This window comes from Dromaius novaehollandiae, chromosome 1 (assembly GCF_036370855.1).
Source record: "Dromaius novaehollandiae isolate bDroNov1 chromosome 1, bDroNov1.hap1, whole genome shotgun sequence".
Lineage (NCBI taxonomy): Eukaryota > Metazoa > Chordata > Aves > Casuariiformes > Dromaiidae > Dromaius > Dromaius novaehollandiae.
The window spans coordinates 101,483,493-102,595,385 of record NC_088098.1 but is presented as its reverse complement, the minus strand read 5'-3'; the positions used below and the strand labels follow the sequence as shown (position 1 = coordinate 102,595,385).

Below are 1,111,893 nucleotides of genomic sequence, written 5' to 3'. Positions count from 1 at the left end.
GGGGTAGCAGTGACTGGCAGACTGAATTAAAACAATCATGAAGTTTGTCTCCTCAAGAAGCCAAGCTGGAGATCAGATCAGATGGTATTAAAGCAACATTCAGTATGCAGCTGCGGATAACCATACAGGCAAGAAAATAAGCATATTTAACCAGTAACCCAGCAAAGGCCGCACTGGAGAACATTTCACACTATGAGCTGACAAAAGACGATAAATTGATTTGTGTTAACAATATTAAATAATTTCTTTATGCTTTTATCAGAGGAGCGCAACATGCTTTTCAAATTAGCCTTACAAAGCTGGGGCAGTTAAGCTTTTACAGACAGAGAAATTAAGTCTTAAGTGAGACAGAGAACAGAAAGCACTAGCACTGGGAAGAGAACCAGGGATCAGGAACACTTTGTAGTCTTTTTAAAAAACATAGGATTTTTAAATGCATGGGAAAAAAAGCAAGGGGAGCCAGGGTGTGGTGAGGGATATTTCCTCCTCAACATTTCTCACTAGTATTACATTTTTTGTTGTTGTTATTATCAAGAATTTAATAAAAGGATTTACTTAGTGCAATAGAGAGGAGAAACAACTGAGCATAAAGAGATGAAATTAAGACAGGAGAAATTCAGAGTTTAGAAAGAACTTCCTGAGAAGGAGATATTAGACGGAAGTAATTTCTCCAGGAAAGTATTAGGGCATTAATTAGTATTTTGTCTAATTTTCATATGGACATAATGGTGTGAAATCTCACACTATTGTGCTCTTTTTTAATGTCAATGAAAATCTTCACTCATACTAACAGAAATAAAGAGTACATTTTAGACAATTGTGAATCAGAAAAAGCTTGAAAATGTGACTTAGAGGCACTTTAAAGCCTAGCCCACCTCCTCCTACCCCACCAAAAAAAACAAGTTCAACACGAGATTGCTGAATGTTTACAATATTAATTCTATTAATGAATTGCAGGGTCAGATCTTAGGCTGCAGGGACACATAGGTATCTTAATTTTTTTTATCATTTCTAGTTTTTAGAAATGAGAGGGAGAGAGAAGAATGTGGTCCCGCACCAGAAACGGGAACAGGATTGGTGATAACTGTTTCCTAATAGTCTGAAGAAGACTGGCAGGGTGAGAGTTACTGTGCATATAAAAAGGATTTATAGCCTTTTGAAAGCAAAGCTTATTGAAATTCTTGGAAGAAGCAGACCAAGAAATTCCTTACCTTTTTCTCTTGAGTAATGAAGGGTAATACATTGATAACATGGTATTCACCTTTTATTTAATGATAATTATTATATATAGTACTAAACTATACCAAAATTATTAGGCACTACAGTGCCCAAAACTTAGTGCTGAGTGCCATTCTAGGATGCTTAGATGGTAGTGCCCACTCTTTGCCCTCCCCTAGCCTCAGGGAGAGTTTCCTGCTGTGCTCTTTAACCCCTGAAGCAGCAAGAGGAGGCTGGATATGGTCCCTGACTCACTGCCAGGCAGAGGGTGCAGCACAGCCCAGCAAAGCCACCACCACATGTTGGAGTTGGAAGAGGCATCATTATACCCACAAATACAAATGGCTGTGCTGGGGTACACGGTCCATATTCCAACAGGACCCTGATAAAGCCCTCTCAGTCCCCTTCTCCAAATAATAGGATATTGACTGAAGTAAGGAGTTAGTGAGAGGAAAAGGACTCCTGCTCCCACTGCAGGCCACCTAAATCTCATTGACCCCTTATCCAAAAGCTAAAATAATATCGTACTAGCTCTTGATATTTTTTGGTAACAGAATTTTCAGAGGAGCAAATGGCACTGCTCATCACTATTCTGCTGACCCCTGTCTCCTCCTGTTATTGATCATAGCTTTTCCCTCAGGCAGAAAGCCAGCAAATTATCACTTTGAATAAAGAGTTAAGGCCAAAGGCAAGGAAAAGGAATGAAGTGCTGTATAAGAAAGTGAGATTAATGGCAACAGCAGGCACACTGGGAGAACAGCACTTGGGCCACCGTGTTTTGATGTTGGTCTGGCTAGGGAAAGGTCAGAGCAAGAATATACAGACTTCATTTAGAAGTATGGGTCGAGTCAGACTTTGCATGATAGTGCCCCTGGAAATTCTCTCTTCTCAATCCCCCAGATTTTGCAAGCAGGCAAGTGTATCACTATAATCTAAATACAATGAAAGTATGCAAGAGAGTAGCCATGCTTGTATTGTGAGTTATTCTCAAAATAGACACATCACAGGAGATAGTAGATCACAAGCAGTTTAGGGGTACAGAAAAACATAAAAGGAGAAATAGTCTCTTTTCTAGGCAAATGATATTTCTGTGTTCATATGGCCTGCATTACCCTACAAGAAATGATATTCTTACAGTGCCACCTTCTTTTCAGCCCACTTGCCTTTGCATCTCTAGGAACTACACAGAACAGTTAAAATTTTGGCAGTTTCTCCCACATTGTACATTAGGCAACCTCGTACCTGCTTTTTTCCCCAACAGTTTAAACAATGCTGATGTTTCAGTTTACTCATTTCAGTCAGATCATAAGCACCTTGTTAACACTAGAGTACAGATTAATGCCAACGCTAGTTCAGCTGAAACAGCAGCAATTTTTCCTCAGTACAGACAAGGCCACAGTGGAGACAAAACCCTCCCTGCAGGGCGAAGAAAACCTCTCAGCTAACTTAACTCTTTGTCTAAGCACATCTGTAGAGGAAAGTGCATTTCAAAAATTACCTGCACTGGGAAGAGTGCAAGATTTTATTTATGGTTCCTGAAACTGAATTGGTCAGGGAATTGAAGTAGTCCTCATCTACAACTCAATTGTATTTAACACTGGTTAAGGTGCAGCTCATTATTTATAAGGTAGAATATCTTTCAGAAAATAGACAAAGCATGCATTCACTTGGTTCTGTACATCAATATGTCATTCTTTCCCTGGACACATGAAATTCTGGAAGAGATCTAATGCAAGGGGCTGATTCACCCTCAGAAGCATCCCTTTTTTATGCTTACTGGCTACGCTGTACGAAAGCAGCAGTGTTTGCAGTTTTAACAGGAAATAAATGAAAACTAAAAATCAAACCTGCACCACAGTCAAGCTGAGGATAAAAAATAACTACACACTGCCCTCTGGCTCATGCATTGCTACCACAGAGAGCTTGCCTGTAATCATCACCACAGACCGCTGGGACTAAGAACAGGCCAGTTATCAGAAGTTCCCCTAAGCCTATTTGGTATAGTTAGTACTTGCAGGCAAAATTAATACCTACATCACCTAACAGAGGAGCTGGCTGACCTTAAAGACAGGGGAGAATCTACAGCCAGACTGTAGGGCCTTGCCCCTGATCCAGCAGGGAATGAGAGCTGTAGTACCACAACTAACTCAACAAGTATCACAATAATTTTCGGAGATGCTCACGCAAAGATAATGGGTGTTAAATAGACAACAGCTCTCTCTAGTGAGCAAGCTGTAGCCCTCAGCAAGGCATGCCATTCATGCACTAGACTAATGCACAGAAAAGAAAAAAAAAAGCCTGCTGTTTACAGTGTGTAAGATCTCAATTTATATTGACAAAATGTTGCAGACTGACAGTCCTGCATTGCTTCACTGCATTTCAATGCACTGTCGTGCCTTACAGTGAAGCTTCGCTGTGCTGTAATTGGGTTCCACTGTGCTAATCCCCTTGGAATGCAGCAATTAATACTTATTTAGTGATAACTGCTGCATTCCAAAGGGATTAGTCTGTCCCCTGCATATTTGCCAGCATTGCAAATGGATAGCTGGATAGAAGAGAGTGCCTAACTCCAGGTCTTGCTTTGCAGCTCCCAACGGGAAGCAAAGAGGACTTGGTCTCACTACAACTGCTCCCCTGTGTGTATAAGAATACTGCTTTTCCAAGGCAACCCCACTTGACTGTCAGTATTCCTTGCAGCTGCATTGTGCAAATGGAAACCCTGCCACATCTAAAGAGAAAAAATAAAAAAAACAGACACCTGTGCAATACCATAAAGACAAACATGGCCATGAGTGTACATTTCCTATGGGAGATAATAAAGAGGCCCTGATGCAGTATAAGAATGAATTACTATTCATTATTTTGTTTCTTGTGACTAGCAGTCCCCTGTTCCTGCTATGCTCTTAAAATTTTCAATGGAACATGGGTTTTAGGAACCTATATAGGAGATGTTACTAAAAACTTGAAATACACCCCTCTCTGAATACTCACTAGACTTGAGACTACTGAATATATAATGTCCAATTATTTCATTCTCAGTGAGGCTTTTATGATCTGCTCTGGTGGGTTTTTTTTAATGTGCTGGACATCCAACTGCATATACCATATTTTAAAGACGGAAGCAGAATACTTCTTTTCCTTTAAGTAATCAAGATACTCTCACAGGTCATTAACATTTAATATTAACACCTGTCATTTGCAGGTGAATTTGCCTTATTACATTATAGCATATATAGAAAAACTCCAGCACTTCACCACCAAACCTCCATTTTGGAAATACTACTTTTAATTATAGAGCAAGTTCAATATTCTTTTTCTTGGATGGCTGCATGGACCACAATTGAATAGTAAGGTGATGTCTTTCATGAATACAAAGCTGTTGGCAAGCCAAGTATTATGACCTGAGACAAGTATCTTTGTTTCCTATATTTTCTTCCCCTCTTTTCCCCTAACACATACATCTTCTGCATTTTTCAAGTGGTCATCTAGGGGGAAAACTTAATTAAATTAATTGAAATTCATTTAATCATTTAAAACAAATCAAAAATCCAATTCATGCTTGCTTAGACAACTGTTTTTGGCAAAATGCCAACATGAAAGAACTCTGCAAGGTTCTTAAAATCACACTGCAATTTTTGTGCAATTATTGCTGTTTCTTATCCCTCAGAAACTGCTTAATTTCAGTCAAGAAACAGTTACCTTGTAATACTGGATGATGTTTAATAGGTTCCATTGGCATAAAACACTACAGAAATAAAAAGCATTTTTTTATATGATATATATGCTTATGTACATGATTACTTACATACAGCCCAGTAACTTTTGAAAGTCTGTCTTTCTCATATTTGCATGCATACATACATACATATATATATACACACACACACACACACATCCTCTTCATGGCTTTGTCAAGTTACCCTGTGTTTGTGATTACCAGAAGTCATCTTGTTTTTAAAAATATTCCTCTCATCTAGAAATACTGAGATGATTTACAAATAGTTTATATGATTCCTGCAAAACTGAGATGTATTTACATTTTTATAGAGTGGAAAAGGGGGCTGGGTGGGACAAAATGGGTAAGGTTACAACTTGAGTCAGTGGCAGTATCCAAACCAGCATAAAATAGTTCCAGACCTTTGTGGGTACACTGACAACCCACTAAGGTTGAGGGAGAGACTCCTTCCCCCCCCACCCCAACAATACCTGCTGCAGTTGTTGGATGTGCCACCATAAATGTACCACCTATTTTGTCTGAACTGGAGAAATTACATGCAAAAGTGAGTCTAACAGCTGTTAAGGAGTTAGAAGCAAAGAGTAAACTGGGAATTGTTAAGGCTTTCTATCAACAATATGAAAATCTAGAGAAAAAACAATTGAGAATCATCACCACAGCAACTACATCCTTGAATAAAAAGAAAACACCCACTAAGACTATGAAATGTAATCACTTCAGATACTAACTGCATGCTTGGTCTCAATCAACCAAAAGACTCTAAGTTGCTTTGCAACCAGCATAATTAGTGAAGTCCAACTTCTTAAAAAAAAAAAAAAAAAAAAAAAAAGCTTTCATACTTCTAATATCTCATACTCACCTTTTAATATCTCATCTTTTAATATCTTTCATACACTCAGTGTTCCCTTTCCTCACAACTCCAAACACCCATTCATATCCTCTGGCTGGGTAACTAGCAATTAGCTTGTACTTTAAGAGCTGGCTAGCCAGCTGACTATTACCTACAGAAACAGAGCTGAGTTGTGGTCATCTTTCCCTGAGTGAGACAGGAACTGGGGTTTGTGTCCTCTACTGAGCTCCCAATTTTCATGACATGTATAGGGTCTACCTAGCTTCAAGGTCACTACCTGTTTCAAATCTGAATCTAACTAAAAATAAGCATGGAAACTGACAGAAACAAATGTGCAGACAAATGGCTACTACCTAAGCCTTGTTTCCACAGAAAAACAGGATACAAATAACAGTGTTAACTACTATAGCCAGAATAAATGAGCCTAACACTCTAATCTTGTTACACTGTAATATTCGAGACAGAAATTCTCTCTCCAGGCACAGAAGTTCTTCACTCAAAAAGCTTTGGGATCAACTCCAAGCGTTCTGCATGAAAAACTCATGGACTGAGCTTCCCCACAGGAAAAAAGTAATTGTTTCAGAACTGCAAGGGCCAGCTGCTCTGCCAGGGAAGAGGAGCTGGGAGTGACAGCAAGACAGGTGGGACAGCGGCCTCACCAACAAGGTTTGCAGTCCCATAGTATCTGAACGAGGGCAGAGCAGGTCCAGTGACAGTAACAAGGGTCAACCACAGTCCAGTGAGCACCAGACAGGTCCATAGTAGTGGGGCAGGTCTGAGGTCAAGTCAGCAGGATCAAGATAAGTCACGTGGCAAGGGTCTGAGCTCCAACGCCGCTTCCAAGCAAAGAGAAGTTTCTCAGAAGGCTTCTCCCAGCTCACTCTCACCACTCGGCTCTTGCCCAGACACCTGACCAAGAGTCACACAGATACACGTTAGAGCTGGTCTCGAGCACAGGCAGCCCAAGCCCATGGTGAGGGGAGCACTCAAGGTTTGGACAATAATTTAAACAAGTGGTAGTCTTCGCTAACTGAGTCCTATTCTAAATGTTACATGCTATTGTTTTCCTAACTGAAGATGGTGCTCCTGTGTTACTGGTTCAAACCATCCAAGTCCAACAGAAGATTAATTAGCTGTTGCATGTTTAGTCCTTATAAATCACAACTGAGTGTTTTAGGCCAGCTAACAAGGAGCATAAACCAAAGCATCATCAAGCTAATTAACAATCTTCATTGGGATTCTTGGAATTAGTAAGTACTGAGAGAAACAATTACCGAATACAGAGGTGGTTTTCCAGGTCAAGATTCCAAGGCTTTTTATACCTATCTCAGTTTCCTCTACTAGCGTTTTTTTAATTTAAAAACTTTTAAATCATTTTCATGGGCATTACCTCTGAGCACTTCACAGCACAAAATAATTACAAAACACAAAAAGAATGATTAATGCACCTTTTTAGCAGCTGGCAGAGTGCTATGTTTATGGAGGAAAGCATTCAGAATGTAAAGTGCTGTAGAAAAAGAATTTGTAAGTATAATGCCCCCATCACATGCTTTTCCAGTATTTTTGAGTTATGATGATTTCAGTAATCAATTTTATGTATTAAACATTTAGTAATCAAACCGAATATAAGTCTATGGCACCCTCTTGTGGTGAATAATAAACAGTTTACTAGATTTTGAATTTTTCTAGATTCAGTGTGCTATCTGGGGGAAAAAAAACTAAAAACTATTGAAAGCAACTTCATCCATTACACTCGAATCATAAACAAGCCTTAAGAAATGGCAGTACTAAGTTTTCTGATTTCTTTTATCTGGAAGTTCTCAGTAGTTTTTGAAGGGCTAGTAGTCCAATTGAGCTACCTCTATTTTTATTGTTAAGATCACAGATATACAACATTATCTAAGAAATTATTTCCAGATAGAACTGGATAAACAACCCAACTGATATGTGGTACACATAAGCTCTATTCTGTAATGATGTAGCACTTTGCAAGAATCTATTAGACACAAGTATTACATAAAAATACAAAAAAGAAATTGAAAATGGAAAAGTATGGACACAAACAAGTCAATGGGCATGATCAGCAGACAAAGACATGACTGTGTAGTTAAGAGTGCCAAGCTGAGGTTATCCTTAGATTCCCCAGCTAAAAAACATCCTATGACTTTGCAAGTTGCCTGAGTTTGTCCTGTGCCTCAGATTCTTGCCTATCAATGGAGACAATTAACTCCCCAGCTATGGAGAGTGACTTCATCACTATTTAGAAGATGCTCAGCTACCATCAAGCATGCCACAGTAGAGGATGCACGTAATCAGAAGCCAGAACACTGATTCATTGTTTACGGCTATATTAATCTCTTATATTTGGCCTCTTCTATTCTAAGCCACAATATTAGGAAAAAGGGGAAGATGCTCAAAAATGAATTCCTGAATGAGCCTAACAGTGACAAAGGTAAGCCCAGGGAGAAGAAAGGAAGGAGATGAAAAATAGAGCCAAAACCTGATGACTTTCATGAGCTAATGTTAACATCTACATTGAATCTTTTTTTCCAAATGTTCAACAAGATGCCTAACTAACAACTCCAGATAGGACTTCTCCGATTAACTTGAAACGTAGGTAGATCATTCTGTTGTAAATCACTTTCCAAAAGAAGCACCTGGCTGAGGTCCTCTCACATTTCAGTTGTGCAGTAATGAGATTTGAATGATCTAAAATTGTTCTGATAAAATCCAGTAATATTACAAACCTACTTAAGATGAATTGTTTAAAATAATTTTAAAAATCCTTATCTGAAAATATTGGGGAATTTGTACAAATAGAACATCAAATACTACACAGCTACCACACAGAAGCCAAAAAAGGCAGCCTTATTTTGTACCTGACCCTTGATTAAATTAAAGAGATTCTTTTTAAAGGTGTGAATTTATTTTTGAGCAAGATGGTCATCTGTTTTTATTAGCAACTAAAAGAGATATTTGAGAACAATATCCAAGGTTTAGATTTACATGAAAGAAATATATGTAACCTACGCTTCTACCTTTACAAATGTTTCTATATGGATGCATGTATTAAAAACACAGATGTATAAACAGACAGAAGAGTATGTATAAATACAAAAGACCAGCTTTAAGGGAGGTCAGATTTGAGAACAGAAAAATATTTGCAGAAAGGTATTTGATGCAGTCATTTACAGATGTAGAAGCCCTGGCCAGAAGAAATGATCAAATAAGACCTCATCTTCATTTTCAAGAATTCCAATATTGTTATGTTCCGTTTCAAAGTATTAGATGCAGAAAAGAAAGTGAAGCATAAAGATGCTTATTTCAACCAATGAGGAAAAGCTGGGTGTAATAAGGTAGTTTCACCATGTACTCTAGCAAGCATGAAAGACTCCAGAGCAACAACAAAACAAAAACTCTTCAGAGTGTGTAGGTTTGAAAGAGTGAGGGAGGGAAGAAGTATTCTTGAATGTGTATTAAATAACACCCAACAACATTTGTCATAAAAGTGTTTTATTTTTAACAAAAGCCCAGCATCATTAGTCTCACACCTCATAAGTTATGGAGTGACATACATTGTATACAGGTGTCCCCATGGAAAGGATCATGTTGATACCATAAGATCACTTGCGTTTCTACAATTGTTGTACTTTTATAAAAATATTCTCTGATTTCATGTTTAATTTCAGTGTTATCTATGCAACAAAAACTACTTTCATATTGCAAACTTATTTGTTCCTAAACTACTTACCAAGTACTGCATAGGATGTGTTTAATACAGCAACAAGTACCTTTTATCCCCCCTTTGCAGAGAAGGAAAATTTAATAAATTGCTTAAAAAACACTTTCAAAAAATTCTTTCCAGCATTTGAGATAAGTAGTAATATAAAATATAACGATGATACTAAGAAGTAGGGACTTGATCTGACCAATTTCACTGTTCTATATATGGATCTGCCACTAAGGGGTCCATATTCTCACATTCTTTACTCTGTTGGCTAGGTAATATTTGCTTATGGGGAAATCAACTTAATCAGTCATAATCACTTTTGGATATTTGTGAACTGAGCATTTGGGAGATAAGAGAGGATATAAGATGTTAATTTATTTCTCATGGTTGTGTGTGTTTGTGGCTTATTATAAGAAGCAGAGAATTAAGTTCATCCACACCATTCATTTTCATTCTCCACAAGTGATGAAATATCTGTATCCTATCTCATTAGCCATTTTCTCACTTCTGGGTTACCCAAAAATGCTGTATATGCTTCCAAAGGAAAAAAAAAGATCCACTCAGTTCTTCTGCTAAGGGTAAAGAAAGCTGTCATTTGATCAGATTAACAAAGTAGAATCCAAATTTGAAAATAATTTTTTACAGCAGTTTCATTGAATTCACAAGCCCAAACTCTTCTTGTACAAAACTCAGACACTTTCACTAATAATACCTGCTTCTTTTAAAGAATTAGGGCATATAAACACTGCCAGCCAAAGACTTACCAAGATATGGTTGTTTTTATGCAAACTACATGTATGTTCTATGAGTGTATTAAGATGGAAAGAAAATTCTTACAGAATGTGGGAACTCAGCAGGTCATTTTCCATTGCAATACAAGCGACCCTTTCCATTCTATAGGGAGAGCTGAGCCATCTCATAGTATTCAGTTGACTACAGTTTACTTTGCCACAAACACAGATCTAAAATAAATGGGTATTAAAAAACAGTGTACCCGCAAACAGATATGATTTAACTAAGGCACTGAAAAGTGCAAAACTGGACTAATCCTTTAGCTTCCAGTAAACACAGCCCTTCTGAATGCAGACTGTCAATGGGCAGATTATAGCTTTCTAGAATCATGTCCAATGAGTAAAATAAAGTTATGGCTTGTGCATAAAGGTTTGTGAGTATGACATAATTCAAGTTGTGCTAGTCAGTGAAAATTAACATTTGCTTCAGAAGGGTTACTCAAGCTCATTAATAATGCAGGGTGTTTGGGTTTTTTGCATTATTAATTCAGCTCTACAATATGTAGAAAAGATAAATCTTTCATGAAACAGTCAGCCAAAGCAATTCATTTGTATATCAGCATCACCCAGGATCTTCCTCTACCTACAAGGAGTAAGAATAAGAATGAAATTGAAAGTGTAAGCATTGACTGAGATAAAATGTATTTGAAATATTTGAAGACTTAGTTTTATGTAGACAATAGAACAGAATTTCTCTACACTTCAATATGATGAAAGATTCAAGTGTCATCTTAAACTTCTGTGGAAGTTTTATACAATATTGCAGTAACAATCCTATTGATGGAACTTCATAAATGCTAAGTAGTCTCACTATTTTTAACTAATAGGCCAAAATATCATCTATCTTGCAATGAATCCAAATGCAGGAGAGTGACTGCACTTACTCTGGAAGTCTTTCCTCTCAAGAAACTATATTTAAGTGGATGTACAAGTACCAACCTTTGATTTTCAATTATGGTATGTATACCTAGCAAAGCTTACTATACTTGATATTGTAACTAGGTGGATCCTCTATTCAAACATATCAAGATTTCAGATACTGCATCCCTTACTTAGGGAAAAGACATAAAATGGGTACAAAAAAACCCAGAGATAGATAATAATGTCCCTATGTAAAAAATTTTAAAGGTTCCAACCGTGACAAAAGCTAAGCATGCAACAAACTTTAAGTACTTACTACTAAGGCTTGACACTGTAATATTCTTCTGGTGTCACAGTTTTCAATCCACCAAAGTAGTCCAGGACCCAAATATTGGTGATGTTGAATTTTGCAAAGAACCAGTTGTGATCCTTAGGCCAACTTTCCATCTCAGGGTGGCGACTGAATAATGCTTTTTTTGCTAAGCCAGCTTCTGAATCATTCACCTGAACAATAACCAGCAAAATACTACATTAAGATACAGTTGTGCAAAGATAAATGTTAGCTAAAAAATACTGCTGACTGCAGTGTTCTCTTTTCAGTTTAGCTATGTCCTATCCCAAAGGATTCATTACTATGGCAGGGTTTATCTTCAGAGGGGGCTACATCTATTCATGATACAGGCAAACACTCCAAAATAGTTGCTTGTAATATTAAAATCAAAAGGATGCCCTTTAAAGTAAGCATGAGCAAGAAAGTACTTCATCAACAGAAGTCTTTTTTCTGCTGTTTGAATGGAGATATAGGCAGACTGATAGATTTAGAAGCAATATTAATTCCTTCCTAGTATAAAGACTAGATCCAACCTGACACTGACTTGTTTGAAATAGTGTGGATAAAACCACACTCTATTCTGAAGAAAAGTATTTATTTTACAGAAGACAATTATGCAAATCCACAGAACATATATTAGAAAGGATCTTAAAAAAAGATACTTATAGGTCTTGCTAGAGAAACTATGCATCTCTTTTTGTCTCTCTTGCTAGAGTGACAAACTCTCCAAAGAGTGAGAATTGGTTTTAGTTAAAAAAAAATACTTAAGATGATTTTGGCATAAATAAAACATCAGATTTTACTTTTGATGGAAAAGCAAATAGTGATGCCAACTATGCATTTATGGAGACTGAAACCTTCGTGCAGAATTGTTTCTTCAAAGCTTTTTTGAATTCAAGTTTTTTTATAAGCTGTGATTTGGGAAGCTGTTCTTGGAGGCAAATTTTCTCCGTATTCTTCAAGACTAAAGTGTGCACAGCTTGACTAGTCAAACAAAAAAGGGGGAAAAAAGATAAGGCCTTGATATAAGTGCTTAGGCAGGAATGGTATTCAAGTAAAATAAAAAACTCAGTAACAGCTGAAAGCCAGGACTAGAAAATGTTTTGCTCTCTGTCTTAATGTTGGTAGAGGTATAATGGCAACATATACATATGGCAAGCTAAGTAAGGTTCTGCAACTTGGTAAGCAGCAAAAAGGAACAGCGTGATCTTGGGTGGTATTTGAAATACCAAATCTCAAAAGAGAAGTAGCAGATCCCTGCTACATGCTTACTATGCAGTATTTTAGGTGTAATTTTACCTCCTCTGCACCTGCTTGCTCAAAAAGATACCAAAAATCAAAGGTTCTTCCAATGCATATACATACACACACAGAGTATGAAACAGCTGAGAATCCATAGAGAATGGCAGCTAAAATGCCTGACAGTGCTTAATATACAATGTGCAAATGTCTGAGGGTTAAATCAACAAGTTTGAGTTCTGGATATGATACAAGAGAAACTAATTACCATCAGTAATGGGACTGTTTATTTTAAACACGACAGTAATTAAAGGGTTGCTAGAATGTAACAAACAAATATTTGACATGTGAAAACAGCAGATAAGAATTAAGTCCATCACACAAGAGACTAATGGTGATTAGTCCTCATCCTCAGTCACCATCCTCAATAATGGGATTAAGATCTCTGATAAATAATACATGCCTTTCTAGATGCCATTCTAAATGCCTTCCATGGGACAAAGTGAATTTGAAAGGTTACTGCAGGAAATAAGCACTGGCAGCAATACTGCCACATAATCTAATACACCTTTTCTGTCTCTAATACCTGTAAACTGTATAGCTCATATTAATAGTTGCTTCAGTAAAATTTTGGAAGCACAACTGCCAAACTGGATGGACCAAAGAACTTAACTGAGCAAATGAGATAAGAAAACCTCCACAATACTTCACTCCCAGAGAACTGTCTTGAATATTTTAGTTTCTAAATAGGTCTAGAGGAATTAGAGAGACTTCCTTCATTGCAATGCCCTCCTCCCGAGTGCCTTGCTAAAGACACTTCAGCAGAACTCCTGCAAATATCACATGGTTATTTCATTTTCCTCACACAAACTATGAGCTAGCCTTCTGATGTCCTGACACATAGAATCACTTCATGAACTTCCGTATAAATATTCTGACATTTCTGTTCTTCTTCCAATTAGCAATACTATTCAACACATGCAATCTTGTCCCATGTCAACTTTCAGCTGCTTACCTTTACAATATTCCCACAGAAGATTATGTGGGCACAGAGGGGATTCTGGGGATCATACTTGTGCTTCTTGCAGTAAGGAGTCTGTGCCAAAGACACAGTTAAGGAGGCATTCGAATTGACCTAAAATACAAATAGTAAGATAAATAGGCTGATGTACCTTTGCAAGAAAAAAAAGTGATATCCACCATGATATTTACAGTTTTTCATACTTCATTCAGTTCAGAATTACTTGCAAAAAGAACAAAGCTGTCATCTTTTTTTTTCCTAATTGTATCTGAAAACCTACTCAGATGAGCTCTGACTCTGAAAGACAGCACAGTTGATAAGTGTGTTAAAGTTTGATAGGATAAAATGAAAACCTCACAGAGTCAGCACTCTTTAAAACTCTGAATTCAATATACAGTCTAGCTATTTCACATTCAAATTATGATATATTCCAATTAACATACAGAGCTATAGAGAAGAAGATACAGTGAAATTCATTACATTAATTCTGGTGGAAGGACAAAGGATTACTGAAAGATAACCAACTAGCTGTCACAACTGTGAATGTAAGTATTGAATTAGCAAAAACAAAACAAGCAAACCAAAAAAAACCAAGCCCTCCCTCCACCCCCAAACTGGTCAACTCTTTTGACATTCAAAGTGAATTTTAAAAAGTAGGTTTAAAAAACCCTTAGAATTTAAGGAAGGCACCAAACTTGAAGAATAAAGACTCTGTATCTAAGAATAAAGACTCTGTATCTATTTGATTGTTCTGAAATTAATTTGGAGACCACAATAAGCTTGACAAGTATTTGTTTGAAACAGGTTTGCCTACTGCAGAATGACACATACTTAAGTTCATTCTTCTCCCAAAACAGAAATTTCATGTCCTTTGGGAAATTAAAGGCGCTCATCTCAAAAGTCACACAAGCACTCTGCAGTGCACCACTGAACTTAGGAAGCAAGAGCTACCATATGACTCACAGCACAGACAGGAAGTTGCTTAACTACAAAAAAGCTGAGTCATGATTGTTCAGCATTTTTTCCATCAGAAGTCTCCCTCCATGTGACTATTTCTGCCCTACAACAGCAGAATACAAATCTGTTGGGGAGCTTTCTGAAGGAAAATGTTTATTAAGAGTTTGTAGCATTATTTTTATATCTGACAATAGAGGACAGTATGGGGGGTGGAGGAAGAGATATTACACAAGATAAATTAGGTTTTCTACACCATATAGATCCATAAATAAACAGTTTTGAAGTAACAACTTAAAAGCTGAGTGGGAGAGAAAACAAAGAGGTTTGTATTAAAATGAAGTCTGAAAAAATTTCTGTTACTAAGTTTTGTGCATATTTGTTTTAATAATACTGTAGTAGTTACTAGAAGAAACTTCTCTTTAATAAAGGATGCATACAACCACTGTCTCCCTAACTTTTTAGTCAATTTTCTCTTGAACACAACCAAGCAAAAGAGCTGAGGCAAGGGCCAATTATGCATACTCAGAACATCAGTGTGCCAGTCTTTTGCTGTGCAGCTGCTTTACCGGTAAACTCCAGGGATTTAATTACTATTTCTTCAGTAGTCTGTATGAGAGTCCTCTTTGCTCAAGCCCTACACTACCAGTCCTTTATTTTTTGCATTAAGTTCTCCTCTCCATTTTCTCTGTCTAAAGATCCTTTGGCCCCTCATCTCTCTGTTCAGTGTTCCTCTTGAAACTTCAGTTACTTCTGCTATCAGAACGCTACTCAGGAGATCAGAACTTTCTGGACTACGACCAGCAGGAGCTTCCCAAGACTACTGCGTGTCAAAACAGACAGCAACGTTTTATATTTAGATGCTCGAGAACTAATAATTGTCCCCAGGGTTCACAAATGAAGTGGCATTCATGGAAAAGGTCATTAGCACCACTATGTTACCTGCATAAAATTCTGGTGAAAACCCTGACCCTTACAAAAATATTCCAACCATAACTTCCTACTGAGATGAAAAAGCGTAAGTGACCAAGAAAAATATGACATTGCATTAAGTGACTTTCAACCTAGTAAGTTTTAAATGTCTTATACTGGTTTCCCTGTTATTATTTCCAGTCAGTATATACCATTTTCAGGTTGGATTTTTCAAAGACACTATACGGACTGTCAAATGTAGGTGCATCTCACCTTCTTCACATCAGCATTTACTATAATTCTACTTTCAAACAGAATGCTAAGAAAAAGCTGAAAATGCTTTCTTCGTCATTCAGAAGACGCTGAGGGGTAGGCACTGGGAGAGCGTGGGTCTGGAGCACACAGAGGGCCTGGATCCACTGGAGCTTCCCCACCATCACAAGTGTCAGAGCTACAGGTTCTGCCCAAAACGCAGCCCTCGCATGGTGGCTCTCGCCCAACAGAAGGTATCAGAGCTAGCGCAAACGGCACCGTCCCTGCCTACCTGGAAAGCACGCCTTCTTACCTAACTCCGAGACCAAACTCCTCCCTCATATGGCCGCTGACACACGCACCTCCGGTCTCCCCCCGTCCCTCCCTGTGCCGCCTGTGGGGAAAAAACCCCTCCGAGGCGGCCCTCGCCCCGCTCCAGCGGCGCCCGCTCACCTCCAGGTCCTGCACGGAGATCTCCAGGTCGGTGAGGTAGAGGTAGGGGACGCCGCTGCCGCCGTGGGGCCCAGGGGCGCCGTCGCTGAGGGAGAAGATGTTGGCGAAGGGGCGACCGCGAAGCCCCTCCTGCGTGGAGAGGGTGGCCAGCGCGCCCCAGTCGCAGTTGTGCAGCACGAAGCGCGCCATGCGCGCCGCCTCCTCCGGCGCCGGGATGGCCCCACGGGCCACCAGCGGCAGCGCCGCCGCGCACAGGAGCAGCAACGGAACCATCGCACGCCGCCCCGAGCCCCAACGGCCACTAACCGCCGCTAACCCCAAGCCCGGCTCCCTGTGTCCCCTGCCCCACGCGGGGAGGAGCAGGTCGCTCCGTGCTGCGCCAATCGGAACGCCCGACCCGCTCCCCTTCGCCAATGAGAACACGCTGAGGACGGGATAGGGAGAACCTTGCGAGTGGGAAATTAGCCTTTGCGCCGTCAGCCAATGGACTCGCGATGTCCGCTTCTTCAGCCAATGAGAGCTGCCGGAAGGCGGGGCGAATCTCAGCAGATCGCCGCTGTTGTAAACATCACTGACAGCTCCGGCTCACCTTCGGGAGGGAGAGGCAAAGGGGGCGGAGTCACTGGTCATCCAGCAGCCAATGGGACGCCTCCCCAGGACTCTCCACCAATCAGATTTCGCAAGCGGCTGGAGAGGCAGGAGGTTAGCCGCGCAGAAGCGCTTCGCTCCCTCTGATCACGTGCGGAGGCGGGTGGGAGGGGCGCGCGGGGAGGGGCGGGGCGCGGGGCAGTAACGGTTGGCGGTTCCGGCGTTCGCCTCTGGCCGCGCTGCAGAGCTGTGGCGGGCGGTGACAGGATGGCGCAGGAGCTGCCTGCCGAGGCTCCTGGCGCTGGTCCGAGGTGGCCCTTGGACAGCTGAAGCGGAGCCAGCGCCGCAGAACGGCTCTGCCTGCCTTTCGGCGCCCGCTGGCTTGAAGGCGATGTGTTTTGCAAGGTGTAAGTGACCTGGCGTGGGCTACGGTGTCCGTGCAGTGCCCAGCAGCAGCAGCTGATCCCTGACATTGCCCTTGGTTTGTCTGGCCAGGGAAGTCCAGTCAGATCCAAAAAATACTCATGGAACTGTTGGTCTTGCTGTCCCTAGCTGCAGTTAAATCAATTCAAAGAGCTAGTTCTGTGAAATGGCAAGTGTTGGTGTCCCACCTTCCCTGAGCAAAAGCATTGCCACTTAATTGCAACCAGTGGGATCTGTCTGAAACTGGTTTGGACTGTAAAGCTCATGGGATCCTGTGCCACTAAACATAGCTTGAATCCATGGCTTGCAAACTGCAGGGCATGTGTGGAAACATCTCTTTTATAAGACTTGTTTTGACATTTGAACAACACCCTGGCCTTCAACCCATTGCTTATAGAATAAATACTGTGGAACACCTAATTTTATTTGTCCACTTGGTCACTTTATAAAGATTTATGTAAAGGAATGTTTTTAATTGTAGTAATACTGAGACTTCACTCAACTTTTCCAAAAAAAAAAGGGAGATTTCCATTTTTCTGCCCAAGTCTGTCTATGCATAGAAATGTAGCATAGAGAAATCCAAATTAACTCTTTCACAAACTTATCTGTGCCAGGTTTGTAGGTGCAGAAGTTTGAATTGGCAACAACAGTTGCAAGTTCCAATGCTTTTAAAGATTAATTTGGCATCAGATACCAGAAAGATTGTTGTTTTATACCATCTTACAGTATGCCTGGTGCAAATATAGCTGTAGACCATAAAGTCAGCTAAGCATGTAATATGCTGTGCTTGGCCTTTTCTGTTCAAGTCTCTGCTGAGTTTCATGGGTCAGTTATTAGTTCAAGCTCTAGCTATATGCAGTGTTGAATTTCAGTCTAAAAACAGTTCAGATCACGCTGGTAACAAAATATTCTCTGCTGATAGAATCCACTGAGGAATGACTTTACAGAGGAGATCAGGCTGAGCCCTCGTGCAAAGGTCGCAAAAGCTTTGCCTTTGAACAAACTTTTGCTCCAAAATTTATGCCCACAGGGGGAATGCCCCTCCACTCCCAAAGCCCTTCCACCTGAACCCCCCAGAATCCAATGTCACGCAGACATTTGACCCCCAAGAGGGAGATAAGGCTATTGCTCTAGCCATTTTATATGGGAGGTGCTCATATATTAGAGAGCAGTATGGATTCCCAGATTGCCCTAATGGACTCCCTTCTCTTTGATAAATGTCAAGGTCCGGACCATGATGGTGTTCAGTCTTGCAGCTGGGGCAGGTCATATATTTACAAGAGGTGCTTGAGGGCTGCATGCTAAGGCTCCTTCCCCATCACACAACCAACATTTTTCATGTGGCTAACAGCTGTCCCCAGGTGCTCCATGCGCTCCATCACACAGCAGATGCATATCCAGGCATTGGGCAGGGTCATGGGGCACTCAAAAAGAAGGTGCTGAGGATCAGGTCATGGGTTGCCAGCACAATTCACCTGAAGGGCTCCTGGGAATAGTGGGGTGCAGGCCAAATGAATCATTTTGTTGGGATTAGTTCAGGAAAGCCATCTCATCTGGAAGAAAAATATACCATGCATCTATTGTCTACCATTTATGTACTGACCTCTTGTTGTGGACAGACAGAATAAAATTATTGTCTCTGCAATATTCCCCTTGTCTCTAGAGTGGGAAGAGTGCCTGGCTTTCCCTCTGGGGCCCTCCACTGCTGCCCTCCACTGGCCATATTCAGGAGAAACTTAAGCTTTGGTATAACTGAAAGGGGAAAAGGGAGTGCTCTGAACCCATTATGTGCAGCTGTTCAGCTGGGGCAAGTCACACACTTGCAGAACTGAGAGCTGAGCTTGCAGGGAGGAACTGCTCCAGCAACAAAGGCAATAAAAGTACTCTTGGCTTTGATATAGGGCAAGTTGTGTTTCAGGGCAAAGACCTAAGGAGAAAATAGGGTGAGAAAAGGAGTGAAGTATGAGAGGAAAAGAGAGTGGGTGAAAGGATGTATTTTTATATATAGGATTATGTAATATATTTAGATGAGGGGCAAGAGTGGAACATCTTGAAGGGGAAAAGATAGCAGCTGTTCTGTAGAGGTGAAAAGAGTATGGGAGAAAGAGACAAATGTGATCTAGAGGGAAGGACTTAGAAAAGAGAAAAAATGGATGAGGAAGACAAACTGTAACATGAACTATTTCGTTAGAGATTTTGCTAGCTAAAATAAACACAGAGGCATATTGCTTTCTCTTTCCTCTCCCCACAAACACACGTGCATGCATACACAGAAAAAACTTGTTTTTCTTTATTTTCACAGCAGTCCTGCCCTCTGAGAACTAGGGAGGACATTTCCTTGTTGCAGCTAAAGGGACAAGTGATAAAGGGAGCAGGGGAAACACATATGAGGGATGAGTGTGTGAATGATTTTACAGGGGAGCACAAAACCATGACAGAGCAGAGAGGAGGTGTTTGGTGCGGTCAGTAAAGGAAAAAGGGAATGTCATGGAGAATAGGTGGAAGGAATCAAGTGCCAGGATGAAGGGAAAGAAGATAAAGGGGATGAGGGAAGGCGAGTTGGCAACTGATTTTTGCAGAAAACACCAGAAGGGGGAAATCTTATGTTATACAGTTTAAATTTATTAACAGAATGTATTTGCAGAGTGTAGCCATCTCTCGTTTGCCAGGAGCAGTGCATGTTACTGGTAGTGCACAGCCCCATCACTGACCACTCTGTGAAAGGAGATTCAAAATGAACCTTTTGGAGAGCACACAAAATCATCCTGCACTTCCTCTGCCACAACTGGACGTGCAAAGTGGGATTTAAGAGGACAAGAGAAAGTGAGTCATCCAAACAGTAGCAACACATGCACCAGGTTTTCCTTGGCCTTCTCTCGCATTTCAGCCTTGAAAGGCTCTCACTGGCTTCCCTGTCAGCACCCACGAAGGGGTGCTGTTGTCCCAGCCTCGGCTGCTCAGCTTGCAGTGGCTGGGTGCAGTGCACCTGCTCACAGTCTCCTCACGGGCACAGGGCTGATGAGTCCGATGGGTGTTCAGGGTTGAATGGGATTTATTAAGGTGAATAGTATTGGCTCTCTGTGCTAAGGAGAATAGGATTTATTAAGCTGAGTGCTGTCTGCAGCAAGCAATGCACACCAGCGTATAGCCTGTATCGCACGTTGCACTGACTGAACAGGGCTTGTATTGACACTGTGCTCCCTGACTGAGCAGTGTTGGGCAAACTTGCAGGGCAAAGGACAAGGTCTTTAACTCCTTCAGCTTGCTCTGAAGCAATGTATTATCTGGAGTAAATCTCCAGGCCTCTCTCACTTCCTCAACTACATCTCAGAGAAAGGAGAAGGGCTCTTTCTATTCTGATGCAAGGAGTTGAGGGTCTTCCAGGATCCTTGCGTAACAAGATCAAGAAAGTATTGCTAGCCGCTAGTTCTCCTTTTCAACTCGTGTTCTTATCTACGTTACAAAAACAATAAATGTACAGTAATATCTTGCCATAGATTGAGCCACTTTACTCCCTCCACGGGGGTTGGCCAGTTAGTGGAATGATCTTAATTTCAGCCTGGCTTACATGCCATGGGCCACAAGCTGAATCTGGAAGCCACATCTCTGCAGAACGTGTATTTTAGCCAGAAGCCGTGCAAGGTCTCCATCCAGCTTATGTGTCGTCATGTTCTCTCTGCCATCTTTATAGTAGATTTTTCCCTGAGCCAGCTCTCTCTTTAGATAGTGTAGTTGTGCTATGGGCCAGGCAAGTTTTCTCTTCAGATATACAGTCTAGCTCTGAGCTGGGCCAGCCTTCCTGTCTAGATCATGTAGTCTGTTCAAGAACAGGACCCTTTCCTCGAGCAGATAACACTTGCAGGCTGTGCAGTCTTACTGTGAATAGTGCTTGATTTGTGAGCTAGGCCAGGTCTCTGCCTTCAAGTGATAAGTGATTAAAGTTACTTGCTGCTGTATTTGACAGAAGCAATTGACCTCTGAGTCAGCTCTGGCAAAAGCTGAAGTACTCAGTGCTTTGAAGTGCCAATGCTTGGTGCCACATGAGCCCCACCATGCAAATTGTTTCTAAAAACATTGGTGAGATATCAGCTTCAGGAGATACCAGCCCTGTCCAACTATGCAGCGCAACTACTATTAGGAAATTGCATACAACACAGAACTTTGCCGAACACAGAAAAGTGTTGCATGCTTGTGTGTAATGCATTTATTTATTCTTGTCCTCAAAGTTCCCAATTCAAGTTGCCTGGGAATTTATCTTCTGCTCCTTTCATTTGTATATTTATTAAACAAGAGGTAAAATGAATACAGTGCTGGACTGGCATTCAGCAAAAAGCCTTTTTATCTTTTTAATAGCTGCCACACAGACAATGGCAATGTAAACTTTCTCTAAGCATAACCTGCTAGGCATCAGAAATGGTGTTTAGTTTTCAGTCAGAAAAATCTGCTGTTCAGTCAGACCTTGGCCTGCATGCTGAGGAAGCTGTTGAGAGGGCCACCTCTGCCACTGGTTTCTATGACGTTGAGAGGTGTTCAGTAGGACTGGCCTGAAAACAATACAAAACGTAGTTGTATCCAGCATGGATACTAGGGATTGTGTCAGCTCTTATGTTCTGCATGTAACTTTTTATTTATTTATATTTCGTCTTGTTTCATAATAAAACTAGTAACTAGTAGAAGAGTTATCCAGTCTAGAAACAGGCTGGCAATGATTGATGTTGGTAATATTTGTCCCATCACTGTGTAAATATAATGGGATGAAGCCGTGCCTTTTAGTACCCCAGTTCAGTTTGTTCTCTGACGTCAAGTGGATCGGCACTTGGAAATAAGAGCTCTTCAAAGAAATTCAAGTGCTGCAAGAGATGACACTAGCCATCTGTACACCACTGACCAGACCTGAGTTGCCTGGTATGAATGAGGATGGTGTATCTCAGTGTGATCCTGCTGCTAAGAGCAGAGCCGCTGAGGCAAAGCATTGTAGGTGAAATGCTCCCTGTACAGTACAGCATTTTCCTATGTTTACTTCATTTTAGGGACAGACTATTGCCCAAAACCTGGGAGCCAAGAAGCCTGGTTAATTTGTACAGAGCCATGATGTTAGCAGTCAGACACAAGCTGGCAAAAGAAACGTGAAATGATTCAACCTTTCAGTTAGTATCTCTCTATCAGCTATTTTATTATGTGGCCACCATGCAACACTCTATATCTTGCACTCTCTGTCCAGTACAGCTTAGCTAGAATCACTTATAACCACGTCCCTCCATTTAGTTACAGCATCTTTGGTAATGGGGCTTATCCATTCACATCAGTTCCCAGAGGTATACAATGCCTGGCATGCTAGCCTGCGTGCTTGCGCGTGTGTGTGCACGCGCATGAGCACGTATGTGAGTGTGTGTGCCTGTGCGTTTTCAGATGTGCTCAAGTGCAGCTGCAGAATTAGAGCAAAAAATGTCAATAGTACAAAGTGTTCCAGCTGACTTCATTTCCTGCTGATAACTCCCTGAAGAGGAGGGTGAGGTTTAAAGTTTGCAGTGCTAGTTTAATGCTGAGGGGCTAGGGTTGGGTTGGCGGGAGCAGATATTTCAGAGCACAGTTATTGAAAAGGCGGGTTCAAAAAGCAAGTTTCCCATAGAAAATACTGCTCATGTTCACTTCTTGTCAGCTTGCCATTGTCAGAGGAGGGCTACAGGCACTGAGGTATAAACCCAACACAAAACAGGATGTTGGCTTTTAGAGTTGATTGATCTTTGAAATACAAGTGTTTTTTTCCGTGGTTACTCTATCCCCTTTTCTTCAGTTGAGAATTAAGTTACTTGAGTGGGAGCAGGAAAGGTTGATACCCCAGTTTCGAGGGGGTCAAAAAAACCCAAGTTGGTAACAGATGCTGGTTAATAATATTAAATTTTTGAAAAATGCTGTGGACATTACCCACCAAATACAGACAGATACACAGACAGAAGTCTCAGGTACTGGTACTGACAGGCAGGGCCTAATATATTCTGACCAAACACCTCCAGAAAGTACAGAGATTAAATCAGTCTTGCAGAGACCCACAGCTCCCTCCACCCTTTGCTAATCCACCACCCTCACAAACATACTTTCCCAGATTCAACACCCACACAGACACACCCAAATTATACAGCCATGGGGACACGAATATCTGAATCAAAGTCTCACATACACTCAAAGGCTTTCTTCTGCAGTGCTCTCTAAACAAAGAATTGCCATGTCCCTGCATCTCCTTTCTGTTGATCTAGCATCCTATAGGAGCACCGTGGTCCGTCCTTTACCGCCAAAATGCAAGATGCCAGCAAGTATTACACAAAGTGTTTCTCTGCATGGCAGAACTAGTTCTGCTACGTCTTTTGCAGGTATGACAGGGTGAATGGTTGCCTTGTGCCTCTCCCCCACATGTTGCATGTAGCAGGAACAGCAGTCATTTGGCCTGAAGTGAACTTTCTGGTCTGATCTCACTCGTATTGAAAAGAATTGTGTGGGAAGCTGCAAAATCCAGAGGTCCACAAATGCATCGTTTTATCACTCAGATGAAACTTCCCCCTAGAGTCTGTTTTACTGGCACTTGTGATGACTGGATTTCTTTTTCCTGAGCAGAACAGATACAGAAATATTTTTTTGCATATAGGAACACCTTAGACAATCTTATAGATGCTGCTTTATCCCAGAAGATCTGTAAACAGATACACACAGAGATGCAGACGGTCATACTCTAGAATACCTGACATTTACGCTTGCAAACACTGCATGAAAAATAGCCATTTCTTCAGTCTAACTATCTCATTTAAGACAGTTCTTCAGTCTATCTCCTTTAAAACATTTGTCACAAGATTCTTGAAGCAAGCGGGTTGTTTGTTTCAGATTTTCTGTTGTTTTTCAGTCCAGAAACAAGAAAATATAGAGTAACCCACACCTCCTGTCTTCCTGTTTGGAGAGCAACATACACCATAGTTCTGCATGTTCTCTTTGCTTCTTCCGAAAAAAAGATTTAGCATTAATAAACTGAGTGCTGCATACCATGCTGAGAGCAATGGCATTTGGGAACCTTGCAGGTAGAAAAGATTTGCCTTGTGACAAGATACTTTGGTGGGGCAGCCATAACTACCTCTGCTTTAATAATACAGGTAAAATGATACTGTCTCTGCCTAGCAGTTTCCTTTTCCGTAGACCTAAACAGACAGTTTCCTCTGCAGAGTACAACCCCTGAAAGCATAAAGAAAACACTGAAATAGATCCCAAGTAGAATGAAGCAGTCATTGGAGGGTTGTGATTTTGAAAGTCTGTTTCATTGCACATCTTGAAAATGACACTTGTGACCAATGTCCACAGTGAAATCCTCCTTCTGTCCCTGCAACAAGCAAAGCGTGGACACTCAGAGCATCCTGCCCTGCCTCCCTCATCCTGCTCTCATCACTTCAGTTCCTATTCCCTCTCCCAGGCTACTATTATCATGATTTTAAGAAATCAATAGGATTACCAACAAGGGAGGAATTTCATTCTCACATTTCTTTTAGATTCTCAGTCTATTTGCTTAGATTTCTAGTTGCAACATATGCTAATTGCTTACAGCAGAAAGGTTTCAACTAATCCGGTGTTTCAGCAACAGAAACTGAATTAGTCCTTTTACCTAACTTCCAGACTGTGGCAACTCAGTGTATCATTCTTTCAGCTAAAGACTGAGTAACCATTGTATACTGAACTTCGGAGATAATGAGATTGTGATTTAAACGTTAATTCCTGTACTTCATAAAGAACCACAGGAATCCTACAGCATGCAGTACAGCAACAGTTAAGAGTACTGTAAGAACAACCATGCTGGGGTGATTTTTGGTAATGATCATCTGGGATATGATGATGTTCACATTTAAATACATTCTGGAGCGTTTTCCTCCAAAGACAGCAGGGACTTGTGAAAAACTGTGAAGGAAAAGCATCTCTTTCAGAAAAGATGCTTTAACCCTCTTCTGTCCCCAAGACAAAATGATGGCATGAAATTGTGTCACTTTGCAGCTGCACGCGAGGCAGGGGAGCCAGCAGAAGACAAAGGGAGTGTTTCCAAATTCCTCTGCACCACCCTGTTCTCAAGAGGTGGGGACTAAAATTCTTGAGGAGGAGCATGTGCAAACAGTTGCTAAAACAGGAACGAGATGTCTAGTTTACAACACTGTGATCTGAATGGAAAGGGAAACCATAGCAAAACATTCCTGAGGCTTAATTTTTCCCATCTGAATTCTTCTACCACCACGGAAGCTTCTCATTTCCAGTGCGCAAGCCTGTCCTTCTCTGTAAAAGGAGAAGAACATCCTGCAACTTCTGACTCGGTAGTATGAGAAACGAAATCAGAGTGGAAAGACCTAGTCCTGCTTCACAGCTAGCAAGTGATACCTTGCACAGAGACTCCCTCCTTGTGCCCACATTTCTGCAGCACCTTTCACAGTGGAGCCCTGATCTCTCACTGGGGACTCACCCAATGGCACATTAGTATTGCTGATATTACTGGGGAATCCCAGCCATGGACCAGGACACCTAAGACTTCAGTTGTGCACAAACACAGTCATCACCGGCTCTCTGCTCCTCTTCTGCCCCTCTAACTACCCTAAAGACAGTCTGCTGCTGATTGCAATTCCTGAAGAGTGTGAGGGAAAAGAGAGGGGAAATTGCAGCTAAAGGAAGATCCACCTCACAAATAGAGCAAGGGAGGAGACCCTGCAGACTTGGAGAGGAAAGTGTGGACAGGGAGAGACCCAAGAAGAGACATGGGGGGAGCAACTGCAAACAAGAGAGAAACAGAGACAGGAAGGGCAGGGGGGGAGGAAGAAAGACAAGGTGATAGAAAATATGGAGAGGAGAAAAAAAGGGAGGGAGAAAATGCCCACATGGTGTCCCCATGTTTGGGCACAGCAGCAGAGTTTGCTGCTTGTTGTCTCATGAGCCCAGCACTCTGGGCAGGACAGTATCTGTTTAGATTTGTGTCTAAATTTAAACCCTGATTGCTTTGCCTCCCCCTCCTCTCCCCTCCCTCCCTTCCTCTCACCCACCCGCCCTTCTTCCTTGTTTGTAGTGCAGGGCCGCTCACTGGGCTCTGTCAGCTTTCACGCTGAGCAGGAGCCTGGATATTACATACCCTCCACAGCAGCGTGATTTTACTCTGGCTCGCCTGAAGTTTTCCCACAGATAACAGGGAAAGGGGTGGGGAAGAAAGATTGCCCCGAGGACACCTCTCTCCTGCAGGACATGGAGGTAAAGAAAACTTTTATTTCCACTAGCTCGGGACTCGCTACTAGATCTGCATTAGCTCCACCTTGCAAAGCAATTTTTCACTGAAGGCAGGTCAGACTATCATTTTGCTGAGGTTCAGATAAATGTCTGTTTCCCCCACCCCAGGCCCTGCCATGCACCTCAGAATATTTGGCGGAGTTTAGTCCAGATTTGGATGTGGGGGGACGGGTAGGGGGAGAAATTACATGTGTGGAAGGGGAATGAGGAAGGACTGCCTTTTACTTTTTTAGTCTCTGAGGTGGCAAAGAGAGTTAACTTTTAAAAGGCTTGCATCATTTTGAAAGGAGGCTTTAAAAACCTGTAAGAAATGGGCACATAAAGAGAAGTGAACAAACCGTATAGGATCAGTGGGCTCCTTGGGGTTGATTCCTACTCATCCCTTGCAGTAGTGGCTGTGATTTAGCCCCAGATGTCCCCCCGGTTCCACGTGGATCATACAGTCTCACTTTCGTTATCGACAGAGAGTTTTGGTTCAGGAGAGAAAACATGAGAGCCCTTGCTTATGCAAGGTAAATGAAGAGCATGCCCGTGAAGCATTTCCCGTACCTTTCTTCCCGCTGTGTGCCTCGAACTTCAAGAGTAGAGGAGCTCTTGGCTGTTACTGGGCATGCTGCTGATGGAAAGGAGTACAGAAATAGGAGTCAGGATTCCCTGCTGTTTAAGTCCAAGCCTTCTCCCATGTAGCACACTCTGCAACGAGGCATTTCAGCACTCCTTGCTTCTTTTCCCATTCATATAAAATGGGAGTGATTGTGCTTGCTTCACTCACGTGAGACTGGATTTGCTAGATTTTCAAACTTTTTTTAAGTGGTAGAGGAAAAAAGACATTTATTTTTAGGAGAGGCAGAGAAGATAGGCAATTGCAACATTGGCAAAACCTCAAATGACGAAAGAGAACTTTTGGTATTTCAGCTAAACACAGATCTTACTAAATATTTTATAATGTCTTCCTGGAAACTTTTGTGTGTGTGTTGGTGTGGCCCCAGCAGCAGGGGACATGCAACAAAGTGAGGGAACAGTGTGCTTGAGGCACCACTATAATTTTTCTTTGAAGATTTCCAGCATATAGCTCAGCTGGGCAGTTCTGGTAACACCCAGGTGTTAACATCACAGTCCTTCTTATCTGTGCTGGCCTGCCCTACAGGCAAGGGTAAAAGAGCAGGCATGTTCATTACAAGAAAAGTCCTCGACAGGCTATCGAAGCAGATTTTGGTGTGGGGAAGGACTGAGCACTGATCAAACCAAATCAGCATAAACTGTATGTAGCATGACAATTATAATCCTTTATAACGGTTTTTAGATTTGGCAGAACCTGGATCAGTAACTATTAATGCTTGTTTTATTCTTTTTCGCTGTGCAGCATCCTGTGATGTCTCAGAGGGGAAGGGGAGTCGAACTCTTAATTTGCTACAACTGCTGTACACAGGAAGTCACATACAGAGCAAAGACTAAATTAGGGGTGAAACATATTTTGTCGTGTCACGGACGCTCTACCCCATCTGCTCTCCTCTACGCACAGAGAGGCCTGCACCCCCAGGGTGTTTTCCATTGTGTGGTGCAGTGGTGCTTTCAGAGTAGCAAGGGATGGGCCCTCCATTTCCTTTTAGGAGACACGTATAACACATATGGCGGGTCTGACAGTCAAGAAGTTTCTCTGAAGTGTTTAACCTAAGACTTTCCTTCTCCAGATTGAGTCCCTTTACCTCTCTTTCACACTCTTTCCCCATGTTGCCAGGTTTTCTGATCATCTGTAGGTTGCTGCATCTATGCATATTTTTAAAACATCTCATCTCCCCAGACATCTTTTAAGTGGTGCACTTGGTCTTCCCTCCCCACTCCAGCCCTCCAAAAAAGTGGTTAATGTTCCACAGATGAGAAGATATTAGACCAAAATAGAGCCAAGAGCAAAGACTTGAGTTCCCACCTCCCAGTTCCCTGCTCTGTCTACTTCTTCCTGAGAGCTTTTCACAGACAGCGTGAGCAGGACATAGAGAGTTGTTACAGTCTTTTGCTTTAAAAAACAGATTTAATGCTTCTGGGCAACAGGAACAAGAAGTTCTGTCATTTCCCCATTTGCTTCAGCAATAGCAGGCAGAGCTGTTGTGAGCTTTGTTACTGGCATAACTGGCAGCTCTTTGCTCTAATGGGACACATGAGGATTACCAGCGCTAGGGAAAGAAGGGCAGAGGGCTGACCTAGCCAGCTGATTTCCATCACGTCTCTGGCAGGAAGACACTATTTCTGAAAAACCTACAGAAGCAAGATAGTTGGGCTCACTTTCTCAGTATGGTTAGTGTGGTTTCACTGCTCCTTAGGGGCCAGTACCTAAAGTTGTTGCCATTCTGCTGTCAGGAACATACCCCATTGTAAGCAGTAGTTGTAATTGCTTAAGATCGGGCAGCAAAACCCTGCTGTTACCAGCTCATACAATTTTGTGAGTCTGCTGATCATGTTTCTTTTCTTGAAGACCCAGCTCCTTGAGGCGAAGTAGATTTGAGAAGCAGTTTTCATTCTAGTGTTATAACTGCTGAAAAGAATTTGAAATCATTGAAGCTTCTACCAAAAACAGACCAAAACCAAGAGTTCATATTAAAAATGCATAAGGTTGGCACTAATGAAAGCAAAGCCACTCTTAAATAAAAATAGCCACTAAATCTTCTTAACACTCACGGTACAAAAAGGATGAGAAAAAATTGCGCTAGTTTTTTAATTTACACCTTCGGAATTGGTCCAGGCTGTCTAATTCTCATAGCTGTACTAAACCTTGCTGCAAATGTTGTGAGTTAAGGCATCCACTGAAACTGCTTGTGGCTTTCTGCAGCCAGCTGAGTAGGAAATACTGCAAATATTCAACAGTTGTTATGGCTCTTCTCTTTCCAGCCTCTCTGTAGGAGCTTGGGAGCACAGAGACATGTGAACTTTACTCATAAAGCAAGGGGAAGCAATCCAAGACTGGGTTTCACTTTGCTGGCTCCCTATGGTGCTCTGGGTTCCCTTAGCCATGTAGGTGCAGCAACCAGGTTTATTTTGAGAAGGCTCCCCTCTTCTTTGCACCTACTAACAAATTTAATTTCTTTTTTTGAGGCCTCCATTCCCATGTCTCCTTTCTGCACCTAGCTCCTGATAGATCTTCATTTTACCTGTTGCTACACCAGCTCAGCAGAGGGAGAGCTTTTCCAGGGCCAAGAGCAGTTCTGCGCTTGCTTGGCGACTTCTCTTCTGCGCACAGCTGCTGCACACAGTCCCAGTCCCAGGACCTGTGCTGTCCCTACACTGCAATGGCCTCATCAGGGACATTTGGGGAGCACTGGGCTGTTGGTCTTTACAGTAAAGGCCCATGCTGTGTCAGGTGCAGGTGCCACAAGAGTCCCTGGGTCCTGTCCTAACCCCACTAGCAAAAAGCAGAGTAGTGTGGAGAAAATTCCTCGGAGTTCTCTGTTCTCCATTGCAGCAGGAGGCTATATAAACCTCATCAGGTTCAAACACATCCCCTCCCTCAACCATCTTAGACAGGGGAGGTCAGGAGCCATTTCTTCCTTTTGCTCTGGTCAGCCAGATGCTGTGATGAGCACATTTGCAGGTCTAGTTACTGTATCCTGCCAGATCTTAGGGGAATGATGTCCTTCTCCACACTGCAGGGCAGCTGTATTTCAGCAGAGGCCCTTACCCTGTCCCTAAGAAAACTGCGCTATGATTATATTGCCTGTTGCCTAAGAGGACTGAAGTGGAGGGGATGGAGGAAAGCACAGTTAGTATTTGTTGGTCAAGAGGGCTGACATTTTTAGCTACTATGGTGCTCGGAGTAGCAGGACAGTAAACCACAGAGAAATACGCCATGCTGAGAGAATTCCGCACCCACCATTGTAGCAGTGGGACCATGAATGAGCACAGCTAGTATGCTATCATTAGCACTGAAAGGAAACAGAATTTCCATTTCACAGGAAGCTCTGCTGTTTGGTTTTCATTCTAAAAATTAAAACATTCCCTTTCCATTTTTCTTTTTTTCTTTTTGCCTAATAGAACATTTTCACCTCAAATGCACTTACTTTCAACATTTCCTCACAGACTCATCAAAATGACACATTCATGCAGAGTGTCTGTATGGAGAAAGAGAAGAGTATTTAAACATACTAGGAAAGGTCCTGTGTGACCTCGTTTTACTCCTTAGGTCTGGATAGATTTAGGACCTGCCTGGCAGTAAACAGCATGTCTGCAGCAGAGCTGGAAAGGATCAGATTTGCCAGACTTCCCCATTCCAATGACTGAATAAAACCCCTTCTTGAGGGTCAGAAAGGAACAAAACCCAACCCCATGGGTTGTGCTGTGGCCCTTACTTGTACCTAGAGGAAACCCCAAAGTAAACAGTTTGCAAAGTTAAAGCTTTACTATCTCAGTGGAGAAGATGATTCTTCTGACTTCTCCTCTCCCTTACTCCCCATTTTGGTCTTTGGGTGTCTGAGTATCCCATGCCATGCTAATAGGCTTTCTGGACAAACCTTCTTCCCTGTATTCCACAGTCAAATTGGGTGGACACACTGCTGTTGAGCAGCATGTTATGCACACCTTCTCTACCACATTCCCAGGATTTGCTTATCTGAAGAACAAGAGAGAGAATCAGCACTGCTTTCTAGATAGCTGCTATAGTTGCTAGGAAGCTCTGCTGGTTTTCCTCATGGAAATGACCAAACCCATACAAATAAGAGGTGATTTTCCTATCTGATTTCATGTGCTTCATTAACAGTTCTAGAGAGTTGGACATTGCTTTTCCTAAAACACCAACTCCACAACCTCAGTTTGGGATTTGAGATTGCAGCTGTATCCAACAGCAAGAGAATCTGTTTGGAGGACTTGTGAAGTATAATGTCATAATTTGCCTTTAGTAGTTTGCACCAGTGTATACATAAGGCTGAATTAGTTCTAGAGACAGATCTGCTGTATAAGGAGAGACTATTATTATATACCCACTGCACAACTGCTTCACACCTAGTTATTGTCCAAGATATGGGGTACTTTGTTCTCATGGAGTCTCATGTAAGGCACTGAAATAAGTCTGTCTTCACCCAAGCTACAACTATGAGTGTTATGCCAGAAATGCTTTTACTTTAACATCAAGTCTGGACCACCTCTTTATGATATCTTATCATCAGTATATGGGTACCAATAAAGATGAGGCTTATCTGCTCCAATCGTGCCAAGTGAAGTTTTCTCCTATAAAAAAAAGAGAGAAGAGATTAGACTGAATTCTTCTTGGATATGAATGCATCACTTGCCAAAAGGTGCTTCTGGAAGTCAGTTCCAAGCAAAGGCCCAGATATATCTTATCTCACTTGCCAAGTGGACAGCTGGTATAGACACATGCCCCTTTTCTTTTGTTCCTCAGGATCAAATTTTAAAAGAGCTCAAAACCCACAGAACAGGCAACAAGGTGGTAAGTTGTTTGTTGTATGAAGTGTCCTTATGCAAATAAACCTGTCCCACCCTTTATAATGAGATGCACACAGTGTTTTGGTCAGTGGCCAATCTGCAAAGGATATTGGTTTATCACTGCTAGCTTCAACAGAGTAAATGCTCATCTCAGGCTTCTTAAATGCATGCTCTTAGCATGATAGGACCGCAATTCAAATTGTGTTGTTGTCCAGGTTGGTAGCTCTGGCATGCAGCATTATTTTTCTGAGCATCTTGAAGTACTTCACAAAATGTAATACCTTTCCCTTGTGCACTGTCTATCACTGAACCAAGCTACATACAGCTTCTTAAGGTGAGACATGCACTCACATCGATCACAGCTTTGCAAGCACAGTGAATTATTGCATGCAGTTTGGAAAGCCACAGTATCTAGAGGATGCAGACCAATGACTTGTTGTTCAGCGAAAGACACAAAAGTGTGAAGGAGGGGGGAAGGCTGCCTAAGAAGAATGGAGTTAAACAAGTCAGGGTGACTATGCAGTGAGACGGAAGACTGCAGACTAAACCCTTTAACACAGAGGAAACAGAATTATTTAGTGCATTGGAAAAGCACTAAGCCTAGAAATAATACGATCAAATTAAAAGGAAGTTGTATATCTCACCAAATACAAGGAAGGATTTCTAGCCGTGAGATCTAGTACCATTCAAACCTCTCTCCCTTGAGAGAATTAAAAATAGAGCAGACAGAGCATTGAAAAGATAATGGCAAGAGCTATATTCTGTTCAGCTGAAGCAGTAGTACTGATGGGGCCACCAAAGGGGCAGGAGGACACTGTGCCTGCACTCATTCCGCGTGTGGAACTGCTTACTGAAACTAGTGGCTATTCAGCTTGGATGGCTCTGAACATCAGGCCCCAAAAGCGTTTCTGATTCCTTCCTGCTACATGACACTGTTCAAGCCCTGCAAACTTCTACCTATGGGAAATCTGAGTCAAAATAAACTGGCATAACATCTGCAGGAGTCTGGGAACTCTTCTTTTAATGCCTGTGTGAAAAACAAAATCTATGCAACTTTGTATTCCTTGCTCCTGTTGTAAGAATGGATTTCTTCATCCTTTAAAACTGCTTACTGCAAAAGCAGTTATGGGGTATTCAAGTCAGTCCTCTTGAAATACCTTTCTGCTGAGTGCCATGTTTCCCCTGATGTAAGGTCAGATGAAAAGGCTCCTCTTTATTCCTCCCCTCCCTTTTCATATACACGCACTTGAGCTTATGTGCCAGGTTTCCTTGGAATTTCAACCCTTGGGCCCTGCAGCCAGTGTGTGTTTAACTTGTGAAATATGCAGTTTAATTTGGTTTCCTACTTAGTCTTGACAAAGTGCATAGAGTTGTCAGTGGTGTTCCTCCAGAAAACACAGTGTTTTCCAAGGTATTAATTCCCAGTTAGGGGCAGAAGAGACATCAGTGCAAACAAGTATACACATGTATACCAGACCTCTACACAGCAGGTGTCTGTAAAGAAAACAGAATGGAAGGAAAGAGGATTGCTGAATACACTGGAGCACGAGATAACAGGTCACACACCAGTAACAAGTCAGACAAGAAAAGTTTTAGCATCTTCCCCTTCATCTTCCATCTGAACGCAAAGCTGCCTTTTTGGTAATGCTGGACTATTAATCAGTATCAAGTCCCACTCTGTATAACTTAAGGAGCTTGTGTCCATAATCACCAAGGGATTTCTTCTCAGCCACTCTCCTCTGCTCCTTTGTATTCATAGGGGAGTTCAGATCCCTTTCACTCCTCATGCCTTGAGCATGGGACTCACCTTCTTCGACCCTGCCCTCCTGGTCCAGCTGCCTGCCCTTGGTGCTGGGATCTCACATTCGCACTACTCCAGGTCTGACCTCGAGTGCCTGATGGGGGTGACTAGCCAGCAACATCCTACACACCACACTGCAGGGAATCGCTCAGAAGCGTGGTGCCCAAGGTCCTTTCTTACAAGGTCCATTCCCCACAGCAGCTTCACACTCAGCTCCAGCACACCGAGGTCTGCATCATCTGGAGTGGTCCTTCCAACCTTTGCAGCAGACACTGGTTTAGTCTGGAGAGTCTCAAAGGCCAAAGCTGGAAGCCTTCAGGGCGGCCTTTTGGTTTTCGAGAAAGAAAACCTATCAAGTAATGAAACTGTCATACTGTATTTCTTCTGCCTGTGCTCTGCAACTCAAAAATTCCTGAATCATTCTTTTGGAGGTTGAATATAATTTTTCTTCTCATCACCTCTCATTTTAAGGTCCGTGAAATCTGTGACATGCTGGCCAGATCCTCCTACCACTGATTTACTCTGTGAATAAGTGGAGTGCAGGCACTGAGTCGCCACTGCGCATGCACCTGGTTCTGGTGCCTCAGCCTTAACCTGGAGAAACTGTGTTTGAGGTTGGAGGAGCTTAGACCCCATTCAACCCCCAGTCTTATTTGTCACAGAATGAACATGTAAGAATTTAAATTAGCCAGTAGGGAAAAGAAATAGAGCATTGAAATGGGTAGAGTATTTCAAAGCTCTTAGAAACATTGGCTTTCTCCTTTACAGGTTTATTGGGAGAATTTTATAAGCAGGTTAACTCAGAGATAATTATCTTTCTCAAATCGCAGAAGAAATCCATGTCAAAGGCGAAGCTACAGGTCAAGATTGCTTGTGTGCATTTTCCTCAGGATATATTTTGCTCAGTAGATGTTGGAGTCCTTTATCTACAGAAATCACTAAATCCCCAATGTATTATTAGAGGTGATCCAAATTGGGCTTGAAAATTTAGATAAGCATTTTCAAACATAACTGCAAATTTCACATGCCTGAATTGGCTTGCCCAGTGTAGGTGCTGGTTTTCAGAGGTCCTACAAACTGGAAACTCTAGATAGAGCTAAAGGGAGGGCCACTGCTGAGTAGGTGTCCCCCGGACCCAGCTCCTAAGTGCTGCTGGAGCCACTGAGCTTTCCAGGGACCAACTAAAAAAGACATCTCTGTGGATATAGCTTAGCATTCACACCTCAAGTTGGCTGCCAGTTGCATGCTTACTATTGCTTTCCTCCATATCATATCTTTTTAGACTAAATTCCTGTTTGCGATAAATATGGACCTCCTTGTCCGCCCTGCTTGTATTCAGTGTAGACCTAATTTAATAGCAATGTGTTACAAAGATAGCACAGTCCTAACTGATAAGTCCTGGAAGCTGCAGCAGCTGGGAGCTCTGTGTAGGTTCATTTACCTTTCTGCTTTTCAGCTCCCGGTGTGGTGAATTAAAAAGAGTTGAATCTCTGTGCATCTACAACTAGACTGTATCTATCTAGTATTGAGTTTAACTCTAAATGGGGAGGTATTTACAGTCTACTTAAAGCATTTAACTGAAATATTTTGAATTGTCCCTGCTCCTTACATCATCTGCATCCCTTCTCTGATGGTTCAGTGACTTAGGTTTCTCATTTGGCCTTCTGAATTGCTTCAGATTAGATAATTAATGCAGAGTGTGTATGCACCTGCTTAAAAGTCACCCTCTTTTAGTCCAAGAGCTGTCCTCTCCTCATCCCACCTGAAACATTGTGTCTGAGTCTTTTCCTCTTGAAGTTCATCTTATTTCAGACCTCTGTGAAAAGCAGGGCTTTTTATCTCACTGCACATGAGGCAGGCAAGGGACAAGCTAAACTGAACAGCAGTTGAAAGATGATTCATAAAGCTAAGCCATTTCCTACCACCCAGGCTGTTCCATTAGGTCAGCTCATTTCCTTCAAAGCAGTTACCTGAGCATGTAAATTTGTGTAGGTGAGAGCAGAACGCAGCCTTACATTGTGTCTACAGCTACAATGCTCTGAAAGTGGCTTAAAGCAACACTGTGATTCACCTAGTTTAAAATAATAATTTGCTGCACATGTTAAATTAATTTCTGTGCATTTTAATCAACAGAAAGTGGTTCTTAGAGGCCTGTCTCAGATAACCACGGTTCAGGCATTTTATTCCCAACTTTCAAATAACATGCACACATCCACAGTTTTCCTGTCAAACTCTCTCCCCGTCCCTGGGAGAGGGAGCTCACTCACAATTGGATGCGCTTGCTTCACAGTCTGCATTGCTTCCCCTGCTCCCCGGGGACTGTGCGGGAGATTTTGCTGGTTGTTCCTGCAGGAACTAACTCCCCCCTAGAGCAGTGAGAGCTCCCCAGAACAAGGCCTCGAAGTACACACAGACAGGCATCAATTAATCTGGGGAAAGTTGACAGGCTGTATACAATTCCCAGACCAGTAGGAAAAACAGCCAGAAGTCTGAGAGGGAAACATCTGGAAGCCACGTAGGATCCTTGCGAGGACACAGGCCAGGAACGGAGCCCTGAGCAAAGTGCTGGTGCAAACACTGCACTAGGTAAGTGGGCTATGCCTTACAGTGCTTATTAATGCTCTTCCTCAACACTACCATTTCACCCCTCCACCCGTGGAGGCATTTGCTAACAGCGTGAATAGCTCAAGGACAAATCCCGTGTATTGGTAGTACAAGCTGCTAAGGAGATAGAGGAAGTAATATGCTCTAGTCTAGCCAGGCTGCAGTCGTGGTAACAGCTGTTGTCAGCTGTAGAATAAAACATCAGGATCACCACAGCAGGGGTAGAGACCAGCCTTTGGCTCTGAAGGCACTAGCCCAGAACTGAAGTATCTGAATTCCTAAAGTGACACCACCTCAGTGACTTTGCTATTCAGATGCTAATTTCTGAGAGAAACAACTCCCCTTTTTCCCCCCACATGCCTTGCCCATGTATAATTGCATTTTAGTTATCTACAGTAGCTCATGTCTGGTTGTATCAACCAACTTTTAAGACAACATTTGTTGCTTGAGGGCACTCATCAGACAGAGAGGAGTCACTAATGGCAAAAACAGGCATATATCCTGCTTGACACACAAGAAAAGCAAGAGTTCCTTCAGAACTAAGTTGAAAGCTGTGTAGGTGTTCATCTAATGAAGAGAAGGTTTATGTTTGGAAATCTTGGGGACCAGGAAAAAAGGAAAAGTAATGCAGTTTGAAAGAGACTGTGGATCTTTGACTATTTGGGAAGTGGTGCATGGGCTCTTGGATGATACTGAAATCATGCTGCCAAGTTAGTGCCCACCAGCTTCCTTCATTTTGACCTTCTTTGAGAGAGGACCTGATGACTATATTTGACAGGCTATGTCAGAATAAGGGACCTTATTTTCAGCACCCCACTCCAGATTTTCATAATCGTAAGTAATAGGAGTGCTCCAGTGTATCTGCGGCAAGATTCTAGCTCATTGGCAACACACATGTTTTAGAGACACAAAGTATTTTCCCCAAAACACTTAGTGTTATTATAAACTTGCTGGAAAAGACTGCAGATGTGTCACTGGTGTTCACTTGGAGCAAGAGAAGACCTCTGCACTGTTCTTTTAAGGCCAAATGTTCATTATAATGAACACTAATTTCTTGAAACTGTTTGTTCCAGACAAATACAGCCAGTATTTCAAATACAGACATTACAACTTGAAGAGAATAGCCAGGACACTAAGTTCCCTGGACATCATAACAGGAGGAAACACTTTAATCTACTCTTATGGTCTAGTCAAACTTAGTAATTGCAGAGATCTTTGTTAAACTAGTAGCATCACTATATCTCAGTGCTTTAGGATATTGGTTGCTTACCTCCTTTTTGCAGTGTACAGGGTACCCCTAGGTAGTAGTTAGAGGGCTTGAAATGCACTAACACATACAGTAGCTGTATTGTAAATTATCAGCTTTTGAATCTTGCTGTATTTCTTTTTTTCTTGAAGCTGTAGCATCTGGAGTATCTCAGCCTCCCTTAAAAAAAAAAAAAAAAAAAGAATGTCTTGCCCTCATGATGGCAGAGTAAACCTTGAATGTGAGACACTAGTGCACCCCAAAAGCTCAGAAAGGAGAACCCAGTATTATAAGCCAGACTTAAAACCCAACACTAGACTGATGAGTTTTTGAAGTTGGCACTGCTTCAGGTTACAGGAAAACTACTCTTGCAAAGAGCTACCCCTGAGAGAAGCTACTACACTGCATGTATACACTGAGAGCCTCTGTGCCTTTCATCATTTCTCCACTTCTGTGGGTGTGTATGACTAGGTTCAGCCAGATATCAGCTTTATCCACAGTCCTTTTCCTGCTGCCTGAAAGTATTTCCATGTTGTCTGCTTGGCCTCAGTCTGCAAGCAGCTGTGTCGGGCTGTTAATGAGGCAATTACATAAGCATGGCTCTTTTACGGGAAAGGCCAAGGCCATTTCTCCTTGAATTGATTGGACTCCTTAATGAAGCTTCACTGTTTCTCCTGCTTTCTCAGCCATGCTAGTCACCTTGTCTGTGGGCAACTGGCCTTGCTGGCAGAACAGATTTTGCCTCTCCACTTAGCCCTTCTATCCTTTTCTCTTCACTGTCAGTAAGCAAATGTCCTTTATCTTCAAGATCTGATGATCTTGATGATCAGAATCTCTTCTTAGTGTACATAGCACTGCTTCTCCCCCCCATAGCCTCAGCACTCACTGGCAATTAACAACCTTTTATTACACCTTCATACCTCTCATGTGGACCTCTTAAGTTTTCATTGCAATAGGACTCACCCTACCCTTCTCGTATCTTTTTAGCATTTCCTCCTGCACATTCTGTCTTCTGGCACTAAATCTTGTTTCAATTTTGTTATTGTTATTACTTTTGACATCTTCTTCTCGCCTCTCCTTCCTTTTATACTATTGACATAGTGGTCTGGGGAAACCAAGACTCTGCTTGCTAAGCCTATGTACTTTATTGTGCATAAAGGCAATTCTTACAGTACAGCTGTGCGGCCAGAAACAGGAAGGGTAAGTTGAACAAACAGTCCAATAAAAACAAGGGATGCATGTGACCAAGATGTGATATCTGTTATATCACTAGCAAAGTGTCTTTAAGAGGCCCTTATAATAATGCTGCATATTACCAAATTTTTAAAAATCTGATCAATTCAGTTAGAAACCAGACTGAAATCCCCTTAAAAATGTAGTTCACTGGGAGGAAATCAGTTTGTGGGTGCTAGACTGTCTTAAGACCTGCCTAGGAAGAGTTGTGTGTCAACAGGGCATCTCAATTAATACGCACCCAAAGTCCTCATTGTACTACGCAAGCTTCAGGTGGCTGCATATCCCACTGGCCCCAAATGCAGAAGTGAAATGCAGAGACACCTGGTCTGGGTACGTGCTCCTGTAGCGCCATGTCTGAGCTAATGACTCCTTTGGGGTGAGCACAGCACCAAATGAATGCAGCCAGATCAATACGATCCTAAGGAGTCATGCAACACTGGGTGACTGTGAGGCTCAGGTCCCTTAATACAGGAATCCTTCAACTGCACTGCATCACACAGTGTAGTCATGCTCAGTCACGCGTATTGCAGAAAGCCAGTGTGCTATGGAGGACGAAATGTCAAGGTGGGATTCATGAAGCCTCCAACTAAAATTCTCTCTTGGATTTTGTGTTGCTAAGGGCAAGTTATTTTGTGCTAGATCAACTGTAGGGCCTACGCAGAACTGAAACACTGTACTCTACGTCTTCAGTTCGGGAAAAACCCTTGCAGCCATTGCCTAACTCTGCTGGTTTGTTCCCTTGACCAGGCATGTGCCTGCTCAGCATTGAAGTTCAGCCCATGCCTACATCTCTACTTTTGTACAAGCCTGAGATTGCCCCATCTGACCCATCTATGGGTGGTCTGCTGCCCAAACCAAACTGCTGTTAGAAATTAGGCATTCCTCTGTTACATTCCCCTCTGCCCCACTTCCATTCCCCTCTGCCCCACTTCCTCTTCTCTGCTCTCCACTCCTTTCCCAAGAGAATACTCTGAGCACAGCAAACACAAGAAAACAGCAGTAGGCATCTCATAAAATACACTTCACACAGGAGAAGAGGAAATGGTGACACCCATGTGTTGGTGGAGATTTCTGCAGTCTCCCCGACAAGGGACTCCCAAAATGCAATACATACTTACACACAAAATAAATAATTTATTTTTAAATGGCCTACCACCTTTCTCCCTGAGCAGCAAGTCTTGGTTGAACAACCAGTTGCCTTATCTTGCCCAGGACACAGCAGAGCCAAGAACTGCTGCCATCTCCCTTTGAGATGGCATGTGGTTACATGCCTGTCGCCTCCTGTGCAGGCATGCTGCCTGGCAGAGACCAGGTGCTGCAGTTCACTGCCATTTTTTTTAACGATGGCACTTGATCAAGCCATTCTTGGCAGCTGCTGACAGGAGTGATAAGAGACTTGCCCAGGAAGTGAACTGCCTGGGCTCAGGTCTGTTCATGAGGGCGGTGGGATTGAAACTCTTTGGTCTGTTGAGCAAGAGATGAGTTTTAATTTGGTGCTTAGGGAAGACTAAGGCAAACACTTGCTAGCCTTCCTGTTGAAGCCATGCCAACATATGGCAAAGAATTCAAGGTTACCTGGGACAGAGGAAGCACAAACCTGTGTCTTAATGGTCTGAGGGCTCCCCTGACAGATAACCCCCTGATTTCCCTCAGGACTGTTTTTCTGTATCACATCCAGCGATTGCTAGATATGCATACAAATGCGCAAACCAGTACACCACCCTCTCCACATGAGGCTGTGACGTACAGCTGCTGTAATAAATTGGCCTATATAGTGTTGGGAACACAGAAGCACTATGCAATTGTTAAGTATTGTCATTACTAAAAGGGAGAATCAAGATCTAACTCATATTTTTCACAGTTGCATTTGCTAGGTATGCTAATCTCACTGGGCAGCGTTTGGAAAGCACAGGCCATGCACTCCGGAGAGTTGCATACCATGGCATGAGGAAAAGAACAACTTGCCATAAATCCAGCCTCAGAAATTTTCAGCACCAGCTAAAGACTAGTACGGAGTAGCTGGCATACCCTTTCTATATAAGGGCCTTTCCAGGCCAAATTGTTGATATTAGGATATGTTACTAAAGATCTCTTCGTGGGCAAACAGGAGGCTGCATTTTTCACTTTAGGTCCATGAGGCTGTGGGACCAGCAGTGATAGCCCCACCTAATCAAGTTAAACTGAGACTTCATGGAGTTACTCTGAGGAGAGGGGAAGCCTTTTGCAAGATGCACAGAAAGCTGGCACTCTGTTACTGACCTTCTATCAACCATGAAAAATGATGCTATCTAACATTAGCATTGCGCCCACTTTGCTAGTAGAAATGTGTCAACAGCAAAGGGAGGGACTTCTCAGAGGGTACATTAAAGTAGCGATTATCTCATTTTATTTTCATTGCAGTCAGTCTGAAATAAAAAGCAGATAGTATAATTACCATTTCTAATTTCCTGATGTCTACAGATGTTTCCTATAATCCTGCTGTGAAGGACACAGCTGCTCACTTGTGTACCCAGCACTAGCTGCTCTCTGCTGCCTGTCCTCTCCCAGCCCTGCACCAGCTGGCTCTTCCAACATAAACAGGCACAGCATTTCTGGGGACGATGGAGCTACACCTGAATTTACAATGCTCTTAAACCATGCCACCTAACTCCCATCACCTAGTTAGCGGTGCTTGTTGCTGAGTATGATTAAGGTGGGGTTTTTTTCAGGACAACCACTGGTCTTCAGGTTCAGGAGCTCTAGGCAATCTCCTGCACAGTCCTGAGGTGACTTGGAGGGAAGTGCCAGAGAAGGACCCTGAGCAAACCACTGATCCAGACAAACAGGCAGCAAAGCTTTCTTGAGAAAAGCCTTACTTCATCCACTGTACTAATTCTCCAGACCTTTTATATGTAGGCATGGGTAGCTGAAGCTACTGTAGGAAGGACAATCAGCAGGAATTTCCCCTCTACTTTTAGTAGGCAAGGGGAAAATACATCCAGCATTTCTTTATAGTGTAGCAGACAAGTTCAACACAGTCCTGCTTCCTTTGAAAAGCATTTGTTCCTTTACTAGTTTTTGGCTGGGATATCTCCCACCTCTGCCCAATTCCCAAATTTTGATTTTTTTGAGCCTTTAAATTTGGCAGATGTGAGTCTCTGTAGTTCTAAAACAACTGCACTGTGTTTGGGAGCTGCTGGGTGTCTTCTGGATAACGCCTGCTTATCATCACTGACTTGGAATATCCTCACGTTATCCTCTGCTATGCTTGGCCCTGAGTGCCAAGATGGCGACAGCTCACGAGGGAGCTCTCTGGAGGAGAAGGTCAAGATCAGACCACTGCATGTCTTGAGAAAAATGTTTTTCTAAAGCAAGCTCCTCCCAAACACAGGAAAAGTTTACGTATTTTTACATATTTTATGTAAAGTAGGATTTTCCTGCCCTTTTTCTTAAAAACAAATAAACATGCAACCATCCTTTGAAGTCAGCATTCCTCATACTGTTCTGCTGCATGTTATAGTTAAAATGCCTTCCTCTTTATCACCAACATTATGGCTATGTTAGAGCCTTGCATTTGAGTTCAGGCACACATACTGTGTTCATTCATCCGTGGAGGGGAAAGTGTTGACTTGTGTACCATTTCTGAGGAGGGATGTTGTACTTGTCAGAGTTGTTTTGTGGCTAGCTTATTTACAGACTTCAAGAGATGGGCCTGCAGTGATTTACACTCAGGCAAGAAACTCGTTCTCAACTGAAAACATTAGAAAAAGAAGTATATAAGAAAAGGCCTGAAACTGTGTTCCTTTGACATGCATTTCAGTGGGTCTAGTCACATTTTCATTAGGGCTGTTTGTGATAGCTCTTGTTTTCATTAAGACTAGAACTGAAGAAAGCTGCTAGAGATCATTGGTCTCTAAAAGTAATGACTGGTCTTGAAGGTAGCATGTGTAATCAGGAATCCTTTCCTCCTCCTGCCTGTCTCCTAAACTTCCATGGCTAGTATGTTTCTACCTTTTTGACACCTCTTAATTAGTGAGCACTCACTCATCTGAAGGAAACCAGAATCTACAGCCAGGTAAAAGTCTAGAGATGTGTGTGCAGAAGAGATGCGTGCCTGAGTCAGAGGAGTCTTTAACCTGTCTCCAGGCCCCAGGAGCTCAGACTGGTCCCAGATCTAATCTGAGGTTCCTTCCTGTTCAGTGCACTCAGAAATCTGGAGCCCATATTCTGGCACTAACAGCATATTCCAGAGGGCCACAGATTGCCTTCCCTGCAAGAGCTGCAAGGTTGAATCTGTTACATGTGATATCCATCAGACCTGGAGGCTACTTGACCTTAATGTGGAAAAAGCTTTATCCTAGTAGTGCAGTGATTCTGCACAGTTTCATGCATGCTCATGTGAGACAGATAGAGACTTTCCACTAATTCTTTTTGTTGCAAGTCAAACCAGAACAGTGCTCACACTACCTTTAAAATGCCAGGCCTGTCAAAAAACAGCCAAGGATTGTGCAAAATGCCTGGATCATTATTCTGCACCTCAATCTGCCCTCAGACTTTTTTGCAGCTGGATTGTATGTCCTGATATGAGCCCTGGAATTCTCTTTGAATCTTTCTCTTTCCTTTCTTTTGTACCTCAAACGGAAATCTTACTTTCTTTCCTCAGCTTGCTTTTGTGTTTCACTCCTGCCTCCTGCCAGTGGGGGACCTGTGGCAGTCTGAGGCCAGCTATTCCTCTTTGCTCAGCCATCAGATCCCAACTTGGAGGAAAAGGATGAGGACTCCGTGATCTCCAGCATTCTTAAAGCTCTCAAAATGTTGATCTGGCACATGAAAGGGAGGTATTCAGCTTCAGCTAAAGTTTGCTCCAATAAAATGAAACAGAAAGAGAGAATTAGAAAAGTAATATTTCTCTTCCAGCATTTAGGATACACCTGAATGATCTACAAAGTATTCTGGTCCTGTCCTCTCCTGGAAAATAACTGTGATAAAGCTGTGGTATGCAAAGTTCACAGCAGCCCCACCAGAGGTTGAAGAAAAGGCTCACACAGTAGCTTTTGCTCTGGTGAAGCCCAGCACCATTATTGTAGCTCTTGTTCCATAAGGAGGGAATGAATGGTAGGAAATGCAGGTAAGAGTCTTGGACCTAAATCTCACAGTACTATGTGCTACTTTGGTAAAAAGATGGACAGGAACTGTCTATGAGGTACCACAGCAGCCACAGCTGCAGCCACTTCTAGCTATGGCTTCTGACAGTAGTTAAAATTTACCGCAACCAGACAAGGAGCAGCTTCATTACCAGATAAGAAGCCAAGAGAATAAATAAACCACATAAATGCCTCCTGAAACAGAGAGCTGGAAGGTCTCCAATGGGAATGATTTGTGAAGAAGGGTAGAGAGAGAGACGGGAAGAAAGATGCTTCGTTGGGATGGAGAGGGGTCAGCGTAGCAAGAAGAGGTTTGTTTACTCAAGGCTTACATTTTGGGACGTATTGCCTCTTGAGCTGGGGGCCCAGCAGACTGCTGAGCTCCAGGCGGAACAGGCGCCCTGAGATTTCCTTCTAGGGATGTAAAAAACAGACCAGGGCAAGCGCAAGCCCACCCACTTCCTGGGTAATCTGTGCTTAGCCCTTGGTGATGCTTTCGTGGATAATCAGAATTAACAGGCTCTTACTGTGCATAGCCTCCACTGACTTTTGCTGCCCAATTCCTTGTGCTGTGATTCAGTTATTTTCCCACCCTCCTGCCTTTCAGTTTGCTCCTTTGGGGGAGCTTTGTTTTAAATCTCCCCCTGAAACTTATTTCTCCTTTTCCAGTCCTAACAATGTTCTCCTTTCAATATGATCTTGATGCTGCTGATGTACTCACATAGACACAGACAAACAAATTAGTTCAGATTATGTTGGTATGAGGGTACAAATAGGGATTGGTCTAAATGGGAAACACAGAGAAATGGCTTTGAATGAAAAATGCAAACCCACACAGACTACATAGTAGAGAGATTTTCCATGGATAACTCGCATCCAATCCTAACTAAAAAATATTCTTAAGCTTTTTTTTAGTTCACTTAAAGAGGAGTTCCATACAGCTGCCCATCTAATCTTATCTGCACTTAAGAAACATGGGAATAGAAATAGCTGGTGCCTGTAACAAGAGGTTGAAAATGAAAATTCAGTTATCTATTTCCTGCTATTGAGCAGGACAAAAAGAGTGGCAGATTTGCCCAGGTGAATTTAAGCTTGTCAGTTCTGCACTATTCTCTGCTTTAAAACACGCAGGGATCAATTCCAGTTTTCTTTAGAGCTTCTTCCTTGAACAATAAATTAACCTAGACTTAGAAAAGGATTGTTTGGTGAATTGGCCTCTTTGGACATTCATATGTAGAACAGGGTCGAAGGATCCTCATATCTGAAGGAAAAAATTCATCATTTGATTTCATGCAGACACATTAGTATTATGTTTTGCATTGTTATTGAATATTATTATGGCCTTTAACCACATTGGACTGTTCTCGCATACACAGTGTTTGGCTGGTCATGACAAAATGCTTCATGATGCCTTCTCCACATCATAGGTTCAAATCCTCTCCAGACAGACAGTGACTGTACCAGAGATGCTGTACCTTGTGACCACTCAGTGGCCTTCTTGCCTCTAACTGGCCTCTGCAGATGAATAGAAGATTGGCCAGGGAGAAGGAATTAGCTCTTGTCTGTATGTGGACATCCCCCAAACTGGTGGGGCAGTATGGGAGGAGCTAGCACTGTCATCACTTCGTCCTTGCTTGATATGCAAGCAAGTAGGACATCTCTGCTTCAGCAAACCCCATGCATGCAGGGGGGTTCTCTTCAGGAGGGCGGGAGGGAGGCTGTGGCACCTCCCTGCGGTGGGAAGAAATGTTTCCCCACCTCCTGCCCCCAGAGCAGCCCTGTGGGAAGGCACGCTCCTCACAACAGCTTAACACAGCACTCCCAAAATGTTGTCTCCTGTGACAGAAACAGGTACTTGAGAAGTTTGAGAACGGCTTTTTTTCAGCTGAACCTATTGTGAAAGAGTTGAATTGCATTAAAAAAGGCACCTGTATCAGATTAAGGTTGTTTTGCTCCCTGTGCAAGCTAAGATAGTTACCCCAGTGTACGTGGTATAAGCTTTCGCATGCAGACAAGGTCTAAGACTGGCTGGCTCCCTAAATCCTACAGGTACTTTAGTGAAAAATGAGAAGGGTATGTGTAGTGTCTGGAAGCCTTTGGCCTGAAAGCACGTCATTCACCTTAGGAGTGCTGCTTTGCTTCGTCAGGTGGGAAAAAGAGAGTCTGCAAGAAGCTCTGTTCCCCTCTGAATTTCAGCTTCTTGGTGAGCGCAGGCACTTAAGTTCAAACACAAACACAGCACTGCTTCCCAGTGCTTTTTGGTGGACCCCAGGCAGAGGGCGATGATGTTTATCTTGGCGGCAATGCTGTCTTAAGTAGTTTCCTCCCCACAGATTCCTCCTCCGTCCCTTCCTTAGCTGAACAGGTACCAGAGTTATAGAGCTGCCCTTCCTCCTGCCACACCACCAGCTCCTGCAGTGCCTATGCCATGTTGCCCCCACTGTTGTGCCAGCACAACTCTTTGGAGGATGGCACGGTGAACCACATCAGGGAACTGTCCTGCGTTAAGAACAACCTCTTATTGGCTGGGTTATTTTCAGTGTGAATTACTTCCCCAGCCTGGTTCATGGCACATTGCTGCAAACAATTTCATGAGCACAGCTGAAGGAGGGTGAGGATGGCAGGTGCTTAAACCAGCACCATGGTCACACAGAAACTGGCCAAAGCCACCTGCACTGCCATATGAACAAAACGCCTCTTAAAATCAGATACCTGGTTCACCAGTGGGCAGGAGGGAGGGGCAGAAAATTTACTGAGAGAAAGTGAAATTTGTGTTAGCATGTTGTCAGCCAACTCTGAGTGGAGCAGGGCCAGGGTCTGTGTCTGCCTGAGAGGTGCCAGTGCCACAGCCAGGGCTCGGCCTCAGGGCACACTCTGCCACGCACCCTGGAAAACCCTCTCCCCAGCGGCAGCACACAGCAGCTGCTGTTCAAAGGGAAGCTGCTGGAGATCTCCGCCACAATATTTGCGAATTTTTACTGTGGACTTCTTCCAGATCACTCAGCTGCCAGCAGTGTGCTCCCTGGGATCCCTCACAGGCGCTCTGTGGGTTCACCGCCCACGCTCAGCCGTGCCTTGGACAGGAGGCAACACATCGCAGGGCCAAATACCGACACAACCGACTAGAACAGCCTTTACCAGCAGGCATGCAAAAATATGATTTTCTGTAACATAAACCATCCAAACAGGAGGACATGTAAGGACATCATTTTAGATTCTGGCATCTTCCTCCAAACCAGTTAGAGGGAAGTTGTCACCCGTTCGCCGCTGTTTGTTCCTGCCATCCCTCCCCCACCTGCTATGGCAGCGCAAGTGCTCGTAGGGCTGTGCTGTCAACTGGATTACTGAAATGATCCAGGTTAAAAATAACCTTGTAAAGAGGTAAGGGAGGTATTTTTAGCTTAGATCGTTTCAGTGATCCAGTTGACAGCACAGCCCCACAAACTGGCACAAGAGAAGGGGGTAAGGGGAAAGGAAAGGTCAAGGGAGAATGAGCAGTTGAAAACATAAGCTGTCTTTCTGCCAAGTTTTCTTATATAAGTTGTGCTAAGCAGCTACCTCTAGACACTTTCAGTTCAATATTCTTTAACACTAGGATCTTATGAAACTGTGCCCCGAAAGCATGGATGATCTCTTGTTTTCAGTGTGGAGAGCTGGGATATGAGGATCAGTGTTTCAGGATCCTGTTTCTATAAACAGGAGACTAGCCTGAGCCTCCTGTGCCTTACTGTGTCTGTTGCTGGCACACTATTTTTTTCATTATTTTTGCCACATTTGCATTTTCTCAGGGAGATCATATGTGTGGCAATCGAAAACACCATAAGAGTTGCAGGAGACCTTTGGAGTGCATGTGCAAGAGCAGGGCACAGGAAGGCAGGCCGATGCTATGGACCGGTGTGAGAAGTGCCTGCAAGGAAATGTGTGAGGCTCTTTAGAAGCAAAGGAGGGATGTGAAGGTCAGGAACTTGCCACAAAACCACGTTCAGATACAGCTGCATGAAAATGAGGGTGGAAAGTGCATGGGAACAGCATAAACAGTCATGGAATAGTTACTGACTTCATAGCTACTAAATACCCCAGCATTGCAAAGAGCTGTGAAGGGCTGTATTTTCAGATAAAAGGTGCTCCTTGTGGCCAAAGTATCCTAACTGCAAAATCAGGCAAGTCAGAGGATTCAGGGGAGAGGGAGGGAGAGCAGGGCAGTACAAATCTCTGTTGTCATTCAGCTGGTATTTCAGTGCCGCTTAAGCCGAAACGCTCCGCTGTACAGCAGCTAATAGACCTTTGCTCTTTTCATCAGCCAAAACAGAGGAACCAATCCAAACCCAGATTCTCTCTCAGTATCTGCTTCCAATCCCCGCTGGTACCCTTTTAGGCTAGCATTTCCGGTGGCATATTAAGGACAACGCCAAGAAGATGAACAGAACTGGTGGGATGCCAATCCCCTGACGTGGAGTTATGATAGCTTTTAATTTCAAGGGGGTGGGTCATGACCAAAACTGCTAGCAGAGGGCTGTTGGAGCCAGTTTTGTGCCAGCCACAGCAGGATATTCAAATCCATTCCCTAACCTGCCCCTGCTTTCCAGTTTTTCCCTGGATTCTTTGCAATTTTGATTTCATAAGAAGCTAGTTGTCTCCTGTGACACTCCCCACCTGTATGTTAAATCCACAGTCTTTAAGAAAAGTTTTTTGTGTGAGTACACAAATGTTATTCACAGGGAAACTCTTCAGTCTCTGGACCTCTTTGCCATGTGTGTTTAACATGCACCTTCTCTGCCCTGCTGCCCCTGATGGCTCTGAAGGCTCTAGCAGGAGAATTGGCAAATATTACTGAGGCAGCTTGTGACATTGCTATCCTGAAGGGTCTGCTCAGTCCTCTGCAAGACATTATTACTCCCACACTGGTCAGCCTTATTAGCCCTAGTGTCTTCTGGCATATGAAATTGCCAATGAAGTTGGGACTGTGCTAGGCACAGCTACCTGTGCTACTGCATCCAGGCATCTCAGCTCAGAGACATTCCCAGATGCCTTGCCAGACCCAGCAGGGACAGGCTGTGACATTTCTGGGGGGCCCTAACAGTGTTTCTGCCAGGCAGCCTGTGAGAGAGGCAGGGATATGTATCGGTGCTAAAAGCAATGCCCCCTCTTTAGGCAGTCACTGCAGGATCAGAGATGGGTGGAAAGTACAGCAGAGGCAAGGACTCCAAAGGAAAAGGAAAGGCGGGCTTTAGTGGGAAGCTTGAATTGCCATGACTGTACCCAATCAATGAATAAAGGCAGAATTTTCTTCTCCAGTGGTGCCAGATCAAAGAGACTAGGTTCAGTTTTAAAAGCAGATGAAGAAAAATAGGGTTGAAAAACATTTTCAAATTCGCTCAGCTTTATAAACTTACTTGCGAGAGGAAAGTGAAACCCCTTACAGAGAACGCATTAGCTGCACTTCCTCTTTTATAGACAGCATCATGCTTACACTGATGGTACAATTTAATTCCGGTTTTGCTGTTCTATCTGACATTTTTCAGAATCTGCAGAGCTTACATACTTTTTTTATGGACAAGTAAAAGACTTCAGAGTAGCAGGCACCAGGTTACTATGTTAGCTTTCTATTTTTAGGCCATGTGGGCTAACTACATTTCTTTTCTGAAAAGCAAAAGAATCTGCAGTGGGCTGCAAGGAGCACAAAATTCAGGTCTGAGTAATCTTAACTTTTTTGCTAAACAAAAGCAGAGGTGCTCCTCTTCATCATCCTGGAAAGTGGTGGGTTATGTCACCAAGACTGGAAATCTTACCAGGAGTGGGAGACAAAGCTTTAGTGCCATGGGAGAGGAGAGATCCAGCACTGAAACTCTCTGGTGTGAGAGGAGCAGACATGTCTTAGTGGTGGAAGAGGCTGAGGGCTGCTACATCTCTGCAGTGAGAGTGAGAAAGGGAGGCTTCCCACCTCCCTTGGAGCAGGAGGGTAACTGCTAGTCCCCTCTCAGGAAGTAAAGGGGACAGTGCTCTTCTTTTAGTGGGAGGAAGGGAACTTTCTGCCTCTCAGTGCCCCGGCATAGTAAACTCTGTTGACTAGAAGGCATGCAACCTGGCACATCAGCTGGGAAAAAAGAAGCCGTAGCAAGAGCTGGATACAGGATTGCAGTGTAATTGCCAGAAAGGATCCGAGAAGTGACTTTTCCTGTTGCAAAACGCATAGTGTAATCGGAGAGTCTGCAGCTGGCAGTTTCTGGAGGATGCAGCCCATGGGCTACTTGTTCTAATCTTAGAATGGCATGTCCACGGCTTCCTGTGCACCCGCGGCAAGTTGCACGCGCATGAGAGCCATGCATCAAGGCCTTGCCCCAGCAGAACGAGAAATGCGTGGAACCATTCCAGCCTCAGAGCTTTGATCAAATGTAGAGAAAGGGAGCTATGTTTTCAGATTGTAGCTCAATAAATAAATAAATAAATAAATCCCCAAGCCTAAAACAAGAGGTCAAAGAGGCCAAGAGGAAGTGCTCTGTCTTTTCTGGGTTAAGGCAGAGGGCTGTGAAAGAAGCTCTAGTACTAGAGAAAAAGAGGTTATGGGGGAGGCAACCATTCCTCCTCAAACACTGAGCACCTGCAGCTCCTAAGCCTGTATTGAGTCCCCAGTTCAGATGTCACTTCCGTTATGCCCAGATATTCTGGGTTCTGGTATGCCAGAGCCAAGCTTCCCAACTCATCCTCCCTTCCTCAGGTTCCTGCTTTGCTCCCTCCTATTTCCAGCCTGCTCTTCCTTCACCACACAGAGCTAGCCTGCAGCAGGGGAACACTCTCCCTCCCCACTCAGCCAAGCTGTCATTTTCATGTGCAGCAAGTTGCCCTGCTGATCTGCTCACCTCACTGTTTTCTCCCTTCCCCTTACCTGCCACTCCCCCTGCTTTTAAGTACTCTAATGAAGGCTGAAAAGATCCTGGGAAGGTACTAGAAGTTCACCAAGAAGAGGGAGTTTGATACAGCTTTCACAGGTGGATGCAGGAAAGCTGATCAAAGAAAGGTAGATGTAGTCAGGACCCTGGAACCAGGGAATAGCAGATATCTACAAAGGGCTTGTGGGACTGGGAGAAGGAAGATGGCATTTGGGGGGAGCTACAGCTCCCTGAGGAAGGGAAAGGGTACTTATAAATGGGCCTTAGCCCTATCATTCTATACCAGATATTTCAGACTAGAAATTGCTTCAAGCTGTACTATGACTTGGGCTGATCCTTAGTGTAATCTCCTCTATTTACTTGTAATCTTGAAACTAGGTGCCTAACAAATTGTCAACATGTTCAACATGTTCAACATGATTTCAAGTTTCCATACCTCCTTCTTCAGCCCCTGTAGTATGGTGGCCCATATGTGGGCCAGCTTGTTTTGAAGGCCCTTCACCTCTAGCAAGGCTGAAGGAGGGGTTCTGTTAGCCAGACATCATGTTTCTTCCAGGCAGAGCAGCATGAAGGATGGGCACTGGTGGAGCCCTTGGAGAAACAGAAATGCCTTCCTCTAGCAACAGCCTTTGGTGAAACTTTCTGGCTGAGAAACAGAAGTGTATTGAGGGAGAGGAATAAGAAATGTGGTGCTGGTCATGTGATAATGGTGGTGGTATAGGGATCAGAGGTATGAGGTTCCTTTCTGATGGTCTGTAGCCTGGTTTGTTGTTTTGAGGTCTCAGCCTGTAACAAAACAAGGATTGTTGGCTCGTTTTTCATAGTTCTTCTGGTTTGGTTTTCACTGGCATCAGATAGTAGAGATAAAGAACAAAGATTTCATTTCATGAACTTTGATTTTAAGGCTTTCTACTCATATTGCTTGATACACACATAGCAAAGAAAACAAAGTAAATGTGGGATGACCAAAGCTGTGTGCTGTCAGAAGAGCTGCACCATCCAGTCTCCAACAACCCTCCTGCTTCATGCAGGAGAATCACTGGAAAAGGAAGGGCAGCTGTGGCCAGGACAGCAACAAGAAGTGGGAGGGCTGAGAAGGTGCATGGGAATGTTTTTTATTGCTCAATTCTGTCTACTCACTGCTAGAAAAAGATGAGGAGCAGACTTATTGGAAATAGTTTGTTTCCAGTGAAAAAACTGGCTATAGGATCTTCAGCTAGCAGTGAAAGACTCTGCATGAATTATTAGTTTTCTGAGATTCCTTTAAGAGCCTCAGATATTTGAAAATGCTGTTAGGTCCTGTATTCCCAAACCTTTTGCTCTCAAATGAGGGGATTGATGCCAGATGTGAGAAACTCTGCCTTAAGTCCTTGCGTACTCTTGAACTTTATAACACATACACAGGCTTCTCTCTAGCCTCCTTGCTTTTTCCAGCTTTTGCTTGTAACATCTTATTCCTGATTTGTCAGAACAGGCCAACAGAGACCAATTCAGAGGTGGACAAGTCGGCAACACCATCAGTGGCTCAGCTAGCAGGGAAATTCAAAGAGCAAGCAGCCAGTATCACTGGAAAAGAGGTAAGGAGCTCTGCAGCTACCAGTATGTAAAAGAAGTGGTAAATGAGGCAGTCACCCCTGCCTCCAGAAGTTAGAACCTGGGTGGTCTAAGCATAAATGCACCTTGATTTTGAATCTTCCTGAAGGATTTGACTCCTAGTGCAGTGCAAGCTGTGACAGTATCTTCCATGCATTGCTGACTTGTGCATGAGTATTTTGGTAGAGCCGTACTTCAGGAGAACTAGACGCTGTAACTGAAACACTGTAGAACCTGGTAGGATACACATGTATTCCCTAGCAGTAGCAGACAGCAATGCACGTACAATCTCAGACATGTGTGTGGGGGTAGAGGGTGACAATGAATAATAAAATAGCTAATTCCTGAACTATGGAAAAAGCAGGCAAACAACATATTATGCAGTTTAGAAGCCACCATGCATCTCGGCAGCAGGTCACCAGTACCTTGTTCGCAAAAGGAGAAGGTTTCCTTCAGGTAGTTTCTTCTGTATGGTGCTGAGACAGAAAGCTGTCTCTTCACTTGCCCTAGTAACCTCTTTCCAATTTCAGCATTTCAGATTGTGCCTGTCTCTGTCATGCTTAAATTTTATTCTATTGAAAGTCTGCTATGCCAAGCATCCACCTCACAAGCTGTCTTTCACCAGATAAGCAAAACACTTGAATTCCTCTCTTAGGAAGTAAAGAAAGACAAAGTATGTATGGATGAAGCTGACTTTCTGGGACAGTCCCTGCTTTTATTACACACTTTTTAGTAGCATAAATGCTTAGTGACAGCCCTCATCAGTCAGTGGGCACCCCTTTAAAACTAAACTGCTTCCTTTTGGTGCTCAGCTGATTTCAGCATTGTCCCTGCTGAGCCTAAGGGAGCGCCCCGCCCCCGTCAACCATCCTGGCTTTGGCTTTGGCTTTGGCTTTATGCAGCGTGACCTCTGGCCTGCAGCACTGGCATGCAGTCATTTATCATAGATTAACGCTCTCATAGCTGGGTACCAGGATGTGAATAACCAATCTCTTCCCAAGCACTTTTTTTTTCTCTAGTCACTAGTGCACTCGTCCATCTATCCCATTACAGTCATTTCCTCTTTTTAAGGTTTGGGATTTAATTGCACTCAGTCCTTCACTCTTAAGAAGGGAGCAAGTTCCCAGACCTCTCTTAGTACTATCTGCAGACCTCTGCTGTTCCCAAGCCAAGGCAGCATGGAGAGGCCCCACAATGGGGGAAAACTCAATTTCTCCAAGGACTGAGGAGGACAAAGTTTCCTGTCTTTTCTCTCCAAGCCATCTGTCACTTCCCCACCCTCTTGGGCTCAGATTAATGGCTGACTAGATGGTCTTTAACTCTTGATTGACCCTCACCAGCAAAGGGGAACCTATCAACCAGGAAACCTCTCGCACATCACCAGGGCACAATGCAGCATTGCCTGGTTGCAAAATGGTGGGGTTTCAGTAAGACATGATATTATTGCTATGCAGTGTGATGCAAGAGAAAGGGCAGGGCTGCTCATGGCTGCTTAGAGATGCAGCATTGCCATGGCTGGGTGCAGCACCACCAGCAGTTAAGTGACATCAGATCTACTGGTCTTCCAAGAAAATTTACTCTACCGAGGGCAAAGATGCCATGATCCAACTTTTCGCATGCCTGCCTGTGAGAAAGTAACAAAATTATCCAAATATTATCTTGTGGATATTATCCAATATCTACAATATTATTCACATATTTTGTTTGTTAACACACACAAAGTGTGTTAACAGCTTGGCAGAAGGCAATGAACATGGCATAAAAGTAGAAAGGACTTCATCTTTAAGACCAAACCAATAGGTAAGAAGGAGCAACTCTATAGGTGCTGTGCTATGTAGCTCTTCCTTCCCAGCAAGAACTCTGTACTTCTTGGAGCCTGAGGACATTCAAAATGAATGTCCCTGCAGTTAAGCTGCCCTGCAGTTAAGTTCCTTCTCCCCTGGCGAATCTCTTTCTTAGTCAGATTAAATATCACAGCTGAGGCCTTGTCTCTGTGAGCTGCTCTTCTTCATCAGAGAGTAATCAGTGTGACTGTAGGCAACATAAAAAAGGTCAGAACGCCCCTTTTTGCCCGTAAAATATTTCAGATGTAGAATAGCAAGATCACAAACCAGGTAGGAAGCTGAGACTCATTGAAAAGGAATCCTGGTAACAAGATAGGAAAAAGAACAATAACAAGCTTATTCCATTGTGAGGGGGTTTCCAGCAGGATGCTTTGGAGATAAAGCTTGTCGGAAGGCTTCTCCACCCTCCACAGCTTAGGAGAGTCTGCTCTGCACAGAGCCTGAAGTCTTGAGGTTCATACTGGGGGAAGGGATGAAGACTGTTTTTCTAACACTAGGGCTGGGCTAGAGATGCTGTAAGCACACCTAGCATACCAGTCACATGCTCACATGCTAATATTAAATGCTGCCTTTGGATGTTTCCTTTAGGCAAGCTGAGTCCTGCCTTCCAAGCAAGTCACTTACAGAGTGTGTTGTTTGGTGCTTGAATTTCACTTCATTTTTAAAAAAATTGATTTCCCCACTGCTGAGTTGGTTGTTTTCTTCTCTTAGGTACCACCGCATAAGCCAACTCGGAGGAAACCACCATGCTCCCTTCCACTGTATTCCCACAAGGCCGAGACAAGCCACAACGATGAGCAAGTGAGTGTCAATTTAATAGAAGGACAAGGTCTCTCTGTGTTGCAGCCTGTTCTCTCTGACTCCTGAGACACAGCCTTAGATGCAGTACAGTGATCAGGCTGTGCAACATAAGACATCAATCATGCAGCATCAAACCTTTCCCTGCTCACGCACAAGGAGGACCCCCTTGCAGAGTCAGTTCCATGCTGCTTCCCATTCCTGTAGCATGGATACATGTTCCATTTCTACTGCTGTTGTTCTTACCCTCAGAGCAGAGCACTGAAGGATCCACCCAGTTCTCACCTCTCAAGGATTTCAAAGCAGGAACTGGCATTTATTAGATTCGAACAGCATGTAGCTCAGAGAGCATCTATTCTGTTTATTGCCTTCAGATGAACGCTAGAGGTTTGAGTATAATGGTGTAATAGTTCTGCTCTTGAGTTATTTCCTTCTTCAGAAAAAGGGAATAATTAATCCAGAGTGAAGACTTTCTCTTCAGCAGTACCTGCAGAATATTGTCTTGACCTGGACTCCCTACAGCACCCTCGAATGAGCAGGTCCCAACAAGCTGGCTGCTATCCACTAAAGTTTCCTATATTCAGGCCCTTCCCAGTCACTTCTGTCCTTCTGTCTTTCAATGTGTGAAGTTTAACCATCAAATTTCACATTGCCACCTGCCCTTAGGAGGCAGTGCTTAGTCCTTCTTTTCTGATAGTACAGCCTCTTACTGCCGCCAAGCCAAAGGAGCATAGCAAAGCTTTACAGTCTTAAGATTCCTTCTTTTTCCTTTGGATCTCAAAAGAGCAACATGCCCCTTCTCAAAGCAATAGTCTCCATTTCTCAAGCTGTTTTCAGCCTTTCATAGCTCTACCTTTCTGGTCACTTAGGCCTTTCCTGTCCACATTAATTGGATGCCCGTTAACCCTATTAGTCAAGTGCTGGCAGAAAGCCTTTTTTCGTCACAGAAAGTTCCTAATGTTTACCAACATTAAGGCCTTGTATCCTTTGAGAGGCAGAATTTTAATCTGTCTAGTCCTCAAATAACATCAGGGAAAACTTTGTCATAAGTTAAACACCTTACCGAAGGCCAAATAGCAGCAGAGCCAACACGCATCACCAAACTCAGGTAATTCAGCCAAAAAGCAGACAATCACCTTTTCTCCCTCAAAAAGGATACATATATGTAGAGCCTTAGGATGGCTAGATCACTAAAGGGGAGCAGTCAGGAAAGAAGAGACCAAGCTTTTGTGTGAAGATCCTATATGAGGCTTGATTTACTCCCCTACAAGTACGTTCTCCTTGTCACTTCCAAATTTCTGCCTTCAGTGTATTTCCCTTTTCTCATCTACTTTACTGTGGCCTTTTCCTGTTTCATTTTCTTTTTTCAGAAGCCGTCTCCAAATGCTTGCCCTATGCCCAAGGTCAAGGTGAAAAGCTCCCCCATGATTGAAAAGCTGCAGGTAGGTCCTGGAAGTGCCCACTTGGTTGCCCCAGCAAATTACAACTGATTGGCATTTGTCATGGCTCTCTCTCTTGTGGAGAAGCCGCAACGGAAGGGGAGCCAGGAGCTGAGAGTGACAGCTAGGCAAGCAGGGCAGTGGCCTCACTGACAAGGGCCCAGTCCCACAAAACAGAAACAAGAAGGGCAGGGCAGGGCAGGTCTGGTGATGGTAACCAGGGTCAGACACAGTGCAACAATCATCAGGCAAGTCTAAAGGGAGATCTGAGGTCAAGCCAGGAAGCCAGTCTGTGGGTCAGGGTCAGGGTTTGGATCTGCAGGGTACATGGCCAGGCACAGGGATGGCAGCAGTGCAGCTAAGGTAGGGATCAAGGGCACAAGCCTTAGCTTAAGTGCACCTCCCAAGAGAAGAGGAGAGAAACCCTGGCTGAGGCTTCTTCTAGCTCTTTCTTCACAGTGGTCTAGAAAAGTTTAGACACTTGCACCATATCAGGGAGCTGGCCTTGAGCACGCCTCTAAAATCATGGTGGTGTTGGGGAAGCGGCTGTCCAGGCCCCGACACTCCCTTACCAGTGCCTGGAAGCTCTGTGCTTTCTTGGCCTTGATCCCTCAAGTTACGCACAAACATACCCAGGGCCATTTCTGTATCTCTCAGTGGCGCCTGATTCATGCCGGTGAGGATAGCTCAGCACTTGACAGCCCATAGACATAGTGCCCTACTACTGCCAGCTTCCTCTCCTGGCAGCATGTGCGATTCCTGAGCATAATGCCACCTGGGCGCCCTGACACAACATAAGCCTATTCATAACAGCGTCCCCATTAATGCACCCAAGGACATTTGCCTATGGGAGCTTCTTAATAACAGGCCAGCAGGAGTTGATAAGGAAGCACTTTGCCACAGTTAATCACAAATTTGCTTCTTTCCATGATCTTCTCACTCCTTGTGACCATATGGATCATTCCAAAGACCTGCAGATCAGGCCTGCAAATGTGAGGTCTGTTTGAGTAAAAACAGGGGTGGTTTACATCTCCAAGTGATTGCTGGCTGCTTGTCCATGCTCTCTCCTGGCTGAGCCACTGTAGATCATAGTGGCTTGGCTCGGTCACTGGAAAATCCCTAAAGGCCTCAGGATGACAAAAGACCATGTCCCGACATCCAGCTGTTGAGGAAGGGCAAATGTCTAGTCATAACTTCTCTGCCCGGGCTTGTTTGTTGACAGTATCACCAGGAGGGACCCGTAACCAGAAGCTATGTGGGTTATGACAGCTGAGAGGTGTGCTGTCCCCCGTGGCAAGAGCAAGGGTTCCCCCATGTGGCTAATATATGTATTACACATCAGTGTAACACGCTAATGATGTGTATTTTCCTTTGCAGGCCAATCTGGCTTTTGCTCCAGCTGCCCTGCTACCGGGAGCATCTCCCAAAAGCCCGGGTCTGAAAGTCATGGTCTCTCCATTCAGCACCCCCCCCTCCACTCCTAGCAGCCCCGGCATTCAGTCCCAATCCAGTGAACCCAACGAGACACCAGTCAGCTTTGATCAACCCCCAGAAGGCACTCAGCTGCAATTCTACAACAAGGTAGGGTATGTGTGAGAGTTTCTCAACACAGCAGGATAAAGCTTGCTTATTGCTTGGAGATGAGGTAGGCTTGGGGATGAGGTAGAACAGGAGGCTTATGTAGCCACACAGACTAGAGAGCCCATAGAGCACGACTGCATGGCACTTAAAGGGGAGTTGTAACCCTCATTTACCATGCTCAGCTGCTGTGCAAACTCCTTCAGCCACCATATTCCAAAGCATAATGAATGGAAAAACCTTGGCTTACGGTCTAACTTGGACAGGGAGCCACAGTTTAAACTGGGACAATGATCCAAACTTGGGATCAAACTGGGACAAAGACCAGCTTTACAGTGGGGAAGGAGGTACGTATTAGGGAGTTGCTTATCCTGTAAAGCAGTCCTCTTCCACCTACCTCTGGTGTGCAGAGCAGGAAAAGTGAAGCAACCAGCACAGCAATCAAGTTTCCTGTGGTATTCTCCTCTGTTGTACTTTCCTACTTTCCAGTACTACTCTCTCTGAGTTCTTCGATGTCTGCTTTTCTTGTATTCAAGGTGCGGACACGGGGATCAATAAAGCGTAGGCCTCCCTCCAGGAGATTCAGAAGATCTCTGTCGGAATACGGAGACGGGGAAGATTTAGGGGTCAACACCTCCTCTCCAGAAAATGGTTCCAAAGAAGATGGGGATGAGGTGTTTGGGCCCAAGGGCAAGACGGAGGAGGCAGAAACAGGGAGCAAAGCACTAAAGAAACAGTCAGTGTCTGATGAGAAGCCTCCATCAAGGAGAGGATCTAGCAGATCAGAAAATGAAGAAAAAGGGGAAAAACAGGAAGAGGAAATGACTCCTTGCAAGAATAATGCGGGGGATACAGAGGAGGAGGTGAGTCATGCCTCAGGGGAGGAGAATGCTCCCCAGCCTCCCTCTGGAGATAGGGAAGAGAAGGTATGCAAGGGTCCGCAGGGAGAAGGGGAGGAAGGTAGCGCCTGTGAACAGGAAAAAGGTGACAAGAAGGAGGAAGCTGAGAAGAAGGAGACCAATGAGAGCACAGACACACAGGGAACATCAGACACTGAAGAAACACCATTGGCACCTGAGATGCTGCAGGCAGCAGCGGGCTTGGAGACTGCCAGTGAGTCTTCAACATCACTCACACAGGACCAGGGTACAGAGCCACTGTGATGCACAGGTAAGACAGATCTGGGGGATGATGGCTCCTAAAATACCAGAGGTGTTTGCCTACTAATGAAAATGCCAGAGTATGCTAACATTTCTGCTGCTCCCTACTTGTCAAGAGTATCAAATCTCAGATAGCATTGGCTTCAGGGGAGGGCACATGAAACAACCAAAAAGCCCTCCAGGCTGGTGTTACAGATAGAGGGGACTGGCTAAAAGTAGAGAAGAAACTGATGATTCTGGCTTCAATAAAATGGAAAACAGAGATGCTCTCTGATACTAGGCACTCTGCTCAAATGCTCAGTTTTGAAAGTACTTGTAACAAAAAGCACTTTTCCCCAGCAGAAACTATATATATGATGTCTACACATATCCCTACATATACACATATATGTGTGTATATATATATATATATGCACACATGCATGCATATTATATATAGAAAAACTCTCATATGATGTATCCCTCCTATCAGGCTGATTGATTTAAAGAGACATTTCCAAACCACTTGTTAGCTTTGACAGCAAAAACAGTGTTTGCATACAAACCAGTTTCATGGTCAGCCCTGGAACCATGCAAACATGGGTCTTTATCACTTAAAATAAAAGATTTCCACTGGCTAAAGCCGAGTTTATTCCATTATAGCTTCTCACTTGTTCTCTAACCACTGATACCCAACATAGCCACAGATGCTTGAGGAAATATCTCATTCCACTCCAACTGACTGTCCCCTCTTCAAATGCCTACTTGGTTTGGCAAGGAGGAACTGAAGGAAACAGTTTGGTGCTCAGGCTGCAGCTCACCTTTCCCTTCTAGCATGGCAACCACCAAAGTACCCCCAAGTACAGTATCTGTCACAGACTCCCCATCCTTGTGTTTACTTAAACCTGCTATTATTTTTCATAATTTCTTTACTTTTCCCTTTTCAAAAGGACATACCCAGTCAGAACAGAGGAGACAACAAATGAATAGGAGCCATCTAACCTAATCAACGTGGAAGCTATTGGAAAACTGTCTGTGGGAGGAGTGGAGCAGAATACAGATATCCTCCGAGGTGCAGAAGCATCCCAGAGCTGAGTGACCAGTCGCTGGCCCTCTGTTCTGACACCATCATCTTCTGTTACAGTCAGAGACTGGCTTATAATCTCTTCGGAGTTCAAAATGGAGATGCTGGCTGACTTTTCTTAGGGGATATTCAGGGACAGAGAAACCTGATACATGGTGTCCTGGCTGGGCCCAACAGCCACCACCACCACTTCTGGGCCCTCTGTTCCTCAATCCTGCTGAGCTCCAAAATGTCATTTTCTTCTCTTCTGCGTTGGTCTTAGATGAAGTTCATCAGTGTAGGACCCATATATATATGTATGTATATATACATACATGCACACACACACATATATACACATATATGTGTGTGTATATGTATGTATGTGTGTTTATACATATGTATGGTGCCTTTTCAGTAGCTTCTTTAGAAAAATTTTGGGTTTTCAAATTTAACTAAATAATGTTTTAACAACAGGAAAAAAGTATGTTTTCTCCATGCATGTTGTATGGCATACAACGTGAATCCTAAATATGGAGAAAATTCTTTGAGAATTGATTATAAAGCATAAAATCGCTTTGGAGTGGGGGTTGAGCTGGATGATCTGCATATGAAACACCCAGCCGTTCTGTGTGCTTCAACTTTGGGGTGTTTTTAGTACTGGTGGAAAGTAACAACCAACAGATTTGATCCACAGAAAAGATGTGCTGTTTGGGCCAATAGGGTAAGTTTTCTTCACCCAGCCCTGGCTCTAGTTCTGATTTAGAAGGGCCACTTGTCCATCAGTCTTTCTCACTTCCAGACCCTATCCAATCTTTTGATTCTCTTCTGAAACATGGGGCCAGTTAGTGCCATTTGTGATAGAAGGCATCCTGGCTTACTCATTAATTTTATGCAGGTCAATGAAGAGGTCTTAGATGGCCGAGTTTCAAGTCATACGGCTTGACTGAATATGAATTGGTAAAGTACAGATAGCCGGTCCCTCCTAATTACTTAGGATTGGCATTGTACTTGATTTGCCCCCTCTCTTGGATTAGTAGTTAATTCATGGGACTAGCAGCGGCTGAGCCAAAAAGCTTTTACATCTACAGAGTATTTGTGCTTATATGAAGTAAGTTATGTAGGGGAGGATAAACAACAGACAACAGACTCTTATCTGACCGCTTTCCTGACAGCAGTATTTGAGGCTGTATCTGTAATACTGAATAAAAAGCAGCTCTGGCTCAAGGCCAAGGGGCCAGACTGCTTAGGTGTAGCCCTCTCTACAGCATATATATTGCCTTGGAGACAGCTAACCAGAATTGTCAAAAACTAAGCCAAGGAGTCAACTAACAGTTAAGTGGTGTGGATGGTTAATGGCCAATGCTTACACCTGCTGCCAGCCACCCGTTATTTAGCAATATAGATGCAGCTACAGAGACCAAAGACAGAACCTGCCAACTCCTCATCATCTTTCACAAAACTTCTCCTAGCAAACATTAAGCTAAGCGATGTAGGAAGTCTGTGTTGTCCCTGTCCTGTAGACAGGCATGGGCACCTTACAGAATACAGCCCACATCCATCCTTGACTGGGCTCTGAAACATAGCAGTATTACAAAGCATCACCCATGGTTTTGAGGGATGTCCCCTTTCTGTTCACCAGCACTAAAATCACAAGGAAAGAAACGGTTCTATGCCCTGCCTTTCTTCTTTCCAGGTGAGAGCACTAAGGTGTCATTTGTTGAGAGCCAGCAGTGTTGCCCCTTATCCGTAGAACAGGCTTGTTGGCAAACATGACCCCCACATCCTTTTGAGCCATTTGTGGAGTATTGTTGCCTTTGAATCTATTTTGATCTGTTTGTTAAAGCTTGTATTCCAGGGCAGGCTGCAATTATTCACTGTAACTTGTTTCTTCTCTCAGCAGTGTCCCATCTGGATGTGAGTGATTGTGGCTTACTGTATATATAGATATATGTGTGCCTGTTTAGAGAAGATGTATGTGTGTCCCAAGCAAGGGAGTGGAAATCTGAGGGAGAAACAGAAGAAATACATGGTGGAGTAAAAACAAAAAGACAAAATCTCTGTGTTTCCTCCTGGAGAGATGAAGGTGCCTGAAGGGGCATGGAGAGAGCTGACAGCAGCAGGCAAAATGGGTGAGGGATTTCCACTGCCATTGGAAAAGTGTAACATTTTAATTTAATTGAATTGGGGGGGGGGTTGCTTCTGGGAAACAGTAATAACCAACATGTTTAATCCCCAAAGGAGGATGTTCTCTGGGGCAAGCACTAACAATGATGACTGCCACGGTCCCTGCCCCAGCTCTGTGGATACCTAAGCACAGAAGAGAGCAAAGCTCTGACCAGTCTAACGCCCTTTCTCCAAGAGCATTTGTTGTTCGGGGAAGAACAAGGCAACACACAGTGATCCTTCCTGTGAGATTTCCCAGCTTCTGGTGATCAACAGTGTGGAGACTTTCTGAGCCAGAAGTTACATCACCATCTTTGTCTTTAATAGCTTTACGAGTTGCTGGAAAAAAACACACCTGTTGCTCAGCTGAAGGCATCCATGATCTTCTACAGGCGATCTTAGCTCAGGCTGCATACAAACCTCACCCTTTCTGCAGGGCAAGTGAGAGCAATTTTGGAAAAAAGCTCTTTGGCCAGCATTAGCATCATGACACTGCAAAAGCAGAGGGTACGTACGGGCATGTATCCCTGTCCCATCCATATTATCAGAAAATGTAGGCTCACGCCCATAAATGGTAGCGTGGTCTTGTATCCACAAGGTGTGCAGGGTCAAAAAGTTTTGACTGCAATGTAGACTACAGCTTGGCTTGATGTATAGAGCAGGGGCACTTACTCAGACCCATAGATATCCCTCAGATCCCCTAGGCAGGTGTAAGGTTAGGTGTTAAGGATACAAATGGTTGAACTGGAAAATACCCTGAGTAAGAGGATTGTAGTATAATTTTTATAGTGGCTTTGGTGTGGATGGTGGCTGAAAGATCGAAAAAAAAGTAGAAGTGCAATCTTCTTGGCCAGACCGTCACGCTGGGGGGAAAGAAGGAAAATAGAGAAATAAAAATAAATGAAGAAGTGGAGAGAGGAATGCAGCACAAGAGCAAAGTGACTGTTGCAGTTGTGTTTGGCTGAGATCTTGTTATTGTTACAGTTATTTTTTGTTTGGACTGTGTTTAAACCATAGTGGGAGCCAGAGAAAAGAGCTCTACGGGTAAGGACTGAAAGCAACTACGGATGGGAGGAATAAGGTTTTCTGAAAGCTCTGGGAGGTGCAAGAGGCTATGCAGATGTGTGGAAACACGACTGGGGAGCTTGAGGGCGGCAGGAAACGTTAGCGCACGGGAGCCGGGCCGCCTGCCAAGACTCAAAGCACACTAAATTCAGACTCGCTGTGAACCCGAGCCGCCCATCCTCACACCTGCGGCCGCCCCGCCCCTAACGGCCCGGCACAGCGGCGGGCTGGGTTAAACCAAAGCCGCTGAGAGGAGGGGGGGTGTTTCCCTTTCCCCCCTTCCCCTCCGCCGGGAGTGAGCTCGCCCGGCTGGAGCCCCGCCGGCCGCGCCTGCCCACCGCGTTGGGTTGAAGGAGCGCCAGGCGAGGGAAGGGAGGGCAGTTTCGCTCCCCCCCCAGAAGAATGCCGGAGTGGTATCGCCTAGGGGAGTCCCGAGGGGGCTCCTGCTCCCTCCCACGAGGGACTGGAATCGGCTCGACCGGGCTGAGCGCTAGGGTTGAATGGAGGCGATGCCACGAGATGATCTGGCGGGGGAGGGGAAATCACAGCCGCCCTCGCAATTAGGGAGAGGAATGGTATCTTCCGAGGGAGTGGGCGGAACCATTAGGGAATCTGGCGGGGGAGGACAGAACTGCGGAGGCGCTCGCGAGGCGTGGCTGGCGCTGAGCGGGAGGAGTCGGGGGAGAGTGAAGTGCGGAGCTGGGAAGACGGTAGAAGAGAGCGGCTCGTTGGTCTAGGGGTATGATTCTCGCTTCGGGTGCGAGAGGTCCCGGGTTCAAATCCCGGACGAGCCCTCCGCGAGGGGAGGGCGGGATGTCCTCCCATTTTGCCGGTGCCGTGTCCGCGGGCGTTTATTATTGCCGTGGCGGTGTCGGTGCCGGGGGGAAGAGGGAGCTGGGGAGGACAAAGGGAACAGCCTGCCGCGCTGGGAGCGCGCCTGTGCCTGCGGTGTTTTGGCAGCCCGCTTGTCGGCAAGGTGTTGCTTTACGGAGGAGAAGCCGCCGCGTGGGCTCTGCGGGCTGCAGAACAGCCGCCCTTGCTTGCACCGTCGCGCCGGCGTTTTGCGCACAGGAGTCGCTGGGAGGGGTAAAGGGGCAGTAAAACGGAACATATCTGTGCTTATTAATACTGTCCATGCCCCTTTGTTTTCTGTGGTAGTTACAGCTGTCTGTGCAGTAAGCACAGAGAAGAATAGCAGTTCGGCTCAACGGCTCAACCGCGCTTCGTAGAAAGGCGGGTTAAAAAAGGAGGGCTCGTCCGGGATTTGAACCCGGGACCTCTCGCACCCTAAGCGAGAATCATACCCCTAGACCAACGAGCCGCCATAAGAAAACATTTCTCTCCGTTGCTGAGGAAGCACAGCGCGGTACCGCCTCCGCCGCCTCAGCCTCGCGCGGCGGCTGTTAACGGTCTGCTCCAACCGCTGCGGCGCTTTCCCGCGCCCGCGGCTTGCACCGTCGCTCGGTGAAGAGAGGGCAGGTGTCAGAGTACGCCACCTTTTGTAGCAGAAATAGCGCTTAGATGTGCACGGAGCGTCACAAAGGATATTCTGAACAGTTTTTTTTTTTCCTCCCTACAGTCGTGCGTCAGAATTCGTAATAGAGGTGAAAGAGAAACTGCTTGAAAACAATGTTACAGAAATGCCAAGTAGTAAACGGGCACTGTGCTTTGCGATAGCCAAGCATTTCTTAACTTGGTTCTGGCCTGTAGCCTGATTCTTTGCCTCAGTCTGGAGCAATGGAGGCAGGAGTTGCAGCCACTCTGCTTGGGAGGGCTTCACCCTCGCGGCTTCCCTCCCCCTGTCCCCCGAGGCAGTGGATGGCTGTGACAGGGTAAGTGTGACTGCAGTCTAACTAGCTGCCCCACCAGCCCAGCAGTCTTGCTGGTGTGGCGGGTGGCCCATGCAGGAGTGATCAGGGATTACAGATTACTGTCTTCCACAGCGGTCTTTTTGAGATAGCTCAAGTAAATCTCAACTCCACAACCTGTCCTACTTCTTCCAGTCAATGCTCCTGGTTATTCATGAGGTACGTGCACTGTTACTGTGTGTGCTGTTGCTCTTGAGCTTTCTTCCATTCACTATTGCTAACCTATCTAACCCTGTGTGTAAAATCTGCTAATATGCCTAGCCATTAACCGCAGCAGTCAAACCACAAACCCCAATCAAAAGAAGAAAAAAAATCATTGTTCATTTCCATAATTTAAAACTGTACCACACCTAAGCAGTGGTTACATTGTTCTCCTGCTTTAACACGTGTTACATTTTTATGCAGACTTATTTAAGTATCAGTCTTCTTACAACAGACGCTGATGTTGGTTAGGCTACAGTTCAGTCCTATCTAGGGCTATTGTCTCTGTACAGTAACAGTCTGTGAAATGTTTGTTTCTATTCCAAGAAACTGGTGAGAGGGTAGGAGGGAGAGACAGGAAAAATAATTGCTTTCATTTTATGGGTTTTTATATGTCAAGGTTATCAAGAATATTTGTGGCTCAAGTTGTTCCTTAGCATCAATTCAGCACTGGAATGCCTAATCATTAGTATCTTTTTTTCATTGTAAGCTTTCCTCAGAATACTTCTCCTTGAGTAGTGGGTGATCCAAGCTGTTCTTCCTAAGCTAATTACAGAAGACAAATCCTTAGAGAACTCTCTGAGTACCATATGTAATTACTATGCTGCCAGCTCTGGGTTTTGAAAGAACCAGTGCATTTCTATTTAACCAGAGTAAATATAAGTGTAGCATTAGCTGCCAGTCACAACTTCTTCCCAACTTGCAGAAGAAAAATTAGTCTCGCAAGAGACACACAATGCTTTATTTTACAAGTGGAGTCTCTCTGTTTTTCTTTCTCACTCATTTTGCCCTCTCTTATTATTTCAAAATGAGCACGTTAGGTGTTTTCTTTTTTTTGCCCCCCCACAGGAATGCATATCCGCATGCAGCTGTTCAACATGTTCTACTGTACAATTCCTTTAGGAGTGCTCACTTTTTAACTATGTCTCAGAACATGTCATTTTAAATTCACATAATCCTGGACCTGAAAATTAAAGCAAGAGACTTTTCAGCTTCAAAACAAAAAGCTTTTCCCTCAGCTTCTTGCCAAAAATATAGGTAAAGAAATGCAGTTTAAAATAGAAAACAGTCAAAACCAATCTGAATATATTTACCTCTTCTCCTAGATGATGTTACTCTCTTAGCATTTTTGACATCATAGTCCTACTTGCTTTCTGGTAGGCTGGTAGAGAGCCCTCTGAAAAAGCATGGTAATGAAGGTCTGAATTTCTACCACAAGCAGCAACAATGAAAAAAAAATTATTTAACCTCCTCTGCAATTACACATCCCTTTTTTTTTTTTTTTTGATTTTTTCCTTTTGTGATAAACAGAAGCAAAAAGGACACAAAAGCATTTTTTCTTCTCTTGCGGAACTGAATGCTGATTTTGCTGTCTGTGTAAGAAAGTTTGGAAACCAATTAGGCAACTTTATAGCAGCCTGCAGGGAGGCTGCTGTGGTCCCTGTCGCCCCCCTGTCTGAGCAGTCCTGCTCTGTCGCTGTTCCTTGTCTGAGCTTAAGGGGAATGGATTCAGCTGGAAGAAAAATAACTCCCCACCATTCCACACTCACACAGAAGAGATGAGTTTACCTCCAGCTAAATGAGCTGAGTTACTGAGAAATCTGGTAAGTATCAGTATTATCACTAGACAGAGGGCGGAATTGCACAGCTAGGGGGAAAGAAGCCCTCAGGACAAATTAAGAACTGTGTTCCAGAGCTTCCTTTCCTGTTCTGAAAATAGCAGAAGATACTAATTCAGTCATTACCATCTGAAAAAGAAAACTGATCTACAATAAATATATCCCAGCTATTCTCTGTATTGAACAGCAGTATTCTTACACAGTGAATTAGCCATCTGTAGGGCTGTACCTGTGACAACCTTATCATAGCTCTATTAGGGAAGGGAGAAAATGTGGAATTCCTTTGACAAAGGGACACATGTGACTGAATCAGGGTTATTAGCATATAAAAAGAGAAGGCATGAGTAGTACTGAAGACCCAGAAGATAACTAGTGAACTTTGGGTACTGATGTTCTATCTTCCATGTTGGTAGAGTACTTTTAGTCACTGAGCAGAGCTAGATGGATGGCTAAAGTTTCCACAGAAGAGAAGAGCTCTGAGGGAGTATTGAAGCAAAAGAATTTGGGATGAAAGGCTTATTATTGCATATCAGTTTCTGTTCCACTCAGAAAATGCAGATTTTGATAAACTGGCTAAAGTCTCATCTGCAAGGGAAGTCAGAGGCACTAAATGAGCTGGCAGCCAAACAAGGCAAGAATTCCCTGTGATACAAAGAGTTGCCTTTGTTGACCTTTATTCTCAAATGCTCTCCTGGATTTCTGGTAGTCTGAGTTTCTAGAAAACATGTGCAGCACTGAACTGATGAGCATGTTCCAGAGCTTCCCCTGAGGGCATAAATAATGAATGCATAAGCCATTTCATTTTAAATCCCACAACAGTTGTGAATGTGGTATCTTGCCTGACAGTAGGAAAAAAATCTGGCAGTGTTTTGCGGTTTGGGGTCTATCATCCTTGGGATTTGCTTCATCATGGCCCACATGGCATACAGTAGCAGGGCTGTCCTGTGGTCTCTTTCATACACAGCCATGATTGGGTGTCACATGGTAGCATGACTGTATTTGTTGTGTGTGGTCAGAGAACGGCAGAGAAACTGGTAGTACACACATGTGAGAGGACTAGCTACAGTGGAGCATGGGGCTGGAGCTAACTGCATATATTTTAGGCCTGTGAAGTTTCATGCAGTGAGCAATAGTCTTGTGATATGACTAAGCTTGTGCAGCTTCATTAAAATACATAGCTAAGTAAAAAAAGAAACATACACAAAGAGGTTCCCAAAACAGAGGGAGTAAAACAAGGAGATAAAGAAAGAAGGGTAGAAGTGTGGTCTCAGGTCTGTTGGGGGGAAATTCCAATCAGCTATTTTGAGGCAAAAGGCAAACCCAGTTATACTATCAGCATAGCAGGAAACTTTCTAAAGGAGTCTGTACTTAAAGGAAACGCACCAGAACAGGCTCTTCAAGTCAATGTGAAAGAACAAAACTGATCTAAGTGGAGGCAGGGGTACCCGCACTCTCATCTGATCACAGACTCTGCAGCAGTGCTCTCCCACTTCCTCGGGTGGCTTGGAAAAAACACTTGGATGTGCACTCGTTAGCAGATATTGTAACATGTATATGGGGGAACTTGCTTGCCAATGACTGCAGAAATTGGGGGCACCAAACCAGTGCTGCAGTGTACTCTTAGTACAGTTTCTATTTGGAAAACTAGGTCTGCTAATGCATTACAAGAGACTTAAATAGCACAGACTATCTGAGAAGTGACAATGTGCTATGATCAAGCTAAATTCTGTTTCAGGCCCCTTATCTCATGAAAATTAGGAAAGTGCTATTTTTTCCAATAACCGACACAAATCTAGTTTAGATTTTGACTAGCAAAGCTCTGTTTGCATGGCTGTCAGTTATTGGACATTTTTTAATGTAGAAGATCATTAGTGTGTCTCTAAAGACACTCAGTTAAGCTTTTAAATAGAAGGTTAACTCTTGAGTAGCATTAAAGCATGGGGTTGTGGCATTTGGCTTTGTGCCACCTCATTTCATCCCAAAAGCAGAAGCCACAGGGTAGATGGAGATAAGTGGAGGTATGTTGGTGATGAGAACGTATCCAGTGGCACCGTGCAAGTGCTAGCAGCATGACAGCAATGACACAGGCCAGGAGGTAGCCATGTGGGTGGGGTGGGTGGCAGAGGCTATGGGGAAGGCAGGTGGGCAGCTGAACAAGCTGGCATGATGCCATATGAATGGCAGCGCACTTGTCCTGCTGCCTGGAGAGAGGCGATGCAGTGCTTGGGGAGGTGGAGAGCAGTAGGCCGTTGCCCAGCCTGTAGATCTCGCCCTGAAAAATACAGGGCCACTGCAGCTGCGAGATGAAAAGTAACCGCGTGCCTGTTTTGTGCCGCGGGGTGGACTAACCGATTTTTCAGCAGCGAGACTCGAGGCTTGCAGGCCCCCTCCCAGCCACGGCGGCCGGGCACCTCGCTGCGGTGCGTCCGTGCCCGGGTCTCCACGACCTCGCGTAAGCGGCGGAGCCCGGAGGCTGGCGGCGGCTTCGGCGCAGGAGCGCGCGCGCGCCGTGACGCCGCGGCGGCGGCGCCCCCGCAACCCCCTCCCGCCCCGCTCGCGGGGAGATCAGTGTCGCTCACGTGCCTGGCTCGAGGGGCGGGCTGAGCCGCTTCCTTCTCGGATAGGGCGCCCAGGCTTGACGGCTCCGTCCCGTGGCCAATCGTCGGGGAGAAGAGGGGCCGGGGCCGGGGCGGGGGCGAGCGGGACGCAGGAGGTGTGTGCGAGTGACGGCGGCGTGGCCCTATCGGCGCGAGGGAAGGGGGCTGCGAGGCGCAAGGGGGCGGGCCCGCGGCCGGGGGTGGACAATGGGGGCGCGGGGAGGTGGTGGTAGGAAAATGGCAGCGGCCGGAGGCACCGTGGGGCGCTCGGCGACCGCCGCTCCGGCGCGGTTCCCGCTCTCGGCGTGGTTGTTGGCCACGGCGCTGAGCGCGGGTGAGTGAGCGAGTGAGGGGTAGGGAGGGGAGGGGAGATGCGCTGGCGGCCTGGGCGGATCTCGGGGCGGCGGGGGGAGCTGTCGTCCCCAGGCGCAAGGGCGGGCGGGCGGGCGGGGGCCTGCTGGCCCGCTGCCACGGCTCGGCCCCACCGCGACTGACCGCTCCGGTCCGCCTGCCTTCGCGCTCGGGACCGGGGGCCGGCTGGCGGTGAAGGCGCTGCCGGGCCCTTGGGGTTCCCGGGCTCGGCGGTGCTGCGGGCGAGGGCAGGGCGGCTCTTCCCCGGCCCGGGCCTGTCCCCCTTGCCCCTCCGCGGGGCTAGGCCCGGCCGTGGGGCTCTGCAGGTCGTGCGTCGGGTTGTGGTCGGGGAGTGGAGGGTGCCGCGGCCAATTGTCCGTCCCCTCTTCGTTAGGAAGACCCCGTAGAGAAGGGTGCAAGATGGCCTGTGGAGGTAATGTGTCCCTGTTGTAAATTAGGTAGAGCTGCCTCATCTCTTTACATGCCTTTCCTGCTTGCAATCGCTGGATTACTAAAACAAAAGTAGTTTCGAGAATCGGGTGCAATTTTGCCCAGGCCATCCAAGGAAGTAGCTCAGTTAAAAATCACCTCCTCCCCTTGTTTTACTACTGGGTCTTCAACTAGTCCCATGTACATTACCTCCTGGCTGGAGGAGTCTGCTTATTCTCTTTTTAGATCAAAAGCAAAATGTCTAATGTGTGTTTGAGAACATGAATGCACTGTAGTGCTTAGACATGTTACATTTCATGTATTTGTTACAAAGAATAGAAAGTTCAGTCATTCCACCAAAGTGTGAGGGAAGATGTACCTCAAGTACACAATAGGCTGGAACTGAAATTTGCTATAGGGCAAAGCTGTGCCACATACGCTACTCCTCTGGAGATGCCAATTTTGCCAACACCTGGTGTGCAACATATGCTGGGTATGATGTGTGGCATCATCTCAGTAGAGTTTGCGAATATATTTCTTTTGCATGTGGTTGTTGGTTGTGAGGTCATGAGATGCTAGTCTCCTTTGTCAGGGAAAGGCAACGCAACATGGAGGTGACCTGTTAATGGGGAAGCTGGAGTTATGGTAAACAACTTTAACAAAACAAAACAACCCCCCCCCCCCCCAAGCACCCTTAATCTGGTCAGTGGTGAAGTCTTTGGGTGGAGGAGTAATTACATCAGCTGGAATTAAGTGATAAAGACTCTTATAAATGGAGAGTAAGTACAAGGCTGCCAGGCTAACAAAGTACAGGCCAGCAAAGCCTGCTGACTCCCCCCCACACCCTTCTTACATGTACACATGTAACAAGCAGAGGGGTATCAGCATGTTAAGTAGTTCAAGTGTCTGTTACTGTATTAAACTCACCTGCGTATTTCAGTTGCTGCTTGAAATGCATCATATATATAACACTGTAAGTCAGGGTTACAGTGTTCTTTCTGTGTGTGTGCCAGGCTTAGTTGGAATTGCTATATTCACACAGTCAAAAGCTGTTAGCTCATCTGAACTGAGTCCACTGATGCTGCAGGTAGACAGGCTTCCTTGCCTGCAGCACAACATGGCTTCTGCAGAGAGAAGAGGCAATAAGGTGGACAAACTCTTAACTCCATTAGTTGGATTGAGGGTGGGACTACTGCTCAGGCTGCCTGGGTTGCGGCACCAAGAAGTTCTTAAAGTAGTTGAAAAGAGTGTAGCTTGATAAAATGTAATTTGGCATCAACTTGTTAAATGGGTACATTTTTCTAACCTGATTCATCCAGCAGTCCTCTAGCTGTAGATAAGTAATGATGTGTATGACCCTTTTACCCTTTTGCTCCCTGTATGAATTGCAATTGAGTGAGAAATGAATTAAGCAGTGCTTCCAGTGTCCATCTGTGGACTAGTTTTTATCATCTTGACTGATAACAGTAGGCCATGAATGTCTTGTACACAATACAGGATACCTTCTGTCTAGATGAAAGACCAAAGAAATGAAACCTAGTTTTACCAGGTAGATGTCTTGTGTGTGTGGTTTGGTTTTTTTTACTTAAAAGTTTTGGGTTTTTTTTTTTTTTTTGAATAACACTTAATGACTTCACATTTTGTTAGGATGGTGCTATACTGGTTATCATGGAGTCCTCTGTCTAAAGCTTATTATCAACACCTATGGTGGGAGCTTTCAGTGTGGTTTAATATGTGATGTGGTTTGATCACATATGGCAAACCTGGCTCTTTATACCACCTACTTGTAATAATTGATAAATTAACAAAGTATCCAGTAGTTGTCAACTGTTTTTTCTTTCCTGTATCCCAGGAATATGTCTTATGTAAGAGTAAGCAGTTGCAGGAGAGGATAGGAACTTCGGAGCTGGCTTCGCTGCTGGAGAAGTTTGGGGAATATAATTTCAAGCAATGATTTATCTCTGAACACCAGTTATTTGCGAGAGCAAGTGTTTACTCGGAATAGGGTTTAGCAGTACCCTGTACCATAGCACAAATGCTACACGTTCTTTTGGCTGCTTTTTGAGGCAGGGTTGACATCAGTATTGTTTGCTGTCTGAAATCAGTTGAAAGCTGACCCCTCAGTCAGGTGACTTCCCCCAGTCCCACTGTTCTTCTGTCTCTCTTACTTTTAAAGTGGCAGAATCATTCTGCTACTTGTTCTAAATAAGCCTTTTTTTTTTTTCATAGAGGATGTTTATATCAAATAAGTCATATCTTGTTCCCCTTTGCTACTGTTTCTTTTAGTCCCTGTGTTTTTGTTTAACTGTTATTGAGTTAGTAGTTTCTAGTTCGTGCTGCTGCTAGGTTTTGGCTTAAAGTGATGCAAGGAAAACAGGAAGGCTGATTGTTCTCATGAACTTTTATTTTCAGTCCTACAGAAAGAGATGCTTTGCAGCACACTTACTGATGCTTTGTACACATAATTTTAAGGGGTCTTGCCCCGAAACATTAGTCGCTCCATCCCTTTAGTTGTTTAAGATCAAATTAAGATTCTGATCTTAAGTACGGGTTAAACTCTGGGCAGCGCAGCAGTTGCATGGGTGGTGCCTGGTGGCACTTTCCTAAATATTTTGACTTCACAAGGCCAGGGTGAATCAGGGCAGGTGTAATCGAGGTGGATGAAACAGCCAGTGCTGCTGCTGCTGATTGTCTTCAATTGGCTGTTTGCTATTGGTTATATAAAGAAGTTACTGAGATCTAATGCACTCAAGTGCAATGATGGTGGACAAGGCTCCCTCTTGGTAATAAATTCTACAAAGCTATATATACAGCAGGATTTCTTTAAATCTAAATAGTTAATTATGTTGCAGTTTTCTCATAGAGAGTGGTCCTATAAGATTGCTTGACTTTTTCAGTGTGGAAGGTGATGAGATGATAGCTGCATGGAAATGCTACATACCCTGCTGTTTGATAACATTCAGCGTAGGTGTGAGTGAAGGGAATGCCCTACTTGGAGAGAATGCTGCCCTTAGTACCTGTGGAAGTGGGCTCCTGTGTAAATTGGGGAAGTAATGTAGACTGTGCTGCAAGGGAGACCATACACTTCCAGAAGGAGCAGCATTCATGGGAAGAGCCATCTGAAGCAGCTACTAGCCACTTGTTCCTAATGTTGCTCAGCCATGCTTGTGCAAATGCGTTGTACAGTAGACTGGGTTAGGGAGTTGATCTGGTTTAAAAGAAAACAACAGAAAAAGGCTGTTTTGAACATGGATTAGTTCCAAGTCCTATTCATCATGTTGTATCATAAGTGAGCATGGGAGCTATTTAAATTGGCAGCACCACTGACAAAATTTCTCATGAAACCGTGCTTTGGAATACATAGCATGGGCTTTTTCTTCTGGTTTTGTGGTTGTACTACTGCAGGTCTTAGCTAGTTATGAGCTTAGTGGTTTGCTACCAAGTTTGGTTAGCAAGTGAGTGGAAGGCTACTGTGAGGAAGGTTCCAGAGCTGGCTGCAAGTATTCAGAATTTTCTCAGGCAGTAAGGGATATAGTTTTTGAAGAGCTTTAGATTTGCTTTTGCTGCTGAAAGAAAGAAAAGTCTCCAGTCACTTGAGAACCAATTGGCCCTATGACCGAGTAGACTGCTAGTTGGGAAGGCCAGTCATTTGAATGGCTTCATTTCAGCTGTCTTTCTCCTCTTTGTTCTGTTAAGGCACGGAATTTTATTTAATGGGTTTTAATCAGGTCCCTCTGTACGCAGGAAAAAAAATGTTTGCATTTCAGAGTGGAGGAAATGCCAATACTTGGTGAGAGTTGGGCATGATGTTGGGTCAGGAATGCTGACTGACTGCGTGGCTGGTATTGAAATGGGTTGTCACTGTGTTGGTCTTAACTTTGAATTGATTACTTAAAAAACCTGTGCCTGGTTGATGTGTAGCCTTTTGTGCTGTATCGTCCTGTATAATCTGCACCTAATGCACATCCTAAATTCTGCTGCCTAGTTTATTATGGAAATTTGTAGCTTCCACAGTGCCAATGCTAGATTTAGGCTGCGCACCATCAGCAGCTGGCAGCGTGACTGATGCTTTTAATACCATTTCACTTGAACTAGTAACACTAACCAGTGCTGAACTAGAGGGAAACTTTTCTTCCAGGCAGAGACATGTGTGTCTCAATTATCTCCGCCATGAATTTTTGCTCATCTCCAACTACTGATCCTTGATATTCTCACTACTTTAGTACACATTGTGACAGATGCAGTTTTAGTGGGTCGCCATAATAACTCTAGGAAATGTTTGTGATGATTGGATGCCTTCGTCAATATCTCTGCCACATATGGAACATATGTAGTCGGCTTCCCTCAGTTCTTCAGTTAAGCAAGCTTAATGACATCCTTTTTGGGAGACTTGCTGTGTTTCAAGGAGACTCTTTTAATGCGTCCTGTGTATCTTCTGTGTAGCCCTTCTTTAATCTTGGGCATAGGGACAAATGCCAGAAAATAGGAATTATCTGCTGTCTTTGTTAATGACTGTGTTTGTACAGCAGGATTTGAGATAAAACAGTGGCTATCAAACATTTCAGTTACTCTTTGCGCTTTGAATGGGCTTGCACTTTGAATGGGAATGGACTTGTTATCTGGGGTTTGTAACTGTTTTGGTTTGATTGTGTGAACAGGAACTGTTTATCTTTTTGAATGCTTGTGAACTTATTTGGTCATGGAAGGAAAAAACTCTTAAGGGCTGTTGAACAGAAAAATACTGTCTGATGTGGAAGGTACCTGAGTTGCTGATTGGTGTCCCAGTCTCCAGCACAGGCAGGAAAGTATTGCTCTCTGAACCCTGAGGAAAAATTACTAGAATGGTTTAAGATGTTATCAGCTTCTGGACTAAATAAGCATCTGCCCAAACCTGACATGGTTGATTCTGTAGTTGGAGCATCAAACAATGGAACAATAATGCTTATTCTTGCTGTACCTTTGTTTGTGGATCTCAGCTCCTTTACAAGTATCTTGATTTCATGTTTTCCAGGTCGAGTGTGTGATCACCAGGTAAATGATGTCCTCAGGATAGAACAAGAAATCCATGGCCTAGATTGGAAGGGAGCTGAGGCTTTCTTGGCTGCTGTTTCTCATGCTGGTCCTTCATTTCTGGTTAAATGTATTGACCTGAGAAGTAAATCTCAGCATAAACTATTCTGATGACTTTTAGAAGAATCATGAGCAGCTTTGCCTAATGTGGAGGAGACTATTGGAAAACCTGACTTAGTAGCATGGGAGCAGAGAGTGACACTAGAGCTTAGTGACTCTGAAGATTTGTCTTTCAGTTCTGACAAAAGTAGATGCACAGAGATATACAGGGATACATAGATGTTATGGACAGCTTTACCACAGCCTACCTAAGACTTCTCAGTGAAACTGATTTCCTTTCACTTGACGTGACAAAATGCTGCTTATTCTCATCCTTGAGTCAGGCAGAGCTTAGCTGAATGTGCAAAGAAGCTAGCACAAAGACTGTTGTGCTAGCAGTTTGCTCTTCAGAATTTGTCTCTACTTGGGGGAAGAACAGTCTCAGCATTGAGGAGGCAGGAGGAGGAAGGTGTTTGTAGACTAGATGTCAACAGTTTTTCTTTCTGCTGGTTTTGGCTAGGGCAAACAATGTTACCAGACCCTCTGTGTTGGAGGGTGACTTCTGCGGAGCCTGCTTAACCGGTGACATCAAGCTCTCAGAGGTACTGCAGCTGACGAGGTGGCAGAGCAGAGTTTGCAGGACAACGTTCAAGATGCATAAACAAAAAAAAAGGAACAAAAACAAAAAACGAGTGATGGCAGGATGAAAGTGGCAGATTATGCCAAAGTAAAAGTGAACATAATGGATTCTGGAATAAACACACATATTCTCCATCTCTCCCCAGTTACTTCTCTGTCCTTCCTCCCAGAGTCTCACTGGTGAGAAAGAGGAAGGAGCAACTCTTAACGGAGGACAACTTCTTCAAAATCCAAATTCTCTAGCTATTCCCATTTAACCCAACCAGCCTAAAACCTCACAACCCACATATGCCTTTCTTGGCTGAGGCTTCAGACTCAACAGTGGACAGCAATTATTTGCTAACAATATATAAGCTAAATAGTCCCAGGCTTTTACCACTGCTGCAGTTGCAGTAAACACTTCCTAGAGCCACCAGCTCTTCCATATCACAAAGGCACTTCCTACCAAACTCCACATTAGGTCCCTTGGTTTTGGCTAGGGCAAAATGTCAAAATAATTTTGCCCCCCTTACAATGGACACCAGTCTCTGGAATGATTACTTTAAGAGTCACAAGTGATATGTAAGCTACATGCCTCAATACAGCTACCTGCATATCTAATGGGACAAATCTTGTCTGAGAACTCAGGAAACTGCCTTGTGGTGAGAATACCCCTGAAAGAGGCTACCGGTTTTCATTCTCTGCTTGCCTTTTTCCACCCGCCTGGAGCAGCACTGAAAAGACCTGGAGGGGCAGAAAGATGAATACCAGAGAGCTAAGCATATGAGCACATGCCCTTAAACTTATTTTCAGTAGCCTCTGGGCAATGCAGTAACCTCTCTCTAAATGCTGGCTCTACCTCCTCTTACCCAAGCACCCAGGAAAGAAAACCATCCACTTCCTTGACAGTAAACACAGGAGTTTCCTTTGCTACCACAACCCCCCAGACCCCTGAGCGCCCTTTTCTCCCAACCTTTGTGGACAGACAGTGTACAAACCAGGTACAGGAACAAACAAATGAGGACATTGACATTAAGCAGACCACCTCCTCACAGGGCAATCATTTTTTACTCTTTGGATAAGTCTAACCATGGAAGATTTAGCTCCTCATACATGCAGCAGCAAAAAAAGTACTGCAGACCCATCCACCATAGCAAGGGGCTTGAACTCTGCCTCAGAGATGGAGCAGCTAACCATGAATTGTTTGCTCTTTCACAAAATTCCTAAGATCTACACTATCAAAAGGTCATAATTCAGGTTTAAGCAGCTAATTCACTGAGACCATTCCAATCACCAGTTTTCAAACTCCAGAGCAGTCTGAGCCAGAGGAACATGTATGGGAAATTTCCTTTTATTCTGGCAAGGAAAGGACTCTGAATTTCCTGTGCTCTAGTCCATGCACTGGCGAGTTCACTGTTGGAAGAGATGGAGGGACACCATCTGGGATAAGGAGCAATCCCTCCCCAGTTACACACGAGACAATGAAACCCAAACACCCAGTGAAATGCATCATCCCTTTGCCAACAGATTCCAGCACAAATTACAATGAAGTTATGTTAGCACAAAGCTAGCTGGTTAGTCAGCAAGGGAAGAGGAAACGTGTACACATACACACAGGTATTAACAGCAACCACCAACTTGATTAGTTACCATGGTGTCTAGCGGGACTGGAAGAGAAGACCCAGCCCTGTTACATTCCCAATCTGGCGTCTATATCAGGATCTCTGTAAGGAGAGGAAGGTAAGCAGGATCCGATCCCAGTACACCAAGGCAGAAAGAAAAAAAAACACCAAAGTCAGAGCATGAACAGAGACTGTGGCCATGCAAGGGTTCCAGACACCTCCCAGTGCCCCCGCCCACTTCAGTTCAAGGGGGAATTGTTATCTACAAAGTAAGTGCATCTCATCACCACCACTACACACTGGGTTAGTGTTGTGTAGAAGGAAGTCCATAAGTTTAAGGGGTCACAGCACATCTGGTTTCTCTTAACATGTCATGCACAGTTGGCATAGTCAGTGAAAGCAGTGTTAAAACTTCAGAGATTACTTTCCTGGGAGAGTAGTTAAATCTACTACAAGAACTTACAGTGCATGAACTACTGCTCCGGGTTCAGCTCCAGCATGTGTCCTTCAGCAGGAAGGCACTGGAAAGCAGGTCACTCAGAAGCAAGGCATGCAGACCTCGTCACACACATCATTGGTGTGTGACACTGCAAGTTTCTTTTCAGTTCTTAGGGGAAGCACACACGCAAAAAGGAAAACCCAGGCTTTCCATACAGTTTTCAGAGCACACAGCCACCTTCACTACAATCAGCCCTACCACTGGGCAATGGCCAACTCAATTTCTCTAAGCTCTCCAACTGGCCAAAGGACAGGGCAAAGTTCAATTTAGAAATCCCCATGAGTTTATTTTTGTAAAGTCAAAGAACATGCAAGGAGTAGGAATGTTTTGGGAGGAAAGAACAGGAAAAAATTATAAATCTTGCTTTTGTTTCTAAGATTACAAACACAACAATTTTCACTCTTTCTCACAGAAGCAAATGAGCAGCTAATTAGAAGGCAAAAAGAGTGCCACCACCAGCAACACCAAGTTCCAGCACCATGGGACTCAACTCTGCCTTTGTTAGTTCTTGTAGCCTTCTCATATACCTACTGAAGGCTCTGTGCTTCATTTTAGAGACATCCTCCTAACAAGAAAAACCTTGCAGGGATGGTAACAGTTAACTAAAAAACAGACTGAATGAGAATGGATGCAGAGTGGCTATTCCTTCCTGCATTGTAAGAGTGGTGACGAATGGGGCTGGCAAGTATATTCCAGGCTCAGAAGCAAGACACTGGCAACTGAAAATCCAGTCTTAATCTCAGCAGAACAATTCCTTAAAACTGCACATGTGGTGCTTTTTTTTGGATGGAGGGGGAAGGGGGGGCAGGAGGGAAAGGGAAATAGCAGGGCTAGGAGATCTCAGATTAAATGCTCTTAGAGCATACAAGCTTGTGGCTGGGAAACAACTCCACCATTTAGTGATTTTGAGGTGCAACTCATGATCAGTAGATCTCTTCAAGCACAGTACAAAGATAACCATTCCAGGCAGCTGACCAGTCTTCCACGTGGCTGCGTCCTATCCCTAACCATGATTGCTAAGACTTGGCTGAAACAATTCCTACCCCCTCTAGCCCTCCCACTGATCCTACCAGTGTTCCTCACATCATTCAGGGTGAGGAGGGAAATCTCTTACCCAGAGTAACGTTTTTTAGAGTTGTTCTTTCTCACGACAAGACACACGACAATAGAGATGAGCGGTGAGACACCTGTAACCGTACCGATGACTATCCCTGCCACCATGGCAATGGGGAACGCTGGCAGGCTGTCTGGGGAGAGAAGGGAAAAAACATTCAACTCTTCTGCAATCCCTGATTAACAGAACTGCAAACCACAAATGCTCTTGACCTCGGATTCTTTTAGAGCAGGAGCCACTAATGTAATGTCTAGGAATGAAAACATGCAGCCTAAATGGTAGCGATAGCAAGCAGCCAGCAGAATAATGAATGAACTGAGCACGCATCAAGAGTGCTCTTTAAGTCACTGTCCTCCAGAAGAAAGTTTATATTTGACTAAGAATTTTGATTGACATGTCAAAGAACACAAGTGATAGTGATGACCACCCTATCTCATATTGCATCTGAGAAACAAAATTACATTCATCTGTGCAATTCCCAGTGAGGTCAATAGGAAAACAGAGGCACACTTGAAAGCAGATCTGAACTTAATGTATCAGTAACCAACTGAGTAAGAGCACTGAGAGCTGAGTGTTCTTTGGGTAGCATGCAGACAGCCCAGTTACTACCCATGATTACTCTAACAACATTTATACGTGCTTCTGGTGTCTCAGAAATACATCTCTATACATTTTTCCACAGTCATTCCTGCCCTTCTTAAATCAGGATCATTGTAAGCTATTAGAGATATGCTTACAGGAAGACAATATTGCTTTACTCATGTTTTCCCCAGTACACTTTTTAGGGGAGCGGAGACCAAGCAAAAGCAGCCAGGAATAAAGCCAACCAGAGAATGAGTACAAATGACTTACAAGATGAAGAACACACAGACTGCTATTATAGCCTTTCCCAGTATCAAAACAGTAACAAAGTTGTGTGGGTTTTTTTCATCGTAATTAACACAAAACGTCTTAGGCTGGAGGCCTTCTCACAAGACTCCATGTTACACTAAATACCTGCATCAAATACAAGTGAATCAGTGTAAGATGCAACAGATAAAATGCCATACATAGAGAATCTTTCTCAGGTGCTTATGTCCAACCATGCTCACACAAAGCATTCCCAGCTAGTTCACACTCTGCAGATCAAACTTATTTTCAGATACTTATATAGTAGCAGCAGCACAACACAGTATGCTGAAATAGGGGCATCATACTAACAAAACAAGGCTTACATTTATCACTGTTTATTTTGACTTTAATAACTTTCAGGAGAAGGGCTACCTGATCTCTAGCCCTTTCAGTGATCATGTCATCAATCCACTGAATATCACATCAATAGCTTTCCTGGCACTCCAGTGTTTGAGGCCAATTCATAACAACGTGGCAATCCAAAGTCTTAGAAATGAAAGATGAAGTCATGAGTGCCACAATTTAGAGGAAGGCATCCCTTCTTTACAGAACCTTTGGGACAGCCCAGAGACCCATCTGCTATTAAGGAGAAGAGTCCAAGAAATGGTAATACTTTTCAGGTACAGAAGACAGAGATTGTGTTTGAGCCACATAGGGAAATAAAGAGATTTCTTTTGGGGCATGTGAGAAGTAAGAGTTCCTTAGTTCTTGCGTTTGTCACCTTTCCAGGTGCAGAAATAAATGGCTATAAAAGCATCCATCATGTAAATTTCTGTTAGCAGACCACCTATTGCCTTGCACACAAGGAAAAAGCCAAACACACACTTTCAAAGCAAAAATTTAAGTGGCAGTCCAAAACTACAGTGCTGAGCATCCTTTGAAAGAGTAATACTAAAAAAAGATGGATTAACTGACACCACCTACTATGCTAGATTTGTCATTTCTTTGACTGGGTATATTTTTTTTGTTGTCAGGGTTTTTTTTTTAGTAAAGAGAGAAATTATGCTTTTTACAGAGTTTTAAAAAAGGTACAAAATGAACCTGTTTACATATAAAACCAGTGTGGCTTTACTGCCTCTCAGAACAGACTTTGACAGACTACAGAGAAGCTCACTTGTTCAGTTTTCTGATTCATGACAGCATAGCTTAGCTGAAGAACTGTGCTTTCCCCGCTTTGTCAGTTTTTCTTTCTGCTGGCTGCTGACCGAGCTTAGAGGTGGAAGGGTGCTGCAGGACTGTGGCTGTGTGTTACTGAAGACAGGAAGCTCCCCTTCCTTCAGCAGTCTGAGTTACTTGAGGAGTATGGCAGCTTCGGGAGCTGTTGCAGCAGCAGCAAAACCGCGTTCTGGTGATTGAGAGTGAAATAAAACCGTTCTGCCCCCTTTGAAACAGCAGAATTTAATGTAGGCTGCTTGGAGAAGCCTTGGGCTGCCTCTGATAGAACTTAGATGTCAAGATTGGTCAGTATGACTTTGTTCAGTCATCTCTTTCATAGCTGATGCTGCTCTGTGTCATATATGATGTACAGGAACACATATACATGTGTGCATATATATTTCTATCTATACACACATAAGGCTTCAGAGAGGATAATGCCGTGGTGGATTTCTGGTGTGGAGATGGTCAGACAGTCTGTTCTTTGATCCGCTGGCTCAGGCGGCTTCTTCATGCTTGCAGGTTCTCCTTGTAAACTGCAACATGGTTTGTTAGTGGGGTGGAATGGCTTGCCCAGACTTCACTTCCACATTAAGGCTAAAGGATGTCAATGGATTTTTCATGTGGCAATCTAACCCAACACGTGGATGCTCTAACAGACGTTCTTGGAGTTTCAGAGGGGTGACTTGGGCACATCTGCTGCTGGCTATTGAGACCATCAAAACTAAGATTGCTCCAACAGGTGCATTATCAACCACGTAGGAATGATGGGCCATAGGGACATAAGTGCCTATAACTGCATTAGGGGGCTATAACATTTTGCTGGTTTTTCTCAAATGCTGTGGGTCGTGTGGATGGGTGGTGGGAGTGTTACTGCTGTCCTTTCCTGCTGGTTGTATGGGGAAATGTTTTGGCGGGAGAAAAACTGTACTAGCATGCCAATCAGTTCATGAGAGAGATGTCAACAGTGGATTTGGATGTTTCACAATGCATTTGCCATTGTGAGAGTACTTTCTGTACATAAGGAATGTACTGCTTCACAAGCATCTTTCCTTTTTGTGTCTTATGACCCCTAGTCACTGGAAGTCCCACATTCTCCTTTCTCCTGCAGTTTCCCTAGGAGTCCATAAGCTGCAGGGAATGTACGAGTATACTGACCTTCTGTGTGGGGGTCTTTTTGTTTTTGGTTTTTTTAATGTATTTCTTTCCATTTTCGCCTTTTCTGTGGCTCTATCATCAACTTCTTTTCTTTGCAGTCTGGCTCCTGTCAATGCAGGAGGCCGTTACAAAGACTCAGGCAGGCTGTTCCAGGTATCTTTCTTTCTCATCAGAGCTTTGGATTATTTCCTGATCTTTCATCCATAAGACACTTTATACATAAAAGCTGTCAATTACTGTATTGGCAGGCGTCTTTAAGATGGGTGAGGCAAATAGTTTGTTTTAATTAGTAAACTGATGACTAACCCTTTCAAGAGGAAGAGGAGGTTTCTCTTTTTCAGAGGATGGAAACTGTAGCAGCCATAAGCATCCAGAATTTAGTGATCTGATGGAAGTTTCTTCTTAGGTTGTGTTTGTGTTTGTAGAAAAAAGTAATTAGAATATTTTTGTTGGATCCAAGATCTCAGTGGAGGCTATGGTCAACAAAGAGCTTTTAATTAGCTATACATTAATTAGCATAAACCTTTGATGCCAAAGAAGGATTTACTTGTGATGTGCTACTCAACCCCATTTTTGACCTATGTCTAGGACAGTGGGGGCTGTATTTATATATACAAAAATGTAAAATGAAAACAATTCTTCCCCCAAAGATTTTTACTAACCAGGATGAAACAAGTAGAAGCAACCAGGGGATACAAGTAAATAGTGAAAGAACACTAACTTTGGTGGTCAGTGACATTCAAGCTCTGGAAGCTAGGTGCTATTGGATTTATACAGATGCCATTGCAATATGTTTTGAAGGCATTTTAAGCTTAAGGAAGTGAAATAACTTTGCACTGTCTGACCAGATCCTTCTACCAAGAGACAGTGTCTAGGAGAAGGTACTAAGATGTTGGTTTGAAAAGTCTAATCATGTTGATGTTATAGCATGATTTAGGGCAAGAGTCTCTTAATAGTGAGATGCATGGATGACTCCTTGAATGTTTGGTGGTGTTTAAACAACTGTGTGGCATGTGTGTGTGAATCTCTATGACCTTGATAAATGAACTCACCTGGCCTTGTCACTTATTTGTGGACAGAGGACCCTAATTTTTGTATTGTTGTGTTTAATCAACCATATAGTTTTGAATGTAACTGATCAGTGATTGTGGACAAGAGGAGGTATCCAGGCTTTGAGCTGTTAGGCATTCACATACACTATCTCTTCTGTACATATTAAGTTGCCAGCACAGGTGATTTGGTGAGTCTTGGCTGACCAAGCCAAAGATGACTCTGTGAGGACACCAGCAGGAGACTCCCATGAATAACCCTTAGACAGTCCCTGGTCATCATCTCTAAGATTCTCTAATATTTGTCTTTTTGATCAAGGGGTATCCCATTTCAAATATACCAATAAAGTTCACCTAGCAGTGCAATACTGCAGTTGTTCATGTAATGCTTGGGAAAACTGTACGCTTTTCTGCTTGTGGCTAAAACCTCTTAATATCACAGGAAGCTAAATATTAACTATAATACCTAGTGACAACTTCTGTGGTTATGAGTGCTTATCTGCTGTCTATTCTCAATAATCTTGCTTTTAATGAGTACTAGCATTCTTGGTTCAGTCTTTCTAACTCGGAAGAGCAAGACTGCTATCATGTTCTGTTGTCCAGTATGCCTAGTGACTGTTGCTTCATAGCTGAGAAATGGATGAAGAGCCAAGTTTTGAGATGTAATCACTTCTTAAGGGTTTGTAGGATAGTTTCACCTGTTAGATTAGCTCAGTTTACTAGTTCAGCAGTAAATACATATAGAGAGAGATGCTTGATCTCTATAGAGCATCTTTCACTAGTGAAACAAGTGCACAAAATCCTCTGTTCTCAGTGTCTTTTTAAGATATTTTGTCAAATTCTAGGAAAACAAAGTTAAGGATTTGGAAGCTAGAGACACACTTTTCCCTGAGCAATGAACAAAAAAAGAGGGAAGCCTAACTTTTCCACCCATTGGTGTGGAATGTAATGTGTTGGTGGAAGCAGGAAATATTTTAAAGAGCCTTGCAAATGGTATTGGTCAGGTCTGTCTTGATGAAGGGCTACAAGATCAGATTAAAGGTTGAGTGGTTCAAACTCAGTTATCTTAGCTTCTCCTGTCTGAAGTGTGGAAAGTGATTGTTAGCTTTAATAAACTTGATGGAGGAGATCTGATATGTGTGAAACTTTCACTTAACGTTTCCATTCATACCTGAATTGCCTTATGTCTCGCAGTTAATACAAGGCTATTGCAACCAAAGGCTGGCTGTGTTTTTACTGAAACCTACGTATTTCCAGGTTCTAGTGAACTGGAATTTTGATCTGACTCTTCTGGGCCAGCACCAGTTATCTCAAACAGTGCTGTACTTCAGGATTTAGACTGTGGCACACATTTGAGCTATATCTGAAAAATGGCTTCTAAAGTGCTGTTCGCACCTGTTGGAGAACATAATAGAGAGTAGACAGGTTTGGTAGTAGGTTGATTGTGAGTGATGGAGGAGGATGATTCTATTTCTTGATATTGATACAGCCTGTTACTGAATTTGTGTTTAATAAGTTTACAGCTCCAAGGCAATTCTGCTTTACAGTGATGATGGTCCTGGCTGTCTGACCCACAATCACTGCCAAAGAGAAGGCAGTGAATTTTCCACTAAGATTGATCTATCTCCATCTAAGCACTTGGTTCTTGCCAGTTTGGTCTGGCATAACCAAACCTCAGTGACTGGGCTTAGTGCTCTAAAATGGCTGTTTGCTGGGGAGTAGAAACAGGCTTTTCTGGGTGAAGAACTGCAGTATTCACATACTACCAAAGCATGTGGGGACACTGATGGTGTGCAGATTTCCTGATATGCTATATAGGAAGGTCAAGAAGATAACACTGCCTCAGAAATCTGATAGCTACAACTGAGGTAACAGATTTTGTAAAGGAGAAGTGAGGCACTATATAGCTGGCAGAATGCCTGATGACTTCAGCACACAAGTGATCTTGTCATGATGGCTTTGGTACTTCATGGTAAAGGAATGTTTTAAAGGGAATGTTGTCAGAGAGAGATGCAGCTTGTAGATGTTCCTACAAAGTTGGGGAGGGACACATCAGCTGTGCTGTGTAAAAAATGTAATGATAACCTTTATTGCCCAACAGCTGATCAAGAAGTTGGCCTGATCCTGAATAAGAAATAGGGTAGGAAATGGGCTGTGAGACACTTGCCATGAAAAGCAGGTGGCTTATATTTATGCAGAGTAAAAGGTGGGAAAGATACAAAAGGCTTGCAATTGAAATGACATTAAGAAAAGAATCAATGCATGTGTGCCCAGAAGTGCTACAAGTAAGGGGGAAATTCTGTCCCTCAAATCCAGAGGAAAAAGGACACTGCAGTAATGAAGACAAAGATACAAAACTGAGTTTTCAGACTCATGTCAACTGTGCAGGTGAATAGAAACTCTGAAAGACACTGCAGGGTTTAGCTGTAGCCTCTGTCTGGGAAGAGTTCAAAGTCAAAAGTGCTGTACAGGTTATGAGTTGGAGAGACATGTGGCACTGGTGATAAATGGTCCATGGTGATAAAGGCAATTGTGGAAGTCTCTGGGGGAAGAAATGAGCTCTCTTTTAGTTCCACTTAGCTTGAGCTGACATCTCAGCATTGACAAAGATGTCGGACTGAGACTGTCGTTTAAACAGAAGGAGACAGACCTTGAGCAGAGACACAGATCTGAGTAGTCAGTGCAGTGATGGGAGCTGAACTTGTTTTGCAGGTGGAATTCCAGAAATAAGATACTGAGGGAGGAGAGATCTGAGAGTACAGCCTTGGTGGAAAACGAAGATGATCCACTATGGGTATGATGTGAACAGATAGGATGAAAGGATGGATTAATAGTGTCCTGTCCTATTTCAAGAATAGAAGGGTTGCCTGGGAAGGAAGATGAAGATGGAACACTGGTCCTGAGGTTTGGCAGGGAATGAATTATCAGACTTGGAAGTATTTTAATTGGCGTATGGAGGCTGACAATGTAACTGGTAGGAGTTGATATAATTGGAGTAAAGCTACTCCAACAACAATAGAGATGAAAAAAACAGCTGAAGAAGCACTGGTTCTTTTAACCATCTTCATGGTACGTGGGAGAAAAATAAAGCATGTTGGTGTTGAGAAGAAGAACTAAAGGAACTGGAGGCTAGAAGAGGTATTCAGAGGGAAGTGTTGGGGCTAAGAGCAGTTGGACAAGGAGATGGGATCACTGAGGACCAATGGGAGAAGAGTAGATAATATATGATTATCTCTGTCCTGCCTAGCTTGCAGATCTTCCCCTAAAGCTCCCTTTTCTCTCCAATCTTCTCCTGTGATAATTTTTTTTCCTCTTGAAAGGAATCAAGGTTGGGGAAACTTGAGGAATGAAGCAGTGAATAAACGCGACTGGAATATGACTCAAAATTCAACTTTCTTCGACTGAAGTATTTAATAGATGGAGGAACTGAAAGAAGGATGTCAGCCAGGCTTAAGACCTCCAAAAGTAGAAAGAGAAGCAAAGGAGCCAGAGCTGAAGATCCATGTGGATTTTGTTGCAGTAGAGGAGCACAAGAGTCTGGGATAGTGGGAACTGCCACCATATCAGTGACAGTACGGGAGTAGAGCACTTACAGTGAATAAATGTCAAATGTTGTGGCCTCTCTACCATTTCTAAACCATCATGTTGGGATTTGAAGAGATTATGTCTCATGCTATAAGACAACAGAGGAAAGAAAAAATTTATTGAAGCAGTATGTGGTGAAAGAGCAAATGAAGTGAATGACCTTTTTTATGCTGGAAGGGAGAAGAGTGCATGAAATAATGAGCAAAGGAAAGCAGGAAGTTGAGGCAACACAGGACACATGACGGTTGAACTTGCTGGAAATATCTGTACAAGATATTACGTAGTTCCCACCTTCCTAGACTGTAGGGAAAAGTTGGCATTTTGCTTTGTTATGGGTCTCACCAGAGTTGCTAGCAAGTTAGAACAGTGACTTCTTCAGAATAAGCAGGTCTGTGCTACCCATGTCCTGTTTGTGGCAAGAGTTTTCTGTGCCATGTACAAGCAGACAATGTCTATGCAGACTCTTTTCCTCCTACACAAATGCTGAGGGCATCTTGCTTGTTTTACGCTTGCAAGAGAGGCTTGTTCTGTGGTTTGGACTCAAAACAATGGGTTGTTTTTTCTGCTCCACTCTATTAGCAAGAAAAAAAATACATAAAGCACAGCAGCTGTGAGTTCATTTCATTGAATCACTGGAAGCCTTTGTAGGTTCCAAATAAATATTGGGTAATAGTTTTAAAAAAGAATATTTTTTTGGCCTGTAGTCAGAGTATATACAAGAGAAAAGAAGCTCTGATACAACCTTTTGTTGAAAATCTCCCTCCCTTAGGGTGCTTTTCTCTTTCACTTGTTTGAAATGAGAGCGATCGTGACAAGGTAGTCTGAGGGATCAGGGATGACCTAACAGGACTGAAGAGGTAGTGAGCTTGAGAAGAGGAAAGCTAGGACTCTACATGGCAAAATGAATGAATGGTAATTTCTTCTGGTTTTGGTTATTGTAATTAAACTAGTATGCTTAATTCTTCCACCATTGCAGTACTACTTGCATGCTCATTCCATGTCCCCTGGGTATGTACTCTGCCTTACCCTTGTTTGCCATGCTGAGAGCAGTTCCTACGGAGCCATGCATGTATTGATTGTCTGGTTTATTCACAGCTGGCCAGAGTTTTCATCTCTTTCATTTGCTCCATCATCTCATTGCCTAGACCAGTGGCTCTGAGAGCTTGCGTGCAGCCTGGCTTGCAGGGTCAGCTGCCGTTACCCGCTGTGCTCGCGGCCCTGTGCAGCAGTTGGTCAGTTGAAATTGCCCAATAGACTCAGTAGGCACAGGGCAAGGGAGGAAGCGGGAAACTGGCACAGCTATCATGAGCTTTGTTTTCTTGAGAAACCAGGCTTAAAGCTGCATAGTAAAAAGTAGTTTCTAAAATTATCTGTAGAGCGTAGGCTTTGCTTAACTTTAAGCTCTGATTGAAAATAACCTGGTTTGTGGCAAATCTACACCTTAGGATAGTCTAATTGCTTAAAATGAGCCTGCTCTAACTTTGGGAGGTTACTGAGCAGGTGGATGTCACTGACTAAAAGCATAAAACCGATGTCTTAAGGGTTTTAAAAAAAAAGTGTCTTCAGCTGGAATGGATTTCAAGTTTATTCGTCAACTTCAAGAGCTAGTTTATTCAAAGCTAAAGATAATTAACATAGAGAAGAAGTGGGAAAGCTTGCTCCCTTCTTCTAGGAAGGAAGGAAGACCTGAAAATATAAGATACTATAGTCCAGAAATACAGAATCATGTGATAAGCAGCTTAGTAGCATTGCCTCTGTGCTATAAGTCTTGATTTTTATTAAAACATGGTTTCCATTTGACTTGGCAGGGGCATTTATAGTGTGCACAGCCAGTTACAGTGATTTTTCCAAGAATTTCACTTTTGTATGGAGCTTGACAGAAACGATGAGAAACATTCTTTTGTGATGTTACTAGATCACTCTTCATTTTCTAACATAAACCTGAATAAATGTAAAGATGTTTTGTTGCTTAAATATGCATAGAGACAGTGTGTCTGCAGTTAAAAAAAAAAAAAAAAAAAAAAAAGTGCCAGATAAAAAGAATGCGTTCAACAGGTTTTACCAGGGTGAATTTCACTTATTCTGTAGGAAAACTACTGCTACAAACACAACATTAACCTTTATTATTTTAGGTTTGGGAGTGGTGGTTTGTTTGCTGTTTGACCATTCTTAGCCTTGTGGTGGAAAAAAAATTAAAACTACTCTAATGGTTTTGAACTACAGCTGAGCTCTTACTTATGAGGTCTTATACAAGAAGATCTTGAAGCATGCCAGAGAGTAGAAGCAGATGGCGTAGCTAAGAGCCACAGAGGTTTATGCCTTAGCTTTGTGGAGATGAGCTTTTGTCCCACCTACAGATGAAGAAAAACAGAAGAGACAGGGAACGAGATGTGAGCTAGATGGGAAACTGAGTAATAGCTGGACCCAAGATGTTAGTTCTTCCAGTGGGGTTTGTTTACTACGGTCTCTGGCAGCTAGTAGGAAAGAGTTTAAGCTCATCATTTGTGCTGTAGAACTGGCTTCCACCAGCTGCTTTTGTGGAAACATCTGTGGATGGATAACATCCTGTAACAGGTGGTGCAAGAAAAGGGAAGTGAACTGGCCTGCTGTAGGTTTGTCTTGTATTATATGTATAATGTGATGTCTGTGCATACACTTGATGTAGAAGTGGTAGTCTCTTCTTTTTTCCCCTAACAATGTGATATGAACAGTTACCACTGCAATTTTCTGATCCTCGAGCAGTGCTAATACCTCTCGTTCTCCTTCCCACAGTGACAGTATCAGCAGTAGAGGTCAAGACACCAGAGGAGATGTTTGTGGAGAACGGGACAGACGCAAAGCTTCCGTGCACATTTACATCTGTGGAAGTGATCAGCAGTGCAGCATCTGTTTCTTGGAGCTTTCAACCAGAGGGAGCAGCAACTCCTATCTCAGTAACGAACTGCCATCGGGGAATAAGCCTGGGAGGGGAGGCTTCAGTAGATGTGCAGAGACACTCTGATTGCTTCTGAAGACAAGCAAATACGGATTGGAGTAGTCTTCCACATATTTTGTTTCCACCACTCTGATTTTAGGGAGGCTTTTCTAGAGATACTTAAAGATATTGCAATATGCTGGATACTATTTCAGTCTTCTGCACAGGCCAGAGTGTGCAGCAACTGTAGAGTACTCTAGTAGTTCCTTAGTCAGAGGGTGTTGGTGTAGTAGCCCTGTGTACAAAGTAGGTGAGTGTTTAGGAATCTTCTCCTAAATACTGTATCCTCTTTGTACTTGAAAATGAGCTGTGGAGCTGTTATGGAAATTAGGCTTGTCGGCCACCATAACAGGGTCCGACCCTAGGTTCCCACAGAACAGTTCAGAGCTGAATCAAAGCAAATTAAATAATTAAATTTTAATTATACACGTGCAGTAATTACAGCTTGAGCTGGGTGCCTCCGAAGAGGGACCCCGAACAAAGAAATCCTTGGGCAATTATAGTTTTTTCAACTTAAGTTTCCCATCCCTCACGCGGTAGTTCAGACCAATAGTAATTTTTAGGTCTGGGGTCTCCTGCTCCTTACTGGGTCTCATCATTTTTCCTAGGCAGGCTGTTTTTCTCCCTTATCTTTACTGTTGCGGTTTCTGCTGATGGTTGTACCTTCGTTTCTTGTTGGGTCTTACCATTGTCTCTCAAGGTCCTGAGGAGGAGGAGATTCTAAATCATAACAATTAACACTGCCCCAGCAGTGAACTAAGGCTTTGTCCCTCAAGGTCCTAATGCCCTGCACTGGTCTTATTTCAAAGCCTTGACACCCTCCCTTTCGGAGTATGAGATGCAGGAATGCAGACCGCTTGTAACTTCCTTATCTTCCCAGCTGGAACCAGCTCTGAGGCCCTTTTCTTACTGGACTAAGTAAAAGTTCATTATTTTATCTAAGTGTGGCCTAAGGCTTCAGCAAATTTAGCTACTCACGCTAAGCAAGTTTTATAGAAGTTGTGCTAAGCGGCTACCTCTAGACAGTTTCAGTTCACTATTCCTTAACAGGAGCTATGCACGGAGTGCTAGCTGCCACAGAATTTGAATTACTACTGTTACAGTTGTGTTGTGCAAAACACTTTTTTTTTTTTGACTCTGTACTGTTTCACCTCCCTTTGAACGGATTTGCAATGAGACCAGTCTCTCTAGTTTCAGAACAGATTTTAATTGCTCAAAATCATAAGCAGTCTCTTCTATGTATTTAGTTACTTGATAAATCAAAAATCAGACTAGCAAGCAGCTCAGGCTAAGAGTAATTGTCATCACTCATTTCCTCTGCGTTGAGCCCAAGTATGCTCAGATCCTTTGAGTCACAACCTTCAAATATGTGGTTGCGGTATGTTGTTCCTTCTCTTCTTCTTCCTCTGTCACATGAGCCTTGGACACTAGAATGTGAGTTCTCTAGCACTTCTGCCTCCCACATGCTCCCCTACCCTGAGCCAGAATTTAGAGGAACCAGAACAAGGAACTCTGGGGCAGGGGGATGCAAGGAAGCAGGTTCCTCTGCCTGTTGGTGTTGGTCTCCCTCCCTCCGCTGCAGACACAAGAGATTGTGCAAACTCTGGAAGCTGTTGTGTGTTCAGAATAGAGATGATCCAAAACAGTACTTGAACATGTTGCTCAACATACAGAGTTCTGAAGAATTGGTGAAAAAATGCTTGATTTCGAAAAGGGAGCTCTTCTTGGTGGGAAGCCAGAAGTGATAGCTGGGCAAAAACTTAAGGAATTAGGGCATATTTCCTGCCACTGAAGAATAGGATGGGTGAAAAAAAGCCATGTGTATTTTTCCCTTCTCTGTAAAAATATCCTCCACATATACTATTTTTTTCCCATACCTTTCTGCATCACTGTCCAAACCCGTATAATGTAGAACCTAAACTACAACTTTAGGGGATAATTTGTTTTGGAATTAAAGTCTACCTGAATGTAGTTGTCGACACAGCTGAGACGAAAGCAAACTGTATTCGAGTGAAAATGCAATCCAGTGTGATCTGTTGTTAATTTTCTGTTCCTCTTGAGGAATTAACCGTGTCCATGTCCATTATGTGGTTTGCTGGACATTAATTTGCAACATCAGTCTAACTATCAACTTATGGCTGAGCTAAGTCAATGTTGCTCCTGAAAAGGATGGTCCTGTCCCTCTCTAGAATCAGCACTAGCAGTCCTATGGCCTTGTGGTGGGGCTGACTTGACTGAAAGCTCCCCCTGCTTTGCCCCCTCTTGTCCTTTCCTCCACTGCATGTGCCTGGGTAACTCCCCCAGCATGGGAGTAGAAACATCTCTGAACAAATGAGATATCTGACAGAAGAGTTTCACAATTGGCTTAAACCAGTCTAAACCCATCAGTTTTAGGGTTCATGAGAAGTCTGATGTTAAATCACTTAATCACAGACATGGAGTGACTTGTATTACTTAAAGCTCTTGTTTGAGGACATTTATCTGTGATTTCTCATCCTCCAGGTGAGAACACCTGTAGAGCTGAGGAATTCTCCTCTTTCCTCCTAGACTCCTAGTTGGGTGCCTCTCCCCATGCGTGGGAATGTGACAGTGCAGAGACTCTGTGCTAAGGGTTTCAATCCAGCTGGAAATGCTGCAGCCTGATGCAGATTTCCTCTGAAATGTTGACAGGTGAACTTTGTGCTAGCAGACCTCTTACCAGATGAGACAGTTTGTTGGATTTATGCCAGTCTGTAGACAACAAACAAGCAGCAGATTGACTGAAACATGACAGATGCAGTCATGTGCACGTACCTGATCTGGATTAGGCTTGTTCTGCCAAATGATCAGGCTAGAATACAGGTCTGATACAGATGATGGTAGAATGACAAGCCTCAGATCAAGGGTAGGAACAGGAAAAGAGATGGGAGATGACTTGGAAGGAAAGAGGACTGGCATGTAGTCAGTATGTTCTATGACAGAGGGACTGAATCTTCCGGTTGCTTTGCTCCCTTTCAGAATGTGAAAGAATTAAAGTGCTCTTGCAATACAGTCTTGACCCCTCTCTCAGGATGTTTGAGCCCTGGTCATAATCCTACGTGCTTCAAAGCAGATTCTTGTCCTGTAGAGCTCTGTGCCTCATGCTCTTTACTGCTGTAAATGCTAACTTTAATTTTCTATAGCAAGTAAAGGAGCAGTTTCTCCTCAAAGACTACTGAACGTTTCTTTCTTGGGGGGGGGGGGGGAGGAGTTGGTCAAGTCTAGGGATTACAGGAACAGTGTGTAACTTAGTCACTTAAAAATCAAGAAACAGTCATTTAATCACTTTTAAGGTTTCTGAAACACATCTATATAGACTTTAAATTGCTGGTGCTTTTTTCTGAGGTAGGGGGAAGGAGGGTATTGCATTTTAATGTTAAATTAGCTCTACTATAGTTGTGAGTCACATACAACAAAACGCTAGATAGGAAATGCAGTATCCTTTTCTTACTAGGATGTAGAAGGCTTCCTCTGCCTGAAAGGCAGATGGCTGTAATCCAGGACAATTCTTTCCTTTAATTACTCCCAGGTTACCCAGCCTTTTTCTTTTTCCTCTTCCTGTCTATCAAGTCCCTGCCCCCAAAACAGGAGCGGGGCGGGGGGAAAGCCAGAACCAAAACTTGCAATTTACTGTGATAGTATAGTTAAGATATAAGCCAGAGCATGGTTATTTGTCTGATTAAGTGGCTTACTGTTGAATGCAACATGCCAGACTAGAGTGGTCAGACAAGAGAAGCAAACCTCAAATGCTAGCCATGTATAATATAGTGGGTTTGAGGAGAATGATGTGATAGTGAGAGAAGTATGCTAACTCTATAATCTCTAATTAGATTGTTCTTATATCCTCTTCTCCTTGACTACAGTTTTTCTATTACTTTAATGGAAAGCCATACCCTGGAAAGGACATACCATTTAAAGACAGGATCACTTGGGCTGGAGACCTTAACAAGAAAGATGCTTCTATCAGTATAGCAAACATGCAGTTCCGGGACAACGGCACTTACATTTGCGATGTGAAGAACCCACCTGACATCGTTGTCAAGCCAGGTGAAATCCGACTTAGAGTTGTGGAGAAAGGTATTCATCCTATGTGGGTTTTTTTGTTTCTTTTTTTTTTCTTTCTTCCTTCCTTCCTGTGTTTGTATCACTTTTCTTGGGTTGGGGGTGAACTGGAGGAAACAACTGTCTCTTTAATTTTCTTCTTCCAGGTCCTAATAGTCCAACTGATAGTCTGTCAACTATGTAAAACACTGACTGTCTTGCCCTTTTTCCATCTGTTTCCACAAATTTGAAGACTTTAACAAGTAGTAGCAGGAGCTGAAATCTGAAAATCAATCCCAGTTCTCCTTCCTGACTGTCACAGACCTTTCAGGTTGCTAGAGGGGAGTAGTTATGGATGATTGGTTTGGTTCTTCTGAGAGAGGGAAGAAAAATAAAAAAAATCCCCAAGTCCTTTTTCCTCTGCCTCCCTCAACACTGGGGTTGTGCTTTGGCTTGGAAAATATGGGCTCTCTGTTTTTGGTTAGGAAGATTATGGAGACCTGGTAGACTTCTGATTGCCATTCTGACCAAAGAAGCTAGGACCATTCCATCCAGCCATTAAAAAATCCTGAATAGTTCTTAAACCTTTGAATAGGTTTTTATTTTTTTTAACAGGCTTTCAAATCATTACTGTGTTAACATAGGAAATAAAACAGAACTCTTCTCCCTAGAGGAAATACAGTAATATTAATAAATCATGTCTGTTCTGTGATGTAACAAATATTACCATTGTACAGATTACATGCAAAACTTTCTTCTGTATGTTGCTGACCCATTCTAGGACTCACAGGAATTTCAAAGACTTTATTTCAGATCAAATCATTGTCTAACATGCACATGTTAAAATTGAGTTGGGAGCAACAGTTGAATTAACTGATTCTGATGAAGTGGAGTTGGAAAAAAGATCTTTGTTGCACATATCTTATGATTTTAATCAAGATCAATTGAAATAACAACCCTCCTTGAAGAAAGGGAAAATGTATGTGGTTGACTGGAGGCAGGGGAAACCAACCTTGACACAACCAACACAATTTCTCCTTTCCAGCGCCTATGAACAGTTCCTCTGTTATGCTACATCAGGGGTTAGGATTTATGAAATCTGGGGAGCAAGGAGAGAAAGTAGCAGTCTCTTTTTGGAACACATCTGGTGTATACTGGAAAACAACACTAATCTTCTGGTTTGAGTACCTACTGACACAGTGGTGCTACTATCCACAGTGCAGAAGTGTTTGCATTAATGTGCACTTAGCAGTATTTCTTTTACTCAGGCTTTCTTTCAGTATGCATACTGACCCTGATAAACTGCAAGGATTGGCTACTTCTAGTCACTTAAGGCTTCTGTTTAGCATTTAGTAGCACTTTTCACAGTTCAAGAGCACTTCCATTCCATATGTCAGTTTGGCTTTTCATTTCCCCAGACCAGCTAAAACATCTGATTGCTCTAGGTAAGGGGGAGATCAGCCAAGTTGTGTCTATTCCTATAAAAAATTGGTTTGCACAGTGATCAAATTTCCAAATTAATATATACTGAGGACAAGAATAGATGGTGAATTCATAAGTAGCAGTGCTGACACTCCTATTCTATTTGATTGCAGTACCTTGGAGAAGATAGCCATGTGTATGCATGTCTAATTAAAAAGATACTGTTGCTGTAGCAACTGTACCCCTGCTTGTAAAATCATTCCATGTACTTTTACTTCTGTAGGCAAGGTCTATAGCTACCTCTTCTCTTCATGGAGTAATTTGAGTTGGAAGGGACCTCTGGAGGTCTCTTTCCCCTTCTTCCCAACCCCCCAGCTTTTCTTTTCTTGGAAGTTTGACTTCTGTATAAAATAGGTCAGTTTATTTTCTTATAACATACTGACAGTCTCTTTGAAGAAACAGTAAAACAATTCCTGGATAGGCAAAGTCAGGCTAACTTGGCAAACCTCTTCAGATTTTTGCCCAGGTTAAGCAGATGAAGACTGACTTTAGTGTGCTAATTCAGCTGGGGTTTTTTGTTTTGTTTTTCAACAGACTTGCATATCAGGCTTAATGAGCTAAGAACTCAAATATTAAATGAATCTGGGGTTGGGAAAGTGAGGTCTGGTGGTCATCTGTGAACAGTCAGATTCCATTTAGTATGCAAAAGTGACTCTACATTTATGTAAAAAAAAAAAAAAAAGAATAATGATGTATGGAAACAAATGTCTGCACCTATTTTTCTTGTCTGCTACTTCACTTAACTGTTCTCCTAGCACTCTTGCAGGAGAAATGATGCTTCACTTTACAAATACAGAAGGAAATCCTTGATTTCTTTTTTCCTTTCCCCTTCCTTTCCCCTTCCTTTCCCCTTCCTTTCCCCTTCCTTTCCCCTTCCTTTCCCCTTCCTTTCCCCTTCCTTTCCCCTTCCTTTCCCCTTCCTTTCCCCTTCCGAATAAATGCTGCTGGACACTTGAGCTATTGTGAAATTCTTCTCAGACCAAGCAATGATGAGAACTTAATCTTTTTCTCATAATTCATTTTGGAAAGATAACTGGTGTTCCAAACTGAATGCTGCAAGTGTTTGATTTACAATTCTGCCACTTCCTTTGGTTCCAAACCTGCTGGCAGCCAGGAATTAGAGGGAATTTTGTTTAGCATCGCTCCCTGTCAATGGAGCATTTGGACAAAAGACCCTCTCTGTTTCTGAGAGGAACCCTGCATCTGGCAATACCTCTTCTTGTCATGGGAAAAGTGTTAAAACCATTTTATTTAAAGTCTTAGGAAACCCTGGAAAACTAGGTTTTCAAGCTAGATCTATAAGCTATACTACTATCAGTATAGCTACAACACTGCCTTACGTTCTGAGTTTGCCTGAAAGTACTGCTCTTGTAATAGACTGTAACAAAACTTGAACTGAACTGGAGAAATTATTTCACTTGAAATCGGTGGATTCTTCTGCAGATTTTGTTTACTTTGTGTGAATTGTTCAAAAGCATGTGTCTGGTGTTGTAAATTATTTGAAGCCACATGCATACTTTTCACCCCTAAATTATCTCATTGATGCCTGGTTAGTCTTACCTTTTGGCTTAAAAGTTTAGTAAGTTGCCAAGTTGGCATAACAATTTAAAATTACCATGCCAGACTGACTCAGTTGATTTTCATTGCAGTGTTTACAATTTTAGCACAGACAGTTCCATCAGCTATGTTGGATGCATCCTGCTGGCAGGGATGAGAAGCAAGGCTGGTCTCTTTCTGCAACTGAATCCAGAAAAGAGTACTGTTCAAAGGCAAAATGACAGAAATTTGCAGGGAATTCTAAGTCTGTTATGTTAGGCTGCCCTGCTTGCAATAGGAGGCTACTTAACACTGAGCCCAAGACAACTTTTGTTATCTGGAAGCATTTCATCTTTGATCTGAGTTTGTATTCGTGAGAGAAAAACTGGAACTGGCTTGTGAAAATCTTTATACTTGCCAGCGTTTTAAAACTTTGGGTTCCTACCTCATTCATAAGACTGGTTCTGATACATTTCCAGAGAAAAGGGAAGCTGCTTTGAATTACTGATATTTAGTGAAAAGTGCTCTTTGAAAGGCTGGATTTTTTTGGTTTGTACCAAACTTCATTAACTCAAGTATTAGCTTGCAAAGCTGGTGTCTGGTTATGTATCTGTCTGTAATACACTGGGTAGCATCCAAAAATCTTGAAGCTGAGAAGGAGATGCAGAAGTGGATACAGCCTTTCTGCTAATTATGACCTCTTAGACAACCTAGACTTGCCAGAAATGCTGTATGGTTTTGGTACGATTTCAGATTAAAGATTAAAAACTACTTCACAAGAAGCGAAAGACTTTCAAATCAGTTGAATTCTTAACTATGCTGTTACTGGGAAATGAGATAGCAAGCTTTGCTAGTAAGTGTTTCGGCTGCATAGATGATATTGTAACAGTTGCTCAGTTTTTGCCGCAAGTCACTAGATCTGCAGAAATATAAGAAGGGAGGAAGGAACCCGACTAGCTTCTTTTCCAGAGAACAGAGAAAGTTAAAGTTTACTTTCTACCCTGCATCAGAGTTTAAAAGCCGAATGCTCAGCTTCTTAATAATTCTTTAACAGGAAGCTGCAGCTGATCTCTTCCTCTCCAACATGAGTTGAGATTACCATAAAGCCAATAATTGTTGACTTTTTTCCATAAACACCCCCTTCAACTTCAACTGGCTGATATCCATAGTGGCAGGATCTAGAGAGGCAGCAGGAAGGTCTAAGACGCCATCTGCATATACCTCTGTGTGTGTGTGTGTGCGTAAATTGAACAGCCTAGCCATAGAATAAGAAACTTCTTTAAGCACAGAAGAAAGCTACACAAGAATGTGATAAAAGCAAATCATCTGTCAGACTTAAGTCATCCAATGCACACGGTAAGAACAGCCAGAGAGGGTCACAATACTGAATGCAACATCCCAAATGCTCTTCTGCCATGCCAAAAGAGATAAGCACCAGTATTGTTTCTAGGAACTGGGATTCTAACTGCATCAATGGTGGCCTTAGGAAGATATCACATATGTGAGATCACTCCTTTCTTCTAGGTATTGACTACAAAAGATGCAGTATGCCAAATACACTTTCCCAAACAATTCCGTTACACAGCATCTCCACCTAACCAGCCTTATTGGCTTAATACTGTTTTAACTTACCCAATGGGCCTGATCAAAACCTTCCTAACTCTGGAGGTTCAACAGGAGCTTAAGTAGATTGCAACATACTGTGCTTCTTATTGATTCCTTTGTACCAACACCAGCATTTTTTCCAGGTTGCACAAAAGTAGCCAAGAGAAAAAGTTACAGGTTTTCAGGTAGTTCAGCCCTGGCCCAGTTCACAACCCCCAGCTACCCATGTGTAAGCATTGATACTCTTGTGAGGGGCAACAATATACTGCTCTGGTCTTTATAGGTATCCAGCAGCAGTAGGGGACAGCAGGGTTATTCAGAATAAGCAGCAGATAAGCACTCAATAACCACAGAAGTTGTATCTATGTATTATGGTTAAGTATTTAGCTTCCTGTGATATTAGGAAGTTTTAGCCACAAGCAGACAAACTTACAGTTTTCTGAGTGTTTCGTGAACATCTGCCACAACTCCGCCACCACCCATCCACACGACCCACAGCATTTGAGAAAAACCAGCAAAATGTTATAGCCCCCTAATGCAGTTATAGGCACTTATGTCCCTATGGCCCATCATTCCTACGTGGTTGATAATGCACCTGTTGGAGCAATCTTAGTTTTGATGGTCTCAATAGCCAGCAGCAGATGTGCCCAAGTCACCCCTCTGAAACTCCAAGAACGTCTGTTAGAGCATCCACGTGTTGGGTTAGATTGCCACATGAAAAATCCATTGACATCCTTTAGCCTTAATGTGGAAGTGAAGTCTGGGCAAGCCATTCCACCCCACTAACAAACCATGTTGCAGTTTACAAGGAGAACCTGCAAGCATGAAGAAGCCGCCTGAGCCAGCGGATCAAAGAACAGACTGTCTGACCATCTCCACACCAGAAATCCACCACGGCATTATCCTCTCTGAAGCCTTATGTGTGTATAGATAGAAATATATATGCACACATGTATATGTGTTCCTGTACATCATATATGACACAGAGCAGCATCAGCTATGAAAGAGATGACTGAACAAAGTCATACTGACCAATCTTGACATCTAAGTTCTATCAGAGGCAGCCCAAGGCTTCTCCAAGCAGCCTACATTAAATTCTGCTGTTTCAAAGGGGGCAGAACGGTTTTATTTCACTCTCAATCACCAGAACGCGGTTTTGCTGCTGCTGCAACAGCTCCCGAAGCTGCCATACTCCTCAAGTAACTCAGACTGCTGAAGGAAGGGGAGCTTCCTGTCTTCAGTAACACACAGCCACAGTCCTGCAGCACCCTTCCACCTCTAAGCTCGGTCAGCAGCCAGCAGAAAGAAAAACTGACAAAGCGGGGAAAGCACAGTTCTTCAGCTAAGCTATGCTGTCATGAATCAGAAAACTGAACAAGTGAGCTTCTCTGTAGTCTGTCAAAGTCTGTTCTGAGAGGCAGTAAAGCCACACTGGTTTTATATGTAAACAGGTTCATTTTGTACCTTTTTTAAAACTCTGTAAAAAGCATAATTTCTCTCTTTACTAAAAAAAAAACCCTGACAACAAAAAAAATATACCCAGTCAAAGAAATGACAAATCTAGCATAGTAGGTGGTGTCAGTTAATCCATCTTTTTTTAGTATTACTCTTTCAAAGGATGCTCAGCACTGTAGTTTTGGACTGCCACTTAAATTTTTGCTTTGAAAGTGTGTGTTTGGCTTTTTCCTTGTGTGCAAGGCAATAGGTGGTCTGCTAACAGAAATTTACATGATGGATGCTTTTATAGCCATTTATTTCTGCACCTGGAAAGGTGACAAACGCAAGAACTAAGGAACTCTTACTTCTCACATGCCCCAAAAGAAATCTCTTTATTTCCCTATGTGGCTCAAACACAATCTCTGTCTTCTGTACCTGAAAAGTATTACCATTTCTTGGACTCTTCTCCTTAATAGCAGATGGGTCTCTGGGCTGTCCCAAAGGTTCTGTAAAGAAGGGATGCCTTCCTCTAAATTGTGGCACTCATGACTTCATCTTTCATTTCTAAGACTTTGGATTGCCACGTTGTTATGAATTGGCCTCAAACACTGGAGTGCCAGGAAAGCTATTGATGTGATATTCAGTGGATTGATGACATGATCACTGAAAGGGCTAGAGATCAGGTAGCCCTTCTCCTGAAAGTTATTAAAGTCAAAATAAACAGTGATAAATGTAAGCCTTGTTTTGTTAGTATGATGCCCCTATTTCAGCATACTGTGTTGTGCTGCTGCTACTATATAAGTATCTGAAAATAAGTTTGATCTGCAGAGTGTGAACTAGCTGGGAATGCTTTGTGTGAGCATGGTTGGACATAAGCACCTGAGAAAGATTCTCTATGTATGGCATTTTATCTGTTGCATCTTACACTGATTCACTTGTATTTGATGCAGGTATTTAGTGTAACATGGAGTCTTGTGAGAAGGCCTCCAGCCTAAGACGTTTTGTGTTAATTACGATGAAAAAAACCCACACAACTTTGTTACTGTTTTGATACTGGGAAAGGCTATAATAGCAGTCTGTGTGTTCTTCATCTTGTAAGTCATTTGTACTCATTCTCTGGTTGGCTTTATTCCTGGCTGCTTTTGCTTGGTCTCCGCTCCCCTAAAAAGTGTACTGGGGAAAACATGAGTAAAGCAATATTGTCTTCCTGTAAGCATATCTCTAATAGCTTACAATGATCCTGATTTAAGAAGGGCAGGAATGACTGTGGAAAAATGTATAGAGATGTATTTCTGAGACACCAGAAGCACGTATAAATGTTGTTAGAGTAATCATGGGTAGTAACTGGGCTGTCTGCATGCTACCCAAAGAACACTCAGCTCTCAGTGCTCTTACTCAGTTGGTTACTGATACATTAAGTTCAGATCTGCTTTCAAGTGTGCCTCTGTTTTCCTATTGACCTCACTGGGAATTGCACAGATGAATGTAATTTTGTTTCTCAGATGCAATATGAGATAGGGTGGTCATCACTATCACTTGTGTTCTTTGACATGTCAATCAAAATTCTTAGTCAAATATAAACTTTCTTCTGGAGGACAGTGACTTAAAGAGCACTCTTGATGCGTGCTCAGTTCATTCATTATTCTGCTGGCTGCTTGCTATCGCTACCATTTAGGCTGCATGTTTTCATTCCTAGACATTACATTAGTGGCTCCTGCTCTAAAAGAATCCGAGGTCAAGAGCATTTGTGGTTTGCAGTTCTGTTAATCAGGGATTGCAGAAGAGTTGAATGTTTTTTCCCTTCTCTCCCCAGACAGCCTGCCAGCGTTCCCCATTGCCATGGTGGCAGGGATAGTCATCGGTACGGTTACAGGTGTCTCACCGCTCATCTCTATTGTCGTGTGTCTTGTCGTGAGAAAGAACAACTCTAAAAAACGTTACTCTGGGTAAGAGATTTCCCTCCTCACCCTGAATGATGTGAGGAACACTGGTAGGATCAGTGGGAGGGCTAGAGGGGGTAGGAATTGTTTCAGCCAAGTCTTAGCAATCATGGTTAGGGATAGGACGCAGCCACGTGGAAGACTGGTCAGCTGCCTGGAATGGTTATCTTTGTACTGTGCTTGAAGAGATCTACTGATCATGAGTTGCACCTCAAAATCACTAAATGGTGGAGTTGTTTCCCAGCCACAAGCTTGTATGCTCTAAGAGCATTTAATCTGAGATCTCCTAGCCCTGCTATTTCCCTTTCCCTCCTGCCCCCCCTTCCCCCTCCATCCAAAAAAAAGCACCACATGTGCAGTTTTAAGGAATTGTTCTGCTGAGATTAAGACTGGATTTTCAGTTGCCAGTGTCTTGCTTCTGAGCCTGGAATATACTTGCCAGCCCCATTCGTCACCACTCTTACAATGCAGGAAGGAATAGCCACTCTGCATCCATTCTCATTCAGTCTGTTTTTTAGTTAACTGTTACCATCCCTGCAAGGTTTTTCTTGTTAGGAGGATGTCTCTAAAATGAAGCACAGAGCCTTCAGTAGGTATATGAGAAGGCTACAAGAACTAACAAAGGCAGAGTTGAGTCCCATGGTGCTGGAACTTGGTGTTGCTGGTGGTGGCACTCTTTTTGCCTTCTAATTAGCTGCTCATTTGCTTCTGTGAGAAAGAGTGAAAATTGTTGTGTTTGTAATCTTAGAAACAAAAGCAAGATTTATAATTTTTTCCTGTTCTTTCCTCCCAAAACATTCCTACTCCTTGCATGTTCTTTGACTTTACAAAAATAAACTCATGGGGATTTCTAAATTGAACTTTGCCCTGTCCTTTGGCCAGTTGGAGAGCTTAGAGAAATTGAGTTGGCCATTGCCCAGTGGTAGGGCTGATTGTAGTGAAGGTGGCTGTGTGCTCTGAAAACTGTATGGAAAGCCTGGGTTTTCCTTTTTGCGTGTGTGCTTCCCCTAAGAACTGAAAAGAAACTTGCAGTGTCACACACCAATGATGTGTGTGACGAGGTCTGCATGCCTTGCTTCTGAGTGACCTGCTTTCCAGTGCCTTCCTGCTGAAGGACACATGCTGGAGCTGAACCCGGAGCAGTAGTTCATGCACTGTAAGTTCTTGTAGTAGATTTAACTACTCTCCCAGGAAAGTAATCTCTGAAGTTTTAACACTGCTTTCACTGACTATGCCAACTGTGCATGACATGTTAAGAGAAACCAGATGTGCTGTGACCCCTTAAACTTATGGACTTCCTTCTACACAACACTAACCCAGTGTGTAGTGGTGGTGATGAGATGCACTTACTTTGTAGATAACAATTCCCCCTTGAACTGAAGTGGGCGGGGGCACTGGGAGGTGTCTGGAACCCTTGCATGGCCACAGTCTCTGTTCATGCTCTGACTTTGGTGTTTTTTTTTCTTTCTGCCTTGGTGTACTGGGATCGGATCCTGCTTACCTTCCTCTCCTTACAGAGATCCTGATATAGACGCCAGATTGGGAATGTAACAGGGCTGGGTCTTCTCTTCCAGTCCCGCTAGACACCATGGTAACTAATCAAGTTGGTGGTTGCTGTTAATACCTGTGTGTATGTGTACACGTTTCCTCTTCCCTTGCTGACTAACCAGCTAGCTTTGTGCTAACATAACTTCATTGTAATTTGTGCTGGAATCTGTTGGCAAAGGGATGATGCATTTCACTGGGTGTTTGGGTTTCATTGTCTCGTGTGTAACTGGGGAGGGATTGCTCCTTATCCCAGATGGTGTCCCTCCATCTCTTCCAACAGTGAACTCGCCAGTGCATGGACTAGAGCACAGGAAATTCAGAGTCCTTTCCTTGCCAGAATAAAAGGAAATTTCCCATACATGTTCCTCTGGCTCAGACTGCTCTGGAGTTTGAAAACTGGTGATTGGAATGGTCTCAGTGAATTAGCTGCTTAAACCTGAATTATGACCTTTTGATAGTGTAGATCTTAGGAATTTTGTGAAAGAGCAAACAATTCATGGTTAGCTGCTCCATCTCTGAGGCAGAGTTCAAGCCCCTTGCTATGGTGGATGGGTCTGCAGTACTTTTTTTGCTGCTGCATGTATGAGGAGCTAAATCTTCCATGGTTAGACTTATCCAAAGAGTAAAAAATGATTGCCCTGTGAGGAGGTGGTCTGCTTAATGTCAATGTCCTCATTTGTTTGTTCCTGTACCTGGTTTGTACACTGTCTGTCCACAAAGGTTGGGAGAAAAGGGCGCTCAGGGGTCTGGGGGGTTGTGGTAGCAAAGGAAACTCCTGTGTTTACTGTCAAGGAAGTGGATGGTTTTCTTTCCTGGGTGCTTGGGTAAGAGGAGGTAGAGCCAGCATTTAGAGAGAGGTTACTGCATTGCCCAGAGGCTACTGAAAATAAGTTTAAGGGCATGTGCTCATATGCTTAGCTCTCTGGTATTCATCTTTCTGCCCCTCCAGGTCTTTTCAGTGCTGCTCCAGGCGGGTGGAAAAAGGCAAGCAGAGAATGAAAACCGGTAGCCTCTTTCAGGGGTATTCTCACCACAAGGCAGTTTCCTGAGTTCTCAGACAAGATTTGTCCCATTAGATATGCAGGTAGCTGTATTGAGGCATGTAGCTTACATATCACTTGTGACTCTTAAAGTAATCATTCCAGAGACTGGTGTCCATTGTAAGGGGGGCAAAATTATTTTGACATTTTGCCCTAGCCAAAACCAAGGGACCTAATGTGGAGTTTGGTAGGAAGTGCCTTTGTGATATGGAAGAGCTGGTGGCTCTAGGAAGTGTTTACTGCAACTGCAGCAGTGGTAAAAGCCTGGGACTATTTAGCTTATATATTGTTAGCAAATAATTGCTGTCCACTGTTGAGTCTGAAGCCTCAGCCAAGAAAGGCATATGTGGGTTGTGAGGTTTTAGGCTGGTTGGGTTAAATGGGAATAGCTAGAGAATTTGGATTTTGAAGAAGTTGTCCTCCGTTAAGAGTTGCTCCTTCCTCTTTCTCACCAGTGAGACTCTGGGAGGAAGGACAGAGAAGTAACTGGGGAGAGATGGAGAATATGTGTATTTATTCCAGAATCCATTATGTTCACTTTTACTTTGGCATAATCTGCCACTTTCATCCTGCCATCACTCGTTTTTTGTTTTTGTTCCTTTTTTTTTGTTTATGCATCTTGAACGTTGTCCTGCAAACTCTGCTCTGCCACCTCGTCAGCTGCAGTACCTCTGAGAGCTTGATGTCACCGGTTAAGCAGGCTCCGCAGAAGTCACCCTCCAACACAGAGGGTCTGGTAAACAGCGTGCCGGCCAGATCACACCAGGTAAACTGCTTCCTGCTGCTTTCCAAAGCAGGACCCTCCCACAGCGTGGAGGAGATGGTATGGAAAAGATGGAGGCAGGGTGGGACACATCAATTAGGTGCTGTTTGTTAAGGTGATGCGGGTTGGGTGGTAAAGGTATCTGCTCCACACAAAGGATGGGCGCAGTAAGATGGGACTGGTGAACTCTTCCCTAGAAGGCTTAATGCATTTGAAAGAATAGCACCTTGATATTAGCTGAAATAGAGCTTTATGCCCTTTTTGTACTTCTGTATGAGAAAGGTGATTCTGATCTCATGTGTTAACTAACACAAGTGGTAGTGAAGCGCAAGTATGAGAGCCTGGCAATGATGAGGAGTGGGTAGCTGTTTAATGTAAAGACAACATCACACCCTATAAAGCTGCCTAATCTGTTCTAGGATTTTAATGTAGGAGAAGTTTCACTTACTCTCTCCCATCATTGTGAATGTGCATGTTCTAAGTGACATGTGCTTCCTTTACATGAAAATAAGGCAGTGCAATGCAAACACTAACGAGTGACGGTCAATTTGAAGATGTCTCTTGCTGCTGAGAGCTCTCCTCTGCTGCCCTGCACACCTGGCTTTTATGCATTTGTGACTGTGAAGCTTGCTCTTGCTCTTGCTCATGTCAGCAAAGTTCTGCTGACTTTGAAGAAAGAAGGTGGCTCTTATCCAGACTAACATCCTATGGGAAGTAAGTCAGAGGGGAAAGAGCACGCAACAAACAGAGATTCTACACAATGTGTGATTATCTGTTAATAATGTACAGGATTTCCTTATTTGCATTGCAGCTGTTTCTTACTTCTTGATTTGTGTATCCTCAGCAATTTTGCTGTGGAGGTTTGGATTCTGAGTGAATTTAAGTCCAAACTGGACTTTTTTTAATTGGTGACGTTTTTGCAACTCTGCAGAGTAGTGTGTTGACTCTCAGGGGTTTCTAAGTCAGAGGTGATGTTTGATTTCTTCAGTTCTCCCAACAAGATAACAATGATGTATGTTAATGTGTTAATACTACAGGAAAAATACAATGCTCACAGTGAGGTGGATAAAGACTAGGTCCCCACTCTGTTGGGGTTGCAGTTTGTTTTTGAAATGAATCTTGTTGGGCTTACAGTGTGCTTTTGATATGAATCTTGTTCTTGACAGGTGTGATGCTTCCAGAAAACAGAGTTTTAGTATGCAGACCCACAAGGCAATCTAGTAGCTTCAGGAACAGTTATTCTCTGAACATAAAGGCAATGTACTTCAGTTACAAGAAAAAATAAGGGTTCAAATTTTGACTGTTCTTTTCTAGTTCTTCTGGAGGCCTCCTAGAATGGGCGAATGAGAATTAAGTTGTTTTCTTTTGGTTAATACTGAAGTATTTCAGAATGATGGCAATGCCTCTACGCTGAGTGAGGAGGCAAGCAGGGAAGATGAAGCTGTATGCCAGGAGCTGGAAGAGACGTAATTGGAAGGAGGTGAACAAGAAAAGCCTTGCCTAGATTAGGAAAAAAACCCTCAAATTGAGTGGGTGAAACAGGTGCTCTTTTTGAAAAAAAAGGAGCTTATGTGGGGAAGTATTTTGCAGTAGCTGTTGGAGTCAACTCTGCTTGGTCAAAAAGCTAAAGTGTTAGATCTAATTATTGTCAGGATAGAAAACAGTACATGCTAATGCTCTAAGATCTACCTCCAGGAAGAGTTTTTCTGTCCTGCACTTAGATCTTGAAAGCAAGAATACTTTTGTCATCCTGTTCACTGTAACCTCCTAGTGTGAAAACTTGTTCTCTTCACCTCTCCCTGTCCCCAGTGTTCTGGCTCTCAATGTAGTGTGCAAGATAAGGAGCATTTGAGAGTAAATCTAAACTTTGAAAACATAACTCAGAATCAGTGGGTTTTGCTCTTTGATGGTCATTCCAGTCTGCTTATTCCTTGACAGAGTCCTTCAGGCTCTTCCACAGGTAGGTTCCTAAAGGAAAACTTGAAAGTGTGAATACTCCTGCCCCCAAAGGAAAAATATAGGAATTGGCTTTATTTCTTTATAAGGGAACAGTTGAGTGTTGAGGTAGAGATGAATCTCTTTTGTCAGGTGAGGGGAGCTTTGTTTGGATTTTCTTTTCTTGGCAAACGTTTGTAGCAGCAAGTGGTTCCTCCACCTTCTGTTAAGTCTTTGCCCCATCTTTACAGAACAGCAAGCAAACATGCTTACTTTTCTTTAAAAAGATCCACAATAAAATGAGGATTGATAAGATTTTAAACAGATTATTTAAATCAGTGAGAAAACTCAATTTACATTGATTACAGTTATATTTTAAACTTCTAGCCATTGCTCTTCCAAAAAAAGTCTCAGCTCACCAGGTGATATCAGCATGCAAATTATCATACTTAAGCAAATTACGTCTATATAAAACCTGATATTTCTTGCTAATGAAGAAATTAGTTGTAGCTTTCAAACTGTTGTGTAGGTGAAATGTTCATATTCAGATTCCTAGCAATCCCCAGAACCCGTTGCAGGCTGCTTGCTAATTCAGGCGCACTTTCCTCTCTTGACCTTTTTTATATGAGTGGCCCACACAGTCAGCGCTGCTTGTCAAACAATGAATGCCTGTGGACTTCCTTTTACTTGGTGGTTGAATGCCTGACGTTTCACTGATGGCTAAGAGCTATGTATACGAATACACAACCCCTGCCTCCACAAGTTAAGACCAATAAAAGAGGTATTCACTGTAAAAGAATGGCATTTAAATTCAATTTATTAAATTTAATTTGTTCAATTTTATTATTTATGTATCTGTTTAAAAATCTGTAATTAGGTAGTTGTGCACATCATTTCTCAACTGTACTAGATATAAGGCTTCTCTGCAAGTTGCATCCTGAACCTGCACTCCCTTTGTGTTTGGGTGCAAGCCTATAATCTATGGGGCTTCCTTTCTGGAGGGTCCCAGAGCACTGAAAATATGTCTGTCTGATTTTGTGACTGTTCAGCTGGTTGAGTCAAATCCACTGGTTTTCATTCTTCCTTCCTTTTCAGCAAGTTTGTTCTGTCCTGTCAAATCTGTATGTGGTGTTTCTTCTCCATGCCATCATTCTCTAGTGACTTTTGCTCTACCATGCCATTACTTGGATGAGTGAGAAGAGCGTTTCTGATGAAGACAAGAACTGTATGTGTTTTGCAGATGAATATCCTTCCTAGTGATCTGGGTGCTAGCAGGCAAACTGGGAAGATGTACATTGTCTCAAGACATGCAAACTCCAACATGGCAGCCATTCGTATGACTGCTGTGAGTACTTGCAGCTGAGTACTCGTTTCTGGGCAAGCTGAAGGAACACTGACCCTAAAATGTAACTTCTGTAGAAGTGCATCTCTGATGTACAGAGCAGTGTGGCATAGAGATCCTAAGGTGATAGGTCTGGTCAGTGTAGAAGCAGGAAGCGCTAAAGTTGCGTTAAGTACAGCTGTGTAGTAGTTACGGTCTTTCTGGCTTGAAATATACCTGAACTGATTCTGTGTACATGTATACTGGACCCCATGGCCCTGGGAAGGAGCTGGTTTTGGTGTAGGGACTCCTGACTTAAATTTCAGAAGAATTTCCTGGGCTAGAATCTAAGGTAGCTGCAACATCTCTTAGAATTTTCTAAAGAATTTGGAAACACTGCAAAACTCGTGGCGTGGTGGTCTGATTTCACAAGTCATGTTTCTTTGCCGTAACTTCCAATTCATGGCTTTGCTGATAAACTTTAGCAAGGTATCCAGTACACCGCCTACTCTTTTCCATTGATTCTGACCAGAAAAATCACAAGGTTTAGGGAAATGCTGAGTAGTATATGACAGTGCTGGACTTTCATCTAATTCCACACAAGCCCACAACCGAAAATTCTGAACTGGTTAGACTATTTTGAAGCTTGTACATGTGTAAGAAGAGTCCTTCTCAAGATCCATGTCACTGGAGGTATCAAATGCAGAAAGAAGGCCTTGGATTTCCCTTTGTATCTGCTGTCCTTAAAAGCTTGCCTTGTGACCAGCAATCTTCATGCTATCCTAGCAAGGAGGATTGTTCTTTGTTGTTAACTGAGAATTTTTTTTCTCCTCTCCCTTTGCACAAGGGAAGTGTTCTGCTGTGGAGTAAAAGATGAAAGCATCATATTAGCTCCTTCTTGATGGAGCTCCAGAAGCATTCTGTAGTAGTCTCTGGAGCAGAATATGCTAGTGAGACTGTTTGTTTTTCAGGTGGAATTAAGTGGCATTAGCTCAGGTACTGAGCTTACTTAGGGGAGATGTGTGGAGCACAGATCTTTTGTACTGGGACCATTTGCAGAGACCCTGATGCTGATCATAGTCTATTAGAAAATCAATTAGCAACAAATCAAATAGGTGGGACATTCTAATAAATCTTGGTTGTCCTTTTCTCTAGGTTAGCTAATCATTTATTTAGGTGGTAGTAAGCACATCCAAACAATGCTAGTGTCATTTGGATCAGGTGATCACACCAGTCAGTCTGTCTACCACCATCTAACATGGTGGTTGCAGCAGGGTAATTATATTTAACCTGGCATAAAATTGGAATGGTGATAAGATAACTGATCCTGAATGAACTCCTCTGGCAGAAGATTGACCCACCAGAATTTCTTAAACAAACATGACATATTGTGGTCAGTTTTTTATGTAGTGTTACATTTCTTTTTAACTGATTGGAAGTGCTCTAGAGCTGGAATTACTGTATCATTGAACCATGGCTTGGGGCAGATGAGGCTTCCTAAATTGCTTGCAAGTAAACCTTAGGCTCACTTTGCCTTGAACAGTTTGTATAGATACTGCACTCTAACTGGAAGCAGTATGATGATCCTGATGATGTGTTGGGGACTAGAACTGCATGATTGCCAGCAGCGAAGAAAGAAGTGATTTTAATGAGACTTTAAATTGGAAAATCTTCAAGACTACATCTCTGTCTATTTCAAACATTTTCTCTATGTTATTTGCATTCAGCATTTTATATGTGCTCACAACTCTTCACTCTTTTATCCCCTTCCTCTATTTTTTTCTTTATAACTTGGAAAGTACTTTACCTGAAAGGTAGAAAATTTGAAGTGCTTCTGGAAGAGGAGAACAAGATATTTAGAAGGTGCATTCTTTGCTGTTGTGTGGTGGGGGGGAAGTGCTGCTCAGAAGTGTACCTATGGTCCTTTTTTTTCTCTATAGATGGACTGTTTTCATCTCTGGCTCTTAATTGCTTTGGAAGTTAGATTGGAAGGGTTTCTGGGTTAGTTCTGTAGAGATGTTTTCTAATTTGACAGAATACCAGAAGTACTGGGGAGAAAAGGGATGGGAGAAATGCCTGTGAAGGCTACTTCTCCCTGGGAGATAAGGACAACAGAGAAATGGAGTAAAATGGATGAAATGGTTTTAAAGAAAAAAACCCACAACCAAACAAAAAGACCTCTCCTTGTAATTCCCTGCCACCCAGACAGTCCCTTTCTCTCCTGCACAGCTAGTGTTTGTGTGTGTGGTTTCTCCACGGAGATCAAATGGTAGGTGGTCACAGCCTTCTGCTCTGTGCTTCTTTCAGTTGAGGTGTGCAGAATCAGAGCTGCAGGCCAGGTGTTCCTTTCCCTAAAGGTCCCACCTGTAACTGTATCTTACCAGGTATCTGCTCTTCATAGGCTGAGGTCCTGTCCTCACCTCATCTCAAATAGTTGCTGTTACCTTTCCTGTAGTCTGTGTTTTGGAGTGCGTGGTTCTTCAGGAAAGTGCTGCCATGTTTGAATGCTCTGCTGAAACATGGCACTTAATGTTCTCCACTTCCCTCTAGCAACTCTAACACAAGTGTGTGGCTGTGCTCACCTGGTGCATCTGCAGTGGCACTTGCTACCGTGGTCGTTTTGAGGGAAAGCCTGACCATAGCTGTCAGTGTTGGGCAATGCTGAAGAAACTGAGCCAAGAGAGCAAACTTATTTCATGCATGGAGAAGTCAGGCATGATGGTCATGGGGAGTACTCTAGTTTGAGGGCCTGCAGCATGCCCCAGGTTGCTCTGTAGCATGACAAGGGAGCCTTGATGGCCCAAGAGGTGAAGGATTCAATTTTAGGTCTTTAACTCTGGGCTGGATTGGCTCAAAAATGAGGTCAGAATTTGCATTACTGTAGTGTTTTAGCATTTTTTGGCTTGCTGCTGTGTAAGTTTTGATCCCATTGCTTGCTTAAGCAGTGACTGTGATATCACAAGGTGGCTGCAGGTTTGTTCTCTCCCTCTTCCTCATTGTCCCAGTGCTGTGGCTGTGCTGAGATTTACAGAGCTTGAACGGTAGTACATAAAATATGCTCTGCTACCAGTAAACCTATCCAGTTTCTCCTATACAGTGTTAAACCTGGCATGCATCTGACTAAGCTATGTGTCTTTCTCCATTCCCTAACATCTAAGAAATGCTGCTTTTCAGAATAAAGGATTCTAGATTTTGCTTTTTGTGCAAAGGCATGCAGCCTTAACAGTATTAAAGGGAGGACATCATGCTGTTTGGCATGCTCCTGGTAGGAGAAAGGTGGCAGACTAGAGCTCATATATAGGGGAGGGCTCATTTCACTTGCTTCAAAGTGCCATTAGCAGTCATAAAAGTTCTGTGGTCTTGCTTTATTTTGGTCTCAGCTGCAGCCCCTGCAGAAGGGAGGGGCAGTGTGACCTATTCTGAGAACTACTGATTGTGGTTTTTTTATTTTGTTTCCAGGGCCCAGTCATTTACGCGCAGTTAGATCACTCCGGAGGACAGCACAGCGACAAGATTAACAAGTCAGAGTCTGTGGTCTATGCTGACATTCGGAAGAACTGAGAGGAGATCCTAACCTATCCAAAGCAAAACACACATTCAGACTGGAATTGCTTGAACAAAATTTGACCCAGAGAACTCACATGTGGCCTTTGATGCCTAGGCTAGGACCAATGCATGTGCATACAGAGGGAAAGATATATATCTATTGTGTGTAAATAGTCTATTTAATCGTACAGAAGTGAGACCAGTGTTGCATGTTGAAATGCGGTAAGAATTCTGCTTATAAATTGCCAATATTCTTTTTTGTATCTTGTATGATGAGAGAGAACATGAAAACTCGCATCACAATTTTTAAATATTTTTATCTTGATTATTAATGGAGAAACTGGAAGATGCCTGAAGATGCTAGATTGACCTGGAGATTCCTTTTTTGCTTATAGGGCCTAATTTTTCTTGATGGGGAACCTTCACAGAGTATTCATTTTTCCTTGGTCAGATTCTCAGTAAAGCTACCTTCTTATATAAACTAGACATTTTCACTCAGTCTGGTAAGCCAAGCTGTGACTTGTAGCTCTCAGAAATTTTATGTCTTACCATTGTGAGTGAAGGAAGCTTTTAGGCCTACCTGACCTGTGTAACACAGGTCACAGAATTGTTTACTGCTGTATTGAGCCCATATACTCAAGCTTAGTCCTTTAAGGTACAGGGATAGTGTTGGTCTCTCAGATTTGTGAAACGGTAGTTTCCTTGTGAAAACTTAAGAGCTAGTGAGTTAAAGGGATAGGAAGCTATAGCTCTACGTGACTGCCTCAGATTCTGTTGCACCTTTCAATTAAATGTTTCTTCTGTGAAACTCCGTCATTTCATATAAGCACAAAAAAGGGCTCCAAGGGATCTTGAAGTTACACTATTCCCTCAGCTCTCCCTCATGGCTCCATTATACCCCTGTCACTTCCTTAGAGATGGTTTTTCTGTCCTTAAAAACCTCTAATGGGGGCCGAATGACCTCTGGAGGCAATCTAGGGTTTCAGTGTGTGTGTGTGCGTGTGCGTGTGCGTGTGTTGCTACCTGTCTTTGCACAGAGGATGATGTGGAGGATAGATTATTTCCTTCCTCTTTGCAAGCCTACTACTTGAGCGTTGTTCCCCAGCTTCTTGTTTCTAGAATAAACTCCTAATAAATTGTTATAGATTTCTGATCATTCTTTTCTGCTGAAGAGGATCTTTCTTTAGCTGATCCGTTTGTATCCTGAAATCAGGTGCTCAAAACTAGAAATGGCATTCCAGCCGAGGTCTTATCAGAGTAGTGTATAGTAGAAGGATTTCTGTTTTGTACATCCTAATGTGATGTTGGCTTTTCTGTAGCAGTAAGTCATGTTCAGTTTGATTGCTATAACCCCTTCTCTCTGGCTCTTACTATTTCCTAGTGCAGTCTGTTTGTCTCTACTGAAATTCTGTTATGGCTTTTTTCAGACCTCATCTTCGACTTGTCAGATGAAAATTTTCTTTGAATTCTCATCCTGTCCTCCAGTGAGCTTGCAACACTCTTTAGCTTGATATCTGCAGACTTAAGCTTGCATCCCACTGTATCGTCAAGTAAATGAAAAATATGTAGTTTAGGCCCATGACCAACCCTTTTGGAATCGCCTTAGATAATTTGAAAGTGAAACTTTACTTGTGACAGTGAAACTTTGATAACTATTTTGAGTAAAGTGCATTTTCCCCTAACAAAGTTGGGTACACCAACTGTACATTACTTTTTAAGGATCACGCTTTGTTTTCTGACAACACCTGCCTTTGTTAGAAGCCCCACTAAAATCAGGAGTCCTGCTGCTGCTTTCCCTGTCTAGTAGGCTGTTACTCCCTAATATGTTTTCCACTTAGCAAGAAACAGAAGCTTTTGAGATGGTTGATTGAAAAACTCCATTTTGATCTGCACAGTCTTTCTTTCCAGATATTCTGGAGTAAGAGAAATGTGATGAACTGAACCATCAAAAACCTGCTGCTATGAGAATATAGGGCTGGCCTTGGCTCTGCTGTTGTCTGTTACTAATGTTTTCTTATGCTGGAATATACTGGAAAATCTGAGCACAAGCCTGTTACTTCTGGTGCTGACTTTAGGAAATATCTTTCATTGCTTTTGATTAGCCACAGGTACATGAGTATAGCCTATACTGAGGAGGCTCATTGCAAGGCTGTTTGGATCCTCTTTGTGAAGGCAGAATAAACTAGTAGTATTTTTTAAAAACGCTGGACTCCTTTTTGGAAAGAAACCAACTTTCTTACCCTCGGGAATATCAGACCTTGGTCTTAATCCCTCTCTAGTCTGAAGGATGTTGAAATCATTTTTTCATGGAAACATGAACAATGTTGCTTGGCTGGAATAGACAGCTTCTACAATGCAGCTGTTCAAATAACTTATTCGGGTTGAAGTCGAAAGAACTTGAGGCAATATGTGACTAAAACTGTTGTGAACTTTCTGTCCCTCTGGGTGCTTTAGCTTTTTTAATCAGATATGGTAACCCTGTGCTGGCAAAAGGCACTGATGCTAAGTTGGTTAGCAAGGTCTCACCTGATAGAGGACTTCTACTTCCTTGATTGGTATCAGATAGAGATTAAAGCCAGACCCTGTCATCAGATCCTGGTGTTAGGCTGACCAGAAACTAAATTCTGTTTTCTCTACTGCTATCCTCTTAATTCTCTGATGCTGTTTTTTGTATGTGGAAAGGAACAGCTTGGGCTTTGAGGAACATTATTTGTGCCATCCTTGTCCTGCTGCAGTACTGCTGCTAGCTCTTTTTAGGACCATGTCTTATTTTTAAAAAAAAGGCAAAGAAAAAGAAGAAAAAGTGCTGAGGGCAGGCTTGCTGAAGTACAGCTGAGCAGCAGACAGCGTCTCTTGAGGGAGTAACAAATGACGAAATTGTTAATGTGAGCAATAACTCTTGGATAATGGAGTTGGGGAGTGTCTGTGTGACATAAAGGATTTACAGTGAATTCTTTATTTGTCATGCAGGTTTTAATGCACAGTGACACAAAACTAGCATCAATCTCAAATGTGTTTTTTCTGCTGTGAGGAAAAAAGGTCATTTACATGTAAAGCAGACCTTGCAGTCATTGTAGAAGGAGTGCTGTTTGGGATTGCTACCTTGGGCTCTGGCTGCTAAGCCAACTTGCACCCCCTAGAGACAGGAATATAGAAGACATCGTTCATCTTGGCCTGTCTTCTCCCTTCTGTTTCTAACCGAACTGCAAGGTGGAAAAAAGTTTTACCTTTGTACTGACAGTGGATATACTCTTCCCTATTCTTGATTACCAGAAAAATGATGAAATGAACTATAAGGTGTGAATCTGAGTAAATCAGCAGCTGTACTCAGTATATCAAATCTCCATTGCCCCTTCTGAATTCAGCAGTTGTTCTGTAGAGGAGGTGGTCAGCATGTTCATTAAACAGCATTACGAACCATTACAGGGTAGCAAATGTGTCCCTGTAATTGCATGATGTGTCATTTCTAACTGGAGACCTGTAGGGTTTTGTTTTCTCTCAAAGCTTTCGTGGTATTTCAATTTGTGAGTAGAAAAGCTGGAATTAGGTTTTAAACTTTTTTAAACCTGTGAGAATTGTTTAGGTAACCATCTGTCTTGTAACTGCAGTAAATGTGTATATGCAACTTAGAAGCTGCTTAGAAGCTTAGAGTGGATTCACTGAGGTAAATTGTGGGCTGTTTGATTTATAACCAAAATACCCTCAGTCTGTTTTGAAAGCTTGTCTTGGAATTTTACATTATTCATATATAAGCCTAGGACCTCAAATACAAATCGTTCTTACTGTGTACTAGGTGATGGAATTATTTTTTAAAACTGTCAAGGTGAGGTGGGTAACATTTCTGGGCTGTGGCCACACCCCTGTGGTGCTAATATTTAGGTAACATTTTATATGGGAGACTACAAAATCATAATATTAACTATGCTCAGCAATTATGCTCTTTGAGGCTTCTCTTTCCCTTCTCTTTACTAGTTAATGACCCCTTTTATTTAAAAGTATTTTTGCACTCTCTAAAATGTAAGCTCAATGCCTTTTGAGATCAGTGTGCTGTGCAATCTTTCTGTCTCCCTACAAAGCCAGCTGCTTTATATGGTAAATATAATTGGAAACAGACTAGATACTTTTCTTTTTGTAAACCTCTACTGGAGGTATGCAAGAGAACAAACACCTATAAGATGGGTGTATAATCTCTGTGAGGGAGCTAGATATGCATTGCATGGCCTGATTACACATAAAGTGCCCATGTAACAACTGTTTGTGCTTTTGCTTTTACAGACTCATCTTGAAACAGTTAACATGGATATTTTTTCTTGAATTGACTTTCATGTTTTCTATTGTAATCTTGTGAATATTTTAATACACTCTTTTCCCATTACTGGTTTGCTGGACAAGTCTCATCTGGTTAGGGACTGCAAAGGCAAGGGGACTGAAATACACCCTCTCTTTCTGATAGTATTCTTCAGTTGCTGTGGTCACTGTCAGCACAGTACACACCACACAACTGGAGAGTTCACCATTTGAATTGATACTCAGAATTACCACTTAAGCTAGGAAGACTAAGAAATGCAAGTGAAACTATTTAAGGCTACACTGAAAGTCTATAGCAGAAACAAAGAGCGAGCTTCATGGCAGGAGAACCTCTGGAAAAGGGGCCTTTGCTCTGAAAGTGATTTTCTACTGGCACTTTGTTCTCTGGAGTAAGTAGGGAAAGGTATTGACTTTCAGGGAAAGCTTAAATATTCATTCACAAATATGCCACAGATAGCAGCAAACCACTGCTATCTCCCCGAGATGATGGTATTTGTTCTAAAGTACATGTTTTCTGAGTGTACACTTCCATAGGAAGTGTGTGCGTACTTAAGGAGGGGGGAAGCGAGTACTAGAAGTTTTGGCTGTTTACTTTTCACATTCCCAAAAGCAAGGTTCTTAGATGTGCCCATCTCTGTTTCTAGTTGTAGAGGATGACAGTAGCTAAAACAACACTGGACACATACAGGCCAGCCCTCCTCTTGACAAAGCTGGTGGTATCTGGGAAACAAATGAAGATGCACACAGCTCTAGCTGAAAAGAGTATCCTTAAACTACCAAGGAAAAGCAGCAGGGAATAATACGCAGATGCCATTGTTGCTGGTTATTGGAAGTATGGTGAGACCCCACCCAGGTCTCACTGTGACATGGAACACTTCAGTCTGAGGTTCTCGTTGATAGTCGTCAACACCACGCTACTCCTGGCACTGTTCAGTACACCCAGATAAGGTAATAAAAGAAACAGACTGTGGATTGTGTCTTGTAAAGAAACAATACAACTTCCTTAATACAAACACAAGACATGCAAGTTTACTTAAATTTAAAAGGCTGCACTTTATTTAAATGCATAGAGTTACTTTGTTATTTGCACTTAGAAAAACTCTTGCTCTCCAGACACTTAGATTTCTTCTTTCATTAGAGGAAAAATATTAAAATTAGTGAAGCTAGGTCCCACTGGGAAGGGTTTGTGCGTAGCTGGGTTTGGGCTGTAGGGTTAAGCATCCTTTTGCTGCAATTGCCCTTGTTGTTTTGCTTTTAGCTCCTGATTATACCTATAGAGAAAAAAAGCCAACTAAGAATACAGGTTCAATTATAACAACAGTGTCTTCATAACAACCTGGTCAGCAAAGGAGGTTTAAAATTACAGCAGACTTGAAGGTGGAAACTCAGGATAGGCTAGCTTATGTAGAAAGCTCCCAATTAGTTGCTAAGTTTTGCCTCATTGCTGTCCAGTATTGAAAAACCCAGAGATGTCCAAATTTACCTTCAAGAACGAACGGACCTTTTGATGGTCCAGCTGGAACAGACAACATTCAACGTTGAACTGAAAACTGACAGCGGTGCAAACCTTATGCAGGGGAGAAAGTTTGGGCTTTCTGTCAATTAGACATACAGCTTTTAAAGAATGCTTTAAACCCAGAAACTACAGCTTAAATAGAGCATTCCTTAAGATGTGCTCTAGTTATACTGGATACTGGAAAGATACTGGAAAGCTTCACTGCTACTAAGCTGAGAAAGTAACCCTGTAGCACCAGTTCTACCTTATTTAATTGCTGAGTTTCTCTTGCACGTTGCATTGCCATCAAGGCCAGGGGAATTTTTAAGTTCCTGATTAAGTAGCCCTTATTACATACCTCCATATTCGGAAGAGTTGAGAACCACCAGCACAGCCAACAAAGAAGTTCACAGCAAACAGGCTCCAGTTTTTAGGAATAATAACCAGAGAGTACCTTGACCAAATAAGGCCTGTTGAATGAAAAGGAAACTTTAAGGATTACTCAAGTTAGATATTTAAACATTCCTCTAATTTTAGAGACAGAACCATGGGCCAGTTTAAGTAAGTTTTATAACTGTGTTAGACAATTGCTTTTCTAAAAATTAGCTGTTTCTCAGAAACACGTTAAACAGCAGTGGGAAAGTTACTGGTATGTATTACATTTTTCCAAAGTAATGCAACTAGACAATAACTTCAGTCATAGTCTTAATATCAAATAAAGATCCCTGTGTACTCTACAACAGTCTTGACCTTAATTCTCCATCACAGCTGCAGGGTAATGGCATTTTGCTGTAGTATGTCCAGCTTGCTGCACCAGTTTAGAGATTACAGAATGTATCAGTAAATAAAAGATTTACATATCATGCAAAACAGCACTGCATCAGATTTCAAAATAAAGTTCAGAGGAGAAAAAAAGTATCAACTGTAGTTTTGATTCTGGCTTTAACTGCCCCCCCCCCAAGATTTGGTAGAACAACTTGAATATGGAATATTGTTTTCGGCAGTGTTGAAACTCATGGCAGATAGTAGTGCAAGAATCTGTATACCAGTGCTTCCAAGTCCTTTTAGTACATGGAAATTCTTTCCAGTTTTGTTAGTATAATTACCCTAGCACTGTTTAATCCCTTGAAGTCTGCTCTATAAAAAGCCACTATATTCTGGACTGATTTCAAAGTTACTTGACCTGAAGTGAAAGAAGACACTTACTGGAATGAGTGACATCATTGTAATTTAAGGGATGAAACTCAATAATCTCCCAAATTAAGACACTCATAGAAAACTCTGTTGTATAATCACAGAACTTTTACAGATTTAATAATCAAAAGCACATAGGTCTCTGCTAGAACTACTGTGCATTAGCAATAGTGACAGCTAACATACCATAATTAAGCCTTTTTTATAGAAGTGGATTAGTACTAACAGAGAATTCAGAAAGGAGTGGATACAATTTTAGACAGGATGCTGTGTAACAAGGTCTTTACCTGTGGCCATTAATACTGCAGACTGTGCTGTGCTCAGCTTTTCTGCTGGTCTGGTCATATCAGCCATTCCTGCACATACCAAACCCTGTAAAAAGAAATTTAGTGAGTCTCAATCCAGTATCAAGACCTACTGTAAAAGATGCAAATGCTTTACAAAGGGAAGCTGCTTCATAGCTCAGTGCTTATTCTATATGCATTACGAAGGAGATTGGATGCACTGTATGAGCAGAGTAATTAGACTCTTGGAGATACCATTCACTTCTAGTCCCTTGTGGTGGGAATAAGGACAGATATGGGGGTGCATTTAGGAATAACTTGCAATACAATCGTAGGCAGTGACAACTTCGCATTAGTTTAAGAACAAGGTTAACTCAAATACAGTGCATTCCTTTTTGTTCTGCTCTGAGCACAAACTGGTTTTCCTATAGCAAGTGGAAGCTTCTCTAAATACCACCCTTCTATTAGTTCTTCCTAAAGCTCAAGCTTAGATAATGTAGGTAAAGATGTAGGTGTGACACCATCTTGTTTTCTGTCAGCTTCATCTAAGGAGGTAAAAGCAATTATCTTTTAATGTAACACTATTAAAAGCAGAATATTTCCAGGTTAAGTGAGGAATAGCTTGGCTAATCTACTTGAGAACATCACTAGCAAGTATGCTGCTTGATTTGTTCTGTTGTGTTACTACCCTCTACTGGAAACAATTTTATGTTCTGTTACAGGGGTTCCCTTAAAAAAAAAAAAAAAAAAAGGCAAAAAACTAGAGCTTTTAATTTACTGACAGCCACTAAGGACTCTTTGGCCAAGGAGTCAGCGTTTAAGGCTAGAAACTATAGTGTGCAGCCCCACTGCATCATTTGATTGATGTTGCTGCAGTAGTGCCTCTGAGGTAGAGTTTCGGCACACTGGGGAAAGGATAACTGCCCTAAACTAGCTTCTGCCATATAGAGGAAAAATCATTCCAATTTCTCAGTGCAGAACTTCACTGTGAGCTTAGAGGGGTCTTCCTGCACCTTCACAGAAGAAAAGCCATTTGTGTATTTGCTCTGTTGATACAGAAGCAGTCATCACCAACCTACTCAAAAGAGTAGCCTGTATGCTCAGGCTCAAGAGCTTGTTGCCTGGGAGACCTCTAAGAAAGGAGATGGTTAACCACAGTTTCTGCAGTTCCAGTTTAGATTGACAAAGAAAATGAGCTACAGCATGAGAGTGCAATATGCATAGCCCAAGATTTAAAAAGAGTTGGAGTTCACAGTAGGAAACTTATGAACCAGCTAGCAATAGGAAGAACAGGTTATATCCTTGCTTGTTGTCATGTTATTGAACAAGGAGATCAAGCAGCTTTATATTATAGCTCATTTATTTTGTCTTCACCAATTCAAAAACTAGAGAAAGTGCAGTGAATTTAGGCAAGGCATATACCTCACTTGTGCAGACACAGCCGAGTGATATAACCAATTGGGAAGCCAAATTGCATGAGAAACTGCAGTCACCGCCTCCCCCTCCCCCCTCCTTTTTTTTTTTTAAGTAGCAGAGGCAAGTAATGCATTGGGTTTTAAGGAAAGCTGCAGTAAGTCTACATCCTATTGTGCATGAGCTGCAAGAGTCAAAGTCAGTTGTGATCCATGTCCACTACTAACCGCACGTGTGTCTTATTCAAGATTACATTGCACTTTTACCCACTTTAACCTGCCTTCAAGCTGTAAGGCTTGGAAACTGGCCTCCTTACGATACTCTTCAAATTCTTCAACCTCAGAAGAAATACTAGCTTTAAGAGCTTAGAATTATGCCAGCTCATCTCTACCTTGAGCAGCAGTTAGTTTTACAGAGAGCGAGCTTTTGGGAAACTTTTAGTGAAATTCTTACAAGTTTTCACAAAGCCTTATTTTCCCCTGCATCCTTATGGTATGCTACATGTTATTAGGGCTATTTTTTTCCTCTTCGTATATTAAATATTAAAGCCTTACTGCTTGCCCAATGGGTTGCTGCAAATTGCCTTCTGACCAACATCCAGATGCCAGCTGGGATCTTATACTTACCCATTTCATAACAGGTGCCCAGAAGAACACTGTTTTGGGACCTGGGGGGGGGAAGGAGTGAGAAAAAAAAAGTTAAATTATTTAGCAAGATATAAGCTGTTTTGAAACCTACAGTAAGTTTGGGGGTTTTTTTTGAAATAATGAAGTGTGTACATTAGCAGAGTTTCCACCACTGTACAAGCACTATCACCTAATCATACTTCATCAGCTCAGTGCATCAACCTTCAGTTATGAAATCAGTCCACTTGTTTTTGCAACAGACAAGTTGGATTTTATATTTTATTTTTAAGCAAGTGAGGAAGCTACCGCAGGCAAAATGCATTTACAGTCAAAGACAAAAGTTAGGATCAGCCCCAGGAATAGTGAAAATGGTTTCTATATAATGATTAAAAAATACTCTAGAACTAAATTAACAGAGTTACTATCTGAAATCTTTGTGAACTGAATCTTGTGAACTGAACCACCAAAATATTTTATTACTGTCACTGTAGTAAGTCAGTCTATCTTTCCCTCCCAAAAATCACAGCCCGTCTGTTGGTGCAACACACACCCTGCCAGCAGTACTGGATGGTTATAGAAACAGTACGAATTGCAAATACAAGTAGCACTAGGTATGACATCTCTGAATACCCACGTCTTTCTAGCAGAAAGAGTGCTCCCCACCCAATCAGCCCCCCTGTTAGTCTACCCATAGTCAAAGGAGGGTTATGGGAGAAATTTGTGGGAAGAAAGGGAGAAAAATCAATGGAAGGGGATTTGGGGGAAAAACATCTCTCCTACAAGTACACACATGCTACAATGGTGCTAAAACTGCAAACAGTTGATTAAAACAGACAAGTATTGTTATGCCACACCTACAATCCACAGGCTGTCAACCATACCAGAAATCACTAAACAAGGGCTATCACTCCAAGTCTTAAAGAGGGATCACGATCCAAAACATCAACCCACAGTGGGCTGATTTAGTCAAAACATGGTAAGTTTAGTTCTTTCTAGGCCACTGTTTAGTTCTTTCTAGGCCATTGCTCAGCATTTGGATAACATGCAAGATGAAGCCAAATCTTCCCTTTAATATGTTACATATTATGAGTCAATGCTTTGAAATATAAGTGACAGACAGTAGGACTTTAGTTGCTTGCTTTTTGTGTGTGCTAATTTTTCCACTAACAATACTGCGTTAAAAAGGCATTACAATAACTGTTCATACTCTCTGTTTTAAAACAGAGACTTGGGAAAAATTAACTGACAGGTTTCTGCAGCAAGCACCTGTGAAGCAACTCATAATTTGGGGGATAAGCGTTAATTGTTACAAATATCTGTTGCTGCATCCCCTGAAAGCCAACTAAGCCCTACAAAAGGGTAGGGCAATTGGAACACAGAATGCAACAAGAACTGGTTTCACAGCTTTGCATAAAGTCCTGTTAGACCCACACAAACTGCAGTTAATAACTATTATCAGATTACTTTATCACTTTATAGTAATAAAGTATTTATATTACTTTATTACTTTAAACTTTAAGAACATAGAACAGTTCTCCCTATGCAGGATTTTTTAGGATGTATGGGACTGGGCAGCCACTAAAACTTTCTCAAACTGTAGAATAAATACAAGTCAATATTTATGCTTGAAAGATGTAAACTTCAGTTATTTTCTTAGACAGCTACTCAGCATTTTATAGCTCTTTATGAATCAGTCTAAATCTTATGAAAGTCCTGTAAAAGTGACTCTAATTACTATTATCTATTTTCTTCTAAAACACAAATTCAGATTTGGGACACTAGAGAATGTGTGGAGGAGTATAAATTATTAAATCAACATTCCCTAAACAACTAGTAAGAATTTCAAGAAATACACTAATTTTTATTAACAATAACTTGATAATTTAAACCTACTGACTACAAAAGTTAGAGAAATGGTTTGAGACAAATCAGGTACCAAGACAAGCTTGTTACATGGAAAGACTTAAACTGCATAAACTGTGTACCTCTCCAGAAGATATGCCAGTTAAGGAGAATTCCCTGGCTAGCTTGCTAGAGCAAACTCTTCCTAGACCGTTACACCTCATATTTTTCAAGGATGAATTTTACAGCAGTGTATCAGAGCAGGGACTTACCAGAGGTTAATTTAGATATAAGTGTGACCAGTATTGTAGGATTTATAAAGCATATTAAATATAACAAGTCTTTGTCCTGAGGAGTTTACAGTTTAATCAGGCAAAGTGAACCAGAGAGGCCAAAAGAGCTGAGTACAAGCTCAGCCCTGCACGTCTCTGAGGCTGCCATGTTTCTCTGTCTGTGGCAGCCAGCGGGTACCCAGGGAGTTGCTGCTCTCTACCCTTACCCCAGACCTTTCACTGTCCTGCAGCAGCCTCGCTCTGTGTGGCACTAGCCACAGGAACTGCTTTTCAGAGCAGGCATCAATTATTTCACTGCGAGCTTTCTTTGTGCCAGAGAAGAAACATCATTCTTCATCCGCGGCAAATTATTTATAATTTCATGATAATAACACTATTCCTAAATTAGACTAGCAACTTAGACATCATTAAGAAAGCAAATTTGAGTCTTTTATTTTTAACCTACTAGTTTGCAGTCAAAGTGACATGTATTATGTAACTTTCTCAAAGACCTACCTTTAAGACAATCAGTGCTGAAACAGAAGTAGCAGCAGTTCAGTTTTCATACCTGTTTGTTCTATGGCTTTTCTGACTAAAGCCATCAACACAGATTATGGCAGCTGTTCTTCTAACTCAAACAAACATACATACATATATACATACACACACATACATACACACACACAGAGCCCCTAAAAAAACGGATTTTTTTTTTTTAATCTCAATGTGATGATGGGGAACAAAAGTGGCCCACAGACAGTTCTGTGAAGCAGAGCGCAGTGCAAGAGAACCTCCACAGCCTTTTTAGTTAGTACTGCAGTTCTGATGAAGAACAAACACAGATGTTGCCACTGCTGGCCATTCCTCATATTCAAGATAAGCAATTTTAAGCTGCTACATTTCATATGGGATGAACGTGTTCAGATAAGACAAACGTGTAAAGGTTTGGCACCTTTACAATAGAAGTGCTGGACCTACTGATTCTGAATATATAAAAATTACATTAAACTGTTCAATTATGACTTGTTTAAGCCAACAACTTCCATTTTAAGAGAGGGCTGTTACAGGAGGATGGAGCAACTGACTAAAAGCTAAAGTCCCTTTTCACAGTGCAAATTCCAGGTAGGTGAAGAGTCAAGGATGCCTGTCATACTCAAACAAAACAGTGGAAGCATTAGCCTATGCAATTTGAGAATTTTATGAAGCACTCTGCTTACTTACCCTATTAAATTTGCTTACATGACAAACATTACCTAAATGGCACTGAAGCAGTTCATTTTATAAGAGGTTTCTCCCCAGTAACATGAAAAACATGTTTACTTGAGTAAACATAAGCTTTAGGTCAGGTAATGGTAGTCCATGTCAAGAAAAGTCAAGCCCTTCCTTCCCCACAGAAGGGCTTCAACTGCAAAGAGGGGCTCATAAATGCTATGAGTTCTCTTCATTGGAAGTGCCAGCTTTGGAAGAAAACAAAGGCAAACAGCATCTGGGCTTAAAATGGACTATCAGATCAGAAAACCTTGTAACACTCATCCTACTTTTCAGTATATCAATTTGAAAGAAACAACTACTAAAGTATTCAGGCCTGTTTTGAAACTATCATATTCTCTGGATTAGAAATAGGTAGGCCAACTGTTCTCTGAAGTCAGACCATGTGATAGCATCAAAGTATGCTTGTGCATTGCAGGGGACTAGAATAACAATTGGTGGTGTGTTTGGCTTTTCCTTGTTTAAAAAAAAAAAAAAAGTTACCCCTTTAACTGACAGGAGCCTACTCTTCAGTAGTTTTTCCCCTTGTAAGGGACACAATAACACAGCTACGACTCCGCTGCCCCCTTCTCGCCTCCCTGTCCCCAGGACGGAGGACCCTCTCCAGCAGACCCCGCTGCCCGGCGCTGCCGCATCGGGGGGTCCCGGCCCGACCCCCTCCGGCGAGTCACCTCGCCCCCAGGCGCGGAAGCCCGTCCAGGGGCCCCGGCACCCCGCTGCGCCCCCCGCAGCCCGCACGGGCCAAGGTCACCGTCGCTCCCCCTCCCCCCGCCGCCGCCCAGGAGCCGTTGGGCCGCGCCGGAGGACGCCGCTACCTGCTGGGTGGTTGTAAAAGGGCCGGAGCCGCGGCGGCAGCTTGAGCTCGATGCGGTCGAGCAGGCGGTGGTAGGAGGCACGGAGCCCCGCGACAGCGGCCGCCATAGCAGGACGGAGCGGAGCAGGCTGAGCCGGGTGGCGACAGGCAACGGGCGGCGACGGCCGCCGGTGACTCCGTCCCTTCGCGACCCGCCGTCCTTCGGCGGCCCCCAGCACGCCCCACCCACCTGAGCGGTGCGCATCAGGGGAGAGGGGGGCTGCTTTTTGCGCGCTGATTGGTTGCCTCCGCAAGAGGAGGGGCGGGGCTTCGGGGTTCACGCAACGCTATTGGTTAGCGCTGTTTTCCTCCGCCTCAAGAGGAGACCTGACCTCTCTCGAAAAAGGTGTTCGGCCTTCTTCGGGAAGGGCATGAGCGCCGTGTGGTGCCCGTCTCAAAGATGGCCGCCGGGCCGCTTCACGGCCCTTTTCAAGATGGCCGGCTCGGGAAACCCTAAGGCATGACCATGCGCCCGAACTCAAGATGGCCACCCTGTGGCTTCCTCGCTGGGATCGCAAGGCGACTTAGCCGGCGAAGCCCAACCCGACGTCGTCGTCTGTCCCCACTCGGGCAGGGGTGGGGCGTACTGAAGCGACGTCACCAGCTCGCGCGAGACCCGTGGAGTCTCGGCGTGCTCTCCCCCCTCCCCCGCGGGCGGGGCGGGGCGCCGCGGGGGTGGGGCGCCATGGGGGCGGGGCGCGGAGCCGCCGCCGGCCCCGCTGCCGCCGCTCGCTGCCCGTCGGTGCCTCGGCGCGAGGCGGGCGCGAGAACGCCGCGCGCGCCGGCCGGTCGGCCTGCTGGTTTCCATGGTGATCGCGCGGGGCGGCCGGTATCAGCGGAGCGCCTGACAGCCCCCCGCCCGCAGCGGCGCGCGCCACCCGCCCCCCCGCCGTCCGCGCGGGGCCATGTCCCGGGGGTGCTGCCCCCACCTGTTGTGGGACGTGAGGAAGCGGAGCCTGGGGCTGGAGGATCCCGGCCTGCTGCGGAGACACTACCTAGGTAGGGGCGGGGGGCGCCGCTCTCGCGCGAGGGGGGCGCGCGGGCAGGGCCGGGGGGAGGCGGGCGTCGCGGAGCCCTTCCTCCTCCTCCTCGCCCCCCTCCCAAGGGTGAGGAGGGGGATGACCGCCTCTCCCAACCGCCGCCCCCCGCGGCTGCGCGCGCCCCCCAACCGTTCATCCCCCTCTCCCCACAAATGCGCGGGGGGGGTCAGGTGACAGCGGATTACCCCCCCCCGGCGCCCCTCCCCCCGCCCCTCCAGGCGCGCGCCCAACGGACGCCCAACGGTTGGCCGCGCGGGGGGGCGGGGAGGGGAGAGGCGGGGGGCGCAGGAAGTGGGGCCGCGCGTGTCCGAGCCGAGGCGGCGGGGCGAAATAGCCGCGGGCGGGGGCTGGCTTTGCGGGGGTTCAGCCCGGTTCCGCGCCTCGGTGCTCTCGGGTGGTTCCGCTTCCGATCTCGGCACGCCTCGTCCCAGCCGGGCTGTCCCACGAAAGCGGTCGCTGCCAGCTCCAAAGTTTCTTCCGCCCCTTGCGTGCCTTATTTGGGGCGGCGCGGGTCCCTCCAGCTCTGCTCGGGGCGGGTGGGGGGGGGGAACAGGAGGTATAAAAGGGCTCTCGCCTTCGCTCTTCCTCCTACTCTCTCAACTTCCTGGTGGTCCTCGTCCGTCACTCTTTCCTTGAAGGAACTGTTGCATTAGGGATATTCAGTAGCTAAGTTGGGCGGCCAAACACGTCGCGTGCTTGTTCTAACTGCAGGAGTCGTGGCGGTGGCAGATACCGCTGCTCAAAATAGAACTGGAATCGTATTTTATGCCACGGGCTAAATAGGCTCAGGATTTACTGACCCTGAGCCTTTAAGGATGGTTAACAAAACACGTAAATACCAGGATAATAGTATGATTGTTCTCATGGCTTTTAGGTGTTTCTGGGTTTTGAAAGCGTAATGCTGTGCAGAACCACTTGAACACGTTCAGTGCATGCCTATCTAATGTTTCTTTATGTTCAGAACTGTTCTTCAGTGATTGGGATATTTCTCTAAATCCACTTGATTTTCAGCTTCTCACTGCTGTCTTTTACAGACATTAAGCGAGTTAATTTCACTAAGTGCCCTAAACTGAAAAAAAACCCAAACCTATTGTTTTCAATGTCCTGTGCATCATGGAGGTGTTTTACTGTAAAATAACTATTAATCTTTTTTGTAATTGCAAAGATTGCATCCATTCTGCATCTCCCCTGTCCTAAAATATTTTTTAAAATATTTATTCCTGTTTTTAGAGGGCGTGGCAGTCTGTTCTACATATCACAATGGTTCTCTGATATTTGCAGGGGTCTCTGCGTGAAGATGGCGTATTGGTAATGAACATATTTCTTTCTGCTTGTGTGGTGAAGTAATTCCTGCTTTTGAATTGAAATATTGAGTATTTGAGGTAGAACTTAGCCACAGCATTGCAAAAAGTGTGTGGGGGTTGTTTTTTTGTTTTTTGTTTTTGACCTTATAGGCATTTCTGACTGTGGTTTTCATTTTGTTTCCTGGTGGAATTTAAGGTAGCGTATCACCTTACCCAGTCTAACTGAGTGGTTTTCTGCCTGTGGTCCCTGAACACTCAGTGATCCACAAAAGGTATTTGAGAAAAGCAAGGCTGTTGCCACTTACAGGTTTCCACCTACTACAGAGAGAGGATGTATATGTGTATAACACATACATTCACACAAAACCTTTGGTAAGTTTTCTGAGGTCCTAAAATTACAACAGGGTGACAGACCTGTTGCACCTTTTTGTGTGTAGTTTTATGGTACATATGGGTCTTTTCTCTTTCAGACTTTAGCAGTTCTCTGTAGAAGTTTCATTATTAGGATGCAGATTGTAGTCTCAGTAAAGTCAGAAAGGTAGCATTGATTGTTGGCCCTTGCTGATCTAGTCTGAAAAGGTTGAGAACCAATGGTCTAACCAGTTTTGACTTTTGTTATGTCTTGATAGCTGTATTCAGCCAAGTTACAGCTGAGACTTGTCCTAACCTGTAGTGACAGAACATGAATATCCTTCTGACTGGATACTTAAAGGTTTTTTTTTTGTTTTTTGCTTGTTTCAATTGGAGCAGAAAAGCTCATTATTAGGAGCGTAGCGTGTAGAGTTTAAAGAGGCACCGTAAGGCTTTTTTTGCTTTTATGTCACTCTTCCTTTGATGGTTGAAGTATTAAAATTTGATCAGTAGAAATTATCCTCTCAAATTTATTAAGATCGCTTTCTCAATACTACTCCAACAGAATGTACATAACTTTATGTAAAAACAAAATCACTCTGGTAGCTAGGTTAAGGGTTCACTTTTACTGTTTCACATTCTACTTAAGCATGTTTCATAGCTTTGTAACGCTCAGAAAATACTACTTCTTCCCACTGAACTGATATTGACATCTCTGTTGGCTGTGGTAGTAGTTATTCAGTCGTTACTGAATTCTGCCTTTAACTAAAGGCTGTAAACTGCTGTGAGTAATTTGAGTTACTTTCTGTAGATGGTAGATGGTGTGCTTGTCTTATAGAACCACCGCACATATTAAAAATAGTGCATAGGGCCTTAGTGTATCCATTAATTTTACTGCTTGTCAGGATGACTTCTGAGGTGTGATTGTTTGTATGCAGGTTTGCCAGGTGACAGACCTGTTGTGCCTTTTTGTGAGTAGTTTTAGTGTATGTGTGGGTCCTTTCTCTTCCAGACTTTAGCAGTTCTATGAAGGAGCTTTGTTGTTAGGGCATAGATCATGTGATTACGGTAAAGTCAGACAGGTATCATTGGTTGTTGGTCCTCACTGAACTGGAAGTAAAGTTTCTACCTATTACACCATTTCAACAGTCTGACAGCCAGAAGGAATGAAAATCAAGCATTTTGTTCTGGCGTATTATACCATTTGGAGACTTGAGGCATTGTCAATGCCTTTTTTTTGTAAATTTGTCAATTGTGGGCACAGGTACAAATGAAAGTAGCTTGTACATTCCTTTGACTGCTTCTTTTTTCATACAGGAAAGCAAAACAGAAAATTAATAGCAAGTGCATTATTAACAATGCATTGACAATATGTTAGAAGATGTGTATATATGAAGAACTGTATAGTCAACCATTCATTCAGATAATAATGTTGCACTGCAGTGTAGAATGCAGGAAATATTGAAGGTGACTATGCACTAACATAATGTGCTAACTAACTGCAGTTTTCTCTTTACTTTGTTTTATAGTTTCATGTGAACAGACAATCAAGTGGCATTCTATTTATATCCTCTTTCAGCTTTCAAAAATAGCTGCTCCAAGAAAGATCTGTGCACCATATTGTACCTTCCCATGCAGATGGTCCATTCTTGGAATTTATGTCCTCACAAAACTGTCTGATTTGGCGAGTTCCCTAAATAATTGCTCTGAAACCTATTCAGTTCTGGACAAAGCTCTAAAAGAAAGTCTCGTGGAAATGGGAGAATATATACATGCCTGGGACATGTCCTCCAGATCTTATCATTTGATAAAAATTTCCCCTGTGGTGATACGGCGGAACTTTGGGTCCTATCAATGGGTCTGTTAGCTGCATTTTTTTTCAGCATTTGTAAACTATTAGCCTCAATTTCAGACAGTGCTTGTATCTGAAGTCTCTAGAGAAAGCCAGGCAGCTCTAGGAAGTTGTTGGCAACACTGTTTACTCTGATTTAGTTTGATCCTGTTGCTGGCTGTTCCATATCTTGGATGGAAAGTGAGTTTCAGACTACTTTCAGTTGTTAAAATCATCACAGTGCTTTTATGCTGATAAAGTGTTGGTAATAAGCTCTAGCATCCTATTTAAATTCTGCTAAGAAACTTGTAAATGAATTTAGGAGGACAAATGTAATTATTCAGAGTCACACTGTATTCTACTTTTTCAACGACCCAAAAATCTTTGTTGCTGTTTTGTATTGAATCAGTCGTGGGAATGTTTTGGTGACTGATGAACATATCAGTTCTGATAGCAGATAAAGGGTTCAGTGTCACCAGAATAAAGGCCTTTATATAGATGAACTGTAACATATGGTATATTGTAGAATAGAATAGAGAATTAGCAGCATGGTTTTTTTGCAAGAAAGAAGTGGATCCAAAATTTGAAGCATTTCATGTTACAAGTAGATTTGCTTTTCTCTGAAGGGTCATGCTGCTGAGGATGGCTCTGTGTAGAGAATGACAACTTTTTATAAGTTAACTGATACAGCAGATAATCTGCACAAAATCTATTATTCTCAAATAGTTTGCAGAGAGGAATCAATTCAGGGCTTATTTATTTATTTATTTATTTGCTCAGGATGTTTGTTAGGAGCTGTGGTGCTTGATACAGTGAAAGCAAGTATCAAAATAAGTAAATTCTCCCTATTTTCATCATCTCTTCTAATGTCTTCCTTCCTTGCAATGCAGAATTGTCAAGCTTTCCAGATTTCTTAGGCATAGTGTTGTAATGCTGTCTCATGAGCTTCCCCTCTCCCCACTTTTTAAAAGAAAGAATATGTTTCCTGTTCTAGGGTAACTTTTTTGCCAGGATATACCCTTTTAAATATTTTTTTTCCTGTTGTTTTTAAGATTCGGGAAAGGTTTGAAATCTGTAAATTAACTATAAGAAAACTAGTAGTTATATTCACTGTGGTCAAATATTGTAAAGCTTCAACTGCTGGTGCTAAAAAAAGAACTGTAAATATATTTTTTATAGATAGGAAATGTGAGAACTTTCTGAGCTAATCAGAGATGTATGATGTGATTAGGTCCTCCTCTTTAGGTGAGGAGGTGAAAACCTCAAGTAAAACCAAATTTTGAAGTATTTTAATTCCCCTGTTCATAGTAAGGGTTGAAAGACAGTATAGGTGAGATTAGCCACTATATGCATGGACAACTGATTGATTAGTTTTGAAGTTGACTGTGAGACATGAAAACTTCAATGTTAGGAAAAATATCAACTAGAAGAGAGAGGTGCTATTTTCCCCAATTTTTGCTATATTTCTATTCCAACATGTAATATCTTAGTCTTTGAAAATAGTACAGAGTCAGAAGGGTCAGACAGCATTCAAATTATCAGCTTTGTAGTTGATGCTGTTGCAGACTTGAAGATGGTCACAGCGTATTTAATCATCCTTTCTTCTTTAATTCTTTGTGTAATACTTCTAATGTTTAGTTATTTTGAAGTACACGCTTATATTCCATGACCCAAACCTCTGGCATTAATTTTCTCTTCTGTAAAAACACAGACATAGGTGTATATCTGTCACAGTTAAAAAGCAGAATTGGGAGAGGTGGTTTATGTTGCTTTTCCTCCTATACTTGTAGCAAATTAACTGCTGTTTGAGAAAGGACCGTTATAAATTTACTTCATTGCCTGATTACAGGAACTGAAATGTTTGACTGCTATTTTAATGTAAATGGTGTAGTTTTTGGTGTGCAGTGTCCTCTGCTGCACTTTGGTGTGTGCCCAGAATGCCAGCTGAGAAGTGATATATTCTGGCACATACCGAATACTTTATGAAACTAGACTAACTGAAGATTTTAGAAAGATATAACTGAATTCTCCAAATTTGTTTCATTAGTAGTATTTGCTGAATAATAGAAATGGGCAGAGTCAGAATTGAAATTTAGAGTGTGATGAGTGAATTAGAGGAAAATATATGTTGAAACAAAACCAAACATCTTTAATATGCTCACTCTAATATATGTCAGGCAGAAGATTTGGTGTGGTCATTGGATTTTTAGTGGTTGTACGAAAAACTTTAAAAAGTATAAGAGCATTGCAGAAGAATGTTACTTTTTACTTGTTAAAACACCAGTGAGTATAGTGAACAGGTATTGCCTTAAATTTTTTTTTTATTCTTTTTTTCCCCCCCCAGTTAAAAAAAAGCAAGACTCAGTAACTATAGTCCTTAAAAAATTACAGATGGACAAATGGAAGAGCAATGAGTCATGAAGACCTGTTGATAACAAATTGAATTTTGAGGAGTTTAATGAAGAGACTATGCCTGGAACAAGTTCCATGATATCATCTCATTTAAAGTGATTACTGTACCAAGAAATAGAAACACACATTGCATAAGTTTAAAAAAATACTCTTTAAAAGTATTTGGGGTGATCCTGGCACATTAATGAAGCTTATCTTATTTCCAGAGAAGTTAGCTGAGATAATCAAGACAGCCATTTTAATGTTAAAATAGAATGATACATAGAAAGTAGCACATTATCTATAGAGGAAAATAAAAACATAATAAAATAATCTGGGCAGAAGAACAAATAAAGACAAGCTGGCTGGTCATAATTTGACACATACCAGAGAACCATAACAAGACATGAGCAAAGAGGCAGGATTAAGGTTGTATGAATGCATCTGGTGTCCCATTGACTGTTCAGTTCTAACCTCAGTCTAATCAACATTCTGTTATCTTTGGGATTATTTCACTTATAGATTGACTGAACTGTGGATGTGGAGGCACATGAATTAATTGGCTGGAGCTGGTTGGACCTGCATGTGGCACAGCCATGTGGTACTACATTGTGTAAATTTGCTACCTTGATTTGCCACCTGCTAAGAGATCTTTGCTTATAGTTAATAGTATCATTGACCTTTTCTGAGTTGCACCTTCCCTATTTGTTCTTGTGGATCATATTTGTATTTGTGGATTTTTGCTATTGCTCCTATTTCTTTAGTATTGTCCACCCTTGCTACTACTCAATGATAAAAGCGTTGACAATCACTTTAGCATGTTTTCTATTAAGAAAAAATTGATGTTCAGGAGCTGGGATGATGCAGTGCCTTCTGTTAATCTGTCATGAAAGAAGAGAATGAGTTTCAATGTTAGCTTTTAGGTTGTTAGTGATGGATAGTAATACAACTAGTGTTTTTTATCTAGTAGTGTCAATATGTGAAAAACAATAATGTTCTCTGCAAGAGTATACAGTATTCTTTGGGGCTTCTCTGCTGAAGTTTGTTGTTTGTGGGGGGGTTTTGGGTTTTTTTTTTGTTGGTTTATTTTTTGATAGTACTGTCTAGATTGCATTTTGGAACCTGCTTTTTAAATTTTTATGTATTGATTTTCAAAATCGCCAACTTTTTTTTGCTGCTGTGGTATGTAGACATGCAGCATTAAGCAATATTAACAGAAAGGGGTTTCTGGCACCAAATGGGCTAGCTTGTAAACACATCTAGCCTACCTGCAGCTGGAATGAAATGATGAAAAGTTGGTACAACTATTTCAGGTTGTTTATTTTCTGTCCTTCAGAAGCTTAAGAGGTGTTTTAAGTTGCCTGTAGTTTTGTAATGCATGCTTAACATAGGTTGAATTGTGCAGATCTGCCTTCACTTTTTTCTTTTTTTACGCATAAAGGTAATCCCTTAATGTCTGTCTGCTAAATGTTAATAATCTGCATTAATGGTTGCTGTGTAATATAAGCATATGTAATGTTGTGTGTTGTAGTCTCAAGGCTTTGCACAGGTAATTATGCTATTTAAATTATACTCACGATGCAAATACATTTGCTTTATAACTTTTAGAGTCTGAATTTTCTCATACAGACAACTGGAGGATTTAAAGATTTGTGTGCACTTTAAATATCTTCATTTTTGTTTGCAATATTTCATTGCATTTACATTTTATGCTTTAAAGACAGTTCTTTGTATAAAGAACTTGCTTGTTTTGTAAATAACTGCCTGTGTGTTGATACTGAGTGTTTTAGACAGCTTTATAGTTATGTTGCACCTTGATCTTGTGATGATAAGCTCTGGATACATGAAAGCTGTCTCCTTTTACAAAAAGAAGTTGTGTACTGGATTTGTACTTCAGGATGAGGCAATGATGTGGGAGATCCATTTAGACTTTATTTTCTTGTAGCCCTCCTCTAGTTGGACTGTTTCCATTAACTACATTAGGGTAGACCATTAAGCAGATCTGTGTTTAGTCTCTCTTAAGTTACTGTGTTGCTATACTGTGACTTCTTGTGACTTTGCTTGTGGTTCCTGATCTCCTGTTCTGTGAATGTCCCCAAAATAGTGTAGTGGGATGTAACTTGATCATGTATCAAGAACTTGTTGATACTTGACACTAGTCCTTTTCTGGCAATAAAGAAGATCAGTCCAGATATAAGGTGCGTCAGCTTTCAAAGCAAGCTGGATTTTTGACTGGTTCAGTGCACGTCTTTGCTTTTTCTTCCTTTGGGGCTCAGCAAGATGCTGATTCAGATATGTCCCAAATGCTTTAGTATAGATTGAATCGTTAAATATTGAACACAAATATCGTGAGATGGAATCTGAGCCACATCACTGGATTTTAATATCCCCTTATTTTCCTCATTTCCTTATTTCGTGGTATGCAGACTTTCTGCAATAAAACTGAATACATCATTGATGCTGCTGCTCCCTGTTCAGCAGACGTCATAAAGAAGAAGAGGATCATCCTTCCCTTCCCTGTGAAAAGAACACTCTCTAAACCAGCAGTGATGTTTATCAGACCTCTATTGAACTACTACTGAAACTTCATCAATATAGAAAATTGTTAAACAAAAACGGAATAAACCCTCTTTATTCAGGTTATACTGATTTATTATTGTTATAGTGTATTTTTTACCTTTTCTAAGATCTGAGAAAAAATGTGGTTCGTTTTTCATTTGTTTTTGTTTTAAAACACTGTTATGTGCTGAGAATTCTCTGCAGTCATAAAGGACTCTCTTAAGTTAAATAATGCTTTTGTCATTGAGGATGAATACAGGCAATATAGTGTAACAAGCAACTTAACTTTTAAAAACAAGGATTTTTAAATTTTAAATTCCCAATGGTAATGTAAGTTATGTCACAGTCTCGCTTGATAATCATCCACTAGCAAGACTCAGACTTGTACTTCAGCTTGACTTTTGAAGTCATGGAACTTTAAACTCTAATTTTGGACAATTTCCAGGTGTTGATATTTGTAATCTCATGGGGATATATATCCATTTCTGTTATGGGGGGTGTGTGCGTGTGTATGTGTGTATATATATTATATATTTATATGTATTTCATATCTTCCCCAAAACCTGGCAGTATAAAATTCATGCAGTGCCTAAGATTAAAATGTGTATTTAATTAGGTAAGTGTGCAGAATAATAAGTGCTTGAAATCAGTTTCAACCTGTCCAAATTCTCAGTTTGGACAGGACATCTTGATGGGAAAGGCAAACTGCTTTTTCGCTAGAAGGCATCTCTCTCTAGTTCTGCTGGTAAGCTTTGATATAATCACTTCCTAATCTATTTAAAAATATGAGTTGAGTTAGTTTAACAGCTTTAATAGTAGGCCTTTATTTACCCCCAGAACTTTTATCCAAAATGGACCAGGAAATAATCACGTGATTAGTTCTGCTGACTGATTTGAAGAAACAGTAGTCTTTGATAGATGCTTAAAAGTAAATGGAAAGACTAGCAGCAGTCTTTTCAGTTCACAAATCTTCAGCCATAAGAGGATGTGCCTACTAGGAGCATCTTCCTCTTAAGAGCAGATTCTGGTAGCTTTTTCTTCTAGTGATTTTCCATGCTCCAGTATTCATTTTGTTTGAATGATGGGAGAATATAGGAGATCATGCTTCTGCTGCTAGCAGTCTAGTTTTTGCATTGGAGTAGAGTCTTTATCCCTGCTTCAGCCTCTTAGATACCGTCTGTTCTTGTTGAAAAACAGAGCTCCTAATCCACCTTGGGTGTTACACAAATTAGTATTACTTGAGAAAATACACGTCACATTAGATACTCAGTTTTATTTCCCAAAGTGCTATAACAATTGTCTATGTTATTATATTAATTGCATTTTTAGAAAAAATACCCAACATTCATTAATGTTCTACATGCTATTATTTAAGTGAATTTTTCTTCTAAAATATGAAGCTAAAGACTGTAACTTGTAACTTTCTGTAGCTTGTGTATAGTTTCAGTGCTGGAAAATTATTTTCAGTGCTGCTTAGTCGTAGAATCGGTTTAATGGTGGTAGCATATGTTTCTTTACAAGCAAGTAGAACTTAAATCATTAGTTTTCAAATGCCAAATACTATCTTCCTGTTAGATTTATGGATTAGATGGTTTATGGCAATAGTTCATTCAAGGTTAGATCTTAAAAATCACCATTCGGTATTAGTCTTTGGACATAGTAGTTTCTTTGTGCAGTCCTGGACATCTCAAATTGAAGGCATTTGTGACTATAGCAGTAATAGTTTATAAATGCATAGGTGAAGACTTTTGAAAGGATGCATTCATACTTGGAGTAATGCTGTTTCTGCAGCACTCTACATATTGTTTCTTTTTCCTATTAGTTAATGGAAACCTCCTTTGATGAGAAGAAAAGATAGCCCAGAGTATATTTCTCTTGATGTGTTGACTGTTTGGTTTTGTGTTGGTATCTGTCTTAGAATTTCAAGTTGTTTCCTTGGAAGAGACCTTCTGCTGCTTGCAGAGAAAGCAGAAACTTCGTTTTTATATGTTAGTTACGCTTAGTTAATCAGACAAGTTATTTCAAATAGTGTTTGAGAAGAGTAAGGTGATACATGTGATCTTTTTGTCTTCCATAGTCCTTTACACAGATAGAGTTTCTCTGTGCTTTATCACAGAGTTTTTTACCTTTTGTTTTGTAGAAATTAGAAATATTTCACATAATATTAGAATATGAAGTGCTTTTTATCTCAGTGAGTGGTTTGTGTATGATCACTGAGCTACTTTAAAGAATTGAATGGGTATCCAAATTGCTGAAAACTTTGGATTTCTGTCACAAGATCGTGCTTGTTTTATGTTCTATTGAGCTGAAATCTGTGGCAAGAACAGTGCAGAAGACTTTACTGTGGGCACTGTAGGTGAGGACAGGATAGTTGTCAGAATATGGTGTACCTGTGAATGAAATCCACTTAGTGCTTGCTAGCATAACATGCTCGCCCGCAGTCTATTATAAATGCCATCTCCGAGTTGGGTAGTTGTGATTTATACCAAATGCTTGTTGCTCTGTACACCTTAAAAATGATATTAATGCAATGGAATTTTATGAATTAAGTCTCTTTGAAGCATAAAACATGCTAAATATGAAACAGCAATTAAAAAAGTTGTCTGTGATTATTTACTTCAGTTTAAGGCTCAAATGCTTGTAGCCTAATCAGTGATAGAGCTCAAGGGAAGTTTATATTTGGGAGTAGACAGTTTTAGAATCTGAAATATGCTTGAAAATTGATTACAGACTCTGCTACTAATGCAAACAAATCTTATTTGTGCTATTAGTGGTATTAATATGCAGATTCAGTAGCAAGAAATCTTAAGTGGAATTCTCTTCCAAAATGCTTATTAATTACCCTAAAATGTATAACATCAGCAAGCTAAATTTATTGACTTCAGCGTATCTGTTTCGTTGTTTCTTCTGAGATCAAATTCTGTATCAGTTTACACATCAGGAGATTTTATAGGCTTGCTGGATTGTAATTCTGGGCATAGTGTCTGATGTTTTATAGTTTCTGTCTTAGCATTCATATGTAAAAGTTCTGTGTTTCTTAATAACATGAAGCTTTTTCTGAGATGTATCTTGGAATTTGAGTGTAAGTCTGATTAATACCAAGTCCTCTGGTGTTGGGTGTTTAGTAATAAAGTTCTTAGATATTAAAATGGCAGGTAGGTCTCTTCGTAGCAATTAAAATATTTTGTGTTTTCTGTATAGTATTCAGTATTCCTTTGTAGGTTTGATAAAGTATCATGAAAAGCAGAGAAGAGTTTGGGTTAACAGTTTTAAACTTGGATCATGGTAAAGCAGTTGTCCTTAGTAACTTGAAAAGTAATCTTTTTACATTAATAAAATCAAGAATTATGATATAGTATTAGGTTTTTTTTGGTATTATATAGAGTAATACAGAACAATAAGGAAATATAATGGCGGGCCTTGATCAAAAAGCCTGGAGGTCACACTAATAGGTTTTGTTTCTGGCACTGCTGCTGATTCACTGTATGCCCTTTGATAAATTGCTTCAGTTCTCTGTGCCACAATTTCAGTGCCTATAAAAAAGGGGCCACTGTCGGGATATGTAGCTAACATATTTTTAAAAATTTTAATTAATGTTTGAGAATTTTGATATCCCTTGATGAAAGTTAATTCGGTGCATATTTTAGAGAGTCTTGTTTGCTATATGGTATGTGGAGATTTGTTTGCTGTACTGAATATTCAAAAATCCTTTGCTAAGGAAAAACTGCGTGTTGAGTCATGAATCACTTTGCAGAGTTTGACATAGTAAATCCAGCACAAATAACCTGTGTACAAATGAATTGAACTGGCCACTTTTTTGTAAAAATGTGCTTCAGAAGTAGGCAAACTCTACCCTGGAAAATCAAAAGTATTTTTTAAATGCTCTTAGAGTGGAAGATAACATGTGCTCTGCATTGGGAACGGATTCTGGCTCTGTTTCAGTTTTAAACTAGGGCATTCCAAATGTCACAGCAAGCTAGCACTGAGGGACTTGGCCTTGGAAAGAGCCAGCCTGACATAAATGAGTGTTCGTTTGACAAACAGGATCTATTAGTGCTTTTCAGAATAAGGGCTATCTTTTCATATCTCATACCATGATGGTGCAGCTTTGAATCAAAGTTTGATTGTATTTCTGTACAGCACAGATGTACTTTCAAGTTTAGACCTTGTTCATGAAGCTCTACTTTTCAATGGAAAATTCTGGAGTACAGTTTTAAAAATACAAAGGTTTTAAGTGCTTGAAGCATGAAACTCCTGGTGTTTTGTTGCTGTCATCTGTTCTGATGCAGCATTAAGTGAGTCCCTTACAAAAGAGATGTACGTGTACCTCTGCCAAAACGTCAAAGTAGAAAGCACCTGACTAGCAATTTCTAAACTAAGAATTGTGACTTAAATGGTGTCATAATTGCTCTAGGTGGGGAATATGAGAGCCAATGTCGTATTTTGGTTTCGTGTTTGATAGAAGTGAGATAAGAATTCTATATACGTGCCGAAACACTGAATTTAAATAATTCCCCAGGAAGGAGTGGCAAGGCATAGGTGGGTTTGAAGTTATGTGCAGAGGAACATTTTGAAGAAATACAAGTAAGTGGCCTCAGTTTCTCTTTTGCATGTTTTTCCATATTTAAATTCACATTATGGGTGCCTCAAAGTGGTGCTCCTTCCATAAGAATATGGCCTGGGAAATATTCCTAGCATAATACAAATTAAAAATTTTATTGATCATTGTACTGAGAGTGGCACTGTACCTTGAGGCTTCGGTAGTGCATAATGTTTGGTGAAAATGGGTAAGTGGAGTGCTAGCTTGATTGCTTTCCAAATTTCAGATGTGTAAACACTTCACAGGGAGGTCATTATTGCTATTTGAAGTCTAACACAGTGGTTCTTGATTGTTGATGGTTTTACCTTACAAGGTTCAGAGCAAACCTTGTGTATGTTCCACTGTCTAGTGAGATGGTCTTTGTGTTGACAGCTTAATTACTTGATCCATGTCATAAACAGGCCTCTTTTAATATAAGAAATGGTATGTTGAAGCATCCTCTCAGAATCTGATTATTCAATTTCTGGTGGCACATAGTTAGGGGTAAAAGAAAATAGTTTAATTTATCACTCTTACAGAGCCTGGACAGAGCATTAGTGAAAAAAATTAATAAAGGTCCTGACGCTGATCTTATGAGGGAAAAAGTAATATATGAGGTTTTGTCAAACGTCTGGAACTCCCCCATTGTCTTAGCTGAAGTGAAGGCCAAGAGGGCCACCTTCATTAGAAGATGGAGGGAACAGGTAGCCGTTTAGTTACATGAATGAGGATTAAGGATTTGTCGAGATTCTTATCACCTTGGAGAGCAGATGAGATTTTATTTGACTTTTACAAAGTCTAGCAATGAGAGTTGTGATGCAGCTGGAGGGTATGGAGTGTAGCAGATAAACAGTCTTTTTAATATTTGAATATTTTTGTAACTTTCACATTTTTAGCATATTAAACTGACCTAAATACCAAAAAAAAAAAAAAACCCAACTACATATTTATTGCTACACTTTATCAAACCGGTGAGCTGGTGGAGGTCACTGTTGAAGTACCAGGAACCTAGATTTGCTGACTGCTAACTCAGCTTCTGACAAGCACAAATGCAGAGACGATATTTTCTTCGGATCAGTTCATTCAAGTAGTTCTTGAATTTTGTATTTTACCTCATTCAAATATGAGAAATTAAGATTTAGAAGAAGGAAAGCAACTTTTCTTTTTTATGGAGTTGGTGAGGAAAAAAATGTTTGGGATCTACTGGTTCCAGGTTTGAATGGTAAGATAAACTAGAAACAATCCATTCAGTTCTCTTTACTTTTAGTGCTGTATTTATCAAATAGGAGGGGTTTTGGAGGCAAATGTTTCACCTGTTTGTCCCCCTTGTGCCCCGCTTACTAAAGGGAGGCTTTGCTTATAAGGAAACAGTTGAAGTATTGTGTTTCTGCTTGTATTTAATTCCCACCCAAATTAATATTTACATGCTAAGTAAGTAGTCACATATATAACAAATCGCATATAACTAACCACATGATAGCATGTGCAGTGCTAACAGAAAAGCTTCATATTTTTTAAGTAGTGAAGTGTAAATATATGAGACACCATACATATGTTTATCAAGGAAAATGTTTACTGAAATACGTATGGCTAGTGTGTTCTGGTTAGCATAAAAAAAAATCCTAATCTAGCAACAACAAAAAGTCAATTCATGCACTAATTGTATCAGCAGCTTTCTTTAAGAAAATAAAAATGGCAATGGAAGACACAATTGAAATACACTTACTGCTTCTTGCTTGCTGATTTAAATAATTTGAATTAAAGCCAGTGCATACCAGAAGGAAAATAATTTGTTCTGCTTCTTTTTAAGATGCATCAGAGCAATCTCCTTCAGTGCTTCTGTACAGAAGAGTCTCAGCAAAGGTCTATATGTTTGTCTGCACAGATCACCTCACTTCCAGATGTGTTTTATGTATAGCCCAGTGCACCAGAATCATCCTCTGCTATTGAACTTTCTTGTTCTGGAAGTGAAAGTGTGATGAGACTGTTAAACAGTGGATTCAACATGCCGAGTATAGCTTTGTTAATGAAGTAAACCTATTGGAGTCCTGTGTTACCATGTCATATTTGCATTGCAATAGCACCGTAGAAGCAAACTATATTGGACTCCTACTGTGCAAAGTGGTTTGTAAGCATCTGGACCTCCAGTATGTTTATCACCTGTATGTATCACCATGATAGTTCCCACCACAGAGCTCACATTTAATCAAGAGCAAGTGTTATTGATATCAAACTGATCTGAAAATAGGAATCATCACTGAAAATGCATATGTCATTTGGAGATTTGAGGAAAAAAAAAAAAAAGGCGGGGGGGGGGGGTTTAACCGAAAAGTACAATAAAGAAATCAGCCATTAAGGACAGAGCTCAAAGCCTGTTCCTCTGTGAGGAAAACAGTGGGTATTGGACACTGGTGAAGAAAGGATAGTGAACTAGGTAGATGTATTCCCATTTGGTAATATGTATGTTCTCACGAATAGTGCATGGTGTGTAAGATGAAGTTTATGTAATAATTTTAACATCTTTCCAGTGATGGCTGTTCATAGGTAACTGGAATGGTATGGAAATTGTAGCACTTCTGAGACGTAGGCTTACTTCTATTACTATTTTAATACTACTGTTTAGTAAACTGAGCTGTTCCAATCACTTCTGGCATTTGCTTTACTTGATACATTTAGAACTGCAGTGACCTGTCTGCAACAAGTTTCTATGACTACGTCATTATCTTTTTATTTACTGTTAATTTCTGTTCTGATGTTTACACATGGCAGTAAGTAAATCGAGCAGCCTGCTTTTTAAGTAATCATTTTTGATTATATTAATGGTTTGAGTCACTCCCAGATAGGCAGTTTCAGTACTGCCATTCAGTTGGTCCAAAATCTTTGAAAGATGTTTTCTTTTCAATTGCATTTGAGACACAAGAATTCATGTTTTAAAGTTTTTCTCTGCTGTTGTGAGAAGTAGAAACTACTATTAAATGCAAGTGAAAGCTAATATTCTCATATAATCAAAACTACTGAGATCCTGTGATTAAAATGCCAAGTACTGAAAAATGATAAAAGAATGTAGTAGGTGCAGTGGCCGCTTTTGCAGTGTCTCTTTCTCATATGTTTTGTTTCTGCACTATCTCTGTTGAATGCTCAGTGCACCAGTTGATTTATATCTAGATATAAAAAGAAATAATAGCCCACAAACAATATAGAGAGGGTATTGGAAACAGCTTTAAATCTACCATGAAATCCCAAGGATTTTTTTAAGTCTAAGTGTGTGTACAGCTATAAGAGTAAAACAAGACCAACCTCTTTCCAGTGAAAGTAATATTGAAAGCTGGTATCCTAAATAAGTAAGGGAGTATATTCTGTATTTGTTTGTTAAAGTTGGTGTAGATATGCTTTAAAAGCAAGCACTGTATGACCATTTCACCCCATCAGTATCTCTTCTCCAAAGAGCTGCTTTGCCAAAATATAATCTTTATCCAATGTGGTACCAGAGCTGTGTTAACAGATGTCTGGTTGCAGTCCCTGATCATACTTTTTAATCCTTTTGAGTGATTTTGAATTTTGGAGGTGACTATTAATAGTTTCAACAAAAGCTGTGTACCAAAACATACCTTTTCATGGCAAGAAAGCTATCTAGTGAGGTGCAGTTGTACCTGCAGAAGTTTGTAATGTTTCCTGGTTCTTGATAGAAAGTGGCACGGACGGTGTGCCTGCTTCTCAGACATTTGCTCTGTGGCAATCTGATTGTGAGGGACCGGCTTTGGGTATCCAGTGGTCTCTTTCAGTGCCGAGCTAGGTACATGAGACAAATAAAAGATACTAAGAGGAAACAAGTAGAGAGAGGAAATTGCTTCCTCAAATTTGTGCTAGTGTGTCAGAGGCAGCACTGGGCTCTGAAATGGGTTCTTCCTTGAGCTAGACCACAACAGGTTCTAAAATCTAGGATATTCAGATGTGGAGAGGGTTCTCTTTCATTTCAGTTTTCTCTCCTCACCTCCTTTATTTTCTATAAGGAAGGTGAATTTCAAGTGAATTCAGTAGGTTTGGTATTTGAAAAGAATGCAACCTAACATAGCCCTGCAGTTCTAGTGCTATTTCCTAGAGTTTTGTTCTGAGGGTTGTACAAACACAGGATGAAAAAGATAAAGTTTAAACACTTTTATGATTTAAGCAAAAGGATCTGGCTGTCAGTGTTTGCCTACTCTGAAAGTGCTTTTCCAGGGATTATTAGGTTCATTAGTACCAGCTTTCATAAAACGTGGATGCTCTAAATGAAAGTTGGAGCTATTTGTCTAAGAACTCAGTTCGGGAAGTGGTCATGTTTTTTATACATCTTGTTTTTTGCTCTCCGTACTTATAGTATGATAGTATTTTTTTAAGCGCAGTTGCATGTCAGCTCCCTTATGGGAAATAAGGACATAAAGTTCTTGGGACCTTGTGTTATTCAGTATGCTTTTATGGATTTTTTTTTCTCTCCTTTCTCTTTCTTCTCCTGCTTTTGTTTCTTCTTTCCAAAAGCTTCCTTTGTGTTTTATCATTTAAATACGTATCAAGTGGAATGGTACTGGACTTCTGTCCAGTTGCTTTTGTTGAATTTCAAAATGCAAATGTTAATAACAAAATTGAATCTGGTGGCTTCTCTAGATTAAGAGGAAATGAAGAACTGTAAACAGTACTTGGAAGATCAGTTTCTAATTCTTTGCTGATATTGTGGGATCATGTTTCACTTTCTACTTGAGACCTAAACACATTTTCTTCCTCTATACTCTTATGCAAAATGTCATACTTCATAAACTGTTATACTTGTCTTTAGCTAAGTTGATCAAATAACTGTAGCGTTATTTTCTGCTGTATAGCTATCAGTTTCAGAGGAAACATCAGCTGGTGAAATGTTAATTTCACTATTTCTGCAGTCTTTTTAAAGGTGGTGGAACAGCTAATAAATGTGATGCTTGCCTTAGCATTTGAAAAATCAGAACATTATGAATTGTTTTAAGTTACTATATTCTGGTTCTGTATTGTTTAGGTTTTTACCTATTAGTGCCTAACATATGCTCTTAAGTGCTTCTTCAGTTTTATCTTTCTAAAAGAGTATATAATTAATATTTTTCTTTACAGGAAGAAGAGAATTTATCCAAAGATTAAAACTTGAAGCAACCTTGAATGTGCATGATGGCTGTGTAAGTGACCTGTTGCATATTTGTTAAAGGATGTGAAATTGTGGTTTTGTTGCCACAGTAAGAGTTCCTTGATGTAAAAATGCAAATACCATGTATCAAAACTGAGCTGGAAACCTCCACTTGTTGAGACCTACATCTGAATCCTCTAGGCATTTGTTTCTTCTTAAACGGCTGACATTTTATCTTTGAAGCAAAACAAAGAACTTTATCCATCCAATACTTTAATACTGCATCCTGCTACCAAATGAATTAATCTCTTATGTTAGGAAAACAGGTGCTTATTTTTTCAGATAGAACTAATATATGAAGCTTTTAAATGGAATTTTTAGTAGTCTTGTGCATGTTTTGTTGACTTAAATCACTCAAGACACTAAGAGACTTATCCCTTATTTAAAGAGACAATAATAACAAAAACAAGCCCTCCCCTGAAAGTCAATAACATAACTTAAAATATTGCTTATTTGAATGCTCAATTTTTTGAAAGTGATCCAAATACTATAAATCATATTCTTTTAAAGAAAAGATTTAACTTACACTCTCTTCAACCTGTACCTAGTTTGCGTGTGTTTCTTTGTGCCCAGAGCTCCCATGCTGTAGCAGGCACACTGTTTCTGATTCATTGGGGTTAGAAAACAAGTTAACATACAAGCTGGGGGTGTTTGTCAGCAGAGGATTACTGGAGTAGTGGATACCCTTAAATTTATCCTCTGATCTAAGAGATTACAGCTGTTGTGATAGAAATCTCTGCTGTACTATCTTTGACAAATAGAGTGGATGATCATGGTTGTTAAAGAATTTTGTCATACAAGCTATCTGAAAAGTGATGGAATATTAGATAACTCTGTAAAAAGTAAAAATACAAATGTAAATTTTAGATTTTAATACCTTTAGTTAAAAAGCTGTTCAGATGCAAGCAGCTCAAGATCTTTACACTCATAGTTTTAAATTAAGGAGTGTTACTATTTTTAACTTAATAGAAGTCATGCGTTCGTTTTAGAGTGTTTTAATAAAATGTTGACTTGGACATATTTTTTTAGAGTCTCAGAAGGCTGAAAAAGGTAAATATTGGAATTGTCATCCCTAAAAAGTAGGCCACTTTTGCTATACTGGCTACAAATACAACTTCAGCGTTCAGCTGCATGGTGTTGACTTAAAAAGCAAACGCATTAATTTCTCAATTTTTTCAGAATTGTTTTAAGTAAGAACATATGTAGAAAGTTACGTAGCAGTTTTTATATTTATATTATGCAACAGTGATTTTTACCTTGAAGATTTTTTCTAGTAGCGTTTCATCTCCTCAAATGTACTTAGGGTGAAATTTTTCAGATTTTTTTCAGATTTGGTGTTGGCTGTTACTTGATTCTATCTGGTAAATATGTAGTTGAAAGTACATTTAATTTGAAAGGCGTCTTTGGAATTAAATTTGCTCAGAACTCCTCATCTTTAAAAGAATGGCATATTAGGAGTTCTTACTTCATTTACTATTTTTTTTGCAGAGAATAATCTTTTATGGCTAATAACCATTCAAAAAATTTCTTACTATTTGGTTTAAAAAAATATGGGAAATAAAATTAAATGAAATTGTAATGTATTTGCAGAAAAAATGCTTATATCAGAAAGTGCTAAATGAGCATACTAGTCTTTTTTTGCACAATTGCTGTATCAGCATGCATTCTAGCTGTGAAGAATGAATGTCATAGTTGTCTTAAGTTTTGGGGTTTTTTTGTTTAAGAACATTTAAATTCTTCTGTGGCATAAGTTTGAACTTGTATTTTCTATGTAAAGCAAGCTGTGTTATTGGACATGGTGCATAACAATACTTAAGGCAAGACTTTTTTTTTCCTTAATTGAGGGGGAAAGTTAATTCTAAAGTCTAACTTCCTGACTAGCATTTGATCTATATGTGGCGCAAAAGATGCATCTTGTGGGTGATAGAACTATATGTGTAATCACACTCTGATAAAATTTTTTTGAACCTGGAGCAGAGTGATAGTTCTCTGAATTACTTTAACTGTATGTGTTCTGATAGCATTAATGTTACCATAGCACCTTTTTGCTTGGGATATGAGTATTTTTAACTCAGGATTTAGGTTCCACTGTCTCTGAAGTAGTGCAATATTCCATTCTTCTTGTACCTCCTACCTTTGTATCTCTTACCTTTGTTCTTTAACTTCATTTGAAGATACGGTTTCTAGCACTAATGCGAAGTCACTGAATAAGTCTGCCTAAGTGATGATGTCTGCTTGTAGCATTATCATCCTTCTAGGGCACAGTTTGCCTTTTTCAACAACATTCACGTTGTCCAATTCAGAATGAGGTGGTATGTACCCTAGTAGAAGTTCCTGTTTTCCCATACTAACTATAAATGGAGTTTAAGAGGATGAAGAGTTCAGCTGTAGATGTGTGAAGCTAGGTGAGATGCTTTCTGTTTGAAGTGACTAAACCCAAAGGAGAAAACACGTTGAAAGAGAATCAATTTGGATCAGCAGTAATGAAATGGAAGGAAAGGAAAAAGCACTTCTAAAACATGTTGAATTGGAATAAAAATATCACTTACTTTTTCTTCCAGTTCTGGTGCTGTGAAAATTGTTTGAGGAAGGTAGAAGAACTGTAGAATATATAGGTAGGTGGATCCTTTGACGTGAGGAAATACTACATTTTAAATTAGAGGAAAGAGGATCACCTGGAGGGATAATTTCTCATTTCTATCTATAGACATTCAGTTCAGTGACAAATCAGTGTCCTGTGTGGCATACTTCTCCTTCAGGATAGCACTTGCGAGCAAGTCATTTTTAGAGGTTGTCCTCAAAGCTATGCTTAAATTAGCAAAGAAAGCATGTTTACCATTTTGTTAGAACATGCAGTTTTTATCTTTTCTTTCAAAAAAGAAAAGTAATTCCTTTTTCACCCCTTTCCTTGCTTGGGGAATCTTTCTGATATTCTGGTTATCTCACGTCATTTCTGTTTCCTTTTTTCCTTTTTCTTGTATGCTGCTAATCTATGCTGTTTACAAAAAGAGTTAATTCTACTGTTATGTTGCATGGGAGTGATGGGCTTGCTTTTTCAGTCTTTTAAATATTGGCTGTACTGCTATCTGCTTTTTCTTTGAGGAGAAGACAGAGATAGTAAATAAGTTTTTAACTATTCAATTAATTCATTAAAAGTGCCTGCTGCTTCCTTTCAAGGCCAGTGGATCAGCAAAAAAAAAAAAAAAAAATTAGCTACAGAAGATAACGTATGGCATACTTCATAGAGAAAGCTAATTACAGACCCTTTGAATGTTTTCATCTTGTCAGTAATCCTCTGTCAGTTCTGTTCAGCATATCCTTTCTTTTGGCTCAAACGCCTCTTTCCAGGAGCTGCAGACACTTTGATCACTGTTACATTATGCTTTTAGGTGAGGGTTGTAGTGATTGGCTGTAAAGGTAGGTAGTAGGTATGCGTTTTTTCTCCATAGACTTGAAATACAAACCAGTTCTCTAGCTGGTCTTTGTTTTGCAGTACATTTTAGTAGTGGGTTTGCTATCTGGGAATGGGGCATCAGGATCGAGCATTTGTCTTCAGTGATCCGTATGCATGTTTATTTGGATTATACACCGTTGCTTATTATGTTCTACTGAACACTGAGTAACATAGTTTAAGTGATCACTTATTGGAAGATCAGTTTTTCTCTGGAAAAAAAAATTCAAGCTTATTCCACTGAAAGATTGCGGTACTCTGTAAAAAGAATAAATTTCAGAAGGTGATCTGGCAAGGAATAAAAAGCCTGTTTAGTTGTAGACTTCTAACACATTTGGTTAAGTCATCTTCATTTTTTCTTTCTGGAACAAATTTGGCCTGTGTAGACTGTGTTATAACTGGTCAACGCTGAGGAAATCAGCGCCATGAAATAGGAATTTAAAAGGAGAATGATGTATGGCATAGGCTTGTTACAGAAAATCATTGTGCTTCCCCTTTGCACCTTCCTCTACTTTCTCTTTGCACTCCTGTCCTTCACACTTTTTGGAAGACCCCCCACTTTGTTTCATTTTTGTGCTGGCTCTTCTTCTTCACATTGTTTTTTAATTTTTTATAGCTTCCTTGTTTTTTCAGTGATTTGTTCTTGTTTCTATTCTTGTATCTTGTTACTAGCATTTTGGTTGCTTTAAGGCAATCATAGTATTTTTCTGCCTGAAAGGAAACATAAATGAAAATTAACTTTCTTGGTTTTTGTGTTTTCACTAGCTCTAATAATCTGCTGTGTTTGACTACATTTTTTTTTTTTTTTTAGCTACTGTAGTTGTCAGGTTAGTTCAATGTTTGATGGGTCTGGGAGCAAGTTGAATGCACCATTCTTGGTGATTGACAACCAGGGTTATAAAATCATAAGAGCAGCCATAGCAGGTCATAACAAGACTCAGTTAAGCCTGATAACCTGGCTCTGACAGTGGCAAGTACAGATTGTTGAGAAAATAGAGGGGCTGTGACATGCCACCAGAGGGGCATCCGGGATTCTTTTGGATTCCGGGGTTAGTTGCACTGAACTCGAGAGATCATCATTTGTCAAGTGTGAGAATTTATTAGAGCTGAGAGGTTATAACAAAGCTAACAGTACAGCAAAGCTAGAAATATAACAGTACTGAAAACATATGTACATATCAGAGCACAACAGTTTAATCACAGGTGTGCGGTACAATGACTGCTCTCACCCTTTCCTTGAGGGCCGCCCTTCTGGTATAGTTTTCCCCGGATTTTCAAGCAATGGGCGCACGGCGCAGTGACAGCTCTCGCCCCTAACAATGGGCGCACGGCGCAGTGACAGCTCTCGCCCCTAACAGGCCACCCCTCCAGTCTAATTTTCCCTGGTTTCTCCTCACCACGCTGGTGACATCGGGGTGCCCCCACTGCTGGGTGGGTCCTTAGGTCTGCAGGCAAGCTGACCGTGGGTCCAAGTCTTATACACCACGTGTGTGTGGCTTACTCCCTTTTATACCCAGCCAGAACAGTGCCAGCCCACAGCCATACCAAGGCAGCAGGGCTCTAGTCAACACAGCAGCACAGCAGCAGGTAACCTGGCACTCAGCCCACAGCCCTGCTCAGCAGGTAACAACGTGCCCATTCAGCAGGCCATTCTGAGGGGAATGGCTCCATGTGGGTCTGTGGTATCACTTCTCCTTTGTCTGGATTTGTCAATTAGTGGTTGTGCCCCTAGGCTACAGCAGCCCCACAGTGTGGTGGTGCCGGCCGTGATGCACCTGGGGTTTGCTAACTCTGGGGGAGCACCCCAGAGCAAACCCCTCTTCTATGGGCTGCACCATCTGGAGTCTCATGCTTGCCTGTGTGGCACCTGTCACTGGGCAAGCATACAGTGCCTGAAGGATGTGGTAGAGAACATATCAGAGTTTAGTGGATAGATAGAGGTGAAGGTTATATCTTTGTGTTTGATAATTTTTGATTTTTTCTTTGAATACATATATTCTCTTCCACTTTTGGTGATGAGGGCATGCCCTGTCAGTGAACTCCGCAGTTCTAATTAAATGCTATAGGAAAATCATTTTTTATTTTGGATGTGTCATGATGATTTCATTGATGACCTCCAATTTCTTGCATTGTAAAGAACCATGAAAAATTGTTTCTTACTTTTTCCATGTTGCTTGTGATTTTATAAGACTCTGACATATCCTCTCTTTTATTTTTTGAATGGACTGAAAAACCCTAGTACAAATTAATTGCTTCCTTCAGTAAAAGGTGTTAGATACGTATGATCACTCTAGTCAGCCTTTTCCATATTTTCTCATTTCGAATGGGCTGTAGTTGGGAGAATATGGGAAGGGAATAGGAACCAAAACTGCACAGTGTGGAAGATGCAGATCTGCCATGGATGGATTTATACACTGACAGAATAATGTTTGCTTTTGTGTTCATTTCCTAACGACACCTCACATTGTTTGACTGCTGGTGAGCATTGAGCTAACTGTGCCATAGGCAAGTAACACTCAGATTCCCCCCCCCCCCATAATAATTAATGCAGAGCTCCCCAATTAGTATGGTGAAGTTGTGGTAATTTCTTCCACTTGCCTGTGTGATCCATCTGACACAACCAATTCCGATTTTGCAGCTTTGCCTAATTAAGGACCGCAGCTAAGCTTATGATTAAAATTATAACTAAAATGGGTATTTTTTTAAAACAAAAAGATCTTTTGGGTTCAGAATAAAAATGAGACATTTAAATCAAAAAAGAGAGGGCAAGAAAAGGATTTAGAATGAAGTACTCTTTTCCCCCCCCCCTCGCCCCCCCGAACCACTGATACAAAGCCCATGCTGGTATAACACACTAAGGCAGTTATTCTGCCAACAGAAAATATTTATAGCTGCAGTTCAACAGTTAAAGTAGTATTAGAGGCTACTTGAAATAATAATGGCCATGGATGTTGTCTTTGTGCGTGAGCTGATGCTTGAAGGCATGTTACTGTAAGGATATTTTCTGAGCTTCCTGGACTTGAGTGCTTTTACACCTTCATTTTATTAATACAATACTAAATACAGTTTTGTGAAAAGGAAAATTGAAAGGTAAATGTATTGTAAAGTTCTTCCAATATGATTCTGTACCTTACTTTAGGATTCTTCTTTCCAAGCATACTCACACTTCTCAGAAAGGGTTCTGGGATGGATTACAGTACTTTTCACAAGTGGGCTTTCACAAGATCCCTGAGAAGGTGTGGTAATTGAAAAGTGTATAAAGCAATGGATGTTCAGGGTTTGGATAATTTGAAGATACAATAATGAAAGCATTGTGATGCCTTCCAATGACAATTCAGAGAACTCTGTGGAGTATATTTAGGACATTAAAGCACCTAAGTTTGTAAAATTCTGGGTACTGAGATCTTCCTTGGAAGGCTTAATTTACCTGATGGGCTCTTCTCACATCATCTTCAGGAGCAAAGGGAGCAACTGAGATGCAAATAGAGGGCCATAGGTGAAGCACATGATTACCTTATCAATTTGTTTTAAAAGCACTTTTTGTGTGTGTGTGTGTGTGTGTGTGTGTGTGTGTTAGCTTTTTATAAATTACTTCATTTCAGTGAATTTGTTAACTTCTATTTCTGTAGTGTTGGATGAGTATAATATATTGATGTTTTAATATCCTGTATGTTTAGAAGAAAATTGAAATAGTTTAGGTCTAAACTGTTTTTTGTTAACTAATTCACACAGGTGAACACAATTTGCTGGAATGATACAGGAGAATATATTTTATCTGGTTCAGATGATACCAATCTGGTAATTTGTAATCCTTACAGCAGAAAGGTAAGTTTGTTTCTGGATACTCAGCATGTTTCAAATAAGACTTGTTATTATTTTTTGAAAGCAACTAATTATTATGTGACAAAAATAATATCAGGCACTTTATAGTGTTCTACGGATGGGAATAAAACCTCACAGTGCTTTAAAACCTCAGTATTGTTATCCATTGTGACATAAGTATTATCCCATTTTACGGTATGTGGTCTGGCACAAAAGCAACAAGGCCTCACAACAGATGAGTGTCAGAACCAGTAATAGGATTCAGGAATTCTTGTGAAATCTTGTAGTGAGATAAATTGTTTTCTGTTTCATTTTGGCTTTACAATATTGTACTAGCTTTTGCTGAGTGTAATATAGAGTGGTTTTTATGTGTAAAATTATTGAAATGAGATGTCAGTCTGAATTGAAATACATTATTACCATTTGAAATGACATTGCCTTGTGAGTGCATGTATGTGGGTGGAGAAGAGTTTGTACTAAAACAGAGGAAGCGGGTTTGTGGAGGAAAGTGTTGTAGAGATCTCTGCTTTTCTATTTCTGCACTTAACTGGATTATGTTGCAGTCAAAGGACTTCTGGTATTGTCAGCTAGCAACTATCATGTAGTAGCAGGATTTCCATAGTTTGCTCTTTAAGGAACTACTGACAGTTTGTTACAAGACACACTCCAAACTATGTCCTTCAATTTTGGGGATCCTATGCGCTGATATTCCCAGTGAAATCCTCTCTCCCACACCTTCCCAGAGAGGTTGAAGACCATACCCTGAAGAGGTGCTGAGAAGTTAAATATAGAAGTGGGTTCCAAAATGTGTGTTTGGTATTGTGTAGGAGTTTGAATAGGAAGTTGCAGAGGCAGAAATACTTCTGCATGAAGAACTGTGATGGGAAAGTAATAGCGATCTGAAGCGTTGTCTGTGCCAGTAGGTAAGTCTTTCCCCTCTTCCTCAAATGAGCCATAGCTTCCAAACATTGTCTGTTCCTTTCTGTTATTGGTGCCAGTCAGACAAAGGTCCGATCAGTGTCATCAGGCTCGGGTTTCTGTTGGACTGGGAGCTCATCTGAGGAAGAAGAGGTATCCAAGACAGCTGGGGGGTGGAGGAAGGCAATATTCCAAAGTGAATGTTGTTGGAGAGACTTGTGAATTAAAAAAAATTTGGTTCAAATAAAATGTGTTTTGTACTATTTATTGTGCAGGGTTTATTTTAACATATCATTACATAATAATTGTTGTATAAGTATTTTCTCATTATACAATTATACTAATATTTTAACATCAAAATGTTATAATATCTTAATAGATAGGGTAACTTAAACTTAATGCTTCTAGGCGAAGAGTTTGGATTTTTTTCCCCCTTGTGTACTATTATTGCAATTAAGTGAAAATCTAGGGGATGTTTTGTTTTTCAGCAGTCAGCTGAGTTATTTTTGTTTTCTGCATTTCACGTAACAGAAGAGCAGATAGATTTTTCAACATGTGCAAATGCAATTATAAAACAGCAGGTACTTGCAAGAAGACTTAATAGTATGTGTGTTTTTCATGAAATGTAGGAGAGGTGGATTTTTTTGTTTTCTAATGCCTGTTATTCAGAATTGTGTTAGCTTATTTTCTCTGGCTTGAGTAACAGGATAGGTAGAGAAAAAGAGAACAAACTGATATTGGTACCAGAACTCTGCTGTAATTCTGTAGCCTGAGCCGATATCTTTATCACCATGTTTTTTGTTATGAGCTAGCTAGATTAGAGTTGAAATAGACCTCAGCAGTTAACATAGTCTTTTGTATTAGTAAAATGTCATGTTTAATAGGGAAGCATTTAAACTTGTTTAACTATTTACATGAGTTTTATGTAACTCCAGTTTGTGAAGTATGTATGGTCAGAGGCAAGTGTTAATTGTTACCATGTAATTTGTCTCAGAAGAATTTTTTCTAAATATATTTCTGTAGCTTCAGTAGATTATATTTTTTGTTGCTTATATATCTGAGAACTGTGTTACTGTGCTTTCTAACACTAATTGTGGGACTAATGCAAAGAATAAACCCTTTTACTATGCTTTGGGGTAGCTGAGAATAATTCTTTCGGTGGGGGGGGGTCTTTCCTTCCTCACTTTATTTCACTATCCTCTTCCACTATAGACTATCTGCACAAGAATTTACTTGTTTTGGGCATTACAGCATTAAAAAAATCCCAAAAAAACAACAAAAAAAGCTTGGCTGAAGGTAAAGCTCTAACATCTGTAAATACAGTACATGAAGTTGGGAATTTACATTAGGCTGAACTGCTTTGTGACTTTTAACCAGTTTTCAAAGCCTTTAGATGGAGTCTTAGACCTCTCTCAGCTACAGCCAGTGTGAACACAGGATTCTCATGAGTAGTTACACTCGAGATTTTGAATCCTTAGCCCAGTTTGCCTTCTGAGAGGGAAAGGGTTCAGCTGATGTGAGAGAGTGTTGAGGAGAGGCTTTAGAGTATGCTCAATGGGAGTGAAACACTTTTTTCTTTTTTTTCTTTTTTCTCCTGGAATCAGGATTGCTACTTTTCACTTTAGGGTGAGGTTCCGTTAAGTTTGTTTCATGGCTTGGGTTTGAACCAACCAAGGGGTTTGACCTCTTCAAAGAAAATACTTGGAAAAGCTGGTTGTAATTGATTTAGTGCTAAATATCTTGAGTGAGACCTCTAAATTAACCATGTCTGGAAAGACCTAGTAACCCGCTGATACTTGACTTGCGTTTATTTCAATGGTTCTCTTTTCAGAAAGCAAGCTACAGGGTGGGAGTAAATAATACCAACCCTTTCTTTTTTTTTTTTTTAACAGGTTTTAGTATTTAATATGCTTTTAAAACTGCAGTTTTATATGGTGGCTTTTCTTTGTAAAGCTTCCATTTAGATGTGGAACTTAAACATTTCAGGTTTAAAGAAGACAACAAAGTAGCTGTCAAATATTTAGAGTAGATAAATAAAACTTAGGTAGTTTCATAGCTTACTATTTTTATAACAAAAAAGCTAAAACACAACATGGTAAAAAAAAAATCTGCAAAAATAACTTTTTACTTCTTCATTTGGATTTCCCAAAATATGTGCATTGATCTTGTGTATGGCTTTTTGGAGCAAAGTGCGTATTGTTAGGGATGGAGCTTGTATGCAAGCTTCTGTTATTGCTACATGAATTAGTAATCCTGTCCCAAATATCTAGTTTATGCTTTAAGAGATGCAACTTGAAATCTTGAATTTGTTGCCTCTCCAATTGATTTTCTATCTTCCAAATCTTCCAATCCAAATTGATTTTTGCATTTTTTAATGCAAAAATTATGAAAAGATATCTGAAGTATTATTATAGCTGGTCAGCTACTTTGAAAAATGTTTGCAGTCCTTTCTCTCTCCTTCCCCAGTTTTTAACTTGGTCATTAAGTATTTGACACTTATGGTATGTTGGTAGTGAAATGCTTCACTGGAGTAAGATGGTGGTGGTGGTATTTTTTTTCCTCTGTGACATCTAATGATAGGCTCTTGGGTTGGCTTATTTTATTGGCTAGGCACTGGCAGCTTTTTGTGACAGATGCCTCTCTTGTTCCCTTCTCTAAGGCAGCACAGTAAGTAGAGCAGCAAAGGACATAGAGTGCAAATCAAGAAGGGTGTGAAAATGTTACACATTTAATAGATGCTGTGATACTTCAGCACAATACTTTTTATTGCAATACCATGCAACATAGCAGGAAACTGACAGACAGGCAAGACAGGGTTAGGTCTACCTGTGACAAAATTCTTTTATTTTCTGTGAGTGTGTGTCTGTGTGTATTGCTGAGTGCTATCTCAGTTAACAGTGGAGGAGAGAAGGGAGGAAAAAAAAATTCTGAATATTTCCAAGTTTGAGGGCAGTCATAGAAGAAATACTGATCTCCACATCTAAATTGAGAGCCCCAAATGGGGAAAACTGAAGTAGAAGGTTAGAATAAATTAGCTGTTGGTTGCATCAAAAGCAAGGGCATTAGGTTGGGGTTCATAAGTAAGAAAGAGGGGAAAGCAGGAAGCGTGTGTAACTGGATGAGAGAAAGACCCTGTGCAGCAGAGCAAAGTGAAGAAAGACTACCTGCTTATATTCAGTGGCAGGGACAAGTGATTGAGAACTGGCAAGGAGAATCTAAACAGTTTTGGACTTTTCTACCATTTTAAGATTTTTTTTTTATTGGGGGGGATCAAAAAGAATTTCTTTTAGGGTCAAAAATGTGTCTTTCAGAGTAATAAAGGCATATCATCTGCCAGTCCCACCTTTTATTTTAGTTATTAACAATCACCTGAGCTAGGGTACCTTAGGGACTTCTTGTTCTGAGTAACTGAGTTACCGCTTTGCTAGCGAGTGCCTCATTTCTTTTGAATACCTGAGTTTTGAAAATTTTCAGTAAAATGGAGAAACCTGAAAAAATCTGAATAAAGAGGCAGATGTACTGAAATGAAGTGAATGGATTGCATTTTTTTAAAATGCTGATCTCTGTACATCTTTGAGAATATGCAGATACACTGTTAATCTTTTGTGTGAATTGGTTAAAAGGTATGAAATAGCACTTCTAAAATATTAGACATCAATTGCATTGACAGAGCAACTTCATTTGCATAATGTTTTCTTTGATTAAGTTAATTGAGTGGAAATTTGGAATTCATTTTCATACTATAAACAACTTGGTAAGTATCTTTTTCGTATAAGTACTGGGTGAAAATGCAGTTTGCTTTAACTGCCACAGATGGGATAGATAAGGTAAGTGTGGAATGTTCACCAGTGCACAGGAAAGCACACAGAGGATTTTTTCAGTTTTAATAGTCTAATCGAAAGTATGTTAGGAAATATATACATTGTGCTGACTCTATAAAACCAGCTGTGATAGTAAAATAAATTATATGCCACTCTGCCTTACTATAGGTGGATGACATTCATTGTGTTAAATTAATTGTTAAAAAATAAGAGAGACTAATGCAACTGTTAGTTTACTGCCCTGTAATAATGGTCTTAGATTTTTATTTATTTTTGACTGCTTTCAAAGCATCCTTTCTTAAAATTTCAGTTCTCTTTAAAGTGAATTTGTTTCAAGGGTGGCATCATTACAATCAATTTTTAAAGTTGTCTTGGATTAGAATGCCTTATTCTCCTTGACCCACAGTATTCCTGATCTCTTAAATCTCTCCTCATGATGGACATGTTGGTTCCTGGACTAATGTTTTACTTTGAGAATCTTGACACAATACGTAACTAACCTTTTTAAAAATAAAACAAATTCTTTAGTCAGTTGCATTCTAGTTCTTTCATTTTGCAGACCACTTTGGGAAAGTGCACAAGTGAATGCCTGTTGTGGAAGCACTTTTTCCTCTACACCAAATTTCTTCTAAGAATAGCTTCTTTGTTAATATTAAACTATATATTGCTGGCAACCTGTACATAACTGAAGTTTTATAGTACTGGAGTCCTTATTTTCTGATTCTTTATTTGCTTTGAAAATATTAATCTGATAAAGCCTTTCTTCTTTTCTTTTTAGGTTTTAACAACCATTCGCTCAGGACACAGGGCAAATATTTTTAGTGCAAAATTCTTGCCATGCACCAATGACAAACAGATTGTGTCTTGTTCTGGAGATGGAGTAATTTTTTACACTAATGTTGAACAAGACGCGGAGACCAACAGACAATGCCAGTATACGTGCCACTATGGAACTACCTATGAGGTACCTTACAAAAGTATAAGATAATTTTAAGATAGGTGTAATACATATTTTGTTGTATTGTTGCCAAGGATATTAATCAGACAATGGAAGCTTTATTTCTGTGCTTCACAAGAATGAAAGATTTTTAATTTTCTTTTAGTTTTAGGGTATTTTTTTTTCCTAGAGAATTGGCTTTAAAAGAGAAATGTGATCTGAATGGAGGATTTTTCCAAAGATGAGTGTCGTTGAGACCACTTTCTTTGAAAATAAAATAGCTGGATAAACTTTCATTAAAATAATCCTCAGTAGAATAAAATGTGCTGCAAACTTCTTTTTGAAGTAGGTTATGAGAGACGGCTGTATTTTGCATTTTCCCCCCAAAACTTAACATTTCAATAGTTTAATGCCTTTTTTCCCACAGTTTAAATCTTTTTAAGAAATGCCTGTATTTCAGCATATGTGAATAATCTGAAAAATGTATTTATAATTTTAGAAATTTCTGTATTTTAAATGTTTGTGTAATTTTAGAGCAAGTGTTCTCAATCCTTCTTTGGAAGTTTTGCTTGTGCTAATTGGCAGGTGAAGAAGCAAGGTGTTACCTAAGTTAGGATGAATATCTTTTTTTTTTAATGACAGCAAAATCTGCTGCTTGTAAAAACCTACTATGCTTAAAATAGGATTGATACATTTTCTTCTTAGGTTGTAGATGTTCTAGGTTTTGTTTTGTTTTTTTTAACACCCACGCATTAAATGCACACAGAGGGAAAAAATCCCATATCCATTGCTTTTGTGACTACTTAATTCACATTTCATAGCAATTTTTTAAATTTCTCTCTTTGTATATTAAGTGAACAGAGATTTTTAAAATACTTTGTTAAAAATACGAACAAATTTGGGGGCTAGGGGAGGTTATGTGAGAAAAGATGGCTGAAGCACTGCCAAAATTCATTTCTGAATCCTTAAGGTTGTAATCACATATTTAATTAGAAGACTTTTCAAAACCACTTCTTGTCTGCAGATAACTGTAGGTTATTCAAGCAAACTTTGTGATGTTCACTCTGTATCTGTTTTCATAGTTTTTTGCCTGAAATGAATTCAAGTAGTCTAGGTATTTGCTTTCAATTTTGCAAAACATCATTCTGCATTCCAGGCTCACGCTGCCTGCTTTTATTTTTGAGATGTGTTTGTTTTGACTGAGAAAACTACAGTTTTCTTTGAATAGCCTGAATTCTTATGGCCCCCAAGGAGAAGTTTAAACTGCCTCAGTTTGCACTGAAGTTTACTATATGGAGAAAGCTCTATATCACTCTGTGGATTCTGCCAATTGATTCAATGTTTGCTGTATCTCAAATAATACCAGCCTTTTCAAAAGAACATTTGGAGGCCAAGATGCTGTTTTTTAAAGATGAAGTGTGCTCAGTTGCGGACCAGGATCTGTCAGCCTTCTGGCTGCCTTGGGAAATGAGAGCCTCTTTGCTGCTTGGGCTAAAGGCTCGAGGGGCAGCCAGTTAAGGCTCAACTGGTACCTCTCTTTTGGGCAGCTAGCTGTGAGTGTTAAAACCTGTAAAAGGTTTTGAGCTTGAGAACAGGGAGAAGGTAGTGGGTACTGCACTGAGGAGACCATCAGGCAATGATAGGAATATTGTTGGAGCAGCGAAGTTTGGAGTCATGGAGTGAGCTGCTCTGAGTACCACAAAAGAAAGAAAGGGTTTGAGGAGGTGTAAATATTGCCCTGAGGAGTCACTTTGGCAATCTGTTAAATTTTGATCTGTCTGAGATTGGGTTGACCAGCCCTTCGGTGGATTACGTGAAGTGACTGATGCCAGGTGGTGCTGCACACCAGTGATCAGACTGGAAAAATTCAATAAAAGTGATTGCTGGTTGTGCTTATAGGTCAGGATTAGTAACACTAGGTAGAACGTAGTACTTAAAGGCTTTAATATGAGGTGTCAGTCCTTTTTTTGCCAGTTGTTGTCAGCAGTAACAATGATATGCACATTACTAACTGCTAGACTAGATGTTAAATGTATATTTGTGAGGTAGAACAAATTAAACTTGTCACAAGAGACAATGAATTTGAAGAATATTTTAGAAGAAATATGGGCAGCCAAACAAACTAGGAAAGCAAGATGAAAATTTTGTTGTTGTCCTTATAGTTATTATTAAACAGTAACTGTATGGAATGTAGTGATCTTCAGAATCATTAACTGGAGACAATACAGCAATTTGCCTGCTGTGTTCCACAGTCAAGGTGGTGGTGATGGAGAAGATTTTATTCAACAAGTAACGTTAGCAACAGGGCAGTGTCTGTGGTGGTGTTTTGAATCACAGTAGTATGATACTGTCGTGGTTGTTTATACTGTTTTTAAATACAGTCAATAAATACAGTTAATGGAAGACATCTCAAAGTCCCTTAAACTACATCCGCTATTTTAACCACAGCATCTTTTTTTGAAATTAATTGTATTAGCCTGTTTTGCTCTGAGGTGAAGAAGGGAGCAGGTTTGTATGTGTTATTGTAGTTGACAATAAAGACCAAGGTGAAATGTTTTCAACTAGACAGTTCTTGCTCGTCTCGTGTTTTTATTGAACCTATCTGAATCTTAGTAGTTTGAGCTATCTTCAAAAAGGTGTTGGTGAGATATGTTTGTAAAACATTTTGGAAGGGAAAGGTACTTTTTATAAAGATTATAAATTCTGTTATTGTGTCTTAAACCTATTTTGTATTCTAACATTAAATGCATGTATTATTGTGTGGCATGGCAAGCTTTTTTTTTTTTTTTTTTTTTTTTTTTTTTTTTTTTTTGAGTCTTGGCCTATGAAATTATAAGGGAGTAAAGAGCAGTTCTTGGAAGCAAAGAACTGAGATGCTGCTTTAATTTCTGACGTAGTGCAACTTTGTCACTGGGAGGCTTCTGGAGTGGGAAAACCTGTTTAAAGTTTGATATTACTGCCCAGTTCTGTGTAACCGCAGCATCATATTAAATACAGAACTTTTGACTCATTGGATTTTCTGAATAAGAAAAGCTAGCGCAGCTTGGCCGTGAGATACTAATTCTAAATTTGATCGTGAATTAGATATATACTGCCCTGTAAACTTGGAGTTTGTGGCAATTGCAGACATTAACCAAATGCACCACAACAGAGGATTATGGAAATCTCTGTAGATTGTTATGAACTGTGAGGTAATTGGACAACTAGGGGAGAACAGAGAGAGTAGAGATGGAGAGAAAAGTGCCGAGAATGTTTCTGGAGAACTTACAGTTTATATGAAGCTATTAAATTTGTTTTTTACTTGGGCAAATGGCTTTTTTGCTGCTTATTAATTGCATTTTAGAGGGAGAATGTACCTTTATGGATAACTCTTACCATCATTTTTTCAATAGTCTAATTATTATATAGCTCAATTTTCAAAGTTAAATACAGTAGATAGAAAATGATTTTTTTTATACTCTGCTTTTTTGAACTTAAATATATTAACAATAACTGTTACTTATTGGAGTCTCTATCTATTTCTCTATTTTAGTGTTTATAAAGTAGTTTGTATTTTTTTTTTAAACACCACACATATAAATTGGCATGTGCAAGTGCAGGTATGTACTGCACATTTACAAGCATATTGTGAAATAGTATTAGTGTGGACAGAATTAAACCATAGCTCTTTAAAATAAGAGTTGACTATGTTACACCATGTTCAACGACATTCTCAGGACAAAGTAAATGTTTTCAGTGAGATTCTGTCTGAGACTTCCCAAGTATGAGCAAAGCTGAGATCAGGGAAATGATGCAATAAAATGCTCCCTTAAAAACTAGGAAAAACATGGATTGAGGGGCAGACTAACAGCCTTGAATGCATAACTGCTTCAGGGGGGCATCTTGAATGCAAAGGAATGATCGATGGGAATAAAAGTCATTTAGTATTTTGATGTGATTCAGACTTCTGAGGGTTTTGATTGTGGTTGTTATTGTCCTGTATTACTTCATGGAAAATAAACTGAGCTTCTGTTGAATTATCACAGCAAATTGACTACTTATCTGGAAACTGATAGTAGTAAATGCATGTTAGTTATTACAAGACAATGGAAGTGTTCGTAAGATTTGACCTATAAATATTATTTATTTCATCTTGTGTGTCATACTGCACAGTTTGTTTTAATTTCTGTAGTTCAAACTCTTTCTTGAAAATGAAGAAACATCAGAAACTTTTAATTTTTCTTCATTTCTTTAAATAGAAAGCCTGATGTGAGTCATAATTGTTTCACAGTCTTTACATCAAAATATTGGTGCTGTTATTTCCAAATTAATGGTATTTCTAGAAGTATTAATACTCTCTACCTTTCTTTTCTTTTTCTTTTTCTTTCTTTTTTTTTTTTTTTTTTTTTTTTTGGCAGATTATGACAGTACCAAATGATCCCTATACTTTCCTCTCTTGTGGTGAAGATGGCACTGTAAGATGGTTTGATACTCGAATCAAAACAAGTTGCACAAAGGAAGATTGTAAAGATGTAAGAGTGAAATCTTTTAATAAAGATGACCTAAATGTAGAGCTGTACATCATACAAACATAGGATTTGAATCCTGGTAAGGCTTTTAGAAATGATAGATTTCAGGGTCGTTGGTGGAGATGACAACATATTTCCCAAGAAACAAAAAAAAAGTTTGGGGATTTTTTTAAATTTTTTTTATATAAGTCTCTGGAGTGTTATAGTTTATGAATTCTGGTTTGATGCTTCATACGTGGTAGAAAAGATTCCACCTTGAAATTGAACCTATTAGTTTGGTTTATATTGATTACTGTAGAGTGCAGAGTTGAAGGCAAAAAATGATCTTAAATTTGAAAACCAGCTGCAGCCTTGTGCTTCTGAGCATCCTTTGTCCCTCCATAATATGATAAGAAAATACTTGGTAATGAATTATGCTAGATCAAATTAATTACTTGTATTATTCCCTAGAAGGTATAGTATTAGTTTTGTCCACTATGTTTGGAATTTGGAAACGATTTTAGTATTGAATTGGAGGAAAACTGACACCAAAATATGAATTATGCATGCTGTGTTCTTGACTAATTTTATTCTGCTTTATGCACATTTTCCAGTTCTAGGAGTTTCTTTGGCCACTAATTATAGTAAATTCAGCTATCCAATTACCTGCCCATAAACCAAATCTATTCTAATACTTTAAATTAGTTTAGACTGTTCCTGTGTATTTGCTGCTTTACCTACTCAATAGCTATCTATGCATAAGAAAATCCAGTGTGGAGCCAGTTTATAAATCTGTGCTTGTTATGCTTATCTATCCCCAAATACTTTTGGGGGGATTTTTTGGTGGTTGGGTTTTTTTTAAGTTGATGTCATGCCATGTTTCTCTCTGAGAGTTTTCCTCCTATGCAGTGGCTCTTCTATTTCACATATTTACAGTCTATCTTCACAGGGCCAGACCTGATTCTCAAAAGCTTCACCTCCTTGAATAGCGAGGCTGTGACCTGGAGTAAAAACAGAAGTATTCCTCAGGCACTCAGAACTATTATTTAAATTCAGTATTTTTGTTTGTTCCAGGATATTTTAATAAACTGCCGACGTGCTGCCACTTCTGTTGCTATCTGTCCACCAATCCCATATTATCTTGCTGTGGGTTGTTCTGATAGCTCAGTAAGAATATATGATCGGCGAATGCTTGGTACAAGAGCAACAGGTAGGAACCATACCTTACAGTAAACTTTTCTAACCATTTGCAGTTCCTGTTTCTGATTCTTTCTTTTTTTTTCCAAAATAAATGGTGAATGACTGAAGTGTAATGGTTTTATCTGAGATCTGTGTTTGTATAATAATGGGTTCTTTTTATTCTAATATTTGTTAATAGAAAAATCTTAAGGTAAGTAAACCTAATCTCTTCATTTATCTTAGAATATATTTAATGCAGAAAATCAAATTCTGTAATGTCTCCTCTTTTGTCTCGGAATATGTGATTACAAGGTTCTAAAAAGCTAGGGATTGCAGCCTGTAATGGTTCACCTATGTTTTAATTACGTTCTTGCCTTTTACTCTGCTACACTGGAATATGTTGCCTCTTACAGGAAGAAATCTTATGAACTCTTTAATGTTATATGAAGTATTTAATTTTGCAGTAGTTGTTACTGCATTTAACATAATTTGTAGCTTCTAGGTAGCAACATCTTTAGTTAGAAACCAGGATGCTTCAGATGCTTACTTAAGGTTTTTATTAAAAAATTAAAAAATCGTTTTTAATATAACTTCTCTTGTGTTGTAACAATACTGAAACACGATGAATTCAGATATGCAGGCCTGTAGGGGAAGAGGAGAGAAAAGACAAAATTTCAAAAATTGTAATTTTTTTCTGGGTATGTTTGTTATAGTTAGGTTCCATTTGTACTACATCTTACAAATAGTATCCCCATGCCATCATGTGATGGGTATGTGATATATGAATGTGTCTGTGTGTGTTCATCTATTTAATAATATGCATACAGCATAACAAAAATAAAATGCTAGCTAGAGATGGTATGTCACTATTCAGAATCAGTTTAACAGAATTCAGAAGCTACAGGATACTTAGCTTTTCCCTGGTCATTTTCCTTTGGTTGTTAAATAACAGTATATTGAAAGAATGAAAATTTGTAATGGTAAATGTGTCATATTCTATCTCTGTGTCTGTCTGTCTGTCTGTCTGTCTCTCTCTCTCTCTCTCTCTCTCTCTCTCTCTTTTTTTTTTTTTTTTTTTTTTTTTTTTTTAAATGTAGGGAATTATGCTGGTCGGGGCACTGTCGGAATGGTGGCACGATTCGTTCCTCCTCATCTCAATAACAAATCTTGCAGAGTGACATCTCTGTGTTATAGTGAAGATGGTCAAGAGATCCTTGTTAGCTACTCTTCAGATTACATATACTTGTTTGACCCCAAGGATGACACAGCACGAGAACTTAAAGTTCCTTCTGCTGAAGAGAGACGGGAAGAGGCAAGTGGTTAGGATGACCTGTTTTCATGTTTTGGAATTTTTTTTTGCAGTCTTACCAGTTGTGTTCCCTTTGAAATGACTCTCAAGCCATCATTGCATTCTCAAACATTTTTAAAAATTTTAAGAATGTTCATAGAATGTCTACAGTGTTTGGAGGTTTTTTGTTTGTTCTTTTGTTTGATTTCTTTTGGCCGCATGTATTTTTATAAGAAAACTTGAGGAGAAAGCAGGTCTTGTTTGCCAGTCATCTGAATAACCAGATAGTCTGTGTTTTACTTATACTGGAAGTTCAGTGCAGGCTAATAGTAAAAGAACATGCTACTTTGACTATTCAGTGATATATATGTATAGTGATATATGTAGAACAGGTTGACTTCAGTGTAATGACTGCAGTTCGTAGCAGGAAGCACGTAATTAGCGTTATTATCTCCATCCTCTTCCCAATTAGATATATTCTACAAATAAGTCAAAGCTACAGACACTCACACTTAGCCATCATTTTTCTGTAACTAGGTAACACAGGATGGGAGGTAGGTTTGTACTTCAAATATGTATCTTTTGGATGCTGACATTCTGCATTTTTTGCAGGTAGAATTTTGGACTGTTTTGCTTTCTAAGAAAATCCTTGCCTGTTCTCAGGGTTGATTAGAATTTGGGGTACCTGTGTGGAAATGAGAATCACAGATCCCTCCTTAGCTTTATTTCTGTGATAATTTAGATCACTTCATATTTATGAATCCTACTAATAGCATGAGTCAGGTGAAGTTTTTGAATTCAACTTTGCTGTCTCCAACTCCTTGAGACTTCCGGTGGAAATTACATGCTGAATCACCTGGGTGTTAAAATATATGTTTCGTGTCTGGATCTCCAACTGATGTTTTAACTGCACTTGGAGGGAAGTACTGTATCATCTGGGGGGGAAGCTCAAGTAGGAGAACCGTTGCTGAAAGAAGAGTTATGCGATAGGGTCTTTGACGCCAAGACCCTAGATGACTTGCATGATCCCTGCAGACTAAAGATGGTCTCAGTGTTCTACACTGAATGTTCAAAGCATTAGCTGTTAGCAAAAGTAGCACTTCCTGTGTAGTACTTGTTTTACACTTACTGCTGCAAACCACCCTGTGCTATAAAAATAAAGAATCATAGGGTAAAAAAAGTTCATTTTCTTTCTTTCTTTTTTTTTTTTTTTTTACTTAATTACAAATACACATTTCATTAAACTGAAGCTGCCATATAGTTGTTAACATGAAGTAGTGAGTATTTTTGCAGAATTAGGGCTTAACTTATTCTTCAGTATGGAAAGCCTTGATTAATATATTCAAGTTAATGCTGTATAAAACAAAAAGCTGTGGTAGTTCTGGGAGTCACAGATTTAAATTGTTAACTGTATGCTGTTCTGTATGGCTAAAACCTTTGCATTTTATTGATAGCGTTGTGCTTAATCATAGCTGATCTGAACATATTCCAGTCTCTGTGACAGATGCAAGATTTGTATAACTTAATGGAGATATTACATTTGTATTTAGACTTAGAATTCTGTATTGTTCAACACAGCTATCTAATGCCCTTCTTTTTCCTTTTTTTCTAGTTACGGCAACCACCTGTTAAACGTCTGCGGCTAAGAGGGGATTGGTCAGATACTGGACCAAGAGCAAGGCCTGAGAGTGAACGAGAAAGAGATGGTAAAGTGTTTGCAGTCATGGGTTTTTTGTTTTCTTTTGTTTTGAAGTATGCCTCCAATATGTAAGTGCTTCAGGTAAAGCTGTCCATATTTTTGTTTTAAGAATCTGCTAGGTCTTAAGATGGTTTACTTACAATCTAACAGGAGACTGCTGTTCAGCAGTGAATTTTAAACGCTGTCTGAATTGAAAATGTTCTCACCAGAAATAGCTTTTTCAGTTATGCTGATGTAAATTAAGGGGAGCTTACTTCATTGTCTTTAGCCATGTAGTAACAAAAATATGTATTTCCCTTTTTGTAGTTAAGCCTTTTGTACAACCAAAGCTACAAATAAAGTGCTTCATAATGATTACATCAGGGGACTGGAATAAAAAGCAGTGGGATTTTAATATTGTATCTTTCAGTTTTTTATAAGATGGTCACAATAATTACGTTTTTATGCTTATATTTTCATATTTGTAATATATTACTCAATTACTTGAGGCTTCAACAGATAGAGCATTTACAAAACTATGCTTTAGCGTCAGAAAATGTAATACCAAAGCAGAGGGGAGAATACTTTTTTTTTTTTTAAACAGGATAAAAAGAGGGCATGTCATCTTTGTAGTTTCAACTACATCGTTTTAGCCTTTTTCCTGTAACTCTTTGGAATTTTTTTTATACCTGCTAATAATATATATCCCATTCATTTGTTATTTTTATTTCTTTGCAGATGTTATTCTGCTGCCCTGTGTTAGCTCTAAGTATCAGATCATCTTTATCACTGTTTTTGTCTTTCCACTAATTAGGCATTTCTGTTTAACTCTGAAAGGCTGTGGGGGATACTTTTGCTATTTCCCTTAAATCTGCCTTCCTTTCCTGCCTGCTACTTCCCTCTCCAGATTTTCTGTTAGTTTCCTCATCCTCCTGATTCCCAGAACTGGGATAGAAGAAGTGCCCAACTACATCAGAGCAATGGTCCATTTAGATGAGGATTCTGTCTGCCACACTGGCAATAGAAGATGCTGTTTAGGGAGATGACTTGAGCCTGTCCTCTTGCCTCAGTGCATTGTCTTTGTTACTCTGCCAGCGTTCACAATTACTGGATTAGCAACTTTAAGAGGATACGTTCTGTGTGTTCCTTTAGAGTCTCCTTATGGTGCTATTGCCCATGATTTTTTCTAATCCTTTCTCGAATCTGTTGATAGTGTCTCCTATGGCAAAAAAATTCCAGAAGTTCACTACCCGCTGTATAAAGAAGTACTTTCTTTTCTCTTTTAAACTGCTCTCTCACTTTCATCATGTGCCCCCTTGTTCTAGTATTGCAGGATTTGGTTGATAACTGTCCTGCATTCTGCTTACTGCTGTCATGATTTCATAAACCTTGTTCATATATGTGCTTATACTAGGGACGGTCTTGCTATCATTTAGGTTGCAGAGCTTCCCAGGAAAATTTGTTACCGCTTTGCCTTTGCGCAGAGTTACTTCTTACTTAAGTTCTTTTCAAGCAGAGTGTCTTCAGAGTCCTTCTAGTTCTTGTTTCCCTAAAATATCAAGTAATTATGCAGGGGAAAAAAATGAAACCTGAGAAGAGGAGATAGGTTCCTCCAGTGTGGACATTGGCTAGATACTTCTTTTCTCAAAGCAAAGTTTCAGTATCTCGACTGTATGTTATTTGATATAGTGTATAGTGACGAATATGCTCAGGAGAATAGCTCTACTGCATTAGTTAGGCATGTTGTGACCTGTGATTCTTATTTTTCTGTTAATTGTTGATTATCCCTTCCTCCCACTTTTCTCCATATTTTGTCTGTTTTCTTCAGCTGTTGTATTTTGGTATCTGGATTTTAAACTCTTGGGGGCCAGAACTTTTTTGCATTTTCTGGTACCAGGGCCTGGAGATGCAGAAAAGAAGTGTGGAAATGAGGAGAAGCAAGGACACTGGGGTCAGAGTGGCAGGCATTGTTGGAGGGCAGGGGGGTAGGGTTGGTGTCATCCATCCAACCCCACTCTTTCGGCGCATTCCCAGCAGTGGCTTTTGAGCTCAACTGTGAAGCAAATAATCCGGAAGTGAGATTTAGTGACAATGTATTCAAGTTACATCACTAGCAGTGACGATTATATGCAGCCCTCAAAGATACTCAGTTGCTCCGGATGTTTGATCAGTGATTCAGCTTTTATAACATTTGTGTGGATACCAGAACTGATCTTTGAGAGAGGCATATTCTCATTGTACATGTTCTGTGCAAGTACAATACAGAATTCTTCAGTGTTAGCTTTTGTATGTAGGCTATTAAAATGTTTTTCACTTACGTATTTTGATAAGCATTCATACTTGTGAGTGATTCCATTTCTTAAGAACTTGAATTACAAAACTTTTGGAAAAGCTGCTTTAAAAAAATCACATATTGGCTAAGGGGCCAGAAAAAGCTCATACCTACTTTGAGCTTTTTCAGTGGAATGGTTTTCTGTTGGAAGATGCCAGTGTGTTAAAATACGAACATTTTGGAGACCACAGAAAACACTTCAAGATTCAAATATGCTATTTCAGCCCTTCAAAAATTGATTTTTTCCTGTCTTCTTTCTTGGGACAATTCTTATTTCATCTATAATAAAATCAGAAATAAAATGGCAAGGACACGTTTTGAGTTACGTTGAAAGAAAATCTGTGCAAAGATTTTGCTGCCTGTCAGTGTGTCAGTCTTGGCAATCCTGACACTGGATCCAAAATGTGAAAACAAAACAAAAACCCCAAACCCACTTTTTTCACATAGCTCTGCAGTTGTATTAAATTGTGTTCATGTGCTAAATCTACATCATGAAGAAGCCTTTTGGAAATTTTAAAAACATGTGCTAATTTTATCCTATTCTTTTTGTTCTTTCAATGTTTTATGATAAAATTGTTGTTTTATAATAAACTGGGAAAAAAACAGATATATGGGTTTTCTTCACTTATTTAACCAGCATTTAAAACTGAATGCCATAGACTTCAGAAAGTCATGTGTACAAAAACTCCAGGTAATTATAAAACAGAAAGTAATTGAAAGCTTTCAGAGGAAGGGAAATCTTTTTTGGTTTATGTAGTGCTGTGGACAATTAGCAATTTTTGCTAAAGAGTTGTGCTGAAAATTGGATTTGGTGCAGGGGGTTAGTAGCTGTGTAATTTACAGTGCTTTTTTCTTATGAAAAAACAAATGAGGGGAAAAAACGAATGCTTCTGTGAACTCCTAGATAAAACTTTAGCATTACTGTTTTTACAGGGGAGCAAAGTCCTAATGTCTCTCTAATGCAGAGGATGTCAGATATGCTATCAAGATGGTTTGAAGAAGCTAGCGAAGTTGCACAAAGCAATCGAGGACGAGGAAGATCACGATCCAGAGGTGATTTCCTTCCCTTCCAGAAAAAAAAATGGCAACAGAAAGTATGTTTATATTGGATATATAGTGCTTGAATGTCTGCCTTTCTGGGGTGTAGACTAAAAATTTTTAGGGCATTCTGAAGAACTGAGCACGTTTGGATGCCATACAAATGATAATGCAAAGGAATCTTTAGAGACAGAGTAAAATTACCTTTGAATTCTTATTTTCCTTGCTTTTTTGTTTTTTTTAATCTTTAATCAAAGGTGGGACTAATCGACCAGATGCTCCTGCTACTAATAACGTGGCACCTAGCACAGAATCAGAAACCGCAATGGAAGTAGATGGTTCGGAACAACTTCCCTCATCTTCATCTTCTACAGTGTCAGCCCAGGCTGCTTCAACATCATCTTCAGAGAGCCCCCCTTCAACTTCATTATTGTCCTCTCCTGATAATGAACAAAGGCCTTCTTTAGGGGCCTCAGCTCAACCTGCGCTCCATCAGTCTGGTGAGAAGAAACCTATCTTGTGTAATTGTTTATAAAAAATGCTTTGAATAAGAAAATTATTTTAATAAGTTTTGGGTAACTGATCTAAATCTGGTTTATTTCTTGCATGTCCTTAATGAGACTAGGCATCTAATACTTACCAAGTGAGCACAGCTGTGGTTTAAAAAGGCGGGGGCGGGGGGGGAACCTCAACTGTACACCTTTGTCTGAAAAGGGAATCTCAAAGAGAATAATCAGTCTTGTCTTTTGAAATGAATATACAGAATGATTGCTTGTTTTTTTCTAAACATATTGTTTTATTCATGGATATAAGTAATGTTATGCCTTCTTCAACTGTGATTTGGCTGTAGCAACTTCAGTGCACTGAACAGCATAATCATTAACATTATTTTTTGCTCTCAAAAATATCTGGATAGACAGGGCTTATCTTGCACTGTATTCTATCATATCCTTGGTTAATAATTTTTACTGTGTATTTTTAAATTTGTATGTCTTGAAGAAATTCATCTGTTTTAAATACTGACTCATATTCTTACTGGGAAAAATAAGAAAATGTATTGCACTTTTAATGTCAGGAACTTGTTTGGGTAGGAGTAAAAGAGCACCTTATGCTTTGGCCTGCCTTTTTGCATCACTGTGCAGGAAAATATGCCACAGCAGTTAGAGTTAAATATTTATATGAAAATCTCTTTTTACTTTTTTAAGTGAGTTTCTACACCTCACAGTTGTGGGGAAAAAGGCTGATGTGACCTGAAAGCACCTAGAGATTCTAATTTGGTTATTTTAAAATCCCACAGTTTTTGTATAAAATTTACCCTTTGTGATGTGGTGATTCTGTTGGTGAAAAAATCAACTTTGCTATTAGAAAAGATGACTGATAGCATCTTCAGGCCCTAAATGGATGTAGTGCAGTAAAGGAGAGATGGAGATTTCCCAGGAAAAGGTGTGCCATTTAGTGTACTGTGGCTCCTACAGCCAAAACCTTTGGGACAGATAGGAAATTACTAGGTATCTATTCTGTTCTTCCTGCCTTTTCAAACCTTGCAGTTATTTTGATACTTCTTATTTAGAGAAAATGAATAGTGAGGAGAAGCATGACTGTCCATACAGTCCAGGTACTATTTCTAGTAAGTGAATGCTAGAGAATTTGTTTAGCATCAGAAGCTTTTAGTTTCCTAATATTTTTGTAACTATCAGTGTCTGCTGCAATTTCAAGTTTTTCACAGTACTGAGAAATAAAAATGGTTAAGGGTTCTGCTCTAATGCAGTGTAACTCATTTTAGCAGACACTGTCTTTGATAAAGAGGAATGGTGACCAAAGACCACACATACCATTATCAACCGTTCATTTTGATCTGGATGTTTTTTAAAGTAGATAGTATGTGCTGGAGCTGGCAGTGGACAGGAGAGTACGTCCCGTATTAAAGATAGTTGCTGCAAGCTACATCACTGAAACTCCGTGGATTGCACAATGACAATGTACTAAAGAGCATATCTGGTATTACGATGTTTTTACTATCCTGTCTTTTAAGGAATGAATGCTCACTTTAACCAACCTCTTTTCTCTGAATCTGTCTGAATTTCTAAGTAAAAGTTCATTGTGCGAGCATTAAGCTGAAGCTATTATTTCTCAATCCAGCTCTTCTCTAAGAACATTTCCTCTTTCCCAGTGTCGCTTAAAATTTCAGACTCCTCCTTATAGTATATTCAGATTTGAAAGGGGTACTGGTGGGGTTTTGGGGTTTCGGGGTTTTCTTGTTTGTTTGTTTGTTTGTTTGTTTTTGACAGACAGTGGACACTCTATAATTTGCTGTATAATGCTTGGTACATACTTTGACTACACCTAAACAGGGTGTCAGATTGGCTTCCTCAAAAACAAAGAAACACCCACCCCACAGAACAACAAAAACCCTCAAAACTAAACCTCAGGAAACAAAAGAAAATCCATTATGTAGATTTCTTTAATGCCATATGCAGACTTTAGTTATGAGCAGTGTCATCTTGAAATTGTCTGCAGCATTCCTGCAGGTATAAATTAATATTATACTAATAATACTACTTGTTTGTACATCTAAAAAGTATCTTGGCTAGTTTTGTTTGCACCTCTTTTAAAAAATAATTAAATTTGAAAACAAGTCGATAACAAGTCAAAAACAAGTAGCATGGGCAAATTCAGAGAGAGGAAGCTTCTGAGTAGAAGGAGCAGGTGGTGATGGCAGAGCAGTAGCAGTGGGGTTATGGGTGGGTGGGCTTGAACACAAATTTTTCGTTTTGCAATGTTTGTATACTTACGTAACCTACAATGCTGCCCAGTTACGAGATTTTATTTACTCACAGCCTCTAGTTTAGAAATGTGAAAACACTGCACTCTGTATCAAGAACAGAATGGACTGAGTTTGTATAGCTCCATTTAGAGCTGAATAAAACCTATTGCTTTTTTGTTTCGGGAATAGTGACTTACTGACTTGGTAGCATGGCTTAAATTTCTGAAACAGTTGTTTAAACAAAGTGAAAACTGCCTCCCTCCATCATAAAAAAAAAAAAAAAAAGAATAATGTATAGACTGCTTCTTTATAACTGCAATGTTGTCTGCATGCAAAAGATTTTAGTATCTGCCAAGTAACTGAGTTATTTTACCTTTTATTCAGGTTATTCTTCAGTAGTTTGTGTGTCTGAGCTATAGTAGAGAACAAATTAAAGAAAGTAGATGGTAAGCTTGTTACTGAAGACATATGAAGGTTTCCTGCAGAACAGAATTTTATCAGAAAGCTTTCAATTAAAGAGAAGAATGTTCTGTAAAAAATGAAGATAAGACCTTGTTTTTATGCGCAGATTAACACTTGGTTTACAGATAAAAGCTGTAGAAATGAAAAGACAGCTATTAGGAATGAAAAGACAGAAGTAAGTCGAGAAGAACTAGAGGAAGTGTAGGGAAGATAAAATGATATGTAGAAGAGAGTGAACTTATAAATTTGTTGGTTATGAAGGTGAGAAATTGAGGCAAGGATTTAAAGTGAAGTAGTACGATTATGGGGTGATAGGAGGGGGAAAGTGACAGTAGGAGCGGCATTTTAAATAAAATGGTGTTGAGTAGAAAGACCAAATGGAGGTGTGTTGTAGAGGACGGATGACTGTGGAAGCATTTGGAAAATGGAAGAAGAAAAGCCAGATGCTTTCAGACATCATTTGGCTTAAAGTGGTGGCAGATGCAGATTTGAACGGGGTAGCAAAGTGTTAGCAAATGAGGAATCCCTATGTTTTAGGGTAAAAGATTGTGTAGAATTATGTAGACTTAAATAGAATTGGAGCATGAACTGTTAAAGGAGAATGGATCAGGCTTGTAAACAGCTTTTCGTAAGTCAGTTCGTCTGTACTGAATGCAGGCTCTGGTAGTAATCTTCTGCTTGAAATAGCAATAACTTTACATGTGTATTATGATTCAAATATATCATTGGTATGGTCTTCCAGAAAATATGCCATTTTGGTGAGCACTTGACCTTCTAGATCCGAATTATTTCATCTTGTAATGTTTTAAAAACATACGTGTTCAAAAACCAGCCAGCGCAAAAATGGTTCAGTGCTGGAGCTTGTTGGGACAGGTTTCTTCTTCTGAGTGTTACCTATCTTGCTAGAGAAATACAGTTGGAAAATTTGAGTGAGTTGCAAATTATCAACAAGGTCAGTTCAGTGAGACAAATCTCAAGAGCCTGTTCTTGTCAGTATGTTTGAATCAAACTTTTCCATAAGGAGAAAGTATAATGGCTGAATATTTTAGTGCTTGTCACTAAGAGGAAAAAAAAAAAAGACTATTGTCTCACCTCACTTATTTCATTCAGTGGGGACCATTTAATTCAGTTTTTATGCTACTTTTAAGGTACTGTGGTTTTAACTTGCTAATAAACTTCAGATTTTAATGCAGTGTAGAATTCCAGACACACGTTGGTGCTATTCTGAGAGGGGAGGTTGACTAATTAGGACAAAACTTAGTCTAAACACGTGCCCTGATTTAAGTTAACCTTACTTTTCAATTTTGAATGGGAAAGCGGCAATAGCTTGCTTTCTTTTTTTTCTTTTTTTTTTTTTTCTCCCCCTCTCTCTATTTTTCTTTTCTCAGCCCATTTGCTGGCAAAATAAACATCTGCTTAGAGGTTCTGCAGCATGTTAAAGGTGTAATTGAACATATTCAGGTTAGTTAGTTATTTCTTTAAAATATGAGGTGTAGTTCTTGATATGACTTAAATTGTAACTGTCTCTGGACTGGGTAGAACTGAATCAGTAACACGTGCTGAAAACTGCAATTTTAGATACCACTGAAATGTATTTGAAAGCATTTTCTAGTCTTTTGGGAGTTTTAATTTCCCTAAATGTTCATGGCACGTGAAAGCTGTTCATAGCAAGTCTCTCTTATGCCAGATTCATTTTAGGAAGTGATATTCTCCTCCTTTTTATAACTTTTCAACCAACTGGCACAATATATTTTCCAAAACCGGTATTAGATTGGAGACATAGAGACTCTCAGATCTTAATAGAGGCCTGCCACTGATCAGTCGAGTGATTGGATTACATCTTTGGGTTCGTTTCTCTTTATGAAACAAAATTTAAAATTGCTTGCCTCACTGAGTGAATAAGCATTGCAGAGTGTTTGTAAAGCTTTTGCTTGGATAAAAGGTGATGCCTGAATGCAAAGTTCTCTAGTATTTTAACATTTCATAGTGCTGTTCTTGTTTTGTTTTGTTTTCATTGCAAATTTCCTCATGTCTACAAAGTACTCCAATGTACTTGATGCAGATAGTTTCAGGGTAGGTCTAGGGTAGCAGTTTATATCAAAACTAGCTAGTCTTTGATGTGACTATTTGAGTATGAATTAGCTTCTCTACCCTACCATAATTATAGATGAGAGGAGTTCAGCAGTGGTTCAGATCAATGTTGTGCTTCAGCTCTGTGAAATAATTGCTAATAAAGACACAATCTCTGTGGTATGAAGAGAAGCACTTGCTCTACAGCACTTTTATAAGTGGAGGAAATCTGCAAAGAGCATGGAAAGAGTAAAAAATTACTTAGATTCCTGGTTTAACAATAGTTTGCAAAAACTACTGTTAATCAGACAATGGACTGGTACATGATTAAAAAATATATAACTCACAAATGAATAAATAGGAAGTAATGAAAATAGTTAAATCTCTAAAGACATATCTGAAAGAATAGTCTGTTAGTACTAAAACGTTTATGATTCATTAAATTACTTTCTCTGTAGGTCCATGTAACAGTGTTTTCAAACTTTGGATGCTCACCCATTTGGGAATGTATGAGATAAAAATTGAGTTAACAGTAAAATGTATTTTTTTGTTAGACACTGTTAGACACAGGTTTGTTTTTGTCAAAGTTGTATTAAAAGGCTCTTCACTGAGAAAGCAATGAAATGAGAGATTTTGAAAATCTACCTATTCAGACCAAGATTGCATAATGTTACACCACGGGTGTTCTAATTTGTTCTGCCTGCTAGTAACTGGTAAATGAATGCTTGTGTTTGTTTTGTTTTAAATCAACTAGGATCTATCTATTTTTAAATAAATCTTTCCTAAATGGTTTAAGTATTAAAGATAAGGGGGGAGGAAGGGGTACATTGCATGCAATGAATCCTGAACTTTTTAACTCCTATGATTCAAATATTCAGGAAGAGAAAAGCAATTTAAATATTTTATTTTGTAATTTTTAGATGTCAGTAATCTGATTTATGAAGTGTTTATTGCTTTAATTACACTTAGTATCTGTTGCTTCTCTCTTTGGTCACTTTTTTTTCCCCGACATTCTTTATATTGTATGTTCTGTGCCTGTTTCTTTTACACACCTTCTTTTTTTTTTTTTCTTCCCCACTGTCAGAGTTAATGGGACCTGAGTTAGCTATAATCCGTAGGGGTCTGCAGCGGCTGAGGCTTAAGAAGGCCGAACAACAGAGACAGCGAGAGCTAGCTGAGGGTTCAGCACCACAGTCCTCCACCTCTGATCAGTCATCCTCTAAGGGCTCCTCACAGGACCCTCAGACATCAGGTTGTCATTTGTCAAGGTTTCTTAAGCAGCTAATGTAGTTATAGTTTGTGCTGCTATTGTTTGCTGAGATGCTTCTCTTCCAGAACAAGATAATGCATTTGCTGCTTGTCTTACCTTGCATGTGGTGGTGTTTATCATCACATGGTTAGGGAAAGCGTAATAATTAAATCTTTTGTATCTAACATGTTTGAATTATATACTTAAATGATACTATATGGATGAAAGTTTGCTAGGTGCACATTCTTAGGTGTATGCGCAATATTTATGAAAGCAGTTAAGTGAGAAATTGCTGTGTTTTGAATAGAGCAATGCACTTACACACTTGAAATTGCATTTTGATGTTAATTGTGTGTGATAACCACATTTGAGACTCAGCCTTTGTTTAGTGTATGTTTTAAATCATGGTAACAATTCAGTACAACAGAATTTTGGCACTCTTACATATTGTGTTTTTACAGTTAGTATAGTGAAAATACCTGTAATAAACCAAAATCTCTAGATACGCTCTCTTTTTAAAAAAAAAATATGATTTTTTTCCTTTCACCATCCTCTTTCTCTTGTCTTATTGAGATTAAAAATGATGATGAGAAAGCCTTGCAGATCTTTATAGTAGAAGAGACATTTTTGAGACAGTTGTAAGTTAGGATGGAAGCATGCATATGAATAAATGAATAGAGAGGTAAGCCTTAAGGTATTAACTTGAGGCAAACTTTGTCATGGCACCCATGTACCAATGAGTGGGCTGCACATTGAAAGTGTGAGCAATCAGCATGGTTTATGTTGAAAAGCAAATATTTAGAAGGATGACACATCTAGCTCTGTTTCTTCTATGGATAAATTTTGCCATAGTTGCGGTGAGGCTGAATTGCTTTTGAGCATTGTGTCATACATTCACAGCTTGGCTTGCTATGGTTTAATATATTCATTTATATGGAACCTTATATAACAATTTGATATAATAGTGGCTAGTGCTCCAGGTACAATATCTAGTTACTGAATTTTGAATAATTTTCTACATGAGAAAATTTTTTCAAAGAGTTTGCAAAACCTCTAATTGTAGTGATGGCCATGACAGGTGCCTGTTCACCTGTGGGAGTAGAACAAGAAAAACAATGATAGCAGTATTCTTACAAGTGGATTCAGGAACTCCTAGCTGTTCCTGCCAGGAAAAGCCTGGTAGAAAACTGAAGGAAAAAAAAAAAAAGCCTATTTCGTTATTAGAAAGCCAACAGTATTTTTTCAGCAAACTGAAAATCATGGTATATTAACTCAAAAGATAAGTATTAAATAGAGGCATAACCCTAGCTAACACTTACAGTATTGGTCAATAGGTCTTGATGTTCTTCTGTTTTTCATCACATTATCACAGATGATTTCACCATCTATTTCTTGGTGCCCTTTCAAGGATGCATTATAATTCTTTACTCCTTGTTGCATGTGGGTCACTGTATCATAGGATCCCCACCAACACTGATGTGAAGAGGAAGCTTGAAATAATTGTTTTGACTGGGAGTCAGAGATCTATTTTTGTTTAGATCCCATCTCTGCCTCTAAGACTTCTCAGGTGCCATATGTTTTGAATTTTAAGAGAACTAAAGGGAAGGTCTGGCTGTTCTGTCCCTCTGTGGGATCACTGGGGAGCCATAGAACACATGGGTAGCCTTCCTTGGAAGAAACTGATATTCAAATATTTACTTCACTCTTCATGTGATGACAATGAATTTCCAAATTTAACTATTTTACTTATTTAATAGTAGTCTTAAAGGGAGACTTGCTTAGCACTATGGAAACATTTATTTCCTGGGGGGGGGGCGGGGAAACCCATCAGTTTTGGTAAGTCATTAAAGTGTGGTTTGACTGGTGGAATTTGCTAACTTTAGCATTATAGAGAATGGAAAATTTAAAGATGTAAATTTGATTCATTATTTAAATGTGTTCAGGCAATTTAACCTTTATTTTTCTTATTAAGCAGTGTAAAATGGTAATAGACAGATCTTAACTGAGACCCCTCAGAAGGTCAGAGTACCTCAGCACTCTCTTGTCCTGTTCTTGTTTCAGAATAATTACATGCAAGTCAAGCTCACAGTATTTAATGCTAGGTCCTTTTTTTTTTTTCTTCTTTTTTTTCCTCCTCAGTTTTACTGAGTAATAGATTATATGCATATTTACATACAGTCTGAAGAAAATTGTTTCATCCACATGTGAAATAACAGGAAGTTGTATACCCTGTGTGTTACAGGAAAGCTATATGCAGTAACATTCAGTTATTTATTCCTCAAGGAATTTGATCCAAGATTGCATGATACCTGTTCCTTTTACCTGTATGGGTAAATACAAGAAATTCCTGTTGTGCTTCATTAGCTTATTCCATTGTATTCCTCCTTCCACAGTGTGGAGGAGGGACCAAATGAAACTTTTTCTCCTGCTTGAGGAGTCCAAGACATCTTTCCATTGTCTGCTTACTTTTTAAGACTTCTGGGCTCTGGACATGTGGATATATTGTTATATTCTAATATATTTGCTCCTTTTCTTTTTTTTTATTAATTACTTTTTGTTCCCTTTTTCTAACCTCTTTGAGATTTATTTTTGGAAGATGTGTATGAGTAATCTATATCCTTGGAAAGCTGGAGCTGCAGATTTCTAGTCTTTCTTGCTTCTAGATAGAGGCGCAATCGTTTTGTATCCTTGTGGTAAGCTGGCATTTCAGAAATGTGGTAGAAGAATAAAGCATTGGTAGTTTTGGTTTTCTAACAATAAATTCCTGTGCAGACACAATTTCTCTATCTTTTTTTTGCAAGACTGCATTTGATGCTCTGCCTTTAGACAGATGTTTGATTTTCAGGCACCTATTAGTACAGTTGTTACTTTCCTAACAAAAATTACACCCTAATATATGTCTGCTGGCATATGAAATGAAGTTGTAGGTTCTATTTGGCCCAGGGCTGAAGGTTCTCAACCCCTACTGTAGCAAAACTTTGTATAATTTATGCCTGCAATTTTCTTGCAAAGTCAGTGGAAGATTAAGGCCATTTCTTCTGTCCTGTATTTCATTCTTAGTCCCTGTCTTTGCAGCTAGAGAAGTTCAATGGTTTTACTTGTAGAGACGGGGAAAAAGAAATACTTCACTCATTTAAGAAATGACTAGCAGAAAATGTCAAGCTGAAAGCGTTTACTGGTTTAAAAGAGAAGATTGCCATGCTGTATGGTAGTTATTCTGTCTGCTTCTAGCATAAGGACTGGTAACGGTTACATGAAGAATTGCAAACTGAGTCTGTAATAATTAACTTTCACTATTTAGAAAATTATGATCAACACTTCAATCTGCTGTTGAATACCAAAGTGAGTTAACTAAGTAATCATTGATAGTGGGCTGATGCAGCGTTAGGGAAAACATCCTACATCCTCAGATGGCAAAGAGTCTTTGTCTTATCTGATATCTCATTTGAAGTATTGTGTAAATTTAGTAGTGTTTTGAAAGCAGAATATGCCATGTGCATGAGGCCTGTTTCATCTTCAAGCCTTTCCTTAGGTATTGAGCAGGTCTAGAATTTTTGATCCCATAAGAAAAGTAGCTGTGGTAAGTTTCTATTATATACTTTCTCCAACAAAATCTAGATATGACTTATATTTTGGGAGTACTTCATGACATTTAGATCCTATGCAGTATTTGAGCAACAGCATATATTTGCTATTTAAAAACTACAAGGAAAGTAAACCTTTATAACTTACTGTTACTGCTGCTCTGCCCAGTGATGATATGCCATATATGTATCACCATAAGCCAGAAATATGTCATAAACAAGCAAGGCTTAGAGATCTGCACTTCTCTTTTTTAGAACTTTAAGTGACTAGAATACCACTTGAGAAGTAACAGAAGCATGAGGCAGCTGATCTTGAAGTTATATTAAAAAAAATAAAGTAAATCTTGGAGTGATAAAGAAACAGGGTTTTGATATGCAGACAAGTTACAGCAGGGTTATAGGTCAGTGTGCGTGAGGGATTCCTCTGTAATTGTCAGTGTCCATAATTTTACTTACAAAAATAGGAAGGAGTAACTTGAACCTTTTTTTTTTTTTTTTTTTTTTTTTTTGAGGAAAAAATACTTTGATTTAGGCTGCATTTACGGTGGAAAAGAAGTATGTACATGTGTGTGCTGACAGGTATTGCAGACCCTGTGATGCATGTTGACTTGTCTCTCATTTTTAACTTAGTTTTGTCAAGTCTGTACAGTCAAAGTCTTTAAAGCTGAACTAATTGGACCTTCATACCTGTCTTAAAGATTTCTGAATGAAAAGGGGTGATTGCAGTTTTCATTACCAGATTCTTTGCCCTCTTTTTAAATGTCGAGAACACAAAATACCTCTATTTGAATTCCAAAATACGTAATCGAGAGCTTATTGATTGTGGAAGGCAGTTGCCCCTAACTATTAAATATTTAATTTCTTGGATTAATATTCACTGTATGTACAGTGTTTAGGACTTTGGAAACAGTTTTCACTGCTTCAGGCCTGACTCGCTCAGTGGTGCTAGAATTAAAATGGTATAAGGAGGTGGTTTTTTTGTTTGTTTGTTTTTTTAACCAGAACAATAAAGGGTGGCATGTTACTATTTTGGCGAAGTCAACTGCTGGTTGCCCAAACTATAGGAAGCTCCTTCAGCATATAACTTGCATCAAAATTATCTTCTGTTTTCTGTTTGAGGTCCCCCACATTTATGGCTTTCCAACTCCCTCTTTAAATAGTGTTCCTGTTTAGAATGTACTAGTGTCATTACAACCAGTGGTGAACTGCTTTGGGGCATAGGCCCGGTCTGTGAAGGCTCAGGTAAGAGTTTAGTGATGGTAATTAAAAAAAAAAAAAAAAAAAAGGCATAGTTTTGGTAATACTTTTTTTCAAAAGCTTTATCAGAATTGATGAAAGTACTTATTCAGAATTTGTACAAAACCAAGCCATATATGAAAAAAGAGGTATTTACCTGACTTTCTCCAGTCTGGTTTCAGTCCTGTTTATTTCCCTGCTTGAGCTGTGGGATTTCAGCGTTTTGAATACTGCAGTGCCACTTCAAGGGGGAGCTAGTGATCTATGGCTTTGGGGTATTTGAAAAAGAAAAAAGTGAGTTTATAAGTGCTACATACTGAGCTCTTTGTAACAGTGCTAACTGAAATATTTAGGATACTTCCTCTTCTTTGTTTAAAAATTCTTAAAGGCCATATCCCAAGTGAGACACATTCACAAAATCGTAAGAAAACGTCAAATTAACAGTGAGATTTGGGACATTTAAGCCTATGTAAGCATGGATGGTTACCTAGAAAACTTTCTTTTTCACTTACTGTGACTGATACAAATGGTAAAATATACCTGCATTCTTTACTCACTGTTGTATAACTTCAGGTTTTAATAAAATATAGAAGGGCTGGTAAGTGTACTAAATGTAATTTATTACATTTATTTTCAAAATGCATTCATTCAGTCATATATCTTTTGTTCATCTTGGCCTGAATTAAAGAGCTGATGAGATTACCTTTTCCAACCAAGTAAAATGTTTTGGCAGCATTCTTAATTATTTGCCTTTTAAAAAGGACATGTAAGCATACAGAAAAATTGAACTGTGGGAGCAGTGCTGGACTGAGAATCAGTCTTCTCAGCTTGCCACACAACACATCCCGTCCCTTCACCACATTTGAACACAAGTTAATCCCAGTCATGGGCTCATAGCTGCGAATCAATGATCAAAGCCAGCCTGCCCTTGAGGGAGAGAGGCATACCAATTCCTATGCTTAGTGAGCTGGAATATAAGTAGGAGGTTTTCTGACGTGTTGCATCTCCACACCAGCTTTTTTCCTCTGACTTATGGTCTAAAAAATGGATTAGCACTCCATTGAAAATATTCCACTGTAAATACCTCTCTGCTAACTTAGAAATGATGTGTAAAGTACACTTCAGTTTTGGAAGGTGAAATATATTGATGTTTTATAAGACTTTCAAAGTTAAGAGCTAAGTCCCATCAAAATCGAGAGGAAAAATTCTTTGGTCTGGCTTAAGTGCGTTTGGTGCAAGGCATAGCTAAACAAAGCTAAAGATACTGTAAGGCCAATTTTATGTTTCCCAGTTATGGAAATAAACTGTACGAGTCCAGTTTCCGAAACAGGTGAACCTCCAAAACACGCTGGGCTTGCCTCAGACTCCTTTGGTCTCTGTTCTTCACTACTTCTCCCTCCTCCAGAATGCTAGGTATCAGTGTAATGAAGGAAGAATCTGTACTTTTTGCAGTAGAAGCTAGGGCTGAAACACTTGAGGTTTTGTCTTTAAATCAGCTTTGTCAATTTAGTAGATTTTACAGCTGTACTACAAAATAGGTAATCCTGGTGACTCTGGCCCAAACGTCGAAATGAGTTACCTGTAGGGGAGAGAATGTATTAGTCCATTGCTTTCCCTGTACAAGATTTAAATTTATCATACTCAGTTTCTTTTTGCGTGCTATGATGCTTGCTAACTGTGACTCAGTTTATAATGCAGGATATTAAATCCCTTCAGCTTAGCATGAATTTGTTTACAGCAGAAGATTAAGAAAAGGAACCAAGATGTGGTAGCCTAGTAAATACTGTGTTTCAAATACTGAATTAATTTAATTTAAGTACATCTGCTAATATTAAGATAATACGGAAACAAGATGTGATCTTCAGAGATGACCAAGGAAATAGACTTCACAGAAGATATTTATTGAGCATTGCATCTGTAACTTGTGTGCACAGGGAATGCATTGCTGATGATAGTTATTAACTGGTAGTGGCCAATGGAATAATGCACTTAATTGCTGTTATTTTCAATTTTTCTGTGATTAAATGAGAATCTATGTCAGACCGATTGGTGTGATACTGTGATAGTCATGAAGACACATTCATGGTCATCAGATGTTACAGAGGTATAGCATCTAATAATGCAGAACTTTTGAACTGTCATGAGAGTGGGATATAAAAGCAGTCTGTATGCTGCTATAGCTGTAAACCCTCTCATTTTTTACGTTTTATGCTTATAGGTATAAATATTGAGTATTTAAAGCCAAAATTGAAGAAATTGTTATGCTATTGATATTTTATGTTGAAGTTCATGTTTAGTACATTGTTTGAAATACTGTATTGTGTGATAGTTGGACCAAGGGCTTTTTAGGAGTCATGACTCTTCAGTGTTCTTCCTGACATGTTAGAAACTTGAAGTACATGGTAAAATCCTTTGTAATGGATAGACATTTTAAATATCAACGTGTCAGCCTCGTTTCAGGCTGTTAAATGATTGCCTAAAGAAATACTTAATGGTTTGAAACAAGTGGCTTTGCATCTGTCATGCCTAGAGAATGCAGTATGGCTGGCTGCTCAGAAAACAACCAAAGCTTCCTTATGTTGCTGCTTTTTTTTATTCTTATTTTTTCTTTTAAGCTAATATATGATCGTGACATTGCTGTGCAGTTCTCTGCTGCTTATATTTTAAGTTGAAATCTTATTTTTGTTTCAGATTCTCCCTCTTCTGTGGTTAACAAACAGCTTGGATCCATGTCACTTGATGAGCAACAGGGTGCGTGTGACAGGAAATGCGCTATACCCAGCCATAGTTGATTGCAATGCTTCCTTTTAAAAATGCTTTCCATGATGATAAACAGTCTAAAATGCTGTTCATCTACATAAAGCAGAATTCCATAAGCAGATCTGCTGGAAACTCATTAATTATTTAATTCTCAGTAACAGAGTAAGGTTAATTATTAATTGTTTTCTAAAGCCATCCTATGCTCAATTCTTAATACTTTAATGTATATACAATATTCCATACTGATGTATTCTACAGACACTTAGTTTTTTGGGTTTTGTTTTTTAAATTCAAAGTTGAGTTAATTCTTCAAATACTCTTTTTCGGAAGGTTTTTTCCTGGGATCAAAAAGCAAATATAAACATCAAAGTAACTTTTAATCGTATAAAGCCAAATACATTTTTTCTATGCAAGACGTGCAGATTTGTTGTACTTGCATAGTCCGAGTAACCCAAGTGCACCTATATGCATCGAGGTGCAATACCTTTAGTCATCATCCCTCTGTAATCCGTTGTTCTGTATCTCTTCCACTAAACCAGTTCTGGTGTTCCACTTTACCTGCCATATGGGCTGGTGATAGAAGAAAATTTAGTGAGCAGCAGACTATGCCCATTAGTCTTCAAATTGTAAGCAGTGAAATGGACTGCACATGACCTTATTAAAGCTGAATGAATCTCATCTTTAGTGAATATTTATGCCTGAATAATTAATGAATAATAGAGGGTAATTTTAAAATAGATTTCCATACACTCTGCATTATGCTGACTTCCATACTAAAGTCTTAGTAGGTCTGAAAAAGAGCTAGTTGTTTTATCGTGTTTCAAATTCTAAACTAGAATGCTGCTTTGAAATGTCATTTCTCAAAAACATTCTGTTTGGCAACTGATGAGATATGGTTTGTCTTAGAATGCCAGAACATTGGGAAAAAATCAAGCTGTGTTTTATATTGACAAAAATATTTTTTATGGAATTGCATTTTGTGATGAGAATAGCCTTAAATCTTGACATGCACATTTACTAATTATTCATAGTTTAGTAGTCTACATCACTCCACTATTCAAGCTTAGCTGGAAAGCAACCTGCTTATTACTTTGTGGCCAAGCTATGCTCTCTGTTATGAACTCTTTGGAATAAGCATTGTTTGATTAGAGTAGAATAAACTAGAATCAACATATAAAGTCTATATATTTATTGGAGTTCTTATAACTGCAAAAATTTTGGGTAATTGATAAATGATTTGTTTGCTGAACTTGTCAGTTAAACATATGTGACAGCAGCAATGAAACCAGAAGTTGTTGGTTCCAGAAATCAGTTTGCAAATCTGTTTCTCGTTCTTCTTCAGGCGGGCAAGGTCAATTGCCTTAAACTAGTTAGTGTTTTATGACTGTTAATCACGCAGTTCTAATAGACTTTGGGGGAGGGGGGTTTCTTGCCAGGTTTTTTTTTTTCTGCACTGAGAAATTAGTTGAACTAATGTGAAGAGGCTTCCTCTTGTAAAAGAACTTTGGATTTGGTTTGGTAAACCAATTCTCTGAATGCATTAAAGCAATGTTTTTTCTGTTGTGATGTTAAGGATCACCTAAAAAGGGACAGTTATACTTTTAAGTTGGTAGAGGAGGAATCTGGAAAAGGAGATAATTTATTATGAGATCTGCCTTATCCAGATGAGATGCAGAAAGATTTACTTGCTGTGATGCAGTTTAGATTTTTTTGAAATTACTTAAATTAATTAAATTACTACCTTAGTTTCACTTGCTGTTTGAACAGAAATCTCAAAAAAGTGCAAGTAGCTAATAAAGGAAGTTGTATCAGTTATTAAATATAAATGCTTTTTCTATCTTATTCCCTCTCTTTTCTTAATTTAGTACTGAACCAGCTGGCTTTCTATTGGGCCAGTCTGGCATTTATGTTTTAAGACTGTTTCTGTGTTTAAAGATTTTATGATACTTATTAAACATGTAAATTTATAATGCCAGGATTCTGACACTCCAGCAGTCCTTCTTCTCTGTAAAAATGCGTTTCCAATGGATTAAAATGATCTACACTGGATACTTTATTTGACTGTAATTTAATTATGGAGAGAGGCTGTAAGATTTGTTTCAATGTAAAGGCAGTGTTATGGCTTTAAGATACTGCCTGGATGGCGATGATCAAAGAGGGAACCTGAAGCCAGAGGAGTAGCTTGGTAACTTTAAGTTGTAAATGTGTGTATGCATCCCATATCATCTTAAGGCTTCTTCCTACCCACACAGAGGCCATACCAAGCACTAATATTTTTAGATATTTGCAAGGTGGTGCGATGGTTCGGTAATCCCTTATGGGAATGTCCATGTCAGGTTGTTCAGTACCACATTATAGATACTTGAGTTAGCTCAAAACAAGATGGTGCATCAACTGTGGAGTTCTGCATGTACAGTGCCTTAAGTCCTGGAAACTGCCTTGGCATGTGTTGTGTTCCAGCTAATGAGCTTCACCTCCCAGCTAGACTAACTGGCTTGGGTATATAGTGCTTTCCAGATCTATGGTGAGCTCAGCAGATACAAGCTTAAGAATTTCAGAACTGTGCTCCTTGGTATAGCACAATATGTTGTCTGCTGCCTCCTTCTGTAAAGTGCAGTACAACATCTAATTAATGTGGGAATCATCTGGACAAAGAAATTATGTGCCTTGGGCTATGGATTAGGCAGTTCTGAAGAATTGTTTGATTTTTCAGTCTGCCCTTAGCAGACTTCATTGTGTCTTTTACTGACTGGTATCAATGTATCACTGTTTACTCAGTCAGTATTTATCACTATATAAAGGAATCTCCACCACCACCATTACCCTCTAAGTCAGCTGCTTCTGATGAATTTTCATGCATTGAGAATTCCTGTAGAATTGCTATTTTTTCAAATACACTTTTTTCTCCTCCTTGTACCCTTTTTTTCTGCCTTTGGAAGATAATAAAGAAGATTTTTCTGATTTTTTTCCCCCAGAAATAGATCTGCAGAATATACAAAGCTAATTTTTTTTCTGATTATTTACAAGGAGGTATGCTTAGTGCTGATGGAAATTACTTTGGAAGCTTTTTCATGAAAAGCTATCCATTCTCTTACACATGATTGTCAACTGACCAGTGACAAGGGCAGCATTTGTGATATGGGAAACCAGCTTCAAGTTCCTTGCAATGCTAGTAAATACTAACTAAATAATAAAATCTGTAAACATGTCTTTGCTCTTAAGGCTTCATAGTTAGGAGCCCCAACCTTGTGAAGCTATACTGGCACAGGTTCATTTTCTAAGGGAAAAAAGTGCAGGCTTTTTGTTTCCGCAGTTTCTCCATTTAAATGGAGATCATGAATGAAAACTTGTCTTCAGTTATAAGGGAGGAAGTTGAAAGGTACTTTGCTCCTGTAAGCACCTCCAGAGTGGACTCTTTTTCATAGGAATGTGTGTTCTAGGACAAGGTTGCATATAAACTGAGTGTAAGTGCTTGATAGTATCTTTGTATAATATGTATGGCTGTAAAATCTAGGTAAAGCTCCAAGGTATTTTTGAGGAATTTGGAGTAGATTTTAGTAGGAAGTTGATTTGTTGCTCTGTCTTTGAGCAGTCATCATCTTGCTTATTAGAGCTTATGAGTAGATTAATAGTTTTGGCTGTAGCTCTACACTTAATCGCAGAACATGTACAACTTTTTCTCTTCTGCCCTCCAGTGTTCTGTCAATGTGAATTAGATCTGACCTGGAGGGGCAAACCTAGGAATGAAAGAGACCAGTGCTTTCGTCTGATCCATTCAGCCTTTGGCAATCACATTGTTTTTCCTGAGAACAAGAGTTTATGATTACTGCATTTTACATGGTTTCACTAAAAGAGTGTTCAGTTATGTACTAGGCAGAGCTTACTAGCTCTTTTCAGAGGCACCCATTTAGCTTTCATTAGCAGTGTAAGTTTAATATAAACTAGTGAACTACACAAATAATTCTGTGCAGTTCATTACCAGATTTTTGTCTCATCTGCCTTTTATAGTTTCTATTAGTGTCAATTTCATATCCTAAAGGTAGATTAAAGAAGAAACTGACCCAATCCAAATTGTAGTCCCTGTTACTGTAGATTTAAGAAAAAGTTATTATATAACATGGTCAAGTAGCAATCTGTCTCCAGAAATTTATAAAAATTATTTCTCACAGTTAGCGCCCTCTTGGGATATACTTTAAGCACTTCTTTCAACTTTGTGAATCTGAATAAATACAAGCATCACTTCAAGTGAAGTCAGGGGACAGTCTTTTTAGCATCCTGATTTTGTTTTGTGATGTTGAGATTTTAAGACAGGAAAGCACTGTACAATGATATGAGCTGAGCTTTGCTAACACAAGCCATGCAGTTAGATTCATTTCAGTATAGTGATTTCTTAGGTTACTTGGTTAGTCAGTAACGCTGACTAGTTTTGTGCTGAAGCAAATACTGCATAGCAGTATCAGGTTATAGTATTCTTATTGCTGTCTTGGACTGTACAAATCAGTAAGTCAGTGGAGACTCCACAACCTCTCTGGGCAACCTGTTCCAGTGGTCAGTCACCCTCACAGGAAAGAAGTTTTTCCTTATGCTCAGATGGAGCTTCCTGTGTTTCAGTTTGCACCCATTGCCTCTTGTCCTGTCACTGGGCACCACTGAGAAGAGTCAGGCCCCATCCTCTTTGTACCCTCCCTTCGGGTATTTATGCACATTGGTAAGATCACCCCTCAGTCTGAACAGTCCCAGCCTTCCCTCATATGTGAGTTGCTCCAGTTTCTTAATCATTTTAGTGGCCCTTCACTGGGCTTGCTCCAGTAGCTCTGTATACACTGGGGAGCGCAGAACTGGACACAGTACTCCAGATGGGCCTTACCAGTGCTGTGTAGAGGGTAAGGATCATCTCCCTTGTCTTGCTGGCTATGTTCTTCCTAATGCACCCCAGGATACCGTTGGCCTTCTTTGCCACAAGGGCATGTTGCTGGCTCGTGGTCAACTTGTTGTCCACCAGGACTCCAAAGTCCTTATCTGCACAGCTGCTCTTCAGCTGGTCAGCCCTCAGCCTGTACTGGCTAGCACACGGGGTTATTCTTCCCTAGGTTCAGGACCCTGCACTTGCCTTTGTTGAACTTCGTGAGGTTCGTTTCTGCCCATCTCTTCAGCCTGTCCGGGTCCCTCTGAACGGTGGCACAGTCCTCTGGAGTATCAGCCACTCCTCCCAGTTTTGTATCATCAGTAAATTGCTGAGGGTGTACTCTTGTCCCTTCATCCAGGTCACTGATGAAAAAGTCGAGCAATATTGGACCCAGTATTGATCCCTGAGAGACACCACTAGCTACAGGCCTCCAACTAGACTTTGCGTCTGAGCGCAAGCCAGTTCTCAGTCCACCTTACTGCTCATCTGGCTCATACTTCCTGAGCTTGCCTATGGGGATGTTATGGGAGACAATGTCAAAAGCCTTACTGCCGTATTGGTAGACAAGGGTTCCTGAGCTGAAGGTAACTGTCTTATCTGTCCCTCTTACAAGGAAGCTAAAGAATTCTCCAAGTGTGTCAATTTTTACTCTTTTTCTCTCAATGCCTGACTCGTTATAACAGTATTTTGATATATTCAGTATTTGTACTTGCTTAGGAAGGTATGCTTAAACTATGAACTGATTTGTATACTAAGAGAGACTTGCTGGCAAATTGCCACAAAAGACAGAACATGTCAGTTTACTTATGAAAGAATATAGCATTTTTGTTCAAAATGCCTATGCACCCCACTACAAGATATTTTCCAAAGTTTGTTTCTTTTCTTATTTGGTTAAATTCAGGAACAGAAAACTTTGCATTTGATCAGTTGTATCGTTGCTCCACCCCAACAGGAGTGTAACTGTAACCTTTATTTCAGAGAAGCTATGAACTTTTCTTTGGGTACCCATTGCATAGCTTGAGGCCCTTTGCTCGTGCATCATCAGGATGATGATTGTAATTCTCTCTCACAGAATTTTTTTTTCCCTCTTGCAACTTTTTAAATTTTTTTTCCTGAGAATTCATATAAGTATATATTTAAGTTCTTCAGAGCAGCTGACTACTGCTTTGATACTGTGAGTGGGCTTCTGTCTGTGAGCAGTTAACGTAACCATGGATGGTCATATTTGTAAAGTTGTGTTCTGCTGATTCATAGTTCCCACAACTTAAATCAATGCTTTATTATAGATAATAATGCCTGTGGGAATATTGTAGCCATTATTGTTTTAATGATAAGCTTTTATGTGGGGGAGTGTGCGTGTTTGCTTGAGCTGAATGTTACATTTGAGTTGGTGTTCCTGCAAAGAACTTCTGAAGTTTTTACTTGATTGCATAATAGGGTCAGTCTGCAGCCAATATTGTAGTAACTGTTGTAGTTATGGTCAAGTTTCTGTGCTCTATAAGCCAATGAGAATCTGACTGGCTTTTGTCCTGAAATGAAAAGCCCAGCATTTGTGCAAAGCAACACAATATACAGGTCATTTGAGCGGTGCCCAAAACTAAGGCAGCTCTCTGCCAGCGGAATTCTGAGGAAATGGCACCTCCGTAGTGAGACTTAATATGATGGTACTTTTCAAGAGGTATTCTCCATGGTCACTTCAGCATTAATGGCAACTGGCCATGCCAGATAGACTGTTGCCATGAATTTTCCTCGAGAGTTGTGGGCGGATGGATGGATGTTACTGAGCAGTTCTGTTTTGAAGGAACCCACTGAACAGTCCTTTAAACTACTCAGTGTAAGTTTGGCAGAGTTGCTGTGGCTTTCTGTTTGTTTCACTTCTGTTGGTTTCAGTTATCATACAGTATTGCATTTTGCAAGTACTCCCTTGCCGCCTAAGATTTTTATGATATGAAGGGTTTTTAACCCTGAAGTCTCAGAACGGTGATTTTATAACACCTCCCTGACAATTTAAGCCTAAGAATATTTGTAGTTGAGTGGGTTATAAGTAAAAAAAAGAAATAAAGGGGATGATGATTTTTCTAGATCACCGATTGTGATCTTGTCATCTTTTTCACATGTATTTACTGAGGCAAAAAAGACTGAACACCACTTTTTAAAACACCTTCTAGTCTTTATTAATAGTATACTTGCCATGAAAGGGATCTGCTCATAAGGGATAATGTTGTGAGTGCACATATTTATCTGCTAATTCTATTTATCTGCATGTCAAAAGGCAGCATATTCCTTCTTTTCTGTTGTAAATACAAAAAATTTTAGCCTAGTTCTAAAGCATTGCAGTGTATAAATTTGGTGTGTTTACTCTGAAACTTTTAACTTTTTGCTTGGGCTGTGAAAGATCTTAAATAGACATAGTTGTGGATGTTACTACCATGTTTGGTTTTTGTTTGGATAATTAGAAGTGTCTTCAGATACATAACAGTTTTATTTGCATTGCTGATGCCCATTCAAACTTTATCAACCCCATATTTGCAGAGAGTGATAAGCCACGAGCAGGAACAGGTGAACCAGTTTTAAGTCTGCACTACAGTACAGAAGGAACAACTACAAGCACAATAAAACTGGACTTCACTGATGAGTGGTAAGAAGTTACTTTTGTTTTTGACTGGTTATTGATAAGCACATTTCACAAACACTGGTTTAGGATAGATGCAGATAAATTATTTTTCAAAATAGTATATGCCTGTTTTCCATCAGGTATGTTTACAGTTTGAAATGGCTGTGGTCCTTAATGCGTTCAGAATAGTCATGCTTTAACATGAAATTTATACAGAAGTTTCTTATTTGTGGTAGTTACCCTAAATCTTTTTTATGCTAACATTGGCAGTATGAAACTTGATATCATTGTCAAATAGTAGTGTCATATTCGTATTGTATCTTGTCTTTATTAAAGCAGGGTACTGTAATGATGGAAAGTTGGTCCAGGGGTTAGAGCTTAAGATTTAATTCTCTGCTCCACTGGGCTTCCCATATGTTACTGAGCAGATTAGTCTTTCTGTGGCACAGTTCCCCAGTTGTAAAATAGTGAAATAACTATTTCTGTGTCTGAGGCGTGTTGATGAATGCGTATGTTTAAGACACAAGCTTTGTGGAGTGCTTAGATATTACAGTGATGACATCCCTTTCAGATAATAAAGAAGCACATACTGTCTAACTGGCTGGACTTGGTTTTTGTATGGATGTCTATCACTAGAGCATGTCAGGCTCTCCCAAAACAGCCGCAGTCCTTACTTTACCTCCTCTGTTTCCTTTGCTTATGTTTTTAAAATTACTGTAGAAGAGAGCAAGTAGTAATGGTTACTGGCATTTGTTAGTGACACAAAAAAAAGAATATTTTTAGCTACTCTTAAATACTGCAGTTTTAGCGATAAAATGCACATTTTGTCCATAACAGTTTGGAAACTTTGAACAGTGATCCGTGCATTTACATGGAATGAAGACTTTGTCCATATGGATTTGAAATATTGTGACAGTTATGTTAGAGCAATCTATTTGACTGTATTTCTATTTAGAGTCCAAATCTGGCAAGCTTTGAAGAAATTACTTTTGTTGTAAGGCTTTTAACTGATTCTGTATTTACTTTTGTGGTAATTTTTGTTTAATGTTTTAGGATAGGTAAATTTCACAAGAGGCACACAGCATTAGTAGATATCCATTTATTCTTGATGGTATTCTTACTATAGTAAAACATTAGCTGCATGTATCACAGAAAACATTTTAATCAACATTAAAATTTTGTTTTTGTGTTTATTTTTAATGCAAAATTTGAAAAATACCTCCTGGGCTTCAAATGCAGTTATTGATATAAATAACTCTGAAAATTGAAGATTTGAATAACTACCTCAAAAACAGTATCAAGATTAAGTGGAGTGTACAAGAAATGGAGAGGAGAATTGGGTACCCTAATTACAAAAAGTGTAATTAGGGAAGTGAAAACTATTAAAATTTAACTTCACTTAGACTTTTCAAAGGATGTGAAAACAAGTGGAAGAAGGTTCTTCAGTGATTTAATCATATTGCAGTCAGGATGGAATAGCAGTTAAGGAATACTGAGAGGAGCCAAAAATTGAATAAATAGTTTGCATTAGTTTCCAGTAAAGTTGACGATGTTGATCAAAACGTCATAAGTACTGAATGCAACTCAGTGAACACAAAACTTGGAAGTCAATTCATGAAAATGAATTGGAGATGATCTGCATCTCAGAATTTTGGATAAAACTGGCATGTAGATTTCTGTGTAATGGCAAGTATTTTAATAAATCTTTTAGGCCAAGTGTAGCACCATGTCAGTGACACACATCAAATATAATGCCAAAAGAGAGTAAAAGACTAAACACTACCATCTTGTAAGACTCACGGTAGCTGTGTCTAAAGCTTTAGGTCCATTCTGAAAGAAAGACATATTACAACATATAAAACAAGCAGTATAGGGGAAATAAAGCCGTGTTAAACTTTATATTATGAAAACTAGAATGCGCATGATTCTGTGTGTTTTTTTCAATGGAATAGTGAGTTCCAGAAACACACATGGTGTAGTAGAGAGAACCAGGCTGGATTTCCAGAAGGTATTTAATATTTTGCCACACACTGAACTTTTGTTTAAGATTCAGCAGATAGATCAATAAAGAAACCGAACATGGTGGTAAGTCAACTTAGTGGAGATCATCGTAGTGGATAGTGTTGAGAGGAAAAAGCATTTCTTGGTGGGACAAAGTTGCAAGGCATTGACAGTTCAGGGGCTAACTAAAACATTGTGCAGAAGCATGGAATAATAGAAGCGGGATGAAATTCAGTATAACAAAATACAAGAGCATGCAGTTGAGGACCAGTAACAGAAAGCTCACCTGAAAGTTGGGATTCTTGTGAAAATAAAATACAGAAAGACTTTTGCCTACCAGTCACTTAATTCTCAATATAACACAGCTGCTAGGCAAGCACAATCTTAGATTTCAGCAGTTGAGAGGCTTCCAGCCAAGGATGAGAATTCCTGGTGCTGCTGCTTAACTCTGTTTCGTTTCGTGGCTTCGAATCCTGTGTGCAATTCTAACCTTGCATTCAAGAAAACTCAGTTAAATGGTAGGAGGTTCAGAGAAGGGTTTTGCAGAGGACTGAGGAAATGGCAAACCTTTTATGGAAGCAGATAGTAGGATTTAATTTATATAATCTAGCAAGTGAAAGCACAGGGTGTTTGTTCTCTTGCAAATGTCCTCATCATGCAACTACTGTAATGAAAACCAACTTTGAACTTAAAATTAATAAATGAGTGTAAACTAGCCTTCAGCATTGAGCTAGAAATTAGAAGATTCCTAAGAGTGAGTCCAAAAAAATCTTACTGCTTTTAAGATGGAGCATGATTAAGTTCATAAAAGGGATTACATGATCTGAGGCATGAAATAGCAAAACTAGCCCAGTTTGGTGTCCTAGCAAGTACCTTCTTGTATGTCCATTCAGAAACAATGCTGAAAATTTTTGATTTAGAAGAAATACTGAAAGGGCTAGCAAAATTTTTGCATATGCTCCATATCCAGCACAGTAAGTACTTTATGAGGTTGATTACTGTTCATCAAGATGAGTAAAAGCTCTCATATTCCATGTAAAAATAGAAATACTGAAGTCTACACTGGGTTCTCAACAATCTAGACTAAGCATGATTTGTTCTGCTTCTAGCAACATAACATAAGTTAATTTACAAATAATGTAAACATGTAAGAAGATAATGGTAATAACAGATTCTTGAGAACCATGCTTACAATTCTCTTAATTGATATTTGTTTCAGCTTTTGTGTAGTGCTCTGGAGACCATGTAGAGTTTAATAGGTCACAACAAAGAGAGGCAGGGAGAGAATAGGAGACCTTAAGAACAAGCTTTGCGCTTCGTAAAATGAGATCATTTTCAGAGAGTCTAAAAACGTTGTTTTTCTGAATGTCATCAAAACTAATGTTTTATGTTTCCTGAGGAATCATTTCCCTTATTGTAAAACAGAAATTGGTGTTTCAAATAATTGTCTAATCCAAGCATGAAGGAGTAGTAAATCTCAAGTACAAATCTTGATAAATAACAAAACTTTGAGGCCTGGAAATCAAAATCAGAAGTCTGTGTCTCATGAGAGAGAAATGATAAGTAAGGGTAGGGAACCTGGAAAATGTTATCTAAACTTGTTTTTCAATTGGATGGGATATAAATACATATGTAATTCTTGCTCAGTTGACGAGCTGTAATTCATGTAATGAAATCTCTTCTCTATCACTTATACATACCAAAATTTGTAAATAAGAGCAGAATCCTACTGAGTCTTCACAGAATATTTTGGGAAGCAATGAAGAAATCCTTTAAAGCTTCTAGTAGGAGATGATAAGGAAGGAGAGAACAATAGGGTTCTGTGATGCAGAGGAGGGGTGGGATGAGAAACATGGATGAATGGTAGATGGACATAATAAAAGAGAATTTTGAAATTGCTGTGAAGTTTGTTAGTTGCAGCTCCAGCTATTGAATTGCGAGATTGCAGTTAGAAAGATGATGATGGTCAGGCTGTGCTATCACAAATCTCTTATCTATTTACATTATTTCTAAATTATTTTATATGTGTTATGATGCTAGGAGCAGCACAAATTCAAGCTCTAGAGGGAGTGGAAGTCATTGCAAATCTGAAGGCCAAGAAGACTCTGTAAAAACAAAAGCCTCAGAAGAGTCGGCACCTGAAGATGAAGAAACAAGTAAGATACAGCATTATGTCTGTAATGGTAAGGTCAACATTCTACTCTCATGTGTTCATGACTACCATTGAATACAATGACAGTCTCATAGACATGCATATGAGAGCAGAATATAAACTATATAATATAAACTATACCCACTTGAGATAGTTGCAAATAAATACAAAGAAAATTAACTTTTCCTGGTATTGGAAAAGTAGTAAAACTGAAATTTGCAGTCATAAATGAGTGTTGGTACATTGTTACATTGCTTTCAAGTTTTCACTGTGTTTGTGTAATTGTCTTGCTGGATTCATTGCCAAAATGACAGTCAAGTCAAATGACTGGTTAGTTCCATAAAAATGCCTGGAAATACTTTAAAAAACAACCCCCCCCCCCAACCTTTTAATAGAGAGAGAACTTAATTTCTGTGTTGAGAAACATCAACTTTCAGTTAGTGATGTTCTATTTCAAGAGTAGTAATGCTATTTTTTTGCAATTAAATTCTCATATCATAGAATATTGAAGTATATTAAGGAACAAGAAAGAAATACTTTTTTCTGTCAGTATATTGACCTGAGCAACTAGATGGAGGGCTAGTATTACATAGATTTGCTTCTATTATAGATGCTCATTGTGCTGAAATCATGTGATTTAACATTACATTGTTTAATTCAGGAGTTCCCGATGAATCTCACAGGGAAGGCTCAAGTGCTGAAGGATTGAAAAGTACAGATGAAACTGCAGAAACAACAGAAGCAGGTGTGTGCCTGTCCTTTTTCAAATATAATTACAAGAAGAAGTAGAGAACAAAAAACTGAATTTCCAATACAAACTCAATATGCGTAATTTAATTTCTGTAACCATTTATAACATTGTGTAAAATACATTATAGTCATCAATGCTGTGACCTACTTTCACCAGTATTTTCTATTAGCTGTTTCAGATGCACCTGTTTCTGAAACTCCTGGAATCCAGGCAGAAGAAGAAAATGGCCCCAGTGTTGATACTGCCTCCAGAAATGTAGAGGAAGGATCTTCATGTGAAAAAAGTGCAAATCAAGAAATGTCAAGTCAGCCAAGTACTGAATCTACTGCCAACTCACATGCTGCAAACGATGAACCTCAGCCACACCCAGAATCCTCAGGGCTTGCAACTCAAGAAGAGTCCTCTACCAGGACCTCTGCTCTCCAAGAAACTGATGACAGTGATGATGACCCTGTTCTGATCCCTGGGGCAAGGTATCGAGGAGGACCAGGACACAGGTTAGGGGAATATTTATCTTTCCAATTACTTGGCAAAATGTATTTTTGAAGGGAGTAACTAGGAACTGATGCCTTATGTCCCTAAATAAAATCTAAGTCCTTCTTTAACAACTAGCCAAGAGTTTGGTGGCTGAGTCTAATTTGCCTATATGTAAGATCCATATAACTACGTTTTCCCTCCTGGGGGGCAAGTTCCCACAGATCTAATAGTTGCTTGTGCTTATATCTTGCCTGCTGTATATGCCAGTGCTAAATACTTGCATTGATTTTTCAGTATTCTCATTGGAGTCATAAGTATGGAAAATTCATAAATTAGCATTTAGGACACAGGGATCTAAATTTTCTCTTTTGCCCGTATTTTACTTAAACTTTTCCTTGTGTTGGTTATTTAGTATCAATATGTATATATAGTAGTCACAGAAGTTAGGTAGATTACTAAAGGTTGTCCCTATGAGAAGGTGCACTTACTGTTAAATTTTGTATATATTCTTGTAAAATGCAAACAGCTATACACACTTGTTTGATCGTTCAGTAAGCATAGCCCCCAATCCAGGATTGCTGTATTAATATACCTTGTTCATTAACTTCAATTGGACTTTTTAAATGCTATCATAATTATTTAAGTAACTCTCTACTGTTGGATTTAAGAAAATATCTTTTTTGTTTTTTTGTTTCAGTTGTATTATAATCTAGTGTGTCAGATGCTTAAGATAGCTTTGCACCTATCCTGTACAAAGGTAGTGCTATGTTTCTATTAACTCCTTATCCTAGAAATGCAAACTTTTTCACAGGAAACATTACAATATATATTTGCTAAGAAATCAGAAAGAATGTAATAGCTGTGTGTAGAAATGTTTTGAATAATTTGCAATTAAAAAAAAAAAGTTATAAGCCACCACATTGTCAATAGTGACAAAAGAACAGATAGTGGTTGCTTATTATATAGCACTAGTGATTCTGCCTACTAAATGGCAGGTTTTTAATGAAAAAGCCATCATATAAAGATTCTGTCATAATCCATTAGCTTTCTGTTCAATACTAAATAAATTTTAATTGTAGATAAAGATCCAACAGCAGAAATATTTTCAACTGCAAAGCCAATGTTCTGTATGAGCTGGTAATTCAGAGTAATATGTGAAAAGCTCCACAATTCAAATCATATTGCTGGTTTTGAGCAGGATTCTTAAGCGCCCTTCCTGCACTTTGTTCTCTCTATTATGTAATGGTTTTTATAGTAATGTAATGAGAATGAAACTTCGAGGTATCAGACAGATGTTAGTTTCCCACTAGTGGGTATACTGTAAATGAAGTTACACTTCATCTTGCATGGTTTTTCTACTTGTTTGTGTGCAGCCAGATTTCTTCCTGTACTAGTTCAAATTTATCATACAGGAAAGAGCATTCAGTTAAATTAATGATACAAATAAAACTTTTTATGCAGCCTCTTGCTCCCTTATTCTTCTCCCCCCAAAAATCTGACAGAAGTTTAGTCAATACTCTCTTAGGATTGCCTCCAGGCTTTCAAGTAATCAGGTTTAATGCCTGAACACTTCAGTTTGTTCTGCTTCTGTGTATGTGCAAGCAGCAAAGTTTTCTAGGTTAACATCTAATCATTCAGATAAATGTTTAGATGAAATTCCCTTTTAATTTTCTGATTTCAGGAGTTTCTAAATGCCCTTCGAGCTACTGAAGTGAGGCAAGCTTTGTGTGTTCAAAGGGATTTGGATTTCTAGAGAGAAAGCAGGCACTGGTGGTCTTAAAGGCAAACTATAAGCCCTCTTAGCATTTATAGTTCATAATGGCCAAAGTCCTCTGCACTACTACTACTGCTAGTACAGCAACAAATGTTATGGCATATAATCCCTTTCATAAACTCACCAAATTTACATGAAATCTGCCTGGTCCCTCACCTGGTGGGAAGCTACTTCAAAGCGTCACTTCTATGATCAGTTTTAGTTGACTATAATTAATCAATTTGTTCTTGAGCTAACATAGTATATTAGTTTAAATGGCTTTGCCATTCCCAGAGGTTTTCATTTGAAGGATGTTCGTCCTGTCCATTGTCAGCTTTAGTCTTGCTAGACTAAGTGTGCCAGGCTTTTTTGCACTCTTCTCAATAAAAATTTCAGTGTTCTCCCTGTCATCGTACTCTCTACCCTTTCTAGCTCCACTTCTTTCCTGAACATGGCAGACCAGAGTTATGTACACTGTGCTGTTTGGATTTTTCTAGGAATGAATAACTATCCCTTGTCTAGAGGAGATTCTCTAAGATACCAGAGAGCTGCAGTTACCTCCTTCCCCTCTCTCACCTCTAGCTATCTCATACCGGTGGCTTATGACCAGGCATAGCATCAATCAGCATGCTGAAGTCTTTTTCCTCATTTATCATTTCCAACTGATAGTGTTCCTATCTTGTCCCAGAAGGAGGTTCAGAAGTATACAACTGTCAGTTTTATACTGTTGATTTTCTTCCCCCTTTTTTTTTTTCTCAGGTTGTTCTTACTTGCTCTGTGTTCTCAATATCAGCCAACCTCCTGTCCCCAACACACTGCATGAGTGCATTCCTACTCTTTGCTCAAAAATTATTAGTGATGTTAAACAAAAGTGCCTGCAAGACCAGTGCTTAAGGAGCTCCACCAGTATGCTTCCTATAGGCTTATGTTTACACTTTTTTCATTTAGTAAATTGTGTTACCTAACAATTCCTTTACTAAACTTCATCTTCTCCAGTTTACCTAATAATTTAGTTTTCCATATGTCATCCTATGAGATAGCTAAAGACATTAATATAGAAGAATACAGTAGATTTTGCCTCTCTAGAATATCTGGAGGGAGTTATTTGGTTTCTTTCTTTCCAGAAAAGGTTAAAAGGCTATAACAATCTACTGCTTGTAAGCCTATCTTACACAGTAGCAAAAAATGTTTGCTTTTAATTTTTATTTAGGACAGAAAAGGCTGTAGCTTTCTGAGATAGAATGCCAAAAGTTGTTTGACTAATAAGCCTTTTCCAGTCTATAACATTACATGGTTTTTAACTGCGGAGAATTTTACCATTTTCAGGATTGTTTTTACACACCTAATAACTAGTTATTGTTTATATAGAGGAGAAACTGTTGTTGGGGAAAATGAAGATAGAGGAGACTGTCTTAGAGTCAGCTTCCTGCTGTAAAGTACAACTTTCTCCACTGAGGGGGCATTGGAAGGGTAGGCTTCCGATTCTGTGTGCTGAAATCATGATCTGAAACTTCTTCTCAAGGAAAAGCAGTGGCAGAAATACCCCTTTGAAATCTCTTTTGGCAGTTCTTACAGTTAAAAGGAGAGCTTCTTGCTGCATGAACTTGACATATTTCATTCAGATTCATGTAGATTGCAGATTTATGAAGAGAATTTGGTCCATTTCACATATCTAATGTTTAGAGAGCTTCCATTTTTTTGAATTATGTTTGGATATAAATCCAACTCTTAATGTTTTCAAACTGAGGATTGGGCCTCTGCCTCAGAATTGATGCAAAGGACAAACTCTTTGGTGGGTGCTTAAAAATCTCAAAATACAACAAGGATAGACACTTCCTCACCAACGTACCTGAAACTGAACTCTCAGGAAATACTGTGCAACAGGCACAGAAACAAAAAGTCTGGATTTCATTTAATATTTCTGAAAAGGACTTAAAGTAGCAGCAAGGAAACTTTCTACAAAATATATAGAAATATCATGGTCCTTTGTGGATTGATAAATTCATTAAGTGAATTGAATCTTAAGCATTTTTGAGAATGAAAGAAGCATTCAGTCTGTCATCTTTTGGAGACAGTGTCAACTTGGAATAGTTTTGACATAAAGGCACGTCTTTCAAAGGAGCGACTGAGAATGTGACATCTCTTTCCTGTAGCATTTCTGTATTCCATAGGAATGGTAAACACCAGTGACAAAAAGAAGCTAAATAGTTATTTTAGCCTTACTATCATTGGGCTAGGCAGTACATGCTATTTTCAATGTAACTGTGTATGAGGAACTCCCCAGAGTATTTTTAATTTTAAGAAATAAAACCTGTTTCATACAGCAGAGCAGTTTAGCTAGATACTCAACAGAGAAAATAACCCTCTGGGCACCTTAGGGAATCCATGGGAAAAGATTCCTTCTCTTTGTAAGTTTTAAAGAAGATATGCTATGAACATACTTCAAATCTAAAAACCTGCGTAGGTCCTTACATTTCAAATTCCAGCCACTTTATTTGCAACAGAGATAGATGATGTGGCTTGCCTTAGCACTGTACTTTGTGGGGGAAAAAAAATGTAAAATGTATTTCTTGCACAGCAAGTGCAGCTTTTAACAGATTCAACTTCATTTTCACAGAAGAAGTCAAAACAGCTCTTTGAAGGCTGTTTTCATACTTAAATGACAGAATTAATTTTGTTTGGACTTTGATACAAGCTGATCTATAAGCAAAGGCTAAGCCTGGAAAATGTTAAACGACTAAGTTAAAATTTCAAACACATACAAATGTAAAATGAAAATGATTGTGCAGCTGTTCCCATTTCTGCTATGATACTATGAAGAATTATTGCATTTTAGAAAATCAACTTTGTATACTAATCTGTAATCTGAATATTATTCATGTTGAAGGCAAAATATTCTCATATACTAACATATTGAGGAGATGGAATATTCTCAGTTGGGATAAGTAGAGCACATTTTATAGTAGATGCTAACCACTAAAAAAAACATGATACCCAGAATTTTCGAATGACTTCAGTTGTTGTTCCCTTTACTAGATATAATATCAGAGGAACAGCGATAGGTGATAGAATAATGAGGTAATTCATTATCTTCCTCCTCCCCTCCTCCTTTTCATTTCCATATAATGAATTTATCAGGTTCTTGGTTTTCGTATCTAACCAGCATTTTTAAAATTGCTAAACTTTAAATGCTGTGAATTATAGAGCGTATTGCTTGAGTCATATTTAGCTGCATGTACTGCATGGAAATTGAAAAGAAATTGCAGTGTATACATTTAACAACCTATTAACCTTTCTTTTGCGTGCCATAGAAATAAATGTAATTTGAAAAGTGCGTAGTTTGTGAAAAGCAAATACCTTTTTTATTCAGTTGCTGAGGAACGTGTTGTATTTGCCTGTGCCACCACTGATTTGTTTTGTCTGGTAGTAGAGATCACCCAGTTCTGGACAAATACGTAAAAATGTAAGAATACGGGTATTAAAGGCCCTTTATATCTTTTGCCTGAACAAGATTGTGGAACTGAGTGTAATTATTAAAGTCATATTTGACAGTATATATTTGGCAAGAGAAATGCTAAATCTTATGGAGTATTTCTTTTAATGAAGTGAAATGAAAAAGTCACTTGATCTCCTATGCCCTACTGAAATACTTCAGTGAATTAGTGGTGAGAATGTATAAAACTATTACGGACACCTGTGTTTAGCAAAATGCCATCAGTGGGAGAAACTGTGTGCTGTGATTTAGTGCCAAAGGCCTTTATATAGGTGAAATGGAGAAAACAAATGGGGAAAACAATCATGATGATGAAAATTAACATCATGACTTTGTGTAACTAGAAATGAAAAGTCTCAGGAAGTAGTTGCATAGAAAACACCTAAGTCTTATATTTTCAATGCCTACAGGAAAATAGCACAGATGTGTACTTCTTTGTCTTATGTTCGAGTCTTAGCTGGAATTGGAATATATGGTTTTGACTTGGCTGCTTTCTTAAAGTTTCAGGAATCTGTGTGCTTCTTGTTGTACTGGATCTAAATTTCATGGTAAGCATTTTTCCCATGTTAAACATGCTTAGCATGGAGTTCTGTAGTTTATCAGTGCAGCCCATGGGAAAATTTGCTTCATATTGCTATAAATGTGAGATAATGAATGATGCATTCATCATAGAATTTTTTATCAGTGTATTTTTCTCTGATTTTCGTTGTCATTCTTCTGCAGCATATTGAGTGAAAATTTAAAAAATACTCTGCAACTGAGAGTACTTTGAAGATAGACTGTGTTGGAAGGCCAGGGAAACGACTTAGGATTGTTCAGGCAGTGCATTACAGTAACCATTTGTTTTGAGATGATCAGCAATGAAATAACTGATTAAAAAAATGTTAACTTTGTCTTTAGGGGCAAGTCAGTGTGTTAGTAACATGATGGTTTTGCCCTTGATTTTGAACTATCTTAACTACTTGAATTTTGCCACCCACAGAAGGCCTCTTTCATAGCCATAAGAGGCTTCTAAAGGAAGATGGGTATTTGGTAATTAAAATCAGAAAAACAATCAAATCTTGATATTTAGGAAATGGATCTATTTTAATAGGGATCAGTAGATAGTCACATTCCTGCGCTGGATTTGATTTTGGTGATGTTAAGATATGTTAAGCTGTTAAGATATGTGGTTGGAATTCATGGTCAGGAACGCAGTAGCTGGCAGGTGGGTTCCTCTAGCAGCGATGTTGTCTCACTTATTCTGTTTCACCCTTGTTGTCAAGACTGAGATCAATGAAGAAATAACCACAAGGCATTGAAGAAATAGCTCCGAAGTTAATGGTAATGAGCCTTAAGTTCTTTGCAGCTGTTTTGGATAGAGGAAAAAATAGCTGAAATAGTTATATGGGTAGTGGATAATTAAAATGAGAAGATAGCTACAAGGAAAGACGTTTTAGTTTAAAAGAGCAGAAAAGAAGGAAGCAGAGTTTCTAGTACTGAGCAAAAAGACAGTGCCTGGCTCTGTGTGCATGAGTAAATTTGGAAAGTTAGGAAGTGGGAAAAATCCTTAATATTGGAGGAATAAATACGCTTTTAGTCAAGTAATCAGAGCTGAGGTAAGAGGGATGCAAAACAGAAGAACAAGTACGCCAGCTCTAAAGCCAGCTGCTGCAGCCTAGCTCAAGAGAGGATCAGTCTGTGCTAACGATGTTTAGAAGAAGCAGGCTTATCCAGGGTACCCAAATAATCTTATTACAACTACTAGTGGAACAATACTTGTTATGCATAGTAGCAGAGTGCCTGTGGATTATTTACAGATTCAGTTGATGCATAGTCGTGATGTTCGATTTTTTTCCTCTTTTGAAACATATCTGTTAATTTTGACTGTCTCTTTTAACTAATAGACAAGCATATTTTTTTAGTATATATGAGGCTAGCTAGCCAAAAATTGTTGAGTAACATGGATTGGGAGTGATGCTTGAACTGAAATCTGCAACCGAAAATAATTTTTTTAAGAGCAATATGTGAAATATTGTTCTTTAATAAACACACTGGTTAATTATGCAAAGTGCTTTTTTTCTTTTTTAGAAAAGTTTCCTTAGGAGACTTCAGAACTTATGAAAATGTCCTATATGACAAAAACATTTTTCATTAGTATCTGTTTTAGCAGCCTTAGCTTGTACCTTTTCCATTTGTTTTGGCTATTTATAATACATAGCTATAGATCAGTCTGCATCACCATGGTGGGTGGGGGGGGGGTTTTGGTTTTTTTTTTGTTTGTTTTTTTTGATCTATGTTTAACTGATAATGGCTGCACTGATAAATATCTGTACCAGTCTTCTAGGGTCTGATTTAAATTGGCTTTCGATTGCTAATGTTTAATTGACTTTGAAGACTTAAAATCTGGCTGATTCTAAGGGAAAAAATTGTATTCTGGTCCAGGTCTATATGCCTATTTTAAGATTTTTATTATTTTTCCACGAGGTGAACACTATTGAGATGATGAAAGTACCATTCTTCATCTTGGGCTCGATCTCATGAAGACTGCATGCGCCAACGTTATTGTAAGATACTGTGCAGAAGTACCACAAAATTTGACAAAATGTGCTTTAGCTTTATACCTTAGGATAAGACAGTAGTAGTGAATTATTCTGAATTCAGAGCACTACCTACAATATGAAGGTATAAATAAAGCACAGTGCAGTTTCATTGGCATCACAAGATGTAATCATTCTATAATTATTTGCAGCATAACATTTTCTGTACCGTGAACTCTTTCTAAAATATTAATGTTAATCTGTATCCAGCATTTCTCAAGCATTTCCATTACTTGCTACCTGAATTTGAATAAATCATTTATAGTTGTATGAATTGATAGGGTTTGCCTGGGAAACACTGGTGCAATGGACATACCTTGTGTATGGACATGTATGCAATGGACATGCCTTATCTGGCACTTTGTGTTTGGCAGGCTGAGCGGTTTGGAAGGGCAGCAGCAGCAGCTCCCATCCTGGCTTAGCTCTGGCCAAACTTTGGAACAGTGAAAACTGCACAGCCCATTTCCACATCTGCTGATGCGCCAGCTGATTAGCCTACAATTCAAGTTTGTTTATGTTGGCACCAAGAGGAATTGCTTATTGCAGATCTTACCACGAGTGAAAGTAAAAATCATGTGACTTATAAATCAATATAAAATCTGTTCACAGGGAGAAGTAATACTTCTCTGAAAGAATCCTTTCCCATATATGTGCTGTTCTTTGTTCTGAAATGTCATTACATTGGGCTCACATTTATCTTTTCTGGCAGAGACTTGCCTCTGCCAGGTTCCTATTCTCAGTAGTATCTTGCTAGAATGCCTGATAACAGTATCACAGTTACAGCCATGCGTGCTTGGCTGTGTTCTCCCTGCTGAAGATAGTCATTGACTTTATAAGAAAACGAAATACCAGCCCATTCATGCCTTTTAAAATAAGACCCAAAATTAGAATTTTAAATTCAGAGCTGCGTCTAGTTGAAAGACAGTGGAGTTGTTACCAAAAAACTTGGTTCTGTTCTTTCTGCTTTTATTTAAAAAAAAAAAAAAGAAAAAAAAAAAGATTCTGAGTGCTGAATAGTCGAGTCTTTTTGTACTGTGTGTGTTCAACCTTGGGGAAATTTAGAGCAGTAGATTAATCTTCATAGAGATGCTAAGATGAGAAATTATGCAAGAAACTGCCTTGGGATAGCATTTAGTTGCTTTAATACTATCTTTGAGCCCCAAGACTTTTGTTAGCTATAATCTAGCAAGTAACCTTTCTGGTGGAGCTAGACAATTCTACTGCTAAATAAAGTTTAACTTTTCAATTTTTTCACTGCATGCTTTTTTGGTAGATAATTAATTTGGATAAATAAGCCCCTTCCCAAAGCACAAATTGGGATTATATCAAGGGATAGCTCTAAGGCTAGCAGGCATGCTCTCAAGACCAAAAAAGGTCTTCCTGTGTTGAATAGCTATGTGCGCTGTGTAATCTTTGATATGATTGATAGAAGAATGGCTAACGGTTACTACATGATTCTTACTTCTACTTTCCCACAGATACAGCATCTCTTTTTAAAACAACTACAAATGCATACCAGCAATTGTATTTGTGAAGTCTCCGTAAGCATTTTATGCCACCCTATTTTTTCCTTTATGTAGAAGTAAACGTGAGGAAAATAATTTTGTGATTTGTAAAGCTTAGATAAAGAATAAGGACTTTTTTCTTACATTATATAAAGTTCTTGTGGAGAACTCTGTTCTTAAATCTGCTGAATATGAAAGTTGAGAGTTAAATCTCCATTTGTTATAAGGACTAAATAGAACAAAGTGTATTTATTTAGTGGAGTATAAGAATGAGGAACTAGAAAATTGCCCCCAAATAAGATTTTGGGGTATAGAAGACTCCTTCAAAGGAAGTGGATGAAGTTTGTTTCTTCTGGGACTGTTTGGACAAATTTCCAGGAAATGTATTATAATAAATAGCCCACTGTTAAGTGGACCTGTTGGCTAGTGCTTACAAGTCTCTCCTAATTTCTATAAAAAATGGGTATTAAAATGTATTTTAAAAAACTTAGCTCTGTTGGATGTGTCTTAGTGTGACAGTTTGTTTTACAGTGTTTTCTGTACTAATGACTCCTTACTTGCATTCATTTTCCATCTTTGTCTAGCTGTAGGATAACACTTGTTTCATCTTAAGTTTTGTTTCCAAGTTTCTCCTATGACAAAACAAAAAATCTACACAGAGCACTGGCAGAGAGAATTAGGTGTGTGATAGGTCTGGGCTTTTTGTTTTGTTCTGTTTTTTTTTCCTGGGGAAGAGGACCTGTAGCAAGAGTCTCTCTAGAATTAGAGACAGTGACTAAAACGTCCCACCACATCATTTCTGGCCTGCTGGAGGTTACCAGCCTTCTGGTAGCAGCACACTGAGGTTGTAACTCTATTTGCTTCTGGCTCGCTTCACTTTCCAGGATTCCTTGAATCCCTGTACCTGCCAGTTTGATTCCTTGTATGCTGCTAAAATCTGTACCTGCTCCCTCTGACAGGTATATGGTCTTCTGACTCCATTCAGGACCTCAAGGCTAATAACTCCGATATGGCCCAAAAGAAGAGGAGGAATTAGGTGCAGGTGCTGGGGTGTGACAGTTTGGTTATAACTGGGATTATGGGATTTTGCAAACTTAAGGCTAAACAGGAAAAACCTGGCACCTGGGACTTTTCACAGATCAAAAAGTAGCTTCCTGGAACTGAACAGCCACAAAACAGAATACATCATTTAGCTAATTTGTTTTCTCTGTTACTCTAGGAAGTCTGTTGCTGTAGGTCCACTGCAAACATAGTTTCTACTAAAATTGATCTCAAATCATCTCTTGCTCCTGTAGGAACCTTTTTAAAGCTGTCTTAATCTTCAGTAGTGTCATACAGAAGTAGTGAAGAGAAGTGGATTTAATGAAATTAAAAAAAAAATACTGGAAGGCACACTAGATCTTTTAATTTTTTTTTTTTTTAATTTAAAAAGTTGCTGTTTTGGCACAGTTTTCTACTTTAGAACTTGCTACCTCAGTATGGTTGCAGGATTTCTCCAGCACTTAAGAATAATACAGCACGTGAATTTTGCCAACACCCAAAGCTTGTCCTTCAGAGAGAAAATAAAATACTGCATCACTTGACATTCCACTGTCTTGCATGCTGCTCTTGTTCTAAGTCAGAATGGAAAAATGTTAAGTTTGTACTTTTACACTTGAGATAATGTTGATGTCTGTTCCAAACTTAGAGAGAGTGTGTTTGAGTGCTCAGTTACTATTTTGTAGTCCTTTTTGATAGCCCATTTCAGTATTTAGAGATAATCTTTCAGTAGTGTTTTCTTTGTGTGCAATTTATAGACGATCTGCTGTTGCCCGCATTCAGGAACTCTTCAGAAGGAGGAAAGAAAGAAAAGAAATGGAAGAACTGGAAACTCTGAATATTAGACGTCCTTTAATAAAAATGGTTTATAAAGGTCATCGGAACTCCCGGACAATGGTACAAAATCTTTGTCAGTTTTTGGAACTGTAGAGTTTGTTTTGTGGACTGTAGTGTAGTGCTACATTGATATGCTTGCCAAAACAGCTATGGTAATATATTATAAGCGCTTTTATTTGCATTTTGGAAGTTGGAAGACACATACTTTGCTCTAATTGAAAATTAAAATGAGTATGACTCATGCATCACTCATGTTAGGTATTCAGGTTTTCTAGAGTTTAAGACTCTTTCTCCTTAACCTCCTTTGCAATCTTGGGTATTTCTCTTAACTTCCTTTTCATCTTGTCTGTCAGCTTAAGTGGTATAAAATGGGCCTACCTTCAGAATTGTTATTTAATCTTTACTTTCCCTTTTAAGAGCTTTGAAGGAAAAGCGAGCATTAAATAACAATTTTGAAGAGCTTTGACATCTCTGAATTAGAAAAAGGAAATGGTGCTTGTTGTTAATTTATAGTCTGACTGCAAGATACACTGCCTTTTCCATACAATATACTAGAATTTAGGAAATTAGTGATCACTGTGTTTGTAAAGCAGTGGTGCATGAAACACAATTTTTTTAATTTCCATTTCTTTTTTCTCTTAATTTGTTATAGTAGTTTGAAGATGTGAAGTTCTGAGTACTAGGTAGTATTTTGCAGAAGTAGCAGGTATATTATTTTGCAGATAATTTGAGGAGTAGTCCCTCTACCTCCAGAAGTACTTTCTAGAGGTTGTGTGAATGCGTTTGATTGCACTGGGGAAAACGCTTGAGTAAATGAATATTTCAGTCTACATGAGCAATGATGCCTAGAATTAAATTTTATTAATGACAACTTTTGTGCATTGCATTTCAAAAATTAATTATTCAAAAATCACCATGAGTTTAAAGGTCATAGCATTAAGCACTTTGTAGTTAGGAGATGTCAAAGTTAAGCTTGCCTAAGTGACCTTAGTTCAGTCTCAATCTGCATAGATAATACTGACTTTTTATGGGTTTTGTTGTTTGTGTTTTTGGAATGTGGGTTGGTGTTTTTGCTTTTGTTTTACATGAGCACCTATGGCAAAGAATGCACAAAATGGAAGATGGTATTTCCCCTGTTGCTTTCCACGGTGGCTATTAGTATACAGTCAAACGTCATTTAAATTAAATTTATTTTGATGGGCACCCTTCCTCCTGAAAGGAGAGGGATGATAGTATTTCCATTTTAAATTTGTGAAGGAGACAGATTAGAGAGAGATCTTGTTTCCTACATACCTGAGCAACTCGGGCATAAAACTTTCAGTGACATGAAGGTGAACTATTTTAATGCGTGTACATAAGGAAAGTGGATTATACATATACATACATACAAGGAAAGTGGTTATGCAGGCAAATTTTGTTATTCTGGTGTTTCCTTACTTTTGAGAGCTTAATTTGGCAATCTAACAATTTTTCTTTTCAAATAAGGGTATTTTGAGCATGATCCTTGTATTTGCCAGAAAGCAAAAGTTAAGTTGCCTTATACTACTGTTCGCTTGTAGCATTGGCAGGATTGGAACTCTCTAGGTTCAACACACAGACCCCTTCCATGTAGCCATTAGAACAACGTCATTAGAGTAGTAAGGAAATCCTTCTTCTGTGGAGCAGACCTCAAAGAACTATGGCAGCAGCGCTTAGGACAGCAGCGGAATGGTGTGGTTTGGGATTTGGTGTTTTTTCCTAGCTCTTGGAGGAAAGCGTGCTTTAGTGAGCCCAGACTCTCCTTCTTTCTCCTCAAAGTTTGTCTTTTGCCATGAGCCAATAGCTCTTCTTTGTCTATCCTGTCTTTTTGCTCTCTTTTCCCTCCTGTCTGAGTCTTCTCTCTTTTCATGTATCTCCTTGTTCCTCTCATTCCACTCGCTCTGAATCAATCCAAAGTTCCCCTTTCAAAATGTTGATGTTAGAGGGACTCTTTCCTTCAACAGAGCATGTTTCCAACTAATAAATGGATAAGTTGTGTATTCATACAGTAAAAGTGAGTGTGTATATGAGCTTGAGGACGCAAAATATTTTAACTGTGAATTTAAGTTGTGTTGACTTAGGTGATGCTAAAATTGAGTTTTATGAGTATTAGAAACTTAAAACAAACAGTATCCTAAAGAAAATACAAAGAAAGCAGTAAGAAATCACAACTGAGAAATAAAATGTAAAGTTATTCAATATTGGAGATAATTTGAATACACTTCTAATAGAAAAATAACAAAAAATATTAAATAGAGCTATAAGACAAAAGCTGCAAAAAGATGAAAATATTGGAGACATGCCTTGCACTGAAGAATCCAAAAATACTTTTTCCAAGACTTATTTTTAAAGTTAAGGGTGACTTTATTACCGTGACTTTATTCTTGGTACACATTCTGAAGACAGATCTAGCAAGATCCCAAGCCTGAAATTTAAAGCTAGACAAAGTCATGCCGGAAACACAGTACATATTTTTAACAGCAGTAGTGTTTTGGCATACTAATATGATTGTTTATCATTACTGTTCTTAAATCAAAATAGCTGGTGAAAGGCACAGAGCAAGACTATGTCCAGTGCTTTTTCTGAGAAGATTATGCAAAACAAAGGTGAGGTGCAGGCACCCCCCTCTTCTTAAAGCTTTATTGTGATCTGCTGCTTGGAAAATTATTCCATCATAAAATTCTGTGTAAATGGACTTTTGCCCTCTCTCAAACTCATATTTCTGTCCCTACTGCCTGAGACATTTTTAAATACAAAAGAAATAATTTTCATGCTAAACTTAAAGCATTAGACATCATCTGTGTCACCCTAAAAACTGCTGCATCTGAAGAGGATTTTGGAATAGGAAAGTTATGTTTGCATAAGCACCTGTTTTTCACTAGCATGTCATTTTAAAAAGATCAAAAGCCCTTTCATTGTAGTAAGAGGTACTGATAATTGTTAAAAATGTAATCTTGTGTATAGGATTACACTTTTAACTTCCAGACTCTTTTCTCCAGCCCAAGCATCAGACTTGTGGAGCTTTCAGCTCACATCTTGCAATTGCATTTGACCATGATTGAAGCAATGTCCCTCCTCCCTCTACCATCCCATTTAACCCTGTGGATGATGTAGAGAGTTTCATGTTGGGAAAGATACTGCTGCCAGCCTGTTCTTATTTCAGATAGTTTAACGATGATTATTTTGATGTCCTACTTCAAGTAAAATCAGAAGTAATTTCTGAGGGAGAAGGAACTTTTGAAATCTGTTAGTAATCAAAAAATCACTAAGTTATTATCATTAGTGAAGGAAGTGACCCATTCTTTTTTGCTCAATTGTTTGGCATCATATCAGTTACCTCTGTTTAGGAAGGGAAGGCAGGACAGGTCTTGGCATGGAAAGATTATTCTACATTTAACAAACCTAAAAGTTGCTTTTTAAAAATTATTCTAGGTTTCTCTTTTGGTTCAGAAATTAAATAAGCCACATTCTTTTAGACTGTAGTCATAAGGGTATCTTCAATGTAACTGGTGCCTCATAATACAAACATTATATTTCAAAGAAATGAGTATCGGATACTACTGCCTCTTTTTCCTGGGCTACAATTTTTCTGTTGTTTACTTGATCATTTTCATTGTCGTACTGTTCTGTTTCCTAGGTCAGACTGCTTCAGTTCTGTTCAGTCCCAGAACTCATGAGAGTGCAATTCTGTGAAATACTCAAAGTCTGGGTTTTCCCAGTGAATTAATAAATAAATAATATATTATTTACTACCCAAGTAATTATTTATTTTAAAAAAAAGATAATTTTAGTATTAGGCTAATAAAGATAAAGATAGACATATGCATCAATATAAAATATTTAATAAATAATATTTATAAATAAATTACAGCTAGGTAATACATTACTCTTATAATCCTATGACAATACTACGTTTTGGGTGAAGGGATGGGGAGAAAGAGTTGAAAAAGGTTTAAATTCATCTTCTCCCTTGTCTCCAAAAGGGTTATCTAATACAGGGCAAGTTAGGTATCTTGTCATTGTCTGCACCTGCTATTTTTCTTGATCCTCAAAATCAAGGTCAAGACAGTCTAGCCATTTTTGAGGAGGAGACAGTCACTTCATTAAAAAAAAGTGTTCACAGCTTTTTTAGCAAATGCATATCAAGAACAATGATGCTGATGAGACTATGAATATTTATGGAGTTTAGGACATTCAGATGCCTACTGAATCATAGCGCTTCACGCAAGAAGGGGAAACAGAAGGTGTAATAAATCATTATACAGTATACTAGCCTAAAGCATGAACATGTTGTTCCCTAAAACCTCCATTTTCATTTTACCTAGAGGATATTCTTGTTCCTCTCTTCATCAGATGGAGAGAAGGAGCAGAGACTGTATGTTGATGGCAGGAAAATAAAGGCAGAATGAGACTGGAAGCCTTTGCCATCCCTACTGAGGCGGTATGCTAGTCCAAAGAAACTCTTCCATTAACCTCCCCCAGCACGCTAAGATCTTCCTCACGACGTTGCCACAACAACAGCACAATAGTTTGTTGCTGCAACAGACTGTATAGATGCAACAAAAAGTGGCAGGTTTTCTGGAAGCCTTGTCAGGAGCTTGGATCTTTATGTGTTGCCCTGCAGTCAGTGGCCTGTCCAACCGACTTAGGTTCACTGACCAACAGATGTGGATGCTTTAAGTCACAATGCTACGTTAGTGAATTTTCTCTGTATTTTTCCTGGGTTTATGAAAAATTCTTGAGAAATTTGTGCAGCTTTTGAGTAAAATAATCACTCTCTATTTTAAGAGATATAGAACTTCTTCCTTCAAATAAGTCCCCAACAAACACCAAAAAAATCTTCCTTCAATGTTTTAATTATAGACGGTTATAATTCAGAGTCGAACTACCTTGTTATCAATAGGCTTGCAGAGGAACGCTGTAGGCCCAATTCAAAGATCATCCCATTACAATTGTTGATGAATATGTAAAGTGGTTTAAAAATTAATATAGTTTGTGTGGTGTTAGTCCTGTCAGGGAAAAGTAAAATTGCATAATGAATCCAACATGCTGGAATGACCTTCAGTGTGGACTGTGAGCTCTCACAGAGCTTGCCACCTTCTGCATGATGAGTTTTGCGTTGCACTCTAACATTTATATGCGGCCACACATGTATTAAAAAAAAAAAAAAATCCATTTTGGCACTTTATTACACTACTCTTTCCTTTACTGATAACACAGGAATGCTGCTGATACGTGAAAATGTTAGGTCCTATCACTTGAAACATTTCTCAAAGGTGCTTGGATACTGTAACAAAATAATGATATGAGCAACAATATGGAATACAATGCATCATCACTGTCATTTGACATCACATGTCAAAAATTTGTGATATTATTGGTGCCACTTGCATGGAGCAACACAGCTAGTTTCATCTACTGAGTACTGCTGTAATAACTGAAGCTGAAGGGTCACTTCCACCCTAGTGCCTACCTTCTTCAGTGGCTTAGGACTTTATTTTGACTGTGGGCTTGAGAGGTCTTAGTTGTTATCTGATCAATTACAGGGAAGGAAAAAAAAAACCTAACCTCTAAAGTAAGTTTGATTCCATGACCCCTTTTTATCTGTCAGTCCCAGTTGATTCCTCCCCTCCCTTTTTCATAAGCTTCAATCTTCTCTTCCACTGTAAATAGAAAATCCTCACCAGTGATTAGCCTGTCACTCACTTTAATTTACCAAACTCTTCCCAAAAACAGTTTCATACGCTCCTGTCTCCAAAATCATTCTCCTCACTCTGGAAAGCGACAAATCTACTATCATTCTCTGTAATCCTTCAGCTATGTTATTTCTTTTATTTATTTCCAAACTGTTCATTCCTTCTTATCTCTCTCCCCTTTTTTGTATTGGCAGCCACTTTGCTCTGGGGATCTTTAACCTTCTGAATTTTCTGTTTTCTTTCTTTCGTTCTTTCTTTTTTTTCCATGTTTTCCTTTAAATACCTATGTTTTTTTTCGTTTGCAGAGTTCTTAATTTAGAGGCACTGCTATTGCAAAAATAGGCATATACTGTTTGAAGTGTTTTTCAAGTAGTCTTACAAAGTAATTTTTATTTTTATCGTAGATAAAGGAAGCCAATTTTTGGGGCTCTAACTTTGTCATGAGTGGTTCAGATTGTGGCCATATTTTTATATGGGATCGACATACTGCTGAACATCTCATGCTGCTGGAAGCTGATAATCATGTGGTGAACTGTCTTCAGCCTCATCCATTTGACCCTAGTAAGAAAATCGCTTTTCACAGTCTGCATGTTCATGCTGTCTCTTTTAAAGCTCAGTCTTCAATTCTTTGCCTGAGACCTTTGTAATAAATTTTCATCAAACTGTTGTTCACATTTTCCTTATAATTTAGATAATACTGCTTTTAATTTTGGCTTTTACTAATGAACCTTGGCCCTTAAAAGCCCACATACCCAATAACTTCTTGGAATAAAAACATTACTGACATAGTATTCCTAGAAAGTTAAGATGTAGTAAAAAAATATCCCATCTCTTGCTCCCCACAGTTCATGAAATGGTTTCTGTGATGCTGATGAGGGAAATATGAGGTTACTGAAATGCCAGCCACGCTGTTGGAATTAATACTGGAATCTAGTTTCTATGCGCTCTGCTTATATATTGAGGAAAGTGTGTCTCAGGCTCACTGGCTTTGTGGGATTAGAAGAGTGAAAGAAATTCATAGAAATTCTATTAATTTGTATTTAGTGAAAAAAAATAATAAAAAAAAGACAGACCATAGTAGTCTGGAAAGAATCGCATGGTATCTGACATGCAGATTAGAAATGTAAACCATTCTGAAGTTTCTGACCCAGTCAAAGACAGCATTCTTATTATTTTTTGCATCATAGCCTGGACAGCTGTGGAATATAAATCAGCTGTAAAAACAAAAATTAAATTACAACAGTACTAGAAAAGTTTGAGGCTTTCTTGCTCCATTTTAGCTTTACTGATTCCAGAAGTATAGTCAGAAAAGCTTTTCTTATGAGGTCCCTGAAAGTTGGCAGAAACGTAGAATACTGCCTTACATTCGAGAAGCCTTGAAGTTTAAAATGCCTAACTGAAATAGTGGTGCGAGACACGTTTGGAGTGTGTGACTAATTGGGATACTTCAGGGGGCAATTCCTTTTGGAAGCCCCTTTCAAAGTACCCTATAGCTTTACTGATTTCTTGATGGAACGTGGCTATCTTCCATCACACGCTGCAAATCTAATGAAAAGGTTATCCTCCTTATGGCCAGTTAATCTTGTACAGTTTCCAAGTTACAGAGATCTTTCTATGGAATTGTTATTCCCATGGCATTTTTGTGCAATGATCTAGAGAACGTTCTGGAGTTTTGATTTTGTTTTGCATGATATAAGTGCATGTAAGAGCATCCATTGCTTTTGTGTATTTGAATGTCAAAGAAATTTATATGAAATACATCTTTGAAATTATCTGGCATCTGTCTTTGTATCTGGATCTGCAAGTCCTAAGGCTTTGTTATTACCGCATATACTTTCCAGGTCATCAGCAGAAGTGTGTTCATAGTAGCTGGGATTGTTCTTATATTCTGCTGCTGTCTTATGCATGTTCTGCGTGGGTTTTTGTTCCTTTTAAGAGATATTTGAGGTTGCATATGTTTTCTTCATATATACTCAAAATGATGTAGTCTATAGCTTGGCTCTCATTGCGGGGGGTTAGTAATTACATAGCTGCGTGTTCAGAATGGGAACTGACATTTGCAAGTAAATGTTGCTAGCAGAGGATGTGATGTTGTGGTGCACAGTGAAGTATTTTCCTTCAACTCCAGTTAAGTGTAGAAAATACAGGTGAAGAAATCAGACATTTCATTTATAATTACTGTTACTTAATTCTAGTTCTGGCCTCTTCGGGTATTGATTATGATATAAAAATCTGGTCGCCATTGGAAGAATCCAGGATTTTTAACAGAAAACTTGCAGATGAGGTAAGAACCTTTCCTCCTTTTTCACAGTAAAGTTGCCTCATCCAATTCTAGAAAAGCCCTTCATGAAAATTTTATATATCGAATAGGTGAGTTATTTAATGTTAAACAAGTGAGCTACCAATAAAAAAGCTGTCCTAACAGCTAACTTCTGTATCATTGAGAGCACATAGAGACCCTTTGTATTTATTAAGACTTACTTTCCTAGAAATAAGTGATATGAAATCATGAACATGAAAGAAATTGGAGAAAGTATGAGCAGTAAGGTATAGAAGGAAAACTGGCAGTCATTAGAAATGAGGGCGGTGGTCATCTTTAAATAAATAACTGAAGTATACACAGAGATGTACAGAAGAACAGGGAGTGTAAAATTCAATGCTGTTAAATATTCTGTAGCATAATATGGAAATAAGGTTAAGATTACAAACTGGGAACTTCAGGGGAAAAAAGCAAGCACTACAAGCCTAAGAAATTCAATGAGTTACATTAATCAGAAAGTCCATGTGTAAAGTTATACGGTGTTGTTTTCATATCCCCAGAACAGTAACAATGTCTATAGCAACTGTTTTATGATGATCATACAGTTAAAACCGCTGAATAGTCATATTTTTAGTGACTGAGGTAACCCAGTTTATTAAAATGTTAGATATTTTCTGTTTTTCTGTAAGTAATATATCAGGGCATATTTGGTATTATTTTATTTTTTGCTTTTTTAAAGCAACCTCTTGGACAGAGGAAAATAGTAGCCTGCTTTTTTTTCCTTTGTATTAGTACAATATATATTTAAACCCACCCACCCTTTATCCCTCCCCAGAATCACATCTGCTTGTGAGTTTTGAATCTATCCCATTATTTTAGCAGAATTATGTATTATTATTATTATTATATTTTGTATGACAGGTTTAATCTATGAAGTGTCTTGAAGCACTTCAAGGTTTAGAAGTATTATTAAACATAAAGGTTTCTTAAAAGTAATTATTTTACTCATTTTTTTCACTTAAAATTTTTAATAATATCAAAATAAAAGTTATTTAGAGATTTAAGTATTTTTTAGTTAATAAAAAGGAGCTGAAGAGATGAAGAGGTTACCAAAGGTTTTTTATTGATGATATACTGGAGAAATAGGAGGTGAGATAGAAAAGGGCAGACTCTTGTCTTCTCTAGCTGATTCCTTTCTGGAATGCGATCAGCTGTGCAAAGTGCCTGGTAAACAGATGATGATAACAGAAAAGAGGCCCCCTGTGATTTGGCTCGGAGTAGGCCACTGCTGAGACTTGCAAAAAAACGTTTTCTTCAGATGAGGCACAGGCTTCAGAAGGAGTCTTAGGGAGAAAGATAAATGCACTATTTTCCTGCCGTAAAGAAGCTGATCTGGTAGGAAGGACTGAATGATGGTCCAAACTTGTCACCACCTAATGAAAGGTTTATGCTCAGTGACAGCAAGAGAATGTAGTCTGAAAGCTGAGAGGCAAATTAAGCTGTGGAATTTGAATTTAACAGCAAAGCAAGAAGAAGAATTGCAGGGAGTTACCATGAGGAAGGAAGGAAGGAGGCAAAAGAGCTAAAAGTATTTGTTAGTGAATTTTTTTTTCCTTGAAACTAAGACAGTTAGGAGCTGATTATTTAAAGTCATTTAGAGGCAAGCTGTAGATCTGTTTAGACAGAATTAGAGAGCTGAAGAGTGTTCCTGAACAGGGATAGAGTAATTGCTTTCATTCCTTGGATTTTCTCCAAAAAGTTTCAAGCAGCATGAAGGTAGGAGTTTAGGCTAACCTCATCTCCTTTCCTTCCCACATTCTTGGCCAGTGCTGGTGCTAGAACTTCATTCTCTGCAACAGTTGCCATCTGTAATAGCACTTCCTCTGGTCAGTCCTCCTTATTTCCTTTCAGATCTCATTTCCAAAAGTTTTTTCTCAGTTGCTCGTCTTAATGCCTATCATGCGCTTGGACAATAATGACAAGAATGATGACTCTACTAGAAAACTACTTAGACAAATAGATATCTGTAGGCAGAGTCCACTATCTGACTTTTCTTAACATGTACAATAGCTATAACTGTATCTCTTAATAATTATTAAAATATTGCTTGTTTAGTGTAATTTTGGACTCAGTGCATTTTGCATATCTACAAACCAGTATTGATGCAGTGCAATTTTGTATTTGTTGTTAATGCTTTTTCCCCCCCCCTCCCCTGCCTCCAGGTTATAACACGTAATGAATTAATGCTGGAAGAGACCAGAAACACTATTACTGTTCCAGCTTCTTTTATGTTACGAATGTTGGCATCATTGAATCATATTAGAGCAGGTGAGAGACTTTTGAAAAACTTCGTCACTAAATTGGTGTATAAAATAGGTGAATTGTGGAACCATGTCAAATAACCAAAATTATGATCTTCAGCTTTATGTGGCTACCCCTGAAGTTGGTGAAGAAGTTAAAGGGTTGTTAGCGGTCTCTTGCCTGAAAAACGTAGGACTCAGTTCTCTAGTGAGAGACCTGGAATATTTTTGCAGCTGACTGTTACTTTTACCTCAAAACAAAGGCAAGAAAAGAGTAAAATACATTTTTAGATGTTACCAGCCTACCCATTCTTACATAGTTTATTAGTAATGTATTACTTACTATATGTTATAAAGTATTTTCTTTAGTTAGCAGTGGTCTTGGAGGTGAGCTATGTGATGATACACTGGAGCCCTTGGAGGGCTGTGTGATGGAAAAGCTATTGGGGATGGCTGGAATGAATCATAAGATAAACTGACTGTCACCATGGGCTTGGAATTGTCTGGGGACAAAGAAGGGTATGGAGATACGGGACTGCAGCAGATAATATTGGGGTCGCTAGCAGCTGTTGCTAGGGCTGCAGGTACTGGGGTGTCCCTCCAATGAATGGGCTGTTTGCTATGGGCTGAGATCAGCGATGTGAGGGATTGATGTGAGGCATTCTCCTTTTGCATATAAAACTCACTTCTATGCCTGAAAGTCCGTTAGGGCTTTTGATGTCACTGTCCTCCTTGGTTGTTGTAACATTCCTACCCAATCTGTGCTGTCATCTTCAGCTTTACTTATGGGTCTGTTACTTTATTACCACAGGCACTGTGCATTGTATAATAATAGCCAGGGAGATGCTGCTTTATAAATATTTACCCCAAACATTAGAAGTTATATGTAATAAATCTTCTCTGTGCATTACAGACCGACTGGAAGGTGACAGATCAGAAGGATCTGGTCAGGAGAATGAGAACGAAGATGAAGAGTAACTGGCAGTTTGTGCAAGCACCTAGACATTATGGAATTTGTATAAGACATTAATTATATTTTTCCTTACAGAGCTTTAGTGCAATTCTAAGGTATTGCTTTTGGATAACCTAACATTTTGTTTTTGAATGACTGTGTGCATGACTTTGGGAGAGCGTGCAAGTACAATAAGCAAAAATGTTTTTAAAACGTTTTGCCATGTATGAGGGGTGCTAGAAGATGCAAAGTGCAATATTTTCCTTAACCTGCAGATGTGGGAGCTTGGATCAATGTTTAAAAGTAACTTTCATTATAGTAAAAACGTTGGTTCAGATAAATTTCTATACCTGCTGTTTGCATGTTTGTTGCTTTCTAATTAAAAGATTTGGTTGTTTTAAGTAGTGTTTTGTTTTCTGTGTGCAACCGTCAATTTATCTCCTTACAACTGTGTCCCTGTTACAGCATTGATTTGCATTTTTCCTTACAATGTTTGTCAAGTGACAAAATACAATTATTATTGTGAGCACTGGAATTCACTGGTGAATGAGACACCATGCCGCTTGGTCCTTGCAGTTCCATAGACATAACCCACATATATGTAGGCAAATCTGTCTCTCCATGAGTCTTATAATAGTCCTAGTTTGCATTCTCCATGTTTGAATTCACAGTGTTGGTAAGATATTTCTGCCTCAGTAACAGACCCATGAGTATTCATTCTTTACAGGGATAGTGGATATATGTTAATTTCCCTTGGATTTGAAATAGAGAAAATGCAGTGTAAATTAACTAAGGGAGCATGGTTTTGAAAATTCCTATGCTTGACTTCCTGGGAGTAACAATTTAGGAAGAAAGGCAGTTCAGTCCCAAAGTGTAACAGGCTCTACTTTTCCTCCATATCCTTTTGGATGGCAATGGAGAGAGAGGAAGGGAAGGAAGGAAAATGGAGCAGGGAGAAGGGCAGCTGTGCCCAGTGGCTGCTGTTCTCCTTGCCAAAGGTGGTAGATGCTAAGAGGCTCCATGAGGAAGTAAATAAATCATCACTTTGGATATCTTTAATTGTTTCCAAAAATAAAAATGCTGCTTCTGCCAGTATTGCTTTAGTCATAGCAATTGCTAATAAAGAGCATACAATATAAATCAAAAGCAACAATCTTCCCTCCCCTCCCCTCCAGCACGCCCCCAAAAACACAGTATTTCCACAAGGCTTGTTATTTATTCAAAGGCCAAATACTCATTTTGATTTCCAGATGCTTGTGGAATGCATAATGTGGATTTAATGACTCAAAGGAGGGTTGAACCTCAATAAGGGCAGAAGTTTGAATAGTTGGAATATTTATATGAAGATTAATCAAACTTTATTGAAGCCTCTCAAGCAGTTTTTCTAAAAACTAAGATGCTCATACAGTTTCTGTCTTTTTTTTCATAAATCTTCTGTAATTGGTTAAGTCCCAATTCCTAGAACCATGCAGTAGCATGGAACTGTTGGTGAGAGTGGGAGGGATGCTGGTAAATTTGTAGAGTTTGTAACAGTAAAGAAAAAAAATGAAAATGTTATTGAAATGTACACAGAAGTAAAAAAAAAACTAAATCCACAATTTTAAAAGCAAATCTTATGATTTGGGTCTGATTTGGGATTGGGGCATTTGAGATCAGTGATGTTGTAGGAGCTCCCTCTAGTGCTAACATCATGCTGTATTTGTACAGCTCAAACAAATCTGATGACTGTAAAGTTAATTTGCTGTTCTTAAGCATTGTTTCTATATCTTATGAGAGAAGAAGCATCCTGGATGTCTAGAAAGCATTCATCTTGTGGGTAGAGATGAAAATCTGTGGATACATACGTTATACTAATATGGTCACTACCGTAGTGATACAGTACTTGAGACCATCATTATTCCTTTCAGCTGAGCCAACAAGAGGAAAGTATCACCAAGCAACAGAACATAACATGGCTGGTATGCATTGAATGGCCAGTTTATTTAGCTGGACACTAAAAAATGTATATCCAAAAACTTTAGTTTCTAATTACAGTATTAACAGCCCAAACTTGGTGGGATGGTGACTGACAATTTTGGGGGAACTGAAGCTGAAGATAGGGAGCACCTTGTTTCCCCTGCTATATGAATCAAAGACTGTAGATATGCTTAAGCTGCTCCTCTTTGATTCTGCGGTCTTTTTGCCCTGCAACAGCTTGCTGTAAATGTTTACGTCCTAGCAAGAAAACAGATTAAAGAGGCAAGCAATTATGTAAAGCAAAGGTTCAGATGTCATGGAAGTCACCTGTGTGAAGGATATTTATTAAGACTATTGTAAAGATCAGAAGTGAATTTCTTGATGTGTTACTGTGATTCCAGGTAATTGACTTGGTGTCTTGAAGCTTGGGCCAGATGGTCACTGTAGGAAGCAATCTTCCGTTCTAATGTCAGAGATTTTTGAGCCTCTTCAAGCTGTTAACCTGCATAAGTTCTGTTTCTTTATCCTTGCCCTGATGGAGGTAGGACAAGGTTCATTAAGGACATCCTGCATCACCTTTATCATGAAGTTTTCATACTTTTAAGCAGCAGATAAATGTAGGCTTCTTGAGTAAAATGTTGTGGTAGACTATTGTGTATACCTTAAGCACTTTCAGAACATCACAGAGGATAATTTTGAGGAAGAAATTCCACAAAGAAGTGTTCAGTGCAATTTTCAGTGTCCTTACTTGAGCAAAATAGCTATTACATAAGGTGTATGTGCTTGTGTATATGGTTGGGAGAATACACTAAGAGATGCTGCCTTGGAAAGCTGTGTGGACATGTCTGCAAAGACATTTTTGTGTGAAAAAATAACATTGAGCCAGGTTCCGTGTCTGAGGTTAGGGCCTAATACAAAGGCCATAAAAAGTCCTTGAGAACCCTCCATACTTCACTAGTTTGTGGGACAGACCTGACAGCACTGTTGATAAATGAGGTGCCAGTTAGCTACTCCAACAGCTTACTCATGTCTCCGGTGTGATCTTGCAGTTCCTGGATGTTCCTGGTGGTGGGTCAGAGCCCATACTCGTCCCCGCGTGCAGTCACATTGGTACAGGAGGCCAACTCTAGCAGCCTCAGCTGAAGTAGAAGAAATAACATGGAAGGCAGGTGTGAGGTAATCTGCCCTGCCTAAATAGAGAGTGATTTAGTCTTTGAAATGTGGATTTAAATCTGTTTTGAACTATTTTTATGAATAGCAACATCGCTGACTACCTCTCTCTGTGTAAGCATCCAATTTGTCCTCTCAGTGACGTTCCCTAGTGTTGAGTCTTGAGTTATTTTTTGAGGGTAAGAGGTTTATTTTCCTCAGTTTCTAATGTTTTTATTTTATGATTTGCAATTGTTTTGTTCTTTTGATGAGAAGGTACCATCTACCTTTCCTCTGCCTTTTTTTTTTAAAACTACTTTTTATCAATGCTCCTCTCTTGATTAATTTACTTTTGCTGATGGAGCAAACTGAAGTCCAAAACCTGCTATTAATGGGCACAGTGGATGTTTTGATTGGAAAAATAGCCACACGCTATTCTTAAAACAAGCTTTTTTTTTTTTTTTTTTTTTTTCTGATCGTGACTCAACATACTGTCACGCTTCCCTTTTTTGCGGGGGGGGGGAACATTTATGTAATCCATGGAATTTGTCATCGTCACTGTACAAGTTACAACTGATGGGTACTAATTTGGGAAATTATTATTTAAATTAAATACCCTCCAACTACAGTGTGTTAATCGGCTTGTTACTAATTACAAAACAAATCTCAGGGGTGGGACCATCCTTTCTAACACAGTGATTCTCAAGCAGTACTGCAGATCTGCTTCCCCTCTGGTATGACTGAATAATCAGACCCTGTTTCTAATATTTTCTCCTTCATAACTTGCCCTTTATCTGATGCACTCCAGCCCACAGCTGCTTTTTTCTCCCCTGCTGAGTAGCGAGGAGAACTGAGAGGGGGAAGGAAAGTGGCTGTAGGGATCAGGAACCAGGGTCTTCCCATTAGCTGGGCACTGCCTTTGCCCAGCCATCGAGTCAAGCCCCCAAAATCTTTCACGATCCTTTATCTCTAGTAGACTTGGATCCCTCCTCTCAGTTCCCTAATTGCTGTCTCCCAGACAGGGGAAAGACCCCCACAGTATTTGCCCACCCTAGCAACATCTCAAACAGATGGTGAAGTTCATTCCAATGATTAAGTGCTGCAGTTGTAAATCCTTAACAGCATCCAAATCCTTAACAGCACCCAACAGCCCCACGATCCAGTCCTTCCCGGGACACTCATGGTGACAAGAAGTATCACAAGTGAACCTCCAATTCTGCGGCTGTTGGATGAATTTTCAGGTGTGCATTTCAGGTGTGCTCGTCTCTATGCTCTAGCATGTTCCTCTCATGTGGTACCCTGATGTCACTGCTGAGTCCAGCATAATTCACCATTTTCTTTTCCTTAGTGTATGTTGACCATATGCCTTTACCGATCTGATGCAGCTGTGGCATGCCAGGCTGGTGCATGGACTGTGCCTTGACTGAGAGGGTTCTGTCCCCACCCTGCACCTCCAAAACCAGCTGTTGTAGACCCACCTACTCCCGTACGTATATGGCTGTTTGTTTCTATTTGTGTACAGCTGCTGCATGTTCTATAATTAGTATACTATTTTCAATGGGCCTTTTTTTTCTCTGGTGTTCTCATTTTTTTGCAGAGATAGATACCTCAGTGAGCAAAAGTCATCAGTACCATGAGTCTGGTATTCCATAGCTATCTTCTGTATAATATTTCTTGCCTATATAGTCCTCATTTTTCTATTGGGTCCCCATACATAACTAAAAAAATGTGATTAAAAACAATCGACCTGTAATGATTGCTAAGCCAGCTTAAGGAACAATAGTTCCTACAAGGTATTTTTTATGGTGACTTGTATATTACATCTTTGAAGTTGCCAGACCAGATTTACACTCATCTAACTATGATGATCATTCAGTAGTAGGTATAAATGAATTGGTGCTTTCACTTCAACTCTTGCTGACTGAATCAATGGTGTCATGGTTGTCATGAGTTAGCTCTGAGAGCACAAGATACCTATTCAGCACTTCTGTACATTTAAAAAAAAGAACTATCCAGGTCTGCTGATCTGTTCGAAGAGAAAATACTTTGCCCTAAAATAATTTGTGTTTATTTTACCTTGGGATTATAAAGAGCGAGGAAGGTTTCTGTAAATCTTTAAATGCATACGATTTAAACCCTGTGTAGATTAGCCACTGTAATAAAAACCATTTGGCTTGCATGTTGATTGCACTAAAGAATTTTAAAGGCTCAAGGACTCAGAATGTAAGACTTGCTTCAAAATTCCAGTATTTCTCAAGTGGGTTATTTTTTCTTTAAGAAATGACCTACATTGTGTAGCTGTTATCACTGCACATAAGGAGTCCATTGTGCACCTCACTCCAGCTCGATTGCTCTTGAGGAGTGTGACCCTCCCCGTAACAGGAGCTATTGCTCAGCCGCAGCATGGGGAGACTCTCAAACACACCCTGGCTTCCAGTTACAGCAGCCGGCACCTCCGTCGACACCCCCTCTCTCTGGCAGGAGCAGCTCCCAGGCCCCATCAACCTTTCACACACACACACCACATGCACGTGCTCCGATGGCTGAAGGGGTTTGTGTGCATCACCAGTGGTGGCAGTTGGGCACTTTCTCACACCACACTGAAAATCCATTTGGTGGCTCAGAAATTCAGCTTTTTCATTCATAACACATGAATTTCACATCACCGTTTTGAATGGATTTGGTTGCAGTCTGGAGGCTCTAAATTTGGGTTGTTGCATACCCTTATAGAGGAGAGCTGGTAAAAAATACAGAAACAAGAAACAGCATTACCTTGATTATTTTATTAGAAAAAATATTTCTCTCTTCCTTCACCCTTTTCGTCATCTCTTTCCCCTTAGGTCTCTGGCTGTATATCAAGGAGTTCAGTCTAGTATACTAAGAAAGTATAACCCACCGATTTCAAGATCCAGTGGGTAGCTGGACCCTTGCCCTTTGGGCTGTTTGTGGCGGTAGCACTTGGACAGAGAACAGATGTGAGATACAAGAGAAGAAAGGTTTCTGCTTCCTCTCTCCAAGTTCGTTCCCAGGAAAGGAGACAGAGGGCAGCTGTAAGAGAGCAAGATGAGGATAAATGAAAATCTGAATTAGACCCAAGGAAGGAGAAAATATTCATTATTCAATTCAGCAGTGGTTATCCATCCGAAAGAGCAGATGGATAATATAGAAAACATATATAGAAAAGATCAGCTTTAAGCATATTGGAGCTGCAGGAAAATAATCTAATACTACCCGCATGCAGTGAGGAGAGGTATCCAGCAATACAAACTGACTGTCAGATTAATACAGTTTCCTGTGTCACTGTGTAGTGGACATGTGATGTTGCTATAAGAAAGCACTCGGGATTTGCAGAGCTATGCAGGTAAATAAAATGTATTGCATTGCTAGAAGAGAAAAAGGCTTTTCTCCCTTCCATGAGAAGGTAATGGGCATCTCAGTGGGAAAAGTAGGTTGCAGAACAAGGAACAACTACTGGAATATATTACTGAAGAAAGAGTAGACTAGAAGAGCGAAGGTGGGAATCTATTCAATGCAGCACCACCCACCCCAAATTTGTGTCCACCGGGGTTAGGAGGTGTATCACTAAATTTGCCACCAACCAGAGAATGTGCAGCCAGCGCCCAGCACAACTGCTCATGCAACATGTCATACTTGGAGTCAAACATTGCCATTCTCTGCTGTCAGTGCCCCGATATCACCTTAAGTGATGATGTAAGTGGTGATGATATTCCTATCTAACTTTCATATAGCTTTGCTTTAAAACAGTTAGATCTGTTTTATAAAGAGGGAGGCCAACATCAGAATCCCTCTTTAAAAAATGGGGAAATTAGGGCATGAAGGAGGAAATGAATCACCTATCATCCCCTAACAGCCTAGTCATAAATCCCAGATGCAGATCCTTTAACACTTCTGATCTGATTCCCCCTCTACCAGCCCATAATATGTCTTTAAAAAACAGCAGGCGACTCAGAATCTTAAACCACACTCCTTTGCTCTGGCAATTTAAAATCCTCTCTTGAGGCAATGGGGTAAACATATTTCTTGGTAAAAGACTAGTGGTATCATTGCCGCATAGATACACCAGTTGGTGATCTATACAGTGACAAAAATGAGTTCTCTTAAGGGCTCTTTCTCGATATAATATATGTAAAAAGATTAATATAAATATTTAAATATTTGTGATTGATATGGAAATAGCAGGTCTAAGTAAGGTTCTATGTAGATGAAAACCTTGAGCTCTTTATTCATCTTAGATTTTAAAATAAAGACCATAAAACATATCTTTTGATTATAGAAATTAGTCCATTAGTGATTTAGCTGTATCCTGACAGAAGTGGAGCTGTAACTAGGATCAGTATCTGACAGACTGACTGTGAGTTGCCATGGTAACTGACTAGGATGTGGTGTACTAAAAAAAAACGCAACCTCTGGGCTAAATTTAGGCCTGGAGAGCTGCAGATGGATGGGACTCAGTTACCACAGAGGGTGGAATACCATAGGCTTCGTGGGTTTTCAAATGCTCAGTGAGCAAGCTGTAGAGAAGATATATGGACTTGAAGATTCAGGAATCTCCCAGGGTGGCAGATTTGGCACGTTGGAGGTCCTGAAAATGCAGAAGTAGTGATGAGATCTAGTCAGAGAAGCAAAATTTAATTTAAGACATCATTCATTTGTTCCGTCTTTGCTCACTGGGCCTGATGTGTTTCATCTGAAACATGCTGGGTTTGATGAACTTTTGTGTAATCCAACTGTGCCTGAAAGCCTCGTGGATTGCTGCAGAGCCAGGGACTCAGTGCGCCTCCAGTGCTTTCTCTGGAGCAGCCAGCTAAGGCGGGGAGGGCTTCCCATTTCACTGGGAAGCTAAACTCTTTGGCAGCCTTAGATTCATCCAGAGCCAAGGAGCTGGGATCCCAGGCAGCTGCTAATTGAAATGGATGTTGTTGGTGTCACCGAACCCCTCTCAGAGCATGAGCAATAGATTTCATTACAGAAATGCTGTGTGCCCATATTTCCTAAATGAAATTTCCTTAGAATTTTCTGCTTGCAAACACAATTTTAAAATAACAAGAAAAAAACCATTCTGTTCCAGCATGGCCCATGACCAAATTTTAAGAATATTTCTTACAAGGGAGAGATCCTGCTTGGTCAGCCAGCTGTGTCAAGTATACAAAACCTGAGTACATGGCAAGCTGACATATCTATGGGCAGAATTCAGGAAAAAAAGAAAAACAAAACTATGGGCAGATCCTGGGTTTTGGGTTTTTTTTACTTTGTTAGTGTTAAGTATGTGTATTTTTCTTTGGAATTATTTTTGGAGATACAGGTGAAAAGGTATTGATAAATACAGGCAGCCTGACTTCAAAACCTGCTGAATAAGATAAGGTTACAAGAGAAATCAGAAAATACTGGATTTAGGTAGATGTTAGGCAAACAGAACAAAGTAGCAACCAGCACCACAGATGTATAAAAAGCCAACCACATCGTCCATGGTCAAAAACCTGTGGCTCAGAGAAGCTGTATGTTATTAGGAGACTTTACCACTTGCAAGAGTCATCCTTGATAAAGGTTCACAGACCTACATGTGTGCACACCCTCTTCCACCATAAGTCTATACACACGAGTATCTGTAAGGTGCCTGCTACCAGCCTTATACTCTGGAGGGGAAACACAGTAGCGGAGCGAGCAGGGCTCAGTCATAGCATCCTCAGTTGCCCTTGTTGCCACAAGGGCAACCAACAAGCCTTGCTCTTTTAGAGCCATGTGGGCTCTTGTTCTGCCTGCGCTTCCATCTGCAATTCAAAAACCATGTGACTGCACTGGTATGACACCAATCCTGAGCTAAAATATCCTGCCTGTGAGCCGGGACTGGGTGCCATGGACAGGCAGCACAGCAAGTGGGCAGAGCTCACTCGGGTCTTCTCACGCTGCCTGGGTTAGATGTACCCTGAGCCTGTCCGGATGGCTTTGATGTGCACACTCCTGGGACACACTTCAGCTCATCCAAAAGCAGACATTGAAAATGGGTCAAACAAATTGTGCCATGGTATTGTGCTTTTCTTTTCTGTTGACTGTGAGGTGACCCTGGGCGACTAGGTCCCACTAGCGGGATGAGTTCCACCACCGTCGGTCCCTCATCCCCCCCTCTGCACACTGGGGAGAAGGGGTATGTCACAGGCATAAACACTCTGAGGACTGTCAGGGATTTGGTTATAGCATATAACTTACAAACTGCACATAAATTACCAAAAACAGCAGGCTGGCTTTCACCTTCTCTTGATGGAGAAGGTTAGGTTAAGTGACCTGTCCAAGCTGGAGCCTACATAGCAGACTTCAAAACTTCTACTAACTATTTCAATTTAAGCTGCTTTATTTCAAAACTTTGTTTTTGGCAATTACTCTTTTTTGTATTTTTTTCAGACCCATTTATGGGTCCTTTATACAGGTGTAGCATTAAGTACACTATAATGAATATGTGCTGGTATATTAAATTCATTTTCTAAAATTGTTTTTTTTTTAGAAACATGATATGCCTTGGTATCTGCAGTCTACATACTGTTTATGTGCACTTTATTTTTTCTGTACAACTCAGCTGTATTGTTGCTTTCCATTTCCAGCATTTTTTTAATTTTTCCTATTTCAGTGGTGTCTCAGCTTAGGTACTTTGGTGTGCACTGAAGTGCCATTTCTAATAACAGTTTTATCATCATTCAAAGGTAAAGAATTCATACTTACTTATTTAATAGACTTAAATACGCTTCCTATAAACTAAATTGCGAACAACGCATTCTGCATTTTCAAAAATGTAAATAAATATTAGTTTTGTGCAAGTAAAGGATTATTGTAGACCTTCCTCATATTTTCATTTTTGAGGAAAAAGAGGAAGTGAAAGCTTTTCTTCTCCCCATGCCTTTGTTTTTTCTAAGAAATTTGGTGTTCCTAATCATGGCACAGCAGAGGAAAATGAAATTCTCTTTCAAGACAAGATTCTTCATGTAAATAGTGCCTGGGCACTTCTGTCTAATCTCATCTCCTTTGGGCTGTCAGACTAGCACAATAAATAACTCTTCCCATAACCTCTGTTTTGTTGTTCTTTTTTTCCTGTTGCAAGTAATTGTCAGTTCTCGTGTTTGCATGCATGTCAACTGAAAGATTTCCTAAATGACAGGGATAGGAGTCTTTTTTTAGTGGGAGATAATTTTAACCTCTCTCTTCCAACAAGAATTTATGGGCTAAATTTGGACACCATTCACTTGCTAAGCTAATATTATTTCGTTTATCTTTTGTTTTGTTTTCATTTCTTCATTTGTTCAAAAGCCCTAATTTCAATCTTTGAAAAAGCATTTATTTAAAAGAGATCATCAGCCTGTATTATTTTTAGCCAAAGTCTCTAAGTATTCTGCTAAGGAATATGATCAATATTTAATGCACTTGCCTGTTTTTTACAAGAACATCTTAAAAGATTTCAGCTTTGCTTGCTGAAAAATGCAGACTATGCAGAAGTGCATAGGCTCTTTAAGAAAAACAAAGCATCTTTTTCATTTACTCAGAAAAATAGAGTAGTGAGCTTCTCTCTCCCAATTTTCTAGTTGTACTTAGTTCTCAGGGAATTCACCTGTTTCTGAAACTCTGCACTCATTTCACTCTTTTGGTTGAACTCATTTGCATCTACTGGCTTTCTTGGCTTTTGGTCCTAATCCCAAGAGGCATCCTAGACTCTGGGGTCAACCACCCACCTTGAGGCAATTAAAAATGTGTTTCTTGTCTGCTAATTTTAATGTTTTCCCAGATACAGCCTATACCAATAAAATCTGTGTTGCTTTTCCCTTCCTGATTTCAGGTGAGCTAGATCTTATGAATCTGATAAATGGAAGTGTAGCCCAACGAGGTATTCTTATGAATGCAAAACATCAGAAGAATACATCAAAATCCATACCATTAGATAAGTCATATAAAAATGACACGTCAATATTAAAATTGTGCTGCATGCTGAAGAGATCCCAAAATTATTTTATATAATATTTTGTTATCATCATCATGAAACATCAGCTTGAGGATCAGGTTGAGCTTTTCAGGTGGAAGACACAACTCCCAAACTGGAGGTGATGCTGTGACGTGATGTGATTCGGAATATCTCAAAACTCTCTTTAGAAACCACCTTTCAGTTCACTTCTCTTCTTCGTTTTCCATATGTGGTAAAAGAATGAACATCCCCTTCCTCTCCTCTTGCATCACATAAGCAACTGTCCATGCATGCCCTCAAGTTGGTCCTGAAATTTCTAGTCTGTGAATTGTGTTTTATAAGAAAGAATGTGTTTATAAGAAAGATAGGCCTAATATGGCAGTATCAGCAAGGTACATTTTGCTAGAGGACTAAGCAGAAATAACACTCAAGAGAGCAGGAAAGGGAAGAGTTAAAAACAGAGTGCGTGCAGTGCAGCTGCTGGGAAGGCTGTGATAAGGCGGGTGCTTGGTGAGGGTGCCTGTTATCACAGGGTCCACAGATGCTGATGGAGGTCAAGTCCGTGGAGTCTGAGGAGGCCCATTTAAGAGCTATTTTTGACTACCCATTTCTCTCTGCTGCCTCTATTCTTTATGTAAATCCATTTGCGACTTCAGTATCACTGTTCTTGCAGGTATTTGAAGCAGAGTCACTCTAGAAGAGCAGCTCTTAAATCACACAGAGCTAAGGATGGTTTCCCATTTGCTTTTTTTTTGTTTGTTTGTTTGTTTGTTTGGACAGCAAGATGACTGTTGTAACCACTCTGTAAAGACTCCACTCAGGCTTTCTGCCCCACCATAAACATCTTGAATTAGAAACCCCACATTGCTCAAATCTGATACGTGTCCCTCTTCTCTTCTTGTTGGAAGCCATTATCAGCAGATGGACATGCTGTTTTTGAAGTCCTTGGCTTTGAGCTGCAACGGACAGGGCTTTCGGAAGGTATCAGTTTGTTCTGGGCTTCATTTCATCTGTGTGTGTGATCCAACCTCAAAAGTCCAGGACAAATGTTTCTGTCTTCTTCATTTATCTTCAGCCTTGCTTGAGAGATGAGTTGAGGGATTTTGTGTAGCTGAATCTGTAGATGAATTAATCTGCACTGAATTTGTAGTGGTGTTTTATAGATTAATGTTCAATCCTGTAACAAAGCTGTGTAAGGGGGGGGGGGGCATTTTAAAAATCAGCAGTTGAAAGAAGGAAACAGGATTTCCCAATGTCAAGCTGTACTTTGGTGCGTTATGAAATGCAAAGAATGCACCTGATTTCTAATTATGTAACAGGGAAAAAGTACTGTTTGAGCAACATAAGGATTTTTGCTCAGTTTCATTTGAGAAAGCAGCAGCAGTATTTTTCTAGCCAGCGGGAAATTATGCAGTTTGACATTTTTGCTAAACTGCCAGATTTAAAGGCGCAGATCCAAAATCTTATCTTTACTCAAAACAATTTTGGATCAAAACCTAGAATCACCTCTTACATATTTTTTGTATTGAAAAAAATGTTCAGTTCTTTGGACTGCGAGAAGCCATGCTGTTCTCTTACAAAAATGACCACTTGGTTGTATCCTCAGGGTATTCCTGTGAGAGTAAAAGATAATCAGGTATTTTTTAAATTATACATAACTTAGTATCAATTCCACATCCCTTAGTTAACCTCCAGTTGTGTCTCTGACTTTTGCACTGTTCTACACTGTGGCTACACCTGATGGATCATTATGGTTGTGTGATCTGACCTGGGCAGAAGCATTTCACTAAAACACTGAGATGTGAATTACTGCATCTGATTTGTTTTCTGGAAAACAACATTTCTGCAATTTCTATTTTATATACAATGATTTGCATATAGACAGTAATCTATTTCAAGTAAGATAAATTCTTAGCTACCATTTTCTCACATATATCTAGGTTTATGGAACTTCTTCTACCATGTATCCTTAACACTGAGTTAAATTTTAGTCTAAAGAGATTGTACTGATCAATCCATATTTTCATTTGTGAAGATGAATAATTACATGGCTTGTGTGCTAGGACTTATGTAATAATTTAAATCAGCTTTTTTATTTCCCTATCATAAGAAAAACATTGTTGGTTCTTTCCAATTCTTTCCATTGTTGGTTCTATCCATGCATACAATATTTCATGCATGGGTATTTTTACTGGTCTATTAAACACTATCAACACAGAAACTTCACTGTACTACTGATCTGCATTGTAGACTGCACATGCCTCTTCTCATCAGAGATATGTGGATGTCAGCTATGTTCCCAGTACATTTTGGCTGTTTGACTCTTTCTGTTGTGCCATCAACTTAGGCCACTGAGGCAGCAGCAGTGATGGCTGGTGGGCTTGAGTCCAAGTTAGTTCTGCTAATGATTTTCTTCTGCAGAAAAAGGTGGAGAAAAAACAGTGGAAATTTACAGTATTGCTTCATATTCCTTTCTTAACACTTTCTTCAGGTACTATCATGTAAATCTGATGTATTTTTTCTTGTGTGGGTAGATTCTGGTCACAAAGCATTTCAGACTGTATCTTTGGTCTGCTCATGTACCTTGTTCATCAGCAGCATTTCTTGTCACTTTCTTTTGCTGTCTTGAACTAGCCAGAAAGCAAGGTTTGCCCAGCAAAGAGCCCCTTTCCAGGTCTGTCCTTTGATCTCAACCTCTAGGGCAACCCTACTACTGCAATTCAAAATTGTTATTGTGGCATAAAAGACGATCAATGGAGCAACAAAAAGTTACTTATGCATAACCACTTGTGATCCATTTTCTTCTCTCATTCTAGTTTTCTCTCTTTCAAAAGGAATTCTGGAAAATAGCTTTTTGTTTTCCTAAACGGTGTATTAGTTTAGTAGATTTTAAGGCTTGAACTTACCAGGATGATCACCTTGCCTGATCCTCCTGCCTCGACAGTGGATTTTTTCCCATCAGTTTTTAGCCATCAGATCTTGCTTGCATTTTTCTCTTAGATGCAGAACCATAAGGAATGAGAAGTCAACCCTTGGGTGAAATACACTTGTAGCAATTTTAACATGTTCTTATTCTTCCAACATGTTACAAGATAGAGAAGTCAATACTCTGAAGTTAGATTTAATATTTCAGCCATGATCTTCATGAAGTGGCATACGAATGTAATTACCTCCCTATTTCCAAGGACTAAAGGATCAACTCTAGATTTTTATAGACAATTAGCTTTTAGAATTACAGTTTGATTAATAGGAGTGTATAATGCATGTTTTCTTGGGACAGCGGTTATAAGATTTCAGAAGAAAATGGAATAAGACAATGCAATTAGTATCCATGATTACTCCTTTTGTTTTCCTCTTAGTCCTTTTTGGGAGGGAAAGGTGGCTTTTTTTTATTGTTTCATAAATAATGTCCTGTTGTGATATTTTTAATGGTGTATTTCATTTTACAGATCAAAGTGGTAGAAACACCAGCAAAAAATGGTAATTATATTTGTAAAATGATATATCAAACACAGAGGACCTCAACTAATATGAATTGTAATACGACAGCTAAAGAAATGCATACATTAAAAATAAATTTGATAATTATGTTCTGAACAGTGCAGATAAACAACAAATTTACAGCAGAAGAAAAGTGGGATTAAGTACATATGTTTGGTTTACACAAAGGTGTTACATACACGTATCTATGTCATACATGATGCTCTCATGAGAGTCATCAGTGTTTGCAGCACTTGACTCGAGCTATCAGAAATTACACTTTGACATCCACAGCTTTACAAACTCTGCCAGAATACTGCAAAATGGAAACAGTCTGTGGTCACTGTTGGCCAGCAAAGAAAAGGTTCCAGATCACACCATGATTTTTCAAGCCAGCATGCTAATGCCAAAAGCAGCAACATAAGGATGGGATTTTTAAAAATTCTTTCCAAAGGCTCTGAGCCAGCTGGTCACCTCCTCATCTTTGCTCTCATCAAAATGGGTCCCCAAAGTCAACACACAGCTCTTACCGTACTGCTAATGTTCTCTCCAGAAAAACATTCTCATCCTTAAAAATTCCCAAGGGACTTTTTCCTAATTTACGGAAACATTTTACTGCAAAATATGTGTAATTGCTGGTCTCAAAACACTGAACTTTCAATGATATCACTTGTGTGGCATTGTAATTACTAATAACTACAAATTACTGGAGTTGTAGCTGCCTCAGTCATTTTTCTCCAGATGACTGAAGCTAGTGAGAGCTCATAAACCAGAGTAAAGTGGGCTTGGAGAACATTTAATAACCAAATTACCTTCTTCAAGAATTGCTGGTTCAAAAAAATCCTTTTTCTTTGTTAGAAGTTTGGAAAGATACTGAAGGGCTTTGTATGAATCAATAGCCAACTGTGAAATAGCTGTGCAGTAGCAGAAAATAGCTCTAGGTCAAAAAAACATGTCCACTTAAAATTATCAGAATCTATTAATTTCTGAGAAGACAAAAACACTGTAAGAAAAATACATTTTCTTCAACAAATGCATTAAGGCAGCAATTCCAAATGATGCTAGTTTTTCCAAAAACAAACACTGTCAAAAGTGAGTTTATATAAATGTGTGTGTGTGTGTGTGTGTGTGTGTGTGTGTGTGTGTATGTTTGTGTGTGTGTAAATTTAAAAGAAGTATTTCATTCCTAGGTTCTCTTCGTAGGAGGTGTGGATCATGAAGAAATTTCATGGAAGACATGACTATATTTCCTTTTACTCACTTTTTTAACACTCATGAAACTACAAGCAAACATAAACTAGTACAGGGATGTCTACCCGAAACTTCAAAGAGCCAAAAGCAGCATCACCTTAGAAAAATAAACTGCCTCATTTGCCAAAATGAAGGTCTGTGACCTCTCCCATTCTGTGGCTGTGTCGCCTAGCATTGGCCTAATTTGTCAGGGAATCTGATGCATCCAGGCCCCTCACATGTGATTTCTGTACCTGTTTCCTGCTTATTACCCTTTGGTGCTCCACCTTATCTCACAGCTGGGCTCAGGCCTAGGTAGGTTCCTCCCAGGCTGCTGAGCTTGGGTTTGGCTGTGGGCGCCCTGTGCCTCTGCCTGGCTGAACCAAAGTGTTATTATCTCTGGGTCTTCAGGGATGCCCCTGGGGTGCAGCTCCTCACAAGGGGGAAGCCACCCCCCTTTCTAATAGCCTGGTGTCCCTAATCCAATGTGGTGTGAAAACAGTAATAAATTTTCCAAATTTTTCTGGGAACTTTGCACACATTGAGACTTCCACCAAAGATGCAGATATTCCATAGACAGTTGCAACTCATTTATCCTTTGCTTCCAGATTTGATGTTCCTGGTGTAAATTTGTTCTCTGTGTATTCTTTGGCATCAGTGGAGAAGGAGCAACTGGTTTCTCTGCCTCATTTTGACACTTACCTTAGGTGGAATATAGGAGAAGGCAAAGTGGTCCGGACTCCAGAAGGAGGCACCAGACTAGGTGTCTGGCTTTTAGCAAGTAAAGACAGATGAGATGAAGCCCATACTCAGTGATCCTTGCTAAAGAACTGGTGCATCTCAAGACTAGTGGCAAACTTGAGAATGAAACCAAGTGACATCTTGACTTTGCAAAGGAATTTATAATTTAATTAATATGATACTCTCTATATAAATGATATATAGGTCTATGGGGAAGAATATGCATATGCAACGCCTTCCTCCAGGGTTCGTCACCGTTCTGAAACTGTTTTGCATGTGTCCCTCCCTCGTCTCGGGCCTTTTCTTCTCTGCCCTTCTTCTGAGCCATCAAAGACTAATTTTCCCATTCTGGCTTTATCTGAAAAAAAGACTCTCTCAAGGAAGATGCAGTTGGTTTGCCCTTTGCTAACACAATTTGCAGAACTGTTTCAAAAAGAAAGTCAACAGAAGTTAAAATCAAAAGTGTAATCTACATTGGAAAAAGAAAATAAACTAAGATTCTATAGTTTCATATAGATGAGTGGACACACATAACTATTGAAAGGAAAGAGCACTAAGCTATTTGGAGACCAGTCTTTACAAAGTAAACCTCTTGCATATTGGTAAAATCAAACTACCATCTTACTAAATTACACTACTACAAACACAAAAATGTCTGTCTTCTCTGTATCTTGTTTGCGATTCATGTTATCGAGGGATCTGCTGCTACCGATCACATGAAAACAAATTCCACCCATGAGTGATGCTGCTGACAAATTCACAGCAAACCGGTCAGAGGACCGGAAATGGAGGTTTAAATAAGGTGAGAAATTGGTGCATCACAAGGCTAGTGGCTAATAGTAGTGGGCCATTTTCTTACATTTTCCAGATAGATAGGAGAAGGTATCTACAAGAGTTTCCCTTTGTGCTCTGTCCATTGACCTATCACGCTTTTTTGTATCTATTAAATCCCAAATAGGTGTTAAATGAAGTTTTTGTTCCTAGAAACAGGTTTCTGTTTCTGAAAACTGTAATTGGCATTAAATGATATTTGATCCTCTGTTCTGTGTGGTTTTGATGTTCGTAAGGCTTGTGACAGCTCACAGGACTGTTGTATTGATGGCTTCTGGAACACAGACTTAAAAAAGAAAAAATAGTTCAAGGAGTTGTGTATGAACTATGCAGAGTTCACCTGTGTTCTTGCTCTTCCTCTTTTATGAACCTTGATCTGTTACAGAACTTTGAATCCTAAACAGTTTTTTGACATAAGGGTTTCTCAGCATGTTATTCCTGACAGAAGTGCAGCCTTCTACCCTGTTAGGGGAGTCAACAAGGGGGAAGACAAAATCATGCTCAGCACCATTTTCTCTACTGATGCTGAGGTTTTTGCTGCTGATGGTGCTGCTGCTGCAGAAACTGATAGATCTTTTGTAAAAAAGGTACCATGTGAAACCCAGAGGAAGGGCACGAAAGCAACTGAGCAAACGCTGAGGTCCCTTTGGGGCAGGGAACCCGCTGGCACTGCTGAGGGGCCTGAAGACATATTATGCCACAGCCAGGCTGGCCACCTGCAATTTGGGCGTAGGTCTGAGCCTCCTGCTTTGGGGGGCTTGGTGCAAGGGCTGAATTGTGAGAGGACACTGTCAGTAGGGTTGTCTGCCTGTCCCCTGTGCTCAGCTAGCGGTGCTGGTGGCAACCCCTGGATGTAGGTGGGTGGTTTCCATCCACCGTGCCCAGAAGGGTGATGCCAGAACCACCTAGTGCTTCACTGCCCAAGCTCTGGCAAAGTATCTTCAAGGTCTCTGCCCCAGGGATGGCCACGCAGCAGTGGCTCCTCGCAAGTTGGGCCAGGGGTTCCCCTGCTTGGGGAGGCTTTGGGGAGTTGGGATGAGGTTTGGGAAAATACACCACTGAACTGCAGTTTGGCACCAAGTGTCTCTGCTCTTTTGGTCACTTTTCATTTTACGTTTCTAACAAGTACAAGTGTTTTGTGAGTGTAATCCATGTCTTGTTTTTGAGGATTGTATTTGGCACCATCACCTCCTTGTTTTTTTGGTTTAGCTTTGGTGCATTAGCACTTGTGCAGTATGCTTTGTGTTACATCCTGTAGCTAGGTTTTGTATTTTGTTTTTGTAAGCTTTGTGATTTGTGATATACTTTCTCTCTGTCTGTGTGTTATGACTACCCTCTTTCTAATTATGTCCAAGTCTCTGCCTTTCTTATCCTTTCTGCTACTGTACCCAGCTGGCTGGGATTGAGCACCCTGTGAGCAAGGATGATGTGTCTTTTCCATCAGTTTTCCCAGCTGAGTCACCCGCAGTGTCCCACACTATGGTTAGTTTCACCCTCTCTTCCTCAGCTTCAGCCAAGAGTCAAGTTTCTGTTGCTTCTTTTCTGTGGAAGACATGAGATTATGTTAGGATGGAGAAAAAGCAGACTGATCAGTAGAAATTTTCCGTTTTCTTTTCAAGATGTTAACTTTTACCCTGTTACTAACTACCAGACAATCTGTTTACATTCTCATTTGCCCTGTACAGTAACTGGAAGACAGCACTTCTCACTCTCCCCTACAAAATACATACTCTGCAGTTCTGTTCTTTAGGAGAATGGGACAGCCATAAACAGGGAGAGGTTGGCATTTATCTGAACTAGACCTCCAGGCCATCTGCAGGCTTCAGGTAACCATACCCAGGGGTTGAGGTTTTGCAGTGCTGAAGCTAGTCCTAAATCTGTGTCTCTTTCAGCATCCAAATGGATGAGGAAGCAAGTTGACCACCAGTACAGGTACTGCTGATGACCCACAGCTTCTGTACCTCATCTTCCCCCAGTGAGAACAGTGATCACTCAATAAAATATCATGTCAAACTGCAAGGTATGCATTTAGCAACTTGCAAACCCAGTTCTGCTTTAACTCCTGTCAACAGAATTGCATTGCCCACCGTATTTAACTTTGCACCAACCCCTGGAGTGTTTTGGCTGTTGGGATAGCAGGTCTTTTGTTCGTAGGTAAGTGGAAACTCTGTCAATAGTTTTTTTTTTTTTTTTTTTGTAGGAAGAGTGATTTATTTTGTGATGGCTTATCTTCGAGGTGCAGTATGGAAAGAAGGACACCAGTTAGGTGTGATTTGATGAAAACTGGACACTTTTTTTAGGTTCAGCATACAGGGCAAGGTTGAGTTTGCTTGTGCAATGCAATGGGAGTGGTGTAGAAAGTTAAGGTGAGCTTGCTATTTGAAGGGACCCTGGGACTCCAGACTTAGCTGGCTACTTCGGCCCTTTCTCTCTTCGGCCCTTTCTCTCCTGCCTAACTGGGCTGAGGAGGGCCATGCCTTACTGAAGTGCTCCCTGTCACTGGTGACAAATTCTATTTATTAGTGAGCTGTTAAAGGTAGTGAAACTGAGAATACTCTGTCCAGAGTAAATTTTGGTAAAAGTGATACTTTGTGATTAACTGGAGAATAAGCAAGGTTTACTTCATATAAAACACTTACTTTGTATGTTACTTGAATGCAATTAAATATTGTTCTGAAAGAATCTGGAGCTTGTCTTACTTATATAAGAAGAAATGCAAAGCAATTGTCAACTTCAGTGCAAATGAAATCAACTGTCTTTTCATGACCTTAGAGTATTTTAATATAATGTCTTACTTACTAAGGCACTTTTTATAATGCAGCCTTTAAGAAAATCTGTCCTGTCTTTGCCTAAACATGAAGAAATCAAACAAGTTTTGGAGGGTTTTTTGGTGTTAAGTCTGAATTACTTTCACCTGAAGGAAATATGGGGCTTGAAACCAGGACCTGAGAAATAGGCACACAGGGTTGTGTCCTGTTTAGGAGAAGTTGCGGGCAGAGTCTGGACAAAGGGGAAAGGAATGCACAAGGGTTGTGCCTTTGGGAAAGGGGAGCTGTGTGGTTAAGAATAAGGCAAGAGGAATGTGAATGTATTTTTAGTAGAAATTAGAGCCACTTTTCTAAGTCTAGGGCCAAATTATCCAGGCTCCTCTTACACAATGCAACAACTATCCTGCAGTCTTAGCCTCATGATGAGAAATGTACCCATGAACTAGTCAAAAATCAGCATGGTACACTGCTGAATTTGAGCATAGGATATGCAGGAGTTTCCCCCTGTTTAGTAGCCAATAGATCCAGATGTCTTACACTGCAAAAATGTATCTTTGGAGAAATAAACAGTAAAACAACATGTTATTTCTAGATTTCCAAAACTGAGACATTGTGCTGGAGTACTCAGATTGGAATGCCAGCTCAGAGCAGGGTGGCTGCACAAACGTGAGGCACAGGGGCTATTTAGGGCACAAAGAAGTTGATAGCTGCACAGTTTGTGGCAAGGAATTTGTGGTGTGGTTGTGGATGGAAATTACACTGTGTGGAGCATGCAGAACAGTGCTTAGCTGTTTACAGACAGAAAATCTGAGCAAGCTGCAATCCGTTCAGAACGGATACACTGGTACCTGAAGTGAGATGTAGCAAACTGGGTTAGAGCATCAGCGCAGACCTGCTACTGGTCACTTCTCTGCTTGGTGAAGGCATCTCTGGTTTCCTTGAGTTAGTCTGTCTGCTCAGGTTTTGTTCCTCTTACTTGACAAGTGCTTCTAAGTGTTCTCAAAGGACGTTTAAAACAGAAATATCCTCTCCAGAATTTGGGAAGAAAGGAAATGACTGTTCTCTGTCTGGGAAGGGGAGTGACAGCTGTATGGTCCTAGTGCAGCTGTCCTGAATCACAGAGTCCCCCAGCAAAGATAAAAGCCCAGCCTGCCACATATAAAAACCGTTGAAGTGGGAGGGAGGTGTTTGTTCTCTTCTGTGGAATTAAAGCACAGTGTCTGGGCAATCAGAAGCATCCTAAGGAGACACATTGCTCAATAGGGAAAGAGGAGACAGAGCCTTGCTGGTCATGGCTCCTTTTCTAACTCTAGTGTTTAGACATCTCCCAAGCCAAATGGTTTCAAAGTATATCCCACCCACACGCTGATACAGAATGAAGCTAAAGCTAATTATCATGTACTTTGGCAGTATGCTCACTTCAGACCTTCCAGATAGTAGTAGTAGTAGTAGTAATAATAATAATTTTAAAAGCCTTCTAAATGTGCTGGTTTTGCTGAAAAGCTGAACATTATGAATGGCTGCTCTTACACTCTTGCTTCAGGTTTGCAGCCAGACACCCCCCTTCTGAGGGAGATAGCCTGTAGTTTTACATAGTGTTGGGAAAAAGGAGGGGCAATCTTTCTTGGTAGGCTTAATTAGAAAAAAAGCAGTAATAAGTCCACTCAGTTATGTAATCTGCTGCCTTAGCTGAACAGCTTAAAATGAGGGGAAGCTGTGTAAAAGTAGAATTATCACTTGTGTTTTGTCTATCAGGCCAGGGGAGCAAAGACTGCCTTTGCTTGGAAGACAGTACCTCTAAGTTCCCAGTGAGGCAAAGTAGGCATGAACAGGGAAATAAGGGGAAGGAGTAACTGAGGCAGTGAGACATGGTGGGCAGTGGAGCTGCCATGGGCAGGCAATGTAGAAGACATAAAAAGTAAAGACTTTCAGTCCACTTTGGGAGAGAAATAGCTGAGATGTGCAACAGACGTTTAGCAAAAGGCTGGAAATGCAAAACTGTCCAGGGCTCTGGAGAGAGGCTAAAGAGAGATGGATTTGGCAGCATACAGCTGCTAGTTGAAGCTACAGGGGGAGAGGGCTCCAGTGAGAAAATGTAACAAGATAGGGAGAAACCCTGATACTGGCTGTGAAGAGAAATAGAAAGGAGCAAAACTGAGATGCATCCAGTCAGAGCAGTCTGTGAAGCAGGCAGGATAAAAATGGAGCAGTCGCTGACAGCCAGGGAAGGAAACGTTCATGGAAGTGGCAGAACAATCAGGCAGAACAGCAACAGAAATGTCTCTTTCAACTTAGCAGAGAGAGAGTCGCAGGTGAAATGTACTGGAGGAAAACCAGAAGGGAGCTGTCAGAGAATACGAGGGCCCAGGAGCAGACAGCTTGCCTGAGACATACAGACAGCTTGAGGAGGTGATCAGTTCTGTTGTCATGGAGGCATCAGCTAATTTATTAAAAGTCAGAAAGGTAGAGCAGGAGGAAGGAAAATCTTACCAAGATCAGAGAAGTACAGCACTTGTAAGCACAGCAGACAAGGCAGTTGAAATAAGGGAGAGAAGAACAGCACATGAAAACAACAGAAATGAAGGGACAGATTAGAAGAGAACAAAATGGGTTACTTTCTCCTGAGATGTTGCACAGATCAAGCCCTTAGCACAACTGACATCTAAGGCAGAAAAAGACATCTCCTGAAAGCTGTGAGTAACATCTAGTAAATCACAAAGTGTTAGAAAAGAACTGCTTTACTGGATTTCAAGGATAACTAGCAATACTCTAAAATATGGATGCTGGGATGGCCAGAATGTCAGAGGGATCTAGTCTCTCCTTCCTCCAACAAGATACTCAAGCCTGCATCTGCTCTTCACCCGAACAAGCCATCTGTCCCTGGCGGAAACAGGACTGGGCTGCTGCGACCCCCGAGATGGTCTCCCTGCGACCACCCGGAACACACCGAGCCTGCACTGATCGAGACCACAATCGGGCAGAGACTTTGGGATCCGTTTTTAGCACAACTTCTATAAAACTTGCTTGGCATGAGTGGCTAAATTTGCTGAAGCCTTAGGCCGCACTCCCTAGTTTGGTGAGAAAGGGCCCCAGAGCTGGTGCAGGCGGGAACGATAAGGGAGTTACCAGCAATTTGCATTCCTGTGCACTGCTGAAACAGTGCTAATGGCTGGAGTTACCACCTCTTTGTCAAGACCTTGAGAGATGATGGTGGGACCCGAGGAAGGAAGACACACCTATAGGATGGAAGACACACCTGTCGGCAGAAACTGCAACAGAAAAGATAAGGGAGAAAAGAAACAGCCTGCCTAGGAACAACGATGAGATCCAATAAGGAGCAGGAGACCCCAGACTCAAAAATTACTATTGGTCTGAACTACCACGTGGGGGGGGTGGGAAACTTAATTTGAAAAAGCTATAATTGCCCAGGGATCTCTTTGTTCAGGGTCCCTCTTTGGAGGTACCCAACTCGAGCTGTAACCACTGCACGCGTGTCATTCCGAGCTAACCTAGGGTCGGACCCAACTCGAGTTGTAATTACTGCACGCGCACCACCAAAACTTACACCCAGGGTGAAGAGGACCCACCTACCACCAGACGGGAGCTCCCCCACTGCCGAGACTCCCAAAGGAAGAGGACCAACAGGACGCCGCTGGATCCACGGGTGGTGATATCTTTCTCTGTCTCTCTCTCTCTCTCTCTCTCTCTCTCTCTGTCTCTCTCTCTCTCTCTCTTTCTCCCTCTCTTTTGTTGAATGTTGGTAAGATCTGTTTTTGTCTAGCTAGTTGCAGTATTCGCCATTGAATTATCCTATTTGACCACATGCCTTATCTTTGTGTTAATAAATCTTAAAACCGGTTGGCTGGTGTTGTTTCACCTTAATTCAGTCCAAGGGCATCACGAACTTGGTCGTTTGGCCCCAAGGGGAGGGAGGTCGTCCTGAACGACTCCTTTCGGGCCGCGACACAGAGAGTTAAAAATTCATAGATATTCCAAAAGGAGAGTGAGGGGGGGCAGTAGCAGAGATGTCAGACTTCTGGTTTCACTGTTCTCCCTTTCTGTATAGCTTTTCCTTCTCACAGGGGAGCATGTTTCTCTCTAGAGTGACTAGCCCTTCTGCAGTTACTGAGGGGTCACTTTACTTCCCTTTTGGTGTGTAAAGGTGCTGCTCCACAACCCACGCTCGCCTGGGCCTATGCATCTTGTTCCTTTTCCCTGCCTCTTTGGGGATGCCTGGTCCTTGACTACAGTACAGGTTGTGACGGCAGGAATGTGGTAGGAGTGCAGGATGGCAATACCTCCTATGGCTTTGCAAAAGCTCAGAACGATTTGTCACTTGTGCAAATAAACATCTGACAGAAACATATGGCAAGGAATGAGCAATAGCCCCCTACGTTCATTCACACAGGGGTTGGCAGGGCTGCTTGATTTGAGGTATTGAAGAAAGAGGGAGGGGAAAACACATTTCTTTAAAACTAGGGAATTAAAATGTTCTCAGAGGTGAGCTGTGCAAAATAGCCGCCAATTCCAACTGCTTGCTTATGGTCTCTGCCTCTCTCTCAAATTCTCTTTTCCTCTCCTAGTCCCACAGCCTAACCATTGCAGGAGCCAACCGGACATGCACTCAAATTCTCCACTGCACTGTATTTTGCATTTCAGCTGGTGATCCTTGTCCCCCTGTCCTGCTGGGTTGCCTCTTCACTTCAGACTCTGCCTGCCATCAGATATAGAGTACAGTCCTTCTTCCGTGAGTTTTGCACAAATATCTGGAACTTTCTGAGCTTTGCTGGGTCAATTGTGGTCTTTTTTGTACAAGTAATACTAGTGTTCAGTGGGACTAGGATAGTGACCTGTGCAGAGATTTGAGCAATAGCTGTATGACAGTTTTATTCTGTAAAGTCTTTTCACAGGATTGTCACAGAGACTCCTCAGGGAATCTGAGGAGGGGAGGTTACTGCTGGAATAAGTGGCCTTGAGTAGCCCCAGCTGGTAGGGAAAGACAAGAAGACCCAGGTAATTTCCAGCACCGAAACTCCGCTCCACTTTCTTGAATCCATGGCCCTTTTTTTCCTCTGCTGTTTAATCTCAGGTGGTAATGGCCAATTTTTAGGCTAGTTTTCCTAAAAATGCAGAAAGTGCTCAGGGCCATCTGAACTGAGCTCTAAAGGACACAGAAAAGATGCCAGCAGGGAGTCATGGGAAAACTCTTAGAGCTGGAGGCTAAATGAGCCTCATTTGTGGCAGCTGCTCTGAGTGGTCCTTCAGAGCAGCGGAGGGAATGGCTATTTACACCACTGAGTTTTTGGATCTTTACATGTACACTGGTGAAGGGAGGGAGGGAGACTCCGAAACTAGGTGCTTTGATCTGTTCACCAGAGTAGCATCTCTCTCTGCCAATGCCCTCTCTGTACATTGCTAATGGTTAATTAAGATCTGATGTGAAAGTATAGGGGACAACCATAAAATTTCTTTACAACAGGATGGTTAGCATGCAGCATCTTCTTCCTCCCACTAGGAGTTACATAGTCAAAGTTGTTATATTAAAAAAAAAAACAACAGTATTTCAGGGGTTTCACACAACCTCAACTTCTGGGATAACCATTTTTAAAGCAACTGCCTTAGATTACTCTCTTTCCCTGTCCAGTTGAGTCCAACAGTACTCCAGCACTGTGCACACCTGGCATCAGCTTGAGTCAGTATCTTGGTCTGAGGACCAACTATCTCAACATATAGAGAACTAGATTTTGAAGTCTTAAATAAATGCATTCAGGGATTTAAGGCCTGAATCAGAAAGAGTATCAATAAAAAGAGTCGGTCTAAACAGCTATACTGTGCTCTTACCTTATTTTTAACTGCATTATTGTTTATTCTGCTTTCTTGTTATATTGATTATTTTTTTCTCTATGTTCTGTATCTGTTTTCTATAGTCTGTTCTTGGTTTATGTCCTGTATTGACTCTTCATAATGAAGATATTGGCCTGCCTATTGCATTTCATGTTTTCAAGTTTGGGATGTCAAGTTTCTCTTTGCTTCCTAAGCAGAAAGCAAGACCACTCTCTCCTTATCTTTTATCTGCCAAGGTGGATACAAGTCTCCCTCTCAGTTGTTTTTTTCATGCCTTTCTCATTTCTAAACAGACTTGCATAATGCAACTGTTTGATTTCTGGAAAGTGAGCACAAAAGGGTGCAGCTCCTGTACTACCAAGTGCTCCTCCAGGGCAATACAAAAAATCTGTACTTTGTAGCAAGTTTCTTGCTGAATTCCGAAAAGAGTATTAACTGATGAGTTTAACCCTTGATAAAAGAAGAGGAAGTGTCTTTCTGTAACTCTCCTTGCAATCTTGCTGGAGGTATAAAAAGAGAGATAAGCAGAAATTTAATTAATTTTCTCCAACAAAACTAGACGGAGGTAAATAGTCATGTTGTCAGAGTGCCAACTTTGACTGTGAAGCAAAGTTTAATACATGAGGTACGTCCACTTGATGATGGCCTCCTCTTCTCCCTCTCCCCGCCTACTCCCTTTCGGTTCACCACTATTCTCCAGGCTGGTGGTGCATGTAACCCCTGCAGTTACAACCGTGCAGTTTCCCTTCCCATGGGTGCTGACGACGGATGACTGAAATCCCCTCCCTGCCTGCGGCATGCCTCTCTCAGAAAGAGATGAGGAGGAATTGCATGAGCCATGCTCTGACAAAGTCTTTTCTCTGAAGATGCTAAAGGACATAGCAGGAAGAGGGAAATCAGTTTCCCCTTTCCAGGCTACTCTAATGAACGGTCAGCAATTTATGCGGCGTCTACACTGTGGTCACTTCCATGAGACGCTAAAGCTGACCCAGGAGTAGTGGTGGTGAGTGGTGCGGTTAGCCACAGCAGTGACCTCAGTGGCGGCTCCTTCCCGCTGCCTCCCTGCGCTGGGCTCCCTGCAGGGGCCAGGGCGCTCCTAGCAGGCAGACAGCTCCCATATCACTGCATTGCTGGGTCTGCAGGGCCAAAGCACCTCTAGGCTGTTAGTATGTAATCCACCAACAGATATATAATGATCGGACCTCAGGTTTCATGGACCCAAAGGCAATGACACTGAGGAAATAATGTGCTGCAAGCAGTACTTATGCTTAGCTCTGCCTATCAGCTTCAATTTTAGATCTTTAATTTCCTGTGGCTGCAAGTGATGATGACAAGCTGTACTATGAGTTAAAGACTCTGCCTTATACTACATGCTTTTTGGAACTGAGACTGTCACTTTATTGTATCCATGTTTAGCAGCTTGCTCTGCTGCTCCTTGACTAGAGTCTTTAGAAACTTTCTAATACTAAAAACAAGAATTTTTATTAAATATTTTCATATTCAAGGGGCTGTGATGATCTGAAAAAAAATCACTTGGCTTTTTCTGACCCAATGAATGTTGGGAGCTGCTGTGTTTTCTCTCTAAAATTCATTACTAAAGGAAAGAAATAGGAACTGGTTTAAGCCTGCCACATTTGACTGGACTTGGTACATACACATAGACATTTAGATGAGGTGTGTTTGCCTTTGTTCTAATTGCTAATCAATCCACTGAGTTATATAAAATGGAGAGAGTCAAATACCCATCTTATATCTGCTGTTAGATGAAAGCCAGTGGCAAAGACAATGGATGATGCTTTTGGAGATTTGTAAAACTCTCCCCCATCACCAGAAAGGATAAAATGGATTTTTTAGGATCCCTTATTTCTATGGGAATTTCTATATGAGTAGAGATGACTCCATCTTCACTTCAAAAAAGGGATGTTTTGAGACTGTATAAGCCATATTGGAGATGATTCTTGAGCTTTGGCTTCACTCTTAACTATGGTTGCATCCAAATCTACACCTCCTATTTGAACTTAAATTCCATTAACTGTGTCATGGTAGAAACTATCGCTTTGTCTTGTATATGATTTTAGAGACAGAAGGACATTTCAGTGTAATGAAAATGCATAATTTTCTGTGACGACAAAGCCAGTAACAACACCCTTACCCAGTGCTCCTATATACTTGGGAGTGTTTGCTGACAGTTGTAGCCTTTACTTGACTTTACCTGTTCTGGGCAGGAGAAGATGGAAGTCAGAAAATGAGGGAGAAATTGAGCTCTTTCTGGTTCTTCAAAAGGCACAGCATAGCTTTCTATTTTGCTAACATACATTTCACAAATTATCTGGCTTGTTGTTCATCTCTCTCTTGAGGCAGTGAGATGAGACTCATATGATGCAAACTGGGAAGGTATCACAAAGATTTTCAGCATGATTTTTTTTAAACAGTTATGAAAAAAAATTTCCTGCAATCACCATTGGTGGGAGGCACCTGCATACTCAATAAGCCATTGGAGCACATACATGTGGAGTGTTTGTAAAAGGTTGATGGGGTCTGGGAGCTGCTCCTGCCAGACAGATGGGGTGTTGATGGAGGCGCCAGCTATAACTGGAAGCCAGGGTGTGTTTGACAGGCTCCCTGTGCCAGGACTGAGCAATAGCTCCTGCTGCGGGGAGGGTCACACTCCTCAAGAGCAATCGAGCTGGAGTGAGGTGCACAATGGACCCCTTAAGTTCAATGATAACAGCTGCATGTTGTTGTCCATGTGTTGGGTGTAGTTCACTTGTTAAAGAAAGAAAAAAAAATCCCCTTGAGAAATATCGGAGAAAATTCTCAAGTGAGTCTTACATGCCAAGTTCTTGAGCCTGTGAAACCAAATGCTTTGCGACAGGTTTTAATCAATGCAGAGTTTACTCAGAAAGAGGCATAAATCCAGTACCCTAAAATTAGCCTAATTCTTGACTAGACTCAAGGTTAAGTCTCAGTTAGCTCACACTTCTGGAAATTGCTCAGAGTTTGCATATATCCCCCATCCACCCAGTACTAATCATACTCCTCCTATCTTAGGGCGGTGGAGCAGCTCTGCACCTCGCAGTTAAGTATTAAAATAAATTGTTTTTTCTCTTCCTGTTCTCCCAGTCCATACACCGTGGACTGACTCCCACAGCTATACCTAGCAAGTTTATCACATTCCTTTCTATGGCATTTTCCTGAACACTGTAATACTTGGCAGGCCCACATTCCCTGTAAAACAAAATTATGTTTCTTACTCGTTGCTGGAAAAGCTTTTAAACATGACCACTCAAGACTAACAAAGCAGAACATAAGCAAAACAGTATTCTATCTCTGCTGTTAAAAATCAACTATCTTCAAGTCATGCTGAATTTCTGTGCTTAAAAATTCTCTAGGGGCAAATGCCTGCTACACTGGCCCCCAAGTTATTTCCGTATCAGCTGGCAAGTTCAAGACAGGTATGAGGAGGTAATTATTCACACACTGGGTGATGGAGCTGTGGAGCTCCCTACGGCAGGGTGTTATAGGTACTGACAATTTAGACAGGATTCCTGCAGACAGGAACCTCAGTAGGAAGAACACCATTTCAGAGCAGAATCCCTATCTTAGCATCTTATCACTAACATAAGATGTTCTTAATCAACTTACGGTAATTAGAATATTATTAGTGCTAAATTATTCTATTCTAGCCTTCTGACTTTTGTCCATGGAGAGCTCTGCTCATTTCTTACTTATGAATTTCTTCACCTTTCATTTTTTCTAGTGATCTTATTTCCTATTAGCCTGACCAAAGCTCAACTGTTCATGTACAGCCTTATTTTTTTGTCATACTTTACCAAGCTGCTACTTGAATTTCAATTTTTAAATGATTTTGAATCATCTGCATAACATATTAAGGTCTCTGAAAGGAATGAAGATTAAATTATAGTCGCCAGAGCCTGCCTTTTGTTGTATTAAGGTCTTGGGAATCACTTGCTTCTTGGGGTGGCTCTGGAAGAAATGTCAGGGAAGCTGCTCTGGACAGCCTGGAACAAAATGGTCTGCTAAAGAAAAGCTTTTGGATGCCTGAACATGGACTTGTGAACTGGGATCCTCCTAGCCAAACCAGGACATCTGAACAGCCTCGCTATCAACTTTTTTCCTGTTGCTGTCCCCTTTTTTATCCTCTCATCTCTGTTGCAGACTCCCAGTCACAACTGCCTACTAGTGCTGGTAGCATTTCTGGCCTGCAGCTCCCTCCAGACGATGGCCCTCTCCCTTGGGCATGCTGACCCGTGCCCTCCCTCTTCAGCAGCCTATTTTCTAAGCACTGGCTAAAGCATTTCCCCTCCTGCTTCGCGCTCTTTGTGAACTGCTTTATTTTCACTTTTCGCTCGTCTGTTTCATTCCTTCCTCCTTCTCTCGCATTTTTAAGCACTCTACCCGGTAATCGGTGTAAAAGGAAGGCGGGTATCTCTGCTGAAAAGGGGCTGCCGCCTGCGCCCCATGGCCAAGCGGGGCTGCAACCTGCCACCAGCTGAGGCCATTTTCTCCCCCCGGTTTTCTCTCCCCACACAACCTTTCCCAAAGAGGCCGCGGGAGGGGAAAGGACGCTGTGCAGCCGCCATTCCATGCCATGCCCCCCTTCCCCATGTCCCCGGAGCACCCGGGCCCCCTGTAGCTGTTACTGGCGGGGGGGGGACGACCTTAAGCCCAGCGCGCCCCCCGCACACCCGCTCCCCTGCAGAGGCGGGGCCGCGGCGGCCGCTGGGTGCGGGAGGGGGGAGCGGGGAGGGGGGCTGCTCGCGCGGCTAGCGCTGCCATCTCGCGGCCGTTCGGCGAGAGCGGCCGTTACCCCGCAACTGCCACCTCCCTCCGGCTGTCACCCGCCCGCCGACGGTCACGGCGCTCCTCCGGTGCCACGGCAGGGATGCGGTGCTCTCCGGCCGTTCAGCTGGTTGCCTCGAAAGAGAAAGAAGTGCTTGAGGGACACTCCGGGGGGGGGGGGGGGGCTTTTGCCAAGATGTTTCCAGAGCAAGGAAAGTGTTAATGAAACAGTGAACAACCCTATTTTTTCCTCTTAAAAAATGAAAAAAGGGGGCATTCATTCATCTAGGGTGCCATATCAGTATGGCACACACCTGTTTGTGTGGGAAGCAGAGGTGGCAGAGGATATTACCTCCCATCTCTTCTCGCTAGAGATTTCTCTGCATGCCTTTTTGTCTGCTTGTCTCCCTTTGTCTGGGCTCAGTGTCTCTCATTTCCTCTCTTTTTGTTGCTTTCTCTGTTTTTGTATGTGTGCAGCTGTGATTTACTGTTTATCCTGAAGTCAACCCTTATGCGTATCAGTATTTGTGATAGTATTACATGCAAGTAATCATCTGGGCTCTGACAGCCTGTAAAAACATCCATCAAGCCTGGGGCATCCTTACCCAGGGTGCGAAGAGGTATGTCCTTGTGACTGTTCTGGCTTCAAAGAGCTTATACGCCACTTTTTCCTTCTGTGGGGTTTGTCTTTCCCTTTGTGAGAGGGCAGTCACTCCGTGCTCTTAGGGAAACCACATACACATGTTCCAGCATACCCCACAGCTTTACCTGTGCTCCAAGGCAATCACTGGGTTAACATTTCTGCAATGAAGGCAGCACAGCAGGGGTGATCTTGCAGTGCAGATGCTCCTTTTTGTTTGCAATCTCAGCTCTACATAAGAGATGGAACATGGCATAGAGAGGATTATACCAGAGTTGTAGCTCACAGCCAAATGTTTGTATGAAATTATGTTTAACAGTGAATTAATATGCAGGAGACACAGAGATTGGACTAGGTCTCAGGAACAGAGGCACAATTTGGTTTAATACACATTCTTGTTGGCTTCACCTGTCAGTCACAGAAAGGTAACAGACCTGCTGAATGGCTGCATCGCCCTATCTTTCAGTAGATGCTATTGGACATGTGGACAGGCAAGATGGACTCCCCCCTTTCAATGCCAACAGTGGTATTGACATTCCTGTCATCTATCATGGGACAGACTGGCTTGAGAGTCTGGTGAGTGGTCTGGTGACTTGCCAGCACAATGGAAGTTTTCAGTAGGAGTAAAGCTGGATAAACCTAGTGGAGCCAAGAGTAGTATATTGGTAACCACAAGGAGCAGTAAGGAAAGATGCAAGATGCTGGTGGTGAGGGATTCAGGCTGGCAGAAGAGGGAGGAAAGCACTGAGTACAGCTACAGTCAAAGGCCCGGTTGCTCCAGGAAGAAGCAGCTTTTGTAAACTTTATGGAAGCCTTGAACATAGACCATTTACATCCCTGAAGGTACTGCCTGTCTGCAGTGTACAAGAGCCGCAGCACAGCCTGCATGTCCACTGTGTTTTTTGTTCTAGCCTACTCTCTTGCTTTTCTCAGTGCACACTCAGCCCTCAAATACCTTCATACCTGCAGATAAGCTTTTGAGTGAAGGAAGGAGAGGGGGACTGGAATGGGGTTTAGAGTCTTTTGCTTCTTCCAGTGCTTTGGCTCCAACCCATGCTGCTAATGATCTAAAATATTTGCCGTCTGCTAGCTATGTGCTGCCCCCTGGGAATGACTGTGGTGGCCTCAGCTCCTTCCCAGTAAAGCTGACTGGGCCAAGGACATGGAATTTTCCAAGTCAGGCTTGATGTACTGCTATGAAGCAATGTGGAGAAGCTTGGACAGTCACTTTTAGATAAATAGGACCTGTTGCTTTCTCAGGCCTCTTCTCTTGGCACCATTCTGTGTGAGAACAGACACACAGAGTGCTTCATGTTAGGAATCAGTGACATTTAGTTACAGCATTTTTCCCTCCATCACACTTGATAATTTAGTTCAAAAATGTTTAGTTCCCCTTGCCTTACCTCAGGGGGGGATTTGAAAGCTTAATGTAGTTTGGTTCCAGGATGCTGAACAGAAGCTACCCTCTGCTTCAGAGCTAGCCTGATTTTGGTGTACTTTGACTTCAGCGTGCATAGAGTAGAGCTCAGCCTGGAAGGCAATCTGTGATTTCTTGTGGTACATGTAGATTTTAGCCACTTTTTATCATAGTTTTGCTTGGAGCTCCCTCACATTTAAACTTTACCATCTCCCCTCCCTGCCGTCCACCCCGGTCAGGGCCCAGAGCACATGCCCCCTCTAGGAGTTTAGTTGGCCGAGTTTAGATGTCTGAGTCCAATGTCAGCTCCTTTGCTGATACAAGCTGTCGTGAAGAAAGCTACAGGCAAAAACTTCCTTCTCCTTTCCCTTGGGAACTGCATTTAAGTTGAGGCTTTACTACTGGCGACCACCTATGCTACATCAGAGCTGTGCAGTAGCTATGTCTGCGCCCAGTTTTGTACCTCTGTGATTCTGACCCTGACCCGCTGGCTGTGACGTGCCACTAGAGGGGCATCTGGGATTTTTTCTGATTCCAAGATTAGCTGCACTGAACTCGAGAGATCATCATTTGTCAAGTATGAGAATTTATTAGAGATTAAGAGGTTATAACAAAGCTAAAAGTATACTAAAGCTGGAAATATAACAGAATTGAAAAAATATATATACGTAGCAGAGTTCTACAGTTAAATCACGGGTGCACAATACAGCGACCGTTCTCACCTTTTATGGGCCACACCTCCAGTATAGTTTTCCCTGGTACCCAAGCAACAGGTGCGCAGTACAGAGACTGCTCTTGCCCTTTATGGGCCACCCCTCCAGTATACTTTTCCGCAGTTTTTCCTCACCATGCTGTATGGCTCTAGACAATAAAAGTGCGCATATCAATAGATGTCCAGCCCGCCACACTGCACAGCTGGTAACAATACGCCCATTAACAGGTCATTCTGTGGGGAATTCCTCGGCACCTGGATCTTTATGGTCTGAGTCTGCGGTGTCACTTCTCCTTTGTCTGGACTTGTCAATCATGGGGTCGTTAGCGGTTGTGCCCCTAGGCTACAGCAACCCCACAGTGTGGTGGCGCCGGCCGTGATGCACCTGGGGTTTGTTAACTCTCGGGGAGCACCCCAGAGCAAACCCCTCTTCCACGGGCTGCACCGTCTGGAGTCCCACACTTGCCTGTGTGGCGCCTGTCACTGGCTTAGCTTCCTGGCTTGACCTTGGACCTACTCCATCACTATGGTCTTACTGAGTGATCACTGGGACTGTGCCTGACCCTGACTGCCATCTCTGGCACTGATTCTGACCCAGAATTGCCACTCTGCATCCTGGTTCCTTGTGGGTGTAGCCACTGCTCGTGCCTGCCCTGTTATTATTCTCTGCTCCTGGCTCACCTTCCCTTGTGGAGAAGCTGGCCCTTGCTACTCCCTGACACCTCCCTTCCATGCTGATTATTCTCTTGATTTGGAGAATTTCCACAGAAATCATGAGAAGGAACAGTTCTTATTTGGAACAAACATTTTTGTGCATCAAGCAAATTTCAGACCATCCTTCACTGCTGCTGTCCATCACTTATCTTCTCTTTCCTTCAGGATTTTGTTAATTCCCATGTGTCAAAAGCATGCATGAGAGAGAAATGGAAGAAACCGAAAAGTAGCACTGCCTGTAAATTTTCCAGGGATGCTTACTCCTGGAATTATTGTTTCTGCAACACCAACATGAATTTCTTGTCTTTTAATGATTGCTTTATTTCAAATGTTGCTCATTCCTTCCGTTTCCATGTATGTCTGTTTCAGTGCTTTGCCCTTTCTACCTTGCAAGGTATCTGAAGCAGGTAATTTTCTCATAGCTGTGCATTCTGGTGTATGCAGCACCGGCCAGCTACGTGAATAATGCAATTTCTTTTCTTTGCCTCTTTCTGCTAATCTAACAGTTGCAGCTCAAGAATAGGGAATGAAAGTGAGATAGACAGCAAAAGAAACAGGAAAAAAAAAAAAGAAGCCATCAAGGGGTTCTCCTGAGAGAAAGACAAAAAAGTTAAAGAATGTAGACCTGCAATAGCATCTTGGTGGAGTACAGTACATTCCAGTGCACTCCAGATGTTTGCACTGGTATCTCACAACAGGAGAAATGTCATGAGTTTCACCTTTGTGAGTACGCTGGTGTTCAACTGCATCAAGTGGGCTGCCTTGTGGTAGTCAGTAAACAAGAAAGAAAAATGTACAGTCAGGTAGCTCTGTTCCTCTCTGAGCTAAAATCCTTTCTGTTCTGAGTAAATATGCCTGAGGGACAGGAATGACTTTGTCATTCATAAAAATATCAGACTGCCGTAAAAAACATCTATTTCCCTGCCCAAGTAAATAGAAAATGGATCTAAGATGTGCTTGGGGGCACAAACCAGGCCAAAATCTTCTGTTTTGCTTCTGGAGCATCATTTATGTCTGAGAAAGCAAGTGGCAGCAGCTTGGTGGTGTTTTGTAGTGCCTTGTACCTGTGTACTAAGTACGTTTAATATATTCATACTTGACACAGTCTGTTGTAAAGAATCACATATAGTGGCCTGAAAAACAACAGGGCTACACTCCATTTTAACAGGGAGATTTGCACCAACACTTACTGGTCTCAGCACTTAAACTAGTCAGTGTTTGGATATAAAGTAAAAAGTAAAGAGATGACTGGACTTCCCTCTCACTCATGCAGAAAATAATCACTCCAAAACAGCACTTGGGTAACACTGAGGGAGATGAATATATGAGAAACAGGAGAGCTAGTACCCTGGTGAAAATGTGAATGGGATCTTTTTGCCTTTTTGATTATGCCCTACATTGCCAAGAAGGCATTAGCATTCATTTTTTGCATTGTGTCTTCATAGATACAATATTATGTACAGGAGAGAAAATAAAACAAGCTGCAAAGTCAAGTATTCAGCTGCAATAATTTGCCATAATGAAGGTTGCCAATGAAGAAATCAATCTTGTTTATCTTTTTAAAAATTAGAAGAACCTGTGCAAAAGCTGAACATTTTTGCAAAACCCTCTGACATTACTTCATTGTGCTTCAGCACTAAAGAGCTACAACTGGTGCTCAGGACCAGTTCCTCTCATTTGCACAATTGCTTTTTTCTCATGCTCTTCTAGACTTCAGCTGAAGTGGACTTTTGTGATCAACATACAGACCACACAGATTCACAGCACATCTATGATGCAGACAATACTTCAGAAAATAATAATATCTGTTCAACAAGTTGCTAGACTTGAATTTATTCCTGCAAAATAAACATAGTTGTGATGTTGGTAAAGGTGACCTGAGGTGTTTTGCATGGACAAGCTTTTTTTTTTTTTTAATTCTTATTGTAATTTGATTAGATCAATGCACTAATTCCAAGTCTTCAGTATCTTGGCTCAGTGGATAATTTCAGACTGTTCCATCATGCTGTATGTACACAGGAGAACAACATAGCTTTCCCTGTTCTGAGTATTTTTTCCTGAATTTAAATGCCTTCAAGATGACCTCTCATATGGTTTGTGTCTATTGAATAAATGCAGCTATTTTGTCTCAAAATTTGTTTCTAACTCATATCTTCACAGTTTCCAAAAAATGAACAGTGTTGCATACGTAAAGATCAGAAAAAATATTTTAAAATGTGATCTTGTTAGAGGGGCTGTGAAGAAAAGGAAAGAAAAGGAAAAAAAACTCTCCTTCAATTCCCCCCCACACACTCACTTTAACATGAAAAGTTAAAAGCTTTTCACTGCAATTTTGGATGATTGTTTTTCAGAACATGAGTACCAGCACAGAAGCACAGGCCAATGTGAGGTGCTGCATGCTAGATTTTTCAGGATAAAGTGTGAAAACCTTCATAAGGGACAAGTGGGCAATAAGGTGAACAATAGCAGATTTATATGGAAGTGTAAGAGGCGTTTGTGTAATGTAAATTGTTCTCCCATAACAAATTGTTAAAGATTTTGTCCATGATTCCTAGGACTTTGATCTGTCATCAGCATTTCTTGCTGACTTGGCTGTCTACAGTTTTCAGAGTACTGATTTTCAGATGTGTTGACAACGGAGATGCCAATGAAAATAACTAGAGTATTTTGTGTTTCTGATACTGGCTTCTGAGTTAATGTTATTCCCTGATTGCAGTTTTAAGAGAGATTTGAGATTTAGCTCCATATTACTGATGGGAATATCTGAGGAGATTGGAATGGCAGAATAGTGGAATTGCTTCAGATTCATGGCTAGATGAGTTGTCAGAATAGAGAAGGCCTTACGAAAGCATGCTCAAGACTGTACCTTCAATGTGCTAAAGCAGTTGCAAAGTGAGCCGAACTTCACAGGATGTCAGAAACAAGACCAAACCCCTGTCTTAGTTTGTATGACTGAAGCTGTCATATGACACGTGCAAACTACATCTGGCGACTCTGTACATTTATTGTTTGCTTTTCTTTGCAGTAGGTTTTGCTTGGTATCAGGAATGCACCCTTTTGATGATATGAGAATTCCACAGACAGTAAGATACTAAAATAACATAAGAAGCAACATGTCCAGAACCGTAATTTTACAGGAAATTTGTACTCAAGCCACCAAAAATTTACACTCCTTGAAAGGGAAAGCAAAACAGTCAGGATTTTAATTTTACAGTGAAACTAAACACCCGTCAGAACATTTTGTGTTCTTACTTCAATAGTATTACTATTTTTAATATTACCTAACAAAAACTAAGGGTATTATTTCACAGTCAGTCTAGTTGTATGCACACTCCTTTAGAAACTGGCTGAACAGTTGCTGATGGTGAAGCAAGAACAGTAAGTAGTAATGCACTGCAGGGACAAAAGGGAGGGCAGTATTTCATCCGTAGCCTGGTAACTCTGTTTAAGCTCGTTGTAAAACTACAGAGTGAGAATTCATGTCACTGAGTACTGTGCAAAAAATCTTGCACCATTTTTGAGCTTAGTTGTGGATTTTTGCTGGCTTTTGAATTCTGTTGATTCTGTTCCAATACTGTATTGTGATTAGGTCTGATTTGTTTTCTTAGACTGCTTGGGACAGTCATGAACGCTCATTTGCTACCTGTATTAAGAGACCATAAAGGGCAGAACCATAAGAATTTGGTCCCACTGCAAGTGTTAAGTAAAACACTTCATCCATTCTGGGGTCTGCAGACTGCAAACTGGAATCATAATCCTCTGTCTCTGCTTTCCTCTCACTTGATCTTGTTTGGAAATGTGAACGGATACCTTATTTTGGAAACTTGGTTCATAATTTGTGTTTATATAAACAGTTGGACAGTGTCCTTAATCCTGACTAGTATTTTTGCAAGTGATCACAACATTAATGGTAAATTGTATGCACTCGGTCTGTTACCACAGAAAAGCAAAATGCTGCCTCTTCTTGTGCTGCAGCATTGCATTTACTCTCTCAGAATTACTGCTCTGGTTAATCCGCTTCCTGTGATCTGCTAGCTGTTTATGAGATCCTCCATCCATTCTATTCTTTAAGACGTATCAAAATCTAAGGCTTCTTAGGAGGCTCTTAACTTGCAATGCTTTTCCCCTGTGCTTCATTTTCTGATTAGGAGAATCAAACATACATGTTCCAGGTAAACCTACCATCCTCTTTCCTCATTGCATCTCTTTTCAATCTTGTGCAGCTAATTTGCAGGGGTTTAATGCTAATGTGCTACAGTGTTTCAGTTCACTACAATTAAAATGGATGTCAGTGGGTCTGGATGTGCTCAGATTTTCCAAAAAATAAAGGCCTCTGAAACTTTTCTTCATCCTTGTCATTTTTCTCTTCTTGATTTTATAAAGCTGTTCTCAATTTGCTCTGCTTTGGGATCTGCAGTGGAGAGGGATCTGTAGTTCCAGACTGTACTTACCTGAAACCCACAAATTATTTTGCCCACTAAAAAAATCATCTCATGTTTTGATATTAGATGGTTCACCCCTCCCCTCCCTTTCCCTTCCCTCCCTCTGCCACTCCCACTCCCTCTCCCTCTCTCTCTCCCTCTCCCTCATTCTCTCCCTCTCCTTCTCCTTTTCTTCTCATCTTCCAATCATGCATTGTTACCTTTGTCCTTGAAAGATAAGCATTACAAGCTTTTCATGAGCCACAGAGAACAGATAATTTTAAAGAAATAGTTTAATGGTAGCAGAGAGACCATGTTCTAATTGTTTTTAAATACAAAAACATATTAATGACTTGCCCAACACAAGCAAGCTCTTATTATCTTGCCTTCATTCCTCTGCAAGAAAACTCCTTTTAGAATTTATTACTGACAAATGCATAGGAGATTAACCTGTTTCCTTAATGGTAATTTATAATGATGTTATAATCTGCCCTGTGTAATGCTCTCTTACCCAGAGGAAATGAAAACAACTCTAGTATGAAGAAACCTGATTGCTCTGGGTGACACATGGTCGCCCTCACTTACATTACACACCTGTTAATGGGAGTGTTCACAGTTTCACCCTGCAGGAGTCCCTCCCAAAGACTTCCTGTGAGTGTGGGCTGGACAAAATTAGTTTCTGGAAATACTCCATAGCCAAGGAAGGAGAGGTAGTGCTTTGATTTTCAGTGTGTTTAGGAAAGGCCCCTCAGAGTAATATTTCATGCTGCTGATATCAGTGGGATGAAGGTGTTGGAATATGTGTGTGCATCCAGCCCTTCGTTTTGACCAAAGTTGATTTTAGCAGTGATAGTCACAAGAAGACTCAGCATGTTTTGAAAATCCTCCAAGGAGTTCTCTTTTCAGCGCTGCAGCTTAGTGGCAAAGTTACTGCTACAGTCAGGAATAGGAAAAGAGCTGTGGGACTGATATCTGAATGAAAACAACATCTTAAAAACGACATGACGATCTCTTGATTTACCTGAACAGTGAGAGAAGTCTGCACTACTGTTTATGTTCATTAGACTTCCTGGAAATACTACTTGACCATCCCTTGGTCAGGCTGCAAATGATTATGCATGTTTGTTGAGTAGGAAAGGATTAGACCATGAACAAGTAGGATGAAAGAGGAAATAGGATTGAAAGCCTTTGATCAAGGCTGTCAATTTTAATTTAACACAGTTACATTTTTATAATGCCTGGGAAGAGTTTTTTGTTGTTGTTGTTGAAGTCACAGACAGATAGCTGCTCAACTCCAAAGGGAAAAAACAATGGGAATTAGCTGCCCTTTGGTAATCTCCTCCTGGAAATCATTTGCCTCTGAGAGTTATTTCTTGGCCCAAATGAAGTTAGGTGGTAATCTCAGGGGGCTTCTGAGGAAGCAGATGTCCACATCACAATACCATTATCCCAATTTGCTTAGGTGTTAACAGTCTCAGCAGACACAGTGTTTTTTATTATTATTTATTTCAGTTGTTGTTTGTCTGATGCAGGAAGAAGGCTATTGCCTCCTTCTGGGAGACCAGAATTACTTCTACTTCTGTAGATAGTGTTTGGGGATTTCCATTTTCCTAACCTTCAACCTCATATCTCTCATATTCTAGATAAAGAAAAATAAATATACGTTGTTGATTCTGATAATTACTAAACTTGCTGATGGCTTGAAAAGGATAAATTGATTGTGTCGGTTAAGAAGGTGTGTCCAGTACTGCCCAATTTTAAGCCCACAAGAAATCTTACCACCTTTTACAGGAGAAGGACGGATGCTCGAGTTCTTGCTTAACAAAATGTTTTGTGATTCAGCAGATAAAATCTGCTATTGAACAGGTAGGGCAGGCTAAATGAAATAAAGATAAAATTATGGGTTACAGAAGGATACTAGATCTTAGACATACACATTTTGTAAATTTAGGATAATTTTACAAGATAGCTGTAGATCTTATAAGAAGAGAAACAAAAGGTTTGTTGGTCTTTGCAAATGTTATTGGGGAATATTGGCACAAGACGTCATCTTTAGATTGGATTGGCTTCATGATGTTACACTGTGCAATAGTATTTCTGCATCTCCAGACAAAATGTTTTCTACTACAGTTCACAGAAATAGGAATAATGTTAATGATTGGGAAGACAGTGCAATGTAGCCAGTTAATGAAAGAGCTTGATCTGTGCAGAAAATTATTTTGAGCAGACAAACACATATATAGTAACCAAAATTAATTTAGAGACCTTTGTCATTAAAGCAGATTTTTATATGGTTTTGTGTGGGATTTAAGGGGGATTAAGTGTTTGACATCACTTTGCCTGCACAGGCTATGTTGAAGAGGTTACTGAGCGGGTGATGGAGAATTCAAGTATGCGCTCACACTGAAAGAATGGAAGCAATGGATCAGACTGTAGCCTGGCAAAACAACTTGCTGTACCTACTACATTTCTAAAAGCGAGGTGCTACTGGTTTGATAGCAGATGCTGTAGGGATGTAGAGCTTAAGGAACTTTCATGATTTGCCAAAATATGCGGGCAGCTCTGAGAGGACATCAGAACTGGGATGCCTCTGTCTTCTGTTTTCAGTTATGCCTTGCCTCATGTGCATCCTTTGTATGCTATGCCATTTCTGAACAGTAAAAACACTAAAACTAAGAAGTCATCAAGGTGGATTGGCTGATCAAGTGCATTTCTCTTTTGGAAGAGATGGTCCTGGTCATGAAACTTCTGTTCCTCACTTGCCTGTGGCTGACAGCTGTGCTACACAGTTCTCAAAGTCAGCATCACCATCTTCATCAGCAGCAACAATTCTCATTTTTAAGAAAGCATAACAGGTAGGTAATATATTCTCTCTGTCTGTGTTCATTTGATAATCTTAATGCTGTTTATCAGCAACCTGTCAATGCACCCTTTTTGTTGACTGTCCTGTTTTGCAACTTTCTGAGTTTATACTATACGTAGGACATTGATAGGGTGTTCCCAAAACACAAATGGTAAACTATTAGTTAACAGTTTTTCCATAACCAGCCATTTCATATCATTATTTCATGAATGCTTCATGTGTATGCAGGTATATACACACTCACACCCACACACATCTCTTTTAACTTATATGATACCAGATTACTACTGTGATAAGCATATCATTGTCTAAATACAGGTGTATCAAGCACTTTTGCCTTCTCACTCCCATTACAGGAAGCAGAAATGCCTTCCAAAGTTATATGCCAATGTTATAACATGGCTTCCATTCCCTAAACGACACAGTAACTATAGCATCAAGATACAGAAAATATTTTAATGGCACTAAATAAGGTGATTTGGACTGTATTTTTAGTGATGTCACAATGTGTTCCATTTCTGTAATATAGCTATGCTCTGAGACAGCAGAAAGGACAATGTTTCATCTCAGTCTTTCCAGTTGAGTAGCTAGTTTAAAAGGAAAAATGATCTACAGCTTTTTACATTTAAGTTTCTCTGCAAAGTGTTAGGGTTTTTTCCACAAATATTTTCACATTTTACTTGTGAGGTCTGTGAATGTGTTTCCAAATTGACCTAATAGTACACAAATAGATGTTTATATCTTCTGAAGACAGCCAGTAATAATCCAAGCAGTCAAAGTCTGTCTTTATTTGGAGGTAGGAGAAATTGCAATAAATAGCTCAATTTAAGGAAGGAGAAGGGAGGCAACTTACATTTTTCTGTGTACTTGACACTATATTAAAATGGGCAGGGGAGCTCACAATGTGTTCATGCTATATCATGTATTGAAACACAACTGGACTAGTCCCATGTATTTAATCTGTTTTTAAAGCTATATGCTTTGTAGTAGGTACAGCTGCTTACCTTCTGTAACACTCCCTACGTGATAACCTAGCTGTTACATATCTCTGACTTGTTAAATATTGTGTTAAAATCACATATAAGGAATGCAAGGCAACAGAGCATGTCTCAGTGAAACAATGGTGTCTGGAGGTATTTGAAGATGCTATATAGCTCAGTACCTCTGGATTTCAGCTCAAGGTCATAGGTTTAAGTCCGGTCGAAGCCAAAAGCCCATGAAAAGAATTGGCTATTCAGCAGCCTGTCTCAAACTCAATGACAGTTTTGGAGTGACTGCTTGTGCACAATTATTTGTAATAATAAACAGAACAAGCACTAATACCAAAATAGGGTCTAGTCTGGTGCTTTGCAGCACCAGACTATTAAGCATTGTTAAGAATTGAATGCAAACAGAATGAAATATCTTCTTATCCCTGGACATGGAAGAAATATCTGTTTTAACCTTAGCTGACACACTTTTGCCAGTGGTAAAAGGGAAACATGCTACGGTTGCTTGCATTTATACTCTTCTGCAACAACTGTAAGGAATTGCTCCATCACTGATACAAAAATTCCCAAAGGGAGAATAGAAGCCTGGTGGTAGGAGAGAGCATATGTTATAGCATCCTGCTGGATGTCCTTCACTGAGCTCTTGTAACAGTTAACATTAGCACAGTACCCCCTCCATCTTCATGCACCTTTATGAATACCAGTGACTGGATCCAAACGACACTCCTGTGAGACAGGCAAGAGAAGTGTTTCAACAGAAAGGAAGAACAGAAACAGGGGGGAATGCCAGGACCACATCTTCATCTCACGCTGATTGGTGTAGCAGTTTTCTGGTATACACAAGGCAATGGTTTGGCCTTCCATCTCTTCATTTTACAGGCCCTAGCGATTTAAAATTTGGAACTGGGAAGAAGACTGCAGAATCTGAGCCACAGAAGATCCCAGAGCTTAACAGCTGCAAATCAGCTTTTCTGTGGAAAGGATCCAAATACATTTAATTTCTCTTTGTTTGATTCTCTGCCTGGTTTTGCTTCTAAAGGCAGCATTATCCTCCAGTACATTTCAACAGGATCTGACTTCCAAGCAGCCTCTTTTTCTTTCTGGGGAAAAACCTTTCAGCCAGCACTAGGATTATTAGGGACACAGCTGACAGATGGCCTTGGTTAAATGGGTGGCCTTTTAGAAAGAATCCCATGTGAAAATGTTACTTAACCTACAAGTTCTACTGGTTTAATAGAGTAACCCAATTCTCCCGCCAAAGCTATTTGTCTGCATTCTCTTGTAAAGAAGATTTTAAAGCATTAACCAAAAGTACATGAGAAAGAGATTATTTTCATGGTCCATTTCCTACAGTAAAGAACAAAACATTTGACTGTCAAAATATTATGCTTTTTGACAATACAAGTTGCTGATGTCACGAAACACTTGGAAATGCATTTCTATGAAAGAGAACTGTACAGTTTTGAGGCCTGCATTTATTTGGGTTTCAAAATTTGATAAATGTGTTAAAAGTTTAAGAGACCACACTGCTGCGTAACTCCACAGACACTCCTGAGAATAAGATTTCTGTAACTTCTTCCTTTTGAGTACCTTTGATTTGGTGGTAGCTAGAGTATCTCAGGAGCACTGCACTGGAAGGAATAGGGTCTGTCATAGTATTCTTTTCATAAACTTAATTATTTTCATTTTGAATGTGATGAGAATTTTTGTCCCCATTACTCCCATACCGCAACAATAAAGGAAGTGTGGCATCTTGGATACTAAACTGGTGTAACTGAAAGCAAAACCCCTCCTAACTATCTTTCCTGAGACATGAGTTTCAGATTTTTCAAGTCTATCAATAAAGTTCTGATGAATATGGTGCTGGAAAGGTGGTTATATCTTGCCGCATTTCTATAGGTGCTCCAGCCTTCCTCCAGTCTCCTGCCAAGGATTTTCACCCTATCATTAGTTACGCAGGGCATTAAGACAGAAGAACAGCCATACAGGATCATACCAAAGGTTCATCTACTCTAATGACCTGTTTCCAACAATGGCTGTAAGCAGAAATTTGGAAGAATAAGAACAGAGCAAATATATATATGATATTTCCCCCTAATAATCCCCAGCCTCCAGTTACTGTCTTTCCCTCAGATACTTGCTGAGTAGGATGTAATTTCTGCAGATTTAGTGATCTTCAGTGGATTTCTTTTCCATGAATTTGTCCCATTTCTCCTTGAACCAACATAAACTGTTAATAACTTAGGAAGTTAAAGACAGCTAGATGGGATACTAACCACATCACTGCCTTGAATGCTGCTTTTTATTGAGCTACCCTGATGGTATTATGTGGTTAAATGCTTTAACCACACATGATCCAACTACTCTTGAGCAGACCTTCGACCTTTCACTCACTATCACGTATTCGAAGTTAAGTAGGAGCAGCTACATTTAACTTTAAAGGCCTGCTACATATTCGTCCATTGCTAAAGAATTCCAAATTAGTTGCTTTGGCTTTGTAGGCAGTGACTAAACACTTTCTGAGAGCTCTTTCAGATACCGAGACATTGAGCCCTGAGTCCATATAACAGTATTAGGTAGTGAGGTGTCCAAAGAGTATCTCATTTTTTTTCCATTCGAAGAGTTAGTGGTTCCATTAACTTCCTAAATAAGTGCAGCAGGGGTGTCATCCCTGTGTGATCTGAAACACTTCCTAGGCTTTTTATGACCATTGTTGGAATTTAATTCTAAGTTACCATTTCATTTGTGTAATGTAAAATGTTGCCTGGAATATGGCTGTTGGAAGCAGAGCTACTATAGTCGGAAGCAGTAGTTTCCTGAGCATGTGTTTCACTGAGGCTGACAAGCTCACATTTACCATTGCCCAGATCTATGCTAATACTGTCAGAATTGCCTTTATTGCTACCACCCCAGGAAGGTAAATGGAGACTTCCTTTTTTTAAGTGCACATGGGTTGTTTCTCTCAAACACAACAGCCTCTCATCTGCTATACAGTGAGTGTGCAGAATCAATGACAGCATTTAGGCTCCCAGGTTATGGTGCTCTGGCCAAAGCTATGTGATAAGAAGACCATGGTGCCAGGCCACCAAAATATAATCTATGTCTTTGGTAGACTTCAATGAGAATGAAAAGTGTCATATCACTGGCAACTACAACATCACTAGGGTCTTGATTGGCCTGAGGAGGCTTTTTTGAGACCTAGGGTAGTTAAATCTGTCTCTTCTGCTTTTTAATGGAATTGGTCCCATGGGAAAGAGCACTCAAAAAACATCTGCTGATGATTTCACAATTCTGTGTTACTGATCAATAGTTAGACACAGGTCTAGGATTTCTTGGTGGTAAACGAATACATACATGCAATTCCCTTTGAGTCAACAGTTAAATAACTGTAATGCTGCAGTGAGGTCAATTTAATACTGTAATTCTTAGCCAAGGCACAACATCTGGAGTCCAGATGCTGATGTTATAGGAATATCTGACAGAGAATACTTCTTAGCTGTGGGTGGGGGATGCTGGTGAGGGGGACAAAACTGTGAAGCAGAAATATATTTTTTTAATTTATTTTAGAAATTTTTTAGGTTTTTTTTCTCAGTTGTGATACCTTTACATATGCAATGTTACCAGTGTCCACAAAATTAATTCCAAGTAAGTACCATGAGCACATATCTATGCACATGAGCCTATTTTACTTTAAAATAAACAAGTATATTCTGCCAAAGAAGTGTAATGAAGAAAAGATGCAACATGTTTGTAATGAAAGCACTACTTTGACTTTCGCAAGACCTTGCCTAGCTTAATCCGCCACTTTTGATAGCGGCTAGAAACAATGGATTCTGTTAGTGCAAATGTTAGTTACTCCACCATGTGTATAAAGAGGATCAGCTGTTCAAGTAAGTGGGCACAAAAGATGCTTTTCACATAGGTAGCATTTATGTTTATTTTGTCCTCATACAGGAAAACAAGAGTATCAAAATCGCACAACAAATCTCTCAATGGCTCAACAGTTAAGAAAAAACTTCCTACCTTGCTTGCTTGCATTTTGCCTCTTGAGAAGGAGAGGACTAGGAAAAATTTTCCTTCGTCGCACACTTTCTTGTTTCCAGTAAGAAGTTGGAATTGATGTACAATTGCTTGATCCTGTTTCTTCCAGTGAAATCATCTGAATATCAAACAGGTATCTCCCTTGGCACATCCAGTGACAAATAACCTAATGCTTTCAGACTGTATTAGCTGTGCCATGGGATTCGGACTTGAATCTACTGTCTCCTCTTATACTAGTTCCCAAGCAGCAGAATTTTCCCATATACCTATTTCAGAGTGTTGCAGGAGTTCAGTTCTACTGCCAGTTCTACTGTGATACAGAAGGACTTGCTCTGTGGTAGTTTTAATTCTTTTAAGCACCAGGTTTAATTTTAGCCACCATATCATTTTCATACTCAGAAAAATAAAATCTTTCTTTGATACTTCACATGGAAGTTCTGATTCCCCTGATAATTTGGTTTAAATAACACTGCCAGAGACATTTGAGAATACTCAGGTAAACTAATTTGGCCAAGCCTCATGGTTCTGAACAAGCCAACAGCTGATCTCTCCTCAGTATTCCTATAACATAGCATTTTTTAAAGTAATTTCCTGGGCTTCATTATCAAACAAGGGAAAAGGGGGGAAAAAAAACAAGTAAATACTGTATGTGTCTGTGGAGGTGTACCTCATCCTAAAGTATTCTATACCTCATCCGAAGCAGTGTTTGGTTACAGGGCAAATCTACGGAACAGGACAAATTTCTATCGTTCAGGCTGAAGTAATAATTAGAGTTGCTGGCAGCAAAGTTGCAGAGAATCACAGAAGGCATGAAAGAAGCAATCTCCAGAGAGATTCCCTTGTCCAAGGCAAAGCAGCTGTATTTATGCTATTCCTAGAGATATTTGTCTAACCTATTCTTAAATAGCCTGAGTGAAAGGAGTCTCAAAGCCTCCCCAAGCAATCTTTTCCCATGTTTCACTATTCTCACCATGAGAAAGGTTTTCCTAATGTGTATGCTAAATCTCTCTTGTTGCCATATCTTATCCGACCTGGCAGCAGACATGAAACAAGAAACAAGGGGCTCTGTGGTGTATTTTGAGGACTCTGTGCTACCCAGTGGCTCATTTATGCGTGGCATGGGAACAAATGCAAAACCAGCACTTTTTTGGTGCAAAGAAATGCCGCTGCATGTCTGAGCAGCAAATAAGGGATGCGATAACAAACAAATGGGAAATTTATACCTGGTAGCATGTAACTTAGCCAAATCTGAATTATGTTTCAAAAGGATCTCAAAAAGCATGTCTCTCATTCCAGGACTATCAGTTTCAGAGTCCTTCTGAAAATTATTGACTCATTTGAGGTCTGAGGAAAGGAAGAAAAGATTTATAATAGAAAATACAAGTGTTTCTAAAATATGGATAACATGTAAGGTGGTTTAAAACCATTGGTACGTAGTGTTTTTCCCAAGTCTGAGTCGAAAGCGGTTATGTCAACAATAATATTTTTTCAATTGGCTATAATCTCTCATGGAATGACAAATACAGTCTCTGAGGAGAACAGGAGGAGACATAGGTATTCTTCCTATGTTTTTTTATATGTAATTGGTGTTTCTCACTGACCTGGGCACATTCATAAGTGATTTCCCTGCCTTTTCCAATATGTATCTTCCCAACTTTATTAATACAGTTGTTTCCCTTACCACACCAGATTCAACGGTCCAGGATTCTTGGGTCCCTGTTTCATTTAACCAGCACTCTGAATGTCAGGCAGAAAAAAATGAAGTACCTTATATGCTTTTTTTTTTTTTAATATAGCAAACGAGAAATTAAAATGAGGAAACTTGACAGCACCAAAGTACGGCCACTTAAGTCTGAGCAGCTTCTCTGCATAGAGGACCATGACTTTGCACTGAGACCTGGATTTGGAGGTAAGCAGCAGATGCCTGCACTGTGCTGGTTAATAGTTTATTCTCTATCCAGAAGTTACTTAAACTGTGCAAAACATTGTCACTTAAAATTGCATGACAGCTTTAATTGCAACTCACCTCTTTTATTGCACTTCAGAAAATAAAGAAGAAACTAAGAAGTATTTGAAGGCAAGGGACATTTTTGTGTTTAGCATACCAATAGGAGAAACTGTGCAAATTGTCTACTTTTGGGAACTAATTAAACAAATAATATTGTTAGAATTCTATTCTTTGCGAACAGTGATTAAGGTATCCCTGTAAACTGCATAGTCTAGTAGCAACTAGCAAATCACTTAGAGTCATCAAATCTGTTTCGTGAGATTTAAATGAGCTAATTACTAAACCTGTTTGGTCTGTACAAAATTATAAAACTACTCGCAGATCTTCAGTTTACTGGCATGTAGTTGCTGTGTTTTTGGACACTATGACAATTATTTCTTTATTTAACTACATGTTGTTGATAAAGGAAGTATTCAATGGGATGTTTGTAGTTTGGACTCCCCAGAGAGTCAGTCATTTCCACTGGATACCCACTACTATTTCTCTTCACATGTGAGGTATGATGAATTTATAACTGCCCATTTTGATTCTACTTCATGAAAGGTAAAATGAGAAAGCTGTCTTACTAATAAGCTCTTTCTGAGCCCTTGGGTCACCAGTTCTGTGTTCATGACTTATGGAAATAGACTGAACTGCTCTGGGTTATGAAGCCAAAATAAAATAGATAAGGACCAATCCTCAGCTGTGTAAACAGGCATCAATCTGGAGGCTAACTGAAGTGTGTGGAACTGTTCTTGTTTACACCAGCTTGTGGGACCTAGAGCCTGGCAGGCATACCATGGAGCCCTCAAGCCACAGCTTACACCACAGTGCAGTGAGGGTAGCTGATGGTGTTTTCTGAAGGAAAGGCTATATGATAAACTTGGCTGTCAAGCTGGGTCCTGTAAGGACAAGCCTCAGCCCCAGCATTCCTTTTGTTGAGGCATCTTTTGGAGTGGTGAGATCTACAGACTGTGGCTAGAACATCCTGGGAAAAGGGATAGGGCTATACAATACTCCTTGCCCTCAAAGAAGAGAGACCTGGAGTGAGAAAAGCCTCTCTGGATGCACTGGTAGAATGTGATGGGTTTCCTTGTTATCCTAGAAGTGCTGGCTTGTCAGAGAGCAAAAATCTTCCCTAACTTTGAACAATAGCTGAGACACCATTATATCTTGACAGAAAAAGTTAGAATTACCTCTTGCAGTCTAATGTCTGTCACTCAGGGCAGCTTTGTGTTACCACCTGCTTTGCCACTCAAGGAATTTAAATATTAAAGAGTCTCATCTCAGAAAGGAAGTAGCATTTCCATGAAAGCAAACAGTGGTTTGGGAGGCACTTTATCATTGGATCATCCCAGAAAGCAGTACTTCTGATGTAAGTAAAAGCAGCTTTCAGGATAGGCACTGCGATCTGGCAGTTGTAATTTTCCACAGGCAGTGAGGATTTTTTTTCACACAGCAAATCTGTACCAGGCTTTTTTTCCTTATCCTTTTACTCTCAGATGACTAGTCATAGAGCCCATTCAATTCCTACTGAAGCCAGCTGTAGTTTTTCCACTGACTTCATTGCACAGACCCCTTAATAATCACAATACCATGGTTATGATTTCAGCTATACTCATGTCTTTCAGAAATAGCTTTCAGTAGAACAATGTCTCAGCTTTGCCTCTCTTCTGGCTATCATCCATATGCAATAGTGGCATGGGTGGCACTTTTTTCAGTCACATCCCATAGTTCACACACTTCCAAAATTTCAGAACTCTCATAATATGTGGAATGCTTATGTGTGACTCTCTGTAAGACTAAAACAGGGATCCTTTAACATTTCTACAGCACACAGAAAGAAGTCTCAGCAAAATGAATGTTGCTTCTAAATGTACTCTCTGTTACTCCTGTTTTACCATTGATTTCAATGGTGTTATAGTAGTAAAGGTTTGTTTTTCTAGAGGAGGCAGGTTGATCAGGTATCAACAGAGAGTAAATACACAAGTGGGTCCTCATCAGAGGACAACACTCACCAATTGAATCATGAATCTGATTAACATACCCAGAAATATTGTATGAAAGCAGATACAGAGCATGGATTTCTTTGAAGAACAGTGATGAATATTAAATGGGCAGCAGAAGGAAACTTAACTAGAGGAGAAGATGAGACTAGAGATACCACTGTTACACAGGCACTGACTAGGAGTCATACACACCTTCTCACTGCCACCTTTGCATATACACCTTCGCACTGCCACCATTAGTGCTCACAGCACATTCAGTGTGGCTTATACCCTGAGGCAGAGCTAGGGGACAAGGACTTTGCTTTCTCTCCTCTTCTTCACATTGCATCTTCAGAGAGCCAGTCCTGAGCTGCATAAAGAATTACAGTACCATGGCTTTATGTATTTAAAGCAGATGAAATTTTGGGTTTGTTGTTATCAAATCTAATAAAGCATCTCAGTACTCTGATTCCTGAAGGGCTTGTATCTGTCACATGCCACAGTGCATGATTTATTCAGCTCAGCAAGATGTTTCAGTTCACAATCTTGATGGGAGGAAAAAAAAAACCAGGTCAAAACAGCTGGGTGAAAAACTAGTTTTTTAAAGTAATTCTTTACCTTTAAAAGGAAGAGGATCAACTCTTCACCCTCCCCTATACTCCAATGGGTTTTTCAGGGTATGTTATGGAACTGGAATGAGAGATTTTCTTGATTTAGCTCCACTGTGCCCCTTTCCCTGAGAAGGTCAATCATCCTTTATACCAGTTCTGGAGAAGAAACAGCTGGAAAATTTATGCTGTTCTGAACCTGCTGGAGATCCCTCCGTGCAAGGAACTCTTAAATCCAAATCTGGCTAGTTTAATTTCATTTAGCCCCACAGATGCAAAGTGAGAGAGGCAGATTATAGGATCCAGAGTTTTTAATATTCATAATTAAGTAAAAACGAAAGATGGAGAGAGCACATGCTGAATTTGACGTGTAAACTGAACAAACATCTGCACAGGAAAAGAGTGGGGTGAAATGAATGTAGAACTGTTGGATACTGATGCTACTGGCTGCAGAGTTACTGGAATTAATTGTGACCTTGTTCACATGACTGTTTGCTTTTGCATGAAAATATATCATTGCTCTGTTGAGATAAGAGATCCTTTTTTGGACCAGTTGGACACAACTCTGCTGTCATTTATTTGAGTGTAATTTGGCATTGTCCTGTGGACTGAAATGACACTCCAGCTGCAGAAGTATAATTTGACTCTCTGAGTGTTTGATTTTAAATATTAGTCCTGACATTGTCCATTTATTAACAGATTAGAGATCTAAACCTTAGAAAGATACTGTGTCAAGATGAAGCAAAACTAGCAAGCTGTTTCTACATGTCTGTAGGTCATTATACAATGAGGTTGAGAGAAGCAAACCCATAGTTCAGTATGCCAAAATTTTATTAAGAAAAAAGATCAGTGACTATTACATAGCGTTTATTCCCTAATCCAGGCTCTTGGGCTTTTTTCTTTTCTTCTCCCCCCCCCCCCCCCTCCTTCCACAGAGTTTTTGTCCGTTGCTCCCTATGCAATTTCACTGTCCTCTTTTAGTTTGGAAGCCTCAGGTATATGGACCCCAGATGATTCAGAGTGGCCTGCTACAGAGCAAAGAGAAGAAAGAGTACAAAGTCTTTCTGTGGACCAGCATGGTGAGGGTTAGAGTAATTCCACTGCAAGGCAGCACTAGAAGCATGGATGCTTCCCTTGCTCAAAAAGCTTTGATCAGCTGCATCAGTGAACACCGTAGGAATTATGTTTAGATCTTGCTGCTCCCAGAAGCACTGATGAAGGCCAGGAGATCAGTATGTCAGGGGTCCTGGAATGATATAGTTATGGTTGCCAGTTCTGCCAAGGCTGTCCGTTTGCATAGTTCTTACCAAATGAAACAAATGACAGTCAGTAGGTCCAAAGCCAAATCTTTTCATGACTTTTATATCTTTGTACTACTGTGGGCTCAAGTACTTCAACTGATTTTTCAGTAGCCTGATAAACTGTGATTCTGTGAGAAGGTAGCTTACGTTTGGACTGGAAAAAGAAAGAAGTCATGTTGCCAGCACTTTTCTGAATGGTCACCTCTATGTTTTAAGTGCAGTGAGAAAGGGTGAGCATAGGCCAATACCAGACACTGAGCTGAGGTTTCTACTAGCTTGGATCTGGTGTCACCATGCAGGCTGCCTTCGCAGCCAAAACTATGTACTTTAAGGAAGGCATTAGAGCAAGTTATGCTTAGAAACCCTTTTTAAATTACTTTCTTTTCTACTATACATATACACCTATTTCTATATAACCTATTATTTTCTTAATTAGCTTATTTCAAAGTATTGGTTGAAGTCAGTGTTGTGTGCTCTTGGTTTCCCGATTTCTGTCTGCACTTGCTAAAAATTAACATAGTCATTTAAAAAATCATGGGAGTAGCCTATAGAGGAGGTCATTCTTTTATTCCTCTGTGCCTTGGTTTTCCGAACTGTAAGACCCCTTCCACACTCTCTCTGAACTGTTTTGCAATCTAAAGACTAAAGAACCACATGATCACCGTAACTGTGTATGTGCAAAGTCTCTGTGTACATATATATATATACACACATCGGAGTATAAACATTTTATGTTTCTTTTTATGCTGTGCCCTAGGGAACTCTTAGGATATATGCTAAGGGTGAGTTAGTTCAAGAGGTTTTAAGACTGATTCTCTCTGCTTTGTCAATCAATAAAGAGGATAATAACATTAGTACCTATTAGAAATGCTAGAAAAGAATTAGTAGTGTTTAGTTGGTCAAAAGGTTTCAGTCTTTCTAGACAATTCACTTCTCAATCTGCAATTAAACACAGTCTTCATTTCAAATTTTCTGAGGACCACAGATCTCATTCTAGCTGCTGGGTAACATTAGTTCCCTCCCCCTAGCCCTTCCTCTCCCTCTCCAGCTAAATTAGTCGCATGTAAATTCATCTAAAGGAAAAAGGGGCAGAAAAGGAAAGAAAACAGGGCCCAATGAATGTCCAAAAATTCTGCAGTTCCAATAGATGTTTGCCACTAAGTGATTTTCATGTCTGCACCATAGTCCTCTCTGGAAAGTCAGAAACATCTTCTCACTGTGGTGAGGAAGACTGACTCTGATGAAAGGGTAATGGCTTTCTCTGGTGTGTTACCGGAAGGACTAGCTGGTGTCTGAAAGAGGAGGATAACATTTTCAAGACCTCTGATGGGCTCCTTCTCCTGGATTTTTTCTCTTACATTGCTAATTCATCCATTCCAAGCACTGGCAACTGCTAATACCAGTCCACCTTTGTTTCTCAAGTAAATAAGAAACAAAACAGTAACAAGGAGAAAATTCCATTGCTAGCAATTCCCCAGTTTAATTCATTGCCAGAAGAGAGTAGCAATGTCCACACAACTTAACTTCCTTGGGACTCGCTTACACTTCTGTTTGGTTTTCCTCCCCTCTGGATTCACAAGCCTTTTTTTCAGAAGAAAGCACTCCTGGAGACTTTATCCTTCCTCTGGTCTCTCTCTCTCTTACTGGGAGCTTTTTGTAGACCTAACTTTCTTCCATAACGCGCTGTTACGCACCTTTAGGCCAGCTGGGATTCAGTGGATGATTTTTCTAAATTCAGTATTTATCTTATGGATTTGCAGGTGCAATCCATTGTGCGTTCAAAAGTTTGACTACTACAAAAACTATAGAATTGCTTTAAAACAGTCATTATTATCGTGGAAAGTGATCCTAAAATAAAACGATATCCTTTTTATGTAATATCCCCTTTAAAAAGAGTATTATATAATTTGCCTGTCTTGCTATCTATTAAAAAAATTCCATGCTCATAAGGGAATTCTTTTGGTATGTTTAAACCTTTAAAATAAAAGAGAATAGAAATGACTTCTGCGAAGATAAACCCATCTGAAAACAATTCAGCTTTTTCTGCTGAGGAGTAATTATCTTGAAAATCTGTGGAATCTCCATTGTGAAAGTCACTAATCCCTCTAAAATAATGATTTGTAGCAATGCACTAGCAGCAACTGAAGCTGCTCAATTTAATAACAAAATCCTCTCTGCCATCCCCAGTTTTGTCAAACTGGGAAAATAAAAAACACAGCTTTTCTCTGGTTAGTTTTTTTCAAAGTGAATTTGACGTTTTTGCCTGATGGTCAGCCAGAGATTGAAATTCTCAGTACATTAGGGAGAAAGCTGTGGTACAGACATAAGAATAAACAAATCAGTTTAGCTTTCTGGCTGTTTTAGGATCCCTTCCAATGCTTATGGAAATGTTCTCTTTCAAAAAACACGCAATCTTGATATAACAAATCCAAGTGATGTAGAATATATAATTCTCTGCAACCTGTTACAATAGTTAATTATTACTGTTTTTAGTGGAACTGGTTTCTAATCACAGCAAGAAACGTTCCAAGAAAACTATGAAGCTCAGAGAGCCTAGACTGGAGTAGGACCAATATCTATCTTATGCCAGGGAGGAATCACAAAAATACAAAAAGGCTTTAGGTTAGAAAAATCAACAGGGTACTGAGGTGACTGTGGTTGTGCATGTGTGTGGTGTTTAATATATTTATCATCTACCTACATTTATGGCCAAATTAGAGTCAGAATGGGATGAAAATATTAGCAGCTGCTATTTGCTGTCAATATGAGATCATGCCTGAGGTCAGGGGATGTTGTCTAATGTAGTCTATGGTGAATGGAAACAAAGAAGGCAGAGTTAATGAATGTCTTCTTTGCTTCAGTCTTTACTGCTGAAGCCAGCCCTCAGGAATCCCAGACCCTGGAGACAAGACAGAAAGTCTGCAGAAAGGAAGACTTCCCTTTGGTCGAGGAAGATCGGGTTAGAGATCATTTAGACAAACTTGACACCCACAAACCCATGGGCCCCAATGGGATGCACCTAAAAGTGCTGAGGGAGCTGGCGGATGTTATTGCTAGGCCACTCTCCATTATCTTTGAAAGGTCATGGAGAACAGGAGAGGTGCCTGAGGACTGGAAGAAAGCCAGTGTCACTCCAGTCTTCAAAAAGGGCAAGAAGGAGGACCCAGGAAACTACAGGCCAGTCAGTCTCACCTCCATCCCTGCAAAGGTAATGGAGCAGCTCATCCTGGATGTCATCTCTAAGCATGTGGAGGATAAGAAGGTGATCAGGAATAGTCAGCATGGATTCACCAAGGGGAAATCATGCCTAACCAATCTGATAGCCTTCTATGGTGGAATGACTAGCTGGGTAGATGAGGGGAGAGTAGTGGATGTTGTCTGCCTTGACTTCAGCAAGGCTTTTGACACTGTCTCTCATAACATCCTCATAGGCAAGCTCAGGAAGTGCAGGCTAGATGAGTGGACAGTGAGGTGGATTGAGAACTGGCTGAAAGGCAGAGCTCAGAGGGTTATGATCAGTGGTGCAAAGTCTAGTTGGAGGAGTGCAGATAACGGTGTCCCCCAGGGGTCAATACTGGGTCCAATATTGTTCAACTTATTCATCAGTGATCTGGATGAAGGGACAGAGTGCCTCCTCAGCAAGTCTGCTGATGATACAAAACTGTGAGGAGTGGCTGATACCCCAGAAGGCTGTGCTGCCATTCAGAGACACCTGGACAGGCTGGAGAGTTGGGCGGAGAGGAACCTCATGAAGTTCAAAAAAGGCAAGTGCAGGGTCCTGCACCTGGGGAGGAATAACCCCATGTGCCAGTACAGGTTGGGGGCTGACCAGCTGGAAAGCAGCTCTGTGGAGAAGGACCTGGGAGTCCTGGTGGACAAGAAGTTAACCATAAGCCAGCAACATCCCCTTATGGCCAAGAAGGCCAATGGTATCCTGGGGTGCATTAGGAAGACTGTTGCCAGCAGGTCAAGGGAGGTGACCCTCCTCTTCCACTCAGCCCTGTGAGGCCACATCTGGAGTACTGTGTCCAATTCTGGGCTCCCCAGTACAAGAGAGACATGGATCTACTGGACAGAGTCCAGCGTAGGGCTACGAAGGTGATTAGGGGATTGGAGCACCTCTCCTATGAGGAGAGGCTGAGAGAGCTGGGCCTGTTTAGCCTGGAGAAGAGAAGACTGAGAGGGGATCTTATCAATGTATACAAATATCTGAAGGGAGGGTGTAAAGAGGATGGGGCCAAATGATTTTCAGTGGTGCCCAGTGACAGGACAAGAGGCAAGAGGTGCAAATTGAAACACAGGAAGCTCCATCTGAATATGAGGAAAACCTTTACTGTGAGGGTAACAGAGCACTGGAACAGGTTGCCCAGAGAGGCTGTGGAGTCTCCTTTTCTGGAGGTATTCAAAACCTACCTAGACGCAATCCTGTGCAAGATGCTCTAGGTGACCCTGCTTAAGCAAGGGGGTTGGACTAGATGATCTCCAGAGTTCCCTTCCAACCTCGGCCATTCTGTGATTCTGTGATTCTGTGAATGCTAGGCTGAACAGTATTTTCTCATTAAGCAGTATGAGTGAAGCCTTTGGCCTTTTCTCAAATAGAGAACAGAAATCTCTTTTAAGCAGTATGTTTCAAAAATCTAGCATTTCTACCTAATCAGGGACAAACTTCATTGTAGCAGTTCCCTTTTTATTTAATTCACTTTAGAAACACCCACGTTAATTCTCCTGGGTATAGCTTTTGATCTCCTTTATGCTATTCAGTGCTCCCACTGATGTGGCTTTATAACAGTTCCCAGCTTAGTGCAAGCAGTCCTTTCAAAGAACCAAGTGTCTGTGTGTACATTTATGTGTAACTGGCACTTTAGTTTGTGTGCATATAATAAATGTAATCACCTGTACTTAAGCTGCCACTAAGTTCTGGTGCTGTGATCACTTCCCTTATATCTGCCCAGATGGGGTGAATTATTGAATGAAATTGTATCCACACCAGAATACTGCTTGTTGGGTTAGGAAATTGTTGTCTATAATTTTTGCAAATTCCAAGGAACTTTGAGGACTGCCATTCATTGTCACACTTCAAATAGTTGTCATTCAGAAAAAAAACAACTTTTTTTTCCAGTCTACACATTATACATGGATACTTAGAGAGCTAGTTGTCCTATTCTATGATATGATTTGTGAATAGCTGTTTGAAGAATGGTGATGGTAGACATTTAACTTTATTCGCTTCAGATTTGTCCTTGACTCAGAAACTGGTAAAGCCATCTTTTAATATAGAGACATGCTCCTCTCTCCTCTCTCTCCACCCCCATAATTCTCCTTAAATGGGACAAAACCTGCTGACATTCCAGTCATGCAAATCATCCCCCAAAGTTTTAGTAGTACCAGCTAAGATTAAATGTATGCTCAGATATGAGCAGCTCCAGTATATCCTACCAGGCCCTTCTGCCACAGTCCCAGAGTCACAGTTTGAAGAACCTACAGTACAGAGAAGTTGAAGCTTCTTGGTGAGTCAGGTTAGCTAATAATTCATGTTCACTCTAAGCTACCCTGGTACCAACAAGCTTTTTTAAGGCACAGGCCAGCTCATCTCAGTTAGAAATCTAGAAAGTTCCTGTTTCACTGCATGGACTTCAGAGGCAGCCAAGGGTGCTGAGACCAGACAGTGACATCTTCACTGCTGGCAGATAAGGTGAACCTTAGTATGGCTCATACCCCTGGGCTGGAGATCTGTACTTCTACAGCTAGCCTGCTCCCTTACCCACCCTAGCTCATGTACAGCCAGCTCAGGAATCTGCTTTGCAATGTAGACATGTCACAAGTTTCAGATTGCTAATGAGGAGCTTGACAGACAATACCTTATCTTCCCACAATGTCTGCGTTTAAATGATGTGTGAATCTCATCTGTGAATGATGTTCACATGATGTATAAATCCCCCTGTGGCTTTTACTTAGGCTAAATGTGTTTTTAATTTACAACATAGTTTAGGTTTCAATGGGATACTGAGAAGATGACTCCACTCAGATTACAAGCAGGGATTTTTTGTACCAGTCCTTGGTACCAGTCACTAGTTAGCATAAGTAAACTATTTATGTGGTGTGGTTTGGATTGTGTGGGAAAAACAAAGATAAGTAGTAGTCAAACCTGGTTTAGGAGAAGCATAAAAATGTTTGTTGGTTTGTATGAAGCCTGGTTGGATATATACTTTGGTATGCTTGTGTGTCAACCTTCAGGGCAGATCTCTCCTGCTATCGCTACTCTCTAAAAGAAGTAATATTTTCCCGAGTACTGTCTAGTATCTTACTAATAAAGTAGTTGACTGAACTTTGCTGTTTGGAGTCCTGAATTTCATCTTGAGCTTTGAGCCTTTGGCAAACAGATTGAGTGACACATTCCTCTCAGAGGCAGGGATGATTTCCAAGCCAGACAGCACAACTCTTGTCAGTGCAGTAACATGTTCCTATGTGCCTTAACTCTGTTCGCATTTTACCTTGCTTTCCTGTGCACAATGTGTCCTCATCTGTACTACGTAGGGTCAAGCCCTCCATTAAAATATACAAGTCAAATCAAGAGATTACAGACCCAGATTTTAAAATACCTCAAAAATAGTTCAGGATCTTACTGGTAAGAACTGGAAGCAGCTGTGTAATCCTCAAGGGCTGCTATTTTAAGGATAATTCCAAAAAGAGACACAGTGTTGTGACTGGTTATCAGGTGCATGACATTTCTGGACTATTTTAGCTTTATGCTGATGTAAGTAAAAGACAAGAAAAAGAGAAAGACCAGTCAAAGAAGTTGTTGCTGTCTCCTGCTGTTCAGTCTTCCTTGTATTCATGTTTTGTACTGGGTTATTTTAAATGTGTATTTTAAAATTATGTTAAATGCATATTTTTAAAAATGTAATTGGAATTTCATATACAAAGATTACTTTGGATTTTCGTTCCAAGTGCAGAATATTCTTCGGTATGTGTATACACATACATGCACATGTCTCTCCCCATCTCCCTCTCTGTCTCCCTCTCTCTCTTAAGGAAATGATTAGTTAGTTACTTTAGTGGAAAGACTTGCTTGCTAAAAATTACACAGGTGCATAACCTGTATGGAACTCTAATTCCAGCTATTGTACACTGAAAAGGCTGGAAATAATTTTGTATTTCACTGTAATTGTTAATTGATTTTGGGTTACTTTACTGCAAAAACAAAAAATATGCTTTTATAAAATGTTCATTAAGATTCCATTGTGACATAAACTCACAGCCTTTTTCATCTATGTGGTATGAAATAATGGGATACTATGTACTGCTGACATAGTTTACAATAGTTTACAATAAGGTGACCTAGTGCAGTTTGGTATGTATTGTACTTAATAATAAACTATGTACTCAGTAATACATTGCACACACAACACCGTCATAGAACATGCTTAATACATGCACAGCTTTTTCTTTATGAGATAGTGAGCGAGCAATCCCTTTTGACAAATATCTATGTCAAACTTTAAGTAGTTAACTAATTAAAGATACAACTAGTTCATTAGCTTTGGCACCATAAGGAAACTTACTGCTTTCTAAACTGCAATGCCAATAACAACCACTTTGATTGCAAAGAGATCACTTAAGGTTTTGTACTTATTTCCACAGCTTTTCAGCATAAGGTTTTATTGAGTTGCCATGGACTTTCTCATTCAGTGTACTGAGGTGGACAGACCATAGTAAATGCTGGAATGGGGTAAACTCTTCATGTTGTTAATATGTAGTCTTCCCTTTAAAAAATCTGCATTTGTGCTCCTCATCACTCTTTCATTCTGTTACATTGAAGGGTCACCAATACCCGTGGGCATTGACGTGCAGGTAGAAAGCATTGACAGCATATCTGAAGTTGACATGGTAAGTTGGTTAGTAGAACTGGAATAAAGAATTTCAGCAAAAGCTCAGGGTTTCATAAACATCCACCTGGATAATATAGAAAAATACCGTTAAAGAAAGTGAACCCATGAAGAACACAGCCTTGCCTTAAAGCATGCAAGCAATTCTCATTTAAATTAGTAAGGGTTACGTATGAGCACATGCTGAATTTCTTCCTGGGCTAGAGGAACAGAACAGTACGGATAGTGCTCTGATTTGAAAATGCCAGATGTTCTGTAAGTCCCATGGGCTTCTTTCTATAAGACCTCTCAGTGCTCTGTGCTTTTGAAGATAAGGCTTTGTGTCCTTTTGATTCCTTTGCTTATGCAGGCCTGAATATTCCCATCATTTCTGGCATGCGTGGAGCTGTGATCATAACAGACAGAAGTAGAAAAATCAGCTCCAGAAATGGTCTTAGGAAGGAGACCCCCTCACTGCAATCTAAGACATGTAGCCATGGAATGCAGGCTGTTCATTCCTCAGCCAAGATTATCACTAAGAAATGTGACCCAGGCATTAGTGACAAGTTGCTCAGTTCTAGAATAGCAGGGTGCATTAACTTTGCAAATAGATCTCATTTACAATATCTTTTCACATCGAGTGTAGCTCTAGCCCCAAGTGTTGAGCTTGCTATAGGATCTGTCAGTATGAACTGCTGCATTCTTCTGGAGCCCAGTGGGACTCGCGTAAGCATATATTCACGTTACAGGAGAAAGCCCAAGTATCTTTCCGGTGTTCTTTTCAGAAGTATCCTACTGAAGGAAATGATGTCCGCTTAATAATACAAGAGTTAGATAGGTGAGCACAGAGCAATCAGGCTGTGCAGAAGCTCAGACTGAATTTGAAGCTTTACCTCCAGCTCTTCCCACATGTACATTTGCAGTCATGTTATTTCTCTAAATTACTAAAAATTTTTCTAAATTACTAAAAATGTCATAATTCTCATAATTTTGAATTGTTTAGTCTTATGAAATTCACAGCATTGTTTCTATATCTTTCATTTCGTTCATTAAAATGTACTGATCTAAAAATCCTGTGCAATATTTGTACAAAACGTACATACAAACAGACTTTACAAATTGAGGTAATGCTCATGAAAGACTCAAATTACTTTCCTTGTAAAGGAACCACAGTCCATTCTGGAAAGAGCCTTTGAAAATTTCCCAACAAAACCCCCTTCCATGCTTCTTTCTTTGGTTTTGAAGTTTCTTTTTCATTTCACTAATCATCCAATCCAGCAGACCACTGAAATCTTTGAGTTTTGTCTCAGTACAAAGGAGTTATGAACCTCAGACTCAGACATCAGTGATAAGTCAAACAGCAGGAATCTCAAAGGTTGCTCCAACCTGTATTTAATCCCATGGAGTGGATTTTGATTCTTCTCTCTGAAGATTCTCCATATGTTATCCAGAACAGAAATTGATCTGTTACATGACTTGATTACTTTGTACTGCTTACTATTGTGAATAAAATATGCATTATCTTCTTTTATTTTTAATTAAACAAAGGACTTCACAATGACTTTATATCTCAGACATTACTGGAAGGATGAGAGACTTTCATTTCCTAGTACCAAAAACAAAAGCATGACTTTTGATGGAAGACTGATAAAAAAGATCTGGGTACCTGATGTTTTTTTTGTACACTCCAAAAGAGCTTTCATCCATGATACAACTATGGAAAATGTCATGCTCCGAGTATATCCTGATGGCAATGTACTCTTCAGTCTACGGTAAGAACAATACCCTTTTATAAGAAAATACAACATAACTGCAACTGCAGACCAATGGTCTGTACAGTGAAAAATTACTGGAGACCCTTGCAATTAAGATTCTGACACTAGACAGGCATTAATCTCCTGGGGTCAGACACTGGGAAATGGTGACCACTGAATACTCCCAGTCTACCAGGGTAAAATAGATCCAGGACTGACATAGCAGATGATAATATATTTTTCTGTCATTCATGCGTGGTTTCCTGTTGCAGGACAAATTTTACATCTGTTGTAAATACTGCTGAAGTTTAGCAAGTGCTAATTCATTGCCAGTGGTTTTAGCAATACTGCACTAGTTTTACTCTTTTAAGCACAGTAAAATCCAAAATTATTAGCAAAGAACTTTTTTTTCCCAGAGTCTCCTTTAAAAATGTCTGCCTTGGCTATCTTCAGCCCAGCATACCTGTAAACTACTACTGATATTAATCAGGGCTCCAGGTAGGCACAGAGAGCAATTATTGGTACTGATAGCAGCAGTGTTAGAGAGGCATGTTGTATGACCACAAGGAACTGGAAAGTGAAACAGCAGTTCCAGAACCGGAATGCCAAGATCATTAAACATGTACCTGCCTTCTCGCTACATGCTGTGCAGATTTGGATGATGTGGCAAAAATGGTTTTAATGAGGAATTCTCCCCCCCCCCCCCAAGGTAAAGGCCGAGCCTGAGGCCTGTGAATTGTGGGAATCCCAGTTCTCCAGTTTGTGACTAATTATACCTGTGCTCAGAGATGGTATTTCATCTAATCTGAACAGTTCAAAGATTTATGCAAGCACTTGCAATTTTCACTATGTAATAATTTTCCAACAAATAAATGAATTTACCCACCCTCACTTGAAAGACATGCACAAACCCTCCCAACAACAGCTGCACACTGCTTTTCGTGAGGTTTTTATGTTTATGAATCACAAGAAACAGTAAGAAAACCCTGAGGTGAACTACTTTATATTTTATTGGTCTATTTATTTGCATGCTTCATGAAAGAGAGCAATCCGAGGAAATACACCAAGGCTTAGAGAAACATGAGGGGTATGACATTTATTCAGCTAGGGGAAGGAAGAGTGGTGAACAGACATAAGGTGAGCAAATATATTCTGTTAGGTTGCTGGAAGAATAAGGTGTCCTCAAGATTAACAGTAAGAAACTGTGCACAACAGCCTCTTATTACAAACAGGAGGGAGGAAGAAATAGGAAGGAATGTGACAGAGATGGAGAGAAGGGAAAAGGTGCGGTAGGGGGGAAGGCAAAGGAGGAAGCAGGGCAGAGAGGCAGACACACACTGTGAATCAATTTATTGCATTTGCTCACTGCTCAGAATCCAACCTGTGAGGACAGCCAGCGTCCTGTGTCCTGCATCACCTTTGCAAGCTGGTGCCCTGCTTTTGTTTCATGCCCTCATTCTTTCTACTTCCACAGTTATCTTTCCCTAACCCTGCAACACCAGACGGTGTGTACTGGGTGACTCCTCTTGCTCTGGCAGGTCAGCTTGCAGCCAGCCTCACCCTCCTGTCCTGAGAAACAGGCCAGTGTACAGCAAAGCCCCCAAGTTACTGCCAAACCTGGGGGTTTCCCTCCTGACCATAAGCATGGCATGGACACCTGCCCTCTTCTTTCTCTTCTTTACTAGTTCTTATCAAACTGAGAGGCAGAGAAGGGGGAGATCTAAATGTTGGTGGACCAAGATTTTGAAATGATTAAGGTCAAACAATGTGTTTCTAGCCTGTGTTAATGCTTGTGTTCCTAAACAATCAGATGCTCATGAAGACCTTCTTTGTATATTGCCGGATTTACATGCAATGGGTAGGTTATAATCCAAATCCTTATTTGCAAGAAATCTGCATATTCTACAGATTTCTTCAGTGCCCAGCGTCCAGGATTTTACTGAAGCAAAACAGAACAAAAATCCAGATTGGTTGCTAAAATGGTCTTTATTTTTTTTCAATCACTATTTGCTTGCTAGTCCCCTGATCCTGTAATCAATAGCTAAAAGACTGAAACAACATCCATAGTTGGATGCATAGTCTTATGCCTCATTTCAGAGACATATCACTGTTGCAACCTCATTTCAACCCAGTAAAATCTTATACTTGTAAAAATTCAGCTACGTTGGGATTACCAATCACAAGTTTTCAGAGATCACTTGTATACCCAGTGTATTCCTTGTCACTTACATTCCTGCAGGATTCAGTTTAGGCAAAACTCTGAAAAATCAATGTAAAATATCATATGAAAAGCAAGATGTGACAAGAAAAGGAAATTGAGCAATATTTACTATTTTTAAATTTAAATCGTTACCTTTAGCCTTTTTTTGTTTAATGGCTAAAATGTTAGGGGACATTCATCTCCTACACATTTGTGGAAAAGCAGGTGGAATGCAAAATTAATGTCTTTGCTCAGATTTTTCTACACTTTTTAGAGTGTAAGGCTTTGAATATCAAATATGACTGTGCTAAATAATGATACATTTTCATCTGTAGTTTTGTGAGCATTTCTACATTCTGTTGAAGGGGAGAGTAGGCTTTCAATAATCACAGCTTACCTTTTTATTCAATTAAATATTATAACCATTCTAGCTATGAAAATAGCACTTGGAATAATATTTGCTCTAATCTTTAATATCTACTTCAGTCTATGAGAAATCCAGTCAAGAAATGTGAACTTCCCTTGTTAATCTTCATAAGTGTAACCCTTCAAAGTAAAACACGTGAAAGGCTAATGAAGGACCAGGACAGTGAAAGGTTTAGTAATGTATTTAATAAGAAACTGTTTTTGTTTTAAAACATGTATTTTCTCATGGGCTTAGTTTTATCTCACTATCCTGAAGCAATTTTAGAAGTGCCTAAAAAACCCCAAAAAGTAGAAAAATTCAATCATTCAGATTCTAATCAGCATATTGGTTGGGGCTCTCAGTAAGATGTCTGCACAGCCCTGAGAAAGTGTCGAAATTTTCATTTGATTTCTGTTTTCCTGTTCCTTTCTTCAGAATAACAGTTTCTGCTATGTGTTTCATGGATTTCAGTAGGTTTCCTCTGGACACGCAGAACTGTTCTTTAGAACTGGAAAGCTGTAAGTTTAATTCATACCTGTTCTTCATTTCTTACCAGCACTCCATTTTGCTCATAATACCTTTTTCACTGCTTTTAATGTGTGACCTCAATCCTTTAGCCTGTATGTGAAAAACTGGCCAGTTTTTGATCTTTCTGGAACCCAATACACTTTGGGAAGATGGAAAAGCAAAGATGCACCCTGCTCTTTTCTGACTGGGTTGATATTCCAAGGCCTACATCTAAAAATCTTTTCTCTGTCAAAAATCATGTTTTGCTTGAGGGAAAAAAAGCAAGTTAAAACTGAAATAGGATGTCAGGATTTGACCTCATGAAAAAATGGAAATGAGTGCTTGTGTTACTGTGCAGTGTCGGCTTTTCCACCCCTGACTCAGCCTTTTGTAGGAAGCTGCAGAGCTGGACAGGGAAAGGTAATTCTGTCTTGCAGAGCATTTTCATATCTCCAAATTTATTCTTATCCTAATTATGAGCAGAACTGGGATGCTGGGTTTTTGTTTAGTCTCTGCAAAAAGGAACAGGTTCCTAGTGTTCAGGCAGCTCCAGAGCTACAGGCCCTATGTGCCCTGGGATCCAAAGGGTGATAGAGCTGTGAGGACTGTGACTCACAGCTGCCCTGTGTTCCCTCTTCCTCCTCTGTCAAGCAAACTGCTGGCAGGACACAAGCCTGGGTTCCACTACAACAAGATTGAAAAATGGCCTTTGCAAATTTTTCATTGTCAACTAAGGGACAAGTTGAGATGAAAAACATGTTTTCCTTGTGATTTTCCCAAATTGTTCAAGTAATCTCCTATCCCTAAGAAAAGAAAACAGGAGCTCTATGCCAGCAGACGTGATGATTTAGTTTTTACTTTCTCACAGATGCGTACAATGAAGATGATCTGATGTTATACTGGAAACATGGAAATGAGTCCCTGAGCACAGATGAACACATCTCCCTGTCCCAGTTTTTCATTGAAGAATTCAGTGCTTCCAGTGGACTAGCTTTTTACAGCAGTACTGGTATCGTAAGCCCTTGGCATTAGAAGAGAGAAACACGAGACCCAGTCACACAGAATGTCCTTCACATTTTAATCTGTTGTTTAGAAATGACTGTTACCACTGTGAGAGATCGTACAGTTAAAATGAGGTCTGTCAGTCACTGTGATCTGTTGGCCCTCCGTTCTTTTTACATTACCTATATAACACTCTCTTGATATTACAAGAAGAGGCCATAATAATACCTATAACTTAACATCTGACAAAAAGAACCTGAAGAAAATGAGCATGCAGAACAACCAAATATATGCTGTTGCTAGCTCTTGACAAATCCTGGGGTTTCTCTGAAAGGCTCTGGGTTTATGGGTATATTTTGGTCCTCCTGGTTGTATAGAAAAACTTAAAAATGCAACCCCTCAAGGGTCAATTACTAGAAAGCAAACAAGAGGAACCCCAGTGTGTTTTATTTTCTAAAATCTCCTCATTTTTGGAGCTGTAAACATCATTAAAAATTCAGCGACTATGAGATTTCTGCATGAGAGTTTGCTTAATGTTCCATGTTTATACATAAAGCTGCAGACAAGAATTCCTTTATGTCACCACTACATTTTTTAAAAACAGGTATCTGCACCAGACAGCTTTTTATTCTTCCCTATAGATCTGGAACCACACTTTCTGGCAAACTGCTCAAAGCCTTAGGAGTTTATTATAGTCCCCATGCAAGGAGGTTTTTATCTTCTTTGCATTGTACACGCAGTTATAAATTTTGAAACATTCCCCTGCATAAATAGTTTAACCATACTTTCCTTAACAAGATAAAATACCATGCTTGCTACTCTACTTTCTAGTCTGAGTCAATTCATTTCAGTGTGATATTGCCCTTCAGTTATCAAGCCTGATTAATGGATTAGAAATTATTTCATATAATATGATGAAATGCACAAAGTGTTGGAAAAAGTCCTTTAAGACATACAGGAAAGCTGCAAATAGATTTATTTACTGTATTTTATTTACAGGATAGCTTCTTTTTGCCTTCAAATAAGACCCATTAAAATTTACAGTTCTCATATTTTAATGGCTGATATTTAATGCATAAATTTCAGTTTCAATTATGATGCAGCCTAAGCAGCAAGGAATTCAAAGCTTGATCAGGTTCTTCATCCTTATCTCTTGCTGGTGTGTGAGCTAAGGACAGCATTCCAGCTTTCAAGAGCCACTGTCATATGAAAAGAGGGCGGGTGATTCCCCACCATCTTAACTGTGTCTTGCTGAGAACCAAGTCAAATGTGCCCTTGCTGCAAGCAGAAAACTGGGATGTTTTCCACTAAACTGCCATAACTGTTTGTCGAAGCTGTTTTCTGGGAACTCAGCTAATGGCTTCTTTTCACCTTGCTATTCCTCATTAAAAAACATTTCTGCAAGGCAAATGCACCCTTGTGCACAACTGTGCAACCTTATACCATTCTTATACCCAGCCTTCTACAGCACCTTTACAGCACCTTTGACTTTGTAAAGGTGTAACTACTTGAGACTTAACATGCAGATGTCTTGATGATCAGCTGACTCAGCAGGGTGAAGACTTTTAAATTACAGGGACCACTGGGAAGTACCTGAATGAATGCATGTACCATATCTGTTAATTAGAATACTACCATTTGTATGTTATCACTTCTCAGACATGCACTTCGGCTTTGAGTTTTTGTTTCAGCCACAAGGTTCCATTTTCTCTTGTTCTTCTATTTTGCTTCTAATTTCTTTTGTTGGAAGAAAGTTATTACACACAGAAGAGCCCCCCAGCAGTAATTGTGGGGAACAAGCAGTGCAACTCTAATGGGACGCCTCTCCCATTAGACAAGGAGAAGAGTCTGGGACAACAGAATGGACACAAACGCTGCTGACAAAGCAGTCTTCTGCATTTTAGGTTCTGTGTATCCTTCCCTGTGAATCTTAGTGAACTACACATCTAGACAATCCCATTCACCTCTCACAACATACTCCTTAGGTTTCACCTCTAAGGACAATTTTTGCAAAGAAACACTGGAGCTTTTGGAGTTCCTTGGCCTCCATAGGACCAATACTTTCAAACTGGTTTTGTGACAATCATTTTTAAAAACAAAAGCCTGCTCTGTGGCTGAAACCACACAGGATATGTTTAATACCAGATAGGATTATTATCAGAATACTCATTTCTTAAAGTAGCTCATTGTAAAGGCATGACTGTTCCAACACAGGCTCATTCATTTGCATCATATTTGCATCGTAAAAGCAGATGCTGTACAGCCAGCTATTTCTGTCTTTTTTTCTCCTCATTGTATACTGAATTGCTTCCCATTGCACAAGGTATATAGCACACGAGCTTTGGTGCACAGAGCCTGCCCCAGAATTCACTAGATGGCAGCCTTTCCTCTGAAGTCAATACTGAGCGGATATTCCAGTCTGATCAGAGGAAAAGAAATGCTACTTGTTGCCTTGGTATTTGTAGCCGTGAGAGGCAGCAGACTACTTTCTGTGGGAGGTAGAGCGTTGGCTTCACTGTCCTAGCTGAACTGGATAATTATATTCTGTCTGCATTCTGCTGACAGTTTCACTGTAAATCTATTTACTTTTTTTTTCAATTTCCTAACTCTGAGTATAATACAATATTTTATTTAGACAGTTGTGATCATCCACTCCCAAGGCAGCAGTATTTTAATGTGGTATGAGTGACAGTGTGCAAAGCATTATATAAAACCAGGGTGGTAGCAATATTTTGTATGTGCTTATTATCACTGATGTGGGCACACCATACCTACTGGAAAGACAGGGCCAGTAAACAGAATTCAGAAATAACACCAATCTCTTCTCTTCTCCCCAACCCCTCTGCTCTCTTTCTTCAATAGGTTGGTACAACCGACTTTTTATAAATTTTGCCCTCCGGAGGCATATTTTCTTTTTTGTGCTACAGTCCTATTTCCCAGCTATGCTGATGGTGATGCTGTCTTGGGTTTCATTTTGGATTGACAGAAGAGCTGTTCCTGCCAGGGTATCATTAGGTAAACCTTTACCTTATATTCTTTTGAGAGGTATAGAATGGATAGGGGAAAGGTTTTGAAGTTACTTTACCTTCTTATTTACACAAGACAAGAGCAAGTATATCAAGTAATTGCCTAAACAACATTATTATTGCCACTATTGTCAGTACCACAGACTCTTGTAGTCAACCTCCAAGTTTGGAAATGGGATGTTTCTTCAGATTGGCTTTGCTGTACTAGAAAGCAACTCACACAGCACAGAGGGATAATTCTTCAGATTTCCCTTTGTTGAATTGTACTTTATTTCTTTTGTTGCAAACACTGCTCCCCCCCCCCCCCCCGCCTCCACTTCTTAGGAAAGTAAGAGGTAGTCTGATCCTTCCCCAAATCTGTGGCTCATGAGAGATGCTTAGAAGGCGCAGTACAATCTATCTAAAGGCTTTGTGCCTCACTTTCTCTCTAGAATCTGTTGATATCTTCCTACTGCCTTGGATCCAGTTTCCTGAACTGTCCTGTTCTTTGTCAGGTATTTTGGGTTTGCTTTGGTGCCCTAACATCTTATGCTGTGGAAGCCAAAGAGTAAGTTAGGCACCTTTCTGCTCTCACAGTTTTAGTTCTGAACACCACAGGCTCAGGATAAAAAGGAACAAATTACAGTGTTTTTTTATAATATTATTGGTTTTCTCAGTGATGAATCACCTGATATCATTTCAAGACTGCCTTCTGTTGGGAATTTAACAATAATGGCCTTGGAATTAATAGATATTTTTTCTATTTTTTTTCCAACATCTCTCAGAAAATTTGGTGGAAAAACAGTGGGATAGCTAATGCATCCATAATGCATAGGAGTCCCCAGGCTGCCAGTTTGCGAATAAATAATGAAGTTCCTGTTCTGTCTTCTCACTGATACTGGTCCCAGAAGTTGATTGCATTTTGCCATATTTCTTAGACAATCCTTGAGAATCCTTGTGTAAGAAAGAAACTTGCATGTACTGAGGGAGCCTTAATGTTTATTTACAGCTATGCTAATCTAGAAAATATAGGTCTATAGCTACTTCAGATCTCTTTCTATTGGCACAATCTAAAACTATTAATACATGGGATATAAATCTATTTGTTAATCTAAACATAAGTTATGATATCTCCTACCTACTGTTAATAATACATCTACTAATTCCTTTTATTTATAATAAATGTAACTTCATATTTAAAAATAAAGTTTTGAGTCTCAGTAGGTCATTTGTAATGCTGTTGAGATGGTTTTGCTGATCATGTTCTTCAATTTATATATGGATTTCTATAGAAGGTTATGCATCAGGAATTTTAGGAATAACACACATTTCATCAGCATAAGCATACATAATTTATAAGCAACATTAACAACAAAGTTTAAAAACCTTAGCTCCCTCGTCTAGAGTATACAGATTTTGAATGCATAGATTTCCTCTTATATGATATATTTCAAACTTTGCAGAGTAAAGAGAGGGAAAGCAAGAACTCTTTTATGTTACAGTGGGCTTGAACTAGGACAAAACTGGAGAAAGGTTATACTAAGACCTGACTGAAAAGCTATATTATCAGCCAGTGCTGTGACTTAGGGATGCTGCTGAGATGTCTTCCCTTTTGGAATTACATTTAGTTCTTTAAAATCAGTTTTGTGTTGGGTTTTAGGTTTTTTTCAAGATAGAACAAAACTAGAAGTCTTAAATGGGCAATGAAAATTAGGGGAATAGGCACACATAAGAGGAGAGATTGAAAAGATGAGGGTGTAATTCTGGACACGTGAGTCAATGAAAAAACATATCTTACCTTTGATGAATTCAGCTTTTCATGCTAGAATGTTTTTAGAAAGCCAAGGAGCTATGACAGAGACATATGAGCCAATGTTATGTTCTCAAGAAGTACAATTTGAGAAGAGATTGGGAGGGAATTCAGTGATTCTTTACTGAAGCACAGGCACTAGAAAGGTGCATTGCAGAGACCCTGGCCCTATGAAGTGAGGGAAGAAATTCTTTCCCTTTCCCCACTGTGGGACACTGTAGCAGACAGCTCTGTTGACCACAACCCTGCTTTCACTGGTCCTCTATGGCAAGGCCTAAAGCTATCATAGGCACGTGTTCCTTACACTGCCGAATCACCAGCATTGTGTCTGTGCTGTTTGAACCTGGTGTGCTGCAGCTCTAACTGCACACACTGAGCACAGCTATGGCATCCTGGTTTCAGTATCATATGTGATAGGTCCTTCATGGTTCACTCTACTTTTCAGAGCCTGTGTGATGAAGTTAAAGGTGGTCTCAGTCATATGACCTATGAAGCTATGCTGTCCATGCAAGAGGTGATGAGCTAAACAGAACCAGTCAGCTTGTACTATGATAATCTCCCCTTTTTCCTTGGCAGGTATAACTACGGTGCTGACAATGTCAACCATCATTACTGGATTAAGTGCCTCAATGCCTCAAGTGTCTTACATAAAGGCTGTGGATGTATATTTATGGATCAGCTTCCTTTTTGTCTTCCTGTCTGTCATCGAATATGCAGCAGTGAACTATCTCACCACAATTGAAGAGAGAAAGCAACTCAAGAAAAGGGGCAAGGTACAATCCTGTTTTTTGTTGCCTTCAGAAAGCATCACAGAAGCCACAGAATAATCCTGATACAGCACTGTGGTAACCGTGCAGTAACCATGTCTGTGACTCCTCCCTGTATCTCACTTTTACCTGACTGAAGGGAGGAAAGGTATCACCCTGTCTGGGATCTTGGGAATGTCTCTCTCCTCCCTCTTCCTGAGACAGAAATTAGGGAGTACATCACTATTTTTTTGTTGAAGAACGTCTCCTTCACTCCGTTTCTCAAATACCTGTTGATCAAGAGAGTCCCAATGTTTTGGTCCTTTCCTCTCTCTGAAACATACCCTGAAATGTCCTGGTGCAATATCCCCTCCTGCTTCCTGTGGAGAAGAGTCTATTTCTCTTTCTCCTGCTTCCCTGTTTCCAATTAGGCAGATAGGTTTAATGATATCTTTTTGTCTGAAGATCAGATGAATGACATGGTCATTTTTAGAAAAGTGTGCCTGAAGCAGAAACATTTACAAGTTAAACATTTACTTTCCCTGGCTTTTCAGAAACATGCAGTTAAAACCTTTGCATCAGTGAATATCCCCACATGTAAACTCAATTTTTGGAGTATCACAAGGGGAAAGACACACAAAGGATGCACATGTTGCTCACATGATTTCATAATCCTGTCAAAAAAGTACTCTTGGAAATGTTCAAAATCATTTCCCACAGCTCTAGCAACGCTGACCTACAGGAGAGGCAGAGTTTGATTTTTCTGTTTGATAACCTGGGGCACATGTAAGTCGGCTGGCAATAATCAGTCAGACTAAGTGTGTTTATTACATATATCCCCTTTCTTGCTCAAGTCTTGCACAAGGGGGCAGGCCCAACAGATGACAGTATCTGAGCTAGACGATTTTGTGGGGTAGCCATATTCTCCTTACACTCAACACGGGGAGCAACCTTGAAGAGAAAGCTTTGCTTATTTTCTGTTTTATTATTTTTATTTATTAAGATGGCTTCTGCTAGACACAGAATAACTATTCTTTGTTGCCAGGCTTCAGGCATGTATAGTATTGACGCAGTGCAAGCAATGGCTTTCGACGGCTGCTATCATGACACGGATGCAGACATGGACTTGACTGCTTTCTCAGTCCGCTCTGAAGAGAATGCGACTCGGGCACGTGCAGCCAGCATCCCCAACCTGGCTGCAACTCGCATAAAGAGGAAGAGATCTCTGAAAGGAAACGTGGGCAGGATTATTTTACAGAACAATCATGTCATTGACACATATTCCAGGATTATATTTCCCAGTGTATACATTGTGTTCAACTTTTTTTACTGGGGTTTGTATATATGAACAGAAATCACTATAAGCGACACATTATTTTGCATATGAGGGTAGCATTATGCTTTAAAAATAATGCAACAGCAATAGAGGAACAGGTTACAAGTTTCTGAAACTGACTGCTGTGTCAGACAGGCAATACTGGTTTGGTTAGCAGCAAAACTGTTAACAAAAACCCCTCATGAGTCTGGTTTCTTTTTCAATTGGACCACGCAATGCTTCACTGTGGCAACCTAATGCACATGCTACTACTGCAGTGGCATAGAGGCAGTTTGCACACTATGGGGGCCCTTTATCACACACCTAAATAGTCAGCAGCTCCCAGCTGATGTATTATCCAGTCTCTATCTCCACTCTAACCATTCCTCTTTAATCAGCCTTTCTGTTTGTTCTCAGCTTGTGGTCCATTTTAGTATGCAATCAGCACCGATTGCCTTCAAATAGCTCTTATCCTTATTTCATTTACTGCATTTCTATTCTGCTAGGCAACCTGTATACACCTCAGCAGCCTTTGTGCTCAGATGGTAACTGCAGGTGAAGTGACTAGAATGAACAGCGGATTAGGGACCAGCAGAAAGCAGGAAGCAACCTGATGGAGATTTGTACATTGTGCATTATTAAGGCCTCAGAAGAACCCCTCACCCTGTCAGCTGTCCCTGACTTTCCCCAAGACTGCTAGGAAAGGCCTCCATTTTGAAGAAATCTTCGATCACCGATCCCTGAAGGTACCAAAGGAATAATGTCCCAGATGCAACGCACTTAGCGTCTTAGAGTTAGGACTAGGAAAGTCATCTTTCAGGTGGATGAATAGCATCACCTGCACAAGGCATGCCCCTCATGTCACACCCACACACCTGTGTGCTTCACATAGCCCTACTGGCATCACCTGCTTTCTGCATAACTGTTCATTTCAGAAACACAGGCTTTGAGGCAGAGATTTTAGAAAACTTTGTCAAGAAAACAAATCAATGTCTTTAGCAGAATCTGGCTCTTCTATTTTATATCGCATGCATGAGCTTGGGGCTTTGTCCCACCTTTGGCTTTTGGAGACAGACAGTTACTATGAGCTACATATGCCTGCTTGCAGCACAGATCCTCATCACAGATCAAATTACCACAGTGAGGCCTGAGACACATAGGAAATGAAAGGAAGCAGCTGTGCTGAAAGAGAGCCATATACAGGAATCCTGTCAGTCCCAGAGGAATCCTGCATGGGGGTATCCTTAGATTCAGGCTACAGAGGGTGAATTAAGGACATTCAGGGATACACACAAGAAATGTTCACGGCTCCAGAAAAGAATTAAGATTACTTTTGTGATTGCCCAAATGAGGAGCATTTTTCCACTGAAATTTCTTGATTTTTTTCTATCATTTAATGAAGTGAGTTAAAATTTAACCAAGTGAGTTCAACGTGATATTTTGTGTTGTCAGAAAATGTCAAAAGGTAAATGCTTGGGCACTGCTCAGTTAAAATAATGAAATGAGAATAAATTTGGAAGCCTGAATCACTCTCTGGCTTACATGATTTTCCTACACCAATATTGTTTATTCATAGCATGGTGATGTCTGTTACTCTTTCGAAAAGCAGCATTTGTCAAATCCCAACTACAGAGCTAGAAACGCTGGCAACACACTGCGTGCTGGGTGACTGAAATCTGATGGAGTGAGTGGGTACTTTGGCAGCCAATTCACTGCCAAACAAATGATCAGAGCTAAGACAGCTTTGATACTGTTCCAGGGAATCATATCATGGAAAGCAGAACTGTACCAGGAATGACAATTCTGGGAACATAAAGCCAAAGGACACAGAGCTTTGGCAACAGCAATAGCACACCAGACCTCAAGCTGAGCAGATGTGTTATAAAAAAAACCCCTTACCATGACATCCTTATTGCTGCACTGCCATTATGGAGACATCCTGTACATATGTTCCAGATTGCCAAAGAAGATCCCATCTAATTGCTCCAGATGTGCAACATGTCCCCTAAACATTTAGCATGAACTGATGTAACACCGTTGCTTTCACATACAATTTTTATCTCACTTGCAGTAAGAGGCATTTATGCTGTAGCCAAAAATGAATCCTCAACCTCCAACAGAAAGAATACCCATGTGGTTTCTTGACAAAAAGCAATTCCCTCTTCCAAAATTCTTAAAGGATGCTTAGTAGCAGAAGCTCCACACTGCTGAATGCTCAAACTCAGTGTAGACTGCCCAATAAACAAGCCCTCAGGTGGAAATGAATAGGAGAAGAGACTGACGCCTGCATTCACTTTCTGAACATGTTCTATAGAGGTGCCTGGGTTAGACTAATTTGTCCTGAAAGTTGTCCAGTTTTCTTTGATGGAGGAAACAATTATGTACTTTGATAAAATCCATCACAAAATGGAAGTATGAATGTAACTGTTGGCAAAGTGCTTTCCTCATGAAAAATATTATATAGCAAGTTTTATTATGACAATGAAGACGACCGCATGTTTTGATGACAAAACTTGCTGCATACTTTTCCAGGGAAGTTTATAATTTTTATCTTCTTAATGCAGTGACAGAGATGATATTGGGAACAATTATACTTCACAAATGCATTGTCTGTATAAATAGTAAATCATAACAAATAGTACTTTAATACTGCATTTTTTATTTGGAGGGCTTCCTAAGGATTAACTGACTAATCTTCACATAACCCTTTTCAGAAGTTGGTATTATTTTCCAGAAGGGGACAGTAATAAATACTTATAGTCAATTTGCCTAGACAGACCAGCATAGAAGTCTTAAAAAAAAGTATTCACAAGTATTTCCCATTCTGTGATTTGTGGCTGTTTCTGCAACTACTCAACTGTACAAATTGTACTCTCTGCAGCATTTACTAAAAGTTAAAACATCACAGCCATTATGTAAATACATATTTGTTTGAGTATTCATCCTAGTGGTATTCAAGCAGTTATGCTGAAAGTACTTTGTGGATTTTTGCAACAGAAATAACAGCTTGTAATGACTTCTGTGACCAGCTGAAGTGCAGTGTGGCCTCCCTATTTTTAACATCTGTTGCTACACCCATCTGTATTAAAACATCCTGTAAGTGTTAATGTAGGTGTTCAAGCCACAAACTTTTAAGTCTGGAAAACAGCATCATTCTTTACAGCTTTTGAATTTTCGTGGAAGAAGTAAGCAAAACTTCATGCCAGTGACTTGTCCTTCAGAGAGGTACAAAAAATGCACAGCTTTGAGCATCCCAAGTACTGGTGAGTGTTTATACTAAAATATTAACAATATCAATACATTTTGCAGTGTGTCCTGAATATTGGGTGAAATCATGATGAATAATGAGTCAGAATTAGGAAGTACAGAATATCTTTTTTTTTCCTTCTAAAACAAAAAAGCTTAGAGAAATTTAAACTTTACTATCCAATTCATGCACTTTTGTACAATTATGATAGCCTTAGTTTCACCCATTGCAAAATTTCTCTCCTGGATAACAAATCCACATGCTGATTAGTCTAAATTTCTTGATCAAGTGGCAGTGATTTTTCAAATTGGTCTGCTGCTGACCAAAGTGGTTCAGGTGCTAATGGAAGGAGGACTGAATGGGATGAACAATGCTTGCCTTTATATCTCCTCCTTCCCCTATCTTTGTGTATTATATTTTACCACTTTGTTTATTCAGCATGTAGGAGTTTATTAGATGCATTGAAGAATGCAGATCTCACCAGAATCACAGAAAATTTATTTCAGAGGATCCAGTTAGTACCACACATGGAACTAGAAACTATTACTGTGCGAGTAATACACTGCAAAGAGGGACAAGACTGCAAAGCTATTTTCTAAAAAGGGAGGGATTGGAATTGTTTCTGCAGTGAAAGGCTCTTATTATTCCTCTTTACAAACTGTTGATAGAATACAGCCCCTCTCTTATCTATCACTGAAGGCTCCTTCTAGAAACTATCTTACACCCAGTATAACTTCCCACTTGTATTAGCCATATAACGTAAAGCAGCTGAGGTCTCCAAAACTCATCTTTTGCCGGTGGTTCTGTTGTACATTCTATGAGCTGTAAGTACACAAGCACAACACTTCTGCAAAACCTAGCAAACACAAATTTTCTGACATGTCTTCTAACCAATTTAAGCAGAACAACTACTAGATATCTTTAATAAAGGTAGCTAAAAATATTTCTAGCCGTTTTCATGTATGCAGTGAGGATTCTGAAGACTTCTTCTAGGATAGGAAGCCTGATAGCAGGGTTCTGGAACAAGGCTTTGGCCCAGAAAAAAAAATAACACAGCTAAAACCTAGACATTTTATTATTTATTATGCACAGGAAAGCTTTAAACAAATAACAGGGTTTCATGTTTTATCTGCTAATTTAATTCATGCAATAACTCTAGTGGAGAGATATTGTCATTGAATTTCCTACTGGTTTCAAAGAAAGAGTATTTTTTTGTCTCTCATATATACATACTAAGTAACTTGGATAGAGGAAGAAGAAACAATTCTTGGTCAGAGTATGTTTTCAGATGACAACTACATAAAACTTTTATATGTTTGGAAAAAATAAAAAGGCTGACACTGTTTTTTCTACTCAGCCAGGTTAAATGGCATTAAATTGCACACAGTAATGGCAGGGTAGTAGCTGATACTGTTTTAATCAACATTATTCCTGCTTGACATCTCATCAGCCTTCCTCATCCTCAGCAAGCCTTAGCAAAACAAATGCAACCATTGTAAAATGCATTTATGCATGAATACTGCATGTAGCGCAAGCTATTAGCCAGGCATCAGATGGCAGCACCAAAGGTTAATTTTAAAACGCTGAGGCCTCACAAGCCTATTATTTTTCAGGTCCATGGGAGCAAGACCCAGAACTCCCCGAGCAGGAGGAAGCAGGACAGGACATATCTCCTTTTACTCAGGGAGATCTTGCACTCCCTTCCGGCACACCTCAGTGGTCCCGTTCTTCTTTTTCATCTGCTTTACGACAACACTGGACACTTTGAAAAATATGGTTTTCTCCTCCGTTTCGGAGCCTGTGTAAACAGATCCTCACCAAGGATCCTCTCGGGACGTACTTCAATCCCTCCGCCTTCAGCAAAGCACTCAGGTGCACACCGACACCGGACAGCAGCAGGAGCGGCCTAACACTCACTACAGAAGCGCTGCAAACGCTCGCCCAGCCCCTCCTCGTCTAACACCGACAGCGCAAGGGCAAAGCCTCCCCCGCCGCCCCTTACAGCGCGGCCGCGGCCCCCTCCCCCCCGCCGCGGCCGACGGCCGGGCCTCCGCGCGCCGCCGCCATTTCCTAGCGGCCTCCGCTCGCCCCGCCCCGCCCCGCGCCGCGCTGCGCCGCCGGGTGAGTGCCGGGGCTGCTGGGGAGGGAGAAGGTCGCGGGGGAGGCAGGGAAAGGTGGCCGCGGGTGTTGTGGGCACCCGGGGAAGGCGGCAGTCCCGTGGGGCCACCCCTGAGTGTCGCCTGCCCGGGCAGTGCAGGAGACAGTGTGAGCTGCCGGGTAGCCAGGTGCAGGGCCTCGCGACTAACCTTCACGGGGCCCGAAGGAGCCACGCTGAAGTGACTTACAAATCATCCCTTTGCTTCAGAGCTCGTTATATCGAGGCCCCCGGGAGTTGCAAGGCTGCATACTCTGGACATGCAGTAATTGTTACTTGCTTGGCGTCCCTCATGTCAGCGGTGACCGCTCCCAGCGGCATAGCTGCATGCATGAGTGCTGGCTGCGAGGAAGGAGCCCTTGTGTATTATCTGCCGCTGGCTTTTGAGCTCCATTTTTGTGTTTTGCCTTCTGGAGAAAGTTTAATAGTACTCACGTGTGGTGCTGCTGTGAGGGGAAGCAGCAGGGCTCATGTGGTTTGGGGATAGCTGTGACCATTTTTCTTCCTTGTTGCTTTAGAGGGATCAGAGTCTCCCTGCAGTTGGCTGGCCTGGGCTGAGAAGCCTAAACTCTTGAATAGATTCTTCTGGTGTGTGAGTTCAGAAATATTAATGTGATGTAATTGTATCTGTCTGAAGCAGAAACATCTACAGGTCCAGCGTGCTGCTGTGTTTTTCTTGCTTGTTCTGAGGAACTAAAAAAAACACTGCAGAACAGCACATTTTTACATGAAACATCAGTCTCTGAAGTCTACATATCTGAATTTAACTTTGTTTAAAAACTTTGCAAGTGAGCTGTGAGGCTGATGTGATGGATGTGGGTCTGTGATTCAAAACTAGCAATTCAGGTTTAGTTGCATTTATGCTGTTAGCATTTGGGGATGTCAGTAATAGATCTTAATGCTTGCATCGTCTGCAGACCTTGCCACTTAGTAATTGTGGACTAATTTTCAATTTTTCTAAGTGTTCCCTTGCCTTATGGAGAACTGTAGTTTGCTGCAGCCAGGAATGCCCATCTTCTCAGGAAGGTGATGATGTGTTACCTCCTGCTGGATTAAGATGACTGTAGGTTGCTGTTGAGGTATGGGCTATTTGCTACTCCACAAACTCCTAGGCAAGGTATTTCACCAGTTGTATGTGCTGCGTACTGCTACATAGGAGAACTTTATACTGTGTGTAAATATCAGAACTAGATTGTTTTAACTTTCATGGTAAGGGATCTGTGTAAATAAAATCATCTTAATAAATGAAATCACTTCTGGAGTAAAGCTTTCATTTTTACTTCAAAATGAAAGCTTCTACATGCTCTAACTCCTTGTGTGTTGGCTTCACAAACTTGCTTGGACAAGCCCAAAGGCAGTTTGAGTTAGCCAACCTGGATGCAGCATGAAAACTGCAGTGTTAGAGAACTTGGTGCTGGCTCACTGCCTGCATGTTTAACTGAGCTTCTCAGGCAGGCTTTTCACCTGTGACAGGAGCTCTGGACTACTCGGGGGGGGGGGGGGAATGAAATGTTGGTGTAATTTTGGTGTAATTGCATAGCATCAACAGAAAGGCTTAAAAATTATGGAAGAGAGAAGGCCTCTCTTCTAGAAACTTGGTTTTGCCAAGCCTGGCCATCCAAAATAGAGTATGGAGGCCCTAACAGAGGCTGAGATTGTGTGTTGCTCTGCCACAGCGTGATGAGGATCATTGGATGCCTAGCACTGCAAAATAATTCAGCATAAAACTGTTCCCAGGGCCTGAGACCTCAAGCAGGTGCCCTCATCTAAAATTCCTAAAACCTGCTCCACCTGCAGGACAGTCTGCTTTCAACTTTTCTGTTCCTTGGGAAGCTGCTGTTTCCACCCCTACTAACTGACCCACTGGTTCCAGTTGCATATTCCTTGTTCCCTCACAGTGACCTGCTCTTTCACTTGTCCTCCCTGTTGCTGTACCCCTTTCCCTGTGTTTCCTATCCACTGCAGCCTTGCATAGCCTTTACAGTACACTGTTGTGCTGGTATGTTTCCTCATTGTAGTAGCTGCATTCTTGGTAGTTTGGTAGCTATGTAACTATGTGGAGTTATTGTGTAGTTGCAGGCTATAGGTTACCCTGTCAAGTCGCTTTGTCCTGGCATGGCTTGTGTATTAATAGCTTTGTTTGATGTGAATGTTGGTGCTTCCAGAGTGTCATGTGCTAACACCAAGGGCACGTGTCTGTGGCTGTCTGAGATATGGCCGATGTTGGGTATCAGTGCCCTTAATGAAGTGGAGTGGTTTTATACAATGATAAATGTATCTCTGATACATTTATATGATAAATACATAAGTTCTGAATATATTCAAAACAGGCAGTTATTTAAAAGACTTGGAAAAAGACAGTGCATTTACAGTATGTAAGCCAGCTCGAAAGGTATGCTTTCTTCAACCTCCTCCCCAGCCCCATACCTTTTAACTGTTTGGTTTCTGCACTTGAAATACTTCACATCATCCCCCAGCTGGCTGTTGCTGGAATGTCTTTTGTAAGATTTAGTTGTGCTCTTTTCTGCCTTCAGGGCATTTCAAGGAAGCGTAATAGAGTACCTGTTTTTGACTGTATCCCTCCCCACCCCCGCCATGTTATCATTAAATGTTTTAATTCAAATCTGAGTTACTTCTTTAGTAATCTGCAGCTATTCCTACAGAAGGAGGATTCTCTAAGGCCTTTTGTCCACCACTGGTCTATGTGTGTGCAGATTCCTGCATTTATGAGGATCTGTAGCGTGGTTTTTGCATTTCATCAGGTGTTCTTTAGTATAAACTCAGCTGTGGGATTGGGACTTCTGTGAGCAACAGCTTGCAACAGAGTCCTTCAGGGTTTGCTGAGGTTTGAGAGAGGAATGCAGGCTTGCTGGGGTCTTTCTTTTTCCTGCTGCTTGGAATGAATAGCGTAAGACATGCGGGAGCATCTTAAAGCAGAGCTGCTCCTGGTGCACTCTTGTACTCAGCTGGAGAAGGCAAGAGGAGCTGCTCTGGGCCTATGAGCTCTTGAGGTTGTGCTAGGAGCTGACTGTTTTGGTTCTCTCTCCTCTTGTACAGGAACATGCCCAAGAAAGGAGGGAAGCATACTGAAATGGGAAAAGAAATGCAGGCACAGTGTAAACGAGCAAAGGTGGAAGCAGCTTGTTCTCCATCGCTTATGAGTTATGAGAGCCCAGAGAGCCTCTTTGGAAGCTTGATCTCTCCCATCAAAGAAGAGATGTTTTTCAGGGAGTATTGGGAACAAAAGCCACTGCTTGTTCAGAGAGATGACCCTCTGCTGGCTGCTTACTACCAGTCTCTGTTCCAGTTGTCAGACTTGAAGGCACTGTGCTGCCAGGGTCTATACTATGGCCGAGATATTAATATCTGCAGATGTGTGAATGGAAAAAAGAAGGTTTTAAATAAAGAAGGCAAAGTGAATTACATGCAGCTGAAGAAGGATTTTGACCAGAAAAAGGCAACAGTACAGTTTCATCAGCCTCAGAGATTTAAGGTTGGATCACTTCATCATTTTAGAATATAAATAATGCATGCTGTATAACTTGGTCTATTTTGCTTGAGTCACGCCAGACATAGCTTCATCTCTGCCTCCAGTAAATCCAGGAGGTATAGTGGACATCAGTGACCTGCTGAAACCTGTATGTGAAACGTGTAGATTAAAGCAGGGTTTATAATTCTGCCCTACCGTCATGTTTCAGTGCTTTGCCATAAGAAAAAAATGTGACTTATGCTGTAAAACTAAGTATTCTTAAAAAAAAAAAAATTGCTTTGTCACCTGTAACTAGGAAAAAAGATTAGGCTGATGAGTAACCCTCTGTGTTCTGCTTAAATGATCCCTTCTGCCCCATTTTGTTTCATTCCCTTGTGCAAATACAAGCTTTTATACCACTTTCCCTTAGTGCAAAGCAAGGTGTGAAATCATATAAAATATTTGCAGGATGCTCCACCAGTCTTGCAGATGGACTGGCTTTGAATTGCAACATGGAAGTGTACCACCCAATTTTAGCTGCTGTACTTCTGATTCTAGTCTCCTTGTTCTTTGACGCTTTAGTAGTCGTTATGTATTGAAAACGAGGCAGTGGTGTGTGTACAGCTGTGTAAAGGGCTCATATGCAAATAGCTAGTTGGATGGAGGTAGTCCAGTTGTGTACTGTGGTGCAAACACAATTTAACTACGAAGTGGTCCCTAGGGACCCAGATGTACATCTGTGGCCCAAGTATAGTATTGTGGGCAGATCTCTGTTCAAGTGTAGCTGTGACGTCCAGTGGCAGGGGCATCAGCATTTGAAGTTGAGATAATGCATGGTTTATGCTAAAATCTAGAGCTTGGGCTGAATGTACAGAAGTTGCACTTGGTGCAGCTCTAGTAGTTTGGCATCTGCTGATATGAGAGTCATGCCTTCAGTGCATCTGTCACATGTTAGATGTGGGTGAGGAAAGATTGTTCTTGAATATGCCTAGACAATTAATAAACAAACATGTTTCTAAAATGAAATTCAGAGAAGTAATGAGAAAATCTGTTCTGAGAAGAAAATGAAAAACAATGAAGTCAGAGTCTGGGCAGGGAGTAGTGCCAAGCTCAGCCATGTTTCATGTGCTATGTGTGAGCTGGTTGTTTTCTAAGTTAAACTCAAAAGAGGGTTGGGATTTAGTTTCATCCTTTTGCCTTCTACATTGAGGTTATTAAGATTATTGGACCTGGGCTTGCCATAGTAAATATGTGACTCTTTCATAACTCAGTGTAAAAGGCTTAAGATACATTCTTCAGAAATGTTCAGGGCATTCTGGTATTGGTTTACATCCTTGTTGAATTGAATAATGGCGTAAAATATTTTGCTGTAGTAAGATGTTTTTGGAAAACAGGGAGACTATTTCTTTCATTTGTCTTTTCTCTCTTCTTTCTACAGTAGTTATGTACTATCTCGACCTGCATTCTAACTATGGAAAAATCAGATTAAAGGAACACTTCATAAAGCATTAGTCTCTTTGTTTTTCTTGAAAAGTCTAGTGTTTCAGCACTTTGAATCAGCCTAGATAAAAGTAGCAGATGACTTAGAATTCTAATAGCTAGCCTACAGAAGTTGTTTTTTATTTTTTTTTTCCTTCCCCTCCTGTCTACAGACTGTATTAACATAGATGAGTGATAGTGGAGGGAGGGTGACTGAAGTCTTACCAGCATTCTTCAGCATCTTTTATGAAGTGCCTCTGTTGGTTTATGCTTTGGGCATGTGTTTTAAAAGCATCTTTTCGCATGCATCAATTAAATATTAAAATATATATTTGGTTGGGGGGAGCAAAGTAATCTTAGTAGATTGGAAAACAGATACTAGAAATTCTTGCTTTGAATGTCTCTAACTCTCTGGCTTATTTAACCTGATCTGCAGATACAGGTGCTGCAAAATATCAGGGGCATATAAAAAGACAAGTCAGAGATACTGTCTCCTTTATTATGCACTTGCAGAATGTTGTTTGATTTCTGTTGTAATTGGTACTGTTGGAAGAAGGTCTTTGGCGTTTGCATGCCATCTTTGATGCTGGCCCATATAATGTGTGTTTCGTGTGTTTCTTGCCTTAAGATGTATTGCTCTTTGTGGGATGATGGCTGGTTTATTTTCTTGTTTGTCTAGCCCTGCTGTCATTGTTTGTTCTCTTCCCTGTGCCATTTTTAGGTTGCAACATCAACTCTGTGTAGCATGTTGGGGTACCGCACTGTTTCCAGACTTCTTGGCTTACTGGTTACCTTCATGGAAGACCTTGTTTGCTTCTGTGGTGCTGGCTTTCAGCAAGAGCATCTTTCTACTTTGCCAGCTAACACTGATCCAGAGCATTTGCCTTCCCAGCCTCTGTCTTCCTGTTCTTTCTGTGAGGATGTGATAACTCACTGGAAAAGCCTCCTGAGCAACGGGGAGCCTGTGGGCTGACAGACAGCTTGGCCTGGCTGAACTCCTCAGTGGTAACATGATCATTTCTTTTTAAAGGAGGAACTATGGAAGATTCAGGAGAAGCTGGAGTGCTACTTCGGGTCTCTGGTTGGGTCGAATGTTTACATTACTCCTCAGGGGTCACAGGGCCTTCCCCCTCACTATGATGATGTTGAGGTAGGCCAACACAAACTCGTCTGTGAAACTGTGCGTGGAGTTTTGCTAGTGCATGTAGGCATCCACCTTACTGCCATGCCTTCCCCCCACCCCCAACCCCCGTCTTATGAAATAATTTCCTGTATGGAGATGTTCATGCACTGGAGACTTAAAGTAGCTGTTTGCAAGTGTTTCTTTATTGTATTTTTTTTCTCTTTAATTTTACCGAAAAGGTACTGAGGTATGTAATTGTAGTATCATATTCAGCGTGCTTTCCAGGCCTGGCACTTTCATTAGGTGAAAGGAGCATTTGTTTTCCCAGCTTTTGCAGAAGCTTCCTAGCATCCTCTTTTCATTTTCACTTCATTCAGATTGCCCAAGAATCCAGAAGTCCTTTTTCCTTCACCAAGTGCTTGCACTTTCTTCAGCCAGACACTGGAAACAGACTGGTTGTGCTGGTTCTCATTTACTGGTCCTGTTGTTTTGAGGAAGTTACTGGAATGAATAAGGGAGCCCTGCAAACCAAATGCAGTTTAAATTACCTTCTAAAAGAAACATTCAAATAGACAGTGCGTTAAAAATGAAAACCTGAAATTGGGCCATCTAACTTCAGAAAAAAATCACTCAAATACGTTTTCTAATGAATTTCACAGGCATTAGAGAAAAACTTTGTAAGTTGCAATGGAACAGACACATTATTTTGTATTTTTTTTAATTTCCATTAAATATATGTGGAGTTTCTTTTTTCTGTTTGTTGTTCACAAGTCTTTTTTTCCAGTTGCACAGTGAATACAGATGTGCCAGTTGAGAACCTGCATGTTCTGGCATATGCCATCAACTCCTCATGGTATCCTCTTGTTATTTCTGATGCTCTGTTTGTCAGTGAATGATGATAAGACTTGTTTCACCTAATATTTTGAATACCTATGTGGCAGGCATTACGTTTGAGTTAATTGCTTAGCTGCTGCTTTAGTTACTGGGGAGCAACAGGGATTTATTCCTTAGAATAAAGCAGGTCACATTTCACAAGTGTTCTCTGTTGTCTATACATGGAGCCTAAGCAAATATCTCAAATGTAAAGAGGAATCTTGTTTCCAATGTTGTGGACTAGCTGAGAACAAGGAAGATGGAATCTGTTCCGTAAGTTATCAGAAAAGCAACCTGTATTGCTTCTGTTTGCTTTTTATCTCTGATTTCTGGCATGATTCCACAGACTTGCCATGTAAGAAGGCAACTTAAAATTTCTGAGTACCTGAATGTGTGAGGGGCAGCCTTATGCATTTTGACCTGTGGTCTTTTGCAGGTGTTTATCCTTCAGCTGGAAGGTGAGAAACATTGGCGACTGTATAAACCGACGGTGCATTTAGCTCGGGAATATAATGTTGAATCAGAAGATAGGATTGGGAATCCAACACATGAATTTGTTTTAAAGGTATAGTAATTGCTTTACCTGTTTTGGGCTCTAGTTGCCAGAAAAGTAGTCGTATTTAAAATGGACTATTTCTTGAAGACAATATTCTAAATGCTTGTGGTTGTGAAAATGGCAGGGGGAGGGTGGGGTTGGTGTGCTCAGCACCGAGGACTAGCAATTTGAGTGATGGTTGTCAAATCTATCCTTTTTCAAAGGTATCCTTTGCTTTAGTATTTAAATAATGGACTTTGAAATGAGTAAATCAGTGCTTTCTGGTATTTCTTCAGTGTTCTTTAATTTGGGTGCCCTGAATCATTGGCCACTTTTGTGGAGTTTTGTGTGCAAAAAACATAGGTTCCAAGTGTGGTTATGAAACATTTCATGCTGTTACATGCTGTCTAATCTATCAGGCTAATCCATCTCTGCAGTAAGACTTAATGATTTGCTGAAATTTGTGACTGTTTGGTGAATTGGAATTAAATATTATACATTGACATGCTGGGCAAAAACATGAACTAAATCCCATTTTACTTGCTGTATTGATTTCCCTCCCCTCTCCCCCCCCAGTAAGAAATGTTTGGCTGTTTTTGATCTTTGGAATAATAAAAAGAGCATTTCGTGAAGATGAGGCCATTTGACAACAGACTATCTGGTGCTTCTCCTGTGCTATTTTACGTGTTTATACTTCAGCAGACAATACTGCTCCATTCTGGAAGCTGCATTAGTTTCTCTACCTTGTGTCCAGTTGCAAGGCCTGTGCCTGCAAGGTCTCCGCTCTTTCCTATGTTCAAACTTGCCTTTGGATGTAGGTCGTTTACAAATATTCTTACATATTGTATATGGTACTGACCTCGCTAGTTATGTAGTTTGACAGCTGGTAGTATTCAGTCCTTACAACGTATTGATGACTATATTGGTGGTATTCCTACCTCCCCAAAAACTAGTGGCTGAGAGCAAAGGTACACTGGTTTATGAAGTCCCAGCTACAGTGTGTCTTGGTGACTCTTCACAGGCTGTGGTCATGGCTGGTTTGCTACTGATGTTGAGCGCAGAGTTTATTGGTAGCTGTCTATTTATCTTTCTTGATGTATGATTTCCCATGTATTTTGCTGGTATCCCCTCCATTGTCTGCCTCTTCTTCCTCCAATAAAGTGATCAGAATCTCATAGTGTCTCTGGGGAAATGCTCTGTCCTGTCCCTCTTTGGGTGCTGTGACCTGGAGTCTATGAAGAGTCTGGTTATTTTACTTGCTGAGATTGATGAGCTTGCTGGCTCAGAGGAATAAGGAGATTGGTGAGACTCCCCAGTGGAAATGTGTTTACATATTGATGTAACTCTCAGAAGAGGGTTGAAGATGAAGGTAACACTGATCATACTTGGGTAAGCTCCTCTTCAAAGGTGCTTTGTTTTGGCTGGGCAGTTAAAGAAGTTAAGTTTGCCATTACATTGATAAATAAAGCAGTTCATTAGTGGCAAAGAGAAGCTGATCTATGACACTCTGCAGCTTTTTTCAAATGAACGAAGAGATGTGGTCTTGTCAAGTTCTGTGAAGCCTCATAATCTGAATAGACCTTTTGATTCAGTGAAAAATCAAGTAGCACTCACTTGAAATACGTCTGTGTTAAACAGTTGAGTAGGTTCTTGTAAGCAGGTGATGCAACGAACAAGATTTAAGGAACAGCAAAAATAAAATGGAATCAGATTTCACCTTTGTTTTGTGATTTTTCTCATTGACTGTGCTACCCATCTATGTAGATGTTTATATGAGAAACTAAGTAAGCTGATAGTTACAATTCTGCTTAAATATCTCTTTTAATTAATTACATCAACCTAACTTTTGGCAAGTTTTGATGGTTCAGATTGCAGCTCATTTTCTGAAAGTGGTGTTTTCTCATGGTTGTGAACTGTGCTTGGAATATTTTTTTGTAGTGGAGTTTAAGTGCTGGGTTCTTCTTTCCTTCTTGGAGGCAATTTTGTCTGCTGTGCGCTTCTTATCTTATCTTATCTTATCTTATCTTATCTTATCTCAATTTTCCTAATCTGAGCTTTCATTAGTGTGGAGATTTCATTTAACTGGTGAGAAGAAAGATAGGGAGGCAGAAGGTGGTACTTGGTTTTTAGGTATCAAAACTGAAAATTTCAGACAACAGTATTGTAACATGTTACCATCTTTATGGAGTGTTTGGCTTTTGGTATGGAATACTGGACTCTTCCTTTGAGGGGATCTGGCTGGGTTCACACTGCATTGCGCCCCTGCTCGCCAGCTGTATTGTCAGTGGGTCCGTCCCAGCTGCCTCCTCGTCCCCTGTGTGCAGCTGAGTTGGAATGTGCATGTGTTGTAATGTTAAAAGCTTGCCTTTTTTTTTTTTCAGACAGATGTATAATAAACAGGAACAGTAAGATGGAAGGGTCAATGTATCAGGCTTTCTGGTGCAAAGTGCTTTGTTTTATACAAAAATATGCAGGAGAGGATCTATTTTGTGATTTAAAAAAATGCTAGTTTTTCTGCTTAGAGTATTTTCTGTATTTTGACAACAGTACAGTAAGGCTTGACCTGGAGCCCTAAATAAATAAGGAATCTTTGTTTTCTTGTAGCCAGGTGACTTACTGTACTTCCCAAGAGGGACTATCCACCAAGCTGACACTCCTCTTGGGATATCCCACTCTACACACGTGACCATCAGCACCTACCAAAACAAGTAATTATTCTTTACTTTTTTTCATAGTATGTCTTTCTTGAAAATGGCTTTCATCTGCAAAGTGATGTGTATGAGTAGTACAGACCCAAAATTGGCATTTCAAAAAGGAGATCATGTCCTGTTGTTAAAAACAAAACCTTGTATTGAGCTCTGCTTAGCTCTTTTCCGTGTTCAGTCTGTTTAGCCCTTGTCTCTTTTTTTATTTTCTGTGGGTTGTACTGGGATAGAACGCATCACCATCCTCTCAGAAATGTGGTGAAATCGAATATACGTAGAGATTTTTTTTTTTCTCTTTTAATATTCTGATATGGGCTACCACAGAAGTACTCCACTATTAGTACAAAAAAATATATAAAAATCTAAGGAATTATTCATATAGAAGTAATTGAAGTTTTGGGTATTGGGGGAAGGAGAGGAGGAGATCATTTGTTGATTGACACAGACTGTTGGCAAGGTTTTCATGCAGCAAACTGTATCACTTTTTAATTGGTTATTTTATCATTTACTAGCAGTAGACATTAATGTGGAAGATAAAGTTACAGCTGTAAACTCACTGTTGCATTTGAGAATCTCTCACTAGTGGCTGAAGTTATTGTTCATTCATAACCCAGAGAATAAGTCAGGAGTTATTCCTTTCATCTTGTTCTCTCCTGCATTTGATAGTTGCTCACAGCTATTCTGACTGATTTACTGCAAATTCTCCCTTTGCAAATATTTCCTACTTAGCTGTGTTTTTCATCGCCTACCCATGCATGCAAGTCAGATTTCCTTAGATAAACATCTGCTGCTAGTGTCCACTAAAACCTTTTCATAACACAGGGAAATGCTGCTACCACCTAATCAGCCTCTCAGATGTAGGTTTGAGTCACTGGCCAGAGTTATGAATTGGGAAGGATTTCTGTTAGCCACAAAACAGGGTGGAACAAGTTTGGACGTATTCTAGATGATGCTAAGTCATATCCCTAACCACTAGGTGTAGTGTTCTGGAAGCCCAGGATGCCAGAACTGCAGGTAACTTTTAATGTGTCTAGTCCTCCAAGATGGAGAGAGGGTTAAGACGGAGCTGCTCAAAGGCATGAGTCTTGGTAGAAATTAGGTAAAGTTGTGGTGATTTTTAATTTGTTCACATTTTCTATTTTTCTGTTCACAAGGCTAAAACTTCTTTTCTGCAAGTGTTGCCTGCTCCTCTAAAGAGTCTTTCTCATCACTTACTATGCAGGAGGTAATATTAGTGCTGGCCCCCTTTGGCTAAGTTCAATGGCACATCCAAATGGATAAGCAGTGAGTGACCTCCAAAGAGAGGGTCCCGTTCCTCCTCCCTTCCTCTCCCTTTTTTGTCATATCACTTTCTTCATGTTGTCTTGGTGTTTCTCTCATCGCTGATCTAGTGAACTAAACAGACAGAAGAGTGACACTAGAAAAAGCGCAGTTTAGCTTGTTGATGGAGGCTGAGCTGGAGTGATTTGGTGCTTTACAGATCAGTGTGCAGGAATCTTTCTGAATGTGCAGAACAGGGTTTGTCCAGCTTGGACAAACAGTCCTTACTTGGACAGCCCTTACAGAGCTATTGTATGTCAAGTAGTGTTGGCGAGATGAGAATTCAGTTCCTTGTAGCAGGGTTTCTGGAGATCTGACAGACTAGCATGGAATAAAGGTGGTTTCTCTGTGACAGCATAAGTCAAAGGCCAGTCCACCGAGTTACTTGAGAAATGGTACTGTCAGGGAGCGTGTTCCCTGGCTGCTCGTGTAGGAATGAGGAGAGGAAGAGAGAAAAGCTCAAAGAGTTCCGTTCTTCCTCGGAGAAAATGTAGAAGCCACATCTATTAAGGTTTTTGGCAGCAAGGTGTAAGATCCTGTCTCTATGTCGTCTTTCAGCAAGCATATGTAAAATAAGCAGAAATCCTAACATAGGCTGGCAGTTTGATTTGGTTTGTAGGGGGGAGCATGGTCTGGAAGTAGTTCTTCGGAAAATTGAAAAGACCTCTTTGAAAATGGTTAGTTCTTGTTGTGGAGCATGTTTGGTCTCCCTGAGACCAACCTTGAAGCATGTGCAGAGGAAGCTGGGTGGGTAGGAGGTGCTGATGGATATGGCACTTTCAGAGATTTTTAGGCACTGTAACAGAAGAGGCTCCAGTGCGCTGGGGGAAGGTCCCTTTGGGCCAGATCCCAGCCTGAGGCAGGCAGAGAAATGGGGAGGAGTTCATTTCCACCAGGGCAATTTGGCAAAGCTGTGAGTAGCTGGAAATAGTTGCTGTCAGATGGAGACTTGGGGCAAGAAAAGGGAAACAGTAAAGAAGTGTAAGATGCCTAATTACACTTGTCAGACAGGATCCTTCCCTCCTAGTGTATAGCAGACAGTGGAACACTTGAGGTGAGGAGATGAAAAATGTAAATGAGGCTATAATAAGTCATACGTTTCTTTTATTAGAGTAACGTCTAGAGATCTGTGCTGAAAATGGGGAGGTAGTGGGGGAGAGCAAGAGCAGAAGTTGAAATGTGCATTGGAGGCCAGGCCCAGCCCTACAGCCTAGCCCAGTTTCATGGGAGTTTGCCAGAGCCTTGGATACTGGATACTTGTCCTGGTTATTTGCCCATAAGATGAGCCTGTGAGGGAGGGGTAGGGAGAAGGACCATACATGCACTGCACAGTGCCTTGTGTGAGAGGCACATGCCTGAAGAGGTTGACACAAGCTAGACAAAAAAGATGCAGGCAGTAATCTTTTCTCCCCACATAGTTTCTTCCTACAGTTGGGGAACAGAAGCATAGAGAGCAAGATCCAGTTTTTGTGGAAACTATTTAGGCAAAAAATGAGGCTTTAGCACAAACAGAACAAATGCCTGAATATCTAACAAGCACCATGTATCATTAACCCCCCTCACCCCCCAGTATATAGGGGTCTTGTTTCTGAGGTCATAATTAAGTTTATAGCAAACCTAAGAACTGATCCCATGTTGGGTGGGATAACTCTGGATACACTTCCCTGTTCAATATAAAAGTATCTCAAAAGCATGTTAAATGACATAAGCCAACACACTTACAATGTGCAGTGAGGCCACAAATGCATGTGACTGGGTAATAATGGCACCAATAGGAATTTCATCATTCCCTGAGGTCTGCTTTCATCTGAACCCACCAGTAGATTGCAAGCATGTGAATCAGAACAAACTGGCCCCTTCTCAAGCCAGTTCCTTCCCTCTGTAGGAGTGCCACTGATGCGAAGCTAGTGAGGATGCAGATGCAGTTTGAGAGCGGGCTGTCATGTGAGACCGCAGAGCAGCAATGGAAGGGCCAAAGGAACAGAGGAGATCTGGCACTGGAGCACTAGAGCGTCCAGTCCTTAGCATCAGTTAAGGCACCAGGTCAATCTTAGCACTTCCCCAGGTAGTGATGACACTGACATAGGGAAGTTGTATTCCTGTTTTATTTCAGTACAACTATTTCAGTAATAATTCTTTTTTTCTTGCTGATCTTCAGCTCTTGGGGAGATTTCTTACTGGATGCAATTCCTGGCCTTGTGTTTGATACAGCAAAAGAAGATGTGGTGCTGCGGACAAGCATACCAAGGCAACTGCTTATGGTAAATAGGTGGGACTAAGGGAAAAAACAGTGCTGGACTCTGTTTAGCTTGGGTTCGTGTAAGAGCCACTCTGTGTGAATATTTAGCAGGTGGATATAGCTGACTCAACAAAAAAACTGAGTAGCATTTTGAGAATGCTTGCAGACCGGCTGGAGAACACCAGAGAACTGAGATCATCTGACATGAAGAAGGATTTCATTATGAACCGGTTGCCACCTTGCTTGGGAAATGACTCTGATTCTTTGACGCCAGGTAGATTTTTAAGTTGGCTGATGTGATGGTAGAGCTGTTGCTAACTCTGCATTTTGTGATTTTTGTATTTTGTAGTAGGTAAAGATTCTAGTCTAGCATCAGCTTCATGTTGTGCTGGGCACTATGTGTGTAATTGCACACCTCAACAGATAAAAACCTTGTGTCTAGTGGAAGAGATGGCAGGGCTCTTAGATTGAAATAAATGTTATTATAGACACAATTGTTATTATAGACTGAAATTGGCAATTTTAATGAACTAGTATGTACTGGGGATGTTTAACTGGTAGATATTGTCCTTATGCTCCAGCTTGTTGTTATAACTCTCCTTTCTGTCCCAAGTTTAAGAATGTATGGAAGTTGAAATATAAATTAACAAAATCTAGCTATAAAGAGAATGGGTAGTGTATAGCAGGGCCAATTTGCACCAGTGCTCTGGTTTTCTTCCTTTCTAATGGTGCTTTTTTTTCCCCCACCCTCAGGTGGGAAATTGCCAAAATTAGATAGCAAAATCAGACTGCAATTTAGAGATCATGCTATAATTACTGTGGAGCCAGATCAAGAGAATGCTGTAAGTATAACAAAGCCAGTCCCATATGCTTGGGAGGGGGGAAGGCATGGTATGAGAGTTGGTGCTCTGTTGTGCTAGTCTTAAAAAGGCCTTGCAGTGTACTTAGTTGTATCCCACATCTCATTAGGATTTGTTATGAGATCATGGGGCTGTTGTAATATAGCATGTTCTTGCCTTTTGGAGGAGATGTACGGAACTGAAATTATTCTTTTATTCTATATGGTAGGTGCCTAGTTTTTATCTGGGATTAGATGGGATAGATCACTACAACTACTAAATGGGCTCTTTAGCTTTTGACAACTGTTTGTTTGTTTATTTTATTCCTTGTTTTCAAGTGCATAAACAAGTTCTAAAAATAGGCTCCCTCAAGAGAGGGAATTCTCTTGGCTGCAGCTGTTGCTGGCTGCATTTGCATTCAGTCTTCAACAGCCCCCCCCAACACCCCCCATTATCTTTGTCTAAGTTGGTGCCAGTGGCTACTAAATTGTTCCACGAAATGGTGTCTTGGATTACCCTGTGTCCAGACTGTGTCTTAGCTATGAAGGTTCCTATGAATTTGAGACTGTTATTGGAGAATGACTGCTTGAGTGACAGCTCCAGAATTTTAGGATTTAGTTTTTTGCTTGTACAGGTGCCTTTTAGTCTTTTTTTAAATAATCCATGGGCAATTTTGTACTTTTTTTTTTTTTTACATAAAACATTTGCCTGTAAGAAGAATGTAGCTCATCTTTCAGATTATTCCTTTTTTCCTGCCCCCATTTTGTTTGTGTGCATATTGCTGTTTGTTAGAATGTTTGGGGTTGTGGAAACTTTTTTTTTTTTTTTGCAGTTGTTTTGTAGCTCCTTCATCTGATGTCAGACAGATAAATCCTGACTACAGCAGGCATGCAAGACTCATGTCTGCAAATTCTGAGTGAGATCAGCCCATGGAGCTTGCACAATTTTGACCAAGGAATGATGTACACACATGATTTTCAAGACACATCAGTCGCATAATGGAAATTTAGTGATACGTACTCCTTCATTAAGCCATTCTATGATGTGCACCTTAAATTTAATGAAAATTTAATAATAAATTTAATTCATGATTTATTAAATAAATTAGAAAAATGGCACAGTGCAGTTTCAATCCTGAGTCTATCATAGGCAGCATTAAGGCAGAAGAGAAAAGGCTGTAATTTTTTCAGATGTTTTGCAGAGGTGTGAATTTCTGTAGTAGATGGCTGTTGTGTCACTCTGATAGGAGGATGAATTGCTTTAATTGATCCTTACAGTGGATTCCATAATTAAGCAGATGATGATAATATCATCACTTGAGTGATTGATTTGATGATGATTATTCAACTGACTTCTTCCTGCTGTCTCATAGGACGAAATTCGCAAAGAGATGGTTTATGTGTATCACTCATTAAAGAACAGGAGAGAAACTCACATGATGGGGGCTGAAGATGATGATGCCAGTGAGGAAGGCATATCACAGGTTTGTTCCCCATTTCATTTGAGCACACAAAACCAACCAACCAAAAAAAAAAAAAAAAAAAAACCCAAAAAAAAAAGCTCCATCACCATCTTGTTTTGCTGCATTAGAAGAGTTTGTCCTAGGTAAGATGGTACCACGGGCCCTGGTTCTGCTGCATCCCTCAGGACCAAAGCATTTCTGCCCATCCTCTAAGTAGCTGGGTGGGCTGAAGCTGCAACACAGTGGCAGTTAATGCTAAGACTACATAAGCACATTTTAATTAACTGTTTGAGGTGTTAACAAGATTTCTTTATAGCCTAGGTAACAAAGCTGTCAGAATGCAAAAAGTTTTTTTTTTAAGCTCTGCATCCTTTAGCACACCCTTTATTAAGGCTAATGGATTCATTAGTACAAGCTCAATTGTGGTAAGACTCACTGCACCATATGCTCAACATTCTTATGCTGCTTTGTACTAACGTACATTAGAATTTGTAGCCATGGAAACATACTGCAATATAAGGGTATAATTCTTTTATTGAAATGTAAAGATAGTGTTAATGAGACTGAGGATGGTTCTTTTCTATTCTTAGTCAGGGTATGTATAGTAGATTTTTTTTTATTATTTTTTCTTCTCTTGAAGCAAAAGTTCTCCTGAAGAGTGCTGTGCCCTTTGGGATCTGTTTGTTCCACTTTGTGATAGCCAGATGCTGTAGTTTAGGATTGTGACCTGAAACACTTCACTACAGGTTTTTAGGAATACACGTTGGAGGCAAAATAGAATTAGACTTTGCCTGTTCTTGTCTCAGTAATTGCAGCCAAGGCTTTAGGCTTTGCCTGGCTCTTTGTCTCTTACGGTTTTGTTGATCCTCCACAGTAGAGAAATCTGATAGATGAGGTCTTGTACTGGCACATGTGAGTGTGTGTGCAAATCCCAAAATATACTTTATGCCCTTAAAGTCACCAGCTGTGGTGACAGCATTACTGTGAGGCTCCGCTATACTAATTTTATAGTTTAAAAAAAAAAAAAAAAAAAGTGTGTAGAGTTAGGCAAGTGTGTGAATTGAAAAGAAACACACCTTAGGCTCCCTGCTTGATCAGGTGTGATGACCCACCACACATAAGAGATGTCAGCTGTATTTCTGTTTAAAAAAAGCTGGCAGGATGATACACTATCTTTTGCAGGATGCTTCTAAAAATCCCAGCATGAAGTGGAGCAGGAGCACATACATACCTGCTTATGAGCACCTACTTCCTAACTCCATCATGTAACAGGAGAAACTTTGCATTTAGCTAAAGGGGGTGTCTGTGAGTGGGTTTTTTTTTTTTTTTTTAATTTTCATTTTTTTTCCAGCAGACTCATGGACTGCGTTTTCCTTTGTCATACTTGGATGCACTGAAGCAAATTTGGAGCAATACTATTGTTTGTGTTAAAGAGCTGAACCTTATCTCAGATGAAGAGAAAGAAAACCTTGCCCTGGCACTATGGACTGAATGTCTAATTGAAGTTATTTGATGCTCTTGCAAATTAGCTGCTCCTGGAAGTAGTGGTCCCAGCCATTAAGAACCTCCTACAAGAAAGGCTCTCCCCCCTCTTCCCCTTCCCCCCCCCCCCCCCCCCCCCCCCATCCAGCCTTTGGTTTGTATTGATGTCTAACAAAGCATTGCAATACATACTTTGCTACTACTTTCTAGTGTCAAATACTATTTTTGTTCTCTTACTGTTTTCCAGACTCCAACTTTCCCAAAGCACTAAGCTATTCAGAAATGTTAGCAGCAACCCAACCCATGCAACTTTAATTGCTGGACTATTAATACCCTTAGGAAAGTTCTACTTCCACACAAGGTACGGGGCCTCTTACCTTTCCCAGATAAGGAAGCCTAATTTAAATACAGGGGTTCCTTTGGGATTTTATGAGAGTACCCTCCTCACTGTCCACAAACGCTTACTTTTAGATGTTAAATTTCTACTAAGAAGGACTGAGGAGAAGAGGGGTGGTGCAACAAGATTTAACTGCTGCTTGAAATCACTTGAAATCTATGCTTGACCTTCCCTACTGCTTTCCAGCAATATCTGTTGCTGTTCACATTTCATGACTGCATGAACTAAAGAGTGTTCATCAACATGTCCTTCTGAAATTAGGTTAACAACCCCAGCTTTTTCTGTAGTCAGTGAGGTCGCCAAGATAAACAAAGGAACTAATCACTGTCAGCTCTTAAATGTGGCTACTGTTTCTATTCAAATCCTAATTACCTGTTCTTGGTAAACAAACAGTACATTGTCCACTAAGCCATAGCTATGGATAAAATCACTCATCTTAACATGAATGCTGTGGTAACCCCTTTCCCTTGAATAGGTACCTAGTTTTTTTTTTTTTTTGGGGGGGGGGGGGTCAGCTAAAGGTGTACAGGAGCAGGCTGCTGAACCTCAGCCAAAAAGGATATTGTTCTTGCAGCTGCTGAGTTAAACAGAATGAATGAGTCCTCATACTGGTTGTGTTTGTCTGCCCAGGAGAATACCAGCCTCTCTGTAATGGCTGTGTACGTTCTTACCTGAAGCGATAAGACTTTACCTAGGGAAAATCCTCCTAGGTGCTGCCACTTCTGGTTAGAAGGGAAACAATTAAAATAAACGGTCAATAGTATTTAACCTCTACTCCACCCCATCTTCATTTTAATGTGAAAGTAATTGAAACCTTTAATGGGAGCCTGCATCTTCAGCGCTCATTTGAGTAGATTCCGTTGGGAGTAGTGCAGTTATTTTAATACTTGAATATCTGAGTTTAATATTCAAAAGCTAACATAACAGGATAGTCATTTGCTACACCCATCCCTTTTTTTTGTCTGTTTGAAAGAAAATAATTTTGTTCAGGAACGTGCTTGACATCTGCCTAAAACAGCAGTATTGTAGTTAGTTAGATAGTTAAAAAAAAAAAAAAAAAAAAAAACAGAACAAGCAAAAGGTTCTTCCTAAAAAGTTTTATACAATTAAAATATACATGTTTAGCCTTTTACATTCAAGATCTCTTAGTACAAAAAAAAAGCCTAATTTACTTCATTATGTAACACTGACACACCAAATTATGATTTTAGTCAATCTTGGTTTAAGCAGCTGGAGCTTTTACACATGCTTTTAAAATTGCATATGGAAAGCAAAAAAAATCATATGTAGAACACTGGTATACTGACTTACATAGAAAGAGCTAAATGAGTGCTTTAGTTAGAAAAAATATATACATTTGAATATATGTTACTTAAACACCATCTATAATTTTAGAATGCAAAATAGTAAGTGCAAGTAGGTAGGGTTTTTTTTTTTAATAGTACTATATGGAACTCCATTTCATACAAAAATAGACATTCATATGTTTTACTTTTGTGGCAAACAAGGTTGTGTTTTGTTTGTTTGTTTTAAGGATGAACTTGCTTGAATGCACAAGTGGAATAGTTACAGCTTTTGGAATCTAAAACAGTATCTTTATCTTTAGGGAATCTAAACTCTTTAAATAATTATAGCAGTACATACCCTGAATATACAAATAAGGAAAGACAATATTACATAGTCAATCAAGTATACTAAATCAGTGACATTGAAATTAAATGAAGATACCAATGATTTAAGGGACTTCCCTTCCAGGGACTTCAGGTGTTCACAGCCCTACAAATGGCTCCAGTTCCTTCTGTATTTGTCAGTATTGAGAGAGGAACAGACCTTTTAAGCCTGCAACATTTAAAGTCCAGTAAGGTATTTTGCTCTCTCTCAGCAGTTAGCTAGTAGGATGGTTGCACAGTATTGAAATTAAGGAAATTGCCAACATACCAAGGGCTTGTCTTCATTAGTCTAATTCCTCATCCAAAGGTTAAGCTGTACATGTTGCTGATGAGAGTGAAGTTAGCATGCAGTACATGGTTCCTCTGATAGTAAGCAAGTGTTTGAATGCATGTTAGCACCTTTGAAAATACATACTATGGTGAATTATTTTGTGAAGGATTGCATTAAATTAATTTATATACATCAAACAAAATACAGCTGGAGTAAATCATTACTGCTCTAAATTCAGCTAGCCCTTATAGAAATCTAGCCTGATCCAGGATAGTTTATTCTCTTTTGCTGTGTGCACACATGGCTGTATGTTAAAGCTCATCTTTAGAGACAACTTGCTCACAATTTCATGGGTTGGAAACAATCCATGGGTCAGCAAAATAAATTCCTGAATCCAGATATTTGGTACTGTTAAAACAAATGAAGGTGATTTTACTAGTAATGGTAGAGAGGTAAAAGTTATGGTTTTTATACTGTTCTGTTTCGCTCACTGAGCTGGGAATTCCAGTTCAAAGTTGTCTTTATGAACAAAATAAACTGTACTTCAGCAAGAGAGATGATTTGAGATTCAGGATCTCTTGGAGGCTAAACAGTTTTACTTGGGATGTAAAACAGTTCAACTCAACCTCATTCAAGCTCATTAGTGCATTCATTCTTCAGCAAGTTTCCATCAGCTTTTGAGAGGAAGGTAAAGGCATCATTTCTAAAGTGTCTTTTCCATATTATCTTGCAGTTCATGTCCTGCAAAGCTTCTCTCCAGTCTTACACATTTACTTTAATACTTCAGATGAGCAGTAATAATGAATTTCATAGGAGTGGCCTCTAAAGAATCAGATCAGAGTGCAGTCCTTGCGGAAGACATTAGATCAACTTCACCTCCTCCAGATTTGTGCAAAATTCAGTTGTTTTAGGAATCAGTGCTTGGCATGAAGGAGAGCAGAGAGGATTTGCTGTTTAAGGTTCCAGTGGTATGTGACTTCAGTAGTTCTTTTTCTCCAAATGTTAATAATCCACATAAGGTCATCTTCCCAAATCTGCGTGGTCGGTTTTTACTCACAGTATTTCAATGTCCCATTTTTGTGAATGTTCATCCTCTATGGGCTGATTCATAATGATGTGATTCTTGTCATAATAGTTTCCTCCTTAAAACAAAACAAACTTGTGAAGGCAAAAATGTCCACAAAGAAGTGTTCAGAAAAGTCTATAAATAATCTTAAAATGTGACTCAGTAGGAAAATCAGCTAAAAACCAGAAATTCCATGAGGGAGGTGCCAGTGTCTGCTCTTACACCTTCTGTACATTTGTCTCCTTCAAACTGTCACTTGTCAGCTTAGCCCCTGATGACTATGACCTACAGCCAAGGAGATACAAGATTCCTCCATTAGTTAGGTAGCAGAGGATACCACAAAGTGGAGTCCTCAAATGCACTTTTGTGCAGAGAAGCAGCACTACTAAAGAGATTTTTGCTTTTGGCAGGTCCTGACCTCCTGCTATGCTTGTGGACTTTTAAGGCACATATTGCTACAGGAGGAATACACAGATTCATGGGATTATTTGGTATAGCACACAAGATATGTTTCACCTGCAAGCTTGTGAAATCCTTAAAATAAATTTTCTCTCCTTTGGCTACATGTAGCATAGAAAGGACAGTGCATTTTTACTGTTGCACCCTAAAGAAAAAAATCCACAAGAAGAAATGAGAGCTCCTACAGATGTATCATCAAGTTGAATCTCCCCACTCCAGCCTTCAGCATCAGATTTTGCAGTAAACTAGGCAGCAGCTTTCTGATATTTTAAGACTTGCCATCAATATTACCAGTTGGGATTTCACTTTGCAACTGAAACTTACTGATAGTGAATTCTCATCCCCATAATGTTAAACTAACAGAGCATTTCTGGCCTCAGGAACTAAGGAGTTAAATCACCATTACTAATTCATAAATATTTAGTACCAAGCCATTAAATGCAAAGACCATATGGGTAATGGCTAGTAGGACATTCTGTGTAAATGCTGATGTCTCCAACTCTGGGATATGCCATTACCCTGGTCTATAAGCCCTGAAGAGGCAATTAAGCTATCATTAATTGACTTAGACCTTGCTTCTAAGACACCACCATGGAGCCCCCAATCTCATAATCAACCATTTACAGAGTCACTGTTCCACTGCCTTCCCCTAGGGATAAATACCTACTCGTGGGGCTTGAAACAAACTGTGTTCTAGGAGCAGGCATTCTTCACTGAGGTAGCTCTCCCAAGACAGGCAAGCAGGACTAGGACTTGAGCACACAGAATTTTAACTAGCCTGAAAACAGGACAGAGTGAGCAGGTCTCTTTTTTGAGCCACACCTATTCCTTGGTTTTTCCTTCACCATTTTGTCTTCTGTATCAGCTGTTTCTTCTCATCAGCATTACTGAACTCCCTGAAGTAAAATCAGTTATCAAAATAAACCTCTGGGAACAGTTATAAAAAGTAAGGTTCTCCCCTGTACCCGCTTGTACCATTGTCAATCAACTGAACATGAACAGGAAAGACAGGAGTCAGTATTTGATCTTAAGTACAAAAGAGCTGGAACACTGCAATTAACAGCAATCAAAAATGCATGTAGAACATATGAGGTTTTTTTTTTTAAATACCTTTAATATCAAGCACCAGTTGGTTGCTGAGGTATGAACTGATGGTTCCATCCTCATTGAGTCTCCACTTTTGCCTGTCCTTCCTGTGTTCTGCCCAGAGCGCGACTTTGGCCCCAGGCACATCTCGACCACCGATGACATCCAGACAGGCATCATTAGCCTAAGAAACAGGACGGAAACTATGACATCAGGGCCACAAAGCCTGTTTTGTGTCTGACTAGTTTCTGTTTCAGGCACCAAGCACACTAAAGTAATCGTGCTGTGGCTGGTAATAAGCCTGGCGAGCAAACTAGAGCAGATTATTCAGTGAGGGATTAGTTGGTCAATCACAGAAGGTGGTGTTTGTTGCTTTAGTTATTTCTTATATTAAGTGATCACTTTTTATGTTAGTAACAGAATGTAATAGGGCAGCATTATGCAAAATCACATACAGCCTTTCTTAGCATATTACTTTATAGAGAAATTCCAAACTCTATAAAGTCTTAAGAAAGTTTGTTATCTCTACAAAGACAAAACAGGTGCCTACTTTCAGGAACATCAGTCTCATTAGACAGCTGTGAAAAAGGTGTCAGGCTTGCCAAAGCAGACACATCAATTCTGTCTCTAAATGATAAGAGAATCTAGGTTATAAGAGGTTTTGGTTCAAAATGCATGGGAGAGGCCAGAAGCTACCTGGTGTTAAGGCTAGCCTGCGGTAAAAGGCAAAAAGTGAAGGTGAAAGGAGAGCAGGTAACACACTTTCAGCATGTGGAAACTTACCTTGGATTTGAAGAGTCCATGACAGTAGTGCCAGATCTGGGTATTCTTGCCATTGTACGGAGACGTGCACACTGATGTTGCTCTTATATCTGCTAGGCTTCCAGCAACTGTCAAATATTTACCTTGAGCTCGGTTCTTAACTCTGAGGTACACGGCTGGCTGAAATAGTGTGAGGGAAGACCGTTAACAGCACACAGCTTATGAAAGTCGGTAGGAGAATTCCTCCCCTCCATCTTATGTCAGTTTTCCAAAGCTTGTGCTTTGGAAAGTTACAGACAAGGATGTTAAACAATGGTTTTGGCAGGGATGACTGCATATAAAGCAGCAGCAAGTACTTTTCACATGCAGCCAGATGGCTGCAAGCAATGGCAGAGAGGTTTTTTTAGTGTATTTATGTATACAGAATGTAAATAGAACATATATCCTGTGATGTGCCACTGCCAATATGTTCAGTACGTTCCACTCACTCCAAGGCCAGTAAGGGGGCTCTACTCTACAAGCTTTTTATTCTCAGGACACAAAACTTTGAGTCACATGTCCAGCAACTTCAGCCCTGTTAACTGGAATGTATGTCAGGGAAGTTAAGCTTTTGCTTTTCAACATATACAAAAAATAGGCACTGACTTGGCATCCCTGCTTACCCAGATCACTCAAAAAACCCTGGGGTTTCAGCTTTTGCTCTGTTACTCAATTATGACCAATTTCAGAGCTACTAAAGGACACTGAGCTGTAAAGGGCAGTTCTCCTCCCTCCCTCCCCCCCAGCTCCAACATAATTTGTCTTCCAGGAGCTCTGAACCTCCTTTTTTCATATAAAAACAAACCCTAAGTCAATAAAGCCTCTCTCCCACCACACATCCAGAAAGCAGTGTGTGTAGTTAATTGAGTACAGTCACTCAGCAAATTGTTGTTTCTCATCGTGCATTAGTTTGAACTGTTTCACTCTTTCTTCACTACTTATTAAATTGGCAGATTGATAATGTATTCCTCTTCCCCCCCAATTATAAATCATTTTAAAAAAAGTCAGTGGTGCATGTTTGCAATATTATTCCAGTTTCAAAGAGAGGAACGTATATACCCACAACAGTGACGAGCACAGCTAGGTGACTGCGCAAACTCAAGGAAGCCTTCCTTCAGTGGAGGTTTTAAAAAAAACAAAACCAAAAAGAGCAACACACAAACCCCAAATGCCAAAAATCCAAGCAAAGTATCTGAAGTACTATTTCACATACTACTCACACTGTAAGAAAGGAAACTACCAAATAGAAAAGCTCTTCAGATTGCTGGTTGAAGAGAGTTCTGTTTTTAAGATCAGCACAAATAATTTTAATTATTATTTGCAAAACCAGAGCCAAAATGGGATCCCTTGCTTGCTACCAATTTCCAAAGTATTCCAGGGAGCAATCACCTTTTTGGATTAACCAATCATTTAAAAAATTCCTTTACTTTTCTGGGGTGCAGGTGGGAAAGCATGTTAGTCTAACTACTGCTGACATTTTGGTTCACTGCAACATTTCCTCAGATGAATCTAGTGTTTAAAAATAAAGCAGCAGTCCTCACTAAGTGAAGACAAGTTGTTCTGTGAGCAGCAGTGCTCATGAAAACTCTTTTCCTGTGGCGTTACTGCTCATATTCCCTAAACACACTCCCCTGTCCTCCCTCCTGGGCATGCAGCAACATGTGCGGCAGTTACTTTGGCGCTCGTGTGTGTTGCTGACTACCTGATGCATCCTGGTTCAGTCTTGCCTCACTCTGGTGGCCACCTTTCACAAAACTCTTAAGCATTTGGTGTTTTTGATACTGAAATCTCTGAATTAGGTGGAAATTGGTGTTAGTTGTGGTGAGACAGAGAGGGAAAACCTGATGGGACTGCATCAGCTTTGCTTCTTTTGGAAATCCAGGCTGCAGCACAGTAAAACTTGTTCTTGCTTCCATTTATGCTCATTACAAAACAAATCAATATGGAATTGGTTTTTCTCATTATTATTGTTTTATGGCAAAAATGTAAAAAAGAGTATCTACAGAACATGCTATTGAACTACTCAGAAAAACAAAGTATCTCTCCAGGTAACGAGGAATTACTTCCATTTAGGAGTCCAATACAGATCTCAGTAACTGCCAGTGGAGGAGTTCTCTGTTTTAGTAACCTTTCAGTAGGTCCCTCTGGCTGTCACCATTTGGCCTGATTTAAGGAGAACAATGCTGCTTCCTTATACTTAGTAGTAGAGCTGATACCGGTGCAGTAACCTCTCAATAAAAAAAATTGTGCTCATACATTTTCTTACGGTACCTGCTTTATAGGACGAAGGGAACCAATTACTTTCCAGCCACTGTACTCATTCCAGTGTGAAATCTCACTGGGCTGCAGCAGAATCTGCTTTCCTAAAAAATTACATCCTTCATACGCAATCCACCTGGAGATGGAAAACACAACATGGAAGACTACGTTTAGCTATAGCAAAACTAAACCACAGGCTTGTAGTACCATACTCTTGACAGCCCCCAAACTCTCCACGGTAGTGATGTATTAAATCTGTATTACAATGCCCCAAATGCCATTCATTTTAGTGAATTAACTGTTTCCTTCTAAAATAAGACCTGTTTTCTGTTTGTGTACCTTGCAAACTTTTTAGTTTCTCCCAAACTTTCCCACAAAGATGAAAACCTCTGTCTGCATGAACCCAGATGGGAATAATGCAGATTTCACTGGGCACACGTCAGGAAAAGTAGGAAGCCACATGTCAGAGAGCAACACTTGCAGGCTTTTCACAGTTGTACATTTTAAATATCAGAGGACAAAAAGGCATCTTATCCAATGTATTTTTTTGTCACAGCTAAATAAAGCTGTAAAAAGCTATTCCCCTTGTCTGAAAATGTAAACTCCAAAAACTATAAATCGCTGTAACAGAATTGCCTGTAGTGAGCACATCTGGACCATAAACATGGCTGAAACCATTAATACGGAGTTAAACACCAGTACATGCAGATCCTTTGTTATTAGGCATCTGCTCCATAGCTGCTGTGTTGCTGCTTACAAAGGCGGCCTCAGGATCACAGATAGGTTTTGTTTATATCAATAGAACATTGTTGTGCAGACTGTGAATCCTAACTGTTTGACTCATTACCTCATCTGAACACAAAGCAAATATTGTTTTCCCCAGATTACCTGTTTTACAGGTCAGCTGCCAAGAACAGGAGGGATGGCTGCACTATTTGTTTAAGTCGATGGGAAAACATCCACAAACAGTGCTCATAGGACCTGTAATTTACCTTCCCGATTGTGTGAGATTTGGAGAAAGTCAGACATCCTTGCTCAGGGCTCCACAGAGGCTAAAAAGTGCAAACAATGAACTGCCTTTTAATGAGGTCATAACACTGTTTCTTCAAATTAAGTCCCATACCTCTTAGATAACAGACGTTCTGATCAGCCTGACAACCATTATAATGTGTTCCTTATAATGCTAACATTTTTCTGACTTTTTTTTTGCAATGCCTTCTGTGAGGTCAGTCGTGTTTGAAACGTGGTTTCGGTTGCCAAAGCAGAACTTCATAGGAAACAGCCAGGACAGAGCCGAAGGGCTGCTACAGCAATAATAATCATCTGAAGCTGGTGTGAGCTGCCCGTGTTCGGGAGGACAGACGGAACTATAGCTTGGTTCAGGCAGACCCAGGAGCTGTCACTGTGCCAGCTTTCCGGGGTCTTGGAGCACCTCGGCCCACAGGCCACCTTTGCCAAGCCACAGTCCAGCCTTGTGCCGTTCCTTGTGGAAGTAGTCAGCTGGCTCAGGTAGGCCGTAACTTGTACCTACATACGGCAGCATGATGCCACTGCATGTAGGTACAGAAATCTTACTTCGTCATGTCTCAAGCTGACAAACGGCTTTAAGGCAAGGAGCCAAGAGACCTCTAAATCTGCCTGCCTGCACTGGATCACAGGTAAGGCAAATCAACCTTTCTAGGATGCACCACAGACTTCCCATAGCAGCCTGTCACTCACCCCCTCAATCTTTAGGTTCCCCCCTTTCAGAGTAGGGGAAGGCAGGACAGGGAGGTCTCTTTCCTGGAGAACATCACAGAGCTCCAAGAAAGCCCAGCTAAGCAACCTCTTGCTCCACCCTGGCTCTTCCCAATGGCAGAGATGCCGTTGGCTGGGCCGGGATACCAGGGAAATGGCGGAGGGCTGCACTGTCGTGCTCGCTCTCCCGTGTGTGGCCCCAAAGGCCCCCTCCCGTTACAGCCACCCACGTGGGCCCAGGGATTCACCCCCATGGCTGTTGCAGGCACGGATGGGCACAGGGATGAACTGCTGCTGCTGCGCACCTGAGCAGAGGGCAGAGAGCTCACAAAGAGACACCCTGACTGACTGCACTTTGGACTCTAGCACCTCTGCAGAGGTATGAAGATTTATACATTCCCACAAGAAACATCAGGTGTTGCTCTCAAAGACAGCTTTCTTGCCTCCAAACTTGCACAGATCATGTGGGAAACGTGTGTGTGCTGCTGTCGGCCTCAAACCACAGCTGCTTGCCACTGTCAAGGGGGGTACCTCAAAGACAGCAGCAGCAGATGATCGTCTCTACAAATATTCACAAAGGGCAAATAGGCAAAGCTGCGTGGAGGAGGTTACAGTCACCACAGGCCGACAGCTAAGTTACTAGCCACAGACTGCTCTTAAAAAAATTCTTAACCTGCCTTTCAAGAAAATGCTTGGGTGAAATTACTGAAAGAAAACAGCCCACAGAGTTCTGGAGCATTACCTGTGTTAAGCTTAGGCTTTGTACTAACTTCAGCTAATCAGAGGAGCACTCAGCAGTGTTATCCCAGATACCCTTAGAGCGGTTTCAGCTTTGAGGTGGTAACTGAGTAGGTACATTTGAAAAATTCATCATAAAAAAATGGGGATATACGCAAGGAGTAAATTGTCTACACTCATTCCTTGCCCAACTACTTCAAACTTTGCATGGTTTTGTGTCAACCCTGAAGAGCTCTCAAGAAAATTAAAGCCTCATGTACATGAATGTGGGGAGAAAGGTGGGAAAAGGTTAAAAATAAACAGGAAACGTGTGCCACTGCTCAAGAGCAGCAGTTTCCAGTGAGTCTGGGCTGCAGGATGAGGCGCTGCAAGTTCTTTGTCTAAGCGGACGCTTGAAGACTTGGCCAAGACAGAGTACGCGGGACTTTCTCCAAAAGGGGAAAGGGGGAGATGGGAAGAGGTTACGAGGTCACTTCCGCAGACGTAAGACGGTTTTCACAGAAGAGCCTGGGTGTTTATCCACGGTCACGGAGGGATTAAACTAATAACAGATGCAAATTCCTGCACCGGCTGCCTGATCTGCCCTGAGCTGCTCTCAGAAGTTGCTGCCTCTGTGGCAGCCAAACAGCACGTGAAGCTTCACTGAACCACTGAAGTGGTTCCTGTTAAATCACTGCAGTTTATAGCTGATATTTTACAGTCAGTTAATAAAAGTAGTCCAAGTTTAATCTACCCGTCCGTGTGAGTCAGCAGTTGAAACTGGTTTACTTTTGGTTCCTGGCTAGAACAACAGGCCCTGATGTTCATTAGTGTATAGCGATAAAAGGATGATCCTTACATGGAGAAAATATACTCTCTGCCCACAGTATGCCGGTGTTCATCTCAGATCCTGGTACAAAAATGGGTCTAGTATTAATTTCCACCAACATTTTAGGATTTCATATCGTCTCAAAATAAAAGTTACAATGTAAAGCACACCCTATGGAAAAAAGCAGTAACTGAGAGAAGACACTTGCTCACTATTTGCCCCTATAATGCAAATCTGACAGGAATACTCCTTCCGTACTTACAATCCACTTCTCACCCATACGGACTGCGTGTTAAAATGAAGGTCCTCATTCAGAACAGAACTGACAGGTTTGCTGAAGTGCAGCTCTCTGCCCTTGCAGCTTTCCACAGTGAACAGACTGATGGAGGGCTCAGCAAAAACCTGGCAGGGAGGGAGAAAAAAAAGCAAGTTTTTTTTTTTGTTTATTTGTTTTTTTTACTCAGAACAGTCTAACTGCAGTTGTTTGGTACGATACTCGCATTTGCCCATTTCAGTTTTGCTGCTTCATGCTTTTGGATTAAATCACACTCCTTCAACAAATATAACATCAAGAAAAAAATACATTTGTATACCAACAAAGCACACATAGCTGAAACATACTGGATTTATCAGTGGCTTTGTCACCAGAGTATAGTGTCCGCTGGCACAAGCCAGGCATTGAGTTGCTTAGAGGTGCAGAGAGGTGCCTGTTTGCGTTTGGAAAGTCTCTCTATGCTCTTGACTGTATCACTAGGGCCTTGCTCACTTTTAAAAAATATGGTCTATTTATTTACTTGCAGAACAGGTTACGGCAGTAGTTTTCAGCATGATCTGCAGATTGCTTCTAAAGTAATGAGGCGAACTATGAGTCTGTAGACTTAAATAAGCTGTTCAGTTGTCTGGTGGAAAAATCTTGGGGATTTGCAAACTGGGAAAGGTTGAAAAACTCTGAGCACACAACTATAAAATTCTGAATGCCTGTAACAAACATTCATATTTTTCTTCTGACAATCCTGAAAAATTAGCACAATTAGTAACCACTTCAATGTAATGTGGAATTGCAACATTTTTTACTTAACATCTTCCTATACAGCTGAGCCATTTTCTGTGAAACCAAGTGAGATCAATTTACATGGAAGTGTAATACAGCTGTAAGATGGACCAAAAAGCACAGGGGAATACATTTAAATACAAAAAGGCTGTGCCTTAGTACAAAGAAAACTTATACAGTTTTTCGGAATTTTTAATGCAAAACTCCTAAGGGAAATATCATAACCAAAATCATAAGCACTGGTATTCTGTATCTTGATACATCCGGTAAAGGAAGAGGTAATAGGTCTGACTAACTGCTTCAATTAGCAGCCTTTCAGGGGAAGTCACCTCTGCATCTTGCTCCGGAGATGTTATCCTGACACAGCTAGCCCCGTGCTTGCTTTTACAGCAAAGATATGGCCTCAGGTGAAAAAAGCATGAGCGAAACAAAAACTTGAATTAAAGTTGACATAAGCACTGAGTAATTAAGAAAACATAAATTTCATGTTTGAAGGGGCACATGTATCGTAGTGAAGCGCCTCTGAAGAGCTCAGTTGTGATTCAGGACTTACGAATTTACTGGCACTGACTCAGTGCACTTGGTATGTTGCTGGCTGTTCAAATCCTGCCTCAGAGAAATTGCTTTCCTCTGCTAACTGGGGCAGGGACAGTGTCAGTTGTGCTGCACTCCATAAACAGGGAGTTCGCTGAGACATTTTAAAGAAGAACCTGGGATTATCCACTTAGAGAGACTTTAAAAAGCCCATTAGACTCCTAAAAAAACAGTCTTACAAAACAGAAATAGATTAAAACCCATAATGTCCTCATTTTCGAACATCTGGTCTTCCCACGTGCCTCCTGCTGGGTGACATGGGTCAAATTTATGGTGCATGTTTAAAGGGTTACTCTGAAATCTAGACCAGCGGACCTAGTGCAGGCAGCTACTTCTCAGGTTGCTGCGCCCGGCACGGCAGTCTCATCACACTCCGGTCCGCAAGAAGCCTGCTCGCCTGGTACTGGCCTTCACCAGAGTGGAGACCAGAACATGTCCAAAAGGGAAAACTTTCACAACTGGCTTAGTAAGCACAAGAAACACCCTTTGGCATCTATGTAGACAGACACTGTTATCAAAGACTAAAATTTATCTTGCCATTGCAATATCCAGTAAAATCCATTAGAGACAGGGATGACGTACTACACGGACAAGTCATCTGACCTGGTATATCCATTTACAAACCAGGAGTCAGGACAGCACATCAGCGGAGCCAACGAAATGGAGTCTAGCTCTGCTGTGGGTAAGGCTGTTTGAACTTGAAGGGACTGAGAGAGCCCAGCAAGGCAGTTTGGAGTCGTGGCCCGCCGGCATGCAGCAGGCACCACTCGGCATCTGCTGCAGGCACAAGGACCGATACCACCTCAGAAGTGCTCTGCTGATCTTGGCACAGAAGTGAAGCACAGCAAAAGAAAACGTGTTGCTGTCTCAAGCACTGAAGCTCTCGTATTTCCATAACCATATATAGAGGAATGAGCCGATTACTCACTTTATACCATTTTACACCAACAGCTGGCAGCAGCGACTTGGCCTGTCTTTTTTTCTCCAATTTTGTTTTCATAGCTCCATGGAAACTACCAACAGTAAATAGGCTAAGGCTAAGCCACTATACTTACTACAGACACATCTTACTTGCCACCCTTTCTTGCAGAATGCTGAGGTGCATTTTCACCCATTTTCAGGCTGAAGCGCCATCCTCTGTGTCTAGGTCAGGATTGCCTTAGCTTCCCCTTTCATAGTTATTTCAAGGAAAATCTCTCAAATGCCAGCCTTTGTGAAAAGCCTGCCAACTACAAGAATGACAAAGCACTCAACTCATTTAGTCTTATCTTTGTGCATTAAGGAACTGCCTTGCTTAAACCAAAACCAATACAGTTTTTAAAGGTCTTGGTGTTTCTTTTTCTTTTTTATTTAATGCCAATGTTTATGGAGCAACTTGAAGAGATTTAACATATTAAAGAGGCCAGCGATTAAGAAAGGCTATATTTACATAGCATTTCAAGATATGAACACCCTTGTGAACTGTTAAATACAATGATATTCTTTACTTAACAGGTGTGGCAGTCTATGGTTAATACACTGCATGATGCAACGATAATGACAAAGCATTTTTCCCCTCTCCACAGTGTTATTCAGGGGCTGGAAGTTAAGTCATGGAAATCAAATGGTAAAATCTCTTGCACAGTTCACCTCAGCTCAAACATACCTCTCAGCAACTTCCACCTTCATTTAACACAGAGAAGCTATGCACTAGGCATCTTTCACAATTCAGAACAGTTTTATACTTTGTCAGTTCAGAAAAAAAGTGCAAGCAAGCCAGAAGAATTTCATATTAAACAAAGATTAACGCAAGATAAGCGTCCTTTCAATGCTTAGATGCTTGAGCCACTGAAAAGAAATACAATGCAGAGACATGCAAAAGCTAACCAAGCGATGCTACAATCGAAAACCACGTGAACTCACACACACGGTTTTAATAAAAACAAGTATAATTTTACTCTGCAACTGTTGATAATATATAGATAACTGTCATAAAATTCATAATGAAAAATTATTTCTAATCTTCCCAGTTGGAGAAGGGCTCACCCCAAAACACACTTTTCCTCACACCTTTTTTTGTAATCTAAGGTTTTCCAGACTTTGATCAGAGAGCCTAATGAAACCAAAGCAAGAAATCTAAGCAACTTATATGGGACCAGATGAAAGCATGACTGCAACCTGCTCCTGACAAGGGTTGGGGCGCTTCCCACCTCCTGTCCGTGCTGCCCTGCTGCTATGCAGACAGCATTCACCACACCTTAACTCGAGCTTCAACAGCTGTACTACAATATCCCTGCAAAAATCCTTACTCTTCAATCTTGGCTTTTGTAACTTATTATTTACAGCCGTCCTCACTGAAGTTGCACTTGCCTGGCTACTCCCTTCAGCGTGGGAAGGATGCCTGGCTGAGGGGAACGAAGCCTAGGCTGGGAGACAGCAACACCCAAGGTCCAGTCCCAGCTACACCAAATGACTCATTGCCTGGTCCTGGGAAACGTCAATTAATTTTTGTATCTGATTTTATTATTTACCTCATGGGAATGCTGGGAAGATTAGTTAACACTTGTATTTAACTTAGAAAAGATAAGCTACACAGAAATACAGGAATTGTCAAGACTGAGCAGAGGAAGAGTTAAGGAATGCCTCAAAAAAGGGCGGGGGGGGATGTTGCACAACCTACAACCCGGATCTCATCTAGAAGTTATGAGACTGGTTTAACTTTAACTCTGAAGTTAACATTTTACAAGGAAAATTAATTGTTCACTGCAACAATCCTGCATATTCTTATCCATATAACTAACGCTAAATAGTAGGTGGAGTTTTACAAAATAACATGACTGACAAAAGGCAGAGCTAAAGCTGAACTCTCTGCTTTGTAAGAACATCTTTAAAGGGTCTCCATCCCAAAAGATGCATGGCAAATACTCTTCCAGTGACAAACACTGACCAGGCGCCGCGACAAGCGACCGTGGCCCTGGGAAGGGCCCGGCTGTGTTTTCGCAGCAGCGCACACTCCCCTTCTCACCACTCGCTGGCATGGCCCAAGGCGAATCCTTGCTGACTCCAGGGCAGGGAAACCTGCGTTTTTGCGGCAAGCGCAGGCTGATCCCTTAGCCCGTGCGATGATTCTACCTGCCTGCACAATGAATATTAACATTAATCCCAGGAAATTTCATCAGCAAGCACTTCTCGAGTGCTTTGGGATTTTCAGATGAAAGGAGATGACGACAGACAAGCTACACGCGTTTGAATGTTCCTACCGCTACTACACAGACACGTACTCTTTTAACATAAGTTGGTCTTTCAAAGTGCGTTGCTGCCTGTTCACTTAAAGGAATATGTTACTGTGAGATTCACCTTCCAGCATTCTTTCCCCACTTACAAAACAGGACATTAAAAAGACCTCCTGGACTTTCAGAAGCAATCCTATCCACAACAGCAGAAGCTGCATAATGTATTGCTATTCAATTTACAATGCAGCTTTGTACGCGGGTATTGCAATACTGTTTTTCTTCCCAGAATATTGAAAACAAAGGATATTTTTTTCTTGTTTTCAAGCTACAGATATGCTTAGTACCTCCTGGCTAACCTCTCATTAACCCTTGGCTTTTCCTAAAAATTCCCAGGACACCATAGTCCACTCTGAATTTGAGGGAAACGGAAGAGCAGGGAAAAAATACAGGTAGGACCTGATAAACATTTGAGTTTTATGTGCCTCAGGGACTAAGCTAAGAGGGGAGAGAGGTTCCTGTAACCATTTCTTGCCTTCCTCTCTGACGACAGTAGGAAGAGGGGCAGATACAGGCAGACAAATTTCAATCTGTCCATTCAATTTAAGGCATTTCAAAAACATGTTTTACATTAACATAGACATTAGCACAGCTCAATCCATCCAAGCCCAAAGAAAAGAGAAAAAAAGTTTCCTCTGGTGTTTTTTCAGGAAGTAGCAAAGCAAAAATTAATCTGGGTTCATAAAGAGAGCAGGGAAAGTGCTCTCTTAATCCCAGGGCAGTGTTGTTTCAGTCCTCAGAGTGTGGTGGACGTTGGTATGGACTTTGTTTCCAAATATGTGCTTAATTCCTCTACCTTGGCAGGACATAAATGGGGAAATAACCAAAGTGGAACCATATTAATTTGAATTTTGTGGGAAACGTGGGGGGAGGGAGAAGCCAGGGTAGCACATCATACTTAAATGAAGAAAACTTTCCTTTTCAGCTTGTGAAGAACAGCCCTCTGAGAGCTAAATGTTAGAACAAAAGTCAGCCAACCTAAAACACTATGACAGTAACCAGACTATCCCTAGTTCAGATTGTTTTCCTATCCAAAGTCATTCTGAGTTGCTCTGAAATTTTTTTTTCTAACTGTCCTAACTCAGTGATTTAGAGTGACATTTTTCATCTTATTACATGATTAAGCTCTTAAACTATATTTTTTGTCATTTTCAAAATAAAATCTCAAAGTTTACTTTTCTAAAAAAAATCTTATTTTCTTCCACCAAAACTGTTTGCTAAATGAGATTTAAATCAGCAAAACATTTTGGTTGCATCAAAATCGCATTTTCCTGAGAATAAACTATTCACTCAAATCCTCTCCTTACCTTCAATTGGTCCATCTATTTAAAAAAAAAAAATCAAGTCAAGGAGCTGCAGTTGTTCTTAGCTGTTCACAGAGTTCATAGAGATTAAGGCAATACTGTTACCTTATTCTGTCCCAAAAATCCTACCACCACCTTACAATTTTGTTCCAAAGGATCATCAAAACATGGCCATGCTATAGGAGAACCCTACAAATAATGTAATTTTATTCCTTAAGTTCTCCTTTTGAAATGCAGAGCCTAGAAATCTAGTGGCAGCCAACAACATTCCAAAAGGCCCCTCAAACTGTTGCACTTAAGTGAAAATTCAAAAAATTACATTCAAGTTATTGCTACATGGAAGATGGTTCTTCTAGCTACCAAAACAGATGGAAATAGAAAGGACATTTCAGTTTGGGGTCAGGTATAGAAAGCAATGTTGTGCCAGACCATGCTGGACACCCTGCAGGTGTCACTGACCTGTGCTGACTGTTATTTTTCGCAGCTGCTTTGGAGTTAGCCCCACACAAAGAACCTATATCCTTACATACATACTGCAGATGACAGCCCAAAGCTTGAATTTTACTTAGCTGTACAGTGGAAATGTAACAGGTAGTTAATTCTCAATTCATTCCAACTTTGCAAATTAGAAAGGGGACCCCCGGACCTTGTGTGTCCCCATTCCATCCAGCAGATTTGCTCTCCTGTTGCAAAGGACTGGCTGAAATGATCTACTTCCAAAAATTATGTCAGGACCACATCTACACCAGTCAATGGATTTAAACTGGTTTTAAAGGTTGGTAATGAGTTACCATTACCTCTCTAGGTAATGGTTAGAGTCCTTCGCATTGCTAAAGACATCATTTTTTCCTCTGCAAGTGCCATGCACTCCACACCCTGACCTCTACTTCTAGGCAACACCTGAGATGTAGAAACATACACTGAAGCAGTGCCTGTTCCCCAGTCTGAGAGTCCTTCCAACAGCTGCTCTTGCAGCAGATACATCTCACTTACAGGAGAGCAGGTGAACACGCAAGTTCAGGGCTTGATGTCAGGATCAACCATTCTCCCTCATACGCAGGAGTTACTGAGATACACACCTCAGGTCTGAAATTGGTCTGGTATTTAAAGCTGAACAACGGAAGGGGTTCCCAATGGCACAACAGATTTCAATAAAGCTACACAACAATTTCATTTGGGAATATGCTTGCTGCTCTCTTGAATGAGCTAACAGAAATATCTTGTAAGAAAAAGGGCTCTGTTCCAAGAACAGTGCATTGTCGACAATGCACAGAATTAACTACGGCTGTTTCTGACCACTGACCAAACATACTGCTGTGTGCTTAACATCACGTCTGTACTGAACAATGCCTCCGAAAGCTATCCTGAGCAGTTAACACACACACAATGTGTTAGGGGCCAGTGAGTCCATTTCTATTTGTAAAACAGGTGTGGTTCAATAGCATTTTAATCCATTTAACTTTAATGCCTGCACTTCGTGAAATACAAGGGCTCCTATTTGCGAGAGAGGATCTGCCACTGGTAAAGTGCAAGAAGATGTGTGTAAGCTTCCCGCACAGCCTGCCAAACACACCTCTCCCAGGGCTTGGCCCTCAGTGATCAACAGTATGCTGCTCTGCGGAGCTGCCCGGTTACTTCCCTCTGAGATTAGAGACTGGGGGATGTGGATGAGACCTATCGTTTCGTGTCAAAACTTCGTTCTGATTTAGCAGAGCAGAATCCAGCGACCTAAGGTGAAAGGCAGATTTTTAATCTGAAAGCCAGGCTCTCAGTAGGTGATAAGGTATAGCTCCACTGACATCAGGGCAACTACATCCGTTTATCTAGCACAGGGACCAGCTCCCAGCCTCGAGGCATACATCCTTCCCGTCATGCGAGTGCCTTTTGGTGCTTTTCAAAACCTGTTCACAAATAGAAGAAGGACTTTAATACTTGAAAGAAATTGTGAACCGAGTAATTTTTAAAGCCTGGTTTTGTAAGACTTACAACGAAGGGCAAACATCACATGGACTGAGTAGAATTTCTGTGACCAGGGAAGGAAGAAGAGTTTTGGAGAAGTTAGCCAGTGCTCCAGAAGAGTGGGCACAGCAGCTGTTTGCTTCTGTTTTATTATGGCCAGCTTATATTTCATGTCCCTTGCACAGGAGCACACTGAGATATGGGACAAAAGAACGGACATGACAATAAGACTCTAGATACATACATCATGCACATGGAAAAACTACAGCAAGATCCAAAAAAGCTAAACCTATCTTGTGCTGGATAGCACACTGCACTCATATCCAATTTCCTGGTCATAAATGACCTCTTATCTCACCTTTCTGCTACAACAGGTCACTTGATTGTAGGCACAGATATGTGCTTGGGTATTATATTCAACGTGACCTGAAAGTCACATGAAGATAGTGTGCATGCGTAATAAGGGCTTGTCCTACATCTCAGAAGTCACCAAGAAAGAGGATGGCCAGAAACAAACTTGGACCAAACTATCTGATGCGTCATACACAGCTTGCAGACCGCATACGTAGTATATTAGATATTGTTATTTATTGACCCATAATTTGAGATTCATTAGGAGGTGCAAACCTTTTTTATATTTCTGCAAAATAGTTAGTAAATTAAGCAGTATTATATATGCTACCTTGTAGTATCAATTTTTATGTCTCTTCAGTGTGTGCTTTGCTTTAAGACCAAACCTTGGCTGTAGAAGGTCGAATAAAAGAAGCCCCACACGCTAAGAGAGCATGACAAAAAGCAACATCCCACTGCGTACGAAGCTTGCTGAGCTGTCTTATAAAGACCAGTCAGAAAAGCACCAATCAATCCAGCTTACACAAAGCAGAGTGCACAAGCACACAGACCTGCACACAGAGTGCGTGCCTACAAGTGAACGCGTGCATGTGTGCAGGCAGCCTGCCCTGTTCCAAACCTCAAATCCCATAAGCCAAGAAAACAAACTTCACTTCTTTTCCCAAGAGGGAGTTCGCTTAACGCAATCCTTTGCTTCGGACATCTGTCTAGGAAAAGAGTTCCAAAAGTTATTTTTTTCAGGCAAGTGCTTACATATTCAATAGGCTTGAGGGATTTGATTGTAGCGGTGGGGCAGCCACAGGAAGTGAGGTCAGGGTAGAGGCCTTCTTCCAGCACACAATGATTGTCAGTAATTTCCCCTTGGTAATACAGGAGCCAACTGTAAGAATAATGTAACAAAAAAAGATTAACTGTTCTAGCTGCTTATTAACAGCAAGCTTTTTCAAGATTTAATATTTTCTAAGAGAACAAGGAATCAAAATGTTGATTGTTTTTTGTTAAGGTTAAAAATAAGGTGAATCAAAAGGCTGTGTGACAAAGCATCCAAAGCAGAAAAATCAAATCATGTGGTATAGAAATCTCAGTTCCAGTGTCAAATAGCAGTAATGGAATGCAGATACTTTTACTGAGTCCTTAAAATTTGAAGTAAATTCTAACTGAAGCTAAAAATCACAGTAACTGTGTAAAATTCCCACAGGAAAAGCAAAATGCATAATATCCGAACCAACAACAAGACAACAGCTACTGAGATACACTGCAAGACAAGGGTCTAAGACACCATGGAATACGATGAGAGCATGTTATGCACATTTGACTATCTGAAATTTTGTAGAAACAAATAACCCTGAAAATGGTGGCATGTAAAACAACAAACTTACCATCCCCGAAGAACCTTAAAAGAACATGGTATGAATGATGTAAAATCAGAAACTTCTGCTGTGAAATCTATACATGCTCCTTGGAAATGTGTATTACTGAAAGCTTTGAGCTACAAGAACAAAACAAAACAAAACCAATGACTAGAAGGGAAGCAAACTCATTATCATTAATGTAAACAGAGATAGCCGTAGTCTTAGAGAAATTCACAAAGACGCCGTAGGTAGAACGAATTCTCAACAACGGAATCTTTTACATTTCTACCACTGCTTTCCTTTTAGGAAGGTCTTGTGTTGCATAGTCTCTGGGCTGGATTCTGGATGCTCTCCAAAGATGCAGGGGTAGCAAGCCTAAGTTCAACTATGTCAGGAGCGACACAAGGACCGAGGGATGTTGTCTCCCCTGGAAGCTACCCCTGAACTGCAGCTAACCCTCAGCAGAGCTCAGCAATCCACTGCTCCAAAAAAGAGGAGGAAGTTTTGGGCAAAAGATGTGGGGGTACTGTTGACGAAGTACCGTGAAATCTCCTGTGACCACAATGATTGCAGAGAGTTTCTCATTTGAAACTAGCAGAATTTCTGGGGGAACTAGGCACAGACTGGCAGATGCACTATGAACTTCTGAAGTTTAACTAAGCTATTTTTACATGTCTTAGTAAGAACTCAAAGCCACCTTGAACTGTGTCCCATCAATAATGTGTTCAACTCACCCTGGAAGTCAAGACATTTGAAAGTGGTGTGTGTGTGTGTGTGTGTGTGTGTGTGTGTGTGTGTGTGTGTGTGTGTGTACATATATAGTATGATATAGCCCAGGATCTCTGGTGAAATAACTGAGAATTCTGTACCCTTGGGGCTGCCACTGAGGTGAATTTCACTTTAAAGCCTGAGAAATGGGCTGAAAGAGAATGAAAAATTTAACTACATCAAGAAAACACCTCATGTTCTGTATTGGAAGAAAAACACCATGGCTGTTGCAAGAGCTACTTCCCCCTTCATGCCCCAAATTGGCCTAGCTTCCTGCCAAGGAAAAGAAATCAAATGCTTTTGCCAATACAGACTGAGAAGGCCAAACACAAATTTTAGCAAATGATTTTATGGAAAAGCTCAGTCTACGCTTTGAAAAGAAATGAGTACATTTCCTGTTAGAAAGAACAAGACAGACTTAATCTGGCCTTGCGTGATATAACTGTGAACTAGAAAACACAAATCAGCTACAATATGATGGATAGAGCACAACTGATTTTTCTGTAAATGTAATTGCACTGCTATGTTACAAAGCATCTATTTGAGCTTTAATTATGTGCTACTTTTACACACTTGTATCAAATCCCTTTATAAAGGAATATATATACTGCCTTTTCTTCATAAGCCAGATGCTTTGCAACACTTAAAAAGGCTCCATCACTCATTTTTTAGAAAATATATCAAATTGTGAATGATGGTTATTTGATAAAAGCTGGGATAAAATACTGATGCCTCAGTGAAAACATTGCATATCTGCAATTAGCCTCAAATTGCAGCTATCTGTACTTTATCAGGGTTGACATTACTAAATGACATTTCACTTCCTCAAAAGTCAATGGACAGCATGTTGAAAATACAAACACAAGTTATCACAGCAGTCATCTCTGCTTCCTAAACTATCTGTACAAGTCAACTGCTAATGAAAGAGGCTTTGTTTTCACTGGGCAACACAGTTTTTTTTTTTTTCTAATAAATAAAATTAAAAGCTTTTTAGAGTTGATGACTTCAGACAGTCTTGCATTATATACACTTAATTTATAAGTCAGTCTGGCAGAAGTGAGAGGTCAAGGTTGTTACTGGAAGTTTTCAGAGTTGAGTTTTTTAAGCTGAAAAGCGGAAATAACAGCAAGTGGAAAAAGACACTCATCTAGATAGTGAGCATGGTTCTCTTAATTCAGGTGGGTGAATCATTCAAAAATACCTGGGATACGGTTTGCATAAGGATGAAAGAACAGAAAGTTTAAGGATTTGCCAGCCCATACGCACCACATTTTGAAGTTCCAGACTAAGAGACTGCCACATATATGGAAAGTGCTTTATTTAACTTTTAATAGGAAAATTACAGGAAATATAGGAAAAATAGGAAACATTGTAGTTTACTTATCCTAAGTGATTACATGTTTCCACACAAAAACTTACAATAAAATATTTCACCTCCTAACAAGAACTGCATCAACATGATGTTCTTCCTTCCTGAGCTTTAGAAGAGAATCCTATGAAAACCAATATTATGATAAGGCCAATTTTTAAAAGTATTTTCCTGACATAAGTTTGCTATCAGAGAACACGACAGGCAAAACATCATCTGGTATACGGCAATATTTATAGGTAAGCGTGTACATGTGTGCGCATATATGTAAATATATAAATATATGTACATACACACACAGATATAAAGAGATGGATTTCTTCACATACCACTGGAAATCAGTAAGACCACAAAGCACAATTAGTTGAAACTTCAAAGGTTTTAAAATGAACAGGCATAACTGCCTGTATCTTAAAGATATGCAAAACTGGCTTAAAGCACTCAAAGAATAGTTTTTGCAACATCCTGAAAAAGTTGGAGTCAAAGATAGAGGAAAAAAAAATATCCAGGACTATTAGGATCCCTCCAGTTTCATCTGAGTCAGTTATTTTATCTGGTATCATTTACCAAGGCCTTATTGTAAAAGTACTTAAAAGGCTTTGGATTTGGCCACAGACTACCGTATGAATAGGTTTGGCAGGAAATCAGTGTTTAAGACTAAAATAATACACCAATTATGTCTTCAGACAGGAAACATTTCCTGTAGTCCTGGGTTAATCATAAAATGTTAGAACTAAAATATACTTAGAGAAAAAGAAGGGGTGTGGTCAACCTGCGCCGAGTTACACAATGTATATACTTCCCATGCTCATTGAGCTCTAAAGACTCCTTCTTTTGAGAAATGTCATGTTTACTCAAAGTTTTCTAAATTTGCTTAACCAAGGGCACGACACAGAGAGAGCAATATAACCACAACAGGGAAAAGGAAGAAAACAAACTACAAATACAGGAGCTGAGAAGAGCTCTGCTGGAACAGAGTATTGCTGGAGACACGGACCATGCTTGGCGATGAGCACAAACGTTTAGAGCAGGTTTTTGATTCAGATACCAGAAAGGCATGTTAATGGAGCATAAGCTTATTAGATATGGACCAAAAGCGCACAGTCCTAAACTAACTCATTTTTTAAAACTAAAAGCAAATTATAGCAACTTCTTTCTCTTTATAAATTGTCTCCTAGTGAGACAACTTTCAGGGAAATTGTTAGAATGCATCATAGAAGAGATGTATTACAGATTTGTTATAACCAGAGTATGTTCAGCTAAGGTTAGAGATTAGTGTCAGGGAAAGGGAAGCGTGGAGCAAGTTGGGACCTACTTCTAGGGGCCATGCATTCTTGGGAGACTATTAAAAGCAGCACCACCAAGATACAAGATTAAAAAACCAGCCTTTCCTGCAGGTTTGAAGAGTGCAGTTGAGTTCTCTGCAGTTTATACTTTGTTAACCTTCACCTTGTAAATGAACAAGACAGTGACAAATCAGATGTAACACAAAAGAATGGAAAGAATACATGTCACACAGAGAGATAAAGGCACATGATAGCAAGTTTCCAGAAACAGAAAGGCGAGCGTCGGGAAATAAATAAAGATCCAAAGTCACTCAAAACCTACTGAACTGCTTGCATTTTTGAGGACAGAACACTAAAGGGTGTGATCTGGACTAAAACAAAGAATAAAACAGTGGTAAACTTAGCCTTTACACATCTACCAGCTTCCTCAAGCAATGTTCTGCTGTACAGAGATGGTAATATTGAGATATTCATCCAAAGTAACAAAGCAGGAAATTCAACATTACTTGTGTTTGATTATTAAACGTTGTTTAGTACAAGAGACAGTTATATAATGTGAACATACCAAATGAGGAGGCTCATTCGTTCCAAGTGGTTCCTGCAATAATACATACATAAATACAAATAAATAAAATTAATTACAATTAGCTCCCTAGAAGACACATCAAGTTCCTGAAACTTGTTAACTAAGAATTCAAGAGCAGAAAGACACACATTTCCTATGCTCTTGGCACATTTCTTTTCTCTCAGCCTCTCCCATCAGCTGCCTATAGGTTCATGGCTACCTCCCTGGTTATTCAGTCCTTCTGCATACATGAAAGTTGGATAAATGTTAATTAGCTCATGTAACATAGATTAGTTGATGTAAATTTCTCTGCGTTTATTTTTAAGTCTATTTCTTAAAAGAGGAGACAATTCACGAGGACAGGAGATTGGGGCACCTCTTCTGACAAGGACACTTCAAAATAAGGTTAAATGTTTTGTTCCTTTTCTATTTTCAGTGCAGCAGTATCATTTATTATATACTTATTACTAGGGATTTCCTCTGTTTTGCATTAGGGTTTTAACAGTTTCTGGAGCTAATCGACTTGGGCAATTTGCACTATCTTCTATTTAATAATGGATTTAAAATATTTCCTGCTTTACATTCACTATGCATTAAAAATATTTTAGTAAAAGACAAAAAATCCCAGAGCCTTGCTGTACAGGAATAACATAGGATAGATACATATTCAAGCATTTTTAAATCCATTATCAGTTAGGCATTAGGATGTTACTGTATTTTATGGTAAACTAATCTTTCCAGACCGGGGTATCTCTTTTCATAAATGCAGTCTGCCAAAAGGAAGTTCTCCTCATGAAGTTTCCCTGGCAATTTTCTCATTAACAGATAGAAAGATGCAGAGTTCGCATTTCAAAAAAAGTAGATTTGGTCTCCATACTGAACAGATTCATTGTGTGTCAATCCACAAGGATCTTCAACTTGTCTCCAAGTGACTAGGCAATCTGATGAAACAGCACAGCCTATATTATAACATTATTGTATTCTCAGAACTCCAAAGGTCTTATTTCTTTGAAGTTTTCCCCTTAACAAATTCCAGTAACTCACCAACTTAACAGGGCGAATTGACATGATGATTTTATTGGACCCTCCCCAGTCAAAGAAACACTTGTATTTTCCTTTCTCCAATACATATTGTTCTCCACAGAAATATTTCTGTTGATAGGCAACCCACCTGGAGAATGACACAAAAAATAAACTTGAGACATGAAATTTTTCTATGTAGTTTGATAGAAATATTAATGAGTTGGAACAATTTTCTGTAGAGTTTTTATGTGCTGAGTCCATCTAACAGACAATGTAACATCAAACTTGATAAGAAGCACGTAATTTTCACACCTGTGATTTTCTGCTTTTACTTTGCAAACTTTCAGAAACAAACACCTTCGGTCTCTGCCTTCTATCAAATATATTTTCAGCATGAGCTGATGCATTGCTTAGAAGCCCAAAGAAAAGATACTTGATTGACAAGTTCTTGAATCTCTCTCAGCTCAATGCTTATCTGTTCAGCATCCCCCCAGACAGGGCTTTCTTCCAACTTTTCCAGTTGGACTTCTTTAAGAAAAATGGTATAAGAAGAAAGAGAAACAAATGAGGAAGCCTTGACAGGATGAGATAAAGAGAAAAGCTTGCAACGGTTGGCAATTCAAACTTCTCCCACTCTGCTTCCCCTGTCACAATTTAAGAACATAAGAAACAGCCCACTGCGTGAGAGCGATGGTCCATGGGCTGTTTGCATCTCGCTGACTCTGGCAGTGGCAGAAATACTTTGAGGCTAGTTAGGGAGAAGATGCTAACCCAGGCACTTTCTGGGGTCCATTCCTCTCTTAGTTCCCCAGCATCCAGGACTGTTGTATCAGGGAAGCTAGAAGGCACCTCCTTGCCTAGTCCCTTCAGTACTCATTTATGAATCTGCTTGTCATGAATTTGTCTAATCCTTTTTTGAACCTCCTGATGCTGTCTGCTCTCACAGCCACCTCTGGCAGCAAGTTCCAGAAATCCACAACCCTTCTGTCTAAGAAAGGTTTATAAGCTTTTTCTCCCCCTGCTAATCTTCAACTAGTTTTGTAAAGCACCTCCTAAATACTGTACTACAGGATTCTGAACATTTCTGCATTAAGCTTGTCCACTACCTTCACAATTTTGTAATTATATCCCTCCTGTCAGAGCAGGGTTTATTGGTCAGTCACACCTCCTCAGCATTCTCTTCTCCAAATGGAAGAACCTCAGCCTTCCTAGTTTCTCCCTACACAGCAGCTGCTCCACTCCTTTGATCATTGCTTTGCTTTGCATCTTCTCTGCTTCCACTGTGTTCTTCTTAAGATACAGGGAGTGGAACTACACACAGTATTAGAGATGCGGGTGCAATAGAGTTTTACAAAGTGGAAAATGACATCCTCTGCCCTGGCTATTGTCTTTAATACCCCTTCCTCCCGATACCATGATTTTGATGACTTCTCTTGCTGCCACTGCATATCAAGCCAATTATTTCAGAGCTGTCAATGATGATTCCAAAAAACTTCAGTCTTGAGTTAGAACTCCCCGTTCTCAATTTAGCGCATTTTAGATTACTTTTTGCTATGTGCATTGCTATACATTGACCTACACTGAAGCATTCTGCTACCTTTTTTCCTGCTCAATTTTAGGAGATTCTTCTGGAGTTCCTCACCATTGGCATGGCCTTTGACTACCCAGAAGAACTTAGTATCATCTGCAAACTTGGAGATTTCACTGTTTGCTTCCCTTTTCTACATTACTGAAGTTTCCTCAAAAAAAATCATTGAATATATGATTGAGTAAATTCAGACCCATCAGCTGTCCCTGAGAAACACCACTGATGACTCTTCTCCATCTTTAAAAGTACCCATTAAACTCTATACTTTGCTTCCCATCCTTTAGGCAACTTTCAGTCCATGAAAGAACTTTTCTTCCAATTTTGTGCAACCCAGTCTCTTTAATAAACTTTGGTTTTGGCCAAAGGAATAAAAAGAAAAAAAGAGAGGGGAAAAAGAAACAGTAAGTCCATTGGACCTTCTTTAATCCATGTGCTTATCAACTCTTTCATAGAGTACCAGAGGTTCAGTGAGGTGGGATTTCCATTTACCAAGCCACACTGACTCCTTCCCTACCAACCATGATTATCCATGCAATACATGATCTTATCATAGATTCTGCCATCTTACCACGGACAGAAGTCAGACTCATTAGTTTGTAGTTCCCAGGACACCCCTCTAAGCCCTTTTCGTAGCTGCAGTTAATGCTGGCAATCTACCAGACCTCTAGCACAGTGGCCATTTGCAATGAGGAGGTATACAGGTTGGCCAGCAGCTCTGCAGTTCCGTATTTGAGCTTTGTCAGGGCTCGAGTGACATCTAACTTGTTTATGTGACCGAACATTACCCGATATTTAGTTTGGATTGATCTAACTCCTCTGACCTGTCTGCTACAAAGTGCCATAGCTTGTGGGAACTTCCCCAACATCTTCAGCAGGAAGGAACAACTGCTGCAAAGAATTAACTGGGTCTCTCTGCTTGGCCTTATGGGCCCTGACTGCTGCATTCACATCTTCACCTTCAAGTGCTCCCACCAACTCGATCCAGCACGGAACCTCTTCTTCCGGGTTGTAAGACTGGCTCATTTAGCAAGCAATCATTTTTGGCATCCACCTATTTTATCCTTACATGTCATCCTCGTGAGACACTGACATCCAGGCTCTTTGTGAGCAGCTGAAATCTCCCACTATCAGTACCTGTCCTAAGTCTGAAGCTTCCTTAATCTCACTTAACATTTCCTGATCCCTATCACCATCCTGATCAGGGTAGCTATGACGATGCTAATATTACACTTTTAAAATTATTCTTGAAGTGTGAAATTTCCACCCACATAATTCCATAGTGCTTTTTTTCCTATAATATTTTTTATTTTGTAACACTTGGTATCACCCTTGATGTACAGTACCAGTTCCTTGCTTATATAGCCTACTCTATCAGTCCTATAGAGTCAGTAGCCTTGTAACTCTACCCATCTGTTTATCCTTCCTCCAAGTCTCTGAAATGACACCTATATCAGAGCTGTTGTTTGATGCCAAGCATTCTAAACCCCCCATATTGATTTTTAGGATTCCAGCGTTGGTGTGGAAGCACTTTTAAGTTTTCCCTTGTTCCATCACTTAATACTGCATGTGCCTGTCAACTGACATCGCAGGCAATCTAATTTGCCTTCCTTATTTATTGCAATGGTGCTGTTTATTTCCTTCCTGAATTTCACAGAGGCACACTGAACATGAGCCAAGTCCACCCTGTAGGTTGCATCAGCCTGAAACTCCTCCATACCTGTTGGTTTAACCCCCAGCTTCTGGTTTAATAAGTCTCTATAAAACAGAAGTATTTTAACTTACAGTGCCAACAGCCTGACTTCGTTATGATTAAGGCACAGCCTGTCCTTTCTGTACAGGCCCCACATGTCTAAAAAGTTATCCTAGTTCTTAGCATACCTAAAATCCCTCGTTTCTACTACAGTGGCACTGTATTATTGCCAAAGCTCATGTATCATGACACTATAGTCTGTGTAATCTCTCTAGCAACATCCCAAACATTCTCTACTAACAAGGGGACCCAGATCCAAATCAAGGTATAGGCATGAGATTCAGAGAAGACAGTGAGATATTTTCTTCATTTGCAAGGAAACAGAAAGAAACATTGTTCTCCCCTAGATGGTTACCACCATCTGTTGTACCACATGAAATATATTCTGTCAAAGATGTACCTAAAAACAACCGTGCACAAAAATGTCACTTAATACGGCTATTCATGTATTTTGGTAGACTTACACTCCGCTTCTCACAAGAATCGACCTTGTCTCTGGGCCAAATCCAGCCTGCTCCAAATCAGGAATTTCTTCATTGACAATGTCCAATGCTTTCCCATCTTCATCATCAGACTGAAAAAGTGTCACTGATGACTCTATGAAATCCTAAGAGGCAGCAGAGGAGTTAGGAGATAGGCTGTTACAGTTCTTTAACACTTCACAACATGAAACATTTCAGAAAAGAATTGTAGTCTGAGAAGTAACATTTTAAAAACCAATGAAGTCCCTTGCCTGCATCTTTAAGGGAGATTAAGACATTAAAGAGCCTAACTGAAAGCCTGTCAATTTATGCATCCTGATACTGCTTTCAGTGGTTTCCACTGAAAGGAAAAGCCCGCTATCCCCTCCCAACCCCCGAGCACTATCCTTTCCTTTTGACAGGATGACTGAGGTGCAAAGAAGTCTGCTTCAGAAAGAGAAAGGTTGGCGATTGAGCAGCAACCTTCCAACAGCTTCATAAATGATCACTCCAAGTATTTTCCATGACTGTAACCTTTTACATCAAGCTCCCCTTCCCCTTCCCAGTGACAAAGCAATAATCACAGAGAGGACAAGACTTGGCAGCACCTGGGAAGGTATAGATCATTTTTCCACCATGCAGGGTCTGTAGTTTCTGGATACATCCATAATAGAACTGATCACTATAGCGATAAAATAAATTCCATATCATTTCCTCATATTCCCTCTCGTGACATTGCTTTACATTTTGAGTTGGCATAGTTGCTTAACTAAATTGAGTGCATAGGTTTAGATTATTTAAATTCAAGTTTCACATATCCAGTTTTTTAACCACTTGGCAATTTTATGCACACAGTTCATTCACTGTTTGGGAAAACAGAGAGCACCAATCTGTTCACTTTGTCGGGTGAACCCTTTCACAGGTGCTGTAAAGGAGACCATGCCACTGTAGAGGACTCAGTCAAGATGAACACCAATTTAGGAGTGACCATAATGTGGCTCAACCTCATTGCATTGTTTACAGGAAACTAAAGAGTCACAACACCAATTCTGTAGTAAAACTGTTTTCCCTGCCAACTTGACAATCTGTTTCATTCGTTTATTTAAAAAGTTGCACCTATTCCAGGTATACATTAGAAACGGAAGTGCCAGGCCTGGTTAAATTATTAAGAGCAACTGCTGTTTCAGACTACTTTTTAGAAAATAAAATACTAATGCAGGTTTAGTGTAAATGAAACCCAACTGACTTAACAGCCCTAAAGTAAGAATGCTGCAAGAGCTCCTGAGAAGCCATTTAGATCAAATCTGTATATCATTTCTTTAAATAAATGTAAAATACTGAAATTACCCACAACTGGAGTTATATTTAAAACACAAGTTTCAACTTCAGTTGTTATTTTTCCTCCCTTAATTTTCACTGCAGCTTTTGTACAATGAGCCATGTGAGAAATACTTAATAATGGACTTTCAAGATAAGGCAGGAACAGAAAACATTAGTGGGAAAACTCTGAAGACAACATATTCGGCTCCACTGAAACAGATTCAGAACCTTTGCTCTTTCCCTGCCCACAACCACCACTGGCAAACATCTACTCAACAGATTCTCCCTCTGACATATTGCATGAGAAAACTGAGTGCAGTTGGCCCCCAAACCAGTGCACAGCATGAACTGCCATCCTCCCTCAGGAACATGGCCTGTATCTGACTCCAGCGTATCCAATACAGAAGCCAATAACAGAGCTGGCAGTATACTGGAAAATTCAGTTCTACAAGACCTTTCTATCTCTTCTGTCAAAGCACTCCCCGAATCCCCACATTAGAGCTTGTAACAATTCACAGTATACAGCAGCAGAAATATTTCAGGCAGACAAAAATCGAACAGCTCTTGCAGTATGCCTACACACATTCGCATCTTTACCAGTGGATGGGGAGGGCAGCTTGCAGCAATCCCTCTTTTGTGTCTGATGAAGCAGCTTTTCTGATTTGTCAGGAAATTAAATTCATGCCTCAGCCTCAATTGCAGCTACTGGCGTGTGTGCAGGAACATGGCTCGGATTTTGTTAAGTGTTAATCAGCCCTCCAGGAACCTGTAATATTGAGCGTTGTGGCGCAGGAACACCTACTAGCTTTGCATAGCACTAACCCACGTCCATCAGAGCTGGTACCAACACAGAGCTAATAATGCACGCCATACCCACCCTGGCTCTCTGCAGCACCATTTACGTGCTTCTGTACCACGCTCCTGGCTTTGGGAGCCCAGTGCAAAGACATTTGATCTGACTCTGCCTGTTGCTGACTCAGGTACATAGGACTCCTTAGCTTGAGCTTCACGCCACATGAGTCAGGCTAAATTGCTTCCAGGCCTGAACTGGCCTTGAAGCCAACAGAGTCACAGCCACCTGGTATCACAGCTGAGCAAAAAAGCCTAGCTGAATCTGAACTGCCTTTGAATGAGACTACCCTGGTGAGTATGCATAAATAGCAGAGTCAGTTCCCAGTGCCAATCCCTATGTAAACTGCCCACAAACAATGCAAGTTGGCTACATTTCACAAATTCCTTCATCCTCTACAGAGACTCTTGAATTCATCTGACTAAAACAGAATTTCCAGGCAAGAAAAATAAAAGTGATGTATCCATTAACAACCCCCACCCCCATTGACACTGACACCACCACACCACACTATCATCTTACCATACTTATATTTACAGACTTCCTGAGATGATGGAGAACTGCTAGTATGTTTTTTGTGCAGCTAGGGACCTGAAGCACAAAGAACTAGTTTGGGATTTTTGTCCAGCTCCCCTCAAAACCAAGAAGAGTTTGGTACCAAAATGTTTTTAAAATCCTGGCCTTAAATAGTGTACAGAAGGTCACAAAGTGAGCATGTGGTAGGTCTGGACGCTCACCTATGTGTTGTACATCAGAGAACAGTGGTCAATCTGTTGGTCAAGTCAAACAACAAAATGCTGTTGCCATTAGTCATTTTATTGATTCTGGTTACAACTATCTCTTTTCCTTTAGCCAAGGTACAATCTGAGGAAAGGTATTACTTACACTTTTATTATCAATATTTACATGTTTTGAATGACATATGTTGATACATGAATGATATGTGTTCTTAAGATGTCAGTTCTAACGACTTGAGCATCCTGACTGTCCTAGGCTTGAATCAAATTAAATACATGCATATAAGTGGAATGCCATCCCTACTAAGCATGTGCACAACTTTAAGCTTGTAATTATGTCATTTGCTGAATGAAGGCTTTAAAATGATCAATTTAAGTTATTCAAGTATCCTAGGCATAGCTTGACAGGTAAGAAAGGCTATTTTTGCTATAAGGATTGTTAAGGCAGTGAGTTTGCTTTAAATGTCTATCTTCAAACTTCAGCAAATTCCTGGCTTAGGAACACCACATCACAATCAGGAAGGCTATGCGATCTCACAGCGAATAATCTGATTCTCAAAAGAAGCCACTCTTAGCAGCTCCATTTAAAGCTCACAGAGATAATTTTATAATAATAATAATAATAATAATAATAATAATAATAATAATAATTCCACCATAGGAAATAATACAAAAGCTGTAATTCCATGTCTCTCCATCACTCAGAAGACTAAGATTGCTTCCAATACTAGACTCTGGTGTAGTTTTTATTATCATCTCATCATTGCCCCCACTAAACACTTTAGTAGCAAGGATTTTTTCACCATGATATCTTTTGCTGCCAAAATTTTCTGGCACAAAAATCACAGAGACAGAGGGTAATGCTGTTTTAAGGCTTGCAACAGCTGTTGCGTTGAACAGCTATTTTTATTTTAATAAAGAACTACACTATACACTTACGCATTTTAAAGTTATAACAGAATTCCATTCTAGAGTTCTGAATAGCTTAAAGTGCAGAAGTGAGACACCTGGAAAATCCGGCAAGGAAACAAGGAATTCTGCGTGATACATTTTTTGACTGGGAACAGGACATTTAGAACTTGTTTGTGCTTTACACTATATAGACTGCAATCTAAATTTCAGCAAAGAGCAAAAGAATGGGAGTGAACTTGTGCGAATGAAGGAATGACCAAATAGACAGCTGTTCCATATATGAAAAATAACCTTTCTTTTTATGTAGGGAACTGTGCATAATTTGTGTGAAAATCATAGTAGTACTTACAGCCTGAAGGAACCGGAAAGACAACAGGACAGTGTCAGTTCCCCCCCATGAGTGTCTGTCTTCATAATCGCCCTCCTCCAGCAGGTACTGATGGCCTTTATAGCATTCCTTGTCATAGGCAACCCATCTACAGCAACCACACAGCAATAGAAAGACAAATAACTTAAGCAAAAAATGCCACACACCATTTTCCATAACAAATAAAAGGGGAAAAGAATATCCTAAGAATACTAAGATGATTATCACAGACTCAGCTAACAAACAAAGCAATGCTTGTTGTTTGAAAGCACAACAAGCACCCGCATGAAGTGTTCTTTGTGGAATAAAATTCCATCATGCAATTGTTTCTCCAACAACAGTTTATCTGTGCAACACTTCTTGATGTACCTCCTCTCGTAAGTCATATTCCTAGTACCAATATTTGGTACTACAGAGGCTCACACATTCAGCAGCCAAAACACTATGAGTCACCAGTTATCATGGATAAAAACAGCAGCAGATCTCTTCAATGTCTTAATAAATAAGGAGATTCTGCCCTTGTTGGAGCTAGTGAAAAAATTCTCATAGATTTCAGCAGAGTATGATTTCACCCACTTAAATCGTTTCCTGCTCTAATCTAAGAACATGTGTGTGTGTATACATATATATATACACACACACACACACACACAGTCAATTGAACTGAACATACAGGATGCACTGCATAGGTAATATATTTCAGTACTACAGTGAATAATACTATTTTAAAGTATTTTGAACAAATAGATAAGCCTCATTAGAGCATTCGTTCTAATGGGTCTTAATTTGAAAAAGTGCAGCACAAAAATGTTTCCCCTTCTTTTCTCCTTTCTTGTAAGCATTTCTTCCATTAAAACTCCCTTGAAAGTATTTAGAACCTACTGTACAAACTCTGTCAGTGCTGGAATTTGGCAGGCAGGAATAGCTTTAATTTTAATAACATTTGGTTTACATTAATTTAGCTGTTTACGTTACCACAGTATTAAAAAAAATGAAAGAAGCCACAATAGACAGAAGGATGATTTTTAATAATTTGAGGCTTCCCAGATTGCTAATACATAATCTATTTATTTGAATAGATTCCCTGAGTATTCACAGTTAAGTTTATTGCAAATTTAGTGCTTGTGAGATTCTGACAATAGCCTAAAAGAACAGCTGTAGAAAGATGTATACTATCAAATCTTTATATTGAAGTATTAACACTGAAATCCCTAAGAACAAATTAATGTTACTGAAAACTGTTTCACTGCTAAGCTCTTTGGCAGAAGCAACTTTCTTGTATGTTTTCAAATACTTAGTTAAACTGTTGGGTTTTGGGAAAGGGTGAAAGTACAGTGTATGGGTTAGTAGCTATCTAAAATAGCTGGACCCGAGCCTACCTCTTGAGTGATTCACCAAAGTATCTGTCTTCAGGCTAAACAGCTTTTTTTGTGTGAAAAATGAGAGACAGGGTAAAACAGAATCAAGCCCAGGTCTCAGGGAAGGAAAAAAAGGGTGGATCCTTAATTTTAGATAACATGCAACAGCTCTCAAAGTAAAATCATTACGACAACAAAACAGTTTATAGACTCCAGAGGCATTAAAATGTCAAATTGAAGACTGACCACATCTACCCAAGGTCATTCCAGTAAATTAAGCACAGACTATCAGAAATGTAAATCAATACAAATTAAAGCTCTGCGTGAATAATGTCATTAAGGAACAAAGCGGCCAAGTTTATTGGCATTTGAATGGTAAACAGACTTCATGCCTCTCTCACACCTTGTTTTACCTTCCTATGTTCCCTCAGATAGGTGAGCCATAATGGAGAGTAAGTTTTATCCAAGGCTGGTAACTGACATGAGAAATGTACATGCTTTTCTTCTCGATATATTTTACCTGATATTAGAATAAAGCAATTCAGCTAAACTAAGTCACATATATTAAAGGCATGTTAACCTTTGTTACGAAACTTTCCAATACTTACAAAACTAACTGCATGATAGAGTCAGATTCTAATCACCTTTTAGTTAGTGCTTTTTAGTATTTAGTTACTAGTTTCTGTTTTAGCGGTATAGAAATACAAAATCTAAATATACTTACACTCCACCAATGACACGTATTGATCCAATTTCCTGAAAATCCTCTTCATTACCCAACAGAGCTGAGACAGAACCGATGTTTTCAGAAAACTCTTTGGACCATCCTCCAAAGTGAGTTTTCTCATATATTATTATCTAGGAAACATGATTTCAAACAATACCTTGAGTATGTTCTCATGAGTAATCTGAAGTTTGAGTATGTGTACTGCTGCAATCTGTGGAAGAAACCTTTTTTTCCTCCAATACCTCCAAGAAACTGTCACTATGAAGAAAATTCAGTGTTGCATTCCTGAGCTCTTCTGATTTTTGGCTGCTCTAGGAGCTGAAGACACCATATTGTGATTTAGGTAGGCTTGTCAGACTATTTAGAGGCATTTCCACACAAGGATATTATTCACATAATTCTATATACGTAATTGCATTCTGTAGCTATACGTCTGTGATTTAGACTGTAATAATCAATCTGGGCAATATATATCAGCCTGCATTGAATCCTATCTTGTCATAGCCAGACAAGAGTGAGCTCTTTAAAACTAGGCAAGAGGCCTTTCTCTGCACTTTGCTGAAGTCATTTGAATGACTGCATGCAATTAATACATCTTCTGTATTCCTCACCTACTACACTACACAGATCATCTACCAACAATGTTAATATTAACGACAGCTATTAGAAAAACTCTCCAGCCTTGCATGTGTTTGTAAAATGAAAAGTTAATTAAAACAATAGCTTTTTGGTGAACTAGAAAAGGGAAGAAAAAGGAGCAATAATTCTGGGTTAACTTTCTGCTCCTCTAATCACAGAAGGTTCATGATCTCACTCCTGACTCTTGTGTCAGGCTCAGGTATAGGAAGGGTCCTATTCCTTCCCCTCTCCCCCCTCCTTTTGTTTTCACTTGGTAAGGTAAATGGGAAAATCTCTCCTGACACCTTTGCATTACAATGATGCATGTGTCAATCAGAAAAAACTCATTTTAGATGGCAAAAACTTTACAATTCTTCTACAGCAAATTCACATTGTCTTAGTTTCGAAGAACAAACTATCACTTTTACATCCCATGAAACACTAGTAAGAAGTGGATTTGACAGTGTTACTGAATTTTCCTTCAGCAGCAGGCAAACATAGAACACACGATTAAACAACATACACCCAGCAAAAAGAAAATAGCCTAAATAAAGGCTTTATATTTCTAGTGTGCTCGTATTTTATTCTCAATGTCCTCAGTGCTTACCTTGACATTCATAGGCATTTGTACCTTTAGTCCACCCTAAAAAAAGATGGAGAAGAAAACGGTATTTATACAAAACTTCAAGTTACGTTTTGACACATATTTTACAGTACTGGTAGAGCATGAAGTCTTTGTAATTATATTACTGATGGCCAAATCAAACACTACTTTAAATACTCTGATAATTTGTAGTGTCTTTGGCTTTTACAAAACTGATCTACAAACAAAATCAGTGTGTTGATGAGCCTGCAGGGGTGCAAGTAATTTAATAAATATTCTTCCTTTGTTGTCTATTAGCACTCTCAAACTCTAAATATTTATTATGTGGGTTTCTTTAAACTAAATTACATTGACCAAATTTTTAAAATTCACTATTAAAGCTGTATTGTATATATTACAAGTTTCTTAAGTACAAGAGATGATAAACTATAAACACCGGAAGAGACAGAGAAGACAGGGTGACATATTCAATTCTGTGGTCTATGAGCAAATACAACAAATGAACTGTCTCTGGAAATGTTAGCAAATGATGTTGTAATTTATCAACATCTTTGGAATATAGGGGAGAAAACCACAGGAGAGTAGACACCTACTTCCCATGAGTGACTAAAAGGACAACTCCTGTTAGGTCTTATTCTTTTGTGGCTTTGAAACTCTCTTTCTCTAGACTTGCTATTTATGCAGTCAAACTACTATATTCTTCTACATCCCTTTCATGTTTAGATCCACATGCTGTCTATCAAAAGGAAAAATAAGCTGCATCTCTCAGGATTATTGTGCAGTTTGTGGTCACAGGAAGACTAATTGGTATATTTCATTTGTAAACTCCTCACCTGGTCTTCATTCCCAGGAGACTCTTGCTTTATCATTAAAAAAAAAAAAAAATTGTGAAGAGCTTTTCTACTTAGTTGGTGTTGGTTCTACTACAATTACAAATCTTTTATTTCCATCTTGTTTGATCTCCACTTGACAATAGTAGTCCTCCAGTAAGACGTCCTAGGGAGTTAGGTGCTCTCTCTGACTAAGTGTTCTCATCTGGGCACCTAAACTGTGCAGATGCAGAAGCCCAGCAACCTTCAGGACGAGCAATACCGTGCCACTATAACACTGCTACCATATTGTGGCATGAGAGGAATGCTATGTATGTAAGGATTAACCCTGAAAGGATGTTAGAAATTAAGTTATATTTAGACCAAAATGACTGAGGGAGTAACGGTAGGAAAAGGAACGCACATGGCTTATTAGGGAATCACAAATTCCTCACCATTTTTAAGGGACGTAGGGATTTCACATCTGCTGAAGGAATTTCAGATGGTGAATTGCCTTCTTCCAAAATCTTCATCTCTCCCTTGTAATTAAGGTCTGAATAAGCAAGCCATCTATAAAAATCAGGATAAATGGCTTGTTAATCTAATTAGATACATAATACAAGGATCTTCATATTAAAATTGTTTCTTTTTGTACCCATTAGAGCTAGAAAATGTGTTTTAGAGACCGCCGTTATATCAAAGATGAACTATATTGTAATATAATGGCAACATCAACACTAAGAAGATCTCAGCTACTTTTCCTCAGTCCAAGCCATATGTAAATGAAAGAGCAGAAAACTACCAATTTGTTCATTTACTTTAAGGCAGTTTGTTACACTCTGAGTTTAAAAAACGAATGTCAGCAGTGAGGATAAAACACTGTATCATATTGCATCACCTTTCTGCAGAAAGTCAGGAGTAGCCCGATGAATGCTTGGATGATATAATATTCCTTTTTTGGTATTCAGTCACAGTGCTATTGTTTTAACAGGGTGGTCGGCTAACGAGACACCATCTATTCTCCAATGAACTAAAAGTTAATTATAGCTGAGTGGCTGCTTCTATTTATAAAGCTACTCAGTAATAGAATTATAGAATCTCTTCTTCCAGCAGCTAGAGGAAGAATGCCTTTGAGAATTTGGTTCCACAGCCAGGAGTCCACACTGCATGGTCTGAAGTGTAGAGCGAATATCTAGTGTATGTTAACCAATCTATAACAAGAAATCAAAATACTGTTCCTATCACTGATGGACTTTTACCCCATGATGTCATCTTACCTGCTTGCAAATTAGTATAAAAAAGATTTAGTACTCACACTCCTGATTTGACCCTTATATAAGGGTTTTTTTCAACATCCAGTTCTTCTAAATTGGCGACTGCACTCTGTATGCAGATGGGAAATCCCTCTGTTCCAACTCCCAGGCAGAACTCCACCTCTGGAATGCTGCAATCCTGCAGAAACAACCCAAACAGTATGGGTTATCTACCTTTGGAAAGTCTGCCATAGCGAGGGGAAAGGAACAGTTATTTCTACTTTCTTTTTTCCTTTCTTCTCATCCCCTCTAACCTAACTGTGGGCTTTATGAGATGGAAGTCTTTTCTTCAAAGGAAGCCTGTGATTTTTGGAAAAGGTAAGTGAAGTAAATTTCCAGCTCCCACTAAGTTTTGAAAAAAACCTATGCATTTATGTCTATTTGGTTACTTTCAAAAAGCTCAGTTTAAATACTCCCTAAGTAAGGATCTGACTATTCACTGATAGACAAACCATTTATATAAGATTGCTTTTTTGTTTTTTGGGTTTTTTTTAGGATAGTGCTACCATAACACACATATAGATGTATATCTATGTATGTAAAATGTAAAACACTCTAGAAATGTCTACTACTTCATTTTTCCCCTCCTAAGGTAATAATTAAGCTCTGCAATCCATCCGGCTATGTCTTCAAGCATGAGTTGAATTTTCTGTCACGTTAAATATAACTACAGCATTTTAGACAAAGAGAGAAAGAAAAAAACAGTAAAAACAAACAAACAAACAGTGCTGGAAGCATTTCTTTTGTTAAGTAGGCACTTTAACAATTCTTCTCTTACTACAGAACGACAGACTGTTACCATACTAGAGTTTTTATCCGCTAGTATATCATGCTGGAGAAAAACTTGTTGAACACATGATCTTGTCCAGAATTTGCAGGGCTCTTATTAAACTATATTATTTTCATAATATTTATATAAAATGCATTGCCAATACTTTTTTCCAGCATTCAAGCACACCATGAATCAGCGAGGATCTTCTATAAGGTCCTGATTCAGCAATGCATTAGAGAGTAGTCTCCCTGTTAGCTGAAAGGTGCCCACAGGCTTACAGGGTAGTAGAAAACCTTCAGTTCCCAGTCACAACTTCACAGTACCCTTCCTCTTATCCTCATGACCCATGGCTCCATTTGCATTAGGCCAAAGGACTGGGACAGCCTAGAGAGACCCCTAAATCTAGCTGGAGGAGGATCCCCCTCGTGTGTGTGCTAGAGGAGCTAGGCAAGAAGCTGTCCTCGAGGGTGCCCGCAGCAGAAGGGTTCGGTTCCTGGATGTGCTGAGGACCCAGCCAAGCTGCCACCACGACACAGATCCCACGTGCCCTGCAGCTCCCTGCAAAACCCAAAAGGCAAAATACTAGAGCTTGCAGAGAAATCTCTCTGTTTAGGTTTTCAGTAGAGGTTTCAGTGACAGAGTAATATCCTACCTAGGAACATACCTCTTCTTGGTTAACAAAGTTCTTTCAATAGTTATTCAACTGTCAGGAATAAATGTAGCAATCCTGATATATGTACTTCAGTCAGTTATTTCTCTTTCTTTAGAAGACTGGAAGTACCACAGCGCACTGTTTTAGCAACTCTTTCTCTTATACAATCGTATTTCTGTTGTATTTACATTGCAAACAATACACACTTTGTTTGGGGGGGGGGGCAAAAACAGAAGTTTTATCGTTCAGATAAGCAAAACCATAAAGACTGCAAAGAAACTTTCTAGTACAATGCTACTTTATAGCAAAATGCTGAAGGTACACCATTCCTCAGTTCTAAGCGTATTGCTAGACAAGTGGAAAAAAAAGTCTCACTGTAGTATTCATAAACATATGAATCTTATTAAATCACAGTTAAAAAAGATATCTGAGGTACATTTCTTCTAATCATATCTAACGTTTTTATTCCAATACAACCTATTGCTTTCAAGATGTGCTCATTTGTGGTTTTCCTAGCAAATAAATGGGTTAAGGTCTCCACTGCAGAATAAAAAGCCTCCTTCCTTCTTTCTCCTTCTCACAGTGATGCCATATACCATTTATACACTTATGAAGACTGCATCTACATTATATGCACTGAAATCTGGGATTCCAACAATACGATTTTGAAAAGCAAAATTAGAAGTTCTATAAGCATCAATAAGAATTCCACAAATAGTAATGCAAGACTCTCAATGGTTTCAGATAAATTTTGAAACAAAGTACCTACAAGACTAGACAAGTGGCAAAATAAAGTATCTTTGCCTGCAGTCCCAGAGAGAACATGAGACAGAGTATGTTTAATTTTAATTCAGTAGGAGGTTTTTTTCATTTCAAGTTTGGAAAAAGCCAGTCTGTATTCTTTTTTCAAGTTTGCTTTCTCAGCTCTAAGGCTCAGGAGGCAGTCCTCCATATGAGGTGATGCACATACCAGTTCTCCATGGGACAGGTGAAGTGGTAACCACCACTTGTGGTAAAGAGCTCCCTCCCATTTATCACTGTCTCCAGCCAGATTTTGACAGCCATAAATAAACTTTCTTCATTGTGAAGGTATTTTTGTGTGTACTGGATTAAGTCTACAAAGGTTTTTTCATGAAGTGTCATATAGTAAAGCAAGCTCATTATCAAAAGCAATTTAAATCCTATTTTTACAGGTATGTTTGAGCAAGAAATATGGTATGTTTTCTAAAAAGAATATCACAAGTAATACATGCCTTGACTTACTTAGTAAGTTCAGTTCACATATATTAGGGTTGATATTCATTCACAGGCTGCCAAGAATGGTAAAATTTAGTCTTAACCACTAGTTTATGAGATGAACGCTATGTATTTGCAGATGTACACTCAAGTACTATATCATTAATTTATATATTTTATATATAATATTTTTATATAGTTATATTTAAGTATGTAAACCTTAGCTTGGTAAATATTTGCCCTAACATGTTCATATCTGCCTGAGCATATTTAATAGGCATCATTACTTTCAGACTTTCAGAGCCTTCTTTAACTTTCTTAATACAGCTACCATCTTTAAAACAAAATTAAAACCACACACATATGTTAGCATTCAGGCTGAGAACAAGATCCTTCAGTCCAAAGTCCTTTCATTTTCAAGGCGTCAAGATTCTAGAATAAAATACCCACATGGAAAACTATTACCATACTGTTTCAGGCCAGATCCCAAACTGGAAAGTTTTCTCCCTACTCTCCCCCAACCTTCATAATCACAAGCAGTCAAAGCTCATGTCATATTCATTATCCTACTGACACGTCAGGCAAAAACAGAAGAAAAAGCCCAGCACAGAGATGACGGCTCATCTGGGTAGCAGCGTTTGTTTCTGATGTTAACACACACCTAGTAAATGCTTAGGTAGGTGACAACCTATAAACATCCCACTCTGTCTTCCTTCACTCTAGAATACCCTCCTCCTATCTCTGCATAGCCAGCCTAGACCTCCCTTGTGGTCTTTTGTGAACAAAGCATTATTAACGTCATTAAGAATATGCAAAGACAACACTGTCTCCTACAGTCTGCAAAGTGTTTCTAAAGTATGGGGAATACTTGAGCCAGCTTGCAGAGCACAGACACTTCTAAAACAGTATATCTGCCCCCTTGGCTGACAGGTTAAAGCTTCTGAAAAGGATTAAGTACCAACTTCAAGTTCTTAGCATTAAATGCTACTCTTTGGTGGCATCATTGACATTTTTCTAGTTTGTTCAAGAGCTCCAATGTAAGTGAGAGACCCAAAGCCTTCAAACCACTCAAGGTGGTCTCCTGCTATTTATCCTTCTTCTCAGTCTAAGGTTACAGCACTAACAGCACCAGAGGGGCTAAAGAATTTTGGCACTGGTAGATCTTCTCCTTGGAGCTGTAAGCAGTTGTGATTGAAGTGATACAAAGTAGCCTATTTAAATAAAGTAGCCTTTTATGCCAACAACAGGACAAAGCATGACTAAAGCCTGGCTTCTGAAGCTAGAAGTCAAAACAATGATGAGAGAAAAGTTTACTGAAAAACAGGCCTAATTAGTCCTGGTGCTCACACAATTGCTTGTTAATACAGTCTAGACACACATCTTACTGTTGATACACAGTCTGTCCTTAGGCAAACGCTGTCCCCAGCATTTTTTTTCATCTTACTCTGACGGTCCTTCAGTCCTTTTATCCATCCAGGAGTCTTTCTTCCAGTTGTCCTGCTCTGTACCACTCTTGCTGCCACCCATCATCACCAAACCAAACTACAGAAATCTACATGGCTGGAAGTAAAATAAAATAATAAAATTAATGCCTATGCTGTCCTGCAAGTACCAGCAAAGGAGACAATCTGAAGCTGCTGGGTGTCTTCCTGTGGCACTTGACTATTCACTGCTTGAATTAATATCTTCTTTTCACCCCCCAAAAACACATAACAAAAAACCCCCAGAGCCGTCATATAATATTGTGAGCATTCCCACTACAAAGAGTTTTGCTTTAGGAGAGTTCACAAGGAATCCAGTTATTCCCTACCTAATCATCTTGCAGATAGAAAGGTTATAAGCTGCTGTTTCAGATCTCCAGTCATGTTGCAAAATAGTGGCTTTCAGATCCAAAGTGGAAACATCAGCAACTCTTTTCTGCTCTTGCTGTTGGGAAAGCAACATTTAGCATCCTCTTTAGGGCTCCAGAGATAGATGGAAAAAGCTCTCTGATTTCACAAGAAATACAAATATTTCCAGTATACCAAAGGACTGACTTGGCTAAATGAATTGTGCTGCAGGAGCCACATTGAACCTGTGTGCGCAGGTAGATTTTGCAAGTCTAGGCTGATGTTTACTTGCTTTAGTGGAATTCAAACTTCCCATCACTTCAAACTGGTTTTAGTTTTACCAGTTGCACAATCTGCTTTGGGGGATTTTTTTTCCTAAGTTCCTTCAAATTAAACACATGTGGATATATTTAACTTGTATCCACAATAAGTTGAGCCACAAGCTAACCACAAAGTTAACAGAATCTCTGCTTTTTGTGGAGGCTTAAAGCCAAATCGGAACACAAAGCTACTGTCAGATTGTTTCTAAGCACACTAACATCTGCCAGTAAAAAATAAAAATAATATTAAATGCACCTCCTACAGTTTCTTTAGTAAACATCCGTCTTTCTCTTGCTGTTAAGCTATTTTCTTCTCAAATATAACCAATTTTCAAATCTGCTAACTCAAGGCATCTGAACAGACGCTAAACAACCACAATAAAAAGCCACTAGAAGAATTAGAAGAAAAGCCAGACAGCCTGGAAACACAACCAGTACGACCAAACTAGGCATGACCACACTGTGCTACTCAGCCTCTGAAAAAGAGAATGACAGTCAAACACGTGATCCTGCAGATCATATATACATAAACAGTCAAACACGTGATCCTGCAGATCATATATACATAAACAACCTGAAAGAGAAATAGCTGAATAATATTTATCAATAAAATGCAATGCCTACATTTTTTTAACAAAAAATAAGTTTAAAAGATAGTACTTTGGTAAGCTACATTCTAGAAGTAGTCCCATGGCAGCTGAAGTACAACGTAGAAAAAGGAATGCTTTCACAAATCCTGGCTGAAAGGACAAGACTCAGCTTAGTAAATTCTGTACCTATACTAGTTCCATGTAACACCATTGACTAATGGCAAAAATACTCCCGAAAACACACCTGCTAGATAGGAGGTTTAAGTTACACAAAGAATAAGGTGTTAATTATTAAAAAAATGTACTATAACAAAGGTTTTCATCTGTGTTCCATAAAATTGAACCACATGGTGGAAGAAAGAAGAACAATACTCAAACCTACTTAGCTCCAAGGATTTTTATGCAGTGTAATGGAACTATCCTCAGTGTCTTTACTATACAAGGGTTTTCTTGGACACTGAGACACACTGAGCTTCCCTCAGCTTTAGACCATAATTTCACATGTTATTGATGGATTTCTTTAATTATTTAGCTGTCTTGTGCTTTATTGACCAATATTCACATCCCATATTGGTCAAATGCTTTTAACATTTATTTGAACTAAACCAATTAAGTTCATTGTTCATGCCCTCAGCCGACTTCTGATACTTTTTTTTAAAGATTTTTAGAGAATGGAAAAGTATTTATAATTGTTGTTATGACATTATGCCCTTGCACTGATGACAAAAAGGCTATCAATTTTAAAATGACTTGTATATCAGTAGAAAACAGAAAAGCAGCACTTTTTCTAAAACATTTTCACATTGCAATACAAATGATAAATCACTCTCAATAAAAAGCCCTTGTCCTGTGAATAACTAGAATGCTATGCTAAACAAAAAACATTAATGCTCCCTAAATCACAAGATCTGGTAAAAATATTCCTCATTCACTGAATAATAATGAACGCATTATATTTAGTTTCAGGCATTTGATTCCTATCTTTCAAACAAAATGTCTTTTACATTTCTGGATGCACATGGAGCCAGATGCTGTAGGTGCTCCATTTATTCCAATGGAACCCGTGGAATCCAGCTCACGACACAAAGCAACAGGTGGAGAGACGGCAATTTTGGAAGCTATGTTGTACAAAGGGGCTCAGAATCTCAATTATTAATTTCCAAAGAGTAACCATTTGCATAGAGTAGATAGTTTAAGCTTAAGATAACCATTTCTTAATAAAGAATATGAATTGATTCCTATTAATTTCAATTAATTGCACACCTAAATATCTAAAGAGAGGAGCCACCATGCCATATAAAGGTGGTGGCAAAGGAAGACAATCTGCTCATTGTATTTAGGAGGAAAGGGATATTTAGAACAAAAAGTAGTAATAAAGAACAAATCCTCAGCAATCAAACTCTGGGATTTATGTTGAAGGTGAGAATGGTGACTCATAGCAAGTTTGAATAAAGTAAGAAACACAGCATGCACGCATTGCTCATTGCTGGTTGTACATCGCTATTGCCAACAGGCGTTAATTACGAATGTGACACACTGCATTAACAACAAAGTCTATACCTTTGTTACGTGTTTGATTGAACCAACTATGAGGTTTTGTCGACGATGTTTCATGCCTGGAAGATCCCAAAGGTGATCGAGAACAGTTTCTCCTTCTTCTAGTACATATTTCCGACCCTGGAAGTTTGGTTTCTCATAAAATATCCAGCTGTAATAACAAAATCATGAACCAAATTGTTGCTGTTAGATAAAACTGTCCTTATACAGATTGTTGCTGTTAGATAAAACTCTCCTAATACAGCATATTTGCCGAGAACACAGTAATTAGCTCCTCTAATCAAGCCAACTATAGGCCCTTTCTTACACTGTCCCTCAGCAGCCATATTTATTTTGGGTAAATTTGGGCTGGTCCTTTATTTCTATGCTTTAAAAATAAAATGCACATTTATTGTCCACCAGGATGTAAACTAACATAACTTAAAATTTGAACTGTATAAAAAACAGCTTAAAAACCTATGCAAATTAAAAGCCTTATTTTACTAGAATAATTATATTAATCAACAAATTAAAACATATCCAGTTCGGGTAGATACTAAATTAGAGATAAAACATATAGATACTAATGACGGCACTCAGTGTTTTGTAATACATAAAAAAAGCATGCAGAAACAAACAAGGCTGCCTCAAAATTGCATAAATGTTACATGCATTGTTACCCCACGGCTGAGGGTCATAAATATTCACTATAAGCACCACTGAATAAATTCTAATGCAACAACTGACATGGTCCCAGCCCCAGCCTTCTAAAAACCCTCTTATCTTCATTTTGAGTTATAGTCTTACAAGTGGATTGAGAAACACTTGCAAAATCTACCTTAAAGGTACTTGTATATCCTATTTCATCTATACGGCACATTAAAATGCCGTATGGATGCTACATTTCAAACGGCAGCTGAACTTGTATGTTTTATAGTCCTTCTGCAACAGCTATTGTATAATGAAATTGAACTGTAAAAAAAATTGTTTTGGTGTACACATTTATCTAGTGATGATTATGGCAGCACATTGACTTAGGGCAATGTCTCACCACTTCGGGCAAGAAATCTAAGCTTATCTGTGGTTCTGTAAGAAACTTTCTGTTTAAAGCCAGTTCTCAGGAGAAAAAATGTTTTTTGTATTACAGCATTTTAATCTATTTCATGCTTTTTAAATTGACATCAGTCTAATTACAAACAAGGAAAAAGACACTCTTGCAGATTACATGCGTATCATAAATCGAAGAAATAAAAATACAAGAAAAACACACATATAGTCTTTTGGAAAGATTTAAATATTTAAATATGACCTGGATTTCTTACCTTCCTCTAATTATCCTAAGTAATGCTCCAATTGGAAAGATCCAGGATGTGGTATCTAGCACATCAGAATGAATTTCTTGTTTACTTTTGTTGTCATGAATGTCATAAATAATAATCTGAAACAACATACAATGCATATGAATGAGGGCCCATTTCAACACACGAGGTAGACATCTAGTTTTTGCTTGGAATAAAACTAATTTCATTTTGCGTCCACTCAACTAATAGCCTCCATATTTTCTTCAGTTATGAAACACTCTACTGAACTTAAACTGCTGCTGACAAAGTAATATTACCAGTGGCAGTATTTTTATATTCTTTTCTCATTTTATAATCTAATTTCATTAGCATGTGCAAGCATATGCAGCATTAAAATAAAGAAAACTATAGACTAATAACTTTAAATGCTTTCCATTTAAAATTTTTGGTATGACAAATTATTCCATGTGTCTCATTGACCCATGTGACATAAAAATTCTGCTTACCTTTCCTGGCCTTGGATTGTATTTGAGACTTGCCCTGTCAATGAAGCTCTGAAATTAAAGGGATATTGAAAATTAACTATTAATAGCTATAACAGCAGCACACAATATAGACAGATTATTCTAGGTCCACTATTCCTATAAAAGTATGCTCCTGTTATTAGCAGAAAAAACCCAAGATTTGTATCACTGCCATTCAAAGTTGGCCTAAATAGTTTAACAGAGTCCAACAATCAGCAGAAAGCAAGCGCTAGATAGTAAGAACTTCTATGGAAGTTATCACTGCTGGAAATGTGTCGCCCCACTTCCAGCAAAAAGAAAACCGCGCATCTTAACAGCAGCAAAACGAACCCCCTCAGACAGAACAAAACATTACCAACTTCATCAAAAGATCTGCCTCTTCTGCTGCACATTGGGTCTATGCAGCCTTTCTTATTTCTAAACATCAGAAGAATGTTTCCATCCCCTCATCTGTCCTTGCTTTAAATAAACTAAAAAAGGAATGCTAATGTATAGAAGGAGCTAGATTACTTATTCGCTAACTAAGCTATAACTTACAGAATTTGTGATAAAAGAATCAAATAGCCCAGCAAGCAGATAATTATATTCTTGGATAACACAGCTCTACTAATATCAAAATTGGAAGAAATGAAAGACAACAACTTTCATACCAAAAGGCAGGTCTGTGATTTTCAGCCTGAAATGTCGTTAACATGGACAATTTGTGTTTTGCTGTTATACATATTGCAGTTGTACATATTTTCTCGTTACATTTTCTATTTATATATATCTCCTGTTTTACAGTTCTAAGACACTATTTCATCTGCTTGCTGAACCAAAAATACTATGTTTTTAAAATGATTCTATCAGAAAACCTTCTTTTAATCTACGACCTTTATCAGCTTAATTATATTTGCTTATGATAAAAGAATTAACCTTAAAGGTGGGATGGTCACTTTGAGCCTGGGCTAATCACTTGGATTACTAATATTGTATAACGCGACATCTTACCGCTGACAACTCTCCCAATTTTGGCAAGGCATAATCTTGGGACCAACGACTCTTTGGCTGCAACATATCCTGCAGAATGCTTCCAAATCTGGCTCCCTTCTCAGAGGAGTAATTTCTGGCAGATTGCAAATATTGGTAATACACACTTGTAGAAGCACGCTTTACAGCTGCATCAACTTTCTGTGAACCTGGCTTAGAACGTGTTTGACTGGAAGAAGCAGCATCTGGAAACAGTTCTGGCTGCTCCATAGAGTTCAGTTGTTCTTTTGAAAGAAAAGGTGTTTGTTTGGGATACAAAGACCTATTTTGATCATTTGATGGAGAAGTTGTTTTTAAATTCCCTGTCCACTGACTGGAAACACATTCTTCTTCTCTGTCAGCATCAAGAATATTTTCTTCATAAAATGATTCTTCCTCCTCCTCCTCCTCCACTTCGTCCTCTTCACTAAGCTGAGTAGTAAATTGCAAGCGCTCAGAAACTGACTGGAGAAGGGACAGCACAGAAGAATGGTCAGCATTATCTTTAGATAGTCTGCTAGGATCACCTTCTGGAGACACATCTGTGGATAGCACGTCTTCTTGGGAGCTGTCATCTTCATATATTGGAGACAGTGAAAAAGGATATATTCTATAGCGCTTAGCCTCTACATTCAGAAATGACTCCGAGATACGGCTGTCCATTGCTTCATTCAATTTGTTATCCCTTTCATAAGGATAGGCTGGTTCATGTTTATTCTTTGCTCTTTCACACATTAGAAGATGATCTATATTATCCAATGGCAGATCAGAAGAAGAGAGGGAGCTAGTCTGCATCTCATCAGTGGACACAGATTTATTCTCAGTCTGAAGAGCACCTTCATAAATTATAGTAAAAGAACTGTTCTCCCCCTGTTCAATTGGTGGAGAAAAGGCCAAAAGATCTGCTGATTCCTCCATGTCATTGCTGCAGTCCAGGTCATTTTTTTCAAGACGATCATCTGTTTGCATGTCACTATCCTTCATTTGTACCTGTTTTAGTGTCTTATTATTTTGGGCAAAGACTGTGTTCAAGTATTTTTTCCCTTCACTGTCCTCTCCAATAGCAGGCAATTCGAATGCAATGAACTGTGTATTTAATCCAACATCAACCTGTGTTATCTCACTTGTTCCTTCTGCTGATTCTTCTTTATTCTCTGCTTTCGAATCTTCTAAAGTTGCTCTTACTTGTGCAGATACTTCTGCAGCCTCCCTTTCGCAGTGCTCATACAGAGTTTTCTCTGCCCTGCTTTCCAGAGAACCCCGAGGACTGCTTTTGTCTTTGGATTCACTCTGCATGCTGATATTTTCTTCATCAGGCATAAAAGATGACACATTAACATTTACAGTTGGCTGCAATGTGCACTCTGGTGTGTTTGTACTATTGCATGGATCTTTTAAGTACAATGGCAGAAACATCTCTTCAGCCACAGCAGCATCTCTATTTACTAAATGTAAAGACACATCAGATTTGCTACTGGTTGCCAATACTTTACCTTTGCCACATGTCTCTGTGGCAGTCATATTTTCATACACCTTTTTAGTATGTTTCTCTTTTGCTACTATTGTAAGGTCAGATTCTGGCTTTGCTAAACTGTCAGCAGGGAGAAATCTATTTGTTTGACATGTAAATACATTATTTGGTATCATTTCACCTCTTTTTGGCCAATGTATGTTATTTTCCGTACTATTTGGAAGCAAAGGAAGGTCTGAGTAATCTGCTTTATCAGTGCTTATAGTTACGTTTTGAGCCTCCACCTTTTCTGTTGTTTCTTTGGTTAATTCCTGTATTTTGGCAGATAACTTAATGTCTGGTTTTAAAATCTTTGGGGTTTCAGCCTTAGGGTTAGGCTCAAATTTTTCAGAAGGTTTTCTACTCTCACTGCCTTGCCACTGATTGGATGTCAGTTTTTGTTTGGCTGAGTTAATAACTTCATCAATTATTTCTCTTGCTTTCAGTGCCAGTGAACTATGTAGGTCAATTTTATCAGGGATGTAAAAGGGAATCTGTTCATCTTGATTATTTGTATCAACTGTTTCCTTTTCTGTAAATGAAGATAAGCTTCCTGCATGGCTCTCGTTAAACTGCTTTAATGATTGCACAGCTGACTGGATTTCTTCTGCTTCCAGCTGTACAGTTCCAGTTTTCTGATCATTTAGAATACTCAGATTTATTAAACTATCCTTGCTTCCACAAACCTGGCAGACATCAACTGCTTGTTTTGCTATTATTTCTTCTATAGCCAAGTGTAAAACTGACTCCACTATTTCCTCAGCTTTTTTAAACAAAAGAGCAGCATCTTGGAATTCAGCACGTTCTTGCCCTTCCGTATCCTCATCTTTCAAAATTTCCTCAGAACAGGGCTCATTTGATTCTGTAAGTGAAACAGCTGCTTGATCACCAATTTTAGAAGAGTTTTCTGAGATAGCAGGAACATGATTATAAACAGTCACCTCTTTCACAGTATTTCTGCACACATTCTCAGTACAGACCGGCTCAGATACCATTTGCAAAGATTTCAAAGGGCAGATAGGTGATGATATTTTCTTAACCAACACACCGCCATCAGACTTTTGTGCAGCGGATGCATTCTCTGCCCCATCACTGGGTCTATGATTAGGGGAATTATTGCTCCCCTGGGCAACGCTCAATGTTTCAAGGGCAGAAACAGGAAGGTTGCAGGTTCCTTTGGATGGTGAAGTAGGTTTGGGGATGCAAGCTCCCCACACATCTACTTTAGCAACAGAGCGATCAGATTCAGCTATGGTAGCGTCAGATTCCAGAGAAACAGCTTGGCACAAAGCTCTTGGGTCTTCTGGGCAAAGCGGCATCTTGGTCATCCTGTCCTTGGGAATAATTCGTCTCAGCTCAGCAGCAGCAGAAGTACAGCTGGACTGGCCATTCTGTTCAGAAGCAGCAGATGATTTGGCAACTTTGCCATTTTCAGAGTTAATGGCAGAAGGCGCTTTTTGATGGCTGTTGGATGAAGAATTAAATACAGCAGGTGATATTGTAGGCTTACTACTGTTTTCATTTTTGGAAGAAATATTCATATCCCTATCTTCAGAACTAGGTGGAGATTCAGCAATGATGTCTACATCAACAACTTTTTCACAGACGAAACGGCAATGGTTGGTCAAGGGCTTCCTTCCATGTATCAAGGCAGAATGTGAAAGCTCCAGAATTTCTTCTTGTGACTTAGAAATATGAGAGGAAAATTCAGAGACGTAATCCTTAGACTGAAAAGGAACAGGAGCAGTCTCAGACAAATCAGCCTTCTCCATTTTAGAAGCAGCAGCAATAGCATAATCTGTCCTGTCAACACTGATTAAAGGCCAAGGTACAGTCTTTGCTGTGTTATCTTCTGCGGGTGCAACTGATGTCTTGGCAGGAATGTTTTGAACAGTTTTAAGGGAAACAGCACCAAGTTCATGGACAGGAACCGAATTTCCTGAGAGGCTTATCTCTACAAGCTCAAGGGATTTGTTCTTCTCATCTTTGAGATCAGGGCAAGAAATAGTGTCTCTCACATCTTTTAAACTGGCTTCTCTCTCCCCTGTAGTTTTATTTTCAGACTTGGAACTAGAAAGATGAGAAGCAGAGCAACAGTCTCCAGTTTCAAAAGACAACTGGTAAGAAACAGAGAGAGGTGCTATCAGCTCACCAAAGTTAGACTTCAGACTTTCACATCCATGTATGCAAGATGATGCATTGTCAAGATTTTCCACTGTAAACTCAGATAAAACCTTCATTGCTTCAACACCCTCAGTTTCTGGAGAAGGTAAACCAAACTGTTCTGCACTGGCATCCTTACTATTGTCCACAAGGATTAACTGGCGATCATTTTGTACATGCATTGTTTTCCCTAATTCACTCAGTTCTTCATTACTGGTTCCCCTGTCCATGACTGTGTCTTCATCATTTTTAATAGATGCCACTGAAGCAGCTGGATTACCTGTAGCTATGCATTTGTCTCCTTTGCACTCTATGCTAAGTGAAGTAGGTATTTCTTCATTAAAAGGTAAACGCACAGCAGAAATACAGTTTTGTGGATTTTGCTCACTTCCTACAGTTGCCACAACTCTCTGTGCACCACGTTTTCTAGGGTCGCTATCTTTATTTGCACTATCTGTTTGCTGTTGAAATGCAGTGGCAGTGGAATGAAGAATCTGGACATCCGATGTTAGCTCTGAGGGACTCTCTGTTTGATGATTACTGCAATATTCTCCCTCTCTCAGCCATAGTCCTTTGTTTACTGTCTTGCTTTTTGATTTGGGTGAATGTAAACTATCATTCTGCATTTTTTTTGCAGATTCCTTATTAGATGCTTTGCTACAATGAATGTCTTTATCGATGTTAGAAGTAGCATTTTTGTATGTGTGAAACTGAGCTTCTGATTCTCCTAGCATTCCCATTTCTTTTTCCACCAAACGATTTGCAGGACTCATTGTAACAGAATCGGTACTCTGGCAAGCGGGCTTGATCAGGATCTCACTGTCCCTACTAGATGACAATAATGAATCTAGTGAATATGCCCTCTTCACTCTCGTTGTATCTAAAGCTGGTGCATGTTTTAAGTCTACTTCATTAGATGAATCAGTAGATGAAGCAGAGGTATTTGCAGTTATTTCATGTTTACTGCTACCCAAGCAATGCTGAGCTTTACCAGACTTTTTCAGTTCTTTTTTAATGGTAGAAGAATTTACTGTGACATCATCTTCATTATCTTTAACCTCATCTCCTCCATTTTCTTTTAATAAACATCCTGATTTTGAAGACACTGTTGTTTGGATTTCTCCGTTTTCTTTGACAAAGGAAGCATTTCTGTTCTTGGTACTTTCTTCTTCTCTTTCAGCCATCCCTGACTGGTTCTTCAGTAGTTGCCTAATCCGTGCAGAACCTCGATATGTTGCATAAGTAACTGCAGGTGATTTTGGTTTCCGTTGCATCTGCCTGCAACAAGCATCATAATCAGCACAAGACAGAATATCTAAATAGGTAGTGTGCTAATAATAAAAAAATGTTAACAAAAACTGTAGATTGAATACAACTCTGTTTTCCTCCTTTTTCTGCTCTTTCTACATATTGATTTGTGCAACATACACTGTCTTCTACTGAAGAGAGCCAACTTAGACTATAAGCAAAACTGTACATTGCTATAAACAACTTTCATCATTTGCTTTCTACCAGACAATGGAATTATTATTGACAGATGTAACTGCAAGCCAACATTTGCAATGACAGAAATAAACATACTTTCATGAAGACATTATACCTTGTCAAAATATGCCTATATTTTAATATTGAATTTTTTTACCTTACTAATGTTCCTAAAAATATAAAAATGAAATTTGAATTTTTACCCAGATTCTCAAAACAGTAATAAGCAAGAGGAGTAGCAGAAGCAAAGCACACGTGGGGAAAAGAAAGCATACAATAGCAGGATGCTTTCTGAACCATAAGATAATAAGGAAAGATAGTGAATGAAGATCAGGTAAGAAAAACTGTTTGACTACTAGAAGAAATACCAAAATAAAAAGCTTAGAAATGTGAGGAGGAATTGGGAGGTCAAGACATTCATCAGTCTTAAATTAAATCACAAAAAGCTAATGCAAAAAATAATAAACAAAAGAATCTCGATGAAAACACTGTGCTCCTGATCCTGCACTGCTCTTTCCAATGTACTTAGCGAAAGTTCAAAACCTGTCAATATCTTTCAATTTTCTAAAGGAGCAAAATTTCCTTTATCTTAAAGTTAAAAGAAACAACAATTCGTCACTTTCTTTTCTAACGCTTCCCCCCCTTTTTTTTTGGTTAAAGAATATTTGCTAAAACAGGGCAATGACGTTATGAATGTGAATGTTACCTTTTAGATTCTTCACCTTTGGGAAATGCTGATGCTCAGACTGTGCAAAAACTCAATTTTTCATTAGTTCCCACCTAAACTAAGAACAAAGCCTTTTCAACTCTTCTACAGTCTGACTTTATATCTGCTAAACTGTTGGCTGGAAGTGGCAGCTCACCTTTCTGGGCAATTGTCACATTCTTTGCAAAAGAATCTCTTGGAAAAAAAAAAAGTTAGCCAAGGCTTTGATTTCTAAAATAAATGCACTGCAATAGGCAAAGAGTAATTAGAGAGCATTTTTATAAGTTCTTTGCAGCTTACAGTTAGTTCACTTTTACTGAAAAATTACTACAGATACAGAGATGAAGACAACTTAAAGTGGCACATAAAGGCCATTCACTAAAGAAAACTGACTCAGCAAAATAAGTAATTTTGTTTCTTTGAGTATCATCAAGTAACTACAACTTAACACACAGTCTGTATGGATTTGAGTGTATCTTCTCAGTAGGTACAGAAGAACATAAAGAAGTGGATTTACCATCTAAAATAGAATCTGTTTTCATTTAGGTTTTAGAGGCACAGATTCTTATTTGAATATTAATTTTTTTTTAGAGTGGGGATTTAGTACTACTTAAAATCATAGGTAAAGTCCCTCTTTGTGCAGTATTCGCACATACAAAGAGCAGAACTGAACTACAAGCAAAATTATTCATATCTGTAATATTAAAACAGAGATATAAACACTGATCTATATACTCATTTTACTTTGCCAGGTATATTTCTGGCATTAGTCCTGATGAAGGCTACAGCAGTACCTCAAAATAGGATTTATAAGCTAGGTATATTAAGTTATAGAAGAAACAGGAAAGTCATGTATAAACACCATGTCTCCCATGCATTTTCATTTGCCTACACTTAGTCTTTCTGCACCACTATTTTGGTTTCCAGAGATACCAACAGTGGTAGCTGCTAAACATCACATGCACCACTTGTTTAAGTTGCTATGTTCAGCATCCACATCTCTTCAAACAACCATACACATTTCTGATTGGAAGAAAACAACACAGTTGGACAAAGAGAAAAATATATAATTTTTTTAAACAGACTTAGATCATTTTCTGCTTCTTCACAGAACACTTTTGTCTATACTGGGAAAACACTCTTCAAAGCTCCAGAGATCCTAAAAATCCTAGAGGAAGGATTGGTTGAGTTCCATGGCACACTATATTCCCTCGGCATCAAATGGCCATAGCCGTAACAAAAATAAGTCTTAAGAACATATAAGAGCTGATCATACTCTCCCTCAGGAGTACTCTTACCAAGTAACCTCTCCTATTACAATGAAGTCGCAATGGGGTCAAAATGTTCTAAATAATCACGAGGTTACACTATCAAGCTTTTACAAAATGCACCAGCTCTCCCATACTTCGGCGACCCTCAAAAAGTCAGCCTACAACGGTCCTGAACAAAGATAAAACTTCTTTTAAGAAAATGAGCAGAATAGTGCACGTTCTGAATACAGAGCAAACATACAGAATACAGCACCAATTCTCCACACAGGTATGGCACTGCAAGGTACTGAGCGCTTGTTTCCACCACAAACAAAGCAATATTTTGAATAAACTGCCTGATGACAATTAACTTGCACTGCATATCTTTCATTCTGCAGTTGAGATTTTCTCTGATAGGCAGGAGGAAGAATTCAGAATTTATTTATAAACATCTGCCAAGAACTGGTGTTCTAACATACACTTGGAAAATCTCTCTCTGCTTTTGTTTCCTATGCTCAACTTTGCTTTCAAATTTCTCCTATGAACTCAATAATTCATAAACCCAAGGCATCCAGAAATGGGACAAATAAGTTAATTTTACTGAGATTGCCTTTAGAGGGAATGAAAGTAGAACCTGGCATGACAGGGTACTGTATTTACACTGATTTGAGCAACTGATCCCAATTAAGAGTTGTACCACTTCTTATATGCTGTCAGGCAAAAAAAAACACACACAGAATTTTCTCCATGCCTCTATGTGCCTTTTATCCTTTCTTCCAATTCTTTTTACTCTCCTTTTGTCTTCTGAGTGACTTTTATGCTCCGATTGATCAGTTTGTAGTTGAAGCCTGAGCAAGGCTCGGAGTGATCTGCCCTACAGAGCTCTGTGCACAAACTCGATCCTGACTAGCAGCAGCTGCAGCTAGTTGCAGAGCCAGCAAAACACGTTTAACAGAGGATGGGGAAGGAAGGACCTCTGTTTTTGTGAACCTAACAAGTGAGAAGATGCCAATTTCGATCTTATTCAGCCCAATTTGCAAGCCAAGAAAGGATTTAAAATTCAAGTCTCTTGAGGTTAAAGGCTGAGGCGTTAATCCCCCTTGAGCCCTCCAGTCCTGCCATTGTTTTCTAGCAGTGACGTGGGCCAAAGCTGCCATGGCAGAGACCATCGCTTGTGCTGCTTGTTGAATGACGCTCTTACTCAAGAGATTGGTTACTTGTACACCAGAGAGACTCGTTCCTTTGTGCGCAGTCTCTTTCCCCTTCACAAAGCCGGGCTTCACTACATCCCTCTTTCCTCTTTGCCCTGAATGTACCACTCTCCATTGCCTCGATTCCTCTGCTCACGAACCTGACATTATGTTCTCCTGGAGGACACTACTTTCTTCAGCAATTAGTCACAGTATACCAGTAACGGTTATCCCAGGAGAAGGCCTCATCCTGTAGCTGCACTCAGTCAGCATCTTCTACCGCACAGCTCTGCTATCCTACAGACCTGCCTCTACCAAGATTTTTTTAAAAAAGGAAGCAACCTCTCCTGCACAGACATGGCAATCAAGGGGTCTGCTGACTTTTGATCAAGAATCTGCTGCTCAAAATATTTTATAACACTTTTGCTAACAGGCCTTTTATTCCCAGTGTGGTCCTTTCTAGAGCATGTGGAGATGTTTGCAATCTGAACAACTCGCAGGCAGTAACAAGATGTTTAAAAAATGAAAACCCACGTTCCTACACTACAGCTGAACTCAGTTGACTTGCTCTAAATCTTGCTGTAAGTCTTATGAAACACATTTAGAAGATTATATTTCCTTCTCCAGGCTGTGTCATACAAAATTCTAAAAATGTCACTAGAGACTTGTTTCATAGACATTTAAAGTAACAATTCACCTCTGATCATCAGAAGACTGCGTCATTTCAGAACTTACCTTAAAAACTCTTTGGACAAAATTTTCTTTACGGTTCATGTGAGGATACAGATGAAAGCCTGATTAACTAGTGTGTAGTTCTGCTCCATATTTCAAATACTGGGAGGTTCCTTCTTTCCCTTCCTCACGGGAGGCTATTCAATTCCCTGTAAAGCCTAAATTCAGTTTCACAAAAGACAGCTTGACAGCAACAAGAGAAGATGTCAACACAAATTATTTTAAATTTGCCAAGAGTAGGTGCTTGTAGTGATTTCTTCCTATTCCAGAAGAGAAAAACCTATGAACTAAAAAGTTCAGAGAGGGCTAAGTCAAGGAGGAGAGGAGGGCATCTTCTGACACATCTCATGTGACAGACATCTGTGCAACTTACACAAAAAATGGCATTAATCATAAAACAAGCTTGTTAGTTTTGAAGCCCTGAAGCAGGAGAAATCTGACTACTTTGAATGCCTCATCTCAATGCACCCACAAAGCCTACCATTATTTTCATCTTTTTCACGGGTATGTTATCAAGATGGTGACCCCTCCAATCTCTGTATTTATACTATATAATAAAGTGGACTGTAGACATCCCTAGACTATTTCCAAGCCAAGCCAGGAGGATCATACAAGATGACAGGATGCAACATGGATATAGCGTCCCAAATCCCCGGGCAGCACAGCTGCATTTGCACAGTATGGCACCCATGCTAGAAAGCCCTGACACCTACCACGACTGCCTGGCTTTGGGCTTCCTAGCTCGTGCTGAGCTCTGTGTAAGGATGAGTGCACAGCTCCTGGAAAGGCGGGCTTGGTTGCTTCTGCAGCACACAGCACTTGGCTCTCCCAAGATATGCAGGGGCCATTTTTCTCCTCGTACCTCACTCTTCTAGCTCTGTTCTCTCCAGCCCAGGAGTCTAAATTTTCAAGTACACAAGAGCATGTTTTTCCTGATCTCCTTTCACAGACCACTCAGAAATAGTTCAGGGACCAGAGAGAGCTGCAGACTACAGGCTGAAAACCACTGTTCTAAATCAGTATGTCTTTTGTGTTTCCTGTCTATCCTTCCCTATTTTAAAATTATGTTAGTTTATTTTAATTTTTTTCCACTTAGTTTTTGCCTACTGCATATTTAACTGACAGCTTTCTTTTCTTTTTTAATTATGTTAAGGTCCTTTGTCTGGAAAGAACTATCTTCGAGTCACTTGTTTTGAAAAATCTCTTTGAAACCCACTTATTCAGATAGCTGCTTTCTGCAGTCATGTCAGGTTTTCATAAATGGAAAAAATAAAACCCTTACTGAAAAAAAGCCACTGTGGACTAACTGAAAACTTGCCATACATGACTTAGATCAAAGAAAACGATTTCTTAGCCAGAGGGCATAGCTTCATGATTTAAACCTGAAGTTTGAAATAACTAATGTGCTGGGACTTTGCATTGCTCAAACGAAATTTTTGACCTGGAATATACACAGTGATTTGCACACAGTAGATTTTGCAGGAAATTTCAAGCTCATGCTCCATAAGGACAATTAAGAGCCAACTACAATTTTAAGAAAAGCCAATATTGTCTCTGTGACCTTGGAAGGAATGTTTTTCCTTCCCCTTGCTCTTCATGGTACTACTTCTTGATTATCTTCCGTATCTGGGAAAGCAATTGTATTCTTGATTCCGAAGGAAGAGGATACAGATCGCGCCTTACACTCCTCCAACAGCTGCAAGACCAAGATCAACACTAAGAACCAGGGATCACTCCCAGCTCTTCAATGCCATCTTTCCCCAACACCCCAGCAGCAGACAACCCTCCAGCCACGCAGCTGTGCAAAGTGCGCATGCATATAGCTGACTGCCACCCTCCTCTACCTCCCCCTCAGTATTTCAGCTAGCTCCCCCTTCCTTCCCCTCTCTGTCAGACGATGCAGCAGACACTAAGATAGCCAGGTGCTCAAATACCTGTTACCTGCCTTTTCTGGGGAGCAAGGAGTGGGGGATGAGCACAGTCATATGTTGCCATGTGCTGGCTCATGGCTGATGAATATTGGAGGACTCCAAGATGCTTTTAAAACCAACAAAAAGCAAATCGCATTTAGAATCTGGATGGCATAAAGCTACCTTGTGAGATGGCCTCATCTTTAGACGCAGGATCATAGCATAATACAGGCTGGAAGGGACCATAGGTGGGCATCCAGTACAATCCACCCCGCTCAGAGTGAGGCCAAGCAGCTCAGGGTGCTTGAGACCTCGTCCTGCCCACTTCTGAGCATCCCTAAGGACAGGAGCTCCACGGACTCTCTGGGCACCTGTCGCCGTGTTTGACCTCCCTCACAGGGAAAACATTTCCCAATATCAGAATATCCCATTTTCCAGCTTGTGCCTGTTGCCTCTCATTCTGTCAGTGGGCATCTCCGAGAGGAGTCTGCCTCCATCTCTGCTAAGTCCTCCCATGAGATAGTAAAGGACTCCTTAGCTTTCTCTTCTTGACCCACTCCTCAGCCTCTCCTCATACATAATGAAGAATTAAAGCTAGGACATCCTTGTACATTCAAGCAAGCCTGTAGCTTTGGATATGTTAAGGAAACAACAGAGTTTTGACTCCAGGATGCCTGAAACAAAGAGCGCACTCTCCCTTTCACGCACACTGATGCTAACAGGAGTTAGGCAGATGGATCAAAAGGAGATTATACTAGAAACTGCATCTGGGCATTATTCAGGTGCTGCAGTTAATCTCAGGAGGCAGCAAAAATGATTGCGTATTCCAGCAGTTCCAGCTGTCTAAAACAGGGCACCAGTGATATCAGGTCACTATGATCGCTACTTGCCAACGCAACAACAGTAAAGATGAAAGTGTGAAGATTAAGCTATTATTGATAGATAATGGCCCAGGACACCTGAACAATTATACTGCAGATGCAAAGAACTCCTTAACTTAAAACGGCCCTGTAAAATGTTATTTCTGAGAAACATTCTCTATTAATTCAATACTTCATTGCATAGTTAAATATCCTAATAAAAATAATTCAGTGGAAAAAACAACCCAGTTAGTTAATTTTCAGTTTAATTAATTTAGCTCAATTTTGCATCATGCATCTGTTACGAATTATTCTTACACTAAGAAGCTTTCATCCTCTAGAAATATAAAAATCTTTGCTTTGGTGCCAGCAAGAATCTTACCTTTGGCCCATGTCCCAGCTCTGGGCAGGTAACTTCTCCAAGTGGCAGGTCTGGGCCTGTTTTCCTCCTATAGCAGATTCCCCAAATTAACCCTACTTTGAGAATAGGTTGCTTAATCCCAGCACAACACTTAACAAATGCTCAGTTGATCCACATAGGCTTTAGCTCTGATCAAAATTTGAAAGTCTGTGAGTTGTGTTAAAGGGCAGTTTGTTCAAATCAAGGTATGTATATATGTATGTCTGGAAGAAAAGTTTTAAGAATAAGTTCAAGTCTTCTGTTGTTATTTGACATATTATTAATCCTTACGCTATCAGACCTAACACTAAATCCTTCCACAGAAGTTTAGGTATACCCCCCCAGTCACCGCCTGAGGCCTCTGTCCACAGTTCACCGAGGGAATTAGTGACAGGATGTCACCAGCCTGATCTTTCCTGGAGACAGTTTTTAAAACCACTTTTGGGGTATATTTAGCTGTCCTAGAATGGTAGAGCTCTACCCACATAGTTTATGTCCTTGAGAGGGGCAGCAGGTAACGTTCGGCAATGATTCACTGTCCAGTTGAGCATCAGCAACTGAACAGTGCTGCATTTTCACGGTCAGTTAAGAAAGGCAAGAGCCAGAAATTCCAGCAAAAGAGAAATCCCTACATCTTTCCTTTCCCTCCCCATTTCCCCATCCCAAGATGTGCACCTCTCACCCCACTGCTCCTTCTGCCATTCAGGTGTCTGTGTAGCCAACTGCATCAGGGAATTCACTGGGGCTAAAAGTCTGATCTAGGTTAAAACCACCGTGCTTGGCATGCACGCAGGGCGCCAGCCAGCAGGATCACCTGGGGTCAGCACAGCTGTCCCAGTGCTTTGCAGGGTCATTCACATGCCAACACATCACTAAGAAGTGCAGCAGATGTCTCTTCTATCTCTGACAGGCTGCATACTACTAAATATATGTATCTATATGTAACTATGTACAGATGTACATATGTATAGATACATATATAACATACGTATCTCTATATATACATAAAATGGGAATCCTTATGCATGTATTATTATAATAGGTGTAATCAACACAGCACTCCCTTCTGACTGTGATCACCCAACAGATACTTTCAAAGATGGACAGACACTGCTATGCTGTGTGTACCCTCATGGTTTAAAACGTTCAGATCCTGTCTGTAAAACTGGTTTGGCGCAGGCAGTTACAGAGAAGGACACGGCTCTGATCACAAGACTGGCGCAATTTGGACAAATGCAGCACTAGCTTCCCCACACTTGCTACAATATTCCTCAGGAATCATGTGGAAAGACCATCACTTAGAATGAAGCGATTTAATTTCTGTTCATTTGCTCTTGATTCTCTGCCAAAGGGATCTATTGAGAAAGATGAACCCTGCCACTACTGACTGAACTAAAACCAAAATACGTAAGTTATCAGACAAGTTAATAGCAGTATTTGTGTATCACCATGAATCTGCATCTGACCAGTAAGACAAAGGTGAATGAAAAGCTCTAAAATAACTGTGTTAACCAGAATTATAAAAGTCTGAAGGATTTTATCATCTTCATTTCTAAAGGAGAAAAACAAAAGGACATGATTTTGACAGGATTTAGATGGGAAGCACTATGCAATTAGATTTGTGGCAATGAATTTTCTAGACTTTAAAATCCGCCAAATCTTCATATAAAAACCAACAACCTATAACCTAGTAGATCTATAAATGGTCTGTAATTTGCCTCTCCTCAAGGCTACCTCTCTTTTTGAATGAAGTAGCTTGCAAAACCCTAGCTAAACTATTGTGAGGACTTGGCTCATGGGAGGATGCAGTGTGTAAAGCAAACTATTTTTGAACATTTGTTCTTGAAATCATCCCCTTTTGTCTTCTAGTCACAACTAAGAAACCCTTGCAGTTGTGGGATTGGGAGTTCTTTCTCACCTCCAAGTCCACAAGGCTCATAACAGAAAAGACCTCATCAGGAGCTGAAAAACATTTATTATATTAAAATGCTTTCTATCTAGAGGACTAATTTGTGTATTAGTTTATGTATTTACATTGGTAGTATATATATTATACTCCCATCATATTCCATATAAATAGTCTATAAAAATAAAGTTGTCTGGTTTTGCATAAAATCCATGTTTGCTTTGCCTCTTAAAACATCTTATCAATAGCAGAATGATACTAAATCAAATCTTTTTTTAATAAAACATAGGAAAATTCAAGTCATACAAAAATTTAGTACTGAAAACAACAGCTTCTCTTAATACTAAGACAACACTCATCAACTGATTCAAATACCCACTATTCTTAACTCCTATTCTATCGGTAGTAGAGACTGACAGCATATTCAGTAAAGTATTTTGATATTAGCTCTCTATCAGTTTCAAGGAAAAGCCAGGAACTTAAATAGTTTGTCAAATTTGGGTATTAGCATCTTAACCAGCAGTAAGGATTTTAGAATCAAAACATTTAGAGTGGGTAAAACTTTGATTTTCATCTCATCAATCATGTTCAACAAACCATGTAATAAGATTTTTTTGCTGAACTTCAAAAAAAGCCATAGAGTTTCACAAATGCCACTGTTAAGCATTTTGTTATGCACAGCATCCACTTATTGTTACTGAGTGCCACAAAAAGTAAAAAATGTACTAGAAGATAGGCAAATGGCAAGCAGTCAACAGGAACGCTCTGGGTCATTACTCATACAATCTTTTTTTCTGGATAAAAGACAAAGGACACAAAATGCTGTAGTTATTCCCAATTGCCTGTACAGTGCCTACTACCACGAATGGTACTCTTGAGAATGCAGCAGGTACATACTGCAGGAAGCCCATTTCCAGGAGTACTGGGGAAACAGCCTCAATTTCAAAGCCAAGTTGTTGCTTGTTAGTGAAAGGTCACACATGTATAAGTGAAAGAAATTTATTATGGGAAAGAAAGATACCGGGGGCAAGACCACATTTCATATTTGATGCCTACTCTATGAACTCTTGATCTCTCTCTCTGGGACTGACAGTGGTGAGAAATGAAATAAGTAAAGTGCATCCCCACTATTTTTTTTTCTTCCATTGGTTTGACTTTTAGGGCTTATGTCAACAATTGAAGGCTGGCCTTTAATGTCATTAGGGAGCAGTACAAAGGCCAAAACTAGACATGAACTTTTCACTTTTATACTTGCCCTTAGCCATTGGGCACTATTCTACAGAAGCTTACAATCAATCTTGTGTAAGTATGAGATTTTCCTACACTTAGCCATTAACTTACTTTGCATTTTTCCACTTACAGCCGAGTGTTACTTTACCACTGTATTTCACTTACCTCACCCCCTCCATCATTAACGCTTTACAGAACAGCACAAGCCCAACTGTTTGTTTGCTTTGCCTTTCAACGGTGAGGAAATCTTCACCCACCTCAGACAAATGGAAAACTGATAGATACAGTTACTTGAGACTTAATCAGCTCAACCCTCCTCACCCATTTTCAGTGCTGCTATTATACTGCTGCCCACAGTAATTATTGTCCAAAGACTTTGTCCAATTTATCACGGTTTTGTCCTCTGTGCTTCTCCTTTACCACTTGCCACTGTCTGGATTAAAGGACCAGAACCCCTTAAGGTATGATTATCTCTCTGAGCCAACCAGCCGGGGTGATGGAGAAATAACATGGCCTACACCTTTCATCCCTCACAAACACATACTCCACAGGCTGAGCTCATGAATTCCTCCTTCCTTGGCGCAAGGCCTGGAAACTTCAGTCTTTTCCAAAAGCCAGGCCTCCCACAGAGGGCAGAATTAACCTCCATCTACAGGTCAGAGCAGTCCAACTTCCTTGTATTTTGCAAAATATTGCTTTGAGCATATGAGGTTAATAAAATTGCCTGGGTAGAATCTGAGACCATTCAGTAGGTGTTTAATTCTGAAAGGTTTGCTTTTTTTTTTTTTTTTTTTTTTAGAACAACTCTAATGGCGATTATGCAATCTAACAATTTTCCCTCTTCCACTTACCTTTGCCACTTCTCCTCTACCGCAGATAAGCTCTAATTTAATATTTAACAGTAGTTTAGAATTAACTGAAATTCATTCAGAATATCCCGCGTGACAAAAGAAACAGTTATAAGATTAGTAATACACATTTGCAGTGGTATTACAGATTTGTAAAATTGCAGGCTTCAGCTTGAATCTAAATTAAATGCTAAAATCACAATTTAACATAATAACCAATGGAATCTGTAGTGCCTTTGAATATATACAGATCACTGACACAATGCCCCATCTCTCTTTTGGGAACCCATCAAGAGACTAGCAGAAGACCATATTCACACCATCCTTTCCCTTCATTGGTGTTCACGGACCATCCCGTTTCTTCGTGACACGTTTCTCCAGTACTTCATGCGATTTAGCACCCACTTCTAACTACTTAGTACTTTCTGCAAAACTATCTAATCAACTGTCTGCAGTCAGGAGCACTTCTACAATTTAACTATACCAAATCAAAATCAGCTAGTTAATATTCAGTAAAGAAGCTAGTACTTAACAGGAAAACTGCTCTACATCCTTTAAACTTTCATAAACTAAAGGAGAACAAAGATGGCACAATCATTTCTGTAGAAGAAAAAAAATGTATCCTTGATTTAAACTTCTAAAAAAGTAAACAGTGCAAACCTTGGCCTCAACATTCTCATTTTAATTCCTCTTTACTAATTGTTTCAAAGCAGAATTTACATTGCATATTCAGGTAGAGAAAAACAGATCAAAGTTGCACAGAGATTGTCTAACTTCACCATACTGAGCTGAAAAGGATAGAGTGTACACTGTACTTCTAAGAACTAATTTAAAAGTAAAATAACTGTTTTAATGTTAACCTAATTTCACAATATCTACAATGAAAAAAGCCCAAACACTTCCATTTTAAGAAGTCAGTTTCTCTGGAAAAACTCCATTTTACATATAGACCAAATCACTCCCATTTCCAAATCAGTAATACAGACATTTATATGTACTTGCCTGACTAAGAGACAGGTAAACTATAAAGACAAGAATCTGCACTGCTTTGCCTATGTTATCTAACGATACAGGACAACATTAAAAAATGGTCAATTGAAAATGCTTACTGCAACTTTGATTTAAACAAAACCAAAATAACTCACAAATTACTTGCACAAAGTAAGATGGTTGCTTTACTAAGCTAATACCCATACCTTTCGAAGTCTGTGAGGGTTTTTTTTTTTTTTTTTTCAACACATGACTTATTAATCCACATTGTTCTGAAGAAGAATTCAGGAGAAGCAAACGAAGGCTAAAATAATCTGACTTTTTCAAGTGTGCATAGAGACTGCCCAGTATCTCATCAGTTACTGCTCAAGACCTACTCAAATGCATTGGTATAAAATGAAGAAAAGCCCCAACACATCTCTCACTTCCACTGCTTCTATTCACAGACCTGTAGGCATTAATAATATGCAAAATCAAAGCAAGCCCATTCGTACACTGTGGAAAGCCAGCAGAAGTCGGCGATTTCTGCCTGGAGGGAAATCTGCATGGCAGCTCCCTCCTGTACCATCCAAGGGTCGGGGAGAGAAGGAAAAGACTAACCTCTTAAATGCTACCCTTGGCCTTTTCTCATCCACTCAGCCTTTGCAGGCTCTGATTGCCATGTTTAGTTCTGCACATACTGGGCCTTCAGTTGAATCCACAAGATTCATATTCCTCTGAATAGGTAGCAGACACTGAAGGTAAGTTAGAAGAGTACAGCATATAAACAGACTGACTCTATTGGGGAAAAGTGTAAGAAAAGAGGTTGGACACAGGACAGACTACCATTGTAAGCCAAGTAATACAATCAAAAGTGTGGGTGGAGAGTGTGGAGAAAGAGCAAACACTGAAAAAAATGAAGGAGAAAGTATGCTGACATATGATATGGAAGAGACTACACGGAGTGAAGGAAAAAAATGATTAATGTCTATTGTCTTTTTTGACTAAAGCCCTCTTTGAGGCAAGAACTGTATTTTATTATGTATCTGCACAGCCCCTGGCATAATGGCACACAACCCGACTGTCTGTTTCCAGAGTGCACAACACAAACAGCAGCAAGAGACCGATGGAGCAAGCCAGCCTACCAAACAGGTTTTAAGAAATAAATAGTCTGTTCAGGAACTAGATGTACTGGTAAATAGACTATACTGAATAATATAATTTTGTTTCTACTGAATAATGTAATGCATTCTAGGCCTCTCCAAATAGCAACTAAAAGAAAGAGAAGTTTTCTTATACATTGGATCAATGAAGTGGCCCTGAGCTGCAACATAGAGTTTCAAAAAAGCGCTGGTCAGATGCGTGCTACTACAGGGAGAATTCTTAATTCAACCATGCTACGAAAAACCCAAATGTACTCAAGAGAACACAGCCATTATTATTACAAATTATAGAGGGTGCAGTATTTTTGGTGAAAATACAGCCCATTAATTTTTATGCTGACAGTATTGGTTAAGGTTCACCTGAGTAGGTGCCATGTCCCTTTTTCAAATCCTGATCACCACAGTCTCAGCCTCTATAATATAAAGGTGAGTAACAGATACCCAAAATCATCAGTCCACTAGGTAACAGGGACATAGTGTTGGGGACACCCTTGATATGGGAGAAAAATTCATTAAGCAGCTACTCTGGGATCTCCAACCTCCCAGATAGAGATAAAACACTTCACATGCCATAGATAATCTGAGTTACACTCAATATATTTTAACTTTAATACTTAATAACAGGTTTCTTTTCAGTACATCTTTCATTCTGAAATCCAAGACATACTTTCCCCTTTACCAACTGTAGGAGCACTGCAGTAGAATTATTAGATACCTCAAACCATTATTTTTGTCTTAAAATTTGAAATAAATATCCTGAACAGTACTGAAAATCTGAGTAAAGATTACTTACAGAGTCATTGTCTGTGGGCCAGTTCATATTCTACACTGCAGCCAAAAACTGGACAGGTATCATACTCATACACACTGTACTTAAGCTACTCTGGCCCACATATACCCAAATACTCAACATAACAGCTACAAATGCTTTTGGAATACTATTATCTATGTTTATGCTATGGCCAGAAAGATTTTGTAATATATAATACTGTAGTATACAGTAGTACTGTATACTGTAGTATAAGCAGTACTGTAATATATAAAATAGTGTTTTAATACTATAAACTATAAATAAATACTAAACTAAAATACTATAAACAACATAATGTGTAGGATGTTGAGGTTTTTGTTTGTTTGTTTTTAGCTTTTCTATTCTCAAACATGCATTAATGCCCTTGGCACCAAATTTTTGGAAATGTTTTTTGGAAATATTACAGAACTGTCAAGGATGTACCACATTTAGGCTTTAGATGACAAAAAAAGCCCAAAGAACAAAGAGAAACAAAATACAGAAGCAAAAATCACTGAGTCAAATGAACCATGAAAGATGATTTAAAAATGCAGAATCCTTATTTGCAGAAGTAAAAATACAGAACTAATGAGATAAAAAGGCAGTCAAACATTCTGACCTTTATTTAGCCCACAATATGGAAGGAATTAAACTCTCTTTGTACTTTTTTCATAGATCTACAATAGTGGATGTATTTCTGAATGTCATATCTTTCCTTTCTTAACACTTAAAAGGGACCTATACCAGCCCTATCCATTGTCAGGAGAGTTCTAGAAAAACTTCATTAAAATTGTATTTGTTGCAGTTGGCTTCTTGATATTTCGTTAAGGTAGTCACTACTAGAGTTTTCCACAAGGCCAAGTCAGTGACATCACAGATCACTCTTAGAGATGACAGTCATCTGCCATATACTCAGCAGAACTCAGTCACCCTAGCTCTGCACACACACACAAACATCAACATATTTAATATTAAATTATAAAACTTACTTTAGCACATCTGCAGATCGTTTCCAGCCTCCTTGTAGATCCTGTGAGGTATCTTTCTCAATGTTGCTTAAGATGGTGTCATCTTTATTTACAGAACCCTCTTTTATTCCAGCTGTAGAACAGATAGGCTCTTCAATTTTCAGATTCTTTGGATGCCTATCCTCTGGAAGCATAATTCTGTTGTGTAAATCCTTTTCATATCTGCTGGGTTCATTTTGGAAGGTAGATGGTTTAGATTCTACCAAAGAAGATTTTGATGCAATATTAAATAAGCTTCCAAGAAACTGAAAAAAGCCTTCTCTGGGTTGCTTGTCTTTATCTGCTGTTTTGGTTCCAGGTGTCAAACTAGGAAGGCTATTAGCCTTTTTTAACTCTTCATGGATTTCAGAATTGCTAAGTTCTTCCGTGGAATGGTTCTTCTCCTCATTTTGACAAACCTAAAATAAATACAACAAGTAGATAAAGAACGTGAGTGTCGTTTTCATGTGTTCCAAAACTCCTTAATTTGCTCCTGTGCATTGCATTCCTTTCTGTAGATCTGTAGTTTAGAGGAACACTTTCAGGAGTTTTCATCAAACTCCTGTACTCTCTTCTCCTCTTTGAAACAGGAACCTGCCCTTATGTATTAAAAAGGTCCCTATTTTACAAAAAAACAAACATAGGCTAGAAGATTTACTAAGCAGCTGCTGTGGAAGTAAAGCATTGTAGGATAGGAGAACAACAATCAGTTCAGCTTGTAGGAAAAAAACGGAGGAAGCAAGGAGCAAATTTTCACAGAAGGGTATTACAGGCAAGCAGAAGGGTTTCTCTTTCTTATTTAACACAAGGACACATTCAATATTATTTATTCACACGTATGTCCAGCCACAAGGAGATTAGGACATCAGGCCTAAACCAGAACTTAAGAAAAAAAATTCCAGTCACTTTGAACAGTTCTTTCTTGAAAGATCATACCAGGGAAATAGTACACTGGCGTGTAAGCACAGAGACAGTTGATTCATTTATTGTACCTCAGACTTTCAACTTTTCAGTTTGGAGTTAGCTATCACTCGTCTGCAAGGAGGACACTCTCTGGCCCTGCTGTGCACTGAGCAAGTAGAAGGAATTTCACAAACTGACAGACTGACCTATGCTGTTGTTCTTTCAGGTTATACTCTGGGACCAGCTCAGGCGTACCATAAAGTATTTCAGACTCTAACCTGCTCAAAAAGCCCAGATTCACAGAACAAATCTACACATGCTTGCAAGATGAATACAGTTTACACCTTGCAAAATATACGGATACGCTGCAGCAAGACACAAATATAACATAGCCTTAAGTGTACGACAACCTGCACCTTTCGATAAAATAAAATAAAATAAAATAAAACAAAGAAAACAAGAAAAGAATTTGGATAAAAGAACTAAATTCACATGCCAAAGATTAGTCTTAACCACAGTCCCTAGCAACCCCACGTTGCCCCCTTGGCTAGCTTTCCTTCAACTCCATAGGTAATTGCAAAACTGTTTTCACATCCATTTGCAGTCTGCCACCATGTCCCAACTGCAAAGTGTGCCATAGAGTTGAAGTCCTACATGTTACTTCCCCTCTACCCAAGACCTTCTGAACTCTGTATCAGCTGTTTATAGCCCACTCTGAAAACAACTAATTCTAAGGCAGGGCTTCACCTTCTTTAAATCACCTGTTCACTTCTTCCTTCAACTCAGCTAAGCATCTACCCACATGGGCAAAGCAAGTTCTAGTCCTCATCAGTTCACACCCTTGAATTTCCTTGGCTTAAGCTTCTCTTACACATCCAAGAGCTACTGTCCAGGCCCATGCTACTTCTGCCAAACCCACCTGATCAAAAAGATGATGCAATTTCACTATCTGGCTTCACGAAGAGCACATATTAAAAATCTTTTTTTTTTTTTGCTTCATAATCTGTAAATGCTTTTTCTGCTGGGCCCAAATTTTCTGGAGACTCTCCCTGCCCCCCCCCCCCCAAAGTCTTCTCCATCCTCACCCTTCATATTGGGTGCCATATCCATAGTGGCCTAGGTTATCTTTATATTACTATACTTGTCATTTCAATCCCTGTTTCAAAACAATTTATTAAAACAGAGTAAAATTAGCCCACCTTTTCTTAGATGAAATAAATTCTGCTCAACAGGAGTGGTAAGGGAGAACATGAATAAAAGGTCCTGCAAAAAATTGTGGTTGTGTCAACAATATCTTTGAGTAAGAGTAACTGTAAGAGTAACTGTAACTGTTCTAAACTGGATAATGCCTATCCATCCTATCCAAGCAGCAAGTTGCTACTTCCACTAGGTCATTAATCTTATCTCACTTCGAAGATATATTTGTTTCAAGCAACAAATAAGCCTACTGCACATTTTATGTTAGCAGTCCATGTAAGGTTCATGCTAATGATGAAAAGAGCGTGTTAACAAACACCTTTTGTATTTTGGGGGAACACCATTTTCCTAAAAATAGGCAAACAATACTTAGCAATATTGGGACGGTGGTCTTTTTGTATGAAAAAGGTGGTAAAATATTGCTTGAAGACTAAAGATGTAGATGCAACTGCTTGATATTAAGTGATTAGATTGGTGGCATACTTTTCTTCCTCAGCTGTGTTGCAAATGGAATTGTATGTGCGAGGATAGAAATAGAATGGCACTAATTTGTGCTTCAGTAATGCATACAACCTGTACTTTTTTCCTTCAGATAAGGGGCTTAACTTGTAACAACCATGTTAAACATCTAGTGCACTTCTGAAGGTGTTCTAAGTCCTATACTCTAGCCGTTCTTCATCTCACCTGCAACAAATCTCATCTGCTTCCCCACATACTGCACTAATCAATTGCAGAGGTATCACAAATGGATGTAGTCATCCTTGTAATATGCAAGGATTCACCCTTTTACAAATCTACTCTACCCAAACCTATCCCTGGAAATGAATCAGAAGCCAGTGCAGCTTACAGGAGTACCATTTTGCTAGTACCTTTAGCATTAGACAAACTACACAGGTAGCATGCAAACCTAGGATGAATACCTTGAACAATTAAGTTCATCTTGTAGAAACTACTTTATGTAAAGAAATATAAAATAAAAACAAGAGGAAAATTTAATTCCTAAAGTTTGATAATGTATGAATATATGATATTGTAATGATATACTGTAATCAACCTCACAAAGTTCTACTGTCATAATTTTTCCCTCACTTTGATTAATATCTCATCATTGTATAACACTAGTTTCTGATTCAACTTTAAGGGAAGAACGGTATTTCTCCCTTCTGTGGTTAATATCATTCATATAAATTTGTCAGCTGTAGCTTTCAAAGAATATTTCAGTGCAGGAAAGTGCAAAGAAACCTTATTATATTCTCTGTAAGTATAGCTATTCTAGATGATAGACATCTATATTAATTACTATAGGATACATTAATTACTGCAATACCTATGAATTTAACAGCTAAATGCATTAATGACAAAAGAAAATATTATGTTCAGTTTAACAGTTTAATATCATCTCATCTTCATTCCTCCATTTCTTTTTTTATTAACAGATTTATACTCTGTAACTAGTGTGTGTTTGTTTTTTTCCCCCCTATTAGGAACTGGGACTTCAATCACAGCTAAATCTCTACATGTGATATTCTTCCACGGCAGCTCTGAGACAGAAAGCCCGTAAAGACTGTGCTTCCTATTTACAAGCATAATTCATGTTCCGCATGAAAAGCTGTTTTGTAGTCTCTGTTCCCAGAAACACCAATCTATTCGGTCTTTCCTTCCTCTTTAATCTTCCTTTCCTTACTTAACTTTTGGTAAATCAAAAGAAGAAGTTTTAATATGAAAGGGTCCTTCCCTACCTTTAACCATAGTGTCTTGCATAAAAAAGCCCTGAAGAACATTTACACTGTGCTTACTTTCAGATACATGTGGCTACTAAGTTCCAACACAGAAACTATGCAAATTCTTCTTTCCTCCCTTGAATACAATCCATCCTACTCTCCATTTAGATTTTCCCCAGTGCTCCACTTTGTTTTTGCTGTAGAAAATAGCCTCAGCTATTGGTGTTTTATCATTTGTACATAATACCCCAAACCCACAGTTTAAATCATTCTTTAGGCATTAGAGAAACAAACAACAACAACAAAAAACTCTGTTCTTGCTCCAGATTTTAAAGGATGTATTTTAAGAAAATGACATATTCAAATAAATGAGACTAAAGCACATGATCTGTAAATCCAGTAAGCCTTTAACAGAGCAGGAGCCTTCAGGCACAAGTGCTGAAGAATGTAGCAGTCCAAAAGCAATTGCACAAGGCAATATCAAGATAACTTGCACTTACTATTTCCCATGCTTTTCTCTGAGATTGTCTCTGAGGGAAGCCACCAGCAAATGCTTTGGAAAAAAGGGTGTATGTGTCTGTAAAAAGCAAAGGGAGCAGGGTGTACGTGTATGTAAAGTGATTCCTTCCCCAGTATATCTCACAGTTTTCCATAGTCAGGGCTTTAGCTCATCTTGACAGAGAGGCTGCATCTGTGCAGCTCAGTACTTGAGCAGTCTGATATTTACAGCACCGGAGGAGTACTGCTGATCCTGGTATTAGTTATGCTTCATCTCATCATTAAAAAAAAAATCTCTTCCAGTGTCACAGCAGCCTGAACAAGCCTGAACAGTTTCTCAGACTTACCACACATAAACAATAGCTCCTGTGTGAAAGACTCCCAGATCTCCTTTAAGATCCTTACCGACGTAAAGAGAGAATTAAGCTTTCCTGTCATGGTTTTGTCTTTCCAGAGTGTTCCTTTGATATGTGGACTGTCATCAACCTTCTCCTTTGCCTTCCCTTTCCCATTCTTTATGAGGTTTCCTGCTTCTGACGTGCTTCATAAAGCTGTTAGAATTAGCTTCTATTTCTTTAGCAATTTGTTAGTCAAAACTTTCCTGGGCAAGCCTTGAGTAAACTGCTTTGACCTCATGACTGAGCCTACTTTCAGCAGCAGGTTGGACTGGATGACATCCCGGGGTCCCTTCCAACTGGAATTACTCAGCGATCCCGTGACCCCACAGCCAGCCAGGGTAGTGCAGAGGGGAAACTCAGCAGAGCATAAAACAAGATTATGACTTAAATCAGGTGACTGAAGAGATGACAATAACAACTGAAGTTGCATCTATTGTGCGGTGGGGTGGTCTCACCTTACTTGAATAACCACTGCAGAGAAGCATTGGCAGCATGGACTTGGATGACCAGCGCATGATGTCATGTCTCAAGAGTGATTGCTATCTGAGCTAATTTATTGAACAGTAGACTAGGTATGTTTTCCACAATGTAATCCACTTCTGACTGTAATGCAGACATACACCCAAAAACCTAATTCTACATATGCAATCAGGCAGAGGGCTTGCTGCTGGTGTGAACAGCTCCGGTGGCCCCGAGAAGGGACTGCTTTGCCAGGTCTGCCCAGTATTTAATACAAGCTGTAAAGAACAGCTCTGGTAGTTGCCTTCTGTCAGCAACAGAGTGGCAAAAGTTCAAATTGCCAGAGGTTCTAATTTGGCAGGGTTTATGTCAATCTGCCAAGAATACAATCTCTTTTACTGTCCTAACAAGTGAATGAAATGAAAACATTAACAGCATTAAACATAGATCTCCATGAACAAAGAATTAGCTTCCAGCCACAGCAGTGAGACATTTCAGATTTCACTCACCATGAACGAATACTCATTATGGAGCAGAAATTCTGGACAAGACATGAAGATCTCACACAGACTATTTGTTTTACTACACTGGAAGCTGTTGATGAAGAACATTCTGTATATTGAATAGATATTCTTGTACATTTTAACCAATATGTCTTATTAGAAGTACTGTTGTGAGACAGGAAAGACTGCCATCAGGATTTTAGGATTCTTATTGACTCATACCAGGGACCTTTGACAAGTCATTTAACCTCAACATTTCAATTTCCTCCTTTGAGAAATGGTCACAGCATCACTCCAGAATTTCCATTCACTAGCGTATAAAATAATTTAAGAATTTTTCATTAAAGTAGGTGTTGGGTATACAAAGTAGCACACTCAAGCATCTCTACTTCAAATACTGGAAGATTAACAAAGTTCCTAGCCTTAGCTTTGACCTTTCGACATAGCTAAGACACCTGCATTTCATTTAACAATTTATGAGCATCACATCGAATTTTAGTCTAATGAATTTTGAACAGCTATACGGTATGTACATTTTGCATGTTGAACAAAATCCACCCCAAAATAGCTTGAGCTGCTGGCAGATTGGTACAGTCCCACAACGTGTAGCTACTGTACGATTTTCAGCAAATTTCCCTTCTCTGCAAAGGCAAAGTATCTTTGATGCAGTCTCCCACTTGTTTTACAATGAGTGGGACACACTGAGGCACACTAAATGCTCACATGAAATAAGCTATTGTTTTTTCAACCAGCATAAGGAAAAGCAGCTAGGCATTCTCAAACAACTGCAGACAAGACATACTGAAAGTCTTTATTTCCTTGCGAAAAGCTGATTAAAAAATAATAATCTAATAATAGGACATAGATTAGAAACAGGATTTGGCTTAAAAAAACCCCTGTCTTTAGATTAAGAAAAATTCAGGAAAAAGTACTATCAGATAGTGAAATACATGATTAGCAGAGAACTCCTAAGAGTGCACAGCTGCTGGTGTCCACGAGAAAGATGGATTTAAAAAACAAGCTGTCGAAGCGTTCAAGATGGGAGTCATAGTGGTGAAGGGGATGATGCAGGGATCACCACCATTTTCACAAACTGTTTCGTTTTAACAGCTTTTAAATAACTGGAGAAAGAAAACAAAGATTAACAGTTTTTTTTTCCTTTTTAATTAAAGGTGAGTTCTGTATCTCCACAAATAACCAATGCTTTGAACCTCTAAATCTTTTGGCTTTTTTATACTGCGAAGTTTTCCTTCCAGGTCCTGCTCCCTCTGCTTGTTTTGACATGAAAAATAGATCAGGTCATGACAACACCAGATGACAACAGTAATTAGAGAACTAATGAAATCATGGCATCTTCCTAATCAGGAGTAAAGGTTAAACAACAGGAAGAGATTTTTGGTTGAACTATATCAGTTTTGCATTGTTTAAATACACCTATTTAAATTCAATGACTACTTAACATTTTGAAACATAGTGGCCTTTGTTGAAAGCTCAGCACTGGGTCTTCTAAAATTTGTTTATTCATTTGAATTCTTAAACACTTAGGAGTCCTCAACACAGATTTCATCTGCCAAATGCTATAAACACACAAAGAAGAGATGAAACAAGCATGCTCTGAAACTAGTGTTCACCTAGAGTGAGCACCAAAGCTGGAGGAATAGCCAGGCTCATCTTCCCCTGACAAGGGAGGCAGGGGAGGGAACCAAAAGCAAGGTGATGAGGATGAAGACCTTAAGTGAAAGGAAACAGACAAAGGAGGTACAATTTGAAATTACGTTTCTTCTAAGTCACTTCTATAGTAAAAGTTCTGTGTAAGTAATGTGAACAGCTGCTCCAAAATTTCTCCCTTCTGAATTTTCTCCTGCTATTACTGTAAAGCTCTGATTAAAGATTAAGAATTGGTACTCATTTCTCAATATGTGAAAGATTCTTTAATACTGCTAGATCTAGTATGAGAACCAGAGAGAAAAGAATTAAATTGCCCTTCTTTTTTATACTCTTTCTTCTAAATCCTCCTAATATTACTTTTCCATTGCCTTTTAATGAATATGTTTCAGTGAACATGAAATGATTTTTATTCTGTTTTAATTGAATAATCCTTGACATGTGAAAACAAATTATAAAATAAAGGTGAAATTCACCTTTTCTACACACAAAGCATACCCAAGCAGGTGGCACACCGGGAACGGCACGAGAAGATGCGATTTCCTCTCGTGGTTATATTCTACCAGCAGACTATATCTTCTGATGCCATGCTTCTGCTTCTCATCTGTCTTCTTGATGGTTTTCTGTGCTGGACTCGGCAAGGTTTTGCACATTTGTTTTCCATCCATCCTGAAACGAAGTTTGCTGCTCGAGATCCCTTCTTTTCAGAACTGAAGTAGCAGAAACAAATTTCAGGATCATCCTTTCTAAAATCTTGAATATGACCAAGAAATTTACCAGGATTTTAGAAAGGATGATCCTGAAATGTCTTACCAAAGTCAGCTCTTCCAGCTTTACCATTAATTTAACAAAGTGTCCTGGGAAAACAGAAGATTCTATGTACTCCCCTATAAAATTCCATTTAAAAGAATGTCTAAAGAGATAGAGATTTGGTTTTGAATTCCAGAAGATAAACCTTAAATATTCAAATGCCAAAAAACATTTTGGTTTTGTCTTGGATTCACTGTTTTGGGAAGCAACAGAAACAGTTTTTAAAAGTAACTCTCCATCTTTTAAAATTCATGGTTGGCAGTTAATATTCTGTCTCCCTTAACTCCCAAAAGTCAAAGAATCCCTCTCTGATTTCTAACTATTAGGACTAAAACAGAGGCGTTCAGGAAGCATTCACACAAAGGCAGAGAAGACATTACCTAGGCAATCTACATAAAGCCAGTATGAAATAAAACCATACTACAGAAAAGTGTCTAGTTACCCAAGACGCTACGCATAATTTTGATTTCCAACCTTTTGTAGAACTATTGTTAGGATTAACAATAAAGTCAGAATTAGGGACGTTCTCAAAGGACAGTCATATATTTTTACTAAGTTCTTGGAACACTTTTTAAAACAGATGTGAATTCACACACTGGTCCAAAACTGATAGGATACTGAATCACAGAATAAATTAGGTTGGAAGGAATCTGAGGAGGTCATGTCTAACCTCCTGCTCAAAGTAGCTCCAATTAGAGCAGGGCCTCGTTCAGTCATGTTTTGATTATCTCCAAGGATGAGGATTCCACAGCTTCTTTGGCCATTCTGTTCCAATCTTTGACCACCCTTATGGGAAAAGGAAAGTGAAAATGAAAAATCCTTATAGCTAATTGGAGTTTCTCATGTTCCAACTTGCATCCATTGCCTCTTGTCCTATTGTTGCACCTCCAAGAAGGATTTTCTGGCTCCATCTTCTCACATAATTTCACTCCTTGTCATCGAATTTTAATACTATGTCTACAGCCATCCTTATGTTACCTGGAAATGAAATTAATGTGAGAAAGTAGGGCTACGGAATAATCTCTTCTCCATGCTCACAGAACACAGTAGTACTTGTCACAGGACAATTAGGAAAAGCTTTAATTTGCAGCAAGGAATTTTGAGAATAGATGTTAAAAAAAGGACTTGCTAATTATAAAGATTATGAAACTGGTGGAACAGTTGTCTGATGAAGGTGCAGACATCTTAGAGATCTCCATCCCTGGAGGTCTTTAAGAACAAGTTAGACAAACTTCCTTTAACTATGACAGAGATACAGTGATCTCACCTTGGGGCAAAGGAGTGGACTAGAGAACCTTTGCAGCACTTTCTGTCCTCATGTTTTCTTTGGAGGTTGAGACTACGTCTCTGGTTAATCTAGGTGACCAGCACCCAGGCTTGAGCATAGGGGTGACTTTACAAAATATTTTATGTTATTGAAATATTGAAGTCTGAAGTATATATTTTGTATAGTGTATTTGTACCTCCTTTCTCAAACTTCCACCCTTGCCTCACAGAGCTCATACTGCAGTTCTTGTGCTGGGATGCTCAAGAACTCTTTCCGAATCGGTTATAATAGCATGTATTTTTTCTTCCATGCACTCTGCTGGGAAGAATTACCCAGGGATAATCAGCAGGCAAATGATTTTGCCTACCTTATCACTGCAAAGCATCAGCTGAGCAGAGAATCAGGGACAGTGCAAGCCTGGGACCTAAACCATTCACTATTCTTTAAGCTAACCCAAGCATCAATCACCGTTGCTACAGCTACAGTACGGTAATACAGGCAGGAGGCTCAAGTTAAATTTGCAGCACAAGCATATCCAACAATGTTTTGTGTGATTTCTTCAATACTGTACTAATAAGTCATTCTCCAGCAGTAGTGTTAGCTCAATTAGCAGCTGCTGCACGGAGGTCGTCTATATCTATATTTCAGCAGTAAGCCACAGTTTTAAGAACATTACCAGAAGCTGCTAGAGATGTATGCAGATATTTTTGGAAGAAACACTGTTGCAATATTCCTTTTAAAAACAAAGTCCTTGTTGCACTAAAAGTGAAGTTAATGATATACTAACATGTACTGGACACTATGCAATGCAGACACTTAGAACACTAAACATGACGTTCAGAAACTATTTACATCCACAGAGCCATGCGCTCAACATTCACGCCATTCAGATGGAGCATTTACTCAGAAAGAACAGTGTTTACTGCTCTAAATCAAAGAAACAGAAGCAAAACAAAATCTGTAGAAAAACAGCAGCAGGCCACAGTGTACTTTCTGGCAGTGAATTAATAGACACGGCAAACACATTTCTTTAATATTTTTGCGAGAGTGATCAAATGGTGACTGACAAAGTCACCTCAGTGCAGAAATAGACCAGAAATAGACCAGAAAGACAGACCTTGAATTTTCTGTAACATGAAGATTAAAATATCTTCTCCTCCCTCCATGAGCTAAACATTTCATCACAGGGGAAAAAAAAGTGGGTATAAAGTACAGAATTGATAACTGAAGTCCTCAGAATAGCCAAAGAGCTACAGTAGCTCAGCATGTTTCTCAGCTCAACTCACCCAGGCAATTCAATTTAAATGTCTGATCTTTACTGCTGACCTTTACTGTTAAGCCAGAAAGAGACTTCGAGTTTCCCCACTATTTCACCTCTGACCTCCTGCTGAGACCACCAATAAATATACAAAAATCATAGCATGCAAGCCTACCAGAAACATGATAGATCTTTAACTTACTGACAGACACAGTACAGTATCAACTTTTAGTCACCATCCACATGGTAGGACTTACAGTAGGAACATACTTCAGTTAAAAAAAAAAAAAAGTGGAGGGGGTGCACTAGTAGGTGAAAAAAAACCCACACACAACACTTTCTCTGCTTTCTCTAAATCACTTTTGACTCTATTTGTAATTTCATTAAAGTATATCAGAAGTTTTTTTTTTATCAGCTTAAGAGAGAGGTAAGTTAGACAGAAACCTCTCAATACATTTAAACAGCAGTATGAAAAGTGTACCTTTCTTATAAAACCTATACAAATACAAGGCATTATTTCAAACATAATGTAATGCATGTTGTAACGCTTTAGACTGGTGAAGGTAAAGACAATATAATTTAATAAGAAGTTGTAATGGCAAGACAAAGAACAGATCAGATACTTGGAACAAAAATGCACAGCATTTGCAATGGCACCAATTTTTGCCACTTGGCACAACAAGTTCTGAGTAAATTTAACTGCAATGAACTTAAATTCATTAGGAAAGTTTCTGAATTTGGGTTTTTTTAATTAAAAAACAAATGAGATTTCGGTTTTTTGCAAGAAAGGAGATACTCTTAGGTCACTTAAACCTGCTATTTTCCCTTTGCTCCACCTATGCATCCTGCTCGTTCCTTGAAACCTAGCTCTCTTCATACTTCCTCTTAAGCTCTTCCTTAAGATCTATACATTTAGCACGTCCCATACATTCAGCATGTATGCTAAATGATTTCCCTTCCCAATCAAAACCTTCTTCTTCAAAAGGTAAATCTGCTTCAGAGTTTTTCACTAACAGAAAAATAAGAATTTTTTTAATTGCAGAAAAATTGCTTTTATTATAGTAGAATCTCATCTGGTTCATCAGGATCCTTTCTGCATGTGTCTCGAGCCATAACGTCACTAGCCCACTGTTTATGATAACAGGGAGGCACGCAGTGGTATGCTCCAGGAGTTCAGTACCAATCGGGCTAGCTTGAATCCACTGGGCTTCCAAACAAACGTCACCGCGCTGTTTCTCAGCTTGATGCAGAATAACTACATTCAACATGGAATTGCACTTGAGCTAACAACCCTGTCAGATCAAGCTGGGTCTGTGTAGAGGCAACTGCAATGCGCCACCTCTGGCAAAACCCAACCAAAATATCCCCAAATACTGAAGAGCTGACTAGACAGAGCCTGTAAGCCATACAGGGAAAACGACCAATTCTTTCTCCACATACTTAGCAGTCAGCACTAACAAATGCGACACAGGACAGAAATACCAGATTCAGTCTGCTAAGAAGCCTTACCACATCCACACATAAGTCTGATGGACTCAATCAAGCCCTTACGGAGGAGACCTCCACAATATTACCTGCATTAAACTACAACTTCTAGGAAAAGGAATAAATAACTGAGCAAAAGCGCCTGATGAATGAATTGCCAAAATGGCTCCATGCAGGACATGATGTCACAAAATTGTAAGGAGGCTGTACTGCCAGGCCCTGTCCTGAATGTAACTACTTACGATTTTTGACTAAATCCGAACACAGCTTTACAGACAGCCATCACATGATATCAAACAACTTACAGGAGAAAGCCTTAACTCCATAAAACCACGACTCCTTTTTGCAGTGAAATGCTTAAAGGACAAGACAAACATGATTAACCTGAATCACTGGTGAAGAACAACAGCAAACATGCATATGTGTTTCAGCAGAAAGATCTCATGCTGCTTTGGTTGGCAACCAGTGAAACTTCAGACAAGCCCTTGCTGGTTAAGTATACTTAAGTTACACAGAAACGGTACTTTAGGAGAATGCTTGAAACTATCACTTGATAAAAATACATGGCTTCTTTCTTCAGCTCGCTGACTGCATATTGACTTAGCACTAGATTCCCACTTCTTTAATCTGACTACAGGCATGAAATTTCCTTCAAGAACCTGAAGCCAGGAAAGTCTGTGTGTCTTCTGCATGTGTAGTAATACCTAGCACAGTGTGGACCTTAGCCCAGAATATAGTAACTGGGTGCTGCACCACAATACATAAATCCAGCACCAGAAAACTGGAAAAATGGCACAAGCAGATGTGACATACTTCAGCTCAATTAAAAATTAGTAAATAAAAATTAGTAAATAAAAATCATACCGTCAGCAGTGCAGGAAGAGTTGTACTTTCCTTCTGATTGCCCTTTAAATTTATGGCTTCATTTCCTCTGTTTTCAAAACTGAAAAGCAAAGATAGATTTTGTAACACTGAGGACTTGCGTTACTCAATTCTTCCTGAGCGTCAACACAGTATCATACAACTGAAACACAAAATAGCATTAATTTAAACAGCAGAAGAACACAATATCCAAAGCACAGCCCATACTCGTCATACATCGCAACTGAAAAAGCCATGCCCCATAAGCAGAAGATGGAAGCAAAATACCTATTTCAAGTCATACTGAGGTTTTCAAACTCAAGCATTCAGAAACAGCACATGGCACAACTAAGGCTGCTCTTGCAACCAAAAATAAATAAATAAATAAATAAAGTTTTCTCTGCATATGTATCATTTTCTGCTGGAAAAATGATAGCATAGCAGATGCATCTTCCATGGCAGCATTTATTGCCATAGCAGTATCTGGCAGCTAGAAGGTACCCCTTGTCCTTACATGGAGGACTGTGATTGAACAGAGCGTACTAAGGGCAGATGGATTCATCACAAACCTCAGCCAAGAGATTTAACAAACCTTCACTGAACACATCTAAAGAGAGTTTGCAGACAAATTCAGAAGAAATTTTAGAAAGAGGACAACCGACATGTTATCATTGCCAAGGCAACACCTGCTATTCCATTTTAAAATTCAGCGGTCCTAAGTCTTGTTTCTCCTTATCACCAATTTACCCTGGACAATTTTTTTTCCAGAGTTTATCTTTGGAATAAGAGGAACCAATTTTTTTCTGAATTCTTAAAAATCATCCTGAAGCACATCCAGCAGAGAACATTTTAATCAAAACCTTTATGTTACATGCAACTGAAAAGCAGAATCACATCAAGGAAAACATTAGGGGATATTAATGACAGACCTTACTTCTTGCACTGCTTATCACAAGCTGAAAAAAAAAGTCATACCAACATATAATGTCTGAAATGCTCTGTTTTGCAATGAAGTGATATAATTACCTCAAAAAAAACTTTTTCATTAAATATTCAGGTTTTTTTTTTAATAAATACACAAGCCCTTACTGCGATATTTGTATGAAGAGATGAACTGAAAGCTGTTAAAATAAAAGGAAAAAAACACAATTATTATTTTTATTTTAGTGATAATCTCTCTGGATTTGGAGACAGGATTTAGACACAGATCGGTACTACTGCCACTACTGACTTAAGCCACACATGTGCAGGAATAAGCATATCTCAGTAAGTCTTTTGAAAAGCAAGATTTTATGCCAAATGTGCATTAGGCATTTGAGTTAAATACACATTGATATACATAAAAAAAAAAATACTAAAACCAGTCTGACTAAACATTAGTTCCCCTTTCAGCTGCTCAGAGTCAAGATTCCCTGAACAAAAATGAGAACAGAATTCTCCTGAAATTAAGGTTTTAAGATCTAAAAGATCTTTTTAGATGCATTGAAACAGAAAAGAGAAGTTCTTCCCTCTCTTTTATAGATCTTCAAGCTCAAAACCACCTACTTTGAAATCACCACAAGCAATCTTTCATAATGCATTCAGAAATGCTAAGATGTTTTTTCAGGGAAAGCACACAGGCAAAGTCTTGGCTATTCTTTGCTGCCTGTAAGAGAGAACACATCAATTAACTTTCTATCCCATTAATTCCTTGTGCTGCTGATAGGTGTTTTGTTAAGGATATTTCACAACTCTTCTGGGCAGTCGGGCATGCCCTTAGGAAGAAAAAATTTTAAAAAAGGAAAAACCACCATTCTCTCAGCTCTGCATAGCTTTTCCTGATGCTGGTCCATTTGATATCAGCAGGAGTTCCCAGTCCTTAAGAGCTGAATTGGGTTGATATCCACAAAACTTTTCTCTTGGCTTCAGGATGTCCCTCCTTATGGATCTGGTCTGTAGAACTCAAACGGGATCCTTGCTTTTGTTAAGTGTTACAAGTATGGCTCATTAGTTCCCCCTTTTCTCATCACTTTCTGTTTTACTTGTATTCTTTCCTTCATGTCATATTTTTTCTAAACCATTTATCACTCTGCTGCTTTTTGTTTGCATTTGAAATATAATATATGCCCATATTACTGTCTCCTACCAAGCCAGGCTTGGACAGTTTGCTACGAAATTCCATCATACACACCAAAACTGAAAGAAGGTGGTTCAACAGATAAGCATCTTAAAATCAACAAATCAAAAAGAAAGAAAAAGAAAAAAGAGCATATAAGAACTTTACTTTCCAGCATAAAATAAACCTAAACCTGGAAGCAATTCCCCACACCCTTTCATAGTTTATATTCTAGCATTTCTACATTCCTGAACCTTTTGCTTTAGGGTGTAGTTCTCCAACATGCTGACTTTGTCAGCAGAAGCAGCGTTAGAAATTTCCACACCTTCCTCCTCCACCTCAGCTATCTTTTCCCACCCCTAGCTCAGGCTAGCAGAGCTCTCTGCAGGGCCACAGTCTTGCGAAAAAAAAAAAGAAAAAAAAAAGAAAGAAAGAAAAGGTGTGGGGGGAAGGAAAAGTTTCCATCAGTGAAACACAGTGATCCAGTTTACAGTGCAGTGATTTGTACCAGCACAAGTGAAGGGCCAATGAATTATGGTCAACAGGCAGGAAAGAGCAAGTACGAATGACTACAGCCTGCTTCACCACTGAAGCTAGTTTTTGTGGACCTATACCCTTCGTCAGGGCCCAGTTTTAAAGTGTTCCTTGACTGAAACGAAATGACTCACACTGAATGAGTAAAGTTCATAGCATGAAATACCGATTTGCAGAAAACAGGCTTCTTGGATTGTTTAGAATAAAACTGTTTTGTTTTCCCTGCAGGAGTCAAGATTATCTTCTCCAGCCTAGGACAACATATATATGGTGCCACACACCAACATGTGGCATTTGATGCCACCCACTGTACTTGGGACTGGAGAACAGGCTGGCTCTTGCTCATCAGGCTCTTGACACAGCTTATCACTTCATGTCACCAACCCCCCTCACACACACGTTTAGGGTTCCCTCCTCCCCCCATCATCATTTACATCACATAACAGTCAGTAATCACAAGTTGGGGAACACTGTATATTTGTCTGCCCACAAAACCTCCAAAGAGAAAAAGTTCATAGGGCCACATACAACCTTCACTTCCATGTTAAAAAAAACACAGGGGAGCTAATGTAACTGTGCCACACATAATTCTTATGATGTGACATAATGCCACATTGTCCAGCTCAGTCTTCATTCAGAGATGCAGTGAACACAGTTATTAAAACTATGGCATTCACAATTCAAATTAATTCTTGGGAAATATGTAAGACATCTAATATTTATGCCAAAAATTCCTTTTTCAATGCATTCTTATGCCCATGCTATTCTATCATTAGTGGCTAGTTGTTATACTTCCAATAATTATATTCTAGAGGTTTTTTAGTTTCTTCTACAGGATAATCTGTGCTACTAAAAGCTGTTATAAATGATGATTAGTAAGCCTCTCGATTTTTACGCCTTTGCTAAGAAGTAAGAATAAAGACTGATAGTAGGTACAGGGACTTTTTTTTTTTTCATACTTGTGCTACGTTTGTATTATTAAAGCTTGCCTCTGTAGAGTTTCCCCCTTGCCCTAAGCTCTCCTGGAGCAGTGCATTCCTGGAGTGCTTTACCATGCCAGGCACTGAGCATGCTGTCCCCAGTTCAGCACATCCAAAGTTAGGCCTCTGCTTAACTACCCATCTAGCTTTGCTGGATCAGCCAGCCAGCACTCGGAGGGGAGTTTGGCTCTCCACTTGTTAAAGAAGGAAGATGAATCTCATGAAAAGTAGAATCTTCAATCCCAGCCTTCACAAACTACTTAGGTTATTTTAGGTACCCAGGGATAGGACACTACTAACCAGAGTCTAGTAACACGCCTAGAGTTCACAGATTCAAGTGTGCCAAGTATTAGCTCTAAAACCTCTTAACAAAAAAACAAAATTCTTCACAACAACTCTTAACAACAAAATGCCTTGAAACTCATTGACTGGTCACAGGGCACTCCCTCTCCTCCCTAAAAAGGGGTCTTCAGGACACAGGACGGCAACTCTGTTCATCGAACAGGGGACACTGTGTGCCCATGGCATTCCTATCCCCAGATGATGCCCACTACTCTGACAGCATCCAAGGTCTGAGCTACTGGTGAGGAAAAAAATGTTTCAAATTTACTTTTCAATTATTCGGATTACTCGGAAGAGAAAGAGCAAAGCATAATCCTAAAATAACAGAAAACACCTCTGCTCTCCAAATTGCTTCCGTGGACCTCTTCACTATAAAGGCAGTCATTCACAAATTCTTACAACTGCTTGTTTACATATTTAGGCAGATACAGTTTCATTTTATGGATTAAAAAAAAACCCTGAAATATTAAATAACTTGCCCAGAGTAAGAAATGTACAGTCAAAATGAAGGTTAGAAAGCAGGCCTCTCAACTGCTTGTCATGTATGTAATCCACCATCTTTCTATTGCTAGTTTGTTAGATATTCCCTTTTCTCATATACATCAGTGCATCCAACATTGACAGGTTAATTTTCAGCTAAGGTAGAGGGATCTTTTCTCCTTGATTGCCTTGCTGCTCTTCTCTACTGTTCTGCCAGCATGCTTACCCTGATTAGTATCACTCTTATTCTTTAAATAATCAAGATTAAACTCAAGTTACAATAGATCCCATTCTACATCTTCTGAATAAACCTTTCTTTATGTGATTTTCTAATGCTTTGTTGCTCTGCTACCGAAAATTTGTTTTGACCTTTCTGTAATACTGGCACAGGTGGCGTCTCAAGCAGGAGCAGATTTTTGGCCCAAATTTTTAATCAGTGTATTTGTACAGGAAAGGTTAAAGATCATTATGGGGAAGACAGACAGATCTTGAAAAAGCAGACACACATAAGCAGAAGCACTCAAACCCAGGTTAGTTAATATACATGAGGGGACACAGCCAAGAAAACCAATTCAAAGAGCAAATCAAAGCATGGGGTTTGTGTGCTCTCAAAACAGCATCTCTCAAAACAGAACAAGACAATTATAAACAATTACACCTTCAAAAGGCCCTCACAGCATCTCTGCGTAGTGTTAAACGTCTGCTTCCTCCGTCTTTGTTCTAACAATCCCTCCGAACCACTGAATTAAAAGCCCGTCCCCCCCTTCCCCCAGGAACCAGGCCCACTCCTATGCTGCACGCACCAGGATGGGAATGTGCCCTCTTAGATAAAATGGGCTGTGAGCACTACAAAAGCACCGCGAAACATGAATGTGCGCGTTTTGATAAGACTGACCAGATGCAAAGCTCACCAAACTGAAACTAGCCACTGTGATACTGCATGTCCCTCTTACAACATATCTGCCGCTGTTTGGGAACAGAGAATTTAATTGCCAATCTCAGAAACAGGAAGAGTTGGCTGAACACAAGCGGTTGGTTCGACTCAAACAACGTTGTACCTACACATCTAGATGTCACCCCTCCCTCCTTCTCTGCCCTGTGAATACTTTGACTATTTAGAAGCAGTCACTCCTGACATGGCAGAATTTATTTTTCTCACAGTCCAGAGCCCGGGCATTACAAGATAGGCCTACAAGATAGGCTCTCCCCAAGTCTGCCATCTCCCTCTTCTGGGACAGATCACTCCCCGAACAGCCAAACCATCTTTGCTACCACATTAGGCTAACATCATTTATTTTTAACTCAGCTTCTCTTCGGATTAACTCAGAAACTGCAGCCATTTTATGTGGCAACTTATAATGGCAGAAGAAAAGCAATGCCCAACTTGAAAGATGATCTAGGGTGCTAAGAGGCCAAAAGATCCTGCGTTTTGCTTTACTGACATAATGTTAACAGCTAAGCCTGACCTATTCATATATCCATCTCTCCAGGTTCAATGACATCACTTGTGACATCTCCTTCCCATATTTCCAGAATAGTTTTCCTTAAAATGATGTGTTTTTGCTTTGGGATTGGTGATACAATTCACTCTCCAGTGGAATCCTCAATGTCATTTTAGGCTTTCCTGTCTTGCTGGCTTCTTTACTGCAGCTTTCTGGGATGTAATCCCAATTCCCTACTGCCCCCTTTTATCCCTCTCTGAAAAAAAAATAACGCTCCTCTCTAGGAAATCACACCTCATTTGATTTTGACTTCATGATTTTCCGATTTTATTTAGTGCCAACATAGTGACGCATTCAGTGGTGACCTTCAAAGAGATTTTTTCAAACCTGGAGGAAGAGAAAGATTGCTAACGAAAACCTGATCATCCCAGTACTTTAAAATACAGCTTTGAGAGTCTCCCTGAAGAATGTGAATGAGAGGAAAATTGTAAGTCTAATAAACCTATCAAATATAGATGTGCAGGACCAAAATCTTCATGAAGTTTCAGTACATATAGGGAATCTAAAACCACATCCTCAGATCAGTAGCAGTTTATGAAACTTTTATTATACATCTGCAAAGAGCCATAGGTTAGCTATTGGTTTCTTCTCTGTTTCAGCTTCCAAGTGGTATTTAAAAAGATGACAGCTAAAAATACAGACCTTTTGAGCAGTATTTTTCTGCATATACAGACCATTATGATTATTGAAGCTGGTCTCCTGCATAAACTAGATCATGAAATTTCACCAAGGGAGACCTGCACCAAGCCCCTAACACCTGACTGAAAGACACAGAGTTCTGATTAAAAAATATCAAGCAACGGAAAATCTACCACATTTTTAAGTAAGACTTTTCCAGGTTAATTATGTTCACTGCTAAAAGTCAGGCTTCCTTACTAGTCTGAATGTGTCAAGCTTCATCTCTCAGCTATGGGATCAACCTGTGCTGGCCAGCTTAAAAAGTCCTCTACTTCAAATATCTTTTTCAAGTCACAGGTCTACTTTGACATGAAGCACTTAACCCTCATTTCCCCTAGTAGTTATATACCCTGAGGCAGACCCATGCCTCAAACTGTAATCCCATCACTTTTAAACGTTCTCTTAGACAAACTAAATGCTATTGAGCTCCTTACAGTTTCATTACGTGAGCAAAGCCTTCCAGATACCAAACTGTTTGTAGTTCCTCTCAGAGCCATTTCCAGTTTGTCAGCATCTTTTTCATAATAAACCATGGACACTTCAACTAGAACCACTACTTGAGTAACTAAAGTTTACCCAGAGAGTACATGTACTCTGTTATTTATACAGCCAAGAATCACCTTCTCTCTCCCAGCGATCACTTTGCTCTGGAAGCTCACATTCAGCTGACTATCAACAAGGACAGTTTAGTCTGTTCCTGCAATATTCTCATCCACATGGTAAGTGATGCCCATATTTTTTTTCTCTAGTCACAGAGCTTTCTACTTGGCCCTTTTAAAACACTTCGGAGAACAAGATCTGCTGTCATCAACACTTACCAAACCATATATTTGTGTCAGCTGCAAACTTCATGACCTACAATTAGTTTTCCTTCAAATTATTTGCGAAGTTATTGAATAAATTGATTAAAAAATATTTCCTGGTAAATTTATTGAAATACATCAAGTAGAAACTTATTTTCCATGTCCAAATTTTTTGATATCCCTCAATTTGTTGATTTTTAGCCCACTATCATTACATTTACAAATATTTTAATGGGAGCATCATATAGCACCAAGTCAGATGCCTTAAAGAATCTGAATCCACTATGTCAGCATTTTGTCAACTACAGTTGTAATCTCATTAACCAAAACGAATTTGACAATTCCCATCTTCCAGTGACAACAGCATCAACATCACGTTTATTAACTTCTCAGGTCACCTTGAAGCCTTGGCAAATCAACTTTTCATTCTTTCTGCTTTAGTTCATGTGAATACAATCAACTTGAAAGTGCAAGTAAAATGCCAACACTTTACTCAAGATTCTAAATTCACACTTTCCAAGTCACGTGTGTACTATGAAGCGAGGAGAACTGTCAGAACCTGATCTATGAAGAGGAGCTAAAAAAACTTTTTCAAGAGTCATACTTTTGTGGTGTATACTTAGTAACAGTGACCAAGGGCACACAACACAATAGTGAAATTAAATGATTTGAAAGGAGAATATTGCTGTTAAGTCCAATGGCAACAAGATGTGTCTTAAATTTATGGGTAAGGCAATCAAGATTCACATACACTGCTTTGAAATACTGAGAAATCCAGATTCACTTCAACTGCAATCAATAGCAGAGAATTCTATTTTTTTTTCATAAAAAGATTTCAAATTACTGCTGAAGGACAGGGCAAGGTGTCATTTTGATAGAGCATGAGTGGCATCAACAGCACTGATACATTTTGCCTTGCAAATCAGTCAAGCTACTGGTTATTCGAATGGCAGAGAAAAATCATGAAATATATTTAAATTTCCAATTTTTGTCCTATTTGCTGTGTTCAAAACATTTTTTTAAACCTAGAAGCTTTTTCCTTTCTTACAATTAATGTAACAAAAGTGTTTCTTTCCTACCCCCAGAAATATTGCTTTCTTCCCCAAATCACCTCTTTTTTCATTACTTGTAATTGTTGAAAACACATGTAGGAAAAAAAAAGAGTCAAAGTTGTTTTTGATTTTGCTTATTGCAACTTAGTGGAAGTTAAAGGTGTTTTGGACAATCACCAAAAAGGAAAAAGGAAATGTTGTTAAGTCTTCTGCATCAATTGAAGTCAAAATACACTCAAATGAGAACAAGAAAGAATAAAATAAAGATGCTAGCATTTTCCCAATGAGCAAAGAACTCTTTTCTCTGATATATTTTTTTTCCACAAAATAAAATATTGCCCTTTTTGAAAAGCTTCAAAATGAAAAACTTTGGCCAATTTCACAGCAAAATTCCTGGGGCTAACATCTATCCCTGGGAAACAAAATGGTAGTAGCAGTGACAAAGGCTTCCCATAGTTTCTGGCAAGGCTGTTAGGGCTTGTCTTAAGAGGGAGCGAATGTTTGAACAGAAATTTGAATGTGAAGTTTCTGGCACCTACTTCTGTGCCTAAACTTAGGCCACACACATAGGAGGAGTTGTAAAGACATTAAGATAAATGGAAATTATAAAAACAAGTCAGTGAGCTTGAAATTAGAGAGTCAAAGGAAAGCAATGCTATTAATTCATTTAAAATAAATAAGCAGGGAAGCGGAGGAAAAGGAATGCAGAGAAGGGTAAGGAAGAAGAAAATGAAGTCAGAAGAATAAAGAGACTGGAACTTTAGGCAAGAAAAATGTTACAATCAGCTAATAAATTTAAGTTTTGGAATAACAAAACAAAATACATTACATAAAATACATTATATTCAATTAAACAATCTCACCTGAAAACTGGTTTGATTACAGACAGCATTAAGCAATTCAGACTGTTTTAACTGAAACAATTCTTCCTCTCAAACCTGTTTATGATCCTTATTTACATACTGCTTTTTGCTCTGCTTGCACAGCAAAGCTAGGTTAGCAGCACTGTTTCATATGTACTATGTGAGCTACAGAGAGTGTTAGTAGAAAATAGATTTTGTTTAAATCTCTTGCAAAACACAAACTAAAAAAACACTTTACAAAAAATAAGTATATTCTAAAACATTTATAAAGATTTATAAAGATTCATTTTATAAAGAAAATTCTTATTAAAATGCAAGAATCCAACCATGTGTCTTTACACTGAACATTCTCCTTTAAATTTAAATGCTAGAACTAAGTGAAATAGGTGTAGTGGTCCATGATCACCCTTGCTGAATAGCTTAATCTGTTGTACACATGAGGGAACTGAACAGCCGTAAAAAGGCTAGAGAAAAGAAATATAAACTGTTTCTGAGCAGAGGCTATTTTGATATTGGACAGTAGGATTATAACAGATTACATCAACGTTTTTCTTCTGGCATCTGTCAAGCATAGCAACGAACATTAATTTAGAACCCACTCCATATTTACTAGTCTGATGGGTTAGATGAACTTTCCAGCATTCCTACAAAGTAAATATGTTACTGACTGCTAGCACACAAACTTGGTAGAATATCAGGAATAGATTTATAAACTATTTACATTTAGCCTTTTCAAAAGGCACATATCTGCAGGTGTGGGGATCAACAAAGGTACTTAAAAATGACAAAGAAATAGAGAATACTGGAAAAAAAAACCCAACCCCAATAACTCCCTCCCACCCCAGCAAAAGAAAACCTTCAGGAAAGCTTTAAAGAAGCAGTAACTGCTTTCTTTTCTCATAAAAATAAACCTGGTTTAACAGAATTTTGAAAAACATCATTAAAAAGCAACCAGGAAAAAACACCCAGAGGGGACTGGCGTCAATAGTAAAACGCAGTGAGCTCTTCTAATCAGGCCAGATCGGGAAAATATTAGTAGAAGCGTACAAGGCTACAAGCTCAATACAAGAAGGTATTTCTCCAGTTATGCAGTTTTTAATCACAAAATATACATCCAGCAGTATCCTACAGACACTTTCAAGTCATTATCAGATTTTCTCTTTCAAGCTGAAAGCATGTATTTTCCATCCAACCAAAATAAATTCAGTGGCTAAATTTCTAACACTTAATTGACCATTATTAAAAAAAAAGTCTGTTGTTACTGGAATTTTTTTCTGCATTTGCTCTTCATGTGCTTACAAGAAATACTTCCACATACATTCTTCCCCACCACATCACTGTCGATAGGCAAAGCTCAGATCTACCCAGGGTTCCTACACTTAGACCCCGAGACCTCCGAACTGCTGAAGCAGATACGTTACCTTCAGTAAAACATTATAGCAATTTAAGAAGTGTTCGAACATTCAAAAAAACCCAAGGCTACATTTCAAAATAAGCCAAATCACAGACATTACATTAACACAATTAGAGAGTGTATTTCAGGTCACAAGACCGATGCCAGAAGGAAATCCACAAACCATTTTTGCCATCATTTGGCATTTCTCATCTTAAAATAGTCTTCAAAGTGATACCATAAAGTCAGTTAGAATCTGTAAAACTGATTTTAGAAATGAAAATACTTTCTCTGGAAAGTCTACAGGCTAACCAATGTAGTGTTGTGCTACTGTCTCACTTTGAATTCACTTTGTATGAAGCACAAAAAATTCTCAAAAAATAAAAGCAGTAGCTGGGTTTTGAGCCTTTTGGGAAGTTCCAGTAACCAGAAATACAATCCTCACAGAAACATATTTCTAATTCTGTTTTGTCATCTGTGACTCTTTTGTTGACCAGATGAGAAAATTGATAAGTTTTTATCTTTGTAAAAGCATTACTCAAAACTGAAGGTTCATAGATACTTTGGAAATATTTTTGTATTGACTCTAGCACTTAAGCCTATAATTGGAAAGGCAATAATAATGTTAACATCTAAAATAGTAAACAAAAAAGCTGTTTTCCTTCTTCCAAGGGGTGCTACTATTGTAATTAATACTTCAATAGCATTTCCTTTAGGACATGTCTCACAAGTACATGGCCAGCTGCTGGGCCTGCTCCTTTCGGTCTCAGCTCCACCAGGGAACTTCAGGGAAACGTCTAATTCTAATCAAACAAGTAATCCCACTACCGTACACAGCACCATTTACTTATTTAAATATAGGCAACCACTTAGGTACCCTGCTGAATCAGGGCCTCTGCTACTGCTATGACTTTGAATTATCCTGGAATAAAAGCCATATGACAGAAAAATCCAGGAAGCATTATAACAGCAAAAAAGAAAAATAAACCAACAAAAAATTCTTCACAACATGTCTTGCTTTGGTATATCTAATTTTAATTCTTCTAAATGATTGGAGCATTCCCCTTGCTGGATCCACAAACCACGATCTCTGATGTATACTTACAAAGGAGCTGGAAGAACAAAATCAAACTCTTCCCTTCAAAAAGCAGAGTATCTTTATCAGAAAGCAGTGACAGATTTTTCTAGCAAACAACAGATTTCTTTTAAGATGCAAACAGTATGTGAATCACAGCCAGCCATGAGGTAGTGACTTAAAAAGAAACAAGTTTGAAATGTATTACTCCCCTTTCAATTCCACGCAGTCCCCAAATGCGCAGTTTTTACAACTACACAAATACATGTGCTTTATAAACAGGAACAATGACTGGCAGTCCCAAAGGAAGAAAAAGACACTTTAGTCTCTCCTTGGGCAGTATGAACACAGTTCTTCCATCTCTGGAAGCTCTTAGTTAGAAACTAATGGATGAACTGAACAATAATCTCAATTAAAAAAAAAAAAAGCCTTCTAAACCCTAATAAAAGATTGCTCTTCACTGTTTGATGTCTCTGGTACACTTCAGTGATGTAAAAGAAATATCTGGACAAACCCAACAAAGGCCCACTTCTGTTGACAGTTATTTGACCAACTAATGGCACTTTGAGGGGAAAAGATAATCCTGAAATTAACTTGCAAAATGTTATACAAAATAACTAATAATATACATATAGTTTAAAGGAAATTTTGGTGGTAACTCTGGGTTAAAGTGAAATGATCAGCTAAAAGTGTCCACCTCCTTGGCACCTTCTTTTTAGGTCATGCTTATTTACACCAGGCCAATTGCTGAGATGCAGAGGCCACATATTTCTGAAAGAATCCACAGCGAATTGATTTACACCATAAAAGCTATATCTTCATCCAGATGGACTAAAGAAACACCTAGTTAAATAAAAAACAGACTCCTGTTGGAATACTGCAAATTCAATGGGATTTTTCCACCCTGTGGATTTGGACTGCCCCAGGACAATAACTGCGGTAACAAATAAATCAATTTTGTGTTATTGAAAATAGCAAATAGCTGAGTAGAGCATAATGACTATGTTTCATGGAAGTCACTGATAAAGAACTGAGATGAAAAACACCAAACCCCATGTTCAAAGCCAACATCCTAATTCTACAGAAGGCACTTTTGCAGGCAAGCACTAGGTGAAAGATATTTCATATTTCTTTAAGTTTTACATAAAAGCAAAGTAAGCCCTTAACAGATGTGCTGTACTTTTTGCCACCACAAAACTCGCATCTAGTCTGCGTGGATTAGGTTTTAAAGCAAGCCTCTAGCAACTCTCATGTTTATCAGAGCTACAAATTGCTGTAAGCGTAAGTTATTAGCATGAGCTTTTAGTCAAATGAGGTTCTCAGAAGAGTCTAAGACACTGATTAACAAACAGTGTAATTCCCCCCCCCCCCTCCTGTTTTAAAGGAGGGCCACAGTTGTTTTTTAAAGCTAAATCTGAACATAATGCCTGGAGCAAGAACTGGTGAGAGCTCCACACCATTTGGAGTTGAAGGGGCAGCTGTGGGGGTGGGGGGGAGTGGAAAGCCATGATTCAGGGCTTCCATATAACCACTGCTGCCTAAGTTGCCGGAGCAGACGGAGAATTACTTTGGGACATTTCTGTATGCTTTTAAAGTTTAGGAAACCTTAGTATTCTATGCAGGCTAGATTAAGCAGGATACATGTCTCTAGAGGTCAACACAGGTACACCAAGGATATATTCGGCCCTATATAATATACTGTTCTCCCTGCCCCCTCTGGCTGGTTGTTGTGCTTTGTTGAAAACCAATGCTAGGAAAAAGATGCCAATGCTAATGCTTCTTTCTACGTACTTCAAATTTGGTTGGGTTCCAACATACATCATAATAATACTTTCAATAGGAAATTAACCATCCTATTGTATACCTCTCTCATAATGCTTCACAAAAAACCATATTTCCCGACTTGCCTCATATATTCCACACATTAACAACAAACATATAGAGCAGTTTTAGCTCTCCCCCCCCGCCCCCAGAGGTTGGGTTGCGCATTTTTCCACGCTGCAAAGCTCAACTAAACAAACATGACAGGCAAACCTACGGCCCACATTCCAACCCAACACTGTTTAATGTACACAATTAAGTTAATCTATGAAGAAAGCTGTCAGTGCAACCCAAATACAAGATCGTCAGCATTCCAGACTAGCACTGCAACCGAGCATGACAAAAAGCTCTCTAACGCGCCAAATCGGGCTCCTCAGAACTTAAGGAATTTTTGCTTCCACTCTCAGGAGGGATCAGAGCTACCACCCTGCAGCTAGCGATGCAAAGAGTTCAAGAACAAGGCCAAGAAGCCCAGGTCTTTTCTTATCTGTGTGGACTATCCTGATTTCCTAATAAAGGAAAGGCTCTTGACTGCAGGAAATGAAACTGTGATTTAGATAAAGATCCTCAACTCCAACCCCAAGTTAAGTGGAACAGGTCTACCATCAGCGCAATCTACAGATACTCTATTCAGCTCAAAAAACACCAAACTGGAATCGCCCTCCTTCCTACCAATGTGACCGCTATACTTTTTTGTTTATTCAGAACCACAACTGCAAGGAGAAGGCAAAAGGAGTCAGATTAAACCTCTTTGATTGCCTTTTCATATTCTAAGCCAGTTGCATGCCTTTTCTTTCTCTTATATCTTAATCACCTCTGCCAAACGCAACAGCCATGCAACCGTGAAGATGCTCCTGCTTCAGCAGCCTTGTCCTGACTTTTTGCAGTAAATAAAAAGTAACATTTCATGCTAAGGAAAGGCCAGGGGGTCCTTGGCGAGGTATTGGCATGTCAAATGCTGAACCTGTGTGGCAAAATAAAACCCCATGAGATAAACAAAAAAACATCTTTATCCATATAGATTAGGGCCAATATTAAGACTCCGTAAGAAACAGAATGGAAACTTTGTGTTTCTCTTCTGTGTACACATAGAAATCAGCCCCCAGAAAAAAAATAAATAAAAGAAGAAGAAAGGAAGAGGAAGAAAAACACAAGAAGTTTCAGAAACTTTCCATCTTGTAAAAGTTCCTTACCCCAAAAGTTTATTAATAATCAGGGTGCCACAGACCACGTATTTTGCACTGAGGCTTAGACACATCAGTAATATTTATACTGCAGTATCATCTGATCTACATGACCCCAAAAGAAAAGCGAGTGTGAAAACTGAAAACGAGAAAGCCCCACAACCCCCCGTGCTCTGCTGTTCTTTCAGTTTCCAAGGAAGGGGCTGCAACCTGACCAACAAGTTGATAACCCCACCACGGACACCCGCATCGCCCCGATCCAGGCCAAAAAGAAGCCCCAGAAGTGCTGGTTTTCGGGCACGGGGTATTTCAGCAACAGAGCTATCCGCTCTACTGAAGCGCTCGGTCACGCGGGGCAGCTCCGAGGCGCGGCGCCGCGGGAGCAGAGGCAGGCTCACCGCACGCTGCTGCTCACGGAGCAGTGAGCTGAGCCCTGAGGAAATTCCTTAGCGCACCCGCGGCTTTCACGTCAGCTCCACATCTCACGCCAGTATCAGAGTTACAGTGAAAAATAAGACGCACGGAGCGATGTCAGAAATTAGTCTAGCCCAAGTTTCGAGCCTGTTTCAGAAGAGGCCAAACCGGCTACGGCCGCGCTTCTTCTCCCAAGCTATTTCCTCCCTTCGCGAGCAGCGACGCCGACGCCAGCCCCAGCCCCAGCCCCAGCCCCGCCGCACACACTTTTACCTGCCGCGCCGCTCGCCCCGGCGACTCCGCCCCGACTGCAGCGAAGGCCGCGGGGGCCCCGGGACCCCCGGCAGCGGCGCCGAGCGGGCAGCGGCGCCCGCACCGGGGCCGCTCCGCGACAACCGGCTTTGCCTTCTCTCCGCCCCGCAGCCAGCCCGCCTGTGCCGGCGCTGCAACGCGGGCTCGGGGGAGCAGCCGGCGCGGCGCCGCTCAGCTCCCCTCGGCGGGACACGGCCCCGACCTACCTGCGGGCGGCCGCCGGGCGCTGACGGGAGGGGCCGCGGGCGAAGAAGCGGGAGAAGGCGCTGTGCCAGGAGGAGCCGCCGCCGCCGCCGGCGGACATCGCCGCCGCAGCCGGGCCGGGCCGGGACGCAAGGCGCCACGAGCAGCCGCCACCGCTGCCGCCCGGCTCCGCGTCCCCAGGGCGGCGGCAAGCCACGCCCCCTCCCCGCGGGGGCGGAGCCGCGCCGCGCCGCGCCCCTTCCCGCCGCCGGGGCGGCCCCGGGCCCGGCCGGCTCCGCGGCCGCGTAGCGCCCTCGTCCTGCTCGCTGGGCCGCAGCCAGAGGCGGCGTGTGCCCCGAGGCGCTCGAGGGAGGGAAGCACGGGCCGACTGCTCACCAGTGTGTGGGTTTGGTTTTTTTGTCTGTTTGTTTTTTAAGTTAATGGGGCATAATTTATGGAAACAGAGATGAAAGGTCAGAAGTGAAAACTAACTGCAAGTAAAAGCACATAGAGCCTTCAGCGTTTATACCCCTTCTGACCAACTGGAAACATTGACTCCAGCCTACTTTTTCATTTTGCTTGTACTAACTCAGGTACTACTCGTATTTTTGCCAGTACCCAGGCCCACGCTGCCCTAGCCCAGCTGTCTGGGAGCAGTGCACTCACCTCAAAGGTGCAGGGAAGCGCGGCTGCTTCCCTGCTCTGCCTCCCTTGAGCACGCAGGAGCAGTCCTGGCCGGCTTTGCCACCGAAGATAGGCGACGCAGAGGAAAGGGGGCTCTCCTGCCTCTTGAAGGGGCTTCTTCCTAGAAAGAGGCTTTTTACCAAAACCTTAGTTTTCTCCCTCTGAGGACTGTGGCCTCCCTCAAGTTATCATCAAACTACTCTCAGCAACACAGATGACCTACCCTCGTGTGCACAAATATCCTGATTTTACAGATGCGGAGGTGATGCACAAAAACTGAGTTTGAATCACCAGTAAAAATGCACTAAACTTGACCTCAAGGTTTTAAATACAGAACCATACTTTTCTTTTTCCTTGATGAACATTTCTGCTTTTCTCTGTGAGAGCCTACCTCACCCTTTTATGAGCCCCTTTATGCATTGTGCCATTTTGCCTCTTTCCTGTAAGATTTTTCTCCATTTTTCACTTTGATTCACACCCTCTTTAGACTTTGCCAGTGCTCTCCTTTACTGCAGTGCTATAGTAGTATTGGCCTGCTGCAGCAGCAGCTTGGGGTGGACATGAAGTTGGTACTCCAGGCCCATCTGCACATCAGCAGCAATAAAAAGCCTGGAAAGAAATTACTGGCTACTTTTCAGTCTACTTTTCACTGTCTCAGCTATAAGCAAAGTCTTTAAGAAATGGCCAGATAGCTTCTCTTGATACTGTCCGCATCTTATATACCTCTGACGTGGATTTTAGAAACAAGGGCAGCTTGGGCAGAATTAGTACTAGCCAATTGTTTCACAGGTTACAAAAGCTAGCTTCCTTTTTCCTGGTGTAGTTACCAATAAAAGATTGTTGTCGCAAACCTTATTCAGTGGACCAGCACTTACTACACAGAAAGGTCCTGCCTGGTTTTCAGCGTTCAGACAAGGAGCAAACAATTTTCTCAGAGATACAGAATGCCCCAAGCCAGCACAAACCTACCATGTGTTTCATGTCAGACCAGTACAGAGGGAAAAAAAACAAACACAAAAACCCCACATTTTGAGAATACCTGCGTAGTTGCCCATTCTCAGGGAAACAACAATCAGAGTTACAACTACAAAATATAACAGCAATCGCTACAGAACCTTTTCGTGTCTCCCTCTTATGTTCAAAATAAAAGTAATTAAGGCTCCAAAAACAAATTAGAAGAGTGGCAATTTATTAAAAGCAATTAAATGGAACTGCACAAACAGGCTGCAATGAGGCTCAGGCTCTCAGCGACTGTTTATTACTTTTAATTCTTTACCACGTACATCTCACAGCTTCCCTACGTATTGCCTAAGATAGAATCCCTGAGCTGTAGCAAACCTGAATATAATAATTAACGTTTATAAAGCATCTGGTATCTTCAAAGGACTTAAGCATCAATTAATCCACACAGCCACCTCAGGATGTACTTAAGTATAACAGGGTAAGTGGTTTGCACAGAGGCAGTCAGAACACCTGGCTGCATCCAAAATCTGTTCATACTCCCAGCGACGTGCCCAGAGGGGCACCACGGCACAGCATTAAGCACTACCCGGGCTGTGCTTGTCCAGGAACAAGGAGCCAAGCTAATCAGAAATGCTAATCCCAAACAGCAACATTTTGTGCTCAAATCTGTTTCTCCTTTCTTGTCTCAAAAAACAGAAACTACAGAAAACATTACACCAAATCACAATTCTAATAGAAATAAGCCAATTCTGATCAAAATAATAAAAATATATCAACATAAAGAACAAACATGGAGTGAGCTAGACAATCTTATTCTTTTTCTATATCCTGGAGTCATTGTGAACCACATGACCTTGAAGTAAATAAATTAGACACATTTAAAACAGTAAGAGGGGAAACCCTGGCTGATATGCCAAGAGGAACCCAGTTTTAGCCATCTAGAGCTCCAATGAAGGCAGAAATGTGAGGCCTTTGCCCTAGGATGCAGTATGTACCATGTGGCAGGTGGCCTAGCACATTAACACAGCTGTCAACATTAACAACAGCACCAACACATGCAAGCTGAAACAGATGGGGGAACTCCTTGCTTTCTGCCTCAAATTGGAATACTCAGATGCAGCCCGTACGAGGTAATACTGCACTGCCCAAGGCAGCAAGGAACCATTAAAACATAGCTGCAGAGTGAAACAAAGGTACAGAAGCAGCAAATGCCAAGTCTAAGCTCTTCTGAGCTGTTTATACATTTTTTTTCCAGTCCATCCTGCCCAGAGGTTCTCTTGAATCATTATCTCAAAGAAAAGAGAGGAGAACGCTATGCCTGTTCCATATCCTGTCATTTTCTACTGCAATTCAGATTATAATGGTTGTGCGCAAGGGAAACCTCCCCCTTCTCCTGGCTGCTTTAGAGTGAGCAGATGGTGAAATTTTAATTGTGCTTTCTGAATTTCCTCCCTTTTATGGGTCTTTAAAATGTTTAGTCAAATCTTCTTTTGTTTGCATACAAAAAAGGAAAGCAAGTTTCCATCATACTGTTTATGAAGAGCTGTTCTCTCACATGCAGTTTTGGACTTTTTCTAATATTTTGCAGAGATAACCAGGGAAAAATGTAGCCTTAAAACCACAAAGCTAAACATTTTTCCTGCAAGCACATTTTAGCACAACTATTAAATGATAAAAACAAACTGTTTCTTTTGCTGGACTGTTACAATTAAAAATGGTCTTACGATTTGAGGTACAATGTATTTATCAATTAAACTATTCTATCTTGACTACTTTTTCTTATTTAACACGCAGTCCCATTTTCCAGGCTCTTCCAAAACACATCCAGAAGTAAAAATGTCACAAATTTAAGTAGCATTTTAATAATGGTTGGTCCTTTACTTACCTTTTTCCTTTCTAGTATATATTATGACAACGTTTCTAATAGGTAGCACAAGACCATAAACTAATAAATACTTTCAATGGACTCATCAAATGTAATCTCTCAGCCATTTTTGACAATTTTCATTTTCCAGATGCTGGAAAAAAAATACTGATGACTTTACAATTTCCAATCTATGCTTATTCTGAAATGAAGGTGTACAACAGAACTGAAGATCTGGGTCTTGGGTATATATCATTACACAGATGAAGTATGTTAGCAAGGATTTCTAGGATATAACTTTGATCTAGCTGTGACCTTTTGCTGTTAAGCATGCATTGCACAGCTTTCCAGCAGTCCTCTGTGTCCTTTAACTGTGCATACACTGTTCCTCCGTTTGATTTGCTGAGAGCGGCTTACAGGAGAGACACATGGTCAGCTGCTGTTGTTCAAATGCCTCAGTGCCTGGAGGAGACAGCTGGAAATGGCTCATGCTATTAACTGGAGTCACAGAGAGCCATAACTGTATTATTTATTGTTTCGGATAAGACTTGCACGCTGTGCCACCTATGGCCAAAGTTCACTGTACTAATTACAGTCTTTAAATCATCTTTCTGAAACCCTCTCATTTCCCACACTATCATTTGTGATGTATATATTTACCCAGTACAGTAGTGCTAAAAGGGTAAATAACTCGTAAAAAACAAAATAAAAATTGATCAAGAGCAAAAAACAAACAAAGCAAAAGAAACACCCAACACAGCATCTACAGAAGCTCTGTTAAAATGGACTTTCATTGCACCTGGGAAAGGGGCAAAAATCATATAAAAGGCTTGTTTTGCAGTGGTATTTGGTCCTCATCTAGATGGAATTAGGTGAATAAGGTCCTTTTCTGTCAATTCTAACAGATTTGATAGCTTTCAGCTAATCAACACAGCTGGTCCAGAAGGGTTTCAAGACATTTTCTCTAGCACCTCCTATCAGTAACACTTGTGTGATTACAAAGATGAAGCTTACCTGTGCTCTTATCAATGCTAAGTACTGCAAAACACCCTACTCCCACTGGAACTCAAGACAATCAGCACTTTGTATAATGAGGTCTCTGTAAAACCATACTACTCTGAGTTATGCTTCTTTACTGAATCAGTCTCCCTAGCCACCATCACCAACCTCACCAGAGGAGTTAAAATTCTGGTTAAACAAAGTGCCTCAATAAGTTATTTTCCTCCAACCTCTAACACACATGGAAAAAAAAAAAAAGAAAAACAGCACAAATTGTTTAGTGTCCAAAAGAATGGAAGTGTTTTCAAAAACAGATTTCTTACAAGCAAATAAAGGAAATCCACGAAATCTAACCAGCAAGTTCTACGCTGTAGTTCATTTAACACTTCTCTTCCTAGAATGTCATCTGAATATTGGATTTCTAGTTAAACAGAAGTAATACACACCTTTCTCTACAAATCTACACAATTTTAGATATCAAATCAAAATACTAGTTTTCTAAAAGCTTACTCCATTTGCATACAAATTTGTATATATCCATTTTTCAATCTGCAGACTATTAAGAGGTTTTAAGTAGTGGGGCAAACCTTTGCTCAGCAAACTTAAGCCTGTGGACAGCAGTCTTGCATTTTTTAGTTACCCCCCAAAGGCTTCCTAAAATTAGTCCCAGTCAGAGATACACCAATTCCATCCCTTCGTCAGTTTTGCTGGATTTCAAAATGCAGGAAGCTTTTTATTCCTTTATCAAACGTTATTCAAAATGTTTGAGTTTGAAAATTAGAATATATTAACAAAAAAGGAAACCCTTACCACCACATTAACAAGGACATACATTATTATGTTCCAAAAGGAAGATTGTAATTTTGGGAGAAATACACTGCATTTTTCTTGGTGCCTGTAAGTATACCAGGCTCTAACAAGTAGAATTTTTAATGGATTCCAGCCAAACAGGATCATAAAAGCTTTTGGCTGCAAATACCCCAGAATCTCATCTGGCTTCATGGAACAACTTATTTTCCTCTCCACTTTATTCAGGCTCCCCTGCTTTCCTTCTCTACCTCTCCCTCTCCCTGCCACCACAAAAAAACCAAAAACCAAAAACCCACCCACAAACCAAACCAAACACCACCTTTTCTTATGGATACAAAAGGATAACCATAAGTTACTCCAAACAGTCAGCAAATACTTCCGTCTTGTTACAGAATAAAGAAGAAAAATAAAGTCTAATTCCTGGCTGGAGACACACAGAAGTTTAATGCAACCAAAATAATATATAGTGTACAGAAAAACATAAGAAAGAAATTTTAAAGCCTAAGTTTGTAAGAACGCAAGCAACCTTTAATCAGACTATGCCTAGTTAGGTGGTGAAAACATCCCTCCCCTTTTTTTTAAGCCCAACACAACAGAACCTTTAGTAAGTGAAAGACGATTTATCTTAATACCCAAGAACCAGAATTCTAAATAATCCAAAAGTTTCTATCTATTGGTTGGAAAGGGATTTACAAAACAAACTAGAAATGTGTATGTTTCCTCTGCAATATTTAAGGCTGTGTTAAACACAAAACAAAAAACCCTGAGATTTACCCAGTGATTCTACACTGAACCCAAACAGAATAATATGGTTACTACAAAGATAAGAATAGCAAAAGGAAAGAAGTTGAGATAATATAATGAAACTGTCACTTCTAAAAGTGAAAATTCAAAACTTTCATTGGTCTACTTAACTATCACAATACATGTGCATTATGGTGCCAACTGATTCAGATCAAGTACTTTACAGCCACATTCATACCATCTTATCACACAACTCCCTTCCAAAAATCTATTTAAAAATGTGATTTCCCTCTAATGTGTTGCTTATTCTTTCTTCCTGAGAAGTTAGCTATTTTAACATTAACTTTTTATTTATGATTGCCTGCACAGACAAGAAGTATTTGTGCCCTGTCTCAGCAATTTTGATTCAAATCTGGTACCATAACCACAAGCTTTCCCTTTCTCTCAATCACCTCTTTCAAGTAAAATACTCAAGATACGAAGCAACTCCCTCAATGCTTTCTGAATGCTGATATTCTTATGGTACAGGATTTAGTAGTTTTTATTCCAGTATTTCACCCTAGAGTAAAATAATTTTAAAATTTCATTAAGGAACACAAGACTTCCTTCCTCATCTTCATTAAATATTGATTTGGGAAGTACACAGCCATTTTTCACCATTAAAAAAAATGTATACCCAGTTATGCATGATTCACAGTTACACATTGCAAAAATAACTGCCCCACCCGATCATTCGTTGTTCTTGAAATCAGAGAAGGGGAAAAACTTTTCCAGATGAGTGAAGACCATCATAAAGAAATGTGGCTCATGGGGATATAAACCTGAACTTCAGAGTCTTTTCATCTGATGTTGTTCTCCTTTTGAAATATTTGCTCTATATAATATACACCTTTAGTCCAATAAAACATGAGTCATAAGATTTAAGGGGTTTCACTACAATGTCATTTCATAGGAGGCACTTACTGTAGATCATAAGTAGTAGGAGTATAGCAGTTCTTCCAAATTTTTTTCAGGGTGTGCTGAGCCATTGCTAAAAGGAAAGGTTCACATTATCTCTTCATTAAATCCATCCCCTGAATAAAGCTGCAGACTTTTTTTTATATTAGGAACTGAGTGAAGTGCTTATATTTATTGGGATGCCAACATCAGCTCAAGCATCACTCACTTAGCAGCTTATGCATTGCTACAGCCTTGAAGAAAGCATGTAGATTATTTTTTATCCTGTGTAAATCATTCACTTATTATAAAGCATTACATGTTTGGATGGCAGAACAGACATCTCAGCGAAAGAAGAGTAACATGGACATCTTATGACAGAAGTTTCTTATCCTTTTTTGAAAGCATAGAGAGCAAACTAAGTAGTACTTTAACATGTTATGAAGTCAGTGGAGAGGGGATGGGGTGCTCATGAATATTCCCACAAAGTAAACAAATTGAATCTGGATACATATGTTTTAATTTCCAGAAACAATAATGTGACATGAAAGGCCTGTACATAGGCTACTATTCATAAGTCAGTACTGAAGTGGCTATTATACCATTGTTTTCTAAGACAAAATTTATTTTCTTTTCTTTTTCTTTTTTTTTTAAATTGGGCAGTTAAAGATATGTTATATTACAGCTCAAAGCTTAATTGTAATACACATTGATACTATCTAAACACTAGGCTGGATTAGTCTATAGAGCAGTCCACAGCCTTCTTTGGAACTGCTTCCAAAAAAGTTGTTACAGCATTAACTTGCTTATATTTAATCCTCAGCAGAGGACTTTCAAAAACAGACATTTACCCATGGGTTCTAGTCACCTCAAAACAGACTGACACTTCCCCTTTGTAATAAAAACTACTCTAAGTGATCCCCTAAAAACTGAAAGAAGTTTTACAATAGACTAGCATCGCTTGTCCCAGCAGAAACTTTCTGTTCTGCAGAGCACACACTCCATGCCTCCTTAGTGATCTCAACCAACAATGTAACCACTGGCCAACAGAATCATGTGTCGCATACAGAGATGTCAAATGGGAACCAAGTTGCTTTCATGTAATCCATTTATTTTACAATAAATCAAGAATAAACTCTTGGAATATTGTTATCGTCAAAAACAACATACACTTTCTGGTTCATTGAATCCATTTGTTGCTTGTTACATCAACTGTTATTTTTTCTATGTTTGGCTTATGTGAATAAACTTCGGTGGACAAGATTAAAACTGGAAAGATAAGCAGTGAGATTTTAAGCCAAGTGAATGCATTCCAAAGTTTTACCCTAGTAATGCCTTTAAACCAGTGGGATCATAAATACAGACAATGACAGGAATAACAACAATGCTTGATAGCCAATAATGTGTTCTTTACTCATGACTCTCTATTTTCCAGAACTACGTTACACCATGTCCTCTAAATTGGAAGTGTTACATATCACTTAATCCTTATGTAATGGTTATATCCTTCATGAATAGGATAAACATTCCCAGTTCTGGCTGAACCATAACATGAAGAGAAACTATCGTATTGTTACAAGAGCTATTAGTAGGTCATCTTGGCATATGGAGACCTCTTGCTGAGTTCTGCTGTTCTCTTACATGATTCTCAATTTGATCATTTTAAAAACTTGGCATTGCTTCCCTTTTATCTTTTACATTTGTAAAGGCATGTCTACACTAGTGCTTTAGTTCAGGTGAGGAAGGTACTCTAAAGCTAATCTCCTGACCATTCCCACTAACGGTACTTTTGCTCACATTGCAAAATAAGCTCAGAGTTCACAAACTGCATTTTTTGTGGCTGAAACTTAACTAGAAAACTCAGGCTGCTGCTAATATGCTCCAACAACTAATAGGCACTCAGCCTGGAGGGTCAGAGAAGAGCCAGGCTGAAGAAAACTCCTCAGAAACAAACATACAGGGGACAACAGCTCCTCTGCACCAACTATCTTACTCTGCAAAACCAGTTTGATGGGGCTGCACTCCTTACTAAGGCGCCTGTACTGACAAGCATCCACTCCAACCACTTATCATGGCCACTTTACTGAGCCTCAAGAAGATTCGTTCATTAATATGCTTTAGCATTAGCATGACTCTACTTCAGTCCAAACAAAGATCTTCCACAGTATCCCTGCATAGCACAATTTCCCTGATTTTTTTCCATCCTTGTCGCGGTCTTTTCTTCCCTCTACTAAGAACAGTTAGGCAACTCTTCAACAAATTAAATTTGGTCCAATGACTATCTTGCTAGGCCTTCTATCTACTCACTCATCTCCAAAGACAAAGACATTTTGTTTTAAAAAAAGTGCCTAACATTACATTTCTAAATTTACACTTCCATTACTAAATAAGTTAACCTGATCTTGATAGATGCCCACTGCATCAGAGAGAAATTATTTACACTCCCCTGTGAGCTGGTGCCTGAGTAATATGATTGCAACACAGATAACTTCATCTTCTGACAAATAATTTGTAAAACAGAAGATCATTTCATGGCAGCAAAAAGAAGTTAAAAGCGTAGCTTTCATTTAAATGATTGATTTTGAAAAAGGGTAAGTGGGAGTGGGTGTCATACTATCTTAGAAAAGTGAAAATGTAAACATGGCTGATTCCAACAGAGACATCCTGACATCCACTGGAACAGAAGAGTATGTTCTTGTATAAGCACTGCACTGTACACCCGAGAACAAGCAGAAGTTCATGTGATTAGAAATATTCAGCCAATTAAGCAGCAATACAATTGACTGAACACTAGTAAATTAATTATAAAGCACTGGACCAACACAGATGCTTCCATGATGTAACTCACTGTGACAGGAGCTACAGAGCCTCAGAACTAAAGTATTGTTATAAAATATTATTAAAAACACTTGGCACTAGTTATAAGACAGCATTATAAATCCTAAATTCTGATTAGATAGTATCTGTAATATTACTTTGGCATAGGAACTGCACATTTTACGATTTATACAGTCAAATAAAGGCTGTACAATAATCATAACGAAAGATCAGGACATGTCAAGTTAACCTTTCAAAGCAAATTTTTCTTGACCTTTCTGAAAGAGGAGCTTTAAAACCTTTTCTCTGTAGTTCCCTCTTTTGCTTTTTCATTCCAGCCTCCTGTAACATTCTTCCATTATCTATTTTGTTTCTCAAAAGAAGCAACAGGGAAGAGAGCTGCTGTCACTAGCATAGTGACAATAGTAGCACTTGTTTAATAAACCAAAATGAGGATAGCAGGTGCCCTGACTCACGAACATTAAAAGGAATGGACCAGGAAGTTTAGGAGCCAGGTTTGTAAGGATTCTCCCTGAAAGGGAACTAAGACAGGCCAGAAAGATTTAAAGAAATAAAAGACAGAAATAAATCATAAGAGTGAAGATTTCTTAAGCAAGTGAAACTTAAGAGTTCTGTTTTTTAGATTAAACTGTATTTCTTGACATAAGTTTGCTTTTTGCTTTCAAGGACAAGTATTTTAAAATCAACATTATTTTGATTTCTTTCTTATTACTAACAAAAGGTTATTTCACAATTACAGCTTCTAAAGGATGAGCTGTTCTCTAAGATCAGTGATAAGAATCTTGCACAGCCCTATTTTAAGGAAGACCTGAAATGTAACATTATCATTCCAAATATTATTGCATCAGAATGGTTCCTGCTGACAACTAAGCAATACAACTGATCTGTTATATCTAGTCTTTCATAGCAGTTTCCCTCCCTTATTAGTAAATAAAAAGCAGTAACTGTATTATAGTTAGAGGGGTAAGGTTCAAAGAAGGCTCCATTATATTTACATACAAACATTCTTAAAACTGCACTTCCTTGACAGAATATTGCCCACGAGTCTTCAGGCCATGCAAACTCGCAGCATATCCACAAGTTGTTACAGATTAAATACACAGGTTCCCATGGACTAGTGTCCTGAGTAGCAGAGAGGCAAGGCTAAGAAGAATTTAGATTCCTGTATTTAGCTGATAGCCTCCATTTCTAGAGAAGACATGTAGAAGGCAGGACTTCATACATGAGAGTGACTGCTTCATGTTTCAATTGAAAATGCTACAGTCTTATGCATTATCAGGCATATTTTGAGGAAATTCATACTTAAAAGAGCAGTGTGCTTAATGCAAACAGAAGCAACAGCACACAACATTGTGTGGGTTGCTGAGACCAACCTGTCTTAAAAGGCAGTATGATGACTGAAAGAGATTCTTGAAGTTCACACTTAACACACACATCCACAGTAACATTCCCCGCTCTGCCCCCGGCCAAGCCTATCGATTATTCTGTGAGCAGCATTTAAGCCTCCAGGGGAATTGTCTGTGTTTTTGTTTTTGTTTTTAAAAGGAGCAATGAACACATACATGCAAACTGCATTCAAGTTTCCAGGCAGAACTCACTATTGTAATTACTTTAAAAATCTAAATTGCCTAGGATAACAGCTTTAATGACTGACAGCCAGTGGGTTCTCAGAAAACAACTCTAAAGAAGCATTGTCACACAGATGCGTGAAACTTTTGTGCAATATAATTCTTGTGCCAAATTCAGTGTTATTACAGCAGCTCAAGGCTGTATCAACCGTATGTATTATGGATTTACACCTGTGCAGGGTGAAGAGAGAAGGGGTGAACAGGCAGAAATTCCACCCACAAACGTGTTCCACAGAACAGTCACCAATGTTCTAGAAGAGCCAAGCAATGGTGGAAGCAGGAGGGGGTAAAAAAGAACAAAACCCCACCCACACCAAACATTTCACTAAAGGGAATGCCCCATTCTCCCTCTTTCAAAGAGCTCTTCATTCAGCATAGTCTCCTAGTAGTATAGGAGGAGAAAAAGAGCTGCTGAGGAAATAAAGATAAATAAATAAGGGAACAATAATCAACATAAATAACTAACTGCTGTTTTCAGAGGGCTTACTAACTGCATTGAGAAGCAAAAAGTAAAAGGTAACAGGATACTTTCCTCAGATTTATGGGCGGGAGAGGAACAAAGCAGTAGGTTCAAACAGGTCCTCATGATAGTAAAGGCAGTCCATAAAATAAACAGTACTTTGGTCCAACATGGCAAAAATAATGAGGAAGCCATCAAGGTTCAAATTCAGAAACATTTTTATTCAAGAAAGTCAGAAATGTAGCTAGATCTTTTATATAAGAACTTAAATATTTGCTTTGGTAGAAAAAAATGCCAACTTCAAATTAAGTATTTCATTCAAATAAAATATCTAAGTGAACCAAAATAATTACAAAATATTTATACTGAGAAAACTACATTTCCAGCAAGTGTTATTCTTGTTAACATATTATCCAATGCAAAATAAATCAGAATGTCATCTGCCACAGAATTCAGAGTAAAAAAAAAAAAAAAATACAAAAAAAACAGGAAATCAGGATTGTATTTCATTTTGCACACACTTAAATTCAGAATTGAGAGAAGGCCAAAGAGATCATGGAAAGGGACTTGAAGCATTAGTACCTTCATGACAAACAGAACTGTCAGATTTAAAACATCCTATAGGAAAGATCTTAGAGTAAGACTCAGTTCCCTCTGGCAAATGAGGAGAGTTATTTTTAACAGTTTAATAATGATTTAACTGAAAGCACGTAGAAACTGTTCTACCATTTCAAGCAGTTCCCTTTGCTCTAAGTATTCCTTTATTAAGTGAGACCTAGAAGGCAGGCTTACAGAGCGTTTGTTTTGTATGTTAGTGAGGGGGAAAAAAGCATTTGCAAGACCAACATACTACATCTCCCACAGGAGTCAGCTAGTCACTCAGTTAAATAGTCTTCATCATTCCCAGTGCTAGACTTCTTGCTTTCTTAGAGAGGGGGAGAGAGGAAAAAAGGAAAAGAGGTGGCATTATAAAAATAAAGTTCTTAGCAGCCACTCAATTTGTTACCTAGAGTGCATCTTTGAAGACAAAGTTTACTCAAAATCATTCTTGAAAGTAGAATAGTTTTCATACACAACAAAAGTATAAGACATATTTCATATTAATGATGTAGTGAACTGTCCCTTAACTGTGTTCACAAAATACAACTTTCAACCATACTTTCTCTAAAAACCTGGAATAGAAGTCTAGCTTATCAGAGAGTGTAACAAATATATGCAGTTCAAATAAACCTTGAGGCAAGACATTTGGTTTTATTACAGTACAGAATTCTATTTCCAGCGGAAGATGGCCAAATAAATTCCAAATGAAACTAACTGAAATGTAAAAATCTCTATGATAGCAAGACCATCACTGAACATATTCAAATATACATGTCTTTTTTTAACTTAAGGTTTTATTGATAGGAATGTAAATATAACCGTGGCACATCACAAACACAATTCAAAATATTTCATTATAAGCGGTTCCTTAAAAACATCCGCAATCATTTATAACAAATACATTTCATATTTGAATCATTATATCTTCAATCAAAATATTCTTCTAGTACCCTATATTAGACAGTTTTACTAAAAAACCCAACATCAATGTATATGGTAAAAAATTCCAGAAATACCTGCTGATTTTAGGTGCCCATTTTTAGGTACCTCATGCAGGCTTATTTCAGAAAGTGCTATTATTCACCCTCTGGCATACTAACATTCTTGTTTTCTCAAAAGGTATATCAAAAAAACAGTGGAACACTTCTGGATATCTAGAGGACATAATTCTCACCTAAAATTCAAATGATTGCAGATGCTTACAGTTAACACAAAGAGGGTTTTTTTTGTTTGTTTGTTTTAATATGCTCTCCAGTCACAAGATTCAATTTAATGCATGGATGTGCATACCTGAGGTGCTATGTTTTCTAAAAGATTCAGTTACTTAGAGATACTAAAAGGAAACAAAAGAATACAGAATATTTAGCTGAACTGTTTGTTTTCTTTAAATCTTTCTTCCTTTCCAAGAGGCCTGTACATCTATTGATAAAGTTTACAAGACAATGGCATATATCTTTTATTGACCTCTCATGTCTTCATTGCTTGGATCTGATCTGGTAATAAAAAGAAAGAGTTAGTCTTAAAAACAAGGAAGATGAATTCGTGCTATATTTCACTTTTTGAAAATATCAGCCAGTATATCCAGGTTACAGAATTACACAAAAAGATATTTTGGTGTAGTTATAATAAGGGGGGACAATGCAGTTCCATTTGTTTCCAACTTGTTCTTTCATCTACTTTCGAATTTCCTCCATAGCCAAGTAACTTCCCCCCAGAGTTGCTAATTAAAACATGAAAAATCTTCAAGAAAATTCAATTTTAGCCTTTTTAGACTTACAGAGTAACACTGATGAGAATAAGGCTGAAAGTTATGAAGCACACATTTCAATTCCTTCTACACATTTCAGCTTCCATATGACTAAACAAGAACTAAGCTCCTCAACAGCTATGAATGCTAAAGGATTTAAATTTTGCTCCTGCATAATTCATATGAAAACATCCTTGCTTTCAGTGACCACACTTCTCCATACTGTTGCCTGATCACCACTTCTAAATTAAGCTTCAAACACTCCCTTAGTTAGCATAAATATACTGCATCCCTAGTACAAAATGTGGAAAGCAGTACACTGCTATACTAACTCAGTATTTGCTAAAGGGAAAAGGCAACACCTCATTTGCCTCCCCAAAATCAGTGGATTACATATGAGGGGTCTAAAAAAAATACCTAGTAAAAGCATGACTGTTGATAAGAAGAGCATATTCATTAAACAGGTGACTGCTCCACCACTGAAGTGTTTATGACACCTACACACTGTGATGTAGGGAACGATATAACTTAGGGCTGGGGTTTCCAAATCCCCCGACCCCCGCAGCATTCTCAGAATGGACAGGAAAATGGCAGCAGAAATTCATTCTTGAAAAACAACAACAAAAAAATCCAAAAAACAACCCCCCCCAAAGTCTCAGTCCATTAAAAGTATAACTGCCAAACTGTACATGCTTAGGCAACAATCCAGTTTAAACCCCTAAGCTTTCTGTGAGGGCACTCAGACGAGGAGTTAAAAAGAAGTCTTTTAGGTAAAACTCATCCATGAAGAACTTGAGCTCAGAAAGCAAATAGCTACAAAGAGCTTTACAAATCAATAACAGCAGAAGAACGGGGTAGTGATACTTAAAAATATACATTAACAGCTTAGTTATTTTCTGACAAAATATTTAGACAAGCATTTGAGATCCTTTTAAGTAGCTTGAAACCATATGCAAAATCATCAGCTCCAAATTTGGATTGAATGCCCTTTAGAAGTTTCCTCAAAGACAAGAGGAGACCCTGGAAATCAGAAGAAAATATTACAAAAGATAATACAAATCCCTATAATTAAGAAAAAGTATGTGATTTGAAATCTGCTTTCTGTGATAGGATTCAGAAGGGAAGGAAACTCAGTAGTAAGCTGTCAGTTTTTCATCACAGAAAGGTTTTACATGGTGGAGGATATACCTTTCCTTCTGCAGGGAGGTAAACCTCTCTGTAAATACTAATTTCTGGCTAGTTCCCCTTTCTCTGAAAGCATGACCAAATGTTTTAGTATTGTGCAGTAAAGTAATAAACCCTCTCTTTCTAATTAGCAGTAAGGATTCTAAGTAGAATGGACAGTCTGGTATCCCTGGGTAAGTGGAGATAATGTTTATCATGTACAATGCTAGGTGTTATTTACTGCAATTTGAAGAAAACTTAATTTAGCTGCACTGACTCCAGAACATTACTGACATCTAGCGGCTTCCACAGAACAGGACACCTCAAGGTAGCGACTGTCTTGCACAACATTTTGTTCTCAGATTCGAAGTATATTACACCATCTAATACATTCACAATTTAAGCTACATACATTAGATTGAGGAAGCTAAATTTAAAGCAGGTCTACCAAAACAACATCACACTTCACTAATCTGTACATCTAGCAGTACCTAGGAGGACAAAAGAGACCAAGTCTTGATCAATAATACAACATACGGAAATACGCAGCATCCATACCAAGTTTGTAATTAGAAAAGTGTATGTAACATATGATCTAACCTGGATCTGGTATTTTCTATGTAGATATGAGTATATGTTACAATCCATATAACAAAACTTGTTCTTATTTTTGGCTCTAGATTAAAAAACTGAAGATGAAAAACGGTATGGTTATCCACACATCCTTTGCCTATTTTTCCAGTCTGCTTATTTACCATTTCAAGCTGCATAACATCAAAATAAGGAAAACTGGAACAGGACGGTAAGAATAAATCAAAGAACAAACGGAACTACCACAACAATAAATTGAAGTTCAGGAGCAGCTTCTATTACTGTTGTCTGTAGGGAACAGTGTAACACTGTTCCCAAGAGCATGTGTTAATTTTTCAGGGTGCACTCTTGTCCAAGAAACTAACATGATCTTTTTGTGTATGTTAAAGGAGATGAATGAAAGGCAATATCGGATATAGCATCGGTACTCACTCTGTGATTTGATCTGACAGCAGAAGTGGACAGAAAGAAAACAAAGGAAGTAATAAAGAAAAAAAACCTTACAAACTGAAAGAGTTTAATGGCATTAAAATGTAGCAAGAAAAGTAGGTATGATATACCTTGGAGCCAATCCACACCTTCTTGTAATCCTTCCCCTTTGAGAGCATCACTGGCACTAAAAGAAACAAATTAGCTTATGGAAACATTGTAAATAAATCAGTTTTAGTGGAGTCTTTTTATTTTATGTTTTTATACATTATGTATACACACCTCCCCCCCCCAATTCACAGAATTGCAACACAGCACCATGTACAGTTTTACTAAAGTTTTCCTCACATGGAGAAGCAGCTTTTCTAATTACATATTCTATTGTACCTTCCCAACATGGGAACACCATTCCAAGATGTGATCCATTTTATTCTGGAGTAACCACTCCAGTTTCAAAGCAGAGGAAACATTTCTAAAACTAGGTGAGGGGTTCTAGAAGAGCTCCTATGTAACAGAGCCATGCTGTTCCACTGCAGATAACACCCTCTGCAGACAATACCCTCTGCAGACAATGCTATAAAGAATGCTTTTATTACCTATGGTAACAGTGATGAAGCAGCACTTCCTCTCTTCCTACCCAGCTCCTATACACAGAGAGGTTGCTGGAATGTGGGAGGAAGAAAGCGCAGCGTGTACTTCATCCTAACACCTGCCCTGGGACTCTGTCAACTTATATTAATATTAGGCTACATTGAGAACAGTGAGTCTACCCTTAGAATTGCAGAAGTATAACCACTTAAGGCCTCCTCTTTCTGCAGCTTATGAAAATTAACACAGTAGTCGATCTGGACTGTTATTGTTGTTGTCTATAAAACTATTTCCCAAACTCCTTGGGAATTCATACAGGTAATTTTTGACAGTTTTGAGCAAAAAAGCAATAACCCCAAAATAACACCCAGGTGATGAGGTTTAATACCAAAGTGCCTAAAATGAAAATTGCAACTTTTAGCAGCGTTTAGCTGCTGATTTTTGCCTTATATTTACAATAACTGAACGTGTTAACAAAGACAAAAAACTAAGTTCTATATAACACACCTTAAAAAACCAAGTTTTTCTCCTTGTGAACACTAGCTTAAAAACTGTTTCTGAAGAATGTAAACTTTCATATAAAGAAAAAAACACTTGTTCTTACAATTCAAAAAATGTAACCCTAAAATATTAAGTTATACAATGCTGTATATACTGTTCTTACACAAGAACAGTTTACTAGGTGTCCTTTCATCCCTATGTGTTTTACTAGGGCATTCAAAGAGTGGAAAAACCCAATTCTAATAGGCTTTACCACTGATATTCTGAATTCTGCAAGACTAACAGCAACATTCTGGTAACAATTCTGCTCAATTTCCCAGCAATAATAACAGCAACTATTGTTCCAATAAGGACACTGTTTCTTGATTTCACTGAAGTCCTCTATTTCATTATTTGGGTAACAGTTTTTCTTGTGAAAATTTTCCAGTCAAATCCACATGACTGCCCTGTTTTTTTAAAACACATTTCATAGCAAGTGCTACAACATTACTACTGTTTCCACAAACAGCAGCACAGCATTTGATTTGTGTTATATAATACTGAGTGGCATGAAGGAGCCAAAATATGAATGTACAAATTTAAATCAATAAAAAGGTAGAAACAGTAATTTACCAGATATGCCAGGGTTTGTCTTTGATGTTTTCTAATGACAATAACTGAGATACTTTCACAGATGATATTGCATCCCTGAGGTCCATCTTGTTAGCAAAGAACAGAATAGGCAGACGACGGTGCTTAATATCTAGGCATAAGCAGAAGTAGAACTACCATAACATTATGAAACACTTATTAATCTCTGCAAGTAATAAACTGCAAACAGTAAAAGAGGTATTTTGCTCACCTGTAATTGCAATTCTTTGAAGGCTGTATCCTAACAAGATGCACACTGTTGGGTCACGTGGCCTCTGATGCATGCTTCAAGAATGCTCACAAAATATCGGGCAAGCTTTGGGATCTTCCACCCCCTCTCCCCCCACCTTATATGTACATCTAAAGCTGTAGGTGTAAACTGCTGGTAAAGTTGAAGAACAGGAGAGGAAACAACTGCCTACAAATATTACCCATCACCGTTTAGTGATGACTGGGTGTTTAAAACAGAAAAACAATTTGTGTTTATTCATATCCTTGCAATAGTGTTTCATTAGGACAGTCTAAATGATCCTTATTATCCTGGAGAGTGTCCCTTACTTTTTTTAAAGTTCATAGAATTAAAAACAACAACAACAAAAACACCCAAACCTCTGGACACCTCTTATCCCACCTTCATTTGAACAAAGGCTTCTTTTCCAGAAGCTCTTCTCAGCTAGAAGCAGGAACCACCAATCAAACCAAGGACCTGGTATACTGTTAATTCCTGGCATACTTATACATATAAAAGCATAAGAAGAGATATTTTTCTTGTACATATCTGAATTAACTAATCAGGCCATCCTCAGTACCCAGGAAAATGCATCAGACTCTCTGATTACTATAGAAGACTAAAAAGTCATTGGAAGGAAACAAAGTATGCACTCTCCAGTTTTTTTTAAGGGAATAGACAGAAATAAAACTGGCAAAAAATTACTAGTACCAAGTCTAATTATGAACATTTTTCTTGTGATAAAAATAAAATATGAATTACAGGATCAAACAAAGTCTAAATTTGAGTTTATCAATCAATCTTCACAGGAAAAGAAATTAAAAAAAAAACTGATGACAATTAACCTACAGGCTCTTTTTTAAAATAGTAAAATTAAAAAGTGAACAACAAACTCCAAATTGTTCAAGAAGAGGTTATTTCACATAGGAAACAAGCTAGGGGCCTATTTAAAAAACTTCAAACATAAACCAGCTGCTTTTGCTGTGGGGGTGAGGGACCCCTCCTTCATTGCTGAAGCAGTTTGGACTTCTTAATCTTGTCCTTTTCAAATCCCTCTACTCAACCTTTCCACATAATAGGTGAAGGTAACACTACCTACACACAGAGATCATGAGTGCTTACCAAAAGGCTAACAATTTTTACAACTGTCTACCCCACCAGAAGCTATTTTCTTTTCCTGACAACCTCTAACACAAATGAAAGGCTTCAAACTAGAGGAGTAGAACATCATTAAATCTATGTTTTGGTTTCACAGTTGAATAGGTTTTTTGTTTCCCGATTGAAAGTCCTACAGCAACCTAGAGTATAATTAAATGAACTCTGGTACGCACAGGTTGCAGTTTATGGATATATTAAAAACACAGACATTAGTTTACATCGCGTATGCAAATAGCTGAGTTAATTACGGAATTTTCAGTGTTTCTTAAAGCAACTAAAAGAGGGCAAAACCTATCTACACAGACTCATAAATATTCACTTAAAGATGTTCATAGAATAAACCGAAGGTCAGATATTTCCACAGATACACATTATTTCCTACTGTACCTGCACAGTGCTTTTTCCCTCCTGTTTTTCCAAGTCATTAATAGAAAGCTAGCATTTTCTAGTTGCAAACAGTTACGAGTTAACACATTAAAAATAAACTAAATAAACTAATAAACTAAAACCTTAGACACTAAAGATATGTGTAATTTTATTTGAAGAATTTCAAATTCATAGCCATTTCAGGTTATTTTAGAAGTGTGTGCTGGAGGTCAAGTGACCCAACAGTCCATATCTAAACAAGGAATTTAAAGACTTTCATTGCAAAATGCCGAAGAATAAAGTTTTGATAAACAATTATAACAGTGATCACTAAACAGCCCATTATTTATAGAATGTTTTTCACTTACGTAAGTAAAATAATTTACCGTTCTGATTTATAAAACAGCCCCAGCTAGTACAACTTCTAACACTATTAACGTAATGCGTCACATTACATTTTGATCACTCCCTTTCACCTGACCACTTTATGCAAAATCTGGCAAAAACAGGTGAAACCTTCTGTTTTACTGCAGGATTGCTAAGATTTTCAAATCCAGGAATTGACTGAAGGCTGTTATCCACCATCCATTTAAACCTAAGTTTTCCTTAAGTAAACACAAAGTTAACTACTCCAGGAGGCCCACAGAGGCAGAAGGATAGATGGGGGAAAAACAGGCTGTGTGAGGGGAAGAGTAGAAGGATAGTAATGCAAATAAAAGTATTGCTGTAGTAGTAAAATAACTATAGCCTTTGTTAATATCTACTTTAATCAGGCATTACTACTAGAAGATTTTTCATTCTCTTTGGTTCTAGTATTCAGAGCTATCAAAATCGAAAATGATGAAACAGGAACACTATGGCTGCATTTCAGCTGAGCTACCCCAAGGCAGAAATGAAAAACTGCCCTTTCCTGATACCAAGAAATGTACGAGGTGGCTATAACCATGATCTTCCAGAACTAGATGACACAACTGTATCAGAAACTGACAAGCACTGTTCTATGAGATCAGCATTAATTACCTATTAATAATCTAAAATAAAAAATTCCACCTAACCTTGTATCTCATCATTCTTAACATTTTCGCCCACTTGCCTTATAATAAAACCAGCTCCTTATTACAGTGGTTTTCACCTCCTAACTCATTCCCGATCCTTTCTCCTACATAGTTTCCATTTTACCAGCAGAATTGCCTTTTTACCAATGTGGCTGATACTTGCTTTGTTACAAAGTTCACTGGCCTGCATGTAATCAACCTGCAGCCTTTGGCTCACATGATCCTTCCCCTTGTTTTTTGCAAGACTGTCTTTCCAGTGTCTGTAGTTGAACTGGCTCAAACCCTTAAACATGACATGAAGAGGGCCCAGTCAGCTCATACACACCCGGCTACAGCATCTCTGTGATGAACTCACATATTATGTGGTCTGCACGGTCACATACTATAACTCTTTGTTAGAAACACAGAAGCAGGTTTTCCTTTTCTCACCACAGAAGTTAGGAATTTACAAGTGCAAGAAATGAAAGAGACATTACAGTATGATTTCACTTTTAAATTTCCTGCATGTAGTTTTATACTCTGGTTAGTCAGAGAAACTAACTTGCTGAAAGTCAAATTGAAAACTGTGTAATGCTTACAAATACACAATTTAATTGCAAAAGCATTGACCATATGGGAGGGGAAATAGAGGAAAAGTTGATCAATCTCAAAACTTAATTAAAAAAAAAAAAAAAAAAAGAAAGTAACCTTAAGGAAAAAATACCCAACCCTAAAATCAAACTCCTCATCATGAATCCTCTCATATCCTTTTCTATCCTATTTATCCTTCTATAAGCAACTGAAACTGACAGGTATAATAATCTATCCTTATATCTGGCTACGATGTAATTAAAAAAAAATCTTTAGAAACCTAATAATGACAATGAAAAAAAATTGAAAAGTTACATTAAAGAAATTAACAGTTATCTTGGCAATTTTTTTTTGTATTTGCAAGTGATTGCGTACAAGCTCTCTAATTTCCATAAAGTGTCAAAATTTATTCTTCCTCAAAACAACGTGACTTTTGGTCTACAGTGATTAATAAGGACCAATTCAACTCGTAAGGTAGCCCACTGACGTTGTGATCAGACTGTAAATCTGAATAGGTATGAACAACTATCCAAGACTATCATTCTTATTCTTGTACTCATGAATGGCTAAAATATTTATAAAATACTCAGCATGCAGAATGTGCCAGATAAAAAGGGTTTTTCTTAAGACAATATAACAAATATAGAGAGAAAAGGGAGGAAAAAAAGCCTCCTCACCTGGATGATTCAGAAGGGTGTCAAGTTCTTCTTTGGCCACAACCATTCTTAATTTGTCACTGCTATCAATGACAAAAATAATGGCTTGGCCTTCTCTGCATAACATAAAAAGAGCAAAGAGGCAAATTAGAGGTTCTCTTAAGCTTTGATTAAGAACAGGTTTCAGAAGAAACACCAAAAAAGAGCAAACAAGCCTGATTTTTTTTTCCCTCTAATTCCTGTTTTTGTTATTTACCACTAATATTTGAATCTAGGCCTATTTCTGAAAGTCAACCTTTTGGTTACCAGCATAAATTCGATCTGAGACACGAGGTTGCTAGTTTTGTAACTCCTGTAAGATTCAGTCTGCAGAGACCCTTTAAAAAAAACCTTGATTTCACTACTGAGGCAGAAAAATAAACTCTGAAATGTAACCAACTGCAATGCTGATACAGTGTGATGAAATAAATACAAAAAACCCCTCAAGAGTTAGGTTTCTATCCAAATCCTTTAGTTCCTAAACTAAGACAAGTTTGTTTACAGGAAGCTCAATTACCCTTTTAGAAAAATGGGACCTCCACAGTCATTTAACAACTTGGCATATGCAAATTAATTTAACTTTGACAGAAGTCTGCATAAACAGTATCAGATTTTTTGTTTTGAATAATACATGTGAAAATTTTCAACTACTTCAAATCATTAACATATTTTGCTTGGTGATAATGACAACAGATGCGATACCTATAGATGGTATTCTACTCATGATTTCAGGATATTATTGATATTTTATGATGATGTTCCATTTTGTATTTGAAAGCAAAATAAAGTCTAACTGTTCATCTGAATTCGACGAAGACCCACAAAAAGTATTTTTCATTTGCTTAATACATGTAAATACATATTTCTCCTTCATTTTGCATTTCCAAAAGAGATCATTACTGATGCAGTCTCAACCCCCCAGCACCAACCACCTTCATATTTTGATAAGAAACAGTTCTAGATCTACCAAATAACAGAAATAACTTGACCAGCCTAAGATTGTATGAGAAGGCCCATTCTGTTTTGAGGTACAAGACAGGAGAATTTAAACTGTAAATAAAGCTTATGCATATTAGCTGAGAATGCCTATGTAATTTTTAAGAGCATACAAAATTTCTCTAGAGGAATCAAGAGTTCTAGCATACATATGCTACCTAAAAATAACTTCGCAAACATGTAACAGTAACAGGAAAACAACATAAGCTTAAAAATATTTAGGACAAGCTTCCTTCTACAACGTCCTAGAAGATAGTTCCAAGCTAAATAGGAGAAAAGCTTCAAGTACTCTGAAGCACCTGCTTACACACAAATATTTGATAAGATTTAATTGTCATTTTGCTATTCTTATAAAATTTAATTTTGCTTAACTTTATAACCAAAACATAGTACATCATTATTTCTATATTATCTTTAGCTAAGTTAAATCTGAAATATTTGACTACTGCAGTGGATCAGAAACAAAAGTGGACACAACTGCACATTTCACTGACAGTATTACCCAAGAAACTCCCTTTCAGAAAACCATGAACACAATAAAAGCAGTTTATGGCACACAAAGGATAAGTCATTGCATTAAATGCAATAGTCGGAAAAATGATTTTCTTATGAAGCACTTGACTAGCATTTTGAGAGCAGCTTAAGGGAAATCAGTCACTGAAATCCAAATGAAGTTTTGGGGAATACACATCCAACACTAGTGAACAACTCTGAAAATCTCTTGCTCACACAACAAGTTTTCATACTAATGCATTTCTGCGGGGAAAGGAGATGACAGACTTTAGAGTAAAAGTTAACACTACCACATGAAACAGGCATCAATATTAAAATATTCAAGATAGAGAATTCAAGCTATTTCTGTGGGGTTTACTGTGTTGTTCACCTTACCTAGGCCAACAACAGGTATTCCTAGAAAATAACACTGAAACAACAAAAATGAAGCTTCAAGTTTCATTAGAAGCAGGAAAAAAAAGCTTCCACATAACATTATCATATTGCCTTACTGGTAGAAGTACAGTGAATATCCTGCTTAATAAATAACATTTAAGAATATTTGGTTGGGTTTTTAGTTACGTGTGCCTCATTCTCTGAGGCTCCTCTCTTCTCTTTTAAAAATCTCAGCCATCAGTCAACATCTTCTGGGTCCTAAGTCACATATATACAGAAGAACAGAAGGATAAGATACCCAGCTTACCTTAATGGTTTCTTACAAGATTCATTTTTTGGTTTTAACATTTATATCTCATCTCTAGTATGCTCAAAATTTGAGTTAACAAGAAGTCTCCAAAAGTATGCTGGTTAACAGCCTGAGAAAGTTTTCCATTTTTTAGATCAGAAAGAGAAGTTGTGATCATCCAGAATGACCTCCTGTGGAGCACAGGCCATAACTCTTCTCTCAATCACTTCTAACCACTAGATATTATCATACTTTGTTTAAATAATGTGGATGTCAGCTAATATAAACAGCAATGTTTTAAAATAAATGATACGCTTACTTGTAGTAATGTTCCCAGAGGTTTCTGTATCTGCCTTGGCCTGACATATCAAACACTGTGAAAGACAAACTGCAAACAAAAGTGAATGAGGCTCAGAAACAAAAAACAAAACCACAAACAAAGTATTTTCTGTTACCTTGACAGAAAAAAAAAACCACCCACAAAAACCCCATGATCAGCTTGAATTCTAATCAAATGGAAAAGATTCCAAAAAGAACTTTGGTACTGTATCTGCCTTCAAACTATCCTATCCAGCTTTATGGTCTTTCTATAGAAAGATTTCACAGCAGAAAATTTACATATTGTTTGCATATTTTCTGCATAAAAAAAATTAATTGGTTATAAAAAGTTACATCACATACGAAATAAGCTTTCATTCAGCCTCTCTTGTTATGACATAAGTATATAATATTATTTATAACACTGAGTAAATAAAATTTAGGAGAGCCATGACCTAAAATCATTAGATCAGCATGTCTTAAACTCTGTCCTTTGACAGACACCAACAGCATCAAAGGCTTCTGTAGGTAAAAAAGGCTTTTTAAAAACCCCACTCCAGCTTCAAAAAAGCATCAATCTGTTAATAATGGTGACCCAGTTACAAAGGGTAAGTCTTTGCAGGTTTGAGATTTCACCTAAGTGCTAAACACAATACAATCTGGAAAAGGAAGCTTTCTCAAAACAGCAGTTCCACTCTACATTCAGACATTATTTGGTTCTAAAATAGCTGCCGTGCCACGCAAAGTTCCTAGTAACCCCCAAATAATGTTTGGATTGTAATATTAGATTTATGAATTTGTTTTTAATCATTCTACACTGTGTATTTGCAGGTCATCTCTCCTGCTACAGAATCAAAATAAAGGAAAGCAATATAAACAGATTTACATTCTAACACAGCGAAGCCCATAACCTGCCTCATGTACTTTACTCAGAGAGAATACAGATTTGAGCCTCCCATAGAAATATGAAACCTATCAATTTCATGTGTCAGCTCAAGGAAAAAAACATTTTCTTGCACATCTCTCATCCAACGGGGCATGCTGCTTGGTTTGAAGCCTCACTGCACCCATTAAAAATATATTGTGAAGGTTACAAAATAAAAATAATATCTAATATTATCTCCTTCAAGCGTCTTTTTCTCATCACTTCCCATTTATGTATCCTAGCTTTCCTTATAGCTTAGCCTTCATTCAACTAATAATTTCCTCTGCCTTTTCCTGACCTTCGCCCCTGCCATCTTTATACTGCTGAGGCTGTAACCACTATTTTTCATTTAATGAGATTAGACTGCAATCTCTTCAGAGTCTCTCCAGTGACAGTGCTTAATGGAACACAGGCTACCATCCAAGCAACTGTCTCTCCTCGAGCCTTTGAAAGTGCCTGATTCTCGAATTCTTTGGGAAATCAGATGCTCATACACACAATTGCAAAACTATCTGCTTTTCCACACACAGAGTTTAATAGCACCACGTAACATACAACACGTTCTAACACTGCCACTCCTGAACCATGATTAGGACTCCTGGATACTACAACATTTCAAACAGCAAACTGCATGACATTTCATTATATCACCCCCCCATTATACTCAGTTACATCACACTGAAAGAGGAAAATAAGTCCAATTACGTGTATATTCAGGTTTATTGTTAAAGCGAACAAATAAAAGAAGTCATATTACCTGGATGTCTTAAATTTCTCTATACTGAATCCTATTGTTGGAACTATGTCCTGAGTTTGAGCCTTTAAAGGAAAGAAAGTATGTATTTTAAAATCAAGTTAAAAAGCACATAACTATTGAAATCTATGGGAAACATGAATACATTATACATTTGTTTCTTCCAAACTCTGCGCACTCTGTGCAATACAAAAACTTTCTAGAAATCCAGGTACTGTATATTAAATAAGTTCCCAGAAAAGCAGTCATTCAAAATCAAGGTTTTGTATTTTCTAGAAAAAGCAGTGGATACTCTTGGACAGAAGCTAACGGTTGAAGACATTTCAGCCTTAAGAGTGAAATCCCTGCCTTTTACATTAGAATGGGTGTGTACATGTGTGTATTACCTATGAAATAAATATGAGCTATGTTAACATGGAACATGAGAGCTTGAAGAGTTACAACTGACATCAAAGTTCAAAGTATTTTTGCACTCTGGAGATCACAGTGTCAACCCAAACAAAACTGTGCAGTACCCCAAGCCTCTTGGATAAAAGAGGGCATACTTCTATCAACATACTAGATTGGCCATACTCCTATTTCTGTCAAAAGACTAGAGGAATCTATCTGACATTGGGAAGTATACAGCAGAAATTACACAATGGCCTAACTGTAGTTCTAGTCAAACTATCAGATCACTAGAAGAAGTCACTACTTACCAGAGAGGAAAGGCCAAAATATACAGGATTATTAATAGATGTGACTGATAACCAGGCTTACTGTTGAGCTAGCAATGCAACTCATCAGCTAAGTTGGTACAACAAAACACCTTCTTTAAGAAGCAATGATATTGAGCAGGAAGAAAGGTCACATTCCATAGATTATAAAGCTGTCTGACAAAGTAACAGACTTTTAGTTGACTCCTCCTCACATACAACTGAAACAAGCTTAGTTTGTTCAGCTGCAGCTTCATTACGAAAAAAGGTATTTCAACAATCGTAAACAGTTTTGTCAACAGTTCCTGTCATTAAGTGACAATTTTGTGTGAAGCAGAAGAGGCGGTATCTCTTTAACATTTATTTTGAATATATTTATCAGGCCTGACAGAGGCAACTTCAAGCAGATGGAGAAAAAATGGAAGCACGCACACCTTGTTGCCAGTCAACTAACATATCACTGCTAGGGCAAAGTAGCAGTTCCTAGGAACACTGGGTTGATCCAGAGCTCAAAATCATCTGTCCATAGAACTTTCTAAAAATAAGCAATTTCATCAAGTCTGTTCTAATGATATTTGTTGCACATTAGAAAATTTGTCATGTCTTGCAAGGGTAGGACTTACACAAGTGGTATGCAAAGTGACCTTCCTAAAACATCAATTAATTCAAAACATCCAAGAAGGAAATTCTCATTATATGATTTACAGTAAAGGAAATATGAAATATTTACTTTACTTGAGTAATTCTCTTGGGACCTTCTCGTATACCCATCATTGTGATAAATCTTGAAGTCAGTGTTCAACGCTAGTTCTAAATCCTTTGCTGTTTAAGGCATGACATCAAAGGTCTGCTACAATGAAGGTCTCAAAAAGGTATACATAAAAATATTATTTGCCTGATGCAAATTGTATCTTTGCCTCCAAACAACTGGCAACAGATACTAAGTAGTTTTATAAATCTATTTAATTTTCAGTGGAAGAATAATTCCTAGGAAGGGAACAGTAGCAGGCTCTTTACCAAGTTCCAGTTTTAAACTATGCCCATTGGTACTCTACAGAAAAAATTAATTGCAACTTAGCAAGCAAAAGCTGTGTCCTCATACAAACAGCAGAATTCACAGTATCTCAAATGCATATAACAGAGATGAACAAGTCTCTGGCTCTGAGCATGCCCCCCAAAATCCATCTATTCTCATAACTTAAACAAGGAATTCCTTAAACAATTTTAACTGCTATAACAATTCCTTAAAAACAAGGTAAACCTACTTCATATTTTGCTCAGGATGCTAACAGTCTTAGCGACCTGACAAACATGTATCAATGGATGAATGAACTGCAAGTATAAATAGTGTTTCTTTGAAAGTTACTCTGCTTTCAAAATGCTGAACTCACCATTAAATTTGCATCTCTCATTGTTTACTATTTTTATTATTTATTATATATCACTTCTCAGTAAGAGCTTACAGCAAAGATGATAAATATAGACAAGGACAGGTTGTTCTACAACTGCATTCATCCAGTATGTTTGACACATGAATTGCAATTGCAAATCTGTAGCACTCAAGTGACTTAAGTAACTTGATTTCAGCCATCATGAACCCTTCCTTATTGTGCGATCTTAGAAAGAGTGCCATATTAGCAGTGCTATTCTTAGTTTTCATAATATGCATGTGGATGTTTACATTTAGCTTTAGTTAGTCAGAACTCTTAATATACATTTTTTCTACTGTGTGAATTACAAAAAGCTTTGCACACTTTTTCCATAGTCAGATTTAGTATAACAGCATACAAAAAGTGTTTAAATAAACATCAACTCTGCACTAAGAAAGTTATCGGTGAATTAAGTAGGCTACTTACATTTGAAGGTTTAAGTTTATTTATGATTGTTGTTTTGCCACTGTTGTCCAAACCAAGGCACAAAACATGAACCTCCTTTTTCTTCAGCCCAAGCCATCCTGCTAGCTTATCAAACAATCCCATAATTCTTGCTCAAATACACAGATATCACCTGTTCACAAGATCAGAGAAGGGAACAGCTCTTTAAAAACTGTTACGAGTACAGCAGCACTAGCACAGTAGGTGGGCATAGGGTAAGAAGTCCTTAAACTTTTAAAAGGATGGTATGAATAAGGCGCTGTAAAAATACTGTCACAGCAGGTTTGCCTGGTAGACCAAGCAAATGGGGTGTAAGCTGATTATAGCGAAGAAGCCTTGATACAAAAGTAGATTGTCTGTTTATAGCCTTGTCTATGTAACACAATGTCCTTGATTCACTGGATAGCAATACTGGCATCACACTAAGCATTCCACGTAACAGCACAACTATTACACCTCCTTACCATCCACTGAACTGAAAAAAATAGAGCAATTACATTGTACTTCAAAATGTCAGAAATCTAGTCAGTCATAATTTAGATAACAAAGCAACACAGTATTTGCCTTCTTTAGCACCTGCTATATGATTTACTGAAATCAGAATAAATAAAGTATGGTCTGTCAATTCAACTGAAACGCTAATTGTAACAGCTTCGCTGATATTACATGTATAAATTAGGAACTCGTTCACTATAAACAGCACCTGATTATAACAGATTCAACAGATATGAGGCCAGACAACATAACACTCAGCTGCATGTCATGTGGAAGCCAAACTGCTACTCCTGCCCAGAAGCTGTCTGATTGAAGCTACCTGGCAGTAACACATGAGAGGGAGCTTATATCACGTGTTCTCTTGCAGTACCTGACTTAACGTGTTTTGCAAGGAGGATAAGCCTCATCTATCCTGAATAACTACCACTGAGAATACTTTCAACAATCATACAGCTGAAAACAAACATTTGTGACAAACTCAATGAAGTATTTAATTAATGCTAGAGGACTTCCGTGATTTTTTTTTTTTTTAATAAAAGAAAACACACACACCTCTGGCCAACTCAGACTGTGAACTCAGACTTCTGAACCCCAGAAAATCACAGCAGAAGGGGAAAGATGAAAAAACAATATCAATGAAAAGTATTCAGTCTCACTTCTTCTTCTTTAGTCCCACTAAATAATTACCAAATGATGATTAACCACCTTCCAATATAAATTGGTTTAAAAACTTTAAAGTGAAATTAGTCACTTAAACCATCACCTTTGCTTACAGTACAAAACTTTTTTTTATAAGGACCCTTTTAAAATTTTTGTCACTGCAATGCATTTTGATGCAGGATTTGTAGTAATCTGTAGAGTGGCTATGTGCATAACAGCTACACACAGTTGCCACCAGCCCAAACAAGCCTAAAATAAGTTACAGCAATTCTCTCAAAAAAAAAAAAAAAAAAAAAAAATCAGGATTTTTTCCTCTAACTCACTTTATTTTATCCCCCCCCCCTTTTTAAATATGTACAACTCTGAAAGCAGATTAAGGCTTACTATTGATTATCAAATTAACCTGACAAAACCCTGCCTCAAAACACATTACCTTATAGTTTGATCAAGAGCCTTGCCTATATCCCAGAGAATAAAAGCTCTCGAAGATTAAATTATTTTATTATGAAATTTTCAATAGGAAATACTGACTTTAACTGTACCTTTCTTTAAGCTGATTTGTGACAGCCTGTAATGGGGAGTTTTTGCTTATTTTTTGCTAGTTTTGCTAATCAAAAGTTGATGACTACAGAATATTCTGGAAGATGTTGAAGGAAGACTTCTGAAAGAAGAAGATTACATTTCATTTTTCCAGGCCCAAATATTCTAGCCTGTGTGGAACATCACCGTCTCTCTCAATGAGCCAAACTACCTCAAGAAAAAGGGGTGTAAATAGTGACCTAAAGGGAGCACGCCATGTCCCTGATCTCATATGTTCATCCACTAAATTGAGGGCTGGGACGAGAAGAGGCAACCACATAGGGAGGGAGGAGTGAACCTTGCAAACACTCTTAAATTTTCCACTCTTCCATTTAAGAACTTGGATGTTTCTAAGACTTCACTTTGAATCCCAAAGCCCAAAATATGTTCTTCAAAAACAGTTTCTAGCAACATGTTAACTACAACCATTTTTCTAGCAGAGTTTCATAACAACCGGCAAAGTTATTATTTTAAGAATACAATGGGAAAAACATACTCTTGATTACTTGACCCTTTTTTCATGCTTCTCCTCAGCTAAGGAGAGTTAAAGGTGAAAGACCAACTCTCTGGAACAAACTAAATATAGCTAGTTTGAAAGGTAAGTATTTTGGATTGCAATTTATGCGAAACATAGGAATTTCACTGGAAAACAGATCTCCATTCAGCTGGCATAACAGGTGACGCTATCATTGAGGTAACTTGCATCTAAAGCACTTGAGATCCTTTTCTTGCCAACTGATATTTAGCCTATGACACTAAGTAACATACAATGTTAGATCAACCCTAAAATTATTTAAAATAGAGTTTGCTCAAGTAAATTATTCCCAAACTCCATGAATCTACATCAGGACCTGTAATCCAAATTAAGTCTATTGGAGGCATCAGTAACTGATATTCAATGTGACCAACCAGGCTGTGAAACTCTTGAAGAAGATAAACAGCTCATGTAAGGCACTTAGAAAAGCCGTGACTAACCAGGCAGTGAAACAGTGCCAGGTGAGCCACACGGCCCTGCAGATGTTGCTGCAAGCAATGCCTGGGCTCCGCCACCTCCTTTCCATGGCTGCTAAGCCGTGCATCACAACCCGCCACCCCAGTTATCAGCACTAAGCTTGAGTGACAAATCAACACCTGTGCTACACAAATTGTGGCTACTTGGAGTTTTTGAGAAGCTGATCAGGCCAGATAGTCCCCAGAGGTCCCTCCCAAACTAAATCATACTACAGTTCCATTTAGTTCCCTTGGATTATTTGAATAATCCAGGTTATTTATAATTATTTACGTTAAACACTAAACTACCAGGGCTGCCCAGGCCACTCTAATGAGGCCCTTTAGGATGAGGATAATTTAAAACTCCGACTAGAAGTCCTTTTTTCCCCTACTCCCACAGCGAGCGAGAGAGGAGCCCCAGGCCCACCAGGACCCGCGCGGTACCCGGGGCCAGAGCTGGGAAGCCCCCAGGGCGCAGGAGCAGGCGGCCCGGCCGCTCAGCGCTGCCTGGAGGACAGGGCTTCCCTCCTTCTCCGGCCGCGGCGGGAGCCGCCTCGCCCGCCGCGGGACTGAAGACTCCGAGAACGACGAGCCGCTCCGGGCCGGCAACGGGGGGGCTCCCTCCCCCCCGTTTCCCTCACAGAAGACCAAGCCAGCGGCGTGGAGCCGCAGGCGCCCCGCGACGCCCACACCCACCCCCGGCCGCAGCACGCACCTCGGCCCGCAAGATGCCGCCCAGACCCGGCCCGGCCCGCCACCAGCCGCCGCCGCCGCTCGCGCCGTTACCGAGGAAACCGCCGCGCCGCGCCGCGCCGCGCGCCACCGACCACCGCCCCCTCGTCGAGCCCCGGCCCCCGGGCCCGCCTCCTCCGCGGCCGCTCGTGAGCGGCAGCCACGCCTCTTCCGACGAACTCGGGAGGCCGTGCCCCGTCAGCAGCCAGAGCCCCGCCCTGCTCCCGCGGAGGCCCCGGCCCTCTTGGTGAGGCCACGCCCCCTGACCCCGGCCGCGCCGGCCTCAACGGCCGCGGGCAGGTTTGAGGCGGTTACGGGCGTTGGGGGCGCGGCGGGCGGTGGCTTCGGAGGCGGCCGTTCCCGGCAGTCTCATCTGCACATATGCACCGTGTGCTCTGCATTCAGCACCTGTGGAGGTCTGTCTTTCCCTGAGCTGCATTCCTTTGTAGCACTGCTACAGCAGGAGTGCTCAGAGACATGCCCCTGGCGATTACTCTTAATGTACGAAGAAAAGCCTAATATCAACAAGAGACGAAGGTAGCAGGGTCAGGTGTTCGCAGTAACCCATGCTCCTATGTGGGCAGTTGGTGGATGTACAATGTGCAGGGAAAGCCTTAAGCCCGCCTGTGGTTTAGGTAATTACAGTAACTGGAGTTTGAGAAGGCAGCTTGCTTAGGCTAGACAAGGCATAGAGAAAAACATTTTTGTTAATTATTTGCTATGCAGCATAGTCCAGTCGGACTGTCTTGTGCTAGGTCTGCTGCACAAGCATAAACTGACTTGTTCCCACTCTAAAATGGAGCAGATACAACCTAAAAGCCTGTCTTCTTCCTGCCACATACCTACATTTAAAGGCCAGATTTGTTCTGAATTTTGTAAAAATGAGTACTGTGACTTCCTGTGTTGCTGTGCTTATCAAAAGCACCCTGGCGGGGTGCAGTTGAAACAGCTTGTGTCTTTACTGGGAACAGTAGCACCGGCTTTCCTCACTGTATCTCACTTCTGTCCTGCTGCAGTGTTCATAGGACTGTGGGATTCACAGATGGTCCACATCCCCTTCCCCACGTTCAGAGCGAGCAATGCTCTGCAGACCCTATGCTGCCAAGCAGAGCGCAGTCCTCGGTGCACAGCCCCGCACACTGTCCCATGCTCATTTCTCACAGAGGCAGCGCAAGCCAACCTGCGGGAACAACTCTCAGCCCCCTGCACTCCCCTCACTATGTTTCTGTAATGCTGGATCTAAAATGCATATCTGGGTTTGTCCTTCATTTTCAAACAGAAGGTAAGCAGTGAGTGAGACGTGGGCAGCACGGGTCTGCCCCTGCCTTCCAAAAGAAGGTCCGTACTGCTGCTTGGCTTGAAGAAGCACTTTTCCTTTACAGAGCTCCAACTGTCATTGTGAAAAAAAATCAGTGTAGTTTCACCCATGGTACACATTGCTTTCAGTCTACTGTCTTAACTTCTGCTCTGAGGAGAAGAGCAAGAGTGGTAGAAACTTACAGTGGTAAATATTAAATGGTAGGTGTTAGAACACAAAGTGTTCTTTCGCTGCAACCTCCCCCACCCCAACACCTTGAAGTACCTTAAGTCTTAGAACATACCCTGTGTTAAGCAACCGTGTTTTTGCATGATCATGTATGACAGGCTTCACTGGGTATCATCTTATTCATAAATTAAGGCAAGACAAAAACATCAACTCAGAAATAACCACCAGTACTGTAACTTTTATTTGCTAATAAATATCTTAATAAACAGGTCTACCCCATCTGTAAGACCTGATAATGCCTCTTAGGAAATCATAGAAAAATAAAATACAATAATAATCAGTAACTTGTACTTTGTACAAAAATCTTATTATGTTGCTCAGCAGGTAGCTTTGCCAAACCCCATATTCTTTCTGCAAATAGATGGCATATGTAATGCAATTCACCTTAAAAACATCCTAATGTTGAGAGCTGAGCATTCTATTACACTATTAACTTGTAGGCATGCCAGCACATGAAAATTTACATGGAACATCATAGTATCATAATAATAGAAATAAAAAAAATGATAACACCACTTTTCAGTAAATATGAACAACTTCACTTCTAATGTAAATTCCCCTTAGGACTGCAAATCAGTATATTAAGCTTGTTATTTCATGGCTATTCCTACTATACTGTTATAAACTGGCTAAAAGACAGAAAGAAAAATGGACTTGGAACATAGATGGGAGATATATTACATGAAGAAAAGTCATTCCGAATGGTGAAGCAGTCCCAGGGGGAAAACAACTATACCAGCTGTGAAATGTTCAGTCTCTCAGAATTAGTAGATCTTGCTTGCTGTATGCAGTGCTACACAAGTTCAGACCAATGAAGATACAACTTAGAGGTATAGTACCAAGGTTGCTTTTCTGTGAGATGAATGGTGAAGATTTTAGTTACAGGTAGTTGTCATTATTCAAATATATCTTGGTAAGAGGAAAGGAAGCAACTGCAAAACACAAATGCTATCTGGGATCTTCAAAGAAAAAGTGGTTTTCAGAGTACTGATAAGGATACAAGATCTGTGCTGAGGCCACTGTTTGTTTGTAAAATACTTCGCAAGTATTATCATGATTATATTGTTGCTTTAGAAGCCATCTACCTTTAAAGTTTTGACATGGCTGCTTAAATATATAATCTAAGTGTTTGTCATCAAATAGTTATTCATATATACACATACATTGATACATTTTATGGCTATGCTAGAACAGCAAACTATGAAAAGCAGTCATATTTAATTGTATACAGTCTAATTTCACAGAAGAGGCAGAGATTAAAACCCCTTTTAATTCATATACGTTTAAAACCAATACACAGAAATAGAGGCTATCCTGAGAAAACATACCAACCACATTATCTTCCAAGAGAAAATCAAAGCTAATTTCTGGAAGTTAATCAAATATTTTTCTTGTATCTTTTCTGTAAGTGAAAATGGTTTGTTTTACAGGTTTATAAACCTGATGACAAAATTAAAGCAGTTTCTGCCAACTTGATTATTAAAGGTTGCTTTGCTAGAAGATAATACATTGCCTTTCAGTAAATATGGTTTCGCATGATCCTTTTAAGCCTTTTTTTCTTTGCTAAACCGCAGGTACAGTCCTGAGAAGCGCAGAGTGCCTGTTGTTGCTACTGAAGTCACTAGGAGCTGAAGTTGTACTGCACCAAACAAGAACAAGCCCTTTTTGTTAGTCTGTGGGTTTTTCAGTCATGGCATCACCATGTGTGATCCAGCTGATGTCATGAGGGAATTTTTGCATTGACCTCAACAGAAGTAGGACCCAAAGCTTTAGCTAAGAACAACATGTATTGAAGTACTGACTGAATCCAGTTCCTTCACCAGGGTTAACCTAGAAACAACTTTTCCCATACTTCTCTGAAATAGACCTCTACCTTATGTAGAAAAGTTGGAAGAAGAAATTGCTGCAAAAAAGAAATGGCATTTTAAAATGAAATACTGCCAACTCAACTCTTCCTTGGGGAGAGGCAGATAGCCTGGCCATAAGTTTTAAAATGAAGCATGTGCATGTCTTAGGAATTTTAGAGCAGGATGATTTTCTTGAAATATGGACTTACTGAAAGAGTCTAGTAAACAGAACCACTGGGAGGACATTATTCATTTTTTTGCTGTTTTGCCTTTCAATAACTGAGAAATCACAGAATTTACACTAAAATGCACTAGGAGTATAAAACAGAGTTTGTTCAAAGGGGAAAATAATCAGAGCAGCTATTATGAAGGGGAGATCATATTGTATGATGGTATATGTTTAGGAAAAAAAGATAATCAAATCCTACAAATAAAGGTTTTATAGTTCTGGTAGGTTCTGTTTGTCTGACAGGGAGGGTAGTTTTATCCTGAATTTAAGTCCATGAGTTTGTGGAATTTTCTGAGAGGAAGAAAAAAAAAATTCTCCTAAATACTACAGTGCTTCCGTTAGATATGTAGTATAATGCTTGGCATTTGTTTTAAACTATTTATTCCAAATGCGGTGATGGTAGCCCATTGCAGATGAAACAGCAGTGCAGCAACCACCTTTTGTATCTTGCAACTCAGCTCTGCCATGTCAAAGGGAACCATAATCTATTTCACTGAGGTATCGGCATTATCTTTCATGCTCAGTGCACTCTCTTTACCCCTTTTAAAGCAGGTCATCCCTTCTATACAAATCTATAGAAAGTCTTGACCAAAAACCTATTTCATTCCACTGACATGTGATTATGGATTTAACTGACTTTAGACCTTACCATGAATGACTAAGCTACATCCTAGAAGTTGTAACTCTCAACAAAGAAATTAATGCTAGCAAAAAAATCTAGCAATAAATTTGAATTACAATGTATTTCCTAATAAATGTTGGTCCTCTAACACCAAATGAACTATGATAGTAGTGGGAAGAGAAAATTTATTTGGAGAGCTGCATCCTATATACTCTGTGTGTAACTCAGGCCTTCATCCTACTGCCACTGAAGTCAGTAACAAATTCTCATGAATTTTGATCACAGCAAGAGAGCGCTTTTGGACACTGAAACATTTAATTCCTCACAAAGTTACATCATTGTCCCAGTAACTAGTCAGCCAAGAAGTTTATTAAAATCCTTCAGCAGGATGTGGAAATACTAGGTCTTTTAGAGCAGAACCTTCACAAGACAACAATGTAACTGGTGAAGCTGGCATTTACTAACAAAAATAATCTACAAATTTAAAAGACTGGCTGCATGTTTTCATCTAATCCTTTTGCTCATAAAGTGACTCTGATGACAAATTATACAGCTCAACACATTCAGCATATTAAAAAATTATTCTTGTTTTGCTTTTCTATTCACCTCTTAATCACTGTCAGGAAGAGCTCAGTCTGAATGAGAGAAAGCTAAAAAGTCAGTTTGTAAGCCACTGCTTAACTGGATAGCTCTACTCTTTACTGATTGTTCGGGCTCCTCTCAAAAAAGCCAGTATGCAACATGAAGAACAGAGTCTTTCAGTTAAAAGTTGAGAAAATTGTGTTTACTGGAGATTCTAATCTAAATTATGATGGGCGTTATGATGGGTGTACTGTTTTTTTGTCATAGGCTGGGCCTGGAGAACCAGCAGATTTTTTCCTCCAGCTGCTGTAGAGGACCCTCACAGCATTATGCTGTGATGATATTCTGAAAATGCTCCCTAGCCTGATTCAATGGGCACTTTTTCACAGTTCACAACCAGAAGTGAGTATTTGGATTCTAGTGCGGATTTCCCCCAAATACAATTTTTCTGATCATAGATTCAAGGTTACTTATCATAAAACCAAGGGTATAAGTCATCAAATTATCATACAATGCAGGTATAATAAACAGATAATATTCTAAATCTTTGTGGAAAAAAGATGTACTTGGGAAGTCCCTTGCAGGAAAAAAGGTAAGAGATACTGATGTAGGATATTTAAAGAAACATATATACAAATAGATCTTGTTTTGTGAATTGTTGTTACGTTATTTCACATATAAAATATGGAGATATATTTTTATACCTTTTTTAACCTCATGTTTCTTCATTAAGCAGTTTTTTGTCTGTTTTTCTTTCTAAAATGCAACACATTTTGTTACAGTATATACTGGCATATCCTCACTCAAATTCCCTTGAAAATTTCCCTCATTTAACCTCATAAGAGCCTATAAATGAATATTTAAAAGAAAATAACTTAATTATAAGATGTTTAAACATCTTTGGTGACGTCAGCAGAGGGACTTAAAGTGTTTTTATAGAATGGTCTACATCCTGCTAGAGATGTTGGCTCATGGGCACCTCTCTTCCCCTTTATGATCACTAAAGGTTTCTACAGTAACTGGGTGCATGGAAAAGAATTGGTAGAAAAGCATTTGGTGTGGTGGCATTAGAAGGGCCAGTATCAGGTGACCATCGGCTTTCTGTAAGCCAGTTTGAAAAACTTTTTTTTTTTTCTGCCTGTGGAGGAAAAGAGAGCTTGTCCATTTCCAGATAGGTAACAAGCCAGGGAAGTTTGGGAAATACTATACATGTACAGTGCATGCTGCTTAAAAATTTCAAAGCCAATGGTGCAATTAAACCTCATTAGCATTATTGGGAGTTATATAATTAAATTCTGTAGGTTTGAAAAATCTCAGGCATTACGATACACATTATATATACAATTCTTTATATACATATACACACTATTTTTATATCCATAAGGTGCTCAACATAGCCTGGCCCCTAATCTGAGGATCTATATACAACCATAGCACTCATGGATGAGCAGTGTGCATTACTAAATATAATATATGATGGTAGAAGATACTCGTGAGCTCTAAATGCATGGCATTGTTTTGTGCAACATTTTTGTTTCTGTTAGAGCTCTCTAGCACAATAAGGACAGTTCTTCCCTTTGGACCTTATTCTAGTCTTCAGGGACGTTTTTCCTTTTTAGGGCTGAGATTCGTTTATCTCTTCAGGACATTTCATGATCACTGTACTACTCAGTGTTAGCTCAGCCTAAGAAATCTTTCTCTTGCTCTCAAAAAAAAGTCTATTTTTTTTATAAAAAGAATATCTTTGCCTTTTATTAAGGAAGATCAATCAGTAGGTGAACAAGGGTGTTCTGGAAGAAAATTGTTTAACAATACAATGCTTTTGAACTATGCACAGATGCTATGATAAGTCAAATATATTTAAATTTAAATATGTTTCTAGAGGATGCAATAGAATATAACCTTGTATTATGACTCTTACTTTTATTACTCTAAAAGATGTGTTCGATTGGATTAGAAGCGAGTCCTCTGGCTGATATGGTTACTGCAGCCACATTCATTACTATTTCCTTTCCATGCTATGCAGAGCATGTTCCAAGACAGATTGAGACCATAAAGGGGTAGGTACAGTTACCATACATTTGTAAGAGAAATTCCCAACTGCCAGAATGGGTCCCATGGAACCCACAACTGAATGCATGCTTCCATTTGCAGTGGGGCCAGCTGAAATTTAGTAACCGGCCCTCAGTGCAAGCTAAAGTACGTTCTATGCTGCTTTAACTTGGCTGCTGAAATAGTCCCATAGGGTCATTCTAACACAGAAGTTGCTCTGGTAAATACACTCTTACTAGCCACCTCCACAGTGCCAACTGTTCCACATAGTAAATCTTTACTGCATCTGTATAAAGGGAGTCTGTATGTTACTTAGAATCCACCTTTGGACCCTGTATGAAGCTGCACTGAAAGAGAACTTAATAGAGCCCAGCATTAAGCTCATGATAGCTACAAAAATGGAACATTATTAGTCTTAAATTACAAAAAAATCAAAATACTGCAATCTATGAGCTGCATATCAAAATAATCCAGCTAATACCTAATAAAATTTTGGACACAGAATGCTTCCTCTAGAGCAACTAATTTATTCTGAATTTATAGTTGAATGTATTTGCAGTTAAAGGATTGTCTTATACTGAAAAATCTTGGCTGATGTCTTAAAGAAAGCAGAACATGGGGCTGAGCTTTTACTGAACAGCCATTGAACTGACATACATGGGAAATGAAAAGGGCAACTTACATTTCAGAAAAATTTAGATTACATAGCTCAATTCCCTTCCTTTCACCTCATGAAAATCTCATTGCTTCTCAATAAATCCAATGCAAAAACATCTCATGAGTCAAATCTACTAAACTTTCTGCTCTTACTTGTTTAATTTTAACATCAGCCTTATGGACTAGAACCTCTCTTTTTCAGGGGCTCAGCAGGAGAACTAGATACAATCAAGGCATGATATTCATCTGACTGAACACAGATGCCTGGATCTGAGCTAGTCATTTTGGTCTCTTTCACAGTGAACGAGGAGAAATAGGTGCTTCTCTGGCACAATTAATCTCACCCAAAAGTAAATAACTACATTTTTCAGATGACTTGCCTCCTACAGGGGCCCACTTCTCTTCACGGATTCAAAGGGAGCCTTGGATGACTAGCTCAAATGCAGACCTCCAAAATTAGGAGAGAAGATCTCCTCCCAGTAGGTCTCAGGGCTCTGACTGACAAGTGGGCATGGCCTGAGTAAGGATGACTGCTGTGGTTTCCATGTTAGATGAGTTCCTCACTCTGCTGCAGGGACGTCCGAGTTGCTCATCAGCCAACTTTGGAAGAACTATGGTTGCCACGGGATGCACAGCTGGGGACAGTGCACTTTTTGGCTGAGAGACGCTGACCTGGCCCTGCTCAGCAGTCAAGGCCCTCATTTAAACCACATTTTGCAGATAGTGCTTACAGTTTGTACTGATGGATGGATTTTGTTCGAGATGAAAGACAATCAGATCTGTGGGAATAGCCTACAGAGGGATTTTACTTGTAAATAACTAACTAAGAACTATTTCCTTATGCCCACATTTTAATGCATATTTTGGCTTGCATATCATGCACACTTTATTTTGTGAACTTTAAACAAGTAGCTTTAGTCATGAAGCACTGTGCAATGTGGACCAGATTTTCAAATACAGCCTACTGGATTTGCTTACATTTGTTAAATTTAAACTCTTAACTGCACAATGCAAGCTGCAGGATGACTAAAGACAGCTAATTTTCACTTGAAAAATGCATCCCCTGGAACGAAGGAAGCTACCGTAATTTCACACATACACTTGTGGCCTGCACAGAATTACACACACATTTGAAAAACAACACCTGTTTTTTTTTTTTTTTTAATGAACAAAAAGAAATTTTAAAAGCCCTAGTAATGGCACTTTTGTTTGCACTGAAGAAAATGGAATAGTAGGCGTGGAAGCTGAGCAAGAGAAAATGAAATGTTTCTAGAATGGGGGAAATGTAAATTTGATCAGGATAACAATTACAAAAGTGTCATACTGCACAACAGCAACAACAAAAAACCAAGCCATATAAACCCACAAAATCCTGGAGAGGATTTACAATGTTTTCAATAAATGTCCTCACCAAAAGAATCCCTTGTTCGCTCCTTTCTGGTTACCCAAACTCTTGTTTATATAAAAAATATATCTGATTAATAAATGTTTTAATATCGTTATTATATTTGTTCTATTGAAAATATATTTTCAGTAGTGTGATAAATCTGGAAATTAATTTCCATGAAACATATCCAGGTTGTGTGCATGTAACATGCAGTTTTGCATCCACACTACCAGGAATGAATAAACATGCAAAGGAGAATTAAATAGTGCACACGTATGGTTTGGATTAATTATGAGTAGTTTTGAAACCCCATTAACAAATAACAGACTCATACCTCCTCAGTAATGTATTTAAATGTGAGAGGGGCTCCTTCTGCAGATGGCACATTGTTGGCCATGGAAGCAATGGCAGGCAAAAATGGAAAAAGGAAAATCAAATTTTACATTACTCTGTGATGTTATTATTTTAAAAGGCTTCAAAAGTAAGTACAATTTTCTTTTCGTAAGAGAACCCTTACCAAAATTATTCAGATGTGGAATTGGGGCAGAATGTTCCAAGTGACAGTAACAGAAAAGAACAAAGACTTTTTTTCCACTAAAGGCCTGTGATCCTGTAAAACACGCATGCTTGTACAGTCCTACTGAGTTCAGCGGGACTACTCTTGCTGATAAAATTACCTTTGTAGCTAGAGTAGGACTGCTACTGCCCCTCTTTAAACATTCTTATCAAATTGGCATTGAAGAGCACTGGTGAATCCTTATCTTTAGAAAACTTGTTCCTCAGTTCAATCTGTTTTTTTAATGGAAAAAAGGAAAATGTACTCAGTTCTCTACTGTTATCCCATTCAAATTTCTGAAGTTATTCCAACATGAAGTAACAACAGTGAATCAGGCCTAGCGTGTCTTACTCTGTGAACCGGTTGGAAGCATAATCTTTTCTGAGTTGCTTTCTGCTTTTCCTTCTCTGCCACTGGTATACAACAGCCTTTTCCCAGTGTCAGGAAATACACTTTGATTTGCAAGCTGTAAATTAAGCAGTGAATATCATTATGATTACATAAAGTAGTTAATTCATTTTGATATACACATATATTTTACTAATTGCCCAAATGCACATTTTAACTGAAGATTTGTAATGCTCAAGTATAGTGGAATGCCACGTAACTTAACAAAAGTCCTCCACACTATGTATAACTTAACAAAAGCCTCTGCACCCAGTTTACATGTGACATGCATGTAGATCCGTGCGTGGCTTCTACAGCACGCAGACATGTGCTCATTTCTCAGTTCCTAGTAGCGCATATCCCATGCACAAGTTTGGAAAGGTAGCCCAGCACATCTGTCTAAGTTGTCTGAATAAAACATGAAAGCTTTAAGTCTTACAGAGGTACAAGTATTACGTTAGGCCTTTGCAGCCATTTCCTTGCATGTAAATATGGCTATTGAAGAGTTCTAAAGATAATTATCTTCGATGTCATTTAGATATTTGCACTAAATGAAGATCTAGCCTGTAGCAACCAGAACTCCATTTCAGCAGAGTCTGTGTTTTACTTCTAAAAGCAGTTAGAAGTAGACTCAAGGCAACATATTATTACACTGCTGTCCTATGTCTCCTTTCCTGCCTGTATACAATATAACGGAATACCACAGGGTGTAACTTTCAGCATTAGCTTGTATTTGTAGCACTGCCCTCAGCTGGATGGTATGGCCGATCTGCTGCTATGGGAATTAACACATCACCCCACTGACGGCTCGCCTTCTAAGGTCTACTGCCACTGATGGAGACTACCCTTGATTCAAGTAGCGGAGGCCTGCACTTTTGGAACAGAAAGCTTTCTGAAGTCTACATGGCCACAGTCTAGCTGACAACCATGTTTTATACGTGGCTAAGGAAACATCAGTTTTCCAGGGATAATTTGCCACGGAGTAGAAGCAAGAAGGTCGATTAGTGAAAAATCCCAAGAATAAACAAATTTTCCAACTTAATCTACAATTTAAAGCATAAAAAGTGTCGAGTGCCAAAGTAATTCAAAATCAAAGACCTTACGATTTCAAACAACTTTTTCTCACTGTCCTCCCAATTCACACAATAGAAATTCGCTAGATGAAATCATTGGTCATTGCTGCAAAGAATTCTAACATTTTGAGGCACCAGCTTACCAGCATTTAAAATATTATAAAGCAATGTAACAATAGGACCCATACATTCTGATTTAATTAAGGGATAAAATAAATATTTATGTCAAACTTCTCCTTGATTGCACATTGGATATTGGAAGTTACCTGGTCACAGAACATGAAAGAAGTCAAATACTTTTCGATCTACCAGCAAACTCTAAATACATCGATAAAGAAGCCACACCAGGCCAAATAGATTGCTACTTTCAAATAAGTTCATGAAAGTTTCCCCAAAACTGTTATACAAAGTTACACATCCATGCTGAGTTATTCATCAATGTGTAGCAAGAGTCTTGCAGTAGGCCAGGATTTTATTGGCAGATAACTGACAAAGGAACTATGCAGTGTGATTAAAAATTCCAGTTTGGAAGCATTAACATAGAAGTACTTTTATAGTCTGAACAGGAGACTGCAGTTCTTGAAGTTGGGAAGAGCAGAAGGGAAGAATGAGAATATTTTCCATTTTAGAAATGCTGAGGCACAAAACACAGTTGATTCTAGTACTTTCATACATGAAATCCTTTCTCCTGTATGTGCATCATGTGTAACCGCAAAGTCTGTAAACTGCTCACTATTCGTCTCTGGTGTCCAATGAGTACAACTCCAATTCTTCTGATGTCACTGTAAGATAAAAAGTTTCATCATGGATGCAAGTATAGCAAAGCCTCTTGCACACAAGATTATAAATATATGATGAATTGCTCCACTTTAGGACAGTTTACTTTCTTGAATGGGATACATAAGAATGCTGCAAACGTTCACATTTTCTGCATTTGCCAATTCTGCATTTTTAAAGACAGCCATCTAAGAAAAAAAATCTTGTAGTTAGAATATTGCTATCTGCTGTAGTATTAACAGTGAAGTAGTTCTTCCAAACCCTGAATAAGAACCTAAGTGAGCTCTAATAGCCAATTTTTAGTAGTGTAGTAGTAACATTTTTTTCCCCACTCATACATGCAGGGGAACAGAGCTCATACACTCACGCTTGCAGTCCTGAGGCAGGAATACCTGAGATTATGCTTTTGATAATTCAGGGAATGGTGATGAGAGATGGTCTAAAGATCAGCATAGCAGTGAGTCTACCTGCTTGACCCAGTTTTCCCAGTTTCCCAGTTCACCCTCATCTCATCTAGCCCTGCACCACAGCGTGGGCAGCACATCCGAGTGTGATGCTGTCAAGAACAAAGTCAACAGCCCTCAGCATCCAGCGCAGTCCACTAGTTCAGTTGTTCTCTAAATATCACCAACTACAATATGCTGAGAAAGATCAGAGAGGCAGCAAGGGCAGGAAATTTCAGTTATGGCCTGTCAATTGTGCAAGTCTTGCACTGGGACATTAACATAGCCATTGCATATTGTTTTAGGATATAGCTAGTTAAGGAGCCCACAAGATGAAGCGTGACCCTTATGGGTTCCAGATTTGCAGTTCAAGTCACCTGCAGACTATCCTGCAGATGAAGAGCCACTGAGTAGAAGCAACTATTATGTATTTAGGCTTAACACCCATATGGGGGATCATACACAACACTTATCATCAGCAGAGACTATGCAAAAATATTTAGCCTGTTAAAGAGAAGCTAAAAGAGGCAGCTAAGAGCATAAACCCTTGCAGGTGGGGCGGTGTTAGAAATGTAGGAGCAATGCATACCACCTATCAAGAAAGGCCAGATAAAGCTCAAAGAGAAGCTGACATGCCTAAAGAATAGGGTAAAGGAGATTATTTGAAGAAGGAATCTTTCAAAAAGCTGAAGTGGTGTATAAAAGAAGAAACTAGAAAGGATGATGAAGTTAGGCAGATTACCTGTAAAAACACAGTAAGGCAGTCAAAAAAAAGAACTTGAGGAATAACCAGCAAAAGGCACCTAATAATAAAATCGATAATAAACCTTTTTGCAAACTCACTGGGTGCAAGGAGCCTGCCAGTGTGTCTGTAGAGCCTATTGATGATTAGAGTATGAAAGAGCACTGAAAGACTGACCACTACAGGGAGACTACACCAATTATTTGAGTTGGTATTCCCTGCTGAAGAAGTGACTCCCATGCCAGCACCTTTATGGTGAACTTTTCAGAGGATCTGTCTGAAATTAAAGTGACTGCAGGAGAGATTATGGGAGAAACTAAAAAAACCCAAAGAGCAACACATTTCCAGAACAAGATCATATTTAGCCAAGAGTTTTAAAGGAGCTCAAGGATGGAATAATGGAATTACTATCAGGGATGTGTAACCTCTTGCTTTAATGTGCCTTTCCATAGTGGAAAATGTGGTGCCAGAAAAAATAAGAAGTTCCCAGTAGAGATCTGGGGAAATACTGGACTGTGAGCCTGAATTCAGTATAGGGCATAGCAGAAACTATAATAATGAGTATAATTAATAAATACCTGGGTAAATATAATCTATTTGAGAAAAGTCACTATGGCTTTTGCAAAACAGAATTCCTGTTTTACAGTTATTTGTTTGCTATGAAGGAGTCATCACACGTATGGGTGAAGGTGATCCATTTGACATACTCTACTTGGATTTCCGTAAGGTTTTAGAGAAGATCCTTCATCAAGGGTTTATAAGGAAAATAAGGAGCTATAGCTTAAGAAAGTCTTTGCATGCATCAATAACTGGTTAAAAGACAGGAGGTTAAGAGTAAATTGTCCATTCCTACAATGGAGTCATCAATGGAAATCTGCAGGGACCTATGCTGGCATCTGTGCTGTTCACCAAATCAGTAAATGGTCTGGAAAAACAGGTGAGGAGAGAGATGAAGTTATTCATGGTAGTAAGGGAAAGAGCTAGCTGTGAAGAGTTTTAGAAAGATCTTTTGACTATATTGACTATGACTATGCCATAGTGACTATGCCATAAAATGGCAGATGAAATTCAGTGAAGATAAATACAAAGCGACACACATGGGAAAAAAATCAGTCCTAACTTCACATATAAAATTACTGGATCTTAACTGACCATTACCTGTGAGAACCTGGATATTGGAATTAATATAGATAGTCCCTGAATAAAATGAGAGATCACGAATTAATGGGAAGGGAATAAGAACAAAATAGGTAATATTATTATGCTACCATATAAATCCATAGTTTGCCCAGATCCTTAAATACTGTGTGTATTATTTTCATTTCATTTCAATAATAAGAGTGGAATTGGAGACGCTTTGAAGAAAGACCCTTAAAAACTGTGCGTTGTCCTTTCATTTCAAAAATGAGAGAGTGGAAAGGGAGATAGTTTGAAGAAAGGCAACAAGGTACAGAACAACTTCCACATGAAGAATGCGTGATGCTTTTCAAACAAACGAAGAAACCATTTTGCCATTGATTTCAGTGGTCCAGATCAAAACGGATTTCCCAAGACACACGTAAGAATGCCCAGTGCCCCAGCTTGGTAGTGCGTTGTACAGCCGCAGAATGAACTATCAGTTCTGAGTCTCAATTGCATCTTTCTCCTATACTGCTTTGGTAAGAACTATATCTTTTATTAGCTTACCTAGGAAAGTAAATGAAAGCACTATTCCATACATCACAATAATTTTATAACGGTAGCATCCAAACAATTCCAGATTAACCACTACAGGAATAAGAGATTATATACTTACTCAATACTCATTCTTGAAACCATATCCAAAGTTGTGAAACCTGCTGCCATGAAGTTATTCTTATACTGACCCATTTTTATTGAGTCCAGCCAATCACTAACTGAGACAAACAACGGATATTCTGGAACTTCACCAGGTGAATCTGGCATTCTGTAGAAATAAAATGCAAAGGTTACCAAAGAAGTAGAAAATAGGACACTTTATTTACTCTCATAGACATTATTTTTATTAGAAGGCAGAAGGAATGAGAGAGGACCCTAAACTGTAAAGATCAGTTCTTAACTGAGGTTCTCCAAAGTTTGATTTTATCCTATCGTCTAAAACTTACAAATCATATGTTAGCCTGTAACGTTGTGACTCTTAAACAATACATTTTTTAAAGCACTGCAGCTCAGTGACGAACTGAGGAACAGACCTATCCCGCTCTTTGTATTTCTGTTATCACGGACTATTCCTTTACCGATCTTATGCTTTCAGGATAATACAGCAGTTGAAGTAGAGAGAAAACAAAGTTTAACTTGAGATAATAGTAGATACAATTTAAAAATATTAACACACTGAAAGATGATGCTTTTTACATTTATCTAAAAGAAAAACAGATGTCTGCTTATTGCTATTATGCAATGGGAACACTTTGATTATACCAGCTACAGAACTAAACCTACGAAAGCAAAAAGAACAACGCTTTATATCTTTGCTTTCACACAGAATTATATAGAGTAGTAAATAAAAACAAAAGAGCTAACTTAGTCACATTTCTGTTTTGGTTCTTTCTCCTAATATTATTGCAACTGAAACTGAAAGATGGGAAAAAAAAATCCAATTTTGGGGTATATATTTCCAGTCTTTTATTCTGTACTGTGCTGGTGAGGCCTTTGTACGTTTTGTGTAGAGAAACTGTAGGAACAGAATGCAGAAAAAGCATACAGCTGTTTGTAAGAGCTTCGCGATAGTCTTTAGAAGAACAATACAATTTATTTCAAATGAAAACTGACATGGCAAAAACTAGCCAACATTGACTGATGGAATGCAGCTTGTGCAGAAGGTAGGAAGCAACACGCCCTAGTACTGTAACATACTAAGTTTCAACCACACATTTTGGAATACATAAACACACTGATACTCAATTGTGTATTAAAATGGTAGGAAGAGAAAATGACAGACAGAAAAACACTGTAAGCAGAAGGCTGGGCTAAAGACCTGCCAAGGTCCCTTTCAGTCGGAATTATTCTGTGATTCCTTTAGAAAAACTGCTGGCGTCATAAATTAAAATACCAGTAACACAATAACCATTCAGATTATCTGCACTGAGCATTTTCAAGCAAGAAGAAAACCTATCCAAGCAAAGGAGCTCAATAAAAGCTCAACTTTGGAGACGAGGCGTGAGTCTTTAAATTGTAATTAAAGTTTTAAAATAAAAGTAAATAGAAGGACGTTACTCTATGCTGAATAAAATGACCTGGGTATAAGTAAGAAATCATATGTGCATATGTATGTATATGTATGTATGTGCATGTGTGTGTGTGTCTGCACACACGCATGTGTGTATGTGAGACCACTAACTCTAGTGCAGGGATGTTAAATCCCACAGGTCACACGCGACTGTGGTAACCCACTTGCTGTAGCCCTAACTCCAGGTTTACATCTCCCTTTAACTGTTCCCACAGCAAGCTACCAGGCTCGGTTTTTGCCCTGTTTCTCAGCCTGTCTTCAAACCCATATTGAGCACCTCTTAACCCACTACAGTTCTCAACAAAGCCAGCCCTGCCTAGAGGCACTGAGTTTTCTCCTATTGACCTAGGGGGTAGCAGTGAAAGCACCTTTAGCTTAAGGTGAATTTCAACTAACCAACAGAGCGAGGCCAACTGTAGCTTCACTGATTTCAGCTGACATCCAGGGGGCCCTTGGATCACTGCAAAATTGACAGTCTTCCACCACAGCTCTGCCTCTACTGTGGCTGCATTCATTTGTGTTATATTACTAAGGGAAAAGCTTTGGACAACATCATCAAGAATTTGTTGTGGACTGGTAATAGTATAATCTCTTATTGCAGCTAGATAAATCTTCTGCAGCTAGACACAGATTGAGCAAGCTAAGATACAACTGGGTTCTGCAGGAAATTACTCCACAGCAGTTCACAAACTGCTTGAGCACTGTCAAACAGCACGCTGAATGGAGAAGAAAATTACAGAGAGAAAACAAACACATAGGAGAAGCACTGGAAAACTGAACAAGGAGATTCACAAAGATTAATGATAGATAGTGAACAGACAGAGCTCAGACAAAAAAAGAAAAATGCCTAATATCACCCACATGGCTTCAGAAAAAAGTCCTTTTGCAACAGTGTACTACAATAAAACACACCGCAAAATTATTTGAACCCCCCTAACTCCATAAGCTTGACCCTTCTCTCCCACCCCTACCTAATATTGTAATACATCTAATGATAGCCGTCATGGATTATACAAGCAAAAAATACTGAAAAGAGTCTTACAAAAGTACATCCTCCACTAGGGTATGAAGGGTGCTTGGATTGCGGATCAGTTTGTCTAGGAAGCTGACAATATCACTGAATTTTGGACGGTGGTTCCTCTCTTTTTGCCAGCAGTGAAGCATTAGTTGGTGAAGAGAAGCTGGGCAGCCCATGGGAGCTGGAAGCCTGTAACCTTCTTCTATAGACAGTATAACCTGAAGAAATATAATGCACATGATTACGAGGCATTAGAATTAAATGCAGAAAGAAAGAATAAGTATCACTATCTTTTTCATCCACCTGCAGGTTGGTATTGTACTGAATGGAGTCACGGGGCCACATACTAATCTCATATGAGCCATCACATACTGGGATGCCTTAATATTTGTATCATGACAACGTGTGGCAATGTCATGATACAGTGAGGCACTGCAAATGTGCAATGCAGCGTCTGACAAATTTACTTGGTGATAATTTGGGTCTGCTGATCTTTAGAATATGATGAGTTCAGGCAATATACCCCACACAGCAGAGAAGAGCACAACATTATTTTGCACAGTCTCTTTCAGAAAAATGTACATCCAAGCTGTTTATGACTTAAAAAAAGAAAAAAAAATAAGGTGTTACTTCACACCCTACTCACCAGTTGGCAGTTTTATTCACTGAAAGTGAGTAAAACTGCCAGCTTTGGCAGAGGTGGAAAAACACGTCTTCAGCTGAGATTTGGAAAGAAACGGATTTGATGTCATAAATAAATCACATGTATGGAAAATTACATTTGGTGGGAATTGAAGGGAGGCTTGTTTTTAGTAACACTGGTAACAAATAACATTGTCTGAAAAGCACACTAGGCAGCCCTGCGTGATAGGAGGAGGCAGAACCAGGTAAGGTCCATGAAAAGTCACCTGGATTGATTCTACGTAAGATTTAAAACCTGAGAGAGGAATGGTTACTAGATTCTGAAATAAATGGTGGTAGCAGTGGGGATGTTGATAGAAATGACACTGCCATGCTTTCTTGCATATAAAAGAATGGAAAGATACTAAGTGGCTGCTCAGGAAAAAAAAAACAAACCCAAACCTAACCTCCCAAACAAACCTATCCCTTGCACATAAAAATTCAGACAATGCTGAATGTTTTCTAAAGCTAAAATAATTGTACACAATATTTACTATAATACAGCACACTTACGAGAAACATACCCACTGCATTTATACCCACTGTGCAGTAAGGAGACATTTATCATTTTCACACAGATGAATGTACATGCTGCAGTTGTATTAATGCAGCTGGAAGGGGGTACATTAACCTATTTACAGCAAATCAATGCTTTATAGCACTAGCTGTAGCTTCAATATATTTGGTGTTATTATCCTGGAATATACCTCTGTTCTCTTTCTGAATTCTGAATTAGTGTTGTTGGCTCTGTGTAACAATGCCTAATGCTTCTGCTGCAGGCATTATGCAAATACCGGTAATGAAGCTGCATTAGGACCTCAGCTCCCTTTTACAGCATGGTAGGGAGAGGAACAAAAATCTTGTAGCTACGCACAACTGGGGGTCTGAATTTTGTAAAAGTAGGTGACCTGAGCCTACAGAGTGCAGCCCTCCTGTCCCCTGGCAGGAACACTTACGCATGAAAAACAGGTGTTTGCAACACTACAGGGAATTGGGGTCGTACAGGGTAAGTTTCAAACCCGTCTGCATTAGCGTTAGGAGGTACAGGCTACTCAAAACGGAGCATAATTTGCCGTGGAGATCTCTGAATTCTGTGCACCTGTGAGTAGGGAGAGACCGCATACGTACAGCTGGGACTGGCTGCACACATTTGGAGGTGACGCCTAGGGGTAAACTACAGGTCAATATGATAATCCTTCCACCTGCCTTTCTGTCTACTAATTTATCTCCCTGGGATTTACTTCAGTGGTCCAAAACCTGGGCTGCCAAAATGGCTGCTCTCAGAAAAAAATATCATCAGACTGCCAGCGAAATATTTCCTCCAAACCCTTGCCTCCTACCACTGAATGTGCCCTCAGATTGCTCTTGTTACAGGCTCAGGATGGGTGAAATTCAATCCCACATGCATAACAGATATTTTACTCACAAACCTGTCAAAAATCCAGTTTCTCAAGCAGTCTGTCAGAAGTGGCTTCATAAAACCTAGGTACTTGTTACAATGCTGGGTACAGCATACTGGATACTTGCTATTGAAGCTGCAATCCCTAGCAGCCCAGAAATGTGGCTATCATGGTCTTAAGTACACTTGCTGCAAATAATGAATTTCTGAAATGAATTTTTTTTAAGTCAAAGGAAAAGCTGCACCCCTTTTATTAGACATATGCCATCCGCTTGACACAACAATAGCGCACTGATGAGGTTTCTTCTGAAATACATCATCTAGGAAAAAAACAAAAGCAACCACATTTTCCCAGACATTGTATTTTCTCTGACACGCTCTGTTTCACCGTATCTTTGAGAAAGAAGTTACAGTCCATTTTGTTTCTTCTCTTATTCAAAAGGAACTTTTCAGTATAAAGAGAAATGCCAGCTGTTACTGGGATAATTGTAATTTCTCATTAATACCAGCACATTTTAAAAATAAACTCCAAATATTGCCTCATTAGTATCCCTGTGAGAAAAACATTATTATTGTTAGAGTCTAGGAAATGAGAGTGAAGATGTAATTTGGGCTGTCTAATACTGCAATGGGAGTCAAATGTCAAAGGAAGAATTAGAACTTTTTAGTTCCTTATTCTGCACTCTCCTTTTGCTCCTTGCATAGCACCTATCGCTGAACTGAGGAATTAGACATCCATATACCTAAGAAGAGGAAAAGCATGACTTTTTTGTAATATATAATTATATATTATATAATATGTAAAGATTATCTATTTTAAGACCTCTTCAATGCTTTTTTCCTTACTGGATTAACGTTGGAGAAGTACCACATTAATAGTAAACAAGTCTAAATGCCTGCATCTACAAAAGGATACAGCAAAAGCTCTAGCAATCAGCAGAAGTGTTTCCATGCTGGCAAAGCAATATCCTATCAATTTCAACCTAAAAGAATAGCAACTTTAGCTTAGTTTCTACACATACAAAGCCCTGACTCTGCCAACAAAAAGGCTGATTACTGCTATCTAGTTCTGGTTTTGTGGCAAACACTTGATGGAAAAGAAAAGGAGTAAAAATTAGAGGATTTTATGCTGCAATCAAACTCTGAGAAGAAGACTGTAGCTTTCTTTTCAGTGAAGAGTACATTTAAAACTCATTAGAAGACCTTGCGGGTCAGCATTAAGGTGAGTAAAATGGGTAGGGTGAATTTTCATAAGTAAATCTTTTTGTCAAGTACAAATATAAGCTATAAGGGAAAGGGAATGTTTTTAAAGGCAACAAAACTAATTCTGTACTTTTTAATGCTTAGGCTTTATGTTTATTAAGGGGAACATTCTTTTTATATATTTTGTACACACATGAAATTAACGGCTGGAGCTTGTTAAATATACCTACTGGCATTTTTGTTTGATATTAGTCGTAGCTGTATAGGTTGAAGTCAGTTAATATTAAACAGTAACTGTGATACAAAAAATGATCTGAAAAATGTTTCATGGCCTTCTATATCAAATTTATGTATTCCTTAGTTTTGAAATCATTTGAAATTGGCAAAAATGGTATTTGAAAATTAAGCTGTAGTCTTTCTGATAGTTTCATTATCAACAGTAATACAGACTTTACTTTTGGAAGTTAACTGACAGATTTTTTAATGAGACTGAGTCAGAAGAAAGTCCAGAGGGACGCTGCCCCTGTGTCCTGCTGACATCTGAAAAATCTACCAGGATGGAGAGGCAGCTGCTCATGCCCCATGGTACGGAGCCAATCCCAGGTGCCTGCCAAGTGTTTTGATACCTTTGGTTTGAAAGAAATATACTGGGCAAAGTGATTATTACTGTAGCAGGAAACTGTCACAAGTCTAAGGACTTTTATTCTGTTTCCTACAGTAGTTTTCTTGCATATTGATTACAATCCATTAAATATTCCTTCTTTTTGGAATACTGTAGTTCTGTAACATGCAATAATTTATAGAGTGGCCTCTAACAGGTGTCCCAGGAGACTTCGCTCACAGCTGTTCTACATACCAAATCCACTGAATATAAATCTTCCTTTCCTCACATGAGCATTAGCAAGCCAGGCTCTTAGCACAATCTGTTCATCAGCACACTAGTTTCCTTGGAAAGTTCAATATCTTAGCTAATGTTTATTAATTAAGCAATAAGACATAACAGACTGTGCAGCAGCCCTAATTAATGGACACCTCTGGTGCCTGCCACACATCTAAGAAGTGCATTAATCAGCACTACCACAGGTCTGAAGTGACTTATCACAATAATAAAATGGTTATTTACTTAAACAAGAACATTTCTCAAAGTTAGTAGCATTTTCATACTGTACATTATACTGTTCACAGTGCTAAAAAATTTATGGGAGACATTTTCAAACTCAGTTGCCTGAAGTTCAGCTTTCAAATCCCTGTTTAGGAACAGAAATAGAGGACACTAGGTTTGCAAAGGTGTTGTATTGATCTGATAGGTATGAACTGTTTTAGTCTCTGAAAATCAGACTGTTTTTATTCCGGTGGCAGGTATCAGTTTAACACTTCTCTTCACATTGGCTCTGAATCTCTGCTACCTGGGTTTTTTCCTAGTGATTTGATCTCTGTGACTGCTGGGAGTGGTGAAAGAAGAGACACTCTGTACAGTTAGTTCAGCCCTACTGTTCATCTGACTGAAGATGTGTTCGTATAGCAAATAGGCACAGCATCAGATAGCCCTGAACCTGACTTCTCTTACCCTTTCCACCCTTTGGGTAGAGATGGGTAGGTCATTTGCTTGTGTGTTATAAATAAAAGAAACAAACTTTTAACTGGCAGCTGTGGCTCATCTCAAACATCACTCGCTTAGCCATTGCCCATTAAGTGAACTAATTTCCAAAAGCTGTTTAATTAGAAAAGCAATGTATAAGATAGAATATGAAGAAGTATCTAAGACCTGTGGAGTTTATACCTGGAAAACTTTTAGTACTCTATAAAAAACCCATCCAATTAAATAAGTATTTTATTGCTAACTAAAACAGAGTTTTATTATGATCAGAACACAAATCCCAGAAATTGGAGTCTTGCAACATTAATGTTGGCAGATCTTTTGCTATAGTAGAACCTGTGACTATACTTACACAAGACTTTTTCAACAATAGTTTGCATAGTATGTCTTTTATGAATCTGTTTAGTGCATGCCCTTCTCCTTTACTTTCCCTGCTCTATGTACAGTATCACTGACCTTTGGGAAGGTACTATTATTTCTGCAAAATAAGCTCATGTTAATTCAGAGTAATTTACTGTAGTAAAATATATGTCACAATATGCAGCAAAGTAAGATTTACAATGTGTCTAACAACTTGAAATTTCCCAATGCCATTTCGAGTCACTAAATATATTTAGCAGGTCACAGGTACTCACTGTTAACATTTCAGAACTGAAAGCCTGTGGGTAGGGCTCCGGAGAAGAGGAGCTCTCTGTGCTGTGCATTGGAGAAAGCGCTCAGGAGTCAGCATCATTTGCGTAAGTAGCATCCATCATTCTTCTGCGTTAAAAGATACTTATATTTCGGATGTAAGAATAATTAATGGTCTTATCCTCATGCTGTAGCAGAACACTTAATATACGCTAAATGGGAGGTTGCTTTATAAATTCTTGCTGCTGGCATGGTCTTGACCAAATACATCCTAGGTTGTGACAGAGGGGAAGAGGGTAGGTTGAAGCCTGCTTCAGCAAAAGGGAAAGACAGACAGACTGCAATTCTGTGTTGTGCATTATTCTGACCTGGCAACTTGCAGTCTCTGTAAGGGTCCTATAAGTCATTCAAACCTCTCCTCTGAGGGTGAATAGTGGAGCTGGATAGACTTGACAGAAAGTCTCTCCACTTCTCCGTCCCCCACTTCCCGGTTAGCAGCAGTAGCAGTGAAGCAGTCAAGAGCTGGGCTGGGTAATGGAGTCAGCGTGAAAAGAAGTGTGACGATGACAGGAAAAGTAAAAGAGACAACAGCAGTTGAGTTCCTCCGAGAGAGTTAACCCAACACCAGTTGAAATCATTCACAACAGGAACAGAGACTGTTGTCCCCACGTTTTAGCACAAGACCATGTGGCAGTGAGACACAATGATACAGCAGGAAACTATTCTCTTCCCCATGCCTCCTGAAGCTGCAGTCATTAATAGCTGCCGATCACCTGGGGCTAGACAAGCAGAGTGGCAAAATGAGGGGCAGAGACTGAGTTACGGAGAGGTGTCACTGCAGCTGGAAGCACTGGCACTGTGGCAGCCAGACACTATGCAGAAACCAGGCAACATGGGGGAATTTGTTCAGCCAGCCTGGAGGAATTTGTTCAGAAGCATCTCCGGCTTTTTGGGCTTCACTAATCTCTAAATAAAACCCCACAGATGGGGTGCTGCAGAGGGAAGGGAGAAATGAAATATCCATTACGTGGTCAGGAAAAACAAGCAAAAGTCCACGATAATGCTCATGGGATGCGCTGGGGCAACAGCAGAAAGAAGGACTGTGAGCCATTGCTGCTCTATGAGTAGCATGCTCCCTCGACTAACCAGCGCTGACTGGGGTGGAAGGGAAGGGGAACAACCCAGTGAGCCTCCCTTGTCGAGCTGCACATGGAGTTTTACTTATTACTCAGTGAGTGTTGATGCGCTAGTGCCTTTTTCCCAGTCTCATGCTCTGTTGAATCTCCCCTAAAGAAGGCTCACAGTGAAACCAACCATCACACCTACTGGTTTGGGAAGGCAGGCAATTTGAGGCAATAAATGCATTTTGATACAAACTGCATTCCTTGCCACGCAGAGTAGTTAGGTTTTGCGACAGTGTAGACAGGAAGAATAGGCTGATAGTGCCATGGCTGTGTTTAGCCTTGCTTCTGAAGGGAAGGTTAGCTCAAGAACAGCACCCCCTGCTACTGGAAGGCCACATATGTGGCAGCGATGTCCAAACACCTCAGCTATCAACTCCTAAAACAACACATCGAACAGTGTGGCATTTTAAGGAAAAAAATGATGATTTGTCTTAAAATAGTGTTTGCAAGCTATGGCATTTCAGGAGCGGACAAGTGGCTCTCAGTTCAGGCAAGGAAATAGCCGGGACACTCATCTTGTCAGTTTGAGTCTATCTGTTCATCTTCTTCTAATAACTTTGAACCCATTGGCCCACTTCAGTCAAATTAAACAAGTTGTGTGAAAATCAGCAGCTGGGCAAGGTATACAGTTGTTTGGTGATATACTTGGTTGTAAGAAATAAAGACTGACATTTGAAAAATCTATACACGGATGATTGCCCATTGTGCCCCAGGGACAAAAAGGGCTTAAATCAGTTGTCTAAGCACAGGTGTCTAATTTTAGATTCCGTAAGGTATCCTGCCTGGCCTTCAGTTGTTGCTCCTAAGGAGCTCCTGCAAGTCCTGCGTCAGCCCCATGTGGTGATCTTAGTGATCCCAGGGCATCTCAAATGGCAACAGATTGCTATCGGTGGAAAACAGAATTGAGCCTACCATGCATATGTACTTATCTCACAACAGATCAGTGATGCATTTCCAGTTCAGATAGTACTGAATTAATGTCTCCACTGAGGAAAAGCCTCTACTTCAGCTCAGTAGTTACTTGTTCTCTTCAGATGGCCAACCAGCAACCACTGACTGGTCCACTGACAGAAGCGTAGTTCAAAACCAGATGCAGCACCTACTGTATCCCACCCTGTGTTACTTAGGGAGCACTGCAGGGAGCTGGGCTGCTCTCTGGTAGGTGGATGGAGAGGGGGTGGATAGTGGAGGTATTGTCGGGGGAGAATGAAGTACAGGAGAGGTGGTCTTATTCCAAAGAGTAGGAGAAGATATGTTGGAGAGAAGTACAGTTATTGTACTGTTGGGGCTGTAGAGCAGAAATCCAAAGGAAATAAGGTTTATTAGTTCTGCTAGTCTCTTCTGTGGTGTTTTTTTTTCCTCTGGAGCACTCTGAAATTCTGTTTCTTTAATGAGAATCTCTCAGATCCTTATCCCCAAATGACTGATCAGCCTTAACAAGCAACCAGACTTGAACAGCTGAATAACTTAGCAATGATATAAAAACAGCCTTCTGGGAAAAGTCATGTCAACTCTTAATGCAGAGGTATTCTATGCACCTATATGAAAGAGGTTAAGACGGGCTGGCTGGTGTTCTGCATTTTGACATGGAGGTTGACTGTTGGTGTGAGGACTCAGTATGCCAGTTCGAGCTCTGGTGGGAGCCCACTGAATAACAGAATTAGTGACAATTTAAATTGCAGTGGAAAAAACAGCACTCCCCCTTTCTAGTGCTGCATTTTCTAGGAGAAGCCTTCTATTACACTAGAAGCAAATGTGTATTTTAATCAGGAAGACTTATTTGGCTGCAACTTTTGCAATGAAATAACAGTAGAAAATACCATATAATGTTATGAGGTTATACAGTCCTGCACTGTAGTCAAGCCCATAGGTAGTTTTTAAAGGAAAAGAGAACATGCTTAACTCTTAGAGAGGAGAATTTACAAATACATTTCTCATGGCAACTTAACCTTTACTCTTTTAGAATTTATCAACGTATGCCCATTGAAGGGTACTGTCAGACTGTAATGGAGATAATGGGCCAAATTTATCACCAGAATAGTTCCAATATTCCCTCAAGTTTTGATTTATGGCTGAACGGAGAACTGAATCAAATTGCATATCTGATGCAGATTCCAGTGACTTGGATGAAAGCCACATATATCCAGCATCAGAATCTGGCAAGCTGGCTATGACTCTTTGTAATATGTCTTTAATCCTTAGAAGGAAGCTAGTCAAGGTGGGCCAAGTCCCCAGCTCGCATAAATTAACTGTTCCATCAAAGCTGATAGAGTTATGCTGATTTAAATAAGTTGAGACCCCAGCCTAGAAAATTAATGAGAAAGCAAAGCAGGATAGGGAGTGATTATCATTTTCAAGGAACATTTCAACAAACTGACAGATTAGTCCTGTGTGGTACTTACATCCTGGTTGGACATCTCCCAGTATGGTCTCTCACCATAGGACATCACTTCCCACATTACAATCCCATAGCTCCATGCGTCGCTTGCTGAAGAGAACTTCCTGTAAGCTATAGCTTCAGGAGCAGTCCACCTTATGGGGATTTTTCCACCCTGGAAAATATGTTGACAACTTAACAATACGACTAGATACAAAACTGTACATGTTTAAAAGGAAAATAAAAAGGTATCCTAGATGCTGAGATTCTGTAGTCTGCTTTCTGTTGATTTGCCTTGTCAATTGACTATAACTGGAAAGGAAGATATATACTTGATTCAGAATCTGACAGAAATTTGTTTCCTTCTGTAGTCTAATTCACCACAACCAGCACTTCTTGGAAAAAAAAATCTCAGTTCAGAGAACAGGACACATTTTAGATGATTCATGTTCCTTCAGTCATATAATTAGTCAGAATATACCTTTTGATTGAAAACATTCCAAACACGAAATTTCTAATACACTGACATTTTACTTCTTATCCTCTAATGAAATAGAAACATTTGTTGCAAAACAAAACACCCATAGACTTAATAAAATTATATAGGCAGAAAGGAAAATATAGCTTTCATATTATTCTTTACTTTTGATAATCTCTCTAAGTCTTTTTTTCACCCTTTATATATCTAGGTAAATTGCAAACGAAGCATGCTTCTAACAGGCATTGCCTTAGAGTATTGAATAGTTTCATTCTGCAGCTTTCAAGCTAAAATCCAAGTACTACCACAGGAGAATTTGTAAGAATTCAGTCAACAAAGCTGATTTACCCTTTAGCAAGATCACAGCATGTAGAACTTTTCACCAGTGTTACTAATTTATACCATTGAATCTGTCCTATTCTCCCATAAGAGCTTACGCACAAAAATATTTTATAAATAAGTAATAATAATAAAGCAGATGTATTTCTCACTTCTAAAGTATATATTCATTATCACTATGTGCAGAACTCTACTCTTTAAATAAGCTGTTTGGAGAGAGAGCAGTATGATTAAGGTGCCACTAGATGGTAGAAGGAGGCAGTCAGCAAAGCTGAGCTGACCAACAGTAGTTGCTTTCAATGAGCAGTAATAGATTCTGCTCAGCATTACAATTATATTTCTGACAGATACAAAAGAAATGAACTAGAACATCAGCCTGGCAATTGAAGAGAAGCCACAGTAAAAAACAAATAGGAAAATTTCTGTTAATTTACTTTGAATATATATAAAAAACAATTTGTCTGCGAGTTGTGCAGAGCTGACACAAAACTGACTCAAAATTCGACCAGAAAGTGTTCAAAAGCCAAGCTCTGTGTCTGTGGTGATGTGTCCGGAAGCAAACTTCTCACAACACAGTTTCACTGAGCGCAACCTTATCATGAAAAATGTAGGTGGTTAATACTTATATAGTTCACAAAAGATAGTAGCCAAGATGTCCTTTGTACGATGTTAACTTTTTGCAAGCTGCTTTTTTAAAGCCTTTGCCTGCTCAGTTTTGGCCTCTCAAAGTTGCAGTCGAAGTCAATGCCAAACTGTCTGCTGATTTTGATGGGAGTGAGGTAAAGGTAATACCTTGTTTCCTGTTTTTACCCAAGCTCCTCCCCTTTTTTTAATCCAGTAACCTGGGGATCACTCACCTGGCATGATAGGGATACTTTATCCCACATCTACCACCATCTCTGAGAGTGCCCTAGTCACTCGTTTTGGCATGGTATGGTGCTCTTAATCCATTCCTCGTAAAGCTGTTCCACTTACAAAGTAATTACAGATGCATTTGGGTATGAGAATAGAGAACAGGATGAGAAAGGAGAGTATGTTGCTCTAGACCCTTATGATAGGGCATTCTCCAAGGAAAGACAAACCTAACTTCTTATCCTTTCTCCAGGGAATAGTTAAACATTTTACATAAATTAGATATGAGCATTTGGCATTTGATCTCCTTGTCTAGTTGCAATGGTGTTTTGGTGGGATATGCAAGTCCAAGATTTCTTAGGCAGTGGAAGATTTAAATATTCTATGCCCCAAATAAATGCTCCACACACTGGGTTGTCAGACCAGAAGGTTATGTTCTCTGAGAACACTGTTACAGAGTCTAACTGCAGAGTATAGTTCATGGTAGTGCATAGGGATTGAGCAGAAATATCTCCCCACACCACAGAGATAGGTGCCTTATCCTTTTACTGGATGAGCTTTAGTCTTCTATTTTTAAACATTGCCAAACTGAGGTAATTCCACCCTTAGATCCCTGGCTTCTGCAGATTTCTTGAGACAATTGATATTTTCCTGGCCTAAGTCAGGGTGGGGGTAGGGTCCTTTTTTGGACCAGGACACATGCATTTTTAATAAGGTAAACAACACTCATACCAATCCATATACTAGAGAGACTGCCCTGAAAACCCTTAAAGCTCTTGCTCATCAACAGGATATCAATCCTGGCTGAGAAATTATACAGGAGATAACACTCTTGTTCCAGTGCTGCAAGAGTCTATTATTCGAACCTAGTCTTACCAAGGGATCCTTCTTGCTCCCTTTTGCTTTATGTCCATTTAAGACACTTTTCTGGAGTACCACACCAGCATTTGAGGGAAGATGCAAACAAAGAATTCCGTATTTTCTTTCCTGATCACAGATCTCAGAAGATGATAGGAAAAAAAAATCAACCAGTTTAAATGACTATTATTGTAAAACTTTCAAATTATTTATTGAGACAAACTGATGAATTTACAAATTTGTTATGAGCCTGGGTTTCTAATTTGTAGGATTTTATTAGTCATTTATCACTATTAAAATTTAATGAATAGTCCTGTGCTAATAATAAAATATCTACTTTTAGGAAAAACACAAATCAACACATGCAAATAAAAGGCATCTGGATATTTATAAAATGTTTGAATATTGATAATTATTTTTTTAAAGTTTGTTCCTTTCATGAATCTGATTATTTATTCCTGAATTACACTCAAAAAAAAAGGAGGTCACTACTGTCATCTTGAACAGCATTCACAGCCAGATCTGTGAATATCAGCTATATATAAATGAGTTTTAAAGAATCTGATTAGACTACACAACTAGTTTCATCACACAGCTTTACTGACTGATCCCTTTTGGACTGAAACAGTAGAGGCTCATTGAATGTGAAAATGAGAACGGAGAACAGAGTCTTAACAAAATTCAAGGCAGTTCATGTTCAGGGGCATAAGATATGCTCAGTGTTATAATGTAAAAAAAAATTTTTTTGTGCTAGTTCTAATGACAACGTGAAGCAAAACCTCTTAAATTTTTACAGTGGATTCACCTTATGTATGAAGACATTATATTCATAAGAATGTAAATTTCAACACTTAATTATGTTTGCAGAATATCTGTTCATGCAAAAAAGTTGTTTTATTTATTTGAAAGCTATTCAAAAGGCGGAGATTGCAATATGACTAGCAGAAAAAGCATATAAAACTAAACTGTAGTAATAGCTGCTCATGCATAATAGAAGGACACGTAAGGTTTACAATAGCTGAAAATATATTTCCTGCTTCTGATTAGAGTAATAAACAGCACTACTGCTATTTCTTTTTAAATTTGATCTAACTGGGAAAATAATAAACGCAATACTGTTTGCACAGTGCTCCACCTTCAAATTAAGATAATTTACAACTCATCTACATTTAAGTACTGTAGTAACAAAATGTGTCACAGCTTCCTGTATCAGAAAGCCTTTATGCAAGCTCTTTTTAGTTTTAGTACCTGTTCTTTGGGGGGGATATGTGGGGGGGCTAGGGTGTTAGGAACCATGCTGTATTTTTGCCCCACCTCATACAGTAATAATGATATCAATGACACACCAATTTTGTTTTCATATAGTAAAAGACTAGCAGTGTTATTCAGTTTATTAGGGTTCAGCCTTTCTTCCATATGCTGCCGACCGAATAGTGACTATCTCCCAATTTTCTTCTTGATTGTAGTTTAATGAGCAATTTTACTAAGCAATGTCAAGAATCTCCTTGAAATGAGAATACTAGGTTCACATTGCTTAGTTCATAGCACTGTTTTAGGATCAACTGCTGAAATGAAATTTACCCACTCACTCCCCACCAGCTCCACACACACTCACCTTCCCTAAGAGGTGTCAATAGCAGTTTGCCATACTTTGAAGACAGAAGTGAAATTTTGCATTACAGAATGCTTCTTTCTTTACCTAAAACTATGTACAAGAGGGACACTCCTCCCTGTCTTTTCTTAGAGCTTGCAACAAAAAAAAGAGTGCTTATGATCTGTCATGTGAAAAGACCCCCGCAAGGCAATTGATTCTGACACTAGATATTGTCCAACAGGCTAGAAAGAACACTGCTTACTCTGCCTTCTTGCCATCTTTTATTTGATTTATTTTAGATATCAGACATCCTTTTTTAAAAGACAAGAGGCATCAGTAGTTTCTTTAATTAAATATTTAAACATGTTTTAGAAGTCCAGAAGAACAATGCAACTGGCAGCTACAGTGCACTTTTCTACCATGATGAAGGCCATGCTATACTGGCAAGCTTGAAATAAGCTTTAGTTGAAAAAATCATGACCGACACAGGGCAAAGAAGCAAAGGAGGAAGTCAGTTAGATGCCCAGAACTTCTGGCATGCCCTGCTACCTAATTAAAGGGAGGAGCGATACTACTAAAAACCTGATATAAAATTGCAGGTAAGATTTATGAGCTCTTACTGCATGTGCAAAGAGAGCGATATACATACGCAGCCAGAAGCAAACGCAGTGCCTCAGACTTAGGATGCGCTCAGAATTAACAGTGATGTGAAGCAATGGCTATTTCCATTGAAAAGTCTGGTCTTTACTTTCCTTGAACAACAGGCAACGTAGATGGACTGTCACAGGACTGGCTGCAGCTTTACTACATGCTGAGGTGCAAACCCATCAGTGCCAGATCCACAAACATCTAGAACTGTCTATTCCTAGGACAAAAGGTACTGAACAATGTTCACCATTAGTCTGATCTGGCACACTAATGCCAATGTATCTGTCAACTACTGTTCCTTCATGTATGATGTTACTGAACTGTGCAATAATTTTCCATGTCACAAGGATAGTGTCTCTCTTTTTCTCCACCCTCCGTGACAGAAATGGGGGGGAAAAAAAAGAACTTCAGAGTGAAAAGAGACAAAAGTAACATGAAAGATTAGTTCTAAATATTGGACATAATTCATCATTCTGTACAAAAGCCTTATCACACTTTACTGAAGCAATGCTTTTACTTGAGCATACAAATCAAATTTTTCATGTGTAAAGTCATGAATTGTCAGAATTTAGCATCCTCAAATTGTAATTCAAAACCATTCAGTATTATCAATATTCTTCTCTAGAGATTATTGGAATATCAGAGAAACTACATGTCAAGATAGCAAAACTGTTCTGAAAAGGCATTTCAGAATTTGCTTTCATTAGGCCTGATTCCAGTCAGTTCTAGCAGTCTTTCATTTCCCTCAGAAATGACATGAACAAAACCCCTTAATTTTCAAAAAGATCAAATTTTCTTTTAATCTCCAGGAAAACACTCATTTTCTTTCAAATATCCTGATTAACAATGCTAAAATTAAATATATGGAGCTTGATTTTTTTTCCCTAAGCTAGCTATCCCATTTTTTCAGAACAAGTTATTTATGATTTTAATAATATAGCATTTTAGTGACTATTAACCCGCACACTACAAATGTATTTGTGTCTGCAAATATGTGAGGAGGAAAGCTGTTGGCAGATGGAAAGAATCAGCGCTTAGACACTGGCAAAACTAAACCAGCTGAGATCAAAGGTTTGTCCATAGATCATCAGAAACACCTCTACCTGGGGGAGTCTCCAATGCCACCAAGGGAAGATACTTGGCCTTTAGCAACAGTTCTGGACCAGTATGCACAGTCATCACAAATCTGTCGCTGTTTTACTGTCTTGTGCAGGACTTTCTCTCTCAGATTGCCATACTGCTGGCATATTGGAGTGCTCCCGACTTTGCATGTTTGTCTTTTTCCCTGTTCACGCTTTATTGCTGATGTGTTTCCATATGTTGAGGTTTGGCTCTGCTGCCCATGCTGAGGCAACCTGGATGGGGCAGAAGGTTGACTGTGATTGACAGTGGTTGACTCCCTACCCTAAATGTGGGGTGGATGCAGCTGGCACACTTCACAAGTGCCTGCAGACCGCTGCTGTGTACCTACCCACCTGGTGGAAGTCTCTCTTGGCTGGGGAATTCACACACACACTCAGGGGCTACCTGTTATCAAAGGCAACACAGACATGGCCTCTGTGCTGCAGTCCTCTATTTGAGAAAGGGAGGTAAAGAAACCCATTTCACACATCACAGTGGAAGAACTGGGCCAGAAATCCTTCAAATGAAGAACCCCTGAGGAATTAAAGATGCTTTATATCTGGAGTCTGATGTTTGAATAACTCAGATCAAGACAGTTAACTCTTACTCAAGAGAGTGAGTTATCGTTTGATCCAAGAGATACATGGCAGGCTCACAGGCTTTATCTGCCACAACAGATAGGTCTTTGTCTGGCTCAGGCCACAAGCCTCGCTTAAGGCCAACGCTCTACAAAATTCCCCAAGCATATAATGTTTCTTGTCAGGACTCACCCTGAGAAGTCAGTTCCTTCTTCTTCTGCAGCTTTTGCCTCAGGCTAGCCTCCCTGCGCACTTGCCTTTAGTCCTTTAAGCCCACTCCACCTGGAGATAAAAGCTATTTCCTTATGGTTGTCCAAATCTTTTCTTCTCTTACAAAGAATGGGAAGTAGCAGAAAGCTGGATAGCTCCTTTACCCCTTTAGCTCTGTGTGTGTGTGCGCGCGCACATGTATGTTTTTAAATCATTCTGGATCATTCTTTTGGCGCTTGATGGATCAATATTTCTAAACTAGCAGTACATGCCCTGAGCCTAGTATTTGCAATAACCCTGATTTCAGCAATGGAATGAATCAATACTAGGTATTCAACTATGACCCAGAATAAGATTAGAGACAGTGCTGGTTTCGTTGAAAGCTGATTTTCCATGAACTAGTGAGGCTGTGTTTGCTGGTGTCTTTGTTGTGGTTCTGGATGAGGATTTGTGGGGGAAATGGTGGTGATTTTACGTCCCAGCTGTCGGACTTTGCTGAATAGCTCTTGGTTGTATATCAATCACTTCTGCTAATTTATGTTCTGATTTAGGTAGGCATCCAAGCATGTCTTTTAGCCCAATGATTCCTCATATGAAGGTTGGCCTAAGAAGCCTAGGTACTAGGTCTGGATGAATACAAGATGCTAAATGTGCAGCATTTAGCCATTCCAAAGTGGGCACATGCAAATGTGGAAAGCCCATGTGGCAATCCCAAACTCTGTCCTGCAAGTGCAATGCAATGGCCCCTGCATGTGTGAGAGCTCTCTCCACACATTCAGACCTGTTGTTGTAGGTCTCACCACACCACAAGTGAAAACAGGGAAAGCTGGTGGCTCCCCCTTTCAAAGCAGGTGCAGGGTATAAGCCCCATGGACCAGTGGTGTAAGCTGTTATGGATTCACATGTGCCAAATGCATACTTGAGAGCTTAGGTAGGCCAGATGTTGGCTCACCCAGGCTGAAGAAGGAGAAGAATGGCATTGCTAAGCATCACAGCCTGAGGGACTACAATTTCTACAATAAAGACAGAAGGAAAATTGCCAAGTGCTGCAATGGCAGTGTTGCTAGCACATAGGCTCTGCTAGTGGACAAAACTCATGTTAACTAGTATTAACATTAGAGATATAGCAGGAATCTTCTCCGGAACTCTCCACCCTTCCTGTCATTTTGTCTTCCTATTGATCATCAGCAAGTTTGAATGGAATAGTTTTACATACACACAAACAAATATAAGCCATCCTATTGTCCTTTTATATAAAAGACCATTCAAAAAAGTGCTCCATATAGAATTAAAATATTCAAGTATTTTTCTAAATATTAAAGAATTATGCAATAGAAACTTTTTATAAAATAGCTGGAATTCTCTTTAGTATATCCTTTGAAATAAAACACTTCAACAGTCAGTCCTGCTCCTTTTCTGAGGCATTGATCTTCACTTGGGCTGAAAGATAATAAAAAGTCTGATAAAAATGCATAGCTTCGACCCTCAAAATCCATGCAAGTGAAATGGTAGTGAATATTTTTCTAACCACTTACATCTGTCCTGCAATCATGTTTTCTTGACGGTGCAATTTAAAGAACTTTATACAATGATAAAGATGCAGCAAACTACAGAATGCAAGTGGTTGATGCCATTGTGTCTTGTTTGTGTAACTACAGAGATCTTTCCTTGTTAGCCATGATGCATTCAGCTACAAGGTGCTCATTAAAAGATTCAAGATCTTTACTGGTTTATTTTAAGAATAATACATTTTTAAAACATTTTTTAATTTTTAAATGAACAAAGTACATCATTTTACAGATTAAGGAATAGGAGGCTATAGTTGAAAACTGGTATAAATTCAAGTCTTCCAGAGCCGCAAATTTCATGCACTTTGAGGAAGGGGGGAGAAAGTGAAGTGCAAGAACAGAAAGAGGGAAAGGGAAAAAACAGCTTTAACTTTCAAAAGTGATTGCTTTGCAAATAAGCATAGACAGATTGAGTTGTCAGGGAGCAGCAGGAGCAGGGGAAGGCAAGTCGGAAGCCGAGGGCGGCCGCAACAGGACACGGGCCGAGCAATGCCCTCACTGATGGGGCGCAGCCCCATGGCACTGAGGTGGGCGAGCAGAGCAGGGTGGTGACAGCAGCAGGTCCTGGCCATGGCCCAGTGAGCATCAGGCAAAGGCGAGGGCAACTAGCCAAGCCCAAGGTCAATCTAGGATATCCCAGCAACTCCAGTCCAGCAGGGCTGGGGCTGGCCAGCTACAGTGCCGCTGGGGCAGGGACTGCCAGCCCCAGACTGAGCTGAAGTGGGCTCCTGGACACTGGGCAGGGTGTGGGGTGCCAGGACAGGGTGGGAGGGCGGGTGTCCCACGGGAGGCCTATCAGTGCCCTATTAAGGGCCCTGAGAAGAGTTAGACAATTGTACAAAGACTGATAAACACAAGCATTTTGCAAAATCTCTTTGGGACTGGTCTTTTGGTAATGATGAGACTGTTGCGGGGCCAGGGAATTTCCTAACAGTTTAAAGAGTGGGACTTCACATTTCCCTAGGATTAGGAATGCACTAGTGAATTTTACAACACTGGGTACTAGACCCTCAGTAAAAGAGAAATTCATTCCTTTTCTGAAATTAAATATCAGATCCATGCATCTTTACCAAATCCAGTTTAGAAACTATAGCACCACTTGACAGTAATGATAGGAAAAAATGTCATTTTTCTTGAAACTAATATTTCTGGCAAAGATCTATCTGTTTTCAAGAGCATCAGTTTCGACCTGTCTGCCAGCTGTGTCAGCGCAGCTCACATTATAGTAGTAACCAAATTCTTGAAAGTTACTCCTACGGACTTCTTCAGTCTGCACATCCAAAGCCTGTTCACCTTGCTTACACAAACAGTCCTACTGAAGTCAGTGGAAAAGGTGAAGAGGACTTGTTCTGAAATGCTTATTTGAGGGATGCCTTATGTTGCACAACTCTATAACAAAAGAATTTGCTACAGGGCCTGTCCTTACAGCAGAGCTGAGTTACAGAATACAAATATTTCTCTAAAAACAAATAAGTTAAATTGAAAATAATATTACTAGGCACTGTGCTTTCTTGAAAGCATCGAGCAAGACTTGTCTCTGAAATGAGGGCCTGACTTCCCCAGGGCTCTGTGAAGTGTTTATTATTGGATCAAGAGAAAACTGTTACTACGTGCCGCTTGAACAGTTCATGTCATCAACTGTCCTTAACCATTTTGCAACCAGTGATTTCAACAGGAATACCTAGTTGGCATGCACAACAAACAGTTCCCACATTTCAAGCCAGTGGTGTCTGTCTAATACTGCATAATGTCCAGACCATTCCTACTTATACTACCCTGTCCCTGAACCCCTGCCATAATTTCTTCCACACCATGAAATTAGAAATGGTCAATAAAAACTCTGCAGCATACAGAAATCTGAAAATTGAGGACAAAGTAAGATATAGTTAAGTACAGAATTAACAATATACAGCCTACAGTACTGTATCCATCACACATTTTCACATTCCATTAACAAAAACGCTTCATGTTTTCCCCCAAATGAGACTGCAACAGAATTTTAAGGTTGCTGTGTTAGAGAGCTGGATAATCTAGAGACCTCTATACTGAATTTATATTTATATGCTCTGGGGTACACTAGATTTTATTTATCTAAGGCTTCTTCAAAACTTTTTTCTAGAAATGAGTCAGAAACATAATAAAAAATAGGCTTTTCTTTTGAGAGTTAGTGCTGTACACAGATGCTGATGATCAGAATTATTATGAGACTAAGCTAGTCTGTAAGTATATCATTGCTTTAGTTTTGATCCCCACTGGATCAAGAAGTGCACAGGAAAACTAGCATCTTAGTAACTGATCAATTAAATGTTCTGCTCCCGTTTTTGTGAGGTCACTTCTCATTTTATGCTGAAGGAGTTTGCCAGCTAAATTTCAGACAATTCATAGATTAGTAACTGGTTATAAGATAGGAAAAAACAGTTAGAAAGAAAAGGTCAGTTTTTAAGAGCACAATGCCCAGGGATCACTACTAATGTCCTGCTGGCAGCGTATCTAGGAAGAATCGACTTTACTCTCTGGATAGCAAAGAGGAAAAATTTTGCTAACAATACAAAGCTATTCACGGTAGTAAAGATATGGACTGAAGGCAAAAAATTGCCAAGGGATCTTATGATACTGACATGCCAAGTGATAAAACGGCATCACAATCAGTGTCATAAAGTGAGGCACATGGGAAAAAACTCTCCTGACTTTAAATACAAAGTACCAGGACTCTGTTACAATAGGTAGCTCTATGAAAGTATCAACTCAATGCTCAATAGCAACTAAAAGTAAAAAAGGAAATCAAATGATAGGAATGATTAGGAAGAGAACAGAAGACTCCATTATGGTACAGTTGAAACTCAGGGTATTCCCACAGCTTGCTTACTGAGTCTAATCTTGATCCCCCATCCCAGAAGAATTCACTGAAATTGGCGGACCTATAGAAAAAGACAGGACGGATGTTCAAAGCTATGTAATAAAAGACACCAATGAAGGTCTACGCAATCCTAAATATAATGAAGAGGTTAATAGGTACAGATTATACATGGTTGCTTGCTGTACAGAACCAGGACAGATTAAGTGAAAATGGCAAGTAGCAGATCAAAAACAAATGGCAGTAGGTTTTTTCAAGGGAACTCATTGCCATAGGATGTTGTGGATTCTAAAAGAAGAAGCATCCTCAAAAGGTAGCTAGGTAAACTTATGGAATAAATATTCATGAAAGATATTAAATATAAAGACACACCTCTGATTTAAAGAAGCCTTCGAGCCACAGACTGCTAAAAGTTCAAAAAGCAAAACTGAGAATGTATCACTACATGCATATTCTTTTACTATATTCCTCCTTGGCATACGCTACGGCTTGCATTTTGGAGACATGCTACTGAGCTAACATCAGCCCAGTGATGCTACACTGGGGCTGGCTGAATTTGATCATCCTTACATTATTGTGATCTCAATTCACTTGTAGGTAAAATATAAGCACAGGGTGTAATAGTGTAACTGGAAAAAGGTAGATGATGAATGTGTCATGAACATTTGGAGGGAAATAAATTTAAAGAAAATTTAGATGTTAAAGAAAGTTAAAGAAAGGCACCTGAAGTGAGGCACTCTGATGTAAGACAGTATAATTGTAGATAGCTATCTGAAGGATCATGAGATATTTCTTTCTTGTTGTTGATTTTATGACTACATTTATATGGCTCTGTACTGTACTCCAACTTTTACATATATCCTTTATGACTAAACCTCTCAACAACAGGTACTAGATAGTTCAACGGTTGGAAGTTTCAGCAATAGAAAAAGGACTGATGACTGAGGATACAAGCTAGCAGACTTACCTGTAAAAGTACTGTCCGATGATATGGTGAGCAGGCCACTGCATGCGAGCGGGGAGTCTTATGTTTGCTCCATGAAGGGACAACACTAGCTTGCAAAGATTTCAGTGTCATATGAGCAACAAATATTTCACGTAGGAAAAGCAAAGGCGGGGGGGGGGGATAAAAATATTCCCAGACTGCTGGGAAACATGCGAGATTCACATCTCTAAGGGAACCCACGTACTGCGAAAAAAATGTTTATGTATTGTAGGGGAGATGAGGGGACCAGATGCTGCTGAAGGAAAAGCAACCAACTCCAGGGCCATGGGTCAAGAAGCATGACAGGGGCTGGGGAACTGACAAACATCAGCCACCATTTCCCACTTTCCCATACGGGGACACTGAAGGGTGACGATGAGGAACGGTCTGCCAAGGCCAGGGCGCGCAACACAGCTCAGCAAAGAGGACTGCAATAGCCATTTCTCCTCAGCTAGACCAGACTGCTCCCAGTGCCACCCGGCTGGTTTACCAATGAAACCAAGTGCGTGAGCCGCAGCTGCGCTGGCAGTGAGTCTGTCAGCCAACCCCTATGCCGCAAGCTTTGAACCGCTAGCCCATTTCAACTACGTATGAGTGAAACGTAGAGACAGCAAAGACTTTGAAGGCGAGATCCGGTTGCCTAAACAGAGCTTCTAGCATCCTTTAGGCACTGTCACTTGCTCGCTAGCTGCCATTTTAGGAAAATGTAGATCTCCCACTGTCACGTCCTTAACTGCACAAACAAGACCGACGTGTATCACCAAGAAATTACAAAGAAATGAACATGAGAGAGTAGTTTTCAGTATAAATTAGGAGATGCCTCACAACAAAGTTTCCCTGATATTTCTGTTTGGTTTAGTGACATACTGGTATTGTCCATAGATCACTGCAGCGTGTCAGCATGCAAACTGTTGAATAATAGAATAACCATCTGTTTGATGATGAATAGTTTGGCACAAAAATGTGGTTGAGCTCCCTGCAGATAACCATGTTGAACTAAATCTCTGTCAAACATCTGAATAAAGGGCACAGAACATCAGTTAGTTTCTATTTTTCTATCATCACCAGCTCATCAGGACAACATATTGACCGATGCTTATCATGGTATATCATGGCAGCTCCAGTTACACGAATGGTTACACTGATTTAATATATAATGGTTATACTAGTGCAATGTTGGTTTACGGCCACTGAGAATCTGCTTCTGACCTCTACAATAGGACATTTCTTACCACTGTACATCCTAGACTTACTTTTTTCATACTTATTTTCCCTATCTTGAATATATCCCTATATATTTTAATTCAGGCTGTACATGAATTGTGGGACACAGATATCTTTTGTCCTATGAGTCAGTTGAATTTACTCCCTGTATTCCCCAGATGACATAAAGTTTTGAGCAGTATACTATTAGATTATCTTTTTCTGATGATGCATCATACCAAATCATCATCTTACTGATGATAATATAATGGGAATAACATATTAACATAATTTATCATCCCCATACCTTGCTCAGGGCATATTTTATTTTATCATATAATATATTAATTGTCACTTCCATGATATATTACAGTAAGACATCATCAGAAAGAAACATTTTGATGAAGTAGTACTTAACAGTAGAGACTATTATCTAGGGATAAACAGCCCTCAGGGGTACTTTGTTCAACAGAGTATTGCAATACAAAGGTGAGAAGATACATGGCATAATGAGAGATGTGATTATTCTCTGACATCAGAGTTGCCACCGGTGCTAAACCAGCTTTGGTTTATCTTGGAACAGCAATTTATATAAGTTGCTATATACCCTCTAAGCAATGGTAACTTTTGCATACCTTAATTAATTCACCAAAAAGCTTCACCAAGGTGGTTGAAACTTGTTTTGGCCTTTTTCAGGGTCTCCACAGTTTAAAAAAAAGTGTGTTCATTTCACTGAAATATCTACCTAGTTCAGAAGACTCCAAAACATAGGGCTCTTTTTAAATTTAAAAACGTTAATCTAATAGAGGCAGATTGACAAATGACAAATCCTTTTTAACCACAAGTTCTCTGAGAGAGAGCCATTTAAATAATTTGGAGTGAGGAATTATGTTTTTAAGCATTCAGACTTCATGCAAATTAGGCATATCCATCTGGCTAAGTTATGTCAAAGCTGGCTGAACCCCTGCCTTAGGGCACAGGTGCATGGCAATGATGCATTTACAGGGCCAAACCGCATAATATTATAGGTGCAACTTCTTCAGGAAGCCCTTTTTGGTGCTATAAAAAAAGCATATGCTCTGAATTTTTCTTTTCTTCAGTTGTCTCAGTTAAAATGAGTATGTGCACAAAAAGGAAATGGATTTCAAAAGCTCTTCAGGCGGGCAGTAAAACGCCATGTGTTTGAACAGGCAGCCACGAGCACAGCTGTGCCTACAGCATCCAAAGGATGTGCAGGTAAACTCAGCTAATAGCACTGGGGAGGACAACATAAACCAAAGATATTCAGCAGAACTCAATGACAGCAGGAAAAAGAATCATCTTCCTTTGTCTACAGATAACTGGCAATTTTTATTTGGTTCACCAAAACCAAATTTGATCTCCTTGGTTTCTAGATTTTAACCTTGTTCTCTCAAGGAAATTAAGGCAAAATGCTGATACTGTTTTTGATATCAGTGAAGTATGAAATTATGAAATACAAATGCATGGTTTGGAGTTCTTGTCAACATTTTCTGTGTAAACTCTAAGTCTATTTTCGTTACTTTACAAGAAAAAAATCATAATTTCAAGAGCTGGAATGCTAACAAAAACATCATCTACTTTCAGGCTCACAAAAAAGTCAGCTATACTTGATGGCACATGCATCCCTCCATTGCTTGTTTCAGTGTGCACATTTCTGGAGTGGACTGGTGATCATAACCATTAATTCCCAACAACTCAGAGTCCCTTTGGTTCTGGTGGGAGAACTGAAGAAAGAACTTGAATCTTGCAAAGAACGGGCACACCGTCATTACTTCTGCTAAAAATGGTGGTATCAGGCTAATGCTGAGGTAAAACTTGGCAGGTAAAATCAGAATGTCCAGTGGTTCAACAGCACTGAAAACAACCCTGAAAAGAAGCCCCTGTCCCTTATCAGTAGTTTTCAGAATGCTACTTGATTTATTCCAAGTATGAGAGAGTTCATTAACTGCAACCCCAAGAGTGTGTTCTGGCAAATTGATCTAGATGAGCCACCTTGCCTCCTTAACAAATTTCCACACCTTCTGGCATACTCTGAAGCTTTTCGCTGCAGCTAGGGCATTAATGTCTCCATGGCATGTATTCTTGTGATGAATAAATAGTAGATTAGGCTGCAGCTTTGGCATAATTCAACTTAAAATAAAAAAGATCTAAAAACAAGCAAAAAAAAAAATCACACAATCAACCATAGCACAGAAATCAATTAAAAAAACGCAGGCTTTGATCCAGCACATAGAAATCCACTCTTTTCTTCCTAGACTAAGACGTAAAAGGAAGCCCTTCATTGCTCTTTCCATCTTCTGGATTGCCTTCCTCAGGGCGCACACAGGACACCCAGCTGCCTCTCTGGTCATTCTTGCGGTTGTCATTTGCACTGAGCCTGTGGACTTGAGTTGTTTGGTGGGCCCCAACATTTCAGTGCCTAGATTAAAATTTTCTCTTTTCACATCCACTCCTCTGCTTTGAAATCATGTGCTACAAGTGATCTTTAATTAGGAGACTTTTGCTGCCTCTGAAACACAAGTGGGTGTTAGAGAACTTTGGCTTTTAAACGTATCTACTACTGCTTCTGCTTCTTTATCTTGGCTGAAAAAAATACCTCTCCAGTCTTTATCTGTCTGGGGTCACAGGATTCAATCCAAGATCTTTATCTCTTGTTCCATGGTTTCAGGCATTATTCTTAGCAGCAGTATTTCACTCCTTTCTTGCCCTTTTTGCCAAGCAAGATAGTAAAAAGGCTTTACCTGCATTTTCTAATCTTTAGTTGGTCCTGTATAAAAACACAAGCTTTTGCTGCCAATGCCTGTGTGCTTCTGCTTTTTTATAGGAATCCAGCACCCCAGCATATTATGTTCTTGCAGTCTGTCTCCTTTTCAAGGTGCTTCTGGCATGTCTGTCTATCAGTCATACTCACTTCCAGCTTACAGATCTTGTTAGGTAGCCAACCACCACGTTTTATGTGCCATGTGAACAGGTGTCACTGTGAAAGAATGTCATGCTTTTCAACACATTATTCAAAGACCCGTTTAAAGAGGAGATGCAATTGCAGCTAGCTTTTTAGCCATGCACACAGAAACAGATGTTCCCTTGCTTCCTCCAACCTCTTTTTTTTCTGGTGCTTGTGTTTTCCCAAGTTCCCTTTGGGATGCCAGAGTGATCATGATCTCACTTGTCTAAATAAAATTGTTGATGCCACACTCCTGGTCTCTCCATGCCTCCCTCCCCATTTCATATACTGTTTGGAACTTAGGGAAAAAAAAAAAAAGAATAAAGGGAAAATGAGTCCTTTGCTTCCCACAGCTCTACAGAAGTAATGGAAGCAATGGACTGATCAGTATTTTCATGTGCAGTGCTTTTCAGCACAGCACAATATACACAAACTGTGTGTCTGTGAGCAACAGCCCTGATATATTGCACGCTTGCTCTTTCTGAAGTGTTCCAAAATCTATCAGTTGTTTAAGGCTTTTGGCAATGGAAGCTGTGGGCAATTGCTGCTGCAGAAAAAGTGTTCATCAAAAATAAGCATGAGGACATTTAAATTATTCTGTTTATTTTGGTATTTGAGGGTTAAAAAGTTCAGGGCTGACACTGCCTTTAGTATTCACAGCAAATGAACCACACAAAAATCCTGAGTCAGAAAAAAACGATTGTTCTCTTATTGTTCCCTAAATGTCTTCACAATTATATAAAAGCCTATAAGACATTTGTTTGAGGTACACTGACCAGTAATGATTTTTCCAAGCACTGTAAATAAAGTAGAAAAAGTTATATTTCACACTTCATATTTCGTATTTCCGAAAACAAGAAACAATTTTGCTGAAATTCATTAAACATGAAAATATTGCAATAACACTATTCAGCCACTTTCCTCTTCAGAGTGCTTTACAGCTCATAACTAATTACTCTCATGGCAATCCTTTGAGGACACTACTGTCTTCCTTTAACACTTGGAAAAACAGAGAGAGCTTGAGAACTGTCAAACATGCTGAATACCTGCAACTCTCAGTGGCAATAACTGGATTTGTGGATGCTCACTGTTACTGGAAACAGGCTATAAATGATTTAAGAAGGGTAAAAGTGCAAGGTAAAAGAGCAACAGCCTCTGAGGCCAAGTTTGCATTTACACGGTGGTTGGTTTCTTGGCCTGTGCCTTCATCTGACAACAGAGAGTGCTTTACAATGGATTTTGTATTTGTAAAAATAAAAGAACAAATATAAAGGTTTATATAGACAACTTCATCTTCTGCAGTCCATCACTTAGGTAAAAATCAGCACATGGATTTGCAGCAATTAAATAATTATAGACGAAGAGGAACCGGTTCTATTTTGGAATAGGAAAATCAAAATTATTCTCACGGTAAACATCCCACCAGGAAAGGACAAAATATGGAACATAAGGAGAGGTATTATCATTAACAACTCCATCTTGAAATAAACTTTATAGTACTTATGACTTCTGTCATAGTGTTTCACATACAACTGAGGAATATGGTAACATAAAAATCTCTAGACTGTTAGACAATTAATTGAATTCACTGTGATATTAAACCAAACTTCCTCAGTGCAGTACTGTGGTGCGCCTCCTGAACTAAAAAAGTCTTGATCTCCTACTTCTGTTCTTTGTTAGCACTCCAAGAAAAGCATACAGACGTTTAACCTCTAAAAAAGCACAATCAGTTCCATTTTCTTTTGGATCAGAAAGATCAGAAAGCAAGCTCATAATAACTTTTTGTTTAATTATTCAATCTGCACACTAACTTTCATAATGAAAATTCAATTTCATATTTTTGGCTTGCATTTGAATCTTTTTTTAAAAAAATTAATACCTCATATCATTAATTTCATTAAACACACAGTACCACTACTATGCTGCAGGAACAAAATGTTGGCTTTAATGTGTTGCTTTGGGACTTGTCATCAAGCCAAACTCACAGATGTTCCAATGAACACATGGCATTTGGTCCATTTCTAGTATAAACATCATGGTTTACTTTATGTAAAATGTCATCACCTTGTATAAGTAGTTAGTAAGATTCGTAAAGCCCCCTCATCTGTACTGTCTATAGCCCTACACTTCTGACAAGTTGATGCAAAGCAGAAATAAGAAGTCTAAAGGGCAAAATTAGAGAATGGGGAAAAAACCTCTTGGTCTTTTTGGCTCATCACTTAAGATTTTCTCGTTTGATGTTTTCTTTGTAATTTTGCCTTTTGTAACAAGGTGTTTGCTTTCTTATAAGCAATGAGGTAGTTACAAGTTTTTAACTTAGAAGCTGGAAAACTGGTGAAATTGTATTTTGTAGCTGGATAGAAATAAGATTATCATAATGGCTCATAAGTGTGAGAACCCTTCCTGAATCCTCATGAAGTCTAATCAACTTCTGTTATGATACTGAAAAATATTAGCATATAAAAACTTAACAGGACAGAAAATTGCAATTTGGTATTCCAAAGGACTCTAATTTAAAGAAAAGAATACATGTACATACAAGAAGAAACTGTTCATGAGCAATAAACAGCTAGGTCCATGGATACATGAACAACATAGCAACTGCAAATAAAAAATGTGTAATAGTTATGAAACATGCAGGAATGCATAACAGCTTTGAAGTGTTGCACACATGGACTATAAAACTGTTGTTGCATGTCTACCCGAAAGTGTTGTGTGCACATTAACCATGAAAAATAGCCTTTTCCACAGAAAATCTATTTATCACAATATACATCCCTGTGATAATAGTATAAGAAATTGTGGGGGGGGGGGGGGGGGGGGGGGGGGGAGGGGAGAGGTAGATTCCTGGTGAAAGCTTGTCCCAGCTTTGTCTTCCCATCTCCCTGACCTAGAAGAGTCCAGATTTTCTGCATGCGTTACTGTCTTTTCCAAACATGAAAAAATTATGACTCGAATTGCACAAGAGCATGTTGCACAATGTTTTTTAGACATGTACTTTTGGAGAGAATCTTTTAAGGGACAAATTTTCAAAGTTATAATAGCTAGAAAAAATGCAGCAGAATTTCAATCCTTTGATCATTCCAAGAGCTGAATCTTTCCAAAGAAAAATAGCTCAAAATAAAATCACAAGTGCTGACAAGTGAGAGTGATAGCAGTCTGTGGAATCCAGCCTGCAGGACTGCTGTAATTAAATCTGTATGCACAAATTCAACAGTGCAATGCTACTATTGCTATTGACATAAGAGATTTTTAACTAGAACTTTTAAAGCCTGTGCTAAAGTCTTCTTTTATTTCAAAGATTCTTCAGTATGTCAAACAGATCTTTACTTATGACCTCATGTGTGTTTTATACATTTTTTACTGCATAGATTACCAAAGGGCATCAGTTGATGTATAGGTAGCTAATAAAAATACCTTTTCCTATTGTCTATAAGCGACTCTGCAGAAAGCCAGAGAAAATGTGGTACATTACAGACAGAAGCCTAACTGCAAAAACTCAAGACAATGTTGAAGAACACCACCATTATATTGCATTCGTGTTATGGGGGATGGTGTTACAGTGTTATGTTGCCCTGTAACAATTTCAAAATTTTAATGCCAGATCCTTATGTTTCCATGTTTACAACTGAAGAGTACTACAGCATTGATTATATGGAAAGCTACATGAAAAATATGTCAGTAAGAGATTTCTTCTTGCTTTTATCTAAATATCTCGAAATGCACAATTTCATCTGCAGTGTGCTACATGCAGCACTAGAAACAGGTACCTCTGGCATAGAGAAGGAAGATACAGCTTGTGTTGCAATATGCCACTGTAAGAAGATAATTAGACTCATATCATGTATATCTTGATTTCACAACACTTGGTCAAAAGGCAAAGCTGAACTGATAGTTGCAGGGACCTTTACCAAAAAAACCTGTAAACAGGAGAGTAAGTACTTAGCTAGCCATTCTGTAATGGAGAGAGACACTTCCAGAGGAGCCAGTCAAAGGAACCTCCTTTAAGTTTGCTGTCGAGAAGCATGTACAGCTTGGTACTCCGCCTGCGAGTACCACCCTGGCCTGGGTAGGGATACTGAGCAAAAAGGAAAAATGACATGCAAAAGGACAAAAACTGTCCCAAGCAGCAGTCCCCGCAGTCCTACAACCAGCTGTCAGGAAGCAAAATATTTGCTTGGGAAATAACATGCACTTGAAAACAAGCTTTTCCGTGGGACACAAATTCTCATGTGTATACCTTAGCTATGGATGAAAGTACATTTTGCTGAAACATAACCACCATCTGCAGCAGTGAAACATTATTTCTGATGTGACTGGATATGTAGGACATAATAAAAATACAGGTCAGGTAATGGCAGATAGATACAGTAGGAGACTCTAAAGATATCACACCACAAAAGGAGCCAAACAGACTTCTAGTGTCACTTCTGTTGTCGTCTTTGTGACTTTTTATGAAAAATCTTCCCACCCAGGACAAAAAAATCATGTCAAGGAAGCCAGTAACTAATTTCGTACATAAGTTTGCTATCTCAAGTAAATGTAATAAAAGGTATTAAAATAAACAGGTTCCTATAACTGAACCTATATGCCTTTGAATAAGAACTTGGCTCTACCTTCAGGTATAACTTAAGAAAAGGTAGGATGCTTCAAGGAAGATATGGAGCTTCAAGGCTGTGCTCTCTCAGCTCCTTCCCTAGCAATTCATTCAGGAGAAAGAGTAATAATAGTCTTTCTATCAGATGCTGTAGGAAGACAGAAGACCCATATGACAGATATTTTTCTTTTTATTGTATTTGCTTACAGCCATTTCCTGTGGAAAAGTGATGTGGAAGCCCCAGGAGAGGGGCTATGTTACCTATGGTTTTTACTTCTGATGGAGACTCCTTTGCTTGGGGAGCTACTGACTCTGCTCAGGGAGAGAAGTTTTGGGAGAAGGTAAGATGTGGCAGCTGAGCAACAACTAGAAGCTCATGCAGAGTGGAAAGACATACACTGAGGAGCAGGCAGCCAAATGTCAGAGATGAAAGAAAGAACTTCCTCGAGATGAGAGGGGGTTAGTATCATTCATAAAGTCACTGAGTGACTAAACCTAGCCTGGAAGCAAGATCTATCTGCAAAGACACGATGAACAGCAAGAACTGTGTACAGACCTCTCTCAAGTCCTATTCTGTTCTATTTCCTCTGCTTTGAGTTTTCTGCATGTGAATGTTAATTATCCTAGTTGATATTCTTTTTTTTTTTTCTCTTTGAGCTTAAAAGCTTTTCGATATTTGTCGGGGACTTTAGCACAAAAGAATAGGACACACTTGCCTAAAGTTCTGGTCGACTCGGCGGCCTATCACAACTTTTTTTCCCCCAGTTACCCATAGGGACTTAATGGGAAAGCCCCAAGAGGTGGGAAGTTTATGACTTTGGATCCAAGAGAACTTCCACTGACATTAACATATTTTACCAGGGAAATGTGATTTCCTCTGTATGTCAAATGAAGCTATAGATGACGGGCACCTATGCGTAACTGCATGATACTACTATTCTGTGGAAGACACAATGCCAAAATGCATAGAAAGACCTCATTCTCCTCTCCTAATCAAGAAACAGATATTACTTATGGTTTTATTTCTGATGGAGGTTAAATGTTATATATTCCATTGGTAAGAAGCAACCAGATATTAAAAACTCAGCAACTTACTGAAGTTATGGATCCCAGTATATTTCTTTCAAGAAGGGTATAGCAGGCCTGCTAAATACTTTATGAGCAGGATAGTTTCCTGAACCTTTGCAGCTCCTATTTAGAAAAGACTTTGAAAAGAAAGTCTGCACATACAGCATGCATTACTTTCACTGAATAATTTACAGTCTGTTGAGAGGTAGGATTTTTTCCTTTATACTATGAACTGAGCAAATTTCAGTAGCAAAACTATACAACGAAATATATTCTTCTCGATAGTCACAGCTGTTAGGTGTATCTTTCTATTTGCTCTTTTTGCCCTGTTCCTCCCCTGGCTGTTACATTGCTGTACTATGAACAAAGGGAATCTGATCAAGAGACTAAAGGGCTCTCGGAAAATTTTTCAATCTTCCTAATGAAAGATGTAGTCGAGGAAATGTATTGCTTTTTACAAATAACATAACAAATAACATATAATTAATTTATATGGTATTAAGTGTGGCCTTCTTGTTTTCGCTGCGAATACCCAGCATCAGCATGTCTACAATACAAAGTAATGTGGTGCAGAGCTCTTGTTGAGAAGCATAGTAGCCTAGTTCAATGTCCCCTCACTGATGGGACATTACTGCAAAAGCATAAACAGAAATGCTGTTGACTTACTCTAGTGGGAGCTACAAGAGAGGGCCAACAGCTTTTAAGATGAGTGCAAGGAACGAAGTCCCATTTTGACAAGGAAACTAAGCACCTACCCCAATCCTAAAACCAAGGCAGGCTGCTGCAGTCCTGCCTCCATTCTTCTTCTCCAAAGTAGCTTTCTGAAGCATACTTATTTTACATTACTTAATATACTGGAAACCCAATAAAACAAATTTTATTAAGGCCGTGCAGTCCAGCACTCTAAAATTACAAAAAGCTGGAATTAAATAGGTAGTCATACAGCGTTCATCATAAGAAATGCTGTAACAGGCTTCTTTGATATGCCCAGATGCTTTGAAGGATTGCATATTGATTTCACCCCCATTTTACAGCTGCATATGTTTAAAAACAACTTAATAACTCCTTAGTAAAATGTAGAAGAGTAGACAGTATATTCTTTTCATTTAGAGTAGTAAGACTGAAGTAATTGTTAATCAAGACATACACACTGGCTCTCCACACTTTTGGGAACATGTTTCCATTCATAATCAACATCTGCACATTTGAAAAGTAAGTATCCTGGGCAAACTATAGTCCCAGCACACAAAACTGCTAACTTTCAACATGCAGTTGAATTATTTGACTTCCTGCAATGAACTGCTAAACTTCTAAGGAAAAGATTAGTCACAGAGCTATGCCTGAAAAAGTTGTGCCAAGAACTGGACCCAGCCTAAGGGCAGACAAGGGAACAAAGACCAAATTAAACTTCACGATGAGAACAAGCACTTAAAGCTGTACTTGAATTTATTATTTTAACAGCTGTATTAACTGTACTTTAGTTTGTCAAAGGCTGAGGAGGGTCCCTAAAGGTCAGATAATTTTTATGAAGTTAACAATGTCATTAATAATTTGCTGAAAAACTAAATCATCAGTCCAGAGAACGTGTGCTAAGTAAGTACGTTAAAAGGTTAATAGGCAAAATGCAGTAACAGCGATTGTGCTATGTGTATTCTCCGACACAAACGTGGAGCTGACTGACGTGTTCCGCTCTTCTCCAGGAGAAAAGAAATCTGAACCACGAAGGTCTGCCTCAGGCTTTAATCAATAGTAGTGCTTCTGTAATTTGGGAGCATATCTATACTGAAAAGCCTCTCTGTATTTTAAAAGAAAATAACTTAAGCATAACTATAACACTGCTAAAGAGGCTGAAATAAGAGAAATGGTTAGGAGTGGAGGCTAAAATTAAATTTTCCTAGAGTTCATGGCATGTGCGATTGCAGATGAATTTAAAGGAAGTCTGAGTACAAGGACAGGTATATATTTCTTAACTGTCAAATATTGTTACCAAGCTTCCTCAACACTGGGATCTGGTATGTTTTTCTCTGGGTACATCTCCCTGTTTACCAAATATACTTCTATATTGGCAGAGTGCTACAGTGAGAGAAAAAGCCTGTATGCTCAAGCTAATTGCTCATGTTGAATAACAGCTTATCCATGACTACAACTATTTATTTCAGTAGAACCACTGCAGATTTGGGAGCTATTTAGCCTGATTAAGGATAAAAAAAGGCTCTAAAGATGTGAGCAACACATTCATTATAAGATTTACCCTAGAGTTTTTTAAAGTAGAGATTAGGGTGACTGAATGTTTATTCAAAAGGGTTCACATTAAAATCTCAATGTGAATCCTCAAGAGGGAATTTAAACGAAAAACAGAGTGCCTGATGAAAAAATGTGATAGTTCCAGTCAGAGGGTCCGATATAAAACAACATACTTTGAAAAGGGAAAATGGAAAGAGGAATAATATGTAATTCACTGACAGAGTGAAGACTTAGGCAGTTAGAAATTAGAGTAACAATATAACCGCAGTCAGTGATGTGACATTTTGCAGGAGAGGATAAGAAGCCTAACCTCAAAGTACACTTAAGCTCAGTTTAGGACAAAACTTGAAAATCAAGGCAGTAGGCATGGCCATATTAATAAGAACAAAACCATTTCTTCCACATGGTTTCGTGTCCCTATGAGCCCTTTTTTTTTTTTTTTTATTTCCAAACATTGCACATTTCTTCATGAGATCAGTTAAACACATTCATCTAATGACTTCCTTAAGAAGAAATATTATTTCAAGAAAGCACTGAAATTTCTGAGTTTATTGATGACTCAACTAATTTGCCCCAACTGTAACTTCACAAAACTTTCTTTGCTGGCCCTAATCCTCATTGAATGAATTTTTGAAAGTTGAACTGTGAACCAAAAACCTCATGTGTAATAGGCAGTGACATGAACCTGTCAAACATTTTATAGGAAAAAAAGAAAATAAGAAAGCGTTTTTTTTAAGATAAAATGTTTTGTTTTCCATAAAAGCATAACAGAAAATGAAGAGCTGAATCTCTAGAGCAGAAAGAAAGGGAGCAAGAAATCTAGAATATTAAAAAACACATTTATTTTCATGCAGGAATATATAGAATTGCTGCATAAAGAATTGTGATTACTGTAAATATAAAAAATATACAGGAGGGTTTTTTTTTAAATTCTCAGAATGAAGACATGCATAATGCATGGACAGAGATAGATGGAAGGTTTTGCCACATTTTAAATCCAAGCTGATACAGCCACAGAGGGGCAGTCAAGGACAGCACATACAATCTGCTTCTAGAATTCTTCCAAAATGCAAAGAACAGATCAAATATTTTAGATACCAAGGGCAAAATCCCACAGTGCTTAGTCAGGCAAAACTCCTGTTGAAGCCAGTGGGAGTTTTGCCTGAATAAGTACTGAGCAAAGACTATGATATTTGACCCAGATTTATCAGACTCATACAAATCTAGGTCTAACGCATTTTTAAGACAGGCAATCACTGTGCTGTAATATTCCTGGAGCATTCTGGTTAAAGGAAAGCTCTGTAATAATAAGCTATGAATCACTGCCCCTCGACACACACACACACACAACACTGAGAAGAATTCAAAGCTGAGCTAGTAGTTGCTGTCTTGAAAATCTGCCAAACAGCAAGATATAAAAGAATAAGTTTACCATTTCAAAGTTTGGGAAATCTGATAAATACAGAAAAGTGTTCAAGTAAGACTCCCAAGGGCTTTTGTGGGATGGAAAATAATCTTCCATTTCTGCAGATAAACCAACTTCCAAGCAAACAAGCAACTATTAACAATTTCTTTTTCTATAGTTGTTCTTCTGATTTAGGGTGAATTGCAGTTCCTACATGGTCAGTGAAAATTCTTCTAGTTGATTTCAGTGAGGATTCATTTAGGCTAATAACTAGGTCAGTCTTGTTTCCTATTACAGAAATATGACAGTAGATGAAATTTAGCATATGTATATCTCTTGCCACAGAAACTTCCTTCTGTAATTACAGAAACCCATTTACAGTAACTTTGATATCGTGTATAGGAGACTATAGAGTATTATACTGAGTATTCAAATTAGTAATTTTAGAATCAGAATTTTCTATGTGAGCAGATTTGTGAGACACACACGTTTTGGGCTTACTTGTTCCAGCTGAAGTTACTATCAAAACCGTGACTTCAGTGTAATGAGAACCAGAGAAATGGCCTGAAGCAAGCAGGGGAGAGGGTGGAATCGAAGCACTGCACATCACAACGCAAAAGCCAAAATCACACCAAGCTAAAACTCCATTTCCGATTTAATTGGGCCCATACTTCGCAAGATTCTTTTAGTTTAAACGCAGAAGCTAAGCAATGTGAAAGGATATTTCCCTTTTTTCCCTGACAGCTCTTTCATCATTAATGTATCCTAAGCCTTCTGAGCTGTGCAATATTACACAGAGAAGCGAACAGTTGTAGTACTCAGCCAGACAATAGCTTGATACCATCTTTGACTGTGAAATTAAACTGGAGCTTTTTGAAGGGTACGTCCTTGAAAATGAAAAACCTACAACTTCTATCAAGTATCAGTCTAGGACCTTGTAATCTTACTGAGTAAATGCTAAAAGCCACAGTCAAAGTTCAGCCAACTAGGTTTTCCCACCAGCTATGAAAGGCCAGTATTGCCTGTTTTTTTTCCCTTTTGTAAGCATCTCTCATATTTTGAGGTGAGAAGAAATAAAATGCCACAGAAACATGAACATACAACTGATTCTCTTCGATAAACTATGGAGAACTTGACTCCTATTCCAAAAGACCACAGCTCAGAAAACTACTACACCTGAATTTTCTTCAGATTGTTCTACATCCAAGCCTGTTCTCCTCATCCATTTTTATAAAAGCTGTATGGAGTGCACTTCAGCATCTCCATGGTAAGGATTTGTTTCCGAGAAAAGCCCCTGCTACCTCCTCTCTTTGTGACTGCTTTAAGCAAACATTTATTTATAACAAAATCAAAACAAAAATAATACTAACTCTCCTTACTTCTGGAAGTGTCAGGTCAGGCTTTCATTCCTCCTTTATATTCCTACAAGACGTTTTTGTTTGTTTTGCTTCTTGATTGACTCCTTTCAGTCATTTAACAGTCATCCTCATTAAAAGAAAAAAAAGGAATAAAAGGAATCTTATTGTTCCCCAGATTAGTGTCTTCAAGGTTGATTTTTTTTCCAATGAGGGTTAAGTCCTTGCTAAATTAACAAGACTTCTCTTTTCTATGCTACCATTTATTTTCATGAAATAAGAACATAAATAGTGTCTTTGAAATTTTAATGTCTCTCGCTAATTTGATAGAAATTGATAATCAAAAGTCATTAGGAAACACAGGAATAGCCAGCCAGATACAAATACAGTGTGGAATAATTCCTCAGGAACCAGACTAAAAACAGAAAAAAACCCAGATGTCTCTAAATATATTGGGTATTTAGCACACAGGAACTCCCAATTCTAAAAAGAATTTTAAGACTGCACCATGGTCTAGCAACGTTGCTGAGTGTTTTTGGTCTCTTCTGGTGTGTCATGATTATTTACTCTCCAGTTGAGATAGTATGTTGAGTGCTAAACACAATACAAGCAGAAAAATATATAGGATTGGGACAGAAACATAAATGATCTCCTACAGTATCTGAAGACACAGTAGGAGACTCCTTTCAAGCTTCCTTCCATATGAACTTTGAATATGCATCTAACTGTGCATGACTGACTGCTTTTAAATAAGTAATTCTCCTAACGGTTCTTTTCTTTTTAATTATTGTTATATGGGACTGGATTCCGGAGTTCCTTTGACTATACTCAAGGACATAATGCAAAGGGATTTCATCCTAGTGTGGAATATGTCAATATTTAATTACGAAGCTTTACAAGAGTTTGGTGAAGTCAACTGCTTCACAGTTTCAGCCCAGAAGTTTTATATAGCTATATGCAGAGAAGTTACTTTTTACAACAGTATTTAATGTGGATCATAAATTCACATGGGGAATGTTTCAACAGATGAATACAAAAATCATCCAGATCTTATTTTCTGCCACATAACAACAGCTAAATAATGGGTTGGAGCTGAACTGCTTGAATCACTGGAGCTGAATGGTATTCATTTCCCACAGAATCACTCATCCGTTCTGACTTTTAGGGCACCCAGTGAACAAATTCAGCTTCCTGACCCACCTTCAAAAGTTACCAATAATTTCAAATGAGAAAAAAGCATATGACTAAACGACACTCTTTTTAAAGATTTCATGAGGTTGTTCTGCTTGTTCTATATATCAGAATACTATTACCTTAAAGTAATTAGTGTCAGCTCACACAGTATTCAAAGCAACAGCTCTGACCTAAAGAAACTGACTTTAAGCTCATTTACAGTATATCACGAGCTGCACATACTGCTTTCAGCTATGTTTCAGTATAACACATTTAACATGGTAAGGGTATTTTATGATAGACTACATCTTGGACAATACTTTGAATATTAAAATACTAAACCAGTACACAATGAAATTATGCCTCAGACATTATTAGCAATAACCTCACAAAACTGGTATTTGTGATTATATTCATTCACATAACTAGCAATAAAGCAAGAACCTTGGTTTTATGGTAGCATTACATTTTTAATCTTAAGTGTGGATATTATAGTTATAACTGAATGGAGATATTGCTGAAAATGTAAAAGTATGTTCTGCATGTTTATAACAGCTTCTGTAATTATAATTCGAAAATGACAATTCTGATTAATAAATTAAAGTTCAACAATTACAAATGCATGCAATCAAGCTTCGTATGCATGCTAAAAACAGATGTGTTTTAAATTAGATTAATATTCTGATAATTGTTAGGTTTTAAAATAATCTGTCAGCAGTATGGGGAATTAACAGTAGAATACTACAACTACTTGTAGTACAAGTACTTGCATGGAGTCTTTATTGAAGATGCAGCTTCCAGAAAACTAGTTAGAAATGAGGAGAGATTAGTGCGAACGGGCAGAATTTTCCAAAGTTCTCAGGTCCACCTGAAAGGTCAATAATTTAAGAGCCTCTGTCACTTCTCAGTGCTTTTGAAAACATTAGCTGTATCTTTTTGAGATTCATAGTTTTCATTTAACTATTATTTCAGAAACGTGCATTCAAGTGCATTGACTTTTTATCTCTACCCTTGCAAAGATATTTAAGATTTTCTTAGAGAAGTAGCAGTGCCTATTTGTGTAGGTTGAATACCAGTAAGTGTCGCATTTTATGCGGAAGCCAGTCAATACTCATGATCATGAGATAACACTGTCTGTGATAAAAAGAACCCTTTGAAAAAATAGGAATGTAGATATGATATTCCTATTTGTCTAGTTACATAACTACAAGTACAGAACGTTCACTTTTCCAAAATAAATTTCTACTTGTTCTACCAGCTAATTACATAACACTAACCTTGGTGACATTAAAACTAGCCAGTGCTTTGACACGCTTGATGAATAATCACTATGAATAAGTACTTCATTCAAGCTACAGTGGAAGTAAAACACATTTATCATTTTCTCTTTATGCAAAGCACTTTAAGCACTGCAGGGAAACAGATCCTGTCTCTGCCTTCCGAAGTACTAATCAGACCATCAGGTCACCAGAAGCGATGTCAATTATATTTCTGAAAATAGAAGGATATTTATTACATTTAAATATTTCAAAGTATAAGTTGTCTGGAGGAAAAAAAACACTTTGCAGCTTTATGCGGACATTTAATGACAACTATATACAGAGATAAAAGACAATCAGCAGGCTATTAAATAACCTGGAGACAACTGTATGGTCATGGACAGCCTTGTAATGAAGGCTTGCAACTTCAGAGCTCCCTAGCTTCTCCTTGTTTTCTTTCTAAATGGCAATCTCTCTTTCTATTCTTACATCTTGTGTTCCCAACCAGGAGCAACAGAGCTGTGCACAGAACCAACTCTACAGGAGGAGGATTAACACCATAATAGGTCTGCTAAAAATTTCTTCTTTTGCGCAGGTAATATATCGTGTCTCTGGCTGGTCACATACTCCGAGAAACTGGTACGCTTCAAACCCATCAAACAAATCAGTACCTCCTGCAAATGAAACTTGCATTTCTCAACAGAGACAACTGCATATTAGGTGATTAGACTGCAACCCAGAAGGTACATTTTTAAACATAGATAGCCATAGGACCCACGGCAAGGCATATAAATTATTTTCTACAAATCTATCTTGAACCTAACACCAAAAAATGAAATAAAAACACTGGGTCCTATAAAACCTAACCGAGCTTTTGATGACACATTTTTATTTAGTGCTGCTCTATATCCGAACTAAAAAATAAAGCCAGTTATTATTCCCCTAACAGAGTGCGACAACTACAAAGCAAAACCAGAAACTCAACACTGCAGAAAAATATAAGAGTGGAAAAAAAACCCTTTTTTGCCTTTGAAGATAAATCACGGATCAGATTTGTTTGAAAGGATCAATCATACCACCACACTGTAAAGTAAGGTAACAAAACCTGAATTAATTCAGTTAAAATTCATTTCCAAATCAGCATCCTAACATTGAAAAGGTAGCTGAAGAAGCCATGATGTTTTTCATTTGCTTTTATTATTGCCTGCTTTTGGTTATGGCCAAACTATGTGAAAACTCGAAGAGCGTTTTATAGGTTGGTTCTGCCCCCAGTTCCATTCCATGGCCTCCCATTGCATTAGTTGTTATCGAAAGAGATCATCAAGATACATTCCAGTTTCTTTTTCTTCTGAATTTTTATCAACAGAGTTTTGCACCAGTCGTTTTACCTAAAAAAGTTCGCTTGGCTAATTTTTGTCAATATTTGCCCTGCCGAAACATTAAACAATACTCATTGCCTGCTTACCCTCTCTCATCCGTTTTGATCTCTGCGATGTTTTTCCCCTAACAGTGACTTTACAGCTGCATTCAATATTCTATATTAAGTCTCATTAGTGCCACATAAAAAGCTGGTAAGTTCTGCAGATTCATACTCTTGTCCTGTTTTGCTGTTTTTACTGCTGTACATCCATTTCTCAAAATTATTCCCAGGGTCTTTCTTTTTGGATTGTACCTTACCACATAACCACATTTCCATTTGGATTGTAATTCCCACAGTCACATTTTGTTATCATTTTCATTAACAAATGCTCTTGGCGGAATTAAACAACTTTAAAGCAACAACTTGCTGAAAAATCTTCAGGTCAGGAAGATTTATTTTGCATCAATATAGCACATGGCATAGAGTTTTACTGTGCAAATCCTGCACAGTCCCTTCCTGCATGAGTCACAGCATGTCTTTTAGAAAGACACAGTCTTGATTCAAGGACTTCTACAGACAGATTCCTGCACATCCACAGGTAGCTTGTTCCAGTGGTTAATTACGCTTGCCGTTTGAAGCACAGAAATTACCATGGTGAGTCAGACCCAAGGTGATCTAATCTGGTAGCCTGTGACAGTCACCAGTATCAGATGTTTTAGAGGAGGGTATAAAAGCCTGAAAATAATCTGCACTCTGCTACTCCCTCCTTTCATATTTGTTTTCTTCCTGTTCTCTAATAGTCTTAGCCTGAAATATGAGGTTTCGTATCTCTTTAAAACCATTACTGACTGCAGTAACTGGATATTCTTTCTTCTTATGAATATCCAATCCGTTTTTTAAATCTTGTTTAAATCTGAGCATAAATGTGCCAAGCACTCAACTCTGTGGGACTCAGATCCATGGTTTAATTACACAGTGTGCAATAAAATTACTTCCTACCTTTAGAACAGTTTTGAATTTCCCATCATTCAACTAAGTTGAATGTAGCCTTCCTCATTTTTGTAGTTTATGAAATATGGGATGGGTACATTCCTGATCTGGACCATTCAAGATTCAACACAGCGTGTTTCCAGTGATCACGTCAGCCAAATTGTTAGGCTAGACGTAAGGCTCATTGCTGCAGATTCCCTAGGTCACTCTTGAAGTCCCTGCAATAGGCAGGTACATGGTTCTGTCAGTCCTCTGGAACAGTGGCTGCTTTAAATGGGATTCATAGTCAGAGCTATCCAGATCTTTCCCAAGTGCTGGAATACCTTTCATAACCCTAACCCCTACGCCTTTCCTTGCTACAGCAGCTACCATGAGTTCAATAAAAAAATACATATGCAGGGACTTAATAGAAAAGATTTCACCTGAGCAATGGTTTTCAGCCTGTGGTACACAGATCCCTGTGAGTCTGTGGAATACTTTGAAGAGATCTGTGAAAGATAAAGTGCAATGCACTATAGAAAAAAAGCCACAAATAATTTTGCACCTCTGCTGGATAATTTTCAGGAATCTATGCATTGAGAAAGGTTGAAAACCACTGCAACAAAATACGCTGTACTGGTCCCAAATAATAGTACATCAAAAAAACAAAACAAAACCCACAATGCAGTCACTATCAGTACAAGCAGATTCATCATTTATCTCCTATATCTTGCTATCCCTAAGAGTGCTGACACTTTAGGTCGGTAAGTGGTTCATTTTCAGTCCTACTACACAATTGCACAATTCCATCTCACTCACATTCATTTGTAAATGCACAGTTCCATTTTCATAAACATACTAACAGATGATCAGAAATCCAATCTGAAAAATAGTAAGACACATACATGTAGAATTTTATTCTCCAATTTGCTAATATAAAATCAGGAGGCGTCAGAGAGACAAGAAGTTGAAATCCAAGCTAATGGCAAGGCAGAGCTTGCAAATCTCCAAGAGGCAGCCACCTCTAGACTGATACAGTGCATTTTCTTCTTTTTATTGGAAATTAACTCAGATTATAATGAGTGATGGGATAATGCTTTGAAATTCACATTGAGAATGAAATGCAAAATGCCCCTTTTCACTGCCAAGATGTTAGGACATGCTTGTGTGGAGTTTATGAACACAGTGATTTTGAGCATGAATAAGAGCGAAATACAAAATTTCCAACTATGCTTCTCTGCCAAAAATATATTAGAGTCCCTATGTGGGGCAGGAGAAGAAAGAACAGGGATGTGAGAGGTAATATAATAAGTTTTTCAATTAAATTGAATCATTATATTTAGAAATGTCTCTGAATTAAGCTCCTTTTGATTCTCTGCACATCTAAATGCAAATTTTAATGTGTTTTTTTTCTTTCCTACATTCTCAGAGCTCAAAGGACAACTGTTACAGTGAAGAAGAGAATACTCAGAAGTAACCAATCAGACAAAACATGTGGAAAGAGAATGGAATTTTATATTCATATCTTAGTTTCTTGGCCTTGGAGCTTCCTTCTGAGGGTCTGACTTTGTTATGGTCCGAGTCATATTTTGTTGCTATTGTTGTTTCAGGAGGGGTAAATAGATGAGAAAATCTCTTAAACAGACTTAGGAACACAGCTGGATAAAAGTTGCACCAAGAGTTTAAGAGAGTAGATATATTTAAATATTTACATTTTGACAAAGTCATATATCCTCACCTTCAGGGGCTACTGTAAATAAGAAAAAAAAAAAACAGCTAACACCACACCCTTGAATGAGTAAGCTTGGGACTTTCTCTATTAAACATACAACTACTCATTAAAGGTAGTCACAACTCACAGTGTTAGAGCCCAAAAGATGGCAAGTCTTTTCTGCAAGACACTGATTCCTTGCGCTGTTCCTCTACTCTGTGGCCATTTATCCTAGAGCGTAACCTGAGTACATTGGCTGTCCAGGCCAACAGCCAGAGGCTTGGCGAAGGTGGTGTGTTCAGGGCCTCCATCCCCATGCTTCCCCTGAGAGCAGGGAGTGGGTCTGCTACACTGATCCAAGCCAGCAACTCACAGGAATGAGATTCATCTCACCACCACTTGACCCTAATCCCATCACACATTTTAAAACTAGTTACTACATCTCCCATACCCCAGTGCAGACTGAACACATTAGCACGGCTCTTCACGACACACTTCCTGACTTCTCACACGTGCTCTGAGAAACAAGCTCCCTGAAAATGTTTACGTTATGCATTAGCACCAGAGTCACACTGGAGTCATTCCTACTGTTTTACTGTTGTTAAAAGCAACCCACAGCACTCAGCAGGCTGACACTCAGCTGTGAACGGGCACATGTGGCATCTGCAGATACGCAGCAGCTGGATCCCAGCACTACATGGGAGTTGTGACCTTCCACAGGAGCATGGTAGTCTGATGAGGTGATGGTATCGTTTTGCCTCAAAAAAGTCAAGCCCCTGCAGGCTCCCATTGAGTTCTGTATCTCTAATTTGGGACACAATACTGTAATCTAGCACAGCATCCCTGAAAAGACGCAACCTTTAGTTTAAAGGTTTCTGCAAGCTTCAGCATATGTCCCGCTAGTAAAAGTTGGGTTGTGACTGTCATATTTTCTCTATGGCCAAAAGCACTAAGTATTTACCTATTAATAATGGAAATGTAGATAGTGTGCAGTAATGGAAATAAATAACTGCCCTTACTTTTTCTTTCCCCTCACTTCCAGCTAATCTGTTGCCTTCCAAAATACTGTCTTACTGCACTCAGCATATATCCTGCATCCGATGCTTGGCTATAGAGCCAACAGGATGGGAAAGACAGAGGCAGGACAAGGATTTTCAGGCTGAATAGGGAGGCATGAGGTGGTACTGCAGAGAGAAGAGGGGTCTGTTCTGCTCATGTCACCAAGGATTGTTAGGGAAGGCTCATTTGGATATGCCAGGCCAGAGAACCACACCACAAGCTGCAAGGATGACTCGGAGGACTTGCAAAGGGAACAAGCGCTCCCTCCTTTTAGATGCTAAGGAGGATGGACATGGTGAGGAGGGCAAGGCTGCTATGGAAAGATGGAGAAAGGTGGGGTTCACAAAGAGCCCCAAGCCATGCAGTTTCAATTAGGCTTCTGCTTTATAGGAGCCAACAGAGTACTCAGGGAAGGTAACCATACCCAGCTCCTGCTTGTAAGATGGAGAAGCAAAGCTCAAGGGGGACAACTCATTCTTCTTGCAGGGGCCCAGAAAAACCACATTAGCTCACTCATTTTTTCAGCCAGTCTCTAGTGAAATCACATGCAAAAAACTACCTAGAGAAGTGATCGGTGGAGTCCACAACGCTTGCCCATTTTCAGAGCCCAAGAACAAAACATAGATGATGTGCATCCTGCCTATTTGTGCATTTCTCTCAGTTTGGTGATGTCAAAATGCATTACTTATATGGTGTATACCAGATTAACTAGTTGGCAACAACTGTGCTCAACCTTACGGCAACAATTAGTTTTCAAGAAAGTGGGTTAATACAGACCTTTTCTGGAATACAGCTTCTTTTTATTGTTTTCCTAAACACTTGCCAATAATCAGTTTACTCCATTGTCTCTGATTAAGCTGATTCTTAAAGAAAATATCTAGTCAAATTCCTTAGTACTCAAGGACTCTAGAAACTATGACTTGCCATCCCAAACTAACTAGAGAAATCATTTGTGCCTTATTTTGCTTATTAGCAAATTAAACCTTTTCCCCACCCTGTACCCATTATTTGTGTACTAATGCAAGAAAACAGATGGTCTTGACCTATGGAAATCTTAAAACTAACAACATGAAAAGCAATGAGTTAAGTCCCCATCCTGACCCCCTACGATGTTTTGCTATTAGGCAGTATTTATATAGATTATCTGTTTTGCTCCTCTTCTGAATCTAATAAACTTGAGATCTCCCTGGACAGGGTATTTTATCTAACTTGCCTGAGCAGAATCAGACCCATGAAGTCCATCAAATGACTCAGTGAAGACAAGGCAATAATTCTCTAACTAGTATTATGGAAAAAAGACTAAAATATATTTAGGCTGAATTCAGAAATAAGGCAGGTAAGAAAGAGCACACTGGAATGTATTTCTTTATGTACCACATAATTCAGTTTGCAGCAGCTTTTTATCTCACTAAAATCAGTTTTAAAGCAGAATATTAAGGTGTCATCATTAACAAATATCAGTTTAGTGCTTTTTGCAGCAGTGACACATATCCTGTTCTGTTTACATATATGCACACATTTTGCTACACGAAGTTTTCCTGGAAGCTCATACTTCTTTTCTAAATATAGGTGAACCCTGACTGTATTTTAAAGAAAGTGAATCCACATCACATAACATAACATAGTCTATCTGAAACCAGGGATACAAGATCCTAGATGTTCTCTGTATTGACAGGACCGGTTATTTATGTACTTGAAATGTCTTTTTATGAGCTACTGTTGCCTTGGAAACCACTAGTAAAAATGAAAATTTTGTCTCCATGGAAAGAAACATAGTATTCAGTTATCTCCGAAGTTGCCTCATCTTTCCTGAGGAATCTGAGACACAAAGATTGGAAGGTGGCTGTTATTAGGTCTTAATTCCCTCCTCCTATTCTGAAATTATATCTTGCTGTAAGTCTTGCCATCCATGATAGCAAACAGAGACAGATCTCTTATTTCCTACCAATCCTCTTATCAAAAACATTTACATTCTTTCTCTCAATATGATGGAGGAAGGCAGCGGGGAGGTGGGGGGGGAAGGCTTCACAAGTTGGAAGACTGTCTTCTGAGATTTCAGTCTTTTCACATACTTTTAAAACAGCCAACAGCTTTTCTACCACTAATGTCACAGCCCGAAGTAACTGGGAAACACACTGACTTTAAGTTGTGGTACTTGGGGGCATTCCTCAAGTGTTCCGTCACTGTTAGTCGATTATTGTCTCCTAACTAGCATTTTAGTGTAAACAGACTGTAATAATTTTTTAGGTGGTTTCCTTTCAAAACCTTCCCTTGCTTTTCCTAGACTTCATACTCCACTTTTTGGCTTGTGTGGGAGGATGTGCCAATAGTCAGAAAGTAACATCTGCCCTAAGCCAGTGAGTAAAAATGAAGTTGCATATATTGGATGACAACAGGAAGACAAGGCAAAAGATGTTGATCGCCTATGACTCAAGGCTGTGCCTGCTAAGACGTGGAAGCTCAAAAGGTAAAAGGGCTTCTTGGCTCATTTTTGGGAGGATACAAGCTGTTTTGTCTCAGGGCATGACAGCTTTACAATACTTCATGTCTTTTGCTTCATTTCACTATTTTACACGCCTGAGAATAGATATATTCACTGTTGAGGCCCGCACAAGAGATATGATGAAAGAAAACCCCATCCTTTGGCTTCCAATTGGCTAATTTTTTTGTAGATGTTTCTAACCAAAGAACATATCCAATTGTACCAGTCTATTTCTGGCACCAGGACTGCAACAAAAAAAATCCATTTCCTCTGAACACTGACAGAGAATAGTGTATTGGCAGAAGATGGATAAAAGAAGTGAGCCTAAAAAGAAGACTATGCAATATGCAGACCAACTCTATAGATTTCTTGTACCTATAGCTAACTTATCAGTTACCAAGAAAATCTCTGTGGAGGTGAAACACGAATTCTAAGAGCATAGAATCTTAGTAAAGGCATTGAGGGTTTACACTTCATGTGACAAAAACACAGTATGAAATTAAACTGAATATATATATGCTGTAAAAGCTCTAGTAACACATGCAGCCTGATGCCGGAAAATGTTCATGAGTTCTCCCAGAATATCAGGTGATGGATATTCTTGGCATATTCTGAGTTATTAATAGAACAGCTCCCCTATATGCTGTGTGTTTCCCCAAGACGAAATTCTGGACTACTTCCTTTCTGTGAATGCCATTTTTTAAAAAAAGTGCCAATAGGTTCTGCTAGTGAATAGTTTCCTGCCTACAGAAGAATCTTTATGACTTGTAGTAAGTAAAATACTGAGCTCATAATCCTCATCAAGAACCACACAGCTAGAGTTTAGGCTTGTCAAGTTTTCCAAGGCATCAAATCCCAACTAACAAATTCCTATATGTTTGGGAGAAATTGCTTTCCTCCTGACATCTGAATATGATCAGAAAATTAGTCATTTCCTGACCAGTAAGGTGCTGTAAGGTGATTTCTTTTACCTTTTTACTTATCATAGAAGGAAAGAGCGATCAGGAGAAATGTCTGTGGTGTAATGGTCAGTGAAAACTGTGGGATGGCATGTCACCTTCCCAGTGTGGGGTTTTATTCTTTTCTGGTACTGTGAAAGCCTGCTTAAAGGGTGGACTCTGAAGGAGTCCACAGCCACTATGGCAGACATTTACTCCCTCCCCCCCCATTTTGCTCATGATTGTACTGTGTGCCTTTAAAAAAGGGACTGGGCTATTCAACTCCAGAAAGGGAGAAACATACTGAACCTGCTCAAGGGGAGCGAGACTTAGAAAGTTGGAGGATATGGAAGGCAGGAGCATCCCAGGGAAAACCTGGCTATTGCCAGATCATGCAGAGTGAGTGCAATGCAGAACAGGGACTGGAGCACTCAGCTTGCTCTCAGAGATGAGGCAAAGAAATTTCTCAAGGACCAAAGGGGACAAAGCAGAATTTGTTAGACTGAAAAAGCTGCAGCATGAACTGCAATTGAAATGGAGACTGCATGCAAAGACCTGCTTGCAAAGACAGAGGAAGCTGGGGTCAAAGGAGTGAGTTGTTTAAAATGCTTTTAATTTCTATTTTGCCTGACATTGTTGCTTTGAATTTTCCCTATTCAAGAAAAGTTTCTAGCTGATATTATAATAAAACATAGCATTCCCCACCACTACCTTGCAAAGTTTTGAGTTTCAAAGCTTTTTGGTCTTCTTTGAGGAGTTCAAGGCCAACGCAGGTTCACCTTAAAGCTCTGGCTAACTCATGGTCCTGCCACTGACCAGCAAGCTCTGCAACGTCCCCTCCTGATTTGCAGTTTTCCCCACAGACCCACTAGAGCTACCTGCTCAGCAAGACTGTGTGATTTCCCGCTAGAGCCTGCGGTTGCAGCCTCAGAAGACTGAGGGCATTGGCTCTGAGGTGACCTACCTGCAACAGCTGCCTCAGACTTGCAGACCCTCACATTAACCAACGAGGTGAGCCGATACAAAAATAGTGAGCACTTCATCAAAATCCTGTCCTATTAACACAGATATAATTCCATGAAATGTTTTGCTTTAACGAAGTAGAATTTCCTGAAGAAAAAGCATCTCTAGCTACGATAAAAAAGGGAGGCACTAACTACTGGGAGAAACTAATTGTTCAGTATCCATTAGAAACTTACAGTATAGATAATAGCCGAGAACCTCAAAATATCATTTGGTGTTTTTCCTGAACCTAACTGTGCAAAACTGCTTTGCAATTTCCAGTGCCTTCCACCAGCTGAGCATTGCACAATCAATGTCGAGTAATGTAATTTAGTTTGCCTTTAGTCGAGGGCATTTGCTGCCAGCTAAACATGCTCATATGGACAGTCAGCAAGGCTTAGCCAACATGCAATAACTTGTTAAGCTGCTGTAATGTTTATTTTTCCTCCAATCCTCACACTTCAGTGTGAGGCAAAAGAGGTTTTGAGAACTAAATGAAGGAAGTCTTCTCTACAGAGGAAGGAGCTATTAAGGTTTTTTTTTGTGTTCTGAACATTAACACTGCAAGAAAACCTCGTAAACTGACTTGCTCCATTTTATTTCACCTGCAATTCTACATAGATCTTCTTCTAAAAAGTGGCTGAAACTTACAGTGAACTTCTCTGAAAATACCTATTTTAGGTTTAAACAAAAAACAAAAAAAAAGTAATCCCATTTCAGTAGCTGTATTGAATTCAACAGAACAAGCAAAGAACATATTACAACGCAGTTAAATTAGATGAGTTCCCCATTTTGGCCATAAATCACCTTTTAAAGAGAAAGTACTTTTGGAGAAGTAGGTTGAAATAAATTATTTAATGCTAATTTATTATCTCTATTAGCATTCTGTCACTGTGCCCTCTCATGGGAACATACAAATTCAGTGCATTCTGGGAGAATATTAACGAGAATGTGCCCTGGCTCTTAAGTCATTTTACTTTCTATTAGTGATAGAGATTACCATTACTTGAAATCAGCTTATATTTAGCTATGATTCTTAACATGATGGTAATAAAGAGGTAATTGAAAAAAGTGCTTGAACATTTTGCTGTAATGAAGAAGTGTTGTATCTGGATTTTGGGGGGGGGGGGGGGCACCAACACACTCAGTTTCCTATTTTTGTCATGCTGCAGATGCAGTTTCTTTCTTTCTTCTAAGCCAAATTTGAACAAGCTCCTCCAGGTTTGAGATTTTTCCACTTCAGAGAAAAAACATTCTCCCCTATAACAATTTACTTGCATAGCGTAATGAATTTTAAGAATTAATGGGACGAGACTGAAACCTTGAAAACAAGGTTGTACATATCCTGTTAGAAATAAAAATTCCTGTTTTCAGAAAAACTTTTCAGTAGCAAAAACAAAAAAAAAAAGCAAGGCTTTACACCCTGCTTCCAACAGTGGAATCAATGAGATTTCCTCCCACCCCTTTAAGGGCCTATCTTTGTAAATGAACAAAGGGAAGCAAAAGTGGAAAGAATGTGGAAACTCCAGAATGGAAAAAGTCTCCCACTTGCATCTGCTTTAACATCTGCTTAAAAATTTTCATTTGCTTAAAAGTTTTCATCAAAGACTATTATAAACCACTCACCCAACCAAAATCAAAATAACTTCCCTTAAAAAATTGACAGTATTATCAAACCACATGCACTGATAGTGGAACAAAGCCAGCCAATTCAAACTACTACCCCTATGGCACAGATAAGTCTGAAACAGGAATAACAGAAAAATAGCTGGCACAAGGCAATACACTGTTCAAATTAGGTAAGAGAAACTTACGCTTGTTGTGTAAGCGGCTTCAGGGTCGTCCTCCAACACTCGTGACAAACCAAAATCAGAGACCTTACACATGAGGTTACTGTTGACCAATATATTACGGGCTGCCAGATCACGGTGTACATATCCCATGTCGGAGAGGTACTTCATGCCAGATGCAATTCCACGTAGCATGCCAACCAGCTGGATGACTGTGAAGTGGCCATCGTGCTTCTGCAAGTTAAAGTGCAAGTTCAAAGAACATAGGTAGTTTTCATGAATATCATACCAGTGCTATTAACTACAACTTGTATTTAAAATGCATTTATAACCCAGCCAGCCCACTGCAAACTTGTTTTTTTTATTTAACTTGTTCAGCGGCACTAGCTATTCCACCTCTCATTGTGTAGCTCATCCCCCCTTTTCTTCAGCAATTCCAAACTCTCCGTATTCTTTCCACCGACAGCATATAATGGCATTTATCCTCAATTACTAAAAAACACTTTCCCCAAACTCGATTTTCTAACATAAGAGTGACAATAAACAGAAAAAGCCTCTCTCATCATCTCTTACTCCATGCCCTCAGGAAATAAAAAGTGCTCCTTTAATTGCCACAGTCTTGGTTGTCTGCATGAGATACTGCTGTTTTCTTATTGCTTTTCTAATTTCTCCCCCTCCCCCCTCTTTTTTAAGCTGGAGTAAGTTTGTGGTAGTGACTGATACACCTCACATTTGTACTGCATCTAACACCACATCATCTCTGGACACTAGATTGAATCTCAGCCCAAATCTGCTTTTCAGGGGTTGAGTGGCCTTTCCACAGTGTTCCTGGGTGACAGAATAAGCCATTTAAGCCCAGACCCAAAAAGGCATTAAGCTGCTTAGCTCCTGCTGAATCTATTAGAATTAGACATCTAAATAAGAACTATGTTGTCGGCAATGCTTGCCTATCTGGTTAATCTTGGTGGACCTCAGGTCTCTATCTGTAAAATGAAAATTAACACTTCTGTATGTTGCAAATAGTTAATAAAAGGATTAGAAGCTTACCGGATTTTGTGGCAGTGGCAACCAAGTGAGAACCCATTCAGAAATCTGATTAGGGCTCTTTGCCTGGTTTATGTCTGCTCTATTTACCCTTTACAGCAAGCTGCTTCCAGCAGTATTTTTGTGACTTCAGCTGGCAGATATTTAGCTTCTCATGGATTATTCAGTGAGCCAGGCTTTTATGTTAGCAAGAACAGCCAAACAAAAACAACTCTTTCCTGCAAGCAAGTTAACTATCCATTTTTTTCCTTGATCATCTTCAGCATTGGACTACCCACAAGTAGCAAGGCCCTGACCAGCATTCAGGGCATTTCTATTGCTTAGTTCATACATCTAAGTTGCATGGATTTTGCAGGGGAGAACTTAAGAGTAAGTTCAGTAAATTCATTAGATTCATCAAGGCAAACTGTACAGATATGCTTAACTTTATCTCTAATTAGCAAAGTATTTCTGAGTATCCATCAGTTTCACTGATTTGGGGTCTATAGCTAGCTAATCAAGACATGAATTTAAAGAAATAAAAAGGAATTAGTATTTGGCCCCTTTCAGTTCTCAGCAGTGTCTTATTCACCTAAGATGGTCTGCATTGGTGTTAGCTGCACCTGATGCATCAAATAACCATTAAAGGACATCCACGTAATATAAGCAGAGAGTGAAAACTTTTGCAAGGTCCCTTGAAAGCTTTGTTATCCCCTGTGCTCCTTTGTTCGTGGGAGCATCTTATGCACTGCAGACAGTGCATAAGTCTTCTACTAAGACTAATGCATCTTCCTCTTAGGTAGGACTAAGCTTCCCTTATGCTGAAGGCTGATGAAAGGCATTATCACAGTGACCAGGCACTGAGAGCCAAAGCACTCACATCCATTGGTTTACTACTTTAAAATAGACCTGAGAGAGAAATTTTGCACAGAGCTGTTAAAAAAAATGAACTTATTGAAGCACAGGAGCAAAACTGCTTTCCTTTTTGTGCATCAAATTCTTTCTGTTGTATCTCAGATAAAAATCTCTCAGGCATAAATCTAAACCTTAGAAATGAAGGAAAAAAATTCTTCATCAAGGTGACCCATTCCAGAGGTCTCAGCTGTAATTACTGTAAAAGAGATGACCCAGACAGGGAAAGGTTTGGTGTTCCTTACTCCTGATGTTATTAATCCATCTTCTGAGATGGAGCAGTACCAGATCAAGACCTGTCTCTAGTATATATCTGTACTTGAATCAAAAATTTAGACATTCTTGAGTGGCAATTAAGAAGTGCTTTGTGCTTGATTACTTGGTGCATGTAACAGGCTGCTAAATTGAAAGAGTTGCTTGCCTATATAGAAGTTGGAGGAAAAAATTCTTAATGTTACTATTGGTTGATTAAGCTCTGTTGGGTACAAACAGAAGGAAGGCAAACTTAACAAGCAGAAAAGGCAGAGCTGATGTAGATTCTGCAGTTTGTAGAGCTTGGCACAGTGCCTTGAAACACTTTCAATTCCCTTAATAAACCAGCCAGCAGAAGAGGCTAACTGCAGCAGGATATGAAAGCAAGCAGTATGGACGGTATTTACTCGTTAATATTGTTATGTCAGGTTAAAATAAAACCAGCCAAAAAAAGGAAAAGAAAAGGGGAAAAGAAAGATACACATGATGGATGTGCAATTAGATTTCAAAGCTGCTATCCTAAGCCAACATATCACAATGCAAGAGTTTGGAAACTAGCACACCTAGTCTGCTAAAACACCCTGTGGTCTGGTACTGCCCAGGAACAGTCACATTTATGGAGCCACACTTCCATCAGTGGCTACACAAGACAGCCATCTCACAGACTTCTCCAAACAAAGCACATTTACTGACACATCTTCAATAGAACCAGCTATTCATGACAGATTCAGAATAACCTTTTTGCTTTAAGTTACTCACTGTTTTTCCTGCTCTAGTGCTCTGTAGCCTTCCCATCTTCAACTTGTCACACCTATAAGCCTTCCCTGCTTTGCTGTCTCCCTCAAAGCCGCCTGTAAGCACTTAGCTCTGCAGATAGCATTCAGGTGAGGGCCACAGTAAGACTCCAGTGTGGTAACCACACATTTTATAAATGGAAATCCCCTATCACAGGGCTGCTAGATTCCTCATTACAGACCCCTTCCATAAAAAGAGGGAACCTTTCAGAGTCTAAAACATGCCAGCAATAAATCTTTTAAATAAAAAAATTCCATTGAGCAATTAAGCAAAAAGGACATAAGAGAATAGTCTTAATTACTTAAAGCCTATTCCAATAAAGTAAAGACATGAGCCCTATCCAATATTTCATCTATTGACGCCACACTGGATTTGGTGTTTTACTTTTTACTTAATAATTCCATCACCTCAATTCACTCAAACCTTACTGAGCTGTGTGCAAACAGTTCATAGTCTTCACAATTATCCTGCATGGATAGTTTCCTTTTTTTAGTTGAATGTTCAGTTAGGAATTGGGAACAAAGCACCTAGGACTTACTTTTGCAAAATAAAACAACAAAAGAAAAAACAAACAAAAAACAACCAAAAAGAGTCTCCCAAGCCCCCAAACCTCTAGATTTTACCTCCTCCTTATCACCATTAATAGTTTCATTGTTTCACTAGCTATCTAGAATCTAAACCTCAGACTCATCTGCAACACTGCCCTTAACCTTTTGTCCCTTCAAATCACAAGTATTCATTCTTTCCTTCTAATTTATGCTCCTTTAAATGCTTGACTGACTTCATAAAACATAGCCTTTTCCACTCTTCCTCAACCTCACTGTTTGCCTTACCAGTACAGTAGAAATGTTTAAGTTAAAAACAATCTCATGCTTTTGCCATTCTTTCTCTCCTTTCAAATTTCTTTGAGCTTCTGTCTTGACACAAAAAGCTCAAGCTTTTCTTCACCTTTAAAAAAATGACACACTTGCTAACATTCTAGTTACAATTTTATTCTGTTCTTCTTCCTCCATATATTTCTCTGAATCCTATTCTGCAACTGCTCTCCCGCCCCTTCTCATGCTTGGTTTTATATCATTTCTTTACGATCCTCATAGTTGGAACAGCTTGATTCTTCCTGCCAGCAAAACAATCTTCTCTCTCTCAACTCTCTCTGTAATTACTTCCTTTGCTATGGTGTCTATAAATGATTATTTCCCATGTATCAAAATACTTGTCTGATTTAAGCTGACCAGTCAGAGACTATGGGCCAAATTTAACCCTTGAGAAATTCAGTTAAGTTGGTAAAATTATACCAGGTATGAATCTGGCCTCATATCTTCAGCATTTGTAAATGCCCACATACATCTGGGAGTCAAACGAATCCTTTGGCAACTTTCCTTTATTTCTTGTTTCACTTACTTGTCCTACAGGGACATAAAATACTCATCTGAATGATATGGCAGTAGTTATTCAGGATTTATTCTGATTCCCATACCATATATGTGAAATGCATTTAGGATTCCCACTGGGCTGCTAAGGGTGTTAATCAATACTGGCAGCATTCAGACCACAGTGGACTTACCACATTTATCGTATTGTCCCATCAAATCTTAATCAGGCTTTAACGGCCTTGCTAAATAAACTTTTGTCATCAGTTAAGTATAGATGCAATGTCTTACTAGTTGGAATTGCATTTATGCAGCCCTGCTAATGCCCTGGAAACTGTTGTTTTTCATTTAGCTACTGTTTGCCTTGGAAACCTTACATGCATGAAATACCCTAATCCTGTTACAGATCTTTCAGTAGCGTGGATGTATAATGGGTCAGTGAAGAAGATCAGTGACTTCAGAGGAGGAAGAAAGAAGTCCTCTCTTAAGTTTCTCTCACTGTTTTTTACCCTCTACTTTCCAGCTCCAGCCTATATAATAGATCCGTGCTTTTCTACAGCTTCACGGAATTTTGCTCTTCAGAAGATTTTTTCCATTTTTTTATCAAATAACTTTCTGGAAGTGTGGTGGGTAAAGTTCTCTGTGTTGTTTCTCGACTTTCATTTATTCCAGATCTCACCTCTTTATTTACCCTACAGGGCAGAGTGAGATTTTAGCACTTTTAGGGCCTTATATTCTGAGAGGCATATAAGATTTGCCACAGGTGTAAATATTTTGCTGCAGATGATTTAGATCTTATTTTAGATTGAGTACAGCATTGAAACCTGTGTGGGCTCCTAGGTCCAACTCAGATCATATTCACGGTTTCTTTGGTCGCTTTACAAAGGATCTAATTTTTGCTATGTATTTATTATTACTGTTCTACCATGCAAAGTAAATGCTAGAACTTTATCAGGATAAACCTTTCAAGGCTCAAGTTGCAACATGGTATTACCTAGAAATATAACTCATGCTTTATATTATCATGTGGATGGCACTCAGATTTTTATTACTGGTACTGATTTATATCAACTAGCAATTTCTTTCTTTAATCAGCTGTTAACATGATTTCATACAATTAATAACATGTAAGTTCATAAAACATAAAACTGAAATTACTTTAGTTCATTTTAAATACTGCTGAGTGATCCCATAGGACAAGAATCTAAGTGCCTCTTCAAGCATTAAAAATACGGGTTATTATACTGTCATCAGAATGGACTATAGATGCTTGCTGCTACTACTAGGAAGTCCTTTTATCGTCAAAAAAGATGTTGCCAGATGGAGCCCTTCCCTGGGCTTTCAAATAAATACTTCATCTTTTCAAGGCTGGACTGGTGCTCTTATGTTAAGGTGCAATAGCCACACTCAAACCTGGACGGAATAGCAGCAATCTGTGCAATCTTGCAATCTGTGACAATGTTTTCCTTTCCTACAGCAATAATAAAGGGCTGGCCTGGCATAACCAGTTGTCCCTGCCCTCTTTGGTACATGTCCGTCGCTAGAGCACAGCTATCACAGAAGTGCAGAGCAGGAAGGGACTTGAAGGGGTATCTAGATCTCCTCACCCCATGCCATTCCCAACACATTTTTCTAACCTCTTCTTAAAGACCATTAGGGCCATTATTTCTTATCTTATCCACTGTGTGCTAGAGCCAGCTTAAATAAGGCTGCCAGACTTAGTGCCTAGGCTCCCTGGAGAATTGCAGTTTTATTGACACAGAGAACAGATTTTAATTCCTCTTTGCAGCTGCTTTTTATATACATGAAGACTCAGCACCTCTCCACTCCTTTTCTTTGGGCTAAACACAAGTTCATCGATACAAATCTTGTTTTCTTGACACCTATTTTTTCTTGATTCTGTTGTGGACTCTGCCCAGCTATTTCATATACTTCTTGAAGTTTTATGGCCCAAATTAGACATAGTACTCTGAGGCCTTGCCAGTGTCAAGCATAGAGGAAGGGTCACTTCAAGTACATTGCAGAGGACATTTCTGTTTCTAGACTCCAGTGTGGTATCTGCCATTTTCACAGCACCATGACATCCCTGGCCTACTGTAGACTCTAGATTCATTTCTTCCGATTAACTTCTTCCTGACCAGTTATTCTCTGTCCTCTACTCTGTAGCTGCTTGTTCTAGCCTCAGTGGAGTATCTTGCCCTTGTCCTTACTTATTTCTAAATACTTTCTAAAACTAATTAGTTTCTAATTTATTTCTTAAATTTGCTATGGTGATTTTAAATTCTAGCTCTGTCCTCCTATCTGCCTGCATTGCCAGTCAGCTTTGCATTGCCTGAAATATTTTTTAATCTCATTCTAAAGATTCAGAGGGTTAATGAAAATATGGGGAAACATGTACTGCAAAACAACCCCAAAACAACCCTACTTCATGTATCTTTCTATCCAAAGTCCACTCTCTCCATACAGTATGCAGCCAGTAGTGCGTCCACATACAGAAGTTTCATCAAGACCACATTTCTCTAGCTGTTCACAAGGATCTGATGTGACAGAGTTTTAAAGACTTACTAAAGTCAAGATTTATGATATCAGCTGCCTCTCCTGTACCCACAAAGCCTGCAACCCCGTTACAAAGGGAAACCAGGCTGTTTGACATAATTTGTTCTTGACAAATCCATGTTGGCTCGTACTTATCACACTGTTATCTTTAAGGTGCTTATAAATACTTTTTTGATAATTTGTTCCAGAAATGTTACAGCAGTTGACATTAAGCTGACTGGCCTGTAATTTCCTAGCTTCTCTTTTCCCTTCTTTTTAAAGACAAGGCTACATTGGCCCTGTTCTAATCTCCTGGTTTCTTATGTATTATCCACAAATCCTCATAGATAAAGAGCACACTGAAATACTAGAAGTTTAGTTTCTACATTAACTATGGAATTCTTTCTGGCTTCACGTACAAGACAGCTGTTTGTATTGTTGCTGAGTAGGAAGGTTCTCTGCAATGATTAAAACAAAATCAGCATTTGTAAATGACCTCACAGCAGTATTCAAAATATTGTCTTCTACCCGCACCTAACAGGGTAAAACGTTCTTGACAGCAAATGTTTGCTCTGTGGCATCAATAATACCACCTTCTCAGTCTAATCTTGAGTCATGTGAATACAGCCTGCTTGTAATTTCACTAGTAAGTTAATTCAAACTCAGTTTCTAACTGCTCAGTTTTGGGGGTGTTTTTTGGTTCTGAAAAAAATATCTGTATCAGCATTCTCCGGTGTAGGTTTTCTTTTTTATTGAGTTATTTCTTAAAGCAGGAATTTTGTTGCAAAGGATACTAAAATGCTACCTTTATCCTACCAGGAAAGTAACATTCCTCCGATAAATAAAAGTGCACATGGATGCTGCATGTGAAAGGAAAGGAAGGAGCATTAGTTATGAGCTTTAATGTTGTTTCCTCTCTGGCTGCAGATAAATAATAACAGGAACCACTAGACTTAGCAAAGGTCATCTGACCTTTTTTCCCCAAAGCTGACTCTGACTGGTGAGGCCATATTAGACAGATTTACAGCATATATCTTACAACATCATTTTATAGAACTTTCTACATGTCTTCATTTTTCTCTTTCTTCCCTTTCCCCCAACCTCGCTGAATGTAGGTGTCTACTGCAGCATCCTCTTGTTTACAAGAAGGGTGAGCCTGATGGCAAAGCTGCTCTGAGAATAAATTCATAACCATTACTGTATCAAAGAGCAACACACCATAATATTTTCTCCTTCTAGTAACATATTTTTCACTTATTTTTACACTTATCTTAGCCTCTGCTAGTCATGCTTCAAGGGATTAAAATTTGGTGATGAATTCTGGTGTTTTCATTTGCTATACAGTCTGTTGCAGTTAATGCTCTAAGATAGTTAAGCATATTACTTTTCACAGAATCTTTACAAAATATTTTCTTTAGAAAAAGAAAATCTAATTATTTTACAGGATTTTTGAATACTGTGAATGCCTGTAAGTAAATCTAGCTTTATTTAATGAGTATTTTAATTTTCTGAAGTGAAAAGAAATATATCAGTGACAAGTTTTCAGGTAGGAAGAACATTTAGGTAAGAAGAGCACTTAGGTAGGAAGAGCATTACAATTGCAAATAATAATGAATAAGGCAAGAAGACTCTATGATTACCCTAGGTAAATGAATCCCTTCCTCTCAGAACTCAGAGATTCCCAAAACTGGTAAGACTGGACATCTTCCTCTGAAACCTAGACACATTTCTCTTGAAGGAACAGTTAAAGAAAAATGCTGCAAACTCTCAGGAGCTGCTTAACCCTCATATTTTCTTTCCCATATTAATTCCTGGAGAGGACATAGTCTCTCCCTAACAAAGAATGAGCAAATACAATGGATACAGCAGATAGATTATTTTAGTAAAATCAGGCCTCTTAAAGACCATTTTATGATGCTATGCATTCTAACTAGAATTCTGATGACATTAATATTGCTGTGTCCCTGTTTCTTTCCTCACTGTGCTAGCTATTGATTGGCATGCCTCAGATCCTAAATGGGAATAAAACAGTGACGGTAGTCTGGTAGTCTGCAGCTGCAGAAAAAACTCACAGGCAGCACAATTAAGCAAACTAAAGTACTCTGGTGGCAGCTTTTGGGTTGTTTCACATGATTCTAAGTAGCCAAACACAAAAAAAGAGATTCCCCCAAAGTCAACTTCGAGCTATGTTCCTTTTCTGTGGTTTAAATCCCTGCAATGAACAATGCACCACGAAAATGAAGACTGAGCAAAGCGAAGGCAGCACATGTTCTCCACACAACTGAATCCAAGCAGCAATGACTCGCCCAAGCACACAAACCACCTAGCTTCCTTATGAACCTGGCCTTGTCTATATGATGCTAAATTCAATTACTTCAGTCAAGAATGACCTGTTAGATCGTGCTGTGAAAAGGGCAGATGAGACTCAACTCTTAACAGTTCCATAAGTGTGTAAGGCATCTACTTAGAGAGCAGGCTAATTGCGCATACCAGGCTGAAAGGACTGACCTCGGGGCAAAGAACTTTTATACTAGTTGTTGTAATCATTTGTCAGGCAAGACTGAGGGAAATGTTGCTGTGTCACAGCACAACATCTAGGGAGTGAAACTGGGGGCTAGCTGTGGGTTATATTATTATATTGCCCTCCAACCTGCTGCACAGCCTTGGGTACGATGTGGCACTCATCTCTGTTTTCCCTCAGCAAAACAGGGAATACGTTTATGTCATATGTGAAGACTACCTGTCTGGTTTACTTAGTTACAGCCACGCTCAGATTACAGGCATGCAGGCATCTCAAGCCCACAGTAGCGGCAAACTGCTTGTTAAAAAGGTTTGGGGGCTTTCAGTTTCAGAGGCAGGGGCGGGGGGTGTTCCTGCTTGTCTCACAGCTGTCTGTTTTGTCAGGTTGTCTGTGCTCTGTATCAAGCCTGAGCAAACATATCTGACTGCAACCATCCGTTTAGTACATCTTTCCATCAGTACAGATAGCTGCTCTATCAGCCTTTGCATATGTTTATTGTTTTCCTTGTATGCTTGTGGAATAAGTGATTGCTAAGATCAGCATTATACAGGCAAGCAACTGAAACATAACGACAATGTGCCTTGCCCATAGTCTACACGTGAAGTTTGTAGCAGGACACAAAATTGTACCTATGTCTCCTCCATTCCCATGCTAAGGTATTAGCCACTTTCTTTCCTAGCACAGAGTCTTCCTATCTGGCAGCTGCTGAAGTAATACTGAAAGGAGAGACTCTAGGTCAAATGTACCTCATTTCTGGTCAGGTGAACCACTTCACTGAAAACAAATATAAGGTATATTTTGGAGGATGATTGACTTACATGCATCAACCTTAATCGAGAAAAAAAGATACTGTGTTTCACCATAAGGAAATGAGGTTTATGTAACTGCAAAAATAATGAAGGTTTCTAGGGAAATTTGGTGTCAAGTGTCTCTAGCAACTTGGGATGTCCGGTGGTGCACAATCTGCTGACATTAATTAACATGGTCTTACAGAATCAGTCCTACTTAGCTGATGTCTTTCCATTATGAATATATATGAAGCAGCTTCATATTGTAAATGCGTGCCTACTTTTTTACCCTAAAGTTAGTGCTTGGGATAGGCAAATATTTCAGTGGGCAGGGAAGACATTTGATCTAGCTGAGCCTGCTCTTTATTTCTTGTAAGTAGTAGAAAGGAAGGCACTGGTTTGGGGACTGCGCCACATGACTGAAACCAAAATACAGCACTAAATAAGATGCAGGATGGATTTAAGGCACTGGCCTAGAAATCAGGGAACTGGCTTTCATTACTAGGATCTGCTATGCACTTTGTGCACAATAGTGTGCAGATCACTTAACAGCTCAGTGCTCTATTGGCCCATCTGTAAAGCCAGAATGTAAAGCCCATTAAGACTTTGGGTTTAGGGGACAAGAGGAGTTTTATTTGGAGTTTACAATTCCTAGCACAAAAGATAATGGTGTGAAAGCTAACATTTCATCAATGTAGTGAGGAGACTGATGGCAAAATGTCTTCCATGAGGATTCTGTCTTTGATAATCCCCTCATCTGGTCCATGAAAGAGTGTCACTTTGAGGGGACATTGTATGATTGACCCATTTTTGCAGGCTTTTGCAGAAGGGCAGGTCAGAGGCATGCTGCTGGTTGACCTCTAGGTTAATGTTTGGAGGTTGGGGAAGGACTCTTTCCAATGGTAAGAAAGGAATTTTTTCCATCATGCTGGCTGTCTATAAAAATACTCTGCACTGTAACAAAGTCATAGTTTTAAATAATAAGAAAGACAGACTATATTATAAATTCCCTCTGCTTCTTTATATCTTCACAAAAGCTTTTAAAAGTGTAGAATTACATCTGCAGGAAACAACTATTATTAATGAAGCAGCTTGCTTTTTTTAAATAGGATACTTGGAAGCCATTTGCTCTGCTAATTATTAACAGGAATGCTGATGATACATCTACACTGTTTTGGGATGCTGAATATTATCTAAAAATCTCTTAAAAAGCATTTTAGAACAATAAACTACATCTGAAATGTGAACCGAAGCTATAAAATAATCTACATGGAAACCAGCTGAAGAAATTACTTGCTCACATTTCCCCCCAGCATTTTTGCCTGGAAATATATCTGATGCAATGTGAGAAGCATTGCTTCACAATAACATCATAATTTTGCTGATGTCAGTTTCTATTAAAGTACCCTAATAAGTAGTAATTATTGCAATAAATAAATGCATATAAAGAATAATTGCAGTGTAGCTATCATACTAGAGCAATTCAGAGGAAGGTAATTCTCTTTCATGGATGATTGCAATATTTGGCTTTATTCTCTTCTGTAAAGTTCTGCATGCACACACACACACACACACACACACAAAAGGAACAGAGTTCCAGGCCCAGGCAAGTCTTTCTGGGGCACTGCAGCCGAAGGTCCTTGAATCAGCAACCATCTGTCTCCTGCATACAGGTAGACAGATGAGCCAGAAGGAAGCAAGGGAGGTGATTTTTTTAAACCATCTCAGTTTCTAGAACAACTTGATGATATGAGACTCTCTTGAGAAAACAACTTAAGTTTTAGAGATCAGCAAGTTCTCACCAGAAACTGGGATGCTGGTATGTTTTCGACAAGCTCTAGCAGGTCTCTGTTATTTGGGAGAGCTGGTGAAGAGGAGAGCAAGAGTTGCTATAGAAAAAAAATTGAATAATCAAAAGCAAAATGAAGGGGGAAGCATTGTCTAGAAATATCTAAAGTAATGGCTCTGATTTGCTTTTGGTGTAGCATCCTCTGCTCCAGATACTCTTCTCCTCTTGCGGTTACCTCTCATCTCAACCTGTTGTCAAACAGGTACTCTCTGTACGTCTTTCTCTCTCTCTCTCTTGCTGATTCATACCAGTCTTCTTTCTAAAGTGCTGTCTAGTCTTTCCTTCCTGCTTATTCACTCTTTCCTCTTAGCAGTTCCTTTTTCCTGCTATCATAGAAGCCTTGATAATCATCATCTGTATTTTCCTGCAAACATTTTCACAGTTCCATGCTGAACTCCCCTCCTTTGCACTTGGGATACCCTTTCAAACAAGTCCACAGAACCATAGGTTTCTCCTGTAGACCCCACCTACAGCCCCAACTTTAGCATCATAAAGGATGGCAATGGCAAGGCAGAGGGATGGTAAGGATTGTTGACATTTACTTTTTAAGGCAAGTTGGAAATACTCAACAATTGAATTATTCACACAAGGTCTTAGGTCAGTAGGCCTCTGGACTGTTTCTAGTGGTTCTATCAACAAAGATACTATTTAGGATAAGCTTAGCATTAGGGCCAGAGCCCTCTACTAAGGTCTTCTCTTTCTTCTACTTTTCCAAAAAAGTTAAATGCAATTGTGTCAACACATTTTTCATGCTTTCTATAGTCCTCCTTTAATGTTTACTGAGTGACCTCTTGGAGTCAGTTAGTGCCAGGACATTTCACCCATGAACTGTTTTCTAATTCAATTTGTTAAATGCAAGTAACCATAAATAAGTATAAATCAATTACTGAGTCTATTCTACACTTCAACAACCAAAAAAATCCTAACAAAGTACTTTTGAAGGTGATTGAGCAAAATGAACAGTTTCCATAAGGCAAGGCATTTGTGCTTCAATTTATCTTTTCCTTCATAATAACACTATTTGAAATACATTTTGCTAAATATGGGAACTACTCTTGTAGAATAAATCAATTATATTCTTAAGTTTAAACCTTTTTTTCCAGTTTTGCTCTAACGTATCACTGTACCTCAGAAATGTACCCTGGGGAAAATGCTTCTATTGTTCACTAAAAATCCATGAATAACATTATGCAGAAATTAATTTATGATAAATGATTTAAAATCTTAACCTAGAATGGCTTCTTATTCAAATGTCATCAGAAAATGGCACCTCACCCGCAGAAAGGAGTCAAGGGATCCATTCTCCATGTATTCAACTACAATCATTACTGGTCTGCCTGCAAAACAGCAAAGAAACACATTAGGATTATAGATATTATGGGGTTGTTATGTTTCCAACTGTTATGCACAGATTATTCACATTACTTAAATATGTTGCCTATTTTCAAAATCCTCGTTTATATCACAAACACACTTCCCTGTGTTATTCTCTAAGCAGTATTTTCTATCAATTTTTTTGATGGTACTGGATTACCTGAATGCACATAATTTGCTCTGATGTATTCTGCCCTTTTTAAAAAAGGATCAAAGAAGAGTTCTTTAGTTCCAAATAGCTACATTCACTGTACCTTCCATTAGGAACAGTTCTGTCTGAATATACACTGAATACTTATATACCTTACAATAAAATTTCGGAATGTATTTGAGGTAAGGCAAAAAAAAAACAATTATGAGCCATCTCTAAGATATTACAAACTCAGTGCTATAATTTTCCATCTCAAAAAAAAAAAGCATAATGATTTAAGGACATACTATATAGATAAAGAGAGAGATAGATATTCATTAAAAATCTAGATTGTATGTATGTGTGTATTGGCATATATTGACTCATCCAGCAAAATGCTGAATTCACATGTGTGTATTTAAAACATACAGAGTCCCATTCAAATCAAAGTTTTGCTCAACTAACATGGCCTTCCCGTTTGATTCCAGCTTGGGATTATATCCAAATTAAGTGGTTTTAGAAGCAGAATAATAGGCAATATTTATCTCCAGAAAGACTGTCCAAATCAGAAGATAAAATTTAAAACTGGGCACTTAACAACATTTCACTTTTCATATCCAGGAGTAAACTACCACTCTAGAACTGCTTGACAGGAGAGGCCCCATTAGCATGCTAAACAGGCTATGCAGCAAGAGGTTGTTTTAGAATTGTTAATATTACAAAGGAGCTATAATAATACATGCAAAACTAATGTAATGCATAAGTATGTTAGCAAGATTGGGAAGGCGGTGAAAAGTCTTAAAATGGCAAACCTTTCTTTACCTGAGAATGCCTTTCTCTCATGGGGTTTATGTGAACTAGGAACTGTGCTAACTGGTGAAACCATGCAACTGCCCATTTCATTTTCTTGAAACAACTCTTAACTGTTCCAATTTTATTCAAATCCAAAAGAAGCCCATTTCATTACTTTTTTCCTCTGCCTCTCAAATTATTGTTGTGTTTCCTTTAGACAGGGTGATGAGAAAAAAAAAAGCAATATAGAAAGGTGAGAAAGTGCAGAACGGCATTATGGTATTTCCAGTACAATTTTCTGCTCCATTTTTCTACATGCCCACATTCTGTTCTGTTTGACTAATAGTGGAAGTGTTTAGCAAACTGTCTACCCTATACATTAAGCAATAGCCAGGCATTTCTCCTGAGCTGTTACAGCTAACCTTGAATTTTAAAAAGTGAATTGAGTCGTTTCACTGTTCATTCCCAGCATGTCAACATTGAATTCCATGTACCCCAGTGATGCTCATTCACATAGCTTATTCAAGCCTTCCTGTGAGTCTTCCTCACAATATTCGCTCATTTCTTCTACCTAAATTTGGCATTGTTTCTATATTTGCCCTCATTTTTAGGTCCTCAATAAATACAACAGTGTTAACAGTGTTTGCACAATAGTAATTTTTTTTCAGTGTGAAAATTCTCAGCTGCATTCCTAATTTTTTTTAGATAGCCTTTCTGAAGTGTGAAGAATTATCTTTTTTCTTTTTTTTTTTTTTATTGAATGGTTGGTTTCCTCTGAAAGCCTGTGTTTATGGCCAAATCAATTTCTTCATATGCATCTACATGCATTGGTTATACTGGGGTTTTGCACTAAAAATTCAGTGATACATAACTTCTAAGCTCTGTCTTAGAGATCAAATGTTTTATTTATTTCAGCTAATGTCAACTAGGTGGATAGCCTAGCCTCTTCAGTGGCAAACACATTCTAGATTCCTTTACTCTTACTGTTTGCTTATTGTCAAGTGACTGGCATCTTCATGTGAAAGGAATATTTTACAATCAAGAGAAGTAAACTAATGCCACACTCATGCTAGAGGATGCGACTATGTGCAGAACCTATCGTCTTTACAGGTAGGCTCTCTCAAGCAAGTAGTAATTTCCAAACTGATGCAGACAACAGCATCTTGCAATAAATATGGATGTAAAGCTGGCTTTCTGATGGTATATTTGGTTAAGTCACCCAGACATTTCTCTTTCTCGGTAAATCAACAAATAAAAAGCCTGTATGGAAAACATGCACTTGAAGGGAATGATAAATGGAGCCTTTGAGCTTTGAAACAATGCCCCTAGTTTCCTGTTAGCAATTCTTTGGCACGCTATGCTTTCCAGAAGACATTTTGTAAGGTTCTCTAGAAGTTCATAGGCTCTCCTTACATCTTTTATGCTCCTTAGATGCATATGCTCAAGCACAAATTATTTTCACACATATTTTGTAAAGCCAATTTTTTATTCTCATATGTTCTCTCACAGACTAAACAAAAAAACCCAAACAAACCTGTATTCCATTTTTCTCAGACCAACAGTATGAATTTCCAGGATAAACGAACTATGAAATATATCTATATGCATTTATTTGTAGATTAAAAAAAGACGTCAGTATCTTTCACTAGGTAGTGTTTATTACTTTTTAAATTGCTTGATGTCTTCCTTTAATCACTTGAAATGATATGCCTTAACACTTTAAGCCATCCCTGATGAAAATACTGCATCATACAAGCGAGTCTTTTCAAGAATAAATATTTAGCCTACTTTGTGTAAGTTACACAAATAAAATCAGCTCTTCCATATGATAGCACGGGAAGGGCATGATCTGGTAAATATATCAAAATAAGTAGATTTTTATCTTCAGACAGGTAGACGTATATTGGAAGATCACCACATCATGAAGCATTGAGGAATTCTGGTGAACACTGCATTTAGTTACTGAGGCTGAGGTTAGCTCCCTACAAACTCCACCTGTATCCCCTTCCATGCTACCTAAATCCCAAATGAACTTAATGCAAGACTGTGTAAACCTCACGAGACACTACCAAATATGAAGCCACTACCAATTATGAAGCCTTGACTGCCTTAAGCAAAAATCTTAAATCTGGATCGTAACACTATCTTTTCAAATAATTCTTTTAGTATGCCAGCACTTGATAAAAGCCATCCCATTTTGGCAGCAAGCTTAATATATCACGGAAGATATTTACATATTCCAAGCTGTACTGTGACAGGCAATACAGTAAGACTTTTAGTCAGCATGATATTTACCTTTGGAGTACATGCAGATCAAAATTGTCTCGACTATTGTTTCGGTTGCTTGAAGCTACGGTAATAAAAAACTCTGCTACACAGCAGATTCTTGTGGATACATTTATCACCAAAATGGAACTTACATAGATTCTACTCCCGGTAAACAATTTTTTTTCAATAATTTTATAGGTTTGCAAATTCCATAGAAGGATCTCAAATCATTTTACAAATATAAATGCATGAAGTGTCAGGAAATATAAGGTAGGACATGTCTTGATTTCAAAGGTGTGAAAAAACAGGTCCAGAAAATCAAGCGGCCCTCTCCATCTACACTGTATAGGGTAAAATAACGCTACCCAATTAGGTTTTGTTTGGTTACCAATACACAAGGTTGTATTTTGTTCCCTAGCTCAGTGCCTTGTAGAGGAACTCAAGTGTTGATTCCACCGTGATTCTGGAGCTCTGTGAACAGACTCTCTGTTCACAAACACTCAAAGGTCTGGGACTAGAAAGCAGCTCCAGGGAAGCCAGCTGAGACGTGGGGATGAACAGCCACACTCTGGCACATCCAGGCCGGATATCCAAACATCAGACATCTCAGCCCAGAGACTGAGAGTCACCAAAATGCCAAGAGCAGGCAGTGGGACAAACGGGACTGTTCCCTGTGAAAAACACAGATCTTGATAAGATCAGCCACTGCACTCCATCAGTTCCAGATCTGGGAAGCAAACTCTGAAAACACAACTCCATTTTTGATACCTTAGACATAACAGAGCACAATCTGGGATGCCTAACCTCTACAGGGTCAGAGGGTGGCAACCAGCCCAGGGTTTGCATGGGAAAAGGTTCCCAATAAGACAAAAGGTTGCCATTAGTTGATACTACATCTTTTTTAGGTGCAAAGAGAAGGTGTTATCATTTATCCTGTGGTACAATCTGAGTCCTGAAAAGATCAAGATCTGTGCTGAACCCTGTAAAAACGTAGAAGATACTGCTTCTGCTTCAAAGAGGACTACAGAATTGACTTTGAAAAATAATACTGGGAAATTTCTAAACTAGTGTAACATTTGGCTATAAACCAAAAAAGACGACGACGAAAAAGACTATCACTTAGATTATAAAAATCCACGTTTCCTGCACAGCACTAAGAAAGATAAATTCTTCATCCTCAAAACAAGGACAGGAGTGAATAAAAGTGGGTGGTGGGGCAGAGAAGTCTTTGAGAGGGAGAAGCTATCTTATGGAATTTATAGCAGTTGTATGCATCAGTGGAGAACTGTCTTCAGGGAATAAAAAAATGTATTTTTCCATGGCACTAAAGCAGTGGAGATAAAAAAGAAACAACCTAGTGATTATGTAAAAAGGAACGGAAAAAAAAATTTGCCAGGTTTGGGAGTATGAGATTAGCACATTGTAAGCCCAAATCAATACATATGAAGCAAAGGGTAATTCTGCTGCAAGCCACCTCACTTGCATTACTGACTTACATTACAGATGTGGCCCCACACTGAGATCTATGGTCCAAAGCAGCCTCAAAAAATAAAAGTTGCAATTCCAAGCCCCTCTTTAGACTTCAGAAGTCAGAGGCTGCAAATAGGATAGCATAAACATACATATATCCTGCTGTTATAGGAAATCACATAGATACAGCCTATTTATCTTGCTATTAGCACTCTTTCTGTTGTATCCTATATAACAAATTTCATTAGTTAAGCCAGTATAGTCGAGGTAAGACATCTTTGGAAAATAAACTGATAAAAATACAAAAGACATGGATGAGCATTAGTTACTGTGTATTATTCAACAAACTATGGGCATATAGCTGTCATCGCTAATTGAATAAGATTTATTGTATCAACAAAAAATTTTATATTGTTCTTTGAGCTGTTTTTCTGCAGTTTTATACTCAACACTTTTACACTCACAACTCAATAAACTCACTCACTGGCAAGATTTCATGCCTCTTGGTGTCTTTTGGAGGCCAGGACAATCTGCTATGTTGGTTTCATATTTCTAAAATGCCTTCTCAAATCCCCCGGCCTTCCCCTCCCACAGCAGCAAGCACTACAAGCAGTTCTCCTAGCTTCTCACAGGACAAAGGCAGAATGATCATTGCATGAAGGCAGTTTTAGCAGCTGCTTCTCCAAACCTGAATGCAAGTCAATCCTCCAGTGTGCCTACAAAAGAGATGCTGGAAAGTTTTGAAGGAAAAAAAAGCGAAACAGTAAAAAGAAAGCAGTTGCACCCTGTTTTCCATGGCTTGTTTTCTTACTCTTGTCTTTCTGTGAGAGAGGCAAATGGAATGCAGGAGAGGGTAAAAAAAGCTCCAAATAGGTTTTTTTTTCCTGCTTGGAGGTAGATAGATGAGGAATAAATAGTGGCTAGAATTATACCACAGAAATACAATACACTGGTCTAAATTTTGATTTTTCTGCATTTTTCCTTTCTAGACATGAATCTTTGAAAAAAAGGTCTTCAAGTTCCTCTGTGTTGGGTAGGGTATCTGTATTATCTCTGTCTACATACTCACTAGCATTACAAGTCCAATATGGAAGTTCTGTTTTACTCCTGCAACTTATGTTTACATGAATACTATAAACAGAAACAACAAAAAAGGAACACCTTCAATATTAGGGCAAACTTGCTCATCAGAATTCAGATGTACACACAGATGGCAACAAGGTACAGTGCATTTGTAGGACAGCTCCGAAAGTTTCCACATGAACTATTCTAAGTATAGCTAATGCATCTGATTCTTATACTATTTTTCAAATACTAATCTACCGTAGCCATATGATAGATAAATCCATGCTATGTATGGGGTGCAACAAGAAGATAAGGTGAGGTGACTTGGCCATGATACTGCAAAACCAAGTCCTTAACCTGCAAGAAAAGGCTGTCAGAGACAACATATCTGAAAGCAGCATGTACAATGATGGCTTCGCATTGTCTCCACGTTCCCCTGATCCTGAGAGGGCAGTGTGCGAAACTGGATCCTTAGGAAAAACTGGTGCAGCTTAAAAACTATTTTGAATTATGACAGTTGCCCAACAACTTCCACAGATCAGTACAATAACCCCCACAAGGCATCAAAATCTTGGTTGTGTATCCTGGAACCATTCTGACATCCTCTTGGGGGAAGGGCAAGGGATGTTCTTTGGCTACTCACATCCCAGAGCTAGACAACATGATTTCAGTCCACAGAGCCTCACTGCATCAAGGGTCACTTGCTCTATTGACCCCGGGGCATGTAAAGGAATTAAAAAAAAATCTGCTTATGAGCGACTTCTGCATTCCATAAATGATCAGTAGCCCGTGATATAACACGATCAGTAGACTGACATAACAGATACCCATGGGACATAAGAAACAAAACTTATTTCATCTCTATTATGAATTTACCTATTTTCATAGGTGCATTATATTTAGAAGCTATAAGCCACAACAGAAACTTGAAAATGAGCAAAACAAAAGATTGCATACTTACATTGTAGGAGAACATGTTTTTGCATTTTCGTAAGTATATTGACATGGTTAAGGTATTACTTTCATTCTACTCTAAAAGGTCAGGGAATTTTTGATTATTCATTACTATGCCTGATTGTGATCTTGCTACGATTCTGACATATCTTAGACTTCTGAGTATTTCATCCATTCACCATTTGAGTACACATCTTTTGCTTCTATTTCCTTATACCCTGCTGGTCCACATGGTCTTTAAACTTTTAGAACTATCCAAAACTGACGAGCCACCATCTTCTCTTCCTTGTTTATGAGTAACTTGTTTCTTTCTACACATGAACAAGGCATACTTTCTCGTTTCAAGAAATAGCAGAGGCCACATACCAAGACTCCTGAAGTTTCTGAAATCCACAAAGGAAGCTTCAGTTGTAACATGTGGGAATTGCTAGATCAAAAATTAAGAAAATAAAACCTCTGAGTCAGGACTCTGAAGAATAAATGGTGCACTAGACCTAGCATTATGAAACTTTTACAATCACACTTGTTTTCTTATTTCTCTTCTAGGTTTTGCATCTTCAGGACCTGAAGTAACACATTCTCAAGCTTCTGCCTTCAAGTATCATTTTCATCATGAACAAAAGACCAGAGTCACAATGAAGCTACGACAAGTAGCAAACTCTAGATGCAGAAGCCGTTAAACAGGCATATACATCTCAAAGAAAAAAGAAAAACGTGGAAACTTCTTGACACGTGAAGAAGAAAAACAAAGGGTGGTGTTCATCTCCCACAACTTCAGACATCTCCACAGATAGCGATGTTTAGATTCTTTCTATAGTCAATTGAGAAAGAAACAGGCATTTCAAAGGCAGGATTCAAATTTTCCTAGTTATGCATCTCAAACAGGTCACATGAGTCAGTCCAGAACTGTTTAATCTTCATCAGCTATCAAAGGGGCCTAAATAGGCTTGTAAAATACAAGTGTGTAAAATCCAAAGTCAGGCAGATCTTTCTTCTCTGTTAGTACTGAACAGAAGCTTGCTTCAATTCACCTGCTTGTTACAATGACTTACCACATTTTCTGTGGTTAGTCTTTCTTAGTATATAGTAGCAGTGTACATTATATAAAAACAAATGCACATCCAGATAACCTTTTCCAAACTTCTTCTAAGGCTAACTAAAACTTTGGAATAGTTTATGATGACTGAGTACGGAATTAACCACTTAGCAACGATGGAGAACAAAGACCCCCTTTCACCACGTCCTACACTCAGAGCTTAATCCCAGTTCCACAGTTTGAGCTAAACCCTAATGGATGAGTACTAAAAGTTTCTCCTACTATTCATGCTACTTATTGCTCATCCATATTTTGGTTGTGAAGTACTTCCTGCCTAGCTAATAGAAAAGTGCCATTATGTATCAGTTGTAAGGTTATTGGCTAGACATGCTAGGGAAATAGCACTGAGGCTGAAAAGAATAACTGGAAGAACCATTTGGCTCAGATATCTTAGAAAATGTATATGCAGCAAAAGAATCAATTGGCTAGTCATTGAGAAAGGTTTAACAATTTTCATTTCACAAAAAATACAGCAGTTCAGGTAGTGTAATCCAAAGTGGGGGAAAATGCATTAACTGAGAAAAAAATTAATGGTTACTTTTCTCATTATTGGAGTACCATAAAATTATAGTTGAGTTTCAGTATGAATAATTGTTCCTTGATGGTTCTTGTTGAGTAATGTTGTTCAATAAGGGTCTGTCAACACAGTTTGCTCTCAACTGTCAGTTTATAAAATATCAAGAATAATGGGCTCACTTAGGTGCACTTGGAAATTGTAATAAAATATTAATTTTGGAGAAAAAAAACTGATAACCACCTGATATAATATTCTACAGTTATGTCTGAGATTTTTGAGACGTTCCCTGTAATAAATGAGCATATTACAGTGTATGTTAAACAAACAGCCACAGACAATCGGGCAGTAAAACACTGAGAAGGGGATATCTTCTGCAAAAAGTATTTAATATGGAAGTGGACTGCTGTCACTACCTTTTCTAAGACAGCAGTGAGCAAACTGTCCTGTATCACTTTCAAGTTTCTGGAACGAAAAGGCAACCTCATTTGTTTCTTGTGTACAAAATAATTTTTGAGACTCACAGGTGTGGATGCTTTACCAAGCCTTAACTTCTCCGTTTCCGTTTTCCTTATCTGTAAAACAGCCAGATAATTAACTCTTGCAAAATAAGTGGTAGGAAATTAACTGATGCTCATACATCATTTAAAAAGTCACATCAAGATAATTCCACCAAAGCTTCAGAGGTGCTCTGTGGAGGAAATATGGGGTTTGGGGAATTTTGGTGTTCCCCCCTCCTGCTAATGCAGTTTGTATGCTAAATCATAGGGGTGCAGGGGGAGGTCCTTAAGAAAAAACACCTTAAAAGGGACCTTTCTATAGCTTTTCAGAGAGTGACACACATCCTAGTTGTTTCTGTCACCAGAAGAACTCAGAAAAGCTTGAAGCAGATACTAGTAAAGGTATTTGCTTTCCCTCCTTCCCTCTCCAAGGCAACAGGTCTGACAATCTCTCTGACACCCTTCAAGGATGACAACATAACACAAGTTTATCTGCCACTAACTTCTGCTATACAAGAGGGGTATGCATTTAGCTCACTCAAACCCTTTTCACATGACTGAATCAAGTGTTGCAAATGCAGAGTAGGAGTAGTAAGCTAACAGTTTCCCCCAAATGGAGCAAACAACATTATACTTGGAAAAGTTAGAATTTGAAGAAATAGATCAAAGACTGACAGATTATTTATTTTTATAGCGTGCATGTGTGTGTAATATCAAGGAAGTGGTAAGCTTCCACAACTCATGCCAGTGTAAGTATGATGAGAATTGTAAACTGGTAAGTGTTTTTAGAATTCCTTTAATTTTTGCATGGATGTCACTTGAGAAAAAGTACATTTTGCTTATGTGAATCCATCTGTCATGAGGTATTAGGTTATAGGCCTATATCAAACAACTAAGCCCCATGAATCTGTACTGTTAAAAGGTGGTCTAACTAGCAACTAAATAATTTGTGGCATGTATGATAGCTAAATCAAGGGGAAGCTACTGTCTGAAAAGGAGCTTGTTTTTGCAGAAATTTAGGATAGATGTTTGTAGGCCTGCTGAAAGCCTCGGTTTTAGTGAAACTGCTGTATAACAGTGTCAGACTTTGGAAACGACCTTCAAATATAAGCACTAGTCCATTAGTATAGTCATGTTTAGGCTTAAAAAACATCTAGAATTGAGGAAATCTATTTATGCAGAAAAATGGTAAGCCCCATGCCAGCAACATAAATCCATCTTTAGTTGGCCAAATGAGGCAACCATAAGCGAATCTCTTACAAAAGTGAACCTCTGCATGGTGTGAAACCAGACACCAAATTACACAAAACTGAACATCAGCTGTCAGAGCAATGGTAAAAAACAAAACAAAAAAACTGTCTATTGGGAGAAAAGTACAAGGGAAAAAAAGGAAACTAACAACTGCCTTGCCCTGCTAAGCTGTTTTCCAGGTACTTCTTAGGCAGGCTTTCCAGTTCAGCTTTTGTTTCAGGCTTTAAAACTCCTGTGGGGAAAATACCTGGTATATTTTGCAGAAAACAGACGTAAAAGCATTTTCTCTTTGAATACTGGAATAAATTTTCTGATTATTTTCAAGTAAATCTGCCACTTAGCTTGAGTTAAAGGTTTCAGCAAATAAAAAAAAATCTCATTATCTTTGTTCCCAATGACCCTAACGGCAGAATAATGCAGGCATTTTAAGCCTTCCACATAGTTAAATTCATTGAAATCTTACACGTAAACTATATATGAAGCAATTACATTATAATTCAGCAAAGTTATTAAATGTTAAGTGCTTCTGTTAGGCTTATAAAAGCTACTGTCAAGTATGCGTCCAACATCTCCGATAATTGAGGCAGGGGCACTGTGCTATCAGAGGTAGCAATCCAGCCGGCTGCCATCCAGTACAAACATGCAAACAATGATTCTCTCACTTTTAATGACTCAGAGACAAGGGAAGCATCAAGAATCCAATGGGTAGATGATTTTGCCTACCTATTGCTGTCCTTCAAACAGCCAGAGGCTGCTGAAGAACAATCTTAGAGTATTTTTGCCTCAGATGTCTTTGTTTCTTGGTAAGGCAATATTCAGAAAAGAAGTTCAGGTGTTCAGTGCAGGGTTTTTAGACAGGAAGGAACAAAGTGTACATTCTTTCTCGGTCTGTATTACTGATTAAGGATTCAAGGCTGAACATATTTTTTCCACTGAATCACACAGAGTAAGAGATTCAAGTCTGAGTCTCTCATATCCCAGATCAGTGCTCCCCTCAATAAAAACAGTCTGTTTTTCTGCAAAAAAAATATAGTAAATCTGTTGTGGTTTGCTCACATGCATAGCAAAGGCGATCTTAGTAATTTATAAAGTTATCATGAAATAGAAATCACATCCTCTGGTCATCTCTGTAACAAAGAGAGGCAATTAGGAATTAAGATTATGCTTAATGCAAATCCAAATATGTTAAAGTAAGAAAGCAACACTTAAATAGCAGCACTACAGATAAGATTGTTAGGGTACGTTTGTTAACAGCAATTTTTGACTTTAACTGTGCAGTTTCATACCACCTTCCCCCCGAACAGGCACTGTTTTTCAAGGGAACATGTCTCATCTGCTGGATTTATCACAGTTACTCACTGGCTTTGAACTACCTGACAATCCTCATTTTCCAGAAGATGGAAAGTTTCTGTGGGGTTGCTGCTGGGATATGTTTTCTTTACTGTTGCCACTATTAAACAATAACATTCACTTCCATTATCTTGCTAGGGTATACATTGCACATACTGTAGCTGCATTTCCATTTTTCCCCATTTTGAGTATTTCATCAGACTGAATCACAATTCTTAGTAAACAACATTTAATAGCAAGAAATTATGAGCCTGTTTTATTAAAAAAACAAATTTCTTAAGAGTTATGATCTGAGGCCCCAAAACTGTGATACAAACTTTACAAACACTGAGAAAACAAGTCCTGAGGACCTTTTAAACAAACCAAATTAACCTGTAGGTAGCCAGGTAGGTAAGAAGACAGTTCACAGGAGCAGTTAAGCCAATTTTAATCTAACCAAAACAGTAGTGTGCTACGTATAACACTACAGTCATATTTTTATGGTGCCTGGAGTATTCATTCTTCCACAGAGCTGTTTGGTAACAGATGCCCATTTCATGGTGATGCTGACTGCCAAAACAGCCTAATGTTTAATTAAACACTCTGAGATACCCCAAGCAGAAAAAATATGGAAAGTGTTTTACAGACTGTTGACGAAAGACACACCCAAACAGTCATAGCAGAAGACATCAAAATTGCCTAAAGGTGTCCATTCAAAGTAGGAAAGTAAACTAAAGAGTAGTAGTACTTCTTAAAAAAATAGTAAGTGTTGTCTTCTACTAATGAGGCCTATAATTACCACAATGGATAAAACAAGGCATAGAGAAATATAGTAGTTTGTTTTGTTGAGCGAACCAATACCATGTGCATCATTTTTTTCTAAGATCCCTACTCTCATCATATGAGAATTTTTCCTCTTTAAGAAAAACTGTAATTAACATTACAGGCGGGATGTCCTGAAAGGATCTAAGTATGACATCAGCCCATGTAGAAATTAATTCTACATAGAAATATGTAGTTGGGAAAGGAACAGAATTGAACCCTGATTTTAATTTAATTTGAAATATAACTAAGATGCATTTATTTACTCTTTATTTATTAGCTTTGGTGCCAGATGGTATTTAATGGCTCCAGAAGAGAATGGATAGCGTATATAGCCTTTTTGGGAAATATTATGCCTCTAACCTATCATTCTTTCCTGTTTCAACCCAGTATCTGATAACCACCTATCTACCTGGCATTGGGTTCTCCTTCTTAGCATACATTCAACTTTATGCCAGCCCTCCTGGGTCCTTCATGTCACCATTCAGCTACCCTCTGCTGGGGACCTAGCTAGAGGCAGTGTAGAATATTGTGCTGACAAAACAAGCAATGGGATTTTCTCACTTACTTTCAGAGAGAATTAGAGCAGCTCAAACTATGATAAAAAGTATTTTAAAAAATTAAGTCCAAAATCATTTTCAGAAGATACAGGTTGCAACTATGGAACTATATATAGCATTCTACTGCTTCAGTGCATAATTGATTTTTGCCTTTCCAAATTTATTTTGCTTCGCTATTTTAGCAAGGAAATGCAAATTTTTTTAGAGAAAAAAAATCTACGTTCGGAGTCACAGAAAAACTGGGATTTCAGAGAGGCGTTTTTAAAGATATTCTTCCCTGGTGCACACAGGCATGCTCCACGAAGTGGCTGATTAGAGGATACCATGCCTCATCTTTCAAAATTTTAGTTGACCACTTAACTATAGATTACTTTCCCTCACACTTTCTCCTATACACGAGTTCAGAGAAAAAGCTAGATCCTGAAGAATAATTTCTCTTCTCTTTTCCAAATACTTTCAGCTTGGCTTTTTATTCAAAGAGACATCTGATCCCCCTGTCTCACCAGTACCAGATGATGTTCCCCAAGAGGTGTGGAGAGATGGGGCAAGGGTGAGGGGAAAAGTTGATGTGGGGGAATAGGCTCGAATACCTACCAGAGGAAATGCTGGGGGGTAAAGATCCACCCCCTGACACTGGATGTGGGGCCAGGATGCTATTTAAAAATCCTGCCCTCAGGAATCTCGAAAGAGACTTCACCCCAATGGTCGGAAAGGATCCTTTCAAAGAGATAAAAATGATCATTAATCAAACAAATTATTCTTTGGCTGACAAAAGAAGTTGCCTGTTTAAAGAAAGAATAACCAAATCTCAGTGAGGTCAACAGTGGTTCCACTGAAACAGATCTTATAAAAGTTTTTGTTTGTTTTTTTTAAACCAAGTCATATAACATACAGCTTTAACCAGAAAGAGATTTTTTTTCTGTGCACTTTGCAAATGGAGAATTCCAGAACTTCTAGGAGGAATGGAAAAATTTGCAATTATAAGTGCAAAATCCAGCATATTCATAATGCATTCTAAATGACTCTGTCAACTATGAAGGCATTTTACAGTTTTGCATACAAATCAAAGACATACTAGTAGAGACGAAGCTATACCAGCAAAGCCAGGTTTATGTTAGTGTCTTAAAGCCACCTGACAAACCATCTGACAAGAGACAAGGCAGAAGGGGAAACAGAATTTGCAGTTACACTGGTGACTTTTTGTGTCAGGACAGTGATGTTAGTCAGAGCTTCTATCACATCTCCCAACATCTGTCAATATATTGATGCGGGTAAAAGCCAGGAGTGCAGACATGGCCTCTTTCTGCTTTGCTATCACCAGAGGCTTTGCACATTTTACACTTGTAATAGAAGAAAGTCTATGTTCTTGTCGTCACCTAATCGTACAGTTTTATTCCTGAAAACAAAAATTATCACATATTCCCCTTTTAAAATAAAAACTTGTGATATATCTTTGATAGCAATGATAAATGAGGACTCTTTATCATTTGATCCACTGCTTCAGCTTTGAGCATATGTACAGAGACCGCGACACATCATTACAGCTAGCTCACGCTCATGCATAGCGAATGGCAGTATCAAAGCTGGATCTGAAATGAGAGCTTTACACATTCTGCTTAAAAATACAGAGTCAAGATTCTCCAACCTTGAAATAAATTTAAAATTGACAATCAGAATAATTTGTTTATATTGCAAGTACATCAAGCAAGCATTCATCCAATAATTTAGGCAATGATAAGTTTGTTTTCATCATTTTAGAGGTACTTCACAGTTCTTCCTCCAAGAGACAAAAAACATCTTAGTTATCTGCATATAATTAGAAAAATAAATAGCCCTCTTAAAGTTTATGCAGCTGTAAATTTTGGAACTAATATAAATGTAGTGAAGAAAATCTAGTGTCAAAAGACACATTTTTTGAGCTTAAACTACTCTTAGGGAGAGCTGGAATTTTATCTTTTATTTTTAAGCAAGAGATCTATTATTTCTCCTCCATACATTCCTCACTTGCACTTCAATTTTGTTACTAGAGCTACTACAGTCTGTGGAGAAAGAATTAATTAGTTTTCTGGATACAGTATTTTTATGTCTGATGGCTAAAGGTAAAGAACAAAAATGTCCCTTCTGGCCACGCCAGAAAAGCCTAGCTTTGGCAGCCTTTTCAAAGTGTTTCCCAACTCCATGGCCTTCATTTTGAAATATTTTCAGAGGTGATCATGCATAGAGAGTCCAGAATGCAATACGTAGAAATTCAATTTTAAAATGGAAAGTTGTTCCATAAACTCCAAGATGTTTGGTACTAAACAGCATCTTAAAACAAGAAGGCTAAATAATGAATATATGAAGACTTTCCAAATAGAAGTTTACTTCTCTGTTTCAAAATATGAATTATATCAACCATAAAATACACCCACTGTGAGTCACATACCATATGTACAGATCTTCAGAAAAGCCAAACAGCTTGAACTTCACCATTGACATTTTCCTACACTTAAAAGGAGTTAAATGGCAGTTAACTCAAGTTTCCTACTGCTGTTTCAATAAGTTACTTTGCTACAGAAAACAATATAGATAAAAACAAGTGGATGCCAGTTATTCTACATATTTGAAAGTAAAAACAAGGAGCAGCAAATTTTGGAGCAATAAAATCTTTCTTTGGATATTAAGAAGAGAGTTAGAGGTCTAAAATTCTTCAGGCTTTCCAAGTGACAAATAACTAAAAGAATAGAAAGAAATAATTCTGTCTCACTTATTAAACAAAGGGTAGGATTCAGCTGCTTCAACATAAATGCATTGTGTCATTTGAGACACTATAGAAAATCTGAGACATTCACTTTTGACTGGCAGACATGACAAGAGCTACAGGGGACTCCGGCACTCCTCAAGAGTGGCAGCAAGAGGCAAAAAGTTGGGTATCTAAGAATAGGCATCTAGTGCCATTTTAGGCACTGAATCCCATCCAAAAAAGCCTACTGCCATGTTAAAAAATATCCCTGACTAGGTAGAATACACAGTTACAAGAACAAGACCTCATTTAGTCTCTTCTAGAAGTCCATAAACAACTTCTGAAAAGGCCAACGTTGGTAATACTCAATCCTGCTCAGCTTCCAGCAACATACACATGCAGATAAAGGGCAGACTGGAATCTATTCACCTTAAAACATGCATGATCCTCAAACAAAATACAGCATATGCCCCAGAATGAACAAACGGCATGTGGCTGGGGAGAAGAGTCCACACGTACTTTGCTAATATCTTCTGCGCAGTGTGGGTTGGGTTGGAGACTCTATTACATGACTACATATGTGGAGGCTGACTATTACTGCAGGTAGCTGAGAAAGAAAGCTAATTTTCATAACTCCCACCAATCACCACCAGAAAGACAGTGGTCTGATAAGAGCTTTCAGTATTTACAATAACAGAGAAGCTTTACTCAGATTTTTACTTGTTTACATAAACACTAGTGAAATATTTGCAAGAAAAACTGCAACGAAAAATGTATTCAATACAGGGAGAAAGCTGTCTGCTAATACAACAGGGAACTAAAAGGAAGGTGGCAGGATGATATTAAAAGAGAAATCACCAGCTTCTAAGAAAAATTACAAATTTCTGTATAGATATCAATAAAAAGAATCACATGTCCCTCTATCTGAATGTGTTAAATTTCATTAGACAATGAAGATGTAGCCTTTCCTCTTTTTCCAAATTGGAATCATGCTTAGCTAAAGAAAAAAGTCCCCCCAAATTCTGTAGGTTCCCGCTACTTTGCACTCCATTTTGCAAAAGAATTATTTATTCCTTAGAGGTATATACTAGAAATAGAAATCTTAATGTTTAAATGAAATATTCTTCTAAAAGCAACCACAATGGACACTTCTTTTTCAAAACACCAGGATAGTATTTCTTTAGTTAACCAGCTTTCTTTGGGAATGTAATTCTGCCAGTGCATACCATAGAGACTTGTGCTTCACACCAGTTCTGTTGTTTTGTATAAAAGTGAACACACATTATTTTTGCAGTGGGTAGTTACACTAATGAAAAGAGCCTTTATAATAAGGTCTTACTGGTTCTAAACTGGGAAATAAATAATAAGCCATGATTTCGGGGTGCATTGAATACAGCTGCTATTTAGCAGCTACAGGCATGATTTTATTAACCCCTATCCTCACACGCATTTATATGCTACAAATACTACCCTGCAGTAACATGGGAAACTACAGACATTAGCTGGGAAAGTGCATTAAACAGCAAAAATATATTGCTACATTCCGAGTAGCTGACAGTTCATGAAGTATATATATCATACACCGAGTTCTGTGATAGTTGATAACTCAGGGTAAATTCTTCTCTTGCACAATTATTACAGCTAAGCGCTGCATTCAGAGGCAGTGGGGAGTGCTGAATCAATTAGCCTGCCTTCCACCTTCCTCTCTTGTTCCAGAGGGAATATCATCCCAAAAATAGTAGGATTTGATCAGGAAATTAGAGGTATACTATTCTAAACTGGCATGGTTTTAGTAGCGTATTCTCCACACAGTTTAGAAGGGCAAGGGTAGATAGCTGGCTAAAGGAAATATATAGTAGGAAAACCTACGTGCTTAGTTCAGCTCCGGATCACATACACAGCATTTATTAACAGTTGCATCACAACAGCATGGCCAGGCCAAAGGAACAGCCAATTCTTCTCACAGCAAAGGCACAGCCCACGGCCGAGGGCTAGCAACAAGATAACATGCTAAAGACCACTTTAGATCTACAAAGGAGAGAAAGTTCTGCCATGTGCCTCAAGAGACGACCTGAAGAGAATGAATGAATAGGTGAACAGAAGGACACAAAACACATCCAGTGCAAATACTAGGAGAACAAAATGGGCTAGAGAGAAACGCATACCTCCTGTTTGAAAGGGGAAAAAAACTTTAAACAGCTGTAGTAGAAGGCATTTAAAAGGAACTAACCAACTTGCACTTTAAAACTCTCAGGGATTGAGCAAGCTGACAAAAGTAAACCCGAGCTGTCATTTTTTCTGCTAATGCTACACAGAAACTTCCATCCAGAAGGTGCTCAGAATTTTTCACTGAAACTAAACAGTTTTACTCTGTAAACAACAGTATGTACGCACTCACATCTGCCTACACAAGTGCAAACATCTCCACCGGTCTTTGCTCCCGTAGGCGCTGCAGAGCCAGCACAGCCCCAGCAATTCTCAGGGACCTCCATCGCAACTGGCGTGTTTGCCCCACTGCCATCCGCAGCACTATGCCACTGCCACGGTGGCCTCTGGGCCACAGAGGACTCACAGCAAGGTGAGCTGAAGCTCTCCTAAAGTGCACAGGTACGGGCAGGGCCATCAGCTTGTCCTGCTTGTGCCAGGGTCCCCGAGCCTTGCATGGAGCAAACTTAGCACATTTACTATAGCAATGACACTTGTGTGAGCTTAGAGCAGTATGTGGAGATCTGCTTTTAAAAAGCAGAACCTTTCTCAGAGTGTCTGCATGTGTCTAATGTCCTGTCTCAAGCAGGTTATTAGGATGCCTGCTGAAAAGGCAGGATGTGCGTGTTACATACATCCGGTGACATACCATACAAGAAAAGGAAACAACACAAAAGCCTCATACAGTAATCAAACCAGATCAAGTATTTGTTTAGGAACAATATGTCTTTCTTGCTGTTTCTGAATTATTTGATCCTACTTATTATGGTTTTTATCAAATATATAAGCAAACAAAAAATAGCGCTCCTTTTTTTCCCCTTCCTTGTCTACAGAAAGGGCACATTGATACTTTGACAATTTTTTTTGCAAAGCTGTAGGGTGTTCTTCGTGCACGTAAGATGACTGCGCTGAACTAAATGTTTGACATACAGCTTTTAATGGCCTGTGCTCATCTGCTCTCTTTCAAAGTGAAATCAAACAGAATTTTTGCAAAAGTCAGCCAGGGACTATAACTGGATCTCTCAACACAGCAGATGAAATACACTGCCATAAACTACCCCAGTAGGTGAATGCGTGCAGACTTCAGTTGCTCAGAGAAAGGCTGCAGGTGGTTTAGCTCAGGTGGGACAGCCAGCATCTCCTTCACCCTTTTGCAAACAGCTTATGATTGGCAACTAATGCTAGTGGTAAGAAACTCTATGTGATGACCCCTGTGCAAGCCTGCTACTTTCACTGGGATGTAAAAGATGACAGCAAACTGACGGGTCCTGATTTACAAAGAAGGAGCTCACACTGGGAAATGTAAGTATGGTGTTACAGATCCCAAGCATCAAGAAAGCGGTGGGTAACTTCTGGAACAGGTCTCTGCTCTCTTTTGCCAATGTTGTCCCTAAATTGGAGGGCAAGGTTTGCAGGCCTCAGAGTACAGCAGCAGCTGAAGGGAGCTATGTGAGCACATCTCAGAATTTATGTCTGTGCATGTATACATGAAATATTCTGTAAGTATTTATATAAGCAGTTAAAGGCAAAGCTCCAGACTGGTTTTCAACCCTGTTATTTCTATTTTTGTGTCTTATTTATTACTTTTAAAACTGATCAATGTTTTCTGCAAGCGGAATTGACCATTTCAGGTGCTATTTTTTTCGGTCTCTAATAACTTCAAATGCACAAGGACCTCTTCAGTAGCCTAATTTAATAATTTGCATGGAAATGTTGCAGAAATGCAGCAATTACTTTCAATTGTTTCCTTTCACTAGTGCCATCTCTTTATTAGTACCATCAAAGGAAGGTTTTAGTTTGTTATTCTTTTTCTATCAGATACAGATTTTGAAAAAAAAAAAGTAAAAATGCACCATTAGTGTATTTAATGTAAAAAACCACTGATGTTTGCTTCTATGGAGCCTGTTTTGATGTTTTTCTTATAGGGATTGTAAAATACAGCTAAGATAAACTTAGGAACTCTGCAGAGGAAGGCTTTGGGGAAGTGTGTCAAAGGACTGTAATAACTTCTTGTGTTCAGTTTGACAGAAAAAAAAGCAACTGAATGATTTCAGGATGTTCTCATCATCACTGCACTCTCATGAAGTTGGGACTGTAACATTTAGTAATCAAATGCTGGAGAACAGAATGTAGAAACAGTTTCCTGCTACTGAACTGCGTAATCATCCAGTGTGATCATTCAGCGTCTGGGAGAACACTGGCTTCTGGCACAAGCACCTCCCATTCAAAAATAAAGATTTTTTTTTATTGTTACTAGTGCTTCCTCAGTGAAACCAGAAGAAGTGTTTGAACATTTTCCAGAATTATTAGTAATATGGAAAGTACTGAAAATCTGCAGTCTGTTCTCTCATGTCATTGTAGTGATTTATCCTTTACAGACCACCAGGAATTGCACATTTCTTTATAAATTTTTATGGAGGGTATAATGAAAAATGGGGATTTTCTATGAGCAACAGCCTTATAAGAAGCTTGAAATTATGATGTCAGATTTTGCAGAGCATTCAGAAGGCTTGACTTCAAAAGGGAAAAAAAAAGATCAGAAGCAGGGCTAAAATTTCTCCCTGAGGAATCCTTTGGTTCAAATATTCAGTATATTTAGAAAGAATGGATCTATAAAATTCATTTTAAAAATTTTGAATGCATTAATTTGGGGATTTAGAATAGACTGTAATTGCGTATTTTAGAGCTTTTTGACATGTGGAAGCAAAGGCGCTAGGGTATAGAGCAGTATGGCTCTTTTTTTACCTACACAGTTTATATACCTTGCTTAGGAAAAACTGAGTTTTAAGATAATTAAACGATACTTTGCAACCCATACCCTAAAATGCTAGTGCACAACAACAGTTAACAATTAACAATTAGGTGCGTGCACCTCTGTTGAAATTATAGAGAAATATCTATTACCTTGCAGAGGAACAAATAGCACAGTGAAAACTTTTCAAGGCCAAATTCTGCTCTTGGGTACCTATGCTAGTACCACCAAAATCTGTATGAAATGCATTCTGCTGTGCAGAGCAAAACTTGTACTTTACTCTTCAGCAGAAAATTTTCAAAGGTGGTCTAATTTTGTTTTCCCAGACCCCAGTGGAGTAAATTAAATCATCTCAGAGCATTCAGAAATAATTTTGTTCTTCCTGACCGCACTTTCAATAACATATTGTGGATCTTTAACCATCTTTGTCTGCACTACTTTTAAGGCAGACAGAGTTTTTTATCTCACTGTAGTAAATACAGAGCTAAGACTCAACTCAATGTAGAAAGTACTGTTAGAACACTTAAATCTCCAAAATGTACAGCCTATGTAAAACTTAGAACATTTTCTTCATTTACTGGGTCAACTCTGACAAATTAAATTAGAAATAGACATTTCCTGAAGCAACTCCAAGGAAACAACTGCAATGCAAATTGTATCATTTATGTTAATAGATTTAGCAGGATGCCAAGGTATATGAATAGAAAACCTTGAAGCACTTATTTACTTTGGATCTTATAAACTACTTAGCTGATGCAAAACAAGGTTTTCTGCATCTGCTAGATTATACAGGAAAACAAAATAGACACTGCTGCTGGAGGGATGCAGCTGACAACTGCTTATTGAGATATTTTGTATCCAGTGAAACATATTCCTTCTGAAGGAACTCATGTCAACATATAAACCAGCAGGAGACCTTCGCACCACTGCTGCTACACCTAAGGTCTGGGACTTAGATAACACAGGGATATATTTGGCAGGACCTCTCCTGATACTAAATGTTCACAATTTCAGATACAAAGCAGTGTCTAAACACTGAATTTCTGAGGAGTCTGTGTTGGGGAACAGTCCCCCAAACAACATCTCTTACAAAACCTGGGTGCTCTTTCTCGTTCTTAAGATTAGAGATTGATTCTAATCACACATTACTTTCACCATGGGATGAGATATGGTTATGTGCTGTTTCCCAGATGTGCCCATGGAAAGAAAAATTGTATGTCTGGCTTAGAAGGGAGCTGCTCAATGAGCTTCCGCCACATCCTCAGCCTGAGATGCAGCCTTCCGTATGCCTGGCATAATCCAGAGCTCTTTTTGTCTGAGTCTGAGTAACTAGCTTCAGCACCTCTAGATTCAGTATTAGGTTTCAGTATCTCACCCCAGAAGAAGATGACCCAAATTTAGCTTTAGTTCCATCAGGAGAGTGGCTCAGAGAAGGATCCCAGAAATATGGCTGCAAAACCATGCCTCAAAGAGCGAGCAGTGACATCATTTCTCTTGGTGCTTTCACGTAGCCACTGTTTGTGATTTCAACTAAGAACAAACTGTGCTTTTCATTTAAAGCAGGGATTCGACTCTTCACAGATTACCAGTACTGCTCACGGAAACTAAATGGATTTTCTGAGTATTTGTAAGCAAGCTGATTAGTTCAAATCAATATATATTTTAGGAGAAGCTCTCTAAGAAATTTAACAAATGACACCAAATATTTCTCCCGGATAGTACTAAGAATAGAATAATAGATGCTTAAAACTTCTCTCTTTGTTAAATCTTAGAAAGATTGTGTGCACGTGAGGATTTTATTTTAGAATGAAAGGTCATTTTTTCCCTGTTATTCTGCATAAGAAAGTTTCTTTCTCAGAAAGGGGTGAAGAGTAACACTCTACTGCAGAGAATCCACAGCAGAACGGCCCGTTTTCAAAAGTCAGCTGCCATTATTCTCAGTGGGACAGATACCGTATTTGCCCATGGTTAGGCAGTTATTCTGAGAAGGACAACAGTCTTCCAAAGTTTTCAGTGAGCCTACATTGACAAAGTGCTCTTAAAGAAAACTATTAGATCATTGGAAACAATAGGCTGTAGTAGCCTCTTAAATTGAATGCCTTAAGCAAAATGGCTATGGGGCAGATGTGCCCTAAGAGCAGAAGGAAATAACATACATTAAAAGAGACCTCTAAGAAATTCAGGGAGCAGAAGATTCTTTACTTCGCCTTTGTTGACAAATCAGTTTTCAGCTACAAATAATGGCAAAACTAACTCAAAATTCCTAAATAGCTCATTTTAGCAGCTTTGGATCAGATATACTGATTAGAAAAAGTAGAAGAGAAGTAAATACTAGAAAACCGAATATCTAGAAAAATGTGTGTGTAGATAGATGCACACTGTAGACAATGAAAGTGCAAGCAAAAGAGGGGCAAATGGGACATAAAGACTGATGAAAGAACTTGTATGACAGAGGTCTGGAAGAAATATGGACATATACTTACCCGCCCTGTATTGGCCTACCTGTGCCAAGTAACTGCGTATTCAACTTAATAGATTCACATATTCTGGCTGTTTTGTGACATGCTTTGTTAAAAGAGAAGAGCTTTAATAAGTACAGCAGAAAAGCATGGAAATACAAAATGAACATACTCTGTGATATTTAGAAAAAATGAAGATTAAAAAAATAGAATAATTTTTGCAAAGTTTCATTATTCTAAGGCCATGTCATGACTTTCGAGGGCCCGACTTCAGATTTTTTAGTATTCAGCAGTAACTCAACTTTAACTTGCTCTGTTCCCTCTCTCTGGGAACAGAGGCACTCAGGATTCAAGTGTCGTTAGAGTGGTGATGGCCCTGTGGACACACTACACAAATCCAGAGTTCTGTAACTTTTAGTATTCCAGAAATATTCTTGGGAAGAGCAGGCAAGCTTGCAGTGCTCCAGGCTTAAAAAAATAATCTGAAGAAGGGTCCATGTTCCTAAAACATTCCTGTTTTCTTCTCCAAAGACAACAGTTAATTAAGAAAAAAAAAAAAAAGAACTATTACATCGCTTTGCTTATTTGCACCATGGGGTTTTTGCATGGTATCACAATGAGTAGCTTAGGTGTCTGGCTTATGTATTTCCATGCTTTGTTGGGTTTGTATTTCAGTTTAATTTAACCCTGAATGTCCTTAACTTTACTGGTTTGGGAACAACAAAGCATCCACATATATTTTGCCCTCATTTCTGAGAGGTAGCTCTTATCCAATATTTTCCTGTCAAAATACTTTAAAAGACTTCCTTTTCTACATCAAACCCACTGATCTCTGCCCCAGACTTAATTTTATAGGGTTTGTCTGGAAACATGGAGAAGACAAAGGCTTGGTAGGGTAAAGCTGCTGCTCAGATCACTATTCCAAATGAATTTAACCTTGACATCCTTGGGAAAGGCAATGCTTTCCTATGAACCTGAAATGCCAGAGTTCTCTTATTTCTTGATTGGCAGTTGGGAATAAATCCAGACTTAGGAGTAGTTACACAGAATCAGAGTATTTTAGAAAATCCCAGTTACAGCAAGTTTTAGCTTTACTTAGGATGTCTCTGGGAGAAAAAACAAATGCAAAAAGAGTCTTACAATTCCTAAGGAGAAACTAATAGGAGCTACAGAATATTTAGGTGGAATATTAACACCTAATTTAATTTCCATTGCTGCTTCTAGACAAACAGGCAATTTGGGGGGAAAAAAAAAAACAGAAAACAAAAAATGAGAGACTCGCTTGAAAAAAGTTCCAGAAACATTATAGCTATTTATTTTGTGATGTGTTAAATGTCAATGCACAGTGAAGTTCTGGTTGCTGAGAAGACTGGTGTGACAACATAAATATGATTAAGGCTTTTAACAGCAATAACAACTGTTCTGTTGAATCATCTTCACAGTCTTAATGGAACTGTAATTGAGAATACTGTGCTTCTCTTATGGGATAAAGCAATCTGTGTATGTTTAAAGTTGTCTATTAAATAAGTATTTTTCAATCAGTGCTTAAACTGTGAAAATAGCTTTAGCACAATGCTAAACAAGAACTCTGAAATGTTAATGTATTTATAGTTATGCATGATACCCAGAGTGCTGTTCCAAGCATTGTATGCTTTACGTTTCGATTTCACAGTCATGCATGTATTATCAAATTAGCTGTAAACAAAATATTTTAAACTTATAGTTTCAGTGATGGAAAAACATAGCCTGGGATATCAACTAAAACCTTTGGGATTCATTTTGTACATACCATGATTAGGTGAATCATTAGCCAGTTCATAGCTAGTACTGTGAATTTCATTTCAGTCTTACTCTGATCACTCAGTTTTCATGATTTTGGAACAAAAATTCCTGAGTAAAATCTGAGAGCTCCTAAGATACGGAATTTGTAATCCTTCAAAACAGGAATCTCCCATGTGAAGTCTTGAGAAATGGAACGGTGAAGAAATTCCTGGGGCTTTTAAATTTTCAGATGTTCTTTTTAATGGTATTTCCATAAAAAGAAAGATGATAGCATTTAATTTTGAACCTCATGTTTAAAAATTGCAGTGGGTTTTAATTTAATGAGTAAAATTGCCTTTCATGGGTGACATACGAGGATGGATGTAATGATGCAGCCTATTGTACATTCTGCAGTTCTGCAATTAAATCTGTGATTATCTGCTCTTCCAGCCTTGCCAGCCTCTAACAGTGTGAACAAGGAGTAGCAGATATACACCCTCTACTCTTAGGCAGCAAGTAATACCACTGAAAAAGACTCATAGTTTCACCTGGGGCTGAAGTTCCAAAGAGTCAGTTGACAAAAGTGATTTTTTTTTTGCTTTAAATGAATGCAGATTGTAAGTTGAGGGTGAGCGCTATAATGTCATTACACAATGTCACTAATACCGGTAACATTCCCTATTATATTGTTACACTTCTATGTTTTGCTTAAAATCAAATTAAGTGTAAAGGCTTTTCTTCCCGGTTACAAACACCAAGTGACTCCTTCAAATAAGTGATGCCAATATTAGAAATAAGGTGATCGTTATTGTAATATGACCCTCAAATAAACTCCTTGATTAGAAATGTATTATATGCTATTTTACATTCACAAATCTATACGCTAGATTAAAAAAGCCCTCTATTCCCAGGGTCAAAGAAGTTGTTCCAGCCCACACCTGATAGACCATGCTGGAAGTCAGGTTCTGGGCAGCTCCTGTGGCTGACGGGCTTTAGTGTACGCACAGGCAGTTCTGCTTCCATTTTTGGAAAATGTTACAGATAGATAATTAGAATACAGATTAGATAATAAAGATAATTAACTGTGCTTGTAATTATCTCTTTGTGGATATCAGCGTACTCAGAGGATGTTCTCTCAAGCTTAAGGCCCATTTGGTCTCAAGGACGAATCCCATGAGGCAGGACCTCTCTAATCTGATCTTTCTTATGCTGGCTTGGGCATCAGAGATTCTGGCAAGATGGATATTGGGCAGACAAGGTTTAAATAGGCTACAAAGTCACATTTTCCCATTCTTCTGAAGACATTCACTGAAAATTGGAAGTAAATTGCCAACCATATCTAAGAGAATAAAGTAATGTTTGCATACTAAAGGATTCACTCACTTGCAGCTGAGAGGTAAAAAAGTAAAAAGTGCAGACTCATTTCCAAAGCGGGCAAGTTACTATCATCATAGTGAGAAATTAACAGGTTTCTGTTGTTCCAGGAAAAAAAAAATCAACTATGTGAATTCTAGCAAACAATAGAGTATTTTGTTTCAGACCACTATTATGAAAATTCTGCACTATGCTTCTCTGGATTATGTATTGAAATGAAGTCATTATCAGCTTAACTTATTTACTTTCAAATTTTATTCAGTAGAAATTACCTTGTTAAGATTTAGTAAAAAAAAAAAAAGACAATATTTACCAATTAATGTAGTCATGAATCCATTTGAGAATGTCACACTGAATATATTTGTCTCTTAAGATGTACTTACAGGATTTCTGTTAGTGTTCTGTGCTTCTATGAAGAGCAGAACACACTTAAACTGAATACTCCATAAACTCACACCATCTATTTATGGTGTTTAAAAAAATACATATCTTTTCCACATTGCTTCTCTCTTTCAGTTGTGTCCCCATCAACTGCTTTACCATCTCTTGCTGATTTATAAGCAGTGCCAAGGACATGTTTAGCTGTGAAGAACTGTAAGATTCAAGGAGCAGTATTTTTTGCAAACTGTATTTCCAACCAAAACTTCAAGGGTCTGGAATGGATCCCAAACAGTTTGCATCTAAATCATTTATTCATCTGGAACTTGAACTGTGTATGTAATAAAAATTAGAAAGACAATTATAGACTGTGAAATGGATATAACAAGACTCCAAGAAGCAAGGAAGTAAAGAAAGAAGTTTGGGAGTCAGTAATATACAAAAAACACAGTGATGGGCTGAGTGAATAGATGATGCATAAACAGTTTATAGACGAAAACTCCATTAAAGTGATGCTATTATCTAGTGTGGACATTGATGACAGAGCTAGAAGAATGGTGGAAACAAAAATACTTTATCTCCATTGGCTGGAGTTGCAATGCTGAGTGACTTGAGGAAGCAAATGTGAGAGTGCAGGTTCAGTACAAGCCTTCATCATTAAGGTTCTCCCCTGCTCTTCAGAGCAGAACACAGACAACACATGGCACTTTTCTACAGCCTGTAACTCAGACAAGTCTGAAGAGACTTGCATTGCATTGTACAACTATTCCACTTCCAAATTTCAAAGATTTCTTGCTAATTGTGGAAGGGCTGAAAATTATTGTTACTTTCAGCAGCTTTTATTTCTGTTCACTGGAAAATTAATCTGCACTTGAGAAGCATGTCCCAACTGGCCCTATTCCATGCAAGTGCTTAGATTGCTATATGAGGAGGATGTCTCTGGTTTGAGATAAACTCTTCCTTACTCAGCCAAACACATCTGCAGTTTGCTACATCAAACTAGTATGACCTCTCTCTCAAGAAGCTCCTCTTCCCCTTTTCTCTACCTGTTTCTCTACCCATTTACAGTATTACAGCTACACTCATTCATAACAATCCTTGCATTAGAAGGAAGACGATGTTGCAAATAACCAAAGCTGTCCTTTCCCCTCATCTAGCTCCCATGATTGAATGAAACATAAAATGAGATTGCTTACAGGAGAAAATACTCACTCCATGTTGTAATTTTTCTTGACTCGATGTTCTCTCTATTTACCTGACACATGATTCAAACCATACTCTGCTCTGCTTTTCAGTGGGAAATACATGCATGTCACAGAAAGAGAATGTGGCCTTACCTGGCAGAAAATAATGCATCAATTACTGCAACTTATGCATGTATAAGAGACTGAGTGGCTCAAGTGCCTGATCTCTGGGATTCAGCTGTTAAAATTACTTAATGCTTCATCCAAATAGTGTACGAAGCCAAATACTAACACCAGACGTGTTGTAAAGCACTGGAGCCTCTGGCAAGATATAAAACACTGACACCGATATCACTGTAGGATACTGCTCTCCCAGTACACGCACAAGCAGATGAAATGGAAGCTTTGCATTAGTTTCAAAAGTGAAACAAGTCAAGCAGACAGATTTTTAAAACTTCCTAAAACTTTCCAAGCAATTGTGAGGACAGAGAGACAGATGTTTCCTATGAAGCCAGTTGAAAAAGTTGAAGACATTACAGTCCTCACCTGGCAGTACAGCCCCACAGTGCAGATGACACAAGGTTATGTGACCTCTCCTCATTCACCTGAATCTGCTGTTAAAGAGACCTTGAGGTTGGTGTCTTCCATTACAAATTTAAGAATGAGTCTTTAAGCTGTAATAAAGACCACAACGCAGCCTGTTAAGGCAGAGGTTTCTATGACAGAGCATATGTGAAATCTGGGCAACTATTATCTGATGAACCAGCAGTTTCCTAGGTCAAATGGTCTCTCTGCTTTGGGACAAGAGGGGATAGATCATGAGGCTCTTTCTTACTGTAGTTTAGACCTTAACTTGTCCTTCTGCATTAATAACTTGTACTGCATCACTGGCCACACATGGTGTTTCCCCCTTCAGCTGATTGCTGATCCCGTTGTTATTACCTGTTCTGTCTCATCATCAATCTGGCAAAGTGAACCGGTAGGACCAAAAAAACGTAGAGCAAGAAAAAGATATTCTTTCTTTCCTTATTCACAAACTGTCAAACAAATGTAAAGTTTAAAGAGATGTGAACTGGAGAAGGAGTGTAACTGTTCTGCAAACTTTTCCGCACCAGTTTTAATGGCTCAAACAAACATTTATCCATTCAATCAAAGTTCGAGCGTACAAGCTGATCTGTTTAACTTTGCATATTAGGTGAACTGGGAATATCTACACAACATGTTCTCTTGTTTCTTCTGTGAAAGCTTTAACCCACAGGGCTTTTAACAAGAACCTAGCAGCATAACGTGGTTGAAAGTGCTAACATCGAAACTAGTGTATCCATAGATTGTCAGTCTATCCCATAAATTACGGACAACTATGCCCTATTTTGGGAAGTGACAGACATTTACATCAGCAATAATAAGTTGCAATTAGTTGTAATGATTATGGCTTCAATAGCGCTCTGTTTCCAAACACCTTATGAATGAACTAGTAAGTCCCCAGAATACCCCCTTCACACATGTAAGGCAGTAAGATTATCCAAGGAACCAAAGAAATGAGAGCATAACTGTGATAGTGAACAAGAACTCTTTAACCACAAGCAAACACTGGACAATATTAAGATAATATACGGAGAATAGCTTTGTATCAAATTGAAAACACCGGCAATATATTACTAGTGTGATAACATTCATATAAATTTGAATTTAGTGAAGACAGTGAGGTTGGCAGCTTTTTCTCTTACAAAAAGCAACACTTTACAGTCTATGACTACATCTTCCATTTTACATCTTGCCATCTCAAGGAGAAGCTGTCTTCCTTGGCATCAAACATGGATCTAAATCCAGCACCACCCATGGGAGAGAAACACTGAATTATCACTATCACTTTGATTTCTATTCTAGATTTCTCCCAGAAAAGTGTAGTCTTAGGGTAACATCTTAACTTCAAAAGATCATGGAACGACAAGATGGTATAACAGTATCGTAAGGCTTCTACTCTACACAAGACACATCTGTTAGCTTATTATCAAAGACCAACTGTAATCCATGAAAATACAGAGATATATTCCTCAGACTGTGTCAATCTTCCTGGTACAAGATCTTATCTTCTGTCATCACAGCCTACATCAATCCTGACTCCGTTAGATCTGTTAATGCAAGCTTGTATTCTAAATAAAATACCTCAAGAAAGGATAGCTTGCACATTTATATAAAATGATGAAAGGATAGAAAGAATAAAAATGGCCCTTACCTTTTAACTAATACAGATAGAGAAGTCTGCTTTTTCCAGCAGATATTGCACAAGTGTCTGCATTTAGTCTTTTTATTAGCTGCAGGTCAAGTTCTTTAATCACTAGTACTGTCATTAGTGAGGTGCCAGAATTACATGAAAACTCTCTTAGTATAAAAGAACCTTATTCGGGAGAAAGGACTACCTGTATGGTAGGAAAGGAAACTGAAAATTAAAACAGGTTAAGGGATGACTCCTAAGGGAGGTAGCTGGAACATCCATCTGACAGTAAATGCTGAGCCTAGTCCTCAGCCTTAAAGAAGGCTGAAAATGAATATGAACGTTCTCTCTTTTTTCAAGAAAGTGTCTTAAAATCCTGCTTACTGACTGTTTTGGAGCATAGTATTCACTTCTCTACCTGCTGGAGTTTCTCTGCCTTGTATAATTTTCTTAAATATCTCCTACAACAGATAACATAAAAGTGAACGTGATTTTGATGCCCAGTGGCTGTTCTCAGAGGCAAAAAATCATAATTCAATCGCTGTGTCAATTAATGCTTATTTCAGCAAATTATACTCACAGCAACTAGAAGGACTGAGAGCACTCAACTGAGAGTACCCTGGTAAACAGGGTTACTGGTGAAAATGCATTTGCAGAGCTGACATATATGGCAAAAAGATAACCTGTGCACTGACAATCTGAGCATGTGAATCTGCAAATCACTGAAACTACAGTTCTTACGGTAGTCTTAAAAACAAAAAGTAGCTCACTGAGCAAAACTTCACTTTAAACCTATACTCATCTCCTTCCCTTTCAGATTCTTCTTTTCGGTTAATTTCTCATTTATGTTTCAGGCATTCAATAATATTATTTTGTTTCATTTCTATGATCACATGGCAAAGTGTTTTTGAGTGGTAAGTCTCTATAATTTTCCTTTACCTCTTTTTCCTCAGTACTTTGCTCACTTCCCCCAGCCTGGGGTATCATAGCTGTGCTGACAGGGCATAGGTAAGGACTTTCATTTCTCACTTTCAGATGATATAATCACTCTTACTGTTAAAAGTTTGGCAGATATGTGCTGCTTCTACTAGAAGTTTCTTCACAAGAATGTGCTTAAAATTTAAATTCTTAGGCTGCTCTGGGATAGGAAACTGCCCATCTATGTTTCCATGCTGTGGCCAAATTCAGTAAAACTAATTTCTCATGGCAATGAAGAATCCAGAAGTTCTTTTACTTTTGATTTGCTTTTGTTGCTGTGTTAATTCAACTGCTGTATCTTCCACCCTGCAAAGCTAACATGCCCCAAATCAACAACTACTAAATTCCTTGTGTGACTAGAGTGATTCATTGTTTCATTATTTGTAAATGCATCGATAGTCTCTCCAATCTTCCTAGTTACTCTAGTTACTCTCCTTTGGCAATTCAAACATGTTACCCATTTAATTTTCCAAGATTCTTACCAATCATACCTGATTTTACATGGTTTGCAACCTCACACTCAACAGCTCCATTATAGAACACATCTATTTGATAACCTTAACGCACTCAAAGTAGATAAATAGAAACACACAAAACATTAGTAAAGGGAAAACAAAAGCTCAGCCTAAGCCTATAGGAAACAGCCAAGAAATGAGAGGTGACAGGATTTTTCAGGATTCTATGTTAAAGATTTTAAGAAAAGAATTTTAACGTCTGCTACAGTGAGTACCTAGTTTCTGGGGTGAAGTCTTCAAACATCATTGAGTCCTAGACTATGTCTAAAGGTCAACAGCATTGCTCTCTCCTTAATATACTTGCAGTGAGACAGAGACTCCTTTTCCTTATCTGACTGATATCTGACATAAGGGAGAAAAGTACACATTCCTTCTAAGCTAGGTAAAAGCTCACACTCAGCATGTGATTCTCCTTTGTCATTGGTTTTAAGACTGATGTAATTCCAAATATTTCGGCAGTATAGTATCTGATAAGAAGGGTCCTGACTATGGTATGGGCAGCAACAGTGCTGTCTGCTTTCCTGTCTGTTCCGACTGAGCAGGGCAGGAGCTTTGCAGGTGCGACTCCTCGCTGTCCTTGGCCGGCGCTTGCAAGGAAGCCTTATCTGAGAGAAACTGACATCAGCACTCAAAGGTCTGGGCTGAACTTGCAAAATGAAGTTATAAGATGGAAGGATTTTTCCAGGTTAATTTTAATCAATTACTTCAATGAATATAGCTGGATGATTTTTCGAAGTGTTTGGGCTTTTCTGTTTTTCTACTCTACGAGATATGTCAACAGCTGAATTAAGTAATGTGCACTGGCATATAACTAAGCTGCATCTCCCCAAAATTGTGATATGCTGCTCCTGGTACTGTGGGGGCCTTCCACAAGCAACATACTGGGCAGCACTGCTAGATGCATGTGCCGGCATATGACAAACTCTTACACATATAACGAAGCTTTGTCTACTGTCTGTTGATGAAACAAACTGAAAAGATGAAACATTATACCAACAACATTTGCAAATGACTTGATTTTTAGTTCATTCCTTTATTATTGATCTATGCATGTTTCTAGAACAACAAAAAGCCAATTAAAAGAGTTGCAAGTTTCAAGATTTACATCAGTCTCAATTTCACTTGATCAAGTTATGGCTCATCAAGTTCACCATGGTGCAGTGCTTTAAAAAGGAGAGAAAGAAGACTCAGTCAGCCTAACTCCAATTCTTAGAACTGGAAAAAAAAATCAAAGCATTTGCAAATACTAAGATAACAGCATGCTAAGTAACAACCTGCATGAATTTGTCAAGAACAAATGATATCACACCAATCTAATTTCTCTCGGAGACAAATAGTTCTCACGGATTGAAGAGATGCAGTAATGTCACATATGCAAATCCTAGATCAGTCTCAGTCAAGAAACGGCATTATAATTTCCTATTCTGGTGAAACTGCTGGACATGGGGGGCAGTATCTGCTGGAAGCTGTTCTCTGTGGTTCACTGTCAACTTGAAAAGATACAGGTAATATGGTCCAGGGGATTTGCTAGTATTATATTTTTTTTTATTATAATTTCTCAGTGATTGGGATGCTGGAACTAAGACTGTGCTTTTAAATTGGAGAAAAAAAACAACAATCTGGAAGGAGCTCGTGACGCTTGCATTCAGAAAGCAAAATGGGTTTGGCATATTAGAGAAAAGGCCTGAGAAAATATACAATGAAATTCTACAAAGGCAAAGCAGTTCAGTGTAGATGGCAATACGCAACCACACAAACGCATCCTGTAAGACTAGACAGGCAGCTGTGTCACACAGAAGGACCCATGGGTTGTAACATATCAAAGCAAAACCCAGTAATGTTTGCTACTGCAAACCACACATGTTTCAACAAGAATAACATAGCTTACATTCAAAATAATTCTTTTCTTCTTGCTAGTGGAATGCAAGGTTCAGCTCAGCAGTCCTGTATCCACTTCTGATAGCCATAATTTACAAATGATATGAATTGATTGGAAAGAATCCAAGGGAAAGCAGTAAGGAGGACCAAAGGTCTAGCAAACATATCCCATGAAGAAAGATCTGACAGAACCTGGGTGATTTACTGAAGAGAATAAAGACATTATAATGGTCTACAAATGTAAAATATTGCTGCAAAGAGGAAAGGCACAAACTGTTCCACCATAGACAGGAAAAGAGTTAATGGGCTTAAGGTGCAGTAAAGAAAATTTCAATTTAACACTAGGAAAGTTAAGTGTGAAGTTAGTTAAACACTCAACAGATTGCCAAGTGAGGCTGTTGAATCTTGACCAGAAGAAGCTTCTTGAGCAGGACAGACAACCATTGATCAAGAATATTTTAAATATAATTGGTCCTGCCTTGGGACAGGGAGATGGACAAGATGACCTCTCAGTGTCCTTCACAGTCCTATACTCTATATTCTGTGAATTATGACAGGATGATCTATTATTGATGAATAGAAGAAAGTTAAGCATTTATTTAATTTGCATTATAGAAGGATACAACCTTTCTTGAATTTAGAGAGGAGATTACTGTCATATTTAGCAATTGCGCTTAAAGTGTATCAAATAATGCTTCTGATATAATCTGACTTTGCTAGGCTCTAAAATACAGCAGCATCTCTTTTAGCTATCCTTATCAATTATTATTCTCAAACCCAATGAATCTCGGTATTCGTTTCAGTGAGATCATCTCACATCTCAGCAAAGATGTAGCAGCAACAAGGCTGCAACAGGACTTGACTAATACTTTACCTTATGTATTTATTTACATATTTATGTATCTGCTCGGCCTTAATAAGGAATAAGAAATGAATGTACAGTTATCAAAATAAATCTACAAAACACAACTTACGAATCGGTATTATTGATTTCTTTATACACATTTTTCACCCCCCTCACTGCCTTCTCTGTCAATTGCAAAAACATACTCATTTCTCATTGTTCCCATCATTGCTGGTATGGCTTTGCTGTGCATATATCATCTACACATTATAACTAACTTGCTCTTTAACTTACTGCACTATATTCTTCCCTACCTTCATGGCAGAGGAAGAAACTGCATATTTTATTCAGAAGAATGAAAACTATATGGAAACGCAATCACTTGCAGTTAACAATGATGTTAGTTATGCAAATTGTTGATCACACTTTTCCTTAAAAAGAAAAGAAATCTGGCCCTTTTTATCTACAAGAAATTTTTCTTTTTAAGACTGTTGGTAGGTATGACTTGTTTCACTTATTTTTCTACTGGAGGCACTGTCATCTCATCAAAGCATCTACATATCCTTGAAAGACACACCCTACATGTCTGAATACAGCCATCCAAAAGCAAAAGGACCCTGCAGAAACTGAAAACCCGGTTCTTAGATGTAACCTACAAAAGTAGAATTACAGAAGTTTAGTTACGTTAGATATTGTATCATGGTCAGATCAAGCTGCTGCTAACAAGATGTTAGCTGTATGACCGCTGAACAGTATGTTTTTTCTTCACTGCTTATCATCCTGTGAAAGATGCAGCAGAATTGACAGTTATAATGCATTGCTTACTAGCTGCGAAACAGAAAAGCAGAATGCAAGACTGCAGCCAATTTCAACTACAGGATATCAAAATGGCCCTTTGACTCTTGCCCCAAAGTTCTCACATTGTAATGAGTGAAGAAAAAATAAATTTTACAAAGGTTTAAAAACTAACTTCTTTTAATTATGTGCCATTTAGGAAAATCAATTGTTGTGGTATCATAATTCCTGGTAGCAACCTTCAATGGATTGAATGCAGGGTAGTTTGTATGTATTATTTGAAATATAATGCATGCATGTACCCAAACGCATGCATGCATATGTAAAAATAACTCAGTACTATCAACATTAATTAGGTATTTTTAATACAAATTCGTTAAAGATAACCTATTTTGCAAGAAGGCTATGGATACATCATTTTGCCTATTCTACAGCAGTCATGTCCACAACTCTAACTTTCAACTCTTTATTTTGGATTATATGTTAATCAACGGGTCTACTCAATTGGGTGAACAGTGGTGGTGGTTGTTTTTTCTGTGTTAATTTGTTGGCTGCGGCAACACTGAGCTCAGTAATGTATTGTGACATTTATCTATGGAACAGGACACACAAAAATACAGACAGTGAGCCAGATTTAACTTTGCAGCTCCCTTACTGAACAATTTATAACACAACTCAATTTCTGCTGTTTTGTGTATCATTATGTGCACAGCTACAGCATGCTTCATAAGACAAATTCAACATTACATCTCATGCCATTAAAAAAATTCCCTGGTTAACACACCTCATGTTTATTCTCACGGCCACCCTCTGACATAGTGTATTGTCAATGTGCAAAATGGAAGATATTCAGGGGTGCATGATGCCTTGATGCCCTGATGTGCCAACTAAGGCAGGCACAAGTGTCTGCTAGTGCAAAAGGCAGGTTCAGGGCGGGGGTCTGAAGCTATTTTAGCCTCCAACCTAGAGATGCCAGTGACGTTTCAGTGATGCACTAACGTTACTGAGAGAAGTAAATGTCAAGATGCAAAACTGGTTACGTAGTAGGTTATAATCAACACTATAACGCTAACATGGGATTTATTAATATATGTTTTCTGTTGACTCTAAAGGTTTTACTTTTCAGAAGCCACCAATAAATACTGTAATGTAGGCCACATTTTTTGGTATACAATCCTAATGATATTTTGTAAGCTAACATGGTGTAGCCAAATTCAGAGTTACAAAGACACAGAACTTTTAAATTTTCAACCTTTTGACTTTGCACAGGTAATATACAATAATTTAAAAAGAAGCTCTGTGGTTAAAGCTTTGAATTTCATTTGCCAGATGACTGATGAAAGATTTCAGAGCTGCAACAGCAATCACATTTTGAAAGTTGCTAAAGCAAAACAGTCAGGAGATAATAAAGTAGTTGAAGGTGTCGTTCCAAACCCCAGCTCAACGTTATGGGCATGTGGGCTGACACAGAACCAAAAATCTAGCTGTTGTCTTCCTTTATCCTCTTTTTGTGGAAGAATAATCTGGAGACTAATGATATACATAAAGTTATTAAAGAAAATTAATGCCTCAGAAAAATTCCACTTGTCAAAGTGACAAGTTTGAATCCTCCAATATTCAAGGTTCTGCAATGGAAGCAATTCCTTAGAAATTTAATTTACTTAATTTTTTTGCTTCTTCAAATTGCTTAATTTTAGCAAGTGAAAGTCATTTGGTGAAAAGTCTGAGGGGGAGGGGAACAAATTAAGATGGTGATTACAATAAAGCACTTACATGCCTTTATATTTTATACTGACAGAGTAGTGGACTGTATTGACAAGACTGTGCTTTAAACCATTGAAAAAGATATCATCAAACTAAACTTCCTATAGATTCCAGTTTGGCTAGTGTAACTGTATCCACACCAATGGATACAATACAGTGCAGTACAGTTCCAGTACAGTTACGCCAGTCAGAGATCACATTTTTTCCTATCTCTTCTTGGCTCAGTTATGTTGGTAGAAGTATGCTGTAAGCATAGCTTTATTTTACTTTACAGACTTTTCTCGGAAGGTCTGCAACACAGATACATGATACAGAAGTGGAAGACATGTCTTATGCCTATATAGCTCAGATCTCGGTATTGGTTACATATGTTTATGCTGGAGAAAGAAGTTTTATTTTTCTTATGCCTGTTTACGAAATAGTAGCAGTTTGGATAATGACACACAACTCAGCTGAGCATGCCCTGAGACACCCAAGAAGATCTCCCAAAATTATCACTGTGCTAATACGAATTGAAAGGGAGACATGGATTTTTTTTATATTGTGCATAAGCATATCTCATCAACGACTTTGCGAGGCAATAAGCAGCCTTTTATGGCAAACCATGTAAGGAATGGTGTTGCTAAAGCAAAACAAGCAGGCATAAAGTTTCCTTTGTGACTTCTGATTTGCAACATAAGTGAACTATCGGATCCAGATTCTGTGCTAGGGTGTGTTCGCCTGGGCCTGGCAAATTGCCCTTGAAATGAGCTCTGTGGTAACAGAAAGCTTGTGCTGCTGCAACTGTTCTGCCTTGCACCCTCTGTGATCAGCGGTTGCAGTTAGGACAAATGAGAAATGAAGCAATCAGAAAAGAGACTCAAAACTCTGTTGAAGACCTACCTTTGAGCAGTTTTAGTCTAGCATTTTTCACCCTGTACAGTATATATTCCACAGCAATTTTGGAAACAGTATCACGTAGACGTTAACATCGGCTTAGATGGTAGCACCAGATAAAAGCTCTCATTTGTAATGTACAGGGGAATTTGTTATTGCCCCAGTCAATAGCTATTGACTTGGTAGAGCTCTTCTGCTTATTACAATCAAATCCTTTTTCTTTTCTGTTCCATAGTCAATGACATTGTAATGGAAGGTACTGCTTACAAACTGCAATATATATTAACAGCTGCTAGAACTTCATGACTAATGGTTATAAATAGAAAAGCATGTGCTAAAAACAGCATTACACTTCTATTAATCAAACTTACTGCATCGGATGTGCCTTTATAGGTTAGTGGAACTGTAATGCACAGCAGATAAATAGTTTCTGCTGTTATTAATCTTTTAATACAAAACGCCTCTTAATCATGCTATTATTACATAAATAAGTTGGCTAGGACAAGGTTCTGTCTGACTTGTATAGAGCACCTTTTAGTCAAAGGAAATATCTGTCCCTTGTTGGCCTGTGCAATTCAAGATCCTGCATTTAGGAAAAATGCAAGGTAACTATTCTGCTCCCAGCTGAAGCCATGAATATTCTAGGAAAACCATGGAAGGGGCAGTACAGAAGTAAGGCAACATCCCAAAGATAAAGCAGCAAAAGACTAGTATAGCAGAGTGCACGTGCCACATGTGCTCAGCCTGCCTCCTAGCATTTACTCTGCAGTATTGCAGTATCACACAACTTTGTACTTTACATTTTAGGAAATGTGCATTTTCAGGCCTTGGGGAGAAGTTAATTGCTAATCTGGGTACCCTTCTCATTCTATAACTATTGCTGTGCAATTATGTATTTTTAAATTTTACCTCTCTGCCCCAAACAATATTGCTCTAGAACTTTTTCTATTTATTTTATATCTGACAGTGAAGCATATTTTTATAGGACTGTGTAACTGTAACAGTAACATCTGCTATTCTTATATTACCTCTGAGCAAAGGTTCCAAAAACAATAACAAAGTGTTTTGACTCCTTAGAGAAAGGCTCAACCGTTAATGATGACTTCTTGACTTAAGGTTGTCTATAACCACTTTCCTGTAGAGCAGGAACAAACACTCTAATGCTGGAGCACTGATTTATCTGTTTGTTTCTGTTTTCTTAATGCATACTTCATTTCTCTCTAGACTGATGATGAGATGTTACAGAAAGAAAATTTATAAATGTGGCAAAGATTAAACAATCATGCCATTGCCAAGTACGTTATACTGTACTCTGTGTGCATCATCTAATTGGATTTAAACAATGTTCGTAAATCACAGCCTCTAGCCTTTTCCAGAAATGAGACACACTACTAGATCAAGCAGCAAAACATGACATGGATTCTAGCTGTACCTGTGATACTGGTTCATAAACTGCCCAGACTGGTGAAGACTGGTGGAAGTTAATTGCTGCTACACTGCTCATTATGAAGCAAGGAGCTGATTTCAATTAAGTTCCTATATATTTTCATCCCTAAGAATGATATCCAGTGCTGCTCAGCCAGTGTAAACTTTTGTTCTTGTTCATGGTCAGCAGAGCAGCCGCTGCCTGGAGATCAGTGGAGACTAAACCATATCTTTCCAGAAGGCTGCAATGTAATGAATTTCTAATAATCAAACACTCCTAAATATTAATGAATTTATCCTTGCAATACCGTATGAAGCAAAAAAAAATTTGATCTTCTTTATCTTAATTTAGAACCACAGAGAGACTGATTTGCATAAGGTCATCCTGTATCTATTGAAATTTTGTTCCAATGGCACAAGTTCAGGAACTATAATTTCCTCTTTATTCTAGTAGGCTGTGTTTTCCAAACATAGCTCTGAGCATTGTATCAAGGTGAAAACAAAAAACATTCAAAGCAAATTTGTTGTATCTTTTGTGAAGGTAAGAGGATGTCGTTGTCCTCTACAAGCTATACCATATCTTGCCACAAGCTCTATATCTCTCTTAAAAGAGAAACATAAAGCACTGCAAATAGGCAAACCAGGGCTTGGTGGAGGCAAGAATTAATTATGAGGAGAGTATGCCTTGTGAGTTTCATAATTCGACACTGCAAAAAGCTGGCATTAAAGAAATTCCATGCGTCCTAATAAAACTTCTACCTAACACTTAAATCATCACTACACATTTCAGCAGTTCAGGAAAGTTCATAACCCAGCTAAAAATACTAGACTTCAGGGACAAGGGACCGTTAGCCTCTTGGCAGTCAGAATAGGCATAAAGAGTAAGACATTTCATAGATTATTCCAGAATTTTAGTGAATCATTTGCAAGTGTACAAAAAAATTAAAAGAGTTAACATTTTTTTTTCTGTAAGATAGCAAATTAATCCCTTCTGGTACCAGTACTGGTGAAACACAACAGAATAAAAAGTGAGTCCTTGTGGGAAAAGAATAATACCTACCTTTCTAACTCTACAAGGTGATTTGACCTCATTGTCAGCTCAGCTACATTTATGGTTTTCTCTACTGTATTCTATCTGCTCATAAACAAATTCTACACAGCTATTTTATAAGAACCTGTAAAGGCTTTTATTTTTTGAATGTGGAGGAGGATTTTTATTTTTAAAAAATCGAATTGAAAACAGATATGCAACACTTTTCATAGTATGGTTCCAAACTCTCTAGTATCTGCTATCCCTTTATGACTGGTTCATTTCTGACCATTACTATCCCTACTTGAATATGGAGGTGATCCTTTATTTTGATACTAAATGACATGGAACGGGAAAAAACAATACAAAGCTATACATAGTAACTTACTTTTTGTAACTACTCCTTCAAGGCGGATTATATTTGGGTGATCAAATTGTCCCATGATACTAGCCTCCCTCAGGAAATCTCTTCTCTGCCTGTCCACATAGCCACCTTTTAGAGTTTTAATTGCGACAGGTATCTCTCTCTTTCCTGGTGTCTTCAGACGTCCACTGCATACTTCTCCAAATTCACCTTAAATAGATAAAACATCTGTTAGATCATTCACAGCACCTGGAGAACTACAGGAGTTTGTACTAATGAACTGAAACAATGCTGTCATTTTTCAATAGTTAGGGGTTGTTTATAGTGATCAGTGAAACAAGAACACAAAATATTCAAGAAACTCACACGTTCCATAGAGCTGAATGATATTCCTCCCAGTGAGAAATAAAGGATGGGATATTCAGGTTCCTGAGTTTCCCCACAGCCCAGTAAGGCAAAACATCCAGCATTACTTCACAGGAAACAGCCACCTTTTATTTATGTCATTACCATAGATCAAAGGGACTTGAACTTTCACTGTTATAGCCACACCCTCTGACCTCTACAGTGTGGTTCATCTTTGCTCTACTGACACTTTGAAGCTGAACTTCGATATCAATGTGCTTGCAGTATAATTGAACATGCTATGAGGAAGTAATGTAACGAAGCTTAGATTTTAGTTACAATAATGACAGAATATTTATCTATGGATATTTTTAAGGGATACCATGCACAAAGATCTTTATTAAAAGAAATGCTGTGAGAATATCAGAATATCTGACTTTCCTCTAAATGTAGAAAACATCTAAAAATGTACTTAATGCTATTATGCCCAGAAAAGCATTTGCACATGATTTATTTAAATGGAACTTACGTACCTACTTGAAATTAATGACATTTTTCAGTGTTCTGATATCCAAAGGCCAACAGTTTCTGCAAATCAGGATTGAGCTGCATAACAAGAGGAATCTGAAAGCTTGCTTCACCTGATATTTGCCTGTGTAAGTAGGAGCCTTTGAAGAATGCACATCTCCTCACATTCCCTTTGGACATTTACTAGTTAAGTCTGTACGTAAATCATGACTTTTCTTTGATCTTGAAGCCACTCAACAGTTATTTAAAAACCATACCAAATAGACTCTGGATGCCTGCAGGTCAGTTTTCAATGGGTCATAATTCAGTAAATCAAAATCAATGTTCACAAAAATATTTCAAAGCACTTCCCAGTGAGGGGTACTTCCATACCAAAATTAAATTCTCTACCCCAGCCATTTTTGAATAAGAACTGCTGAAAAACAACAACAAAAAAGTCATAAACACTTATATATCTAACTGGAAGAAATCATTTCTTTCCCCCTCCACTGAGTGCTGTCTGAATTAGTTTGCTTTAATGTTTAAATACAGAACAAAGTAAAACAAAACAAGAGAGCTCTGTCACGTAAAAACTGAATGTAGAAAATATAGGCATGAGAGATGGAAGCTTCACCTGAGAAAGTTATAACTCTCTGATATTATAGGATTAGAATGGGTATCATCATACAATCTTTATTTTATTAGGCTCTGTCACTTTCACTATAAAACAAAACAAGGTTTTATTAGCCAATAAGATCCAGGAGGAGTGCAGGGATTAGAAAACCAATTTCATCACTTGTTTTCTGTCTCAACACGGAGACATCAACAAGCGCAAGAGGACAATTAACAGATGCTGAATGTAATCTCTGAATACATTACTAGCTAACAAAGGTCAAGTGTTAAGTTTGGTAGATCTTCTATCTACCAAAAAGACCCTATTTGTTTTTATTTTTACCTAAGTTTTGAAAATAAAACAAAGTATGTGCTTCTCTGAATATGTGTCTGTGTGCGTGGAAATACATGTCACCAGACTAATGCTCTGGAAATCTCAGGACAAAAGGGAAAGTTGGCCAGCAAGTTTCCTATATGATTGATCCCTTTTACCTTTTAGAAGGCTCTGCTTAAAAATTTATTTGCCTGACTATTGCCACAGAAGAAGTAGTAGATGACTTAGACTTCCAAAATTACGCCATAAAACAAAATCATGAAACCTGAATGTTTTGAAGGAGAGATCATATATCAATCCTCTATTCTATGACACATCCAGTAGTGTTCGAACTCATCTTGAGAGCAGTGACCTTACTGCATCTTAATGGCTCTTCAAGCTGAAATGCCTAAAATTAGAAGGACTTACAATTTCTTACTCTCGATGAAACAACCAATGTCAAGGAAAAATAATAGAACCTTAGTATCCACGTTTTTAAGGTATTTCATGACTGTGGAACTCTGTAGAATTGCAAAATCTCATTTTAAAGCAAAATTTGGACTGCACGAGTTATAGCACAAAATGTTTAGCTATTGTAAGATTATACAGGACAGTACTGCAATTTCAGAATTTCAGAAATAATAACATTCATGCCTCAGGGACTGGGAAGGACTGTTCACCAACTGTTTTGAAGTGAATTAGACTGTTATGGAAGGAGGCAAGTAAATGACTTACAGTCCCAAGATTTATTATCTGTACAACATCCAAAGCACGGGAAGGAACATTGTGTCATCTCCCTGACCTGTCTCTTTCCTCTTTTTCGGATGTACCATTTATGTAAATAGAAAGAAATTTCACTCCCCGTGGATATTGAGATTGACAGGCTGGCAAACATAAAGATCCTAATTGCAATTTTTGGGGGATGTAGAGACTTTTCAGCCAGACAGTAAATGATCATCATCTCACAGAACAGACAGTTACTATGCTCAGAAACTTTCAGAACATGTAACTTCTAGTCCTGGTTTAAACTAGATTGAGATCAAAGCATTGAGCTATTTACATTGAAAAAGGTTCTGACAAGATGCAATTCCAAAGTATTTTTGCTAGTCTTCTGTTAAAGAAAGAATTTTCAATGTTTTTTAAAACAAAGGAAAATATATTCTACAATAGGGACACATTTTTTTCTTGAATCTAAATCTGATTGCTCAGCTTTGAAGGTAAACAAGACAAATGTTGACCCTGCAGCAGTAAAGGTTCATGACTGCATGTGTAATAAGGAGAAGCTAAGAGCCAGATGTCACTGAAGTCAGCGTCTTTCCTTGCTCCAGGGAAAAAGCTGGTGATAACTAGAGAAAACGACAGAGTTCATTGTCTGTTCAGTTTTAATAATGTGTAAATAATCCCTGTTTTAATGATATAAAACTGACATGCCTTATTGTATGTTATGCAAAAAGAAGATAATTGAGCAGTCTAGAAACTTGCCCTGTGCAAGCCATGCATACCTTTTCTCTATCTAGTCATAAAACAGATGTTATTTAAAATGAAACAGGAATAGTCTCTTATGAGTCTGATATGCAGACTCATGTCTGCATGTGGTATTTCTACATAGGCTCAAAACAAATATTTTTCAACAAATATCTTAAAACAAAAACAGTTGCTGTTGATTGAACTCAAAGATGGCAGCAACAAGTACAGTTCAACTCATTTTCCCCAGTTTTAGTTATAAGTCATAAGGCCTTTAGTCATAAGACTTTAAATACTGGAGTGGGAGAACTGGCATAAGATTTAGATTATAAAAAGAACATAGTCTGCTGTCTGTGAAAAATCAAAGACTTGGCCTCTTCCTGAAGTTTCTACTTCTTAATATAGAAAACAAAAAGACATATACAAGCTTGAAGAGAGACGCGACAAAATATGTCCTGCAAGTCCTTGCATGAGGAGGTGTTCAAGCCTTAAACCAAAGAGTGAGAAGTGATGGGGTTGCAAAAAGTGTCATGTGCAGGACAAAACACAGGATATTACAGCATGTTGGTTAGTGCAGCAAGTTTAATATGAGAAGCAGCTGAAAGGGATCATCTGAAGAACATCTATAGCAATGAACAGATGGGCACATTGTTGTAACTGCAAAGAGGCACCCTTGGGATGTCATGGAATATTTAATACTAACGATAATAAAACTCTACCAAGAGTTTCGAAGCCAAGACTATACAATATGAAATTAAGCAATAGAAAAACTTTGTCATGAGAAACATAAGAAAAGCACTTACAGATAAGTTCTGTTTTGCCTCTGCTATTCTAATATGCATGCTATTATGAACGCATATTTGATCAAACCACAAACTCCAATTAGGTAGTAAACCACTTCCCCTACTGCCTTTACCCTCCATATGAACTAAGGTACCAGCATAAGTTATTCAAGAACTAACAATAGAGAATATTAACAGATATTAACCTGGATGATCTTTCATTCAAATGAAAGCTCCATACAACAGTAATTTTTTTCTCAGAGGAACTAGATGTAAGATGTTGATGAATGGGATGGGGGATTTCAAGCCACTCAGGGGAAGTAACCTGACTAGAGATCCTTCTTGAATCTGGATTTATTAGCAGATTTTGTTATTTTAACTCACTTACGCGTGTACAGTGGAGTGTGTCTAAGAGTAAAGTTTGAAAAGTTTGGAAAGTCTTTATTTTATATGCTTTAATTGCACCAAAGCACCAGAAGGAAGGACAGTAATTCAGAGAGTCTGCAGATGTACTGGGACACTAAAAGCATTTCACAGGAGAAGAAAGGGAGAGCTGAGATCAAAGGTTAAACTAACCAGCTCCATGCAATATAGTGTCTGCTTTCACAAACATCAGCATAGGAAATGTCCACTAAGAGAAGTTCAAAAAGGATTTTAACAAGACATTGCCCTAATCCATTTTTTCTCAAAGTAAAGAAAGCCCTTGAGCTCAGCATCCTTTCTTGACTAGTTGCTTTTTTGCATTTGCTATTATAATCCTCCTAATAATATGAACTAACAATGGGAATATTTACTAAACCTGTGACTAAATGTATAGACAAGGCAATTTTTATTTTGGCTATGATGCCTTTGACTCTTGCAGGCCAAGTGTCACTTTCATCTTTATTACTACTAAATGTTCATTTCCCAGTCTGCCATCACTGCTTGAGTATCTTCCTAATTTTTCAGTTTGACCATTGGTTGCCACCTTCTCTGAATCTGTTTTAATATCTGATGGAAAAATCTCATCATGTGGAACAGTCAGTCTGTAAGCAACGATTTTAGATATTCTTTTTTTTTTAACGTCACATAGTTAATATTGCCCTTAGGTTGCTATTACTTGGCACCAAAGGACCAGACCAAGTTGTCTGTACAACATGGCTAATCAACAACTCCAGAGAAATCTCAATGTCTTGTGCAGCATTCAGATATACCCCTACAACAGAGGGTAAATAGGTAAATACAGTCAGGGCTCTTAGATTTTGCACTTCTAAGCAAAGAGAGACTGAAACATAGGACAAAAATACTGAAATACATAACAAAGTGTACATTTCCAACTCTCACATCATACAAGATTCTAATTACCAAATACTTAAAGAGATAACATGGGTACAAGGATGGGCAAGCTGAGAAAAGAAGCTGGATAGAAAACTTGCCTTGAGTCTCAAGGTCATCTGAACTGCAACTAGTGAACAGTCAAGAACTTTTGGACACACTTTTTTACACTAAAAAATGAAATTTGAAACTGCTCACAGAAAAGATCAGTTTCAAAAAATTTCTTGACTAAAAATACTAGAAAAAAATTCAAATATTTGAAATATTTGACATTTTCAAAATGAAAACTTCTAGTTCTTGAATGGAAGCAATTTTTGGCTTGAAAACTTATGTTAGTTACAGAAAGTCAAAATGAAAATCAATCAAAAGAAGATGTTCAAACAAAAACCTAATTCACTTTTTAAAATTTTTTAATGTCTCACTTTGTAAAAGATTTTAATTTTTTTGTTTCACTTGGGTGAAAATTGTAAACATCTTTTAAAAGCAATTTTCCTGTGATGAGAAATTTTACACCCAGATGCAATATTTAGTACAGAATCAGAGAGAAGGCATAAAGGAAGCTTCAGGACTGCTGTAAATTACAGTGATATATGTCCCCTAGCAACTATCCCAAGAACTGTATGAGAATTTGTACTTTCCTGCCTCAGGTGCAGTACTTAACCTATATGTTGCTGGCATGGAAGTGGGTTTAAACTTCATTGCAAACAGTTTCTAAGTTCCTCTAGGCAAATAGCTTAGAAGATGATAGATTACTGAAGCAATTTTACAGGATTAAAATTATAAAAATAAGATGTGTCAGAGCAAGCAAAAATTTACTCCCATATATACAGGAAAAGGGAAGGTGAACTGAGTAAGAAATTTTTGTAATGAAGTAAGTTGAGAATAAGGACACAATTTCCATTTGAACAAAAATCAATAAGCTTAATCCTTCTCTGTTGTATTCAACTCCTTTAAAATCAGCAGTCACACCAATGTTAAATCTAGTTCAATATGCTTTAAAATCTAAGACATCAATATCTATAGTATATCCGAAAAAAGGAAGAAATAAAAGAAATCAAATAGCACGTTTTCTGCAGAAGTCAGCCCTCTAAGGGCTCTTTCAAACTAGTAATTCCAATGGTGCACAGTGGCAACTACATATTGCTTAGCTTAAGCAATCAGACAAACTCTAAAGTACTCTAGCTATATGGATTGCAGAGTGAAACACAATTTTCTTACTTTCAGATCAGTATTTCCTCCTCTCTGTTTGTTAACAGACCCGATTTTACTTTTGTTATATTATTTGCATGACATTTTCTAGTGCAGAAACACTTCTGAGCAACACTGGAGACATTTCCACTGCTATGAACCTAGAAATTTATCATTAAATAAGAGCTCTCAACTGAAAAGCATCTGACTTCTCTCAAGTGATTAAGATATATCAAACAAAGGTAAAAAGAAGGATCATAGGGCATTATACCTTCTGATAGTAATTCTCCCCAAAATACTTGCTAGCATGAGTTCTGTGACGGGCTCACCATGAACAAATTAGACTCATTCTTTTTTTCCACTGACTCCCTTCTACAAGAAATAACTACATGATTTTTGTCTGTTGTAGTGTGGATTATTTTTCTTTTATTCTTGATGGTGTTAATATTAGAGAAAGTAAAAAAGGTATAAATTTAGCTTTTCTATGCTGGTATTTACTTATGAAGTAAAAAAATATTATCGTTAAAGAATGCCAGGAATGAACAGATCAAAGATGGCCAGTGATATATGGAACATACCAATTATTGCTACTGGAATAAAGTTACAGCCAGGTGAAGCCAAAACATCTTATCAGCTGGCATTTGCCTTGCAGTCAGTATTATAAGCACTTTTAACACATTTACAAAACTCAAGTCATTCTTAAAAATACCTTATTGATACAGAGAAATATAATTATCTATATAGTGTAAACAGGTAGACAGGTAGAGTGTGAATGTCTTTCTCAATGACAAATGAAACTTCAGAGATGGAATTAGAGCTCAGGATTCTGTTGCTATATTCATCAAAATTACTGACACTGACACTCAGTTCTCTGATTTTCCCTTTCTTTTGGGGCTAAGAAAAGATCAGTGCTCCCCAACCACAGGCAGTGTGTGGATAATAACACAGAGGATGTAATGCCTCACAGGGAACTTCAGACTGTACTCTCCCTGTCAGCCTATTTTTTGTTTCAATTTGCTATAGCTGTGAGAAATGCTTTGCTATAGCTGTGAGAAATGCTGGAGAGCCTTCTGAAAGACATGTTGGTTACAAGCCATAGATTGAGATCCACTGGATTAGGTAACCTCCTGAGGCCCTTTCTAGCCTCATCTTTCCCTAACTCCTCTGTAAACTAGACCCGGGTAAAACAGATAGTAAACAATCTCAGCACTTGGTAAATAATGAATTGCCATCTGTCCCAGAGTGTCAGAACACAAGTCAAAAAAAAGGGTTTTACAAGACTCTGATCTTTACAGGTATTTCACTTTCATTGCATTAGCCACAAAGGTGTTCCTTCTGTCGCCATTGAGCTGCCCACCATTAGGAGCTCTAGTGAACTCTGGCGGCAGTCATGAGCCCTTTCAGCAGCACGTTGCGAGAATGTCATCCCTACGAGAGCTTTCCAAAAGTCAATGCATGGGAACACTTGCACAGCAGTTCCATGACTAGCAAAAGCTGACAATTAACCCAAAGCTAAGACAAGGGGTTCACACTGAAAATGCACAAAATAGGCATGCCTACGTTGGACATTAGCAAAGGGCAGGATCTCCGAAAACAGAAAGGGCATGTTATCTTCACTGAAAAGGAATAATCACAATCAATAAACACACATGAGCCTCTGAAACTTATTTCTGAAGAGCTGTGAAATGGCCTATCCACCAGTGGGTTGTTCTCAACCAAAGGTAAACATCCCATATAAGTCAATATGGCCTAAACCAATTCAGACAGAATTCCCCTCTGACCCCACCATACACTGGAAAATGAGAAACAGGGATGTAAGAAGAGATCCTGCAACAAATTTTCCCAATCCTCCTGCTCCTCAACTCCACACCATCTTTCTCATTGTCCTTGATGCACACCCTTTCCTGATCAGAGCATCCTGTTCCCCTCACCACCAGTGATCCTTCGCCCCACAGCTCCCTGCTTCCTTGCTACAGGAAAACCTGTCCAAGTCAGTCTCTCCTTTTCCCCCTTGCATTCCTTCTATTTTCTATCTGAGAATAGTTTTGCTTGGGTCTTCCATATTCTGACCTCATCTCCACCTAAGAAATTAATCCACACTTTAGCAGATTCGTAGGGCAATTTCCTCCTGTCCTCCTGTTCCATCCCAATGCTGTGAAGGCTGGATTTGAACTGACATTGAAGTCTGTCAACAGCTCCTGCATCTCCTTAAAAAGTTCGCAGTTTACAAGTAAATAAGCAAGCCAGAATATTTTTCAACTATTTTGTGTATGTTCAGTGCAAGCTAGACAGATTACCTTTTTGTAAAACAGTTTCAAAGGCTGCTTTCCCCTCAGTGACAGAGAGTGTGTGATACTATGGCAAACACTGAATGACACAGTGTTTTGAGTACATTTGGAACACACCAAAACAATTGATAAAGCCTTAAAAAATGTTTGGGATAAAGAAGTTCAGAGGATCTGCATCTCTCTCTCCTCACATAAATATACTCACACTTGGAACACTAGCCTAATACAATACCTCTTGAACACCACAGAATTCCTGGGCAAGCCAAGTATGCATATGGATTTTAGTACACTTAGAAGAGACAGACTGTAAATAAAATCAAAACATAGCATGGCTCCTGTTCTCTTAAGACAGAGAAAAATACCAACGCAGTTTTCCAATGATATTTGTTTTTCTTTTCCTTTTATCTGCCAATCATGCTATTCACTTAGTCCATAACTATTTGTTCTCCAGTGTATCTTTTAATTGGCTCAAGTTATCTTCCTTGTTTTCTTTATATTTTTTTTGGAATGTCTTGACTAGGAAAGATAGACTGATATCAACAGATTTTTCTGTCAATCTTTTCAATGGGCCAACAGAACTGCCCCTTCCTCTTTTTCATCCTGCAATTAAAGCTCAGGAATCCGAAGTTTTGTAGAAGCTATAAACCTTTTAAAATCCTCTTTCATGGGTACTCTTCATTCCCAGAATTAGTGTCATTTTCTTTCCAGTGGTATGTATATTGTCAGATATGAATCTTTCGGGGGCAGCAGGAGTGAAGTTCCACTTACAGTAGTTGCTGTCTTCCCTCCACTGAAGACAAAAGAGGAAACACAGCACTGGCCTCTCCTAACTAAAAGAGGACCTATTAACCCATGACTCACTGTTATGTATTAAAATTTATTACTGTGACTCACATGGGCTTCTCTGTGACAAAATCCAGTGGCTTTATCAAACAAATCTTTAGTGAAAAGGGATCACCCAGTGAATTCACCAAACAGTAAATTCAAATCAAATAAAGATTACTATGTTTTCACATAGTGCATAATTATGGTCTAAAACTCATGACCACATGACACTCTGGAGGGCAGAACTACTGACAGGTTCAAGAAAAGGACTAGAAAAATTCTTGGAGGATAGTTCCATTACGTACTTTCAGGAAGACCCAAACCACTGACTACTAAACTTCAAGAGGATGTATGAATGAGGTTAGATTACATATGCCTACTTAATTTTTTTTCTAAGTACCCTGTCAGAGAAAGAGTTAGAAAAGCCCAGTGCGGTAGTCAGACCATACTGACGTGTAAATCTGGTCATGAGTTTCTCATTTCTTTAGGAATCCTGTCTGCACCAAACCTTATTGAAATAACTGAGATGTATGGAAGAGTGGGCACCTAAACGTCTTTTGCTAGCAGCAGGACAGGGAAATTGGCTGCCATTCTAACTTTAGATCAGAGGCTGAAAGACACTTCAGAGTGAACTGGTCTATCAGAGAAATATGCCCACATTTTGTACTACGCTTGACCACTTGCAGGATGACAATGACTTGAGAAAAGCAGTCCTACCATGCCTATACAGTTATGACACAATTGTATTTTTTTAAGTGAGTGTGCTTTTACCTGCCCCAATAACTCTCTCAATACGAATTCTTGAAGGATCTATTTCCTTTGCAAATTCATGGACAGCAAGAGATGGGTCTTCATATGTGTCTGGATCAATATATGTTTTGATTCCTGGGAAACGTACTGAAAAAAAGGGAGAATATTAGGAATCAAGAATTCTTTGACATTCAGACATTATAACAATATGGTTTTTTTTTGTTGTTTGGCTAGACAATTGAGAGGATTGGTAATAATATATTAAATCTTTCACTTTTAAAGTGCCAGAACTCAAGAAAAAATGATAATTACTAATACTACCAGTTTCACAGAAAGCAACTGTAGAAGCCACATGATTTGGCTCCATTTGCTAGTAGTACCAGTGCCTTCAAGGATTGACTAAGCCAGACTTAAAACATTTTCTCTTACCCTTCAAGTGGCTTTTTCAGGAGAGGCTTGTGAGACATTAAAGAGCTAGGTCTTACATCTACATAGATAGAGGGTAAACTTCTGCCAGTCTCACACAATTTACCAACATCAAGCCATCAAGCCATTAATTAGTTCAAAATTAAAGGTGCTTTTCAGTCCTCTTTTTAATTCTCAATGTCATTTTTGTAAATCAAGGTCTCATTATGTCAACCTTGCTTTGTCAAACAAGCATCAGAGTAATCATCAGTGAGATTTATAAAAACTTGGTGGATAAGGGTTCTATTCAGTATGTTGAAGTGTGAAAGAACTGAACTTTATTGTGAATGAGATGATCAAGACCAGTATTATCGTTTCTGATTGACATGCAGACAAATACTGAATCCTTTAACATGTCATAGTTCTGTCAGTACACTTAAGATCTCTGAATGCATTGCTATTAAGGAAACTATGACAATGAAAATAAGCCAGTTTATTTATTCATGGTTATTTTTGGCAAATCCATTCTATTTTATTCCTCGGAAGTAAGAAATTGCTGTAAAATGGACGACCTACAGTAACAGTCTTTGTTCAAACCTTGGTTCCTCTCTTGGTACACACATGCCATGCCTACAAGATCAAAAGCATTCGAAAGTACTGCCTGAAACTCTGAGAAATGTACTGCTGGATACAGCTCAAATCTCCTGAGATATTCTGGATGACTTAAAGCATGGATACTTCTTCAGGGTTGGTGCAGTAGCTACTGCATGCAATTTCACATCAAATATCCTTTCAATTTGCAATGATAACTGATAACCATTTTTAGTGTAAAGAATGCAGAAAATATGGGTATTAGGTTCTCTGAGTGCCATGTGTACCTCTGTTCGGTAACTGTCATTTTTGCTGGATACACATGTGCAAAGAGTTAATCCTGTCCTATGGGAACAAAAATTCAAGGGGCTTCAGAAAACTCAGTCTTTGGTATTCCAGTCTTTGGTATTCAAGTGATAAGACAGTGTCAAACTCTGTTGCTGTTTTGTCTCTGTCCCAGCTAGATGCAAGCATCTCTGGAGGTACAGCATTTCAGGCAGAACAATAAAGAGGACAACAAAGTTCTTGGGAACTTCTCCTAAGAAAAGAGAACTGTAAGAATACGCCTACCTAAGTTTTGAGGCAAGTGCTATTTTTAGGTAAGACAAAGTACATTCACGTTTTTGTTATTGTAAGCCTTTCCTTTGCAATTACTATTTAGTATTTTATTCTGAAAAGGTTGGTTGGTGTCTTTACACTTAGCACAGGTCCTGAAGGAATGTGCATCAAGTACAGCTGGTAAATAGGAAGACTGGAAAGTGCAGTGGGTCATAAGGTAAAATATGAACTCTGAACTGTCCACTTGAAAGGGTGCCCACGGAGACACTGAGTGAGGGCTCAGAGATACAGGGAAAGGCAGGTCCTGAACAGGGACAGTGATAACTGCCAAAGCAGTTTATGTTCCCTTTACTGCTCCTTGGACAATTTAGACAATCTGTCTTTTACTTCAAAAACGGTGCTTGCTAATTTACTCACTTCATTTACAAGCTAGTGATTGAATATTCCTTTTGCCAAACAGGTCCAATTTTTGAGAGCCTTTTCCCTGAAGATAGGTCCTGGAGGACTGTGCTGCTTTGTTCTCTCCTGATTAGCTTGCACAACCAGAGAGCCAGGTGCAAGACAAGAACAAAAATACCCAAATCCATTTAAAAGGCTTCAATGACTTCTGTCTGCTTCTTTGGAGATGGCTGCAGCAGTAGTGGGTTGGTGCCAGATTGCTTTGGCAGGCTCCAACAAGCCATCATGTCCTGGCATGGCTAATGTCCCTCATGGTCTTGAGTGCAGAATGTCCAAGAACTTATGTTGTTTCTCTTGGACTATCTGGATGGGAAATTCAAAGGCTACTGCCGTGTGGTAATTAAGTTCTGGAAAACTTTCAATTCATCAGCAGAGGTTGATGTAGATAATGTATTGACTTAGCAGGATAAGAGGAGGGTATTGCAGCTGGGTACAGAAAACCTCTTTTTAGAGAATTAAGTACCTCTCAACCTTCTTCCTCATCGCTTAGTAGCTCAGTCTAAAGCAACTCATTTGATGATGAGCCTAAATACAGTTTTTAGGTGAAGAAGATCTAGTTCAGAACATATAAATGAGGTTTGGCTTCATCAAGTAGTGTGCAATACCTTTTTAGACCAATGCCAATTGAGTACACATAACATACAAAAATGGAGATCACACCAGAGATCGTGGGATGTCATATTATCAACAAGGTCATCGACCCCTTTCTGACTCCCTTCATAGTTTATTTCCTGAAATCTGTCTCTGACTCTCACTGAGCTCTCAAGGGAGAAAGGGGGGATGAACAGGAGATGGTTCTCCTCTGTGCACAGCAGAATAGGAGAGAAAGCACCAACAGGACTGAGCTGGGGGCCACGCACAGGCATTGCTAACCACTGCAGGTTTTGCAGCAGAACTCTTTTTTAAACAGCTTCAGCCTCTCTTGGAGATGTCACCGTTATACTGATCCCAGCAGGGACTACCCAGCCCGAAGTATTGTTTCAGGCTGAGATGTGGGTACCAACTCTATAGGCTTGCTAGCAGTAGTCAGTAGGCAGATAAAGATCACTACTAGCATGGAGGAGGTACTGAGTGTTCAGGGTCAAGGAGGGAGTATCACTGGCAATACAGTCTTAGCTGTTAGGGTAAGTCATGGTAATTCCTCTTTATCCTTGGTTCTGTGGAATGCATACGTGTCAGTTGTGCCTGATGCTGAGATAACTGCAAATGAATGAGAAGCCTCTGAGAAGAAGCATTGTGTCAACAGGACATAGATCATCGTTTATCCTGGCCTGAAAGAGATTGAGACTTTTCTCAAATTGAGTCATGGTCTCAGAGGCATAGATCAAACACACGAGCAGAAAGGGTTTCGTCTTCTTTCCTTTCTTACTGTGTTTGGAAACAAATGACTACATATCTTCCTAGGAAGTGTCCTTTCTGGGGAAATGTGCCCATTCCCATGACAGAAACAGCCACTTGGCTGGATATGCTGGTGTCACGTGAAACAAAGATTTTACTTCCGATGACTTAGTTTCTGTCTTGATCATAATATTTTCATATGGGACAGGGATGTTATCAAAATGGACTAAAAATCAATAAAATATAATACCCTTTGTATAAGCCAAGATAAAGGAACGCTTAGTTAGCCACTCTAACATAAAGCTGTGATGCTCATAATTAAAACAAAGTAACTAAACTAAACTAAATAAACCCACATACTGCATAAGAGAGATTGTCAGGGTTCTCTCTCACACTAATGCTCAGCAAGTAGGAATGTGAGGGAAGGCAGCTCACTCTACTTTTTATGTCTTGGTTGGCTGGAAGTATAGATCCCAAAAGATACCGATAGCCATTGAGAACTGGATACAAACAAGGCATGTGGTTACCAAGGGTGGAATTTTGTGGCAAATCATTCAGCAGAGTCCAGAGCAGTTGTGAATTCACAGAAATACACCTCAAAAACTGACAAATATTATGAATGCTTAATATCACAGAAACTTATTCACTAGAGTGAATTCAGTGAAATTGTCCAAGAGGATATACAAATAAAAATAAACAGTCTTGATGATACAGACAATAAGGATCTATTCAAATGGCCAGATTACAGAATCGGGGCAAAAGAGGTACAGAAAACAATGAATATTCTTCATTTAAGATGTGATATAGATTTTATATAACTAAGTTTTGAACTACTTACAGTGACCGTTTTGCAGATGAGCCCTTCTTTTCTCTTCAGACTTCATTTTGGCCTTTATGTACCACTGGCATCTTTTAAGAAAAGCAAGTGAAGTTTTAATTAAATGATTGTACTTCATAAATTAAGTGTATATGAAAGCCAAAATCTGTGTATTCTGAATCTAAAGAGATTTAGTTATGAAACTTTGAGGAAAACATGCACTACGAAGAATGACAAAAAGATTAGATACAAATCAAAATAAATCAGGGTTAGTAGCAAAATTAACTACTATTCAAGTTAACTACTGTTCAAGTTCAAGTTTGTAGTTCAAGCAATAAAGATGCTTCATTTCCAAGTTTGACTCCACTGAAGAATTCTGACACTTTAATAAAAAACTATTATTTCCTCGTCTTTGTGTTTGCACACATTGGTTTATGCCAATGAAATCTTATTCTATTATCTTTTATATCCAGTGGGTCAAAAAAGCTCACACTTTCTTCATAAGACAATAGTTTCTATTATTTCAGCATGTTTCATAAAGAAAATATTTTTTCACATCAGGAGCAATTTTTTTTTTCTGAGTAGCTCTGTTCAGTCTGTGCCTTCATTAACTTAACATTTCTTTTATGACAGTAACTATCATACAGAATAAACATGCAGCTGCTATGTGAATACGGTGATTTAGCATACGCCGATATGATTGCTATCAAATTGCAAGTCCTTTGCAAACTGCACAGAACTCTGTTGATGTTCATTAATATTTAGTGACCTTATCTGGCAATGCAAAGGGTATGTTGGAGAAAACTGACACATGACAAAATTTGAGGCTCCCTGTAATGAAACATCCCCTAACCTGAATGCTGCCTAGCTGCAGGGCCTTTAATGCTGATCTAGAGAGTTGCATAATAGAAATGACTATTCGGTTCAAGAAAAAAGAAAACTTTGCTCTTGGTCTTAAAACTCCTTCTCACCCACAGAGCAGCCTAAGAAGGAAGATTTACAGGGACATGTTTTGAGAGCCTGAAGAGACTGAAACAAGGCTGACTCTCACAGCCCTAACAGGACCCTAACAGGAGTTATAGGCATCCTGGAGAACAGGAATGTGCATGGACATACACTTTTGTGTGTAGATATTCAGTTCCAAGACCAGCTAGAAAAAGTGACCAGCTCATTATCAGCCTTATAAAATGAAAAAATCTATAATTATGGATATTATATCCATGAAAATAATAATAATGGAGATATGACAAATATGTGAATACACCCACCTCATTTCAATGGTTCATTTAAACTACTGAAACAGACTAGGATCACTCAAAAATTCATTCATTGCTGTAGAGCAGATGATGAACAACTGAAGGGTGGTAACTTTGTAAACTGTCACAATTAGTTGTTATTTGCAGGGCACTTGTTTTCATGGTTATGCACCCTTATGGAGGGAAACAGTAAACCTTGGATTCTCAGCCTCTCTGGTAAACTTGAGCATGTACAACTGTTGCTGGGACCGCTAAGTGTGCCAGTGCCACTCTTAGGACCTGGACAACTGGTCTGTAGAGTCCTAACTACGATGAAACACACTGAACACAAGTTCTTCCACTTAAAGAGCTTTCCCAGAGGAACCCAGTCAAGGAAACAAGGCCTGTACAGTTCTCTCAAGTACGGATGTAGCCCCAAAGTTTGACTACAGAAGCCCACTGAGTAATCAATAGCAGTGGAGTCTTTCAGTTCCAGCTTCCTGTTTCCTATTATTATTAGCTACTGAACAATCAGACAGGAATAATTTCTCTAATGGTAAGAATAAATCACACTGAGCTTTAATACTGCATTTCCTGAAATTCAGCCAAGACCCCCATCTCCCTGCACATTCTGTGCTTCAAAGTCAGTGACGCTTTCATTTTTCTATCTGCAATTGACAGCCGTGCTTCCTGCTTGCTCTTGGTGGATAATCACGCAGGGAAGTACAGAGGCAGGTGCTCATTTCACCCAGCCTCTCCAGTATGAATAGACTCATCAGCAGCCTTGTGACTCAACAGCTCATCAAATTGCTAATTCTAAACAGTGAAGCAGAGCACATCTGTAGGGTACCAATCCCATATTCACATTGAAATTTGCCTCCAATCCTATAGTAAATTGAGTATTTATTCAAATTTTTTTGCTCTGTCTTCTGCGGAATGCACTCATCACTGCGTTTAAGCAACACTTTAGAATGAATTTGTAACTTACGTAATTGAAACAGTCTCATTCACTATGATGTTAGAAAGCCAAGTCAAGCTAAAAGAACTTTGATTATCCTTAACGTTAGCGAACAGGAGGAATAAAAGCAGAAAGAACTCTGGAATGTTCATGTCTACATTTTTTTTCATTACTGAATTTATTGAGTGCTTTCCAAGGGAGGCATTCCTGTGATGTTTCAGGAATTCCACTTGAGGGTTCTACGCAATCGTTTCTCCAAGAGTTTATCTTTGTCCGAGTAGCTCCTCCTTCCCCTGAAAGAGTCTAATGTTTGTCAGTTTGTAGTCACAGGTAGTTGTAGGAGTATTTCCTCATATTCTAGGATTATTTAAGGTCACAATATATTCCAATGTTAACTACTCCCATTAACTTCGATGGAGTGTCAGAACAACTGGTTCTGTTATTTAGCAGAGACCACATTAATTCACGTAATGGCAGTTACTGTAGTGCTGGGATACTGCAAATAAAACCTCCAACCTACCCTGGCAGGACTTCACTTTTTTTTCAATTGGAGGTAATGCTGTAACAACAAAACAGTGAATCAGATTTGAAAACAAATCTGAAAGTGCGGCACTGCCTATTGCTATCAGTCCAGTCTGTAATGGTCATTATCACACTCAGTGGAGTACTGTCTTTTCCCTAAATGTAAATAGAGATTCTAAACAAGGCAAGGAATAGTGCAGAATTCCATCCAAACTATGGATCTTTCCTGTCCCAAAGCCAGGTAAGATGGAAACTCCATGGAGAATCTTCCTCACACAGAGGCTCTTCCACTGGTGTTTTTTTCTGTCTGAAGGAGGGAGAGGGGAGATGTGAAGAGCAGCAAAAGGGTAGGCAGGGGCCAGAGCATGCCCACAAACCCGCCTACAGAGCTTACTGCAGGAGCTAGGAGGCCAACTCCCTCTGCATGGAGGCCCCATATCTCTACAGAGTATCGGTCTTTTTTAAGGCCTTCTTGACCCATGGCAGCAATATGGTGCCACTAATGGCTCACAGAGAAGACGGGAACATCTGCCTTTGTCCTTGTAAATTCTGCTTTGTTTCCTGGTGGAAGCAGAAGAACTCTTGAAGCCACACGGAAAATGCCCTGAGGCTCAGTGAAAAAGAAAACGAAGTATCATGAAAGCAGTTGGGTAAATGAGAATCTGAGCTCTGGCAAGGACTGATATTCTGATCTCTATCTGCATTTTTTAGCAAGTCCATTAAGAATTGGTGAGTTCCTTCAAACTTTCAGTGTGTAATTAAGCATGGCATCTGGCCCCTCAAATCAAAATACTTTCTCATCCAATTAACATAATGTCATTATTTGATCCTGATCAACATATCAAAGGAAGGAAGGTGGACAGTTAGCACTGTACTAAGAGGAAGGAAACAGAATTGCAGGTATAGGAATCAGGGAAGTCATAAAAAATAATCCTTGTCCAGACCAGTGAATTCCCCTACCAGGGCAACAGTATTGCTCTAATGTAGATATAATTGAGATATGTCCAATCCAATTTTAAACCCCCCAGTCAAACAGAACCTTCAGGAGGCTATTTTGTGGTCTCAAATGATATCACAGACAGTAGAATCATCCTAGTATTTGACAGCAACATTTTCCTTAGCTTAATTTCATTATGTTATTCCTACATTTTCTCTTAACAGATGCAGAAGTGTGAATATAAAATATATATATAGTTGTCTATTATTTTTTCCCTACAAATTTAATATAGCAAAATAATTAAAGATTGGCCACTCAACTGGCCCTTAGCAACCTATATTGCAAACCTCAAGCCACCAAACGTCCTAAGTTTAAGCCCTCCAAAGCTGTGGAATTGACAGACAGGAGATTTTAATGTGAGAGCCTAGAGGGTGCAGGTGGATTTTATTTTTAAATTCTTGCTCTGCAGGAAAGAGGGCAAGAAAGTTATTTCAAAAACAGCAAAGTTCTTTCTGATTTCACATAATCATGTATCTCCCAAAACTTGGGTTCAAGAAAAACAACATGCCACAAGACTCACAATAGAACTGTAAATGTGAGCGGTGCTGAACAAAGACGGCATTAACCCCACTATGTCTAACCTGTCTTTTAGTAGTAAAAACGTGGTTTACTGACTTAACTATCATGACTTCTCTCTTTTGGATGACTTTAACCCTGAGTAAATGCGAATGGTGTAGCATTAATTACCTCCCGGTGATTAGGAAGAACAAAGTGAGGATGACCAGGAGAGTGAATCCTCCGACAGCAGCAGTGGCAATTACAAGAATCTGCCCCTGCTCCGCAGCCATATCAGAAGCTGAAACAGAAGCACACAGAAAAGAGGTTAAAAACTCCAGCACCTGGGATTCATGCAGAATGGAAGATAATGTTTCACTGGGCAAATGTCACCATTACCCCGAAACCTGCAATGGTTTCCTTGGTGCTTAGCAAGGGCATAGGATGGGAATCTGCCTGTGAAGTGAACAGTCTTAATCCATGTCCACTTATGAAGCAGAGAAGATTTTTTTACAAGTGAGGAATATAGCACGTGGAATAGTTCAAACACTGTAACACCACTGATCTGCCTGTTCATTTTTATCTAAAACAGTCTGTAGGTTTTCCGTTCATAAAAATAGACAGTAACTACAAAACTAAAGCAGTTTCACTGCAACATCATACATGTTTAGGATATGTAATTCTTGACAGAGTCCACAGCCATCCACTGCCCACTATTTATTTCCAGAAAGCTTCTCCTTCTCACAGTCAGTATATGCGCTGCAAACTAAGCACTCAGATGCACCTGTTCTTAGTGAAAATGCAGGCCTGTATTTGAAAGATCCTATGACAACAGGTAACAACAGAAATGTGAGATTTTAGCATCCTTTTAATGATAACAGTATCATAACTTAATTCCAGTTTGGAAGTAAAATTCAAACTACACAGTATATGTTTTCGTATGGCAGTCACTTTTTTAAACTTTGAAAAAATGTATAAATCAAAGGTCCAAAACAATCCGTGGGATCTTGACACATACATAACCTCTGCTGCAAAAGTGTCCTTTTCTAATAACTGGGAATTCTGTGATTTCCTGGTTTTGAGTTTTTTAAATGAGAAGCTGGCATCATCAGCCACTTGCAATTTACCAAAGTTTGAGTATGGCAGGATTCTGGATGCAAAACTACAAGGTATTTGTTTGTTTATCTTAACCCTGCATCAGATTCAGAGCTTCTCTTCATCCAGCTGTCCCAGTGAAGTCAGTAGCAGTGCTATGCATGTAGGTGATACTAAACTGGGTTCTGTAGAAGGTGGCACAGAAAAAATGCACTTAACAGGTAGCATGCTGTATGTCTGCTGGTTAGTTTTATTGTCACGGAATTTATACAGCTTTACCTGTAACATACTCTTGGCATCACTGTAATTGAAAAAAAAGATCAAATTTCTCATGCCTCATGTTTTTCTCACTACTTTTTGCAGAACATTTGGGAGTCAAAAAAGACCACAGGAAATTATCTTGTCTCTACAGATTTCTTTTGTTTATTATTTTATTCTTTACAATATTAAATATTAACATTGACAAAGTACCTACTTACAGCCAGGCTGGTCCTGACTGTGCAAGTGCTGCATGAGTGGGAAGAGAATTAGGCTCCATTTTTTCTTTATCTCCTGCCTTGTGACTCCAAAGTTTAATCTCTTAAAGTAAACTCCGTTTTGCTTGAACATTTTCACCAAATGACGTGTTTATCTAAATCATACTTTCAGTTTCTATGAAAAAACATAATAGCGTTCTGAAAGAAGAATAAATGATTCTATTCTATGACCTCTGGCAACAGTAGTGAATGTGGAACAGAAGAAAATCTTTGGATTCATCAAGAAAGCAACTTTGATTTTGTAAACTTGTAAACTGTTCTATAAGCAAAATCTTCAGCTCTCCTTGGGCACCAGATGATTAAAGCTTAGGGAAATCACCTAGGTTGCTGTAAAGAGAAAGTTCAGTAAGCTATATTCTTTCGCTTTACAACTGATAAAACCTAGTACAATGCACACATCACTGCCCAAAGCCTCATAAAAAGGTGTTTCCAAGAAAAGCAATTGGCTTCTACATAATATTTGTGAGTGGTTTAGAAATTAGCAATATTAACCGGCTTTGTAACAGTAGTAAAGCAAATAAAAACAATAGTGATTTATATAATTTATGTCCAATTTTCAGTAAAAACAACTTGTTAGATATCTACCATTATGTTTCTGCCTATATAATTTAATGGAGATATGCACAGGTAGTAAATTACAATGGATTCAGTATCTGTGGTCATAAACTCTCCACAGACAAGTTAAACACATAAATCTTCCAATAAATGATGTACCAAAACCTGTTATCAAATACTCACTGAATAGCTAATCTCCAAAATGGTAGCTAGCAATATGGGAATGGATTCTAGACTCTGCATCATATTATATTTCATTGAGTCAGATTCACTTGAGAAAATATAACTTAACAAAATATGATGCCACACAAGTAACAGTGTAAATAATAACAGTAATTCCAGGCTCTCTGTTCAGACTTCGAATACTATTTTCAAACTGCCAAGGGTAAAAATGTTGCAAAGATTTTTAAAGCCAGGAACAGTTTTAAGTTGTAAAAGCAAGAGGAAATTTTAAATGAATATATTTTGCTACTGTTTGCAAAGCGGGGGTGGGGATGGAATGGGACACATCGCAGCACACTCCTTTTTTCTGATGGGAAGAAGAGGTGTGTAAAAATAATGAATTCAGCAGGAGAAATGTGCACCAGGGGCTCAGATAAATTAGCTGTGATTTTGCTCAACAGACATTCATTATCAAGGAGACAACCCAGGGCTTTCTTCATGAGAATTAAAGTTCAGGGTACAAATGAAGGAACTGATTCCATGGTCCAAAGAAACATTCTGCTAGCTATTGAGATGAAAAAGGTCAGGTTTCCTGGACCATTTCTGCTGGATGGAGCTGCTATTTCTTGGTGTTCTAGCTAAAACAGAATGCAATCTATTAGTTTAATAACACGTATTTTCTATCAGGAACTACAGTCAAGTTCATGAAAGAGGGCAAATTTCATATCGACTTAGTCCTCTCCACCTCTAACCAATACAATTTTTAGCTGAGACTGTACGTTCCTAAACAGAGATCATCCTGTTTCTCTTGTTTCTACTCTACTGTGTTGGCAGAGATGCCAGAGTCCAATATATTAGGATTTTTTTCAAGTAGCCAAATCACTACAAAGGGTCTTTCAAGTCTGAAACTTCCCAATGACTTTAATTTACCTGTCAGATAAAAATGTCAAATGACAGACAGGTATAATTGGAAAATGCGGATTTGCTAAAAACTGACAGAGAGGCAGGTAAGGCGAAATGATGGAAATACTTATTTTTTCTTGAAGTGATCCTTCTAGAAATCAATAAAGGCACAGTGCAGTGAAGAACACACATATAAACAAAGAGACACATGTGTGCACACATACAGACTCCTTCTCACTCACAGGTAAAATGTTCCAGGAAATACTATCCAGGCAGTGAGAAGATGGCAATAAAGCAACACAATAATTAATATTCTTACAACACTCTTGAAAGCAGAAGTATATTTAGGCATTTTGCCATTCTAAGTTAAATTCAGCTCATATCCCTCAGTCTTTCTGTTATTTCTTTTTTTCGTTTCTCCCTTTTTCTCTTAATCAAGGTAATGTTTAAATTGTAAATAGCAAGAGCTTCAAGATGCATAATATTTCTGTCATGCATGTTCTCGATTCTTTTTTGTCATTTCCTGCTTTTCTTTCCTTCATTTCTTCTCTCCATCAGCTGGACACGTTGGTATATGTCCCTCTGTTTCTCTTCAGTATACTCAATTATCCAGGACAGAAAAACAATTATTACAGGTTGCAAAGCCAAGCAAGTTTCTGCAACCTTATTTCATCCCTGCATGTTTAATCATGGGACCATATAGCACCACACAAACCCTCCTGTACAGGGACAATTAGCAGTTCTGTGACCACAGGGACAAATGTGGCTGTTGCATGTGGAGGGCCATACTCCATTTGAAAGTTAAAGTTTATGAGGGAGGTGGTGAGGAAGTATTGGTGAAACAGGAGTATGATACTGCTAGCAGTGCCAATGGGAAGACTATTGTCAACTTAGCTTCCCTTGACCCTATCCCCTTCTTGGACAATCAGTCTATCCCTGCTCCTTCTGACAAGATGATGGTGCTCCACCAGTAGCACCCTCTTTCCTCATTAGCCCTCCTAGGGACATGTGAATGGGAGGGAGGTACTATCCATCCCCAGTGCTTGACACAGGTTGGTGCATCAGCCCCATAAAAGATTAGGATTTGCTATGATTACCTTGTTGGTACCTGGACACAAAAGGTGAATATGTTTCCCAGATTTCTGCTTTAGGGAAGTCTCATGAGGAAGCTTAGTACTTATCTCATGGGGCTGGCTGTTGCTTTATCTGGTAGCGTGGATCATTCTCTCTGCCCATCAGCTCGGTAAGCTCATTTTACCAAAAATATACTTTAAAAATGAACAGCACAAGACCAAGATATGGGAGGATTTATTGCTCATCTCAGGAGATGATTAGATAGTATGCTGCAATGTTTGGATGTCATAACCCTTCAAACACAGCATAGCTGCAACTAATATGATTAAAGTGGTGAATTGATTCTAAAATGACATCATATATCATACATATGTCCAGAAGCATATTGTCAAGATAAACTGTTCACTCATTTACTCCTAATACATGAGTGTCTAATAGCATCATTCCTTCTTCCTTTCTTGCTTAATACCATGCCCAGAAATTAATTCTGTACCTAGCTCTGCTCCCCAGTCTGCATCCAGCCTGGGATACATTCTGTCCTCACCATCTATTCTTCACTTTCAAACCGTGACTCAGCTCCTCTCTGGGTTTTTCACCCAAACCTGTGGAGGAGTAACTGCACTTTCAGTCCTCTCCAGGCTGGAGGGAAATATCTCAAGGCTTCTTCACTTCTTCACTGGGCAGACTGGAAGGAACAGTGCAAAAGTTTTAATCACAGGACAAGTGGATAGAAGAAGGAGAGAATCTTCCAGCTCCTTCTTTTTCCTTTCATTTCTTTGAGCGAATTTCTCCAAAATCTGTAAAAAGTTGTGTATTTGGTATAAAAGGGCTGGAAACCCTAACACCAGCTCAGTTCTGTCTCCTAGCTACATGCTTTAGTTATTTTAATTTGACATCTATCAGGCAGTGGACCTTCCAGCAGAGTGAAAGATAGAAAAGTGACAGAAAGACAGCTAGACAGATAACAGTGAGTAGCTGTAAGTCAGATAAGTGTGGAGGGTGAGAACTGGAGCTCTAACAGACAGGAGCTGACTGTCAGATGGATTTACAAGGCATCGTAAACAACAGTGCTTAGGAACAATAGGAAAGAAAAGTATGAAGTATAATTAGGTAACCTTTAACTCTTCAGAAGTGCTGCAGTTCCTGTGCTCCAGTGAACTGATGTGCTCCAATCTAAGGGGGGTGTGGGAAAGGGAGGAGGCAATGGAAAGGCAATCTTGAAAAAGACTTTTAAAAGGGAAAACTAATGCTATCACTAGCATAAGAGCATAAAGCTTTTTGGTATATACTGGCTTGAAAAGCCTTTCTCTAATTGTTTCTCCCTGACCAGCGGATGAATGGAAAGCCTATGCAGGAAGTTGGAGATTTGAGCAAGGACGCTGTTCTTGTCTAGGAAATGCAAAGAAAAAGTCAAGTCTCTGGGGCTTCTTGGCACATAGAATAGCGAAATCAGATGGGCCAAAGTCAAATCTGAAGTGCAAATGGATGAAAATATAAAACATAATATAGAAATACTTCAAGATTACAGTAAGACTGAGGCAGACATAGGGATAGATCCAGCAAGACAGTTTCCAGATAGAAGATATGTGAAGTCTCAGCCATTTGTTTGTTTTCACCCAGAAACTTCATTTAATATTGTCAAAACATCACACACACTAACAAAAAAAAAAATCTCTCTTCTGCATTAGCAAATCAATGTATTTTAAAAAATCCTAGGAACACCCTTGTGGCATGAATCAGAGCACTTACTTGAAACAATACTAGGCCTCTGTCAGAATCAATGATTGGGGATCCTTCTCCTGAGCTTTGGAGTTCTGGAAGGAAGGGAACTCAGGCTCTAAATCAAATTTGGGTTGCAAATCCAAGGTACCATTATTTGAGGATGAAAAGTTGAAAGACAATGTTGTAGATGTGGGAAGAGGAGGAAGAATATGAGAACTGACCAGATCTGGCAACACAGAAAAAGCACTAGCTGTGCCTGTGTTAAAGAATTTAAAGCTATTGCTTCTCAACATCATTTCTGAATAATTTTGTTTTTGTTTTTAACACTATTTATTTGAAGCAGGCACAAGTCATCACTGCTTTTAGATTAAAAATTGCCTTGTGTCTATATTTATCAGTTTGGGTCACTCTCTGTGTAGCCCAAGTACTAGTCCACACTGTGCACATGCTAGTTTGCCCTTTGAGTCCCTTCTCAAACAAGCCATTTCTTGCCTTTAACAAGAAATTTGGGCCCAGCTGACACCGTAGATCACCCCAGGATCCAGCCCTAGTGCATCACATCAGGCCACACACTGCAGTAACCTAGCAAGCCTTACACTCTCAAATATCCTATTTCCATAGATCTTTCAACACCATGTTAAAAAATATGACTCTGGCAGGCTATGACACAGTCCTTTCATGATCTCAGATATTTGAAATTGAAAAAATGACACTATGTCACAAGGCCACATGGATACCCAGCCAAATAACATGCTGTGAGGACACAGCGATTCCACTGCAAAAGCATGGCAGCCATGAGCTTGATACCCAAGAGAAAAAAAAAAAAAAAAGCTTTTCCTGCTGCTGGGAAGACTGACATGGTAAAACACCCTCTGTTTTAGAACACATTCTGCACAAGATTGCTGCTACATGAAAACACTCTACTGCCTAACAGCTATAAATTGTTCAATATTTTACAAAATTCCTCTAGGCACAAGGGCCTTTCAGGTGACAGAGTAAAGAACATTCCTTCAGAAAAAAAGAATGCTTTGAATCATTAAATATTAAAAAAAAAAAAAAACTCTGTAAATGCCTAGTTAAAAAAAAGAGAGAGAAATAGGGAGAGAGAAAATAGTAAGAGATTAAAGCATGTTTGCCTTGGGACAAATGGGTTTTTATTGTCAGAATACATTTTATTCTATCCTAGCAAGGACTGGAGTTTTTTGCGGTGACTCAGATACCTGGTACTCTTGATACACAAAAGCAGGAACTAAGTAAGAGTGAGGTTATACTTCAATTTATAGCTACAGCAGTGGTACATATATGTGTGTGCAGGAGTGTGTGAAACCTTGTCAGCTTTGCTAGAGGTGTTTTGCTTGTAAGGTGCCGAAACAGGGAGACTGAATAAAATGGCAGTAACCAACAAGCTCAAAAGCAGTAGTTACCATGCTTTGCAAAGCTGTTACATGGAAATTTCCCAGCAGCAACCTCTGAGCTTTAACAGTGGAAGAAACCCCTGACAGCATCCATTCATCCATTCCTTCCTCCTTTAAAAGACAATTTTCCTGACTCTTTTAGATAACGCCATTTCCTTTCATGAAGTACAAACTTTACTCTTTTGACTGTTTCATTTATTGGTCTCTACAGCAGGGAGAAGAGTTCTCCAACAACACACTCCCCAAGCAATGGTCACCTCAGTCTAATATCCAGTAAGTGAGGGTGCTTTCTGGGAAGCAGCTCAGCATTGCATGATTAATTAGCTTTTTTTTTTTTATTACTCCTACAGAGTCAGTCTTGTTTCTGCTTCATGCACCAGCATTAATAATCATTGCAAAATTTTGTGTTCCTAGTAATGATGTATATAATTTTATCCTATATGACTGGAACAGCACAGATTGCATTTCAATCAGTATACTGCAGTAAGCATGACAGTACTCTGCTATCAAAGACAATCTGTTTTAAGACTTAGTTATACATGTCTTACAAGTTAAGAATCAACATTCATACCATCACACTTTTTAGAACTTGTCTAGGTTCTTTAGAACTCTTTAAAGAAAAACCCTAATTATGGATTGCTCATTGTTCCACTATCTGTCAACAAATCGTGTCAATATTTAAGCAGGTAAATGGAGTAACCTTGGTTGTTCACCGGCAACTGGTCCCAGAATTCTTTTCTAGATGCTAGGACACAACGCATAGAGAGCTGAAGTATGTAGCAACTAATGCCAATTGAGAATGATTTTTATCAAACATGCTACTTTTAAAATATTTTTTGTTTATTTTTATGAGATTATTGGTTGATAAAGTTGCTGTTAGCAACACAGACTTTTTATGACTCTGTCCTTCCCAGCATTCTGATGAAAACATATAAAGTCAGTATAGCTCATATTAAATTGATTAAAATTTGGCTACAAAAAGTAGTCAGACCACAAAAAGACCACAAAAAAGTAATTGTAAATGTGGAATTTTCATCAAGTAAATTGTTTCTAATGGGTAGGGAAAGACGGGGCTGCAATAGTCTCTCTTGGCCTAACATTATTTGGTATCTTTCAGAATAATGGAGAAAAATATATATTAAAAAATTAGTAAATGTCCAGCTAACTGCAAATCGCAATCAATGAGTATAGGTATATGAGAGATATTACATTTCGATCCATTGTTATAAACTGTCTGGAAAAGTTACAGGACTACAGAAGTTTGGCCTGTATTATGAAAGGGGTTCAAGTGAATGATCATAATCATCTGATATGACTTTAAAGTTTAGAACAGGCCTACTTTAAAAATACTGCTTTGAGGAAGTAAGATATTTGGACAGTAACAGGGTACCATTTGATTGGTCACTGAGGGCTGCTTCCATTTGAAAAAAGTAATATTTACCAATAGGTACTCACTTTGTCCTCTTTTCCCTTTCAAATCTAAAGCAGCACTGTAGCAATATTTGAGCAAACCCACAGCCGTAATGGTTCTTCGAACTACTGCTTTAAGTAAATTGAAGTCTTTATTTAGCTCCAGGTACCATTTTAAACTGAACTGCAAAATTTCTCTCTACCTCCATCTCACTTGACCATAAAGAAGGACTCCTCTGCCTACATTTCCTTTCAATCACACAATAATTTATTTTTAAAATAAATTAAATACTTTTAGTCAGGCACAAGCCTAAGCAATGAAAGTTGGTAAATAACAACTATACAATGTGTATTCATGTTTCACTACCAAGATTCAAACTAAGTGCTTAGAAGTACTTGAGAGTCAATAAATGTTTAAGAGTGTTGAGATTTGAAATATATTCTCTTCAACAGAGCTCTGTTTCTGTAGGAACCTTGTGTTTCCATGCAGTGAGCAAACAGATACTTAGAAACCCATGGGCTACAAATTATTATTATCTGGTGATTTTTCAGACAACATTACAGAATGGGATATCATTTTATAACACAAAATTCAGTGTTTCTCCAAAATGGGATACAAATTTGAATGAAAAAATTACATGTGAAATAATTTAGCATTTCCTTTTTAGCACTGAATAACATAACAGCTCATATTAATTTTGCTGTGATAATAAGGCTTACAAGTAAATTCTGAGAGAAACTCACAGTAGTATCATAAAAATCACATTAACCTATCATCCGTTTTTTTTTCTTACAACGGAAGGCTAAACCATGTACCATTGCTAGTTATCCTTGGTGTCCAGTGAAGCTGGAGAACAACTCAAGCTTCTAAACTACTTTTTATGTGTTTCACAACACTATCCTTAGTTCTTTTTGCCCTTTGCCTCATGGCTGTAGAGCTAGAGAAGCTAGTCCAATATACACAGTCAGCGTTGTAACAGTGGTGTACCTTAGCACTATGACACTATTTAAGTTTACAGGGATTTGAACTGATTCAGACCTCAGATATTTGGAATGAGATCTTAGGGAAGGATGAATTAATAACACACCAGCATTGACAATGACACCTCTGTCTCAGTCATCTGGATCCAAGCCTAAAATACTTCACTTCAAGGACTACAAACATGTTTTTCAAAACTGTGTAAGGTTCAAGAGTCAATGGTTTTATTAGCAGCGGTCAGCTTAAAAAATTACCATCTCTTTGATCTCCATCTCCCTCAATTACTTGTTTCCATCCATGTAAAAAGTTATTTAAATATTAGATTAATGTCCTGCTCTAGCTCACCATGCAGCCCAAGAGACAGCTGTATTAGTGTAACTGAGAAGGAGATGCTGGGTTGGGAAGGAGTGGATGGGATCTCACTCCCAAGAAATGTTGCCTTAGCAATGAAAGAAATGTCACAGGAACAATAGTCTTCATGATTTAGATGGGTAAGTCACATTTTCACAGATCTGACTTAGGTTCATGGAGGTTTCAATTCCATTTACTTTTGATACGAGTTAGGCCCCGATGTGCCTGAAGGACAGATTCCACGCAGCATTAGATCAGAAGATGCAGACAAGATCTACCAGAATTCTTGAAAGGACCCAAGTGCTTCAGTTCTATTAAAACCAACTGGCTTAAGGGCCTAGAAAATTTTAAAAATACAATTAGGCATTAAGTACTTGGAAATCTCTCCCTAAAACATTTTTGACACAGCAGCTAAGAAGAAATGAAAATGGAACACAGACACATGGGTGCTCTTGAAAACACTTACAGAGAGTTTTGAGTCTGTACTTTAGCTTAAGCAACTTGAATTCTAAAACACTAATGAAAAACATGGTATACATAATTGGTTAATTAAAGTAATTTCATTAATGAGTGTTTTAGTGTTGTATCTACTACTTTAATTTTTATCTCAAATGCTTGCAAATACCTTGCTTGCAGTTTCCCTGAACGTGGAGGGCAATATCTGATTTCATTATAAAGTTGTTCAGAGCATGAGTCAAGCGTTTTTATACTTCCTTAGGAATATTTAGGTTTTCTCCTTCTTACTGGCATATTTAGTATGCTTATTGGTTGAGTGGAAACACATATAAAAGTTAACATAGTTTTATTTGTAGATTCTGGTAACACTACAAACTATAGAGAAAAGACTGTCACAGTGTTCTAGGAGCTTGCACAAAGCTTCTGGGCTTATAAAACATACAAGTCTTACTTGGGATATTTCCAGATGTTAAAAGGTTGGCCTTTGAGTGAAAAAATGATATGGGGGAACACTTGCAGCAGAAGACACTCCTTCAGCTGCAACCTCAGGCTAAGATTTCTATTTGTTCCTCAAAAAAAAAAAAAAAAGGAAAAAGAAAAAAAGAAAAAAAGACAAACCAGAAGTGCAGAGCTGAGCCTTATACAACATTGGTCATTCTGTGATAAGTGTATGGTAGGAATTTAGCCATTCAAAGTCCCAATGCCTGACTCTTTTAGAATTAAATGCTACTTTTATTGCACTTGATTTTTTTCCCTTCAGTAAAACTTACTTTCATCTCCAGTTTCAAATTCAAACTTCTGGCTATAGCCGCTGTATCCTGCTGCCGTCCTGACTCTGATATGAAATATATACTTGGTGGCTGGCTTGAGACCTGTGATGATAACACTTGGAGCCTTGGACCTTGTGGAGGAATAGCTGAGCTGCTCATGCTCCTGAGGGACAAAAGAGGGAAGAAATGGTATCAAGTTGAGTTGCACAAACTTTGCAAAATGATATAGCAGAACTAAAGCTCCACATTCTTCTCATGAATGTAAAATGTGTTTATAAAAGGAGGTGCAGGTATGGATTTCAGTACTCTGATTGTGCTATAATCACAACGTATGATATGGCCTTGACTTAGATTCCAATTTTTTGTCCTTGGTCTTGCTTATAAACATATCAGATCTTTGTGACTTGGGTTAGTAATTATATTGTATTTAAAATAATATGGATTAGTACAAGACTACATTCACAGTAAATGGCAGCTACAATGGCAGCTAATTATTTTTGCACAATGGACAAATTAGGAGTTCAGTAAATACTAGTAAACTGTAAAGTAAAGATGTGGGAGTATTCAAATACCCGCTACTCACTTCTACCCGCAGGTAGTGCCAAAATGCCGGCGCTATCCGTGGGTAGACCTGTGGGTAAAAGAAAATAAAAATTAACTTTTTCTTTAAAGTTTGTAAACTTCTAGCATGGTTCAACTGTTTCACTGCTCTTGAATTTGTTTTCTCTTTCCAGGCAGCTGTAACGTGGTTGTACATGAAATTCCCTTACACACACTAAAAGGAGAATACTGTCTGCAACATTCCCCTGTTAATCTCCCAGCAGTTGATCCCAGGCATCTGCTGAGGACTCCCTCCTTCCGCAGAAGTCACTGGGAATAATGGTGCGCAGCGCCACTGAAGACCAGCTGCTGAGGGCCGGAGATCAGCCACATCACTTGCTGCTCAAACACAACGCGCAGCTTTGCTAAACAGGTCACTGATGACACTTGTACATGAGGGGGTGAATTAAAAGAACAGAGAGTTTATTACCTTTCACTAGTTACTATCACTTGATAAATTAGTAATCTGCAATATTTTATATGGTGCCTTAAGGTTACATTTACTGTGTTATAGGGGGCTTTGTCCCCAAACTGACACTTGAACAGAGCTATCCTTGGCATATGCTCAATAATCCAATTGTGGGATTATTAAGCCATTGTGTGCCATAGGGCACCATATACATGTATTATATTATGCAGCAGTATTAGAGTACGTGCAAGTTATTCAAATGATGCTTCCAGCCTGTTAATAGGGAAACAATCTGGTTCACATAAGAAATACAGCCAGGAGAAACGTAGGTCTCAGTTAGATTCTACTAGACTCTTAACTTCTTCTGAACAACATACATGTATTTTTTTTAACATAAAACAAGCAGTAAACACATTCAGTCAAATTCAGTCATGGTATAACAGAGTCACATTAGCATATGGCAGGAAGTGTATCAGTATTCCCCTCATAGGCGTACAAGGAGATGGCCAAGAAAATCAAATTTTATAAAAAAGAAGCACACAAAAAGAACCTAACAATTCTGTTAAGTGACAGAAGAGCAGGAAGGTAGGAAACATTGACCAATATTCAAAATAATTAAATTTATTGCTTAATTCAAACAATGAAAATAATTTGAGAATCTCTACTAAGTTGACATGCTGATGTGTTCTACGGTCTATAACCAAATTTTGAAATAGCAAAGAGCATATATTAAAATTGAAATATTAAGACACAGTGTGCATGTAGTCTTATGGATGGAGAGTACAATCAATATATAATCTAACAACTTCTATAAATATTAAAAAAACTTTCTCAATCACTTGAAATATTGTAACTTTGCTTTGAACAGTTTGGTGATTCTTAAACTTCCATTTTCTGAGAAATTTCAGAAAATACCTATTTTCTTCTGACATAAGGTCAAGCTGTTAAGGTGATGGATTTTTTTGTTTGTTTGAGATTAAGCTTGCTTCAGCTTGAAAAATAGCATGTAATTGTGCAAAAAAAGGTATAATATATTTATTTTCTGATTTGTAAGGAAATGGAGACCTTGCATGGAATGGCTGAGGTTGGGAGAGACTTTTAGAGATCATCTAGTCCAACTCCAACACATACAGAGTAGCTTCTATACATCTTTATAAACATTTCACAAACATCTAGCGTGTCATGAATAGTTAATTTCTATTCCACAGCCTTGTTATACATGCAACTTCCAGGGACCTCCATCTGTAGAGGGATCATACACCTTAACATATCACTTGGACAGGCTCTGCAATCTTGGAGAACACAACGAGACTTGAAATTATTTAGTAATGAAGCTGCTGATCAAACTGTAAATTTCAGCCCAAAGGGATCAAGTTTTTCAACAAAAGCCAGCAACCAGCTCAAAATCAATCACAGAACCAAGAAAAAAAGGTGCCTGCTTTTGCACTGTCCTAAGACCCCACTGAATTGCATGACTGAAAAAGAAATCATAGGTAGGGCCCTATGTTTGTGATCTTGCCTGCTAAGCCCAGGACCACTCCAAGCCTGTTTCCGCACTTCAATCCAGGTAAGGAAATGACATCCACAGAAGAGAAGATTCTGGATACATTCTTTAATGGCTAGGTAAACAGCTGATGCTTGTTCTATACAGATGTTAGTATGCTTCAGTCCAAAGGTTTAGCGACTAGTTATGTGCAGGTTTGGGTTTCAAACCCAGGAGCAAGCCATCCCCTTCTTCCATGGCCCAGACAGTGGTAGGCAGAGGCTCTACTGCAACACTGGAAATTTTTGTTCAGGCTCAGCAGCCTGCAAGATGAGGAGGATATCGGGACTTAAGGGATTGCACTGTATGGTACAAAGCCTTTCCCCAGACTACCTTGCAGCTTGAGATCAAGTACTTTTTACAATTTACTGGTCTATTCTGACCTGCTGGAGAGATTGTAGAATTAAGGTTTCAGAATAATTTGATGGAACTGGAAGAAGAAGGGGGTTTCTTCAGAGGAAGATGGAAATGGAAATCTTGTCAAAAGTGGAGGAGACTCCCCAGGATCCAAAGCTAAGATTTACTGTAGAGGACCGCAGAACAAGGCCAGTGGCAGCCAAGAACTGAGAATGACTTCTGAATAGCTGAATCAGAGCTGTATTTACTGTACTGTAAAGCAGTTCTGATAATGTAACAGTGGTACCAGTGACATAACTGATAAATACTAACATCAAGTATTTACCAAAGCTATTATTATACCTACAGCTATATTTATTTACAGATATACATACAGATCTTCTAATGATTTGTTACTTTTCTAGTGTGACATAATGCAATGACCCTAGAACAAGGATCTAGGCATGACCAGTGCTAATAAAATATTACTTAAGTTGCCAGACATCCCAGTTTGAAGACTGTTACAGAAAAACAAGAGATTGTTATAAGGGCCTCCCTGAAATATAAGCAAAGATAATAGAGGCCTTGAAAGTGCAGGCACAGAAAGGCAACAGAGTCCTCAGGGCTATAAATATAGTTCACAAATGGCTGATTACTGGTCACTAAGGAACGCAACATTGGGAGCTAGATAAAACTAAAAAAAATATTTAGGATAACAGAGAGCAAAGAACAAGTATCTGATATAGGTAAAATATGCAAAATACTCTAAAATGTGGATATAACAACGAATTTGTGGGCAAATGAGGAAAGAACTAGTGGGCTGTGTTTGTCAACGTAAAAATAACACCACACAGATCCAAGAGTGAGAAGGAAGAAACTCCACCATCAACATCCTCTCACCGAAGAACTGAGAGAGCCAGCCACTTGCCGTAGCCTCTCTCCCTTTCTCTGCAGGAAAACTAGCACCGTTGCTGTTAGGAGGCAGCGGATACTGGAAGGGTGAGCATAACACCTAGAGAAGGGAGAGATGCTGGGAAGTTTGTAAATATCGGTTTCAATGTTATTGGCAATGAGCTGAATATTTTGAATAGCTGAATATTTTGGACAAGTGCTAGTATTACTGTAACAGGGCTAATAAATCTTTGATTATGCTGTTAAGACTCAGGTAGTCAGTAAATTTTTGGCTCGGCGTACAGGGTGTATTTCTTTAGCCCACATAAATGGCATGAGGTGTTTGTTCTGGTACCTTGCCCTTGAGACTTGGCTGTAATTTGGATGTAACAGTTGGAGGCCATTTCCTTTCCCCAGAGTACCTTCCTGCCTGAGATCAAGTATTGTGGGTTTTACACTGAACAATATATTTATACAGCACCACTGAAGCCAAAAGACCCTATAAACTTTATACAGAAATTGCTTTGGCTGCCACTGAAAAATATTTGAAATACATTCCCAGAGTAGCTCTCATCCGCCTTGCAGAATTTCTGTTACGGATTATCCTATGTATTCAACCTTTCAATTTCTAAAGATCATTTTATACTATACATATTTATCACAAGCTAAATGTTACTTGTATAGAACACAGCACTAGTGGATCACACTACGGATCTAGCAGGTCCCTAGACAGGGATGCTGAGCAGGCAGGGATCAAGTGTACCTTTTTATTTTTAGTTGGTCAAAGATAATGAGTGTAACAAGAACTGTGATGGTAACATTTAATCAACAAATTCAGTTGCATCCCTAACAAACGAGAGGCTTTTTTCATTCTAGGATGATTGGAGAAATGGCTTTCCATGGATCAATAAAGACAGCAATAAATGTCAGTAGGCTTACACTGTTTTCTCAGTGGTTCGTGGCAGAGCATCAGCATCAGAATTTGCCATGGTACTGTTTGATACTTTACTGTGATAACTTTTATGTGCCAGAGATTTGAATACCAATATTTGCCAATATTTACCTACACTTACTGTGATACATTTTGGTAGGACAAAGTATCAGGTATTGCCAACAATGTATTTGCTCCTTCAACAACTGAAGGAACAACTTTTATTTTTCTTTCTTGCTAATGATGGCTCAAATCAAAGGAAAAAAAAACATTTCTGATGATTGAAATAGAAACGATCCATTGCATATTTGATTATTTTCAGATCATCAGTTAAACTATACGAGGAATATTTGAAAATGTGAAAAATCTACTGAAATAAAATATTTTCACTGTTGTCAGTGAATCGTCATTTGTAGCTGGTAATGCTAAAATTAATTTTGGAAGGCATTACGTGGCAAATTAATAGAAAATGAATATTGGCTGCTGGTTTCTTACACAGTTTATATAGTAGTACAGCAAGGTTATTACAAATCTGTTGAACCTTGAAAACTGTATAACTAAAAATTGAGGTCACTTTTTTTTATAAACCAGAAAAGTTCCTGCATTACAGAAAATTTTGTCAACCCTGAATACACAGAAATGCTGAGTAAACACTAGCAGATAGTTCTTCTCAGACCATGCAGATTAAAATCATCTTAATCTGTTTTTCAGATATTTGAACCTAATTTGTAACCACTAAGTCTGGATTGTCCAGTTGCAAATTTTAGGATGATGATGATGAAAAAAACATCTTAGTGAGTGATCAGTGTTTTTATTTCTTTCACAACGTGACAAGAAACTATGATGTTTTTAGACAACCACAATCTGGTCTTGTAGAAGCTGATGCTTATAAGCTTACATTTCATTGTATTCTGACATTCAACGCATTGTGTCATAACAAAAAAAATGATGATAAATTGTTTGTCTAGAAATACAACTTTCTTGAAAAAAATACAGTGGCAAAGTAGAAGAAATGGGAAGGATTTCAGTCAGTAACATGCATTAGCTTTCAAATACCTTTTTTCACACAGTGATTTTTGGCGAACAATCTTCTAAATCTGAGCCAACCCTTTTCTTTGAAAAACATGCTAACTTTTTGAGAAAGTGTAAGCATTACTGAAAGTTGAAACTTGACTCTGTCTAGATTACTTTTATCACAATATTCAGTAGAGAGACAAGTTCAGGTACGTGTTTCAGGAGAGCACTGATCAAACACTCTACCATCAAATCCTACTTCTCTTTCTTCTGTCTTTATTCTTTCAATTTGGTGAATTTATTCCTTCCTCTTTCCGAATTACAGCAACAGAAAAAAAACATTTCCCTTGAATAAAGCTAAATGCTGAGTATCAAATTAAAGCTAAGCTGTGCATTTAAAAGGTTTTAGAAATGGATTTTAAGAGGCACTGAAATGCATTAAAACCGCTGATCAGCATTTTAAAGAATATGGTGACATCCGTGATGCTTCACCACAATGCGGAGATGAGGACTGCAGAAACATATGCTTGGAAGAGAAACACATGATGCTGTAAGCGTTCCTCGGTGCCCCACATTTCTCTGCTTTCTGGGCAAGACCCCACATCACTCAGCGACAGAAAACCCCGAGATGCCTGCGTGCTGGGGCACGCATGAGGTGAGCCCTGCCCGGCCTCAGCCCAGACCCCTTACAGCGAGCGCCCCAAAGGAAACCGAGAGGCCTTTAAACCCCCAAAGGCCACGTTTTATTTCACTTTGAACCACCTGTTTTTTTACATGGAGGAAGTGAAGAGCGTTGCAGGACGAGGGGGACACAGCCCCCCTACCCTCCTGGTAGTAACTTTCGCACCAAGAAATGAGCCAATTTTGCCTGGGATTCATGCAGAAGACGACCCTCCAAAGAGTAATGGTATTTGACACTTGAATCTCTACCACCAAGTATTTTCAAACTCACTGTGAGGATTTTGGCTCCCAAAGACTACCATGTTCCTCTGAAGTACCATCTAATGCCACCATGTAGGCCAAGACAATTTTTCCCTGCTTTGTAATAAAGGTCAGTGCCAGACCTGAAATACTTCCCCTGGTACTTGCCTAGATAACCTTATTTCTGTACCTGTGTTAGGTCTACTTTGGAATACTTTGCTAGCAGTGCTGTTAATTCCTGAAAAACAACTCAGTTACACTTTGGGACAGTTAGCATGGGCTAACATTAAACGCTGCTTCATGATGAGGTGTGGAAAACTGAGTACTGAGAACTAAGCTCAGTACTGAGAGAAGTGCATAGAGATTCATTGTACTCGACCGGCTAGCAGCCATTTATGCCAATGAGAAGTTTGGCCATGTCTGGGACTGAAAGGGGGCTCTGGCCTTCCTCCAAAATGGAATTTACAGAAGGACAGACACCACAACCCCGTATATATTTGGAACTAGCTGAATGTCCTTACAGTTTAAGGCTCTGCTGATAGTGCATTGGAAATTACCCAATCTTCCGTGCAGGAGAAAAGTGGGTGAATTTATTGACCACTAGATGTTCGGGCCAAGAAAGCACTACTTAGTATTTTGCATCGGTTGCATACTGCTGGAGTCCAAAGGAATATTCTGCAATGTCTGTAAAAACATACCTGAGACAGTCATCGCAATACCTGCTGCCTTTTACTGGGGGGTGGAGGAGGGGAGACACAATTCCCCCCCTCTCCCACCCCCAAAATGTAGTGACCAACAGGAAACTTGTGTTTACCAAAAGAACATTTTCCTTACTTGGAAAAGGTGATAAACTATTCCATGACCATTAATAGGGCAAGCTTTAGGGTTTTACTTCTAAAAGAAAATACTAGGAAGTGGATGAGGAGTGGTCTAGTAAAATTTACATTCATGTCATGTTAAATTTTTCCTATTTCAGCCTGTGTCACTGAAATAATAGAATATTATTGACTGTATTTCCAGATCCTTTTGGAAAGTTTCAGCTCACATTAGCCTTTGGAAACACAATTATCTATATGAAATACCAGGTAATCTTTTCCTATAGTTTGTGACAGACCCACAGTTGGATATACAGAGAGAAAAGTCCTCAAGGATCAAAATGACTTTGCCAAGACTCCCTCATCACAGTCACAAGATCTGCTGTGCACCTGGAAAACCAGGGCTTTCCCCATAGGGACTCAGTCTGAGGTCGATGGTGGTAGCCTGGAAGCTCTGGCTTTCAAGGCTGGCTACTCATTCTGCCATGATCATTCCCAAAGAGGCTAAAGACAGTCTCAGAAGAAAACAACACAATTCTAGTGTGCAGAGAAGTATGGGGTGATTTGTTTCACTCTTTATACTACTTAATGTTGCATGGATCCTGGGTTCATAAACTAATCTAAACTACAGGAATGGGATGTACTTCCTGGATGCACCCACGCACCGAGGTGCACACTTTGACCTCACACTCATTTTACACTGGGGCAAGATTTAGACATATATCAGCCCTCCTGCCCTGCACCCTGTTTTTCATGGTTTTGTGGGCTAAAAGGAAGCCACAGTGTGCTCTGTGATAGGTCATGGGAAATGTCAAGGACTACGCTTGTTCTGTATTTATTGAAAACTACAGAGGACTTCCAAAGAATCTGTGAAAGAAAAGAACAGTTTCATCAATATGTCTGTATTATCCCTTTGCACATTAGCAGTAAGCAAATTGCTGGCCATTATATAGGGCTCTGGGTTCCTATAAAAGAAGTACAAGAAACGTTCTGATCCTTCATATTAGCATTAAAGCAGCATTGTGATCTTTAGATAGCACAGGACTCAGAAATATTTCTGAGAACACATAGTCTGAAGCTTTAAAGCTAAAGAAGTAAATCTGGTATAATGTACCCAAATAACTACTTGTCATATGAGGAAATAAGATCTCTTCCATATTCTGCTACAAATTTATCTTGGTGAAAATCTATAATTAAAACATAAATATAATGCAAATGACAAGTAATGTCAATATTATTATAAAATGAGATATAGAACCTAAGACTATCTGCCCAATTTAGACAGAACTATATTATAAACTTTGAAATTACTATCTCTATTTCTAAGGAAATTGTAGTTTTCTTATTGCTTGTGCTATTTTTGTCAATTGATTCAATTCTGATTTTGAAAGACAGAGAGGGTCCATAGTCTCCCATGAAGACAGCACCTTTCAGAATCAGACTCTCTTACAGCCATCACTGCATGAGTATCTGAATATCCTAATTCTGTATTTGGTTTTATGATCAAGACATTTTCTCATATTTAGATATTATGCTTCATTGGAGTTCTTTTGCATCCTCTGTCTCCTCTCCCAGGCTTTGTATATGAAAGCCACTGGTCTGACTGAACAGAAGTTACAATGGTGCTAATTATCTGAGACTAGACAAACTGATTAAAAGGGGTGGCAGGATCAGAGTATAAAAAGTAATGAAGAGCTTTCTGCTTTTACAGTGCATCAGAATAGCTGCATCTGTCCCATCAGCATATGCTGTAATGAAACATTTCTGTTGTATGACATCATTAGATTAACTGATAATTCTTCATTATGTGTCACTAAAGGTAGCTACTTTATAATGAATGCTATATACAATCAACGTCCAGATGTTATATTAACATGGTGTGTATTACCATTTCTTCTCATATGCTCAAAAGAAAGGGATTACCTCTGATGACATTTAAAGCCTGCAAACAAACAGATAAACCTCCACAGGCCATGTATGAACATGCTGCGCTATAACTTTTTCCCCCACCTTATTTCAGACAGAACAGCACAGAAATGAAGGATTTGTGCATATATATGAGGTAAAGTATTGATAAAGACTAACCAAAATGTGATGACCTTTTATCATTTTAGATTCATACTGCGATCAAAGTGTTTAAATTCTTAATTTATGGATGAGAAAAAGTACACAGAACTAACAATGTTTAGTGCAAACAGAGAATAGTGCAAATACAAGCTGAAATGCTGAATTTTGCTTATAATGCTCAAATAATCTTTAGATTAACTTTACCAGTAAAGCCCTGATAAAAATTCAGCCACTTGCAGTCATACAAGATTTGTCGTCTTTAATATCTGATTGGGAAAGAGAAACATGGCTCTAATCCAAATACTATCAGTACTTCTTTTGGCAATGGAAAAAGATAACCAAATACCATTTTGTAGCATTTAAAATACATAACAGGAGCTCAAGGAACTACCACTCTCTTGCTATTTAATCTGTGTCTGGTTTATTTTATGAATGACAATCAAGGTATACAATTCATTGAGTCCTCTGAGTTACCGAAAAGCCTTCTTAAATTGACACTGATGAAACGGTTTTCAAAGGCTTCTGCCAGCTGAAAACATACCTGTGTACTTAAAACTTCGAAACGTACGTGTGCAGGAAGAATCCATGGAGACACTAATTGAATTTACTATCAACCATTTGCACATAGATTTTGTAGTTTACATCCACTGTGCCCCAACAAGAAAATTCTGTGCTTAAGCCATATAACTCTGCTCAGCATTTTTGGAGAACTATACTCTAACAGGAGGAAATACTAATAGAGATACAATGTATATACCACAGGGACCAGGTCTTTCTCTTGTGCACAAAAGCACAATGTCAAATCTTAGTAAATACTACACTAAAGAAGAAAATTCTGAGTTCTATGATTTAGACATCATCAATGTTTAAATAAAAGCACCAAAAATACAAAAGAAACTTTTATGAGACCACTTGGTCACACTTTTCTTCTTTTGAAGCAGCATTGAATGCCAAGAGGCAGGAATGGCCACAATTCTTGAGCAGGAATGGCCACAATTCTTGAAGCGAGGAATTTTCATTAATCCTAGCTCTGGACCATCATGAAAGCAAGTCTCCAGTCCTTTCCCCAATTTTCTCATGGAATCAGCACTTAATTACTCCCAAGATAAACTGAACTTTAATGTCGGATACACTTTAAAGTGAAACAGTAGGTAATTACTAGGTATAGTCAATATGTGATTAATTAGTTCAAATAGAATTCATTCAAATAACAGCAAACTGTGGAATTTGTACAGACTGCCTGTGTTTTCCAAGAAAAATATAGCCCCCATAGCTCTAATTTATGGAAATTGCCTTTGATTTATACTGCCTTTATTCCACTCACAATTAATTTGTTCTCAAATTCTCAAAAATTATTTTTTCTGCAATACAATTATTCCCATAATATGATCTCTGAATGCTTATTGCCCCTAGTCACACGTTGTTTCTCAACTCACTTAGATTGTTGTTGATGAGGAGAATTACATGGAAATCACTAAAATTAGTATACCTGGGAAACTCAGGAAGTCTCTTTTCAAAAGCTTCTTTATCTTTAAAACATTTTGTGTATGATTTTCCATTAAAAGATCATTTTGACCCATAGCATATGTATTAACATGAATGCCAACAGTAAAATTTGGAAGTTATTAGAGAAAAGATGCACTCGTAGGTTCAAAAATGTGCTTTTAACATTAACTGCTATCTGATTACAAAATGACCAACAGGATGAGGTAAATTCTCATTGCAATACAGAGTGACCAGAAAAATTACAATCATTAGAAATAAACATTCATCTTCCTAAAAAAAAATACTTGCTAAAAACCTTGCACTTTATGGTTCCATATGGTTTATGGTTAGCTGACTAACAAACTTAAGGTAAACTTAAAAGACTCATTACAAGGATCTGTTCAGAAGACAAATCTGAACTCAGCTGAAAACTGACAGGAGAAGGTAGGACCACAGAGAAAATTGCAGATGACTCCAGTATTTGCTTCAGAGAAGAGACCAGCAGAGTTTTAAGGCATCAGCCACTTCAGGCTGCAATCTTCTCCCTTCCCTTCTGGACCTCCCTTGTCATTAATCTGAGATGTAACGGTTTAGGGAACTGAAATACCAAAGTGTGCTTTATCTGTTTGGCTTTTCAATATTTTATATTTTGATTGCCTGTCAGTCAGCTCATCATTTTCTCCATACAGAAAGTGAAGCTGTCAACAAGAAAAGAGGAAGAACGGACAACCAATCATAAAGAAAATATGGAAAGGTCAAAACCCAGCCAAACTTCATTTTAATTGGATTATATACCTGGAAAGGCAGAAATGAGTTGATGTGAGGTGAACCATTAAAAAGAGAAAATTAAGTGAGGACAGATGAGGACAGGGTGATTCTAAAACAGTGTTAATATTCTCCCCAGCACAACGAGGTGAGAGGTGGGCAAAGCAAAAGCTGTTTGGTTATCATCGAGGGCCAAGCAGGAAAACGAGGTGTGAAGGCAGCAGATAGGACACTGCGATCATACTGACAAGGAGATTAAACAGAGAGGAATAAAAACTGGCCTGTACCTTAAGTTGGCAGTGGAACAGAGTGCAATCAGAATATAATAAAGGGAGTTGGAGAACATGACTTGACCATCAGAAAAGCCCAAATATTAAATTCCAACTTTCCAGCAGTTATGTGCTACTCTAATAACATTTGCCTTCTAATTAAGAATATTTGCCAGTGAAAACCTCTGCACCAGTATCTCCAGGAGTTTTTCCAATTTCAGCATATAAGAATGTCTGCCTCTCAAGTTCACCCTGTAGATTTTTCTTTTCCCCCCCCTACTATTTTTTTTTTCCCTGCACTGTCTTTTCCATGGAAGACGCAAGGAGCTACTGTAAGCATGAGCTAGCTTACCAACATGCCAGTAATCAAACAAACCAGTATTCAAAAATGTTGCTGTCATCTGTGAACAGTAATGCATAGTTCCCTCCGAGATATCTAACACCAAGATGTACCTCATCATGAGATAATAAAACAGCTGACAGACAGAACTCAACAGCAAACAGATGCAACCCAGCAGAATTTTATGATTTGAAGCCTTTTGTGAATTTTTTGTTGTGAAACAAACCCAGAGAACTATGCCCATACAGTCAATAGGCTAATTGTCAGGTTGCTCATTTGGCGTGTGAGATGTGTAGTTCAAAATTCGAAATCAGGTCCTCTATATGCCACTCTACACCTGCAATACAGCATAAGAAGCACAAGTCCCCCCTTCCCCTGCTCACCTTTAACATCCTCACAGACCCCAGCAATCTGCACATTAGTGACTTTCTGAATTAGCTAACATTAGTGACTTTCTGAATTAGCTAACATTAGTGACTTTCTGAATTAGCTAAATTTGCTTCATTATATTTTACAGCTCATGAAAGACTTTTCTTCCATGAATTTACTAAATTATTTTTTGAACCCATTTAGGCGTGTGGCTTCCAAAACATCCTTTGGCAACAATTAATTACAAACTGTTTAAAGAACAGTAGCTTTCTTTGTTTTATATGTACTTCACAATGATTTCACTGTATATACTCTAGTTCCTCGGCTATGAGAAACAGTGAATAATCATGAATAACAGTGATTCGTTCAGTCAAACGCAACCCCTATATAATACAGAGTACTTCTAGTTAAAAGTGGGATGTAAGTCAGTGGATAATGGAATTTTTAAAGTGAAAATGCAAGGCCCTGGGGGAAGGATAGCAAAAAGGGACACCTCATGCAACATAAAAAGACTGCAACGTAAAAAAAGCACAGTCCAAATACCTGAAGTTCTCTAAGTTGCTGAGATATACCACAGGGAATCATCTTACTTCCAGCATTATCAGCATTGGTACAATCATAATAATGCTGTACACACAGAACCACTGCATTCCCACACTGAAACTGGAAAGTGTGGTTCCTTTATTTCACACTAAAGCATGAAGACATTTTTAAAGTAAGGAAGCAGCTTACAACGGAACTTGAACCTCAATATAACAACAATGATCCATTTTTTCAGAAGACCTTCAAAATAATGGTGACTTGCTATAATATGATGTAGTCAATACTCTAAAGTGACAAAAAGTGCAACGTATTTTCAAAGCTGTGATGTAATTTGGTGACTGTTCATATTCAAGTGGATCTAGCAATCCAGTGTGGTTCAGTGGAGTTATTAGAGCTATCCCTCTTATTTAAGTAACCAGAATACCTGCTTTCATAGATAAAATTGACCCAGACTGCTATTGTGAATCTGGCAGGAATGCTGGAAATCAATAGGATTAATCTAAATATTCATGAATATAAGACAGTAATACCTGGATTCATGAATATTTAATATATAAAGTTTGCATGTATACTTCTTTGGGACAATTGTTTTCTTTCCAGAGAAAATCGGCACTTACAAATATAGAATGATGATGGCAATATCAATACAGATTTCAATACCACTCAACCAAAATCAGCGTGGGGGTGGGATTTTACTCTAAAATATAAAATACAAAATTACCCAAGTTTCAATTTAACCACTCCAATGGAAACAATAAATAAGAGGCAGGAGGGTACCTGCTGTTCAGGGCTGATCCTCTGAGATTCAGCGTAGCACATTTCATTAAGGAAACTTTTTCAGTTATATCAAAAATCATTGAAAAGTCACTGAAATATCACATGCTTTGTGTATTTGTAAGCATGTGTGTGCATTCTTTTGTGCCTCAGTGCATGCAGCCAGCAAACATCTATCTTGTGATACTAACATAAAAGGGCTGAATTCATCTCTGGCATCATGACTACACTGCAGATGCTGGTGTTACTTCAGCATTAAATACAGCGTATTATTTGAATTCATGTTTTCTTCAAACATCTCAGCAAGAAGTCTTTCTGCAAGTACTTTAACATAAATTTAAAAGAATAAAACATAATCTAACAAGTAAACTAAAATGCTGATGAAAACACATTTTTATAAAGGAAGTGCTTTCTCAATCACTAAAGAATCACTATTGTGATAATATAACGTGCTAGTGCTTGTGACAATATATATTAAGAAAACCAGATAGTTTGTACAAGGTCATTGCAAATACAGGATGCATCAAGTCAGCGAAGTTCCTACAGCAACATAAATGTTTTTATGAGCAGCAGGTGAATTCCTGCAGAAGCTATTAACAGCTCGGTGAGGAGTACATAATAACAGGTTGTTAACTCAGCCTCCCTGACAAGAGCATCGGAAAAGGGCACTTTGAAACTATTAATATTAATGCATTTAAAAAAAAGTTAAATGAGAGATTTTTTACATTATTTTTCTTCAAATCAACAAAATAAACATTCATGATTTTATTAAGGTGCAAAACTAACAAAACTACATGGGAGTTACTTAATAACATACACTTTCTAAGTATTTGAGTTGGTTAACCAAATCATGTATTTAAGGTAAAGGCTTATCTACTGTATGTTTTCCATTCTAACAAAAAGAATTTAACACACCTTTTATTTTAATACATCTGTAAAATGTTCATACTAATATTAAACACCGAAAACAGTTATCTTTTTCTACATCAAAACAGAAAAGCTCTACTTAGAGGCGCTTCCTCTTTCACTCTGGATTTTCTCCCTTCTCCCAGCATGACTGCTTTGGGGACATCACTACTTAATATAAAAGAGGTTCCAATATTATGCAGTCAGTGCCTTTGTCTCCATTTTGGTGTGGAAAAAATTGTTAAAAGTAGAGAAATAATAACAATCTGTCCTTCTGCATGGTTAGTGTGCAGTTGCAAAGTAGCCCCAGAAGAAAGAAAAAGGGAACCTTATTATTCTCTCAAAATGTCTAGCCAAAAAAAGAATACATGTCTTTTGACCTGCATTTCCCCAAATATCTCCTGAATGCAGCAGGGATTGAAGGAAGAAACTGCAGAGTAAAAAGATACCTCATATTGGAACATTCCTTCACTTAGACAAAGATACAACTTTACTCATGTCTCAAAGTACATATCTTCTTGATTTAATCTGTGAATCTATCTTAAAGGCTGGGGAAGAACAGTTTATGAATAGTAAGTTGTGTGTTACGAAAACAAAGACTGCCCGGGCTGCAGTTCTTAAAATAGTTTGGGCTCATGGATTAAGACTTCCCTGAACTTTTAGGATAGTTCTTATTTCTTGAAAGTCTAAAGGAAACATCCTAAATGGTTTTAGAGTAACGGATGTCTGGACACTGGATTTAACTTATAAATAAGAAAATTATTCTTGTTTAGATGGCCGTCTTCTGGCAACCACACTAATTATATTCAGATAGTAGCTCATGAAACTCACATACTACTCTTTTGGTAAATCTATGTCAAAATTTCAAACCCAAAATTTGACTCTTGAATACGCATTTAGATATCCGAGGGAGTTATAACTGTCATTAACTTCAGATACTATTAAAATCTACTGCAGCTACACTAAAAGGTGAACACACTGAAACTGGTTAATAATAATAATGTTTTAAGGTGAAAGTGCATTCTCAATTTTTCAAATTTAAGATTAAACATGTAAAAACTGTTACCACTCCCTTCTGTGCACTTGATATAGCAAACCTAAAGAGACAACATCTCTTTTACTGTAAGTTCATCAAAAATCATATTAAGTTTGTCCCCTGGAGTGAGCTGAACGCTACTTTGCTATAAAATATGAGGTTCTTCTGATTTTTGAGTCTACCTAACCACACTCTTAAGATTAACAGCTGATACCTGTGGTTAACTTTATTATTCTTGCTGTGCTAGTAAATTATTTTTAAAACTGTTTTTTTCTGAACTGCGACTGCTGTATGGCTAGAACAAAGTTTAATAATTTATTTTCTTAGGAATCAGCCTCTACCATTAGTGGGTTTAGCTTTCTTTGAGGTATAGAACTAACTGTGTGGTGCTACATATGTAGACTTGTAAGCAGTTTGCATAGCTCCTATGCCTGTATCTTTGAAAAAGTCTGAAAACCATTTTCTCAAAAGCATTAACACACTTTTTACATGTTTGTGCAGCTCTTCTAGTAGATACTGGAATAAGCTTTGTGCACACAATTTTCTTTGGGGAAAATAGTATTAGCTACAGACAAGAACACAAGATCAGCAGAGACTGAACTACATTTTTTTAAATCAAATCCACTAGGGTTGCTCAAACAGCACTATATTTCTGTGCGAGATCTTTTGGTTCAGCAGGAATGACAACAGTAACAGGTCTGTAGGCTACTTTATTATTAAATACAAAAGTTTAGAAGCTAGCTCTAAATAATTGAAGACAACTATTAGGAGACTAGCCAAACCAGGCACCTAATGGAGAAGGCCTAGCTCAGAACTTCTTTGATAAACCCTCTGCTGTATGTAATTGATATTTAGATGCCAGATTTCTTTTTCTCCTAATAGTATTTATACCAGTGTCATTAATAATGGCTACTGCAAGGTCCTTAAGTTCTTTCCCGCAGGCAAAAATTGTATGTGGTCAGAGAGCCTCAGTTATTCACTCTCATTTTCAACAGTTCTGAGACCTATTTTTTTCTCTTTTTAGAGTCTAAGGCTTTTGCAGTTCTTCCCTTGGGAAACGAGGTTAATAACAGTAGAACAGGAAAACTGAGAAGCTTGTTTAACATCACTTACTATGCTAAAATAAGCTAGATTTTGTTTTAATGATTATTTCCCAAAGCCCATTTGTAGTGATTATTTTTTAAAAACATGCACCAGACGTGGTTCATTTTCCAGGAGATCCGAAAGGCTGGAAAAGCTGCAAAAACTCCATGGAGCGCTGTGCGCTTACAGCGAGATGCTGAGCTGTGCCTGCAGCTACGGTCATATCCTAAGGTTTGTTTAATACTATTATCCAAAAGCTCTTATACACCCAAATTACTCAACAGTCTTGTTTCCACAAGAATGTGCTGCAGATTTAATGAAAATGCAGTATTTCACAAGCCCTACATTTCTCGCTTCTAGTCGCATCAAAAACATTTCACTTCTAGGCAGCAGATTGTTACTTATGCCTCAAATAATTCCAGTAATTGAAAAATATGACAGGATCAAACTGTTCATTTTAAAAAGAAAGATTAGCATGAGGCTAAAAATTGGTCATTCAACACTAACAGCACAGTGTTCACTATTTCATACTGAGTACACATTTTAAAAAACTTACTGACTGGCCAGACACCTAAACTGATCATATGCACATTCACATCGTTAGAAGCCTTTTCTTGTTCCCCAGCCTCGTCACTGATGTTGACTTTACAATTCAGTCCTGAAGCTTGCAAGGGAAGGAAGCACACTGTGCTACATATAGCAACAGTAAAACAGTATGCCTTGAAAAAGAGGTAATACATGCTAACAATCCAGCCACAACTACAAAATGAAATATGCCTACTCCTGAATAATGTGACACAGTCTGCAGGTTCCCTTCAGCCTCATGCAGATCAGAGATGGTGTGTATATTATTCTTCATGATTTAAAAATCTAACATAAAATCAAAATCCGAACTGAGAAAGTAATAGCTGGTACTTAGGGGAAGTAGGGAAGTTGCCTCTGAAAAAATGTGATCCTTCTGACTCAGTTGAACAACACACAAAATAATAATTACGGAAGTGTAACTATAGTTAAAGAACCACCACAGTGGTTTAATTATTTAAGTAATATGGAGGACTAGGGTTGATGAACCTCATACAGGTCATAGAGACCTCACAGAAAGCAATGCGTGATAAAGTGTTTGAATCCTGTCTAATCAGGGTACGTAAGGCTAATGCCCATTTAAGTTAGATTCCAGCTGATACTCAAGGAGGGTCAGGTTTTATGGCAGAGAGAAAAGAGCAAGGAAAAGAAGCATAATGTATCTAATGTCTGAGTGGAACTGAATTAATCTCAAAAGAGAATACTGAAACGTCTCCTTAGCTAAAGCCACAGAGGAACATCTGTTGTCCTAAACAGGGATGAGTCGCACACCCTAAACTGCCAGTTCACATGGGGAGAAAAGCTGGAATGGAAAAACTTCAGCACTTGTGCAAAGTAAGCATGGCCAGTTTCCAGGAGCACAGTATTGCAGTGCTAGTCTTCGATGTGGTACAGAGCATAACATGAGATGATCTGTTCCTCAAAAAGCGTGGAAAAAATGGCAAGAATAACAATTCATGCATCTGTATATGCACAGAGTACCACATCTTCTTGCAGTCGAAGTGCAGAGTATGTAATCTATTGTACATATATACTTTTATGGCTTTGAAATAATACGGTGCACACATTTATTGACAGATGAATATACTTTAAACCATTATTTAGATCACTACTGTAGGCAAACAATTCTGCAGGACAAAACTACCTTCTTGTTTATAATTTTCTCCATTATTTTTGTAATAATAATTCTGTCATTCCATACTTGTTACCTATTGATATTCTTAAATCTTCATATTATTCCTACCAAGTCATTTACCTCAAGCTCTCTTACAAATTTTATTATTCAGGAAGGTTCATTTTAAATCATACCAAAGAATATTCAAAAAATAGCAGTGTTTGTTTTAATATTAGAGTTTGAGAAAGAGCATTATTTCTGGTATGAGTTAAGTAAACACAGCTGCAGACTGACTGCAAAATTAACAAGGTTATATTGCTTTCTAGTTCTTTAAACCTGGTACTTTCCTGTATGTCTCTGCTTCATCACCTCTTCATCTCTTTTTAAAATCTCATTGCGAAACTAATTTCCCCCCTTGCCTCTACTGCTCAGCTATTCTCTCTCTTTTATTTATTAAATTGTGTACCTACACTATTCAGGTCTAAATAACACAGGACTGAGATTCATAGAGGAAAATTCATATCTGACATCCTGTCTTTCCTGTCCACTCACTGTCATATAGAGGTAGGTTAACATTTTTTCTGTGAAAACTGTCTATGAGTTGGAAATTGAGTCTGCCAACAAAATGAAGTATTGTGTCAGAGAGACTTGGTTGGCTTTAATGTAAATTGCACCAAAAGACAAGGGAGCAAAGAAACAGCCCACCCATTTACCCTATATCCTGCTCCAAAAGACGTTCTTTATTTGGAGACGCCATTGCAGTGTCTTAGGAGATTGCTAGGATGCATCCTGTAAAATCTCTTCTCTATACTTCAGTTTCATCAGCTAGTTACATATTATTTTGTGCATTACAGCAAATATAATCCAGCTGGAGTACTCGGGCTGAGTACTATGGGAGAACTTAATACAGTTTATGGTAAGTATATGGCTTGGCATGCTTAATACTGCTCTCAGGGAGCAAGAAGCCTTTAATTTTTTACATTTAACTTTGAGGGTTTGGGGGGAAAAGGAAAAGGAGAGGAATAAGCATTTTCCAGTTCAACTGTACAGCCTGAGGTGTAGCTGCTACGATTTGTATCCTCTGCGCACCGTGCTTCCTTTCCCATGAGGGAATTCTTACAGAAGGACTCAGCCCAACTGCAAAGCTGTGACAAGGCTGGGTCTTCTTATCCCACTCCTCCATCCCACGGGACATGCAACCTCTTTGGTGCAGGCTAAATAGATTATGATGCCCTGAAACCTTTCTAAAAGTAAAAACTTTAGTCAGTGTCTGAGTAATAGTTTTAAAGTATAAAGGAAAAATTGAATATTGTTAGCGAGGAAACAGAAATTATTTTGATATCTGGAGTTTTGTTTTGAAAGGAAATGACAACGGTGCCTATGAAAGACTTTTTTCTTTTAAAAGTACCGCACGGTTTGTGGAAGATATTAAAGAATGGACAAATAACAGACTTTAGAGCAGGGCAGACATAACATATCAACAGATCCAGTTTGCAAATGTTTAGTATGTACAGAGACTGCAGAGACAGTCTATCTAGAAATTCTTTTCAGAGCAGATTTTGATCTCTAGGGTCAAACGTTTAATGGATTCTTTGTATGTCCCTGTAGAGACTCACTTTCATCTAAGGTGACAAATGTTGCCAACAGTACAGTTTTCAGAATGATTCATAATCTACTAGAAATGAGATACTTCAATTTACCAGGCCTGAACATACAAAATTAATTCAGGATCATGATAGTCTATCTCCAATTATAGCACATAACTATTCAAGCAATGGAAAACTTTCTATCTTTATTGTAACAGAAACTCATAGCATCTTGGACTGAATTTCCAGGAATATTTTTCCCATTGCAGGCCAAGTCAGATCTTTAATTATGTCTTAGGTCAGCTTATGTTCCCTGAACAGTTGGCTGAAAAGCTGCAGAACAGAGTGACCCCTTGCCAGTTGACCACACAAATATATATCAGCGTATTTCTAAATAAAAAAGTAAAAATATGTAGGATACATATAGAGTTAGCTCAGAACAAAGGTTTGATATTTTCTCAAAATTTCTGTTTTTAGGGACTGATAAAAAGGTAAATAATATTTGGTTAATCGAAACTATGATTCTGAATATTTTTGCAGCAATTCACCAGAGGAACAAAAGTCAGAAAGAAGGTGCTTTAAAGCACAGTTAAATCAGTGATCTGTTTAATTAGATTTTTTACATTAATGTATTTGTTTTCTATGCTTGCACCTTATTTATAGCATTCTATAACTTTCCTTATCTACCTTATTTTTCTATTATTTAGCAGTCTTTCTCAGCAGAAGAGTAAATCTGTTTTTCATATCGAGATTATGGGCCTGATCCTTCAGCACTTTTCTGTGGACAGCTCCTATTGCACAAGAGTACAAATCGCAGCTTCATGTGTATCCACAACAGTCTTCCCTTCTTCCTGTTAGCTGCTTGTTCCGGATATGCATGGGAGGATGTGTCCATATGTACTGTGTTCACCATCACTAATTTGTCCTACTTGTAAAATTGCTGGAAACAGTCCCATTTGTTGGAGTAGTCACAGCATTTTATTAGATGGCTACTTGATTTCTGCAAGCTTACGTATTTTTCAGGAAATCTTGGGAGCACATGACAAGAAATGACTTCCAATTACGAGCTTCAGAATTCCTGCTGGTTATAATTAAAGAAACGCAGTGCTCCCCTGAAGTCCCAAAGGCCTTCTTGATAATTTTGCAAATGTCACCAAGGAAACTTATAAGAAACAGAAGTTCATATTTATAAAATTTTATAATCCTGCAGAGTTCTTAAGGGCTTCACAAAATTCAGAAACTGATATAACCTCTTGAAACTTAGATATTGTTTATATTTGATGGAAATATTCTCTTTCCTGTATTGTATGTAAGAACAAAACCTCTTTGCTTTTTAACATGAATGACAGGCAAAAAGGGACATCTGATAGGGATAGGTTAAGCAGGCATGGCAAATTCTGTTCTATTTTACTGATTAATTAGTGTGTATATCACTATCTAAGGCAAATGGATACTGTTTTCTGTGTTTTTATTGCCTCCTTAAAATCTTGAGAAAATTTCTGAACCTTTTGTACTCACATGTTCTTGAAGTAGAGGGATGTCTTTCCTTCTACTGGAGTTCTCTCCAGCAGAGGGATGTCTTTGTGGTAAGGTCATACTAAATCCAGTATACAATTATTTCACGTTTACCACATTTCTTGTAGGTTTGTAACACCAATACTATTGTCACGGATGCTGAGAATATAAATGCTGATATTTCTCTCTTTGAGGGTCTCTGGGAAGCCTGAAAGATTTTAGTTTCACTTGCTGTATTGCCCCCTGACATTACACAAACTGCGCTACTTAATATGCAGAGTTTCAGGGTGAAGAAGAATGAATGTACTGAAGCTCATGTTAATATTTTCTGGCTTTGAGGTAGGGACTGCCCCTCCTTTTTTCAATAAACAAATCCCATTTGCATTTGGCCGCTATACTTACCCAGTGATACATCTGTAATGAACATTTCTTCAGGACTATATGAATATTGACGTAATATACAATCGTATTTTTTATCTTAATACTGCAGAACAGCAGAGTGTTTTGCAGTGTCCAATGATTGGTCTCTCTGCACTAGAATCTGGTCTCCAAGAGTGTTCTAGGTTTCTTAAAAATCTGCCACATACCCACTCCCCTGCTTAATTAAGGGATCTTCGTATTGTCTGTCTCTCATTCTTCCTATTACATGCCACTGCCAGAGAGGATGCCTGTTCTAACAAAAGGTGTATTCAGGAGCTACGCGTTCAGCTCAGTTAGTGGCTTAGGGAGAAAACAACCCCTGTGGAACAGTACTAGAGTACTCCAGCAGTGCATTTATCTCCCCACATCTAACAGAGAAGAAAAGATTGTAGTTAAAAGATAAACCTTACGCGTTATAAAAGGTGGAAATAAAAAATGGTTCTTTTCTGGGAGAAACGGATAGTGTAAATTGTATATACCCAGTAGGCCACGAGGTCTGTGTATCTAGTCCTGCTGCACAACACGCAACAAACACTTAGCAATATGTAGACCTCTAAGGAGACTCAGTATTTTAGGCCACGAGGTCTGTGTATCTAGTCCTGCTGCACAACACGCAACAAACACTTAGCAATATGTAGACCTCTAAGGAGACTCAGTATTGACATTGGCAAATAATCCATTGATAACGGATTTTTAGAAATGTAAGCTTTATAATTTAACATCCTTACATCCTTATGAATATTTTGGTAGGTTGATCTTTGCATCTTTCCCATCCAACTGAAGAAATCTCACTATTCCTCTTTTTAATTCATCTGATTATCGTTTTACTATTAATAAACAACACAAGGGCAGCTCAAGTCATAATATGGTCTACAATGGTAACGGATCAAAACCTGAAGGACTTCCATTAGTACGGGAGAACAAGGTTTCATTGCTTTGGCTACCAAGTATTATTATTATACCAAATTCTTAGCAATCTGCCTTCTCCCTCTAGCTGTGCAATCTAATTTGTTTGGATTTTTTCCCAGCTTGCCCTTTTTCTGCATCATTAAAGCTGCATAATCTCGATAGGGAAGTGCAGCCAAGGGATAAAAATCTCAGATATTTACAGAACCTAAAATCCCTAAATCTTTCTTTCATGGCTTGGCTTATATTTCTCTTCTTTGTGCTCTTCTGCACTCCCATTAGTGCCATTGTGACTTTCAGATGGGGCAGAGAAATAGCAAGAACTGATTCAGCAGATTACTGTTTAAGGAATGGATACCAGAATATTCCTGCCTATGACTCCCACAATGAAGACAGTGATTAGCACTAAGTTCTATACTGGTGCACGGCCCAGGAGCCAACCAGGAATGACCAAACATGTTTTGTACTTGGGGAAAAGCAGACTTCAGGCTAGGCATTCATAAGAGGTGCTGTGTGTACTTATAATGCATGCTGTTGCCCACTTATATGTGAAATTGCTAAGCCCCGAATTTTGACATGCACGTGCCTTGCAGTTCCTATCTCTTGTAACCTTCCGTAACCCTCCAAGCAAGGCTGGTGCACTCTATCATTCAGCCACAGATTATCTCTAAATCATGCCACAAAACGTAATCACATTGACATTCACCTAAATTGTACTGTTTCAGTGTCACTCCAATGTAAACCTTTCACAGTCCATAAACCAAAATATGGTCAAGCATATAATCCATTTATCCATGTTCATAAATGTTGCTACTATGAGACAGGTATACCTGTGCCTGCCTGCTACTCTATTTGACTCTGACATGAAACAAGACAGTCATTAACAAGGCAGAAGTAAAACAACAACAACAAAAAAACCCCAGTAAAACATCTACTTATACAACATGTGGGATCAAGTCAAAAGTTTAAAATATTTTTTAAAATATTAAAAATATGCAACATACTGCTCTTTAGGATCTGAGTTTGGGTGATGCTGTAACCGAGACCTACTTTCTCATAGTACTTGATCTCGTAGTCCAGAATGGCTCCATGGGGAAAGTCCGGCTCTTGCCAGGAGAGGGCAATGCTGTTTTGGGAAGCCCAGTCCTTCCTTACCATACCTATCAAGGAGGGTGCTGAAAGGGAAAAGGATAACTAAGGGTTAATGACAAGGCACACTCTTTATCCTTTCAACCTACTACCTCACCATAGCAATGCAAGCTACCTTTGAGTGACCTACAGGCAGAAAAACATGACAGATGGCAATTCTCAGGGAAACCATATAACCTGGAATTAATGTCTCAAGTACATAGCAGCAACTCTTTGTGAAAGTGCAGACCAACTTCTGAAAAATCACTGTACAAAAATGGCACTGTTTGTCCCTGAAAGAAGCGCCTGTTTAAGACAGCTGTTAACTGAAGGCTGTGCGTTTCTTTGGTTTTAAACTCTTGTCAGTGCAGCAGGGAGCCTGGGTGTAGGTGCCTGGTGCTTGAGGGGCTCAGGCAGCAGCCCCCTTTCATTCCACGGGCCTACACCCATACCAGCCCCCAAACCTTCTGCATGCAACCACGTCATGCTGCCGCCTCTTTGGACACAGCGTCCCGAGCGAAACCATGTTTAAGAGACAGTAAATTCTGAATTCAGGATAATCTGCATTGAATGCACCACTTTGTAATACAACTGGGTACAACGTACATTCAGCTTACTCTCTGGAATAAAATAAAGTGATGCAACTTAAAACAAATGCAATGAATTCTGTTTCGGCTGGCAATAGCAAGTGCCTTTCAGCAGGTCAGTTCTGTGAACTTGTTAAAGGAGGCCAGTGGCAGGGAGAGGGTGACAAGGGCAACCAGTGGGCGCAAAGATGCCTGAAACCTTCCTGCGGCTGGTGATACTGCCAGTCTGCAGCAGCACCGGGAGGAGCAACCGCTGCTGGCAGTGCTTGGAAGAGGCCCAACACAGGTGCATGCACCAGGGAGCCAAACCGTCTCACTGTGGGGCTAACTGATTTTAAGAAACAGACTTTCTGCTCTTTCGGAAAAACTGATGCCGTGCTATGTATGTAATAATTTCTGTTGGTGCAAAACTTCTATTCCAGAACACAATTTTTGCTTATTTCATTAATCTGGTCAAGTATGTGAAAGGAGGTCTAATACTCTCTAGATGCTATCAATGTTTTTATAGCATTGCTCTGCAGCTTTCCCAAATGCTACAACCAGTCACACCGTCAGACAACCTTGAAGACAACTGAATAAGCTGAATACGCTGGCTATCATACAGCACATCACAGGTTCTGCCCAACTTCCTGCGACTGCTAAAGTCTGATTAAAAAAAAATTCCTCAAGTTGTTCATAGCTTTCCCTACTTGTCTTTTTAACAACATACATCAGTTTATTCCACACCCTCTCCTATTCCTCTCTCAACTATGAATCTAACTTAACCTCTTCTAAGCTCCTAAGGAGCTGTCTCTCCTAAAAATAACACATTTTTGTGACTTCCTTTTTATCTCTTGAATGAAAGAGTCTCCCTAGGAAAACAAAATTAAAATCTGTTTCTAGTTACAAAATTTCAAGCCTTTGTTTCCTTTCCTGTAAATATTTCAGGAAGTTTAGGAAATGAAAACAATAAATAAACTCTAGAATACAAGAACACAATACAAAGAAAACAGAACAGATTTCCTTTCATTGAAAGAAAGGATGCTCTACACATACATGTGCACATACACAATCTCTTCCTCTGTGACACTGTGTCTATCTGAGAGAGAAAATAAACTTCTACACACTGTTACATCCTCCCAGTGGGTAACTGTTCTGACCTATAAAAGCCCTGTCATCTCTGACGTATAAAAAGCCAACAATCCAAAATGCAACATTGAACAGTGTCGCAAAACCTTCCAAAAATGGCACTAAATGGACAAAACAGAGCTTAACAGGAAACTGTCCTATACTTGTACTTCTACCATTTTAACCATAGCTCTGATACATGGGAACGGAAGAAAAAAAGAATCCCTGGCATGCTCAATGAAGGATTAACCTGTTGTTCAGGAAGTCCTTTAAACAATGTAATAAAATTCATTATATAAGAGTAATTATAAATTAATAATCACATGTTCTGGACCAGACTGTTACTCCTAGGTACGTACAAATACTCCCTCAAGCTAAAATAAAATTTTTATACCGGAAAACTGAAGGTGAACCTGAACTCTAGTAAAATTACTCTGGGGTAAAATCAGCTCCTCCGAGCAGGGAATAAAGGGCTGTTGAAAGGAAAATGATTCATAGCTGATAAACACTAAAGGGCCTAGGAGGGCAATTGCTCATACCCGTGTGTTTGTTGTTGTTTTGCGTCATTCCCTGGAATCATGATGTGATTTCCAGGCAGGGTCGGTAGCGTCCTTTCGGCACTGCCTGCTACGCTGCGCGCCCCTGCTCACGCGCGAGGGGCATCAACCTGACCAGCCCCCGCACAGCATCGTTTCATCCCTGTGCATTTGTGGGTTCACTAGTCAGTTAAGCAAATCCTCATGAATTGACAGAGTTTGATTACAGAAAGTACCAGGTTGAACTGCGGATACATTTATATTCTGGGCCCTCCTAGGTTTTTTAAATATAGATTACCACTATTACACTTCTTCAGGTGCCTCTCAAATTATGACTTATCCTTAATAACCTTTTCCAATATTCAACAGGTGTTAGGTTTTTCTTTGGGTTCTGACTTTCAAATTCATACAGCAATTTATACATTTATATTTGTTCTCAGCCTGAGTTCACTGCAGTATCTCTTCCATTTGAGCAAGTGCATGTCAAAACAGTCTTGGCTCAACAGATGATCATCTCAAATGTTCAGTATCAGAAGTAGTCTATGTCTTCTCCCTCTGAAACAACTCAGTAGCAAAATATTGAAAGAAAATTACTTCAGCCCTCGTTAACCAACTCTGCTTGACTTGCACTTGAAACCGAAAATTCCATACAGCAAGGCTCACATCAGACCTACACTGCAGTGCCAGCACTGCACCCTCTAAATCAAAATGTATGTGAAGGTGCGTACATAAGGCTGTCAATATCAGAAGCCTATTTTCTGCTTGCATTAAAGTATTGGGCAAAAAATAATGTGATTCCCTGAGGAAATGTATTTTGGAAAAAAAATAACCCCCCACAGGAGCCACATTACTCATTTCTTATAAGTTCAGGAGGATGACCCTGTCATTTGTCATACAAAGGTTCTCTCTCCATGTCTTAAAGAAAAGGACAACTTAGAAAAAGGATTCCCATCAGAAATGTACTGTATGAAGAAATGGACAAATTAGACCAAGTAATTAAAAGCTGTAGCTAGCTCAGTTTCTATTTCTTTAGTTCTTCTTCTTTTAGTGAAATGCTTCTAAAAGCAATACTTTCTACAAAGAAACTTTAGCTTCTTATAAGAGTTGCTCACAAGAGCAGAAGTTATCTAGACCCTATCTATTACTGTTGAAGTTCTTTATAACTGGAAAATTTTAAGATAGGTAAATCCTACTTGTCAAAGAGCAGTTCTCTTCGTCATTTCAAATCCAGTACCTGCAGGAGAGCTTTAACTTGGTTGCCTAGTGAAACCATTAAAAAAAAAAAAATCCTTAGAAACATGGCATGGCTTTTAATGGCAGTATTTTCTTGCCATCGCTACTAGGCTGAAGGATGGCTTTTGGCTCTTGAGCTTAGTGCTGATCTCTGTGTTGAACTGAGGATTCCTTGCACCATCTGCTCTCCATGTTTTCCTCTACTCTGTTATAAATTTCTGGAACCATGATGAATCATCTACAGTGCTGTGAGCTCTTCATTTAATTTAGTCTGATAAGTTTCTTTGTCTTTTCAGATTTGTACTGGATAGTGAATGCTCACTCTTTAATTTGGAGTGAGCTTATTTTACTCAAAATCTCTTTGGTTTCTCTCTTTTCAAAATCCCCTTCCTCATATGCTACACAGAAAGCAGAAAATACACATTTTTAAACGATGGGTGAGTTCCAGTGTCGCAGAATTACAGAATGGTCGAGGTTGGAAGGGAACTCTGGAGATCATCTAGCCCAACCCCCTTGCTTAAGCAGGGTCACCTAGAGCATCTTGCACAGGATTGCGTCCAGGTGGGTTCTGAATACCTCCAGAAAAGGAGACTCCACAGCCTCTCTGGGCAACCTGTTCCAGTGCTCTGTTACCCTCACAGTAAAGAAGGTTTACTTCCTATTCAGATGGAGCTTCTTGTGTTTCAATTCACGCCAGTTGCCTCCTGTCCTGTCACTGGGCACCACTGAAAATCATTTGGCCCCATCTTCTTTACACCCTCCTTTCAGATATTTGTATACATTGATATTGTATACATTGATCCCCTCCCAGTCTTCTCTTCTCCAGGCTAAACAGGCCCAGCTCTCTCAGCCTCTCCTCATACAAGAGATGCTCCAGTCCCTTAATCATCTTAGTGGCCCCACGCTGGACTCTGTCCAGTAGATCCATGTCTCTCTTGTACTGGGGAGCCCAGAATTGGACACAGTACTCCAGATGTGGCCTCACCAGGGCTGAGTAGAGGGGAAGGATCACCTCCCTTGACCTGCTGGCAACAGTCTTCCTAATGCACCCCAGGATACCATTGGCCTTCTTGGCCATAAGGAGATGTTGCTGGCTCATGGTTAACTTGTTGTCCACCAGGACTCCCAGGTCCTTCTCCACAGAGCTGCTTTCCAGCTGGTCAGCCCCCAACCTGTACTGGCACATGGGGTTATTCCTCCCCAGGTGCAGGACCCTGCATTTCCCTTTTTTGAACTTCATGAGGTTCCTCTCCGCCCAACTCTCCAGCCTGTCCAGGTCTCTCTGAATGGCAGCACAGCCTTCTGGGGTATCAGCCACTCCTCACAGTTTTGTATCATCAGCAGACTTGCTGAGGAGGCACTCTGTCCCTTCATCCAGATCACTGATGAATAAGTTGAACAATATTGGACCCAGTACTGACCCCTGGGGGACACTGTTAGCTACAGGCCTCCAACTAGACTGCACGGCTGATCACAACCCTCTGAGCTCTTCCATTCAGCCAGTTCTCAATCCACCTCACTGTCCACTCATCTAGCCCACACTTCCTGAGCTTGCCTATGAGGATGTTATGAGAGACAGTGTCAAAAGCCTTGCTGAAGTCAAGGCAGACAACATCCACTGCTCTCCCCACATCTACCCAGGCAGTGTCATGTTTCCTGAGTCTCTCTCTCCTTCCTAGGTTTCGCTACTTGTAACCCTCTGATTACAATATAGACGATCTGTACGATTTCCGATGCTTTTTTCCTTTAGCTTATTTTCTAATTTTCCAATTTCTTGTTTCATATTTTTTAAAGTAGTCAAAGAATTTCACAATGTTTCTGCCCTGGTTTCCAGAGTTGAAATCCTAATATGTTACATATTCACCACAAAGAGGCTTTGGACAAAACAGCAGCTGATGACAAAAGCTTCCCTGACGTCCATCTGCACTTAGATCACTCTAGCCCTACAGTATCTCCTTTCAAATCTTGTTTTCTCTTTGGTCAAGCTTTACCTCTCACGACAGTGGCACTTTAGTGACCCTACCAGGAGTGAGTAATCACTTTTTTGTTAAAAAATCCACAATCCAAACAACAAGATTAGCTGCCTCATTGCTGCCCTCTCCCTCTGTCACCCTGCACTGTGTCTGTTCTGCAAAGGGCCAGTAAGTGACAGCAGATACAAATTTGTGGGGTTGGTGGGAGGGGGACTGAATGGTCCAGGGAGGACCCCTCTCGTCTCCTTTGGACAGCACCCTTCCTGGGTGGCTGAGGGTCTCCGTGTGCAGAACGCCACCCCTGGGAGCAACGTGGCTTCATTTAGTTACAGGCTTCTACACCACTGCTGTTACGAGTAACGGCCTGAATTGTGAAATTACAGACTGTTCTTTCCTCTGCCTGCTTCCAGGCACAGGAGAGACCATACTCACCGAAATACAGGGCTTTATTATGTGTTTCCTGGTGAAGGGTCTCCCAAAAAGGGAGGAAATCCAGCCCCCTCCTCACTTCTCCTTCCTCTCCCACTTCAGCCACTTCCCACGCACAGTCCAGAGAGCACCATGGGTGGAGGAGGCCCCCCAGCAAACCCCGCTGCTCTGTGCACCTGCACTCCCTGAGCTCTCCAGCCATGCAGCCAGGGGAGGATGTCTGCTCTCACGGGCACCTGCTTTCCCCTTGTGGGGGACCAACTGCATTCATTAAGGGAAGGCCAGTTGAGGGTGGAAAAAACATCAGCGCTACGAGGACTAACTTAAGTTGACTTTGTCTTCATGCCTGTGTTGGTCAGAAAGCAAAAGAAGATGGTTTTACTGTTCATCAAGAGAAAAAGACTTTTTCAAGCCTACAACATATTAAAGGTTAATGACATGAATTAATTCACACAGGAAACTCTGCTTGAAAGTATGAGAAGTGGTTATCTAATCATCCAAAACCTATTCAACAGACATATTAGGAAATTAAAGAAACAAAACATGAAATTAGTACTTCCACTTTTGAATGTTCTTCTTCTTTTGCTTAGCTATAATACTAGAAAGTCCTTTTGTAAATTATCCATACTACTAGACTGAAAACCACAATGTGGTCTAGATTAGTGTTTCTGTTTATAAATATAGTTATTCTTTAAAAAAGCTGCCAAATTTGGATACTTAAAAACAACGCAACCATAAATATATAGTATTTATAACTGTTAATTATAGACATGTCCTGAAGCCCCTTTTCCAAATACTTCTCTGAATGATAAAAAGAACCTGTGCCCCTTTTCGCATATGAGGAAATGCTGTTATATTTATGCAGTATTTCTCCAGCCTAGATTCTGTAACTATATTAGAATTTCTATACTATTTGACACTAAGTATGATGTTATATAATGCATAGCAGTAAATGAAGTTTGGGATTTTATTCATGATCCAAACTTGGAAAAATTGTTATTTCAGGGCACTGTAGGAAAAACATTGATTTTACTTCTGATGCTGGAAAGTCCCTTAAGAAGGTAGCAAGCAATAAAAAGATGGTTTCTTAGGGAAGACATTTTACTCCAGTGACAGAACTGGAAGTAATGAAACAACATTTCCTGATCAACAATGATGTCTTCAGTATTAATAGCATTTGAGCTATTTGCCAAGGAAGGATTTACCAGAGGAGCTAAGAGGCCAAAATCCTTCAGCCTTCATTACTAATGCCACATGTGATACATATTCCCAGTCAAGTGACAAGGATGCCGTTGTGCAGCCTATCAACTATAGCTGTCAGTGTTCCTGTAATATGATTATTAGTTCTTCAGCGGAGATGTATGTAATTCTCTTTTATTTTGTGTTTGCTTGTTAATCTTCTTGTTTGTATCTTTACAGGAGAAGGGAAGAAAGCCTATTTTATGAATGAGGAATGTGATAGGGATTCACGAGAGCTACGTTTATATTATTCTCTGGTTGGGCTCTAGACATCTTATTTAATCTTTGTGACTGAGCTATCCTAACCTACAATGTGAATGTCTGTACCTTCCATTATTTCCAATATGAAAGCATTTACCTATTAGAACTTTGTAGGGTTATACAAAAGACCAAAGATTTATAACCTCAGCAGAAGTTTCTACAGAAAAAATACAGAAATATAAATGTCTATAAAAATGCACTGCATAACCAATTTCTCTGTATTTTAAAGATGCCCACATGGCTGAAACATCTATGGGTATATACAGAACACAGTAAGAATTATTTTTCTTATCATACCAGGCTGCTTCCAATTAGTACAGTGACTAGGTAAGATACTTGATTCTTTACATAACAGAGTCTCTTATCTTCCTAATCACTTCAGTGGTAATTCACAGTTACAATGCTCGGAGGGTATACTATCACTGGCACTAACCTTGCAGTTCAAAGTTGAGCATGGATTTTTCCTGACAAGGCGCTAGAGCTAGCAAATTAATGAGTTTGGGGTGAAAAATAATGTTTTTGCTTTATTTTCTTACACTAGCTCCCTAAAGGTTTGCTTTCAAAAGACAGCATTACAGTATGCTTCTTTTGAAGCACTTCATTTACTGAAAAAAAGGCCTCCAGCAAGCTATAATTATGATCTTTTCCTCCATTTTAAATTCTTTCCCCTTGCAGTTTTTCTTTGTTTGCTCAGAAACGGTGGACGGAAGCCAAATGAACCTAATACCAGTATTAAAAAATGTATTCTGCTACAGTGTTCTGGGCAAAAGGTTGTGATAAATGCAAACCCCAAACCTCCTCAACGCCAACTGTAGATTCAACATTTTCTTCTACCGTGTTCCATAACGCAATTCTTTCTCCCATCCTGCTTAATTTGTTTCTCATCTATTGTTGGCCTTCTGTATGAAGATAATTATTTATTCACTCATACAAGTTTGCAACTCTACAGATTTTCTTTCACGTACAGAATGTGCTGCCACTCATTATTTCACAAGTTGGAGACCAGAAACACTCCTAGATCTTTCCTTCCAACAGGACCTACCCAGGTGCTGATTCTTTAAAATGTATTAGAATACAGGATGTATAAAAGCAGCTGTATAAAATAAGGCCTTCCCAGCTGTCCACCTGTGTGGATGTTCTGTTCTCCCTGATGAGCTGTATGTGCATAGCACATCCTCAAAGTTAAACAGTGAGCTATTATATTATACTGTGAGATATTCTGCATAATTTATAATACTGTGAACAGATTGAAATAGTTTAATAATGTGTTTCTTTAAATAACAGTAGCTAAAATAATGACACAAATGTCTTCCATAAATCTATGTTTTAAGGAGTGACTCTATATGTTCTTTACTTCTGGGGTAAGCAGATTACATTCGGTTCAAACAAGCTTAGTAGAAGCGTAAACTTTCCAGAATCACATGCAAAACAAAAAGTCCAGCAAACTGAAAAGAGCCACCTGTCATATAAATGGAAATCATGTCAAATCAGTGCCTTCTCACAACCAAAGGGATTTGCATCAAAACAACCAGATTCTTGGCTCCCTTCCATTGCCTTTTACTGCTGGAGGAGCAGAGAGACAGAAAGGTGCCCTAAAGAGCTAGCAGGTCTTCAGGACTTCCGAGGGAGCTGCTCCCCTAGCACCAGAGCTTCTCTGTCCTTGCTCAGCAGAAGACAATGCCATGGTCGTGTGGCATTGCCAGACCAGCTCACAGCAGGTAGCAACGTATGTGGTTGAATCACATGTCAAGAGCATGATACCTGGGGAACATCCTCTTCGCTGCATTTGATTCTTCCAGGTATTTTGTTGTGGGTCAGTTGAGAGACTATTTGATGGCAAGGAGAAGCTTGTGAGAGACCCTCCAGTCAAATGATTTCTGTTCCCACAACCTGTTATAATGGTTATAAACCCTGTTGTATTATCTACTGCAGAAATACAAGAATGCTACGTCTTTAATCAGCAGATTTGCTGCTTCCAGGAACCCAAATGTTATGTGCTATATTCTTCACTGTTCCTCCTGACTCAGTGTGACATGCCACTGAGCGCTGACCAGTGACACATGCAATTTCAAATTGGTCTGAGCCCTGACCAAAAATGAAGGCAGGATGGCATATGAGGTTTCCCTTTTGAGTTTGATAAAAAGAGAAGGGTGTGTGGGAACCTGGTTTATCAGCGGATTCAGATTGCTACTATAATGCTGTTAATCAGCATGAAAAAAAAGATGTGTTCCAGCCAAGGCGTTACATAAGTTATAAATATCATGCCAGCACTGCTAGGTGCCATATGATGTGAGGACAACCTGTGGTGACACATTTGCCCAAAGAACCTTGTTTGTATTCTCCTAATGTAACCTGAGAATCGGTAGAAAATTATTGGAAATACAACTTGAGGTTAAGAAGGTATCATTTATTGCAGTAAGGTGTCATTACGGAAACAGAGCTGTAAGTAAGTCTTATTCAGCAACAACCACTCCAGGGTCAACTGGAAACAAATTGCTCTGCAGAACTTCCTGCTGTTAAATTGATCTCAGAAGTTTGAAAATGAAATAAGGAGGTTAAAAAGCACTAGGAAATCTGCAATCATTTCACTCTATTAATTGCTGCTCATCTTGGGATGTAATATGGACTAGCCTAAAATGTACATTCATTTGAGAAAATCTTTCCTACTCTTGTTTATATAAAAATATGAGAATATTGTCGGTCATCTTCTGTCAAATGATACTTACCGGTCTGAAAGACGTTTTTCTTTCAGCAGGAAAAGCATGAATTTTTTATGTGAACATCTTCTATGAACCTTATGAAAAAGCTGTGTTTGTTGGCATTTGCTGAGAATGTCAGAGTTACTGTACTTCAAAATTTTCAGTTAATATGTGTAAGAATATGGAGACACATTTGGTACTGATTTAAAATATCAGTCTCTTCAAAGAATTTCCTACAAATGTTGATTTTGACAGAACATTTTATAAATCAGAATTATGCTAAATAAATTTGCTTTCATAAATTGTCTCCCACTGATGTTACAAATAAAATATAATATATAATACCCAATGTTATCTGTTATGTGTTATACACATTATATATTAATGTTAAAAAGATTTCAAAGGTATGATCTTATCTGTTGTTCACAAAGAATCATTAGAAAATGACAGCTATGGGTTAGTCTCTGTCTGAATACAGTTTTACATAGGGTCAAGTATTTTTTTAAATGTTTAATATGTAAACCTATGCCCTTTTAAACCCCGGTGCACAGACTCACAAGATTGACAATGAGAAACACTTCCAAAAGGCCAATAAATTACTGGCTTGTACTTGATGTACATGAATCTCTGAAAAGCACCATTCCCGCCAAGTGTGTGTTAGACGTCCCGTGTGAAAGCAAGTATCTGAATTCAATTTCTAGTCAGGTAGGGTGGTATTCCTTTTACTTGACTCTGATCATTTAAAAGCTGAGTGTTTATTTTCGCCAAGGTGTCTCGGTTCCCTCTGTAGTTAAAAGTGGGAGAGAGAGACAACTCCAGAGGGCAATTTATCACACCTACCATAGACACCATCTTAGCATGGCACAGATCGCACTGTAGAGCTACCTGTTTAGATGCTGAACTGTCAGATGGTTGGCAGAAGATCAAATATATCCCTCCATTTCAGCCACAGTGTTCAATAAACTTATCACTACAATCAGCACAGAGGGCTTAGGGCAAAATCAGCCATGGCGCTTCTTTAAAGGTGATCACTAGAGCAAAGCAAGAGTAGTTTTAGATATGTCAACACCTTAAACAGAGTTTGTTGGGTATATCTACCTGACACAACACAGTACTACACAGACATACCTGAGTAAGCCAGTTAGCTTGCATACTGAAACTAATACATCTGCATTTGTTCAATTTAATTAACTCTTTGGAGAGGACGCCAAGACAGTAATGAGCTGTACCAGAAAGATAATGGAAAGATATTAAAAAAAAAAAAAAAAAGGGAAAAGAGCAATTAATAGGAGACCTGCTGACAAGGTAAGGTTAAGGAAAGATGATGCACACTAATTATGTAAAAATAACAGCAGTCTACAAAGGTAAGACTATGAATGGGAGAAGGGGGGAATCAATGAATAGAAGCAACACACTTACGTTACCAAGAAAAATCATAGACAAAATCAGAGAACATGTTCTGTAGTGAGACAGTATTTACGTCTTCTATTAGTTAGGTCACGGGGATGTCTGCACACCTCTGAGTCTGTGGATAGTCTCCCAAGGTGAGGGATAGAGGCAATGGCACTTGAAGACAGCAGGACAAATCCACCCCAAGAGCAGTCAGCAGCCAGGTGGAATAGATGGGTAGTCCTTCTCATCTCTAATGTCTCATATGTCTAGGATCCAAGCTTCAGAAAAGGCAGCAGCTATTTCTGGACTTGTGTGCTCAATTATTCCGAAAACCAGTTGTGCTAATCTTCAGTGTGTTTAAAAAATAAATGCCTTTTATATGTTTTTCTCTTTCAAGAAAATCTGGCCTCTTTCATTCACAAAGAGAAAACTCCCAGAGCTAAAGGACCATTGGGAGCTTAAGAGTTTTCATCTTCCTGACTGGTATAAAAATTAAAACACCAAGGAAACAGAGGAGCCTAGAAATTAGATCAGACAATGGGCACTAAAAGATGTTTCAAAGGAAGGTTTATGGAATCCTGGGCAATTATGGAATAACCTTTCAAAAGGGAAGCTGCTTCATCTATTAGCTACTAGTTAGCTCATGCCCTGAAGCTTGTGGTTTTATAGTTATTGCACATACTCATCCTCCTACTTATAATTACAGCAGGCACCACGTCATATGCACGGATAGATAATCCGATAGAGTTCCAGGTGAGAAACAAACCTGGGCATTTACACTTCCAGATCAGTGCATCACTAAGCTTTATGTGCCTGTCTTTGACTTCCCAGAAATTATTTATCTGGTGGCTGCCCTCCTAACAAGAGCCTCTCAATTCTCAGTACTATTTCTGGTATTTCTATTCTTTCTCTTTGCCCTGTCTTGCCCAGTTTTTGTGCTCCTCAGTGTTCTGCCTGCCCAGCTCTGCTCTTGTGGGTTTTATACCCAGTCAATTCTTCATCTTCCATCTCTACTCCAAACCAGCCCCACACAGGTGTTCCTGCAGAAAGGGGATAGAAGCAGGAAGGTTTGAAGAGGGAAGCTGTGTTGCCTGCCTTCCCCTCGCAATGTATTCTTGTGCAAGTGGCAAAGCTGAGGGGAACGCTGACGCCTGCACAAGAATGGAGAGTTTGGGCTGGCAATTTTCTAGGGAGAGCATCATAAAAACCCTGTATCCTCCAAAAAGTTAGGAGGTTGATAGATGTTCAGGCAGGAAACAGAGAAAGCATGCCTAACTAACTAACATGCTGTTGAACACTACATGGAGCTCTGGTCCTCTAATTTTTAAAAAAGGAGATAGAAGGGAAAAGGGCTACAAGCATAACCAGAAGGATAGGATTAAGTAGGCCATGATTTTTCCAGCTGAGGAAAAAGCAGACTGCTGGAGAGGACCAGAAATGTAAGAGGTCTATAAATAATATGGAGGAAATGAATAAGGGATGTTTATTTACTACTTCTTTTAATATAAAAACTGGGGACAACAGATGAAATTAATAGGCAGAATTTTTAATACATAAAAGGAAACACCTTTTCACAGAATACATAATTACAGGCCAGTGTCACAGACACACTGGGAAGGCATATAGGTCCAAAAATCCATTAGACAAACTCTTGAAAAAGAGGCCAAAGCCCACCTTGTGTCAACCCAGGCTATAGATACTACCTTCAGCTCCAGAGGTCCCTACCTGTAGACTGCTGGAAACTGGAAAAGTACACAAGGGGAAGCATCATTTGATACTTTCCCTATTTTCCCCACATCAGTGTCCCTTGCTGCCTATTGTCAGAGATAAAATAATGGACTAGATGAACCTTTTGGAATTCAGAAATGCTGTCTTGATTAAAAAGCCTTCTGTTACACTCAGTCCCAAGCACAAAGGCAAGTTTGTTGCGTATAGCTCTCCCCTGGAATAAGCCTTTATCGACTCCTTCATAGCTCCCTGCACCACACACATTTTAGAGAGGAAGAACAGGCAGCTATGTAGCTTAGGTAGTTACGTGTAAGACCTAATGGCTTGTATCCACACAGTACATCAGCAACACGGAGCTGAGTGCTTCTGGGGTTAGCTTTTAAGAGCCTGACCCTCAGAACAGAATTTGGAGTTATGCTCCTTAATGCTGTCAAAATAGAGGTGAGCCAGAGTGGGCACAGAAGCAGAACTTGGGAATTTAGGCAACTTTCAGTTTGACAACTAATTTAGGTATATAGGGGTGCCAGGCAACATCAGGGTCAGATGATGGTACTGCGCTACTCCTTACAAGAAATACTGTTAGACTGGAATAACCCACAAAACAACATTATTCTCAGCAATATATTTCTCAGCCTCTTATTTTTCCCCTGAAGTAAGTCTTTTTTCCTACACAAATCCTCCTTAAGTAGTCTAAATAATTCTCTTTGACCAAATCCCATTTTGTTTCATGACTCAATTAATAGTTTGGAGTTTGACTGGTAAGTTTGAGAAATTAGTGTCTTCTCATAGAATATTTAAAGTTCTTTGGCAAACAAACAGACAAAACAAGCCATAAGATGACCTAATTCAGACCCATGTCTCTCAGTAATTGGCAGTGATCTCTGTTTCTGTCACATTCACCTTACAATTTTCCACAACAGGTGATATTCTCAAGTCCCTCTGTACTCAAACATATGGTGAAACCAGTGCAAAACAACTACTGAAACACAGAGAAACTTCTAAGTGGATCTTTGATATAGGAAAAAATTATCCTAGCAAAAGGTCCTGACTGGCCAACAAATTCAGACATGTGCAGTCTAGTTCTACTAGTTCTTTATGTATACTGCACAAAAAATATGGGATACTAAAATGTGATCGAAAAGGAAGTTTAAAAATACTAACAAAATAAATCATACAGAAAAACTTTATAACAGTTTTCTAAAAATATTGTTGTGCTTGCATAGGATGTGCCAATAACCTTATGGAAAAGAATTAATGATCACAAATGGGCAATTTACCAAGTGAAGTTTTTCATACCAAAATGTACTTGTTAGCATTTTGAGGAACCCACATCAATGGCATTAATTTGTTGAGCCATCCCACTAACTCTACCATAAATCAGAATTTTCCACGCTTCATTAGTGATCATGATGACAAACTAATAGTGCTGTTGATTTAGCTACACCCACCATATGTGGTCAGCTGAGCACACCACGATCAAGTTGGTACCTGCTCACATAACACAAACTGATCTTACCGTGAAACTTCTGTCTAGAAATTTCCAGTTGAACTGAAAATGTCAAAACTGGAGGAGCTAAGGCTGCTGGGTAATTAATATGTCAGCTCCAGCTGACAGAGAAGACACAGCTGTTTGAAGAATTACTTCTCCAGGTGCAACAACTTCAAGTTTGCTCATGTTTACCCTCAGTCCTCACCTCAGCTGGTCACAGTTACACTGTCTACATGAGGCTACTCAGATCATTCATTTCCACTTACTTTAGGCATCTAATTCAATGGGAATTAAAAGTTTGGAGCATCAGTTCCCGTTATAAATAGTGCAGAGAGACAGCACCTGCAGATAGAGGCACAGAGGACCCAGGTATGGTGTCCAAACTCAGCAAACACCCCCCACTCCGCAAGCTCTGTCTGTCCACCAAGCAACTCAGGCTCACAAACATACCCTCAGAAGCAGACTGGGATTTTGTTCTGCAGCGCTGCTTGCCCAGAGCCAGATGACTTTCCCTCCCTCCAGCAAGCGAATCCTGCACTGGTGACTTTTCAAACAGGGAAACAAGGCCCTCGGGAACACAGCAAAAGCCCATTCCACAGGAGAAATTTCAAAATTAAATTTCTTTTGTAGATTATAGAATGGCCCACTGTGAAGGGGTATGAGCTCAGCCTGTCTGCTCCATGCTCTACATCTCTTGTCAGTGGCTGGGCTGCGAGGGCAGGGCCAAGATGCGACGTGCCTTCCCGCACTTTCTGCAGGGATCAGAGTGAGCCCAGCAGATGTTACTGTTCTCCCACCTAGGACCTGCTAGTGGCTAAACGCTCTCTCAAAGATACGCCATGTCTCTGCAAACACAGCTCTTCATCCAGAAGCATCTTGTCTACCGTATGGTCCGAATTCTGCCCTCAAGCACTGATGTCTGTGGGGCTACACAGCCAAACAGTGGAAGGAATAGAGCTATGATGTGTGCAGTTGTGTAGTTAAAGTGTACTGTCTGTCGCTATATTCATGCATGCATTTAATCTTTCAGCTGTCTTCCACACAAGCATATCTGCACACACACAAAGGATTGTACTGACATAAAACCTAATGAATTTCGCTCATAAAGAAAATGCAAATATGGAAGAGCTCATAAAATATTGAGTTAAGGACTTTTTTTCCAACCATTAGAAATTTCTCACCTTTAATCCACATTCACAAAACTACACTTACTGATTTTTTTAAAAGATAACAATCACAGCACCCCTGCTGTATTCTATAAACATTGACACCACCATATAATATCCTTAAAAAGACGCATTAAGCATTTCATAATGCAATATCTTGCATCAGAACCTTCCATGAGGTATGCAGGTATAATCCTGTTATAACATCTATACCAAATCTCAAAGACGCTCCTTGCGTCTTTTCAAAATAAAACAATTTACAATAGGTAGAAACACAAACATGATCCTACAGATTCGAAGATAATAATATTACATGACATTTTTGTAAGCACCCAATCTTGAGTGCAAAACTAACACTGAATGGCTGATAGAACATATTTATTGGCATTCCCAAGCAATTGGAATTAGAGGATCTTACAGTGAGGAAGACAAGCATTGATATATTTCAATGTTTAAACAGCTTGATAAAATAATTTTAAAATTTTTATATCTTTAAAAATGATTTGTAGACTATCACTCAGCATAATCAGTTGTAAATACGATAGCTGCTATTATAAATACATAGTTGAACTATTTAGTTCTCATAATTCTATTTCAAATGTCCTTTATGCATTCTCAGGGCCTGAAACATATTCATATTCTACACAATCAATTTACACGTTTAAAGAGTTCGCATATGTACAATGTTACCAAGTTATCTAAACTTGTTCTCTCATTAAGGTAATAAGTGAATCCAATATTTTTTCTCAATGAATAATACATGTTTACATATAAAGCAGCGCTGGGACAAAAACATTCTCAACATAAGTCAGGTTGCTATGTTTCTCATTTTTGGCTTTTTAAAGCAATGCAAATGTACCTTTCTGATTACAGCACATGAAAGCTGAGGTATTCTTACAATAAAAAATTAAAGGAGGATTTCCTGCATTCTTAATAAAACCCGAGAGGGAGTGCACTTTAAGTTTAAATTTACATGAGTCAATAAATAAAAGAGGGAAGTCATTTCTCCAGTTTGAAGACATAGATACTTCAACGCAAGGACTCGACAGAAATCCCAAACCTTTGGAGACATGCTTGAGAGAGCTGTTCTGAAACGCTGCAGCAAGCCGCCTCCGCACTGCCAGCCTTCCCTGGTGGGCAGCCCCGCAAGCCTGCAGGGCACCAGCAGTCAGGCCGAGTCGACCTTCACCAATATTACACTCTCCGGGCCCTCGGATGGCCCCAGGTTGGGTCCCCCCCATCTCTGTGGAGTACTCTGACGGTGGCTCTAGTCCTCGCCCGCTGTCATGGAGCGGGTTTTGGAGGACTTTCTCTGAAAGTGTCAACAAGCACAAGGTTAAGGGAGTCACGTTTAACATAGGCTACCTGGATTTCCAGGTGTTGGATATTGGTATTGGACTGGATTTTGACATAGTCCCTCACCAAAGACTCTTAAAAGAGAAAAGGTCTTTGCATGGATACATAAGTGGTTAAAGGCAGAAAAGAGCGGGTAGGAATAAATGGTCTCTCTCTTTTTGCAGCAGAAAAAGGTTACCAGGAGCCTCCTGCCAGGCCTTTTGCTGACCCTGTGCTGTTCAAAATGGTTCATAAATGGTCTGAGATGAGCAAGTCTGCTAATCTAATCAGGGTAGTAGAAAAGGAGGACTAACTGTGAAGAGCCACAGAAGGACTTTATGAGATTGACTGGCTGGATAATAACATGGCAGATGAAATTTGGTGCAGATGAACAGAGTGGGGCACATGGGAAAAGAAACCTTAATTTCATAAGTAAAATGAGCTCTGAGCTGACCATTCCCACCCAGGAGCAAGATCTTGGAGTTATAATAAATAGATCTGTGAAAATGCCAGCTCTGTGCTCAACTGCGATAAAAAGATTAAATGAAATGCTGGAGATTACAAAGAAAGAAATAGAGAACAAAACAGAACTTCACCCTGCCACAGCATAAGCCAACATTTCAACCACATTTTATATACTGTGCCTAGTACTGGTCCCCTCATCTCAAAAATGATATAATAGAACCGGACACAGTTCAGAAAAGAGCTAAAATACCAACATAATTCAAAGGTGTGGAATGACTTACACAAAAGGGAATCCCACATAGATAAGGGCTTTGCAGTCTGAAAAGGAATGACCAAGCAGGACACAATGAAAGGTGAAGTCATGAATGACATGCAGAAGGTAAGGAGCGATTGATTATTGTTTCTTCCAGCACAAAAACTAGTGAGCATCAAGTGAAGCTGAAAGGAAGTGATTCTTAATAAAATGTGAAATTAAGCTGTAGAAGTCCTTGCCAAGGGATGTTACAGATGCTTTTTTAACATCTACTTAACAATAAATTCTGAAACTGCTCCTGGGTAAGGAAGCCCCCAAAGCCTAAATTGTCAGAGGCTAGGTCAATACTCAGGGAAAGCATCTTGAAAACTTTTCCAGTTCTCATACTCATCTCCAATCTTCAGTTTTTGGCTACTGTCAGTGAGAGGCATTGGTATGAGATGGACCAACAGTGGGTAGTGTACAGCTCCAGTACACTCTCCAGTACAGCTGCTCTCCTGTATAATCAACAGGAATGGAAAATGAATGCATGAGAGGGCATGGTTGCTGCCTGGTTTGTTTTTCTACTTAATAGCTTCAGAAATAGTTTTATTCTCATTTATTCTTGTTTTTTACTTTGCTTTTTGGTGGTGATAGGTCTGGCGTCTTCTCACTGAATCTGCTGCACGTGCATAGAGAAACTCCTTGCATCTTGCATACCACAGTGGCACTGCTGGCATCCCTGAGGCACACTGGCTTCATTCAGCATTGACAAATCTACTTGCACACACTCAGCGACTTTTTTTTTTTTTTTTTTTTTTTTTTTTGTGAACTGGCAAAGTGCTAACCATGCATGAAGCCACAGGAGTGAGACATGCAAGTAACCTGAAGACGCGGCACAAGTATGTACGCTTGGGCTGGATGCTGTGCACATTACACAAAATAATTTTCCAGCTAGTTTGGAGGCTGAAGCCTCCCTAGCAAGGTCATTAACAAGCCACTGCACACCCACTCTCTGGAGAGCCGGCTAGGCAACCGCAAGGCACTCAGCCAGCCAGCCAGCCCAGCAGAACGGGGGAATCTGATCCCTGCATTTGGCTGGCTCCGTGCGAGAGGCTCGTTGGGCCTCTCAGGCCTGGGGCAGACTAATCGATATGCCTGTGCCTTTCGGACAAACTCTTCTGGGGTGGTCAGGAACAGGAGTCCTCTCTGCACTTTTTGCTACCCCTGTTTGGGTCTGGAGGATGACTGAAGGCCGAGGCGTGAGTCGAGTGAGGGGAGATGCAGGAAGGAAGAGACTTCAAGAGACTATTGCTGTAGCAAAGAAAAAGATCCCATGGAGGGAAGCACTGCAATGAAATGCATGTCTTTAGGGAACTAGTTGTACTGTAAAAGGAGTAAACTGCAATATTTGTTAGCCCATTCGAGTGGGTTATCCCAGACACATCTGCATTGCCTGCGGATTTCTTATAATCACACAAATCCAAAGTAGATGCTGAAATTAATACACCACTGGATTGATCTTTTTTCGTATATCTCAGAGCAGCAGAGGCATTACTTTGTTTAAAGTGTGCGTTATACTCCTTAACATGACTGACTCGGTTAAGGAAGTACTATCTTAAGTATCATCACTATCAAAACAGCAAGCATTTCAATGAATAAAGATGGGACTGGGTTGAAAAACTCATGTGAAAATATTTATTACTTAATAAATTTTGCATAGCACATTTAGTCTGGATGTAAATCATAAAACTTTGAATGCTCACTATCTCTACACTGCAGTACCTAAAATAAGGAATATCTAGTCTACTTCTACTGGTCAGAAAAAACAGTAAGTACATTTTGGCTACTGATCTGATACTGAGTATTTAAGAGACTGAAACTCCCTCATCTGAGTTCTGGCTGCAGAGTGGCTGAAGCATCTTGCAGCTGAATCAGAGACCTGGGCTTGAGTCCTGCCCTGAAAGCCACCTACAGTCACCTTAGCTGCAGGTGGGTGAGCATCATGCAGGCTGTGGGATCACGGTAGCACAGCAGGCTGTCAGCCCCGTCACTGACGGCTGGGCCACTGCCCCCACCAACCTACACACCATACCCACACCAGACCAGTGCATCACCTCTGTAGGAACTGACTATCTAACTGTCTAGAAATCATGGCTCTTCAGTAATTTTTTTTTTTAAGTCTGCCTGGCATGTAAACTCAAAAATAAAAAAAAAATAGGCCGCTCCTCAAAGGCATCACATTTTGTGCCTTCATTTCTACATGTGCATTTATTGTAAACTATTTTCAGAATGAACAGATGTCTCGTAGTATGTAAAAAAACACCCCAAACCATCATTTTATCATGATTCAGGCTTTACTCACGATTACAGTACTATCATGCAATGGAGAAAGAAGACATACAATTTTTTTGAAGTTTAATTTGAATTTTCTTATCCAGTGATAAGGAACAGCAGTATGAATGCAGAGATATGCCAGATGGGTTCAATGAAGTTTTACCAATGTACTGAAAAGTTGTTAGAGAACATCTAAGGTCTGAACTTGAAGTCCAGTGTGTACTTGTGAAAGTCTGTATGTATTATTTAAAAGGTGCAAAGCCACTGTGACATAAGAAAAAAGCACAAGGTGAAAAACAGACTTCTCATGAGAAATATTAAAACTGTACAGCTTTTTAGAGAGAGTATTTCTGTAGTTCTTAATTTTAAGAATGCATTTACACTTCTGTTTGCAGCACCCTAGTCCCTTCTTTCAAACTTTTGCTTTCATTTGATAACCAATTTTTTTTTATTACAAGCATATCTATCTATAACATTTGCAGAAACTCCTATTTGTTATTCCTTGGAACATTTCTGGCTGCCAGAAATGAGTGAATAATGAAAATATTTTTAAGAATGGATATAAATCAGAGTCTAGTACTCCTGTCTAACATCTATATTAGACATTGCTTACTTGAAAAGTAAGTACATGTAGGAATCAATGCTTATTTATCTTAGTGTGTCCATCTAAAATACAGAACTGCATGGCTTAACCTTTAGGACAAACACATGCTACTGGCAAGATAACCTGGTGGGTGACCAAGGAACTATAACTGATTTAACTGCAAAACCCTCATTACTTCTCTTTCATGTGGCTCATTCTCAATCCTTCTAACGGTACTCTGTGTAAAGATGTCATGTTGTCAAAGTAGCCAGTAAGAGTGCACTGAAAATACTGTATTTAGGCTTCAGAAACAATCCCTCATCCTCTTCTATGCCTACCCAGAATCCATCTCAGTCATTTTCTGTTTCACAACATGGCTCAAGAGTGTCTTCCTACCCAGAAAATTTCAGTGGAAAAGAAATTTTGCTTTTATTGTAGTTATTCATTTCAGTCTTTGGGCAAAAAGAACAAAAAGGTTATATATCTCTGCTTGTGTTATCCCTATGTGTTTTAATTTGGGAATGCCCATGGTGTTTCATGTGTGCTGTTATTCAGGCATCTCATATGCCTTTGTTCCTTTCTACATGTCCGATTTCTTAGTCCCAGTCATACACCAATCCTTCCTCCTCTAGTTGTAAAGTAGGCAACTAATCCTTGGGACACCAGGCAATTCTGACTGATGTGAAATACTGTCTGACAGAGACAGAAGACAGAGACATGAGAAAATCAAAACTCTGATGAAGAACCATTATAAGATAGCCAAATTTCAATTTACAAACTCTTGTGTCTTACATTGGAAGCCAAAACTTTCTGTGAAAAAGAACTGTATAGATAAAAATGAACAGTAGCAATAATTTCAATTAAAATCTTTAACCAGCTCAGCATAAATTTTATACTTTGTCCCCATAGGACATATTTACATATCTAAATGACAGAATGACAAAAGATTTGGATGTTAGTAAACCCACAGGTTCATACTGGAGCACATAAGGCTTTTTTGGAATATGTATCTGAGACACAAAGTACCATTTCTAAAGAATTAAAAAACCCTCTGAACACTATTATGTACAAAAATCCAACAGAAGTTGTACACCACAATGATCAGGGAAGGCTGATTACAGCTAGCCTGCTGAATTCAAATTAATCCCACAACTCCGCATGGTGGCTTCACCACGAGCATCGCGAATGAGACATTTGATGACTGAGGGGAGTTTTCAGAATCAGACATAAACTAAGCATCTTACTCCTGAGACAGAACCAGCCTAGTCCTGCACAATTTACAATGTGGTAAGAAGAAGCTTTTAAGAAATGACAGAAGGAAAAATTGGGATTGTACATCTGAATTCTTAGTCAATGAGATCATAAAGATTAGACTGCTACCAGGCCCAAGACTTAGATTTACCACATTTGGAAACACTGAGGCAAAGCACAGACAAGATAAATACTAGAGATGACACTGGCAGCCAATGCAAGTACTTCAAAGTGCTCAATTATTATTCATTATTTGTGATTCAGCATGAAAAGAGTGTGTAGGCGGAAAGGGTCCCTTTCTCAAAGGTTTGAATCCAAGAGCTGAAGAACTACAGAAAGAAGAGAAGGAAAGGAATAGATACTTTCCTGAATGAGGGCATAAATTGCATTTTCCTCTCACTCCTAGTAACAATGTTATTAAAATTTCTTGAAATGCTCTAAGACCATTTATATCCTAAATAATGGATAAACAAAGCTAATCCCTGTTGGGATTATTTTTGGACTGCAGAAGTGTCAGAAACATTGCTCTAACCAAAATCAGCTGGCTATCAAACTCTGCATATTCAAGTGAAACTGCCTTTCCGATAGAAGGGCTTGGGTCCAGAATCCCTTCAGTGCAGTCAAGGAAGTTCATACAGCAGCTACAGAGCCTTCCAACTGAAAGTATAATCTGCTACTTACACTGAAAATTAAATGTAAAGTACTGCCAGTTTTGCAATGTACACCTTTCGTCCTACAGCCTGGATTTCCAAATTGAATAAGCTCTCATAGAGCCAGATGGAGCTACGGCAGCTCAGCTCCTTTGCAGATCAGGTCACAGGCAACTAACTAGGATTTGGAACAACCACTGTAGATGCAGTATGTTTAGAGCGACTACGTGGGAAGAGATCATCATTAAAGCTAACTACAGAAAGAAATGCATGTCATTTTTAAATTAATCCTTCCAGAGAAGCTCACTAACTTATATTGAGATCCTAAGAATAATGTTACTACAATGGACAATTTATCTTAACAGCCTTCTTCCAAAATAGTTTGAAATATATACATTCGTGTTTTCCTCTCATAATGCAGAAAACTACACTGATACCTAGAAATTTAGGTTTTAAGCTTTGACCAAATATTAATATAAAAAAATCCTTCCCGTAAAACAGCAGTTTCAGATATATCTAAATACATTAAAACATAGACAAAGGGAAGATATTTTAAAGGAAATGTCAATAGAATTCAATAATTCTTCACTGTACATTGCATTTAGCAGAAATGTATAGTTTTGCTACATTTCTTTTAACACTTCAAGACAAAATGTTATCTCCATGCGTAAAGGCAAAGCACAGCAGAATGAAATAAAGCCAGTCCATTGTTACACACTGGAATTTGGCCCTAATGCAGTCAAAATCAGCTACTTTACATTTAAAGCATTTTGAAAACAGATTGAGCAATGAATCGCAGCCAAAATGCAGGGGCATTGGAGGGATTTTGAGATAGGCTTCAGCGGAGAAAATTCATACTATTCTTTTATTTGTCTCTAAAAAATGCTAAAACTATTCCTAAATTTGATACTGAAAAAATATGAAGAATTGCCTTCCACCTGTGTTTAGTGGTAGTTCCAAAAAAAAGCAGTCTATTGTGTAAATATTGTAGGGCTGTGAGCAAAATTGGAATGAGTTTTGCTTCCCTGTGGCTAAAGTTTTACAGCTTCTAAATCTCTTAGTAATTGTTGGATCGGCACCAATATCGATCTATTTTCCTCCTTCCATTTTTGAATGTGGATATAACCTTTGAAATGCTCTTCTTTCATGCGTTGTTCAAAGGTATGACTTACTCTGCCTTGCTCTCACAGCTTCTTCCCTGGGTCTTGAAAGACTCCAGACAGGTGAATCTTCCTGTTTCCAAGGCAAGACGTTATCAAGGACAGGTAGTGTGAGATGGAGATGAGGGTGGCTGAGCACCGTTTTCTGCAGCTGTGCTCAGCGTAGGCATTGTTAGTCCCCATCTGCGGGCAAGTCACCGGTGGTAACTGGGTGACAAACAGCTGACAGTCAGCTGGGAAGAGTCTCTAGGAGGAAGAGCAGGTGAACCTCAGCTGGCAAAGCGTCTTTCCATATTTCTGCCCCGAAGCACCATGGAAGTGCTTCCGAACAATTCTGTGGCATGAGGCTCTATCTCCATAGAGCCTTTTGCAGGACTGCGCAGTACACTTTTGCTTTGAGAGGATTTAAGGTCTATATAATATGTACCAAATGATAAATATTCATAAACAAAAAGACTCTGGCTCTGTCAGACCCCATCTGAAAACAAAATCTAGCCAAAATATTCTCACTTTGATATCACTGTTCTGACATAACAGGCATCTCTCTCTGTTGTCAGCACAGCAGCATATTTTTATTCATGCTATGTTGCAAAGGCTTTTAAATTGCCTAGGATGGCATGGGGGGTGGGGGGAAGGAGAGAGCGGTTTGTTCTTCATGCCACCATCCAGGTGGCCTTTTAGCAGCAAGTTGGCTCGAGCGTGCGTTCCAATCTCAAATCATTTTGTGTGTGCTTCTGTGGCACGCTAAGCAAATCCTCCATCCTATTCCAGCTAGATCAACCGGCATCTTTCAATCAACAAATTGCACTTTGGCATGAACAGAAGGTTTAAGATGGACTTCTGCCACCCTCCCAGTCCCAGGCTAAATAGCTATGAACATATGCAGAGAGTGTGTTGTTCATTTTTAGGGCTTTATGATGGCACATTTAATTGTACTAAAAGTGCAATTGATGGAAAGTGAGCTACAGATTGAATAGGCAGTGCAGCAGATGTACAAGGTCATTCAACAAGGACTACTCATTACTTCAAATTACTACCCTTGAGGAGAAACTATAGTATATGCCAGGATGGAGCTCTTTCCCTGACACCTCATCTTTCAGTTTCATCCCAAAGGCCATCTTTGTTTTCTTACAGATAACATTGCCCAATTAGAACCTGCTACCTAAAATTACAATGACTCGATTGCCATTTCCAATATAATTTAAATATGTGAAGTATGCTACCACTGCTTCAATTCATTTTAAGAAACTGCCAGAACTTGCATACAATGTTTGCATGTTCACAGACCCATGCTTCTGCGACATTTGACACAGAGTGATGAAAGACAGATGCCTTCTTTAGTTTTAAAACAGATTAGTGTTCTATTTTCATTTATCTTTTACTTTCATACTCCTAATTGAATTACAGTTTGACAAAATTTGTCAAAAAAGAGCATAACCTGCTCAGCCGTTTAGAGGGTTGAAAGCACTGGAATGTTTGCTGCTTCTTATCCGGCTGTCCTGACACTCATGGCAAAAGACAAGTATCAGACAGACATAGTTAACCAGACCACAGCTTTGTTAACTTCTCTGGGAACCAGCAGTAGTCTATGCAATACAGTTCATGAGCTTTTTTTAACAACTGCTGCCTCCCAAAGAGCAGTCATCACGTCCTTCATACTTTTCAAGTGATTTCCGAATGAGCTAGAAGGGAAGTGTTGCCCTCCTTTTAAAAGAGATGTACATTTAGGTGAAATGGAGTCAATGAGGCAGTGAGGATCCATACCCATTCTCCAGCCTCTTTAAGGAACGCTCTTTCCCAAGACTACTTCCAATTTCATTTAGCAGAAAGTCAGACTTCCTATCAAATGAACATCTGCACTAAGCAGAAGAAAGAGCCAGCAATTAGCTCAGCCCATAGTTATGTCCCTACATAGTAATCAGTTCTCTCTCTAATATGAGAAAAAATGTGCCCTTTCCCCAGCACTGTTCCTGATGTATCTGGTGAGTAATTACTGACTAACTTACTTCATGAAGATTCAAACATCTTCTGGGTTTATTGACCTGTGGCAGCCTGGTCATCTCACAGCGATGACTCTCACAATCACCTGAGAAAAAAAATCTTGTTTTTCCTCTAAATCTTTCTTGTTAAATAAATCTTCTTGGTTAAATAAAAGACCACTTGAAATCCCAAATGATTACAGTATGCTTGAACAAAACCGCTTTTAGGTGGCTGCTCCTCGTTTGCCAAAGTGGACCTCTGGCTGCATTTAGAGCATGGCTGCTTTGCCGTACCAGAGCAGAGGTGTCTTCAAGAAAGAATATAAAAAGCCTTGTACCTTTCTCTGAAGAAGAACTACAAGTTGAAGAGAAAATGTGAAAAAAAAAAAGACAAATGTGAAAGCCCAGGACATAACTTAGGATAGGATTTATATTTAACTATTCGTATCAACGAAGACAAATCTCAGGAAACAGCGAAGTTAACCTTGTATCGTTGTGCTAGGGTTCAGTGCACAGATCCTGATAAGGGAATAGGATAGATACTATATTTACATATAGGAAAATGATGGCTCCTGCCTGTATCGCCTTCAATCTGCAGTCTCAGAACTGGTAATCTAACAAATGCCACTAAATGGAAAGGACAGAGTTGAACTGGAGATCAGTGGCCACGCTGCTATTTGCAAACACTTTATCTGCAGAGAAATGTCAAGCTTTTCTCAGAAATATTTCAAGATAACTGATTCAAGTAGCTCTATTTTGAAATATTGTCTAATAGTTTCCAAAACATGCTCATTAATTGTCCTGAAAAATATGAGAAAAATACAGGTCTTTGTCTTCAAAATGCAAAAGAGGAGGGGTAAGAAAATGATTTACTGAGTACATCTAATAATGTAACTGATAACACTTATCCTGCACGGTTGCAGAACAGCCAGTAATTACTAAGAGCACAGTAAATTTTCCTTGCTCATTTTCTTGTCATCCTGTTTCTTCAAAATCTAGCATCAAATATATTTATTTATGGGTGGCCACCTATAAATCTCAAGATAAGAACTGTTTCTAACAACTCAAAGTGCTGAGATAACATGTTCATTTAACAAACTGTTTTTATCGGTATGCTGTATACATCACTGTGCTGACCCACTTTTACTATATACAAGTACTATGGGGCCTTCGAGAATATCAATCAATCAGCACATATATTCACTGGAAGCTTCATTGTTTTTTAAAATGGCACACAATGTATAGTTAGTCCACGGACTGCATGGCTGTCACAACTGATAAGAGCTTGAGTCAGTGTGATGGATACATCCAACCTTATTTTGTTTTTCCTCCCTCATTCTTTGTCACTGTTTATCTCTGTCTTGCACTACTCAGTTTTTGTAGTGGACAAATACAGTTCCTTAATATTAATATGTTTTTCTGCAAAATGTTAATTTTAGAATGCCAAAGTAATTCCTTTTTTCTTAATTTTTGCCGTATGTCCAACTGATAAACCATTCCAAAGGCATCCATCCTTGTGTATCTCACTGCAGTACTGTGTCTTTCGGTTTGTAAGGTGCACTCTGTGCAAGAAATGGCCAAAGACAGTAGTGGCTGTACGAAAATACTGAAAGAAGAAACCATTCGAATGAGAAACATTTGGAATCTACAAGCACTGACAGGGTTCCTTCGAAAGCAAGCTCTAAAAGCAGTTATAAGACAACTTTGTTTTTCAGAAGACACAAAAACTTTTTATGTTCTCTCAATACACTTCAAGAAAAGTATAAAACCTTTTTTAAATGAAGAGAAACTAAAGAAATTACTACAAATACAAAACTAACTAACTAAAACTAATGATATAGGCTGGTGGTATCATTTCATTTCCTGATGGACAGATAGCCTCATCTATCTATGTCCATCTAACCATCATCCTAGGAGCCTCAGGTGCTCCTAGGAGAAGTAGCACTTTGTTGCTAGCAGCTCTTACATAAATGCTAGGGATAAGGACAAACCACTTTTTGAAGTAGTCCATCAACATCAGAGTCAAAATATGCTGATCAGACACAGTCAGCATTCAGAGTAATGGTGCCTGCACTGTTCTTTTTTTCCTGATTAATATGAGTTCAGCCTCAGATATTGCCTATCTGAAATCCTACAAAAGCACTACATTCACTAGAACAATCTTTATAAAGAGGAAACTTTCCTGTTAACAGGTGACATACTACTTCTACCAGTTACTCCTCGCCTTTAATACTGTTCTTGAATTTCCACTTTGCTGTGCCAATTCCAACTTACGAAGACATCAACAGTTGAAAAAATAAATCGGGTTCAAAGTCTTGCTTTGAATGGACTCACTAGCCTCTCATGAAGTATACAGGTACAGGGAAGGTTTTTGTGTTTTTTACAAAGCAACCTTTACTACTGCAATGGATTATTAAATTGTTTTTCAGTAAATACACTTTTTTGATGGGAAAGTGTATGCAGATTATTCAGCTAGCTGTATTTTTGTTTCTACATTAACCCACACAGTACTCAGAAATGGGGATACTGCCAATATTAATGGAACAGTGCCACAGACACCTAAGTAGCTCAATTTCTATGTGGATAACCATTAAAAAAACATTTATGCAGTTTGACAAAAACTGATGCAACTCTGATTACAATGAATGTTTTTCTTTACAAAGAGTAGAGAAACCCATGAGTCTATACCTATGAAACCTCAAGAAAAGAAATAGAATAATCTCATCAAAGGACTGAATGATAGGTGTACTGGAGCCAGCAGTTCATAAAAACCTGTATTTCAAATTTAGATTAACTTCTTTTTATAGAATATTAAATTCTTATTTGCTTAGGGGCATCTCTTTAATGTCATGAGAATGTTAGTAGGAGTTAATAGAAGTTTTGAGTCACCAACGCTGAAGAAAATTGGATCTTAGCAAGTGTATAGAATAATAATATGATGATGAGGCAATAGGAGCTGGACAATGCTTTATGCAGCTACCACCATGCCCATGTAATGCTAGATACATAACAGGGAGGGAACAGAGTGGCCTTTCAAAAATTAACTAATCAACCTCTGTCCCATTGAGGTAATACCTCCTTGGAAATACAGTTTTTCAGGGTTCATTTGGCAGCTTCTGCTTGCATAAACCGCCAGTTTAATTTCAGCCTCCACAGCAGCAGTGGTAAACCATACCTAACTTACTGTTTCAAAAGACATTTCCAATGCCCTCTTTATCATATTGCACCCATATTTTCCAGCAAGGCATTTAAACCGCAGGATTGTTCCTTGTGAGAAGTATCTCTCCTCCCTCACTCTGAAGGAAAAGTTTCCAGGTAATGTCAAGGTAACGCTGCCCATTAGGAAGTAACACCCTGGGAGAGCCAGAGAGAGGAGCATTTCAACAAATGCTGAAGGTGCCAGTAGCTAGCCTCCGCTTGAGTCAAGACGCTGTTGTGGGATAAGACAAAGATGTGGTGTATATTACAAGGATCAGTGATGTAGAAAGAAAGACTGTAGAAAGACTGAATAAATGAATTCTGGCAGATACAAAAAAGCCAGTAAAAAGAGATAAGAAAGTAAGTGGTACGGTCAGGAAGTAAAAAGCTCTTTTCAGATCAGATCTGTATAGAAAGAAAACCTCCAAGACCCAGAGACCTACAACAGCCTGCTGCAGCAGGAGCTGCACAGGGACCCGGGAAGGTTTCCATTGGAGCGGCCAGCTCAGAGTTCTCCAGCTGTTTCTGCAGCCATTTCTGCAGCTCTCAAACGGTTCGAGTGCAGCAGCTGTACCCCGGCTGGCAGAGCAGCAGGCTCTCACAAGAAACCGCTAGATAATATGAACTCACAGCAATGGGAGCAAGCGAGACAGCAACAGGCCAGATCCCTGGGTTGTCCTGGGACCCAGATGTCTTCTCATTCCAGTCCTATGCCAAAACGAAATCCTAAACCTGTAGAGAGCCTCTGTAAGTTTCTGGCAGCCAGCTCCTCTCTGCTTTCCGAGGTGTGGTACACACCCGATGTCTCTTGATAGTAGGCACAATTCGGTATGTGGCTCTGAGGGGCTGCTGGAACACTGATGTAGTACAGAAATATCTTAAGTTATTTTCAGTGGCTATTCAGCACTTCAAATATGCCTTGGAGCACCCCTTAGAAGGGCAGTCACAGCTGCATGGTGTTTCAGAAACTCTGCAACTTTCAGCCAGATGGCGTATCTGGAGAGTGAACAGTAACGATGCTGCACCAGGCAGTTGCACCAGCTCTGTCACATGAAGTTCAAGATGCTGCTCACAATTTACTGTTGAGCTCCAATGTGGAGTTTTCCATTTGGGTCCCAACTCCCCTTGTGTTCCACACATCCACTGACTATAATTCTACTTATTAGGTACTGAATAAGTGTCAAGAATTGCCATCTATTATTCCTTTAATATATACATTCCACCTGTTAGTATATTCCATGCTTGCTTTCTATTGCTTGAACATAACGTAGTGTGGTGTTGCATAAAGGCTTTTTTCCCCAGAGGGGCTTTTCTTCATGAAATGTGCTGAGATGCTGGAAATCTATTCAAAATGCTGCTATCTTTGACTTTGATACAATTAGCTGCTCAGAAAAAAGGCACACTGGAATACACTATGGAAAGAATGAAAAATACACTGAGTCAACCCTCAGTTGATTCAGTGCTGATGTGCTTAGCCAACTGTCTCAAAAAAGATAAGTAGCAAACCATTTCAGAGATTAGTCTTTCCAAACAATAAAAAAACTACCTTAAACTTGACATTTCCAAAGTGACGAATCTTGGATTAAATCATGTGAAATGTCAAAAGGAAGAGAAAAAAAAATCAATAGCTGGGCAGATGAAGCAATGTGAGGTCAATCGCTCTGTACTGCCAGTGACAGGCCACCCATGTCTTTTTAATGGCACTACTTTAAAAATGTACAATATCTGAAAGACACTGGAGAGTCATTTTGGAGACCGAACCCCCTCTTAACAACAAAATTACTAAACATTTTGTTGTAGAGACTGGAGCAGAGGCATAATAAAATGGCACATTTCCAGAAAAGTTTTCACTGCATCCTTGAGGTTAGTTCAGCATCCTTGAGGTTAGTTCACCCACATTACCCTCAGCATTTCACGTTACAAGAATTTTCCTTTGAATCTGATGCATTTTTCCTGACAGATAATGGAAAGCTTTAATCAGAGGGGGGGAAAAAAAAAAAAAAGCTTGGACACCATCACTGCTTTTGAAATGTGTCCTGAGCCTGCTAAATCTTTCATGACAAAAAGCAGTATTTTCCGGTGAACACCAAAGCTGTGGCATAAGTACATCGGAGAGGACCACATGGGCTTTCCTACCACCTAACTTCAGGCCCCCATCCCGAAGGAGCGCGTGCCTCTCACCCACAGGCTCTGGGGGGAGCCTGCGGTGCCCAGCCGGCTGTCTTGCACCTGTCACAGAGATGCCCAATGGAGACGATATGAATATTCCCCCTATCGTATTTCAGTGTGCACGTCAGAAGCAGCTCTGCGGCATTTAGTTTTCTTTCATGTACTAAAAGCTAGAATTTTTATAATTTTGCTTTTTAAGTTGACCACATTGACTATTTTTGACCAGTCTGGGTTATCAATCAGCCGCATTTACAGCAAGGTGAGGAGGGGTAAGCTCACATTCATGTCTTTAACATTTGGTATTCTGTATGTATGTGGGCAGTTTTTGCTCCAATGTGGCAGGGGTTTATAGGCCTAACTACAAACGGGCTGATGACGCCACTGCCAACGTGCTGGGAAAGACAGCTGAGAAGCTGAGTTGACTGGTATTGCTCTTGCACCAGTCAATCAAGGGAAAAAACCCTTGTTGTTCTAGAGAAGTATACTGTAAGGATTTTCCTTTCACCCATTATCACTATTTTTATTTAGATTTACAAGGCTTCTCAATTAAAACATAGCCTAGACATGGAATATTAGCAAGAACTGTTTTTAATTCAGCACAGTTTACATTTGAGGGAAAAACAGAAGTGCAGTGGAACTGGATAATTCCTTAAAAAGGGAGTAGGCAGAGAGATGCTTTTCCCTCTCTTTTATTTGATCAATGAGATAGACTGTTCATTTGAAAAGAAAGGAAAAAAAGACATTTCAGAGCAAAGAAGATGCTTGAATTGATATCAGGGACTAGGCTCGTAATGTTGTAAACAACATATAAACTCCTAAAGCTAACTTGCTCACTCTAAAGATAAATGGTATTAATTCACAATACCATTCCTAAACTGCTCTAGTCCTTTTGTATAAAAAGGTATTTTTATAGTGTGAGCTGCTGTACAGTTTTAAGATGGAGACAAAAATGAAGACCGAAACATTTTATAAAACGCAGCTAGTAAAAGAAAGCTGTCTGTGAAGCTTTTCCTTTAAGTTTTGACACCATATTTATTATTGGTATCTTTTTTTTGCTGTTTAAAGAGAAAAAGGTGGGGGGGAAACCTCACTTCAAATGATAAGAGTGCATTATATCAAAAACAGCTTTCATTTTAAGGCTTTCTTACAGCTAGGGAAAAAAGAGCCAGCTTTTGAAAGGAGATTTTTCACTCAGCCACCCACTGTAGAGCTGGCATAATTGTGGTGTTGAACCACCCCAGACTGTGTCAGGTCTCTCTGTAATTACGAGCAGACAAGGGCACTTCAGAGTATGACTGATGGATCGTTGTTTTCCCAAATCTGGTAGGAATCTTATTCAACCAAATGTGGTGAATAAATGTAAAATAGGATACTATTTATTTTCTTTGAAGAACTGATGGTTAAATAGCTTCTTCAAAAATCTCTAGCCTTTTGCCAAGGCAAGAGATTCACAACCATGCTTTTAAAAAAGAGAAGAAAGCCCAGTTTCTCCTTCCACCATTAATAAATGTATGGACATGTAAATACAAACTGCTTTATTTAAAACAGTTCAAATTCAGGAACGTGGCTCTGATGTATGACATCTGTATGATAGAAATCTATGCAGATTGCACAATGCAGAAGATAATGTGTAAGTTAGCTCTGCACTTGCACAAATGTTGATGCTCACAAATCACATAGCAACTGGGGAGAGGGAGCGTTGCTCTCTAGGAGGCTCAGGGGGATGCCTTAAAAATCATTAAGTACTCTATGCTTCCAAGGAATTTTTTTTTTGCTCCAGGACATTAAATCCTCTTCATCTACCCAATGCTGGCAACAACGCTATGGAAAACACAGTATACATTCTCCAAGCTACTGTTAAATGAAATCAAAAGAGCTTCCCAGCCTTGTCTGCAACACTCCTGGTCCACATGATAGAGCTCACACTGTGGAAATGTAACCATTGCATTGCTCCCACAAAAGCAGGGAAGGTATAAAACCACTTCTATGAATTTCTAGCAACATTTATTTTGCTGCTGTTTACAACAAAAGACACACAAAAGAATCTTCAAAAAAATAGTCAGCACTAATTAAGTCATCCCTTTAGTAATAACTATTTCTTTTCTTACTAAACAAGAACTAGTTAGGTAATCACACCTGGGGACATATCATGGGAGAGAGGTATGAAAAATCAAAATGTCAAAACAACTGCATGGCACTATGCATGAACTCACAAGCAACTCTAGAGAAGTGATGTTTTCAACAAGCCTCAGCTAGCAAATAGTCTCCAGTACTCTCTCTCCCTCCCTTACTGCATAAAAGACACAGAAATGCATAGAGGTCTTGCAACTACTGCAGTTATATTTTTTCAGTTATGCATCCCACTATAGCTTACAAGATTATTCTAAGTTTTACATTTCACCTACTCAGAAACTTGAATTTTTCCTATCTAAACTCATTTACATGAAGACCTGAAAACAACAACAACAACAAAAAAATAGAATTACTGCTCTAGAGGACTGTTTATTCATTAGCTGCTTTTTTTTATAGGTTAGTATCTTTTGGGATCCTGCTATTCCTGTTGTATAAGTATGTGCCAGATGCTTATGAAAAAAATCCTGTTAATCAGTCTAATTAAACCAATACATTTTATTGCATAATTTTGCATTTCATTAGTATTCTGTAAAATCAAACTGCAAAAGCTAATTACATGAGCCAAAGCTCAAATGCAAGCAAAAAAAAAAGTTCAGCCAATGATTTCTTTGTTTTAGTAGAAAAATGTGTCTTGCAGAGGCTTGATATATCAAAGTAAATTTTGTCCATAAAGAAGAATACGGACATGGAATCACGGAATAATCTGAGTCAGAAGGGACCACATAGGGTGCCTGGTCCACACCCCTGCTCAAAGCAAGGCCCACTTATATCACCTTTTCAGGGCCTTGTCCAGTTAACTTTTGAATATCTCTGAGGATGGGGTAGAAGTCTCGAAGATACCACGTTCCCACAAATTTTGTGTAAGTACTTAGCTGGGCAGAGTTGAAAGCTCTCATTAACATCCTCGGCTGAGTGAAAGGCTGCTCTCAACCTCTAAAAAAACACCAGTGAATCCAAATGAGGGCCTGAGACTCAAAGCCGTAGCATATGAGGCTTCACTATGTTTATTGCTTGCAGAACAAAACCTCACAAAATCTACACCATAACCAATGATGATTATATATTATCAGTAAAATGTCAATTTAACTGGTAAATGCTACCAATGCTAAATTATGTTAATCTAATAAATACATATGTAAACTCTTAATTGCTTGTGAATTAAAGTAAAATACAGATTTCACCTGGAAAATACATGTAATGTATTGGGATTACTGGAGATCTCAATCTCAGTAAGAAAATTAACAGAATTAACAGAACTACAATGTCCATGTCTCTTCAGATCTGCCATCCAACCATTTTTAATTCAGTCTTAAAGTTTATGAAGTCTCTGACAGCTCAATTGAATGAGTGAATTCAGCATCGCTAAACCTAGCCATTCTGCAAATCACAAACCAACGATCCGAAAAAAACAGACCGATTAAGAAGCATGTAGTTTTGTAAAAAACAAACCCAAACTTTTAGACAGTACTGGTAGGATTTGATTAAATCTATGACATTGATAAAGATAGGTTTTTTGCATCGCCTCTCAACTCCAGACTGGAGTTGAGTTTCAGCCTCGCTGCAGAGCGCTCCTCTTGCCTGCAGCACTGCCATTCTCGGGACTGCGAGTCGACACAAGCCAGACATTTAGGTACAGCTTGGACAACATGAGTTTATGATCATGTGCCACCCCAGATGTCATGGAGTTGCTTTAAACCTCTTTCCTAAGGTGTATACAATGCACCACTGGACACAGGTAGTCCAGAAGAAAGATCTGAATCTCAGATGGTAGGAGGCTGATTAAAAACCTTTAGGTATGATCAGAAACCTCTACTGATTACAGTACCCAACTGGTAATAGTTGAGAGAGAAGATACCTATATCGTCCAAGTTTAAGTCCAGGCATATCTAGCAAGTCTACATGTGTAGCCTTATAGCCCTGTAAATGTGATGTTGCCATTGCTTAGGACAGGCTTTGGACTAAGCAAACAACACAGACACCTGGACTTATCTTGGCCTGCCTGAAGCTTTGCTTCAGCTTGGTTAGCTGTAACTAAACACAGCTAATTGCAGCAGATATCTAAGGACCAGGTGACTATGTGTGTGTGTGGTGTAATGCTTTGTGTTATATACATATATTTGGATGTATACTTTTAAACACATGTGTGTGCACACACACACATGCATTTAAATATATATTTCTGCTACTAATAGACAGTAATGACAAGTTATTCTACATTGAACGACCCAGCTGTGACCATAGAATAAAATGTAGCATAAAGGAATATGGGCATGGGATGATAGCAGAGACCTTGAAAGCATGGTGATACTAGATGATGATAGGATCATACTAGAGGTCCAGGGGCCATAAAAAACTCATCAATCATCAGTTACTATCATCAAAGGAATACAGCTCTGAGAGCTGGGTAAAACTAGTTTTAGGCACTTTAGGGAACAAATAACAAGTATCTAACCTGTAAAATGCACCATATATAGAAAACTCTGATAAAACACAGAACAGTAAATCAATGAAGAAAGAGCAAGTATATTAGCAAAAATACAAAAATAGCCCCAAGCAGACCCAAGAGTGAGGAGGAAGAATTAACATCAACATCCTCCTCCCCTTGGGAAAAGACTCGGGATGCTAACAGCCTGCCCTCCCCTTGCCCAGCCCCTCACTGAACCTAGCAAGGGACTGGGGGAGGGTGAGCATAACACCAGAGAAAGGGGTAGACACTGGAAAGCTTGTGCATGTATCATTTTAAATATGGTTTGAACTAGAAATGTTAATAACATTGTAACTGAACTGATAGTAATTCTTTTATTAGACTGTTAAGACTTTCATTAGACTATCAATAAATTCTTGGCTTTGCATATAAGCTTTTTACCACAAAGGTTTACCTTCCAGCCTCCCAGCATCTAGTAGCTGTCAACTGTGGGAATGAAAGATTATCCATAGTAAAGAAAGATGATGCCAGGAAGCACTAAAGCTGATCAGGCATATGCAAGCCCATAGGAGCAGAGGTGACACACCCAAAGGTGCTGAGGGAGCTGGCTGATGTCCTTGCAAGGCCACTCTCTATCATCTCTGAAAGGTCACAGTAAGGGGAGGAGGTTTCTGATGACAACGAAAAGGCAAATGCTACATCCATCTTCAAGAAGGGCAGAAAAGAGGATCCAAGGTACTACAGGCCAGTCAGCCTCAACTCCATCCCTTGAAAGATTATGGAGCAAATCCTCCTCGAAAATGTTTCCAGGCACATGAAGGGCAAAAAACCAAGGACAGATCATGCCTGACCTGATTGTCTTAGACAATGAGATGAGGGGCTGTGTGGACAAAAGTAGAGTAGTGGATGCTCTTTACATGGTCTTTAGTGGGACCTCTGACATGGTCTCCCATATAGTGTTTGTATAGCCAAATAGGTTAAGTACGGACTGGATGGGTGGACTGCAAGGTAGGTGGAAAACTGGCTGGATTGCTGAGGTTAAAGGGTTGTGATCATTGATATAAAGTCCAACTAATGGCTAATTACTAGCAGCATCCCTCCAGGGTCCAACTGGGGCCATTTTCATTTAATGTCTTCATTAACAACATAGACAATGAGATGAAGCACTCTCAGCAAATTTGTGGCAATACCAATCTGGGGGAATAGTCAATACACTGGGCTGCTAAGCCCTGGGATGGCTCATGGGAGACGTTCTTGTTGTCTACAACCCCCCGGTGAGAGGGGTTAGAGTAGAGCGAGACAGATTCTTCTCAGAGGTGCACAGTGATAGGACAAGAGGTGAGTGGCGCAAGTTGCAAAACATAGCATTTTGATTAGCTATAAGGAAACATATTTTCATAATTTGGGTGGTCAAATATTGGAAGAGATTGGCCAGTGAGATTGTGGCATCTCTGGGCTTGAAGATGTTCAAAACTCAGAAGGATAAGGCCTTGATAAACCTCGCCTTGATAAACCTCCTCTAGTTAGACCTGCTTTGAGTGGGGGCTTGGATCAGATGATCCCTAAAGGTCTCTTTCAACCAAAATTATTCTATGATTCTGTGATTTAAAGAATTTTGATAAAACTGCAAAAGTTGGTAATGTTGCATCTGTCTTGTTATTACAGATATCCATCCATATGTTAGAGTATTTAAAACATAAGATTGCAGAGTAAAGCAGTCAGAATTTAGGAAAGTCCAGAATTATGCCTGATCATCAACCTAATTAAACCCTATGCATTTAAACTGTGACACAGTTTTTAATTACATGCATGAACCTATTATTCCACCACCTCAGTCACTGAATAGGATGAATCATCTTCACTGAAGAGGTAGTCGTTCAATATTTCTTATCTTAAGTCAGAATGGTTCCAGATCATATTTGTTGCTCCTCTAAAAATGTTCCATATTTCTGCTGCAGGGTGTTGTAAATGTAGCACCAAAATGTAGTGTCAAAATTCATCTTCTGAGGTGACTGGTATTACTTTCTACATTTTACAGACAATAAATAAGCAAGGATTTAAAACCAGTGCTTCTTGAAATGTGTGCATACTGCCTTTAACATTGTGAAATCTACACTATCATAGGGTATACTACATGTTTCCATCACATAATGTACTGGAAAAAGAAATAAATCATAATTCAGAGTTTTATGGCATGCTGGGAACTAAACCAGTAGTGATATCACATTTTTTGCCTAGGTTCTGAAAACACCAGTTCAACGCCAGTGCCTTAATTCACCTGCAATAACTTCACCAACTTGATAGAGGGACCTAGGAACATCTATTATCAGGAACTATAGCAGAATATCCTGCTTTCACATACTAGTTCTTATGCCTTAATATCCCGCTTCCTTTGTTAACACAGAAGCATATACAGTATTCACAAGCACAGATCTAATAAGAGAACCCCAAACAGAAATTCAGCCACAAAAGGGCATGTATATTCTTCAAAGATTTAGCTACTACCTGTGAAGGGATGTGACTTTTGGGCTAAAAAGCATGGAATTCTGACACACTGCAAGCTGAGATAAAAGAGGAAGCACAAAGAGAGAAATTCCAGACAAACAGAAAATTAGCAGGAGAAGACAACAAGCAAAGATGGCACACAGCAGCAGATCTAGCTGAGGGAGGAATGTGCAGCAGGGGCACTGGCTGATTTTAAGGAAAGAGGCTCAAAGAAGAAAGAAAGACGAAAGAAGGCAGCTTTTTCTCAGTGGAAAGCTATAGGATGAAAATGATAGAAAAACTATTTTGATGACATATCAGAATATGACCTAGATTAACAAAACACTTTCTTTTGCTGAAAGAAGCCTAAGTATTACACAAAGATTGGGACGTCCTAATTCAGGAGAGTGAGCCAGGTCTTCAGCTAGTACAAGTTCAAAAGACAAAACAAAACGGTTTGCAAGCCAAGGAGGGTACGGCTCAATGTGTGTCTCACCTTTGCATGGAATTTCGCGTGCATTTGATTAAGAACATATTTTAAATGAGAAGACTGCTTCAAAAATCCCCAAAATCAGGGATATCCCAAGTCGTTTGTTGTGAAAGCACATAAAATTGGGACTTTGCCTGTTTTTCACTTAAAATTTGTTTCAGTTACTGGCATTCACACACTAACAGCTCAGTGAAAAACCTGCACAAAATGTTAGTAAATGCCACTGCACTGACTGTAGAGAATAAGGGGCTTATTGACATGCCACCACCCAACATAAAATGTCATGATTGCAGAATTGACTAACAGCATATCAAAATAAACATCTGAAAGTTGAAGTAATGTTTGGAGTTGCTGAAACAATCTTCCTGAACCAACAACTCTTCACTTAAAAAAAAAAGGAAAGAAAAAAGAAAAGAAAATATAGACCCATCTTCTAAAGCATTCTAAGAATAAATTAGAAATTCCATTTCAGAGATTGAGGGATAACATAAAAATGTTATTTTCTTAGACTTCTGTCTTAGGCAATTTAGACCTTCGCATTTCTCTCATTATTTTGTTCTGTATCTTTGCTGAGTCTCATTCTATGGGAAAGGTAGCAAGGAGTGTTTTGACTTTTACTTAATAAGAAATATATGTGAAATTATCTTGAGAATGGCATTAATAGGGGAGGAGTATACAAAACAATAAATGCCCTCTGCTATGGATTAAACACGAACAAAGCACTGAAATGTTTATAATAAGTAAACGCCATTCACTGTCAGTAAAATCACACCAATTTACCTTAATTATACTATACATAGGAAAAAAAAATCAACAAACCACAATATAATGGCTGTCACGTGTCTTCTCACATGAGAGACTGACAGCTCATCAATGCTGCTGCCTTGTCAGGCTTCTCACTGACACTAGTATTGGAGTTTGTCATGAATTAGTATTTGTCCAGCAGAATACCAAACCTGAAGAGGAGCAGTGGGTTTGGCCACCATCTCTCATATTTGGGCTTCTCTTCAGCAGATGGCGAATATCTGAAATTCTTTTCTGCTGCTAATCCAGTCTCTTCGTTCATTTTATTATTGAAGTAAAAGGAAATATGGATGATACTGCAGTACTATTTCACAGCTTTTCTTTAAGGCAATACCAAAGAAACTGCTTAGGCTATGTTGCATACACATCTGCAGCTATTTACTATTCTTTCTTTCTAGGTTAATGTATGGTTCTTGTTATTACTGAAGTGCTAAAAGACATTATATATATAATACAAACTGTCAGACTCACCAGTTAACTGTTTAAATGCTTCAATGTAATTCTTAACATTTAATTTGCTAGACTGTTAGAAAGAAATGGGACTTTTCGATGATTAATACTAAAATGTTTACTGATACATTGCAAAAGATTTCGGTGAAGCTCTAAAGTACAGCCCTAAGTTCCTGGCGAGGGGGGAAGAGCATAATGCAGAGTCAGACTTTAAACAGGTTTTCTGAGGCTTGAGGCATTGCTCTAAGTCTGGAAGCTCATTAGTTTCACACCTCTGTACCTTAGCTTTTCTAACCCTAAAATTTGGACAAGGACAGTATGCCAGGAGAAGAAAACAGAATTGAGTGAAGACTAGGCAATGGACAACACAGAAACATGTCAACCATGCAGCACTTGCTGTATGCAAAGTCTTTCAGGGGTTGGGGAGAAGAAAAAGGAGTACAAGGATAACTCGTTTTTGGAAATTGGACCCACAGTTTTGAAAATTGTCCCAGTCTCTTTTTAAGCAAAATAATTGAAGCCTCGCTTTTAAAGCTGGCTGTACAGCCTTTTGTATCCTGAGAGCTCATATTGTCCTATGAATAAATAGCTTTTCATAAATGCTGGACACACACAGGTGTCTGGATATTAGTAGGAACTGCTGATTTTCAGGCTGTTGGCAAAAAGGAACTCACACTAGATCCTCTCCTGCCAAGAAAAAAATATTCTATGTCAAGATATACAAAAAGTACTAAGATACTTGTGACAGACTTAAGCTGCAGCCCAGCAGCCTTCATCTTTTTTAAGGTAGACAATTAATTTTCATTTTTGCATAGACTGATCCAGAACCCACCGCACTTTTTAAAAATAACATGAACAACTTCACATGAAGTAGTAACTTGAAATGCTATCTCAGACACAATCCGGTATTGGTGCCATAGCAGCCTTCCTTCATGGACTGCGACTGGTGTTTGCCTGTCATGCAACTTGACTGGCCTGCTAAAGTCAGCAGTAGATACACTTCTCAGTTTATTCGGTGAAGCCCTGTCAAAGTGCCCTCTTTTCTTAAGATCACTGGCTTTCTTTTACGGCAGATATGCACACTAGGTTCGGTCAAACGGTCGAGTGTGAATTAAATTACTTCTTTTTTTTGCTGACATAAGTAGCTAACCCAGTTTTAATCTGAATAGAAACATCAGCAGTTATTCAGTTACCATGCTGAAGAAACACGAAATGCTAATTCATCTCTCTCTTCTTTTTGTATGAGAAATGTATCACTGTTTCATTTCCTAAAAGAAGCTTCTCCATCAAAGCGACTGCCTCTGAATGTGAAAGAGCAAGGCTTTTTTAGCTGGAATCCTAATCTCAATTCAAAGCGGATACTTCTGTGTAAAGGATTACGGGAAACAAACCTTATTACGTATGAAGTAATAATGAGGCAGGAAAGGAAGAATCTCAGACCAGTCTAAATCTTATTAAAATTTATGCTCCTCTATACCCTTGAAGCAGACAGATGTGATAAACTGATATTGCAAGGAGCTGAATGAAAAAAAAATCTAATTTTTTTTTACTTTTGCAAGTATGTTTTGTATTTACACAGTACATTTTTCATCTGTTGACATAAATTGAACTTATAGTTTTAAAAACAGAAGATGTGTCCTGAAGCAGCTTCCGAGCACTTACAAAGCCTGGACCTAATGCTGTTTTGCCAGGCTCCTGGAGGCAAACCTCTACTGAACACAGCCCTGCCACCTTTGCCGGCCTTGGATATCAGGACCGACTTTGAATGCTCAAAGTGAAACTGGAAAAAAAAAAAATCCAGCTATAGATGGTGAAAAATAACCAACAGTAGTGAGAAAAGCAAATTGTGGCCATCCAGCAATCTGGTGTCTGATGAGAACTAACACAAGATGGCAGGCGCTAGGGAGGAGCACTAAGCTCTGCGAGTGGCCCTCCATGTCTATGCATGAACTCAGGCTGAAGAGATCAACATCCACCAGTCATGCTTCCTTTGTGGGTCTGCCAATTTCCTCTCATTCCTATCTGCCAACAGAACTGAAAAATCAGACCATAAAAAACCTACTTTGTGGAGAGACAACAAATAATCCTTTCACTTTTTGGCAGCAATTCAGGTGGGGAGTAATCAATAAACTGAACTGGAGCTCAGTTTACCTGCTTCAGGAGGTAACAGGTATGCCAACCTTCTGAGATTTACATGTTTCTTTCTGTCTTGCCCCCCAAAAAACTTCAGCTATTTCACCACTGATATGTTAGTCTTCTAACTGAAATAGGAGCCAGCATTGACTCCTCATTCAGAAAATAAATCCCAGCAGTGTGGGACAACTCCAACTGCACAATGTCTCAGTCTATTCTCTGTGGTATGAGAAGCGTATCCATAAATTTTGAGAGACAAACTCCCTCACAGTCTCCAAAACTTTCTGCCCAAATATATGAGAGTCAAAATCTTTTATTCCAGTTTTCCCTTTCCCCCTGTCTGCTGCATGAAGGGAAGGCGTATTTCTCCAGGGTAGCTAACTACTCTTGCACCCCACGGAGCCGCTCTCGCTCTTGGAGTGAGCTGGTAGCAATGGCTACAAGGGCAGCAGGTTGCCGGGAGTAGCTACAAGAGACTGCTGAAATCTGAGAGTGAATCTCTGTACAGATGCGAGAGGACTGAGCAGTTCTGCTCCAGGATTTCCAGATGTTGCACATTTTTCCTGCATAAGACTAGCACAGAGTATCCCCATCAGGGAGCCAAGAGTCACACTTCATGGACATCTATTGGGGCGATTGGAAATGTAGTAATAATAGCAGCAGCACTGATTAAAAGATTAGGTTTCATTACTTGAAGCGTATCTATTTGGGAGGAAAAGGAGCATGTCTTGGCAAGTTTAGCAAGCAGCAAAGTCTGCTACAAGTCAGACTGCTTCTGGGGAAGGTCCCAGGATAAAAAAAAAGCAAAAAGATCTATCATGTAGTGAGAAATATCTGTCACATTTAGGAAAACAATGCAAGCTAGAGAAAGTACAAATGATCAGAAATGATGCAGAAAATTTTTAGAATTAATGGGCCAAACCAGTTCTTGGTCCCTCCCTTGCGGCGAATCTGGAAGAGGGAGGCTTGTTAAAGAGCATCCCCCTCGTAACTTGTTACGGATGACAAAACCAGTGAAAGTGTGGAAGTAGGTGGAAGAATAAAGCTTGATATGAGCTATAGCATTTTTTCCAATTTTTTAATCCTACAGAACTGCCTATTTCAGCCAAGCAAACAGGGATAATAATTTAAGCATCATTATACTGTGTCCTGAGGAGAACAGACTACTAAATGAGAGTGATAATGAGTTTTGATGACTCATTTGGCCCCCACGCATTTCCCAAACGTGTGTTCTTAAGGCCTCATATTTTAACTTGCATAGGAGAAATAAGAGTAAATCCAAAGACCAGAACTACTAAACTTGAAAGAATTTTCCTTGCAAGAAATCTGTCTAATTAATATGAATAGAAAAGGAGCAGGGACATGGAGTTAGAACTAAATTACTAATAAATGAGAAGTACCGAGGAGCTGGAAAGTAAGCACAGTGAGCAAAATTCTCTGTTACAAGCTGAAAATACTCCGTTACAAGCTGAAGCCTAACTAACTCTACCAGTATTGCCCATGTATAACAGAACAAAACTGATTGGTGTGCATTTTTCCAGCAAGGTAACACTTTCTTCCCGCACACTCAAAAACCTGTGCTAGGGGAGAAAAGATGGCAGAATAGTATGGCTATGTTCCACTTACTGGATAACTACAAACTGTCCACAGTTTTTTTTTTATTTATCTTTTATCCTGAGTTACTCAACAACACAAGTCACAAAACATACTTATTTCCTTGAATTTTTATGCCATTTAAATCTGAAGCAGTGTCTGGTCACTAAATGAACATGCATAGTGATATTGCTAACTTAGTATGTTCTTTGTGCAACTTGTGGTAAAAATGAAGTATTTTTCTTCGCTTGGAACAGTGATCAGAAACTGTCTATACAGATCAGCTCACTAGAATCATTATCAGAGAATTAGCTATTCACCTCTCTATGTAGCCATTCTATCTTAGAAAAAATTAATTTTTCTTTGACTAATTGTTTAGAAAAAGGTATTACATGTTTCACAACAGTGTGTATATAAAAACAGCTATTGTGGAATAATTTATTGTGCAGGAGCTATTCAGTTAATTTCCAAATGCACATGAGCGGTCACATGTTCTTCCCTTCAGGGGGACAGGGACACATCTCATTTCTCTCCCAAACCTTCCTGAGTCACTCAGAAAAGGAACTGTGAAGAAATCTCCTAACTGGGGAACCATGTTACTGAGAGATGGAATAATTGCCACAATCTCCCTGGAGCTTTTGGTTTCAGGTGCTTCATAATCTGCTACTTTCACTGCTGTTGAAAGCAAAGCTAAGGGAAAAGAACAGTTTGAGAAGGCAAACACGAACTCATTGTTAAAGAAAAAGTGCCTGCTGTGCTGTGCTGGCCCTTATTTCCGACCGGCTGGCTTCTTTTTTTTAATCATTGTTTAAAGTCAGAGCTGGGTCCAACCTGAGAGGCAGATGTTTATTTTGAATATTTATGCAGCCTGCACCTTGGGAGGGAGGGGAGGCAGGGAGATGCCTTGAAAGCTTTGAAAGGGAGTTGCTCTCTGTCCTCTCACTTTCCTTCTTTCCTGTGAACCACTCATTTGCCGCTTTACCTTAGAAGGGATTTGTCAACCCAGGATAGTCTCTTGTAGCGACAACTCTCTAGACTAACTCTCTGAAGTATCTCATTACCTGCAGTGGTACTTCATAGGAGAAGAGTTTGCCTACTGCACTTTAACTGACAGTTTTTGCACATATTAGACTAGTCATCCCTTTGCCAGCTCAGAAGACAGCATGCCTCTCCTGAACTCCTGTCATGTCCTGATACTTCCCCAGATTTGGGAACAACAACTGCCCAGCACTCATTATTTACTTGGCCGGCTGATACACCGAAAGGATTTCAGTGCAGGAGAGACACCAGCTGGGGTCTTGGCAAACAGAGGTAGATTTTCCCAGCCTTAATTCCTCTGCAAAGATCATAAGCACTGAAACCTGGAATGCAGGATAATTTGAGCATAAATGGCAGGAGAGAATATGATGCTTTCGATATTTATAAACGTACTGGTTATCACTGCCATTTTCCTATTACACAAGCAGAGCCCCTTCACTTATGTGGTAAAGGGAACCATGGAGATTTCTAACACATAGATGCAGGGCTATAGTAAGCACTGTACAAGCGCTTACTATACAAGTAAACAAGTAAACAGTAAAACTATTGGCTTGAGCCACAGACTTCCTTGAGCTCAGGGTATAATAAAGTCTAAATGAACATTAGTGCTTGAAATTTACTGGAAATATTTATTATTTTTAATATTTAAACAGTTATGATTTCTAGACTACTGATGAGATCCTACTATTAGCATCCCATTGTGTAAGGCACTGAATTCATATAATGAAAATATTACTTTACCTAGCAAGAACTTACAGCATAAGTACATTCGTATAAAGGCAACTAAACTAACATTATAAACACAGGTAAATTTATATATTTTTCCTCAGCAATTTTGTAAAATTTATAGGTTTCAGACACATCACTATCATACAGAAAAATAAATAAGCTTTTAACAATTTTCCCAGCAGCACCACAGTGGCAGCTAAGCCTACTGACCAGCGCAAAGCGCACATGAAAACTCTCACGGAAAAAGGGCAAGAGCCTCTCTCTCATCCTACAGCAATTCCCATACTGTCTCCCCTTTTCTTCCTCTCCGCTCTCCAGCCTTTAATCCCCTCATTTTCATTTTTTGCCTAACATCCCTCAGTCAGTCATGCTCCACTCACCTTGACATAGACACATTCATGCCTGCATAATTATAACATTACAATCACTTAAGAAATAGAGAAGGAAACTTAGTAGCTAAAGATAGCAGTGAAGTTTCAGTCTGGTCCTGATTCCACTTTGCTCTTCAGCTGCTGGGGCAGAGGTTCATGTTCTCTGGCACCATGTCATCCAGGAGTCAAGAGATGCAGGTCGTCATCCGTGCCTAGTGTCATACACCCTATTTCTAGCCACTGGACTATTCCTGGCTAATGATATGATACTGCTATTGTATTTCCAGTGCTTTAATGCAAGACCCATTATATGTAACGCCCATCGTTTCAACAAATCAGTCTCTCTAGAATTGGGGCTTAATTCTTAGTGGTGAACATTAGCACTTCCTACTCTGTCAGAAGGATTTTTTTCTATTGAAAAAAATTTCTATTGCTTTCAGAGTGTTTTACTTCTAGCACTGGCATCCCATATCTACTCTCACATTTTGCACTCTGGGACATATGGCAGAAGTGCTAGAATATTCATGAGGCTGGACAAACATCTGATACCCTCAGAGGAAATGCCCCATTGACCAGGAATACTGACAGGACAATGCATGAGGGAAACCTGTCCTGACTTCACTGAAGCCTTCAGAATATTTTTTTCAAGGCCAGAGTTCACCTCCATGCAAATGAAGTGGAATATTCTTATTAAATCTGAATGAGACACCAGACAGAGTTATAAGCATCTCTACAGTTCTGAGAAGGCCTTCATCTTTCTTACTGAAGTCCAAGTAGCCCAATGCATTGGTAGCCTTCATCAAAACCTCCAGCTGATACAGCTCCTAACCCTCCCTTCAACTAGGCTGCTGGCAAAAGTGTGGAGGTTTCTTTGCTATTTAACTCTCTTTTCATTTTTATGTCCATTCTAGATAAGATATCTTTGCTATGCCAGACTTGCATAGCTTCTCTGCTACAGAAGGGCAGTTTCTCAGTGACTATATTTTTCTTAGGCTCTCCCTAGCCTCTTTCTAGGTTTTGAATAGTTGTTTGTAGTAGACCTCTCTGTTGCAAAGACAAACATTACATTGAGCTCTGTTCTCATTCAAAAAGCTCCCCTCTAATGGATATGATGGCATCTCTGTTCTTGTGACAGCTTCGATTCTGTAGATGTGGATAGGACTTGCTTAGAAAGCCTTCCACTTGTAACTGCATTTTTAAAGCCCTGAAATTCACCTTTCTCAGAAGTCAGCATCAATCTGTACAGTTTCTGGTCAATGTTCCCAAATGTAAAGGCTCAGATACCCGTTCTTTAAAAGGCCCTGGATTTATGGAGACTTTATATAGCCTATATATTGTTTAATGGATGACTACTACAGTACATTTTATAATGAATAATAAGATAAAACTTTGTTCCTTTCAGAATCTGACATAAAAAGCTTCTCATCTGACAGGAATATGATTTTACAGAAGTAGACTTTCCACCACTGATCTTGGTGACACTTCAACAGAGGGAGCAGCATAGCATTGCTATTTTAAAATTCGTTGAGTTAAATTTTGAATCCGGTAGGAATTATGAGATGTTTTCACAAATATAACTCAGCAGTGATCTCTTCATCTTGTGTTCTAGTTCCAGTACTTATGACTATGTTAAAATGAATAATCTTTTGCAAGATAGCTTCCACTTCATTAATAAATTAGAATTTTGGAATAAAATAACATCCAAATGGCAGAGAGCATGAAAATATATGCATTGAGTCTCCTGGCAAACTGTAAAAATCACTTGGTCTGAATGAACTCCTTCCCCTTCCCTAGTAAAGCAGCAGACAGTAAGTCAGGCTCTGTCCGGCAGCTGCTGGGATCTACAGATCTGCCAAGTGGAAGGAAAAGATGGGTTTATGTCACGAGGATGGTCTGGGTCAGGACGTGTTCGGCCCCAAGGTAGCTAAAAGTAACCACAGGTGCTGTTTGGTCTTGGGACAGCCTCAAAAGCCCTGTGTCTGCTCAGTGTTTCTGGGTGGCTGGGGGACAGGGCAGTCACCAGCCTTCCAGAAAAAAGTGCATTAACGAAAAGAAGATTCCCAAAGGAGTTGCTCTGGCTGCACTATGCTGCAGCGTAAAGGAGAACAGGAATGAAGTGACTCAGTCCCACTATATTTATATTTGACAGATAAAGGCCAGTTGTGTTGGTCATTTAGGATTTAAACCTTACAACTAAGTTGTCAAAGATATGACATTCCTGGGCATTAATAAGAGATTGTTACTAACATATATTTTGCTCTGGTTATCTGAGTAGAGACTGCTCTTAACTTTAATGTTATGATCCACTGAATATCAATGCTGCCCAACACAATCACTCTTAAGAAAATCTATCTGCATTGCACTTTTCAGCATAACAGTTTGTTTAAAGAAAGGCCACACGTCTGGACAGCTTGAAGAAATGTGAAAGACCTCTTAGAGTCCATATCAGATATCTGTAACATTTTTTAAAAGAATGGCATATAAGTGAGGCTGTTCCTTGAGGAAATGTTCGGCTTTATTTATTATTGCAATGCATCTTCTGTAAGTACTTACACTCATATAATATGAGAGCTAAAAAACATCAGCTTAGAATAATAGTATTTTCCTTTCACTCTGCAAAACTATACAGGGCTACACAAGATGAAAAGCAGTGAAGGATCAGGCCCTAATTTCTATACTCTTTATTGCTACTTTGTCTCCTGGCTGAAACCAAGTGTAGCCCTAAGTACAGAACTTGAATCATTCTCTATAAATTGAAAAAATCTTGCAGTAACATTAGAGATAGACTGAATTATCCAAAATGACTTTTTCAGCAGTATGACTCCACGTTATACTCAGAAATAGCTGGTAGGGGTAAAGCGATATCAAGAATACATGTGCTTGTACTGAAACTGCATCCTTACTCTGGCATTAAGTAACCTACAGTTAAAAACTTTTTAATTCTCTCTACCACTTAAAGGGCTGAAATATCAAGAACACTCTTTTGCTATCTCATCTAAAATGAAACATTCATCAACTCCGGTGACTGTGGCACACTGCATTACTCACAGATGTTGTATTTTTCTGACAATCTTACTGATGAGATGCTAAATTAGGAGTCTCACCTTCAGCTCTTACTCTCCCCTCCTTACCTTCATGCCTCCAGCAACAGCCCTTAGGCTACGATCTTGTCCTGTCAATCTGGTAAGAATCTGAATCAGAAACCTCTGTATCAAATTCAGATACCAAAGGAAGTGCTTCTGATAGCTTCTGGTAGTTACTGACAGCTTCCAGTAGCTACCATGGAAGCCGATAGCTTCTGGTAGTTACTGCTCTGTAATCAGTACTGAGTCAGTGCTAAAAACACTAAACACTAATTCTTTTAACTCAGATATACAAGCTCCTGATCACTGACGGCCATTAAATTCACATTAATGTTTTCCATTAGTGCTATTCAAAATGCATTTAATTTAAGAATGCAGGCTCTTCCCACTGCTGCTGTTTTTTTCTCTCCTTCCTCTTCTAAAAATGTGACCATTGTACCCTTCCAGACCCTGCTGCATGACTTGGACTTTCTTTCAGGATCTGTTTCATGAGATCCTCATGGTAGCAGTGGCAGTATTACTTCTCGGCACGGAGTGCAAACCCGTTTCTTACCGATTGTCTCATTTGTGTATGAACAAGACAGAGTGAAGCAGCCTGAACGAGCACAGAGCAGCAATCTCCTGCTCTCTCAAAATATATATTTAAAATCTCTTTTCCTCTGGCAATCTGCAGAGTGTACTTCTCCATTTTACTTCTCAGCTTCTAACTGTGTAATTCTAGTGTCTGTGTGATATTGATACACTCTGAGGAGTTAGGCTATGAAAAATTAAGCACTGAATTGCAGAAACATGCGTACAGAAAATGGCACCTTCTCTCTCCTGAAAGGCAGTAAGCAAACGAGTAAGCATACGCTGCCGCAGGAGTCGGTAACGTTTCTCCACGCCTGCAAAGGCTGTAAGTTGCACTAACCTTTGCAATCTCTGTGTGCATTATTAACTTTTCTTTATTAGCTTCCATTTTAGTTAAATGGGAAAAATATTCTCTCGTTACAAAAAAATCTATTATTTCTCAACGAGAAAAGCGTAGAATTAATTAGGTAAGCCCCTTAAAAGTCAGCAAAATTTGGAATGTACGGACTGTCCCCCTTCATCCTCTATGGATAGGAGCGATTTCAGCTCTGCTGCTAGCTTCATTTTACCTCAGAGGCACCCTCAAAGGCTCGAAGCTCAAAATCCTGCCCCAGCCTGAGAGCATCTTAATGTGCTCTTGTAATGGCTTCTGGAACAGGTGGCTAATAAATTAACCAGAGGTATGCAATCTATTATTGACTGGCGTCACTCCAACCAGCGCCCTCTCAAATGACAGCTTGTTTCATGTAAATTTTATCGTATTGAAGGCTCCATTTGTTACCAAGGGACCTCCTTGTAAATGGAAAGAAAATGCAAATAACATTTTCTACTTTGCACAGAACAATGTTAAACAAAAGGTAAGCAAGCAGTATTTTACTCAAGGCCTTCTACACTATAGCACATTAACTAGCAAAGTAAATACGTTGAGGGCATTGCAGTTTTGTAATCGAACAGATAAAAAATTAACATAAAAACCTGATAGTTACCTGGTTTGGTACCCTTTTCACGCTACTGAACAAAACAACTCTGCCTGAAGCAGATTACACAAGCTTGACTCTCAATACCACAAAATTATCTTCATTTTGCCTTGCAATACTTTATAGCTTATTGGGTGCATTCTGAATCCCCTTTATCCTGAGCCAAATTGCCACTTCCTTGCAGATCTCTGACCTCTTTTTGTCACCCACTGATACCCATCCCTAAACAAATAAGGCAATAGCATCTGTTTTAAAGTCTCTGCTGACCTTCTTACTAGCTGCCTCCTCTTTTCCTTGTGGGTGTGAGGGGCTGAGCAGAACACAGGTAGGAAAGTTATTCTAGAAAAAGAGATTCTTCCTCATGAAAGGCAGCCAAACCCTCTCTCCCCTCTTCCTACATCATTTTGTAGGCTCTTTTTTTGCAGAGATTTCTGCAGGATGGTAGGAAAGGCGTGAAATACACCACTTCAGCTGTGCATGGCCACACCACGTGCAAGACCTCAAGCCACAGAGTTTGCATCTATTACACAAAATTGAAGAGGAATAGAGGGCTTAATGTAATGGGCACTGAGAAAAGCTGTGTATTTTTGTGAGTAACAAGAAAATGACTTCTACCTTGAAAATGATAGTAAAGCGATTAAATTTTGGGTGGAGACGAAATGAAGTAAAAGTTAGTATTTCAAGCACATATTGTATTACTTCTACACTGTTGGCAAAGGTTTTTTTTGACATGTTATGATTGACATATATGTATGTTGATATTTTTACTTTAATGTCAAAGACGAATAAAAGATTGATAATTTTTTCCTGTAATATAGCTGAATAAATACACTCTTCCAAAATGGTTATTTCCTTCCCTAATCATTTCTGCTTGATAATCCTCCCCAAATATATCCAATGATCAGTATACTAAAAATGGTTCAAATATTTTTGTAATTAGACATATCTTTTCCTGTACGCACCAGTTTTGCTGTTTCATCCATTAACAACTATTCTATTCTCTAATTCTGGATTTCAAAAAAAAGTCTCCTTCTATGAATTGCAGTTATCAATTTTATATTTCCGTCTTTAATCACTGATTTTTTTTGTTCTCCTAAGTCATTGTTGAGCTATTATATTTTTCAGCACAGATATATCATTTTGAAGCATTATATTTACTCAGTTTAGGCAGTCATTTATAGATGAAACACAACAATCCAATTCTTTTTTCCCTGTAAGCATTGAGAAGCATTCAAGAAAAAGAAAACAGCTAACATTCGGTGATACTTAAAAACTTGTTTGTGAGTTTTAAATTAATATTTGAAAATTAAATCAATTACTCCTTTGTTTTATTATTTGGAGTAACACATTCTATTGTCAAAAACAACATTTTCAGGCCTTGACTACATTGATTAGTAGTGAATTATCACAGTAACATACTAGTGAGGTTATATGCATATCTGTGCTTTGGAAGAAGAAATTCCAAGATATGTTATCTGCTCAACTTCTTCCTCATGTGACAAAACATTGTTAAAAAATGTATAAATGTTCATTTTGTCTGCATGTAGCAAAACCCAGGAGCCTCATTTTCAAAAAATATAAAAACATCAGTTCCCTCACTGCCTAGATTTTTCTGTGCATTCTGCTAGTGAAAGCCAGGCACTGCTGTGAGAGATTTCAGAGAGGCTTTTGGAGCCTGTGTGTTACAGCTATTCACGTCGAGAGCTGCTATACGTAAAGGTTGGTCAGTTTGGTGTTCAGTAGAAACTTTCACTCTTCAATACTGTCAGGAGTAGAAGAGCTAATACTGTCATTCCTCAGATGCGGCACATGCCAGCCAGGATAACGCAATGACTGACGTCCAGAACAGTCAATCGCTGCCCAACAACTGCTCTCACCTGCTGACAGCGGATGAGCTTTTCCATTACTTCTGTTTGCTCTGGTATTTTTTGTATATAATAAACACAGACACGATTACAAAGCTGGCCTGTAACCATTTGTCTCCCTTCTGCGAAAGCCCCCTGGGAGGCTTGCTCAGGAATTGGGGAGATCGCCTTGGTCACCCGCGTACAAAAAGCCACCCAGGGAAACCCTCACAGAAGCGTGCTGCCAAAGGCAACACCACAGGGAAACCTAAACCTGTCAGATGCTTATTCTGAAATTTCACTATGGAAATATGTTCACAGCATATATAAAAACTGAAAAATAATAAACAAAAAAAATCAAAAGTCAGTAATGAAATCTGCCAGTATAATGACATAAAATAAAAAACAAGGAAGGCTGCAGCACGTATCATAACTGTAGACTCTTTTTTAAAAGACAACACATTTATTCTTATGAACACTTTATAGCTCCTGAGTCTTTGAATGCTGTGGGAATAGGAAACAATATTTTCTGGAGATTCAGTCTCTCTGTTTTGAGTTCTTTTATTTACCCCCTACTGTCACACCTTTCCTGCTTCTGCTCAGTGTGCATACAAATTGGATAATCTTGATGATTCTTCATTATTTTTTGCTTTTATAAATAAAAACAAGGCCTGCAAAATGGGCTGTCTTGATATTCGACCACATGAAAAAATAAAATCCAGCTAATGGGTTTGTTTGTATGAAACCTGTAAGGGAATACCAGTAAACACAGCTGAGCTTCCAATGGCCTAAGGGATATAGACACAGGTCTAGGTATACGAGACGTAACTTTAATGTTAGAACAGTAATATATGAAGCAGAACATCTAAATTCTCATTAGTATTCAAAAGGTGTGTGCTATGTATCAGTATCTCCTTTTCAGCCTACGCTTAGGGTAATACACACACAGAGGTGATGACTATTGCCCAGAACACACTACCGGATCAAGCATTTAAAATAAGAACAACAAAACTGTCAGCGACTAATCTGCTCTTGCTCTATAGCTTAAATACATTTGCATCTACCATGGTGGGCCCCAGGGCAGGTGGAGGTGTACTGGCCTTTGTGTGTGTGCATGGGTGTGTGTGTGTGTGTCTGAGAGAGGCAGACATGGGGCAAAGTCATTTTTCTTAGTTTCCTTTTTGACTAGGTCTATGCGGAAAGATTGCTATTTACTTGTGGATTGGCATCAAACTTGTATAGCCCCTCTCCCTTTTCTGTCCTCTGAAAATCAGATTTACTTTTAGCTTAACTTCTAACATAGAGTTTATCCCTTCTCACATTAATATTTATCACCTGATACTGCCTGAGCAGGATCAGGGCAAAGGAATTTTGCATAGACAGGCAAGGCTCCATCTTAACCCTCATAAATAATTTAGAGAAAACTTCAGCCAGTCTTTTTCACTTCCCTGACTCCCTCACGTCTGTTATTATTCTTTCAACTCCCTTTATATTCTGGTCACAGTTTATTTTTGCGTTAACCTGAGATGCAGTGCATTCTTGTTCGTCCTTCCCTTCATTTGTCTACCGGGTGGCAATAGCAAGCCTGATATTAGCAATGATCAACTTCCTAAGGAGATGTTAATGTTGCCGCTTCCACTGATGTTTAGGAGTGCTTTTGGGCTGTGATTTTCAGGCTTTGCTTAAGCGACCCGCAGAATTCCTGATAACGTTACCTTACTTATGAGCAGCTTTTCCTTTACACAGATTAAATTAACCTTAAATCTTAAATTTCATGAAGGCGCTTCATTTGAAATTTGGTGTTTTTAATTTCAGCTGGGAAACTGTATCTTGTTTTGTGACTTCTAGCTTATTCCCTATTTATAAAGTCTTCTGTGGTATGTCTTTGTGGCAAGAAAGTACAACACTAAACACTGTCCAATGGATATTTTGATGTAATGATTAAGACACAGTATGAGTTACTGATCAGCGCATAACTAACTTGAAATTTTTTCCCCCAAAGAAGATGTCTGTATTTCACTACTGTTCTTACATCCAGAAGAGACAAAGTGAAGATAAAGTAGGTAGATAGTCAGTTAGATCAGTCTGATCATGCTGCTGCCCAGCCTGTTCTTCATCCATTTGGGCTAAGAAGAAATAGGGACCCTAATAAACATCCTGCCACAACAAAACACGCCAAAAGCAAAGCCATGGCAAACATTATCTTACTATTGACTCATGAAATTGTACTTGTCTCTACTACCTTTCCCTTTTTCCTTCTCCCTCTCATATCTCCTTAATCACTTGCTCTTTGTGTTCAAACCTTAAACTGTGGCTTTGTGAACTCTGTTTATCAGGGACTCTCTTCATCTGCGCCTTCCGTACAGGAACCCTCATGCTTATTTTGGATTGCTGGGTGCTAACACGGTCCGAATAGGTATGTACAAATGCTGTATAACACCTCTGATGAATATATCCGATCATATTATTGTTACATTTATTAAGCTGACATCTAAAATATCTTGGCCAGTTTCAGTATAGCATCACCAGAAAATCTCTAACTCTAGTCAGAGGTGAAAATGCAGAAAATGATACAGAATATATTTCAGAAATGGTTAAAATAACAGGATGAAAGTAAAAATCTTTCCATTATTTTTATACAAGTGAAGAATTTCTTATTCTCAAAACCATTTAGACAAAAACCAAATAGTGATGGAATACTTGTCTCATAACTTGATAAATCGCTTGTAAAATAAAGCAATTTTGAGATTTTCCACTATTTTTCTTGTCACTGCAAAAGTACCCTACCACTATGGGCTATTTCTACCCTACTGTGATGAATTGGTACTTAAGGCAGCTGTGTTCCTTTTATTGTGTAATATCAGTAGTCAAACAACTAGCAGAGCCATTAAAAAAAAAAAAGCCTTTTCAGCAAATCATGCAGAAATGCCCCAATAGCATACAATTAAAGAGTGCAAAATTTAAAAAAATAGGAAGAAGACTGATAGAAAGGATATGATAAACAGCTGCTGAAGAAGTTACAAAAGTAAAAATGTTTAAATAGGCAAGAAAGCAATTAAAAAGTATAGCCCTGTATCCCAGGCAAAATGCTGGACAGAATGGTCTTGTAACCTGATGGAGAACTTTCTGTTTTTTTACTGTCACCCTGCAGTAATTTCAATTACATGTGCAGGCACTCCTGCAAACTCCCAGGTTTGAGCTGTGGAAGACAGTGAGCGAGACCTTCTCAGTGAACTGCCTCTAGCTCTGGAAGGCATTCACACTTCCAGCCTCTGAAGGCCCAAGCTTAACTACAAATTTTTATGACAGCGGATTTCTGGCTAAGCCTCTGAGAATCATAAATGTTAGGACTTTTCTTCTAAAGTCTATTGCAAATAATAGAGGGCAACAGGAACTTTTTATAGAATAAAGGCATATTTATCTTTCTAGAAGGAAAGTCTAAGTTTTTATTCCAGTGGAGGTAAGAATTTCAGTGTTTCCTAATGAGACTTTCACATCCACAGTTGTCTGAACTACCTTGCTCAGAAATCATTGCAGAAAGTCAGACACGGGAATGGAAGGATCCCATCCATCATGGGCACAGGAACGCCACCAGCACCAACATCTCACAGCCCTGTGTATAAGTCTATCAACCTCCACCTGGAACTCGTTGATATTTTCTTCCTAACTATGAGGAATTTAATCTTAATCCTGGTAACGGTGGAATTCCTTCTTGTAATCATCAAGTTGTAGAAACAAAATCAGACTCTTTAATTTTAACATATTTACGGGGTCATGTGAATTACTAGCAAATCAATTCAAGCTGTCACAAATTATAACTGGCAGGGGTTAGGTGCTTAGCAAATAAATACCAAAATCAGATTGGATGCTGATATAAATAACAAGAATATCTGAAATTCTAAACCAACTAAACATTTTCGAAGGGATAAATTCTAACAAATACTGTGGAATACATGAGGACTTCACTTCCCATGGTGATCTCGTACCTGGTAAATACAAAGTTTCTTGATTTTCCTCTGCATCATCTGGTATTGATAAATACCAGATGTCAGAAATAAATTACTGGATTAATTGGATAATAGATTTGATCCAGTATAGCACACTTTCTGTGTTAAATTAAGAAAAAAGTAGCGAAAAAGGTAATCACTAGTAAAAACATATTAATGAAATTATCTTCATGGTCTATCAGAAAGGTCCTTGAAATCATGAAATTCAGAACTTTCAGAAGAGAAATAATTACTTCACAAATAAAAATATCTCCATCCAACATATTTACTGTTAAGTCAAATTTACTTTTGTAATTCTATGTACAGGGGACACTTATCAGGAGAAATTTCCAAAAGAGAAGGCATGGCTCTCCATTTCTCCCTTGACTTCAGCAATGAATGCAATCTTACAGTCTCACTATGTGCTGTCAATTCTATTATTTCCTGTATTTTTAAATAAATTTTCAAAGTTCCCCTTTGAGTATCAGTCCATAGTATTAAAAAAGTGATGCTTTTGCATTTCCTTAGCTAGTATAAATCAATCATCTTGTATCTTTTGCTTAGTTAATGACTGACACTAAAAGGTTTCCTAATTGCTAAAAATGTGAACCCTTCATCAGGCATGATGTAAAATCTCTGTAAACAAAGAACAGAACCGTAAGAGGGTTTAACTATGGCTAGTGTCACATTATTTTTTTAATGGCAAATATGTTTAGCAGTTTATTTATCACACAAAAATCTCAGTCCTTATTATTGGTATTTGACAGAAATCACTAGCTGCAGTATGGAGAGCTTCTCAGAACCCATCATTTAAAAAACTGCATTTTTAAATGGATGCTCCATCATGTCTAACACCTAATTATCTCATCTCAGTTGTATTGCCAGGCCGTTAAGATAAACAATCAGCATGAAGGGTGGCGAACTTTGAAAGACTGAAAAACTGGTTGTATTCAAAGAAAGAATAAAGCTTTGGTTCCTACCTGCTTAAGTTAGACCTATTTTTTAGATTTTTTTTATGTTCAATTAGAATCATTTTCTCAATATTCATTATCAGCAGTGAAACGAAAAATCAATTAGTCACACAGCTTTGCTCAGGATGCCTAAGTGGAGAAGTCCTGGGAAATCAAGAAAAAACATGAAAATACTGTAGTTTACACAGACAGAAACTTTGAATATTTTTCATATTTACTTGGACTGTGAGATATAATCTAAACTTGTATACCCTCTGAAAATGAAATTAGTTTTGTTGTAGTTAACACCTGAGTAGTTTCCTATAACTAAATCCTATTTCACACAATTACAATCTTCCACATTGTCCAATGTTTGTTGGCTGCCTTTCTCTGCCCACAATTCCCTGTGTGTTCCAAAGTGTGTATTTTGCACATAGATTTGTTATAGTCTTGTTTTTAACTTTTGAAAAGAATATGTAAGCACGCAAAACTTAAAAAAAAATTGTCAAGTAATATCAAAATCAGTTGTACCCTTCAATTCATTTCCTTTTGGCAAATCAAAACTAGCGCATAGGAGGAAGAATGCTTGTACCTAATATTTCCTCACCAGCACATTTGTCTGAATCAATCATATTTCAGCGTGTATTTCTGAGTAGTTATGCTGCAAATGCCAACAGAGGTACATGTCCCCAGTCACCCTATTCTGCCCCTCAAACTCCTTTACGCTCTCCCCTTTAGGCACACCATACCTTAATTAAATACAATCCCATGAAAGCGATGAAGCCTACGGAGGTGTAGTGCTTCGTTAGCCAGACAACTGACCACTTCACCTTTACAATAAAGGCATACTGTCTTCACATTATCTTATATGTGCTTCAACTGCAATAAATCCTCAGCTCATCAGGAAACAATATACTTGGATTCCAGGCTTTAATACAATACTCGGCAGAAAGCAAGAAAGCCACTTCTTAGGACAAGAGCTGTTTTTTAGTGTTTTTAATATCTCCAGGACAATTTCAATTCCAAAGTAAGTAAATCCTTGACATGTCTCACGGCAGACTGTGAACACAAAGTCTAAATGGCAGTGCAACCATTCCTAACACCTCACCAGCTTTCCAGTACTCCACTGAGGTCCTGGTGGAGAGCAGCTACGTGGCAGCCGGCCACCTGCAATAGCACACCATATTTGTGTGCGTGCTCAGGTCACAGATGTACAGCACTTAAGACAGTCCTATCGCACTTGGGGTAGCCTGAACAATTATTTGATGGTTTAGTGTTTACTTGACAAAAAAATACTAAAAATAAACCTACTCGCAGACATGCAAATGATGGTTGCCCCAGTTCCAAGGGCACTGGCAAAGGCACAGAGACACTGTCTGCAAGAGTCCCCTAGAGTCCCACCGCTGTTCGGTGTCCAGAAGGAAACATTTCTCTCCACCTTTGCAAACCAGAAAGCCCCGAGACACTGGTAAGAGGCTGACAGCTGAGGAGGATCTTGCTAGTGTTGCAGGGGACAAAAGTGATCAAACCTTCACCTCCTTAAAAGGGCCCCATGAGCAGTAGTATCAGTGGATTACAGCACAATTTCAGTACCTTATCTGAGCTCAGAGCTCTGATTTAACTTAGTAGGTATACACAACCACATCCCAACCAATAACTGCCAGTTAATAAAGCTAATTTATACATACAAGTCATAAGCAGAACTTCTGAACAGATCTATTGCAAATAAAATAACATGTAAAAATAGTAGATTTTCAGAAAATAATACATTTTCAGTTTGCATGGCAGAAGCTAGTAAATACAGTGACTGGAACAGTAAAACCAATAAAAAATGCTTCTTCTCATAAGATCCTTGCAGCAAGTAACACATCTTTTATACTCAGGAGATATTGGGCATGTTTGTGAAAACATAATAAAATATTTCTAAAGAATTATAAAGATAGTAGTTTGTACAGGATTATTCTTCTTATTCCTAATTGTTTCATATCCTTTCACTGATGATGCAGTTCTGATTTTTCATCTCCCATAAGCAGTTGAAATCTTAAAAAAAAATGAATGCTAATGAGCATTAATGCGGAACATACCAAGAAGAAAACCTGTAACAGTCTGTTCTGACTACTAAAAAAGTATCTTACAGGCAATCAGAAGTCTGTTTGTGAACTGACATATCCTGTAATTCTTTGAAAGAATATGGCCTGATGCAGGTAATCAGCATGGGCAAAGAACTTAATAAATGCCTCCACAACTCATTCCAAAACTAAAATTAAGCAGCTGCAATAAAGATACTCTTTTAAAACATTGATTTGATATGGAAACTGGATTCCTGACCTTAACTGAAGAATTCTATCAACAATAAGGCTAGCGTCTTGCGTGGCCTGGCTGGAAAATACATAACACAACTAAGAATTTCTCTGTCTTTCTTTATAACTCAAGTACTTTCCTGCTCATAAGGATTACAGGAAGGATGGTGATACTGAAAATAATAGTAATAAAAATAATAATAACTGATGTGCCGCATCCTGTTTACTGAGGGTTTTGCTACCAAGCCACACATCTGAGAGCTTATTCAAAACTTATCAGAACCCCACAGGACAACAATGAATCAACACAGAAATGCCAAGATCATCAAAACTGTCACAACTTCCACTCCATAGCATATGCAAAAACGAAAATGTCTTTACTGTTTGGTGCTTTTCTGCTTCTGCTCTATAGTTAGAAATACAGAGATACCATTCACTACTTTTCACAGCTGCATCTATTCTCAGGTAGATGATCTCTCAGATCTCTCAGATTCCTAATGCTTTTGGCTATAATAATCTAATTTGTACATTTACACATAATTTGCATATGCGGAAAGTTTCAGAACTTAACCAAAGTATGGATTCTGTAGCGGTGAAAGGGACCGCATATCAGCTCAGCTTCATGACATTCTCTGTTTATCTGAAGGAGAGCAAGAAGATAAGATTTTCATATTTGCATTAATACATTCTTATGCATTAGTCCCTGGGGACTTGCTGTTTTCAGGACCTATGCAGTTGTGGCATTTCACCTCGTTTGTCAACTGGTGCCAAGCATAAGAACAAATTTATGTGGGGATTAGCAGAAACTGAGACTGGCTGAGAGAAAAAATGTATCTTGGTTTAATGTAAATCACTTTTACATAGAGTTTGCTGAAAGGAGAATAAACATAATGCAGGAGCTCTTTTTTTTCAGATTACAAATGACATATTTCAATTTAATTTAAACCAATTCCTAATTAACTTAAGCTAGTCCAAACCAAGTTCATTTACACATTAAGGCATGGATGGTTGAGTCCAGCATTTATTACATTGACAGTTTATGGAGAGACTGGACATACATTTAGAAAAGCTGTAGCACGGTTATTTTTGAAATAACACAGGAACTATGGGTATCTGCACTGCTGAGTCTTCCACTTGCCTGTCAGGGTGCAGGGAAATCTGAACCAGCACAGACAAGTGAACCAGGCACATAATTTGGCCCACCTCTTAAAAAAAAGGGAGATAATAGCAAACTAGGTGACACTTAATTTTGGCAGGATGAAGATTATACTGAAGATGCCAGGTCTTCCAGAAGTGACCTTGTGCAGTCTTTTAGGTGACTTCGTACTAAAACAATAGTTGCTGTACTAAAACAATAGTTGCTGTCCGCAATAGAAGAATGTGAGGCTTTGACTGATAAAAGTCAGAAGATGTGCTGAAATCTTGGCTTACAGATCAATGCACAATCCTTTCCAGCACAGTGCCTGCTCCTTCCCTTTTTCCCTGAGATCTGACGTGACATGACAGATCTGTCACTTACAAGACTGTCAGGCATGACATCCGGAGGGTTTACTGCGATGCTGATTGAACAGTGATTGAAGAGCAAAACTCGATTTGTAAAAGCTGTTAGGATTCTTCCATCCCCATCAAACATTACACAAAATCTATGCCTAAATCTGTTCTGTCCTGGGAAAAAACTAAGGGTTGGCACCAACCCTTCTTCCGAGGACAGGACAAAAGGTGCTGCACTCGGCTTGCAGTGGGCATGGGTGGCCACCACCCAGGTAAGCTGGCCAAGCATCCACAGCTCAGAGCGAGTAGGGATTATAGCTTATTTTCTAATGCAATGGTTTTAAACTTGCCACCATACGATGCAATATAAGCAAAAAGCTCGCTCTCCAAATTCAAGAAACAAACTTCTCTATTTTACAGGCCGGTCTTCTAGAAAAGCCAGGGTGCAGCCAGGAGATGTGGAACGGTGTCATGTCCCTAGCTCAGGGGACAAAGAAGTGTTAGCCACAGGGTGCCAGTAATCACAGGCAGAACTAGCTGAAATTTCTTTGCCAAGCTGTTTTTTTACCTGTCTCTCTCTCCGAATATGTACAAATACATCTATATGGACACATGTGTGTTTATATATATATAACTTATGAAACATAAAAAATACAGGTTTGACAAGAGTGAAAAATTTAACAAATTCTTTCTGGATTTGCTTTTGTCTGTGTCTTCCACAAAGCAAAAAACCAAAAAAACTAGGTAAGCTGAAATACTGCCCTTTAAAATGAAATAAAATTTCTCTTCAGCAAAAGCAGTTTATGTGACCATGCAGTCTGCCCATCAGCTGCCCTCTTTTTGCTAGTCCTTCATAAACAACTTATGAACCAATTTCTGGCCAACTTCTGGCCAGTTTTGAAGAAACTGAGAGAGATCTAAAAGATTCACTCCTACAACTTTCATGAGAATCAATGGCTGCATAAAGACAGACCTACCAATATATGAGCAACTCTGAATTAGTGGCAGCAATTACTGCCACTTGTTCGGCCAAATCAGTAGGAAATACAGGAAAAGGCCTCAAGCACAATTTGAAGGAAAACAAATTTCAAGAGTCCTACTGCTCACACTACAAATTGCTTTGTCTTAAAGAAAAAAAAAGATATTTTTATGAAAACATACACATAACTAATAAGTAGAAGTGAAAGGCTGAAATCAGGTAAGTCAGACTTTGCTTAAAGAGTTACTTTATATATGAAGGTCTTTATTATTTGCTTATATCCAGTAAGTGATATCACTGGATATAGGAAAAAAGCATTTTTTTATAGCAGTATAAAAAAATCTAGAACTTATTTAAATAACCAAGCTCAAATTTAAGGCCTGTACTTCTGAGGTGACAGTACTAAGATAATAAATATTCCCAGAGATAAATTAACTGGACTCAATTTTATTAAGCAGCATCATGTTTTTTACAACTGACATGAGAGTTCATTCACCAGCAAAAAAGAAAATACAGTGATTTTGACATCACTGTTAAGTCTTTCATTTCATTTCATTTCTGAGCAAAAATATACTGCCTAGTTTCTGCCTCCCTTCTAAATGAATGCAGAGTAGTTAAATCTCTTTGTTAAACAGCGTGTATTTAAATGGTTATAGGCAGACCTTCACTGAAAAAGCCATGGCAGACTCCATGATAGCTTCAGAGTATGTAAGGAGACTATACTCCTAAACATTCTTCTTCCAAAAAATCATGCTTTGTATCGAGCTACTCAGGCATATCAAGAGAAGCTATATGAGCAGTAATCGAACCACTGAAACCAATGCGTTCAGATGACAATTAAAATGCTCATGTTTTATCTGCAAGACATACTGATTACAAACTATCCTTTCCACATTCTCCAACGTTTCCAGGATTAAAACGAAATTAATTTCCAACTGAGATAAGTGTATGATAGGAGGTTTTACATTCCCAGACTCCTACATACGTTAATGCACTGCATCGGTAACTCCTCTAGAGATCAAACCAGGGGCCTCCAGTCCCTGGATTGCCGAGGAAACGAACGGCAGTACTTAGCTGGCTCCCCCCTGCAAGCTGCAGCATTTCTAATGTTGAATGCAATACCTTCTACTCACCCCGGAAGCACCAACTGGGCTAGATCCTCTTTTCAAATCAATCTCTGTGAATGCTGAACAACATTGTACTTGTTCTGCCGAAAAAAAACATCACATCTATGTTACAAGGATTCTAGAAAATGGAGGATGTGTGTTTTAAAGGTCTTACAGAAGTTGGTCCTATCCCTTTCACAGTCACCGTGAACCCGTCCACAGCCAATAGATCTTACCACCACAGAGGTACAAAGGCTCTCCATGGTCCCCCAAAGATGTAACTGGTAAGCACACTTTGACCATAATTATAGCAGAAGTTTAAAGAAAGGTCTAGCAGAACTTGTCTGACTAAGACTAGCTATGCAACTTCAATTCTATCAAAAATTACACTGTGAAATGGTGATTTTAAATGCTGCAGATGGGGAACTGTTGAATTTCAGATCAAGCTAACCACCCACTCGGATTTCTTTTAAGCAGGAAGGGTGTCAAAAGGATCAAAGCTTTTATGATATTAGCGACAAAGCAACTTTCAGTTTGACCACTGAAAAGCTTAAATAGCTGCCAAGTGAACCAGACGGCAAACACGCGCTTAACTTTGCAGGTTTCTTTAGTGAGCTCAGGCACAGCTATGTGGGCGTGAGGGAACAGACTGCTTCAAGCTTGCAAACCCTTTGCTTGGCCAGGTCTGAAGAGGAAGGGCCCCTGTCCTCATCCTAACACTGCCGAGAGGCTCAGGTAGCACCTCCAATATGCAGGCAGGTATTAGAAGATGCCAGAATACAGACAGAGCAGAAATGGTCCTTCTGAAATCCAGTCAGAAGTTTACAGCTTTCTATGCAATTCATACACTGAGCTTTTTCTTTTTCTTTAAGTATGCAATTTATTTTAAGCATTCAACACTTGCACATCAGTTTTTCTGTCTTTATCAACCAGTAACTTGCAAAATTCATTCTGTTACAAGGCCAGCTTTAGTTGTGCAAGAAAAGGTTTTCAGATTGATAAGATCCTCTCTGTGGTCATGATACCAGAATAATACAATTATTTTAACAATTCACTAAAACTAACTCTTGGTTTGCAAGGCTGCGCAAGAAAAACTGAGATTGAAAAAATGTTTACAGTTGAATTTTAAACTGTTTTGAAAATATGCGTGTATGACAGCAGTATTGAAAGACCCTTAACTAAATAAGCAAAACCATGTAACATAGTAACAAATCCTGATTAAAACTGTATAGAACACTGTAGAACAAATAGCGCTTGTACAGTGACAGATTACTAGTACAGAGCAATTATCTTGCTTCATGATTAGCAAATCGGTACATGGTTTAAAACTGCAGAAGATACTAAAATTGTGCTTGAGTTCAAGTCATCGATGGCCTAAAGCATTTTTAACTTTAGGGGTACCCCCTTTAGGGATAAGTTATGTGTTCCCATGATAGCTGATGATGTATGTATGTATGTATGTGTGTATGTATATATGCATTAGCAGTCACTCCTGAACAGAACAACACACACAAACTGTGGGGAGAGATTAGCAGTGCGGAAAGCAAGCACAAGACGAGACGAGTAGTGCCATGGTAGAAAGGGGACTGCCAAGAAGGCTGCTAGAAGTGTACTTCAGATGCAAAGATAAAAGGCAAAAAGCAGAGCTGTGGGCTGAGGGAAACCGAACGTGTATGCATGTAAGATAGGGGGAAAGAGTAGGTTACAAAGGGACAAGGCTGCAGGGAGCTCTGGAAGAAGCAGCATCATGGATGCTGCGGCCTGAGCAGGGAACATGAAAGAAATGATTCAACTTGGGGCTTGGGGGAGTCAGTGCAAAGAGGCAGCAGGGAGCTATTGCAGGGCAAAGGCAAGAAGGGCGATGGCAAAAAGTGGGGTAAGGGGCGAATTACTGGTTTAGGAGACAGAAGATGTAGCAAGCTGGGAAGCAACCAGAGCTGTGGAACATAACGTTGCAGCCTGGAGCAAGGAAACCTCAGTGAGTGAAACACGTGCAGCCTCATCTGCTGATGTGAGCAATGGAGTTGGAGGCAGCCCACTGCAGCTTACAAGCAAACAAGGGTAATGAATGTGATGTTGCTGCTCCACCGGTCCGGTTGCTTTGGAGCAGCAAACAGGCTGCGCTCCTCCATTTACCTGAGCTGGGCTTGGCATTGCCACTGCTATTAACAGCGCAGGGGGCACAGGATGCCAGGGCAGCCAGGGATGGGAACTGCCTGTGCCAGGAGCAGGTAGAACAAACTTCTCAGTCCTGTCACCTCCCTCACTGGCCCAGAAGAAGCAAGCCCGCGGCTCCAGCGCTCTGCCCTGAATCCTCTGCTCAAGCTTGGCTATTTCTGCCGTCTTCTCCCTTCCCATGAAAGAAGCTGCTTTTGATGAAAGTCGATGTCATTCATCTTTGGGGCAGCAAAATTGAACTTTCTGGTAAGAAATGTCAACCCAGACTTGTTAAAACCTTAGCTGAAAAAACAAACATGCTTGAAAAGGAAGAAAGATCTTTACAAACTTTCAGAGGCAATTTTGATAAAAGGCCTGCATGCATCAGGTCCCACAAGAAGGTGACAATTTTGACTAAAAAATCATATTTCAGGAATCTCTTCCCCTTACTTGTTGTGCACTTTATTGCAAGACACCTTACAATATGGCAAACACGTCCTTAGCAAATGCACATTACATTAAGTTCAGAATCAAGACACAAAGTCCAACTCAAGCTTGCTAATAGCAAGAAAAACAAAAAGCTCAGTTCGGTACTTGGTCCATTATGTGGTCGCCCTTGCATTGAGAGCTCTAAATGTGACTCATACTAACTTGTATCAGAGAGATTGCAATATATAAGCTTGAGAAATTCATATGCTCAACTTTAAATACTTACCCCTTTGGTTTAGTAGCTGAAGGTCCTCATTTGCTTTGACTTCAGCTTTTTTAGTTTCTTTTTAAATACTCCTTTTCACCTGACACAAATGGATAACTATTTCACCAATCTAGGTACCACCAAGGGCCTACTTGTACTACTAATGAGTAACTAACGTGTTGCTAGAAAGACAAAAACCCGGTTAGTTGTGGAATAGTCCCAGTGATACTGAAACTAGCATTAAATTCAAAAGCGAGACTTTGGGGACGGGAAACTGTTATCCAATAAATTCCTGAATATTGGTGTGTCCACTTATATATCTATGCATTGTGGACAAAAAGTAAAATAAATGAGAAACTAGTTAAGGAGGCGTATGACTTACAGCTCCTCTTGGTCTTTAAGGTCACACTCTCTTAGAGAGTAATTGTTCATCCTGGCGCTTGCTGCCACTGGAAGAGTTGACAGTAGCTCTAATATCTAGTCAGTAATGATAGAGAGATATGTACCTCCCCCAATAATCCACAACCTGGGTACAAGAATCCCTCAGGCATCTTTCAATTTGTTCCTATGTTTTTAAGCTAGCAAACGCATTCTCAAAGAAAAGTCACCTTCACATACACATAGACATTGACACCGATTTATACACAGCAAATGCCCACATTTTGAATCAGACATTTTTATTAGTGTTTCTTTATTTTTTGATAGGCCAGTTGGGATTGCTGTGAAGTAAAAAATTAGTTTTATGATGCCTTTTCCAATCAGCATCACCATAGTTATTCCAAGCTAACAATTAACTTCCTGCCTAATTTGTCACACTTAATTTGAAGCCAAGCAAGCAGTGATGTTTAAAGCTACAGCCATGGCATTTGTGTTTGGCTGAGGTAGTGGTCACTAGCAGTCTCAATTTATCACTTTTAATTTAAACTCCCATGCCAATGATTTGTGTTCTTAAAGCTATGACTGGCACTTATTGATTTCAAAATCAAAGGGAAAATAAACTACAGGGAAGAATTCAACCACTATGATCAATGAAAAACTGTTTTATAGCTGAGTGTATTCCCGTTAAATCCCAGGTGCCTGACAGAATTTAATGTTTCAAACAGTTTTTTTCCCACCTAAATGCTCTCAGAATAACTTTTTATTGCAGCAATAAGCCATTACTGGGTGGGCAGAAGTAGACTATTGATGTTATATTCTCAGGAAATACTGCAAGGCAAGAGACCTGAAGTTGAGTGCACCAGCCTACATAAGCATGCACTATACTACCCAAATAACAGTCCCTGCACTGTTTTATTGTTGCTAGTGGATGTCTTTCTCTTTTATGACTACTGATACTATGTATTATTTAATCAGTAGAAGTTAATAGTAAAAGCATAAGAGAAATCAGTAAAGGAAGAACATACTTTGCTATACTGATTATCGTGAATATACATTTCAATTATGTTACTGGACTTCTTTGGAGGTGAATAATCTGATTACTTGGTCCGATATCTCAGCATCAGCAGCTGATTTGAATCGGCTTTCTTTTATATCTCTTTAAAAATACAGGTAGATAGATACGTCTCTATATTATTACTATTTACCAGTATATTTACTAAACTAAATCCATTTATTTCATAAAAGATTGCAGATACACATATGTGTCTGTGTGTGTATATATATTTCATATATATATGAAATAAAAAAATACTTATGGAGATACATGGCAAGAAGAGAATTCCATATATTATTCCCTGCGATTCTATATCATAGAATAAGAAACAGCTTACCATTGCAGTTCCACAGCATCTAGGAAATCATTTTAAAATGTTAAAAAAAGATGGCATTTGGATATTTTGGGAAGAGGTTTTTTTGAGCTCTTTAGTTTGCACCTTTCCAATTTTCAGTGAAGTAGACAGAAGTAGCATGCTGATCTTGGTAGCTAAGTTTCCTGTTCAAGAAATGTACTTCAAGAAAATGGGAAGCAAAGCAGTACTAATTGCAGTTTTGAGAAAAAATGTCTTTCCTGGAAAAAAGGCAATGATAAATTTTCAAAATAAATCAAGGAAATGTTTAAGTATTCCCTATTACTGGATCAGTTGTGAGCACTTTTCTCCTTGGTTTTGCATCCTCAGATTGTCCTTTACAAATGCTGTGTATGCACAACTGCTGGGGAAGTCAACAGAAGCTCTGGATCCTCTCCGGTCTGGAAAGTAGGATGTCTGTCTGCATCCCAAGGGAGCCATCCTCACCCCATGAATAGCTATGCTCTGCGTGGTTTTACATGCATTGATTTATTTCTTATTCTCTAAAATGGGAATAATTCCCCCTTGCCTTCAAGGATCACTGACGTAGAGTTTGCAGTGTGCACAAAAGCAATCAAATGTTGCAGAATGAAGGCAGCCTGAAACCTGCAACAGAAGACGTGGCACGGGATGGCTAGGCTTCGGGCAGCTGGGCTAAATGAGGGACAAAGGGACAACACACACACTGACAGCTGACGTGGAAGAGCACTGGCCTAGCATCATGGAGACTCGACCAAAAAAGTGCCGGTGATTACAGAACTAAGGACTGCATAGTACAACATACAACAGGACTCTGATTTCAGGTTACCTGAAGAACTTTCCAGTGGGTTGACCTTAGAACCTTAATTTTTTTAATAAAGATTTTAGTAGTGATCTGAGTGTATATAGTTGATGTTTGACATATTATAGCTACATAAAAATCATTTTTCAAAGAAATGAATACTTTGCAGTAAAATTATGAAAATGGCTGTGAAAATCTCTGTAAGTATAACAGTCTCCTTGATTAAAATCAGGAATATTTGTGTTACTGCCAATAAATCTGTGCTATTAGTATCTGGCGGTATTATTATTTGGTGTTGTAAATATTGCTGTTGTTACAAAAACTATTCCATATGCTTTAACTCAGAATAACGGGATCTCTTCATGCTTTAAAGTCTGAATGGTACAGCCAATACTGTAGTAACATTTACTCTTATTGAATCATTTTATCTTTAATTACTGAAAAGGTATCTAAAAAAATGTTTTAAGTACAAAAAGATCAAAAAAGAAAAAAAAAGGAAGAATTCTTTAAGGGGATTTTTTTAATACCGTAAGACACAGAAAAATATGTTGGGTCAAAATGCCGGACATGCTAATATTAAGGGAAAGAGTAATACGTTGGCAGTTTCAGGTGTTTCACCTTATATCAAGAGATTAGAAGTACTCCTAGAGCACACTGTGTTTAAATCATTAACCTACAGAGTTAGCCCATGGTTCTGTCAGTGTAAGTGATAATGCAACCCCACATCGTTCTGAAATAAATGTTACACTTTAAGTGTATCTCATGGATTGAGCGAGGACCGACAGCCCGGTCTGCACACCAAGCCAGTTTCCACCTAAGCATCTTGGTGATGGGCCAGTACTTCCAAAGCTGTCAGTGAGCGGCAGCCCTCTGTGCTTTCATTTCACTGTGGTGCCTGATGAGACTTGCTGTCCCCTGGGAGCCCCTGCAACCGCTCAGAAAACACGCACAGACTTACTCCGCTCTTGGGGACCAGTGCACACAGAGAAGCACCCACAACTGTATCAGGAACGGCTAACAGATACCGTATTTCTGGCTGATAAGGCCTTTATTTTCTGATCTGAAATAAGAGCTTTTAATGTTGGTCGCATCCCTGCTTGATTCGCAATACTCCACTGAGGAAGTAGATAATACATATATTAAGTGCTTAAAATGTTTACCTGTCACAGCAAAGACTTAATCAGAAAGATGAGAAGACAGTTTAAATACAGGGTAATACTGACAGTAAGGAATGGTGTGCATCCCATCTACTAACTCTTCTCAAAGTATTGGATAGTTTTAATGAAAATGCAATTCTAGTGTTACATGGAAATGTAGCCTACGTATCAATCTGGTAATTACAAAAATATGACAAAATTATTAAAATTTTTCAACAAAGTAAAATGATAAAAATTTTTTATCAAACAGAAAGACTTTAACATATTAACATGCATTTAGTATTAGAGTAATCAATGACTGGCAAATTATTATTTTCTCACTATTAATACATGTATTGTATGACTGTTCTGTATAGTATATACATACATATAGAAATAAATCTATATATAGTAAAAATAGTATGAGGTTTCATCCTTTAAATTATATTTAATTATAGAAGAGATTCCAGATTGAGATTTTAATTAATTTTAATCTTTCATAAACTGAGATTGATCAATACTGACTTGCTCATAAAAACTGGCATATATTCTGCTCTCTCAAATAATATTTGAAAATGTTACATTCTTATTCTGCCTAAAACTGCATGAGCAAAGCACATTTTCAGTGTCTGACAATATAGCCATCATCTTAAAAAGGAAAAGTGGATCTATTAAGAATATTGTATTCACACTGCTGTTTAAAAGAGCTATATTAGAATTATTATACTTGACAGAATGCAAAGGTTATCTAGAAAGTCTATACAGAATGCAACTGTATATACGGTGGAACGTGGGGAAACAAGAGCTGAATTTATTTTTTACGCCATAGCCTGGCTTTACGAGATGTTCACCACACGGTATTGCAGCTGACATCCTCGGCTATCCAAGATTGCAAAGCAATCATGTCACAGATGAACACGTAGCAGAAAAGCAAAAATTCCCAAGAGGAACATAATGAAGTAAATATGATATCAGATAACTTGGAAAACAGATAAAGATGTCCCTGCACTATGACCTTGAACCTGCAGAGAGTTGCACTGTTAGGTACATTGGAAGATGATGTAAAAACATTACAATATCATGTTAAAGCGGGAATAGTGTGTTTGGCGCAGGTGGCTCCCTGTGGTACAGAAGCTCTACTGGCCAAGCAGTGGAGATTTTGAGACACAACTTAGCTGTTTTTACATCAGTTGAAAGTGTCCTACAGTTTGTACCATGAGAAACTATTCACAGTGAAATTGAGCTTCGAAGATCTGGCAAACATCCCTTTGTTTATCTGAGATTAACTACTTTTTCAGTATAACAGTATGCTGTACATAATAAAAGTGACCACTGAAACTGGCACCACTAAAACTGATCGTTTCAGGAAAAGGTTGGGGAGATAAATGCAGATAAAACTACGCCCTTCTCTTAAAGATAATCTCCCAGCAACAAAATAAAAGCCACCAGGAAACTACGTTAATACAGCTCCAAAGTCATACATGTTCTCTGAAAAGGTATAAATTTCCAGGCTGTCAACTTGCTTTCTTAACCATACAAAATTCACTTCTAAATGTAAGCAAGCATTTTTAAGATAAATAGTATTTATCACTACATAAGAAAAATAGTGATTTTCTCTATTTCCTCTCTCCAAAGATTTCATATACTAGTTAGAGTTGCATTATTTATAAACTGAAATCAATACTTTCTGTAAACTGCCATAGAGGGATGCTAAGTATCAGTTAAAATAGTCTTCCCTTTATTAGAATAAATCATATCTATGGATGTCTGGCAATGACATATGAGCAATTCACCTCATGTCTAATTAATAAATGACATTTCCAGTTTGACAGAAAAACCTATCAGTAGGTGGAGGAAGGGAATCTCATATATTCTCTACTGTTGATAGACTGTAGCCCATCATCCTTGAACCACAGACCGAATTTCCTGAACCCCATTACCCTATTACCTACCCTGCAGAAATTTTTTTTCAGTCCTCATTGATCTTCAATTATAGGATGAAAAAAAGTGTTAGATAATTTTAGGAGAACAATCTAATTTTGAAAAATGGAGCCTAGAGTTTAATATTAAGTATATATGAACTGATCATCTGAATCGGAGAGTCTGGTTTCCAGACAGATTTGAGTTAATAAAATAAAATAATCATTTATTTCTAAACTGTAAAAAACAGTATTGGAAACTGGCTAAAAAACTTGTCAGTAACTTACAGGATCATACATCAGCTGTCTGCAATGCATAACAAGTTAGAATTTATGAGTCACTTAGATAATGCACATTAATCTCTAAACTCTTCAATACAATTATAGATCAAGCACACAATATATTAGAACCTGCTGCATGTATTATTTAAAATGATATGGAAAAGGCACCCTTAAAAATTTTACTTTATATTTAGAAAGAATGAGCACAAAGAAAACTCTAACAAATATAGACTGATTCAATGGAGACGGGGATTAATTAATGCTGGAGCAAGATTTTAGGGTTTTGCCATTAACTTCAGCAGAAAAATTATCTGAGCACTGTGGAGGAAAGCAAAAAGGACTAAGCAAGACTAGAGGAGACAACATGAATAATCATGAAACACTGGCTGGGCAAGATCTCTCTTGCATATGTCTTACAACTGACTTCCAGCGAAACAACTTTGGATGATTAGATCTAATTTCATAATTTCTTGTAAATATTTCATTTAAAAATTCAGTTTTCAGATACGGCATAATCTAGTGCACAAGATGACATTCCTTTCTCAAAAGAGAAGGTAAAGGAAACATGGAAAATAAATCAGTCTAATTTGCTGAACGTGGGCTATTTTTATAAGAAATTATTTTATTCTTGCTTCCGTTCTGCTTGGGAATGGTACTGTGGACCACCTTTCTTCACCTTTTGGCTACCATAACAACTCTACACGTAGATAACAAAGTCAAGCCCTTTTATCTGACACACTTTGCTGACTTACATATAAATTAGTAAGTGTAAACAACAGAGACAAATTCCCCTGAATAGCCAGACCTGCACAGAATTTGTGGCACTTACTCCAGAGGGCCAACAAAGTATGAAACTGGTTTAAAATGATAATATTTAAAAAGTCTGCTTTAGAATCTGTAGCAATGTCTTGAATACTGGATAGTATTTCTACTTCTCCGTAAACGAAGATTTTAAGAGAAGTTGGACAAGAAGAGAAAGGAAGCACAGTACAGGTATTTAATATACAAAAGCTACTTCTCAATGGAAACCAGAAATTGCACACTAGAAGGAAGTAAGACTTCACAGGATTAAGAGCACCTTTTTTCCTTCTTTTGCTACCAAATCCACAAGGCAACCTTCACACTGGCTGTCACCCTCCCCTTTTCTCTGTCAGGCAAAATTCAGACCAGAATATGAAGTCTTTGTTACGACAGGGGTTGTGAAGGGCAACATATATCTCCAAATGAAATATTCAGTGTGCATATCCTGGCTAATATTAGTCTTCTAAGAGAAGCAATCTTTGTTATTATTTCGATGGAGAGCCAGTATAAGTTTTACGACAGTGTGAAAACATTTAAATATGTAATATAGATATGAAGCTAGCAAACAGATGTCTCTCATTATTCGTCTGGGCAGCAAAAGGTAAGAGTAAGTTATTAGAAACACTATCTTGAAGCTAGCAGAACTGTAAAACAAATAGACTTGTGAAGCTTTAGCAACTATGTAATTTTGAGTCTGCTCTCAACCTTATTCCAGCGTGCACAACTTAATGCCATTATCGTATATAAATGAAAACTGTCTCCAAACTGTGAGCCTAAGGCAAATGCATATGGAAGAGTCACAGAAGTGGAAGGAGAAGGGTTGTTGAGTGTAATGAAGAAACTACATTTTAAGAAGCAAATGAATTGGAGCAACCTGCTACCGACATAATTGCTTTAAAGACCCCATAGCAAACATCAGCAGAATTGGTTTGTAATTTACCGTGCCCTTCATTTTGAACACGCTCCCTAAAGGTTTGCATGAAAGTCATGACATCTACAAACACAATTTGTTTCAGACTGACCAGCCATGATTAATGTCTTCCGCTACCACTCTTGACCAAAATCACTCCACTTGCCAAGAAAGCAACAAAGTCCTCATTTCACTTGTCATATACCGGAAACACCAAAGGTTTTCTTCAATGAAATAGCTTTCAGAACTGTTTAGGTAAACTCTGAAAACAGAAGGTTGCTAAAGCAATTCTGAAGAATTTCAGAAGTCAGTCAATTAACATTTGTGGCAGAGGTTTCTGATTACTTAAGTCACCAGTTTATGTCTGAAATCTCTAATACTCTACCTTGACTAGAATATTCAATAATGATTTTTCTAACTATGTATCATTCACCCCGAAAGATTCCGGCTAATTGAAATGTGCTTGATTAACCTAATATGGTTCTTAGCTGAGTGTCATACATACAGTACCAGTAAGCTTATTTGACATTTTTGTTTAAAATCACCAAGGTTGATGAACAAACATCTTATTCCCAGGGCTTAATCACCGAATGTGCTCAGTACCCTTAACAGCTTCTGACTACAATAGAAACAAACAAAATAAAGGCGTATTTCTTTTCCTAGCGCTGTACGCCAACCAATTTATGTGTAACAACCATATTACATTATTCTCCACAAATGCCCCTTCTATAGATTGAAATAAACTGTTATTAAATATATGGACAGTTACAGAATGTGGACTCGGTATTTTAGTTACTACAACTTAAAAAAGAAAATTGTTGAAAAATGCACATCGTGTTGAAATTGCCCATGGTTATAAACAATAGTGTCCTATGCAATGAAAGAAACTATTATTACAAAAGCTGAAAGACCACACCGCGTAGTCTATTACAGGAAAAATACTTCCTGGTATTGATTAACCTCTTTCCCCTCCTCCTCAAAACTAGAATTTCATTTTTCTCTCCTCATTTTATGTGACTTTAAGAAACATACCTTAAAGTTATGAACTGTCTGACTAGCTTAACTGATAATACTGGTGAACAAGAAATGAAAGTAAATGGAATCACATTGGCTTTTGCTGCATTAAAGAAATGGCTGAACATCAATATCTGCCAGCAAAAAATGAACATATTGGTTAAGGAAAATTTATAACTATTTTAAATATCTTCAGGATATAAATCAAGATTGTTTTAAAAGTAATTTTTCAGCTGTGATGACTGCATAGTAATCAGACCTATGTGTAAGGAAATATCAGCAAAAAGTAGTCTAAATGTACCAACGTGACCAGCAGGTGAAAATCTGGGGGCAGTAACTATGCTGCACACCGATCTCACCTCAAAACTTTGCAGATGGGGAGACCTCAAGAATGTCCAAGAGAATGGGAGTTGAACAGGTCGGAGAATCAAGATTTAATATTGTTGCCTTGTGGTTTCATTTCTAATTGTAGATTTTTAATTTATATGCACACAGTGAGACAAAATGCATACATATACAAGGAGTTTTACAGACTGGCATGAATATTCATTGTATAGTGCTGCAAATTAAACCTTTTCAAATTAAATGTGTAATTTGAAAATTGAATATTGTTCAGCAGTATCCTAAGAGTTAGCCAAAAAGTGCAGGAACAAACAGGTGCTAAAGTTCTCAAACAATTCTTTTTTTGCTAGAAATCCCTCTTACTGTCTTCACATTATATTTGGCATGGGCAATTAGACATGCAGTGTCTCTAGCCCGTATCCACCACTTTAATATTTCTCTTCAAATTTTTCACATAAAGAGCACCAGCAGCACTGTTCCACACTGTTCCCATGACAGTACAGGACTTGGTCAAAACATCAAAACAGCTGTAGATGGCAGGTCGGCAGATGTCAGGAATTTCCCATTTATTGTCAAATATGAAAATTCCATGGTATTTCTTTTCTAGGCCATTAATGTGGCTTGAGCTCTGGTGATGTCTCATGCAGGCAGCTTTGTGACTGCTTCATAACAGGCTTTTACGCAACCTGCTATTCCATTTTGACAACCAGTGATGAGAAACAGCTTTTTCTTTAGATTTATAAATAGTAACATAAATAGTTTGGGAGATGGTTTAAAGGGCTTCATCATGCCAGCATACAAAGGGAAATTTTCTTTCCTTTGAAATTACAACGGACAATCACATATGTAGAGGTTTGAGACTTAAGGAAAAAAAAGAAACATGACTTTTTAATTAAGGTGGATGTCAAATGCTACTGTGGGAGCAATTTAGGATGCCTTAAACAAGGCACACATCCTGAATGTACACTGTCATCAGCCAGTGGGATTAATCCTGATAAACTGTCCTGGCAGAAGTCATTGGCACTGAAACTCTTTCCTGACAGTGGGCTGACGCTCTCAACACCTTCCACCCTTCATTGCTGTTATGCTACACGGCGATACGCACATGTTTACTCCTGGGGGTGAAACTGAAATTCTTCCGCGTGTTCCTCAATCCCATGATTTTAAAAGAGTGATCAGAGGTCGCTGTTGCTACAGACTATCCACACTGGGCTACAAATAAGTCTGAAGTGGGAGCAATGAACTTGCTGAAACTCATTTGTAATGAGGAGTTAGATGAGAGGCCATCCCTTGCAGACACCAGCAAGATTTTACCACCAGATCAGGAGACACCTTACCACTTAAGATAAATCTGCAAATGGCTCATGTAAAATACAATGTATTAGACACAGGAAACCCACCAGATTCATGGCTCTTACAGGCAGAGGCTGTCAGGATGCCAAGGCCAGTCAATGGTGGCCTCCATTGGGCCGGCACAGCACAAGGAGACAGGTGTCTAACAGGGTGACAGCGCACGAGCCCAGCCAGAATGACGTCTCTTGTGCCCTGGAGCCTGCCCACTCTTAGCAGGTTCTGAGGACTCAGCCCAGCATCACTCAGGAGCTCCAGGACTGAAGAGGGATAAAAGGAGATTTCTGGGATGCAATGGCAGAAAGAATATCTCTGTGCTGTAAACTTTCTGCCGAGGCAGGAAAGACGTGCGGAAGGAGCCCGCGCATGGACTGATGGCTGCTAAGCATCCCAGGGCTGGACTGTGATTTTAGGGGAGGTCACTTCTGTGGGGCTCACAGCTGAAAAGCGAGCCAGGGGTTGCCAGCCACACAGGCCTGCAGTGCAGCGCAGCGGCGAGGACGCAGTCTGGACAATGAGGAAGCTAAACTGGGAGAGAAACTCTGGCTACGGAGCGCCATTTCTCAAGCGAGCAGCCGAAACGGTGAACTGAAATGGAGCTGGTCGCAACGTGCTCCTGCACTCATGTACTCAGTACATCCCTCATGCCTATACTTCCCCTCGGCACAGTGCAAAGCAAAAAGTCCCCTCTGATCTCAGGTAATGGAACGTATAAATGCCCACTGGGGGAATGCATGTGTGAACTACCATTTGGAAATAGGAACTATTGTTTTAAGCTCTGTTTTGCTTAATTATTCATTATTTACTGCTTAAATTATGCATGAAAAAACCTCAAGTACTTCTGATTTTTCGTTAGGCATTGTAGACTCTAAGGCATGGTAAGAAGGTTATATAGTGAGGTGTTTCCTTCTTCCATTAGTCGTAAGAGAAACATAAATTACAATTCAGTGTATTATTTTCTGCCTCTTTATACAATGATTTAAAGTCAATTGAGTACAATTACTTCATACCTAGCATATTTACTGCTGCATAAAACCCTCTTATCTGACAAAGAAAAGGCACCCAGACACTTTTCTCAGCAACAGTATTGTTAAACATTTTTGATGAGCCTTTTTTGAAAACATATTTTACCTTTCACTTGCTCACAAATTACTTTGGCAGTGATTTGGGAAAGCACTTAATGCGTCCCAATGAGCTTCCTTGAACAGGGAGAAACTTTGCTTAAGTGCTTTTCTGAACAGAATCTTTTTCTGTTTATCTGTCCATTTATCTGAATTTAAAGTACGGATTACTTTGATACCTCAAAACATTTTGAAACAAAGCCATACAAGAACAGCATGTACCTTACTCCCCTCATCTCTCCATCTGCAACATCTAAGCTTCTTAATACATCCCGACCCTTGTTTGCCATGCCTCCCAGACAAGACACAGCATGTGCTGTGGTCATACAGGAATTATATGTATGCTTTTTTACTGGCTGGCCAAAGTACAGGTTAACTGGTCGCCCAGCTGGTGTGTCTAGTGCAGTAAGCAAGCCTAATACACTTGAATCCTGCTTCTCAGGTTGCAGATCCAACCAACAGCTTGGTGGCTGAAAGTGGTCTCACGGCCATTTTCCCCATGCCTGTTGTGAGAATTTGGTATCTCTGAAGTCTCACCCCCCGTCTGCAAACTCCTGTTGGCTGCTGCGTTCGCTGTTCTTTAGGGTGCCTGACAGACAATGTGTCTGCATGAACCCTCTTTCCTTATGAAACCCAGGGGGAAAAAACATACGGATAACACATTTTTTAATATTTGTAAGAAACTAATAACTACAGAAGTCAAGAATACTAGAAATGGGTTTTATATTATTACCCAAACAAACATTTGTAAGTCTTTTTCAGTATTGGTCCAGATCAGGTAACACTTCAGTCATCAAATCATAAGCTGGTTTGCAGGATGTAGTTTGCAAAGCCAAAAAAAAATTACTTTCCTTTAGGTTGATTTTTGTCATTGTTATTACTGGGAAGCGTACTTAATCTTTCTGATGTTAGCGGTTGTTTGTGGAGGTGGTTAGGATTTTAACATATGTGGTAGAGCTCTGTGCATGAAGATGAGCATTAATCACTTCTGAATTGTTTCACATCTACCAGCACATTCTGTCTTTCACATTCTCAGAGTCCTCTGCTCACTAACTGGAGTAGGGTCCAATTCTACAGTTTCTATGGATGCTCATGGTACTCTTCATTACATGAACTTAGCCAGCAAAATGCCAACAGTGATACTTTCTCCAAAAAGAGAGGGAAAACCCTTAAAGAACAAACTAATAATTTTGCATGCTTAAAGAAGAATCTGTTAATTCCAAATAAACGATCAAAAAGAACAGGCAATTAGAGCAAAGTAAATCCACTATGCTTAAAAGAAAATTAAATGCTAGCTCCTTAGCTACTGTAAATTATTGTAGCTCACTGAATGGTCTTGATTTACATCAGCTAAAGATACTGTTCAATGTCCTTAACAATTGAACAATTGTTCAATAACAAGTGAAGAAAGCAATTTATATATTTATAAAGAGACCTACCACTTCAATGCAATGCATATAGCATTAAAAGTATTAAAACATTATGCATGAGAAGATTATATGAACATAGCGTAAAAATTCTGTCCACCTATAATTTATTATACATCTTTTATATTAGACATATGTCAAAGGGAAAAATGGTTTTAAACCAATGATATCTTAAGATTTCTTCTGCTCATTCAATCCTTGTGCACGTTAAGATACTGATTTGTTGTCACTTCATACTTGTGCTCTAATCTTGTATCTTTGGCTTACGTGAACATGTGCACGATCCTGTGACAACATGCAATAAGTGCTGCCTCTTTCAGGATAGCTAAGATTATATGGAAAGACTGCAACAGCTTACATTTTGGTGGTCCAGCTAGAAAATATTTACAACATAAAGGCAAAAGCTAAACTATGGCAAAAGCAAAACTATAAATAGTTAGCTAGTAGTTGGCTACCAATAAAACTAAAAAGGTCACTAACCCTTTTATCTGGGAACTTCAGTGTGGTTTACAACCATTAATAAAGTCTCTGCAATGTTCTGAAGCTTTAGTTCTGTGGCGTCCTATTCTCAGGTCAGACTCCCTAGCTGTCTGCGTACTACCACTTTTTATTCATGACTAAGAGAAGTTCACAAAAAATGTTTATTGTTGTCTCAATAATATCCATCAACCAAACTCCATTATTTTCTTCCAAGAGATATTTCCTATGACTTTATCTTCCTCTCTTTGTCTTTTAAATATACAGCTACCATTTTTATGATTTTATACAACTATACAGGTTCTAAGCGTACAAAAATAGTTTTATCTTTGTAACTACATTTTATAGGTTCCTCCATGTCGTTTATTACAATTCTTCCTCCTGCAAACCTGTCTTTTTATATCCAAATAAACTGACTGATATTCTGGAAATCTGGCCTTAAATTCTCCGAAGCCCTTCCAACAGCATTTTTAGTCATGTAAGAATTATTATAGGGAATGCAAGCAGCCTACACTCTAGAGTTTACTGTCAGTGTGTCACAAATTACCAAACGATTGGTCTTTTCCCCTCTTTTGAGTGAACTGCAGTGAAAATCTATATCCTTATACAGGGAACAGACAACAGCAAAAGATATATTATTTTTTAAAAGCCTATCACTTAACTACACTTTACAAGCTGTGTTCAGACAGCTGTTAGCCAGTTTAAAAATAAACCATATCTCTGGTGACCTCCACCTGTGCCTGGTTGGTGACTTGCATTTAGTACCATGTATCAAAACACCTAAAAATAAGTATACACAGGGGTAACTTCTGGCACCACTTTTTTCCTCTAATGAGAAAGGAAAGGAGAGACACAAGTTTGCAACATGATATATAGCCTACAAGAGCTTAAGACAATTCTCAGTGCAAGGCACATATAATTAGGCATATTATATAATTAGCTCTTCCATTACTACCATCACATGAAGGGTGAGAGAATAGTTTTGGTGCTTTTCCTGATCCACTTTCATGAATATTATTAGTATTGCCATTATCATCATCATCATCACAGCAAGCTGTTAATTTTTGTATGCCCAAAGGCAAACAAGTCATTAGTTACTCACCAACAAAACTACTTGCCCCAGATACACAGGTAAGCAGATTTTTGCTAGGCTGATCAGTGACAGAACCCAGGGCCTTCCTACAGCTGGAACATAATGGGATCCTCAACTTTAGCACTTTTATTAAATACACTTATATTACCACAACTCTGCTACGCAAAACTCTAGTTTTGCTAGCTTAGTTCCTGTTCTCCATCATACAGTTTGGCTACACTTGCAATGTCACTGCACAGTAGGTGAAAACATTTCTGGAACAAATGTCAGCAAGGGATAATTTTGAAATAACCTTGTGATCTACAGTAACGCAAGCCAGAAGATAACACTACTATAGATTGCTTTGCTGTTTGCTGGCAGAGTAAATATTTTTATAGCTGGGAGAGAAAAAAGTTGCAGAAATAAATGACAGAGCTCTTTTAGTTTCTCATGTTTCTCCTACAGGACTGCCCTGAACATGAATTTGAAATATGAAAAAAAAAAAAAAGCTCAAAAACAATAGAGCTCAAAAACAGATAAAAGAATGAAAAATTGTTAGGATACCTCACTTAAGGAAGTGGCGCATACAGATGTTGAAGTATCTTATAGTGAAGCATGTATGTAGGACTACGAAACATGGATACTAAAGAAAATGGGTCCACTTTCATCTCACCTTTGGATTGTGAAATTGCTGGATAAATAGTGTGATGTTCTAGTCTTTCAAAATTGAAATCATAAGGAAAGACTTGGAAAAGGACCAGACATAGACACCAATTCTGATGAACCACTGCTACAGGTAGTCTCAGGTAGTCAAAGCATACACTTAATTTCAAGCGAAGATGTGTTTTTGTGCCCTGTGTAATGGGGGTCTTGGGCCACTGACAAAAGCGTTTAGTGCCCTCTGTCAGCAGAAGTTGAAAGTCCTCACCAAAAGCACTTGCAGCAACCTGCACGACATACTACGTCACTGACCCAGACTCCCAATAAATAACTGATATACCTAATGTATGCACAAACGATTGGGGCTCAGGAGGAGATGTGCAGTAACACAACCTACCATCTTGGTCGGTGGTAACCGTGATAGCCGTGAACTGCTTTGGCAAGAAACTCAGCTCAGAGACGCCATTCATGGCTTCTATTTCGAAGGTGTAGTTCACATGTGATACAAAGTCAAGCACCGTCACGGAGGAGTTGATCAGACCTGTGTGCCGGGGGATGAAACGGATACCTCCACCACATATCTCACACTGGCTGGTGTCCGACCCGCATTTCTTACAGATTACACTGTATGTGAGATCTTTTCTTCCTCCGGTATCGCTAGGTGGGCTCCATTCCAACATGAGAGCTGTTTCATTAATGTTAAAAATTACATTCCTCGGAGCGGAAGGTGGTCCTGCAGAAAAGGAGGGGGAAGCCTGTTAAGCCAGAGTTGTCTGTATACCACAAACCACCAAAAAACAATTTTAAGGCACTTATTTGCAAACAGAAGCTAAAAGAGTCATGGTTCAGTAACAAATTCAAGGGAAAAGTCCAGAATTACCTAAATTACCTAAATTAAAATCCTTGAAAATTAAGCAGGAAGAATAAATGGCAGAAATCATACAAAGCTGAATAATCTAAATAAATTAGAAAGAACTCAGAAATAATTTAAGGCAACATAAAAAATGATTTGGGAAAGTCTAACCTAGACTTGATAACAAAAAAACTGTACTAAATACCCATTAGTCTTGTGGGATACTGGGGTAAAACCTTAACCACAAAATTTATTTCCTTGCTTTCTGTCTAGTGAGGCTGCCTTTGCTGATATTTGTAGTCTTTAATGTTTTATAAGAGTTAAATTGAATAAGTCAGTAAATAGACAACAGCTTTAGAATAAATACAAAAAGTAAAATTGTTTGCATTTATTCTGCAGTCCTTCACTGCTACGATCCCCTGGGATATCTTTGCTGCTGTTCAGCAACAGAGAGCTGGCAACGGGCTAAGAGCATTTACTAGGCACAAGAGACAGTTTACCAGCTTTTCCTTCCCACGTGGACCCTCACAAGAGCATCAGTGCAAGAGTGAAGACATCACCCTTGCAAGCTAACGATGTAAAAGGATGGAGGCAAAGCAGAAGAAAATTCCTGAAGATCATGGCGAGGAACACAAAGGTGGTAGCAGCAAATAGAGTACAGGAAGGCTCTTAGCAAGGAAATAGGTGGCAAAGCTCTGTGCGTGCTTTCGGATGAACTGCAAGTGATCCATTTCGTATGGAGCCTACATTAGTCCAGATATGTCCAACAAGTCTTAAGCCATTATATTGACTTGCTGTGTAGGATCACACATAAAGCATCCGAGGCTTTATTTACCAGTTTCCACAGTCTGATAGAAGAACTTTCTCACCTAATTATTTCCCGATGAGAATTAAGGGATGAAGGAAAGGCAGAAATTGTTAAAGGAAGTCTGAAGAATCTTATCTCCATTTCCCATCATATGCTGCTTCTTAAACTTAACATATTCAGCCAAGCACCTACAGACACAAGGTTTTCAAACATAATTTGTACATCCAACAAAAAACGCTCACAGAAATCCTGTAAGATATGGGGATTTGGCAAAATGCGAGGCCTTATGCTGCAAGTTTTAAATATGTAAGAGGACTGCAGTAAATTTTGACTAGCAATCGCTGTTGTTTTTTTCTCAAGAGTTGACTGAGCATTATATTCCCAGTGCTCAACATAAAATCACAGTGCACTTGGATTGTTTAGTGAATGGTTAGCAGAGCTTTGAAAAGTTTAATCTTGCCTTACAGGTTTTCATGATTTATACAATGTGCAAGCAAGTCTTACCTATGAAGTTTTCACTGAGATACTGTTTAAACTTTGAGTGAGACTTTGAGTGAACATTTTATTGCCTTAGGGACTCTAAAGCAGATTGAAAGATTATAGGAAACATTTGCAAATGTCCTCAGATAATTCTTAATAGAATATATTTCATCCAACAGATTGATTGGCACACCAAGTCCATTCTGAGAGAGTCAGATAAGTCAAATATCATACTGCCCTTAATAAAAACTGTAATCAGAGAAGAACTAAACATAAAATCCCCCCTGATCAACACCTTTGCAAGTTCCAGTTCAACAATTTGTAGCACGAGGCCAAGATCTTGTGCCCAAAGGACTTTCAGATAAATCAGACCTTTGCCTTAGGAAAGAAAATGGCATGATTACTGTATCAGAGCTTTTCTTAATGCTTGATATATAAATGGGGATCTCATATCTCAGCAAATAAAGAAAGTGTTATAACCACTTTTTACTATTCATTCAATTCCATTATTTTTTTTCCCTTAAGATATGCAACTACTACAGCTCTGGTGCTCTGACTGGACTTTTAAACTCTAAGCTATTTGACAGAACAAAAAAGTAATTTAGAAAATCAAGCCTGTGAATAGTTTTGAAATGTGCACCTACAACTGAAATAATTCTGTTTATTCATGTTCTTGTTTCTTAAAGATGATCCTGAATACTGAAACAGAATATACCTTACCAGAAAACATTAATATATCTTTTATTTTACTGATAAAGTATATAGTGGTAAAGATCTATATAGCTATCACTTCATATAGCAGCAGGAATTAATGCTAATTGTAATGCAGGAAGGGGGCAATAATAGTCACAGAAAAACGTCATTATTCACCAAAACCAGTAATTCTAAAGTGATCTTAAGTGTTTACTTACATGGCATAAATGTGGGCATAAAAGCTGGAAAGCTTGCAAAGCAAAAATTTTGTATATGGAGGCATGGGGGATAATGTGAACTAATAAATGTTAAGTTTTTCTGTGAGTTGCTTTTCAACATTTGCACTACATTTTTTCTTTCTGGTATTTACTTGTAACTTTAAAACAACTGAGACTATGGTTTTATTAGAATGATTTTTGCCTTAAGGTAAGCTACTGATGAGTAAGCTACTAGATTTTGAGCACTTGCTAATTAAAATACTTGGAGGTGTTGCTTTGCAATATTAGTGAACAAGAAGGTTTAAAATATGTTGAATGTATTAGTATATCTACCTGTACAGAGTTCATGGTTAGCAGCCAAAGAGCCCCTGACAATAAAGAGAGGTCACTATTCAAAGTATCAAGGAATCATTTAGCTGAAAAGTATTGTGGCTTATTTGTACTAAAGATCAATATTTCTGGATCCTGGCAGAAGATATTTACTTTTGTATTTTCCAGTTTTTATAGACACAGAGAATATGCTGAATATTTCTTTCCTGGCCTTTGGCTGTGACCTTGTGATAATATTGATGCATTTGAAATACTTTAATATGGAAGTATTTATAAATGTAATTTGTTAATGAAGACTAATTATATTAATACATAGATTTCCAATGGAAAACAGTGACCTGGTATAGCCTTGAGGATGCTGATGTGGTCCAAAAGCACCTAGTACCTTCGAGTGTCTCAGTTCTTCGACGCACAGTCATGGCAGAATTACAATTTTCTCAATTTCCCATAAAATTACTGGGAATTTGGACTTCCAGCTACCCTGAAAAGCATTCCCTTAGTATCCTTAGATGGGAATAAGCTAATACTAACATAGGTTCTTTAAGCTCCAGTTCTTAATATTTATGTGCAGATGAGAGGAATAATTATGTTTCCCCTAAAAACAGGCTGTGAGAATTAAATAATGACTAGTCTTAACAAATTCCCACTGTTAAAACCAATGAGGAGTTTTAGGAATATGGAGGATGAGCCTTAATCACACTTACATATGTGCATAACTTTAAGCAGATCAGTAATCCCCTTGAAATAATTGGTAACACTCACGCACTTAAAACTAAGCATGTGTGTAATTGCTTGTAGGATTGAAGCCAATGTTTTAAAACTGGCTTAAATTTAATCCTACTTAAGATATAGATATTATGACAATGGGTCATCATAGTTCAGTTTTTATATGTTACTTGATCACCCTTGGCAGGCCAAAGTGTAAGAGTTACTGCGGACACAGGTGATAAAGAGCCTTTTCTTTCCCTAGTTTTGTCTATTTTAATTTTATGCCAGGTTTTTGCTGTTCTATATAGATGGCATCAATAGACAAATCAACATGGTAGACAAAATAATCTTTTTTTTTATCAGTTTGTACTAGAGAGTGAAGGGTGATATATTTATAATTTGAGACTTAATTCTCAATTATAAGAGGAAACATGAATTATTGTACATTCAGATTTCAGCAAGTAGAGAGAACATTATCAATTATGGTAGGAGTGTCTGAAAGAATATAACTGTCCGCCTGCAAATACTGAAAAAAAATCTGAGACACCCTTCATACTCAAGGCCCCTCATGCCAATTTGCATGACGATTAAATAGCTTTTTAATTGCTGTTAAATTATGCCAGTTAAACTGTGATTTCATGCAAATATTAAGCTGTAATGACATGCAGTGAATCATTTACTAAGATTTAGAACTTGGAACAAAGAGAGACAATTAATTCTAATCCTCAGATTCAGCTAAATTATGTGTCACTGGGCTTTTATGAATGTGGCCTGATTGCTTTGTTATCATTTATGAATTATACAAAGATTATTTGACACATTGAAAAAACTTGGCAGCAATAACCCTTCTGCAGACATCTGTGTGCAAAGCTCTCAGGGATTTCCTTGTGTTGATTTTTAAGGAAAACAAGTATATTCGTGAAAATGATGGATCCTTTCCTCATGGCAAAACTCATGACTCTGGATTTCACGCAACAGAGTACAGCACAGTTCAGGCGGATGAGCATTAAAAAAATACAGCTCTTCCGCTTCTGAGATAAAACACAGCCCAAGTGTGAACAATGTCTTTTGCTTCATTCCAGGATTATAATGAAACAAGCATTTCTGCACTTTCGGTGGAGTCGATGTCTTATGGGGAAGCATTGCCCACGCCAAGAGCAACAGAGCCGAGTTTATGCCTCAGGCGGTGTTTCACGTGCCATCTTGCTTTGTGTGTCCTCTCCCTCCAGGAAGGTGAGGCGCATTTTACCCTTTGTGGAGGAAGGGAGGAGCAAGGCAAATGCTGCCAAAGTCTAGCGAGGAAAATGCAGCATTTTAAATACCACTGTGTGATGACTGTCTGGAAAACACTTTGTTGCTTTTTAACGGAGAATCATCAGTTACAAACTATTGGATCCTTAGAAGTGTGAGATATTTGCCTACTGAATTCAGAGAGCAAGGCCAGAAGTTAACCAACATGTCTGAGAATACTGAGAATCAGCATTTAGGTCCCCTGAGTTCACAATTGCTTTTTTATATATATACATACATATATATGGTAGATACACACCATATATGGCACATACATATATGGTGCTGATCAGTAACGTCATTTGATGTGGAATGCCATATTACATTTTTTCCTTCTCGGAATCACTTATTCCTTTTTCTATGAGGATGTATGTGTGAAGAGTTTTCTCATGATAGGAGCCAGAGACTGCAAAGCAATACTCCAAGTCTGAGCATAATCATAAAATGTAAGCAGATATACATTTAAATAACAATAGATGCAGTAGCGTTAAAGCCTTCAAGAACATTGCTTGATTTTGATGCTGACAGACAGCACTGGCTCCCTGTGTAGTCCTTAAAAAGTTTCAGTATAGAGAACATAGCTTGTGGCAGAGGTTATTGAACAGTACGTAAGTTTGTTGGGTTCAAAATTATTTAAGCACAACATGAAAAGAGATGTGTTCAGACTCAGACACTCAACATAAGCTTGCCTGCCTTTGACCTTGAAAAGATGGATCAATTTATCCAATTACGTTATAGTGGGAAATGTTAGAGTTTATGTACAGAGTAATCAGACGGGGGATTAGATACGCTGCTATTTGTTGCTCACTGTGTATGCAGAGATCACTGATAGAGTACTCACATATGGCAAAGAAATACAATAAGGAAAAAGTGTAGCAGCAAGAGATTGATAACAACTGCCAATCAAATGGAAAAAGGCTAGGAGAAGGAGATTAACAATATATCCTAATGTAATTTTCTTTCCTCTTATTAAAATTAGCATTCTATTATGTTCCTCTACAAAGTGCACACTTTTCTTTTATAAAATGCAGTTATATGAAGTAAAAATGGGAACTGTACAATTTTTGAAAAGCATACAGTATGCACTTTCACAGAATTAATGAATTTAGAATTTGGAGCTCAGTTTGAAAAAAATGGATGCTCGAAGCTAAACTCTTAAATTCATAGTCTCTTAAATCAAGGTCCTTTTTTTCCATACTGCTGCACATGCAAGTTTTCCAGTAGCGAGGAAAAATTCTGGAGTGAGGAATATTTTCTAATCACATATAAGAATGAAAAGAGAAGGAAAATAACATATCTACCTATCTTACACATACTGCTTTGCAGGACTTGGGAAAGCAAATAAAACAGATATGAAAACAGTTGGCTCAAAACATTAGCATATGAAGAGGTTTGTAGAGGGAATCCACTGTTCATTCTGTTTTTGATTCAAAAAGCAACTCCCATTTAAGAAGTCACAAGAAAATTTTCTAAAATCACACTTCAGGATACAAATTTGCAAATAGTCATCAAAGATGAAGAACTGCCCCCAAAGTGATTATGTAGATGAGGCCTTTTTATACTGCACAGCTTTGTCTCTTTATTAGTTAAATCTGCTCATTTTTCTTCTAACTTTTGAACTCCACTTACTACAGTAAAGCATGACAGTTTGGAGGGAACAAGCTAAATTCTACTCTGTCTCGTACACCACCAGTCCCACTGTTTATTAAATTTAAATTAGCCACATCTGTGCGGACCCACCGAAGGCAGTGAGGTTGTATTTATGACAGAAACATATTTTTAATAACTGAAAGCATAATTTGAAAGCACTGGGGCTAAAGACACCACTTAGGGAATAATTTGGCCTGCAGATTCTTCATTACTGATGATGTGCAAGAAGATAAGAACACAGTCTGCTTGTCAGTCTCAGCATCGTTTGCAGAGCTGACAATTAGTGAAATAATCATCACTGTAGGTATAAGATGAATGCACCTGCTGCTAAAGTCAATGAAGTACTGATACCTATCTATCTATGCTGAATGAGAGGCAATGCATGATGGCACTGCACCAAGAGCAAGGCAGAAACTGGAATGTGGTTCACTGCCTCCCCAGGAAATATAGGGCTCTAGTACCCCTGTTGTGGCCGATTTCTTCCCTGTCCCCATTCACTCAGTTGATTTGGCTGCTGTCTGCAGCAGGAAGGGACCTTAGCAAGTCTCCCCTGCCAGTTTTCAGCCAAGGCGGCTCTCAACATCCCTCTTCTGCTGGAAAAGAGGAAGCAGCATGAGGGCATTGTAGGTACCTGCTCCCTGGTGCCACAGGGCTCTCGTGCTCCTCCCTACCTTATCAATACTAACGGCGAGCTGGGCTTCAAACTGAGCCCTGAAAGATAATTTTGGAATCACAATGCCACATGAGACTCATTTTTCAGAAAAGAGCTGTCTTTTGGAGATGAAAAATCAATGAATTGTAAATAAAATGGAACAACATCTACATAATGCGTGAATAAAACCGTCCTTCTAAGCAAGAAACTGTCAAGAGCGCCTGGGAAGCATGTTAGTTCTGTGTGTAAGTGTTAACGCCCCGTGCTTAGGGCACTCATTTGAGTGGAATTATTTGTAATCACCATTTTCCTATGGAATGTCTAGAAAAACATTGTTTTCTCCTATTTTGTGTGAAAAGACAGGCTTGTGTGCCCTGCTCCCGAGTGAGCTGACAGCAAAAAGGGTCGGTTGGACTGGAGTACCTACCTCTCTGAACCCTATGGGCCATACGTAGCTGGAGGTTAGGACTTAACCTTCCCCTCTGACAGCCCTATGGCTGGACTAAACAACTTTCTGCTAAAGCCCCTTGGGTCTGCGAATGCCATTTGTGGGAGGCATCGCTCCCATTCAGTGGACATGAAATGTCTAGATAATTACCTCAAGATTGCAATGCCTATAACTACGGCAATCAGCTCCTGATCACCTGGTGTATACCCAGAATGCCCAGGACAGCACCACAGAGAGAGACCAGTATGACCACTGGAAGCAGTTCATTTCTGCTAACGTGGTTTCATCTCTTGCTAGAGTCAGCCTGGATATTTCTACATGATGTTGCCTTATTCGGTGTAGACGTACCAAACTTTTGACTGTGCATTGCTGGTTATTGCAACTGTACCTTGTTTTTATGGTTTTATGCTTATGGTTTTATCCCAGTGAGTAATGAACGGCATATGAAAAATCTAGGAGAAATGTTTTAATAATTGAAAAGAAAATTTATGTTTTTACAATGTTTCTAGACATGAGCAAATTGATGAAGTAATAAAAATATCTCTTCTCAGCCAGAATTTGTGCCCCTAGCTTGCTGGGCATCAGTTTTGTCTTAAAGCTGATTTAGATTAGTCAAAGATAACAAACAATTATCTTCTAAAAATTATGAAAAATCTAAATAATTTTCATTATCACAGCTGTATGAGAGGGATTAACTCTCTTTTGAAAGAAGAAGATGTGCTAGAGTGTTTAATTATAGCTCCTCCTGATTGGATATATCTTTCTATTCCTTTCTTTTTATGATTTTGTTGTCTGTTAGAGAGGCAGACTTTTATTCCAATGTGTTGGGATGATATTTGTCCTATAGTTATAATTTCCATTTAAATCTAGGGAAATAGGAGGGTATGTCCTATCAATTTTTTTCTTTGTATGCCTCCTCAGTGTTTTAAAGATTTTTGTACAAGCATATTGTTATGTATTTAAAATACATACTCATAATTAAAATTTATCTATGTGACAATGATTACATACCCTGTATTACTGCTCAGAAACATAATTTAAAAAGTCATTAAGCTAGGAAAAACTTTGGTATTTTCAGGGATATGAGGACTACATAGAAACTTACTGTTTGAATTCTGAGCTGCAAAAATCTCTTGGTTTTTAACAGGATCCTGCATAAAATGCACAAACTCATGTGACTTTTAAATAGACAAGCGAATAAACGAGGCACGGAAGAAAGCAATTGCAGACAATGATGCTGATCAGACTTACGGGTACATGCCATGGTTGGTGGGTCTTTCTCGGCTCGGAAGTATCCTTTCTCACACTGGCAGACAGACGTTGCTTCTATGTAGGTCAGGCTGTGGGGAGGGCACTTGGAACACTTCACATTCCCGGCAAATGCCTTATAGAACCCAGGCCTGCAGGCTGCAGAACAAGAAAACCATGTTTCATCAGTAGCAGCGAGTCTTGGTCATAAGTAAAATCTGTTCCATGTTTTATAATGTGTCCTCATTCCTTTCCAACCTAGATAGATACGGTATTCCAATCATATAATTCTACATAATTTTTATTCTGGCATAAGGACTTCATAAAAAATTTTTCTGCTCTTGGTATCTGCAATGGGAAACCATTGTAAGAGACAAGCTTGCTGATCTACAGACAGCCATCACTGCTTCTTGAAATTGTCATCCAGAAAACGTCATTAATATCACTAAATACAAGCACATCGCTTATCTTTTATGTTGGTTCCATTGGTCAATAAGGCAAAAGGTTGGGATAGTTTATTATCTCTCGAAGTTATTTATATGGCCTCCATATTTAAGTAATGGAGACTGGCAATATTAATGTGTTTACCCTCATAATACCTTGATGAGGACTGGGATGACCTTATCCCTGTATTTATTGGTGGGTTTGACCTGCCCACAGTCCTGTGAGAAGCCTCTGACAGAAGGGCCAGATCAGTTGGGTCCTCTGCATCCTGCTGGCATGAGAGGTTGGGAGGTGCTGGTGTAACCACCTTTGGAGATGTAGGAAAGAGGTGGCAAGATACTCCAGCACAAATTCCTGCAAGCCTGAGGATACTCTTATTTGTGCCAGGAAACAGCCTGGATAGCAGCTGCCCTGGGGATGGGGGATGCTGAAATGGTCAGAGCCCACCGTGTCCTGGTCACTGGGAGCAGGAGTCCGTGTGGTTCTGGACCAGAGCACAACCTTAACTGCCTTTCTGCTAGCCTACAAAGCGGAAACACTTCATTAAAGTAAATCCTATCATAAATCTGTCAGGTTTGCATTATGGAATATCGTTTTAAAACCATCTTCAGACTTCATCACACATGTTTAGACAGAAATTTCTTTCTTCCTCTCTCTTGCCAGCTACCACATTTACACATGCCAATATGTATACCTCTTTTTCCACTGGTTTATATCAGTTACTGTCTTATGACTTCTCAATCAGAAAACAGAACTGAAACAAATGACAGAGCAGCTAAAACATGTATAGGCTGTAGAGACTCATATTCCTTCTGACTCCTCCAGTAGTAGGATGGGAGCCATTGCTATAAATATTGTTTCAAAGATCCGTGTACCATTTCTGATTTCGACATATTCAAGCCTATCTTCTTTATATTGCTAAAGGAACTAGGCAGTATTTCCTTCTCTTACCACAGGACGAAATAACAATATTAAAATGAGGTCTTCTATAAGTAAGACTACCAAAGAGCATGCAATTTCAGAGATTCACTGTCAGTTTGTATTAACTGACTTATTAAAAAGTATTAACTCATAGATGACATATCTACACATCAGTTCTGCTTCTGATTCCAAAGGACTTGATACAAAGGCAGTTTCATTAGTAGCTGAGGGCAGAGTGAGAAGATGGGACTGGAAAAGACAGCAGTTAATTACTTATCAGAATTCAGGAGCCAATTTTTCAAATGTAATTTTAAGAGCTTAACTTGGACCCAACAATTTCAGCAGTTCTCCCAGCGTGCTTTTCTGACTTTGCTGAATAGACAGTAGGGAGGAATCCTGCCCTGCTGTCACTGAAGAAAAAACGTAAGTATTTCTGGTGTCAGAGATAAGAGGGGAGGGAACAGCAGGGGTTTTCCATTAGAAAGAAGACTGCCAGTAGGATACAACTGTGATTGTAGTCGGTGGTAATTTTCCACTGATTGGAATGACAGCAGGTTTGGGTCAAGGAATAAGGCAGCACTGGAGATATAGACCACAGGCACTGACTCCGCTGAACTCTGCTGGAGGGAAGGAAGAGATGAGGCAATGGGAAATGGGGGAAGAGCTTTACACGTGCCTGCTCCTCTCTTCCTTTCTCATGCCCAAATCCTGCCACGGCTTATCTAAGGATGAATATTAAATTCCTGCTTTTTAATCGCTAACTTTCATACACACACATGGTGCTATATAAAGAAGTTTCTGATTAAAGAGTTGGCAATTCCAAGTTACATTTTTAGTCAAAGCAAAACGAATGCTTTTTAAAGTCCTCATTACTCCCAAAATTTATGTCTGTCAGTTCTCAAATCACTCCTTCTTCCCTTCTGTCACCTAAATGACAAACTACCTGGGATCAAAAGAAACATAACATTCACTTTCTAGAGAAATATTTTGTTTAAATTTCAAGCAGTTCATTATTTTAAAACAAAACTGAAGGCGAAGTTGAAGATGTACTTCCAACTCTGAAAAGTAAATGTTTTAGGCTGAAATGGTATTTTTCAATTTATATTAAGAAATTATGGCTTTGTTTTTGATATGGTATGTCTCTTACAAGAAAGCACACGTGCTCTAATGGAAAAGCTGAAAAAAAAAGGGTGAATAAGGGATCATTTTAGTTCATTTGAAACCAAACCAAATACATTTATTCAATAAGCCAGGTACATACCACACATCCTAAGGCAGCAGAAGATAGCAGGGAAACTTTTCTAAGGCTAATTTTACAAAACTATTGACAACCCCCCTGGCCAAATGTAAAATGAGACGATCATGGTTATTGTGTACTTTAAAATAAAAGCTACTCCTCCACAGACAAAATAAGATAACGCAAACTGAGTACTCCCAAATGATCCCAGGTTTTGAACAACTCAATGCTGTAGAATGCTGATTGTCAACATTCAAAGTGAAAGAAAATAAAATGTTATTCTGTAAAAATCAATGAATATGCAGCATAAATCCAAAACAGCATTTCAACTACTGTACCTATCTAGGTTTAGATGCTACAAACAAATACCATGCTTTAATGGCAGAATTTCAGCTTTAACAGAAACACTTGCCAAGGTTTAACATTTTCTACAGAAAATTTGCAAACATTAGATATACTATTCAGGTTTTTTAAAGCTCATTAAGCAAACCCCCACCTGGTACGATTTAGGAGATGTGTAAGCGGTCTTGGAGATTGGAACATTGCTTGTTTAATGCATTCCAAGAAAGACAACAAAGAAATTTGTGAACAAGATTATTTCAGAGAAAAACAATGACCAATAAAGGTGTAAAGGCATATGAAAATTTGCCATGATATTGGATTAGCTATATTGGATGAGCTATATGAGCTCAACATTGTCTGTTATAGTACAACCTAAACTCCTAAAGACTTCCTCTTGAACATGAAAAACATTTAATACCATGTTTTAAGGACTGTGTTTTCTTCCACCTTGTGATGAATTAGATCTTGACAGAGTATTTTCTCTCTCATGCCTATTTAGACCTTGCACAGCTAGAATGACAGGCTGAAGACCTTTTCCAGTGAAACCACCACTGAAAAGAATTAGCCAAAGGTCCCTACACCCTCTCCTTCTGGCATTTTGATGTCATTATGTCAACAACATGATGGGACTGAGCCTATGACTAAACTGGCACAAGCTGAGTACATCTTTACACTGTTCACGGTCTGTAATAGAACGAAGTCTGCTGTGAAGAAAAGAATGAGAAGAATCTCTCCATTCCTTTCTTCTCCTTTGGCGTATCCTCCCAAGACTGAGTATTATTTGGCCTTAGGTGTCTTCACGGAGCTTAAGGCTACACAAAATCACTGCTGAACACAGTTCACAGGAATTCCTATTAAAAGTCACAGGAAAATTGCATAAAGGCGTTAATTGTATAGGCATTCCACTGTAATTTCAAATCTGTGCATAACTTTTTGTAAAATTGCAGTTTGTAAATGTTCTGGTATGAGACTGCAAATTGTGTTACTGCATGTAAATCACCATGTGGGACTCTGGGCTGTCATACCAAATCGTCCACAAGCACTAGATGTTGTATTCAATTTTTAGAGACATGAAATCACATGCTATCTAAAATAAGGATTAGGATATGACTCTGTAAAGGGGTGAATCAACAGGCTTACTCATATCCTTAATGTTAGCCAAGTTCCTTAATGAATCAGGATCTCAGATTTTGCCTGGATCTGTATTATTTCTATTGTCTGTTCCGCCGTGGGTGTTCCAGCCACACAGAACTGGTTAGTGCACAAGCTGCCTGATGGCCAAATCAGAAACTTGGAAACTTTTAATCTTAATCGGGTGCATTTTTGTGTTTGGAAAATGAAAAAAAAGATGTTTCCTATGCAAAATCACATCCCATGTAAAATGCCAGTTACAAGTCTGTTCCAAATGTTTATATATGCAAAAAGTGTTATTTTGTATGGGTTGATAAGTCAGTGTTTTCAAAGTGTTTCTCATTACAACATTTTTTTGACTCAGCTAATAATTATTGCAGCAATCATTTTCAGAAGTTGTTTCTGCATATATTAGCGTAAACTAAAACTTAGCTGTCTGAAAAACCTTCTTGACTATTCCAAAAAACCTAAGGTTTGTTTTTGTTTTTGCTAACACACAGCCTTTTTTCTAGCTTCTAACTCACCAACAGACATCTTATTTTCTCCAACTTTATCTAACAGAAGTGACTTTGTGAGTTACTAACTGTACGAACTGTACGAGATTTGACTTTTGTAAAGACTGGGGGAAGATAATATATTGTCTTAATGGTTAAGTAATTAGCAGAATATTTGAACAAACAATTCAAAGACACTAAAGTCTCTCCAGTGAAATACCAGCGATTATGCAGAGAAGCACTGATAATTTAATTTGCTTCATAAATGATAACACATCTGTAAATGTGCTCTACTATAACTTTATCAGGATTTGACTATAATGTTTTAAAACTACAGAAACGGTGTAATTAATATAATTTTCCTCATTTATTATTTAATGTAGGATTTCTAGTTTTGCTTGTGTTATACATGGATGCCTGTGCGAGCTGCTCTCAAGCTGCAGCCCTGGTGCTGGGCACTTGCCATGGCTCCAGCCCCCACCACAGCTCTGCCCGGCAATCGAGGGGCCATGTCTCACCCTGGGGACCCTCACTGACACTGACACCAACACCGACCCGCAGGCGGCCGCCTGGCCCGGCCTTGGCGCATCCCGTCAGCCCAGGGCTGGTGCTGCCCCGGCCGACCCCGGTGCCCTGCTCCCTCGCGGGGCAGGGACAGGCCGGGACTGCCCCAACACGTTGCATGGATCATTCAACCCCTTGCAAGACATGGCATTACTTTTAAGAACCATTTGAATTTCCCATTCCAGTAAATAAGGTCACAGGTCAATTACTACAAAATGCAATTGTGTTTTTTCTTGCAGAAAAGTCTTTATTGCTTGAGACTGTGATGCCTATTATGTTCTTCTGAAGCCTAGGAATTATTTTGTATAGAAATGAAATCTGGTAAATACAAATGTGATGGATATCTTAATAGCTGTACATCTTTTTGCCTTAAAAAAGGGGATCGTTTTTACTGATGCATGGGAGCATGTCATTGTGAAAAAATAAGATGGTTTCACATGTTTTCACAACATCTGACTCAATGATTATCAAGTCAGTTGAAGTAAACAGTGTCCAAAGGAAACTTAGGAGCAACTTTTAGGTATGTCTGACACTTGGTGCCCTGCGAGTGGGAGAACATTCCTCAGCAAAATTGGATTTTTATAGCTGGCTGAGAACTCATAAATCAAATTAAAATAGAGAAGACAGTGTTGTCATTTACAAGATCGGCAACTGCCAGTAGTTGTGGAAGAGGTGGCTTAATCTTTCTGGAACACGTGATTTGCTATGCTTTACCACTTCATCCATTTTTTTTTTAATCCCTTACTGAAACCCGCTAATGCACTATGATGAGACTGACATTTTTCATGTTCATCATATTCTGTCACTATATGAATACTCAGATTTTATAGTCGTCTTATCACTCTGACATCCAATCACTTTATAAAAAGAGCAATCTAGTAAGGCCTGTTCTATCCTACCATTGTGCAGAAACTGGAAACGATAATATTATTTAAATTGATTTATATTATAGTAAAAAACTTATAAAGGAAAGAACAGGAGAAAAGGGTATAATGAAAGCTACACACTGTGTGTTACCTACAAAAGAGTATGATCACAAAGTTGAGCTGGCAAATGACAGAATTAAAGCAGTAGGAACTATGATGACAATCTTCTTTGAATGTGAGTGCGATCTGATTACGTAATGCCATGTTTTTTTCTTTTTTTCCCATGATCCTTGTTTTATTCAGGTCACAAATGGACTGGGAGAAAAGGGAGGCAATACACTTTGGGTCACGTTTAAACTGATAGCGCGCCTATGCAGGAGAAGTTGCTAGAGTCATGAGGTATGATGAAGAACTCGTTGGAGAAAGATCAGTCATGACAGACTATAACTTATGGAGCGGTGAGTTGAAACCACAAGAATAGGAGACATCAAGTGTCAAGAAAGCAAGGATCTAGTTTGGTTCAATTCCTACAGATGGTAAAGAAGGGACAACTGACCAATTTTTCTTAGAATAACTGATTTTCCTCTTTATTTGCTTTAAGTTTGTTAGGACTGTATTTCTGTTTGCACTTGAGCACATCTGTGTATATATGCTCCAAGCAATCCTTTCTCCTGTGAGTATCTTTTTCTCCCTAATATTTCTATTCTTTGAGGTGGACAATAGAGGATAGCATTACTCATACCTTTGATTTTGGAGCAGCGAGGGAGAGGAAAGAAAGAGACACAGGTATAAGGCTGTTTTCTCAAATTTAACTACATAATGAAAATAGATAAATTAAATTAATTGTTCTTTCTTCTTGTCATAGTTATTTGTTTTTCTTTCCAGTGACTTACTTTCTGACATTCCCATATCTCAATACGCTATTGATATTGCTTATAAAATGACTATCAGAAATGACAAAAAAGATAACTGGGAGATATCAAACAATGTTACAGTTCACATCAATGCAGTTTTTCTCTGTATAACATATTAGCTGCAATACAGTAACCTGAGCAGTGATTCAGGTCACATTCCATGTTTTTAAAGAATCTGTGGTTTATCCAAAAACTCACACAGACAAGCAGAGCAGTCAATGATATTAATTTTATCAGTGCCTGTCATATTAGATACAATTCAATAGTTCATCAAAGAGCTGGGATCTGCGCTGCACAGCACCGGTGAACACTGTTCCGTACTTCTTAAGGTGCTTTGTCAGCTACTTCTCAAAGTCTTTCAAGCTGGCAGCTAAAGACTTTCGATAGCAACAAAGAGAGACACCTTGTTTGCTGCTGAGGTCACTCAAACAGCTTTTACAGTGTGAAAATGAACTACATTATTAAGCTTTGCTTTTTGCATACAGAGCAACAACTACTCAGTGACTTAAGCTGCTTTACATATTTCTGCTGTGGTCTAATCAAAACCTGTTCTTTGTCATTTCCAAGTAACGGAAGGATTTTCAAAGGTCTGAGAGGAAGATAGGCTGTCAGCTTTCAGATTTACCTCAATCTACAGCTAAGAGGCAGAGTGGGGTTCAGAATAAGTGACACTTTGGAGTAATACATCTTCTGGTGCTCTTTGCTAATGAATGACAAGCAGAATTAGCCTGTCACAGGTTGCCTATCCATTGTCCGTGACACCTTATTCACACGCTTTTCCACTATGTCTATATGAGGAATGCACATTTAATCTGGTTAATTCTCCATACGTTGCCTTCACAGACTTAAACACACTGTTAATTAGCATTTCTTCAGTGTTTGTAAATTACATCATTCACCTAGTGTGCATACATGATTGGAGAAACTCATATTTGTACCACAGTCTCATGCAATTTAACGGATCATCCAAGAGTCATGTTATTTTTTTTTCCCAGCTGGAAAAAATATTCCATTCCAGGGAACTTCTGGGACCAGATATATCAGAGCAAGGGCCTAAGATCCTTCCACCACCCTGCAACTCAACACCTGCCACCTGCTTGCCACCCTCATTCTCTGACAAAAGTGGGTGTTTTGATTTGAATGCTTTTTCATGTGCATGCACACACATATTACCTGCCTACACATGCTTTTATATATAAAATTATAAAATATTACACTATTATATAATACATATAATGACATATTTTATATAATATATAAAATATATATAATTGTGTTTGTGTATAAATGTGTATAAAATATACACACACACATATATATACATATACATACATACATGTATATATATTTAAAAAAATATGCCAGAGGAGACAAAGAGACGATGAGATATGAGATGATCCCTATGACCTGGTTAAGTCGTAAGAAATCTCAGTCTCCTTTTCATGCACCAGATGCTGGGAGATCATCAGCTTAGGATCCGTGCAAACTCTGCCATAAACAATTTCTCAAATTTATAATGGGCAAAGTAGAACACATTGATTTCTACTATACGTTAACAGGTGTGCAGAACACTAAGCAGCATATTATTATAATTAAGTTTGTATGCAAAATTGTTATCAGTAGCTTCAAAGCATAATAAAAACGTTTTCTCACTCAGTCTTACACTATTTTCTTCCATCCTCAAGAGCCTGAAATAAATCTAAAATGACTGTAATAGCAACAACTGGCTATATTAAGAAAAAATAAAAGTCATCCCAAGTTTCCACAAATGAAACAGTGCAATTAAGTTCTTTTTTATTTTACAGGTTAATAACACATTTGGTAGATATGCTTATTTTTCAGATTATTTTGCATATTCATTTCCATGGAGATCACTGGCCTATGCATGGTACAGTTCTTAAAAAAGCATGATTCAGTGTGTGATTTCAAATAGGTATTGACCCACATGTGCACAAATTATGCCAGATAAAATGTGAGACATTTAAATAAACTTAAGAGTATTAAATACTCATGGCTGTTTAAATTATTATCCATTCTTTTTAAATCTTAGAACTCATTTTTGTATTTTTAAAAATATTAAACAGTATCCTAGACACCTTTGTGTAGACTTACATTTAATAATATAATTCTGAAGTCATAGGTACTACTCAGAAATAGATGGAAAATGGTTTCAATACTGATGGGAGTCTCCTTTTCCCTTCTCAGAACTAACTGATTTTTTTTTTCTGAAAATAATACAGTAGCTGAAACTTACTACTGCTATGGGTAGATGGCAGGATGCTTCCATATGAAAGAATAAAGTTTGGCAAAATTATAAGCAGCTGAAAAGAGGCTCACCTGACTGGAAATATCAAGCATTGAAACTACAAGTCAAACCATTTCTAATAAAATAAATGCTATTCCTAATACATGCTACACTGCTTTACAGAGGTTGGGCGACCTTTTTAAATTACCCATTAAACACACTTTGTAAACCGCATTGCTGAGTCAACACAGTTAATTTTTTTAAAGACAGGTTCAATACTGCAACTTATTCTGCTTCTGTGTTTAGCTCAGATAAGCCTTCCAGAAGGGGCTCCCAGAGGTGATGAGTTTTATTTTGTGCTGGATGCACATACGGGTGCGTAAACTCCAGCAGTGAGAAACAAACTCAGGCTAAAATCAAACCAAAAGCAGCTCTCATCCCGCTTCGTGGTGCCTAGGAGAATGCCAGTGATTATCCCCTGCCCAGTGAGGATGTGTCAGTGCTTTGAGAGAAATGTACTTGTTTCTGGCATCGAAGTCAATGAAAAGGCTGCCTAGATAAAAAAAGAAGCTGTCAGCACGCGGAGAGTCCAGTTTTTAGCGGCGCAGAGATGGCCCTAATGCACTGCATTACTGGCACCGCCACAAGGACTGTCATTAAAAAACCATGACCTTGGTAAACTCTAGCTCCACTGAGCTCTTCTTCTTCCAGGTGAAGGCACTGACAACCTAAGCACCTAAATGTACTCTAAATGTACTGTACGTGGCCCTGACAATTAGCTCGGGCACCATCTAGCTGGCAGGTTTCGTGGCTGTCGGTGATCTCTGTGAGTAGCTTCTGGCAGGGACAGCGATGCTGGAAGGTGCCCCCCCGGCAGCCTGCCTTGAAGCTGTTTGAGCGATGTGCGAAGCACCAATAGTGCCTGTGCGGGATGCTATTAGTCACAAAATAACCCCCTCCCCACGCTTACATTTATTGAACCGGGAAGAACAGAAAGTCAGGATGTCTCACAGAAATGGCAAGCGACCAAAACGGCTGGAAGACTGGGATAGCTGCACTAGCAACAGGCAGGAAAGGGACAAAAACAACAGTTTACACTTCCCTGAATAGTTCAGAGAAGCAATCAACTATTTTTGGCTGCAGCATGCTGCCAACTCTGTTGTGGGATCCCTGAAATCTAAAGAGATTCTTTGAGGCAGGAGCTATGCATACTCAAAAGCACTGCTCTGTCTCGAAATTCACCTTTCGTTGGGTTGGCACTTTATGGATAGGTGCCATAGAAAATCCACAAGTAGCCCAATTTGATAAATCTTTAAAGGAGACAGTATAAATACTATTTTCCACACTATACATTTTTTAAAGGAACATCACTGCGTTTTAGGGTGAGAGATAGTTAACAGGAGACATCGGTCAGGGTAATTAGGGCATGTAATAGAAATGTTAATGAAAGAGCCATGAAAGCAGTGTGCAAGAAGGGAAGGCATTCCCGGCAATGTGCTAGTGCTGCCAACAGGATCAGGAAGGCACTCGGGGAAAGAACGGAAGGAAAAGACCACTGCATCTCCAGGCAGAGAAAGAAGTTGCACCAAGCATCTCCAGTGACCAACATTAACTGGAAAACCAGGAGAAACGTAACCCTGAGAACGCTTCAGGGCAACACAGCCCTAGAGTAAATGGTAGGCGTTAATTATCGAGTCACAAAATCTAGCTGCAGCAGCTATGGAAACTCTTCATTTTAAATATATTCTTAATAAGACATTTAATCGTTTTGTTTAATCACTGTTCCATTATTGCGAAGCTTTCTCTTTTAAGAATTTTTTTTTTTATTCTTTCAGTCCTGTCCAACAAAGAGGTGGTATCTGAGTCACCTGGTGCAAGGTGACACCATGCAGCAGCATGTTTTGGTAGCCAGCACTAGACACGAAAGCCTGCTGGCGCATGGCAGAACAGACAGAGTGCTTGAATTGCAGTGTCTTTTTAACATGTTTAGTTCACTGTTAAAGCCCAAGCCAAGGTCAAATTGAAGAATGCGCATATTTTAAAGTGAGTGGAGCATGGCTGCCCTTACATGCTGCATGTTGCAGTGGCACTTCCCTAATCCCATTTCTGGAGAAGATTCTTCCACAGGCCTCTTTAGCCCTTCCAAAATAAAAGGAGGAAGCTGTTGCTCCTGTAGTCCTCCGACTAAAGCAATATGGAAATGAAGAAAATCCATTAGACCAAGGACACCACACTGTAACGCACGCAGAGAGTAGTTTATTTAACTTTGCTGGGAGCTGTTCAGCATGTCAAATTGCTTTTCATAAAAGAAAGTTGAAATAGTGGTTAGGCTATAATTGTTGCTGGAAGGGCTTTTTGGGGCGAACAGGAAAAAAAGGTAGGTGTGTGATAAGGTTCTCAACACTGCAGTGAATGTTACAAAAGAAAAGTTTAAAAAACAGCTGTAAGAAATATTATTTAATGTAACTGAGGAAGGAATTTGTGTTTGCTGGTTTTTCTCTGCATCATTTCAAAAAGAATTAGTTTCTAAGTTGAAGGGCCATGAAGCCTTCTATTTTCATAGAATTGTTCACACTCTTATGTACAGCTGAGAAAGCCTGCCTTATAAGAAGACACTGCAAATAGGCATTAGACAGTATGACTGTATCACGTATTTCTTCTTGCAATAGGAAAAAACTGAGACAGACAGAGATGAAGCCTCTTGTCTGCAGATATTAGTTCCATTTTGTAGCTAATTCCTTTTGTGAATTAACTATATCGTAAAAGTGGGAGCAGCAATTCTCCAAGGACGTGCTCACTGGTGTATCTTTCACGATCACGATGAATGCAAATCCCCAGGAGAACTGCTCTGCAATGCTGGTCCTAACATAGTGGCAGAGGAAACGGTCAAATCCATTTAAGATATGGTGTCCTCTCTTTCGGTTCTTTCCTTCTGTTGCCACAATTATAAGATAGATCTCTCATTTCAGAGTTGATTTGCCAGCTTTATCTTCCAGTTCAACAAGGTATCTGTTATATTACCTGTAAGGTTTTCCCTGGTACCATAAATATGTTGAGGTAGTGGACAATGTGGTGCAGGTTTCTAAAAACATTTTATCATTATCTGAAAGTTAAAAAAAGAGCGCTCTCACACTGGTGATAACAGTTACAAAATCATCTCTTAATCTTAGAGTAAACAGAAATGCTAGAAACATGCCTCCTTCAAAGTGCCTGCCAGTGCTTTCTTAACAGATATATGTACAAAAACTTTTGATATGTATTGAGAACAGTTTGTCACTCTCATGATATCCTTTATCGAATGCTACAATACACGTGATTCTTCTTCCCCGTCCCTTTTATTGATACTGTAAACTGATTTTTCTCTCTAATCCCTCTCCTCTGCATTCTTCCTCTCCTCTCCCCTAGTAGGAGAAGACTACAGTACGTGTATGAACATCAATTAGTTCACCATGGGTTCGACTATACCCTGTGCGAGAACAGACCATCTGAATTTGCAGCTGCACATTTGTCTGTCCATAACAAATGAATCTGCTAGCCTGGGTTAATTCCTACCCTATCAATTATTTTATTTGTTTTGAAGGGTGCTTTTTTTTGGAAGTGATTCATCTGGAGCTGTGTGGTTCCAAATTATGACAAATACCAAAGCTTCCAGCTTATTAGTTGTAGCAGTGACATTTGTTGACTGGTTAACCCATCAGCATCAGACTGATTTTCTGTGTAAGAACAGTAAGTTACCAGCACACTTCTCAAATAATTAATGGCACTTGGCTTCATGCCTCAGAACATGCTCAAGGTGCACACCGAAAGCCTACTAAAGCTCTCCCTGACATGACTTATTACTTCATTACAAAACTGTAGAGCAGCTTTCTAGAGAAGGCATACCTTGAAGGAATATAATATTCTTACAGGCAGTTATTAACAATAAAAAACTGAAGAATAGTGCAGTCACTGTTTACAAGGATACCATTGCTAGTTATGGCCTTATTATAAGGCTGTAGTTTTTAATGATTTAAGATCTCAGTGCTCAGCTTTTGGGTTCAAGTTTCACAGGACCAATTGTTTTTATAATAGATCAGCTACAGCTATGCAATGCTTTTTTTCCTTTTCTGTGCAGCTGTCTCCTTTACATAAGTAGCAAGAAATCATAGCAATGAGAATACAATCTAACACACCACAAGAAATACTTTATATCATCCAATTTTAAAAAGGAGAAGCTTAAAAATGTTATTTATAGGCTTACATTTTAATCATGGTTACCATGATTGCACATTCAAGTATGGATTTGTATGTGCAATTTGTTTAAGCCCCCAGCTTTATTTGCATCTACAAGCCAGGAGTTTGTTTGTGCACACAAGCAAAATTACTATAACCATGGGGAATATATAAATGCCTGCAAACAGATAGGTAATCAAGTAAGTGTGCAATTTCAGATACAAAAAATGCTAAAGTGCTCTTTTAAAATCAGTTGTTTATACTTTCAAATGTAATTCTTTTTCATGTATTTGCAGGAAAACTCATGGCTTCATTTTAAAACACAGCAAACGCTATTAGTGACTCTCAAACTATTTCAACTCTGATCTTCGATGTTCAATAGTACTGAAAATGGAGCTCTTACACTTCTATGTAAACCAAATGCTATTTTCTTCTGTTTTACCTCTGAATGCTTACAAGCTTGTAGGGAAATAATGTTCTTGGTTATTAAAAATTATTTCTAACACATCTTTGTATCTTCTACATTAATGTAGCAAATACTATGTCATTTTATTCTATCTTTTTTTGTAAGACACAATGTGCTACTTCTGAATAAAGTCACGTTACATGTCAGCAATTTACAGAGTATTCAAATACCAATGTGGCTGTTAATATATCATGTAAGATGATTTTAATGAAGCTCACCAACTTGCAGTCCATGAATTACTCTAAAGAATTTCTCCATCCACTTAAATCTCCAATTTGTCTGTACCTTGTACAAGCAGATGACACTAGACTAGAATTAGTTCAGGTTATTTTTGTCTCTTTTTTAACTACTACATGAATACTTCTGCTTTGTAAAATTCAGGCACATTTAACGATGGAGTCTGCTCTCAGTATCTTCACTGGCCATACTGCCAGTGACTTTAACAAGAAAAGAAATGGGCTCTTTGGTTTTGGGTTATCAATTATTAGTATCAATCTTTCAGAAAACTTTTCTGTAATTACAGCTAATGCTCAGGCTAAAGGTAACTACATTCATCTATTGCTCACCTCCAAAACAATTAAGTCTTTCTGAGGCTTAGTTCCAGCAAATTTTGCCATGGAAGTAACACACCCAGTTCTGTACTTAGTCCATTCAGACTTTCCTTTTCCTTCCCCCAGCATTCATGTAGAACTGCTTGCAGTATTTAGCCCCAAATTACTGTAATTGCTGATTGTATTTATTATGTACAGAACCACATTTATGATTATTCCCATTCAATATACCGCGTGTCGCTTTTCCAACAGCAGGAATACTGACGATAGAATAATGAAAAGCAACGTGCCTGTTTAAAAGGGAAGCCTCTGATTTATATAGAAACTGCAACCTTGTCTTACCCATGGAGGACAGGGAAGCAAGCAATACCAAAATGCTTGGCTAGAAAGTCACTAAATTCAAAAAAATCATGCTTTCAAGTTTTATGTATGAAGCATAGACTAAAACTCACAAATTATTGGTAGTATTATATACAGAGGCACAGAGTAGTGTAGATAGTACAGTGGAGATAGATAAATAGCAACTGTATGAATAGAAGAGATAATAAAATACAAATTTTGACTCAATCAGCCTTTGCCAGCTCAGTCAGATATTTGGATGATCTGTACAAGGGGTGCATGCATTTGTATTTTATTATTTCTGTTTTGTAGATAAACCAAGTGAAACACAGAGAAGTCAGCAGACAAATTGCCCAGCTATTCTTGGCATCAACATTCCTGCAATTTTATTTTATAACCAACCATTGCCAACCTCTCCAAACCCACCATCACTGCTGTATTGGGATTTATATGAATTTCAGTATATAGCCAAAGCCTTGGGTTATCAAGAGAAAAATCTGAATGCTGGATCAGAGATTCCTCCAGTGACTTTGTAAGATAGCAATAACTAAATCCGTTTGTGATGCAAATCCAACCCCATTTTAATGAAACAAAAATCATGACGGCGCCGTTTAGCAGAACAGGGTTTATAATTTGCATTTCCCCAAAGTAGTTATGTGGGATACATCTTCAATCCTTGTGTCTAGAATATTTCACATGATGGATAACAAGTATCGGAGTTAAGTATTTCTACTGTGCGTACTAAAATATTCCACAGGAATCTCACAGAGATAAAGCATGAATTTAATATGAATTCTGAAATAACCAGATTGTTGTGATAAACGCCCTCTCCAACAAGACTTCTGGTATGGATAGGGAAATCTGAATATAAGAACAATGGTAAGTATTACTGCAAAAATATTTTCATCCTTCATAAAATTTGCATGTTTTCCCCATGTTTGCTGAAGAAGTACCAGAATAGCTCTATTGGATGCCCTGGATCTGCAGTAGCTGCCTCAGTTATTATAATCCCGTCTTCCACAATGCTACATGCTCTCCAAAGGAAATAAAAATCATTATCCCCATTTAAAAAAGAGGGAACTACTGCTTAGAGAGGCTGACGAGACTTGCCCGCAGTCATCCAGCAACCTAGCACCACAGGCAAGATCACCCAGCTGATGACCCCCACTGCCAGTGCAATGGCCTCGCTGGCCGCAGGCCGGGGCTGTGACTAGTCAAACAAAGAGCCACACACCACAGAAAAGTAAAACACATTTATGTGCTGACCAGTTTTGTGTAAACCATAATGCATGGACACGTAGATTCAGACATTTCCATCAGAGACCATACAGAGCCATCTCACTGCCCGGCCTGCAGCACCAACAGGCAACCCAGTAAACAACTAAATTCACTTTTTTCTTTTTTACAGTTTGACACTTCCCCACTGGCGCAAACCTACAATCGGTCAGATATTTGGCATAAAAGTGACTGCTTAACCACATTATTTCACTTAAAGGTTCTTCGTTAAGTTACTGGAGTAGCAGAGTAGTACTGTATAACTATGGTATCTGCCCAAACTACAAATCCTGCCATTTTTAAATAGGTACATTCACATGAGAGTCAGCTTCCTTTCCGAAAACCTAATGTATTATTTTTATAATACACATATGTGTTATTAGTAACATTTCAGAGCAATCAAACTTTTCAAGAGAATTGGCAACAAGTTTCATAGATATCACCTATATATAGAATTTCAAATATCTCACAGATGGTCAGACCTAGCTGGAACAATCTCTAAAACAAAACAAAAATAAGTGAAAAATCAGGATTATATACTCTACAACACCAACAACTATTGATGCAGCATCCCCATTTCTCACTAGGTTGTGAATTTAACTCCAGTGAAGTTTAACTCCATTTCAGCTTTTAAGTACTCACTAAGGACCCAGTTAGTTTTGGAGTTCATAGATACCTGCTAATGAAATTGGGCTACAGACACATGATGGGAAGCAACACAGTTAAATCACTTACCTACTGAATCCTGGACTCTAGTTGTGTCAAACTTAGCCCTACAGTGGTTAACATTACATTTATTTTGCAGTTGGGGGTGGCAGAATACTTGCAAAGAGTCAATTTTCACTTTTATTTCATCTATTTGCACCTTTATCATACTGTGAGCAAAATGAATGGGACAGAAAGGTCAGGCTCTGCCATTCTGATAGCTGTTAATGGGATACTACCACCATCATTGTATTTTGAGCTGTAAAACCTGGTGATCTGTGTTTACCCAGAGAACAACAGACAGTGTACATATTTCAATGTACAGCATATTTCTTTAAAACTATAGTGCTTTTATAGAATAGGTTCATGTGTGCATAGAAAACTGAAGAGAGACAAACAGCTGGCCCTATTAAACTCGGCCACAATACCGTAGCTTACACTTCTCAAGCACATTTTGGATCAATATACAAAACAATGAATATGTGCCTGTCATATAATATTTAGTCTTGGAAAAATATATATAATCAAGTATTTGACAGCATTTTAGCACTGCATTTAGGAAGTATTTTAATTATAGCGTAGTTTTTTTAATTTCACTGCATGGTCATAGGCAACTATCATAATGATCTTCTATTCCACATTCCTGCATTATAGGTTATAAACTTTTGCGTGGCAATTTTGGCATTCATTTCAAGTATCACGTAGTTTAGAATGACATCATGGATCACTTGTTTTATTCCTTTCCCTACTTGTTCCATTCTGAGAATTTCTAATTTTTCTTGTTTACTAAGATCTTACTCCCCTCTCAAACTGCTTTTCCTGGCCTTCTCTCCCGCAGTTACTCCTTCCAGAATCTGCTTTCCTCTCCCACTCATTCTGTTATTATGAGTATCTGGGCATAATACTCAGTATATATCCTACAATGAAATTCTATAACAAATGTACAAAAATATATTTACTGTATATGGGAATTAATTTTTTTCCATGTTCCTGTGTTTTGAAAACAGTCGATACCTTTTCTGCCTTTCTCTTCATTTTTTTCTAGCTCTATTCTATATTAGTGTGACTTATTACCAGTGCTCTATAAAGGTAGGGCCATGCACAGCTAGACTCTGAGCTCCCAATTTGAAAGGTTCTCAAAGGACAGCAACTCTCCTTGGTATTTTTTATACAAAAAGGTAGTCATGTGATTACTTAGTAATACATTACTCAAATGCAGGTTCACATCTTGGTCAGGTACTATGGGAGTCAAAACAGGATAAATGCTTTGCTGCAGAACCGAGTTCCCTGGCAAGTGTGAGACAGGCCAGGCTTTGGTGCCTCCCCAAAGCACAGTAACGCCTGGAGCTTGGCCTGAGACTGCTACCTTCCTCGAGACACATATACATGCTGCAAATATGGATCATTTCTGCCCCTCACAATCTGTACAAGTTTTCTGAAATAAAGTTCATTTGAAAACTCAGACCAAAAAGCAAAATGGCAATCCTGCCATTTTATGATGCGTAATACCATTGGTCTGATGCAAGAACTTTTTTTGTAACAAAATGCAAACACTGACTAAAATGAGAAAATACTCTTATATTACCTAAGCGTAGGAAATAACAATCCACTCTCTTCATATTAGATTTGTAATTCTTAAAATGAGAAATGTTTTAGGGGTCAAAGAAAGTAGCAGCTTAGGTAAAAAATGGAAATGAATATGAGCAGTCTCATCTCAGTTATAAACTGGCATGGACACATCTCAAATCTATCACAGCTGACAGAGAAGAACTTGACTGGCAGTCTGATTAAGAAAGGCACAAGACTGGAATCAGAGGTAATTTCATTTACAGGTCACACTTGTCCGTAATGATTTGAGGGGGTACCTATAAGAATTCATTACAAGCTCTCTCCTTCCTCCACCCACCTTTCTTCCATCACGTATCATAAATACTGCACTTACTGAATGGATTGTCATCAGTCTCTTTTATACAGCACAATTAAGCTTTCATGGTATACAAACATTACACAAAGAGGCCCGTCAGTTAAATTCCCAATCACTTGTAATGATATTTGGAAGAAAAAATTTAACTCAGACTCTCTGTGAATGAAGGCAGAAAAAGGACTTAACACAGCAATGGAGAAGCATGGGAACAGAACAAAGCCAACAGAAAGGGGATGCTTGCGAGTTACTTAGTGTGCAATATTGCTTAAATGTAAAACTAGAAACAACCTCCGTTTAGCAGTACATAGCGTATTAGGCTTCATAATGCTTGCAGGATCTCCTTTATGATCCCAGTTAAGTCTTTAAAATTTCATCCCTAATAATACAGCTGCTTCTCTGTATAGACTCCCTTCTAATGCAGAACTGAAGTACATGCAATCTTAAACGATGTGCGTGGAATAATGAGATTTGAATAAACTATGAAACTCTTAATCTTAATTGGCAAGAGGTGTGGGAAGGTAAAAAATCTCCTTTTCCTATAATCTAATCAAACCAGGCAATATCTGCTTCCACACTGCAAAGTCAGCCTTTTGACTGAAGGACTGAGCAGGAGGTGAAGAAAAAATTAATCATACACATTAATGTAAATACCAAAAGTGCATACTGGTCACGTTGGGCAACCTACCTCAGCAGCATTTGGGCTCCCTCTTCTACCATCTAACACTATTTTGCTGGCACTGCTTTCATGATGCCTCCATGATAGCTTGAAGCAGGAACTGTATCTTGAAAGGTTTTCCAAAGGGTTGGTTGAAAATTAAAATTGCCCATTTTCATGAGATGCCTACAAGAGCTCAGAAATCAGAACCACTTCCAACTCATCTGGTCAAAGTCAAAGCCAGGACAAACTTTAGATGCCAAGTCTCAATTCAGCAAAAAAAGATTTCTGCTGGAGCTTTTGGAAAAAAATCCCAACCATCTTTCACAGCCGGCAGTGAGGCAGAGGAAAGGACTCTTAGGGGATTTGTGAAAAACTGGAATTCTAGCCCATGATGATACTGCGTTACTGCTGCAGCCACTTTGCTATACTTGAAGCCAATGCTCATCGGGTGCATTGCCACTTCGAGCCTTGGGGAGAGGAAGATATATTGTCCCTGAGTCCTGATGAGTCGCACTTATGGCTTAACTGTAGCAAGCAGGAGACCTTTTCTGAATTTCTGAGAGCGAGCTCTGACATTATAGTACTGCAGCCATGGAGGTGAGAGGAAGGAAGCGCCTGAACCGGAGGAATGCTCTCCACACCGTCAACAACAACAATCCCTTTGTGAGTCTTTGTGAGTCTACATATGCAAGTTTGCCCAGACTTTTAAAGCTAACCCAAAATCATAAAAAGATGAAGAGATACTTTTTGGTGTTATTCTCTCCATAGATGTGGGAAGACCCTGACACGTGACTTTGACAATTCCCAAGGCAAGAATGTTTGTTTCCCCACAAAATTTTTTCAGTAATCTGTCCACCAACTGTATCACCTTGTATTTCATATAAAACATATCGCAGAAGCAAAGATGAGGTGCTCAATATGCAGTGGAGGGAGGAAGCAGCTGGACTTACTGCAATTCATGCATAGCCAGCCAGACAAGCTGTTGCAACTGATTTTGTTACACATTTTAGCACAGCCTACAGTTGGCACATTGTTTAAATAAAAAATATTGTGCCCACACGTCCAAAGCAATGATAGAGAGCTAATAATCAGCTTCACAGGAGTGGGCTGCTGCTGCCCAAGTATTCTTTGGACTCCCTTTTTGATATGTTAGTGCTGGGTTTTGCTTTATTTTCTATTATATTTTATTAAATACATCCTATATTAAGTAATACCAAACAACTCATTGCTCAAGTCAGTGATTTTAGGTAAACTGCAAAACTGCCATTCTACTGTGCATGCCCTTTATGCACTAAACAGAAACAAGGAATGAAACTGGTATTGCTAGAGGATAATAGCAGCCTCCTAACTAGTGGGCAAATCTCGCAAGGGTACCATCAGGTTCAGTGTTGGTAGTACAGTGGTTAGGATTTAACATACCGTAACAAACTGAACACCATTTCAGATACAGTGTGCCACGGTTTTTAGGGCTTCACTCATCTCAGTCCACTAAGATATTTCAGGGGACACGGAGTTACTTTTTTTCTGTTTCTCTGCCATGTAAAGTTCATACAAAGCACACAGAAGCAGAACTGAATGGCCTCTGCCCCGGCCCCATGTGACTGATGGCTTCTTTTGTGCTTCAAAGGCAGGAAGGTGTTAGAGGAAAAATGCAGCTTTATGTTGCCTGTGGACCCTACCAGAACAGAGTGGACAGAATAGAAAGAAACAGAATTTGTTAGTACTTCTAAATAGAGAAGCATTTCTTTGTATGCGACAATTCTTAGGTAACACTTCTCTATGCGTTAATATGCCCACCTGCCATATTGCAGAGCAGGCCTGTTCAGATGGAGATTGTTTCTTGCTTGGGTGCGAAGCAGAGTTTTCTGCTGGTGCCTGTGCCCCTTTGTACCTTTGTATAGTTTCTTATATAGTCCATTTTCATGGGAGAACACTCTTAATCTATTCTACACCCATTTAATCTCATGTTAGCTTTGCAGAAAATGTGGCTGCATGCACATGGCCATATATATCAACTAAACATTGATGTTTTGTGTGACAGCCTTAGCTTTGCAACCATTTTGAAACCTCCTTAATACAGAATAGACACTGTTTTCACTAATCTAATAATTTGGTGTGAGTTAGCAAGAGATGCATCCTGTGGTTAAGGCATTCACACTGAGGAGGAGGGTCTGGTCAATGCAATTTCCATTTTCCAGCAAGAGGAAGTGGGCGCAGTGGAGAGAGAGAGGATTTGAGGTTGCCAGTGCAGGCAGACTTGGACACTTCATATAAGCACTTCCATAGAAGATCAGCCATTCTCTGCTGATACAACAGCCAACCTAAATTTGCTATAGTAAATTAGCAACTAGCCTCATTTATTTTTCTTTTTTCAATGTATGCTGGATACCAGCAATTTCCTTTTTCTTTTTCTGGAGCACTACAGGCCATTTTGGCCCATCTCAATTTGATGATTAGATAGCCAGTGGTACAACAAAGCTCCCTATGACTGAATTAATCAAATCTGCTCTGGCTTCAAGCCTGTGCCAGCGCCTGCGCACTGGTGGCTCGCTGAGCACTCCTGTGCTCTAAGAAGGGCTCTTCTGAGAGCTGCTCGCAAATGAAGCAGAACTAACTGATCCCTTTTTGACAAGCTGATCACTTGGAAAGCAGCAAGCCAGCGAGTTTGCTGTGTGGGCCTCCAGGGTATGTGTAAACAGTAAATGTGACTTCTGGCAAAAGTAACCTTCGGCAGTAGTGCACAGAAAGCACATCTATAATACAAGAACGCAGATGCAAGCAACACTGAAGCACAAAAATTGTTGTTACTCTCCCCAAATACTCTGTTGTTGACAATAAGAGAAAGCAGACACCCCTATTCCATCAATCAATATCTCACAGTGACTAATTTTCCACCAGTGACCACAAAGTTGAGACCACTCTTCTATCAACGGCCAGGGAACTGAACTAGATCCTGATGCATAACATTCTGCCCTTCTGGTAACGTAGTTTATGTTTCAGATTTTGTTTGTGACAACCTGTGCATTTTGCTCGGGTTTAACATGGCATTACAGCTGATAACTGTTTCACTTTGTTGTGCCTGCAACAACTGATTGACATGCCTAAAACACCTGGGAGAAGACCATCACACAAGAAATAATGGCTTAGAGAAAAACAAATTAGGAGCCCATTTATATTCCCGGAGACATTTTATTGCCTGCCACTCTCCATCCCACTGAAATATTGTGATGGATTTGGGTGAGTAAAGGGAATTGCTAGGTGCTAGCAATACCTATTTGAATGACAAGGGGAAGGAAGCACACCATGCTCTGCCTCTCCCCAGAACATGGTTAGCTTATTGTGGAGGGAATCAAGAAAAGGACTACTACTCATTAGTCACTGAAGGCACCTCGAGATGTGTTGTTCTTATGCACATTCACATAGTGGGCATCCCTAACCCCAACTTCTGGTGAATTTTGATCTCTGTATCCCAAGGTGAAGCCACAAAGAGCAACAGGGAATCGAAGACTGAAAGAAGATTAAATGGAGCTCCATGTGTGTTCCAGAGAGCTCCCAGACAGTCAGCAGTTAGTTGTCAAAGCATGGGAAGAGATCTAGCTCACTTCCTCTATAAAAATCTTGGTGAAAGACTAAGGGGTGGGACGTTTCTGTGAAAAAAGCCTCCAATCACAATATGACTACGTGCAAGCCAGGCCCCTTTGGAAATGATGGCATTATTGCAATTACTGTCATCATGCTGAATCTGTAAATACAAGCAATCAGCTTTCTGAAGCCCAAGATGAATGTCTATCCTGTATTCCCAATACCATTAGGAAATAATCAGGGTAAAATCTCTTTCCCCTGACACAGAAAGAAACTGCTTGATATCTAGAGCCAGAAGAGCAGGGCTTTTCTGCCAAAGGAAAATGGTAGCTGAAAAGAGATGGAAAGACTGGGTTTGGTAGGTAGCATAGATGTAAACTGAATAGTGACGTTCCTTTGTTAACAGTAGCCAGGATCCAGCCTGGCCTCAGGCTGCATGTTACCACAACAACCAGTCCAAAAAATGCATGAGTAGACAGAAGCAGAAAAGAGAAGAGAATCTGCCTTTTCAACACGCTGCCATGAAGGTGGATGATTAGAAGTGGGTCTGTATTTCCTAAAACACTGGGGCTCTTACTGACATTTCTGAGATCTCTGATACCTAACACAAAAGGTCCCAGGACTGGCATTGGAAGGCTAGTCTTTTCTCCTCTGGGAAGACTGCGTTCTCCCAAGGGCTTCAGGATGCTTTAATACTCTTCAAAAGCATGCATGTGCTCCATCAGCCTGTCTTGCTGAACAGTAAGTCTCTGACGTCTACTGGCTTGTCCCTAGAGAGAACAGAGCTTTTCCATGCACATGCCACTCAATGTGAGCTGAGATGTGTCTGCAATATCCAAGGTGGCCTGAAGTGAGGTTCAAAATGTTAGATTTCAAAATCTAAATAAAGTCCTTTTTTAAATGACTCTTGACTCTTCAGAAGAGTATGATTTCAGAAAGTAGATGTGCCTGTCAGGTAAAAAGTGTGGGATAATTGCAGATGCACAGCAGAATGAAAAATAAAGGGCAGCTTGTCTCTTCCTCCCATCCCATCTTTGAAAGAGGAATGTCTGGGTGGTATATCGTGGTGGAAGTGATACTTTCCCCATGCAGATTTCTATGACCTCAGAGACAGACCAAGCCTTGGGGCACAATAAAAGTAGGGACAAAAAATCAAAGGAAATGTTCATTTTAGGAAGCACCTAGAAATGAGAAAGTAAAACTCCTGACAACAAAGTCTCAAATCTAAGGAGGCTCAACAGTAAATAGGCACTAATACGTTGAGTCTTGAAAGGCCAGAGATTGTGCAGATGTCACACACTGGTAACAAGGTCACCATACGCTTTTTGTCTTATCTTTAGCAGTTCAGATCCAGCAGCTTTGCTGTTGTGAGAAGGAAAGGAAGGCTGGGATGGAAACTGGTCATCATGTGAAGGATGTTGCTCTGCTGGGGAAGACATTCTAGAGAAAAAGATCCTTCCCAAATCTTAGAGAAGATGGGGGTCTGAGATGTCTTCTGTGTTACTGTTCCCATGATGGAGGGACTAAAGCAGGTCACTTGTCCAGCTGGTGTGCCAAAAATAGAAACACTTGAAGCAAAATTAGATAAATACAGAGGAAAGGTTAAAATAAACTTTTGTCTCATTGAAGAACTACTAGATGTGGTCAGTGAGTATAGAGGACTCCAGGTCAATCAGGCTTCCTTAAGAGGAGAAGAAAGCATAAGATACACTTGGTCCCCCTTGCATTACTTAGGCACAGTGTGCTGGGGGCCTACAGACGATGAAGGCGACCACTTGAGGACCACAGACAGATTGTTAGAAGGTCTCCTCTACATGTTATGCAAAAAGAGAGAATGACTTTATTTGCCCTTTCATATTTAGTAGAGCCAACAACAACTCATCCTATCTGTTTTAAGTCTAGTGATTTTTTTTAATTTGCCTTTCATAGGCAAATGGCACCTAATTCTTTTAAGTGAGACTCTTATCCATGTTTATTAAACATTCGCTTCCTGTAACTATTTATTTTTTATCAGCTCCTTGACTGACCTCTTACCATAGTACATTGTTTTTGTCATTGAAATAAATATTATTTAATATTTAAATCTGTTCTTCAAAATGAATGGACTGTGTATATACCCAGGGAAAAAATTTTCGTGGGCTCCTAAGTAAAATCATGCACATTGTGGGACTTAATTTTAATGTCAGACACCTTTTTAACTGGCCAAAACTGGCTCTTCTCAAGAATTCTATCATGTTTTAGAATAAGGCACAGAATGGACTGCCCATGGATCCATTATATTTATAACACACACATAATGATAAAGCCTAACTTGCAGCTTTCTCTCACTTTTACAAGATTTCTGCATTCCTACTCTCACTTAGACATACTGATACTCTCACAGATTTCTCTGGCTGAATGATGCCACAAACCGTGTCTCTCCTACTCTTAGTATAGCAGTTCAAGTGAGCACTTCATGATGCCCAATATGAGTAGGTAAATCCAACCTAAGGTTTCTAAGAAAAATAAACTGAAACAAGCTTTTTGTAGAAGAGGGTTGCTATAAGCAGGCAAAGGTAATGACACTGAATCAGAGGATGAGAAATCACAGCAAAATAGGCTAAAATTTTTAACTGGAGATCAGTGGACAAGATAAGTGTACAACTGCAACCTTGAGCAAGTGACTTTGATGCAACTTTATCTGCAATAATATATTCATTTCTGAGAACCTCTTTCCCAGAGAGAGGATTAGTAGTTGGAAGTATTAAAAAAAAAACCCAAACCAACAGCAAAGAGAATGTATGGAACTGCAGAAACTAACAAAGATTAAAACAGCAAAATACATGGAGCTTGACTAAGCAGCAAACTCTGCAAGAACAAGAAAATATTGTACAAACATGTAAAGCACATAAACACCCAAGAGACATAATGATTTAGTATCAGAGAATAAGGTGGATTATAGGTTAGTGGAGTAACAATACAAAGTTAAAAAAAAAAAAAGGTATAGTCTAGATGATAAGAAAGAATTTTTTTAGACAGCAGTATCTATTCAGTTGTGAAATATTCTCCCAGAGGACAAAGAAGGTCTATAGCTTATGACATTTAAAATCAACTACAGACAATTGACTAACATAAAATAAATAATATAGGAAACATTTTGGCTCTGGGCCAGGTGACTTAGTCCACTCCTCTATTTTAAATGTCTAAAATTCAATGAACAGATTACACTATCCATTTCTCCAAAGACTGGCCTCATCAGCTAGTGGAATTTCTAATGTTTCAAGCCCATCTAAATCACAGTTCTACATATGTTATTTGCATGTTCACCATCCAACCTTAATAGCAGAATTTTCTTTGTGTAAGGCTGATAAGAAGATTTAATTTATATAAAAGATGCAGATCTGAAAATGTATTATCTGAGTCACAGGTGTGCTGTAGGGTGAGAGAGCAATTATCAGGATCATTATTATAGTACATTAGTGTCTAATGGTGTGTGATAAGGAATGTAAAATGTCTACTATGTACTTAGTTATCTTTCATTTCGCATTCGGCAACAAAAAAGAAAATGATCTGTATCATATATATACACTGAAAGACTGAGAAAATAGAAGGCAGTATCAAATGCTTAGAGATTTAGAGCAGAAAACCAACAACACAAAGAGGAAAAAATTAAACCCCTCTTCTTTTTTATAAACACTAGTGCCAACTCTGGAAAAAAAAGACCTGTAAGAAGGTGCTGAGATGGTGTCTTTGGGAAAGCAATTTTTATTTCCTGGGGTCTATTAGAAAAAAGGTGGTAGTGTCTGTGCGTGTGTGTGTGTGTGTGCACATACACATACAGGCACAAAGGAATACCAATTTCAGATACAATTTTTAAACAAAATGCTTTACCCTCACCACAATTGACTTTTTCAGCAAAAGATGTCTGGCTGAATCAATTTAAACAGCAACAGGGAATTTGGCAGCAATCCATTTCTGCTGAGATTAAACCAGCTGCTACCGAATCCATCGATCCTTTTAGCCATTGATTGGTTAATTTAATGAAAAATGAAGTTTTAGAATGTGAGCAAATTCAAAGTGCTGAGGAGACAAGGTTTTGATAGGCTCTGCTGCCAAACTAAACTGGTAACGCTGTCAAATGAGAAAATCACACGATTTAAAATATTAAGAGTTTTCAACATGGCAGTTTGCTTAAAACACAGTTGCAAACAGAAATAGGAAAAAACTCCCACGAAACTGGACAACTAAAGACAACAGATCTACCCCTTTGTCTCCTATCCATTGCTGTTAGTGGATTAAAGCAATTTTGACATATTTCATACTCCTATTAGCTCTGCAGAACCAAAACAACCTTAGGAGAGGATAATAGAGTCTATTCTTATTACAGAGACAATTAGGACAAGTTCTAACTAAAGATTAGGTTATCCATGAGACACCTCCCTGCCACAACACCTGTGGCAGCTCCCTGATTTGGTTCCAAAAAGAAAGAGTATATATCAAAACAGGTAGAGCCTTAGCAGCCTAAACATGCCATGTACTTAGTAGATACAGAATCTGTATCCCTGGCACTCAGATTTTGCTCTCTTATTCCCTACTTGAAACTTTATACTCATTATGATGCACTCATTTCTCATGAATTCAATTTGCATAAATGAATCTGTTTGTGACTCAAAGGGCCATAGCTAAAGCTGAGTAATAAGATGGCCAAACTGCTAGAGTGACCTCTCCTGCTGCTGATGTTTAAAGCAGATCAGCAATTTACCACCAAAATAGGTTTTCCTTGGAAAATGCTAGTTTCAGAAAATTGATATGTTTTGGAGAAAAATCAATTGTAACAAATCTATAACAACAAGCCTATTTTCCTACCAGCTGTCCCAAAGAACTGCTGGGGACCCAGACTTTGAAGGACTACAGCTCCAGCAGACTGAGGACAGAGGCAGCGTACACCTTCTTTCTAGCAGCACAGCTCAGCAGTGTGTCTGTTGCCTAGACTGCATCAGAGGACGGGCTTCAAAGACTTTTAGTGTGTCTGACTCCATCATATGGATTGAGGCTCTGTATTCCCAGCATCCAAATGGAAATAAGGAAAGTATATGGGAAAAAGTAAATGACACTGTTGAGGAAAGTAGTGTCCCATTTGGAAAATGCTCCCGAACAATTATTAGCCAGGAGATGGGTGGTCATCCAGTTTAGCCAGCCATCCCGCTCAAAGATAAGTACTGTAGGCACTTAACATTTAACAACACAAACACAGTGGCTTTAGTAAAACTTGAGGAAACAGAATGAGAAATGGAGAAACTGCCGGCAGTTTGCAACACACTACCAACTCCAGCTTTATCTTGGACTTCCTGAGGCAAAGGAGAACAGAATACGTCACATTGCTAGGCCCTGCTTGCTCAAAGTATCCTTCAAAAAACGGTAATTGCCACAGCAGAAAAACTTGTTCCAAACACATGCCTTTCCCTCTAGCTGTATAAACACAGTTTTATACATACAAATGTACATATTAACACACAGTTTCTATGTTTTTTAAGTCCTCATGAAGAGTCCCAATGTGCTAGATCTAAAATGCAAGTTTCTGTTCAATGGCTTTCATAAATACACTGCAGAGGCTTTACTGAAGTATCTTCCACTGGAACAAAGAGTGAGACACATGGACATAGAAGTTTCAGAAGAAGTTACAGAGTTTGGGGGGGACCTGGCAATGGTACATACATTTTGCTCCCAGCAAAATTAAACCAGAAAATGTGAAAATTGAAATGTAGGGGGCACAAAACATAGACAACTTTGAGACGAATAAAGTTGTTTGCCTTACTCATGGTCTAACTGTTACTTTGGGTAACAATTGGCTCATTCTTATTAATAAGAATAAAATCTCACTCTTATTATATATTTTATATATACTTTCCATACAATATGTAATATCTATGCACTATTGATAAATAAGCTATATAAGAATAACATCCTATTATTCTACAACAAGGTGATAGTGCCAGAATTCAGAGAACAGTCTCTTGGGTAGCCAAGTGAGCAGTCTGAAATAAAACATTCACATGTCATGCCAGCAGCTAAGAACAGTATTTAATGAAAAGACACTTGACAGAGCAACAAAGAACTAATACATCACTATTGAGATAAGCACCTTGATAAGTTCGAAGGAAAGCGGAGACTTTGAACTTTTCACATTTCCCATTCTATATGGGTTTATTCCATTACTGAAAACATGAGCGTATGTAAAGAGCACACTAGACAAGTCAAATTCAAGGAAAACTTAATATGTTTGTAGAGGTACATGACGTGAAATAATGGAAAATGACAAAGCCTAAGAAATCTAGCTAAGTATAAATGTGAGTCTGGAGGAAATCCATACACTTATAAATTTCCACTGGCCATGAAGTCCCAGTCTGAACAGAAGTAACCCAAGGTCAAAGCTATGAATAGTATGCAGCTTGTGCAATAAAAATGTAAATATCCTTCATTCTATGAAACTATAAAAGTGCTTAGTTGCCCTATACAACCGGTCATCAGCACAGAGAGGAAGTGAGAGTGATGAGTCTATTCGGCATAGACAGCCAGGGCAGATGTTGATAAACAGAACTACAGCAAGTGCAACTCTAGCTGTCATGGCACCTCCTCTCCATATACACACGAAGTGCACACACACAGATAAACCTGTATGGATCAAATAAAAGGAGAAATAAAACTAAAAGCAGATAGTTTATCCACAGGCATCAGTAGTGATCAGAGGGTTGACAAATACCTGGAATGATTTTGAAACAATTCAAAAATGTTTAAAAGCTAGGTACTATTTTCCTATCTCCACTCGCTCATTGTTTTGCCCTGAAGCAGCTAAAGGTTGGAAATGTGACATAATCAAAGCAGCTTTTAACAGGGCTTCAAGTCAATTCCCCTTACTAGTCCTGATTCAATTGAAAAGGTACTGTCCTTTTGAGTACAAATCTACTGATGTGAAGATGGCTGAAAATGATAGTCATGCCAAATTCTAAATATTTCCATAATATAATGGTTTACTTTTCAAGTTCTGCAGTGCAGGAACTGTTCTTTCTGGGTATTTTTTAAAGGATCTTGAATGACACAAATGCGATGCAGGATTAGGCCTTTTGGACATCTCCCATAGCAACCCAGAATTAAATTAGTGCTCAAACAATGAACATCCATGAAACATACAGTAAATTTCACTGATGTTATTATATGAGACAGAAGCTGTATTTTCTTTAGTAGCCTTCATACTTGAAGCCTCCCAGAGCCATCAACAAAAAAGTAAACACTGTGACTGTGGAATGAAACAGTAGGTACTATACACCCAATGTAAATTTGTATGCCACTTTGAACATTAAACCTTATTCAGGACGCATTATTGACGTGAGAAAATACCAATACTGCACAACATTCTTTCAAAAAAAGCCACAGCCTGCTCAACCACCTTTTCCTTTAGGAAGAGACAGAACATTATCCTACCTTCTAAAGGATGGTGACTCATATAGTGTTGTATCTTGCAACATTTCATTGCCATGTGAATACTGAATCCTGGTATCATTCCTAGATGACTGGTATAGGATGATTCCTAGACCTGTTATATTTTTCAGTACCAGGAAATAGAAAGTCTACAGACTAATCCTGAAGTATAAAGAAGAATTAAAACTTCAGATGTTTAAAAGCAATACACAGTTTGCATGAGAAATGGCTAAAAAATTTTTTTCCAGTAGAAATTAGTAACTTCGATATATATTTTTCGGAATCCATCCTCCTAGTGCTGGTGTATTAGCTGATGCAATTAAAATAACAGGCTTTAGATGGGTTTATATTTCCAGTATGATTGTGCTGAATTGAATTATTCTGTATTTATCATGAACATATTGGATGAACATTCCTCATTTTCAATCCACACTATTAAATTGATTTCCATCCACTTCCACAGGACTAAATTTTTAAAATAAAGCAGGCAGACACTTCAGATTCTCAGGCTCTGTCACGAGTAGCAATCTGATCTGGGATGTAAGAATAAATGAACTAGGTCCAAGCTCTCCCTAGAAATATGCAAATTGACACGTACCTAAATGGGTCTGCATATCGTCATCTGTTCACACTATCTGAGAGTTTGACGCACATAGAAAACTATCCAATGTGTTGCTTAAGGCTTTAGATTTAGAGATATTTAATTGTTGAAAAAACGTGGCTGATGAAGTTCAAGGTGGTACAGAAAGGAAGACTGAAAGAGGGCATAAAGCAAAACAAGATGAACTGGATAATATGACCTTCTCAAACAGCACACAAGGATCAGTTCCATCTCGGAGAACCTGTGAAAACTCTGTGAACCTCCTCTATGCAGGAACATGCAATGGCGTAACTCCAAAGCAACAAGCTCCCTTTTTTTCCTGTGTTACACTGTACGGCTGCGCAGAAACTCCTCTCTGAGCTGCCAAGCTCGCTGCAGAAACCCTGATCCATTTGTGGAATTCTGCCCCAGCTGGGAGAGTGGAAATGCCACTTCTCACAGAAGTCAGCACAATGTTGGGGATATGAAGACCTTTTGCATAAGAAAAAATCATAAATGCTTTGTGATGTAAAGTGATATGATTCATGTATATGGAGTAGTAGGGTTCTAGAACAAAAATAAGGCAACATTTGAAAATCCTTTTCCCATTAATTACACCTTTTATGAAAGGCCAGCAAAGACCATTTTAATGCAGATAGTTTTATCTCCTAACATATCTTTGTTTCTGGTACTGCAGAAAAATATGTAATGTGATTAGAAGATACAGAAAAAAAGAAGAACTCTTACTGGACAGAGAAGTTTCAGTAACACTATACATCAAATAATAACTGAGTTTCTATCAAGAAAATGTCATAATGAGCATATACAAAGACACAAAAGAAAGGTTAATGCACAAATCTGATAAATATAAACATCTGAGTTCTCAGTGACAAGTTAAAGTTTTATTTGCCTTGTTCACCTTGCACTCATCCATCTTCTCCAGGACTGAGGATCTGAGCCTCATACATATGTAGCATCATATACAGAAAAAGATGTTGCTCCTATGGAGCAGCATTAAGGAAGGAGGCACTAAGGAAGGTGAGGAAGTGAGGCAAAGCAGGCCTCTTGGTGGGTTTGCGCACAGTTGGATGACTGGGGCTCAGAAATAATGCATCAGGGTCTGGTGGACCCTGAGCAACAACCACTAGCAAGCAACAGCAAGAAAAAATGTAACTTTAACTGAAGAAGATGACCAAGGCCTTTGGATCGACACACACCAGTTCTCCTTATGGCTTTCTCCACATATCCCTAAACTGGCTGAGGAATTACGGCCTTCAGTGACCCCAGGGGGAACAGTGCAAACTGCATGCATACCCCTGCATGAGCCACAGCTTACTCTGAGGATACATCTGCAAGGAAATGAAAGATGCTGCCTGCCATTTGGGCACCGCTGCTGTCTTCGACTTGCTTTTACCCATGAACCAGAATCAGTTAATGTTGGATTTCTAAAAGGATGAGATTTCATGCGAAGTTATGCTTCACAGGCACAGAAACCACAACATCTTCATCTGCATGTTTGAGAGGATCTATTTCAAAGAGGATGGGTATCCTTTAAGGTAGGTCTGCTATGTATGTCTCTCCACGAATTTCAGTCCTTGGAGATTTTTTGTTTCTGAGAGAGAAATTATTCATCAGAGACACCTGACAGTTTATAGCAGTGCTGAGTAAAAGGGGTAATCACTTCCCTTGATCTACTGCCTGTGCTCCTGTTAGTACAGCCTGGGATGCTGTTGGCCACCTTTGCTGCCAGGACACACTGCTGCATCATAGTCATCTCGCTGTCTGCCACAGGTCCATTTCAGCAGAGCTGCTCCCCAGCCAGTCCTCAGCCTGTACCATTGCAAGGGGTTCTTCCTTCCCAGCCCCAGCACTGTGCATTTGTCCTTACTGAATTTCAAAAAGTTCCTGTCAATGCATTCCTCCAGCCTGTCTAGGACCCTCCGTATGACAGCCCTGCCCTCCAGCATATCAGCTGGCCTCCCCAATTAGATGTCTCCTGCAAACTGAGTAAGAGAGCACTCCATCAGCTCCTCCAGGTCATGGATAAAGTTGTTAAACAGGCCACAGTATGGACTCCTGCAGTGTACCTGTCATCGGCCTGCATGTAGAGTACAACCTCTTAACACATTCGGAGCCTGACCAACCAAACAATTTTTTACCCATCTGGTTATCCTTCCACTCAGACAGTAACATCCCAGCTTGGATACAACAATATTGTGGGAGACAGTGTTGAAAGCCTTGCTAAATTTGAGGCAAATGACTACTCCCCCTTCGTCCACATATCCAATCACTTTATCATAGAGGGCAATCAGGTTGGTCAGTCATGATTCAGCCTTGGTAAATCTGTGCTGACTGTTCCGTCATGTTCTTCTCCTTCACATGCCCAAAAGTAGATGCAAGAGGACGTGCTCCATAAGCGAGACTGACCAGTCTGTAGCTTCCTTTTAGACTATCTTTTTAGCCTTTTTTAAGATGGGTGCACCTTTCTTATGCGTCACTGACAGCATTGCTAGCAGTCTCTAAATCCAATCAGCACTACAAATTCGCCTAATATAAAGCACAATGATTTTCTGGGCTAACAGACTCTGTGCTGTCACTAGTATGTGAACAGCTGCCTGTCTCCTTGCTTTTCTGCCTCACCCCTTTTATAACCATCCCATCCTGGCAGTGGCTTGTAGGAGGGACAGCATCAGCAATGGGGAAAAGCCATGATGAGGAAATGAAATCCCACTGTCCTATAGCACCCATACAAGAAAATTTTGTGTACACAGCCTTAAGTAAAGTTAAGAAGTACAAACCAATAAACCGGTATATCTGATGATAAAAATATACTTATGGACTTGGTTTTCTTTATCTTGTACTAATCTTCATTTTGCTAACGATTCCTTCACAGAGCAGGACAGAGAAGACAGAGTCAGAAATGTTTTGTGACAGACTGTTTCAAAGGGGGTACACACAACCTGAATTTGGGAAGAGAAAAGGACAGTGTACAGGTTCTTTTGACCCTATTTCCGAACACTTGGGAGGTGTCTAATATTAGGCTTCAAAGTTAGATGCTGTTGGCTCCCCATATACTCAGTATGGACAAGCGTAAGTCAGATGCTACAGAATCGGCCCCCACTCTAAGCAAAAGCACCAAAAACCCAAGAGGATCATAACATACTACTCATCACTTTCATGTTCAGATTTCATTCAGTTCAATTTCCGTTCATATTTTTAATGTACATTTTCAAATGAAGCAGTGAAAAAACAGACAACTTGCACAGGTTTTCTCTGATGTTCAAACTGCACAAAACTAAAAGCCTCATAGGTAGTCAGCACAAATTATATGCAAAAATGAATCCAGCTTAAATCAAAAGACAAGCTAAACTTAACTCAAGATTCAGATGTAGTAAGTACATTTGCTTTTCATCTGTGTTTAAAAGCTAGAATATAGTACTTGGCAATATGTAGGAGATTTGAAAATTACAGAACCTAATCAGCCTATCCAAACCATGCACTCGGGAAATTTCTAACCATTTCTCTAAATTAAAATATTAAATAAAAACTTTCATCATAATTAGGATGGAACTGCAGTGCCTAGATGGAACTCCTAGTGCCATGTATGTGCCCTTGTGGCCAAGAAGGCCAATGGTATCCTGGGGTGCATTAGGAAGACTGTCGTCAGCAGGTCAAGGGAGGTGATCCTTCCCCTCACTCAGCCCTGGTGAGGCCACATCTGGAATACTCTGTCCAATTCTGGGCTCCCCAGTACAAGAGAGACATGGATCTACTAGACAGAGTCCAGCATAGGGCCACTAAGACGATTAAGGGACTGGAGCATCTCTTGTATGAGGAGAGGCTGAGAGAGCTGGGACTGTTCAGCCTCAAGAAGACAAGACTCAGGGAAGATCTTATCAACGTGTTTAAGTATCTGAAGGGAGGCTGTCAAGAGGATGGGGCCAGACGATTTTCAGTGGTGCTCAGTGACGGGACAAGAGGCAACAAGTGCAAACTGAAACACAGGAAGCTCCATCTGAATATGAGGAAAACCTTCTTTACTGTGAGGGTAACAGAGCACTGGAACAGGCTGCCCAGAGAGGCTGTGGAGTCTCCTTCTCTGGAGGTACTCAAAACCCACCTGGATTCAATCTTGTGCAGTGTGCTCTAGGTGACCCTGCTTGGGCAGGGGTATTGGACTAGATGATCTCCAGAGTTCCCTTCCAACCTCGACCATTCGGTGATTCTGTGATTTTGGAGGGCCTGCCTCACCTGAGATAGGCACAGGACTGGCAAACAGAACACAGGACATCTGAGATACCTATGCCCTTTTCGAGAAGTAGCTGGAGACCAGACACAACACACGAGGGTGTTTAAAACTGCACTAGACACTATGTTTAGGCAACTACATCACATCATTAGTACTTGACAGGATCAAATGCTGTTAGAGAATCAGATCTTGAAGGAACATTGACATAGTTATGTTCACATCCATTTTTAAATACTCTGCATGTACAATTACCATAATTATTCTTAATAACATCTGAAATAAACAATGCTTCCTACAATAAAATATAATATCTGTATTTGGTGTTGAGAAAGGTCTGTGAAGTATATCTTTTTTTACCACACACTGCAAACTTCCTAATGAGAATAAAAAAACTCCAATACTAAGTCAATATGACTTCTTATTACATGCCAGAAACCAAAGTACTGATCATTCCTAATTCTGTTTCTGAATAGAGGGAAGCAGTGCTGTTTATTATATCCACCTTGTTTTTCACATTCAGCTGCTGGAGGTTACAGTTTTCCAATATAAACATCAACTGTAATAAAAGTATGAGCATAAGGCCAGAGGAAAGAGTGGCTACCATGCTGTTCTTTGAAAGTGAGCATATACGCCAGCTCTCAAAAATGATTAGTTATATGGATAGGAGAGAGGAAGAACTTAGGCTAAGATACCACCACCCTGGGGTTGAACACTGTTAAAACTTCATTAGTTCTGTGTTCTCTAGAAACTCATTATCTGAAATAACATTTGATAGTTGGCCAGAGTTAGAGGCAGCATAAGAGCCTCCCTTCCTTTCTGTTCTTTCACATTTCCATGCAGAGTATAAGCATACTCAGCTTGAACCATATATGTAATTTTTTTTATTTTAGAAGACAGCTTAAGTCAGTATTATTTGGCAATAATAGAAAAAAATCAATGAAAAATATCCTTAATTCATAGAATCACAGAATAATTTAGGTTGGAAGGAACACATGGAGGCACCTGGGCCATCCCCATCTCAATGCAGGTCTTAGGTAAATCAGCTCCCAGGGACTCCTCCAGTCAAGTTTTAAATATCTCCAAAGATGCAGATTCTTCAGCCTCTCTGGGCACCTGCTCCAATGTGCAACCACCCTCATTGGGAAATATTTTTCCTTATTTCCGATCAAATTTCCTACATTGCAACTTGTGCCCAATGCCTCTTTTCGTTTGACTGCGCACTCTAAAGAGTCTGGCTATGTCTTCTATATAACCACACATTAGTTGGTGGATTAGATCCTCCATAAAATTCCTTCCTCCCGCCTGAAGGAGTCCAGCTTTCGCAGCTTCTCCTCATATAACCTGTGCTCCAGTCCCTAACCAGCTCGGTGGCCTGCTGCTGGGCTCACTCCAGCACGTCAGTGTCCCTTGGACTGGGGAGCCATGACCTGGACACGGTGCTCCAGGGGCTGTCTCACTAGTGCCAGACTGAGGAGAAGGTTCATTTCTCTCAACTGGCTGGCTGCACTCTTGCTAACATAGCCTAGCATGTGGTTGGCCTTCTTTGCCACAGGGGCACATTGCTGACTTGTGTTCAACTTACCATCCACCGGTCTTATCCCTGCAAAGCTGCTTTCTCACCAGTGGGCCCCCAGTCTGTACTGGTGCATATGTTATTCCAGCCCAGATACAGGATTTTGCACTTGCCTGTGCTGACCTTCATGAGGTTTCTGTCAGCCCATTTGTCTAGCCTGTCGAGGTCCCTCTGGCAGCCGTGCTCTCCAGTATTCTTTCAAATTCAGTGTTGATCACGAAACTGCTGAATGTGCACCTCATCCCATTGCCTAGGTTGTTAAAACAAATGTTAAATGGTTTCAGTCTCAGTATCAACAGCTGAGGAACACCACTACTAACCAGCCACCAACTGGACCTCGAACTGCTGAGCCCTGCTCTTTTTGCCCAGAGGTCAAGCCAGTTTTCCACCTATCTTGTGGTCCACTCATCCAGTCCATACTTCATCTATTTGACTGTGAAGATACTACATGGTAGGCCTTGTCAAAGGCTTCGCTAAAGTCAAGGTAAACAGCATCCACTGCTCTCCCCTTGTCTACACAGCCAGTCATTGCAGGTGACCAGGTTGGTCAGATACAATTTGCCCTTGGTAAATCCATGCTGGCTGTTCTCAGTCACATTGTCCTCATGTGCCCAGAAATGGTCTTCAGGAGGATTTGCTACATAACCTCCCCAAGGACTGAAAAGGTCTGAAACCTCTTTCTTACCCCTCTTGAAAACTGGTGTGACTTTTCCTTTCTTCCTGTCATCAGGAATGTCTCATGATCACCACAACCTTTCAAAGATGACAGCACTCTCGCAAGAACATCGGCCTGCTCCCTCAGCACCTGTGGGTGCATCCCTCCGGTCCAATGCACCAGTATGCCCAGTTGGCTTAAGTGCTCCCTAGCTCTGTCTTTCCCTACTGTGGATGATGCTTCATTCCCAAAGATGCTCAGGGACCTGGAAGGCCTGAGAACAGATCTTGCCAGTGAAGACCAGTAAGAAAGAAGTAAAAACCTGCCATTATTCTTTTTCATCTTTATGTACTGCATAATTTAAACTTTCTATCACATGTGACATCCAAAGGTCCCTCTGACTTCTACTAATAGCCTCCAGTTAGCTTAAATGGTTTATCACTGCTGCATGTTTTTCATTCAGCTCTAACTAGTGAAAATAAGACAGTCATTTCTATCTACAAATTAATTCCCATTTGGAGTTCAAATGAGTCTTCTAATAATGTGTTTATGATCACAACAAATAGTAGATGCTACACTTGATAAAAAAGTCTTATATTTTTAAACGACATATTATTATTTGCACAGGTGAATTAAACACTGCAAAACAAAGGCTAAAATTAGAAATCAGTTTGTGTGTTTTCTTGAAAACTTGTATTTTTCAGGACAGTTTTGACTATAAATGCTGTGGTCACATCCTACCATCAGCAGTGGCAACAGGAGCAGCTCAGCCTCTCTCCTCACCTATTTGCATGCTCAGGAAGAAACTTTTTGATACATGACTTTCATAAACACTTTGAAGTATATCACACATGCCAACTTTAAGAATCCCACATCTAGGTTCCTTAATAATTTATTTCTGCCTAAGTGAAAGAGAGGCCATAGAAATTCCCTCTCTCAACTGTTAATTTTCCACCTCTACATGTTCAGTTAGGAAATGTACGATTTTCTATGCCTGAATGTCTTTGTCTGATCATACTGAAAATGATGATCCTCATTCTGTTTACGCTCTACATTTAAATGACTACTTCTCTATTCATTCAATGTGAGCAATCTTCTGTAGGATGCAAAGCAGAAAAATTACCATCCGATTTTTTAATGTCTATGCAGTTTCCTGCTGGAATCAAGAGATGGCAATAGTTTCGTTCCTCACTAATTATTTGTGGGCGAGTTTTGTTAGAGCAATAGTTGCCACTTCAATTCCACTCCTCTAAGTGATATGTAGAGCCCCATATAATCACCTTACTGAAGTATTTGAAGCACTCCACATACTTTAGATTTGGGTAGGAGTATTTGTGGTTTCAACACTTTTTTTTTGTATTACATATTGAGATTTAATTTCAGTTACCTCACTCTTCCTGGAAAATCTTGCACTCATTCCTATACTTTTCTAGTCAACTCACTACCACTGGTAAAGCACATGCAACTAATTGCCATCCAAGGACAGATTCATTGTCATGTTCTGTATTCCATCAGAAAGATGTGTACAGATTAAATGTTGATTCAGTATGGATATATGCCACCTACTCTTACTATACTGCAAAGCAAATTAATTGTAAGTATCCCCCTGAATATCAAAAACTTTTACAGTTACTTGTTACAAAAAGGAACTTGTGAAATAATGCTAATTGTAATGAAAACTGTAGAAAAAATATACTTTCTTGAAGTAAAATATTTTCACCCAAATTTTTTGAAACAAATTAAAATTTTGTTTCTAAATACAATGTTCATCTATACATTGAAGTATTTTATTCCTGTGTTTGTTTTATGCTGTATTATGATATGTGAGAAGAAACACCTAATAAGTACGAAAGTCTCAACTTGCATTTTACAACATGTTGGAAAGTATTTGATTCATGAAATCAACTAAACACAAAGGACAAGTATGAAATAAGGTTAAGTAAAATACGCTAACTTAATATTATTTATAGTACTCCATAAAACGACATCATTTGACATAAGAAAAGACATGATCTCTTCTATTACTGGGCTGTCATGATATTTCATAGAATTAACCATAATACCCATAAAGCAAATGCAACAATGTTCATATTTTTATAATTCTTTTAAAGTAATGTCTAGTTGGGCATTAGTTGCTTTTGTTCCGATTCCAAACAAAAAGCAATGCCAACCTAGTCGTTGGAAGAAAAATTCTACATTTTGTTGGGTTTTGTTCATCCTCAGGTCTCTGGTCTGATGATAAGAGAAAGTTCACACCAGGGACGTGGAATGCAAGAAAACAGTTGCTATTCTGATCAGGGCAGAGTCTGTCCTTTTGGTTCCATACATTTCCAAAATTGCTAAGTGGCTGGAGGGGTCTTGGCAAAAGAGGCAGCCTGAGTTATTTTGCTTTGGAAAAAAAAGTGACATTTTCTTAATGGCAATCTAGTTTAATCAACTACCAAAAGACCCGAAGCTAAGACTGTTCTTTTCTTTTGCAGCAACCACTAAAGCCTTCCCACTGGTAACAGGGAGAAGAACAGTATTTCATACACAGGCATAATAGAGAAGTCTTTCCTTTTCCATTCACCCATAGTGAGTTAGAATTTCCCTCTAAGCCAGTAGTAAAGTCCAATACCACTGGAAAACACACCCCAAAACATCATTTAACTTTTAATTTTGAAACTAAGTGTGTTCTACCGCTTTTCAGGACCCCAGGAGTAGTGAAAACATTGCCTTTATTTTTGCTGCCTGCTAAAGGGTAGGGAGTTTATCTGTGCTGCACTGAAAGCACAGTTTAGACAAAAATCTATTAGTTTTTTATCCTGAAGATGATGGCACTCCAAAACACTGTCAAATGCAAAATCTCAGAAGTTGCCTATGCTTTTCTGCAAGGTTTCTCCTTTATTTATGCCACCTGCTGCTGCCCTGTTATAGAGTAGGCACAGCAGGAAACACAAATGAAAAGAAGAGCCACAAACACACCGTGGTTGGACTGTGTTTTCCCAGTGGAGCAGCAGGAGGCAGAAATGATAGAGATTATGTTGCCACTTGCCCTGAGGCAAAATGTTAATAACGGAGGAAAAGGCTTTATGCTTTCCTCTCCCACGGGGGAAAAAAAGGATCTTTGATCTTGGGAAATTGAGTTTTTATGCACCTGAAAGTCTCTCACTAGCTTATTTACCTATATTACTGCATGGGGTTGTCAAAACAGCAACACGATAACTTAAGAGCTAGCTTTTGTCCAAGAAATTAGGTGCTCATGGCCTCCAAAGTAGCATCAGGTACATTTTTCAGATAATCCAAAAGAGGTTTTTTATTCCAGCACAGATTTATTATTATAGCAAGTACTATTTAACCTCACTTTTTGAGTATTTTCACATTAGATAAGAGCTTAGAAAACAAATATGATAATCTGTTTCACACAATACTAATTTATATAAGGATTTCAATGGAAAGTAAGAAAAAAGCTGTATTTGTAGCTCGCTAAAGCCTACAAGTTTAAGTCTAGAGACTGAGGGAAAAAAAATCAGATTTTAGGTCACCTTGACCACTTTCTCTGTAGCGTACACCTAACCACCACAGCATACTTTCCAGCTCACATTCAGCTTTCCATAAGTGATACCGAGCTTATGACCAGGAATTTCAAAAGAGGCACGATTAAGTATTATGTTCTTTTCTGCTGATAACAACAGGAAACATTCTGCAGAAATGTGGAATTATTCTGAAGAAAAAAATCCAACTTTTCGTTTTCAGATTTCCTTTACTAGCTCACATTTGTAAAACTATTATATACAAAGACATGTTCCCAACCTCATCCCAGATCCCACAAAAATCCTCTCCCCTATTTCTTGACAACACATCTTTGCCAAATACAGTACTAATCCTGAATGCCTAAATCATAAGAGAATTACATCTGACTAGAAGGGATTTCCTTTCCATGAGAGATTTAGAATGACTGGCAGGGTAGAAACAACAAACCATAATCATTGCTATCTCCAGCAAATCTGTGGATATGAAACATTTTCAGTATTTTTGCTACCGCTTTCTGATGCTTAACAAGCACTCCTAAAATTACAGATATAAGAGGAATTTTGCCCTAGGACCAATGCAGTTGATAGGATTTTTCATTTCCTCTGCTTGGCTTCGAGTCATGGCAACTTCTCACACTTAGCTTATAGTTCTAGCCTAACACTACATGCATGTAATTCCCATCAGTATTAAATGGAGTTATGAATATTTATTGCTGAGGGAACAGTTCCTTTACTGTACTTACCCCAGTGAGAAATAGTACTGTCTCATGTCCAGCACAATACATTAAAACTGATAAAAGTACAAAAGTTAAAGACTGGCATTCTTCTCCCCTCCCACTTTTAATTTTGTTAGGATCCTATAGCAGAAATCTGATCAATTTGATTCTCCAAGAAACAATTTGTACAGAGCAGGTGAAATACAACATGCACATTGAAGACTGAGGCAATCTTTCAAAAAACAATGAAATACTAAACTTTGTACCATTATGAACCACTGGGAAATTGCAGAGGTGGGGAAATAAGTATCATGCATATGTATAATAGAACCGAATTAATTGGAATGCCTTAATGGTAAGGAAAGGGCAGAATCGCAGCAGAAACAAGACCAAGTCTTGGATACAAACACAGCAGCAGACAGTTTCAAACCAAAGTAAAGACCTTATGGATATGGCTGGACTGCAAAGCTGCAGTACTGCAGAGAAAAGCAGAGGTAGCCTTTAGTAAGTCATCCAGGGTACTAAAAGCAGACATGCATAATATGTGGGCTCATTTTCCTTACCAAGAAATCACATAGTTTCCCTTGCAATTAATAAGAGTTGTCATATCAAATCCCAAGCTTAAGTTTGAAGACCTTAATCAATATTGTGCAGATAGGGGACAAAGAAGCAGAAAAGCAGCACTACTAGAAAAAAAAGGAAAATGAGATTACTTTTAGCTATATATAAACTTCTTAAATATCACCTGTTAAACTTGTTAAATATGCCATAAAAAAGCAATCTGAAATTGCTTCTATCAGAACAGTTAGATCTAGAGCACAGAAGAGAAAGTATTCTTGACTTAGTCTTAAGACTGCTTTAAGAAGCAAGTATGACTGAAAAACTAGTTAGCAGTATCTTCCTTGGAAGAGAAAAGGTAGCAAATTCTAGCTCTGAAAATCTCCTCCTCCTCTCAAAATACCTCCCCAGCCCAAACTTCTTTATAAAGAATTTCACAGAATTAGGAAGTCAGCACACAAATGAAAGACCTCTAAAACAATCACAACCTCAAAATCAAAGCGAAAAGCCCAATCTAAATCCGTTAGCAAGGATGGAACTTACAGAGGAAAAGAAAGAACTAACATCAATTCTTCTGTTTTATTTGTTTTTTATTCTTTTTTTTTCAAAGAAACCGAGAAGAATTTTTACTAAATTGAATCTAGGCTTACCAAGATTAAGTCTTGACACCTGACTTGATACCTGAAGACATCCATGAGCGGCTAAATTCTGTTCTAGACGAGCAAGGGAGCAGGGTTCAGCTGGAGTGCTGGCCCGGGCAAAGCTGGAATTTGCCCACATACAGAAGTCCTATCAGGAGACAACTGTGAGGGTCACCAAAGGGAGATTTCACAAGAGCAGAAATCTAACAAGAAATAACCATATAGCAAACCACGCAATGCACTATGATCTTTACATGTACAGAGATTTTTTTAGCCTTGTTTTCTTTTATTTGGGGAGGAGAAGTTAGAAGCATTACCTACCAATCTGGAGTAGCTATTTCAATCACATGATAGGATTTATGTCAAGTTGAAAATGTGCAAGTGAATCCACTTCCTTCCAACGTTTAAAAAATGTTTGGGTTTTTTGATGTTGAGCATTTTTCCTGTTTTCCAATAATACGAATGACTTTAGTCATTATGAAAGAATCACAAAAGCAAAGAAAGCCGCAAAAAGATGGAAATCCAAGCCTTCTTAAGAGTTTAAATCTGTAGCAATGAGGCTAAACTAGCCAAATAACAGAGAAAATAGGAAAGCTAAGAGCCCCAAATCACCTATTTGAATATCAGTGACATGTGATACCTCCATGCCTCAGGATATAATTGAGGCCCAAAGCACAATGATTTTTAGCTTTTTTTAAGGAGACTAACAATTTGATGAATAATGAAATCATTTACAAGACTGTATCATGAGGATTTCTGTTCTTAGAGCCTTAACAGCAAACAGGACCTATCAGATACACAGGCAACAGGACAATTTTTCTTCCAGGTTAAACCTCAGAAAGGATTTCAAACTTTGAACAAAAGTCTTTCCAAGCCTGATTCAACATTTCAAATATACTTCTTCTGTACAGAGAGCTATTACTTTTGTTTTCTCTCTGTACATATCATTTCAGTAACGATGTAAACTTTAGTTCACATGAAAAGCCAGGTTTTGCTGCTTCCTAAGAAGAACTATTTCCATTTTGAATCTGTAAAGCTTAAAAACAGCAGCAATGTATTGTATGAACTGGCTTGATGGCTTCAATGCATCTAAAAGGCCCGTTCTGGTGTACGTAGCGTATTTTTCACTCGTGTCATCTTCATACTGTCGAAATACAGACTAGCTCATCTCAGATCTCGTTACCTGGTGACATGTGAAGGTAGGCTCTGTAACCGAGGGGGAGGAATCATTTAGCAACAGGGCACCTTGACAGTACTGGAAAAAGCACATTTTTGTCTGTCAGCAGAGAGGCTAATTTTAATAGACCTTTGCTAACAGGGATGCAGAAGCCCTGAAGAGGCTGCCTTTGCCGGCTGTTCTCTGAATTGCGTCCCAAGCCTCTGAGAACAGCATGCTGGTGACTGCTGACAGCGGGCAGCACCGCTTGTTAACTTCACCAAACTGCAAGGAAAGGGCATTACGAGCCTGTAGGGAAAAAGCCAGACAGCAACACTGAACAGTGTTCTACTTACAGTCAGAGCCAAACTCCAGGAAAAGGAGCAGAGATTGTACACATGATGTTTCTCCTACTGAGACCAAAAGAACAGTACCTTTTCATAAGATCATCACTGTTAATAAAGAGTTACATATTGGCCTCAGTCTCGCAAGTAATAAAAGCTTTCACCATATTCATGTCCCTGTCTTAGCAAAACACATACAGTAGATATTATCTTTGATAGCATTCTAGTTGTTCCCTGCTAGCCTTTTGCTTATTGCTTTTATAAGCTTCTCATGTTTAGCAGATGTTTCAACTGGATTTTTTTATAGCTGATATAAAACTGGGTAGTGCACTTCTTTCAACAAATGTTGACTTTTCAAGGCATTGAGGTACTTTCTTTAGTAAAGCTAGAACTGAACAACTCTCTCAACACGCATCCATTTTTCTTGCCACCACCCCAAAATTACAAAGTAAAGGTTCATAGAAAATGGTGGATGCTATAGGTAGCATTCATCTGAACAAAAGCAAATGTCTATGCTGTATTTGTGTCTGACTTAACCCAGTTTAGCCCTTTTTCTAGGCATGGAGGGAAAAAGGCTCTTTCAGGCTGTGATTCATCTCATCTTAATATATTTATCATCTTAAATATCTAAAATACTAAAAGTATTTATTTTAAAAGTAAATAGCTAAAATACATACTAATCTTGCTCCAAAATCACCTATTTCTTTCCACTGACTAGAAATGAAGCCTCCGGTGCCAGTTCTGATGTAGACATTTAAAGTCAGGTGTGATCAATCTCATCCTGCTAGGTTATAATGACTGACAGGTCAATCCACACACCCCACTGATAAATAATTACTAAAGAATCGCACATACATAGTGCTCCCGATCCAAATGATTTTAACTTAAATGAATGACCTGAATTGAAACAATAATTTTAAACAAAGCTGATTTGTCTGCAGAGCAGATCTGAAAAGGGTGCTATCTGCATTCCAGTTTGAAAACAGATGTTTGTTGAGTATAAGACAAAGGGCTTAAATTCAACGTGAAGACAGGACTGGAACTTACTCATTCACATCATGTTTCCTTATCAGAAGTGACACAGCTGAAAATCTGTTTTCATCATGAAGATGCAAGAGCAACAACAGCAAGATGAAGGAGGAGCTCTTGAGCGGACACGTGATATGAATAAACACTGGACCTCCGCTACCCACAACATTATTACTGTGGTGCTTAAATGTAAAGCTCTGCATTAGGGAAGTTACTATGAACTCACGTATAGCTACAGTATAAGGGACAGAATAATTTACTGTGATGTCTCTGCATGAGCCTGTGATCCTCACACTGAAAATACTTACCTGCTTTCCCTGATAATAGCATTATATTTTCTAACTCTGTTGTGATACAGGTAAAGCAACGTGGTGCCACCATCTCCTGAGCTCTGCAAAGCCGAGGTGGCTGTGGGCTGCCACGCCACCCCCCGTCCAGCCACTGCCACTGCAGAGAGACGTGGGAACAGGAGGAGAGCACCAAAAGGTGGTCTGAACGTGGCCACCCCTGCACCCTGGGCCATACTAGCGCATCTCCATACTCACACCCATGTCGATGTTAGAGACTCTTTGCCACTGTCAAAACAATTCAATTAAAAACCTTCACTCATGCCTCAGTCTGTGTCTGCGTTACATGTACTAGCGGAAACTCTTTCAGCAGCTAAGCTTGTTTCTTTCCTCAGCCTTGCACGCTTGCTAAAGGAAGTAGCTGTCTTCTGATGCCGAGCGTTATCCACTCCATAGCTGGAAACCGGATAGCTGAGATATTTTGCAGAACCTGTCAATGAGTTTGGATTCTGAAGTTTATAATTTTACTCATGTCTGTGGGAAAAAGATGGCAGAACTACTTGCTTCATATATCCTTGTACACAAGTCGGAAGAGGAACTGATGATAAAGAACATTAGAAATTGCAGTTTGAAAAACATTTTTTAGATCTATAGTTCATAATGAAGTGTGCAGAATGGTGATAAGGATGAGCTACCATGAATAAGTATTAATTTCATTCCTACTTATCTGTCTCTTTTCCGTGTCATGGCTTCAATTTCAGGTTATGATTACCTAGATAAAAATCCTTTGCTTAAGATACTTTAGCATTTTTTTTGTGTGCAAAGCAATTATGGAAGAGATCATTTGTTTCCTTTTGAGTGCAATCTCCATGCCCAATGTACTGAAGTAATAAATGAGGTCAGAAGTTCATAAAATAAAAAATTGCAAGAACCTCTGCCACTGACTTAACCTGATTATAAAGAAAAAAGACAAAATTGGGAAAGTGGATAAGAGACAGAAAGAGTCAAGCATGTTCTGTGAGAAGCTTTGGACAAAGTAGTTCAGTTCTTAGAGGACAGGAAAGACAGGGAGAGAAATGCTGCTCAGTTGCAGGAGGTGGTAACCTGAAGAAACCAAATGTTTCTCCAAAGGCACTGAAAAGGGGAAAAGGAAAAAAACAGTAGCTTGAGAAGAAAAGCTGTTTTTTCCTGGGTGATCCTGATGGCAGAACCAGGAAAGTGTGAGAAACTTTTAGCTTTTGGGAAAGAAAAACACACGTTGCATATGGAGCTTGCAGAATCATACGCAGGGCTGATAGCATCTGTAGTAGTTTCAAACACTTGAGGATCAGATCTAACAGCAGGCTGTTTCTGAAAAGGGAAGTCTTATGCTTGTTTTCTTTCCAGTCCTAGCCTGGCCACTTGCTTGCATAAGATTTAATTGATCACTGTGCAGTGAGCTGGATCGACCCAATGAGTTAAGAGAAAATTGTATTTTTCACAGGTTCATTTTGTGTCAGCAAATGACAGAGATGATCCCACTCACTGTGTAGTTGCCAAATTACTACTACAGATGACTGGGAAGCTGGGACAGGCGCATGTGGCTGAGGAAACAGGCCATGACTTTTGGCAGAAGCCCACAGCTGGATTGGAATAAGGCTGCTGGGAAATACAACCTGTATCTTCTTGAACTACTTGTGGTTCCTGTGTCTGACAGCCACATCACAGCTACATCCCCAGAGAATACACGCTATACAGATGAAGCCAGACCCTCCTTGTGTTAGCTGCACCTGGCTGGATTTGTGAAAAATACTTGCAGTAAGAGCAAGGGGTAGGAGCACCCAATCATGGGTATATGTGAAGGTGGATCCAGATCCATTGTGCAGCTGGAGTATAGTGGGAACAGCTAACACTGACAAAGCAAAGACTCAAAAAAATTAGCAAAGTGGAGGAGAGTATGCCTGCCTGGAAATTTTGAGAGAAGGAGACTGTCACTGAGAGCCAGTGAGAAAGGAAGGCAGAAACACAGCACACAGGATTTATGTGCAAGGAAGGGGACACTGAAGGAGGACAGGAAGAGGATGGCTACTGTGTGTGAAGGTCAGCGTGGACCCAAACACTGAGACCTGAGAGGGAAGACTGAGACTGGGACTGAGATGAAAAGCTTCAGAAACGGAGACTGGGTTTGGGAATGAAAGCAGGCTGGGAGTGCAATGAGGTCTCAGCTGAAAAAGAGCAGATTGGAGAATCCTGAAGTGGTCAAGCTGGCAGAGGAGCAGGAAAGGAAATAAGCTGAGGAACATAAACCTACTCGATTGCAAGAACATGACAATGGAACCCAAGAGTCCTATTTTAGTTTCAGCAAATACTTGTGGAAACCACTATGTTTCTCATCTTCTTCAGTGGAACAGCCGCCAGAGAAGGGCAACCCATTTCGCTCTCCATTAGGCAAAGAGCAGGGAAAGAGGCAGAGGAATGGAACAGGGCTGCAGCAGAAAGTATCGCCAACTCTTGGTGACAACAGCAACTTGGAAATCCGAATGGGCAAATAGGCATTTTGCTCTCCTGAATTTTACCTTCACCTAGAATCAGCTTCACCCACAGCAGATATGCAAATCAATAAGGAATATACTTAAAATAGCAATGGTACTATAATCTGGTACAACTCAGTGGAAATTAATAGGAAAAAGAAAGAAAAAGATTACTTTTATATTCTCAATTACATTAAGAACAACTAAAAATTAATGGTGAGACAATAGAGGCTGCCTAGAATTCATTTCTAAGTGTGCCTACACTACATCTACAGTAAGTGTAGATAATGAGCTCCATAGTGATCTTTTGTTTGGTATAAAACAAAATTCAATTAACTAGAAATCTTTCTCTTTAAATTAAAAAAGCTTTCCCCCCATATATTGATATAAATTTAAATTAAATAATATGCTTCATTTATTAATAGCAGCCTACATTATTATGAAAAAGGCATGTAATTCAAGGTTAGAAAATCAGTAATCAAAAAATAATCAAAGTTTCCTATATAAAGTATAGTCAAGACTTCTCTCATTCTCAGATGACATTAAATTTCACAGCCAGCCCCCCCAATTATTTTCTAATGAGTCATGCTCCTCAATAAGAAAACCAACATAACTGGAAGAGTTTGCATTTATTTTACATGTTCTCTGAAACACCATCAAACAAACTGTGACTGCCAGAGTAATAAAGCTAAGTGTCCAGAACACTTTGTGCACCTAACATTTCTAGTTACACAAACCCAACAGCACACTAAATAAGTTTATTAGTCTCCGCTGTATTAAGGGGGGAAATATGCTGTACTCCATAAAGTCACCCTCTACACTATCGTAAATGAGAGTTGCAATTATCAAGTACTGTAATGTGCAAAACCAGACTCATTCATGTAGACGTACACACACATTCCTACAAACACATACCCTAACACATTAGGAAAGCAACAGGAAAAGCTGATCAGGCCTTTGCCAGCTGTTTGAACTATTTAAATCCAGCAATCTCTCCAGTGGATGACAAGGATATCCAGTAGATGACAGGGATATTTGCTTCATGGATCAACTCTTCACATGCCGTTTTACAACCATCTCTGGTGCAGCCCGCCAGCTAGCAGGAGTACCAGGGGAAAATGTGCATGGCTCATGTACTGCCACTCTCCAGCTATAGAACTTTTGCCAAATTAGTCCACTGGGCCTCTAAGCAGCAGGTTTATAAGACAGAATATCTAAGACCAATCTAAAGCCTACTGAAGTCAAAGACAGCCTTTCAATTGATTTTAAATTAGCTTTGGCTCAGTCCCCTAAGTTAATTCACAGGCTAAGGTAGCCAGACGAAGAAGCCTGGGAACATGGAAAGGTGTTAGATACGGACTGTAGGTAGGCGATTCTGGTTTTAGCATTCGTTTTGGATGCAACAGAATGCTTGTTTTAAACATTTAACATTAACATTTAGCACGCAAACTTAAACAGAAGCCTTCATTTAAAAAAAAATCAGATACTCACTTTTATTCATTTAAAAATTTAGTTGTGATGATGCTGCAGTAGTTGTAATAACCCCTATGTCTGCTTCGCTGTTTGCAGGGCTTATTTTACAGAGTAAATATAGAAAAACAAGCAGTAGGAAAAGATATTTACAACTGGCTTTTTATAGAAAGACTTAATCTGAAGTCCATGAAAATGACAAGGGTCTAAAACTAAGAAACTTATTTTAAAATTCATGCTAGTGTAGGCTCTGTGTCATACAGTTGGGAATTTTACCATCACGATCTATGGTTTACAAAAATCCAGAGAAGTCTGATTATATTAAAATGGGTTAGGAAGAGATTGTCTGAATGCTTTTTATTATCTCCTCTGAATTCAGGTCTTGATTAAAAATGATCAGGTTCATGTCATGTTTATTCATACTCATTTATTAAACAGTCAAATCTTAATTCCTGTGTATGCATTCTTACAGAAGGTTATGAGGAAAAATACTTTCCTGTAGCATGCCTCTTGCTGCAAAAATACTGGAAAAACGGCTCTGCCATTATGTCCACCTCTGAGCTCTGAGGCCACTGGCACCACTGTCTCCTTTCTGCAGGTGGTTTTGGCCAAATGACCTTGTAGTCTCAACAACATTTCTGAAGTGTTTCCTAAACATCTTGTAATTATCCCAATAATGGGATATGCTAGCTGTTACAGATACATGTGTTTTGTAAATAATCCACTCAGGAGTGTGCCTGCACAGTCCTGATCTTTTCAGGGGCTCTGAGGTAAACACACAGATGGGAAGAAAAAACAGGCTGTTGTAATAATTAGCCTTGAAAATACTGAGTATGGAAAATACTGGCAGCAGGTACTGAAAAGATAAACCTCCTGATTTCAGAGAAAGTTAGGTTCCTTTCAGTGCTTCTGAGAACTGTATTAAGTAACTATTTGCATCTTTAAAAATCTAGCTGCTGGATAACTACTTCTTGAAGATTTTCTAAGATTGATATATCAAATTCTCTTTTAAAAAATATACACATGCACTTTTGAAAATTTTATTCTCATCCCCATTTTTACACTCCAGAAATTCCATAATCCGCTGTCTATGCCAACTGCATATTTAATACAGCTTGGCTATTTTCTTTGTGCATATTATGCACAGTAATTTTTCAGGATGACATGTACTGTGCAATTGCAAAACCAGCCATAACATTTTCACAATTTATTTTATTTGGGCAATTTTGATTCCAAAGTAACTGGCTACCTCCTAAAATGTAACTACATGCTAACCTGTATGCGACTTGGCACAGTTAACCATCGCCATGTATGATTTTACATCCAGAATGCACAAACAGAAAGACATCATATATATAACAGGATTCCCCTTTACTCTTTACCAACGCATACAATGAGGTATGGCAAACTTAGAAAGATCAAATGCTTTATGCCATACTGTATTTGGATCCAAACTGGAATCAACAGAATTGCGCATTACCACCGTAGTCTAAGCTTACTGAAGTCATCTTTGTTCCCTGACAGAGCCTGTAAACATCTGTTTAGAGACTACAGTCTGCTAGTGGATACATGACCCTGTATTTGGCTCTCACATCCTCTTCCTGCAGCCCACCACTCACCAAGCATGAGGACAAACCATTGAGTGGCCTGGGAACTCCTCTACTTACCGATAAGAACTGATCTTCATAAAACCTCAAGAGAAACTTCCCTTACCAACTTTGATTCCCAAAATACACCTATTTCTTGAAATCCACAGGTTTGACAGTTTTTAATCTATTTAACATACACCACAGTGATTTCTGTTCCTCCAGCTCCTCAATCAAAATGTTGTGCATTGACAAATCAAATACAGAAGTCCACAGTAAAGACATGATAAAAATGAATGAGATAATAGCACAAGAGATGCTGGAAATCTGATTTCTTCCTATCTTGTAGCCTGATCACAGCCAATGGATGTTGAACATATAGTGAATATGAAAGGTGAGATGTATTGTTTCCAAACAGCATATAGTATTGTGGATGCTGGTTGGTGTAAGTAGTTTAAATGAAATGAAAGAATTAAATTGAATGAAGAATTTACTAATATTTCAAAGAAAATAATTAAAGAATTTTCAGTAAAACTGATAACAAAAATGTTGGAATGAATATAAAAATTTGTGGTTTTAAACTTTAAAGCAATCTAGTTATTAGCGATCAGGATAAGAGCTAATGCGTGGGTAGATCTGTGGAGATCTTAAACTTCCCCGTTAAATGTTCGATATTCGCTCCTGTGAAATGAAAGGAAACTGGAGTAGTTGGATGTTGTGACTAAGTCAGCATGGCAACTTCTTTATTCCTATTTAATGAAATGCTGTGACCCCACCGGCTAAGAAAGACTCTCATTGTAATAGAAAAAGCATACAAGTAAAATCTTTTAAATAACATTTAAATATAGTTTTCCACTAAAATACACAGGTGTTTTAAAAATCAGTGAATGTATGATAAAGATTTCAGTTTCTCACAAAAAATGCTCAGAAATGTCACTAGTACATTTGCATGATAGCTTAAACAGTCATCCACTGGAAAAAAATGGAAGCAATATAAGGCTGAATATTTCCTCCTGCAAACACATTAATCATTTTCTTCTTAAGAGACTCTCCAAGCCTTTGTTATTTTCCAGTTCATGACATCTTTTCATCGATCACCTGGTAGCCTGAAGAAAAGCTAAATGTAACATTTCCCCTATATATAACTCTCCCCCCGCTTAAACTTCACAATATTGATTTCTGCAATGCAAATGACTCCAGATGATTTTTATTCTTTTGGATTTTTAAGGAAGTTTCCTCATCCTAGTTCCTTGCAAAATGGCTTGAGGTGAAGAACAACTCCTCTTACTCTTACTCTGAGACTTCATTCTCTTTATAAAAAAAAATCTTTCATGCTTGACTAAACCATACATTTTATTTACTCTCCTCTAATTTAAAATAACAGAAAATGTGTGGTTGAATGAAAGATTACTAAGAATATACATGTCCCCGCCCTGCAAAACCAGAGGATGCTATATAATATGCAGAGATTTGGGCAAAAGACAGGCAGAACTGCAGGGGGAGGCCTGGGAGCGCCGGTTCTGTCCACTCCTCAGGAGCTGAGTTGAGTGGACAACACAAAAGGCACCAGGGCTTGTGGAGGCTGCATTAGAGTAATTTACTTAAGTCTATTAAGGCAACTGCAGTGCCAAAAGCGTAACGCGCTACTCAGACTTCACAGCTTCAGCGTTTAGTCTGATGAGGCTATCGGCAATTAAAGGTACTCTTCATACCCATTTGACTATTTTTTTAGGACAGTTTTCTAAAAAGCTTTTTACCTAGCTGATAGACAGGCATTGAATTAGTTGGAAACTTGAACACAATTCTTCAGGTTTCCAGAAAACTATTAAAATGTGAATCTCAGGGGTACGTTTAGAAAATGTTATGGTTCGGGTATAAGGTAAGACTCCCTAAAGCTGTCTATTTAATACCTGGAGGGGAGCTGCCTGTTAGAGGCCATGTATAATATTAGCAAGGATCTTGCACGCTGTCTGAAAAACTCAGGGAGCTGATAGGATCTTTCACATGTGGTGAAATGTGCCACTGACTTTTGCACACAGGAACATTAATCTCTGCAAAACGCAGCTATCATTCATGGCTTATAAACTGTAATTACTTCTTGATACCCCTCCAAAAAGCCACCATTAAGTTCAACAAAATTCAGACAATAAATGATCAAAACACATTTTTGCCTCTCGAGATGAACTCTCTTGCTTTCTGTCCTCATGGTAGCACAGTCTGTTTTCTTTATATTCTACATGCTTGGGAAACAGCTTCAGTACAAGTATACTGGGACATCAGTATTGCACCGTATATTTCTTTAGCAAAAATTTCATTTAGTAATGGATTTCAAAATGCAGATGGACATTTTCATTGCATTGTGTCCACCTTTTGAAGAATTCTCTACTTTCCTAGCCCCTCTGAACAGAAGCAAATCCTCAGTAGGCATCACCATTTACTTCAGTAGGAGCAAGGAGGAACTCAGAACCCTCTAGAGTCAGATAATTTATTACTCAAAAGTAAAAAGTGAAGTTTAGCCCTTGCTACGCAACTAGAAAAGGCATGATAAATATAACGCATATAATCTGCTTAACAGTGACAGCAATACAGCAGTAAAAAAACCCTCAGAAATCTCCAGCACAAAACAAATATGCTGCTACTAATATGAAATAATTTAGTCACGTAAAATAAAAAAGCAGTAAAATGTTTGACGATCTGACTATGGGATCGTCTGCCTTTAATCAAAATGTTATTCTTAGGCTGTACATTACAAAGGAGGTTTGGGATTTTCATTTATTTCATTTTTGACCTAGAGACTTTTTATTTTAAGATTCGAAGAAATTCAAATGACAGTGCACATTTTAAGCTGATACGAATGTGTAAGTCTGAAAGAAAATCAACGGGCAAAAGAATGCATGCAAAATAAGATAGACCTGTTCACAGTCTAACAATATGATAATGCAGATGTTACAAACTACACTTTCATTTCATGATTATAAATAGTAGAACAACACAATGTTGAAAACCACCAGAGGAAGAAGCACTGGTAGATTTATTGCCAGATTTTTTCTTTTTCTTTCTTTTTCTTTCTTTCCAAAGCTGGCAGTACTTCAAATAGTGTTTGCTATGTTTTGGTTCTACGAGTGCACTAAATTTCTTTACATAGTGACCGCTTTGTATTATATTTTCGCACCTGATTGGAAGCTAGCGGTATCACTTTCATCAGAGCTGGACCTTGACCCTGACTCACATTTCCCAGCTGCCTCTGAAAGCAGAGAAGGGCAGACACTGCCCGCCGGAAAGCAGAAGCGACCTGCACGAAAGGAGGGCATAACTAACCTCAGCAGCCACGACGTTCCCATCCTCCAGCCCCTCCTTCAGCGAGAGGCCTCGCTCCTCAAGATCTGAACCTTGAATGAAAACATAGATTAACAGGATTCAGCTGCCTAAACACAGACATCTACTGCCATGTTAAAATCCCTAGGACTTCCAAGAAATCTGTATCGGACCGGCAAATATGACAGCTGGAGGTCAGACAGGCTATCTCAGGCATCTAAATCGGCACTAGAGGCCTAGGCTTAAGTAACTGAATCTCTTCGGAAACATCATAGCCATTTTATTCCTTACATTTTGCCAGCACTCCATTAGTAATAGACAGAATCTCTCTAGTTCTTCTTTTGATGTATTTACTTAAATTCAGATTATTTCAAATATTTAAGATATTGCAACTTTGCGCTTGGTTTTGCTCTGTGCAGCAACAAAATTCCAATTCATGTGTAGAACACAAGATCTGTTGGAACTTAAGTTTATTAGTGATTCTTCTTGAAGAAGCCTCTTATTGCCTTCTAAGTTAAAAATAAGCTAAGCGTAAGTTGAAGTTGCTTCTCCTATTTTGTAACAAAATAGATATCAAGTTATGATTATGAAATAAGATCAATTCTCACTGGATCCTGCCCTAAACATGTGAACGCAGGCCCCATATGCCCATTTGCAACTTCCACAGTGTAAATTTGACTTGCTTAATGAACACATTGAAATGAATTTAACAAACCATTCTAATGCTTAATATTTATCAGTAAGCGTTGTAAAATCTCAGAGAACTATAATAATACACTGCAAGTATTTATAGTCAAGATTTATGAAGAAAGAAACTTGAAGACTCAGTGCAAAATTATGTGTGCATTTTCATGCCTGTAATTTCAAGGACAGTTAATCAGCGTGCATCTACATATACCATGTACTTAGGCACTATCTGAGCAAGGAAATTTTGGATGGCAAATCTATTCACATCCCTGAATTTCAATCCCAGAGCTAAAGCCTTAGCAAGTCCAGAAAAAATAATTTTAGGAGAGAAAAGCTTTGATGGAAAGTTTGAATTTATCAGTTCCATACAAGCTGCTTGGAAACAACTCACACTAAGAATTTCTAATCTGGCAAGACACACTCTCATAGGATTGTTCTTTATGCAGGAGGTGAAATGGATTTCTGTCTTTTCCTTCAGAGCTAGCAGGATGTTTAAGAAAATGTTTTGCATAGCCCCTTAAAAAAAAAAAAACACTATAAACTATTCCCTGCCCAGTCCACTACAGTATAGAACTTGCTTTCTCTTTTATCGCTTACATGTAATTTTATATTTCGCAGTGGAGTCATAACAGATCTCAGTTAATACTGGGGACAGTTAATTCCATAGTTAATATAGTAAATAAGAAAATATCCTGTCCCTTAGAAACTTTCACAGTGCCCATGAGTAAAGGGTACATCTGCAAGAGTTTAAAAGCTGCTACCTAAGACTAATGGAAGATTTACTACATTTTTTCAAAGTGGTGCATCTATTCGTTCTTCAGATTTAATAGCCCAGGAGGTATCTGTCTACTAATAGATGTGACAACACATTATTTCCTGTTACCTTTCATTACAGCAGCATTCGTAGAATTTCTTTTAGCTAATGGAGGAAAGCCATTGCTTAGAAGAGGGCAAGAAACAGATGGGACTCGGTCTTGTTGATTTAGTTTATTTTGGCTGAGGGTTGTACAACCAGAACAGGATTGGACTGGTGATGAAGCTCAGTTTTTCCTTTCATAAGCAGCTGATCTGTTCTCATTTTCATCTCTAGGGGCTCCCTTCCCATTTCAGGACAACGCAATTTGGGGGGAATGGTCTAAATCTTCAGGCAAACTAGCGTTAGTTCAAAATAAAGCTGCCTTAAGGACTACTGTGCATTACAAACTATATAAACTGTTCTTCTACCCTTCCTTTTGTTCCATCAGCAAGACCCAGGTAGCTGGGAAATAGACAGCAATCCAAAGAACAAGCATCAAACTTCGAATAAGTGAGAAAGAAAAAAGCAAGGAAAGGAAGAAAACAATTACATAGCAAGCACATGAATCCATTGACATTATCAAAGCTTCACACATCTAAGACATATTCCATCATCTGCAGTGACTTAAGTCTTTGTCTCCTACATGGCAGGATTTAAAAATAAACCAGAAGTTTTCAAAAGACGTGCTCAGGCAGGGTGAAACAGCTGGGGTTTTATACTCCTTAGCAAAGGTCTACCTAAACTGTACATAAGTAAACCGTAAGAGCCTTACAAACACAATGGAAATTGGATGCATAACTGAGTAAGGCTGTTGTGGCACGACCAAATACCTTACAGCCCCGGACCGTGCGGGTTTCGTGTGGCACGAGAGAGGGGAGGAGAGGGAGAAGGAGATTTACTGCATGACTCCACAACTTGTTTTAAAGATCTAAATTTACTAGACAAGTTACAATGGTACAAAGCAACAACTCTTATCAAGAGAAACTTCATTCAACTAGAACACTTACTTTCCAATGCTAATTGATCTTACCCCCGCATTGCCTCAGCGGCCAACGTACACTCAATCCCAGGGCAGTAACCGTGGGAGGGCGTCCCCGTCCTGAGGGCAGCCGCAAGTCAGCAGACCCGCTGTCACCTGCCAGGAGCCCCAGGCGACCTCCGGGGCCAACCGATTTATACCCCTTAGGGGACAGTGGAGGTGGAGCCGCGAGGCCAGCTGCAGGTCTCTGCACGCAGTCGCAGTCCCTAGCTCTTGGCTGCTGCAGGTTCAACTCTCCTCCGCCGCTGTTATGACGATCGCGCCCACGGTCATGGGGTGGGTGTGGAGGTGGCCGAACGCCCCAAAGGGCAGGCCAGCTGCCTCGCGCACTCTTCAGCACTGGAGAAAGGAGTTTGCGAACGACTGCTTTACTCTTGCGGTGGTGGTCCCACCAGGGAGAGATCCCATAGCTGGGGTAAGGAGGATTTAATTCCAGTCCGCAATGATTAACACTGCCCCAGCCATGAGAGCAGGCGTTGTCTCTCAAGGTCCTGACGAGGAGGAGTTCATTCCAGACCTCCATAATTAATACTGCCCCAGTGGCAAGAGGAGGCTTTTGTTTCTCAAGGTCCTGGTGCCCAAGCAGGCCTTATCTCAAAGTCTTGACATCCTCCCTTTCGGAGTGGGAGGCACATGAATGCAGATTGCTTGTAGCTGGCACCAGATGCCGGGGGAAGCTGGGAGCATCCCCCCACAAAGGCAGAGTTCAGTGATTTGGACCTCAGGAAAAAAGGTAAAAATAACAGTATGCACAGGTATGAACCCCAAAGTGCTACATGCTATTTAGCAACTGCAACACTTGCTGGGCTACAACAACTGGGGAAAAGACCACTGCAGAAAAAGCTCATGGTCTTGTGGCAGGCACCTACAGTTACACTGCTGTGGGCTTTATTTGTGCAAAACGGTAAGAAAATATGAGAGGGGTGGAAGAAAATGCAGACTGAAAGTCATTTGCTAAACTTTGTCTCACGTCATATAATAATTTGAGAAAAAAATACGTGCCTGTTTTACTGAGGTAGCAATCAATCTCCAAGTGAATCAAAGCATTCAGCAGTTAACAGACACAGATGGTTTCTTCTTCACACATTTTTATTCATGAATTCAATTTGGGATTCAAAAACCAGTATAATTATTGGGAAGAAATGCTCAAACTTTATTTTATTAAACTGCCAGTTGTAACCTTGCAATATATTATGTATTTCTTAGCAGAAGAGATAAATATGTATGTAGCAGATTACAATTTTTCGACACAAATATGCAGAAGTAAAAAACTGGAATAGTCTCAGACTTTAGGAGAGAGGTTGATTTAAATTAAGTGAAGACCTGGGTCTAAATGGTTATTAGAATCAAATTCATGATGTAGTTTCAAGTGTGCCTTCTTTATCCCCATCTGTCATCCTGCAGTAAAGTGCCTTGCATACTGTATAGACTGCATATCTTTAAAAGACTCTTCCTGTTTGTATTTAGTTTTTATGCTTTATATAAACATGTGAACTATGCTTATATAAAAATGAGTTAAAAAAACAGAGGCAATGTATAGTCACTCTTCATTGATCATGCAGTCAAAACTGCTATCAACTTTAGAGAAAATCAGAATGGGTTCTAATAGACAGACTCAAAACCAAATTAGTCCTTTTTAATTTATTACATTTTAATATAATTAATAATCACTGCAGGAACACTTCAAAGATGAACTGATACTGCGTAAGGTGATTGTGACACAGTAAATGACACTGTCTTGAATCAAGATGAAATCAGTATCAGGAATTGGCACTTATTAGTCAGCAATGTTTTATCAAAGCCACACTGAGGGCCATGGACATTACTTTTCATGTAAGTATTCACATAGTAGGAAATACGGCGAAGCTGAGACAATAAAGGTAATGAAATAAAGTATACCAAGTAATATAAAGGTTATGCTACCCCAGCGGATCTACCTTCATGAAAAAAAATTAAACTGTTAATCTAGCACAGCTAATAATAATGTCCTAGGTAATATAAAAAGTATAAATAGATTTTATGAAGGCTACTTATTTTATTAAGGTCAAATGAATTTTATTTCTGTATCCTGATAAACAGAGTAATTTAAAAAGGACATTGTGGATTCATTCATATTCACCTCTATTTTTGCACTTTATTCATGAGAATTTACATAGCTTAGCACCCTACAAGGACTGACATGCTTCAGTCAGTTGCCTTCAGATACTTGATATTATTATATTTAACAACATTTAAAATGTGATTTACTTATTTTTATCATTGAAATATACACTGACCACCATTTTTTCCAGCAAGAGTGCGAAGAGTTCCAACATACTTGAAAGGAGTTTTGCTTTCTGTTCTTAAATGTATAAATACAAATGGTGAGTTTCACTTGTATAGCAGTGCGGAAGTCACGCTGTCACTGTGGTTGTGCTCCAAGTTGTTTAGTTAATGACAATGTGGGGTTTATATTTTCTGCATCTTGAAAAGTAACATCTTGAATCCATGAGGTATGGCTTTGTGAACTGTAAAAAGAGTATGCTGCTATTTTGACGATTTCATGAAGAAAGGATGAAAAGCTACAGAGAATCCTTGGAACTTCTACTTCAAATATCGATTAAAAAAAAGTAGGACTTTGTTATTATAAGGTTTCCTTTGTAGATATTGCTCTTTTAAAAGGCCATGTTGCAACGGCTCAGAATGATAAAGATTTAGAATCCCAACATCAACAGAGCTAAAACAACTTTGTGACAAAACCCAGGGCATACTAAACAAGCTCAATGCTTCTGGTGTGGGGAGCAGAGAAAGATGCTATACAGTTACATCCAACAGATATCTTCAGATTTTGGCAGATTGTAAAGCATAACGGAAAACAAATTCTGTTATTACTTAAATGGGAAAAGCTTCAGTTCTATCGCTTTATGGTAAGAAATGTGGTTCCCTACTACTTCTATAATGGCTATTGTGAAACATGTAATAAAAATTTTAGAAGACACAGAATTGAAATTTAAGAGAGAGGTAGAAGCATTGGAAAACACTGTTCAGTGCTATATGATAAAGGAAAAACTGATAACTGAGTAAGATAACAAATCAGGTTGAAAGAAACTGAAGGCTGTAGTAATATGAAGCAATAAAGAGCTAACTATATCTTTGAAAGACGAGATAAAAGATGCTTATCTCTACAAAGGAGGAGATACACCCATTATGGAGGAAAGCATAGTAAAGATGACACTGATAAATGTAATGAAGACAAAATGGGAAGACCTATGTAGCTAAATTTGCCAACTGCATGGGTGAAAACCCTCAATTAGTGAAATTTGTAACAGACTATGGAACAGAGGAATGGAGCAATGTGCAGGGAAGAGAACACTCATCTCTGTGAAGATTATTTATTCAGAACTGTACAGCATAAGAGGACCTAAACAGACCAAAGATTTAATAGGAACCTAAAAGGAAACAGAATTGAAGCAAGGAATGATTTTGTGGATAGAATTTGACAAGCATTAACAAGGGAGTCAAAATTACCTGCCTTCCTCTCCCACACATATGCTGCTACAAAGACAACTTTGCACAATGAAAAACATTTAGCAGAAAGTTCTACTTTATCCTCACACTGATCCCACACTAGCACCACCTCCTGTTCCTACACGTGCTATTGTAACATAGCATATTGCAAGCTGGGAAAAGGGTAGCCCAAAATTCTCATCAGATCTGTATTACCACAGCCCTCTGTGTCACGCATGGGGTCTGATCCTTCTGGCCTCCATACAACAGAGTATGCCTCTTCTGAGGCAAGGACACTTCCTTCCAACCTCCAAATTGCAGAAAATCTTCCAAAAGCATGATTAGTGCATAAAGCAGAAAAAACGTGATGAACTTGTATCATTTGATGGAGCCAGAATAAGGACAACGTTAGGTAAGGCTACAACATTTCCGTTACTTTTTTTTTTTTTAAAAAGAAAAGGTACCAGCATGCCGTATTGATGACCATATCGACTCTTGCCTCCAAACCAGGGCGGGCTGTCCATGCTAACTCTTCAGGCCTTCCCCAGCCCCCTCACCCCACAGCTGAAATCCTGCAGCAATTTCTGCCATTGAGCTCCCTGGTATTTCTTTGCTACCACCAAGTCCTCATCTCATAATTTTTTCCCACCCTCTCCTACCTCAAGTCCCCCCCGCCAAAGCAATAACCCTGTTCTTGTTTCTGAGATGGATTAAAAAACTGGGAAGAGGTTTCAAAAAATCACCCTGGATAGGACATAGGAGAGCAAGAGAGAAACAGTATCTGGAGAAGGAAGAACCTCCAGGGTAGCCCTACGAGCACAGACTGTTACTGGGTATTCATAATCCCCCTGCACATGAACCCATACATTTATTATTTCTTTAATAGATAAACTATATCTTTTCTAGATATGAACAAAGTGATTAAGCAGACTTTTAAAATTGCTGACCTACTGTGGAAGTTAGCCCAAAGATGGAAGCATGCTCAAAGTCTTCTGCATAGTACAGGCAAATACTTTAGCTAATTCCTAACACCAGCAACAACTAATTTGCTCCTACTATAAAGATTACTAGATGCGTAAAGGCATTTTTGACAGTTCACTAATTGTACATGCATAAAAGTGGCAATAAAATTAATTAATAATATTTATTATCTGAAAATAGTTTGCATTCTTTCCTTCGTAATTATTTCAATATCCTTCAGCATTCACTTTTTAAATGGTGAATGCGGGAAGAGGCTACACGCTTGTCCTCATCAGACAGCAAAGGGCAACCTGCAAATACCACGGGCTGCAACTGCTGAGAGAAATTTGCATCTCTCTTATCTGATGCTGTTCCGAATCCTCCTGCAACTACACAAGAAAAACAACCTGCCACTATGCTTAACTTGCACACTTCATTTAGGATATACTGCTATTACTGAAAGAATTTTTTTCTGTAATCACCTGTTTCTGGCATTTGATATAATAATCTGGTATGATCCATTACTGTAGGGTGATTCTACTGCCCAACAATTACATCAGCTTTGTATACAAAAAAACAGAGGAAGGGAATAGGAAGGAGACAAAGCTACAAGACAGCAGTTACTGGACAAAGTTTTTTTGTTGTCAGGTTTCTGTGCAAACATAAACAGCCTCATATTTCACTCCCTCAGCTGAATTTTGTCACGAGATTGCCAATGTATTATGCTTGGGCTTTGCCCTTTAGAGGAATATTCTTGTGTATCAGAATAGTCTATGAACTTCCCCATATCAGCAAACTCACTTGCTAGCCTCACTGAAACAGATTAATCAGTTAGGACAGGAGGTGTCCTACTTTCCAAAGATCCCTGTTTCAACTCTGCATTACCTGTATACACCCATAACTGTATTGCAGGATCCAAAAGTACCTAAGAACAATTTGTCCTGACACCTGAAACATGCTCGAGTATTCCCAAATAACACTAAATATATATTGATATATCAATGCACAAGGTATTACAAAATTTTTCATAAAGTAAGTCATCTTAGTACACGAGATAGGAACCTGAATATCCTAGCTGTTTCCTTTTGCACATAACATCCTAAACAAAAATGGAAATTGCCCCGGTAGCAAAAAGCAGGTCTTTTTAATATGACGTGAATTTTCTCATCCTCTAGAAAATACATTTTTATAATTAGATATTCTCTTTCTGTTTAGCCCTGCAAAGATTTATTACAATCTGTCTGTAAATTTAAAATGTATTATAGCAACTTTGTGTAGTATGCATATATTGTATAAGAGCCTACATATATAGTATAAAAGTCACAGAAGGTAACAGCCTACACTGGATTAAGGTGGGTGCTTGAAACATAGTAGGAAAAAAGAAAATAAATTCAGATTTGCTATAAACATATATGCTTCTAAATTTGTTTGTAAAATATTTTATGTATATATGTTTACATAAGTCAAATATAAAAATCAGATTTAAAATAAAATTAGGGACACACTTTAAAAAAAAGCTCTTTGAAGTTAGGCTTCTGCATTAGTGGCTTGATTTTCAAGAGTGCTGGGCATCCATCAGTCCCCAGTACAAGCGATGAAAGGATGCTGGTCCTCAACATTATGGGAAAGAAAAGATTCTGTAAAGCGACTCCTTGGGAGAAGTGAAGGAATCACTTGAAACCCTTTGTTTTAGATCCTTATTCTGTCTCTTAGGGGGAACAGCAGAATTTAATGGTAATTTGTATCAAATTTTGCAATCTGCCCAGGGCCATTGAGGTATAGTCCCTCATGCTAATCTGAATCCAAATTATATCAGCTAACATAACACGAAACATTAACTTCAGTCAGCTGACTTTATCCTTGGGCTGGTTTCTTCATGACTGTGCCGAGGAGTGGAGAATTTGACACAGGGTAAGGGCTGCAACCAACATGCCTTAAGTTGAGATTCTTCACTGTCAGTCAGACTATCACATTTTTGAATGATGAAGAAAATGTACCTTCTCTGAATTACACCTTGGCTAATTCAGTTAGGCAGGGCATGAATTGTTGATCAATTCCTTTCATTTGAAGAGCAGCTTTTCCAGGGCACCCCGTACTCCCTGACAAACGGTCGCGCCGAGCTGGCACGCAAGCGGGATGTTGGCTGGTGGCGAAAGGCGCCGCCAGCCCATGTTGGCTTCCTACCTGATTGCAAGCCTTCTCATTTCTGTTTTCAGGAAAACAGCATGCTAGTCATTTGCAGTGCCTGAGGATCATTTCTTCTGGAGTTATATCCATCAACACTGATAAAATGTTTCACTATCATGAATAGAATTTAGCTACTAGGAAATGCTCTTGGATTGTTAAAATTGACAGCCTGGCCTTCAAGCATATTAAACAACCAGCAACTGATCAATGGCAACTGCTAGGTGTCAGATAAAATAAAAAAATTAGGCCACAGGCTTAGATCTCTGCTAACGCAGAGACCTTATGCACTTGTTCCCGCAAAGTTGTTAGGGCCCTGAGTGCAACAACAGGCTTTAATTGCTCTGACCAAAACTTTGTCTATGTACACTTTTATTTAAGAATGTTTTCAACTACTGAATTTGCTACTGCACAGACTCACTGATTGCATTTTAGTCACTGAGGGTAAATGGCAGAATACTTTTTTTATTTGGAAGCAAGCGCAGAAATCCTGAATCTAAATGAAAACTTTATACAAAGACAGTTCTGCCAGTCAAGGTATATTCTAATGAAAACGGTTGCTTTTAAAATCTATTTCTGAAAACAGAGGTATGCAAAACCCAGCTGAGAGTGACACACATTCATCAAACAACATTCCCTTTAAAAAATGGAAACCAAATTGTGTGCATCATATACACACATACTGCTAATACAAACAGGAAAAAAATAGTCCTAAAAAATTAGTTGGCCGATACCACAATGGATTGTTCTGCTTGTTCTATATGTGAACATAAAAAATATTTTAATAATCCAGGATCATCCAATTCCTTCAGGAGTTACATTTCAAATTATGACTTGCACATTTATTTTATAACAGTAATGCACCAGTGATTTATAATTTGGATACTAAAATTCTCTCAGGGCTGAAATTTAACATATGAAAAAGAAGACATAATTTATTTTTTCCTTTATTGTTTTGAAGGTTATTGCTTTTGGCTATGTGTGCATGTCTAAAATTGCATATACATGTTTAAACTAAACACTGACATAATATTTAAAAGATAAAATTTTACAGACAATTAGCTCATAGCATTATTCATTTCCCCATGAATGTTCAGTTATGTTTCCCATCTTCAGCTCCTGCTGTCTCACATTTTCCCTCTCCTACTTTTCCATCACTGACCCAATTGCAGAACTACTGTCCTCCCACGTTTCCGTACCTGCACCAGTCACTGTAAGCCAATCAGCCCCCTTTGTTCACTGCAAGTAAATCCACGGCGTGCCCTAAAACACAGCCTGCTCAAAGCTGCTTGGTTGCAGAAGGAAAATTCAATTTGGCAGCAGTAGCAGAGGAGGTTCTGGGGAGAGCAAATGTACTTTAAGAGCTTGGAAGTGGCTGTGGAAGTGGCTGAAGGCAGGGAAACCCTTTGGGGCAGGGTAGGGCCAGGCTCCTCAGTCCCAGGCAGAGCAAGGCACCTGCAAGGCCTTGTGAGCTGCTCTCTCGGGCCCCTGCCTACTCCATCCATGTCTTGAGCTGCTCTGTTTTAGCTTAGGTTGTCATGGACCAGCAGAAAGCAAATGCCAACAAATTGCCTTCAGTGAAAGAGGTCCTGCCAGCCATACTCTCTCTTTCACAGGAAGGTGACTTCAGATCAGGTTCTTCCGCTGACTAGGGTATTTGTTTTTTCCTGCCCCATGAAATCCAACTTTATTAACTTTTGAGGTTTTTTGCATATTCCATTTTTCTCCTTTGCACACGGAGAGAGCAGAAATAGTTAAAACTATATGTCAGCAGTCAGGAGTTGATGGGGAACAGCATAATTAAATGTATATTGCTGTGAAATTTATAGGCTGATACTTTTTTTTTATTTGAAAAGAATTTTCAGAGGGCTCCCAGAATATTAAATGGACTTTCCTATTGTAACTTCACTAAAACTCACAGAATACCCTCTGTGGTGTTTTGTATTTTCCAAAGGAACTGAATCCTGCATCAGTGGGAAAGAGGCTGGGAGGTGGACAGGATCAGAGGGGCGGTGGAGAAGCACTACACTGTGGGGGAGAACCTCTGTTTACTACACCAGACCCAGAGAAGAAACAGGGAAAGACAAAGTATTTGGATGGACTCACAAAACTTTGGAAAATCAGCTCTCCACTACTCCCTACTTCCCTGGTGACTTAACAGGGACTGAAGCCTAGCTGAAGCTCACTTAACGTTTCTACCTCCTCCCTCTAGAGACATGTAACCTCCAAGTATCTTGAGCTTTTAGACATTTAAGTAACAATTTTGCTTTTACCTTCAAGAAAAAGAGTAGTTTAGTTTGAGAGCTAGTCTTAGGGCCCCCCTTAATGACAACGGGAAACGTGAGTGCCATACAGGTTTAAAAAAATCAATCTCAGTAAGGCATAAGCAAAGCACTCCAAAACTAGAGATAAACTGAACTGATTTCGTGTTTTATTTTTGTGCAAGAACTTTTCCCATAAATCAAAGCTGGAATTCTAATGAGTAGGAGCATATTTATTTGGGGGGGGGATGTGAAAAGAGTCTTCCAGCCTCTCGCTAAGGCCTGCTAAGCTGACTGCTTGAGACGATCTGATGCGTGTCACTTGGCTGCCACTTAGACATGTGTATTTAACAAAGAATAAATGTGTGATTGCTGCCAGAGCCAAGCTGAACCAAATGAGTGGAGGAGGATTTCAATGATCTGAAGCTGCAGTGTGGGACAAGACATCTATCACTGCAAGAATGGAAGAATTTTTTCAGCCGCTGAAGACTGTAGAAATGGCAAGCCTTTTCCGGGCTAGTTGGAGAGGTGGTTGCAATTGTCACCAGAGGTACCTGTGCCAAGAACTAAATGTGTGAGAGACATTAGCTCAGTCTGTGGTTCTGGAAGGGGCTCAGGTTTGCACATCTCCCCGTCTCAGGGGTCTTTCATAAATTTTTCAAAATGTTACTAGTAAAATTGTCAGTTATTCTTAGTATTTAAAAAATAGGATAGAATTTAAAGTGATATCCATTTCCAGCTGTGAACGGAATTTCAGGAGTGTTTTATCACATTTTACCGAATTTGCATGCATTCCAGTTAAATTTGCGGCGTTTACCTCCTCTACATAAACTAGTGCACTGAGTGGTTTCTTTAGGGAGAGAACTCTTCCAGTGAACAACGTGAACAGACAAAACAGACTGGAAAATAGCAAGAGGAAGAGAACACCAGTGGCATCTCTGTCCTTACGTGGAAACAACCCTCTGTCACCGTGGGCTGAGCTAATAAAATAAAATGAGCAAGAGACATTTTAAGACATCGTATTTTTAGACAGAAGGTTCTAGCTACTTGTAAGGGGCTTTTTCTTACTTGAATACTTTTAATACGTTCCAAGTTTCTCCCAATATGATGCTTCACTAACATAATTTTACAAAATGACTGATTTATTAAATATTAAGCCCCATGTTACAGTATTATACAGAAATAACTTTTATATTTGAAGTGATATAAGGAAAAACTTTTTTTTTTTCCCTGGGGAAAATATTTTAATGGATAATTTATATTACTGTGACCCAGATGGCCAAAAGCTGTTCTCCCCTCTTTCCACCTTGTAATTTATCAGTAGATCATAACATGCCTGGTGTGTTGCCTCCCTATCGTCACTAGCTACTTGGCATAAAAACTGATACTTCGATAGCACATACTGTTTATTAGGCTAAAAGCTCAAAACAGATCTTAAACCAGGACAGTAACAGTAACTATAATAATGGGGATTGGAAACACATTTTAAAATAGAATTTTGCATCAATTTAAAATGCAGGTACTTTAGAAGTTGTTCCTGTATATAATCTATAAACTGTCTTACAAACCACCTTTAAATTAATCTATGAGTCATAATAAATCCCTCTGTTTTTTGGTAGCTATCCTTGTAACTTAGAGTTCAGTTTCACATATATGGCACATCACATCAAAACCGAAAATCTTTTCAACTTCAGATATCAGAGGTACGGCGTTCGTATCAAGAACAGTTAAACTTCAGTTGCATTAAGTCAATGGGAATTGAGAGTACTTGAGAACTGATTTTCCAAGCTGCTGCGTGCCACAAGTTGAGCACCCCAGAAACTGAGGGTCCTTAAAGGCTCTCAATTACATTCCCCCGATTCCCCTTCAGTATGTGCATAAATGAAATCCTTTCCTCATGTGAACTGGAGTATGGCATCACCTGAGAAGCCAATAATTTTGCGCAGCCCTGTCACAACAGCACCTATATAGTGATATGCAAGCTGGGCAGATAGCCACTGCCCTGGGGATAAAGTTGGTCTCCATGTTGCAGCGTGATGGACAGAAAAGCGTGGCTCTGTTGGCACTGGCAGGGCAACTGCTCAACTGATACAATTTGCCAACAATAGCCTCAGTGTTTTAATTACCGAGTTTAGCTGGCATGTTGCTTTTTTGCATTTGCTGGGCATGCTAATATGAATTGCTGTTGACTCTGCAGCTCTTCTGGCTTTGAGCTGTTTCAATATTTGCAAGGCAGATTTGTACTTCCAACAACCTGTTTATTCTACCTGTAAAATACCGTACTGAGCAGTAAAGCAGCCTTCAAACTTCAACACCAAGAGTACCTATGTAACCAAGGAGCTAGCAATAGCAGCTTTTCTTGAGGGAGGACGTTTTCAGGAACGGAAAATATAATCATACATGCTGTCAGTATGGTTTCTTACTCTAAAGAGCTTTTCACACTGGAAGCACTATGTTAGGCATTGATAGCAACCACAGATTTTCCTGGATCATGCCTTTGCAGCAAAAACTGAGTACTTTCAACATTTATGAAAGCAAGTGAAACTTCTGTGAATGGTTACAGAAACATTCTTATTCTAATATGGGTCTACTTTGGTTTTGTTTTATCTGTATCAATAGCTAAAAACAGTTTAGCGGTAGTGTATGTTAATGTTTTTAAATGTTCAGCTCTAATTCGGAAAGGTAACCATAGAAAACAGACATTTTAAAATACTGATGGTGTTATACAAGTTTTCATGGACACAACAGAATCATGGGGTAGCTCAAACTATTTTCTTGTAAATTGTATTTTATATACTAAAGTTGATACTCTTTTTAATTGTAGACAGAGTTGAACCTCTCAGGCTAATGAAACCATCTTTTAACATGGATTTTTTTTATTCCAGACAGACTTAAAATAGTCCCTCAATCAATCACTCAAAAAATGGGAACTCGCGCTTTGAAAAGGAGTACTTAGAATGAGCCAAGTTATTAATCATACTATGTCATTATTTGCCATTTCAAGAAGCTTAATTAGCTTAACAATTTTGATTAAAGTATTCTGTTTGAAACAAAAGAACTGTATGCTGTTTCATAATGGCAATGGTTTGTCATAGCTTGTCTTTAAAGCACTCCCTAAGCTCCAAAGCTAAGCCCTTTGTTAATGCACAAACTATTCAGGAGTGGGATGCTGACACATCTACTGAATCTTACTGAATTGTTTTTTAAAAGATAAAGGTTTTCTGAAATTTATGAAGTCAGGGATGCGGAGCAAAAACAAGTGGTCTATTTGGTAGCAGATACACACTGTTATCCATCTGCCTGTTTGGTCCTTCCTGGTGAAATAATGCTACTAGAGAGGGATCTGCCAATCGCATTTGTAATTTTCTTTCTGTTTTAAATAGCAAGCAATTTTAGATCCTACTTACATTACTCATATGATTTTCTCCAACTGAAAATCCTTCTGTTACTATTTACCACTGAAAGAAAACACGTTGTTTAATATGCAGTCTGTTCCTTACCTTCCACATTTCAGATTTGAGCTTTCTCAGCAATCAGCTTGCTATTTTCTTTTAACAAACAAACCTTCACCTCAGCACTTACAGAATAAAAGTGGCGTGTGAGAAGTTATAACATTACAGTTATCCCAACACATTCCTACTGGATATTATACAATTCCATCTAAGAGAGAAGCCACGTTGGGAATCAATTATATACTACATTATTCTATACAGTTCTTTTTAAATCTGAGCTATCTGAAAATACACATTCATGATACAGCAGTTACAGTAAGCATAGGTTAACATACAGGCTTGAACACTGAAAACTATTTTAGTGAAGAAGTGAAAGCTCATCAGGAAGTGCTCTGTCTACCTTAATATGCAACAGACAACTTCATCCTCTGCGGTAGCTCTCCCAGAGCTAGTCACTAGGAGAAAAAGGGGAATCTAGGATTCAGAAAGTTACAGCTCTTCTAATCCATGCTTTTCTAAAAGGCATTTTTCCAAGACATTTAGTTTCTATTTAAAAAGCAATGGAAACAGGAAGAAGGTGCAACGGTGTTTGGATTTATATTCACAGCAAATACTGTTCTGGGTACTCTCCTCCTCATTTGTCTTTTCAGCTCAGCACACTGTCAAGTACATGAAATGTATGAAATTCTCCTCCCCAGGAAGCCCAGGATGCAGAATTCTTCCCCAGTATCATCCTTGCTCCCAGGAACAGAATAGCTCACGCTGAACAAAACAGACGTAGCCTCCACCCAACGCTTCAAAGCTACGTGGGACTTCAGTGACAATGATCTATAAACAGTCAGCAATGAAATGCAGCTGGTGATAACATGATGCAGAGCAGTGTTTCACAGCCTACTCATATCTAAGGAGAAGATCACCTGAACATTAAAATTTAAAAGCAGCAAAAATTTCATTGACTCCTTGGAAAAAATCTAAGCCAGGTACTAAGCTAATCCTTGACTGTTTATCACTTATTATTTTCTGGTTTGCAGGTGAAGCAATACTTCCATTTTTATTTTAGTAGCAAAATTATTCAATTTTTTCTTTCTTTCCAATAGCTTCATGGACCCCCAAGTGATGTCTACAGGTTGAAAAATCGCTAAAGGAGGTTTTTCTGCTTCAGAGCAGCAAGGAGAATGTATTCATTTTGCATCTTTAGGAGAAGGGATGGCTGCTAATTTCTGCCCAGCAGACCCCTACCACTTATTTTTAGTAAAAATGGGCATCTATGTAAATAAAGAAAAGTGGTTCGAAATTTTTAATTACTCTTAAACTACTAACATTCTCACCCACTTATCTAGAGCAGGAAACAGGTATGCTCATGGTAAAATATTAAATATTTTCAGACTTCTACCTAATACCTGATAAACTATAGATAAGATGTCTACTATAGCTGCCACTGGGAGGCGGTTCCTTTGCAAGTCTCACTAGAACAAGAGGATATGCTTTCTGAAAACGTATTTTTTGTTGAATGAAAAAATTCTACCCCGTATAAAAAAGTCAAGCTATGAAAATGGTTAAAAATGTGGTTAAAAAGTCACAAGCTAATGATATTATTCACTACAAGTTTTCTCATTTTTGTTATTCAGATAGAATATAATTTTACTTTTTAAGTAAAGAAGGTATAACCTTCAGGGAAAAACTCACAGCATTTTTTAAACTACTTCATCGCTTTGATGAAAGATGTATTTAAGACATGTGACTTAAGGGTGCAGGAGCTTGAAGTGCAGGAGTTCCCAGTGCCGTGACAGGGCTTAGGAGATGCAACGCAACACAAAATGAGCAGCCAGCACTGCAGCAAGCTGGCTGTCCAATCCAACCTTTCGCTCTGGCTTTGAAATGCTTTCAGGGGGAAGGAATTTTCACTTCTTTTTACAGGACAGAAGTGGCAAGGAACGCAAAGCTGCTAGGTGAGAGGCCCCAGGTGGTGCGGAGTGGCAGGAGGCGGAGGGCGCTGCGCCTGCCACGGCCCCTGCCCTCATCAGCAGTCCCTGCTTGTCCGCGCGAACCCGAGGGGCCAGGTGGGAGCAGGTGGCAGGAAAACAGGCCGAAAATGAACTGCCGGATTCATTAGGCCAGCGACTCAGGGACAGCGAGCCCACACGCTGCCTTTGTTCATGTTAGCAATTGCAAAGGTTTCATTTTTCTGTCTATTAAATCGAGGTGCAGCTTAGCTTGGCATCAGGGGAGAAATCCACGTTACTGCCGAGGTGATACGAAATGCCGCAATCCGGTGCTCTTCTGCGTTCTCCCCGCCTGACACTACTTCTCCTGACAGGAGATTTTAAAAATTTCTAACAGTTACGTTAGACTGAGGAAAGAGTAAATTTAGAGTTTGGAGGAAATTCACCATCCCGTGAATAAAAATATTGCACGTTAAAAAAAAAGATTTAGAACTAGCCTGGCCATCAAACTTCAGCTTCATCTAGAGTAACGATATCCAACTCTGTTTCTAAATTTAAGATAATCAGGACAACTGCTGAGGCAGACATTGAATTTCAGAGACCATTTTAATATTTCAGCTTCTAAACTTCTTGAGAACATTGCAATTTTATTGGTAAGATGAGGGTATCGGTAATATGCAATTTTATTAGTAAACGTAAATGAGAACTCAGGCTGCACACCTTCCACATAAATAGCTTAATACTAATGAGAAAACACATTCGCTCCTGTTTCTCACAGGCACATTTGAATTACATCTGAACTAAAGGCCCCCCCTTAATTATGGATATCCTTAATGACAGCTCCTTAACAATAAACTGAATGAAAGCTTGTCATAAATAAATGTAAAAGAAATATCAATGTAGGAAAAGATGTTATTTCATGACTTGCAGAATTCTTGTCATGCAAAGAATTATAGGTGAAATTAATTTATAAAAGAGTAAACATGTTTTACATTTACAGTAAATTCAAAATACTGTCAACTGTTCTTGTTGTCTGTGGCACTGAGTGCAATATGACATTTTTTACAAAAACAAATTTAATGCAACTATCATTATTTTCAGTATGCTTTAATGTCAGTATCTTTATTGATGCTATGTCAAAATGCTTTTAAAAAGTCATCACATTAGAAAGCTGCCTTCAGTTGGGAGTCCTATAGTTGGTATTAGGAAAATAAACTTGATTTCTCATAAAACAATCCAAAAATGTTGTTGTTGTTATTTTGCCAAAGCAATATGGCGAAGTTTTAGGGCTGTGTTCTGGAAATAGATATCCCCATCACAATTAACAACGGGAAAGCTTATTCTGAATTAATGAATATACGTGTTGACTTTCAGCTTCAATTCACTGGAATAATTACTTCCCGTTAACACATCAACAAGCCAGCAATCAGCAATCCAAAGTCCCAGGTCACTGACTACTCCCTGAAAAGTGCCCCCCCCATACACAATCTTCATGCAAAATTCTTGATCTTATTACGTTCTTAACTATAAACTATTTCAGTAACCAAGGAACAAAACTTTTCATACATCAAGTCTTAAGCATATGGACAGCACAAGCAAAGATATGCTAAGAACAAACTTTTAAAACGACATGAAAACGAAGCATGCCATGAAGCAGTGAGCGATGGCAGTCATAAATCACCACAACCAGCGTGAGCAGGTGACAAAGCGTAGGACTGCACAGCTCTGGAAATTACTTTGCTTTGTATAGTCCATCTATTTTACTTTTGCTGATCTTTGTTATTTACATTTTTGTTCTGTTCTTCTGCTTTGAATTAGTTTTTTTGGTAAAGATCTGGTAAGAAGAAAGGATGCAAGATGGCATGGTGGTTCAGGAAAAGTACTAAGGAGCCATTCAGTGACAGGCCCCTGGGTCTCTTCTATTCCAGGCTACTAGAAGCAAACATTTTATCTGAATTTGATCAATTTTCATTTCCCATATAGAATGGATTGCTTACCTAAGACCATTTTTCAGTACCTAGGTTTCCACTTCCTGTACAAATCCCCTTCCTGACAAATGTGGAAGCTTGCTGTCTATCTCAAAACAGGTACAGAGAGCTAAGTACCTAAAAGCGCTGCTATACAGACACCGAAATAAAATTTTATTCTTAAGATACAAAGATTATTATACTGGAGATTATTTTCTTTAAAAATCACCATGGAATCGCTCTCTTTTACTTGAACAGGCTTCAGGAGAGAGAACAAGCCCTTCTCTATTGTCCTATTTTAAGGGCCAATAAGGCTGCTAAAGACTACTCCAGGTTCCTGCAGGACGCGAACCGAGGGAGCAGCCGGGCATCTCCAAGCTAAACATGTTGCTGAACCCTTCTGAAAACCAACCTGTGCAAGCACCCAAAGAATGTACTTGTACCTTTAATAAGATCAAAATATAATGAGCTGTGCTACTTATTATTCATTTTGATAATGTTATTACCATGTAAAAAAGCTGGCCTAGTTTGCTATGCAGTCATCTCTTCTTCCAGCAATACCTTCAAAATAAACCGACATTCCCCCACCTCCACAGACATTCCCCCACCTCCACCCCCAAGGGCACTATTTTGTTAAGATGCGTTTAATGGTGATGATAATGACAAAGCCACAAAATAAATAAATAAATACATACATACATACATACATACATAAGCAAGCCAAGAATGGTATATGGCCAGCACCAAGCACTAATACCTGCTAATTTGCCTTTTGTGAATCTCTTTCTGTCAGCTTGAGAAGTTTCTTCTCTACCACATCATCAGCTTCTCAGAGAAGTGATAAAAGGTATGTTATTTGCTTTTTCTAAAACCACTTTCAGTTGCTTCTTTTGGAAGTAAGCTTAGCATCATGGTATTTATACTTGTTCCTAAAGCGTAAAAACAACAGTGTACACTATGATCTAGAAAATAAATATACAAAAATAAAATAAAAATAGCAATCCTCAGTGCTCTATCATTATTATATATGCTATATAAGAAAGTTCAGAAAGTTTCCATTAATTATCCCTCTTTTTGACAAAGCTATTTATTTGCAAGAGATGTGCTAAGAATATTTTGTTCCTAGCAGAGATACAAAGAGATAGTGAAGATGCACTGTATTTCACCTTAAAACAATAATTATTTTAAAATGAATTGTCACATCATGCCCTGGTTGTTACAAAGGTATACAATTAAAAAAAAGAAAGACTAAAAACGCTTAAAAGCTTAAAATTAAAACAGAAGGAAATATCAAGGTCAGTACAACCTAATATATGCTTAAAACTCTGTATATTTGGAATACTAATATTATACCTTCTGTTAACTCTAACAGTAATGCTCATTGCAAGAGAAGTTTCACGGAATGAAATATTAACATGAAAATTAAAGCTTGGTCTTCTGCATTGCAGAGAATCATCTTCCTCTGTGAGCATTACCACAGTGGGATAATTACTCTGACATTTAAACATTTTCTTCCTTTTAAATTGTTTATGCCCTTTAAGAAAAGCAGCTTATTATGAATTTCACTAATTTTTTAATCACTAATTTTCTGAGATAGAGTCCGAAGTTGCCAATATGCAGGTAACTTAGCCAAACAGATCCAACAATGCTTCGTTTTAATAAAACCTAGTAAAATGTAAGTACTACTAGATATCTTTTCCTCTGACAAAGCAAATACATATTGCTTCAAAAATCATCTTTAGCTAAATCTTCTTCTAATGGCTGGTAGGGAACACAATGTCAGAAAACTCTCAATGAATGATAGTTTAATAAAACAACTTTAAGTTAAATAAGTCTCCACAATTTAAGTTGTGTGAAGTGTGGTTTCTTGGCACAAGTTATGGCATGTCAAATGCAAAGTAAAAAATGCCAAGAATTGAGAAATGTTGTTTAAGGACAACAAATGATATTTCAGATAGTTTACTGGGAGAGTCCTCTTGTCTCTTTTGTCCCCGTAAAGACGCATAAAACACCAATTGCTCATTTAAGCTTCCTGCTCTGCAAATAACCACCTACCTGCAATCAGAGCATCCCTGTCTTGTCCTTTGCCCGTAGGGAGCAGCTTTGCCCTTGCTCCCTGCTCCAAGAGAGAGCGGAGTAACCAGCTGGGATATGGCCACCCAGTTTCCCTACTCCATGCCCTGCACATGAGGGACAACAGACCGTGGCCCGCCGCCTTGGAGAGACTGGGACGACGAGGAGAGGGGAAACATCACAGCCCAGAGAGAAAGCAAAACTTGCTCATAAGGACCACGACTAACAGCTAAGGCCCCCGTACATCCCATCTGTTTCCAAGTCCTGTCACTCTTGTTCGCTTGTTAACCACACAGAAACCCCATAAAGTTGGCAAAACAGAAAGGAAGTTGCTCAGTAAACTCATTTTTCTTCACTTCTCTCCAGCCGGTCTACAAAGGCTGCAGGTATTTGCAGCTATTTTTGAAAAAAGGCCCGAGAAGCAACACTCTTAGACATGCCGCACCTGGCAGAGAAGCAGGCACCTGGAGACCTGACGGGCCCCAGCTGGGCAGCCGGCTCTTTGGAAGTCAGCACAGCTGTCACTGCATCACAGCCAAATTCCTACCCCTTGAGAGAGAAAATTCATTGCTATTCGTCAGTTCTGGCGACTCAGAAGACAGCCATGTGCTGTCCAGACTGCTCTACAACCAGATTTTGCAGGCACAATAAGCAACAAGGACTTCCCATGGTGATATACAAGATGATCTAATGGGGCTTTTTCATCTCCAATTTCCACTGTTTTCATGTAGCTGGAGGCTGTATCTGTCCTAAGAGGTCTGCATATTCCTGTGGTTAAAAGCTACTCTCCTAACATTAATGTGTATGTGAACTTAAACTGAAAAAAAGCTATTTCTGAATATTACCATTTTTCTTTCGGAATCAGATTTTAACAGGAGAGGATGTGTGCATACTTTACTAATTTTATTCAGCAATACAGAACGGTGATCAGCCGTACTGAACCATTTAGAGAACTGCCACTGGCCTCCTTCCAGATGGGATTAAAACTACCAATAATGCCAAAAAAACCATAATCAACATTATGCCTTGGAAGAGAAATGTAATTTCAGGGAGAATTTCTGAAAACTCTTCATTCCTCCCTTCTCCTTTTCTTTTACCTCTTCCTACTCTATTCCCTGACACCTCCTTCAGCAGCAAGAGCGGGACATATGTCTGGAGGAGCAGGCTGCATCATGGACAAACTGACTCTGAAATTAGTTTAAGGGTCACAGGTGCTGCAACTGAGCAGCTGGGACGAGACAAGGCTAACGCAGTCTTTGATTTTTCTGGACTCCTGAGGTGAGTCTTACTGCCCTCTAGCCTGTTCCGGGGTCCGCATTTTGAAAGGTGACTGAAAAGCTAGGAAGAGGGCAGAAAAAAGCCACAAGCATGGAGAAAATGCCTTATGGTCAGTCTCTTAACAAGCTCAATCTATTTAGTTATCACAAACAAGGTTTAGTGGTGACTTAATTACAGTATATGGGGCTTTCAAAGGGATGAAACAACAGATATTAAAGAGCTCTTTGATGTATTGCAGAACGTAATAACGAGACCAAAAAAAAAAAAAAAAAAAAAAACTAACTTCCAACAGCCAGAAAGAGAAGCCAGACAGATTCAAACCAGATTAAGGCACTGCACCTCAACAGTGGATTAATCACTAAGACAAACCAGAGAGGGTTCATTACCCCTCAGTGTCTCCAAGTAAACACTGAATGCAAATTAAGATCTGTGTTAGCAAAACACAATTTTTACTCTAATTAACATCCCTGACTTAGCTCAATATAGGGCTAACTATGGAAAGCGGCAGGGTGCAACGGGTCAGTGTTTACACAGGGTACTGCTAGCTCAGTTTCTTGCAAAGTTGCTGCTAATACACTTTATCTAGAAAAGAGGAACAAACTCTTTCAAAAATTGATTTAGAGTAAGCAAGGATATTTAAACAATCTGGATTGATCTCACTCACTTTTCTAGGCTAGGGTTACCCATTGTACACATGGCCCTAAATAACACTGCAGTCCTGCCTGGCCCTAAGTGAGTGGTTCAGGTCAGGCTAAAAGGCTTCGACCTCTGCCATCCCATGAAGGTGGCCCTACAGTAAGAACACAATCAGAAATGGTTCTCCCTGTGCGAATCTTTGGCAGGGGACTGCTGTTGCATGCCTAAAGGCAGTTCCTTAGCCTACCCAAATCAGGAGTTGAATTATTGAAAAGTATCTGATTTCGCTAAGATGTTTAAATAGTATTTTATTAACAGGGAAATTTTGGAAAAAATACTGCACAGAATCCTAGTAATTCTTATTAACATTTAAAAACACACAATAAATCTTTTCCTTATTAACACTCACACATCACTAGTTAGACTTTTTAAAAAAATGGATACAAAGTTGCTGAATCAAACCCAAAGAATAAAGTAACAGAGAAATCATATTTTGCAGAGTTCCTTGTCCGCTTATAGCATCGCCTCTACAGCTACACTGGCGAAAACACAGAGGTCACAGGTATGGCCCTTGGGCATGGAGTGGTTTCTTGAGTCTGTGCTACTTAATTTGGTAATACACAGATTTGAACACCACCTTGTATAGACCTCTTCAAACTGTTAAAAATATAGCTGAATTGTGAGTTGTCCTTAATACAGACACAATGAACACCTGGGAGTTGCTACGGTTAATGAGTATATGACACAGCAAGGTGTATTCACTGAAACATCCCTTAATTAACACATTTATAAATATTCATGGGTCAAGTAGATTTGTAATTATTCCCAGAGACTTGGAGAAGCCTAATCTTCTCTTAAAACTGTAGCCTTTTATCTTTCTATCTACTAGTTTATTTTTGACAAAACATGAAATAAGGCACTTGAAAAACTCTGTGAATTAGGAAACGCTCATTAGAATCCGGAAAACTTATTTCAATGGAAAGTTAATTCAATTAAAACAAAGTGCAATATAAGCAGCAAGGTATAACAGTTGAACAAGGAACGCTGAAGCCATTTTTACCATACCGATACATCGCAGCGCAACGTTACGGGGAGGCTGAAGTATGATTGCCCACAGTACTGCACTAACACGGTTGCAGCGTGTGGCCAGCTGGCCGAGGCATCTGCACTGTGTACTACAACCTCACCAGCCAAAATCTGTCCTCTCCCAGCTGCTCCCTCACTTGATCCCTACTTGTGCAGGAAAACATGCACAGACATGAACTGAGGTAAAGAAGAAAAATGCTTCCAATTTCAACCCAGGAGCTGTTCAGAACCACCTCCTCAGAGCTGCTAAGCTCTCTCAGGCTCACGTTCACCTCCAATAACAACTGAATGCTTAGAAAATAAAGCCTTTAGCACTTAGAAACCAGTTCCCAGCTTCACCAGGCTCTGATTTTTTCTTCTCTTTCTTATTACAGATTTTCCTCTGTTTGAGGCAGAAACAGCTTTGCAGTATTACAGCTGAACTATCATATACAAAGAACCCTATACTCTACTTTTTTTGAGACAGAACATCTTTAACTGTTGGGCTGCAAGTCTCAACAACTTCTCTTTATATGAGGACCACAACTTCTAGATCTTGGTGCAGACCTTGACCTACGTAAGAGCCCAGAGATGGAATGATGACTACATTAGCCGGACAATAGCACATGCTGTGCAGAAGACAACTATTGGCCTGTATAGGTGATTCAGGGATACAAACATACAGACACTTTTGCTCAAAGGCTAGAAAACAGACAGTAAGTAGGTGAAAGACTGGCAAATGTCCATATTTCAAAAGTATATCAAGAACATCGAAGTTTCTTAGGGAATCAGGCAAAAAAATTGTTAACCAAACTAAGAATAATTTAAGCTGGAAGAAACGTTAATGAGCAGGAAAGCTATTTCAAAAACCTTACCAAGGTTTACCCCTCCACACAGGGGGATGTGCTGGCAGCCAGCTGGACATTAGCAGGAGCGTGACTCCAAAGAGATTAGGTGACATAAAGCTCAAACGTAACCCCAGATTGAATTGTGTCTTTGCCTAGCCAAGGGCTGCATACCAGAAAACAAAGGCAAAACAATACAAGATTTATGAAAACAGTTCTACACCACAATTGCCAAAATATAATTCTGTATCGGTGTTTATTCAATGTATTCACTGAAGAGAGAATTCCCTGTTATGCTATAATCAGAAGCAAGTGGCATGCATATCTTCCATTTCTGGATTATGAGGACATGGAGAGTGAATTCAGTATCAACATCAGCAATACTGGTATAATACTTACAGGAATAGAGATTAAAACCCTCATCAGCATATCTTTACCTAGTGTATTTCTGTCACTCATTCTGGGATGCTGTTCTGCATCTCCAAATTGCTTTCTTTGAAAAGACAGCATTTTTAGGACCTCATTCCTTTTTGTTTTATTCATACCCATTTTTCCATGGGTGGAACATCCTGTTCCCATTCTCATTCATTATGGGTTTTTTTTTCCCCATTTTTCCTCAGTTCTTTCCCTTTTAATGCTCACAAGACTATATTAGAAATATATCGTGGGAATATAAGCATTTTATTACCAAAAATGCATTTTGGTAAAATAAAATAGACCTCTTTGGGGCTAAAAATAACCTGTTTTGGAGACTTCAGATATTACATTCATGTAACAATGACGGATAAATACAAAGCAACGGAGAGCAATTATTACAGCTACAGGTATCCAATATGGAGCAATTGTTCCTTTACAAAGATGATGCGCGATAGCTTTATTGAAGAACATTAAGTTATTGTTGAGTCTTTTGTTTAATTTTATGCATGCAAACATATATTAGGTTTTGACAGTCTTCAATTTATACAGGTATCCCAAATACAAATATCCCAAATACAAAATATCTCTTTCAAGAAGAATAAATTTCAAAGTTCAAATAAGAGAGTCAATTTTTAGTAATAAAAAACTTCAGACGATCACAATTTGCTTGCATACCTTTCCATATGCATCTCTGTTGCTGAAATGCTAAATTGCTGAAACTTGTGATATGTGCAATAATACAAATTTGACAACTATTTTTTTTTTTTAATCTCTGCTTGGACTTAGGTAAACATTTCCCCTCTCAAATTCACAGACAAAGAAATGGTGCACCCAAACTCAGTTTGAACAGTTTTGAAGGTCACTAAAAACATCATAAACACATTTATAAATTCAGAAATGATAACTACACCCACATTGCTAAGCATATCTTCTTCAAGTCAAGCAATACAGAACAGCACTTATCACATTGCTCAAGGCTAGTTCCTTAAGTGCAAATTGGCCGTGTTCACACTGCATAGCATTTGGTGATGTGGTTTTAAGACATGATTGTTCTTTTTTGGCATTTTTTCAGTTCATAATACCTGAAGGACAAATAAACAAACCAAACCTCACCCATTCTAGTTACTGATAGAGTCCTAACAGCAACCCGTCTCCAGAACTGCACTCAAGTTGTGTCTCATACGGAATTATTTGGTTCACTCCAGGAAAGAGCCGAGAAGAAAATTCATACATGTACATAGTGGGTGCTCAGGGGACCAAGACCTGGGTAGCTGAGTTTTTGACCGTGTGAAAGTAAACATTATTTTTGAAATGGGAAGGGGTTACTATTCATGGTGCAGCTGGTATGGCTAACAGTGCTTTGGAAAAGAAAAATTTTCCTCTTGAGAGAGGTAACATGAAAGAAGTAGTAACGAATATGAGACAAAAGACAATGTACTGTGATACAATACATTAAAAAAAAAGCTCTATAGAACACAAATGATAAGTACAGTACAAAATGGGCATACAAGAGTAAAGGAAAAAAGGATGAAATTATATGATCGTGAACAAAAGAAGCCTAGAAAATACAATAACACTTTAAATATAGCAACAGTATTTCATATAGTGAACAAATTAGATACTGAAAAGTACAAAGAAGTCAGAAATTTTATTGCAGTTTTGTTGGAGGCTATTGAAACCACTTCACCAAATAAGTATCAAAATTACAAAAAAAATACAGAGATAATACATTAGCCATTGTAATATACATTGATCAGGTACAATGTAAATATTTTCAGAAGTATCTATGTTTGAAGACTGAAAATAAAGACTTGCAAAAGAAAACACATACACAAATTATAAACCTTACTATAAAGGCTTTAATTAGGCTATCTTCAACTAGCTGAAAGTAAAGCACACTTTGACATCTACTACCACTTGAGAGAACTAAAAAATACTCAACCCCATAAAGACAGTATTTTTACTAGACAAGCACAGTTTATCTGGTAGAAGACATCCACAGAATTCAGTCCTGCCTACTGAGTGTTTTCCAAACTCCAATCCTGCACATTTGGCAGGCCAACTTAGCACCATGCCTGTCCACAAAAAGGAATCTGAAGAATCAGGAAGAGCTCAGAAATTCCACACTCGATAGTCATCTCTATTTGAAGTAAATAAGTAAGACTGACTTCACTTCATTCTGAATTCTAAATAATAATCAAATGCTGATGGCTAAAAAAAATACATCATTTTCAGCCAGGCTGAACTTGCTATTACAATATTTCCTTTTGCAACAGCAGTGTTTCCAGGAATAGCAACCTGAAAGTGCTGAGATTCTGGAAAGAGTTTTGAGGAACTTCCTGCAAAACCAGGAGCTTCAAGATAAACATTTGCTTTTGCTTTATGAGACTTCATGGAAAGCCTTGCTCCTTATTTAAACCCTTACATTCAAATGAATGCCCGTTTGAAATACACATACTGACTTTGTAGTAAAAGAAGATCCTGTTCCTAGACTCAACCATGTTTCAGTCACTTCTCGCACTAGGTTGAAGTTCGGAACTAAAGAAGCTGCAAACATCACGCAAACATCTTCATTCTCCCTTTTAAGGGAGCAAAAACGTTCATGAGTAAATTACCAGCAAATGCATAAATGAGAAAAGCAATAACTTTTATTCAAAAAGCAAGCAAATTTGCTATAGAACATTCCTTCACCTCAGAATTCAGTATCACTGTTAGCGTTAGCGTTTTCCCAAGAGTGACTCAGGGTTGCAAGTGACGCAGGGCAAGTAGGATGAACAAGAACTATATATAGGAAAACATCCTCTAATCATGGTTCTTTAAATATATCTGGGACTATGTGGAGAACTAGCATCTTCTCCGATTCAAAAGCAATTAGAATCGCTACATTTATAAATGTTTTGCTTTTAGCTTTAATATAATGGACATCTTGCATTGTATATCTGAAAAATCAATAAGTACAGATCAACAGAAACAAAAATATCAGCAGTTTTTTTGCCAGTACTGTCTATGCAGGGATTTTTAAACACTGTTTCATAATACCAAATAACTTTGGAAAGCATCCTGACAAATGTAGACTACTGCATATACCGAATAGGCTGGCGAAATTCAGTGTGTTGCCACCCCTTTCCATCTTGCTATCTCTCCTAATGGTCAGTGTACCTTTTGAAAGTGAAATATGAGTCCTTTTTTTTTTTAAACCTCAGAACTAGTTGTTTAAGGAAAAAAAAAAATCCTTCAGTTCTCAACCATAGTTCAGGTATTCTAAGCATCCATATCTGGCCAAGCAGATATTCCAAGCACGATTTCAAAGAGTAGGTTAGGAAGGAAGTTTGAGAGAGATGCAGGGAACAGACTAGCAGATACATTTCTGCATGAAAGAAGTTGTTACAATATTTACTGCAACCTACAATAAATGAAAACAGATCAGGAAACATAGAAACATTTTGCAGGCATGATGTTGCTGACCGAACAGAAACCAACTAGCCATGCAACGGTTTCTTACATTTTGGATACATCAGAAGCATAGCCAAGCACGACCATCGGTTCTGCCCAGACCAAAAAAGGAGCTGTGTATGTGCTGTCTCACTTTATCATAGCTTAGTTCCTCCTACTATTCAGCTATGCACATGTCATTTTTTAACTGATTTTAAAGTTTTTGAACATTTAATGGTATTTTCAGATAAGCCTATCCACGTTAATATCCACCGGATTTTACAGTTTACAGCCTTTCTATAAAAGATCTTGATCCCACCTAAAAGAATACTGTACCTACTATTTAGCTGTCATGAAGATCAAAGCAGTTCCATTCTACAGACTGCAAATGATGATCCAGGGCTAAATTTCAGGACCATCAAGCATGACCTTCTACCAGTTTTAACTGTACGGGAGGAGATCATTCACTTATGTCTCAATCAAGGCAAGCAGAAAGCCAGTGACTATTTCTGAATATTTAACTGTTACCACTTGTTAAAAAGAAATCCATTTTCCTTTGCATATTATTTGCAGTGTGGAATATGAGTATCATTGATGTACACCACACTTAGAGAGGTTTCATAGTAAAACATGAACTAGCTGCCATACTGTTCAGGATTTCTGATGTTACAGTGTTAGCTTCATGCTTTGTGACACTGAGTTAACAATAATCTTTGTTAATGCTATAAATCAATGACCACAGTACACACTTAGTCACTGCAGGTGTAATTGTTAATTCTTTGTTCAGTGCTGGATGGATAATTTCTGGATAAAATTTAAGACTGGAAATGGGACTACTATGGGTGTCTACTCCCAGCTCCTGGATTTCCATTTCCATTTATGTAAGTCACGGTGAAAAGCTGTGGGCAGAGTTATGAAAAGCTGACTCTCAGTCTCGCACTGTGACAGACTTTCCATTTCACACTGGAGCCCCCAAAAGATGCAGCTACCAGAACACTCAGTTTCAAAAATAGTGGTGGATTCCCTATTAATTTTTCCTTGCATGATGGGAACATAACAGTACTGTGAATAAGGCCCTTAACATCTCTCTATTAGGATAGGAGATATGAGTAGCAATTATGATAATTAAATGTAATTACATTAAAAATAATTAGCACTTTAGCTATCAATTGCTGTGCAGTGCACAGCAATTAAAAACAGACCAAATTTCAATATAATTTTTATTACCCTGTTCTTCATTCAAAACAGTAAATGGCACAGAATATTTTCTTTTCGTGTGTGCTGTGCTCTCATTTTAACGGGCACTATCGTCATCAGAGTAGAATAAGTGCTACCAGAGGTGACATAATTATCAAAACATTACGATTTGGACTTTTCCTTATTAGACCCAAGTAACTTCTTTTAATATGTATACTTACGAGACCATGAACAAAAGATGCCTGCCATTTAACTTTATGGTTTAATAGCTCTCTCCTCATTAAAGATATTTAAAAACAGCTAAAATGGGTAATAGGATCAATTTGGGTAAACAAACTTTTGAATAGACTTTACTGGTTATCTAAAGCATTAAAAACACTTTAGCACGCCAGGATGGTTTGAGAATTCAGCTGGACTGTTTGTATATGTAAAAAACCAAAATATACTTTAGCATTTACAGAATCTAGCCCTTTGGTACAGAACTGAAAGAAAACAACAGGTCTTTCTCGATCTATTAAATTGTATTATCAAATGATACAGAACATGAGGTCTACAGAATACCTTATCTTTACGTGCAAAGGAGCTTTGCTTCAAGTGCTCAGAACTTAATGACGAGACCTGTTACCTGCTGAATGGAAGCGGACTTCAAGGTAGCCTCAGTGACTGACAGTTTCCCCAGACTTGCTCATGGAAAGTCCATCTCTCCTCCCTCCATCTTTGAGTAGATCCCCTCCCACACACCTTTTTCAAAAAGAGACTAACCCTAGTTCGGGGATTTTCCCTACTATCTGCTGCCAATCACTTAAATGATCATAATCTGGACAGTAGACAAAACAAATTATTTGTCAGTAATCAGTCCTCACAATCTAACTAATACTATACTCATGAGTCCTTTCTTATGCCACGTCATAAAAAATGACAGTGATTCTGCAGGGCTAAATGGGGTCCCCAAGGTGACACTGGACTGGTTTGATTTGGCGAATACAGGAAACATAACACAAGAAAAAGAATATATTCATGTACCATTACTGATTTAGATAAAACTGGACTGGAAAGAATAAATTAAAAAGAATCTGTAAAAATATTTCAACTGTCACTCTTAAAATGACTATGTCAATAGAAATACAGAAATAAAAAGGAAGTCATTCTGCTAACATCCAGTGTACATCATCTGTATAAACAGGTAACATGCACAGAATAAATTGCATGAAATTGCAGAACTGGAGCGGCAATATAAACCAGTAGGAACACATACAGCTAAACAAAATTATATCCAAAGGAACCAAGGAATAAACTATGCTGAAGAGAGCTGACCAATATTTGCTGTTCTCAAGGTACTTTAAGACAGACCATGTCATTGCCTAAATAACAATTTTCAGACAGCAACAAGCTGGGCAAGAGGTACTCTATGAGAAGACTCAGACACAAGAGTACCTCCCTCCTCCTCCTCATAGGAAAGATGAAGGCCTGTTGCTGAACTGCGCAGCAGATTGGGCTGCAGAAGGCCCTCTGAAACAGAGGTTTCAGATACAAGTGCCCAACCACCCCTCTGACTTTCTCTGATCAACTGTTCGGTGCTCCATCAAGAAGAACCATCTAATGTCTCTCCACAGTCACTACAGAGAAAGGCACCTTCAACCACCAGCAAATCAAGCAAAAAGATGGATTCTCCTCTTAATCCCTTCTCTGCTTTGTGCTCTTTATTTCCACTCTCTCCCCTCCTCAGCTCCTGCACAGTCCCTCAGCTTCCATGCCACTGCTCACCTGACAAACCTCCCAAAAACGTGACACTGAGTACTCTATTTTTTATTATTGCATTAGTCTCTCTGCTATGTATTCTATCCATTTCTCTCATCCTCTCTCTCTGTTTAGATTACAAGCATTTTGGAGGTATGAGCACATTTATTTGTATGCACTTGTGCAGTACCCAGCACAATACGGCCCCCTTCTTGGTTTGAAAATAGGTGCCACTGTAATAAACTTGATTAATACCAACTACAGGAAGATATTTGTGGTCAGTTCATGAGATATTTGCTATCGGCATCACAAATTCCACAGGTGATTCAAACTGTATTCATTAATCATTAACAGAGCAAATATTCACTGGTCTAATATACCAGTGAGGTGACTAAGAGTCCAATGTACACCTGGGTTAAGAAAATCCATTATTTAAATACTGTCTAAACACACGTGTTATTCACAAGCTTGTACCATAAAAACAACTCTCCCCAGACTTACCACGCGCATTACTCTCCACTTCAGAAAGACCTCTCGTGCCCAAAGCATTAGCTGCTCACACTCCGCGTCTCCTCTAAAAACTACAACAGCCTGCAGCCGAGGGCTGTTTCAAGCTGATTTACAGCATGTACTCCATTTCTAATGGAGTGCTTATAGACCTCGGCTTTTAGGGGTTGCAGCACTTAAAGACCTTTTAAGGAATATTAAACTTCTATCTGTCATTCTTCTACGTCTCACATTGACTCCTGCCCTCCGCTGTCACAGCCTCAGAGGGAATGCTGCCTGACTGCCGTAATTAAGGCGCACAGCCAGGAGGACAGCACTGGCCTTCCTCTCCAAAAAACACTGAAGGGAATGGGTCACAGGCATAAATCTCGCCGGGGCAATGAGATCCTGGGAGGATAACAGCAAGGGGGAAGTGGGAGGGGGGAGAGAGAGTGGCAGAGGGAGGGGGAAAAGCAAGCGAGGGAGGCTATCACTGGAGTTTGTTCAAGTCTCAGGGTGGTAAAACATAACCCTGCACTTTGTAATCTGAAATGAGCTGGGAGAATACCTTTTCAGTTATTTGGCTCGGTAAGAACATGTTTGATTTGGGCTGATTTGGACAGTTTTTAATTTTTCAGTTTTCTACTATTGCTTTTGAAATTTCTTTAAAATTTTTTTCATTAGAGCACACTTTCAAATGATGTATCAATTCCAAATGAAATCTTCTACATTTACTTTTCTTTTTCCCCCTCTTCTTCAGTTGGAACAATTTTAAAAATTCAATATGAGTTCCTGAAACACGAAGGCCACATTGAACTGCGCAGTTTGGGACCCCCCAAAAAAAACAAAACAAAACAAAAAAAAACAAAAAAAAAACAAAAAAAACCCAAGCAACCTATGTTTAAACTTTTTATTTTTATTTTTTAAGCAGGTTTAGTCCTGTAACTGAAGTCGATCTGCGTAACATCTGTCAGGAGGACACAAATCCCACTCTAAATTATAATTGGCAGATAGGACTTAAATAACCTTATACGCACCTCCACACACACATATATAGTATCTAAATGCAGAAATGTTTAGAACAAACAATAATGTGGGTTAGATTTAATTAGTTTCCCAACTCATATTTTTACTTGGTCCATGTCTAAATTTATTTATGAATCACATACTTGCAGGCTGTGCTGTTAAACAATTCCTTATACTTCTCTCCAAAATAAATTAAACTGTTAATATTTTATGTATGTAGATATCTTTCAAATCCAAGCTCATTTAAAAAAAAAAAAAAAAAAAAAAAAAAAAAAAAAAAGAACGTATCTCCAGAATGCTATCATCAGGTAATACTTCTTGTTGACAAGGTTCATTGCGCAATTGTCATTTACTTCCTTCATTTGCCTGTGAAGTGACTGGAACAAACAGAAGGTGACTTAATTGGACTACAACAAATTCAAAACATATAAATCCCCACCTCCAAAAGGATGCAAAAAAACTGAAAGGAGGTAAGAAGAATGAGAAGAGATTGGAAAAATGCAAGGACTGAGGAAGCTGGTTTTGTTGGATGCAAGAAAGAAGAGATAGAAGAGGGATAAAATAACCATCCTCCGCTGTCGCAATAAAGGTGACATATCCAGCAGGCAATGATGTACTAAAAGAAAATCAGCTTAAGCTGTGACAAAGACATTCAGCGTAAATAAGAGGGAAAGCTGTTCTGCTGTTGCAGTGTTGAAAGGCAGCAACAGGAAGCTTGCAGCGTCTCCTTCCCTGGCAATTTTAAACACCTCAGACAAGCCTCTTCCAGGGCTGGCCTGGGTATAGCATATCCAGCCTCAGTGCCAAGAGCTGCCTTAACTCAGCTCTTGGGGTCCCTTGCAGCCTGACACCGCAATGAATCTGTGATCTCTGCAGGAGGCGCGTTAGAATAGGCTATTAATCCCGCTTCATGTACCAGTTACAGCACTTCCTGCGGGCAGGAAAAAAGTGAATCCTAGATTTAACGGCAAGCACCTGTAATATACTTGTAGAGTTTAAAGATGGAAAAAATGGCCACAGAGTATGTCGCCTACACTTAGATCAAAGCAACACAAACTTAAGTGATGGCTCAGCATGGTGGGTGATAGTATCTGACACCACATTTGTGGAACAATGTACCTCTATTTTGTGGGGGCTGTCCTCCAAATACGCAGAAGTACAAATTAGTTTCCATTAGACTCCTTGCAGCCTGACAGCCTTCCCCCCGGCTCCAGCACTCAGTAAACGGGGAAGTTACCAGACTTCGCTGCCGAGCGAGCAAGCGATTTTCACACAGTCGCATACATTTACCAAGTTCTCTTTATGTCCAACCAGTAATAGCTTCTGCTGCAGAAATCAATAGCTGTACCATGCATTTGTTAAAAGGAGTGATTATAATGCCCATTTTTCAATCAGAAAAGAAATAATCAATGTAAAAGGCCTATTTGGTGCAGATAAAGGAGACTGAAAAGCTTATGGTCATAGTTGAGGCCAGAATGAAGCTTGAAGAAAAAGGGAAGGGAAGGCCCGTGAGGTTTCATCTTACATAGCTAGAGTGTTTATGTGGGTGAATATAATTGAACACAAACTCATTTGCTTCCAAAACATAAAAAAGTTACAGAATAAATAAGGGCAAATAACACATTTGTACAACTCTCAACCTACTGCAGAGAGTCCATGACATTATTCATTCAGCTTTACACACGCTCACTCAAATAAAAATGAAGTCACATCACTTACGTTGACTTGAAAGAAAAATACAAGCGTCACTGCAAGAGTACTGTGTGTTCTCATTTTGTTAAAAAATACATAACATTAAGCTTCTCAAGCACGATATTATTAATAATCTGAGTTGTAAACCAGAAAGAAGAATTTTAACCAGGTCTGCTTTTCAAACATTGCCTTCTTAATAAAAAATACTAACCAGATATCTATTTTATACTAAACAAATGTGTATTACTGGCATTCTGGCAACCTGAATGTCCAAGTGAGCACACTTAAATATGAAATTTGAACTAAAATGATTATATATCTATGAGGAAAACCCATAAGGTACATACTGATATTTGCAAGAAGGTAGGTCAGTGCCAACACCAGTTTACAAATTCTTTTAACCAAAAATAGGTGAATTTGGATAAGCTATGATTTTAAATTTCGAGATGACAGCAGAAGGGGAAAAACTTCATAAATGTGAGAAGAAGGGATTAAAATTCAACAGATTTTTAAAAAATTCAAAAATGCAAATAAAAGATATAAGTCTTTCAGCATGAGAAAGAGCAAGGTCCAACATTAGTGTAGCAGCAGCAATTGCCTAAATACAAAATGGGTAAACGGCCGGGCAGGAAGCCTGCAGAAAACAATCAGGCAAGCTGGGATTCTTGGTGGACCACCACAAAAAAATACGCTGTTTCAAAAGGCAAAAAACGCTGTCCTTCTATTCAACTACAGTAAGGTATGAGATTTTGTTCACTTTAAGGTGACACATTTCAAGAAGGATATGCACCAGCTCTTCGAAGTCAAGAAGAGAGTAAAGAGATTTTTTCAGTATCTAGAAAACAGGATTTTAAAGGAAGTTGAAGTATCACGGACTTGTTTAACTGCATGAAGTGAAGACTGAGGTAACAATTTTCAGCTATGTTAGAAGGCCACTTTAAAGACTATGGGATGATCGTGCCTATGGTAGAGCAACAAGGAAGACATTCAGGTTAGCACAACATTTAGTAGTAAGGAGAGTGAAGCATGAGGACCTAATTTCTGTGTTTATCACTGAATCATCTAGATAAATATCTATTAGGAATGCCACAGATATTATTAACCTACTTGTGTCAGGGACATGGTTTAAATAACTTCCCAAGCTCATTTGTAGTCCTATAAATCTATCGTTGTTTTCTTCTACGTACTGCCAAGCACAGACATTCGTGTCTCCAAATAGGTATATAGAAGGAAGTAGCCTGTTCTCTAAATATGCGTCACCTTGTGCCTCTCAGCCTGAGCAATCACATTAATAGAGCTGTGTGAAAACAAAAAAACCCACACAGTAAGTTTAAAAAAAAGAAAAAAGTGAACTTGGAAAATCGAAATATATTTTTACCCTTCTCATATGTGTTATCCTATATAAAAACTAAGTTAAGACTTCATGTTTTAGAGTATAATTCGGAAATCTGTTTCCTGGTAAAACTACTAAAACCAAGAACAGCTTTGCCTTCACCTCAGAATACAGGCTTGAGGAGTCTGTCCTGAAAAGCAGTCACGCAAGTTGCAAAGTAATGAAAATGAGATCCTTCCTTTATGTAAAACAAAGCAAACTGAACAAGTGTAAACATAAAAAAAGATATTTGATTGTATTATACTTTGGTTTTTTTAGCAAACAGGTCACCATGCTCATGTCTAGTTAAGAAAATTCAAGTCGAGTTATAGGAATGATAATGAAAAAATCGTTCTGCGTTAGAGAAAAGAAATGAGTGAATTGCAACCATCTTCTTGAAATTATGATACTCTGTTATTAGACCAGCTTTCTCCTAAGACTGTAAGAGCTGAGAACGATACCAAGTCCTAACATGGCATCTGAGGGCTGCATCATCTTTGGTACCTTTGGGAAATAAGATCTTTGAAGAAAAGTTAAGCAAATGAGATATGCTCAGCTGAGGAGAGGAAAAAAAAAAAGAGAGAGAGAACAACAAATTAAGTATCTACAAATATGTAATAGGCACTCTGTGCAGAGGAATAGGCCAATTATTTTCATTAGTCATTTCAGAGAGAAACAGAAGTGGGCTGAAGCTGCATCACTGGAAATGTAGGTCAGTTATTGGGATAACAGTATTCTGGAAAAACATTAAGCAGCAGGGAAAGTTGTCAAGGGAAACTAAAACTCACTAGATGATTTTACGTTGTCTTTAAAGCTTGAATCGATTCAACTGGAATGAATGGATTTGATAAAATAAGGACTAACCTTTGCTTTTCTCTCATATTAAAAGATTTACTGTTCTGTAATTGAACTGAATTGAATTGAAAAACTTCATTTAAAATCTTTTGTGTTCATTTCACATGCTTTTGCTCTTTATTGTCAAAAATAGTCTAGTCCAGCAAATTAAGATTCACCTCATAACATTCAGGTATCTGTACATATTATCCAAACCTTTTGGGTCTAACTGAATGTAACAAGGAAAAATGGAAGTTATGAAATATTTGGGATTAACATTTCTTACCCTTTTTCTAGTTAAAAGCTTAAGAATAAATATGTGACTATATACATTGATTTACGGATTCCAGGGCAATATATGCACTGCCTTATATATTAATTTAAAATCCATTACTTATGCACAATACCAAATTTATATTACAGAATTAAGTTAAATTGCTCATTACAAAGCAGTAATGAGCACTGCTCTTGCAGCAATTTTGCACGAAACAAAACTCTTGGGTGGCAAAGCAAGAAATGCTTGGGGGGTAATAGATAATCTTCATCTGACGAAAAAAGAAAAACACTAGAAGTACATCCTTTTTCTTTCTGTGTGATTTCAAACTTTAAAGTCATTTTGGTAATGGTTCCTTTGACTCATTAAAACTGACTGTATATTACAAAGCACCAATTCTGGAACTTCTTGGCACATGAAATTTCCATTCACTTAAAAACTGTCTACTGTAAGATGAGTAGGAAATGACCTGAATTTTAAAGTTTTGTCTATTTTTTAATCAGGCAAATAAATCTACATGCTTGTTTACTTCTAAATAGATCAGTTATCTATATAGCATAGATTAACAGCCAGTTTTTAAACTAACCAAAACAGAGACAACCATATCACTATTAGATGTAAAAAGAAATTAACATTTTCACGAGTATAGCAGTATCTTTTGACTCAGATAAAGCACTTTGCCCTCTTCAAATTGTGCCTTCGTGAGTGGATGAGAAGATAAGTTGAACTGCCACCTTTCTGGATAGAAGCCTTGTGTGTATATCACAACATGCACATGCCAACACAGCAGATATCCAAATGATTTTTATGAGTCTATACAAATTTTAAAGTTTTGCACAAATATGTAAACCTAATACAAAACTAAGTATATGCCAGACAAAATAAGCATAACTATCTTTAAAAGCAATTATTATTATCTTCTGTTTCTCAGGTGCTTTGTTTCTCAGGCTTATTTCTCACTGGAACCAAGCAGAGTCAACACTGGAAAATAAATATACATGTTTCAAAATAAAAAAATGTTCCTAAGAAGTTAACTGAAGAAATACACAGATGCAGATGAACCATACACATTTTGACATATACACCACTGCGTTCATATTATCCTAGTGCTGTCAGTGCTATTATTATTAATGCTATTATTATTTATGAAAATTTATATTATATCATATTTATATTGTAGTCAGTGTTTTTCAGATTTATGGTAATATATTTATTTTATATTTAGAACCTATTATTATTATATTAGCATTGCTTTTCTTTTTTTTGAAAACACCTCAAAAAACTTGTTTTCCCTGTTTTTAATTGTAACCATCTTACACACACAAAGCAAAACCCAAACCTCTGACTTTTCACAAGTTAAGCTGCTGACAAGCTAATGTCGTGTTCCTCTACTGCAAGCTATTTATCATAGGAACCACTGAGTATTTTTGAGCACTCACCAAGCAGCTTGCCTAAAGCAAGGTCATATTCAGCCATTATATTACAGAGTCATTCTGCATGAACATGTTAGCTATGTGGTGTGTCACTTTATGTTTATAGCAGCATTACTCCAAGTGTGATGTAAATTTTATGACCCAGAAGGTTATATCATTTAGGCACTCTGTCAAATATCTTCAGCCATATCAATCAAGCTAGTTTTTGACAGAAGAAAGCAATGCCGGCATGCAGCAGAGGAAGACTGCAGGGTCTCTGTTGTTGTTCTGGTTTGGTTTGGTTTGGCCCCAAAGGATGAAGCAATCCAGTGGGTTTAGATAAGCCATCACTGAAGCTGTGCATATGGAGCACTCAATGCCCTTCTTTTAGAAGTCATGTCTCAAGGTTAAACCACATTTGAAAAGCACTACATTGTAGCATCCATACTCTAAAATAATGTTAAATGACATCTGTGTCTCCTTTCTGCCACATCATTTCACAAGTCAGCTGCTGGAGAAACAGGAATCATTTCTGTTGTGCTGGAACAAACCCAGAAGCACTGCCTTTCCCATACTCTCCCCCAAAGGAAAGGAGAGACAAACTATATATATGCATACATACATACATACATACTCAGGCAGCTTCTGCCTAGTGCACTAGTGCCAAAATTGGCAAATAGTCAGACATCAAGATAAATTCGATACATTTGCATGCGTTTTTTGCCTCATGTTCCCATCTTTCGACCATTAGATATTAATTCCTGACCATTCCCAGGTTTGTGAGTCACTGACAGCCAAAAGCTATTTAAGCGCCAGTCATGGAATCACATTTCCATTAGCCCCAGGCCTGCTTGCACTAACATAAACAACCACAGTTGGAAAAGTGAGCTATTAGTCTGTAACACAGTAATGAAAAACAAAGTTTATCATTTTGATATAAACTATCTGCTAAACCATGAAACTCTCTACACATTTGTAAGACCAAGAAGGGCGTGAAGTGCTTGAAGCACAGTCACACGGCTTCTCTTTCTGGGTGAACTTTGGATATATTTTCAGGATTGCAAGACCAACTACCCTGAAGAGCTTGCTAGTGGATGCTAAATAAAATTAATAGTATGTGCTAGAGCTTTTGATGTGGCATGAAAAAAAATCAGATGATACTGATGATGGCACTAAACATCAGAGAACAGAGATAAAAGATAGTATTTCTAGGGAAAGGGTTTTATTTTACAGATACTGCATGCATGACCACTTGTGTCCTTAAATCTGACTAACTGATTTTAAATAAAATTAATAGCTAGGAAAGACAGAAATTATGACGCAAAGTAAAAAGCAATAAATGCAGTACTGATGCAACAATAAATTCCATTAAATAAGAGAGGTTCTTCTTGTGAAGCAAGTTTTACAGGTTCTGGGCAAGCAATCAGCCATTCTAAACATTTCCAGACCAAATAAAACAAAACTGAGCAAAAACATAGACATAAGTTGTTTTACAAAGGTAACTTACTGGAAAGAAAACTTGCATGTATACAGACACACCTTTGCAACGATATACTTTAAAGCCTATGCCTTGACACAAGAGAAGCATTGACCAAGAATACTAAAGATGACAAACTCCATTTTATTAAATAATCATAGAAAAAGTATTTGATTCCCATGTCTCAATTAAAACTCTGAACACACCCACAAATCCACAGATACTTAACTGAAATTATTTTTAAACAACAACACAAAACCCCCAGAAAAACTAAAAACTCCTTCATCCTTGACTGAGTGGCCACTGATTTGGGGGAGGTTCAAGTTAATTTCCCTCGTTAGAGCAGCATTAATATCACAGAATCACATCTGCTACCCTGTGTTTATTTCCATGATATACCTACACTTCTCCATACCATGGATGCATTACTTTCATATGAAAATGCAGCTATACATAGGCAGGTTTGCAGAATTCTGCTCAGCCATCCCATTTACCGTCCTCTCCTCTTCACCAGCTACACCTGTCCTTGTTGAGCTATTGCCCTCTCACTTCAGGAGCAAGAGTAGCAGCAGGCTCGGAACATCTTTCACCTCATACTGCTCAGCAGATTCATTTCAGCACATATTCATATTTAATCAGGATTCTGCCATTTGTCGTATCAGTATTAACCACTGCCCTTTTCCTTTCTGAGCATGATTCTGAATGATTAACAAGACTCATAGTTCATTACAGAGCTGTAATACAAGCTGTTTTTCCAGTGATCTGTTTTGTACGTTCAGCATTATGCAAGGCCGGTGTGGAACTTCTCAGTTCAGCAAAACATTATTAGTACAATAACTTTGCTACTTTTTCTGTGTTGTAAATTATTGGAACAGGTCAGTGATGAATAACCATGAAGAAGTCAAAGGTAGGACATAAAAGGGAATCCAAAGACAGCAGTATAGGGGACCAGTACAGGGGAAAACACACAAAAACAGCCTATAGTTGGTGCTGGGGACTCCCTTTCAGAAAAGAGAATGCTAAACACATAGCCTGATATTCCTGGAAGGACTGATATCATCTGTGTTGTACATGGTTTGTATAATCACTGCTAGTTTCTGATGCAATACTGGCATTAAAAAAAAGATCACTGACAAATCCGCACGAGCTCAGGCTCACTTTACCACTTCTTTTCTTTCAAGGATGATGGAAGGACATGCAAAAAAAAAAAAAAAAAAAATCATTAGAATGAGAAATATTACTGCTCAGAGCTTCGTATGCCTTAACCTTCTGTTAGATTTTTGCTGTGACAGAGTGCCCTGGAATATTTTAAACAAGTTTCTGTTCTTACTACATTATATATTTAATTCCTTGTAAGTCGGTGAGGTAAGAATATAGCAGCATAGTATCTCTACAGTACTTGAGGTTGAAAGCCCCTTCCGCTTTAAAAGTCAGGTTGCACAGCTTAACTAAACTCTGAAAAGCACTGCATTTTCAGCAGCTGCAGAGCAAGACTGGTGGTACACATATGGCATCATCTGAGCACCCAAAGATGCTTTAGAAATGTGTTTGGCTCCAGCACAGCCAGCAACAACTTAGGTACTTCTAAAATGCTACTGACTCAATAGGATAAGGTGCAGGTACTGCACTGGATATGGCAGCAAACACTGCGGGGATGAGGTACTACATGTTGCAGGGATGAAGGAAGGGGAAAGGAGAAAAAAAAAAAAAGGTCTTCTGTAAGGGCTTAAAGTTGCTCAAACTTTCCATGAGAAACCTGCAAGAATTCAGGACAAAGACTACACTTATCAAAGGCACAGTCACATTAACAGCTATACTCCTTGGAAATGTCAAGGGTCCAGTTTCCTTCCTGTTCTTGTGTTTAAGGGTAAAAGAGGAGGTAGGAATTACACAGGCACAGCATGATTCACCCAGGCACTGGCACATTCCGGTTGCAGCTCCCACTGTGTAAATTATCACTAACACTTGGTGGGGGGAACAAACCCATCCAACCTCCTACAGAGAAAGCTTTGAAATTTGTAACTAAAGACATTGCTAATACCAAGGCAGGGTTCTGCAGAAGTAGCTTATATCCTTAGAGGACTGTTTAGTAAAACACTTCTGAAAACGAAGAAATGAAAACAACATAATTGTTTACATAAAATCACCTTTCTGACTGATAGGGTTGCCTTTTACCACTTCTAACTCCTGAACCAGATTTAGCTACTGTTGTCTTACAGTCAAACAGCCTATTCTGCACAAATCGGCTAAACTGCTAGACATCTGCTAACATCTTCTAAACACCTTCTAAACATCTGCTAAACTTTACGACTCCTCAACTCCCAGGATCATTTCCTCGCTCAGTCACAGCTCTGCCAATCTGCTTCTGCCGATTATTCTGCTATAAAATGAAGCTTCGCGAAAGCCGACGAATGCACTCAACCTGCTGGTGGGGGACTCCAGATGCCAACCCCAGGGACAAGCACTAGGGCTCCACAGGCACGTGGCTCCATTCATCACATGATAAAATTCAAGAATGAGCCTGCATTCGCTGAACAGTTCCCAGCAGCATTACGTTACTATTGGGCAGTCCTAACTTGGGGTAATTTGAATTTTTTGGTATTGAATGTGCTTGTAGTTGCAGCTTTTAACCTCTCCTGTTGCTTTTTAGTACTTAAGAATATATGATAGGTGAGAAAGAAATCTAAGAGAAAAGACAAAAATCTCTGCAGCCACTGGCAAATTCCTGAGTAAAAGACACCTGAATACAATACAAAACAGAACATTTGCCTCATACTTTTTGCTTATATGCAGCATTTAACCATGTCCATTTACTCAGAGCATCTCTTTGGAATTGCTCCATACAATTTTTGTAACCTACTGGCTAACACAGTGATTGAAAATGTTAGAAATACATTATTTTTTTGACTACTGCTTTAAAATAATCTGTATTATTTGTTAGAAGAACTGCATTCAGTACTCCAGATCTAAGTATCACTCGGCCACAAGAATATCCCGAGTGAGTCCATTAACACTGACAAAAGAGAAAATTGGCATATTGTCAGCAGAGATACTTAAGAGTCATTACGTAACTAGTGAAATCTTCAGGCAATTCAGGCTTTTCAGAATATCTGGCATTACTTAATTTGGCAAGCATTGACTATGCAGGATAATGAACTGTGGCATGCTTTAGGTTTAGTGTAGAGTATTTCATGTACAGCAACACAAGAATATTCCTGATAGGATTAATTCATAGATTCTGGGAGTAGCTGGAATTCATGTTAACAAACTATCTTTCCCATTCCATTTTGCAGCCAAGTGGAAACCTTACAAGTAAATACTGTAATGGAGATAACGCAGATATAAAACTGTAAAATTCCAGCATTTCCGCTGTCACGTTTCATCCCTTGATGCCTATACAAGGAATTCTCCAAATGATGCAACTTTTTAATTGAAGTGTCTCTATATCTTTAAAAACGTATCTCCAAAGCTGGTTTCAGTGACACCGCACGCTCCGATTTAGGGCTGAAAGTGACCCCGGCATTTATTTCTGCTTTTCTTCTCTCCGATTGCGCAAACCTATAGCACCAGAGGAAGAAATAAGCTACAAAACATTTTAATAAGGTGGCAGCGCTTCAGTTGAAACAGTGAGATGAGTTGCAGCAGATAACTTAAGTCGAAGCCACTGAACCAATATCCCAGGCAGATTCTAGAGCAGGTTCTGATTACAGCCCCAGGCTTTACGATGCGCCTGCGGGAGCTTGGAATATAGTCCGACTGCTACGATACTGTTAGAAATCTAACTGATTAGCTGCTTGGACATTATCTTATTGCTTGACTCTGTGACAACACTTATTCTCTGTACTGCATAGAATTGAATATATTCCCACTTACTACTTCAATTTTCTACTATCTCAACTATTTACAACAGCTTGAGAACGTTCTCATTACACACCACTGCTCTCCCAACCAGTAACAAGGTTCTCTACTCCAGTTTCACCACCAGTTTGAAATATTTTTTTGCCATGGTTCTGCTTCGATGCATTTAGGACCTGATCCTGCCTAGCCTGTGATGGCAGCAGCAGTTTTGCCACTAGCGTGAGCAGACAGAAGTATTGCATCTTTTTTTGGGTGCATGCTTTTTCCTCATTTCCCTTCCAATTGCAGAATTTGTTAGGCCTGTTTTTACTTTTAGTTTTACTTTTAGCAATTCATAAAATTCTTTACTTTTTTGCACCTACATTTTTTCCTCCCAAGTCTAGATAAAGGCTAGTCATTGCTTTCTCTAAAAGTGTAGAAAATGTTAATTCATTCTACAGAAACTCTGTCCTCCTCTCTTCCTGCCCTATTTCCCTTAACTGCCCTATGTACCAGTTTTCCACTGATCTTGTTTATGAAGACAGTCATTAAAGAATTAGTAAGAAAAAGGAAAACAGTTAGTTGCCTTCTCACACCTCTGTTTTCTCACGACAAACATTATTTCCACTATGATCACTCTCTTAAACAAAACTAAGAAATAATTACAGTGGTTCTCTCGTTTAAGATGTGTTTGATTAAAAGGATGTAAAACTTGAAAAACTGATCAGCCAAATCACATGCTACTCTAATAATGCAAACTTTTCCTGAGAGTTGAAGACTGTACAAAAGGCCCATGAAGTCATCATGTTTTTCTTCTAAAAGAAACCATTTCAATTCACAACATTACACCAGTATGTTCAACTTCATCTGTGCCTGAGGCACAATTCTAACATGTTCTTTGAGAAGGGTTGACCGTTATCTGAGTGACATCTTCAGGTGACCTCCAATTACTTCCATATTAAAAAGGCATTTTGATTAGGTTTAATTACACAGTAATTATGAAAGCCACTATAATTACTGAAACATATTTACTAACCAGAGTGCAGAACTGGCGGCAAGCTTGCTTCTCTTTTATCACTCAAATGAAAAACATACAGAATTGATTCCAAAGCTTGTAAAAGTTTGGCCATTTAATTTGGCCTACACGTTTAAAATGCTGATTTTTGTTGAACAGAAGGTTTGTTCACAATCTTCTGCTTGAATTTCTGTCACAGGTTCAATTCCTGAGGCATTACAGACATTTACTGCAGTGTCATAAAATTTTCTTATATGGCCTTTTGTCATTCACAGCACCAGTATGAGTATCAGAGAAACAGCAAGTAGTAAAAACAGTACCACCTACAAATCCATTCAAACTAAAAACATTATGGATATCAAACTTCTTAATGTTTTTTCTATCTGGTTCTGTGTACCCTAATATCTTAAAAACATGAATTAACTACTTACTAAAGAACACATCCTATTCACAACAGAAGAAATGCGTTTCCTCCATAAAAGTAAAAATATAAAGAAAACCTTATATTATGTCATCCTCTATGCTTCAGACGGCATGGTGATGCTTGGTATACAAATTTTAGAAAATTTATACTCTCTGATTACAGTCAATATATGACATACTCCAAACCACTAATATTCACTGACATAAATGATACATTTTACCACTTTTCTGTGTCTGATACACCAATCTCTAAATTAGCTGCTCTTGCTTACCCAGTAGCTTACCACTGACATCCTTCTGGCAGAGGGAGTCTGGTCTCTTTTAGCTGTTTTAGAAAGAAGCAGACCCATATTACTACTTTTTGCAGGGCTCTGGAGCCCACCAGTCTTACAAACTAGGCTATTAAAATCTAAAAAACACAGATGATGTGAATCTGAATTTGTTGTTTTGGTTAATCCCAAAGGAATATGATTTCAAAACATCAAATATTTTTTCATAAGCATATGTTCTGAAAAAAATTACTGTGAAAATTCAAATTAAAGTATCTCCCTATTTTTAAATCCAAATGCATGAAATGTACCAGTCTAAAAAGAAACTGTTTAAAAATGTTCAACTGATATTAAAATTTTCATTTTGAAATTGCTTCCACACTAGCAGGATGCCAATATTACAATTCATTGTAAAGACAATCCAAATTACAGAAGATTAAATGGACATCACATTTTACATCTTAGCTACTTTAATGAGAAAATTTCCCAACACATTACAACAGCATTATTATTTAATTCTTCAAAGTACAGAAGGCAAAAGAAATAGGTATAGGTTTATTTAATTTAATTCAAAGGTTATTATTCTCTGAACTTTTTAATTGAGTTACCTAAAATGTTGAATTGTCAAGATTAAATGTTCTTTTTAAAAAGAATCAGCCTCCAAAGGGTTGTTTAACTTTGGTGAAGTATTGCGCCACAAAACAGAAAACACAGCAAGTGTATCTTAGCATATCTCCTAGTGCTTATGCAGCCTGTGTCATAAAACAGACAGAGGCTAACCAAAGAAATTCCTAAATCCCTATAATTCCTAAAAACCTCTGTGCCATCAATTTTAGGATTTTTTTTCAGTTTATTCTCATAGGAAATGTTTATAATATGCAAAATTATAATAATATGTGGAATCATTTGGTACTACAGCATATTTCCAAAAACAAAAGAAAGCTCTTACTCATACAGTATCTTATTATATCACATGCTTTTAATTCCTCATTCGCAGTATCAAGTTTAGAGTTAAACATAAGTGAGAGTTACTAAAGGATTACTTTCACGTTCCCAAAAGAGAAAAATCACATCAAAATCATTAATTTCTTCTCAAAAATTTAGGGGGCAGGTTAGTATCTGTGATCCTTACATTGAAATAATTGAGAAAAAAATGCATGAAAACGGGCACGAGACCAGAATCAGCAAGTGCAACTGTTTTCATACTGACATTTCAGTTATTGAGAGTAGAAACCCCAAGGTAATTGCCTCAATATGGTTCTTGAGCCAACAATACAATCATCTTATTTTCACTTCCTTCTATCATATTCAAGTATTCAAGTATATTCAAGTAAAAGTGAGGAGCCCTCCTGGTGATTTAACAGTAGAATCAAGTTCCTGGAAGATTACAGATCTTTCTAAAGCCTAATGAACCCAGCAAAAATATCTTTCTATAAACAAGATACTTGAGCTTATGGATATTAATTGGTGCAGGCTATCAAACTCAAATGCATTAGCTCTTTCTAAATGCATCATCTGTGTGTCTGTCTGCAAAATTAGTAACTGTTGATGTGTCTAGAAGGTCTCCCTCATCAGCTGTAGCAGGGGATTTCTAGCAAAAATGGAATGGAAAAGCTTTTCAGCCTAACTACATTTTGTTGAAATATATATAAAAGCTGATGTTCATTATTTAAAATTTGGAAAGAGAGAGAAGAAAAACAAAAAGGCACGTATTCAAATTAAGGCAGTAGGTTTATATGTCTAAATAAATGTCAATTCTTTTTTCACTTTTACCTCTGTGACTTTCACAGCAGTAACTCTTTTAAAGTAAGTTGAGAGATATTAATTTTACAAGGAAGGAAGAAAATGGTCCAGCCTATCGTCTTGCTTAACTTCAGATTATGAACAAGTTCTAGCGGTGTCTTTGAGTTGCTGTACGGCTGGAACAGCATTTTTCTGAACTATGAACACTGCCTATGGATTGTGGTCTTTACAATTATAATTTAAGGAGAACTGGCAAACTACTGATAATTTAAAGGAAATAAACAAAAAAAATAAAAAAAGATTGCAAATCTTTGACATTCAGATAACCTAAGGAGAGCGCTAACACTGCTCTGACCCTAAATTCACTGACCCCACAGCAGATCTTTCTAAAAGAATTTTTTTTTTCTCTTCAGTTCTTCTCCTATAGATGCTTATTTTGTTGAGGCAGTCTCTTTATCCAGTCTAAAACTTCTAGTAGTAGTAGCTATATTGCACTAGTGTCTAAGTGTCCTAGGTGTCCCAGATGGGCACGCACAACATGAGGCAGCGTACAGTGAGAGTGCCAAAGGCACAACCTTTGTGTTCCCCCACCGAGCTCTTACAATCAAAATACGCAATTCATACACACGTGTAAGGGCAAACTGGGGTGTCACGATTGCCTGCTGAGTTTGAGAGAGGGATCTGAAGGAGGCTAATGATGAAGATCTTCAGATAATTATTGAGAGCTGCTTCCAACTGCATGAGGCAATGAAAGACAAACCGTGAAGGTGTTTGTTTGAAAATCTAAGCAGATGAGGAGGGCTGCCATTATGGGGCCAACCCTTCCTACACCACCCGAGTGAGCCCAAGTACAGTGCAGATAGGCTGCAAAGTATTTTCTAGGTGAAAACAGTTTATTTTTGAAAGTATATACAAGGCTCAACGAGAATGAAATGACAACATGGCCAAACAGCATGGGCTAACTGGCCCATTGGTTATGTTCCCGAGCAGGGAGCGCTGCTTTTGCTGCCCCAAGAGTTGCGCAGTAATCAAGCTGAGGAGCATTTGGATGCAACTTTTACTTATTGCTTTGGACAGCAATGACTGCATTGTAGACAGCTCACACCAAAAAAATATGCAAGATTTAGCTATGGCATGAGGATGAGAAAAATCCATGATGAAGACACCGACCAGAATATAAGCCAAAATGAAAAGGAGAATAATAATAAAAATGCACAATACGAAGAAAGAAGATAGCAAGCAGACACTGATGCAGGAGAACTAATTATGTTGAGTGTAATTCAATAAGAAACATCAGAAGAAGAGACATTTTAATTTGATGCAGACAGAGATAGAGGGGAGATCTGGGAAACACCCACGTCTGTCTTCCCTCCCTTCCCTGTTGTAAAGCAGGGCTCAATTTGGATGGGTGTACCTCACACAAAATGGCTTAAGTTTCACAAAGGCATGAAAAGAGCATCTTTATAACAGTAACTGGCTGCCAGCTTAATTTGCATTTTACTTTTTTAATTCCTTTTATTACTATATTGCTAAGGGAAGGGAATTTAACAAAAATACTTCCCATGAAATAATAGGTATAAGCATCTAATAGAAAATAAATACAACTTTCAATGTTACTACAGACCAGTATAATTTTCATGAAGTTGTAAAATAAGTAAGATTTTAAAATTTCTTCCACAGGATTATAATACTGTTACTCTTAGGCAATATAAAATTTAAACAGAAAAGAGAAGAGAAACTAAAAGCTATGCTCTCTCCTGTTGCAGTTTAAACCTAAAACAGAACTTTGAAATTGAAGTGGCTAGTAAGCAATGCAAACTTAATGATAATTTTTCAATATCTAAGGAAGCAGATTTGTACTAAAATATTCAGTTAAGCATCTTTCTAACAAGATTTTGATAAAAAGGCACTCTGATTTTTGCACTCTATCTCAAAGAATAAGCCTGAGAATTAAAGTTTTCAGAGCATTTAAGTTTCAGACAGACATCTTCACTTTTTTTGAGGGGGAAACTACACAAAATTTTTGTGTCTGAGGTGGAGAGTTTCTTTGCTTTTTAGTATCTTCTCCGTTACTTCTTGCAGTCTGAAAATTTAGAATCTGCCTAATTTCAGATATCCTTTCCTAGCATCTTTATTAGGAAGACACTCTAACAGTTACTGACATTTCTTCCATATTTTGTAAAACTAACACTAATGCGTTCTTAATGAAGATGCTATAATTTTTGCCTCCATATACCCACTCTTGGTAGGCTTCTTCATACCTTTATACCTTTAAGTGGGACCTGCTATTTTTCCTGCATGTACCTTTTCTTCATTCCCCAGGAAACAAGAGGTGGAACTGGACACTTCAAAAACAGCATCTAAAGAGAGCAGCCTCCTTCGCTAGTCTTCTTAGCTACATACTGCAAAACAAACAGATGCTCAAAGATAACGTATCTGTCTAGACAACAGACATCAATTCAGCATTAAAGCATAAAGAAAGCAATCCACTGATTGAAAACTTGACACGTGTCTGCTTTAAACCAATCGCTCTATCCAAATTTACAGTAGAGAAAGACTGGCCATGGGCTGAATTAGAAGTGATATCGCACTGACCTTATAGTTCAAGTATATCCTTTGAAGCCACTGTAATGTAAACTATTAAATATGATATTCATTACTGTTTTAGCTAAAATGCAGTTTATTTCTACCAAAACTAGCTTGTTTGTAAGATCTGAATTGATTTTTCCTCCATACTTTATTTAACAGTCCATTGTCCAGATATTTTACACTGGAAAAGCCTATGATAAAGAACAAATGACTGTAAAAGTAATCTGGTACCAGTGTAGCATGTAAGAAAAGTGTAGCATGTATCAAATCAGTCAAGAGCTGCCAAGTACACATACATAAAATGCAAGATCTTCATATTAAACTGGCTGTTTAGAAATCAAATCCACAGTAGCTGATAAAAACAAACAAGCGAAATCGCTGAATGAATGAAAATCTTAGCAGAATGTACTTGAATAGCTCAACAGTCAAGAGCTGGGAGGCATATGGGCAAGGTGAGGCCATCACAGCAAAATGATATACATACAGCTTCTCAACTCTACATAAAGTAGAGGCAAAACAGAATCATAAGAGGTGGGCAAATTTCAAATCAGAATGTATCCGTCTAGTTAGCAGAAGTTTTACTTGTTGTTCTCCCTATTTTAAGCCTGATCACCTCACGTTTAGTCTAATGGCATACAGAGAGGAATACTGGAAAATGTAACGCTAGGCAAAAAAAAAAGGAGGGGGGGAGAAAAAAGCAATATATTTAGCAGCATTTAATTCAATTATTCTTTCTTGTTCTTCATGGTAAACAATTACATCGTTCTTCTAGTATTAGATGAAAAAGTATGATATTGTCACCTGAGGATCTGACAAACACAATTAGGATTAAATAATTCACACTTCGGTAACAGTTCAGCAGAGAAAAGTATGTATTTACATCACTACAAAGATTAAAATCAATTAGACTTGATCAATGATTATACAATTTTCAAAATTAAAGGAAAAAACTGCAGAATGTACTAGGCTCCAATACCAAGAATATTCTGTCCAGCCCTGCTGATCCCAAGAACTCACATCAGTGAGAAGATCCAAGTATTTCATTAGTTCATGCGCTGATTTCACTGTATCGCTTGATATATGTCAAATTATGTACTAGCCAGGATGTTGCATGTGATGCCTCAATTAATGCATACATAAATATTTTTCAAAAGTGGTGCTCAAATTAAGTTTCAAATTAGTTATAAATTTTGTGCTCAGCTTGAAAAATTAGTCCCAATCCAGTTGGTACTTTGCAGTAAGCTCCATTCACCAGACAGTTGACTGTTTTGGAAGACAAACCCAGAGGAACCCCTACCATCCTATTCTGTATTGAGGGCAGCGCAGAGGCAAATTATCAGACGGGGAACACAGGAATACATCGCCTCTGTGGTGGACAGATGAGTGAACTTTTGCCTTAAACATTTCTTGGTACATAAGGTGCAAGCAAACCATAACCCCAAACAAGCCATCTGTTCCCGGCGGGAACAGGACTGAACTGCTGCGACCCCCGAAATGGTCTCCCTGCGACCATTCAGGACACACCAAGCCTGCGCTGAACCAGACCACGATCGGGCAGAGACTTTGGGACCTGGACTGTAAATTACTGCTGCTTAGCACAACTTCTATAAAACTTGCTTAGCATGAGTAGCTAAATTTGCTGAAGCCTTAGGCCGCACTCCCTAGTGCAGTGAGAAAGGGCCCCAGAGCTGGTGCAGGCAGGAAAGACAAGGGGGTTACCAGCAGTTTGCATTCCCATGCTTCACACTCCGGGAGGAAGGATGTCAAGGCATTGAAGTGAGTCCTGCTTGGGCACCTGGACCCTGGGGAGCAGGGCCTCCTCTCGCTGCGGAAACAATGCTGATTGGGGGGTCTGGGCTATCTCGGGGTCCAGATCATATTCCCTTTGTCTGGACCTTGGGAGATAACACCTACTATCACTGCTGGGGAAGTACTAATTTGCCAGGGCCTTGAGAGATAAGGGCAGGACCCGAAGAATGAAAACGCATCTGTCAGCAGAAACCACAACGGTAAACAACCTACCTAGGGACCCAGTAAGGAGCAGGAGACCCCAGACCTAAATATTACTATTGGTCCAAACTACTGCGTGAAGGGCGGAGAGCTTAGATTGGAAAGTATAATTGCCCAGGGATTTCTTTGTTCGGGGTCCCTCTTCGGAGGCACCCACCCTGAGCTGTAATTCGAACGGAGTCAGCAGAACATCATCAGACTCGGAGTGGTGGCAGCTAGCTTCTCCTCTCCTTTTCCAACTTTATCTTTCCCCTTACCCTTGTTCCCCTCTTCCCTTCGTCTCCCCTTCGCCTTTCCCCACCTTTTCTCCCCACTTTGTGGAAAATAAAGTTAAACGGTTGTATGATATTTGACTGGTTTTAGCGTCTCAATCTCGTCCTTGGGATCGTAACGAAACCCCCCCGATATTGGATCGGGACAGCATCCAAACGCAGTTTCCTTCCCCATGAGTGCAGGGAGCATCCAAGTAAAGTTACCCTTCTGCAGAGGAAGTCTGTCATCCCAGAGTCCCCTTCCTCTCCCCTCTCGTCACCCTTCCTCGTCATCCCTAATCCCTTTCAGGTCATCTGTGTTTTAAAACACCTACGAAGGGCAACACTCAGACATTCTCAGCCTGTTACCGTCTTAGTTTTTTTTTGTTGTTGTTTTAATTCAAGTGCCTGTTTACACAGGGACAATATGAAAAAGACCTAAGAAGGTAAGACAGACAAATTGATTATTAAATTGAAAGAAATAAATGGGCCTTGCAGAAGAAAAAACCTCTCAAGAACACGCATTATAAGAAAACATTAACATGTGCAAGATTAAAGGAAGACAATCCATTTTTTCGTGCTCAACAGTGGTAGATATTTTAAGATACACTTATTCTAATTTATATTGTTGAATGTATCAGTGTCTTTGGTAAATATGTAAGTTCGCACGAACTCCAAATACTTTTCTATATCATGTAAACACACGGTCAGGCAAGCTTAACAATCAAAGCATGTGAGGTAGTTCAATGACAAATCCAAGATTACTTAGATTTATGATAATCCAATGATAAATCCAAGATGAATCCTACTTATTTTATATGCACAGAAGCTAGGACTCCTCACCAGCAGAGCTCATTAGATGCTAACCATATACTTTTCTTTGATTAACAATTTCAGTGGGACTATAAGGACCAAAATAGAAGCTAGATACTTAAATACAGAGCTAGAGGCTTAGTGATTTCACTCACAAGGTCAGGGAAAGAGGCAGCAGCCACACCTCCTTTATTGCCCAGAAGGCAAAAGACAATTCTTCAAGTTATGGAAAAGCTGGAGGACAGTGAGATTATTTGAAAAAATTATAGTCTCTGCTTGGAGATATCTGAACGTCCTACTTGTGACATGACTAAAAATGATTTGCATCCACCTATGCCCGATAGCTAGCTCCACGTGAATATAGAGTGCACAGCTGCTCTAGGTACCTTACCTTCTGCTCATGCTGCTGCCGCTAGCTTCTGATTTTTCATAGCACCAACAAAGGAAATTCTGTAACCCTTTTGCAAACCCCACCTGCCAGAGCTCAGGAGACACACATACTTGCGAAGGAACAGGAGTCAAGGGCCAGCTGAGACCAGTCCCACATGGGAGGCAAGAGGCTGGTATCAGCACGCTTTAAGACCTGGCCAGCCTCGTGTCCCGACTGAGAGCAGGAGGGGAGGCAAAGGCCTGATTAGCTCTGAAGCCCTAAGCAGGCTAAATGGAGGAGGGAGAATTAGAAAAGAAAAAGAATAGGGAACAAAAGTTTCCTGGATACTGCCTTGGGAGCATATACATTTACAGCTGTATTATGGACTCCACGGATGGACCCGAGAGGAGGGAAAGTGATTGAAGGTACATTTGCTGCTGCATGAACCAATGTAAAAGTCTAGCAGACTCAGCCTTTTTCTGGCTGTACTAAAGAAACGCAAAGTGCAGCAGCAGTTGTGCCTTCCTTTGGGATACTGAAAAATATTCCTCTTGGATGATGCCCTGGATTAGCTTTGGTAGCCACTGAAAAAATGGAGAAAGCGCCAGTAGCTTGGTGCCAGTATTTATGCTCTGAGTCTTTTGAGCTAGGACTACTAACAGCACTAGCTTAGCTAAGTTCTTAAGCTGAGGAGGCCCAAAGATTGCAGTTTAACAAGTATTCTCCTAAGGCTAAGGGGGAGACTGTGTGATGTGCTCTCCTCTTCACTCCTATGCTGGCACTGCCTAATTTTCACAAAAAACATGCATAAAATGCACACTGCCTGAATTAAGCAAGTTTATTCCATTTCTGTGAAGATCATCAGGAAAGTCTCTATTAGTACTAATTTAAAAGTGGAAGGTGCTAAGGTACTAGATGACAGCTAACAGCATAAGTTGCTAAGACAGATAACTCTTATCTCTATAGCTGTTATGTACAGTGTCAGTCATCACTGTCTTCACACACTGATCTTTTTAAAACTGAAGTGTTTTCTTCACATTTTTGCCATCAGTTGTGTGTGTGTATATGTGTATACATATACATACATACATGTATGTATACACACACTCACACACACAGACTTATATAAGAAGTGCTAGTGACCAGAACAGTCCACATTCAATGGCACCAATTACAGCTACACTCAGGTAAGTAGTGCCGTACAAATTCTCTTATGTGGTTCACCAGCGTCCCCTCAAGTGATCAGGTTTCTGGCATTACAGACTGTCCTAAGAAAAACTAAGGACGGTGTACAGAAATTCACATTAAAAAATGACTCCATGTATGCCTTTTTAGAACCTCACTGCTACTGACCATCACTACTACTTATGGGGGTGCAAAGACTTCCTTTGATTTCAGTGAGACGCAGATAAAGCACCCAGGAAACATCCAGCCTCAGAATATATCGAATGACTTCCACTGCAGCACAGATCACTGCTGTACAGAGGAGAGATGAAAAAGTCTTAAGACAGGAAACTCCACCGCAGAATCTAGCATTCTAGGAGAAACTCTCAAAGTGAGACTTAAAATCAACTAAACCAATAACGAGATGTTCTTGTTAAATGCAGACAGACGCACACTGTAAATCAACATCAGATCCCTGAAAGCGTACAATTCATACCTGGAAAAATTCATCATTTCAAACAGAAGGTCAAGGATTGTACAGTGAAGCTGGAAGGGGAAACAGTATTTCCAGCTGCTGGATCTTTAGTTCTACGGAACATTGCTGAGCCTTCTGCTTTCAGCCTAAATCAGATTTGTGTAGGACACACACTGGCTCTACCTCACATTGTGGAACTGTTTAAAAACAATTTTTGGGATGGAAATTAAACCTCTAAGATAAACATATGTGAAATTTTAATCAAAATATAGGAGACATACAGTAAATGCATGATTCCAAAAAATACAATCATTTCTACTAGATTAATTGAAAAGATTCTCCTTCCAGCTTTAATTCAAATCTGTATGAAAGCCACTGGAACTTTTATCTGGACAAAAGGTCTCAAGTTACTTTGGAATAAGTGTTAAAAGAGCTGCCACTACAAGACTGTTAGTTTAAAATACCAGAACCCTTTCTGGACATTTGTTAAAATGAACAGACGGGGCTTAAGATAAACAACAACATCGGAGTTATTTGGAAAGCGTCAGGGACTATAAGCATATGTTCTGAAAGCACTAAACAATAAGAATGTTTTGGCGAAAGTTTCACAAATACTGACAAATACTCAAAAATATAATTATGCAAAATGGGAAAAAACCCAACCCCAAAACAAAGTAAAACACACACAAAAACACCCAAACCCCAGACTCCAAATCCTGTTGGGCCTTACTTAATCAATCTAAACTGTACAGTATCTCATGGGAAACTTAACCCAATCTCTTTATCTAATTGCTATTATTCTCAGATCCTGGAAGAATAAGAATGGTCCATCTGTGAAGGAATTCATTCATGCATCCTCTAAAAGTCATTTGGGGAAAAAAAAAATAGGCTCAGTATATGGGAGAGAATATACATTTGTGTATATCTGTCTCTGTATGTTGAGCGTGTGTGTGTGTGTGTATTTATACACACACACACACACACTTTCAGAGTATAAAAATGCCTCTCAATATGAGACAAAAAATAATGAACAATGATATACTATCAGGGGTTTCTGTGCTATGTAATAAAATTAATGGTGAGATAAAGCAGTACTAGCCAGCAAAGAAAGGCATGAAGACGCATGATACTTTGGAGTCATATTCAGACAAGTGCAAATATACTCATAAATCTACAATGTTTCTAATGCTGTTAGTCCCTCCTCTTTGTGGGAATTTCTGCTCTTAATATTCAGTATACTGAAAGTTTCCTTTTTGCTCCTTAGTCTTATGAATTAATAGTAAACAATCATCATTTTTAGAAGGACCTGGATAAGCACTTATCAATAAGTAGGCCTAAAGCCACTAAGTATTTCTTTCCAAATGGACTTTGATTAACTTGGCTCAAGCGCAGCTTTGCAAGTATTCTACCCACTTTTGTGGTAGATTAAATGATCAGGCTATTATCTGATTCCTGCTTCCTCCTCCACTAAGACAGATGTTAGCTGTGTTTTCTATTACCTCCCCAAGACATCTGCACATTCAAGTTCATTTATTAAGACTGAATGACTGTAACTTTTCCTCTCTTGTCTTGACAAACACAGTTTTACTCTGCTCACATCTGTTAGAATCCTATTGCAAAGATCAGCCTTCCACCATGTTGCTTTGACTATGTTTTCCACCCCATCTTTTTCCTCCTCCTTCCCTCCTTGCTTTCCACTTTACAACATCAAATAAAAGCTACTTGTGGCCTACCCAGGCTTACTTATCTCAGCCTACAATCAAGTCCTTTATCTCTAGTTAGCTTCAGATGCCAGCCTTCATTACCACCCCCTCACCTTTCCAGTCCGGCACTTCTGCGCTTCCCCACAGGCTTGCAAGAAGGTTCTGTAAATATGTTAAAAAATAATTGGTTATTTGCACTGAGAAGCTCCCTGGTACTCATTTTCCATAATGCAAAAAATTTTAAAAAGGCTAAACCACTTCTCTGCGGAGACTGCTGACATTGCATTGCCCACCAATGTATCATTGATTCCTTGTGCTTGCTTGTCTGTTTGTACCCAAACAGACTACAACCATATTTTTACTGTTGTGTCTTCTGTTAGCCTCAGACTGCAAAGCTTTTAGGAAAGTTCTTGTAGTAACATTTCCATAACACCTAGAAAAACAGGCTTATGGTTTAACACCAGAGCACCCAGTAATATTTGGACAAAATATATATAATAAGTAAAATATAAGTAATACCTTGACAAAGCATAGTAAGGGGTATTATTTATTTCTTTATCGCCTATTTTCTTAGACTTGATATGGCTCTAAAAAAACCACACATTACTAATTCTTTCCCTGATGAACACACACCATCTGACTTTTCACTTTTGTTCTGATTACTCCACCGTGCTACACAAGCTATAATTTCTCCAGTAACCATCAGTTCGTATTATTTGTCTTCCATCTCAAACAAACCTCCTGTTAAATTAGAAATTCTCAATCTTCTTTCCCTTCAGCTGCTCGCTAAATCAATACTGCAATAGATGTACTCTCAGCAGAGTGCCTTCTCACTTTTGACACTATAATTGGCCAAAAAAATCCAAGCCATTTGGGTTCCTTCATGTCAAGCCCAATTCCGCAACGCTGTTGGCCTCGTAAAGCCCTAGATTCCCGGAGCTATTGTATGATCTTCCTGCATTAACCTCTGTGCTAACAATTTATGTTAAGATAAATTCAACCACAATGAGTAAAATCAGTTTCAACTGTTTCATTGTTTGAGTAATTCAGACTGACCCGTTGCACTTGTTACAATACCGTTTCACTGTCTTTGGAAGGGGAAGACTGCTAAGGACTTTTAAACGCAAAACACATGTAATCCCTTTAATTAAGATTCAGATCCTGCCAGAGACTCCATGGGGTACCCTGCTGACATACAGAGGTGTGTGCAGAAATATTTTTGCAAAAATCATACCTTGCAACTCAACACCAGGGACACTACCTTTTAATCTAATCCACATGAAACTCAAAAGAAAAAGAAAAGCAACTTTTTGATTACCAACAGTGCATTTGACAAGATTCACTTAAAATTTAAGACATACAAAAGTCCCATTCTTCTGGCTCAGAGCAGGTTTTTTGAATATACTGCCAATTGCGTCAAGATGCTATTTGCCTTAACAGGTTATTGCAATCTCTTAGATTTTTCACGGGCTTGAATTATGTTATGGTTATGGCACTGAAAGAACTGTTAGTACCTTAGGATTTAAGACTAGCTGTTCAGCAACAGTAGGAATAAATGAAGGATACTGACAGACAATGTCGCTGTTTGCATAATGTTTCTTGGCTTTGCTGCCACCTGCAGTAAAACACAGGATAGAAGGACTGGTTTAGATATTTCTGTCCTACTTTGCATCACTGCCTTCCAGTCCCTCTTTCTTATCTGAATGTACTGGTTTCCAAAGTTTATGAGGAAAGGATAGCATAAGGTGGTAATCTGGCTTTTTTTTATAACAACAGACGTAAACTTGCCATCATTATCTTCAAATATATAGTTGAGAACTCAAATGCTTAGTTGAGTTATTCCAACGCTGCTGAAAATACAAACTTTTGAAAAATACCAATGACAAAAATGTGTATGTCATCTTATGATGAATTCACAAGCAAAATCTTTGTCATGCTACAGGTTTTTTTTTTACACCGTAAGTCACACTGGATCAACAATAATTAACACCACAAAGCAAAAGGACATGGCCCAGTACTAGGGTAGCTTCACTCATTCTTCTCAGCATCATTTGGAAAGTAAGATTTGACATATTTCCTGTTTCTCAAAGACATCATTTATGGCTTCCGTACCAGAAAGCAACTGGTTCAAGTAAAAGAGCAACACGTAAGTGAGTAGCACTGAAAAGGGCAACAGCTTTGAAGAGCTAGGCAGGCTTTCTGTCTCCACCATGTGTCAAAAGTCTACTAGACCCATTTGTTATGAAAAAAACACAGGTTTTTGTTGGATTTTATGCTCATCTTCAATAATCATAGAACTTGAGTTTCCCAAATGGCCTTTTATCTCCTGCTTCTTAGGAAGCTTTCCTAGCAGATGAAAAGTTGGCCATAAATCATCCAATACACTGTCACCTTCAGTGTAGGTCACTGGTCTGAATATTAATATAATATTACAATGTAAAAGTTGTGGTAAGTAGATAGCATATTTATCTAACTTCTTTTCATGCTTGAGGTCAGATGCTGATAACATCATTCCTATGCTTCAAATCCTCTAGCAAGTCCTAGTACAAAGTCGATGGCAATTTACATCAGTGTCCTAATTTTTGAAGCAATCTATAGGAAGACTGAGTTTTGAGTCACCCTTATCCCTTTTAAAGCAATGTAGATGACACAGCTCAGGTTACAGTATTCATTACTGAGAAAGTCCAGGTATGGAACAAGCTTCTATGCTTAGGAAAAGTTGGCTGCTACTATTCTTTAAGATCTTCCCCCACCAATAAATTACTCCTATTTCAAACTTCTGATGGATCTGAGGAGTTGGTGGTAGAAGAAAGATCTAAGAAGCAAAGTCTGACAGAGAAAAGAAGTGCCAGCGGTTGCACACATTCTGCTGATTACTTCAATATTGCTGTTCAACTGGTATGAGAAGTGTCAAGTAAAACAATGAAGGAGAGCAGCAAAGTGTCCTCAGATATGCAGAATATATGTCTGCATGTGTGTGCTACTATATTGGCAACTTATTTTTGTCATATTTCTCTTAGTACTAAAAACTGGTATGGCTAAAGAAAAATTGGCTGGATTGCATCCCTTCTCATGTGACACTAGAATTAAGTTCTGCAAACTCCAGCTTCATTCTCAGATCTTCAATGGGCAGCTTAAAAAATAAATAAAAAGGGCTTGCAGACTGGATGTAAGAGTTGATTGATGACATTTAGTTGTATGTTTTTCTTCCACGCTAACCTTTGTGAAAGAGGCAACGTCTAAGGACAAGAGAGAGCGAAGCCTTTGACTGTATCCAGCATTCTGAACTGCTGAGCAGATGTCTTAGAGGTTTATCACTTTAAAATACTGCTCAAAGACCCCAGTTGAGGCTATGACCCTACAGGGTTCAGTACTGTACAAATATAAATGAAAATATATGAGCCCTGCTCCAAAGAGTTTGCAAGCTCATCCTTTCTATCGAAGGTATTGTAACTCCTTTTGGCAGTAAATCCAGGTTTGGTTTCAAAACAAAGTAAAAAGAAATCTCACCTTATCTTCTATTTGGTCTCACACAATGAACTCCTACAAACAGCTTACAAAGAGCAGAACTGTTCAGAAATAATGAACAGGTAGAAGAGAGCAGAAATTCAGCACTGTGTCTGGATTTTCACTCTGAAAACAGTATCACTCAAACTGAAAGGGGAGAAACATTGTTTCCATGGAAACATGCTCAGGGAGGGGAGCCAGCAGTAGCAGTTTTCCCCGCTGAGCCTGTGGAGATCATCACAGAAGTGGTAAGTAACTAGCGGCGCCGTCATTCCCTTGTATCCTTTTGTAGCTGCTACTCGGCCTAAGCGGGACCCTGTCAGCACCGGAGCATCCCCTGGTGCAGCTACGTAATCAGAGGAAACACACAAAGGCTTGGGATGCTGGCAGTAACTTTTTGACCTGGATCCTGATAATTTGTGTTTTGCAATCCCAGATGCCTTTACCTGCTAGGGAGGAAGTCTGCCTAAAGACTTCACAAAAACACAGTGCCTTTCTCACAGTTTCTCCATAGTTATCTGGTGTTTAGCTTGAAATAATATATACATATAGAAGTACATACAATTCATAAGGAACACATTACCCTTTCTGTCCACAAATCATCAGCAAGGGCTTTACAATTTTCTCTAACTTACTCAAAGTTATTCAAAAAGTTAGTGCCGTGAATACTCCCAGACGCATACCTAGTTCATAGGCATTGCATTGCTGGAGCTCAGTTTCAGGAACCAGAGTTGTTTGAGGTGGGCACGGAGGAGCACGCTGGATGTCTGCTCTCATTTCTGCTCCCTGAAGGAATTAATTCAGCTCTCAAAACAAAGATGAATGTCTACACTAAGAATAATGGCAATTCAGTTTCTGCTAGTAATCTCTAATACTCAATACCAGTTTCTGGACAAAAATGATTCATTAAAATCATGAAGACACTGTAGTGAAAAAGACGACATGAAAATCCCTTTTAAGAAAATACCAATGGAAATGTGCCCATTTTAGAAAAAAATATTAAGGAATATTGAATTTGCAGAAAGGTAGAACATGTGAGGTTTTGTTAATGCTGAAGGACTGAAAAAATCCCAAAATAAAATTTTTTGTTCCTTTTCAAAAGTTGCAAGATATGGAGTTAAACGCAGGAGAAAGGTGCTCTGTTTTTTCCCCTCAAACACTTCTTTCATCAGCACCCCGTTTTTAGTTTTAGGATGGTTTCAAGCAAAAGACCTTAACGCGAAGGAACACAGCTACAGAAAGCTATCTTCACACCCTTTATAATTCAAAGCAAAACAGTACAGAATTAAAGGAGAAAAAAGCAAATCTCTTACCCACTACACTGTGGTTATTTTGCGTCTCATTAAGAAGAGACTGACAGCTGGAACTGTAAAGTATGCTTACTGCTATCGGGGCTTTGATACACGAATGTGGGCTCTGTGAGCAGGAGGAAGGCACCGACCAGCAGACACTCCCTTAGAAGAGAACTGAAGCGACTTGAGGGGGAAGTGGGATACACGCTCCTTGGCAGCTGCACTGCAAACACCGACCGCCCCAAGCTCTGCCACGGTGCCGTCCTCAAGGAAGCATTATGTTCTGAAATGTAACATCTTGACAGTATTTAAATGCAAAGACTGAAGGAAGAGTGAAATAGCCAGAAGACCGTGCTAATAAATAAAATACGTTCACTTGTGCTTTTCTTTTTAATTTCAGCACACTGGCAATTTTGTCATATAACTCCTGGGAGGCTACTGACAAAAGCTAACTTCAGCCTTATAAGGTTTGCCTCCAGAATCTTCTTTTTAGTCAATGGAGAGGGCTGCGTGGCTTCAGAGGAGGTATTTAGGGCACCACGCTAGACTTCTGCTCTGAATTACTGTCTGCTGGAGCCAGACAGTCTCTATTAACTGTGCAGAGAAGCAGAGGGCACTGGCAGCTTGCACGCTACAATACTCTGTATTTGTGAGAGTGGCAATAAAGATATAAACGTTAACAGCAGTTTAACACCTGATCCAAACTGTTTTAAAAGTTTAAAACCTCAAAACCAACTAAGCTAACAACAAAATGCCACAAACAGTCTGGAACATGAAAGTACTCCCTGTAACTCCACGCTGAAGATGAAACAGTTTACAAGTGGAACAGTTTTCAAGATACCATGAAAAAAACAAAAACAAAAACAGTATTTCCTCTCTCTTCCACCCTCCTACAGCACAGACTTTGGATGCAGAATGGATGCTCCATGAGGCTCAAAATATATCAGTAAGGTAACATTTCAGAAACATTACTTGAAGAAATACAGCAGGAGTAAGCAATTTTATTTTTTAGCAGAAGATTTTAACTCTGGTGCACAGTATACTAATCTTTCATATTTTTAAGGATTCATGACCTTCTCCAACCAGCACCAGCACTGAATTATAATACAGAAGAATAACGTTTGAAGATTTTTCTCAAGTATCCTTTTTTTGAGATACCTGCGAACTCTAGTTGTTCACAGTGGAATTGAGGTCATGGATTTCTTTCACTTTCAGGTCCTTTTGTGAATGGAACCCATTTATTATTATTTTAATAGTTTTAATAGTCAGTCCCCTCCCTCCTGCCCCAACACACCCCTTCAGAAATGGAAAACAGAAACAGACTAACTGCAGGAAGTCTGAGAACACAGGTGAAAAAAAAAATCATAATTTCATCATGGTGTTCTGGCAGTTAACAAAGCTAAAATAAACACTACGTTCATATGTTCAGTATTTCTACTACTTACTTCCAAAGTAACAGAAAAGTTTCATTGAGCTCTTGTCCTTGATCAAGCTGCATTTCAGGTTAAATTGCTCTGCTAAGGTTTAGGTAAAGAAGGATAAGGTCTAGGTATAAAGAGCCAATCAAATACCAATTACCTACACTGCTTCTCTAGTAACTACACTGTTTTCTGCATGTAGGCAACTGTAAAAATTGTCAAGACAGAGATTTGGTCAAAAAATCAATAGGTTATTTTATAGCTACTGTGCCTCAATTTCTTTCAGGTTTACCTGATTTATTACCAAAGGGCAAGAAAGTTCATGAATCAGGAATTAAGACAACACTCTCACAGGTTTGTCTTGAAAGAAAATCCCCCCCTTTTTTTTAATAACTCCTTTTCTATTATCTGTAAATATTATCCTGTAGATTTCATCATTGTTTGCTATTTCTTACAAATGATATTATTTTCATTACTACAAGTTTGACAATTACTTAAATAAAAACTTCAAATACATTTTAAATGACAGCTTCCACAGTTCACCATACTGTGGATAAAATCCTTTCATCAGGAGATTACAATGTTTTAAGGTAAAATGGTTCAATGCTTTCTGCTTACATTAAAATTTTTGATAAACACAAAGCATTACACTTAAAATGTTCTATTCCCTTTTCAGATCTGCACTAGAAAAATTGTATTGCATAGCTAAGAATTTTGATCTACATGTTTAATATGAATGTCAGCTTGTTTTAATCTCAGTGACAGAATTTAAGCAGTCACTACTAATTGATAACTTTTTCCTAACATTGTTTCATACTCGTCACTTAAGTGCTATTTTACGTGCCACTAAGCCAGCACTTCTATTTAGTTTTTTTCCTATTTCTACTGCTACCTGTGCAATGGCTGTGCAAAAATTATTTTTAATCCTTACCAAAAGCAAGAAGGGTGGCTCAAGACAGATAACCTATTTGACTTATATCTGCAAAATAAAAGCAGTGCCTGTGGGCTAGATGAGCTCAAAAACTTGCTTGAATGGTATTTTAACAGATGTGGCAGACGTTCTTTGGCTGCATCGCTCAGAAAGTGACACTTTTCCTTCCCCTCCATAGCATGAAAGTGTATTTGTGAAACAAAAGCCTGTTTCCCCTGCACCCAGACATGCTACAAAGTATTTTGGACAGGCAGCAAATTATTTTGTAACATATACTTGTTAAACATATCATATGAAAATGGTAAAATTAAGACAGTAGTCTGAAACTACTTGAAAGAAACACACAGGAGCATTCAGCTCGCAAATAGGTAACAGCCACCTGAAAAGGCCCACAGGGACTGGCACACAGGGGGCTTGCAAGTACAGACTGCACCTGGCCTATGCCAAGGGGAAGTCATCCTATGCACCTGACTTATCTGGATCCCCATAAAAAAGCATATATAAACACCAGTAATGACCAGCAGAGCTTAGAGAAGAGAAAAGATGCCCACTTCAGTTCATGTTTCTCTCGTCAAAAAGTGCTTGTGCCTGGCCATCTAGATCTCATGGAGCAACAGCCTTCAAAACTCTGCCCTGCAGAGCAAACAGTGTGGCATCAGGCTCTAATATCTAAGGCTTCACTAATGTGTTCGATTAATGCTTAATTTTGTAACAGGCAGATTGCCTAGCAGTTGATATGTATTCCATAAGAGAGAGAAATACATATTTTGAACATACGACTAAGAAGGGGCTTGCAAGGTATAGTGGCATATTATTTTGTTTTCTTGGGTTTGGGTTGATTTGGGAGGGTTAGGGAGGTTTCCGTATGTGGATGTAAATGCTTATAACACAGTAGGTTCTAGCTATGGAGAAATGACTGCATGCAGAAGAGCCTGTACTGTAATTAACAATCTCTGCTACAGGGATTTCTAGAAAAAATATGCTAACCAGTACTGCTGGTGATAGAATGCACCAACTGAGAGATCAGGTGGCTGAAGCGTTTGCAGCACTAGCTTGAATACTGCAGAGAATATATTAGGCGCTCAGTAACGTTTTGCTCATTTGGTAGGTGATGGTAAAAAGACTGGTAAATAAATAAAAGGCGTGTTAACACTGTGTGGCGGACAGATGAATGAATCTTTTTGCCTTAAACATTTCTTGGTGCATGGGGTGCAGGCAGGCCATAACCCCGAACAAGCCATCTGTCCCTGGCGGAAACAGGACTGGGCTGCTGCGACCCCCGAGATGGTCTCCCTGCAACCACCCGGAACACACCGAGCCTGCACTGAACGAGACCACAAATCGGGCAGAGACTTTGGGATCCGTTTTTAGCACAACTTCTATAAAACTTGCTTGGCATGAGTGGCTAAATTTGCTGAAGCCTTAGGCCGCACTCCCTAGTTTGGTGAGAAAGGGCCCCAGAGCTGGTGCAGGCGGGAACGATAAGGGAGTTACCAGCAATTTGCATTCCTGTGCACTGCTGAAACAGTGCTAATGGCTGGAGTTACCACCTCTTTGTCAAGACCTTGAGAGATGATGGTGGGACCCGAGGAAGGAAGACACACCCATAGGAAGGAAGACACACCTGTCGGCAGAAACTGCAACAGAAAAGATAAGGGAGAAAAGAAACAGCCTGCCTAGGAACAACGATGAGATCCAATAAGGAGCAGGAGACCCCAGACTCAAAAATTACTATTGGTCTGAACTACCACGTGGGGGGGGTGGGAAACTTAATTTGAAAAAGCTATAATTGCCCAGGGATCTCTTTGTTCAGGGTCCCTCTTTGGAGGTACCCAACTCGAGCTGTAACCACTGCACGCGTGTCATTCCGAGCTAACCTAGGGTCGGACCCAACTCGAGTTGTAATTACTGCACGCGCACCACCAAAACTTACACCCAGGGTGAAGAGGACCCACCTACCACCAGACGGGAGCCCCCCCACTGCCGAGACTCCCAAAGGAAGAGGACCAACAGGACACCGCTGGATCCACGGGTGGTGATATCTTTCTCGCTCTCTCTCTCGCTCTCTCTCTCTTTCCTCCTCTCTTTTGTTGAATGTTGGTAAGATCTGTTTTTGTCTAGCTAGTTGCAGTATTCGCCATTGAATTATCCTTTTAGGCCACATGCCTTATCTTTGTGTTAATAAATCTTAAAACCGGTTGGCTGGTGTCGTTTCACCTTAATTCAGTCCAAGGGCATCACGAGCTTGGTCGTCTGGCCCCAAGGGGAGGGAGGTCGTCCTGAACGACTCCTTTCGGGCCGCGACACACTGTAAAACAATTCAGCTCCTCATTTTACTTCTGGGCCCCTTGGTCATACTCGCCACATGTATTAGCTCCTTCCTGCTGTCTCCTGCCGAGACAAAACCTCGCTGTGCTTGCTTCGGGGGACGGTTTATTCCAGAGACTGCTCCTGAGAGACAGGCAGCAGCGGTGCCTACACCAGCACTGCTCAGCAGGAGTCGCAGCGCTAGTACCCAGGAGGTGTGATTCAGCACCTTAAGGACTCCTCTACAGTCAGGCGTAGGAGGAGTCATTCACACAAATACGTCAACTCCCAACCGCTTGAGCTAGTTTGTCTTCAAATTACTAGCGCAGGCTCCTGGCCAAGATCGTACCTGGGCACTTCCCTCCACTGCGGTGCCTTCAGACCCTGTCCACCCACCACAAACAGTGCAATTATGCTGTAACACCACCGCTGGTGCAAAAAATCATCTTATTCAGGTCTTGGGAAGTGCAAAATCCCGCCTCCTTCCTCACCACCCCCCAAATATGCTTTAGACGGGCCATGTGCTTGCTGCACCACGTGGACACAACTGCCCTGCAGTGAAGGGGGCCAGCTGCGAGCAAGGTGCACACAAGTGCGTGCGTGCACGGGGCCCCGGCGGCACCAATCCTTCCCAGGTGCCGATGCCTCTGGCAGCACCAGCAGCTCCAGCAAAGCCCAGGAAAGCAGGCTGGTATCGAGCTGCTGGGTGCCCAAGCGAAGCTCTAGCTGCATCTTTACACACAGAGGGGAGAGAAGGCGCCCATGGTGGTCCAGGCATGGATATACATTTCTCAGGCTTGCTAGCAGAAGACAGGCACAAAGCTACTATCACCCAGTTACTAGTATAGTACCAATACAAGAAGTTATTTCTTCCTAGGATTATTTTTTCCTTGCAGTGCAACCACATAGGAAGTGATTTTAATTCAACAGTCACTGGGGAAGGGGAGTCTCAATGCCGCCTTTTAAAAGGATGTGGTTCGTTTTGGCTCATTAGACTACAAAGGCACACCTTTTTACCTGCAGATGGCTTGCAAGCAACATTTTTACATTTACAACGGAAAAGAAAAAAAAAAGGCATTTCTTTCCAAAGGCTATGGTAATTAACATGACCTACATTTTGAAGATAACAAAATACACCCATACAGAGCAGCCCCTAGATTATTTGCAGATCTGTTGATTTATATGGTGCTGACTTATTTTGGTACAGCCTGGAACCTGAGGGGATTGTTTCCAAGTTTGTTCTCATATAGTCAGGCCACTTACTCCTTGAGCAGAAGAATGCAGTTTACACAAAGTTTCTCTGTTCCTTCAGCTTTTGTTACAGCTTTTTGAATTTAAATATATCACAAGGTAAGCACTTCTTAAAAGTGTTATTATAATACATTTGCATGTAAATATCAGATCGCTAGTACAAGACAGCCTGAGCTGTTAGAAATATTTTTCCTACAGTTTTGCTTCATATATCGCTCATTTCTACCAAAAAAGCCTGTATGAAAAACTACTGCACAAGTATTAAATCACACTAATGGTGAATTATGAAGGCAGTTGTGCCTCCCCATCCTTTTTAAGTGCTGTCCTCCCTTTAATTTGAACCTATACAAGCATTTTAACAACTGTGAAGTTGATGACTACAATCTTTTCTAACTGTATTTGCACATACATATTAACAATTACGCAGACAACTATTGACTTCATTCTGATTTGCATGAGCATAATGAAAATTAGCCGCTATTTTCCTTTTGAAACTACAAAAATTTCACTCACAATCCCTGAATTGCATTACCCTTTTAAAAAAGTGTCAGGTTCTTACCCAGAGCTACTAGCAACTAAATGGCCTGATACTGCAAACATTTGTATGTGCACACAGAGGTGGGGTTAGATCTAGAACTGAGTTGTAACTAAAGGTATGATAGCACAAATGCTACAGAACAAGTGAGGTCTTTTAAAAGTACAAATACTGAAGAATCTGGCTAACTGAAGCAGGCTTATCCTCAGGTTCAATTCTAACTATCGTCTTAGAAAATCAACAGTAACAACCGAAGACAACAACATGAAGGCAGCTGGCCTGATTAGCCAAAAACAAGGCAGCCACACAATTCTTATTCTGTGGAAGCAGACAAAACTAAGATATCTATTTATTGAAGACAGCATGCATGTCAGTATATAGGTCCTTTCTTGAGTATATGTAGTTGGTATGTTCTTGCTGTAACAAACCATAATCCTACATTTTGAAAATGGACAGTGCATATTAATTTCACCTAAGTTGCATTGGATTTTGCTAGTTTTATCAGCTGAAACATATACTGAACACTTGTGTCATAACGACTGTTGAAAAGTGCTTACAAAAAACCACTGAAAAACGTAATTGGCATTGTTTTGACCTGATCCATGACATCTCTACATACACCACTTGCAAGTTTTGGTCATGTATTACCTGAAAAAAAAATATCCAGTTTGCTTCATATGGCCTCACTCTGCCTCACTCCCACTATCAGATTAAAGCCTAAGCTTCAGAGACATTAAAACATTAATAATCAATTTTTGCATTGTACTTATTTACTGTTGAAACCTTTGAAAGTTCAACGTTAACTAATCACCACCATGCACGGTAGGGAAGACAGAAAACATTTTCACAGTCTTAAAGCATTTCTTGGATCATTCTTCAGCCATGAACATATAACATTGTATCCCATTATACTGTTTTACCATATATACTGCTACCAGCTACTATACACTATCACTTATACCACCAGACCACTATCAATTATACCATGAAGTAACTATTTAACTGTTTTAGTGTTCTGTGCTGCCATCCGTGGTAGTAGTTGTGGCTTTCCAGAATAAATGGAATTGTCTGCTTCTCCAGAGGTTTCCTGCTTTCCTCTCTTTCAGAGCTGTGAAGCAAAATCTCTTAGGCTATGGGTGAGACTTTTTCTGGGTAGGGCAGCTACAGCTCATTCAGGATAATGTGGTGAAAAGGTGAAAACTCTTCCAAAAGGAGGATTTTGCAAAGTTCTCTAAAGCTCTGGTTGTCTGAAAAAAACAGTTGGCTACAACAACTATGAATCATTTCTTCCACGCTCTTGTGCTTTTTATTTTAGAATTTGTAACACGAATTGACAGATACAATCGCAGACTTTGGTGGTGGTGAACAAACGAGGACACAACATCCAATACATCAGGTCCCCGATACATCAATTGCTTAAAAGAAGAGGGCAGTGGCACTAATCGGATAGCAGAAGAACAGCACTTTAATAGTCTTGCTGTGGTCTAAACTATATAGAAAATGCTGATCTGCATTTTGCAGTAGCATTAGCACGATTTTCATAATCAGATTCACTTATAATAAGACACACTAATTCACTATATAGATTGCAAATACACTGGGGTCCTGTCCCTCTGACCAAATCCCTGCACATGAAGGAAGACACTTCAAAAAAAAAAAAAAAAAGTAATACTAAAAAGTTCATGACAATGCCTTTTCGCCATTCACCAAGGGAAAAATCTAATAAAGTTTAGCAACAGGGGTCCAGAGAGTCTTGCACAGACCAACCAGTAGTTTATTTGGGGAATTCTCACTAAAACTTCAGAATTTCAGTAAACATTATGAATTTTCACGCTGGAAATTTGAATTTAAGGTTTTTGTAATCTGCTCAAGTCACAAAATCAGTACAGCCTACGCAACCCATGTCAGTGTATGAAAAAAAATCACTGGTAAAAAGCTGTATGGAAAACCTAGACTTAAAAAAACCAAACCAAACAAAAACCCCCCAAAACCCCCCCAAAAACCCACCCCCCCCAAAAAAACCCCAACCCCTTCAAAACCCCCCCAAAAACAAGAAAACCTAAAACCCCCAAAAACAAACAAAAAAACCCCAAAAAGATCAACTCCCCCAACCCCCCCCCCCCCAAAAACAAACCTCCCCCCCACACAACCCAGAAATTAATCACTTACTGTTAGAAAAAATTTTCTGACAGAAGTGGACCATTTTGCATGGTTGGAGCAATATGATCAAAAATGTGAAAAAGAATCCAACAATGTCAAGATATCCATAAACCACTCAAATAAGACGTTTTTGTCTTGTATACTGCTAACACCATGTATTTTTTTTTTATTATCATAAATATACTTCATGTATATGAAGTGTATACATACATATACTTCATGTATAAAAGAAAACAGATATTTTGATCTAAAGTTTTCCCCAGAATTTTCTTTTAAAGAGAGTCCAGACATTTATTGAGATTTGAACAAGATTTTGCAATCTCAAATTCTTTGCTACTCTGAATTTATCTTACTACCATAGTTCATCACAACATGGCAATTGTATGTATAGTTTTAAACAGAGATATGCAAACTATAACAATGCATGGTTTGTTTACAAAAAGAAGTATATGCAGAGCAATAAAATGTATTATTCATTTACTCTGAATAAAAGAATCTCTTCTGATTTTGAAAAAAAAGATACACACATCATCCTCCTCCTCCTCTGCGATTTGCTTTTGTTGGCATCCCAGACACTACAAACCAAACACATCTTTAAGCACTGACCTAGAACTGACTATCCTCAGGGTCTTTACTACCTTCTGACTTGGTGAGACTTTCCAACTTCTTTTATGTTTTCTACTAAATGTAGTGGAACAAAATATTTATTAAGTTACAAACCAAAAATACCTTTGCATCTTTACATGCTATTCAAGTCTCTGATATTCAAATGACTCCATACTAAAATCCTTTATCCCTGGGAAGACATCTTGAACATATGCACGCATAAGGCTTTTCCACAACCCAGTAATCTATTAAGTATACTACAATTAAAAAAAAGCGATATGTCAAATATTGCTATGCAATAATTGGTAACAAAAGTGCAAAATGCTATATTTTAAACTTTTATTCACTAAGTGAAATAAATGCTTCGGAACACTTGGTAAGTTTGGGGTTAGTTATTTAAAATACTGCACACTTGAAGGACTTTAGTACAGAAATAAAGAAAAAAACCCTAATCTTGACTGTGCAGTTTTTCTATGAAAATTAGTTTACCCTAAAACTGAAATCTAAATTTTGACTCTGCATAGAAGATACATTGCTATTAAATTTACTGTTCCACAGGGACTTTATTAGGGCTGCTACTGAACTGTGCATCATTTTAATTAGAATTAACACTTTCATCTTGTTTATGAATATATGTAAGATAAGCTTTGAAATATTTAACATCTGGGAATACAGTCAAGCTGTCACAGCAAAATTAAGACGTTTCACATACATAACTATTATTATATAATAGCCAGATACCAAATAACTAAACATTTATTGTTAGCATTTGGCGTATAATCCCCCCATGCATATATTTCCATGTCCTTTGGGAATTTATTCATGCTTTGATCATTATTCCTTTGAAGCAACGCTTCTTTAAAGAGAGACATTTCAAGTGCAGTCCTTGACTCTGTTAGATGTTTTACTGGTAGGTACGAGACCCATTTTACATAATTTATTCTACCGTTAGCAGACACATCCCTAGAACAGCAGAAGCTTACTGCAGGGGCTCAGTTCCCAAAGATCATCTTCCTTTCCAGAGGTATTTACTTTGCAGGCGAGAGAGATTCATAGGCATTACTGGTTGAAAGCCCGCCATCGTTAGGACAGCCATCTTTTGTGAACACAAGATCCTTCCCAACAGAATCAACAGAATTTCCTCCTGTGATTTGATGGAACAGCTTAAATTAAAATAAATTCAAAGAAAACTTCAAGAAAAGGACTTCCAGCACATCATCTCAAATGCTACTGTCCTGCATTAGAGAGCTCGCTGTTCTGAGATTATTTGTGAGACTACGCCTTTCTCAAGTCTGCCATTTATATCTACTTCAAACACTAAGAACAGTATACTGCCGCTTGAATTATGACAAGTCATAAGAAACACGACTGACTATTCCGGGTGGGCACTCGATGGCACGTAACGAGCAGGAGAACAGAGAGGAGGAAGACTCTTCGCAAGCCAGTGATGAAGACACGTACGGAGCAGTGACCCACAGCTGCCGTGTCGGACACAGAGCTGAAGAACCTGAGAAACGCGGGAGATGCTCGGAAAGAGAGCGGCATCTGTGAGAGGGGCCAGGCGGCTCGCAGCAACTGCGACATGCGGTGCCAGCTTAGCAGGTAACCTAGCTCAGGAACCAGCTGCTGCTTTTCACTACAGCTCAAATGGTGGCAGCATACCACTAATTCGAATGGTGGCTAAGAAACCGGTATGAAACAGCAACTGTCACAGCACTGATTAAAAGCCTTATCATCACAAAACATAAACTGAGTAGAAATCTGTAGAGGAAAGGTACTATATGGCAACCAACAAGAATTATCTTTAGTTTCTATAGCTTCTGTTCCCCTCCAAATTCTTTTTCTATGCACTGTACAAACCCAGGTTACTCTAAAACACTGCAGATCTATCCTTTATAATCAGTAGTCACAGTGTTCGGCATATTAGAGTACCATTTGCATGCTAAAACATGATCAATTGTGGTTTACTAGGGGTACTAATAAAAAATAATAATTCCAACGAGACATAATAGCCTTCTCACACTGAAGAGTCAAATAACTGCATTTTTACATTTAGAAAGTGTTTTAGTCTTAGAAGGACTTAAGAGGATAAAGAAATGTAAGTACTCCTCAAGCAACAGAAAATGAACTATTTCCCTTTTACAAACAACTTCTTGGTGCACTGTAACTAGCAGAAAACTGTGAAGAAGTAGTTTTAAAGTGATTGCAGAAAATCAAGTGGAAAATAAACAAGTATGGGGGGGGGGAAATAAATAAATAAAATCACATAAGAGAGGAAACACAAATAACAACAGGAAAAATTACAGACAAACACATGCAATCAAATGAAAGCTTTTCCCCTAAAAGCCCAGGCACAGCTACTGCTCAGAGCAGGCTCCTGCAGAAGAACTGGAGCGCACACGCATTCCAAGTTCAGACCTAAATGTTCTGGAACAACTAGATAATCCTGTTTAACCACCACACCAAAAATATAGTTTGCACATACAAAATATATTTACTGCAGTCAGCTTGACTCTTCAAATCCTACGCAGTGACTGATGATACCAATCAGCATCCAGAGTGTTTATTTTATTCCATTTACCTTAGAAAATATTTATCTTTTAATCAACACAACACAGACAATCTTAACAGAAAACAACCTGCCAGTGATTTGCCTAAACAGAGAATGAAAGCAAGAACTTTGGGATACATAAGTAAATTTGTCACCAGACTCTTCTGAAGATTACCTAACAAATAACATTCTTATGATATATTAAAAGTATCATATGATATATTAAAAGTAGGGTGCATCCTAAGTATGAACCATGAGTTTTAGGAATTTTCCTTCTTCAGGTCATGCATCTCAAATATTTTTCCCTATGTAGAATGCCTCTATATAATGTGGTGGTACTGCAAAGAACTGTACCAAACGCCTTGTGTGCAAATGCTTGAATATTTAAATTAGATTATTTGAATAACGCTACATTATGTGACATGTGCGCTGAGGTAGCAATTTAAAATACACAAAGATTTGACAGATGTGCAAACTTGAACATTTACATACGCACCAGCAAAATTGATGCTGGAGAAAAAGATGACCAAAAGAAGCAGAAGTACCAGCAGAACCACCACCTCACCACCTCAGAGTACTCAGACATGGAGAACGAGATACCTAACAAGCAGAAATATCCTACAAAGTATGTCAGGGGAACAAAAAGGAGGAGAGGGCAATAAATCAAGTGCCAAGAGCAATACCTTTGAGATTTCCAAAAGCACGGGCAGAATAAAAACAAATAAACACACATTAGGACAGCAGCTCTAAACTGTCTCAGATGTTCACCTGAATTTTCCTTTCTATATTATCAACAGGTGCCATCGGAAACACTGTTCTGCCTGTTGGTACTTGCTGCTATCTGCCCAGTGCAGCTTCCAGCTTCCGGCACGGGTCTGCCAGCTCTGCACCAGCGACTCTAAAGCCCTGAAGACGCTGAAGCACCAGGCTGCTACAGATTAAAGAAAAAAAAGAAGTTTCAGACTTCGCCATCCAGAAGCGACACAGCAGCTGTTCTTCTGAAGTCCCAGTCACTGATCCTCTCTTCTTGCTGAGAGACGTGCAACGCCTTTGAGCCGTCCTGCAGCCCAGGAGGCCTCAGGTTCCATGGTTTCTCTCAGAAACCTCGCAAGCTAGAGCTGAGGACCGGCCAGCAGCTTCTGCAGGCGCAGCTCAGTCTTGGTAGGGACATGCTTGTTTTCCCAGACGAAGGCTTTGGGCTTCCCCTGCCCAGAGGGCTGGTGGAGCAAGAGGCAAGGCACCCTGCTGCCATACCCGCCGTCTCCTCCTGCCCGTGTGGAGTGTGGCTGCCCCACAGCCAGAGCCCCGCTCCCCCTGCGACCAGCATGCTGCTACCCTGCCACTGAGCAAAGCAGGGGAGAAACTCCCTGTGAGTGGCACCTCGGCTTTCCTGGGAGCTCTCCTTCCCCTTCTCTTGCACAAAGGTATCGGGCATAAATCTTACTGTTAGTAGTATCGCATTTGCCGTCCAGTCAGATTTTTCATGTGGCAAGAGCTTACTCTTGGGAGTAGCCTCCTCAGGGCTTTTCCAATGATCTTGCTAACATAACGAAGATATTGGGGGGGGGGGGGGGGGGGGGCGGGAGAGGAGTGATTTTTGAGAACCTTTTAAATACCAAATGCCCTAGAAATCTAAATTAGTCCATCTGACAAAGAATCACTTTATAGTCTATATCAATCTTGTTGCGTAAAATGAGTGCTTTTGATATTATTTTCAACCTTAGCTTTTACGAAGAAATGGACAAATAAGCTGGCTAAAGTAAATCTCATCTCACATGTCTTAATGAGAGTTATAAAAAGCAAATATAGCTCACATTTTCAACACTCGTACATTTTCTTCAGTATTCAAGACAAACTTTTCTGTCAGAAATGTCTTTGCATAGTTACTTAACTCCTGCTTGCAATTCCCAAGGCTACATCATGCAAAAGGAGACCCTTTATTGATTGCTTTTGAAATTACATTTCTCAGCATAAATGCTTTAATAATTGACTGAATAAAATGATGGGTAATCTCCAAGGGAAGCAGCTCTATTACAGACTCTGTTTTATGGTTTATTTGTGAATAAGTTACTCATTAATAACCTGCTTCAGAGGAAGTATAGGTGATTAGATTTTGGAGCTCAACTTTATCGGTTCTTGTAGGGATATTATCATCTGTATTATAATAATCTAAACTATTTTAATTTCTTTCAAACTGTAAATTTAAGTACTTGTACTAAGCAGCAGCATGAGAAAATCAAATTTGTTTTCTCATAAAAAATCAAATTATTTCTAGACTTGGAGAATTTCTGAGGCAGAATTCTCTCCGAATGTGTGTGTACATACATATATATATTTATATATATATATCCTATATTATTAAAGTGTCAAGAGAAAATTCTCATAATTATAAAAACAAATCCATAGCCTACTATAGCACAAAACTTTGGAAACTGCCACTGAGTGCTTATCGGACTACATTTTTTTCTAATTTATATCTACTTTTACTGTACAGAGCTCCACCACAAAAAGTCAATGATGAATAAACAGTCTATGAACTGAGTTTCCACAAAAACAAAGATAGCAAACCCTTAACAAGCCAGAGTTGTAACCTCACTAAAATGCACGTCTCTGGAAGTTCGTAAGACATAGGATTTTTACATCATGCTGCAGCACGTGCAGTGCTCATATGGGCAATTAGTGGCAAAGGTTGTAAGTAACAGCTCCCTCACAAAAGGGTGATTCTCTTTTGCAGCTTCCATTGTGAGTGCCTCCTACCCCCAAGGCAATACAAACAACACGGTTTTAAACAAATTTTATTAGGTCTGAACCATTATACTATGATTTTACCCACTTCCCTATGCTCGTCACAAGAGACCTGTTCAGAGTATATTAAGATGCATATTTTTTCCAGCGTACAAAGCTGCGGAAACCTATGTGCTGAGGAGAAAATACCCATAAGAAAGTCCCACCCCACTTTTCTTCCAGTTGGAGGAAGCTTTCTCATGGCCATAACAAGATATAAGCAGCCAATAGCTGAATTTACACATCCCTAAATACAGCAGGCCATGGTTTTCACTCAAGCAGAACTTGCCTACATTCAATATATTTGACCGCTGAAACAGTTAAGGTTGATCACGTGGAAAGGGCAAAGAGCATTTTCTAAGCAAATTGGTCTCAAATGTTTGAGCTCCAGCTTTAACAAGCAACTCCCAGAACAAAAAGAAAAGAATGCAGCAAGCAAAGAAAATAAAAGAAAAAGTATTACTCAAGAAGTGAGAGGCCCCGTTTCTTTTCATATCTCTAGTATGTGATATACGTTTTGAGGCCAAATTCCAGGACAATGAGGAACCACTGGTTTGGACTCTAATGCAGCGTTAGTGCCTGTCCTTCCTCTCTCACCTCTTACAACCCAATAGCATCCAACCTACCAGTCTTTGTTACTCCCATTTTTACCAATGCTAGAGGAACTCGGATATTGGCAGGGATCTGTTTTGTCAGTTCTGACAAAAACTTTTTTGAATTCGTTGATGCTAGATTTCATTGAAAGGCAATTTGGTGGCAAGCAAGCCAAACATAAGGCTTAACAGAGGATGCAATTATGATTAGATTATCATTGCTAGATAGTGACTTACTGCATATTAGGAAATCCACCCGCATACTGAATTACAAGAGATTTGCGAATCAGACCTACAGCCTCCGTCCTCGTTTCCTGCTCCAGCGCCTGGGCACCTTGGGCCCCAAGCAGAGCGCACCAGCCCCTCTGGCACTCCCAAGCCACGCGGGCCCGGCTGCTCCGCGTCTGCGCGGCCAAACAGCCACTTCCCGTGTCCCAGCCTGAGCCCAGAGCTGCCCCAATTAGTCGGGGGCGGGGGAGATGCACTACACACGAGCCTAATGCCTTAGGGAAAAAAGATGATAAAAGAGCTGAGAAATCTGCAAGAAGTTAAAAATCAAACTATTTTAAAATGCGTTTGCTCTATACACAGTAGAACAGATACACTTATGTATTTCTATGCATTTATGTGTGCATTTCACCAAACTTAAAAGCAAGTAATTTCTTTCCAGTTGTATTAAAATTTTTCCTGTGGCCACCACTGAAGCGTATTTCCTGCAGTGCGCTAAGGACAAATAATTGTAATTTACTATGGGTTGCTACTAATATCCAATTGTGGAGCTGAGTCATAACAACAAAAAATCACTGCAGTCGCTTTAACAATTTTTGTCTAGTGTTTATCAAGGACAGCTGGTAGATCAATATCCATGAACATACAATCCTATAAAACCTCAGGCAAGACATACCTGAGTATCAGCAGATTTTTGCTTCTAAAACCTCCCGTCTAAGTGCTATAACCCAAAAATAGTGACAATTTTTCAGTTTGGAACTTGCTCTTTTACCTAAATTGGCATCATTGCTGTGCTGTCAAAGTAGCTTTCGTATCAAATACTGTACTTTTATATGCATTTCCTAATCAAAGTGAAAAATAGTGATTTCCTGCGTTTAACTCAGTTGGGAAGTAATCAGTTTCTTCTATATGCATATATTATTCAGATGCAGTTAGAAAAAAAAATCAAGGCTTCAATTTCTGTTTTTTTATAACGAAATATGCTAGAATCCAGGTCACGGTGGCTCCTGTAAGGTTCATTTGCTTCAAATAATGCAAGGTAAGTCAGTATGACATGACAAGGCTGTGGAGACAACTTTTGTTCATTTGGTATGTGTGCACTTTCATTGACACATAAAATTAAATAATGGAAGGCTTTTTTGTTTTATTTTAAATCCCCACTTCTGAAAAGCCTTTCCAGCTATTTTGTCAAGTTCATTGTGTTGCAATTTATTTAGCTGAACAAATCCGTGGATGGCTGTAGATTAAGTAAAGAGGCTTGGATGTGAACTACAACATGAGTTTACAGGGGGTTCATATTTTTCTCACTGCTAATCCAGGCAGTCACAGAAAACAGGTGCCCTTAGGCACCTATTTCTTTCCTATCATTCTGCTACAGTAAAATAAAAACCAATTAATTCCAGTAATAAGCTTAAGAGATACCCTCTCAGTTTTAAGACGCTGTAAAGAAGATACCAATATGCTACAAATATTTATGTATCTCTGAAATTTTGCAGGAACAAACCAGGTACCTAGTGTGCAAGAAAGGGCACAAACAGATAGATCCTTTTAAATACTTATAAAAGCCATCGAACCAACCCAAGAATTTGCGAGAAAGAGAAAGAAAAGTGATTGAATACAGCGAAATCAGACCCCTTCAGACTAGTCCAAGTAATTAAGAACGTGGTCAGTTGTTCTGACAGTAATAATATCAGACATCTCCCGTGCTCCACCACATGAAGCTTTCCTCCTACCTGACCTAAGCAATAGTGTTATTTTTAATCACGCTGAAATTGTAAGCCTGATGGACAAAAAGGATAAGCCACATGCGAATCGAAAAAGAACAGTCCAAATGAAAAATAGATACACCATGGAACAAACTCTGCACGCAACCTGGCATTTAAAAATTTAAAATAGTGCCACCCAGTAGTGTCTGTAACACCCCTTTCCCCCACAACAGATAACAGCTTGAATAAAGTCTACTGTATATCTGCTCCCATTTCTAAACTATACAGTTTTTGAGTTAAGATTAAGTCCAGTTTTTGGCACTACGCTAGAAGTCATCTGTGGTTAAGTATATTCAGAAGCTTTGAGCAAGTCATTATCAACTGCTCTTCTATACTATTATCTAGAATTGCTATTACCCATAATTCATACTTTTTTACATACAGTCTTGGATTATACAAAACCCTCTTTATTTAGTGGCCCAACTTTAAACCAGAATTATTTGGAACCATTTTTTCCACATTTAGAATTCAAGTTAAAATATACAGTTACTATTCTTGTGTAGCTTTACATGTGAGGGTTTTCCAGTGAAAATTATATGTCACTAATAATCACAGAAACCTTAACTACTTCCATTGAAAACAGCAAACTCTAAAGCTCTTCAAACTCACAGAAGTTATGCAAAATAAATATTCCGTTAGTAAACATTTCTTTAGTAAATATATTTTACATTTGTGTGTGTATTACACATATAGATATATAAAAATATACACATGTATATGTATACATGGTTTTATGTCTGCTATCCTGAAAAAGGACAGCAAAGAACAACCGTGGAATTAACACTGTCAGGTATATCGCTATACCTGATCACACATCTGACATCTTTCATGCCACCTCTAGCGTTGCCTCTACACATGCTCCTCCCTATCTTCCCTCCTGCTCATTTCACAAATTGACACTGGCTTTCTGCACCGTGTTGCTGCATGTGAGCACTGCAATGATGTTTACCTTTAAACTTGGACTTGGGCTCACAACGAGGTTTCAGTTAGAAGTTATTTTTTATTTGAACTTTTACATCTTGTATTACTGTTCATCCTATTTGTCTGCTCTCTGTTTTGGAAGGAAAAAGGTACTCAAAACTGTCAAGCAAGTTATTTCTGTGAGAAAGCCACCTACAGGCAGCATAGGAGATGCGCCACACCAGCTAACGCGGCTGCTTAGCTGCAGTAATTCCCAGCGCCTTCTGCACCTGCCCCCTTTCACAATGGGGGAAGAACAGCCAAGAGGTCATCTCAGCCCTCCACTTCTCCAACCTCCGGCTACCCAACAGAGTTTGTAAAGAACTGCATCCTTTATTGTAAGGGTCTATTCCAGTGCAACAGAAGCGTGCTGGCTCTGCTACAGGAAGGACTTCTTGGAAAGATCTTCTCTAAGAATATAATTTACGGTCTTCTAAGTTAAGGTTTTGTTTTCTTAGCTTGCCTTTTTTTTAATTAAATAGTCCAAACCTGTCTATATTTTTCCTTTACACAGATTCCTTCAGTACATACAGGCTAGCAAAGAACAACGAGTAAGTAAATACTTGCAGGAAAAAGAATAGAAGCCTTATGCAATACCGCATCTCTGTTACCATCAGGCAACTCTCCATTCCACTACAAGTGTATTTTGCTTCTCTCATGCCAGCAGAGAAGTAACTAAACTATGAGTGCAGCACAAACTTTTTGCTTGATTTTAGTAAGTGGGCACAGAGCAGTTAGCCTGTTGCCATATCGTAGTTCCCTAGGGTTTGTAAGACGACTCCTTAGTGAGTGGAATACTTCCCAGTAACAAAGAGATGTTATATGTACGTGTTTGAAGATAAGGATTAGTTCATATTTGCAAAATGAAAATACTTTCTAAATGAATCAGAAGAAACAGCTGAAGATAAGCTGCAAAGGCAGAAGTTCCTAATACTGAAACATTAACACAATTCAGACTACTGAATAGCAGAAAAAAGCCTTTTCAATTAATCAAGTTTTAAAGGTGTTCAGACATTAGTATCCCAAGTCAATGTTGTCCAGTCAACTCTAGCTCAAAAAAATTGAGCTTTCCATTCCCATTCTTCATTAGAATTTTAATTAAAATAAAGCACGTGAGGCTGTCTGTCAATGCTTGTTATTCTACATTTAAAAAAAATTTATCAACTGTGCCACACTATTATTTTGGGTTTTTTTTTCCCTGAGAATATTCCTCAAGAACAATCAATGTGTTAAAATTAAAATACATCTCTACATGGTGTTTGATTGTTTGAGGCTCCAGAATAAGTTCCAAGAGAGCTATATATAAAATTCAATTTTTCTCCATAGTTAATTGATAACCTTAATAAATTCAACTTATTTTTGATAAATCATTAAAGAATCAGCTTTCAGTTATCAGTCACTCAATAAGTGGTACATTATACTTAAAGAGAACTGCTGTAGTCAAGTTTATATCATGTGACTACCATAAGTAGGAGGTGCAGTAACAGAATGGACTTGGCAGAGGTTAATGCAATTCACATTTTCTCGAAAGCGTAACACAACCTGTTTCATATTTTGTATTCAAGAATCACCTGCTTCTTTTATTTCCCAACATATCCATTTATCCTTATTGCATTGTAGATGCCTGTCAAATCTATTCTTATTCCTTTTACGATCAACTAAAGCCAATATGATTTTTATCTTCCCTTGTCTCAGAACCCAAAAGTAGCTCTTTGTTCCTAATCATGATGTTTTCTTTTTGTGTAAGTGTCCCTGATAGGCCCTGAACATTATGCATATGTTAAATCCAACAAGACTTCTGTCTTGGAGCAAAATTCCAAGAAAATATCACTTTGAACTTCATACTTACAACTCAGGTGCATCAGAACCCTGTGTGGCATCTCCCTCTTTTATGCTATGACTAGCTCACATGTGAATGGGGCTGGTATCAGTGATTTATTGAAGCCAGCAGCTCCCATTAGAGCTACGTACTGTTAGTGTTGCCAAATCATTGGTAATAACTCATTTACAAATGCTTAAAGAACCAAAGGAAGGGGGCAATGCTGGTGCTATCTCAAAAGTAGATTCAAATCAAAAAGGGACAGGTCGTGTTACACAATTAACTCAGAGAAGACTATTTTTTCAAGTTATGCCCTTAACATACATACATGATACACTAATAATCCCAAACCTCTTGCAGTCAGTGTGACTTTTGCCATTGATTTCATGAAGAATTCTCTATCAATGGGTGTCTGACCTGTTCTAGACACATTTAGGTATATATTTAATATTGATATTTTAATCCAGTTGCCAGTTCTTCTCCTCAAACTTTCATTCTGAAATGACGTTCTTAGAAGCAAACATGAGTGGATAGAGAAAACCAGTAGGCTCGCGAGCAGATGAGGAAACCCTCACAAGCCTCCGGAAATGCAGACAGAATCAACCAATTTTGAGATAATAAATGTTGCCAGTTAGTTTGCTTTCTGTTGCCAAGATTTACTTTACTTGCTGCCCCATGATTTTAACTGCAGTGATAAAACTGATCAAAGATTTTCTCATTCCCATTTTTCGCTGCTTTGTGAAACTATAAGCAAACAACACAGTGCATCATTCTTTATGCAGTTTGGTACTTCATGAATAGAGAGTGCTTATCTCCAAAAATATCAAAACAGAAATATATTTTTAAAATTCTGTGGCAGATAAGCTGTATTTGTCATGCAGAGCTTCTTATTCCCCACTAAGCCATAAGCTTCTGTATAATTTAAAATTTTACTCCATTTGCAAATGGTAAAAATATTCATGTACTAGCCTATACCCTGCCCACCACCCAATTACTCACCAGAACAGATTTCAGAACACAGTAATGTTACTTTGAGAGTTATTTGGATGTAGAAGAAAAAAGTTACTGAACAGTTTCGATTAGTTCCAATTTGAAGGCAGTAACCAATTAGCTTGTCTTTTTTCTTACTTTTGCAGCCTATCCAGTATGTCACAGAGTCTGTCTGAGGAGCACGGACACGGTGACATCAAACACCTCCAACACTATGATGATGGAACGCCAGCAACAATAGGGCTTCGCTTTTGGGATTGGGGGGTGGGAGGTGGTAGGGGAGAAAAACCAAGAAAACATGAGGATTGCATCAATACACCTAAAGTTTTCATAGACAACCAAAATGCAGCAATGTTCCTCTCCCCCCTTTCTTCTTCTTTCTATGAAAAGAAATTGAAATGTGAATTTTTTAATTTTTTTATAGCAAATAAGTAATGTTCAAATGTTTCAATGTTTAACAGGCATGAAAGAGTTGATTCAAGATGTATTGACCCTTTTAATTGTAAATTTCTCTTTCACATCTTATCCTAGAAGCAAAGCCTCAAAATAGGATAGGTGTTTGGAGGGACTGGTATCAACTTAGTTGGCGATTTCAATTCAGTTCACAATCCTCAAATATTCACATTGTAAAGAAAAAAAAGAAAAGAAAACAAAAGAACAGAAAAAACGCATTCAGTTGCCAGTGCTGCATACATCTCCACAAGTAGTTTAAGAACAAATGGAAACGCAACTATCATAGCAGTATCTCTCCCAAGTCGTGGTTTAAGCATAAAAACTGGAGAGTGGGCATTAGTGAAAACAGATTTAAGTTGTTGCTGTTCCATTTTGAAAGTACTTTATGTAACTGAGCTTGTCTTTAGCATGACATACATGAAGGAATACAAGACAAATACTTTGAGAAACTGTCAGGAAAAGTAGCATTAATATTAAACGACAATAACTAAAATGAACAAGTGTGGGGTAACTGGACACCTCTGAAAGCAATCTCCAAACACACATACAAGCTCTGTTAGAATATAACCTCCTAAAACCATCTCTTAGGGGAAACAGATAAGAGCATGCAAATACTCATGACATCAGGTATTTCACTTAGGAGGTACCTGTTCAGTAGCCAACTGCAGTGCCAGTTGAAGAAGTGAGTAGAGTCAATGTATTGCAGAAAGGTTTTGCGTTAGGCTCAGGCTACTGGTTATATTCCTCATGTACGGTTCTAGAGCATGACTCATGTAACAGACAGAAATCCATTGAGCATGACTGTCTTGAAGAAAATCCTTACCCCATTAAGAAAGAAACCTTCTGACGTTATGCAGAAAATTATACCAACTTCCAGTAGTGGTACTGTCAAAACTGTATCTTTGCAATGAGTATATTTTGATACTTTATGCCACCAGGATCAGACAACAGAGTAAGTGAACATTATTTTTTGATGATGATAGTGTGCTTTTAATGCTCCATTCTATCCAAGGTTGCTATACAGCTTCCAAAGATCAAAACTCAGTAGCTCTCAATAAAAATATGTGGATATTGCAACGCCATTTGTGTAATTTATGGACATGGACCTTTATCTTTGCTTTTTGCTACAAGTCAAATGTTGAACCAAAGCATAGCTACCTCCGTGGCTACTGAAGCTTTCTTTACAAACCATGACTACAGAAAAGAGACACTTCTTTCTCAAATCTACATGAAACAGTTATATAAAACCAAAAAAAAAAAAAGAAGGTAGACATTTATTCTTTAGTACGCTGGTGATTTCTGAAGCTGACAAAAGAATTAACTACCAGGAAACTGCAGTAGGAGAAGCTGCATGCCTTTTATGATTAAATAAATGTTACCTATCCGAGGGTCCTGACAGGTGGAAAATGAGTCTTAGCAGGCACACTCCCTACAGGTATTAGTGTCAAATTGAATCCACAAAAGCTCAGAGGCTTACCCAGCCACAGCACAGAATTTGTGACGTTTTAGCTGTGCATTCATGTTCTAAACAGCACAGAAGTTGAAGTACTCTGAATTTCTCCATCTGTGCATTAACTCCAATGCTCAAAGTTCACAAACATTTTGACCTCTCTGTCAAAAGTGGCACACACAGGGTTAATGAAACAGAGCGACATGTAGATTCTGCAGAAGACATGCTTTTTGCTCCTGCATGTGTCCACTGTCCTACCCATGGATGTTTTCCTGATAAGGAAAGAAAATATATTCTCTTTGTAGTCAGCCTGAAGTTGCTACCTTGTTTTGATACATCATTAATTCTCTGCCGAACTGACAAGGTGCAATGCAATGTTGTTCTATATATACAAACACACAGCATGGTGTCTCCAAAAGTTTTTGAAAAAAAATCACAAAGTACGGTTTTCCTAAGGAAGACATTTCTTTTAAGATATAAGAAGGTGGCAAACAACATTCAGCAACCAACTCTGATGTACTGACACTTGTTTCATAAACAGTCTAGCTTACCATATTTTTGCATCATTCTTTGTGAAATGCCAGTAATAGTTATATAGCATTACTTATACTGTGATGAAACAATTTTGAATACTTTTGATTTTAACCTTTTGCGTTAATTCTGAACGGAGACTCAAACTTCTGTAAGTGAACTTCATACCTACTGATTTTCTACTACATTAAAATGCACATTACCCATGGAGGCACTTAAACCCCTCTCTTTTACAGCAGCATAGATCATGGCCATCTGTTCAGGTGGAGTCATCTCCTCTGTCTACAGGAAAGATCTGTCCAGGTTTACTGACTAGATTCCCTTGATAGGAATATGGAGAAAAATAGGCATTTTTTCAGTCACTGCTCATCTCATCTTAAGATACATGTTTAAGACAGGTCAGAGGCACTTCACTGTACCTCTGTGCCTGTCTATCACAGTGTATCATTGTCTTCACCACCCTGAAGTGTGCACTTATTTCCACTGATTATAGGAGTCAAGATGACTACCTGATCTATAGACATTTAAATTGTAGGCATCTACAGTTAGACAAAACAAAGGTCACCTTTAGTAACTAAAGGTTTTCTTAGAAACAATATCATGACTTTAAATGGCCTCTCTCATTTCTGCTTTCAAGCATTCCTTTAAAATGTGATGCAGTATTTCCAGTATGCAATCAGGCTATTTGCTGTTCATATAACATCATAATATGATTTTTGTTAAATGCTGTTTTCTTACCATGGCAGGAACCATCCACTTCTTCATATCCTACACTGCAGATGCATCGTCCAAGAGGCACAAGCCAATCCCCATCTGCTCCACAATACAATTTTGGAGTATCGCGTTCTTCAGCACTCTTCACACAGGAGCCCCGTACTTCCACCAAAGAGGAAGAATCAACCCTTGGAATAGTATCAGGAAACATAGCCAAGTTACGGACTGTGAAAGGGCACTTTTTGTAATAAACCCGGACTGAGACCAAAGCAATGCACGCTCCAATGTCCTGAAAAGCAAGATAAAATCCTTTCTTGTTTATTGGCCCAACCTCACGAACTTCTGTGTTGAGTTTAAGAATGCGATCGCCCAAGTCCATCTGGGTAAAGCTCTCATCAGCTGCAATAGTATCAATTTTAGTATACTGGTTTGGCTTGAATTTTACTCCATGAGATTCATCTGACTCCATGTAGTAGAGGTTAAAAGTTTCCTTGCAGGTTCCCAAAACCCACGGAATACTGTTGCAGTCCCTCAGGGTAAACTTCATTTCCACATAAATTTTCTGCGCAGCATCACGGGAGATCCAGTTTGTTCGAAGCCAGTTGTTTTGGTTTGGTTCCATCACGTTACATACCTGGTAAGTATGAATGGGACGATTGTGTTCATCCATTTCAGTTATGGCATCCCACTGAAAAGAAAATAAATTGTTTGAACAAAAAAAAACCCCAAACAACAACAAAGAGTATCATGTATATGCATGTACACAGAGCCCATGTATGCACACACGTGTATGCACACCGAAAGCTTAATTGACTTAATAAAATTAAACTATGTTACTTAAAGGCTAGAGGAAAGACAGTAATAACATGTATTAACTACAGAAAAGTACAACAGTTCACATTTCAGAAACTGATGAATTTCTATTAGTAAAAAAGCCTTTAATCAATGCGGCTTCAGCAGAAGAGGAAGACACTGGCCACATCTATATTAGCAAATTTAATAAACGTGAAAACATTCTTGGGCACCTGATGCAATCGTGTGCAGCAGGATTGCTAGGACAGTGCTACCTGGCACACTCTCGGGCTGGCTACGTGGCAGTCAGCTGAGCAATTCCCAGAGGGCAAGAGCGCAGCACAGGCCAAGGGCAATGCAGCCGCTCTGCTTTGATGCGTCTGAGACGCAGGCGCAGGCTGTCTTGGGCTACGCAATGGCTCTAGGCACATTTAACTGTGTGGACTATGCAACTGTCACGTTTCTGGCCCTGTGGGGTCTGTACTACGCTTACTTCCTCTCAAAAGAGGAAAAAAAAAATTTGTCATAGGCATCATGTCATTTTTGTTGCCCTTTTTAATTCTTTCTTACAGTCTGGAGATGAAGGAGGAATTTATTTTTTGGTTTTACATTAATGTCAAGAAATTTTCTTAACAGCTCTTGACTGAAATTCCTATGTGGAGGCTCTCAAAAACCTGAATCTCTGAAAAATTATCCATATGCTATATGTGAAAGGCTTGTCAAATGCTTAACTTACTACATAATCTGCAACTCTAAAGGATTACCAGATGCCCAGCATAACTAGATTGACTCAGTTTTCCACTAAGGACTCCTAATATCAACATAGCATTGGATATGTATGTTTTCTCATGAAAACACAGAGCTAACTACAGATCTGCATCTCAAAGCTGTATAGGCCACAAGACGTTTCAGCATGGCCTTTCAGCCGTACTGTTTCCACACAGCATTCTAGATGCACGCCGATACACCAATAAGCCAAACACGTGGTCACAAATATCACTCTGAATGCCAGGCTACTTCATTTTACTGCTATAAAACATCAAAATGTATACTATTCAATGTTTATGGTTTCGCACACTTGCAACAGGTTATTAACGTACTCGCTCAAAATTATTTGCACATTTATTTGTTAAAAAGATGCTTTAAATTGAATAAGTAGTTAGCGTAAAGAAGCTTATGGAGTATTTTGGCTCTTACCAACTTTCTCAAACTTTGTAGTTACTTCGGTTAAATTCTCTATATTTAAAAATTTTGCATTAATTACATATCAAATATTAACATCAAAACACTTGATCAAATTACAGACCATACACAATTTTGAGTATGATAACAAGATAAGGACGATCCATGTTGTTGTTCCAACATGAATTCAAATACTGTTAGCCTTTGATACCTCACCCCAAATTTGGCTGTTCTACTACAACACAGAGCATCAGTACTTTTTTTTTTTTAATTTAGAGTTATATTCCAAAGATGCATTCTGACTACTGGAGAGCCTGAATATTCACAGTGCCTATTACATGACTACTGTGAAGAAAGCACATGTGGCTCATGGCCTGCCAGGCTGAGAAAAGGTACAAATTCAGTTTACCATTTGTAAGCAAAAATACTATCACCATTCAGAAGCATAAGCCTCAGCTGTGTAAAAGACTGATTTGTCCACCTTTTTCTGCAGAATCAGATGAAGATATCAGTTAAGAGTAAGATCTTCACTTTCAGAAAAGTCCCCAAACATCAGATGACTCCTAAGGCCCACGTGAACACTTATAACATATACAAAGCCAGACAGCTTTGTTTTCTGATTGTTAAGAGCAAGGGGAAAAAAAAAAAAAAAAAAAAAAAAAAAGCACCTTTTTCCTTAGGAGTCTACAGAACAATCATGGTAGAAATAGCAGAAACAACAACTTGTGGCTCCATCAGCCTGCAAAAGTTTCGTTTTAAATGGTGGTTGGATTTCCCGCAGAAAAAGGAATTCCCTGTGCAGTTAGGTGCCACTGGAGGGCTGGGATTCCTGTAAGCCATCACTTTCGGGAACTCTTCCCTATCATAGCAGGAGTGAAAGGACAGCATCTTGCTGCTAGGGTAAGAACCATAAAGCATACTTTCGGTAAGATAGCCAGACTATGGCGCACAGGCTTGGCAAACACGCTGCTGGCTCTTCAGAGAGTTATACTGCCAAGGGCTTCCGACCTCCGAGAGTTTGGTATGCATTCAGTTAGGGAAAAAGCTGCTACTTCAGCATGAATTGCAAGATAAAAATACAGTAACAAATACAGACTTAGGCAAAACTGTATGTCAGAGGACGAGTTAGCACAGGACCCATCTCTGTGCTACAGCCCCCAAATCAGACTGTGAACGATGATGGAAAGCTACCCTGCAGCAAACAATATGGCACGTCCCGAGCAGATCTGGGCTTTGCAAACAGAAAAGGAGACTTCCAGGTCTGGTGGGCCAGGCCTCTTCCCTTTTGCTGAACACAAACCCACACAGCCTGAATTGATTCAAAATTCCCCAGCAATGAAGGATTTTAAAAGAAGCACAGTTAAAATTCATAGCTCCATGCCTTCAAACAAGTAAGAACATGCAAGAAGAGGCTGCCTAAAACAAACACAAGTCTCTAAGCCCACTGATGCATATTTCGCTTACTGAGATATGTCACATGAACCAAGGACATATCACCTTTCTCCCCAGATCTAAAGTACATAATATAAATTTGAGCATGACAGAAATAACTGCAGTATATATTTAGAAAAACAATAGAAGTACAGACTGTTGTCCAAGTTCATTTGTGCATCAAACCACATTAAAAGGAGATGCTCTAGAGGGGCATCTTACAAAAGGCACTAATCAGAATAAAAAGGTGGGATTACAATATATTTTTTAAACTGGTGATTAATCTTCAAAACTGGAATAAATAAGCTTACAACAAAAAAGTCTATCTCTTAAAAAAAAAGATATTTCTGATATATCCTCCCCACACTGTGAGATAAATATTTAAATATTCACTTTGAATCAATATTCTGGTATGAACTTCGGAATTCGAGCCCTTAAGTTTGTTGCTAATCATCACACTGAGATATACTGTATATGGTATCCTTATAAATACAGGTCTGAGTTTGCTGGTGTGTGGTCTTAATTACTATTCTTGGATATCAAGTATAAGGGAAGCGAGTTCTACTGAACCAAAATATCAATATAACTTGGATCCAAAGTCTGACAGAACTCTGAATGTGTGATAATCTCTAGCAACGTCATGTTCTTCCAGAGTCAAATACTGTTTTTATTCTACGTCTACATTAAAGCGTGGCATTCTTTTTCTAACAAAGACAGCCTGGAAATACTGAACAATAGTTAAATTCAATACAGACAACGAAGAAGCTGAACAATTCACCAAGTACACACTGGTTTTATTTTGGGTACATTTCATATGATAGCTCCAAACTTCTCAAATAAGAACTACTTTTAAATACTTCAGCTGCACAAAACTATTCTTCTTTATAGCCTTCAAACCAAGCCAAAAGGAATATCTCATGGCGATGCCTGTGCTTGCAATGCAGTAGCTCCTCCCCAAACACCTAACTTGACACGCATGGACGTTCACAGAAGTTGCCTGCTTTACACAAGCTGACACCTCTGGCTCCTTCCAACTGAGCCTTTTGGCAACCCAATACACTGTGTACCTTTGCGGTTTTAGACCATGTTCCTTTCGTATGAGGCAAACCTCTGATAGCACTGATGAAACGGAAGCAGAAGCATACTCTATGCTGCGTAGAGGTCTACTCCAACATTGTAATTAACAGGAAGACAGATAAGAGGTTGCATCTTACTCTCACGTGTGGCCTAAGCGAGGAGTAAATGCCACTGAAATAGAGGACCATGGAATTTGAAGATTGGGAGATGAAGATTTATAGATTACTTGTTACGTTCAAATACAAAATATGAGATTAGGTTACAAACCATTCTAAGATTTTGCTTAGATAATCGCAGGTGTTTTCATTTCTCTGCAAGCTACTTTACAACTTGTTTCATTTTAGAACTTCACTAATATTTAGCAGCTGTATAGACAACACTATAAAGAGCAAACAACCTAATTTCTCTCATGTACTAGCTATATGTAATAAACACACTTCTCTTCAAAGTCTTCCCCACTTCCTTGATTTTTGTATTTTATTTTAAACTGAACACCACACTCAGATTCACAAAGTCATGGAGAACTATTTATTACAATTCAGTAGGTTGTACCAATGAAGGTTTTATCCACCATGAGCATTACAAAAAAAGACTGTACTTCATACATTATGTATTATTTCTAAACACATTACTTTCTCACAGGAAAATATTTTAATGATATCATTCCAAAGAAGAGTAAATATAGTGGGCCAGTTTCAGTCTAATGGAAGTAGACATAGCTTCTCTGAGGACACCAGAATTATTTCAACAAATCATGAATCTCCACTATTATCTTTAAACTATGGTTGGCCTCTTAAGATGAGGCCTTATCGTGGCCTTACTGTGATCAGATTGTGCTGCTTAAAGGAAAGGTATGCTAAACTGACAGTTGGAACGATTTATCAAGGACCTGCCATTCAAAACAGGGAACTTATGGGGGGAGTGCAGAAGGAGTGCGAGGACCTTAGCCCACTCCAGTTCTTCATCCCCCAGCCCTCTGCAGAGGCACTGGGAAAGAGCACTGTTTGCACTGCAATGCCATGACTCTTCACCGACTTCCGATCCTGGGTACTGTGTACGGGAAGCAAAGGGAAACAGAGACACTGTGCAAGAGCTGGGAATAGGGCATCTTTTCCCACATGCAGACCTGTACTGAAGACTTTTCTCTACCCTGCCTCTCACTTCCCAGGCTTGCAATCTCCATTCTGCCATTTGCTTAGACTCAAGGTCAAGCAGAGTCTTGCTGTTCAATGGCAGCCCTGTTTGCGCTCGGAGGATTCATCATGATATTTTAATTTTTTTATTTAACTCTGCTGTGAGAAGCTTTTCTGATTAATAGGGGTAAGTTATATGAGGGAGTTGAAAATGTCTAACTTATAATGGGTTGAAATCACTTATAGTGACAGACACCTTTCCCACGAGTTGTCGCTTTGATTGATGAATTAGTAGTGGGTTCTTCTTAGTCTCGGATAGGAGCTATTCAGGCACCGACCCCAGCAGTAGCTCGCTAACCTCAGGGCGGCAGCTTCAGTATCTTGAACAGTTCAAGGTCCCTTTTATTTCATTTAAAGAAAAGGACAGAGGCACTGGGCACCTAGGCCCGAGCCCTTAGTCAGGGGCTTAAGGAAAGAAAGAAACTCTCTGATCTTATGGACACTATTTGTGTTCTAAGCTGAAAAGTTTCTTTCTCCATTTTCTTTTTCTCACAGGTTAATTAGCTGTTCTTTAAAAATCAGGGATTCAGTGCTCACACGTACATAACCAATGTACCTTAGTTCATTCAGGTCCTGAATAAGAAAACGTTGTGCAGACTCACCATGCAACGCATTCGGATATTCATACTGATATAAAGTAGCCACAATAGGATCCCTGGGTAAAATATTCTACACGGATCTTTTGTTGCTGAGCAAAATATATACAGATAAATATCAGCTTTCCATGATGGGAGAGAATTAAAGGAAAAAGTTGTACCCTGAAACGAACGTGGGATAGGAAACTGGGGAACAAAACCTGCTGTCTTCAGTCACTGTTGGGATTGGACTCCCTTCTAAAAGCCACCTGTAAAGGCAAGTCCTCGAAGGTCATAAACCTTATAATCTAACCATCAACAGAAGAAAGATTTCCTTCTCAAATCAAGGAACAAGATGCATAAGGGTCCGGCTAAAGAGATCTGTTTTACTCTTTTGGTTTCAGAGGGCTGGGTAATTTAGGAAATGTAACTGTCAATTGCTTCTTACACAGAAAAGTAGGCTAGCATTTGAAAGTCAGTGAACCTAAACTGAAGTGATGTGATTTTTTTGACATATATCCCTCCCTTCTCACAGATACCCACTTGGAAGAGGTCAGATCCCTAATAGAAAAGGGATGGACTACATTGTTTTTTTAAAACTGCAGCTCTCCAAAGAAACAGTCTGAAGAAAGGTACAAGCTTGTACAGGTACCTCATGTATCCAAGGACAGTTAAATAAGCATTTATATAATCATCACTCCCAATGAGGGAAAAAAGAGCAAATGATGTTTTCCTAATATTTCATAAAAATGGTAGTAATAGAAGAAACAATTAAAATAGTTTATTGCTTGCTTTGGATATCAGTATTTGCAGTGCTCAGCTGGGAGTCATCTCCTGAAATCTGCAAGTGAATTCTCACTTTCAACTGTTAGCTACTGACAATCTTTTTGATCCCATTTCCATGGAAACAAGCTGAATGGTAAAAATAAAATAGTTTTAAAAGTTTTTAAAATTCCCTTATACTATCTCCACTAAGATGATCTCCATAGAAATGGGATCAGTAAGGTCTAAGCGAGGAAGCAGTAAAAAAAAAAAAAAAAAAAAAAAAAAAAGGACCTTCACTTAGCATGCACACTTGCTGGCTGCCATCTGCAAATGCAGATTTAAAGATCCAGCTACTGCAGTGACATTCAAGCAAAAAACAGCAATACTAGAAACAGAATTGGGAAAGAAATCCCTTAAGTTAATATATTTAGAAAAGGAACATTTTAAAGTGTAATCGATCTTTAAAATGTAACCCTGAGAACAGGAAGATTAAGAAATATTAACAAGAACATAATTACTATATATTAATAGCATCCTATTAATATTTTCCCCCTTTCCCTCTCTCCAACTCATTTTTCTTCTTTTCTTTTTTTTTAAATACGAGACATACAACTCCTCTGGAAAGCAGATCACTGAATGACTTCTTACAATACAAATCAGTTTGCTCAAGCTCTGTAAACGTAATTGTTATACTCTATCTGTATGTGGAAAAAAATACTCATCCCTCTGAAACCCGTTAAGACTAGTAGTGATAATACTTATGAAAGGTGCTCAGTCAAAAAAGGCAGAGAAAATCCCATAGCTATTCAAATAATTCTCATCAAGTACAAATTGGCGTAGATGGCAAAAAAAAAAAAAAAAAAAAAAAACACATAGCGAATTACTTATGGTCTTAAGTTTACATCAAGCTGATATAAAATTGCTTACGGAATGCACACCAATATATAGTATGCATTAAATTAGTTCTACAGAACTACAACTACAATTGCAACCCCAGTTTAAGGAAAACAGCATCTGTTTTTTATATGGGCAGCAGCACATAGACACATACTATTATAGAGTCAATGGGAAACCCCTCAAAAAATCTGTAGAAGTAAATGTAATTGAAAAAGCAAGACTGAATTAGAATTTAAAAAAGAATAAATAGGGAAATATAAACAATAGAATATAGAAAAAACATTGCAGATTATCTAGTTAGTTGTGTTCTCAAAATGCAAGCATTGACAGGTCTTGGACTGTGGAACAGCTGCTCTATGGTTGAAATGGCCAGGATTTAAAAGGCTGAATACACTCAAAATTGAAAATCCAAAACAGCAAGCTGCTTTTCTGTTATTTACATGAAACACTCAACAGCAGAAAGAGTGTGAAGATTAGGTTCTCCAGATGATCTAACTTTCCTTTGCTCTGAAAACCATAAACATGGTTCATATTTATATTTTCTTCAGGCAAGTGAGGCTAGAATCTGGCGATAGTTGGGGATGAGCCCTGGCATCCAAGCAAAACCAGTGTCAGGGTATATGACATCAATAGACTCTCACTTGCCGATTATCCAACTTAGGACTTTGAGATCAGAAGGTAAATAGGTCAGCACCCTTACAGCACATTGTATGGTCACCTTGGAAAAGTGAGTCCCAGGTCCTGAGCATGGACCTTTAGGCATATGCTAGAAAAAGGTCAAGACGCCAAGAAACAAGCTTACATCTCAGAACACCTAATCTGATGTGGGGCTCAAACCCCCTCAGGAAGTCAATTTGTTTGACCTGCATCTGGACAGCAGCACCATAATGCGTCAGGGAAGAAGATGCTCATGGCCTAATGTTTCTGATCTCCAGACACAGCAGAAAAGGGAAAGCCGTTCCTTTGGATAAGGCAATTCTACAGCTACTGTACAAGAAAGCCCTCCTAGTTAATCAGTGCCTTCTTTAGGGAAAGATGACCGATACATGTTCTTGACTGGAGGACACCTCCTAAGCCAGCTGGAAGCACAGCATCTGGGATACCAAACAGATGGGGGGAGGACAACTTTTGGACAACTTGGAGTACTTGCTTTCATCCTTTGCCTACATCCAAGAAAATTCTGACCCTGAAATAAAATGCATCATGTCTGCCCATAATCCTCTACAGACTATGATACTATGATTAGTTTTTTATCCGGAATGCATTCAAACCCTATGGTGATAAGCAATAGCCAAGGTAAGCATAGATTGGAGAAACAAAGGCAAGGGGCAGGGGGGACCCAACATGCCAGACAAAAATGAAAAACATTGCTGTGGCACAGCAATGTCACCTCTTTGAGCTGCTGCATGCTAAAGAGAAGTGGTTAGAAATAAAGCAGGGTATGCATCAGAATAAAATAAATATGCCGTGGTTCAAAAATAACACAGACAAAGAAAGCATAAAACATTGTTACAGGAGCCGGAAAGAATAATGCATCTTCCCTTCTACTGTAGATCATCAGAAGGCAAAGCATGTTAATAGAAAAGGGATGGACAGAAAAATGTTAAAAAAACAAAACACGAAGGCTGTTTATAACAAACCCATATATAATTGAAGCCAACTCCAACATATAAAACACTATTCTCCTTGGCGCTATGGAACATGCCCACTATTTTCCTGAATGTGTTACGGACTATAAAAGACTCAATGATTTGCATCAAGGATATGCAAGGATGGTGTGCCAGACAGCAATTTTCTTTCTAAATGAGAGATACTAGCAAAACCTCAGCAAGAGGTGAGAGATGCCACAATTCAGTGGTGAAAAGTGCTGCTGATCACCCTTCCAGAGGCATCTTATCCCTACTTAATGCAACGCTCTTGAAGTATTCAGAATTAGTGCAAACTAAGAGCAGGAAGTCTATGCCTTTTCCAGATACTGTGGCTCTTAGCTCTCAGCCCTACTGTGCACCCTTCAAAATCTGCCTGCATACCATCCTTGGGACCTGTGCCATCACTTGCTGACCTCTTTTACAGGAGAAAAAATACAAAACGTATATACAATCTGTAATATATAAAAAATATTTTATATCTGTAAATTATATAATTTACATGTGTCTGCTACTAGAGCGGAGCTGGATCCAACTGATTATAGGAGTTATACACTGCAATTAGCAGGCAGGCTGTCAGCTACTGCAGAGGCCCTGTGCTAAGATAAAACGCTGAACAGTGGTGATGCTGGCAGGCTAACAAGAGGCTAGCAATCCTCACTTGGCTGAATGAGACTTGCGGGATTAAGATAAGAATACACGCAAAATGAGATAGCTCTAAATAGTGATACCTATGTGACAAAATGCTGTCGAATAACTGATGTGTATACGCCAGAAAAAAGTAAGTTTTGCCGCCTATTAGCAAACTACAAAATGCCATGAATTAGAATACTTTCCTACACAGGATACATTCTTATACTTCCTTATAATCAGAATAAGGGAAACAAGGGCTGAGAGAAATCAGACTGTAGTTATTGTGCAGTCAGGCTCCAATAGATACTAGCTGCTCAATAACAGATGACTTCTTTGCTGCTGGTGCTCTTTCTATTTCCTGAATATCGGGAGCTAGAGCAACACTGGGTCTGCCCCTCCCAGCAACCGGTAGGATTATAGTAACTGGGGCAGGGATGTTACAAAACTGCTCAGTAAAGCCACTGTACTGGGCACACTGGAAATGCAGCAGGATAGCTGGCTGCATCAGCTATGTGGGCAGGGGGGAGCTTGCCAAGTTTCTGAAAATAATAGTGACAATATTCCAATACAGAGATATTTAGAAACACAGAGTAACACGGACCAGCAGAGACCTTTACAGAAGAAACATAAGCAAGCTCAGCACCCCCAAGCATCTCCACTGCAGAAGCTCCTACCAACTCAGAGTCCACCTATTAATCTCGCTCAGCTATTTGTGACGAGATCAGCGCAGCCACATTCGTACTGCACCCACCCAGCAAGCCCATCCACATGCAAGTGGGTCTGTGACCTCCCTCCCTCTTCCCCATGTGCTTCTCCCCCTCGGGCTGATCTGGCCTGCTAAGAAGCCAGAATACGATCAGGACAGGACAAATTCAGCCCTCGGGCTGAGCGCTGACCATGTCCGCTTTACGATTTAATGAGAGTAGTACCATGACTTAAATGACCAGCTGCTTTTACCAGCCATCACCTTCAAAAATCATGCATTGCATCAAGTCAGAAAGCTGACTTAAATGGACAAGGTTCCAAATAATAGTTCCACTTTATTTGCTTTCTAGGCTTTGAATCTTCAATTCTCATATTTGAGGTTCTCCTTTAGCACTGGGAAGACAGTCTTTTCTCCTTACCAGTCCAAGATGCAGAGCTTTAAGTTAATACCACAGAGTCATGACAAAACACCAGTCCCAGCTGCATTCACTCAGAAAGCAGGCTGTGACTCATTTTCTTTCATCATTTTTCATCATCTTTGATTAGTTAAAAAATGAAAATGATAATCACTGGGGGGACGGAGGGGGGAAAATGTTTCAGTTCCAGTAACAGCAGAAATTTATATATATATATATATATATATATATATATATATATATATATATATATATATATATATATATATATATATATATATATATATATATATATATACATATACACACACACACACACCTCTCTCCATGCTCCAGGCTTTCCCAGTTAAAAGCAGTGGATTTCAAAATCTACTTTTATGAGGGCACTGGCGTATTTAAATTTACAGTAATTAGCAAGTAGTCAATAAGGTTAATATGGATTTAGTAAAACCCATAAGAATATCTATCCATTGCTTCTTCCCATCTCTCCCTGGTCCCTCCCTAAAGTCTCTAGTGTTTAAAAAGAAAAAGAGATCCTGCCACTTCCGCTTCTTATTGATTTAGTACTAGTTAATTATTGGTTTTAATTGAAACTATACCACACAGAAAAAAAATAAAAATAATCATACAAAGCAGCTAGCTCTATAATGCTTTTCATATTTGGAGTGTTTTACAAACATTAATACATTAATGCAAGCTAAGACATAAAACTAAAGAAGCAAAACTAAAGATAACGAGAGGAAGGTTAAGCGACAGATCACTTATTTTTAGCAGCCTGCACAGAGAGGTATAGCAGTAATAAGAAGCTTGCTGTATCGGCGTGGATGCTTTTTATCCAGCATCACACACTCCCGCGCAAACTAAAGCAATGCCGCTTCAAAACTTCACTGGGGCACAACTGTCATCTTTTGAGAACATTACTGACCAGTCCTTCAAAACTGCCTGTCGCTCCTCCCTGTGACAACCGTGCTACCAAGGGACACGGAGCCCTCCGCCATAGCACGCACCTGCCTCAAGTACCAGCTACCAAACCGCTCACCTGACGCCGATCACCTCACATCTTCCACTATTACACTACCGTGTTATTTGCATGTACCAACAACATGATTCATGATTTCATTTTACCTTCACTCTACTTATCCCTTCTGAACAATGAGAGTATCAAAGGGGGAAACATCAATATTAGAGCTGGGGAATTACTGGAAGTAAAGACTGATAGTTACCGGCTTGCAAGGGATCATGTTTATACACTAAAGTCCGAGCCAAGAGCAATGGCATCACATCCTCCTATTTAACTAACCCCAGACATTTTGGGAATAAAATCGGAGAGTGAAGAGGAGGACTACTTATGGGAGATGGAGCAAGCTGGATAACAGAAGTAGCAGCTTCCCCCTCTCTCCGCCCCCCCAAATCCCTAAGTTTCTTTGCACACTCTAGCTACGTGTGTTACAAGTTCTGGCATCTTCCAGGATGAGTCAGACTGGAGCATAAGAATTCTGCATAAAGACTTTGTACTGTAGGTTGGAATATCTTTAACAGTGTCTAAAATATGTATGGAAACAAATACATAAAACAGAATTCAGAGCCTGCAGTATGTTCATTTGAAAATTTTTATTTTGCAAAATTTAGTGCTATCCATACAGTCTATAAACTCCAAAGCAGAAGCAGAGCAAGACAAACAGGGGAAAGAAAGGAAAACAATCACCAATGTTTTCCAGCAAATCAATTTGTTCATGCTTCCTATGTAATTGCTTATTTACTGAGAGCTTGTAAAGTAGTACTATTTCCCGAGGGAGTCAAGCCTCAATCACACTCGTTAAAATTTACTGGAAGAAAACAACCTGCTACCCTTTGCTGGTGCTCCTTCCTTTCATCCCATTTCTGAGGGCACAAATGGGGGAAGCATCGAGCTCTTAATTATCCTGTAGTATACACAAACCAGTACTGAAAACATTCTACTTGCTAAGGTGGAGTACAGTATCAGAGCAACCTGCTCTGACATCTCCTCTCTTCTACTCTGTACTGTGCTCTTCAGATAGGGCCAAATAAGAAAAGACATCAACTATGATAATGAATAATTCATGTGCTTTTTCAGCCTCTTCCCCCACACCACCCAAATTTTCAACCAGATAAAAAGCAAAGATACTTTCTAAACAACTTGCAGCACAGCTAATGAAACTAGAGGAGAAAATTTCATTACACTCTATCTCAGTGTATTTAGGTAGGCAGAATGTTTCAGATAGCTTTATTCATAAACTCAGTGTAAAGTGGATCCTGTCTGTTCTGTGTTGCATGTACAAACTTGAATCACAAGGATTCGTACTGGCAGAATAGGTCAGACTCTGTTCATATAGGTTTTCAGTCTCTTTAGGTTCACCCAAATTAGAAAACGGCTGGAAGCTATCAATTTAGTGAATATCTTTCTAAAATGAGAAGTGTATATATATATATTCAAGAAAGATATTTTTCCACAGGTCTATTACTCTGTATTTTTAGAACTCTGAATAAGTTGCATTAAAGAATTTCTGGAGAGATTTCAGGGGTTTTTTTATTTCTATTTTTAGTTCGCTAAGTACTGTTTTCTCAGAAGAACACATCATTTTCCACCAGATGCATTAAACGAACTTTGGCCTTCCAGAAGGACCTTGTTTGTAACACGAGCCATCACTCTCAAGTGCCCTCCATGCGTTAGGAGGGTGCCCGAGGGAAAGTCGGTTGCTCTTTCCAGGAAACCATTTCCTAGTGATGGCAAAGGATGTTTAAGCCTTTGTGATGAGCTTTTGTCTTTTACCCCTTGAAGTGGATGGGTTGAACATAAAGAAATAAAAATAAAAGGTAGTAATGTCCCCATGCCATTGTATCAAGTGCTTCACATTAATTAAAAAGATGCCTAATGAAAGAATCCAAGCTGTACCCTTAACTTTTATTTTGAAGATTTTATTTTTTTGAAGCTTTTTGCAGGTCCATAATACTCTGAAGAGCTTCCCTTTCTAGTTGCAACAACATTATCTGTCCAAACCTCCAACTGGCTAGTAGCTGCTGCAGTTATGTTGCATAACAAAATAAAACTAGGACTTTAAGTATTTCTAGCTCTCTGGTGCAAGTTAGTGTAGACAAGGAAAGTCAGTGCCGTATAACCAAACTGCAATTCCCTGCACCAGGTGTTTTGGGACTTTTTTTTTTTTTTTTTTTTTTGGTGACCACAGACCACATGGCTGTGCATCGTACATCTTCCTGGCACAGAATTCAAAGGAATTTATAAGGCTGAAAATAGCAAGTCAAAGACAGAAGATAGTATTAAAAAAAAAAAATCAACAGCAAATTCTTAAACAAAACAAAAACTACACACACAAGCTACACACAACAGCCTACTATAAAACTTAGAGACATCAGTGAAATCTTGAATGCTTGAGTTCTTGAGGAGCAACTACACATCTTACAAAGGATAACAAGCCTTGAGCAACATAATCTTCATTTCAAAGGCACACGAGTTAGGGCAAAGAAATTTGAACTTGAAAAATAATTTTCCTTTGCTTTCTAACACCAGGTGTCTTTTTATAGTAGAGATCCTCATTAGAAAAATATATTGATCAGTTATTAGCTTCAGTTCTGCTTTTCTACCTTCTAGAACAGGTAATGTCATCTTTACATTTTCCAGATTTTGCAATTGCAAGGGTAACAACTGACTTTCTCATCTTAAGTATGACACTTTTTCCACTTAACCGAAACCTAGAGACATATCTGGATCCCACTATAGATTACTTTATTTACAGACATACTGGGCAGCCACAAGCTAAAGACAATTCATCACAGCTGTGCCTGCTCAGGGATCATCAGCTCTTGGTCCGATTACACATCAGGTTCTTTTAGCATCTATTGAAAGAAAGGTTACACATTTTCCTTCAAGAGCTTTGTCTTTCAGTTATGTCAGGAACAACTTCCTTCTAAGAGAGCTATACTTTGTGACTTTAGAGTTGAACACAATCATTGAGACGGCAGATCAACATCCCTACTTACTGTATTGCCCATTTCTCAGCAGGACGTATCACATCAAAATACAACCTATGCATGTATGGATTTCTGAGTGGCAAAAAGGAGGAACAGATTCTGGCACACAGTTTCACTTTTTTTGGATGAAGAACACTAGCAAGATTTAGATTTTTATTTAGAACTTCTAAATTGCTTCAGGTCTTAACATCATTTATTTAAAATAACTCATTTAAGACAATGAAATCTTATTCAATTAATTGAGAAACATTGAAAAAAGCTTTCATAAAAGGTAGATTAGTATCATTGAAAGCATGCACACTGAAAGCAGACAATCTTCACAGAGAATTACTAAAAATCTTTAACTTCTTTTCTATACATTCGGCTCAATTTTTGCTATGAAACAAAGTATTTTAGGTTTACTCTAGTTAAAATTGCACTTTAAAACCGATTTTAGCATTTCCTATGATGTAAATGGTGGAGGGGGCAGGGATCAACTGAACTCAGCCTCCAGACTTATGAAATGTAGAAAAGAAAACCCATGCTGCAGAATTTAGAGGTAGCACAAGAATTGACAATCCAGGGAAAGGGAGGATAAGGTGACTTCATGGTCAGTTTTTATCTTCCTCATCCTCTCTTACTCCAAGAACTGTCCTAGGGACAACAGCAAGGACTGTATCTGCCCTGTGCTATACAATGCAGCCTCTCTCCTAGCATAGTTTTCAGCCCGACAGAGGATTTTCAGGAAGCTTCCAAAAGTCTGACTCTTAATAGCATACTCAAGTAGAGATTTCCAAGAGGTAAGCCTGCCATAACAACAAAAAGATAAAAACAAAATAAAAGAGCATTTGACTGTCTAAAACTATAAGACTATTTACTATTTTACAACAGGCAAAGTATTTGTCATACTGTTGAGTACATAAACTATTGTCACCAAATGACAAATGACAAATGAACAATTATGATAAACGTTTAGCAGTTCTCTGGTGTTCCTACATTATTGCCTGCCTTTTGTTACTGCAGAATATTAACCACAGGTAAACACAGGGCTCCCAGTTCCACAAAAATGATGACTTATCAGTCCATGATCAAATTGAAAAGCTGAATTCTGCAATTCTCTCAGTCACAGAATAAAAAAACAAAAAAACAAACAAACAAAAAAAACCCTATTGCTTGTGATTTCTTACAGATGTGACCTAGCAACTGTCAAGACTTCCTGATTCTTTGAGCCTTCTGTAATTGGGACAAGACCTGGGAAGGCACCATCTCCCCACAAACCCTGGTGTTTTGGAGATGGAAATAGAAGCCTTTAAGACGACGTGACAGTGAACACAGTAACCTCATCTAAACAAGCAAGGGACCAAGACTATTCCAGGATGCAGACAAAACCCAAAGGATGTTAAAAAGAACCATATAACCCCAAATACCGAACATCAGTCATTCCTTCATCACATTTTTTTTTGTCAATCACAACCATACGAATGGGAGTAGATAGACAGTGAAAGTGTATGATTAGTTGAAATAGACTACTTCTATTAACTTTACATAAACAGAACTATTATTTTTATTGCATAGCATGCATTATAGCCACCTAAATTGAATAAATATTTTTCTTCTGCAGCCCATTTTTCAATACAGAGTTCTTTGATTCTTGTGAGAACACCTCTCAAGATTTTTGCCTTTATTTATCAGGGTCAAGAGGCTTGCCTATGATGTGTACAGATACTAAAATTTGCTTCACATTTTATGATGCATCAGCTGCAAATCATAGCCTCATAACTTCTCTTGTTGGAGTTGCATGCTCGTGAAAATGAAAACATGTCCTTACTTAGAGCACAGTGCTGAAATCAAGCCTTTTCTTTCTCTCCAAACATAACAGTTTTCTTTGCTTTTTAGAAGGGGAGTCACTATACTCTCTCAGAGTCTACATTTAGACAAACATAGAATTACTTGCCAGATTAATTCCCAAACAGGAATTATCCAGTACTATCTAATACTGTTGCTGCAACATTCTGCTCTTTTGCTCCACATTGAGATGGAGGATAGTCAAGAGGAAAAATGTTTAGTAAATTGATTTACGTAGAATGTGCACCTGCAATTCATTCTCAAATTTGCAGAGTGCTTTCCTGAAGCAGGTATGTTAAAAGGAGTAAGAGTACTTGTATGTGAGTCTGTTTTCTAATGAGATCTGACACAATAATTAGTGTGCAGCAAGCTAGGCATAGTTTAATATACTTCCCTCCTTGTTTCTATCCAACTTTGTAAGAGTTTCATTAATCTTTACCACCACCAACAGGAAAGCAATAAAATATGTATAACAGAGTAAATAACAGCATTTAATAACAATCTACTCTTTCATTTCAGTTCCAGTATTAAATATTGGTTTCTGAAAATAACCAGGCTAGTTTTCAGAAAAGCTATTATTCAGGTATTCACATAATCCAGGTAGAAGCCAAGCTTTGGAGTACCTAGTTTATAATTACTACAGATGAGAAGAAGCAGATACAGTTTTCTGAACAATACATGAATTTGATGTGGGAGGAAAGAGAAATAATACAATTATCCATACTCATTGCTTTACACTCTGATTAGTTGTGTTGCTGTCAGGTCTGACCATAGCTAGAAAATTTGATACCAGCATAGTAACTACAAAACCAGTAGAAAGTTAACCAAGACAGGAGAAAGACCCAGAAAAACCTCAAAGGTTGGAAGCAACAAAACTGACATAATATTTTGCTGTGCTAGGTAAATAAAAAGATATTTATAATAAAACCTCAAGATGGCAAACAAACAATAAATATATGTGCTTATAGAAGGAACATAAAACTCTGCAAGAGTAATGTTTAATTTTTTTTTGTTTGTTTGTTTTCCTCATGGATACAGTCAAATATTAATATTTTCCCCATGAAAATTAGAGCTCAATATACAACTTTACACAGAAGACACTTCTTCTGGATTTGATAGATACCCAAAATAACACTGCAGTGTTCATAATTCTTTACTCTGCACGTGTATTCCTACATCAGCTTTGTACATGCAGAAGGGGTACACAGACCCAAGATTAGGAAGAGGAAAAAAAACACACTGAAAAAATTTCAGACAAAACATTAAAGTCACTTGAAAAATCTCTACCCAACAGGAAAACCTATTTACTTATAAAGACTAAATTATAACTCTTACCCATACATTTTCCACCAAGGGAATAACCACACTACTCTACCATTCACAAGATACACTGACTAAGAAATGCCATAATATTACCGTGACAACTCAAGAGCTCTTCAGGGCTGTGAGGTCCTCCCCGCCTTCTACTTCCTCCATGCAGCACCTCAATAACATACCCTTTGACACTTGATGGCAAACTGGAGTCAAAAGAGAGATTCCTCAAATATATTTCAGAATACCTAACTAACTGTCAGCACTGCCTGTAGGCACACCTCCATCAGATTTGCTAGCCCTGCAGAGGTGGAAGACCCTAAATGCTTCCATTTTACTTGGCTTCCCCTTGCCCCTTCCGTGCTTCTTTGGATTCTACACGGTCAAACAAAGAAAGATTTACTTAGTTAGACTTAAGGTCAGGCTTCTAGCTTTGAGACGAAAATAAACAACTCTGAGTAGAAGGTATAAACCAATCCTACTGCAAATACTACAAGATACCACTACTCCCAAGACTGCTCAGAAGCACTAGGGCCAGGGACTCAGGGTTCATGGCTATACCATACTTTCTCAGCATTATCCTTTACTCTGAATGACTACCATCTCCATCTCCCACTACTTATATTATATTTCTTCAGACTTAAGCTTTGAAGGCTCTGCTCAGAGCCAGGGTTTTTTTTTGAGTGTTATTTAATGGTACATTGATTGCGCAGTAGAGTTACTTATGCCCAACATTTTCAAACTCTGTCTTTACCCCTATTTACATGCAACGTTGCCACTTGTTTCTGCTGTTGCACTGCAGATCACCATCACTTCATTCGTGCTGAAACAACTGCTGATGGAAGGACTGCTCTCCAACTCAGATTACTTGAAAAATATTGGGCAGCCTTTTTTTTAAGAATTTTATTTCTGCAGCAAAAGTTCATTTCTAATCATCTCAGCAGTGTGATTTATAGTAAACTGCAATAGCACAACTGAGGGATGACATGGTAATGGAGGAGGCAGGAGCAGGCTGGAGCATGAACTTCTTATGCTGTCTTTGCTGCCAAGCTATCAAGAAATGACAGTCAGTTGCTAAGAGCTCACTCCCCCTTTCTTGTTCATATATGATCATCAGGTACGTGAACTACGCATCTAGCATCTCTTCTTCACACCGGACATCTGGAGTGCTAACTACACAGTGCCAAAACTGAACTGTTTTCTTTATCGAGGGCATTTTATGAATTCAGTATTATACAAGATGACAACGTATATATGCAGTCCCAAACCTTATGACTGTGGACAAGTTATATAAACAAAAAGATACAGCTCCCTGATGAATCACACAGCAGGACTCTGAGACATCCTGTCCTTATGCCTTAGATTTTGTCCAACTACTACTGCTACTTCAGCACATTGGTACAAACACTTGGAATTAAACAGCATTGTAATTTTTGTGGGATTTTGGCAAGTGGGGGGAGAAGACAAGACAACAAGTAAGACGAGAGTGAATGTAACTGTTAACAACATTAGTCTATTATACATGAAACAACAGCACTTGGGTTACCCCAGTAATTCAAAGGCTGTGCGGAGAAGCCTACAAGAATGAGCAAAAAAAGACTAGTTGGGAAGTGCACATTTGATCTTCAAAATCAACAACTTAAGTTTTCACTTGGTGTTAACTGTTGCATTTTGTTGGGGTCTTCTCCTCCCCCCTGCCCTGCATTCACAAAAGGTCTTTTGGTCTTTAGCAGTGACATATACCTTACATGTTCTGGTACGCAAAAACTCTTTTTTAAGGGTTTGTTTTATTTATAGGACCTGCCTTGCTGTTCAGAAATGAGTAGCTATTTAGAACTGAATGATATACCTACTTAGTAAGCGGCACTTTTTTTTTTTTTTTTTTTTTTACTACTACTATTAAATAAAGTTTCATTGAAAATAAAGAGATGAGTACATATTATAGGTTTTTGCTTTTTTCAGTAACTTGCTAACTTACACTTTCCCGAAGGATATTTGGCCTGTAAAATTGCCATTTTACTGGAATGCTTTAAAATGTTATGAATCAATAGCACTGCTTGCAATATCTAATACAAGCTAAGTCCCATGAGCCTGTTCTTTTAGTTTTAGAGTCAATTTTTGCTTACTTTCAACATTATAATGTTGAAATGGTTATTATGCTTAAAAGAAACAAAGTGCTCCTGTAATCTTTGATAATATGGATAGCACAGGCTTTTTTGTCAAAATGAAGTCTGTTAAAAAAAATCATGCCACTTACAAGAAAAAAGAGAAAATCTAAGCAGCCACTCCATTTTTACCTTTTCATCAGTGTGCTTATACTTTTAATTTTTCTACTGTAAATATAAAAAGAGTTACGCAACTGTGTGTTAATCTCAGTTTGAGGTATTGTAATCAATGTATTTTAGTCTTAATAGCACTTTATAAAGGACCATTTAAAGGCAGGAAAACTGGTGTCTACACACAGACAAAAAGCTCTAAGCTATAACACTAATGATTCTCAAAAGCGGGGTCCTGGCACGAGGTGGCCTCGCTGCTCTTCTGAGCGGGCCCTCCCACCCAGCAGGAGCACCAGCAGTTCAGACTTGTATAGGAGCACCAGCCTGACAAATTCCTCTAGCGGTACAAACATAATCAGGGAGCATACGAAACAAATTATCGTTACGCACGCTGGAGTACAATTATTTAAAACCTGAAAAGCTACCAGGGTTGATTTCCTGAGTAACAAAGAAGCTGATCTCCTGTCAGACGACTTCAGCATGATAGCAGCCATTTACAAATACTCACTTCCAACTATATATAAACTTCAGCCATTTGTTTTTCAGTCTGTCTGTTACCAAATCAGACTGACTGTTGTGGGTGGATTTTGTTTAGTTTTGATTAGGCAAGACTTCTTCTGAACGTTGTTACTTATCACAGTCCTGATCTAGCTACTGGTCTTTTCCAGAGCTTCTTGATTCGGACCTACACGCTCTTGAACATTCGAAGGCTAACAGGAGACTACACGTTGCCTCTAACTTTGCATCTTTAAAAGCACATTTAGGGCACGCATCACCTGGCGAGTAGCCTATATAGAAGCCTCCCAAATCAAGTATCTAAAGTCTAATACAAATGAAAATACCGAGTTTACTATTGCTTACTTATGCTCCTTCCCAGGGATCCAGTGCCGTAGGCCCTCTGTTCAACCATTACTTCTTCAGAGGCACAGACCAGCTGCAGTGAAGCACACAGGCCTCACGAAGGTCACTGCTCCAGTTACGCTCTCCTTCAGGTAGCCCCAAAGATATCAACATCCGCACAAAACAAAATACTGCTGTGCTCCTCCTTGAACCAGTTTCTTGAACATCCCTAGGCATTTTCCAGGACTCATGATCTAGAACGCCAGTACGTCTTTCCTGCATCTTCCCTCTCATTTACAGAATGAAAGCCCATCCTTTCATCTATCAAGCCCATTTTAGTTACTTATAAACCTTATTTGTTCCAATAACCCCAGTCATTTTGCTACAACTCTTGGATCTACTCCACCAGCTTCAGTTTCGGTGCCAGGCCAGGCAGCAGAACTTTTCTTTTTTTTCTTCTTTTTTTTGCTTGGCCTTAGGTTTCTTTGACAATTGCAGGATGCAATTCACACACGTACTCACGTTATTGGATCCTGACATCCCACCTGTCCTAACTAGACTTTGCAGCCTTACCTACGTGCTATTTTCATCACAACTTTTTCCAGAAATCTCTAGAAATGAAGACGTTAACTTCTAGCTGCCCCGTAATAAGTAGCACACAAGAGAATAAGTAAAAGGAGGTGATCAGTATTTCATAAACATGAGACATTTTTCTTCCTTAAAATCACAGCCACAGCTGTTCTTACATAGCATTCTCTGGGAACATGCATCTCTGAGCTCTCAGAAATCAAAGAAAACATTTAACTCTGAATTGGTTGATAATATGGAAAGAGATTGTTTTCCTGACAATCCGATTCGTCTGGTGCTCCTGATTAATGTAAGGCTTACAAGAGGAGAATATTTACCCTCTATCTACTATTCCATCATTCACAAGTGTACAGGACAAATCATCAAGTATAGGCCACAGAAATCTATGGAAAATAGGAAACACGTAATGAAGATAATTATCTAACACTGAAAGAGGAAAGAACCAAACAGGTGTGTAAAGTACCTTTCCTCCTCAATTAAATATACATAGGAATAACCCTGGTGGAGCGAATGAAAAATTGTAAAGTGAATACCACTTATAAATAAGAACACTTCTGGCTGCAAACCATGGGGAAAAAGTCCCAGTACTCCTAAGAAACCTTCACTGGGAAGGAGCAGAGCTAGGTTTATTTAACTAGGATTAATATAGATGGTTTGGGGGTTTTTTTGTTGATGGTGGTCTCCCCCTCAAGTTCCATCAAGCAGGTTCTTACAGCTAAGTTTGACGTCTATTGCTGCACTCTAGAATAATGAAAGGACATATAATAATCACTGCAAAAGAATTACTGGTAAGAAAAGAATTATTAGTTCAAATATAACCACTTATCTACACATATTATTTGACATGAGTAAAAACAAATTAATGTATTATACAACAGGAAGATGCACGTTTTCTTGTAGTCCCTCCAGAGCAGCATTCATCGTACCAACTCTGTTTCAGAAGTACTACTATATCCCTCACTCTGAACAACATTACTTCAATCATGGTCCAGATAAAATTGCCCCCCATACAAACGAAGCGTTGCTAGAGGCTTAAAAGTTCTGGTAATATTCCCCCCTCAGCAGTATACTATTTAGTTCACCAACTTTAGAGAAAGCAAATGGTAAGAAATATTAAATTCTTATAGTGGTGGTTTTGAGCACTACAAATTTTTCATACCTGGTACCCTTAATATTTCCATTACAGAGGCTCTGCAAGAAAAACAAAAGACTCCCCAAATGTCCAGTCCGTACTGTTAGCAGTATTGTACAGGGAGAGAGCTGATCATCAGAATCATAAACACAAGTATGAGCTGCTAAAATAACTGTTCCTGCAACACATGAGAAAACAGGTAAGAATAGCTGTACTTACAGTGCAAAAGTCCAGCTACTGCAGCATCCTGTCCCTAGCAATGGCAAATAATAGATGCACAGAAAAAAGTAATGACAGAGTAAGCAGACAGCAACCCTTGTCCAGACTACTCTCCAAGCCTCCAGCTGTCTCAGAGACCTCCTCCCTGAGGGATGGTGTTTTGTAAGCTGTCTCCAGGAGCCTCCCCTTTCACACAAAAGCACAATCAGAAACTATGGTAAGGTTTTTTCGGGGGGGTGAGGGGAGGGAGGCAAAAACAACAGAATACAAGAGCCTTCATTTGACAGGTTGTGAAAAATGGTAAAATGTGTAGTCAAACTTCATGGTTTTCAAAGTTCATCCGTTTCTACTCAGCTAAGCAAAGATGAATAGTACTGTAGGGATGTTGTAAGTACATCTTTCCCACGTACTTCATTCAATTCACATTAAAGTCTACGTATCCACATGCTACAGTTTTAGTGGAAGCATCTTTCTTTGCAGGATAGTGACCGCAATTAAAAAAAAATGGATGTTCTAAATCAAAGAGCTGTTTCTCGGGCATACTTTGAAGTTAAAACAAAAAAAAAGTCTGACCTATTCTATCTTTATTCTTCTGAGTAAACAAAACTATGCTCCAATTCTTTGTCTTACAATATTTTCATACGCAAGTTTCTTTGTAGAGGTGGCTTAGAAAGCAAATGCATGTAAACATTTTCAAATAAATGTAACTGTTGAAAGCATTTTCTTCTTATATTTGATACCCAGAAATTTATTTAATAGAAAGCCCAAGGAAATATTAAGCGTGCTGCAATAGCCCAGTTTTCATGGCTGCCCATAAGTTTCCTAGATGCCACAAGATGTCCTGGACAAACTGAAAAGCTGCTTCCCTCTTGATAAGCCCCTGAGCGACAAGGTGACCACTAAGTTATTAGAATTTTCAATACAAAGTTAAAACAACATTAGCTTATTCTCTCCTGCGTTCTGGAAAAACAACAAAAAAACCCACCCCTCACAGAGCGTATGTGGAGAAGGGAAAGAGAAAGTTGAAAAAGGTGCACCTACTATGAGAGAACAGTCATATATGCCATTTCCTCTTTCTCCAAGCCACAACTGTATTGTGAAATTTAGACAACTAAGTTAAGACAAGCACATTAATAAAATACAGCCGAGATTTCCATGTATTTAAGCTAGCAGTTTGAAAACACTGACCATATCATAGCCTTCCTTTTCTACACACAAAGTATTTTGAGCCAAATGGCTTTACCTTTAACACCTTTACCTTTAATGTTTTATACATGCACTGCAGAGAACTTTTCATAGTGAAAGCACGATTTTCAATTTCTTGCCTTTTGTGTACAAAAGATGTACATAAAACACCCCTACCGCACATCAAGATAATAGTTGTATTACAATATGTATGCTTTGCTGTTTTGCTTTGGCATTTAGTTTTTTCCACAAAGACGAAAATACAATTAACATGCATTTGTACATGCAACCAATGTTTGTCTGAACAAATATTTGAATGAGAATTTTCAAATTGCACAGGTTATAACACCGTGCTTGTTTAAACAATGAGTAATTGCTCATTTTCTATCTTTAGTTCAGAAAAGCTCAGGAATTAATCCGACAGCTTTCCTGCAGTAACAGATATTACCAAAAACGTACAGAGTGAAGTGCTTCCTTACACAAAGAAATGATTTTCGCTTTACCTCCACTAGTTTATGTATGTGTGCAGGCAGTACACACATACCCTATATACTAGCACTTCAGTGTGTTGAGTATACAGCCTAGCTGGTGTTTTTAATTAAAATTCAGTCATCTGAAAATCATTAGCATGGTGTGAGAAAGAAAAACAACCTTTATTCTATTGGGCACAGGTAATAAAATTTTGCCTTTTTTTTTTTTTTAAACTCACTGAGCTCCATCTGTGAAGGTTAAGATGAAGGTTAGCTCAGAGGAAGACTGCAACTCTAGTTTGTAGAACCTGTAGTTGCACAACATTCAATCCTTACCTCCGCAAGTTGAATCACATTTTATTACAAGATTACATCTATATTTTTTCTTAGAAATTAACATTATTTACACAACATTCTCAGACCTCTCAGTAACAGAAGCATGCCTATAAAAATGTAAATTGAAGGCAGGCCATCTAAACAGAGCACGCTTAACTTCAGAATACCAGGCAGGACTAATCTTTCAGACCTCCAGTAATTTAAATTCTGATAGTGTAAGAAAACTGCAGTTGATATTCTGAATAATGGAACTAAGTGGAGGCATCAGTATTCTGAATGCTACAAAAAAAGGTAAAAATATTTTGCAATAAAAGTTTTATTTGTCAGTTTAAATTATTTTTTGAAATTTCTTATCTATTCAATCGTTAAGTAGACCGATTCAGAAAAATCTCATTATTAAGAATCAGTATTTTCCACTTGTATTGTTTCAGGGATTTGCCTTTCCTTTGCAGGGGGTGAGGAGTGGGGGCATCAGTGCAGTTTCCCTGCAAGTTCCCTTACCACAGCAAGGAATATCTCTCTCAAACGTGAATATACAAAAGCTTTCTTCTATAGGTGTTGAACACTGAATTTACCCAGGTATTCCTCTATGCTAATTTTTTTATTAGCATTCAAAATTATGTTATTCTCCTCAGTCCACCAATGTAAAGATATGGAGATAATCTAAATATAAATGACTATAAAATATCTAAATATAAAGATAATAATTAGCCCTTGCAAAAAGTCTTTGGAATCTGAGAGGCATACAAATGTTAACTAATTCTCGTAATATAAGCACTTTCAGTACTTTAGAAAAGATGCATTTGCTCAAGTTTTGCAAAACTGGGGGTGAAAATGGAGAGCATCGTACAATGAACAGAGGGCCTCAAGTAATGGTAATTTGAAAATATCACACTAAAGGAGAGATTCTGTGCCAGATCTTCTCATCCTGTACTTAAGAGATGTGGAAGTGATGAAGTGCTCGTGCTGCCAGTTTTCTCTGGAATAACCAGGCAACTTATTTAACCTCTTTGTGCTCTAGTTCCCTATTCCCAAAACCTGGAATATTTGAGGCCATCAGTTTGCAGTAAACAGATGTATGATTTGGCCTATAAATCTACATAGTATAGAAAATGACAAGCACAATAGTAACATGAAAGCTAGAAAGATCTAAGCAACAAACTCCATTGAGCTTTTCAAAAAAAACTGGGAAGGTTTAGAAACTACAAACTGGAATTTAGTTTTCTTTAAACATAGCTATTACTCAAAAAAAAACCCCAAACCCAACAACACTGACAAACCTGAGAACAAGAAGACCAGAGCTGCTCTGAAGTCAGTACTCAGTTTGATCACTAGAAAGATACAGGTGCTTCTGCACTTACAGATTCTTCTCAGTCTCGTCTAACCAGATCTCCTGTTACGGCAGGCCTGCCTTCCCCTTGTCCAAATAAAGAGACCATACAAACCCAACACCATCTCAGTTTGTAAACTACCGTTTCTGAAAGTTTGTCCTCTCATTTTTTTTGTTAAAGAAAGGCATTACTTCAGACTCAACAGTTCTTTTCACAAAAAAAAACAAAAAAAGGTCTCCTGCAGTTGTTGCTAAACATAAACTAGGATCAAAAATTTGAATCAGAAATACATTTGTGAACTGTATTTCCTTTGGTAAGGAATGTTCTGTATTTCTCACAGCTGCAAGGATAAGGCGGCTTCATGCAGCAGCTCGTATCCCCCGATCTAACACTTCAATTAATTTGGAACGTCTCTCACCAATTAATAAAAGTTTTTACAGAACTGGGTGCTTCATCTGTATTCACAGCTTGACACTAATGACTTCCTTAATTCAGCAAGTTATGCAACACAGATGATAAAATATTAAACGTTAAGATATTGTAAATTTAATTTTATTATTAAAATTTGATCATATTATCAAAGTTTTGTCTCCATATTCTAGTCCTCAGTGCAATGCTGCTTTGTAATTAGATTCTACACATCCACGGCCGCAGCGAGCTGGGCAAGAGAAGCAGGCTCACGGTTCAGAGCAGCCTGGCCCTGGCAGAAGAACGAGGGCACTTTGTTAGAAAAGGAAAGCAGACTAGATGGGGCAGCGATGGAACTGCTGTGACAGCAGCGAACACCGAAAAGCACAGGGCGCGATTTAAAGAAACTGTTTCTTTTGAGGACATACCATTTTGCAAAATATGCATATGTACATTTTAGTATGTGTAAAATAAGGGTAATAATAAATTAGCACGGGCTCACAGAAATTCACGCTCATAGAATCTCACTTGTACTCATAGAAGAGTGCCCAGAAGAGTTTGCCTGAAGTGCTCAAAAGGGCCGTGAAGCTCAACTCAAAAATTGAGAAGAGTGCACTCAAGCGAAGAGGTCTCAAGTTCCTCTGCAAAACAAACCCTGGCTTCTCTGCCAAAGTCTCCCTCGTATTTCAGTATTTTACTGTTCTGCAGTTTTTGCTGAATTAAAACAAAAGAAAACCCATATTCAAACTAGCTCTGGGATTGCCGTAGCATGCTGAGTAGCTAAGAAGATACAGGCCCATAGATGTTCTGTCCCTAGGGTGAAGACAACAGAACTGTCTTTACTTCATGGGGCGATGGTTATCTAGTGTTTAGTGACACTTGTCCCGTACCTCTCTCTTCAGTCACATACGTGCTCACTTCCCACAGCCTTAGATGAAGGCTGCTCTTCCGTTAAGACTTGTTATTCTCTTAACAGAGAACGTGGCCAGCTCAAGCCTAGTTTGCAGATTCAGTACTGCTGCACTAACAGTCATCACAAAAATTATGACCCTTCTAGAACATTTTCCATTTCTTAATGTTTCCTTTTCATCTTTACTGGAGATACAAAACACAGCCATGAATTACACTTGAAAAGTGTATTTATTCAAAAATAAGTTTTAGACTTTGCCACTTGCTGATCAGAGCTCGTCTCTTCCTCCCAATAGCACTGCTGTAAGTAAAACGGCTTGCAGTGTTAGGTATTAGTAGAGAGGGCATACTGGTCATCTTTATCAGAAAGATACTTTAATATGTCGACTCCCTTATTTAATTCTAGTTCATTCAAATGGAACTTTCCACTGGCAAAATGCAAACAGCACTTATAAGAGACGTTTGAGATAGTTTTCAATATTACAATGCAAAGCATAAGCCACAGCACTACATGTGTGATTAAGTATCTGTACCACCCCTTTCTTAAAAAAGAAAAACAAAAACAAAACAAAAAACAAAACAACAAACACCCACACTCCTGAATCGCCTCTAAAGGCGAGATAAGCCATAACTAGGACTCCTCACTGGCTGTTCAAAGTTCTCTGCACCATTTCTTATCTCTCTACTTCCCAGTGATGATCTTCAGATGCTGCTGCTGACAGAAAGTTACTGATTCTGGAACAACTTCCTCTGATTATGGAAATTGTATGAGTTGTGAAAAACGAAACCTGTCTTTAGCAACGACAGTCAAATTCTAAAACTGCAAAAGATATCTATCATTTGCATCCCTTATTTCCCTGTATAGGCAAATCCACAGCACAAAGGAGCCCCTTAGGAAATAAATCTAGAATCATTTATTTTAGTTAGTTAAATCTTACTTGCTGACTTTTCATGATAGTTACAAATCAATTGCTATTTATTTGTGTAGAAAGAATAATATCAAGCAAAATACTGCAAGTATTAAAATCATTTTATGTAAACCACAGTAGGAGTCAGTATTGAAAGTCGTCTGAGATGGGAATGAACTTGTGATGTATACTTGATGTATAGATCCAAAGATCTCCCAAGTCTCATGCCCGCCATAAGTATCTGGATATCGCATACAAAAATTAGTATTTTATTTAGAAATGCATGCTCTTTGGAAAGGAGTCTTGCACATTCCACAATGGAAAATGTTTTGGTTACTTCCTGACAATGGTTTATTCTGGTAACATCCTAAAATTAAACATTCTTTGTGATAAAACAGGAGACACTGAAGTTTATCGTTTAAAAGCATACCTTCTCAAAACGATTTTTTTAAAAAAAAAAGAAAAAAAAGAAAGAAACCCCTCTCGTGCTTGTTTGGCACTGAAGAACTGAATAGGCAAATCCTTGACTAGAGATTTATTTCCAAAGAAACAGAAACCATGTTTTACATAGGACAGGATTTTATTAAAGTCTTAATTTACCTTTAGTAATTTGATTTTCAGTGATAATTACAGAAGTTTTTTTGAGATAAACTTTACACACTTAATGAAATTGGAAAAAAAAAAAAAAAGAAAAAAGGACCAATCGGTACTGCCTTATAGAATTTTTTTTCCTGCCAAAATCACAAGTAACCACAGGCAGAAGGAAACAACAGATGAAACACTGTAGTGAAAGCTATACAAATGATCGTTCTCTCATTTTAAGATGATTTTAATTGCATCACCCTGTTACTCAAAATTGAGAATTATTTCAAAGACAATTACCCCAAAACAGAAGGCTTGCACATGCCACTGCTCCTTATTTAAAATGTCCCCATTTAAATCACTAGGACCAGCTCTGCACGCACACATCTTCAGCCCAGCTCTATATAATGGTATCTAGTTTTACAGAGCATTCAAACTGCGTGGCTACTTCGCTTGCTTAAAAAGCCTTATTAAACATGTATAGACAGTGAGGTTCAGTGAGGCTACGTATCACAGTAGTGATGAACTGTGACTTCTGTCTTTTCAACCCACCAGTAGTATGCTGAGGAACGGCTTTATTTTCCCCTTGCTCTTACAAATTTTACTGTGCCACGTAAAAGCAGTGGTGATCTGGGTGACCACAGAAAAAATTACACTGGGAGGAACCTCTGGAGATCCTCTAGCCCCCTCTCCTCCTCACAGCAGGGCTCGTAGCTTAGATGTGGGCGCTGGGGGCTGCATCTGGCAGAGTTCAGGTCATCCCTGGACATGGGGATTCAACCGCCTTTTGGGGCACCTGCACCAGGGTCTGACACTGAAAAACCGTTGTCCAACTGGAATTTCCCTTGTAACCAGTTGTGACCGTTGCCTCCTGCCTTTTATTTATTACTTGCCTGTTCTCTACAACCTCCCTTTAGCTAGTGGATGGTTGTAATCAGTTCCCCCCACTTTGGCCTTCCCCTCTCCAGGCTCCACACACTCGGCTGCCTGGCGGCTGCTCACATGCCACGTGCTCCAGCCCTTGTCTTTGGGGCCTTCTGCTGCACTTCCTCCCGTCTGTCTAGAGCTCGTCTCACAGGCTGCTCCATCCAGCAAGTACTTCTCTCCTCAAAAAGAAGCCGTTTCTGCAGGTCCTGCAGAACAGCTCACAAGGCATGGCGTTATTTCAGTGGGTAAGAAAACTACTAAACCGATAAACGAAACTGGAAAACTACCAGGCACTGGCACATGACTGAACTATTGTTTTCTAATAATAGTTTCTATGAGACAGTATTAAATGGTATTATTAAGTAGTACCAATAAATTGTTAGAATGGTCCCTCACACATTTTTGGCATATGTCCTAGCACTGCCTGAAATAAATCACAGGTACAATTTCCAGGGATAGCGTCAGGCCTTTCCACAGGCCACATTTCACATGCAGTGACCCTCTTCTGGAGGCTAACGGACTGAAATAGCTGCCAGTTGTTCCAAGGACCATCCCCAGGCATGTTTCATTTACTAATACTGATGTCACCTACTCTTGTATTATCTTATCTTAGGAACTTCACCAAAGACTGTCTCTCCTTGGCTAATATTAAAACGTACACATCCATAGCTGGTGTTTTGCGATAACCAAGAACAAAAATGCTCCTCTTCTACGATGAAGCGTGCAGCATTCATATCAGCTCATATCTATTCACAGTTAAACTGCAACAAAAATAAGCAGTGAATCATACTGAACAACCTGGGGTTACTTTTGCCCTTTGGCATGTTAATTGGGGACCACGCGCCCGCTGCGGACAGACAACTGCTGACCCTCAACAGCTCCTTTGTAATAACAAACTCCTGCCTTTTTGCAAGCTATACAGGGGGAGCACTGTAAACAGTTACAGAAAGGGAACGTAAGAACAGTTTGCTTATTGGGCATTCACTGTAGTACAGCAAATATCCAAGATGTAGTAGAGTAACTATGGTAGCATGAATAATAAATATAGAAGGAAAGTATAGTTAAAACAATAGAAGATACTGCTTAAAGACCCAGTTCCCCTGCCACATGTGTCGGAGGTTTGCTTCTCTTTGAAGATTCATCATGACAAATTGAAGAATGCAAATGCTGTTAAACAAATTCAATTTAATTAAAAGCACAACTGAGAGAACTTTTAGATAGCACTTTTTCTTCCTTAATGCATACCTATGACTTCTACTAGCAATAAAGCTGTTTACAGGTTTCTTGGGAAAAATAAACCCTATAGACTGAGACTGTATTTAGGACCATAATTTTTCAAAGTCTTTCTGCAGTTAAATATAAAATAATTTGTATCTTATTTTGCCAAAGAACTAAAGTTAAAACGTTAACGTTAAGGTGTCTAAAATTGAAAAGCTCTCCTCGTAGTCCACAAATCTAAACAGAAAGAAAGTAATTTCGAGTACAGTATGAGATTAGTATTTTTCATGCTTTTACAGTAATTATACAGGCAACATTGATTAACCAGTGTTTAAGGAAAAAAATCACTTTTACTACTGCTGAAACATATATACCAGTAACTATAAGTATTTAGAGTGTTTTAGCTCTAAGTTATTCATTTTAGTAGAAAAGCTCATGCAGAGTTTTGCTCCTTTATATTAAATTCTGTCTACAGAGCTGTTTTCTACTGAAATACTTGTGCATTTAGAATCAAAACATCTAGAAGTAATTAACAGTAAATGTTGTCTTATAAAGCCATTTTGATTTTAATTGTTTTGTAGTAAAATGTTTAAATTCAAAGTTTAATTTAAATCAGATAAGACATGTAGGAAAGCTATTTCTGGTGTTCTCCAAAGTTCTCCAAAGTTAATCTCATTCTCGCATTGACACTCTCCTTTTATGAGACAGTCTACTATCTTCTTAGTAGCAGATATTTTTAAATTCTTCTGAACATTAATTAATTGCTAAAATACTTTGCCTTATTAAATGCCAAGAAATATAGAACCATGTGTTAGCTCATTTGTGAAAAATAAAATGATACAAAACCTGACAACCCAGAAGATAGTTTTCCAGTTCTCTTTAAAGTATGAAATTGGCTAACACCCACGTAGTAGCCAAAAATACACAAGACAGAGAGCTACTTTTAATAGAAATACAAATCAGTTGAAAACTATTTCTTCTAAGGCAGATGCAGATTTAGGTGAACAGAACACCACTAGTGTTTGGCCTCAGGGTTTCCCTTCCTTTCCAGGAAAGCTTTGCTAATGCAGTTTTGGGCGGTTTAAAGTAATACATGAATACAATTGTTCTGTACAGATATCCACTCTTTAATTTTGTTTTTATATTGAAATGTTTCCTATTCCAGCATTTCTCTTTCAAGCAGCTTTTGATCTCTCTACAAACAGCACCTTTTCTAATCTTTGAAATGAAATACTGCCGTCTTTAAACATATAACATTGCCATTCTCTGGTATACTGAGGGTACAGCCATGGCCAAAATAAGCCAGTATCGGCTGCGACATCCAAATCAACATGTATGTTTTCAGTCGTGGTGGAAGAGGACTCATTCTAATTCACAGAAAGTACCAAAGAGGAATTCTAAACAAACCCTTCGCAACGGCCTCTCAAACCCTAGCACAGTATTTCATAAGAGTTCCTGGAACATGAAGGACACTTTGATACTGGCTGGTTGGGAATACAGGATTGATATTTTGAGCTCCCCTTCCCTAGTTTATTATTTCTTATCTCTCTACAGCAGTGGCCCAAAGGAACTTAACAGTTTTCCAGGTATCTTTAGAGATCACTGTGCATATTTACCTACTGAGTTACAACATTATATAGATATACAAAACTGAATGTTTAACGTTTCAGACCAATATGACAAAAATGATACAAAAATGTTTGAATCCCTAAAGAAAATACATATCCTTTCAACAGCACAGTGGCACTGATATTTGAAATATTGATCATTTGCACACAAAACAGCAGAAAAGCAAATTAAACTTTATCAGGTGGTAGGAAACTGACATTCTGAATCAATGAATCACCCTGTTATGTTTAATCCTAATTGATTTCAGCAGTTCAGTACACCTTTCAAGCCTGTCTTTATGTCATATCATAAAGTGTAAGGCAAATGGAAATTTATTAAGCTATGAATCCTTTATTACTTAAATTCAATAAGTTCTAAATGGCTCATCCATAAATGGCAGCTCAAACTCTCCATGTTTAAATTTTTTAATACAATAAAAAGCGTTAGTAAAACTGACACGGTGGTCTAGTGGCAGCATGATGTACTGCAGTAACTGAGACAAGCTTAAATTTTTGCTTCCAGCCCAACAGGGAGCAGTAGGGCTGCAGAGAGAGCAGGCACAGTCAAACGGAAACACATTTTTTTCAGCGAGGTCTTTAAGCCAAAGCTGAAGGCGCGAGCTCCAGAGACAGCAGAGTGAAAAACATCTGTGAGATACGGGGTAAAGATGAAATAATATATTATTTTGTATCGCATAAGCGATGGATCACAGATTGCTAGTCTGGTACCTACATGTAGTCACATTCCATTAGATAATAAAAAAAGATGACCTAAGCAGAGTACTGAATAAACAAAGGTGCAATCCAACATACTCTCCAAATTACTGCTTATAAAATAGGTATTTATCAAGCGAGACTAACTTGAGGAACAGCTTAGAGTGTAATAAAACTTGAAATACTGCCTTCTCCTAACCAAAACTACTCTCACCAATAGTCTTGCCTTCACAAAGAACAATAAAAAGAGATGCCGTTGTTTTTTCCTATTGCTGGCACTTTTGAAACCTCCGCTGGCATTTTTATCAGCAGAGGCTCAACTTCCAAGGAAGTTAGAATGACCAAAGCATGCGAGTCTCACTGCAACGTAACAAGGGCTGGTACCTGATGCTTGCCAGCTTCTACAGAAACCCTCATCACAACCACTAACGAATGAAGAGGCAAAAGCCTTGCGATTAAACAAGGCAACTGTAGCTGCTGAAGACCTGCAGAGATAAGCAACAGCAGATATAGAGAACGCAGAAGCTCCTGATGGAGGCAGTAAGTGCATAAAACCTCGAAAATGTACAGCCAGCACATTCACATCCCACACTGAACTGGTGCAGCAGGCTGCTGAGCACCATTATTTTAGCTCTTGGACGGAGAGGATACATCTCTTGTAATTTGCTCAAAGGTAAGCATAAAAACATAACAGGTCAATTTTAAAAATCACTGCATTTTGGGATCCAGTCCCAAAGTGTGTACTTTTCCCATTCAGAACTCCTAACAAACACAGAAGCCAACATGGGGTAAGTTGTAGCACTTGGCAATGTCATCAGCAAAAATCCACAGCAAACAAGCATGAAAGAAGTGTTTGCCCAAAACAGAGAATACTGTCTGCTTCTTGGGAAGGCGCCCGCCCTGGCTTCCCCAGGGCGGCAGCAGCACGTGCACCCCCAGCAGAAGCAAGTTCTCATGTGCAAGTTCTTCAAGGCCATCATGTTTTTCCTCCCTTTTGAGTAGTGTTGAGAGTGGGTCTGGAAAAGTGCAGGACTGCCTTAGGGGGCTTATTTGGCGGTCTTAGCAACTTCGCACTGGACACTAAGTTTGGTATCGTGTATGCATTGTCACTAATTGGTCCTTCTGTGCCACATGAGCTACTTTCCACATTTATTTGAATTGCTTACTTTGGAGTGATTAAAATACAGAGCAGAGGCAATTAATACACAGTGCAGATGTTTAACTTCTGGTATGTGCTAAATGCCAGATAGATTCCTAAACACTTCCTACTGCATGGGGATATATTCACAGTACTGAATGTATCTTTACCATTAAAAAAAAAAAAAGATGTAGACTACTGACTATAATGATTCTGGTTTTAGTTGAATGCTAGACCAATTCTCAGTCAGAACTATACAGGAGCTGATTGATTGCTATTAAACTGATATTAAAATGCAGCTTTTGATATTTATTTGAAATACAAGTTATCACACCATAACAGAATGAAGTTCTCTAAAATCCTAGATGAAATAAGACATTCCAGTCCCAATGAACTCAATGCTGATTTCATTATAGCTCAAATAAGTTGCCCCCAAATACACTATTCAGTCTGGACTTGTCAATCTTCATAGAGACAGAAACATGCTTAAAACAGACCAAATGTGAATTTCTAGACAGCAAGCCTGTGAGGTTTTTAAGCTTTTTTGAAGAAATTACCTAAGGGGTACATAAGGGTACATAACAGGGCAAAAAGTATGATCACAACCCCAAACTTCAGGAGAGCAAACTTTGGCCTCTTCAGAAACCTTCTTGGAAGAATCCCATGGGACAGGGCCCTAGCAGGGGGAGGGTTCCCAGAGAGCTGGTTAATACTCGAGGCTCACTTTCTCCAAGGTCAAGAACCATGCATCCCAATGAGCAAGAAGTTGAACAAAGGAGTCAGCAGACCTGCATGGATGAACAAGGAGTTCCTGGCAAAACTCAAACGGAAGAAGGAAGTGCACAGAAGATGGAAGCAGGGACAGGCCACTTGGGAGGAATATAGGGACATCGTCCGAGTACGCAGGCATGTGACTAGGAAGGCCAAGGCCCATTTGGAATTGAATCTGGCAAGGGACATCAAGGGCAGCAAGAAGGGCTTCTTTAAATACATCACTAACCAAAGAAGGACTAAGGAGAATGTAGGTTTGCTGCTGAAAGGGGCAGGGGCCATGGTGATGAATGATACAGAGAAGGCAGAGATACTGACTGCCTTCTTTGCTTCAGTCTTCACAGCTGAGGGCCAGGCCTCAGGAATCCCAGACCCTGGAGACCAGTGAGGAAGTCTGAAGAAAGGGAGACTGGCCCTTGGTTGAGAAGAATTGGGTTAGAGATCATTTAGACAAACTTGACACCCACAAGTGCATGGGCTCTGATGGGATGCACCCATGAGTGCTGCGGGAGCTGGCAGATGTCATTGCTAGGCCACTCTCAATCATCTTTGAAAGGTCACGGAGAACAGGAGAGGTGCCTGAGGACTGGAAGAAAGCTAACGTCACTCCACTCTTCAAAAAGGGCAAGAAGGAGGACTCAGGAAACTACAGGCCAGTCAGTCTCACCTCCATCCTTGGCAAAAGGATGAAACAGCTCATCCTGGATGCCATCTCTAAGCACATGAAGGATAAGAAAGTGATCAGGAGTAGTCAGCATGGATTCACCAAAGGGAAATCATGCTCAACCAATCTGATAGCCTTCTATGATGGAATGACTAGCTGGGTAGATGAGGGGAGAGCGGTGGATGTTGTCTACCTTGACTTCAGCAAGGCTTTCGACACTGCCTCCCATAACATCCTCATAGGTAAGCTCAGGAAGTGCGGGCTAGATGAGTGGACAGTGAGGTGGACTGAGGGACAGAGTGCCTCCTCAGCAAGTTTGCTGATGATACAAAACTGTGAGGAGTGGCTGACACCCCAGAAGGCTGTGCTGCCATTCAGAGAGACCTGGACAGGCTGGAGAGTTGGGCGGAGAGGAACCTCATGAAGTTCAAAAAAGGCAAGTGCAGGGTCCTGCACCTGGGGAGGAATAACCCCATGTGCCAGTACAGGTTGGGGGCTGACCGACTGGAAAGCAGCTCTGTGGAGAAGGACCTGGGAGTCCTGGTGGACAACAAGTTAACCATGAGCCAGCAACATCCCCTTATGGCCAAGAAGGCCAATGGTATCCTGGGGTGCATTAGGAAGACTGTTGCCAGCAGGTCAAGGGAGGTGATCCTCAGCCCTGGTGAGGCCACATCTGGAGTACTGTGTCCAATTCTGGGCTCCCCAGTACAAGAGAGACATGTATCTACTGGACAGAGTCCAGCGTGGGGCCACTAAAATGATTAAGGTACTGGAGCATCTCTCTTATGAGGAAAGGCTGAGAGACCTGGGACTTTTCAGCCTCAAGAAGAGAAGACTGAGAGGGGATCTTATCAATGTATACAAATATCTGAAGGGAGGGTGTAAAGAGGATGGGGCCAAATGATTTTCACTGGTGCCCAGCGACAGGATGAGAGCCAACAGATGAGAGCCAACAGGTGCAAACTGAAACACAGGAAGCTCCATCTGAATATGAGGAAAACCTTCTTTACTGTGAGGGTGACAGAGCACTGGAACAGGTTGCCCAGAGAGGTTGTGGAGTCTCCTCCTCTGGAGGTATTCAAAACCTGCCCGGACACGATTCTGTGCAACGTGTTCTAGTTGACCCTGCTTGAGCTGGAGGGCTGGACTAGATGATCTCCAGAGGTGCCTTCCAACCCTCAACCATTCTGTGATAATGTGTTGTCTTGTTTTTCCCAACAAAACCAGCCTTTTCCTGATAGTTATCAGGAAACACACAACAGAGCTGCATAATTCCTCTTCTGCTAAGTGACCATATGAGGAAAGACTGATTGAATTAAAACACTTTTTTCTGTTTGTTGGCAAGCTACCAAAAAAAAAAAAAAAAGCCCACCCCATTTTTCATCCCTTTTAAATTACCTGTACACATTAAAAGGAAAAAAAAAATACTGTCTAAAAAGTGTCAAAACAAAACATTTCTGGCATTTTCAAAATTAAGTCCTTATGGCCATGCTTTTTCTGGCCAGCAGTATTTCCTGAAAGGACTCAAACTGCCTTGGTCATTCCTTTTAAAATTCTATATTTAGTGAAACCTTACAAGAAATAAGTCTACAGCATTAAGCACCATATTCTATCTTAAAGGAAGATTGTTCCCATTCAAGTTATCTTCCTTTTAAAGCTGGATCTAGCTTGCCATACTAGAATTCTGAAAGGTTTTTTACCAATAATTTTTATCTTTTTTAATATGAAGAAAGTTTGCCAAACCATACTTAGTCTGCATATATAAACTCTTGCTCAAATTTCAAATTATAAAAAAATGTTGACATTGAAAAAAGATTATTTAAGTAGTATTAATTCACTGAAATGCCAAGTGTCACTGTAACATATGGTAAGAAAACCCTTCAGTTTGAGATTTGTTATATATTTAATCTAAAAACCAACAAAAATCAAACTATGAGATAAATATTGTGCTATGCGCAGTAGAGAAAGAACTATATTTCAGATGAACAATACATTTCCTGACTTTGGTATTCTTTATTTTTAAATCTCACTCTTTCTTATAAAAGAAATAAGATGGACAAGCTGAAATGTATTTCCAGTGATTTGATATGGAATGGCGCTTTATCAAAATATAGCCTTTTCTAGCATACCAGATGAACTGCTAACCTAGAAAGTATGTGAGAAAGTCATGAAAATGAACCTAGAAATAAATACTGGTATAAGATATAATACTAGCATAGTATAAAATTTAATATTGTTAGAACAGAAATGCTATTCTGTTCCACTTCAAACTCCCCAAACATGCATGAAATACTTGATGCTGTGTGAATATTTGTATTTTACAATTCAATTAAGCACACAACTAATGAAAGTTACATTTTCCCTCTTTTAAAACTGTAACATGCATTCAATATTTTGCCTTCCTGCCCTCAAATACTTTTAGTTTATTTAAAACAAAACAAAAACACTTAGACTAGCCACTTAACGAACCTGTAAAAATTATGTGCATACTAGGGTCCTAGCATTAAGATTTACAAGCAACCTCATTGCCTAGGAGCATCCACATCAATAAACATATTGATGCTCAGATATCTATCAACTCCTCCTAAATTTGAAGGAAACCCAAGTCTTCTCTGCCTTTTTTGTCTCCCCAAATCACAGTCCCCATAGTCAGTCATTTTATCACTCAGGACCACGAATATGCACATTGTTTTAACTCTACCTCTAATCCGTCACATCCAGATACACATCTAAGGTACTACTCTTCCTTATTCCCTCAAAAAGCTAAAGGTCTTTTCCAGGATCTAAATATCTCATTGGGCATTACTGTAACATGATTTTCTCCTAGTGTAGAAGAGTTTGGCCAGTTTCTGTTCAGCACTCTACCTCAAAGGATCACTTCTCGTTTCACACCTCCTCAGGCTTCTCCTTCTCTATTATATCAACCACAATGAATGTTAATGCAGGCTCTAATAACACAGAAACTGCTCTTTGCCTGATCTCCAATTCTGCAACACAGAAGCCAAGTCCAAACCTAAAGGCCAAAACAGCCCAGCGCTGAGCCCATTGGCAGCTCTGACAGGTCAGGATTTGCCTCGTTAGCATAGCTACATGTCTCTGGTTTGAAGCTGCGGGTACACGTGTCTGCCCAGGCTCATGAGCAGATCTCACCTGGGAAATGGGAGGCATTCTGTAGGCTAATTGTCTTTAACAGCTCTTGCCAAATAATCCCCATCCTGTATCTTTCTGTATCTGGCAGGTAAGTCCTAGCTCCACTCAGCCTGCAATGCCAATCTCCATCACCCACTTGTGGTTTTAAACGAGCACTTTCATACTTCTCCCATGCTGCTTCGCACGCTTCAGCAGAGCCCTGTAGGCATCTGAAGGTAACCTCATTACATTATCTCAAACCCCAAAGCTCCTTCTCCAAGATAACTTCCAAAATCCTTGCTTGTGGGGCCTGATTATAGATACCTCTTCTCTGACTGACTCATCTCTAACCATGAGCCTTTTTTTGTGCTGTTCTGACTACCCTTACATACTTTTTGCCTTCTCCTTGATTTGTAAACTCTCTAGGATAAGGATCATCTTTTTTCTTGTTTTTGTACCACATAAGACATATTGAGACCTGATCTGTAATCAGCATTTTTATGCAATATAGGATCATGAACACAGAAAGTACTACGGATTGTTTTCAGGAAACTTTCCATTCCATGAAAATATTCATTATTTTGCCTTTTTTTGTAGTTTTGACTATTAGAATTTCCCACAGGTGATAAATTCTATTTTTTAAACATCTCTACTGACAGACTTCAAAACGAGAATGAGATTTAGATTACTTGCATCATTTTTCGTCAATTATCCACATATTACTTATTCACTTCAGCTATCTGTTACAACAATACATTAATAATTTCTACATTTACTTCTGTTCATTATTTTTAAATTGTCACCATGACAAATAACTATATCATCATCTCTGTCAGAACTTTTTATCAGGAGATCTCAAAGGTCTTTGCAAAGAAGGAAAATATTCAGCAGTTAGGATTGCTTTTGCAATTCATTACTTTTTCAGAAAGATGTCAGCTGGCTGAAACAAACTGTTCATGAAACAGGGCTGATTTTCCTGGATTGTTTGACTTGGCATTCTTGGGGATGTAGGGAAGTTGTTAAATATACCATTACAGTATTTTAAAGACAGCACTTACCATTCCACTGTGTTAGAATCTTCCAAATATTCTAAAGTTCAAGAAGTTTTCAGAAAACAGAAGCAACTAAATTAAATGTTTTGATAAATCCAATCCCACACAACATTTTATTTCATAAATAAATTTTAAAAAAATGGGTTTTCATTTTTTTCTAGTATGAAAGATTTATCTTAACAGTTCTGGTATGTGAATGCAGTATGCCATCTATTACTGGTAAGCATCTTGGCCTTATGCTGTAGATGAAAGAACAGCTACACAGAGACCCCTAGAGTAACAGCAGAGATTGGAATAGGCTGAGGCCTGGTCTTCTGCCTTCTCTGCTAGGCTACATTGCCTCCTGCGGTATATATTTGCATATGCATATAAATGAACATTTGCAGTTTGTGTTTTTGTGTTAACAGAATGAAGTCATGCATACGCAAAAGATCACAGCACAATTATTAGAAGCACATTAAAAGAAAGACAGCCCAGCCTACAGTTGTTCTCTTGCCTTCACGTCACCCTGCAACTTTTCTTGAAAAGTTCTCAGGACTACCAACCTCTCATGTCCCAACTGCATGCTTCAGGTTAGCCCTCATGGCAAGCCTTTGAGCAGCTCTGTGACAACACATCTCAGTTTGAAGCGTTCCGCACACACAAAAGTTTAGTATTTCTACCTCTTTCTTCCAAAAAGGCAAACCAAACCAAAAACCTTACCTCAGTCAATCTTCTGAAAAGGCTATTTTAGAAATGGACTACTATAAGGTACTCATTCACAATACAGAAGAGAAGTGAATGGGTTTTTGGAGGCATGAGGAAGGTGCAGGTGCTCTCACAAAGCCCTGTAACAGTCTACCAGCATCATTTGGCAGAAAGACCTGCAGAAGATAAAATGCAACCAACGCAACCATGGAGACACTTCAAAATGTAGGAAGAACTAAACACTGCAAAATAGCTTAAACAGTAACAACATTGTGCGTGTGTGTGTGTGTGTGTGTGTGTGTGTGCGTGTGTGTGTTAACAAAATGAAAGGGTAGGATAAGATGTAGTACAGAACTGCAGTAACTAAGTATATTATCTCTGCTGAGGAGCATATAAGAATCAGTGCTAGAAAAGCTGGAGTATTGCCTGCTTGTATCCACACAAGGTACATTAACTACTCTTAACTGAATTTCACACAGTCTACTAGCCAAAACAATTGCTTCATGATTTCAACCTTTCACATCAAAAAAGGTTAGCTCACAGTTATTAAATGACTGAGATTTTTTTTCCTCAGCAAAGGCAAGACACTAGCATTATGCCAGAACAGGATTATAAACTCTTTGAAGGAAGGACTGAATCTTACTAGGAGTTTGTTCAGTAGATAACAACATCTGGACCCACTCTGAACTGCAGTCAGTAGGAATCATTACAATCTTAGTAAAAACAACAACATTAGGACAGGAAGGGTTTGTAATAGGTGCTAATATATCTTCACAGGTATAAAAATACTTGGCAAATGAATTCTGAGGGAAGCCAATCTTCAGCTAGCCTTTAACAAGAAAACATCCAAGTGACTCATTAAATGAGCTGTGTAGCTAGACCAGGATTAAAATTCATATGACCATCTCAAAAATCTACTTACTTGGAAAGGCTAAAGCACAGAACCACACCTCTGAGACAAAAGGCCACCAAAACAACAGCCTCTTTACAACTCATATTGAACTTACCTGGATTGAAGAAGTTCTTCTTCAAGAATGAAGTTTAAGTCCATTGTTTTATGAAACTAATGCCCTATATCCACCCATCCTAATGCATCAATAAACTTCTCTCTCAAATCACCACATCTTTATTCACATTTTCTCATCCACTTCCACTCTCCTCCTCCCTGTTGCCCTAACTGCCTACCAGGTGAGAAAAACCTGAGCTACAGCCCTCACCCCAAGCCTTGCTGCTGTCATGGAGCACCCCCACCTGTGGCCAGGGCAGCCAGTCAGACCTGGTAATTGGGGAACTGCACTGCAGCTGGGCCCCACTGCAACCACCAGCTTGCATTTCTCTCCTCTCTGCAGCCCTCTGTTTTCAGGAGACAAGCAGGAACTGCACATCCTTGAGACTTTCTCTCTCTGACACTGGAAATCAACTTTACACCTTTGTGTTTTTGTTTGCCTCCTCATAGTAGTGTGATCGGTATGGTGATAAAGTTAAAATAAGCATAAAGAAAATGAAAACCCTGGCTAATTCCCTGCACTCCTTGCCATAAAACTGTTTGCTAAATGCCTGCAATAGCAGAGCTGGAACTGCGGTTGCCTTTACAGTGAAAGACAAACAATCTAAGAAATACATGGTGGCCGTCTGTGACCACGGTGCTTGTACTCAGACAAAATATGGGTCAAGACACTAACAACTAAAGGAATAACAAATTAGCAAAATATTAAGAGAAAACTGTGCAGCAATCTGTGAAATATAAAAAAAATTAAATGTTTGGAAGGGGAAAAGTAAATACAATTTGCATTACCAACTGATTCACTCTCCAAAAGCAGGAATGAATAGACAAGTTTTAGAAATGTGTTGGCTGCACTGAATATTGAAGGTCAAATGGAAAGCTACATCTTACAATTCCATCAGCTTGAAGGAGTAAATGACATTTCTGATTCATTTTCCAACAGAACTGGTGACAAAGTTCCCTGTGAAAGCACCTTGAGTAATCTGTCTGACCAATTTTCTCCAAAAAGAAAGCTGTATATAAAATACTTTTTGTCAGGGAAATGAGGCAAGAATCTGCTGAGGCAGTCACCAATATTTATGACAGATTATGACACACATGAGTTTGCTGACTTTTTGAAATCCTGACAAAATCAGTATAATTTTTTTTCATCAAACAAGTTTTGAAGACTCATTTGCAGCAAGACAAAGACCATGCTGGATAATAAGTCTCTCATGAGCTGAAGAATTGGCCAAATAATGGAATGTAAGAATGGAAAACAACTATTATCCTAGAAGTTCACAAAGCAAGAGCTCTAGCACAGGTAGTATCAAGTAATAAGCTTTCATTTTAATACACTTATAGAAGACAGAGTGGGCAGATACTTGCCCTAAAGTATGATCAGCATTTAGAAATCTTTGCAGTAAATGTGGTAGAGAAAATACAGACTAAAATCTAACGGTAACAAGCCACTCCCCAAACAATGAATCTCAAACACAAGACAAGGAGAGGAAAAAAGTAATCCAGAAATGCATACGCATGTTTAAGAAGACTAAGCTGGTCAGTCAGGGAACTGGGAAAAGGCATATTTGACTTATGATAGAAAGCAGAGCTCATCTAGGTGCTAGGAGGGTAAGTTAGTCACAACTGCAGTATCCGCAGTGTTGCACTAGAAAAAAATGAATTTGCAGGGCTCACTGCCAGTAATACCCACGCTATACTTGTCCAAATTAAGTCAAATGAAAACTGCTGCGTGAAGAAGGCTCCTGAAAGCAAAGTAAAGAAAGCTAGTAAACATGAAAAAAATATATGAATACAAACAGTCCACTCATCATTTCATACATATAAAATGCTAAGTGGTCCAAATTATTCATTAGTAAGTTTGATTACACATCTGCTAGTCCTTGTTAAAAAGCACTAAGAAAGTAGTTTTGTATCTAGAACGTGGAAGTTCATGGAGTTTGTATGGTGTGCAGGCTCTAGATACAGGCTCAGCATAGTCTATCAAATGTTTCCAAATGTATGTAGTTATCACATTTCACTTATGAAAAAGAGAGTCTATAAAGATTCCCAAAAGAAAGTTGTTTGAGAAGACTGGAAATGAAAGATGCTGAAAGTTCACAGGCTCTTCTTTCTAGACCAGCTCTTTAAGACTATAATATACTTTGTATATACCTGCCTTTATCACAGATATTCACCAATAAAATAAGTTTAGCAAATGACATCTTCTGGTCCTGAGAAAATTACTACAATAAAATAGAAGTTTTAAACTATGATAATACAGTGACTGGTAATAAGCTTTATAGTTATGAACAGTAAGAGAGGATTGTGGGTTATCAATTCTCTTATTTTAAGGCAAAATACAATTTCTCTCCCTGAAAGTAATTCAGTTCTCAACATGTACCTCCCTTTATAACAACAATCAGGTTTATATCTACAGTCAGTGCCACTGATTTCAGTCCTCCTTTCTACACTGATGAATAACAAAATTAATCAGGTTCATGTTATGAATTCAGGACTATTCCACAGCTTTATTGAAGTTTAGTACTAAATAAATTCAGCCAGTACATACATATATTTCATCTCTGAATTGGCAACAGAATAAATAGGAAAATATTTAATGGGGATATCTCAGTTCAGGCAGTGCTGTTCAACAGTGTCTGCTGCCTACAGTCATCTAAAGCCTTGTCTTCACTCTTCAAAATATTTTCTTCCTGGAATAAACATGCAGGGAATACAATTTAGGTTTACTGCAACTAAAATCAAAGATGGTCAACCATAAGCCAAGTGCAAAGGATGCTATGGTGATTAAACTGGCCTATTTTTATTTTTACCTAATTGTGCATGTTATAAAACAATGCATAAACTAGGGAGAAAATGCCCATCTTTCAGTCAATGAAAACAAGAACTTTGTTATAGGATTTATTACTGCCATAGCTCTTCATTAGATTCATACACCTGATGAGTGTATCGCCCTCCATGCCCCCCTGAAAAATGGCTTTACCAAGTGCCCCCAACCATTTCTGTGGGTTTTTTTCACCTCATAATTCATTTCCAAATCAGAGAGAAATCTTAACTAACAATATCACGGGAGTTGCTCGCCTTTTCCAGTGACGATCTGAGCCTCAGCTTCAGTGCTAGTGATTAAATTAGCAAGTCAAACAAGGTAATGTGGGAGGAGGAAACAGAGAGTCTTTGCTGTACCTTCTATTCCAAATGATTATACTGATGGCCACATTTTGTTTTTAGATCACTAATGTATTTGCCCAAACAAACCATTAGATATCATTTACACAAATAAGCAATTTCACCTATGGAAATTTTTCACTGAGCCTAATTGGCTAACATAATAAAAGGGGACAGTCGAGGGAGAACACACAAACTAACATCAGCAACTTCCTGATGCTGGCAATTTGCCTGTTCTTTACAAAGCCAATGTGACCTTTGTTTATTAAGATGGACAAAACATTCCCTACTTGTTCAGCCAAAGAGTTTGGCAAAATATGAACATTTATTTTAACAACCTTAAAATCAAGGGCGAACCAAAGAGAAAGGAGCAAGAGAACAGACCACTTCACAGAGCATTAACAAATCCATCATACTGACAGAGTTCTCTTCTCCAAAGGACCAAGAAAAAATCTCCAACATAAGGTGCAGAAGAGAAGCCTACTCTCAGATATTTACATCACTTAGAACCAGACAGTAAAACAGAACTCACATCTATTTAAATGTTCATTGCATTCATTTGTTCATTTAGTCAACTCTTTGCTGGTTTTAAATCATTATGCTTTGAGAAAAGGTTCTAACCAGACCATGTTCTCTCTCTTGCGTACAACTATTGTTATAACTTATGTTAAGGCATTGTAAGTCTCCACTTTTGTTTCTCATTGGAAAATTTCCTTTTCCTAGTAAAATACTGGCTTGCCATAAATAAAGCATAATCAAACAAGAAATAGTTAACTAAGAATATGTTTAAAAGCAACTGTAGCTCCTTAGTGTCAAATGCAAAGAGCTGAAAAAGCTAACCTCTTCCAGTGCAAAAAACAGATTATTTCCTGGGACCTAATATCCATCCATTTCTAGAGTTTTGGTTTTTCTCTTTTTCTGATCCGTCTTTTTGCAGTGACGTCACAGTCAATTCCAATTGCTTCTATTTCTATGAGGGGTATAGCATCTGGTAGAAAACGCTAACAACATTACATTCATCGCTGTACAGGGTCCTTTCAAAGTACATCAGAAAGAAAGGGACATCCTAAGCACTGCTCACTGCTGCCGCCGCTGCCACTGCCAGAAGGGCTGTGTGGGGACAGCAGCCTGAGCAGGAGGTAGTGGTGGGAAGGAGCCCAGAGCAATGTAGCATGGGGGAACCAAAATGTCCTTCTGCAGCTCTGAGCTTCACCATCTTCTGTTGTAATCTGTGAGCTGCAGAAAAAGGTTGTATGTATGTATATATACACACGCTATACTGCACAGGGTTTAAGTGTTCAAACTGTCTGGCCATAACACCCAGGTACTATGTGCACAGAATTACCCAAACATCGTATATTTTGATGAGCAAGCAATGTAGTTACTACATAGTTTTGGCCTCTCAGGGTTTCCTACAGAGAACTCCAGGGGACAGAAGGGCGGCGTACCTGCTGTGGTCCGCCTCTCTCCGGACTGCTCACATCCCTCAGAGCTCCAAACCATGACGGAAACGGTGGCCACATCAGGCTACTGCAATTCAGCCTACTGGCAGGGTTGGCGTTCCAGTAATTCCCTGCTAGCTTTGGGCTACTATAAATTTGGATCACTTCTTAACTGTTTCTTATTTGTCTTGCACTTCACTAGTGGAATAGTACCTGCTGTTAAAACGTAGCTTCTGGAGAACCTCCACTTGTGAGCTAAGCATACCTGTTGAGGGCAAAACCACTCTGACTGTTAATAAACTGTTCCCAGTCTAATATTTCCCAGCTCAACACTAACCTAATCAGACATCAACCGAGGTGTTTATTGCTATGTTGATTCAAGGTTTTAACAAGTTACTGTGTAATCTTATACACCAGATATGTAAAATTAAAATATTTTATTTATAACTGCCTGCTCTAAAAAAACCAAAAAGTTGTACATTTATCTACATTAACCTTTAGCTTTTTGTTTCAGTGGAAAGGCTGTACAAGATCAAGTGGCGAAATTCCTTGTTGCAGGAAGCAGCAAAAAATGACCAAAATCTCTGTGCTCAGAAGCCCGTCACATTTTCAATAACGCAACTTTTAACTGCAGAGTTATAAAGCTCAACCCACAGGGTATTTGTGCTGAACCATTTTCTATTAAATAAATACCTTTTTCATTTAATAATGGCAATACAGCATTGCCCATTGACAGTGATAACTACTCAAGATAAGCTCAAGGTTACTGAAGCAAAAGTAGAAAAATTTTACAGTGAAACTGATTATTATTTAAAATTTACATTCTAGATCTTTAATTAGCATAAAAAGTTAAGCCACACTGTACATTTTAGCCTGGCTACTAAACCAAAAGGGAAGATTTATGCAGATGGTATGAAGCAAAATGTAGGCTAAATTCTGTGTGGAAAAAGCAAAAATATCATGGGAACTACAGCAGCCCCAGTTCAAAATCTGTAACATCAACAAAACTTTTTATTCTCAGCCACTGGAGGGATCACCATCAAATATGGAATGGCTGTATACAGGACAGTTTATCTTGCATTTGTAGAAAGGTTTTGATAACGTTCTGTGTGACAGATTACTTGTGCAGCAGGCCACCAAGTTGGAACACAAATATTGAACAGAACTAGCTAAAGAACTGAAAATAGAGTACAGCTGAAAGAAGATCTGTATCTAACAAAGTGAAAACACTGAGAGGGGTCCTACTGCACATGCTAGCACTGGGACAAGAACAGCATTTTGAAATGTAAGAAAGAGTAAACCAGACACATCCAAGGATTAAAAGAGCAGAAATGTGGACAGGTTAAAAAAAAATACTTCATCAACATGCCATGTAAGATAGCTGGAAAGGAATAGGTTGGAAGCATATAAAACTACAGAATACATATTCTGCATCACTTTGACTTCCATTTTAAAATCTTACAACAGAAAAATCAGACAAAATAATACAGAACGGATTAAAGACAAATACATTCAGGACTTCAAAAAGACATTTTCTGGATTAAAAATACATACAGTAGCTTGGATGTAAAATACAGAAGTTGTTACAAAAAGAAGAAAAATGAAAAAACTACATCCATTTTTCTTAGTCCAGCACTATGGAAGTTTACCAACTGAGAACTGCTAGCCACGACGAATCAACAGCATAATATGCTTAAATGTCCATTTCCCTTTTACTTGCACCTTGTCTGCATGTAGGTAGGATAAGAACAGAGATAAGGGGGTGGGAAAGCTGTATTTCATCGCTGCGTTTCTCTTAATCTGTCCTAAGGGAACATTAGAATTTCTGTAACTAGGACTCTGCTTATACTCATCATATGTGAATCAGAAAAAATGTTTTGCTTTATTACCCAAAACATCACATTTCCCTGAAACTACAGTCTCTCAATACTGTGTAATTGTAACTCCTGAAAAAGAAAGGTTTCAGGGATTCATAACTCCAACTGTTGTTGCCTTTAGTAGCTGACTGTCACTGTGTCTGATCTCAGTGAAGAGACATACAGTTACCCTAATTAAATGTTTTTATCAAGCATATTTGTTAACATATAGATTTATATGTGTTCAATGTCAATCAATTTATATATGTTCAGTGTCGGTCAATGAGAACACTTCATATTAAAAGATGAAAGAGTACAGGAAGGGGAAGGACTTGGGAAGGGATTAGCCACTGCTGTGTGAAGAATTGCTAAATAAGTAATTAAGTACAGCTGATGTCACTTGGTCTTACAAAGAGACATTTGGTGCTTCAAAGGAATGAAATGCTGCTTAATATAGTTAGAGGAGTGCTAGGACTGAGGAGTGCTATCTCCTGAATAAATCAGAATTAAATATGTTTCAAGTGGAAGCACTGCTTTTCACTACATCTCCTAAAGGATCCTTAACAGAAAATAATCTATAAAGGCACATTACAATGACATGGGTGTGAAATGCAGTGGATGCAGGAAGACAAAATTCCTGTAAGTGTCCAAGGCAATCTAGCAGGGTGTTTATCTATAGAGAGAGACTATCCAGGCTTATTTCAGTATAAATACAGTAAGTATATTTTCTTCCAGTTCCTCACTGATGTCCTTTATTAAAAAAAAAAAAAAAGTACCTGTGTTGTCTATTTTGTATACTGAAAGTAAATTCTTTTCAAGTATTTTATCTACACCTGAACTTGAATCAATGGTGAGTAAGTGGGTAACTGACTAAAAGCAATGTATTTCTTACCTAAAATCCAAATAGAACATGCCTCTCAGGTTGAACTGAGAGCTGCTATGTCAGAAGTGCCCTGTGCGACAACACGGAAGGACCTGCAAAGCAGCAGTGTAGTGGGAGTTTGTCCGACTCTCAAGGGCGCTAAGGAGACTGTTACAAAATCCTGTTTTAAAACTAGCTTTCTTTTGGGATCACATGAATTCTCCTGAGACACTGGCAGTAAAAAATTCCTATCCCCCTATATCCCAAATTATTTATTTTGTGGCATATCCCTACTGTTAAATATCATAAGAGCATCATTAATTTTTTTATCATTTGAGGTACTTGAATGATTTTTCTAACATCAGAGTCCCCCCTGCACTTTACCACATTTTGTATTTTTTTTGCAGGAATTTACTACAAAAAAGGGAGAACAAGTCAAATTATGATAAGCCTTCAGCAAATCAAAATGAAAATCCCTTCCATAATGTCCCTTGGAAGAACACATTTACACAAGTGCATGGAATATTGGAAAGAACTGTAGATTTTTTTGTTCCACTGTCATAGTGATGATTAAGAATATGCTACAGTTCTTATAGCTGAACTAGAAAGGTTTTAAAAACTGCCAAGAACACATTCTAAGACTGTAACATGTGAAATAAATCCCGTAGTAACATTTCCACAAATAGGTATGCTTTATGATAAGATAAAGAAAACAAGGAAGATTATTATGTCATATACCTTTTTGGTAGTTTCTTGAGACCAAATTGCCCCAGACTCTCACTAAGACTGGAAATATATTGAGTTTTGTCTTTTCATTTCAGATTACAGAAGTATTTGCTTCTCTAACAGTAGATATAATTAGGGAAAATGAGGGAAATTTTACAAAACTTAAAGGGGATTTAGGGACTGAGAAATACTGATCTCCAATTTTCCAGAGAAATCAATATGACTGGCAAGTTCTTAGCAGAAGTCAACTTCACATTCTCTTTGTAAGCATATATTTCTAAGATATTCTGTTTTTGTGTACAAGTCTGTCTTTGCATTTAGTTAAATCAATGGCATTGCACTTAATATTCTTGTATAATTTTCCTGCATACTTACCCTGAGATTTTAAAGTATGCACCTATACATAAAATTTACCATCAGTGTGTCCAGTGTCAGCTTCAACTTGTAAAATAAAACAGGAATAAAAGATGAAGAATTAAATACAACCTTTAAAATTGCATAGAGAGAACTATTTTATTTGACAAGTATAAACTATTTACATGTATAAACTAAAGAACTAAAATGAAATTATGTGATTAAGACTGAGCTTCTGCTTCAAAGTCTGAATTTTTACCCCTCCCCACTTTCTTTTCTTCATGCAAGGCATTTCAAATGAGGTCACTTGTGGCTTTAGTACAGTCTTCAGGGTTTTCTTAACATTCAAATGAAATATAAACTTTTGCCACAATGAATGCTATTATTTGCTAATTGCTTTGGGGCTGCTGAAGCAGAAGAGGGAGCACTAATATCCCCTGCGCTTCCCACCAAGACAGCAACAGCTTTCCTTATGCTGGAAAGCACAATGTAGATATCCCTTGTACACATTTCTGTATTTGAAAGCATTCTGGCAAGCATACGCTGTGGACTATTCCTCTAACAGTTTTACTCAGAATCTTAATATCTAAGAGAAAAAATCAAAAAGATTATTGCTTCACTTTATGTATAATAAAAGCAAAAAAGAATGAAAAAGCTCCCACTGCACTAGATAAAAAGGGCACAGTCCAGTCACTGATTTCTTTAGATGTATATCACCATTATGACCACCCCTAACATGGGAAAGTCTACTGCGTGAATTGCTAAGAAAAATTCCATTCAATACTAACTCATTAGCTCTCCTGAAGAACATATTGCTCCCATTAAGATCTCTTATTTCTGAGATGATCCTGTGTATCCAGAAATGTAAATATTACCCTCTTTCCAAGAACTTTCAACAACGCCCTCTAGACAGGCCCTAGTTATCCCTACCAACATTGCAAACTGCTGGGTTTTTTTCCAACCTTTTGTTTTGAACTACGTGAGCAGTTAAAAAACAGTTTTTAGGACCGTAAACTTGTTCTCAGTATGCATGTATTGGACTGAGCTGCTATAAGGGATTAACTGGTCTTTCTCTATCAAGTATCTCAATGCTTTACAATCACTAGCGTGTTCATCTTCGGAATATCTTTCTGAGACAGGAAAGGATCACCTTCTATAAAAATGGTACTGAACAGAGAAAGTAAGTAACTTGCCTGAAGAACAACTTCTCCTAGCCTACCTCCCTGGGAACAGCTGATTAGATGGTGGTATCTCAGAGGCAACATGCAATCTGTCATTTCTATTCATGGCAAGGGTAAACAGCACCAAATTGCCCTTCTTGTGACATGTACTCAATCTGAACAAAGACAGTATCAGTAGAGGTTACCAGCCACCTGTCTGAGAAAGACAGTACCTCCTTACTGACAAAGTGTCCATTTTCTATGGGCATGTTTCCATGGCATGCAGCGCTAACATGTCAGTTGAGATACCATTTATCATACATCTTTTGACACACTACCAACATATTTGATCATTTTTAATGCATTTATATTTTGAAAACCAGGCTTGGGAACTCTAAATACTGGGGAAAGATCACAAAGTAGTGAAAAAGTAGAAGAAAAAAAGTAGTAGAAAAAGTGGGATTTGAGCCAAAGCATTATGAATTCACTACTATGTTCTTCTCTTCTTTGCTGTGCTAGTGACCAGAAAGAAAATGCTTCAAAATACTTAATCCCTTTTAGGAGTATAGAATAAATGTTCCAAAGTTATCAGACAAAGATATAAATGGTGTATAGCTACTGGCTGGGTATGAGATTAAACACAAACCCTAGGGGGTTTTACTACCACATTCCATTTTTCAGTATATCTGGGACATGCAGTATTGCCATATACAAAAAACAGTTTTTCTTTCCTTGCAACACTTACTTCAGTGTTATCCACCATTATGCACTGAAAGTCCCAGTAAGATCACAGGCTTAATGTATAGCAACAGAAGCAAATTATCTGTACGTCTTTCCTAATACTTGCTGCTTCTTGCCCTATGACAAGAAGAATGTCTGTTTATTTACAGAGATTACATTGTTCTTTGCATACACTGGCCCAGACCTATTCTGTTTTTCTCACTAACTTAAATAGGAGCAGGATTAGACCTCTGATGGAAGCTTTACTGCATAGGGAGTGTTGATTTGAGAGATTAGCAATAAACTGTTGTAGCAAAAGATATTTTTCATCTAAGCTATGTAAAACAGGTTACCAGATAGGCTGTTGAGATGCCTTATATATTATCATCTGCCTGTGTCATTTTTTTTCCCAAAGTATAGTTGATTATATGGCCTCATTTTATCAGTAAGCAGGAATAACATTAAGTAAGGAATATTTTTGTGCCATGAAGTATTCCAAGGACAAGTAAGAAAAGTATTTCTTCATATTTGGAATAGAAGGCAATATTGTTAAAGCCATGTACTCCTGATTTAGTCTATGCCATGACACAAATGAAACATTGGCGTGAAGAAGACTAAAACCTAGCTTCAGGGCTCCACTGTTACACATTTATCTTGAATGCTGTCCTAGTTAGAGTTAGCTATTAGACAGAATGATGCCGTCAGGAATTTCACATTTCCTTTTGGCAGCAACTTATGAAGAGATACCATGGCTGCCTATGAATTAACTTTTTTTCAAACTAATGGCTAAGTACGCACTAAGCTGACTACATATTCCAGAAAAGAATTTTTCCATAAGCTGTCATGAATTTTAGGAATACAGACACTACACAGTGATTCTATTCTTTACATGTATATTTTTTCATTTGTGCTATTCTGAACATACATTTCCTTCATAATAACTACCAAATTGGGTAGTATGGTCATTTGCAGCAGCACACTCAATAGGCACAGATTTGGGAGAGGGAGAGTGATTTTTTTCTTAATTTCTTGCTACTGACTTTCCTCAGAAATCATAATCAAACTGCTGCAGCCTTTGTTGGGACCATCAGAGATGTTTACACTCAGAAAACCGAGCCATAAAAATCTGCATTTACAAGTAAATGGTTCCTAAACTACTGTGTAAAACAGTTAAAGGGGAACAATGATACTGGAAACACTAAAGGTTCCTCAACTTTCATAACATTACTGGGGTCTACAAAACTACAAAATGGTTTAAGATGGCTTAATTTTACTTTATTTTATAGATTGAAGCTCTATACTCAGGCTACATATCCTGATACATAACAATGTTATCTGCTAAATTATATCCAATGAGCTTTTTCTTTTTCTACCAAGTTATCTTAATAAAATTATTGAACTGTTCTGATTCCTACATTAAAAACAGAACATTAATAGGACGGTTGTTTAAAAACAATATTTTTATGCAGTCCTTATGTTGTTCCCACACTCAGCAACTCAGTACTGACCTTCCTGTGTTGACAGATTTGGAGACTAAAGTTCTCTAGCTACAAAACAATAATATTTGTGTCAAGCAGGTGGTGAACTCCTAGGTCACCCTCACTAGAGAGTTCTTAGAAGGAACTCCTCCATCAGTAGGACACATAACTTCTCCTTTTGTTCAGTCTAACCTTGATTGTTAGGAGACAAATGTACCTTCCCCCATGTCCATCTCAATGCCACTTGGTTTCTAAACATGCTTTGTGAGCAAGTGTGGTGTCTAATCAGGTCAAAGGAAAGATGCTTTCTAAATTAGACCTATGAGAGAGCCCACATGCACTCCCATTACACTAGCCCAACTTTTATTGATTTCAAAAGGAGCATGTGAAGCCAGAATAGGGACTCTTAAGCCTAATATAGAATGGAATTATGATAATTTAGAATTATACTTAGTGCCTTCAGTTCTGTGAAGTTATTTCTAGTGTAGTCACTGCAGCCGGTTGCCACCTGCCAAATCACACAGCTATAAGCAGATCTCAAAGCCAGAACCAGGGCTTTCAGAAAGATGGTCAGTAAATTAGCAAATGGTCTGAGGTAAAGTTGCAGTCATCCAGTCCTTGGGTTTTGGACTTGAGAAAAAAGTCCATGAGGGGGGTGTGTGTGGAGGGGAGGGTTACACTGTACAGGCTCCTCTCTCCTTCAAATTCCAGCATGGATTTGGGACAGTGAATGGAAAAGTAAAAAGGTTGTTGACCTCACACTGCCCTAAATTACATGGAAACTTGACTTCTGATGCCCAGTTAAATTTCACAGTGGTGCAGATTTGTGGAGTAGTTTGAGTCATTTAATATGAACAGTTATTCATAGCCTATATATTCAGCCCTACTCTAGTCAGCTTGTCTCTCTATTTCTGTGTCAAACTCTGCTCTTCTAGAAGTGTATGATCTTTTTTTAAGTCTTTATAGTGCAGTTAAGCATTTACAAAACATTGTTTATATGAATTGCTTAGTGTGGTTATTTCTGTAAGTTCTCACATGTTTAAATGATTTTATGCTAAAGATTTAATTATCCAAAACCTAGCTCTAGTTATGCCTACAGAGTTCTAAATTTTTATTATAAAGATATATTTTATGCAAATTAAGTCACACTGCACATGTTGAAACTTGCTTTTTTTTTTAGCCCCACCATAATATAAAAATTAGAAAGGTTCCATTAAAAATGTATAAAAATATTGTTGGAATCAATATTCCTAATTTACTCTTAAGTTTCCTGTGCTTAACTAAGTCCTCCACACAAATAGTACTTTAGTAGCTCTTACATTTTAAAGATATGCAGTAAATGTTTTTTGAGATTTTAGACTTTTGACATTTGCATACTGTTTATGTTATTGTATAGCTGCTTGCACTTCTATGTATTGAAAAAATCAATTTTACTCCATGGACAACAAAAGATTTGTAAGTGGGAGTTATAGCTTTTATCAGACTAATTCATATCATGGAAAAAAAAACAGACAAAATTTCTACTCTGTCTAAAGCAGACCAGAAGAAAAGCGTGACTGCATGAAAGATTGTGTCCTGCGGTAGTCTAATGCATGAAATTGCCTCCACCTGCAAACCTTGTTTAATTTATGACCATAGACCACCATCACCTGAATAACATTACTATTTATATTTTATAAGGAGTGATAACAGCGTCTCTTACCAGTTGTTTCATCTACATCACTGTAACAACAGCCATCATATACCTTTAGCCTCAAAATCTGACAGCAAATTTTTGTAATTAGAGATGACATCTGAAAGCAGAAATAGCCACGCTAAGTCCTGTGGCCTTTTACATTACAGTTGGGAGGCTTCTAGTGAGCACTATATTTAAATGTGAGCGCGTTCTTTATGCTCTGCTTGTTAAATTAACATTTGTCCAAATTAAACGTTCTGAGATCAAACTCTTAAGATTTGCACTCTGCTCAACTAAATAAAATACACTGCCAGAGAAACAACACAATAGATACGGTGAATCACAGTGACAACAACGTCCATGATTTTATCTGCAATTGAGTGTATGGCATCCAGATTTTAATGCACTTCTTACTAGGCATTAATGCTAATCCTTTTCTCAGTATGGGAAACAGTCATTCTATACTTGAACAAATCCAGCAGTATCCCGCATCACAATGGACAGGAAATAGCAAGATGAAACACAGCACAGAAGCTGTGGTACACACTTGAAGTTATGGTAGATCTCTAGTGATCTTCAGCCTCTCAGCTTTCATTGTCTCACTCACTAGAAAGCCAAACTCGACATAATTTGGCCCATCACTTGTAAAAAAATAGTCTTATAAAAAATAATAATATCCTTTGTAGAACTGTAAATTTTAAGTAAAGCCTTTTCCCATTTACATGTGTATCTCATTTCTCAACTTTTTACCAGATCTGAAAATAAAAAATGGAAATAAAACCAACACATTAAAAAATATTAGAAGAGAAATTACATTTCTAATTTATCCCACTCAAAAACATTAAATCAGCTAAAAAATTTGTTACATATCTATAAGGAGCTCCATTTCTCACCAATTTTAACATCTTTATTAGAATTCTTGGAAGCAAGTTGAAATCTACATTTCTGTACGTGGGCCAAACTACTTTAACATTTTCTTTCTGTCAGAAATATTTACATGAAACATTTGTTTTGAAAAGGCCTACTGGAAAACAATTGCATTTTATTCATGTTCCTGTATTAAATACATGTGGACTCACAAGTACATCTTAAATCAGATGAAGAGGGCAATCTTTATCTAAATGAATTCAAATTAATTCAGTGCATTTCACTGGCAATGTCTGTTTCTTTGTCAGTATACATGTGGCTGCTGTTTACAGTGGCTGAAGAGAAACTGAAAGCAGCTGTTTTAATTCAAAGCTCTGGTGATTTGCATGTTTCACTCTTCATATCAATCATATTTTAAAAAGTCTTCATCCAAATGCTACAGTTCTGAGACACAACAGATGTACTCTCTGCAACCTGTGCTGGAATGCCTGACGGTCACTCTTGGCATATATTCGCAGATCTTTGTTCAGTTTTCCTTGGCATTGTTGAAGCTCTGATGAAACAACATGGTTGCTGACAGCTGTCTGAAAGAGTATGTCAAGCTTTCTACTTTTAAGTATGTTTCAATTTAAACTACGGAGGGAAAAAGTCACATTTGAGATCCTGCAAAGTGAAGAGCTATTTATATGCCTTTGACCAAAAGTTACCTACACTGAGGAAAGGCTCTATTGTGGTGTCACAGATGCTTTGACTAAATTTTCCAAACTGTTACAGTAAAACACCAGTTTTCCCATAAAACTGTCTAGTGCTGCTCTTTAAAGAAGTGTTCTCCATGTAAATTCTAAGCATTGTTTCAAAAATGTCAAAAAGAAAACCTGAGTATGCTATCGGTAATTGCAGAAAGTGCCTTCTTCTAGTGAGAGGTAATGACGTGAGAATGGAAGAGAAAGCAAGAGCTTCTTAATTCCAAATATAGGTCCAGTAGTGGAAGACTTCTAGGTAGCTTGAGGTAAACCACTTCTTTTTTACGCCATTTCCCAGCAATGATTTGACCTTCCTCATGGCAGATTCACCATTACATTAATAAGCCTAAAAGGTTAAAAAAAATTTACTTTACAGAAATATCAGGTATGCTGAGCTCTTTGGAGTGACGTAATGTAAATTCATGGGAAACAGGAAGGGAACACATCTGCTGGGATACTGAAACCTGCTGGCACAGGTATGCTTTGATCCCCCTGTTCCAACTGGAAGGCTGCACCAGAGCAATGACTATGAGAAGCTTTGGAAACCTTCATTCTACTCAACTTTTTAACCTTGCTTTCGGCTGCAGTGGCCATTCTCATTCCCTGTCATTTACTTTTCTGTGTTCTCATCAAAGATATTTTTAGTGAGAGATTTGTATCTTCTTTCAGAGGAATCAATGGCCCAATGAATTAATACCACAGGACATCTTCATTACTGATGTTCTAATATACAGTCAGAGTTCATAAGATATATATCACAACCTCAAATTTGAGATTACATTGCAGTAAAAAAAAAGTATAGGTCCTTTGGGGGGCATAGAGCATGGAGAGAAATTCACCCCAAATGAAATGCATTCTTTTTAGGAATTCCTTCTGATGAAGCTATTTAGGATTAAATTTGCAAAAACACCTTAATTTGATCTAGGACATCAATGTACACTAAGGCTTTACTTCTCCGAGTCAGTACAGCAGATTTGCTGACTACAGGAATAACCTTTAGTGTCAACTTTTTTTTATATATATACTTACACTTTGTACCTTTCTTAAATACCTTTTTAAGAGAGAGAATGAGTGCAAGTTTTACATTAAGTCATTTTGATAAGAAAAATCCAAATAGGCCAATGATTTAGCTAGAATATATTGTACAAAGATGTGAAAAATAAACAACTTGATATAGAGGCACAAAGAGATACCACATTGTACTTTTTTATTATATATCGTATTTGTTAGAATGAGCTGTTTGTGTCCAAATGTTGCTGGGCCACTAGGTCAACACTTGATCCTCTTCCCGTACTGGCAGTTCACTCTTCATGGAACCCTGTGTATAGGCACAAAAGAATGGGAGACCTTGTCACTGAAGACCAAGATGAAGATGCCATTGAGAACCTCAGCCTTTTTCTGTTTCCTCTGCCACTAAATCACCTGTCCTATTCAGCAATGAGCCCTTATCTTCTTTGTTTCTTCTTTAGGTGTTAATGTAATGGTAGATCTTCTTGTCCCCATGGGCATCCATTGCCAGATTCAACTTCAGCTGAGCTTTGGCTTTCCTAATACCATCCATGCATGCCTGGTCAGTGTTTCCACATTTCTCCTTTGAAGTCTGTCCTTGCCTCCACCTCCTGTGTATGTCCTTCTTGCACTTTTTGCAGTGGAGCTCAGTCATGAGCTTCCTATTTAGCTAAGCTGAGTGCCTGATGCCTCTTCTCAATTTCTTGGGTAACAGTATCAACTGTTCTTGTGCTGGAAGGAGCTATCCATAAAGGTCTGTCAGGTCTCTTGAGCTCCTTGGCTCTCCAGAGCTGCCTCTTGTAGGATTAACTGTAATTCTGCTTTGTGCTCTTTGATAGTTATATGTTGTTACCTCTGAATTTTAAATTAAACTATACAATTGCTTTAAAAAGATAGGAAATTTATTAAAAGTTTGATGACACATTTTACAGCAACCCCAAGTTACATGCCATGTTACATCAGTAACAGCCATCTGCAATGACCATCAGATCTTATCATGCCATTAGCTTTTGCCAATAGCACATCGCTCTCACAACTCATACTACAGCTGTAAAATAAGAAATATGAAATAGAAATGGTTGGTAGGTGAAGGTATTTATTTCATTGTCAACAGTGACCATTTGTGCTGTGTTTTCACAGTGCGGTACATCATCAGAAAATTTCTGGTACAGCTGTCTGTGCACACTTCAGATGCAGAATAATAGCTTTTTTAGAACCAGATTTTTTTAATCTGTCAGAACCTTTATACCCATTAACTTCAACGTAAGTTAAGGATACTTATTACTTCAAAGAACTACTTCCTAAATTATTTGCATAATATATCAGTAAGACCTCAACATGTCCTTGACAGTAACAGCATGATATAGAGGTGACTCTTAAGAGCTCTTTCCTATAACATTATCTTGTTTCACATATCCTTTAAAGGAATACCATTTTTATCATGATCAGATACTAAAGTGGCAGATCACAGAAAAATATCTCACTGGAGATTAGTGGCCAATATTAGTTAAAACCAGGTATTTTTGAGATTGCATCTGAAACGGAAGTCATACATTTAAAAAAGAAACAAAAACCTTCTCTTTGGATGTTTGCTTCCATTAAAATTTGGCAGAAGTAGGAGAATCAATTCTGGTAAACATCCCTTCCATTTTCAGTTTTGTTTAGGCTATCTTTTCAAGTTGTTGCTGGCTCGATTCCTTTTCCTGGGATGTTATCTTCCTGATTTGTTTATTCTATGGAAGGTTGGTTTCCATTATTTTACTGTCTTGGCATGAAATGCCAGTGGATAATGCTGATATACGTAATCAAGCACCTATGCTTTTGCAGGAGCACAGCAGCACATAATGGAAATGAAATCAATAGGGTTCAACAGAAACTGTCCTAAAAGTACATGTAACAGTTACCATTTTCTACGAAATCCCATAGTTTTTTAAAACCAATCTGCAGTACAGAAATCAACAGATTATTTTATTTTGTTTATATAATTCGATAGACTGAGTTAGGTGCATATAGAAAATTCATTATTCTCTCAACAACTCCTTTATGCTGCTGGCATAATCCCAGAATGTGTTCTCATCTTGGCATTGTTCTTCATTCAGTACAAAGGGGCAGATCCTTGGATGAGAAAATTATCATAGTGTCCTGGAAGTCACTGAGGCTTTGACAGTTTGCAGCAAGTGAGGTTCCTCAGTATCAGCATTTCAGACTCTATTAGTGAGCAGTGCTGAATACAGAGAACAGAAGTTTTTTTCTAGGACTGTATATTTATTTTCAAGAATTGTAAAAAAGGAGGGGGGAATGAAAATGATTCTGAGTAAAAGAATAATTTTGAGTTCTACCAAGTACAAGGCAGCCCTGTGACAACTGCAGGTAAACCCATTAGGTCTGTACTTGTATTGACTGTCTTGAAGATTTAAGAGAAGTTTAGGATGTCTAAATCTAGCTACAAAGTTTAAGCAACTTTAATCAGCTGGACCACCTTGCCTACTAGTATTTATCAGTATTTTGGTGATTTCACAATGGACTCAACTACCGTTTTTCTTAATTTCCTTTTCGAATATGAACAATGGAGATCTATCTAAGTTCTGTGGGCAGCATTTTAATTCTGCACTTGATTAAAATCAGGCATAAAGCTACAAATTTTTCAATTCAAATGCTTACCCTTACTTAAGTATAACCATTAGCCTTCTGGATATTCCAGACTCCAGCTACTATCTGGAATGTCTTTGTATGGTTGATACATATTTTCACCCGGCTTGTAATACAGAGACACCAAAAAAATCACACTCTTCATACTTATTTTTTTGAGAGGACATCAGAAATAAAAATTCATTAATCCATTTTATCATGGCCTTGATTTTTTCTCTCTTTGACAAATTGGATAGACTGTGAAGTAACTCACACTGAGAGTGTAAATGTCACTTCAATCTCTATGTAGTAAGTCACAAATTCTATCCAAACTTGCTCTTCCTCTAGGTGGTAAAATTCAAATCTAGTATTTCCTCTAAAAAATCTAAACTCAGTGTTTACTATCAGAAATCACTTTTCTATCATTACACAGTATAACGTTACACAACGTGATGGTTTAACAATTTTTTTATTTAGGAATTGGTTAGTCTAGCAAATACAAAAAATGTTTTAGGTAGGAGAAGGGAAATAATGACCACAATGACCCCACCTTTTACTTTTTGTTTACATAAACTACAGCGTATTGAATTTTTTACAATAACCTTAGATCCTGCCCCCAGTAATTAATTAAAAGGTCTTGATTCCTATCTTATTCACTAGACCTTCAACAGTGAAATTGTTTATGTCGGTGAGAATACAACTTGCTAGCTGAACTAAAATGTACTGGTCATTTCATTTATATCAGAAATACACATGCCAGCAATAATACATCAATGTCGCACTAGATATAAGAGAACTGAAAATATCAGGAAAAGGGGAGTGAAAAGGAAACTTGTCAACTTAGTCACATCCACCCACAAAAAATTCCAGACTAACTGAAACTGAAAGTTCTATTTCCAGATCTTATTTGTATTTTAATGATGGCAAGAGATAATATAGCATGTCATATGTAACTGTTGCTCCTTTCCCAGAAAAAACAAATCTCCGAATCTCCCAAAGGAGAGCTTTTAAATGTAAGTAGTTTATATTTTTGTTACAATGAAGATTTAAGAGTTGGATTCCTTGTAGAAGGCACAGGTGTTAACATAAACAGTTATCTCTCTGATGAAGTCACATTTCTTTTCAAAAGACAAAAAAAGAAAAATTTTTCTGATGCTGATGCAATCCAAAACAAAAAGATACTTTCTTTGTTCTAAGATCCAGCTAATCAGCATTCATCCTAAAAGCACTTTCTGCTTTTTCTCAAGACCATGCCCCTAGTGCAACTGTGAATATCTGATGCGTCTTTGCTGTCATATTTTTTAAGCTCTGTTTTATACAGTTGTGATTATTTTTATTTTGAGGGCAGGGGGCTATATGCTTCATATGTTGATTGCCCTTTTTGCACTCCTCCATAATTCCCAAAGAGGTCTCCTTACATACATGTTCCTTGCGAACACACTGGTGCTTCCACCAGAGTATGAGTGTTCTCATAGATGCCACTATCATTTCAGTTTCATGACTTCTGACAACTGCCTTAGGAGAATGGCAGCAGTTATGAGCAAATCGCATGAATAAGCAAGACACAATACGGAACAGAGTCTTGCATTAGTTAAAATAATTCTTTTACTCTGTTTCTTCAGATAGTTCAGTTACTGACTGATGTGAAACATACTCATCATTCCACCTCTCAGAATCCTCTTACAGGCAATAACATTCAAGATTCTCATTAAATATGAGGAAGAGAAAGATGTGTAATGAAAGGTAGGTCACAGTATCTTTTCACCTGTGGCATAGCCAAGGGTTTAAAAAAAAAGACCAAGAAACTCTTACATGCTTTTTTGGTACTTGCCTGCCACATGCCACAAAATCCATTATACCTAAGCGATCTAGTCAATCAGGGTATCTAAATGTGCAATAATTTTGCCCTCTATAAAATAAACATAACTACAATTACAAATATTGTATCCAAATCTAATTAAATTTTATCACATCCTGGGCAAGGATCCTTATCTCCTAAGGCTCTCTACTTGCAAGTGGACTAAGCACATTAAAATTGATAATTTTTATTTAATTTGCTACAGAATTAAATGTTACCATCATTGCAATATTCCATATTTATATATTTATAGTAATTATAATATATTGTATATTTTCCACAAGTATTTGCTTTCCTACTGGCTTCAATAATAATAATAATAATAATAACAATGGTAACACTAATATTCTTGCATTGTTAAAGATATTAGGATGAAGCTGTATTTTAAAGATCTCATAAAGCTTCTAGCATTTAGAAATACGAATTTGGTAGGTTTTGTCATGAAAGAAGTGCATATTTGTTTGCTGGAAAACAACTGACCTGTATGAAATTTTGAAGCAAGTCTTTTGATTTCCAAATTTCTGTGCCTACACTTTCACCCACTGCTGTTAAAACATAAGGGTTATAAACTACATTAGTAACATAGTTTTATTCAAATCATCAGTAGAAAGAGACAAACAGTTACACCATTCTAACAGGGGCTCTAAATTAAAACTTTCACTACAATAAAAGAGAGTGTTTTTCTACCAAAACGATTGTTTCCTGCTTGCTATGCTAATATTTAAAATAGGACGAAGAAACTTTGTGCTTTGGAACTTACAGTATCAAAACACACATATTGGACAAAATTTAAAAGCGTAAAATTAAATCTCTTGGTATCTTTGTATCTATCGATACAAAAAAGAATAGTACTTTTCTGAAGCTCAAAAATTCCTCATACTGTTCCTACACTACTTGTTTAGAAAACTTGAAGCTCCTTTTTTCTGCCTTATTAAATCTGTTGATGTATTATCACATAAAATATATACCTAATGAAATTCTTTGAAGCAAATAAAAGGATGATTTATATTAGGAAGGTCACATTTCACTGTGAAGCCATCTCATTTTTAATATATCATATTCAGGCAATCCCTGAGACTGTAGTACTTGGGGGGGGGGGGTGGAATTAAGTACTACTAACTTTTTCCCTGTGAATTTGTAGTTGTCCAAAAGTGTAAAATTAAAGAAGAAAGTCAAGGGGACAGCATGTGAAATCTTGCATGTCCAGGCAAGAAAGCAGGAAGGGTTTAATTACAAATACTGAATACTTCAATATACTTCCAGTGGCTGTTATAAACCCTGCAACAAAGTTTCATGTAAATAATTCCATCACAATGACATTTTCCTAGTTTCATATATATGTATATTTATGCATGTGTCTATGTGTTTATATTGTTGCAGAATTTTAAAACCAAAAGGTTACTTAAAAAAAAATCTTTTTTTTAACATTGAGAATACTGAACAAATAAGATTCCAACAGCCTGAAAATATTTCTATCTCACAACCCCTGAGCTAGAAGTTCATCTACAGCCAGAAACAGGAAATGGGATCTGCTTTCTCTCTAATCAAAATTATGCAGTGCATTGCCTTCAGTGATCATTTTTGTGATTTATGTGAAAAACTAGAATAATAATTATATTTGTGTTCTTCTCCTGTTAAGCTACAGTTCTATTTTATTTAACTTTTAAAAATGTATTCATTTTATATTGTTTCCTTTACTGTATCATAGAGAATGATCATGAAAACTTGTCACAACTTTTTTCTGTCCAGGTGCTGTACAAAAGCTTTAAATCATTAAATGTTTGCAGATAAGACTGAGGAAAATTGCTTAGCTTTTCTCAACTTATTCCTCTAGGAAAATACTTTTCATTCATCTTTACATGACTCATCAGCCCTGATTTCTAGACTGGTCTCCCATGTTTGGTTGACAAATCTAGGTTGATCTTCAAGCCTCAAAGCACAGAACTGGCTCATTCCTACGTGCTAGAAGTCGACCCGGCACAGCAGAAAGTCAGCATGGGAATGGGGAACTCCTGATGATGCTCTGGCACAAAAAGGAAGTGTATGGAAAGGGAAAACACGGTCAGTCTTCCTGCAAGGAATACAGAAGCATTTCTGCATTCCTCCCCTGTACATGGTGATAGAATTAGGAAATCTAAAGCCCAGCCGAACCTGGAGTGGGACGGAAAAGGCTCCTATAGGTACATCGGCAACAAAAGACAGACCTGGGAAAACGGCTTACTGCACAAAGGAGCAGAAGACTTAAGGACAAATGACATGGGAAAGGCTAAGGCACTCACTGATTTTTTGCCTCAGTCTTACTAGTAAGATCTGATCTCAGACTAAAAAAGGACAAATGCCACACCTATTTTCAAAAAGGTCATAAAGGAATATTGAGGGACCTACAGGGTAAACCTAACCCTGTCCCTGGGAGGATTATGGAGCAGTATCTTTGTAGCCAAACTAGAGGGATACTGTACTCCACTAGTGGCTGGAAAATTGGCTGGGCCACTGGCTTAAAGAGTAGTGGAGAGCAGTCCAAAGTTCAAGTGGCAGCTAGTTACTAGTGAAGCTCCGCAGTGGTTGATACTGGGGTTGATATTCTCTAATGTCTGTAGATGTGGATAATAGGTTGGAATACGCCCATAGCAAGTTTGTGGATGACAGTGAATTAGAGGGAGAGGCTGACATTCTGGATGGTAGGGTTTGACATTCAGAGGGATTTTGACAAGCTGGAGAAAAGGGCCAACAGAAACCTCAAGAAGTTCAACAAATGCAAGTACAAAGTCCTGCATCTGGAATGGAATAAACTCATGCAGCGGTAGTAGCTGGGGACTGATTGCCCAGCAAACAGCTTGGCAGAAAAGGACTGCGGGTCCTGACGGACAAGTTGAATGTGACTTCCCAGTACGAGGAGGACACTGACATACTGAAGTGAGTCCAGCAGATGGTCACCAAGATGGTCGGGGGCTGGAGCACATGATGTATAATGAGAAGTAGACAGCACTGTCTGTGTTCAGCCTGAGAAGACTAAGGGGGCATCTACTGTGCGGTCTTCAGCTAAATAACATGGTCACAAAGAAGACAGCACCAGGCTCTTCTGTGCACAGAGTGAAAGGACTCAAGGCAATAGACTCAAGTGGCAGCAATGAGAGCACTGGTCATATACATATATAAAAAATACTCACAATGAAGGCAGTCAAACACTGAAACAGGTTGCCCAGGGGTTGTGGAATCTCGATCTTTGGGGATATTCCAAACTTGCCTAGAAAAGACTGTAAGCTACCTAGTCTAATTTTGAAATTAGCTTTGCAAGGAGTTGGACTAAATGACCTCCAAAGGTCCCTTCCAATCTAAATTATTCTATGGCTTTATGATTTTGTGAGTTTTCAATGTGCTTGCCTGACTTTCTGACATTGCCTTCACTAGTCTTGCTTTGTCAAAACAGAATATACTATTTACTCTTATTAATGACAGGATCTGTCACTCAGGAGTCATGGGACCCCATTCAGGTACTGTTCCTTTTTCCTAAACAATGTATATGGGCATGGCTCTTCTGTCTTCCACCCTTTGGAGCTAATCTTTTAGAAGGGACAGTCTCACTTCTATAAACCCATTTCAGTCCATGCAAAACATGACTGTTACGGCCTTTTTTTAATTGCGTGTTGCTCTGACCATGTCACTCCCTCTCTGAACATCTTTACACACTTGCAATTTTCCCTTTTTAAATACTATCAGAACTCTGCACCTCCTTCTCTAATAGTTTGTCTACTGTTATCTGTCTACACAAACAGCTAGGCTGTGTGGCCTTCTTTAAGCCATTTCTCATGACTCATTTTTGCCATTCTGCTTATAAGAGATTAGGTGACTAATAACAGCTAGAGAGACAACTGGAAAAATGGGTTACTGTCATTCATGAAACAAAATAAAACCTTTGCTGCTGCTTAGCTTCTCGTTCACTTGCATTTCTTCAGCAATAGTGAATCCATTTTCTTGTATGATGGAAGGAACCTAACAAGTGTGAAACCTGAACAGAATCAAGCTCCAGTGCTTCCAACAAACACCAACCATCATTATATTGTGACTTCTTACAGAGATTTAAGAGACTTATATCTGCTTCAGAGTTTTCCTCAGGTGTCTAGGCCCAATAGGTTTATGGCCATAAATGCAGAGATTGTGCATGTACATGACCTTTCTGGTGATACCACACTGTCAAATTTCTGCTGTTGGCCACTGCATTTGCCTTTAACTGAAAGAGCTTATTACAAATGTACCTACTTCTATTAAATAAGTGGCCTTTATGCACACTTTTTCTCTGATAGATTTCCTGTTTTTCTAACAGAAAAACATATGGCTGGTATAATCATTCACTGTATCAAAAACCATTGCATTGCTTTTGTTTGTTTACAGTAAGTGACCACTCTTATATTCTATGATAGCTTTTCCTGATCTCCATCAACCACTTACAGTAAAACCTTATTAAAACTCTGATGTATTTCATCTGCTGCAGGCACTATATAAAGCAGTGGCAAAGCAGCTAGACTAAATTCAAAGGTGAAAGCACAGTTAATGTGAACGCTGGGAACTTCTGGTAGCTTTTAAATTGAGTACACAATGCAAAATCAGATGAATTTAAAGTAAGAAAGATGCTGTCATTCATACTAAAGAAGCTAAGTTGTATATTATTTCTCTTTGGCTTGCTACTGATCATAACAGCATCTGAATTATTTGTAGGTTGGAATGTAAACAACTCATTTTTTAGGGGACAGAGAGTGACTGCAATTTAATCGAACCCTCCGCAAAATGCATAGAACTCTGTAACAGAATGTTTATATTTCAAGAATATATATACAGTGGAGACTTACTGCATATTACTAAGCATAGCAACTGCAGTTTGAATAGCTGTCATTTTAAGTCTTTATTGATACAACTCTACCAGTACAGCTACACTGCCAAAGCCAATAGTGGGGTGTGGTTTATATCACCAAAATAACTGTTTCTGCTGTTATATTTTAACTATCCTCCTGAACAATGTAAGTTACTACGTATTAAAAAAAAATGGATCTTTTGCTTATGCTGGAGATAGATTTTACTGTAAAACTCAAGCTGACAAAGTGTATGCTTTTTCACACTTTTTGACCTACGTGTAGTTGAATTGACCATATTCTTGCACCTCCATATAAATGAGACATATTTTAAATTACATATGAAGATAATTTTCTAACTTCCAAAAATCATCCTCCTTCTTCCCCCCCATTCCTTCCTGCAGGAGCAATGAATAGATTAAATGTAAAGTTTGATCATTCTCAATTCCATTCACTGTTCAAACTTTTTATGGCTTGAAAGCCTGAAATAAGAGAATGTGTTGTGACAGTGAAAGGCAGATTATAATGCAGTTTGTTTAGATTTAGTAAAAAGAAACACTGTAAGGATATAAACGGATACAACCACCCAATAGCACACTCTTCAGAATATCAGTGTGTTTTGCTATTTTCCCCCGCTTCTATTGTATAAAAAATTAAAGACTCCATAGATTTCTGAGTACATGAATGTAAATGGGAAATGTTTCTTTTTGTGAACTTTCCATCTCATTCTAAATTTGACTTTTTGTTAATATGTCCAGAAAAGCATTCATTCAGGTTATTATTAATTCAGGTTAGTCAGAACAAAAAGAATAGTAACTGTTACACATAAAACATCACAGAGAAGGAGAAACAGAACCTCCCCTAACTGCGTAATGTATATCTGTATATAATGCATATAATCACTCTGTATCACAGGATTGTCATACTGCTGGATTGCGCCAATCCTTTTACAGGTAAAAGAAAAACTAATGAGGGAATAGTTTAGTTCCTGACCTAGTCCTCTTCCCTCCGTTGTATTTCCTATGTGTTCTTCTTCCTTGACCTGGTAAGATGAACAAAATGCCCACTCGGAGCTAGTCTACAACTATTAAACACAATCCAAGAAAGAATTGCAACTGTTTTATGTAGAAATACAAGACTTCAGATTTGTCTTAAAGAAAGATGAAGTATGGGTAGTAGGACTTTGACTTGGGGTCTCTAACAGGAGTAAAGCAAGCTCAATGGAGAAAGACTGTTTATATTTATTTATAGGACTCTGAGTGAAAAAAACAAGCCTCCAAATGTATTTTTTAAACATATTTCAAAACTTCATTCGTGTGATTAATTGGCTTGCAGTTACAGAGAAGGTATCAATATCCAAAAGACATTTTTCTTTTTAATCTAAACTTACCGCTTCGAGAACATTGTGGAAGAGCTATTTCTTGAATCATCTGTTGGTAATACCTGAAATTATACACTGGTAAGGCTTCAGTCAGTACACTGAACAACTGAGAAACGACAGGAAAATGTTGACTTGCCTGGGGCAAAATAGTTCAGTATAGATTGCAAAGAACACAAACAGTACTTCCTAGTAAGACACCTTTTGAATCTCTACGTTTGCTTTTTAATCTGAAGAGCATTACATGTGTAAAGAAGAAAAGACTATGAAAACTACAACAGAAAAAGAAAAAAGAATAAATGCAAAGGGTTCTAGCATTTTGTTATAAAAGCAGATCTAAATGAGCCACATGCACAATGTTTACAACCGGGAGTTTCATTTACGGGTATTTTTTAGCAAGACACTAGCTATCCAAGCTGTGTTATCTTGAAGCCAAAAGCCATGATGATTCAGTTAGCACATCACTAAGCCCTAGGCAGAAGGCCCTCCTAATGCGCCTGCCCAAAAGATACACAGATACAACCATATTATTTATTTAACCATAGCCCAATTGACCAGCAAACTGATAGTACATTTTGTACGAGTTCTGCGTGTTTGGAAAAATTCCCTAGCAGTACCACCAATTCAAAAGCATAAAGAGTTCTCTGAGAACGTGAAGTAGTTTAAAATGTATGTAATCTTCAGTAAGAAAAAGATGTGAGACTACATTAAAATATATCTTTGAGTAATATAGATATTATGAACTAAAATAATGTCTTGTCTGTTAAGTCAGGGTTGTATGAGTTAAGATCTTCTAGACTTAAAGCAATTTTGATATTCAGGCACTGTAAGTGATATCTAGTTTTTCCAAATTTCTCTAATGATGTATTATCGCAAATGTAGTATTTTATCTCATTTGTCTGTTTAAAACAAAAAAATTCTTGGACAATTTTCAAGATTACTTCTTCACTTTGTCAAGATCCCGTGTTCCACGATACCTGTAACCCTGCTCAGCTTATCATCTGCAAAATTAATAGTCTTTTTTACCATATCAGTCATGATGGACATACTGGGTAGTTCTTTTTGGTAGAAGAAAGAAGAGACAAATAATTTTACATACCTAACATTTTCCCTAAAAATGTCATACTGTCTCTAAAATTTACCAATGCATCAAACTTCCAAAATTGCACCTTTCTAACTATGCTGTGTCAAAATCAGTTGGACAGGGTTTCCTTTTAAATGATACACTCTACTGATCTGAAAGATTTCTACTGTATACTGTGATTCTGGTTTCTTCATCAAGCCGTATTGCATAAGCTAGCTGAAGCAGTACTATATTAAACCTCACCATTATTCTTTACTGATTTTTTGATGCAAATACTCTCCAAAATAGCACCTGGTCTGTTAAATTTATACTGAAAAGCTACTGAGTTTTACTGAAAATCATATTATACTGAAACATCATAATATACTTTTTAGACCAGGATATTCCACTCCAAGTTAATACACTATGACATTCTGAAATACTGATAAACCTCACGTCTAATCTATATTGCATCAATTTTACCAATTGCCATATGTCACTTCCATGCACTTTCAGATTACTTACACTGATTATCTTTACGTGCCTTTCTGGCAATTTAGTTTTATTATAGATGAAAATCTTCGTAAGCACTTCAGGCATCTGGAAAACTTTTGGCATGATGTGTTTTATCTGATTTTACTCATCAGGTTGAATAAAAACTAGAATTCTAAAGCATGTCTATATTGGGTCATGGAGTTGTATTTAGAAGAAGTAACAATAGTAAAAATCAAGATGAGATGACCTCGTAATTCAAAACTTTAAAGAAATGATCATTCTGTATGAAACCTTTATGAACTTCTAATCTAGTGCACAAGATTATCAATAATAAGTTTAATCGACTATTTTATGAGTAAAAAGTCACAGATGTGAGAACAGTTGCTGACATTTCTCAAAGGTTGCACAATCTACGGACTGTTGGTTTACAATTCTATCAGTCACGTCTAAGATTAATTTTACTTATGGTGGCTTTACTTATGGTGGCTCAGAAGGTCTGTTAGTATAACCAGTGGAGCTTCACATGTTCAGCAAGTGAAATACTCACTTTCAAAATTCAAAAGGCTCAGAGAACAGTGCCTACAAATTCTACCAAATAAGGCCAGTGGAATCAGCAACATCTCTGAACCACTGGCTTTCAGAAAATATTCTGAATTCCAGAGCATTTGGTTTAAATATTATTTCATGTTTCCATCAATATCTGCCATTTTTAACCCTACCCTTACAATTTCAGTAAAATAAGGTGGTAGTCTCAATCATGTATAGTACAATTACTCATTAGTACAATATTCATTAGCGAGTTTTCCTAAGACAACAACAAACAAAACAAGCCTGCCTACAACAATAATCAATGTCAACATCTGTTGGGAGAATCTCCTATGTTCTTCTCACTTTTTTTTTTTTTAAATGATGGCATCTCCCAACTCCCTTTCTTAGCTCCTTTTTTCAATGGGGTTTTCATCATCCAAAATAGAGTAGTGCTAGCCTAGTTGTCAACATCTCCAGTTCTTTATTCTTGGTCCTTGAATATCTGTCCAAAACCAATTGTCCTTAATGACACCTGAATGCAACACATGCACTATTACCTGGTTAACATGACCTAAAAAGGGATGCACTCTCTTACCAATTCCCTGTTCTTGGTGTGGTTACTGTAATGAATATTTACAGAGTAACTGTCATGCAACTCTCACTTACAATCTGAGCACATCTTTCATTCAAAAATTTCCTAGGGAGCATTTCAGTTTTCAGTTGCTGACATAGTCTTAACATAAATGCATAATTGTAACAGAGAAGCATGTAAGATTGTAAAAGTAGATGCTATCATACAGTGTTACTATGCTAAATAGACAAGTATTTATGTTTACAAATATGCGGTAATTGGAAAACAACATATTTGTGTAAGACAGTTACTTAAACGTAGGAAGGCCAAAGGGTTACATTTCAAGGGGTCAGCTTTGTATTGTTTTGAGAGCATAATTATTTTTTATTCTCATTTTTGAAGTACCTACAATGCTTGAAGATACTGATATGTATTTTATAGGGTCATGGTTTAGAGCTTATGCCTATTAATATGAACATAATAAAGAACAACTCTACTGCTTGTAGTTGCATGACACTATAATATTGGACTGAGATGACGTACTGGTGACAGGTTATGTCCAGCTGACATCAAGGTCCCAAACCATAATCAGTTGATATGGCAATTTAAACATACCTGGCCAATAAAAAAATTTCAGTTAACCTAATCTAGATGATGTGGACACAGGAGATTGGAACAAATCCTCACTCAGCGTTAGGTAACTGCGATCGAGACATCCCAGAGGCTAGCTATAGATGGGAAGATATTTCCGATGGTGCTGAAAGTTTAAAATAGCAATTACATATTTGAATTACAAGGTATTAACATTTTCTAAAAAGACAAAGTTTCACTCTTGACTCAGAAAATTCAATGTTAACCCTGTTGTCATAAAGACAGTGCTTTATTATTAAATTATTTTATATATGATTTGTCATTTTGTTTTGTCATTAAATTAATGTCATCATGATTTCTTAGTTGTCCCATTTTCCAACTGACCAACTGTCAGTTACTATTTCTAGCCACAATTACAAATTCAGCACAGAACATGGCAGAATGAATGCAGAACAGATTGAACACTGAGGGGAATCTAACTGATGCAGCTAGCAGAAATGAAAATGTTGCTAGCCTGCTGACAGATTGGAGAGGAGTAGAAGGAAGCCAAATGAACTGACAAATGCAGCCAGAAAACTTGCGAGACAGCAGGGTACAAAAAAAGCTAGACTTACAACAATTGGGATAAAATAGTAATTTCTAAACTACGACAAATCACAAGATATGCATGATCATAGAGAACTATCTAAAGATATTTATATATTATAACAACATCATTGCTGTTAACAATTCAGCAAATATACAATGTTCTTCACATTGTACACAGTATTTTAGTTAATTTAAACTAAAAGTGGCAAAACTGAAAATAGTAAGGGTTACCTAAAACATTGTGACTTTTCTGTTGGAAAATGTATTTAATTATGTGTTTATAAAGAAAATCAGAGAAAAATGCAGCATGTATTGATCTCTCCTCCATTCTTGACTAATTCCAGGATTCATACAGTAAAGTTCCTTCAGTACTTTCGTGTAGTGCTATCTTTTTTGCCGTGGGTAGCTGAAGTCTAAGCTTTTCAACAAGTATAAGGGTTTAGATAAGGACTTCCCTAAGTATGCCAGCTGCATATTCCAATGCCAGTTCTAGCTATGAAAGTACTCAGGTTTCACAAGGTGGGCCAAGGGAGACTCCCTGGTCCTTTCACATTTACCTAAAAGTGGTAGAATTTAGTCCCATGTCAACACTGCCTGATGTTTTTAATAAGTGAAAAAGAGCAGGGAAATTCATGAATGGCAAGAAGTTTACATTTGCTTTTAATTTAAAGGCTCAAAAATACTTTACTCTTTAAAAGGATTTTTAAAAATCCTCGGATTAACAAAGTTCCTGGCTCAAATACCATGCCAGTCAGCATTACCTGTGGCATTACTTTAGACAAACTAAGCTTTTGAATAAAAGTATTATTCTTTCAATATCATATTCCCTAGGGTAGTGAAAGTAATTACAAATAGTATCACACAAGGCTATGAACTTTACAGTGCGGGGTTTCCTGTGTCACATGAAACACAGTCTCTAAGAATTGCTGAATTCCACTTCCAAGGATTCCAGCGTGATGCAGCTGATGTAGAACTTATTTTAGGATATTGCTGAATATTACTTAGACGCTGTATGCTAAGTAACTTCAAGGATTACATATCATAGTTCTCAAAATCAAAACAAACCAGCTTTTCCATACTGGTGTAAATATAAGCATATCAAAAAAAAAAGTAATAAATATTCAAATTCTGTAATGAAGTGAAATTTGAAGAACGAGATACAGGAAAAAATAATCCCAAAAAAAAAGTTTTATTCAAAATAACTGAAAGAGTGGATAAATAACCCACAGATTTGCACAGAAACAGTTTTTCACTAATCTTCAGAAACACTTTTGATATCTTTCTTTGATATTCTTGGCCTTATTCTTATCTCACAGTTTAGTAGCTAATCTAGTTCATTTTCAGCACATTCACAGAAAATAGTGGCTTAAGCAAAGTATATTGATTCTCACTAGGTAGTTTAAAACCTACAGCACTTTTCTTTGACAACATTTCAGTTGTCCTACATATTACCATATTTAAAATTACCACTCTAAAAAAGGAATTAGAAATGCCATTTCAAATATAATAATCTCTTTGTGTTAAAAATTAGCATCTTTTGAAAAGCATCACCTACTTGACCCTTAGCCTTTGCAAACAAAATCTTTATAATGTATCTTTTCAAAACATAGTAAGTCAAAGAAAAATTACATTTAGGAAGCATATACAGTTAAATATTTTGCACCCCAGTGCATCCTGTGAATCACAAGGATGTGGGTTAAAGTTGCACACAATTATTAGGTTTGTTGCAGCGTTCACAGACATTAAACTGTTAGGAAATTTTGAATTCCTCTCACATACTGTTAAATCTCAGGTTAAATTTTTGTTATGAAATTTTCCAAGAGTTGGTGGCAACAACTGTGATAGGTGAACCATTAAGAACACATTTAGGTCATTTTCTGCATATCCAATTGATTACTTTGTAGAGAGAAGAGAAAGAGGGATACTGAAAAGAAAAAAACTTTTCAATGGAACAGTTTGAGAGAATGTTTTTCTGGAGGTGAAAGCTAGAAAAGCTTTCTAGGCTTCTTTTTTCCATATAATGTAAAGCAGCTGACTATAAACATATATTTTAGTTACTGCTATTATCCTATTTTTGTCATTTTGCTAAAAAAATTCCACAATTCATTACTGTTAGTAAATGTTCCTCTAAATTTGTCTTCAATGAAGTTTTGTCTTTTCTCTATCTCTACTCTGAAGACATAAAATACATGTGCTGAGAATTTTAAAACAACTACTGTATACAACAGTACTATATGAAAAGGCATAAGCATGACAGCAGTGAAAAAGTCTGTCTCTGCTCCACACAGATTTACTCTTAAACAAAAAGTATCTCATTACCTATGACTGATTTGCTATCACTAGTACCATATTTTATAGTATATTCATTGATATAAAATACATGCAAGGAAGTTACATTATTCCAATAGAGTCCAGAAATACACATTTTAATAATCATAGATCATAAATGCTCTCTAGCTCAGGCAACCAGGATGCAGGTTCATGATGATTCCCATAAAGAAAAAATATTCAGATTAAAGCTACTGCAACTCTTATCCTATTATCCTGGCTTCTATGTAGGAGCCAAAGAATGAATTCCTTCACCTCCGGAAGCAATCACCAATGTATAAATCAAAACAGTTATGAAGAACAAAACATTTCCCCTCAGGGAATTTCCTGCCCAGATCCAAAAGGAAAAAAAATCTAAAGTAAGCTTCACCCTCATCCTACTCATATACTGTGGCCATATGCTGTAGGTACATCAGCTGGGCTTGAGTTAAAGCCTAATTTCTCATAGCAGTGCCACCTCAAATACATTGCATGTAATTCTATTTTCTACTAAGGTGGTTTGCTGCATGTTTGGGTTAACATATTACTATATATTCCATAAAGGGCTCAAGATGAAAGGTTAGTGTTTCTGAAAAAACTTCTCCACTCTATTTTTCTTTTTTCTCTTGAGAAATATGCAAATTTACATATTAAAATGGCTTTTTTTTCTATTTTTTGTTGCATTTTGTTTTTCGAGGCAAAGGGAAAAACGTTCCTGCAAAAGAGCTTTGGAAATTTAATGAGAGTTAGTGCACTGAAAGGAAGAATTGAAGCGCTGAGTTCTACTGAGCTGCCCAAAGCATGAAAGAAACTCTAGAATGTGTTGTAACAGCAAAATAGAGAATTGTAGTACTCACCTCACCAGATCTAAGTACACACAGTCCCATATGGGTGTATGTTTATTTGCACATCTCTCATGTTCACATACAATCATGGCTGTACATAAAGACTGAATGGCTGTACACCTAATACAAACAATCAGCTATTGAGCCAACAGCCAAAACTGCAGCATGTAGCTGCTGAAACAGTTATGCTCTACTCCATTGTAGAGGATCTAAACTGGATATGTAAAGCAGCATACTTTTTTTTAAGTATTCTCTTAAAAATACTAGCCCTAAGGCTATGTCTGTACTCATACAGTAGATAGAGGAAGTGCAGCATGCTCAAACACTCATGCACTATCATCCATACTGTCTAGTTGTTAGGAGAGTGTCTGGTGTGGCTTTGGTCTTTGCCAGCTAGCAGTCCCTTAGACATTGTCTGGGCATGGTTTATCTAGACTGGTTTCTCGTGCCAGGAACTGTTTCACGCAGGCAGTATTGATGAGGCATGCATTGACGTAATGGTTATTAAACTAAAAGCCAAAGTCTGGTTTTTTTCCTGTTTACATACCTATTCTGACAAAATATAAGGACCAGTTCTTCATAGAATTTAAACACATTTTTAACTTCAAGCACATCACTTCGAAAGAACTACCTATACCCTTAAAAACAGGCAAATTACAGGTGATGGCACAAGCACTTACCCAAATTTTCAAACACTTCCATCATGCAAATAATAAAAAGGATATAAAAATAGATTTCCAAAGAAAGAAGCTCATTAGTTTCTGGATTTCTAAGCTAAAAACTGCTCACCCCCTAGACAGAGGCTTAAAGGAAAGCAAATATTTCAAATGGCTTTGTGGAGACAGTAGTCATCCCACATCCCTGCCTTCAAACCCAGGGCATAGATTCTGGTTTATTTAGTAGCATAGACATAGATTCATTAGTTGTGTGTGAAGTACCTATTTTGAATCTACATATAGACCTCTCATTTGCTTCTAAGTAGTTTGGAAATAGTAATTTGTGCTAATTGCATTTTGGCACAAAGGCCTTGGTGCTGGTTCTACTCAACCTGGTACATTCCAGAAGGCAATGCTGGGCAAAAATACAAGGAGAGTCTCTGAGAGCCCTTGAGGCCAGGGTATTGCTCCCCAGCTAGTAAACCCTGCCCTTCCAGAGTACTACTTGTGGCTCAGGTGATACCTCCATTGGACTTGCTCAATAACCTTTGCAGTTGTGCTCCAACGGGCAGTGTAAACAGTCCTCTCAGTCTCATATCTATTGCTGAAGCTTACAGTAGTGTTCACTGTCAGAAATCAGATACTACATTAGATGAACCAACAGTGTGATCAGTTATGGCAAGACCTACACTTATATTTATCCAAAAGAATAGTAACATTTGAGTTTCAAAGATGAAGAGACCAAGAACACATAGAGTTTCATCAGTTCTCATTAATTTCCCTTTATGGATCGAAAGTTCAATATGGGCCAATGTGTTTTCTAATTGGGCACTAAGTTTGAACGCAGTAAAGTAATTTGGGGCAGTAAGAACAGAGGAAAAGAAACTGAATCAAGAACGGAAAAGAAGAAATCTTAATGGAACCACATGGGCAGCAAAAGCAGTTGCCCTTAGTTATTGTGTCATGAAACGAAAAGCTAAAGCTAATCCCCTTAGCTTTCCCATGCGAATATGGAATCCGAAACTAATCCTTTTATAGTAGCTATGCCACAAGAAATGGGGTGTTTAAGCAAATCCCCTTAATCATCATGGCAAGAATCTGGGAGCTAAAGTCAATCCCCTTAGCTATCCCACATGAAACAGGGAACCAAAGCAATCTCCTTAGTTATGCTAGTATTAAAAAGGAACTCTATCATCCTTTTAAATTATTTTGACATGGAATTATTAGTATCATACCAAGACCCAACCTGAGTACACAGTAACATCTATTGCAGAGTAAGCTGAACACTATCAGGTAACTTTCATAGCATAAATTACACGTCTTAAATGTACTACTTCACGATTTACTAGTTGCAAGCACAATACATGCATATATTAGTTAGCTGAGAGGCAAAAGAAAATGTTTGAGCTGTTCCTTAAGAAAACTTAAGAAATTAGAAGTATTCTTCATAGTATGGAAAGCTGACAAAAAGTGCTAACAGACATGCAGAGAAATCATTGAGCAAGGCCATATTAAGTACACCATCACATTATTCAGCTGTTGCGCCTGCTAACTTCAGCTTTGTCTTTTTTTCAACTTACTCTGCAACATACCTAAATTTTTAACAAAACTAATCCAATTCCAAAGAAATCTCAATAGACCTCTTAAAATAACTGTTAGTAGTTGAAGTCATACACACTAGTTCCATTTACAGAACAGTTTTATTTGGGAGTCTTTGTTGGTTTGTTTTTTTAAACCAATCTGGTTGGTAAGATCTTCCCCCAATACTAAGATACCCGTAGACAGATCACCCTCCATCTTGTCTCAGTACATCTCAGTGGAAAATCTTGGGTCATTTCTAAAATATACAAGATGGCCATGCCTCCAGAAATAGAAAATTAAATCTGTACCATTTTGCCAAGTGAGACCATTCATTTCATTTTGTTCACTTCAAGGTTATATGTTTGACTTAATGGCAGCAAAAAAAAAAAAAAAAAAAAAGAGTCAGGACATTTGCATTCTTCAAATGTTGTTCTAAATCTCAACAGCACTTGTGATCTCTCGATTTATTTCTGCAAGTCACATATTATGTTTTATACTCTTAGGAAGGGATTCTTTTGATTACATACAATAAAGGAGGATTATCCTCGTAAATCTGAAATATAGTTATAATTATTATACATAAATGCCTGGATTTTCTACTAGGTTTCTATTTTATTCTCCACAGAATTGTGATTGTCAAAAAGAATTCAGTTTCCATATTAGCAATTAAGAAACATATCTACAAACTGTCTATCGTCTGCTTTTTGAAGTAGCTTGTTAGGATTACGTGAACAGCTTTCAATTCTGCTATGATTGTTTACATAAATATGTAATCCATATGGTAAAGACCCCTATACTTGCCTGGATCCCTTTGCAGGATATGCACATTAAATCATGTGCATGGATTACTGTGTAAAATCTCTCTTTTAAAGCTGAAGTTTTCAACTCTCTGTTTTTGGACTAGCAATTGATGCATACCTTAAATGTTCACTGTTAGTCAGAGAAGAGTTTCAAACTCAAGCACTGTACCTGAGGTTTATAAACAGACAACTACTGGCAGAGTTCACCTGCATTAGGCTTTCAGTCAGTCTCAGATCTTGGTTTGCTACTCCAGTGTTTATCCTGATAAACATAACAGCACGAGAGACTGACCCTGAGTCCATAGAAGATTTCTCTTGGAGACAGCAAGCGGGACAATTCCAAAGCAGAGGCAAGGGGCAGATCAACAGGCAAGAAGTGTGCACGGCCTGAGATCCTATGCTGCCCCACTGCTGCTTCTGGGTCTTCTTCTATCTAGCCATACAGTCATAACAAATATGTCTGTCTACTTGAGTTTTTAGTATGAGTTCATGGACAAGGAAGGACTTGTCACTGAGGAAGCTGATAGAACAGGGACCTTTAGACAGTTAAGAGAAGATAAACAAATTGAAAGAAATGCAGAAAGACAAAGGCACAGCAGGAGAAAACTATAGGCATCTAACTACGAAGAAGAAAACCAAATGTATGAAGCCCTCGGGGACTGCAAATAATATCAAGATTTCAGACAATGTCAAAATGATAGTGATAGAGTCCTTTTTGTCTCACGCTTTCTCAAAAAAAACCAAAAAAGGCAAAGTCTACTTCAGCACCACACATGAAAAAATTCAGTGAAGTAGAACAGTATTTAAAATGGTGCCCCAAACAAACTGGCCCTAATTACTGTACTAAGTTAAGATCCAGTTGGTGAGAGTTTCAGCAGGGCAGTAAAACTATTCACGTACAATCTTTCCACCCTTATGACTGTTAGAATTGTTGGTACCCAGGTTATTTATTACAATTTAAAGCACCATCAAAATTTAAATGATTTACTGAGATTTGCAAAGGGGACTATATGTGCCGTTAAATATTTGAAAGAGAAGAGACTTAGGGAATGATCAAACTTGCAGATTTCTTTGAATGATTGATTACTTTTCTGTACCTTGAACATTCATTCAATGTATGTAAAGATCTGTAAACAGTTCAAAAGTAAGGAGTTCAAAATTTTTTTGTTTACTTTCTGTTCTCCTAATTCTGAATAAAGATTTCAAATAAAAGTTCAAGCTACTGTAAACCCTTAAGAATATATTAATTATTTTATTTTCATTACACATAAAAAATCCACTTTTAGAAAATAAATTGTTCCTGACACTAAAAATGATAAGGAGGAAGCAGCAGTTGGTCTAGAGCTTCCCCCAATTACTGAACACAGTGCATGAGAAAAAAGCAAAAACTTCTCAGTTGCCTACTCAGGTCCAGAGACAGTAAAGCATCTTTTGCTGCTGCCACTTCTATCTTTTTTCTCTAGGAAAGAATACATTTTTGTGGTTTTTGAACAATCCAGAGAGACTCCTTTTCAGAATACCTAGATATTTATCAACTACTTAAGCATTTATGAGACCATTTCCCAAGCATATAGGAATTCCAAGTGGTAGTTCCCATGAGTCTAGTATAGTAGTTCTTATTCTCTAAAAACACACTAGTTCAAATAACATAATGATCTGTACGCATCTGGTATTTCCATAAATATTCCTTTTGTCCTTTCTTTTTCATGATCTTGTAATGAAGGCGGCGTGATATCGTTTGTAGCTCCATGCTTATGCACAGTGAATGCTGAGTTATATTAGAACAATTCTATATTTAATTGGGAATGGATATGAGTGAAATTTTTGAATTTCAGAGTATTCATACACTGGCAGAAACTGTAAAAATTCTGTAACTCAGTACTGCTGAAAGTATATCCCATGCAATTTGAATGAATCATACTTAAAATATATGCCCACCAGCATGTTTTATTCCTCAAAATACAATTCTTTCTCTACAAAAAAAGGCAATAATGTGATAATTTTCACGAACTTATACTCCCTGTTTTTCCTTACTGCCCCTTTCGGTAAGCTAAGATACTGTAAACTTCTGAATGCATGATATTAAGGTGAAAGCTACAAAGAATTAAAAGCCATCTTTCATGCACCAAGTGCACAGATGTGCAACCCATATATGGATATTCTTATTTATTTTAATTTCCAACCAATATATTTTTGAAAAAAAGCAATATAGGGTATATCATACATTTTGCAGGGCTGCACAACTGAAAAAGATAGATGTTTGCTCTGCTCCACTACTGATGAGGTTTCCACCTATAATGGGAAATGTAACAGAAAACATAACTACTGCTACCACCACTATCTCTTCTTTTGCTATGTAATATACAACATACACTGAAAAATAAATTTCCCATTATGCATTATAATTAAAGTACATGTGATACACAAGATACATTAGAAAACAGTATCCTAAGAAAATGAAGTGAAAAGCTAGTTTCACATTTGCTATTTGGCAGTTTCTGGGCACTGAATGTCTGAACTAGTTCTAACCAAGGATAAACAAACCTTTTAAGGAAAAAGGTCGGCATTTTAAACAGCACTTCTCTGGATCAAAGATTAGAAGACTGCCTGCTTTGGCTCCTTTTCCACTACCATGTTCCTGACTTTACTCAAAAGTAACTTTTTACTTGGTTGCAAAAGCATCCAGAGAAGCGGGGGGAGGAGGGGAGTTGAATCTTGGGCAAGAAAGAGAAACAACTGCATCAAGGCTCATACTGCATTAAGTTGATATACTTGAATCAGCTATGTGAATTCAACACAAATTTTACTCCCCCTGGTGTGTTTTATGGTAAACATCTGAACAGTCATGGAGGATGAAATGGAGATGACAAACTCCCAGCTTGACATCCTAGTAAGAGGTCATCCTGCTAGAAAATCAGTAAGAAAAAAGTTTCTGCTCAGCAGATTTCCCAAAATAACAACAATTGCAGTTATATATATGAAATTTTGCCTTTGCTAGGAACATATTTGTATATAATACCATCTTGATTGAACAGAAATGGAAAAATGTAAAAATATATGCAATATTACTATCACAAAGTTCAGGCTTACTACATAATAGATTAAAAATATGTGTCATTGCACTGTGGCAAGCACAAATGGGCCCCAGCTTGTTTGGGATATCCAAATAAGAATATGACTATCTATCTTGCCAAAAGCTATCCTCTATGGAATCTGTAATTAGACGTTTCACACAAAAACAATGAAAAATAATCAGGATAATGCCCAAATATATGCACAAAAAATGAGGATGCTGAATAATCTCTCTTCACAGTGCCTGGCACATTACATGAATTTAACCATTTCAGATGAAACATACTCTGGCAACCCAGGATCCATCCAACAGGTACTCAGATTCCTAGCACAGCCACAGCTAGTTCTATGGCCAGGCTTTCTAGACTCCATATGCACACAAAATAAGACTTTTGCCATTTTAACAGAAAAAATAGGTGAAAACTCAGGCACGTATCAAATTACTGGGCCACGTGGCAATCCCAGGGACATACTGTTTCTATGAAAAGCTTTTATGTTCCAAGAAATGCTCCTAATGAAAACATGACTCTCATAGGCAAGTCATCTCATATCGGCAACAATTCCTTTAGAAAGGCCTTCCTAGACATTTAACTAGATCTTGGATGTACCTAACTGTTAAATCCCTGCACATGGATATTAATCTCAAGAAAAATACCCTTCAACTTACTTTTTCCTCATATAGCATATCTCAAATCTCAAAAAAGACTCTAAATATGGCATTGCAGAGCTTGGTGTCTGAGTATGTCCAAATTACAGGTCAAATATGTGGTTTTAAATATTTTTCTTAATGTCATCTCTGTAAATTTCTCATATTGTGTGAAAATCTGATTAGCTTCTTTTTCCTTTATCCCTGTTAAGTGTTCTGACAGCAAAATCTCTGTCTTCTATTAAACCTATTATTAAAACTACAGCCTCTGTGACATCTCTGAAATCCTGCTGTTGAGCTTTCATAGATGTAACTACATATCTTTATTGCAGCTGAACTGCTGTAATAGAAGGAAGAAGTTAGACTTTCAGATGCCTTGGTGTTTTCTGAAAAATGTCCTCAGTTCCCAGTTAAGAGTTTTGCTTCTTGCTACTTCTACATTTATGTGTATGGATGGAGTTTCCTGTTCCACAGAGTATTCAGAGCTATTTGCCTGGAATAAAAGTGAAACATTCTAGGTAAGAGTCTGTTTAGGTAATGACATTGACTTTCACAGAGCTTTCATTTTAAATATGCCATTAAGGAAGTAGAAGATGTCTAAACTATGATGCCGTGTTCATTCAGTAGCAGTTCTCAAACCACAAAGCCCTAGGATTTGATAAACACAATCAGATTCCTTAATTCTAATTTTAAATGTCCCAGAGTATTTTACTTTTCTCACAAATCTTCTCCTGCAGTTCTCCAAACTAGTTCAGAGCATGTTCAGTTCCATTGGATAGGATGTTATAGGCTCAGCAAGGCTAGATAACTTGCAGCCAGGAATTCATGAGGAGCTATGTCAGGAGACCTTTGGCTCACAGACATTAGCCTTTAGAAAGCCTGGAATATGGGGGCACCTCTAAAAGACTGAAACGTCTTGCTGATTCTTGCTAACAGTCAAAAAGGGCAAATTAGGCTATCCAAGTAACAGTAAACCACCTACGTTGTCATAAATGCCAGTCACTAGTGGTGTCCCCCACAAGTCAAAACTGAGGTCAGCAGTGTTTAACATCTTCATTAATGACCTGGATGATGGGACTGAATGTATCCTCAGCAAGTCTGCAGAAAATACATAACTGGGAGGAGTGGCTGATACACCAGAGGGCTGTGCTGCCATTCAGAAGGACCCCAACAGGCTGAAAAGATGGATAGAGAGAAGGAACTTCATGAAGTTCAACAAGGGGAAATGCCAAGTCCTGCCCCTGGGGAGAAATAACACCATGCACCAGTACAGGCTGGGGGCCAATCAGCTGAAGAGTAGCCTTACAGGGCAGGACTTGGGGGTCCTTGTGGACAATAAGTTGAAGGTGGGCCAGCAATGCACTCTCATGGCCAAGAAGGCGAACAGTATTCTGGGCTGCATTCAGAGGGATTGCCAGAAGCTTGAGGATCGTGATCCTCGCCCTCTACACAGCACTGGTGAGGCCGCATCTAGACTACTGGGTCCAATTCCCCAGTACAAGAAAGACATGGAGCTACTGCAGCAAGTCCAGTAAAGAGCCACTAAGATGATTAAGGGACTGGAGCATCTCGCATGTGAGGAAAGACTGAGAGAGCTGGGACTGTTTAGCCTAAAGACGAGAAGGCTGAGGGGGGGTCTTATCACTGTATACAAATATCTGATGGAAGGATGTAAAGAAGATGGAGCCAGACTCCTCAGTGGTACCCAGTGACAGCACAAGAGGCAATGGACACAAACTGAAACTCAGGAAATTCCACGCAAATGTAACAAAACAGTCACTTTAAGAGTGACTGAGCAGTAGAACAGGTTGCCCAGAGAGGCTGTGGAACCTCCATCCTTGCAGATAATCGAAACTCGACTGGACATAGTCCTGGACAACCTGCTCTAGCTAACCCTGCTAGAGCAGGGGAGTTGGACCAGATGAACTCCAGAGGTCCTGTCCCATCCCAGCTATTCTGGGATTCTGTAAAATCTCAAGCAAAATAACTGAAAACAATAAAAGATTCAGTTGGTACAGAATTGTATGGAATCGATAAATGACATTTATCTCAGATGTACGAGAAGCTGGTCTTGTCAACAAAACTGACTTTATTCTCTGAGTTTAAGCTATGTTTAGAGAGATGGTTGAGTGAATATAACACACTGAGACCTTTTTAAGCTATTAGATTGAGTATTACATGATGCATGATTATAAGTAAGTATTTCACAATATTCAAGCAGAGATTACGGAGACTAAGAGATATTATCATATATCATATAATCATATAGCATCGTACCTGTTATATAGTAGCTATCAAAATTAAATTTTTCTGATGAGACTTTCGAAGGTATGTGGGTTGGTAAATATTCAGAACACAAAATTCATATAGAATGATACAAATATTCTTGGCAGGAAGACTTATTCAAGCATGATGCATATTTACGTATCTAGGAGTAACAATACCACCTATACCTAATGAATAAATTACTATGTCTTATAAAACATCAGTTCTGGAAAACAAGTATGAGTCACAGTGAGAATCAACTGAACATGAGCCCTAATATTATTACCGTGGTAAGAAAGCCTAATGGGATCTCTTTGATGTATAAACAAAAGAGTAGTAAAGGAAAATGGCATGATGATTTATATATATTATATATATAATATACATATGTTGCGGATAATAGTGAAAATGGCTGTAAAATACTGCAGATATGTGCCCATATTTTAAAAAAAGAAAAGCCACATGGTGATCTGAATTTTGGAGAAGTTTTGTAGTAGGAGGAATGAAGGACTTCATCTGTTTAAATACAGTATGAGGCAAGAAGAACTGGCAATAGAAAACCATTTTTAAACGGTGATCTAATTAATTAATGGAAGAAATAACAGGGAAACTATGGCTTCTTGATGTCTTTTAAAATGATATGCATTAGTGAGATACATGTTATTGTGTTTAATGCAATGGTAACTGCTTGAATTTTTTCAGCCTCTGATATAAAGGTGGTCTGATGCATTGTTCCTTATGGTCAGAATGAATTTAAGTATCTATTGAGTTCTGATAATTACAGTATTAAAAGTGAAGATCAGAAGTACTGATGACATTGTACTTCATGCTGCTACATGAAATACTCAAATCACAGTAGTCCTTATAATCAGTATTGATGTGGCCATGTGGATATGCAGATTTATGCTTACAAATACAGACAACTTACCTGGTTTCTACTTCATAGACAATTCCAAATGATCAGGAACTACAATTAGGAGAATGTCCACTTCTTCCACGCTATCACCTGTATTACTCACTTGTTTTATGTTTTTAACTTTTACTTCTTCTCTGCTTGTAGATAATTTAAAACAATATAAAATGCAGAACTAAATTGTGGACACTGGATATCACCATACCTACAATACACTCCCTGTCTTTTTCTTATGATGCCGTGCTGCTAGGTAAGCACATTTAATGCATTAACCTCACTTTGTGTTTGTGCATTAGTGATTTCATAATGCACACCTTAGTCTGACAACTTAGACATTTGCTCATTCCACTTTTTGTATTTTTCTACTACTTTTACATAACTTGTTCTATTCTCTTCACCCTTGTGTCATTTAGCCACCTCATATTTTTACTACACTGTGTGTGTTGTGTTTAGAGCTGAACCTAGTAATATTTGTATTACTGCTTCACACAGTGAAGTTATATTGCCCTTTTTTCTTTCTTTCTTCTGTTCCAGCCTTTCTTTAAGTTAACTTTCTTAGGTAGCTTCTTAGGCTATTTTCTATTGTTTATGCATCCAATGACTTCTTATAGGAGAAGTTAAATAAAGGAAGGGGCCTACACTTCTCTCACTTTCTTCAGAAGTGTTTTGTTTCTATGTGATTTTAAAGGAATTTCAGAGCATTCTGTAACATAAGCAATCAGTTTAAGAAAATATATAGTAAAAATCCAAAGTCTGGTATAAGAATGTTCCTTAGGCATATTGGCCCAATTATGCTCAGAGATACCAATCAAAAATAAAGTTGTAGAGTGGATGCAGCTACACAGAAAAAAAAACCTATTTGCAGGTTGGCACTGGAAAATCATATCAACTCTGATTACAACATAAAAGATATGATTAGTAAATGAGTAATGGTAAGACAAACGGTACTAAGCCATTCAAAATATGTCACCAAAAACTCCAGCAATGTTTTCTAATTAGTTAAGAAGGAGCTAACAGTGAACGGTTGACTGATGCATGCCCCATAAGACAATTATTTTAACAGATGGAGTAAAATAATCAGTCTGGTAAAGTATCAAGCTGGTAATCAATAACATCACAAGTTCAGTCTCAACAAATTCAGAATAGAAAAACCCTAAAACTGCATATTAGCGAGAATAATTCAAAATCTTAAAAGATCCCCCAAAGAAACAAGATATTTAAAACAGAATTACTTCTGTGGATAAATTTACAGGAAAATTACTGATTGACAAGGAAGCTTTTCAAATAACTGCCAAAACTGAGATTAAAACAGGTGCATCACTCATGCAGATGTCAAATAGTTTAGTGGACTGATAGTAGGCTCTTTATTGCTGAGGCTACATGTTTTGCCTACACTGACAGGTCAAGGAAGCTTGTACAACCCCCTTCTTCATGTATACAATTTCTCACAGCCTTGCGTTATGAGTCACCTTGACGTTCTTTTGTGTTAATTTTAAAATTATTTTGGAGTTTATGAAGTTGCAGCAAAGAAGTAAAAGTTCAGATTAATGTTATGTGTGAATTTGAAGCAGAGTATTTTTTCATGATTAATGTTCTGCGTGGGTTATTTTCTCGTTCAAGTAAGAATGCTTTATTCCAAATTAGCACAAGGTACTTGCAAAGTAGATTTAACTCATGCAAAATGAGGGCTTCTTAGAGTTGAGTAAGAGCATTTACTGTAGAAGTTAATTAGCCATAGACAGGCCCTTGTGGCAGTGGTCTCCAAACCATAGCTCATGAGCAAACTTTGCTCACAAAATTGGGTTAGGTTGCTTAACACAATAGGAAAAAAAAATTAAATTGAAGTCAAAAGGGAGAAAAATATCTAGAGTTGCACAAGGTGCATCATTTAATTAGTATTACTGTTAATGGAGAAGTGAAGGTTGAGAACCACTACCTTTCAGTTAGGCTTTCAGGTTTTCTCCTTTCCTCTCTAAATTCTAAAAACTTATTAAAATACTTAATCAGTGCTTAACCCCCTATTAAAAGCCACCCTTCTAACAATCATGGCACAGCAGACTGCAGTGAGAAAACCTAAGAAGAATAATACTGTCCCAAGTTCAGTATATTGACTTCAGCTAGAAGGAAATGGTTACACACCATGGATAATAACAGCTCATGTGAACTCCACTGGCCTGCCCACTAGCTCAGGCAATGCATTCATGTCTTCTTTTTAAATGTATAAGGGAATTCCTTTCCATTTTTTTCTACCAATCCAGACAAAACTTATTCTGCATTTTCAAGGTTATGAAGCAACAGTTTGTTGAGTAAAGATCTACTTTCACTTCATAGCACATGCTTTTTCATAAATCAATCAGTCATTTTAAAGTACAGCTTAAGGAACAGAGGAAGTATCAGATGTGCCCATTATTAAGTAGAAATCTTAGACAGCCCATCACTGAGAAGCTAAATTGGACCTCGATCAACAAAAGCTGATTCCAGTGACCTCGAAGATATTAATGCTTTACTTACTCTGCATTTTTGGAGCTCTTAGCACTTAATTTATTATCTGTTCAAAATACAAGGAAAAAATCTGACAAGCAAATAAAACAAATTTGTTAGGAAAAGTATTGTATTTTCGAGCTTTACAGAGGTTGTACAAACAACTGAGAGGAAAATGAAGAAGTAAAATCGCACATTATAGTACCCAAGAATGGATATCTCAGTTGTGCATGACTCATCTTTGCAGCTAAATGATGGGATTGCATACAAATGCCACACAGAAAACTACCGTGTTGTATCGTTACTTGCTTGGATAGGTACCTCTGGAGGTTACTGTAACTGCTGAAAGCTTGCAAGCATTCCATTATGAGCTCACTATAAATAAAAAGACTAAGAGGAGAAGGTTAAGACTGAAATGTCATGCAGTGGTTCTACACAGTCCACAACAATATTCTCTTCTAATTTTCTTCTTCTACTTCACCCCGGCCTGTTAGTTTAAAATCTCTGAGAGATACTTAACATTACCCAAATCCCAAACATTAGTGAATATTTAAGTTGATATCTAATTAATGAGAACACTCTCTGTGATTGAGTATGCTAGTGAACTAATAACTTCTGCTACTATGTCACAGTCTGAAGAAAACCTGTCATCCCATCTCCTTAATCCCAAAACCATTCTGCAGTCAGAGAAGTTTAACTATTTGTTAATGACTTTTTTTTTTTTCCCACACATAAACCTAATACACACTCTTATCTTTGACAAAAAAAAAAGATTAAAGTTACATGTAAGACTTACACAGTATCTGAACAAAAATCTCCATCAAAAGCACAAACAAACCAAAACAGTCAACCTTCTTCAGGAAAGGGGGAAAAGCTGATGTGCCCATCACTGGGCTAAACAGGTTTGTATTTCTGCAGTAATAATCTCAACCATACCAATGATTATGTCATACTCTAAATTATGTTAGGACAGATAAATAACTCAGATTATAGTATGGGCATAAAACAGCATCTCTAGTAGGTTTTGTGCAAGATCTAGAAAGATAAATGCTCTGCTGTTCTTTACCAAATCTGTAAGCATAATGGGAGTTATCTACTGCATCCCAAAAGCACAGTTTTACCTTAAGTTTTAAAAAGAATAAATAACTAACATGAATGTTGGCCTTCTGTTTCAGAGATTGCATGCAAAAGTGACATGAAGAATATGTCATATTCTGTTAATTACTTGAGCACTTAAAAGTTCAAATTTTTTCTTACTTTTGCACTAGGTGCAGAATCCCAGAATCATTTAAATAGAAGCCATTTAGAAATTCATTCCATTTTACTTTTTAATTTCAACATCTTTAATATTTTATAAGTAGAAGTAATATAACTTTCTGTATTTTAATAGCTTTATGCATTTTTCTGTATGATCAAATATCCAAAACAAAATGAACATTTGGTATATTTTAATGAAGTCTGTCAGAACAACACCAGCTATGAAAGAATCAGCAAACACCAATTTTAATCAGCAGTTCTGAATAACTCTCAGTGAGTGAGATAAATAGCTCTCACTTCATGTAAGTTATTTGTCTTTATTATTTATGCAGCCAGTTTTTTTTGTTTGTTCCTTCTTTCTGCACTGTTTCAGAGATCCAGCATCACCACTAAAAGGTCTTACTGTTCACAACAACCTTTACTGGCACAGTATGTGCCGGTATTGACCTAAACCATCTTCTTCCATTCCGCTATGAGAAATGAAGGACTTTGTCAACGAATCCAGTCACCTGCTGCTGTATGTGACCAATGTCAAATAGTCTTTCCTAAATTAATCGTGCTTTTTCTTCAAAACAGGAATTCTTCTCACCTACATAACTCCCAAGAAGTCTGTGGGACTACTTACTTAAAGCAACTACTTTGCTGTAGTGGATAAGAATCTTTATCCAGCTTACAGCATATAATGATCAGTTCAGCCTTTTTTTTTCCTGAGTTACCATGTGCACTTCTCTTTATTACCTTTCCTTACTTTATCTATCTACTTCCTCTCATCTTACAATTTTCACTCTAGCTTCTTCTGCCTAATTTCATATCCCATGAAGCCTTGTCCTTGTACTGCATGTTTTCCTCATGCTACAAACTGTTCTTCTCCCAAATATTTTCTGTAGCTACCTCTTTTAAACCAGATTTTACTTATTTGAGAAATTCTCCAGTATTTGAATCCAATGTGCTGATTCAAATGTGTACTCCTTGGACTCTAGTAAATACTGCCAATTCTTAAGACACAGTAAAGACAATTTCCCTGAAAACCTCAACATGCTACAATACTGATGTTAAGGGTACAACCAATCAAAACAGATACGTTATAATAGCTATGTTTTAAATAATCTCTAAGGTTTTTTTTGAGCTTGCCTAGTGTTGCTATTGTTATTGGAGTAACTAAAGCTTTTAAAACTTCCAGAATAACTGAAATTATATCTTCTTTAGCTTCCAAATGCAAGCCTACCAGCTCAGTTCAATGGGACTCCTAACAAGACAAAAGCAAAAATTTCTCGCTGTCTTTCTCATCATAGTATATGACAATATTTACCTTTCCTAGGATTTTTGAAGGAAAAAAACATCTCAGAATTATAACTCAGATCACATCAGACTGCATACAAAATTCAAAACACAGAGATATCTGTAACAGACTAAAATGTTGTCTAGGAATACAAAGGACTGGAAAATCCTGAAAAAAGTAACCCATGAAGTTGAAAATAGGCTGAGATTAAGAAATGTCACATTGCCTGAAGTCCCTGAGGGCAGAGACACAGCAGGCATTTTATAAAAATGGATTATTAAGGTGCTGAGGAGAGACAATTTCTACATCCTTCTGGAATGGATTACAAGAAATAAAATAACTAAAAATGAAACAAGAGATCTTTCACTCACAGAAATACAGTGCTTTCTGAGCTCATTTCTGAATCAAGTAAATTATACGCCTCATTCCCAAGAATTAAGAGATAATACCAGCTAATATAAAGACAAGTGATACACAATCAAGGGCTATCTAAATGCACTGAGACATCAGAACTAGAAGCTGATACAAGAGGTGTCAAATGCTCCAGTATACTGTATCTCAATTAAAAAGTTAAAATGCCTCTGATGTTCTGTTAAGTGCGTTAGCTGGGTGGAAAGAGAACGCAGCCTTTGAAGTGTAGCCACTGGCAAAATACCGATGGCTAAACTTCAAAGAGTAAAAATACTCCTCTTCCCTACACTGGTCTGGCCCTAGCATCTTCAAATACACTGGATACCTGTAACACTCTGAGGCCCTATACACAGTATCAAGTGTCTCCTGTCAAGCTACTAACATTATAGTGAAACTGTGTAAGATGTTAAACTGGAATACTTAACTTTGATCTGAAATGGTCAATGGAGAAAAAAACCCCAAAACTATTTAAATGTTTTTTCTAAACATTTACATTGTTCTTCATGGCATTAACATACACTAAACATGTTTTTCTAAATTAGTTAACCTACCATTTTACCAGATACTGAAATCCATATTAATCTTCACTTCAATCATTGAAGTTTTTTTCCAAGTTGCTACTATAAAATAAAAATTGAGTTTTCTTTTTAATTCCCAGAAAATATATTCATAATACATGCCCACAACTTAAGTATTTTTAGATGAAATTTTATGACATGTAACAGCTGGAATCAAATTAGAAACATGACAGATTCTTAACAATCAGAAAAGCAAGAGAACGGCAACATAATGTACTCATGTCATTCTTGTGGCTTTTATTCCTAGTTACAACTCAAGCTGTTCCAGTGCTGAGAACAACTAAATTCCTTCCTACAACTCCATACTGCAGGAACATCCACTCAGCTATAATAGCCATTCTACTTCTAGACTGTCAAAATGCCAAAATCAAGACAATGAAACTAAAATGATTAGTGACTTACCCCATTTAAAGGAAATGTTTTCCATCCTAGTTCTCCAAGTGCAGCTGTAGTATCAAGCAACACAACTGAAAATTGAAAAAGAAAGAGAATGTTTGGGGCATTTCTTGAATTACACATATAAAAGACAGTAAAGTTCAAAGTATAAAGCCTGTGTGAGTTGAATGAGTCATCTACTAATCATCTAAGCACATCTGTTTAAAGCTACTGAAGCAATGAAAATGTTGGAGTATGAGTAAAAACAGAACCTAAATGTTTACGCTTTTGAGGCTTACATTTTGAGGCTTACATTACATTCATTATTAAATGTCTCAGAAGATAAGATTTAACTTCTTTTGTAAAAATCACTGCAAAATCACAATGCACTACTCATGTCGTTTCACTAAAAGGAGACTGAATAAGCATGCACAATTCTGTAATCCTAGAAATCTGGAAAGTCTGCATGTAGACTTAAGCATTAAAGCTAATAAAATAAAGAAAAACAGAGCTTCAAAACAAAAATGTTTGCAAAAATATTTCAAGAAATAAATGAAAGTTATACAGTACAAAAATTGTGCAATTCCAAAAGAACACACAGGGTCTAACAACTTTAGAGTTAATATTCCAGTTTGTATAACAGTGCTGAAAGCTGCTACAAATGTTTTGTATAACTTCTGCCACTTTCATTATTGATTTTTAACAGATGACAGGTTGTGCATTATTGTACACATATATTACAAAATGTTGCTGTATTATTTTAATTATTTAAATTAGATTAGCACCATTTTTTTCCTTTCACTAATAATGCAAAAATCATACAGACCACAGCTCATAGCAGTAAGGAAGCTGATTATAAACTAAATATTTAGAGACATGAGAGACCGTACTACTACAACCTCTACAATCTACTACTACAGTCAGTACCTACATGTACTACTGCCCTCTAATGGAATTGTTTAATTTTACCCTCTCATTTCATGAAAAATACGTAAAGAAGGATTTAAGCATAAAATTATGTATTGTATAAGGCAGCTGATTTTAATTCTCAGGTTACGGTGTTTTGAAGGCTCAGTTCCTCCTCATAGCCCACAAATTTCAGTTCTTCTTCAGTCAGTTAAATGATGTAGAAAAATTAAACAATTACTTTGGAACATGACACTGCTTTCCATTCATTTGGGGGTTTTATGCTGCTGCACATTATCTTCTATCTGTATATTGATTGTTTGGACAATAAACTCTACAGCTATCCTCACAAAAATGCACAGCAGCAGCAGCATAAGCCAAGTCATGAGTTTAGCCTTGTGGAAAAGACACACTGGCATGCAAACTATTTGTGCTCACCCACCTTATTACAAGAAACGACATAGCATATTCCTTTGACTTTTGTATTAGTAATAATCAGAATTTCTCTGTATTTGAATGTATATTGACTTATAAACTGAAGCTGAAATAGTTTAATCAGCAACTTTACAGTCAGGTAACATGTTCAAGAGCAACTAAGTCTTTAATGATTTATCTGAAGAATCTAATTACATTTTAAAAAGGATATCCAGCAAAGCATTCTGCTCCCCACCTTTTCATAAGTTTATGAAGCTTTATGAATAACTTGAAGATCAATCAAACATTTTTACATGCCCTATTTTATTTCCAAATATAGAATTATTATCTCCACTGAGACCATGACAGTCTTCTGATTACTTATAAAGCTGTGATATAAAGCTGTCGTAGTATTTTCTATTTGCATCAGGCTACCATACACTTGTTCAAGAGTCAGAAAAGCCTCTTCCCGTTTGGTCTGTGATTCATCAGTTTCCTCTGTAACCCTTCCAGTAACAATGTCCAGGAGATCTGTCACCTCCCCCTCCAAAAAAAAAAAAGAAAAAAAAAAGAAAAAAGAAAGAAAAAAAAAGAAAAAAAAGAAAAGAAAAGAAAAAAAAGAAAAAAAGAAAAAAAGAAAAAAAGAAAAAAAGAAAAAAAAGAAAAAAAAAGAAAAAAATCAAGCCATTGGGTTTAGCCATTTCCTTTTCATAAGGAAGATCAAACATTCAGCTGGTTTCTGAGAATATTTCAGTTACCTCTTAGGAGTTTGTTTTCTTCCCTCCTCTCCTCCCCTTCTTCCTCTGTCCAGCAAACAATTTACTTTGCTTTTCAGCTGAGATTATACCTTGGTACTTATCAAGCAGTGCTCTGATGATATCTTATTTTTAATTTTTCCACAATCAGATAAAAAGCACTATATGTTACTGCTAAAGCTATGGATCTGCAGGTGGGAATGGACTCTCTCCACAAACAGCTAACACAAGGACTTAAATTATTGTTTCAGTTTGTGATTTTTGCGGTAACAGGCCCACAAGTTCATCCAGGTATTCAAAACTTACTCTTCCAAGGAACAAGGCCTAGAATGGGAAAAGTAATTCATTTGTTCAATGGAGCTTGAATTTATTAATTTCTTGCCTAAATTAATCATTTAAGATTTTAAAGCTCAAAGCTATACATTAAAAAATTTAAAAAACTAGAAATAAATTAATCACTGAAAGTATGCTAAGTTTAAATTTCTGTGAACCATGATCTAATAACATTTATTATATATATTTATGAAATGATCCCCATTATACAGCTGACTTTTGATAAAAACACAGATTTTGACACATTTTACTTACTAAGCATCTTCTATGCTCACATATGCTCATCTGTGTCCACCAAATCTGTAAGAACCTCAGTTTGGTGTATTCAAAAAGCCAAAAAACTAATAACCAGAATTAGAATGCTATCATGTGCCAAAGTCAGAAATAAAAATCATAAAAAGTAAAAGACTATTTTTCCAAGAGTAAACAGGAAAAAGCAAAATGTAACATGCAAAATGTAACAATAGTACTCATATTAAAAGACAAAATGATTATTGTCCATAAATGTGCAACAGACTGGCAGATCAAGTGAACAATATGTATAGAGCAAAGAAATACAGATCCTAGTGAAAGAGTGAAAACAAGAAGGCTGGCCATACAAATGAGGACAGGGATAAAATAATAAAATCTTCCCTCAGTGATTTGGAGATGTCTACACCTCTGTATAGGACAGAGATACCTGAGTTAGCTTTAAATGATTAAGAAACAATCTATCCCCAGCAGCACAGACCTGATGATAGACAAATTTGCCCTGCTAAGAAGTTTTCAACATGCAGCTTCTTGGCAGAAAATTCACTCTGCCAAAGAAATCCAAACTAAAAGGAATGCCCACATGTACACATCTGACTTATATCCAGTGTTTCTCCTCCCACTGCAGAAAAGTGAAAGGTTTTAAAGAACTAAAAGTTCCTATAGATTTGGACATTCACATGCAGAGACTAAGAAGAGATGGAGGATGCTACATGGATGATGCTTCCAACCTTCCTTAAAAAGTTAATGCAACCAGGAAGCTATATTTACTGACCCTTGTCCTTATGCTTACTTGTTTATGCTCCTTTGTATGCCACAAAAAATCCCATTCATCTTAAATGAGATATCATGCAAAGCGGTCATTATGGACAAGATGGTAGCATAAGCAAAAGTGTCTGTCTGGAACTACTGAATTTAATATTTATGAAAAAGCTATAAATTAATAGGTTGCAACTAAGAAATTTCATTGACATTTCTGACATCCAACCTCCACCTGCAGCAGCCAGATTTTAGAGATGACAGAAAGTGTAAACCATGCAGACTGATCAAGAGCAGCAGAACATAGTGCTGCCATTATAAAGTCATGTCACGATTCAACAAGAACTAAAGATCTCTTAAAAATACCTTCAGATAAAGAGAACTTAGATTTGGCATTTGTACCTCTCTTCTTAAATAATTAAGTTAGGGATACTATCACTCAGACAACAATAATATAGATATACAGACTTGCACTTGTAGCTATAAATCTCTTGTTTTAGTTAACTGAGCAGTTCACACTTTGCTTAGCTTTGTTTTCCAGTATATTCTTTAATAGATATTACACTGTTATTGCTCATTTTATTATGCCATATTGAGCTCAATTTTCCTTTTTTTGACAAATCCTACACTGCTATTATTAGATTTCACAATTGAAATTAATCTTTTTAGACGTTTTGCTCAGTCCTAAGGGAACTGTTTTATTTAAAATTACAATGAGGAGAGCTCTGAGAGTCTTGAATTTTAATTCTAATTCCAAAACACTGCTCTGAAGATGAACTCTATCATCTTGTCTGTGCAACTGAGGAGAAAAGCTTTCCAAATGTTAATATCATTGTTTTCTTTTCTCCTCTTCTTTTTTTACACTGTATCTCCAGACAGTCTGACCTAACAGTTTTAAATGACTAAAGGATTTCAGCCAAACTAGTTCATGGATTCACGGTCTGACATCAGACTGGACCATTAGATCACCTAGACCGACCTCCCATCCACTGTAGCCTTACATATTTCACTGCTATCTCAATATTGGGCTAAATAACTGCTGTTTGACTAAGCATGTTGTAACCTACAGACCAGTTCACCTGCCTGTGACCCGAGGCCTAATTTTGGGCAGCACAGCAGTGAGACCATACTGAGCTGTTAGAGAGAAGGTAAGCCAAAGATTTGCAAGGAAAGTCAAACAAACAACAGAAATTTGTTTGTAAAGACAATACTAGTAACTCAGGGACCTGCAGAAAAATATCAGCCTGAAAAAAAACCAAGAAAATAGCAGGGAATCAGAAGAAGATAGCTTGGCAAGACTGCAGACCAGCTCACTCCAAGGAGCAACACATCCACATGGCTGAGTGACACTTGGTCAGCAGAGCCTCACCAGGTGCCTCTCTCAGAGCGGAGAGCATCTACTGCTTAGCCTGGTAGCACATTTGCCCGAGGTGGGCTAACACTTGGTGTGTTAGCCAATAAACAGATGCCAGGTACTTAGGACCTATGGATGTCCTATATGCAGAATCTCTTGGCAGAGGGTAGAAGATGCCCATATAAAAGACAGAAAGTTTCAGTATCTTCCACAAGGGTAGGCACTCTTCACTGATGATATCCAGAGACAGGTTAAACTGATGCAATTTTTTTTTTCTCTGAGAACTTACTTATCAACTGCAATTGATTCATATTTATAAGACAAATACACTGAGCTTCTGAAGTCTTTCACTGAAAGGCATACTTCCAGCCCCCAAGACATTTTTTGTGGCTCTTTTCTGAACTGTCTGCAATTTTTTCAGTTTTTATGGTCTTTTTTCTTCCTTTCTACACATTTTTAAGAATAGGATCACCTGAAGTATTTCAAAGTCATTCTTTCTAATAATACACATTAAGATAAAAAGGCCTCCCTATTTTTATATCCTGTTTATGGTATCTCCAAGGTCACATTAGCCTATTTTTTACTGCAGCATTGCACTCATAGGCAGTTATTAGTCTGTCAAGATCACTATCCTTTACAGAATCACTGCTTTTCATCTTTTTTTTTGGTTGAGTTGCATTTTTGTTCCAGAATGTACAAAGATGCATTTATTCATATTAAAATGAGCTTTATATCTAAACGCTGACCTTACTAAATGATAAAGGCTGTTCCCTGTCTGTACATCCTCTTTCTTTACTTACCACTCTACTATTCCTCTGTCACCTGCTGATTTTACATTTATTTCCATGTCACTGATGAAAAATGTTGACCAGTCTTAATTGTGAATAGTGTATAAGGAATACCTCAAACTCAGTGATTTAACAATCACTGAAAATTATTTCAAGATTTCTCAGACCTCAGATTTTAAAGTGCATTTACTAAAAGCTCTGCTAAGATTTCTGCAGTCCTTGTTGCATTCTGTCACACCTTACAAAATCTAAACATATTACCTCTATGACATATCAGACAACCTTGCTTGAAGAAGACAGAAAGAAGGAGGAGATACACAATATGCAAGTTATTCTTGGCAATTAACACCTAACCAACTGGGAAAAATGATCAGCTCCGAGTTTGTTTTTTGAACAGGCATATTTCCCATAAAACCGTATGAACTGGCATTGACTATATACCTATCAACTGAGTCCTTTTTCAGAATTTCCATTATTTCACATTCAACAGCTATATGGTTTAGGCAAGATTAGCGAGCTGCAGCAATAAAGGATGGGGACCACCTGTCTAGATAGCAGTTTTGCAGAAAAAGCATATAGAGGTTATAGCAAATCATGTACTGAATAGGATCAACAATGCTGTTTGATAGATAACAAATAAAAAGGATTGTAGCTAATAAAATATATGAAATAATCCTTCTCCTCTCTTCAGGATTTGTAAGCCTTCAGCAGGAGTGCTATGTCTGGTTTCAGTGTCACACTTCAAAAAATAAATGGATCAGTTGGAAAGAGACCATAGGAAAACAAGAAGAATGAGCAGCCCTCTAGAAATCTGGTTGTGCTCTGGAAGGTCCAAGCGCACTGGAGTCATTTACCTTGGAGGCTGAATTAGAGGGGGTATCCAGTAACAACACTGAAGGATATGAAAGGCTTTTAGAAGCAGAAAAGAATAATTTGTTGTCTATGTCCACGGCCAGTAAGGAAGAAGGGATTTAAATCACAATAATAACAGTTTTATGTTAGGCTTCAGGAAAATCTTCACTACCCCCACAGTTGGAAAGAACAGGGATAGTGGGGACTAATTGTTAAGTTAGAAAGTTAGAGAAAAACCACTACGGGAGGCTTTCAAGACATGTTACAACACTGTCAGGGCCGGGTTTCTGCATAAGCTCATGCTGCCTTGGGGCAAAAGGATGGAGCTAAGTGACTTCTTGAATCCCCTCCAGCTCTGTGTTTTTTTAGTAAATTCTAGTTTCCTGGTTAATGGTGCTTCCCTTTTCTTTTCAAACTAGTACTCTTAACACCTACATGCTTCCAATCTTCTCGAATTCCCTGAATCCCAAAACTCATTAAATTTACTGTAAGTAGCCCAAAGATCTCCTCAGCCATTTCTTTCAGAACTCTTTGAAGAGAACTTTCTATGCCAGATGGGAAGTACCTCGTACTCATGTTTTATGAATAAATTACTAATTTCTATTTATCTCAGTTCTGAACACATTATCTTCTGCATCTCTTTCTAAAAATACTTCTGTATCATTCACACAATATTTTTTATTCATAATATAATTGAAAAATTCCCATTATCCTTAGTGTTACGAGACATGGGCTTTTACCTTATTTATTTAGCTTCCATTTTCAAATTTCTATACTTCATAATTTTTAATGTGTATTGATTTCCACATTTCCTCTGTTTTACATTAATTATTACTAGTGTTTATATTTCTAATTTCTGCTTTCATGTTACCTCTAGAATAGGCTGGGCTTTTATCCAAAAATGGCTTTTTTATTTATCCATAATTTCACTATCAAGAATTTTTAAAAGGAATTTAAATTTTCCAATTTTACATTTTTACATTTGTGTGCACACACACAACCACACAATTGGAATTCTCCTCTACCGAACATGAGCTGGTCAGAATTATTTTTCATGTACAAACAACAACATCTCATTAATGATACATTCACCTTTTTCCATCATAATGACATCTGCGACATTATTATATTGGGTGTAATACTTTTTACCTTGGAAAACTGTCCTTTACCTCATGACATTTTGTATGCCTGGCTGCATGAGATGCCCAGTCCACAACTTCAAAAACAAATACCCCCATGGGAGTTTTCCCTTCCATATGTTACATATGCACATTTTCAGAGAAACTTATCCTACTTTCTAATTTGATCTAGTTATCTGTTTCAGTCTTTCTGCTCCCTACTATTACCTGGATACACGTAATTTCAAATCTTGTGGCTGAGCTAACAAAATTAAAACAAACAACAGTTCCATCATATAAAATGCCACTACACACCCTTTTTATTCACCCTTCTTTCCTAATGAACTTTATTACTCATTTCCTAGCAAGATTTTTTATTAATAAAATTAATTTTTTTCTCTTTGCTATATCATTTTTTGGTTTCCTACACTTTCGTGGTGCTCCCGCTACTTCAGAGCCAAAGTAATTATCCTTTCCATACCTTATGTGCAACTATGCCCAAATGCCTGGGAGTGGAAGGCTACTGTAATCTGGCTACTTCACTGGAATGTAAGCCAACATTTTCCAAACCAAAAGCTTGAATTTTACATTATCCTTTTTCATACTGCTTTTCTTCTACTCTGACTTGAAAAATCAACAAGGATTCTTTTATTCTCATGTTGCACTGTTATTAGTGCTGCCAACCACTGCAGACCCTCAGTTACATCAGAGTAACCTTACTAGATTAAGTGTTAAATAGAAAAAGTTAGATGAAACTCTGATTTATTCCCTTCTTGTCCTTTTTGGGTGGAAGATTGTGTTGGATTTGGACGATAAATTGCACATTTTTATACAACTATGCCATGTAAATAAGCAAGATATGAGACCAAATTCTCCATTTCCTTCTTGCTACCTAAAACTGTAAGATACCACGCTGAGGGATGTAATTTATGTAATTTTCTTTTATACTTTGAAGAGGGCAGAGGCAATTGTTTCCAGCCGTATTTTCAATTCCATTATTCCATATACTGTCAAACCCCTAAAGTTAGTGAAACGGAAGTAGCAGCTAATCATGAAATGATATACTATTTCATTTGAACAATTATGTGGATAAGACATGTTTAAGGCTAAAGCTGATAATTATACTCATTGCATATCACTTTTGCAAACTTATGTTTTCCTTTCTGTTTGCAAATCATTTGCCAAATACTTACTTTTTCAAATCCATATACATATAGCATTCAGAGTTTATGAAGACAGAAGGAAAAAATAGGCCATTTGCTCACAAATCATTCAAATTTTTCTATTCATTATTCATGCTATGTAATTGGTCCCTGATTGTATCATCACATTATTTTAAAATAGAAGAACAAGCCATTAACTTCCTATATTAACATATTTTTGGAAAGGGGGTTTATATGAACGTCTACTCCACTTACGCGTGCATGAACAAAAATACACTTGTACTAGCATTTTCCAAATAACAAGGTAGCCACAGTGGAATGAAAAAATATTCAGATTCTGAACAAATACTCTAGTAAGTGTTTCAGCACCTCCCAAGCTTATAAAAAAGTTAAATATGAACTAAACCGAGTAATACTTGACACTCAACTTCCACAAGTAGGCCCAATGCATGCATTTTATGATTTCTATAGCACCAGGGAATTTAAATATTTATCTTTTACCTGCACTTTCTCATTTTATTTTTATGTAAATGGTCTAGTTTATGTCCAAATTTTCTTTATCTAGAAATGACTGTTAAAATCATCACTGTAAATTTTGATGCATGGTCATAAATGTCCACCCTCCTTGGGAAAGCCACTGGCTTGCTATTCTTCAGGGAACAACAGACAGCAGTCCTTATGTGTTATTTGAATAATAAAAAGACCATGATTAGAACATACTGTCACCTAGTTGTCTGTTACATTTACTATTGCGTATTTTTAGTATTTTAATACCTATGCTTCTGAAAGCAGGACAGTGGATTTTAAAGTGACAAATCTGTGGCTACAGATTGTCAAGCTTTAAGTTAACTTTATGGTTTAAAATATCAAGCCACAAACTTTTCTTATTTTAGTAAGAGCTTGTTTATGCCCTTTCTAATGCTACTTTCCTGTAAAATAAGCAATCATAATATTTTAAACACTTTTCAAAATGCTCCAATAAACAATTATTACCATTTATACTTCATAACCTGTGCACAGCCCATTGAACATACCTACACCCTTATAATTTTTCATAAGAGCCAACTTTAGGGTCAGGAACTATTTGAAATACTACACAAATTCAAATCTTTCATATCTTTTATGAAGTTAGAGCTTAAAACATAAGAAGATAAAAGACTGAAATCAACAGACCTATTTTCAAGAAATGAGAATCCCTACACCCAAAACAATAGTAATATTTTTTAGTCTATTTTTAATGGCATTAAAATTACTTAGAATACTGCTAAAATACTTCCTAAATAAAAAGAACCAGAAACAACTGATTAATTCTGAAAATGAGCCAATTATGCCTAGATGCTTTAGTTATAATGAAGGTTGCTTCTGCTTAGACAGTATATAACAGGCAGTGTTCATTACTGAAGTAGTCTCTGTAAAATTACAATAGAGACTACTTTGGCCAACTATTAGCCTTTCTAATTATTTAAGGAAAGGTATGAAATATTTGCAGCAACTTTCTGTACAAGCATCTTGTAAGACTTATTTCTCTACCATGCAAAAAAGGATAATCAGGTGAATGAAGGGATGAGAAATGACCTTTACTGCTGTTTTAAAACAGAACTCAGAAAAAACGCTCTTCATGAAGACCTAGAACTGAACCCCTGGTGTCGTGGGAATATGAAGTGGAGGCCTGGGAATCATCTTGATACATTCAGTGGGACCAAAGGAATCAAGCATGTAAAAAAAATATATCTGTTGTACAGTAGTACATGACAACTTCTGTATGGATATCTTTTGGGGATAATATTTACAATTCCAAATTATCCAAAGTTAGTTCTTAACTATACATTTTATCTCTGTGCAAGTTGTTTTGCACAAGGAAAAACGTAAACATTATGTATTTTGAGGTCTAAGATAACTGCTTGCTTCTCCAACATGAGTGTTATTCACAAGCATAAGAAAAAATAAAATTACTGAGGTAAACAGAAAGCATATTCACATTTAAAAGAAACAGGTTTACCTCAGAAGCAGATGAATCCCCCAGTTTTCCTCAGGTAATTGTGGCATTGAGAGTGAAGAAGTAATATCCTACCTCTCCTAGCCTACAATACACAGATTTTTCCCAAGAGCACAATGTCTAAGTGATTTATTTGAACACTGCACTTCCAAACAGGGGAGTAAGACAGAAGGAGGTTCTTAAAACCATGGATCAGCCAAAAGGGACTAATTCCTGCATTTGTACTGCATCAGAAGGCTTTGAGCGCTTGAAAGTCAGCCCTGCTGGCAGACAGCTAATGCAGAATTGAAGAGTAAGTCCTAGCTGGTAGACGCAGACCATCATACTTTAAATGGACTCTTCGCAAAGATAAGAAAAAAGGTTTACAGGTACAGGGAAAACAGTATGTTCTTAACTGTTAACTCAGATTTCATTTCTAAGACATTCCTTTGCAGCCTGCACAGTATTACAAGGATGTCTGTTCAAATGAAGTGAGATAAATTAATGCTGTTCACGGCTACAGAAAGTAGTACCAGAGCTGGTTTAAGTCACATACCTGCATGATTTTCCCAAGTTTTTGGTTTCATATGTGGGCTATAAGGAGGTCAAGAGCTAATCCTGATAAAAACAGGAGTCACAAAATCAGGATAAAGAACCCAGCTGCCCTATGTAATAATTTTCATTCTGACTTGAAAAAGCTAATTGATATTCCATTCACTATCATGTCTGTGTCAACAGCAGATTATTGGGCAGATTTTTCTAAATGAACATGAATACCTGACAGTTTTGTCAGCTATGTTTATTAACCTGACTGCATCTTCATTAGGGAAATTAGAAACAAGTGAAATTCAGACAAATGGATTTCTTTTTCCTTGCACTGGTAAAGTACAAAAGGCCTGTGTTTTGAAGTCAATCCTATTAGACAGGGTCCTGTTCTGTGGAGCTATGATGTTAGATTTAATATTCTTCACTTTACTGTTAACCTTTTCTACTCTGCATTCCTACAAGCATTTGCTTTTATGCTTTTTATTATGCTAATTTATTTGGAGCAGAGATAAACTGAACAAAAAATTTATGTGACAACAATACGTAAGTAAAAAAAATGCAAAAGATTTTGGGAAAGTATAATAATGCCTATATATAACTGTCAGCCAGACTAGTCGTGAAGTTAATAGTTCCATGGCTATTGCTCCAATACCGTATTTTTATTGGAATTTCCTCTGTTCAAGCAGTGTAGAAACATCCCATGGGAGTTCATCAGGATAATCAGTATTTATCCCATCTTAAACACCTGTTCTTCCACTGCACTGATCCAAAGGCCACAACCCAGACCTGCTATCAGTGAAGTATGAAATATTGTTGCCTTTATCTCATGTATAACTGCAGAGACTGATATAGAGGTACCTTCAGCCAGCTGATCTGTATCTTTCGAGCTGGAGTGAGAACCACAATCAAAACACAGTTTTTCCATAACAGTCTTTTTAAGGAAAGAAGTTTTGAAGAGAACAGCTGATAAAGTGACAAATGGGGACTGGAAAGACAGGTGGCCACTGCTTACTCAAATAGTTACTTAATAACCATGATGAAAAATTAGCTATTTGGTGACTCTGAGGAACAAAACAGACAGATGTTAGGAGAGGTACAAAGGCTGAAACAACTTAAGAAAGAGTCCATGCCTGACTTGCAAGCATGGCCCCATGAAGAACTATTCAAGAATTTCTAACTCAAGAAGTGCAACAAGGGACCAGATCAGGCTTTTTGACAAGGCCGTTCAGGGTGCACAGTCTCGCAGATCCAGCCAGAGCTGCAAAGTGTGCTGCTTTAAGCAAAACTGAAAGCAAGAATCAGGAATCTGAAACTCTGAAGTAAGGGCAAATGAGACATGTGAACAGCAGTCACGATGAAGTTCCAGGCATGAAACACACAGACAGAAATTTCTGTGCCAATGAGAAGTAGAATCAACCTCAAGAGTACAAGTGGTAGCAGACCTTTCTGTTGAAGCCAAATCTGCATTCAGTAACTATCTGTATATGTCATAAAAAGCTTGTCGTGATTAAGTATTGTGAATTTTATTCTTAAATGTCTAATATTTGAAATGGAGTTACTCCTATTTTGCAGGCAGAAGAGCTATGACACAGAAAAGTAAAGAGTTCATACAGCCCATAAATGATAGAACTGTCTCCTAACATCTGTTTCAGTACTTGACTACCCTGCCTCCACGAGCTAAAAGTAATGCAAACAATGTCTGTATGAAGTGGTACAGAGGGTGGAAAACCACAGCCATTTAGTCCCCATACGCTGCGTATTATTGTCCATTACAGATGTATCCCAGTGCCATCAGCGGGATACAGTTAGTATTTCTTGCTCAAATACAAGGATATGCTCCCTGACCTCCTTAATGACCTATGATAACAAGCGACACAAAGGATATGGGAAGGCTATCAAGCCTACATGTGTATTTTTTCTGCTTGTTAACGGAGATACAGTTTCTAGTTACCAGCAGTTCAGGCAAGTCATCAGTAGAGCCAAAAGCCTATACATACACATAACAGGGATATACAAGGATGTACAGGCATATACAGGGAGAAGCAGTCACGATTTTCAAAGGTGTCAACGCTGTCAGGTAAAATGATCAATTTTCCTCCTTCAATTCCTGCAGTGGCATCTTATTTACTTAATAAGGTATCACTTTAGAAGTGAAAATATTTGACAGCTGGTCTTCTTGCTGCATTCTGAAAAAGACCCAGATGTGCAGAAAAAGAGCTTGAAAGAACTCACATGAAAAAAATATCAGGGTAGGTACACAGTGCCAACTCAGAAATAGGACTGGTAATACAAGTGGACCCCACTTCATTTAAGGCAGCAAACATGAAGTTAACTTTGGCTATATCAGAGCAAAACCTCAGTAATATACCAAAATAAATATAACTTATTAGAGAGAACGGTTGTCCCACTCATGACAAAAATTCCCAGAGAAATCATAAGTTTATACTCATGATAATAAAATGTTTCCCATCTCCTTTGATTAAATATCCACAGAGCCAGTCAGTTTAATGTTTTTCAGCTTTGTAATCTTCTTTTTCACTGAGTCGGTCTGTCACTTTTTCCACTAGCCCTTCATTTATAATTTATGGTGTCAAACACCAAGCTTTCACAGCATGAACGTTTTACAGGTGCTAGGTCAGGCTGTCAAACTAAAGTACATGCTAATAATTGGTAGCTTTGAAAGTCTTGGTCTCTTTACCTACAGTAAATCTTTACATCAGCATGAAGGCTCAACTGTTTTTACAAAATAATCAGGTTTGCAATGCTTTGAACGTTATCAAGAAATAAATACAAAATGTCCTGTCATTTACTTGACAGGGAATAAGTTTTGAATATCTAACCAAAAATCAAGTTGCTTTACAAGACTGGACAGCATGGAGTGCTCGCATCTATATATATGTACATATGTACATATGTACATATTATATATATAATACATACAGACTTTGACCTCTGAACAATATACTTTTAATGCACATTCAAAGTATTAACAGTGGAAATTAAGATTTCAAAGATAACTGAAGAGCATAAAATAGATCTGAGAATGCCATCATTCATACAGTCAACTGTTATGCCTGATCTGCTGAATAACTGGTGTCATATTCATCAGTAGGTAGTTACTCTTTTTTCCTTTTGTGACTATGTAATAATCAAACTGTTAAAATCAAACTTTTCTTCTGATTTCTCATCAAGAACAGAAAGCTTCTACTTCTATAAAAAATTTCAAACATACTACAGTGCAAGAGGTGATTTGAAGATTACACAGGGAAGATTTTTCAATGTATCTCTTCCTAGTCTGTGGCTCTCTAAACTTCAATAGAAGAAGGAAAGAAAAAATGATTGTAGCCTAAGAGCATAGTACTTGTATAAAAATAACTAAACCAAGCCAGTTTCCTGATAGAATGGTGTAAAGCAAAAACAGTAAAAACTGAAAATAGTCTGTTTTATAACAATGGGCAGTCATGTGTAACATAGGTGAACTGGGAAAGCATGTCTGAGATTTCCACTGACCTGAAATAAACATGTCTGGGGCACGATGATTTGGCAGGTAAAGCATTTCTGCTGGAAATGCAGTAGCACTGCTTTGACTTAGTTCAAAGCACTGCTTCAAAGAGCTACTTGAGACTTAAGTGCCTGTTATATAACCCAGTGATGCAAGAGGAATGTCACTGAGGATTCCTGGAGGGCTGCCAAGGCACTTTGAAGGCAATGCCAAATACAGACCGTATAATACTACATCCACACTGTTAGTTCAGAATTTGGGAACCTTTACATTTGAATGATTATCCCAAAGCTAACATTTGAATTAAAATTTGCTTTATGCCATTTTTCTTCAAAATGTGAATACCATTCTGCCTGAAATGTTTGAGAACAGAAAATGGAAGACAATGACAAACAGCACCATGACTGTGGAGATGAATTACTCTTCTAAAGAAAAAAATAGGAAAAAACTTAAAAATTCTTCTTTGCTTCTACCTGAAGACTAAAATATAGTGGAAATGCTCATCTCATCCGGGAAGGCTATCCAATATATCTATGTATCCAGTACATGGATGATCTAGCATGAAATAGTTTTTACCAACACAACAAAGACAACCTAGAAAACTACTACTGCCTCTGCACTTCCCAGTAAAGTTCTTTACACTTAAATACTTCAAAAAGCCGACGTAATCACAGAGAAAACTGTGCTGCAGAGTTACCTACACTACAGATCATCAACACAGCATTTTAAGTTCTGCTAATGAAGCCTTCTGAAACTGCATGTCTATCTATTCTAGTTTCCTTTAAAAGAGATATATTATAGCAGGGCTACATCCCTGCTCACTGATACTGGGAAGGGTACAGCCCTAAACCAGCTTCCTCCTCCTGTAACTGCTCTCTTGGAGATGGAGCAGTGGGCTGTTTTGGTACAGCACCTCCGAAGTCACAAACAAGACACTGAGTAAAAGAATCAGCTGGTCTGACCCTCTCATCCTACCCTACCACATTTACCACTCCTTTTTCATGTCACACAATCTTACAGAGCTGAGGATCAGTGGCTATGCCTTGACTTAACGAGGTCCCTGATTTTTAAGGACCTCATCTTTACCTGCATCAGAGGTAAAGTCAGAGTCCAACTGGGACTACTAGGGATTTGGAAGTAAAGCTGCAGAAAAGGAGTACAGTGTTATCTGCAAAAGATGCAAAAGGCAAAATAGCTTGGAGAAAGAAGTAGCAAGGGGAGGGAAAAGATGAGTTGTCTGTGGCATGACAGGTGCCACTTAGATCAACTGACTCGAAAGACAGGTCAGTTGGCTAAGTGCAGATATTTTTACCTAAGGATAAAGTGAGTAAATTTGATAGACCCAATGAAAGGGGAATGCTGTGGGAACGGCAGTTTGATGAAGGCAATTAAGGACCAACAGACTGATGATGCCTGTGGAGCAGAGATGTGACAGAGTGGATGAAGTAGTGCAGACAGAAAACGAATTTTGCAAGGGCATAATGCGAATTTGTAGGCCTAAAAGGAAGTACAGTCTTATGGAGGTAGTGGTACAACCTAGGAAGAGTCAAAGACTGATTGAGGAATCTGAGGGAGAAAGGGCTAGCCCAGAGACAAACTTTGATATGGGAAGACACACTAGAAAGAAAGAAAGAAGAAAATGCGTTATCCTGAACAACAACAAAAAAAAAAGATTCATGACTGAGGATAGAAATGGGATTGTAGGAAAAAGTAGACTGGAGATTGCTACACGGTAAGGAAATGTAATGAAAAGTGATAATGGATAGGCAGCCTGTGTGGGCAGATGATGAACACTGACTCTGTTAAAAAGAAATGTTTACTATTCTTTGCAAACCAGGAATGATATACAAGTTGGAAAGGGGAGGCGGCTGATCATTTTTGCACGTTTTCTTTCATTAGGATGACTTGTCACCAGGATTTTACTTAGAATCCCAAATACATCATCAGTAACTGATATGTCTAAAATTCTAAATCACAGTCAAAATACAGTTATTTACAGGACATACTAAAGACAACTGAAGCTGTCTTTTCATCATATTTCAGACCACATGACAGAAACCTGTTTGCAAAAAACACAATTTCATTTTCAGTACTAACAGAGTCATTCTGGAGTAAACATGATATCATAAGTGGAGTTAATGAAGATTAACTACAGACTGTTGAACCTAAGAACAGTTTCTGGCCAAACATTTTTTGTTACTTATATGTATTTTTTCTCTCTAGGTGTAAAAAAGATTAATGAAATTATAATGAGAACTGAATAAGGAATGCAATGGAGAGAATTAATGTTAAAAGGAAATATTTTAGGATGAAAATTAAGTATACCATTACATCCATGGTTAAAAAAAAAGGCATAAAGTGAGATAAGATATAAAATTGAATCAAAAATATGCAGTTCTGTATTTCATAAAAAACACATGGATCTAAGGCCTTTCTGATCTTATGACAGTTAGTTACCACAGTAACTATTGCTCAGCATCTGAGCAATTCAAAGTACAGTACTTGTTGCTCTCACTTTCCCACCTGTTCAAAACCTTTCTTAGACTATTAATATAATACTACCTCGTGGCAGGTTTCTCTGCCCTCAACATGAATGCAATCAATTACTATTTAATGTTGTTTCCCAACAACAATAATGAATGCCTTGATCAGAATCTCAGTGTGCTTTTTTGATTGTCCATAGTCCCTTCACTTCCAGTGCTTGCTCTCAATCAGAACAAGTGATTTAAATCTCATACTTAATTTAAAGCAGATGAAGGGGGAATTTAAGATGTTACATTTATGTAAATGCCAAATTTATAACAAAGAATATTATCTTTTGTATTGCTATACAGCTTAATTTATTTCATCTAAGAGCAATAAAACAGTAAGTACTGAGCAATCCTAATAGCCAAGAGGAATCAAATTATGGAAGAAAAAGCTGACATCTGAATTATAATGCATTAAGGTAAAATTACAGCTAAATTTGAGGATAATTTCATTCAATTTGACTTGGAGAATGTAGTGTTTTTCCAGCCTTATTTCAGAATTACATGAACTGAGAAGTGTTTTGAATCTATGAAAATTATGGAATATAATTTGTGTTTTCATAGTTAAGATACCATTAAATTACTATTTGTGTGGCAACAACATATTAGTATGTGAACATCTTAGCTTATCGCATATATTTTGTTGTATAAATGTCAGAAATAAATTTGGGTTAGGAAACTGAAACAGCTTGTAAAAGGGTCTTTAGCTGCTTTAAATAAAGAGAGAGCAAGAGAGGCAAGGAAGCGCATAAAAGGCATGTTTTTGAGACAGACGATATTTAACTGTGCAATTCCTAGCACAGTTCCTCAAAGATTAGTCATGAGACTGATAGTATTTAATATTTAAGTAATGTCCTTAGCCAAAGTAGGTTTGTTATAATGAGATTTCTTTTTGATGGGAAAGTTGGGAGACATTGTCAACATAACTGAAGGCTGGAACACTACATGGGGGTTATGGGGATAGAAAGAATGATTCTTCGTGTCTGGGATGATTTAAAAAAAGGGAAGATATTAAATAATACAAATCATAAGACAATACAATGGGAGCTAATAAGAATGTCTTTTATAAAGTGGGACCTTAGCTGGAAACAGGTAAGACAAGACCTGCACATACTAACTGATGACAAGGCAACCAAGGACCAATCAAATGATATGGAAATAAAGACGACAACTGCCATCACAGAAAGGACCAGGTATTTCTAATAAAAATACTACTATTGCACAAAGTACCAGTAAAACCTCACCTGCAAAACTGCACACAGTTTTGGTCACCTTTATTAAAGAAGACTGAAGAGGAAGACAAAGACTACCATCCTGTAACTGTCGTACTGACTGTAAATCTCTTGTATGAGATGAAAACAGCATGCCAAAACCCAATAGAAGAGATATGACTCTTTAATGTAGCTAGATAAACACCAAGGATGGAAAGACATTCTTAAGCTTTGGGACAATGCTGGCACAAGAATAAATGTATAAGCACTGACCACGAAAAAATGCCATTTATGAACACAGGAATAGTTCTAAAGTAGAAATTAGAAAGACTTTTAACTTCTAGTTTTAAAAAGAAAACTGATCATCTTATACAGAACGTCATACAGGATATTTGCTTATGACAGCAGATTATTTCTTTATTTCCTTCCCATCTTGTGTTCCAGTTACAGTCAACAGAGACAGTGCTGTGTAAACAGTCTTAGCATGTACCACTAATGCAAATACTATTTTTTCTGTCAAGAGCAATAAAGAAAAAAAAAAAACCTTTCAATGCCAGCAATGTTGCAGTAAAATATTTTTCTCACCTCTAGTGAACTATGCCACCCGCCACTGACACTTCCATTGCTAACTTCCTTCTTTTTCTTCAAGGCTGATGGTAATTCCTTCCTACCTGCTTTTCTTTTTGGAATACAGTAACAAGCACTTAATTCTTGAACCCTTTTCACAGGACTACAATATAGATCTTTCTGAACTACAGCATTCATCTTTAACGTAAGTCTCCAAAGGACATAACCCGCATTATGGACTAATAGCCTGTAAAACTGAATTTTATGAACTGTAGCAGTTTTGAGCAATAAAAATGGAATCAATGGACTCCAGTTGATGAAATCTCCTCTCTAACCTATACTTGAATTAAAACTTTTAATAATGTACTTTCAAAAAGAGCTAGAACCTGATAAACCTGGAGATGACATATTATTGAACATATGGTGGTTGGCCCAAACTAAACCCACAATACTGTAAATTGGACTATTAATTTAAGAGACAGTCAGAGGAAGTTAATTTTAAATCTTCTCTTCCTTCTTCCTATTTTCTTCTCGTCACCTTTATCAAAAATGTGGTACTCCATCTCATTATTTGAAAAAGGATAGCCTGTGGCTATTTTATGAGCTTTATTCATAATTCATAAATGATATTGCTTTACTGCAACAAAAATCATACTTGTGCTCCTCACAGTTGCAGAAATCTGTTTACCTCTGCTCAAAGAATATTTCCTCCAAGAAGCTCATCAACAAGGCTCTTAGTGGAATGTTCTTATCACTCTGGAATCACCAAACACATTAATTAAATTGTTCTTCGGTGCTCTATTTTCCTTTCTATTTGCTTCCGCTTATTAAAGAGTTGTAATTTACATATTATTCATCAAGCATTTCATATCAAGACTAATCCTTAATTTTTTTTCTGATTTTTTTCTATTACTTTAAAACCAGGCCAAAAGCCATTTAACATATGTTCTATGAGGTAAAAGCCCTGAAACCCAAACACTCAAAGTAAATTTTTTTGTGGTGCTGAATAACAGTGATATCAGTCTGAGCCAGTGTGTGGCAGCTCAAAGAATCAGACCATTTAGCTAACGCATTCACTGAATTACAAATGTGTAATTACATCTCATTTGGACATAGGAACACTGGATTTAGGAAAAGAAAGAATCCCTTAGGTCAGAGAGTCAAGCATACACAATCACAGATAAAAGTTTAAATATATTAGTGCAAAAGAATGAACAGTTCCTCAATCACTCTTTTACAGCTTGAGCATCAACTCACCAACCTTTTCCTTTCCTAAACATCTTTTAAAAAAAGAGGATCCTTAATTAAGCAGACCTCAAATCTCAAAGACTGCAATGCAGCATGAAGAACCTGGCAACAGCAGGACTTTTTTTAGATAAAGTCCTTACGAAATTAAATAAGTAAACTATATTACATGCTCCAGTGAAGGAAAAATCACCAACAACAAATTGCTCTGGCAGTCACATCTGAACCCAGAGAAGTAGAAAACTCTTTATCTGCTCAGGTGGTGGCAATTGGTCCAACTCTGGTAATATGAGAAAGACCCACAAACTTTTCACCTGCAAAGAGGTTTCTGCCTATACAGCAATATCAGAACACTTCTCCCAACCCCAGTATTAACTTCAACCAACCTTCACTGTTTCAAAAGTAAAATAAAATTCCAACAATGAATAGCAAATAAAAACTAACACATTTCCACTTAACAGGAATAACTCAAAACAAACGATTCTCCTCTATCTTTTTCCCCTGTCCCCAAGCCTCTGGTACTGATAAGCTTTGATACTTGTATCATTTGCATCCTGTAACAACAGCACTGTCTGGCAAATGTCTGGTACTTGGACCTGAGCTTTATGACACTGCAACTCCAGTTTCAACAGTTCCCTTCAAGGCTTCTGTATAAACCAGATTGCACCTTTGAATTACAGTGTATCCTTTATTTTATTTACATAAATAGTATTTCTGGCTAATTAATAGGAGATTTCAATTTCAAAGGGGGAGTGCCTTCCATAAATGGCATAATACGATTCTGCCAATACTGACATATGCAGTAATTAAACTTCTGGGAGCTGGTAAGGAGACTGTTTAGAACACCAATGTAAATTCTCTGCTAACAGAGTACCTTGTCAACTCCTGTTCCAATGTACATGTACCAGTGAAGAGATATTTTGGCCAGACATCCCAATGTCATTCTCAAATGGACTTTTAATCAGGCCCCATGGTTTATGAAAAGGATAATTAGATAAAACAACACATTCTACTTTTATCCAAATGACAAGGAGATAATACTGATAGCTAAGGAGAGAAACCAAAGAAAATGATCAGGATCTATAATAATGTAACAAAGTCTCCAGGAGATGGATCTCAATACTTGGTGATTTTGCTCAAAACCAAGCAGCTGTAGTCGTCTCTTTACTGAGAATCTTGGTTTTCAACTCTGGCTAGATGGAAAAGTTTGAAACGGTATCTGCCACATTTTGCAATATAAAATAAATAAAAAGAACTCTGGGCTCTCTTTCTGATTCTGCTTCACAGTAATTAAAAATTACTTGTATGTGTGGGGTTTTTTCTATCACCAACCTTGGCGTGGCATCATTATGGTTTACTGGACATGATAAAATTCCCAGTGATGCCTATAGTGTGACTTGGGGTATCTTATTCAGTCATAGGTAACCTAGAAGTTACTACTTTTCTCTGGAGCATTGCCTTACAGCAATAAGGCAAATATACAGGATGTATATTATGTGATTATAATCTCTCTAGCTTTGATTTTGGTTTTCTGCTCTGACACCCCAATGGTCCAGCTGAGCTTTCCCATACCTTCTTTTGAGAAAGCCACCATGTCTTTCATCAATAGGCAAGTTTGTTTCTCTTGAATCTGTATCTTCATAGTACCTAGCACAATGAGGTCCTTGCTGATTCTTACAGAGATGATCCTACAGAACATGCCATAGTGAAAAAAATATATATGGGAAAACACTGATGAACCACAGCTTTATTTTCTTGGATGCACATTTTGATGTTAAACTTAACTATCAATTCAACATGGCACACAGCTGCCTATGTCAATCTACAAAAACATATGTATCTCAAGGTTTCTTCTGTTAGTTGAAGATAACATAATAGATGAAAAATATAGACAAATATTCAGTTTTTAAAGTATCATTAAAGAGTTAAAAGTCAAAGATAAAGGTTTAACCCACTCTCTCAATTTATAATAGGGCTTACTTTCTTCTTCCAAAGATGCTCTTCCCCTCTCCCACTTTAATTAAATGGAATGGAAAGCTTAGAATTCACTATAGATATTGTTGGGGTTGTGAGGAGACAAGTCTTGAATGAAACAGAAACATTTACAGTTGAAACTCTGATTGTTTAATGATGTGTTTTATTGACAATGAATTGATCCTCTCAAATTGCAGAAGTGGGTTTTTAAACAAAATACTTTGCAGGTACTGAACAATATTCAGTTCTAGGGCAGTAATGATATCATGCCGTTATTTTCCAGATTATTATTCATAAAACAAAAAGGTTATTCATTGGGATTGAAGATGCAGAAAGGCAGGGCTAAGCAATTTCTTTTGACTTTTCAGTCACTTTCAGTTATGAACTGGAAAAAGCTTAATTTTTTACAAAGGCCCAAAAGAGCAGTTGGGTAATCCTGCTCAGGGAGATTAAAAGTAACACTTCCACATTAAAGATGGAGTAGGAGGCAAAACAAAATAGGAATATATGGCTGGATTTTCTTATGAGAAAAACTTCATAGCAAGATGTCACAATGTTCCATATTAGGATTGGTGTTTGATATATTTATTGAAGGCAAAGGAACTTAAATAATAGAAAACTACAATCCTAATTCTCTTCTCACTTAAAAAGGGTGCAAGTCAGGGACAACTATGCTAAGATTGAGGCAGAGTAAAATAAGTGTGTAGAGGAAGGTAGGAGGGAAAAATCAGATCATAAATGACTTTGGATTCATCTAAACATTCAAGCAATTCAGAATTTCATATAACAAAAAAAAATTAAACAAATTAGATTCCACATATGACAAATTAGATTATAAAACATTCAGCCCTCCAGGCTAAAGCCTGAACAATCAGATGAGCTATTTGCTAATTTTATCATCGTTTGTTCATTAACCTTTACAATGTATATACCACGATACATCTGAACCAAGAAAGGAGGTACAAATGCAAATCAGGAAGAAGACTGTCTGTTGTCAGTAAATTTCAACATTCTCTATGTGGAGTTCTAAATGTCAACATCTAATCAAGTCTAATCTATTATTGATTTTCTTTTTTGTTTTCAAAATATCCATCTGCGGCACCAATTTCCATCAGCTTTTATTTCTTGAGGCACATCTCTCAAGAATAAGATACATCTATCAGACTATAGCTATTAAAAATAATTTCCCAATTTTCTCTAATATGATGGAAACCCACTAATGCTAAGGCTTCAGGACATTACTTAAAACGAAAACTACTTGCTACAAAATTAGGAAGGAAAATGATTATTAGTCAAGTGAACAGGCTAAACATTACTGGAACTTCTGATATACTGTCACAACAACAGGTACGCCATGAGAAATGATCAAAATGGAAAACTAGCTACAAGTGTGACCTCCATTCTGAGTAGTACAAGGAAAACTGTAATATAATACAAGAATGCTGACCTTACTCTTCTGTAACATAAAAATCTGTCTTTAAATCTTTGCTTGTACAGAGATGATATGAAGATGAGGGTATTCTATAAATGCAAAATTACTCAGCTTGAAAGTGTTAGTAAATTTAAATCTGTTGTAGATACAACTATGGTTATAACTTGTGTTACCTAATGCTGTCATCTTACAACATGTTTTTTGACTTCTCTATATTTTGCAAAATAAAAAGTGCATTCTGAAATATTCTATGTCAAATGTTTGTTTGAAGTGGACTTCTACCCAAAATTTCTGCTAAAATCATTCAGATGTTTTCAAGAACAAGACAAGGTAAAGTATGTTCTGCATCTTTGATTGAAGAGCACTTGCACTTCTGTGATTTCAAGCATTTTGATAAAGATTCACTGATGTCCTTTGCTACATGTTCACATTTGTCCAAGCTGAATGTGCTCACTAGAATAAGCTGAAATTTTGGCACTGCCAAAGTTTATCTGCACTCAGCATGCTCCATCCTTAAACCCTACATACCTATTTGACTGTGCTGATACTGCTACCACAGAGCAACTAAATATACTCCACCCTAAGATGCACAGGCTGAGCGTTGTATCCCCTGGCGACCAAGTCAACAAGTACAGAAAGCTTTTGTCTGTACTCCCAACCCGATAGAGCTCAGAGAGAGCGGAAGGATGATAAAAATTCCAAATCAAATGAAGTAAAATGAGGAATGGAATGATGAAAGAAAAAAAAGGTAATTAATTGGGCAATGATGGACAGGAGCCCTCTATAAGAAGAATAAGGGTAAGAAACATAAAAAGAGGAGATAAGGAGAAAAACAAGTGAGATGATAAAGGCAAGAACCACAGTATGGGAGGTCAGGACCCTTTGAGTTTTTAAGCAACCTAGGGAAAAGAAACCTATTGTGCAACCTGAAAACAGGCCTATTTTACTTGCAAGTTTCAAAATTCCTTTAGTGCCTAACACAAGCTACTGGCAAAGTGCATGCCTTCATCACCATCTAACACCTATTCCACAGAAAATGGCACCTCTCTTGCCTCAGGTAATTCAGATCATTTAGTAGAGCATTATACTGTCAGTCTAAATACATCAACATCCTACAGGAATGACCTGTGAGGAGAGAGAGAAAAAAGAATTTTTTTTTTAATGTGAAAACTGCAGTAACAAAGGAAATTTCATATTCGCTACATTTTTATACTAATGGAATTAGTAAGCCCCACACTTAAGTTAGGGAAAGCCAGACCTGAAGTCATCACTATGGCTCACAGTCTACTTCAAAGACAGCTGGCTCCCGAGATGCAGGAGTCAGACAGCTGTGAGGGCTGGTGGCCAAGGCTTCTGCTGCAGGCTTGATCTGAAGCCACTGTGAGCCTTGACTTCAGGAAGGCTATTAAGGGACGAGGTACTCAAACTGGCAAGGAAGTTTCCTGAGCGACAGATCTTTAATTTCTGTGGTACAAATCCATGTTGGCTGCATTCAGCATTTTGATGAACATTTTGATAAATAAAGAATTTTAAAAGTAGGAACAAACATTCCATGTGGAGAACAACTTAGTTATGTACAGGAAGAAAAAATACAACGAGTTTAGTTGAAGACCACACTGAAAACCAGTGTTATATCTGCCTCTGTCACAACTTCTGTCAGATCATGGATGTATCACATAACACAAGGTGTTCAGGTGATCAATGAATGTCTCTCATGTTCTTGATAGCCAATGTGACACGAGATCTGAGCTGCAGAAAGAGAGAACTCTCAGACTAGTCAGTAGGAGTTTTTTCCAAGCATATAAAAAACTAATTCCTCAAAAATTTACTTTGGATTTCTCACATTGATCATTTAAGCTACAAGCTCTGGCCTTAAAGTTTTCTCCTTTGTTTGATGGCTAAAAAGACACAGAAGGCTAGCTCAAAGGAATATTGTGAAAAATAATAGTTTTCAAGAGATTCAACACTGAAAATATAACTGCACGCAGTATAATGTTTGCACAGGGCTATACATTAAACAATGGGAACAAGAAATGCTGGACTCCTTCCAGTCACTAGTACTCCATTTCTACAATAGATGAAATTTCCTTTAGAGAGCCTACAGAAAAATGCAGTATGTGATAACATCATTATATTCGTGTGCATCAACAAGAGGAAGCATTAACATGACACAGAATGCTGTTTGACTTCCTGGTTGACTTTGCAAACCTGGATTTCTTTAGCAGCAGTTTTTGTACAATACCTATCCCTATAATGGGCCTTTTTTCTTTATTTGCTGTACACAATCATTCTTGTTCCTTTTAATATAACAAATATTTCCAATATATGTCATTCTACAATGGCAAATTCTTACTCCTAGCATGAGATGTTTCTGTATATTTCTTAAATTAGAGAATAAAACTAATTCTTCTTGAAATTCCTGGTCTGGAAATCTGCATTTCAATGATGGTCTTTTATCATATACCAAAATCACAGAGTAAGTATTCTTACTGTTGCCTCAGCAGCAAATGTTTAGATTTCTAATACAGTAATATGGACAGTCCGAGTGTGAGTTTGGTTGAGAAGCCCACGTGTTCCAGAACTCTCTTCCTATTCTTCATTCCTAAATATTAACTGTATTCACATTTATATAAATTAAATGTTCCTCAGAGAAATAAAGTTCACTAAACTGAATGAATAAATCTAATATAACCTTCCGAGTGGGTGTTTTTACTGTATCATTCTGGCATGTAAACATTTAACAACTTCGGCAATACAAAAAGAAAGGACCCTTGTCCTCTCGTCAGACTAACAGAGACAAAGGTTTTACATTTTCCTTACTTTCCCCTTCAATGCTTGTCAGCAGCCCGACACGACAGAGCAACAAGGATTGTACAATTTCATATGGTCCTACTTTGCTTAGCAGAACCACTGGACTCAAACTGCATTCTGGAATATGAATCTCATTAAAATGCTTTCCATGCCATCAATTTCCAGCTACAAAGAATGGAAATACTACAGAAAAAAGGGCTAGGTCTCCTGTTACTTTAATATGCCCAGAATATATTTGGACAATATAATTTTAATTTTAAATTTTAGCAGAAACCTTTCTATAGAATTTAATTTTAAAGCAGCAACTGAAACCCACTGGGAAAACTGGCCTGGGAAATTTGAGGGATATAATCTCTTTTATCAAGATCAAAATGCTAGTGCATTATTTTACAGAATGTTTTCTAATTCATTCTTTTATTCATTTATTTTAAACCAAGAAGCAACTAGCAGCCAGAGAATACAAATTACAGCAGCAAGTGCACTCTAACCAAGGGCCCCCAGCCAAGACAAATCACTCATTACTTGCACCAATGATACTGTTTGCTATATGTGACTTTTCCCCTTTTGTTCTAGGTGCAGAAGCCATTAAATGGATTGAGACGGTAGATTTCCCAGTAAATATATCTTTTACTATGTCCTCAATCTGTGTGTGCACCTTCACAGTGCTTTGTTACAGATAGTGCCTACCACCCATCTTTGTTTTTCCCAGAAGTGACACAACACTGATATTATTCTAAGCTAAAACTTCCATAATTTCAGAAGCTTGCTGGAATGAAGAAATGCTGTGTAACAAATTTAGTTAACATCTCTCTATATTAAAATGTTCACCCTGGATTGCTGTGTTTACATTAGTACTTTTCACACAAGTATTGCCTATACTACTCAGCCAACAGCTGCACCGACCTATGAGGAGCAGCTGTGCATCCAGTCCTCATTAACCTGGTATTACTCTTTTTGGAGATCCTGTCAGTAAACAGGACACCCTCTTCAAAGACTGTGTGGAATTCAGTCAACTCAGAACAAATAAAACCACCCCTCTTAAGAAGACAGCAACTCTGTCAGCTTCTTACAAATCTGCTTAAATACAAAGCTAGAATTTTTATTAGCATAAAGAGTATCACACCTGTAAACTATTATTGTTTCTACATAGAGACTTTAAGTAGAATCTTTCCCATTTTGCTGTAGAGCCTGGTATTCTGGCTAAACAAGCAGATTTTAAAAACAGTGTACATACTAAGTATAAGAATTTGCTTGTAAGTGTTTCTAGGTCTGGGTCTTCTGAAATCAATGATCTTTTTTTCTTTTCTTATTTTTGAAGTCACTACATTCTTAAAGTAAAATCAGCATGGAAAAATGAGAAAACACAATTCTACATTTAATTCAACTGCCAAATGTACAAATGTAAAATTATTACTGAACTGGACAAGTATCTGCTCATGAAAGGTCTGGTTATAATCAGAGATACTAAATTAAGCAACAAAGCTGAAATTAGTACAAATACTGAACATTCTACTGTTATCAAATTTATCAGGGAATTAAAGGGTTCCAAAAGACAATCAGAAGAAATGAGAGAAAACTTCTGGTAAAGAACCTGAATTTGTGTTGTTTCACTAATGTAATTAGTGAGCCTGCTACAAGTCCACTTGTGACAAACAGTGAAGACACACTTCGAGTTCATCATGGAAATCACAGACTCACCGAGCTCCAGAGTTCTGGTGTAGAAGTCAGGATAACTGTGCATATGCATATGACACAGGAGACAGCAGGGAAAGCTGTTGCAAAGGCAAAGAGGGTGAAAGAGGAAAGAAGAAAACCCCTTTTCCCACTTCTGATGCTGGGGCTGTTTCATGCCAGCTGGCACAAGGGACAGAGGAGAATCCTGCTCATACTTGCATGCTGCCCTAAAGCAGCCTCCTGGACAGAGTTTGTGGACTACTCAGTTGCCACCCAGTGTTCCAGGAGAGTATTTCTCTTTTCTTTTACGCCATAGTTATTTATTTACACCATAGTTAAGGAACTGCTAAGGGTTGTGAAGCTGGTGACCAAGTAAATGAAACATAGCCTTCTCCTGTGTGGAACACATACAAGATCAGGATTTATCCTCTCTTCCAAATTTCCATTTGTTTCCTCCTTTGCACAAAGATTAATCTCAGTAACACAGAACTTCAAAAGAAAGTGTGGCATTCAGCAGTGAAGTGGAGAGGGGAGGGGGCAGCGAGTTAGGGAGGAAAGCTTGAAGACACTGGGATCATTTAAAAATAAATTTTGTAATATCCTAGTCATTGCGGATTTTCAGAGAATGTGAAAAAACATTCAAATCTAAAGCACTTGGCTTTGATTCACTTTGTTTCAAATCTTATGCTTGACACTCTCACAGTGTATTCTACAAGCTGTGTAACATTGTTATTTTTTAAAAAAAATCAAATGTTTATTTTAATCAATATTTCAGAATTGTTGCTCCATGTAAATTTCACCTGTTTACATTTACAGCCAAAATAAATCCAAAGTTCTGAGACTATTCTACATAAATTTTATTTTGAATCTAGATATAATTTCCACATCAAATAAGTGTTTTTGAATTTTAAACTTGACCCTGTTAGACTGCCAAAAGAAACAACAATCAAGAACATTACAGTATTTTTTAATCTAGTCTTAATTTAAAGATGAAAATACCCCTAATTCCTTTAAATGTATGTAACAGTTATTTAGGCTTTATGTGTTTAGAATGTAAACAGTTTAAAAATGTGTAAAATAAAGTAACAATATCTTCTGCCTTAAAGGTTGAGGCATATTATGAAAAAATGTAAAAGAACTGTTTAAAATAAGGAAAGCTTCGTACAGTATCATCAACTGAGGTGAAAAACACCCGCGCATTGTCTGGCTGCTGCTTTTTGAGTATCTATAAAAGTATCTGAAGAATAATAAACAATAACTTCTTTGATAATTGTTCCATTGAAGAAAACTGCTAAATCTGTAGTGATTAAACTATCACCATTACCAAGGTATTCAGCATATTATGTTTTCTTACAGTATAACAGAAATCAGTCCACATGCAGAGATCTGAGATAGCAAATGCTGGAAATGCTACGATATGGAAGTATTATGCTGTGGGTGAAACAAATCAGTAAAATTTTCCTACTGACTGTAGGAAAAACTTCAGGGTCAGTTTTTTCTGATGGATGAGCAAGCTTCATGTATCCATGTAAAACAAGCACTTGAATTAAAGCTGAGCTTGGCCTCTAAATTGTATTCTGTAACACACTGAAATAAACACATCATAAATGGATGCTGAATTAACTGAAGTGACTTCTCTTTAACGCCTACCTATTTTGAGCAGACTTATTCTTTAGACATCAGAAAGAACAGCCTACCTACCAAAAAAAAAAAAGTGCTGCAAGTCTGATGACAGCATCCTTGGAACTAATGTGCATTCTTGGAACTAACGTGCGGATCAGTGGAATAAGTGGTGGAATGGAAGCCTGGCTAGAGTGATTATAAGAGAAATGAACTGGCTGAAGATAATTTCAATGTTAAATTTTACAGACTTTACTATGTCCTGGAAATACCATGTCATCATTTCAACAGAAGAGAGACTGATGATTATTTTAAGGGATAAGTAGAGAAAATGGGAATAAGTATTTACAAATATAAAACACAAAATAAAAAGCTCAGTGTAGATTTTTGGATTATTAAAAGATACCACAAAACTATTCCAAACAAGGAAAAAAACAAACTTTACTAGAAAAATCCTAAATTATACACAAGTTGCCAAGAAATTCACTGAACAAAAAGGATAAGGAAGTGGCATTCAATGATCAGAACATAAGCTAAGAGAAAGAGCTGGGGAATAATTTTCACAGAAAGTTAAGTTAATTTGTATAGACTATTTCTGAGAGAAGAAATACTGCAAACAAGTTTGTATCTTTAACGTGTAACACAAATCTTCGTTTAGATAGTAATTCTTAATTCTTACACTTTTCATAAAGATTGACATATCATTTACAAGTTTAAAAACAGCTTCTGTAGATGTGTTTTTCACAGTTGGTATTTTTTCCTTCTGATCCCCTCTGCATGATAATGTGGTCCCTTGAGGTCAGGATAGATTTTGGATAAATAATTTCCTTCCCTACTTTTCTATTTCCATATTATTTAAAATTCTCTCTCTCTGTCACAGACAGAGTTCAGCATGTTAACTGGAATAACAAATGAAAGGCCAGCCTCTTATTTGTGTCAATGTCAAGTTAGAGGAACTCCAGTGAACCTAACAGAGGCATTCCAGTTTACAGATATACAGCTGAAATGAGAATATATTCCAACACAGCTATGCTATATTAGGATATGTAAATGAAACAATGCAGTGCTTGTCATATTCCGTATGCATATCAGCTGCAACATCTCCATATTTCTAAATATGGGTGATTAGGTAGAGGAGATTTTAAATAAGTTAGGCTTTTAACTTTAAAAAGTTCAGCCAACCAACTGCATAATAATTTAGCATACATTTTACTGACTAACCACTTACTGAACTTTTAAGACTTCTCTAAAATTCTCAAGTGAAAAGTATAGCATCAGATGCCCTAACTGGCTCTGAGGAAGAGTTCAGATTTAATTACTTTTACCTAAAATATGTACCTGGAAACTCACAAGAGTTTTCCATCAGAAAAGTTGAATTTCCTGCAAGCTCCTTCCTTCTTTCATTTGTAAACGATTTGATTTGCCAACAGTGCTGTCTGGTCAAAAATTAACTGTTAAATTCACAGGAAGATCAGAATGGTCATTCTGCATCAAACCTAAGGTACACCTAATCCAATACAGAAGGACAGTTTGAGAGCTGCCAGCAACAGACTCTTTGAAAATGAACTCAGAGCAGTAGGCAGATGCAGGACAGTCTGCTCCCTGCATTAGGCGTCAGTCTGGTTTCTAGAAACTACACTGGCTTGTTTCTTAAAGCAAGTAAGATGCTGGCTGAAACTGAAAACACCAGTCTCTGAATAAATCATGAGAAACTGAAAAAACACTGTCTTGCTAACTATCAGCTATTCTCTTCAGTTTATTTTTCCATGTTTCCTTCTAACACTAGCTCAATTTTTGACTTACCTCCTTGCTCCACAGGGCCAGGTTGTACACATTTGGAAATACTTTAGTTCCTCTGTGTTATCTTCACGGCCTCAAATTACATGAGAGCTACTGTACTGACATGGTCTTAACCTATATCTGGTTTTACCAAACTATACATTTTTTATTTTAAACGTTTCCATATCAATCATTCTCACCTGTCCAAAATAAATTAACAAAATACCCAAAGAGCACTCAATGCTGCCAAATAGATGATCAGGAATATATTATGAAGCATTAACTTAAAATCTGTTATCCAATATTTATGGCATACAAATCTAGACTTTTGGATACAAGTTGTTTCACACATATTTGAGACTGTAAAGGTTCCAAAGCTGTCATTAGCACTCAAGTTTATCTGGGACACATGGGCAAAAATATTTCTAGGAAATTCTTTATAGCTTGAGGCAAAAACATGATTTTGCTCACAATTCATTCTCTGTACACTTAAGAGAGAGTGACACACTTTTACCACACTGGTTTTGTTTAATTTTCTCATTTCTCCATAGTGACTTCAACGCTCACAAATACTAACTGGACAACTGAACAGCAAAATCCACGAGGATGAGTGCAACACAGACAGCAGCACAACCTTCTTCACACTATTACAAGTCCTCTAAGAGCTATCCTCTAGCTTTAAGAGGTCAGTCTCATTCTGAGAGAAGTTCAGTCCCTACATCTGCTCAGTCCTTAGTCTCCCTATTGTTATTAATCTCTATAGGAGAATTCTAAGTGCTGTACTTAAAAGGAGCGCTTATCGGTGATGGATTGCACTTATGTACAAGTAAATATAGGAATAAAAATAAGCCAACTTCTTTGAACTGATGAAGAACTCAAGGTGGTTACTAATCTGGCTGAGACTTTAATACCAGAATCAAAAGATTTTACTATGTATTTCAAGCTACCCAATTTACATCAAGTGTAATGACTGTGAAAATAAGGGCTATATGAATTTCAGAATTAGCATCTGACATAGTTACCTTCAGTTTTTTCCTAAGAGGAAAAAAATGAATATACGTGCCATTTAAAAGGGCATCAAAGAACAGCTTTGCATAACTTGACAAAATACACTGATACCTAGTAACTGAAAAAGCATATGACTTCCTTTTCCAGCTCACTGTTACATATGGAACTCTGCAAGCTCTACAGCCTGCCTTTGGAAATCAATCTTCTTGTGACAGATAACAGCAGATAGAGTTTGAAAGAGGCCAGGGTACAGAAACTCTTTCCAATTTACATGTATGCAGAAACATGCATACACGCATGCTTAGGAGAGGACACTGCAGAACTCTTCCCTGATGTGACCTCTATCTTAGAAGTTCATACATGTTTCCCAAAAAGTAGCTCATAGTTCAGATACTATTACCTGAATCTTCAGGTTTGAGAATAATTGCCAAACTCAGCATGTTCTGGCAACCAAACAACAAATGTACAAAACAAGCTGAAATCCTGCATAATAATGCAACTTGTTAATGACCGGATGTTGTGATCAATTAATGAAAATTTAGACAAAAACACAAGCACCCATCTTACATTACTAATTGAGGTTTATTTTTCAAGCAATTCTATTTCAGACTGTTTTGATGCATTGTTCCTACCCAGCTCCATGGCTTTGCTTACCTACAGGGCTTTTTTTTTAAGAGCAGGAACTAAACCTTGGCATGGTCACAATTTATTTTTGAACTTACCACTCCATTAAGATGAATGAGTAAATTCACTTCTCTGTCAATAGTATTGTTTCTGTCTGCCTTGCTACAGATAGTGTAAGACAGCATGCATTGATTTACTTGGTAAAGAATGACAATCTAGGAGTCCTGGAAATATATATAAAAAAAAATCTTTTTTCCTGTTTGAGGAAGACAAACAAAAAGATAAATCCCAAAATAGTAATAACAGTAATTTATAAGACTGCAGTATATTAAATCTCAGAAAATCCTTTTTTAATAACAGGAAATAAAACATTAAGAATGAAGTGGAAGGTTTGTCTGTTTACTGATTTGGATTAATAAATTTACTCCCATTCCACCTATTTTCCCCAAAACAATCGAGCAACCCAGCTAAAATGTTCCTTCGCAATTCATCTATATTCAGTGTCAATGCTGGTCTATTTGTAAATACAAAATAAAAGACCAAAAATATCAGATAATAAAGCTAAGCTAGGTTATAATGATTAGTGAAATCTAGCAGCAATTATTGCAAATGTGTTTCCAAAATGAATACTCTGAAAAATCACCTTATGAAAATGTAAGAGTAGGAAGAAAAAATTATTCTCAGCCAATTGCAGGTTTTAAAAACTTCTTTATAGCTGGGATCCCAAACATTAGCAACCAGTATTTTAAAATGACCCATTTAAGTGTTTACACAATGCTCAACTTTTTTATTGTGCTCATTTTCTTTTACTCAATTCCTATTTTCAGATAAAGTCATCATTAAAGTGTATTTTTTCACTAGCATTTTATTGATCATGTGCTATATTAATTCTTAACTTTTCAGTTTCTATGTGTTTTGTTGAGTTAGAGTTATGATTTGATTTCTATGGTACAATCACAATGTAGAAGATAATAGGTCTCTCAGTTTACTGGAAATTTTAAAATGAACTGAAGAAAGAAAATTTATTAAGAGGTTACGAAATTCAGCTGTACTCTATGCAGCAGATACTCCAATGCCTGGAATAGTTTAGAAAAGTTATGTTAACATCAAAAAGAACACTTTATACTTGACAGACCTTCCTCTGGGATAAACTGTTTCAGTAACTATTTTCTCCAGGCTTTTTTAACTGCTTTTTAAAATATCCTTCAAGTACTACTAACGTAACCCCAGGAATAGGAAATGTTAATTCAGAAATTTACTTTAAAATACTCTAACTTGCATTACTTCATAAAAAATTCTTTATCTTTGATGCATATAATTTGTCTTGGATATTCCACATTACACATGTGAACAGACTTTTAACAGTATTCATGTGCCTCATTAGGCCTTGTGGTAATATAACACACATTAGCATGTACTAATAAGAGCGAAATAGAAGCAAAGCTGTGCTGTGCTACCATGAAAGTCTGATGTTGTCTAAGACATGAGTAAGGGCAAAATGTAATACAGCATTGATAAGACTATACATTATACAATTACAAACTGAAATTAAAAAAAAATCACATTTAGTGTAGAAGAGTTACAGGAAGAATACTGACTTGGAATCCCTGCTGTATCTGACTGATTGCTCAGTATATTTGTGCTTGTACTACTGTATTTTCCTATTTTCTAGGAATTTTATTCTCTCTTCTTACTGTTATCCATATACATACAATGAATACAGAAAATGGACTGTAAAACAGAAGTGTGAAAATATATGAACTATATATTTTATAGTACCTCTAAGTAAAAACAGTTGGTTCTCTCTGATCATTACTTTCCTCCATACCCATTTTCAGCACTCCTTTCAACAAGGAAATATCCTTTTCATAATTTCTGCCAGAAGCAAGATTACAACTTGCCCTTCAGTTCCCATATTTCAACTCAAATCACACTAAAACCCCATGACATGAAAGCTAAATTTAAAAAAATATATATTAAAAGTAGGAAGCAGACTCCTAATTTAGGAATAAATTCATCCATGTTCTCCACAACTTAAGAAATGTACATTAAACAAACAGTTACGGAAATGTTCTGCTCTACCCAATGTTCGATAACATATAACATGATGTTTCGCCATCAGTTACAGGGGTTTTTTCCAGTTCTTCTTAACAAAACTTGATATCCTCCAAATGTGCTATGCATTTTTTTTTCCTAAACAGAGTGAATCCATTTTTTATCTAAAGGCCTTTTTTAAACATATGCAGTACTACAATCCAGGTGACTAAACTACTGCTTTAAGTAAAACATGATGAGCATGCACCTGTGAAAAAGACATTACATGATTTTGGGGGTGGAAATCAGACCGCAGTGTGTAAAAAAAAAAAATCAGGTGCTGAGGACAATCAGGAATCTTTGAGCGGTTTGTTCACCAGCAGTAATTTCTCTTAACGTGCGCTAAGTTTTCCAAAACCCATTTTCAAGATGCGTCGAGTTTGGCAGGAGGAAAGTAAACCTTAAAATTAAAAGTCGAGCGAAGACACGCGGCCAGGCCACCTCACCGGGAGGCAGATTCGGTGCCCGCCGCGGGGTCACGGACCCCAGAACTGCCGGTGCCCGCCGACAGCCGCCCGCGCCCTGCAGGCTCCGGCGGGCACCGCGCTGCCTCCCCTCGCGGGCCGCCCGCTGGCATCGCGGGACCGGGCAGCGGAGCCCCCCGCCTCCCTCTCCCCGCACACGCTACACCGGCAGCAAGCGGGCGCAGGAGCGGGCGGCGGGGCAAGCCCCGCCGGGCGGTGAACGGCCGCAGCGCCCGGTCCTGCGCTCCGCCCCAGCCTCCGCGGGGCGCCGGGCCGTTGGGCGCGCGGCCGTTGGGCTCGCGGGACCGCCCGTCGCAGCGCCCCCTCCCTTACCCTCCCCTCCCGGCGCCGGCGGGCACGGGCGGGCAACCCTCCCCGCCGGCGGCCGCCCGCCGGCCCCTCACACCCCGCGGCCCCCGGCACGCACGGAAAGTTGGCGGGAGCGACCCCCCCTCCCCGCACGCACCCCCCAAACAAAGAGCGGCCCCGCCGGCCGCGCCCCTCCCAGCCGCCCTTACCTTGGTTGGTGGCGACGTGACCGCCGGCGGCGGGGCGCGCTGTCAGCAGGGGAAGGAACAGGCCAAATCTCCAGAGCAGTCCCCTCGCCTCGCAACACCCCATGGCTGGTGCCCGCCGGGCGCTCCGCGGCCTCGGCCCGCCGAGGCTCCCCGTCCTCCTTCAGCCGGCCAGCGGGAAACGCCGGGGCGCCCCCGCCCGCCGGCCCGGCGGGGTCCGGTGCGGCCCGGCGCGCTGCGCTGCCTGCACTGCCGCCGGGGGCTGCCCGGGCCGGGGCGCGCGCATCCACCGGCGGGGTCCCGGGGCACGGGGGCGGCCGCGGGGTGCCGGGAGCCCTCGGTGCCGCCCTGCCAGCGGGAGCGGCGGCGCTGCGGGCCGGCGGAGCGCCGGCAACTTGGACGCGGTGGAGGGGGTCGCGCCCCGCTCCTGAGGCGGCTCTGGCCGGCGGCACCGTCAGCCCCGCAGAGGCGCCCCCAGCAGCCTCCTCCGCGGGAGCAGCCTCCTCCCCCGGCCGCGCCGCACGGCCCACCGCATCGCCGTCGAGAAGCAGCGCCGAGGGGGGGCTAGTTTCCCATGGCGGAGGATCTTCCCCCCGCCGCCGAGCTCCCCTGGTGGAGGCGGAAAGGGCAGGTGGGCTGGGCGCCGCCTCACGCACCGGGGGGCATCAACAAAACTTGCGGAGCGGCATCCCCGACCTCGCCGCCGCTGCGCCCGGGTCTGCCGCGCTCCCCTCTCTGTCTCTGTCTCTCCCTCTCTGCGGCGGAGCAATCAGAAATCAGGCTGCTCTGGTGTGATTTTTGCTGCTCTCTCCTGATTTGCGTGCCGCGCAGCCGGCTGCGGTTTTCGGTGCTGTTGCTCTCCCGCCGCCCGCGCAGCGATCACCCCCTGCGGCGCGGCCACGGGGCCGCCCCCCCCGCGCTGCGCCCAGCCCGGCGGGTGCCGGGTCCGCCGGGAGGCCAGCGCGGCCCGGCGCCGGGGGCGCTCCGGCACACGCGGCCAGCCAGCCGAACGGGCGGCCGGGCGGTGCGCGCGGGGCGGGGGAGCCGCTGGAGGCGCGGCGGCCCCTCCTCAGCCGCCCTCCCGAGGGGAGCCGAGGCCGGAGCGCCGGCGAGTGCGAGGCAGCGAGGAAGGCGGGCGCGGAGAAGCGCCCCCGCGCCTCGCCGGCAGCCCGCAGGTCAAATGCGGCCCGCTCAGCACTAGAGGGGGTTAGTTGACAAGGCAAAATAAAATCCCGCCGCTTCGCCGGGGAAGCGCCGCTGTGGCTGAGCGCAAAAATACCCGAGGAGGAGCGAGGCGCGCGCCAAACTTCACGCGGGTGCTCGGCCGCGGCTGCCTCAGAGGCGGGCGGCCCGGTCGGGCGGCGACGCGCTCTGCCCTGGCACCGGGCGCTGCGCTTTCGGCCGGCTGGAACCGGCCGTAGGCATCTCCAAAACAGGGGGTCCACTGAGCAGAGGAAGCCCACCGGAGGATGGTTTTACTGATGAGCGTGAAACGCAGTTCCGGGAGTGGCTCCCCGACTGGACAGCCGCGGAAGAAGATACCTGGGATTTTGCGGAAGAGATGTACTTTTTAAAGTTACACCAAGAGAGTACATGAGTGAATGTAAGCCAGCCATATTTTGGCATTTTCATTTAAAGGCACAATATTTATTTTTTATTTCTAATTCAGACGCTAGGATCACACACATGGCTGGGGGTGGGGAAGCCGACTCAGGAAGCACAGGTAACTTCTGTGAATACATATATGTCTGCTGGTGAGATCTGCATGCTTCTACCCATTCGCTATCAAGTCTCACTGAATGACGGAGGGTGACACTAAAACTGGAGCTGGATTCACTGTGCAAGTGCTGTACTTAAACCACACCCCAGGTACTGGGCCATTTGTGTGGGTTTTCTTTCTTTCTTTCTTTCTTTAGATTTAATCCATTGAGCATCTCAGTTTCTGGATTTGTACAAAGAAAAAGAAACAGGAAAATATTCAGATTCATACTTCCAAATGTGAACTCCTAAAATCAGGTGTCTACATCCATACATAAGAGAACAAAGTAATCTGATTCTCAAGGCTGCTGAATGTCCATAAATCCCACCAAAGTCAATGGGAAATAGAACTACAACATACTGCACTAGAGAAAGTCAAAGTTCTTGCTGAGGTGCCTAACTAGTGGTTCTTTTATAAATAGTTGAATAGTGATTAGTATTTTCCTTTAGTTTCACTTTGGAGGTAAAAGGAGAAAGTTGACTTTTTAGAATTTCATCTGAAATTCTAAACATTATTGTCTATGTGTCGCAATATTGTTTTAGTATAGAATTAACAGGGTCAAAGGAAAGTTACAGTGACATTACAGAGTTACATGTTTGGGTTATGGGTGAGAATTCAGAATTTTCATTTGCTCCAATACTTGCTTCAGCAGTAAGATGATTTCCAACCAGACTGCCAGAAGACATTAGTGCAGGACATGGTATAAAAGATGCCACCAGATTAAAATAGGTCATTTGGACCCCACACATACCCAATACAACTGCTTGTCTGCAGCCTCTGAAAAAGACTTTTCAAGTGTTAATGCAAAATTGCAATTCACATAGCAAAAGTAAACCGAGCTTCCTTCTCTTGCACCTACACATTTGGGCTACACATTTGGGCTTTTTATACTAGGTTTGCCTCAGACAGCACTAGTAACGTGTGCATATGTGTGTGTGTGTGTGCATGCGTTGCACACACACTTGAGCCTCTCCAGATACATCTGGACACACGTCACATGTGTGTAGTGTACGTTACCTATCCTTACTTGCTATTAATGAAGCCAAATGAGAGTTTTTGTAGGAGCTGAGCAAGTCTGGTTTACTGCTTCTTTTGCTTTTGCATGTCATGTCAAACTATAGCTGAATACAAAAAGGAGGCTGAAAGATGTGACAGTGGCATAGTCAAAATCATTTTTATGTTTTCTCTCGTGCAAAGCATAGCCTCGCTTCCAGGTAGTCTTGAACTCCACAGGCCACAGGAAACAGTTACATAACTGAACAGCTAAAAGGGATAGCATTTTCTCTGAAGTGTCCTTTCACTAATGTTTAACTAGTTACAGCATTTTGAGGGGAACAAGTTCGAAAGAACACTGCTTATTCGTCTGAATACGGATTACATTTTTATATAAAAATACCTCAAGTATTATCATGATTCCCAAATTAAAACTTAATCACTGTGCTTTAATCTTTCAGATATGTGCAAACAAGCTAAACATAACATAGAGGAAGGCAGAAGTATTAAATATGAAAAGATAGGGTTACTATTTGCATACCTATTTTTTCTGAAATTAAAAGCTACTTAGCATTGCAAACAGTGCAACGATAAAATTATTTCTAATGCATTTTTGTATGGAATAATTGTACCAAGTGAAACAGAAAAGAACTGGAGTTTGAATATCTTTCATACGCAGATTTCTAGAGAGTATGTTTTTACAGAAAGAAGGAAATTATGTATTCTCCCATTCTTAGAACAGAATTTGGTCTGTCCGAAAAATGCCTGTTCTATTTTTATAATTTCCTTAAAAAAAATCCTTCTGTAAAAGAAAAAAAAGACAAGAAAAGCCACAAAAGGAAATATAGCATAGACACAGAATTACATGTAATAGGCTGTCGAGATTTCCTATCTTGTTTGTGTAGTTAACTATACATAACCTTGTCTTTAATGTACTGTAGTTGTATTAATTATAATAAAACAAACTGTGACTTCCTGGAAAAGAGCAAAGCGTTCCTTTTTAATAAAATTCCCCATAGTTTAGTGTATTGTATGGTGTGTTAGTCCTTTGAGTCATTATTCACAACTTTATGTGATTTAGTGTGATCAAAGCAAACATTTTGCTTAAAATAGTGACAAAGAACAAGTTTACAATAAACTTAAAATGTACTTTCCATGCAGCAGTCAAAACGATTCACCGATTTTAAAATTACTGTGATATTTGGACAAAGAAATCTGTATTAGGATTTTTAGTAAGACTGACACTTGCACATACTAACATAAACTAGCCCACTAGTATTCTAAAAAATATATATATAATATAATATTGATCCGTTAAAGTCTAAGCCAGTGGCTTTTTTAATGAATGAAATATACTGTCCTTTTGGCACTTCATCCAGAAATGAACTTTTTAATAGTATATCTTTTATTTGGGATTCCAAACTACATTTCCCCATAAAACTGTATGTGAATTCCATTTTGTTATACATAGTATTCTTGTTTCTGTAGAATTATACACTTTTTTTTCAGTGGGTAGGCCTTTTAGTTTTTTACCATCTTTAAGTTTTATCAAGTGTAACAACAACAGGCTGACACTAGATCACTGCTGGTATTTTTCCCTCTCACTGCCATAGTCTCCAGATATGCTTATGATATGTGCTGCAATTCACATGAAATGTTTTTAAGTATTTGCAATTCTGACAGTTTTCTGTGTTCAAAAAACACCCCCTAAGGTCAAGAAAAAAAACTCAGAAGAGTCATAAAGTTCCAGGCTTATTACCTTCCGTATTACTGGTACACAAAAAGTCAAAAAGAAAACTGTGTATTTAAAGAAATCTGTTAGAGAGATACAAGTACTAAAACTAGTCTAAATAGGTATTAAAATTCTGATATTAGAAAATATTATTTGAATTACAGAACCAACATCAACACTAACATCAACATAGTCATGAATTTACTATGTTGCAGAATATTTTGTTATAGGCAACAATTCCTATACATACAAGATCCAGGAGTCATTGGCCAAGTCCTGCCTGTTATTTATGTAAGTTTGTTACTAGATTACATTTTTCTTTTCAGCTGACTTGTAAACAGTATGGGCCTATTCTGAGCACGCTATCCTAATGCTCTGCATCATGTAAAGGGTGCAATTTAATTAACTGACAATGAACCAATTACACTGAATGATCTTTTAGAGAAATGACTGACAAAATGTGTAGTATAGTAGTTTCAGTCCCAACTCACTATAGGAACAAGCTTAGAATTGCCCCAAATTATTTTTGCACTATAGCTACTGAATCACAATTGTAAGATTATACAATGTACAAGATCATAAAATGTTGCACATTTTTCCAGATTTATACATTATAGTTAAAAAGTCTATATGATGACCCTTCCTTTATCTCCACTATTTCCTTTTGCATTTCCTCATAAATTAAAAAATTAAAACAAAATATTCAGATTTTAAAGGGGTCATCCAGGCAACTCAGTTAACATTTTTTTCCTGCAGTTTGTTCAAATAAATCTAATTATTTGGATTAACAGACAAGGTAAAAGATACAGTCTAAGCAGTTTATGTTTTGCAGGAAAGTCTAATAATAATGGAATTGTCCTAGAATTCTCTCAAGAATAACAAATTGCTTGGCAGTTAATATTTTGAATATCAGAAGATAGTGAGTGGAATCTTGCTGCAGCATGGTAAAGGGGTGCCAGTAAAGGTGGCAGAATGAGTTAAGTCAAAGATCCAAAAGGAGAGGAATGGAAGGTCTAGACCACAAGGATAAAAATTGTAGCCTCACTGACAACGGAGGAGCTAAAATTTCCATGATAGTGTTAGTGAAAGAATGCCAGAGATGTAGACCTGATTGTGGTTAAATACGTTATCTGAATTAAAATGCGAGAGAGCAGAAACATACACTAATCAAGCTTAGGAGCAGGAGAAAGGTAAGCTTTTGTATAAGGACTTTATCCATTTCCATCAGTGAAACAATTCCAGCTGATTTAATTGCAAACTGAGTCTCAAAATGATAAAACAGTTTTAATCACGAATAAAATGATTTGGAAAAAGAGAAGAAGTCTAGTTACTAGAAAATGAATCAGATTCTATCCACACTGTCCAAATAGTCCCCTTGACATTACCAGGAGTGATTAAGTTAGGGCATACCTCAAGACTGAGTCTGAGCTGTTTATCTCCTGTGAGTTAGAAGAGTTACATTGGACTCAGCACATAATGCTTCTTAATTTCTTGTCTAAGAATATTTAAGACTAATTAATGATTGTAGTGAGATACATATTTAGTAATTAGAAGTAATAGTGAATACAACCATAACTGAATGTATAATTGTAATGCTATAAACATTCTAGATTACATTTACAAGATAGTATGCCCAGGTTAAGGACCTACATTTGAAATTGTTACTGAAATTTTACTGCTAAAATTCTAAAGAACATATTTACAGCTTTAACAGAGACTTAAATTTAAATTTGGACTCTTCATCTTTATGAAAAGGCAAGAACTTACATTTCACACCATCCTCATAAAAATGGTGAAACCAAAAGTGAAGTCAAACTGATTAATTCAAACTGTACATCCTGACAAAACTGAAGTTTTATTCTGTGAATGATGTGTAGGTACGGACAAACTGGAGCTGTCTGTATCTAAATATTCTACTTGAGTTTTACAACACCTTAGAAAAATGGAAAATTTTCACATGCTTTAATATATACTGCTTCTGAAATCAAGCCCTGTGGCTACATACTATTTTACTTGAACTAATACTGTATCTACTTAAAGATTTAAATCTTCCTGATTGTTTTTCCCTTTCGGTACTGCTGCCTTGTAGATGAAAATGAGAAAACACTGAGGTCGGCTCAGTACAAATAACAATAAATGAAAACAACCAGGCTTATTATAGAGACATATCTTTTTGCCCTTATCCAACTAAAGCTTAATGCAGAAATTGCTTCAGGCACTGGAGCAGACGTGTTTATCATTACCACAGATTAATGTTCTGTTTTAACAGTAACTCTACTTCTATTCATGCTTGCATTGTCTTAGTAACTGGTGTGATGTGACGTATACATTTCTACACATGAAGTTGAGCTAATCTGCTCTGAGAGAAAGCAATTCTTCCCATGAAAACTAACAGTAGGATACATTAACTCTGTCACATATGAGACATGGGTGGCAAATATGTCTGATATAATTTTAGCTAGGAAATGATGAGTCAAATTTTTTCAGTTATATACAGTGGTCCTTCATACTACCACAAAACGAGACTAGTTCAATCACTTAATCTTTAATTGTACACAAACTATTTTAACTGTAATTAATTTTGAAAAAGTGTTAGCACCAAGCATACTATTTCAAGTCTGAAAACGTATGCCAGTTTGAGTGTGTGTCATGGACAGACAAGAAGTGGCCATTCACAATGACTTAGTGAATTTACATCTCTCACGCAACCTTAAATATCCAAAACACATCTTGGAATACAGACATAATCTACTAATTGAACTTACTTTGCAAAATAGCAATAAAATGTGATCAAGTTTATTTACTTAAAATAGCCACTAAATGTCTTTCACTTTTAAACACAATTAATGTTTAATAATGTCAAAAGCTCCAAAATTGCAAATTTACTTGGACACCATGTTGCTTTCCACCAGCAGTGACAACTCATTTCTTGGACATTTGAAGAATGCATTTGAATTTTTCCTGTAACTGTAAAGAGATGTGGGATTATGTCTTAAGACCTACCTTTAAATATTTATATACGTGTATGCATGTGTGCATACAAAAATGTGCATGCACATAGGCTAAGTTTTTCAAATATGTGACCTAACACTGCAGTTCAAATGTTCACTCTTGGCTTTGGTGATCATAAGAGATTATCTGTTTTGTGAATAAAGCAAGTAGCCTGCATATCCTATCTGTGCATTTTGCAAACAAACATTGAAGGATTGTTTAATTTATAAACACATGCACAACAAGAAACTGCAGACTGGGGTTAACTACTGCAGGAACATCCTCTAAATTCAGCTACGTTCATAATTTTCATATGCAAATTTTTCAGCTTTTACATCTTTATCATTTTTATAAATTGTGTGTTCACACTATCAGGTGCCGGGTTGTGTCACTGCAATCAGCAGACACTTTGCAGTAGCTGAGGAGATAGCTGCATCCCCAAAGACCTCTCCTCTTCAAACTTCAGTCTAATTGAAGGTTCCCTGTACCTGTCTAGAGACAAAACAGATGAAGTGGAACTGGGCCAGACTGGGCTACAGGGCAAGTTCGTAGGCTTGCTGCTTTGGGACACACTTGACACTTTGCAAATTCCTGTGAGATCCATGGAATCTGTCTCCTATTTAATTCTCTCTTGGACTCAAATAGCCTAAACATTTTAGGAAAAGAACTAAGGGTAGCAGGGTAAAAGTCCAAATGCTATTCATGATAAATAATTAAAAGAATTGTTAAAAAATGGTGCTAGGTGCCAGCAGGCCTTGTTTATAAACCCTAGGAAATGTCATTTCTATTTTAAGGAAATAATTTTCGTTGAAAAGACAGACTCAAATGTTAAAAATACAGATTTTATGTTGTTTGTACAACACATCATTACTTTTGTCTTGTGAATAAGTATTACAAATGTTTTATTCTGTTAGTATAAACTGTATTATAGTGCCTGATCCCTGCTTCTTTCAATGCACAGATTTAGTAGTATTCAGGACTGTATAATGGAGTGAAACAGTAAGGTCTTACAAACATCACTTGTTTTAGGTGTTAGAATGAAGATGAACTCTGCTCTATCCTGACTTTAGCTACATTTTTTTTTATATGACACAGAAGTCACTGAAGTCAACTAATTGCAGGTAGCTGAGTTGATCATATAGGTGGAAGCTCTCAGTTAGGGATAAAACAGGTAGTGACCATAGATAGCAAAGTTTAAAAATATTATCATCCCTTTGTCCCAAAGATGAATGCCCCCCTCTCTGTCCTCCTATAACCTACCCTTCTAACTGCAACCCACGTTATCCCTACAGGCCCCTAAAGGCTCTGAATGTATTTTCTTTCTTGCTTCATCAGACACAACACCAAGGAAACATGGAACACATTACTGATGAGAAGTCAGAAAAAAAGACCTTCCTAAGTTTTGCAAGACCTTTGGTAAAATAGTAAATGAGAGATAGCTACACATTTTCTGATTTGACCTAAACTTAGCAACTAGTCTATGGTACAATGTGGTATGTCAAATTTCAATTTTGCTTTGTTCCATTTCCACCAAATTAAAAGGATAGATATAAAAGGAGTCTTTGTAACAGGAGGCTTGCTACAAGCTTAACTATAAAGGAGATGCTTTATAATATGTTCTTGTTTAGGTCTCTTTAGACAGGTATGATAGGTTTGGCCAAACTACAGTGAAAATAACAGAAGGAAGCTATTACACCACATTTACATTCTGGCACAAGTGAAGCAAGATTTATGAAATAATATGTCAGTACAGAGGTCAAAAAACCTCAAATTACTAAAACTAGGACTTCTGAAGTCATAGAAGAGCTTTTCAGAAGAAAGCAGTCAAGAAAATGCATACCGTGCCAAAGCCCTATAGGAAAGGGTTTAAATTTCTTTTAGCAAATTCAAATAATAATAATAATAATAATAAACCAAGATGTGTGCATAATGGAGTAACTTTGTGCCAGTAATTGCTTGGAGGCCTTCAAAGTTTGAAACTTCTCTATTGCAGTGATTGTCTCTACACAGATCTCTGTTGCTTTTTCTGTACTACGTCTCATTATCTCACTAAGAACTTCTGCCTGACTTTTACTAGTGAACCTGGCTGCTAGATCCGTTGCTACCAGAACTTCAGCTGGTGGCCTCTCGCTAATCCCTGCAGTGTTTGTTAATAATGTGGAACAGGATTTTAACTCCTACTTTCTAGATGCATGGCTGCTTCTATTCACCAGGGTTTAATTCACAGCATAATTTACTATGATACTGTGTGAGCTATAAGAAAACACCTATGTAACCCCGAAGTGCATTGAATATGTAAAAAGATCCCATACAGGCTTAGAGGAACTGAAGATTTACAAACAACTTTCTTTAAAGGCTTCGAGGAAGAAGTATTGTCAGCATTTTATTCGATACTTTTGTCTCCAATCCACAACACACAATGAGACTCATTGGCACCATCCTGTCCACTGAAATTAGGGAAACTTTGACACTTTCAGTATGACTATGCTTTTGATCTTTAAAAGATGATTAAAAATAAGGTCTGTTGAAATAAAATAATAACCCAATATAAAACAGAAAATGTTCTCCTTTGATTCCTGAAATTTATTCATTTGGATCAGCTTAGATATATCATCATCTTTGTTAATAATTATTAGATAGTGTAAGAATGTAAACAAATTATAATGCCCTCCTTCTAAACAGTTAGCCTGAACACCACCATCCTTGTGAAGAACAAGATATCACTGTAAATACACATAACTAAACATATTTGTTATAGTCATCAATTGCTGATGTAATAGGGAAAAACTGGAATAATAGAGGGTAGGTGGTATATCTGGGAATCTATCACCACTGAATTAATAGATTAAATCTTACCTTGTTATATAGCATCAAACAGTACGAATCATATTATCTCTTGATCTATGATCTTCATTTAATCCCAGAAGCTGACAGAGATAAATAATCACTGGACATAAAATGCAATAAATTGATCTAACAAATATACAAATAGGCATTCCAATTTAGAAATGTAGCTATTTCTCTCAAGGAGGAGTTTTTGGAAGAGAACTAATCTATTTGAACTGCTGATCTTGTGATAATTAGACTATCGCAAGAACTCTAGCAAGCATTTGAAATATTTTGGTTCAGATGCTTTTAATAATGTGAGCCTAAATCTCTAAAATATCTTTCCAAGATGGATTATTGGTACTTCTGAAAAGCTTACTTGATGCTATATTGAAAATAAATAGTAGACAGAACTTAACATTTTTTGTCCTAGAGAAGTATTAAGCTAAATGATATTCTCATAGAGGTGAGAAAGATGCAATAAATTAGTGTCACTGTTGTTTTTTAAAATCATATCACTTCTAACTTCTGTGCCCACAAAGAGAGTATTTTCAAAATGCAGAATACAAATACAAATAAAATATTTTATAGTCAAAGGCCAGAAAAAGGTGAGAACATGGCGTCTTTAACTTCTTAATCCTTCAGAACAAACAAGCAAACTAACATACTTTACTTCAAATATTATTTCCAAGGACTGAATGGCCAGTGATATTGGCAATGCTAAATTTCTAGTAAAATAAATTATTCTCCTAAGGATGCATAACACAAATAAAACGAAGACAAACTCAACTGTTGCAAGGAATATAAAATGAGTTTAAAAGTGAATGTTGTGTTATTTCTCCAATTAATAAGTAATGAAATTTAAAGTATACACAGCTAAAGAATAAGAAACAGAAACTTGCTTTTATAGTTATCTATTACATACAAGATGCCACTAGAGGGACTTGTACAGCCAAGAGTAACTTACATGAGCTCCAGAAAGAACTGTAGATAAATTATTAACAAATAAGGGAAATATGAATAAGAAGTAGTTACAGCTATATTTTTAAAAAGAACTCTGCCTTTCCATCTTTTTAATCATGGTCCACCCCTGTCTCTTCCTGACAGCATACTAATTTTTTTGTAATATTGACATCCTAAAAATATAGCATCCAGAGCATACCATTGATATTATCTGTATCAGGCAGCTAAAATTAAACCTTGATATGACTTCTGAATATGAATTAAATACTTTTAAAGTTATTCTACTCCTTTTGATTAAAATCAATGTGTGCTATTGGAACAGTTCATTTGTTCCTATGCAAGCCAGGTAATATAAAACATTACTCATAATTCACAAAGAAACTCCATATATATAGATGACAAACATTCCATGAGGTGAATAGATTGAAGACACTTCAAATTTATTTTGAGAAGAGGTCTTTATAGTGATCTAGCTGCACCACACACAGTAAGCTGCTAAAATGTAACGTAGAATTTCCCCCCTGTATTATAATATGAACATTTGCACTGCAGCAAGAAGATACTTCTGTCATTTCAAGTTTTCTATACATCTGTTTCAGGTAGTAAAATATGCAACATCAGTCCAAGAAGAGAAACATTATTTTGCTGTATGTAAGAAATAAATTAACAGCAAACCAAACTATCACAAAAAGATATTTGTGTAATTGGCTGCTGCAAAATACACAGTGTGGTTAGAATGTCTCAATAGTTTACTTTATCTTTATTCCAGACGATGCTCCAATTTATATTAATACATAGAAAATTAAGTCGGTAACAATACATAAGAATTCATAAGAAACACATTCCAAGTGACTATTTACTTTGATCATTGAAGGGTTGTAGCCAAGCCAAGTCTGATTATAATTTTAGATCTGATAAAAGTACTTTTAAAACCTTTAAAATCTGTGATCTAAAGTTCCAAACAAGAATGATTTGAAATCCAGGTATTTAAGATAAATGATAATCTTGTGCTATCTGAAATCACCTTGTCTAACTCAAAGCAGAAAGTATCGTCTCTTTCATGTTCTTACTTTCAAACTGAACCAAATGGTAGAATCTTGAGAGCTTTATGGGATTAGTAGGAGAGTAAAATATTACAGTAGAGAAAATATTAGAATTGGTCTACAAAACATTAGTAGTTTGAGAAGAATGCATACAACTTTACTATATGGTCCTTACAATAGAACAAAATAACTCAGAAAAAAACATTGCTGCTTAGAAGCTTCATTTTACATAATTCTTTCCTTTTTATGTATTTTACATCAGTTAGTCTTTACTCATTAAATACGTAACAATAAACTCTTTTTTATTTTTTTTAATGAGGCATATTGGAAATATGATAATAGACCATCAGGATAAGGACCTTACCATATACTGGGGAAAGAAAAACACTGAAAATAAAAACCCTATCAAACTCAGTCTAGAACATTTTGATTATTTCAATAGGATAAGCTTTCCAACAAGAAGCTTTCAGTCATGGAGGTTAATAGATAAACAGCAGTAAATTAATATTTCGGGACAATAAATTATGATAATCATTTTAATCTTTTTTTTCTAGATCCCCAGCCATTCCCTAAGAAATCCCCAAAGTTCTAGAAACCTGCTGCAGAGAGAGTAGGCTTTTGTGGTAACGGGTGAAAAAAATTTACTTAATTTAATCCTGTTATACAATGAGTAAATATGAGTAGCGCAATAAGCATATGACATGGCAAGTTCTGTACTGCAATGATATATAATGTACAAGGATGATTCTGTGACTATGGACAGAAGAGAAAAACAAACTTTAAAAAAGAAGGACACTTAAAATCAAGAGTAAAACCACTACTATTTCCCTAACAGGAAAGTTACTTTATAGGGAATAAACAGTGTCTAATTTATCTAACATCATCAATGAAGTTACAGGAAAAGCCTGAACATCTGCAGATGGGGACCTCTAAATCAAAACCGGTCAAAGGGCAGAGAAGTGCAGTCAGGGTACATGATCAATAATACAAAAATCTTAAGGTATATGATGTAACTGGATATGATTGTATCATTGTACTTCAGTTTGAATACAGTAAACATTTATGTTTATTGGCTACTCGGCACTCAAGTGGTTTCTTCTAACCTTTGGCCCATGGAAAGTCATCACTCACTACTCAGCCTAAAAAGCTTAAGTTGACTTTTGCTGACTGTAATAGGTACTCATATATACTAAATTACTATGCTGTCTCTGATGGTTATCCTGTGTTTTTCCCTGCATTATATTATACTAACTACTAATTCCTGGACCCACTAAAAGGCTTAGTATTAAATGACAGATCTACACTCTAAGCATTTCATATTATTTTTACAACATTATATGGCAGGGTGGGTGCACGTATCTCCAGAAAGACTACAAAAAACCCACCCTATCTTGTAACATTCCTACTTGTATTACAGTTTCAGTTTTCTGATATAACTATAAAAATCAAATAAAAGTGTGAAACCAGTCGTCTGAGAGTGACCAGACAAGGAAGAACTAAATAAGAAGACATGACACAAGAATATGGCCAAAATCTGGACTAAATCCAGAATGTATTAAAAACTCATGTATTAAAAATAGTTCATACTGAAAATTAAATTCATCAAAATTAAGTATTTTGATATTTATTGCAAATCTTGATGTGAGAATTGTTATTTGCTTAATTCTACAGAGTTAAAGCTCTGAGTTTGCATTCATAGATACTCCAGCTTATCCTTTAGATGCCCAGTTATATGACTTTGCAGCACAATGCTTTGATTGCCAATCTCAGACAGTTTCTGTAACTCTTTGTCAGGTCACTTTTAAAGGTTGCACCAGTGAAGGCTGCTCAGGCTGGGGTTTGGTTTGTGTGCACAGGCGTACCCGTCTCACATCCACTACAAACATTGTGTGCCCCAGGGCACAGTAGCCATTCAACCTGATGCACCCTGAAAAAAGTAGCATCAGTCCCTGAGTCATGAACATCGTATCTCAACATGCTTCAATGTCCATATTCCTTTAACATCCATACTGATACCCCTTTATCAGTGTAGGCTAAGGGAATGATACTTGTGAGTTTGGGAATGAACAAGGGAGGAAACAGAAAGCAAAGCCAGTACCACAGAACTAGAAGAACACCTCCTTCTCCTCAGCGCTAGTTACGCTGTTGTTACCGTTGACCCCTCTAACCTTGGATCTGCTACTCATGCATGTAGCGCCACAGTGCAGTTTTAACAGCTCACCGGTATTTCAGTAGCTAGAAGCCAAGCCAGTTCAGAAATGGCAGCTCTTGACGGTTCTAGGCAAGTAAGGTAAGCACCTGCTATGACGTTGCCGTATGGCTGCAGGCCATCCCTCCCATTTCAGAGCACGAAAGGCACATCAGGGCTTGTGCCACACATTTCTAAGTTCCTCTCCTTCTCAGGCAGAGGTGGGTAGACTTTGCCTCAGAGAGCTAGGTGTGATTTCACTAGTGACATCAGGGCCACTTAGCATTATGCAAAATCTGAACATTATTTCAACATACACTTAACAAACCCATGCTCTTCTTCCAGGAAATGAATCAAATAACACACAGATCTCTATTCTCTACTAACAGGTCCGCTTGTACAGTCTCTCAAGGCAGATCTCACCTGGTATACACCTTTTGCCTCTTATTCCACACAGATAGAAAACTCCCCCCTAAAAAGCATATAGCTACACTCGTCATCCTCAGCTACAGCTTTTTCAAGCCAGATAAAGAGCTCTTTTGCCATTCAATACAACTGTACTTGACATACCAAGTAATTCCTGGCAGGACTAGAAAAGAACTAAGAAGACATCCAAAGTAAATTTTACCTCACCAGGCACCTAGGAAAAGCAAAAGGTACTACTGGATAACTTTAGTTTTTAAGGAGTCACTGAAATGTCTACTTCAGAGATATTCACCCTAACTTAATTCTGTTACATTAAAAATATCTCAAATTAGGTACAGAGAACTTGCATAATTGGAAGTTGTGAAGGAAAGCTAATAATGAATACAATTTTCATTTTTAAGTGGATTAAATGAGAGAGCATTTTCTGACATTATCTGACACTATCTAAAAAGTGACTCTTATTAAAGGACTGTGAAGTGGAAAAATGAGAAAACAGGAGAGCGGGAGATCAACTTATCCCCCATTCATTATTTTTTAAATCTCTTTATAGACATTAAAATTCAGACAGACCACAACATACAGAAACAAAACAGAAATAATGACTCAGCTAAGTACTGGCCTTTGAACTCAGCTTCTATATTTTAGATAATAAAATTAATAAACAACAGTATTAACACTTAACAGGAATTGAAATACCAGAAAATCTTTAGGATACCAAATGTTTAAGAGCACATGTTAAGACAAGCCACTTCCTCCATCTTAAATTTAAATACTCTCTCACATTCCCTCTCTCTCCCTGGTCCTCTCCCCATCTCCTTCTCCCTTTCATGGAGAAAGCTGACAGAGTTGAAACTCCAGTAATGTTCTCTGCTCAAAAGGGCTGTATTGAAAGAGCTGAAGACTCCAGTAGGAGTCATTTAGTCTTGTAACAAAAAATAGTTCTAATAAAGGTAGCAGGTCTAATGCAAAGAAATCCGTGTTGCACTGTCTTCATCATATTATTCAGCATTTTACTATTGAAAAATATTGCTGAACCCAGAACTCTTTATTCTAAATGACTATTGCTTCCATAAGGATTTGACCTTAGATTTTACCCCTGCACTCACCATAGACAGAGTATAGATGGGTCAGGCTTTTGAAAGCCATACTGAAAGGCTCCTATTGAGAACAGGTAAAAATTTCTTGATATAGTAATCTAAGATAACCTTTATATATATATATATATATATATATATATATATATATATATCTACTGCAAAATACTTGTAATTCTTTTGTGATATAGCTATTCCATGGTTAGTAAATTTTTTTTTTTATTTACCTTGCCAATTTTTCACATGAAAAATGTTCTTCTCATTTCTAATATAGTCTTCAATAGCTCTGTTTCTACTTGAGATCTTTGAACACTTTTCCAACCCTAACTTGTTATTATACGAAAGCAACTAAATATATTTTGGGAGGATAATTTTGTCAATTACAATGGATATTTCCACACATTCTTGGTGAGGTACCCTTCTTAAAAAAAAGAACATCAAATCTGGAACACACATTTGTTTGAAAGGTTCTCCTGTTTTACAGCACAGTGCATACCAAAAGAAGAGACAGTAAAAGATTATAGCAACATGAAACTGTATTTGAATTTCTCTCCAGTTTCCTATAATGCTTTCATGTGCTCTCAAGACTTCTTTCAATCTCCTGTTGTCCAGTGTCTTCCAATCTTGTGACCTAAGTCACAAACATCAATTTTATCCGAATCAAAAATGTTTTGATCTATATTTACAAATGCCAATTTTGGGCTCCCAGCAACAAATCAAGTGTTCAAGGTATCCTAATTATTCAATACTACAAATTCTATTTTGAGATCATCTACAGAGATGGAAATCTATTCCCCCATCTCCCTCAAAAGAAAAATCTATATGCTGCTAAAAGTACACTCATTACAAAATAAAAGCAGCAGTATGAATTACTCAAGGGACAACCCACCCTAATCATGGATGTAGGCTCATACAAAACCCTTACACTTAATACTTTATTCTCTTTGGAAACTCAAATACTCACCACAATGCCATCTGGCTTGACGACTGTATAGCAACACTTATCAAGACATTCTCCATCAAGTCAGAGAGTGACAGAGACACAGTACAATCATTAATCCTCCATGGGATTCACAGCGACATAAAATCCTGCTTTACAAGCCGCAGGAGATCACTTGCCTAGCAGACTGCTGAACTGTTTCTTTTTGAGGAAACATACAGTAATTCACAACTCCTGGGCATAACGGGGTTTCAACTTTGACCTCCAAAGAGTGTCTTGTGCATATTCCCATTTGCTACGTTCTGTAAGAACATAAGGACATACACTTCATTGTTAATACCAAGTTTCTTAGTCCATTTTTATTCTGGATACAAAACATAAATACATGTAGAAGCTTAAGCATTGAGTTTTAAGTTTGCTATTTTTGCATAAAACTCGTAAGGATTGGATCATGTAGTGGAACTCAATCTTGACTTCAGCACATACGCTTTCTACACAGTGCATGGGAATTACGAGACTGTCTAGAAAGGAATTCACAAGTAACACACCAGGAGCAGGGGCTGTCTGAACTAGCAATAGCAAATAATCAGAAATTCTGGACTTCTAAAGTGCATTTTTTTTCAACTCAGAGTTTAAGATTTTTGAGGCCACAGTTTTGCAGGATGTGGTGGAGAGGAGGGGGTACTATTTTTCATTGCAGCTTGGAGACCTGCATCCTACATCCATAATTAGGACTGCAAGTCCCTTGAGTAATTCCTACTGCTGCTTTTATTTTGTAGTGGGCACACTTTCAGTAGCATACAGCTTTTTCTTATTTTTTTTGTAAACAGTTTTCCATCTCTATAGATGATCTAAACAGGAATAGCAGGAAATTTCAGTTCCCTAATATTTCTGTTACAGCCTGATTCCTAAGGATGGTGTCTAAGAGGAGGTGGGGAATTTGGCACAATGTTTAGCCTCCTTCTTTAGCCGTTCCCATCATCCACATTACATTTTATTCCTTTAAAACTTCCAGCATCCCTAGAGCTTGCACACAAAGTTGAAAGGAGAAGAAAAATAAGTTTTTATCACAGCCAGCATATAGCAGACTGGAGAACATCTTTTGAGCTGCAGACATCATCTGCAAGAACTGTGTCAGGTGCTGAGATTTTTCCAAAATCTCCTAAGTTTCCAAAAATAAGCCACAAGAATCTCATTTGTAACACTAGGAAAAGACTAGTCATCTGAGGGGACAGAATTATTAGCAGTATGGAAGTCAGCCCTTCAACTCCTGCTTGCAGCTAAGGCGCCTCTAAAGAGTCTGTAGAGAAAAGTCTACATTTTCTTACCCTAAAAATGCACTTTGTTATGCATGAAAATGCTTCATTCCATTACTCACAGGTTGCTTAATTTCTAAAACAGAACATATAATTTTAATTATGTCTCCTCACAGTGGAAGGCAATGTACTTTTCCACAGATATGCATGCTATATGTGATATTGGGCAAAATTCTGCATTCTTAAAATTTCATTGAATTTATTTGATGGTGATATCTATCATCTGCCATGTACACAAACAAACGAAGATTTTCTAACAAGCTTGTTTTAAATGTGTTCGTTTTAAATGTACATGTTGGACAACTATGTTTATGCATTATCTGGCTTTAAAATCTTTGGAGTTCCCCAGAGACCATATGAGACTCAATGGTAATGAAAATATACAGTCATGTATTCTCAGTGTTATACTTCTCACATAGACTTTTTATGACTTAAATAGGATTAATTATAATTTAGAAAGTTTCATTCTGTAATAAGTAAATAGTAATATATGTATAGTAATACAAGCAATGTATTTCTAAAATATATTTCTAAAAAGCAACACTCTCTCAAGATATACAGCAGTCATTTCGTTTATTAGACTTTACTATCTTTTATAAAACAAAAACAATTGCTAAAGGGATAACATATATGAGCATAGTTTGATAATGGACTTTGATTTCTTAAGTACACCGTGATTAAGTATTCAAGATATACTACAATATTTTATTTTTTCCATTAGAGTTTGTCTATTACACCCTTTTTAGATTGTAAATTATTTAAGTCAGTTGAACATTCTGCCTTGAATAATTTATTTACTATGAAATTGTAAATTGCAATATCCTGTCAAATTTCATGCAATCTAGTGAAAATAATCCAATTTATTTAGGTTTGATATTATTGGTTATATGAGCTTCACCAGTGACTGGTAGGCAACACTCAATAAACTTATTTACCTAGTTATTACTGAATAAGAAAGGAAAAGGCAACTGTAAGCAAAAAAATCTGGAAGTAAACTGTTTAATTTTTTTTTTATCCAGACAATGAAATCATTGGTATTCCAATAATATGAAACTTTGTATATTTACCATTTAATTTGTTATGTGTCAGAGATTTTGATTAGACCTTATAACAGTTGTCTTTCAATTGACTATTTTATTTACATAGCAGTAACTGACTGCAATGGCTATCTCTCTTACGAAAAATCAGTGTACAGTTTGCATGACCTAATAACAAATATATATATTCCAAAATGAGACAGTTTGACTTCTTTTTCAGTAAACCAAAAGGTGTATGTGCTGGAAAAAGAACTGTAATCTTTCTGTACCCTTGCAATCTTTGTGAAACAATGGCAAATATAAATCTTGGGTGACTTCCAATTAAACATGGCAAATGTTGCTTTAATCAGGGTAGTTCCAATAAAGTTTATGGAACAAAATCTTGCGAGTAAGGCAAACAAGATTTGGCCAAGGAAACAACAATTACGCAGCCTTTGGAAAAATAAACTAACAGACCGTCTGCCACAACGGAATGGATAAAAACAAACCTGGATTCCTGCTGACCCATATGGACTGTTCAGTAACAGCCAGGGGTAATGTTCTGGCATAACAGCTCATTTCATAGTGGAAAAAAAGTGAATATGTTGTTCTGACAAGAGATAAATACTCTGTTTAACACACAATTTAGCAACTATGAAGTCCACCCAGTAATGGGCTATTTATTTGAATAAGTAGACAATTTACAGACAAGATTATTCATTCTCTGCTTTTTAGAATGTGATTAGCTATGCTATTCACAATCATGTTTATTTCAATACCTAATTCTTCTGTTTGAGATATGTGTGACATGCCCTAATTCTCCATTTAAACTGGACCAAGGCAGAATAAACGTCTCAAAAGTCAATGGATTGCAATAGGGTAATGAGCAGAAATGAGCATCAATGGTCACAATTACTGCCCTGATACACACACACTGGAAATGAAGAAGATGAATTATTTCCATAAATGCAGAACTAGCCTTCTTGAAATAGCTTTCCATTAATGCTGCATTATTTTATTTATTAAGTAATTTAGCTTTAAAAGGAAAATGATAGATTTACATCAGACTGGGTTGGGTTTTCCTTACTAATTGAAAAGTGGATTATACTATCTATGAAATTATGTCTGCATTCTGCCTTTTCAGAATAAAAAATTTGAAAAGTTAAACTGCTGCGCATTATATCAAGATATCCAGATATAGCTATTCCTATTATTCAAATGACTGCTAAATGCAAGCAGCTTCAGCTTGTTCTAAAAGCTCATTTCCATTTACTTTCAAGTACTTTATCAATACTTTTTTCTCTTCCAGTGAAAAATGAGTTCAAATTTTAAGTGACTTGGTGGTTGTCTTTCTTCTTTGCAGATCCCCAACTAAGGAAAACTTCAGTGATCCAAAAAAGAAAAAAAAAAAAAAAAGCTGAACTATTCAAGCTACAAGCAAATCTGAACTAGATAGCAGTTGGCAAAAAGAGGATTGATGTCTGCTTCTCAGGCTTCCAGCCACTAGAGGGCAAGTCTTTTCTGTGTCTTTTCCCATTTAAGAAAGTATTTGACTCCAAACACAAAGCTCTATTTCCTATACAGCATATATCAGATTGAACACACTATTCTAACAGATATATCTGAACCTGAATCCTTTCAGCACTACTGAACAACATTCAAGGAACAAATAAGGTCACAGCATGGTAATACCAGCTTTTCTTAAGTCAATGGTCACAGGGAACAAGAGAAGATAAAATCTCATTGGGTATCAACCTATTGGACATCAACTCAATTCTTCCCTTACTTTAACTGTGCAACCTGCACCTTTGTTAATTTTATACAAGTAAATGCACCAAGGTAAACTGCAATGAGGATATAAAGTACTTACTTCAAACCAGTGAAATCTGAAGGGCACTGTTTACTTTCAGATCAAAAAAGAACAAGTGATAATTTTATCAAAGTGAGTATCTAACCTTATCTTTCTTTTATTTTTGCTTCTGCCTTTTTATTTGTATTTCTTTGGAACACACATTTCCCATGCTTGCAAGATTCATAACCTCTCAGTTTTTACACCAGCAATTTCATCCCATTTTTCTTAGATATCCTAACACTGATTTTTAACACATTCTGATTTTTTTGTATCATTTCAGTGAAAACTTGGTCTTCCCTTATAGCTGCCAGAGATTTTATTTAACCTTTACTATTTGTTACTTCTGGAGGAGTTAAATATTTTAAGACCCAGTTCCGAATGACTACTTTTTGTAATCAATAATATTCTGCTATTCTATATAGCAAATTTTGAACCTAGTTGTCATTGCTTTTCTTTTGTTTATCCTTTATCAGGTTTTCTGGCTAGCATAAACCTGCCAATTAAAATATTGTTGAGCTGAGTAAATTTCTTGATTTATTATCAACTCTTTCAGGAGGTGATAATACTACGAAAATATTGATAATACTTTGTATTTCCAACTATTTCTTTATGTTAGCTTTTACTGTTTAGTCCTTCATTTTATTACAATTCTCCCTCCTGGTTTTGCCCTCACTAGTGGAGCTTGCTTTTTTTTTTCTCTAGTGGTCTTGGAGAAGCAAATATTTCCTTTATATCTATTCACATAATATCACAAAGATTCTTTTATCTGTAGGCTAGATTTCCTCGTCTGAAAAACTATCTTCATAGCAGTTTTATGAATGACACACTGAAAAAGAGACCATAGCATTTTCCTGCATAAGCTTATTAGGATAAATCCAAGTTTTGTAACACTTGGAATATTTTCTCCAGTTCAGTCTGAAATACTGAAAAGCCTTGTGTCTGTGCATCCTTCTGCTTTTGGGAATCACATTTTTCCAATAACAGCCTGCAGTTGCTCATAATGTCAGCCCCATTTTTTTTGGCATCCAGAAGAAATGATCTCAATTCCCTCCCAAAACATAGTTGAGTTGTGTTCTTTCTGGTAACACCCATGTGCTTGATAGGCTATTTACTGGAATGGTCAGCTTGTGGAAGCTGTGTTTGTACCCTCTTTTATGAGAGGAGATGTTGGTGCTGGGCAAGCTTCCCTCTCAGACCTCAGTCCCTTGGCTGTTCTGGCTCTGGTGGCTCTGTTACTTCCTCAGCTCAATCCCTGTCCTAGGAGACATGAAGACTTTTTGTCTGGTTCCTACTTTTTATGTGGTCCAAATAGACAAAACAACTTGAAGGAAACATTTTCATCTGCACAGCTCTTCATAACCATGGCTTTCAAGATGTGGTCCTCAAGAAAGTCCATCAAACACGTATAGGAGATAACAACTCAGCATGAACTCACGTAGGAAAAAAATCCAGGAGCAGACTGGGTTGCACTTTAGGAAAAGCTGTATCTACAAGGATTGGAAGATAAAGGCCACAGGAATGCCTTAGCTGCTGCATGCTTACCTGCCAGATATAGATCTTTATTATCAGAGTATGTTACATTATCTTCCCTGACATATTATAACATATAAGATAGGAAAAAGTCCTGGAACACTTCCGTAAGACTGCTGTTCCACCCTGGAGAGGTGTTGAAGCCGTGAATGCAGTAATGTATCTGCACTCAGATGTTCTGACTGACTTCACAGACTGACTCAGTAGTCCTGTCAAGTCAGTGGAGCTGTACAGTGCCAGTGGTGAAACCACTCCGACGGAAAAAATAGTTATAACCTTTATAGCTACCACTCAGTTTAGAATAAATGGCCTATAACCATTCTGAATAGTTGGCACTGTTGAGAGTGCAACTCTCCAGTTAAGAGACTTTAATTTTAAACATGATTTTCAAATCAAAATGCAACACCTCCTTAGTAAATCTTTGTGCTATGTATAAAACCACGAACAGTGGGGGACAAAATTACAAAAATGGTCTATTGTTCTCTTAATATCTATGCCTCTTTAACTTCGTAAGTTGTATACACATTTGGGAGAGAACTATAATCATCTCCATTGAATGCATTACTAATACCCATCTAAAAAGAAACATTCTATAACATTCAATATGACATAACAGGAACCGTTCAAATCAAACTAATAAAAGCCCTGGTCAAATACTACTAGTCTTTAAGATGCTCCTCTGAACAAATATAAGAACAAACAAGCAAGCAAGGTGTATCCATTTATTCACCACCAACCACCTCCTTAAATGGTAATCATACTTACAGAAATTTAAAAAGGGTGTCCCACGACTTGCTTTAATTGATCAAACTTTAAGTCAGAGCAAATAGGTTGCTGCCAATGAAGTTTTTCTTGCAGAAGGAGAACAAACTGTCTGTAAAATGATTATTAGCAAGGATCTAAACATACTTCTACAACACACAAAAAAAAATTTGTGTTGCCTTAAATGTTAAGACTGATAGAGAACAACCACATTAAATGATGAATGTTCATTCTGAAGGTGGCTCCCTGAAGCAACCAAAGTTGCCAGGCACTTGCAGCGAGGGTAGGAGACTGAGTCCATCCAAACCCAATCCAATGGCAGCACCTGCCCTGTGCTGGCTGATGAGCAGTCATTACTATTTAGCTAAATGGCTATAGATATCTTAGGAATTAAATCAAGGACTTGAACCAGCAGAGTGAGGAACAACAACGAGTAGTCCTAGGTATCTGTTATGCAAGCTAGCTGTGTCACAAACCCCTCCTTTTCCTGGTATACTTTTCTAAAAAAGGTGTAAACATTATCCGAGCGGGAGACCTGAACATTCAGTGTCAGTTGGCTGCTTTAGGGGCTTTGCACCACTAGATCATTATGTATCTCAGGAATGATCACGAGTGATATAAATTTATTTGGGATGCAGTTTGAAGTTGGACGAATGAGGCAAGACATTTTTACTACAGTTGCTCAAGTTCTATGCGCTACTGAAGACATGCAAAATCCTTAAGCAAGTAAGAACTTAAATGCTTCACAGGGGCTTTCTACTAGTAGGAGAGTTTCACTGTGCTTGTTGGAAGGCAGTGTGAAGTAGAGAAGGGAAAATCTGCAGAGCTGTAGCCTGACATTCTTAAATAGAAATTTTATTTACGAGGCTCTCAAACACTTTCAGAGCATCATTAGGTCTATTCCTTCCCATTCAGTAAAATAAGTCGGCTGTTATGGGGAAAACTTATTTTTTTTCACCCATCCATTAATCTAGTCATCTCATTACAGCAAGAAACAAGTTATCATTTTTTTGCTTAGAAAACATGTATGTTTTAGCTATCAGCCATTTAAATCTGTAGCACCTTTGGAAAAAATTGAATATCATTTTATATATCAAATAATGTGTAAAAAGTAATTCATTACAACTATTTTACTCTCTAGTGTATAAAATAGTCTCAGACTTCACCATCCTTCAGTCTGTAGTTAACATATCCTACAAGAACAACTAGATTCTGTGTCTAGTAGGAGTTATAACTATAATTGCATTAATTTGCTCATAGAATTTTGATTTACAATTTGAGTCCTTTAAGGACAAAATTAGGACAGTGTTTTCTTTTTAAATAAAAAGAAAGTAACAAAATAGTTTGTTTAAACTAATTCATATACAGTAATTCTTGCATTTCTTCCCTTGTGTTTAGCAGTGCTCAAGGTCTTTTGTTTTAATTCCATGAAAAACTTTACTAAGTCATTTATAAGGCACTTCCACTTCTCCCAATTCCAAAAACAAACAAACAAACAAAAAAAACTGAAAATGAAAGGCTCAAAATTCAGTATCATGAAAGAAGTAGTCAGCATCTTGAACTTCTTGAATTTTTTTGAACAGTATGGTCTTCAATTTCTGAAGATCTTGGGCAACATCCTCCATTTGCTTTCTTCCTATTTGTGGAGTTGTGTGTGTGTGCACGCACACACATGTGTGTGTTTGCACACACGTGCACACACACAACCATATGCTGATTTGAACCGTTTTACAAATGGACGTTCTCTTGGACAAATTTTGAACAACTCTCCTTCAGTTGCAGTTAGAGATGATGCAATATACCTCAAAATGCAGCAGCTATTCAAGCAGCAAGCAAAAATAAGGGTCCACATTAACAACCCACCAGCTACAGAGCAGTTAAGAGAACAAAGGCTTCCCCTCGTTATGCACCAGAAGAGAAATTAACTGAAATCACCAACTTTAAGTTATATGTATATGCAATTGCCTCATCTCACCAGAAATTCCACAAGTCCGCTCTTTAGTCAGGGCAACCGTGTACCACCAAACTCATGACTGATTGGAAAAATGTAACTTAGTTTATCTTCCAAACAGGTTAAAATATAAGCATGAAAAGAATTTAGATACATTCCCTTTTTAAAGCAAGCACAGGCTTACAACTACATATAAAATTCAAGATTTAAAAAAATACATAGTTCCAAACAGGGTTCAACACATGTATTCAATAAATTTATATACAAAGAGAATGGCATTAAAATTCCACAGTCAAGCAGGGAAACCCTTGCTGTTGATATAACACACCATATCGCAGACATGCTTTGCAAGCTTTACAATATCTTTTTTCTATCTCATTTACAATTTCTAGGTTCTAAACCCAATCCAGTAAATGCTGATGTGCCTCTCCAAGATGCACTGTAGCTGTATCACTGGTACAGCTGCATGATTACTCTTAAGTCTCAGTGGTAGCTGCTGTCCTAATGAGCCAGGATAAAATCATTAAAAAGTAATTGTGTGCAGGTTTTACAGATAAGTCTCCGCTCTGGGAGAAGGCAATCCTGACAGACTGTAATATTTCTAAGGCAATATACTCCTCCCTTCATGTTTAATGAGCCATAGATTTTTAATCTGAGAGTTTTGGTGACAGGCAAAAGGAATGCACGAGAGGTCTGTCTGTATGCATGTATTATATATGTATGTCATATATGGCTGTATTCAATATAGTCAGCAAAGAGATGGGAACCTAAACCAGCTCTCAATCTTCCCATAAGTTTTGTGTTAAAATCTGTGTTACATTTTCTTCTGGTAATTTTCAATCACAATGCTAGTCCAAATGCACACTTACTTTCAAATGAGGGACTGTATTTACTGCTGTCCTTCAATATAAATGAAAACATACAAAACCACCACTTGAGTTACATAGTAAAACTGGAAGAAAATCTATTTCTAGTTTGTAGAAGCATTGACAAAATAATTGCAGTAGAAAATGTCCCAGCCACTTTTAACAAAATTTTAAAGATGGAATGCAGCCATATCATGGATGTATAAAAAACAGTGTCATAAAAAGAAAGAGGAAGTGAAAGATAAGAATTCCTTATGGGAGTTAAAATATTCTTAGTGTACAACACTTACTTATAATTAGCACAGTCCATCCACCATCCATTTGTAATAACATTCTATGAAAGTAGGGAAAATAACAGATGTGAAATAAGTAAGATGGCTCCCATACAATACACCTTGAAAAAACCACAAAAACTGCAAGACAATAACAATACCATTTATAAGTACCCATTCTCCACTTTTCAACCCACAGGCAGGCACCACACAACATACACCACTTTCACCATGCTACTACTAGTATTTCAAGCTTTTAGCATTCACAGCACTTTTTCTCCAGTCCACTATACCTTGACTTTTACTTCTTAAGATCATGACCCAGTCATGAACAGATATGTGGCAAAATAATTTGGTGGGTTGGAAAAGAACGAATTAAAAAAAAAAATCTTTTAAGTGCTACTTACCTGTAAAAAAAAACAAAATTATAGAGTCTGTATTTATAAAAGGTTTTATCAATTCTGGAAGAGAACAAGAACCATAGCAAATAGGAAACAGCATTGCAGAGATCCAAATAAAGATATTATTTTTGTGCAAGTTGGGTCAACTCACTATGATTTATTCTGCAGATGCTGAAGCATCTCCATATAGGGAAGGCACAGAAGACACTTTCCCTGACTAGCTACCCTATAGATAGCATATTCTGTGTCATGCTTTTATTTTTAAGAGAAAAAGTCCAAAATTTTATTTTGGCATTCCATTAGAGGAACTCCCTCTGTGATACACCAAGGGAAGAGTTTTCACTTAACAGAGAAGATCAGAGTTTTGTATTTCCAGACTATTTATCTACCATTTTTCCTTTTCTTCTATAATTTTAGAGCCAGAGGGAGAAAAAGACAATTTAACTAGTACTTTACACTGGCCAGAGATGCCCCAGATTTGTCCCAGGCAAACCATGGAAAGATCCATAATTTCAGTGATACCTCTTAAAACGAGAGCATGAGGAATATACATAGATATAGAAACGTGCATACCTTTAGCTGACACAATTTCTTATTGTAGACATCCACATACAAGTTCTAGTATTTCCTTACCTTTCCAGGAGAAAGAGCTCAAGTTAGGCTGAACCCTTTCCATGATAACAGATTTTCAATTACAGTTTTTACGAGAAAGAAAAAGCACTTTTATCACAAGGCCCATTTAACTTCCCCAATCATTATAAAACAAGTACTGCTTGTTTTCTCTCACATACTATTGCTTATATTTTCTCATTCAACCTATACTGAAAGTTTTTCTTGACATTTATGGTAATAATGGCATCTGTGCTGTCCAATACATTTCTCCTTTTGTGTTTCCACCCATTCCAACAACTAGCTTATGTTATAATACAAAGAACTGCACCATAAAAGGGGAAATACTTTAGCCAGGCTCTGATGCTGTTTACTTGCTGGGGTCGCTCTATGAAATCTTTATCTCAGTACTGGAATATCAAATCAAAAGGAAGAGATTCTTTCATTTTTTTCCCTTGTCTTTAGAAAATAAGATAATTTGATATGTCAGAAGATTAAATGAGGCTATGCTGTAATAAATAAAATTATTACTTGTTTTGGCAAGAGACCAACTGGAAAAATGGCCAAGTCTGAAAGAAAACCTTTTTTTAACATGCCATCTAAGGCTAAATCGATAGAATACTGTTAATTTGAGAAGATATGTACCTTTTGCAGTATCTCAGGATAAGGATTTGATTGCTATTCCATCAAATACAACACCACATTGGACCTACCTCTTACGGTTGAACACATTTCTTATGTTACCTGACCTACAAACTTCTCTTACACTACAGTGGAAGTCTAGTAGAAAGGCATTTTAGTAAAGCAGCATTCTTCTAAATGGTGTTATTAAAATGTATAAAGCAATTTCTTCAGCCTTGTTAGCTAGACAAGTTGTTCTTAAGATTAAGACGAGGAAAGAGTAAATGGCTAAAAAAATGGGCTGGGAGCACACTTGACTTTTGCACCTGCTTTCAGTATAAAATTATTTGTGTGACCTTCAATAAGTCTCTCAACTATGACGTATTTTTCTCCCTGTATAAAATATGGATTACAATTCCTTATCTTTGCACTGTAAAAACTGAGACCCTGTCTCACAATGAATCCTGCACATTTAAAGCTGTGTTCAAGACTAACAACCTTCCCCATTTATTACTCAGTAGATACAGAGAAGTTTAAGGAGAAACGCATTTGTGAGTTCTTAATATGACACATACAATCAAAAATATCAATCCTACATTGTCATCTTTTAGATCAGACTGAAAGTGCAAACACAGTAAAAGCATAAGCAGATTACATGAATAAGCATTTGTGTTTTATCTGGACAATTCTACCGTAATTTATCTTACAAGCTTCAGCTGTAGCTTGTATTTTAATTATTCTTCTATACTCTGTTTTTATTCCTTGAGCTACATAATTTTTAAGTCCCCTCATATACCACTAACCTATAGGAAAATATGATCAGAATTTATAGATGTCATATGCTGTTGCAAATTAATTTGTTTTCTGATTTCATCCTTGGAGGATTTACCCTCTATATAGATAATTGGTGGCATTTTCAACAGACTCCAATCTCCACTAATATCAGACATTATAAACTGCACACTCAAAGTTATTGATTACTGAGTTTCATCATGCAACTGAGCATGTTCAATGCCTTTGAGGAACTAACCCTGGATCCTCAGTCTCCTGTTTAAATATTATCTCCAGACAATCCCACCCCATAAACAATACTGCCCATCCTATCCACAGTCCTTTGAAATGTGGAAGAATAGTCAGTTTCTGCAGAACCACATAATTTTTTTTAAAAATCAGTTCACCTTCAGGGTAGGATAAGAGCATATGGAACTGAGATGAACTAACTTTTTACCAAGACTGGCTTGGTGCATGCAGCTCGATGTGCCTGGGTAGATATATGCTGTAATAGAATCACTCCATCCCTCTAGTCTGTAGGACTCACTACAGCTTATTTCTTCTCCTATGTTACAAAATCGATCATGCTGAAACAATACCCCGGTCACAAAGTTACACACTCGTGTTCCAGGGTCATTGAAACTTTCATTTTGATCTAGATTTCAGGCTTTCTGCTTATAAAACCAAAGATGGAAATGAGTATAAGAAAGTTTAAGCAAATAAAACATGCTTTTGTAATTCAAGCAAAATTTCAGCCAAGTATAGGAAAGGAATTAAAAAAGAAGTAGATAAAAATCAGAACTGAGAATTAAGTTTTGAAATACCTTTATATGTTTGCATAACATAGAAGAGAAAGCTTTCCTGGAAAGCAGTTAATTTCATTTTTACTCTGCTGCTTTCAAGGTGAGCTTGTGTATGGCAGACTTATATTCCCTTATATAGTTCCTTGTGCTTGCTACCTCTGCTGTAAGAAAAGAAGAAAGATTTTTTCTAAAGAAACATAAACAAAGTATATCTACAAAAGAAACCTAATGAAGTCTCATACCCAAAACAAAACAAACACTATCTGCCCCTGTGTCAGGAAGTAAGAGAGTCTCTCCATTTCAGTGTATGATAAAACAAAATTCATTACAGATTCAAATTCCAGCTGTACTCTTGTTCTGAAATGGGGGGGGGGGGTATTTATTTTGCAATATCTATGTTTTACCTTTTGATCAAGTGCGCAACTTGTTCACCTATTAAATTTCATGTAACAGAAACTCATTGAATGTTTAGCATCAGTAAGATGGAGACGGACACACAAGTGTCCAAATTAAATGCGTCAGGAGAAATGCTTCCAGTATTGGAAATGTGGCCTAATACATTGTTTAATTCTAATTCAGAGAGTGTATTAAGCAAAACATAAGTATGTGAAACTTTTCCCACTAAATTGATAGAATAAGTTTTATTTATACAGACCTTTTAAAAACATTTATCACCTTCCGAGTTTATGGCATTAGTTTACTGCCTTCTTTATCTTTTCTTATACAACCTCGAGTTGTGTCACTCCACAGAATAATATATCCCACTGAAAAGACTGACTAGAAAACTCATAAGATTTTATTCTATTTGGAAACACAAAACCTTTACAGAATTTCAATTCCATCTAGACAGCAGTTTTCAGCTTTTACACTGCTGAATTGCTTTTAAAGAAGCAGCTTCCTTCTTTTAGCTTCCTACAAATGTAGATATATGGTCAGGGAACTTAACTTATATTTGGACTTTTAGTGTTTAAATAACTTTTTCCAGAAAAGCATTAACAGGCATTAGACCAACAGAAAAGAGGAGAAAAATATAACTATCATTAGTTAAGTGGAATAAAGAAAAACAAAACAAGTAACATTTATGAATTACAAAATGGCTTCCAAAGAGCTATAACTCTTCTTCTGTGTCATATGGGAAGGCCAAATTACTGGGAAAAAGCATGCAGTTTGTCACATAAAAAAGTTGTTTTCTGTTTTGCTTCTGTGAGAAAAGATTTTGTCACTTAAAAAAAATAAAAACATTCATTCCTTTTGCAATCCAGCAGAATCTTGGCTAACAGAGAGAGAAGTATTGTTTGAGAGTTTTAACTGGTGTTAAGTAATCCATTTTTATTCCTCATTTTAAAACCATTTAATATGTTTCTCTTTGTTCCACAGCCTATCTTCCAACATTATTAAAAGAAACAAATTATGCAGCTTTCGGTGATAAAAACTTATTTTCTCTGCTCCAGCTGACTTGATACAATGCAAAAGAAGAGATACTGCTTGATTTGTGTTCCAGTGTATGCGATTTTTGTAGAACTATTATCTTTTTATTCATGATTAGCTTGGTTTTTCAACAGACTGAAGCTGTTTTAAAAAGTATCATAGCTTACCATAGACATGTAAACAGAAATCAAGTAAGTCTATCTTGTACATCACAAGTCTGAAATTTTATAAACTATAAGGTAACCTTACTAGTTGTACCTGGAGAAGAAAGTAAGTTGGGGTAGTACCCAGGTAATATATCAGATTTCATTGGAAATGTAACTGAATTCAATTTCCTTAACATTTAAATATGAGATAGAGACTTTGGTATGCTCATGATATTTCCATATGAGTTTGACTAGCTAAACAAGAACTTCAGGTTTTACTGCACCTATATAAAACTGAAATTATGATCAAAGATGACTTACAAACTTCAGCACCAAATAGTCTTCTGAACAGAAATCTGATACATAGTACTAATCATTTGCTAACACAGGTCATATATCTCATGGGGAACCTGAACTTCCGTGGACAGGTTCTTAAGGTGTTGTTACTACAAGTGTATTTTCTAGTTTCGAAATTCTACTGAGCAGAGCTAGATGAAGAAGCACTTGCCTACTGTTATGTCAATTCTGAATTTGGCTATAGTCAAGTTTATTTGGTACACCTTCACGTTAGTCTCCATCATAAAGCATAAGCACTTGCTGAAGTCAAATTTTGGGCATTTATTAACAGTTGTCTACTTAACACTGTGCAATATACATGCCTTATGCAACTAATCTCAAATCTGAAAGAGCAGTATTAAAAATCTGTAAATCAGGCTCTTTATTATGAACAAGCTTATAGACAACTGAAAGTTGCTTGTATAAACTACACATTAAACAAATAGGCTGGACCTGGGCCTCTGAACAGCTTTTATGAGGATAAAGGGCTATGTCATGAAGTAGTTCACAATGGATGCATCCACATGGAGCCTTAGTTTGCAACATGAGTGCACTTCTAAAGCAGATCTCGCATCATCCCCACTTAATGGTACAGGACTGGAGCATATGAACTGAATTACTTTTGGATAAAACTAAGCTGGAAAATATGCACCACAAGCACACATAGTGCACACCAGCTACTAGTGGGATGTCCATGGGTTCAGCTACGGCTAGTCTGAAACATTCCCAAAACACCTCCAGGGCGGATATTAGATCCTCAGGAGCAAATATTTAACCCTAGAGGTCACTTACAGTGCTGCACTACTTGCTAGTCTGCACACAGTCAATGGCTGACTTGACATATTCTTTTGACAATTTACACCTCTTTTACTCACTCAGCGTTTAACAGATAAGTTAAACAATCTATTCTGTCTGATGCACACTCATTTTTTCCTGAAATCAGGAAAGCTGTTTGCTGAGATCACTTTGAGGACTCAGGAACTGCAGACTGGATATTAAGTCAAGCATCTCAATATACTAACAAGTGATCCTGAAAGCTTCCTGAAGGACTGATATGGAACATTATAAGCTGCCCAGGAGCAGAATTTGGGCACAGATAAAATGCAGTGAACAGCACCACCACTGTCTTTTCACTACTCTGCCTAATCAGAAAACAGAAGTATTCTCAGTCTGATACTGCATATGCTTCTGAAAATGATGAGCATCTCAAAACCCTTTGTCATAATGTTGCGGATTGCTACATGTTGCACAACTGCACAGTAAAACATACCAAAAACAGTGACTCAAGAGGTGAAGACAGAAAAGAAATGAAGATTTGAGAAACTCCACAAGAACCCAGAATTAATCCCTGAACTAAGACGCCAAGCTTTTAGGCCTGCCATAAGGGTTTGGGCATATGCTTTCCTGAAAAATAGGTAGATAATCCGGACAATCTGCAAGTAAGAACATCAACTGCACACTGTAAGAGTTCTACTCAAACTACAGCATCAGAAAAGATCAGATAATTTCTATTATGACTACTGTTAATGACAATAATACAAAATTTAATGTTTTTACTTGAATAAGCATTGACCTTAATTAGTTCACTGGTGTTTCAGTTGGGAGAGTTCATCAGATTTTTTTTACTAAGGTCACAAAACTATTCATTTCAGCATTTGGTTATACTCATACTTTGTTCTAATAACGTTACTTGAACAAATATCATTCTGCTTAAACTGGAGTTGGAATGTAAAACCTTTGCTGTTTAGTTACTTTCACAGACTGACATTTTTACAGCTGGGTGCTGCCAGTTTGTTTTTCACCAGGCAAAAGTATTCTAGCTTATTGTAACAGCCAAGATAGCTTATTCCAGTGAAACTGCAAAAAGGTGAAGGGAAGAGACAATGTCTGATAACACCCACCTATGCTGAATAAGTCATGCAGAGTGTACTCAGACTGACACACCATCTGAGAGCTGTGAAGCCAAAGAAGGCTTGATATATGTCTGCAAGTATTAAACCCACATGCCATTTTCAAGCTGTTGATTCCTCTTTGCTTTTGCTACAGCAATGCTGAAAGGGTTCATGATTAGGATTGATACCGAGGGCTTGTTTGCACCAGGTTACTGCTATCAGAACTGATATATAATGTTTGCTGAGCTACAGACAACCATTTCAAACAATATTAGTATCCCAGATCTAGACTTAAAGCCCTTTTCAGCAAGGCAATGGTTAAACTGGGCAACAAGTAAGCATTTCTGAGAAACAAAAGATAAAAGGTGTGGTAGAACTGCAGAAAAGTCATTCAGAGAGCAGGCTTGAAAAACTACTCAGCAGAATAGAAGAGGATAAAAGGCACTTATTTTCAGAAGTGGATCTGACAACTCTGAAGGTCTTGGGGAAAGAGGGCCTGGAAGATGGTCTTGTGACTTTCATATAGTAAATGTCTATTGGAAGGAGCAAATAATGATAATGATGGACATAAGTATTCCAGGAAGAAGCTCTAGGACGGGAACTTTTTCTGTATAGCTTCTCTTCTGTATAGCTTGTCAGTAAGCCAGAACTTCATGTTTTAAGGCACCAAAGAAATGCAAATTCTTCTATTACACTGATGTTTTTACTCCAGAGAACTTTAACCTAGCTTTATTTTTATCTTTCTATAGTCAGAATTAAGTTTCTAAAACTAAACCAAAAGGAAACAGCAATAAAATTATAAAGTATACAGATTTTCTGCATTTGATTCCAGTATGAATGGAAATGAATGACTATCTCAGGGGAGCAGAAAGGGCATGATTTCCAGCAACTTCATTACTGAACCAAAAACAAATCTCATATTTGTGTCATACTATAACTGATTATGTTAAGATGAAGGTGTAATGTCTCTAATTTGTCTAGGTACTACTGCACTGTTTCTGAAATTTACTGGATGCAGAATATCTGACATTAAATCATTAGTAGCTTATGATTTTGCCATATCAAAAGCATTGTTACATTTTTGGAAACTTCTTTAGCTGCTCCACAATGACTTAATGCACCATTTGCCAGCAATATAGAAATGCTGAATGCAAGAATCTTGCCATGTCTCACAAGAGTAATCAAGAAATCAGTACCTATGTTTTTTTTTGAATATAGCTGAGAAAGATTAGATATAATTAGAAATGCCTTAGATTAAAACCAGGTCATCTTTATTTGTTCATTCCTCTTAGTTCTTATGATGGTTTCAACACTGTTGATCCTAACTAGTACATTATATTGAATTCACAGGGCTTGTGAGTTTTGACACTGTTACATTTGCTTTCAGTGTATGCTTATGACTAACCAATGTGTAGGGCCAAGTGTTAAATGATCAGATTACAAGCAAGCTGCAATTTAAAAATTTTTATCTAGACCCCCCACTATTCTGAAGTTTGAAAGTATTAAACCAGCATTTTAGTATCTCTCTAACAAGTGTGTGATTGCCTCAGAAATTTTATGTGAAACTTGTCCTGTACCTCTGTAGCGCCACCCTTACAGACTTAATTATGCCCTTTATTATCTTATTATCCTTTGCTTCCACCTCCTTGAAGACTATTGTACACAGAATCTGTTTTCCGTAGTGCTATTTCTCAAAGAAAAACACAAACCTCAAAATGAACTCCGAGGCAGCTTTGTTGCAAGAGGTCAATAAGGAGGATTTCTTTACATGAACTGAATACTCCCCTGAAAAATCACAAGGAAAAAAAAGTTTGTGGAGAACAATATTCTTTTACTACATTGAAAGCTTGTTCACTTCAGTAATCAGACCCTAGTGACAGCTTAATGCAATGAAGGATACAATGTCTCCCAATACACAAAGTAGGAATTTGACCATGCTGCCAGACGTGTGCTTTAGCAACACCGTGCTGGACAGGAAGGGAATGAGTCCCCAAAACTCTTTTAATGCTTTTTGAGCATAGTTTCATAAGTGTACACGAACCACAGAATAACCTGTGCCAAACCACAAAGGAAGTATTGGGAAATATTAACAAGTATCAATTTTGTCATAGTTCCAGATGCTGCCCATCAACATGGTCTGTGCGGAAGAGTAACCCCTGTAACCACTTCAAGCAAGAGAGTTTAAAAGATTAGTTAGATCTCATATACCAGCAGATGTGGACTTACTATAGAGGAAAGGCTAAAGTGCCTGGGTATATTCTCCAAACATATGGCACAGGAGTCCAGTCAGCCATACTTCTCCCCTTTTAACTGTCACGAGATAAGAAAAGGTGGAAAACTTTATCCCCACAGTTTATACAACGTGCAACATATTTCTGTCTTACAGGCCTATTTCACAAGAGAAAATGTGTTCTATTGAATATGGTACCTAGAAGCTAGGGAGCTGCTTAAATGTCAAAACTCCTTTTAACAATCAGTGTTTCAGAACTTGTATTATAAAGTTGTTCCATAGCTATAGGGCTCCCATGAGAGAGAAAAAAGAATCATTTACCCTCTGTTCCGAAATGCAGTTCCTTGACTACATTTACAATGACTAAACAGTGTTGAAGAAAACACTAAGCTACAGTTTAAACCTCCTTACTATGGCCATGACATGATTTAAAGTGCAATTTTTCAATCTTGACACTTAATCTATGAGCGTAAATTACTCCAGGGACCAATCAGGGTTTTGTTTCTTCATCGAGGAGCTAAATATGATGCTAACTTGCCTGCGTGTTGCAGCTGCTCCTATGGTGTCTTTACGCACTCACGCATCACACAGGAATTCTGAGAGTAAACACAGAAAGCGACTCTGCCCATTCTGCCGTTTTCCAGCCAAACAACAAAATTACACAGAGAACTTCAAAGTAAACTACCTCTATTGTGATTAAAATAAATACAAGCAACAATGACGCGGAATTGTCAACGCACTCTGTGTATTTATGCAGACATTAGCTTTGACTGAGGAGAGGAAATGCTGGTTTTCACAATCCAAGCATTCAATGGGAATGATGCATTTTCAGAAAGCACATTTTTAGAAAGTAAGGTAGAAAGCTGTATTCTGAGGTGCCAACTAGCAGAACAGCATCCCCACAAACCTTACAGCTAACTGGCTGCGCCCAACAACCAACTCCTAAATCCGTATTAAAACATCAATCACTAAGGGGAAAAACGATTTTAATCCTCCCCCCACCCTTTGCCAGGCTGACTGCGTGGGCGCTGCCTCGCAGCCTCGCCGCAGCAACATGCGCCGCTGCGCCCCCAGACCCCTTCACCGCTCCGCCTCACGGTGAGGTGGGAAGCCGGTGCAGAGGCAATCTCGGGCCTGCGCTGCCCGGCAGCGGTCGGCAGCAGCCGCCACCGGGCGACCCCAGCTGCTCTGGTTTTCCTGAGACAGGGAGATGGCCACCGGCAGCAGCAGAGCAGCCAGGCCCGGCCTGAAGCCCTCGCGAGGCCCCGACCGTTGGGTGCTGCCCGGTCCCAGCGGGTGCGCGGGCTGCGCGTGGTGGCCAACGGCCGGCGTCGTGACGGGCAGCCCTGAGTTGGGGGAGTGCCGCTGCTGCCGGAAAGGCGTTAAAGAAGAGGGAAAAGGGTAAACAGCTGCTTGTTTATTTAATTTTTTTGTTCATTGCTAAGAATGGCATGATCTGATTATTTATTAAATTGCTGCTGGTTGTTGTCATTATGAATAATTGTAAATGGGTATTTAAGAAGTAGTGAATGTGAAAGTTCCTTATTTCTCTTGCTGTTCTCTGATGGTCCTTGGGCTTAGATGAAGGCCTCAGAGAAGTCCAAGATCTTTTCTTCAGCAAACAGCCTCTGCACTGTATCACACAGGACTCTCCCTTTGGTAGAGCTTAGAAATAAGCAGAATTATTTGACTATAAACAACATATTATACTGTCTTTCCTTTTTTTTCTTTTAAACCCTGATTGCTTAGCAGTTTTTCTACTTAGTTATTCATGAAAGTTATGCTGCCTGTCTCTGTAGCTTTTAAAATCTGATGTTCAACCCATCATTCATGTTTATTCCCGTCTCTAAGACCCATTCTCCTGCAGAGTATGAGAAAAAAGTTGTTTTCTAAGTTTTCTAAGATGTGACCATCCTGCTCTTCAAAATGTGCCTTTTTAAGAGGATACATATAAAAGCTTAATTACTCTCATTGTGATTATGTCATGTTTGTCTCACTAAACATTGGACTATTCAATGGTCAGTCTGTAAAGTGTACACATGGTAATAGTTGAAGATCATCATCTTCTTTTCTCCCCTCTCAGGAATTCCTATGCAATTCTTCCAATGTATGTGGCTCCTGGGAGTGGTGGCCTTATACCCCAGATCTTGGCAGATAACTATGATTTATTCACTGGCAGTCATCTGACCTGCTCACTGATCCAGGCCAGAACTATCAAAAATGTATTTAACAACAAAGAATAAATCACTTCAGGTGAGAGACATTTTTAAGGTTGCAATGTAATTTATTATCCCTAGTAATTCTATTTTCTGTTTCTATTGTTTTGTTATTTTCATTGTTTACAGCAGTTCTAATATTTGTATGCAACATGCATAAACACAATTCAACATGGAATACCTTATTTTTTAAATGCCTGCTGATAGATACAGGTACAAGAGGTCACAAGAGTGAACTAAAAAAGCATATTAGTTCATGAATGCACCAAGCAGATTTGGAGTCATCCTCTAGCTGTAACAACCTGAAACTTCTGGTAGTTCAGAGCAAACAAAGTATCTAAAAATTGCATTAGCATGGTTGTCTTTAGGCAGCATTGAACAATATATATGTTAATGTATCACTGTAAATACTCTACATGCCTGCATAAAATTCCATGGCAATGTAGTTACTTAAAAAAAAAGTATATAAAATTTTGATCAATTTTTCTGTGAAAATACCCTGTTTAGAGACAGAGACAAATGTGTTGTAACATGTAAACTTAATCAACCAGGAAGTTGGTATGTGTCAGTACTGGTTGAACTGATTGAAACAAATGCAGTGTATTCATAGCTTCAATCTTTATTTTTAAGTTCCCAATGGAACTAAGGATTTTTGGTATATTATAATCCCCAAATTAGGAAATCTGCATGCCTCATAAATGCTTTATCATTAGTATTACACTTTAAATGGGAAATAGCTGATCCTGCCAACAAATAGGGCAGTCTAAGAATGTCTTACAGCTAATGAGACCTATCTCTAGTCTGGTGAAAAAAGTGTCATTTAGTTCTTTTTGCCTTTAACTGATCATGAACTGTGAAGCCAAGTTTCTTAGTTTACCACTGCCAAATTTGCAACAGCTGCATATGACTAAGAAGTAGAACAAACTCTTTGAATGTGATGATCATGAATACCTAGCTAAATTGGAGATGCTCTCACTTCTATATTTGCATGGGTAGTATCTGCCTTTGAGCTTTAAGATGAGAAAAGGCTGTTCCACAGATGACAAACTCACTGGTTATAACTGCGACTGTAGAAATTCCCCCAGTTATCTGTGCAACACAAGCCATGCCTTCTGGTTCAGGAAGGGAATTTTCTCAGAAATGGCAGTCAGCCCTGAATTCCGAGTCTCAGTAACTGATAATCATCTGTGACAGCCCTAGTTAAGCTGTCCTACTGGCCTTTATCTTAAAAGCTTCATTTTATTCCAAGACTCCTCCCTCACTCTCCTTTTTGTTTAGTGTCCTTGTCAGCTGTTAGCTTTGCTGTTGTCTACTAGATTAAATTGCTACAAGCTTTCATTATGGTATTGTGGTAAAATAAACAATTTCTTTGGACTGCATCTTTTTCCTAGAAAACAATTGGTGTAATACCAGTAATACCCCTCTGTGAATTGGAATATATGTCTTATAACCCTGACTGTTACTGTATTTTCCTTAAAAGCTTCTTTATTCAAAACATATTTTTCCCACTTTCATTAAGGAAACAACTTTTTGGCTACTTAGGATCTCACAGTAAATGTCACATCTTTTGCCAAGGAAGGGATTACTGCATTGCAAAGATAAATGACAGAGGTCTAGAGCAAATCCTAGGCAAAATGCTAAACACATTTGAAATTAAAGAAGCTGTGAATCAGCAATATGAACAATACACTGGCATACATAAATAATTAGTAGAATTTATTTTGTTTAGCACAAGCAAACAACTCTGCAGTGATGTATGAACACTTTAATTCTTTTTGAAAGCTGATACTTCACAGGTACCAAAGTACAAAAATTACTCTAAGCATCATCATTTCTGTTCTTGTGCTCCATCCCTAAAAGAGGGTCACAGATTAACATCTAACGCATTCCATTAGTCTGGCAGAGTGACTTCGGATTGTTATTTCAAACTCTACACTGATTTTTTTAAAAGCTCAGACAAGCTGATCTTTCTTTTAACCTTAAGGTATCAATTGAAGTCACACTGTGTTATGCATTCTAAGTAATGATAATTGTTTCACAAATCATTTAAGATAAAATGTTGCTATCACAGGATTATCTGACTGTATATAATCTTGAAGTTAAGCTATACTTTTTGGTATTTTAAAGATTTTAGTTGATCTCTGCACTGGCTCTTTTACCATCTTAATTTTAATAAACAGCTTAAAATCTCCATGTTTTATTCTGTAGATGAGTCTTTTATAGTGGCTGATTGAAGCTGCTAAATGGAGTATTTAACCTGAGTTACAAGTCACATGTATCTCGTTTTCATCACTTCTCAAGGTATGTAAAATTTTCATTTAACTGTGAATATTAACACAGCAGTATTTAAACACATCGTTATCTTCTATGCTTAGCTAGCATCTGAGTCAAATAGCTTTTAATTTATATAAAAACTCTTTATTTCTTTTAATTTTTAATTTTTCTTCCTGCTGCAATGTTAGCAATTAGTGTTTCTCACTAGTCAATGGCAGCAGTATGGCTGTGCTACAGGAATAATTTCAGGGCTGAGCTATTGGACAGCAAGGTAGGCTGTTACAGGAAGTTTAGGAGAGCTTTCAGATGAAGTTGTATGTTGAAGACTGTCACTGTGCTGATGAAGGAGATGTGGTGAAAGCTGTAGGTGTTGGCAATACAGTGTATCTAAGATTTTGCTTTGAAATGTAACACATTTGGCCAAATCTGTGAATAACATAAATAGAACTGTAAAAAAACCATGTATCAAAATTGGTAAAGAAAAGAGTTTGAGCAGTGAAGTAGTTGCATTCATTTGTCATTCAATGATTTGTAGGATTAGTAATTTCAATAATTGTAATGTATTTGACCATTTGAATTGCCCCTAACATTGTTGTGGGAACTGTACATAGTTTTTCCCTGTTTTGAGTTCTGGCATTTGTAGTTCTAGACATGAACAGTAAGAGGAAACAGGCCAGCATCTATTAAGGAAATTGGAATGCAACCTGAAAAGTTAACTTTTAAAAAATAAGTCCATGGAGCTATAGTCAGTAGTCAATGCAGTAAATGTGATTTAATATAATTCTATGGGCTCTGACAAAGTCTTGCAGGGGCAAAAATAGGAACTGTCTATATGGTGACACACTGAATTACTGAAATTACTGAAAACAGTAATTCAAGTAGAATTTTTCATATAATATCTTTAAGTTTTACAATGCAAAGTGTCAAAAAGCTGCATAGTACCTTCACAAGTCTGAATCATAGTAGCGCAAAACCATGTGAGTAACATCATCTTGTATTCTTAAAAGTAATTCTATAGATGCATTTTGTCTCTCATTTGTCACACTGATCATGTGAGATTTATTGCATTTAAAAACACAGATGGCTTTCTAACATGGCCTGGTTTTAGGGCTTTTATCCTTAAACAGATAAGTTGAAACATGAAAGTATGGCTGATTCTTTCTCCACACATGACTATTATGAATATGGTATGGATGTACCAACATCTTTATACTATACAATATTTTCAAATATGAAGTCTCATAGATGTAACTGAGGGTATAATTTGGTCATAAAGATACAGTAGACTTGGTTTGATTCAGAGAGCAGGCTGAGTTAGTTAAAATATTTAAACTGAGTATATTCTATATTTTCTAATGGAGGCAGATTAAAACACAGAACATAACAATTAGCCTTTAAAAAAAATCTATTAATACTATACATTATTTTGACACGGGGCAAATACTAGCAGAGTGTAAACCAGTAACTCAAAGGCTGATCCGGAAACTGGTTATGAAGTTTAGGCCATCTTTATGATGTGTGCAGATGTGATACATAGCTGGTGGGGTTTTGTTTAGCAATGTTATTTGGTCTTTATTGACACTAAAGAAATGAACCTTGACTGGTGTAGAAATTGGGTAATTGAATGAGTTTTCTTAGAAGACATAATACTGAATTATTCTATTTAACTGTCTCTCTCTTATTACAAAACTTTGTGTTATACTTCCCTTCTTCAAGTGCAGAGTGCCTTTAAGGAACTGAGTTCAATCTCTTGCCTTAGCATGAAATCAAGTACCACAAATTTGCATCCAAGTCTTGCATCTTCTGTTTCAGGACTTTCTACCTACCTTCCTCTCCCTTCTATCTCTGGAGTAAATTGCTGAAAAGTCTTTCTACTGGTCTTTTCAAAAACTTTTAAAAGTAGAAGAAGCTATGTATGTACAAATTATTTTAAAAGAACACTCCTTAGGAAAAAAAATATTAGTCTGAAACATTATTGCAGAACACCTACTCAGTTGATGTGAAATGATGCTCTGTGAAAGTACTATGACTATTCTCTAAGTACAGACTGGGGAAGCTGAGGATTGCAAGCACTTTCAATAACTGTTTTGAAGAAACAGAGGAACAGTGCATAAGTTAAGTGATTATTTTTTCACATAGACAAAGCATAGTCTAAAGACTCTCTAACTCCAGATTCGAGTCCTGGATAGTTTTTACACATGGTATGATAGTCCAGAGGGTCAGGAATTAATTTGTAAGCACTGGAATTAAGTTTTAAGTGAACTAAAAGACTTCACTCAAGTACACAAGCTGTTTCAAGGTATCTTTTGTGGTTCTGAAGTAAAGTTATTTGTATGGACATAGTCATAATGTCACTTACTGTTAGCATCCATTAGTGTTACAGGATTTGACCTAAAAGTTCTGAAACAAGCAATTTTAGGGTAACAACTCAGTTTAGCTCAGTATAGCTCAATAAAGATCCTAAATGTGGTCATAGGGTTTCAGATTTAAACACAAATTTTGATTTCATAGAAGCATCACTTTCTGCAAATTATTTGGAGAGTAGAAAATATTTGTGCTTGCTATACCCATGCTTCACCAGAGCTCAGAGGTTTGGCGGCAAGCCTGCAATATGGTGAGCCTTGATGATCTTTTGTTTGTATCCCTTTTTTATCAGCATAATTCCAAGCTGTACTCTGCAATTTACCTGTCAGAGTACAATTTTGCCAATAGAAGTCCTGTACTCTGTTTTAGGCAGGAGTCAAAGGACACCTCCCAGCCGGGCTGAAAAGAAAGTGTGTTAGAACTGCTTACTGACGTGCACTAGGAGTGGGGATGCCATTTATGTTCTCTTCTCGTGAGAATTAAACTTCTTTTTGATTCCAGTTCAACAGCTTCTATTCAGTAAATAGGATTAGGTTTTATAAACTTCTATGTGTATTGTCCTAGGAAGCTGCTTTTCTTTAGGCGGTGAATGTATTTTTCTGTTGTTGCTAGGGATGTTGGTTCAGACAAGACAGAACTCCAAGAGATGGAGTTCTTGCTTCCTGTGGGAGTTCTTAGCCACTTAGGTAAAGAAGTAAATTAATTTCTAATTGCTGAAGTGCATCAAATAACGTTGTTTATTCCAGATTCACTCATCAGAGAGGCCACCTGGGGTAAAAATGGAGAAAAGTTGAGAAAATTCTTAACATTAAAAAGCTGGAAAACAGACCCTCTCATCCATATTAAAATCAGATGAGAAAATGGCAGGACTCTCCCTAAAGTATTTTGAACAAAGTTTGGATGGAGAGGGCTGACAGCAGACTTCCCCAAAGAAAAAAATGACAGAGGGAGAAGATGATGGAGGAATGACCTGTAATTTACAACTTACTACTGGGTAGTATCAGATTAACTGATACAGGTGCAATCTTTTAAATCCCTTGTTGCTTGTCCCAGAAATGAAGGAATATAGAAAAACTTTAATGGAGGTGTTACTGACTTACAGGGGAGAACTGGGACCTGCAATTTTTAATTTAAGCAGTAGAGCTTAAATGAAATGGAAGTGCTGAATTTGCAAAGAAAACTTAGTGAAAATGGTCTTATAAAACAAGATTCCATCCTCTTCCCTTCTCAGTTACTGAGGTTCCTTCCAATATGCTTAATATACACATAGAATCCAATGCTTGAATGTTTTTTTGACTTTAAAAGATGATCCAGTCTACCAACTCTTAAAGTTGGCTGTGAACTCCTGGGAAAAATTAAGTGGTAAAGTGGTTAAATTGTATTTGCTAACCAACTGGTCAGATTGACAAATTTATTTTTGCTTCTAAATTAAAACCTTTCTACTTTTGTGTCAGGTATGAGGGCCTTCTGATAGACATTTGTCTATTAGACACAAAGCTAAAACCAGTGCTGCAAGCTTCTAAAGATCTCAAAGTGCAGAGCTAGTAGATACTCCTCTCTATTTCTATTTGTTGCACATTGTATTTAGTGAGCAGCAAATGGTATCAGAGCATCACAGAAATGATAAAGATGAGAATGAAATAAAAAATGCCTATAGTCAATACTAGCAGAACATTAAATCAGGTTTTTAGAGCATAGGAAAAAAAATCTTAGTCCAGATATTTTCATTTGCCTGAATTGCATATGGCACAGGGCTGGAAGAGATGTAAAAAATAATTACAGGCAGCTGCTATTCTCATCCTGATGATTGTCTTGATTCTGTCTCAGATTACAACTTGGTTATGACTTTTCCTTTTTCCTGTTGTATTGAACTGCTAGATCCTCAAAAGGCAGTGCTGGCAGTCTATCAGCTGGAATACAGTTTTCTGTTTTCATCTCTGATCTTTGCCCTCTGTGCCTCAGCATCCTGCTTCTTCACTTCCCAATGGTTGTTGTAGGTGTTTCCATTCTTATCTCCTTTGAACCCATCTCCTCTTTAGAGTCATCCAGACAAGCAGAAGAAACGGACAGAAAGAACTTGGCCGTGATGGAAGAATCACAATGTCTTTGAGCAGCTGAAAGAGCGTACTTTGGCTTTTGCCTGTATCCGTATTTGCTGAATAAATACTCACTAGAATATACATAATGGCTAGCAAATGTTGTTTCAAATGAGATATGAAACATAGTAACTTTAATGAGGAAATGGGAAAGCATCAGAGCTGACATCTGACACAGCCACACCATCAAAAGTTCCTCTGAGAGTTGGGTCTGTTTTGCCAAATTATCTCAAATGGCATAATTAACTGAGTTGTGAACCCCTCTGCAAAATTCTAACATGTGTTTCTGAATTTCCAGATGTTAACACTGCTCTCTGTGGCTGGTGTACAACTAGAAATAGTAGTGAAATCAAGGGCCACATAAGGCACATCTACAGCCATGTGTGTACAAACAGACATACACACATGCACACACAACTCAGTTTAAATAGTTGAAGATATGGGATCAAGAAGTATGGGGACAGGGCAAGGGAACCTCAGTTGCACCACTAAACTATCACAAACCGACTTCTCATCAATTGAGTGAAAAATAAAATATTTTGCTTTCTTTCTACAAAGTGTGAATACAGATCTTGTTGATAATTTTCTCTACATTTGTGCCTTGATATGTCGAAAGTTAATATTTCAAGCACGTAGTGAAGCATTTAAGAGATCTAGTGTCCCATCACAGACCAGTGAGGATGGCTGCCAAAGACAGCGTCTCCCCCATTATCTTGTCCCTTCTGTTTGTGCAACATAAAATGGAATTGTTAATGTTCACTAAAGAAAGAGCAAGTGTGTTGCTTTGCAGTGGGGAAACGGTGACAAACTGAAGAAATTCCCTTGGCTCTCTATTGTGCTTGATTTGGGGACTGCACTTGCCTATACAGGCTGACCTTGGGAAATACCATCCAGCCAAGGCTTAACTTAAACTGATAGGTAGTTTGACTTAGGCCTGTTGACCAATGTGTTTGGGGCGCAGATGTAACAGATTATTCTATCTATCTCGTGCTTCCTGTGCTGCATGGGAAAAAACATAAACTAGAGCATTTCTGAAGCTGTGCTGACCCACATGTAGCAGTTTGGCTGTTGAGTTGCTCTCCATCCTCATATGTGCTCCTGGGTTCAGCACAATGGACTGAGAAATGAGGCTTTTTATGTGTAAGGAAAGTCTGTTTTACAAGACTGAAAAATAACTGTGGTTTTTCTTTCCCTTTTCTAGCAACAGGTTTCAATAGAGAACAAATGTAGCAGATCTCCGAGGAAGTAAGTATCAAATATGTTTAAATTAGGTGGTGTAGGTTAGGTTAGGGATGGACATACAGAGATTATCCTGGTTTGTGGAGAGGAAGAAAGGAGTTGCTTTGAGGGCTTTTCGGAACAGCAGTATGTTTTTATTAATGGAATCAATAATCAAGAACTCCTACTGCATGTACTGTTTCTCTATCATTCATCTTAATCACGATAACTGGATTCTCTTGGTAAGACTCATAACTGGTGTGGTAAAGTTTCCAGCTCTAGTTTGTAAGAATACTGTGTTGTTTTCATGATGAAAAAATAATACGTATTTTTTTCTTTTGTAACCAAAACAGTGTCTCTAATTTCAAAGGTTTTGTTCTATTTTTACTTGCATCTCTTAGTGTTTCAGCTTGCCATGGGCCTAGTAACTGTGATATTCCCTGAAAAATAAAGGGATTACATGGAAATAGTGTCACATACTCTGATAGAAATGCATCAACAGACGCCACTGTAATACAATTAAAAATAAATTTCATGAGCCTACAGATGAAAATAACAATTTTTGTTAGTTTATTGTTATTTACTTTGTACTAGGATATGGTCAAAAAGGATTTTTATTCACAAGTTTTTAAGCATTAAATACAGAAGCATTTAATCAAGGATAATTGCTCTCCTGGAATCTGAATCAGCGTTGGGAAATGAATAGTCTTATCTGAACCACAAATCCACTGCTAACCAAAATCAATAAGGAGTATAAAAGTCACCTGAATTAGGAGGTGACCCTGCTAAATAGGACTCAAGTGACCAGCAGCATATTTCAGTTATTGGATTAACTTTAGAGCTGGATGAATACTTTACAATTAGTTATTGATTTAGTCAACTTCCACGCATCATTCTTTTGTCTTTAAGCAGAACTGTTTTGTCATTCTTTTCTAACTACCCAACACTAGGTACAACTAGACTTATTCCCAAGCCTAAATGTTTTTTTTTCCTAGTGATGTGTTCTCTAGTATTGCATGACTTGTCTTTGAATCACTAAGTGAAGAGAAACTAGGTAAAAGAGATAAATAATCAGGGCTGTTGGAATAGAGTTTATAAAACTAGATAACAGGATATGTTGGAGAAATTAAGTTCTTTTAAATTGGGGCTAAAGTTTTCACTTTTTCAAAGGTATCCTTTCAATGGACAGAAGTACTTAATCCTGTGAATGTCATTCTATGGTGAATCTAACAGCAGTACTTTCAAATGTAAATGAAAAAAAAAGAATGGATACATTGTGAATAAAATTATTGTAGTGAACTACATTTTTGAGGTCTTTCTGAAGGCTATGGACAATGGTGTTTCGTACAATAATAAAACAAGTTACTGTATAGCACAGAATGGTTTTACTTGAATTGCTACAAATACATTGTGCTTGTCCCGAGAGGTGTTTTGCAAAAGAAAGGCAAAGCCTGAGTTGTCATTTTTTCCCAGCTGAAGGTCTTGAAAGTAATTTTTCACCCACAATTCTTGAAAGCTTCAACAAGTCTTGGCTCTGGAATAAGTGAATAATAGTAAGCAGCAAGCTAAAAATACTGCAGTGAAATGAATGAATACTGAAAACAACTAGCAGAGGGGGTTACTGTTCCCTTTTTTCATTTGTTATTCTAACAATTGGAACTGCGGTATGTGCTTAGAAAGGAATAAGTATATTCTTGATTATACTGATTAGAGGACCTGATAAAGCAGTCTTTTTAGCAACAAGAAATCAAGCTACAATAAGCATGTGCTATGTCTTCGATGTTTAGGGTATGTGCAGGTAACAGAAGTGGGGGAAGCTAGCAAAAAAAGATCTTTATTATCCGTGCGTCAGGGTGCTGCGCAGACTGGTGGCTGCCTGGGGCCAGTATCGGTGGTGGCAGGCAGTGCAGGGCACCGGGGCGGCCCCAGCCCTGGGGGTCATCGGGCATCGCCACGGGGCCAGGGTGGGCAGGGGCAGGGCTGTGGTGGGGCTGGAGCGGGCACCGTTGCAGCATGGCAGGGCAGCAACTGACGGCCCCGGGCTGGGCTGAACTGGGGGCCTGGGAGTGGGCAGGAGGGGGGAGGAACCCAGTAAGGTCCAGGAAAGCCTGTTATTGCCATCAGGACCTGAGCTCTGATTTCACATGGAAGATTGTTGTATGAAGTTTACCTTAATTGTTAATCCTCACGAAGCGTGATGATTCACTGAAATCCTTTTTCAATGCTGGAAGCTTACTTTTCTAAAATCATTAATAGTTATCAGCACCTGACTAGTATTTTCCCAAAGTTATTTAGCCAGTTACTGAGCCAGTTGTGTGCGACCCCACTGTGGACTTCAACATGCTTATGCTCAAAGGAGTAAAATGGTCACTGAACTGAATTGTATATGCTAAGACTGTTACAACATGTCTTTTTGACCCACGGTTCTTTAGAAAGTGTTATTTATAGGTAGAGTACTGACATTATTCTTCTACTCTTCTACTGTTCAGGTAGACTCAATCAACAGAGTACATATTTGCTCTTGCAGTGAATGAGAAATCTGTATAGTACTAAAGAAAGTGTTGCAAAATCTTTTTTTTTTTAAAAAAAGGGAAGGCTATGGTGAAGCCACTGTATATACTTCTTAATGTTTGTGAGATATTTGTTCATTTGCATAGAGACTTTTATGAAACTGTGTGAAATACTGCAAGCAGTAGCTTTTGCACATATTCAGTTGCTCCAAATTAAATGTTAGAGCAAGGTTGGTAGGGGGTCTTAGCTTTCTTAATACTAAATTTTGCATAATTGTATTTTCTAAAGTGATTCCATATGCCCGGTCATAACTGAGTCCAAGCTTTCAGAAGGCTTTGCATTCTGAGTCCTTAATACATGGTGCATCACTGGCCACCAAAAATCCAATCGTGTTCGTTATTCTAGGTAAAGTATAATTACTTGAAGAGAGTTGAATAGAACTAGTATCTGGACAGATGTTTTTTGTTTCTCTATTTTGTGAACAGAAGCCCTTATTCAGCTCCAACAAGAAAGCTGGAGAATTTCTTAATTCATCTAGGAATAGGTTATAAAACATGCTAACAGTGATGGAAAAAATGCAGTTCCTATTTGAATTGTATATGTCCATACTTGTCTCTAGGTACCTTTTGGGTTTTCCAATCATTTTACACTTCATTGCTGTAATTACACCACCTTGTCCTAGTGAGATTAAACATATCCCCAAGTGTATAATCTCATTTTGCTCAAAGAGAAATCTGTATTCCAGCTTCCCATTAATTATGGTGGAGCAGCTGGTGACTAGTTATTTTTTATGTATTACTAGCTGATTGCATGAACTCTACCTTTGTCGTTTCTTCATCTAACCTGAAAGGTCTAAGTGATTTACAAACTAAATGAACCCAGTAGTTTATCATAAAGTCTAATGGCATGGTGTGATTTTAAATGATAATGCTGTTTTCACTACCAATTAGTGTTAAATTTCTCTACCACTCTTTCTTTATGTTTTCATTTTTAGAAGTGGAAAACCGAAAATAAAAAATTCATGTCTAGGCAGACTGACATGGGAAATAAACAAGCATTAATTTTTTGATGCTTGACACATGTTACTGTAATAGAAAATAATTGTAAGCAGTCAGATGTTTTAATAGATATCTAGCTGAAGTGTTTATTAAGATCCTTGAGAGAGTGTTATCCCAACAAGATTACTTGTTTATTAATTTAATCAAACAATATGCTAGATTTGGCATTGCAACACAAAGCACTTACATCTAACTTTTTATAGAAACAATCTCGATGGTTATTTGAAAATAGTTTTACAGATGAGGATATGCTTTTTCAATAAAGGCAACATTACTTTCATCAGATTTTTAAATATATGGCATGAACTGGCTGCTCAGAAGGTACTCCTATTTGAGAAGTGAATGAGAATATGATTGCACCACTGATCAAGGCTCTGCAAAAGGGAGCGAGAACAATAGCTCCTGATTCTTTTTTCTTTCCTGTATCTTAGTGATTTTTTCCCTTTCAAGTACAACACTTTCATCTATATTTTTCCACATCTTTTGTAGCATTAGTGAGACTTCTGAACACATTCCAAAAAGCACTGGGGGCACACAGAATTGACCTGGTTTCTGCCAGAAACTTGAATCTAAACACTCACTGCTTGCATGCAATATATATTGACTATTTGAATTCCATCGCTTAACTGAGCTCGGGAATTATAAGGACTGGCAACATCCTTTAATAATTCATAAAGGAAATGAAAATCCAAACCTGTCTGTAGGAGCCAAAATTTTCGTTTTGATTAGAAAATAAAAACACTAGCAAGGAAAATAGTTTTCTATATATTTTTATTAGATTTTCTTCTCTCTCAAATTGTACAGGCTTCATAAGCTTGAGGTGTTCTTTTCTGAAATGTCTAGTTACATTGACAATATTCAGGGCTGATGTCCAAATGCATATCTGTTAAAACCTGTAATTCAGGATACAAATATTTGGAAATACTGTTTATCTAAAATCAGATTTTCATAGATTTTGAACCTCCAATGAAAAACTCACTCCCCAAAATTGGTGCCAATGAATCTGAGCTGATTCAAATTTACAAAATGTGAAAAATCCTTGCTGATGATAAAACCAACTTTTTCCACAAATCCTCTCTCCTTTTCCCTGTCCAGCTCTCTCAGAGATGATTCTAATATTCCTTTTATTTGAAGCAACATATTTGGCAACCATTATCCATATTACACTCACTTATGCCTTTCACAACACTCTCACTGTACATTGTGATATCTGCTCTGTGTCCAGTGGTTCAGCTTCTTTATATTGTAACCTTTATTTCTTTTTCTTTCCAACATGCTACACAAATTTCTAGCTCATGTTCCTCTCCATCTTCCATCTTCCTCTCACCCTTGTCTCACTCACCACTTCCTTCCTCTTTTGGGCATATCTCTTCTTCAGACTTCACCTTTCTCTTGCTGCATGTTGACCACACATGGTACCTCTAAAGTGGTGATGTGTATCCACAGTCTTTTTGCATCTGGAGGTTTCAGGAAAGGAAAAAAGAGGTGAACTTACTGTGCACCAACCTTCTCCTCTGCACGGACTCCCCAGGTCAAAATGTTTAATACACAGAAGCTGTCTCACTATCTTCCCTGTCTCCCACCAACTTACCCCTTACAGCCTTCCTCCCTGATCTCCGTCAGTGATAGCTGTTTTTTATCATCACTACCTCACATAATCACCCTCTGTCATTTTCTTCTTCATATCTGGACTTTTGACTACATATCCACATTTTCATTGAATCTGAAACCATGTTTTAATATGATTATCGATTTAACATGATAAAAAAGAGCTACTGGGCTTTGCCAAGCATGGCTTTTTTTCCCTGTCTTATTAATCAGTTAGTCTTGCTGGGTATTGTCCATCAGCCTCTTCTAGTCTCCTATCACGTACCCTTTCAGTGCTTGTGGTGCATGAACATGACGTACGCGTCATCTCTGGCTTTCGTTTTATCCTTTCTTCAGTTAGCAGCTTCTTGTTTTCGGCTCTCCTACCCTCTTGTTGAATTTTAAGATTGCTAAAGCAACCTCCAGCTTCATCTTAACACCTGCTCCTGTTCCTCTATTGTCACATTGTAAAGTGTCTCTGATGGAAATTCTGTGCACAGATAGTTACCTCCTTTTTCTTTCATTCTTTTTTGGCCATCTTTCTAGCTAAAGAACTTACTCAGACCAGTTTCAGATACTTCTTTCCTAACTTTGATTCATTCTTCACTTTGTTTCCTCTTTGTTTCCTATACACTATTTCACATTTGAAAGGAAATTTGACAAAAATACTATACCACTTTCATCTTTCCCAGCTTCTCTTCCTTTCCTGTGCTTTTCTCCCTCTTCTGACTCTCATCCCAAATGATTCCTTCCCCTTTCACCATCTCCCCCATGTTCATTCAGTCCTTCCCTTAGAGTAAAGTTGCACGTGAGGAGTCTCCTTCTTTTATAAATATGTTTTAATCCCTCCAATCTTAGAAAGAAATGACACCAGAGTTGAGATATTTGGCCTCTTCAGATGCTGTGCCATCATTTCTTTCTCCTGTAAGGTAATTGGAGACATGGTTCTTGTGTAATTACCTCTTTTGCTGCTTCATCCTGGACCTTCTCTAATCTGGATTCTTTCATTTTCACTTTACTGAAACAGCTGTCAGTTTCTCTGCTGACCAAAACCAAAGCTCTGAAGCAAAATCATGTCTTTATCCCCTTTAGCATGTCAAATATCTGCAGTACAGCTGATCAGGCTATACTTGCAGTGCTGGTTTTGTATGGTTTCTATGACTTTGTTCTCTTCTGTTTTTCCTCTTTCTTCCTTAAGTTCCTCTGTTCCTCTCATTTGCGCTCCAGTTTTCTATAAAGTTTCCATAAAAACCCCATTTTCTCCTCTCCTCTCCTCTCCTCTCCTCTCCTCTCCTCTCCTCTCCTCTCCTCTCCTCTCCTCTCCTCTCCTCTCCTCTCCTCTCCTCTCCTCTCCTCTCCTCTCCTCTCCTCTCCTCTCCTCTCCTCTCCTCTCCTCTCCTCTCCTCTCCTCTCCTCCTCTTTTTTTTCTTTTTCTAGTAGGAAGTTGCATCCATAAACACAGATTCAACTAATGCTGCCATGCTGATGACTTGCACTCTGCTCTAGAGCTCTCTCTTTTGGCCAAATTTTATTTTCGTTAGGCTCCCCTGGGGCACATGCAGACTTAACCCAAACTGCCTGGAGTTAGGATTTCATGGCTGCAGTTGCATCAGATAAGACTTAGTACTCAAAAGTCTAGTATTTCTGACTAGTGCTCTGAGCAGATTTTGCATACTGAAGAATTTTGGTTCTCTGGAATGCTGAAGTTCATTACCTGTGGTGAGTCTGTGCTATTTCTCTGATATCTACCTTTTGAAGCTACCAAAATTTTTTCTGTTTGACTAGCCAACCAAACCTTGAACAGAGTTTGTGCTCTCAAGCTTGAGGTAAGAAACATTTGTTCTTATTTCTATGGTATCATCTGTGGACCCTTATCAGGTTCACTTTGCTATTAAATCAAAATATAGAACTACAAAATTATACTTTCCTGATTTAAAGTGGTTTGTTATTAGATATTCATTCTCCAAAAAGAATTAATTTTATGCACCGAACCTCTAAGAAAACTCAGTTTTGTCAAAAGACAGCTGCTGTTAAGACTGAGAGTCAAATTAGTCCTACATGCCAATTATAATGAAAATAAAACAGCTACAAATATAAGAAAAATGGCTGAATACTAGAATCAAATAATTTGACAGTTTTAACTATACATGGATTTTTGCTCTGTCGCCAGAAACTGTTCTAAGTATTTGTAATGCTAACCTACTGGATCATCTGAATCTACTAGATCTATTGGAACTTTTGTGACAGGAAAGTAAATCTAAAACCAGAGAACAAAAAAGGAAGTCTGAGAGCTTGAAGAGATGTTTGTAAGAGGATGTTTTTCTGTTTCTGATATGACTTACTTGCACTTTTCTGTATCTCACTGATATGCAGATGAACAGAATGGTGACTCCACTTTAAGACTGGAACAGAGTACACTTTTGTGAGTAACAAAGCTGAAACCCACAACTAATCCTAGTTACAAATTTCATAAGCTGCTCAGCTGCTGCAATTCCAATATGATATTAGAAACACGAATCAGAAGTGTATGTTTTTCCCTCTCCCCACAATTCATTTAAACCCCTCTCTCAAAATAGCCCAATGGTTAATGTAAGTTCTGTAGTCACTGGTTAGATCTGTTTTTATCCTGCCATAATAACTACTTCCCAGTGTCCAAATCACTTCCTTCAGAATAGATCCTAAACAGTAATGTTTGAGTTTGGTTTATTATTTCTTTGCTGAAAAGGGAAGAAATACTCAGCTTAGAGATGTCTGAACATCTTTCAGAATGTTTTCTTGATTGGGGAGAAAGAGGGAAAGGAGATGATGAGGGAGGCCATGGGAAATATCTCCTTGTGGTAGGCAAGTTTTTCAAGGTCATGATATGAGTCAAAGTTTCTTTGCTGGTTTCACTACTTCTCTGATTGTCTGAACAGTAAGTTTTTGTGTTCCTTACTTTGTAACTGCAATAGCAAATATGCACTATTTTAGTGGAAGATGTCTCTCAATCTCCAGAGTGTATGTAGCAGTCATTCTCAAGGAGAACAATTATGTTCTAATTAACCTTTAGAGTTCAAGAGAGCTTGATGATGACTGGTGATGAACAGAGGGAGAGGAGGTGATAGCAAGGTTCGAGTAAATGAAGTCTGTAAAAAGGAAGTAAAAGGGGGTGTTTTAATGTGCTTTCAGTAAAGCAGGAAAACTTAAGTGGCTTTTTTTCATCTGTTAGAAAAAGAGAGTTTCTGGTTTGAGTAAATCATTTTCTTTGCTACCATTCAGTTTAGAAGCTGATCATGCTAACAGAAAGAAGTATTCTACCGTGATCTTTGGTAACATCATTACTGCTACTTTTTACAGTTTACTGAAATGCAAACAAAGATAAGTGATGTCAGAGCATCTGATGCTGCGTTTGTGTGCTAAACATTCTGAAAATCTTTTTCTTTTCCTGTGAACCAATTTAGTTGGGCATATTTCTTACTAGTGTTTGTGTTCTGTGGAAAAGTAATCTGCATAGTCATATCAGACTCCCCTTGGGGTAAAGTTTGTCACTGTTTGAAATGTTAAATTGTGTAGTATCTACATTATCTACATCATCTGTGTTGGGGTTAAAGTAGCAAGGCAAAGCAGAGTGAACTTTCTACAAAGCGTAAACGTTTTATGTTTTCTCCAGCCAGCTCTGGTTGGATGTTTCTCTAGGATCCTCTAGATCCTCTACATCCTCTAGGAGAGGATGTTCTAAAAGTGGTGCATAGGGAAAAGGAAGAATGTGACAAGACAGAGGAAGATAAGAAGTGGACCAGGTGAGGAGTGAGACTATTGTGACTAACAAACAAGAAGGGAGGTGGCTGGATTGAAAAGGCAGCCAGCACGGGGCTGAGAAAATGCAATCAAGAAATTCTCTCAACATACAGAGGCCTATACTGTGACTATTTTTTTGCAACGATGTCTCTAGGCTAGAATTTCTGGCTGGTTCTTTCCAGCACTTCTCCCCTGAAGCCACATACTCAAGAAAAAGGGAGAGAAGTGTCACTTCTGTTCTACTGTCAACCAGCAGTAAAAGATTAAACCAACCTTTCCCCCTCACTTCTCCCTCTCCTGCCAGTGAAAGAGCAGAATGATATCTTTGTCTGTTTTTTTCAATGCAATATTGTAAAACAATTGTCTTATCAATGTCTTTGTTGTGGAAGAGTAGCATGAATGTGAAATACTGTGAGAATTAGCTAGACCTTTTGATACAGCAATTACCATTTGTCATACTGCTTCAGCATTAGAATATAGAAAATGAAGCAGATCTGTTATGTATTTTGTCCAAAACTACTTTACTGTAATGAAACATTGTAGTAGTGGTAACAAATCACAAATGGTAATTTGCACTCACTATGTAGCCAATTAAAGTTCCATGTAAAAGCATTGGCAAGATAATATATTCTGTCTAATATCATAGATTTTGCCTTAACTTCTCTTGTTCTGGACACTTTAAGTGCTCCTGCACTTATCTTTCTAACATTTATTTGCCTGGTTGCCAATAGATTATTTTTGGAGAATGGAAGTGTCTCTTACCAAGTTTCTGCAGTATGTTGAAACTACCAATTTATATACTCTTTAACAGGTAGGTAAAAGATTCCCCTGTCTGATAAATGTTGCATAGAAATGATTATATAATACTTCAAAAATGATTAAGGCCTCATCACAAGCTTTCCTCAGATGTTAACTTGATTGGCAGTTTGGTTTATAAAAAATTCAGGATTAGAATTAGTGTGGTTTTGCAGGTCACCAATGGTAAATACACACATGCGCGCGCACACACACGTGCACACACACACATATATGTGCACACACACATGCTCATGTATATGTATATATTTAAAAGGGAAGCCATAATTCTACCTTTCTACAAGAAGTTTAGGATGAACCTGTCCTTCATTTTCATTACCACTACTCAAAATTTTCTCAACTAAGATTTTTGTTGTTCCTTTAAGACTTCGCAGTGACTACTCACCTCCAGTCCACTTAGTTTGCATCCTTGCATATAGCAGAATATGCCTCTGTTAAATAACTCCCCAGAATTATTTTATAAATGCAGAATTCTATTTCACTTTTGATGATGGCAAAAATCTTAAAAGGTGCTGAGATTTTACTTACATGTTTCTTTTGAGATAAAGCACTGATGAGAGAACTGTCATTGCCATTCTAAGAGAGTCTCACTAGAGAACAGACGCTGTTGCACCAGGCTCTGTCAAGCAGTAACTCCATGTGTGGAATTCTCCTAGGAGTAAAAATCATTCATACTTCAGCAACTTCTAAATACAAAGTATGGCATGACCAGGTTTGCACCACAGAGTCATTCTTGCAAATATTTGTTTAGGCAAAGTTTCATTCATATGGTGCTTCTGGGGAATAAAATTCTGTGAGATACCTGCTGCTTGTACTAATGAAATCAGACACATTTTGTGCAGAAGCACAGAATATAAATAATGGTCAGTTTCTGGGAGGACCATTCCATGGCGCAGTCTCCCTACTGGTATGTGGCATGCTGAAGTGACTCTAGCAACCCTTGCCAAAGACGACTCCTTACTCTAATTAGCACTTCGTATAACTGGTCCTTCAAGCTTAGTGGAAAAGTGACTGACAGAATTCTGAGACCATTGTGTTGAACTGCTTGACTTGGAGAGGACTTAATATAAGCTGCTGGGTTTATTAGATCTCTGGAAAGCCACATGCTTGCCAGCAACCCTGAAATAATAGACAAGCTTTGAAACAACTAAAAATACACACTGAATTACAAAGTTTAGTCAACAGTTACTGTATTTGGAGACAGACACAAAAATTCCCCTCTCCTCTACTGTGGACTGGCTCAGCAGTAATTTTTCACAATGGTTTCTGTGTTTTCTCTATTTTCAGGCTCTTAAGTCCAGCCAGCTCCCTCAGAACTGGAGTGCACAATTGCAGAAAAGTCCTATCTTGAGGCTTTGCCTTTCCTAGGTAGCATTGGCAGAGGCTTCTATATATCCCTGTATTTTTATTCAGTAGGTTTCTGATTTTGGAACCCCTCATCTCGAGAACTGAGTCAGTCAGGAGCGTTACGCTATGTTTCACTCCATGCCTGGTCTGCCGGCATCCTATCTGACAGTCATGATGCCTGTGAGGCAAAGATGACTGCAATGTCTCTCTCTGCTGGTCTATTCAGCCCGTCTCAAAACTCATTCAACTACAAATATGCCTTTTTTGCCATATGAATGTGAAACAGAAAAATGGGTCTTGAAACTTGACCTAACCGTAAGAAAAAGATTTAATTACTAGGAATGAAAATCCTTTGTCTTAGAAGAAGACCTTTCTGAGTTGCCATCAAGGTTTAAGTTTAATATGTAGTGACTTTACAGACTGAAAACCACATGTGACTAATGTTCAGTCTTGCAAGAGACAGTAATAAAGGCAAAGAAGTTTGAGATTGTAGCGTTTGAAACAAATAGCCCTAAATAGGATTGCTGGAGTTGGGGAAAGAGGTACCTTTTGGGTTGCCCTGACACCAGACTGCAAGGAATTCATCTAGTAAAAATGCAAGTGCCAATGATTATGTTTCTCAAGGACTGTAGTAGCAGATCAAGGCCTGAATTTTAGCCTTTAGTTTATGAGGGATGTTCATGTGGCAGTTTCATAAATCCTCTCTTTTCTTTAAACTTCCTCTTTGAGTCCTTGTCCCCTCTTTTTAGTAACATCTTGACATTTTTTGAAACACAATTGCTTCCACTGGACAGAACATACCATCTTTTTCTCCACCTCTGGTTACTCTGAACACTTTATTCTGTCTCCTAATTCTCTGAATGTCACTTCTGTCCTTACCTCTGTTTTGTCTTTCCACCTTCTTCATTCCTGACCTCCTGTACTTCACTTGCTTCTCTTCTCAGAATGCTTGCAATATCCTTGAGATCCTCCTCCTGATCGCAGGAGGTACTCAGAGACTGTCAAAGCAGAGTAAAGCTGTTTCATCCAAGGACATGTCTTTAGGTCTTTGGGCTTACTTTCAAATGAACTCTAAGGAAAGGGTAAGTGTCCACAGATTACCAGACACTAACTGCTTCCCCAGGTTTTCTTTGCTGACAGAGGAGTGTCACTGCCACTTGTCAGCTTTTCCTCTTCCTTGCGAGTCCTGTTACATTTCCTGTTTTGCTTTTAATTTCCTTACTCCTGTGTCCAAGTGATTACATAATTAGGTAATTCTTTGGTGTCATTCATTTCAAGAAAGGCATTTCTACCCTTTATGATTAGAAGAATGGAAAAACAATCCTAAAGTTTCTAACCATAAACCAAATAAAGACCAAACTTTTATTTTTCTTTAAGTCCCATGACTTTTCATCCAGTTGTAGTAAGGGGTAATGCAGATTTTATGCCCCCTTCTGTAAACGAAAAAAAAGTGTTACTATTTAGGGAAAAGAGATGTCCTCTTTACTTTTATGAAAATCTGCTATAAACCCCCAAAATATAGCTTTGGTAACCCCTTGCAAACCATGAGTGTGCTGCTCCACCTTATTAGGCTAGAAGCATTAGGTCATACTATATCATCTGTGATTACAGTCCTTGAATCCTTTAAATCAGTAAGCAGTGACAGATGTGTAGGGATGCATACTTATGTCACAGAGGTGCTAGACTTCATTATATTCTTTCATCCTTACAATGCTATATTTCACCTTGCCTGTTCAGTGTTTAAATGTTTAACAATAAAGGAAAATACAACGAGCATCAAGATAGACTGTGGTTCTTTTTCCTACATGAAATTAAGGCTATCTTACTGCAGTAGCATCATGCAACATGCTGCTGGTTAGACCTGAGCTTCTTGTAATCTTCTGGTAACAGTTAAAGAGATGAGATATAGAAGCATAAAATGCATGTCATACTGCACTTACTTATTTTTCACTTTATGCCACAGACTCTGTGTTCAGAGCAGTAGTTTGAGAAGTTGTCAGAATGCAGACCTGGACACAAAATCTATTCATTTCCATATGTTCTCTGGGGATGATTTACTAAATGAAGAAAAATAGTGTTGCAGAAGCTTCAGTGTGTTTAAGCCTCTGGCTTATGCAGTCTAATTTAGAAACTACAGATAGGAGAGGGGACCCCTAGGAGAGGAGCAGAGAAACACTAGCAGATCCCTCCCTCTTCATACTGTCCACATAAAAGGGAGGAAAGAAAAGCTCAGCTATGGTAAAGAAATGAAAAAAAAAGAACAGCAAGTACATTTGTGAAACACCACACATGGAGCTATAATAGATAGAGAGCCCTAGTAATCAATAGCAAGGGACTATTAAATACTGTGTTAGTAAAGAGCTCGTAAATATACCAGCTAACTAAACTGCCATCGGTAGCGGATTCAAATAAGTAATTAAACTGTAGTTTTCCTTTGTGCTAAATTTCAAAGCCAAATGACTGCTCAAAACCATGAACAATACATGGAAAAACCTTTCAGAAAAATCTCTAAGCTTTTAGAAACCTGGAAAAGTTGAGAGAAGTTTCCTAGTTAATGAAGTCTTGCCATGTATAAAGTTAAATGGATGAATCAATTTTCAAAATACCAGAGAGAAAGACTGGATGGAAAGAAGCCAGGAAATGGTTATAGAAACTAAGATTGTATTCCATCACTGCAAGGCGTAATAAAGGCAGCTACATGAATGTTTCAGTACCTGCCAGAATTTGGAAATGGTTACTGAACTTGTTTTTCCACCTGAAAGCTGGTAAGTTTTAAATTCCATTCTTAAATTATTCCATTACAATACTATAATAGAAGTTTTATGGAAAGATATGTAACAACATTGTAGAGTTTGTTTTTCCAGTAACTCAGAAATGCTTTATGCTTGAAATGGGAAATGCAGCTAGTAGAGTTTAATACATATTCTGGATACAATATGGAAGCTCTTTAGGCAGGGCCTGGAGTGGTTATTAAACTGTGAAGCTTGTGAGCACTTTCAAGGTTCCAGCACTTGGTGTGTTCTCCAGCTCTGTCCTGCTTCCAAGGTGAGGCATAACTCAGATATTCATACTCCCCCCACATGCTTGGTTTCCTTGGGAAGGCAGGTGCATGGACCAGGAGGAATCCATGATATAATGTGGACTGGTTCACAATTTTGAAAGCTGAGGGTTCAGAACCACTGGGAATGCACACGCTATTCGTGCCTGACACTCCATGTGACCTTCATGGCTAATAAAAGGAAATTCTGTCTTGGGTCAAAGTTTAAAAACTGGATGTTTAAAATACTTTTCTTTCTTTTTTTTTTTCTGAGTTATTCCAACTTGTGTTTCTATGGCAATAGAAATAAAAATCTATTGGCAGCTTGTAGGCAGGCAGCAGATGACAGCTCTCACTACCAGATTTCAGCAGTTGACTTTCAAATGATAGTTCCAAGAACCCACTGAAATAACAAGCACAAGGATTCTAGTACAATATTGGCTCCTTTTAAATGTGTTACTTTAAAACAGAGGGAACATGGGTTGGGGATAGAATTACTATTTAAAGAAATGTTTATGCCTCTCTATTGACAACTGGATGCTTGTGCTTTTTGGCTTCAGTCCTGCAATGTACACAGTGTGCATGGATGTAATTGTATACTTCTCAGGCATTTTACATGTGATAGTGTAAGACGTAATAATCAAGGAAGATATTGGTTTCTTTAAAGTGGGGCAATATAAAGATAAAGAAACTGCAGAAGCGGTGCACTAGGGGTAAAACACTGGGATATGGAAAAGAAACCCACATAACTTCAGGGAGGAATTGCATGATTGAATGAGGTAGTAAAGTTTCATGAATGCTCCAGTGGAAGGGAGAGGCCAGAATAAAAGCAATAACCAAATTGTTTACACATAGGATCCTTTCTTACCCTTCCAATTCCCCTGTTGTGCCACTCTTAGCTAGAACACTTTATATCCTAAGCCAAATACACTGAATCAACACCTGTTCGCTCAGCACCATTATGGGCTTAAATTAGGTAACTGAAGCTATTCTTAAGAGTTAGGGCTTCAGAGAAATGAGGTTTAAATGTTAGACCACTGCCTGTAGTCTTTCACATGATTATATGCTTTCTTCATGACCTTTTTTTGTTCCTGGGGTTAGCAGATTTAACTTTCTGAGGAATATCATTCATTTTTTGCTCAGGACAGCCCTTTTCCCCAAATTATGTTTTCCTGAAATTAATTCTTAAGGAAATAATGTCTTGTCCTCAGAATCAGAAGTCTTCCTGTAATTGTTGTCAAATGCCTGTCATGTGAAGCCTTCCCCACAAAGGCATTTAAGATGTAAAGCTCTGGGAGATGGTGATGACTAGACCTTTGCAGGAGGTGGCCAAGTTTATTATCTGTTAAATTGTTTGCCTGTTTCTTTAAAGATGTATAGTATGTTATTGCCTGCATCTTAGGGGACCAGGACCCTACCACGTATGTAGTGTGCTAAGTTCACTAATTGCCAATTACTTTCACCTGACAGCACAAAAAAGCTGTTCCTTGAGGAATTTAGTCATTATAATACTTTGTTAAATAAACATAATTCATTGGGAATGATGCCAATTGAAAATCTGAAATAACTGATAAGATATGAACAGTATTAATAAAAAATTCAAATAAAGTACTGGTAGAATTAAACAGACAGGAAGCAGTGCTGAGCCTGTAAGGATGCTGTTAGGAGATATTATATCTAAAACTGAAATGTGTAGTAATGGATATCAATCCTGATGCCTTTGTTAAAGTGAAATTGATAGATGTTATGATTTGCTTCTAGTAATGTGAGGAGAAGTATAGATATTGAAGTGAACAAATGTGATATGCTAAAGTTATTATGATTTGTGAGTGTCTGACATCCCTAATTAGAACATTGGTAGTTTTCCATGAACGGGAAATGAAGGGTAGGAAAAAACCTTTTTTGAATAATGAAGCTTGTTGAAGCCAGACAAATATTCTCTCATCAGTCATTTGTGTTTCAATTATTGTCATATGAGGACCTGTTGTGGCTGCATCTAATGAGCCTTAAGGCATAAAGGTTTCTAACCCTAACTGATACCCTCCTAAAATGCATGTTTCCTCTTGTCACCCAAATCCAATCTTTTTCACTGATTCATGATTACTTGATTACAGATGTTGCAGTTTTATTCCATCTTTTTCCCTAATGAGGCATGAAAGTAAGCTGCAGATATGACAGGCCCTCTCTCAAGGTATTTATGAAAAAGAGTATTTAAAACTCTCATATATATGAGCATGGAAGGAGTTTCTCAGAGTGACCTAAGTGCCACAATTTGAATTCACCATATCTAGCAGCTGGGAAACCAAAGAGTAGGAGAGACAAGAACACTTCTTGGGTTCAGAGGTGGACATATAAGGAAATGTTCTTCTGAGAAACCTGCCTTTCACTTTTATTTATTCAAATACCTTACCTCTAAGTAATCATTAAACCAAAACCTTGCCAAAGCAGAAAAAGCCCTCAGCACGACTTTCCTGTTTATATTAAAAGCATGTTTATAATACAAGATTGTTCCTTGCAAAAAATTAGCTAAAATCTGTATGTTCAAGATATATAATCTTTACAACCAACAGGGTGGCGTATGTCCCAAGGAAGCCAGAAACTGGCCCTGTATAAATCAAATATCTAGATCTTATATTAATGTGTGCATTTGGCTCAATTGATATATGATATTTAGCGTTTCTAGGATCTTCTAGGCTTTTTTTTGTATTTGTTTGGCTCTGAGTTGTTTTTTGTGAGTTTGTAATGAGGGTCTGGCTATTAAAGTTTAGGAAAATAATGGAACATATTGAGAGAATGTTGACAGGCCGTAATGTAAACAACAATAGTTAAATGCTGACAGTTAGAAATAGAAACTGGAAGAAAACAGTCCAAGAAAACTGGAGTCAGGATCCATTGTCATAAATTGGCACAGGCCACTCATTTCCATAAACTGGCATAGGTCAACTCTCAGTTGACTTCTGAGAGCTTATATTAGAGAAGAACAGGTCCAGAGTTCATTGCCTCAGTATGCTTTATTTTGCTGCCTCTGTAATAATCTGAAGTTTACTTCTCTGTTGAGATTCTGTTAATATGCGGCACTTAACAATCCTTTAAATCAAATTACAGTATGTGAAAATATATGTGTTTGCACATATATGCCTCTCACTGTATCTATATCTGTATCTGTATCTGTATCTGTATCTGTATCTGTATCTGTATATGTCCTTTTTTTCTAGGGTTTATAACACCTAAAGAAAGAAAAAATTGAAAGCCATTAGAATTGAAGTACCATGTGAAATAGCAATTTTTAATTGTGTGCCCCTGGACTTACAGGAATGCCAACCACTAAAGATTAATGTCAGTTATACAACTTTTAATTTTTCAAGAAACTTTGGGGGCTTTTTAGAAAACTAAAAAAGCTTGGATATTCTTAGGCAAAAATATGACCCTTTAGTATCCCTGGAATTGTTGAAAAGCTGAATAAAAATGAAGCATATGAAAGTTCAGATGTCAAAACCCAGTTCTGTGATATGCATCATGAAACTGTCTTAAAACTTTTGGGGCTGCACAGAATGTGAGTTGGAACAAACTGTGGCTTCGAGATGACAGCTTGAAGTATGTATGAATACATGCTGTAGTGAGGTAGTGCAGGGATACTGAACACATTAATTTCAGGGTGAATCAAGAAATCCTGTTTATTACTCCAGTCCCAAATTTCACACACCATCAAGACTTACAAAAACACTGGGTCCTGCATGAATACACTAAAGATTGTTTTTCTCTTTTCTGGTAGCCTTGACAGAGGTGGAATACCACAGCTGCCATGAGTATGTAAGCAGTGGATTTTAGACATTGGTGCTTTCATCAGCTTTAACTATTCATAAGTATGGGGAAAATACTTTTACATAACAGTAAAATGCTGATTTTTGAAAAAGTGGCCATTTTAAAAGTAGCTTTTCATGAATTAGTGAAAACAGGAAATGTTAAACACACCTCATATTTAACTAAATGCATTGCAACTTCTGAAGTCTAATAGAAGACACAAGAATTAAAAAAAATGCAATTCCATTCTAAGCTCCCCGCACTTAGCGAAGTGCTGGCATAATAACAATAAGAAATCCTGTGAGAGCATTCTGGTACTATCATTCTGAAGAAAAGATGTGGAGGTGATTCAGGTTATTGGTATGAGTAATACATCTTGTTTTCATGGACTTCTAAAATCTAGGGTTGGCCTTTGTATTGTACGCTTCCCCAGGAGACATCATTTGAACTTTTTTCATTCATTTGCAGTAATATAGGAGAAACATCTCATCATCTGCCTATTATATCCCACTTACACCTTTTTTTCTTGAAATAGTTTCTTTCTTCATTAACACTAGATCTCTAGATAGCTTTTTCCCTTTCTCTGTCTATTATTCATTTTCCTTCTCATTTTAAATCTTTTCCCCTCCCCTTTCAATACTTGCTGGATTAAATTGTTGTATTTAGACCCCTAATCTTTGCCTTTGTCTGTTGTTCCTGTTGGATGCAGCATGCTCGACATTGTGACATAAAAATTGCAACACAAATAACAATAGCTAGACTGTAGTGAGCAGTCAAACAATCCAGGTAGATTCCTTGGTCATCAGTTATCCCCTTTTAGCAACTCAAAATGTGGAATAATATTTTATGCTACGAATTTTGACTTTTCCCGGTTATAGCAATATAAATCTGGTTGTAATTCTTTTATATTGAACACCTGCATTTTATTGTTTGATGTATTTTTAACGTTCACATTTGCATCCTCTTGTGATGGAATTTATCCTTGTTGTTCCTCTGTTACCCAGGTTTTCATCATTAGTACTGGAATGTGTCTTATGTATACTGAAAGCTGTAGGCCAGCAGAGAAATCTCACTTTTTGAAGAGTACATTTATTTTTATGTTGTTAGTTTATGCAATGACAGCACAACTTTATTTTTCTTCCTCTTCTTCTCTTGTTCTGTGACAGTTTTATATTGATAAGGTGTACAGTTCTACAGACAAGTTGATTGTTCTCACATTTTTTTGGTAAGTGACAAAAATATTGAGAAGCTTAAAATTATTTTTCATTTTACTGCTGCTGGAGTAGGCAGCAGCAAATGCTACAGTACTTACTATTGCAACAGAATGGCAAGAAAAAGTCAAATAAATAAATAAACTTCACGTACTGTCATGGTCCCAAAATGAAAATATATTTATTGTGCAGCAGGATGGAAGAATCACTTTTCTACTTGAACGGGTAGTAGGATCATTCTCTAGAAGCCAAACATGCCATAACATTTAATTACCTTCAGCAGATCTCTTACTGAGACCAACTTACCTCAGTAGTCACTGTCTACTTGAGGGTGACAGAGCTAACTTACCTGTCAGTGCTACTAGTAGGGAGAGGAAGTGGTGATGAGCATCTTATCATATATTATGGAGTCTACAGCCCATTTTTCACTGCAAGATCTTTCCTCAATGCAAAATCTTTTATTGATATCAGTGCTGGTTAGTATTTTTGTCTTTAGTCTTAAAGCCTGTAGAAGTATATACACCTCACCTCACACACTTAATACTTAAAATGTTTTTTTGTGTGCCATATTTTTTTGGCACACAAATAAAGTATTTGCACCTGTTTAATGGAAGGGCTATTTGTATGCACCAGTTAATTTTATGGTCTGTACTACCTGGGTTTTCCTCGGTGCTCTTCAAGCTTCTCTGCTTGCAGCATGACTCTTTGTAGCATGTCGCCACAATGTGACTGATTGACGTTCCAAAGGATTTGCGTGGGGACTAAGTAGATTTTAGCACTAGCTTTTGTAATTGAACTATCTAGTGTTAAGGGCAGAATCTAAGCATAATGGTATCTTACTGTGAAAAGATAATGCAAATACCTTTAGGCAAAACAGTGAGAGCAAAAATACTTCCTTAGTTTGCAATATCTGTAAATAACTTTGTAAAGATAAACCTGAAGTGTACCCAGGGATGCTGAACGAAAAGTGACAACCAGTTATACTAATTATACTGCGAGAAAGGGCTTTGGGGAAGTACTGCAGATATAGTTTAATTCTTGTTAAAAAAAGAGCAAGCATGCACTTGTGGTTACTTACAACAGTAATCTGGGGCAGTTTTTGGACAAGCAGGACTAGCCATGGTCCTGTCTCTGAATACTGTATATATAGAGATCCTCCTTTAGTATTTGTGGTAACGAAAACCATGGCTTTCTCTATCCTCTTTCCTTCCCAGTATAACTGCACAAGATAATGCAAGAGCTAGCCACCAATATTATTCTTAGTACTTGCCAAATACCTCCTTTTTTCTTCCTTGAAGGAAGAATAATATTCAAGATCTCTCTAAGCTACCTGTCAGGTTTTAAATATTGGAGGCTGTTGCATTATGCTTTCAGTCTGGCACAGAAACTAGGAAGACTGTCATTAGTGGGCCCAGGATGAGCTTCTCAACTAAGGAATCTGAATTGAAAAAATAAATGTCGTTCTCCTGCACTGACCTTGTATGCTGGACGTTCCCTATCTATCTCATTATCAGGTAGCGTTAGGTAAATAGCACTTTTCTGGAAGCTAATAAAGAGGTTTAAGTGACATTCACACCTCTTAATTGGTGCCAGTAGCAAGAGAAGCAAAAGATTGGAGGTACTGAAAATTACAACACTGAATATAAAACTGAAATTATTGTCTTATGGAGAGGTCAGGTTTGGCTAGAGCCCCACACACTGCAAGCCAAATCTTGCTTACAAATAAATGACTAAATTCATTATGAAGAGTCTCTTAATACATAAGACCACTGCCTGTAATCCTGAAAGACCATTATGCATCCTCCATATTGAGTGTTTCTATTTTGTATCCTACCTGTTAGTTCCCTCTAATTTAATTTTGTCCAACAATTTTCACTCAGATACTTATGGAAGAATCTTTCTTTTATAGTTCTAGAGTGATGTGATGCTGCTGGTCCTCCTACATTTCCATGATCCTGTGTAGATGAAAGAATTTGCTGTAGAGCTACTCCGCTGAATGTCCTGTCTAGTTTAAGCCTGAAGCTGTTCAGACTTTGTGCTCTTCTCTTCAGAAGTGGTCAATGATATCCTGTGTCTTTCAAGTTCTTAATATGGATATCATTACTAATAGGTACCCAGTTACTGTATTTGAGTACCTCAGTTCTCCTCCTCAGACCAGCCATACAGAGTAGAACACACTATTAGCCTCAGGGTGCAAAAGAGAGGCTCAGGGGTTTGAATATCTTTGCCATAGTCACACTGGCCATTTGGTTTCTGAAGTTCTGGACTAATGCTTTCACCAGCTGTCCTTCCACACTAGTATAGCACTCATTTATGTTTAATAATTTCCCTCATGACTGTGAGACTAAAATATTGGTTCCTAGGTTTTCATATTAGGTTTCCAAAAGAGTTCACTCATCAGAGCCCTGTTGCAAAAGAGAAAAAATTAAACAGGGTAATCTAGGTAATACTGTGTCAGAGTATCTGTTCTTTTTTTTCTTTGTTTGTCTCTTTAAGGAAGAGGGCATCAGGGTGGAAGGCAGAAGGAATCCCTTTGAGAGCAAAGGAATTTGCTGCTGGAGAGAGAAGCTTTCAGATCCAAGTGAGGCAGGAGAGGGAGTGAATGGGAACAGGGAACTGGGAATGGCAGCTCACAGAGCAGCTGAAGGCAAGAGTGGTAAGTATGCAGTCAGACCACAGAAGAAATAAAAAGAAAAGCTTTCTTTTCAAGGCACCAGAGTGGTATGGTAGCCTTTAGTGTGATTTATAGAACAACGGAAACAAAGTTTGAGAGCAAACACCTGCCTATAAGGACATAGGATAGACTCTATTTTTTTCTTCTCACTGAGTCACAGTTTTCTCGGTTAAAATATTTAACTGTTAAAGCTTATAGTCTAGTTAAACCTGGCTTTTGAGTTTACAAGCCTTTTCAGTCTTTATAGGACACAACATAGTAAAAAAAAAAATCAAGGCAGATCCATCCCAAAGCTCTGGATGACTCAGGGTACCATCAGAAGACTTTATTTATTACAGTCATTATTACAGTATTTGAAACAACTTCAAAGTAGAAAAGATCAAAGTAGATCTCAGAGAGATCTTTTTGGTCAAGATTTCCAGGCCCCAATTTTGGGAGCCAGAAGATATGATACAAAAGCCAATAGCTATGGAAGGCTTAATGGTAGCAGCTGTGCAAAAAGAAAACAGAGAAGCCATCTTGGAGAGTTCGTTCTGGAAGGCACGACAACATTGAGACAAGGAAAGAAGATGAGAAGTGATTTGGAAAAAAAGCTTGTAAGCTACCTATGGAAATCCAGTATAACTCTGTTCCACATAGAGGCTAAGAAACGTCTACCTAGTACAAAGTAACTAGTGAAAATCTTTTGAACACATTTAAACCAGTCCAACCCTTTAGATGACCCCATCATTTTGAGTTATGTGGTCATAGAGCCTTCCTCTGGCATCTGGTATATTATGAAGCCAGAGGCTGACATATATCGTGATCAGAGAAAAATCTTTAAGTTCCATTTAAGCACTTGCTCGAGTCCTAGTTTAAAAGCTTTCCTGCCTAGAGATAAAAAGCATAAGCACATCTTTTTCTCTCTTTGACCGAGGGCAATTTCTCAGACATTCAAATTTTGAAAATACGTACTTCTGCTCTGTTCTGAAACATTAAGTGAAATGATTGCTTTCCATAGGTATTCTCATCATTGACTTCAGAGAAGTTTCTAAGGCTTGAAGATGTAATACTGCATGCCTTTTAATGTGAACTAATATGGAAAGGAACAACATCCTCAGATTGCCATTTTGCTCTGTTTTCTAACTATACTTTCTTCTGAAGTGCTTCCATGTAAAACAGGTATAAGTTTATATGAAACAGATTATTTGGTTCCTTAATTTTTACTAGTTCTGGCCTTTTATTCAGTAGATGTTGTCTTAAATGAAAATCTTAAGATCTGCTAATTAAAAAGATCAGGTTTTTCCTTTGTGATCATGGGGCTTCACTCACTGCTGGCTGCTGAGGCTCTTAGGCACCGCAGATGAACTTTCTAAGGAAATTTTTAGAAGTATTATTTTAACATAGACCATTAGCTAGTTGTAACAATGTGAGAACATCGACAGATTTAGGACTTCAGGATTTTAGGGAGTCCTGATGCATGGGGGTAGGCATAAATAAATAAGGTAGAAAAACTGGCACAAGAAAGAGATTGAAAATCCACATTTTTAAAACCCCTTGCAAATAATTTTCCACATAAAACCTATTGGCTATCATAATGCTCCAGAGAGTGTTCCTTGTACAACCAAGGAGGTAAGGCTTTCAAAGGTGCTGAACACTGACAAACTCCTGCGTAAATGGTGAGAGTTGCAGCACTCAGACTCAGACTAAATGCCAGCTAAATCTCTGTCCCTGGTATTTTCAAAGTCTTCAGAAGGACTCATAGGAAATGCTGTTGAGGAGCATCTAGGGACCTGCAGTCAGCTGACAGAAAATCTCTACCACAAGAGCTTAAATAGGATACATGTATTCTGAATTTGGAGCCCACTGACTGATACCTTGGAAAACAATCAAGGTATTCTTTAAATTTAAGAGCCTAAAAAGAGATTTATAAGTCTTAATTTAGATCCCAAGTTTGAAAGACTATATTCCCCCAGTGCATAAAACATATTTTGTTTGCTTATTTATTTTTTTCACTTTTTTTCTTATACACCCATGTAGACTCTCTTGAACACTGTGTGTTTGTACTTCAGGGAAAATGCCATCTGTAGGGAAAATGTCATCTATTACTTTTTTAAATCATTTTCCATTGTACTGGTCCTTAGTAGAATTTTGAAGATTTTGGTTAGAAGCTTTATTAGTGGCTAGGGCTGTATTGTAAGTTAAATTTAGTGCAACATGCTTTATTTGTGTCTATTTGCATACTTCAGTCTAATCTGGTAAAAAGTTTGCTTGCTTGAATAATATCTCATGTTTGAAATACCATCGTATGGTTATGTCACAGGTAAGCGAAATATAATAAAGCTGTGTTACAGTTACTTACGTGAGTTCCTCAGAGAGAAGCTATGAATTATGGTGATTTTTTTGTTTATCTATTAGAGAAGAGTCTTCCTCTCCATGAAGAATACATTTCTTGATTTGTATTTTAGCTATGAGAAAAACACTACAAATTCATACTGCTTTGAACAAGGATTGTACACATGCATTTAAATCACTTAATCTAACTTTTAGTGGTGCAATTCAGAATCAGGTTCTTTTGTATTTGGAATTAGAAGGTGGAACAGATGTAGAAGGCTTAGTTTAAAATGACATGTCCGTTAAAATAATCTTTGTTACTAAGTTATTGCTCACCTATAGAAAACAGCTTATTTCTATTTCATATATTTGTTCTATTCTAATATATTAAAAGGTGTATACAATTATAAAAAAATTATTTTGGGAATATGTTTGGGGAATATTATTTTAAAGGGATTTACTAAAAATTCCACTAGAAATTATTCTCATAGTAATGAATTTGAGTTCTGTTGATCAGTTCTAATATAGTTACTGATTCACAAATGATGGTAAAGAATTTCCATAGATCCCACATCATAGACATGTTCAAGGCAAATCAGTGCCCATGTCCTTGATAAACTGGAAATTTTTTCCCTAGGATATACCATCAAACTGCTTTTCCTAAAATTGCAGTGACACAACTGAGATGCTAAATATGCCTGAGATTGCTAAACATTCATGGTAATCATACAAATATAGTTAGGTGAAAGAGAAAAGAAGTGGCATGATTCAAAGGAATTGTTTTCAAAATTGTGGAGCAACTAAAAAAATTATTTTGGTTGAGAAGTGAGGAGAAACTACTGTCAGATACTAGTGAAACTTAAAAGGAATTATGTTGTGTCCAAAGAAGAAGTATTTTTGATCATCTTATTGACTGATAGAGTGAAAGTGCAATTTGTTTTTTTCTTAGGTTATTACTATTAGCTAAAATACTAGGCCAATGCATTCACCATTTCTGTCCCACTATTTATTTATTGGTACTTAATTCTTTTCTCTTTCCAAAAATGGTATGCTTGATCTATTGATACTAGCATCATGTGCTGATTGAATCACAAAGAGAAATCATCCATACATTGGCGGAATGTGACATTTTGTTAAAAATAAGAAAGTTTTACATTTTATAATTCTTGGACATTGTCCACAGAATAAGTCTGTAAGAACTAGAAATTCCAGAAAGCGAAGGCTGCAGTCTTTGCATACAATGCAACTGTTAATGTTCATCCTAAAGTTTATGCATATAAATGTGCATACATTCAAAGAGACTCTCTCCTTTAGGCCTTTGTCAACACCAAATAACTCTCATGCTAAATAACAGAAGGTTGCTAATCTTCGTTTAAAACACTTGAGGATAACAAGTACAGTGTTAGGTATGGAAACTACTAAGCCAGAAGCAACTCTTCATACTAATTGAGGAGCCTGGCTGTTGACTAAAGGCTATCATGGTTAATATAGCCCCAGATGTAGGTTTTATAATTGAAAGGAGGGAAGGCATCTTGCCACTGACAAAAACTGGTCTTAAAGAACCTCACTGGTAGATCAATATTCTCTTGGATGCCTCAGTTGAGCAGTAATAAAATTTTATTTAAAATTGCCTTGATTTAAAGAGTAAGGGAGAAACTTGCTTAGCTGAAAATTATTCTGAATTCTACCTGTGAAATCATGCCTGCCAGCATTCTTGCATATGTTCACCAAGTAGTCTCTCTTTGCTTCTTAAAATGCCTTTTCTTCAGCCAGTCCCTTCTGCTTGTTCATCAATATTCCCTTCAGCTTCTCACTGCCTAAGTTTTGCATGTGCTTGCTGTCTGAATGGGGGCTGGATTCTGCTACTTTTATTGATACTGAGCAATCCCTTTAAATAAAATTGAACTGAAGTAACCAGCTCTTACAAGATTTCATCCAAAAGCTAAGACATTTGGATTTTCTGGGATCGCAGCTGAACTTTCAAGCATTTATTTGAATCCTTTGAAGTATGCCCAGCATTCCTAGTGGCATGAAAAATCCTTAAGCTCAGGTGCAGCCATTTCCCTGACATAGGGCTGGAACTTCTAGAGGCGTGCTAAATTAATGTCAGTGAAACTCCCATGAGCAAGGCAGAAGTCTGAGAGGACAGCACTGTCAGAGTCTGGCCTTATTTGAGTGTATAAATAGAATTTCAAATACATTAAGTAACATACAGAACCAAAATCTAGGTGAGGGCGGATTCAGGGATCAGACAGAGAGAAAGGATGGCATAGGAAAAGAGGCAAAGCTATGCCAAGCATAGTAGCTTAGAAAGAACAATGTCCTTCGCAGTCAATGATATTTAGCAGCAGAGGAATGAATGAGAAATTTCTGCAGCATTAATCATGCTTTTTCCCCTCTAGGGAACTACTCATTCAAGGATTGACCCTTTGTCTGGCATTGTGTGAAGCATGATTTTGTAAATTAAGTATCAGCCTCTTGAATGTGCTGGGCTCTTCAAATTAGCCTATTAGCAGTTTAACACAATTAGATGAATTAAAAACAGCATCATTGCATAAATTAAGACAACATTTGTTCCTTCTTCATAGTCCTTTCAGTTTCAGGAAATACTCATTTCTTGACTGTTTTCAAATAATGTGTTAGCTTGACGTTCCAAAGATTGTCCTGTCTTCTCAGGCTGAATTCTGCTATTCCCACTCAGGAAGAATAATCCTTCCCTGTCTGAACCAATCTCCTTAATTAAAGAGAGCTGCTCTTCTAGAGCCAAGTACTGCTCTATGAAGCTGAGGTGGCAGAATGTGATCCTTGCTGAAATTGTATGTTATGAATGTTCACAACATGGAGTTTTGGTGGGTAAGATTGTTAAGCTATTTCAGTGAAAGTTTTGATTAATAAGATTTCCTGCAGAAATCATTATCAACAGGGCCCACAGCAGCCAACGCTCATTATTAATGGAAGTAGCCTCCAAGAGAGAATACAGGTGTTTGGAAAGAAAATGTTGAAAAAAAACAAGTTTTGTTTTGTGTTCTCTCTTCTTGTGAGACAAAAATAAAAGCCTAAATAACCCTTCAGATGTGATAGGTTAATGTTACTCTGTCATCTTACTACCTGAATTATTTGAATGTGTAGGCAGGATTTGGTGGGGGTGAGGTGGGGATAGAACCTAAGGAAATGCTCTTTAGAGGGGCTTTGAATATATAGTAGCCAGCATTTAAAAGCTGACAGATTTTGCACAAGGATTGTTGGCAGCTTGAGTGTGATGAATAAGCTGGCTAAAATCTGAAATGACCATTTTTTACTAAATTTCTGGCAATACAGATACTGCCAATTTAGCCATAACCATTCAAAGTATTTTTTTTTTTAATGGACAAGATTATAAAATTAAAATCTCTTAAAATCTTGTAGTTACTTGTTTGGAAATTGATGAGAATGACTAGGTGCTAGTAATTGAACCCATTAGATGAGGACTCATGAGTAATGGTAGACGGTTATGTGAAGGAACTTACTCATAGCTTTCAACAAACACTGCACATAGTGATAACTTCATAAAATTTAAAATTTAAATTTAAAAATAATTTAAAATTAAAATTCCTCCAAAACTTTGGCCCTGCCACACTAGAGCTCAGAGCCGCACCCTTTGAGTCAGTCTGAGTTTTGGCAATCATTATAGTGGTTGTAAAATCAGGCTGCATTTAGTCAAGTGCAGTTACAAAAACAAGTCCAGTCAAGCTATTTGCAGAGACCAGTTGTGAAAGAAGTAGTAGAAATCCCCATCAAAATTTTTGATGCGCAAGGTAAAATGGAGCTGCAACATACTGGTTTTCATTGTGCCTTTCTCCTCATCTTTCTCTCTCTAAACATGAGGTGCTAAAGTTGTCAGTTAATCTAACAAGTGATGATGCCATCTTTAAATAACAGATAGTTATAAGGACAAATTATAGGGACAAATTAATGCATAAAATTGTAATTCAAAGAGGCTTTTGCTTAGATATTTGCTCAGATTTTCCTTTAATGTGTGGTAAACCCAAGACAAATAGATCTGAGGAGTCATGCAGTGGAATTTGTAGATATTCATTGTCCTCTCTGTCATACTGCGTTAGAATCACAAGTGTCCACAGAAATCTTGTAATGACCATTTTGGGGAACTGACACTACAAAAACTGGTCTTTTGCTGTGGATTGTTAAAATTATATGCCAATCTTACTAAATTTTATCTTCAGAACTTTGGGTGTTACAATTAAGCCAGATTTAATTCCAGTGACCAATAGGCTCAATATCTTCTGTGAAGTTATACCACAGATAAATATATTCTACAGTCTTCATTTTGTTTAATATCGTATATTCGGCTTCTGAGGTAATTTGTTATAAAAATGTCTTCCTTAAATTTCCAAACATTGAAGATGCATGTTTATATATATGTATGTATGTATGCATGTATGTATACTTCTGTGAAATAATACTGATTTTTGTTATTTTTATGGTAGGATACAGTTATCCTTTAGGGTTTGTTTTCTTATTTTTTAAGGTGCTTTATAAATAAACAATAGGGGGCTGGTTGGCAGTAAGGGTAATTTAATAGACAATGTGGAAGAAGTAACTGATTTTCCCTGGACTAATTTTGTCTTAGTTAGAACACACTGGCCTAAGCATAACTTAAACTATATTTAGTATTCTAAATGAGGATGGTTGAGAAGTGGCCTATTAGATAATTTTGATTTTTTGGAAGATTTTTTTTTTAATCTACATACTTAAGCTGCAAATCCTCATTTTTCAGCTCATGTATTTCATTCTTCCTTCCTATAGGCCAGGTTCCTCCAACAGACTGCTGTTCTGAAACAGAATTATTTCTAATTCTTGGAAAAATCAAGAATGTATTATAATACCTCCAATGTCAAGGGTAGAAATAGTTCAGATTCCAGCCTCCCTCCCTCACCCCCTGCCAAATAGAAGTATGAGATGCTACAACTGTGATCCCATGTACATTATACATACAGTTCAAAAATGAAATATTCCAAGTTTTGTCTGAAAACTTATGCTTGGGTATTTTTAACGAAACAGTGGGACGATGTTGGATTGAAACCCCAATTCTAATTCCAACTACTTTCATAAAACAATATATTTTTATTAATTCCTCCATTCCTTTGTTTGATTAAAGATGAGAACATAATGAGTCAAGTTTGATTATCATAGTGCATACTCCAAAGCTCAGTAAACCTAATGCAAGTAAGCTAGGTTCTGTTATGCTAGCTCTGAACCACAGAAATGATTTTGCTGATGTCCTGTGAGGAAAGGGTGAAGGCTTTGTCTCTTCACCAAGTTTATGCACAGAAGGCTTTTTTTCAAAGAGAGCATTCAGAATATTCTCTGAAACTTGACTTCACTGTGTAGTCTGCTTTCTGACTCCCTTTCAAATCATCTGCAATTTGATTTTTCTATGGCATCCTCTATTTACAGTGTAATCTACTAGAGAGACATCTGATCTTTTCTCAGAATATCCGATTCAGTCATGTTGACAGCGTTTTTATTGTTGAACATTTTTGTCATCAGCTGTAGAAACATCTTAATGGAAAGCGCTACATTGAACAATGACAATGACAGGTGAACAATACATACAAATGAATCTATAATCACAATAGCTTCCCATATTCCAGGCCTTAAAAGTGAAAACTTACATAAAGCAAATATTAAAAAATGTGAGAGAGCAGTAAAAATTGAATAGGAGGATCTCAAAGTCTGAGAAGGTATGGAACAGGAAGAAGGCCAAAAAGCTGGATTATTGTTTAGCATGCTAACAATTACTTTTGTTCAGTGTTAAACCAGGCAACATTTTCCATGAGTAAGGCAAGGCTAGGCATGAGTTGATAAAATGCTCAGTATTTGCATATGATTTTACCGACTGTGGATATGATGCATGGCTGAATGTCATGCCCAGTAGCTTAATTGGTCGTGGTGCCAAAGCATAAGTACTCAAGGCAGTTGTCTGTTGAGACAACAGTTCATTATGTTGTTCCAAGATGCTAAACTTAAGTTATTAAGCATGGAGTAGATGGAAGAGAACCAAAGTGTATTAAAGCATATGGCTGCATATTAAAAAGTTTCCTGAGGTCAGAACTGAATGGTAAATATCCAGATCTCCTATTGATATAGTATGCTATTGTATTGTAAAAAAAAAAAAAGTGTCAGCTTTAGGTGCAGTTAGCACGAAAGACCTATTCCCAAGACTGAAGCTCTAACCTATCTATTCTGTACTGTTCCGCTCCTTAAGCTAAAGAATTTCTATCCCTTAGAAAGGGATTCTTAGTTGTCAGAAGCATCTTAAATAGTAATTATGCAGCTCACTGACCTTTGGCTAAATTGACAATCTCTATTGTGACAGCATAGATAGCCCTGGTAGGTATGACAGGTTGGAGCAACCCTAGATTCTAGCATGCCCTAAGATATTGATGTAAACCGAATTCAAAATTGAAGAAGCATTATCACTATGCATAATAATGTCAGATCATCACTGGAGGCTCTGTCAGCAGTACAAAGTGGAATTAAAGGCATTGCTTGAGACCCTGTTGTCAAGCTGATATCTTACAGGGGAACGTAGCTTGATTTATCACCCATAGTCCTTCTCCATAGATCTTTTAGGGTGAAGGTACTGTACTTGTAATATACTGGTCCTATAAAGGTGATATAAAAATAAATACTGAATGTTTACATTTTCTACAACAGTAGTGAATAGAATATTGATGATATTGGAACTTGAAAATAGCTTCTCATTGGAAATCTAATTAAACAGAAGAAAGTAAATTTTAAACTTCATTTCCCAAAAATTGGAATGATGGAAAGGATGTATATCCAGAAGTCTTGTATGAAGGGCAGAAACATACAATTGCTGTTCATTCTCACTTCAAATCTTAAGAAAAAAAACTACTGGGAGCATTTTGCTGTTCTTTCTGATTTATAAGAGCTTGTGGCTCTGTTTCAAGGAAATTTATAGAAGTGTATACAGAGAAGTTAAGTGCATATTAAAACATCTTTATGTTTTGCTATATGCAATTGCCTTACAGCCAGTTTAGTAGAACTAAATGAACAATGTTAATAGCATCCTGCAAATATTAAATTTGTTTTTAAATTCAAGTCAGTTAAACATGATTAAAAGGCTGCTGTGTTCTTTATTCATGAACCTGTAAAGTGTACTGGGTTCAGCATTCAGAAACAAAACAAATGTTTGGGATAAATGAATGTTTCAGATTTTCTTCTTGAAAACTGCATCTTATTTACTAGTTACATAAGCGATGAAGTCAGTGAGCAAAGACATCTCCTACAAAAATTGGGAAAAACATTCACGTGAGTGTTCCAGAAAGTCCCACAGCTCGATAAAATCTACCCTATATAATCTAGCAATCTGTGAAATAACCAGTATAGCACAAGTTTAGGAGTGTAAATATTGACAATAAAGAGATTGGGGCATTAGAGGTCAACTCTGAAGAAATTAATGAGATAAAAAAATTAGATATATAATCACCTTGAGAATGTTTTGAATTTTGCAGATATTTCATAAATAGAAATCAATAAATATTTTGATAAAAATAATGGATAAAAATAGTTAATTATAATGAATTATGCATTTGTCTTTAGGATTTTCCAATACCTTGATGTGAATTCTAGATATGTGCTGAGACTATTAAACAGCAAAGACTGTACAAACATGAAAATCTTCTGTGAAATGCTGTTGCTGTATTTATAGACGGGCATATTTTCTTCTGTGAAATCTCTCTGATATCCCACCAGACAGCATGACTCAAAGGTGTATTATTTATATGTGACAATAAAATCCCAAAGATCAAGGTGTAGAAAGAAATTCGTATTTTTTCCCTTCTCCCCTTTTTTAAATACTTAAGTGTTCCCAAGTTGATACATTCATGCTTGCTCAACACTGACTACTACCTGAGAGCAGTTTTGGTAGTAAAATGAGCAGCTTTGGTAAATGCCATGAAGAAGTGCTAGGAGATGCCCTAGTCAAATCAGAACAAAAAGTATTTTTAAAATTAATGAACAGCTACAGTTAGGATTAGAAGATAAAGAAATAATCAAAAAAAAAAAAATCTTTACTAAACCACTGCCTCAAAGACTGTATTGTGAGTGTCTGTCTAATCTCCATAGCTCCCCAATAAGACATGCTCCATATAGGAAAATAGGGAAAGGACAGGGGAGAATTAAATTGAAACTTAATGGACAGAGGTACTTTGTTCATAAATAATGAGTCCTTTTAACATATTGCCACTTCTGTATTTGTTTGGCATTTATTTGGTACCTATCACTTTCTTTTTAAATGGATTACAGCTAGTAGTAAATCTTCAAATCCCATACTATAACTGTTGAATAATGGATTCTTAGTGACTCAGCTATTGAAAACATATAAGCTGTGTTTTTAAATGTATATTTAATATATATTATGCAAGAAGTTTTGGAGTCCTTTTTAGTGTGGCTCAAGAAATTTTCTCAACGGTGAGTAATGGTTTAATCCCTCAGATACCTAGGAAGCACAGGAGTTCCCATATGTTTTCGATGACAGTTGAGAACATTGGCAGTGCTGAGGATAATAGTAACCAGTAGAGGCATTGCTCCTTATTTTTCCTCTGAATCTATAAGCAAGGAACAGTGTAGCAGATTTTGTCTCTTTAGTGTACAACACTGAACTGCTGCCAAAAGGACATCCTTCCGATTTAAGTCACACCTATCAGGGCATTCTGAGTGAAGACAGCACAAGATTTCAGAGGTATAACAGCTCCAGTAGCTTCCTTGCTCCTCTCCCACTTCCCAGTTTTGTGAATTGTAGCACTATCTCACTGTGTTTCCCAGCTCTCTCAGTTTTATTGTGCATCTTATTACAGATGGTAGTTTCTGGAAAAAAAACATCTTCTGACATTGTGTAGATAGACACAAACCTTTACATGTGTTACATAAAAGTAACAGCTTAAAAATTGTGAGAAGATACTTGAAAGAATGACATTTAGAAGCTCAAAATGTAGCTCTCTTAAGAAATCAAGTATTCTTTACATTTGTAATATCTGATTGTTTTAAAGACAATTTTATAATTCCAGAGGGCCTGATTTCTATTTTTGAAGCAGCCAGAACTTGCAATCCATCATGCCAGTATGATCCTTAAACTGACTTCCTGGGTCATTTCGCCTGTGCCAGCTACGTGTATGTTTCTACAAGAAGAATTAGGTTCTTCTACTTACTTCCACTTTATTCTTTTTCTTTTTGCTTCCTTGTTTTGCCCACAATCGTTATCCAGGCTCAAAGGAGCACTCATCCCTTTGCATTGGTCCCATCAGATAACTGAGAAAGTTTACATTTAAGTGGCTGATTGTATTTCCCCCACAATGCCTGTTCATTTGAAAATGTCTTGTATACAAGTCTAATTCATTTTTATATGGAATTGATTTTAAAAGCTGGGAACTTAAGATCAAAGCAAATAAAACCTCCAAATAATCAGATCTCTCAAAAACACTATTATTCAGTGTTTCTGTTCATCACATCTCTCTTGTTACTAATACAAGTAAATGCCTACAGTATGTCTGGTCATACAGATCCTTCCCTTTCTTTCTGAAGATTTCCTTTATTTTGGGGCAGGAGATTGCAATTTTTCTGCCATGTTTTTATTCTGCTACCTGCTTTATGATTCTCTTTGTTTCTCTTCACCTCATTTTTGTCCCCTTAGCAGATGTTTCTTTCCTATGCCCAAACTCTAGTTGCCTCTCCTTTCCATTTTTGATTTGTTTTCTCTCTCCTGCTGGCAGACAGATGGGAGACTGGCTGCTTGGCACTGGAAATGTTATGGAAAGGTTTAGTTTCCATCCCACTATGAGAACAGGCTGTTCCTGTGATATTTCTTTGCAAATAGAATGAGAACGCTTTTCACTGCTGGGCAGCCTGGAGTGCCAAATGGTGCCTTCCTGGGACCGTTCCATTTTCATGACATGCTGTAGAGTCCTAGAAGATGTTTGAAGAAATATTTGGTGTAGGGCTGACAGCCCTGATCTGATTTCTTTTGTCTGCCACTCATTTACCATTGTCATGAACCCAATACTAGATCTAGTCAGTGGTTTTCTTTACACATGATACCCTGAAAGATACAACTAAAAGAATAGCTGGCTTGTACTCTTCCGGTATAAGCCTGGAGTTCCACAAACCCAAAAAGTTCTATCTAGTGAGAAAGAATATTTACTGTATACTTTGGACTGGAACACTGTGTAAGCCTATATCAGAGGCTCATCTCATGTGCTGATTTTATCTGAGCAGCGTGGCATGAACATACATCCATCATTACACTCAGAAACATACAATGGAAAACTTCCACCACTTTTTAGCTGGTAGATTAACATGATGTGAGTTTTGGTGTTTTTTTTTTTTTTTTTTTTTTTTTTAAGTTCAGTTGGGCTTGATTTGAAAAATGAAATAAAATCTGTTCCAGAATATTTATTCATGTATGCACTTGATTCTTCCACCTGTAAAGATCATAGTACATCACCTTCAGCTAGAAGAAGGATTACCCTACTTGCAGCTACTGGTTTCTGAGCACCTTACCCTGTTCTATTCTTCTGTGTTTTGGAAATAAGGTTTCAGTTCTGTCATTAAAGTATAGATTGAGAGATTTTGCCAAAATATCCTTCCCAGAAGGGAGGATCAAAAGAAGGAACCTGCAAACAGTATTACATTGATTCTGGCTGGTTTCTGTGAGCATCTTAAATCTTCCTCTGAGGCTGAAACACTTTATCTTCATATGATTTCATCTAGTTTGCCAAATATAGACACCTCCAATAATCTCAAATTAAATAAGTAAAAAGATTTTATAATTCCAGTGGACTAGAGTACTCTAGGACCGAGAATCACTTTACCATTTGTATTTACTATAGAACTATTCTATATTTATAATATATCCCTTTATTGTTCAGTGTTACTTGCTGTCCAGGAGGGGGTTTGAAATGCAGAGAAGTAAATTCATTTTGTTAAAATAAGTGGCTGAACTGGGAAATACGGAAGGAGAATTTGTCATCTTATGTTTTATGACAATTTAGGTTCTTGTTTCACTTGTTATATAAGTACAATTTTAATCATTTTGAAAGTGGCATAGAAGACAGCAGTTGGAGGAAGATCTGTAGTTAGGAAGCTGGGAAAGTCAAAAGAGACTGCTTGCTTCTGTCTTCTGCAGCAAATAAGTTTGGACAGACCTTGATGGATGCACATTACAGAGAGCTGACATTTAATGTTTGAAAAGTCTTTTGTTCTCTTCTTTGAAACACTGCCAATCATCTTAATTTTCCCTAAAAGTTTGGACACACAAATTTGGAAAAAAATTGATTGGAAAAACAAGGTCCTAAATCCCTTAGGCTATCTGTTGATTTTTCTAAGGAAAACTGGAAGTTAGAGTTTTGTGTCTCTATTGGTTAAAAAGTAAAAAATATTGTGTTCCATTCCTTCCGGGGCTTAGTGTTCATGTTTTTTGGAAAGGGTGTTTGTTGCATTTTGTGAAGAAAATTTTCTTTAAAATTCTAAACCTTCAGGATTTAAATATTTGTAGGGCAGATTATTATGTGCTATGGAAGAACTCATGCCTGTATTTTCTTTCTGGTCAATATGACTTTTTAAAGGGAGTCTGTTTTGTTTTGACGAGTGAGACAGGCTTGTTGATAGTGTCTTACTTTCACCATTTTCTTTCCAGGTGCTTGTCAAACAAACATTCGCCTTTAATATAGATTCCTGCTGGGTTTAATTACTACACACTGTCAAATTTCAGTCCTTGATTTGTCTTATTAAATAGTTTATTTTCTATTTTGTTTTTAGGCAAGTCAGATGCTAGGACTATAAAAACTTGGACATGATGTTGTGACTTGTATATAGTGTCCTTCTTAATTGTATTTTAGTACTAGAGCAGGGGCCATCATTTATTTTGGCAGAGTACCCTACAGAATATGCTGTATTATGTTTTTCTATTGGTTATATTTCTTTTTAACAACCATTTGGAACAGTAGAAAGGCAAAAAAGAGGCATCTCGCTTTGGGACCGGTCCAAGATGAGGAATGAAAAATATTTGTATTGAATGGACAAAATAAGCATAGAATAAAAAATATAAAGTAAGAAGTTTAATTAAATTTAAAATTAACTTTGCAAATATAACACCATATTCCTAAAACTTATATGTGCTGATTCAGTGCTTAACTTCGTGCATTGATTTCAAGGATGATGATTATGTGGATAAAAATAAGTTGCTGAAAAAGTGTTTGCAGGATCAAGAACTTATTTTTTCTCTTTCCACTTGAAATCAGAACATCTCGGTTTGAATACCAGGACCAATTACTAAAACATTTTTTTAAGGTTTTTAGCCATGCCAGAGTTTTAAATGACTACAGTATTGAGTAACTTAACATACCAAGAAAATTGCTAATGCGCTAAGAGTTTTTCCTGTCTAGGGTATTGATATCTACCAGTTCTTTACTGAACTGGTGAATAGATGTAAATAAAGCTAAAACATGATTTGTACAAAATTTCTAGTCTAGATTGTTCTGGTTTGAAAGCCTTCCCAAAGACAACAGCAAACCTCCCACTGGCTTCCATTCTTAAACTAGTATTCCCTCATTTTAAATTAAAAAGGGCTCATACAATCTCATTTTTCATTACATATTTCTTAGTACCAGTATGTATTTCTTTATCTTAGGGAATGCTGCTTATTTAGTGGTTTTGGCCTCTGTGTTTTTCAGGGATTGTGAATTAATCAAGTACAGGAGATTATTCATTTAGCTAGTCTTCAAGAGGGTCTGGAATTTTTCAAGGCTATTAATTTTACTATGATTTCAATGCACTTTCTGTTAGAAATAATATATGTTGCAGCCACCTAAAGCCAAAATAAATACATATAAATAAGTATTCTTTGGCAGAATTTTTAGAACCTAAAGATGGCATTTGCAAAGGAAAGCTTTTAACTGCTAAATGTATGTAGCATTCTGCCAGAATTTGGATTTGGTGGCTTTTATACTTTATGCAAGTGCTTAATCAGGTTGTTACTTTAAAAAATCTGGAATAGAAATCACAAAAAGGAGAAGTGTTGGTGATTCATTGTTTTGAATATATTGCTTCTGAATGAGATATAAGGTATCAAAACACTGCAGTTTAATTTATTGCTGTGATTACTTAATAATGCAGATTGCAGTCTGTAGTTGGAAGAGATTAATCCCAAAACACAGGGGTCATATGTGCTGACTGACACGACTTACTATGCAAAAATGGGACACTGGTTACCCATGAGAACATATCATCACTTTTTTTGCAAAGACCCGTGCTGAGGAATATATAATATGAGCTGTTACCAAAGTCATGATGAATAGCTGTTCACAAAGTCAATGTGAAGTTAATGTTAACAGCAAAAGTTGTTTAAATGTATGATTTGTATGCTTTGCTGTGTAATGATAGCCAAGGATGTCACTACTGTTAAGCTCAAACAATGAGGTCAAGTCATATCTTCCTTTCCTACTTCTGCCCTAAACTCCCTGTAGAGAACCTTGTGTTCACTTGGTTTGCATTTAGAAGGCTATTATTTTCAATTCTGCAAGCTTAACATTGAACATATGTTTGAGAATGTCATTAAAATCCTAGTCACTGAATACTCACTGTGCCAAACAAGTAGACCCAACTTGACTTTCTTTTTATATTCTTAAGTTAACTCCTGACTTTTTTTTTTTTTTTGGTGTCCACCATCTCTGAACTTTCTTAGTTTAGAGCCATCATCTTAAAGACAAGAGCTGTAGTTCTTCCTTCAACTTGCTTAGGAGCAAGGTTTGTTTCTCCACAAATATCTTGCAATCAAGTCTAACCCACATGATCTTGTGCAGTATAAATCCAGAGCTAGTATGACCTTTTTGTACCATTTATAGGTCAGACTTCACCAGCTCAGATCTGAGCCAGAGCAAGTACTTGTCTGCCAAGAATATACTGTGTAGGTAAAATACAAGACCACCACTGCTTCCTCCTTGACAAAATAACTTAGAAACAATGCAGCAGCTCCTAAGAGACATTATTTCCAACTAACAAATTATAAAATTAGCAGACATTAAAAAATGAGACTTTCAAAATCCCTGAAATACATACGAGTTTCAGAAGTGTTCTGGTGCAGAAGGTCAAAAATACCGCAGTGCTAAAGGACCCAGTCCTTGCCAGTCCTTCAGCCTTCACACTACTAGAAATCTTTTCCGTGGGTATTTGGGGGATACAAGAAATAGGAAATTAGACCCCCATAGGTAAGGAGCAGATATGCATATCTAACTAGCTTGTTAAAGTAGTGTACATTACTATATAGAAAAGAAAATTGCAAAATCCTTCAAATATAGACAACTTCCTCTTGATGTAATTGACTTTATTAAAGTGTACATTTATGTTACATAGAAAGCTTTGCTGTGCTTTCAAATTTGAATATTTGCAGACAATATTTGGAAAAACAGCTTAGTCCCCAATTTCATATCCTTTTTCTTTATTAGGTCATCATTGTAATACATTAGAGAGACAATAAACAGAGAGCAAAACACAACACTGAAAGAGTTTATCTGATAGCATAGAGCCTTAGAGTAGTTTTTACTCCTTAGTCTGCAAGGTTTGTGGCTTGATCATCATTAGAAGTTTGCTGATCCATTTTATATTGTTCAATAATTAAAGGAAAACCTAACTTTTTGTTTTATAGCTGCATGTAAAGCAAGCTACTGCTGTGCTGGGTCAACTCAGCTATTTCAAAGTGATCCAGTTCTGTATCCTCCTGAAGGCTATGAAAGGCATGTTGTGGCAACATACATCCTTTCCAAAAAAATGAGAAATTATTTGGCAGTAGTGTACCAGTAAGCATAATGAAATTACTGTAGAACAAGTCAGAATCCTAGCAAAGCTTTTTGGCATTAGGGACAATCCCCATAACCCACAACCTCTTTGGCACCTTGTCACCACTCTCTATGAGCTTGGCTGCAAGCCCCCAGGATATCAAGGGGCTGAGATGGAGATATTTAGGGAGTAGGCTCCAGATGGGGCAGCTGCGTTGGTGGGCAGATACTTACCTCTGTCAGCTGAACTGCCTGACCAGCTGCTACTGCTGCCACTTCTTCACCTCTGGAAGCCAACACCTCGAGTCTGTTAGATCATCTCTACCTATCTCTGCTGTTTGTGCTATTGCTAGCTTAGGCACTTGCTCTAGTTGCTGTCTGCACTGGGTGTGACTTAAAAATGGCCTGGCTATTGCTCAGCCATGTCATTTGATGGTGGGGAAAAGGCTGGAGCATGCTCCTCTAGTTCGTGAGGTGCCCTTCTCATACACACACTTTCCCAAGGATCCATCTCTCTCTCACTTTAGGCTATGGTCTGGGGAAAAATTCCCATGTAAAACCGTATCCATACCTCATGCTGTCAGGAGTACAACTGAGTAAGAGGGGCAAAGCCTCCATTCTAGTACAGGAGAACAAGTTTCCCTTCATTGCTGAAAAAAAGGACAGGTAGCATTTTGGATTTCCAGCATAAACACATGCAGAGCAGTTTATATCTTTTAGCACAACTCAGTCCCAATTTGTTCCATAAGCATAAATGTGTTCACTGCAGTCAGTCAACAGAAGATATAACTAAGTTACAAATATCCAGCTGAGAACCCGTATCACCATCCACCATGGTCTGCTAAGAAACCAGATTAAACTTCTGCTATCCTCTCTCCTCCATAGCAACTGAACATAAAGTGACAGAGCTGTACTCTGCTTCATAGCTACTCTGCTGGTTTACCGTTCAGCTTCCATGTCATCATGGTATTTAGTGGGCAGACACAAGCCTGCCTTGCCTATGCTCTAAGTAGACAGTGCCTGCATCTACCCATGTCCTATGCTGGCTGGGAGCATATGGCCTCATTACTGTGGTGCCATAACCTCTCTAATATATTCTGCTACTGAACTGGGCTTATTAACTTAGCCTCACTTAATAGTAGCAGAAGCCACACAGCTTCCAGCTGGCTTGGAGCAGACAGTGAGTACATAATCATCTGTGGAACGGCTCAAGTCCATAGCCCAACTTAATGATGCTTTTAGATATCAATTTAAGTTGCTTATAACGTAAGGTGTAGAAGCCTTGTAGAGACCAAACTTTACTTTCTTCTCCCCTTCTCATTAAGTGCTGAACAATTTTGAATATAGATTTATAAAAGACTATTTAAGAAGTTTGTATTCATCAACTATTACTTAATAAAAAAACAGGCTGTACTTCTGAATGTCTCTAACAAATAGGAGATAACTGTGATACTAAACTGAACTAATTATTAAATGGTCCCTAATTAAATGCTTTCAGTCTTCAATATGATTTTTCAGTGACACCCTTAAAAACAAAAAGACAAAAATGCTCTGTTCATGTCAAATTGCTATACATTATTAGAAATATTTGCTATTCTTTTCTGAAGCCACTCCAACAAAAAAGTTATATAATTCAAGACAGTGCAAATTTTCAGGAGTCACCAGTCCAAAAAAACAAGTAGTATGCCATTCTAAACTGTTTATCTCACATGTCTAAATTGCTGATAATTAACTTCTACCTGAATACTGATAAAAACAAGTCTTGTGCCTGTTCTGGTAGCTGTCATGTCTTTCATTAAGAACATGGTAAAAGCTCTTCTTTTTTTCCAAATAACCATACTGTCTTTTGACAAATCATTAAATGTAATATATCAACTTCCTATATTTTCAGCAGTACTCCTGAAAAATGAAGACTATATTCCATTCTTATACATGGAATGTTAAGCTTGAATGGATGCATAAGTGTGAAGTGGCAGCTAATAGTCACAAAGCTTATAAAAACATACATAGAAAGGCTTCTAAAAATGGTGTGCAGCTTCTTGAGATAGCAGCACACAGGACTTCCATATCTCATCTTAATATAATTCAAGTAGAAGAATATTTTTAAATAGTTATGTGACAACAGATTTTTTTTTCCCATTAACTCACTTTTCAAAAGTGACTTCAGTACTCATTACTCTAAATCACATCTTTCAACATCTGAGTCGCTCAGTAAACTGGACACCTCATGCTCCATATTTTATACATTTCTTAGATCTCCTTGATTTTTAAATATGAAATGAAAAGTTAAGTATAACCCATGGCCTGGTTGGTTTCTAGAAGATGTACTTAAGTTGTCTACAGATTGTAAGAATACTTCCCTATTATTGAAAGAAATGAAGGCAGATATAGGTACTAAAAGATGTTCTTAAGAAACAAAACAAAAGCATATGATCTGCTCATGAATTAAATGTAAAAGTAGGATAAGTTCTTGTTATATTAACCATCTAGGAAAAAGAATCACATCAGATGTAAAATAGCAAGTAGGTCTATAGTTGCTTGGTCCAAAACATTAAAAATACCATTTATATTATTCCAAGCTGTGGAATAAAAACTTCTCGGTTAAATTTAAAATAAAATATTAATGGAATCACACTCTGTGGAATAGTTCTGCATATTTCAATACATAACAATCTTAAAACAGCCAAAGCCCAGAAATTCCCTAGAAATATTACTTTTGATTAATAATCGAGACTATAACATAGACATGGGAACTGCTCTAATGCTTCTCTAGTTATCAGATGCTTATGACAGAGTCCTAATCCAACAAGCATTTGTCCTACATATGCTTAATTTTACAATGAAAAGTCTTATCAGTGTTTGTTTCCAGTAATAATAATGCTAAATAAATGCAGAGGTACTCAGTGAATTAGGGCATAAAGCCCCACCCCTATAAAATGACTTCTTCCATCCTTTTCTCACGTTGCCTAAAGCAGAGCAACATACAGAATCAGATCTAAAGTAACAGTCTCTTGCCATGTAGGATATTCCTATAGAAGGTAGAAATTAAATGAGTTTTCATCTCATTATTTCCTTAGAAGTGTGGCTTGCCTTACAATACCTACAGTGAGTGAGAAAGACCTCAATTAGAAACAATTAATCCCTATTACTGTCCAAACTGCTTCCAGACTTCACACTAACACAACATATTGCCAAAATGGCTGCTCAAAATCTTTTTCCAGAAGAAACAACACAATTGGATAGTGCCAGGAAGCAACTAAATGGGGAACTTGCTGGGAACAGGAATTCATTCCCTTTAGCCAGAGCAAAGCTTCTGCAACAGTAGAGGGTCACAATCAACATTTCATTCCCTACAGAAGTTTTAGCCTGGAGTAGATAAGGGGCAATCAGAATAACTGCTCAAGCAAGATAATTAACTGAGATGGCTGGCACATGGAATTATGCTGCTGCCTAAACCACCTCAGGTGACTATCTCAAGTGTTCAGCTTCTCAGGTGGACTTGGTCTCTGTGATGAAACAAAACTTGCTCCTGAGCAAGGTGAAGGAGAACTTTAACATTGGTCTTGAAGTGATTGCTTTAGTGTGATTGCTTTAAATGAAGAATTTTTCAGAGAAGATAAACACCTTCTCAGTCAGGAGTGAGCTTAAGTCAACTTTTTGTGTAGCATAATGAGTACTCAGTGGCTACTCTTTTTTTTATGACATTCTCCAATGTAAGTTTGATGCCTAGTTTGCAGAATTGGAAATAATAGCCTTTTAAACATAAACAAAGGGAACACAGATTTTTCTGCAGGGATTTTAGAGCAGGAATAGTAAAGGGAGGTGTGATTTAACCTTGTTGCTTAAGAGTAATAGTCGAGATGACAGAAAGAGCTTGCAAGTGATATGCTGGTATATATGAACTTTTAGAAGCCCCTGATAAAACTGGCATTATATAACAAATAATTATATTATACTACAAATAATGTAAGTCATATTTTAAAATGAGATTTACTGCTACTGGTCTCATGTGATCTGCTTAACTGGTGGCTGCTGATAATCAGCCTGACTACAGCAGTTGAAGTGTATTCTCTTATTTCTCAGTTCTCTGGACAGCATAACATGGAGAAGAAAGTTTTTGGCATGATAAGGAATAAAAATAGGCATAAATGTTTGAGCAAATTGCTATACTCATGTTTTGTTTCCGCTAAAAGTATTATGTAATGGTGCTAAAAGGCAACTTCTGAAGTTGAGTGTCTGAGGTTAGGTGCCTTAAAATATTTATGTTACACTGGTACTATTTTCCCTAGCAACCAAATACTAAACTGTTGCCATAAGAAAACTATTGAGGGCCTGAGATGCCCAAGTACCTCTTTCAACCCTGTTAAGTATTAATTTTTGAAAAACTTGCATTTTTCCTCTTTTTTTTTTTTTTTTTTTTTTTTTTTTTTTAGAGAAAGGAGGGGAAATTACACTTGTCTGATTAAGTCTGTCTTCAAATGTCCTTCACAGAGATACTATCCAAGTGCTTTTGTTTACTCACTTTCTCAGATTACAGCTTGGTTCTCTTGTTTCTTAGGATGGAGTGTGACAAATACACAAGAGAACAGAGAAAATGAAAAGCAGGGAGAGGACATCACAGCTTCTGTCTCTGATACTTTTGTTTCTGTTTTCAAAAGATCACAGAAGCAGCAAATAGCTCATTTTGAAATTCCGTTTCTCTTCTAGCTCTGGGGAAGACTTACTCAGATAACTTTTATTTTCTTCTAACCAATCAATGGAATGTAAGGCTTCTATCAGTCTCAGGCTATGCAAACATCATTTTTAAATTGATAAATTATACCCAGCAAAGTGTTAGGGTGCATCTGCTGTGTATAGCTTGCCTGAATTTCTACTAGGCAGAAGAGAGGCAGAGAAGAAACATATAGGAAAAGTGCCTGAAAATAGAACCCTGGCCAAAAAAAAAAAAAAAAAAAAAAAAAAAAAAAAAAAAAAAAAAAAAGAGAGAGAGAGAGATAGAAAGACACAAGAAATTGATCTGTATATTGAAATTTGTTCACAGTGCAGAAATAGTGTTTTTTTTTCTTCCCCCACTGCTTTTCAAGATCTTGGACTCAAAATCTTATAGTGAATCTTATAATATAGTGAATCTCTACAATCCAGCCAAGTGAAGAGATGATGAGATGGTGAGTAGATTGAGGTGTTGATACCTGCAACACTGTAACATGCAAATGACTCCACTGGTTACCTGATCTTGCTTTCTTCCAGTCACTTGTGACAAAATAAGATTTTTTTCCAAAGATACAGCTAGGCGCAAGGTATTCTAGAACAACATTGACTTTTCTTTTGTTAGAGATGGGAATTAAGAGTTGTTGTTTTGAAAATGCACCCTTCTTGCACTGTAACACCTGGGGGACAGCTTACATTTTAGTTGGCAGTCTGTGTATCACTAGACGTAAATTCAGAGAGACATTGAATGCATTGGTTGAATTTCTTTCTTGAATGGTGTGTGTACTGTCTACAGGCTAGGGAGTGTGGCATAAAAGAAATGTTGCTTTGAACATCTTGTCCATGAATTTTCATAGTGAAAGTTTGCTAGACTTTTTAGTATCATCTATTGCTGCTCTGTATTGATGTACTGAACAAAAATGTGGAATTTCAAATTGCACCTTTCCTAACTTATGCTAGCTCACTCATTTGTTTATTTTTATTTTTTTGTAAAATGGTCTTGATCCACATGCCAGTGAGATTCTGTGTAGCCACAGGAAGGAGTGCTTCTTCATCACAGTCCTCAATTCTTATGACAATATGTCAGAGGCCTACTAAAATATTTATTCAACTAACCATAAAATAATACGGTGTTTTACAGGAAATGTAAATCAATGTATAATCAAATAATGATCTAAAGATGTCTAGGGGTTCTCATATTATTTGGAAGAGATCATTCAGAAAGAATATGTCAGTTATTAGCAGCTGTAGCTTCTCTCATGGGGTAAGTAGCTGTGAAATTAGTTGGATCATTGAAAAAAGAAAAATGCTTCTCATTTGTCAACATAAGCAGTAAGCTTGATATTTCATGTAGTCAGAGTTTCTGTCCAGAAAGCAGGCAGAGAATAAAGAAGGAACCCTGGGAAACTGAGAGGAGAACCTGTGTCCTGGATTTCTACCTGCCTCTCTTGTTAGTGTACATTAGCAGAAGTGTGTTTGTAGGAAAATTTGGGAACTGAAGAATAATATGACAGATGATTTGACATGATAGCTGTGCCTGATTCTATCTGTATATCTGGGAAAGGAGAGAATGCTAGTGTGTGCTAGTGACATGATGGATTGGGAGGAAATGGTATTAGCTCTGTTTCTGACAGAGTTTTGAAGTCAGTTGGTATTTTTTCTTTCTTTCTTTCTTTCCTATACTTGTGGCACTTGCATTGTGTGAGACAGATGCTCAGCCTCTAGCCACCATCCTCCTGTGGCTTTTGTGCCTCCAGTTTGATTGAATATGAGCACAGCAATGCTTTTTCTCCTTGAGACAGCCTGACAAACGTTCTTTGTGTGAATGGTGCACTTGGTCGCTCTAGTAAACAGTCTTCTTTTTACCCAGATGTCAGGAGAAGCAATGACTTCCTCACAGTACACCTGCGACGTACCATAGCTCATTCCCCCAGTGAACCAGAGGCTACAGATGTCATCTGATATTTCTTTTAGCTGATTCAGAGATGTTTGCAATTGGGCTAAGGCTAAATGCTTCCTTGCTATGGAAAATCTGGAGATAGCCACTCGTATTCAAAGAACTCTATAGCATTCACTTCATGGAGTTCTCAAGAAAACACCCCCATCTGAGGGGAAGCACTTTCAGCCCTCAGAGCAGTGCAGCAGGATGGAGAGCAGTACAAGAGCCAAACCTTTAAAACAAAGCAGAGCTGAAGAACTCGCAGGCAACCAAGCAAAGTCTTGGATCCTCTGAGAAACCATCCCTTGTGTTCGCTGACCCTCTCATCTTCTTGCATATTCATTTCCATCTATTCCATGCTAGTGGCTTCATATTACAGCTCGCACTGGTGATAGAAAACACACAGGAGCCTTTTCCGTTTATCAGTACATGTAGATAGCCTGAAAAGCTACCATCTGGACTGAGAAAAAAGAGAGCAGTGCTGTTTGTTATACTTCCATAAGCAGGAGGAACAAAAGATCCACGTGCTAGTGAGATTTTGTGTGGACACAGGAAGAGGTGCTTCATCACTGTGCTGAATTTTCAGAAATACCTGTCTGTGTGCTGCCTACCTTTGCAGTACATGAGTGTAGTGGCATGAGCTCACTCTGTAGACCTCTGTGTCTGTCCATTTCTGATGAGGAAGAGAGCACAAGAGCTGGTTGTACAAGTTGGGCTGTGCTGTGCTAGACCTGGCCCCTGACAGCAAGGGTGTTGAAACTCCCCTGCTGGAGCCCTCCTGGCCTGAACTTTGCTTTGCAAAGGGGAGATGACAGTTCATCTGTCTCCAGTTTCCAAGGCTGAGGTTAAAGCTCTGCTAGGGATTGTTTTCTACGACTTGGCTTCAGCCTCCTCCCATGCTAAACCAAAGGGAAGTCTTCCCCCTCCCTTCCTCTCTCCCTTGTGCGCGCGCTCTTTCCTCTCTCCAAAATGTTGTTTTTAAGGAAGAAGAAACAGTTCAGGGTGTTATTGTGAAGGAATGAGTGTATAGCTAAAATACATTGTTGAGAACAAAAGTCTAGCAAGCCACCTGACTGAGATGACAACTTAAGTATAACAAAATAAGGAGTGTTGAAAGGACTTTGACAGTTTTCATTAACAGCGTTGTCTGAGGGAAATGCCTACTTTGCCAGTTTTGGCAGCAAGTGAAGACAGCAGTACAGGGAGCATAATTACCTTGGGCACTGAGCCAAGTAATTTTGTAGTAGCATTTTTGTGCAAAACACATTAAAGGTTTGACATAAATTAGAGAATATCAGTATACCTCCTATTTTAAATGTCATGTTTTTGACTTAAAACTAACTGGGATGATCACATGTGGAAACTTTTTAAACTAAACAATCTTGCCATCCAAAGTCTGTAAGGCATAAAGATAAAGTCTCAATTCTAATTTAAAAATTTGTTTCTATAAAATGATCTTAAGTACTTTCTGCCTCATTCTGACTTTGTACAAAAACGTGGCAAACAGCTGAAATTGCCACACAGCTTCACTGAATGGAAGGGAATTCTTTGTGCGAAGAAGTTGCTGAACCTAATAATGATTTCTGGCTATTCTTCAGAGGTTTCCATTGTATTTCTCAGTCAGTATTCCTATCTCATAAGTGGATAATGCAGCTTAATTACTTGACTAAAGATACCTACTGGTATATCCATGCTACAAATTATTATAAATTCAATAGTTACATGATTTAATTCCCTCTTCTCTCGAATATAATACTTCTGCAACAGAACTTCAAGGCTGTGGAAATGCATGATCAGTCACTTCTGCATTCTGGAATATCATTGTGTGTGATTTGTCAGTTGTATGATTAATATCTTTGTTTCCCTGAACTGGGGAGTAGGGAAAATGTGTTTTCTTTTTAATGCTTTTTTTTAAACTTCTTATTTCAATTTTCATCAACCCTGTATTATTTTGATACTATCTAACCAAACCCTGTAAGTATATTCAAGAGGCAAAAGGAGGCAATATTTTTATAGGCATAGCAGCGAAATTCTTGAATCTACCTTAATATGAATCTTAGAAACAGTGAAAGTGCAGTTTATTTAAAAAAAAAAAATTAATGTTTAGGGTTAGAGATAGTATGATCCTGTCAAATTTTCAACTTTATTTTTCAAAAAAACCCCATGAACTGTTTGAATTACTCAACGTGATTTTATTATTATCATTATTTTCAAATAATTATTTTTGGGAAGGAATGCCTGGCCAGCATGTACTGTTTTGGTTGTGAATGCCTTGATTCACATGGGTTTTATTGATTTCAGTGGTAATTGGATGCTTAAATATTTTCTGAGGTTCTGGTTCTGGTCCCTGATTAAGTAATGTGCATATGCCTTGTTATGCATAACAATTAGCTCATTTGAAAACGGAAGCCTTAGCACAGGTGGGCCTGATTTGACTGATACTTGACAAGGCAGATAAAATGTTCTAGAGCATGTAAAAACTTGTGTGGCCATTTAGATTATACTACAAATGTTTAGCTCTTATATTTGTTTCTGCCTTTGGGTTGCCTTCAGTCTCAGGTTTTAATCCAGTATGAGTGTAAATCTGTTGGAAATACTGCCTTCCACTGGAGATACAAGAAAATGAAATATGAAGTATCAAACTTGACGCTCCCTCTTCCTCTGTTGTTAATACCATACATGTGTGTGTCAGAACTCTTGTTCTACTTTATCCACTTCCTGGCAGCAGGAAGCATTGAGTGCATAACCCTAATTCTGCTACCAACCTACCCCAAAGAGCTCAACAGCACTGGCAGCTCTTGCCTTACAAAATGAAGATTCAGACCATCAAATCAATCTCTTCACAGGGAGATGTAATACATTTAATCTAAAGAGAAAGATCAGCCACTTAAACTTTTTCTCATTTCTTGTTTTCTGTTCACCACAGTTGGCTTTGACAGAACAAAATTGGCTCAAGCCAGGATTCTGTATTGCAGTGAGCTTCCTGGTAACGTTCTATTTTAAACTTACTTTCACTCTTTGTCCGTATTGGCAGACAGGATGCCTTCTGTTGAAAATAGCTGTGGCCTAGGGCAACTTTTCTACTTCAGATGAAATGGAAACAAGGTTCCAAGCTTCTCACAGCCATACATGACTACTGACAAGTCTTTGCACCATGATGCACAGAGAAAGTGGCTAAAGATGTCCAAATTCCTTGTGCCGCACTGTCCAGCCTGGTTCTGGTAATGCATACCAATCTGAAAATCTTATTCTTGTACTTCCTGATAGTTGAAACGTTGGTGTTTGGTGTGCAGACACTAAATGGCTGAAATCTGGCTGTTTTTTCAGGTATTGTCTCTTCCTTGCAGTGTTACCAGAGCATGGCCAGCAGATACTCATTGGGATGAATAAAGGGTTCTATCATGCAGGCATTTTCTTTGTAGACTTTGTAGCTATTGGGGCGTGAGCATCCTGCTTAGGTATAAATAACCCAGCACAAACTGTGTTTGATAAGGCATTTAGTCAAGGGAGTGCATTGGACTCCCCCACAGCCCAGTTGCATGTGTTTTTATCTAGCCTGTGAGATAAGCGTGTGTGTGCGTGCATGCACGCGAGTGCATGTTTGTGTACATGCTCTGCTATGGTGCTGCTGTGCTGTTAGGTCTTGAAGCTAATGCAGGCCTGATGTGAATGGAGGAAGAAAGAGACTGTCTACACACACAGCCATGCTGTGTGATGTGAAAATGCACAGACTATATTAGACCCCACTAATGAAAAGACCCTAGTGCCTCTCTTAGTATACCTTCTGAGTTTTCCCACCCTCTTTCTGGCTGTCATCTGACAAAAACAGGTCTTGATATGTCAAAGTGTCTATAGCAGAGAACACACATGATTTTCTCACCCTGTTTAATCAGCAGCATCAAATGACTCTCCTTTCAAATGGAAAATCTGTAAGTTATCCTAAATATGTGGTTAAGCTCCTCAGAAAAGAATAGCATGAGCTAGTATGAGCTTATCATTGAAGCCTTCTGTATTTATAGATATTGCTGTAAATTTGCCCATTCAGTTAGAGTATCCACTACAATACAAGGCTCCTCAAAAGACAGACACAAACAAATGCAACAGAAACTTTGCATTGTGTATTTATGACTTGACACTTCTTAAGTTCTTTTTTTTTCTTTTTTTTTCTTTTTCTTTTTTTTACCCTAATGACTTATTTCCTACATTTTGTGCCTAAGTACTTTTTTATTGTTTTCCTGCAGTGGAATCTTTTATCCTGGAAGTTTTAATTTTTAAAGTTGTAGAGTTTTTTCTTTCCTACCTATGGAAATGTGTGTCCCAAAATAATTTAAGGGCTTTCTTTAGTACTTTTGTTTCATTTCCTGCTGTGGGGAAGTGTTTTAATAAACTATTTTTCTGAAGATGGTGTCTTGTATCTCCCCCCTTCCCCCGACTGCAAACGTGGTAAAGGTATTTAATATTTAATGCAGCTGAAAACTACAGGCAGTGAGGGGAGGGGCAGTCTTGCATTAAGCACTTGATCCTGGCTCTGCTGTCACAGTGGAGAACTAGTGATGGTTTCCAAAACCTCTTCAGGGCTCATGATCAAACGTGGTTGACAATAGAGTGATGCAGAGAGGCCTGAATGAGCAGTGGTGTATTTTAATCTTTCCTCTTAAGACTATAATATGATATGAAATAATCCCAAGGGATGAGACCTGCAAATCTGTTTGGGTCTGTGTTTATTTTAGAGTTATCCTAGAAGACAACCATTTGGGTTCCCACTGTTAGACCTGAGATTGGGCTTCTGGCTCTACTGGGGATTTTAGCCCCAGATAATTTGGGGGGGGTAGCTGAATTTTGGGGGTTTAGTCTGGGATTCACTAGCTTTTAGGGAGGGCATTATAGTGAGTTTCTAGACATTATAGTGAGTTCTTCTAACTCTTACTAATATGGCATGTTTTCCTGTATCTGGTTACCTGCTGTTGGTCACCTTAGGCAGTTATTAGCCTGGTAGAACAGGTGTCTTACTTCTGCCAGCTGATTATAAAAGCTGCTGCCAGCTTAAAATCAAACCACAGAGCTGCTTGATGATATGTCTGAAACAGCTGCAGCTGCCACTGCCAAGAGCCCTTGATTTGGGCTTTTTAAATATATATACTTAATATTAACAAAAAAAAGAAGATAATCTGTCCTTGTTCACTTCCTGAAATTATCCATTCTGAAAAGTTTGTTTCTCTACAGGCATTTATTGATTCCCCCCCCCCCCCCCGCCCCCTTTCTGGCATGACAATTACAAGTCGTCTTGAGTTTCTCTAGAACAATAAATTTGAGTTTCACTGTGTCAGTGACATACCATGAATCAGTGGTCACTTCTTTTCCATATGTTCATGGCTGGAAGGTACCTAATATTGATTATGAGAGAAGTTATTCACTTGAGATGCAGAACAGATGCCTCTATCAGATCTGTGACATGCTGCTCCATCTGCTTTCCTGTGTGCTTGTTTTATTCACCTATGTATTTATCCTTGCAAGACAGCCCTGTCTCAGGGGGGTACAATTATTCCTCTGAAATAGAGACAGCAAGTAAAATGACCAAGCCTGTAGCAGAGCAGAAAAATAAAATAGTCTTACAAACTAATGTCTGAAAAGCTCATTCTTTTCAGTTTTAGTACAGAGGCTAAGTCTCCAGTTATTAGTTCATCTAACATTTTTGAAATCTATTCCTGACATATTTGCTGTAATTCCAGAAAGCTGTTATTCCATTTATGCCATGCCACTGTTAATTATAAAATCAGTCCAGCATAGGGTAGATTATATTTCCTTTATCCAGCAATCTTTTTGTTTAATCAGAGCAAGAAATACGTATATTTTAAGTCTGTTCTTTCTGTTGTTTGAGAACTTTGACCTTTTACTTATCTATTGTCTGGCATAAACAGACTTTGGAACTCTAATTAAAAAAAAAAATGTATAGGAGCAAAAATGAATCCCCAAGGATGGAACGTCAGGCAGGCTGCATCCCAGGAGCTGGTCTTTTACAGTGCCTTGTTGGAACTATTTGTGATTTCAAGGAAGTGGTTTGACTGAATATCCAATACTGCTGGAGCCACATATTCTATCTGAGCGAATCTTTATCCTTTCCCACAATCCTGGGAATAATGACTGTTTTTGTCTTCCCGGCTGCCTTCCCTCTTGGCTTGCCAGTATTACACAGTGTTACTGCATAACATAAACAGAAGGACCATGCTTGAACTAGGCTCTTGAAAGCGCACTTTATTTTTCTATTCTGTGTGTGTCAGTTCAGGGCTCCTCTTTCCCTCCCTTTTGGATGAAGATGACCTCTGTTGGACCCTGCAATTCAAATACCGTATTAAAGGCTTCATGAGACTTTTTGCTGTGTTTTCTGTATCTTAATCAGTTTACAGAGGCATGACAGCTTGGTGTCTGTTTTAGCACGGTTTCCTCATAATGCCATATAATATTTCCATATAATTTTAAATATTGCCATAAATCCATAGAATTTTTGTTATGAATGTGAAATGACTAGAGATAATGACACTTCCCCAATATTCCAAAGCATAAGTATTCTGGCAAAGGAGACACGGGGTTATGCCTGCTTTGCTTACTCTTCTCCTCCCACAGGTCTTTTGGGGACAGTTTCCTTTATCTGTGATACACTCTGCTTGCAAAGGTAGCTGTACAGAATTAACCTCTCTTTGGACGGTCCATATGTAATTGAATCTGCATTCAGACTGTATTCCGAATTTGATTCAGTCGCATACTCAGGTATAACTTGGAACTTATGAATACTACTCTGGACATTAGTAGGGCTACTTGTATATTTAGTTATGATATTCTTGTGTATTTTTGCACTTCGGGACTTCAACTATGAGAATAGGACCTGGCCTCACATTTTAAGTAAGTCAGATGAAACTGTAGATGTCGTGGTAACAGATGTATATAGTTGGCATTCTCTCTTTTTCTTTTTCTTTTTTATTGCATCGTAGAGACTGCATTCCATACCAAGATTTGTTACAAGCATCCATAGCTATTTTGTCGATACGTCTTTTTTTTTTTTTTTTTTTTTTTTTTAATGCTATGAAAGGAAATAGCCCATGAAAAGTGCAAAATCTGATTTCCTGCAAAATGTCAGTGTGCCAGGTAATTCTTCATGATCAAATACAGTAAGAACAGAGAGCCTGAAATCTTTTTAATCTGTGAGTGGAATTCATTTGTTATGTAAATTAAGCAGGAAAATTGTACAGATCTGAGAACAGGAAGTTTCACATTCTAAATCAAACTCTTAATATCTTTGCACCAGTTCATCTTTTATTGAAAATTTCATTAATTTTCTCTTAACCTTAATAACAGGTATGTCAGATAACTTCACAATGTAACTGACTAATAGATTTTCATTTTAAAAACTACATATATTTAAACTCTCAGGTACATTTTCTATGATTTTTGCAGCTGTTACTTTTTTTTTTTTTTTTTTTTTTTAAGTAATCAAACCTGTGTAAGGCTGCAGCTTTTCAGTTCACCCACATTTTCAGTCTCTCCCAATGCAATTTGTTTCCAAACTCAAGAGGCAGTGCACTTCCCTGAATGAAGGAGACAGGAGAAGAATGTGGACAGATGCCATGACTAGGAAGGGACATGCACTAGGTAAGAATAGGTAGATGACGAATATCTGCATGTTTTTCCCTGAATGTAGGCTTTAATAACTATGTGGGGTGGAGGACATCAGCTTTCACTTTGCTTTGTGCTGCTGATGAGTGTAGAGGAGCTTGTGAACTCCTGCAGTCGTACAGAAAATAATTCATATGATTCTAGACCAGAAAAAATAAAACAATCTAAATTTGGGACATTGAAAATACATAACACTTCCCTGCTTTCTATAATTTCTTTGCTCAGCATTTGACTCACATTTTTCCTGCTGGAAACAAAAGATCTGCTTTCTACAATTCTAGTTTCATCCTCTCTAGCAGAAGATGTTTTTAACTACTTTTCCTATAGAGGACATTTTCTCATTCTTACATTCCAATAGCAATTGTTAGATTTTCAGCAACCAACGCGATAGTAGTGCTAATCGAGGGCATATTGTGCCTTCATGTGTAGAATATATTACAACTGCACATCTTCAGTTAATTAAACACAGATTTTGATCCAAAAATGAATTGCTCTTCTTGAATGCTGATGGACCAACAGATGAGAAGTACAGTAAATCATGCTTGTGACTAAATTGAAAACGGAAATGTAGTAAACCAATCTTTCTTTTTCTCTTGATATGTCAGTGCAACTCTAGTCTGAATTTGAGGGAAGGATCAACTTTTTTTTTTTTTTTTTAATTGAAACCACATCTGTAAACAATGCGCAGTACATTTTCCATGTTGTACTGTGTTAAAAACTACATGCTTTTATGTAGTAAGCTCCATCCCTTTCTCCTTATCTAAAATGCACTATTCTTTCCAAGTTCCCAAATCATGAAGGCTTTGTAAGTTTTGTATTCAGAGGGTATACTTTACTGTCAAAGGATATCAGTTTTCAGGAATATGTTTAACTATGTCTCTCAAAGATCTTTCTACTTCTCTTGCTGACTTTTCAAGTTGCGTATGTGTGGCGGACAGATGAGTGAACTTTTGCCTTAAACATCTCTCGGTGCAAGCAAACCATAACCCCGAACAAGCCATCTGTTCCTGGTGGAAACAGGACTGAGCTGCTGCGGCCCCCGAAATGGTCTTCCTGCAACCACCCGAGACACACCGAGCCTGTGCCGAACCAGACCACGATCGGGCAGAGACTTTGGGACCCGGACTGTAAATTATTGCTGCTTAGCACAACTTCTGTAAAACTTGCTTAGCATGAGTAGCTAAATTTGCTGAAGCCTTAGGTAGTGAGAAAGGGCCCCAGAGCTGGTGCAGGCAGGAATGATAAGGGAGTTACCAGCAGTCTGCATTCCTGTGCTTCACACTCTGACAGGGAGGATGTCAAGGCTTTGAAATAAGGCCTGCTTGGGTACCAGCACCCTGGGAAACAAAGCCTCCTCTCACTGCTGAAACAGTGTTAAGTAGGAGGGTCTGGACTATCTCCCCCTCAGCAGGACCTTGGGAGATAACACACGCTTTCACTGCTGGGGCAGTGTTAGTTGTTAATTGACAACGGTGGGACCCGAGGAATGAAGACACATCTGTCAGCAGAAACTGCAACAGTAAAGATAAACAGCCTGCCTAGGGACAGCGATGAGACCCAATAGGGAGCAGGAGACCCCAGACCTGAATGTTACTATTGGTCTTAATTACTGCGTGAGGGGTGGAGAGCTTAGATTGGAAAGTTATAATTGTCCAGGGATTTCTTTGTTTGGGGTCCCTCTTCAGAGGCACCCAGCTCAAGCTGTAATTACTGCATGTGTGTCATTCTACAACTGCAGCAAAGACAGATTCTTCTAAATCAGTAAGTCCCTCTTTGGAGGCACCCAGCTTGAGCTGTGATTCGAATGGAGTCAGCAGAACATCATCGGACTTGGAGTGGTGGTAGCTAGTTTCTTCTCTCCTTTTCCAACTTTCTCTATCTTTTCCCCTTACCCTTGTTCCCCTCTCCCCTTCACCTCCCCTTTGCCTTTCCCCACCTTTTCTCCCCACTTCGTGGAAAATAAAGTTAAAAGGTTGTACGATATTTGACCGGTTTTAGGGTTTAATCTCGTCCTTGGGATCATAACGAAACCCTCCCGATATTGGATCAGGACAGTATGTAATACTCTAAATTTTGCATTTGTAATGTATAGATTTTACAGACAATATAGAATCCTCTATTTTGAATATAGAATTTAGAAAAATAACTTTATCTAAGCTGTTATTGTAGCTTTATACAACTGTAAACTGTTACTAAATGTTACTTCTTTATTAAAATAATGCAGATATATGAAGCCAAAAAAGTAACCACATAAGAAGTGCTGTCCCCTTCAGACTCTTCACATGCACTGTTCTAAAGTTTAACGATGCTTGTTTCAACTGCCTTAGTTCTTCAGTTAGTCTGCCAATGGATTAACTGTAGTAGATTAATCTGTTTGTCAGGTTTGCTATCCTTCCTCTGCATTGTTGTTGTTGTTATGGAAAGTGTTTGTTTCAGTGGGTTATTAGATTATTAATCTCTAGAGGGGATTTTTGAGAGATGAAACTTCAGAGATTTGAAAGACAGACTTTTACATTTAAAGTGCAAATTATTTGGGCTAGTGGGTTATTATGTCTTCAGGGCCATTTCTGCCAATTTTTCTCTAAATGTGACATGTGGGACTGACTTCTTCAGCCTTAACAAAGATGAAAGTTACTAGAGCATGAAACGTTACAAACAAGTTCTATTGATGTATGTTGAAGATGGTACTCATTTCCATTTTAAGTGGAAACCAGGTTATAGCCTTGTAAAATGGAGCATCCTAATCCTTGTTTTTAGCACTAAAAATAACTGATATGGCTGTAAAGTTACATGGCACTTCACAAATATAAAGTAAGATTTATCCTGAAAGAACTCTGAAGCTTAAGTACAAAACACAGGCATAGTCTTGGAACAGAAAATAACATAGTAAAAGAGAAGAGAGGATGATGAGAAGAAAGAAAGAAGTGTATTTTGAAGTAAGAGAACAGAAGGAGTAATCATCAAGAGAAGACTATATAAAGTAAGGATGAAATAATTATCAAATCATCCAGATTATAACTATGTGTGGAAGGCTTATGAAAGTAGAATTTTAAGATGAAACAGCTCTTGTACAGGAAGATAAGGAGAGTGCAGTGAATCTACAATGAAAACATCAATACAAGATATGAGACAAACAGATGGAAAGATAAGAAATGAGGATGCATAGTCACTCATCCTAGGCAAAGGGAGTGGAAGCACTGGGTGGAGACTGACATGTTTGCAAAGGAATGAGAAGAAAAACTAAGTGATATTGAAACCATAACAACTGATCAGCTTGAAGTTGAAGTCTGCAGGTTGACTGCTCAGACTTACATATTTGATACCCACTAATACAGAAGAAAAAGGGAAAAGATGTCTCCATCTTTCCTATTAAAGGCAGATGTGAAGTTAGATTCAGGTTCTTGGTGCCTGGTTTGACAGTTAACATGGATGACTATTAGCTTAGAACAAGCTTATTGGCTAAGCACAGTTTTTTTACTCAGTGGAGAGAAGAGAAAGTTAACAGAGGCTGAAGGGATGAATATGTATTCAAAAAACTTCTGATGAACTCCTATTATGTGGTCTTAGTAATGTATATCCAAAACACTAAATGCAGTCCTCAGAGTTTGGAAAACACATTGGATCCCATGCCTTCTTATATTAATTATATCTTCTTCTTCACTCTTCTTTTGTGAGAGAGATCTGGAATAAAGATAACAATAGACTTCTTTCTACATTTTTGGGTTCATGAATGTCGATACAAATCTCACTCAGAATTATCTGAGAAAAATATGGACTTAGGGTCTCCCAGTGCACTAACCATGATGCCTATATCATTGTATAGGTATCTGGCAGGCACCTACGTTAGTGTTACCAATTCATGTACACTGGACCCTCCTTGATCATTCTAGCCTTCTAAAGGTCCTTTTAGACACAAACATGCCTTCAACTAGGATATACATGGCTGTTTGTAACTCTTACTTTGTAAGACAGAAACCAAATGCTGAAGCCTTGAGGCACTAAGCCCCTGATGTTTGCAGGTTTGGTCACTGAAGAAAGAAAAACTTTCCCTTTGTAAGCGAAAGGAAGAGATTCCTTCACTGGTGTAGAATCCACAATAGAGAGCAGTAGGAATACTTTTTTCTTTTTTACATTCTGCCTGGGTCTGATGGGAGCCCAATCAGATCAGTGTAACAATCACCCAAATGCCCATGAGTATTCTGGATATGTGTTTTTTCTGGTGCAGTTTGCCTGCTCTGGATTACTACTTATTCCACTTCTCTCAGTGATTTCTGAAAAGCAGTGGAAGGTACAGAGCTGCTACAGATAGCTATACACATGCCTTCCTGTGCTGAGTAGGTTTTCTACTCCTGTCCAAACCTTTCTCTGGAGTTTTTGCTGGAAAAAATTCTTTTGATGAAATTTCTATATTGCTTACATCAATAATTCATAATGTTCATTCTCTTGCTGCTCTGATGAAAGACAGGGAAAGAAGGAAGATTGCAGTAGAGGGAGACGCAGAAGCAGGTTATTTCAGAAAAAAAGAAAAAAGGACTTAGAGGTAATATAATCTAAAAATGGATTGTAACTGCTCTCAAACTTGTCTTTATTGCCCTAAGCTTCTAAATTATCTTCTCATAAAAGCTGGCTCCTGTAAGAGGTATTTTCTATTCCCCTTCTGGTCAAGAGGTTTCAGATTTCTGTGTTTCAGAGTTATTACCTTGACGATCAATAAACTTATACTCATCTCCATGGGAGATTTCCCATTTGAAATATTTATTTACTGGAAGTGTCATGTAAGTGACAAAATTAAGCTGAAACTGGAAGAGTTATGTTAAAGATGCATTTATTTCCATTAGTTCTTTCTGAGAATTTTGAAATATGAGCTTGTGGTACAAAGCATTGTATGATACTCTGTTCCCAGTAACTGCCTTGTGTGGGAAGGTGCACTTGAAGCTGATAAGGAAGGGGGAAAAGTTTTCCAGGCTTATAAGGGAGAAATACTGTTTGACCACTGACGTACCAGCAGCTCCTTGCTCTATGGAGGCTTTGCCTGGCTGATGGTTCCATCACCCTCTCTTGATCCCATTTTCCTACAACAGTCAAGAATCAGAGAGATCTGGACAGCTCCATTCTTACAGCAATGATGCTCACCAGAGGCATGCTCAAAATCATGGCACTCCTCCTCACTAGCTTCCACTTCACTACCTCTACTGTAGGCAGCTTTCCCCGTGAACCCTTCATATAAGTTCTAACATGCTGTCAACTTGCACCTTAGTAATAAAGCTGGAACACAAAACTGTACTGATGTGGCATTGATTTAGTTTTTCTAAGCATTCTGGCTATATCCAGAGGTGAACGCTGGGTAAGAGAAGATTGATCTGACCAATATCTGCTTCTCAGCTTCACATTTTCATGTGAAAATGTATCAGTCAGATTTTGCTCTGTGATACTCCTGAGTGGAGCTCGGAGGAAAGCATAATACTTTAGCAATAATACCATAGCAAATACTGCTTGCATGATAAATATTTACAGGTTTGGGTTTTCAGGCCTAACTCTTGCATTTTAAGGCTGTGATTTCCTTCCCCTCGCACACACACACCTGTCCCAAATGCTGTAATATTAGTTAAGGGTCTGATTTCCAATTAAAAATGGAATCGGGTACCAGTTGGTACCAAAGTTTGATACCAATCAGATCTCTGGGCCTTCTGAAAATCACAGCTGAATAAACTGAATGTTCTCAAACAGCTTAGCAAGTTCTAGCAGAGCTGTCTTTGAGAGGAACCGTAAGACAATGATGCCTTATGTTTAGTTTCTCAGTTTCTGAGGCTGTCCAAAAACTTCCTTGCAAATTTTATTACTTCAAACAGGCAAACAGCCTTTCCCCTGACCCTGTGTGTTTTTTCTTCAAGTTTCCATCCCTATTTGTTGAAGGCTTGCTTCCTCTGTCTCCCTTTCACCACCGTATTTGGTTCATAGGAGAGCAGTTATGACAAGTAGGGGAGCTTAGGAAGCAGAGGTGTCATTTTTCACCCCCTCACTGGTTTATTCCCATTGCCATAAAGCTCAATTTCCTCATCTGTGAGGAGGCACTTATAGTCCACTCTTCTAGGGAATCCTTAGAGAAGTTTGGGTGAAAAATGTTATCAAAGTGGTAGTTTTGCACTCTTTTTACCTCTGCTCTACACAAAACAGAAGAAATAACTCTGTTTTATTTTGAAAACAAGTATTTGCATTGGTGTGCATGTAGGAAGGATAAAGAATGAAAAATAGCCTGATCTAGTGAGGTTTTGTACATGTAACTTTCCGAAGCTGTTATTTCAGACTTACTTTGCTGGGACTTGCTTATAAATCAGGCCTGGGAAGAATCTCTCTGTGTGTGTATGTATGTGTGCCTGTGTTTAATATAAAGCTTCAGTCAAAAGAACTTTGTTGACTACTAAAACAGTGGAAAAAACCTTCTGTCCCTGTGAGCAGGACTGAGTCCATAAACAGGCTTCATTTGTCTATAGTTTGATGTGAACAATAATGCTGCTCTGAGCTGGGATCGATTCAGGATAAAGCAAGACTTGCTCCAGGCACATCAATACAGATTAAAATATGACTTGTTTCAGCCAGTTTAAATGCCAGGCAAGATATTGCTAACTTCTAGAATGCAAACAGCTTCACTTATGCACACAGACTATCTACTCCTCACTCTGCTTTGTGCAATTTTATGTCCCTTGCACCTCCCTACACTCATGTATCTGCTGGCAATGTGGCTCATTAGCATTGCTACATGGATCACCTGGTAATCCACCCATCCTTGTTAGTAAAATGCAGGAACATCTGGCTGTTTGGAGAATAGCTTTAACTCTGTTTCTGCCAGTTCAGCTTGAATCTAGTTTTTTTCTCTGTCTCAATCAGAGGCAAATATGAATCATTTTGCACACTGGTCCATCTCAAATTTATTTTTTATCCATTCTAGCACTGTCAGGCCTAAATTCTGGAGTTAGCTTAAATGTCATGAGATTGTAAAATAAAGATCCATACCTGTAACTGTGCATATGGATTTCTTATACATAATCATCTTCTGTTATTTGAGCCCTTAAACTAGAAGACATAGAGAGTGGGGGAAATACAAAACTATTGAGATTCATTATCCCTAAGTTCCAAGTGGAGAAGTTTTAGCAGTAAACATTAACATGCAAAGCTTAGTGAAATTGCAAGATATGACGACACTGATGGAGAAGTGGAATATTGTATATTTGGAGTTTAAGTCCTAACAAATCTTTGGCTTGCATTACATATTATTTGAATTGTCCACTCTATATATTTCTTCTCCCAAAGCAAAGACTGATTCCAGTCCTCTGTTCATGACCTTATCTTTGCTGTTTGGCCTGAGCTGAGTTCACTGGGGATGCTTAAAGCAAAATTTTGAAAGTCTAAAATGGAGGAAGAGGCCAGCAGAGCTCTTCCCGCAGCAGTCTTTGCCTTCTGAAGTCTTTTTTTCAGCATTTGGGGCCATGGAAAGCTCCCCTAACTAGCTGGGAGTTTTAAGAGTGGGGAGGAAAAGGAAGTTAGGAAGGGCTACTGGTTTAGATGCAAGGGTTACTGCTTAGCTCTGGCTGAAGAGGAGAGGAGACTTGATTGTTTGTGGGGCCAAGTTCTGATAAGCCACCTTGTGCTGGGAAGTGTTGCTGGCCCAAGGGGCCTCACGAGTCTCAGGGGTTACACGTCAAAGGGGTGAGCTGAGCCCTGACCAAGGAGAGCTAAGGGGAAGCTCTGCAGCTGTCTTACCAACCCACATGTTGCAGGCTTGTATATCTTGGTGGCTAGGTATAGGGAATGTGAAGTGCCCTGCTAAACTTGTGTGCTCTCTTAGGCAAATAGCTTGCATAACAGAAGGAGTACTGGACTGGGTGTCTGCCATGTGTTTGCTGGGTAGCCTTGGTGGCAAATTATTTTGTCTCTTGTCATCTCCCTATTAAAATGTAAATATAAAATGAAGATGCTCTTATGCACTTCCTTTGGGAGGTGATCTGATTATCACCACTAGTGAAATACACATCTACTGAAATCTCTCTTTTCTACTCACAGGTGATGTATATGAGTTTTTGGATCTTTTCCTAATTAATTGTACTCCTGCACCCCAAACCTACACAGGTGCGTATTTCTTTGCCTGTGAAGAATTCTATTAACTTTGAGTCAGGTTGCAGTCTGCCTTCCTTTATAACAATGGAGAATCAGAGACTTGTTCTGTCCATTGTACCTTGGAGTTGAGGAAAATGCATTTAAAAGCAAATACCAAATCAGAAAAATGGTTTAAAATCAAATTTAAAATTGCATCTTATTCAGTTCAAGTCTGTCAAAAGATGGTTTCTTGGGAAATCAGTAGTTTAGAAGGATAAAATCAAAATAGAAGCTGAGTTTTTGATTAATATTTATTTCTTGGGGCTTTTCTAAGACTTTCGTTATGGGAGTTGAATCTAGCAACACAACTGAATGATTCTCCAAAACATTTTTATAATGTATTATGGACTGCTTTTTTCTGAATTACTCTTAGTAAGAAGTAAATGACCTCATTATTAAGGGGTAAGTTTCAAAACTATGAGGAGTTACATATTAAAAGCAAAAAAAAAGGGAGCGCTGTGTGCATACTTCCTCCTGAAGCTTTAAAAATATACTCCTGCAGGATAAAAAACTTTTGAAGATATTGCAAAAACTAAGGGTATTTCTCTCGCTAATTCTTCATCTCCTATGTGGTAAGAGACATTTTGGTGAAAGTCAGTAAGAAGACTTCATGTAAATATAATCTTTTTTGTTGAAAGTCCTCGTAACATCATGTTACTAATCATATGCTGAAGAGCACAAAAGCAGTTATAAGACTATTCCTAATTCCACAAAAGACTGCTGTCTATGCTGAAAAGATGCCTAATTTGTAGACTAAGAGCAGAAGAACTTTTGAGTTCTAGGTATATTGTATAGTCACTTGCAATATTGATGGGGTTACCCTGGAGCAGAATAAAAATAAGTGTGAAATTCATTTCTTGTACGCTATATTGTTGCTATTAAATAATCAGGTATTTTTCATATGAGGTTGAGGGCTGGGGGCGGGGGGGAGAAAATATGCAGTACAAAAAAACTCCATTTCAGGATAAGTTTTCCCTGCTATACGTAGTGTGGAGGAGCCATCACTACAAAGAATTCCTTGTAAGTAATCTGTTTCCAGAGATTCCACTGGAGGAAGGGGGTTCAAAAAACCCAAGACTTGTTTGGAGTTGAAGAGTTGAGGTTGAAATGCAAAACACTAGTAAGCTGTTATGGGTTCTCTTGGACACTTCAGTCTTTTACTTTCCTACTCTGATGTGAACACCAGAGAATGTGTTTCACTGTTTTTGGGTAAAAGTGACAATTACCAATCATGGCACAAAGCAACTTTAAAGAAGGGGGTAATATCCAGAAGGAAAACTGGGTGCTTGCCATGTAACCAGAGAAATCTTGCAGTGACACTTTGAGAAGGAGAAATCAGGTTGCCTTCTCTTTTCGAGACATTTCACTGTATTTACTGTATTAAATACTGAATGGTAAAACCTCAACATCCTCTGTGGGCACAATAACAAAACAGTAGATGATGAATTATAATTGCTACTCAGCAGGGTATCATGAATTCTAAGCCTGTTACCCACTTATTTTTGAGCAAAACCAGAGCCGTGGTTGATAAAAGCAGGTTTGTTGATATAGTAGAGCTGATACTCTACAGCTAAATTTCTATAAACACATTTTGTCTAAAAATTTTTTTTGTAATATTTAATAAACAAACTACATACTAGATGTGTTATTCAGCATTGTTATCAACAAAGAGATTGGCAGATCAGTAAAAGATGAGCACAGGTTATTGCTGCAGCCTGATCTAATTCTTGGGTTAATTTGCCATAATTCAACACAATACATTTTAATACAGCCCAGTGTAAACTGGGACATTTCAGAACAGAAAATGTGGGCTATACACATGGGATGGCTGGATCAGAAAGATTTGAGGATCATCACAGATGAACTTCCGAAAGAGAAGTGAGGAAGTGCCATTATCTGTATGGGCACTATTGATGACAACTCAAGTGAGACTACTGTGTCTAGTTCTTGAAGAAAAAAGAGGGAATACTGGACAGCATAAAAAGGCAAATCACTAAAATGATCTAATAGTTAAGGAGCTAGAATATGAGATCTAAGAATGTTGTTGCATTTGGGGATTTCAGTGTTACAGGAAAGCTCAGTGGCTAAAGGCTGAGTTTACACTACTGGACCTTGAAATTTAAATGAAGTATCCTACGTCTGAGGATAATTAAGCATTGAAACTAGTTATTGTGAGATATAGGGTATAAGAATAAGATCTCAGCTGGAGTCTATAAACTATCAACAACAACAAAAAACCCTCCATAAATCTAACCTAATTTTTATATTTTTAGATCAGTTCATGGGGAAAAGCCAAGGCATCAGATTCGATGATGATAAAGTTTCTTGATGCCCACCAAATCTTCGGACCTATAAGATGGATCTGCCTGCATAGCAGACCTTTCAGAATAGCCAAGGTGAAGAAATACTGATTCATTTCTCTCTAAATTTAAATGACATACTTGCATCAAATCTTCCATATCTCAAAACTAAAATTCATTGAAATTTCATACTTTCAGTGCTTTTTGTGATGTATTTCTTTGTATCCATTTTGGCTTGTTGTTTTTAATTATTTTTTTTTTCCTGTAACTTATTCATTTTTCTGGAAGGTATTTTAGGCAAAAATTCTGTATCTGTGATTGCTGCCCTACCACACAGCTTGCTAACTTCATTCCTGTGTTCCAGAATCCTATATCTCTTCCTTTTAGTGCAATAAGTAAGCCTAAGCAAGCTCATTGTTCAGACTCCACCTTCCCCTAAATGTGAAGTGCATGTCTGCAACTGAACTCAATTATATATATTAAATTTGCTGTATGCAATGTAATATTTAAAAACAGGAGGGAAGGGGAAGTAATTCCCCTTAAATGTCTATCTGAAAATAAATATCTTTGCTGCTTTTTAACCTGACTGAGCTTGAGAAAGCCTCATGACTCTAAAGCTCTGCTGGAGCTATGTAAATGCATATGATGGAATGCATAATGTGTGTTTAATAAAATGTAATGAATTTATGAGTTGACTGGCAGGAGTTATGGTCTCTCTATTTGTTTAAATCTTTGCATGACAATATTTGGTTGGTTGGTTGGTTTGTTCTCTCTCTTTCTATCTCTTCCTTTCTCTCATTTGACTGGGAGGAAAGCAACCCTGCTCTGAAAGGGGTGCTGCAGAGCTGTTTCACTGCTGTTACACTATGTGAATAAGTTCATTGCTAATGGACTGATCAGAGACCCCTGAGGTCTCTTCTCTCCATCCCCTCTTTTCTTTTTCTTTCCTCTCTGTCTTTAGCTGAAGTGGTATCAGAACCTGACTATAATTTTGAAGGAATTTTGAATTAGTGAACTCTACTGGAAAAATAATTTTTGTAATAGCTAAGGTGCTTTTCCAGTTTTCTGCCCCTGCCTTTCAGAACTTACTAAAGTTGCTGCCAGGTGTGATTAATTTTTTTTCTCTTGTTTTTTATTGTCTATGAATGGGTTAAACAAGCAAGGTCTTAAAATCAAACTTCCTTCAAAGTAGGTGAATATCCTTAAAGTACTGCTAAGGGATAAGACAATATCATACTCCGGATCATGTTTATTGAGGCGTCATTACGCTACATACTGAACAAAGAAAGAATGTATAAGTGCTCCTTACTCTAAAAAATTCCCTTGGATGAAAAGGTAGAGGCAGCAACATGCAAAGGAAAAAGATCAGCGTGATTGCAGACACAGCACTCAGGTTCTGTTTTTCATTTGCGGGGCATGTGTGTGGGGAAGTTATCTAAAATGTCTTTAATACAAATGGATTAAGTTAATTTGCAATGAGGATTTCTCCCCTCTGTGGAATCAGAAACTGTATAGGAAATTGAGGAATGGTTGACTGTGGTTTAATTTCACCTTCTACCTTCATCCAAATTAATTTTTCTTGACTTGCAAATGCCTGATGAGAAATGTTCATGAAGCTGTTTCCTCAACTGGAAAATGTTTTTAAAAATAGTGGTATGCTAACAATCTTAAGGCTGAACACTTACTGGGTACTGTATTTACAAGCTCACCTCAACCCTGATGGTACTGAAAATTACAGTACAATGCAAATTAGGGAGGAGGGAAAGTATAGTAGGATTTTATTATGGCTCTAGAGGCAGCATGTGGTACCTGGATATCTTTCCTTCTTCTTCTACATTTGATGGACATTATTTCCATTATTAAGGTGAATCAGGGTGTGTATTCAGACTTTGATTAAATACCATTTCTCTATAGCATACACTTTGATAGGTTTGCTTTTCATTGTAGCATATAGATGGATTTAGTTCTACTAGCACTATAACCTCTCAAATTTTCTTTCTTAATCTTCAGTTTGGGGGATGAGGTGGTTAACTGTGAAGTTGATTTAGCTGTGTATGCATATACCACACAGTTCTCCTGAAGTGCAGTTCAGGGGAGAAGATTGTTAGCTACAAAGCTAACATGGCTACAAACTCTGTGGTCTGTGTATGTCAGCAAAATGTTATTCCTACTCTGTGGTGATGCATTTAATGTACTGCTTGTTGTGTTAGTACTTTGTGCTGCACATTCATCTCATCTTTGATTATCATGAACAATCAACAAAGCTGTCTCCAATGTTGCAAAGTGCTGCCCACGAGCCTAAGATGGTATTTCTTTACATGTAAGTTTGCTAGTTATCATATGATTAAAGACACCAATGTACAGTTGTAACCCTTAAGCATCTCTCATTGCTTTCAACTGATAACCCTACTTCAGTTTTCTTTTCTGTGTTGAATAGACAAAAAATTCATACAATTCTTAGTAAAAACATAGGCTGAGAAAATAATTTATTGTGCCACCTTAAGTATAGTCATCTCTGCTGCTTTGAAAATACTACTCAGATGAAATTTCCCCCCAGGTCATGTATTGGCATATTGACTAATACAGGCCTTGGGAGCGAGCAATGTGTAGTTTCATATGATACCTTTCCATCTTCCTGTGTGACATCGCTGGTAGTAATTGGTGTTGCTTTCTATCACTGTTTAGCCCTTATTATTGTAGTATGCTATTTCTTTGCCTGTTTCTCTGAGATCTCTGTGTGGTACTGTGATAAAGACTCTGTGAAAATCTGGGTGAATTATATCCACACTATCTCCCTTTATCCTCCCAATCTGCCACTGTGCTGTAAAAGCCTTTCAGGTTAGATTGGCACAATCTGTGTTCCTCAGATTTTTGTTTTGGCTGTAACTTAGTAAGTTCCACTCAGGATACCTAGAAATATATTCATACATTTTTTTCTTACTGTGTTTACTTAGTATGGTACCAGCATTCCAGACCTGCTTCAGAGGCTGGAATGCATTTTTGAAGCACTTTAAACATGAACATTAACACTGAGACTTTTGAAGATGCCTGAGGGATCCAAATGCCAATGTCCCGTTAAACTGAGAAGGAATAAGGCATCTTAGTTCCTTAGCCTCATTGGTTTGTAACTGAACTTAACATCCAACTTAATAGGAAAACCATCTAACATCTCATTAAACTATATTTGTGTCAGTGTAATAGGCCCACAGTTTTCTGCACTTGGAATACCATATGTTGAAAAATATGAAGTTCTTCTTAAAGGTCTTATTTATATCTTGTTTCTGATAAAGGGACTGTGAATGGTTTAATCTATCTCAAAATTTGGATTTACAAATGCAAGCATGTTAGAAGTTACTACCCTGTCTGTTTTCCTCTCCCTTTTTCCTGAGATTCCTGTGCCTTCTCCCTGAAGTGCCAGGCTTTACTGTATGGTAGTCCAGCAGCTGTGGGTGGGGGCAGCGTCTGAGGGGAGAGGGTTGAACGCACGGAGATGTGCACTCAGTAACTTCTGTAAATGTTGCGTTTTAGTCTGCTTTTGTATATCAGTCAGACTCTTCATACCTAAATGACCACGGTTGCTTGAGGGGACTGGGCAGACACTAAGCCCTGGGATATGACTGAGAATTGAGGCTGACTCTACTATTTGGTGTAGCCATTCATCCAAGCTTATGTAAGGAGCTGTTTAAGACAGTAAACTTTTACTTGGTCCTTAACTCAGCCTTTCTTCGGTGAATGTGGCACTAATCTCTACTACACTAAAGGATCTATTTAGTTTACTAAAGTATCTCTCTACTAAAATAAAGTATCTACTGTATCTGTTATTGGTTTTGAATTGATCTGAGAATGTTTTTACCAGTAAAAGCTTAGTCAAATCATTTAAATTGGCAGTGGGGCATCTCAATACGAGCAGTAACCTGCATATTGCAAGTTAATTTATAGGAATGAAGTTCAGTGTTGAAAACCATTGTTTTCTTCCCTGTGAAGAAGAGAAGACAGAAGCAAGTGGCTGTTTTATTTTTGTAAACCACCCTAAAATAGAGTTGTATTCGCCAACACGTCTAACAAAAAAATGTTATTCATGTGGCAAACCCCAGCTCTTACAAGCATTTTTATTAAGTAGGTTGGCTGAGTGCTGTGTTGTGGGCTCGGATGCACATGCAGTAATAAAAATAACACCTAAGTATATAATCAGTAGATTGCAAGGAAATATATAATGAAAACTGGGGCTCTTCCCTCATTTTTAAAGTGGGAAAGTGAGGGATAAGGAGAGACTTTTCCTGAGAAGAGTTATTGGCTGAGTCACAAATAGGATCTCTCTTATCCTATCTTCAATTCATCCTTCGGGGGAAAAGTAAATAAATAAATAAAATCTTGAGTGTTTCTATAGAAAATACCATCTTGATTGGTAGCTGTTCTTTTAAGATAATGCAAGCTGCCCTGGCAAGTTGATGATACTCCTCTTCTAAAATGTATTCTTGATTGTGTGCGTGTGTGTGTGTCATTATCATTCTTACTGCATTCATGGGTGAAAGAGCTAATATTTTAGACTAGTTTTGGAAGGACAAAACACAGGAGTCCAATGCACTGTCATTTTTCTACAAGAGGAGAAATAATTTCTTATTAGCCAATTAATATTCTCCTGTGTGAAAGTAATGCAAAGTATTCTATGCAGAATTACAAGCTTTTGAGCAATGATGAGTCTAGAAATATTGGATATGCACTAAATATGCAATAATTGTTACATGAAATGAGGAAAATAGTGGTTGTATTGTTTCACTGTGTCATCCATGCATGTTTCTATATAGTGTTGTATAGATAAAATATTCCTACTTTAGAGATGTCTTTGTATCTTTCTGTCTATGAACAGGCATTGGATGACATATTATATGTTGTTTTCACAAATAATTAATTCTAATGATTATTTATAAATATGTATATTTACAGAAAGCTTCCAAAACATCAAACTATTATTTCTCTAAAATGTTCTGGAAACTGAGAGAGGTTTGACAGATGACAGAAGAATCTCCTGAGTCCTAATCTGTCATGACAACTTGAATGTTGATAAATTTTCTTAGTTTCTAGGAGTGTCCTCCCACATTTCCAGGCATTTTTAGGTGAGCTGAGATTTATCCACATGGTTCTCATGCAGATCTTAAGGCTCCATATCAACAAGTGCAAAGCAGCATTAGTAAATCCCAGTGAGCTTGTCATGAGTAGTAATCAGTTTCTGTGGGGAATAGTAAAACGTGTTTATTCTGCTTTTTGTTGCGCAGCAATTTTTAACACCTACTATTTAATAAAGAATATGTATCTTTACTGCTAACAAATCTTTTATTTCTTTCTCTTTTGGGTTCTACAGCAGTATATCCACAACAGCTTAGTCTCATCTGTTCTAACGCTATTGACAAGTACTCTGCATTTAAAAGTGTCATGTGATAAAAGCAAAAGACAAATATGAATGACTTCCTGCTGCAGCTTTAAAGTGCTAGCAAATGTGTCCACCAAGTAAATTGTATCAGGGAAATATGTGTCTCATCCAGCACTTTTTACACTGTAATGTGTGAAAACTTAGACATAAATTGCAAAAGAAGGTCATGTGATGTATGCATACTTCTCACATTTTGGGTGGTATACTGAAGGTGTTAATAAAAAGAAAGTAAGCTTTAACCGATGTCTATTTTGTTATGTGCCGATTAGTAGAAGTAAGTATTTCTTGTAACTCTGTAGAGTCAGTGTAACTTTTGAATCTATGGTAGAGAAGATTTCATCTAAAGCAGGCAGATTGCAGCAGATATAGCTGATAGAGACTGGCATATGTTATTATGCATTTATCAGTTCCATGCACTGACTCAATCTGAGTACAGAAAAAGCTTTTCTTTAAATAGCATTTTCAAGGTCACTCTTGTGACCTTGTGACTTGCAAAGACCAGTGATTGATTTACAATATCATAAACTTAGGCAATCAGTCTTTGCACTCTAGGTCTGGATACCACGTATGATTCATCAATACAACCAAACTACTTTTTGATATATAGTTTATCTATTTTTTAGTTTGTCTAGTTAAAATTCATTTTATTGGGGGGAAAAATGCTCAAAATCCATCTGCTGTTCAACTTGAAAACATCTAGCTTTCTGAACATTTGCTCTTGTCCCTCTCCATTAACTGGGCGTATATTTCTAAGGTAAGATATTGTTCCATATCTAACTAGAAGCAATTTATCATTTCATTTTCAGTGTGTGGCACTCTGTCCACTTGTGGAGAGCCAGGCTGTGGATTGTAAAGATTTTGATCTTTGAACATGACTAGGAATAAAGAATGCTTTTTTTCATACTAGCAATTTCTTCATATTGATATTTTTTTCCATCCGTTTTTTCATCCTTTCTGTCAACTGTAATTTTTTTTAATACAAAATAAATTTCTGTGATCAGCTTTCTGATGTGCCTCATGTATATCACATTTTGTGGTTAAAATATCATTTTCCTCTTTTGAATGAATTGTTTGACCTACTAAAGAGTACATCTGTATAAAAACACTTGCATACTGCATCAGTTATCTCCCTCAATATGGAACAATCTGCTCACAGGGAAAGCCTAATCTTCAGAAATTAACATTAATGTTTTTATCCTTTACCCCAGTGTAATTCTGAAGCTTCTCATTATTTCTATTACTCAAGGATCCATAGAATTCCGCCGGAAATGTTTGTCTCCAACGTCTAGACCTGACAGTAAGTTTTGAGGGCTAATTATTTGTTCAGTAAAAAAGTACAGAGGACAGTTTGTTTTGTTTGGACTGGGTGGGCAGGAGAGGTTTAAATTTCCCATGTTTTGGTTCTGTCATTTCCCTGCTCTCATATTGTGAGAGTAAACATAGGAAATGTCCTGTCTGCCTCCTCTGTACTGCCTGTCACTAGATATTTTGTATAGCACCTGTCAGGAACTCTCTCTGATTTACTTCTTATCTAGGTTGGGCTGTTTTGCTAAGCATGAGAGCAAAGCAAACGAAGCAAATAAAGGTCGCTCTGCAGCAAGGTGGTTGACTGCAGCTACCATAGGTTCCTCAGTATCTGGCATCATCAAACCAACCCAAAGAGGTTTTATGTCTTTGTTTGCCCTTATTCCAAAATCAGAGCTGCATATTTCCCAGATTTACGACTTCGCGCTCCAAGGCTTTGAGGCTCCCCAGGGGCTACCAGAGCTGAGCTCCTATTCTGTTCTATTTTGATACAATAAAACACATTCCATTCTTACGGCTTCAGACTCGGTTGAGCTGTAGGCTTTGCAGCTAAATGGTGGAACTGTGTCAGTGTCTGCTTCTTAATTCCTCTTCTATAGCAAGGATAATGCCACCAGTGACTACTATATCCAGACTTGTTTCATTCTTTTCAAAAGCCCATGCTCACTAGCAGTATTTCCACAGCAATCTGTTTCCACCATTGTTTGCATTTATTTTAACACTACAAACACATACAACATTTTCTGGGAAACTGACTTCAAATAAAAAGTTGTTCTTTCAGAAAGCTAACTAGAAATCTTATGCTGCTCAAACTGGATAGTACAACAATAAGTGATTGGCAGCTGGGCCACTAATGACAGTATGGTAAATCAAACCTGTAATGGTTTTTAATGGTCTCAAAAGAGAAAGCTTGGATTTGGAGGATTTGACATGTGATTGAAGAAAAAAGACTATAGAAAAATCTATGGTAATCTCTTTACTTAAAAGCTTGTGTGTGTATGTTTGTGTGTATATGTATATATATTTGTATACATATAAAGGAACAGCGACAAAAAATAAATTTCCCATGTATACTAAGCATTCAAATAAAGGAATCTAGTAAGTAAATTTCCCCCTCAGAAACTGATTTCAGACAGCATATGCATCACCAGGAGGCAAAAATTTAGGTTACTCAAATAGGGTTCTGTTGAATCTGAGGCAAATATTAGAGGTAAAATGCCTTTGTGGGTCATTATGGTTTCTTTTTGTTGTTGTTGTTGTTGTTCTTTTTGGTTGTTGTTGCTTGTGCTGACTTTACACAGGGATCATCTTTTTTACAGGAAAGTTGATTAGATGGGTTGAGCTTTTTAAAATTATTAGCAATGCTGTCAGCTTTTTAGTAGAGTCCTCTTTCAAGGTGTTAAAAGAAGGACTTTTCACAAAGCAAAACAGCTTTTGGGAACATTGATGGGTTCTTATGAATAGTTGCCTCTGTCAGGCATTTTTTAAACTCACTATTAAATATCCACAGAAGGATTCCATAAAATAAGAGAAGGCCTTGAGCCCTATATTTAGCCTGGAACCCTTACAGGAAGTTGGTTAAGAATAATTTTAGCTAATAAACCAAGCATTATGCATGCCATTTTGAAACCATTGCCTAATGTAACTCAAACTTAGATTACTGTAGAGCAGCTTTCTTATTGAAACTTTGCTTCTTGAAACCAAATAACAAAACCATTGTTTATTTTGGGAAAAAATAGATTCAGGGACTGCTGAGCACAGTTTTTGCTGCAGAGGTGAATGGTTTTGTTACTGAGTCTTCCAGAATTGCTAAAATTCAGATGACTTAAAATCTGAACTCGTCAACTTTTTTTTTTTTTTTTTTTTTTTTTAAATGACCATCGACAATATTTGCCAGCAATTTGAATCTGAAAGTTGGGAAAGGAACATTAGAAGATCACCTCTCATCTGAATGGGCTTAACTCACAACAAAATGTAAGGTTTCGACATAAATCTGCATTGCTTGACCTCAGTAACTTAAAAGCCTGTCTCTGTCTATGCAGTCAATGAGAATCCATTTTTTTATGTAGCTGCCAGTGTTATGGATGGGAGAGAAGAGAATAAAGGGCACTGGTGTTGTAGCACATGGCTTCTACTTGGATAGTTTTGCTTGTTTGTTTTCTTCCTTTGAATTTCCCTGAGACTCTGTTCATGGATAGCTTTTAGGATGTGATGTAGATTTTCTCTTTAAGACTGAAAAAAAATCTACTCACCAAATGGATGTTGGATTTTTTTTTTTTTTAATTCTTGAGGACATTTATTTAGTCAGATGGACAGAATGGGAGGAGGACAGCTGGACCCTGGGATTTATTACATCTGTGTGCATTAGTGCTATTGCATAATATCTTCGCTTTTGAGATTCTTCTATTGTATTTAGCATTCTAGTGGCAGATCACTGTATTCTCAAGAACTTTGTAGGGGTAGCTCATATACCCCTGATTTTATTTTAGCTTTCTGAATTTTCAGCTTTTATCTTTAGGCACAACGTAAAGAGAAAAGAAATGCAGCTGAAATAAAACACCAAAAGCATGACCCCATTTACACTTACCAATGACCAGCACAGATACAGCGTTATTGAATCTTCTTTTACAAATGAAACTGTCAACAAATAGAACACATTACACTTCTTTTTACAGTGTCCCCCAAGATTCAGGTGTGATAGAAAAAGAAACAGGAAGATATAGATAACAGATAACACAATCTGTTGGAACAAGGAAGCATTTGTTGCTAAGGCTAGACACGGCTATGCATGTGCAAGTCCCATACGATTTGAACAAATGTATCTGAAGGCAGAATCTAGCCCTCAGAGAAAGAAAAATTTTATTTTCCTTTGGTTTGGAGGATGGTCTGATGCTTTGGTGATTCTGGACTACAGAAAGCCCAAAGGCTTTTCACTATCTGCTATGCTATAACAAAGAATAACCCTTTTCCCAGTAATGGTTTTCCACAATAAAGCCAAATTTGTGTTGTCATGTTACCACTTCCCTGTTAGCAGATGGAAGGGGAGGTAAAAAGTGGCATCGGAAGTGTATTAAGGATGGCCAGAATCTCAAAGATTATCCTGCCAAACTTATGGGAGTATCAAACAAACAAAAAGGGTAATGTCACAGGTCTCTTTCAGACTCATATTAGCCAAAATACAGCAAAGCTTGCTGCATAACTATTTTTGAAGCATATTGCCCTTTTGGGGGGAAGTGTTTTCTGTTCAAGGCATAACCTCTCTCAATCTAAGCACTTTATCAGGGGCATAAGTATATCCACACAAGAGACCATATCCATATGGTAGTTATATTTGGGCATAGACAGTGTTTGTCCATCAGGGACATGCATAGGTTGCGTTGTTTGTGGATGTGACATTCAGATTTCAGTGTGTGTATGTACAGATACAAGCCCTGTTCATTTAACTATAGAATTATGTAATACGTGAAGATGTAATATAAAGCTTTTTCTGGCATGTTTGATGTAGTTGTACTTTCTGTTACTGAAAAATGAATCACAGCCAAAAAACTGCCCTCAGTCTTTCTGCTTTGCCACACTGTAGTGTGTGCATATGTGTGTGCATGTGGAGGGAAAGAAAGAGGTGAAGATTAGAGGAACTCTATTTTAGAGCAGCCTCAGAATGAGCTTTTTGTCATTCTGCTCTTAGGCTATGTTATTTTAATTTCCTTAAATGCAACTGTTTGAGTCTTAGCAATGACCTATTCTGTGGCTCTGGACAAGCCACTTCAACTTTGAATTGTGGCTTTCCTCTGTAAAAATAGAAATGATGATATTTAACTTATTAAGTAGAGTGCTTTGAAATCTTTAGATGTGAAGAGCCACAGCGAACTAAATATATCACTATTTCTGAGCCTTAAGACCATGATAGATGATTTTAAATAGTTTATATATAAAATCAGACAGTGCTTCAGATTTAAATTCCAGTGCATTATGCCTTCCAGGAAGGCTGGGCATCTTCCCTTTCCAATGGCATATCAATCCTCTTCCTAGCTCTGCTGGGCTAAGAGAAAAGAGACTTTTAACTGTGACAATTTTATAGGAGATGGGGGAAAGCTGTTACAGAACTCAAGACTGAATGTTCCCACTCCTGGACTTGAAGAGGTATAATTTTGAGAGCAATTTCTACCCAAAGGGTTGAAGGAGATTATGTTTCTATTGAAGGCAGATCATTTAGAAAAATAAAGTAAAATGGCAGAGATTAAAATCTACAGAGCTGCTTAGAATGCTAGAAAACCTGATCAAAATGTGGTGGCATGCAGAAAATTAAGGCAAAACCAAGATTTTAGGTTGAACCAGTTTCTTACAAGACTATGCAGTTTACAGCATAGCCACGAAGTTCAGCATGTGCCTTCTCTTTCAGTGTATGTTCTATGTGAGCTCCTGACAGCCTGTATTAAAATCTGTGCTTTGTAAAGATGCCTTATCCCAACTATCCAATGTGATTGAGATCCTTTCTGAGTAGTCTAATACATGCTTTGCTTTTAAAAAGGTTTAGCTTCAGAAGAAGTTTAAAGTTAAATATGGTGCTGAATACAGTGTTGAAAGACAAATTTAGCCCAGTTACTTTGTCTTCAACAGTGGCTAGTAACAGATGCCTAAGGGGTAGTGTCAAAATAGGGAAAGGGCAGAGCAATGCTTCTCTAGAATAGCCTCTCAGCCTCTAATGCTTTGTGGATCAAGGGCATACTGAGCCGGGGCAGTGTATAAGCTTTATGAAGGATTTGTTTTCTATGAACATGTCTACTTGCCCTTTGAACTCACATAAATTTCCAGTATCCACCGCAGGTTCTGTCAAGGAGCTGGCTTAAAATATTTAGCAAGTTAGACATCAGAGAACAAGTTTTAGAATTTAAAAACTCTATGCAATTTTAAATAGGTGTATTATGTTTACCCTATCAAAATCCTTTAGCAAACCGGCTGCTCTTCAATGGAGTGAGCTGGTCCTTTCTTTAAGGAGGAGATGGTGTTAGCATAGTCCCAAGAAACTTTTACATTGGGAAAACGGGTTGGTTTGCATGGGGCAGGGAGGACCACTTCCAGAGGCACCAAGGTCAGAAAGATAGAGAGTAAGTGGGACTGGCTTAAATTATTCTTTTGTACTTACAATAATAAGGAATTTAGTGTCACTATAATGGCAGCAGACTTTTGGTGCTTTTTTGTCATCAGATTCTCGTCTCTTGCCTTTGGAGGAGATAGTGCTGAAGAGTAAGGGAAGGAAAAGGGGATAGCAAACCAAAATTATCTTTTAACTTCTTCCTCCCTCCCCTTCCCCTCCTCCTGCCCTGCCAATGGACAACAGCTATTCCTAGTTTCTTAATCTGGAAGTTATACTAGCCTTAACTTCAATTAGTACAGCACTCCATACCCTCAAGCACTGATGGACCTCCATAAGTAAATTTTGTGGATGACATCCATGCCTGATAGGATATTCTTTAAATATAGTAAATCGTCTCAACTGTGATGCCAGTATTTTTATTCTTTAGGATACCTACTGTACTTGCATAAAATATCGTCAGCTTGTTAAACTTTGTGATCTTCTGAACCCCAAAATACCATGTAAGCAATGTACATTTGCATCAGTCCTCAGGCAAATGGTAGTTGGCTTGATTAAAGAACATATTTACTGAAATCCAATAACATTTTTACAACACTTCTTGTTTGCTTTTCAGCAAACATCTACCTGCACTTCTTGTTTCATTTTGCTTTTCTGTTTGCTTGTCTGTCCCCCACTCCCTCCCTGTAAGTTTGTGAAGGAACTTTCTTTATGTGCAAACTCATGCTTGCATGCTGATGAGTAGATTTGCATTGGAAAATGTTTACTTGACTATCAAATGGCTTTTGCATATTTGAGACAGAAGGTATGTAAAATCAAGAAAGTAAAAGGAACCCATCTGTTGAAAGAAGATGGGGCAGAAGACTGAAGGATGCTGAGGTCTGCATCCAAAGATAATACTCCTGAACTAACTTTGTCTTCTCTTTTCAAGAGTTGCAGTACTACTGTACTAAATTTAACATTGTTTTGGAGGTAGAGACATGACTTTGATTTAAGAAAAGTATTTTAGAAGACAAGCCCAAGCAGTAAGTCAGAATGCCCTAGCACCAGTTAAAGGAACACTGGACAAATACACTGTCTCGGTTGATTTGGATTTAACAAAACCCGACACAGAATCAGAGACCATCAAGAAATGGACCTCCATTTTTTCATACGTACATATATGTGTATGTACATATTGTGTGTGTGTGTGTGTATCTGTATATACACATATGTGCTTGTTTTATATATATGTATCTATATAGCTGTGTATACGTACACTGGCAGATATTGTATATTGGTATGTATAGGTGTGGGTGTTTGTAACATGCAAACACTGAAATTGTGCATGGTGAAACAAACCTGTGATTCAGCTTGATCTCTAGTATATTGTTAAATTATTTGAAACAATTTTTTTAAAATAAGAAACAAATGATTCAACTGGGAAGATGTGAGGGTAGGTAGGTATGAATCTAATATAGGTTATGCAGCTGTGCATGTAAATTCCCCCTTCCAAAACAGAGAGTGAAAAGTGGTTAAGACAGGAAAAAAAGGCCTGATTAAATATGAAGTTAAAAGATATGCAAGCTTCTTATGGATTTATTTGGTTTAAGAAGCGTTAAGTGCAATTGCAAGAGCAAAGATACAGACAGAAAAGGCTGTGGTAATTTAAGGTGTTGTGAACCACTTTGTTACTGCCTTTTCTCTGGTGGTTACTGCTCCTACTTACTCCTACAATGTGATCAAAGACTGTAGAAATGCTTATCATTTTTACGGTAAAGAAGTTTAAAAACAAACAAACAAAAACCCCCTCCCTTCTTTCTTTTTAATGATTGCTAAGCATGTCTTTAACCAGCTTTCAGCAGTCATTTAAGCTAAATTGGCTGAGTCTACAGTGTAGTAAATGGGGATTGCTCTGCTTACCATTTGTGAAGACCCAGCTGTGTGGACAGTTGCACCAGGCAAGCACTACAGCTTGCTCTTTAGTAATCACATAGCTACTTTGTAATAAATATAGCTTATGTGGATTAAAGCTAATATGAAACCACTAGAAGAATATCCCCATGGAACTTTATACTGGTGTAGCTAAATGCGCTTACAAATGGCTTTAGGTTAAAGCTATGTATCTTTCTTGTGTTGAAACTCCTAAAACAGCATATTCAGAAAAGGCAGAGGTTGATTAGAAAGTGCCTCTTTCATGATCATTTGCCACATGAAGTCTGACATCTGGCAATTTCTAAACAAACTGACTAAATACTAATGAGTGAATGCTCGCTGCCAGCACCAGTTAGTAGGTATCATTAGGTCCCAGGGAGTGTGCAGAGTTGCCCCTTGTTCAGAAACAAATTTTTGATGCTGTGTCTGAGCCCTAGAGCAGGACATGTGCCACACACACACCTCCCTGCCACTGGGGAGGCTTCACATCCCGCAACAGTGGCTCTAGAAAACAGCACGTCTGCAGGGCCCATACCCGTGTCCTGTGCTCAGCCACTATGCGAGTGTTGGCTGGGGTGATAAGGAAAGGTTAGCGGTGGGAGGTAAGGTCTCTAGTGGTGCCACGGTGAAATGAGCTCCACCTGTGCTGGGGAGGAAGTGGGGTCACGGGCTGAGGAGTTTCCATAGTTCTGGAGTAATTGCTTGCTATGGATGTGGCCAAAGAAAGTTGAAAAGTGTCTGCCAAACAAAGCATAAGGCTGGCTTCCTCACTTGGAGAGGAACAGAGCCAACTTCAAATCTAGCATATATGTGTGAAGTCAAACATATTTTCTTTCCTTGTAAGACAGAGCACGAGCAGACTGAAAACATTTCAGGCCAGCTGTCTCTCTAAAGTGTTTCTAAAGGAAGGTCATCTGCCTAAAAGCCTCATATGCATGCCTACCTCTGTTTCCCTTTTTAATGTAATTGTATACCACGTTGTTCAGAATGCAATACCAGAGCTTCTTTGGAGGTCGCATTTCATGGAAGTTTAACAGCCATTTGAAACACTCATAGCTCTTTACCCCAATGAAGTCCCTTCATTTTAAAGTCCCTGCAGTAAGCTCATATGTTTGAATAAATAAACGATGCTTACAGCCTGTCATTCTGTCACCTAACTAGCTTTTGTCTCAGCCCTTTTTTTGGACTTGCATGTTTTTCTTGCCTCGGTCTGTCCTCTCTATGGCTGACATTTAAGGCTTTATTTTTGATCCAGTCCAGCCCCTCCCATGTTCCTTGCCTGAATGCCAGCATCAGAATTTTTAGGTTTTCAGGTATTTCCTCATGGAAAAGCTCACTGGGAGCTGTGCTTCACCACAGATCTCCCTCTCCTGACTAACAGAACCTGGGCTTCAATTGCTGCTAGTTTCCCGTGATTGATTTTTTAACTCCAGGGTTACATGCCTCACCAGTCCCTCCCTTCTGTGTTCCCCAAATTCTGACTTGTTTCAAAATTGGTAAGGTCTTCTCAATGGGCTACATCTGTATTATGAAACAAGTACATTGTTTTCTTCATTCACCTTTTTCTGTGGAGACTGATCACTTCCCATAGTAATTTCTGCAGTCATTGCTCCTGCTTATAAATTGATGTTTCATCCAGTTTGGATATTCATCAGTTTGAGAAGGTGATGGGACCAGCAACACAGCTTGAATGGTGGAATCCAACTGCAACAGATAAATCTACCCAAATCTACCAGTTCTACTTATTAGTATAGCAATGCGTGAATAACCCATAATTACTCATAAACAATCACGATTGTGTTACAGATGTTTTACATACCTGAAAAGAGGTCAAAACCAGATGAGTAAGTCTATACAAAGCAACGAGTTCAAAACCAGATGAATAAGTCTATACAAAGCAACGAGTTCAGCTAGATCTAATCTGTTACAGTGTAAGAGAAACAAAATACCATTAAATGACTAAAGGTATCCAAAGGGATATCCACAAGAAAAGACTGAAAATAGGTCTTTCAAAACAGGCAAGGAATGTCTTCTTTGGGATGGATCGTCAGTACAGTCCTAGCACTTAGGCATCAATTAAAAAAGAAAACTTCCTAAAGCTAGCATGAAGCTATATGATGGTAGAAATGGTGATTTTTACATGCATGTAGTTCCTTTTATATTGAAAGCAAACTTCTAAAGGTATTCAAATCATGTGCAGGAATCATTTCATGCACTACTGAAAAGCTGTGAAACAAAGGAACTGCTTAACTGCACAGCAGTTCACTCTGATCTGCACAGGAAATTTAGATAGGCAAACTATAATTACCTGAAGTACAATCTGGCCAAGGCATTAAGATGAACAATCTTGCGCTTATAAAGAGGACCACAGGATCTTTAACAGTGACCATAAGTGGCTAAGATCTTGATTTTGCATCTTGTTTTTCTTTCAGAGAGGCAAACATAGTTATATTCCCATGAAACAACAGAAATCGAACACTCACTACCTAGAGTCCTATCTGTTTCCTACATTTAGATCCCTTGCATGGGACATGGGAGGGCATGAGAGCAGCAGTATTTGTGCTGCTTAAAAACTAGGTCATGCAGGGACGTGATTAATTTGGGAGCTCATAATGCCTGTGCTATGCATCTTTTAGGTACCAGTCATCTCCCAACAGGCCGCCTGAAACACTTCTGTTTGGGAAACTTTGTAAAACAGGTAACTTGCAGTTCTTGCCTAGACAGCTCTTTTGCTCAGAGCCCTCTGCGTGCCTCTGCCCTGCTGCTTCATCATGCTCATGGTCCAGGCTCTGGCTGCATCTCTAGTGCAGACTTCTGCCAGCGGAGCTTGACCACGTGGAGTGTGAATCTCAACTTGTGTAGCTGTGCTGATGAAAAGCAAAGTAAAGAGAAGGTTTGCCAGTAAAACTGGACTCTTGTCGCTGTGGTTTGTTCTGAGCCAAAAGCGAGGGGTGAGTCTGATTCTTACAGTCGTGCAGAATTTAGCTTGGCTGGCAGGGTCATGTCTGCACGAAGCACATAAGCAGGTGTTGCAGAGGTCACCTACTGCTTTTCTTGTTCTCTGCAGGACACTGTAATTCCCTCAGACCTGCTGGCGCAAATGTTCCTTAGCTGTTTTTGGTCAATGTGAGCCATGTTTAGCAAAAGCAGAATTTTTGAGCTGTTAAAGTGCTCTGGCGCATGTTGGCTGCAATGACATAGGGACGATTTTGCAGGCAGCTTGGCCTGCAGGCTGGGTGGGCGGGAGGGAAGACAGCGATGAGCAGCTGGGAGCAATAGCTGCTTCTGTCAGCATGGCCAAGTCTGTGTGGGAATGTCTGTCCTCAAGTCCATCGTGTGCTGCCAGGCCATGTCCCTGCCATTCTTTTAAAGGCAGTGCATTTCTGGTATGAATGCAGTCTCTTCGTTTTTCAGGGATTCTCTTTATAAACATGCATCACTTCAAAATATACTTCAGCTAATTTGTCTAGTTAACTGTCAGCTTGGTTTGGTGGGAGGTACTGTGTGGACTTTGCTAGCTGAATCTAATGTTCAGCCATTTTAATTCAGCAGCTAATCAGCTGGGTCAGTGATGATACAAAATAAATACACTGTGAAAACAAAATGTTCTTAGCATATTGGGTCTTAACTGCCTTTAGGGTTTTACATGCTTTGCTAAATTGAAATTTCATACACAGAGAATACCTCCAGTAGCACAGTGCCTTCTTAATCCCATGCTTTTGTGATAACTTCCTTTCCAGAGGAGAAAATAAAATGTAAACTTAATTGCTTAAACTCTGAAAAATGCTTTTCTTTGAACTCAGTGAAGCACGAAGATGAATAGTTTATTACTAAAGGGAATTTAGCTCTATTTACAACTGCTTGTACTGTGAAATTGGTTGTTTGTGATCTCTAAAGACTTGCTTTCTTTTCAGGGATATTGCACTGTAGCTTAGACTACAGTGGAAAACCAGACTATAAGAAAATTACAGTCCCTAGGACAACCTATTTCTGTATTTATGGTAAATAAATACAGAGCTTCACCAAGTTTATGGTTCAAAGCAATGAACTTTCTAAAAATCACTGAAATGTAAACTGCCAGCACTGGTGGCCTTTTAAAAGCAATCATTTTGTAAAACTAGATTAATGCTATATTACTGGTGTCCACTATCTCATTTAAGTCTGTGACACTGCTAGGCTGGCTTTGAAACACAGGCCAGAACATAGCTATAATAAAGTCAATTCACTGTGATGAGACAGATGCATCCTGTGCAAATAACATATGCGAAGCTTACCTGTGGTCAGTGGCTGGTGAGCTACTGCATTGCAAAAATGTAGGCCAAATAATTCAGTGCACATGCATTAATATCTCAGCTGTTCCAAAAGTTGGCATCCACATGTATAGCCAACTAAAATAGTATTCTGTCTTTGACAGCTGAATAAACCAAGATTTTTAGGCACATCTGCATCATTTTACCATGTGGAAGCAATCTCTGAAAAACTCTTCCTTCATGTTCTCTGTTAGAATAGCTAAGGTGGCCAGGAAAGAAGCAAAGGCAATCAAGAAGGACTTTAGCTATATTAGAAATCTGAACAAGAGCAAAAATTCTTCTAACATTGATAAGATGTAATCTAGACTATTGTGTTCAGCTCTAGTCGGCTTTGTCCAAGACTGGCTTTCAGGCTGACCTGAATGCAGGGAAGAGACTGGAGGTCGATCAGTGAAAACAGGGAGCTTGTCTTAACAACAGAGGCTTCAAGAGCTTGAGCTATTTAGCCCTGACAACATTGAAGAAATACTCTTTGCAACGTCCTTCCAGTAGGACTGTGATGGTTGTGGAGATATTGGAGGAAGTAAGAAAACTGACACTTTTAAAGATAGAGTTTGATAACTTGGTAAGTGAGATTATATAAAAAGGATAAAACCCCTAAAATAACAGAGCAGGGAGCGTCTCATGCAGGAGACATTCCAGATCTCCATTCTTGTGAACAGAGTGTTTTCAGCAACTCTTTTCAGTTCAGCTCTTTAGGAAAAATACTGAAGTGCTATATATATATATTTTTAAGTAATATATTTCTAATATTTTTTCTTGCCTCACAGAAAGTTTATTTCAGTAATGTATGTATCAGAAGAAATGTAGATTTGTCATATACTTTTTGCTTCTATAGCAAATACTGCACTGAAATTTAAAAACAAACAAAACCTCTTATAGACAACATGATTCCATTTAGCCTTGACAATACAGCAATTAATTGCCAGTTATCAGAGTCTTGGCTTCACTTAGTTTTGGCTTATACCAACAGGAAAAACTCTGAAACACAGTTCTGTGTGCACTGAATGTGTGATTAGGATTTCTGCTAAGAATTCAAAGCATAGGTGGAACTGACTGTTTTCTGCATGGCAATGAAAATGATTGATTGTTATTTTTGCAAAATATATATCAAAAATAGGTCACACTAAATACACAGTAAGTACTTGACCCACCATGCTAGTTACTAGTCCCAGTAATTTGTGATACTCATCAAATTAAACTAGTCAAAAACATCCATGCACACTGTGTCACATGCCTGTGTCATAATGTGGCTGAAGGGCCTGAATTTCTTAGTTTTTCTATAAAACAGCATGTCACCGGCTGTGATGCTGTATAATCGTGTCTCCATGGAAGACTGATACTGTAGGTTTTGTGCCAGACCTGCAGCTGCTGAGATAATGCCGATGACACCGTTTTGATACCAATCTATTAACATTTTAAATGTATTAACCCAACTGCCTAATGTATTGTAAGGGCTGCCAATGGTCAGCCCCTTGCCAATTTATTGCATTTGAATTGGCTATAGGTTTATAGTCAGTCATTCTAGCACATGAAAGTGATGGAGCATGAAACACGCTTTCACAGATCAAAAGGACTGTGTGGTGTTAGATGTATTTTCATCCTATATCTTGGCCAACGACTGCCTTGCCAGTGCTCCAGGAAGGCAAATCGTCTTGCCAGTGCTCCTCTGACTGGCTGGGTCTCAGCACTGTGCTGTTGTGGGCATGTGCTTGGGGTTTTGGCACAGAGCTTGTGCAAAGCAAGCTCACATCTATCTGCAGTACAGAGTATAAGTCTACTCATTATCAGTACACCTGTAGTGCTTGCTATTTATCCTTCTATGGCTAGATGTAGAATCTGAATTTTAAGGCAACCCCCTCCAGCCTTTTGGTATAACCCCATACAACACTTACAGGGGAGGGTGAAACAATTTGAAATGTCTTGGTATCTGAGGCATTATTCAGTGAAGGAGTTAAATGGCATTGACTGTCATATACTTTGTTCTGATAAGGATGTTTTTGCCAAAGTATCTTGCTTGCAATATAAGTTTTGCCCTGGAAAAGTGGTTCAGTTGTCTAATGGAAATCAGAGTATTTAGAAAGAAAGATGAGGCTGTTTGTCAAGTGAAAATGCCTCAGAAGTTCCAAGTTTGTAATCATCATTTCAACAGTCACATTTTTACGTTTGCTATTTGAATTTCACTTTTATTTTTTGTTTGGACAATTGCCAAAACAGTGCAAGGAAAAAAAATTTAATCACAGAATTTCACTAGAACCTTTCCATCATTTTCACATAGCTCCAGTTCTTATGAAGGATATTTTATGACCACGTAGCAGTCCAATCACAGATATGAAAGGAGCTGAGAAAAAAACCTCCAAAGTGAGAATGATGCCTCACTGGTGCACTTGTGAAAACAGAGCAATGTACTGAATGCAGTTGCATGCAAGCTTTTTGTGGATCTAGGACTATTCAATATTTTTGTTAATTTTGGATGAAATTTTGTTATTAAAACTTGCTTAGCCATCAGGTGGATGAGAGAGTAAGCAAGTTGGTGGACAGAACTAGAATTTAAAATGATCTTGACATATAGGAGATATAGATAGAGAAAAAGTTGGTTTCACTTAGGGACAAGTACTGCTTACTGCACAGATAGAGGCTGGGAAGCAGACTCAGTATCAGTTTTTCATGGTATATCATTAATTGAATGCACATCAGCACTGTAATAACTTTGCAAGGAAGATGAATGCTGTAGTGGGATATATAAAAAAAGAATATTGTACACTCCTCCCATCACTAGAATGTGGAAGCCAGTTTGGGAACTACATTTCCAAGAAGATGTGAGTAAATGGTGACAAAGGTCAGAAAACCTAGAAAAACATATCTGGGAGGAAAGCTTGAGTCAACTTGAGGACTGAAAAGACAAATTATCACAGGCTTGAAATAAATACTTCCATGAAGAACAAGAGAGCAACCTGTTCTTCCTGTGTCTGGTGAATAGGACAAGAGCAGTTGGTCATAAATTGCAGCAAGGAAGATTAAGGTCAGATGTTAAGGAAAGCTTTCTAAAATTTTATGAACCTAGAATCACCTTTGGTTGAACAGTTGAATCACCATTCTGTTTTGTTTTCAAGCTGTTTTAATGC

The 1,111,893-nt window shown here is 38.7% G+C and overlaps 10 protein-coding genes, 7 long non-coding RNA genes and 2 other non-coding genes across 51 annotated transcripts; 10 read left to right on the top strand and 9 right to left on the bottom strand.

Annotated features, from left to right (window-relative positions):
- Positions 1-4,913: 4,913 nt before the first annotated feature.
- CREG1 (cellular repressor of E1A stimulated genes 1) lies at positions 4,914-16,770 on the bottom strand. Of its 2 annotated transcripts, none has more exons than XM_026093350.2 (4): positions 16,349-16,739; positions 13,772-13,891; positions 11,503-11,690; positions 4,914-6,713 (listed from the first exon to the last, which is right to left on the bottom strand). In XM_026093350.2, exons 1-3 carry the CDS (start codon positions 16,619-16,621, stop codon positions 11,505-11,507), a joined length of 579 nt encoding a protein of 192 aa, XP_025949135.1. In that variant the 5' UTR covers positions 16,622-16,739; the 3' UTR covers positions 4,914-6,713; positions 11,503-11,504. The 2 variants fall into 2 exon arrangements, with proteins under 2 accessions (XP_025949135.1, XP_025949134.1); XM_026093349.2 differs by lacking the exon at positions 4,914-6,713 and adding an exon at positions 9,301-10,908 and having other exon boundaries at positions 16,349-16,770.
- A 3,190-nt stretch (positions 16,771-19,960) lies between these two features.
- Positions 19,961-58,762, bottom strand: LOC135330254 (uncharacterized). 6 transcript variants are annotated; one of them, XR_010392144.1, is made up of 5 exons: positions 58,621-58,762; positions 37,750-37,905; positions 27,197-31,858; positions 26,496-26,596; positions 19,961-24,044 (listed from the first exon to the last, which is right to left on the bottom strand). It is a non-coding gene; the product is annotated as an uncharacterized LOC135330254 (long non-coding RNA). The 6 variants fall into 6 exon arrangements; XR_010392146.1 differs by having other exon boundaries at positions 19,961-23,960; XR_010392147.1 differs by lacking the exon at positions 26,496-26,596 and having other exon boundaries at positions 27,197-29,177; positions 30,697-31,858.
- RCSD1 (RCSD domain containing 1) lies at positions 26,476-62,259 on the top strand. Of its 2 annotated transcripts, XM_026093368.2 has the most exons (8): positions 26,492-26,611; positions 32,031-32,078; positions 52,441-52,548; positions 55,120-55,209; positions 56,577-56,648; positions 58,023-58,226; positions 58,760-59,393; positions 60,313-62,259. In XM_026093368.2, exons 1-7 carry the CDS (start codon positions 26,606-26,608, stop codon positions 59,384-59,386), a joined length of 1,155 nt encoding a protein of 384 aa, XP_025949153.2. In that variant the 5' UTR covers positions 26,492-26,605; the 3' UTR covers positions 59,387-59,393; positions 60,313-62,259. The 2 variants fall into 2 exon arrangements, with proteins under 2 accessions (XP_025949154.2, XP_025949153.2); XM_026093369.2 differs by lacking the exon at positions 32,031-32,078 and having other exon boundaries at positions 26,476-26,611.
- Positions 62,260-64,298: 2,039 nt separating this feature from the next.
- Positions 64,299-66,783, top strand: LOC112979294 (uncharacterized). Of its 2 annotated transcripts, none has more exons than XR_003258144.2 (3): positions 64,299-64,395; positions 65,236-65,488; positions 65,600-66,783. It is a non-coding gene; the product is annotated as an uncharacterized LOC112979294 (long non-coding RNA). The 2 variants fall into 2 exon arrangements; XR_003258143.2 differs by lacking the exon at positions 64,299-64,395 and adding an exon at positions 64,404-65,143.
- Positions 64,379-64,450, top strand: TRNAP-CGG (transfer RNA proline (anticodon CGG)). Its single transcript has one exon. It is a non-coding gene; the product is annotated as a tRNA-Pro (tRNA).
- TRNAP-AGG (transfer RNA proline (anticodon AGG)) lies at positions 64,906-64,977 on the bottom strand. Its single transcript has one exon. It is a non-coding gene; the product is annotated as a tRNA-Pro (tRNA).
- Positions 66,784-70,094: 3,311 nt separating the features above from the next.
- MPZL1 (myelin protein zero like 1) lies at positions 70,095-117,082 on the top strand. 3 transcript variants are annotated; one of them, XM_064522504.1, is made up of 6 exons: positions 70,095-70,275; positions 90,294-90,454; positions 94,377-94,590; positions 102,428-102,560; positions 104,072-104,145; positions 112,621-112,806. In XM_064522504.1, the coding sequence occupies exons 1-5, from the start codon at positions 70,149-70,151 to the stop codon at positions 104,103-104,105; spliced, it is 669 nt and encodes a 222-aa protein (XP_064378574.1). In that variant the 5' UTR covers positions 70,095-70,148; the 3' UTR covers positions 104,106-104,145; positions 112,621-112,806. The 3 variants fall into 3 exon arrangements, with proteins under 3 accessions (XP_064378574.1, XP_064378584.1, XP_064378563.1); XM_064522493.1 differs by lacking the exon at positions 104,072-104,145 and adding an exon at positions 105,803-105,908 and having other exon boundaries at positions 70,098-70,275; positions 112,621-117,082; XM_064522514.1 differs by lacking the exon at positions 104,072-104,145 and having other exon boundaries at positions 112,621-117,082.
- LOC112996389 (uncharacterized) lies at positions 76,346-82,561 on the bottom strand. Of its 2 annotated transcripts, XR_010392133.1 has the most exons (4): positions 81,689-82,561; positions 80,536-80,679; positions 79,684-79,816; positions 76,346-76,441 (listed from the first exon to the last, which is right to left on the bottom strand). It is a non-coding gene; the product is annotated as an uncharacterized LOC112996389 (long non-coding RNA). The 2 variants fall into 2 exon arrangements; XR_010392132.1 differs by having other exon boundaries at positions 80,536-82,514.
- On the bottom strand, positions 78,100-79,677 carry LOC135330250 (uncharacterized). The gene is made up of 2 exons (XR_010392135.1): positions 78,534-79,677; positions 78,100-78,172 (listed from the first exon to the last, which is right to left on the bottom strand). It is a non-coding gene; the product is annotated as an uncharacterized LOC135330250 (long non-coding RNA).
- Positions 117,083-118,043: 961 nt separating the features above from the next.
- MPC2 (mitochondrial pyruvate carrier 2) lies at positions 118,044-126,485 on the bottom strand. The gene is made up of 5 exons (XM_026100142.2): positions 126,226-126,485; positions 122,028-122,068; positions 119,992-120,076; positions 118,869-118,980; positions 118,044-118,286 (listed from the first exon to the last, which is right to left on the bottom strand). Exons 1-5 carry the CDS (start codon positions 126,329-126,331, stop codon positions 118,229-118,231), a joined length of 402 nt encoding a protein of 133 aa, XP_025955927.1. The 5' UTR covers positions 126,332-126,485; the 3' UTR covers positions 118,044-118,228.
- A 432-nt stretch (positions 126,486-126,917) lies between these two features.
- Positions 126,918-220,312, top strand: DCAF6 (DDB1 and CUL4 associated factor 6). Of its 3 annotated transcripts, none has more exons than XM_064522480.1 (20): positions 126,918-127,262; positions 145,434-145,495; positions 152,687-152,779; positions 158,294-158,479; positions 162,850-162,963; positions 164,014-164,149; positions 165,216-165,430; positions 167,019-167,112; positions 170,350-170,469; positions 170,712-170,954; positions 184,511-184,570; positions 192,018-192,123; positions 196,141-196,256; positions 196,914-196,997; positions 197,173-197,500; positions 208,607-208,745; positions 214,804-214,960; positions 216,595-216,683; positions 218,882-218,987; positions 219,873-220,312. In XM_064522480.1, exons 1-20 carry the CDS (start codon positions 127,169-127,171, stop codon positions 219,935-219,937), a joined length of 2,607 nt encoding a protein of 868 aa, XP_064378550.1. In that variant the 5' UTR covers positions 126,918-127,168; the 3' UTR covers positions 219,938-220,312. The 3 variants fall into 3 exon arrangements, with proteins under 3 accessions (XP_064378550.1, XP_064378544.1, XP_064378554.1); XM_064522474.1 differs by having other exon boundaries at positions 196,141-196,283; XM_064522484.1 differs by lacking the exon at positions 184,511-184,570 and having other exon boundaries at positions 196,141-196,283.
- An 11,236-nt stretch (positions 220,313-231,548) lies between these two features.
- Positions 231,549-236,015, top strand: LOC112983209 (uncharacterized). Of its 2 annotated transcripts, XR_003259177.2 has the most exons (4): positions 231,549-231,649; positions 231,757-231,957; positions 234,426-234,456; positions 235,647-236,015. It is a non-coding gene; the product is annotated as an uncharacterized LOC112983209 (long non-coding RNA). The 2 variants fall into 2 exon arrangements; XR_010390471.1 differs by lacking the exon at positions 231,549-231,649 and having other exon boundaries at positions 231,677-231,957.
- A 25,289-nt stretch (positions 236,016-261,304) lies between these two features.
- GABRR3 (gamma-aminobutyric acid type A receptor subunit rho3) lies at positions 261,305-292,997 on the top strand. The gene is made up of 9 exons (XM_026100155.2): positions 261,305-261,432; positions 268,267-268,379; positions 280,174-280,241; positions 281,768-281,991; positions 285,015-285,097; positions 285,955-286,095; positions 288,951-289,103; positions 291,480-291,676; positions 292,695-292,997. Exons 1-9 carry the CDS (start codon positions 261,305-261,307, stop codon positions 292,995-292,997), a joined length of 1,410 nt encoding a protein of 469 aa, XP_025955940.1.
- Positions 292,998-298,216: 5,219 nt separating this feature from the next.
- On the top strand, positions 298,217-316,094 carry RIOX2 (ribosomal oxygenase 2). 4 transcript variants are annotated; one of them, XM_026100153.2, is made up of 10 exons: positions 298,217-298,332; positions 301,424-301,859; positions 304,345-304,464; positions 305,747-305,875; positions 308,450-308,553; positions 312,029-312,131; positions 312,218-312,383; positions 312,863-312,951; positions 314,321-314,431; positions 315,765-316,094. In XM_026100153.2, exons 2-10 carry the CDS (start codon positions 301,428-301,430, stop codon positions 315,921-315,923), a joined length of 1,413 nt encoding a protein of 470 aa, XP_025955938.1. In that variant the 5' UTR covers positions 298,217-298,332; positions 301,424-301,427; the 3' UTR covers positions 315,924-316,094. The 4 variants fall into 4 exon arrangements, with proteins under 4 accessions (XP_025955938.1, XP_025955935.1, XP_064378529.1 ...); XM_026100150.2 differs by having other exon boundaries at positions 315,762-316,094; XM_026100151.2 differs by lacking the exon at positions 298,217-298,332 and adding an exon at positions 298,902-298,954 and having other exon boundaries at positions 315,762-316,094.
- Positions 316,095-317,371: 1,277 nt separating this feature from the next.
- Positions 317,372-414,358, bottom strand: CRYBG3 (crystallin beta-gamma domain containing 3). 7 transcript variants are annotated; one of them, XM_026100146.2, is made up of 22 exons: positions 414,136-414,358; positions 398,405-398,483; positions 385,359-385,795; positions 365,240-370,208; positions 364,232-364,279; positions 363,747-363,862; positions 362,449-362,596; positions 355,492-355,628; positions 354,632-354,746; positions 353,371-353,406; positions 352,143-352,276; positions 350,043-350,169; positions 345,878-346,020; positions 342,097-342,223; positions 341,053-341,085; positions 337,092-337,201; positions 336,466-336,592; positions 327,447-327,586; positions 323,914-324,037; positions 321,625-321,783; positions 320,866-321,025; positions 317,372-319,372 (listed from the first exon to the last, which is right to left on the bottom strand). In XM_026100146.2, exons 1-22 carry the CDS (start codon positions 414,231-414,233, stop codon positions 319,284-319,286), a joined length of 7,656 nt encoding a protein of 2,551 aa, XP_025955931.2. In that variant the 5' UTR covers positions 414,234-414,358; the 3' UTR covers positions 317,372-319,283. The 7 variants fall into 7 exon arrangements, 5 of the variants coding, with proteins under 5 accessions (XP_025955931.2, XP_064378512.1, XP_064378513.1 ...); XM_064522442.1 differs by lacking the exon at positions 414,136-414,358 and adding an exon at positions 399,428-399,462; XM_064522443.1 differs by lacking the exon at positions 414,136-414,358 and adding an exon at positions 393,219-393,389.
- Positions 414,359-426,238: 11,880 nt separating this feature from the next.
- ARL6 (ADP ribosylation factor like GTPase 6) lies at positions 426,239-446,761 on the bottom strand. 4 transcript variants are annotated; one of them, XM_064522425.1, is made up of 10 exons: positions 446,611-446,761; positions 444,148-444,179; positions 443,083-443,233; positions 440,535-440,596; positions 438,854-438,922; positions 436,344-436,438; positions 432,500-432,529; positions 432,271-432,400; positions 430,701-430,756; positions 426,239-428,131 (listed from the first exon to the last, which is right to left on the bottom strand). In XM_064522425.1, the coding sequence occupies exons 3-10, from the start codon at positions 443,203-443,205 to the stop codon at positions 428,106-428,108; spliced, it is 591 nt and encodes a 196-aa protein (XP_064378495.1). In that variant the 5' UTR covers positions 443,206-443,233; positions 444,148-444,179; positions 446,611-446,761; the 3' UTR covers positions 426,239-428,105. The 4 variants fall into 4 exon arrangements, with proteins under 4 accessions (XP_064378495.1, XP_064378485.1, XP_064378490.1 ...); XM_064522415.1 differs by lacking the exon at positions 444,148-444,179 and having other exon boundaries at positions 446,540-446,761; XM_064522420.1 differs by lacking the exon at positions 444,148-444,179.
- Positions 446,762-448,260: 1,499 nt separating this feature from the next.
- EPHA6 (EPH receptor A6) lies at positions 448,261-982,226 on the bottom strand. 6 transcript variants are annotated; one of them, XM_064522371.1, is made up of 19 exons: positions 981,049-982,225; positions 944,813-944,877; positions 852,192-852,855; positions 712,129-712,284; positions 703,145-703,480; positions 621,609-621,733; positions 597,922-597,969; positions 597,339-597,501; positions 586,103-586,211; positions 581,725-581,795; positions 577,557-577,682; positions 567,172-567,357; positions 540,223-540,345; positions 526,779-526,840; positions 513,483-513,692; positions 472,818-472,967; positions 463,746-463,939; positions 461,252-461,401; positions 448,261-458,276 (listed from the first exon to the last, which is right to left on the bottom strand). In XM_064522371.1, the coding sequence occupies exons 1-19, from the start codon at positions 981,149-981,151 to the stop codon at positions 458,162-458,164; spliced, it is 3,156 nt and encodes a 1,051-aa protein (XP_064378441.1). In that variant the 5' UTR covers positions 981,152-982,225; the 3' UTR covers positions 448,261-458,161. The 6 variants fall into 6 exon arrangements, 5 of the variants coding, with proteins under 5 accessions (XP_064378441.1, XP_064378448.1, XP_064378445.1 ...); XM_064522378.1 differs by lacking the exon at positions 540,223-540,345; XM_064522375.1 differs by lacking the exon at positions 597,922-597,969.
- Positions 982,211-1,027,506, top strand: LOC112983207 (uncharacterized). Of its 2 annotated transcripts, none has more exons than XR_010392103.1 (5): positions 982,211-982,648; positions 1,001,696-1,001,842; positions 1,018,886-1,019,055; positions 1,021,227-1,021,319; positions 1,026,954-1,027,506. It is a non-coding gene; the product is annotated as an uncharacterized LOC112983207 (long non-coding RNA). The 2 variants fall into 2 exon arrangements; XR_003259175.2 differs by having other exon boundaries at positions 1,001,696-1,002,274.
- A 54,477-nt stretch (positions 1,027,507-1,081,983) lies between these two features.
- On the top strand, positions 1,081,984-1,091,414 carry LOC112983206 (uncharacterized). The gene is made up of 3 exons (XR_003259174.2): positions 1,081,984-1,082,029; positions 1,088,327-1,088,392; positions 1,090,693-1,091,414. It is a non-coding gene; the product is annotated as an uncharacterized LOC112983206 (long non-coding RNA).
- Positions 1,091,415-1,111,893: the final 20,479 nt, after the last annotated feature.

Coding starts and splice junctions, on each gene's coding strand:
- CREG1 (XM_026093349.2), bottom strand. CDS start 16,621: ATGGTTCCGTTGCTGCTCCTGTGCGCGGCGGCGCTGCCGCTGGTGGCC. Junction 13,892..16,348: donor TCTCCGTGCAGGACCTGGAG/GTGAGCGGGCGC, acceptor TTTGTATTTTAG/GTCAATTCGAATGCCTCCTT. Junction 11,691..13,771: donor TCTGTGGGAATATTGTAAAG/GTAAGCAGCTGA, acceptor GTTATTGTTCAG/GTGAATGATTCAGAAGCTGG.
- RCSD1 (XM_026093368.2), top strand. Junction 52,549..55,119: donor CCAGTATCACTGGAAAAGAG/GTAAGGAGCTCT, acceptor TTCTTCTCTTAG/GTACCACCGCATAAGCCAAC. Junction 58,227..58,759: donor AGCTGCAATTCTACAACAAG/GTAGGGTATGTG, acceptor CTTGTATTCAAG/GTGCGGACACGGGGATCAAT.
- MPZL1 (XM_064522493.1), top strand. CDS start 70,149: ATGGGGGCGCGGGGAGGTGGTGGTAGGAAAATGGCAGCGGCCGGAGGC. Junction 94,591..102,427: donor ACTTAGAGTTGTGGAGAAAG/GTATTCATCCTA, acceptor TTCTCTCCCCAG/ACAGCCTGCCAGCGTTCCCC. Junction 102,561..105,802: donor TCTAAAAAACGTTACTCTGG/GTAAGAGATTTC, acceptor CCACCTCGTCAG/CTGCAGTACCTCTGAGAGCT.
- MPC2 (XM_026100142.2), bottom strand. CDS start 126,331: ATGGCGGCCGCTGTCGCGGGGCTCCGTGCCTCCTACCACCGCCTGCTC. Junction 122,069..126,225: donor CTTTTACAACCACCCAGCAG/GTAGCGGCGTCC, acceptor TCCCCCCCCCAG/GTCCCAAAACAGTGTTCTTC. Junction 120,077..122,027: donor GGGCACCTGTTATGAAATGG/GTAAGTATAAGA, acceptor TTCTTTTTACAG/GGTTTGGTATGTGCAGGAAT.
- DCAF6 (XM_064522474.1), top strand. CDS start 127,169: ATGTCCCGGGGGTGCTGCCCCCACCTGTTGTGGGACGTGAGGAAGCGG. Junction 170,470..170,711: donor AGGAAGATCACGATCCAGAG/GTGATTTCCTTC, acceptor CTTTAATCAAAG/GTGGGACTAATCGACCAGAT. Junction 208,746..214,803: donor ATCGGAACTCCCGGACAATG/GTACAAAATCTT, acceptor TTTTTATCGTAG/ATAAAGGAAGCCAATTTTTG.
- GABRR3 (XM_026100155.2), top strand. CDS start 261,305: ATGGTCCTGGTCATGAAACTTCTGTTCCTCACTTGCCTGTGGCTGACA. Junction 268,380..280,173: donor ACTGAGACCTGGATTTGGAG/GTAAGCAGCAGA, acceptor GTTACATTGAAG/GGTCACCAATACCCGTGGGC. Junction 285,098..285,954: donor TTCTTTAGAACTGGAAAGCT/GTAAGTTTAATT, acceptor ACTTTCTCACAG/ATGCGTACAATGAAGATGAT.
- RIOX2 (XM_026100150.2), top strand. CDS start 301,428: ATGCCCAAGAAAGGAGGGAAGCATACTGAAATGGGAAAAGAAATGCAG. Junction 312,952..314,320: donor AGCCAGATCAAGAGAATGCT/GTAAGTATAACA, acceptor GCTGTCTCATAG/GACGAAATTCGCAAAGAGAT. Junction 314,432..315,761: donor GTGAGGAAGGCATATCACAG/GTTTGTTCCCCA, acceptor TTTTTTTTCCAG/CAGACTCATGGACTGCGTTT.
- CRYBG3 (XM_026100146.2), bottom strand. CDS start 414,233: ATGTCCGCCGGCGGCGGCGGCGGCTCCTCCTGGCACAGCGCCTTCTCC. Junction 398,484..414,135: donor CGCCCGGCGGCCGCCCGCAG/GTAGGTCGGGGC, acceptor TTTGCTTTTCAG/TTTTGAAAACAGAGGAAATG. Junction 385,796..398,404: donor CTCTTCCTGCACTGCTGACG/GTATGATTTTTA, acceptor TATTTATTTTAG/GTTTGTCAAAATGAGGAGAA.
- ARL6 (XM_064522415.1), bottom strand. CDS start 443,205: ATGGGATTGTTTGATAAGCTAGCAGGATGGCTTGGGCTGAAGAAAAAG. Junction 432,401..432,499: donor TCAAAGAATTGCAATTACAG/GTGAGCAAAATA, acceptor GCTTATGCCTAG/ATATTAAGCACCGTCGTCTG. Junction 428,132..430,700: donor AGGTGTGGATTGGCTCCAAG/GTATATCATACC, acceptor TTTTATTACCAG/ATCAGATCCAAGCAATGAAG.
- EPHA6 (XM_064522371.1), bottom strand. CDS start 981,151: ATGGGGTGTTGCGAGGCGAGGGGACTGCTCTGGAGATTTGGCCTGTTC. Junction 597,970..621,608: donor AGATCAAGTACTATGAGAAA/GTAGGTCTCGGT, acceptor TTTTACCCACAG/GTCTACCCACGGATAGCGCC. Junction 461,402..463,745: donor CTAGTGGAGGATGTACTTTT/GTAAGACTCTTT, acceptor TTATTTCTACAG/AATGCCAGATTCACCTGGTG.